Source organism: Bombus fervidus, chromosome 5 (genome assembly GCF_041682495.2).
Source record: "Bombus fervidus isolate BK054 chromosome 5, iyBomFerv1, whole genome shotgun sequence".
NCBI classification, from domain to species: domain Eukaryota; kingdom Metazoa; phylum Arthropoda; class Insecta; order Hymenoptera; family Apidae; genus Bombus; species Bombus fervidus.
This window is the reverse complement of record NC_091521.1, coordinates 1,393,012-2,546,444: the sequence shown is the minus strand read 5'-3', so window position 1 is coordinate 2,546,444 and position 1,153,433 is coordinate 1,393,012. Positions and strand designations below refer to the sequence as shown.

Below are 1,153,433 nucleotides of genomic sequence, written 5' to 3'. Positions count from 1 at the left end.
TACAGGGTTGGAATACCTTTGTACAGAGTTGGAATGCTTTCTACAGGGTTGGAATGCTTTCTACAGGGTTGGAATGCTTTCGACAGAGTTGGAATACCTTTGTACAGGGTTGGAACAGCTTTGTACATTATGGGAATACTTTCTACAGGGTTGGAATGCTTTCTAGAGGGTTGGAATGCTTTCTAGAGGGTTGGAATGCTTTCCAGAGGGTTGGAATGCTTTCTACAGGGTTGGAATGCTATCTACAGAGTTGGAATACCTTTGTACAGGGTTGGAACAGCTTTGTACAGGGTTGGAATACTTTCTACAGGGTTGGAATGCTTTCTAGAGGGTTGGAATGCTTTCGACAGGGTTGGAATGCCTTCGACAGAGTTGGACTACCTTTGTACAGAGTTGGAATGCTTTCTACAGGGTTGGAATGCTTTCGACAGAGTTGGAATACCTTTGTACAGGGTTGGATCAGCTTTGTACAGGGTGGGAATACTTTCTACAGGGTTGGAATGATTTCTAGAGGGTAGGAATGCTTTCCAGAGGGTTGGAATGCTTTCTACAGGGTTGGAATGCTTTCTACAGAGTTGGAATACCTTTGAACAGGGTTGGAACAGCTTTGTACAGGGTTGGAATACTTTCTACAGGGTTGGAATGCTTTCTAGAGGGTTGGAATGCTTTCGACAGGGTTGGAATGCCTTCGACAGAGTTGGAATACCTTTGTACAGAGTTGGAATGCTTTCTACAGGGTTGGAATACCTTTGTACAGAGTCAGAATGTTATGTACAGTGTTGGAATTCTTTCTACAGAGTTGGAATACCTTTGTACAGAGTTGGAATGCTTTCTACAGGGTTGGAATACCTTTGTACAGAGTTGGAAAGCTTTCTACAGGGTTGGAATGCTTTCTACACGGTTGGAATGCTTTCTACAGGGTTGGAATGCTTTCTACAGGGTTGGAATGCTTTCCACAGAGTTGGAATACCTTTGTACAGGGTTGGAACAGCTTTGTACAGGGTGGGAATACTTTCTACAGGGTTGGAATGCTTTATACAGAGTTGGAATACTTTTCTACAGAGTTGGAATGATTTCTACAGTGTTGGAATACCTTTGTACAGAGTTGGAATGCTTTCTAGAGGGTTGGAATGCTTTCGACAGGGTTGGAATGCTTTCGACAGTGTTGGAATACCTTTGTACAGAGTCAGAATGTTATGTACAGGGTTGGAATTCTTTCTACAGATTTGGTATACCTTTGTACAGAGTTGGAATGCTTTCTACAGGGTTGGAATACCTTTGTACAGAGTCAGAATGTTATGTACAGTGTTGGAATTCTTTCTACAGAGTTGGAATACCTTTGTACAGAGTTGGAATTCTTTCTACAGGGTTGGAATACCTTTGTACAGAGTTGGAATGCTTTCTACAGGGTTGGAATGCTTTCGACAGGGTTGGAATGCTTTCGACAGGGTTGGAATGCTTTCTACACGGTTGGAATGCTTTCTAGAGGGTTGGAATGCCTTCGACAGGGTTGGAATGCTTTCGACAGAGTTGGAATACCTTTGTACAGAGTTGGAATACCTTTGTACAGGGTTGGAACAGCTTTGTACATCGTTGGCATACTTTCCACAGGGTTCGATTGCTTTCTAGAGGGTTGGAATGCTTTCGACAGGGTTGGAATGCTTTCTACAGGGTTTTAATGCTTTCTACAGGGTTGGAATGCTTTCTACAGGGTTGGAATGCTTTCTACAGGGTTGGAATGCTTTCGACAGGGTTGGAATACCTTTGTACAGAGTTGGAATGCTTTCTACAGGGTTGGAATGCTTTCTACAGGGTTTTAATGCTTTCTACAGGGTTGGAATGCTTTCTACAGGGTTGGAATGCTTTCGACAGAGTTGGAACAGCTTTGTACAGGGTTGGAATACTTTCTACAGGGTTGGAATGCTTTCTAGAGGGTTGGAATGCTTTCGACAGGGTTGGAATGCCTTCGACAGGGTTGGAATACCTTTGTACAGAGTTGGAATACCTTTGTACAGGGTTGGAACAGCTTTGTACAGGGTTGGAACAGCTTTGTACAGGGTTGGAACAGCTTTGTACAGCGTTGGAATACTTTCTACAGGGTTGGAATGCTTTCTAGAGGGTTGGAATGCTTTCGACAGGGTTGGAATGCCTTCGACAGGGTTGGAATACCTTTGTACAGAGTTGGAATACCTTTGTACAGGGTTGGAACAGCTTTGTACAGGGTTGGAACAGCTTTGTACAGGGTTGGAATACTTTCTACAGGGTTGGAATGCTTTCTAGAGGGTTGGAATGCTTTCGACAGGGTTGGAATGCCATCGACAGAGTTGGAATACATTTGTACAGAGTTGGAATGCTTTCTACAGGGTTGGAATACCTTTGTTCAGAGTCAGAATGTTATGTACAGGGTTGGAATTCTTTCTACAGAGTTGGAATACTTTTCTACAGAGTTGGAATGCTTTCTACAGGGTTGGAATACCTTTGTACAGAGTCAGAATGTTATGTACAGTGTTGGAATTCTTTCTACAGAGTTGGAATACCTTTGTACAGAGTTGGAATGCTTTCTACAGGGTTGGAATACCTTTGTACAGAGTTGGAATGCTTTCTACAGGGTTGGAATGCTTTCGACAGGGTTGGAATGCTTTCGACAGGGTTGGAATGCTTTCTACACGGTTGGAATGCTTTCTAGAGGGTTGGAATGCTTTCGACAGGGTTGGAATGCTTTCGACAGAGTTGGAATACCTTTGTACAGAGTTGGAATACCTTTGTACAGGGTTGGAACACCTTTGTACATCGTTGGCATACTTTCCACAGGGTTCGATTGCTTTCTAGAGGGTTGGAATGCTTTCGACAGGGTTGGAATGCTTTCTACAGGGTTTTAATGCTTTCTACAGGGTTGGAATGCTTTCTACAGGGTTGGAATGCTTTCGACAGAGTTGGAACAGCTTTGTACAGGGTTGGAATACTTTCTACAGGGTTGGAATGCTTTCTAGAGGGTTGGAATGCTTTCGACAGGGTTGGAATGCCTTCGACAGGGTTGGAATACCTTTGTACAGAGTTGGAATACCTTTGTACAGGGTTGGAACAGCTTTGTACAGGGTTGGAACAGCTTTGTACAGGGTTGGAATACTTTCTACAGGGTTGGAATGCTTTCTAGAGGGTTGGAATGCTTTCGACAGGGTTGGAATGCCTTCGACAGAGTTGGAATACCTTTGTACAGAGTTGGAATGCTTTCTACAGGGTTGGAATACCTTTGTACAGAGTCAGAATGTTATGTACAGGGTTGGAATTCTTTCTACAGAGTTGGAATACTTTTCTACAGAGTTGGAATGCTTTCTACAGGGTTGGAATACCTTTCTACAGGGTTGGAATGCTTTCTACAGGGTTGGAATGCTTTCTACAGAGTTGGAATACTTTTGTACAGGGTTGGAACAGCTTTGTACAGGGTTGGAATACTTTCTACAGGGTTGGAATGCTTTCTAGAGGGTTGGAATGCTGTCGACAGGGTTGGAATGCCTTCGACAGAGTTGGAATACCTTTGTACAGAGTTGGAATACCTTTGTACAGGGTTGGAACAGCTTTGTACAGGGTTGGAACAGCTTTGTACAGGGTTGGAATACTTTCTACAGGGTTGGAATGCTTTCTAGAGGGTTGGAATGCTTTCGACAGGGTTGGAATGCCTTCGACAGAGTTGGAATACCTTCGTACATAGTTGGAATGCTTTCTACAGGGTTGGAATACCTTTGTACAGAGTCAGAATGTTATGTACAGTGTTGGAATTCTTTCTACAGATTTGGAATACCTTTGTAAAGAGTTGGAATGCTTTCTACAGTGTTGGAATACCTTTGTACAGAGTTGGAATGCTTTCTACAGGGTTGGAATGCTTTCGACAGGGTTGGAATGCTTTCTACAGGGTTGGAATGCTTTCGACAGAGTTGGAATACCTTTGTACAGGGTTGGAACAGCTTTGTACAGAGTCAGAATGTTATGTACAGTGTTGGAATTCTTTCTACAGAGTTGGAATACCTTTGTACAGAGTTGGAATGCTTTCTACAGGGTTGGAATACCTTTGTACAGAGTTGGAATGCTTTCTACAGGGTTGGAATGCTTTCTACACGGTTGGAATGCTTTCTACAGGGTTGGAATGCTTTCTACAGGGTTGGAATGCTTTCGACAGAGTTGGAATACCTTTGTACAGGGTTGGAACGGCTTTGTACAGGGTGGGAATACTTTCTACAGGGTTGCAATGCTTTATACAGAGTTGGAATACTTTTCTACAGAGTTGGAATGATTTCTACAGTGTTGGAATACCTTTGTACAGAGTTGAAATGCTTTCTAGAGGGTTGGAATGCATTCGACAGGGTTGGAATGCTTTCGACAGTGTTGGAATACCTTTGTACAGAGTCAGAATGTTATGTACAGGGTTGGAATTCTTTCTACAGAGTTGGAATACCTTTGTACAGAGTTGGAATACCTTTGTACAGGGTTGGAACAGCTTTGTACAGCGTTGGCATACTTTCTACAGGGTTGGAATGCTTTCTAGAGGGTTGGAATGCTTTCGACAGGGTTGGAATGCTTTCGACAGGGTGGGAATGCTTTCGACAGAGTTGGAATACCATTGTACTGAGTTGGAATGCTTTTTACAGGGTTGGAATACCTTTGTACAGAGTTGGAATGCTTTCTACAGGGTTGGAATGCTTTTCACAGAGCTGAAATGCTTTCTACAGTGTTGGAATGCTTTCTACAGTGTTGGAATGCTTTGGACAGAATTGGAATACCTTTGTACAGAGTTGGAATGCTTTCTACAGGGTTGGAATACCTTTGTACAGAGTCAGAATGTTATGTACAGTGTTGGAATTCTTTCTACAGAGTTGGAATACCTTTGTACAGAGTTGGAATGCTTTCTCACAGGTTTGGAATACATTTGTACAGAGTTGGAATGCTTTCTACAGGGTTGGTATGCTTTGGACAGAATTGGAATACCTTTGTACAGAGTTGGAATGCTTTCTACAGGGTTGGAATACCTTTGTACAGAGTCAGAATGTTATGTACAGTGTTGGAATTCTTTCTACAGAGTTGGAATACCTTTGTACAGAGTTGGAATGCTTTCTACAGGGTTGGAATACCTTTGTACAGAGTTGGAATGCTTTCTACAGGGTTGGAATGCTTTCTACACGGTTGGAATGCTTTCTACAGGGTTGGAATGCTTTCTACAGGGTTGGAATGCTTTCTACAGGGTTGGAATGCTTTCGACAGAGTTGGAATACCTTTGTACAGGGTTGGAGCAGCTTTGTACAGAGTCAGAATGTTATGTACAGTGTTGGAATTCTTTCTACAGAGTTGGAATACCTTTGTACAGAGTTGGAATGCTTTCTACAGGGTTGGAATACCTTTGTACAGAGTTGGAATACTTTCTACTGGGTTGGAATGCTTTCTAGAGGGTTGGAATGCTTTCGACAGGGTTGGAATGCCTTCGACAGAGTTGAATACCTTTGTACAGAGTTGGAATGCTTTCTACAGTGTTGGAATACCTTTGTACAGAGTCAGAATGTTATGTACAGGGTTGGAATTCTTTCTACAGAGTTGGAATACTTTTCTACAGAGTTGGAATGCTTTCTACAGGGTTGGAATACCTTTGTACAGAGTTGGAATGCTTTCTACAGGGTTGGAATGCTTTGGACAGAATTGGAATACCTTTGTACAGAGTTGGAATGCTTTCTACAGGGTTGGAATACCTTTGTACAGAGTCAGAATGTTATGTACAGTGTTGGAATTCTTTCTACAGAGTTGGAATACCTTTGTACAGAGTTGGAATGCTTTCTACAGGGTTGGAATACCTTTGTACAGAGTTGGAATGCTTTCTACAGGGTTGGAATGCTTTCTACACGGTTGGAATGCTTTCTACAGGGTTGGAATGCTTTCTACAGGGTTGGAATGCTTTCTACAGGGTTGGAATGCTTTCGACAGAGTTGGAATACCTTTGTACAGGGTTGGAACAGCTTTGTACAGAGTCAGAATGTTATGTACAGTGTTGGAATTCTTTCTACAGAGTTGGAATACCTTTGTACAGAGTTGGAATGCTTTCTACAGGGTTGGAATACCTTTGTACAGAGTTGGAATGCTTTCTACAGGGTTGGAATGCTTTCGACAGAGTTGGAATACCTTTGTACAGAGTCAGAATGTTATGTACAGGGTTGGAATTCTTTCTACAGATTTGGAATACCTTTGTACAGAGTTGGAATGCCTTCTACAGGGTTGGAATACCTTTGTACAGAGTTGGAATGCTTTCTACAGGGTTGGAATGCTTTCTACAGGGTTTTAATGCTTTCTACAGAGTTGGAATACCTTTGTACAGGGTTGGAACAGCTTTGTACAGGGTTGGAATACTTTCTACAGGGTTGGAATGCTCTCTAGAGGGTTGGAATGCTTTCGACAGGGTTGGAATGCCTTCGACAGAGTTGGAATACCTTTGTACAGAGTTGGAATGCTTTCTACAGGGTTGGAATAACTTTGTACAGAGTCAGAATGTTATGTACAGTGTTGGAATTCTTTCTACAGAGTTGGAATACCTTTGTACAGAGTTGGAATGCTTTCTACAGGGTTGGAATACCTTTGTACAGAGTTGGAATGCTTTCTACAGGGTTGGAATGCTTTCTACAGGGTTTTAATGCTTTCTACAGGGTTGGAATGCTTTCTACAGAGTTGGAATGCTTTTTACAGGGTTGGAATACCTTTGTACAGAGTCAGAATGTTATGTACAGGGTTGGAATTCTTTCTACAGAGTTGGAATACTTTTCTATAGAGTTGGAATGCTTTCTACAGGGTTGGAATACCTTTGTACAGAGTTGGAATGCTTTCTACAGGGTTGGAATGCATTCGACAGAGTTGGAATACCTTTGTACAGAGTCCGAATGTTATGTACAGGGTTGGAATGCTTTCGACAGGGTTGCAATGCTTTCGACAGAGTTGGAATACCTTTGTACAGAGTCAGAATGTTATGTACAGGGTTGGAATTCATTCTACAGATTTGGAATACCATTGTACAGAGTTGGAATGCTTTCTCACAGGTTTGGAATACATTTGTACAGAGTTGGAATGCTTGCTACAGGGTTGGAATGCTTTCTACAGGGCTGGAATGCTTTCGACAGAGTTGGAATACCTTTGTACAGGGTTGGAACAGCTTTGTACAGGGTGGGAATACTTTCTACAGGGTTGCAATGCTTTATACAGAGTTGGAATACTTTTCTACAGAGTTGGAATGATTTCTACAGTGTTGGAATACCTTTGTACAGAGTTGAAATGCTTTCTAGAGGGTTGGAATGCATTCGACAGGGTTGGAATGCTTTCGACAGTGTTGGAATACCTTTGTACAGAGTCAGAATGTTATGTACAGGGTTGGAATTCTTTCTACAGAGTTGGAATACCTTTGTACAGAGTTGGAATACCTTTGTACAGGGTTGGAACAGCTTTGTACAGCGTTGGCATACTTTCTACAGGGTTGGAATGCTTTCTAGAGGGTTGGAATGCTTTCGACAGGGTTGGAATGCTTTCGACAGGGTGGGAATGCTTTCGACAGAGTTGGAATACCATTGTACTGAGTTGGAATGCTTTTTACAGGGTTGGAATACCTTTGTACAGAGTTGGAATGCTTTCTACAGGGTTGGAATGCTTTCTACAGGGTTGGAAAGCTTTCTACAGGGTTGTAATGCTTTCGACAGAGTTGGAATACCTTTGTACAGAGTCAGAATGTTATGTACAGGGTTGGAATTCATTCTACAGATTTGGAATACCTTTGTACAGAGTTGGAATGCTTTCTCACAGGTTTGGAGTACATTTGTACAGAGATGGAATGCTTTCTACAGGGTTGGAATGCTTTCGACAGAGTTGGAATACCTTTGTACAGAGTCCGAATGCTTTCTACAGGGTTGGAATGCTTTGGACAGAATTGGAATACCTTTGTACAGAGTTGGAATGCTTTCTACAGGGTTGGAATACTTCCTACAGCGTTAGAATGCTTTCTACAGGGTTGGAATGCTTTTCACAGAGCTGAAATGCTTTCTACAGTGTTGGAATGCTTTCTACAGGGTTGGAATGCTTTGGACAGAATTGGAATACCTTTGTACAGAGTTGGAATGCTTTCTACAGGGTTGGAATACCTTTGTACAGAGTCAGAATGTTATGTACAGTGTTGGAATTCTTTCTACAGAGTTGGAATACCTTTGTACAGAGTTGGAATGCTTTCTCACAGGTTTGGAATACATTTGTACAGAGTTGGAATGCTTTCTACAGGGTTGGTATGCTTTGGACAGAATTGGAATACCTTTGTACAGAGTTGGAATGCTTTCTACAGGGTTGGAATACCTTTGTACAGAGTCAGAATGTTATGTACAGTGTTGGAATTCTTTCTACAGAGTTGGAATACCTTTGTACAGAGTTGGAATGCTTTCTACAGGGTTGGAATACCTTTGTACAGAGTTGGAATGCTTTCTACAGGGTTGGAATGCTTTCTACACGGTTGGAATGCTTTCTACAGGGTTGGAATGCTTTCTACAGGGTTGGAATGCTTTCTACAGGGTTGGAATGCTTTCGACAGAGTTGGAATACCTTTGTACAGGGTTGGAGCAGCTTTGTACAGAGTCAGAATGTTATGTACAGTGTTGGAATTCTTTCTACAGAGTTGGAATACCTTTGTACAGAGTTGGAATGCTTTCTACAGGGTTGGAATACCTTTGTACAGAGTTGGAATACTTTCTACTGGGTTGGAATGCTTTCTAGAGGGTTGGAATGCTTTCGACAGGGTTGGAATGCCTTCGACAGAGTTGAATACCTTTGTACAGAGTTGGAATGCTTTCTACAGTGTTGGAATACCTTTGTACAGAGTCAGAATGTTATGTACAGGGTTGGAATTCTTTCTACAGAGTTGGAATACTTTTCTACAGAGTTGGAATGCTTTCTACAGGGTTGGAATACCTTTGTACAGAGTTGGAATGCTTTCTACAGGGTTGGAATGCTTTGGACAGAATTGGAATACCTTTGTACAGAGTTGGAATGCTTTCTACAGGGTTGGAATACCTTTGTACAGAGTCAGAATGTTATGTACAGTGTTGGAATTCTTTCTACAGAGTTGGAATACCTTTGTACAGAGTTGGAATGCTTTCTACAGGGTTGGAATACCTTTGTACAGAGTTGGAATGCTTTCTACAGGGTTGGAATGCTTTCTACACGGTTGGAATGCTTTCTACAGGGTTGGAATGCTTTCTACAGGGTTGGAATGCTTTCTACAGGGTTGGAATGCTTTCGACAGAGTTGGAATACCTTTGTACAGGGTTGGAACAGCTTTGTACAGAGTCAGAATGTTATGTACAGTGTTGGAATTCTTTCTACAGAGTTGGAATACCTTTGTACAGAGTTGGAATGCTTTCTACAGGGTTGGAATACCTTTGTACAGAGTTGGAATGCTTTCTACAGGGTTGGAATGCTTTCGACAGAGTTGGAATACCTTTGTACAGAGTCAGAATGTTATGTACAGGGTTGGAATTCTTTCTACAGATTTGGAATACCTTTGTACAGAGTTGGAATGCCTTCTACAGGGTTGGAATACCTTTGTACAGAGTTGGAATGCTTTCTACAGGGTTGGAATGCTTTCTACAGGGTTTTAATGCTTTCTACAGAGTTGGAATACCTTTGTACAGGGTTGGAACAGCTTTGTACAGGGTTGGAATACTTTCTACAGGGTTGGAATGCTCTCTAGAGGGTTGGAATGCTTTCGACAGGGTTGGAATGCCTTCGACAGAGTTGGAATACCTTTGTACAGAGTTGGAATGCTTTCTACAGGGTTGGAATAACTTTGTACAGAGTCAGAATGTTATGTACAGTGTTGGAATTCTTTCTACAGAGTTGGAATACCTTTGTACAGAGTTGGAATGCTTTCTACAGGGTTGGAATACCTTTGTACAGAGTTGGAATGCTTTCTACAGGGTTGGAATGCTTTCTACAGGGTTTTAATGCTTTCTACAGGGTTGGAATGCTTTCTACAGAGTTGGAATGCTTTTTACAGGGTTGGAATACCTTTGTACAGAGTCAGAATGTTATGTACAGGGTTGGAATTCTTTCTACAGAGTTGGAATACTTTTCTATAGAGTTGGAATGCTTTCTACAGGGTTGGAATACCTTTGTACAGAGTTGGAATGCTTTCTACAGGGTTGGAATGCATTCGACAGAGTTGGAATACCTTTGTACAGAGTCCGAATGTTATGTACAGGGTTGGAATGCTTTCGACAGGGTTGCAATGCTTTCGACAGAGTTGGAATACCTTTGTACAGAGTCAGAATGTTATGTACAGGGTTGGAATTCATTCTACAGATTTGGAATACCATTGTACAGAGTTGGAATGCTTTCTCACAGGTTTGGAATACATTTGTACAGAGTTGGAATGCTTGCTACAGGGTTGGAATGCTTTCGACAGAGTTGGAATACCTTTGTACAGAGTTGGAATGCTTTCTACAGGGTTGGAATGCTTTCTACAGGGTTGGAATGCTTTCTACAGTGTTGGAATGCTTTCTACAGGGTTGGAATACCTTTGTACAGGGTTGGAATGCTTTCTAGAGGGTAGGAATGATTTCTACAGGGTTGGCATGCTTTCTACAGAGTTGGAATACCTTTGTACAGAGTCAGAATGTTATGTACACTGTTGGAATTCTTTCTACAGATTTGGAATACCTTTGTACAGAGTTGGAATGCTTTCTACAGGGTTGGAATACCTTTGTACAGAGTTGGAATGCTTTCTACAGGGTTGGAATGCTTTCTACAGGGTTTTAATGCTTTCTACAGAGTTGGAATACCTTTGTACAGGGTTGGAACAGCTTTGTACAGGGTTGGAATACTTTCTACAGGGTTGGAATGCTTTCTAAAGGGTTGGAATGCTTTCTACAGGGTTTTAATGCTTTCTACAGGGTTGGAATGCTTTCTACAGGGTTGGAATGCTTTCGACAGTGTTGGAATACCTTTGTACAGAGTCAGAATGTTATGTACAGGGTTGGAATTCTTTCTACAGAGTTGGAATACCTTTGTACAGAGTCGGAATACCTTTGTACAGGGTTGGAATGCTTTCTACAGGGTGGGAATAACTTTGTACAGAGTCAGAATGTTATGTACAGTGTTGGAATTCTTTCTACAGAGTTGGAATACCTTTGTACAGAGTTGGAATGCTTTCTACAGGGTTGGAATACCTTTGTACAGAGTTGGAATGCTTTCTAAAGGGTTGGAATGCTTTCTACAGGGTTTTAATGCTTTCTACAGGGTTGGAATGCTTTCTACAGGGTTGGAATGCTTTCGACAGTGTTGGAATACCTTTGTACAGAGTCAGAATGTTATGTACAGGGTTGGAATTCTTTCTACAGAGTTGGAATACCTTTGTACAGAGTCGGAATACCTTTGTACAGGGTTGGAGTGCTTTCTACAGGGTTGGAATAACTTTGTACAGAGTCAGAATGTTATGTACAGAGTTGGAATTCTTTCTACAGAGTTGGAATACCTTTGTACAGCGTTGGCATACTTTCTACAGGGTTCGAATGCTTTCTAGAGGGTTGGAATGCTTTCGACAGGGTTGGAATGCTTTCTACAGGGTTGGAATGCTTTCGACAGAGTTGGAATACCTTTGTACAGAGTCAGAATGTTATGTACAGGGTTGGAATTCTTTCTACAGATTTGGAATACCTTTGTACAGAGTTGGAATGCTTTCTACAGGGTTGGAATACCTTTGTACAGAGTTGGAATGCTTTCTACAGGGTTGGAATGCTTTCTACAGGGTTGGAATGCTTTCTACAGGGTTTTAATGCTTTCTACAGAGTTGGAATACCTTTGTACAGGGTTGGAACAGCTTTGTACAGGGTTGGAATACTTTCTACAGGGTTGGAATGCTCTCTAGAGGGTTGGAATGCTTTCGACAGGGTTGGCATGCCTTCGACAGAGTTGGAATACCTTTGTACAGAGTTGGAATGCTTTCTACAGGGTTGGAATAACTTTGTACAGAGTCAGAATGTTATGTACAGTGTTGGAATTCTTTCTACAGAGTTGGAATACCTTTGTACAGAGTTGGAATGCTTTCTACAGGGTTGGAATACCTTTGTACAGAGTTGGAATGCTTTCTACAGGGTTGGTATGCTTTCTACAGGGTTTTAATGCTTGCTACAGGGTTGGAATGCTTTCTACAGGGTTGGAATGCTTTCGACAGTGTTGGAATACCTTTGTACAGAGTCAGAATGTTATGTACAGAGTTGGAATTCTTTCTACAGAGTTGGAATACCTTTGTACAGAGTTGGAATACCTTTGTACAGAGTTGGAATACCTTTGTACAGGGTTGGAACAGCTTTTACGGCGTTGGAATACTTTCTACAGGGTTGGAATGCTTTCTAGAGGGTTGGAATGCTTTCGACAGGGTTGGAATGCTTTCGACAGGGTGGGAATGCTTTCGACAGAGTTGGAATACCTTTGTACAGGGTTGGAGCAGCTTTGTACAGGGTGGGAATACTTTCTACAGGGTTGGAATGCTTTCTAGAGGGTTGGAATGCTTTCTAGACGGTTGGAATGCTTTCTAGAATGTTGGAATGCTTTCGACAGGGTTGGAATGCTTTCGACAGGGTTGCAATACCTTTGTACAGAGTTGGAATGCTTTCTACAGGGTTGGAATGCTTTCTACAGGGTTTTAATGCTTTCGACAGGGTTGGAATGCTTTCGACAGGGTGGGAATGCTTTCGACAGAGTTGGAATACCTTTGTACAGGGTTGGAGCAGCTTTGTACAGGGTGGGAATACTTTCTACAGGGTTGGAATGCTTTCTAGAGGGTTCGAATGCTTTCTAGACGGTTGGAATGCTTTCTAGAGGGTTGGAATGCTTTCTACAGGGTTGGAATGCTTTCTACAGGGTTGGAACATCTGTGTACAGGGTAGGAATACTTTCTACAGGGTTGGAATGCTTTCTAGAGGGTTGGAATGCTTTCTAGAGGGTTGGAATGCTTTCTACAGGGTTGGAATGCTTTCTACAGAGTTGGAATACCTTTGTACAGGGTTGGAACAGCTTTGTACAGGGTTGGAATACTTTCTACAGGGTTGGAATGCTTTCTAGGGGGTTGGAATGCTTTCGACAGGGTTGGAATGCTTTCGACAGAGTTGGAATACCTTTGTACAGAGTTGGAATGCTTTCTACAGGGTTGGAATACCTTTGTACAGAGTCAGAATGTTATGTACAGTGTTGGAATTCTTTCTACAGAGTTGGAATACCTTTGTACATAGTTGGAATGCTTTCTACAGGGTTGGAATACCTTTGTACAGAGTTGGAATGCTTTCTACAGGGTTGGAATGCTTTCTACAGGGTTGGAATGCTTTCGACAGAGATGGAATACCTTTTTACAGAGTCAGAATGTTATGTACAGTGTTGGAATTCTTTCTACAGAGTTGGAATACCTTTGTACAGTGTTGGAACACCTTTGTACAGGGTTGGAACAGCTTTTACGGCGTTGGAATACTTTCTACAGGGTTGGAATGCTTTCTAGAGGGTTGGAATGCTTTCGACAGGGTTGGAATGCTTTCGACAGGGTGGGAATGCTTTCGACAGAGTTGGAATACCTTTGTACAGGGTTGGAGCAGCTTTGTACAGGGTGGGAATACTTTCTACAGGGTTGGAATGGTTTCTAGAGGGTTCGAATGCTTTCTAGACGGTTGGAATGCTTTCTAGAATGTTGGAATGCTTTCGACAGGGTTGGAATGCTTTCGACAGGGTTGCAATACCTTTGTACAGAGTTGGAATGCTTTCTACAGGGTTGGAATGCTTTCTACAGGGTTTTAATGCTTTCGACAGGGTTGGAATGCTTTCGACAGGGTGGGAATGCTTTCGACAGAGTTGGAATACCTTTGTACAGGGTTGGAGCAGCTTTGTACAGGGTGGGAATACTTTCTACAGGGTTGGAATGCTTTCTAGAGGGTTCGAATGCTTTCTAGACGGTTGGAATGCTTTCTAGAATGTTGGAATGCTTTCGACAGGGTTGGAATGCTTTCGACAGGGTTGCAATACCTTTGTACAGAGTTGGAATGCTTTCTACAGGGTTGGAATGCTTTCTACAGGGTTTTAATGCTTTCTACGGGGTTGGAATGCTTTCTACAGGTTTGGAATTCTTTCGACAGAGTTGGAATACCTTTGTACAGAGTCAGAATGTTATGTACAGGGTTGGAATTCTTTCTACAGAGTTGGAATACCTTTGTACAGAGTTGGAATACCGTTGCACAGGGTTGGAACAGCTTTGTACAGCGTTGGAATACTTTCTACAGATTTGGAATGCCTTCTAAAGGTTTCGAATGCTTTCGACAGGGTTGGAATGCTTTCGACAGAGTTGGAATACCTTTGTACACAGTCAGAATGTTATGTACAGGGTTGGAATTCATTCTACAGAGTTGGAATACCTTTGTACAGAGTTGGAATGCTTTCTACAGGTTTGGAATACATTTGTACAGAGTTGGAATGCTTTCTACAGGGTTGGAATGCTTTCGACAGTGTTGGAACACCTTTGTACAGAGTCAGAATGTTATGGACAGGGTTGGAATTCTTTCTACAGAGTTGGAATACCTTTGTACAGGGTTGGAATGCTTTCTACAGAGTTGGAATGCATTCTACAGTGTTGGAATGCTTTCTTCAGGGTTGGAATACCTTTGTACAGAGTCAGAATGTTATGTACCGGGTTGGAATTCACTCTACAGAGTTGGAATACCTTTGTACAGAGTTGGAATGCTATCTACAGGGTTGGAATACCTTTGTACATAGTTGGAATGCTTTCTACAGGGTAGGAATGCTTTCTACAGGGTTGGCATGCTTTCGACAGAGTTGGAATACCTTTGTACAGGGCTGCAACAGCTTTGTACAGGGTGGGAATACTCGCTACAGGGTTGGAATGCTTTCTACAGAGTTGGAATACCTTTGTACAGGGTTGGAACAGCTTTGTGCAGGGTTGGAATACTTTCTACACTGTTGGAATGCTTTCTAGAGGGTTGGAATGCTTTCGACAGGGTTGGAATGCTTTCGAGAGAGTTGGAATACCTTTGTACAGAGTTGGAATGCTTTCTACAGGGTTGGAATACCTTTGTACAGAGTCAGAATGTTATGTACAGTGTTGGAATTCTTTCTACAGTGTTGGAATACCTTTGTACATAGTTGGAATGCTTTCTACAGGGTTGGAATACCTTTGTACAGAGTTGGAATGCTTTCTACAGGGTTGGAATGCATTCTACAGGGTTTTAATGCTTTCTACAGGGTTGAAATGCTTTCTACAGGGTTGGAACATCTTTGTACAGGGTGGGAATACTTTCTACAGGGTTGGAATGCTTTCTAGGGGGTTGGAATGCTTTCTAGAGAGTTGGAATGCTTTCTACAGTGTTGGAATTCTTTCTACAGTGTTGGAATACCTTTGTACATAGTTGGAATGCTTTCTACAGGGTTGGAATACCTTTGTACAGAGTTGGAATGCTTTCTACAGGGTTGGAATGCTTTCTACAGTTTTGGAATGCTTTCTAAAGGTTTCGAATGCTTCCGACAGGGTTGGAATGCTTTCGACAGAGTTGGCATACCTTTGTACAGAGTCAGAATGTTATGTACAGGGTTGGAATTCATTCTACAGAGTTGGAATACCTTTGTACAGAGTTGGAATGCTTTCTACAGGTTTGGAATACATTTGTACAGAGTTGGAATGCTTTCTACAGGGTTGGAATGCTTTCGACAGAGTTGGAATACCTTTGTACAGAGTTGGAATGCTTTCTACTGGGTTGGAATACTTTCTACAGGGTTGGAATGCTTTCTACAGGGTTGGAATGCTTTCTACAGGGTTGGAATGCTTTCTACAGTGTTGGAATGCTTTCTACAGGGTTGGAATGCTTTCTACAGGGTTGGAATACCTTTGTACAGAGTTGGAATGCTTTCTACAGGGTTGGAATACCTTTGTACAGAGTTGGAATGCTTTCTACAGGGTTGGAATGCTTTCTACAGGGTTTTAATGCTTTCTACAGGGTTGGAATGCTTTCCACAGGGTTGGAATTCTTTCGACAGAGTTGGAATACCTTTGTACAGTGTCAGAATGTTATGTACAGGGTTGGAATTCTTTCTACAGAGTTGGAATACCTTTGTACAGAGTTGGAATACCTTTGTACAGGGTTGGAACAGCTTTGTACAGCGTTGGAATACTTTCTACAGTTTTGGAATGCTTTCTAAAGGTTTCGAATGCTTCCGACAGGGTTGGAATACTTCCTACAGCGTTAGAATGCTTTCTACAGTGTTGGAATACCTTTGTACAGAGTCAGAATGTTATGTACAGTGTTGGAATTCCTTCTACAGTGTTGGAATACCTTTGTACATAGTTGGAATGCTTTCTACAGGGTTGGAATACCTTTGTACAGAGTTGGAATGCTTTCTACAGGGTTGGAATGCTTTCTACAGTTTTGGAATGCTTTCTAAAGGTTTCGAATGCTTCCGACAGGGTTGGAATGCTTTCGACAGAGTTGGCATACCTTTGTACAGAGTCAGAATGTTATGTACAGGGTTGGAATTCATTCTACAGAGTTGGAATACCTTTGTACAGAGTTGGAATGCTTTCTACAGGGTTGGAATGCTTTCGACAGAGTTGGAATACCTTTGTACAGAGTTGGAATGCTTTCTACTGGGTTGGAATACCTTTGTACAGAGTTGGAATGCTTTCTACAGGGTTGGAATGCTTTCTACAGGGTTTTAATGCTTTCTACAGAGTTGGAATACCTTTGTACAGGGTTGGAACAGCTTTGTGCAGGGTTGGAATACTTTCTACACTGTTGCAATGCTTTCTAGAGTGTTGGAATGCTTTCGACAGGGCTGGAATGCCTTCGACAGAGTTGGAATAACTTTGTACAGAGTTGGAATGCTTTCTACAGGGTTGGAATACCTTTGTACAGAGTCAGAATGTTATGTACAGTGTTGGAATTCTTTCTACAGAGTTGGAATACCTTTGTACAGAGTTGTAATGCTTTCTACAGGGTTGGAATACCTTTGTACAGAGTTGGAATGCTTTCTACAGGGTTGGAATGCTTTCTACAGGGTTTTAATGCTTTCTACAGGGTTGGAATGCTTTCTACAGGGTTGGAATGCTTTCGACAGTGTTGGAATACCTTTGTACAGAGTCAGAATGTTATGTACAGTGTTGGAATTCTTTCTACAGTGTTGGAATACCTTTGTACATAGTTGGAATGCTTTCTACAGGGTTGGAATACCTTTGTACAGAGTTGGAATGCTTTCTACAGGGTTGGAATGCTTTCTACAGGGTTTTAATGCTTTCCACAGGGTTGGAATGCTTTCCACAGGGTTGGAATTCTTTCGACAGAGTTGGAATACCTTTGTACAGTGTCAGAATGTTATGTACAGGGTTGGAATTCTTTCTACAGTGTTGGAATAACTTTGTACAGAGTTGGAATGCTTTCTACAGGGTTGGAATACCTTTGTACAGAGTCAGAATGTTATGTACAGTGTTGGAATTCTTTCTACAGAGTTGGAATACCTTTGTACAGAGTTGTAATGCTTTCTACAGGGTTGGAATACCTTTGTACAGAGTTGGAATGCTTTCTACAGGGTTGGAATGCTTTCTACAGGGTTTTAATGCTTTCTACAGGGTTGGAATGCTTTCTACAGGGTTGGAATGCTTTCGACAGTGTTGGAATACCTTTGTACAGAGTCAGAATGTTATGTACAGTGTTGGAATTCTTTCTACAGTGTTGGAATACCTTTGTACATAGTTGGAATGCTTTCTACAGGGTTGGAATACCTTTGTACAGAGTTGGAATGCTTTCTACAGGGTTGGAATGCTTTCTACAGGGTTTTAATGCTTTCCACAGGGTTGGAATGCTTTCCACAGGGTTGGAATTCTTTCGACAGAGTTGGAATACCTTTGTACAGTGTCAGAATGTTATGTACAGGGTTGGAATTCTTTCTACAGAGTTGGAATACCTTTGTACAGATTTGGAATACCTTTGTACAGGGTTGGAACAGCTTTGTACAGCGTTGGAATACTTTCTACAGTTTTGGAATGCTTTCTAAAGGTTTCGAATGCTTCCGACAGGGTTGGAATACTTCCTACAGCGTTAGAATGCTTTCTACAGTGTTGGAATGCTTTTCACAGAGCTGAAATGCTTTCTACAGGGTTGGAATGCTTTCTACAGGGTTGGAATGCTTTCTACAGAGTTGGAATACCTTTGTACAGGGTTGGAACAGCTTTGTACAGGGTTGGAATACTTTCTACAGGGTTGGAATGCTTTCTAGAGGGTTGGAATGCTTTCGACAGGGTTGGAATGCCTTCGACAGAGTTGAATACCTTTGTACAGAGTTGGAATGCTTTCTACAGGGTTGGAATACCTTTGTACAGAGTCAGAATGTTATGTACAGGGTTGGAATTCTTTCTACAGAGTTGGAATACTTTTCTACAGAGTTGGAATGCTTTCTACAGGGCTGGAATACCTTTGTACAGAGTTGGAATGCTTTCTACAGGGTTGGAATGCCTTCGACAGAGTTGGAATACCTTTGTACAGAGTCAGAATGTTATGTACAGGGTTGGAATTCTTTCTACAGATTTGCAATACCTTTGTACAGAGTTGGAATGCTTTCTACAGGGTTGGAATACCTTTGTACAGAGTTGGAATGCTTTCTACAGGGTTGGAATGCTTTCTACAGGGTTTTAATGCTTTCTACAGAGTTGGAATACCTTTGTACAGGGTTGGAACAGCTTTGTACAGGGTTGGAATACTTTCTACAGGGTTGGAATGCTTTCTAGAGGGTTGGAATGCTTTCGACAGGGTTGGAATGCCTTCGACAGAGTTGGAATACCTTTGTACAGAGTTGGAATGCTTTCTACAGGGTTGGAATACCTTTGTACAGAGTCAGAATGTTATGTACAGTGTTGGAATTCTTTCTACAGAGTTGGAATACCTTTGTACAGAGTTGTAATGCTTTCTACAGGGTTGGAATACATTTGTACAGAGTTGGAATGCTTTCTACAGGGTTGGAATGCTTTCTACAGGGTTTTAATGCTTTCTACAGGGTTGGAATGCTTTCTACAGGGTTGGAATGCTTTCGACAGTGTTGGAATACCTTTGTACAGAGTCAGAATGTTATGTACAGGGTTGGAATTCTTTCTACAGAGTTGGAATACCTTTGTACAGAGTTGGAATGCTTTCTACAGGTTTGGAATACCTTTGTACAGAGTTGGAATGCTTTCTACAGGGTTGGAATGCATTCGACAGAGTTGGAATACCTTTGTACAGAGTCCGAATGTTATGTACAAGGTTGGAATTCTTTCTACAGAGTTGGAATACCTTTGTACAGAGTTGGAATGCTTTCTACAGGTTTGGAATACCTTTGTACAGAGTTGGAATGCTTTCTACAGGTTTGGAATACCTTTGTACAGAGTTGGAATGCTTTCTACAGGGTTGGAATGCATTCGACAGAGTTGGAATACCTTTGTACAGAGTCAGAATGTTATGTACAGGGTTGGAATTCTTTCTACAGATTTGGAATACCTTTGTACAGAGTTGGAATGCTTTCTACAGGTTTGGAATACCTTTGTACAGAGTTGGAATGCTTTCTACAGGGTTGGAATGCATTCGACAGAGTTGGAATACCTTTGTACAGAGTCCGAATGTTATGTACAAGGTTGGAATTCTTTCTACAGAGTTGGAATACCTTTGTACAGAGTTGGAATGCTTTCTACAGGGTTGGAATACCTTTGTACAGAGTCAGAATGTTATGTACAGGGTTGGAATTCTTTCTACAGAGTTGGAATACTTTTCTATAGAGTTGGAATGCTTTCTACAGGGTTGGAATACCTTTGTACAGAGTTGGAATGCTTTCTACAGGGTTGGAATGCTTTCGACAGAGTTGGAATACCTTTGTACAGAGTCAGAATGTTATGTACAGGGTTGGAATTCTTTCTACAGATTTGGAATACCTTTGTACAGAGTTGGAATGCTTTCTACAGGTTTGGAATACCTTTGTACAGAGTTGGAATGCTTTCTACAGGGTTGGAATGCATTCGACAGAGTTGGAATACCTTTGTACAGAGTCCGAATGTTATGTACAAGGTTGGAATTCTTTCTACAGAGTTGGAATACCTTTGTACAGAGTTGGAATGCTTTCTACAGGTTTGGAATACCTTTGTACAGAGTTGGAATGCTTTCTACAGGGTTGGAATGCATTCGACAGAGTTGGAATACCTTTGTACAGAGTTGGAATGCTTTCTACAGGGTTGGAATACCTTTGTACAGAGTCAGAATGTTATGTACAGTGTTGGAATTCTTTCTACAGAGTTGGAATACCTTTGTGCAGAGTTGTAATGCTTTCTACAGGGTTGGAATTCATTTGTACAGAGTTGGAATGCTTTCTACAGGGTTGGAATGCTTTCTACAGGTTTGGAATACCTTTGTACAGAGTTGGAATGCTTTCTACAGGGTTGGAATGCATTCGACAGAGTTGAAATACCTTTGTACAGAGTTGGAATGCTTTCTACAGGTTTGGAATACCTTTGTACAGAGTTGGAATGCTTTCTACAGGGTTGGAATGCATTCGACAGAGTTGGAATACCTTTGTACAGAGTTGGAATGCTTTCTACAGGGTTGGAATGCCTTCGACAGAGTTGGAATACCTTTGTACAGAGTCAGAATGTTATGTACAGGGTTGGAATTCTTTCTACAGATTTGGCATACCTTTGTACAGAGTTGGAATGCTTTCTACAGGGTTGGAATACCTTTGTACAGAGTTGGAATGCTTTCTACAGGGTTGGAATGCTTTCTACAGGGTTTTAATGCTTTCTACAGAGTTGGAATACCTTTGTACAGGGTTGGAACAGCTTTGTACAGGGTTGGAATACTTTCTACAGGGTTCGAATGCTTTCTAGGGGGTTGGAATGCTTTCGACAGGGTTGGAATGCCTTCGACAGAGTTGGAATACCTTTGTACAGATTTGGAATGCTTTCTACAGGGTTGGAATACCTTTGTACAGAGTCAGAATGTTATGTACAGTGTTGGAATTCTTTCTACAGAGTTGGAATACCTTTGTACAGAGTTGTAATGCTTTCTACAGGGTTGGAATACATTTGTACAGAGTTGGAATGCTTTCTACAGGGTTGGAATGCTTTCTACAGGGTTTTAATGCTTTCTACAGGGTTGGAATGCTTTCTACAGGGTTGGAATGCTTTCGACAGTGTTGGAATACCTTTGTACAGAGTCAGAATGTTATGTACAGGGTTGGAATTCTTTCTACAGAGTTGGAATACCTTTGTACAGAGTTAGAATGCTTTCTACAGGGTTGGAATGCTTTCTACAGGGTTCGAATGCTTTCTAGAGGGTTGGAATGCTTTCGACAGGGTTGGAATGCTTTCGACAGGGTGGGAATGCTTTCGACAGAATTGGAATACCATTGTACAGAGTTGGAATGCTTTTTACAGGGTTGGAATACCTTTGTACAGAGTCAGAATGTTATGTACAGGGTTGGAATTCTTTCTACAGAGTTGGAATACTTTTCTATGGAGTTGGAATGCTTTCCACAGGGTTGGAATACCTTTGTACAGAGTTGGAATGCTTTCTACAGGGTTGGAATGCTTTCGACAGAGTTGGAATACCTTTGTACAGAGTCAGAATGTTATGTACAGGGTTGGAATTCTTTCTACAGATTTGGAATACCTTTGTACAGAGTTGGAATGCTTTCTACAGGTTTGGAATACCTTTGTACAGAGTTGGAATGCTTTCTACAGGGTTGGAATGCATTCGACAGAGTTGGAATACCTTTGTACAGAGTCCGAATGTTATGTACAAGGTTGGAATTCTTTCTACAGAGTTGGAATACCTTTGTACAGAGTTGGAATGCTTTCTACAGGTTTGGAATACCTTTGTACAGAGTTGGAATGCTTTCTACAGGGTTGGAATGCATTCGACAGAGTTGGAATACCTTTGTACAGAGTCCGAATGTTATGTACAAGGTTGGAATTCTTTCTACAGAGTTGGAATACCTTTGTACAGAGTTGGAATGCTTTCTAGATGGTTGGAATGCTTTCGACAGTGTTGGAATACCTTTGTACAGGGTTGGAACAGCTTTGTACATTGTGGGAATACTTTCTACAGGGTTGGAAGGCTTTCTAGAGGGTTGGAATGCTTTCTAGAGGGTTGGAATGCTTTCTAGAGGGTTGGAATGCTTTCTACAGGGTTGGAATGCTTTCTACAGGGTTTTAATGCTTTCTACAGGGTTGGAATGCTTTCTACAGGGTTGGAATGCTTTCGACAGAGTTGGAATACCTTTGTAGAGAGTCAGAATGTTATATACAGGGTTGGAATTCTTTCTACAGAGTTGGAATACCTTTGTACAGAGTTGGAATACCTTTGTACAGGGTTGGAACAGCTTTGTACAGCGTTGGAATACTTTCTACAGGGTTGGAATGATTTCTAGAGGGTTGGAATGCTTTCCAGAGGGTTGGAATGCTTTCTACAGTGTTGGAATTCTTTCTACAGAGTTGGAATACCTTTGTACAGGGTTGGAACAGCTTTGTACAGGGTTGGAATACCTTTGTACAGAGTTGGAATGCTTTCTACAGGGTTGGAATGCTTTCTACACGGTTGGAATGCTTTCTACAGGGTTGGAATGCTTTCTACAGGGTTGGAATACCTTTGTACAGAGTTGGAATACCTTTGTACAGGGTTGAAACAGCTTTGTACAGCGTTGGAATACCTTCTACAGGGTTGGAATGATTTCTAGAGGGTTGGAATGCATTCCAGAGGGTTGGAATTCTTTCTACAGGGTTGGAACAGCTTTGTACAGCGTTGGAATACTTTCTACAGGGTTGGAATGATTTCTAGAGGGTTGGAATGCTTTCCAGAGGGTTGGAATTCTTTCTACAGAGTTGGAATACCTTTGTACAGAGTTGGGATGCTTTCTAGATGGTTGGAATGCTTTCGACAGAGTTGGAATACCTTTGTACAGGGTTGGAACAGCTTTGTACATTGTGGGAATACTTTCTACAGGGTTGGAAGGCTTTCTAGAGGGTTGGAATGCTTTCTAGAGGGTTGGAATGCTTTCTAGAGGGTTGGAATGCTTTCTACAGGGTTGGAATGCTTTCTACAGGGTTTTAATGCTTTCTACAGGGTTGGAATGCTTTCTACAGGGTTGGAATGCTTTCGACAGAGTTGGAATACCTTTGTAGAGAGTCAGAATGTTATATACAGGGTTGGAATTCTTTCTACAGAGTTGGAATACCTTTGTACAGAGTTGGAATACCTTTGTACAGGGTTGGAACAGCTTTGTACAGCGTTGGAATACTTTCTACAGGGTTGGAATGATTTCTAGAGGGATGGAATGCTTTCCAGAGGGTTGGAATGCTTTCTACAGGGTTGGAATGCTTTCTACAGAGTTGGAATACCTTTGTACAGGGTTGGAACAGCTTTGTACAGGGTTGGAATACTTTCTACAGGGTTGGAATGCTTTCTAGAGGGTCGGAATGCTTTCGACAGGGTTGGAATGCCCTCGACAGAGTTGGAATACCTTTGTACAGAGTTGGAATGCTTTCTACAGGGTTGGAATACCTTTGTACAGAGTCAGAATGTTATGTACAGTGTTGGAATTCTTTCTACAGAGTGGGAATACCTTTGTACATAGTTGGAATGCTTTCTACAGGGTTGGAATACCTTTGTACAGAGTTGGAATGCTTTCTACAGGGTTGGAATGCTTTCTACAGGGTTGGAATGCTTTCGACAGAGTTGGAATACCTTTGTACAGGGTTGGAACAGCTTTGTACAGGGTTGGAATACTTTCTACAGGGTTGGAATGCTTTCTACAGAGTTGGAATGCTTTCTACAGGGTTGGAATGCTTTCGACAGAGTTGGAATACCTTTGTACAGAGTCAGAATGTTATGTACAGTGTTGGAATTCTTTCTACAGAGTTGGAATACCTTTGTACAGAGTTGGAACACCTTTGTACAGGGTTGGAACAGCTTTTACAGCGTTGGAATACTTTCTACAGGGTTGGAATGCTTTCTAGAGTGTTGGAATGCTTTCGACAGGGTTGGAATGCTTTCGAAAGGGTGGGAATGCTTTCGACAGAGTTGGAATACCTTTGTACAGGGTTGGAGCAGCTTTGTACAGGGTGGGAATACTTTCTACAGGGTTGGAATGCTTTCTAGACGGTTGGAATACTTTCTAGAGTGTTGGAATGCTTTCGACAGGGTTGGAATGCTTTCGACAGGGTTGGAATACCTTTGGACAGAGTTGGAATGCTTTCTACAGGGTTGGAATGCTTTCTACAGGGTTTTAATGCTTTCTACAGGGTTGGAATGCTTTCTACAGGTTTGGAATTCTTTCGACAGAGTTGGAATACCTTTGTACAGAGTCAGAATGTTATGTACAGGGTTGGAATTCTTTCTACAGGGTTGGAATACCTTTGTACAGAGTTGGAATGCTTTCTACAGGGTTGGAATGCTTTCTACAGGGTTGGAATGCTTTCGACAGAGTTGGAATACCTTTGTACAGGGTTGGAACAGCTTTGTACAGCGTTGGAATACTTTCTACAGTTTTGGAATGCCTTCTAAAAGTTTCGAATGCTTTCGACAGGGTTGGAATGCTTTCGACAGGGTTGGAATGCTTTCGACAGGGTGGGAATGCTTTCGACAGAGTTGGAATACCTTTGTACAGGGTTGGAGCAGCTTTGTACAGGGTGGGAATACTTTCTACAGGGTTGGAATGCTTTCTAGAGGGTTCGAATGCTTTCTAGACGGTTGGAATGCTTTCTAGAATGTTGGAATGATTTCTACAGGGTTGGAATGCTTTCTACAGGGTTTTAATGCTTTCTACAGGGTTGGAATGCTTTCTACAGGTTTGGAATTCTTTCGACAGAGTTGGAATACCTTTGTACAGAGTCAGAATGTTATGTACAGGGTTGGAATTCTTTCTACAGAGTTGGAATACCTTTGTACAGAGTTGGAATACCGTTGCACAGGGTTGGAACAGCTTTGTACAGCGTTGGAATACTTTCTACAGGTTTGAAATGCCTTCTAAAGGTTTCGAATGCTTTCGACAGAGTTGGAATACCTTTGTACAGAGTCAGAATGTTATGTACAGGGTTGGAATTCATTCTACAGAGTTGGAATACCTTTGTACAGAGTTGGAATGCTTTCTACAGGTTTGGAATACATTTGTACAGAGTTGGAATGCTTTCTACAGGGTTGGAATGCTTTCGACACTGTTGGAATACCTTTGTACAGAGTCAGAATGTTATGTACAGGGTTGGAATTCTTTCTACAGAGTTGGAATACCTTTGTACAGAGTTGGAATGCTTTTTACAGGGTTGGAATACTTTCTACAGGGTTGGAATGCTTTCTACAGGGTTGGAATGCTTTCTACAGGGTTGGAATGCTTTCTACAGTGTTGGAATGCTTTCTACAGGGTTGGAATACCTTTGTACAGAGTCAGAATGTTATGTACCGGGTTGGAATTCATTCTACAGAGTTGGAATACCTTTGTACAGAGTTGGAATGCTATCTACAGGGTTGGAATAATTTGTACATAGTTGGAATGCTTTCTACAGGGTTGGAATGCTTTCTACAGGGTTGGCATGCTTTCGACAGAGTTGGAATACCTTTATACAGGGTTGGAACAGCTTTGTACAGGGTTGGAATACTTTCTACATGGTTGGAATGCTTTCTAGAGGGTTGGAATGCTTTCGACAGGGTTGGAATGCTTTCGAGAGAGTTGGAATACCTTTGTACAGAGTTGGAATGCTTTCTACAGGGTTGGAATACCTTTGTACAGAGTCAGAATGTTATGTACAGTGTTGGAATTCTTTCTACAGTGTTGGAATACCTTTGTACATAGTTGGAATGCTTTCTACAGGGTTGGAATACCTTTGTACAGAGTTGGAATGCTTTCTACAGGGTTGGAATGCTTTCTACAGGGTTTTAATGCTTTCTACAGGGTTGGATTGCTTTCTACAGGGTTGGAATTCTTTCGACAGAGTTGGAATACCTTTGTACAGTGTCAGAATGTTATGTACAGGGTTGGAATTCTTTCTACAGAGTTGGAAAACCTTTGTACAGAGTTGGAATACCTTTGTACAGAGTCAGAATGTTATGTACAGGGTTGGAATTCATTCTACAGAGTTGGAATACCTTTGTACAGAGTTGGAATGCTTTCTACAGGTTTGGAATACATTTGTACAGAGTTGGAATTCTTTCGATAGAGTTGGAATAACTTTGTACAGAGTTGGAATACCTTTGTACAGGATGGGAATACTTTCTACAGGGTTGGAATGCTTTCTAGAGGGTTGGAATGCTTTCTAGACGGTTGGAATGCTTTCGACAGGGTTGGAATGCTTTCGACAGGCTGGGAATGCTTTCGACAGAGTTGGAATACCTTTCTACAGAGTTGGAATGCTTTCTACAGGGTTGGAATGCTTTCGACAGGGTGGGAATGCTTTCGACAGAGTTGGAATACCTTTGTACAGGGTTGGAGCAGCTTTGTACAGGGTGGGAATACTTTCTACAGGGTTGGAATGCTTTCTAGAGGGTTGGAATGCTTTCTAGACGGTTGGAATGCTTTCTAGAGTGTTGGAATGCTTTCGACAGGGTTGGAATGCTTTCGACAGGGTTGGAATTCATTCTACAGAGTTGGAATACCTTTGTACAGAGTTGGAATGCTTTCTACAGGTTTGGAATACATTTGTACAGAGTTGGAATTCTTTCGATAGAGTTGGAATAACTTTGTACAGAGTTGGAATACCTTTGTACAGGGTGGGAATACTTTCTACAGGGTTGGAATGCTTTCTAGAGGGTTGGAATGCTTTCTAGACGGTTGGAATGCTTTCGACAGGGTTGGAATGCTTTCGACAGGGTGGGAATGCTTTCGACAGAGTTGGAATACCTTTCTACTGAGTTGGAATGCTTTCTACAGGGTTGGAATGCTTTCGACAGGGTGGGAATGCTTTCGACAGAGTTGGAATACCTTTGTACAGGGTTGGAGCAGCTTTGTACAGGGTGGGAATACTTTCTACAGGGTTGGAATGCTTTCTAGAGGGTTGGAATGCTTTCTAGACGGTTGGAATGCTTTCTAGAGTGTTGGAATGCTTTCGACAGGGTTGGAATGCTTTCGACAGGGTTGGAATACCTTTGTACAGAGTTGGAATGCTTTCTACAGGGTTGGAATGCTTTCTACAGGGTTTTAATGCTTTCTACAGGGTTGGAATGCTTTCTACAGGTTTGGAATTCTTTCGACAGAGTTGGAATACCTTTGTACAGAGTCAGAATGTTACGTACAGGGTTGGAATTCTTTCTACAGAGTTGGAATACCTTTGTACAGAGTTGGAATACCGTTGCACAGGGTTGGAACAGCTTTGTACAGCGTTGGAATACTTTCTACAATTTTGGAGTGCCTTCTAAAAGTTTCGAATGCTTTCGACAGGGTTGGAATGCTTTCGACAGAGTTGGAATACCTTTGTACAGAGTCAGAATGTTATGTACAGGGTTGGAATTCATTCTACAGTGTTGGAATACCTTTGTACAGAGTTGGAATGCTTTCTACAGGTTTGGAATACATTTGTACAGAGTTGGAATTCTTTCTACAAGGTTGGAATGCTTTCGACAGTGTTGGAATACCTTTGTACAGAGTCAGACTGTTATGTACAGGGTTGGAATTCTTTCTACAGAGTTGGAATACCTTTGTACAGAGTTGGAATGCTTTCTACAGGGTTGGAATACTTTCTACAGGGTTGGAATGCTTTCTACAGGGTTGGAATGCTTTCTACAGGGTTGGAATGCTTTCTACAGTGTTGGAATGCTTTCTACAGGGTTGGAATACCTTTGTACAGAGTCAGAATGTTATGTACAGGGTTGGAATTCATTCTACAGAGTTGGAATACCTTTGTACAGAGTTGGAATGCTATCTACAGGGTTGGAATACCTTTGTACATAGTTGGAATGCTTTCTACAGGGTTGGAGTGCTTTCTACAGGGTTGGCATGCTTTCGACAGAGTTGGAATACCTTTGTACAGAGTCAGAATGTTATGTACAGGGTTGGAATTCATTCCACAGAGTTGGAATACCTTTGTACAGAGTTGGAATGCTTTCTACAGGTTTGGAATACATTTGTACAGAGTTGGAATGCTTTCTACAGAGTTGGAATGCTTTCGACAGAGTTGGAATACCTTTGTACAGAGTTGGAATGCTTTCTACAGGGTTGGAATACTTTCTACAGCGTTGGAATGCTTTCTACAGGGTTGGAATGCTTTCTACAGTGTTGGAATGCTTTCTACAGGGTTGGAATGCTTTGTACAGAATTGGAATACCTTTGTACAGAGTTGGAATGCTTTCTACAGGGTTGGAATACCTTTGTACAGAGTTGGAATGCTTTCTACAGGGTTGGAATACCTTTGTACAGAGTTGGAATGCTTTCTACAGGGTTGGAATACCTTTGTACAGAGTTGGAATGCTTTCTACAGGGTTGGAATGCTTTCTACAGGGTTGGAAAGCTTTCTACAGGGTTGTAATGCTTTCGACAGAGTTGGAATACCTTTGTACAGAGTCAGAATGTTATGTACAGGGTTGGAATTCATTCTACAGATTTGGAATACCTTTGTACAGAGTTGGAATGCTTTCTCACAGGTTTGGAATACATTTGTACAGAGTTGGAAAGCTTTCTACAGGGTTGGAATGCTTTTCACAGAGCTGAAATGCTTTCTACAGGGTTGGAATGCTTTCTACAGGGTTGGAATGCTTTCTACAAGGTTGGAATGCTTTCTACAGGGTTGGTATGCTTTCTACGGGGTTGGAATACCTTTGTACAGTGTTGGAATGCTTTCTACAGTGTTGGAATTCTTTCGATAGAGTTGGAATACCTTTGTACAGAGCTGGAATACCTTTGTAGAGAGTTGGAATGCTTTCTACAGGGTTGGAATTTTTTCGGCAGGGTTGGAATTCTTTCGACAGAGTTGGAATACCTTTGTACAGGGTTGGAATGCTTTCTACAGGGTTGGAATGCTTTCTACAGGGTTGGTATGCTTTCTACGGGGTTGGAATACCTTTGTACAGTGTTGGAATACCTTTGTACAGGGTTGGAATGCTTTCTACAGAGCTGGAATGCTTTCTACAGGATTGGAATGCTTTCTACAGGGTTGGAATTTTTTCGGCAGTGTTGGAATACCTTTGTGCAGAGTTAGAATGTTATGTACATAGTTGGAGTGCTTCCTACAGGGTTGGAACGCTTCCTACAGGGTTAGAATGGTTTCGACAGATTTGGAATACCTTTGTACAGGGTTGGAATGCCTTCTACAGAGTTGGAATACCCTTGTACAGGGTTGGAATGCTTTCTACAGGGTTGGAACGCTTTCGACATGGTTGGAATGCTTTCGACAGAGTTGGAATGCTTTCGACAGGGTTGGAATGCTTTCGACAGAGTTGGAATACCTTTGTACAGAGTTGGAATAATTTTGTACAGGGTAGGAATACTTCCTACAGGGTTGGAATACTTTCTACAGGGTTGGAATGCTTTCTACAGGGTTGGAATGCTTTCGACAGGGTTGGAATGCTTTCTACAGGGTTGGAATGCTTTCTACAGGGTTGGAATGCTTTCAACAGGTTTGCAATGCTTTCTACAGGGTTGGAATGCTTTCTACAGGGTTGGAATGCTTTCTACAGGGTTAGAATGGTTTCGACACAGTTGGAATACCTTTGTACAGAGTTGGAATAACTTTGTACAGGGTTGGAATGCTTTCTACATGGTTGGAATGCTTTCGACAGAGATGGAATACCTTTGTTCAGAGTTGCAAAGCTTTCTACAGGGTTGGAATACTTTCTACAGGATTGGAATGTTTTGTACGGGGTTGGAATGCTTTCTATAGGGTGGGAATGCTTCCTAGAGGGTTGGAATTCTTTCGACAGAGTTGGAATACCTTTGTACAGAGTTGGAATGCTTTCTACAGTGTTGGAATTCTTTCGACAGAGTTGGAATACCTTTGTACAGAGTTGGAATGCTTTCTACAGTGTTGGAATTCTTTCGATAGAGTTGGAATAACTTTGTACAGAGTTGGAATACCTTTGTACAGAGTTGGAATGCTTTCTACAGAGTTGGAATGCTTTCTACAGGATTGGAATGCTTTCTGCAGGGTTGGAATGCTTATTACAGGGTTGGAACGCTTTCGACATAGCTGAAATGCTTTCGACAGATTTGGTATTCTTTCGACAGAGTTGGAATACCTTTGTACAGAGTTGGAATGCTTTCTACAGGGTTGGAATGCTTTCTACAGCGTTGGAATGCTTTCGACAGAGTTGGAATACCGTAATGCTACATAACGTTATACGTTATAACGTAATAGTATATAACGTTATACGATATAACGTAGTGCAACATAACGTTATACGTTATAACGTAATGCTCCATAACGTTACACGTTATAAGGTAATAGTATATAACGTTATACGATATAACGTAGTGCAACATAACGTTATACGTTATAACTTAGTGCTACATAACGTTATACGTTATAACGTAATAGTATACAACGTTATACGTTATAACGTAATGCTACATAACGTTATACGTTATAACGTAATAGTATATAACGATATACGATATAACGTAATGCTACATAACGTTATACGTTATAAGGTAATAGTATACAATGTTATATGTTATAGCATAATGCTACATAACGTTATACGTTATAACGTAATGCTACATAACGTTATACGTTATAAGGTAGTAGTATACAACGTTATACGTTATAACGTAATGCTACATAACGTTATACGTTATAAGGTACTAGTATACAACGTTATACGTCATAACGTCGTGCTACATAACGTTATACGTTATAACGTAATAGTATACAACGTTATACGTTATAACGTAATGCTACATAACGTTATACGTTATAACGTAATAGTATACAACGTTATACGTCATAACGTAATGCTACATAAAGTTATACGTTATAACGTAATAGTATATAACGTTATACGATATAACGTAGTGCAACATAACGTTATACGTTATAACGTAATGCTCCATAACGTTATACGTTATAAGGTAATAGTATACAATGTTATATGTTCTAGCATAATGCTACATAACGTTATACGTTATAACGTAATGCTACATAACGTTATACGTTATAAGGTAGTAGTATACCACGTTATACGTTATAACGTAATGCTACATAACGTTATACGTTATCAGGTACTAGTATACAACGTTATACGTTATAACGTCGTGCTACATAACGTTATACTTTATAACGCAATAGTATACAACGTTATACGTTATAACGTAATGCTACATAACGTTATACGTTATAACGTAATAGTATACAACGTTATACGTTATAACGTAATGCTACATAACGTTATACGTTATAACGTAATAGTATACAACGTTATACGTTATAACGTAATGCTACATAAAGTTATACGTTATAACGTAATAGTATATAACGTTATACGATATAACGTAGTGCAACATAACGTTATACGTTATAACGTAATGCTCCATAACGTTACACGTTATAAGGTAATAGTATATAACGTTATACGATATAACGTAGTGCAACATAACGTTATACGTTATAACTTAGTGCTACATAACGTTATACGTTATAACGTAATAGTATACAACGTTATACGTTATAACGTAATGCTACATAACGTTATACGTTATAACGTAATAGTATATAACGATATACGATATAACGTAATGCTACATAACGTTATACGTTATAAGGTAATAGTATACAATGTTATATGTTATAGCATAATGCTACATAACGTTATACGTTATAACGTAATGCTACATAACGTTATACGTTATAAGGTAGTAGTATACAACGTTATACGTTATAACGTAATGCTACATAACGTTATACGTTATAAGGTACTAGTATACAACGTTATACGTTATAACGTCGTGCTACATAACGTTATACGTTGTAACGTAATAGTATACAACGTTATACGTTATAACGTCGTGCTACATAACGTTATACGTTATAACGTAATAGTATACAACGTTATACGTTATAACGTAATGCTACATAACGTTATACGTTATAACGTAATAGTATACAACGTTATACGTTATAACGTAATGCTACATAACGTTATACGTTATAACGTAATAGTATACAACGTTATACGTTATAACGTAATGCTACATAAAGTTATACGTTATAACGTAATAGTATATAACGTTATACGATATAACGTAGTGCAACATAACGTTATACGTTATAACGTAATGCTCCATCACGTTATACGTTATAAGGTAATAGTATACAATGTTATATGTTATAGCATAATGCTACATAACGTTATACGTTATAACGTAATGCTACATAACGTTATACGTTATAAGGTAGTAGTATACAACGTTATACGTTATAACGTAATGCTACATAACGTTATACGTTATAAGGTACTAGTATACAACGTAATACGTTATATCGTCGTGCTACATAACGTTATACGTTATAACGTAATAGTATACAACGTTATACGTTATAACGTAATGCTACATAACGTTATACGTTATAACGTAATAGTATACAACGTTATACGTTATAACGTAATGCTACATAACGTTATACGTTATAACGTAATAGTATACAACGTTATACGTTATAACGTAATGCTACATAAAGTTATACGTTATAACGTAATAGTATATAACGTTATACGATATAACGTAGTGCAACATAACGTTATACGTTATAACGTAATGCTCCATAACGTTACACGTTATAAGGTAATAGTATATAACGTTATACGATATAACGTAGTGCAACATAACGTTATACGTTATAACTTAGTGCTACATAACGTTATACGTTATAACGTAATAGTATACAACGTTATACGTTATAACGTAACGCTACATAACGTTATACGTTATAACGTAATAGTATATAACGATATACGATATAACGTAGTGCAACATAACGTTATACGTTATAACGTAGTGCTACATAACGTTATACGTTATAAGGTAGTAGTATACAACGTTATACGTTATAACGTAATGCTACATAACGTTATACGTTATAAGGTACTAGTATACAACGTAATACGTTATAACGTCGTGCTACATAACGTTATGCGTTATAACGTAATAGTATACAACGTTATACGTTATAACGTAATGCTAAATAACGTTATACGTTATAACGTAATAGTATACAACGTTATACGTTATAACGTAATGCTACATAACGTTATACGTTATAACGTAATAGTATACAACGTTATACGTTATAACGTAATGCTACATAAAGTTATACGTTATAACGTAATAGTATATAACGTTATACGATATAACGTAGTGCAACATAACGTTATACGTTATAACGTAATGCTCCATAACGCTACACGTTATAAGGTAATAGTATATAACGTTATACGATATAACGTAGTGCAACATAACGTTTTACGTTATAACTTAGTGCTACATAACGTTATACGTTATAGCGTAATAGTATACAACGTTATACGTTATAACGTAATGCTACATAACGTTATACGTTATAACGTAATAGTATATAACGATATACGATATAACGTAGTGCAACATAACGTTATACGTTATAACGTAGTGCTACATAACGTTATACGTCATAACGTAATAGTATACAACGTTATACGTTATAACGTAATACTACATAACGATATACGTTATAAGGTAATAGTATATAACGTTATACGTTATAACGTAATGCTACATAACGTAATACGTTATAAGGTAACAGTATATAACGTTATACGATATAACGTAGTGCAACATAACGTTATACGTTATAACGTAGTGCTACATAACGTTATACGTTATAACGTAATAGTATACAACGTTATACGTTATAACGTAATGCTACATAACGTTATACGTTATAACGTAATGCTCCATAACGTTATACGTTATAACGTAATAGTATACGACGTTATATGTTATAGCGTAATGCTACATAACGTTATACGCTATAGCGTAATGCTACATAACGTTATACGTTATAAGGTAATAGTATATAACGGTATACGTTATAACGTAATGCTACATAACGTTATACGTTATAAGGTAATAGTATATAACGTTATACGTTATAACGTAGTGCTACGTAACGTTATACGTTATAACGTAATAGTATACAACGTTATACGTTATAACGTAATGCTACATAACGTTGTACGTTATAAGGTAATAGTATATAACGTATAACGTTAGAAGGTAACAATATATAACGAAATACGTTATAACGTAATGCTACATAACGTTATTCGTTATAAGGTAATAGTATATAGCGTATAACGTTATAAGGTAACAATATATAACGAAATACGTTATAACGTAATGCTACATAACGTTATACGTTATAAGGTAAGCGTATATAACGTTATACGTTATGGCGTAATGCTACATAACATTATACGTTATAAGGTAATAGTATATAACGTTACACGTTATAACGTGGTGCTATATAACGTTATACGTTATAACGTAATAGTATAAAACGTTATGCGTTATAACGTAATGCTACATAACGTCATACATTATAAGGTAATAGTATATAACGTATAACGTTATATGGTAACAATATATAACGATATACGTTATAACGTAATGCTACATAACGTTATACGTTAGAACGTAATGCTACATAACGTTATACGATATAAGGTAATAGTATATAACGATATACGTTATAACGTAGTGCTACATAACGTTATACGTTATAAGGTAAGAGTATATAACGTTATACGTTATTACGTAATGCTACATAACGTTGTACGTTATAAGGTAATAGTATATAACGATATACGTTATAACGTAGTGCTACATAACGTTATACGTTATAACGTAATAGTATAGAACGTTATACGTTATAACGTACTGCTACATAACGTTATACGTTATAAGGTAAGAGTATATAACGTTATACGTTATTGCGTAATGCTACATAACGTTGTACGTTATAAGGTAATAGTATATAACGATATACGTTATAACGTAGTGCTACATAACGTTATACGTTATAACGTAATAGTATACAACGTTATACGTTATAACGTAATGCTACATAACGTTATACGTTATAACGTAATAGTATACAACGTTATACGTTATAACGTAATGCTACATAACGTCATACGTTATAAGGTAATAGTATATAACGTATAACGTTATATGGTAACAATATATAACGATATACGTTATAACGTAATGCTACATAACGTTATACGTTAGAACGTAATGCTACATAACGTTATACGTTATAACGTAATGCTCCATAACGTTACACGTTATAAGGTAATAGTATATAACGTTATACGATATAACGTAGTGCAACATAACGTTATACGTTATAACTTAGTGCTACATAACGTTATACGTTATAAGGTAATAGTATATAACGTTATACGTTATAACGTAGTGCTACGTAACGTTATACGTTATAACGTAATAGTATACAACGTTATACGTTATAACGTAATGCTACATAACGTTGTACGTTATAAGGTAATAGTATATAACGTATAACGTTAGAAGGTAACAATATATAACGAAATACGTTATAACGTAATGCTACATAACGTTATACGTTATAAGGTAATAGTATATAGCGTATAACGTTATAAGGTAACAATATATAACGAAATACGTTATAACGTAATGCTACATAACGTTATACGTTATAAGGTAAGCGTATATAACGTTATACGTTATGGCGTAATGCTACATAACATTATACGTTATAAGGTAATAGTATATAACGTTACACGTTATAACGTGGTGCTATATAACGTTATACGTTATAACGTAATAGTATAAAACGTTATGCGTTATAACGTAATGCTACATAACGTCATACATTATAAGGTAATAGTATATAACGTATAACGTTATATGGTAACAATATATAACGATATACGTTATAACGTAATGCTACATAACGTTATACGTTAGAACGTAATGCTACATAACGTTATACGATATAAGGTAATAGTATATAACGATATACGTTATAACGTAGTGCTACATAACGTTATACGTTATAAGGTAAGAGTATATAACGTTATACGTTATTACGTAATGCTACATAACGTTGTACGTTATAAGGTAATAGTATATAACGATATACGTTATAACGTAGTGCTACATAACGTTATACGTTATAACGTAATAGTATAGAACGTTATACGTTATAACGTACTGCTACATAACGTTATACGTTATAAGGTAAGAGTATATAACGTTATACGTTATTGCGTAATGCTACATAACGTTGTACGTTATAAGGTAATAGTATATAACGATATACGTTATAACGTAGTGCTACATAACGTTATACGTTATAACGTAATAGTATACAACGTTATACGTTATAACGTAATGCTACATAACGTTATACGTTATAACGTAATAGTATACAACGTTATACGTTATAACGTAATGCTACATAACGTCATACGTTATAAGGTAATAGTATATAACGTATAACGTTATATGGTAACAATATATAACGATATACGTTATAACGTAATGCTACATAACGTTATACGTTAGAACGTAATGCTACATAACGTTATACGATATAAGGTAATAGTATATAACGATATACGTTATAACGTAGTGCTACATATCGTTATACGTTATAAGGTAAGAGTATATAACGTTATACGTTATTACGTGATACTACATAACGTTGTACGTTATAAGGTAATAGTATATAACGATATACGTTATAACGTAGTGCTACATAACGTTATACGTTATAAGGTAAGAGTATATAACGTTATACGTTATTACGTAATGCTACATAACGTTGTACGTTATAAGGTAATAGTATATAACGTTATACGTTATAACGTAGTGCTACATAACGTGTTACGTAATAACGTAATAGTATACAACGTTATACGTTATAGCATAATGCTACATAACGTTATACGTTATAACGTAATGCTATCTAACGTTATACGTTATAACGTAATAGTATACAACGTTATACGTTATAACGTAATACTACATAACGTTATACGTTATAACGTAATAGTATACAACGTTATACGTTATAGCATAATGCTACATAACGTTATACGTTATAACGTAATGCTATCTAACGTTATACGTTATAACGTAATAGTATAAACGTTATACGATATAACGTAGTGCTACATAACGTTATACGTTATAACGTAGTGCTACATAACGTTGTACGTTATAAGGTAATAGTATATAACGTTATACGTTATAACGTAGTGCTACATAACGTTATACGTTATAACGTAATAATATACAACGTCATACGTTATAACGTAATGCTACATAACGTTATACGTTATATCGTAATAGTATACAACGTTATACGTTATAACGTAATGCTACATTACGTTATACGTTATAAGGTAATAGTATACAACGTTATATGTTATAGCATAATGCTACATAACGTTATACGTTATAACGTAATGCTACATAACGTTATACGTTATAAGGTAGTAGTGTACAAGGTTATACGTTATAACGTAATGCTACATAACGTTATACGTTATAAGGTACTAGTATACAACGTTATACGTTATAACGTCTTGCTACATAACGTAATACGTTATAACGTAATAGTATACAACGTTATACGTTATAACGTAATGCTACATAACGTTATACGTTATAACGTAATAGTATACAACGTTATACGTTATAACGTAATGCTACATAACGTTATACGTTATAACGTAATAGTATATTACGTTATACGTTATAACGTAATGCTACATAACGTTATACGTTATAACGTAATGCTCCATAACGTTATACGTTATAACGTAATAGTATACGACGTTATATGTTATAGCGTAATGCTACATAACGTTATACGCTATAGCGTAATGCTACATAACGTTATACGTTATAAGGTAATAGTATATAACGGTATACGTTATAACGTAATGCTACATAACGTTATACGTTATAAGGTAATAGTATATAACGTTATACGTTATAACGTAGTGCTACGTAACGTTATACGTTATAACGTAATAGTATACAACGTTATACGTTATAACGTAATGCTACATAACGTTATACGTTATAAGGTAATAGTATATAACGTATAACGTTATAAGGTAACAATATATAACGAAATACGTTATAACGTAATGCTACATAACGTTATACGTTATAAGGTAATAGTATATAACGTATAACGTTATAAGGTAACAATATATAACGAAATACGTTATAACGTAATGCTACATAACGTTATACGTTATAAGGTAAGCGTATATAACGTTATACGTTATGGCGTAATGCTACATAACATTATACGTTATAAGGTAATAGTATATAACGTTACACGTTATAGCGTGGTGCTATATAACGTTATACGTTATAACGTAATAGTATAAAACGTTATGCGTTATAACGTAATGCTACATAACGTCATACATTATAAGGTAATAGTATATAACGTATAACGTTATATGGTAACAATATATAACGATATACGTTATAACGTAATGCTACATAACGTTATACGTTAGAACGTAATGCTACATAACGTTATACGATATAAGGTAATAGTATATAACGATATACGTTATAACGTAGTGCTACATAACGTTATACGTTATAAGGTAAGAGTATATAACGTTATACGTTATTACGTAATGCTACATAACGTTGTACGTTATAAGGTAATAGTATATAACGATATACGTTATAACGTAGTGCTACATAACGTTATACGTTATAACGTAATAGTATAGAACGTTATACGTTATAACGTAATGCTACATAACGTTATACGTTATAAGGTAAGAGTATATAACGTTATACGTTATTACGTAATGCTACATAACGTTGTACGTTATAAGGTAATAGTATATAACGATATACGTTATAACGTAGTGCTACATAACGTTATACGTTATAACGTAATAGTATACAACGTTATACGTTATAACGTAATGCTACCTAACGTTATACGTTATAACGTAATAGTATACAACGTTATACGTTATAACGTAATGCTACATAACGTAATACGTTATAAGGTAATAGTATATAACGTATAACGTTATATGGAAACAATATATAACGATATACGTTATAACGTAATGCTACATAACGTTATACGTTAGAACGTAATGCTACATAACGTTATACGATATAAGGTAATAGTATATAACGATATACGTTATAACGTAGTGCTACATATCGTTATACGTTATAAGGTAAGAGTATATAACGTTATAAGTTATTACGTGATGCTACATAACGTTGTACGTTATAAGGTAATAGTATATAACGATATACGTTATAACGTAGTGCTACATAACGTTATACGTTATAAGGTAAGAGTATATAACGTTATACGTTATTACGTAATGCTACATAACGTTGTACGTTATAAGGTAATAGTATATAACGTTATACGTTATAACGTAGTGCTACATAACGTGTTACGTAATAACGTAATAGTATACAACGTTATACGTTATAACGTAATGCTACATAACGTTATACGTTATAACGTAATGCTATCTAACGTTATACGTTATAACGTAATAGTATACAACGTTATACGTTATAACGTAATACTACATAACGTTATACGTTATAACGTAATAGTATACAACGTTATACGTTATAGCATGATGCTACATAACGTTATACGTTATAACGTAATGCTATCTAACGTTATACGTTATAACGTAATAGTATAAACGTTATACGATATAACGTAGTGCTACATAACGTTATACGTTATAACGTAGTGCTACATAACGTTGTACGTTATAACGTAATAGTATACAACGTCATACGTTATAACGTAATGCTACATAACGTTATACGTTATATCGTAATAGTATACAACGTTATACGTTATAACGTAAAGCTACATTACGTTATACGTTATAAGGTAATAGTATACAACGTTATATGTTATAGCATAATGCTACATAACGTTATACGTTATAACGTAATGCTACATAACGTTATACGTTATAAGGTAGTAGTATACAACGTTATACGTTATAACGTAATGCTACATAACGTTATACGTTATAAGGTACTAGTATACAACGTTATACGTTATAACGTCGTGCTACATAACGTTATACGTTATAACGTAATAGTATACAACGTTATACGTTATAACGTAATGCTACATAACGTTATACGTTATAACGTAATAGTATACAACGTTATACGTTATAACGTAATGCTACATAACGTTATACGTTATAACGTAATAGTATATTACGTTATACGTTATGACGTAATGCTACATAACGTTATACGTTATAACGTAATAGTATATAACGTTATACGATATAACGTAGTGCAACATAACGTTATACGTTATAACGTAATGCTCCATAACGTTATACGTTATAAGGTAATAGTATATAACGTTATACGATATAACGTAGTGCAACATAACGTTATACGTTATAACGTAGTGCTACATAACGTTATACGTTATAACGTAATAGTATACAACGTTATACGTTATAACGTAATGCTACATAACGTTATACGCTATAACGTAATAGTATATAACGATATACGATATAACGTCGTGCATCATAACGTTATACGTTATAACGTAGTGCTACATAACGTTATACGTCATTCCGTAATAGTATACAACGTTATACGTTATAACGTAATGCTACATAACGATATACGTTATAAGGTAATAGTATATAACGTTATACGTTATAACGTAATGCTACATAACGTAATACGTTATAAGGTAACAGTATATAACGTTATACGTTATAACGTAATGCTACATAACGTCATACATTATAAGGTAATAGTATACAACGTTATACGTTATTACGTAATGCTACATAACGTTGTACGTTATAAGGTAATAGTATATGACGATATACGTTATAACGTAGTGCTACATAACGTTATACGTTATAACGTAATAGTATACAACGTTATACGTTATTACGTAATGCTACATAACGTTGTACGTTATAAGGTAATAGTATATAACGATATACGTTATAACGTAGTGCTACATAACGTTATACGTTATAACGTAATAGTATACAACGTTATACGTTATAACGTAATGCTACCTAACGTTATACGTTATAACGTAATAGTATACAACGTTATACGTTATAACGTAATGCTACATAACGTCATACGTTATAAGGTAATAGTATATAACGTATAACGTTATATGGTAACAATATATAACGATATACGTTATAACGTAATGCTACATAACGTTATACGTTAGAACGTAATGCTACATAACGTTATACGATATAAGGTAATAGTATATAACGATATACGTTATAACGTAGTGCTACATATCGTTATACGTTATAAGGTAAGAGTATATAACGTTATACGTTATTACGTGATGCTACATAACGTTGTACGTTATAAGGTAATAGTATATAACGATATACGTTATAACGTAGTGCTACATAACGTTATACGTTATAAGGTAAGAGTATATAACGTTATACGTTATTACGTAATGCTACATAACGTTGTACGTTATAAGGTAATAGTATATAACGTTATACGTTATAACGTAGTGCTACATAACGTGTTACGTAATAACGCAATAGTATACAACGTTATACGTTATAACGTAATGCTACATAACGTTATACGTTATAACGTAATGCTATCTAACGTTATACGTTATAACGTAATAGTATACAACGTTATACGTTATAACGTAATACTACATAACGTTATACGTTATAACGTAATAGTATACAACGTTATACGTTATAGCATAATGCTACATAACGTTATACGTTATAACGTAATGCTATCTAACGTTATACGTTATAACGTAATAGTATAAACGTTATACGATATAACGTAGTGCTACATAACGTTATACGTTATAACGTAGTGCTACATAACGTTGTACGTTATAAGGTAATAGTATATAACGTTATACGTTATAACGTAGTGCTACATAACGTTATACGTTATAACGTAATAGTATACAACGTCATACGTTATAACGTAATGCTACATAACGTTATACGTTATATCGTAATAGTATACAACGTTATACGTTATAACGTAAAGCTACATTACGTTATACGTTATAAGGTAATAGTATACAACGTTATATGTTATAGCATAATGCTACATAACGTTATACGTTATAACGTAATGCTACATAACGTTATACGTTATAAGGTAGTAGTATACAACGTTATACGTTATAACGTAATGCTACATAACGTTATACGTTATAAGGTACTAGTATACAACGTTATATGTTATAACGTCGTGCTACATAACGTTATACGTTATAACGTAATAGTATACAACGTTATACGTTATAACGTAATGCTACATAACGTTATACGTTATAACGTAATAGTATACAACGTTATACGTTATAACGTAATGCTACATAACGTTATACGTTATAACGTAATAGTATATTACGTTATACGTTATGACGTAATGCTACATAACGTTATACGTTATAACGTAATAGTATATAACGTTATACGATATAACGTAGTGCAACATAACGTTATACGTTATAACGTAATGCTCCATAACGTTATACGTTATAAGGTAATAGTATATAACGTTATACGATATAACGTAGTGCAACATAACGTTATACGTTATAACGTAGTGCTACATAACGTTATACGTTATAACGTAATAGTATACAACGTTATACGTTATAACGTAATGCTACATAACGTTATACGCTATAACGTAATAGTATATAACGATATACGATATAACGTCGTGCATCATAACGTTATACGTTATAACGTAGTGCTACATAACGTTATACGTCATTCCGTAATAGTATACAACGTTATACGTTATAACGTAATGCTACATAACGATATACGTTATAAGGTAATAGTATATAACGTTATACGTTATAACGTAATGCTACATAACGTAATACGTTATAAGGTAACAGTATATAACGTTATACGTTATAACGTAATGCTACATAACGTCATACATTATAAGGTAATAGTATACAACGTTATACGTTATTACGTAATGCTACATAACGTTGTACGTTATAAGGTAATAGTATATAACGATATACGTTATAACGTAGTGCTACATAACGTTATACGTTATAAGGTAAGAGTATATAACGTTATACGTTATTACGTAATGCTACATAACGTTGTACGTTATAAGGTAATAGTATATAACGTTATACGTTATAACGTAGTGCTACATAACGTGTTACGTAATAACGTAATAGTATACAACGTTATACGTTATAACGTAATGCTACATAACGTTATACGTTATAACGTAATGCTATCTAACGTTATACGTTATAACGTAATAGTATACAACGTTATACGTTATAACGTAATACTACATAACGTTATACGTTATAACGTAATAGTATACAACGTTATACGTTATAGCATAATGCTACATAACGTTATACGTTATAACGTAATGCTATCTAACGTTATACGTTATAACGTAATAGTATAAACGTTATACGATATAACGTAGTGCTACATAACGTTATACGTTATAACGTAGTGCTACATAACGTTGTACGTTATAAGGTAATAGTATATAACGTTATACGTTATAACGTAGTGCTACATAACGTTATACGTTATAACGTAATAGTATACAACGTCATACGTTATAACGTAATGCTACATAACGTTATACGTTATATCGTAATAGTATACAACGTTATACGTTATAACGTAAAGCTACATTACGTTATACGTTATAAGGTAATAGTATACAACGTTATATGTTATAGCATAATGCTACATAACGTTATACGTTATAACGTAATGCTACATAACGTTATACGTTATAAGGTAGTAGTATACAACGTTATACGTTATAACGTAATGCTACATAACGTTATACGTTATAAGGTACTAGTATACAACGTTATACGTTATAACGTCGTGCTACATAACGTTATACGTTATAACGTAATAGTATACAACGTTATACGTTATAACGTAATGCTACATAACGTTATACGTTATAATGTAATAGTATACAACGTTATACGTTATAACGTAATGCTACATAACGTTATACGTTATAACGTAATAGTATATTACGTTATACGTTATGACGTAATGCTACATAACGTTATACGTTATAACGTAATAGTATATAACGTTATACGATATAACGTAGTGCAACATAACGTTATACGTTATAACGTAATGCTCCATAACGTTATACGTTATAAGGTAATAGTATATAACGTTATACGATATAACGTAGTGCAACATAACGTTATACGTTATAACGTAGTGCTACATAACGTTATACGTTATAACGTAATAGTATACAACGTTATACGTTATAACGTAATGCTACATAACGTTATACGCTATAACGTAATAGTATATAACGATATACGATATAACGTCGTGCATCATAACGTTATACGTTATAACGTAGTGCTACATAACGTTATACGTCATTCCGTAATAGTATACAACGTTATACGTTATAACGTAATGCTACATAACGATATACGTTATAAGGTAATAGTATATAACGTTATACGTTATAACGTAATGCTACATAACGTAATACGTTATAAGGTAACAGTATATAACGTTATACGTTATAACGTAATGCTACATAACGTCATACATTATAAGGTAATAGTATACAACGTTATACGTTATTACGTAATGCTACATAACGTTGTACGTTATAAGGTAATAGTATATAACGATATACGTTATAACGTAGTGCTACATAACGTTATACGTTATAACGTAATAGTATACAACGTTATACGTTATTACGTAATGCTACATAACGTTGTACGTTATAAGGTAATAGTATATAACGATATACGTTATAACGTAGTGCTACATAACGTTATACGTTATAACGTAATAGTATACAACGTTATACGTTATAACGTAATAGTATACAACGTTATGCGTTATAACGTAATGCTACCTAACGTTATACGTTATAACGTAATAGTATACAACGTTATACGTTATAACGTAATGCTACATAACGTCATACGTTATAAGGTAATAGTATATAACGTATAACGTTATATGGTAACAATATATAACGATATACGTTATAACGTAATGCTACATAACGTTATACGTTAGAACGTAATGCTACATAACGTTATACGATATAAGGTAATAGTATATAACGATATACGTTATAACGTAGTGCTACATATCGTTATACGTTATAAGGTAAGAGTATATAACGTTATACGTTATTACGTGATGCTACATAACGTTGTACGTTATAAGGTAATAGTATATAACGATATACGTTATAACGTAGTGCTACATAACGTTATACGTTATAACGTAATAGTATACAACGTTATACGTTATAACGTAATGCTACATAACGTCATACGTTATAAGGTAATAGTATATAACGTATAACGTTATATGGTAACAATATATAACGATATACGTTATAACGTAATGCTACATAACGTTATACGTTAGAACGTAATGCTACATAACGTTATACGATATAAGGTAATAGTATATAACGATATACGTTATAACGTAGTGCTACATATCGTTATACGTTATAAGGTAAGAGTATATAACGTTATACGTTATTACGTGATGCTACATAACGTTGTACGTTATAAGGTAATAGTATATAACGATATACGTTATAACGTAGTGCTACATAACGTTATACGTTATAAGGTAAGAGTATATAACGTTATACGTTATTACGAAATGCTACATAACGTTGTACGTTATAAGGTAATAGTATATAACGTTATACGTTATAACGTAGTGCTACATAACGTGTTACGTAATAACGTAATAGTATACAACGTTATACGTTATAACGTAATGCTACATAACGTTATACGTTATAACGTAATGCTATCTAACGTTATACGTTATAACGTAATAGTATACAACGTTATACGTTATAACGTAATACTACATAACGTTATACGTTATAACGTAATAGTATACAACGTTATACGTTATAGCATAATGCTACATAACGTTATACGTTATAACGTAATGCTATCTAACGTTATACGTTATAACGTAATAGTATAAACGTTATACGATATAACGTAGTGCTACATAACGTTATACGTTATAACGTAGTGCTACATAACGTTGTACGTTATAAGGTAATAGTATATAACGTTATACGTTATAACGTAGTGCTACATAACGTTATACGTTATAACGTAATAGTATACAACGTCATACGTTATAACGTAATGCTACATAACGTTATACGTTATATCGTAATAGTATACAACGTTATACGTTATAACGTAAAGCTACATTACGTTATACGTTATAAGGTAATAGTATACAACGTTATATGTTATAGCATAATGCTACATAACGTTATACGTTATAACGTAATGCTACATAACGTTATACGTTATAAGGTAGTAGTATACAACGTTATACGTTATAACGTAATGCTACATAACGTTATACGTTATAAGATACTAGTATACAACGTTATACGTTATAACGTCGTGCTACATAACGTTATACGTTATAACGTAATAGTATACAACGTTATACGTTATAACGTAATGCTACATAACGTTATACGTTATAACGTAATAGTATACAACGTTATACGTTATAACATAATGCTACATAACGTTATACGTTATAACGTAATAGTATATTACGTTATACGTTATGACGTAATGCTACATAACGTTATACGTTATAACGTAATAGTATATAACGTTATACGATATAACGTAGTGCAACATAACGTTATACGTTATAACGTAATGCTCCATAACGTTATACGTTATAAGGTAATAGTATATAACGTTATACGATATAACGTAGTGCAACATAACGTTATACGTTATAACGTAGTGCTACATAACGTTATACGTTATAACGTAATAGTATACAACGTTATACGTTATAACGTAATGCTACATAACGTTATACGCTATAACGTAATAGTATATAACGATATACGATATAACGTCGTGCATCATAACGTTATACGTTATAACGTAGTGCTACATAACGTTATACGTCATTCCGTAATAGTATACAACGTTATACGTTATAACGTAATGCTACATAACGATATACGTTATAAGGTAATAGTATATAACGTTATACGTTATAACGTAATGCTACATAACGTAATACGTTATAAGGTAACAGTATATAACGTTATACGTTATAACGTAATGCTACATAACGTCATACATTATAAGGTAATAGTATACAACTTTATACGTTATTACGTAATGCTACATAACGTTGTACGTTATAAGGTAATAGTATATAACGATATACGTTATAACGTAGTGCTACATAACGTTATACGTTATAACGTAATAGTATACAACGTTATACGTTATTACGTAATGCTACATAACGTTGTACGTTATAAGGTAATAGTATATAACGATATACGTTATAACGTAGTGCTACATAACGTTATACGTTATAACGTAATAGTATACAACGTTATACGTTATAACGTAATGCTACCTAACGTTATACGTTATAACGTAATAGTATACAACGTTATACGTTATAACGTAATGCTACATAACGTCATACGTTATAAGGTAATAGTATATAACGTATAACGTTATATGGTAACAATATATAACGATATACGTTATAACGTAATGCTACATAACGTTATACGTTAGAACGTAATGCTACATAACGTTATACGATATAAGGTAATAGTATATAACGATATACGTTATAACGTAGTGCTACATATCGTTATACGTTATAAGGTAAGAGTATATAACGTTATACGTTATTACGTGATGCTACATAACGTTGTACGTTATAAGGTAATAGTATATAACGATATACGTTATAACGTAGTGCTACATACCGTTATACGTTATAAGGTAAGAGTATATAACGTTATACGTTATTACGTAATGCTACATAACGTTGTACGTTATAAGGTAATAGTATATAACGTTATACGTTATAACGTAGTGCTACATAACGTGTTACGTAATAACGTAATAGTATACAACGTTATACGTTATAGCATAATGCTACATAACGTTATACGTTATAACGTAATGCTATCTAACGTTATACGTTATAACGTAATAGTATACAACGTTATACGTTATAACGTAATACTACATAACGTTATACGTTATAACGTAATAGTATACAACGTTATACGTTATAGCATAATGCTACATAACGTTATACGTTATAACGTAATGCTATCTAACGTTATACGTTATAACGTAATAGTATAAACGTTATACGATATAACGTAGTGCTACATAACGTTATACGTTATAACGTAGTGCTACATAACGTTGTACGTTATAAGGTAATAGTATATAACGTTATACGTTATAACGTAGTGCTACATAACGTTATACGTTATAACGTAATAGTATACAACGTCATACGTTATAACGTAATGCTACAAAACGTTATACGTTATATCGTAATAGTATACAACGTTATACGTTATAACGTAATGCTACATTACGTTATACGTTATAAGGTAATAGTATACAACGTTATATGTTATAGCATAATGCTACATAACGTTATACGTTATAACGTAATGCTACATAACGTTATACGTTATAAGGTAGTAGTATACAACGTTATACGTTATAACGTAATGCTACATAACGTTATACGTTATAAGGTACTAGTATACAACGTTATACGTTATAACGTCGTGCTACATAACGTTATACGATATAACGTAGTGCAACATAACGTTATACGTTATAACGTAGTGCTACATAACGTTATACGTTATAACGTAATAGTATACAACGTTATACGTTATAACGTAATGCTACATAACGTTATACGCTATAACGTAATAGTATATAACGATATACGATATAACGTCGTGCATCATAACGTTATACGTTATAACGTAGTGCTACATAACGTTATACGTCATTCCGTAATAGTATACAACGTTATACGTTATAACGTAATGCTACATAACGATATACGTTATAAGGTAATAGTATATAACGTTATACGTTATAACGTAATGCTACATAACGTAATACGTTATAAGGTAACAGTATATAACGTTATACGATATAACGTAGTGCAACATAACGTTATACGTTATAACGTAGTGCTACATAACGTTATACGTTGTAACGTAATAGTATACAACGTTATACGTTATAACGTAATGCTACATAACGTTATAAGTTATAACTTAATGCTCCATAACGTTATACGTTATAACGTAATAGTATACGACGTTATATGTTATAGCGTAATGCTACATAACGTTATACGTTATAACGTAGTGCTAGGGAACGTTATACGTTATAACGTAAGAGTATACAACGTTATACGTTATAACGTAATGCTACATAACGTTATACGTTATAAAGTAATGCTCCATAACGTTATACGTTATAACGTAATAGTATACGACGTTATATGTTATAGCGTAATGCTACATAATGTTATACGCTATAGCGTAATGCTACATAACGTTATACGTTATAAGGTAATAGTATATAACGGTATACGTTATAACGTAATGCTACATAACGTTATACGTTATAAGGTAATAGTATATAACGTTATACGTTATAACGTAGTGCTACGTAACGTTATACGTTATAACGTAATAGTATACAAAGTTATACGTTATAACGTAATGCTACATAACGTTATACGTTATAAGGTAATAGTATATAACGTATATCGTTATAAGGTAACAATATATAACGAAATGCGTTATAACGTAATGCTACATAACGTTATACGTTATAAGGTAATAGTATATAACGTATAACGTTATAAGGTAACAATATATAACGAAATATGTTATAACGTAATGCTACATAACGTTATACGTTATAAGGTAAGCGTATATAACGTTATACGTTATGGCGTAATGCTACATAACATTATACGTTATAAGGTAATAGTATATAACGTTACACGTTATAACGTGGTGCTATATAACGTTATACGTTATAACGTAATAGTATAAAACGTTATGCGTTATAACGTAATGCTGCATAACGTCATACATTATCAGGTAATAGTATACAACGTATAACGTTATATGGTAACAATATATAACGATATACGTTATAACGTAATGCAACATAACGTTATACGTTAGAACGTAATGCTACATAACGTTATACAATATAAGGTAATAGTATATAACGATATACGTTATAACGTAGTGCTACATAACGTTATACGTTATAAGGTAAGAGTATATAACGTTATACGTTATTACGTAATGCTACATAACGTTGTACGTTATAAGGTAATAGTATATAACGATATACGTTATAACGTAGTGCTACATAACGTTATACGTTATAAGGTAAGAGTATATAACGTTATACGTTATTACGTAATGCTGCATAACGTTGTACGTTATAAGGTAATAGTATATAACGTTATACGTTATAACGTAGTGCTACATAACGTTATACGATATAACGTAATAGTATAGAACGTTATACGTTATATCGTAATGCTACATAACGTTATACGTTATAACGTAATAGTATACAACGTTATACGTTATAACGTAATACTACATAACGTTATACGTTATAACGTAATAGTATACAACGTTATACGTTATAACGTAATGCTACATAACGTTATACGTTATAAGGTACTAGTATACAACGTTATACTTTATAACGTCGTGCTACATAACGTTATACGTTATAACGTAATAGTATACACCGTTATACGTTATAACGTAATGCTACATAACGTTATACGTTATAACGTAATAGTATACAACGTTATACGTTATAACGTAATGCTACATAACGATATACGTTATAAGGTAATAGTATATAACGTTATACGTTATAACGTAATGCTACATAACGTAATACGTTATAAGGTAACAGTATATAACGTTATACGATATAACGTAGTGCAACATAACGTTATACGTTATAACGTAATGCTCCATAACGTTATACGTTATAAGGTAATAGTATATAACGTTATACGTTATAACGTAGTGCTACATAACGTTATACGTTATAACGTAATAGTATAGAACGTTATACGTTATAACGTAATGCTACATAACGTTATACGTTATAACGTAATAGTATACAACGTTATACGTTATAACGTAATGCTACATAACGTTATACGTTATAATGTAATAGTATACAACGTTATACGTTATAACGTAATGCTACATAACGATATACGTTATAAGGTAACAGTACATAGCGTTATACGATATAACGTAGTGCTACATAACGTCATACGTTATAAGGTAATAGTATATAACGTATAACGTTATATGGTAACAATATATAACGATATACGTTATAACGTAATGCTACATAACGTTATACGTTAGAACGTAATGCTACATAACGTTATACGATATAAGGTAATAGTATATAACGATATACGTTATAACGTAGTGCTACATAACGTTATACGTTATAAGGTAGGAGTATATAACGTTATACGTTATTACGTGATGCTACATAACGTTGTACGTTATAAGGTAATAGTATATAACGATATACGTTATAACGTAGTGCTACATAACGTTGTACGTTATAAGGTAATAGTATATAACGTTGTACGTTATAAGGTAATAGTATATAACGTTATACGTTATCACGTAGTGCTACATAACGTTATACGGTATAACGTAATAGTATAGAACGTTATACGTTATAACGTAATGCTACATAACGTTATACGTTATAACGTAATAGTATACAACGTTATACGTTATAACGTAATACTACATAACGTTATACGTTATAACGTAATAGTATACAACGTTATACGTTATAACGTAATGCTACATAACGTTATACGTTATAAGGTACTAGTATACAACGTTATACTTTATAACGTCGTGCTACATAACGTTATACGTTATAACGTAATAGTATACAACGTTATACGTTATAACGTAATGCTACATAACGTTATACGTTATAACGTAATAGTATACAACGTTATACGTTATAACGTAATGCTACATAACGATATACGTTATAAGGTAATAGTATATAACGTTATACGTTATAACGTAATGCTACATAACGTAATACGTTATAAGGTAACAGTATATAACGTTATACGATATAACGTAGTGCAACATAACGTTATACGTTATAACGTAATGCTCCATAACGTTATACGTTATAAGGTAATAGTATATAACGTTATACGTCATAACGTAGTGCTACATAACATTATACGTTATAACGTAATAGTATAGAACGTTATACGTTATAACGTAATGCTACATAGCGTTATACGTTATAACGTAATAGTATACAACGTTATACGTTATAACGTAATGCTACATAACGTTATACGTTATAACGTAATAGTATACAACGTTATACGTTATAACGTAATGCTACATAACGATATACGTTATAAGGTAACAGTACATAGCGTTATACGATATAACGTAGTGCTACATAACGTCATACGTTATAAGGTAATAGTATATAACGTATAACGTTATATCGTAACAATATATAACGATATACGTTATAACGTAATGCTACATAACGTTGTACGTTAGAACGTAATGCTACATAACGTTATACGATATAAGGTAATAGTATATAACGATATACGTTATAACGTAGTGCTACATAACGTTATACGTTATAAGGTAAGAGTATATAACGTTATACGTCATTACGTGATGCTACATAACGTTGTACGTTATAATGTAATAGTATATAACGATATACGTTATAACGTAGTGCTACATAACGTTGTACGTTATAAGGTAATAGTATATAACGTTGTAAGTTATAAGGTAATAGTATATAACGTTATACGTTATAACGTAGTGCTACATAACGTTATACGTTATAACGTAATAGTATAGAACGTTATGCGTTATAACGTAAGGCTACATAACGTTATACGTTATAACGTAATAGTATACAACGTTATACGTTATAACGTAATGCTACATAACGTTATACGTTATAACGTCGTGCTACGTAACGTTATACGTTATAACGTAGTGCTACATAACGTTATACGTTATAACGTAATAGTATACAACGTCATACGTTATAACGTAATGCTACATAACGTTATACGTTATATCGTAATAGTATACAACGTTATACGTTATAACGTAATGCTACATTACGTTATACGTTATAAGGTAATAGTATACAACGTTATATGTTATAGCATAATGCTACATAACGTTATACGTAATAACGTAATGCTACATAACGTTATACGTTATAAGGTAGTAGTATACAACGTTATACGTTATAACGTAATGCTACATAACGTTATACGTTATAAGGTACTAGTATACAACGTTATACGTTATAACGTCGTGCTACATAACGTTATACGTTATAACGTAATAGTATACAACGTTATACGTTATAACGTAATGCTACATAACGTTATACGTTATAACGTAATAGTATACAGCGTTATACGTTATAACGTAATGCTACATAACGCTATACGTTATAACGTAATAGTATATTACGTTATACGTTATAACGTAATGCTACATAACGTTATACGTTATAACGTAATAGTATATAACGTTATACGATATAACGTAGTGCAACATAACGTTATACGTTATAACGTAATGCTCCATAACGTTATACGTTATAAGGTAATAGTATATAACGTTATACGATATAACGTAGTGCAACATAACGTTATACGTAATAACGTAGTGCTACATAACGTTATACGTTATAACGTAATAGTATACAACGTTATACGTTATAACGTAATGCTACATAACGTTATACGCTATAACGTAATAGTATATAACGATATCCGATATAACGTCGTGCAACATAACGTTATACGTTATAACGTAGTGCTACATAACGTTATACGTCATAACGTAATAGTATACAACGTTATACGTTATAACGTAATGCTACAGAACGATATACGTTATAAGGTAATAGTATATAACGTTATACGTTATAACGTAATGCTACATAACGTAATACGTTATAAGGTAACAGTATATAACGTTATACGATATAATGTAGTGCAACATAACGTTATACGTTATAACGTAGTGCTACATAACGTTATACGTTATAACGTAATAGTATACAACGTTATACGTTATAACGTAATGCTACATAACGTTATAAGTTATAACTCAATGCTCCATAACGTTATACGTTATAACGTAATAGTATACGACGTTATATGTTATAGCGTAATGCTACATAACGTTATACGTTATAACGTAATAGTATATAACGTTATACGATATAACGTAGTGCAACATAACGTTATACGTTATAACGTAATGCTCCATAACGTTATACGTTATAAGGTAATAGTATATAACGTTATACGATATAACGTAGTGCAACATAACGTTATACGTTATAACGTAGTGCTACATAACGTTATACGTCATAACGTAATAGTATACAACGTTATACGTTATAACGTAATGCTACAGAACGATATACGTTATAAGGTAATAGTATATAACGTTATACGTTATAACGTAATGCTACATAACGTAATACGTTATAAGGTAACAGTATATAACGTTATACGATATAACGTAGTGCAACATAACGTTATACGTTATAACGTAGTGCTACATAACGTTATACGTTATAACGTAATAGTATACAACGTTATACGTTATAACGTAATGCTACATAACGTTATAAGTTATAACTCAATGTTCCATAACGTTATACGTTATAACGTAATAGTATACGACGTTATATGTTATAGCGTAATGCTACATAACGTTATACGTTATAACGTAATAGTATATAACGTTATACGATATAACGTAGTGCAACATAACGTTATACGTTATAACGTAATGCTCCATAACGTTATACGTTATAAGGTAATAGTATATAACGTTATACGATATAACGTAGTGCAACATAACGTTATACGTAATAACGTAGTGCTACATAACGTTATACGTTATAACGTAATAGTATACAACGTTATACGTTATAACGTAATGCTACATAACGTTATACGCTATAACGTAATAGTATATAACGATATCCGATATAACGTCGTGCAACATAACGTTATACGTTATAACGTAGTGCTACATAACGTTATACGTCATAACGTAATAGTATACAACGTTATACGTTATAACGTAATGCTACAGAACGATATACGTTATAAGGTAATAGTATATAACGTTATACGTTATAACGTAATGCTACATAACGTAATACGTTATAAGGTAACAGTATATAACGTTATACGATATAACGTAGTGCAACATAACGTTATACGTTATAACGTAGTGCTACATAACGTTATACGTTATAACGTAATAGTATATAACGTTATACGATATAACGTAGTGCAAAATAACGTTATACGTTATAACGTAATGCTCCATAACGTTATACGTTATAAGGTAATAGTATATAACGTTATACGATATAACGTAGTGCAACATAACGTTATACGTTATAACGTAGTGCTACATAACGTTATACGTTATAACGTAATAGTATACAACGTTATACGTTATAACGTAATGCTACATAACGTTATACGTTATAACGTAATAGTATATAACGATATACGATATAACGTAGTGCAACATAACGTTATACGTTATAACGTAATGCTCCATATCGTTATACGTTATAAGGTAATAGTATATAACGTTATACGATATAACGTAGTGCAACATAACGTTATACGTTATAACGTAGTGCTACATAACGTTATACGTTATAACGTAATAGTATACAACGTTATACGTTATAACGTAATGCTACATAACGTTATACGTTATAACGTAATAGTATATAACGATATACGATATAACGTAGTGCAACATAACGTTATACGTTATAACGTAGTGCTACATAACGTTGTACGTCATAACGTAATAGTATACAACGTTATACGTTATAACGTAATGCTACATAACGATATACGTTATAAGGTAATAGTATACGACGTTATATGTTATAGCGTAATGCTACATAACGTTACGCGTTATAACGTAATAGTATATAACGTTATACGATATAACGTAGTGCAACATAACGTTTTACGTTATAACGTAGTGCTACATAACGTTATACGTTATAACGTAATAGTATACAACGTTATACGTTATAACGTAATGCTACATAACGTTATACGTTATAACGTAATGCTCCATAACGTTATACGTTATAACGTAATAGTATACGACGTTATATGTTATAGCGTAATGCTACATAACGTTATACGCTATAGCGTAATGCTACATAACGTTATACGTTATAAGGTAATAGTATATAACGGTATACGTTATAACGTAATGCTACATAACGTTATACGTTATAAGGTAATAGTATATAACGTTATACGTTATAACGTAGTGCTACGTAACGTTATACGTTATAACGTAATAGTATACAACGTTATACGTTATAACGTAATGCTACATAACGTTATACGTTATAAGGTAATAGTATATAACGTATAACGTTATAAGGTAACAATATATAACGAAATACGTTATAACGTAATGCTACATAACGTTATACGTTATAAGGTAAGCGTATATAACGTTATACGTTATGGCGTAATGCTACATAACATTATACGTTATAAGGTAATAGTATATAACGTTACACGTTATAACGTGGTGCTATATAACGTTATAAGTTATAACGTAATAGTATAAAACGTTATGCGTTATAACGTAATGCTACATAACGTCATACGATATAAGGTAATAGTATATAACGTATAACGTTATATGGTAACAATATATAACGATATACGTTATAACGTAATGCTACATAACGGTATACGTTAGAACGTAATGCTACATAACGTTATACGTTATAACGTAATGCTATCTAACGTTATACGTTATAACGTAATAGTATAAACGTTATACGATATAACGTAGTGCTACATAACGTTATACGTTATAACGTAGTGCTACATAACGTTATACGTTATAAGGTAATAGTATATAACGTTATACGTTATAACGTAGTGCTACATAACGTTATACGTTATAACGTAATAGTATACAACGTCATACGTTATAACGTAATGCTACATAACGTTATACGTTATATCGTAATAGTATACAACGTTATACGTTATAACGTAATGCTACATTACGTTATACGTTATAAGGTAGTAGTATACAACGTTATACGTTATAACGTAATGCTACATAACGTTATACGTTATAAGGTACTAGTATACAACGTTATACGTTATAACGTCGTGCTACATAACGCTATACGTTATAACGTAATAGTATACAACGTTATACGTTATAACGTAATGCTACATAACGTTATACGTTATAACGTAATAGTATACAACGTTATACGTTATAACGTAATGCTACATAACGTTGTACGTTATAACGTAATAGTATATTACGTTATACGTTATAACGTAATGCTACATAACGTTATACGTTATAACGTAATAGTATATAACGTTATACGATATAACGTAGTGCAACATAACGTTATACGTTATAACGTAATGCTCCATAACGTTAAACGTTATAAGGTAATAGTATATAACGTTATACGATATAACGTAGTGCAACATAACGTTATACGTTATAACGTAGTGCTACATAACGTTATACGTTATAACGTAATAGTATACAACGTTATACGTTATAACGTAATGCTACATAACGTTATACGCTATAACGTAATAGTATATAACGATATACGATATAACGTAGTGCAACATAACGTTATACGTTATAACGTAGTGCTACATAACGTTATACGTCATAACGTAATAGTAGACAACGTTATACGTTATAACGTAATGCTCCATAACGTTATACGTTATAAGGTAATAGTATATAACGTTATACGTTATAACGTAGTGCAACATAACGTTATACGTTATAACGTAGTGCTACATAACGTTATACGTTATAACGTAATAGTATACAACGTTATACGTTATAACGTAATGCTACATAACGTTATACGTTACAACGTAATAGTATATAACGATATACGATATAACGTAGTGCAACATAACGTTATACGTTATAACGTAGTGCTACATAACGTTGTACGTCATAACGTAATAGTATACAACGTTATACGTTATAACGTAGTGCTACGTAACGTTATACGTTACAACGTAATAGTATACAACGTTATACGTTATAACGTAATGCTACATAACGTTATACGTTATAAGGTAATAGTATATAACGTATAACGTTATAAGGTAACAATATATAACGAAATACGTTATAACGTAATGCTACATAACGTCATACGTTATAACGTAATAGTATAAAACGTTATACGTTATAACGTAATGCTACATAACGTCATACGTTATAAGGTAATAGTATATAACGTATAACGTTATATGGTAACAATATATAACGATATACGTTATAACGTAATGCTACATAACGTTATACGTTAGAACGTAATGCTACATAACGTTATACGATATAAGGTAATAGTATATAACGATATACGTTATAACGTAATGCTACATAACGTTATACGTTATAAGGTAAGAGTATATAACGTTATACGTTATTACGTAATGCTACATAACGTTGTACGTTATAAGGTAATAGTATATAACGTTATACGTTATAACGTAGTGCTACATAACGTTATACGTTATAACGTAATAGTATACAACGTTATACGTTATAACGTAATGCTACATAACGTTATACGTTATAACGTAATAGTATACAGCGTTATACGTTATAACGTAATGCTACATAACGTTATACGTTATAACGTAATAGTATACAACGTTATACGTTATAACGTAATGCTACATAACGTTATACGTTATAAGGTAATAGCATACCACGCTATACGTTATAACGTAATGCTACATAACGTTATACGTTATAAGGTACTAGTATACAACGTTATACGTTATAACGTAGTGCTACATAACGTTATACGATATAAGGTAATAGTATATAACGATATACGTTATAACGTAGTGCTACATAACGTTATACGTTATAAGGTAAGAGTATATAACGTTATACGTTATTACGTGATGCTACATAACGTTGTACGTTATAAGGTAATAGTATATAACGATATACGTTATAACGTAGTGCTACATAACGTTGTACGTTATAAGGTAATAGTATATAACGTTGTACGTTATAAGGTAATAGTATATAACGTTATACGTTATAACGTAGTGCTACATAACGTTATACGTTATAACGTAATAGTATAGAACGTTATGCGTTATAACGTAATGCTACATAACGTTATACGTTATAACGTAATAGTATACAACGTTATACGTTATAACGTAATGCTACATAACGTTATACGTTATAACGTCGTGCTACGTAACGTTATACGTTATAACGTAATAGTATACAACGTTATATGTTATAGCATAATGCTACATAACGTTATACGTTATAACGTAATGCTATCTATCGTTATACGTTATAACGTAATAGTATAAACGTTATACGATATAACGTAGTGCTACATAACGTTATACGTTATAACGTAGTGCTACATAACGTTGTACGTTATAAGGTAATAGTATATAACGTTATACGTTATAACGTAGTGCTACATAACGTTATACGTTATAACGTAATAGTATACAACGTCATACGTTATAACGTAATGCTACATAACGTTATACGTTATATCGTAATAGTATACAACGTTATACGTTATAACGTAATGCTACATTACGTTATACGTTATAAGGTAATAGTATACAACGCTATATGTTATAGCATAATGCTACATAACGTTATACGTTATAACGTAATGCTACATAACGTTATACGTTATATGGTAGTAGTATACAACGTTATACGTTATAACGTAATGCTACATAACGTTATACGTTATAAGGTACTAGTATACAACGTTATACGTTATAACGTCGTGCTACATAACGTTATACGTTATAACGTAATAGTATACAACGTTATACGTTATAACGTAGTGCTACATAACGTTATACGTTATAAGGTAAGAGTATATAACGTTATACGTTATTACGTGATGCTACATAACGTTGTACGTTATAAGGTAATAGTATATAACGATATACGTTATAACGTAGTGCTACATAACGTTGTACGTTATAAGGTAATAGTATATAACGTTGTACGTTATAAGGTAATAGTATATAACGTTATACGTTATAACGTAGTGCTACATAACGTTATACGTTATAACGTAATAGTATAGAACGTTATGCGTTATAACGTAATGCTACATAACGTTATACGTTATAACGTAATAGTATACAACGTTATACGTTATAACGTAATGCTACATAACGTTATACGTTATAACGTCGTGCTACGTAACGTTATACGTTATAACGTAATAGTATACAACGTTATATGTTATAGCATAATGCTACATAACGTTATACGTTATAACGTAATGCTATCTAACGTTATACGTTATAACGTAATAGTATAAACGTTATACGATATAACGTAGTGCTACATAACGTTATACGTTATAACGTAGTGCTACATAACGTTGTACGTTATAAGGTAATAGTATATAACGTTATACGTTATAACGTAGTGCTACATAACGTTATACGTTATAACGTAATAGTATACAACGTCATACGTTATAACGTAATGCTACATAACGTTATACGTTATAAGGTAGTAGTATACAACGTTATACGTTATAACGTAATGCTACATAACGTTATACGTTATAAGGTACTAGTATACAACGTTATACGTTATAACGTCGTGCTACATAACGTTATACGTTATAACGTAATAGTATACAACGTTATACGTTATAACGTAATGCTACATAACGTTATACGTTATAACGTAATAGTATACAGCGTTATACGTTATAACGTAATGCTACATAACGTTATACGTTATAACGTAATAGTATATTACGTTATACGTTATAACGTAATGCTACATAACGTTATACGTTATAACGTAATAGTATATAACGTTATACGATATAACGTAGTGCAACATAACGATATACGTTATAACGTAATGCTCCATAACGTTATACGTTATAAGGTAATAGTATATAACGTTATACGATATAACGTAGTGCAACATAACGTTATACGTAATAACGCAGTGCTACATAACGTTATACGTTATAACGTAATAGTATACAACGTTATACGTTATAACGTAATGCTACATAACGTTATACGCTATAACGTAATCGTATATAACGATATCCGATATAACGTCGTGCAACATAACGTTATACGTTATAACGTAGTGCTACATAACGTTATACGTCATAACGTAATAGTATACAACGTTATACGTTATAACGTAATGCTACAGAACGATATACGTTATAAGGTAATAGTATATAACGTTATACGTTATAACGTAATGCTACATAACGTAATACGTTATAAGGTAACAGTATATAACGTTATACGATATAACGTAGTGCAACATAACGTTATACGTTATAACGTAGTGCTACATAACGTTATACGTTATAACGTAATAGTATACAACGTTATACGTTATAACGTAATGCTACATAACGTTATAAGTTATAACTCAATGCTCCATAACGTTATACGTTATAACGTAATAGTATACGACGTTATATGTTATAGCGTAATGCTACATAACGTTATACGTTATAACGTAATAGTATATAACGTTATACGATATAACGTAGTGCAACATAACGTTATACGTTATAACGTAATGCTCCATAACGTTATACGTTATAAGGTAATAGTATATAACGTTATACGATATAACGTAGTGCAACATAACGTTATACGTTATAACGTAGTGCTACATAACGTTATACGTTATAACGTAATAGTATACAACGTTATACGTTATAACGTAATGCTACATAACGTTATACGTTATAACGTAATAGTATATAACGATATACGATATAACGTAGTGCAACATAACGTTATACGTTATAACGTAGTGCTACATAACGTTGTACGTCATAACGTAATAGTATACAACGTTATACGTTATAACGTAATGCTACATAACGATATACGTTATAAGGTAATAGTATACGACGTTATATGTTATAGCGTAATGCTACATAACGTTACGCGTTATAACGTAATAGTATATAACGTTATACGATATAACGTAGTGCAACATAACGTTATACGTTATAACGTAGTGCTACATAACGTTATACGTTATAACGTAATAGTATACAACGTTATACGTTATAACGTAATGCTACATAACGTTATAAGTTATAACTCAATGCTCCATAACGTTATACGTTATAACGTAATAGTATACGACGTTATATGTTATAGCGTAATGCTACATAACGTTATACGTTATAACGTAATAGTATATAACGTTATACGATATAACGTAGTGCAAAATAACGTTATACGTTATAACGTAATGCTCCATAACGTTATACGTTATAAGGTAATAGTATATAACGTTATACGATATAACGTAGTGCAACATAACGTTATACGTTATAACGTAGTGCTACATAACGTTATACGTTATAACGTAATAGTATACAACGTTATACGTTATAACGTAATGCTACATAACGTTATACGTTATAACGTAATAGTATATAACGATATACGATATAACGTAGTGCAACATAACGTTATACGTTATAACGTAATGCTCCATAACGTTATACGTTATAAGGTAATAGTATATAACGTTATACGATATAACGTAGTGCAACATAACGTTATACGTTATAACGTAGTGCTACATAACGTTATACGTTATAACGTAATAGTATACAACGTTATACGTTTTAACGTAATGCTACATAACGTTATACGTTATAACGTAATAGTATATAACGATATACGATATAACGTAGTGCAACATAACGTTATACGTTATAACGTAGTGCTACATAACGTTGTACGTCATAACGTAATAGTATACAACGTTATACGTTATAACGTAATGCTACATAACGATATACGTTATAAGGTAATAGTATACGACGTTATATGTTATAGCGTAATGCTACATAACGTTACGCGTTATAACGTAATAGTATATAACGTTATACGATATAACGTAGTGCAACATAACGTTTTACGTTATAACGTAGTGCTACATAACGTTATACGTTATAACGTAATAGTATACAACGTTATACGTTATAACGTAATGCTACATAACGTTATACGTTATAACGTAATGCTCCATAACGTTATACGTTATAACGTAATAGTATACGACGTTATATGTTATAGCGTAATGCTACATAACGTTATACGCTATAGCGTAATGCTACATAACGTTATACGTTATAAGGTAATAGTATATAACGGTATACGTTATAACGTAATGCTACATAACGTTATACGTTATAAGGTAATAGTATATAACGTTATACGTTATAACGTAGTGCTACGTAACGTTATACGTTATAACGTAATAGTATACAACGTTATACGTTATAACGTAATGCTACATAACGTTATACGTTATAAGGTAATAGTATATAACGTATAACGTTATAAGGTAACAATATATAACGAAATACGTTATAACGTAATGCTACATAACGTTATACGTTATAAGGTAAGCGTATATAACGTTATACGTTATGGCGTAATGCTACATAACATTATACGTTATAAGGTAATAGTATATAACGTTACACGTTATAACGTGGTGCTATATAACGTTATAAGTTATAACGTAATAGTATAAAACGTTATGCGTTATAACGTAATGCTACATAACGTCATACGATATAAGGTAATAGTATATAACGTATAACGTTATATGGTAACAATATATAACGATATACGTTATAACGTAATGCTACATAACGGTATACGTTAGAACGTAATGCTACATAACGTTATACGTTATAACGTAATGCTATCTAACGTTATACGTTATAACGTAATAGTATAAACGTTATACGATATAACGTAGTGCTACATAACGTTATACGTTATAACGTAGTGCTACATAACGTTATACGTTATAAGGTAATAGTATATAACGTTATACGTTATAACGTAGTGCTACATAACGTTATACGTTATAACGTAATAGTATACAACGTCATACGTTATAACGTAATGCTACATAACGTTATACGTTATATCGTAATAGTATACAACGTTATACGTTATAACGTAATGCTACATTACGTTATACGTTATAAGGTAGTAGTATACAACGTTATACGTTATAACGTAATGCTACATAACGTTATACGTTATAAGGTACTAGTATACAACGTTATACGTTATAACGTCGTGCTACATAACGTTATACGTTATAACGTAATAGTATACAACGTTATACGTTATAACGTAATGCTACATAACGTTATACGTTATAACGTAATAGTATACAACGTTATACGTTATAACGTAATGCTACATAACGTTGTACGTTATAACGTAATAGTATATTACGTTATACGTTATAACGTAATGCTACATAACGTTATACGTTATAACGTAATAGTATATAACGTTATACGATATAACGTAGTGCAACATAACGTTATACGTTATAACGTAATGCTCCATAACGTTAAACGTTATAAGGTAATAGTATATAACGTTATACGATATAACGTAGTGCAACATAACGTTATACGTTATAACGTAGTGCTACATAACGTTATACGTTATAACGTAATAGTATACAACGTTATACGTTATAACGTAATGCTACATAACGTTATACGCTATAACGTAATAGTATATAACGATATACGATATAACGTAGTGCAACATAACGTTATACGTTATAACGTAGTGCTACATAACGTTATACGTCATAACGTAATAGTAGACAACGTTATACGTTATAACGTAATGCTCCATAACGTTATACGTTATAAGGTAATAGTATATAACGTTATACGTTATAACGTAGTGCAACATAACGTTATACGTTATAACGTAGTGCTACATAACGTTATACGTTATAACGTAATAGTATACAACGTTATACGTTATAACGTAATGCTACATAACGTTATACGTTACAACGTAATAGTATATAACGATATACGATATAACGTAGTGCAACATAACGTTATACGTTATAACGTAGTGCTACATAACGTTGTACGTCATAACGTAATAGTATACAACGTTATACGTTATAACGTAGTGCTACGTAACGTTATACGTTACAACGTAATAGTATACAACGTTATACGTTATAACGTAATGCTACATAACGTTATACGTTATAAGGTAATAGTATATAACGTATAACGTTATAAGGTAACAATATATAACGAAATACGTTATAACGTAATGCTACATAACGTCATACGTTATAACGTAATAGTATAAAACGTTATACGTTATAACGTAATGCTACATAACGTCATACGTTATAAGGTAATAGTATATAACGTATAACGTTATATGGTAACAATATATAACGATATACGTTATAACGTAATGCTACATAACGTTATACGTTAGAACGTAATGCTACATAACGTTATACGATATAAGGTAATAGTATATAACGATATACGTTATAACGTAATGCTACATAACGTTATACGTTATAAGGTAAGAGTATATAACGTTATACGTTATTACGTAATGCTACATAACGTTGTACGTTATAAGGTAATAGTATATAACGTTATACGTTATAACGTAGTGCTACATAACGTTATACGTTATAACGTAATAGTATACAACGTTATACGTTATAACGTAATGCTACATAACGTTATACGTTATAACGTAATAGTATACAGCGTTATACGTTATAACGTAATGCTACATAACGTTATACGTTATAACGTAATAGTATACAACGTTATACGTTATAACGTAATGCTACATAACGTTATACGTTATAAGGTAATAGCATACCACGCTATACGTTATAACGTAATGCTACATAACGTTATACGTTATAAGGTACTAGTATACAACGTTATACGTTATAACGTAGTGCTACATAACGTTATACGATATAAGGTAATAGTATATAACGATATACGTTATAACGTAGTGCTACATAACGTTATACGTTATAAGGTAAGAGTATATAACGTTATACGTTATTACGTGATGCTACATAACGTTGTACGTTATAAGGTAATAGTATATAACGATATACGTTATAACGTAGTGCTACATAACGTTGTACGTTATAAGGTAATAGTATATAACGTTGTACGTTATAAGGTAATAGTATATAACGTTATACGTTATAACGTAGTGCTACATAACGTTATACGTTATAACGTAATAGTATAGAACGTTATGCGTTATAACGTAATGCTACATAACGTTATACGTTATAACGTAATAGTATACAACGTTATACGTTATAACGTAATGCTACATAACGTTATACGTTATAACGTCGTGCTACGTAACGTTATACGTTATAACGTAATAGTATACAACGTTATATGTTATAGCATAATGCTACATAACGTTATACGTTATAACGTAATGCTATCTAACGTTATACGTTATAACGTAATAGTATAAACGTTATACGATATAACGTAGTGCTACATAACGTTATACGTTATAACGTAGTGCTACATAACGTTGTACGTTATAAGGTAATAGTATATAACGTTATACGTTATAACGTAGTGCTACATAACGTTGTACGTTATAACGTAATAGTATACAACGTCATACGTTATAACGTAATGCTACATAACGTTATACGTTATATCGTAATAGTATACAACGTTATACGTTATAACGTAATGCTACATTACGTTATACGTTATAAGGTAATAGTATACAACGTTATATGTTATAGCATAATGCTACATAACGTTATACGTTATAACGTAATGCTACATAACGTTATACGTTATAAGGTAGTAGTATACAACGTTATACGTTATAACGTAATGCTACATAACGTTATACGTTATAAGGTACTAGTATACAACGTTATACGTTATAACGTCGTGCTACATAACGTTATACGTTATAACGTAATAGTATACAACGTTATACGTTATAACGTAATGCTACATAACGTTATACGTTATAACGTAATAGTATACAGCGTTATACGTTATAACGTAATGCTACATAACGTTATACGTTATAACGTAATAGTATATTACGTTATACGTTATAACGTAATGCTACATAACGTTATACGTTATAACGTAATAGTATATAACGTTATACGATATAACGTAGTGCAACATAACGTTATACGTTATAACGTAATGCTCCATAACGTTATACGTTATAAGGTAATAGTATATAACGTTATACGATATAACGTAGTGCAACATAACGTTATACGTAATAACGTAGTGCTACATAACGTTATACGTTATAACGTAATAGTATACAACGTTATACGTTATAACGTAATGCTACATAACGTTATACGCTATAACGTAATAGTATATAACGATATCCGATATAACGTCGTGCAACATAACGTTATACGTTATAACGTAGTGCTACATAACGTTATACGTCATAACGTAATAGTATACAACGTTATACGTTATAACGTAATGCTACAGAACGATATACGTTATAAGGTAATAGTATATAACGTTATACGTTATAACGTAATGCTACATAACGTAATACGTTATAAGGTAACAGTATATAACGTTATACGATATAACGTAGTGCAACATAACGTTATACGTTATAACGTAGTGCTACATAACGTTATACGTTATAACGTAATAGTATACAACGTTATACGTTATAACGTAATGCTACATAACGTTATAAGTTATAACTTAATGCTCCATAACGTTATACGTTATAACGTAATAGTATACGACGTTATATGTTATAGCGTAATGCTACATAACGTTATACGTTATAACGTAATAGTATATAACGTTATACGATATAACGTAGTGCAACATAACGTTATACGTTATAACGTAATGCTCCATAACGTTATACGTTATAAGGTAATAGTATATAACGTTATACGATATAACGTAGTGCAACATAACGTTATACGTTATAACGTAGTGCTACATAACGTTATACGTTATAACGTAATAGTATACAACGTTATACGTTATAACGTAATGCTACATAACGTTATACGTTATAACGTAATAGTATATAACGATATACGATATAACGTAGTGCAACATAACGTTATACGTTATAACGTAGTGCTACATAACGTTGTACGTCATAACGTAATAGTATACAACGTTATACGTTATAACGTAATGCTACATAACGATATACGTTATAAGGTAATAGTATACGACGTTATATGTTATAGCGTAATGCTACATAACGTTACGCGTTATAACGTAATAGTATATAACGTTATACGATATAACGTAGTGCAACATAACGTTTTACGTTATAACGTAGTGCTACATAACGTTATACGTTATAACGTAATAGTATACAACGTTATACGTTATAACGTAATGCTACATAACGTTATACGTTATAACGTAATGCTCCATAACGTTATACGTTATAACGTAATAGTATACGACGTTATATGTTATAGCGTAATGCTACATAACGTTATACGCTATAGCGTAATGCTACATAACGTTATACGTTATAAGGTAATAGTATATAACGGTATACGTTATAACGTAATCCTACATAACGTTATACGTTATAAGGTAATAGTATATAACGTTATACGTTATAACGTAGTGCTACGTAACGTTATACGTTATAACGTAATAGTATACAACGTTATACGTTATAACGTAATGCTACATAACGTTATACGTTATAAGGTAATAGTATATAACGTATAACGTTATAAGGTAACAATATATAACGAAATACGTTATAACGTAATGCTACATAACGTTATACGTTATAAGGTAAGCGTATATAACGTTATACGTTATGGCGTAATGCTACATAACATTATACGTTATAAGGTAATAGTATATAACGTTACACGTTATAACGTGGTGCTATATAACGTTATAAGTTATAACGTAATAGTATAAAACGTTATGCGTTATAACGTAATGCTACATAACGTCATACGTTATAAGGTAATAGTATATAACGTATAACGTTATATGGTAACAATATATAACGATATACGTTATAACGTAATGCTACATAACGGTATACGTTAGAACGTAATGCTACATAACGTTATACGTTATAACGTAATGCTATCTAACGTTATACGTTATAACGTAATAGTATAAACGTTATACGATATAACGTAGTGCTACATAACGTTATACGTTATAACGTAGTGCTACATAACGTTATACGTTATAAGGTAATAGTATATAACGTTATACGTTATAACGTAGTGCTACATAACGTTATACGTTATAACGTAATAGTATACAACGTCATACGTTATAACGTAATGCTACATAACGTTATACGTTATATCGTAATAGTATACAACGTTATACGTTATAACGTAATGCTACATTACGTTATACGTTATAAGGTAGTAGTATACAACGTTATACGTTATAACGTAATGCTACATAACGTTATACGTTATAAGGTACTAGTATACAACGTTATACGTTATAACGTCGTGCTACATAACGTTATACGTTATAACGTAATAGTATACAACGTTATACGTTATAACGTAATGCTACATAACGTTATACGTTATAACGTAATAGTATACAACGTTATTCGTTATAACGTAATGCTACATAACGTTATACGTTATAACGTAATAGTATATTACGTTATACGTTATAACGTAATGCTACATAACGTTATACGTTATAACGTAATAGTATATAACGTTATACGATATAACGTAGTGCAACATAACGTTATACGTTATAACGTAATGCTCCATAACGTTATACGTTATAAGGTAATAGTATATAACGTTATACGATATAACGTAGTGCAACATAACGTTATACGTTATAACGTAGTGCTACATAACGTTATACGTTATAACGTAATAGTATACAACGTTATACGTTATAACGTAATGCTACATAACGTTATACGCTATAACGTAATAGTATATAACGATATACGATATAACGTAGTGCAACATAACGTTATACGTTATAACGTAGTGCTACATAACGTTATACGTTATAAGGTAATAGTATATAACGTTATACGTTATAACGTAATGCTATATAACGTTATACGTTATAACGTAATAGTATACAACGTTATACGTTATAACGTAGTGCTACATAACGTTATACGTTATAACGTGGAGCTACATAACGTTATACGTTATAACGTCGTGCTACATAACGTTATACGTTATAAGGTAATAGTATACAACGTTATACGTTATAACGTAATGCTATCTAACGTTATACGTTATAACGTAATAGTATACAACGTTATACGTTATAACGTAATGCTACATATCGTTATACGTTATAACGTAATAGTATACAACGTTATACGTTATAACGTAATGCTACATAACGTTATACGTTATAACATAATAATATACAACGTTATACGTTATAACGTAATGCTACATAACATTATACGTTATAAGGTTATAGTATACAACGTTATATGTTATAGCATAATGCTACATAACGTTATACGTTATAACGTAATGCTACATAACGTTATACGTTATAAGGTAGTAGTATACAACGTTATACGTTATAACGTAATGCTACATAACGTTATACGTTATAACGTGCTAGTATACAACGTTATACGTTATAACGTCGTGTTACATGACGCTATACGTTATAACGTAATAGTATACAACGTTATACGTTATAACGTAATGCTACATAACGTCATACGTTATAAGGTAATAGTATATAACGTATAACGTTATATGGTAACAATATATAACGATATACGTTATAACGTAATGCTACATAACGTTATACGTTAGAACGTAATGCTACATAACGTTATACGTTATAAGGTAATAGTATATAACGATATACGTTATAACGTAATGCTACATAACGTTATACGTTATAAGGTAAGAGTATATAACGTTATACGTTATTACGTAATGCTACATAACGTTGTACGTTATAAGGTAATAGTATATAACGTTATACGTTATAACGTAGGGCTACATAACGTTATACGTTATAACGTAATAGTATACAACGTTATACGTTATAACGTAATGCTACATAACGTTATACGTTATAACGTAATAGTATACAGCGTTATACGTTATAACGTAATGCTACATAACGTTATACGTTATAACGTAATAGTATACAACGTTATACGTTATAACGTAATGCTACATAACGTTATACGTTATAAGGTAATAGCATACCACGCTATACGTTATAACGTAATGCTACATAACGTTATACGTTATAAGGTACTAGTATACAACGTTATACGTTATAACGTAGTGCTACATAACGCTATACGTCATAACGTAATAGTATACAACGTTATACGTTATAACGTAATGCTACATAACGATATACGTTATAAGGTAATAGTATATAACGTTATACGTTATAACGTAATGCTACATAACGTAATACGATATAAGGTAACAGTATATAACGTTATACGATATAACGTAGTGCAACATAACGTTATACGTTATAACGTAGTGCTACATAACGTTATACGTTATAACGTAATAGTATACAACGTTATACGTTATAACGTAATGCTACATAACGTTATACGTTATAACGTAATGCTCCATAACGTTATACGTTATAACGTAATAGTATACGACGTTATATGTTATAGCGTAATGCTACATAACGTTATACGCTATAGCGTAATGCTACATAACGTTATACGTTATAAGGTAATAGTATATAACGGTATACGTTATAACGTAATGCTACATAACGTTATACGTTATAAGGTAATAGTATATAACGTTATACGTTATAACGTAGTGCTACGTAACGTTATACGTTACAACGTAATAGTATACAACGTTATACGTTATAACGTAATGCTACATAACGTTATACGTTATAAGGTAATAGTATATAACGTATAACGTTATAAGGTAACAATATATAACGAAATACGTTATAACGTAATGCTACATAACGTTATACGTTATAAGGTAAGCGTATATAACGTTATACGTTATGGCGTAATGCTACATAACATTATACGTTATAAGGTAATAGTATATAACGTTATACTTTATAACGTAATGCTATATAACGTCATACGTTATAACGTAATAGTATAAAACGTTATACGTTATAACGTAATGCTACATAACGTTATACGTTATAAGGTAATAGTATACAACGTATTACGTTATAAGGTAACAATATATAAGGATATACGTTATAACGTGGTGCTACATAACGTTATACGTTATAACGTCGTGCTACATAACGTTCTACGTTATAACGTCATAGTATACAACGTTATACGTTATAACGTAATGCTACATACCGTTATACGTTATAACGTAATAGTATACAACGTTATACGTTATAACGTAATGCTATCTAACATTATACGTTATAACGTAATAGTATACAACGTTATACGTTATAACGTAATGCTACATATCGTTATACGTTATAACGTAATAGTATACAACGTTATACGTTATAACGTAATGCTACATAACGTTATACGTTATAACGTAATAGTATACAATGTTATACGTTATAACGTAATGCTACATAACATTATACGTTATAAGGTTATAGTATACAACGTTATATGTTATAGCATAATGCTACATTACGTTATACGTTATAACGTAATGCTACATAACGTTATACGTTATAAGGTAGTAGTATACAACGTTATACGTTATAACGTAATGCTACATAACGTTATACGTTATAAGGTAGTAGTATACAACGTTATACGTTATAACGTAATGCTACATAACGTTATACGTTATAAGGTACTAGTATACAACGTTATACGTTATAACGTCGTGCTACATAACGTTATACGTTATAACGTAATAGTATACAACGTTATACGTTATAACGTAATGCTACATAACGTTATACGCTATAACGTAATAGTATATAACGATATACGATATAACGTAGTGCAACATAACGTTATACGTTATAACGTAGTGCTACATAACGTTATACGTCATAACGTAATAGTAGACAACGTTATACGTTATAACGTAATGCTACATAACGTTATACGTTATAAGGTAATTGTATATAACGTATAACGTTATAAGGTAACAATATATAACGAAATACGTTATAACGTAATGCTACATAACGTCATACGTTATAACGTAATAGTATAAAACGTTATACGTTATAACGTAATGCTACATAACGTCATACGTTATAAGGTAATAGTATATAACGTATAACGTTATATGGTAACAATATATAACGATATACGTTATAACGTAATGCTACATAACGTTATACGTTAGAACGTAATGCTACATAACGTTATACGATATAAGGTAATAGTATATAACGATATACGTTATAACGTAATGCTACATAACGTTATACGTTATAAGGTAAGAGTATATAACGTTATACGTTATTACGTAATGCTACATAACGTTGTACGTTATAAGGTAATAGTACATAACGTTATACGTTATAACGTAGTGCTACATAACGTTATACGTTATAACGTAATAGTATACAACGTTATACGTTATAACGTAATGCTCCATAACGTTATACGTTATAAGGTAATAGTATATAACGTTATACGTTATAACGTAGTGCAACATAACGTTATACGTTATAACGTAATGCTACATAACGTTATACGTTATAAGGTAGTAGTATACAACGTTATACGTTATAACGTAATGCTACATAACGTTATACGTTATAACGTAATAGTATACAACGTTATACGTTATAACGTAATAGTATACAACGTTATACGTTATAACGTAATAGTATACAACGTTATACGTTATAACGTAATGCTACATAACGTTATACGTTATAAGGTAATAGTATATAACGTATAACGTTATAAGGTAACAATATATAACGTTATACGTTATAACGTAATGCTACATAACGTTGTACGTTATAAGGTAATAGTATATAACGTTATACGTTATAACGTAGTGCTACATAACGTTATACGTTATAACGTAATAGTATAGAACGTTATACGTTATAACGTAATGCTACATAACGTTATACGTTATAACGTAATAGTGTACAACGTTATACGTTATAACGTAATGCTACATAACGTTATACGTTATAACGTAATAGTATACAACGTTATACGTTATAACGTAATGCTACATAACGTTATACGTTATAACGTAATAGTATACAACGTTATACGTTATAACGTAATGCTACATAACATTATACGTTATAAGGTTATAGTATACAACGTTATATGTTATAGCATAATGCTACATAACGTTATACGTTATTACGTAATGCTACATAACGTTATACGTTATAAGGTAGTAGTATACAACGTTATACGTTATAGCGTAATGCTACATAACGTTATACGTTATAAGGTAATAGTATATAACGTTATACGTTATAACGTAATGCTACATAACGTAATACGTTATAAGGTAACAGTATACAACGTTATACGTTATAACCTAATGCTACATAACGTTATACGTTATAAGGTAATAGTATACAACGTATAACGTTATAAGGTAACAATATATAAGGATATACGTTATAACGTAATGCTACATAACGTTATACGTTATAACGTAATAGTATACAACGAAATACGTTATAACGTAATGCTACATAACGTTATAAGTTATAAGGTAATAGTATATAACGTTAAACGTTATAGCGTAATGCTACATAACGTTATACGTTATAAGGTAATTGTATATAACGTTATACGTTATAACGTAATGCTACATAACGTAATACGTTATAAGGTAACAGTACATAGCGTTATACGATATAACGTAGTGCTACATAACGTTATACATAATAACGTGGTGCTACATAACGTTATACGTTATAACGTCGTGCTACATAACGTTATACGTTATAACGTAATAGTATACAACGTTATACGTTATAACGTAATGCTACATAACGTTATACGTTATAAGGTAGTAGTATACAACGTTATACGTTATAACGTAATGCTACATAACGTTATACGTTATAACGTACTAGTATACAACGTTATACGTTATAACGTCGTGCTACATAACGTTATACGTTATAACGTAATAGTATACAACGTTATACGTTATAACGTAATGCTACATAACGTTATACGTTATAACGTAATAGTATACAACGTTATACGTTATAACGTAATGCTACATAACGTTATACGTTATAACGTCGTGCTACGTAACGTTATACGTTATAACGTCGTGCTACGTAACGTTATACGTTATAACGTAATTGTATAGAACGTTATACGTTATAACGTAATAGTATACAACGTTATACGTTATAACGTAATGCTACATAACGTTATACGTTATAACGTAATAGTATACAACGTTATACGTTATAACGTAATGCTATCTAACGTTATACGTTATAACGTAATGCTCCATAACGTTATACGTTATAACGTAATAGTATACGACGTTATATGTTATAGCGTAATGCTACATAACGTTATACGCTATAGCGTAATGCTACATAACGTTATACGTTATAACGTAATAGTATACAACGAAATACGTTATAACGTAATGCTACATAACGTTATACGTTATAAGGTAATAGTATATAACGTTATACGTTATAACGTAGTGCTACATAACGTTATACGTTATAACGTAATAGTATACAACGTTATACGTTATAACGTAATGCTACATAACGTTATGCGTTATAAGGTAATAGTATATAACGTATAACGTTATAAGGTAACAATATATAACGAAATACGTTATAACGTAATGCTACATAACGTTATACGTTATAAGGTAAGCGTATATAACGTTATACGTTATGGCGTAATGCTACATAACATTATACGTTATAAGGTAATAGTATATAACGTTACACGTTATAACGTAGTGCTACATAACGTTATACGTTATAACGTAATAGTATACAACGTTATACGTTATAACGTAATGCTACATAACGTTATACGTTATAACGTAATAGTATACAACGTTATACGTTATAACGTAATGCTACATAACGTTATACGCTATAGCGTAATGCTACATAACGTTATACGTTATAACGTAATAGTATACAACGAAATACGTTATAACGTAATGCTACATAACGTTATACGTTATAACGTAATAGTATATAACGTTATACGTTATAACGTAATTGTATAGAACGTTATACGTTATAACGTAATAGTATACAACGTTATACGTTATAACGTAATGCTACATAACGTTATACGTTATAACGTAATAGTATACAACGTTATACGTTATAACGTAATGCTATCTAACGTTATACGTTATAACGTAATGCTCCATAACGTTATACGTTATAACGTAATAGTATACGACGTTATATGTTATAGCGTAATGCTACATAACGTTATACGCTATAGCGTAATGCTACATAACGTTATACGTTATAACGTAATAGTATACAACGAAATACGTTATAACGTAATGCTACATAACGTTATACGTTATAACGTAATAGTATATAACGTTATACGATATAACGTAGTGCAACATAACGTTATACGTTATAACGTAATGCTCCATAACGTTATACGTTATAAGGTAATAGTATATAACGTTATACGATATAACGTAGTGCAACATAACGTTATACGTTATAACGTAGTGCTACATAACGTTATACGTTATAACGTAATAGTATACAACGTTATACGTTATAACGCAATGCTACATAACGTTATACGCTATAACGTAATAGTATATAACGATATACGATATAACGTAGTGCAACATAACGTTATACGTTATAACGTAGTGCTACATAACGTTATACGTCATAACGTAATAGTAGACAACGTTATACGTTATAACGTAATGCTACATAACGTTATACGTTATAAGGTAATTGTATATAACGTATAACGTTATAAGGTAACAATATATAACGAAATACGTTATAACGTAATGCTACATAACGTCATACGTTATAACGTAATAGTATAAAACGTTATACGTTATAACGTAATGCTACATAACGTCATACGTTATAAGGTAATAGTATATAACGTATAACGTTATATGGTAACAATATATAACGATATACGTTATAACGTAATGCTACATAACGTTATACGTTAGAACGTAATGCTACATAACGTTATACGATATAAGGTAATAGTATATAACGATATACGTTATAACGTAATGCTACATAACGTTATACGTTATAAGGTAAGAGTATATAACGTTATACGTTATTACGTAATGCTACATAACGTTGTACGTTATAAGGTAATAGTACATAACGTTATACGTTATAACGTAGTGCTACATAACGTTATACGTTATAACGTAATAGTATACAACGTTATACGTTATAACGTAATGCTCCATAACGTTATACGTTATAAGGTAATAGTATATAACGTTATACGTTATAACGTAGTGCAACATAACGTTATACGTTATAACGTAATGCTACATAACGTTATACGTTATAAGGTAGTAGTATACAACGTTATACGTTATAACGTAATGCTACATAACGTTATACGTTATAACGTAATAGTATACAACGTTATACGTTATAACGTAATAGTATACAACGTTATACGTTATAACGTAATAGTATACAACGTTATACGTTATAACGTAATGCTACATAACGTTATACGTTATAAGGTAATAGTATATAACGTATAACGTTATAAGGTAACAATATATAACGTTATACGTTATAACGTAATGCTACATAACGTTGTACGTTATAAGGTAATAGTATATAACGTTATACGTTATAACGTAGTGCTACATAACGTTATACGTTATAACGTAATAGTATAGAACGTTATACGTTATAACGTAATGCTACATAACGTTATACGTTATAACGTAATAGTGTACAACGTTATACGTTATAACGTAATGCTACATAACGTTATACGTTATAACGTAATAGTATACAACGTTATACGTTATAACGTAATGCTACATAACGTTATACGTTATAACGTAATAGTATACAACGTTATACGTTATAACGTAATGCTACATAACATTATACGTTATAAGGTTATAGTATACAACGTTATATGTTATAGCATAATGCTACATAACGTTATACGTTATTACGTAATGCTACATAACGTTATACGTTATAAGGTAGTAGTATACAACGTTATACGTTATAGCGTAATGCTACATAACGTTATACGTTATAAGGTAATAGTATATAACGTTATACGTTATAACGTAATGCTACATAACGTAATACGTTATAAGGTAACAGTATACAACGTTATACGTTATAACCTAATGCTACATAACGTTATACGTTATAAGGTAATAGTATACAACGTATAACGTTATAAGGTAACAATATATAAGGATATACGTTATAACGTAATGCTACATAACGTTATACGTTATAACGTAATAGTATACAACGAAATACGTTATAACGTAATGCTACATAACGTTATAAGTTATAAGGTAATAGTATATAACGTTAAACGTTATAGCGTAATGCTACATAACGTTATACGTTATAAGGTAATTGTATATAACGTTATACGTTATAACGTAATGCTACATAACGTAATACGTTATAAGGTAACAGTACATAGCGTTATACGATATAACGTAGTGCTACATAACGTTATACATAATAACGTGGTGCTACATAACGTTATACGTTATAACGTCGTGCTACATAACGTTATACGTTATAACGTAATAGTATACAACGTTATACGTTATAACGTAATGCTACATAACGTTATACGTTATAAGGTAGTAGTATACAACGTTATACGTTATAACGTAATGCTACATAACGTTATACGTTATAACGTACTAGTATACAACGTTATACGTTATAACGTCGTGCTACATAACGTTATACGTTATAACGTAATAGTATACAACGTTATACGTTATAACGTAATGCTACATAACGTTATACGTTATAACGTAATAGTATACAACGTTATACGTTATAACGTAATGCTACATAACGTTATACGTTATAACGTCGTGCTACGTAACGTTATACGTTATAACGTCGTGCTACGTAACGTTATACGTTATAACGTAATTGTATAGAACGTTATACGTTATAACGTAATAGTATACAACGTTATACGTTATAACGTAATGCTACATAACGTTATACGTTATAACGTAATAGTATACAACGTTATACGTTATAACGTAATGCTATCTAACGTTATACGTTATAACGTAATGCTCCATAACGTTATACGTTATAACGTAATAGTATACGACGTTATATGTTATAGCGTAATGCTACATAACGTTATACGCTATAGCGTAATGCTACATAACGTTATACGTTATAACGTAATAGTATACAACGAAATACGTTATAACGTAATGCTACATAACGTTATACGTTATAAGGTAATAGTATATAACGTTATACGTTATAACGTAGTGCTACATAACGTTATACGTTATAACGTAATAGTATACAACGTTATACGTTATAACGTAATGCTACATAACGTTATGCGTTATAAGGTAATAGTATATAACGTATAACGTTATAAGGTAACAATATATAACGAAATACGTTATAACGTAATGCTACATAACGTTATACGTTATAAGGTAAGCGTATATAACGTTATACGTTATGGCGTAATGCTACATAACATTATACGTTATAAGGTAATAGTATATAACGTTACACGTTATAACGTAGTGCTACATAACGTTATACGTTATAACGTAATAGTATACAACGTTATACGTTATAACGTAATGCTACATAACGTTATACGTTATAACGTAATAGTATACAACGTTATACGTTATAACGTAATGCTACATAACGTTATACGCTATAGCGTAATGCTACATAACGTTATACGTTATAACGTAATAGTATACAACGAAATACGTTATAACGTAATGCTACATAACGTTATACGTTATAACGTAATAGTATATAACGTTATACGTTATAACGTAATTGTATAGAACGTTATACGTTATAACGTAATAGTATACAACGTTATACGTTATAACGTAATGCTACATAACGTTATACGTTATAACGTAATAGTATACAACGTTATACGTTATAACGTAATGCTATCTAACGTTATACGTTATAACGTAATGCTCCATAACGTTATACGTTATAACGTAATAGTATACGACGTTATATGTTATAGCGTAATGCTACATAACGTTATACGCTATAGCGTAATGCTACATAACGTTATACGTTATAACGTAATAGTATACAACGAAATACGTTATAACGTAATGCTACATAACGTTATACGTTATAACGTAATAGTATATAACGTTATACGATATAACGTAGTGCAACATAACGTTATACGTTATAACGTAATGCTCCATAACGTTATACGTTATAAGGTAATAGTATATAACGTTATACGATATAACGTAGTGCAACATAACGTTATACGTTATAACGTAGTGCTACATAACGTTATACGTTATAACGTAATAGTATACAACGTTATACGTTATAACGCAATGCTACATAACGTTATACGCTATAACGTAATAGTATATAACGATATACGATATAACGTAGTGCAACATAACGTTATACGTTATAACGTAGTGCTACATAACGTTATACGTCATAACGTAATAGTAGACAACGTTATACGTTATAACGTAATGCTACATAACGTTATACGTTATAAGGTAATTGTATATAACGTATAACGTTATAAGGTAACAATATATAACGAAATACGTTATAACGTAATGCTACATAACGTCATACGTTATAACGTAATAGTATAAAACGTTATACGTTATAACGTAATGCTACATAACGTCATACGTTATAAGGTAATAGTATATAACGTATAACGTTATATGGTAACAATATATAACGATATACGTTATAACGTAATGCTACATAACGTTATACGTTAGAACGTAATGCTACATAACGTTATACGATATAAGGTAATAGTATATAACGATATACGTTATAACGTAATGCTACATAACGTTATACGTTATAAGGTAAGAGTATATAACGTTATACGTTATTACGTAATGCTACATAACGTTGTACGTTATAAGGTAATAGTACATAACGTTATACGTTATAACGTAGTGCTACATAACGTTATACGTTATAACGTAATAGTATACAACGTTATACGTTATAACGTAATGCTCCATAACGTTATACGTTATAAGGTAATAGTATATAACGTTATACGTTATAACGTAGTGCAACATAACGTTATACGTTATAACGTAATGCTACATAACGTTATACGTTATAAGGTAGTAGTATACAACGTTATACGTTATAACGTAATGCTACATAACGTTATACGTTATAACGTAATAGTATACAACGTTATACGTTATAACGTAATAGTATACAACGTTATACGTTATAACGTAATAGTATACAACGTTATACGTTATAACGTAATGCTACATAACGTTATACGTTATAAGGTAATAGTATATAACGTATAACGTTATAAGGTAACAATATATAACGTTATACGTTATAACGTAATGCTACATAACGTTGTACGTTATAAGGTAATAGTATATAACGTTATACGTTATAACGTAGTGCTACATAACGTTATACGTTATAACGTAATAGTATAGAACGTTATACGTTATAACGTAATGCTACATAACGTTATACGTTATAACGTAATAGTGTACAACGTTATACGTTATAACGTAATGCTACATAACGTTATACGTTATAACGTAATAGTATACAACGTTATACGTTATAACGTAATGCTACATAACGTTATACGTTATAACGTAATAGTATACAACGTTATACGTTATAACGTAATGCTACATAACATTATACGTTATAAGGTTATAGTATACAACGTTATATGTTATAGCATAATGCTACATAACGTTATACGTTATTACGTAATGCTACATAACGTTATACGTTATAAGGTAGTAGTATACAACGTTATACGTTATAGCGTAATGCTACATAACGTTATACGTTATAAGGTAATAGTATATAACGTTATACGTTATAACGTAATGCTACATAACGTAATACGTTATAAGGTAACAGTATACAACGTTATACGTTATAACCTAATGCTACATAACGTTATACGTTATAAGGTAATAGTATACAACGTATAACGTTATAAGGTAACAATATATAAGGATATACGTTATAACGTAATGCTACATAACGTTATACGTTATAACGTAATAGTATACAACGAAATACGTTATAACGTAATGCTACATAACGTTATAAGTTATAAGGTAATAGTATATAACGTTAAACGTTATAGCGTAATGCTACATAACGTTATACGTTATAAGGTAATTGTATATAACGTTATACGTTATAACGTAATGCTACATAACGTAATACGTTATAAGGTAACAGTACATAGCGTTATACGATATAACGTAGTGCTACATAACGTTATACATAATAACGTGGTGCTACATAACGTTATACGTTATAACGTCGTGCTACATAACGTTATACGTTATAACGTAATAGTATACAACGTTATACGTTATAACGTAATGCTACATAACGTTATACGTTATAACGTACTAGTATACAACGTTATACGTTATAACGTCGTGCTACATAACGTTATACGTTATAACGTAATAGTATACAACGTTATACGTTATAACGTAATGCTACATAACGTTATACGTTATAAGGTAGTAGTATACAACGTTATACGTTATAACGTAATGCTACATAACGTTATACGATATAAGGTAATAGTATATAACGATATACGTTATAACGTAATGCTACATAACGTTATACGTTATAAGGTAAGAGTATATAACGTTATACGTTATTACGTAATGCTACATAACGTTGTACGTTATAAGGTAATAGTACATAACGTTATACGTTATAACGTAGTGCTACATAACGTTATACGTTATAACGTAATAGTATACAACGTTATACGTTATAACGTAATGCTCCATAACGTTATACGTTATAAGGTAATAGTATATAACGTTATACGTTATAACGTAGTGCAACATAACGTTATACGTTATAACGTAATGCTACATAACGTTATACGTTATAAGGTAGTAGTATACAACGTTATACGTTATAACGTAATGCTACATAACGTTATACGTTATAACGTAATAGTATACAACGTTATACGTTATAACGTAATAGTATACAACGTTATACGTTATAACGTAATAGTATACAACGTTATACGTTATAACGTAATGCTACATAACGTTATACGTTATAAGGTAATAGTATATAACGTATAACGTTATAAGGTAACAATATATAACGTTATACGTTATAACGTAATGCTACATAACGTTGTACGTTATAAGGTAATAGTATATAACGTTATACGTTATAACGTAGTGCTACATAACGTTATACGTTATAACGTAATAGTATAGAACGTTATACGTTATAACGTAATGCTACATAACGTTATACGTTATAACGTAATAGTGTACAACGTTATACGTTATAACGTAATGCTACATAACGTTATACGTTATAACGTAATAGTATACAACGTTATACGTTATAACGTAATGCTACATAACGTTATACGTTATAACGTAATAGTATACAACGTTATACGTTATAACGTAATGCTACATAACATTATACGTTATAAGGTTATAGTATACAACGTTATATGTTATAGCATAATGCTACATAACGTTATACGTTATTACGTAATGCTACATAACGTTATACGTTATAAGGTAGTAGTATACAACGTTATACGTTATAGCGTAATGCTACATAACGTTATACGTTATAAGGTAATAGTATATAACGTTATACGTTATAACGTAATGCTACATAACGTAATACGTTATAAGGTAACAGTATACAACGTTATACGTTATAACCTAATGCTACATAACGTTATACGTTATAAGGTAATAGTATACAACGTATAACGTTATAAGGTAACAATATATAAGGATATACGTTATAACGTAATGCTACATAACGTTATACGTTATAACGTAATAGTATACAACGAAATACGTTATAACGTAATGCTACATAACGTTATAAGTTATAAGGTAATAGTATATAACGTTAAACGTTATAGCGTAATGCTACATAACGTTATACGTTATAAGGTAATTGTATATAACGTTATACGTTATAACGTAATGCTACATAACGTAATACGTTATAAGGTAACAGTACATAGCGTTATACGATATAACGTAGTGCTACATAACGTTATACATAATAACGTGGTGCTACATAACGTTATACGTTATAACGTCGTGCTACATAACGTTATACGTTATAACGTAATAGTATACAACGTTATACGTTATAACGTAATGCTACATAACGTTATACGTTATAAGGTAGTAGTATACAACGTTATACGTTATAACGTAATGCTACATAACGTTATACGTTATAACGTACTAGTATACAACGTTATACGTTATAACGTCGTGCTACATAACGTTATACGTTATAACGTAATAGTATACAACGTTATACGTTATAACGTAATGCTACATAACGTTATACGTTATAACGTAATAGTATACAACGTTATACGTTATAACGTAATGCTACATAACGTTATACGTTATAACGTCGTGCTACGTAACGTTATACGTTATAACGTCGTGCTACGTAACGTTATACGTTATAACGTAATTGTATAGAACGTTATACGTTATAACGTAATAGTATACAACGTTATACGTTATAACGTAATGCTACATAACGTTATACGTTATAACGTAATAGTATACAACGTTATACGTTATAACGTAATGCTATCTAACGTTATACGTTATAACGTAATGCTCCATAACGTTATACGTTATAACGTAATAGTATACGACGTTATATGTTATAGCGTAATGCTACATAACGTTATACGCTATAGCGTAATGCTACATAACGTTATACGTTATAACGTAATAGTATACAACGAAATACGTTATAACGTAATGCTACATAACGTTATACGTTATAAGGTAATAGTATATAACGTTATACGTTATAACGTAGTGCTACATAACGTTATACGTTATAACGTAATAGTATACAACGTTATACGTTATAACGTAATGCTACATAACGTTATGCGTTATAAGGTAATAGTATATAACGTATAACGTTATAAGGTAACAATATATAACGAAATACGTTATAACGTAATGCTACATAACGTTATACGTTATAAGGTAAGCGTATATAACGTTATACGTTATGGCGTAATGCTACATAACATTATACGTTATAAGGTAATAGTATATAACGTTACACGTTATAACGTAGTGCTACATAACGTTATACGTTATAACGTAATAGTATACAACGTTATACGTTATAACGTAATGCTACATAACGTTATACGTTATAACGTAATAGTATACAACGTTATACGTTATAACGTAATGCTACATAACGTTATACGCTATAGCGTAATGCTACATAACGTTATACGTTATAACGTAATAGTATACAACGAAATACGTTATAACGTAATGCTACATAACGTTATACGTTATAACGTAATAGTATATAACGTTATACGTTATAACGTAATTGTATAGAACGTTATACGTTATAACGTAATAGTATACAACGTTATACGTTATAACGTAATGCTACATAACGTTATACGTTATAACGTAATAGTATACAACGTTATACGTTATAACGTAATGCTATCTAACGTTATACGTTATAACGTAATGCTCCATAACGTTATACGTTATAACGTAATAGTATACGACGTTATATGTTATAGCGTAATGCTACATAACGTTATACGCTATAGCGTAATGCTACATAACGTTATACGTTATAACGTAATAGTATACAACGAAATACGTTATAACGTAATGCTACATAACGTTATACGTTATAACGTAATAGTATATAACGTTATACGATATAACGTAGTGCAACATAACGTTATACGTTATAACGTAATGCTCCATAACGTTATACGTTATAAGGTAATAGTATATAACGTTATACGATATAACGTAGTGCAACATAACGTTATACGTTATAACGTAGTGCTACATAACGTTATACGTTATAACGTAATAGTATACAACGTTATACGTTATAACGCAATGCTACATAACGTTATACGCTATAACGTAATAGTATATAACGATATACGATATAACGTAGTGCAACATAACGTTATACGTTATAACGTAGTGCTACATAACGTTATACGTCATAACGTAATAGTAGACAACGTTATACGTTATAACGTAATGCTACATAACGTTATACGTTATAAGGTAATTGTATATAACGTATAACGTTATAAGGTAACAATATATAACGAAATACGTTATAACGTAATGCTACATAACGTCATACGTTATAACGTAATAGTATAAAACGTTATACGTTATAACGTAATGCTACATAACGTCATACGTTATAAGGTAATAGTATATAACGTATAACGTTATATGGTAACAATATATAACGATATACGTTATAACGTAATGCTACATAACGTTATACGTTAGAACGTAATGCTACATAACGTTATACGATATAAGGTAATAGTATATAACGATATACGTTATAACGTAATGCTACATAACGTTATACGTTATAAGGTAAGAGTATATAACGTTATACGTTATTACGTAATGCTACATAACGTTGTACGTTATAAGGTAATAGTACATAACGTTATACGTTATAACGTAGTGCTACATAACGTTATACGTTATAACGTAATAGTATACAACGTTATACGTTATAACGTAATGCTCCATAACGTTATACGTTATAAGGTAATAGTATATAACGTTATACGTTATAACGTAGTGCAACATAACGTTATACGTTATAACGTAATGCTACATAACGTTATACGTTATAAGGTAGTAGTATACAACGTTATACGTTATAACGTAATGCTACATAACGTTATACGTTATAACGTAATAGTATACAACGTTATACGTTATAACGTAATAGTATACAACGTTATACGTTATAACGTAATAGTATACAACGTTATACGTTATAACGTAATGCTACATAACGTTATACGTTATAAGGTAATAGTATATAACGTATAACGTTATAAGGTAACAATATATAACGTTATACGTTATAACGTAATGCTACATAACGTTGTACGTTATAAGGTAATAGTATATAACGTTATACGTTATAACGTAGTGCTACATAACGTTATACGTTATAACGTAATAGTATAGAACGTTATACGTTATAACGTAATGCTACATAACGTTATACGTTATAACGTAATAGTGTACAACGTTATACGTTATAACGTAATGCTACATAACGTTATACGTTATAACGTAATAGTATACAACGTTATACGTTATAACGTAATGCTACATAACGTTATACGTTATAACGTAATAGTATACAACGTTATACGTTATAACGTAATGCTACATAACATTATACGTTATAAGGTTATAGTATACAACGTTATATGTTATAGCATAATGCTACATAACGTTATACGTTATTACGTAATGCTACATAACGTTATACGTTATAAGGTAGTAGTATACAACGTTATACGTTATAGCGTAATGCTACATAACGTTATACGTTATAAGGTAATAGTATATAACGTTATACGTTATAACGTAATGCTACATAACGTAATACGTTATAAGGTAACAGTATACAACGTTATACGTTATAACCTAATGCTACATAACGTTATACGTTATAAGGTAATAGTATACAACGTATAACGTTATAAGGTAACAATATATAAGGATATACGTTATAACGTAATGCTACATAACGTTATACGTTATAACGTAATAGTATACAACGAAATACGTTATAACGTAATGCTACATAACGTTATAAGTTATAAGGTAATAGTATATAACGTTAAACGTTATAGCGTAATGCTACATAACGTTATACGTTATAAGGTAATTGTATATAACGTTATACGTTATAACGTAATGCTACATAACGTAATACGTTATAAGGTAACAGTACATAGCGTTATACGATATAACGTAGTGCTACATAACGTTATACATAATAACGTGGTGCTACATAACGTTATACGTTATAACGTCGTGCTACATAACGTTATACGTTATAACGTAATAGTATACAACGTTATACGTTATAACGTAATGCTACATAACGTTATACGTTATAAGGTAGTAGTATACAACGTTATACGTTATAACGTAATGCTACATAACGTTATACGTTATAACGTACTAGTATACAACGTTATACGTTATAACGTCGTGCTACATAACGTTATACGTTATAACGTAATAGTATACAACGTTATACGTTATAACGTAATGCTACATAACGTTATACGTTATAACGTAATAGTATACAACGTTATACGTTATAACGTAATGCTACATAACGTTATACGTTATAACGTCGTGCTACGTAACGTTATACGTTATAACGTCGTGCTACGTAACGTTATACGTTATAACGTAATTGTATAGAACGTTATACGTTATAACGTAATAGTATACAACGTTATACGTTATAACGTAATGCTACATAACGTTATACGTTATAACGTAATAGTATACAACGTTATACGTTATAACGTAATGCTATCTAACGTTATACGTTATAACGTAATGCTCCATAACGTTATACGTTATAACGTAATAGTATACGACGTTATATGTTATAGCGTAATGCTACATAACGTTATACGCTATAGCGTAATGCTACATAACGTTATACGTTATAACGTAATAGTATACAACGAAATACGTTATAACGTAATGCTACATAACGTTATACGTTATAAGGTAATAGTATATAACGTTATACGTTATAACGTAGTGCTACATAACGTTATACGTTATAACGTAATAGTATACAACGTTATACGTTATAACGTAATGCTACATAACGTTATGCGTTATAAGGTAATAGTATATAACGTATAACGTTATAAGGTAACAATATATAACGAAATACGTTATAACGTAATGCTACATAACGTTATACGTTATAAGGTAAGCGTATATAACGTTATACGTTATGGCGTAATGCTACATAACATTATACGTTATAAGGTAATAGTATATAACGTTACACGTTATAACGTAGTGCTACATAACGTTATACGTTATAACGTAATAGTATACAGCGTTATACGTTATAACGTAATGCTACATAACGTTATACGTTATAACGTAATAGTATACAACGTTATACGTTATAACGTAATGCTACATAACGTTATACGTTATAACGTCGTGCTACGTAACGTTATACGTTATAACGTCGTGCTACGTAACGTTATACGTTATAACGTAATTGTATAGAACGTTATACGTTATAACGTAATAGTATACAACGTTATACGTTATAACGTAATGCTACATAACGTTATACGTTATAACGTAATAGTATACAACGTTATACGTTATAACGTAATGCTATCTAACGTTATACGTTATAACGTAATGCTCCATAACGTTATACGTTATAACGTAATAGTATACGACGTTATATGTTATAGCGTAATGCTACATAACGTTATACGCTATAGCGTAATGCTACATAACGTTATACGTTATAACGTAATAGTATACAACGAAATACGTTATAACGTAATGCTACATAACGTTATACGTTATAAGGTAATAGTATATAACGTTATACGTTATAACGTAGTGCTACATAACGTTATACGTTATAACGTAATAGTATACAACGTTATACGTTATAACGTAATGCTACATAACGTTATGCGTTATAAGGTAATAGTATATAACGTATAACGTTATAAGGTAACAATATATAACGAAATACGTTATAACGTAATGCTACATAACGTTATACGTTATAAGGTAAGCGTATATAACGTTATACGTTATGGCGTAATGCTACATAACATTATACGTTATAAGGTAATAGTATATAACGTTACACGTTATAACGTAGTGCTACATAACGTTATACGTTATAACGTAATAGTATAAAACGTTATACGTTATAACGTAATGCTACATAACGTCATACGTTATAAGGTAATAGTATATAACGTATAACGTTATATGGTAACAATATATAACGATATACGTTATAACGTAATGCTACATAACGTTATACGTTATAAGGTAACAGTATATAACGTTATACGTTAGAACGTAATGCTACATAACGTTATACGTTATAACGTAATAGTATACAACGTTATACGTTATAACGTAATGCTACATAACGTTATACGTTATAACGTAATAGTATACAACGTTATACGTTATAACGTAATGCTACATAACATTATACGTTATAAGGTTATAGTATACAACGTTATATGTTATAGCATAATGCTACATAACGTTATACGTTATTACGTAATGCTACATAACGTTATACGTTATAAGGTAGTAGTATACAACGTTATACGTTATAGCGTAATGCTACATAACGTTATACGTTATAAGGTAATAGTATATAACGTTATACGTTATAACGTAATGCTACATAACGTAATACGTTATAAGGTAACAGTATACAACGTTATACGTTATAACCTAATGTTACATAACGTTATACGTTATAAGGTAACAGTATACAACGTATAACGTTATAAGGTAACAATATATAAGGATATACGTTATAACGTAATGCTACATAACGTTATACGTTATAAGGTAACAGTATATAACGTTATACGTTAGAACGTAATGCTACATACCGTTATACGATATAAGGTAATAGTATATAACGTATAACGTTATATGGTAACAATATATAACGATATACGTTATAACGTAATGCTACATAACGTTATACGTTATAAGGTAACAGTATATAACGTTATACGTTAGAACGTAATGCTACATAACGTTATACGTTATAACGTAATAGTATACAAAGTTATACGTTATAACGTAATGCTACATAACGTTATACGTTATAACGTAATAGTATACAACGTTATACGTTATAACGTAATGCTACATAACATTATACGTTATATGGTTATAGTATACAACGTTATACGTTATAACGTAATAGTATACAACGTTATACGTTATAACGTAATGCTACATAACGTTATACGTTATAAGGTAATAGTATATAACGTATAACGTTATAAGGTAACAATATATAACGTTATACGTTATAACGTAATGCTACATAACGTTGTACGTTATAAGGTAATAGTATATAACGTTATACGTTATAACGTAGTGCTACATAACGTTATACGTTATAACGTAATAGTATAGAACGTTATACGTTATAACGTAATGCTACATAACGTTATACGTTATAACGTAATAGTGTACAACGTTATACGTTATAACGTAATGCTACATAACGTTATACGTTATAACGTAATTGTATACAACGTTATACGTTATAACGTAATGCTACATAACGTTATACGTTATAACGTAATAGTATACAACGTTATACGTTATAACGTAATGCTACATAACATTATACGTTATAAGGTTATAGTATACAACGTTATATGTTATAGCATAATGCTACATAACGTTATACGTTATTACGTAATGCTACATAACGTTATACGTTATAAGGTAGTAGTATACAACGTTATACGTTATAGCGTAATGCTACATAACGTTATACGTTATAAGGTAATAGTATATAACGTTATACGTTATAACGTAATGCTACATAACGTAATACGTTATAAGGTAACAGTATACAACGTTATACGTTATAACCTAATGCTACATAACGTTATACGTTATAAGGTAATAGTATACAACGTATAACGTTATAAGGTAACAATATATAAGGATATACGTTATAACGTAATGCTACATAACGTTATACGTTATAACGTAATAGTATACAACGAAATACGTTATAACGTAATGCTACATAACGTTATAAGTTATAAGGTAATAGTATATAACGTTAAACGTTATAGCGTAATGCTACATAACGTTATACGTTATAAGGTAATTGTATATAACGTTATACGTTATAACGTAATGCTACATAACGTAATACGTTATAAGGTAACAGTACATAGCGTTATACGATATAACGTAGTGCTACATAACGTTATACATAATAACGTGGTGCTACATAACGTTATACGTTATAACGTCGTGCTACATAACGTTATACGTTATAACGTAATAGTATACAACGTTATACGTTATAACGTAATGCTACATAACGTTATACGTTATAAGGTAGTAGTATACAACGTTATACGTTATAACGTAATGCTACATAACGTTATACGTTATAACGTACTAGTATACAACGTTATACGTTATAACGTCGTGCTACATAACGTTATACGTTATAACGTAATAGTATACAACGTTATACGTTATAACGTAATGCTACATAACGTTATACGTTATAACGTAATAGTATACAACGTTATACGTTATAACGTAATGCTACATAACGTTATACGTTATAACGTCGTGCTACGTAACGTTATACGTTATAACGTCGTGCTACGTAACGTTATACGTTATAACGTAATTGTATAGAACGTTATACGTTATAACGTAATAGTATACAACGTTATACGTTATAACGTAATGCTACATAACGTTATACGTTATAACGTAATAGTATACAACGTTATACGTTATAACGTAATGCTATCTAACGTTATACGTTATAACGTAATGCTCCATAACGTTATACGTTATAACGTAATAGTATACGACGTTATATGTTATAGCGTAATGCTACATAACGTTATACGCTATAGCGTAATGCTACATAACGTTATACGTTATAACGTAATAGTATACAACGAAATACGTTATAACGTAATGCTACATAACGTTATACGTTATAAGGTAATAGTATATAACGTTATACGTTATAACGTAGTGCTACATAACGTTATACGTTATAACGTAATAGTATACAACGTTATACGTTATAACGTAATGCTACATAACGTTATGCGTTATAAGGTAATAGTATATAACGTATAACGTTATAAGGTAACAATATATAACGAAATACGTTATAACGTAATGCTACATAACGTTATACGTTATAAGGTAAGCGTATATAACGTTATACGTTATGGCGTAATGCTACATAACATTATACGTTATAAGGTAATAGTATATAACGTTACACGTTATAACGTAGTGCTACATAACGTTATACGTTATAACGTAATAGTATAAAACGTTATACGTTATAACGTAATGCTACATAACGTCATACGTTATAAGGTAATAGTATATAACGTATAACGTTATATGGTAACAGTATATAACGATATACGTTATAACGTAATGCTACATAACGTTATACGTTATAAGGTAACAGTATATAACGTTATACGTTAGAACGTAATGCTACATAACGTTATACGTTATAACGTAATAGTATACAACGTTATACGTTATAACGTAATGCTACATAACGTTATACGTTATAACGTAATAGTATACAACGTTATACGTTATAACGTAATGCTACATAACATTATACGTTATAAGGTTATAGTATACAACGTTATATGTTATAGCATAATGCTACATAACGTTATACGTTATTACGTAATGCTACATAACGTTATACGTTATAAGGTAGTAGTATACAACGTTATACGTTATAGCGTAATGCTACATAACGTTATACGTTATAAGGTAATAGTATATAACGTTATACGTTATAACGTAATGCTACATAACGTAATACGTTATAAGGTAACAGTATACAACGTTATACGTTATAACCTAATGTTACATAACGTTATACGTTATAAGGTAACAGTATACAACGTATAACGTTATAAGGTAACAATATATAAGGATATACGTTATAACGTAATGCTACATAACGTTATACGTTATAAGGTAACAGTATATAACGTTATACGTTAGAACGTAATGCTACATACCGTTATACGATATAAGGTAATAGTATATAACGTATAACGTTATATGGTAACAATATATAACGATATACGTTATAACGTAATGCTACATAACGTTATACGTTATAAGGTAACAGTATATAACGTTATACGTTAGAACGTAATGCTACATAACGTTATACGTTATAACGTAATAGTATACAAAGTTATACGTTATAACGTAATGCTACATAACGTTATACGTTATAACGTAATAGTATACAACGTTATACGTTATAACGTAATGCTACATAACATTATACGTTATATGGTTATAGTATACAACGTTATATGTTATAGCATAATGCTACATAACGTTATACGTTATTACGTAATGCTACATAACGTTATACGTTATAAGGTAGTAGTATACAACGTTATACGTTATAGCGTAATGCTACATAACGTTATACGTTATAAGGTAATAGTATATAACGTTATACGTTATAACGTAATGCTACATAACGTAATACGTTATAAGGTAACAGTATACAACGTTATACGTTATAACCTAATGCTACATAACGTTATACGTTATAAGGTAATAGTATACAACGTATAACGTTATAAGGTAACAATATATAAGGATATACGTTATAACGTAATGCTACATAACGTTATACGTTATAACGTAATAGTATACAACGAAATACGTTATAACGTAATGCTACATAACGTTATAAGTTATAAGGTAATAGTATATAACGTTATACGTTATAGCGTAATGCTACATAACGTTATACGTTATAAGGTAATTGTATATAACGTTATACGTTATAACGTAATGCTACATAACGTAATACGTTATAAGGTAACAGTACATAGCGTTATACGATATAACGTAGTGCTACATAACGTTATACATAATAACGTGGTGCTACATAACGTTATACGTTATAACGTCGTGCTACATATCGTTATACGTTATAACGTAATAGTATACAACGTTATACGTTATAACGTAATGCTACATAACGTTATACGTTATAAGGTAGTAATATACAACGTTATACGTTATAACGTAATGCTACATAACGTTATACGTTATAACGTACTAGTATACAACGTTATACGTTATAACGTCGTGCTACATAACGTTATACGTTATAACGTAATTGTATACAACGTTATACGTTATAACGTAATGCTACATAACGTTATACGTTATAACGTAATAGTATACAACGTTATACGTTATAACGTAATGCTACATAACGTTATACGTTATAACGTCGTGCTACGTAACGTTATACGTTATAACGTCGTGCTACGTAACGTTATACGTTATAACGTAATTGTATAGAACGTTATACGTTATAACGTAATAGTATACAACGTTATACGTTATAACGTAATGCTACATAACGTTATACGTTATAACGTAATAGTATACAACGTTATACGTTATAACGTAACGCTATCTAACGTTATACGTTATAACGTAATGCTCCATAACGTTATACGTTATAACGTAATAGTATACGACGTTATATGTTATAGCGTAATGCTACATAACGTTCTACGCTATAGCGTAATGCTACATAACGTTATACGTTATAAGGTAATAGTATATAACGGTATACGTTATAACGTAATGCTGCATAACGTTATACGTTATAAGGTAATTGTATATAACGTTATACGTTATAACGTAGTGCTACATAACGTTATACGTTATAACGTAATAGTATACAACGTTATACGTTATAACGTAATGCTACATAACGTTATACGTTATAAGGTAATAGTATATAACGTATAACGTTATAAGGTAACAATATATAACGAAATACGTTATAACGTAATGCTACATAACGTTATACGTTATAAGGTAAGCGTATATAACGTTATACGTTATGGCGTAATGCTACATAACATTATACGTTATAAGGTAATAGTATATAACGTTACACGTTATAACGTAGTGCTACATAACGTTATACGTAATAACGTAATAGTATAAAACGTTATACGTTATAACGTAATGCTACATAACGTCATACGTTATAAGGTAATAGTATATAACGTATAACGTTATAGGGTAACAATATATAACGATATACGTTATAACGTAATGCTACATAACGTTATACGTTATAAGGTAACAGTATATAACGTTATACGTTAGAACGTAATGCTACATAACGTTATACGATATAAGGTAATCGTATATAACGATATACGTTATAACGTAGTGCTACATAACGTTATACGTTATAAGGTAAGAGTTAATAACGTTATACGTTATTACGTAATGCTACATAACGTTGTACGTTATAAGGTAATAGTATATAACGTTATACGTTATAAGGTAGTAGTATACAACGTTATACGTTATAACGTAATGCGACATAACGTTATACGTTATAACGTACTAGTATACAACGTTATACGTTATAACCTAATGCTATATAACGTTATACGTTATAAGGTAATAGTATACAACGTTTAACGCTATAAGGTAACAATATATAAGGATATACGTTATAACGTAATGCTACATAACGTGATACGTTATAAGGTAACAGTACATAGCGTTATACGATATAACGTAGTGCTACATAACGTTATACGTTATAACGTGGTGCTACATAACGTTATACGTTATAACGTCGTGCTACATAACGTTATACGTTATAACGTAATAGTATACAACGTTATACGTTATAACGTAATGCTACATAACGTTATACGTTATAACGTAATAGTATACAACGTTATACGTTATAACGTAATGCAATCTAACGTTATACGTTATAACGTAGTAGTATACATCGTTATACGTTATAACGTAATGCTACATATCGTTATACGTTATAACGTAATAGTATACAACGTTATACGTTATAACGTCGTGCTACATAACGTTATACGTTATAACGTAATAGTATACAACGTTATACGTTATAACGTAATGCTACATAACGTTATACGTTATAACGTAATAGTATACAACGTTATACGTTATAACGTAATGCTACATATCGTTATACGTTATAACGTAATAGTATACAACGTTATACGTTATAACGTAATGCTACATAACGTTATACGTTATAACGTAATAGTATACAACGTTATACGCTATAGCGTAATGCTACATAACGTTATACGTTATAAGGTAATAGTATATAACGGTATACGTTATAACGTAATGCTACTTAACGTTATACGTTATAAGGTAATAGTATATAACGTTATACGTTATAACGTAGTGCTACATAACGTTATACGTTATAACGTAATAGTATACAACGTTATACGTTATAACGTAATGCTACATAACGTTATACGTTATAAGGTAATAGTATATAACGTATAACGTTATAAGGTAACAATATATAACGATATACGTTATAACGTAATGCTACATAACGTTATACGTTATAAGGTAACAGTATATAACGTTATACGTTAGAACGTAATGCTACATAACGTTATACGATATAAGGTAATAGTATATAACGATATACGTTATAACGTAGTGCTACATAACGTTATACGTTATAAGGTAAGAGTTAATAACGTTATACGTTATTACGTAATGCTACATAACGTTGTACGTTATAAGGTAATAGTATATAACGTTATACGTTATGACGTCGTGCTACATAACGTTATACGTTATAACGTAATAGTATACAACGTTATACGTTATAACGTAATGCGACATAACGTTATACGTTATAACGTACTAGTATACAACGTTATACGCTATAACGTCGTGCTACATAACGTTATACGTTATAACGTAATAGTATACAACGTTATACGTTATAACGTAATGCTACATAACGTTATACGTTATAACGTAATAGTATACAACGTTATACGTTATAACGTAATGCTATCTAACGTTATACGTTATAACGTAGTAGTATACAACGTTATACGTTATAACGTAATGCTACATATCGTTATACGTTATAACGTAATAGTATACAACGTTATACGTTATAACGTAATGCTACATAACGTTATACGTTATAACGTAATAGTATACAACGTTATACGTTATAACGTAATGCTACATAACATTATACGTTATAAGGTTACAGTATACAACGTTATATGTTATAGCATAATGCTACATAACGATATACGTTATAACGTAATGCTACATAACGTTATACGTTATAAGGTAGTAGTATACAACGTTATACGTTATAACGTAATGCGACATAACGTTATACGTTATAACGTACTAGTATACAACGTTATACGTTATAACGTCGTGCTATATAACGTTATACGTTATAACGTAATAGTATACAACGTTATACGTTATAACGTAATGCTACATAACGTTGTACGTTATAACGTAATAGTATACAACGTTATACGTTATAACGTAATGCTACATATCGTTATACGTTATAACGTAATAGTATACAACGTTATACGTTATAACGTAATGCTACATAACGTTATACGTTATAACGTAATAGTATACAACGTTATACGTTATAACGTAATGCTACATATCGTTATACGTTATAACGCAATAGTATACAACGTTATACGTTATAACGTAATGCTACATAACGTTATACGTTATAACGTAATAGTATACAACGTTATACGTTATATCGTAATGCTACATATAGTTATACGTTATAACGTAATAGTATACAACGTTATACGTTATAACGTAATGCTTCATAACGTTATACGTTATAATGTAATAGTATACAACGTTATACGTTATAACGTAATGCTACATATAGTTATACGTTATAACGTAATAGCATACAACGTTATACGTTATAACGTAATGCTCCATAACGTTATACGTTATAACGTAATAGTATACGACGTTATATGTTATAGCGTAATGCTACATAACGTTATACGCTATAACGTAATAGTATACAACGTTATACGTTATAACGTAATGCTACATATAGTTATACGTTATAACGTAATAGTATACAACGTTATACGTTATAACGTAATGCTCCATAACATTATACGTTATAACGTAATAGTATACGACGTTATATGTTATAGCGTAATGCTACATAACGTTATACGCTATAGCGTAATGCTACATAACGTTATACGTTATAAGGTAATAGTATATAACGGTATACGTTATAACGTAATGCTACTTAACGTTATACGTTATAAGGTAATAGTATATAACGTTATACGTTATAACGTAGTGCTACATAACGTTATACGTTATAACGTAATAGTATACAACGTTATACGTTATAACGTAATGCTACATAACGTTATACGTTATAAGGTAATAGTATATAACGTATAACGTTATAAGGTAACAATATATAACGATATACGTTATAACGTAATGCTACATAACGTTATACGTTATAAGGTAACAGTATATAACGTTATACGTTAGAACGTAATGCTACATAACGTTATACGATATAAGGTAATAGTATATAACGATATACGTTATAACGTAATGCTACATAACGTTATACGTTATAACGTAATAGTATACAACGTTATACGTTATAACGTAATGCTCCATAACGTTATACGTTATAACGTAATAGTATACGACGTTATATGTTATAGCGTAATGCTACATAACGTTATACGCTATAACGTAATAGTATACAACGTTATACGTTATAACGTAATGCTACATATAGTTATACGTTATAACGTAATAGTATACAACGTTATACGTTATAACGTAATGCTACATAACGTTATACGTTATAACGTAATAGTATACAACGTTATACGTTATATCGTAATGCTACATATAGTTATACGTTATAACGTAATAGTATACAACGTTATACGTTATAACGTAGTGCTTCATAACGTTATACGTTATAATGTAATAGTATACAACGTTATACGTTATAACGTAATGCGACATATAGTTATACGTTATAACGTAATAGTATACAACGTTATACGTTATAACGTAATGCTCCATAACGTTATACGTTATAACGTAATAGTATACGACGTTATATGTTATAGCGTAATGCTACATAACGTTATACGCTATAACGTAATAGTATACAACGTTATACGTTATAACGTAATGCTACATATAGTTATACGTTATAACGTAATAGTATACAACGTTATACGTTATAACGTAATGCTCCATAACGTTATACGTTATAACGTAATAGTATACGACGTTATATGTTATAGCGTAATGCTACATAACGTTATACGCTATAGCGTAATGCTACATAACGTTATACGTTATAAGGTAATAGTATATAACGGTATACGTTATAACGTAATGCTACTTAACGTTATACGTTATAAGGTAATAGTATATAACGTTATACGTTATAACATAGTGCTACATAACGTTATACGTTATAACGTAATAGTATACAACGTTATACGTTATAACGTAATGCTACATAACGTTATACGTTATAAGGTAATAGTATATAACGTATAACGTTATAAGGTAACAATATATAACGATATACGTTATAACGTAATGCTACATAACGTTATACGTTATAAGGTAACAGTATATAACGTTATACGTTAGAACGTAATGCTACATAACGTTATACGATATAAGGTAATAGTATATAACGATATACGTTATAACGTAGTGCTACATAACGTTATACGTTATAAGGTAAGAGTTAATAACGTTATACGTTATTACGTAATGCTACATAACGTTGTACGTTATAAGGTAATAGTATATAACGTTATACGTTATAACGTAGTGCTACATAACGTTATACGTTATAACGTAATAGTATAGAACGTTATACGTTATAACGTAATGCTACATAACGTTATACGTTATAACGTAATAGTATACAACGTTATACGTTATAACGTAATACTACATAACGTTATACGTTATAACGTAATAGTATACAACGTTATACGTTATAACGTAATGCTATCTAACGTTATACGTTATAACGTAGTAGTATACAACGTTATACGTTATAACCTAATGCTACATAACGTTATACGTTATAAGGTAATAGTATACAACGTATAACGTTATAAGGTAACAATATATAAGGATATACGTTATAACGTAATGCTACATAACGTAATACGTTATAAGGTAACAGTACATAGCGTTATACGATATAACGTAGTGCTACATAACGTTATACGTCATAACGTGGTGCTACATAACGTTATACGTTATAACGTACTAGTATACAACGTTATACGTTATAACGTCGTGCTACATAACGTTATACGTTTTAACGTAATAGTATACAACGTTATACGTTATAACGTAATAGTATACAACGTTATACGTTATAACGTAATGCTACATAACGTTATACGTTATAACGTAATAGTATACAGCGTTATACGTTATAACGTAATGCTACATAACGTTATACGTTATAACGTAATAGTATACAACGTTATACGTTATAACGTAATGCTACATAACGTTATACGTTATAAGGTAATAGTATACCACGCTATACGTTATAACGTAATGCTACATAACGTTATACGTTATAAGGTACTAGTATACAACGTTATACGTTATAACGTAGTGCTACATAACGTTATACGTCATAACGTAATAGTATACAACGTTATACGTTATAACGTAATGCTACATAACGATATACGTTATAAGGTAATAGTATATAACGTTATACGTTATAACGTAATGCTACATAACGTAATACGTTATAAGGTAACAGTATATAACGTTATACGATATAACGTAGTGCAACATAACGTTATACGTTATAACGTAGTGCTACATAACGTTATACGTTATAACGTAATAGTATACACCGTTATACGTTATAACGTAATGCTACATAACGTTATACGTTATAACGTAATGCTCCATAACGTTATACGTTATAACGTAATAGTATACGACGTTATATGTTATAGCGTAATGCTACATAACGTTATACGCTATAGCGTAATGCTACATAACGTTATACGTTATAAGGTAATAGTATATAACGGTATACGTTATAACGTAATGCTACATAACGTTATACGTTATAAGGTAATAGTATATAACGTTATACGTTATAACGTAGTGCTACGTAACGTTATACGTTACAACGTAATAGTATACAACGTTATACGTTATAACGTAATGCTACATAACGTTATACGTTATAAGGTAATAGTATATAACGAATAACGTTATAAGGTAACAATATATAACGAAATACGTTATAACGTAATGCTACATAACGTTATACGTTATAACGTAATAGTATACAACGTTATACGTTATAACGTAATGCTACATATAGTTATACGTTATAACGTAATAGTATACAACGTTATACGTTATAACGTAATGCTTCATAACGTTATACGTTATAACGTAATAGTATACAACGTTATACGTTATAACGTAATGCTACATAACGTTATACGTTATAAGGTACTAGTATACAACGTTATACGTTATAACGTCGTGCTACATAACGTTATACGTTATAACGTAATAGTATACAACGTTATACGTTATAACGTAATGCTACATGACGTTATACGTTATAACGTAATAGTATACAACGTTATACGTTATAACGTAATGCTACATAACGTTATACGTTATAACGTAATAGTATACAACGTTATACGTTAAACGTAATGCTACATAACGTTATACGTTATAAGGTAATAGTATACAACGTTATATGTTATAGCATGATGCTACATAACGTTATACGTTATAACGTAATGCTACATAACGTTATACGTTATAAGGTAGTAGTATACAACGTTATACGTTATAACGTAATGCTACATAACGTTATACGTTATAAGGTACTAGTATACAACGTTATACGTTATAACGTCGTGCTACTTAACGTTATACGTTATAACGTAATAGTATACAACGTTATACGTTATAACGTAATGCTACATAACGTTATACGTTATAACGTAATGCTACATAACGTTATACGTTATAACGTAATAGTATACAACGTTATACGTTATAACGTAATGCTACATAACGTTATACGTTATAACGTAATAGTATACAACGTTATACGTTATAACGTAATGCTACATAACGTTATACGTTATAACGTAATAGTATATAACGTTATACGATATAACATAGTGCAACATAACGTTATACGTTATAACGTAATAGTATACAACGTTATACGTTATAACGTAATGCTACATAACGTTATACGTTATAACGTAATAGTATACAACGTTATACGTTATAACGTAATGCTACATAACGTTATACGTTATAACGTAATAGTATACAACGTTATACGTTAAACGTAATGCTACATAACGTTATACGTTATAAGGTAATAGTATACAACGTTATATGTTATAGCATGATGCTACATAACGTTATACGTTATAACGTAATGCTACATAACGTTATACGTTATAAGGTAGTAGTATACAACGTTATACGTTATAACGTAATGCTACATAACGTTATACGTTATAAGGTACTAGTATACAACGTTATACGTTATAACGTCGTGCTACATAACGTTATACGTTATAACGTAATAGTATACAACGTTATACGTTATAACGTAATGCTACATAACGTTATACGTTATAAGGTACTAGTATACAACGTTATACGTTATAACGTCGTGCTACATAACGTTATACGTTATAACGTAATAGTATACAACGTTATACGTTATAACGTAATGCTACATAACGTTATACGTTATAAGGTAGTAGTATACAACGTTATACGTTATAACGTAATGCTCCATAACGTTATACGTTATAAGGTAATAGTATATAACGTTATACGATATAACGTAGTGCAACATAACGTTATACGTTATAACGTGGTGCTACATAACGTTATACGTTATAACGTAATATTATATAACGTTATACGATATAACGTAGTGCAACATTACGTTATACGTTATAACGTAGTGCTACATAACGTTATACGTTATAACGTAATGCTCTATAACGTTATACGTTATAACGTAATTGTATACGACGTTATATGTTATAGCGTAGTGCTACATAACGTTATACGCTATAGCGTAATGCAACATAACGTTATACGTGATAACGTAATAGTATACGACGTTATATGTTATAGCGTAATGCTACATAACGTTATACGCTATAGCGTAATGCTACATAACGTTGTACGTTATAAGGTAATAGTATATAACGTTATACGTTATAACGTAGTGCTACATAACGTTATACGTTATAACGTAATAGTATAGAACGTTATACGTTATAACGTAATGCTACATAACGTTATACGTTATAACGTAATAGTATACAACGTTATACGTTATAACGTAATACTACATAACGTTATACGTTATAACGTAATAGTATACAACGTTATACGTTGTAACGTAATGCTACATAACGTTATACGTTATAACGTAATAGTATACAACGTTATACGTTATAACGTAATGCTACATATAGTTATACGTTATAACGTAATAGTATACAACGTTATACGTTATAACGTAATGCTTCATAACGTTATACGTTATAACGTAATAGTATACAACGTTATACGTTATAACGTAATGCTACATAACGTTATACGTTATAAGGTACTAGTATACAACGTTATACGTTATAACGTCGTGCTACATAACGTTATACGTTATAACGTAATAGTATACAACGTTATACGTTATAACGTAATGCTACATAACGTTATACGTTATAACGTAATAGTATACAACGTTATACGTTATAACGTAATGCTACATAACGTTATACGTTATAACGTAATAGTATACAACGTTATACGTTAAACGTAATGCTACATAACGTTATACGTTATAAGGTAATAGTATACAACGTTATATGTTATAGCATGATGCTACATAACGTTATACGTTATAACGTAATGCTACATAACGTTATACGTTATAAGGTAGTAGTATACAACGTTATACGTTATAACGTAATAGTATACAACGTTATACGTTATAACGTAATGCTACATAACGTTATACGTTATAAGGTAATAGTATACAACGTTATACGTTATAACGTAATGCTCCATAACGTTATACGTTATAAGGTAATAGTATATAACGTTATACGATATAACGTAGTGCAACATAACGTTATACGTTATAACGTGGTGCTACATAACGTTATACGTTATAACGTAATATTATATAACGTTATACGATATAACGTAGTGCAACATTACGTTATACGTTATAACGTAGTGCTACATAACGTTATACGTTATAACGTAATGCTCTATAACGTTATACGTTATAACGTAATTGTATACGACGTTATATGTTATAGCGTAATGCTACATAACGTTATACGCTATAGCGTAATGCAACATAACGTTATACGTGATAACGTAATAGTATACGACGTTATATGTTATAGCGTAATGCTACATAACGTTATACGCTATAGCGTAATGCTACATAACGTTGTACGTTATAAGGTAATAGTATATAACGTTATACGTTATAACGTAGTGCTACATAACGTTATACGTTATAACGTAATAGTATAGAACGTTATACGTTATAACGTAATGCTACATAACGTTATACGTTATAACGTAATAGTATACAACGTTATACGTTATAACGTAATACTACATAACGTTATACGTTATAACGTAATAGTATACAACGTTATACGTGGTAACGTAATGCTACATAACGTTATACGTTATAACGTAATAGTATACAACGTTATACGTTATAACGTAATGCTACATATAGTTATACGTTATAACGTAATAGTATACAACGTTATACGTTATAACGTAATGCTTCATAACGTTATACGTTATAACGTAATAGTATACAACGTTATACGTTATAACGTAATGCTACATAACGTTATACGTTATAAGGTACTAGTATACAACGTTATACGTTATAACGTCGTGCTACATAACGTTATACGTTATAACGTAATAGTATACAACGTTATACGTTATAACGTAATGCTACATAACGTTATACGTTATAACGTAATAGTATACAACGTTATACGTTATAACGTAATGCTACATAACGTTATACGTTATAACGTAATAGTATACAACGTTATACGTTAAACGTAATGCTACATAACGTTATACGTTATAAGGTAATAGTATACAACGTTATATGTTATAGCATGATGCTACATAACGTTATACGTTATAACGTAATGCTACATAACGTTATACGTTATAAGGTAGTAGTATACAACGTTATACGTTATAACGTAATGCTACATAACGTTATACGTTATAAGGTACTAGTATACAACGTTATACGTTATAACGTCGTGCTACATAAAGTTATACGTTATAACGTAATAGTATACAACGTTATACGTTATAACGTAATGCTACATAACGTTATACGTTATAACGTAATGCTACATAACGTTATACGTTATAACGTAATAGTATACAACGTTATACGTTATAACGTAATGCTACATAACGTTATACGTTATAACGTAATAGTATACAACGTTATACGTTATAACGTAATGCTACATAACGTTATACGTTATAACGTAATAGTATATAACGTTATACGATATAACGTAGTGCAACATAACGTTATACGTTATAACGTAATAGTATACAACGTAATACGTTATAACGTAATGCTACATAACGTTATACGTTATAACGTAATAGTATACAACGTTATACGTTATAACGTAATGCTACATAACGTTATACGTTATAACGTAATAGTATACAACGTTATACGTTAAACGTAATGCTACATAACGTTATACGTTATAAGGTAATAGTATACAACGTTATATGTTATAGCATGATGCTACATAACGTTATACGTTATGACGTAATGCTACATAACGTTATACGTTATAAGGTAGTAGTATACAACGTTATACGTTATAACGTAATGCTACATAACGTTATACGTTATAAGGTACTAGTATATAACGTTATACGTTATAACGTCGTGCTACATAACGTTATACGTTATAACGTAATAGTATACAACGTTATACGTTATAACGTAATGCTACATAACGTTATACGTTATAAGGTACTAGTATACAACGTTATACGTTATAACGTCGTGCTACATAACGTTATACGTTATAACGTAATAGTATACAACGTTATACGTTATAACGTAATGCTACATAACGTTATACGTTATAAGGTAGTAGTATACAACGTTATACGTTATAACGTAATGCTCCATAACGTTATACGTTATAAGGTAATAGTATATAACGTTATACGATATAACGTAGTGCAACATAACGTTATACGTTATAACGTGGTGCTACATAACGTTATACGTTATAACGTAATATTATATAACGTTATACGATATAACGTAGTGCAACATTACGTTATACGTTATAACGTAATGCTACATAACGTTATACGTTATAACATAATGCTCTATAACGTTATACGTTATAACGTAATTGTATACGACGTTATATGTTATAGCGTAATGCTACATAACGTTATACGCTATAGCGTAATGCAACATAACGTTATACGTGATAACGTAATAGTATACGACGTTATATGTTATAGCGTAATGCTACATAACGTTATACGCTATAGCGTAGTGCTACATAACGTTATACGTTATAACGTAATAGTATACAACGTTATACGTTATAACGTAATGCTACATGACGTTATACGTTATAACGTAATAGTATACAACGTTATACGTTATAACGTAATGCTACATAACGTTATACGTTATAACGTAATAGTATACAACGTTATACGTTAAACGTAATGCTACATAACGTTATACGTTATAACGTAATAGTATACAACGTTATACGTTATAACGTAATGCTACATAACGTTATACGTTATAACGTAATGCTACATAACGTTATACGTTATAACGTAATAGTATACAACGTTATACGTTATAACGTAATGCTACATAACGTTATACGTTATAACGTAATAGTATACAACGTTATACGTTATAACGTAATGCTACATAACGTTATACGTTATAACGTAATAGTATACAACGTAATACGTTATAACGTAATGCTACATAACGTTATACGTTATAACGTAATAGTATACAACGTTATACGTTATAACGTAATGCTACATAACGTTATACGTTATAACGTAATAGTATACAACGTTATACGTTAAACGTAATGCTACATAACGTTATACGTTATAAGGTAATAGTATACAACGTTATATGTTATAGCATGATGCTACATAACGTTATACGTTATGACGTAATGCTACATAACGTTATACGTTATAAGGTAGTAGTATACAACGTTATACGTTATAACGTAATGCTACATAACGTTATACGTTATAAGGTACTAGTATATAACGTTATACGTTATAACGTCGTGCTACATAACGTTATACGTTATAACGTAATAGTATACAACGTTATACGTTATAACGTAATGCTACATAACGTTATACGTTATAAGGTACTAGTATACAACGTTATACGTTATAACGTCGTGCTACATAACGTTATACGTTATAACGTAATAGTATACAACGTTATACGTTATAACGTAATGCTACATAACGTTATACGTTATAAGGTAGTAGTATACAACGTTATACGTTATAACGTAATGCTCCATAACGTTATACGTTATAAGGTAATAGTATATAACGTTATACGATATAACGTAGTGCAACATAACGTTATACGTTATAACGTGGTGCTACATAACGTTATACGTTATAACGTAATATTATATAACGTTATACGATATAACGTAGTGCAACATTACGTTATACGTTATAACGTAATGCTACATAACGTTATACGTTATAACATAATGCTCTATAACGTTATACGTTATAACGTAATTGTATACGACGTTATATGTTATAGCGTAATGCTACATAACGTTATACGCTATAGCGTAATGCAACATAACGTTATACGTGATAACGTAATAGTATACGACGTTATATGTTATAGCGTAGTGCTACATAACGTTATACGCTATAGCGTAATGCTACATAACGTTATACGTTATAACGTAATAGTATACAACGTTATACGTTATAACGTAGTGCTACATAACGTTATACGTTATAACGTAATAGTATAGAACGTTATACGTTATAACGTAATGCTACATAACGTTATACGTTATAACGTAATAGTATACAACGTTATACGTTATAACGTAATACTACATAACGTTATACGTTATAACGTAATAGTATACAACGTTATACGTTGTAACGTAATGCTACATAACGTTATACGTTATAACGTAATAGTATACAACGTTATACGTTATAACGTAATGCTACATATAGTTATACGTTATAACGTAATAGTATACAACGTTATACGTTATAACGTAATGCTTCATAACGTTATACGTTATAACGTAATAGTATACAACGTTATACGTTATAACGTAATGCTACATAACGTTATACGTTATAAGGTACTAGTATACAACGTTATACGTTATAACGTCGTGCTACATAACGTTATACGTTATAACGTAATAGTATACAACGTTATACGTTATAACGTAATGCTACATAACGTTATACGTTATAACGTAATAGTATACAACGTTATACGTTATAACGTAATGCTACATAACGTTATACGTTATAACGTAATAGTATACAACGTTATACGTTAAACGTAATGCTACATAACGTTATACGTTATAAGGTAATAGTATACAACGTTATATGTTATAGCATGATGCTACATAACGTTATACGTTATAACGTAATGCTACATAACGTTATACGTTATAAGGTAGTAGTATACAACGTTATACGTTATAACGTAATAGTATACAACGTTATACGTTATAACGTAATGCTACATAACGTTATACGTTATAAGGTAGTAGTATACAACGTTATACGTTATAACGTAATGCTCCATAACGTTATACGTTATAAGGTAATAGTATATAACGTTATACGATATAACGTAGTGCAACATAACGTTATACGTTATAACGTGGTGCTACATAACGTTATACGTTATAACGTAATATTATATAACGTTATACGATATAACGTAGTGCAACATTACGTTATACGTTATAACGTAGTGCTACATAACGTTATACGTTATAACGTAATGCTCTATAACGTTATACGTTATAACGTAATTGTATACGACGTTATATGTTATAGCGTAATGCTACATAACGTTATACGCTATAGCGTAATGCAACATAACGTTATACGTGATAACGTAATAGTATACGACGTTATATGTTATAGCGTAATGCTACATAACGTTATACGCTATAGCGTAATGCTACATAACGTTGTACGTTATAAGGTAATAGTATATAACGTTATACGTTATAACGTAGTGCTACATAACGTTATACGTTATAACGTAATAGTATAGAACGTTATACGTTATAACGTAATGCTACATAACGTTATACGTTATAACGTAATAGTATACAACGTTATACGTTATAACGTAATACTACATAACGTTATACGTTATAACGTAATAGTATACAACGTTATACGTTGTAACGTAATGCTACATAACGTTATACGTTATAACGTAACAGTATACAACGTTATACGTTATAACGTAATGCTACATATAGTTATACGTTATAACGTAATAGTATACAACGTTATACGTTATAACGTAATGCTTCATAACGTTATACGTTATAACGTAATAGTATACAACGTTATACGTTATAACGTAATGCTACATAACGTTATACGTTATAAGGTACTAGTATACAACGTTATACGTTATAACGTCGTGCTACATAACGTTATACGTTATAACGTAATAGTATACAACGTTATACGTTATAACGTAATGCTACATAACGTTATACGTTATAACGTAATAGTATACAACGTTATACGTTATAACGTAATGCTACATAACGTTATACGTTATAACGTAATAGTATACAACGTTATACGTTAAACGTAATGCTACATAACGTTATACGTTATAAGGTAATAGTATACAACGTTATATGTTATAGCATGATGCTACATAACGTTATACGTTATAACGTAATGCTACATAACGTTATACGTTATAAGGTAGTAGTATACAACGTTATACGTAATAACGTAATGCTACATAACGTTATACGTTATAAGGTACTAGTATACAACGTTATACGTTATAACGTCGTGCTACATAAAGTTATACGTTATAACGTAATAGTATACAACGTTATACGTTATAACGTAATGCTACATAACGTTATACGTTATAACGTAATGCTACATAACGTTATACGTTATAACGTAATAGTATACAACGTTATACGTTATAACGTAATGCTACATAACGTTATACGTTATAACGTAATAGTATACAACGTTATACGTTATAACGTAATGCTACATAACGTTATACGTTATAACGTAATAGTATATAACGTTATACGATATAACGTAGTGCAACATAACGTTATACGTTATAACGTAATAGTATACAACGTTATACGTTATAACGTAATGCTACATAACGTTATACGTTATAACGTAATAGTATACAACGTTATACGTTATAACGTAATGCTACATAACGTTATACGTTATAACGTAATAGTATACAACGTTATACGTTAAACGTAATGCTACATAACGTTATACGTTATAAGGTAATAGTATACAACGTTATATGTTATAGCATGATGCTACATAACGTTATACGTTATAACGTAATGCTACATAACGTTATACGTTATAAGGTAGTAGTATACAACGTTATACGTTATAACGTAATGCTACATAACGTTATACGTTATAAGGTACTAGTATATAACGTTATACGTTATAACGTCGTGCTACATAACGTTATACGTTATAACGTAATAGTATACAACGTTATACGTTATAACGTAATGCTACATAACGTTATACGTTATAAGGTACTAGTATACAACGTTATACGTTATAACGTCGTGCTACATAACGTTATACGTTATAACGTAATAGTATACAACGTTATACGTTATAACGTAATGCTACATAACGTTATACGTTATAAGGTAGTAGTATACAACGTTATACGTTATAACGTAATGCTCCATAACGTTATACGTTATAAGGTAATAGTATATAACGTTATACGATATAACGTAGTGCAACATAACGTTATACGTTATAACGTGGTGCTACATAACGTTATACGTTATAACGTAATATTATATAACGTTATACGATATAACGTAGTGCAACATTACGTTATACGTTATAACGTAATGCTACATAACGTTATACGTTATAACATAATGCTCTATAACGTTATACGTTATAACGTAATTGTATACGACGTTATATGTTATAGCGTAATGCTACATAACGTTATACGCTATAGCGTAATGCAACATAACGTTATACGTGATAACGTAATAGTATACGACGTTATATGTTATAGCGTAATGCTACATAACGTTATACGCTATAGCGTAATGCTACATAACGTTGTACGTTATAAGGTAATAGTATATAACGTTATACGTTATAACGTAGTGCTACATAACGTTATACGTTATAAGGTAATAGTATAGAACGTTATACGTTATAACGTAATGCTACATAACGTTATACGTTATAACGTAATAGTATACAACGTTATACGTTATAACGTAATACTACATAACGTTATACGTTATAACGTAATAGTATACAACGTTATACGTTATAACGTAATGCTACATAACGTTATACGTTATAAGGTAATAGTATACCACGTTATACGTTATAACGTAATGCTACATAACGTTATACGTTAAAAGGTACTAGTATACAACGTTATACGTTATAACCTAATGCTACATAACGTTATACGTTATAGGGTAATAGTATACAACGTATAACGTTATAAGGTAACAATATATAAGGATATACGTTATAACGTAATGCTACATAACGTTATACGTTATAACGTAATAGTATACAACGAAATACGTTATAACGTAATAGTATACAACGAAATACGTTATAACGTAATGCTACATAACGTTATACGTTATAAGGTAATAGTATATAACGTTATACGTTATAAGGTAATAGTATACAACGTTATACGTTAGAACGTAATTCTACATAACGTTATACGATATAAGGTAATAGTATATAACGATATACGTTATAACGTAGTGCTACATAACGTTATACGTTATAAGGTAAGAGTTAATAACGTTATACGTTATTACGTAATGCTACATAACGTTGTACGTTATAAGGTAATAGTATATAACGTTATACGTTATAACGTAGTGCTACATAACGTTATACGTTATAACGTAATAGTATAGAACGTTATACGTTATAACGTAATGCTACATAACGTTATACGTTATAACGTAATAGTATAGAACGTTATACGTTATAACGTAATACTACATAACGTTATACGTTATAACGTAATAGTATACAACGTTATACGTTATAACGTAATGCTACATAACGTTATACGTTATAAGGTAATAGTATACCACGTTATACGTTATAACGTAATGCTACATAACGTTATACGTTATAAGGTACTAGTATACAACGTTATACGTTATAACCTAATGCTACATAACGTTATACGTTATAAGGTAATAGTATACAACGTATAACGTTATAAGCTAACAATATATAAGGATATGCGTTATAACGTAATGCTACATAACGTAATACGTTATAAGGTAACAGTACATAGCGTTATACGATATAACGTAGTGCTACATAACGTTATACGTTATAACGTGGTGCTACATATCGTTATACGTTATAACGTAGTGCTACATAACGTTATACGTTATAAGGTAAGAGTATATAACGTTATACGTTATTACGTAATGCTACATAACGTTGTACGTTATAAGGTAATAGTATATAACGTTATACGTTATAACGTAATACTACATAACGTTATACGTTATAACGTAATAGTATACAACGAAATACGTTATAACGTAATGCTACATAACGTTATACGTTATAAGGTAATAGTATATAACGTTATACGTTATAGCGTAATGCTACATAACGTTATACGTTATAAGGTAAGAGTTAATAACGTTATACGTTAGTACGTAATGCTACATAACGTTGTACGTTATAAGGTAACAGTACATAGCGTTATACGATATAACGTAGTGCTACATAACGTTATACGTTATAACGTGGTGATACATAACGTTATACGTTATAACGTAGTGCTACATAACGTTATACGTTATAAGGTAATAGTATACAACGTTATACGTTATAACGTAATGCTACATAACGTTTTACGTTATAAGGTAATAGTATATAATAACGTTATACGTTATAACGTAGTGCTGCATAACGTAATACGTTATAAAGTAATAGTATACAACGTTATACGTTATAACGTAAGGCTACATAACGTTAAACGTTATAAGGTAATAGTATACAACGTTATACGTTATAACGTAATGCTACATAACGTTATACGTTATAAGGTAATAGTATATAACGTTATACGTTATAACGTAATGCTACATAACGTTATACGTTATAAGGTAATAGTATACAACGTTATACGTTATAACGTAATGCTACATAACGTTTTACGTTATAACGTAAGCGTATACAACGTTATACGTTATAACGTAGTGCTACATAACATTATACGTTATAACGTAATAGTATACAACGTTATACGTTATAACGTAAGGCTACATAACGTTATACGTTATAACGTAATAGTATACAACGTTATACGTTATAACGTAAGGCTACATAACGTTAAACGTTATAAGGTAATAGTATACAACGTTATACGCTATAACGTAATGCTACATAACGTTATACGTTATAAGGTAATAATATACAACGTTATACGTTATAAGGTAGTGCTGCATAACGTTATACGTTATAACGTAATAGTATACAACGTTATACGTTATAACGTAACGCTACATAACGTTATACGTTATAACGTAATGCTAGATAACGTTTTACGTTATAAGATAATAGTATATAACGTTATACGTTATAACGTAGTGCTGCATAACGTTATACGTTATAACGTAATAGTATACAACGTTATACGTTATAACGTAAGGCTACATAACGTTATACGTTATAAGGTAATAGTATACAACGTTATACGTTATAACGTAATGCTACATAACGTTATACGTTATAAGGTAATAGTATATAACGTTATACGTTATAACGTAATGCTACATAACGTTATACGTTATAAGGTAATAGTATACAACGTTATACGTTATAACGTAATGCTACATAACGTTTTACGTTATAACGTAAGCGTATACAACGTTATACGTTATAACGTAAGGCTACATAACATTATACGTTATAACGTAATAGTATACAACGTTATACGTTATAACGTAAGGCTACATAACGTTAAACGTTATAAGGTAATAGTATACAACGTTATACGCTATAACGTAATGCTACATAACGTTATACGTTATAAGGTAATAATACACAACGTTATACGTTATAACGTAGTGCTGCATAACGTTATACGTTATAACGTAGTGCTGCATAACGTTATACGTTATAACGTAATAGTATACAACGTTATACGTTATAACGTAACGCTACATAACGTTATACGTTATAACGTAATGCTAGATAACGTTTTACGTTATAAGATAATAGTATATAACGTTATACGTTATAACGTAGTGCTGCATAACGTTATACGTTATAACGTAGTGCTGCATAACGTTATACGTTATAACGTAATAGTATACAACGTTATACGTTATAACGTAACGCTACATAACGTTATACGTTATAACGTAATGCTAGATAACGTTTTACGTTATAAGATAATAGTATATAACGTTATACGTTATAACGTAGTGCTGCATAACGTTAAACGTTATAACGTAATAGTATACAACGTTATACGTTATAACGTAATGCTACATAACGTTATACGTTATAACGTAATGCTACATAACGTTTTACGTTATAAGGTAATAGTATACAACGTTATACGTTATAAGGTAATAGTATACAACGTTATACGTTCTAAGGTAATAGTATACAACGTTATACGTTATAACGTAATGCTACATAACGCTTTACGTTATAAGGTAATAGTATACATCGTTATACGTTATAACGTAACGCTACATAACGTTTTACGTTATAAGATAATAGTATATAACGTTATACGCTATAACGTAGTGCTGCATAACGTTATACGTTATAACGTAATAGTATACAACGTTATACGTTATAACGTACGGCTACATAACGTTATACGTTATAAGGTAATAGTATACAACGTTATACGTTATAAGGTAATAGTATACAACGTTATACGTTATAACGTAATGCTACATAACGTTTTACGTTATAAGGTAATAGTATATAACGTTATACGTTATAACGTAGTGCTGCATAACGTTTTACGTTGAAAGGCAATAGTATACAACGTTATACGTTATAAGGTAATAGTATACAACGTTATACGTTATTACGTAATGCTACATAACGTTGTACGTAATAATGTAATAGTATATAACGTTATACGTTATAACGTAGTGCTACATAACGTTATACGTTATAACGCAGTAGTATAGAACGTTATACGTTATAACGTAATGCTACATAACGTTATACGTTATAACGTAATAGTATACAACGTTATACGTTATAACGTAATGCTACATAACGTTATACGTTATAACGTAATAGTATACCACGTTATACGTTATAACGTAATGCTACATAACGTTATACGTTATAACGTCGTGCTACGTAACGTTATACGTTATAAGGTAATAGTATACAACGTATAACGTTATAAGGTAACAATATATAACGAAATACGTTATAACGTAATGCTACATAACGTTATACGTTATAAGGTAAGCGTATATAATGTTATACGTTATGGCGTAATGCTACATAACATTATACGTTATAAGGTAATAGTATATAACGTTACACGTTATAACGTAGTGCTACATAACGTTATACGTTATAACGTAATAGTATAAAACGTTATACGTTATAACGTAATGCTACATAACGTCATACGTTATAAGGTAATAGTATATAACGTATTACGTGATATGGTAACAATATATAACGATATACGTTCTAACGTAATGCTACATAACGTTATACGTTATAAGGTAACAGTATATAACGTTATACGTTAGAACGTAATGCTACATAACGTTATACGATTTAAGGTAATAGTATATAACGATATACGTTATAACGTAGTGCTACATAAAGTGATACGTTATAACGTAATAGTATAGAACGTTATACGTTATAACGTAATGCTACATAACGTTATACGTTATAACGTAATAGTATACAACGTTATACGTTATAACGTAGTGCTGCATAACGTTATACGCTATAACGTAATAGTATACAACGTTATACGTTATAACGTAATGCTACATAACGTTATACGTTCTAAGGTAATCGTATATAACGTTATACGTTATGACGTAGTGCTACATGACGTTGGACGTTATAAGGTAATAGTATACAACGTTATACGTTATAACGTAAGGCTACATAACGTTATACGTTATAACGTAATAGTATACAACGTTATACGTTATAACGTAAGGCTACATAACGTTAAACGTTATAAGGTAATAGTATACAACGTTATACGCTATAACGTAATGCTACATAACGTTATACGTTATAAGGTAATAATATACAACGTTATACGTTATAAGGTAGTGCTGCATAACGTTATACGTTATAACGTAATAGTATACAACGTTATACGTTATAACGTAACGCTACATAACGTTATACGTTATAACGTAATGCTAGATAACGTTTTACGTTATAAGATAATAGTATATAACGTTATACGTTATAACGTAGTGCTGCATAACGTTATACGTTATAACGTAATAGTATACAACGTTATACGTTATAACGTAAGGCTACATAACGTTATACGTTATAAGGTAATAGTATACAACGTTATACGTTATAACGTAATGCTACATAACGTTATACGTTATAAGGTAATAGTATATAACGTTATACGTTATAACGTAATGCTACATAACGTTATACGTTATAAGGTAATAGTATACAACGTTATACGTTATAACGTAATGCTACATAACGTTTTACGTTATAACGTAAGCGTATACAACGTTATACGTTATAACGTAAGGCTACATAACATTATACGTTATAACGTAATAGTATACAACGTTATACGTTATAACGTAAGGCTACATAACGTTAAACGTTATAAGGTAATAGTATACAACGTTATACGCTATAACGTAATGCTACATAACGTTATACGTTATAAGGTAATAATACACAACGTTATACATTATAACGTAGTGCTGCATAACGTTATACGTTATAACGTAGTGCTGCATAACGTTATACGTTATAACGTAATAGTATACAACGTTATACGTTATAACGTAACGCTACATAACGTTATACGTTATAACGTAATGCTAGATAACGTTTTACGTTATAAGATAATAGTATATAACGTTATACGTTATAACGTAGTGCTGCATAACGTTATACGTTATAACGTAATAGTATACAACGTTATACGTTATAACGTAATGCTACATAACGTTATACGTTATAACGTAATGCTACATAACGATTTACGTTATAAGGTAATAGTATACAACGTTATACGTTATAAGGTAATAGTATACAACGTTATACGTTCTAAGGTAATAGTATACAACGTTATACGTTATAACGTAATGCTACATAACGCTTTACGTTATAAGGTAATAGTATACATCGTTATACGTTATAACGTAACGCTACATAACGTTTTACGTTATAAGATAATAGCATATAACGTTATACGCTATAACGTAGTGCTGCATAACGTTATACGTTATAACGTAATAGTATACAACGTTATACGTTATAACGTACGGCTACATAACGTTATACGTTATAAGGTAATAGTATACAACGTTATACGTTCTAAGGTAATAGTATACAACGTTATACGTTATAACGTAATGCTACATAACGCTTTACGTTATAAGGTAATAGTATACATCGTTATACGTTATAACGTAACGCTACATAACGTTTTACGTTATAAGATAATAGTATATAACGTTATACGCTATAACGTAGTGCTGCATAACGTTATACGTTATAACGTAATAGTATACAACGTTATACGTTATAACGTACGGCTACATAACGTTATACGTTATAAGGTAATAGTATACAACGTTATACGTTATAAGGTAATAGTATACAACGTTATACGTTATAACGTAATGCTACATAACGTTTTACGTTATAAGGTAATAGTATATAACGTTATACGTTATAACGTAGTGCTGCATAACGTTTTACGTTGAAAGGCAATAGTATACAACGTTATACGTTATAAGGTAATAGTATACAACGTTATACGTTATTACGTAATGCTACATAACGTTGTACGTAATAATGTAATAGTATATAACGTTATACGTTATAACGTAGTGCTACATAACGTTATACGTTATAACGTAGTAGTATAGAACGTTATACGTTATAACGTAGTGCTACATAACGTTATACGTTATAACGTAATAGTATACAACGTTATACGTTATAACGTAATGCTACATAACGTTATACGTTATAACGTAATAGTATACAACGTTATACGTTATAACGTAATGCTACATAACGTTATACGTTATAACGTCGTGCTACGTAACGTTATACGTTATAAGGTAATAGTATACAACGTATAACGTTATAAGGTAACAATATATAACGAAATACGTTATAACGTAATGCTACATAACGTTATACGTTATAAGGTAAGCGTATATAATGTTATACGTTATGGCGTAATGCTACATAACATTATACGTTATAAGGTAATAGTATATAACGTTACACGTTATAACGTAGTGCTACATAACGTTATACGTTATAACGTAATAGTATAAAACGTTATACGTTATAACGTAATGCTACATAACGTCATACGTTATAAGGTAATAGTATATAACGTATTACGTGATATGGTAACAATATATAACGATATACGTTCTAACGTAATGCTACATAACGTTATACGTTATAAGGTAACAGTATATAACGTTATACGTTAGAACGTAATGCTACATAACGTTATACGATTTAAGGTAATAGTATATAACGATATACGTTATAACGTAGTGCTACATAAAGTGATACGTTATAACGTAATAGTATAGAACGTTATACGTTATAACGTAATGCTACATAACGTTATACGTTATAACGTAATAGTATACAACGTTATACGTTATAACGTAGTGCTGCATAACGTTATACGCTATAACGTAATAGTATACAACGTTATACGTTATAACGTAATGCTACATAACGTTATACGTTCTAAGGTAATCGTATATAACGTTATACGTTATGACGTAGTGCTACATAACGTTATACGTTATAACGTAATGCTACATAACGTTTTACGTTATAAGGTAATAGTATACAACGTTATACGTTATAAGGTAATAGTATACAACGTTATACGTTCTAAGGTAATAGTATACAACGTTATACGTTATAACGTAATGCTACATAACGCTTTACGTTATAAGGTAATAGTATACATCGTTATACGTTATAACGTAACGCTACATAACGTTTTACGTTATAAGATAATAGTATATAACGTTATACGCTATAACGTAGTGCTGCATAACGTTATACGTTATAACGTAATAGTATACAACGTTATACGTTATAACGTACGGCTACATAACGTTATACGTTATAAGGTAATAGTATACAACGTTATACGTTATAAGGTAATAGTATACAACGTTATACGTTATAACGTAATGCTACATAACGTTTTACGTTATAAGGTAATAGTATATAACGTTATACGTTATAACGTAGTGCTGCATAACGTTTTACGTTGAAAGGCAATAGTATACAACGTTATACGTTATAAGGTAATAGTATACAACGTTATACGTTATTACGTAATGCTACATAACGTTGTACGTAATAATGTAATAGTATATAACGTTATACGTTATAACGTAGTGCTACATAACGTTATACGTTATAACGTAGTAGTATAGAACGTTATACGTTATAACGTAATGCTACATAACGTTATACGTTATAACGTAATAGTATACAACGTTATACGTTATAACGTAATGCTACATAACGTTATACGTTATAACGTAATAGTATACAACGTTATACGTTATAACGTAATGCTACATAACGTTATACGTTATAACGTCGTGCTACGTAACGTTATACGTTATAAGGTAATAGTATACAACGTATAACGTTATAAGGTAACAATATATAACGAAATACGTTATAACGTAATGCTACATAACGTTATACGTTATAAGGTAAGCGTATATAATGTTATACGTTATGGCGTAATGCTACATAACATTATACGTTATAAGGTAATAGTATATAACGTTACACGTTATAACGTAGTGCTACATAACGTTATACGTTATAACGTAATAGTATAAAACGTTATACGTTATAACGTAATGCTACATAACGTCATACGTTATAAGGTAATAGTATATAACGTATTACGTGATATGGTAACAATATATAACGATATACGTTCTAACGTAATGCTACATAACGTTATACGTTATAAGGTAACAGTATATAACGTTATACGTTAGAACGTAATGCTACATAACGTTATACGATTTAAGGTAATAGTATATAACGATATACGTTATAACGTAGTGCTACATAAAGTGATACGTTATAACGTAATAGTATAGAACGTTATACGTTATAACGTAATGCTACATAACGTTATACGTTATAACGTAATAGTATACAACGTTATACGTTATAACGTAGTGCTGCATAACGTTATACGCTATAACGTAATAGTATACAACGTTATACGTTATAACGTAATGCTACATAACGTTATACGTTCTAAGGTAATCGTATATAACGTTATACGTTATGACGTAGTGCTACATAACGTTTGACGTTATAAGGTAATAGTATACAACGTTATACGTTATAACGTAATGCTACATAACGCTTTACGTTATAAGGTAATAGTATACATCGTTATACGTTATAACGTAACGCTACATAACGTTTTACGTTATAAGATAATAGTATATAACGTTATACGTTATAACGTAATGCTACATAACGCTTTACGTTATAAGGTAATAGTATACATCGTTATACGTTATAACGTAACGCTACATAACGTTTTACGTTATAAGATAATAGTATATAACGTTATACGCTATAACGTAGTGCTGCATAACGTTATACGTTATAACGTAATAGTATACAACGTTATACGTTATAACGTACGGCTACATAACGTTATACGTTATAAGGTAATAGTATACAACGTTATACGTTATAAGGTAATAGTATACAACGTTATACGTTATAACGTAATGCTACATAACGTTTTACGTTATAAGGTAATAGTATATAACGTTATACGTTATAACGTAGTGCTGCATAACGTTTTACGTTGAAAGGTAATAGTATACAACGTTATACGTTCTAAGGTAATAGTATACAACGTTATACGTTATAACGTAATGCTACATATCGTTTGACGTTATAAGGCAATAGTATATAACGTTATACGTTATAACGTAGTGCTGCATAACGTTTTACGTTATCAGGTAATAGTATATAACGTTATACGTTATAACGTAGTGCTGCATAACGTTATACGCTATAACGTAATAGTATACAACGTTATACGTTATAACGTAATGCTACATAACGTTATACGTTCTAAGGTAATCGTATATAACGTTATACGTTATGACGTAGTGCTACATAACGTTATACGTTATAACGTAATAGTATACAACGTTATACGTTATAACGTAAGGCTACATAACGTTAAACGTTATAAGGTAATAGTATACAACGTTATACGTTATAACGTAATGCTACATAACGTTGTACGTTATAAGGTAATAGTATATAACGTTATACGTTATAACGTAATGCTACATAACGATATACGTTATAAGGTAATAGTATACAACGTTATACGTTATAACGTAATGCTACATAACGTTTTACGTTATAACGTAAGCGTATACAACGTTATACGTTATAACGTAAGGCTACATAACATTATACGTTATAACGTAATAGTATACAACGTTATACGTTATAACGTAAGGCTACATAACGTTAAACGTTATAAGGTAATAGTATACAACGTCATACGCTATAACGTAATGCTACATAACGTTATACGTTATAAGGTAATAATACACAACGTTATACGTTATAACGTAGTGCTGCATAACGTTATACGTTATAACGTAGTGCTGCATAACGTTATACGTTATAACGTAGTGCTGCATAACGTTATACGTTATAACGTAATAGTATACAACGTTATACGTTATAACGTAACGCTACATAACGTTATACGTTATAACGTAATGCTAGATAACGTTTTACGTTATAAGATAATAGTATATAACGTTATACGTTATAACGTAGTGCTGCATAACGTTATACGTTATAACGTAATAGCATACAACGTTATACGTTATAACGTAATGCTACATAACGTTATACGTTATAACGTAATGCTACATAACGTTTTACGTTATAAGGTAATAGTATACAACGTTATACGTTATAAGGTAATAGTATACAACGTTATACGTTCTAAGGTAATAGTATACAACGTTATACGTTATAACGTAATGCTACATAACGTTTTACGTTATAAGGTAATAGTATAAAACGTTATTCGTTATAACGTAGTGCTGCATAACGTAATACGTTATAACGTAATGGTATACAACGTTATACGTTATAACGTAGTGCTGCATAACGTTATACGTTATAAGGTAATAGTATACAACGTTATACGTTATAACGTAATGCTACATAACGTTATACGTTATAACGTAATGCTAGATAACGTTTTACGTTATAAGATAATAGTATATAACGTTATACGTTATAACGTAGTGCTGCATAACGTTATACGTTATAACGTAATAGTATACAACGTTATACGTTATAACGTAATAGTATACAACGTTATACTTTATAACGTAATGCTACATAACGTTTTACGTTATAAGGTAATAGTATATAACGTTATACGTTATAACGTAGTGCTGCATAACGTAATACGTTATAAAGTAATAGTATACAACGTTATACGTTATAACGTAAGGCTACATAACGTTAAACGTTATAAGGTAATAGTATACAACGTTATACGTTATAACGTAATGCTACATAACGTTATACGTTATAAGGTAATAGTATATAACGTTATACGTTATAACGTAATGCTACATAACGTTATACGTTATAAGGTAATAGTATACAACGTTATACGTTATAACGTAATGCTACATAACGTTTTACGTTATAACGTAAGCGTATACAACGTTATACGTTATAACGTAGTGCTACATAACATTATACGTTATAACGTAATAGTATACAACGTTATACGTTATAACGTAAGGCTACATAACGTTATACGTTATAACGTAATAGTATACAACGTTATACGTTATAACGTAAGGCTACATAACGTTAAACGTTATAAGGTAATAGTATACAACGTTATACGCTATAACGTAATGCTACATAACGTTATACGTTATAAGGTAATAATATACAACGTTATACGTTATAAGGTAGTGCTGCATAACGTTATACGTTATAACGTAATAGTATACAACGTTATACGTTATAACGTAACGCTACATAACGTTATACGTTATAACGTAATGCTAGATAACGTTTTACGTTATAAGATAATAGTATATAACGTTATACGTTATAACGTAGTGCTGCATAACGTTATACGTTATAACGTAATAGTATACAACGTTATACGTTATAACGTAAGGCTACATAACGTTATACGTTATAAGGTAATAGTATACAACGTTATACGTTATAACGTAATGCTACATAACGTTATACGTTATAAGGTAATAGTATATAACTTTATACGTTATAACGTAATGCTACATAACGTTATACGTTATAAGGTAATAGTATACAACGTTATACGTTATAACGTAATGCTACATAACGTTTTACGTTATAACGTAAGCGTATACAACGTTATACGTTATAACGTAAGGCTACATAACATTATACGTTATAACGTAATAGTATACAACGTTATACGTTATAACGTAAGGCTACATAACGTTAAACGTTATAAGGTAATAGTATACAACGTTATACGCTATAACGTAATGCTACATAACGTTATACGTTATAAGGTAATAATACACAACGTTATACGTTATAACGTAGTGCTGCATAACGTTATACGTTATAACGTAGTGCTGCATAACGTTATACGTTATAACGTAATAGTATACAACGTTATACGTTATAACGTAACGCTACATAACGTTATACGTTATAACGTAATGCTAGATAACGTTTTACGTTATAAGATAATAGTATATAACGTTATACGTTATAACGTAGTGCTGCATAACGTTATACGTTATAACGTAATAGTATACAACGTTATACGTTATAACGTAATGCTACATAACGTTATACGTTATAACGTAATGCTACATAACGTTTTACGTTATAAGGTAATAGTATACAACGTTATACGTTATAAGGTAATAGTATACAACGTTATACGTTCTAAGGTAATAGTATACAACGTTATACGTTATAACGTAATGCTACATAACGCTTTACGTTATAAGGTAATAGTATACATCGTTATACGTTATAACGTAACGCTACATAACGTTTTACGTTATAAGATAATAGTATATAACGTTATACGCTATAACGTAGTGCTGCATAACGTTATACGTTATAACGTACGGCTACATAACGTTATACGTTATAAGGTAATAGTATACAACGTTATACGTTATAAGGTAATAGTATACAACGTTATACGTTATAACGTAATGCTACATAACGTTTTACGTTATAAGGTAATAGTATATAACGTTATACGTTATAACGTAGTGCTGCATAACGTTTTACGTTGAAAGGTAATAGTATACAACGTTATACGTTATAAGGTAATAGTATACAACGTTATACGTTATTACGTAATGCTACATATCGTTGTACGTAATAATGTAATAGTATATAACGTTATACGTTATAACGTAGTGCTACATAACGTTATACGTTATAACGTAGTAGTATAGAACGTTATACGTTATAACGTAATGCTACATAACGTTATACGTTATAACGTAATAGTATACAACGTTATACGTTATAACGTAATGCTACATAACGTTATACGTTATAACGTAATAGTATACAACGTTATACGTTATAACGTAATGCTACATAACGTTATACGTTATAACGTCGTGCTACGTAACGTTATACGTTATAAGGTAATAGTATATAACGTATAACGTTATAAGGTAACAATATATAACGAAATACGTTATAACGTAATGCTACATAACGTTATACGTTATAAGGTAAGCGTATATAATGTTATACGTTATGGCGTAATGCTACATAACATTATACGTTATAAGGTAATAGTATATAACGTTACACGTTATAACGTAGTGCTACATAACGTTATACGTTATAACGTAATAGTATAAAACGTTATACGTTATAACGTAATGCTACATAACGTCATACGTTATAAGGTAATAGTATATAACGTATTACGTGATATGGTAACAATATATAACGATATACGTTCTAACGTAATGCTACATAACGTTATACGTTATAAGGTAACAGTATATAACGTTATACGTTAGAACGTAATGCTACATAACGTTATACGATTTAAGGTAATAGTATATAACGATATACGTTATAACGTAGTGCTACATAAAGATATACGTTATAACGTAACAGTATAGAACGTTATACGTTATAACGTAATGCTACATAACGTTATACGTTATAACGTAATAGTATACAACGTTATACATTATAACGTAATGCTACATAACGTTATACGTTATAACGTAATAGTATACAACGTTATACGTTATAACGTAATGCTACATAACGTTATACGTTATAAGGTAATAGTATACCACGTTATACGTTATAACGTAATGCTACATAACGTTATACGTTATAAGGTACTAGTATACAACGATATACGTTATAACCTAATGCTACATAACGTTATACGTTATAAGGTAATAGTATACAACGTATAACGTTATAAGGTAACAATATATAAGGATATACGTTATAACGTAATGCTACATAACGTTATACGTTATAACGTAATAGTATACAACGAAATACGTTATAACGTAATAGTATACAACGAAATACGTTATAACGTAATGCTACATAACGTTATACGTTATAAGGTAACAGTATATAACGTTATACGTTATACCGTAATGCTACATAACGTTATACGTTATAAGGTAATATTATATAACGTTATACGTTATAACGTAATGCTACATAACGTTATACGTTATAACGTAATAGTATACAACGTTATACGTTATAACCTAATGCTACATAACGTTATACGTTATAAGGTAATAGTATACAACGTATAACGTTATAAGGTAACAATATATAGGGATATACGTTATAACGTAATGCTACATAACGTTATACGTTATAACGTAATAGTATACAACGAAATACGTTATAACGTAATAGTATACAACGAAATACGTTATAACGTAATGCTACATAACGTTATACGTTATAAGGTAATAGTATACAACGTATAACGTTATAAGGTAACAATATATAGGGATATACGTTATACCGTAATGCTACATAACGTTATACGTTATAACGTAATAGTATACAACGAAATACGTTATAACGTAATAGTATACAACGTTATACGTTATAACGTAAGGCTACATAACGTTATACGTTATAACGTAATAGTATACAACGTTATACGTTATAACCTAATGCTACATAACGTTATACGTTATAAGGTAATAGTATACAACGTATAACGTTATAAGGTAACAATATATAGGGATATACGTTATAACGTAATGCTACATAACGTTATACGTTATAACGTAATAGTATACAACGAAATACGTTATAACGTAATAGTATACAACGTTATACGTTATAACGTAAGGCTACATAACGTTATACGTTATAACGTAATAGTATACAACGTTATACGTTATAACGTAAGGCTACATAACGTTAAACGTTATAAGGTAATAGTATACAACGTTATACGCTATAACGTAATGCTACATAACGTTATACGTTATAAGGTAATAATATACAACGTTATACGTTATAAGGTAGTGCTGCATAACGTTATACGTTATAACGTAATAGTATACAACGTTATACGTTATAACGTAACGCTACATAACGTTATACGTTATAACGTAATGCTAGATAACGTTTTACGTTATAAGATAATAGTATATAACGTTATACGTTATAACGTAGTGCTGCATAACGTTATACGTTATAACGTAATAGTATACAACGTTATACGTTATAACGTAAGGCTACATAACGTTATACGTTATAAGGTAATAGTATACAACGTTATACGTTATAACGTAATGCTACATAACGTTATACGTTATAAGGTAATAGTATATAACGTTATACGTTATAACGTAATGCTACATAACGTTATACGTTATAAGGTAATAGTATACAACGTTATACGTTATAACGTAATGCTACATAACGTTTTACGTTATAACGTAAGCGTATACAACGTTATACGTTATAACGTAAGGCTACATAACATTATACGTTATAACGTAATAGTATACAACGTTATACGTTATAACGTAAGGCTACATAACGTTAAACGTTATAAGGTAATAGTATACAACGTTATACGCTATAACGTAATGCTACATAACGTTATACGTTATAAGGTAATAATACACAACGTTATACGTTATAACGTAGTGCTGCATAACGTTATACGTTATAACGTAGTGCTGCATAACGTTATACGTTACAACGTAATAGTATACAACGTTATACGTTATAACGTAACGCTACATAACGTTATACGTTATAACGTAATGCTAGGTAACGTTTTACGTTATAAGATAATAGTATATAACGTTATACGTTATAACGTAGTGCTGCATAACGTTATACGTTATAACGTAATAGTATACAACGTTATACGTTATAACGTAATGCTACATAACGTTATACGTTATAACGTAATGCTACATAACGTTTTACGTTATAAGGTAATAGTATACAACGTTATACGTTATAAGGTAATAGTATACAACGTTATACGTTCTAAGGTAATAGTATACAACGTTATACGTTATAACGTAATGCTACATAACGCTTTACGTTATAAGGTAATAGTATACATCGTTATACGTTATAACGTAACGCTACATAACGTTTTACGTTATAAGATAATAGTATATAACGTTATACGCTATAACGTAGTGCTGCATAACGTTATACGTTATAACGTAATAGTATACAACGTTATACGTTATAACGTACGGCTACATAACGTTATACGTTATAAGGTAATAGTATACTACGTTATACGTTATAAGGTAATAGTATACAACGTTATACGTTATAACGTAATGCTACATAACGTTTTACGTTATAAGGTAATAGTATATAACGTTATACGTTATAACGTAGTGCTGCATAATGTTTTACGTTGAAAGGTAATAGTATACAACGTTATACGTTATAAGGTAATAGTATACAACGTTATACGTTATTACGTAATGCTACATAACGTTGTACGTAATAATGTAATAGTATATAACGTTATACGTTATAACGTAGTGCTACATAACGTTATACGTTATAACGTAGTAGTATAGAACGTTATACGTTATAACGTAATGCTACATAACGTTATACGTTATAACGTAATAGTATACAACGTTATACGTTATAACGTAATGCTACATAACGTTATACGTTATAACGTAATAGTATACAACGTTATACGTTATAACGTAATGCTACATAACGTTATACGTTATAACGTCGTGCTACGTAACGTTATACGTTATAAGGTAATAGTATATAACGTATAACGTTATAAGGTAACAATATATAACGAAATACGTTATAACGTAATGCTACATAACGTTATACGTTATAAGGTAAGCGTATATAATGTTATACGTTATGGCGTAATGCTACATAACATTATACGTTATAAGGTAATAGTATATAACGTTACACGTTATAACGTAGTGCTACATAACGTTATACGTTATAACGTAATAGTATAAAACGTTATACGTTATAACGTAATGCTACATAACGTCATACGTTATAAGGTAATAGTATATAACGTATTACGTGATATGGTAACAATATATAACGATATACGTTCTAACGTAATGCTACATAACGTTATACGTTATAAGGTAACAGTATATAACGTTATACGTTAGAACGTAATGCTACATAACGTTATACGATTTAAGGTAATAGTATATAACGATATACGTTATAACGTAGAGCTACATAAAGTTATACGTTATAACGTAATAGTATAGAACGTTATACGTTATAACGTAATGCTACATAACGTTATACGTTATAACGTAATAGTATACAACGTTATACATTATAACGTAATGCTACATAACGTTATACGTTATAACGTAATAGTATACAACGTTATACGTTATAACGTAATGCTACATAACGTTATACGTTATAAGGTAATAGTATACCACGTTATACGTTATAACGTAATGCTACATAACGTTATACGTTATAAGGTAATAGTATACAACGTATAACGTTATAAGGTAACAATATATAGGGATATACGTTATAACGTAATGCTACATAACGTTATACGTTATAACGTAATAGTATACAACGAAATACGTTATAACGTAATAGTATACAACGAAATACGTTATAACGTAGTGCTACATAACGTTATACGTTATAAGGTACTAGTATACAACGTTATACGTTATAACCTAATGCTACATAACGTTATACGTTATAACGTAATAGTATACAACGAAATACGTTATAACGTAATAGTATACAACGAAATACGTTATAACGTAATGCTACATAACGTTATACGTTATAAGGTACTAGTATACAACGTTATACGTTATAACCTAATGCTACATAACGTTATACGTTATAATGTAATAGTATACAACGTATAACGTTATAAGGTAACAATATATAAGGATATACGTTATAACGTAATGCTACATAACGTTATACGTTATAACGTAATAGTATACAACGAAATACGTTATAACCTAATGCTACATAACGTTATACGTTATAAGGTAATAGTATACAACGTATAACGTTATAAGGTAACAATATATAGGGATATACGTTATAACGTAATGCTACATAACGTTATACGTTATAACGTAATAGTATACAACGAAATACGTTATAACGTAATAGTATACAACGAAATACGTTATAACGTAATGCTACATAACGTTATACGTTATAAGGTAATAGTATATAACGTTATACGTTATAGCGTAATGCTACATAACGTTATACGTTATAAGGTAATAGTATACCACGTTATACGTTATAACGTAATGCTACATAACGTTATACGATATAAGGTACTAGTATACAACGTTATACGTTATAACCTAATGCTACATAACGTTATACGTTATAAGGTAATAGTATACAACGTATAACGTTATAAGGTAACAATATATAAGGATATACGTTATAACGTAATGCTACATAACGTTATACGTTATAAGGTAACAGTATATAACGTTATACGTTAGAACGTAATGCTACATAACGTTATACGATATAAGGTAATAGTATATAACGATATACGTTATAACGTAGTGCTACATAACGTTATACGTTATAAGGTAAGAGTTAATAACGTTATACGTTATTACGTAATGCTACATAACGTTGTACGTTATAAGGTAATAGTATATAACGTTATACGTTATAACGTAGTGCTACATAACGTTATACGTTATAACGTAATAGTATAGAACGTTATACGTTATAACGTAATGCTACATAACGTTATACGTTATAACGTAATAGTATAGAACGTTATACGTTATAACGTAATACTACATAACGTTATACGTTATAACGTAATAGTATACAACGTTATACGTTATAACGTAATGCTACATAACGTTATACGTTATAAGGTAATAGTATACCACGTTATACGTTATAACGTAATGCTACATAACGTTATACGTTATAAGGTACTAGTATACAACGTTATACGTTATAACCTAATGCTACATAACGTTATACGTTATAAGGTAATAGTATACAACGTATAACGTTATAAGGTAACAATATATAAGGATATGCGTTATAACGTAATGCTACATAACGTAATACGTTATAAGGTAACAGTACATAGCGTTATACGATATAACGTAGTGCTACATAACGTTATACGTTATAACGTGGTGCTACATATCGTTATACGTTATAACGTCGTGCTACATAACGTTATACGTTATAACGTAATGCTACATAACGTTATACGTTATAACGTAATAGTATACAACGTTATACGTTATAACGTAATGCTATCTAACGTTATACGTTATAACGTAGTAGTATACAACGTTATACGTTATAACGTAATGCTACATATCGTTATACGTTATAACGTAATAGTATACAACGTTATACATTATAACGTAATAGTATAAAACGTTATACGTTATAACGTAATGCTTCATAACGTCATACGTTATAAGGTAATAGTATATAACGTATTACGTTATATGGTAACAATATATAACGATATACGTTCTAACGTAATGCTACATAACGTTATACGTTATAAGGTAACAGTATATAACGTTATACGTTAGAACGTAATAGTATACAACGTTATACGTTATAACGTAATGCTACATAACGTTATACGTTATAACGTCGTGCTACGTAACGTTATACGTTATAAGATAATAGTATATAACGTATAACGTTATAAGGTAACAATATATAACGAAATACGTTATAACGTAATGCTACATAACGTTATACGTTATAAGGTAAGCGTATATAACGTTATACGTTATGGCGTAATGCTACATAACATTATACGTTATAAGGTAATAGTATATAACGTTACACGTTATAACGTAGTGCTACATAACGTTATACGTTACAACGTAATAGTATAAAACGTTATACGCTATAACGTAATGCTACATAACGTCATACGTTATAAGGTAATAGTATATAACGTATTACGTTATATGGTAACAATATATAACGATATACGTTCTAACGTAATGCTACATAATGTTATACGTTATAAGGTAACAGTATATAACGTTATACGTTAGAACGTAATGCTACATAACGTTATACGATTTAAGGTAATAGTATATAACGATATACGTTATAACGTAGTGCTACATAACGTTATACGTTATAAGGTAAGAGTATATAACGTTATACGTTATTACGTAATGCTACATATCGTTGTACGTTATAAGGTAATAGTATATAACGTTATACGTTATAACGTAGTGCTATATAACGTTATACGTTATAACGTAATAGTATAGAACGTTATACGTTATAACGTAATGCTACATAACGTTATACGTTATAACGTAATAGTATACAACGTTATACATTATAACGTAATGCTACATAACGTTATACGTTATAACGTAATAGTATACAACGTTATACGTTATAACGTAATGCTACATAACGTTATACGATATAATGTAATAGTATACCACGTTATACGTTATAACGTAATGCTACATAACGTTATACGTTATAAGGTACTAGTATACAACGTTATACGTTATAACCTAATGCTACATAACGTTATACGTTATAAGGTAATATTATACAACGTATAACGTTATAAGGTAACAATATATAAGGATATACGTTATAACGTAATGCTACATAACGTTATACGTTATAACGTAATAGTATACAACGAAATACGTTATAACGTAATGCTACATAACGTTATACGTTATAAGGTAATAGTATATAACGTTATACGTTATTGCGTAATGCTACATAACGTTATACGTTATAAGGTAATAGTATACCACGTTATACGTTATAACGTAATGCTACATAACGTTATACGTTATAAGGTACTAGTATACAACGTTATACGTTATAACCTAATGCTACATAACGTTATACGTTATAAGGTAATAGTATACAACGTATAACGTTATAAGGTAACAATATATAAGGATATACGTTATAACGTAATGCTACATAACGTTATACGTTATAAGGTAACAGTATATAACGTTATACGTTAGAACGTAATGCTACATAACGTTATACGATATAAGGTAATAGTATATAACGATATACGTTATAACGTAGTGCTACATAACGTTATACGTTATAAGGTAAGAGTTAATAACGTTATACGTTATTACGTAATGCTACATAACGTTGTACGTTATAAGGTAATAGTATATAACGTTATACGTTATAACGTAGTGCTACATAACGTTATACGTTATAACGTAATAGTATAGAACGTTATACGTTATAACGTAATGCTACATAACGTTATACGTTATAACGTAATAGTATAGAACGTAATACGTTATAACGTAATACTACATAACGTTATACGTTATAACGTAATAGTATACAACGTTATACGTTATAACGTAATGCTACATAACGTTATACGTTATAAGGTAATAGTATACCACGTTATACGTTATAACGTAATGCTACATAACGTTATACGTTATAAGGTACTAGTATACAACGTTATACGTTATAACCTAATGCTACATAACGTTATACGTTATAAGGTGATAGTATACAACGTATAACGTTATAAGGTAACAATATATAAGGATATGCGTTATAACGTAATGCTACATAACGTAATACGTTATAAGGTAACAGTACATAGCGTTATACGATATAACGTAGTGCTACATAACGTTATACGTTATAACGTGGTGCTACATATCGTTATACGTTATAACGTCGTGCTACATAACGTTATACGTTATAACGTAATAGTATACAACGTTATACGTTATAACGTAATGCTACATAACGTTATACGTTATAACGTAATAGTATACAACGTTATACGTTATAACGTAATAGTATAAAACGTTATACGTTATAACGTAATGCTACATAACGTCATACGTTATAAGGTAATAGTATATAACGTATTACGTTATATGGTAACAATATATAACGATATACGTTCTAACGTAATGCTACATAACGTTATACGTTATAAGGTAACAGTATATAACGTTATACGTTAGAACGTAATAGTATACAACGTTATACGTTATAACGTAATGCTACATAACGTTATACGTTATAACGTCGTGCTACGTAACGTTATACGTTATAAGATAATAGTATATAACGTATAACGTTATAAGGTAACAATATATAACGAAATACGTTATAACGTAATGCTACATAACGTTATACGTTATAAGGTAAGCGTATATAACGTTATACGTTATGGCGTAATGCTACATAACATTATACGTTATAACGTAATAGTATAAAACGTTATACGGTATAACGTAATGCTACATAACGTCATACGTTATAAGGTAATAGTATATAACGTATTACGTTATATGGTAACAATATATAACGATATACGTTCTAACGTAATGCTACATAATGTTATACGTTATAAGGTAACAGTATATAACGTTATACGTTAGAACGTAATGCTACATAACGTTATACGATTTAAGGTAATAGTATATAACGATATACGTTATAACGTAGTGCTACAAAACGTTATACGTTATAAGGTAAGAGTATATAACGTTATACGTTATTACGTAATGCTACATATCGTTGTACGTTATAAGGTAATAGTATATAACGTTATACGTTATAACGAAGTGCTACATAACGTTATACGTTATAACGTAATAGTATAGAACGTTATACGTTATAACGTAATGCTACATAACGTTATACGTTATAACGTAATAGTATACAACGTTATACATTATAACGTAATGCTACATAACGTTATACGTTATAACGTAATAGTATACAACGTTATACGTTATAACGTAATGCTACATAACGTTATACGATATAAGGTAATAGTATACCACGTTATACGTTATAACGTAATGCTACATAACGTTATACGTTATAAGGTACTAGTATACAACGTTATACGTTATAACCTAATGCTACATAACGTTATACGTTATAAGGTAATATTATACAACGTATAACGTTATAAGGTAACAATATATAAGGATATACGTTATAACGTAATGCTACATATCGTTATACGTTATAACGTAATAGTATACAACGAAATACGTTATAACGTAATGCTACATAACGTTATACGTTATAAGGTACTAGTATACAACGTTATACGTTATAACCTAATGCTACATAACGTTATACGTTATAAGGTAATATTATACAACGTATAACGTTATAAGGTAACAATATATAAGGATATACGTTATAACGTAATGCTACATAACGTTATACGTTATAACGTAATAGTATACAACGAAATACGTTATAACGTAATGCTACATAACGTTATACGTTATAAGGTAATAGTATATAACGTTATACGTTATTGCGTAATGCTACATAACGTTATACGTTATAACGTAATAGTATACAACGAAATACGTTATAACGTAATGCTACATAACGTTATACGTTATAAGGTAATAGTATATAACGTTATACGTTATTGCGTAATGCTACATAACGTTATACGTTATAAGGTAATAGTATACCACGTTATACGTTATAACGTAATGCTACATAACGTTATACGTTATAAGGTACTACTATACAACGTTATACGTTATAACCTAATGCTACATAACGTTACACGTTATAAGGTAATAGTATACAACGTATAACGTTATAAGGTAACAATATATAAGGATATACGTTATAACGTAATGCTACATAACGTTATACGTTATAAGGTAACAGTATATAACGTTATACGTTAGAACGTAATGCTACATAACGTTATACGTTATAAGGTACTAGTATACAACGTTATACGTTATAACCTAATGCTACATAACGTTATACGTTATAAGGTAATAGTATACTACGTATAACGTTATAAGGTAACAATATATAAGGATATACGTTATAACGTAATGCTACATAACGTTATACGTTATAAGGTAACAGTATATAACGTTATACGTTAGAACGTAATGCTACATAACGTTATACGATATAAGGTAATAGTATATAACGATATACGTTATAACGTAGTGCTACATAACGTTATACGTTATAAGGTAAGAGTTAATAACGTTATACGTTCTAACGTAATGCTACATAATGTTATACGTTATAAGGTAACAGTATATAACGTTATACGTTAGAACGTAATGCTACATAACGTTATACGATTTAAGGTAATAGTATATAACGATATACGTTATAACGTAGTGCTACATAACGTTATACGTTATAAGGTAAGAGTATATAACGTTATACGTTATTACGTAATGCTACATATCGTTGTACGTTATAAGGTAATAGTATATAACGTTATACGTTATAACGTAGTGCTACATAACGTTATACGTTATAACGTAATAGTATAGAACGTTATACGTTATAACGTAATGCTACATAACGTTATACGTTATAACGTAATAGTATACAACGTTATACTTTATAACGTAATGCTACATAACGTTATACGTTATAACGTAATAGTATACAACGTTATACGTTATAACGTAATGCTACATAACGTTATACGATATAAGGTAATAGTATACCACGTTATACGTTATAACGTAATGCTACATAACGTTATACGTTATAAGGTACTAGTATACAACGTTATACGTTATAACCTAATGCTACATAACGTTATACGTTATAAGGTAATATTATACAACGTATAACGTTATAAGGTAACAATATATAAGGATATACGTTATAACGTAATGCTACATAACGTTATACGTTATAACGTAATAGTATACAACGAAATACGTTATAACGTAATGCTACATAACGTTATACGTTATAAGGTAATAGTATATAACGTTATACGTTATTGCGTAATGCTACATAACGTTATACGTTATAAGGTAATAGTATACCACGTTATACGTTATAACGTAATGCTACATAACGTTATACGTTATAAGGTACTAGTATACAACGTTATACGTTATAACCTAATGCTACATAACGTTATACGTTATAAGGTAATAGTATACAACGTATAACGTTATAAGGTAACAATATATAAGGATATACGTTATAACGTAATGCTACATAACGTTATACGTTATAAGGTAACAGTATATAACGTTATACGTTAGAACGTAATGCTACATAACGTTATACGATATAAGGTAATAGTATATAACGATATACGTTATAACGTAGTGCTACATAACGTTATACGTTATAAGGTAAGAGTTAATAACGTTATACGTTATTACGTAATGCTACATAACGTTGTACGTTATAAGGTAATAGTATATAACGTTATACGTTATAACGTAGTGCTACATAACGTTATACGTTATAACGTAATAGTATAGAACGTTATACGTTATAACGTAATGCTACATAACGTTATACGTTATAACGTAATAGTATAGAACGTTATACGTTATAACGTAATACTACATAACGTTATACGTTATAACGTAATAGTATACAACGTTATACGTTATAACGTAATGCTACATAACGTTATACGTTATAAGGTAATAGTATACCACGTTATACGTTATAACGTAATGCTACATAACGTTATACGTTATAAGGTACTAGTATACAACGTTATACGTTATAACCTAATGCTACATAACGTTATACGTTATAAGGTAATAGTATACAACGTATAACGTTATAAGGTAACAATATATAAGGATATGCGTTATAACGAAATGCTACATAACGTAATACGTTATAAGGTAACAGTACATAGCGTTATACGATATAACGTAGTGCTACATAACGTTATACGTTATAACGTGGTGCTACATATCGTTATACGTTATAACGTCGTGCTACATAACGTTATACGTTATAACGTAATAGTATACAACGTTATACGTTATAACGTAATGCTACATAACGTTATACCTTATAACGTAATAGTATACAACGTTATACGTTATAACGTAATGCTATCTAACGTTATACGTTATAACGTAGTAGTATACAACGTTATACGTTATAACGTAATGCTACATATCGTTATACGTTATAACGTAATAGTATACAACGTTATACGTTATAACGTAATGCTACATAACGTCATACGTTATAACGTAATAGTATACAACGTTATACGTTATAACGTAATGCTACATAACATTATACGTTATAAGGTTATAGTATACAACGTTATATGTTATAGCATAATGCTACATAACGATATACGTTATAACGTAATGCTGCATAACGTTATACGTTATAAGGTAGTAGTATACAACGTTATACGTTATAACGTAATGCGACATAGCGTTATACGTTATAACGTAATAGTATAGAACGTTATACGTTATAACGTAATGCTACATAACGTTATACGTTATAACGTAATAGTATACAACGTTATACATTATAACGTAATAGTATAAAACGTTATACGTTATAACGTAATGCTACATAACGTCATACGTTATAAGGTAATAGTATATAACGTATTACGTTATATGGTAACAATATATAACGATATACGTTCTAACGTAATGCTACATAACGTTATACGTTATAAGGTAACAGTATATAACGTTATACGTTAGAACGTAATAGTATACAACGTTATACGTTATAACGTAATGCTACATAACGTTATACGTTATAACGTCGTGCTACGTAACGTTATACGTTATAAGGTAATAGTATATAACGTATAACGTTATAAGGTAACAATATATAACGAAATACGTTATAACGTAATGCTACATAACGTTATACGTTATAAGGTAAGCGTATATAACGTTATACGTTATGGCGTAATGCTACATAACATTATACGTTATAAGGTAATAGTATACCACGTTATACGTTATAACGTAATGCTACATAACGTTATACGTTATAAGGTACTAGTATACAACGTTATACGTTATAACCTAATGCTACATAACGTTATACGTTATAAGGTAATATTATACAACGTATAACGTTATAAGGTAACAATATATAAGGATATACGTTATAACGTAATGCTACATAACGTTATACGTTATAAGGTAATAGTATACCACGTTATACGTTATAACGTAATGCTACATAACGTTATACGTTATAAGGTACTAGTATACAACGTTATACGTTATAACCTAATGCTACATAACGTTATACGTTATAAGGTAATATTATACAACGTATAACGTTATAAGGTAACAATATATAAGGATATACGTTATAACGTAATGCTACATAACGTTATACGTTATAACGTAATAGTATACAACGTTATACTTTATAACGTAATGCTACATAACGTTATACGTTATAACGTAATAGTATACAACGTTATACGTTATAACGTAATGCTACATAACGTTATACGATATAAGGTAATAGTATACCACGTTATACGTTATAACGTAATGCTACATAACGTTATACGTTATAAGGTACTAGTATACAACGTTATACGTTATAACCTAATGCTACATAACGTTATACGTTATAAGGTAATATTATACAACGTATAACGTTATAAGGTAACAATATATAAGGATATACGTTATAACGTAATGCTACATAACGTTATACGTTATAACGTAATAGTATACAACGAAATACGTTATAACGTAATGCTACATAACGTTATACGTTATAAGGTAATAGTATATAACGTTATACGTTATTGCGTAATGCTACATAACGTTATACGTTATAAGGTAATAGTATACCACGTTATACGTTATAACGTAATGCTACATAACGTTATACGTTATAAGGTACTAGTATACAACGTTATACGTTATAACCTAATGCTACATAACGTTATACGTTATAAGGTAATAGTATACAACGTATAACGTTATAAGGTAACAATATATAAGGATATACGTTATAACGTAATGCTACATAACGTTATACGTTATAAGGTAACAGTATATAACGTTATACGTTAGAACGTAATGCTACATAACGTTATACGATATAAGGTAATAGTATATAACGATATACGTTATAACGTAGTGCTACATAACGTTATACGTTATAAGGTAAGAGTTAATAACGTTATACGTTATTACGTAATGCTACATAACGTTGTACGTTATAAGGTAATAGTATATAACGTTATACGTTATAACGTAGTGCTACATAACGTTATACGTTATAACGTAATAGTATAGAACGTTATACGTTATAACGTAATGCTACATAACGTTATACGTTATAACGTAATAGTATAGAACGTTATACGTTATAACGTAATACTACATAACGTTATACGTTATAACGTAATAGTATACAACGTTATACGTTATAACGTAATGCTACATAACGTTATACGTTATAAGGTAATAGTATACCACGTTATACGTTATAACGTAATGCTACATAACGTTATACGTTATAAGGTACTAGTATACAACGTTATACGTTATAACCTAATGCTACATAACGTTATACGTTATAAGGTAATAGTATACAACGTATAACGTTATAAGGTAACAATATATAAGGATATGCGTTATAACGAAATGCTACATAACGTAATACGTTATAAGGTAACAGTACATAGCGTTATACGATATAACGTAGTGCTACATAACGTTATACGTTATAACGTGGTGCTACATATCGTTATACGTTATAACGTCGTGCTACATAACGTTATACGTTATAACGTAATAGTATACAACGTTATACGTTATAACGTAATGCTACATAACGTTATACCTTATAACGTAATAGTATACAACGTTATACGTTATAACGTAATGCTATCTAACGTTATACGTTATAACGTAGTAGTATACAACGTTATACGTTATAACGTAATGCTACATATCGTTATACGTTATAACGTAATAGTATACAACGTTATACGTTATAACGTAATGCTACATAACGTCATACGTTATAACGTAATAGTATACAACGTTATACGTTATAACGTAATGCTACATAACATTATACGTTATAAGGTTATAGTATACAACGTTATATGTTATAGCATAATGCTACATAACGATATACGTTATAACGTAATGCTGCATAACGTTATACGTTATAAGGTAGTAGTATACAACGTTATACGTTATAACGTAATGCGACATAGCGTTATACGTTATAACGTAATAGTATAGAACGTTATACGTTATAACATAATGCTACATAACGTTATACGTTATAACGTAATAGTATACAACGTTATACATTATAACGTAATAGTATAAAACGTTATACGTTATAACGTAATGCTACATAACGTCATACGTTATAAGGTAATAGTATATAACGTATTACGTTATATGGTAACAATATATAACGATATACGTTCTAACGTAATGCTACATAACGTTATACGTTATAAGGTAACAGTATATAACGTTATACGTTAGAACGTAATAGTATACAACGTTATACGTTATAACGTAATGCTACATAACGTTATACGTTATAACGTCGTGCTACGTAACGTTATACGTTATAAGGTAATAGTATATAACGTATAACGTTATAAGGTAACAATATATAACGAAATACGTTATAACGTAATGCTACATAACGTTATACGTTATAAGGTAAGCGTATATAACGTTATACGTTATGGCGTAATGCTACATAACATTATACGTTATAAGGTAATAGTATATAACGTTACACGTTATAACGTAGTGCTACATAACGTTATACGTTATAACGTAATAGTATAAAACGTTATACGTTATAACGTAATGCTACATGACGTCATACGTTATAAGGTAATAGTATATAACGTATTACGTGATATGGTAACAATATATAACGATATACGTTCTAGCGTAATGCTACATAACGTTATACGTTGTAAGGTAACAGTATATAACGTTATACGTTAGAACGTAATGCTACATAACGTTATACGATTTAAGGTAATAGTATATAACGATATACGTCATAACGTAGTGCTACATAACGTTATACGTTATAAGGTAAGAGTATATAACGTTATACGTTATAACGTAATGCTACATATCGTTATACGTTATAACGTAATAGTATACAACGTTATACGTTATAACGTAATGCTACATAACGTTATACGTTATAACGTAATAGTATACCACGTTATACGTTATAACGTAATGCTACATAACGTCATACGTTATAAGGTTATAGTATACAACGTTATACGTTATAACGTAATGCTATCTAACGTTATACGTTATAACGTAGTAGTATACAACGTTATACGTTATAACGTAATGCTGCATAACGTTATACGTTATAACGTAATAGTATACAACGTTATACGTTATAACCTAATGCTACATAACGTTATACGTTATAAGGTAATAGTATACAACGTATAACGTTATAAGGTAACAATATATAGGGATAGACGTTATAACGTAATGCTACATAACGTTATACGTTATAACGTAATAGTATACAACGAAATACGTTATAACGTAATAGTATACAACGAAATACGTTATAACGTAATGCTACATAACGTTATACGTTATAAGGTAATAGTATACAACGAAATACGTTATAACGTAATGCTACATAACGTTATACGTTATAAGGTAATAGTATACAACGTTATACGTTATAACGTAATGCTATCTAACGTTATACGTTATAACGTAGTAGTATACAACGTTATACGTTATAACGTAATGCTACATATCGTTATACGTTATAACGTAATAGTATACAACGTTATACGTTATAACGTAATGCTACATAACGTTATACGTTATAACGTAATGCTACATAACGTTATACGTTATAACGTAATAGTATACAACGTTATACATTATAACGTAATAGTATAAAACGTTATACGTTATAACGTAATCCTACATAACGTCATACGTTATAAGGTAATAGTATATAACGTATTACGTTATATGGTAACAATATATAACGATATACGTTCTAACGTAATGCTACATAACGTTATACGTTATAAGGTAACAGTATATAACGTTATACGTTAGAACGTAATAGTATACAACGTTATACGTTATAACGTAATGCTACATAACGTTATACGTTATAACGTCGTGCTACGTAACGTTATACGTTATAAGGTAATAGTATATAACGTATAACGTTATAAGGTAACAATATATAACGAAATACGTTATAACGTAATGCTACATAACGTTATACGTTATAAGGTAAGCGTATATAACGTTATACGTTATGGCGTAATGCTACATAACATTATACGTTATAAGGTAATAGTATATAACGTTACACGTTATAACGTAGTGCTACATAACGTTACACGTTATAACGTAATAGTATAAAACGTTATACGTTATAACGTAATGCTACATAACGTCATACGTTATAAGGTAATAGTATATAACGTATTACGTGATATGGTAACAATATATAACGATATACGTTCTAGCGTAATGCTACATAACGTTATACGTTATAAGGTAACAGTATATAACGTTATACGTTAGAACGTAATGCTACATAACGTTATACGATTTAAGGTAATAGTATATAACGATATACGTTATAACGTAGTGCTACATAACGTTATACGTTATAAGGTAAGAGTATATAACGTTATACGTTATTACGTAATGCTACATAACGTTGTACGTTATAAGGTAATAGTATATAACGTTATACGTTATAACGTAGTGCTACATAACGTTATACGTTATAACGTAATAGTATAGAACGTTATACGTTATAACGTAATGCTACATAACGTTATACGTTATAACGTAATAGTATACAACGTTATACATTATAACGTAATGCTACATAACGTTATACGTTATAACGTAATAGTATACAACGTTATACGTTATAACGTAATGCTACATAACGTTGTACGTTATAAGGTAATAGTATACCACGTTATACGTTATAACGTAATGCTACATAACGTTATACGTTATAAGGTACTAGTATACAACGTTATACGTTATAACCTAATGCTACATAACGTTATACGTTATAAGGTAATAGTATACAACGTATAACGTTATAAGGTAACAATATATAGGGATAAACGTTATAACGTAATGCTACATAACGTTATACGTTATAACGTAATAGTATACAACGAAATACGTTATAACGTAATAGTATACAACGAAATACGTTATAACGTAATGCTACATAACGTTATACGTTATAAGGTAATAGTATATAACGTTATACGTTATAGCGTAATGCTACATAACGTTATACGTTATAAGGTAATAGTATACCACGTTATACGTTATAACGTAATGCTACATAACGTTATACGTTATAAGGTACTAGTATACAACGTTATACGTTATAACCTAATGCTACATAACGTTATACGTTATAAGGTAATAGTATACAACGTATAACGTTATAAGGTAACAATATATAAGGATATACGTTATAACGTAATGCTACATAACGTTATACGTTATAAGGTAACAGTATATAACGTTATACGTTAGAACGTAATGCTACATAACGTTATACGATATAAGGTAATAGTATATAACGATATACGTTATAACGTAGTGCTACATAACGTTATACGTTATAAGGTAAGAGTTAATAACGTTATACGTTATTACGTAATGCTACATAACGTTGTACGTTATAAGGTAATAGTATATAACGTTATACGTTATAACGTAGTGCTACATAACGTTATACGTTATAACGTAATAGTATAGAACGTTATACGTTATAACGTAATGCTACATAACGTTATACGTTATAACGTAATAGTATACAACGTTATACGTTATAACGTAATACTACATAACGTTATACGTTATAACGTAATAGTATACAACGTTATACGTTATAACGTAATGTTACATAACGTTATACGTTATAAGGTAATAGTATACCACGTTATACGTTATAACGTAATGCTACATAACGTTATACGTTATAAGGTACTAGTATACAACGTTATACGTTATAACCTAATGCTACATAACGTTATACGTTATAAGGTAATAGTATACAACGTATAACGTTATAAGGTAACAATATATAAGGATATACGTTATAACGTAATGCTACATAACGTAATACGTTATAAGGTAACAGTACATAGCGTTATACGATATAACGTAGTGCTACATAACGTTATACGTTATAACGTGGTGCTACATAACGTTATACGTTATAACGTCGTGCTACATAACGTTATACGTTATAACGTAATAGTATACAACGTTATACGTTATAACGTAATGCTATCTAACGTTATACGATATAAGGTAATAGTATATAACGATATACGTTATAACGTAGTGCTACATAACGTTATACGTTATAAGGTAAGAGTTAATAACGTTATACGTTATTACGTAATGCTACATAACGTTGTACGTTATAAGGTAATAGTATATAACGTTATACGTTATAACGTAGTGCTACATAACGTTATACGTTATAACGTAATAGTATAGAACGTTATACGTTATAACGTAATGCTACATAACGTTATACGTTATAACGTAATAGTATACAACGTTATACGTTATAACGTAATACTACATAACGTTATACGTTATAACGTAATAGTATACAACGTTATACGTTATAACGTAATGCTACATAACGTTATACGTTATAAGGTAATAGTATACCACGTTATACGTTATAACGTAATGCTACATAACGTTATACGTTATAAGGTACTAGTATACAACGTTATACGTTATAACCTAATGCTACATAACGTTATACGTTATAAGGTAATAGTATACAACGTATAACGTTATAAGGTAACAATATATAGGGATAAACGTTATAACGTAATGCTACATAACGTTATACGTTATAACGTAATAGTATACAACGAAATACGTTATAACGTAATAGTATACAACGAAATACGTTATAACGTAATGCTACATAACGTTATACGTTATAAGGTAATAGTATATAACGTTATACGTTATAGCGTAATGCTACATAACGTTATACGTTATAAGGTAATAGTATACCACGTTATACGTTATAACGTAATGCTACATAACGTTATACGTTATAAGGTACTAGTATACAACGTTATACGTTATAACCTAATGCTACATAACGTTATACGTTATAAGGTAATAGTATACAACGTATAACGTTATAAGGTAACAATATATAAGGATATACGTTATAACGTAATGCTACATAACGTTATACGTTATAAGGTAACAGTATATAACGTTATACGTTAGAACGTAATGCTACATAACGTTATACGATATAAGGTAATAGTATATAACGATATACGTTATAACGTAGTGCTACATAACGTTATACGTTATAAGGTAAGAGTTAATAACGTTATACGTTATTACGTAATGCTACATAACGTTGTACGTTATAAGGTAATAGTATATAACGTTATACGTTATAACGTAGTGCTACATAACGTTATACGTTATAACGTAATAGTATAGAACGTTATACGTTATAACGTAATGCTACATAACGTTATACGTTATAACGTAATAGTATACAACGTTATACGTTATAACGTAATACTACATAACGTTATACGTTATAACGTAATAGTATACAACGTTATACGTTATAACGTAATGTTACATAACGTTATACGTTATAAGGTAATAGTATACCACGTTATACGTTATAACGTAATGCTACATAACGTTATACGTTATAAGGTACTAGTATACAACGTTATACGTTATAACCTAATGCTACATAACGTTATACGTTATAAGGTAATAGTATACAACGTATAACGTTATAAGGTAACAATATATAAGGATATACGTTATAACGTAATGCTACATAACGTAATACGTTATAAGGTAACAGTACATAGCGTTATACGATATAACGTAGTGCTACATAACGTTATACGTTATAACGTGGTGCTACATAACGTTATACGTTATAACGTCGTGCTACATAACGTTATACGTTATAACGTAATAGTATACAACGTTATACGTTATAACGTAATGCTATCTAACGTTATACGTTATAACGTAGTAGTATACAACGTTATACGTTATAACGTAATGCTACATATCGTTATACGTTATAACGTTATAGTATACAACGTTATACGTTATAACGTAATGCTACATAACGTTATACGTTATAACGTAATAGTATACAACGTTATACGTTATAACGTAATGCTACATAACATTATACGTTATAAGGTTATAGTATACAACGTTATATGTTATAGCATAATGCTACATAACGATATACGTTATAACGTAATGCTACATAACGTTATACGTTATAAGGTAGTAGTATACAACGTTATACGTTATAACGTAATGCTACATAACGTTATACGTTATAACGTAATAGTATACAACGTTATACGTTATAACGTAATGCTACATATCGTTATACGTTATAACGTAATACTATACAACGTTATACGTTATAACGTAATGCTACATAACGTTATACGTTATAACGTAATAGTATACAACGTTATACGTTATAACGTAATGCTACATATAGTTATACGTTATAACGTAATAGTATATAACGTTATACGTTATACCGTAATGCTTCATAACGTTATACGTTATAACGTAATAGTATACAACGTTATACGTTATAACGTAATGCTACATAACGTTATACGTTATAAGGTACTAGTATACAACGTTATACGTTATAACGTCGTGCTACATAACGTTATACGTTATAACGTAATAGTATACAACGTTATACGTTATAACGTAATGCTACATAACGTCATACGTTATAACGTAATAGTATACAACGTTATACGTTATAACGTAATGCTACATAACGTTATACGTTATAACGTAATAGTATACAACGTTATACGTTATAACGTAATGCTACATAACGTTATACGTTATAAGGTAATAGTATACAACGTTATATGTTATAGCATGATGCTACATAACGTTATACGTTATAACGTAATGCTACATAACGTTATACGTTATAAGGTATTAGTATACAACGTTATACGTTATAACGTAATGCTACATAACGTTATACGTTATAAGGTACTCTTATACAACGTTATACGTTATAACGTCGTGCTACATAACGTTATACGTTATAACGTAATAGTATACAACGTTATACGTTATAACGTAATGCTACATAACGTTATACGTTATAACGTAATAGTATACAACGTTATACGTTATAACGTAATGCTACATAACGTTATACGTTATAACGTAATAGTATACAACGATATACGTTATAACGTAATGCTACATAACGTTATACGTTATAAGGTAATAGTATATAACGTTATACGATATAACGTAGTGCAACATAACGTTATACGTTATAACGTAATGCTACATAACGTCATACGTTATAAGGTAATAGTATATAACGTATAACGTTATATGGTAACAATATATAACGATATACGTTATATCGTAATGCTACATAACGTTATACGTTATAAGGTAACAGTATATAACGTTATACGTTAGAACGTAATGCTACATAACGTTATACGATATAAGGTAATAGTATATAACGATATACGTTATAACGTAGTGCTACATAACGTTATACGATATAACGTAATAGTATAGAACGTTATACGTTATAACGTAATGCTACATAACGTTATACGTTATAACGTAATAGTATACAACGTTATACGTTATAACGTAATGCTACATAACGTTATACGTTATAACGTAATAGTATACAACGTTATACGTTATAACGTAATGCTACATAACGTTATACGTTATAAGGTAATAGTATACCACGTTATACGTTATAACGTAATGCTACATAACGTCATACGTTATAAGATAATAGTATATAACGTATTACGTTATATGGTAACAATATATAACGATATACGTTCTAACGTAATGCTACATAACGTTATACGTTATAAGGTAACAGTATATAACGTTATACGTTAGAACGTAATAGTATACAACGTTATACGTTATGACGTAATGCTACATAACGTTATACGTTATAACGTAATAGTATACAACGTTATACGTTATAACGTAATGCTACATAACGTTATACGTTATAACGTAATAGTATACAACGTTATACGTTATAACGTAATGCTACATAACGTTATACGTTATAAGGTAATAGTATACAACGTTATATGTTATAGCATGATGCTACATAACGTTATACGTTATAACGTAATGCTACATAACGTTATACGTTATAACGTAATAGTATACAACGTTATACGTTATAACGTAATGCTACATAACGTTATACGTTATAACGTAATAGTATACAACGATATACGTTATAACGTAATGCTACATAACGTTATACGTTATAACGTAATAGTATATAACGTTATACGATATAACGTAGTGCAACATAACGTTATACGTTATAACGTAATGCACCATAACGTTATACGTTATAAGGTAATAGTATATAACGTTATACGATATAACGTAGTGCAACATAACGTTATACGTTATAAGGTAACAGTATATAACGTTATACGTTAGAACGTAATGCTACATAACGTTATACGATATAAGGTAATAGTATATAACGATATACGTTATAACGTAGTGCTACATAACGTTATACGTTATAACGTAATAGTATAGAACGTTATACGTTATAACGTAATGCTACATAACGTTATACGTTATAACGTAATAGTATACAAAGTTATACGTTATAACGTAGTGCTACATAACGTTATACGTTATAACGTAATAGTATAGAACGTTATACGTTATAACGTAATGCTACATAACGTTATACGTTATAACGTAATAGTATACAAAGTTATACGTTATAACGTAGTGCTACATAACGTTATACGTTATAACGTAATAGTATAGAACGTTATACGTTATAACGTAATGCTACATAACGTTATACGTTATAACGTAATAGTATAGAACGTTATACGTTATAACGTAATGCTACATAACGTTATACGTTATAACGTAATGCTACATAACGTTATACGTTATAAGGTATTAGTATACAACGTTATACGTTATAACGTCGTGCTACGTAACGTTATACGTTATAAGGTAATAGTATATAACGTATAACGTTATAAGGTAACAATATATATCGAAATACGTTATAACGTAATGCTACATAACGTTATACGTTATAAGGTAAGCGTATATAACGTTATACGTTATGGCGTAATGCTACATAACATTATACGTTATAAGGTAATAGTATATAACGTTACACGTTATAACGTAGTGCTACATAACGTTATACGTTATAACGTAATAGTATAAAACGTTATACGTTATAACGTAATGCTACATAACGTCATACGTTATAAGGTAATAGTATATAACGTATTACGTGATATGGTAACAATATATAACGATATACGTTCTAGCGTAATGCTACATAACGTTATACGTTATAAGGTAACAGTATATAACGTTATACGTTAGAACGTAATGCTACATAACGTTATACGATTTAAGGTAATAGTATATAACGATATACGTTATAACGTAGTGCTACATAACGTTATACGTTATAAGGTAAGAGTATATAACGTTATACGTTATTACGTAATGCTACATAACGTTGTACGTTATAAGGTAATAGTATATAACGTTATACGTTATAACGTAGTGCTACATAACGTTATACGTTATAACGTAATAGTATAGAACGTTATACGTTATAACGTAATGCTACATAACGTTATACGTTATAACGTAATAGTATAGAACGTTATACGTTATAACGTAATGCTACATAACGTTATACGTTATAACGTAATAGTATACAAAGTTATACGTTATAACGTAATGCTACATAACGTTATACGTTATAACGTAATAGTATACAACGTTATACGTTATAACGTAATGCTACATAACGTTATACGTTATAAGGTAATAGTATACCACGTTATACGTTATAACGTAATGCTACATAACGTTATACGTTATAAGGTAATAGTATATAACGTTATACGTTATAGCGTAATGCTACATAACGTTATACGTTATAAGGTAATAGTATACCACGTTATACGTTATAACGTAATGCTACATAACGTTATACGTTATAAGGTACTAGCATACAACGTTATACGTTATAACCTAATGCTACAAAACGTTATACGTTATAAGGTAATAGTATACAACGTATAACGTTATAAGGTAACAATATATAAGGATATACGTTATAACGTAATGCTACATAACGTTATACGTTATAAGGTAACAGTATATAACGTTATACGTTAGAACGTAATGCTACATAACGTTATACGATATAAGGTAATAGTATATAACGATATACGTTATAACGTAGTGCTACATAACGTTATACGTTATAAGGTAAGAGTTAATAACGTTATACGTTATTACGTAATGCTACATAACGTTGTACGTTATAAGGTAATAGTATATAACGTTATACGTTATAACGTAGTGCTACATAACGTTATACGTTATAACGTAATAGTATACCACGTTATACGTTATAACGTAATGCTACATAACGTTATACGTTATAAGGTAATAGTATACAACGTTATACGTTATAACGTAATGCTATCTAACGTTATACGTTATAACGTAGTAGTATACAACGTTATACGTTATAACGTAATGCTACATAACGTTATACGTTATAACGTAATAGTATACAACGTTATACGTTATAACCTAATGCTACATAACGTTATACGTTATAAGGTAATAGTATACAACGTATAACGTTATAAGGTAACAATATATAGGGATAGACGTTATAACGTAATGCTACATAACGTTATACGTTATAACGTAATAGTATACAACGAAATACGTTATAACGTAATAGTATACAACGAAATACGTTATAACGTAATGCTACATAACGTTATACGTTATAAGGTAATAGTATACAACGTTATACGTTATAACGTAATGCTACATAACGTTATACGTTATAACGTAATAGTATACAACGTTATACGTTATAACGTAATGCTACATAACATTATACGTTATAAGGTTATAGTATACAACGTTATATGTTATAGCATAATGCTACATAACGATATACGTTATAACGTCGTGCTACGTAACGTTATACGTTATAAGGTAATAGTATATAACGTATAACGTTATAAGGTAACAATATATATCGAAATACGTTATAACGTAATGCTACATAACGTTATACGTTATAAGGTAAGCGTATATAACGTTATACGTTATGGCGTAATGCTACATAACATTATACGTTATAAGGTAATAGTATATAACGTTACACGTTATAACGTAGTGCTACATAACGTTATACGTTATAACGTAATAGTATAAAACGTTATACGTTATAACGTAATGCTACATAACGTCATACGTTATAAGGTAATAGTATATAACGTATTACGTGATATGGTAACAATATATAACGATATACGTTCTAGCGTAATGCTACATAACGTTATACGTTATAAGGTAACAGTATATAACGTTATACGTTAGAACGTAATGCTACATAACGTTATACGATTTAAGGTAATAGTATATAACGATATACGTTATAACGTAGTGCTACATAACGTTATACGTTATAAGGTAAGAGTATATAACGTTATACGTTATTACGTAATGCTACATAACGTTGTACGTTATAAGGTAATAGTATATAACGTTATACGTTATAACGTAGTGCTACATAACGTTATACGTTATAACGTAATAGTATAGAACGTTATACGTTATAACGTAATGCTACATAACGTTATACGTTATAACGTAATAGTATACAACGTTATACATTATAACGTAATGCTACATAACGTTATACGTTATAACGTAATAGTATACAACGTTATACGTTATAACGTAATGCTACATAACGTTATACGTTATAAGGTAATAGTATACCACGTTATACGTTATAACGTAATGCTACATAACGTTATACGTTATAAGGTACTAGTATACAACGTTATACGTTATAACCTAATGCTACATAACGTTATACGTTATAAGGTAATAGTATACAACGTATAACGTTATAAGGTAACAATATATAGGGATAAACGTTATAACGTAATGCTACATAACGTTATACGTTATAACGTAATAGTATACAACGAAATACGTTATAACGTAATAGTATACAACGAAATACGTTATAACGTAATGCTACATAACGTTATACGTTATAAGGTAATAGTATATAACGTTATACGTTATAGCGTAATGCTACATAACGTTATACGTTATAAGGTAATAGTATACCACGTTATACGTTATAACGTAATGCTACATAACGTTATACGTTATAAGGTAACAGTATATAACGTTATACGTTAGAACGTAATGCTACATAACGTTATACGATATAAGGTAATAGTATATAACGATATACGTTATAACGTAGTGCTACATAACGTTATACGTTATAAGGTAATAGTATATAACGTATTACGTTATATGGTAACAATATATAACGATATACGTTCTAACGTAATGCTACATAACGTTATACGTTATAAGGTAACAGTATATAACGTTATACGTTAGAACGTAATAGTATACAACGTTATACGTTATAACGTAATGCTACATAACGTTATACGTTATAACGTAATAGTATACAACGTTATACGTTATAACGTAATGCTACATAACGTTATACGTTATAACGTAATAGTATACAACGATATACGTTATAACGTAATGCTACATAACGTTATACGTTATAACGTAATAGTATATAACGTTATACGATATAACGTAGTGCAACATAACGTTATACGTTATAACGTAATGCTCCATAACGTTATACGTTATAAGGTAATAGTATATAACGTTATACGATATAACGTAGTGCAACATAACGTTATACGTTATAACGTAATGCTACATAACGTCATACGTTATAAGGTAATAGTATATAACGTATAACGTTATATGGTAACAATATATAACGATATACGTTATATCGTAATGCTACATAACGTTATACGTTATAAGGTAACAGTATATAACGTTATACGTTAGAACGTAATGCTACATAACGTTATACGATATAAGGTAATAGTATATAACGATATACGTTATAACGTAGTGCTACATAACGTTATACGATATAACGTAATAGTATAGAACGTTATACGTTATAACGTAATGCTACATAACGTTATACGTTATAACGTAATAGTATACAACGTTATACGTTATAACGTAATGCTACATAACGTTATACGTTATAACGTAATAGTATACAACGTTATACGTTATAACGTAATGCTACATAACGTTATACGTTATAAGGTAATAGTATACCACGTTATACGTTATAACGTAATGCTACATAACGTCATACGTTATAAGGTAATAGTATATAACGTATTACGTTATATGGTAACAATATATAACGATATACGTTCTAACGTAATGCTACATAACGTTATACGTTATAAGGTAACAGTATATAACGTTATACGTTAGAACGTAATAGTATACAACGTTATACGTTATAACGTAATGCTACATAACGTTATACGTTATAACGTAATAGTATACAACGTTATACGTTATAACGTAATGCTACATAACGTTATACGTTATAACGTAATAGTATACAACGTTATACGTTATAACGTAATGCTACATAACGTTATACGTTATAAGGTAATAGTATACAACGTTATATGTTATAGCATGATGCTACATATCGTTATACGTTATAACGTAATGCTACATAACGTTATACGTTATAAGGTATTAGTATACAACGTTATACGTTATAACGTAATGCTGCATAACGTTATACGTTATAAGGTACTAGTATGCAACGTTATACGTTATAACGTCGTGCTACATAACGTTATACGTTATAACGTAGTAGTATACAACGTTATACGTTATAACGTAATGCTACATAACGTTATACGTTATAACGTAATAGTATACAACGTTATACGTTATAACCTAATGCTACATAACGTTATACGTTATAAGGTAATAGTATACAACGTATAACGTTATAAGGTAACAATATATAGGGATAGACGTTATAACGTAATGCTACATAACGTTATACGTTATAACGTAATAGTATACAACGAAATACGTTATAACGTAATAGTATACAACGAAATACGTTATAACGTAATGCTACATAACGTTATACGTTATAAGGTAATAGTATACAACGTTATACGTTATAACGTAATGCTACATAACGTTATACGTTATAACGTAATAGTATACAACGTTATACGTTATAACGTAATGCTACATAACATTATACGTTATAAGGTTATAGTATACAACGTTATATGTTATAGCATAATGCTACATAACGATATACGTTATAACGTCGTGCTACGTAACGTTATACGTTATAAGGTAATAGTATATAACGTATAACGTTATAAGGTAACAATATATATCGAAATACGTTATAACGTAATGCTACATAACGTTATACGTTATAAGGTAAGCGTATATAACGTTATACGTTATGGCGTAATGCTACATAACATTATACGTTATAAGGTAATAGTATATAACGTTACACGTTATAACGTAGTGCTACATAACGTTATACGTTATAACGTAATAGTATAAAACGTTATACGTTATAACGTAATGCTACATAACGTCATACGTTATAAGGTAATAGTATATAACGTATTACGTGATATGGTAACAATATATAACGATATACGTTCTAGCGTAATGCTACATAACGTTATACGTTATAAGGTAACAGTATATAACGTTATACGTTAGAACGTAATGCTACATAACGTTATACGATTTAAGGTAATAGTATATAACGATATACGTTATAACGTAGTGCTACATAACGTTATACGTTATAAGGTAAGAGTATATAACGTTATACGTTATTACGTAATGCTACATAACGTTGTACGTTATAAGGTAATAGTATATAACGTTATACGTTATAACGTAGTGCTACATAACGTTATACGTTATAACGTAATAGTATAGAACGTTATACGTTATAACGTAATGCTACATAACGTTATACGTTATAACGTAATAGTATACAACGTTATACATTATAACGTAATGCTACATAACGTTATACGTTATAACGTAATAGTATACAACGTTATACGTTATAACGTAATGCTACATAACGTTATACGTTATAAGGTAATAGTATACCACGTTATACGTTATAACGTAATGCTACATAACGTTATACGTTATAAGGTACTAGTATACAACGTTATACGTTATAACCTAATGCTACATAACGTTATACGTTATAAGGTAATAGTATACAACGTATAACGTTATAAGGTAACAATATATAGGGATAAACGTTATAACGTAATGCTACATAACGTTATACGTTATAACGTAATAGTATACAACGAAATACGTTATAACGTAATAGTATACAACGAAATACGTTATAACGTAATGCTACATAACGTTATACGTTATAAGGTAATAGTATATAACGTTATACGTTATAGCGTAATGCTACATAACGTTATACGTTATAAGGTAATAGTATACCACGTTATACGTTATAACGTAATGCTACATAACGTTATACGTTATAAGGTAACAGTATATAACGTTATACGTTAGAACGTAATGCTACATAACGTTATACGATATAAGGTAATAGTATATAACGATATACGTTATAACGTAGTGCTACATAACGTTATACGTTATAAGGTAAGAGTTAATAACGTTATACGTTATTACGTAATGCTACATAACGTTGTACGTTATAAGGTAATAGTATATAACGTTATACGTTATAACGTAGTGCTACATAGCGTTATACGTTATAACGTAATAGTATAGAACGTTATACGTTATAACGTAATGCTACATAACGTTATACGTTATAACGTAATAGTATACAACGTTATACGTTATAACGTAATACTACATAACGTTATACGTTATAACGTAATAGTATACAACGTTATACGTTATAACGTAATGTTACATAACGTTATACGTTATAAGGTAATAGTATACCACGTTATACGTTATAACGTAATGCTACATAACGTTATACGTTATAAGGTACTAGTATACAACGTTATACGTTATAACCTAATGCTACATAACGTTATACGTTATAAGGTAATAGTATACAACGTATAACGTTATAAGGTAACAATATATAAGGATATACGTTATAACGTAATGCTACATAACGTAATACGTTATAAGGTAACAGTACATAGCGTTATACGATATAACGTAGTGCTACATAACGTTATACGTTATAACGTGGTGCTACATAACGTTATACGTTATAACGTCGTGCTACATAACGTTATACGTTATAACGTAATAGTATACAACGTTATACGTTATAACGTAATGCTATCTAACGTTATACGTTATAACGTAGTAGTATACAACGTTATACGTTATAACGTAATGCTACATATCGTTATACGTTATAACGTTATAGTATACAACGTTATACGTTATAACGTAATGCTACATAACGTTATACGTTATAACGTAATAGTATACAACGTTATACGTTATAACGTCGTGCTACATAACGTTATACGTTATAGCGTAATAGTATACAACGTTATACGTTATAACGTAATGCTACATAACGTCATACGTTATAACGTAATAGTATACAACGTTATACGTTATAACGTAATGCTACATAACGTTATACGTTATAACGTAATAGTATACAACGTTATACGTTATAACATAATGCTACATAACGTTATACGTTATAAGGTAATAGTATACAACGTTATATGTTATAGCATGATGCTACATAACGTTATACGTTATAAGGTACTCTTATACAACGTTATACGTTATAACGTCGTGCTACATAACGTTATACGTTATAACGTAATAGTATACAACGTTATACGTTATAACGTAATGCTACATAACGTTATACGTTATAACGTAATAGTATACAACGTTATACGTTATAACGTAATGCTACATAACGTTATACGTTATAACGTAATAGTATACAACGATATACGTTATAACGTAATGCTACATAACGTTATACGTTATAACGTAATAGTATATAACGTTATACGATATAACGTAGTGCAACATAACGTTATACGTTATAACGTAATGCTCCATAACGTTATACGTTATAAGGTAATAGTATATAACGTTATACGATATAACGTAGTGCAACATAACGTTATACGTTATAACGTAATGCTACATAACGTCATACGTTATAAGGTAATAGTATATAACGTATAACGTTATATGGTAACAATATATAACGATATACGTTATATCGTAATGCTACATAACGTTATACGTTATAAGGTAACAGTATATAACGTTATACGTTAGAACGTAATGCCACATAACGTTATACGATATAAGGTAATAGTATATAACGATATACGTTATAACGTAGTGCTACATAACGTTATACGATATAACGTAATAGTATAGAACGTTATACGTTATAACGTAATGCTACATAACGTTATACGTTATAACGTAATAGTATACAACGTTATACGTTATAACGTAATGCTACATAACGTTATACGTTATAACGTAATAGTATACAACGTTATACGTTATAACGTAATGCTACATAACGTTATACGTTATAAGGTAATAGTATACCACGTTATACGTTATAACGTAATGCTACATAACGTCATACGTTATAAGGTAATAGTATATAACGTATTACGTTATATGGTAACAATATATAACGATATACGTTCTAACGTAATGCTACATAACGTTATACGTTATAAGGTAACAGTATATAACGTTATACGTTAGAACGTAATAGTATACAACGTTATACGTTATAACGTAATGCTACATAACGTTATACGTTATAACGTAATAGTATACAACGTTATACGTTATAACGTAATGCTACATAACGTTATACGTTATAACGTAATAGTATACAACGATATACGTTATAACGTAATGCTACATAACGTTATACGTTATAACGTAATAGTATATAACGTTATACGATATAACGTAGTGCAACATAACGTTATACGTTATAACGTAATGCTCCATAACGTTATACGTTATAAGGTAATAGTATATAACGTTATACGATATAACGTAGTGCAACATAACGTTATACGTTATAACGTAATGCTACATAACGTCATACGTTATAAGGTAATAGTATATAACGTATAACGTTATATGGTAACAATATATAACGATATACGTTATATCGTAATGCTACATAACGTTATACGTTATAAGGTAACAGTATATAACGTTATACGTTAGAACGTAATGCTACATAACGTTATACGATATAAGGTAATAGTATATAACGATATACGTTATAACGTAGTGCTACATAACGTTATACGATATAACGTAATAGTATAGAACGTTATACGTTATAACGTAATGCTACATAACGTTATACGTTATAACGTAATAGTATACAACGTTATACGTTATAACGTAATGCTACATAACGTTATACGTTATAACGTAATAGTATACAACGTTATACGTTATAACGTAATGCTACATAACGTTATACGTTATAAGGTAATAGTATACCACGTTATACGTTATAACGTAATGCTACATAACGTCATACGTTATAAGGTAATAGTATATAACGTATTACGTTATATGGTAACAATATATAACGATATACGTTCTAACGTAATGCTACATAACGTTATACGTTATAAGGTAACAGTATATAACGTTATACGTTAGAACGTAATAGTATACAACGTTATACGTTATAACGTAATGCTACATAACGTTATACGTTATAACGTAATAGTATACAACGTTATACGTTATAACGTAATGCTACATAACGTTATACGTTATAACGTAATAGTATACAACGTTATACGTTATAACGTAATGCTACATAACGTTATACGTTATAAGGTAATAGTATACAACGTTATATGTTATAGCATGATGCTACATATCGTTATACGTTATAACGTAATGCTACATAACGTTATACGTTATAAGGTATTAGTATACAACGTTATACGTTATAACGTAATGCTGCATAACGTTATACGTTATAAGGTACTAGTATGCAACGTTATACGTTATAACGTCGTGCTACATAACGTTATACGTTATAACGTAATAGTATACAACGTTATACGTTATAACGTAATGCTACATAACGTTATACGTTATAACGTAATAGTATACAACGTTATACGTTATAACGTAATGCTACATAACGTTATACGTTATAAGGTAATAGTATACAACGTTATATGTTATAGCATGATGCTACATAACGTTATACGTTATAACGTAATGCTACATAACGTTATACGTTATAAGGAATTAGTATACAACGTTATACGTTATAACGTAATGCTACATAACGTTATACGTTATAAGGTACTCTTATACAACGTTATACGTTATAACGTCGTGCTACATAACGTTATACGTTATAACGTAATAGTATACAACGTTATACGTTATAACGTAATGCTACATAACGTTATACGTTATAACGTAATAGTATACAACGTTATACGTTATAACGTAATGCTACATAACGTTATACGTTATAACGTAATAGTATACAACGATATACGTTATAACGTAATGCTACATAACGTTATACGTTATAACGTAATAGTATATAACGTTATACGATATAACGTAGTGCAACATAACGTTATACGTTATAACGTAATGCTCCATAACGTTATACGTTATAAGGTAATAGTATATAACGTTATACGATATAACGTAGTGCAACATAACGTTATACGTTATAACGTAATGCTACATAACGTCATACGTTATAAGGTAATAGTATATAACGTATAACGTTATATGGTAACAATATATAACGATATACGTTATATCGTAATGCTACATAACGTTATACGTTATAAGGTAACAGTATATAACGTTATACGTTAGAACGTAATGCTACATAACGTTATACGATATAAGGTAATAGTATATAACGATATACGTTATAACGTAGTGCTACATAACGTTATACGATATAACGTAATAGTATAGAACGTTATACGTTATAACGTAATGCTACATAACGTTATACGTTATAACGTAATAGTATACAACGTTATACGTTATAACGTAATGCTACATAACGTTATACGTTATAACGTAATAGTATACAACGTTATACGTTATAACGTAATGCTACATAACGTTATACGTTATAAGGTAATAGTATACCACGTTATACGTTATAACGTAATGCTACATAACGTCATACGTTATAAGGTAATAGTATATAACGTATTACGTTATATGGTAACAATATATAACGATATACGTTCTAACGTAATGCTACATAACGTTATACGTTATAAGGTAACAGTATATAACGTTATACGTTAGAACGTAATAGTATACAACGTTATACGTTATAACGTAATGCTACATAACGTTATACGTTATAACGTAATAGTATACAACGTTATACGTTATAACGTAATGCTACATAACGTTATACGTTATAACGTAATAGTATACAACGATATACGTTATAACGTAATGCTACATAACGTTATACGTTATAACGTAATAGTATATAACGTTATACGATATAACGTAGTGCAACATAACGTTATACGTTATAACGTAATGCTCCATAACGTTATACGTTATAAGGTAATAGTATATAACGTTATACGATATAACGTAGTGCAACATAACGTTATACGTTATAACGTAATGCTACATAACGTCATACGTTATAAGGTAATAGTATATAACGTATAACGTTATATGGTAACAATATATAACGATATACGTTATATCGTAATGCTACATAACGTTATACGTTATAAGGTAACAGTATATAACGTTATACGTTAGAACGTAATGCTACATAACGTTATACGATATAAGGTAATAGTATATAACGATATACGTTATAACGTAGTGCTACATAACGTTATACGATATAACGTAATAGTATAGAACGTTATACGTTATAACGTAATGCTACATAACGTTATACGTTATAACGTAATAGTATACAACGTTATACGTTATAACGTAATGCTACATAACGTTATACGTTATAACGTAATAGTATACAACGTTATACGTTATAACGTAATGCTACATAACGTTATACGTTATAAGGTAATAGTATACCACGTTATACGTTATAACGTAATGCTACATAACGTCATACGTTATAAGGTAATAGTATATAACGTATTACGTTATATGGTAACAATATATAACGATATACGTTCTAACGTAATGCTACATAACGTTATACGTTATAAGGTAACAGTATATAACGTTATACGTTAGAACGTAATAGTATACAACGTTATACGTTATAACGTAATGCTACATAACGTTATACGTTATAACGTAATAGTATACAACGTTATACGTTATAACGTAATGCTACATAACGTTATACGTTATAACGTAATAGTATACAACGTTATACGTTATAACGTAATGCTACATAACGTTATACGTTATAAGGTAATAGTATACAACGTTATATGTTATAGCATGATGCTACATAACGTTATACGTTATAACGTAATGCTACATAACGTTATACGTTATAAGGTATTAGTATACAACGTTATACGTTATAACGTAATGCTGCATAACGTTATACGTTATAAGGTACTAATATGCAACGTTATACGTTATAACGTCGTGCTACATAACGTTATACGTTATAACGTAATAGTATACAACGTTATACGTTATAACGTAATGCTACATAACGTTATACGTTATAACGTAATAGTATACAACGTTATACGTTATAACGTAATGCTACATAACGTTATACGTTATAACGTAATAGTATACAACGATATACGTTATAACGTAATGCTACATAACGTTATACGTTATAACGTAATAGTATATAACGTTATACGATATAACGTAGTGCAACATAACGTTATACGTTATAACGTAATGCTCCATAACGTTATACGTTATAAGGTAATAGTATATAACGTTATACGATATAACGTAGTGCAACATAACGTTATACGTTATAAGGTAACAGTATATAACGTTATACGTTAGAACGTAATGCTACATAACGTTATACGATATAAGGTAATAGTATATAACGTTATACGTTATAACGTAATGCTACATAACGTTATACGTTATAAGGTAATAGTATACCACGTTATACGTTATAACGTAATGCTACATAACGTCATACGTTATAAGGTAATAGTATATAACGTATTACGTTATATGGTAACAATATATAACGATATACGTTCTAACGTAATGCTACATCACGTTATACGTTATAAGGTAACAGTATATAACGTTATACGTTACAACGTAATAGTATACAACGTTATACGTTATAACGTAATGCTACATAACGTTATACGTTATAACGTAATAGTATACAACGTTATACGTTATAACGTAATGCTACATAACGTTATACGTTATAACGTAATAGTATACAACGATATACGTTATAACGTAATGCTACATAACGTTATACGTTATAACGTAATAGTATATAACGTTATACGATATAACGTAGTGCAACATAACGTTATACGTTATAACGTAATGCTCCATAACGTTATACGTTATAAGGTAATAGTATATAACGTTATACGATATAACGTAGTGCAACATAACGTTATACGTTATAACGTAATGCTACATAACGTCATACGTTATAAGGTAATAGTATATAACGTATAACGTTATATGGTAACAATATATAACGATATACGTTATATCGTAATGCTACATAACGTTATACGTTATAAGGTAACAGTATATAACGTTATACGTTAGAGCGTAATGCTACATAACGTTATACGATATAAGGTAATAGTATATAACGATATACGTTATAACGTAGTGCTACATAACGTTATACGATATAACGTAATAGTATAGAACGTTATACGTTATAACGTAATGCTACATAACGTTATACGTTATAACGTAATAGTATACAACGTTATACGTTATAACGTAATGCTACATAACGCTATACGTTATAACGTAATAGTATACAACGTTATACGTTATCACGTAATGCTACATAACGTTATACGTTATAAGGTAATAGTATACCACGTTATACGTTATAACGTAATGCTACATAACGTCATACGTTATAAGGTAATAGTATATAACGTATTACGTTATATGGTAACAATATATAACGATATACGTTCTAACGTAATGCTACATAACGTTATACGTTATAAGGTAACAGTATATAACGTTATACGTTAGAACGTAATAGTATACAACGTTATACGTTATAACGTAATGCTACATAACGTTATACGTTATAACGTAATAGTATACAACGTTATACGTTATAACGTAATGCTACATAACGTTATACGTTATAACGTAATAGTATACAACGTTATACGTTATAACGTAATGCTACATAACGTTATACGTTATAAGGTAATAGTATACAACGTTATATGTTATAGCATGATGCTACATAACGTTATACGTTATAACGTAATGCTACATAACGTTATACGTTATAAGGTATTAGTATACAACGTTATACGTTATAACGTAATGCTGCATCACGTTATACGTTATAAGGTACTAGTATGCAACGTTATACGTTATAACGTCGTGCTACATAACGTTATACGTTATAACGTAATAGTATACAACGTTATACGTTATAACGTAATGCTACATAACGTTATACGTTATAACGTAATAGTATACAACGTTATACGTTATAACGTAATGCTACATAACGTTATACGTTATAACGTAATAGTATACAACGATATACGTTATAACGTAATGCTACATAACGTTATACGTTATAACGTAATAGTATATAACGTTATACGATATAACGTAGTGCAACATAACGTTATACGTTATAAGGTAACAGTATATAACGTTATACGTTAGAACGTAATGCTACATAACGTTATACGATATAAGGTAATAGTATATAACGATATACGTTATAACGTAGTGCTACATAACGTTATACGTTATAACGTAATAGTATAGAACGTTATACGTTATAACGTAATGCTACATAACGTTATACGTTATAACGTAATAGTATACAAAGTTATACGTTATAACGTAGTGCTACATAACGTTATACGTTATAACGTAATAGTATAGAACGTTATACGTTATAACGTAATGCTACAGAACGTTATACGTTATAACGTAATAGTATACAAAGTTATACGTTATAACGTAGTGCTACATAACGTTATACGTTATAACGTAATAGTATAGAACGTTATACGTTATAACGTAATGCTACATAACGTTATACGTTATAACGTAATAGTATACAAAGTTATACGTTATAACGTAATGCTACATAACGTTATACGTTATAACGTAATAGTATACAACGTTATACGTTATAACGTAATGCTACATAACGTTATACGTTATAAGGTACTCTTATACAACGTTATACGTTATAACGTCGTGCTACATAACGTTATACGTTATAACGTAATAGTATACAACGTTATACGTTATAACGTAATGCTACATAACGTTATACGTTATAACGTAATAGTATACAACGTTATACGTTATGACGTAATGCTACATAACGTTATACGTTATAACGTAATAGTATACAACGATATACGTTATAACGTAATGCTACATAACGTTATACGTTATAACGTAATAGTATATAACGTTATACGATATAACGTAGTGCAACATAACGTTATACGTTATAACGTAATGCTCCATAACGTTATACGTTATAAGGTAATAGTATATAACGTTATACGATATAACGTAGTGCAACATAACGTTATACGATATAACGTAATGCTACATAACGTCATACGTTATAAGGTAATAGTATATAACGTATAACGTTATATGGTAACAATATATAACGATATACGTTATATCGTAATGCTACATAACGTTATACGTTATAAGGTAACAGTATATAACGTTATACGTTAGAACGTAATGCTACATAACGTTATACGATATAAGGTAATAGTATATAACGATATACGTTATAAAGTAGTGCTACATAACGTTATACGATATAACGTAATAGTATAGAACGTTATACGTTATAACGTAATGCTACATAACGTTATACGTTATAACGTAATAGTATACAACGTTATACGTTATAACGTAATGCTACATAACGTTATACGTTATAACGTAATAGTATACAACGTTATACGTTATAACGTAATGCTACATAACGTTATACGTTATAAGGTAATAGTATACCACGTTATACGTTATAACGTAATGCTACATAACGTCATACGTTATAAGGTAATAGTATATAACGTATTACGTTATATGGTAACAATATATAACGATATACGTTCTAACGTAATGCTACATAACGTTATACGTTATAAGGTAACAGTATATAACGTTATACGTTAGAACGTAATAGTATACAACGTTATACGTTATAACGTAATGCTACATAACGTTATACGTTATAACGTAATAGTATACAACGTTATACGTTATAACGTAATGCTACATAACGTTATACGTTATAACGTAATAGTATACAACGATATACGTTATAACGTAATGCTACATAACGTTATACGTTATAACGTAATAGTATATAACGTTATACGATATAACGTAGTGCAACATAACGTTATACGTTATAACGTAATGCTCCATAACGTTATACGTTATAAGGTAATAGTATATAACGTTATACGATATAACGTAGTGCAACATAACGTTATACGTTATAACGTAATGCTACATAACGTCATACGTTATAAGGTAATAGTATATAACGTATAACGTTATTTGGTAACAATATATAACGATATACGTTATATCGTAATGCTACATAACGTTATACGTTATAAGGTAACAGTATATAACGTTATACGTTAGAACGTAATGCTACATAACGTTATACGATATAAGGTAATAGTATATAACGATATACGTTATAACGTAGTGCTACATAACGTTATACGATATAACGTAATAGTATAGAACGTTATACGTTATAACGTAATGCTACATAACGTTATACGTTATAACGTAATAGTATACAACGTTATACGTTATAACGTAATGCTACATAACGTTATACGTTATAACGTAATAGTATACAACGTTATACGTTATAACGTAATGCTACATAACGTTATACGTTATAAGGTAATAGTATACCACGTTATACGTTATAACGTAATGCTACATAACGTCATACGTTATAAGGTAATAGTATATAACGTATTACGTTATATGGTAACAATATATAACGATATACGTTCTAACGTAATGCTACATAACGTTATACGTTATAAGGTAACAGTATATAACGTTATACGTTAGAACGTAATAGTATACAACGTTATACGTTATAACGTAATGCTACATAACGTTATACGTTATAACGTAATAGTATACAACGTTATACGTTATAACGTAATGCTACATAACGTTATACGTTATAACGTAATAGTATACAACGTTATACGTTATAACGTAATGCTACATAACGTTATACGTTATAAGGTAATAGTATACAACGTTATATGTTATAGCATGATGCTACATAACGTTATACGTTATAACGTAATGCTACATAACGTTATACGTTATAAGGTATTAGTATACAACGTTATACGTTATAACGTAATGCTGCATAACGTTATACGTTATAAGGTACTAGTATGCAACGTTATACGTTATAACGTCGTTCTACATAACGTTATACGTTATAACGTAATAGTATACAACGTTATACGTTATAACGTAATGCTACATAACGTTATACGTTATAACGTAATAGTATACAACGTTATACGTTATAACGTAATGCTACATAACGTTATACGTTATAACGTAATAGTATACAACGATATACGTTATAACGTAATGCTACATAACGTTATACGTTATAACGTAATAGTATATAACGTTATACGATATAACGTAGTGCAACATAACGTTATACGTTATAACGTAATGCTCCATAACGTTATACGTTATAAGGTAATAGTATATAACGTTATACGATATAACGTAGTGCAACATAACGTTATACGTTATAAGGTAACAGTATATAACGTTATACGTTAGAACGTAATGCTACATAACGTTATACGATATAAGGTAATAGTATATAACGATATACGTTATAACGTAGTGCTACATAACGTTATACGTTATAACGTAATAGTATAGAACGTTATACGTTATAACGTAATGCTACATAACGTTATACGTTATAACGTAATAGTATACAAAGTTATACGTTATAACGTAGTGCTACATAACGTTATACGTTATAACGTAATAGTATAGAACGTTATACGTTATAACGTAATGCTACATAACGTTATACGTTATAACGTAATAGTATACAAAGTTATACGTTATAACGTAGTGCTACATAACGTTATACGTTATAACGTAATAGTATAGAACGTTATACGTTATAACGTAATGCTACATAACGTTATACGTTATAACGTAATAGTATACAAAGTTATACGTTATAACGTAATGCTACATAACGTTATACGTTATAACGTAATAGTATACAACGTTATACGTTATAACGTAATGCTACATAACGTTATACGTTATAAGGTAATAGTATACCACGTTATACGTTATAACGTAATGCTACATAACGTTATACGTTATAACGTAATAGTATACAACGTTATACGTTATAACGTAATGCTACATAACGTTATACGTTATAACGTAATAGTATACAACGTTATACGTTATAACGTAATGCTACATAACGTTATACGTTATAACGTAATAGTATACAACGAAATACGTTATAACGTAATGCTACATAACGTTATACGTTATAAGGTAATAGTATATAACGTTATACGTTATGGCGTAATGCTACATAACGTTATACGTTATAAGGTAATAGTATATAACGTTATACGTTATAACGTAATGCTACATAACGTAATACGTTATAAGGTAACAGTACATAGCGTTATACGATATAACGTAGTGCTACATAACGTTATACGTTATAACGTGGTGCTACATAACGTTATACGTTATAACGTCGTGCTACATTACGTTATACGTTATAACGTAATAGTATACAACGTTATACGTTATAACGTAATGCTACATAACGTTATACGTTATAACGTAATAGTATACAACGTTATATGTTATAGCATGATGCTACATAACGTTATACGTTATAACGTAATGCTACATAACGTTATACGTTATAAGGTATTAGTATACAACGTTATACGTTATAACGTAATGCTACATAACGTTATACGTTATAAGGTACTAGTATACAACGTTTTACGTTATAACGTCGTGCTACATAACGTTATACGTTATAACGTAATAGTATACAACGTTATACGTTATAACGTAATGCTACATAACGTTATACGTTATAACGTAATAGTATACAACGTTATACGTTATAACGTAATGCTACATAACGTTATACGTTATAACGTAATAGTATACAACGATATACGTTATAACGTAATGCTACATAACGTTATACGTTATAAAGTAATAGTATATAACGTTATACGATATAACGTAGTGCAACATAACGTTATACGTTATAACGTAATGCTCCATAACGTTATACGTTATAAGGTAATAGTATATAACGTTATACGATATAACGTAGTGCAACATAACGTTATACGTTATAAGGTAACAGTATATAACGTTATACGTTAGAACGTAATGCTACATAACGTTATACGATATAAGGTAATAGTATATAACGATATACGTTATAACGTAGTGCTACATAACGTTATACGTTATAAGGTAAGAGTTAATAACGTTATACGTTATTACGTAATGCTACATAACGTTGTACGTTATAAGGTAATAGTATATAACGTTATACGTTATAACGTAGTGCTACATAACGTTATACGTTATAACGTAATAGTATAGAACGTTATACGTTATAACGTAATGCTACATAACGTTATACGTTATAACGTAATAGTATACAACGTTATACGTTATAACGTAATACTACATAACGTTATACGTTATAACGTAATAGTATACAACGTTATACGTTATAACGTAATGCTACATAACGTTATACGTTATAAGGTAATAGTATACCACGTTATACGTTATAACCTAATGCTACATAACGTTATACGTTATAAGGTAATAGTATACAACGTATAACGTTATAAGGTAACAATATATAAGGATATACGTTATAACGTAATGCTACATAACGTAATACGTTATAAGGTAACAGTACATAGCGTTATACGATATAACGTAGTGCTACATAACGTTATACGTTATAACGTGGTGCTACATAACGTTATACGTTATAACGTCGTGCTACATAACGTTATACGTTATAACGTAATAGTATACAACGTTATACGTTATAACGTAATGCTATCTAACGTTATACGTTATAACGTAGTAGTATACAACGTTATACGTTATAACGTAATGCTACATATCGTTATACGTTATAACGTTATAGTATACAACGTTATACGTTATAACGTAATGCTACATAACGTTATACGTTATAACGTAATAGTATACAACGTTATACGTTATAACGTAATGCTACATAACATTATACGTTATAAGGTTATAGTATACAACGTTATATGTTATAGCATAATGCTACATAACGATATACGTTATAACGTAATGCTACATAACGTTATACGTTATAAGGTAGTAGTATACAACGTTATACGTTATAACGTAATGCTACATAACGTTATACGTTATAACGTAATAGTATACAACGTTATACGTTATAACGTAATGCTACATATCGTTATACGTTATAACGTAATAGTATACAACGTTATACGTTATAACGTAATGCTACATAACGTTATACGTTATAACGTAATAGTATACAACGTTATACGTTATAACGTAATGCTACATATAGTTATACGTTATAACGTAATAGTATATAACGTTATACGTTATACCGTAATGCTTCATAACGTTATACGTTATAACGTAATGCTACATAACGTTATACGTTATAAGGTACTAGTATACAACGTTATACGTTATAACGTCGTGCTACATAACGTTATACGTTATAACGTAATAGTATACAACGTTATACGTTATAACGTAATGCTACATAACGTCATACGTTATAACGTAATAGTATACAACGTTATACGTTATAACGTAATGCTACATAACGTTATACGTTATAACGTAATAGTATACAACGTTATACGTTATAACGTAATGCTACATAACGTTATACGTTATAAGGTAATAGTATACAACGTTATATGTTATAGCATGATGCTACATAACGTTATACGTTATAACGTAATGCTACATAACGTTATACGTTATAAGGTATTAGTATACAACGTTATACGTTATAACGTAATGCTACATAACGTTATACGTTATAAGGTACTCTTATACAACGTTATACGTTATAACGTCGTGCTACATAACGTTATACGTTATAACGTAATAGTATACAACGTTATACGTTATAACGTAATGCTACATAACGTTATACGTTATAACGTAATAGTATACAACGTTATACGTTATAACGTAATGCTACATAACGTTATACGTTATAACGTAATAGTATACAACGATATACGTTATAACGTAATGCTACATAACGTTATACGTTATAACGTAATAGTATATAACGTTATACGATATAACGTAGTGCAACATAACGTTATACGTTATAACGTAATGCTCCATAACGTTATACGTTATAAGGTAATAGTATATAACGTTATACGATATAACGTAGTGCAACATAACGTTATACGTTATAACGTAATGCTACATAACGTCATACGTTATAAGGTAATAGTGTATAACGTATAACGTTATATGGTAACAATATATAACGATATACGTTATATCGTAATGCTACATAACGTTATACGTTATAAGGTAACAGTATACAAAGTTATACGTTATAACGTAATGCTACATAACGTTATACGTTATAACGTAATAGTATACAACGTTATACGTTATAACGTAGTGCTACATAACGTTATACGATATAACGTAATAGTATAGAACGTTATACGTTATAACGTAATGCTACATAACGTTATACGTTATAACGTAATAGTATACAACGTTATACGTTATAACGTAATGCTACATAACGTTATACGTTATAACGTAATAGTATACAACGTTATACGTTATAACGTAATGCTACATAACGTTATACGTTATAAGGTAATAGTATACCACGTTATACGTTATAACGTAATGCTACATAACGTCATACGTTATAAGGTAATAGTATATAACGTATTACGTTATATGGTAACAATATATAACGATATACGTTCTAACGTAATGCTACATAACGTTATACGTTATAAGGTAACAGTATATAACGTTATACGTTAGAACGTAATAGTATACAACGTTATACGTTATAACGTAATGCTACATAACGTTATACGTTATAACGTAATAGTATACAACGTTATACGTTATAACGTAATGCTACATAACGTTATACGTTATAACGTAATAGTATACAACGTTATACGTTATAACGTAATGCTACATAACGTTATACGTTATAACGTAATAGTATACAACGTTATACGTTATAACGTAATGCTACATAACGTTATACGTTATAAGGTAATAGTATACAACGTTATATGTTATAGCATGATGCTACATAACGTTATACGTTATAACGTAATGCTACATAACGTTATACGTTATAAGGTATTAGTATACAACGTTATACGTTATAACGTAATGCTACATAACGTTATACGTTATAAGGTACTAGTATACAACGTTATACGTTATAACGTCGTGCTACATAACGTTATACGTTATAACGTAATAGTATACAACGTTATACGTTATAACGTAATGCTACATAACGTTATACGTTATAACGTAATAGTATACAACGTTATACGTTATAACGTAATGCTACATAACGTTATACGTTATAACGTAATAGTATACAACGATATACGTTATAACGTAATGCTACATAACGTTATACGTTATAACGTAATAGTATACAAAGTTATACGTTATAACGTAGTGCTACATAACGTTATACGTTATAACGTAATAGTATAGAACGTTATACGTTATAACGTAATGCTACATAACGTTATACGTTATAACGTAATAGTATACAAAGTTATACGTTATAACGTAGTGCTACATAACGTTATACGTTATAACGTAATAGTATAGAACGTTATACGTTATAACGTAATGCTACATAACGTTATACGTTATAACGTATTGCTACATAACGTTATACGTTATAACGTAATAGTATACAAAGTTATACGTTATAACGTAATGCTACATAACGTTATACGTTATAACGTAATAGTATACAACGTTATACGTTATAACGTAATGCTACATAACGTTATACGTTATAAGGTAATAGTATACCACGTTATACGTTATAACGTAATGCTACATAACGTTATACGTTATAACGTAATAGTATACAACGTTATACGTTATAACGTAATGCTACATAACGTTATACGTTATAACGTAATAGTATACAACGTTACACGTTATAACGTAATGCTACATAACGTTATACGTTATAACGTAATAGTATACAACGAAATACATTATAACGTAATGCTACATAACGTTATACGTTATAAGGTAATAGTATATAACGTTATACGTTATGGCGTAATGCTACATAACGTTATACGTTATAAGGTAATAGTATATAACGTTATACGTTATAACGTAATGCTACATAACGTAATACGTTATAAGGTAACAGTACATAGCGTTATACGATATAACGTAGTGCTACATAACGTTATACGTTATAACGTGGTGCTACATAACGTTATACGTTATAACGTCGTGCTACATTACGTTATACGTTATAACGTAATAGTATACAACGTTATACGTTATAACGTAATGCTACATAACGTTATACGTTATAACGTAATAGTATACAACGTTATATGTTATAGCATGATGCTACATAACGTTATACGTTATAACGTAATGCTACATAACGTTATACGTTATAAGGTATTAGTATACAACGTTATACGTTATAACGTAATGCTACATAACGTTATACGTTATAAGGTACTAGTATACAACGTTATACGTTATAACGTCGTATTACATAACGTTATACGTTATAACGTAATAGTATACAACGTTATACGTTATAACGTAATGCTACATAACGTTATACGTTATAACGTAATAGTATACAACGTTATACGTTATAACGTAATGCTACATAACGTTATACGTTATAACGTAATAGTATACAACGATATACGTTATAACGTAATGCTACATAACGTTATACGTTATAACGTAATAGTATATAACGTTATACGATATAACGTAGTGCAACATAACGTTATACGTTATAACGTAATGCTCCATAACGTTATACGTTATAAGGTAATAGTATATAACGTTATACGATATAACGTAGTGCAACATAACGTTATACGTTATAAGGTAACAGTATATAACGTTATACGTTAGAACGTAATGCTACATAACGTTATACGATATAAGGTAATAGTATATAACGATATACGTTATAACGTAGTGCTACATAACGTTATACGTTATAACGTAATAGTATAGAACGTTATACGTTATAACGTAATGCTACATAACGTTATACGTTATAACGTAATAGTATACAAAGTTATACGTTATAACGTAGTGCTACATAACGTTATACGTTATAACGTAATAGTATAGAACGTTATACGTTATAACGTAATGCTACATAACGTTATACGTTATAACGTAATAGTATACAAAGTTATACGTTATAACGTAATGCTACATAACGTTATACGTTATAAGGTAATAGTATATAACGTTATACGTTATGGCGTAATGCTACATAACGTTATACGTTATAAGGTAATAGTATATAACGTTATACGTTATAACGTAATGCTACATAACGTAATACGTTATAAGGTAACAGTACATAGCGTTATACGATATAACGTAGTGCTACATAACGTTATACGTTATAACGTGGTGCTACATAACGTTATACGTTATAACGTCGTGCTACATTACGTTATACGTTATAACGTAATAGTATACAACGTTATACGTTATAACGTAATGCTACATAACGTTATACGTTATAACGTAATAGTATACAACGTTATACGTTATAACGTAATGCTATCTAACGTTATACGTTATAACGTAATAGTATACAACGTTATACGTTATAACGTAATGCCACATATCGTTATACGTTATAACGTAATAGTATACAACGTTATACGTTATAACGTACTAGTATACAACGTTATACGTTATAACGTCGTGCTACATAACGTTATACGTTATAACGTAATAGTATACAACGGTATACGTTATAACGTAATGCTACATAACGTTATACGTTATAACGTAGTAGTATACAACGTTATACGTTATAACGTAATGCTACATATCGTTATACGTTAGAAGGTACTAGTATACAACGTTATACGTTATAACGTAATGCTACATAACGTTATACGTTATAACGCAATAGTATACATCGTTATACGTTATAACGTAATGCTACATAACGTTATACGTTAAAAGGTAATAGTATAAAACGTTATACGTTATAACGCAGTGCTACATAACGTTATACGTTATAACGTAATAGTATACAACGTTATACGTTATAACGTAATGCTATATATCGTTATACGTTATAAGGTAATAGTATATAACGTATAACGTTATAAGGTAACAATATATAACGAAATACGTCATAACGTAATGCTACATAACGTTATACGTTATAAGGTAACAGTACATAGCGTTATACGATATAACGTAGTGCTACATAACGTTATACGTTATAACGTGGTGCTACATAACGTTATACGTTATAACGTCGTGCTACATAACGTTATACGTTATAACATAATAGTATACAACGTTATACGTTATAACGTAATGCTATCTAACGTTATACGTTATAACGTAGTAGTATACAACGTTATACGTTATAACGTAGTAGTATACAACGTTATACGTTATAACGTAATGCTACATATCGTTATACGTTATAACGTAATAGTATACAACGTTATACGTTATAACGTAATGCTACATAACGTTATACGTTATAACGTAATAGTATACAACGTTATACGTTATAACGTAATGCTACATAACGTTATACGTTATAAGGTAATAGTATATAACGTTATACGTTATAACGTAATGCTACATAACGTTATACGTTATAAGGTAATAGTATATAACGTATAACGTTATAAGGTAACAATATATAACGCTATACGTTATAAGGTAATAGTATATAACGTTATTCGTTATAACGTAGTGCTACATAACGTTATACGTTATAACGTAGTGCCACATAACGTTATACGTTATAAGGCAATAGTATATAACGTTATACCTTATAACGTAATGCTACATAACGTTATACCTTATAAGGTAGTAGTATATAACTATATACGTTATAACGTAGTGCTACATAACGTTATACGTTATAACGTAGTGCGACATAACGTTATACGTTATAACGTAGTGCTACATAACGTTATACGTTGTAAGGTAATAGTATGTAACGTTATAGGTTATAACGTAATGCTACATAACGTTGTACGTTATAACGTAACAGTATACAATGTTACACGTTATAACGTAGTGCTGCACAACGTTATACGTTATAACGTAATGCTACATAACGTTATACGTTATAACGTAATAGTATACAACGTTATACGTTATAACGTAATGCTACATAACGTTATACGTTATAACGTAATAGTATACAACGTTATACGTTATAACGTAATGCTACATAACGTTATACGTTATAACGTAATAGTATACAACGTTATACGTTATAACGTAATGCTACATAACGTTATACGTTATAAGGTAATAGTATACAACGTTATATGTTATAGCATGATGCTACATAACGTTATACGTTATAACGTAATGCTACATAACGTTATACGTTATAAGGTATTAGTATACAACGTTATACGTTATAACGTAATGCTACATAACGTTATACGTTATAAGGTACTAGTATACAACGTTATACGTTATAACGTCGTGCTACATAACGTTATACGTTATAACGTAATAGTATACAACGTTATACGTTATAACGTAATGCTACATAACGTTATACGTTATAACGTAATAGTATACAACGTTATACGTTATAACGTAATGCTACATAACGTTATACGTTATAACGTAATAGTATACAACGATATACGTTATAACGTAATGCTACATAACGTTATACGTTATAACGTAATAGTATATAACGTTATACGATATAACGTAGTGCAACATAACGTTATACGTTATAACGTAATGCTCCATAACGTTATACGTTATAAGGTAATAGTATATAACGTTATACGATATAACGTAGTGCAACATAACGTTATACGTTATAAGGTAACAGTATATAACGTTATACGTTAGAACGTAATGCTACATAACGTTATACGATATAAGGTAATAGTATATAACGATATACGTTATAACGTAGTGCTACATAACGTTATACGTTATAACGTAATAGTATAGAACGTTATACGTTATAACGTAATGCTACATAACGTTATACGTTATAACGTAATAGTATACAAAGTTATACGTTATAACGTAGTGCTACATAACGTTATACGTTATAACGTAATAGTATAGAACGTTATACGTTATAACGTAATGCTACATAACGTTATACGTTATAACGTAATAGTATACAACGTTATACGTTATAACGTAATGCTACATAACGTTATACGTTATAACGTAATAGTATACAACGTTATACGTTATAACGTAATGCTACATAACGTTATACGTTATAAGGTAATAGTATACAACGTTATATGTTATAGCATGATGCTACATAACGTTATACGTTATAACGTAATGCTACATAACGTTATACGTTATAAGGTATTAGTATACAACGTTATACGTTATAACGTAATGCTACATAACGTTATACGTTATAAGGTACTAGTATACAACGTTATACGTTATAACGTAATGCTACATAACGTTATACGTTATAACGTGGTGCTACATAACGTTATACGTTATAACGTCGTGCTACATAACGTTATACGTTATAACGTAATAGTATACAACGTTATACGTTATAACGTAATGCTATCTAACGTTATACGTTATAACGTAGTAGTATACAACGTTATACGTTATAACGTAATGCTACATATCGTTATACGTTATAACGTAATAGTATACAACGTTATACGTTATAACGTAATGCTACATAACGTTATACGTTATAACGTAATAGTATACAACGTTATACGTTATAACGTAATGCTACATAACGTTATACGTTATAAGGTAATAGTATATAACGTTATACGTTATAACGTAATGCTACATAACGTTATACGTTATAAGGTAATAGTATATAACGTATAACGTTATAAGGTAACAATATATAACGATATACGTTATAACGTACTGCTACATAACGTTATACGTTAGAAGGTAATAGTATGTATCGTATAACGTTATAAGGTAACAATATATAACGATATACGTTATAACGTACTGCTACATAACGTTATACGTTAGAAGGTAGTAGTATATATCGTATAACGTTGTAAGGTAACGATATATAACGATATACGTTATAACGTACTGCTACATAACGTTATCCGTTATAAGGTAATAGTATATAACGTTATACGTTATAACGTAGTGCTACATAACGTTATACGTTATAACGTAGTGCTACATAACGTTATACGTTGTAAGGTAATAGTATATAACGTTATACGTTATAACGTATTGCTACATAACGTTATACGTTATAACGTAGTGCTACATAACGTTATACGTTATAACGTAGTGCTACATAACGTTATACGTTATAACGTAGTGCTACATCACGTTATACGTTGTAAGGTAATAGTATATAACTTTATACGTTATAACGTATTGCCACATAACGTTATACGTTATAACGTATTGCTAAATAACGTCATACGTTATAACGTAATAGTATATAACGTTATACGTTATAACGTAATGCTACATAACGTTATACGTTATAAGGTAATAGTATATAACGTTATTCGTTATAACGTAGTGCTACATAACGTTATACGTTATAACGTAGTGCCACATAACGTTATACGTTATAAGGCAATAGTATATAACGTTATACCTTATAACGTAATGCTACATAACGTTATACGTTATAAGGTAGTAGTATATAACTATATACGTTATAACGTAGTGCTACATAACGTTATACGTTATAACGTAGTGCGACATAACGTTATACGTTATAACGTAGTGCTACATAACGTTATACGTTGTAAGGTAATAGTATGTAACGTTATAGGTTATAACGTAATGCTACATAACGTTGTACGTTATAACGTAACAGTATACAATGTTACACGTTATAACGTAGTGCTGCACAACGTTATACGTTATAACGTAATGCTACATAACGTTATACGTTGTAAGGTAATAATATATAACGTTATAGGTTATAACGTAATACTACATAACGTTATACGTTATAACGTAATCGAATACAACGATATTCGTTATAACGTAATGCTACATAGCGATATACGTTATAAGGTAATAGTATATAACGTTATTCGTTATAACGTAGTGCTACATAACGTTATACGTTATAACGTAGTGTTACATAACGTTATACGTTATAACGTAGTGCTACATAACGTATAACGTTATAAGGTAACAATATATAACGATATACGTTATAACGTACTGCTACATAACGTTATACGTTAGAAGGTAATAATATATATCGTATAACGTTACAAGGTTACAATATATAACGATATACGTTATAACGTACTGCTACATGACGTTATCCGTTATAAGGTAATAGTATATAACGTTATACGTTATAACGTAATGCTACATAGCGATATACGTTATAAGGTAATAGTATATAACGTTATTCGTTATAACGTAGTGCTACATAACGTTATACGTTATAACGTAGTGCTACATAACGTTATACGTTGTATCGTAGTGCTACATAACGTTATACGTTGTAAGGTCATAGTATATAACGTTATACGTTATAACGTAATGCTACATAACGTTATACGTTATAACGTAGTGCTACATAACGTTATACGTTATAAGATAATAGCATATAACGTTATATGTTGTTACGTAGTGCTACATAACGTTGTACGTTATAACGTAACAGTATACAATGTTACACGTTATAACGTAGTGCTGCACAACGTTATACGTTATAACGTAATAGTATACAACGTCGTACGTTATAGCGTAGTGCTACATCACGTTATACGTTATAAGGTAATAGTATATAACGTTATACGATATAACGTAATGCGACATAACGTTATAGGTTATAAGGTATTAGTATATAACGTCATACGTTATAAGGTAATAGTATATAACGTTATACGTTATAACGTAGTGCTACATAACGTTATACGTTATACCGTAGTGCTACATAACGTTATACGTTGTAAGGTAATAGTATATAACGTTATACGTTATAACGTAGTGCTGCATAACGTTATACGTTATAACGTAATGCTACATAACGTAATACGTTATAAGGTAATGCTACATAACGTTATACGTTATAAGGTAATAGTATATAACGGTATACAATATAACGTAATGCGACATAACGTTATAGGTTATAAGGTAATAGTATATAATGTTATACGTTATAACGTATTGCTACATAACGTTATACGTTATAAGGTAATAGTATATAACGTTATACGCTATAACGAAATGCTACATAACATAATACGTTATAAGGTAATAGTATACAACGTTATACGCTATAACGTAATGCTACATAACGTTATACGTTATAAGGTAATAGTATATAACGTATAACGTTATAAGGTTACAATATATAGCGATATACGTTATAACGTAATGCTACATAACGTTATACGTTATAACGTAGTGCTACATAACGTTATACGTTATAAGGTAATACTATATAACGGTATACGGTATAACGTAATGCGATATAACGTTATACGTTATAAGGTAATAGTATATAACGTTATACGTTATAACGTAGTGCTACATAACGTTATACGTTATAACGTAATGGTATACATCGATATACGTTATAACGTAATGCTTCATAGCGTTATACGTTATAAGGTAATAGTATATAACGGTATACGTTATAAAGTAATGCTACATAACGTTGTACGTTGTAAGGTAATAATATATAACGTTATACGTTATAATGTAGTGCTACATAACGTTAAACGTTATAAGGTAATAGTATATAACGTTATACGTTATAACGTAGTGCTACATAACGTTATACGTTATAACGTAGTGCTACATAACGTTATACGTTATATGGTAATAGTATATAACGTTATACGTTATAACGTAGTGCTACATAACGTTATACGTTATAAGGTAATAGTATATAACGTTATACCTTATAACGTAATGCGACATAACGTTATAGGTTATAAGGTAATAGTATATAACGTTATACGTTATAACGTATTGCTACGTAACGTTATACGATATAAGGTAATAGTATATAACGTTATGCGTTATAACGTAATGCTACATAACGTTATACGTTATAAGGTAATAGTATATAACGTTATACGTTATAACGTATTGCTACATAATGTTATACGTTATAAGGTAATAGTATATAACGTTATAGGTTATAACGAAATGCTACATAACGTTATACGTTATGAGGTAATAGTATATAACGTTATACGTTATAACGTATTGCTACATAATGTTATACGTTATAAGGTAATAGTATATAACGTTATAGGTTATAACGAAATGCTACATAACGTAATACGTTATAAGGTAATAGTATACAACGTTATACGCTATAACGTAATACTACATAACGTTATACGGTGTAAGGTAATAGTATACATCATTATACGTTATAACGTATGCTACATAACGTTGTACGTTATAACGAAACACTATACAACGTTACACGTTGTAACGTAGTGCTGCACAACGTTATACGTTATAACGTAATAGTATACAACGTTATACGTTATAGCGTAGTGCTACATAACGTTATACGTTATAAGGTAATAGTATATAACGTTATACGATATAACGTAATGCGACATAACGTTATAGGTTATAAGGTAATAGTATATAACGTTATACGTTATAACGTATTGCTACATAACGTTATACGTTATAAGGTAATAATATATAACGTTATACGTTATAGCGTAATGCTACATAACGTTATACGTTATAAGGTAATAGTATATAACGTTATACGTTATAACGTAGTGCTACATAACGTTATACGTTATAACGTAATGGTATACATCGATATACGTTATAACGTAATGCTACATAGCGTTATACGTTATAAGGTAATAGTATATAACGGTATACGTTATAAAGTAATGCTACATAACGTTGTACGTTATAAGGTAACAGTATACAACGTTATACGTTATAACGTAATGCTACATAACGTTATATGTTATAAGGTAATAGTATATAACGTTATACGTTATAAGGTAATACTATATAACGTTATACGTTACATAGTAATATTATATAACGTTACCTTTATAACGTAATTCCATATAACGTTATACGTTATAAAGTAATTCCATATAGCGTTATGAGTAATAACGTATTAGTGTGTAACGTTATACGTTATAAGGAAATAGCATATAGCATTATACGTTATAACCTAATAGTATACAACGTTATATGGTATTACCTTAATACGTATAACGTTGTTTAGTATTATCTTATAACATATAACGTTATACACTATTACGTTATATCGTATAACGTTATATGGAATTACGTTATAACGTATAACGATATAGACTATTACGTTACAACGTATAACTTTATTTAATAATACCTTTTAACGTAAAACGTTATATGGTATTACGTTTTAACGTATAACGTTATATGGTATTACCTTAATACGTATATCGTTGTATAGTATTATCTTATAACATATAATGTTATACACTATTGCGTTATATCGTATAACGTTATATAGTGATAATGTATAACGTATAACGTCTTGTAGTATTGCTTTATAACGTATATCGTTATGTAGTATTACGTTATAACGTTTCTCGTTATGTAGTATTACGATATCGCGTATAACGTTATATAGTTTTACCGTATAACGTATAGCGTTATATAGTATTGCGTTTTAACGTATAACGATGTATGGTATTACGATATAATCTATCACGTTATTCAGAATTACGTTGTAAGGTATTACGTGATATAGTATTGCGGTATAACGTATCACGTTGTATAGTATTACGTTGTAACTTATTACGTTATATAGTATTACGTCGTAACGTTTTACGTTATACTGAATTATCGTATTTGTTATAACAATCTTTAGTTGTTCTATGTATTGCAAATCGATGTATTGCCCCGTGTGCTCCAACAACATCACTGTGATCGTTGTGTTGCGGGAACAATGAAACGCTAAGGGAAGGAAGGAGGATCTTCTGAACATGCAATATTCTATCCCGTAGCCAGACCTATCCACTTCACAGGATATTCTTGGACGTTTCTTTCCGGTGTGGAGCAATAATGGAAGAAGGGACTGTCGTTCAATGCCGATTTCAAGGAAGAGTGTCCAACGATATTATACCTGTACATTGATCACACTTAAAAGATAGAAGAACGAATCATTCCAGTATCTCATGTTTACTTATAATTAACTCAAATTTTGCTGGTAATTATGGAATAAATCAACTTTATATTTCTATTTAATATAAAATTAATTGAAATTAATTTAATATGAAAATTAATTGTGATGGTCTATCTTTCATAAATTGATACATTTTGTTGCTTTCTGTAAGGGGAATTTTGTTACACCGATACTCTAAAATATTTTTTAATTCATTTGTAAATTAGATTATACTAGTAGTTAAACTGTGTATGTTAGGACAACCTAAAAATTAAAAGAAATTTATGATACTCGTCAAATATTGTAATAATAATATTTCTTTGAAAAGTGTATACATAGCGGTGTATGGATACTTTGGATTTTATATCTGTGTATCTCCTCATCTTTCCACTTTCCACGAATACATAGAAGCTCGCAGTCTGCGAATAGTAAAATTAAATAAACATAATTTCAAATTATTTTATACAAGAATATATTTCGAATAGGAGAGAAATGTACTTGCCGAATAAATTATATCTTTTTCTCGACGAACATCGCAAAGATTTTACATTAATACCATTCGTAGTCTTTCCCTTTTATAATCAATAATTGTATAATGTATCTTAATAAACGATCTCTCGTTTGTTGCAGGTAATTTTAAATCTAATTGAACGATTTGTAATAATCAACATTTTGGAAATATTTAACATAATAAAGCATTTTGGAATAATGAATGAATATACTTACTTTTCTGTGAATTCTATACGAAAATTATTCTTACAATTAGTTTTACCGTTTCATAATTGATAGTGGTATAATACAAGGTATCTTAACGGATGAACTACAATTTGTCAGGGATGACTTTGTCCGAATCAAAAGACAGTTACAAACGAGGGTCATCTGTATAAGAATTACTTTCATCTTAAGATTACGTCAGAGCAAAGTACGTACATATCTTGACAGTCCAACATAGACTTCAGCCGGGAGATGATGGATTTTTAAGAGGAAATCCGAAAAATGATGATCGATCTCGCTAAATTAGAAGGGAATTACATTTTTCGTCCGAGTTTTTGACAAATAGCACGTGCAATATTTTTGGCCAGTTTCCGTTAAGCCAAGACCACAAGCTCGGTGTAACAAAGAAACCACGTAATATCGGCAATTGAATCATGGCTGGATAGAGTGGGGAGATTCGTAACGGGATTTTCGAGCGCCTGTCTCGCTCAATACGAATAAGCCACACGGACTTTTCAGCTTAGATGAAGTCAAGTGGTATCGAAAGATTTTAAAAGGTCGATCACCTCACAATATATAAAACACACGCAAAGACCTAATATTCTATTCATCAGACGTGTTTTTCCTGACGATACTTCGTTTTGATCTTATTACCATATTCAAAATTTTACATGCAAATCTTTCCTTTTTTTTTTTTTTAAAGATTAAAGTTGCGAGAGAAGTGAGAAATAATGCATGTTAACAACCGCCGTCTACAATTTTTTATAAATTTAAGTCTTTTTATTGATGAAAATATTCTTTAACAAGTAGTAACGATGAACAGGGAATTAAAATTTTATTAAAAAATGCTGCTTTAGTGTGAAATTGTGAAGAGCTATTAACTATAAATATCTAATTAATAAATAATACGAAAAATGTTGAAAAATTTAAGGAAATTCTTTAAAAATGATCTGGTAAAATAGATTTTATTTCAGTCACAGATAATATATTTATTTCTTTTTTCATATCCATAATAAATGAAGATTTTTAACGAGGATTGAATGAATGAAATATAATTCTCGCACATAGATCATATCAGTAAAACGTATTCTATATAACAGCGACAAATAACGAATCTATAAAGATGAGATTCATCTGTAATTATAATTGAAACGGAATTATTTCAGTCAAGAAGCGAAGTCAAAAAAAGGTAGTACAATGATATCTGAGAATCTTGGTAAAGTCAGAAAATAATAGTTGTTCATGATCGATAATTATAATGAGATTTTCGGTGATTCATTTTTAACGAGGCTCAACGTTTGAAGCCAATCACAGTGAAGTGTCTCGAAAAGGAAATTATGAAATAAATCCATAAGAACGGTGCTTGATCGAGGAGCAGAATCTGTTCAACGATTGTCGAAATCATTCATTTCATCGAAGACTTTACTTTAATTAAAACGCACCAACATTGATAACGAGCACCGAATATTGCTTGTATAATTTCCGATCGATATAAGAAGTTTTAGAAAATTTTAAGTTCAACAACCTCTGCACAATAAATCCCTAACATCGAGATTTAGATCCATTGTGTTGTTCGACCAACTGTTAGCTATTTAGATACATTCATTGTATGCATGTATACATTAGGATATGTTCTATATTTGAAAATTCTGACAAGTTTTATTTTATTTTATATTTTACATTAATTACAAAATAATATCAAGAACAATGCAAATTTTAATCTTGTTCATCGCTTAAACTTTTCCTATCAAAATTCGTAGAATTCATATAATTTTCACAATTCAGTAATCCAAGAAAGTTTGCCTCTTCTTATCTCGAAGAACTCTTTTAAAATTATTCATCCTTAAGTGTAAGCAATTTGCATATTTTGCATACATTTTATCTATGCAACACCACACTTACATAACCAAGACATTCTATAACTATACATTTACTTCAATAATCTAGTTTATTAAACCATAAAGAACTACCCTTTCTTGTAGTTGTACAAAGCCTCGGCTCTGAAATATAGTTTCATACTGATCATATGAAAGATACGGAAAACATAAACACAAAAGTACTGCTTCGTATCTTTTCTCATCTTTCGTATATTAAATTTTATAACTAAGGTTAAAATTAATATCGATTTAAAATTGAACTATTAATTTAAAGTTTAACTATTAAATTTGAAAATTACAGCCGAAGTTAACATATTTGAACACATTTATATTTATATTCGGTTTATTTCTAAAGCGATTTCGAAGAAAGACGAATTTTGTATAGAGACTAACAAGCACAAAAGGCAGAATGTGCACTATAGGATGACAAACTTGTATAAGAGCATATCATGAAAAGCTGGTATCGCAAAATACATACATAAGTAGAAGAAAGTTCTGTTAAAACACGTATAAACACAAGAGGGCGGATATCATCCGCAACTGTCTCCTTCGACTTCCTTTCGTTGTTCTCTTGTTTCCTAAAGTTTTCGTCGAGAGGAAGAACGCTTTTCATCGTAACCACGTTTTCAATATCCGAAAAAGTAGGAAGCACTGAGGAGCATAGAGAAGATTGAGAAAACGAGGCTGGAAGAATACGAAAAAACGAAGGAGGCGCTATTCAGACAGTTTCCAGGTAGCGGAACCCTTAGCAATTGCCTTTGATTCCTTTGGCTAATACGAAGAAACCGAATACTAGCCGGACCTTCGTTTCTATCTATGATCAAACAGAAAGAATGAAGAATCTTTCTTCGATACTCACTGATTTCTAGAAATATTCCTCCGTGATTTCTCAGCTACATCTACATGGTACCTGTATATTTGAATTTTTAATGGATTACCGATGAATAACTCACCTCGTTCAATTCATTGCAGATGAATAAATTATACGTATTCAAAAGTAAAGTAAGATCGTACAATACCGATCAAAGCGTTTTGCTTATTATGGCTTGAGTTACAGTTCTAATGGAATTTCAAAATATACTACCAATGAAATTATAAAATCTTTTATACACACATATGATACATATATGAAAATTTACTATAATAAGTATTCAAATTTCTGAGTCACTTCTTATCTTTGAATAAATTATATAAAATAATAATTTTCTACAAACACTATACAAATTTTGAATATTACCTTAATTACCTTAATTAAGTCGAATTAAATTGAAGGGGTGTGAAACGATCTTAATCGGAAAGATTTCTCGATGTAGCAAAAGAATCGTTCTAAGAATTCTGGACTGGTCTAATAAAGATATGATACATTTATGTATAATCCAAGGTATTATCAGTGTAAAGCGTCTTTGCAAATTTTCGTTGAAAGTATTTCTTCGTTTCAGCAAGCAATTTTTCGCCGTGTACACAAGCTCGTATCTACGTTCTCCCACTGTAATTCCAGAAAGTGGGCTGAGCTAAATGGATTGCGATGTCTTGCGGTCTTTTGCGCAGTTTAAAACGAATGAATGTGCCAGATGGATTTATGTGGAATTTTAAAAACTGCTCTTTTCAAAGACACTAAGTTTTGCAGCGGTAGCAACTGTTGAAGAAATAATCTTGTAAATAAAATGAAAGCGCCGCCGCCTGGTTTTATGAAACGATCGATATTTATTCAACTACGGTTAAACGTCTTGGGAAGATGTTAAATATTCAAGTGCTACAAACCAAAAGTTTAGATTGTTCGTCTTCGCTACTTAATATGACGTAATTTGTACACATGATAATTAATTTGAATTATCGAAACGGTAATTATTGTAGTGACGGCTACAAACAGATAAATAAAATAATTGATTATGGAAATTATTACATTGAAAATTCTTAGCGATACTTCTAATATTTGTTTGATATATTGTGTGCTCTAATTACATTTATGACAGCAGGCGTACTTGCAATTCTTATTGATTCAACGGATTCCATCTACGTTATGTTTGTTTCTCCATTATAACTGCATGATCTTGTTACAAATTCTTCCAACTATAACATAAAATATATTATAGAATATCAAAATATTGTCGAATAAAATATTGTTACGCACTTAATAAAATTCTTCCTTCCGTCTTTTTCCTTTTGCTATCGTAAATCAGTTAAAATATCGTTCGATAACAAACATTGTGAGAATTTCGCATACTATTTTCTAACAGTATTTCAAGAATTTCAAGCTTTTCTACTTCTTAATTAATTATCTATTCTACATTTTTCATCAAATTCACCGATTTCAAATGTCAAATTTCATCGATCAATGTTTGAAGGATTCCAAGTTTTTCTATTGTTTAATTATTATTTTAATATTATATAATAACTGGTATAAAAGAATTAATTATTATTTTAGGATAACACTAAGATTAATAACTTTAATAATTGTATGTATCCATAAATCACACAAACGAACATCCGTCTTTCTTTTTATTAAGAATTCCCTAAGCTAAAACATGCATTTACAAGGTATCGTCCCTGTAAATTATCCATTGAAATCCATTGGTCTCGATGTGGTCGTTACGAAGATTAATCATATCACGTGTGCTGAATATTACCTCATCTGTGAACAATATTCTTGCGGGAAATTCCTGTATACCATAATTTCTTGGGATGTGCATGTACAGAGATTGTATGCTCCTCAAAAATCCTTTACTCACAGTCCTGTTGGGAACCGCTGAAAATGATACAAGCATAAATTATCCTTACTAGTGACATTTTCTATTGCTACATGTTTCTTATGTATAACGAAGGCCGTACTTGTACTGCAATAAATGTACTGCAATATTCTCTTTTTAATTGTATGGTCTTGTTCGTTGATTGCATTCATTACTTTTAGTCGACTTATAGTTTGAACGGAACGGTTCTCTTTAGGTGAACAAGTTGCTCAAAACATATTTATTATTATATGTTCAACGTACCTATTTATGCTGTATGCTAATTTTCTACAAAATATATATAGTAAATATCTTGCAATCGCCACATAAATTATCATTTGATTAAAAATCTTATCAATAGTCGAATCTCATTATAATGTTAATAAAACATACATAACATGTTCATAAAGAGTTTCTACAATTTTTCATTGTTTCAATTTTTGTGTTCGGGAATTTTTGTGAGTGTATCTTACTTCAAACTGATAGTTTTACATAAATTCGTGAATTTCAAAGTTATTACATTAAAATTTCATTAAAATTCTGTACGGAAGAAGAATTTAAAATCCCGCTGAACGTTAAATACGACTCTTCTCCTCTCGTTTTAGTAAAATTGCAATGGCAATAGTTGCAATGGCATTCGTTCTGTGTTCGTATGCTCGGTAAATGAAAAATTACTAACGGCCTGTAGTACACAAAATTAGCGGAAACAGGATGAAACGAACGAATGTGATTAATGGCGGCGTAAATTAGGAAAAGCCAGCAGTCCGCTGTTTCTTTCGCCGAGTTGCTGCAACGACTCCCAAAAGCCCATGAGAAACGAAAGAACAACCGAAAGTGAACTCGAAAAACACGTATTTTCGTAAGAAAAATATTCGCTGCATGCTCGATAATCCTAGCTCGTCGGTTGCTTTCTCGGCAGATTAGAGGGTACCGTGATATACGCGTTCTGCAAGCCCAAAGGAAACACCTGCATTTTACATTCCGGTTATTCCTGAACAGATTGCAAAGAAAATCGTTTCTCACCTTTTTTACGATCCTACAACAAATCAACAAAAGGTGTTATCTTTTTTCATTATTAAAATAAAATCAGTATGCTTCACGAAATGATAATAAATTTTATTTTATTGTCCTTCTGATAGTAGAGTCATAATGGTATATTTTAAATGATAAAGTTTTAAATATCTGCATCGATTATCATTATTTACATAATGAACTTACTAATCTTTCTGAATTCAGAATAAACAATATTACAAAGATAGACCGTTAATTAAATTGCCAAATCATTTTCTGGCTCATGCAACGCAAAAAATGTCTAAATTCCTGCCTGCAACTACATGTAATAGCTGCTAATCGGAAATGAAAAGTGTGACATAGTAGACAATCGGATTACGAAAAAAGAAAAAAAGCTCCAATTTGAATTTCTTGTATTATTCTGCTCCCAACTCTCTTTTTTTTTCTTTGCTGTTCATGCTTCATGCCTCGAAACGTCAACGAGATCGAGCAGAAAGCAGAACGAGTGGAATGGGATCACCGTGTTCGACCGCAGCACTCGTAACTCTTGTTGAGATATAAAGTACGGAGCAAAAAAATTCATACTAATTAAGCCCCCCTACCAAAGGCAGTATCGTTAATTTTCGAGACGTTGTCCAAATCTCTTCTTCGAGCCATGAACCTGTTGCAATCGATCGATTCCTACTTCAACGCGCGATATTAGGATTTCGTTGTGATCGGAACTACAATACAAATCACGAGAAAGCTTCGTAAATTAAGCTTAGCATGAAACTTAATAATTTATAATATATGTTAGATACAAATATTATGCGTTCGTGATTATTAATACTTAAGTTTGATTTATGAAATGAACCTCTCAGAAACCAAACCGATCAATTCCACTTTTTATTCATTTCTGAATTTCATTACGTAAATATACGATTAATATTTAATTTACAAGAAACAAATGATTTGCTTCCGAACCAAAAATTATCTTTAAATCAAATGATTTTTTCAAACGTGTTATAAACTCGTAGTCGAATAATATTCGTAGCGATAATTTGAATATGAAACCGATATCCTTTCTCTTCTAATAAATCTAAAATATCAAATCAATCTAAATAGTGAAACTGCCTGCTTATTGCCGCACACCCTTAAAAATTTTGCAAAATACATGTGGTTTTACATTGTAATTAGTATAAAAGCTATTAACAATACCATTACGAACGATGTTGTTCAAAAAACATACACATTTATTCCAACAAACCTTAAATACACGAGTAACCTATTAAAACTACTAAAAGTTTAAATAATTACCATTGCAAACCTAATAAAAATCTTTAAATTGAGTTGCAGCTATCAAAGTAAGTAATCATTTCCCTGCAAAATGCTTTTCGTTTCATTTCGATCCGACTATTCGTTGCTGAGATATCATCGTTTGAAAAGAAACGAATTCTTCGATAATTTTCTATCGCTATCTCTCTCGTACTTTCAGGTTTCTCACTTGCATCGCGTCACTGACCAATCACAATCTGGCTAATATGATCAGTAACGGACAGTGTGTTCTTTTTTATTACTATTACTAGACACGTGCGTTTCCTGGAAAAAATGTAGGTCAGACCGCCGAAGGTTATAGACTTAGATATACGTCTATTATACAACTTTGCAGTACTATATCTGCAGAACCACTTGAGATATCGATTTAACGCAAAATACATTAACAAGGGTATGATTATCACTATCTTCCGAATAGATAACACTAAAAAATTTCGTGACTGTTTCATGTGCATCGTTAATAGAATATTAATGTGTTATTTAATGACACTTGTTAAGTTCACAATATTTTAAACAACAAATCGTCTGACCCCCCCCCCTTACACTATCTAAAAGGAACTATCGAAAGGATAAAGGATTACAGATTCAACTTACAATGAAACAGAGTCAACTAAGCAGCGGTCGTTACTCTCGACGAAAGGCGTAGCGCGTATTCTCCGCGGGAAAATATTCGTAAATCGGTTTCGACTGGCAAGCACAACAGTCCAATAAAGCTTCAACCCGAGACCGTAAGCTTGTAAGAAGAAGGCGTAGCTGGCGGGTGAACAAAGAATTCCCGAGGATACTCGAAATCACCGCGTTAATTCTAAGGTGTCTGAAAGTGGCTGAGCCAGACTTGCGGTACGCGTATTCTATACAGGTAACGATGTTTCTGTGTGTAGGTACGTGTAAAGATCGCGGAGAACGTTGATAGTCCGTTAGTGTTGGTTGGTTGACGCCGCTAAGCGTAAGAAGGATTGGAAATGGCGAGACGAAGAACCCTCCTCGTCTGAGTACTGTGGTACTTGTATCAGCGTTGCATCTCTCTACCACTGTTTCACACTTCGCAAATAACCACTGTCGATTCTTTGTTTAAGCCTTGGACAATAAAACGAACGTCACTGATTCAACATATTCAGATGTTTCTAATATTATTTGCATTTTCTTTTGTCACGGTCGCATTGTGTCTTAATTCCTCGTCATTGATGTTATATACAATGATGTGCCTTAATATCAAGCGGTAATTTGTAGCATAAAATGTAATCTAAATGATAGAAAAAATATCAAATAATGGAAAATCATATAGTGTAAGTCACAAAATTGATGATTTGAATTTATTTTATGAATTTCAATTCTTGCAAGTATTGTTATTCCCTATTATTATGATCTTATTCTCTGTCATAATACGTTTTTATAATTTGAAAAAATATAACGAAGCTCGAATAATAATAAGTGCAAAATATTATTTACTGAAGAATAACGGTCAACGGACTCTCACCTGTTTGCTATGATTCTCAACAAGGCAAATATTACTAAATTGTTCGATAAGTTCATAGCGAAATTCAAAAAAAATTTAACATTCTGTTAAATAATTTCGACAAAATTTTTATTCTTTTCAGCTTTTCAATTATAGATTTGTCAAAGTAGACCTTACTTGAATTCCTCCAAATCCACCAGTTTTAAAGCAGGAAAAACAAAGAAAACTAGAAATAATAATTACAGGTATTACACAAATAATAAAAAAAAGAAAACTTAATAAATATACCCTTTACATGCTTTGTCATTTACGCTTCATCATTACGAACAATAAGTTTCACGGCAAGCAAAAATTGACCGTCCGGTAATAATCAGTAATCAGTCGTCTTATCGAGGAACTTTTGCATGTCACTAAACCATTGAAAGAGATCACATCACACATTGCCAGACAAGTTAGTAGCGGCTGCTAAAAAAATGTGATATCGCGTGACAAGATCCGCTCATCTGTATCCGACTTAATACTTAACGCTCCAAGTGTGCCTCTCAAGCACCACCAATGTACGTCACTTTACTCCAAATATGTCTCTTAAGCACTGTTCAGATGATTCCAATATCCAATAACGTTTCAATCATCGAATATATCCTTGAAGAAGCAGACACATCAGGCTGATTTTAATAAGTAAAGCTCGAAGTATTATTATTTCGCCTCGATTCGAGACAAAAAATTAAAAAATAAAAGAAATTAAAAATAACACAAGAAAAACACGTAAAATATGCGATCCATTTCTTTTTTTAATCGATCGATCTTTCTAGAAATCGATTTTGTACTATTTTAAAACACAATATAATTGATTGATTTTGTATTAAATTAAATAACACAAATTTCGTTGCTATTATTAATCTAATTTTAAAACTTTAATTTAAAAAGTGACCCGATTCCTGTGACCTATTTAATACCTTAACAAAGATTCAACTTCAGAATTACAATGAATCGACAGAATCTCGGTATATTGTTATATTCTTCTTTCAAGATTGATCTACTTCGAAACAAACCGAACTCATTCTGTTTACAAGCATTGCCGAAGACCACGAAGTGGGATTTGTCAGCCGGCCAGCAACTTTTGTGAACCCAAGCAACTCTATTTCCACCGCGGCTAACTTTCCAATCACTGTTTACCCTGATAGGTGGTCTCTATGTTCCTCTTCTACTGAATTAACTTACCGCGTCAGCTAACTTCCAAAAATCATGAATGCAAAAAGTTTCTCTCAATTTTACAGTTGACGAGGGACAATCAGGAACAACTTCCAACTATGGTTGATCAAAAGGACGCAACGGACATTTGCATAAATAGATGAATTATGATAATGTTTTATCACGTAGGACCAAGCTAAAAACAAAAACAAACAAAACATACATACATATGACATTACATATATGATAGTTAAAATGTATAAAATCGATTCCATTCTATCCTACTAATGTATACTGCTCGAAATAATTAGAGAATCATTGCTATGATCGATTCTATTGCACTAACTAAGCGAACAGAACTGAAGAAATGCTATAAGCTACACTATGAAACTATAATGAAGATTAGCATTCAAAATCATTCAAATACTTTATACAATGAGCATTTCATTTTACTTATATAATTACTTAATTAGACTTATTTATGTTTAATTATATTTTATGTAATATTATTTTATTTCATAATAGTATGTGGCGGCACTCGACAGCAAATACCATCGGATGACAACAACTAGCGTCGGACGACGGCAGCACAGTGGTTAGCGCCTTAGGTTATGAACGTTTGGGACCCGGGTTTTCAAATCTCCGGCGACCGGAGGTCCGATTTTTCTTCCGCGGCATCTAAAATGAGAAGAAAAAGCAGCAGTACCCCAGCAGCCGACATCTATACACCCGCAGCAGAACCCTATCTCGGCCTCAACACTGCAGCATCAATACTATACACTCCAGCAACTACAACTATCACGACCTATCCACCTCAAGTATTTACTAATAATAATATTTTATCATTTTTAATTTTAATTATATTGCTTATTTATAATTACTTAATTATACTTAATTATATTAATATGATCGCTTATGTAATTTCTAATCTCTAAAATATTTTTTAATTTCTAATATTATGAAAAATATCATGAAGTTTTAGAAAATTTTAAGTTTACTGTGGCGACTCATGGCCGTAAAGAAAGGTCCAGGGTTTAAGCGCATGTGTTGGACATATGACCTGTGAAACGACGTCCGAGGCCAAGACGTCGTAAAAGAATAAACCCTGGGACTTACAAAAATGTGCAAGAGCCTTTGATAATAAAAAAAATCATTTCCCTATCCCGAAAGAAAATTTTCTCTTTCGGGGACAACCTATATAAAGGGAAACGAAGAAAAGCTCGAGACGGTTAGTCACAGGCAGTCAATCAAAATTACAATGTAGACGCAGTTACACCCGAAATCACATGTCGTAAGTGGTGAGTGAAGTCAAGCCGACGGCGATCGAACGAAGAACAGTACCAGTACGGCCCAAGTAACTAATAAGATTGTCAAGTCCATCTCATAATAGTAATAAACTCGTTGTTAAATCGAAAAAAAATATCTGTCGAGTTACATCCTAATATATTTACACTGTTAGTTATACGTATGTATTAGGACACCTATTAGTTACAATCCTAACAAATTTTACTTTATTTCCTATTTTGTGTTGTAACTAGTAAATAAAAACAGTGCAAAGCGTTCAATTTCTATTAAATATCCATTTGATTACACTATTTTTAAGCAGTGTAAAAGACTAAATTATGTGTATGTAAATATTTTCGTGTAATTTAAATATTTTAAACAATCGCAATAAATTTTTTTCAATTTCTTAGCAATTACACTTACACGTTACCAAATATAACATCGAACTATCGAAGAAAAGAATATTTCGTAGTAATGAGGCATATAATATTCATTTATCCCAGAAAGTGGAATAAATATGCATAACTGTACGAATTACGCACATGTCAGTTATCTTAACCATCTTCTGGTTAGGACACGTGGATATTCACGCGACAGACTTGTTCCCTCCTACTGGCAAAGCTTCACCGCACTTGAAAGTGCAATGAATAATAAGCGGACTAGCTACAAGCTGTCGAGAGATTTTATCGAGGCTAGTGTCAACATCCAACTAATATCGCGTACAACATGGCGGGGTAATTGAAACTGCCTCGAGGTCTAAGCAGTATTTTCAGAGGTTTAAATCACGTTCGCATGACACCAATGCAGGACCACGATGGTCCTTGACTGTGGATGAATTTCTCATATTTTCTAAAAAGGTAACGATTAACAATCCTAAACGTAACATAATATATAATTACGATACATGTATAAAACGTATGACATAGATAGTTTACAAAAATTGAATGACATTGAAAAAAGTATTCCCAATTGACAAAACACTGAGATTTCTGCAGTTTCTAATTGAGAGGTGAAAAACAGCGGATGCAGTGTGCAATGCAGTATAATATTTCGTATACCTATTTCTAGCGAAGTTTAGATTTATAATTTTTAAAGAACTGATCGAGATAACATTCTATTGAGGTATTTAATTGCTCTGACTCGATATACATTTGATGAATTACATTTGAATATCATACGTGCATATGTTTTGCTTTCTAGTACAGTTTTATGCAGGAGAAATTACAAAATATTGCTTATTAATTAATCGAATTGCTCATCCGACGAGTTTGACATGACGTAGCGTAATTGCAATCAACGGTTGTTCTATTCACACGTACTCACATGTCAGTCAGGCTTTCCGTGTGGGTGACAATGTAGCGAGCCGTGCTTTGGTCCAGTTTACGATGTTGAACGAGTTGAAGACTGTCTCTTGGGCTCTATTGCAGAATTGAATCAATATTATTAGAGATTTTGCAAATCATAACTTACAAATTGTTAGTATTAACAAATTCATTTGCATGTAATGAATAAAATGAATTTGCATGAAATGAATTTGTTTGAATAAAACACATGATACATTTAATATCAGTTATACTGGATCCTTGTCGATGATGTCTAGGTTTCTGCTTCAACTCATTTAACAGCAAGTCAAACAGATTTACATCTTGATGAGAAATCTGCTTATGCTTGATGCTATGATCTGAGTGAACGTGTTGTCTCAAAATGTCCTCTCATATCTAGATTTTTCACGAACCATGTTACCTGGTCTGTACTTAGACGATTCTTGAAACATCAATCGTATATTCATACATATTCAATACTGTTATCCTCTCTCATGGTCCTGCATTCATATGTTAAGTCCATATTTTTAACCGACTTCGGAAAGGAAGAAATTAACGATTCGGTGAGACCAGATTGTCAACATATCAAAATAGTCTGATTCTTGTAATTCAAGTTTTCATATATTTATATTTTTACAATCTCTTTTTTCCTCCTATATCTTAGGTCGGTTTTACATTTGACTAATATAATGGACAAATCACTCTGAATGGTTACAGGCGATGACTGCGGAAGATGTTAAGATTTATATTAAAATATTTATAGCTTCATATAAATTTATCTATAAGTCTACTTACTTCTCTTATACGATCAACTTCTATTAAAATTTTTCTTCAATCTTGCATTGAAAAATCCATGAAGCTGAACGTAACACCTATAATATGATATATGGTTGCATTTGATATGAAAACGGTGTATTATTCTGATACTTTAAAAAATTATAATTACATCTTTAACGGAAGTACGTACTTATTATTTGACTAAATCGTTCGAATAATGAAAATCACTAAAGTAGCAAGAAGCGTCCATTTCCCAGGCTTACGGTTACTTTTTATTTCCACGGATCGTCTATCTACTGGACGTATCCCATTGTTTCAATACGACGCTTTCGACAGAGTTATTTTTCACAAAGCTTGAAGCTTGCAAAAGTTTCATCATTCCTATTGGATAAATAAATTGTCTGCAGAAGTGCTTCAGACATCGACCAAATTTCTTCGTCCCTAATCCAGCTGTTTTTCGATCCAATAGTTTTTCTCACTTCCGTCGATAACAAATTAACACATACGTCGATCGTGGTCTATAAAACTAGTAATTAATCTCAAGAAACACATGTGAGAGTTTGTCATATTTATCAGATTGCACACTTAATTGTTTTCAAATTTTTACGTTTTGAAATATTATTTAGTAATTTATATATCAGTAATGGAATGCGTGATAATAATAGAATATGAATGATAATCGAAATTATAAAATAACTATTTTTTAAAGATTAAAATCATTTCAATTTGCCTACTAATTTCAGTTTGTTTTATAATAAAATTTGAAATCATTTACTTCAGCTTCTCGTATACTATATTGCCAAATATTTCAATAATTTTGTATCATATAAAAAAACTAAAGCGTAAAAAATAAATTATATTGTTTACACATACCTGTATATATTAACTTTCATCGTCTTTCAAGGTGGAAGCGTATTTCACACGTTTCACATCGTGAAAATCGATCAATCTGTCTCTTCTCGATGATGCATATTTATTTATTCAAATATCCAGTGTGAGGTTTATTTCGCCGTGGCCACGTTCAATTTTCATATTACGCGACTTCAATCATATGAACCGATTTTCAGCATTTCTATCATTGAATTTTTTTCTCGCCTCCTTGTTCTCACCAATTGGTTGAGGATTGATTTAACGAAGCAAGGGAATAAATTTGCATTATATCCGAAGACGATACAGAATTTTAAAATAAAATGTGTTAAATGACTGTTTGATTGCTTTTGTAATGTTCAAAATAATCGCGACATCTAATCACATTTTTGAGCAAATCCTGTACGCGTCCAAATATTCGAAAGTAGGTATAGGCCAGGGAGTTTATCATAATGTGAATTGTATTAGCTTTTGAATGCGTGGTTATTAAGGGATTGTCCCTTCTGGATATGATATAGAATATCGATTGTTATGTTGTATCCGCTGGTTAGACCACGACCTTTGATTTTCGTAAAGCGAAAAATAACTGTTTTTGACGACTGACCTTTAGTATTTGGTCGTAGACCGCGCAAAAAATCCCCAACAAGACCCGTAATCTCCCCTTGCCCCACTATTAATTACTCAAAGAGGGAGTGAAGGGTAACAATTTGCTTCTTTTGTCGAATGGTTCATAACGTTGTTAGCCTTTCAAGTTTTTTTGGCCTAGACCCCTCTTCGGGCCAAATCGGCAATGTCATAAACCCTTACTTATTTCATGTTCCTGAACAAACCCATCATAACATATAATTGTAGATAAAATTGCAGTTATTTCTACTTGAGGATTCTGAATGTAATCCATGTTTAATAGGATTATCATTATTCAGGAGGGTTAAGTGAAACTATCATATTGTGATAATTGATAATTCTATATTCTGATAATGTTCTGCAATTCTTTACGTAGGCAGCTAGATAATTAAAAATGGGGAGAAATATCTTTCAAATGTAATTTACTTTAATTGTCTTTTTACATTAATTGTCTTTGCATACTTAACCCTTTGTACACCAATCATATTTTGTTACTCTCTACTAGCAACTCCAAACAACGTGGGTCACTGAAATCCCGAACTCTGGAGGACATTATTACTAAAAGAACTCGAAACAGGAGAAAATTCCATGTTAAATGTCAAATCTGAAACAATATTAGACGAGGTTTGAGAAAGCATCTGAGTCCAAACAAGACAACATAGGACATGAAAAATCAGAACTCAAATCTACATCGCTAGGATTCTCCCCAGAAAATAATTTTTCTATTTTTCGAACAGGTGATTACATATCAAGAAGAAGTGAAGCTCTTCAACCTGCCATCCGACAAGCGATGAAGCAAACGATTTAAAGACATCAAGATTAATTAATGGATATAAAATGACAGATTGAGGAAAACATTTATTGCCCAACGCTAAAAGATACTCTCCAGAAATGTGAGAGTGCTAGTAACTTTCGATTTTGACCGCTAGGATTCTTTCCAAAAAAAAATATTTTTTCTATTTTCGAACAGATGGAACTTATGTAATCAAGAAGTGAATCTCTTCGATCTCCACTCTCCAGAAATGTGCTTCCGCCACTTAAAGTAACAAACCTGTGGAAACGTATAAATTCTACTTCCAAAGTTATATTTTCAACTGTAATAAAATTAATAAATGGATATTAAACGAACGACTGACGAAAACGCGTATCATCAATACCAAGAACACGGTCGCAAAAAAAAAGAAGGAAGCGATTTTACCTCGTAAACGAAACTATGAAGGGTTAGCTGCATTGATCACAGTAGAGCCAAGTTGATAAAGATATGGGAACGTATAATAGTTTGAACCAGTTGGAAGATTAACTAAGGGGCATTAAATGGACGATTGACGAAAATGATTATCGTCGAATAAAAAATAAATGGTCGCCAAAAAATGACGATTTTACCTCATAAATGAAACCATAGACGGTTTGCGGCAATGAGCAAAGTGTAGTCAGAAAGACATGTGGGACGTGTAGTTTGAATCAGCTGGAAGATTGAAAACAATTCATCGAAAACAAGATTAATTATGGGGTATTAAACGGTCGACACTTATCATTGAACATCAAGGACCAGGCTTTATAAATACGGATGCCCTTCTAACTCATAAACTAAGCTAGAGAAAGTTTGTTGCGACAATATTTGCGGAATAAAATTATTTCACTTGGATAATGTTTCCCATCTGTATAAACAAATAGCATCATAAAATGAATCTGTTTAACTTGCCTATGCATAAGCACTGAAACGGACAATGCAGTGACATGAAGACTAATTGTTGGGTATTAATGATTGAATGACAAAAAAATTTATCGTGTAACACCAACGAACAATCTCCAAAAATATGAGGGTGATTCTAATTCGTAAATTAGGTTACAGAAAGTGAAGATACAAGGTGACATGAAAAGAGCCTGAATGACATGAAATATGTAGATATGACATGTAGATATGAATCAACACTCCAGAGAAAATGCTCCACTTCAGTATCGAGGAGGTTATAACAGATAGATACACTCAAGAAGACATCTATACTGTTCTTGTTGGACGGCATGGACTGCAGTGTAGGGAAGAATACCTGAAAAGAAAAGTGCATAAGCTTTCAAAGACCTAGGCAAGACAATGCATCGAATACAGAACATACAACGATGCTTTATATATACATCTTCGGCGGATGAACATCTACACATGTGAGAGGATAACAATATGTATAATATGTAATTGTCATATTATACAAATATATTTGGGTTTGTCGTTAATATCATTAATAAATTAATGTTTAAATATTATCATGATGGATCGTATTAGACGCTCCGTTGCATACATGTGCCGGAGTTGCTGGAGTACCAGAATAGACAGTGGTAAATAAACACGCGGAGTACAAAGGGTTAAATTTCGTAGAGTTATTTGATTTTGTAAAATTGAGAAAAAAATCCAACTTCACTTTTCCCCATTTTTTAATATAAGATAAACTCAGCAAGGTTCTATGGCTGAATTGCTTGATACTAAAATTAAGAAAAAGAATCCAGCCTCACCTTTCCTCCCCATTTTTTAATATAAAATGAACTCAGGAAGGTTCTACTACGTACAAAGCAGACCTTAATTTTCAAAAGGAGCCTACTTTTCAAGAAGTTATAACTGCTCAAAAATCGGCAATATTTCCGTAAAAATTTAGCATTTCTTTAATTTTTCTACTTATATTGTATATAAGTAGCATATATACGATAAGAAATGCTAACTGGATTAATTATAATTATTTAGATAAGATTAATTAGATAAATAAGGGATTTAAATAGATCTGCTCCATTGGAAATTCGTGAAACGGTTGAAAACTTCCAGTATTTAATTAAAATTCCGCATGTCGATAAAAACCATCTTCTTGATGTTACTGTATTTTACATTAACGATATTTTACATTAACATCGTCGTAACAATATTAGATTTTGTTGACAATATTAGTTTTAAAAACAATGTTCGACGAGATTGACTTCCTTCTTAGTAACAGTCAATGTTAATCAAACATCGATTTGTTTACAGTTCACGTTTTCTAGTGATTATCGATGTTAGTCAGATGTCAGTTCGTCTGTACTAATTAGAAATTCGAAACTTCTTATTCGAAAACTTTGGCTATGCAGACGTTCATATCAGTCTTGATACGTAGCAACGCTAAAAATACAAAATTTATATTTGTTTTCAAATTTCATTTAAAAAGATTTACCAAATATTGAATATTAGATATTAAATTTGTATTAAAACCTTTCTAGAAAATTAATATTTTATGATTCGTACCTTTCATATCATATTTTTACATAAAAGAACTTGCTTGAATAAAGGATGCAGAATGTTGACCTCCTCAAAACTATACAACTTATGTAATAACTTTTCACACAATACACAATTTAAAACGTATAAGATGTTCACAAATAAATGATTCTCATAATTACATATGACTGTTTCATTTACAATGAGCATGTAAATTTAAATTACTCCAACTATTATTGAAAATAAAAAATTATGAGTATCAGGAGTATATATGATTGCAAAATTAATATTCATTTGCATATTAAAATTTATTTTTCATATATCAAACCGAGTTCAACGACCTATGCATTATGATCTAAAAGCGGTCTTAAATAGTAAAATATCAATGACTTTCCTATCTTTTACTAAAAGTAAAATTAATCATAATAATTAGTACCAATATTCGTTCCTCGTATAACAATCGTTTCAATTGCCAGTATACTTAAAAATTACGATCGATAGTTAGAACATCATACTTTATTGAAGTCTGTTGAATTAAAAGGCTTCTCATAAAAATGATAGAATTTTAGAAAATATCGTCATAAAATGAAGAAGTGGAATATGAACTGAAGAAAATTTATTCTTATTTCTACGTCACTAGACAACACTTTCGAATTTCAATCGAAACAATCATATAAATTTTCAACGCATTAAAGCGTTATATATGCAATGTAAGCAGGATCAAGAAATGACTCAACATTGATATCTTACTGCTTAAGATTACTTCAGGTCATACTATCATAGGTCATTAAACTCTCCTTGATGTCACATATAACATCGTATCGTAAAAAACGCACACTTATTATTTAAAAATTATTTTTCTCATGTAACATAAAGAATAAAAAAATAGAAATTTAAATACCAAATAAAGATAAAGAGAGAAAAAGTGGAAGGGATATTATTTCAAAATACATTATAATAAAGATTCAGGCATACCTGAATTAATATATCATAGAATTATTTGATATTTTATTGTAAACTATTATAAGTACACAACAATGCTTAAATGCAATTTTAAATATACTGCATATTAAGTATATTTTCATATACATTTCAGTATAGTTCATATGTGATATATATATACATACATACATAAATGCATACATATATATATATATATATTACACACCATGCAGTATGTATTTGAATAATAAGAGTATACATATAATATCTGATATCAACAAACGAATTTCCATTCTATAAATATGTTGCAATTCCATTAAAGCAAAGTAAATACGTTTTGAAGTACAAGAAATAAATTCACTTAATCTCCCAACAGTGTGATGAAGTTTGGCATCTTCACTGCATAACTTTTCTACAAAGGATGAACAATAATTTTTAATTACAGGATAATGTTAATAATGCTAATAATCTTACTAATACTACTATACTATATCATATATTTTATAATACTATGGTATATCATAAGTACTATTTTACCAGTTTCATTATTGTGAAAATCATCAGAAGGAATAGGTAAGTATTTATCCAATATTAATTCAACGAAATCAGTGGTACTGTCAACAGTTTTTAAAATACTAATTCCTGTTTCAGTTGACATAACTCTATCTGCCTGCTGCCAACTATACATTCTTAAATAATGAACTTTGTAATAAGTGTGTAACTTTATAACTTTAACTCTATGCTTGGTTCCCTTCTTTAAATCTGTGAATGTTTTAACAGCTGGTCTAAGACGTTCTGATACAAGAGACTTAGTCCGGTTTATTATCTAAAATAATTAATACAACATGAAAAAGTAGATTTTATGAAGAAAAGACTATAAATACAACTACATATTAAAATATGTATAACCTGCTTTGGTTCTTCTTTTATTATGGGTAATTTTACTTCTACATAATCAATTCCTTGACATAATGTCTTATCAAGTGTACAAATAGGCTTTTCTATTAATTTAGCAACTGGCAATGACTTTTCAACCATGGTATTAACTATGTTCTCCATAGTGTTAAATGCCCAATGTACAAATACATTTGTATCTTTAACACGACCATATACTGCTGTAGATTTATCCCATAAATAATTTACACTTGGTATTTTACGGGCGCGATTAACAGCTTGTATTTTACATATGTGTTTTGATGATTCAGCTTCCATATTAATAAACAATAATGGAATTTTTATCAATAAAGTAAATATCTTTTACAAAGTCAAAATCTATAACATAAGTTAGCACATAATTTTGTTAAAGGGAAACAAAACTTAGCATGGCATAGTTATTTGCTTAGTTTAGCATATCCATAATCTACAATTACATAGTTATCATATACAACATATACAAAGCAAACTGAAAGTTGGAATATTCCAAAGTCTTGAATATAAATTGATAAAATTCATATCAATTTAAGCTTTTATATTGCAGTGGTATTAATATTATTCCTCCAATTTTATACTGCTTATAAATATTATACTTTTATCAATAACAATAAGAGATATAGAATAATTTAAGTAAACAAGAACCATATTCACAGAAAAATACTTATTAAGCATTTTATGAAACATATGGCATAACATGAGGTCATTTATAGAAAAATCTGACATAACTGTAATATAAAAATTATTCCAATTATTCTAACTTTTCTTAACAAATTGCTTGTTTGACACTTACTCAATGTAATCAACTTCAATGAAACTTTGTTTACATTTATCACGTTTCTTTCAATAACTAAACATACACCTTGATCCAATCTATTTCACCGAGAAATTTATTTGTTCAATAATCGAGTACGACAGTTATAACTTCTCTTTCTCTTATGAAATATCATAACACTGTAGTGCTTTTTACCGTACGACGCTATTATTCGCTGCTAAATAATCGTATGAGGGCACCACTGTCTCATCTTCACAGTCATGCGTGGTACATTTTGTATTAACCGACTTTTGTACTGAAGAATTTTGATAACATTCAAATATTTTATAGTTCATATAAAGTTAAGAGAATGAAAAGGTAAGTCACTACTTTTCTAGTTTGAAATATAATTAATAATAAAATAAACGTTTGCTAATCAATTCTTATTTTCAAAAGTATGGTACATAATGCACCTTTAAATCATTAAATTAAAAAACAATTAGAAAAAAATTAGTTTCGTAATATAAAAATTAAACAAATAAAAGTTGTATAGTTTCAAAAAGTACATTATAAACGAATTAATTTCAAGAATTTCCTAACAACAGTGGTTGCAAATTATCGTAAACTATAATAATATTTATAAACGGAAATTAATCCTATGAATATTAAATGATACTATACAATATTATAAAATGTATTTTATATGATTTATTTTATAACACGAAAAATTTTTGCTAATATGTACAGAGAAATGCTTTCTTCAAAATGATTAGAAATTTGGAGGACATTTTTTTATATCTGTAGCACAATACGATATTGATACCGCGTAGCATTTGAGTCAAATAAGACGGTCGTTATAAGAAATGGTAAACATATAAAAACCATTTGACAAGGTAAGACAAAGATATTGCTGTTTCAAAGGAAGTATTTGTATCGACGAATATTGGTTATGCTATAAGAAAGCTATATAATTTAATTTATAATTTATAATTATATAGTTTTCTTTTTTTCATAACGATTTTGCAAAAAAGATATTCTCATATACTATCATATATGTATAACAATCTACAACCGCAATGTCGATTCGTTTCGATTAGTGTGAAATCGATACGAAACTCGATTCTAGAACAGTTTTGAAATCGATATAGGATCAAAGAATAACAATTTTAGATTTAGAATCATTATAAATATAATATACCTGGATAGAAATGATAGACTGCAGATATTTTTTATGCAAATTCATGTTTTTATAAATATAATTTAAAGACTGGAACGTGGGTAGAAAATTGTTTGGATATGAGAATAATTTTATCGACAAATAAAAACAAGGTGAAAGCAATTCCGAAATATGTACATAATTGGAAGAATATTTGTATTCAAACATTAGAAATTCATAATTTAATTAATTCACTTACTTCAAGTAGATTCGAACTCCGGATTCTTTACTTATACATGAAGCGAAATTGAACTTTTCTGCGCTGACTACTGCTAAATCTGAAAATGAGCTATCACCGAATCTGCAATGAACAGAAAATTACTGTAGAAAATATCATTAATGTAACGAAAGAAGACATTTAAGAAACAATTAGCAGATAAAATCGGTACATCGAATTGGTAAGTATTAAATATTAAATATTGAATATGCGGAAAATGTATATACCTTTAAGTCATTAAAATTACAATTAATTAATATTTGTGTATCTGTATATAACGTTATATAAAATAGATTGAAAATCATATATATATAAAATATACTATAAAATCATATAAATAATTACCTTTAAAGTGATTAGGGATAGAAGAAAATTACATAGAATATAATTAAATATAAATATCATTGATGTGCTTGCAAAATATAATACAACTACACTCTTTATACTTACAGTGGTGTGTAGAAGGTTCCACACAGATAGAAACAAAAGCGGTATTTTAAAGAATCTTAATTAATATTATATATTATTAATTATATGAATATAATAATACTATATAATTATTATCCAATATTAGTTAAATTCTTTTAGATATTGTTTATGAAATGTGTAGTAAAAAAATTGATCTGGCCTGAAATTTTTGCACACCACTGTATATTTATTAAAAAGATATATGTAGTATATTTCGTTAGTTATTCTGTGTATAAAGTTATACAGCTCAGAAAATGTTTAAACTATTTTAATAAAATATATCTTTAAGTATACTCTTATCAGTGATGTTTCAACGATCAGGGACGAGTCCTTGATATTCCTTTAACTCTATACCGTTACCGTGGTATTCAAAATAAAATTAGCTCTTTCAAAGCAATTGTAGCCTAGTATTCTACCAGATGTCCTAACATTGAAGATGTTAAAACAAATCATATTGTTAGGATGATTCATATTATATTTACTATTAAATTTGAAAATAAAATTGGAATTAAACAGTTAAACTATGAGAAACATCATATTTGCCACTGAATTGACAAATAAAATAAAAAAAAATAAGCGATTAAAATTTAACGCTTTGTATTTAAACTGTATAGAAAATTATGTACTAATAATTTTAATTTGTTTCTGTACTCGATAATATTTGTTAAACAAAATTTTATTAAAAATTATTTTTAGTACGAAACTAGTACATGAAATAAAATAGAGAAATTTATTCAAATAAAATATACCGTGTGATGAAATCTTAAACTAAAACAAAACCGATTTGGATTAAATATATTAAATAAAGTATATCAACGTTTTTTCAACTTTTTCATATTATATTTATACAGATATAAGATTATAAAATCTATGCATAAAAAATATATATGTTTCCTATTCAAGTAGTATCTTCATACATATAAATAGAGAGTATATTATGTATAACAACTCCATAAAAGTAACAGCAAATAAAGAATTCTATATTAAAATTATCGATTTATAGTTGTATAATTCGGGGCACAATTATATAATGAACTTAAATATCGCAATTTTTCAAATTTCTTGTTACAAAAATATAATAAATTTAAAGTGGCTTTCTTCCTATTTACATGTTTAGTTGTATACAAAATTGAACATGTATCTTAAAGTGCTAGAATTTTACATTAGAATTTCTTACATTAAATCTTCATAAAATCACATCGACAAATTCGAAAACTCCCCAATTGAAAATTTACTATTTTTTTTCTTACAACATCGATAAATTACATGTGCAGTTACTTTTGCAATTTAATATCATTACCGAATTAAATTAGATATACTTTCTTACGCATACAATTTTTTACGACATTCTTAGGGAATTTCAGTGATTCATCGAATTTACGGAACAGACAATATAAATTTACATTACATTTACATCGATGAATGAACTTATCACATACTTGAAACTGATGCTTTCATTTATTAGACATAACTTACATAAAGTTCACGGATTTATCCTTATTCTACATGATGAATAAGCATTCCGAGCAGGAACAATACAAAAATTTTACTAACAAATATGGGCCTGATGTGAATCTAATTATTTATCTAGCGATTACGTTATTGTACAATTGTTAGTAACAATCGTGCCTATTTCTTTTCCTTATTTTTTTCATTTGCTCTGTTACTTTCATCTTCTTTATCGGTTAAGCTTAAAAAATGCGTTAGATGAAGAATAGATATTACGCTCGACATATATGACGCTACATCTTCTTTCTTTACTGTTTTTAATTGTGCTACAATTGAATGATATACTCGATTGGCAGTTTTCGAGGATAATTGACCAATAGTTTGTACTGTATGCAGAACTTTGTTCTCATCAGCAGATATAGGAGCTATGAAATAAAAATTTAGTAATTTAGAGGTTTATCCAACATTTCAATGTATATATATAGAGAGATGATATTTTGTTAGATATTTATAAATAATACATACCAGGTGTGTCTTCTTCTCCTTCAACTGGAGGGAAATAACGATCTAATAATCTATTAATGAGAACGCTCGTATTATCAACACCTTGCACTGCCATAGTACCATATGAATTATTCAATAACTCATTAGCTTTGTTTATACTAATTTCTTTGAATGTATATGCGTGTTGCGCCGCCGACTCTTTTGCAGCGTGCAATTTGTCGATTGTTGGTTGCAAGGAACTACTCATTACAGCTTTGGCAGCATCGTAAATCTGTATAGAATAAATGAGATTCGTTAATCATATGAATATGTACATTTAGATACTGTAGCCTGTAACACAGATATTTTATTGTATAAACGAGAAATAATATATTTTTGTTGCCTTATAATCTATTAAATATGACTCTAATATCTCCTAATTATTTCTTTAATAAAAATCTAATCGATTTTTAATTAATATAGTATTAGTACATTGTTTAGCATTTTTTCACATTTTAAAACAAAACGCATTTGATAAAAGATTCTACTATACAAATTCCCATTATCTAAGATTAGGGTCCTATCTCTTTGTTGAACAAATTCAAAATGCACTTTATGTCGCTCGATCCATTGTACTTTCGTTTCTTACAATTTTGTCGCATGAAGTATCTTTTCTGTATATCTTTCTTATTTCATTTTCATTAGAAGAGATTTATAGTTTATTGTGACTTCTTATTACTCAATCTCTATCTCAATATATTTACTTGCTGAGGTGGTTGTTTCACGATCGGTACTTTCTGCTCGACCACGTTCAGACCTTCGCACAATTTTTGGTCAACAGCAGTAATGTGTCCTTCGAATTTTTTTGCCAAGGGTACAGTAAGAGGAGCAGCCGTTGCAGTTGCATAATTAAGTCCAGCTTCAGCTTGTGTCAGTGCCCAATTTATTAAATGATGCGAATCTTTCAAGTAAGAATATGTAGATCCAGTTTTCTCTATCGCCGAATGAACAACAGGAATGCTTTTTACGCGATTAATTACTTCCAGCTGAGGTGTACCATCAATTGCTTTATTGTCTGCCATTTTTTCTGAAACGTAGAACGAAGTATTGATGATTATTTAATAAATGATGTATTTATTATACAGATACAATAAGAAAAAATTATGCAAATACAACAACAAATGAACTAGACTAAATTCCTTAATGCTTTAGCCTGATGTAACTTGTTGTTCAATTTCAATGTTACAATCGTGTGGAAATTTTTAACAAATTTATAAGATATTATTATGACTTCAGCGGATTATATTTTTATTTCTACTGTTACTAATCGCATAACCATTCGAGTCAATAAAAATAATCTTAATCTTGCGATTAAGCTATAAATAACTATTCATATTTAAAATAACATCCAATCAGTAGTAAATAAAAAAGTAACATTTGCCTTAAAAGCAAGATGATCGAATACGTTTTTATTTTATAATTTTATTACGTGCTACTTTTTACATGCTTTTACGTATGTGTAACAAGAGAATAAATATTACCTCTGCTTTGCAAACAACGATAATAGTGAAACAATATGAAGATAAAAATTATTTAATGAAAGTTAAAGATAACATGTGAAATAAAAAAATTAACAGTGTTGTTTAATTTCAAATAAAAATTTGCATGTAATCGGTGAATTAAGCGGAAGATTAAAAATACATAAGTATATTATATAAAATATAGCTTTTTTACGATACCCAACTTTTCATAAGATTACGCGTATAATTCATGATTCTTTCGCTGTAAAATAAATGATACATTAAAATTGAGTACGCAGTTCAATGTCCATTATGTAGAAAGATAACAATGAATCATGACTTTTAATTTCAAACGTAAATAAATGCACAATATCATAGTACTTGTACTATATAATTTATCATTAGCAGTATTCAAATTCCAAGATTAAATAGTAATTTTATTATTAGGTGTACATATTGCAATACTTCTAGATTTTGTACAGTTTTCAATAATATGTGTCATCAAATCTTTTAATTATATTTTTCATGGTTTAAAAAGTGACAAATTTAATGTACATCTATTTCAAACCTATAAGAAAAAGAGAGGACGGAACAATTTATGAGATAGTACGTAACTCTAGAATTGAACAATTTATGAAATAGTACGTAACTCCAGAATAGAACAAACAATAATTATGAATGTAAGTACAGGAAGTACTTACGTAGTAGAGCCTTTTATAGCGTGTACGTTATCGATCTTTATTGTAAAATATTCAACCTTTTATGACTTTACGATAGGTTATGAAATTTCATTGGTCGATAACAATATGAAACGACAAAAATAGTATCAGTATTACAATATATACATAATAAGTAGCCAGCCAAATTAATTAAATGATGACAATAGAATATAAAAACGCGTTAAATAATATAGATTTAATAATAATGCTATTAAAATATTATCAAATTAACGAATATATGATATATCAAAAAAGATTACAAGTTTTTGTGGTATCTTCTTTAAGGCTTCAACTAAGAAATTAAATGTCAATTTATATTTATTAGTCATCACTGTAGTTATATTTTCAAAACTGACAAATATGTTTGATATGTATGCAACGAAATGAAGATTTTCATAACTGAAAAAATATATTTTTTGAAAAATATTAATTAAGGAAATAGAAAGAAAAGAGGAAGGAATAAAGTCTCTATATAAAACCCAAACAATTTACATAAAACAATCGCAATTGTATTGTAAGTATTAAAGTACATATACAGTTCCAATTCATTCTACTTAACTTTTCTTTAGATTGATATTTAATATAACCACAAATTATAATTACACAATATATATATATATATATATATATATATATATATCGTAAATATCTAATACGTAGATGCATCAAGTATTAAGGAATCAATCATTAAACATTATAAATAATATTACTTACTGATATTGCTGTGTAATACTTGATGCAACAGTTAGCAAAATGTTAGTAAGAGAAGCGGGACGCACTATAGTCAACGATACACACAACAGATCCAGCAATACTGGCGATAGGTAGGCAAAATCTTGTGGTAGAAAATGATCACACAAGTGGGGGTAGACATTCTTCAGGATCGTAGAAACTTGTATGTGCTTACTCTTCTTCTGTTCCCAATATTCTGGACAAATACTACGAAACATAAATTATTATAAGAGTTTACATTGATACTTTCTGCCCTTAATGATAAAACATTTATCTAACCAATATCACTAAATTTATTCTAATAATTATAATATGGAATGTTTGATACCTATTTCCTTACCATAATAAAATTATCCTTATTACACTATTATGTCGTATATCCAATCATTTAATGTACTTTATAATTTATAAAATTTTCAAGTTTAGATATTATAGTTGCTAAAAAAGTAAAATTTGGTAATTACATAATTACTATTTAATTATTATTAATTTACTATGAATTACAATTCACATACCACATTTCATTTTAAACAAAATTGCTGATTATAATATATAGATTATAAAATTTTTTACGTGTGTAATAATGATATAAAGGCACTACAGTAATTTCAGGTAATAAAAAATTATAGGAAAATTTGTTGGTTACTGAATATATTATTTAATCGTGTTAATACCCATCTGTATTCAAATGGAGTAGATAGAAGGGAACTTCGATGCGTGTCTACTGCCATGAACATTGTAGTGATTCTGCGCAGCTGTACTACGATGTGTAACATACATGAGTAAAGATAATACATATATACGAGACATCATCCATGACGTGGAGGTCACATCATAATTCTTTTATACCGTAGAATTGTAAAGAATACGTTGAATCCATTGATTCGTAATCATTTTGGCGAAATATGATTCGATCAATTTTTGATTCTAAGTAATTAAACGTATTGTTTTGTTTTCGAGATATCTGACACATTAACGAAATTTGGGGTTACTCAAATTTATTTTTAATTCATTCCGATTTTCGTTTTTATTTTGTAAAATTGTTATTGTTATAGCTGCTGAATACTTAGCACTAGCAGTTTTATAATAATTAATCTAAATTACTTAAGTATTCCAAATTATTTAATTATCTACGATTACTTTTTGATTAGAAGACGAAGATTACGATTACTTTTTGATTAGAAGACGAATATTAAGAGATCAGTTAAAACAAATATTATTATTACTGGAGAGGAAACTGAAGTAAAATAATACTACTGTTTAAGTACTTAAGTTACTGTACTTATGTTCAAGTTTAAAAATTTTCTAATAACGAAACCTTTTGTAAATACTAACAAATCTGTCTTTCTTTTAGAAAGTATAAATAAAAAAACAGTTTCAGAACAAGTAATTTTATACTTCCTTGTCAATATACAGCTTTTATAAAAGCAATTATTGAAAATTACTTCCAGGATGTTTTATTACATTTATTTAAAAAATCAATATAGTTCCTTTAGTATATATATAATATATATATAAAATACATATACTAAATATTTATTATACTATATTATTTATATTAAATATACTATTGTTTTCATCAGATATTAGTATATATGAAAAAATTTAATATTAGAGTAAAGTGCAAAACATATTTTTTGATTTTTAATTTACTCTGATAATATTTCTAGTAAATTTTATGTTCCGTATAATTTTATTATTTTAACAAATTTATTACATTAACAAATAGATTGTATCTATTTTCAAAAAGGCACTACAGCACTATCTTCTACAATAATACAAAAATAACAATATTTTGAATCATAATATCTTATATGATCGCGTAGAATTATATATTTATGAAGGTTCTAATAAGAAAACATTATTCTTGGAAAAGTTAGTCGTATATTTTTCATCACTGTCAATACAAATACATTTCAATCTCTTAAATGTAATATATAATACCTATATATTTAAAAAATAAAATTTAGGAAAAAAGTGATGTATTACAAAATGCACATTAGAAATAAATAGAAGGTTAATGGAATCGGTAGAAGTTTTTTTTCACAGTTATCACCAACGAAATATCAATCTTGTTTCTTTGTCTCTGCGTTCGATGTAGTTTTCGAATTAGTCTCATGGGTCTGTATTTTGCTGTTTATGGCATGGCGGTTCGTTAATAGCAGAAACTGAACCAAGGATTTGATATAAGCTTTTAAATTATCAGCGTTAATAGTGCCTAAGTGAAATATTATATTCGAATACATGCGACGAGCAGCTTTATTAGATAAATGCCCAACCGTTTGTAAGGTATGAAGAAGCTTATCTTCTTCGTTCGCGTTTATCTCTGAAATGAAAACAGAATTATGTTAACTGATATTACAATCAAAGTTATTCTAATATAGTCGACTACATAATTTATAATCAAATTGCGGATTTTTTATATTTATGACATTTATAACACATATTTAGTAGGTAGGTAAAACAATTTCCCACGTAGATTCCATATAAACATAAATTTACATAAATATTCGTAGTCTATTAATTTATTATTTAATTTATTATAGTCTACTATACTGTATGTAAATACATAATTAACTACTGTTGCATTGATTAAAGAAATATAAACGTAACCCCGATCTATGATTTATGATTAATCTGAAATGTTTAGATTCTCTTGTTTTTATTAATTTATATTGATACTGCATTATTACCATCTATAGGTTATCTATTATTGATATTATAAATTAAAAATTGTCTATTAAATAAAATATCTCACCTTTTAACTGCTCGTCCCCCGTTGCAGGAAAATATTTATCGATTAATTTATTAACAACGTCAGCTGTGCTGTCTAAACCTCGAACAGCTGCGCTACCATACTGCGTTTCTAAAATCTGATTCGCCTTACTCCAACTTATGTCTCTAAAACTCAAGGCTTGCGAGATTATTAATTCGTTGACAAGCGAAATGCTCATTACAGCTGGTTGAACAGTTTGTCGTGCTAACGTATAGGCATTTTCTAGAATCTAAAACACAAAAAATGTACATGGTTAAAAAATATAATATTTTTTAACACTAACAATAACTTTATATGTAACATTTTAATACGTCAATTTTTGTCATAGAATATTTATATCATTTTACAGAGAAAATTTGTTAATACAAATTATTACTGAATGATAAAATACAATAATCCATGATTAAATATAATTATATCTAGAATAGCAAGATTAAAAGAAAGATCGTAAGAATCGTGTTTGAAGATATGATAAAAATTTCTGATACATGTATTTAGGTTTAAAAATTCATGCAGTTATGACTTTTTAGATTTCGATGAAATTTTTATCTCGTTTGCCGGAAAAGGGGATAGATATCTGACCTGCTCAGGTTTCTCTTTAACCATCGGAACTTTTTCTTCGATTTTATCGAGACCACGACACAACGTGTGGTCAACAAAGTGTATAGGGTTCTCGAGTTTCTTGGCAATAGGAACAGCAATAGGTACCGCTTGCTTCGTTGCATTACTTAAAGAAGTTTCCGCAGTGGTTAGTGCCCAGTGCACTAGCTGATGACAATCTTTCACACGCAAATACGTCGCTGTTGATTTAGATATCGCACTTTCGACTACTGGAAGTTCCATTACTCGATGAAACACTTCGATGTGCGGTAGCTGCATGACTTCAGTAGCCATTCTTTCACTATTTTGAAAAATTTGAGACGATTTCAAACTCTGCAACAATTCAGATTTTTCGATTTTACGATTTTTCGTTTTTACAATTTTTCATTTTCGAAATTACATTTATAAAACGTTCCGTTTTGGTCCCTATTATATTATTTATTCTTTAATGTTAGAATCTAATATTAAATAAAATATTTCTTTTTCTATTTTACTTATTAATTGCCAATATTCTGATAACTGAATGATTCTATTTTTATTAGAAACAATTCTTTATAAAGACATTTGTATTATAGATATACTAATTTTATTGTATTACGTCTACGTTTTCATTCTCTGAAATAGTAGTTGTCAACTGTAACAATTTTAATTTTTGTGTTAAACTAAGCTTTAGAATAATATTGTGATAAGGACAGGAAATCCCTGTCTAATGATAAGGCAGGTTCAATGCACTAGTACATGTATATATATGTATTCGCTATATATAGCGCTAAATATAACACTTTCTCAACTTTCACTAGAATTCGCAATTACGTTTAGTAACAACTGAAGTTGAAAGTCAGTACGTAACACTTCAGAACAAGGCAACTTTCTTATTTATTTATTATACTACTGCTAACTACTGCTAATACTACAGCTGTAATTGAAGTACTATAATGTGTATCTATTTTCACATGTTAAATTATTAATTTCACCGGATTGTAGTAAATGATACTTGTAATTATATTAACTAAATTACAATTTTTTTCAAAACGTAATCATGTATGAACATACTCATAAATCATTAATAAAACATATATTCAACTCATTTAATTTAGTTTCTATTAGTATTTTCTATTTCACTAAAAATATTTGCTAATTTCAAATGTTTATAAAGTAATTAGCTTGTGCATGTAGTAGGTATCTAATATCTAAATATGAAATAAAAATCGAACATAAGAAATTTCTGAAACTACAAAATATTTTGAAAATTTCAAAAACTTAGAACTTTTCAAAATTTTCTAAAATGAAGTGTTGCTGATACTTACAGGCTTTTGTTGTTACTTCCTTGTTTCTATAAAAGACTTAGAGGGATTGGTCGCGAGTGCAACGTAAATAGAAATGTACTTGGTTGTACGCAGTCTTTACTCTTATAACTGGTTTACCGCCTGCGCGCTAAAGTTCGTTCATACGAGCCAATGAAAATCGACGAGAACATCTACAAGCGGTGATCAAACACATGCTACGAGGCTTCAAAGTCCGCTAAGACGACAATGCTTTCACGTTATCATTATTACTGGAACAGCCGCTTAAAAATGGATGAAAATTCGTGATTAGTCACGAACATTGCAGCAACTATTAAGGACTTTATACCGACTTCTTTCATAACAACGTTATGTGAAGATTTTCATGTTTCTAACGCGAACAATTTAGTTGAACGATGATTTAAAGACTACCGGTTACATACATTACATATATATAATATATTTCTAAATAAATAAATAAATATATATTTAGAAAAGAATCATAGATTATCAAGGATTATTCGTCATACCATGCCAGATATGTTGCTTAACTATGAGATAAACATTAGTCTTCTCTGAATGAAAATTGTGCTTCACTGAAACAATTTGAAAATCGTAATAGTTGCAACTTTCTAAGAATATAAGATTACAAATAATTTGTTAAAAAGGAATTAAATTTTAAGCTTTCACTTCTTGCACTGTGATTAAACAAAAGTTTATTCCATTCTATTTTAATTTTACAATTTTGAATAAAGTATACAGGAAACTGTATCTTCCCATTAAATTGTATCAAAAAATATTATTCACTGTTATAAAGTTTCTACGAGGTACAATTCATTACTAATCTAATTTTAAAATATAAAAAACTGAGAAAACATGGTATATGTATGTACATTAAAGACCAGCAATACTAATTGAATAATTTATTTTATAAATATAATTTTGTTCTTTATTATCATTATTTAAATATAATTTTATACATTTTTATGAATAACCCAAGAAATACAATATAAACACTTTTAATGAACTTTTAACGGGAACAATTTTATTTTAAGTTATTTGTGCATGAAATTTATGTTTTTATCTTTCGATAAAAAATAGCATAAGAAAATAAACAGAAGTCAATGTTTAAATAAATTAGTTATTGTTGAATTTCTTTCTTCGTTCATTATACGCCGCATATACATGTTTGTATGTTTGTATGTTACCGGCAATATAAATTACTGGCATTTCATATAATGCCTACAAAATCTATAGAGTGCGTGTCGTTTTTAGGCTGAGCATGAAATGTCTGTGTTATATTAATATATTTTATACTTTCCTTAGGCATTGATTGCCACTCTCCGTAAGGTGGCCGGGTAAAATACCATCTAACAGAAACCTACATTATCTTTTGTTCATAGTATATATAAATTTGGGTTAGATGCCAATTTTTATTCGGCCATTGTAAGGCGCATACGCAGCTACGGTCGCCCAGATAGACAATGTTGCTATAGTAGCACCGATAATATTTTGAGAATACCATCTATGACATTCTATAGATTTCTTAAGAATTATATAAAATGCCTGTATTTTACACATTGTCTATAAGTTATATAATATATACATATATAATGTTAATTTTTTTAACGAAATACTATTTTTTTGTAAAGCCCTATCATATTAAATAATTTTTATAAATTAATCTATAATTCAAATATAAATTTTTGAATTGTTATATAATTGTTTTTATCAAATTAACTTTACTTGAAAATTATTCCATAAAAAGTTAGCAAACTTTCAAAAGAATAAAATAAAATGAGTTGTAAGTAACAGCATTTATATCTAAAAAAAATAACAACAAATAGTAGCACATTATTTTGTTTTAAATAATGTTAAAATTTTTTGCAAAACCAATTCTTTATCAATAATATATGTAAATAAATATTTTACTATTAATAAATATTTACTATTTCTTTGAAATTTTATTTCTTTCCTTTTTAGACAAAATAATGTAACAACTAAAGTACCAGATTATCATTTTTTGGAAAAGATAATGATTTTATTAAAGTCTGATTGTAGGAGTTAGCTTTATAAAGTTTTTTGCTTACCAACTTATTGTTAGTAAAATCTTACTATAGCTATATCATATATTATTTTTGTTGAAAGTTTTATATTTTTTATAAACAAATTTATAAATTTATATATTATCTTATTGGCTATTGCCACAGAAGGTATAAAGATAAACTACAATCGGTATGAAACATACATATTTAGTTGCAAAAGAAAAATTCAATTGTTCATTTAAAAATTGTTGCATCCTGCACTATACCAATCATTTTTACATTATTTTTATGTACATATAAAACTCTTACATATAAACAAGAATATAGACTCTAGACATTTTTTGATACTTCTTATTTTATAAACGGAAAAGATATCTGTAATAATTTACTCTTCTTCGTAGTGAGATTAAATAAAGTCAATATTTTTTGAAATCATATTCATTTCAATTAAATTAAAAAGTCAAACAAAATTTTAAAAAGTCATATTGTCATGTGAATAGCTTCATTGGAATGATACGTAAATTATAGATTTAGTACCTAAACTTCATTAACATAATAATACTGATGCAAACAAACTTTACTTTTAGCTTCTGTATCATTTTACCAAGACAATGTAATAAATTATTCATGTTTGAGATATTTCATTCAATGCGAAATATATCAAACTTAATATTGCAGAAAGAAATATTGCAAATTTGTGCCTAAATGACGGAAACGGTCAATATAATAATTAAAACGAACTGAGCGCAATTCGATCTAATGGTAAATTATTCTCCATATGAAATACTTCGTGTCTAACTAAATTTTGTCATCAACTGCTACCTTTACTCCATGGTTGTTCTGAGGCAGATGCAAAAATTAAATAAAAACAATTGGTCACCATATTTATTCCTGCTGCTAACCAGAATACTGTATGCCAACGAGCCAGTGTTTCCTATAACATAAAATGTAAAAAAATTATAGAACCATTTTTATAGAACGAAGTTTATTATTGCTAATAACAATGTGTAGTTATACTGACGTGTCCTTGGACTATATTTCCAATAAAATATGGGGCTAAAAATCCGCAACCATTTGCTGCAGCATTTGTAAGTCCATAAAGAGTTCCCGCATATCGTGGTGCTAGAGCAATATGATTCATTTGATTCCCTGCATAAATTGCACCTTGTAGAGATCCTAATCCAGCGAGCATCATCATAACCATCATACGATCACATCCAGCCCAGATAGCGCCAATGAAACTGAGACTGGGTCCTAATGAAGCCACTGTATTCCATAACTTGAACGATGCTAAAGGAGATATAAGCTGACGGGCAAGGAGGGCGTCTGCGAAACTTGAAATACCGAGTCCGACTAACCAAGAACTTAAATAAGGCAGTGCTGAAAGGAATGCGTCCTGTTGTACATCAAAATGCAAAATTTTATCCATATACGTTGGTAATTCTGTTAAAAGCGTATAAAATGACCATGACTGTCCACACTGAGTGATAGCTATAGCCCACATGGGTAATGATGTAAATACTGATAACCAAGGAACTCCTGAATCATTATCCTGTTTTTAACACACATTAAGTTAAATTTTATTCAGTCCGTTAGGAATGTAAGCTTAATTTTAAAAAATTGAAAAGAACCTCATCCTTCTTTTCCACACTAGCTTCAATGTATGCTCTTTCAAGAGGATCAATCTTTTTATGTTGTGCAGGTGTATCAAATACAAAAATTGTCCAAAATGCATACCACACAATACCAAGCCCTCCAAACAAATAAAATGCAAGGGGCCATCCACCCCAAAGTTCTAATGAACAGAGCCACCCACTGACTGGTAATGATATTACAGTTCCAAAATTTGCACCTGTATAAGAATGAATATAACAAATCAAATTTATCACACATTGAAAAAAGGATAATTACCTGCATATACTATAGCAGCAAATTTGCTTCTTTCTAAAGGGGGTACCCAATGCGCTAACATGCTATGCATTGCAGGGAATGTAACACCCTATTTATAAAATAGACAGAAAATTCTTTAAATTTTAAATTAATGTTCTTTTAAAAATTAATTTATAGAAGCAAAACATACTTCTGTAAATCCTTCTGCTACTCGTACAGCTAAGAATGGTATCAATCCTATATATGCTGCAAAAGGAGTAATTACAGTCAGTACAGCAGTTAAAAATACTCCCAATCCATATATTAGCTTTCCACCAAATTTCTCTGCCATTCTTCCACCTGGGACATTTGTAGCAACATAACCGATGAAAAAAGCTCCCAATATAACACCTTGTGTCTTCTCATCCCAATCAAATTCTCCTGCACTCTTTGGAAATGTATATTACTTTTATTTTTATTGATAACAATTTAAAATCATGTATGTAAAGAAAAGCATAATTAATTGTTTTAATATTAATTAATTAAAAATAAATATTCTATTCAAAAATGCAGAAACATAATGTTAAAATGTTTTCATGAAACATTTAAAGATGATAGGTATATAATAAGATAAAGGAAAAAGATGTAGGCGTTAAAAACATATCAATGTGTTAAGTCATACTAAAAATGATAAGTTTCCATGACTAATGTGATAATGAAGTAAAAACAATGTTGACATTTGATCTGCATCAATATTACGCATGCAAAATATAATAGATCACAAACTTCAATTCTATAGTTCTTACAAAATATAAAATATATCCATATATATCATATGTAGAAATTCTAAAATTAATATGAATAACATTTACTAAATTATATAATAAATTATAAGCAACATTGAGTTAAACATTATAACACTATTAAATAACTTACTGGTATGAATGTTCCATTAATTGGTTTTTCCTTGGGACAAACATCTGTGGTATTATTATCATCATTATGTGGTACTGCTGTTTGATTAACCATTGAAACAATAGCCACAGATAAATTTACTCTCATGGCATACACTAGTGCAAATCCTAGAAATCCTAAAAAGCCTAATGTATGCCTTGCTTTTATGCATGATTTTGTATCAGGGGGTATATCTGGTACAGTAACTAAAAGTACAATTTTGTTATCAGGTTTATTTAGATAGAAACAATATAAAAAAATTTATTTAAAAACAATATAATGTTTATAAAATAAATTATTTTAATGATTTTTATAATTACTAATTAAACTTTTGATGTAAGATTTTCTATAACTGACAATTCATTATTTTATACAGTTATATATATTTCTTTTTTCAAAATAATAATTGGCATACGTTATTATATCAAGATATAGATATGTATTTGAAGTTCAGAATTAATCAGCTAACAAACTAATAACTGCATCAAGTTCTTTAAAACATCCATGATCTTTTCCTATCCTCATTGAAATATTAAAATTCAACTCAATTTCTAACAAAAATAAATAATATTTAATATCTTATTTTATGTTAACCTGATGTATCTTCTGACAACTTTTTATACAATTTCTGGTTCTTTCTTTTTCTTGACATCTGTTATTATTTACTTCCATTCAATATATTCATTTACTTCTTACTGCAAAATTTGCATTCATATAGAATAATTTATAAATAAATAAAAATCCGAGGAGCATAATTATAACGTGTTTTTAAAATAAAAAAGTAATTATTAAAAAAAGCTTCAAAATATAGTTTCGATCGATGCAGTTCACGTAAAATAATATATTCAGAAAACTTGACAGCTGACAATATTGTGGAGAGCTTATGTATCGTTCTGCCAATCCTTTGTTTCCAAACAATGCTTTTCCTTAACTTAGGAGGTTTTTGAAGGTTTTTAATGCTCCCAAGAAAAGGTTGCAAACAAAATCACGAAAAAAAATATTTGAGCAAATAGTTATTCGATTAATATGATAGGAAAATATTGAAAATAAACCTTTTTCCAAAAAATCATTGACGCACAAAGGCTGGTCGTCTCTTGAGACACTAGGATCCAATACTTCCATGTTGTATGATGTTTTCGCGAATACTCAACACTTTCACGAAGAATTCGTCGTTTCAAGCATCGAAAATATTTTTCAACTGTATATAATTACGATTGTTTCATTCGTCGTGTTAATGTGGTAACGAAATAATAATATGTAATTTAATAAAGAAATTTTGTAATGAGTCTTAGCAGCGATACGATGTGTGTTAAGTAATGGTAAACTGTCGTCTGCTGTCATCGTGGCTTATCGCTAGCACGAATTGCTGCGCGCTCACATATATATATATATATAATACATATGTACTGAAACTCGATTGTGTGTACAACGTAGAAAAGAACACTCGTGTAGCACGTTTTACTTCTTCAAAACTTTCTATAATTGAATATAATTGAAGGATAAATTGAAATTTGTTGAGATTATATTGTTCACTCTAGAACAACGATGATCGAATAATATTTGATCCATATATATTCTGTGAGTTTTGTTACATTTACGTCATGATTAATTTTATTTTCTGGCACAATTACACTGTTAAATAATAAGAATATGAGAATTTTTTTATAGTTATGTGAATCGTAAGACTATGAAGAAGTAATAAAAGCTGCACTGTTTTTGTAACAGAAACTATACGCATATATAAATTTTTGATAGAGCTTTTAAAGAATTATCAGCTTATATGATATTATTCACAGGAAAAGAAAAAATTACGAATTAAAATTTTTTGTGAATAAAAGGCTTTTATTTTTGGATATATTAATATAAGAAAGAATGTACACATGTACATTTGGATAATTTTATTTCTTAATAGATTTCACAGAATTTATTTGAATATGGAACATATTTTTTATTAATAAAATAAAGTTGCGTAATCATGAAATAATTGTTTATACATAATCCATCGAAATATAATTTTCAATATATCGCTCCAAATTTTTTTAGTAATTTTATAAGCTGAATAAAACTATTATTCTTAAAAGTAGCACTGGTTACAATGCAATATGTTTTTCTTATTAATTAGGCTCCTCTATTCTCTCAATTTAACACTTAGCAATTTTTGGTGTTTATTAAAATTTCTTAAACATTAAAAATGTATAAATATTACTAATTATGTGAGTGGTCAATACCCTGCAATAAAGACAGTATATACCATAATTTTTCTTACTGGAAACATTTTGTAATCTCTTTTTTAGATGTAAGTATATACTACATTCTTTATTGTTTCTAAATCCAAAATATTTCAAATAGTATTGACGAATATATTATTACTTTTCTTATAGAATTTATATGAGAAAATTATTACACAAGTTACAAAACTCCATTGTTTTTAATCATTATGAATATAATTATAATGAAAATTGCTTTTCATATGAAATTTATTTTCATGTCAAAATAATGCAAATTAAAGAAACTAAATAACATAATACACTGAATCATTTTATATCTTTTAAGTACTATTTTGTATTTTATACAAGATATCTAATATAACAAGTAACTATAAACAAAATATAATTTGTAAAATGATATTATTAGATAATTATTATTAGATGATGTAAAATGTAATATATAAGTACACAATATAATAATATAGAATCAAGGAGATATGATGCATAAAATGAAACTATAAACTTTTAATACCTAAAGCACAGCACTTGTAAATTTATAACATTTTTAAATATATAAGTAGTTAAAATAAAGCAAATATATTCAGTTAGTGGCTTGCCTAGTAATATTCTTACAAAAATGAGTAAATTTAGTTGGTAGTACTAAAAACAAGCTACTTAAAAGTTTTGCACTTATGAAATAATTTTTATATTTTATAATTGTTTCAATTCATAAATCAAAAATTACAGTCTGTCGTACAAAAGTATACTGGCGTTGGTATGTAATAAAGGAGAGATTGTGGTCTAAACATATACAATCCAATCAGATATGCCTTGGTTTATAATTTATAATATCTAAGTTTTGCTGCAAGAAAATAATCCGGAACATTAAAACTACGTCTGCACCGAATGGAAATCTGAAAACGGTATCATTGTATTGGACTGATTGTCTCAGTCATTCAATACAAATCGCATAAAAAATGTTTGGTCTATTATGAAGCACAAATTGAAAGGAAAATGTATTTTAAAGTTAAGAATTTTAATGAACTACATTAAAAAAATATGGAGATCGCTATCTGTATCGTATCCCGAAAAATTAGTAAAAAGTATATCGGTATGTTGTCAAGCCATAATCGATAATGAAGGAGATTAGATTTATTATTAAGCAAGAGCATACTAGTGCTTTAGATATATTTTCAATCAAAACAAATTAATTTTTGTTTTGTAGGACAGACTGTACTTTAATTAGTTAATACAATAAAATAAAGAATTTATAATTCAAATATGTAAAAGTGATGTATCATCACATACTGCTTTTTTATTGAGTTACATGGAAAGTAAATCAATTTAATTTATTTAATATATTTATAGTTAAACTATATATGTACATATATTAATATGAGAATAAATAAAATTGAAAAATACCAAAATTTCACAAAAAAAGACATACTTGAATATGTATACATACATAGGATACATATATACAATTTTTACATCACAATATAGAAGGAATAAAATTTTAGAAATTAAATAAAAACTTTCCATTTAACTCAATACAGAAACCAATTTTAATATTAAAAATTTCGCGTTTCTTCGTTATTAAGTTAATGCAATTCTAATTATTTAATATAATTGTATTGAAATCCTTATAAATTGCTTCTGAGCTATATGTATAACAATAACATCGATCAATAACAATTATTCTAACATCTAGTTCATGATCGATGTAATACTAATTCAGACATTTGTATGTAAATATATAGATACAGTTTAAAGCTTAAAGGAACGTCATACCACGGTAATGTACGTCAACACTTACTAAATAGTACTTTCTTTGGTAAGTAAAATAAATAATTCATTAAAGTGTTTAAAATAATAATTGGATACACAAAATAGTTAAAATTAATCGCTTTAGATTTGCATACGTTTTCTTAGAAACAGAACATTAATATCTAGTAAGAAGGGAATTATTATAACATTCCGAAAAAATCACAGGAGATATAGTAAATACAGTGCTTAATTATTTCATCTTAGTAAAGATGTATAACTATTCTTAATTAGATCAAAGCTGTCTACAAAAGATTAAACATTATAATCAAAGGAAATCTAATACAAACTAATAGATATAAGCACATAACTAATTAGCAAAATACTTTTAAAATCGTGAATGACAATGAAGTCTCAGATCTTGTACTAATATACAAGAATTTTTCTTGTGTAAAATTTGCTATGTAAAATTTAATCTTCGTATTTGATAGAGTGTATCAAGAAAAATATATATGCAGATGATTAAAAAACTTATTTCTGAAAATGCAATATAATTTAGTGTTTTTTAGAACTAAATTTTGTTTATAAAAACAAAACCCACTAAAAATGCTACCAGAACATTAAATGTGATATACTGTAATATACATATACACAACTACTCTTTCAATTGAAGGTTAATTGCTCAAATGTTTTTATTACCAGCCCATTGTAGAAGTAACGTGAGAACCAACTGTAAAATCTTTGTATTGAGAAAAAACACAGATCTGAAAAATGTTTCAAATAAAATAATGAACAATTTGAAATAGTTTTATTTTAACTAACCTTGTCTTTTAGTCGTTGGCAAAGCTGTAATGCAATAGTAAGTAGTACTAAAGCATCATTTAACCATGGAACACTACATTCTGCTTGTTGTGTTTCATACTTAACACTACCATGTGCATTTTCTAATTGGTATATTGCTAAAACTAGTTTATAACTTTGAATATAAAAACTAATTGCCAAATTTTCTGGAAGATTAGGATTTAATGACTTCTGCAATACAAAAGATTGATAGTTTAGATATGAAATATGATATCAAGCCTAACTGTGTAAAGGATTAATATAAATCAAATATTACTCCAAAATGTTTACTCACCATATTACGGCTTTTAATGAGATCATCAATAGTTTTTTTTCTAGGAACAATTAAACTTGTACGACTCCGTTGAAGACAACCAAGTATGTTTCCTAATACATGCATAACTTCATCGGATGTCTTAAATGGATAATGACGATCAACATTATCTATGTGAGCAATAGCTTGTTGTAAATGATTAGCAGCATCTTGTATTTGTTGTAACTTCCAAGGATGTTCAGTTTGTATACTTGTTCTCATATTAATATTTTGTTGACGCTGTACTTTAAAATTAACTTCCTACAAACATGTTTTTTTTAGATAATAATATAGCTGCAAATTAACAAAATAATTGACACTTACTGCATTTGTAATACTGTCACCAGTTAAAACAGCAACACATTTCACTTGGTCATGTGGTGCAGCAAATACAAACCTATCTGTTTTATTATGTTGATCGTTGCCAAATAATGCTAATGGAAATCTTTGTGCACATTCCTGCAATATAACATACATTAACACAACATGTATGCATATAATATAAATAATAATTTCTTTACTTTGTTTTATGATAAATTCCAGAAATATATAATACCATTAAAATATTCCTTAGCTGTGATAGAGAAGAATGTACTTCTTCATGAAGCACCCATTCAAACTCCATTTGCTGAAAAATGTTGTAATTAAATTCTAATTGCTTTGTATAACAATGTGGACAATGATTAAAACGTTAATAAGAATTAATAGTGCATCATTTTGCATTTAGAGTTCATACATATCCTTTGTTACACAAGTATTTACAAATAATCATTAAATATATGCTTGAGTAAATTAATATTTTGTTCTACAAGTTTTGATATCTTACAGCTATTATTTATTTAAATATATAACATACTATACTCATGTCCAAGTAACAAATTATTTTTGTATATCAATTTTAGTCCTATATTCAATAAATTGTAAAACTGTATTGAATGAATATTTCTATATGATTTAATCAATCATAGTTATTAGAAAATAAACACTGTCATAAATTTTTGAAACAGGGTTACTGAATTGTGTATTCCTATATGTAAATAAGAAATAAACGTAACATCACAAAATCATTCACTGTAGGGAACATAACCACAAAGAACTTGTTTCAGTAAAAACAGTAAGAGTAAATTGATTAGTTCGACGATAGATAAGGTACACTATCATCGCGAACCGCGAGACGGCGAGGTCGCCTAAGTGATTAGATAAACGGTAAGTAAAGGCAAATAGCTTACGAGATTGTGAGCCTCCTCCTTCTCGCAGTCAGCCATTTTCTCTACCGGGTGATGCCTACCACTTGTTTCCTAGTTACTTAAGATTCTATATTTGTCTAATCTGTAAGATTCTTTTGTAGAATTTCTACTTTCTTCTTGGAATATCTCATTTATTACTCAACCTACGACAGAATGTCGACGTTACATTAAATGCCAAAGATAAATCCCGTCATCTTCAATGTGAAATTTTGCAATCTTAAATAGATAAATCGTTATCATTATAAGATATTTTTATGTTCTAGGATTAGTATGAATTATTGTAGAAATTTACCTATCAGTAAATAGACTCAAACAGCAATAAAATAGTGACATTTACCCTATTTTCATATTATAAAAAAAAAGGTAATTACAAGTTTATCTTAATAACATACTAACATACATCTAAATAATATTTTGTCAAAATCAAGTATTTACAAAATCTAAATTCTATATTGCATGTTAAATTTGCTATTTCATGTAAAAAAACTTTATTATTAAAACGAATAACAAATTATAGATTTTATTTACCATTTATTAAAAAGAGAGAAAAAAAGAGAGGGAGATCTTGATTAGATAACATTATGTATAAATATACTTAGAATTTGTAGAATTATCTGAAAATCCACAAATGGAATTACAAATATATTAAATATATAAAGAAAATATATTAAGCAATATTTTTTATCATCTTATCAAATTATTCTTTATTTTCAGCAATTGGTTCTTCCATTTATGTTTATAATATTGGTGGTATATTTCTTATCCTTGTAAGCTTAATTTATTATTAAAAATATGAGTCTCAAATTGTATTATGATTTATTATCACAGCCAAGTAGAGCTCTCTATATATTTTTAAAAGTTTGCGATATACCATTTGAAGGAAAGTTTGTAAATTTAGCGAAAGGTGAACATCTTAATCCAGAGTATCAAAGGATTCATCCTTTTCAAAAAGTACCTGCTATTGAACACAATGGTTTTAACATGATGGAGAGGTATTATTGTTTTTTAGTATGATATATAATTTGTATTAACAAGAAGAAATGAGTTAAATATAAATTTTGATTTACAATTATATACAAATATAATGTCATGTTTCATTTTATATGTTTAATATTTCAAAACTAGTAACTTAAATCAAAGTTATAAATATCAACTTTTTATCTTTATTCTTTGAATGAAGATATAAAATGAAAATCATTACAGAAATAAGAAAATGTATAAATTATAACATATTTCTATATAAATAATTTTATAATTTAATTTGCAAAAAACTAAAGAACATTGAATGTTTTATAGTGTTGCAATTTTGAGATATCTCTGCAAAGAATTTAAGGTAGCTAATCATTGGTACCCTCAAGACTTAAAACTTCAACTTAAAGTTGATGAATATCTTGAATGGCAGCATCTTAATACAAGACTAAATTGTGCTTCATACTTTTTTATGAAGGTAAAGAAATTCCTTTATCTATAGAGAATGATATTGAGTCTATAGACAATGATAATGACAAGAGAATGATATTCTTCCTACTGATAAAAATCTTTATTTTAGTACATGAAACCATTATTAACTGGAAAATCAATGAAGCCAGAAAGTCTAATGCAATATGAAAAACGCATGATGCAAACACTTGATGATCTAGAAAATTTCTGGTTAAAAGACAAAAACTTTTTAACTGGTTCTGAAATCAGCATTGCTGATATTCTAGGATCATGTGAGATAGAACAAGTTCGTAAGTAATGATATATGCATTCACTGAAAATGAAATAAAAATAAATAAATAATATCAGGAAAGTCTTGGCAGATAATTTTTAATATTTTACTATTTGGTAGAAGATAAACCATTTTCATAGTTAATATACAACATAAAAAATAATAAAAAATAAAGATTGTATTATTATATTACTATAGAAACGCAATTTTCAATTGTAGGAATAGTTGGGTATGATCCAAAAGAGAATAGGCCTCATTTAACTGCATGGATGAAAAGAGTTGCAGATAAAACGAGTCCTTATTATCAGGAAGCTCATGTACTTTTAAATAAGCTCACAAGTAAGGTAGAACAAGAGGGATTAAAAAGCAAGTTTTAATAATCATGAATTTTGAATCTATACTCACTCATTTAAGAATTACATAAGAATTTTTTTATAATTTTCTTATATTTGTTACAAAATATTTTTATTCGTAACATTTTAAAAAATCTGATTTGAAAAATATATAATTTGTTTTTTAAATAATTGCAAGAAATGTGAGTAATTAAGCTAAATTTTTTTATTAAACACGTATCAGGTACATATGTGTGTGAATGTAGTAGTGCTTTACTATACTAGATGTGTATGATACGAAGTATACCAGTCTTATTGCACAACAAAGTTATATTATAAAATATTAAACATATATATTATTGTTATTGTTGTATTATTATATGATACTACATTTGAAAACTACGTTTACTTTTGTATGAAAAAGCTATAGAAAAATATCTTTTTTACTCCACATAAAATACGTTTTGTGCATCAAATCAATATTCCGAAATTTATATTTCTAACCTAATTAATTTTATGTGACTTTCTTTAATTTTGGCATTTTCTTTGGGCATCTTTGTACGTGGACATACCAATGTTTCTCTTGGCACCGTTCATCACAATAAAAGGCCATTTCACATCCTAAACATTTAAACTTCGGTCCGATAATACCACAATTTGAACATGTGAGATTATGTGAACTATTCGGACTACGATTCACTTTACCTAGATGCGGTGTCTCGCAATTCCTAGTTTCAGTTTCTAATACATTTTTCGATGATTGTGCATGTGAAGGAATTAGTGGCATTCGATATTGTGCTGTTGGAACAATAGACGTCATCGTCGACTGCGCATCATTATTAATAACTGAATTTGTTTGCGCAAAATTATCCGTAGTTTTCACAAATGTTAATCGGTCGAATACAAAATTTTGCATTTGTTGATACTTAGTGTTTTCATGACTTTCTTTGTTAAAATTACTATCTTGAGTTAGATTAGTTACGTCACGATTAATAATTGATCTAGTAGCGCCCGATACGTGAGGTGGTTCTCTGTCAATGACATTTGGAATACCAGTAGGCGATAATGCATCCGTCTCAGTTCTATTATAAGTCAACGTATCTCGTTGCCTATCAAAGGAAGCAGCAGCGACAACAGCAGCGGCTGCTGCTGCGGCAACAACATCCGGTATCATTCTGTTCCGAGAAAATTGATTGTTTGTCGAATAGCCAATTAAAGAATTTCGAGGCAGGGTCTGATGAGAAGTTGATAAGGACGGTGGTGATAGAAATAACGATGGTAAACAAGTTGTGGTACCAATGTTGTTAGTGGTAGAGTTTCCTCGAAGACGATCAAACTCCAAATTACCCGAATGCTGTAGAGTGTTTGTCGATGGTGAAGGATACCTTACAACTGGATCTTGTATTATGGGGAAACGTTTATCCATATGGTGCATTGATCGCAAGCTTTCTTGCACAGGGAAATGAAATGGTAAGGAACCCGAGTGTAATCGTGGGTGATATGGATAAGGACCGTAAGGACAAATTGGTGGATGATAATTTAAGGCAGCACTGTTGTAAGGATCGATCTGTAATGTAAAAAATTATACGTGATTGTACTTCATCAGTGCACAAATATCTATACATTATTAATATTGGTATACTGTGATTAATAAGATAATATAATATTTGTTAATATAATATAATATACAATATAATACAAAAAATATATTACATAAATATTCGAATTTATTCAATAAATTTTCTGTATCTTTTGTAATAAAATACGAATATTACATCAACTATATTACCTCAATATTTTCAATTTTGCCGAAATAAAAATATTAAAATAGACTTATTCTACTTACAGTGTAATTATTCGGGTAAAATTGAGTCATAGGAAGTGGTGGACAAGCTCCAGGTCGTAAAGGAGGAACTGTTGCAACAGGTTGCGAAAGAGTCACGGATGCCGCAACATGTTGTAGTTGCTGTTGCTGATGATATTGCCATTTCTCTGTACCACGTTGAGGCGTTGAATTTATTATGTGATTGTTGATATTAGGTTCTACCATCTTTGGTATTTCAGACCCAGAAATTTGCTACGATGTATTATAAAATTATTCAGAGTATACAGAGAAATTCCAAAAGGAAATTAAAAAATTCTACTAAATTGCTCTTACGCGTGTAGTGTTTTCTCCTGGTACAAATGGCACATTTTCTGTGGCTTGTAATTTGGGTTTGGTTATTGAAGCTTGCTTTTTCGACATTCGAGCGAACCAGTTACCAAGAGTAGGAAATTGTTCAGTTATAGAATGATTCCCACTACTCTTCTGTACAGAATCAGCCAGAAGTTCTTCTCCTTTACGGTTCTGTCGCAACCTATATACATAAAATGTAAGGTAGAAATATAGATAATAAAATATATTAATTTTTCATTTAACTTACGCGAGCTTTTCCTGATTCAACATCGTTTGTGAAGAATCAAATTGAGTTGGCTGACCCGAACTCGATGAAACCTGAAACGAATTCAGCACTATGTATAGTATAAAACAATATTACAAATAAAATTTTATTTGTCTGAAAATTATATTTTACGAACCTTTTGCGAATTTATACTGTCTTCATGATTTGTCGAAAATGGTGCTTCCTGTCGATTGGATTCATAAAAATTAGGTTGTACTGTATGATCCATTGACGAAGAGAACTGTTTGGCAGATATCACCTCAAACGATTTGTTTCCTTGAACAGTTGTTGGTATTTCCACGCAATTAGCTACAGAACTTATTATGGGTCCAACATCCGGAAATTCTAAACACTTGATTTTTTCTGGTTCTTGGATCACAAGACGACACTGAGAAAACCCTTTGGTCGATTTATTTCTTTCGTCTTTCTTTTCCCGAGCCGCATGGTTGTTCTCTGGTGATTGAGTAACCTTGTTCGAATGATTGAAAGCTCTCTTATTTACACTAGAATTAGAACTTTCTATATCGACATTGATATTATTTTTATGGACTACAGGCATAGTCTGCACGTGTTTCTCAACATCTGGAGGATCTTTGTCCACGGAATCAGTTAAATCCTCAGGAAGTGGATCTGTAGAAAACGTTGATTTCATCAATTCTTCGTTCACAGGCCAAACTTTCCTTTCAACGACTTGTAGCTCTTCTTCCACTGAGTCTTGACTCGACGAGGTAGTTAAACATATCTTTGGTAAAATTGGTGGACTATTTCGAACCTCTTCTGGTAGAATACTATGACAATCCAGAGATGATCGTGGTGACAATTTAGGTGGTTCAGGTGATGACACCGGAGAACTGTTATTCGCTGAAAAATCTGTGTTCCTCTCGTTTAAATTTATGCATGGACACTTGTTATCAGAAGAATTCATGTTATCATTATTCTCATTAATCACTTCCTTAGAGATCGAGAGGGCTGCAGACAGTCTGTTATGTAATTTTGATAGATTTTCTATTTGCTTGTCGTAACGATTCATCACTTGCCTTAGTCCGATATTTTCTTGAGAGTTCGAGTCACTCGCCATTTGTTTAGCTAATTCCAAAGCTTTACTTTGTAGTTCACACAGTTCCTGTTTTAGTCTATTTCTCCTGTACTTTAGTTTGTAGTTATCGGTATTTAAAGTGGTGAAATCTGTGTCTTTCTCGAAGAGTATATCGTTCCAGTTATTAGAATTTGGACTAGGTGGTGATTGGGACGCTGTGTCTGTGATGATTCTATAGTTTGATTCGTGTTCCGACCCCGTGTCGATTTGAGAATCGTTGTATCTCTCTGTTTCTGTTGCTAGAAATAATATTTAAATCAAATAAAAAGATTTTGAACACGTCCATCATGGAATTACTTCAAAAGATTTTCTATTTAATCGTATTATTTTAAATTAAAACAAACAATGATGTATAATTAATTTTGTATCGTTACGTTCTACAAAATATAATACATGTTCTAAGTTTGGAATCGTTTTACTTAAATAAATATTGTAACAAAGATTATACTTTGGATATTCTATATATTTTTACGTATTATGTATATTCTATGTAATTTTGCTGTTTTAAGTTTTCTATAAATGCATAAATATTCGCGTTTAACGTATTAAGTAATACAACTTTTTAATTATTTTTAATTATTTATTATTACCTGTATGCACGACTTTCTTCAGTCTCAACGGAGGAACCAATTTATTTCCATTTTTTTCGTCTCTTTTCGCCGTGGAGGCAGCTCTAACGCACTTGTCGGTACAAAGATTCTGTACGCCTTCAGTTGCATTCGAGCCACAGAAATTTGTTAGGAACTCTTTAATCGAACTTTCCATACGTTCCTCTTTATTTTGTCTAGAATTTGCTTCCTGCGATTTTTTTTTCTTCCTTCTTTCTTTAACATTAGTCTCGTGTTCCATGTCATTATCATTTCTTTTCTTTATCATACTCAGACTTTCCACGCTTGAAATTTGTGGAACAAAGTAAGCCATCGAGCTTACGGTATCTTTTGATGCTTTAGAAATAATATCTTTCTTATTCGACAATGTACTGTTTGATTTCATTAATTCTACTTCTTCTACGTCCACGATAGATTTTGGTAAGATGAGAGATGATGAATCTTTTCGAGTGAATCTCGTAGGTACGGATGGTGCCGGAAGAATAGGTAAAGAACGATTTGGTTGTACCGGTATGAAGCATGGCCCACGGTCTCGTAAAGCAGTTGCTAAACTGTTGTTTCCATTACAATTTAATTTGCTTGAACTATCTGCTATTATAATTCGAGGTTCTGGAATGCAATGGCAAATTGCGCAAAGAAAACGAAATATCGATTAATTATATTTGATGATCCAATTGCAAAAGAATTTGTAATACGTATACTCGTAATAAGTATATAAATTGAAATAAATTTTGAAAAAATTACATCAAACACGTCGTATGAAAATGAAAAAATAATAAGCAGTGATTTATTGATTTATAATAAATTATAAGTTAGTGTAGAATGATTGTGATTCATAATTAATAGATTGTAGTATTACGTGTCCTATATTCAGTACCGTCATAAGGAAAGACTTGTTTAACGATTTTATGGAGAAATGTACATTAAAATGTGAATTGAAACAATATATACATGTTTTATAAATAGAAATTGTATAGGACCAATAATATCATAAACAAATTAAAGACAACAATACAGCTGTACTTCGATTTGTTATATCATTGAATCAGAAAAATTTTTAAATATTTCGTTTAAAAACCGTTTAAAAATTGTTCATACTAATAAATATATTTCTCTCTTAACAAGTGCTTTCCTCTAAAAAAAAAAGGACTTAAATTTTATTTCATGTCTTATCAATGACAATTATAGTGCCACTAAAATTATCTTCACCTATTACAATGTTCTGTACCTAATGCGATGTTCGTAGTGCACTTCTCGTTCTCATCTTCCTTTTCATTCGTCATGTCTGCCTTTACATCACAGAATCGCTTCAAAATCGTTTGTTTCCACGTGCTTTTCTCATCAGCTGTTAAATCAACGAAAATAGGTGTCTGTTGTTCCTGTGTATCAGAAATTACACTTTCTTTCGACGCGCAATCAAAATCATTTTCTTCGACCGCCCCATCGGACATTTTCAAAGCCTTCTCGTTTCCTTTCGAAGTCTCGCTCATTTTAAGACTTCTTTGAATTTCGCTGGAGCTACTGATCAAACAAACATCCAATTCCTCCTTGAAATTCGTGACATTTTCATCACAATATAAATGTTCCACGTGACAGGCATCTTTTTCTTCCGTTCCTTGCAGCTCGCTCGAAGATTCTTCAAGAAACGACAAACTTGGAGATCCAGAGGAATCTTTGATCTTCTTGTTAATGATACTGTTGCGAGATATCATTACCTTCGGCCAGCTGTTCTTGGTGAATAGTTTAAACGTCGGTTTCTGCTTCTTCGATCTTCCTCTCTGTTTTTTCTGCGAATCATTCGATTTACAACTACCAAGTTCTTTCATTTTTTGCTTTCTCTTCCAGCGTAAATGGTGGAGGTAGTAATGGTTTGTCCAGAGACAGCGTGAGAAGAGGGATAGGTTCTTCGTATCGATTTAAGTCGATGCGAAGCAAATTGATGGTTGCTTTTCAAACGTATTTGAGTTTGGTTTTTGGACATGGATATTTTATGGATTAAGTGACATTTAATGTTCTTAATTGTTCTTAAATGTGACATTTAAAATTCTTAGAATTTGTTTTACGGTTTTGTGTGTGTGTTTATTATTCACTAAAGTTTTTATTGAACTTAGGCATAAGAAGCGCGATAGAAAGTGCAACAATGAAATAAAATAGTTAACAAAAATTCAGAATGAAATTTTTCTGAGTCTGAACTAAAATTAGTGTGCTATCTTTTATTTCATGTAAATTGCACACATATATTTTTTACATTTAATAAATAGTTTAGGATATCGTAAAAATTTGTCGAGACTTGAAATATGTTTGTAAAGGGACTATATTTGGAAAATCTAGAATATTTCAATTTCTTCTAAATTTCTCTAAATGTTATGAAGTAACATATATCATATATTTAATGTATAATACTATAAATACTTTAACAAATTTTGTGCGCCATCTTATGACAAATTGTTTTGGAAACTGCGGATTAATTATTTATCACATAAAAGGTATAGAAATTACATAACACGCGCTTTCTTCTTTTGATTTCTTCATACCTTTACTATACTATATAGAAGTCGATTATACAATATGATGCACAGACATAAAACTCTAGTTAGCTATTACTAAGTTTGTAAAACGTATACTTGCTGATTCGCAGAATTGATTTCGATTTCAGTACTATCCTAATAATACATCTGAAGTAGTTATTGTTTTAAAAATAGTTCATTTCGCGTCTAAAGCATTTATAAGTCTAATATTCCTTAAAAAAATATTTTTTATGCGGGAAAAATTGCTTTCTTTTGGCACAGATATATCGGAACAAAACTGCCTTAGTCGCATTAACATAAAAGTAAAAATATTATTGTTTTAGTGTAATACAATAGTATCTACATTCTAAATATAAAAATGTTGTATCCGATTACTTTTATTCAGCACATATTTAATTCTTTACTAAAATCGAACACGTGATTTATTTTACTCGGTCTTTTATTTTATCAAATCGATTATTCATACTTACGATTTTCACCAAATACGTGTTATACAGTTGTTAAATATTATGTTTCACCTCCATTGATATACCTATGAAGATATACAAATCTTTTATAGACACGCATACACAAATATTGTCACAATAAAAAGATAAAATTATTTGTGATTCACAAAACTCTATGATTCTGTTCCACTGTCCTTATTCGCATTTGAAAAAATTATTATTTAAAAAATATATGTGACAATTTATTATATTAAAAAAAATCAAAAAATTGAAGAATGAGGAAAGAACAGAAAATAAAATATCATTTAACAAAAATAGTTTCGTGTAATTTTATATCTCTAAAATCTCTCATAAATCATTATTTTGAGGAAAATGTAAGAGAGAAAATGAAACAATGACTGCAGTTCTTTAAAATTCAAGGTGGAAATTATATTAAAAGCTAAATAAGAAGGAGTGGCAACAATCTTGTGTGTGTTTTGGTGCACGTGTAATTATATTCTTCCGAATAAACTAAAAATCGAATGAACAGTTAATTAAAAATAAAGATAGCGTGCAATTGGAAATTTTAAAACAAAAACCGCCTTTTTTTTTAGTTGAATGATTTTGTCCAATTGTAGGTATAAAACGTTATAAAACTATCAAATTTAACTATTCCGACTGGCACATGTTGTAAAGTAGATCGAGACGGTGTCGCGCGAAAAGTGAAGCCAGACACCAAGGAATCTTACACGTACACTCGTATTCCCACTTCTAGAAAAGTTCTTATTAGGGAAACCGTTCGCAATTGGCTGACTAGAACGCAGTCGTTTGGCGCAGCTCAGAAATACAATGTTTAGTGGCAAGACATGTAAGAAAAAGGACAATACATTCTTCTTTGGCATTACTTTCAAAGGACTTTTTCCTGTATATGGTACATTATCTTTGTTCATCGCCGATTGGAAGGAAGGTTGAAACGTGGTGAATGTGGTAGTTACAAATTGTTTTTTTTCCTCTCTTTTTCCCTTTCTTTCATATAATAAGGGAGCGTACATACTACGGGGGAAGATTTGAAATGATGCGTGTTTTCATGGAAGGGAAAAGAATATTTTATAACAGAAATACATTTGCTAATGTATGAACACGTAGAGTATATATCATACTTTGAAACAATAAACCTCTTTTTTACAGTATTAGAATTTATGTAGAATTTTAATGCTAAAATTTGTTAAGAAGCCGGCTTTCGTTTCATTATCTTCTTCTATTATCGTTATAATTATGGTTAACAGTAATTAATCACTTAATTACTATCTAATTTTTTCACTCAAAATTATTTTACAAATTAAATTTGCTGCCTGTGACAAAATATATATTAGAATAGAATAAATAGAAAATGTATTTTTTGGAGCTTCTTATAAAATTACTGTTAGTATTGTGGTGACATATGAATCATAGGACGAGGCGAAGCAAGAGCGATTCATGTTGTTGTGCCTCGGATTACGGATACCGCCTCGACATACGAAATTAGCGCGAGATTATCTCCAGGCAAAAACAATGTCGCCGTTGAGGGCAATCGTCGTTGCAAGTCGAATAGTTGAATAGTTAGCGAGTTGAAGAGTTGAGTTGTTATCGATATTCGAGTTTCGAACGAGCGAGAATTATGATCGGCATATACTATTTCTGTACTTGTACTTGATTTCATTTTAATATACACTGACTATTACGATTTTATCACTCGTTTCTTTATAAAACAATCCAACACGTTTAATAACATTTACAAATATAACTTTAATAGTTACTTATACTTGTTATATATAATCTACCTATTATTATTGTTACTATATTTGTATTCTATTAATATAACTAATACGTGCAAGCCATGAGCCAGCTTGTGGAAGAAACAAAAATGTATCTTTACTGATTCTATTGTATGTTCATATAGTGAATAATAGTATCTCGATATGCAATCGAGTTAAATTTAACTACTGCGTGTAAAATGGTCATTGTGTGTGGATGATATCGATCGACTTTTTTATTCTTCAGACGCTGTTTAATGCTTAAATGCAAAAGTTCCCCTTGCAAAATCGATTCGCCAAATAATCGGTGCGTTGGATATTTCCCACGAGAGACTCATCGAAGGACAGTTATTACCGACTGTATAAAGCATGATAATGGTTTGCTTTTAAAATTTTTAGAAGCACTTTGAATAGCACAAAATGAAAATTTAACGCTATTTTTTAAAAATTCTAGTCACAACATGAAACATAAAAATCATATGTTTATCAGGATATGTTGCAAAACTTTTACTTGTGCAAAAATTTTCTTTTGTATTGCCAAATTTGCATTCAGTATTAAAACGATGAAATAATAAACCTTTAATAGTCTTTGTTATTACACTCTCTAACATTTGTAATAAACTTATTGTTAATTGCTATTATACGTGTCTCTTGATTATTATTAGATAAGACTGTTTTGAACTATAATAAAAAACATGAATGGTATTCTCTTCTCTATCACCGACCTTTTAAAAATACACAAGTTTCAAATGGAACTATTATTCGTAGGAGGATATTTTAAAACCGTTGCAGCCGTGTTTCAAAGTCAAGCGAATTATAAATATGCACACATTAAATTCATTTCAAATATTATGCAAGATTGTATATTTTGCCTGCAATATGAACATTTAACAGACAAACGACACGTAGTCACATGTGCATTTTCCCACCTGAGGAAAGTCGACGACGAATAGGGAAACTCAGCAACGAACGTTTACACGAACAAAAGGGGTGATTCACCCTACCACTTTGTTCTTGGGGATTCTACTCCCTCACTAAAAGTAATAAAATAAAATAAAATATTTCTAATAGTATATTTTAATAGAATGCATTTCAATGAAATCTAAAATATTGAAGAAATAGTAATTGATAAAAAAATATAATTATTTTAATGTACATATATACAAATTTACTTTAGTAATAAGTATTAAAATTTGTTCAACAAATGGCTATGCTGTAGATACTTTGATGTTGAAAATGAGTGTAAATAATATTGATAATATTATCAAAAATATTTCGGTAAACATTCTGTTACACAATTGAAATATGTTGTCGGTTTACTATTGACCAAACAAACGACGAAATCGCAGGTTACCGTTTGTAAACAATGAACAAAACTTATTTCTTATCAGTCCTCGATGTCAGTTTTTCCTGGCTAATCTATCCCCATTTTTGTTTTACCGATATTTGCGACAATAACAAAAATATTTTGAGTAACGTGCCATTAAAATAAATCACAGAAATGTTTCAGATTGATACCTTACTATAATAATTATTTGTTAAATAGCCTTCATGGATTGATAAGTTAAACAACGAATAGCGAAGATACTCGTTTCGGAAAAAATAAAATCTTGGAAAGTGTAAAATGGTAGTGCAAAGAATAAGAAATAATACATCAAAGTCAAACATAATTTGTGGACCACCGTCTTGTAGTGCAAAAGATAGAAAGGAAACGAAATTCAAAGATGTTTGCTCTAGTGGACCACAGAATACTTGTATTCGAACTGCGGAATGTAAATCTGGTCAACATCGTTATTCGTACAATGAAAAAGAGGTAATTTTATATTTTGTTTTAACATAGAAAATTTATATAATAATTGTTGTAAGATAATATTTGTATAGTTTAATAATAACGTCTATGAAAGAAATCTCGATATTGAAATACAACTACGTATCCCGTTATTTTAGCATGTTGTTAATTAATTAATAACATCATATCATTGATACATAAATATTTGTCGTGTCTGTAATAATCGTATTTTAAATTATTTAGTCAACCAAAAAAATAGGTAGAAGTAAACCAAGAATGCAACTGAGTGGACAGAAAATCATAAAAAAGAGACTACCTCCTCCAAAAATTTTAACGAAAGAAGAGTACGACGAATTTCAAAAATACAGTTCTATGACGAAGGAAGAGCGAGATGCGGCTCTTAAATCGGAGGAAGAAGAGAGGCAAAGACTTACGAAAGAGAGTATGGAGAGAAAAGAGGAATTTCGTAGAATAGATCAAGGAAGGCCTCGAGAAAAGTGCCCGCAATTGGCCGAAATAGAAGAGGAAGCTAGGAAAAGAGCGAAACATGTGCTTGAAAGAGCAGAGAAGATGAAGCTCGAACAGGAGGAAGAAATCCAAAAGTGCAATAGGATCATTTTAGAAACTAAATGTCGTGCTATTAGAGACGCTCAGGTAGATAATGTGAATTTACATATTAAATAATTAAATAAAATTCTGTTCTTATATATTATATTTAAAGCTTGTAATTTTTAACAGATAGCAGAAAAAAAACTAATGGAACTCGAGTTGGAGGAAGAAGAGAAACGTTTAAATGATATGATGGAAAATGAAAGAAGATGGGCGATTAAAGAAGAAATTAAAAAAGAGCAGGACGAAGCAGTAAAAAGACAAAAATTTGCTAATAGTCTAATCGATCAAATAAAAGAAAACGAGGAAAACAGGATATTAGAGTTTGAAAGGAAGCAAGAGGAAAGTCGATTAATTAATTTAAACAATATCAATTGGCAACAGGAAGAAATTACAAAATTACAAAACAAAGAATCCGAAAATGCATTAATTCGACAACAGCTCGCTGAAGGGAACGAGCAATTAAAACACTTTAAGGCCATGGAAAAACAGCAAAATAAAGTCATTGATCTTAGGTAATATTTATCAAATTATTAAATTATTGAAGTTTTGATCAATCATTAATAATAATATTTCATAGGATACAAGAGTACCAACGGTATAAGGAAGAAAGGGAAGCAAAGCTGGCGGAAGAAAGAAGATTGGAAAAATTAGAAAAAGAAAAAGCTAAAACAGCGGTTGCAATACAGACATTGCAAGCAAGGGGTCAACAAGTATTTAATTATTTAATTAATGGAATTATCCTTTTTTCCATTTATTTAAATTTTTTACCTCACGTTGCAATTATTAGTTCCTGGTTTAAATATCAAAGCCTTTGGATTCCTTTTTTATTTGTACCATTGTATTGTATATTATAAATTTTATTACAATATTTACAAATAAGAATAAATAGATAATTGTACATTTCGCACTTATATTTTAATAATTATTTTTCGCACCCCTTCTCTAGGAGCGGATCGATGAGTTGAATGCTGCACGAATTCAAGAAGAAGTAGAAAGACAATGGAGACAAAAAGAAAAGGAAGAAGCTCTTAAAAAAGCGCAAGCCCAAAAGTTACTTATAGAAGAAAGAGAAAAACAAATAAACAACAAACGAATAATGGAAGCAATTGAACTAGAACGAGAAAGACGTGAATTTGAAAAAATTGTACGTGTTCAGAAGGAAGCTTTCTGTCGAGAACAAAAAGAACTTGAAAAGAAACAGCGACAAGCATTAATTCATAGAAGCGAAATACTAAAACAGGTTTGTTTTCACGGCTGGATTATAGATTTTTTAATTTATTATCTTTCTTCTAATACTATGACTAAATTATTTTATATCTATCATCTTCATCAGGTAAATGAGAAAGAAAGAGAACGCATCGAAGCAAGGCAAAAGATGTTCGAGGAAGGTTTAGCAATACGTACAGAAGCCGCGATACGTAAGAAGAAGCTGCGTGATGCAATGGAAAGAAAATGTGAAGAAATGAGAAGAAACAGAGTGCCTGAAATATACATCAATGAAGTAAAACGAATGATCAGTAATATACAATAAATACAATAAATTTATAATTGTAATTTGTCTATTTATCATTCACAATATATCCTGCGTACTATATCTGCTTAAATGAACAACCTTTACGCTTATCAAAATCACAGAAAACAAAATTCATGACATAAATACTACTTCTAAATATTACTTCCATAACATAACAACATTCGGATCGCGTTCAACAATATCTTCGATTTGTGCAGCTGATTGACCTGTACTACAACAAATTTCATCAAGACTGTATGTTCCTGTAAAGTACTTATAAACTGGATTGTTTTTCGTCTCTTCATTAAAAGAAGATCCCGACAAATATATTGGATACTGCAAATTACGAAAGTTGATAAAAGATAAGACAAATGATTATTTAAATGAAATGGATCTTTCACAATAGATCTGATAACCTTATATACTCGACGAATAAGACCTTCAATAAGACCAAATTGCACCAGCCTCCTTTCATTGATTCTTAGATTCTGAGGATTGAGACGTTGACACAAATCTCTCATACTGCTGCCATGTGTCATACTTGCATACATTCGATATATATCTCTAAGATATGCAGGTTGTCTAGCTAAAAATAATCGTTTGTAGAATGTTTACCTATTCTGATAAGTTTTCACAATGAAGATGTATAACTTACGGAATTTTGAAGCATATGCTATGCATCGTTCTTGTAATTTTGTATTTTCTGCTAATTCTTTCAATTTGGAAGTTGCAGCATACACATTACTGTATTGAAATATTGGAATTAAAGTTACAACACCATAATAACTGGAAGTGAATAGAAACAATCAATACTGCAAAAATTATATGTTTTAAATGAAATTTTGTATTTATATACTTACATAAGATTCTGCACACAACTTTTAACTAGGTTATTTTCCACGTCTGCTTCAGCTGCTATTCGTGCAACGTGATTAAATCCATCTATGTATGGTAATACTTGCTGAGTGGTTAAATCCCACTGATCAGTTTGGAATGCTTCACGGCCCTCCAAGAATATTGGTACCTGATGATCAAGAACTGGTTTCGGCTCAGGTGCTAATTTTATGACTTTCAAATGGGACGTCATTGTCCCTTCTATTAAAATATTATATTTTACATCTTTAACATTTTTGTACAAAACTATTCTTTATAAAACGTGTTTACCTGTTAATGTACACATTTTGTGTAAATTCAAATCTTGCATTACATGTTTCAACATTTCTGCTAATCTTGTTTTATCCTCAGAGGAAGATAAAAAACAATTTTCTACCTCTAGAGCCATCTGAAAAATTAGACTAAGTTCAATAAAAAAATATTGGTAAAGCAATTATTTCCAATGTATAGCTTCTTACTAAAAAATCAGACATCTTTTTCACAACAGGTTCATAATGTACAGTACGAGCTTCTGCATCACATACAAAACATAAGTTGAAATAAAATGCATTTCTTGCATACTTCTTGTCATCAATCTTTACTGGAAATCCTAGGATTTTATAATCCTTCAATGTCCTATACAAAATAAACAATTTAATAAACTAGTTCAAAAGAAATTCTTAAATTTTCATATTTCTTTTTGCCTCTACTTACACTGTGATAGTACTACGCTGTAACTTTGCTTTTGGTATAATATAAACACTGACATTATCAAAAATATCCTTTGAAATAAAATTATCTGGAACCTAGTAAAAGGCATAATCATTATAAACTTTATAAGTTTTATAAGTTACATATAAAAATAATTAAAATAAAAAAATCAAAATAATATTTAATATACGTTGTGTATAACCTTTGCTAACCTGACAAGTAATCATTGGACCCACAATAGGATGAAATTCTGAAAAAAATATACATCTAATCGGATCTTCTTGTGTCTCATCCTTTATATTCTCTGTTACTGATGTCATTTTTGTCGATTTCAATAACCTATAATAATATATAAAGTATTATTAAAATATATTCACATGCATGTTAATAAAGAACCAAATCTATTACTTATTTCATAATTTTAAACAAATTACCAATCAATTTTCATATCAAAATAGTCAAAATCATAATACAATCAATACTTCTTCAAATTCAATTCTTATCTACATACATAGGAAAATTTTCATACATAATTACATACTTACTGTAATTTTATGAAATTAGGAAGGTTTTTATATTTGCTTGAATCTCTATTTACTTGTACAAAAATAAAAAATATCCCATTTTTTTAATTTATAAACAAATTTTTATTAATTAAATATGTATTAACTATAGTGAATATATCTTAAAATACATTTTATTTAGTACAATAAGAAGCATGAAAAATCCTTGAAAATTTGTAGACTGACATTTCTTACGAAATGCAATTTTTAAAAAACTACGTACTACATAGATATGTGTCACAACATATTTCTACTTATACGTATGGGTACTCAAGGGGAAAAATGTGTTTATAACATACCATAAAGGGAAATAGGAACATACATAAATGTAAGCAGAAGTATAAATAAATATTTTTTTAAACAGTCAAAAAGTGGGTTTAGATAATGAGGGTAATATAAATAGATGAACAAAAACACAAAAGATATAAAAAAATAAGAATAAGAAGAGCAATGATAAAAATATGTAATGCATATTAGTAAGGAAAGAAGATAGACAAGCATGAGAAAGAAACATGAGAAATAAAGAGAGAGGGAAAGAGTAAGCAATTCAATGAATAAGTAAGAACAAGTGCCTGTGTAACAAAGAGAGGAAGAATATTTAACCTTCTTTGTTATATTATTGGTGCGTAATTTTATTAACATTTTACTAAGGATTTATAAATTCTTTCATTATATTTTTGTCACAGTTATAGCTGTATCATATTGATGGCAGCTGTTTTTTAGTCATAGACATCTTGCAATCTGTAACCATATTTTATGTACATACATGTTTAAATTCTCTATCTGCAATAAGTTTAGTTCATATCCTTTTTATGCCTATTATATTTATCGTAATTTTATAAACATATATTAAAAAAGTAACCTTTTTCTAAATATGCTTTTAAGATTTTATTGGCACAATAAAATAAATTTTGTTTATCTTTTGAAAAATTAATGAAAAAATATTAATTGTTCTTTTATATTTTGGGATTATTAATGCTGTAGAATATATCTAAATGGTACTTGTCAAACTTTGGATCTTTTAGTACAATATGTTTCCAATATAAAATTTCACCTATTAAAACCATGAAAGCTAATAGATATCCAACTATAATTGCAATAAATGCACCTTGTAATTTATGAAGATCAACCAATGCTTTCTCTGACTCTGTTTCTTGTCTTATTTCCATAATTTTTGACCATTCCATGACATCACTCAACCATTTTTCAACTAATCCAATTTCTATTATACGCCTTATCTAAGAATATGCATTGTATAAGATAGATCATTGCTAAATACCTTTTCTCATAATAGTTTTATAATAATTTACAAAAAGAGATACATACTAAAGTGTCAACCCTTGGTTTCAATGGTGAATTTTTTTCTAAACCAAGGGCTATTGGCATATTTATAACACATTCTTCCATGATGTGTAAATTATGCTTTGATGATATATCCACTGTAGTTATATTTTCTTTTTGTTCTTTCTCTAATATCTGCCTCTTTACACGGACATGTCGAAGTAAATAAGAATTCTCATAGTAAGCAAAAGAACCATTTGCCACTTTCTCAATAGCTTTATCTTCTTCTTGAATTAACTTGAATTTGTTACCAATTTCTTGACTACTAAGATCTGATGACATTGAGAAAAAATTTTTATTTTCCTTATTCCATCCTCCAACTTCTATAGAACTTTTTGCCAACTGTCCTAATGTATCAATAGTAACTCTGCATACAAATTGCAATATAAATAAAGTACAATACATTGAAACATTTTATTAAAATAACTTTCACCTGGCAACAGGATTCGCTAAGGTTGCAGTCATGCTAGCTCGATAAGCAACTGCAACTAAAATGCTATAAATCCACCACCATCCAATTAATACCCGTACAGCCCAAGAGCTTGGCAAACTTGGCAAAGAAATTTGAAATAGCATGCCATAAGTATATAAAATACTATTTCCTATTTCAGTGAATAAGTATAACCCCTTTATTTCTTTCTTCATTGATGTATTTTGGAAATGCATTTGATTTTTATAAAAACTTATATGTTTCTTATACGATATTGATAAGAAATAAAATACAACCCCTCCTAAAATTAAAGTAAGGACAAGAGCAATCCAGGTATAAAATCTAAAAAGCAATATATATATATATATATATATATTTCTTATTTATTTACTAATTACATTTCTTTCATTTTATACTTACTTGAATGGAAGTATTAAAAGCTTCCATGAATTTTTAGTTAAAGATTCTGGTGTCAGAAAAGTAAGGCATTCAGTATTGTATGGGGTAGTAAGGTCAAAGTAATTCAAGTGGTACAATGTATAGTGTAAATCACCCAAATAAAATGCAGCCTTTCCTTGTATGGCTTCACCTACTAATCCAACATGAGTTTGATTATCTTCGTTGATGCCCCATTTCTCTAAAGTAATATTATCAGGCATATAATATTTTGGTTTAAAATTCATTGCTTTTGATATGATTTGCATTAACTGAAAAATATAAAAGAATAAAAATATAAAGCCATAAGTCTTGTATACATATAGTACATACTTCAAATTCTATTCCAAGACCTTCTGTGTTATTATTTGGTTGTTTGTTATAGTATGCTCTTGACTTTGTTGTCACTGCTGGAATATGCTCAAATACAGCAATTCTGAAATATGTATCAAATCTTTCTTACTATTTCTTAAAGTAATAGTTATAATTATAGCTGCATTATAATCTTTTATACAAACTGTAAATGTTTTTCTTGTAAGTTAGTGATCTTCTCTGTAAAATGATTGGTACCATAGAGCAATTTGCCTTTGTACCAAGTATCTATATATTTTGTCACAATAGATTTTCTTTTACGAAGGGGAAAATAGACCGTATCCAAATCAATTCTTTCTTTGGAAGTTTTCTCACCAGAACGATACTTGTATGCATTGTATTGGCGAATAAAAACTACATTAATTATCCTGTTCCAAAGATAATGCAAATGCGATCGGAATAAACGAGAATCATATAACAGTAAAAATAATCCACGGGTGTTAATAAGACGTTCTCTGAAAGTAGAAAGTGAAATTTAGTATTTGAAATACTAAATAATAATTATTAATAAATTTAGTATTTCAAATCTAATATTTGATTCTGAAACTGAAATAGAAGTTGATTCAATTTTTTTGTTCCTTGTCTCTGATAATATCTAATTAAATTCGTATTAATAGAAATAATTTTCTATTGAAAAAAATAATGATAATTAATATTATTATAAATGAGGATAAAAGTAAGGGAGACTATAACAGAAGAAAGAATGCTCTAATTAATTACTTCGTGAAATTAAAAATGCATATGTTTATACAAATGTATCATAAATAAAAGTACACAAACTATCCTAAACTATTGTGACTATTGTGTAAACTATTGTGTATACATGATACCATGTATCCTCGTATTTCTAAATTAAGTTAAAGGTTAGCTTGTTCCATAGTCAACTATTTCTTATCTGATATATTTGAATTATGATTCATAATAGCTTGGATTAAGTCACTTAATTAATTTGTATCTTGTACTTTACGCGATAAGAAGCATTAAATGTTAATAATGGTTCTTATCACGTAATTTTCTACAATTATTCAATCTAATACCAATCTAATCAGAATTGTTGAAATCATTTATGATCCCAGTGATATCAGTTAAAAGTTAAATTTAGTGGCAAGTACTCGCGATAAAATCGTATACCAATGTGCTTAACATGGAGCTTACAATCTTGCGATTCGATTCGATTCGTAACGGCCCATCGATCTGGTAGAGTTTCGAAATAAATGTAAAAAATGTAATATTCGTTTTGCGGGAAGTAAGAATTAATGTATTTTAAAATGTCTATAGAACTGCATTAGGAAGTGGTAACAAAATCCTGTAGTTTGAAAAATGATAGACCCTAAGCATCTTCTATTTGGAAGAAGTTACCAAAAATATTGCTAGCAAATGAACCTAATGAGTATATTTTTGTTTTAATTGATGATAGAGAAAAATTGATTTTCATCACTTTGGGTTCATAATAAAAATGATTCCTATCTATATTTTTGTCTTTCTTCAGGAAAACTAAAAAGCAATTTCTACGAATTTCTAATTATATAATTTCTGGCTATAAATATATCGTAGTAGAATTATATCCAATCAAATCGTGAAATTGTAGATCTTATAACAAAAATTTTTATAGAACTAGTTAATTTTCATTCGATAACATATCAAGATATAGGTCATTTTTTACAATATCCATTGTATTGTAAGTATAGCTTCTGACTACTAGAATGCATTATTATTTAAAAGATTGAAAAATTTCTTGAGGATTATTTTTTAATTGTTTGTAATATTCAATAGTAGAACTACTAAACTCTTCAAAATGGAAGGTTTCTTTAACACTATTCTGATTAATATTTATTTATATATTTACCTTTCTGTATATTGCAAAAATTCAGCTGCTAGAAATCCATTAGCAATTAATATAATATATGCACTGCAATTAACTGCTTTTCCGTCGATCAAAATTCTCTGAACTCGTCGTCTTGGTTGTAAAAATTGTTCATTATCACGCAGCGCAATCTGCAATGCATATTATAAATAATTATACACAAAAAGCTAAGAACAAATTAGAATATCTGATCTTACCTCATATTTCAATACATTTGAGGAACCTTTAATATTTTTAACATCTACGAGATTTCGATAAACAGAATCGCTAACAAAAACAATGCAATTCCTTTGGTCGATAATTTCTTCCACGATTTCTTCGACGACAGATTTCAAATTGTTTCCACTGTTCTCGCATTGATGCTCTTTATAAAATACACTATACAATTTTATAAATATTTGCTAAATGATTATTTCTTTTAATTAGAAACAAATAATAAATTAGGTTTCTCGTAAATTAACTCGTGGATTGTAGATATGAAATCTATATATATCTAATAAAAATTAATAAAATTATGCAACTAGTTATAAATGCAATACAATTGTTAATTTTCCATTTCAATTTATATTCATGGAAACTGATCGTTTTATTCCATTAATTGAATTTCGCTAAATTTTGTCTTTAATATATTAATAATAAACAAAAGGATGTAAAAAGTAAAAGTTTGAATAATAATTAAAATATCGCATACAGGAAATTAACTAATTAAAATAATGTTAATTTAAACTTCATTAATGTCGTTACCTTTTACCGGATACCAGTATGATTTGAAGAAACAACGTAACAAGTATCATTGCTTGGATTCTACTGCTAAAAATTGCGATACGATTTCTGATTGAAACGCTTTACATACACATGCATGCCATCGACTCATCAGATCCTTTTAATTTGTTCTTTCGATCGTACGAAGTAATCAAATATTCAGAAATCTCATTTGCGGGGGAATTAATTTACATAGGAAATGCAATCGATAATGTAAATATAACTTAGCAGTTTCGTTTACATCAACTTTGAATAAAAGGTCATGGTGAGTTCAATTTATTTTTATTCTTATAAATCGATTGCAAAGTGTGCTGAAATGTTGAATTAAAAATCAAACTTGAATCAGTATGAATGTCGCTTAACACGGAATTTATAGGAGACATAAAATACATACCGAAAACAGAGGAAAAGTTAAAGATGGGTGGTAATTTGATAATATTGGAATGAAAATATTATGAGAAAATTAAAATAAATATCTATATGTGATGTTACAATTTAATATTATGTGTTACTTTGCATAATCATTAATTATATAGGATATAACGAGTTCTATATATAAGTAATTACATCCCAATTAATGTGTATTATAAAACTTGTTATGATAGCGAAAATACATAGTAGACGAAGTGTAAATGCTATGCACTGCGGTATTAAAACATATTGCAGTTATCATTATCACATACAAGTTGCTATAATTACTTTTATACATAAAGTAGTCATTTTGTTTCTTTGTTAAAGTACGTCTACTTTTACGTTCGATTTACCAAAATAACCGCGAATTGAGATATAAATAATTTTTTTCTAAAAATAAGCGTTTTTTATTATACTTTGAATAACTTAATCTTATTGTTTCCAAACCAAACAATATATTAAATCACTTTTTATTATCAGTATATTATTCATACGCAAGTGAGCCTTCATTAACGGTCGAATGAGTTGCTGTATACAGTATATGTTGTACTTTCCAACGAGCGACTATTCAGTGAAATTTTTATTTTTCTTTTGTGAGTATCGATTATATTTTTATAGTCAAGAAAATAAAGTTCATTATTTGAACAATTTTATTAATTAAAAAAAAAGTAAAGTATATAAATAGTACTTATGTGAACAATCCATTACTGATATTTCAATTTCATATTGAGATCATGATAAAAGCATGAACACCTGCACTGCTAGCAAAAAACTGAATGGAAATTCATAAGTCCAAAATATACGAAATATCGTAAAATGTATTATACATAGTAGTAATACATACATGTGTATACCGTACGTATATTTTGTCAAAGTTCTTATCTAATCTAAATATCTTCTTTAACACCTACCTACTAGTACGCCTTCATTCATAAATGCAAAAGATCTTCCTAAATTAAAAATAAAATAGGATATTAAAATAAGAAAATCTTGATACAAGTAATAAAAAAAATAAATTTTTTGTAATTATTAAAATTGCCTATGATACTCATGGTCTTATGATTTAAAAAAATTAAAAGATTCGAATTAATACAATTAGACGACTGTACATTAATAAAAGTAGAAATATCAAGAATTTCAATCTGTTTTTATTGCTTTATTATTATCCTTTACTGATAGATATTTTATTTTCTCTGCATTGTCAAAAAATGAGAAAAATTTTAAAAAGCCTCATATCCTCTAAAACATCAAAATTGTGCTTAATTGTTTTAATGATTATCATATAAAATAAATGTAATATTTAAAATTGTGTAACTACTGTATTAATAATAGAGATGTACCATTATGTAAAATTATTCTTGATAAAAGTTAATAAAACAATTTATGAATTATATAGCGTTCTCGAGAATTTAAAAGTATTGTCGTATATTGTATCAAGCACAAATCTAAACATTATTGTACTGTATAGGTGTTTTAGCCGAAGAACTTAGTTAAGATGAAGGATACAATAGCTGACCTACCGAAAGGCCCTTTAGATCCTTATAGAAAATCTGCAACATTTGATTGGAAATTATTGAAACTTAATATAGAAGGAGAAGATTTTGTTGAATTTCAGGTATATAGAAAGAGATATTATTCTAATAATACATTTAAAAAATTTTAGTTTTATTTCTTAATTTGGAATTTTTGTATGTAAAGTATGAATATAAAAAGTTTCACATGTTCTTTTGTCATTTCAGAAAACATTGTGGGATTTTATGAAAAAGACATCAGTATTTCAAAGACATAGCTGTACTACATTAGATGAACAACGAAGGCTTTGTAATGCTCGTGTTCGAGCACTGAGGGATAATAATATTGCAGTATATATTATCAACAATAATAAGTAAAAGAAGAAACAACTTTTACTTATATAAGCCATTTATAATTCTTTTGCAGAGTCCACTAACTCATGCACATTGGTTTAATATAGTATTTCAATATGAAGCCTCTATACCAATAAAAATGGGTGTGATGGATGGTATGGTACCAAGTACAATTCTTGCATTGGGTAATGATGATCATTTTCAGACCGTAGCAAAAATTCAAGAGGGAGAAGTAAGCATTAGTTGAATGAAACATGTTTCAAATATTCCAATACTGAATTTTAATAGAATTTTAATAAAATCAACCAGTATTGATCAGTATTTGACAAAATTTTATTTCAATCTTTATTTGGACTTATGCTAAAAGATTATAATAGCATTTTCTATTTATATAATACTATTTCCTTTAGTATACTTGTTGTTTTGCACTGACTGAAATATCCCATGGAACAAATGCAAAAGGAATAAGAACTACAGCTACATATGATGCAAAATCAAAGGCTTTTATTTTAAATACTCCTGATTTCGAAGCTGCAAAATGTTGGATTGGCGGTTTAGGTGAATAAGTAGGAATATATATTTTATCAAATTCATAAATGAACAACAAATAAAAATTTGTGCATTTTTAGGAAAAACTGCAACACATGCTATTGTATTTGCACAATTAATAACGCCAGATCAACAAAATCATGGTCTTCATACTTTTATTGTACCCATCAGAGATCCAAATACTCATATACCTTACCCAAATATAGATGTTGGTGACATGGGTGAAAAAATTGGATTGAATGGAGTTGACAATGGATTCATAATGTTTAACAATTATTTTATTTCTCGAACATGTTTGTTAAATAAAACAGCAGATGTTACTGAAGATGGGAATTATACAGCATCTGTGAAAGATAAAAGCAAACGATTTGGTGAGAATATAAAGAAATTATGTTTTCTTTTTAACAGCAATTTTAATAATATTTATATATTTAAATTTGTACAGGTGCATCCTTAGGTGCATTATCTTCGGGGCGTATTACCATTACATCAATATGTGCAAACTTTGCATCTGTTGCAATAACCATTGCTGTGCGATATTGTACCGTAAGAAAACAATTCGGACCATCGGAATTAGAAGAATGGCCGGTTATAAAATATCAAGCGCAGGTATTTAAATGAGTCGAATGAAAATCTAAAAAAAAAAAATAAATTAAATGTATGATACAATTAAAATTTAACGTAAATATGTAGCAATGGCGATTGTTTCCTCACTTGGCAGCAACATATGCTCTAAAAATATTTTCTGCTGAATTTGTAAATCAAATGTGCGAATTTAATTTCAAACTTATAACTGCAAAAAATCAAGATAATATTGATAATGAAGGTATGGAAATACATGCATTATCTTCTGCAACAAAACCAGTATGTTCGTGGACTAGTCGAGATATTATACAGGATTGTAGAGAGTCTTGCGGAGGACACGGTTATCTTAAAAGTACGTCGATTGTAAACTAAATACGATAAAATAATTTATACTTTGCTTTCATTTTATTTAATTTTTATTTGTAATTATTAGTCTCACGTTTGGGCGACTTGAGAGCTGAAAATGATGTAACTTGTACATTTGAAGGCGAAAATAATGTATTAATTCAACAAGCCAGCAATTGGTTATTAAACCAATGGTCAAACGTACTCAATGGAAAACCAATAAATTCTCCTTTAAGAACAGCAGATTTCATGAAAGATGCCAACAATATTTTAATGCAAACTTTCCCTTATACAACAGTCGATGAAACATTGAAACCAGAAAGTATGAAAATCAATTTAAACACTATTCACAATTCACGATTTTATTTGATACTTCCTTTTTACAGATTTATTTTTATCCTTTACGTGGTTATTATGTTATTATTTAAAAAGAACATATGAACAAACACAAAATTTGAAACGCAAAGGTTGTGATGATTTTGAAATTAGGAACAATACTCAAGTATTCTTTGCACAAACATTATCTCTATTATATGGGCAGGTAATAACTCTCTTTTAATGTCATAACATAATTACTACCTTAACTTCATTAATATTTCTTTTTGTAGCATGTGATAATGAAGTACTTCATAGAATGTATTCAAAATCCTTCATGGAGATCAGAAGAACGCAATGTGCTAATAAAATTATGTTCGCTCTATGGAGCAGCTATTTTAGAAAAAAGATTAGGAGACTTTTATGCTGGTGGATATGCGTCACCCAAGAGTAATATGGATACATTATTACGAAAAGGGATTATAATTTTGTGTAAAGAATTAGTTCAAGAGGTGGTAGCATTAGTAGATGTGTTAGCACCACCAGATTTTGTATTAAATTCTCCATTAGGAATGTCTGATGGTCAAGTACGTCATTTTATTTATTTTCAAAATCTCACATTTATTAAATCCACAATTATTTAAATCTATTTTGCATATAGGTATATAAACATATCAAAGAAGAAATATTTAAAGTCAAAGAAAACTTTGAACGACCGTCATGGTGGAGAGAAATAGTACGATCAAAATTGTGATATGTACATAACATGTAATTTATATTTTTTGTTATTATATTTTTAATATTTTCTATTATACATATAAAAATTATACACTTGGATAATAAAAATTTATTATAAAATTTTGACTTTTATTATTGTATATTTTTATTATTAGTACTTACAGAATGAATAGTAAACCATAATAATATTATAATTCTGTGTGTTTTCTTACTGTGATTAAAGATTTGTCTGCTTCTGCAAACCATTCATCATAAACCGTTTGGGGTTCAATCATCCAAAATTTATGGAATGATATGGGTTCTTGTGAAGCAAGGTATGCAGTCGCATAATCTGAAGGACGTGCCTATAATAAATATATATTATTGTTTTGAGAGAAATTACATTTATCTTACATAAAGTAAATAATTTCGTATAACATACTTGATGAAACATTGATGAATGTACAGGTTGCACTCTGATTCGTGATAGACATATACCAAAAAGATACATATCATCTGGAGTAGTAGATGATGGACATTTACATTTACCTAGTTCTATGATTTCATGAACCAGAGATGCAGATAAAGCAACACCTGCTCCACCTGTTAAATATTCATACCCGTAATCACTATCCCAGAGTTGAAAACCATATCGTTCTCCAATAGCAACTGGTGTGTTTGAATTGTAACATGTCAATAAACGTAACACACGTGCCACGCTAATTTATGTAAATAATATTATATTAATATCTATTATTAAATTGTATATATTATACATATATTACAAACAAATACAATACAGATATACAAACAAATATACATACCTAAAAATTGTGTCATCATCACTGATTATTAACCAATTTAAATTTTTCTTTTTTAATATTTTATTTGCTTGTACTAAAATGCTGTATGTTTTTGCACAATGTCCTTGTGTTGTATTTGGGACAATGAAACTATCAGGCAGATGTTTATCTATACTAAAAAGAAACATCACTTTACTGCTAATTAACACACATAATCACTGTTAAATTATGTAATAAAAGTATTTATACCAGCAATATCACTAAAGTAACCAATATTTGTAGCATATTTTGCCCATGTTTTTTTAATCACAGGAATTCTCTCAATATGAAATTTCGAACAAGTTTTTACAGCAAAATAGATATTTTCAGTGGTCACAGATGAACCCTTCATTTAAAATAAATTAGAATATTATTTAGAATTATAACTTATAATTACATTAGTACTGACTTACACATGGATGAAAAAATCTTGGATATGTAGCACACTCAGAATTAGATATGATGCATATTTCAGATACATGTGTTAATCGTACTCCTTTACCAATTTTCAATACGAAAGATGCAAATTCATATGATGCATCAATTGAAAAATCATCTTTAGGTCTATCACCTTCATTAATTTTATGTACTAGGCTGATAAAACAGAAGTCATATCAAGCCTATGATTTAAATTTTAAATTCATTCTAAAATACATCTTGCATAACATACTTAGCTAACAAATTTGACGTTATTGCAAAACCTGAAGCAATATGTGGATACTTCAATTTTTTTTTATGTTCTGCAAAATGATGGATGATGGTTGGTTCTTGATCGTATAATGCATGACCAATCCATATATTCTAAAACAAATACTCCATGTTTAACTATTCTAAGAAAAATTAAATATTTTAATAATTAACATAATTTTAAAATAACGTACTTTATTTTCCCTATATTTGAGAAGAATACTTAATAATTTATTCAATCTAATTACAGTATTCTCCAGACAGAAGAAAAACCATTTTGAAGTGGAATATGTATCCAATAAATAGTTTAAAAGTGGTATTATTGTCCAAGATCCATTAATATTCAATTTGTGAGATAAGATAATTTTAGGAGGATCCTAATGAAAAAATTATAGATGTTTTGTGCAAAAGATTGTATTTTATATATAATATGTTTTAATATTATATGTATTAAATATGCTTTATTATACATACCTTATCAAGGGCTTCTGCTTGTTCAAGAATATTTTTCTTCAACATTTCAGCATGAGCCATATGATAACCTTCCTTTTGATCTAATATTACAATAACTATGTCACTGGGGTCTGCAAAAACAGTTAATTTACAATTTGCATTTAATGATAAAATTAAGAATAAGTATACTATGTATAACATAACTTACCTAAACCATGTACATTAATCTTATCCACGAATAATATAAGAAATACAAAGTACATAGAATATATGGAAAACATTGTTTTCGAAAATTCAACTTAATTAATACACCCTCCTGCAAGAAAAAAATTAAAAGACTTGAAATAGACAAAAACATTTCATACTAATTTAATAAAATAAGACTATATGAGTTGCAAGTTGTTTAAAATATTAAGTTTAATAATGAATAATTTTAATATTTGAACGATATTTGATTCTTTTTTTATTTTAACTGATTGATAATACACAGTTCTAGATAGTAATTATTTACAGTTTAAAAAACGTATATAATATATTTAAAATATAAAAAATCACAAATATTTCTACACATTATAACAGAAATATAATATTAACTAGATTAGGTATTAATAGGTAATACAATAACGTATTACCTTATACAAATTTACCATTAAATTCTTTGTCCAAATATCCACCATCATGAAACTTCTATCCACGTATGTATGTGTAGAACATGTATATATACGTATTGAGCACACATATTATGGTTAATTAGTGTTAATAAGTACTAGATTTTCTCTTCGGTACTCAGTACAGGACTAGCAGGTACTAATAGTATAGTAATATCAGAAAGAGAAATTAAAAAATGTTCTCTTTGATAATATATATATATATATATTAATAAAAATGTAATAAAAATTAAAATTTTAGAATTTATATGACTCAATACAACAGTTTCATTTTTGTAACTAATTAACTTTAAGTTAATTTATATAAAATTGATGTTTTAATATCTATGCGTGATATGTATATGTAAATAAAATATATTATGTATTGCTTATTACAGCATTTTATTAATCTAGATATTATAAGGATTATTTTCTATTGCTAATTCTGAATTATACAATTATACTCTTTAAATTATGTAACTGGTCTCTTAGTAAAGTAACTGTAAGAGTACATAACTTAAAAAAATGTCATTATTGTATATTCTGTATAGATACTGCATAAAATTTATTTACATTTTAAATATTTGTTTACAGAATCAAATTTTGCAATGATTACTTTCAGTATTAATTTTTAATTTATTCATGATATAACTTCAGTATGAAAAGATTTTAACCTTACAATTTTTCATTTTACTAATACAATATTGTTTATTACTAACGTTAGTTAACAGGAAGCAATTATTTAATCAATTTAGTTTTATTAAAATTAAAATCGATATATTTTTTGTACAATGATATACAATCAAATGTTTAAAAAATATAATTATTTCTCATTTGAATAGTTTAAAAATTATTCTAAAAATTATATATTATATATAAATATTTTATATACAAAATTTACATGGTTTTAAAGAAAATACTGTATGACATGTTTTTCTTTTTACATACAGCTCAAAATTCACATATTTGTATGACCACATTCATATAATATTCACATATTATGTATACATATTAATTAGGTAAAAGATAATTTATTCATAGCAGAAATTATTTCTATGATATTTTATTAAGTGTATCACTTCTTCCATTTTCTTTTCATGCAATGGATACATACAAGAAACAACTATGAAATAATGAACAATTTATGAAGATAAATATTTTCTACCATATAACTGCGCCTTTTTCTCAAAGCCAATGGATTTAATAGGCGTATTTAATTTATAGAATGGATTCATTGAGTACTAAGAAAGAGATTAAAAATCTTATTATTATATAATATGAATAAAATATCAAATACTATAATATATGGATTTTACCTTTATGTACATTTCATACATTTCATTGAAGAAATTTTTTATACCATCTTCATTTTTACTGTCATGTACCATGACAAATCGAATGTGAGTTGCAGTAACAAATGCACTTACAAACCATTGGTTAAATTTGTCTACAACTTTCAAATGCATATTTGTTGTTTTCCAAGTATGTTCATCTACAAGATCTAAGGCAGCATGTGCAATAAATTGGTTTAAATGAGTATAATCTTCTTTCTGTTAAAAATTCAATGATGTAAATATAATATTGTTTTTAAATTATAAGTATATTTTCATACTATTGTATACAATCAGCAAATAATTATATCATACTACTTAAATATAACCTATAAAAATGATGAACCTTTGCATCTTTCCCAGAGTTGTTGAATTCAATTTCAAATAGAGGATTGTCAGTATGCCCGACGATTGCGAAATAATAGTTAGCTGTCATCTTGTTAACTGACTTGGTGTATTTCAATTAAGATTTTATTTCCAAACATTGACACTTTTACACCAAGTGTCACATATATACGTAGGTATACATGTCATATATGATGTACTAGTGATTACATAGAAAAAACTTCCGATTTTAATAGTAAACTTGGAAATAGTATTATATATACATAAATTTCATTGCAGTACGAAAACTAAATTCGTATTTACCAATGATTATTTTTCAATAACAAATCTATTTGATGCAATATCTATAGCATATTATATTTTAATTATAAATTATATACTATACAACAATTGACTCAGGGGAAGTAAACACAACTGACCACATGATATATGTACTCTATCTATTGAGTTGTTGCTGCTATCAGCTGATACCAGAGAGGAGTTTTCTCTCTGCTAACTAATTTAATATACTAGATTATATAGTCTGTCTAATGAAACGAAACAGTGTCACATTTGAATTTCAGTAGTTGGCAACCATTATATGCAGCTGCAGCAATTAAATTTTGTTTATGTTTACTGTCTCGTCTCTTTGGATAGACTATACTAGAGAGGAAATTTCCTCTCGGACTATACGTACTAGTTAGAATTAGGCTGAATGCACACGAGCAACATGTTGCCGCACAATCCTGCTACGACCAGATGTCTTTCTTTGTTTTCCTATTGAGAACAATATTACAGTGAGATCATGCTTGCGTTTAGGCTTATGGTATTATAAAAATTAATATGTAAAAAACAGTATGTAACGTTATTAGAGAAAGTATGAATTCTAAATTAAGCAATCTGATTTGTCCAACAATTGAATTTATTATTATCAAATTTAATACGAAAAAATTAAATTTAAATTTAAATTTAAATTGTTATGGCTGATTAAAAACTAGATATGAATAAACAATTATCAGGAGATTATTCTATATGTGAAAATAAATAAAAAATGTAGAGTAAAATTTTTTCATAAGACGCTTTGTTATCGAGAAAAATAAATTTGAACATTTATTATGCACTTATATCAGGCCAATAATTAACTGTAAACACATTTAAATTTTCTTGAAAACAAGGCTTGAAACAGAAAAAATTTATTTTACATTATTGACTTCTTTTTGCATATAAAACGATCTCCTGCTTATTATTAACTTACATCTGGTCTGTAATTATTCAAGTTTAAGTATACTTAACAAATCTTTAAACTCAATTTTATCGGAAACGAAGTTTCATATGCAAAAACTTTATATTTTCAACTTATTTTTTCACGAGGAATCACTCCGTGTCCAATTGTATCGCTATTGTTGGAACAGCCTGTATTTATAGTGATTTTAGAGTATCAAAAATTAATAAATAGGATATAATATCAGGTAAACTAATATACAGTAATTTAATTAATTTATTTATAAAGTAATTTAAGAAACTGTAGTCTAATCGCAATAAACAAATTTATATTAAATAAGAATTAAGTTATAGAAATGTTTAAAAGCCCAAACTGTTAATTATTTTTCAATAATAATTTGCAAAATAATTTAAAGATTATGAACATTGTAACATTTTAGTAAAATTGCAAAATACTGTAGTCTAAAAATCCGTTTATACTAAACTTGTATTAAATTTAAGCAAAATAAATCATTATTAAGAAAACAATATGTTAATATTGCATTGATAGTTTTATATTTATTTTCCATATTATTTAAAAATAGTTCCATTATCTTTTAATTTAATCCTAGCCAACATTCAAATTTATCTTTATGATTGCATTGAGAGTGGCAGTGGAAGTAGTGGTAACCTCTCATTTAAGAGACTCCTTTGTACATACCCTAGTATGGGGAGTAGGGAGTATTAAATATAGTGTTTAAGAAAGATGAATAATTGATGTTAGATAATAACAATGCAATTATTGTAAACATTTACAAAAGTTCTCTAATAGTCGAATAAAATAAGATAAGATAAAGTCCTTTTTATATTTGCAACTTAATATATATAGAGAAAAAATATCATGTTGTAGATTCAGTATTTTGTCTAAATACTTTAATTGATCTCTTTGTTTATTTTATTTCTTTATTATTTATATTATTTATATATTATTTATTTATATATATTTATTTATTATTTTATTATTTTATTTGTCTTACTCTGAGGTTTTATATTAATCATGATTTTTATCATGTTAAGTAGCACTTATGAAACTATCTAAGTATTTTTTTTTTGTACTACTTAAAGTGTACAATTTTGAAGTTTAAATATACTGTGTATGTATAAATAAGATAAAATTTTATTTAAGTTACGAGATAAGATAAAATTAAACGACTTTTAATGAGATTTACATAATTAGTGAATTTATGATACTATTTATTGAAGCAGAAATTGTGTGCATTATGATACTGTCATTTTTGTTCTTCTGTATTTAATTTTATATATATATATATATATATAATAAAACTAATCAAAAGAAATTTTTGTATTAAGGTAATTTTTTATGTTAATTTAACAGATAATGTTAATTTATTCAAACATAACATATTTATTACTATGTGTTATTTTCAGAAACAATGTAGATTGATGCAATGATAAAGAATTTTATCTAAGGAATTAAAGATTGCGATATAACATTGTTATATAAGTAGGATATAACAAATGATAGTGATCTATTTAAAAGATAAAAAATCTTAAATATGGTCAGAGTAATTTTTTATTTTCACTCATATGTATAGAAATTCTCAGGTGTGTTGATTACTATAATATTTGTGTGATAATATTAAAATTCTTTACAGAAATTTACATTGTGTAATTTATTTTGTTTCATTTAATTAATTGATTTTAAACTGTTTCAATTATATAGGTAATTAATCTTTTAATAAATAAGAATTTGTTATAAGTTAGAAAAATGTATTTTATATTGCAGAAACATGACATAACTAAACATGTATAATGTGTGTTTGATGTGCTGACAAATAGAAATAAAATTATGTTGACTACAATACTTTAACTGAATGATAAAGTAGCTTAATTGTATTATACATGTATCATGGTTCGGCAAAGATTTCCGAATATTAATGGTAAACTGATATTAAAAATTTATGATATTAACTAATATTATTAATTTAGCTTTCATTATCCAATATCATATATGTAACAAAGTAACTCTCTCTGTAGCTCTTTTTATTGTTTAAATTTTATTTTATATGTAGGTGTTAGAAGTGGTAAGCATTTTGTATTAACTCTTGTTACGGGTATAATTTTTGGATTTATCTCAGCGTACCTTTTAATAACATCTACAAAAAATGTGCCATATATATTTAATTGGTTTTCTGGTGGTCTTATGCTTTCAAGAGATCCACATCATTATTCAGACTTGGAGTCAGAGGTAGTTGCTTTATATTTTGCTTCTTTTAATCTTTTCATATTTAATTTCTAATCTTATTAATAAATACTATAGATTGGGCCAGAGATAGAGGTAAAATTTCATGGTAAAGATGAAGATTTTCATAAAGATGAAGACAAAGTTGCGCAAGAACTTGCAAAGAAAGTACGTGTTCTTTGTTGGATCATGACTGGTCCAAAAAATCATCAAAGTAAAGCACAGCATGTGAAAGCAACATGGGGCAAACGTTGCAATGTTCTTTTGTTTATGAGCTCTGCTGAAGGTAAATTATACTTTTGTAATACAACAATAACAACAATTCAAAGAAAAGATTTTGAACATGATATTGTAATTTATTGTATATTATATTGTAATTTAATGTTTCCAGATGCAAATTTACCCACAATTGTTTTACCAGTAAAAGAGGGGAGAGATAACTTGTGGGCAAAAACCAAAGAAGCTTTCAAATATGCTTATGAAAAGTACAAAGATGAAGTTGATTGGTTTATGAAAGCTGATGATGATACGTACGTAGTTTATTGCAATTACAAATCTTAAATTAGACATTTAGTTCAAATTTTGAAATGATTTATATAAGATCTGGTTGAAATTATATTTAAAATCGCAAAAGATTTATAGTATGGATTTTTAAAGTAATGTTTTAAAGTTACACAATCGCATTTAGTTATGTATATTAATTTGTTGAATGAAAAATTAATTTAGACTAAAACCTTTTCAGATATGTGGTGGTTGAAAATTTACGATATATGTTGTCATCTTATGATCAAAATTCGCCATTATATTTTGGCTGTAGATTTAAACCGTTTGTGAAACAAGGATACATGAGTGGTGGTGCAGGATATGTACTTAGCAAGGAAGGTTTACGTAAGTTTGTAGAGGAGGCTTTGCCTGATCAAACAAAATGTCGATCAGATAATGGAGGTGCAGAAGATGTGGAAATGGGAAAGTGTTTAGAAAAAGTAAATGTCAAAGCAATGGACACTCGGGATCCACATGGTCGTGGAAGATTCTTCCCTTTTGTACCAGAGCATCATTTAATTCCTAACCATGTAGATAAGAATTTCTGGTACTGGAAGTATATTTATTATGATACCAAAGATGGCCTCAATTGTTGTTCTGATAGCGCAATTTCGTTTCACTATGTATCGCCCAATATGATGTATGTTCTCGAGTACTTAATTTACCACTTAAGACCGTATGGTATTACACACGGTATGGAAAAACTTACTACAGATCAATCAACCACCATATCGACTAAATACTAGTCTACATATTATTCTTAATTGAAATATGGAAAGAATAATTCTGTTCTTTATAAATTTCCAAATGAACATTATCAAACTAGAAAAAAGTATTTTGGATCTTAATAAATTAGTAAAAACTGAGATCTTGCAACATAAAAATTTTTTCCCACAAATTAATAGTTATGATAATTATTCAAGATACATTTTTGTTCAATTATTTTAAATTTTGGAAATTCTAGGTATGACGCATTTAAATTTGTCATTAATTCAATCAAGTGATAATATTTTTCTCTTATTTTGTATGAGTATAACTAGTCTATTCAGGTCAACGAAATAGATGTTAATATATTCATTGAAAGATAAAATTTGTGATATATATATAAAATGTTTCGTAATATATATAATGTTTATACATACCTATATGTAACGATGAGAAATTTATAATTTCATCGCAAGTGCAAGACAGGGTGTACTCTGTTCTACAAATAAATGTTACAAGCACATTAGAAATATTGTTAATTATTAACATTATCAATTATTGGTATTTTTTATTATTTAGTTTTGATAATATCACTGTACACATATGAATTTATACAAGAAAATCTAGTGTAATTTCAACCAAATATATAATTAGCTGATGAAATGAAACTTTATTCTTCTATTGTAATTAGTTATTTTTTGTGAGTAATGAATTTTATATTATTTCGAACTCTCCAATATTTTTCATAAGTATTTAAAAAAAAAAGGGAGAATTATTCTATAATGATTTAATGATTCGTCATCGATGTCATTAACTTACTGTAATTTATATGTACCTCTTTCTTGTACATATCGAAAATGTGACTACCAGAAAAATGATGCACAGTGAATTTTAAACTAGTGGTAAATTTTACAGAAATGAAAATGTTAGTCTGTTTCTACTATGCTTGCAACATCAAACTTTAAGACATACATACACTTCATGTGAAATAAGGTATATAATTATATATACACATAAAACTGTATTTCGTAATATTAATATAATAATGGTAATAATAATAATTAATAATTAATAATAATAATCCCAATAATGATGTTCTACCCAGATAATAAATACTATAGATACAGTGTGAGTGTGGTGTGTGAGTAAATTAACCAATTAACTTTATAGGGGGGAGAGGATTAGGGGTTGCTATGTACAAGTCATATTTGTACTATGCGACTGACGCAATTAGCCATCATCGGCTTTCATTCAGACGCGCCCTGTATTCTCTTCTCTTGTCTTTTTATTTTTCCTTATATATTTCCTATGAGCGCCCCGTGCGCTCATTTGTTTGTATGTGAAATCATTTGTTTTCTAAATTATAGAGAACAAACCTCTCTGTGCCCTTCTCTCATTCTCATTTACTCTCTCGCGCTCTTTTCGCTCATTCTCAATTATCTAATATCTCGGCGATGTCTCTCACTTCATAAATTATTTAAAAACAATATTTTACACTATTAATGTATGTATAATATATAGAGGTCACCTAATTTGAATAAAATTTGTCAAACAGCATCGAAAAATTGCGCTAATGGGTCCAGAAAACATGATAACAGTGACCCAGTGCCGCGCGAGCATAATATAATATAATATGCAATTATCTCACACCAGGGGCTTGTACGAGGCATTTTTACTTGTAAAAAAGAAGTATATCGCCTCTCTTTTCCGTTCTTCTTTTTTCATTTATATCATCTATATAAAATTAAAAAACAACGTAATATTATTTATATTACTTCGTCGTTATTAATAATAAAAGCTTTGTACAAAATTCAATTTACAATTAAAAACGTTTTGGTTATGTAATTTTCTAGAGATTCTGATTTGTAATTGAACTATCTACCGACAGAGAGGCAATTGTAAGTTAATTTCTTATAGCGCGTTTTCTTTTGTTTCTCCTTTTCTTTCCGTTTATACGCGCGCATTCGTTCTTTCTCTTTTTCCTCTCTCTCACATGCTCTCTTTTATTCACTTTCTTTCGTTCTCGCACATGTTCATTCGTTCTATCAATCTCTCGCACATACAATTTTACTTCCCATTCATCAGATTCCATTTGGTATGCGGCAATGTACGGTCATCAATAATAGTATCTCGTGTTATCTTATTTTTTGTTTTTTGGAAAACACAAAATACGATCTATTTACCTTTTTTTTGTCGCTTGACGAATTACACGAATAGAAAAACGTTAAAAAGAATTACTGTGCATCGATAATCATCAAGTTTACGCTACGATCGCGTATTATCGTATTAATTTAAAAAAGAATCGAGTAAAAAAAGTCAGTATTTCGCATTGGAGGTTTATCGATTAATATTTGAAGGATCGTTTTCTCCCAGTTATCCAGGAAATCTCAAAGTCTCTAACAAACAGTTGAAGACGGACGTAGGAAACCAGTTGCTCTCGTAAAGCCCCAAGTGGCGGTATGGTAAAGGAGTGCATGAAAGAGGTGCACATACTGCACTACGAAAGGAGAAGGTGTGGGTCAGACGAGAGCTGCCGCTGCATGGTAGAGTTGCATGAGCGCTTGTACGTGCACTGGTAAGCAGGATAAACGATCCTTCGTGTTCGCATCCACTGCGAGCCACGATAGTGCATTGTATCCCTCCAGCACATATCTGAAATATATTAATAATAATAATTAATAAAATGATAGATCTTAATATTTATAAATGAATTATATTGAATTATAATAATTAAATTAAAAATTAAAATATGCGGTCAATGAAAGCAACAATATAAACCTGAGCACATCGGTGGTATACTGTGAATCTAACGGATGAGCAGTGAGTGCACTTTGTTGTTGCAATAGGTCATCACTATTCTGCTGTATTGCTGGACTATGCAAATGTAAGGCATTTTTCAAGAACACCGGGCAAACACCCTCTAAATGGGGACAGGCTGACCAAAACCATGGTGGCATTCGTCCAGTTGGTGCAGTAGACACTAAGTAACCAAGAGCAAGTGGTTGCTGCAATAAAGTTCCAACTTCTTCTGCTTGTTCAGCAACTGCTACCTATCAATTATAAATTTTACAGTTAACTAACCATTTACAGACAGATAATATGTATAAACATTTAACTTACTCTTGGTGTGTTACTACATGGAAACGGACTACCAGGGCCATCATGATTGCCTAATCCTGAACCTCCACCATCCCCACCCAGTGGGGATCCTTCAGGACGATGTGGGCTACCACCAGGGCTTTGACCTCCACCAGCACCAGCCTCTGGCCATACATTGAAGATGTCATTAAAGTCTCCCATGCCTTCCATACCTTCTGGCATATCATCGTTTAGTGCAGAAAATAGCTCATCATCTCCTAATTCTGGTCCATTAATATGCTGCTCTTGAAATGCAGTCTGTGATGACTGTAGCAGAAAAACGATCATTTTTAGACATTCAGTAACATTTAGATTTTTTCTCTTAAAAACAAATTTGTACCTGTGTGGTAGCAGATGTAGGAAAAACGAGAATATGAGTGCACGTAACATCTTGTGGTGTAGATAATTGGCAGTTTACTGACGCCTGACTAAACCTTTCATCAGGTGTGAATTGATCAGCCATAAGCCTGAGAGTTGAATCTGGTTCAAGGGAGACTAGACAGGCGCTAAGCACACAAGGTGCTGCTGACGGATATAAAAGACTGCACTGGCCACATATTTCTTTAAGGTGTTTAGAGGCTTTGAGAAGCGCTTTTCTGGATAGTAACCAGCTCCAACCTTTCAGCTCACCATGTCCGATACGTCCTACACGACCTACTACTAACCTCCAAGGTTGTACCTAAGTATGGAAACATCCAATTTGATTATATATTTTTTAATTCAATTATATTTTCATTATTTCTAATTCTATGGTTCAATATTTTAAACATTTGTTATTTTATTGTGAGCTACTTACACCTTGAGACATTACACCAAGTATGAAATCCATCAATTTTTGTAATCCAATTCGTCTGGCTGAAGCGCGTTTTCTTCTTTTTCTATTTGGTATATCGATGTTGATAGTAGCTGTTTCAAATATTTCTCCTCTATCATCAGTTGCAACCGCAAGCAGCCATGATTGATCTTCGCTAAGACAATAGCTGAGATACAAAACTGCACACTCTTCTGGTCCAGCGATGCCGAAAGACTCTGGTGCTTCGCTTTTCGCCCGTAGTGGAGCCAAGACGTAGGCGGGTGAGTACAACCGGTACGAGGCTCTATTTCGTTCCTGATGTATAGTTGCAAGAGTATTACTATAAGACTAAAAATGATCGAGTCATGGCCTGTTTACTTTTACTACTTTCGTCGTCCTAAACGGCACATGGGCAACGCGATTGTTTATTTCAGGGGAACAGTTCTACACAAAATATAAAAATGCATCTTACATCTTTACTCTTAAGGAAAATGTCTGCTGCGGCAGCGGTACCAAAACCAGTAAGACTTTTTACTGTGGAGTTATGATTTAATAACCGGCGGCCCTGTAGAAACACGTTTAACGCTAAAGCTCTCATCTCGTCCTGTATTTTGCGCCTTTCCCTAGCTCGTCCTAACTCCATTATACTTTCCAAAGATATTATCTGAAGATGAAAACAAATAGAAAATAAATTAATAACTTGCTTAATTTGAAGTACAATGTACAAAACGTTGAATATTATTTCGCTTTAACGTGTATAATATAAATTATTATAATAATTAAAAAAATATAAATTATAACAAGAATGTTTTTATCATAATATAGAAAAGATACATGTAGTCGGCGCGAAGTACTTCTTCAGTTCTCCATTTTACCTTTGCTCGAGATTTTCTAACAAAACGTAAGAAAAATCACAATTCAATCTTACCTGAACATTGATATTGGATCTAAGATTTTCAGGCATGCTATTAACTGCTGTCGAATATGCACGTAACAAAGCTAAAATAGCAAGTCTTCGTCGGTCAGCATCTTCGGGACCTCCCAATGAGAAAGGTTCTACTAAGTAAACGACTATAGCTGGAGGCTCAATTTCCTCTTCATCTGGACCCGATGTTGTATTAGTGTGTATCGCGGCAGTTTGTGAAGTTGGTGTTGTGTTACCGGTATTAGAATTAGTATTTGCTGTTGTGTTCGACGATGGTGTTTCACTTCTAGGATTTTCTCCTTCTAAAAATGTGCAAATTTTATATGTAAATTTATCTCTAAACAAATGTAAGGATAACTTAACTTACAATGTAAAAAGGTAGTTGATATGAAAACGTACCAACTGATTCTGGTTTATTTGTCATTACATCAGGTGTGACTGGCATTGTATCAGTAACAGGAATAGTTGTTTGCGGCTGTTGTTGTTTGTTGGTCGGTTGCGGGTCTCCAGGATCTAACAAACTTCGATCTTGAATAACTTGTGTTAAATATGGAGCTAATCGATGATTACAGACTTGCGCATACAACCGCAATAGTTCTCCTAATTGATTCTCTCCTAAGAGTTTAAACCAATCGTCTATTGGTTGCTTGACTTGTTTCTGCATTGATGCTTTTCCAACGCGAAGAATACCATCGCGTAACGATTTTGAAATAGGTGTATGCCTTCCTAGCCGACAAATCTGAAATAAATCATAGCTTTATAATCAAAGATAAAAACATATAATATGTTATGCGAAATTTATTTTCTTACTTCATACGTAGTTGATAGTTCGCGGAAGAATGATTTTACTTTATTAATAACACAATCATTGTCTGGTGCTACCACTACATAGGCGACGTCTCTTGGTCCAGCATATGGCTCCAAGAGTAGTTTCTCCCAGTAACTTAAAGCATAAGGTGATAAAGACAACCAATCTCGGTCATATCCAACAACCAATGCAGGTATTGGTTGAGGTTCACAGCGATCATCGGTTCCGCGACCAGCTAAACGATGGAATTGTCTCCAAGTCAAGGGACCTGCAACGGTATATGGTGCTTCCCACATACGAGTTGTACATTTTTTCTGCACAGCATCTTGTAACAGTGGTTGTAGAGCTCTCATCATTCTCACGATATCACCACTGCACTGAGGTCCTTTTGCTCTAAGGAACACCCATCGATGCACTCCAATTACACGATTAGTTCTTTCATTGTGTGTACCATTAATTTTACCCTGATCGAGAGCTGCTAGCGACACTTCGTTACCATCATTGAATTCTAACATATTCACAGTAGGCGTAAGCATCGGGTAGCTCTTCATTGAGGAATAGATCCTGGATGCTCTGTAAAGACTGCTTGCGGAGCTCTGTATGATCAGGCACTGTTCTCTGAGCAATTCTAACACATTAGGTGGTATCACGTCTAAACCTTCCGACGGTTTGCCCCCTCCACAGGCTACAGCGATTAGAGACGCTTTTTTCTTCTCTGCTGGATCCTCTGCAATACCAGTAATTTCCATCTCATCTTCGTAGAACAAGCCAGCTTGATGAGCTAACCGTCGATTTACAACCGCACTAAAGCCACAACTGCACCTAATCTGATCATCATCTTGAAATAGCGCTCCGCCTGACCATGAGTGTGTAAGATACACACCAGCGTCTGCACCTTTAATATTACCAACAACTTTTGGACCTGCATTGCACACGCAGAGACTGCAACTGTCAAAATTGTGATCACGGAAGATATTAAGCACAGTGTCACCTAAGAGGATATTCACTATGAGAGAGTTCGATTCTGGCGCACGAGTAGGGCCTGGTGTGTCTGCTTCGATGCTATTCAGATTTTTGTTCAGATAAGAAGAAGTGGTAGATGTAGCTGGACTTGGTTGATCATATGGCGGCGGCGGTGGTCTTCCGGATATAGTTGCCGAGCGATATGGTGCTCCCAATGGTGCTGGACTCGGAGGGCATGGTTGTTGTTGTTGTTGTTGAACTGAACCAGGTCTAGTTGGTGGAAGTGGTTTATCTGAATTGTTGGAAGTAGAGTTGCACTGCCAAGAAGATCTATATACGCAGTGCGATGGCAGTGTAACAGGTGGTAGAGATTGACTGGGTAGATTTGTGAGTGGAGCATATTTGGAAGAACCAACCATCTTACAGATAGGTGTAGGTTTGAACACGTAGGACCAATCATCGATTGGCTCTTCTTGAGGAGATCCCATGTTCGGATAAATGTCGGGGACATGCCTAAGTGGTCGTTGAGGTACAGAAAGTTCCGTCTGGTCCATTAAAGGGTCATTTAACTGACAAGGCGAAGCAACGGGATTATGCTCTAAGGATGGTGGCGTCGGAAACATTTTGGAAAGTTCTTCTGGTCGTAACACGCCAACTCCCCGGTTATTATGTCTGTTATTGGCATCTACTCTGGTTTCTTCATGTAGTCCACCAGATCTATTCGACTCTGGGGGAGTTTGTACTTGAAGCTGATTTAAATTCTATAAAAAATATTGTATAATTTGTAACTTTAATCACAAACGCAATATTAAATAACAGAGAGAGAAAAGGAAAGGCAATGCGTACGGTTTCATCGCTAGAAGTGTCAGGATCGGAATTATCAAAGATTTGGTCTAAATCTTTATAGGATGCTTGAAGACCTTCACTAGTAAATAACGATCCTGGTTTAGTAGGATCATCTCTTGGCCGTCTAAGTCCATCAACGCTTGTACCATTTTCTTCACCTGTTGCATCAAACTCATATGGATCTGTTCTTCTTCCAATGCAATCTCCCTGCACGAATATTAATAAATACAATGTATATGAAGAATGTAAATAATATTTCAGACAAATGAAAGAGGTCACTTACAACATTGACATTTGGTTCTTGCTTAATCTCTAATTTGGGTGTTTGAGATTGAGGAACCTGAGAATTCATTGGTGGATATAATGTATTGCTCCTCACATTGACTGGACTGGTATTAGATTCCTTAAAACGCTTTACAGGATGATTGAGCCATGCTTCTTGCGTTGAATAATCATAGAGCCAAGGTAATGACTGTTCGTTTTCTAAATATATATCCTCACATTCTCTAGAGGCTAAGACTGGTCGTTTTAATGTTGGTCCAGGGGCTGGACTATGCACTTGATTATTGCATGCAGAGGAAATTGATTTTGGACCTTGAGAAGGGGTTAGTGGTGGGGCAGTGTTTGTATGACTGGGTGGTGGTTGAGGACTAAGAGTAGGCATTGTAGGCTCTGCTGGTGGAACTGATGCTGGCTCGGAATGTGGAGTTGGAAGAGGTGAAGGTGCAGGAGATCCTGGTGAGCCAACAGATGGAACTGGTAGACAATCTCCTCCTGTTGGTGGTCCCCTTGAATAGGAAGGAGGTCCGCCTGGTGGTGTACTCGGCGCTTCTGTTCTGTTCAATACAGACCTATTCCAATTAGAAAACATAATCATAAATTAAGCTTTTTTTAATAATCCGGGTATCTACAAATATTAATGATATATTTCATATTTTAAATTTGATGACTATAATTGACCCTGATAAGTTGATTCATGCTGAATAAAAAATGATACACATACAACTACCACCATGAACGTTTTTATGAAGAGAATTTTATGATACAACACACCTACAATTATTTTACTACTTAGGAAAATTGTTATGAAACGGTTTTTTAAATATATTTCTTTGTATGTTAGAAATTGTTAAAAATATAATTATATATCTAAAGATGATAACAGATTCAACTACAATATTGAAGCAAACAATGCACGAATAGGAAAATAACAATTACAAAAATCGTGCTTCCGTTATGAATAATATTATTATGCACATGCAAAGCATTCTTTAACTATTGAAAGAGCTAAATAGTTTAAAACTATTAAAAATTAGAAGTGGTAAAACTACAGAAAAGGAAGAAAAAAAAAAAAAAAAGAAATTTCAATAATATTGTATAGAAATGTGCTTTTTTATTCAATTATATACATGGTGTCTGGTAAGGTAAGAAGTAAATTTAGAAATTTAACAAATTTGTCCCAATAGAATGAAGTGTTATCATCTTGTTGTAACTACATTTTTCTTCTAATTTTTAACGTTATTCCCTCCAAGTAAGGAAGTAAATTAAATAAAATTTCAATGATAATTTACTACCAATAGCACCTTTATAATACGTGGTCCAACGAAGTCTCAGCTTACTACTTCACATCACACATTTACCGAAAATCAATACTTAAATCTAGCTAATAAAACATTTTTTGTTCTGGATGATTTGTTGAATATGTGAGTGAGTTTGTTAAACACTTTACTGGACACCTTGTATACTGCAATACGGTTTATTTAGTATATATAAAATGAAAACTAGAACTGCATAATAAAGCATGAAATAAAAAATAATGACTACTTAATTTTAATCAACTTTAATTTTTAAAGTTGAGATATATTTCTATGATTTCTTGATATTTGTAATACCTTAATTATGAATACCATGATGCTGTATATGTAACAATATATAATGGTTACCAGTTATGTATGAATATACTTACTATAGTTTGTATTAATAAGCACACAAATGTAATAGATCCCATTTAAAGTATATACGGAATATACATATTAGCTGCTTCTCTTCAATAATCAGAGTAATAAAATTTGTACTGTAAATTCACCTTACGTATTGTTATGTATTAAAATAAAATAATAATGAACACTTTTTCTCGTGTATGCTTTACCACAATTAATATTTATAATTTTTCCAAAAATGAGCCCCCCCCCCTCACAAAAAGAAGATAGAAAAATTGCACAATGACGTTTGATTAATGCGTTATTCGTGCAATTAGATTTAGTTACTCCTATGACTAAATAAATAGCAGAGCTTTCATAAGCGATGTGAATTAAAAGATGACGTTATGGTATTATAACGATCATACGATATTGGCATTATTGCGGTGATTAATTAAGGTATGGGAAAAATACAATGATTTTTTCATTGATATCGGGGCAGAAATTACCCACCTGGGGGCATTAGCAGGGACAGAGGGACAAGCATCCCACTGGGTGGTAGAGCGTCGATGAAACGGTACGACCCTCCGTCCACCTTTATCTACTCTCTCCCTCTGAACCTGAGAGGAGGCCAGGCTCTTCCAACCCCCGGGGGTGGCATACCTGCAACCGATGTATTTAATATCTCGTTTTTTCATATGTTTACTTATCTTAATTATTCTGATTTACTGAGCAGCAACGTGTGGAATAGAAATAGATAAGTAGCCTAATATCAACTTTTATTATCTTTACAATTTTATCAAACCTACATTGGTGTAATGATATAATGTTAAAATCTTTCTTCTCATAAAACATATAATATTTAATCTGAATAAAATTTTTAGTTATTATTTATTTAAAATTTAAAGAAAGTACATAAGCTTACCCATGATAACTATATCCTGAGATTTATGTTGAGATTTATTATGGTATGGACTTACCATGTATTGTTTAAAAGGAACATAAAGTTTATATTATTTTATATGAAAGTTTTCAATATAGAACAGTCCTGTTGTTATAAATAAGAGAACCAATTTCACGAAATAATTGCATACTAGCCATTCTCAAAAACTAAATTTACATGCACATATAGCAACAACCATTAAAAAAATTACTACTTGTACTGTAATATTTTAAACAATCTACATTTTATAAATTGTGCTATAACATGCAGACAGAATCAATAACAATTGCAGACTATGCTATTTTGAATATTATTACTATTTTGAATATTATCAGATAAACATAAAATACAGTGAAAAGAAGTATATATTTACTGCTACATATAATAAATGTGCAAAGAAAATAATAGTTAAAAATCTAACAGTAATCTTATTCTTTATATATACTTTCACTTTATACTACAAACTTTGGATAAAAGTGTTATTATTACTACTATCGTTATTACTGCATTGTTCTTTTTTCTTGTTTATATCATGAAGATATATATAAAAAATATGGAGCAAAAATATGAAATTGTTTTAACAAACAATTTCTCAAATTATATCAATGCAAAATTCCTGAAATTTCTGAACTTTATTATTAACCACTGCATGAAATAAAATATGAAATATATTACATACAATGCAGTAAAAGTTAGACTCACTAATAAAAGTTACAAGAAAGTATTACTTACTTTGAACAGGTACAGGAAGACTTTTGTGTTGGATCAATGAAGGTCCAGGTTCCAGGTTCTGTGGAAGATTCTGTCTTGGAAGCAGAAATTGGTGAACTCAAAGTACATTCTGCCCATACACGTTCTGGTAATTCGGTAGCCGCTCGTATATCCTGCTGACTCAAGAGAGGATGTTCGTAACTAGCAGGACTATTTGGTGGAGAAAGAGCAGTATCAGATGGAGTATCATCCATATCTGTGACCAGGACATAACATGAGGGATAACGCATGCGAACACCACCAACAAGCACTTCTACTAGAGATGGAAGTCCTGCTTCTACATTACTGCCATTAATTGGATAAAAGTGTTTCCATTCTTCAAGGAGTTGACTATCTGTACGCCCCACTGGGCCAGTTAATGTACCTGCTAGTCCATAAGGAGCTAGTATCACTGAAACAGAAGATACATTAAATAAGTACATATTTGCAGTAGCGGCATATACTATTGCGTTTTTGAATTATCTTGTAGAATCTAGCTTACCTTTGACACCAGACTGGGAAGTTTGGGTGCGTTGTAAGCAAGTTCTGGTAAGATGTCTCACAGCAGGATGCTGCCTGACATCCACACTTGCACATACAGTGCTTTCTCCATGCACAAAAAATGCAAAGGAGAATGATAGGTGGCTACTGTAAATGATACTAAAATTATTTTGCTGAATTAAGTTACAAGAAGATTGATTAATAGTTTGTCTCGTAACTATGGTTGAAAACTATTATTAACAAAAATAGAAGAACGTACCTACTGCAACGGTGTTTCTCGAATCCATCATAAGGTTGTACGAACCACTTTCCAAGGCGAACAAAATCACGAGATAGTAAGCACCGTTCGATTAAGTTATGCAGAGCCTTGAAAAGAAGTGACCGGCACTCATACGATAGTCCGCTTTCCCAAGAACCCTGTTCACTCTCTGTAATCAAAATATTTATATTAGAACATAATCTTATTTTATATATATATAATATCAGAATACAATAATTTTTTAGTATTAGATAATACATCAAAAATTTGTACAATATTTGATATAATATTTAGAAAACGTTTTACATTCACACTTTTTTTCTGTTTCGTGAACAGAAGGAACGAAATGAATTTTGTTTTAGAAGCACGTAGTTTTTGTTATTTTCCCGCGATCTACTTTCTTCATCAAATCGAGGCAATGCCTATTCTTATTGGTCGAAAGAAACGACCGATTCCATTGTGAAAGTAATGCAATTCGTGTATAAAATTACAGCCAGTCACGTCGACGCTAAGCAATCTGTAGAAGACAAAAGAAATGTTGATTGAGACAACTAAAAAATTTTAGAATTTTATACTTGTGATCTAAGATGAAATATACATTTTCTTATCTTATAATATAACGGTATTACGTTATATTTTCGTTCCTCAAAAAATAAATCTAATTTTGCATTTAGCAATGTAATTCTGCTTTACTCGTGAAATAGTAATGAACTTTACGCTTCATGAACATCAACTCTGTGAGTGTGTGGTATATATCAGTTTCACTTTCTAAAATAAATTAGTATTACAATAAAACAAATTATACCACTTTATGTAATATAATTTTTATAAATTTCAGTATATACATATCTATATTTTACATCTTTATTACATAATATTTATATAAAAATCAAATGGACTCAATTAAATTATTTCCTATAGATTCCTAGATTTCTATACGTGTATAGTATATTCATAAATATTACAGATCTCGATTTTACTAATATTAAAGATTTCATAGAATGTATATTTTGTTGAAAATATCCTATTGGTGACAAAACAATTGTAACTAACTTTTCTATATGAAATTCACACACACATGCGCACGCACCCATACAGAATTCTTCACTCCTAAATATGTGTATTCAAAAGAGTTATTTTCACTGTCATTTTCATTATCGCATAATTTGTGCTAAACAAATATTTCTCTAACTTCATAAAATTAGTTTTTCATCATATATTGATATGGAAAAAATTATATTTTTCTATGTCCATTTAATAGTTGATGGTTTATTAAAATTTTCGATAGAATATACGTATAGTTGCTTAAATTTCTTTTTAATCCATAGCATCCAAAAATCTGGTTTAACCAAGACTAACGGTTTACCAGTTGGTTCCGCAAATGGTGTATTCCTTGCGATGCACAATAATGGAACCTTGCGTCGCATCGCACCGAGTTGCAGACAAGTACATGGTTCAGCGACCCTGTGCAGAGAAACACGGTCTAGCTAACGTTACCGCTTCGTTCGCTTTGCACACCTTCTTTCTCCGAAACAAAAGCATACGGGATTTTCTACAACGACGTCCACAAGAATTCGCGGTATATCGCTTTTGGATTGATCCGATCGTTTAATCAATGAACTGTTATTCTTACGGCATCATTCAATCGTTATTTTATTGTGTATATATGACAAATTTTGGCTTTTGTAATTTTAATATTAATTTTAATTCTGTAAGAACTAGCAATGGTTCTTTGTTTCTCTCTCTAAGCTTCAAATATAATCTAAACTGTTTGGATCATCTATGATTCAACTATTGTAATCGAAGGTTTAAAGTTCATATTATTCTGATACAAGTAACAGATGTCACGGAAGTTGAAAGGAATTAAAAAGTAAACATTGTTAGTTTCCAAGATTTTGGTTCAGTTCTTAAGATGAATCATAAATATATAAATCAATCTTCACCAATAACAAACCCTAATAAATCAAATAGATTACGATCAGTTTCAACAGAGGAAAATATGTAGAAATATTTATAGTCCTCTCAGGAGTAAGTTCGATACGTAATGAAGAAATTCCAAGACTTGTTTGCTCATATCACTTGAATATTTAACATACAAGAACAATGTTACCCTATGTTGCAGTAACTCAAGAAAATACTCGGCGCGTTTCTCTATCGTTTATCAGAAAATCATGATTATATTGCTTCGATTCTAATGAGAAGTATTTCAAATATAATACGGATAGCTGATACCTCTTCAGGTTATGTACTTTACAACTCGTTACTGTTTTAGAAAATTCATTTCGTTCGTAATCGATCTATTCGCCTTAAGCTTTATAATTTATTTTACGCTTATTAAACTTAACTAGTTGCTTTTAACTGATAATGAAAATCAGTACGAGATACTGTATATTGTTTGTACTTCAATGATTTTCAATAGTTTGGATCCAGAAGAAAGATTGAAATTAAAGTAAAGACTACATTTGAGTATAATTATTGTTCGTAGTAGATCGACCATAGTTAATAGGGCAAGTGGTTAACATCTGTATATCTCTCAATTTAGACGCATAAATTTCACATCTTATAAACATACAAGCGTCTATGATTCTATTGTCTATTATAAAGTATGTCTATTAGAGAATTGGAGATGTCCGTGAGGATAGTAAGAGCTTCATTACTCACCACATGCGATGAGTTCCGGTGACACAAGACCGGAGAGATCAGGTTCCTCGCCATACCAGAAAATCCAGAGTTCCTTAGCGGCAGTAAGGGAAAGGGGTGGCGGTGCGGGCGAGGGTGCAATGCCTAGGTCGAAGATTCCAGCTCCAGTTGTCGAGGCGGTTGCTGGGCCGGAGGTAGCTGGTGTAGCGGCGACTCGTCGCCACACGCAGAGAATGTCACCCGCGAGGCACCGCGAGAAGCTCGATAACACCGGGTCCTCGAGGGGGGTGCCCCCGAAATCGCCGGCTACTTCGCCCCACACGAGTTTTTTCCATTTGATGCCGCAGAGATCCGTCTACAATAATAAAATTACTCGTTAGTCACATTTATTAAACTCTTATGAATCAATCTAAATATTAATAGTAGAGCTACCAGAATTGTTAAAACGACTAGCTCATAATTTTAAGATAGAAATACAGCGGTGCACTTGTAGCGTTTGAATATTTTCTAAGATGTATGGATAGAAGGTTGTTTTTCTTTTTAAAGATATAATATTTATAAAGATTAATATTTATGGGAAAAATGTATTTATGATGATGATTAAAAGTATATTGACAACGAGTTATTTCTGAAGAGTATTTCGGTATTGTATTAATCAATGCTGAAACAAAATGATGTTGAATGTAATATCAATTTATGTATATAACTGACTTTTAATAGTTGAAGAATTAAAATTCTTAATTTATTAAAAGGTAATCGATCTATTTACCGTTAGTAAGTCAAATAAATTCTAAATTCTATAAGATTGCCTTTAAAATGTATTGTGATTAAGATATTAAAATGTTCAGCTATGATAATTTAAAAAAGAGGAACTATTGCATGGTAGATCTAACTTCTAGCTGGACTTTTGAGAAGGAATTTAAATGGATGTATGAAAATAATCTACTCTGTTAATGTCATATATTTTATCTAATTAACTGAAAAATAAATCTGTTAAATTAATTAAATGAAGCTTTATATATCTTTAATAATATTTGATTATACATTTATTAATGTCAGCGGCTAAAAGCAATGATAAAATATATAATTTACACGTATAACATAACACTTGTACAAACTCTTCCAATTAGTGAAGATAGGTTAGGGACTGTAGGGAATGTATCGGATCATTCATTGACCATTGAGAAAGGTCGGTCCTTGAACTTTCGCCGCATTCTATTTCCATTTGTCACGCAACGTAACAAATCGTTGATTTAACCGTGAACAATAAGATTTTCCTTTAATATACAGATCAGTATTAGAACTTGAGATTATGTTGCAATTTTGTGTACTAAAAAGTAATTAATATCTTGTTAAAGAGTTATCGATATTGATAATACAGTTTTGACATCAACAATATAATTGTACTAATTGTAAAACCATAATGATTTAAAAAAAGATTATGTTTTTTTATAACTTTACTAATGAGAATTAAAGCAATAAAATAATTAATAATTTATAGTTTTAATACAAATTACTGCAAACTACAATTTTGCGTAGTCTAAATAATATGTTTCTATACAAACATCAAATAGATATTCAATGTAGGTTAGGGACATACATAAACTTTTTAATTGCAGTTTCACAAGAATTTTGTTTTGTTTTATTAACAGCATTTATAAAAAAATATAATGATAAATTACTAATATATGATAATTATGTATTTATTAGGAGGACTCTAAATAAAAAGTGAAAGCGATAAATAAATCGTAAATATTCATACAGATATTTGTAATGAAACCAAATGATCTCCCGTTGAACGCATCAGTCTGCACTGGACATTAAATTTTCCGTTACAATAGCTTGCAACTTTCTGAAAACGTCAATGAACTTGTGCTTGATAGGAAGGAAATAGGAAGATAAGTACTTTAGTTGAAATTGAGTTGTATACAAGGTATCCATGTTTAAGGAAAAATGTATCTTATCTTGGTTAGTCAAAGGCTATTCACCCTGGTTTGATATCTCTAACGTATCTGATTCATGCATTTTTTTCTGCCTTCTATACGAATAGTCGATGTTTTTTTCGTGAGTAATCGATATACAGTTTAAAGTCGATTCTGAACACTTGAAATGTGCAGTTGCTATTAGCGCATGCGTGAGAACGATATTTGCAATTTGAATGCACTCAACGTCAAACATAATCAATCGTTTTATGATAATTATATCTTCTCTATTAAAACAATTTACTGTAATTTATTATAAGTGGTTCAAAAGATTATCCAATACTTAATATTCATTTACAATTTAAACATAGTTTGCAAATAACATTTTGTTGTTACTGGCTGTAAGCTACGTACAAGATAAGAAAAAAGAATTGATGTAGAGAGACACAATTTTAATTATTGTTAAATACAAATTAATTGTTAATTATTCGACACATTTAAATAATCCAATGATTCATAAGTTTGTCGTAATAATTACAACGGTATTATTAACGACCTAGTTTAGACCTAATCGGATGTTATGTACTTTGCTAGTTTCATTTATCTCAAACGCTTTAGAAGGCATATCTTTTCGATATGCTTTTCAATATGTTATTTATTAGATGGTTATGCATAACATTTGCTACCTTCTGTTACTTAAAAATTATCATAATCACACTAAGACAGTAATAATAGCAGGGTGGAATAGAGAATTTCCACATATTTTTTCGTTTTTAGTACAATGTATATGAACCGCGGCGCCACCGTAAGCACGTCTGTCTATCGTATGGCGCCACGATGTGTCTGTCAGAGTAATAAAGACACGCGCAGTCGCGAGCAGGTCGCGCGCTTCTCAACCAATCAAACATGCGCCTTTTCTTACGTCACATTGCCAGCTGACATAACCGGAACAGATTCAAATAAGAGCGGAAACTTCCTATGATATTAAATAGGATAATATATAAATCTAATAACGTTTTTTATCATGTATCGTTAACGTTACTTTTGATTTATATTCAGTACTTATTTTTTCATGCGAATACTAGAAATTAAAAAATACAAAACATCAATTTTTTTCTATGGGTAGTACACATATATAATATTCAAAATGCAAAAAATTTATGTTTATGATTGCAAACAAGAAGGCAAGTATATTATTTATCATTACGAAGTATTATTATAGAGCTATTAAACCTGTTTAAGAAAGAAAAATTCTTTCCAAATTGTTTATATCTTATCATTAATGTCATTCAACAAATACTAATAACCTAAAATACCTGGAGGAAATTAGATAAAATATCCAAATAACCTATAAAATTACACATCCCTAAAATTTAATTCAAAATTTTTCGGAATACACCAATAACTATATCCTATCTATAATAATGAAAATATAACGAATAGAAGTGATATTTTCTTGATTCTATTATATTTTAGAGACAAAAGATGAAAAAAGAATCGATTGAGAAGGTAAGGGCGCGCAGTGGCGCCTATCGTGTCGACGAGACGAAATAATCGGTGAGCAAAGGCGCCCATCGCAACGCTACGGGGCTGTCAAGCTTGCTGATCAATACAAGCAAGGCGACGTGCAAGGCCGCCCGCGTGGATTCAACTCGCGGGTCTGCCACATTCCCTCGTTTCATCCTGTCGTGCGCGCCTGTATTCGTATCGGTTTTCTCCCACGGTATCGTTTCTTATAGATTCTTTCTCTCTCGTTTTGCATTACTTTATCTTGTCTTTGCCCTCTTTCCAAATTTTCTATTTTATCAGTGGTTACAATTTGTCTAAAATTTTAAGACGTGTAATTATCGAATAATTTAACAGTGTGTGTTGGAATTGTAAGATACCAAGATAATTTTTAGAGGAATTTTTTGGCCTCACATTACTTGAGCCATAAAATTTATTTTTATTTCAATAATGCCCCTATATTTCTGATGCAATGAAGAACAAATTTTAGTAATTGTTGTAGTCTTCTTGAACATGACTTCTTAGTATACAATAAAGTATTTCTAACAAGTTTATTTTACACGTTTAGTTCTAAATGTTTCTTCTTACTCTCTCCTTTCGAGTATGAAAGATTAATCAATGAATGAATCAAATAATACATTGTGTTAATAATACGTTGTGTATTTTCTTGAAATTAAAAAATATTACCAAAAAGACTCCGTAAAAAAACTCCGTAGCTTTAAAAATTTACTTTTCATATTATAAATTTGAGCTATAGACCATATAAAGATCTATCATAACAGTACGAAACTTTGATTTTAGATTCCAAATATATTTAAACATATCATCTGCTACTTTAAAGTCTTCAAATATTATCAATGTACAATACTTTGGTCTAAACATTTTACTAAATTGGTTAGAACGGTGAGAACAAAAACATATGGAACAACGAAATAACTACGGACAAAGTATTGACGCAGCCTTCAACCAATTATAATTCCAAATGCAACCGATCACAATCCTCATGGTTCGAGTCGAAAACATACACAATTGCACATTGAATTATTGATCGTGTCACCAGAAGGAAACAATGCTGAACGAACGTATCAATGAAGACAGAAGAAAACTGTACAATCTCATTTTTCTAGTAGCAGAGCGTGTTTCGGTGCGCGTAGAACGCAGCTACAGCTGTAAATTCCCATTTCTGTTACTGCCCTCCTTATACGCTTGCCGTTAAAGCAGCACGAACATTACATTCACGTGCGTAACGAAGCGGAATTCTTTTGCGTACAAGTTACTCGAAAGTGGATAGAGTACGCCTCTACGACGCCACCGACGCTCTTCTTTCTTTTTTTCCCTATGAAATCGCACTTGCTGTGTGGATTCTTCTAACTTTGTTCTTGTTATTGGTTATTTTGAGAGTCCCTTTTTTCTTATGTTTACTTACAGTAAAGTATTACGGCAGATATGATTGTTTCAATAATATCATAAACATACTCATGCTGATATTTAATAATTATAATAATTTTTGATTATTTATTTCCATTTATCTTTAATTTAGAAATTAATTATTAATATCTAAACGAGATTTCGAAGTAATGTCCAATTCGTGGTTAAAATTGCAGAGTTACCATAAAAAAAAAAAGAATTTACAAATTATACGAAAAAGGAAAAAATAAATTCTAGCCATGTAACAATACTTAACACGACACGACTTAAGCACAACAAAGTGAAAAATTATTCATTAAGTGAAAAAGTGTAAATATAAAATAAACGATATTTAACAGAACAATTAAATTATATACCCTTATCTTTGAAAGAATGACTTTTTTACGTAGAAAATTATATGTTCCTCTATTTAAACTTAAACAGTTCATCTCTATATTCAAATACAGCATTCTGCTTACTAATATATATTATTATCACTTTCCCTTATTCCTATTATCCTTATTATCCTTTCTCAGTTATTATTTCCACATGATTAATTACAATATATAAAAAAACTGCACGTAGATTATATTAAAATAAATTACAAGGTATGTTGTAATATGCAGCTTTGTCGAACTTGTAATTAAATTGTCTAATTGACAAGTTTACCAGAAAATTGTACACGAATCGCACAATCATCCTAGCCATCCAATCTCATCATCCTCTATTTTCCTATTTCCTATTTTCCTATACGTGCAAAGGAAATTGTAAATATTTAGCATGTTCTTACTATTGTTTCATATTTTTTCATTCGCTCCAAACGAAGTGAAGCATTAATTCTAATTTTGAATTTAATTTCATGAAATTATGAAAAGACTACTTAAATGTCATTTATCAGTCAGATAGTCATTGTCAGATAGTTCAAGCAAAATGAGTTCAACGTAAAAATGTCGAGAGAAGAATTCGATTCGAGAGACACTGGGTATTCTAAATTATATCAGAGTCCGGTCTGGTGATTTCTCGGGCGAGATACGCGAGGCACGCGGCTTCTTCGTCGACGAAGTCACTCGGCTAGATTATGCTGAAACTGGTGCTCCGTGGAGAGAAACAGGAGAAGCCGAAGGGGGCTTGACCAGCCTAGGTGAAAGCCTTGCACTGCGAGGACGTCACGTGTTAAGACTACAAGAGAGTTTACACATTGCTCGGTTTTGAGCTCGCCACTTTTGCTTCGAGCTGACCTCGGAATATCATTTTCTTTTTTTTTTATCCCACCACCAAACTTTTAGAAACCACTTTCGGATGAGTCTCAATTAAATTTGATCCAAGGAAAAGATCGAGAGTCTCAATTTCGAGCACACTTTGCTGCCCGCTCAAAGAACGACAATGGAACCTTACAAACTCTGCTACTTTTAACCTTTGAATTGTATCGCTATTGAATCATAGGTGATCCATAACAATTTGAATCAATTGTACAGACAGTTTCAACCTTAAATTGGGCAACACGTGTCCTTTAAGGTGAATCTGAATTCTCACATCGCTATCATGATCTGAAGAATTGAAGGGCTCAATAGAAAAAGAATACAAGTTAGATGTGCTTCAATTTTTGACATTTTATTTCTGTCATCTAGCATCCATTCTGCCAGTATGTTTATACGTTGAAAAAAATTAAGAAGCAAATTTTTGATTTTTAAATGAATTGTGGAGATCAACTCTCATTCACTCCTTGTTAATTTGACAAGTTGCGATAAACTTGATATATTATGTATACATTCGTGTTATTTGTAACGTACGTTTCATTACATTTATTCTCGTTATTTACACTTGAAAATATATCTCTAGATTTATATAGTGTTAGGAGAGATAAACTGAATTGAAGAAATAAGAGACGGATGAGGGTCGAACTAAATTGCAATTGAAAGCCGACAATTGATAAGTATTTATTAATATTCCTAATTAATTGTAGATCTTAGTTAACTGAGAAATTATTGGCCTGTTTTCCCGTCGTTCGATTTATAACGGTAAATCGAGAATTGTGACAGAATAAAATATGCTATAAAATAATTTGTTACAGTTGATATCAATAATTATTCACTTGATTAAAAATTTCCTTCACAAATCACAACAAAATATTTATTTCATCATAATTTGATCGGTACAATGTTCTTTTAAATAAATTGTTAAAAATTATTAAAGAATTATAATCCTATAAATAACTGTATGTTAAGATATAGAGGTTTTTTTGATAAAGTTAATATATGTGCTTATCTAATTAATTAGGTTAATTATACGATAGGTTTCTGAGATCTTTGATAATAGATGAACGTGTTTCTGTATATATACATATATACATGTATTTGTATTGAGAACCACTGTGACCGAGCATTGCTCCTACCAGGCCGTTGCAACTCGAATTTTACCGTGAATACAAAGTAACTATAAAGCTGTACACAAAAAGCCGCCAAGAAAGTTATTCTATTCAAAACACCTGAGGTTTTACCTGCTTATAAAATTGTATATGTCACTCTGTGGGTATCAAACGAAGTATCTATTTTTAATTTTTAATGAATTTTAAGGACACTAATCATTTCGATAATCTTTAAAGGATTCGATCCTTAATACACAGAAAAATTAATTAATAGAATAGAAATAATAAGAAGATTAACTATAGGAATAAATAAATAAATTGCTATTACTGTAAAATTTTTAAACTACGCTTTATAAAAAATATAAATAAAAGTTTAAAAAATGATTTCAGTAAGTTATTATTAAAATTCAAATAATTACGAAGACCCTCAAAATTAATAAAATAATACTCCAATAAAAGAATGGATTGCACAAAAATTCAGATGCTATCAGAATCACGATATTTCATAATATTGATAAAAATAATACAAGAATATACCGTACTTCAAGATCATATCATGTTACGTACTAGATATCCTTAGTAGATAATTTCGAAATAATTTCTTAAATCGAGTTCGTGCGGAATAGCGGAGGCCGACGAACTGTCGTCAGACGTAAACGAATTTCATCGGGGAAAGCTACGGGGGAAAGGGGGAGGGGGAGCCAAAACGAAAGCATAGTTTTCCCTGCAACCGACAAACCAGTACTGACGACATGACACGCAACTAAACTTTCCCGAATTTTAATTTAACACAATAAGGATGTAGAATAAAATAGAAAAATCCTAAGGAGAATAGTCGAAATAATAATAATAATAATAATAATAATAATAATAATAATAATAATAAACGATCGATAAATAAGCCCTGTTTAATTAATTTTAATTAATTAAATAAATTTTACTTAATTTTAATTAAATTAATTTAATTAATTAAAGTAAATAATTAATGTTTTATAAATCCCAATCATTCGAATAGCTCATTTTAACAACTTTTATCACGATGATGTCTGCTTTGGAAAATTTCCTAAAATCAATTTCCAAAAACTTCTTCATTTTGTTATTATCCAGACGAGCACTACTATAAAATTAAGTTAAAAAAAGGAGAGAAAGAAAAAATATAAAAAAGATACGAAACGAACAGTAGAAATTCATTCAGAGGTGGATGTTTTGATTGACTGTTCGTGGGAATGCGGTACACTGCGAGTGTAACAGAAAAATGTGTCTGTCTCGCCGTTATACCCGTGATAAGTATGTGTATACATGAGTCGCGCGCATTCTGCATGGTCAAAATGAATAGAGAAAGAGGGGAGAGACAGCCTAAAGGCCTTGCATACAGGCCGTTTCTAAAATAGATGACCAAGCTTTAAAAGCATACAGGGAGTCACAAATGTGTCAAATGTAAAAATTTATTTAGGCTATCACATTATGTATAAAATATTACTATTTTTTGTTATTAAAATTACAATCTTTTACTAAACATTATGCTCCTTTATTTTTTCACAAATTTACTAGAAAAAAGAAAAGATAGTAGAAATTAACAGCGTGGATACTGAATGCAGTTGGTCCCAAAAGTAAAAAAAATTCTTTAGCCATGGTTTCGAAGGCGTTTGATTTCACTAAATTATCAGTAATTCTTTCTTTTCAATATTTATTAAATCAATGTATTATCATTTATTTAATATTAACATATATTTTCAAGTTTCGTGAACACGAACGAAGATTAAAATTTTATTATGAAACGTCTAATTATTTCATTGACGCGTGTAAATATTATTCGTATTGAACTGACGCACATTTAAATATTTGTACACTCAGAATTTTTTTATCGTTAATGTTTATTACTCTGTATTTAAATACGAATTGCAGTAAATCTTTTAACTGTATATTCGAAAAATATCAATATTAACAATCAAAAAAGAGAAATTATTTCTTTAATGATGTGTAAGTAATCGCTTATCAGCGACTAACATCTCAATTAGTAACATATTTTAAAGAATTAAATTTTTGTTAAAAGTGTAATAAGAAGTTTAATGCAAAATATAACAAAACAGAAACATGTATGTAATTTACTTTGGGATTGATATTCATATTAAATTCATAGAGGCAGATAAAAAGTTATGAAGTTATAATGTTACAAAAGGTAAAATATAATTGTCACGTGTGAATTATGTTTAATCGTATATCTTCAGCAGAAACAACGTTTAATAACAACTTCACAGGTATGTCAGGTATTCTTAGAAAGTTCAGAGAAACTAATGAAGATAAGTCATAAATTTGACGAAAATCTATTCACAGAAATGGTTGCATAGACGAAACGGAAAAGATACATATCTGATGTTGGATACGCCTAGGATATTAATCTCTATTAATGACACCATTATTATACGTTTATCATTAAAGCATCAGTAAAAGAAAACTTGCAAAAATAAATAGATAACATGTCTTGTTTAGTAAAAATATTTAAATTACCAAAGCATATGATATACGGCAAGGTATTACATTTTCATTTATCAAAGTATTATATTCAAAGTAACTATATTCTTCAACATAACGATTTCTAGGGATTTTCACGAGTATAGTATCTCGAGACATCAACGAACACTTACTTAATAAAATTGAATATATTGATGAATAACATGCAATTTATATTATATAACATATAAATTTTATATTTTAAACATACGTGAATAAATTTTTAGAATGTTTTAATAGACAGAAAGACTAAAAAATTGATATCTATATTGAGCAGGCGAAACTATCTCAGAATTAACTTAGAATTTATTAAATACTCTATTAATGAATAAATTGGCCTAATGTCACGTTAATAAGAATCAATATCCTATTTTCAAAATATCACGCAAACAGGTGTATCACGAAAAATCAATATATTCTGATAGGTTGGTATGCTCGCACACATACACGTTCGAGATTCGTTGAGTTCAACGGAAAAGAAATTCCTAGACTTGTCGGACCAGAGCAGAGCAAAGACGAGGACTTTCAACCGGTGCAAACAATCGTCTGGCACAGATTTGTGGTTCCCTTGAAAGGCGAAAGGAATGTTATGAGAGACAATTTCGTTATCTTGTCATTGGGAGAAGATACGAAAACACGCCACGTTTTCAACAGTTTATCCAGAGATTAGTAGTAAAAACAACAATAACATAACATACTAGAAACAATCGAACAATATACACTACGGTAATCAAAGGATATCAGTGGTCAGCACTGTTGCAACCTCCTTAATTCTCTCACGAGTGGAAAACTCAGGGCCGACGTGAATCAGGCATGACATTGGGTCTTATAAACTTTAAATCCCAGTGACGCGCGTATACACGCTTATACAGGGTGTCCGGTTTTCTGTGCAATATTATCAGAGTAGTATAAAAATAAAACTAGAAAAATAAGGTTGTGTTAGATTGATGCATACAAAATGCTGTTTCTTCAAATGAAAGTTTAACTGTTAATCTAGACATAATTCGATGCACTTTCTCAACTAACAAGTTTCACTAATCTAGATTTATAAGAATTATTTAGTTTTCAAATGCAACATTTGTATTTCTAATAACTTTTATATCAGTTTTTCCAAATTTAGATCTATAGGAGGAAATTAATCTGTCAAATCCGGAATTCGTACAAATGACATTTCATATGCACCAATCTAATAAAAAAATAAATCCTCTATTAAAAAATTATAGAACAAATATAAAACGTGAAATAAACACTATGCGAAGCATCAATACAAGATGAAATTATCGATACACATCTGACATCGGATAATCGCAACGTCCAATCATTTATAAACTGAAATCGGTTTTGATCTTGATTCTTTTCTTCATGTGCGATATTAATTCCCATTATTTTTTCACAACTGAATAATTGTACTAAGAAGAATAAAGCAGTTATGAACTTTTTGTTATGTAACATTTTAGTCTCATTTTTATCTCTAGAACACTAATAAACTACATACGGTAAAACCTAGGACACCCTGTATAAGTACCTATATACAGTCAATTATACAAATCTACGCACACCCATTGAATTTTGTAAATATGGTTAATGGTTAAAAATTATATGTTTATATATCAACACAAATGAATTGTTTTTTAATTTTCTCAGTATGTTTTAAATTCAGAACGAAATTGCGTCGTTTCTAATTTTGCTACCAACAAAATTTTAGAACTTATATTGATCAAACATTTTTTATTCTCATCAGTAAATACTATTTATTCCCCTTTTCTTCGTAAATCTCTGTATTTATACGTACGTATATACAACGCGCTGCAAGAATTGTGGTACAAAATCGAGGTTAAGAAGATTCTATACATTCCACATAATACGAAAATTAAAAATAACAAAATTAAAAAAATTAAATTTGAAAAATTGTTAAATAAGTATACAAAACAAAGTATTGAATGATTTTGCCGACTGTGTACTCGTATAAGTTCGCAATTTGACAAGTTGTCAAACTCAATTTTTTCAGAAACGGAACCTTCAACGCAATTTTATCATTCTTGATTGTTATTCCATTTTGAATCACAGAATTTTTCTCATCTTGATTCATAGTTTTCGAGACATGCTATATATGTACATATTATACAGGGTGCTCCAATTGCTCGATCAAACTTTTTAGTGTGTTATGAACAAATAACGGAAAAATGTCGTATAAATGTAGGTTGTTTGAAACTAGATTAAAAGGTTCTAAGAAAAATACGAAATACAAAATGAATGGCAACAAGCTCTCAGTTACTATAATGCAAAACGAAAATAGGTTGACAACCTAACCCAAACTTCTAGCTATTAATACTCTGTTTCGAAATGTTTACCGTTTTTGACAATAGTCATAAGACATACCGGTAAAAGTTTGAATCCATTACTCTATGATTATTTTATTTCATTTTTTGTGTTAGTTGTTATTTGTTCGGAATTCTTAATATCGTTTTCCCCTTAGATCTCACTCTTAAAATTTTTTCACTGAATTAATCAAATCTTTCGTATTAGTTCATTACGTATTAGTTTTTGCTTGACATGCTTTTTCTTTCAAAAACTACTAGCATGAGACACACCTGGCGATCTAGCAGTTCGTAATATCGTTCCTTTCGCATCACGTATTTCTCTCATAACTTCTTAATGAAGCTTCGAACAAGCTATGTTTATATGACATATTTTCCTTATTTATATCCATAGAGCATAATGGAAAAGGTTTCAGCCGGAAAAAACTGGAACACCCTGTACACACAGCAATGGGTGAGAGGGAGGAGAGGGGAGTGCCGCGCGATACACAACACCGACGTCGACACGAACGATCGAGTACTGCCCACGGGAATTCTCCGATATATAGGTTAACCCGGGCGACTTCTGCTCGCGACATTACGCGGTACCGTTAAACATCCATTGGACAACTGGCATTTCCATCCTCTGAAGCCTCCATCTCCATTCTTCCATCTCGATTCTTCAAATTACACACATTGAAGCAGATATGCGCGACTATATGAGTCTTACGAGTGAAGAGAGTGGGCTCACTGATCACTCACCAGTGCGAAGAAATTCGTGTGGCAGTCCTCCAGGCTAGCGCCGTTCGTTTGATGCGACGGATGCGTCATGGCTTCTCCATCGTACGGCGTACACTCATTAGCAACACTTCTCGCGGCGGCGCGCCTCTCTCAGGCCCCGAAAAATCACACGGCGAGGCCGCTATTATTCGAGAACATTTAGGAGGGTTTTCACTTCTCAATGGCGACCGTAAAATGGCGGACGATGGGAAACAACAAGCGCAGCCGCCCGAGGCGCCTTCTACCGATCACTCGCGCAGTTTAATTCGACATAGAGGAAGAAGATGGCGGCGCTCATCAGGCATGGTTCACTCGTCAATCCTTTTAAGTGTTCACCCACTATCCTTGCCGTGAACACGGTCAGTGTAGAACACTTCTTTTCACGTACACTTTTTAATCACCATCATCATTACATGATACTCCCGATTAAGAGTAAAGAAATTCAACTTACGTAGTTCGCGCACTAACGAAAGTATCATCATTTTACAGACGAACCTACGATACGATATAACTCGTTTCAAGAGCAAGAAACGTCCTCAGATGCCGACTCGTACGATCAACGCTGATAACAGATCTCTCGCTTCCAGAGGGTGAGTAATTTGATTAGATTACAGACTCGTACGATCGAAATATTCGCGTTACGTCGCGCCGATGGCTAACTGGCAGAGGACACACCGTAGCCATATTGCCGTTTACCCCCTCTCTTTCAAGCACCGACCAATAAACTCTTGGATTTGACAGCTTCTCAGGGAAGACCAACGCGTTTATAGCACCCTAGTTTCTCTCTAGTTCTTGTGCAACTCTTTTTGTAGTAGACTCATGTGAGTAGGGATGAAATTAATTTAACTTTTTTTGATAATGCTTCTTCAAAATAATTTCATTGTCTTTTCGCGATTTAAATTTAGCATATTTATGACATTTTCTTTTGCTGCATTTGTGTGTTATTCCAACTATCCAAATAGAAGAGAAGTTTAAATCTGAACAATACTGCTGAAAATTAAAAAATAGTTGAAAAGATTATATCTTGCAATCATCCTTTTGTATAATAGTTACATATAAATTACCCTTGCTATACTTTTCGAATTTTTATGTCCCAATTTTAACAAACAAAACGATTTTGATCGTTTTAAGAAAGATTTTAGTATAAAATAAGTGATCACGCGTACGCGATTCTTTCATATTTCCCTTAAATTTAAAAAATCGTTCAATATACGATAGCAATATACGATTGAATTGAAAGTAATCCAAAGGATATAGCAGCGGGTTCATTAGCTTCTATGCAATTTTTTTTTAAATACATATGATGACAGATGAAATTAACCTGGTCTTGAAATTTTTATATTCTAGTTTAACTTTCATTTTAACGAATGGAAAAACGTTTTTATTACTGCTTGAAGTATTATATTTTATATTATGAATATTATAAATAAGAAATTAATATGTTGAAAACTTTTATAAATTTTGTCTTACAAATGTAACATTAAATTGTATGAAATGTAAAATTTGAAACATATAAAGTGTTAGATACGTATATTTATACGTATATTATATACGTCATCTCGTAGAGTCAACGCAAATTTAAAGAAACCTGCGTAATATTTTCACGGAAGTGAATTATTAAGTTTGAATTACTAAATTGTGGTGTTTCAAAATTTCAATACAAATTGTATTTTATTAAATATTATACTAAACAACACATCTATTTTTTTAGAATGTCACTAGATTGGAACTAAATGACATTTTGGCATTAAAGTAATTCAGATTTATAAGTACGTATCTATGTATATAAGCTGGATTTGTTTCCACTTTTACACGTGACGTAATAACTAATAGTATATATTTTTGTACGCCAAGTTTTCAGACAATTACGAGAATTCTAAACTTGTTGAAATAGTTTAAGACGCATCGCGTTTATAAAAGATATTTCGTTATTAAAAAATGCATCAATTCTATGAAATATATTCTCCACCAAAAAGTAATCTGTTTGTATCTTTATTTGCTGTAATTAGTCAAATAAAAAATTTTTTTAAGTCTATGGACCTTTCAAAAGGATAGCAAGGTATCTAATTTTATTTTACAATTTCTACAACGCATTCTTTTGAAAGGATGGTTAAGTCCTAGAAATCTATACTAAAAGTTACATGTTTAATTTAAAATCCGAATAGAGGAAAAATTACATGAGAAATATCTTAATTAAATATTCATTAAAAATAATAAATATATATTTAAATGTAGCAAGGGATAGAATATATGTGAAAAACGGTTTAGTTCCTGGATATTTTAGTTCTCCGGCTGTGCCAGTTTTTATTGAGAACACCTGTTTCGAAGACCAAGTTTCTCCGTCCTTGTAATTAACATTGACAAACTATCGCCCGTCTCTCGCTACATAGATCAGAATTAATGTGTAACAAAAGAAAAATGAAACTGTGCTCCAGTTTACGAGAATAATATTCCTCGAACTTTATTTTAATATCAATTAAAAACATGAAACATATGAAATACACGTTACTGGTTTGATGTGCACAAACCAATTTCAATCTGGCTATAAACTTGATGAATTCCTAAATACGATCCAGTAGTTATTAATCATATTATTTTGGTGAAGTGTACTTTTCACTAGAATATGAGAAAAATTTTCCCAGTCACGGGGTTTCCGTACGTTTCGTTTCGTTCCTGGCACATATTGGCCATAACTGTATCCTGAGAAAATACAACTGAGGGCACCACCGTACGGTAGTTGGACATCGATCTTGTCCCCTCCGCTCGAACGCTCCAATTGGCCACCTCTTCTAAGGGAAACCTCCCTTGCTGCGCTTCATCCGGTAACCAGAGTCTTTTACACGGTACGAAAAGTTTGGCGCGAGTCGTGTCGGGATACATAATCTAGAAGAGACGATATTGATTTTCAACGAGCAAAATCAATGGCTATCAATGGTAAAGATAGTTTTTGGAAAACCTGTGTGATACTCACGGGGGATGTATCCCTGATATGTTTAACTCTCGTACACTATTGAAATAATTTCTATATTAGAGCTGATCATGTCAAATGAACTTGTGACGGAGAATTATAATATTTAAATTGATTGATTACAATTCTGAAGCAAGTAATTATATATGACTAACATACTACCCTTATATAGAAAATAAATAATCTCTTTTTAATATATTCTCATTTGTTTTGTTTTTATGGCCTGAATCCTGAATTTTATTATTTAATACTTAATTCAAATGGTAATTCAGGAATCACGAACGAATGACTGACTACTTGGATATGGAATATCATTCGTGATTTTTCATAATATATGCATGGACGATAATAGAATTATAATATTAGTTTTAAAGCATAACCTTTCAATACATTTAAGTTTTTACCGTTATGTAAAAATCGTTTGAAGTTTCGTTTAATTATAATTGACGCGATTTGTAATCGATTCCAAAACAAATTTGCAATTTTACAACGATTATAGCGATATGGAGATAAGTTAAAATTTATTAAATCATTATTGTATTGAAATTATGATATTGAACACTTTACTGAAATATATCGTCTACGAAATAAGAAAGCTAGGTGTCATCCGGAAAATCGATATTTTCAACATTTGATAGGACGGAGAAGTTAAAAAATAAAGTAACTTTTGAGATAATCTTTCAATTTTAATGGATAAATTCAATATTTGTTTTTATTAAATATAATTTTACATTATTTTTGTTTATAATTTATATGTTAGTATCTGTATTAATTATCGATAAGTAGAGATAATGTAAACGAGAAAGATAATAAATATCATGTTAAATTTACTTTAAATGCAAGAATCATTCCAATTGTTTCAGATTTTTGAGATATCAAAAAGAATACAAACCATCGGATGATACATACGATAGGATAAATAAAATTTGCGAGGAACAGCAAATTTCCACAAAGTGTGCAACAAAACTCGAGGACCCAGTGCAACGTTTTAATCTTTTCTTAGCATGCGAGCAAGAATTTCAACATCCGATAATGAATTCCGTATTATATAGCATCAAAACAGTTAGTAAGTTCTGCAGAAAATTTCTAAGGTTACAATCTATTATATTATATATAATAAATTTGAATAATTCACACATTCGTTGTATTAATCAATGCTTCCCTTAGTTTTCGATAAAAGTAAGATTTAATGAAAAATTTTATTCATTTTTAAACGAGAAAATATTCTTGAGAAACTTTGGATTTTAAAGTATATGATATTTAAATTATTCGTATTATCGTTGATAATCTTAATAATAAATTATAAATTTCAATTAACAAATTAAATTAAAACAAATTAAATAAGATTATTAACAAATTACTTAAAACAATCTAATATATTTTTCTATGTCGTGTTTTATTTGTGAAATTATTTTTCGACTCTTACGAATATGAATTATCATGTTTTATATAATTATAGGATGTATTATATATTCTAGGTGATTTGAAAAAATACTACACAAAACATGTCAGTAATATAACTCCATTCGATGCTATACAATCTATGGAATTGCCAAAGAATTTGCATGTTAATTACGATTATGTTCGATTTCATCCTGGTAAGTGTCATATTAAAAGTTTTTTGATTAAGCTAACAGTGTCAGCTGGTAGACATATCGATAACAAGATACGTAAAAAGAATTTATGAAATAGTATTTGAAGATCTATCAACACAGAAATTGTTTTATCACATTTCCTAACATTTTATATGTCTACCTGAGAAATAACTGTAATTATTCAATGAATGAAGGGGTCACTATTTAATACCGTTTAAGTAGAGAAAATGACCTTGAATGACTGACCAATTTTCGAGGAATTGTAATAATACAGCCATTCTACGGGAAACATGCAGAACGTTGCCATAAGAAGCAATTATACTTTCTAATTTCCTAATAATTGCTTTTAAATTATACTATATATTGTAGGTATTGTTAAGACAGTGATACAATTAAAGAAAAGTACATTGTTTAGGAAAAACAACATTGTTTGAGGAGGAATTACCTCCTCAAAGACAAAATCATTCAACAGCTTGTCCAAGTTCTTAATTTAACTATGTACAGTACAGTTAGATGTCTTTTAAGATCGTGTGATTGGAAAATTGTGAATTCTGTGTCTTATATAACATTCCAAATTAAATAATAATATTTCAGATACGGATACGTTGTTCAATGGAAAAACAGCATTCCCGAAGAGCTCCACTTTGGTAACTGGATTAAAGTATAAGAAAAAATATCCAGGGCACCAACAAGATGATCCACATTTGGAGAAAATGCTTAAAATTTAAGAACATTAATTAGATTGTACAAAAGATAAATAAATGTAATACATTTATAAATATCCTGTGTAATTATTACTTTAAATATTTTTCAATTCGGTTTGTTCTTCTATCATTTGGCGAACTAACAATATCTTTATTTACAAAGTACATAATTATGTATTTACTTCTTTATTGTTATTCGAACTTTTAAATACTTCCTGTATTCGGTTCCTGGTTTAATCAATAAAAATCGTTCGATCATATCACAGACATGTTGAAAAAATATTTCTTATTGCATATCAACAGTATACCTTTTTTTTTAAAATGAGAGAATACAATTTATGACAATAAAATGTAAAATTTCGTCTATATGACTTTATTACATTTCATTTAATAATATGATTCCTTTCTTTCTTTGTAACAAAATTATTTTTTGTTGTACGACAATCGGCAAAGTAGTAAAGGCGAGGAAGTAGACTAGCATCTTCCATTCTTTGGCTGCATATAATCGAACCATCAAATTTTCGTTAGCAACGTGCCTCCAAGACAACGAGCGACTGATTTATTCACGCCTTAATGAGAATTCTTGTCTTACGTAGTACAATAACAATAATTTTATGCGGGATTATGTCAGGAATCGCAAGTGCAACTGGCCTCTTAGAAGCACGCATTCGACCAACCTATCGGCCTAAACCAAAGGTATTTATCAAAGGAAATCGGCAATAAAAGAATGAATTACGCGACGATACAGTCGGAAAGAAGAGTATCTATTTGTTATTTTACTTTGATTTCATTAAATATTTTATCCCTTAATAACATAAACTTATATTTTATATAATTATAATTATTATTATAATTGAATATATTTAGTATTTAATAATTATTTTATTTTTAATTCCAAAAAGATAATATAGTTATACTTTCATATATCAAAATTCTTAGAATAAAATACTAGAGAAAATATAAAATTATAGTTGGATTTATATTGATGACAAGAAATATCAATGTGATTATCTGATGATGAGATTAAGATACTACAATAGTATTTCAAGCGTGCGCCTAAACTAATAGTAAATCACGATTATGTTGGATTACCGTGAATGGATCGTAACTGTCGCAAGACCATAATATCACTTTGTTATGATTGCACTATAATTAGATAAATTTGTTATAATTAGATTGTAATCATATCTGAATAAAAAGTTGCAACGCTGATTATACGTAAGTAAATCGCAACTATTTCCATCACAACCGACTACAATAAAATGATTTATAATTGCCTTTTTGTGTTCATATGTACATTGTGTAATTAAATAAATACCAAGTAGTACTTTATGTATTCGTTCCTGGTTGATTAACAAAATATTTTCAGTTCAAACTTCTTCTGCATTATCTTTACCGCATTTAAGCGATGAATTTATCGCACTACGTTGGAATATTACGTTTTGTATAGAATGATGACTAGATAATATAAATATTTTATTTGTTATAGCATGTGGAATTGGCAGGTTTCACCAAACCAGCGCCTTTTATTCTTAGACCTTTCTCTGGCCTTTTTAATCCTTATCCTTATGGATGTTCTATATTGTGTAATCACCCAGCAGATTGTGAAGCAAAAGAAATTCTCAGACGTGCCAAAGATACATGGGTAAAATTTACATTTTTAACAAGCATTCATTAAGGAAGCTATGTATTAAATATTAAATTTGTAATATTTTAAACAAGATAGTGAAAATGCAATATAAGGTAATACAATTCTCCTTTCATATACTACAGGCAACGGAAGGGAAGGCTTTATTATTACCAGAAGAAATGGATATGATTAGAGCCAGTTTGGTAGCTACATGCAGTGCTACCGATGTAGGTGGGAATACCGGAACTGAAGTAACTAATGATGCTTCTACTGTCCCTGAGGAATTGTTTCGAAAATATACCGAGACTGACTCAAGACCTTTGACCCCCGCACCCACGCTCGCTAGCGGCCCTACTTTGACAAATCGACCGATTCAGGAAGAACATCCGGTGACCTGCGATCTACGTGAACGTATTACGTTAATTCTAGATCTTAGAACCAACTCACGAAAGCAAATGGTTCGTAATTTACCATACTTCTATTAAAGATAGATAGATAGAAAGAGAGAGAGTTACATTAAATATTTATAATTTATCGTACTTCTGAAGTTTATCAGAAAATTTAATAAAATAATATTACAGATCTTTCCTAATTATAATGAATAAAATTAATTTTATTTATAGGAAAATGAAACGTTCTCTTGGCACGCGTTGACTTTAGAACCACCGCCTACTTACCGGAAAAGTGAAATTTTTGTATCTAAACCCAGTTCAAGACGTACGATGCGTACACCGAATCCAAGGGATATTCCAGATATATTTACAAATATAGATGATGAATTGGTATTTACGATTAAATTACTTAGATATGAATTAAATTAATTCGACCATGACGTTGAAAAATATAACACTCTATTGTTAACGAAGAATTTATGGTAGAATTCCAATGGACGCATAGAAGAAGAAAAAGTTGAAAAGCCAACTAAAGAAGTTACAATAACTCGCAGAAGAGGAAGACGATTACGTAAAGGGAAATGCAGAAGAGGATCAGGTTATGGACAACAAACAGAAGTTCGCGATTTATTTGAACCAACTGATACTCAAATCTCGCATATAGGCGATGGATCTAGAAGAACGTCGTTAGTAATGATTCTTTATTATAATATTTTAATTCCTACTTTTTTTATTTACACATTTCATTTATATTTTTCTTTTCTGATAGGATTCATACAAACAACGGGGATGTAGAGAATTTGGCAACCACCCCTAAGAAGACCTCTGCAACGAATAATATGCCTTCTATGATATTTTCTAGTTTCATTGATCCAGATATATTAAAGCATTTGTGCAGAGAATTAGACAGTGACAAAGTGGAAGCAGAGTTTTCAGTTAGGGTAAGATTCGCACATTTTGTGAAAAATTATTTAGTAATTCAGATAAATTAAAAATTTGTAATTTTAGAAAAGATTTTGTGAAATTAATATTAATTTTAGAGAAAAATCGCATTCGAAGAAGCTCTGCGGGTAAAAGGTGAACATTATTCGCACTCTAGACGATCTCAAATATTTTCAAACCCTGCGCTAGTTGATACACCGCGCGTATTTTCCCGCCAAGCAGCTCGTTTTGAAATTCTCGGCAGTGAAAGTTTACACGGTAAACAATCATTGAATTTTTAACGAATTGGGCTAATCTTAACACTATAACGATTAATGACGCTACTGTGACGTCATGTGATTTTTAGTGATAATTCGCATTTTGTAAATTCTTAACAAAGTTTCCGGCCCTGGTGAAAGTTATTCCCGAAAGCAGTTATAGTGTTAATAAGCGCAAACAGATTTTTAACAAGTTGTTTTCATCACATTACCACACAAAGTTGAAAGATTCCCATAGTACATTGAAATTAGTATTTTTCGTGTATATTATTTTTTTATATAAATAAAAATATTGTTACGCTATACAGATATTTCAAACAATTGAATTTTTGTAATTTTGCAAATAATGTTATATAATTTGAACAAAATTTTTGTAAATCTTTATCAGGATTAACAATATTGGGATATCTAAATAAACACGTCTTTGTCACTTCGGGAAGAAAGTTGATTTTCGGAAGAGTTTTCAACAAATTCCAAGAAGATACGAAGGGAAATACTAAATGCATTTCACCAAGCATTGTTCTTGAAGCTCTTCAGGATATGATAGGAAAACCTATAACTCAAGAGCAAGAGGCATATTTAAATCTTACAATTGGCGAAATTAAGGAACCGTTAAATTTTAGAACTTGGTGCGGTTTGTGTGCTGCAGTCGAACGTTTACTCTGCCCATTTCCTTCAAAAGAAATTGATCCACCTACCTGGCTCGAAAGGGTGGATTTTGAAAACTTAGAACGAAGACTTAAATCCGCTAACGCGGATCACAAGCTGGCTCAGTTTTTAACAGAGATTTGTAAACGATAATTCGTGGAATTATTATAGAACATCTGTGAACAATTAATTTTTTTAAATGAAAAAATTTATAAATGTAAAAATATTAAATAGTAAATTTATAACAAAGTCTGTTTTATCAAATGACTCACGTTTCAGAACAACTTAATAAGTTTTCTAATTATATAAAAATATAATTGCGATTACAGACAACTAGCTTTTACCATTTGATATATAAGTCACAATTACATCACATAGTGATATAATTTATAATTTTGGTCTACTACATTATATGATATAATTATAGATTATACATATATCAAATAATAATTGCTTCATCACATGTATAAATTGCAATAATAATAATTGCCAATTAATCTCATCACGTGGAGATTGCTGCATATAGAGACCCTAAATACATCCTTCCTTCACGCAAAAAAATTTCAAGCACAAAATTCTCATAGTGATTTTAGGTAATGATTGAATAATAAATGAATTATTGTCATTCATCGTAAGACGCCGTCAGATATCGTATTAAGTTAATCGATAGTCATAATTAATTGTAAGTTATAAGAGTCGATACGCATGTAATTCCTATGTTCGCCCCTGTAGTTACGTTAGTCCATAACTTTACAAGGAGTTTTACCTTATGTCGATAAGAATGTAAACTATAAATAATATTGAAGCAAAATATATAAAATAAGATTTACATATTATACAATCGACTTTACATTGAATAATTACAGTTAGATATTTAAAAATAAGAACAATATTACAATAAAATACCTTAATATCTAAACAATCAATATTCATATTTATTAAATCAATATTGATGTTTACAAAATAATAAAAGAACTGACAAAAAATAAACAAATATGTAAACAAAATTACTGAGTAAGTATCATGAATAATTCATTTGCAGTAAGAATTTATTTCCATGTACACCTACATGCAATTTTTATATACTATATGGTAGTCAATCACAATATAAGATAGTACTCGATCGTAGACATTTTTACTCCTGTGAAATAGAATTCTTAAAAAACGTATCCATTGGTGCTAGTTGTCAAGCTTTCGTAAATATACTTTACGTACAGACGTTTCGATGACAATTGTTTGAAAAGACCAACAATAGTGAGTCAGTGTAAAATCCGATTAAATAAATATGAACGAGAAAAAGAACAAAGGTTCCCTATCACGTCACCGCCCGGTTAACAAGCCAATTAATGCCTGCTTCTCTTTCTCTTTTTTCCGTACTGTCTCTAAATTCCGTTGTTTCCATGAACTCTTCCGTAGCTTTATGGGACGTGAGCCTACGTATCGACCTGAAAGAAAACAATTTCATTGGATTGAAGTTATTCTTATAGGAGAAAGTGATCTCTTTCTTTTCTTTTTTCTTCCTTTCTATTTTTTTCTAGTTGAATGAATATGTCTAGACGCTTGCTATATCCTATCATATGATAATATTTAGTTAGTTGCTATTGTAAATTATTTTGTTTTGGTTATTAATGTTTCGCATATATTATCTTTAATTCTATTTATATTATCTTTATCTTTATTTATAATCCTGCCTTCGAACATTTATAGACTAGAGGTGTGTGAGAACCCGAAAATACTAAAACGATACGACGAGAATCTTTTAGGAGCCAGAACGGGTCCCGAAAATTTCGAGATTCTCGTGAATGTTCGTTCGGACTTCCCTAAAATTTCCGAGAAACTCGAACACTGTCGGAAAACCCGAACATTCTTGGGAAATCTGGAAATTCTCAGGAACGCGACCCGATCCGACTGTACCCGACCCGACCCGACCTGACCCGATGTCTTTCAAATTTCAAATACTCAAGTACTTAAAATATTTATATGAAATATTTGAAAACGTGATTCTAGCTTCTTCTAACGAACGTTTAGTAAGTCTTGTACTATTTTAAAATTACGGTTTGTTAGCCAACTGCAAAAGAAACCCGTATAAAAGGAAGTCAATATCTGAGATACGGATAAAGCACAAATAAACCGTAGGCTTAAGTGGTTTACACAAAAAACATGATACGACTGAATTAGAGACCCTCTACTATCTGTGAAAATCATGACAGAAGGTGGCGATATTGTCCACAGTATCAACGATATTCAAAGTAAATTCATTTAGAGTTCGCGTTTCATTGTTTTGTCAGCGAACCAAGCACGCCCACGAGTGTACGTCTTTTCGAATTTTTTTATTCGCAGCATCTCTTTATATCGAAGTATTTAATTCTTAGTCCCGATTTTTAGTGATCTAAACTTATACACATCCACCCTTGTTTTCTCAGAAACAAGATTTCAAGCGAAAAAATTTTATACTTTCTTTTCAATTTATTTTTGTATATAAAAGAAGCTCCTGATTGAGTGTACCAATTATATTTGTTGAAATGTCGAAAAAATTACTGGAAAGGTAAACGTGATTCCTTCAGTAGCATTTTGAAGAAAGTTTTCCAAATATCAAGAAAGTTAAACATTGGTTGGAAAAATTCAAAGTGTAACGATTTCTCAATAGGATATGAATCACGAGAAAGAGCGAGAAGTAACAACGTTTTAACAGATATTAATGGAAACAATCTAGGGCAGATAACAAGTAAATTACTTTCGCGTTATATGTAGGTATTACTTGAATTAAATAGAAAGATTTTCTTTCGAGAAAATTAACAAATGGATTTCACTCAAGTGAAGCGATATAATAGAAGTCCGCACTAAATAGGATATAGATTTAGATAGTATAAAATATGGATGGAATTACTTGGAATAAATAAGGAAAGGGAAGGAAACCGGAAACGGAAGTCAACTTTCAAAATAGCGGAAACAGGATGGCGGAAGATATCAATCGAATTTATCGAAAAATTATAATCGCCATCGAGACAGTGAAGTATTGATTATTTTATAATTAAATTACTTTACCATTACTTCCTGAAAAGTTGTAATAATCGAAATCAGTATTCTATAAGATGAAATTATTGTAATAAACAAATCATTCTAAACTTATATTCTAATATTAAACTATGATAACAGTGCATAAATTCTATGAAATCTTTTTATCAAATTCGTAGAATAGCATACGAATATAGTATGACATATTTCGAGGAATAAACTGGGAGCATAAATTCATTAATCTGAAATGGGAGTAATATATGGTATCTGGAAACAAACGTATGGAACAAAGTAAAAACGCATGTCAACACGTTTTTGAACATTTATTTAAAATAAGGAACATAGGAAAGAATGTTATATCTTGTATGTATAGTAGGTATGAAATATCTTACCTTCGTTCGATCAAGTGATACCAAATTTAAAATCAAAACGTGCAAAACGTGCCCTATTGTCGTTGGAAATATGATATTTATATTTTAAGGTTTCAGTTAACAATAACGGTTGAAAGAGTGTAAAGTAAATACAGAGTATTCTCTCACTAGTAACGTAATATCTAAATTGTATATAGTTTTCTGTAGAACTTCAAGTAGTGCATTTGAAAGGATGTTTTCGCGTTTGATTTGTAAAAGTAATATACATTTTCTATCGTTAGTCTGTATGTGCGAAGTAATAAAAAATCATTATGCAAAATTTTTTTTCAGTGAGTTTTACTACTATTATAATGTCATAATTTTATTTATAATTTCATAGTTGATTTAACCATTTTTGTATATTTATATCATGTTTAACTTTTCCAATCTAACATTTCCGATATAACATTTCTAAAAGTGTATTTTAACGCAAAATTTTGGATGCAAAAGTGGATTGACTCCTCCGGAGTTTCGTGCAATTTACTTTCGCAAAATATCTAATTTTGCTAAGTTAAAAATCAGTTTGTAAGCCTTTGTTTTTAATAAGTAATGAAATATAAAGCTCTAAATTCATTTTCCTAATAGAATTTTGTTAGTACGACAAAAGTGGAATTATCGAAGCAAAAACTTGTGGAATCTTTTTTAAAATTTCTATGGCTCATTTTCATTCATGAAAAGGGAAACTGATGATTGATGTTTCGTGGGTGTTATTACGAAATTTTGCTATGTATTGAACATTTTTCGTGGAGCGAGAGGTTACTAATATATAATATAAATTAATTAAAACCATCTTTTTTAATTGACGAAAATGTCATTTATAGATTAAAACTACGTTAAGATTCGCTTAAAAATAATGTACCCTTATTAACAGATACTGCTATTTTATCTTCAATTTAGATATAAAAATATAACCAGAAATATTTAGAAAACAATTTTTCTGAACTTCAAACTCCTATATAAACATAACAATGCGATTATTTTGGAAATAAAGCTTTACAGAAGATCCTATTTTACATTTTTATAAAATAGATAAAATATTTTATACTATATACAGATAACTTTAAAAACGAATAGAAAATAATAAAGGATCTTTAAACTACGAGCTAATTATATATCCATAATAAAATACAATAAAAACCAATTATATATCCCCTTGGGCTTTTCCAGCATATTTTCCTTCACGACTATTTCGAGTCTTACTTCTATTTCTGATCCTTAATTCTGCACCCAAATAACAGCAATTTTCGCTTTTCATGGAAATGAACGCTCTTTCTTAAGAAGCTAAAATTCCTTTAATTCTACATTTTTTTTATTCAAAAGAAAATATGTAACATACCATTTTTTCGAATGAAATATCTGAGGCTTGGAATGAAATGTTTAATGATCAAATAAAACTCTCCTTGTTACGAGGAAACAAAATGATATCGTAAAAGAGTAGCGGAATCCTATATTCCCAACGCCATATAATTATTAATTACAGAGAATAAACATTCAGTGTTGTTTACAATTTTACAATTCCACGAAAGTAATTTAAGAAATTAGCATAAGGAAATTAGTAAAATCGTATTACTGCTATAAACGAAGAGATTGTTAAAATATAAGGCAAGTTGTTTGCTTGATAAGGACAATATAATATATTGAAGCTTTTGACATTTATTCCTCGAAACAAAAGTACCATGGGTCTTTTCGCGACACATATTGAAATATGGTAGCACGATACTGAGTACGTAATTTATTGCAACCAAAACTCTTTGAAACGTAAATTCCATTGTAAGATGAATTTTCTAAACTCTTTCTGAAATTTCTTTTTAACCAGCCTGCACAACTCTTCCCGCTAACAGTCTGCAAATGTATTTAACTATGTTTTAATAATACACGCAAATTTTTTTTAAAAAGAAATAATGAAAATTTATTATGATGTTCCAAATTTTTAAAAACGTTTACTTAAAAATGGAAGCTATATTTTAAGAGCAAAGATTATAATTAAACATTCAGAAAAACGATGGTAATCAGGACAAAATCATTGATCAGCTGTTTAATCTTATTCAAAGTGATCGCAAGGTTACACCCAGGACAACGACAGAAATCGAGTCAAACCAGGTACCTCAAACATTCACTCATATATCCGTTCAAACAGTCATCATTTCTATGACTTAGCCTTTTATATTCAATAAAATATTGAAAAAGTTAATAATTCATAAAAGAACGATTATCAAAATCTTTCGTATAATGTTTAAAAAGGATAAATATTTTATTTCTTTTTATTTTCTAAGTTGAAAATTATTCAAATGTTGTTCATCATTTTATTAGTTTAGATTCTTTTTAACGGTTGTAGAAGGCTTCTTTAAAAGAAATTATATGAAAGATCCATCGCTTTTGTATCAGCTTAATATGCTAAACGTACCCATTCTTGCAGACAGTCTTTATCGTATTCATTGATTCGCTCGTACGTGTGTTTAAACTACTTGTTGCGTCTGATCAAATTCTGGACCTACCACTTATCGCTGCCGTTACATACGCGGTGTCTCATTTTAGTACGGAATAATGTGTTACGCCCGGTGACTCTCTACACAAACCAGACTCCATACCTCGAGCAAGATGACTGCCAAATATCTACATACCCTTATTGCGGGCCCTCAATAATCTCAAAGATCCACCATAAATTTTAGCATTTTCATAGTTAACACTTAGCCAACAGCTTGCGCCACTGCGAGCTATACGTTTCCACCGCGCTCGAATAAGCCAACCTATACACGCTATCCACCGCGCATTTTTCCAAGTATCGAGGACTAATAATCACTACTTAAAAAACAAAGAAGTCTAAAAATTATTTAAGTTGTCAATTATATTTTGCGGTAATGATTTTATTTTACAATTTCACATATTGTTTATACAAAACATCAAATTAAAAGTATATGTTGAAAGTATAAAAAATATAGGTAAAATTAAAAACATTAAAGATCACTAAGGATAAATAACACGACTTGAATGTGAAATTAAAAATTCATAATGCATTCTAATATCTCTTTACAGTATGGTATCGTTCGATTATATAATAACTTTATTTAGTCATAACTGATAGTGTAACTTTTGAATTAATTTTAACACCACTAAATTGGTGTATTTTATTATATACTGTACTTTATAAAAGCAAAAAAAGTGGCGCAATTAATTGGGAACAATTCCAGGTAGACAATAACTGATAATAACAAAAAAAAACTCGTTGAAGTCTAAAAGGGAGATTTCCCGTTCGGTCACGCAGCGATGTTTTTCACAGAGGGGAGATCTCCCTATTCGGTTGGCTAAGTGTTAAGGTCCTTCAGACCAAACAAGTATCTTTTTGGTCGAATTATTCTTTAGGTCTATTGTCCAAAACACGGGAAAGCGGTTTTCCTATGTACAATGCCACCCACGGCCGACCTCTGATTAGGGGCGACCAGTACCTATCCTTACCCACCAGCCTTTTTCTTATCCATTTAGGAACAATGACCGTTGCCCTCACTTTCCTAGCCAAAATTGTCATCAACGAATCCGATGACATACCCATCAATAACTTTCCTCTGCGACAGCATTGTCAGCGAACTTCACTGGTTTCATCCTTAGATCAGTCATCATCTCTTGACTGGTTTTCCATTCATTGATCAGTCATCAGTTTAACTTGTTACTTACACTTCGCTGAGAATACATCTACACGTACCACGCGTAATTACTTATATCTACAAAGTTGTTGGAATAAAGTGTATATTGTAACCTGTTAATTCAGTGTTATGATCAGTTCAACCACCTCTATTATCCTAACCGAAATAGGGGATCGATCGACTCGTGGCGTCGATTATCAAATCGGAATTTACGACTCTCGTTGACGCGCTCCTTCGCGATCACGTATCTCCGCGAAACGGCCGAACAAATGTCATCAGTAAATAAATCATTTTTATATATTTTATCTATAAAATTATTTTTTACATATTCGTATTATATTTATAAAAGAAATTTGCATTTTATACTCCAATGAACAATCATTCGAGAAATCATTCGGAATGTTATATAGATATACTATATATAACTTACAATGCACTTTTCCTGTACTCTATGTGTATTGTGTATAGATGGTGCTGAAAAACTTTTTACGCTAATTGCTCCGACCACAATGATCGATTTCTCGATCAACAAACGGGAATGCAAACAATTTCCAACTTATTATTCACCATGTTCGTACAAATATTACAGTTGTGCATCAAAATGTACACTGCTGAAAATAATTGCAGGGACATTCGATTACGCGAGAACAAAAATATTTGAAAAGTATTCGTATTTTCAGATTAAAATGTAAGAAATTATAGAAATTATAGAATATTTTCATAATTATTACTAATCGGAAATAGATTTCGATCGCCTATTGACAAGGAATGTTTCTATCAAAAAATCTTTCGTCGTTAATCTTAACGAAGGGATACATTTAACAATATAATTCATAAATTTAACATATTTCCGAATAATGAAACTATCTATAATTTCAAATAGTATATTTTTATCCCCTTCTTTAGACAGTTGTTAAACCTTCCGATTTCTATTGTCATGATACGCTTTAGAGAACCTGTCACGAAATATCTTTCCGCTTGGAAACATTTAAAGAACGCCTCGATTTTTGACAAAAAATATGTATTTATAGAAATCTCTTAGGGATTCGAAATAATGAAAGGAAAAGTTTTCATGATAAAGAACAAGATTTATAAAACGTGAGAGAATACATAAAAAATATAATGGTTCTGAATAAGTTCTTAAATGTGCACCTTGTAAATATCACTTGGTAAAGCAATTTTTCAAAAACGTGGTCATAATAGTACTTATAAGAAATTATGCTACCTATCTTAATAATAATTTTATGAATAGATAACACTTATTCTGGAAACTAGACTATTTATATTGTACTAAACTCTGGAAACGTTAACGTAAAAGTGATACGTATAAGGTTCAGTTACGGAGATCAAACAGACTTTGCATGTGGTATCACTCAGTTCTAATTTAAGTCTCAACCAGTCAAGTTCGTCTGGATATAAGTGAGCGTAATATTCGTATTTCGTCACTTAACGATATTTCATTCTCGCGAGTAGGAAGAACGAGGTGTGGACAACAAATGATATGTACTGTGGCAACGTGACTAAAAAATCCAGTGTACCAGAATGCTTTAAGGAATTTAGGAATGAATTTAGTGTAATGAACGGCCAGAGAAGATGTATCATAGCTTGTGGTAATAGTACGCTGGAAGAATTCAATAGAAAATTGAATGTTTCGTGGAAATAAATTTTCTTAAATATTCGGAAATTGATAAATAAAACAATTTGCGGAGAATAGAACATTTATTTGCGATGAAAGAGAGCAATAAAAATCCATTTATCTGAGCATAGGGGCAAAATAATTTGGACAACCATCAAGAAGAGTTTGCTAATTTCTCCCATCATGTATCTATAATCTTTGCTCGAATAACTCGTTCACGTCCGAGCAACTAAATTCGAATAATTAGTAATATTTCAAGAGATGCAAATTTTTCGCTAAATAAATCGTTCATTCGTTACAGTAATAATTGAGAGTTGTTCTGACAATAAAAAATCCGTAAGAAATCAGTAAATCAGTACATCAAGTAAAATTTCGTTCTAATTAACGGAAGGCCAAGTCCTACTGAATCCTAATGAATGAATCTTATATAATATATAACAATACTGTTTGTTCTTCTAAAAGCGTAAAACATCGCGCTATTAAATTTCGAATAAAGAAATTTTTATCTCTAGAACTGACGAACAGATTTATCTATTAATATTTCTATAAAGACCATAAAAGAAGATTTGTCTTTTTCAAGATATTCAACAATCACGCTTTGTGCATCTACCCTTCTGCATTATTCGCACAGGAATCCATTTCAATGGCGAAGAAAAAGAAAAGAGGAATGCAAAGGACACAAGATTACGCATATACGCTGATTCCTGGAAAGTTAATAACATCGGGTTCCGTCAAAAAAATCTCAAAGACCTCGTTATTCAGCCCAATAAAATAGTCTAGCCTGCTCAAGCTTTGGCCGCCTACTTCGACGAGCCACCCCGTCTAATATACGATCGCCTTCGCAGAGACAATATGTTTATTTTGTAATCGAGTCGTGTCCCTCGTCGTGAAATAAATATATCGACAGAAATATTCGTGCTATTTCTCACCCACTGTGTGGTGAACGGTGTCGAACACAGCAGCATGTGTAGGACTCTGATTCATCCCGCGAAACACAAGATGAGGAGGAAGAGGAATCTCGTCGATGGAATGCGACCACCGCCAAGACCGATCGTTCCCAAACCAGTGAGAAATGGAAATTTTGTGGGTAAAACGCGAAATTTAAACGAACGACAAGTTTCTGACCAAACGATTGGACGATATCTGTATCATATCGATATACTTTAGATTTTAGATACTGTTCAGATAAGACACGTTGTAACAGAGCAATAATGAGTAAAAGGCGTATCTGGATATAATAAAAATAAGTAGCTATAATAGTTCAATTAATCGTTAAATGGACTGTTGGGCCATCGTGGTTCTCATAGGTCCAATTATTGGAAGATTTCTGAGACGCTCTATTGGTCTCATTTATGTTCATAATGTCGCGAAACAAAGTTGCTTTTATTCATCCACTGATGTTGTAAAAATAAATATTAGATAGAACAATTGCGTTATTGTAGTCTCGAAGCCACCAAGCTACACATTTTTTGGTAATAATGATAATAATAAACAAATCCAACTCAATCGGAACTTGATATAAATTAGTAGAAGAAAGATGGGAATATGTAAATTAGTATAGCGATAGGGAAAGTCTTCGAACGTCAGACTATAAACTTTTGGAATATTTTTGAAATAGTTTTGAATTGATAAAACCATCTAAAATTCAAAGATTCGAGATTATGTAATAAAACAATGTACTACAATGATATGAATGGACAAAAGCGACAGTTGATCGTTGATCTTCATTGCGTATACCCTGAATGAGAAATAGGAGAAAGATCGGTCCTCTACTCAACTCATTTCTCTGCAAAATTTCTTCCATCTAAAACGAAGCAAGAGATACAGGTTGCCTAATTGGTTGACTTGCTTTATATAGAAATAAATATTATACAACATAACATGGTTAATACCATAACAAAAAAGATAAGTGTAATCGAAAACGAAGTAATAGAGCAAGGAAAGTCGAGCGAACGAGAAAGATAATGATTACGGCAACAGTTGAGAAAGACGTTAAGGAAGACGAAGAAGACGGGAGCAAGATACGAAGAAAACAGAAGAAAAGGTGAAGAAACTGCGGGGGAGTTACAGAGAAGCGATAGAAAATTCGAGAAAAGAAACAAGCATTCGTAAGAAAAAAAAAAAAAAAAAAAGAAAAGAAAGAAGAAACACGAAGAGGATTTGTTAAAGAGATGAGAAGGAGCGAAGAAACGAGAAGAACGAAATAAACGAGAGAGAAGGTGACGAAGAGAAAGAGAATGACGTACTAAGGAAAGATAAGAGGACGGTATAATTACGAAATGAATGAAACAAATGGTGAAAGGTTGGTAAAAAAAGATAAGGAAATATGATGAAAATGAGAATGAAAAGAAACTTATTAAACTCTTGTTAAATCTTAAAAACTCGTTAATACATTCTAGCACGTGGAACAATTCTTTACAACTTTACGCTTGCAATTTTATACTTTTTCAGCGGATCTTTCAATATTCTCTCCTTTTTTCGATATTGATCAAACAAATCTAAAAGTAAAAAGTACTGACTGACGCCATCGATACTGAAAAAGACGAACAGAGAAAGACTCGCTAAGAAACTAAACTCAGCTACCGAACTACCAAGAAAAGCGAATGACGAAAGAAGCGAAAAGGACTCGGTGAAAAGAGCAATGAAACGTAACGATGACGATGTCCACTAGGTAGATGTAACGAGTACGATGACGATTACGATGACGAGTAAGAAGTCACATCGCACACGATCGGTTGTTTGTCGAACAAAACGATTCCGATTGGCTGTTTTATGGTTAGGTGGAGGGGTTAAAGGGAAGAACGGTACTGGTAGGGGTTGTTGAATGAGTACCGGGACGAGCGAGGTCGCAACGCATTCCGTCGTAGTCACCCCGACGGGTAACGGATGTCCGAGTGGCTCCGTATTCGCGCGCTAAACTCACGAGGAACTCGGTGAGATTGATACGAAGAGGTAACAACGAATTTCCTCTAACGAGAAACCGAACGGACGACTGAACGAACAGACGGTCGAGCCCACGGTGAGTCTTTTAATTTTTCCTAATATTTTTCCATTTTCTTATTTGCTTTTTTAATTGAATACGATTTTAGAATCTTTCGTTGAATGTTTATACGAAGTTTAGCTGTGATATGAAATTAATGAAATTTCTTTTTTCTCTTTTTGTGTTTGGGACACAGTAATTGTACAGAATTCGAACATAAAATGGTATCTTTTTCTAAGTGCCATTGAATAGAATATGTAAAGAAAATACGAAATATTTCGTATTAACAACACTTAGAGCGAGTTATTAAAAAAAAGTTGCCAAAATATTAAGATAATATCGAAAAAAAGCTATTGAATTTAATCACGCATTTGATACTTCAAAGTGGTTGCCCATAAACACGCTGAAATTACTTAATTCAAAGACCTACGTAACTGTAATAATTCATTTCTCTTTATTAATGTGTAATAAATCTGCTATATTGTACGATTTCCTTATACAATAGTAACAACAATACCGTAGTAATACCATATTTATATTATATTATATTATAATATTTTATAAATATTAATCTCAGTAATAGAGTATTGCTTTAAATTTCAAACTAGATATAAAATTCCGCTCGTAGAGACTGAAAAGATGTCATTTTAATAAATCACCGGTAGATAGATACCTACGTATCTATCTCTACAGCCGACCTCATAGATATAGCTATTTTTTCAAGTAATTGCATGTGTTTTCAAGTAAATGCAAAGTATTAGAATCGACAATCTCTAATTTGCAAAAGAACTGCAATAAATATTTTTTAAGCTTCATCCCACAATTTCTTTCACATTGCTAAAAAATCATAAAATATTGAAAAACAATAATCGGTCGTTTTAAACAATTAATTTTTAAATACACATTTTTTATAATTCTTTCTTTCTAAATCTTTTAGTAATCTTTTTTCATTCATGATATAATTGTATGTTTTATTGAAATAGCTTATATGCAGGCTGAGTCGCGTAAAACATGCCCAGAACTATTTTTTTAAATTAAAAATATTGAGAAACGAGCTTTTTTCTAATAAGATGGAACATTATCATATCCTAATCATTATGAGTGGAACAAATTATAGGGGTCGGATGACTTCTAACGGAAGATCAAATGCCTTCTCATTCTTTTTTAAATAAGATGGCATATCAATTTTTTAGCTATCAGTCTCAGAATTCTGAAAAAAAAAAATTGCTTCTGAATCTTTCCTATATTAAGCCGAACAACGGGGGAGAAAATAATAAACGAAACTAGAAAATGTATAAACAATACTTAAACGAAATAAACGGAATTAGCAAGCTGATTAAAAATCCTTTGGTCCATCTGAAATCGCTCAAGCGTCGGTTTCATTGTCAACGAGCGACAATGCTATCTCTCCCTATCCCAGTCACTACAATCGGCAAGTTGGTGGTTATTCACCGCACTAAATTTAGCAGGAATGTTGTATAAATAGAACGTAACCATTGCAGAAATGTCTGGAAAACGTAAACAGCATACCTGACTGTCGTCAAATTCAAGGATTTGTGACCGGCCTAATAACGATCACGACCGATCGTCACGACGTTCGACCATGATGCGTTTCGTGATAGAGCATCGTCACTCATGTTTCTGTTAAATTTATACGCGATGCCTGCATACGTTTTCCATCAAAAATTTATCAAAGATTTATTTAGTTTTATAATACTTTTCAGAATTCGCCAGTGGGAGCACACCAGCTGTATCTATAATAACGAATCGTTTCACGGAAGTGAAAACGTTGAACGAACACGAGAAAGATAACGAACGAGAATATACTTGAAGGAATAAAGATAGAAAAATAATGTTTACGATTACAGTCTTTGTCTTCACATTGAACACACTATGGATGGTGTGTCAAGCAGTGCCACTGCTTGATATGAGGAACAGTTTCGAGCAAAATGTATTGGATGCTATGGTCTCCTCTGCATGCTCTTCAAATGGAGATTGTTGGAAATGGTTACCGATGCAAGAAGTTCAAAAAGATGTTCCTTTGACTCCAGAGGACCTCCCCATATCAAAGTAGATAATTTTTATGATCTTTAATTCCCATATTATTCTATATAATGATAGGAAATAATACTGTTATGGATTATAGAATGGATATTCGTCGAGAAACTTCAAGCTTAGATCCCAATACGATTATAGAAACATGGGGTGACAGTTCCCCACCACTGAACAGAAAAGTTCACCAATTGTCACTGGCTAACAAGCAAATCGGAAGTAGATTGTCGAAGAAAGATATGTCACGTAGTTGGGGTGCTGGCGGCATGCCCTTTTCTATTCTTTATATGAATCCATATAGTCCTCGTGGAAATTATGCCAGTAAGGAAATATTAAACAAGAAAGAAAACGATAATACATTATCGCATATAAGCACAGATACACATGGTACATGTTATGTTAAGGTACTTCGCAACAACAAGATCTGGGAAAAACTGAAAGTACAACGCCACCTATAATACATCCTAATACTCGCATTGCTGTGCGTAATGGAAGTTCTACGCAACCAAGAAGACAATACTCGATAATACCGCAGCTTTTTATATCATATGGCTGGGGTCCGTTTGGCAAATGAAACGAATCTCCTACTTAAGTGTGTAAATGGAATACTGATCTCATAATTTTGGTATACGAAATCAACTGTAAAGATATTTAGTTATATTTTATTTCAACTAAGCGTCATGTTTTAGATAAATTATAATCTAAATATCCCTTTTTTAAAAAACATCCGCAAATAACCATAACTCCAATTATTCATTAATTATTTGTACATACTTTTTAAATATTTATTCAAATGTTTTATTTTAATCTACCAAAAAATTTCTTAATTTTGTTAGTTGTGAATAATTATTATATGAGAAATCACGCGTTACTATTCCTTTAAATTTTCATTAAAATTTCACTAAATAATTCAGTAAAATATTAAAGATTCTACCTCATGTATAAAATTATCATTTATTCTTTTCTCTTATATGATTCAAAACCATAATAAAATGAATTTTTAGTTCCTAAGAAAATTAAAGCTTACTTCTTATGTATAGCTTTGGATATATTAAAATTAGTTATTTTTTTCATATTTGAGAATATAATTTATCTTAAATTATTATATAATAAGAGGTTATTTAACTCACCGTTCATTTCTTTCATTGCTTTGATGAAATCTTGTGGATCTTTGAAGGACACAAATCCAAATCCTTTTGTCTTATTTGTCCTTTTATCCCTGACTACCTTTGCTTTCTGAAAACTCGGATATTTGCCAAAGACTCTTACTAGCATTTCGTCTGTGACGTCGTTTCCTAAATCTCCACAAAATATTCTAAAATCATCTGCAATATAAAGAAAAATGTAAAATATATTTAAAACAAATTGAAGCTTATGAAGAATATAAATATGAATAAATAATTAACCTTCATCCCATTCTAGTAAGGAAGGATCTTCCCATGTTTGTCCACCAGCCATTCGTATTATTTTTTTATTTTTCTTCCCTTTACCCTTTGGATGAGTCTCTTCTGCGCTAGCATTAGCCATGATAGAACTTGCCTTCCCTTGGCTAATTGCTAATTCTGCTGCAGTACTTACACCTTTCACCTTGGGTTTCTTTTTGCTGTCATCTTCTGGGATCTTTGTATTGATAATCTGTTCAATAATTTCTGGATGAATCATTGGTGCTGATGTAGATTCGTAAGTTTTTGGAGTAGCACTTAAACACGGGTCCACCATATTTGGTAAATATGGATTACTTATCTGTGCAGGTGATGAATATGTTGTAATAGAAGGAACCGTACCTGTGTAAAACAATAGCTCATCAATAAACTACTTGCAATAAATGTAATCTTATGATATAAAAGACTTTATATTCATCTACCTTGTCTTGCTACTTGCTGTGGAATTAACATTGGCGGTGGTGGAGGAGGAGGTGGTGGTGGTGGCGGTGGTGGTGGAAATCCAATCATTGGAGGAAAAGCTAAACTAGCTGCAGCAGCAGCAACAACTGGTGTTGGAAGTTCATGTTGCTCCAATTGTCTAGCCACTTGATTATAAGTATTTGCACCAATTACAGGTCTAACCATTGGTGTAACTAACTGACCACCAATTTCAGCTTCAAATCTAAGAATTAGTTTTAATTTGTTAATACATAAAACCATTCATACTTCAAATACAAGTTTTCAATCATATCTATACAAAGATTTATAACAATTTATTTGTTTCGTAAGAAATCAGCCACTTGAAACTTAAAAACGTAAATTAAATAATTAGTTGCATAGTAAAAAGAAATGTATATATATAAATAACCAATAAAACGAATTATAACAAAGAGGTTAGGAACATTATGTATATTTACAACTATTTAATACCTATTCATCTCATCTTCCATTTGACGTAATTTGTCATCCATTTTGATGTTCTTACTGTTTTTTAATTTCTTCAATAACGTAAATATATGTGATCCTAGAATAACAAATTATTTATTACTGACCGCACAAGTCTAAAACGTTTTGCCTAGTTATGCTTTGAAGACTAAAGTATTATTCAGTACTACCAATACGCGTTATACAGGAACAATTCATATGTTATGTTTTATTTAAAATATTCTCTAATTCATTAAACTTAATATAATCTTTAAAAATATGTGATGTAATTTTGTACTTCAAAACTATCGGAGATAATATCTACAATAATATTTAAAAAATCTATAATTCAATAATAGTAATTTACATTTTACTGTAGTGGCAACAGTTGAACATCTGATACGAACTTCTATGTGTTGAGTGTGCATCCAATATAATTATGTATAAAAGAGCTATTTTTCTACTTTTTATTATTGTCAACACATCGAATAAGTATGTAATCGCCGAAAATGACGAGGATATATCAACAGATCTGTATGTTATCGAAGGAAAAGTATTTTCATGGGAAAATGGAGCTCCAAGTGGATGGCAATTAATGACTCATGTCATGGCTAATGGTGGAAAACATTATGGTTTCTTAAGGTAAATTTACGTTAGGTATTTTTGGCCGAAAATTAAAAATTTTTCAACTGTATATTTTTATCAAACAGAAAATATCTGAAGTAATGCTTATTTCAACTTTTACACTTCTAGGGAGGATGGAACGTTTATTATTTCAAATGTACCGTCAGGATCATATGTAATTGAAGTTGTAAATCCAAACTATGTTTATGAACCTGTTAGAGTAGAAATTAATTCAAAGGGAAAATTCAGAGCAAGGAAAGTTAATTTGATTCAGACGTCTCAAGTAATACAAGTTCCATATCCATTAAAAATGAAACCACTCAAACCAATCCGTTATTTCCAAGTTAGAGAACAGTGGAGAGCAACTGACTTTTTATTTAATCCCATGGTATGAATATTATACACATATAAATTTACATTCATATAAAAAAAATTCAATTTATTATTTTTTATATCATTATAGGTTTTAATGGTGATATTACCATTATTGCTAATTATGATTATACCAAAAATCATGAATGACCCTGAAACTAGGAAGGTTGGTGAATAACTTCAATAATATAATATTATAAGTTTTATTGTACAATGTTAAATTTACAATTTGTATATTACTTCTGTATTTTTCAGGAGATGGAGCAATTAAATAATTTCACCAATTATAATATGCCAGAAATGTCTGAAGTAATAACATCATTCTTATCTGGTGGGGAGAAACAAAAAGCAAAAGCAGTAAAAACTGCAAAGAAGAGACAATGATTAAAATGCTTATAGAATGTATGTTTGCACTTTTGCTCTAGTCTTTTGATTGTTAATCAGATTTTTAGAAAAAAAGTTACTCTTCTCACTTTTTTAATTTTCACGCAGCATTGTTACATTTGAAAACAGGTAACATAGAATTCTAAAATGTTATTTTCATGCAACAAATTAAATATATTGATATTATATTACATAACTTGGTACAAATTATAATTGGTAAGAATTGGTACGAATATTTTATAAATGGCTATTGAAAGTTTAAAAAAGGAAGGAAAAGGCTAAAGTACATTTTGGTGAATATTAATAAACTTTTATGTTTTTATAATAAATATTTATCTATAATTTTGCATATTATTCACCAGTTGTATTGAATGTATGTATTTGTAATTATTTTATTATCTTTCCTTTCGTGTATTATTATTTAAAAACATATAGAAGAAATAATTCAAATATTGTGTATTATGAATGTAAAGCAATTCTTAACAATATCAATCAATATATGACAAAATATATTTGTAGGTTAAAAATAAATATCCTGAAATTACATTTAAACTGATATATAAGAATATTCTACACCATTTTACAAATGTATTAAAAAATGTTTATTTTCAAATATTATGCATCACATCATCCTTTACCTACTACTTACAATATATCACAGATCACTTTTTTATAGCTTATTAATCATTTAAATTTACATAATTAAATGTTTAAATTTTTTATTTGTAACATACGTTCTCTGGCTGCTTTGAACTGTTCAAAAATATTGTCTATATTAGTCATAAGTTTATCTGTACTCAATCTCTGAAAATAATTTAAGTGGTCATCATGTTTAATTGAGCCATGAGTTTGATGGATGATATTCATATTTAACTTAATGTAACCACTTGGTGTAACATTTAAGTATGACTTATTTAACATTTTATCTTCATGTCCTTTTGGGATACTACAGTGAGTTATATCTTCCAATTCATAAGTACCACCTGTAAAAAATCTTCTAAGGGTGTTAATAATACTTCCTGTTGGTCGCCAAGTTGGGATATTGAATTTATATGAACCAGGTAATACAGGCAAAGGAACAACAGCATAACCTTCTGTACGATATCTGAAGTTTTTAATTGTTAAATTTAATTTTTTTATTATGCAAAGTATAAAAACTTTTATATTTAATTTACCTAAACCAGTTGTCAAGTGATGTAACTGATAGTAATAATCGAGGCCAAGATGGTAAAATACTGTTTGCATCAAGCATAGCTGCAGATTGAAAATCTAATGATATTTCAGAGGCATAACTAAAATATGCAGAGTTATTCTTTAAATTACATCTTTGAGTTCTTCCATACAATCTATCAACTTGACTTGTGCCCCAATGTTCTGGCAAATCAACATAGTAGGAAATGCAAAGTCCATTAAAAAAGAAATCATGAGCTGATAAAATGTCCAATTTTATAAAAAATGTATATACATTTGGTGATGCTAACTGAAAGCTGTGAAATATTTCTGCTTCTTTGTACATCAGATGTTCTTTAATTTCCTAAAATATAAAAATCAAAACGTTATCTTGTTACTTTGCATATATTATTAAAAAATTAATAAGTATGATATTTTGAAACATTTTTATAATGCCTTTAATTATTTCTCAAATAATTTTATCATCAAAAATACATGTTTTTTACATATAACAGGATGATATCTTAGATGATACACTACGATAATACATTATCGTGATAATCCGAAACTGTGTGAAAGTTGCTTTTCCGTTTAAATAACAATATATACTGCTCGACTGTGTACATATAAACATATAGATACATGCATGTATTCATATATGTATACGTAGGAGAATCGATAGTGTGAACGTATTCAAGGAGCCATTCACTGCCATAAGATTCAGTTGAGTTTGAGACTACGCCGGTGAATGTACTTCATCGTTCCCACGTATTTCATATATTCTAAGTAATTAATAGGTTTTGATTGTATTGTAGTAAAATGATCGAAAATACAGAATTAAATATGAAGATAATCACATTTCCCGAGTATGTTTTAACCAAATGTAAAATAAAACAACTAAAATTAGTTTAGTGTGTCATATGTTTAGTTATGAAAGATTATAACTGTTGTGTTAATGATTAATTTTCGCTGAATTCAAGAATTATGTTCTATCCTCAAAGAATGATGAGACAAATCTCTGAAATCTCCTATGTTGGGTATGTATATATTTTATAATATAATATCGTCATATAATTAAAATTAGAAAAATTACTAATAAAATTTTTAATTTGACTCGAAAACAATAGAAAATACAGTATGTAAATATGCAAACAGAATTAAATAGAAATATTTTAAAACGTTCAAACCAATTTACAATGAAAAAATTTGAATTAATGTAATCAAATCTTCAATTGATTTAGTCCTAAATATTCTACTTGTAATACTAGATTAAAACTGTAATAATAACTTTCACCTTCAACTGATTAAAGGTATACAAAAAACTAAAGGAGGCAGCATTTAAATATGCAAACATGTTTAAACCGGTTTACCATGGAAAAATCTGATCATGCATTTTATATACATATACATACTCACTTTTCGCGATTCATTTTGTTGTTGCTGTAATTCCAATGACGATTGTTTCTCGGAAACATGCTCGAGCCAATAATTAAATTGAATGCCGCTGGAATTCGTGATAGTGTAATAATGGTCGTCCGTGAAGTCGGGATTTACCGTCAGAATTTTATGCAATTCATTATACGTGATCGTGAACAGCACTATTTCCGTATTCTCGTCGGAGCGTGTTAAGATTTTATCTCGTTCAGATAAGTCAACCATGACATACATTGTAGAACGCTCCATGTAAAGATAATGATTCGTTCGAATCCTTGTTTCGTCAGGTGCATCATCAATAACCGCTTTATTGTACCTTTCAGGGAAAGGTTTACGATTTTGCAAGGCCGGCAATGCAGTTTGGTTTTTAATCGCCAATTTTGTCTTATAAGGTTTCGTTAACAAGTCGTCACCCAGATAATAAGAATCATTTTGTGTGTAGGTATAAAGATGAGAACCCTCGATATTCTTCTCTTTGATTTGTCTGTAATATACTTTCTGACATTCAGTCAGACAATTAGTTTCTTCACTGTAAAAACTTAGTTCGAACGGGCTAAATACTTTTTCCTGCCAGTTAAAAATACGATCCTCCTCTTCAAGAAAATTCGAGTCCCTGGTATCCCCTTCGTTTTCGAGTAGTTCTGCAAGCAAAGGCCTTTGCTGCACGATTTTGACTCTGAAACAATAAACATGCGGAAGATAAATACAATTTAGAAGGTAGAAACAATCTCTGCCAGATGGCCGGGATCTAATTCTATCGACATGTCTGGTACGAGTTTCGGTGGCAGAACAGTCGCGTTGTTTTCAATTTGGGCGATCAGAATTAATCTTGCAATAGCATGCCAGACTCTTTCACGGTCTTAGCAAAATTTTCTATGGAAATAGATAGTGATTTATTTTACATAGTCCTCCTCCTCTTCCTTTATAAAATAATCTTTTTACTGACATATAACATAGATGACACAATGTGAGCTGTATTTCATGCACAAGAGACCTCGTGTGCTATTTAATAGTCTAAGAAAAATAGCATGTATACTATTTCAGGGTTAATTATACATTTTAAATAATACACTGGAACTGTCAAAGAAAGAGATAATAATAGAAAGGAATAATAAATAGACAATAATAGTGAAAAATAATAATCTTACGAACGTTGACATTTGTAAAATTTTTGTATCATAACGAAAGATGAAGATTCAAAATGTTACCTTATTTTAAAGTTGCTTATAGGTTCTTTAACTTTGTAATTGACGGCAATTTTTTGCTTCCGTATCTTATATGCCATTTTTTGTTTTTACTCCCAAGTATATCGATCACTTGATAGGAAATCGATTTGAAATAAAAGAACATTTGGGTATAAGACAAAAAAGCTAACTGATGAGAACAAGGTACCGGCAATCGCATACGAAGTATTGTATATCGATTCCTCAGTTGCTTGGTAACGGGTCTGACAACACAAATATATACACACACGGTTGAGTACTTGTGTTTTATGTTGTCTGTACCCTCTTACATATGATTGTGGCGAATTTCTTTTGACATAGGAATAAAATGTAGTTGTAAAAACCTTACATCCTGTTGAGTCAGCTTTTTATAAGGCGGGACATGTAATAAACACGGCAATATTTCATACACATCTTTCGCGAGTGATTAAATATCAAGAAAGTTATCTGTATATACCTACATGTATATACATGTATAGAATATTCTTGTATCCATAGAATATTAATTTTCAATGGCATGTATTAAGATTTTGAATTGCAGATAATTTTTTGTAAAAAATGAAATAAAAGTGTATTTATATTATATTATTCTAATAATGTAATAATAAATAATTCTTTTTTAATGATATAGGTAATATTAATAACATATAATTATAATAATAATTTTAAGAGAGTAATACTGAACGGATAATCTAAAATTTTTTAGTATTCCATGAACATTTTGATCTATGTAATTCTATTTATATAAATCTCTCACAATTCTTTCATAAATACTCTGATGTTATAATCTATTTTAATCACTTGCTGGTAACAAAGTACCAAATGTTGCTCCAGACTTCATTAATTTTTTGATGAAAGGAAAGCTAAACAATATACGTACGTATGCGAGCTATCTAGTGCACTTACATACACACGAATTTTATGATTCACTAAGAAAATTGAATGAATCATCAATGAAGATATGTATTCTTGTTAGTATACCGGTGCACGTGAATTACAACTTTTTATAATTATATCTTACAATAATATTAGATTTTAATGACTATCTGCATTTTTAATCTTATCATCAATAAGGAATTTTTTCGTAATTTCAATCATCATTAACATTTATTTTAATCAATTATACAAAATTGCTATATTAGGAATTAGATTCTTAATTTTATTATTAAGAAGAATTTTATTTTATCTAACTATACAAACAGGTAGAATTGTTCTGTTATGTTAATAAAGAAATAATTAAAACATTCTGCCACACAGTACAACATCTTACGGTACTTTCTATTCGTGCGATGCTTGGGCCGCTTTAAGTTCACCTGTTGCGAGTTGCGACGCTGGCGACTTTCAGCCGTATAGTCTTTTCAAAACGTGTCCTGTTATACCTGATGAGATACGAGTCTTCGTACTGTGTACATATAATACTAACCGGTCATAGTAATGAGAAATTTGGTTCGAAGATAGACTAAGCTATCTGACTGACGAATAAAATTCTTGTTGACTGCAGAGGTATTAGGATTAATGGTATTTCTAAAAAAAAATCAAAGATGCTTGAATAAATCAATGTCTATGTACAATATACATCACGCGGATACATAGAATACATAGAATAGAACCGTACATGTATCTTATTCGTCTACTACACACTACATAAATCTTCTCTGTCTATATTCCGGATAATGCATCGATCTGATAAGATAAAATAATGTATCATTCGTATAAATAATGTGTAAAGTAAATTTCTCCGTAATAGCTAGAGAATGTAGTAGATTGTGTGCCGTAGAAGTAGACATAGCTTGTGTCATTCGTACGTTTGATATACAATTTAACAAGTGTACAAATTTGACAAATTAATCGGATACAGGTATGAAAAGAATTTAAATGTACATACATATTCTCTCCTTTATTAAGTATAAAATGTAAAGTATATTTTTTATAGTAATTTCAATAAATTATATTACTTCACCTTTTTGAAAGGATTAATTTGTTTTTTTAGGATAAGAATAATGAAATTAAGTCATATAACATTTATTGTATCATATATTTATTTATATTAGATTTTATTTTGTGTTGCAGAGGTTTCAAATTAATAAGAATGTCAAGTAATCAAGAAGGAGAGTCTGGTATAACAATACCACTGCAGTATAATAATTCTGTAAGAGTTTATCTTTTCTATGTATAATTTTTATTATAAGTGTCCCATAACCTGTATAAACATTATATATTATAAATTTGGTAAAAGGTATAGCTTTTCATATATTGCAATAATTTCAATGTTTTCAGCATTGGAAATCTATATTTGAAAAATATGATCTTGATGGGGATGGGAAAATCTCGTATCAAGAATTGCGAGCTATGATACGCAGGTCTAGTTACTCTAATGATATTCCAACCAGGGTTGTCCATATAATAATGCATAAAGCAGATCTAGATGATTCTGGATATCTAGATTATCCAGAATTTATAGCTATGGTATTTTTATCTCTATTACTATTACTTTTATTATAATTTTACTTTAGCTGCAATTGTGTTCTTACGATAGAATAATGCTTATTTATGTACTTTATTCTATATATTATTACTTTTATCATTATTGAAAAAAATAAAGATATTGATAAAAGACTATTTTTTAATAGATCAATAATCATCCGTTGATTACCAGGTCAATTGAATTTATACTATTATAGAATCTATTTTATCTTTCTTAGATTACTTCATAATAATAATTTTTATTATTCAATGTGAAACTAATAAACAAATTCTATATTCTTCTCTAGATTCACAGAAAAGATATGCAAGGTGTTTTTGGTCATCTTGTGCAACGATATGTACAATCTATGGTTCCACAAAGACCATCTCCTTTTGAAGGTCTAGCAAGGTCTAGTGACATACCTGATGGACAGTATGAAGAAGAATATAGTTGTAAACCTCCAGCACTAGCAATGATAATTATATCTATACTAGAAATTACTTTATTTTTATACGATGTGATTGTATATAAATCACCTTCAGTCGAAGGACCAGCAGCTACATTATTTATTTATAATCCACACAAAAGATACCAAGCATGGAGGTATTTAACATATATGTTTGTACATGTGGGGTATGTATTTTTCTTATTCTACAGATAACTATTTATATGATTAAATAATTAAAATATATGTACTTTTCTTTATACAGAGTATTTCATTTAGTAGTAAACCTACTTGTGCAAATAATGTTGGGTATTCCACTGGAGATGGTACACAAATGGTGGAGAGTATTAACTATATATATAGCAGGTGTCGTAGCAGGATCTCTTGGTACCTCTGTATCGGATCCTACAGTATATTTAGCAGGAGCATCAGGTGGTGTATATGCATTAATTACGGCTCATGTAGCAACTATATTAATGAACTGGTCGCAAATGGAATTTGCTGTTTTACAATTGTTAGTATTCCTTGTCGTAACAGTTGTTGACATTAGTCAAGCAATATATAACCGTTACGTGTTAGAAACCAATGATCAAGTTGGATATGTTGCTCACTTTGCTGGTGCCATTGCGGGTTTGCTCGTAGGTATAAATGTACTTCGTAATCTCGAAGTAAAAACTTGGGAAAAAGTTGTGTGGTGGGCCAGTATTATTACTTACACTGTACTTATGACAGCCGCCATTTTATGGAATATTTTATATACGTCTTATTATGATTAATAACTCTTAATGGCTTTTGAATATTTATTTTTTGCTGTTGAGTTTTCTAACGCAGTCGAAGTTTGTAATCTTGCCACTATGTAAGTAGAGACAAGTGAAACTTTTTCTACAATACCAGTTAGATAAATAAGGTGCAAATTTCAGTGCACTTGTATATATCTAAACTGAACATTAATATATTGTGTACTGTGATATAGAAGGTCTCTATATTTTGCACAGGAGAAATAGCTATTAAATATCGTAATGACAAATAATTTTATACTCAATAATATTCCGCGTTAATGGTAAAAAAATGTAATATAACTTTTTTGCTATTTCATTGCCTCTAAAAGTATAATAAAAGCAATTATTTTTATAATAATAAATTACGTACGTTAAATGATAATCGTTCAAAGATAAAATATTAAATGCTATAAAATATAATGATAAGATATAAATGTTATAAATGCTATGTTCTAAAGCAATAATTGCAATATGATAATTTTATAGTGCGTTGTTTTCAATATTTGAGTACATGTTAGAGTAATATTTGATTAGTATTTAATTTTGAAGAAATAAATTTTATTATAATATATGTAAAATATTAAAATATTACTAGTATATATATACTTTTATGTAATAAGTTTCTGTGCTTCACTATATCATGTATTTATAATTCACCATGTCATGTACCTGATTTGCAAACTACTAAACTAATGTTACAGAACAAATTTGTCCAAATATATCTGTAAGATGTATAAAGACCTTCATAAACTTGAAATTTTTATGTCAAAATCTATGTTTTGGCTGCTAAAATAGTAAAATTATTTGTTTCAATATAGATAAAAACTTGACAAAAATAGAACTACAATAGAAAATAAAAAATTACTAGTGCCTTGTAAGTATAAAATGAAATCTAAGTCTGAGGTGTATATAAAAAATAGCACTGTTTTAACATTGTCATTTATTTAAAAACGCACTATTTTAATTTTATCAGGAAAATAAACATATTGAGATTTAATTTTAACTACTCTGTTCATAATAAAATATTAGACACAACTTTTATAAAGTTACACTTAAAATATTACAAAATTTTTAATTCAATAGTAATTATCTTAAATTTTGGCAATATATCAAAATCATAAAAGTATATTTTAGAAGATACCCGTGAATCATGAGGTACAATCATTTGAAACAGTATATTTCAATCTAAAGTAATTTTAATAATTATTCGGGTTTGTCATGCACAAGTATATCTATTATATTCTGTTACTAATTAAGTTAATTATTAATATCAGTATATGCAAGGAAAATGCAAGTATATTAATTTTTTTATTCTCACCAAATAAAATCTTTATTTTTTTCATTCTTCTTTTATTTTTATCACATAAATACTAATCATATCTTTAAGATTCAAATATCTGAAATACGCACAAGAAGGGAACACAGCTTACAATCCAATGAAAGTCAAAGATAATATAAGTTCTTCGTTTTTGTACTTTCATATTAAGATAACCGATTTAAAATTAGACTGTTCTCGAGAGAAACGAAATACATATAATGAAAATCCAAAACATGAAACTAAACTATTAGTTTAAGAGCTTCATTGTAAAAGACGTAATTAATACGATAATTGAAGTGAAGTTGTTTTAAAAATGTATGTTACATGATAGTTGTAATGATCTTAATAGACAGGGTAATCCGACAGAAAATCGAGAGAAACTGAACAAAAATTATTTTAAAACGAACTTGAGCGAATAAAGAAAATTTTGATTGACTGAATAAAGAAAAATTTATCAAAGAACCTCAACTTTATTCGTTAATCGTATTTAGATGATTCTTCGCATGTAAGTGCTTCTTATGTATTATCTTGTGTATGTAAGTTTTATAATAAATATGAAATGTTAAATTAAAAAATGCGTGTTTGTGCTACTATATAAAATTAATAATTATTTGCGTATAGTATCGCTCATAATTAGTCAAATAATTTTAAAAATAAACAGAAATGGGAGGACTGTATTTTTTAATGGGAAATATATTTTTTTTTATTTTTAATTTTTAGCATTACAAAATGATATAGTAACTTAATGATAATGTCGATATTGTATGAACTGTAAATATCATATAGCAAAACAATTTATCTGGAGAAGGGAATCATTATTTAAAAAAAAGAATATCAACTAATTTTAACAATAATAATGAAATGGAACAGTAAAAAAGATTGTCAAGTAGAGTCTACTCTTAGTATTTATAAAAATTATATTAATGTTGCAATTTGATAAATATGTGTTGAATTGCTTTAATTAAATTTTTAATTAATTTATGTTTTATTACTTTGTCATTCGTTATCGTTAAATTAAAAAGTTAAAATTGTTAAATCGTCGAGTAATAGATTCATTATAAAATTAAAATATAAATTTCTTATTACAAAATTAATTATGAGCGACACTAAATATTTAACCTAAAATAATTAAACTCGATGCGACGGCAAAGAAACATTTTGTTCATATTATTTGCATATTTTGCACGCATTCTGTATAAAATAGAATAGAGTAAATTCTAAATCAACGATCGCTTTAGATACTATTTCGACATTAAAATACAGATAGTCGTTAAGTTTCCTCATTCGTTCGATAAACAGTTTCTATCTTAATAATAAGTACCATCATTTTGGACAGGTACGACCATTTCCTATATATGCATATATTTCTTCAGTCAAGTATTATGATATTTATCAATAAAAAAAAAGAACGACATATCGTTAGATTCTACTTATGTACATAAATGATTAAATGTATAATTAAATTATCATATATATTTTTATCTATTTCAAAAGAAAAATACTTATTAGATATCGAAATCAGTTTGAAGCTTCCTTTGAGATTTATTAATCGTTAACACGTTTCCTGTCACATGAGTCACCAATGACTGACCCACCAAAAATAAATATGTACCCTTTTTCATCCTCTTTACCTAATATGGAAATAAAACGAAGGAACAATGAATCGTAGGGTAAAAATAAATTTGTCATAACCCAGGCTATTCTTTCTAATTAAATATTTCGATATATGTAATTTGTGAATTTAATCCTTAAATTTCAGTTTTATATTAATCTATCAGGAACTTTAAATTTCATACGGCGCTGTACGCGTCTTAAAAAAAGAGACTCATGTACGCTCTGTATATCCATAATTGACCACGATAAAAACTATAATAAAGTGTTCACAGAGACAAGAGTCAAAAAGGGTGCTCGTTATTATAACGGAGGTGATTTTTATTTCAACAAAAATAACAATTTACATTGAACTGTCTTGATAATAATATTATCGTGTATGCTACACCTGTAGTTTACTGTAGGCGTGGTATGCTCTCGCTCGCTATTAATTGTAGTTAATTTATTTGAATTAATCGCATTAATAGCGGGTTCGTAGGTAATATCGCTTCTTAGCCTTTCTTCTTTTGTTTATTTTAATGTTATTATTTCACTTCTCCTTTCTCCTTTTTTTCTTCTTTTTTGCTTTTTCTTCCTCTTCCTTTTTGTTTAAATCTCGTTTCATTTACTCTTTTGTCTCCTTATTAGCTTTTCGCATTCCGCGCAACCGCATCATAAGCATTATCATCGTCATCATCATCATCATTATTATTATTATGGTACAATATTTTTTGTTTAGGATGGAGCTGAGTACCTCGGCGTGTTCTTTACTTCATTCCATCTACTTTCTCTCTTTTACCTATGTACAGATTTCCATATGTGAAAGGAATCATCAATCGATAGATGTCCCTTCAGGTTGCAAACGATTATAGGTACATACACACGATGTCTTATCGATATCTTACGTCGTTTCTAGTCTATAGAATAGTCTAGATGTGATTTACCTGCCATGTCAACGATAATATTAGTTTTCATCTTTTTTGTCCTCTTTTATCGTGTCTGTGTGTTTTCTCGTGTATGTATATTTATTTTCACTTGACTTTGCCTTACGATGTTGCGAAGTACCTAAAAAAGAGGATTGCCATTGTCGTACTCCACTTTCTAACTCCAACTCTAATATAGGACATTCGATTCCGCTATTAACATCCGAGAGTATCGCTCGAGAGTTCGATCTCAGCAAACGTTAATCTTGAAAATACTTTTACACGCAATTGCACGATGTCGAGTCGGGTTTGTACGTATGTACAAAGATCGACGCATAGATCAAAGAGAGTTCACAAAAATTTTTCCGGTACACATATATATTTGGCTCTCAGGAGCCAAATTGATCAACACCACTTTTCATCAAATTCTAGAATTGCATTCTCTGAGCACGTGATTAGCATCCAGTTTGTTTAAAAAAAAATGACTTACTTTCGTCAGTTTATTTTTTTATTCGTACACTGCAAGAATATAACATAAATAATCGTAAAATAAGCAAGGTATATACATTTTTCTATCACTTTTTTTTATCTTTTGATATATGAAGTTGACCAACGTAGTTTCTGAGAGACACGTATAATTTTGTGTGTATTAATTTGATAATTATACATACTCAATATGTATATTTCATAAGTTTCGTATTACGGCCGAAGACATGGAGCTATTGATGATGAAGTTCGATAAGGCGGCGAGCGAGAAAAGTAAAAGCGTTCGATCACCTACGACCTACGACAATCTACGTTAATGCAGCAGAAAGAAAGCAGAGAAACGCCAAGGGCACTCTTCGAAAAGTACAATCGGATCACGGTTTAGAAATTGCTGTCGTTCACACTAGGTATACTTTTCCGTTTATGTATTTGTTTCGTCCTAATATTCCATTCTCTATATGTTATCTTGTTTTTTATTTGTTTAATTTATTGGAAGCATTTAAACACGGTATTCTTCAGGACTCCGATTTTGTATAATCTAAAATTTACTCTTATCTTTTTGTTCTTTTCTGCTGTTTATTTCTTTGATGTTACGATGAATGTAAAGCTCCGTAATAATATGATTTATGTTGATTGTGAATCGCCTTACCATTGGCTAAAATAAATGCTCTGTATATCTTATGCGAAACTGCAGAATTTCCATGGTGTTTTTCTTCGCGTGAATTTATATAGTGTACACATGTTTATACAGGGTATTCTAATTTCTTCTGGTCATGCTTTGTTAGGTGTACATAAGAAAAGGATGTTACGTAGATATAGGTTGTTCGAAGCTTTATTGAAAAATGTCAAGAAACTGATTTGAATGTACTATGTTATAAGACAAGGATAAGTTCACAATCAATGTAATCATTAAGTGTTACTATCCCAATTTAAAATTATCTACGAAGTCCATCTCAATGAATTAATTAAATCTTTGTATTCGTTCACATATATTAATAATTGTTTAATATATGTATTTTCTTTTAAGGTTATTCACACATGAAAGTATCGAGGTGTGAAGTCAGCCGATACTGGTGATCTAACTTTTACGTTCTGTTTTTTTTATATTTTTCATTTTTATTACTACATTTTAATAAAGCTTCGAACGACCTATATTTGTATAACATTTTTTTCTTATTTATATCTATAGAACATTCTGATAAAATTTGGCTGGAAAAGACTCGGACACCCTGTATATTGTCATTTTAATTTTTCTCACGAATACCTTCTTGCGCCCAGGGCAGATTATCCAAATAATACTGAGAAGATGACCTCTGATTGACATCTTTTAACGTATTTCATTTTGAATATCGTTTTTACGTTATATGCGTTGAACAGAATAGTATTTTAAATTACTATCAGACGCTGAGAGAAATTTCTGATTTATATCCCGTTCTGTTTGACATTCAAGATTCTACGATCGAACAGAACAATACTAATCCTGCAATGGCACATCGTTAACAGTAAAAGATCCAAGTTAGTATAGGACATAAAAGATCCCAGTTTCTAAAATGAAAAGTCTATATGACATGACAAAAGTATAAGAAACAATTTCTACGAAAAAGATATACATTGGCTTTATGTATAATGATGTTACGTTTGGATTTGTAAAAAATAATCGAATATCTTACATGACTCTTTGAAAGTCAATGAAAGTCAATAACTTGAAAGTTAATTAAATTGGAAAAAAGGAAATGATGCGAGTTTTGTCCAAATAAAAAGGGTAAAAATCTGTTACACTGATTTATAGATCGCAGAATATCAATTTATGCAAATCATTGGAATTACATTCGCGAAGATTGCCGCTTTCGATAACCCCAAAAAACAAAATGCTATTGCAGAATTAATCAATATGATGGGATGTTATAATTGTAATTGTAATTGTAAAGATAAAGATAATAATGATGGCGACCATAATTTCATACTGTGTTACCAACTAAACGTAATATAATTCATTCGAATGACGCGATATTACTATAATCACAACAGCATGAGAAAGGACAGTGTGTCGGCATGGATGCATCGATGATCACGTGTTTCCTTAACATCCGAGATCTTTAAAGACTCCTTTTTACGTTGTTGTTTAAAAATATGTAAAAATCGCGGCATAGAACGCAGAAGTTCTCTTTTTTTCGAAGTCGCAAGTTGAAAAGACACTAAGAATCCTTAACATGAGACCACTGGCGAAGCGAAGGTTAATAGGTTTGTTTATTTACAGACACGGTTTTATCAAACGATCTTGTTTTGCATACACATACACATACACATAAACACACGCACGCATGCACATGCACACGCACGCACACACACACACACACACACACACACACACAATCTCTTTCTCTCTCTCTCTCTCTCTCGTTCTTTCACTCTTCCTCTTTTTTTTCTATAGACGAACGACGGTAACATGTAACTCGCGAGAGGTAAACGACGAATTCGCAATCCTGAAGTGTCCCGATACCACCGTTGCTGTTCGTTTATAAACTATGGAGTATTTCCGGTGCTAAAGTTTAATACGAATGCCTATAGGAAAAGCTAAACTTTTCCTTTCGTTCTTTTTTTCGTTTTCAAGAAAAGTAAAATCGCTAGAAAAAAAAATGTCGAAGAAAAGTCAACACACAGAAGTCTTTGAATTTCAAAATCATTATTTTATCAACTCGTGATCGTGTCAAGGAGGCTTTGTAAGATCTTTGTTTTTCGTTTATAACATCGGTCTCGAGACATCTGTTTCATTTTTTCCCCTTTTTCGACATTGTCCACTTCACTGAAACGATCGTGTGTCGCAGACATACATACATACTTACATACATACATACATGTATACATAAATACATACATACATATATATATATATAGATGCAAACGAACTCTATTTCACCGATGTATAGTTCGAACATTCTCTATCGAACAAATATTTCACGCGTGTGCAGTATATACATATAATATTGGATACTCCTCCGATATGATCTTCGCGGAAACGAAACGATGTAAACATATAAAGCGAAACGAAGATGATGTTACCGCGACCCACAACGTAGAGACAACGAAATCTATGTTTACATTTTGGTAAAAATAGTCCGCACAAATGTATAGAGGCACTCGCATTGTCCGACTGAATGCTTTTCTTTCTCGAGAGCTTTCATGAGCTTGATTATAAAAAAGTGTGCAAAGAAATAGAGTACCAAGAAATATACATATATATTGAATGTATGTATATAATAAGCATATACATACATACATACATACGTATGTGTGTTATGTATGTATGTATACATATATGTATATATAGTCGTTTGGTAGAAGTGATTTCCGGTGCAGCAAATATTTGCAATAAAAAGCAATATTTTTCTTATGACAAGGGGGCTAAGGTTCTCGTTTCGAGTGTCGCGTGACTAAATGAAGGAGCAGACCGCACGGTTCAACTTACGTTTGCATACAAATATAAAATTAGGCTATATAAAAATTCTTTATGTGTTACACGTGTCTTCACCGATGTATGTATGCATGTATATGTATTTATCTGAGTAAGTGAAAATGTAACTTGTGTTTTGCAACGTGTATAACTGCGTAATGTATTTTTCTTGTTTGTTTGATAGTCAGAGCGTACAGGTTCTATAATTTCAATCAAATAAAATAAAATTCACATCCATTCGCTTGCATGTGACGGATGATCATTCTTGCCATTGATCATTTATAATCGCCTGTATACGTTTTCTTTCTTTCTTCTTCTTCTTTTTATTATTAATAAGAGAAGTAGTTCGGGAAGTTCTTTCCCTAGTCAGTTCATGGCGTCTAATCTCTAAATGCTAGCTACATCACTTACGCTAAATCTAGATTCTTACAATATAGCATACGATTAAACTAGCCATCATATACCTACTTGTTCAACTTAGAAATTAATATTGTGTACTATGTACAACACTTAGAATTACACTTTTTTTTGTTGTTTTGTTTAAAACCCACTTCACCAAGGAGAGAACATTTAAATATGATCTCAATAAGACAGTACACCGTCAACCTGTGCGAGGATGCATTTTACATGTCCTTACACGTCCGCCATATTGACTTTTCGTCAACATTTGAGGCTACGATCTCTTCGCACTGGTATTAACAGATGAAGTTATTTTTTTATACTCCCAAACACATCACAGATTCATTCCAAATAAAAACACGTATGCCTTTCTAACGTTGTATCGTCGTTTAACGATTATATATCATTCATTATGTACAAAAAAGCGTCTCCATTGTGAACTTGGGCTAGCCTGGACGTTCTACAGGTCGATTCTATTCGCTTAATCTTTGTTGATAGTCTTGTTCTGGAAAGGATCGAATACTTGCGTACGATGCACACTTTCTTTCTATAATTAGACGCAAAATTACATGTAGTAAAACGACTGAACACTACTCAAGAGCTTTTATGAGCATTAAAAACAATTTTCGCTTTTAGCCAAAATTTCACTACACGCTGTTCTTATATTTTTTTCAAATTCAATAAAAAAATTAAATATCACGACGATATGTGAATTACAGAAGACTTAATAATTTTACATCTGTATAGATTCCTCTGCGCCGTTTTGAAATTAAAAAATCCTCGTTTTGTATAAGTAACTAGTATAAGTTAGAAGCGAATGATATCTTAAAAAAATCATAGCGTTTTTATAAAAAACAAAAAGAAGTGGCGGTGAAAACAGAAATAATTATATTTAATCTAGCTGATAATTATACACAACGTTTACGTACAGATTAGCGCGGAGAATAAGTAATGCGTAAAAAAATATCAATTATTAATTAAAATTACGCTGTTATCGTTTCTCGTGCGTTGGGACGAGTATTAAAAAAATAATAACGTTTCCGTAAAACAACCGCATTTACATGTACACAGAGAGTACGGAAACGATCCTCGACTAAAAGAATACACTGACGGAATATGAAATTTATAAAATAAACTCTATTCATACATATAAAAACATCGTACTATAATCTCTATTTGCGGAATATGATAGAGTTCATGATAAAAAAAAAGGAAAAGAAAAAAGAGAATGGAAATGAAAAAACGGAACGAAATAAGAGAAAAGGTCCTTTGACTTGTTTATCATTTGAGAACTATTGGACACGACCAGTTAGAACGCAGTGGCTAACGCCCGAGAAAAGATATTGGTAATTGTGAAATATTCAACATTCATTGTCGTAGTCTGAATATGACTTTCATCCAGGATAAACAAACCACATAAATACCCTAAGAACATTCTCAGAGCGTCGATCAGTACAGATTGCTGTACACGTTCCTAAATTATTAGACTATCAATCCTCGTCAGAAAGTGGTTCGTACTGCGCAGAAAGCAATGGTGCCGGCTCGGCTTGCATTTGCTCAGACTTTGTCACAGAGGCTGATCCGGAAGTCGGGGGTGGTGGCGCTGGCGGCGGGCCAGTGTGAACGCCTAAAGCGCTGAATGGATAAAAGGTGGTAGTAGGTGCCGGTGCTGGTGGTTGAGGAGTTTGATTCGGAGTCTCATCCACCATCATTTCTCCACTCGAGGGGCTTTCCACGTTCCCTCCGATTTTGTCGTCCTTTTCTCCGCTCGTTACGTTTCCTCCGTTTCTGTCAGCTACGCTACCTCCTTTGTCGTCCTCTGATGTACGCATCACTTCAACGATCTTGTTCTTAACGTAATCCAGAGGTGAAAGGTGCGGCTTATTGGAAGGAGTTCCGGAAGTTGATGTGGCAGTGGTTGTTTCATACAGGCGACGACCGTAATGATTGGTACCTGGTTCTGGTGGCGAAACAGGCTCGACCGAGTGGAATTGTTTTCCTACTGATGATGCTGGTTGCTGATGCTGGTGTTGGTGTTGGTGTTGATGTTGGTGCTGCTGCTGTTGCTGCTGCTGCTGTTGCTGCTGCTGTTGCGATTGTTGCTGCGTGACTCGAATTATCTGACGCTCGTCTCCGGCTTTAACGGAATCGGGTTCGCTAGTTTTTCGCCTCTTCCACTGATCTTCCGAGATTTGATACCTATTTGATCAGGAAACATTTTATTATAAGAATCTTCATAATAGTTTTTTTTTTATTTTTATTTATACAATTTTATTTACGTAAACGGTATATAATATTTATTTGAAGAAATTAGAGTAACGAGTTATGAAAAATATAGTAAACTACATTCAAAACTTACCCGCTGTACGATCTATATGAGGAATGTGGTGGACCATAATCTTTAGAAACAATATGGTCAACGTGTTCTCCAAGAGTGATCGGTTTATTTCCACTTCCGTTGCCACCTGCGCTCCCAGCTCCGCTGTTGCCACCATTCCCCTCGCCGGCAGGACTATGAGCCATCCCATTTGGTTCTACTGGGGCTTCGCGGTGAAATCCCTGAAAAGTTTTCTATTATATAAAACACATTTACCTACAGGAACACTTGATAAATGAAATTACATCACGCAAGAATTAACACAACAAATTTTAAGTTACCTGGAAAAGACGATCACCAGGTCGCTGCGGTTGAGAATTTCCACCAGTGTTCTCGACACTCTGATTAATTTGGTGTGTTATAATAGCATCTATCAGACTGGCAGCAGTTAACGTAGACGCTGACTCGTTTTGCTGCTGATTGGAGGACTGGTTTTGTCTAGAGGATGATTGTTGCTGTTGTTGTTGTTGTTGTTGTTGGGGTTGTTGTGGTTGCTGAAGTCTCGAGGATTGAGTAAACCCAGTACTTATTAGTCTGCTGTCCCTATCAAGCTGTTGCTGTTGTTGATCTCTGTACAGCTGAGCCATGTGTCTTCTTTCAGCTTCCATCCTCTGTTGTTGTTGAATATGCTGTTGTAGCTGTTGCTGTTGCTGTTGCTGCTGTAGATGTGCCAAATCTCTCTCCCTCTGCTGTTGCACAGCCAAACGATGCTCTTGATGTTCTTTCTCGCGTTGAGCAGCAGCTGCTGCCATTTGCTGATGAATCTCTTTCTCTCTCTGTTGATGGACGGTAAGACGGTGTTCAGTATGCTGCATATCTTTCTCTCGTTGCTGTATCGATAGCCTGTGTTCAGCATGTTGCACATCCTTCTCCCTCTGCTGAGCCAATCTGTGCTCCTGTTGAATTTCTTTCTCTCTTTGTAGTCTATATTCTTCCTTCTCGCGCAGGTGAACCAGATCTCGTTCTCTTTCTCTGTCACGCTGATGATGATGAGCTACAGTCATTCTATGATCTTGATGCATGGCTAGACGATGCTTATCCCCATAACGATCAGCCAACAATCTATCTGCCATGGTCTTACCAAGACCTTCGTGACTGCTGGTACCAGATGCAGGATGTCCATGAGGATGGGGAACCGGAAGACTTGGTTGTTGTACAGCGACATCCACCAAACTGGAGAATGCCTCCAGTCCCGGTGGCGGCGGAAAATGAATCTGTTTTTGTGGGTTATGCCTCTGTATCACACCCTGTCGAGGCTGCGTGTGGGTCTGTGGCGGAGGTGTGCTGGTATAGTACAACGTAGATGGTGCTTCGTTTTTACTACTACCTTCAGACGTACCAACGCTTCGACTACGCGCATGCATCTGTTGACTGGTTATGTAATCGTTCATGATTATCTGTCTCGAAGACAGCTGTTGTTCCATGGTATAACTAGGAGGTGGTCGTCCCGAATAAGAATTATACTGATTGCTATGAGTCACTACCACTGCTGCCGTTCCGGGTTGGGTCTGACCTTGGCCAGGAATATTACCGGTCGTTACAGGTGAGTGTCTAATGGTACGGTGATAATCGTACATTGGCGCGCGCTTATCCACCGCGAAAGGATGAACAGGTGTTCCTTGAGTTATGGATCCCGTTTCTTTAGGTCCTTGATTGCTGGGAGCGTTCACTGCACTGGCACCACTGGGCACACTAGGCGTTCCAGCGGCGTTACCAGGGTTTCCTGGAGGAGTCATCTGTCTAAGAAGACCCTCGTAACGTGCAGTGGACACTGGAGTACCATGTGTAATGGAACCGCTTTTGTGGCTCGTTGTCCCTATCGCGCCCAACTTGGGTGACAATTTAGGATGCGGCGGTGGGACCGAGACTTTATTCATCTTAGGTGTAAGAGGTGCTTGAGGTCGTGGCGACGATGCATACACCAGAGGACTTTTCGCGCCGCGTCCTTGTTCTGGGTGAGCGTGAGGATGATAGTAAGCTCCTGGTGGAGGTTCTGGCCGGTAGAGCGTAACGGTTGGTGGTTTGTGAAGCGTTTGCAGGGAATGATTGTATTCTTGTTGCTGCCTTGGTTTCTTGATACTCAGATCTAGGGTACCCTCGGTGCTTTCCCGTAGCGCCTGTTGTACTTGCATCACGACTAATCCTTCCTTTGGAAGTATATCCGATGTCGATGACTGACTGCTCGATGGCGCCGGTGGACAGGGAGTAATAGTTGCTTGCATCTGACCTAATAAAGGAATTTTCGTATAAGATTATTTTCTGTAGTAATGAAAATAATTATATAATTACAAAATTTAATAACTAAAGTTGTATAAATAAAAAAAATATAGGATAATAAGATTATAGATTACAAACGTAGATATAAGATTTCAACCCCTTCTTTTAGATAGTTTATAAAAATTTAATATAAAAATGTATACCGACTAGAAAATTCAAACGGCAGATAAGAAAATGAAGACAACTGGTAAAATACTCGTTCACAAGGAAAAAGAAAAAGAAGAATACGTACCAATTTGCTGAGGACTAGGAGCAGATCGGTGTCCATGGTGAGGACCAGATACCACCGACAAAGTAGCCAAATTCGAGTCCCTTGGCATACTAGTATTTGCCATAGTGACCGACGGTTTATATTCTCTTACAAAGGTGATATCGTTCCTATGATCCGTTTTTAATATACTCGATATCGTTGGTGTTCCAGAGTTGACTGGTATCGACGAACCACCGGTACCAGCTGGACTGTTAGGATTACGTTTCAGTTGCATCTCAATAACGCCAAGCATAAGATCCTTCACGGTGAGAGGATTGGAGTTGCTGGTAGTGGATGGTGGTGAATGTGAAGGTGGTGGCACCTGTTGATGCGACTGCTGGTGCTGTTGTTGCAGCGCCGTGGAATTATTGGCAGTTGTTAACGTAACGACTACGCTGTTATTTTCTAGATCGGTTCCTCCCTGACCTTCGTCCGCTGTCTCCTGAAACAATCAGCGAACCTCTATCAGACGGCCCTATCAAGTGACAAACTTCTTTCCATATTTAATTATGAAAATAAGGAAAACAGAACTAAAATAGCATTGAGATCATTTTAACCCATTTAATACTGTAGGATAATGCAATTTATTTTTCAGGTATATAGTTTGATGGTATAATTTTATTGAATTATGTAAGATTAATCGTTTTAGTAGTTCTATAAAACTATGAAATGTTCAATGTACAGAATAATACATTGAAAGAAAGTTATAATCTACTAGAAATAAATTATAAAAATTATTATTATACTAATTTTGATTAAAATAAGTCAATAAAAATACAAAAATCTTATAAAATATAAAGTAATACCTAAAAATATATGAGAAGAAAAATGAAAAGTAAATGTATTTAAGAGAAATAAGATAATAAAAAGAAAATTAATTAGTAAAACTTTTGCTCGCTGCGAATATCAATAATCAGCTTGATCTAAATATCAATCAGTTAAAATGTTCTCTCTCATAAATGTCACATAATGCATACAAACTACATAATTTACTCTAGTATTTCCTCTTTAACCATCAAGCGAATTAAAACTTGGTCTTACCGTGGCAGAACTATCATAATCTTCTCTAGTGCCAGCCGAAGCAGCGTTGCTACTTCCACTGGTGGAAGACTGTTGCGATGGGCCTATGCTCACCGGAGGTACCAATGATACCACAGCGATATCCGCTACTAACTTGTCACCAAGCTTCTGGTCTGTCGATCGCGAATAGGATATTGGCAGATTCGAGGATGCCGTGGCTCCCGGTGTACCTGGTGTTCCACTGGACAAATTGTTCGCTGGACTACCTGCACTGGCTGTATCGCTCGAATCATGAACCTAAATAAAAAGTAATGAGATTAAGAATGGATTATAAGAAAGAGTAATGATAATTATATGCGCGTATGCTTAAATCACAGTATGTATATGTAAAATGAAAATTTAAAAATAATGAATTTATTTCTTCTACAAAGATTCTATCTACAAAGATTTGTATTATAATAGAGATATAATTTTATATAATTTAATTTATGGAAACAGAAAATTGCACATTGTTTAATAAAATTACAAAATTTTTCTTTAACTTGTGCGATGCAACTTTAAAGTACAGTTTCATTTAATATTATTAAATATAGTTTATCTTCATTAAAACTTACTTTTCTGTATAAAATCGTTATAAATATTCTTTCAAGGAAACTAATTAACAGCTTACCGCCAATTCGTCACAGCTACTCGTACTGCTACCACTTTCTTCTTCGTCCGTTAAACAAGGTCTCCTTTCTTCGCCCAATGACTGATAATATTCTGCTACAACCTGATCTAAACTCAGCTTCTTTCGATAAGCAAAATAATAATTTTTGCATTGATGATTCGTCTTTCCAGATATTTGCTCGGCAACCTTCACCCAGTTGGTACCGTGCTCTCGAAGGGCTCTCCTTAGTTGTTCCAGTTCCTCATCCGTCCATTGTCGAGCAAGGGAATCGGCTGAGCCCTCGGGCACTTCAGTACCACCGGTTAGATGCGGTGCCAATCGACGAGATATTCGATTGAAACAAGCCGAGCAACATTTCGTCGCGCTACTTGGTATTTCTGGAAAATAAAATATCACAAAATAATAAATATCATTGATAAATATTTTTGAAATATACATCTATTCTACCCTTAATCTATAATATAAATATTTATTACTGTAAACTTTCAAATTTGAATTTCGATATCTATTTCGTAAAATAAACTTTCTCTATCGAATCATTTTTTTATCTAACTATTGAAAGGAAATATATATGATACTTACGAAACTCTTGAATAATTGGATCGCGAATTTCAGCAGGTAAATCGAGCCATTTGGCAGGTAAAGCTCGTAACCTCTTCACCCTCGTTTTCGAGCTAGCGTTGTTCAGATTTGGGCAACCGGGCAATGGGCACGCAGTGTACCGTCCTCTGACGGCCTTGCATCTACAGGTATTGCACACGCGTGCACCAGGTGCTACTTGATCTTCTCGTAGTCCATACTGTGACGCTTGACTTCGTGGCAATGCTCTGCTCTGCGTATTTCCTTCGACGATGTTTTGACAAACTGTGCAGGCGTGCGGACCGATCTGTCTGCTACCTTCTGAAACAAAGAAAAATATATGTATTTTTGTAATAATATGATCAAGATGATGTGAAAATTTTTAACAAAAACTGTAATATTGGTGTTAATTCTTACGTTAGGAAAGGGCAAGTTACATCAGACTTTTTTCAAAGCTACATTTGAAGATTAAACGAAGACTTTGAGGAAGATGAAATTAGAGTAACTTTTTCATGTTAATGCATTTATTAATATATTCTAGCTTTCCAGTATAATCCTTAAAACACATCTTTTTTCACACTATTTCAGTTAGTACCGTTGAACCATAAATAAGATATAAGTTTGGATTAAGTTACTACATGTTAGAGTATCGTGTATTTTATGTGATAGGCTATCAAAATATAGGATACAGATTAAAATTAAATACACTAAAACGTAGTGACTCAACAACAACAACAATGTTACATGTTTTAACAGCATCAAGAAATCTAATCCTAGATCTGAGGACCTAAATCCAAAAGCTAGATATCGATCTATCGTACTTCATCGTTACATTTATCAGATTATCAACAATAATAATGCTCTCGAGTGCAAAGATTAAAGATATGTTCTCCGATCTAGATTTAAAAACACAAAGCTCCAAGTTTATCCCCTTGTTTTACGCTTTAAGTTCAAATAGCGCGTACCATAAAGAACAACAAGGTCTGTCACACGTCGAGCCATTTCACGGTTTAGCTGAGCGTTCGAAGCTGTGCATATCGCATGTGTCTTTTTATATGTAAATGTATGTATAAGGTACAACTAATTTTATTTTACAAAATGTTTGAATAATTACTACCAATTGATCATCTTTGATAACCAGTCGCTTACAACGTTTTCATAAAGGAAGTAAAATATCGTTACTGTCACTATATTTAAAATATCTATCAGATCGCTTTTTCCGATGTTAATAGAACTTTCCTCGACAACGCTTAATATTCTTTCTGAAGACATTTTTAAGGGTAGCTTTTTAATATTTTTCAAGAAAATATATCTGCACGTTCGAATGCAGCCAAGAAAATTAGTAGGTGTTTGTAGCCTGAAGGATGTATCACGTCTCTCGTACGATGTTGTAAGTTAAGGGTATCCAAAAGTCAACTATCAATTTACCAATTTTCATCCCCTTATTCATCTAGTTTCCATACAAATGGATTAAAAGAAAAGAAAAAGAAAAAAAAGACGTTATATAAGCTAAACCTAAAAAGACTCGCAAGATCTAAACCTAAATGAAAGCTGCAAGCCTGTAGTCGAATCCGGAAATTTACTAACAATCTATTGGCCCTCTACTTCGATGATCCTTCAAACGAAAGCTTTTTATCATTTTCCTGACGCGACATTCTATATTTTGACATTCCGTTCGCGATGAAGTTGAGCAAATAGCAGCGGTACGATCGCTTGATACGGGATGGTGCTCAACTCTGTCGGACTGCAGAGCGTAGAAGCAAGAACTCGCAGCGAAAACACGAAGGGAGGAGGCTGCGAGTGTGTAGAGGGATGAGGAAAAAGCGATGAAGCAGCAGCAGGTCGGATGGGAGGAGGACGGGCAGTCGGGCCGCACGGAAACGGAGCGAGAAACAGAATAATTACCGAGACTTTGCTGGTTAACTAATTAAGGGTAGCCAATTAAAAAGTTCTCTCTCGCCCGCGGCCTCGCAAACATTGACGTAGAGGCGGGAGACATGGTAAAATCGCTTTGATGGTTTTATCCGGGAACGGGTTGGGTGCCAGGTGAAAAATTTAAGTTTATTCTTTCCACGGCTATTATTGTCGGGCTCATTTGCGTAAGTATAGTCGCTGAAAGAGATACAGCGGGCTTGTAAAATCGGTCAGCAGCTAAATTTGATACTTTTCAGCTTTCAATGGTTAACTCTCTGATTCCCATTGTCACTTACTTATGCCATCTTTTATTTATTCTATAACAAGTATAAATTGATAGTTTGGGAATTCTAGTGTACAATGGCTAATACAATATTTATATCAATATGTTAATTCAAAATTTTTGCAATAGAAAAAAAAAAGAAAAAAAGAGAGAGAAGAAATGTTTTATGTTATTTGATATAATATTTTGAGTTTACACCATTGTGTAAGGTTTATGATATTCGAATTTTTATATGTATTTGGAAAATCATTGACACTGATACGTGAATACTAATTCGAGATTACATATGGAATAGTATGTTCTTGTATGTTTCTATGTATATTTCTTCATTGAGAAATGTACCATGGGAGAAATTATTTGAACTCGAAAGAAACTCCTATTTCGTATAACGTTAAACATAAACAAAGCAAAAAGGTAATCAATATAATGGCCATTCGAAACGTTTGACGATCATCGTTTAAATTAATTTACGTTTACAAAGTACATAATGATTTGATAATGATCTGAAACATTTAACCTTGGTGTCATTTATTTGTTAAGTGGATATATTTTCACGTTGCGGACGTGATGTAATTAATCAATCTGTGAATGACACAAGCATTTGCGATAATTATTAATTTCTAGTATCGCGGTTGAGCGCGAGTTCCGTTAGTTTTGTGTTATGTACATCAATCAAATAAATTAACAGAGTTTGGTATGACAGACAATTAAAGCTACATTAATAAGCTAATTTACAACCCTCGATATTGTTTTACTTATATGTTTCCTCTTATTACTTGCAAATGTCACTTCATCTTAACGTATCGTGTAGATCTATTGTTTTCTTCCTATGTAACAAAAAATATATTTTCCCAGTTATATCTTTTTTCAATCTTCATGTAATTAATCGAATAATAAATATATCAGGTACGAATATATGAAAATATCTTAATTTCACTAAAACAGATACAATTTTGTAATTAGTAAACGATATCATCGTGCAAGGCAGATAAAAACTGAACGATTTAAACAAATTAATCAATTAAAACAAACTAATGGTTATATGAAATATATTCATCCATCAGAAAAATAATATTCAGTATATAGAGTATATACAGAATAAATAATAATTTACATTAAAAAAAAACCCATCATCGTTTCATTTAAATAACTGAGAATTTCTTACTATCGATTATTCAGAGAAGACAATTGCTGAGCCGTGTAAATACTCAAGAATTACTTCCTTCAAAAATTATTCGTAGAAAGGATTTCTACCTTAACAAACGTTAATTTCTAATCCACTTAACGAATAAATAAACAACAACAAAAATAACAATGATTTAATTCGGCGAATTTTTAACGACGTTCCGAAGCAATTATCCGATCAATTCTATCCGAGCTTCGTAAAATTAGCCATCGGATCGTATGCAATAGCTAAATTATGAGAAGCAATTTCTCTGGCACAGGGGAATAGCTGCCAATCAGTGTCGCGAATATTCTCGTATGGCGTTTATATGATTGCTCGGTAGACAATTCTTCCTCTCGCGCGTTGGCTACTGTGTCCCTTCCGCTTCTCTTCGCTATATCCGGTTTGATACAGTATACACCATCGGTAGTCCTGCGTCAACAGTAATTTTCTCCGTGTTTCGAAAGACACGAATATACCGTATGACAGGCCTCTAGAGATTAGTGCATGTATCATCGTAGTTTGATATAACGAAAGCTTGCAGATCACTTTGAACGATTGAAAAATCGTCGATAATTATAATGCGATGTCGATGGTGTATTACGTTGTACTTTTACATGATTTCAATTATCAGCCTTTTAACGAGAAGTAAATGATTGGATATATATATATATTAGATGAACGATTAGATTATTAATTACATCGATAAATCAAGTTATTCTAAATCAATCAATTTTCTTGTACACTTTTATCACGCATCAACGATTGACGAATAAATAATACGAGATCCGTTGTGAGTCTTCAAGGAGCTCGAATAGCAGCGTAAGCTTCTTTTCTATTAGATGCGTTTGTTCGCCCTTGCAACTTCGCTCTCTGTATGTTTCTTAATCTCATTGTCCACGTACGCAATTGACGTTGCTACACGAATATTTTTAACAAGAATTACTTTCATTTCACGGAAAAATAATACAAAAGATCGATGCACGAACGCGCTTTAATTTCAAATAGTTTTGCTTGAAACGATCGCGCAGTTCTAACAAGCATTCGTTCTCCCACGCACAGAATAAAATTATAATTCGACGTCGTGAAACTCTATTAAATCATACGATAAAATAATGCTTATAAAACAGACACAGAACACCTGGATACTTGACATTTTGCGCAAAGCTACATTTCTTCGCTGTGTCGTGGCATTCAAGGACGCGAAACAAAGGCTACAATCGGAAGAATGTCGTTGAGCTTATTCAAACGATAAATCGAAAGATAACAGAGAGAGAGAGAGAGAGAGAGAGAGAGAGAGAGAGAGAGAGAGAGAGAGAGAGAGAGAGAGGAGAAATGGGGGAAAAGCGAAGAACAGAAAAAGGAAAGAAAAAGATATCACTCGTAAGGGAGAGACATTAGCTACGTGCTAATTAAGCTGGCTTGAAAGAGAACGACGAGTATACCTTGAATATTTCAGAAAGGGTATCACGAGAGAATCCCATACACCTTTCCCCTTCCTGCAACCCTTCCTCTCCATTTCATTTATCCGCCTTTAGTTCTGGCCATGCGTGTAATTCTCGCTTCTCTTTATACCGATCAATGATTTTCGGTCGAAATTTATTATGCGTGGTTTTTCTCAGCCACGCTTATGGAAATAGATCACGTTGATAAGATAAATGCTAGATAATTTCTGTATACATTGTATCCGTGTAATTGCGTTGAGAAATTAAGTAGAATAGGACGATAGGACTTGAACAGGACTTGTGGCAATTCAAGTAGAATAGAAGGACGTCCAATGAGATGGAATTAATAATTTACAATTATCGTAAAGCAAGGGAGAGAATTGGTGTAGAAGATTACAGGAAATTGATACAAAGATAGTAGGGAAATCAAGGGACTTGAAAATTGGTAGAAAATTAATTGATGAAAACCGAAGAAACCTAAAAAAAAATGATAGCGTGTCCATCACCGAATGAAATGTTATAAAAATTTCCTACGATATGCGAAACGAAAGAAGGCGCTGACTTCTCGAAATAAATCGTAGGAAATATACGAAACAACGCGTTCAATCTTTTTCTGTTTTGTAACAGCGAAGCGGTATGTATCTGTGATTCAAATGTCCGTGAACAAGCATGTAAGGGTCAGATAATGTGTTAAACCAACAAATAAGTATTATTGCACGTGTCCCCAATGTGCATGTAGCAGCGACTATGTGTGTTAATAAAATATTCTCTTTGATTCCGACCGTGCACGCGTGCGTGTGTATTATGCGTATAGCAAACACGGAATATTACCCGTTTACTCATTGTGACTGGGAATTAAGCAGAGAAAGAAAGCACGATTAACCTGGCTTAAGCGAATGTCTTTAAGCGCGTATGAGCTAAATGGAACAAACAGGAGTTTATTACCCACAGAATTAATAATTGTCATGATTTTCAGGTAGTCGGATTATCGAAAGAATGGCGATGAAAAATATAAACGTAAGAATTGTAAACTTGCGTGTACTAATGTGTGTACTTAGTTATACTATATTTGAATCATACTGATTAAAGTGATACCCAACGAGAATAAAATAAACGTGTATGATTTCAATTCTAAAAGCTCCTACATGTTTTGAGGAATCGTAGAAAAAGAAAAGTGAAACTCATTACTTGGATAGATTAGCTAGTTCTAATGTGAAATGCTTAATTAACATTAATTAACAAACGACTGGTTTTACACAATTCCTACTTCGTGTTACATTTTTTCCACGATAATTGAAGGAATAATATATTAAATTTACGTTTTTTTTATATATTCAAAATCAAAATAATTTTGTATCATGGCTACTTATACCAATACCAGACAAAATAACTGCTACTTGTCAAAGTGTAAAAGACTTCTACAATCTATTTACCGAACCCGAATTAACCAGTTTCCTCGTTCCGTACAACTTCCCACGCGTTTTCAGAATTTCTATCGCGTATCATTCAATATAACTGTGTCGATTATGAAGAAAATTCCGGATCGATCACTAAGTCGCTAAATGCTAACACAAGAACTTCCACACTAATCAAAATGACTGATTCTGCAATTTTTTTTATAAATTTGCCAACACCAATTTAGAGATCATGGTCACAGATGGATTAATAATAGCAGAAATGTAATACAAATAAGTTTAATAGGAAGAGAAATGAAATACAAAAATATTCTATTATTACGTATTTTTTGAAGACCAGTCGTTTTGACTAGTTTTGATAGAAATAGCTTCATCTTAATTGTCGATCGTTCTAGAGTTAAATGGAACGCGTATCAAACACAACTTCTTGAAGACTATAAGATCCTCATAAAATATTTGGTACATATCTGAAAATCTATTACGTAAACATATTGTAACTTTTCCTTCGACGAGCATCTAGTTGAAAAATATTCTCTCCTAATAAAAAAAATTACTCCCTTCCTTGTTTTTTAATTCCAGATGTTGGACGAATAAATCCATATCGCGAAGAAGTATAGAAATTAAAACGAATAATCGAAAGGGGTTAACGGAGTAGATAGAGAGGGTTCTCTTCTCTTGTGTTTGCGCCCAACGTTTCGCTGGAGGCATCGAAACGACGCGTTTTTTTATTTACGTATTTATGAGATTACATAACGGTCCGGCCCGACAAAAATGATTAAAAGCAAATATGTGCGGTGGTTTTTCGTGATTCAACCAATACGAGGACCAAGGAATCGTCAAACACGTGATAATACAACCGTAACACAATCGAGTCAAATCAATCGTAATATGACGAGAAATAACGAGAATTCATTTTTCTATAATCCAATATGCCGGGACACCGGTTTTAACTGTATTTTTCGTTGAAACGGATACATCCGGTGAACGTATAAAGCGTAACGCGATAATGGAAATTACTACGTCGATTATTTTATTCCTGTTATGAAAGTCGATGAATTATAACGTGGGCAGGGTTTGGTAACGGAATAAAATCTTCGAATTGAAGAACTTTATGGGATGGGTTCCGTGAGTAAATACACGTATGTATATACGCGCGTACATCGAATGATTCGATTACCGTGTTTGGCCACGTGTGTTCGGTGCAGCACGTTTTAATGACGTACAAACGCTGTTCTTGCAGAATTTCTCGCAAACAAAAATTCGTTAGGATTGGTAAAGGGAGGAGCGTTACCTTTTTATTCGATTAATTCCTTTAATTCGTTAATTATACAATGAATTCAATGGCTTTTAATCAACTTTTAATATTTGCCAAATTGATCTGCGAGAAATATTCGCGAGAAATATGGAAATAATTTATGCAAGGCAATACACTACTTCGAACGAAATTATAAATCTATAGATAGAGAACTACAAGAAAGATAAATAAACTTAACAGACTTTCGAACCACGTTAAAATCCCTCGTTTTACAGTTATTTTATATCTGAGATTCGACTTTTCGTTTTCTAGGTAATCGTTATCAAAGAAAGTTATAAAATCGGAATTACTTTGATCGAATGTATGATATGAAAATAAAAAAGATAAGAACGATTGACAATTTCCTTTGTTATAAAAAATGAAATTCCCTCGGCGTAATATCTAAATCTAAAACGACGAGCTCCAATCTCTGATCTTTCTCAAGTTAGTATGAAAATATTGAAACGTGATTGATTAAAATTAATTCTTCTATAACTCGTGATCGACAACTACGTGTTACTTCGATCGAATTATTAGAGAAACTTATGAGATTTGGCTGTAAGCTTTTTCACAGAGAGCTGGCTACGCTCGATGATCACGATGACAAATGGAGAAACAGGTCGAATAAATACGGGGGAGATCGTCGCGACTACTTATTCTGGAAAACCGATTGATCCCGGTCCAAATAAGATCTAGTCGTGTAAATAATGTGTGTTAATCGAAGAACAGAAATAGAGAGGCACATGATATTATAGTATTGACGATGAAATGACCACTCGTAGCTGGAACAGTATTATCTTTGTGATCAACCATTTTCACCTATTACGGACGGAGAATGCATAAATTGAATAATTTTATAGGAATAATCCAGTAAGATAAAGATACATGTTGACCATTTTATTTCGTCCTTTTGTCTATACATCATGTACTATATACCACGACGTAGTTAGTTAAATTTGAACTACCAATCAAAAAAGTCGTACGACTATTACTTGTTTGTATTTTAATAATATTTCACCGGCATCGGAATCACAAATAAATTTGTTGCTTATGAGCCGCGAACGTTCTAAAGAAAAATAAACGAAGAATCCTGAAGATTCTAGTAGATATTTATTGTATTATCTTATTGAAATTTGCATTTAAAATTATCAAATGCTACGTCATTTATGGATAATATTAGTGAAGAAAATACAATATAATTAATTTTTAATAGAAACAAAACATAAATAATAGCCAAGCCTCGAATAAATAAATTACCATATACATCCAAGAAATATTACTAATCCAAGTAATGACTCTTCTCCGATTAACAGGTTAAATAACATTCCACACACAAAATCATACTCCTATACATATATATTTATGCGCTTACAGACAACTAGATCACACGCAGAAAGCTATATTAACAGTGCACGATGTGTATCCATCCATACGTAGATAATCCATTATTTGCACAACGAAAACGCGGCCATGGCTTTCGCGTTGAATTCAACCACACTCCTTGCTCTCTCTATCTCTCCCTCTCTTTCTCTTTCTCTCACTTTACCAACCGTCTAATGCACACAGGAACACGACAGCTGTGTGTTGCTCTGCAGCTAAAGGCATTAATTGGGATTAAGTAAATCAAGACGCTAATTAGCTCGCGCCAAGAGTGCGCGCACGCGCGCGTCATCGGCCTTTCGGCCCAACGACGAAGTTACCACCACCACGAGGTTCTCTCAAACCAAAATGTTACCACCCCTTGGCGTCAGCTCTAACCAGTGTAACTAGCTACACCGACGCGAGATCACCGTTTCCACGGTCATTTAATTTTCCTACCCATTTGCTGTGGCAACTGGCTGCTACGATTACAAATTTACCTGTGCAGACGATGGAACGCATTTATTCGAGGGTAGTCCGTTTATGCGACGTCACTAACAACACTTTTCCCTGTTCACTATGTACGACCAATGAATGTTCAAAAGGTAGATAGGCCTTTTGTTCATGGTAACAGATGATTATCTTTTATTGGGATGATGATGATGATTCGTTTGATTCGATCCTACCAGCTTTACAGTTGAGTATTAAACGAAAAGTCGGGAAAACGTTAAACGTTGTAGGCAAGCTTCGTTTGATTTATTTCAGCGTAGAATGATAATTTGCCGAATTAAAAGTATAATTAATTATAGCTGGAATTATTAAATTTATATTATCATGTTATTTCACAGTTAAATACGGTATCCAGGTCTTGTTATGGATCTTCGTTAAGAACAATCGAGTCGAGAAGCGGACGAATGTTTAATATTTCAATGGAAATAAAAGCTTTGGTATTGCTACGTGTTATACGTTTTCATCGTAGGACGCAAGAGGAAATCTAATAATTAGATCGGCAATCGTACTTGCAAAGATTTAATTACTCTCAGGTCCTCGATAGAAAGTCTTTTTCTACTCGATTTTATACTGTATGTTTAACGCGATGTATTCAATATATACCATCCAATTCTATTTAAAAATATCTATCGTTATATCCTTTCCATATCGACAACACCTCCCAAAACAACAGCTTGAAACAACAAAACCCTATAGAAAGAACCCCTACTCGAAGAACTCACTAAAAACTTCACAAATCCCATCGCGGAACCTTCAATTCGATTGCTTCGCCAATTACATACAACGCCATTAAAATTAAAGACAGAGGGCCAACTGAACCAAGAATCAACGCACCATACGGGTCGATGAAACGCAAAGGAAGAATAAGTGGATTTCTGAGCAGGTGAGTATTTATTTCATTACAAGCGAAATAGCCTATCTGCAAGGGACAGATAGTGAAAGAGAGAAATAGAGAGAAAATAAGTTCGAACGAACGTGTTCGGAATAGAGAAAGGGGATGGAGAGAGAGAGACAGAGATAGATAGATAGATAGATAGATAGAGAGAGAGAGAGAGAATGATGGCGAAAGCGGCGAAGAGAAGCTGCAGAAAGCCCGTACGGATCCTGGTAATATCGCGAAAAGTGTTTGCTCAGCTTGTCTCGACCGAGCTCGGAGCATTAAACCGCGAGAGCGTTCTTTCTCGTCTCCCTGGGATCCGGGGAGAGCGATACCGACCTCTCCAATGTGTACACTTCTGCTCCCGATTATACGTTGCGCGAGCCCGAACAGCTATTTCCTTCCTTTCCACCGCGGTGAATTTCGATTCTGCCAATTGAAGCGACGATCAGTTTCATGTACTTTGTCATGGAGTCCGGCGACAATTTAACTAACAGCTCGTGGGAAAGATGCAAAGAGTTTTTTAGGGAACGTGGAATACAATTGAAGTGATTGAGAAAATATCGAAAAAGACCATACGCATGTGAATGACGAGATGGTGAAATCGTTGAACTGATCTGACCAAAATTGCATAGAACGAATGACGCAAGATGGGCAGTTAAAATTTCCTGTTCGGTTGCGACCATACGAATCATACGATGGATAAGGGGAAAGATATTTAGCAGTGAAAAATAAATATTACTACGATATAGTGGTTTACCTTTGTCATAATCATGTTCTAGGACACGAGACGTGAATACTACTGCAAGATACCATTCAGATCAACGCACAAGGAAAAAGAAATTTTCCACGATTATGTAGCTGAATTTATAGGCACATACATATTTTTCTATTTAGATAGAATATATCACTGTATATATTACTGGAGCATCAAATCACCTACGACATCAACGATATCGGGCTGAATATTATCCCACTCGTCGAGCATAATCGTTCCACCAGAATGAATTCTTCTTACTTGGAAAATATTAAAGCATTTTTAAGAATTTACGTGTGTCTACAGCTTGGACAGTTTTTTTACTATAGCACTAATGTTTCAATTATTCCTGTAAGATGAACAATTTTACAAAGAGGAGACGATAAATTAGAGACGATATGGCGACAGAATCGATTCAGGTGATATCACGTTAATTGGTAGTATTATTATCAACGATGACGACAATGATACTAATAGCTATGTAAACGACGATTATGGTAGTAGTTGTTGCTTTCGATCGGGATACAACGGGATAAAGGGACGGCGTGGAGGAGGAAACGGAGAGACAGGGGGAACTTTGCGTCTGTTAACTTCAGTTTAAAGCTGCAGGTCTCCTGGGAAATGTGCGTAATCGCCATGTCCCATTCTGAATTGGTGGCGACGCATTCTTGCCTGGAACCGCGGCTGTTCCGCACCACCCTGTTACGATGACCCACGATTAACTTCAATGGCTCTGTATACCTCCCTTATTTTCCGTTATTTACGCCAACTCTTTGTATTTAGAATTCTGGTTTTGTTTTAATTTTGCTGAGTGACTGCATAGATAGGCTGGTATACGTGAAACATCGCTGGCCCAAATAAAGTTTCTAACATCAAAACATTACCTATTTAATCAAAGTAATCCTTGTATAATTCAACGTACCTTTCTAGTGACATTACTATGCTCCATTATTATGATTTCTCTTTTTTTTTCTTTTTTTTTTTCAAATAATTTTTACGTTCAAAAATTGTCTAGATAGAATAAAGTGAAATCAATGCGAAATACTAAATTTATATCTTCGTTCTTTTTTAACAAAGAATATCAAAATTTATTTGTATTCCATTTATTTGAATTGCGTGGACAACCTACATAGAAATAACACATTTTCTTTCATTTTTCATTTTTCTAGCCCTGTACAACGGAAATTTTGCTTACTCGTAAGAAAAAAATGTCGTTGATTATGGTTTCTCATTTTTGTTTGACCAATAATTGCAGTAAGCTCGATCAACGTTATCGATTCGATACCAAACCTAATTTTCCTCCAGAAGACGAGGGAAAATGCGAAATATCGGCATGGAAGAAAAAAACCACTCTTTCCACGATATGAAGATATATTCTTATGTGTGTCCGGAAGCACGTACACGTTTCCGTACACAGGCCGTTCTCCATTCGAACGGCGAAGGAACGCCAATTTTCCGGTTCGCGAAAATGCGATAGGGCGAAAGGAAAGGAAATACACATGGTGTCTCAAATAATTTACCACTAATTTTTGCCAATATATCCATTGACTCCTATTGGTAAAAATAAAAAAGATATAAAACTGAAAGAATTAAAAATAAAAAGGATCTAATAATATCTATAATAGAAGAAATTACATTTCACTCGCAGGTATTGCAGAGAATCATTCGAACTGCCAAAAGTGCAAATAAAAATTACGAATTGATCGTTCTAACCATCGCGATAGTTTCAGCGTCGATACATAAAATACCAAGCAAAATGTCTAAAATAGCGGGGATAAAAATAAAAATACGAACATCCGAGGCTAATGATTTAACGAAAAGTCTGTTAGAAAGTATTGCACGATTTCCGAACGAAGCAGCGCCATTCGTATATCATTCTTTGCGCCCAATTTTCAATCCTTAAATCAGAATGACGAGTGGTTTGTGCCAGAAAACCCTGGGACACCGTGTACAGAAAGAAAGAGTAAGATAGTTTGAACCGATATAGAGGGGTGGCCGAGGGTCGAAAAAGCGAAGAGAGCGAGCAAACGAGCGACCTGTACGTATACGGGCCACCAGGCGGAATAAAGTGAAATTTCAGCGCAACCTGAATTATAAACGATATTATGCAAACACTGCGGAGAAAGAGTACTCGTAGCCGCGAGTTAATTTGATGAAAAACATCAGAGAGCAGCCAGAATAGAGGAAACGAGATAGGGGTGAAACAGAGAAAGGAAGGAGTGAAGAAGGGTAAGGGAGAAAGGGGAGGACAGGCAAAAGACGCATCCCGGAAAGAACGTTCTTGAGGAGGAACACGCTCCTCTTCATCTACGCTTTCCGACTCTAAAGGCACTCTAATCACCGAACAACCATGCCAAACTGTGGTCATCAGAGTCTTTGTTTTGTCTTTTATCCCGTGTTCCCTTTCTTCCGTCTTTGCTTCTCTTGCGTTTTCTACTCTCGTTCTGAGCGACGAGTGTTACGCGTGCGATACGTTTCGGTAATTTTTTGGACAAAGAGAGGAATTCTTTCACGGGGCTTACGACAGGGCCGTTGTATCGAGTAGAATATTCAATATCAAAGAGAGAGCTTTCCTTGATTTATTTCTTCCATTTTTGCTCGACAGTCGATAGCTTGGCTGTTTTTTGATTCGTTGGTTTCTTTATTGCATTTAGTAACTGGTTTTATTTGTTTCTTTGAACGTTTCATAATTTGTGTAACTTCGTTATTTTCTTTCACATCTTCCTTTGGTTTCACATACTTTTTATAATTTAATTTGTTTGATTCCTTTCTTCCGTTTCAATCTCCTAATTGAAGTGCTTAATTCATGTTATTCGAAGGCGCGGACGCAAAGAACCTTACGTTCGGATATACGCGATGAATATGCAGAAAGAGAATTGCAACTTAGTTCAAAGTAATATTTCTGCGAGCTGGATGTTTCTATTCGAATCGTAACTTCAGTTAGTAATTTGATATATCTTTGATTCTACGTATGTCGCGAAAACGTATCAATCTTGTAAAAAGTGTCTAGCCCGAAACTAAACTAGTTATTTATGCTGGCGATTTTTAGCAGCATATAATTCAATTCAACGATTTAAAATGTTAAAAAAACATCGTTCACCGACCAGCTCTTCTAACTTGGAAAAATAGCCACACCGATGATTCGTAGGACTAATTGACTCAACAACCCAATCGGCTTTCTTTCATCCTTTTTGTCAGAATGCGATACACTATCAGAGAAACAGAGAGTAAGGGTACGTCGATCATATCCCACGAGTACGAGGATGGTAAGAATAAAAAAACAGAGCTTCCACAATCTCGCACCAGTCGAATCGCGGCCGCGATTGATTCTCTCTCTTTCTATTTTCTATTATTCTTCTTCCCATCGCCATTCCCTTCCGTTTCACTTCTTCCTTTCGGCAACAACAAACTAACGACGATATCGCGTAAAAATCTTTGACTGGATTCATCGAATGAAAATGTTTCGTCTTCGTGAATGGATATAAGAACGCGTAACATAACGAAACGCGCTTTGTTTTTGATTAATTGACGTCTTAATTGACGATTAGATTATTCGTGAGAAATTTAGGGGTCTACAGGGAACTTGGGTATCTGTTAAGAATTTAAACGTCAAGGGAATTCTGGTCGGTGGTAGTTTGCGAAATAACACACGTGGCCAAAACGCGTAATATTTTTAGATGCGTCCCAAATCCAAACATGTTCAAAGTCATTTCGTCGTTTCGACATATTTGCTCTGGAGCTAAAATGTTGCTCTATCCATAGGTATCGATAGCAAGATCTCGAAATACTACGCTTAACTCGCTATTAGAAACTCGATAACCAAAAGCAGGAAGAAACTGGAAGATAGAGGGAAAAGAAAGAAAAAACAAGAAGAGAAACTATAAAGAAAGACAGAGTACCAAAATACAAGTTTAAAACGGAAGAAGCACGAGGTAGCCGATAGGTAAAAGAGGAGGTAGAAGAAAGAGGAAGTGGAAGTGGAGGATATATGGTAGGGGAAGACGAAGAAAAATGCTTGGTACAATTTTCGACATGGTAAATACACTAGGCGCACGTGCAACCCTGCCAGTAATCGAGGCAGCGCCGCCAATCTCGACTCGTCGGGGGCGGTTCTCCGCTGGCTAGGGGATGGGGTGAGCTGCACAGGGACTGGCTGATACCAGCCGTCTGGAGGAGGAAACTCGAAGGGCGGTAGAACCTCGTCGAAAAACTAGCTGAATTTACGGACGTTTACGACGGTGGCGCAACGTCACGGAAACCTGGCGTTCAAATCACGGGCAATCGCGACGCACGCCGGTTATCTCTTCGACTTTGCGTTTATATCCGCTTCTCAATCGTCGATTATACTATTTATCGCTCATACTTTGTCGTCGTGAATCTTCGGGATCTTAGAAATATACGGTCGCTCGTAAGTCGAGAGCGAAAGGGTGTTTGATGACTCTGACAACTGGAAGATCGAGGAGAATTTGGGGATGAAAACGGATAGTGATAATCGGAGAAGTTGGCTTTTATAATTGATTCGAGTACGACCGGAGAACTCGTCGGAGAAATAAGGTTTTAAATAAGAGGACAGGAAGTTCGACGAGTGGAGGAAATGAGGCGGAATTGGGAACGAAGGAAGAACGTGATTGTTGGAGAAGTTTGAAAAATTGATTTTGCTCGAATTTGATTTGAGAATTAATGGAAGAATCTGTACAATATTTGAAGATATTTACGGTTCTAGCGAGTAACGCTAAAGGGGTGGAATCGGGAAATTGGAAAGAAACGTGTGTCATAGTTGGACAAGTTCGAACATTTGTTTCGATGGGATTCGCTTTGAAAATTCACCGCGCAATTGGAAGAACACGGTTTTAAATAATAATACTGCAGATTGAGAATGATTTTATTGGAAAATTAATCGAGGAACCGCAGGAATAAGATTTTAATTAATATTAGAAGGCTGCTTGACTTTGTCGAGCGAAGGAATCGGCAAATCGAAAAGAAACGTGATAATCTGAACAGTTTCAAAATTAATTCAATCGGAAGATATTGGTCATAGATCTTTAAAAAGATGTCGCTCAAATTAATTCGACTCCTTAAAATTACAAGTGAAAGTTACTTTTAACAAGTTAACGGAGTAAATAAATCTTCGTACCACCATCGATGTGAATTCATCCTAATTCCAGCAACTTTATTCAAACGAATTTGTCCAAAGTTTATCGTCAATCGATAATTCTGCACAATGTCTATATACGTCAATTAATAAATCAGTTAGTTGGTACATAGTTGAAATCGTACGATGTATAGTTTATATAGAGCTTGGTTCGGTGACAGCGTTACGCCAGACAATTATTCAAGACTTCAAGAAACTTTATCGCCACCTGACACAGTGGTCAGAGTGGGAAACGAAGGAGAGCATCAGTTCGTCGCTCACAAAGGTGTTCTGGCCGCTCATAGCGGATATCTAAAAGCTTTGCTAACTAGCGCACCAACGACACCTAATCAAGGTGTTAACACGAATATTACATCTTGTGCTAACTTGCCAACCACTGCAATCGCGGTAACTACTACCAATTTGTCGGGACCATCGCAACGACAGCCTGTCACGTCTGTCTCGGTTTCGTCCATTGGTAAATATCGTAATTTATTCGAGTCGGTGAGTTGAAGAATGACACGAATTCAATATGGTTTTATTTCGATTATTTAAAATTTGCTACAATGTTTTATCTATGTATTTAAACTGGAATGGGGCTGCAAGATCGATAGCTTTACTGATACGCCAAAGCTAATGTTAGTTGGTATATTTGAAAACATTTGTAATTTTGAATTTGTACCGTTCTCCAACTTGCCGATTTATTTGTAGGTTTGCCTAGAAGAAAGTTCTGATGGATTTTAATACATTTAAAATTGAAGAAAAGAACATCGCGCAAAGACACCTTTCCTTAAACTAAACATTAAAAATTTAAAGAATCTGAATATTCCTAAATAAGAATACCTTTGCATCTTCGTTAAACCTTCCAATGCTTACGAAAATAAGTGCAATAAAAAATTCCTCTTTCGGTATTTTTCTAGTTATTCCTTATTCGACTTTTATCAAACGTTTCTAACGTGTTTCTAACGTTTCCAAGCAGAAAACGCACGAATTAACATTAAATTTACGACAATAATACCTTGCCTCTGGCCTTTCCTTCTGTTTCCACCTACGGCTTTCGAACAACACGGTAATTTCTTTATAGATTTCTTTTTGTGTCAGCCAGTAGAAGAATTTCCATAAAATCCTTTGTACTCAGAAGTATAAAACATCTGTTTCAAACGGAACAATGCTCGTTTTTCTGAACTAGTACCCTCTCTGTATACCTATATATAATCAAAATCCAATGCTCTAATTTCCCTATAATGTCTATTGAAAAACTATACTGTGGCGTACATAGTTTCTTTAAAAAATTTTGAATCATCGACGCACAAGCTACGAGTTAAACGCAAGAAGAATCAACGAACTGTAAGAAACAAACAAGAAATTTCAACAACTACATATAGCAATAAATCAAAAAACGGCTATATATTTTTTTTCTTGCTTTAAATTCTAATTTGTAGGTGGAGAAGCATTCGCGCCATTATTGAACTACATGTATACGGGTAGGTTGGAGGTAACATTGGATAACGTGTACAGCGTGCTATTAGCCACGCATTTGCTGCACATGCCAGGGGCACTGGAGCAATGCAGGGCTGCTTTACTAAGGCTGAGGGCACCGCCGCCTTTGCCAACACCGATACCGGTACCAGCAGGCCCGACGTCGACGTTAACGTCGACTTCCATATCCACGTCGACGCCAGGTTCGGGAAATATACTCAGACCTATACCAAACAGGCTGATGATAGATCCAAGCATATGCTGGCCACCGACAGCGCCTCTTTATCCACCAACAGCACCTGTACCCTCGTCTATCGGTATTCCACATTTACCTCAACTACAACCGTCGGTGCTAATGCAATCGACCGTACCACTCGGCGTTTCTGTCGCCCCGACGTCCAGTGTCCAAGAAACGCACAGCTCGACGGCTTATAGGTTTGGATGTTGATTTTGTTGATTTTAACGTATATCGAGATAAAGAATATGTGAAGTGTTTCTAGGAAACTGTAGGAGAGTTTGCTTCTCCTTTTAGCATTTTAGGAGATTTGGAATCTTATGTCAAAGACAGATATACTACAAATGTTATTATGACATGATATTACAATCGCGTTTTAACAGAACTAATAGACTTTGGATTGTGCTAAAAGTGTGACAATGCTGAATATCTAATTTCATTTCAACTTCTTAGATTTACTAAACATGTAATTGTCCAGCTATTCCGAGCAATTGTAGTACCAACTTTCCAACTAAAATATTAACTTCCAATAAATAAGTAATAAGTAGATGATAAAAGAAGCAGTTTACTGTAAAATAATCATATTATAGTTCGGGTATGTTTCATTGCATGGTATCAAGAAACCTAACGTTTCGTAACATCTGCCAACAGAGAAGTTTTATCGCCAAAATCATCAGTCTTCAAAATTGAACGAAATCGGGGCCTACGAGTGGATTGTAGACCAAAATCACCAGAGAACGTGTCCTCCAATCCTCTGCCCTTTGTGGCAGCAGCAGCAGCTGCATTTACCACTTTCACCACCTCTAACGTTGCCACATCGACACGAACGTCGTCGCCTTGTCAATCGATTTCACCTACACCGTCCTCCGCTTCTCAATCCTCGGTACCACCGTGTCAAAACAAAAAGACAACGGAACAGCAGCGTCAATCCACAGAAGAACACCGTTACGAACATCCAAATTCGAGCAACAACGAACAACAACATCGATCTCCACCTCTGACACCTGTAGAAGACACGGCAATACCTCGAAACGGTGACAGGAACATCGAATCAACGTCGATCAGCGAGGACGATCGAGGAAGATCTAGACGAAGAGGACGCGGTTCCAATAGGGCAAACGATAATTCTACGGGTATTTTGTCAGTGGTTTACGATGTGGCTTGTTGCGATGGTCCAGTCAAGTTCCATCGAGTGTTGAATGAAAATTACTCGTCAACAGCCTCGTGTGGGTCGAGTTCTGTACTACAACCGCGTTTACAGAGGCCGTGTTTTGAACCAGAAAACGCCTCTGGCGAAAATGACGAAAACGGAGGACCAACGGCTGTTAGAACTCCTTGCGACCAAATCGAGTCTGCAATGGATACGGGTAACAGCAGCGGGAGCTACACTTGCCGATACTGTAGGCACACTTTCAAGTCGCAGTATTGTTACAGAAAACATACCAAGAGGCATTTGTTGCCGACAAGAGCAAACGATCCGACTGGAAATAGACAGAGGCAGGATACAGAGGCTCGAAATAGAAGAGAAGTTCGATTGTTGGATTTAAATGTTCAGTATTATCCGTGTAAGATCTGTGGATGCAAATTCCCGAGCTATTATTTTGTACATAAACACAGGAAATTGTGCCATGCGAATACGGAGGAGAGAACACAGTCCGACGAAGCTAATAGCACAGCTACCGAGGATCAAGAGTCGACTACTTCAACGACGAATAACGATAGACAATGAAATTGAACTGCTACTTATGGTTTGTTGAGGTGGATTGGACAAGATGTTAAATGAGTGAAAATCGAAGCGAAGATAATTTCAATAAATCCGTAGTTGATTAAAAACACTTACCTATTTCAATGAAAAACAGGATGTTGGTGTCTTGTAGAAGTAAATTGGATATAGCGGAAACGTTAAGTGAAAATAAATGAAGATAAATAATTTTAACATATCACAAATTGCTTAAGCGGACTGGTCAAACAACATAGAATAAATTACTTGCGTTTCATGGAAGTAACTTGAATTAAGTAAAGATCAAAGTGAAATAAGATGAATACAGTTAGACAATGTTAATATATTAGCAATTGACATTTCGTCAAATAGGAAACTAGATTCTTTCTGTTTTATGGTAGTAGATTGAAAATAATGTTAAACAAATGGAAATAAAGTAAATAAAGGAAAAACATAAAGATAGGTGATATTATTGATAGTCGACGTTCTATTAAATATTAAAATGTAAAAGTATACCAATTATAATGATAATAATAAAATATAATTGAACTAAATATCGATGATTACATATAAAATAAATTTTCTATCAATCGATATTCATGTGTCAAACTATCTAATTTGAAAATTATCTGTTGATGTGTTAAATTGTATTAACATATATTATAAGCACTAGTTACATTATAATGTACTACATGTATGTAATTATAATATGAAAAATAATAATATGTGAAAGAGAAGACAATTGACCAGCACTGAAATTTCAATAATTTTGATCCATGAATTACATTGAAATTATGATTAGAAAAACAACGACATACTATAAAATTTAAATAATGAAAGTATTACTAATTATTATACTAATATTGACACTAGATGACAGTATGGTTCAAATTTGTACAATCCAATAAAAACTTCCTACATTAATTAATTAATTACTTAATAGAAATGATCAAATATTAAAAAATTAAAATATTCTACTTGAGTTTATTGACAATTCTGTCTTTATCGTCATTACCTTCTTCAAATTTTTAATCGTTCCATTCGACAAAATTTCAAGCCTCTTATTGTGTCCGAGCTTATAAGATCCCACCGTGTTTTTAGATTAATACAATTTTCTCAATTTTAATTTTATTAGAATTAGAATATCCTAAATATTGAATTAATTCAATAAATTCGAAAATATAATAAAGGTACTATCAATTGATCTAAAACGAAGATACATTACAGCGCTACAGTTTATGTCCAGAATTTTTCAAAAAGATAAAAATTATATGTATTATCCAAGTTTTTATTACATTGTAGAAAATTAATTCGAAGTTTCTTTCATATCATCAACAGAGATATAATGTAAAACACTAATACCTATTCTAAAACTAGAAGATATTTCTTCAATTTAATTAACTTACACTACATAGACGCCTGTTATATAGTTTTCTCAATTGTGAAACGAGAATACATAAGTCTCTGAATTCTCATTGAAAAAAGGAATTGAAATTTCTTTTTATGCAAGAACTGTCATTTAGAAAATAAGAAATGAAGAAAAACGATATAAATGTTTATTAAACATAGACAAAAATCAAATCACACCGATTTAAACATTTAAATACGATAATAACATTTAAATGTTTGTGATAACGTTGCAGTGATGTACCATGAAAGATGGGCAAAGCAAACTGGTAAGATATATTTAACGAAACTTACCAATGGTGTCCATCGATTGGGCTTCCTCGTCGCTGGTTTCCATAGGGTTGGCATGATTATCTTTCTTCTTTTCTTTTATCCTGCTCGCGGTTACCACGCTTCCACCATCGCTGTTGTTTGCTTCCCTGCAACACAATTTCTGCTCATTAATATCTTTCAAATTTAACAATGTACTGTTCCTATCAATTTTATAACAATAAATCCAAGGATAAAAAACCTATTAGTTGTTATTTACTACTCATTTAATAAAACCTTTTTCAACAATTTTCTAAAACATTCCTATTAAAAATTTCAATATCCCTGCCTATAATTTATGTTAAATCTTATATTTTTTATTTATATTTGTTATGTTAAATTTTATGTGTACTCATTTCTATTGTAGGTATATTCGTCACATTAATCCAACGAAGGCTGAATCATTACTGTTATAAGCCTAGAATATTTTATTTTATAACGATAAACGAACAGTCAGTTAAAAAAGTCTTTTGTCCATTAACTAAATTTATTTAATAGGGAAAATAGTTCATGTAAATGTAATTTAAAGAGAAACCAACTTGAAATTGAATTAATTGAATTAACCCTTTGTCTGTGCAAGGATTTAGGAAGAAAACAAAGAAGATGGTATATAAAAAAATATTTTACGTATATGGCCCAATAAAATTCAAAAAGCCCAATACAATTAAAAAAAAATAGAGAGAATTATTCATCCATACAGTATGAATACAATTACTGCAAGGTTAATAAAACACTCTGTACATCATTTCTAAACGAACGAGGGAAGTAAACATTCTGGTCTTCACGCGGTTCGGAATCAGATTTTCAACGATCGACTCCATTTCGATGATGAATGCCTACGCAAACATAATCCACTAACCAGTAACCATTGATTAGCATTACAATCTGCTAATAACTACCCTACCTTCCCTCTCAAACCTCCATTTTACCACCACCTTCTATTTCCCCCTATCTATCCTCCATTCAACTCAAACCCTCTCTATTCCTCCTCCTATTCCGCTTCAGCGATTTATTTGTATTCTTTTTCGTTTCTTTCATTTTCCGAGAATTATAATTCCATTGATGGATACCATTAAATTAATTTTTATCGTCAGAAATTTTACTGTAAAACTTGATGAACGAAGAGTGGAAATTGCGATCTGAAAAACGATTTAAAAACGGATGAAGATTAAATTGCTTCTGCGTATGGACAATTTTAATATTCGTTGTGATTATTAAAAAATTATTTGTTCATTTTATTGAAATTATGAATAAATAGAATTGTTGTAGAAACAATTTTTTGATACTAGACAATTTTTAGTAAATCAATACCAGTATTTATTATATTTATATATAAAATATATAATTTTTTTTGCAGATCATAGATACATATAGAGTGAACAAACTAAAATTTTTTTTATTAAAAAAGTAAAAAGAGTGAAAGGCTTACTTATTTTCAACACAAATTTGGACGAATACCTCCTTCAATTATTTTTTAACATTTTAAAAATTGTAAGTAATGATTGGTTAGTAAAAACTGCGTGATTTTATATCAATTGCAATTTCTAAAGTGATTTTGTGCTAAAGTTGTGCTTCCAATTTATCAGCCTCGCAGAAAAATTAGAAATGTTTAATTCTAACAAATTCTTAAAAGTGTAACAAAAATTCAATTGTAAGAATCTTTATCTAAAAATTTTTTAATTGAAATTAATGTGAACTTGCAATGTATTTTCATTAAATTAAATAATTCATAATTATTAAATTTAAATATCCTAAATCCTAATACAAGTGTGTGCAAATATTCATACATTATTAAATATACATTACCAAAGGCAAAAATAGTAACTACAATCTGGTTGCAACAATTTTTAAAAAGAAAAACCATGAAAGTTAAGAATGAAATTTATGTGATATATACAGCTACATTTATGACTGCAAGAGAACTTCCTTTAGTATATTTTGATATTAACTTTAATATTAGCATCTTGGCACAAGTGATGCAATTTATCAAAACAGTATGCTGTTTTATAGGTAGAGGAATACATGTAATATATACATCTTGAAAACGACCTACATACATCACAGAAGTTCGAAACATAGACTAGACTAAAGATAGGTAAAGATATATAAAATAATCTATACAATACTACAAATCATTACTAATACTCTAAAAATCTAGGAGCTAGTACCAAGCTAGGATGCATAAGTTAGTTCAAAGATTAAATATATGAAATATTTTCTCATAAAGGAGAAATTTTTTCTCATATCCACGATAATACTTCTAAGATTAATACTTAAAGATTATAATGATAGATAATTAACATTATTTATATTACTAATAATCAATGTAAATTATAACAATCCATAAAGATACGTCCAACCAATTATTTAGCCAGCCAACCAAATATAAAAAGAAATGGTTATTAGTCCTGGTAAGCGATTTTGCGTATACATTTACAACTAAAATATCGATTATGTCAATATTCTAGTTACCAAACAGTAAATTAAATATGACCACTGTTTATCTCATTCCTTCTGTAGGTAAGACGAAAATCACAGTAACTATTATACTACAAAATGTATATGTGATCTCAAGTGTGTGTTAAACTTACGTAGTATTAATTTAAAAAATCTATGTTTGAAATACTTACAAATTCATTGAAGAATTAACAAAGCATGCTACTTCCATTTATACAACCCCACGATATGATATAGATATATATTTAATATTTTCTACAAGTTAAATTAGAAATATTTATAAGAAATGATATTACGTACATTATTTTGACGTCTTTTCCTGACACCATTTCAGAACTTAATTGAGGCTCCTCTTTCACTTCGACTTTAATAAGGTGCGACTCCTTCGATTCCATTTTACTTTCTTTGTTTTCTTTATTGATTTCCCTATTATCCTTCGCGCTTGTTGTCGTCGACGACGCCGCGACAGACGATGTCGTGGTGCTCAACACGGATGTCGTTGTAGCTGTCGTTGATGTTATTACAGAGTCCGTCGTTAAACATATACTCGACGTTGATGAATTTAAAGGAGTCGTCGAAGTGGTCGCTATTGTTGTTGCAACAGTAGTTGATACACTTGACGTAGTCGTAGTCGTCGTCGTCGTTGTACTTGATGTCCCTGCTGAACTATTTTGAGGATTCTCTTGTGTTTTTTGCTGTTGCTCACGTTGCAACCTTGTTGTCACACCTGTAGTTAAAATGTCTAGATTTCCAATACTTGAACTGCTATTATTTACCTGAAAAAGAAAACAATTATACGGTTAATAATTGTTATAGAATTAACATTATTGCGTATTAATTAATTAAATGTATTTATACAATTGTCAAAGAATATCTATGTAAAAATGCCTTTAAATTTAATTACAATTAAACTCACTTTATTATTAGGATTATTTCGAGAGCTACGTGTTCGTTGCCGCGACTTTCGCAAGAGCTGCTTATAATTTTCTGCTTTTTTAGTGAGGTAGTAATGATGCACGCAATCTGGAACGGACTTATGTTCTAAAGATTGAGCTATCGTCCCAAAGTTCTTAGGATGTTGTAGATATTTTTCTTTAAATAATTCGTGCTCCACAGAACTCCATACGTTGATTAACTTTCGTTCACTGTGAAGAGCCTCTAATTCTTCCGGCTGAAGAAGACCATTTCGATTTTGAAATGCGATTCGTCTCTGCTTTGTATCCAACAATAATGGAGGTATTACTGCGTACGAGCGCATCTTTTTATCTTCCATCTACAACCAGAACCAATTTTAGAAATTGTTATTATACATTGAATTTTTTAAACAATAAGTACATTACAAAAGTTCATATACCAAATGGATTATTGGCATTATGAATTTATCGATTGTTGGTGATAGTATAAAAAGACCATACAATTTTATAACTTTTAGATTATTTGTCATAATATTATTGAATTAAGATAGAAAATTTTCGAAGAGATTTGATTCGAAAAAGAATGTTATTTTTTAAATCTAAACCTTAATATTGCCAGGAATATAATCAGAATGTTAGTACATAAATCGCAAATCGGTAAATATGATCTACCCATTTGTGATGATGAAGTATTTTTGTAAACAATAATTTTGTAGATTTCTTTTTAACCTTGGTAACTTTTAACCTATGAACTTTGTTCCTTAATTTCCTTTTCCTAATTATGCAATAATATACCTCTTGTTCTTGAAGGCCGTCCATAATTTCCTCCAAATCAGCTTCACTCTTGATACGTGCACCGACTCTATTAAAACGCTCTTTGTCTTCCCTTTGTTTCCGCAATTCTGGGAACACTTTCTCGAAGAATTCGCGATTCTTCGCTTCTTTTGACTTCCTTTTCTGCGTTGCTTCCAATCGCTCTACTTTACGATGCCACTCTTGTACCAAAATAGCATACGTTTGTGACTGCTGTCGATGGAGAGATGCGCGTTCAGCGTGTTCTCGGCGAAGCCTCACTATAAGCCTTGCTCTCATACACGTTTGATGTTTTGTTCGATTTTCTTGATACACGCTTGTATCTGATGGCTGATTGTACAAAGGTAGTTCCACTTTTGGACCTAGCCTCTCTAAAAGTCTGTGAGCTTCTTCTGCCTTCCTCTGTAATTAACGTATGATTTCATTCAACCGATGAAAAACTAGATTATTTCTTATTTAAAAATATATTCTGTTTAATTCAGTTAACTCGTCTTGCCAATATTAAATGAAACATACTTTATTTCTTATACAAACATCAGTATAGCACAAGTACGGATTAAAACAGCTGTTTCATTGTTAAGAGTAAGAACCAAACGATATATTCATTCTTTCCTTAAATGTATAATTAGTACACATTTACGATGAATCATCTCGTTTTATTCAATGAGAAATCATTTTCAAATAACGAGTTAACTCATTTTTCTCACTTAATAGATTAATTTGGTAGAATGTAAAACCTACATTACACATGTTGAATTAAACAAAATTTGAATTAATATCTTACCCTATTCTCAGCATAAATTTTTTGTGCCAAAGACTGATGCTTTGGTTGCTGAGACTGTTCCTCAACCTGTCGTTTAAGTCCGCTAGCTTCTAGAGGTTTATTAGCTGTCTCTTCCAATTCCTTTAACTTTTTCCGAAGCTTATTTATCTGAGACTCCCTTTTTGCAATTTCTCTGTCAACCTTGGAGATTTGCTGTAGAAGATCATCCTTGGTGCTTCTGAACTGCGCATCTTCTTGCGTATTCGGTTCCGGAAGCGTAGGTGAAATCGCTTCAGTTTGAGGTGTATACGCTTCTGTTGCCGGCTGCTTCAAACAAAAATTATTCATATATTATAATATCCCATAAAATGAAAATTTAGGAATGGAAAAATTATTGATCCAGAGAAAATCGAAGGAGAAACAATTACTTGTAAAGGATATTTTCAAAAGAAATGTGAAAGACCTTGACATATTTTGTAGATCTTCTATATATATCTTTTTAATATAGAGACTTTTTAATAAATGTTTTGCATAAGTACTTTGAAAGATACACATACTTAATATTACCTATCTTTTTTGTTAATTCCTGAAACACTATATCATGTCAAGCTTATAATCCTATTGTAATAACAATGAAACAATAACCGAATTCATTAAATGTTGAGAGGTTTTTGTATAACTTTATCAAAGACAAATTCAATGTTTTTCGCATATAACTTTTATCATACAACTATATACTTAATCCTTATACTGTATATTCATTTTCAATTATAGAATCTATAGTGTTGTAACATCAAATACAAATAAGGAATTCTTTACAAAATATACAGACATCATTCAAATGTATATAACGCGACACTCAGCAGGTTAAATACTTGTACCTACATAAATATCGACAATAGAGTTCGCTCAGTAAGTTTCTCAAAGCTATCTCGAAAACAATCTGCTAAGTGTCAAGTTTTTTCACATTTATCCTGAATCATCCTGTGTATCTATGTACCTATGTACCCACCCTAGTGTCTATCCTAAGTGGTTGCTGCAACTGCACCACGTGTTCCTGCTTAACGCAGGGGTCAGCGGGTGACAAACTATGACAGCGAGATTGCGATTGGGACTGCAATTGAATCTGAGTCGGTTGGCTGAGGCGTATCTTCTTGAAGGGCGGCGCCTCTTGCAGATTGGCCATTTCAACGGCCGTACGGTTGCAATACTGATCCGGCTGGACGGGCATCAGGGCTATTCGTGAATTTCTTGCACTGGACACGTGCTGATAATCTGGTGCTGTTGGTGAAGGTGTTGGTGTCACCGAAGCAGGTGGTAAAAGAGATATCCTCGGTCTGTCCCCTCTTCCACCAGCCATACCACTACCTATACCGCTATTCACCGCATATTCGGCTGCAACTACTCCAACACCGACTCCTATTTGCGACAGGGGACTACTGCTCACGCTAATGGCAATCCTCTCGTTCACCTGAAAGATGTCATAATAAATATCTGTCCATTCTTTCGAATCTCATTTTATTTGTCCCCTATCTATTCTGCTCTATCTTTATCTTTATCTTCTTCTCATTTAAGATGTGTATGGTTCTGTTGCTTTTTTCATCGCGCGTTTTATTCAATTTATCTTGTCTAACCTTCTCGGCACGAACCTATTTCAAGAAAATCGATGACCCGGTTCAAGAGGGCAGACGGTAGACCATCGATATACCTACGACACCGCCATACGTTCCTTGCACTCGTATTATGACTAAACTCCACTTTTAGTCGATTCGTCTTTCTTTCTCACGCCTTCTACGTCTTGCTTATACCATGCCTTAGGATCATAATCTGCCACCCAAACAGATAACAGATATGACCTCTTACTAAGCTGTTTATCTGATTCTATCTATATATCGAGTATTGTTCATTTTAGAAAAGTTAATCAAGCATTAATGATTAAATATATGATTCAATTCGAAATCGATTCGAATAAGCAGCTATACTTTTAATAAACTAGGCTTGATTTTTGTACATTCTTTCTTTTCTTTTTTTAGATAACAGAAGTATAACATACAGGGGATATAATTATTCTCTTATACATGTTCATATACTCTGACTTATTCATAGTTCTTATATTCAATGTTACATAGTATACCTCTATTATTACTATATATTGTAATAGACATCCCAAAATAGAAAGTAAGATTTTTAAATCAAACTTAGGCTCATTTACAAATTTTAAACTAAGTTGACAATTTACCACGTAACAATTTGAAAATTGACACAATGTATGTCGAAATTTAAAATCGTTGAAATAAAATGAAACAACATTTACAACGAAGATATTGCTAAAATCATCAAACATAATCTCATCAGAATTCCGCAACTTTGATATCGTCGTAAAATTAATCCAAAACTGCACAACATCCGCGACAAAGAAGATTATATTGCTAGGCAGTGAAAAGAACAAGGGACGGTTAATAGTGGTTGAAAGTCAAGGGCACTGACAGATACAATACGCGTTTCGTGTAACGCGTTTAAAAGATTGGATTAGATGTAATAGATTATTATATATATACAATATATATACAATCAGTCAGCCACAAATAAATGTAATCAATTTCAAATATTCCAGCAAAGTGATTAGTTTGAGCAACTTCTGATTTCATTAATGAAGAAAGTCGAATACATACGTGTATGTAAACTTTTATGATGAACTGTACATGTTAGCCTCCTACATGACTTTCACCTACTAACACTTTTGTCGAAACAATTCAAATTTTTGTGGAAGAAGCAAATAAATCAATGCAAAGGATATTAAATGGGATATATACTTGTCTCAGTACAATCAATTTGTTTATGTATCACCCTTTACAAATAGGATACTCTGTCCTACAATTTCTATTTTATTATTAGGAATATCTTATTAAATTAACATTGATTAAAATTTAATCTTTCATTTCCTATGGTTCTACATATTTACACGCAAGCCTTTAATCGATGGAAAAAATATTTCCCACTGTCTATGAAAAAATGAAGATTTATAATCTGTTATCTAAAACCTGTTAGTGACTCTCTCTCTCTCTATCTCTCTCTCTCTCTCATGTGTAACGAAAGCAACAGAGCAAAAACAAATGAGGGCGCGACCGATTTATCGTGGGATAAATCGAAGAGAAAAATACCTACATTCGTGGTGGCGCCGCGATATCCACCATCTCTTGTGGCATACGTTCCCGAAAGCGATGGTGGTGGTGTTTGACTAACTGTAGGTGGATTGACAGGTGCAGCTGCGGGTGCTGGAACGGGTATTGGAGTCGGTGCCGACGAGGCCGATGTGACCATCGTCGCTACAGCCGGCACCGACGCCGACGTAGGCGTCGACGGGTACGGATGGATATACCGCAGGCTACCAGCCATGGGCACAGCAACGTAACCTCCTGGTGCACCACCCACTGTACCGCTGTTTCCACCACTATTGCTCCCCGCACCGGCGCTGTTATTGGTACCGTTGTTGTTACCATTTCCGGCTGGTGCTACGTTTCCAACGGAACCAGCACCAGCTCCAGCCCCGACGACTCCTGTACCGCTGTTCGCGCCACCGGCGTTGTTAACACCACCACCTCCTCCACCGCTACCGCCGCCACCGATTGAAGGACCTCCGCCACTTCCACTTCCGACTGTCCCCGCTGCTGCTGCTGAAGATGAAGCCGCACCGCCCTGCACATACGTCACTCCTGTTCCTATCGTTCTTGGAGATACAGGGCTGCTGCTCTTGATGTTGACATAACTCTGCGTCGGCCTGCAAACATTCAGAAACCTAAATTACGAGGTTAGACTGGGACAGTGGCATACAAATTAACAATTCATTTTGGAAGATTTATCAGTAGCGACAAAATCTTCGTAATTTTCATATTTTATGTTATATACATGCATATATATTCATATCATTCGAAATTTATTATAAAGGAGCAGAGAAATATATTAACAAATGTATTTGCACAGTGCTGCATTTATTTTGGTACTTATATAGTACAATTAATTAAATTTCCTATTCCACAAGATTGTACAAGATTTTGTATATGTATAAAAGTTCTGAAATTACAAAGATCATTTTTACGATATTTTATACTCAATGCGGTTATTTGCGATACATACACTTACATATATGCTTTGCATTTCTATTGAGAAAATCGTATTAGACACTTCATGTCCCTACAATGGTAACGGTTTCTTCAGATTGTATTTCTTGATATATTATGTACTACTGTAGTGTGCATTATAAGTCAGATATTCTTACGTATCATACAAAACTCGCTAAACAAGCAGCCATTTTAGTATCATAATGAAAATACTTAAAAACATACTTTTTTTTTAAATACTTGTCACTATGTTAATATAAAGAGAAACAACCCATGAAGTGCTTCCCGCTCATTGAAGGATATCTAAGATTTTACTCAATTTTTCTTTATGGGGAAGTAAGTCCTTTGTTTTTAATAAATTATACCAATGATATCAAATTACCTAGTAGACTTTTAAGCTAAATATACCTTTACATAAGAAGATCTCTTAACCAATATACACCAATAATTTTACCTATTATGTACGAACATAAATAAATCCTACTTATGGTCAAATGAACTATCTTTTACAAACAGGTTGTTATACATATACATGTTCTGTATACAATATGTGCATATGTACATACATATGTTGATTATTCAAACCGCAGTATTATATAGACATGTCAAAAAAAGAAGCGTGTTCCATATTTAAAAAAAAATAATATTGAAAAGTTACATACGTGTACAAAATTAGATTTATATGAAAAGATAAACTGTAAGAAATAAATGCATATAAAAATTGACGAATGACGATCAACTAACCAATCGCGTCACGCGGTAAAAATATGCTTCACGTGAAATCAACCATTGGCTATACATATGTATGGCAGAATAGTAGATACACGACCTTTCGACGCTAGTTTGTCACATGTGGCAAAATATACCGCGCATGCGCCATAGTGTATAACGATATGCGATGTCGCAGTATTCCACAGATCATGATTCCGCGTGCCGGTGCATCGGTACCTATTCTCTGTAGAATGACTGCGCATGCGTTGAACATCACAAAGGGTGAATGTGCCTGTCTGCTTTCGTAAGGCGACGTTGCCATATCGTTGAATACATTCGAGGCTTGCCAAGCGTTCTTAGCGTTATTCGTTGGTGGATAATGGTGAACGATCAACCGATGTAGTCTGATATAGCGTTTATAAAGATTTCTTTCCCGAAATTATCTAATATATTTCATACGTTATCAAATATATGATTTTCTTAAATCTTTTCCTGAGAACAGAAGATAAACTAATACATACTCAGAAAACGTAAAAGTAGTTGTTACACATAATCGTAATACGAAATAAAATTATGTGTAATACGCATGTATTCAATAATATATTTGAAAATTACTAAATTAAATTCTTCTATAAATTGATAATTTTATTATTTTATAAATTCTATTATTTGGCATTAACGTTTTGTATACTGTAAACAAAATTGATTATATTTTTTGAAAGAGCATAGTGTGTGCCACAGTAACTAAATGAATATTTCAAATCATTCGGAATTATAGTTTAGTCTTAGCTCACATCCAAGAAATATACATATATTTTCTGCTATTAACAACGATACCCTCTCTTAACTATTTCTATTTGAAAATTTTGTAAACACATATTAATGATATTAGATCTTTCAGGCAAATTACGAAACTATTCACAACATAATGATTCACAAAAAAAAGAACTATGTATTTTTGAATTATCATAAACAATAGCATATACAATAATGTCAAACATATAAATAATTTCAATAATTATTACCCAGTTAGTAGAAGGAAAATTAAACTGCAATGATTGTAAATTAAATTAATAAAAAGACAAAATATAATGTTAAGAAACAATTAATGCTATAAAAACGACTATTATACCACAATATTAGCCCACAGTTATGCACGATATATTTTTCATATTAATGAATCATTCGATCTTTCTTAATTGCTATTTTTTTCTTATATACGAATTTATAATCGTAAATGAATGACGACTTTATGGATTTTCCTAGACTATGAGTTCCCGATGATGTAACGGTCACTGACCCCCTCCTCCCACTTCTAAAATCTTCTCCCTCCCATGTATCACCTACTCTTTTTCCCTTTTATGAATGATGCGCGTGCGATAGAATGTTATGTACGTACATACATAGGTCACGGAGAGAACGATAACATGACATGCACACATAAGTTGTACATATGAACCTATACAGGTTCAATGATGATGAATTTAATACTTAGGTGAGAAATAAAATACCACCTTTGGGAACAAATAACACAGTAATAGATAAGATGTATAAAATTAACTGCTGTCTTCTGTGAATAATTTTCAAATCAATCGTATTTTTCAGGCAATTTCTTAAATTTGAAGGAGAATAACAAAATTAATCTAGCATTTGTATATGTTACAGTTGACTAGATGATAAAAATATATATTTTTCATGTCACTGTTTACATTAGATATAATAGGGATTTTAAAATAATTAAAGAGAAGAAAGACCATAACATGCAGATAAGAAAAGTAATATGATAGGTTAGGGTATAAAACATGGCGGGTACATCTAAAATATGAAAACAAGATAAAAAGCGTCTAAGTACGTATCATATAGCGCCACATACATCATGTCAAAACGAAGCAGAAATTATCACTACACCATTATCACTATTTATCAATAACACATATTCTATATTACATAAAGTTATATCATAAAATACCTATATAAATAAAAGAAATGCAAAGTTGCACCTGCGATAACAAATGTTTTCAATGTATATATATATCTTATGAATTTCATCGCATTTGTATTACCATCGCAAGTAATATACTCAAGACAACAACGATAGAACGATAAAAAGTTATGATTAATTAATTTTTCGACAAAGTGTAGAAATCTTCGAATTTTTAAATAAATCTTTATTTTTAAATATTATATCCATAATTTTCTACATAACCCAATTTTATTAAAGAATTAAGTGTTATATTAAGAAATGTATTCTATTTTTGTTTTCGTCTGAAAGAGAATTGCAGGAAATAGAAATCAACGTAGCCTTGAGCCCCTTCCTCCAATTCTACTTTTCGTTCACGCCTCCGTTAATGTCTCTGATTCTTTCCTCACTTATTTCCTCTCGAAAATATGTCTCTGGTATTTTAATGTAAATTTCTTAGTCAGCGAAATATTCATAAAGTTTGTACAAATATTTATAAGAATGCTATATAACCGCAATATTTTGTTGATAAAATTGATAATGTTTTAAGCTTTCACATTATGAATTTATATATACGTAATTAGATACAACACGTTAATTTTATTTTCCTTTGCTTTTTTTTACCTATTCACAGGTAAAAAAAAAAGTACATTTCCTCTATCACCGCCATCTTTTATTCCCCGTCATGCGACCTACTGTTAGCTTTCTCTTTCCCGTTGAACAAATTCCTACATCTATTACCATTTTCCACCAATTCAAATACAAATGAACAATAAATTATTAGAAAACAGATCGAAATTTTTAACTTGCCAATTTATTTAAGCTATCTATTTAATTAATAACCTCGTATTTTTTCAATGTTATTCATTATATGTAAAATAAAGATTCTAATCAAATATCAAAATCAAACATTGTTTCAAAAACAGATTGTAATAAAGTAAAATTTTTATTTTGTTGTATTTCTATTTCTTACACAAACTATAAGCGACCAGATTCGTAACTCGTAACATAACACATAGTATGTGTAAATGTGTAAATGTGTGTAACATATACATGTACTGCGTTCCTTCGTATTGTTTGGTTCATTTGCACAATCCTCACACCGTACCTAACCTAACTGATTTTCCCGCGTTTTCCATATTATTTATTTTATTCTTTATGTACGTTACTAACTATTCTATGTGAAATTTCTGATACGCGAATTATTGTTAATTAATTAAATTTTGTATGCTAATAGTAAAACTGTAATTACTATGCTAATAGTAAAAACTGTAATAGGATAACATTACAGGATTTGATATTTATGGCAGAGCAATATCACGAGTCACTTAATAAACAAAACAATTTACAATGATTTTCTATATAAAACTCATGATATAGACATTGAAATCACTTATATGTTTGTAACTGATGCCATTGCTAGAAACGTACTATACTAATACGAGAATGGACTATAATGTAATGATATTGTTCATGCGAGGAATAACGACCAGAAGCAACAGAAATAACTGCGTGGACTTACTTCATCATGCAAACGGACAATCTTGAGTTTCAAAGAAATCTTTCCTTCCCACGTACATTCTCCATTCACACATCTGGTACATCGCGTCCCCAAAAATTGCGGCTTTGTTTTGATAATTTCAGTAAAATACACTATACCATCGTCCATATATATATTTCAGTAAACTACAAATTGTAAATGTAAACCTTGCAAGGTTAAAAATCAACGTTGCACGTTGACGTTTGAGGTTAGAATCGACAGGTAGCAGTAGTGGTAAAATTGGGAGAACGCATGCGCAGTACACCGAATGTATGTATGTTACGTATCCAACTTCAATGGTCTATCTGCCGCGTATTTCAAGTTTCAATATTTGAATTTATACAATACAGAATCCATTGCAATATATATTAATAAATATAACTAAATTTTTAAACAATAATGGCAATATAATAGTAAAACATATAAAAATGAAATAAATTTGATAATAGTTACACTATATTATTTCCAAATTTCTTCTTATTAAAGTAAAATTAAAAAAGAAAAATCTTTTCTGATATTCTATTATTTAAATTTAATTATAAACAATTACTCAATAATTAGAATCCAACATTATAAGCTTATATCTTATATAAGGTGACATAAATAATAGAGAAAGCCATAGTAGCATATATTATTATCGTAATTAATATAAGCTGTATATGTAAATATGAACATTTACTTTAACATTAACGCCCACTCAATGTGCTATCTGTATTTAATACCTTTATCTCTATAAAATTTCAATAAATTACATATCATATGATATGATAATATATCAATGCATTTAGGTCCAATTTTGTCCGATCATTGTACCAATATATCATACTGTCATACTTAAGGCTAAATGATCAATGAAAATAACTGAAAGACAATAAAAACAATAATTATTCTTTCACGTAGTGTATTCCTTTACGACTGCATTATAGATACGTTTCACCAAACGATGAGTTAAGTCGTTTTTCGCGCGGAATTAAGCGCATGCGCGTAACTTTTAATTATATTGTACACACTACAACGTGAACAATATGGTGTGCAATGTGACTGCGATAGCAATACAACACAGGCAAGAAAATAACTTACCTATGCAGCTGTACCGGAGTAGATCTCGCGGGTAAATGCTGGTTATGCGAGACCGGTGGTTGTGTCTGACCCCTGCCAGGGGTCGACGTTACGCCGACCAGTGAGTGGCCATGGGGTCCGTGAGGATGACCGTGGGGGTGGGCATGTGGGTGTGGAGGATGAGAGTGGGGGTGAGGATGATGATGGTGATGCAAATCTGCCCCCACTGGACCCACCGGGCCCACCGGACCCCCCACCCCCAGTCCGCTCACTACTTGGACTTGCTTGCTCACTGTCTCCATCACCCCTAGCGCATTGTGTACTGGAAAAAATCCATAAAAATTAATTGGAAACATTGCCTTCGTGTTTTATCTTTTTTAAAATTCCTCTTTTTTATACTTATATATATAAATTAGTTATTTATTATTGTTCATATCGGTTGTTAAAGACTTATTAATAGTTTCATACTCGTGTTTGACTATTGATTACTTATTTATCTTATTAATAAATTTATCAATATATATTTTTAATATAATATAATATATATTATTATTATATATTATATTTCATTATATACTATATCACAGTTATCTTTATATGAAAGGATTCATAAATTGGAAGCAAACATAGATTACCTGACGTTAATATAAATTGTATAATTTATTACATTTATCTTTCTTTTCCTCCTTTTTACCCTTTCTTTCCTTCTTCTCCTTTCCTTTCATTCGTTTCCTAATATGTATATTTTAATTTTACCCGACAGTATCAATAATATCCCCTATTTTGTCAACTGCAATTAGATAACAACATTTCGATCAATAATTTTAGGAGTTCGTCGCAGACGCGCAATATCACTAAATGTTATCAGTCTCAAAACATCTGCGGAACCTCCTCTTTTCATCGTGCTCATAAAATGCTGACAAAAATACTTAAGATATGTGTGTTATTTATATTATACTTATTATAGAATTTAAGTTGTTAAATCTGAGCCATAAAACATTAATTTTATTTGAATGTAAAAGATTAATTATATATTCCATATTTTGCGACAAACTTTTGTGATATTATATTAACTATTATAATAATAAAAATTTTTCAATTTGGTAATAAGATTAATAATGTTGCTGTGATTTCCAAAAGATTAAATTTAGAATATGTCACGATACACTTTCTTTATTTTTTTATTGTGATGTACAGTTGGTAAAAGACGGAGATCAGACAAAAAGGAAGGTCATGAGAATGCTACACATTAGAAAGTATGACAGTGCACATCAAGCAAGACACAATGCCATTATCGGGTTTACGATGGGAGCGTACAACATTCAGCTCATCGATATTTTTCAGATTTTTACACCGGTGAGTTATATGCCCACTATATGTGTATGTTATATAGGTAGGTTGCTCTTTTAGAAATAAGTATTTTAATTTAATAACCTTTCTAAACAAACTACAAATATATTCCTGTGATTAACTTTTGTTTACGATGTTCAATATTCATTTTTATTTACGTTTGTTACAGACAGTTGCTATAAATTTTGCTATTCTTATCATATCTAGTATTTAAAGACAATACTAAGATATAATTATAATCACAACTAGAATACCCATACTCCATAGTAGATATAAGGAATTAGTCAGTTTTGTTCTCAGAAATATAATTTTTAATATAACATAATTGTTAACGCGATTGAGCAAAACTTTTACAATTCTTGCTTTCTGTATTCTTCTAATAAATACAAAAAATAATTTATTAATATATTGATAGCAATAAAAACAATACATGTACATAATCAATGTACGTGTGGAATAAATTAATTGAAATGATTAATTACGATTATTTCCGTACTAAGTATTGACTGTTAATATTTATTACGAAACAGTAAGCCTGATTATGTAATAGTACTTTCGTTCATTACTTTTTAGTTCAATAATTAATATTACCTTTCATCATTATTTGCTATCTGTACTCTTTAATTAATAACGTTTTCGTTAAATTCATACGTGAATTATAAATGATAAATTAACTGCATTGCACAATTTTTCCTTTCCAGAGTTATTACAAATTACTTTGAACTGTTTTCTTATTTTCCTTCTTCATTGCCTTTTCCTTCTATACTTTGAATACATTTTACAATATAATTCCACGAAACTCGTAAATGCGTATTGCATAAAATTGCATAATATTAATTATTGTAAAATACTATACTTTAACTACTTATACTTTAAAAATATGTAGTTTTTGCAAAAACTTGATTTTAAAGTAAATGAATGCAAAGTACAACATTACTGATCGACTAAGTATATATAAGTCACGTTAAAGATAGTTAACAAGTGATAAATAATTGATAGGTTGATACCGAATATCTCAGTCGAAATTCATACATTTGTACGTGAAATAAATGAAAATCGACATTAACGCGTGATCATGGTACGCTATGCTTAAAAAGAAGGAAAAAGTTCACAAGGACGTCAACGGCTAGCATCATCAAAGTAACGGTACTGTAATGACACTCAAAGAGAACCGAAAGCTGTATATAGAAACGGTTTGGAGGAGTATGTATAAGCCAAGTAATAATTGTAGAACTATATATCAATATTAGTAAGCAATAATTTTTCTTTTATTTTTCCAATGATAGTCTTTCGTTAAAAATATTATTAATAAAAATTATAACTGAAATTGTTAAAAAATGCAAGATCCAAAATTTGAAATTTATAAGAATTTTCAAAATTCCATGTCTCCGTCAATATTAATAATTAACAAAGAAATTTTTTATACTATTGAATAAAAGAATTAAAAACTTAATATACAGTATTCTGATTTTAAAGAATTTATTTTTCAAGCATGTATATTCTTTAAAAATATGTAATATATCATTTTATTTTACTCTAGATTCTAGGTGAATACATATATATATTTCTCAGTAGTGAAATTACCACAATGAGATTTCTAATTATACCTCACGAAAGATATCAGACAAGCAAGAATAGCAATGAAATAATTCGGAGAATTGCATACAGCTGTATTCCCACCAATTTACTATGTCAATTCTTGTAAATATAGTTTCCTACGAAAGCTACATCCTTGGTTCTGGATTTTTGCACAAACTCGTTAATTGACTAAAAAGTTTGCAATAATTAGTGATAGTGATCTTTAGTGTATTTTGTTTATTAAGCGTTACGATCACTAGTATCATATTGCAATGTTGTACGAATTTGTATCATAGCTATGTCGAAAGAAATAAATGACGAGAATCATCGTCATAAAATTGTTTGTAAAGATAATTGTAAATAAAAATAATCACGACATCCGCATGGCCACCCCAGGGAACATTGTAATCCTTAAAAAGGTGATTCTTGAACTATAAATTAAGAGTTAAAGATCTAGATTAGGTATTCTATAAAGATTGTATCAATCAGAGATAAGTTAGAAGCTACATCTACTCTCTTAAGCTACAGTTTTTTGGTTAACATAAAATCTGCAATATTATTTAACAAAAATAGAACTTTGGAAAAATCATAAATGTTTATGTTAGAGGAATATTGAATGTAAATATATTTTACGAAGTGTATTATTCGTGTTCTAGTGTTGAAAATCTTCTCTGAAAAACTTCTCGTCGATACTATAGATGAAATAACCTTTATATGAATATATAATTATAATAAAAAGATTCAAGATTGTCTTCGTGAATGAACGTGTTAAGTGACATTTTCTAATTTTTAAGTTACTACGACTTCTAATGGCCTAAAGAACCATTCAGTACATAAAGTCAAGATATACTTCACTTATATTTATTGATAAACTCAAAAACTTGTCAAAGTAACTAGCTTTTTCCTTCTTTTCCGACCTCCGCACATAGAACTATTATGATTTTACTTAGCCATTAATAGAAGTAACACACTTGATACATAGAAAAATATCATAACGTTATGCTTAATTTTTGCAAGCTAATCCATCGTTACGCAATAAAAAAGTATTTAAAATATACCACAAAATTATCAATACGAAATGGAACTATCTAAAAGAAAAAAAAAAAAAAAAAGGAAAAGACAAATGAGATGATACAACATGGTATTCGTGTAATTTTGAATAGAATACAAATATACGTTTCTAACTTACACCTAATAACTTTATCAAAATATTAATTGCTAGGAAAAATTTATTATCAGACTGCAAAGACTTTCTAATTATTTTGATCACACACACCTTTTTCTTTTTTAATTTTATGCATATTTTAAACGCTATTTTGTTAAGTCATATTCAATAATTTGTTGTCATCAGTTTCATAATCAATTAACCATTGTTATTAAAGTGTCGAGTGGAAATATAAAAGATGAATAGTTAATCTGAATAATCATTAGTCGAGTCAATGGATAGTCATTCTATTAGATATATAGTGAACCAGTATATCAAAGTACAAAGAAAATTTATTGTAGTTTTTTTATCTTCAATAAAACAATCTTAATAGCAACAAAAAATAAATTATAAAATCAAAATCAAAGGAGTTATTTGATTTGGGTATGACCGTGTATCATTCTTATTGCTTCTTCACGATAACTGTGTTCATAGTTCCATGAGCATTACGAAGTACGTGCTTCTAGCGTAAAATGCATGCTGCATAATAAGATCATCAACGTGGGTCATCAGTAATCTACGCAGCGTTAACGAGAAGACATAGAAAATCATCGCGACGTACAACGCGTTCGAATATACAAAATTAGAAAACCCTTTCGTGTACTTCTACCGTTGTCAATTTGTCGTTAATTGAAAATAGTTTTTCATGATATCATATAAAAGAAATATACCTTCATGTTTTCATTAAGAAAAAAATTAATTCTATTCTTAACTGCCAAAAAGCTGAAAGCGAAACTTTCATTTATTTTATTAGATTTCCAACAAAAAGTAAGAGTAATACATCTACATATTTAACCATCTTTTTAGTGTGATGCCCCCCCCCTCTTTAACTCATACATAAATATATGTTTACATAAATATAACTAATGCTTAAAAAACTTATTAAGAACCAATAAATTAATTTTCATTAGAAGATAAGTATCCTGCAAAGAGCCAAAGATATTTACCTTTCAAAACAAAAGTTAAATATTAAATATATGGGAAAAAGCAAACCATAAAAAAACAAAGCAGAATTTTTAACGTCGTAAAGGTATAAATCTACTGGTAACGGAAAAACAACTTACCGGTAATGACGTCAGCTGTGGAAGGTAAGCCGGATCTCAAATTTCCCCCACGAGTAGTCAATCCGTGCGAGAATAATTCACCGCTTCAGTCTCGAGTGCAAATCACGTACATGTGCGCGCGTAATCACGCACACATGCGTACGCGTGCACATATGTGAGTATACCAACCGATCTATTTATAAATTCTATATCGACTTTTTAAAAACTTTTGCGAAACACGCTACTCCACATTATACTGTACGTCGCGCGAACTTTTTGCTTCTCTTCTCACTAAGCTATTCCCTTCGTAAACTCTTTCTTTTTCTTTATCATTTCCCTCTTGCTTCCACTATTACTCACACTGTCTTCATTTCTTCGTTGTAACGTTGTTGTTTCTTTTTAATTCGCGCTACCTCTTCCTTCTTCTCTGTTGTTCGCTCGTTATTTCTCTCTCTTTCTCTTCCTGTGTTAGCTTACATACACTTTCATGCGTTCCACGCCACTCGGTTTCGTACACTCGTAACACAACTTAATCGACTTTTCAAATTTCTTTCTTGCGCTGTTGCTCCAGCGACGATTTCTGTAGATAACAGTTGGAGAAATATCAAATTAGTATCTGCTGTTTAAATCTTCCAGCCGAGCTGAACACACATAAAGGGACATGCGCGCGCATTAATACACGCGATTATGACTTTTGTACAGAATTTTTAGTTACGGTACTACGAAGGTAAAATAGAGAACTTCGATTGTCAGGATTATGAAAAATTGGAATTGAAATTGTTCAATTAAATTGTACATTTCTGCTACGGTTTTCAAATTTTTATCTTAAGAAAATTTTTGAAGTGGTTCTTCCATATTTTCTTTATACTTACTAACTTAAGAAATTTTCTAATCTAATTAGAGATTTTAATACATATTCTGTTGAAATATCTATAAAATGTATTTTCCATTTTTGTAAATATCTCGGAAATATCGAAATAACTCACAATCGCCGTTCACATGCTAAAACATGCTACAGATTTGGTTGCACAAATTTTTCCTATATTTCGTACATATATCGAAGGAACAGTGTGATTTAACACTCGCATGGCCATCGATAAGTCTTTTCAAGCCCAAGAACTAATTTTCTTTCATTTATCTTCTTTCTGAACTTTTTACGAAGTATGATAAGAAAATATTTTTTTTTTTTTTTATTTAGTAGATTATTTACAATCAATTCTCATACAGAATTTTAAGTAAATTATTTTGGCGTGGTACTATAACTTGGATTATAAAAGTTTATAGTATGTTTGATTCTAGTTGAGTATAATGCTTCAATCTAGGGCGTATTGCTTTTTTAGTCTGCGGATTTGATCCGTCGTGTCAAGTAATTGGGTAACTAATGGGTTTTGGTGGTTGTTAACTCTTATATTATATCTGTTTCGGAACTTGGATATTTTTTCTTTGTGAGTAGATAAGAAAATATGAGCTAGAGTTTGAATAGCGTGAAGTCTGTTGAACAAATCTGCGAAAGACTCAATATGATCAGTTTTTTAATGACAAGACTAAATAACAAAAGATGTGAGAAAACGATTTCCGCGATAAGAATATACATATATTGACTTTATCTTTAATGATATCATATTTAATCCAATAAACTAGATGAAAACTGAAAACATTTGGTAATCCAAAAAAACAATGTATTTTGTAGATGTAAAAATACTTAACTTTAACTCTCCTTTGACTATAGTCAATTTCTGGAAGTGTAGTCTATAGCCTATATGTAAAGCAAATATTCAAAACTACTATATAATATAAGCACAATTACATAAATAATAGTAGCATAAGATATAGATCTAAACAGATCCGGCGACGGCCATGCGAGTATCCAGCACCGATCGTCTCAATACATGTATGTATGTACTTAGGAAGGTATACCTTCATTATTGTGGGGGAACGCGACGCGGCTTCTATACGACGAATTTTCATTTGCATTATCCTTCCAACGTTTTAATTGCGTGTGTCACCATTATACGATATATACTTAACGAACGTTACTCGATCGAGAAATAAAAAGGTGAGAGTTTTCGATAATCAACAGAGAGTAGAACAGTATATATATATATAAAATAAATGAGTGATAGTCGAGTCAAAGAGTTTCGAGAAAAAGAGAGAGAGAGAAAGGAAACGAGGTGAAACGAAACGAAACAAGAAAAAGAGGGAAGGGATGAGAGAAAAAGGTAATCGTGAAAGATGCCGCGTTGCCGTCGCTGCGAATGCCAATTTTGTCTTCTTTTAACCGACTGACCCTATCACCGATTAGGCGGAGCGCGTTGCACTCCACTTGTTCTCACAACTTCCGGTTCAGCTGTTCGCACAAAGGTCCGCATATCTTTCAGTGCCCCGCTCTCCACGAGAGTCTTGGTGGCTTCTATCTCTCTGTCTCCCGCTTTCTCTTTCTCTACTAGTACTCACAAATCAGTGTGAGTACACCTCGCTGAAATACAACTGCTCGACAATCTCATCATCACTGTTGCCACGTGGCTCACACTTAACAACTTCCACACTATATTCCACTCGCGGTTCATCGTTGCCGCTAAAACCATTGTCATATCCGTTTTTCTTACTGCTAGTAGTGTCATCTGTATTTATTTCGGGGTTGTCGTTCCTACTGCTGCTACCGCTACTACTGCTGCTACACCACCCGTTATCACTCCCGCAATAAAACAAATTTATCGTCGAACTCGCTTTCATTATGCAGTTCTTCTATCGTGTGCTATTATCGTGTTGTTTTGTTGGTTTTACTTTCGACCCGATGTTCCTTCGTTTCATAGTAGCCTAGCACAGTGCGTGTACGATGCACGCACCGTGCACGCTTCCGGTACACGTGACCCAGCGCGCTACCAAGAGAAAGAAATTGGATGACTTTCAAGATGGCAGAACGAGAAACACATACGCGCACAGTTTCAGCGCATACAGCAACTGACGACGACTGGTTGCATGAAAGATATCCGAATCGATGTTGTTTTCTTCTTAAAGTTTATGCCATTCGATCCTTTCTTTCTACCACTAACGCTATTCTTCTTTTGTTTCTTCTATGTACTTCCTTCGTTTCGTTTCCATTCGTTTCTTAGTGCGTTTTTTTGTACTCTTGGAGTTAATAATTTTGTTCTCTTCCTCTTCTTAATGTTCAACCATAGCTTTTAATTTGGTGGATGAATTATTTAGCATATAGGGACATTTGATCTTTAGACATCATCTCGTTCTTGAATCTCTGTAGCGGTGATAATGGCAGCAGCGGCAATATCCCCGGCAGTGTTCCTGTAAATAAAACGTAAGTTATATTGATATTTTCCTTATTTGTCATAAAGAATACATTATTTTAAATCAATTTTATAATTCATAATTTTGTAACGATTATTAATTATTTGACTACGAATATCTACAATATCTTTAAAAGAGAGATATGATGCATATTTTACTATATGTACATTTATAACTTATATTAATAGAATGAAGGAGAATTTCTTAAGAATTCAAATAAATGAAGAACTACAGCTTAGATATGAAAATATGCTTCATCCTAACGAATTAGTAAACTTATTTGAGATTTTAAAAGTAAGAAAAATTCTCTTTGTGACCACATGTATAAATTACTATTGAATAAGAAGATAACAAAGATCTTGTAAGATAGTAAATACACTTTCGTACTAAAATGCGTTTTTCGTACATAATTGCACACACCACACTAATACGCCTTTGCGATTAATATTTGAACAGCTCCTTCCAGAAGATAGTTCTCCTATCTCTAAAATCACATTTCAAATAAAAAAAGGAGAAATTAAGGACTTTAAGCTATATCCCCAGGTATAACCTACGTGTAACGTAATGAATATTTTTTCGCTATGATCATGAAAGATCAGAAAGATATGTGAACCACTACTTAAATTTTAATAATTATACTTTATTATTAATACCATGTATGTACTTAAATATTAATTATCGTCTTTAAATAACAATTGATATTTAAGAATTCACATTTATGAATTTGATAAAAGTAAAATATTTATTATATATTTAAAATAAAATTAAACGCGTGCACAGTAAATTCCTTCGCCTGCATTGAAAAATACATCGCGTTTAAAATCAAAATATGTCATCTTGAATGCAATGGAAACGATCGATCTTCGTAGTATGTATATCACAGAATTATATATATATATTCCAGAAAAAATTATATCAAATATACATACAAAATATTTATGTTGGAAAAAATTAATAATAATTATTTCATTGAGTAATAACAAATAATAACTAAGCTTTATTTGCTATTATATATTAGATAGTATCGATATTTTGAATGTGTGTGTATTTAAGCTCTCTATAGATCTAATATAAGAATAGAGGTCTTTTACCTTGCAAGGTAAAGATATAGCTACGTTTCATGAAGTGTTAGTAGCGCACTTACAAGACTTGACTTATGAAAGATTGCGAAACAACAACGTTCAGCCAAAAAGATGGATGAACATAAACACGTTACATCAAAACGCTTTCGTAATAAGATATAACGATGAAAGTCTCATAGATAAACAAATCAAATAAAATAGTAACGGGAGAAAGAATCGAAAAAAGTAAGATCATAATTTATCGCACAGATGTATAACTTACTATATATAACTATATCTACATAGTAATGCATAACTATACAAGGATTTGCACCTTAATTAATTATATTGTCAAAGGCAATAAAACCTTTAAATTTAAGATTGTCAGTAAACTTATACAAATAATTGATTTCTATGTCTTCTTTAAATACATTCACATAATTGTTTCAGTTTAAACAATTCCAACTAACTATGTTACTCTATAATATATTTCACAAATATTTAATGTTTAATTTAATATGTGAAATAATTTTATATTTATATGTAAAACTGAGCTCAAACCCTGATTTGCATTTCTTTGAAAGTCTGCTATTACGTCTCAAAACTGGAAAAATTTACACATTAAATTCATGTCTATGTAGAGAAGAAGAAACACAATGCTCTTTGACTTTTTCCCGTGTAAAATCACGCATAATTTTATCCTAAGCAACATTGAACGCATTGCAGATGTGTCTGTGCCTTAAATATAAAATTAATTTCTACGTAACAAACACAACAAGAGAATCTAGTGCTATGTACTAAATCGATATTTTTTATTTATAAAATTCATTCACACACACATAAAACTTTTAACGATACAACTTCATAAAAAAAATTACATTTTAGTGATGCATATTTATAGATTTATTGTAACTATCGTCTAAATTTTTTGTAAATTTAGGATATCCCTTTGGGACGATATTATTCAGACTATGATAATTCTAAGAAAACTCTGGATGCTAATTTAAGTTCTCTTTAATACTTCCTAACAAAATGAATTAGTAGTTTCTGTGAAAAAATATTGTCAACGTAACTATTGAAATATATGTATCGTGAACGATACATAGATAAAGTATATAAGCATTATTCTGATTTAAAAAGTATTTTAATTTATGCTTTGTAAACGTACTTTTTAATCAATTGCATTGTAAAGACACAAATTAATGATGCAGCTTATAATGAAATTACACTCGAGTATACAATTAAGAGATTTCTAACCTCAATTTTTCAAACTATATAAAGTTTATGCAATCTTTAAAAAAAAGTATGATTATATTCTACCCTGAAAATGTGGTTCCAAAACCTGTTACATAACTTTAATCAGCCATTTGAACGCGTAATATACAGGTAAAAAGTTAAAACCAGTTTATACTTCCGAAAATAAATATTCTTCGCTAACATAAATATAAACATAAATCTTATATATGGCGTATTACACCGTTTTGCCATATTTTGCATAATTAAAAAAAGTTACATAGATATAGGAAGTTTGAAACATTATTAAAAAATTATAAAATATTCAGAAGACGATAACAATGCATTTATAATAACTGTATTATAAGATAAGAATAGATTTATCAATCTAATGATTAGGTTTTAATACCCCATTTTAAAATGCTCACTGTTTCTAATGGTCATTGATAGAATACTTGATTACAGTAAAAAAATTAAATTATTATCCTAAGAAGATCATTTTAAGTTTGCTTCATCTCAATGAAATAATCAACTCTTCCTCAACTCCTTAGTTCATCACGTGTGCTAATACATGTTTAAGATACCTCTTTTTCAAACCACTCACATGTAAAAGTCTAGTGGTGTAACATCAAGTTGTATAGATCTAAGTATTCTTTTATCCATATTTTCTATTTTTGTTAGAAATTTGTAATATAGCTTCAAATAACCTATGTTTAAGCAATAATTCTTTCTTATTTATATTCGTTGAAGATCCTAACCAATTTTCGTTAGAAAAAACTGGACCACTTTATGTTGATTATCTGGAGGAAATCTGGTAACAAATAAAAAGTTACTAAAAGCGACAATGAATATCCTAGAACATCACTCTTCTCGTTAGTATTAAAACTAATAATAACCAATACAGCGACGTATAAAGCGTACAAGAATTCATTCCATTCCCGCGCGCGCGCTGAATACATTCCATCCGAATTATTATTATCTTGCTAAACCTAGAACGGTCGATAGCTCCGCAGTCGTTGTGACTCAAAGTCGAGCCGAGTCGAACCGAGAAGAGTCGAATCAAACCGAACTGGACTGTACTTTTGTAGCGCGTCAACGCGTAAAAAGGGCGAGTGCGAAGTGATAGATCATATCAATAAAAGGACTGTATTTTGTTTCAAAACTCTTCTGCGCATCCCGATACGACTTCCTAATTATGTCACTGCCATATCGGAAGATATCTCGAATTATTTAAAAAGTATTTTGAATCATTATTTTCAGAAACAAGAAAGGCCAAAGTATAGATTAATTACTAATAAAATTACTGATTTTATTAGCCACGAGCTGGCTAATTATTACTATAATATGTAGATCGCATAATGCGTTCATCAAGAAATTGTATAATAAATCAAAGCATAGATTTGTACATTATTTGCATTCGAAATTAATAAAATTTATTAGACTTACTTTTAAGAATACTTAGATACCCTATTAGTAATATTTTGAATACGATTTTAATTATTAGAACTAGAACCTGCATATAGTTAGTATCGTTATCCATATTATTTTATTATTTTGCTTTTGCTTCTTAATAGCGACCTATAGATGACTTCATCACTTCTGAACCGCGTTTGCAACGAGAATATGGTTAAAGTATATTTGAAAATATGTCATCGTGTTTATTAATGCAATAAACATACAGCAATAAAGTGCATAGAACTTCCCCATATTCCATTTTTTATGTCTATGACTTCATACGCAATGCGCATATACGTAAGGAAAATAACCGCACATTAAAGGAGAAATACACACACACATACAATATATTTTGCATGTATACATAAATTTAGTTCAATGTTTTTGTTCATTTTTTTCAATTCTTTGTACTTCCTACATCAAATTTATGAATATTCAATGATATTTATGTAATATAGACAAAATTTTTCATCGTTAAAGAATCTGATTCCAAAAATTGCATAATCCAGAAACTATATGTATTCAGTTATAAGGCGGATTATATAAAATGGTGGCTACATGCGAAATTAAATATGTCCTACAAAATTTTGCGTATACAAGATGAGCCATGAAAATGGTACAGATATATTATATAAACACGAATATAAATAATTTGTCCCTTTTCTAATGTTATGGATAAAAAAATATTAAAAATAAAAATAAAAAGAAATAATTTTGCTTATCTATCATGACTCATTTAGTAATAACGAGTTATAGTACACTCTTCGCGCGGAAATGTACAAAAATGATTCATATTTCTAAACCGAATAGCAAACTAGTTTTTTAATTTCTCAGTAATCATCACATTTAGAAACAAATATAGTAGTAATATGAGTAACAATCAAAGAAATATGAAATAAGAAATGATATTAAAAATTCTAATTAATTAAAAAATTTTTCACGATTTTAGTTTTTGCATTAGGTTAAGATATAATTTACTGATAAAGTATAAATTTTTATTGTTATTTAAATATTGTAAAGCAGTAATTTTATATATATATTTAATATATTAAATATATATATAAAATTATATATATATTTAAAATATATATATTAAATTAAATAATATATTTAATATATACTTTTTTAAACATATATATATATATATATAAAATAGTTTTATATTGATTTCCTTAAATTTAGCATTATGCTTTTGTTATGTATAAATTTTGACAAATACTAAGCATTTATATTCTAGATTTTTGAATAAATTCAATGAAATATACCTAGAAAATACTATTAAATATACTTTATGGAACATAATTTCATATTGATTAAAAAACATGTAATTTACTAGGTATTTATAATATTTCATAGATACGATTATAGAATAATAATATGTTACAAAGTTTTTATGTAATGTTACACTACTTTTTCATAATATAAAAATTGTTCTATTTCATTAAGAATATTCTTTAAAAACTGAAATTAAGTATTTTTTTAAGATAATGCAAAACTTGTAAAACAAACGAATGACTCACAAATATTATCACAGACATAAAAAACACATGGAAGGCACTGAAAATTTCACAAAGATGTTTTAAAATCTGTTTAACATAAATGGAAGAGAAGTATTTCGATTTTTTGTAGTGCCTTAACCTGAATCCTTTTGATTTTAAAAATCAAAATATATATTTAAAAGAGATGTTTATAATAGATCTTTTATAATAAATATTGGAAGAACTATCCAGTACCGACAATTTATCAAGAAGAAGAAAACTAGATAAACTGCAATCACGAAAAAAATATTTTAGATAAAAATAAATAAAATTTTGAAGTACACGACATGACTAATTTTCTATGTTTGTACTGATAGTTCTACACATGATTATCAATACCGACGTAAAATTAATAACAATTCTAAAGTATTTCTTTTATCTGAATCAAACAAATAAGGAGAACTATCCATTAACAGCGAGACGCAAAGGGTAAGGATACAACGTGTGAATAATATTGTAAAATATACGAAATCAAAATTGGCAAAACGCATCTTCTGCGAACGCAGAAGTGCAAAAAATCCAAGTTAAAATCACGGACTCACACTTGATATGGGCAAAAAGTCGCAAATCGAAAACTAGTATATTGTGTCAGCAATAATGTGAGCTAAAGTGTGAACCAAAAGTCGTAAAAGATAAAAATAATAGAATTACATCCTGGACGAATGGAAAACTTAAAGAGCAAAATTAAAGTCACAATCTAAGAATTTCCTTTCATGTGCAAAAATCGCAGAATCCTCTTCAAAAAAAGCATAAAAATGAGAAAAAAAGTCAATTTCCAATCAATAAAAAAATTCAGAAAATTAAAATATCCAAAAATTAAAATTGCAATATAATCATCGCATTTTGTACAAGTTCGAAGGAATCTACCATTTCAGAATTAAAAATTTTCTTCTGTCATCTTGTTCATAACAATTAATTTTATCGCGATTTCATTTTTCACAAGGCATCGTATAATTTATATCAAGAATAAAAAATAACATAAACGAAATTCTATTATTCGTATTCTAAAATTTAAAAAGTCTGAGATTAAAAAGATTATATGAAAAAATTAAATGTAAAAAGAAGAAAATTTCAAAAACACAACGAATTAGAAAAAAACACAATAGATCTCGTTTACAAGTCGAAAACTCGAAGAAAATTCAAGGCGAGTATTTATTGATATATCAATACCGCAACATCGAACTGTTCTACCCGATCAAAGTACTTTGCAGATAACTGATAAGGTACTCGATTCTCGTATGGTTCACTTACATAACTGTAGGCGTGTACTCAAAATTAGATAGCCGACGTCCTCAGTCGCGATTTTTAGCTCACTTTTCGAATAAGCAATAAAATTTTGTAAAGCTCCATTCGTAGAGAATCGATTAAATTCAGTGGAATTACATGCATATGTGTAAGGTTAAGAGAAACCGTTGTACCACGAAGTGGAAAGTCTTCAACTTGAATCGATTTAAAAATAGAGTTAAACCTAAATGTCACTAACATTGAATAAAAGAAGTAACAGAAGTGTAGCAAAGCAAAGAATCGTTTAGAATCTCTTCTTCTCCAACACATATGCAGGAACGAGGAAAATCAAAGAAATTGGTCAGTGTTTAAATAAATGAAAACATTCCTTTAACCAAAGATTTTCGCAATTATCAGAAGAACTACCATTTTCTATCACTTAGCTAAAACATTATAAATTACAACGGCTAGTCTAATTAAAACATAATATGGTTGCTCACGAGAGAAGAAACGTTAAGGAAAACAAAGATTGATATAATGCAAACGAACGAGACACGTCATCATAGGTTCAACAGTTGCGATCATGAGTTCGCTTGTTCCCCAGGCGGTAAACGTTTCACGAAAGAAAGGGTGGATCGTGTTATAATTCATCCATTCACTATATCGATAATATTTCTTTTTACATTTTCATTTTTTGGACATATAACAATTATATAACATACGTACGATTTTGTTCGTTAATTAATCACACGCTGCACGTTGTTATCTCTTCAAGTTCACACGAAAAGTGGTCGGAATAAGATATCGCCTATTATTAGATTCGCTATTTCAGGATCTTGAATACTCTTCAGCACTCTCACCACTGCTCCGGGACATCATTATAAAATGCGATTCTTGTGTATCAAAGGAAAGAATTTTGCGAGGAACACTTGTGTTGCGATATATCACAAAAACACACAAAAGTTCGTTGAGACGACACTTTTTTAAAAATCGTCGCAGGCAAAAAGAAACACGAGTACACGAATCTAAATACGCAGGTAGCCAGAAAATAGCAGAAGTAATACACTCGGTCGGTAACTTCTAAACACCATGGAGCACCATTTAAACACGTTATTCTTGAAAATCTTAGAACACAGGTTAAAATATGCGTGAACGGCGACAAAACTTGTTTGGGAACTGCAAGAAGAAACATGAACGAGAGAACATGTATAATTGTGCCCGAAGGGCCGAAGAACAAGTGAAACAAATAAAACTACCACGGATAAAATGAATCGATGAGAACGACCAACGAATGAACGAACGACCGATTAGAACGCACTTCAAATGTTGCAGATGAACATTACGAGCGACGTACACGGACAGCACATATTACGGAATCGTTTCCAGCTACGATGCTATCAAAATGCATGGATTTCACTATTGTACACTTCGTAATACCACTATATAACTGTTTAGGCTTAGATACAGGTGCAGATGTATTCGTTCTCTCTCTTTTTCTATTATGTTTATCTTATACCAAGAATAAACAGAATAAATATAAAAAGGAAGAGGTGGTAGAAAAAGGTAGACAAGGGAGAGGAAGAAAGATAGAATGTGGTTTATAATATAAATGAACGCTATAAAATTAATAGTATATGTAAGAGACTAATTAAATGTATCATACAAAGGAGTATCACTTTAAAAGGATATTATTCAAATCAGATTAATTCTAAGGAAATTTTCACAAATAAATACTGAAGCATTTTTAAAGAAATCAAATCTAGCTTCCGAAGAAAAAATATTGCCAATACAAATGTTGAAACTTCACTAAAAATTACTCATATATACATATGAGTGTTCTCAATGCGCAGATAATTCATTTCGAATATTCCGGTACAAAATCAAAAATAGTATTCTATCCAAAAATGAGAAGAATAAATCTGAAGAAAAGAGTGGAAGAAAGGTGGAGGAGAAGAAAGGATAGAACGTACTATGCAATAAGAATTAACAGTATATGTACACAAATTCAAGCATAGCTATACAAGAGAATAAGGATAAATTACACACATTTACGTATACTGTTGAAAGAAAGGAAGATAAAAGAAAAGGATTGTGTTATGTGGTCGTGTACGAATATATGTACGTATACATGCGCACGCGCGCTCGTATATTTGTATGCGTGTATATGTAGATGTGCGCGTATGTGTATAAGAGAAAGAAAAAAAGGAAAAAGAACCTGAGAGACTACGTTTAGGCAATATTTTCTTCTACACCAACATTTCTTTTCGTCGATCACTAGTTGTTTAAGAGTTTCTTACACTCCATCGAGGAGCGTTCAACACGATCGGGGAATGTATCGGTTAGTTTCACCACACACATTTCTCTTCTCTTACCCGAAACTAGTCCGTGCGTATATTCCAGTTGCGGCAACCTATGGTGATTAAAAAAAGCACTCGCGTCTCACATTCGCGACCCCAACGATAAGGGTAAGTCGAAAATCGTACGGTCAGTCCAACGTTTTCAGGGCCGCCAGGTTAACGTCACGAAATCCACCGACACAACCATAGATCCCAAACGGTGGACGGACGGACGTAAGGACGGACGGCTGGCTGGCAGCAGGCAAGGCGGAATCACAGAGAGGTCCGGGGGGAGGGGCATTGAATGCGGCGGGGTGAGGGTAAAGTTTCTTGGCGAGGGGCAGGTGGGGTTATAAGGGGACGGGGACGTGCGAGACAAAGTGGGGGGAAAACGAACGAGAACGAGCGAGCAACCGAACCGACTGACGACGTAGCGTCGCGGGGGACGGAGGTCTACGTTAGCTCAGGACCGTTTCATTCTGGTCCCCTCAGTGCCACTACTTCTCGTCAAACACACATTTTTCCCTTTTTTTCTCATATTTTGGATGTATATTATTATATCGTTGGATCTTAGATCTGTAAGGTAATATAGACAGAATTTTAGATATAGTAAATTAATGAAAAATATGAAAGGTTTATTTTAGATAATAACGGCATGTTGGAAAGAGAGATACATGTATACAACCCTAAAGATCTCCGCGACTTAAAGGTGATAGTTTAGAAACGTATTAACTATAATATAAGATTTTACAATGTGTTGTATGAAATTGTTTGTTTGGTAAGTTCGTAGGATTCACAACACCAACTATAAAGTTTATGCTAGAGAAATTTAAGTTGAAGGTATATAAAAAAATATATAAATTTTGTTATCATACGAACTGGAATCCTCAATCATGCACATGCTTACATACATAATCTTATGATCATTCAAATTCCTAAAAATATATTGTCGATCTATGAAATTTCCATGAAAAATTATGAATTAGTTATTTTAATCACTAATAATTCTAGTGTTAACTTACATATGTATATATAACAAAACGCTGATCTATGCAAAACGCTGTTGTATGTATGTATGTATGTATGTATGGATAAAAACTGCTTTAATTGACAATTAAATGTAACCGAGAAGAAACACTGGAAAAAGTATCATTATTTAAAAAAAACATTTGATCTCATATCTTGATAAAAAAATTAAGAAATGTTAGATGTTAGATCGAATGTTCAACTTCATCTTTCTATCATGAATTTATTATTTCTGTCCGACTATCATTTATTATGATATTTATAAAATTTTTTCTTTTTATGGCAAGAAACTAAGTATTCCAGTAGCATATATACATTATATTTATTTCAAGTACAGCTATTTATATTCAAACCAAATTTTTGTTGTTCTTTAATCTAGACTTTCACTTGGAATTCGGAATTTTTATAAACTAAATAGATAATAATAATAATAATAGATACGTTAGTACCTATTTAATACGTTTAGTAAAAATGAAAAAGACAATGGGAAATATACTATGCCATACAAATACTTTAGACTTTTTATTGATATAAAATGATTCGATGTAATGTAGGATGAGAAGTAAAAGACGATTATTCGAATGCAGATGATTTTAATTCTAAATAAAAAGTAGCATTATAGCTATAATAGTAGTAACTTTTAATCTTTAACATACATATCAAATTTCTTTTCTTACATATTTTAATAAAATATATATTCAAGAATATCTACATTTTACAATGTAACATTGAACATTCGTCTTCGAAATTTTTCATTCTTTAAGAAAGATACACGTAGTCAGAATCTTCCCAATCATTTTACTAAAATCCTGAAATAGAAAATGACAAATCTCTGTAACTAAACCAATAACAAGAATATGAAGAGTTTGTTATCAAATATCATACCTTTCATCATTTATTATCATCAATTCAAATAAGTATAAGAAATTCTTTTTTTCTTAAAAATCATTGATAATTGTTCTTATCTAACTATACTTCAATCCTGAAAAAATAGTCATATTAGCGGCAGTTGGTGTGTTAATTTCTACTAATAATAAAATTCGACTTTCAAAAGCGTAGGTGCAAGTAAGTTAAGAGCGATGTATACGGCACTGTATCGGGCACAAGCAAACTCGCAGCCTTTGCGACCGGGTAGAAGGGAAGAGAAGGGTTGGGTAGAGGGAAGAGCAGAGAAATGAAGAGGAGGGGTCGGGAGGGGCTGTGAATAGTACGGGTAGGGATGTCGGCCGTTGTCGGAGGAGGGTATATGGTTGATCCTGGCCGCGCACATATGAAGGTACGAGAGAGACGGGTAGAGCGTGTGAACGAGCAAAAAGGAACGGAACAGTGCAAGAGCCCGGCAACGATGCATTACTGGCATACGCATGGCAACGTCGCAAAAGGCTTCATGGACGCCAAGCAATCCACCAACACACAAGTGTACGGAGAACGGCAGACCAGAGAAGGAAAGAATCCCGTTTTACTGAGTTGAAGGAGATAGAAAGAAGGGGGGGGGGGCAAATACACGAGAGAATGAGAGATCTACCGAGTCTTAAACAGGCTACGAAGTTTTCCACTGATCTCTTGAGATTTCAGAAAAACGTTTGACATATTCTAAATACATACATGTATTTGTATATGTACGCGTACGAAATAGTTTCGTTTCACTAACTTACTTCACGTATATAATATACGTTATATTGCATACTCGAATGTATTATTATCCATACATTATATCATTTCTCTTATGCCAATATCGTGAATGTACGATTCGATAGATTATAGAAGTTCGCGATTAAATATAAAATAGATGGAATGATGAATCAAGTAGAGTATAATCACTGTTGTTATACTACGTTTGTTGTGCCACGTCCATCACTTTATATAATTTATAGAGTCGAGATTTGAAGAAGACATTAAGTTCGCTTCATTACCGAAAAATAAAAAATTTGTACATTCATCATTTTGGCATAAGGGTTCCATCATTTATTATACATTTCCTATTACTGTGTTATATTTCGAACTTTACCATATTACAACATGGTAACATATAATAATTATGAGAATAGTTTATATATATAATAAATAAATTGCATGTGGTAAAACGAAATTATGTAATAAAATATATTAGTAATCTTATAGATTGCGGATGTTTGAGCTTTTATGGAAAATTTAAAGATGCAAAAATGTATGTACAGGATGCATATATAAATGTAAAAATAAATAAAATATTCGAAAAAGAAGTCGTTGTTATATTTAGTGAAAGGATCAAATCTTTGCTTAGATTTCGTATCATTGAATATGTTCATAAAAATATGAATTTACATAAACACCCATAATCTATTTATAACTTCAAAATCTTTGAATCTAAAAAATGAATTATTTATGTTGTAGCCCAAAATTTACAGTAATGCTTATACCACACAGTCTTATAATGCAACTTAATATTGATGAAAATATACTTTAAAGTACATAAACAAATCCAAAAACTTGCAAGTTTGGAAAACAAGAAAACGATGAACTATTTCATACTGCAAATTTAAAATTTGTTTCGAGATAAACGAAATATGTAATATGGTATATCTGTAAAATCAAGCCCAAACATCAAGAATCCAGGGGCGTAGACTACACAAATTGGTTTCTTTACATATTATTCCTTCATTATCGATATAGTCGATTTTAATGCTGAATCATCGTTTCTCCTTGTTTTATTTCGTTAAATACGAATACACTTTGTCGCGATGTATTTAAAATATTTCTCGAATCGATACATTACGCTCCTTATAACGAGAAATAATAACAGAAGTGGAACTGTAAAACAATAACACTGATTACTCGATGGCGAAAGGGTGTGGCAACGCCATTGAGTCGTTACACGCAGGAATAGAGCAAGTAGTGGGATAATACGTGCGATTGCGTATATTTGTGTGCGCGCACGCGTACATATATATATATGTATGTAAGTGAATAAGCGAGAAAGAAAGAAAGAAAGAACGATGCCGCGTGGAAAGGAGAAAGAAACTGACTGAAGTGCAAAAGAAATAGAGAGAATAAGAAGCGAGACGACCGTAAAAAAAGAGCAACAAAAATGAAGAGAGAAAGAGAAAGAGAGAGATGGTAGAAGTGGCGGAAACTCGGAGCGGTGGAGTGCGGATGGGGACAAGGATGAACCACCTTAAAGGGGATAGCATGAATCATAAGTAATCAATATTATACCTACGACCGATATAGAAAAATTTTGGGCGATATTTAACTCTTATACCACCTAAAAAAAATTTCTATTTTAAAATTTAATTTCATTTCTGAAATATTACTTGTGATTATAATAATTAAGTATCTTTGATTTGAAAAATATGTTCCGAAATAATATGGCCGTTTCCTTTACTGCCGTCTTCATATAGATACCGAGGATATGCATGCTGTTTGTATTAAATTTAAAATATTCTTTCGTTCGTAATTTCATATTCTTATATACATATTTTTAATCAATTGCAATATATATATAGTACATATGTAGTTATATTATTCCATGATTTGAATTGTTTTCTTTAAATAGAATTGAAATTCATATTTACGGAAAATGTAAAATATTTATCATAATTCTTAAATTATGATTTATGTATATAATATTGTCTTTAATAATAAGTTGCTTTATTTTGATGTAAAATAACAACCATGGTATAAATCGGTATGAAATAATATTATTAATAGAAACGTAGAATACATGACTAGAACGTGTAAAAATAATTCATATGTTAATCCTCATTTTTATAAAGAAATGAAAAATGTGAACTATTTTGTATATTCTTTTGTATTGTAATCAACTTTCTGGCTATAATAGTAGCTATGCGCTGAATTTATAAGAAGTTTGTAAAATAAAAATAATATTAAAACAAGAAAATATAAAATAATTTATTAATTTTTGATAATTTTATCGTTTACATGCTTATGTTAATTTTTTAATATTTTGATCATATGAGAAACTATATTATAAATTTTCGTAATATTATCAACTAGCGATTGATAAAAATTATACCATAAGCATGAGACGATTTCAGCTATTTCACTATAAGCAAAATTTTGTCATATAATACGGACGCTGCTAATACCGTTATGCAGTTTTTCCCCACATACATACGTAGTTTATTGCGTTCACAAAATATTCTTAAAAATAGAGTAATATAATATATAAGAATAGAAAAATTTGTTTTATATAATGATATTGATTTGTATATAATTGTCATGTTTGTTAACTTCTTTTCAAAACAATATATTTTTAATATTACTTTCATGAAATTTTTACTGCAAGCAATTTCAAATATTTCTGTATATTTTTATTTAATATGAAGTTATACTTTTTCTTTTATAAAATGGTAGTCGTGTTCAATACATATCAAATATGTTCAGTATTATATAAAAGGAAAATTGATTCCAAACATGTGTTTACTGATGCTTGATATAATTTCTTTAAGTCTTATATTAGTATTCTATCTACTTTTATTATCTATAATTTGTTGAAACTATATTTCTTGTTTAATATTTTCATTAACTTGCTTAAATAAATTATTCAATACATTTTATTTTTGCAGTAATAATATCTCAGTAGGACGACATTATTGTAAAACAAGGGTTAATTATATTTTGTATGTACATATATACATTTATAATTAATATTATTTAACGTTCTACAAATTTGGTATACAATTTTGGTAACTGTTTTCAAGCAGACATATTTATTTCTTCGTTAAATCGTAGCGGTTGATTTGTGTGGTATAATCCATACATCTGAGCTAATATGTTAATAGCAGCTATATCTCTTGCTTCTGAAATGGTTTGTCCAAAACCTACAAATTAATTAATTATTTGTTATAAGATACTTGTACCTTTCAAGTATTTAAAAATATTACCTGAACCTAAATATTCTTTGTTTGCATAAATTCCAACATGATAGGCAGCTAAAAGTGTATTTTTTCCAGCTTGTCCAATAAGTCTTGCTTCTATAGGTGTTTTCTTCTCTGTAGAAATTACATCATTTAACATTTCGAATGGTTTAGTTGGGCACCATATTTCAGTTAGATCTTTGCTTGCTAATCCTACTATTAAAAAATCTCGGACGAAAGCACTTGTGTGATCAATATCAACGCTTTCAGCAAGTGCTCCCACAAGTGCTGTAAACGTTTGTGCCAATGTTTCTTCGGACACAGGATGTTCCTAAATAATATATAATAAAGTTATTAGTTTATAACAGAACAATGAATTAGTAAAATAGTTAAGTTATATACAAACACTAGTTAAAATAATGTCTTTTGTTCCAATATGTAAAGCTGCAGTAGCTAACATCTCTTGAGACATAAGATAGTCATGAAGTGCCCTAAAACATAATTGAATATATCAGGAATTTAGAAATTCAAATCTGCAGTTTGTATAACATGAAAATTTTGTTTTTTGATTATAGCTGATACATTTTTTATAATACTTATGTGTATACACAAACACATATCATACAGTTTATACATACATAATACCAATTTCAGGAAGACGTGGTAAACTTTTATTTAAATACTTCTTTACAACTGCTGAAGTTATTTCTCTCCCTTTTTTAATATATTCTTCGTTATGTTGTACATCTAATTTAGGATCCTTTATTCCCATATTTTCCTGCTTTTTTAGTTCATCAAGGATATATGATTTATGTATAAATGCTTGATTCAATTTTTCAGTATCAAATTTTTCTGAAAGTCTTTGATTAAATGCATATATTTCTGCATTTCTATTCCACTCAATAAAATTACTACGTTTTGGTTCAGGTTGAGGTGGTAACCTTTTTTTTCTTCGGGTTATTTCAATTTGAGTTGGAGCAACCCATCGATGAATATATCTGCAAACTATATTTGCAATTAAGACATTATATACTCATTTTCTCATACATTAGAATTTTTATCCATATATTTACCTCCATAATTTACATACTTTATGTTCGTAAGACTTTGGAAACATAATTGTAACCTATTCATATTTTTATTTTGTAAGGAATATAATTGAGTTCTTATCAAAATATAAGTTTTCACTTTAAATGAGAATTGTTTCTATTAATACTATAAATGCAGATTAAAATATTAAAATTGTTCATTTATTTTAATATTGTTTACAATATACTACAATTACAACCATAAAAATATAAGAATAGAATACGTCAGTGCGTAAGAAAGAAAACGCTGCATAGAGGCCGTCCAACAACTCCTATTGAGGGGAATATCGCCATTTTGGTGTATTTTAATTCCCTTATTAACCGTATGGTTCTAGTACTACCATGAAACTGCCTTAACGTGAATGCGCATTTAGTGATCTACGCTGCTTTACAACGGGCGACAGAAACTGTCACTAGGCTACCATACATCAGAATAGAAAAGAGAGGCAGGTAGAAAGAAAACAGAAACGTCTATACGATCGTAATTGTGTTTGAGAGAAAAGTGTATATGATAAACACGTTTCGTGTATGTATTGTGCTAGAGTGCAGTAGTAAATATAGATACAACAAAAAATATTCGTTATTTAAAATCTCCAAAAATGTGTATGTTTATGTTATTATAGTAATAAGTACAAAATATTGAATGCATATATAAAAAATTTTTCATTTATTTTAAATACTAATTTTTTCATTGTTTAATTTAATTAAATTATCTTTTATTATATTAGTGGGTAAGAAATCTTTTTTTATGAACAATCTAACTCGAAGATGCAATCTGATATTGCCATTTTTATAAAACTAGCTTTATTTTGTTCTTTCTTGTAAACAAAATTCAGTTCTGTAGTGTATTTTTTACCTAATAACTGTTTCACATATTCTAAAATGTTTTCAATAAATAAATTTCCAACAAAATTTGTCTCCGATGATTAAATACCTCCTTTGGTTTTGAAATTTGAAAATGATTATTTTGCGCCAAATAACGCACTGGTCGCGATTATCCTATTATGCTTTTGGTTACGTCACTATTGTGACGCATGCGCACTGAAAAAATTGTATGATAGCGCCATGCAGCTTGTAAGGGAATATAACAAAATGATTCCCACCACTAAAAATTGGACGAGTTGCCAGACCTGTATATAAGTCCGTGATTTTTACACTGAGTCGTGTATCTATTAACTTGTTATTCTACAGTAATTTCAATTGATATCATAATACCTATAAATTGTGTCATTAATTGAAACGCATATTTTTATAAAATTTACGCGATTAAAATTGTATTAAATTTTGATAATTATATTTAATAATAATCGATTTCACATTATAACTAAATTAATAAAATTTTTTTTTTATGTGGAAAGGTCAATCAATGTATTTTTATATTAACCAATGTGTATAATAAAATATTGATTCTGTGTAATATAATTAAATAAATCGACAACAATTCTGCTTAAAAAATAAAATTTAATTCATGAACATTATCATAACTCCGCGAAACTGATTAATATTAAATAATGTTTAAATCAAATCAGGAACCAGACATACCTGCAGCACTAGGTCTGTTATCACATTTAACAAACGATGAACTGAAGGAATTATTAAATGATGATTCAAAATTTGAAGATATTGTAAAAGATGTAAAGCAGGTAATTAAATTGTTACTAGAGGTATTTTACATTTCCAATTTATAATTTTTCTATGTGTGGAATTTTATGTAATTCACATCTTTTCTTTCTATCAGTTTAAGAATTTAGAAACTGAAAAAGAATTATTAATGGCAAGTAACACATCTCTGGCAGAGTTTAATTTATCAAAACAACCAGAATTACAAGAGGGTAAACAAATATTAAAGGAACTTAGCGAAAAGGGAAGTAGATTATGCATGAGCGTAAAAGAAAAATTGGATGAGATAAGTATGTATTCTTTTTTTTTCCTGTATATTAGTAGTTACATATTCTATATAATATATACATAATAACCAATACTTATTATATTCTTTCCAATATTTATAGAAAATAAGTCTGGGGAAATGACTGCTGATACTGCATTAGATTTATTGCAAACAGCAGCAGCAGAAATTGAAGAAGAATCAGAAGTATGACTTAATACTATTATAATTATTAATACATTGCCATTTTCATATTTCATTTTGTTAATTTTTATTATATTTATATTTCTTTTTTTATCATTCTTTTCAGAAAGATTTATATGAAACTCATTTGTTTGGCAATGTGTTAAAATTCTTGAATATAATTTGTGATTTCTACAAAGTAATATTTGTATTTTTTAATATACAGACCATAGCTGAAAAATTTCTGGCTGGAGATATGGAAGTAGATGAATTTTTAGAACAATTTTTATCACGTCGAAAATTAATGCATCTACGTAAAGTTAAAGTAGATAAATTGAGAGAGTTAATAAGAAAATCACATACTGCTGTTGGTCCTGGATATCCAATAGCTAGTAATTTTAGAAGTCTAGCTCCTGCTATTCCTTATCCAGCTGGACCTGTTTCAATGCCAATGCCTGTACCATCTGGTTTTCCACATTTTAAACCATACTAAGTTACATTTATTACAATGCAGCATTGTATTCCAATCAGTTAAGTTTTTAAATATTGAATTTTCTTTAATGTATAAAAAACACGTAATCTTAGTTAACAATATTTTTAATTGATTAACGCATATGATACATCAAAATATTTGTAATATTTAATTAATAGATAATTAAGATAATTTACAACTAATGTATTAGATTTTGTAATGTTATTGTGATATATTAAAATAGATTCATTTTCTGAAATAAATATATTAAAATATATAATATAAACTGTACACGTTTTTGATATAGGGGTTAATGAAATAAACATGTAAATGTTATCATGTTCAACATAGACATATTTTTCATCATAATTTTCTTCTTATATTGTGTTCTTTATATAAATGATAATTTTATAAATGACTAAATTTAAAAATACAATTGTTACTTATTTCTACGCTTCTGTTCAGTTTTAAAATCCTCATATTTCATATCAGCTACGCGTTCACGAATTAATATTACTATCATCACCAATATGAATAGAATTAATGCAACAAGTAAATTTGGAACTTCGTATTTATTTTCTAGATCTTTCATATTTTGTCTTTCTTTTAATAATATATTCTTTTGAAATGCATCACTATAATGTTGCTGTACCCACTCATCAAAATTAAAAGTATTCGTAAATTGATTTCTATACAGTTGAATATCTTTTGTTTTAAACATCTCATATCTTTTATTGTTCAAATTCTGCAAATCCTGAGTAATCATTTGAGTTCTATCATATTTTTTGCGTGTTTCATATTTACTAAGTACATCATACGCATTTGAAATTTCGTTAAACATTTCTTTTGCAAATTCACTTTTATTCTTGTCAGGATGATATTTTAATGTCAATTTATAATATGCAGACTTTATTTCATTATAAGTTGCAGTTGGTTGCAATCCCAACGTCTCATAATGCGTTTTAGTCTTCGTAGCTAGATTTGCCATTGTAGGCAGTGATAATATAGATTGTTTTACACATTTAAACAGAACTCCTTTATTTACATCTATCAAAGAACAGTGAATAAGCATATTCTTAAACGTTTAGTCTTTATTACTATAAGTTTATTTTCATATATCGTGAAGAGTAAAGATTATTTTATAAATTTATGTACACTTTGTCATATTTTATAGCAAAATATTTCATGTTTTGTTAAAAGATTGATATAATCTATAACCTACAAAGGAAAAAAGAATAGTTAACTAAATGTTAAAGTATATTAGAAATTATGAGTAAAACATTATTATGTATTAATAATATTAAATTATCATATTAGCTAACCAACATAACCATTGCCTAAATATATAAATATATCTATATTCAATAGTATTTACTGTACACAAGAGTATATTATCATATTATCATATATTACAGTAATCGATATTAATTTGATTAGATCTCTTTAAATTTATGGCATATTATGTATAATTTATATAATATAATATAATTATGGCATTATGTATAATTTATTCGTAATGTTTTATTTTTAGACAATTTTTATGAAATATAATTTCTAACAGATTGATATTAAAAGACCTTCATGCATGGACTTACAAAACTAGACGGAGTATCGGTAGTTATCAGAAATGTTGTAATCTAGATAAATAGTCAGGTACAAATTGTTACATGGGTTTTTGGATAAAAAGATAAATTGTTGTTATCGGTAAAGTATGATATATGTCTTCAGTTTTAAATAAATAATCTCTTTGTTTTGTCACATGCATTTATTTAAATAATATTAATTAACTAATTTAATGAAATTTTATGGTGCATGAAATAATTTCCAAATTTATAATTAATTTTAAGATACATACATTTTAATCTTATCACTTTAAAAACTTAATAATAAACGAATAAAAGATTATTTGAATATTGTTTAGTAATTAAAATAAACAACACTTTTTTGCTAGAACTGAGCAGGTTACAAGTAAATATATATGTATATAATATATAATCTGTGTTATTAAATATAGATTATTGTGACGTAAATAGATCTAAATATAAAACAGAATATCAAAATTTTGTAACATTTAAATGTTGCGTCAAAAATAATAGAACAGATTCGCGATCATTTTCATGGTATTAAGGCAGATACACAATAGTTTTATCATTGAGATGTTAGCATAATGAATGTTTATTTATTCCATAATATCAAATATTTTTTATGGCATAAAAAATGTAAGTAATATATTATTCTCTTTCGTATAAAAAGAGACCATTGCATTTTATTTAGTTGTCACATACATGAACACTTCGTAAAAATAATTGATGGCAGATCTACGTGTAAATCTACATGTAAACTTTCCAAAAGAACTATTAAATTTATTTTGATTATCATACGATTGTATGGTTCAGGTTAACTGGTGATGATAAGTGTATTAAAAATTTAATCTATGTAAAATGTTTTGTATATGGCTAAATGTCAATGTAGTTATGTGTGTGTATTATGCTGCAATGGAACATATGATTTTTTATTGAGTTAAGGAAATATACATATTATTAAAAAACATTAATAATGCCAAACCGAACTGAAATTGGTAAATAAATTAATTTATATATATAAAAGGAAAAATATAAAAAAATAAACATATTTTATATAAATTTTATATTTAGGTGTTATTCCTGATAATTTAAGGCACGAGGAAACCATAGTTCAAATAGCAGAAGCTCTCGACAATCTAGATTCTGCTGTTAATTATATATTTGAATCTATTGATAAAAGGCTGCTTCAAAATGGTCAAAGGTACGTTTCTTCCACATTACTAAATATTTTAGGAATTACAATTTTTTTAATTTATACAAAAATTATAAATGTTAATACATTTTTTTGCAGATTGTCAAATGTTAAAAATAGGGCTACAAAACTTCAAGATCGATTAAAATATTTACAAACTAACTTAAATTTAAAAGCTGTAAAGATGTTTTCTGCTGCAAGGTATCCTGCTAGTCACACATACAAAGAATATGAATTGGCTATACCACCTCAGTGTGATGATATCAATAAGATACCAAAAGTTTACAAATGTTCTGTACCTATAAGAGATATTCCTGAAACATATCTATCTTCTAATTGTAAAACAGAAGATGGCCAATATGTATCAAATAATAATCTGCAAGAAAAGCTACAATTTTATCATGTTCGATCTAAATCTAATAAAGAACTTTATATAGATAATAATGAAGTGACATTCCCTTTTGAATTATCTTCGATCAATTCTTTATTGTTCAGTAGTAAGGACAATCCATATAAGATATCTACTAAACAGACTTCCCACAAATTAAATGACAAACAGCAAATAGAAGATGCACCAGATTCAATTATACAGCCATGGTTATCATCAGAAATGGATTTATCTAGTAGTTATCTATATACACCAACCTTAGGAGAGGTAAGATCTTTTATTAAAATTTAATGTTAATATTGTTTAATTACAATATATTACTTATAAAATATAAAGAAGGATACAGAACATATTGTCACATGAAATATTCTATCATGCAGGTGCCACAGATAAATGTGCCACTAACACTTCCGGACCTACCTGGAATTGTAGACGATGAAAAATTCGTTTTAGACTTTAATTCTCAAAGTCCCATTGCACCTTCCTCAGCAGTAACCACTCCTACCGTTCGACTTGATCTACCAACTCCAACATCAACAATAGACGAGAAGGATTCGAGTACAAAGCATGACCGAACTATTCCAAACTTACCTGGCTTTGCCGATACCGATTTCTCAAAAGATTCTACTGAGCCTGCTCCACCACCTCCTCCTCCGCCCTTGATCGCGTCAGACACATCGACTTCTGCTTCTTCGAACTCTAAGACTGATAGCCGTTCCTCATTAGTCTCATCGTCGTTAGATCCATCGATACCACCGCCACCGCCACCGCCACCGCCACTACCACCACCACCTCCTTCTCCTCCACCGCCTCCACCTGAATCCGAAACAACCATTTCTGAATCTCAAACTAAAGATTCGGATAAAAAGAAAATTGTCAAGGATCTAAATAAAGCGATCAAACCGGACGTCAGATCGAATTTAATGGAAGCTATTCGCAATGCTGGCGGTATAGGAAGGGCGAAACTGAGACATACTGTACCACCAGAGGAAAAAGAAGGAAATCGTTGGTCCTCTGCATCCGTTGGAGGAGATTTAATAGCTGATTTGCACGCAAAATTAGCACTCAGAAGAAAGGGAATCGCTGGGTCCGGAGGTAGTGCCCTCGAAAGAATGTCCAGCTTGATTCCTCCTCCTCCTAAACCAAGCGATGCAGTTGCGTCAGATAGAAATTCGGCCACCAGCGAGTACGATTCTCAACCAGATACCGATGATTGGGACGAGTAACGCTACTCGATATTGTTAATTATGTACAGTTTCTAATTCAAATTTCATTCACTTATCATATTTAATATTTCATGTATAGTTCCATTTATAAATTATTGAAAATTTACTTGGGAAATTTATAACAAAATAGAATTTATGTTATAAAATAATCTAATTTTGTAAAACATGTTAGTAATATTTGTTAATTGTGTATATACATATATTATGAAGAAAAGATCTAAAATTATACATAAAACCTTGAATTCACTATTTTTAACAATTATATCTTAAATTCATTTTTGTAATTTTTATCAACGATTTCATTAAATAATTTCAATTTTAAAAACTTGTACATTTATGTACATTAAAGTTTTTTGACAATTTTTCCCTCCATTGAACTTTGCTCTTGTTTTATCTTTTAATCTTCTTCACATAATCCTAAAAAAGAATACTTAATTACATGTGGTGAAAATAATGCCCAAATTTGCAATTAAAAGGGTTCCTGGGTGTCTTTAGTAATAGCAAAGACAATTAATTGAATTAAAAATAAATTCTAATAGAATTTTATCATTTTTCTAAAATGGAATCTTCGTTATTGTCATCAGCATTCGACAGTAACATAATAACAGCGTATTCTTATCGGTTTTGATTTAACACTTGACCCTAGATTACCGGACCAATCGTCTGTAGGTTTATAAATGTTAGTTGCACCATGGAATTTGCAGTTTTTGCTTGGATGTTTCTGTCTTTGATATTTGAGTTCATCATCATCTCTTTATTAAATTCATTTAAGCTTTAAATTCTTAGTTAAATTGTGATTTAACCTTACAAGTTAATTTTCGTCTTATTTTTGCCATTCTGTACAAATAGATGACTTTTATTTCATAAACATTGTTATAAACTATATAATATGAACTACGTATCAGTTTTCAGAGAAGTGTCACATTCTGTTTAAATTTTCTTATTCATACGTTGTTTAAGCATGTATTACTTTGATCCACGTGTGTTGAAAATTTAAGATAGTGAAACAGTTTAACCGAGAAAATGAGAATTATTTATAAAAGAAGATATAGAAAAAATTGTTGGAACAATGGATAAATTTTGAACGGTGTTTTATCAATAAAATCCTTCTAATTAACTAAAAACTAAATTTTATATTAAAGTGAATAATTAATTTAAAAGTCCACAATTAAAAAGATTTTAAAAATTTGAAATTTTGATAGAAAATGTTGGGACATTAAAACATACTTCATGGCATTATGTGCTTAAGGAGAAGAAGGCAACCATTTCTACATTCACTAAAATATCAGAGAGGAATTAATTTGGAAAGATCTGAAAAAATTAATCAAATTAATTGCAATTGAATTTGAACAAAAAATGGAGAGCGATTTTTGCTATAATCGCAGTCCAAAGTGTTGTACAAATGAATAATGAATTTATCGATATCGGTATCAAACGCTGTTGATATTTGAACAGAAAGGATTAAAGAGTAAAATGTATGGTGTTATGATAGAAGAGAACGAATGACATAATATGTATTTGTAATTCGTATTAATTGCTGCAAAAATTAATGGTGCACACATTTTACACATGACGAACGAAGTGTATGACGAAGATTAATCTTCATAATTCTTGATATTACAACGTATCTCCCGTTATTTGACTATTTCTTTTTTTATTAGTTTTGCACACTTCTACATCCGTATACTGATGATATAATTGTATGAGTTAAAAAATCATTAATTTGAGAAAACTTTGGATAAAACGATAACGCTAAAACTCTGGATGTTCAATGGTCATTCTTTATCTGTGCTTGCATTTTTCTTCTTCATCATCTTGGTACCATCTCATTTTTAAGTATTTGACTTGTTATATTTTTGTAGAAATTAGTTATGATAAAACTTTGTTTTAAGAGGTTCCGATCGTACATGAATTCTGATTTCAGGGAAATGTAGAAAATAAAAGAAGACATTTCATTTATTAAAATAATTTTTATTTTATGATTTATTATCAAGGTAAAGCTGTACTCTATTAAGATAAATTCTTTTTTTCATCATTTTTCATTATTTACAAGGTCATCATTTCTTTCTAATTTGGTATTAATTCGTTGTGTTTGTATAATAATTTTTAAATTAATCCAAATTTAATTATTAATTATTTATGAATTCACTTGATATCAGAATTTCTAAAAATATTGGGATACATTATGGAAAATGGAATAAAAATGATTAGTTCTACGGAACTGCCCAATTCGCGGACAAATATTTCGAATGAAGTGGAATTACCGATTGATATGCATTTCAACGAAGGCCACATTGTTAGTATTGTCTTTTACAGCGTGTTAATGATAATATCTGCAATCGGAAACACGACGGTGTTAGTATTAATTATGCGTCGCAAACGTGTATCCAAATCGAGGATACACACGATGTTAATGCATCTTGCGATCGCTGATCTACTTGTAAGTATAATTTAGTATATTTTTTTCTCTTTATCAATATTGCAATATTATAATAAAATTTAATACATTATAATTGCTATAGTTTTGATTTGTAATTTATAATTAAATTTTTCGAAGATCGATAACTTTTTGGACGAAGATCTAGTGATCCCTTCATTTTTCGTAATGTAGTAATAGATTATGGTAATTTTGGTCATTTTTCTTGAGGAAATTAATTAACGCGTTTGTAATTACAAGCTAATATCGTAACAATTATATCGTTAAAAAGTTCACTATCGACACATAGACTATAAAATAAAAGTAAGGTAAGATACTACGTACAATTTTCCTCTATGTATTAACAAACATTAATACCATGCAACAATGCTATGTAAATTAATGATCTGTGTACAGAGTATTTTCCATTCAAAATAATCGAACTAGTTTAATATGTTTTATAAATAAATAAAAGGAAAATACATACTACATAGAAATGAGTTTTATTAAATAAAATTATATTAACCTGAAACAATTTTCAGGTAACTTTTTTAATGATGCCACTCGAAATCGGTTGGGCGGTCACAGTCTCCTGGAAAGCAGGAGACGCGATGTGCCGAATAATGGCTTTTTTTAGGATGTTCGGTCTGTACTTATCATCTTTCATTCTGGTATGCATAAGTATGGACAGGTCAGTTTAATTTTTTAAAGCAATCTTATTTTTTCTATTTTTTCTTTCTTTTCTCACTCGATATAGTTAAAAAAATTGTACTGACCATTTTAGGATGCTTACGTCGCATTTCTTTTTTGTAGCTCTCAATTGTTGAATCAACTAATATTTAAATTTTCCTATACAAAAAATTGCAAATATAAAATACATTATATTTAAAAAAAATTTCCGAATTTGTTATAAATATAAAAAATAGAGTTATCAAAAAGAAATTCTCATATACTATTTATCTGCTTTTACATTTCATACATTCATGGATAAGGCAATGAAATAAAAAATAAAGTAATAATGAATTCTATTTTTAGTGGCATCATAGTTAAAGTTTTAATAATTTCTTACAAAATTGAAATAAAATATTACTGAAAAATATTAAATTTTCTAATTTCAGATATTATGCAATAATAAGACCATTGCAATTGTGGGATGTTAATAGAAGAGGAAAAATTATGTTATGCATCGCTTGGGTGGGATCTATCGTATGTTCAATGCCTCAGGTATGATAATTATACATAACTGATAAAAGTGGAGAATCTTACCTTTTCTAATTTAGTTCAATATACACATAATATATCTACTGTAATTTTTTTCTTTCTTAGATGCTAGTATTTCACCTGGAAACTCATCCGAATATCACATGGTATTCACAATGTGTCACGTTTAATGCATTTCCAACATATACTCACGAAATAACTTATTCTCTCTTTGGAATGATCATGATGTATTGGTTTCCCCTTGTCGTAATAATATATACCTACGCCAACATTTTACTGGAAATATGCAGAAGATCGAAAAAAAGCGAAGGTAATATATATAAATTTCAGTAAATTCTTATAAAATCAGAAAACAATTTACTTATTTTTTATGAAATAGTAAATGGTTAACGAATTTCAGATAAAATTCGTCGTTCTTCTATGGCTTTTCTTACACGAGCGAAGATACGAACTTTAAAGATGACGGTGATCATTGTTGCTGTATTCTTTATTTGCTGGACACCATATTACGTAATGAGTCTTTGGTAAGTGCTATTGTTCGTTAATAGGAAAATATATGTATTAGGACATTGAATCCTAAATTATCCTATATTATATATATAAGTATATCTGACATTGAAAAAATATATACCTAAATGTATAGGTATTGGATTGATCGAAATTCAGCATATAAAGTCGATCAACGAATCCAGAAAGGTCTCTTTCTATTCGCATGCACAAATTCCTGCATGAATCCTATTGTTTATGGTGCATTTAATATTAGAGATCGTAATAAGGTAAATATTTCTTCTTCCTCTACTCGATAACTATATAAATAGATATCTATATAATTTAATGTTATTTCAGACATCTGTAAGACCAACTACTATAGAAACTCGAGTCACTCCATTGTCACTGTCACTCAAGCTTCTTGATTAACGTTTACTTTTCTATAAGAGATATTAATTAGAATTGTAAGTTAAGTCTAGTCCTCAATATCAAATTTGACTGTGATTGACCATATACTTCAAAAAATGATATTTGCTATAATTAAGTACTAAATATTAATTAATAGCTTTTTTGGATGAAGACCAAATATGTTGTAAGTTATCCTTACAATAGGGTTGGATCCGAGTATCCGAGAGTACAGGTTCGGGATGAATCGGAAGAATTCGGGTGAGATCCTGCCCGAATCTTTCCAACCCGTCCCGAAGCTTGGATTTCCAAGTCCCTTACAACCTTAAGCACCTGTATATATTTAAAATAATAATTAAATTATTAAACTTCCCTAAAGTAACAATATTATTTATTCACTCATTTGTATGAAATTTAAATAAAGTTATTTTCTTACAATAAAAAATATTAATAAAATAGACAGTTCTTCATATAGTTGACATAGAGATTTAACAGTCACAGAAAAAACAGAGAATTATTACAAATTATATATTTACTTTACTTTATTAGTACATAACCTGTGATAAAACATTCCTTTTATTTCTTTACATTATGCTAAGTAACTTCTTGCCTGAAAGTGTGTTTTAAAAAATTAAAAACCATTACAAAACTACGTCAGTAACATGCTCTCTTAAGAAGAATCAGTCGAAAACGGAAGCACACATTCTCATATTATATCGATAATTTAAGCGAAATGCACTTTAAAATGATTGAAACATATACATTCCTTGCAACTGTTTAAGACGCGTGTCCACCAATCACACTAATAGTTCATAAACGTTTGCAAGCCTATTAACCAGTCAATGCACAGATGGAACACGCATGCACACAAATATTTACTAACATTTGTAAATTCTTTCCAATAATTTCGATAGAAGAAATATAATAAGATCCTAAACCAGCATTATCCACACGAATAGCATCTTATGTAGTTGTGGATTTCTTACAAATTACAACTATCAAACAAACAGAGACACGATGAAGAGACAAGAGTACTATCGTCTTCAAAAACTAGCTTTATCTATCCTTATTTATTAGTATTTGAGCGACGTTTAATAAGTATTTGCCACTAATATTTGCTAACATCTCTAAATGCTCACAAACATTTATAAGCATTTTGCACGATCGGTGGATACGCGAATGTGTGCAGCAATCTCTTTTTTATCTCGAGCAGATATAGGAAACCTTTGTTTAAAGAAAGTGATTCTATTAATCTTATTCTATTACTCAAAAAATAGATAAATTAGGAGCAAACTTAAACTTATCTCAGATAAGATAAGACAAACCATGACGTGTCAATATACTCGGTATTATAGGAAGTTATGTGAAAGAATCTCAAACATGGCTGCATTTTAATAAATTATGTTATTGCATTATATTAAAACAGTTTCATTGAAATTGTATCAAAATGAGCAGTTTCTTCGTTTCATTAAAGATCATGACCTATTTACGGTTTCAAATGACGATATAAATCTTATTTTAGCGCTGTTAAGATTTTGCAGCCTATTTTTTTATAAGTATTTTATAACTGTTATTTTAAAGTAAATTTTAAAGAAAAATTTACAATGTGATTTTTACGCATTTTTGATTTTGCACAAATATTCGAGTTATTTATAATAGGGAAATATAAAACACCATGTATCGTAAACGCAATTTGTTGTACAAAAGAATAGTCAATGCATAAATAGATTTTTGCCAAAAGTCTTTAATGAGTATAGTTTAATTCGGCATGAAACGTCTCATATGCAAACAGCACCAGTACTTACGTTTCTTCACCATTTTGGATGAATTTGATGGAAAGACCACTGTTGATACGTATTATTGATATCACATGGCATTAGTGATAACTGTTGAGTTTGAGGATGAAGTGCCATGCACTTCTTATGCACTCTGTGTAAAAGCGTCTTCGTTTTCTGCAAAAGTAATATATCATTTATAATAAAATAAAAAATTGGGCAATAAAATGGTAACATATTTATTGACATTTACCTCATCGTATTGCCATGGACCATCTACAGTCCCTAACCGGCAAAATACGAATTTCACTCCTTGACTATCAGCAGATATGCATCGTTCTCCGACACCTAATTGACCTTTTGCGTTTAATCTAATTAACTGAAAAATATAAACTATATAAAACTGAAACTATATAAATTATAATTCATAAATAAAGAATTTTGCTTAAAAAGAGATGTAAAAAATTAAAAATTACCTGATTATTACCAAATCCATGACAATCAGTAGTAGCCATTAAACTAGGAGGCGAATGACTCATTGTATCCAAACACATTCCTGTCGCTATGTTGCGTAACTAAGATTAAAAAAATAAAAATAAAAAAAAAAAAGAAGAAATTCAGTGACATGTAGAAACACACACGAACATAAAAAATTATAGGGGATAGTTATTGTTATTATTACCTCTCCCCAGTGAATATTAGGTGGTAATTCGGGAAATTTATCGAAAACATCATAAGCAACATTTTCCATATACCACTGAAAACTTTTACACCTTTTCCTTCTTTTAAATTCTAACTGCTCTGATATATCGCCATGATCAAGCAATTGCGCTAGTGGTTCCCTTGTATAAAAGAATTCTTTATGTTTATCATCAAACCAAGTTTCGACCACTCTTTTATAATTCTAGAAAGATTTAACGATTTTTATAAATTTATATTAAATCATATATTATTTTATATCCTTCAAATTAATTTATACCCATAAAAATGTTTTACTTACTATGGTTATCAGCGGTCCCTTTTTCTTTTGAGCCAATTTTCCAAATGTATAAGGCATAAACCCTCTATACACATGACCAACATGCGAACATGGTACCCAAAGAATACTTCCCCCACACTGCCATATTTTGAATGATAACTCAAAGTTTTCTCCACCCCACACAAGTAATCCGTCATCATATCCACCCAATGACAAAAAGTATTCACGATTTATCGCAAATAAACCACCGGCGTGAGTAGGAGACCTGAAATGAGTTATTCCTAATATATGAATGTAAAATAACTTCGTTCTACATGCCTAAGAATATTTTTTAAAATGTGAGTTACTTGTATGGCATGCTGTTATAAGGCCGAGATTTTTTCTCTCGTGCAGGTAGTTCATTTTCTTTATACAACATTCCCCATTCAAAAATACCTCTATATAAATGTCCTTCTTGATACACAGGTCGATACTCAAAGGTCTTATGATCAATACCATCAATAATGGGAACTGTCATCACAGTTCTAGAAATATTTAAAAGATTTTAATAAATTAACTTTCAGATGAATAGTAGAGAATTTATTTGATAAAAAGTTACCTATCAACAGCTATTGGGGCTAAGAGAGGTGGTAACCAGTTAACATTAACTTCACAATGTGCATCCAAAAACACTATAACTTCACCCTTAGCTTCACGTGCACCACGTGATCTTGTTCTTATTAAACCTTCTCTTTTATCATTCCTTATTAATTTTACTTTACCTTCCCACCGTTCTATATATGAATCTAAATCTCCTTTTAAATTATCTATAAAAATACATACTTGTTATTACTTTTATTTTGATAGTCTTACCATATTACTGCTATTCACCTTTATCAGAAAAGTCATCTACAAGTAAAATTTCTTCCAAAAATTGTGAGGGAGTACGATTTATCACACTGTGAACAGTTCTCAGTAATACAGACCAACCTTCATTATGAAATACTATAATTACACTAGTTCGGGGGAGTACTTCTGGATAATTCCAGTGTTTACATCTGTAAACAGAATAAGTGAAAATCTAGTTTAAATAGTACTGTTATAAAATTTTTAATTGTAGCAATATTGATTTACTCAGGCATTCTTGTATCAAGGATCGATCTATCTAATGAAATTTCATCCGAGCACACCATATTCATGCCATAATCTATTTCTGATTGTTGAACATCATTCTGTTGATCATCCCTAAGGATATAAGGTTTACCTCCTTCTCCAGGTCCACTTCTAATTGATACATGTTTGAGCTCAAAATTACCAAGCTCTTTTGATAGAACTGGTACCTATAGAATAGTAGTTTATATAAAATATATTTATATAAAAGTATAAAAAACATTTTATCTTTTACTTTAAAAGAATTTCTTGCTTTAGTTCCTTTTTTAAATGTAATTATTGTTTTGAATGTATCTTTATCATACTATGCCAAGTGCAATATACTATAGGTGACATACTTTTATTATTAGTCATTTAGAGAAAGCTTTAATGAATAAATTATTACAGTTCATTTTTGTAATTTAACTTAAGACAAGATTACTTTTAATAGGATGTTGATATTTTTATGTTTAAAAAATTATGTTTATATATTATAAGAATAATTTAACATTATATTTACCTGTTTAACCTTTAGACTATCTGACCAATATTCCTTTAAATTGTTAATAGGCTTGTCAGAAAAAAAGTTTATAGCAATATACAATGTGTAAAGCAAAAATATGCTACAGATAATAATACTGAAAAGACGATTTCGCCTGAGCTGTACAATTCTCATTTTGTTTAGGATAATGACACCTGAAATAAAAATTTGACAATAACATTTTTATAATTCATAACATTATAATCGGAGAATTTATCTCATTATATATTGAGAAATCTACATAAATATAAAATAAAAAATAATCTTTGGATACATGACAAAAATAACTGATAAAGAGGAGAAAACGAAGTATGCAACGTAAATAGCTGAAAATAATTAAAAAATTAAAATTTAAAATAGTGTTATTGCTTTAATACTCATTTAATCACTATACAATCAAAATATTTGTTGAAATATTGTAGTAAAGAGTTAAAAGGAAAATATTTTTAATTACCTCAATTAAAAATACATAAACATATGAAATAGAATATGTATATTTCAGTAAATTAATCTTTTGAATATATTACAATGATATTAAAAATTATATCATAATAAACCGAATCATTATTCAAAGAATCTGAAGCTACGTTGCTTCACACCACAGCCAACGTGTCTTTTGCACACACTTAAGTACCTACTTAAATACATATGTACGGGAAGAGTGTATATAAATACATATGTACTTACATGCTTCTATCTTCTACTTTCGCATAAACCAATATGCGTTCGACATTTCTAAATTTTAATCAGAAAATTGATTAAAACATCGCTATCTGGCGTTCGTTGGTATTGTACGAATTTGGCGGAAACATTGTACGCTATTCGAAAAAAAATTTATTCTCTGGAAACCACATACTATTTTTTCATTATACAAATTAATAAATTTATAAATATCATCTTGTTAATCAAAGAAATGCAAATCCTATAATATTTACATAGTTTATATTACATTACATTATTGAGAAATATATAGCATCTATTGAAGTTTTATTATATAAACATCGTAAAATTGCATACGATGAATGCTTGACACATTGTTATGATAATTTAAATAATATATGATACAGTTACTTATAAAATTTTATTACTAAAATAAGATTAAATGAATATAATCAATTCAGTAAGCGTTTAGAAAGAAGAAATATTTTTCATGCAATAATACTGCGTTAATTGTCTAAAATTTGGTTTTGTTATCTCTGTTAGTTCTTTCAACTTACATATGGAATGAAGTTATAGAAGTAAACAAAAATGTATTGGATATTTGTATCTCGGTAGCATTTTCAACCGGGAAGAAATAGTACCTACAATTATTTATTTAAGTAAGTATCTAGAATTTTTTAAACAAATATATAAATACCTCCCACTTAACTCAATAACTATACTTACTCGGATAAAATTTCTACTTTTTAGCAAATCATAAATAATTACTATATATCAATCTAAAATCTTTTGATATATGTACTTATAAATCATTGTAATATTTTACACTTTTTCATTATAACTATGATTTCAACTAAACTAGTATTAAATATTTTCATTCAATTGCATACTTCGTATCAAATGAATAGCGTCATGGAATTTTTATGAAACTAATACAACCATACGAGTCATACGACTGAATAGAGATTGTTAGGGAAAATAAAATACGCTTTCTTCTCAATATTTTCTTTCCTTTATCTCTAAAAATTTTATAAATATCATTAATATGTTATGAGGACCAATCAGAAGACTGAACAGCTTCGAACCGGTGAAGTATATCTGCATACATGCTTGTTAAGTGTCGGCTGATCTCCACAGATGCGGATTTTGTTTATTTTCAGAATCCGTGACTCTATCTTGGACTAAATGATGGCATCACTGTAATTTTAATTGTCGTCTGTAATTCGAATGGTCTTTATTAGAATTGTACATATAAGAATAAAATTGAAAGTGAAAAATGAAAAAAGTTGGGACAACTGTATTTTTACAATGAAGATATTTGATTCATATAAAATAAATCTGATTTGATTGACAAAAGTCTAAAGTTTCTCTTTTGAGCATGACTTGTTTGTAGAAATTATGTATTAAAGAGCTTCTTTACTGAAAATTTTGGAGTTACTTAAAAACACAAATGGTGAGAGTATAAATTTTCTTAATCATATACATTCGTTATCGTTGATTATTTGAATAAAACAAACATGATAGGATTCTGTGCGCGACAATACGCTCAAGTGGAAGGGGTAAACAAATAGCTATACAAGGATATGTCTCATATCGTCATCCATATATAAATTGACAACATTTAGTTTCTTCGTAATTTTTGTAATTTAGTAAATAAATATCCTTGCATTAGATTTTATCGCGTGTGTAATGTTTTTAATTATATTATTTCTCTTCGTATTTATCAGCGTTATTTATATTTGCGATAATAATTACAATTGAAATTCAGTCATTTTGAATTTTTTCAATAAATTACTTTATTTTTAAGTAACAATGTCATTGTGCAATTAAGGCTTCTTTTGACACAGAATTAAAGATTTATCCTATGTTTTATTCTACAATATACATTCTTCTAAAATTAACTTATTTTTTATCTATTCTCTTGTATTAAATGTATAAAATTGATCCTGACAGTCTGATTCTGTGATCTGCAAAAATTTATACTCTGCTGTTAAACAATTAGCAGACAGTGAAATCGAATTAATAAAAGCTATAGAAAATTCAGGAAAGATAAATAATAGAAATATTAAAAATACTATGTCTGTGACAGATAAAAAAAGTGCCAAAAAGTGTGCAAAAATGTTTAATGTAAGTATAAATTTATGAAAAAATAACAATTGTTACTAATTGTGTAATTTAATCAGGTTCGTCCATCTGCTGCTTTAATAGCAGCTAAACATGAAGCAACACAACGCGTATTACAAGGAAAGAAATCTAACAATGTTTTTGTACATGATATATATCAAAAAGCTATTGATGCATATAATATAAAAAGGAAGGAAACTGGCATTGTATTTGATCGTTCTATGGCAGAACATAAATGCCTTTGGGATCCAAGTTATCCAGAATGTCCTGCTAGATTGACAAGAGTTGTGCAGAGATGCGAGGAGTTAGGTTTAATAAATAGATGTAAATTGGTTACACCAAGACAAGCCTCAGAGGATGAAATACTAATGAAGCACAGCCAAGAACAGATAGATATTTTGAAGGCTACTAATGAATGTACAGATGTAGATAGTTTAGAATTATTATCATCAAAATATGATGCCATTTATATACATCCTGTATGTACTTATTTTAAATATAATATCAAAATTGTTAGATTTAAATATTGATTTATTTAAAATTGTTCTAGTCTACCTATCAATTGTCTTTGTTAGCTGTGGGTTCAACAATAAATTTAGTGGAAAGCATTTGCAAAGAAGAAATTCAGAATGGTATGGCCATTATAAGGTAATTTAGTAATGCTTAATTGATACATAAATGAATAAATAATAATAATATTATTGACAATTATATTTTTTCATTTCTTAAAATATTTCAGGCCACCAGGACATCATGCAATGAAATCAGAATATTGTGGATATTGTTTCTTTAATAATGTCGCAATTGCTGCTGAAAAAGTTTTAAGTAGCAATTTAGCTAGTAAAATTTTGATTGTTGATTGGGATATACACCATGGACAAGCTACTCAGCAAATGTTCTATAATGATCCACGGTATGTAAATACTTTCGAACTTTCTCTAAATGTTTTTGAATAATTTTTGTATTACTTGGAAATTCTGTACAGAGTAATTTATTTTTCAATTCACCGTTATGAAAATGGTGAATTTTGGCCAAATCTTAGAGAATCCAATTTCCATTTTGTTGGAGAAGGTTTAGGAGAAGGATATAATTTTAATGTGCCACTTAATAAAACTGGCATGACCAATGCTGATTATTTAGCCATATTTCAACAAGTTTTATTGCCAATGGCTTATGAGGTAGTATATTATTGCAATTTATAATAATTCAAATAATGTAATATTAATGCAAAATTATTGTATAAAATATCAATATAATTTTCAATGTGATTTATATAAATTAAGCCAATTTTAATTATTCTAGTTTCAACCTGATCTTATAATAGTATCAGCTGGATATGATGCAGCCTTGGGCTGTCCTGAGGTAAAATAATAAATATTACTTGTTAACTTTTTTTTGTCTTAGTTTAATCCAAATCTTGTGATTGTCTCAGCTGGATTTGATTCCGCGATTGGAGACGAAAAGGTTGATATATATAATAAATTTAATGTTGTTATATATATCAATAAACTATAGATAATAATTTCAACGTTTTCATTTTATGATCCAGGGTGAAATGTTGCTAACACCTGCATGTTATGCTCATTTACTATCATCATTATTGAGTTTAGCTTCTGGGAAAGTTGCTGTTATATTGGAGGTATAAAATATATTTTCATTTTGTTATTAAATTATTATTATATACTTATAGCTTTCAAATATGCTTTCATTATATTTCTCGTTACAGGGTGGTTATTGTTTAAAATCATTAGCAGAAAGTGCAGCATTAACACTACGTACTTTGTTAGGTGATCCATGCCCTATGTTAGAAACTCTCACATTACCTTCAGTAAGGTAAACCTGAGAATTCTTAGTATGACATATGTAATTCATTAATTATGTTTATATTTAACATGATTTTAGTGTACGTGATACCATTTTAAATACAATTTATGCACATAAACCATATTGGAAATGCTATCAATACCAAGATACATACAGTATTAATGGTACAACAAATAATAAAGAAGGAAGTACTAATCAATATTTACCTGCAGTTACATTTAAGTAAGAAATTAAATTAATTTTAACAAGAATTTTATTGTATTTAATTATTACATAAAAATACCATTTATATATTTATTTTAGAGGAACTGATATTAAGCCTGAAGTATACGAGACTCGAAATTGTTATCCAACTCAAAATAAAGAAGTTATCGAAATAATAGAAAAGCAGTTAAATACATTAATACAGTGTAAATATCAAGTTTGATAGTTAATAATAATTAATCCTATATATAACAACAAATATAAATTTAATTTTTTCTTTAGTTACTAACTTATCTAAAGCACCTAACAAAGTATGCATTGTTTATGATGATAGAATGTTAAAACATTGTGATATGTCTAATGATAATCATCCAGAAAAGCCACATCGTATTAATATTATTTATAAAAAATATCAAGAGTACAATTTACTTGATCGATGTTATGTGCAACAGGTATGTTCATGTATTCACTTTGCATTATTAAATCTCTTTTATTAACATCAAAATTTTTATTTGAAATATTACATTTTGTTCATTGATTATTTTAAAGGGACGAAGTGCAACAAGAGAAGAATTAATATTAGTTCATTCAAAAGAATATATAGATACAATAAAAGATACAGAAAGCTTAAAACCAAAAGAGCTAAAAAAGCAGGCAGAAACTTATAATTCGGTTTATTTGCATCCTGAAACCTGGACAAGTGCCTGTATATCAACTGGATCATTATTACAAGTAGTTGATAGCGTATTAAATGGAGAAAGTCAATCCGGTATTGCTATTGTTAGGCCTCCAGGGCATCATGCTGGAGAGAATACAGCATGTGGTTTTTGTATCTTTAACAATATTGCTATAGCAGCTAGATATGCGGTAGAATTTCATCATGTAAAAAGGTATTATAATCGATTTTCTTTTAACCGTTTGAGTCCCAGAGATCTTTGAAAAAACAGAGTCGAAAAATTCCGAAATTTGTCTTAATAGATTGCGAAGAGAAACAAGCGGTGCAATAGCGCTTGTCATATTTGTTATTTTATGAAATACATCTATATTATTATATATGCGTACTATTAGTTTATAAATACTTCAAATTTTGTTCAATAAAAATTATTGAGAAGATAACAATGAAATGCAAAATATCGTCAATCGTCCGTAGCGTTCAAATGTACTGGGACTTTTCGACACAAAATCTAAACAGCGTGATCATGCTACTTGGGACTCAAACGGTTAATGACGTACAATCTTAGTACAAGGAATAATATAATTTTCAGAGTATTGATAGTAGATTGGGATGTACATCATGGTAATGGAACTCAATCCATCTTTGAGGAAGACCCTAAAGTTTTGTATATGTCTGTCCATCGTTATGATAATGGCAATTTTTTTCCAAATTCTAAACGAGCAAATTACTCTTATGTCGGTTCTCTATCAGGAGAAGGTTTCACTGTTAACATTCCATGGAATAAGGTTAATTTTAAAAAATATACTATAGAATAAGTTACTTAATAAAGAAAATTTATCATCATATATTATTTATGTGTTATATAGAAAGGAATGGGTGATGCAGAATATATAGCAGCATTTCAACAGATAATAATGCCAATTGCTTATCAGTTTAATCCAGAATTAGTCTTAGTTTCTGCGGGTTTTGATGCATGTATTGGGGATCCTCTAGGAGGTATATATACAATTTTATGTCTTTTACAACTGAGAAAAATTTAGATATTTAAACATTATAATTAAAATAATAAATTTAGTTTAAATATTTTTCTTATTTTTAAGGTTGTTTCGTAACACCAGAAATGTATGGACACTTAACACACTGGCTATCTTCTTTAGCTAATGGTCGTATTATTCTTAGTCTTGAAGGAGGTTACAATATTAATTCAATCGCGCATGCAATGGCTATTTGTACAAAATCTTTGCTTGGTGATCCTTTACCGATATTAGAGAATGGCCAAACTCCATGTGCGAGCGCTATTCACACTATAAATAATGTTATAAAAACACAAAAACAATATTGGATGAATTTAGTATTTAATTTATCTTTACCGAAAGAGAGAGTACTTCCTAAGCCCAAAGTTCCACATATAAAGACAAATGAACGTGTTATAAACAGTGAAGAAATATTAAAGCATTCAGAATCTAAGATAGCATTGGAAGAAATAGAAACAGAAAAAATGCAAACTAGGCAGAAAAACCTTACAACTTGGAAGCTGATAAATAAAATGGCCTCACAAGAAGATTGTGAGAAATTACAAGAGTTTCTTAAATCTGTACATGAGCGACGTACACATACAACAATTAATACTTCTTATAATGACGAAGGTATGATAGGTTAAAAATATATATGTAGTCATGTTGTATAAGATTATTGTATAAGATTATTGTATAAGATTATTGTATAAGATTATTTTTATAGATTCCAAATATACCAAGAAATGCATGAATCAGGACGAAGAAGAAGGACATTCTGATGAAAATATTACCAATTTTGCTGCTGGAAGTAGTGGTGAACAAGGCGAAAGAGCAAGTGCGCAAATGACTGGAAGTAAAAGTTTACATGATTATTTGTTGGAAAATTCGCAAGTAATTAATATTTAAATTTTGACATTATAAATATTTATTTAAGACCAATTGTGATTTTTACAGTTGGAATTCATTGTCAATTTTACAGGCATTAGTGGATGGAGACATGTTTGCAGTGATACCTTTAAAAGAATGTCCACATTTGGATAGTGTCAAGGATGTACCAGTTTCTGGAATTGATATATATTCACCATGTATAGAATGTGAAAGCAATGTTGAAAACTGGATCTGTTTACAGTGTTATACGGTTCACTGTGCTCGTAATATTAATCAACATGGTTTAATACATGCTGAAGAAATGGAACATCCATTGGCCCTAAGTTTCAGTGATTTATCAGTTTGGTGTTACAAATGTGAGGCATACATAGATAATCCGGTAAGTTATAATAAATATTTTTGAAGATATTCATTTTACTATAATTTTGTCTGTACAATATGTTTGATAATGTTTATAGCGATTATTTGCCGCGCGCAATGCTGCACATCAAAGTAAATTTAATGAGGAATTACCATGGACATATGAAATATAAATGATAATTGAAATAAACATGTATTTAAGAAAAATTTATAATTAACATTGTGTATTTTATAATATTTGTAAATCTATAAAATACGCATTTTAATTTCCGTATCATATTTAAATAAATTGTTAATATAACTTGAAAATATTTTGTACTTTCTATCTACTTTATACTAGATTATATTCTATTTTTCTATGCAGGATAATAATCATTGAATAAGTAGTATATTCAAGATGGAACTAAATAATTTTATTGAAAGTGAAATTGTAGATTGTAATGTAACACATATTGATTTTAATATTATAACATTATTTAGTTTAAATAATTTTTGTACATATATTTAGACTTTTATTTTTAAAAATTTTAATAATGCATATTTTAAATATCTTATATAGATCCTAATTTAGGATAATCTTACAGGTTGTTTAATGTAAATTTTAAGTATAATTTCACTAATTAAGTAAAATTTAAGTATGTTTCACTGTTAAGAATTACAAATATGTTTTCATATTATATGAAATAACCATATATTTTTTGTTATTATAGTAACAAATGTAGTTATTATAGTGACTAAATGGTAAATAAATACGTATTACGTTAATTTAACGATTAAATTAAAATATTGTAATTATGAATTATAATAATTCCTTTCATGATATATGTATATTTTTATATTTATTATCTACTAAATTCTCATATTAATATACTCGTATTAATAACAATTGAAACTGTTGAAAAACCTCAAGTATGTTATCCATAATTTCAGTCAACCTATCCACTGAAAATGTGGTTAGATTTGTTAAACGCGTAATATTTTTAACAGCTTTTGAAAACGGTAATTTTTCAACTGTAACGTGCGGATAAAATTTATGTGCAATATGATAATTGAATAAATTTATACTATTTTGAATAAAAATAAACTCTTCCAAATCTGTGGCAGGAAGAGCATAATACAATCTATATGGTACCTTCTTGGTGACATACTTATATTCACATTCACGAAGTTTCGAAACAATAACATTACATACATCTCTTAAAGATTTTGATCCTTGTTCATAAAGATAAAAATCTTTTATCAATTTATATTTATGATTTGCACTACTTACATATGTCTTTTTGGTATTTCTTAAATGTAAAAGCGCTGTTGGTACAGAATAAGTGTGAGATGTAAATAAATGTATATGTGTAAGATCTGGTTTTGCTTTTAATTCAGTTGCTATATGAGATGATAAGGGTAGAACTCCACCTTGATGAGCAAATCCATAAAAGAACGTTAATACAATATTACATATAAACCAAAAAATCTGTAGTTTATTCAACTTATTTCTTGTTGTAAATGCATTTGAGGACTCATCATCTTCTGCAATACGTGCGATAGTGTCAACTCCTGATGTTTGACTTATATTTGGTGCATACAAAAAAGTTAAAGGTAATAATATTGGTATAATAAACCTAGGCTCTTGATGAGGAAATATTGATAATAATATGATGGGTGTAATAAAAGATGTTGTCATTAAACCAACAACACTTTGTATTCGTGGCAAATTTAACCATTGTGCTTTTAAACCACTGTAAACGACAATTATCCTTTATCAATTATTTCGCATTATTAACTTTTTGTGTAATATTGATTGTAGACAATACTATTGAAACATTTACCTGTATAATAGTTTTCCAAATGTACAAAGGCCAATAACTCCAAGAACATTATATAAAAGGGGTACATTTACTATCAAATGTAAATAACGAGGATGTAAGCCATGATCCTGTAGGTTTTTAGTATTTAAATTGTATCTGAGAAAATTCAGTGGTGTTACCACAAAGTTATTCATGCTAATGTCAAGATTACCTATCTCTGCCATTGTTAAATAACCAAAATAAAAGCTATCAACTAAAATAAAAAAAACAGTGGTAGGTATTCCACAGGCAATGAAGGTGAATATTCGAACATGAAAGTCTCCAAAACCTACAGTTTTTGAACCTAAACCTCTCTGTAGCCAAAAGAAGATAGGAGCAAAGGCAAATGCAATGAATGTTGGTCTATTGAATATACCAATCACAGTAACTGTTGCAATTTTTATACAATGATTTAAAGAATGTGGCGGTAATGTAGTTTTAAGTTTGTAGTATTTTACTCTTTCTACACCAGTTTTTGCTTCATTATATTTATCTGATAGATAATCACTTTGAACAACTACCTAAAATGATAAATATTACCACTTTATGAACCAATCTATAAATTCTTACTATAATAGTATATATGTTGGTACCTTTTCTGAATATGCCATAGAATATGATGTATAATATAATAATAAAGCTGTTAATACCAGTTCAATAGTATTTGATAATGTATGAGTGGCATAAACAAGCATAACATAAGAACTGGCATAAATGATCAGTCTTACTTTGTAATTTTGACCATATATGTAACAGATTTTATACAAACAATAATCTGATATAAAAGATAAGCCACACATTAACAAACGTGGAGATGATATAAGAAAATATGGCGATTTCAATGATATACCCAAATAGAAAACTGTATATTTTGAAAGTCTCTTCAAAATTGAATATGGCATACCAACTATGATTTGTGGTATTAAAACAGTTCTTACGGGAAACGTTGAATTAAATTCCCATGGTTTGTTGACGTCAATGTCAAAATAATCCCCTACAAAATGAAAATTCCCCCCATAATTTGTTTATATTATAAATTGACATATAAATAAACATATAAATTAATCATTTTATTCCTAGACAATAATATTATTGTACTTACCAGATATGACTTCGATAGATTGAAAATATTCGTCAGGATGAATATATCCTGTTTGAGGAATAAGAGTTAATATGATTCTTAAGATTACTAAGATCCAATAAAGGCTCATTTTTCTTTTTATCGGTACAGCAGGTTTGTATTCATCTATGGATCTACGATATTCATTTTTAAAATGCATTTTTGTTAGCAAACAGTCCCGGGCAACAATTTTTCACAGGATGTCAATTTATTAAGGTTAAAGAAATTAGTAAAACTCTTTGATTATCATTATTTTTTGATTATTAGAGGATATATAATATATGTTTCAGTCAAATAGTATTTTGTATTATTACATTATCTTTATTCAGTCAAATAATATTTAATTTGAACATATTTACAGCATGATATTCCCTCTTGTATCGTTGCATTATAGCACATGTAAAATATGATTATACCACAACACAGATTATAAGCGTTAGAAGAGACGACATAACTATAGTACAAATCTGTGTAGTATGTATTGCATTCTATCATACCAAAGAATAGAGTCTGACCATATTCATACTACATATCTATGTCACATCATATAATTTGTTCTTATTTACCTTTTCTCGAAACAAAACTGATATGAAAATTAAATTTTGTTTATGATTCATTGACGATGTAAAAAAAATTAACTTTATAAAATTGTATATTTATATTTTAGTTATATCTAATTTATTGTAATAATATCTTTTAAAAATATTATTTCATGTAAACATTGTAATTTTATGTATTCAATTAAATGAGAAATATTGTGTTTTAAGAAAGAACTCTTTGATTTCTTTCTTTTCGAATAGCAGAAACACGTTACAGTTTTTACATAATTAAATATATAAAACGCTAAATTATATATATTTGTAAATATAATATCAACATTTATTATGAAGTGGAAGTAAGAAATTTCTAACTGAGTTAGTTAATGTCTAACTAGTTATTTGCTAGTTGATAATAAATTGGATATTTCATGATTATTTATATTACTTGTAGTAAATGTCATGATAATGTAGATATTACATGTTATTATTAATTACCTATCTATAAAAGGATTAAGAAAGTTATTTCATGAAAGAGTAGCGCGTGGCAACTTTCTACGCATGCGCGACCACGTACCTACGATATACGGACAGCAACATAACTGCCAACTGCCAACAAACACTTCAGTACCTTTTAATAGCATTATTAGCTGACCATTTGTTTATTGCATTTATAGCATTATGTCGTCTGGTGGATGGGAAATAGTTGGAAGAAATAAGAAAGACAAAAACAATGGCAAGATCAATAAACTTACAAAAGTAGAAAAAAAGAAATTTATCGAAAATGTACCAAAAGTGGAAGATTTTCGTAAGTGTCTCTACTCAACTTTATATAAAATTGTTATCATTTTTATTTGCTACTAAATAAAAATTCTTAAAATTTATAAACACTTTTATTCAAATAAAATGTTACTGTAAAATTTGCTTTATATATACATTCAAAAATAAAGTTGCTAGATGAAAATATGTTTATTGCATTATACAGATGAAAGTATGTTAGTTCAGAACTTATCTTTTTTCAGTTCCCTTAAGTCAAGTAAAAACATTATATGATAATTTGGATAATAACAAGGAAAATAAAAAGCCATCAAAGGAGAAAGAAAATAAAATGAAAGAGAATGAAGAAAAAAAGAAACAGCAGAAACAGCAACAATCTGAGAAAAAGAAGCAAGAACCAAAGGAAAAACCCCCAAAGTCTATAAAAGATGCATTAAATGTGGTATATATATATATATATACTTTTAAAAAATGTTCTTTTTGTATAATTTACAGATAAGTTTATTGATATTGAAATATCATTTCCAACAGATTAATGCAGAAGAGCTTCGAAATGTTTTTACTAGTAGTCAAACTAAATTTCCTGAAGCTCCATTAATTTGGTTAAAAGATCTCGCTGCCTTTCTTAATATGAAAATACCTGTTGATAAAGAAGATGCAGTCTTTTCTGGAAAGCCTAAAGACTATCCTTTAAGTATAGTACCTAAAACAATTTCTTCCATATTAGAAAAAGCAATTGATATGGCAGGCAAACAAACAGCCCAACTTTTTTATGAAAATACTCTTACTACAATGGCTACTGATATGGTTAAGGGATCACCTGCTGTAGGTCACAAAATATTTTTACAACTTCTAGCACGTATTAATCCTGAAATGACAATTGTTAACATTTCTAAATTAATTCGTGTAAAAAATTCCTATCAAAATAGAAAAAATATTGGTCTTTCTTTATTGTGGGCAATCTCACAAGCTGGTAGAAAAAACTTAATTGTGGGTTTAAAAGTATGGCATGAAGTAATGTCTCCTATGTTAGAGACAAAAAGTTACTGTAGTTATGTAGCACAAATTTTGAATGATCTTGTATTTGGGCATGACATCTGTTATGATCTTAAACCAGAACTTTATCTTGACATTGTAGAAGATACATATTCTGGGAAATTTAATATTCCTGTTTCTGTAAACAGGGAGATCAATAACAGCATTGAAAAATTAAGAGTAGGTATTTAAGTGTTATATTAATACAAAACATCATGTTAGTATGAAATAGACATAATTTTTTTTATTCTTTTTAGTCAATATTGTTTAAAAATAAGAATATAAGTTATGTGAAGCTATTTGAATTGTTAATTACAAAAGTTACACAGAAGGTAGATACAAATTATAGAGATGAATTAATCAAAGTACTTGTGACTTGTTTGGCTACAGATCCATTTTGTTTCTTTGTGTGGAGGTCTGTTTATGCCAAAAATTTATATCAATCTCATTTGATTTTAATGCATATTGGTAAGAATAGTGATTTAACTTTATATATATATATGATGGATTTGTTAAATTTAATTTCATTTAATTTTTTTTAGATGCTAAATGGCATGATTTGCACATAACATTAGAAACAAAATGTTTAAAAGAAACATGTATAGAATTTCAGACAATTAATGAAAGGTGGAAAAAGGGCAAAGATGAAGGTCTTGCTAATAACTGTAGTAAGATATGCAAGGTAAATTTAAATATTTGTTTTTGTATTAAATATATATATTTAATATTTATATAAAAATAATACTTTTTGCCGAAATTAGAATGTTTTATACGCATTGTATGTGACAAATGTCTTGAAATACGGAAATAATCAACGTAACATTTGATTATTGTATTCTATGCCTTATACATACGTATACACACGTATATGCGCAAAGCATGAGTGTCAGCAGAATACTACGTAACGTATAAATCGCGTGTAGGCTAATTGCCTGTTTGCGAGCGAGGAAAGACGTTTAAATACCGGTATAATTTTCCAGCAATAACCTTCAAAATTTGCATTTGAGCTTGTTTTTATTTTGAAAAATCGTGAGTGTAATATTTGAATAATTTTGAGAAATCTGAATTTTAAATATAGTGTAGGTTAGGTCGTTTGTTTTTTCGGAAGGAGACTATCGATCGCATATTGTCCCTTCAGCATTGCTACTGACGACATTAACATCATTCATCGCGTCATTCCTTTTTTGTACAAAGATACATACTATAGACAATATTTTAGAATAAATAATTTAGAAAATATTTTCATTTCTTCATCAACTCTGTAAGTAAAAAGTACGTATTCAAAAATTAAATTCATTTACATATATACATTTGTAGTAAGGTTGCTCTTTTGATAATTGATATTGACCTTTAGACTCATGTTAAATGGTAAATAAGTTAACATGTAATACATTGTTTTATTACACTTTTATTACAGACTTTATTACTAAAAATGACAGCTTCTGCTAATAAGAAATATTCCTGGAAAAAGGGAATTATTTTGTTATTACTTCTTATTAGTGCCATCCTTACTTATGACATATACAAACATGATGATTTTAAAGGTAAATATATATATATATATATACACACACAAACAAAAGAAATATTCAGTCTGTTTGAAATATTATTTAAGTATATTAATTTTTATATTTATAATATAACTTTTTAGTAAATAAGTTTTTAAAAAGAACTGGATTAGTTGCCTATGGACAACAGTCATGGATTGTAGTGCAAGAATATTCCACTAGAGCACTTGAATTTATAGAAGCTACTTCACCAGAATATTATAAAACAACTGTTGAAACATGTAAACCTTATATTAAATTAGCAGGAGATGCTTATCTTTTAATGAAGCATCTTTCTCTTAAAGTTTATGGTAATATTGCAGAATATATTGGAAGAAATGGTCCACTGATTGTACAAACAGTAAGTCTTAATGATTTCAATATATAAGTTGTAGATACTGTAAGTAAATACTTTGTTTGCTTTATAGATAGAGTATTATGTCCCGGGAATGTTGGATGAAATTAAATTACGAAGTAATCAAGGTTTAGAATATGTAAAACTTTATTCAAATTTATGTGTAGAGAAGTTGAATGAACGCTCAACTGCAACACTTCAATGGCTAGAACATAATGTCTTTGTGTAAGTACATAAAAAGTTTTTGAAGTATGAAGAGTTATACTTTATAATATTATGTTTTTAGTGGAAAATTAAGTCCAGAAAATTTGCAAAATTATGCCTCAAAAGCTATTGACACCACACAGACCTTAGCGAGTCAAACTTATGATTGGGTGTATGAAAAGGTGCAAACACTTTCTAAAGTTCCATGAATGAAATTTATTAAAAGTTGCATACCGATTTTTTTCGGTGATCAAAAAAATCTCCTTTCATACCTCTGCATTTAGTTCTACAATTCCGAACTTGATATTATACATTTCCAAATATATTGTGACGGCCATTTTACCTGTGATATTTGAAAAATGTATCGTACGATTAAGTATGATATTAAGATCCATAAATCTAATGAAAATGTCAGTTTCTTTTTTAAGTTACTATTGTCAAAATAATTATTGAAGTAATATATAGACTACACTCTATGTATGTAGTACCAAACTTAAAACCTCTTATTTGTATATTCATTAATATATTTTCATTTAATGTTTCTAATATGGTGTTGAATAATAATATAATAACAAGTTGATTTATAAATCGGACAATGTATTAAATAAAATTACTTTTTGGTATTATCTTTTTTTACAAAAATAAAGCTGGATTATTATAGATTATTGTTGATTTTATAGTACATGTAAAATATTAACTTAATGTCATTGGATACAGCAATAATAATAATAATAATAATATTCATAGGACATATAGAATAATGTTGATAAATATATGTATAGTAATATAATTATTATTATAATTATATAATAGCGCTAATCATGCAACTCTAATGGTGATGATTATAGTGACAATGATAAATTTAACAAAAAAGGAGAAACAAATATTAAAGTTTTATATGGAAAGAGATCAGTGGAATGTGATACTCGTCACATCCATAGAACTATGCGTGTAAAAATGTATTTCATTTCCTTCTTTTTTAGAAATGAATTTAGTAGAAATTATGTTTATTTTTTTTTATATAATTTCACAGCATTTTTCCCTGATTATATGTATGAGCGTGCAATACTAAAACGCACACTGATTATGAAGTTAATGTTTCAATTTGAATTACTGTGTTAAAGTTCATGAGGAAAAAAGACTTTCATTGTATTTTTATATATTTGGTTGCATAAATATTCCTCTTCTTCGTCTCTAATTCGCGCAAGTACTTCCAAAATTTGGCTGTAAAGAGAAATCAAATAATAATATATATTTCATCCCATAATTAAAATCTTTTTGTTTTTTAACAAGTATGCAACGTAAATATAATTTAATCATAATTATATCATAATCATTGCAAATTTTAGTTTAAAAATTGATCAATATATTTACACTATGGTACATGGTTCGTTTCTTCCTTTGACCATTTTATCACATTGCCACTTTTCCTTTTTAATGGATGGAAAATGAGTAATAACATCTTTTGCAGAAGCATGTGTAGGCCTTATCTCACACCATGGACAATCAGTTTCTATCATCAATTTATCTGATGGTATAGTTGTAACAGCGAAAAGGTTTTCTTCTGTTTTTAGAGAACTATAAATAACATCATATGTGTTAATTATTTGATATAGAATAAATATGTTACTTATTTAACATACCATCCATTGATACCAATGTACAATCCCATTTGTAAAATGGAATTGGCTTCTTCTGGGTTACCATCAAAAGAGTGTACAACACCAGCTGTTAATGTATCTTTATGTTTTCTTAAAATTCTTACAAAATCTTCACTAGCATTACGGCAATGTAGAAACATTGGTAACTTTAAAGTGGAACATAAAGATAATTGCATTTCAAAATATTTCTTTTGAATATCTTTGGAGCAAAATTGCAGCCTATCATAGTCTAGTCCCATTTCACCAATAGCAACAACTTTATCTTTATTGTCTGTGGCTAGATCCGATAATGATTTGAGATATGCTTCTGGGTTGCCACTTTCTTCAAATTCATTACAACGTGTCGGATGACAACCAACTGTAGAAAATAGTCGCTCTGAAATATACGTAACAGTCAATATATGAATAAATTCAATAAAAGAGAAAAAATAATAATATAATATGTACCTAGGTATTTCCATTGACATGCATTTTGTTGTTGTAGTTAGAGAATAGAATCACAACACCATTGCATCTCTCTTTCACTGGTTTCTTCATATGCAATGATTGTATTTCAGTCTAACAATAAGAAATAAACAGTAGCTGTACATTATAACAATAAGTCTTTACCCTCACAGTTGAAAGCCTGTAAGGTGCATAAAATGTTAATTGTACCAAAATCATTGTACTTGTTTCTAAAACATTAATATCTCTACATAAAAAATAGAATTTGAAAATTATAAAATATAGCTGCCTGTGATAGAGAGACGCGACAGTACACCAAGTTATACTTAATTAATATTATGTTCTCATTATTTATACAAAAGTATCTCACCATCTGTTCGTGCTATTTCAAGAGCCTTTTTGCTTTCTTCTATATTACCGGCAGTGATTATAATTTTTGAAATATTATTATTCCAACTTCGTTCTAAAACTTTATCCAAATCTGGTAAATGTTTTTGTGATCCATGATAAATTCCTTGATACATAGGATCTGTCAAATTGGCCCCGATGTCTGCATTAAAATTAACAACGGTAGAATATATTATTTGTTAAAGTATAACCTTTTTATAAATATCTTAAAAAAAACACGAAGATACACTGTAGTTCATGCATAAACGTCGATTATTAAAATGTTAATACGATTACTGAATAAAGAATTTAATTACCTATAAATTTTCTTAAATTACTCATTCTACTACCGAGCATTCAACCTATCAGTGAAATGACAGTTTTCTCAAACACGATGCTGTCTGAAAGGTTAGCAGGTGTCTTATTTAACCGGCGTTGTATACATACTAACATATGAGTGGATATTTGACATGCCATGAAAATAGAAATTATATTTTTTTGTCATTTATTATATATGCAATGAATTTAACTACAATTATATTTTGTGAAAATCAATGTAATTTTCATTGGACATACTTTATATTATTTTCTATTCTCATTTGCTAGCATAGCAAGTATATGTATTTTGTACTTATGGTATACTACATACTTTCATATATTGTGTCTCTGTAATCCTTTATAAAGAATTACAGATATAAATCCTCTACTTCGAAGTAGCGACTTAAAATATGCGTCATTATTATATTATAACTAAATGGATAATAAAAATATAAAATGTATAATTTATAATATATATTTATTACAAATTACGTTTATTACAATTTTTTTATTACAAATTTTAATTCATTGTAAAGGAAACGTTGTTTCAACTTATTATTATAACCTATTATTTAAATTATTTTTATTGAGTCTCTTGTTCTCAAATATTTTTTAAACTGAAAGTATTCAGGAAAATGTTATTACTGTAGTGATTTTATGATAGAGTTTATTTTCTCAACACATTCTTCTTTTTTCTTTGTAATAGCTGCTTCTGCTTCTACAAATTGTTGACGTCCTATCTTGCCTGGTACTAATTTGTCTACATACAATGCTTGTTGTTGATTATAAAGTTCTTTTAAAGTTCTATCATATTTCTGTAATTCTTGAATACGATCATATACATCTCCTGATTCTCCTTTCAAGCGTTGTGCAATTTCAGTAATAGAACTGGTTGCACTCTTATATTCTTGATTAATACCTTTTATTACAGATAGAAATGCATTAGCGTCTTTGTTTGCTTTAAGATATGCTAACTGTTCATCTAGTTCATTGTAAGAAGTTACTCTACGATCTTGTGCAGCTAAGATCTTTTCACACTGCCCAGCAATTCTTAATTTACTTTCTGAAACTTCATCTTTGTCAATTGAAAAATCAAGTCTTACATAAGTAATTACTAATAAAAATAGTAAATACAAAGCTGCAGCTACAAGCAATGGTTCTTGTAACATCAATATACGTGGAAATGTATATTTTAGTTTAAAATTCTGAATATGATTCTCAACTAAATTCTTCTTAGTAACAGAAATTACTGGACGACCAGTAGTGTCTAAGTATGTGTAATGAAGAGAATCTGGTAAACGTGTTGCAGAATATGGAAGGCTTAATTCAATATTCTTGGAACCTTCTGGCAAGATAATCTTTACAATTAATTCATCTATAACCATATCATCAAAAACATGATCCAACAATCTCATTTCTAAAGTATATAGATCTCCAGAATGGAATAGATACTCATAGCTAGGTACATTATATCCAACTATATATTTAGTTTTCCAACCACCAAACAGTGGAAATCTTGGGCGGAGATTTAGTTCTACTGAATCTTTTTTAATACGAGTATGTGATGTTGAAATGTTACCAATTTCATCTCTATAATAAATATCAGAGGCAGCTGCAGGTAAAATGGTATCGAAACTTTGAATACTGGCTTCCCATGATTTTGGTTCTCTGGCAAATTCGTATCGTGAAAATGAGCCTTTTAGTAATGCTCCAGTATGTAATAAGTCAATATGTTCTTCTACTGCTATATTACCCCAGTGTGATATTTCAATATTCCTTTCAAGTCTGGTAACTGCGAGGAATTTATTATTATTTTCAAAGTGTATATTTAATTCTTCATAAGAAAATGGAGAAAGTTTCTCATATGGACCATATGTGATAAATGAATCACTCTGTGAAACAGGTTTAAATTTAGTGTAGCTCTCAATATTACGTGATGGTAAAGATACAGTGGTTGTTTGTTTCATTATGCTATATGGTGCATAAAGATAAATATTTCCTATATATTTTACTAATTGTTTTTCTTTTTGTGTGATCTCTTTAGGATGAGGTATGAGCTTATGAGCTAATATCCATTCAATTTCAACAGACATAGTTCTTCCAGGAGACAATGGGTCTTTTAATTCAATTTGATAGAAAGTTTCATCTGGATAAGCATTTACCTTCACTTTGGTTAGCTTTAATTCGACTCGTACAGGTTCTCTATAAGCTGCTATGTAACTAAGACTATTTTTTTGTTCAGGTTCCAGTGAAAAAAGGAAATTTCGTATGTGTCGATCTTTACTTCCATTTTCTAATATAAGTCTAGTAGTAATTTTTGTTAATTGAGATTGCAGATCAATATGTTTTTCCACGTTCTTAAAATTCAAGTCGGGATCAATGGTGCTGGCAATAGCGAAAGATTGGATATTTAATCCGAAAAGTAACACAATATTCCATAGCAATATAATTAAACTACGTTTAATCATATTTTTCACGTAAGAATTTCTTTCAGCTCACTATTAATTGTCGTTTAACACTCTTAACTAACCGGTAAATGAGTTACAATCGGTATCATCATAGACGTGGCGTTTATCTAAAACCACGTATTATGTAGACACGAAACTCATACGAATTATACGATATACTTGAAGTATATCTATAATACATACATATCTCATACAGTTTTCTGAATTTTTACAAGTATAATTCAAATATGTATATGAATTACAAAATTATGATTTTTTAAATATTTACATCAATCCTAAATACTTATTTAATAAAACAAAAAGTTAAAACTGAAATATAAGAAATATAAGAATATATACTTATAAGTATATTAGATGATGAATTTAACCTTTTAAATTTTGTTATATTAGGTTATATTGTATTACCACAAGACCAGCATTGTATAAAAATTGCTATTAAACTTAGGAAAATGATTTTATCTAAAATCATGTTTAATTCAAAAAAATCTTTATGTAGCCAGTAAGTAGTTCATAATATATGGCCTTAATCAAGCATATAAAAATAATGATCGAAAATATTTTTGTTGAACAGTTTAATATTTTATTGTACAAACAAAATGTGTAGATCACATTTAAAAAAGTTTTATAACTATCAAACATTTTATCGATATTATAAAGAGGAATCAAAAATTAATGTACAATCTGATACATTTTATAATGTAAGTAATTAATCAAATTTTGATTTTACGAGGAATGCAAATCAGTTAGATCTAATGTCATTTTATTATTTTCTCATTAAAGTTCAATATCGATAAAAATAATCTTAGAGAAGTAAATAACTCTACGTAAATATAACGTAATTATAATATAAAACATGTAATCATAATATGAAATAAAAATTGTATAATTAAGTATATAGCATACTATTTCTTCTATTAAAATGTAGTGTAGTATATAAACATATTAACAACAAAATTATCATAATAGGAACAGGAAGAACAAGATACAAATACATCAAATTTTAATGATTTTGCAACTAGGAAAACAAGTAAGTATGGTAAAATAATACCAATTTCCTCTAATTAATGAATAATATACAAATGTATATTGTACAGATATTATATAAAATTAAGTTTCACTAATATTTTCATTTCAAATTTCAGGGCTTGAACAAATTCATCCACATCCTAAACAAGATCTTGATTTAATCTATAGAACTGTATGCACTGAATTCAATAAGTTATGTATATCATTTACATATTCAGTAATACAAGGGAATATTAATAAAACGAAATGTACCATTGATGTCACATGGCCTTATGAAGCATCTTTTTGCAATATAGCATCAAACAAAAAGAAAGCTGCACATAATGCAGCATTAATGTGTTTAGATTGGCTATATATGAATGAAAAAGTTAAAAATTTGAAACCTATATTATATGATTATAAAAGTATAAACAGTTTTTCTAAATCTCAACAATCTGTTAATATTAATCTTCCACCAGAGTTCGCAAGTAAAATACAATCTTTGATTGATACTTTTAATAATGTAAGGTTTATAAGTAACAGAAATGTTTGTTTAATATTTACAAATATCTTAATCTATTTATTATGATTATTTGTAGGAAGTAAAATCTATAATAACAATACCATGTGCTACTGAACTTAATGAAGACAATTTGAAAAAAGAATTGGGAGATAATCTTCCATTAGATGATGATTTTGCTAAAATGCATACTAGTCATTCAGTAAGGAATGTAGAAATAAGAAGATATGAAGATATAGATTTGCCTATTATTAATTATAAGTATGTATTTATATATCTATATATAACATTTGTTATCAAGTTATTTATTGCTTAAAAACTTCTTTCAGGGAAAAAATACTTAATGCTTTAGAAAATAACCAGGTTTTGATAATTAAAGGAGACACTGGTTGTGGCAAAAGTACCCAAGTTCCACAGTTCATACTGGATGAATATATAAAACAAAATAAAACACATGAATGTAATATAGTTGTGTCAGAACCTCGTAGAATATCAACTGTTTCCTTGACTGAACGTGTTGCGTCTGAAAGGGGTGAAAAAATAGGCAATAGAATAGGTTATCATGTACGTTTTGATAATAAAATGCCAAGAACAAGTGGCTCAATTTTATATTGCACAACTGGCATACTCTTGCAAAAATTAAAACATAATCCTACATTAAAAGGAGTATCACACATAATTATAGATGAAGCTCATGAAAGAAGTCTACAAATAGATATGTTGCTAATGTTATTTAAAGATATGTTGGAACGCAATACACATGTAAAACTTATAGTTATGTCTGCATGTATAAACGCAGATATATTTCAACAATACTTTTCCGCCACAGTTATTGATATCCCTGGAAAATTACATCATGTAAAAATGCATTTCTTGGATGATATTGATTTCTTAAATAAGAACTCATTAGATCAGAATACTCCTATGAAAATACAAATTCCTTTTGATGACATAGTACATCTAATACAATGGATTATTAAAAATAAACCACCTGGAGCTATTTTATGTTTTCTCCCAGGTTGGCAAGAAATTAAGGACTTATATAACATGCTTCAATATAAAATTAATAATTTATTAATATTACCACTTCATTCTAAACTATCAAATGATGACCAGAAAAAGATTTTTAAAGAAGTTCCTGATAATATTACAAAGATTATTTTAGCTACAGATATAGCTGAAACTGGTATTACCATCCAAGATATGAGATATGTTATAGATACTGCTGTTAAGAGAGAAGTAAGATGGAATGAACAGAAGTTTTTATCCAGTTTAGGTTTTAGTCGAATATCACAAGCCAATATTTGTCAGAGGTAATTTTTATTTTATGCAACGTTGTGATTTTATTTTCAAAGAAAGAAAAGATTAAAATATATATTTATTAATATTTAGGAAAGGAAGAGCTGGACGTGTAAAATTTGGTGAAAGTTATCACTTAATTACTAAACAACAATTTAATGAATTAGATTTATATCCGAAACCGGAGATATTAAAAATTCCATTGGAAGAAGCAATTATTATTAGTAAAACATTATCTGATAAGAAAGCATTGGATTTCTTTAATAATATGATTGATCCACCTGATAATAATTCAATAATTTCTGCTGTAAATAATTTGGAAATTTCTGGCTTTCTCGATAAGGATGAAAATCTTACAAGTTTGGGCGAACGTGTTTCGCATATTTCGTTGCATCCGAAATTAAGTAAAGCAATAGTGCTTTCCTGTGTTTTGCAGTACGTAAAAATTTACATTGTTGCTAGAAGATATCCTTATTTTTCCATATATTTTATACTACATATTTATGTTTATATTTTTAAATAGTTCTTGTTATATATTTTAGTTTATTTTTTTAGATGTTTTAATCCTGTGTTATCATTATTCACTGCATTTTCTCTTTTTGGTGGACCTAATGTTTCGTTAGAGGAAAAATCAAGTTCCTGTAGAATTTTTAAAGAAAAAAAGTTGGAATTTCATGAAACAAGTGATCATATTGGTATGTTAGAATATTTTTATCATATGAAGCACAGTGATCAAATTGAGTTTAAAAAAATCTCTAAAGTGATGCAAAGTAAGTCTTATATATATATATATATATATGAGGAAAAATAATATTTAATATTAGGAATAACTATTGTTTATTCGTAGAGCTGTTTTTGACACATGTAAATGAACTTGTAAACAGTGCAATGGTTTCAGAGACATCTAATTTTGAATATTTGAATGCATATTCTGATAATAATGAATTGATTCGAGCAATCTTATTTGCTGCTACGAATCATTTGATAAAAAGAAATGCTTATGGATATAAAAACGGATGTTTCACAAACAGGGCAAACATATTAATGACTGAGTTAATATATTTTTTGAAAATACACATAATTATAATATACAAGAAAGAGCTAAAATTTATATAGTTTCCTGCTTTTTAGGGCTAACAAAGTCGTTAAAATTAAAAATGAGAGTGTAAATTACAATAGAAAAACATGGCCAAGTGAGCTTTTGATTTACATCAATAAGATGGAGTTTGTTGAAAGAAGTTCTTCTGTAGTTCTTGATACTAGTATGATATCACCATTATCGGTTCTATTATTCAGTGAAGCTGATGTTGAATGTGAAAAGGTATGTTTTTGAATATAACCGTTAATATATGTTTATACAATGCTAAATGCTATTTTTTTTACAGATACAAAACAATGCTTCCACCGAAGAAGAACAAATTTGTATTAGGATAAATAATATAAAAAATTTAAATTTGTTGTGTAAATCCGAGTTCGTATTTCTACCTATATTTTTTACATGACCAACTTGTCTTTTATTTTATACATTGTCTTTTTTCAGAATCGCGGACATGCTATTACAACTTCGAAGTATGTTGTGGGGTTTTGTGCACTTTATAATTAAATATGAAGGTAAAAACCAAGATAAGCTACAGTTAGTTCAACCATTTAGAGACAATTTAATGGTTTTAATTTCCAAACTGTTGACGGAATCGTCACGACATATTGATAATACATCAGATGCAAACAAAAATTAAAAAATAAAAAATTAGAAAAATTTAAAGAACGAACATTTTTGTGACACCGTATCACAGAATCTTTAATTCTATGTTAATATATAGAAATAAAAAAAACAAAACAATGGTTCATTTGTGAATTTGTATATATTATCTACTTATAAGTGAGTTATAAATAAATACATATAGTGATAATAATAATATGGTGATAATGTTGTTCATTTTCTACTTGACATTTTTGTACACGTATAAACATAAATTTCTGCATGTGTGTTCTGTAGATCACAGTATAATCTTCGTTTTACAATAATTAATCTATAGTTATGTAAAAATTCAATAGAATTTGTATTTTATAAAATTTCATATAAACATGTCGATATATTATTCTTTAGTAGCCTAATATTTAATACTTACAATACTTACATCCTGTTTCGCTAAAATCCTGAAACCCTGCCAACACCATGTTCCCCGAATTTATGGGAGAGAATATTAAGAATTAGATTCTCAATCCCAAAGTTATTCACGTTAGATTTTAATTACTAATCGCATATACAATATTTGTAACTTCGCCGTCAATACAGTACAAGATATTTGTGATTGTCAAAGCTACTTTCATTAACGTAGCATTAATTTTTAATGAATTATGCTTATACTGATTGTTAGTTTATCTACATATATTTTTTTGTGATATCAGTCAGAAAACTGATTACGATTTACGTTGAAAATTGCCTTTTACGTATGCAATTTAGTTTTATTGAGAACGCTTTAGCTTCGGCTTAGAAGTAGCCGTTGAAAACATTTGATGTAATCGATTAAGTCGCAAATCTATGTAAGTACGTTTATATGTTAAATAAAACATTCCATATATATGGATTATAATAGTTATATATATATATATATTATATATAAAAATATTTTATATATATATATATATATAACTATTAAAATAATATAATAATATAAAATATATTACATATAGCACTGCTATATTGTTACATTATAAACATTCAATATATTAAAATCTATTTTATATACATCTGGCAGGTACATTGAAGCGTGCGCTTCTGATATGAAAAAGATTACTCTATTACGAGAGGCGAGGCGCGACGATTCTTATTAATATTTTTAAACTCTAACATATAACAATCATTATTATTTGTTTTGTTTCTATTTGTTTAACAATTATTTTTTATCCTAGCGTATAAATATATAAAACTATAATAAATTAATAGAATAACGAAAGTACATATATATTAGGATGTAACATACTATAAATACAAAATACATAAATAGGAAATATGTAAAAATCTATTTCGATAATAACAAATACAGTTAACTTTATATTTCGTGATAAATGCCATTATTAAACAAAGCGTAATATTTTGTAACAATGAAGTCAACAATGAGCACCAAATTAAATAAAATAACCATTAATTAAATAAAATGTGAAACATCGGTAAGTAGTCGAGGTCTCCTTTGACGAATATATAAAATGCTGTTATAATCTCTTTTATTTCATGACTACCATGAAAGATAACAATAACAAGTGTATTAATAACATTGATAAAGTAATGTATTAAATTCAAGATTGAATAACTACATGGTGGTGTGAAAACAAAACAACTTTTACGTTGCTTATAGAATTTCCTACTTGTGCGTGTTGTGATCAATTCTTTATATGTCATTTGATATAAAAATTTGTTTTAGGAAATTACTATCACATCGACTAGCAATTATAAGTTGTAGTATTACAATATTCTAGTAAGAATATCAGTAATCTGTTTAATTATTTATCTATTATATCTTTACCACATAATATTGCACTTCCGGCCACTTCACTATCAAGTATAAAATACGATGGCAATTTCTACGTATCGTCGGCCACAATTCCTTTTTCCTTTTCTAAACTAATTATATATATAATTATATATATAAATATATTATTTATATATATATAAATATATTATTTACATATATATAAATATATTATATATATATTTATATAGATTTCCTTCTTGTTGGTAGAATATAAGGGATACGATTAAATAAATCTTCCCTTAAATTTAGTAACCCTTTTTATAACATATGATATAAGTATATCAAGAGTCGGTAAACTAGTAAATGCGAAGTAACTTACTTTCAGATTTACTCAGACTTAATATCAGTAATTAAACTGTACATTTACCCGTTCAGCGAACTTTCAAACGCGTCTGTCACGTTTTATCAATTAAGTAAAAAGGAATTTACGCATAGTTATCCTTATATTAAGAAAACCAGTTCATTAAACGAAAATAGTAAAAAATCGGTAAAAGATAATTCTATAAATTCAAGAAACTTCTGCTTATGTTTCTACTTAAAATCTAGGACTATCTGTAAAAGATACAATGTAATGTGCAAAAGTAATGAAAGTACTGGCCCTTAAACGCATTATTAAACAATACTAATTGTGTCTTTTGTGAGAAGGTTTGTGAATTGCCACTATTGTGAAAATATCTATCAACGTAGATAGATGGCAATTTAATTTTGATTTTTACTCATTCTGAACGTATTTAGTACTGTATTTCCAAGTCATTTCATTCATTTTACTATATAGTCTTTGAAAAAGAAGAAGAAAAAAAAACAATACGTAAAAGATTCTACAATTACCATCACAATCATCAATTGCAACCTCTAAACAGGTACAATAATTATACTACAATCTATGCTAATCAATTCTTTGCTATACGATATCGAAATAACAGAAAAACAATACAACTTTACTCATCAGACAGCTTTACGATTAAATTGGCTCTCTAGTTCCACACGGCGGAAGAACCGTGATGAAACTCTCAGTCTCGCTATCGCTGGTGCTAAAGTTTGCCCTCTCTAAAACACCGTTCTCGTTCCTGGTACAAAACGGTTGAAGGTACGTGTGCTTCGCTCCAATTTCCACGCCTGAGAGTCTGCGGAAATTTCCAAAGAAGACACTGTCCGTTCCAACGCTTTCGGCGCCGCTTTCGCTTGCACCATCACAGACAGATTCTGTCTCGTCGGTTTCCGAAACGCTGCTCACCTCGTGTTTCAGTAGCTGTTTGTGCGAGCCATTGCTGTCTGTGCTGCTTAAGTATCCGCTATCTTCTACTTTCATTCGTGGCTGCTGATAACCGGATAAATGACTCGTAGAATTGCTGGTCGATTCGCAGTTTCTGGAAGGTTTTGTCAGATGCTTTTTGTAAGTTTGAGGTTCGCTGTTTCTCCTCTGGTTATCCTGTTTATGATACTGATCAAACAACTTCTTTTTATCTTTATAACTACGAGGATTGCTCCATGACGCAGAAACATTGGACTTTGACTTGCCTCGCGTGCAATTGCTTCTGATTTGGTCTTCCAATTGGTGTCTGCATCTTGTCATCGATTCCTCGGGCGATTGAGACTTGCAGGAGTAAGAACAATCAGTGGTCCCTACGTGGGTGTGTTCAAGCAGGACAGGAGCACCGTTGCTGGTCGTAGGGTCACCCGCTTCGGCAGGACTCCTGTCCCAGCAGTTTTTTGACAGAGAATTTGATGGTAATTTCGCGTCCTTCACACGGCGCGGAGGTTTCGGATGCTGATAGATGTCCTCCATAGGTGGTAACGGTACCACGTCAGGTTGGTTGCTCGGTTGTCGTTGCCTCTTCAACTGTCTGGTCTCTGGCGTTAAATACTTACACTTCTTCCAGGACATAGAGTCATCCAAATGGCCATTTAGCGATTTGGTGCTGTTAGACAAGTCTCTGGGACACGACCTCAGTCTAGCTTCGTAGATTTCTCGAAGACTACCGTAGCCACGTTGCAAACATGAGCCATTTTTCGACGAGTCTTGATCGCGAAAACTGCCTTTGCTTTTGAGGAGGATTTGAGCAGGTCTTTCCAGAGAGTCCACATAGATCTCATCAGGAACGTCCTTTTCGTAGTTTACGTCGTCGTTGATCTTCAATTTCATCGGTTTCCTATCCAACGTGTCTGGCTCGTATTCAGATTCATCCTGCTTGACGTAGTTCTTCGGCGAATCTTGAACCTTGATAGTTAAATGACCTGGATTCTCGGGTTCGTATTGAATTTCTGGCCCAGAATCGTCGCTACAGGCTGGACTATCATAACCGTCGTTCACGTACACTTCGCTAACAAGCGAGTAACTTTCCGATTTTTGCGAAGAAATTAGCTCGGGTAGGCTATTGTAATAGCTTCTTTCGAGGATATCCTTGTTCAGTTTATTCGGTACCATCATTTCACCGGTCCTAGTGTTAATCACAGCGTTTTGCATCGTCAGTTCCTCGTCCATTGGTAGAGCGGTGGATAAAGCTGGACTCGATTGATCGGTCGATTCTGGTGAAGTAGACGACTTTCTGCTAGATTTCGACCGTTCTAAACTATCCACCTCATAATCCGTGATGTTGCCTGATCTCGAATGATGTTCTAGTACCTTTGCATCGACCATTTCGCGGATCACGGCATCCATTATACGTTTTGCCGTATTTTTAGCACCTGGAAGCTCATTGATCATATCCGGTAGCTCCTTTTTCGATCGCGTTGTATTTTCATTGAATTTATTCGCTTGTTTCCCAAGTGAATTCTCCTTGACAGTCATTCTCTCTTCCATTTTATTATCTTCGTCCTTAGAGACTACAACTCTCTCCTCTTCAGCTTCTGTTTTCTCCACCGTCTCTTCCTCCAACGTTGCGTTCTCTTCCATCTGTTTAATGAACGAATTTTCGATGGCATTCCTCACTCTGGCATTAATGACATCGTTGCCATTACTGGCCGAACAATCCTCGTTCCTCGACGAATAATAGTTCGATTCCTCGAACATCGACTTGGTCGAACGTTTTGAAACGCTATGCCGATCGCCTGTCTCCAGGATTTCGCTTCTTGCAACGTTTTGGAACGTTTTCAGCATCGGTGGATTATCCTTCCACGAAGAAAGGAGTTTTCCTGTTAAACCTTTCACGTCCGTGTCGAATTCTCGTTTAGCCAGCTCTTTTAAATACTCCAAGTTCTTGTTGAAGGTTTTAGTATTTTCCTGAAGCGCTTTCCGGGCTTCCTCCGCGTCTCGCCAACGTCGTTGAGGCGTTGATCTGACGTCCTCCAACCATGCGCGAACTTTACTCTCACCTGGATTCGTTTGATCAGATTCCGGAAGCGCGGGTGTGTCCCTGAACGAGTTTGTGCAACCTGGGCATCCGGTGCATCGTTGAGACTTCCGTGACTTCGTAATAGAACTCTGAGCCGAATTCGAAGCTGATTGTTGCTGATTTTTCGTGGTGTCGCAGTGCTCTGTGTTCATTTCTTCTTCCGGTATACCTGAATCGTGGATAGAAGAAATATTGAATATTTTGAATTAGTTGAGAATCGTTTTCTGTCACTTTCCTTGGTCGTTAAGTTAAAATAGAGAAAAAGAAACTGTCAACTAACCGACGAGAGTAGGAACGAATCTCTTTGCGGCCATTTTGTGCTTCGCGATAGAGATAACTTCCCGAATTTTGAGAAGGAATTCGATGGCTGCTGGAGGGGGCGCCTAGAAAGATGCCCGGCTGTCTTTAAATTATCTCGCAGTTATCAAAATATAGGAAATAGTTTTTCACCAGAGAATCTATTTCATCTCGTATCTACGGGAGTTATGGGAAAGCTTACAAGCAACAATTGTCTGTCGAAATAAGCGGGGTTGAAGTACAGTTTTCTTCTCTGAGCCCCGGGTAACACCGGCACATCCTGTTGATGCGGATTATCTGCAGTTTCCACGACTCGTACATCCTCTTCTGGCAGTCTTTCACCTAGAATCGATCCAGTTCCAAAGCAACCCTCAGATTGTTCCATGTAAATGCAGTGGGGATGAACAATAGCCGAAGTAATCTGTTTGTACATAGAAGATGATTTTCACGCTCCAAAACTTCTTTGAATTGATTTAAAATAAAAATTAAGACTGCAGGAGAAGAACACGTTAAGTCACATTTCCTATCTTTTTTCAGGGAAACAGTTATAAGATATTCGGTATATCAATTTTATGTTATCAAAATTGCCTTTTATGTGGGTTTGGAGATAAACACGTGTTTTTACCATTCTTTTTCAAAGTATTTTTTGTTTTCATAACCATATAACACATCGACGATTCACTAATTATTTGAAAGCTATTTGAAAGATCTCTGCGTTCAACAAGTTGTCGTTACTTTCAACTATGTCATTATTAAAAGCCTTTTGATTAATTAAGAAACGATATTGAAATTAGGAAATCAAGACATGTGTTTACGATGTTTTTTCTTGCGATTTTCAGATAGAATACTTTAAAGGTAGCTTCACCAACATTTTCAAATCCCTGTTCACCGTCGCTCGGTGGCAGATCATCGCCAAGATCGCTCTCCGTTAAGCCGCTGTTAGTATCGCTCTCGAAGTGTCTCGAAGCAGCGAGCAAAGGATTGTTCTTCACCAATCCACTAACTTCTCGGCCAGGAGTCAAGCTTATTTCCGGCTCCTCGATGATTTTCCTCCTAGTCTTTTTGCTATGAAGATACAAGGACACGCTCGCAACATAGATCAAGGCAAGGATCACGGACGAAAGACCGATGGCCGTGTATTCCGTGGCGGAAAGACCTTGTGAGAGTTGTGTCGTCGAAGAGAACATCACTTCTCGAACGTCTGCAGAGAGACAAAAAGAAAGGAGCACAGTTTTAGAATGTACCGTGATAAATTTTTTTTAACATTTACAATTATATTGCTGGTGAATCTCTTCAAATCCAATACATTGACGATATTCACTTCTAATCGAGTTATATATTATACGATATATATAATATATAATATAAAGACATAATATATAGGATGTTTCTTGTAGCCTCGCGTATGCACGTTGTGCACGGGACCTTTAATCTCGCCCGAGCTTCGTTTAAGACGCGTACGCCTCTACAAACGCACAACTATAACCAGAAATGCGCCACAGTGATATCGACAGATTTTTGCAAATATCTCGGAAACCAAGCGAAACCGAAGGTTATATGTATAGGAGAAAATTGTTCAAAATGTTGATTTTTATATAACATATTCAGAAATCATCGAAATCGTAGAGAGCGGTTCTACGAGTTCACTGCATTAATTGTTTGTAATCAAACGTTATAAATAATATTAAAACGATATTTATCGTAATATGTAATATAGAATAATATTATAAAATAATATCTAACATACGATTAAAATATTAATTATTAGGCTATTGGTGGTGGACGATAACTTAGGTAAAGAGAATAATTGCGTGCTATATCAAGGCAGAAATCATTACTTTCTCCGCATTTCTATGTTCCGCAACTGAAATTTCCATTTTTATGAAAGAATTTATTTTCATTCGATCACGGGATATGTTGAATACCGACTACTTTTAGACGGTGAACCAGCGACCCTGAAAGCCACGCACGGGGTGAAGACGCCGGGAAGCTTCGACTTCGGCGAGGCGTCTCTGCAGACGAGTTTGGCCGTCACTACTCGACCCTCAGCTGCCGCTCTTAGTCCCGTTTCACCTATCCACTGAAACAAAATCGTACGAATTAAATTATTCTGTTAAAAGCAGAGGAGTTCAATACCGAAGGAAATTCTTTTTTTTTTTAAGAAGAAGAAGCAACACGCAAAAGGGCAAGCAATAAATGAATAAGGAAATACATCGAAGCAAGTCTTTTTCTTTTTGTCCCGTTTATATTTTTATGGGGAAGAATCGAACGGAAAGTGCACGAATTTCACCTAACAGTACCGTATATATCGTTGTCCACGTCTTCGGTTCCTCCGGTGCATGAAATTTTAACGTCACGTTTACATTCCGCTGTGGAACGTTTCTGTGAGCGGCTGCCTTCCAGGTTCCTTATTAACCTTACATTAAAGGTTTTACAAGTTTCCAGAAGAAACACTGGACGCCTGTCCTTCGTTCATTTGACTCGGACAGACCGAGGGACGTTCATTTGCCGGTCGGTCGCGAAATTGCGGCACTTGGGTGTGCGCAGCTGTATTTTATTCAATCGCGAAAGCTTGATACTACTAAAAAGCTGCTGTATATAAAAATGCATTTTTTGCATCACAACGCGACAAAAAAGAACGTTGATCGTCGAGTATTTAAAACAAGACACTCTATTCTTTACGTTAAAAATTATTCTTCAGTCTTAAGGCTTTCGATATTATCAGTGTCGTAAAAGCTAATGTTTCGTTCGTCAGTGTAATTCTCTTAAAATTGTAAAATGCTTAGATGTTCTACGCATTGGAATTACCATCGTTGCAAATTTTTCTGCATTCGTGCGAGATTGAAAGCTACAAAAATATAAAGAACACGTATAACGTATAAAAATATATAAAATATCCAACATAGGCTACACGTTATAATTTTTAACAGCAAAGCAAAAGAATACTCTAACATTTTCAATTTTTGCTCGATATATTTCAATCATTTTCTTTCTTTAAGCCAAAATATTTATTGTATTACATAATTTCTACAAGTGGTGTAACTACATAGAGACTTGTTTCACTCGCTAATTATCATGATGAGCCGTGATATTTTACGTATTTCTGGCTATTATGCATATTCTGTATAATTTTGCACCTTTAAATTTCCTTCAAAAGCCGACGAATATCAGCCGACTGCTTATTATTATATCGCCAGCTGACACTGATCACTTATTTTATGTAACTAACCTGAAGGAACGTTCTTCCTTCGTCACGAAACAGCCTGAAGGGTGGCTCGGTGTCCGAAAGGTTTCTCAATTCTGACCATCCTGCGCGTCCTAATTGCTGAGCTCCGGTTATACCACACACTGGCGTGCTCACACCTTTGATCGTATAAAAAATTAGTGCTCTCAACGTCGGAGACATTGATCGACTGATAACAACAGAATTACAGAGAGTATGTGTAACGTTCGAGATGATTTTGAGAGTGTAAAATTTCACAATATCCTCCGATTGATTTAACTTACCTTCAAATCGAATTTCTGCATGGGGGTATATTATTTGGCCACGTTGAGGTAAAAACACGTACGGCACCCTTTCGATTTGGCCCGTGTTACTGACGAAACCAGCCACGTTACACTCTGCAAGCATTCAATTATTCAAATGAATTACTCGTCTTCTATATTTTGTCTACGATATAAAAATCATGGACAAGAAACAGAGGACGATAAGTACAGTTTTCTCGATTTTATGATTTTATTTTTACTTTGCGATTAAAGAGCAGCATTTTAATATACCATGATTCCGAACGAAGACAATTTCTCGTTGGTATCTCGTACCTCGTACCTGTAGATGAATTCACAATTTTACAGAATGGTTCTATAGCTATGAAGTATAGCGTATATTTCTTTTCAATCAGGATATCAATTACATCTTATGGCTCCGATCGATACTCCGATACGGACGAAAGAACGAATAGAATTATAAAACAGAATTAGGCAAATCGGAGAATAAGAATTTTACGACTTATTCCGAGGTATAATAGCAAAATATATTTATCGTTTGAAATTTGATGATATTCCGTTGACGGTTTTCTCTAATCCCAAGCGATCTCTCAGAGATATCACACCTATCGACATAGCACGAACGAAGGTGTTCTTGCCGCGCAAGTTAACGTTTTCTCGTGACTGGCAATTTCGTGCGTATGCACGAAAGCACGGTTTGCAGTTTTCAGTCACGTATCGGCCACGGTCATCTGAACGCGGTGCAATTATACAGTTCGCTCGAAAATTTGGCATGCTCCGCACGAAGGCGCAATGGACAGAGCGCTTCCTTTGATCGGGAAATGTACAAAGGACCACGTATGTTTGTATTCTGTCGAGAAGGTCGACACTCTTGCACTGAAGCTCGTGAGATGGTCGATCTTTTTGGAGAAAATTGGTCGGGCGCGGTTATGTTATTTCGTTGACGCGTTTATTTCCTGCAAAGTTAAGTTCTTAAAAAAGAAAAAAAAAATAAAAAAAGAATCTTCATCGAGGTAACAGTTAGAAGAAACCAGGTACAAGCAACGTAACGTATCCGTAAATATGTTAATTAACTACTGGTTGTCTCAAATTTTGATATATTCTCTTTGAAGGGCTATTTAATCGGTTGTAAAAAAGGTCTCCTCGTATCATGAAATCGTCGAGGAGCGAATTCCAAGACCGAAGATTCTTAACGTGGCATGATCCGTGTCGAATGTTACGATACCTTACAAAATACGTTGTTTAATTTGTAATTAACAGTTACGAGGTTTCTGTTGGAAAGAAGAAACCGCTCGTTAAAATGTTAATGATTCCGTCGATGGCGAGCGAATTGTCATCGCGAGTAATCTGGTACCTAATAAAACCGGTCTTAGAACGTTTCAGTTAATCCTTTTGCACAATAATGCAAATAAACGGCTATTATCAAATACATATCGTACATCGATATTGAACGGTTTTTACCTTTCAGTTCTTGTCTTCGAAGAAACCTTTAATACTAATATCGTTAATAGAGCGTTCTTTACGAGGATTATTTATCGATACGTTGTTCGTAGAAATAGAGTAAACGGAGAGGGAGAGAAGGAGCCGATAAACTCGTGCGAGCCGACACGGCTGCAAATTGCGGCGAAGACGGTACCGGTTCCTTAACGAGAGAATGTCATACGATAATATTTTGCCGTTTATCAAGATTTAAGTGTTTGACGTATCTACTGTGCGGTTCGCTGGTATTCCTGAAAATCAGTGGAACTAGTTATTCCGGAAAATGCCGTTTCTCGCGGAATTGTTTAAAGGGCGGTTATAAAAGAAGCACACGATATCAAAAATGTGTTACTTTCATGTACAGCTTTAGAATCCAGTGTGTCGTCAATCGATCTCACGTTACCAAAATTGTCCTTTTCTTTGGATTTGGAGTTAAACGCTTCTTCATACTCTTCGACATTTTTTAAAATATCTTATTTTTAAGTGTATCATATTTTAGAAGATATGAAATTAGCGCTTATCATAACACTTTGACTGCCATGCCGAAATCACATGTTTCGCTCAGGACGCCACGGGAGTATTTTTATTATTCAAAGCATATAATGGCAAAATAATAATAAATTGATGATGTAAGATCGTTTATCTTATTGGTCGTCACGGGTAACCACCGTGGCGCCTTGCTAACAGTTGATAACGACATATTATAACAAGGCTTCGTTTATTTCAACAAACCATTCGCATTCGTTATTTCGTCGTAAGCAAAACGTGCAGAATATATTGTTGAAACACTTAGAAGATATTAGTAAACAGTATTTGCTCATTCTATATATAATAGTAAGGTATATGCACACTTCTAACTTCAATTATATGATTATAACGCAGCATTTACGATTATTTTCTAAGGTGTGTTTATAGTAATATTCGTAGATTACCCCTCAAAGATATGGATGCAAACACAGTGCACCGTTAGATGCAAAGTTCGTTCTCATTTTTTTTTTATTGATGTTATAATGAAAATGTTTAATTGTTCAATGGGGCACTTTTTATTTCAAAGTATCCTCTATTTATCGCTTATATTTGCCCTAACTGTCAATTTTCATACAATTTTTACGATTGTAAGAAGTTCAAGCGCTCCGGTCATCAATGACCACCGTAGCATCACAGGAGAAACCGTGGCCGGTTATATATGACCAACGTGACAATTAAAGTGTTAACGAGCCAATGAACGTATCATTGGTCTGTACAAAAATAACGAACATATATTCCATTGGTTTTCGTAAAAGTAATTGCAAGAAGAACGATGCTTCTTTTGCCGCGTATTGAGCCGCGTTGACTACGTTTGAGTCGTGCCGCGAATCATGCACGACTACCTAATCTACCGATCTATACAATAGAGTGTTCTCGACGAGTCTAGATCTTCGGTAGGTTGTCGAATAGGCCTGGTCACGTTTAGTAGGGCATCATTGTTCTGTAAGGAGAAAGCCAAAGGGAGAGTCTCGTAGATCTTTCGGTGACTTTCCTGGTCGGATACGCAGATTCGTACAATGTGACACGTGTGCGCCAAAAGAGAAAATGCCATGTGCCTGGTGGCGCATATTCACCGATCCGAGGTCCCGACCCTGACCGCCTAGATTTATCTTAGCGTTCTACTAATTACTCGATCCGCCTTATGCTAGCTGCATCGTTCGTAGAAGTAGAACTCTCTTTCAATTTTTTAACGCTGGAAACCGTGTCCGCACAATTGGCATTTTATTTTCACTTCGCGCGTGTTTGCGTGTACCATTATCGAAGCTTTACCGTGAAATTTCTAGACGAGAAAAAAGATGGTCGTGGCGTTATTACCAGAGATACGCGTATCCTTTTGTACGTTTTTCTCATGGACATGCGAAGAAGAATTGCATTAAGGTTAATATTCGGACAGGTACAGGTACATTCCTAATGGTCGCGGAGAATTCGCACGAAAGTGCATATGGTTGGGAACAACGAGAAATTTGCGGTCGATTAGGGCTACCAACGAGAAGCTGTTTTTACTGACAGCGGCTAACACTCGGCTCCTAATACGGAATCACGATCGCTAGACGTAAATTGCGGTTGGTGTTCCTAATGGTTTCGCTCTCCGCGCGGTTCCAATGGAAATTTCAATGGAGACTTGGTAAGTCCATTTACCTAACGTAATCGTTGCCGACGAGTGCTCGAATAATTCTATTAGACGAAACCTTTTGGCTTCTCAAAGCTCTTGCACCTTATATTTATCTTACTTTCACTTTTTCACGACTAGTATCCTGACTGAGATAATTTTACTACGAAATACCTACGTAACTAATATCTAGTTTTTCGAAAACCAAACAATCATTATTAACGAAGTAATTTTTAATTCCTAGTATCCTGCCGAAGGGTTTCTCTTATCGTTAAGTTTTTCAATATAATATTAGGTTGTCGTATTAATAAATTTCGTTTAACCGTAGCATATCTTGAAGCGAACATTTCTAGTCAAAGTAAAAAACGTTTAGATCGGTACATCTTTTTGCGATTTTATCAGTTTCTTGTCGGATATATTGGTTCTGTATGGAATATAAAAACGTAGTATTTTTGCTGTTTTCCTCAATGGAGGTACTCTTATTATATCCATAAAGGAAAGTGGTTCGTAAATCATGTTTCAGCACGATGCACTTTGCAAGAAATAGAACGGGGATATTTTAAGAGCGAAGAGAATAATCAGACTGAAGCTTTGAAAAAATGGAACAATCAAATGAACAAAACGAGCTCGTTGGAAACTGACGTTTATTATGCAATAATCCATAGCTACACTAAATATTCTAGCTTACAAATGTAGAGAATAGTTGAGTATTTAAATACTCCAATGATCTTTGCGAAATGTATGGTTGCGATAAATATCGTGACTATTATATGCACTTAAAGTTTTGTTTCAAATTGTATCAATATAATAGCTGTGTCTCATTAAACAATGAAATTTCAAAACATTTTATATGATGCGCGTAATATAGTTGTAAAAAGTTCTCCTAAGTGTTTCGAACATTTTCGTGAGTCACTATACGTAATTGCCATAGCCATCTCTTCTAAACTCCCATAGCTACGTAGCTTTTATTAGTATCCCAAGATTATCTACTAGCTAATAAAAAAAATTCTGTCACGTTGATTTTCATTTACTATACGCATTTCGTAACTATGTAATTCGAAGCATTGGGTCGATTTTTTCGAATCGGTGCGCCGCCCCTCCATCGTTGAAAATCGTGAACTACGGAACCGTCTTCTCACTTTCATCAAGGGGCCTCGAGGAATGGATCTCTCATTCAGGTTTTCTCGGTCGACGCGATTCACCGGTGTGTATCTCGTTAAAAGTGGCCGTTCAACGACACGATTTACGATAATCGATGCCGGCGAGCAATTAACGCCGGCAGCTCTCTTCTTCGGTGTCCTCGTTTGCTCGTAGGAGGACGCTGGCCCGGCTACTTGTGCCTTCTACGATCGACCAGCGGATAAAGAGCCGTTGATTAACGATCAGCAAGCTCGACCCCGGGAAGTGAGCGAACGGGACGATACTCGCCGATGAACCTTGACCTTCGTCGAACCACGACCAATCCTCGAAATCGATCTTCCTGCTTTTTCACTCCGCGAACCACAGGCTCTGGTAGATAAAGTCACTTTGGAATTGGTATGGTGAAATTATGGCCACTCGGTTTCGATGAATACCAATACCAAAGCTGGTACAGCTTTGTGGTAAATTCCGTCGTTCGATTCTCCTTTGATGGTTTAACACGAAGAATGCCTGATATGAATGAACGTCTGCACGTGATTTATTAATGTTCACGGAGAGGGAAGGCGCTGCAAAGACGGTAGAAATAGAGAAACTCTGCATAAGCTCGTTTAAAAATGTAGGAATTAGTAAACAGCGAACAAATTACGATGAATTTACTTAACTTGACCGTGGCTCTTAGGTGACTTAGTATAAACGTGACTCGGACACTGAGTGTGTGTACAGATGAAATAATTATGGATAATCAGAATGGCTGAGGATTATAATTATCTACGATAACTATATACTGCCTATTAAGAGAAGATTTGCAGTCTGTGATTCTCTTTCTACTTTAAGAAGCGTTAAGGACTCGCGTATTGTTTGACTTCGATGGCAAAAATTATCCACCGTAACTGAAATAAATTAACACGACTGTTGCTGAGGAAAAAGTACTCTTTTCTTACAGTTTTCAAATCCCTAATTCGTAGGGTGAACAGAAATTCTTGCGAAGAAGAAACAATTCTTATTTTGAAATCTCTTGAACGATATAACGAAGGAGACTTTTGGCTTCCACCGACTATTGCCGACTTTACGCTATTATGATCGTGGTTTCGACTCGAAATCGTGTGTACATACTGGCATTTACCAGTCGCGGAGCCGTGAAGATGGTTTTATCGAGGTGGACAAGTCAAAGGAGGAAGAGATATTGTTCCTTGCGGTACTTTTGATCAACCTACGGTTGCACCGTGTGTTCTCTTGGCGTGTACACTTCGCCGTAACTATACAACCGCGAATCTGTTATTTATCGGTTGCATAGGACACACGAACGGTCTTGCAAAACGGCAAGAGACACGTTTGACACGACCGGTTGACCCTGACGACGCCGACATCGAACCATTGGCTTGTGCTCAGCTTTTTTAATTACCGGCTACCACGAGTTACGCGTCAGCCTCTGTTAAAAAACAGATACGTACCTATTACTACGTCCGTTTAAAACGTTTCTCGCGTACACTTTAAACCGCGATAGGTATACAGGCGCGTACGATATCTATCCATAAATTATGCCGACTATTATGAAGAAGAAATCGCAATTTTCTGTCAGATGCCTCAGTTAAACACACTGCTTGGGATTCTCTCGATGAATCACCGTTTCCTGCATATCTGAATTTTCTTCTTTAAATCGCGAAGCAGATCCGATGTTCAAAGATTCCAATCGAATCGTCGAAGCGGTATTTCGTTGACTAATGCGCGAGTGGATCTCGACGTGACAGATCGAGCGATGAGAAGCGGATTTCGCATGAAATTTGAAATATCTTCTGGCCTGGTGAAATATGTCTTCTGTTTTCGCAAAGCGGGTAAACCTGGCGCTGTTTCTTCGACGCCGCGGGAAATCGGCGAAAATTAATGACAAGAAAACTGTGAAATTCACGAGAACGATGTATCGCGACGATGACACGGCCCCAAGACGCAGAAACACTCGTCCATCCTGACGACATGATTAATTCCCCGACATGGTTCCTCCGGACAGTCCTCGAGGACACCTTAATGCGATAATCCGCGTACCGAGGTACTGTTAACACGGTTGGATACGTGTCGTATACTTCGACAAGCAAGTTCGTCAGGTTTTTAGACACGTGAAATCGACGAGGGATGCCATTCCGAGAGATGCCAACGTCGCGAGAATATAAGGTATTACTGCGTAGATTCGGCCAGTCAAGAGCTTCTGGATGTATCAATGTTCAAGCCTCGCAGCCAAGTGCGTCCTAACTAACACAATATGTTGAGGTTGACTGATAAAGGAACGAGTGGATGAATTTGTAATAGAAAACTATATTGAAATAAGTATATGTATAAGTGTATGCTGACCCAGATCCTCACTCTTACAGTGTTACAATACAATAGGAAGAAGAATATGATAGGGGGCACGTTCATATATTTATAACAAAGGACATTTCCAAAAGGTTAACCTTGGTGTGTAGCTCTAGCTGAAGGCTACAAGAAACAGCAATAGAAATAGCTCTTATGTTTCTAGACCTTGTAACCTAAAACAAAATTTATATTCAGGGACACAATAATGTGAACCTCTTCTTATTTTGAGTTTTTTCACTAAATTCTATTCTCTTCGTAACAGCGGTCTCCAGGTCACGAATATACAAAAGAGAAAGGTGTAGAGTTTTTCTTGAAGTAATTACTTCAACACGATATTTGCAAGAAGAATGCTTTTATGACATGACGTTTATGAAAGATGTGCTAAAATAAGAGCTTGCCAAAATATATATTTGTTAAACGTTTCCGTACGGAACAGGAGAGTTGATATGCTTTCGAGCGTCGACGAATTAGAGTTAAAGCATTGATGGAGATTGAGAATACAGCGAAGGAAAACAGTATTGGCGATACAGTGGAGAAAATATAAAAAGTTTTACGACGTTTTAATCGTGATTTAACAATCTAAAAGTTATCTAAAAAGTAGGCAATCTAAGTTTTAGTTCGACTAGATGATTCGAATAACGGATATCCGTGTAGAATGTGTGATTTTAATTCTTCACTAATTAACATCGTTTGCATATCGTTAGAATTCCATTTACAGACGAACATAGAAAAAATTTGCGATGATGGTTTATTTTATCGAGATTAGATTATTTTATCGTAATAGTAATCTCGCGACATCAATTTAGCATCGAAGACTATCCAGTTACAAGAAGCGATTACGTTCTGTGCTTGTTGTAATTGAAACGGGTTGTGCCAAAAAATAAAGCGAAAATTTTTATGACCGTCCACGTTATATCGTACCGCGATCTTCGACTTTGTTTCCTGCTTCATTTTAAGTAGTTTACGAGCGTAATAAACCTGTATCGAGTATAATTGGACGAGGAAGACGAAGACGATGGATAAATATCTATCTTCGTAAATGGGTTTCTTTATCCGAAGACAAACTATTTTACTGCAAATGAATATTACGAAACTTATCGATTCACCGTAGAGATTGCATTGGTCTTTTTGACTGAATATTAAATAATATGAAGATGAAAGTGCGATTAACAGTCCGTCGATGCATGAAATGATTAAGAAGTTAATAAACGCAATGCGTTCCAAGTGTTTATCATCGATCGAATATCGTAAGGAACATAGCTTGGTTAAGAATCCCTTACCAATTTTGTCGGGAAACTTGTTTCACGTGGTTGCCTCAACGCAGAACACGAGAAATGGACGAACGTGCGGAACAACGCGAGGAATGAAAATTATAGCCCAACCATCGGTGAGATAATTCCTTGGAGCTCTACACGTGTACAACTCATAAGATTATTGCAATTAATATTAAGATCGCATGAATAGCAAAGGAATACCAGTCGTTTTATGGTTTATTGGTCTTGGAGAGATTAAGGTCACGATTGTGACGCTAGAAACAATGGTACACTTACTCAACCAATTGAATTTGAATCCTCATTAAACGGCTAGATATATGTTAGCTTGGCCTCAAATAAAAACTAGCAGTTCGTTGCCTTCTATTGAAATTTGCGTCTAAGCTATAATTAATTCGTGCAAATGGTAATGGGATCGGAGAACTCTGTGCACAATAATGTTACTTCGTTTGTCATATGCGTCTACGAAGTAGCCTGATGGAAAATAAGTTGTGCATAATACGTGTGCACATGAAATATTAGGATCGCATGGTTACATTATTGCTGGTTTGGTAAGCTCGAGGGGTTCGGTCATAAGGTGAAACTTGCATGCGACCTTCTGTCGCGGTCTCGAGGTCATAAAGTAAACTACTCATTGTCCAGGATAACTATACTATTCGGAGTAATGAATTTCAAATTTGATAGCTTTCTTTACTTTTCGCGCGTGTAAAATATTGTGTGTAAAAAAAATTGGATCGATACCTAAACGACATCTGAGAATTTCTTTAATTCGTTTCGAATTCGTAACTATATAGATAGATAATATTTTGTAAATATATGGAGATTATGAAGATTAAGATTATAACAAGTATTTAAAAGATGTGACGCGTATTAGCTAAATGCACGGCAAGGAACAGTGACATCCGTGCAGACGGAAGGAAATTACAATGCTCAGGAACAGAATTATTTTGCTGCAACGTGCGTCGAATGTAAAGCGCGATACACAAAGAATACTGACACCTGAACAAAATTACTGTATATAATAACGTCTGTGTGCGTACACATGTACTGTTATAACGTGTATATACAAGATGTATGTCACACCTGCTTTTTGTGGTAATTTTATTAATCACGTTGAAAGGTATCAAATTTTCATTGCCATTCAAACACGAATGGTAACATGTCTTTTAAAATCTGAATAGAACTTGGAGATTCTAGGAATTAGCAGGTTATTCTCAAGCTTGATGACTTTATTACTTGTATTTTTTTCGTACCGTCCTTTGTCTTTCCACGTATTCTTTTTTTCCTTAAAATTCCTTTCATTCACGTCTTTGTGTTTCCCTTTTATTTCTGCCACAACTCCTCTCCTTATGAGGTCTTTTTTAGTTATTGTAACCTCTTGTTCTCGGTTTCTCAGATTTTCACTGCCAGATTTTTTTTCCTTCGTCCTTCGTACACGCGATGCGCGCTAATCATCGCGGATGCTGTATCATCTGAACTTTTTGATACGAAGCAGTGAACTTTAATGAGATACCGTGCAACGGGCACGGTCCTTACGTGGGTCGGCAATCGTGAAGGTATTCCATTACTATTCATAGCTTACGATCACTAGGCAAGATATTCGGCGACGAATCACGACTTCTCGACTAGCGAATACCTAGTTATCGGATTCATTCGTACTTTTATGCATGCAGTGCATGCCTATTTTAAATTCCTCCTTTTAATTAAGTATATCTTATAATAACCGAAGAATAAAATCATCGTCTAAACTTACTAGGTTTATACATTCGATGGAATGTTCCTTCTTTTTGCGTAAAAAAAGTAAATTACAAGTGTGTTGGATGTTTCTTTAAAAATGCATAAATTTTACGACCTTTTTAAACATGAAAAATAGTATCTTTAAAATTTGAATAGTTTAATATCGATAATTAGACCGCTGATGTTTATGTAAATTTACATGTTTACGAATACACCCAGTAAAACGAAATCTAAATAGAAATTCGTTTTATCGTTCAACTGTTATAATGTTTATTTTACTTTGGATATTCTATATATCTTTGTACATATTCTGTAAATGTTTGCTTATTTAAATTTCCCATAAACGCGTAAACATTGTTAGTGCATTTATATAATTAATGAGAGAATTTTTATGAAAAGTTTAACGATTAGTACAAGTTTTAGAAAAGTAGGTTTCGTAGGTAGCAATAATTTAGCCGATACCATCATACGAGTGAATAATGGCGCCGCAATTTTTCTCGCGCTTTCGTATCCTGTGCGCGCATCGAAGTCTCCGGTTGGCAGCGTTACAATGTAGCGATTTCGTACTGTCTTGTCGCGATTCTGGCGAGCCTAGAAAATCGAGATCGATGAGGACCGTTGCTATAGCTCTCTAAAGGTCGTAGAGATTTCATCGGATGATACACTGAATATATTACATCTCACTCTTTTTTTCTCTTTGCTTGAGATTAAAGAAATGTAAATCCTAGCGAGATTGCTGTGATCGAAAATTTAGTTTTATGTCACTGCTTTAAACAATTTTTTTTCTTTGAGCCTTTTAATTTTTCGACACGTAGAAACAGAAATTCTCCTCTGATTCATTTTAACGCTACAATATTTTCTTTTTTACCGTTACATCTTCATCGTGTCAATATTCACATTTGCTGACGTATATTGTAGTTATTCATAATCGTACATGCTTTTACATTTAAGTTGGTAGTCCGCATCTTTGTGGACAAGATTCGATAAAGATAATATTCAAGGTGACGTGTAACGAGGTTTTAAGTATAGTGCATTATACAGTTGCTGGGCGATCGAACACGTTGAAATCAGAAATACAAGGTGTGTGGTTAACCGCTATGAGAGCAAATTCCTCATTAATTTCCCTCTGAAACACGGGCCACACGTAAAACATTTTAAATTGCAAATTAACCCAATTAGTCAGGTCAACTACCCTTTGATTACATCGACGTAACTATACGTTTCACGGTGCCGCGTCATGCGGATCGAATATTCCAAGTACGATAACGAGATTATCTGTTAGTTTCGCCATTCCTCGTGCAGCAGCTTCAATTTTCATTCGCCCTTGAACAATCTGACTTTTTTTAAAAAGCAATCTCGTTTTCCTTGTTTCAGCAAACAACGTGTACCATTGAAATTGTAGCGTGTTGCACGCGTGCAGTTGTTTGCTGCAGCGGCGAAGTCATGCAGAAATACGTGGTCCGAGAACCATTTGCATGAACAGCTAGGGCAATCATTTCTGATGACACGGTTCAATTGAAAACGGTACGTGCATGCAACTGCTCGATCGCGGAACAGGAGAAGACACAGCTGAATAGAATTACGAAGAGGACAGGTACAAACAGGGAAACGAAACGCAGGAGTGTCTCGACGATGAAACAAATTATTACCAACAGATTGAATTATAAGACTTGTAACATTTCTCTAAGCGCGTTATATCTTCGTGGCGCAAATTTGAACTATACTTCTCCATCTATTTACATAATATCCTTTATAAAATATCTACCGTAAAAGTTGTAACTCGCAGGTTCTATGCATTCTATGTATGCAAATAGAGAATCCGGTTGCTCGCAGGTTCAAGGGTTAAGACAATGATACTTGAAATAGTATCGCGCGTCAGAGAAAAATCTTCCACTTCGGCTAAACCGCGTTTCAGCGCTTGTTTGTCCGGTGTAAGATCGTTAAACAGTCAGATAGACTGTTTGTTTTACGCGAATGGCAGGCATTTGCAATCGGTTACCAAAATGCAACTTGCTCGTATTTAATTATAATAAAAGGGATTATGCGTATTAAAAACCGAAATTCGAGAAGATACAACCAGAAATCGAGGTGAAATTCCGTTTGACAGTTATACATTTATGTTAATTTACATGTAGCGTGTTTCTGAAATCGTCGCCATTTGGAAACGGTACTTTCAGGATCGTTTTCTCGGCACTGCAAAGGAAGACGCGGCTTTGCGCCGTCTGGAAGGGATAAATATCGCAGGATTCGTCATCGATCGAGTACCAAAGGACCTTTGAAACGCGATTCGGCCGACCGCAGCAGAAATGGACCATCGCGAAACGTACACGTGTGTGGTACCGTTGGGTGCACTCGATTCTTACGGATAATCATACGGGCGGGAAATCGACAATGTTCTGACACGCATTATCGAAAGGATGCTGCACATTCAGTCGGATTATTTCCAGCCTGAAGGTTTCATATTGGACTCGACCGACTCGAATTGCGAGTAAAGCATCGACGTGTATACGGAGTTGATTGCGTTCATTAGAAAATAACCATACGGCACGAGGATTAAAGCGGCTTACCGTGAATATCATTCACGCAGATGTGAAGATCCTCCCGGAAGGTAGGGAGGCCGTGGTTGCACTGACAGGTGCAGGTGTTGTTGGGAGGAACGAGTCCTGCGGTCGAAGGACTACGTGTGTAAGGGCTGGCTGTTCCGCTGCTAAGCACCGTGCAAGCCTCCGTGCAGGAACCTGAACAATCGTGTTTGTAACTTTTAATTTTTAATCTGCGAGTAAATACTCGTTCCTTTTTTATATTACCATGTTTTGTGGTCTATAGTTACAAGAGAAAGAGTGAGAGAGAGAGAGAGAGAGAGAGAGAGAGAGAGAGAGAGAGAGAGAGAGAGAGATGTAAAAGAGGAAAATGTGCATAGCTCGTAACTAATTGAGTTTGCAATGTACTACAGTAAGATGCAACAAAGTTCCTATCGCAGATCACATTTTGTCACTTAGGTAATAACATAATATTCCTCTATTAAATGCGATAATCGTCTGGAGTTTGATTTTTTCAACTCGAGTATCTTTTAGTTAACAAATGCTTCGAAATCAACTTACGTAGACACGAAAGTTACGTGAGAAGGAATATAGGTTTAGGATGAACTGAGAATGTTGGGAATACATTATTAATCTTGAACGTACGGTATTGTGGAAAAATGTTAGATTATTTACATTATTGGCTTTAGCGTGGCATATAAATATACTTCTATCTCATCGTCCTCGAGATTTCGGTTCTTTCGGAGTGATCTTTCGGGAAAGCAGGAAGAACACCACGTAACTGTACTTTTACGCGCTATTACTTAAGTAGTAATGATCACAGATAAATTTCCACGGGGGAGAACTTCATCCGTGGTCGTACGGACGGAGCACGACATATAATCTGGCCAGCTGAAATACAGCTGTCAAATCGTTACATTGTAATTTCATGGCTAATCTGTTACGAGCTTTTTTCCCTAGTGCCCCTTGTGCTTCACGGTCCCGCGCGAAACGTGCACGTTCCTCTTTTCCGTTGTTTTTAATATCAAATCCCGTACGATTTCTCCAACCCTGCAAATCACGGTTACGCAATTTACGGTTTCGCTCTTCCGTGAACAAGTATCGTGGCTTTATTCGAAACGTCACCAAGCCCTCAACTTCCATTTCTGATTATTCGAGTCAAGAGGATAAGAATAAGAAAAAGCATTTGTAATTGTATTTAATGTTCGGCTTACCTTCCAACGTGAAAATGTCTCCATCGGAGTGCCTGATGACCGAAAGCTCTTGACAACGAACAATCTCGAGAACGTTCAAGCAGCCCGCGAGGACGAGGACTAGAAGAAGCATCTTCTCCTCTGCATTCTGAAACAAAGTGGAGCGAATTACTGTAACCTTTTTTCCAAGCTAAACGTCCATGAGGAAGAACGACGAAGGAACGTCTGTTGTTTGCCTTCGGTCAAGAATAAATCAACCAGTTTTTTCTTTCATTTTTCCTTCATTCTAAAACATTTTCGTGTTTCCATAGTTCCTTATTCTGTATTTCCATACCTGTATTTATGACTATTCAAAATGCATTCTACAAAGATAGATTTATCACGAGATAAATTTCGTTTACGTCTTTTATTTATCATCTTTTTGCTACTATGTTTTACTTGACCGAGACATTCAGTAGCATTTAAATACGAACTCTCGTGCGACTTTGATGTCTACGATGCTTTACAACCATATGCAAAATTATTGTCAGTATTATCACGTCTTTATCCTTAGGAAATCGAGGCAGACGATTGAAACACGAAGATGTGAGAAGGAATCACGAGTGAGGAAAATGAGAAATTGATTTTTCATCGTTGTTAGGAGAATCGTTCGGGGCCAAACTTCCGCTCGAGCATGGACTATGGCGGTTAGTAAAAAACGATGAGAGAGTTTTGGTGAACCTCTGATTGGAAGGTATTCCAGCCGCTTCTTTCGCGTTTCCCATCGTCTGAACTTATCTCACGCGTGCCATCGGCTCGATTGTGCATAACGTGGGCACACGTTGCGTTGATGTTGATGCGCTGCTCGCGACATGCATCGAACGTGTAATTTATGCCTGTTTCGTGCGCCCGTAGTTTACCGTAAACGCGCGTATGCCGGGATACGACTCCAGCTTGTAGGAAGATTTTTCTTTGGCATTTTTTTCCCAGCACGGAAGCAACATGCCTCGCTGGACAAGATGCTAAGAACGGTAATTTCGCGTTCGAGAAGTCTCGCCATACGAATACTATTATGTCAGAATGGAACAGCGATGCTTTCGTAATGAATCTGCAATGAAAGACACCGATGCGTCATCTGAATGTAAAAGTGGAAACGTTGGTGGGCAGGTTACTGGAAAGAGATAGAAGGAACGATTAAACGAGTATTTAACGAGTCTTCCGACTTAATTTTCTATATTTAGTACGAGTAACGTCATTGTGATTCTTTTGTGCTCCAACTTCCGTTTATATCGAGCCAAAAACGTCTTTGTACAATGTAGCGGATCTTAAATTTGTCACAGACGATCACGAGCGATATTTTGTCGCAACCAAACCGTCGACAGCGGATGATTTAAAGACGCGAGGAATATTCTGCTAAATCTCTTTATTGAGGAGATTTATGTGTAAATAGTGGTGGACGGTTGAGCGTGGTAAAAGTGACAAACCAATCAACGAACAGAGAAAAATCTCACGCAAGATATACGCAAACAACCTACGGTCGCTATAAAACTTTTAAGACTGATTAATTACCGCTATTAATTTTAGTCAACAGAGGCGGCCACGCGTTTATTTCAACCTTATAATTACTTTAATTTCACGGTTACGCCTTTGGAGTTGTATAACCCACGACAAATCCCTGAATTATCCTCTAATTAATTATCCGGTCCCGGTCAAAAGTGTGGAAGTTTGAAATTATTATTTAAGATTAGGTAGAAATTTTATCAACGTTTCATTAGGAACGCGTGCAAAATTTATCATACATCTTTAATAACAATCTTTCATCTAAGAAGGATTTTTAACGTTTTAACGTAAGATGGGAACGAGAAATCGTGTTTAATTTCAAACTCGAAATATTTTCTAACGTTAGAAAAGTACAATTGGATCAAGAACGTCCGAAACAATGCGATAGAGCAACCTTATATCTTTCGAATCATAATCGGAATTTCTATAAAAACATAGATTTTATTTCTACTCATGAATTCTCGTGTCATATCATTCTCGCAATTTAACACGGTTGGGAAAATTGTAGGGGAGTTAAACGGTATGATTACACGGTAAAGAAAGAAAGAAAAAAAAAAGAAAAAACAGATGTTTAATAGAATCCCAGATGGTCGATGAAGGCACGCGTTCGATCACATCCGGAAATATTAGCACATCCTTTAAAGTTTTCTTGCGTCTGCTAAAGTGCTTTTTTTCGGCCTGTTGATGTCTATCGCGATCACATCTAAATACTTTCCGGCGAGGCTTAGGATTACAGAGAACGAAGCTCGTCGGATATTCGACGTTAGTTTAGAGAAATGCGTATCTTGCTTCTTTCGATTAATTGCTCTCTCCCCTTTTAATTGCTTTTAGAATGAATAGCTTCTCTTGCGAAGTCCGTAGTACCGGTTATTCAGGCGTTCTTTTTAGTCCTTTTTCTTGTTCCACTCAAAATTTACGATGCGATATCTTCTTCTTTATGATTCTGTTGATTTCCCCGATAGCTGGCCCGTGCTCGTGCTCGGATTGACTAGCGAAGACTCCGGTTTGTCTTATTTGGATAGAGCGGAGAGAAAAACGACAGATTATGTCGTATTATAACACGCATATATGCATATGTATACGTAGCATGTATTTACAGAGACTTTTTTATGGAAGAATTATTTTTACTAAAATACACCGTAGTTTTATGTAAATTTATTAACGCATAAAGTAATAATAAAGTGAGATGATAATAAGGTAATAATTATTTTCTCTCTTGTTAATTCCAGCAATCATCCAAGATAGTGGACTTTGAAGTGTCAGTAAATGACGAGCGTTGGTGGTTGCTGAATGATTATTTGTTGATGTCTAGAGCTATTCCATTAAATCCTCATCGATAACGTTCATTATTCTGCTCTACTGTGTTACCCTGTGCAATGCTGTTACAAGTCCGAAGAACGTGTTATTTAAAAGTCTATTTCTCTATTCTATTAAGACTCTATACATAGACTTTGATTGGCTCTCGTATCGAAGCATGACTGGTGAAAATTACGAGGTTTATGACAGCGTATTTCCTATTGAGATACGGAAAAGGTGAAAATATGAAAGCCCCAACAATACACGCTGTCTAAATTCATCGAATCATTACTAATTCTCGTACAATCTGTCTGTTAGTACCCAGATGCTGGAAAAGTTAAAATATATCTTTCAAAAATAGTAATCGTCGCTGACAGTGCCAGAAACCTGGCTTAACGGCAAACTTTAACAGAATACATTAATTTTGCAGTGAAAATTGATAAATTCTTATTTTAATGAAAATATTTTGATATTTACGATTAGTATAAGATTAACTGTACGTATCTTACTATATAAGATTATTGCAATAAAAATGAAATTTTAACAAAGGGTCTTATTACAGGGTGGACGAGAATTTTCGTAAGCAATTATAACTTTTGCGATTTGGAAAGAAAGTATTATAAACTATAATATTTTGTGATAATAAACCGGTTTCGAATGGATTAAAAATATTACCGTGAAAGCTATATATTAACCCTTAGAAATCGAGTATCGACATCATGGTGATACGTTATGGCCTTAAAATTTTATCAAGCATCCGGGAAGGGAAGATATTTTCCCATCGTATATATATGTACACACAATGTTTTCGATTGGTCTCGGTTGAAAATATGAATTGCCAACGCGAGAGCCATTACAGTGAAATACGTTTCAGCTTAAACCCAGAGTTACGCAGATGGCCGGTGGGTCACAAGGTATTATTTTATGCACCAGGAAAATTTATAGCCGACAGATCGCATTTTACGTATCGAGAGGTAGTTAACGTAATATTTTTTATTGCCGACGGACGAATCTCAACTGACGCGTGTTAAACTTTCATCGCACGTGTTGAAAACCTATCTGCCAACTATGAAAAAAGAGAATATTGAATTAGCATAGCTCGATAAAAATGAAATTTATTGGATTTTAATCTGTCGTTTGACATGGATGGGTATCGCGTCTGAAATTCAATTAATTTTTTCGTATATGTTCGAGATCGAAAAAAAGATCGGTGTTTGCTTCATCAAGCACGATGTTTGATGAGATAATTAATCAGCTTAACGAGTTTCATCTTAGAACACAATCGCTCGTAATTTGTACGCTTCTGTTTGATCCGAATAATACGTTTTATCATCGAGCGTCGATCAAATAACGAGTTAGACTATTCGTCAAAAACGAAATGTGCGTTATTGCATTAGAAAAATAAAAATATAAATAAAGTTGTAAATTTCACAAACGGATAGAGTATGAAATAAAGGAAACGTTTCTGTCACAGAGCCAATATTATTTTCTCCAATGTTTGAATCTAAACCAAACTATGAAATTTTCACGTGTTCCATATTACACACAGCGATGAAGCGAATCATAGCCTGTGATATTTTATAACTAGCTGCGTAAAAGATGGATAACCCAAGAAGAGGTATTATTTGGAGTAATGTTTATTTAATGCAGCGGAGCACCGGTTATTCGTTAACCATTACTCGCGTAAAATGCAAATTTTCTTTTCGTATTGACATAGTTGGCAACGTCGGCCGGAGGGAAGTAAATTCGAGGGTGTTCGATTTAATGCCTATACAGTTAAACGCTTCGTATAATTAATTTCAACAGATAAGTAACGCTTCTCATGATTTTCAGCGAAACGAGCATTTTCATTTTTTTCCCTACGCGAGTCTTTTCAAGTGCCCGAGGCGCTCAAAGGATGTTCCTCGCGTGAATCCGAACGAATAATTCGAATCATACGAATCACTATCGAATTACATAAAAAACAAAGAAACCCACTTTCTTATCATTTCCAGGTTCTTATCGCTTAACGTGTTAGTTGGTATGAATGTGTCGCACGAAGAATGGTAATTTCATACGCGTTTCACCGAGTGTATTTGCACGCACTTAATCGTCAGTGGTCGAAACAAGAACGTCGTTGTCACGAATTGCCGGAACATTTACCACGCTGTTCTAATCCATCGAATTTGAATGGATACTTTAATATAGCTAGAGGAAAACTATCGCTTTTGTTTCATGAACTCTACGTGGTTGATTATTTGTTAAAATTAAATTACATTGTAATTTACGATTTCCACAATTCGAATGGAAGAACGATTACTCGTTTAAATCGTCGGCGAAGCGAAATTTGTCTAACGTGATTAATAAACTGTGGATATTTACAGGAAAGTGAGTGATATATTTATAGGAAATATAAACGTATAGAAATGTATAGAATGTACAGTGTGGGTAAAAAATATCCTTTTGATTGAAGGTAATTTAACTACGAATCAGAAATGAAAATTGTACATTGATCTAGATTCCAAGATCCGGATTCTTCGTGGATAAAAATTAGATTTGCATAAAAATACCGTAATCAAGTCGGTAAAAATTTCTTTAGCGTTCAAATTGTGCCGTGAAATTTCTGCTCTCGAAACGTCGATTCTTGGATCACCTCTAAAGAATTACCTCGGGAACATACATACATAAAATTATATTTACTTGTCTCTTCTTGGTAACCAGCTCACGAATTACGAACGTCCTGGTTTCTTCGCCACTAATAGCAGCCATTAATCACGTTCCCGGCAGTGTTTCACTTGTATCCGATTCACAGATATCGAAGAACTTGCGATACGTTACTGGCTCGTGTCACTGTTATGCAACAGAATTAATTCCTTCTGGAATCTTTTTATAAACGGTCGTGTCAGGCTTTTAATAGATTGTATTGCGTGAAATGTTTTTATACTTTCATGTTTATAAATATTTACAAAAAACGTTGAGAAACGCTGCTATACGATTTATATAGTTTAATAGAACAACGACACCCAAATATCTGTACTTGAGGAAGCGTAAACGTAAAATTGTATCGTATGGATCAGAATCACCTGAGTTTTCATTATGCGTGGCAATTCATTGTGGTATTATTTCTTTCAGCAAATCTGCAACCGTGATATTGGAGAAATTATCGGAAGATCGAATGATATCTTAAAGGGGAACCGCAATCGAGCTGTCCGTGTATATAAATGGTCAACAGTTCGAGTTAAGAATCGGAATGCGTGCAATTAGTCTGCATTTTCACGGACACGCGTCGCCCGATTGTAATCGACCACGTTCGCCGAGATGCGTGCAACATTTCCGCCTTATAACTTGGAATTATGCGAAATGGGTCGCGAATGAGCATGGATGAAGAGCAGATCGCAGTACAAGATCGTACGTGACCGATTACCCACTGCAATGTCGCGTTCTGTGTCAAGGTGCATGCCACGAGAGATTGCATCTTCCTCACGAATCGCCTGGCGATACGAAATTTATCTATCGTTTCGAATCTGTCAACTATCCGTTTCGAATCTGTCGAGTATTCGCTTCGCCTGTTCGCTCTGATCTCGATGATTTTTCTTCGAGTAAAGGAGAGATTTGACAAACGGAACTCTGATTCCTTAGACGTGACGTGTCAATTTCACGGGCCTCGAAGCTATAAGAGATCATTGACTTTCAACGTACAGAAAAGTTACGATGTGGATGTAAAATAGTAAAATTCAGATTGACTTTTCAAACGAAAGCTTCGTTCAAGTAACTTGAAAGCATATACCGATGTACTTGTTATTCGTTTGATTCAGAATATCCCTCCAAGTTTCGAGCAAAGTACAGATTCTTCCAGCTGTTTTTTCTTTTTAATGCAACAGTTTTGCCGCTCCACTTTCGCATTTTCAGTATTTTAGGTATCCATTATTTTCCACTAGAAAAGGCAACGGATCTAAAGTTAGTTAACTTGAATTTAAATCAATCGAAACGAAGTACTTTGAGGTATCTAAACGAAATTATAGAAATTGATACAAGTATCGGCGTACGCAGTGGTCAGAAATTTTGAAACGCAATTAGTCCGATTTCTGTGACAAATTTTTTAATACGGAGTCAATGTACTTTAGACAGTATATAGAAATCGTGAAATTTGTGTTTATTTATAAACGAAATCCCATTAGTTACAAGTCTATCTAAAAACAGAATACAGTAGGTGTAGAATCTTAAGAAGTCAATCGGTGTAGCTATTCGGCGATTTAATTTACTACCGCGCTGTATCTTAACCTGTAACTATATGTATTTCCATATTTCGTAGATTGGTATAGATTTTACAAATCTATATATAGCGCTTACGGCGAACAGGGAGTCGAAATAAATTTAACAACCAAAAATCCATTGACATACGTGTTACAATTTATGTCCGGTAAACGTGAAAAAAAGCAAATTAACCATTTAAGAGATCCTAAAATATGTTAAAAGAGATGTTGCCTAAAATATCAGTGTCCTTTCGTAACATTATATCGAATTTTTGTCATACGTGTAGTATCGTCCTCGCGTCGCCAGTGATTAAAAATCTCAACACCATTTGTACGTTGATCGATGTTGGAAAGAAACGTTCCGTGTACGTCTTACAGTTAAGAAAAAGAGAGAAATTAGAATTCCGCGCGTCACGCTTTTAAATAGTCGCTTTGATCGAGAAGAAATCATCGATCCAAGATTGTAGCTACGTGAAAAAAAGGCTACTACAGTGTGAATCGACACGTTCTGCATTTCTCGTTTAACATCTGTCTGATGAAGAAGACGTTATTAACAGAGGTTGGACGCGTAATCGATAACACGTCTCGTGCGAATGGAAAGAAGCTGGCGTCGATTAGCTTTTATTTACGTCGTTAACAACGAGAAATCAATTCTTGAATAATTTTATATGTTATTAAAAAAATTCGACGCATATGAAAGCAACGAGACGAAGAAAAATATCTCAACGATACATTTGTAAATTCAATTCTTTCTAAGCGAATTACATGTAATTTTAGATTTCATCGATCGTCTTAGCGAAAAGAATATCACACCTAACTTGATTACTTTCGAGCTACAATTTGTCATGTCGAAGAATATTATTCTTTTTATTAATCGCCAACAAGTACGTCGATACTTCCACACGCTGGAATTTTTTAATCAATTTGAAAAAGAATATCCGAGAACAATTATTTCCTTTCTTTATTTACTAAACAGTCTTGGCAAATTTTGATCATTAACCTTATCCTTTCATTTCGTTGGAAAGCAAACTAAAGTCTTTTGCGGAACCTAACTGAAATATACCTACTTGACATATTCTATTTTCTCCAGCACAAACAAAAACAAAAAAATCTTCGTTTTTTATTTTCTAGTCTTCCACTATGTTACTTTCTTCATCGTCCCTTCAATAAAATTATCCACAAAGTCGATTGTCAGTTCATTGAAGTACGATCGACAAACTTGATATAATTTAAAAAGGAATGAAATGTCTGGCGATAATTGCATACAGAGCAGCGAAGTGGCCTTCAAATGTACGTAAAGATGAATTCGATTAATTACTAAGAGAGCGGTGGGTTTGCCGATTGAGATAAAACACGTGCTTTGCCTGATAGGTAGGAAATTGAGAGAGCACCATAAGTGACATACATGTCATTTCTGGTTACGAGAATGAAGGAATAATCATCGGCCGGCTTATAATTAGCTCGTAACTCTGCATCTCTTGTTGTCGCTTCCATCTTTGCAAACGATCGCCGATGTGTTTCCTTCGATGTTATGGACGATCTTTCATTAAGTGGAAATTAAAGGATTCTTATTATGGAACTTAATTATGTCGCCGTTGCTCTCGCTATAATAATTCTCTGGGTATGGGTTTATTAACCGCGCCTAAAATGGTTGCGCATTGACGTTTTATATGAAATAAGACCTAAACAGTTAGATTTATTAGCTGTGAAAATGAATTACACCATCCTCTCGATGTAATTTTGTAAAATTTATAATCCGTCGGCGGTGGATGTTTATACGTTTCTGAGGAATTTCAAGATGCGGAAAGTGGAGAAACTGTTCGTATCAAATTCAACTTTAATTGAGTTAGTCTAGTAGAAAGTTTTTCAGTTGAGAAACTATAGACCTATGATAAATTAAAATACGGCTAGCGATTTATTTTTAATCGAATTGATCGAGCAGTTGAATTATTATGAAATTTGTATATATCTTGTAAATAAATAAATAACAAAGTTCTTTAAGAGCTATCGCTTAATCTAAACGTAACTAATATTTCGAAAACTAGAATTGCCGGTACTTGATGTAGATAAATGATAAAAGGATAAAATGTGTCTATTCTCTAATTAAATTTAGCAAATATATTACAAATGTTTCCTAGTATCGAAATATGATATATTATATGCGATACAATCTAGCTGTAAAGACGTCTTATCAGATCAATAAATCAGCCGTTGAGCGTTGAAAGATTACACTTACGATCAAGATTTCTTCTATGGATGTTTTCGAAATCATCTTTACTTTATCATTTTCTATTTCACATCGTTATCCGTTAGATACCTCTTTCAGATTTACAAATTTACAGTTGTAACTCAAGTTACCGGCGTTTATATTTATAAAAATTCTATGCGTATAGAACACGACTCATTTGTTTTTCTACGTGTATCGCCATTAGCGATATATCATTTTCAAATTATCGAAAATAAACTAACTTTGAATAAATTTCACAGTTTTAAAGATATAATAGAAGTGATGACGCTCGATGAATGGAATTATGTTTTTTAGGATTTTAATATTTCACAGATATCGATCTATTCGTACGATTAAGAGTTTCTAACTGTATTGTTGTTCGTTTAATTATGCCATTACTATAACTTCCTCGTTTTTCTTTTAGGCAAAATGTAATCGCTATTCTACAGAATGGAATTCCGCTAACTTGTTTAAGGTTTTTGTCGCCCCATTAATGCACCAACGTTTCGTTCAGGCAGCACGTATTGCAACATTATTAAAATACCGCTTCGCGGGAGTTTCTTAATCCTTGGACCGTTAGTTTTTGCAACGAGCATACTCTTCTGATTATTTTCCAACCATCATGTTCAATAATAATGTAAAATTACGCGGATCGTTTCATCCATGCTGGACCGGGTTATTTGCTTCGTTCGAACCACCGTTTTACGTAATTTTCCAATCTCAAAAAGGGCAACTTGCGTCGTCTTTACGTTCGCGAATGATTGACAATTTCACTGCGAAAGCGAATAGGTACGAGCGTATGTTTCTCAAAAATTAGACACGTCCAGGAAACGGTACATCAAATTTGTTTAGTTCGAGAAATTTTCTAGAATTCCTCAAGTTGCTTTTTATTTATATTTATAATTTATATTTATGCAAATAATTTATATTTATAATATTTATTTATGGTCTTCTGAAATTGACGATTTTGTTATTTTCACCACTTTTTCGTTCAACTCAATTTCCAGTAATCCAGAGTCGATAGCTTAAACTGTGATACTTTAAACAGTATACGTTATAATCATTGCTTCTTATAAATAGCGCATTTCAACAAGGTATTTTTGGTATTTTTAAGTATCATATACATGTCCTAATCGTGATTATAATTCCTTATAAATAATGTGGCAAGGTACGAGATTAAGAAATGTCAATATTTATAATTTCATTATTATGATAAACGGTGTTAATGTCAGCCAAGTATTTTGTCGCTTTATCTATATTTTAGAATTTACGATGGAATTAGGAATAGCTTATGGCTCGTGACTTACTCGTCGTCTAATGTTGAAATATTACTCTTTTTTGCTCTATTCTTCGCTTCTAGTTTACCAGACACTCCCAACTACGAGAATTTTTATCGATTTTATTAGTAGAAAGATATTTCAAAAATAACGGATTAGATGTTGGTTTGCTTTAGAAAGTAGAAGTGTCAGAAGAATTCGAAAGCCAAAGTTGCCAACAAATTTCGATTACAGGCATTGCGAGACATAAATTACCGATCAGAATTTTTGAATTACTGTAGTTTCATAGAACCGAAGAAATTAAAAAGAAAAAATTATCAATTTAAAATTCATTTATTTTCGAATATTTTGTAGACAAAAATCTATGAACTCTGAGAACTGACGAGTTGAACTATGAGAAACTAATTCCAAAGACTGATAATATGTCTTTGCTTTATTATTTTAATGGTAACTTCCACTATAACTTTATTAATTTTTGGAACTTTTTAATGCACATTTCGAGTCGACTATTGCACTATCGACCATACACTAATCGACTATTATTAAATTATAGTTTGACAATTATTTCCAATCTTTACTAAATTATTATTTGAAAATTATTTCTGCGATGAAACGCTAGTTGAGTTAAGATATAAAGATCCCAACATCCAATCAAGCTCTAGTCACCAGAGTATTACAAGTAGTGCAACTGTTCAAGGAACAGACGGTCAGGTTGTTGAAAGTAACCGTAATTGTATGCTTCAACATAAACCGTAATGATGTCGACGTGTTGCGACCGTATTCCGTGTAGCCGAACTTGAATTTAAGTGCGGCTGAGACACGTGTTCGGTCCGACACACGATGCAAGAAGAAGAATCTGATCTGAACGCGTTGAAGAGAAATGAACGGGTCTGACACGAGATGAGAATATTTACTACTATAGCAGGGTCGACATGTCGTTTGACTTTCCACGAATATGGCTAGTCCGTGTCGTTTGAAAGGATTTAGGGTGTTCTATTTTCTAGTGAACATTAATTGCACTCTGTCAGATCTGGTTTCTTCGTGTTAACGGGAATAGAGCGACTGCCAAGCTATTTACTTCACTCGACCCTCGGCTAGTTAACATTTGTTATGGTTTAGAGTCCCAACCGAAAACCAGCCGATACCTCGTCCAATTTCATCCTGTTCCAGACTGCTTTAAGAGAGAAAAAATTCGAGAAATTCATTTCGGCGAACATTGTACAACCGTACCTTATCTGGATTTACCGACAAAGAAACGCCTGAGGCAACTGCTCGCGTCTTTATTAACCGATAAATTTCGGTAATTACGAAAATCACCTGGAACATAATATTTATCGATCGTAGAGGAGGTTCGATCAGTGGTTGGAACTCAGAGGCAATGAACTTTGATGCAAAAAACGATGCGGACAGATGTGGATTCTGGTGGCGCCCTGTTTGAGCATAACTCAGGGGAAGGAAGCACCGTGTCCGCGGTTAACAGAACACGTTCTTAAAGTGTAGCTAACACTCTGTAGACAACTCGTAGAAGTAGTAGAAAATGTCTTAGGCATCGAAAGAGAAAACACTTCTCACGGAGAAACACGTGTTTGAAGACAAACACGGTTTATTGACGAAGCTGCGTCTCGTTTTCCGGAACTTCCGATTCTATCGGGCCGCAGCATCATAAAACACTGCCTTCTGCCTCCCTGTTCTAATATTTGCGAGCTCGAATGACCATCCCTTAATCCAACGCCGAAGCTGCTAGTTTGTACAAGTGAACAAACTGGTCAGGCTGTCATGGAGAAACTCCAGCGAATTCCATTTCGACCAGTGCATCGCGTCGAGTGAAAGTTAAGTATTTTTCTGCGAATAAGTGGATCTTCCTTGTCGAATTCACACGCAAGATTATTCTGTTCGATCACAGAATAGAAAGAATATTCTCGGACTTTACCTGTATCGCGAATTTAGGCCTATGACATTGAGAAAATTAAAATCAAGTTTCACGCTGTATCCCGTCCTTGCCGTTGACTATTTTAGATTTATTACTTGCTAGAGAAATTTTCCATAGATAATTCCATTTTGTATCTCACGCGACAAAATCCATTAATAATAACAACAATAACAGTTGTGATTATTTTATGATTACTCGTAACTATGAACCGTTTGTTGGAATGTCAGCAAACGACATATGGTCGACGGACGAATCGATTAATAATAATGAATCGGTGATTCAGACGCGCGATACGTGGGTGGTAGATGGAAAAACTACACTCCTTATGCGATAACGCGAACGTTATACAATTTTATTAATTACTCCTTCTACCACGTTTCGAGAACGAGTACTTGAACATTTACCAATGTTAATATCCTTAAGTTAATTTCATTAGTTGTCGTTACGATTCAAACGTTGAAATATTACTTTTCACAGTAGGGAATAATTTATACGATGATATAGCGGTAAATGAGCAACGGAACATCGATAAAATCGTAAGCGGCAATAAATAGAGGACCTTTGTCACGCAGTAGAGCGTGAATATATCATGCGGCTCGTATGGCGAACGTCCTCGTCCAATTCAACGACCTATGACAGATATTCGAGTCACAATCCGATCTTACAAGATCTATCAGTTTCCTCGATTCTTTGTCACGAATTCTCGTCTGATATCCAATAGGAATGTTTCTCTGTTTCTTCCATTTGGTTCTCTCTTCTGCGTATACAGAATTGCCCTTCTTAGTTAAAATATCCTATATTTTGCTAGATTGTAACCGTACAATATACTGACAAATCTTAGCTGTCAAATCCTCAACTCTGTATAATAACTCTAGACTGACTATTAAAGTTCGTGCAGCTTCTTCCGCCGTCTTTGTCTATCGTCGCTAATGCATCGTATCGTTCGATTCGCTTACGGAGATATCGCGGAGAAGAGAGCAATTCAGAGAATTTCCTTTTTTTTCTTCCCTGTTGAGTTGTCCACAGGCCAGGAACCTGGCTTCTACTGCTAATCCAATTCACGAACTCGCTCGACTCACCAGCTGAATTCCTACGTTTGATCGACGGCAAGATACCTCGGTGAAGAATCACCAGCATCCAACACCGACAAAACTCGAAGCTGTTTCTTCCCTCCTCCAGTCCTCATGATTTAATCATACCAACTTTGTGAGAAACTTTGCATTTTTTCCATCCATTCATTGAAAAAAGTTCACTGAAAAAATGTTTATCACATTTGGATTAATCCCTACGTCGGTTTGACAAATAATCGCGTAACCTGTATGTAATTATATATTTTTATATTAACTTAACTATTAAACTATATAATTGTAGCGGTTCATGAAAGTATTTGAACACTTACGATAGAAAACATTTATGCACATAACGTTGTACGTATTATATAAAAGATTTTGAAATTTGTTTATTACAAGTAAAGTCTCAAATACAACAAGAGGGAAGGTGTGCAAATGAATTTGACAAAGAGTAGAGTAGACAAAGTCATCCAGGCATAACGAATTATGTCTCCGGCGAAAAATTACTTTTCCTTGTATGCGCTCGAGACACTGAACGACGGACGATAAACGCTCGTCTTCGTTTGCTGTACGGCCAAGAATGCATTTAGCTTTTTTCTGACTTAAAGATCGTAATTGGTGCTCGGTAGTGACATGGTTGTCCTGTTTTTGACGCCAGTCGAAGAACACGAACCTGTGGCGCTGGCGAATTTACTGCGACATCGACGAGCATTTTATGACCACACGACCATGACAAATAAGACAGAAGTTTTCATGAGAAATTTAAGAACATAATAAGACTTTTCCATGTGACGGAATCAATTGGGTCCGAAATATCGACAATTTACTACGGTTTCGTGGTTTACACGATTGTAAATTATAAACTGCATGCTTCTTTTCAAGGAAGAGAGGTAACTCTCTCGTTTTAGTCGACTCAAACGAACTTATAAATCCTTTTTCCTTCCTTCGCTCTCTGTTAGTATCGTTATCGTCATTGTTATTTTCGTTACTTTTCAATTCAGTTTTGTTTTTTTATTTATTCCGCTCATAGTCAGTATAACGTAGGAATAGATGTAATTATTTGATATAATGTCGGAGGATATTAAAATACAATAAAATTCCTCTATCCCAATGAAACTATATTTTATATAAACATGTATATTAATATACGAAATATGAAATATAGTTTCAGAATTTTAATATCAATTTTATAATTATATAAAATAATTCATCTCTTAACGAGTAATATTTCCACAATTTTATATATTGTAATTACAAAATTATAATGTAATCTCATTATCTCATATTTTATGTTTCATATATATGAACATTCGTACAATTATATGAAATATAAAATATAATTTCAGTATAACAAAGAAATGTTATTATATATAATGTTCAGCAATCCGGTCGAAATATCTCCATTTATGGTCGCGTCTATCGCGATTTTAATTCATGAAAACTACCAGCAATGGTGACCGTACAGTATCTCGTCGAATAGCAACGCAGCGATCGTGATAGCGGCAAAGCGAGCGTATTCACGAATACGCTATAAACAACGTGAAAAGTGCAAGTTCGCGAGCATAGATCATATTAACGGCAGCTTACACTGGGATCACGTGCATTACGAGTTGTAACCGACCATCAATTCCGCCTCGGCTTGGTCCTAATGTTCATTTGTACAGGATATACCGCACGCTTGGTGATCCCACAAGGAATCTCGCGGTACCGCCTCAAAATGGGGATGGAAACCCGTGGAAACACCATTACTAACGTCGATGTTGCACGTTCGTGGAAGTTGTAAATAAAATCAAAGTCTGTAACTTGCCTCGATGCAATGAGATGCCATCGAGGTTTCACCTTTAATGGTAACTTGGTTCTGCCCCATGACGTTAGTTCCCATTATAAATGCAACTTTCCATTGGTATGCTGCTATTCTGATAAAAAAATTCTCGTAGAAACGGGAATTTCCTGGTTATCGATGACTCTATCCTTTTACAGGATATTATTTCAAATTCTATGCCTGCTTTATCGTTGTTTCTTTCCATTATCGGTCATTTTCTTTTTTTAACTTCGCTGCGATCTTGCGGTCGAATTTCTATACTTCGATCTTGCTCTGATTTTAGCAAACAAGATGTCTAACGTCTTAAGAAGATTTTTAACGTAAAATTGAACAATAGCTGTAGATTTATATTTATTAGTGTCGAATAAAAATTTGTCGACTTATTCATGCGTCGTGTATTATTTTTGTGTTCCATTTTAACTACGTTCTTATTGTTAGCTGTTTGTACGCGCGTCTATAGATGCATTTCCAGTTAACAAAAATGGGACAGGAAATAGCGGAACGACTAGAACACCAGGATATTCGTGTTAAAGACTGCCGAAGAAGCATTACGATAAGAAAACCTTTTAGAGGCTCGCGACGAATGAGGAATTGAGACCTACTTGTTCCGTCTAGTTGATTAAACGCTTCTGTCTAAAAACTTTGCCAGCTAGGTAGTAGTTGGACGCGTCAAATTGTTAGGCAACGTGTTAATGTACGCATATTCTGTGTATCATGAATAACGCCCACGTCGTGTGCCTAAATTTCTACAAGTCAACTTTAGACGTGTGCTCGCTCTTAAGTTTCTCAATCGATTGTCACTCTTCGCAATTAAACTCTTCGTCTGTCTTTAAAAATGTCTTCTTGTATAACTAAAAATTCACTGGTAGACTTGTCCATTAACCTACTACTATTCGTTACATCCTTCGATCAAAGTCTACTATCGAGCTAGATAAAAGACAAATTATCTCCTTCTACGTACGACAGATACGACCATTTTTTACTATTCTAATAAACTAATGTACCCGATCCAAGCATAAAGATTAAAGACAGATGGACTCATGGATGGACGAACGACGATTCTAGTGAAGAAGAAAAAAGGCTTTTAAGCAACGATACAACTTGATCGTACAAGTTCATTTCTTGTGAAATTTTAGTACATATACATGTATACAGATTTTTTTTACTACTTTACTACTTTACGTTCTTGTTATATCGCATATAACGCAAATAAAACGAGAGTTTTGAAATAACAATTGTCTACTTACATAATTCTCAAAATAACAAAAAATGATTGTTTTTCTCTAAACCCAAGGAGAGGTTAACAAGATACCAAGGAAGCAAGAGGTAGTTAAAAATTGATACTGCAAGCAAGAATGTACGTTGACTGTTCAATGCAGCGTAATTTAACGGAGAAATGTCGCGGGATTTTTCGTTGAAATTGTGAGCATTTTAAGAGGGTATACGTAATCAGCAGTAAAAGACCGGCGAAAAATGACCCCGATATCTGGCTGCGCATCGGGAATTTTAACGGATAAAGGCACTCTTCCAGTAAGCGATCCACGAAAACTGGACGACGAGCTTTTTATGCAAATCTCAGATAAACAGTCGACGCGGATGCATGGAACGCGCTCGCTGCCACCGGTTCATGGCAATAACGCAACCAGACGCGGGAGATCAGGAAGGCCTCGAACAACTGGCACCGTGTAATTACCAAGATAATCGTGGTTTCAGCGTGAAAATTATTGTACGCGATCGATAGCGCGATTCATCAGAACGATTCACCACTCCAAACGAATCACTTCGTAATTGCGTATTTTCTTTTCCTAAAGCATAATTGACGAAACACGTTTCCGATGTGCTACGAAACGTACATATTTTCGCAGGAATGCCAAGAGATAAAAACGTTGACAATAGAAAGTATCAATTTTTTATCGCAGGCCCTTCGACCAGCACCGAAGGAAGTTTCAACAAAAATGTACTTTTGTCGATGGTATCTTTAAGGTGTCTTTTACTAGCGCCAGCTTCGAATAAAGATTCCGCGATGTCACCTCTGGCGAGGATTTTGCTTCACGGAGAACTGTATAGAAGACGACGGAATTCTTGCTGGTAACCAGATCGCGGATCAATTTCATCGTCTCGTCTGCGTCGTAGATGGCCATCCTTGCGAGAATGATGAAACCTGCGATCGTAAATTATTAATTTTATTGGGAAATTTTCCTCATCGGCGCGGGCGGAGCACCGCGAATAACCGGTGCTAGAACGGATAATGATTTACGTTGACACGTTACAAAATTCGAATTTGCGAGTTGTCGTTGCGCGACTGACGTGGAAAACAAGAACGAGATGACGAGGGCGGCGAGAAGGTGTAATTATCGAGATTAAAGAAGTCGGAAACGAGCTCACGAGTCTTCATCAAGGCGAGGCGAAACGGGACGAACAAGCGAGCCAGGCGTAATTGCACCGCGAACGAGCAGATCGTGTGATTATCGGTTATTAATTTTAATCGAGTTTCTTTTGATATTCGAAGCCTCTGGCTACGCTTTGATCTCCGTTAATTCCTATATGGGAACTGGCACGAAGTGAATCTGAACCGTGTAATTAGGACGAGTCTGCAAGTAATTAAAGTAAATAGCGCAACAAATAACGGGCGGAAAAGTGATATGCATAATAAGTAAAACAGGAGAATCGTTGGATAACCAGTAGCTAAGATAAATAACCGTAATTGGGTTTTACGCAACGTTGCGTGTTCGCGAAATTTGTTTACCGTGAACGCTTCAGAAAATTGAAAATTAAAACGCGGTATGTAAATAGCGGAGTAAGAAGATATCCGATCCAATTGATTTTCTTCTTGCTTCGTCCTTCACGGTTTCTTTACGCACCTTCTTCGATACGTTTCGCGTGCTATGTGAATTCATTTTAAGAAAGTTTTAAAATCAAGTTTTAATCGTGAAAAATCTACTTAGACGAAAATTTCTACACATCGATAAACGATATTTCTTTAGGTAGATCTTTAATGGGTATCCATATAGTTCGACAGTGGATCGAGAGAAATGTTTTTTTGGAGTAGTAAAACGTTTATTTTTGCTAATTTATTAGTATGATTTGGCTCCTCTTGATATTTTCGAAATTAGATACATTTACAACCGAGAAATTTTAACGACGCTAATCTGAATGAACGACCGTTTGATCTTTCGATGGTATTAATGATCACAAAGAACAGCTATGCGTGTTTCTCAGTCGAGTCGACTCGTTGGAATTTATACGATGATCGTCACTCTGCTGTGAAATGGTGGTGATAAGAGTACTTTCGTCAAGAGTATCGGTTTTGCTTGGTTGCGATTTGGTTTTGAGGAAATCGGAGCCGTGTCGACATTATCGTGCGCCTTTCGATCCTACCAGCATCTTTTAGATTGTTGTTTTTAGCGGCTCCTTCTGCTCACGTATGCCATAAATGGACACGTTCCGAGAAAATTGAAATTCTCCTTGATGATCTATCGAATTCTCGATAAATCTTTCCATTAAGCGTAAAACATAGGCCTCGAACATTCAACACCATGTCGTTAATGCCAATTAAGAAACCAGCATTTGAGAACGTCAACAATGTACGAATATGTTGTGATGTGTTGTGATTATTTCCAATATTAGTCGTCCTTTACGAATTCAATCTACAACGTTCTAAAATATTTACATATCCGCTATTGTTCATAAAAAGTTAAGAAACCAGCATTTGAGAACATCAACAATGTACGAATATATTGTGATGTGTTGTGATTGTTTCCAATATTAGTCATGCCCTTTATGGATTCAAGCTACAACGTTCTAACATATTGATATGCACGCTAGTGGTCGCAAAAAGTTGGCCACTTATACCTTACAGCGTATGTATAAAATATACTTTTCTTTTTAATCTAATTCTATCTCATGGTGTTATCTCAAGCAACGATATGTATACTCAGTTAAAATTGATTATATTATACTACGATGTTCGAAACGGAACAGGTACTAGAATTACTAATAAACCGACCAGATGCTATCGATGGTAAATAATGGTCCACACACGCCTCATGCCACAAGCATGCAAATTACTGACATTCAAAAAGAATTACAAATTATGGCCATTCTTGGCTATTAACCTACACCTTTTTTCTTCTCGGTTAACGTCTACCCTCTGATTTGAATATCTTTTACGAAGATTTTGTGGTATCATCAGTATGCTAACGTATTACATATAACCCATGGTACTTACGTGGTTTACCACGGCTATTACTATTCGGCGGAGAAAGAGCGAGTGAACCCGGATCACGCGTCTCACGGTAGCATATTCGAGTGCATGGTTGCACTTAATGCAGACTAACCGCGACTTGCGTTACACGAGTACGTCGTTCGAGCATCATGGGATCTGTCGATGCGAGTACTACGGGTTACATTAGCGGTTTGAATGGTTCTACAGTATCGTGGGATTCCTATTCGGATAGATGAAATGAAATTTTCGTGTCAGATGGACGTTATGATAGCTTACATAAGCGATGCTTGACCAATTTCTATTCCACATGATTTTCTTCAACAATTACGGTAATCCGTATTGGTAGAATTTGATTCAGTTAGGAAGAGTCTACCTTAAGATGATTCAAAGAATGTTAACGTAGATGCGTTCCTCTTGAGGAAATTACGGGATATATTATATGACAACGCGTATGCGAATATGTTTCTTTGATGGAAACGAGATATGCCAATTGCGCGCTCTAAAAATACTTTGTGTGCGACGTGATACGATTTGATTGTTAAGATGAAAGCAGCGTCCATGGAATGACGCGAAGTCATTAACATTTGATCGACATATACGTATAAAAAAAGAGAAGAACATTTAAGGCATATATTAGTGGAAATCAAAAAAATTTTACGTGGGTCACCGTCATGTATCGTCTTGCGTGTAAAAAGTATCGAAATTACGTTCATTAATAGCGCATTAAACACGTTAAACCGGCGAATCTTTTAATTTCCATTAGCATTTTTTAATTCAAACAATACCATTCACAGCAGCTATAAATTTGAATTCCACCCACTGCAGCCAAGATGCCGGTGCTGATTCACACCCCGATAAATATTACAAACGCGCCTCCATAAGAGATTTATAATGGCTCGATGGCAACTTCCGCGAGCTCTTTGTCTCAACAGACCGCCCCTGTTACTTACCTTGGCAACGCCAGGCGTGCCTTCAGCCACTCGAACGCACCGAGCAAACAGCATCGTGGCGGCAAGCTATGCAGCCCCCAAGTGCACCTTATGGTCATCGATGGGAAAAAGCTGGGAGCTCGGATTTATCACCTTCGCTCGTTCCGCTCTCGCCTACGCTAGGTAAAGAGCCGCGTCCCGCTACCTTCTCCGTTTCCACTGCCTTTTGTACCGAGCTCGTACGATATTCTCACCACGGATCGTTCGATGAATCGTTTCGTTCTAACGTTTCGTACTTCTAACGCATGCCTGTTCTTGCAACGAATATATTTCGATGCTAACGCGTATTTGCGATTCGTAGTCGAGAATTGTCAATGACACGACAAGGACTGCGTCGATTCTGATTCGCGCAGATATTTCCAAATTCTTTCTATACGCTACATCGCTAATTTATCTTATTTTAACGCCACTTATATTATTAACTTTTGCTATGAAATTAAATCCATTTTCTTCGGCGACCATTGCATCCCGTTATCTTTTTTCTTTTTTTTTTTTACTACTCTACGACAGTGTAATTACAACAAATACGGCGCACAGGTAATTCGAGCAGGTAATTCATTGAAATCGGCGTTGGAAAGAAGCAGCGTATATTACGAAAGTAAATTACTTTCTTCCCCCTACAGAGTATCGCGTGTTAACTACATGACTGCTCTAAAGGATTTCCGATCCACGTGGTGTACCGTATTTAATTATATATCACGAGAATCACGAGATTGAACGTGTGTTTAATAAACTCGCCGCGATTATCGTCTACGTTTCTCATCGTCCTGTAGAGCGCATCCAAAGATTTTGCGGCTTCCATGGCACGAGAGGTTTAATTTTGAAACCTTAATTCATCTTTGATATATAAACCAGTTCTGATTTATAACTCGCATCCGTAACTGGCCCGATATTTCTGTATTCGCACGCGCTGTCTGATACATAAGTACAGTTTGCAGACAAATGATAATACGAGACAGAGTAAATTATCGTAAAGACTGGAAGTATGTTCCGTTAACTTACGCATATGCATTCGGGATGAAGTTATCAAGAATTAAATAACGGATGGAAAATACTTTCATTAATCCACTCGACTTCCTCGTTCGTCGATTTTCTATAGTAGCAGAAACGTGCAGGCTCGGTCATATAAAATTATTTTGTATTTGTTCGGTACGCGAATGATTTAAACGTCTTAGCGGATAATTCGCGTGGATTAGTCGCATTATCGGTATTTGCACTTTGGAATACGTAATTGCCGCGCTCATAAACTTCTCTGATTATCAGTGAATCGACCAGGCTACAACAGCACCGCGATAGAAAACCAGTTTCGCGGCTCGTTGGTGTGTTTTGCACAATTAAGCAACGATCTTTATGAAACGAAGCAATAACCGCGGCCGCAAGAAATTCTATTTCGTTTTGCCTAGCGTTCAAAGCCATTGATTCATTAGAAACAGCGTTCGATGCCTTTGTAATTTTCATCATACCGCTTAATTAAGATAAATTTCACGATTAATTTCGTTCGTTCGATACTTGACGGGGATAAGACTGTTTCATTTCCCTTCGATGTATCTTGGTGTCGTTTTCAATGTTGAAGCTCGTTTCGTAATTGATAATTATTACCACCCGCTCACTGCAAAGTAACGTCTGTCAGCGTGAAGATCCAGCCTTCCTCCTAAAAGAAAATAACGTCTAATTGCCTAAGCAAAGAAACTGCTGCGTTGAAATATCTGTCCGATCTGCTTTTATCAACCGGTTACGTTAGTTTTACGACAGTACAGATCTGGCCAGTCTCGTCCAGCTGCCGATTCGAACTAATTGAATATCACCTTAATTACCTTATCCTTTAACCTATAAAGGTTATTATTTATTAATAACATTTTGTTCGTTTTCATTATTTAAAACATAGAAGAAGAACACTTTATTACTCATGAATCATCTCGAGGAGGAGGGCCTCTTCCAGTTATTTTCTTTGCTGACAGTTGCGTTATATCGTCGCGTCAGCACCGTTTTATCCATTCCAGATCTAAGGATGGTCTATTTTCCGTTCGAGCAATCAGGAATCATCGGGATCGTCGTGCAACTATCGCTTGGAACATGCACACAGTCCTTGTCGTTCGGAAGATTAAATCTCGAAACGGCGACTCGTCGAGATACCGGAAAGTTGGTGCCGCGAGCAACTCCCTCCGTCGTGTTTTTTTTCCTGCCACTGAGGAATGCTCATCCTTGGAATTTTACTAGAATCGCGTGGACTTTATCGGAACATATGTCGCATAATTAACAAGCCTACATTTGGAAGCTGATTCAGCGTGAAATTCTGCACGAAACGACGCGACATTGAACGAACTCAACGAAAACGTTCAGAACTGTTTGGCTGGTGCGCGAAACGGTACTATCTCGGTGATATACAGTGACTCGCAAATAATCTGATGTTCGTGGAAAAGATTAATCGTTATAGCATTTGGCGACAAATCAATCGTGATTTGTTTATTTTACTTTGGTTCAAGTGATATCATTCGCAAATTGACCAAGCTATTGCGAAACGGAATAACTGAATAACGAAACGGAGGGCAGGAGAATTCTTTCCCCGAGAATTCTTGAAGATATTTTTCGAAGAAGTGGAAACTGGTATCTTTCTTAAAAGACTTCGCGAAACCCGTAAATTAAATTTCTCCAGTGTGATATCATTTCGAGAGGCAATTAAATAACCCTCAGTCGTTCAATCACGAGGAAGGTTTCACGCCTCTGTGTAACGGATGTCTTAGAAGATTGCCGACAATCTTCGACTATTCTTTATACACAGCAAAAACCAGTGATTCCACTCGATCTTCGTAACACGACTTGATTCAATTAAAGTAACTAAACGAGAGCGGACATGTCCCAAGCCGGTGACACTGGTTGCCTATTATTATTTCTCTCAATTACGCCACTTTCTTTGACCATAGAGTGTGGAAGAGCGAACGTTCCCTTAAATGGATTTCTAGGATCATTCGCGGCACGAATATAGCACGTGCTACGCTCATTTACTCTAACTGGCTCATTAACACTCTTCTACCTCGTAAAAGTTCTTTGGAAATCCCGATGAACGCATCGATAAAGCCTCTTCCGCGATATTAATAACAATATCTCTCTCAAGCTATACCGTGTATTAATTACAGGAATTAATTAAATCATGTCCCGAAGGTATCTGTTGGCTGGGTCACTAGATTTATTGGATACTTTCATCGAAAACCTTTGTCCTTTATTATTATTATTATTATTACTATTATTATTATTATTTATTTATTTATTTCGAGAACATCTTTGGCGATGTCTGTTTCTGTCGGGCAGAAATCAAGACATACAGTGGCTATAAAAAAGTATTTGCACACTTCCTTATCTTTCAATGGGGCGTTTTTTAATTAGGTTCTACGTTTTATTTTCGTAGTACCGAATTTTTGTAGTATTTTTGTATGGAGCTACTACAAAAAATACAAGAAAAGCAAGGATGTGCAAGTACTTTTGAATCGGAATTTCCTAGCTATATATTTTTAGTATTATTGTCTCTTGCATCGTGTGTTTTACCGCTTTTTGCTTGAAAATTTGTCGAATTGAAGAGGCGGTGTCATTTCGAAGAAGGATTTATCGTATTCGAAGTACGAAGAATAATCGAGCGACAGCAGCAGGCGAAATAAAGATCTTTGTTTTCTTGAAAGTGTCACGATAACCAGGGGAATAGCGTTCCATTGGTATTCGTCGACATTCTTTTCGAATGAAACCTTCCTGGAATTGTAACAAAAAGCGTTACACATTGGACAATTTTCGAAATTCTACGTTTCCCTTGACTACCGTTAGTTATATCTCTTCTCTGTTGATCAGGTAGAAGAATGTGAAAAGAACTAGGTGTACGTTTATTCTCGTACGACTTTGACATTACATTCTCGCCTTGTGTTGAGATTGTAAGCTTCGTTAAAAAAATTATCAATCTGATCAACTATCGTTACAGACTTGTGTCAGCTTCTGGACCTCGTTAGAATATTCTAAGCGATTGTTTAATTATAATACACGTACATACCAACCACATCCACGTTGTTTTATCTTACTTATTAAATTAGGTATGTTACGCGTGTTCCTCAACCATAAACACGTCTCCATACTTCTAAAATGTATGGTTATACTTTTCTGTTTCGTCATAATAACAGATCGTAGCCGCGTCGTGTATTATATCACCTAACTCCATCCCGTACATTTTATTTCTTTCGTTTAATTTCGAGCCGGGTCCAACGACGATCAACTAGTTGCCGTCAATTGAGACGTATCGCTGCAACATTTACGACTTTCTAGATTTATGGATTAATACTCGCGCCTTTTTTATGATTTTATTTAAACCAAGATAACAAAGACTAAGGATACAACAGCAGGCGACACATCTGACAAAGAAACCATTTCTAGATAAAAACGAAATAATACAATCAAGTTTGATTCGACGAACTTCGTTAATGACGATTTGTGGTAAAATTCTCTACGGATTTCCACTCGTAGCAACCTCCACGTGCTGAGATCTGTGTCTGCAAAATTGTCTAGACTCGAGAATGTTTATGGCAAATTTCTTTGTAATTCGCTTATAACATATTTATTCGTAATAAATATTTGTGTATTCTATTTATAACATGTAACACTTTTGTAGCGTACTTGCAATTGTTTAAGGAGCTTCGATTATATTATATTTCTTATCTCTTAACTTTTTCATTTTATGAGGCTGATACAGATACTTAGCACGAACTATGAAGCGATAACACGCTGTTCGTTATTCAAAGTGAGAACAAAGTAGAGAAAAAGTAAGAAGGAAAGAGACACATTGAGTTCAGTCATTTTAAATATCCAACTTAGAAGCAATTTAGAGGAACAAGGCATCAAGTAACATCAAAGGTGCCGCTCGGTGTGTCGTCTCTTGTTGCGTTCCTACTCTTCGACGATAGTGCGAAGCGCGAAAACCGAGCGAACGACCAACGATTCGCAGATCTTCTTGAGATTATGGTCGCTATTAAAGGGAATTTTAATGTCCATAACGAGAAACTATCCGCGTCGTTGTTTCCTTCTTACACACAGTATTTGTGCACTTTATCGAACGTACTTTTTCCTCCTCGTAAATTACCAGAAAACTTTTCTTCTGCCTGACAAGAATTGCCAAGCATTACGGACTCTTCTTCGAATCCGATAGAATCATTAATATGGCGCAGATGTTCTTTGAAAGAATCCGGTTCGTAAGATGTCAGAGAGTGGATAGATATTTCTGTAAAGTTTTTTACGAGCAACGTCAATTGATCCGAGGACTATCACATTAAAGTTCTTTGGTCAAAAACGTGTTCAAGGCTTTGGAGAGTGCCAGCCATATCGGTCGTTGCTTCCGGGACCAATCGCTGTGTATTCGGCACATGCGTTATCTCTGGATTTTCACTTAAGCGTATGGTTGCTGAAATATTCGCTGAGCTTACAAAGCGATTCGATATCTATCCACAGCCACGAAACTGTGTGAAATCGAATGTTTCCTCTTTATTAATACTTTTGCAGCCGATGCGATGGTTCTGTCACGAGAGCTTCGTGGATATGGAATGTTATTCTGACGTTAAATCAGTTACTCGCGAATTATATTCTCTGTGACGCGTCCTAAAGCAACGCCTTTTCATCTCTATGCAGGACTTACATTAAACGTGTCGATTAAATTTTTGTATTATTGTCCATTATTAATTTTTTTGTTCCAAAAGAATGGAAACCGCAATCTTTCAACGCTCGCTAATTGTAACCCGGAATCATAGTTGTTAAACCCTAACTTAAATAATTATAATAAAATAATAAAAATAATTATATCAAATAATTATAATATAGGATACGTTAGTTGAAATGACTTTGGTTAGAAATAAGCATCGGAAATGATTAAAATATCTTTAGATATCGGGAAATATATATTACCGATCATGAAAATTGTTTTTCAGCAAGTAACCATTATTATTTATGAGAAAGTATTATAGTGAAATAGATCAGATGAATTTGTTTAAAACGCGAATATCTTTTAAAAGTATGTTCGAGTATAAGACGACACTTGTGCTAGGATTTTTACCGGATGTATCAACATTCAAAGTTTTAAAACAAATAAAAACTTGATTGAAGTTTGCCCACACTTCCGTGTGAGAGTAATCGCGAGACAGCTTCAGTCTCGATCCTCGCTTTACCTCTGCACTTGACGAGACAGAAGAATCGGAGTGGTTTCGACCAGTAAAGACCGTACTTCTCAGTGTCTTGACAAGGTAACGTGAAAAAGAGAGAAAGATAGAAACATTCGTAGAGGAACTACTACCGAGCTTGTCTTGTACGATACTCGAATCGAGAAATATTTGCACGATTATTCATAGTTTGACGTTCAACCTCTTTGACATAGATTCGCGTGGGAATCGATATAGAAAGATGGCAATCGATAGAGTTCAATGGATAAACAAGTACCAGAAACAATAGACGATAGGAAAAATATGCATTACTATGCTATGCCATACTTCCTTCTATACTATATTTTCTATACTATACTATACTATACTATACTATACTATACTGTACTATACTAATTGTATTACGCGTATTCATTACTTTATTATGTACTAAATTCACTGTAAAGTAAACAGCGTAATAGGTAAAAATATATAAAGTAATGAAAAGCAATAAATAAATGTTCGGATGCAAATGTTGACACATTATCATCGCGTCTGATTGCACGGTTGCGGTCTACATAGCTGTAATTTCCTCCGTTGAATCCGCTTTCTGATTTTACTTTTAACAAATACGTAGTCCGAAACGATTTCAGTTTTGCCAAGGTTCTTAACGAGATTGTAATGTCCCTTTTCGCGAATCTCCAGGATTTCTCTGTCGTTAAAAATGCATCAACGAATCGTCACGATGAGCATGCACAGGGCGACGCCGCTGAACGCATTTTGACGCAGCTTGAATCGCTTTCTACCTTTAACCGGCTATTATCGAGTTATACCACTAACTGGAAACGATAACTCGCGAAAGTCATGGTCGAAGGTAAAATGATGAAAGTTGCGTCGTTCCAGCCTGACAAATATTCCGCATTTTCACCTATAAATTCCCGATGTTTCTCCTTGCAAGCAAACACCGTAAATCTCACCGTTTCGTTCGTTTAAATATTTATTTTATACTATAAATATTTATTATACATATACAATATTATATGAGTATATGATATATATATATATATATTCACTCCTGCTTAGAATGTTCACGACGAATATTTATATTTATACTATATATATATATATATATCCTTATTATTATTATATATATTATTATTATATATTATTATTATTATGTATATATATATCCTTTCTAATAAAGAGCAGATAAGTCATTTATTCGTATTATAAATTATAATAAACTACCTCCATGTACTATCTACGTATTATAAATTATCTCTGCTGCGATTTTCGAATTTTTTAATTTCAATTTTGTTCTAATTTCATGAGTAGCAACCAGCGAGGATTCATAAAGGTTTAGGAAGATACTTAACGGAAAATTCGAGCAAAAAGTCACGTAATTCCGAATTACAATCTTTTAATATTTCGTTCAAACTTCACATGTTTTTTAATGAATATTTAGAAAAATGCAATTAAACGGAAAATGAGCAGAAGAACGCAGTAGGGATAAATATCGAGTTGTTTGTGTACCAATATGTAACGTATCAGTCCCATTAATCTAACCATCTTGTCGTTATAACTGTGTTAAATCGTAATCTATCAGCATCAGCATCTAAAAATCTCAAAACTCGTTCGTGGTCGTGTCACGTACGAATATTTTTACCACGTTTGATAATTCCCAGTAAAGAAGAAGAAGACGAAGACGTTTGAACAATTAAGTTGTTTGGAGAAGAAGGGATCCAGTAGTTGACGGGTCAATTATCCCATGCTACGTAATCATACTTAATCGTTTAACATAACGGATTCGAGTCCAATGTGGGTAAATAAAAAGCTCGAGGGCTTTAACTCGCACAAGCGCCTGCCGAAAAACATCATCCTCATAGCGTTGCACATCTGTTCGTGTCGCATACCGACAGACGACCACATCGTATCGATTTGTACCATACACGCGGAATCATGGTTTTTCCTCGTACCACAGCTTATTTATTCTGACCGTTCAGTTACGTGTACCGTTCACGTAGCCTGGGTCCTTTTCGACCCTCGATTCAGGAGACGAAGAATTCTCTGATCGATCGGCAACGACCATCTCGAGGCCGGGGTTAACGCGTGTCCGTTGTTGCGCGATGTCGTTACGTAAGCTTCATGCACGATGCATCGACTGGATGCACCAGCATTCACCGTACGATGAATTTGCTATAATTGAACGCGGCTTCGTCCAACATATTATGGAGGACAAAAGACATCCAAGTCTTAGGAGTAAAGGAGAAATTTGAAACCGCGTTGGAGACAGAACATTCGATTATTCGAGGAGAATATTTCGTTGTGGTAAAGCACGGGCTCTGATGTTGGTCGTGTCGTCTATAGACTCGCCATCGTGAGCGTTCATTAATGCGTTGGAGAGGAGAATGAATACGAACAGGTGACAAGTGAAAAACTTGATAAGAATATGTTTTTTGTGGAGTGGAGTCAAGAGGTGGAGGTAAGCCGTGCATGTAAATTAGATTCGATGACTGGAATTTTTTTTAGGATGAGACCGATACTCGGTCGTGAGAAAGTAGCGCAAGGAAATCTTGAATCGCGTCTATAATTCTCCTCGTATTTTCATTCAGATTCCTCGATGTATCCAAACGCGGAGCGTTTCTCTCGCGCATGTCAAACCCAGCGTAAGTGTAACTTTCTCTGTGTGATTTATACACCAGATAGATACAGTTTGAATTTGAACGCGGACAGAAAGACCATCCGGCCTGTGTACGTAAGTCGTTAAAATCGATTTTCATTTCGTTCGATACGAGATCTCGGGATTTTTATCTTGCATCATTGAAACGTTTCAAGTGCACGATTAACAGAAAAATTAAATAGCGTCGCCCGTAATACAGAAAACTTCCAATTATCCGGTCCCGCTTTAACCAGTCACATTTTTATCGAAATAAAAGCAATTGGTCAGCATGGCGAGATGTGATCTTGTTTTAATAAACTTAAAACGTATGATACAGAACGTCGAGTGTTCTCATATAATGAGCGACCAAGTCGTACATTACACGTACATTATATGTACATTACACGTACATATATGGGTATGCGCATCTTTTTCATTAACAACAAATAAACGACGCTTGGTATACATACATTTCCGAATTAAACGATCATTCGTTTACGCGACCAGCGGTCCGGTTACATGGGGTCAGTTAAGCAGCAGTCTACTGTAAATACATTGTCCTTTGCTAAATGAAACGACAAACTGGCAGCGTTCGATGGGCAAAATCCTGCTAGGCATAACGGTATCAGCGTGTTTAACTAACCATCCCCAGATCGTTTCCGCGGGCCACTTGCGCCGATCGTTTCGTCGTATATCTTGCAGCTCGATATCGCGTAAATCTTCCCACGTGAACCAGCCAACGATATCACGGATACGTGGTAGTAGATGCGCTGCTTTGTTCGGAGACGACAGAAACAGGCGCCGGAACGCAAGAAGCATCGTAAAAAGACTGATCTTACGAATGACAGGGCTGAATTTTGGGTGGACATTAACGTCCCTTTGAATCGTCGCTATAAACGATTGGCCTCGAGCCACAAGATCGTGCCAGTGGAAAGTAAGTGGTTGGTTTTTTTTCTAAAAGGGAGAAAAAGAGGAAAACGATCGAATGGCCGATTACTCGCCGCTCGTCGCTCTCTTGTCCTTTTTCAGCTCGTGTCACCATATAATTTTGGGTTATGGTAACATTTCTCGAATGTAATATGGTCGTTTGTAATATGATCGTTATTAAACGCCATGGTCGTTATTTTGACGAAAATACGTCGGAAACTGGCGGATATGTAACACGCTCCTTATTAGCGTCCCATTAATTTAGATTTCATTCTAAACACTCAAATAAGTTAGTAAAGAGACAACTTTCAGACAGTCAGCCTTCCGCGTGTTTAGTCGGTCGTAGAATTTTCTTTTGAAAAATTGCTACACACTGACCAACTTGTTTCTAAATGCATCTCGACCGCTCTTCGTCAAACAAAGAAATAAATCATCATGAATGAAAAATAAATAAATCAAGTAATAGAATTTATTACGACTTTGATGTGGAAACTTTCGGCAGGATTACAGTAGATAGCGATGTCACTTTTTTTATCTGAGTGGATAGAATATATGGCGAGAAGAAGACAAACGGTCTTCCGATCTTTTTGTCGTTAATTAATGGGCCCAGAGACCGCCAGAAATCGTAAATTCGAGCCTTTAAAAACGGACGAAGCCATTAACAGCGCCTGGCTTAACTTTACTGCAAGCAATTCCGCGGAGCTAGTGTTAATGCATTCATTTTCAAGCAAAGACCGGATCACGTTATCGCGACAAAGACACACCCGCCATCATAGCAGTTTAACGAGTAAATTTCGACCTGGGCTCTTGTCTTTTTCTTTCTTCCTTGTTCGTTTATTTTCTCTTTCTTTACATCCCAATGACTGGCAACGTTTGTGGCGCATGGTTTCTATGGCATTTTTAATTGGCGAAGACGGCTTTTTAACGAGTTTCAGGCTTCTTGTATTCATGAGAGAACACACCGTAGGTATCGGTTATTTAAGACCCTAAGAAACGTCGCAACGTTCAAAACTTGTTACGACCGAATTCTTGTATAGCAGAAAAATAGCCGAAAACAGAGTGGACCGTTTCGATGAAAGCTATTAATTTTTTATCCTTCGCCTTGGACATCTCCATTGTCGATAATTGTTAGAAAGAAGCTTTTCTTTTGAATATTGTAATAAACGTTCCTGAATTTTAAATCCTGTTAATCGTATCAAATTGTTGATGTGAAATTCGAGTTGTCTTATCGATCTTCCATCTTTTAACTTAATCTGTGTATCTCGTTATAAACAAAAGTTTCACAATGCTGTTAGATGGAGTTTCACTCATCTTTTAGTCGATGTTCGACTAACCGAACTCCTGCCGATTGAATCCACTTGTCTGCATGCGAATTCCTATTACCTGAATGAGAAATCGTATGTAGCGTGGAGAATCGGTGAATGTCAGTTATAGGAACTGTTCAGATAAATGGACTTCTACTGTACTATGAATCATACTTGCAGGTTTCGTATTTCTAATTCTCGTATCGTAAGATTCTACATCGAAGCTCTCCACCAATATCAGTTTCATTAGATACGATTTTCACGTTATCTGCTTTATTCCTCGAACGCGGACAAATTTTTACTTATTTTATACAAGAAGAAGCTTTCATTACCATAACATGTTATCGTTTCAAGCGATGTCGAAAAATTATTACACGGAAGGAACGTAATTCCGGAAAATGATACGGTAATACATCATTCATCGTTAATACACGATTTTAATTTTCATATATAATTTTTCGTTTTGAAATTATACAGACGACTACAACAACGTTACTTGTGAAATGATCAAATATTAGGTTATCCGAAAAGTGTCTTTCTTTCGTAAACGTGTTTTTTACAGCAATGCACCTTCATATAAACGTGAAACCAAATCTGTGAAATGTCACGGTGTTTATCTCAACAGAACAAAATAGATCGTACATAATTCGACAAAATAACATAGAACAAAACATGTCGTGTGTCTATTATTTCCTCATAAAACGAAAGAAACTTTACGGAAAACCTAATATTATTTGTCGAGTTACGGTGTCGTTACCACCTAAGTTATCGTATACGCTTATTAATTCGAAAGAACACGTAGTTCCTACGAAAAATTTCTACATAAGTTACCATGTTTTTTTTCTAGCTCACATCTCACGATAATGTTATGACGTAATTTAACGCGTCTGTTATTAGACGCGTATACATTATTCAGGGGGCCAAGAAACTCGGCGGAAATACGAACGCTGAGGTTGAAACGCGCGAGGGAACCTGTTCCCCCAATCGCGATTAATTGGGCACGAGCGAGAACTCTGGTATTTGCGTCAGGCCCTTGTTAAAGCGATTTACGAAAACGCTCGGCCGCTATTTTTCTTACGCTGCACCGATCCGAGCTACTGTTCGATACATTAACGAAATTGAAGAGAAATTACCTGGTCGTATGATTATAATTTACGAAATAATCTTGTCCCTTCTACAAGCTTACACCGAGCACCCACAGTCTCATTTGACGATGTTTGATTAATAATTCAGCTTTTTTTTATTTTGCGAAACAATCTAATAGTTTGTTTCGTTAGACACGGTGAAACTTCATGATGTAACGAAAATTGTCAGCGAACGAGTGACACGATCTTGTTACTCCGTGACGTAATCGCTTGAAAATCGTTAATTCCAGTTCTAAATTATTTGAAACAACAAGGCTCGATACGTAAAACACTATCGAAAGTTCCAGTAAATTTGTAATCCTGAGTTTCGTTTAATCTTCAAAGTTTCTATAAAACGCCAGAGGCTCGAGATTTATCAGGATTGAAAATTGTTAAATATTTATTCAAATATTCAAAATTTTATATCGAAGAGTTTGAAATATTCGAATTTTCATGTCTCTAAGAAGCTAATTACATAGCTGGAAAGCAACATTGAAACGTCTATTGCTGCAGGTATAGTGGAACTATCTTCATACTGGGAAGAGATAGGCGATCGTGAAGATCATAAGATTCGACTGGCGAGCAGGAAAAAGGTTTCTGGTGAAAATTACCAGAGTAATAATGCTTTCTTAGATAATGGATGTTAACAGCAGCGTAAATCAGTCAATCGATTGAAAGGCACGAATAGATAGCACGAGCCCGAAGGAAGTTGAGTACCGTATTTCATGATAATTAGAGAATTCCCCAAAGACAACGCGTTTTCGAGGAGACGTGTATCGTAAAGCAGCGGTTTTTTCTTGGCGGACTTGCAATTCCCTATAGATAACTCCACTACAACGCCGTTGGCGCACATCGCATTCCGCAAAGTAAAAAACAGCCCTGTTCAATTTATGTGCAAGAACTAGCGTGTGCCTTCCGTTCAGCCTCTGCTTTTTCTCTTGTTTCTTCTTTCCTTTGATCCATCCAACTATTTGTATATTTGTTATCCAGCTATTTGTATAATCGAAGAAATAGATTCTTAATATAGAGGACGTGAAAGTAATGATAGTATTTACTTTTATATATATAATACAACACGCTTCCTGTAAAAGGTGTTTTTAATGTTTCGTGACTCCTCGTGATTACCTCTATTTCCTCTCTTTCGTTTTTTTTTTTCACGCTATTCAAAGAGTAACTGTTACCGAATATTAACTTATTTACATCCATAGTTTTTTAATAGTTAAGTGAGGATAATCATTCGATTAGTACATAACCGACTGTCAGACAGGTTACGATGTTTCTTCGTAATAGCCTACGTTTTGCGTCGAGAAATACTTATCTAGTAGATAATATCTACATTATTTGTAAATAACTGTTGTAACTTTAAATACGGAAAAAAGCAATTTCTTTTATCAACAAGTGGTAAACGATCTTTTTCCTACAATTCAAAAAATGTCTAATCTCGACATTTATGGGTGAAAGTTCATCTGAGCGTTGCTTTCGTATCAACCCAAATAGAAGAAAATTTATTTTGCTTCAGCTTATCCTTTGCATTAAATAATAGTTCTTGCGTATACGTATGTACACGATTAAGACGAAGGAGATTTATAAAAAATAAAACGATCCGTATAAATCATACAACGACTCGCGTGTGTTTGATAAAAAGGGTAGTCGTTTATTATCAATCATATTGCTGCATGTACGTGAGCTAGCATACGGATCGCGTGTGCATCGGCAGTTCTTCAAGCGTTTCGTTGAAAGGATGCATCGTTTCTTTTGTATTTCACGCCATTGACTTTCCGAGAAGCGAGTACGATCGTGGCTACACCTCGTTGTCATTTGACGTTTTTCTCTTCTTTTTCAATTAACTTCGGCCGCGCAGGCTGATTTATTTGTCGTTACGAATTGCAGACAACGTGGACGTCTGTGCCAGACTTGGCGGCTATCCAGGATCACCTCTTCCTATAAAAGTTATCCAATCGTGGTTAAATCCATCTAGACGTCGTAACAACGACCAATTAATTAACATTTATATTCTTCTCACGCGAACCATGACGTTTCCTTCATCGTCTTTCTTCCATTAAAACATAAATACGTATTTCCATTCTTATATTTGGTTGCTCTTATTAAAACGGCAATTAAGTTTCTGTTACATTCTAGATCAGAGGTTTCCGCATCATTTTATTTAACGAGTGTTCGCCACATTTTACTTTCCAACGATCGAGTTCTCTCCTCTTTCCCTTTCGCTTCTTCTCACTTTTGATATCGCAACGTAAACCACAGTAACTTCGCTCAATTAGTTCCAGTTCTATGGACATATCCTTTCCCTATTCATCGAAACGCGTACCAACGAATTAATAGCAACATCATAGAAAATGTCCGCATGTACGATTGCTTCGCCATATCGTGAATCATTAAATTGTTCTTTAACAAACAAAAGGAAGGAAATGAGACACCATATATTCTATCTGTGGCCTTAAACCATTAAAACGTATCTGTACAATGACTTACTAATTAATACACTTCGCTACGATAGTTGTTCGTTCATACCTCTCAAGTATACCAAGAAGATGGAAATTTGGAATATTCGTAATTTAATAACCAGCTATAATAACAGCACGTAGCAATTACGTAACCTTTTGGTATGCGTGAAACGCACGGAGGAAACCAGCCACATACAGAAACGTTCGTATTGATCATCGTGGCGTGACGTGAACGCCGATCTATCGCGCGATTCTCCATTCCACGCCCTCTTTCAGCCCTCTTCCATCGCCGTGCGAACGAAAAGAATGTTTTTACAAGGATATACATGGGGATCGGTTAACGGATGCCATGAAGGATATCACGCGAATCGATTCCAAGTGCGGTGGAATTTTGCTAGCATTCTGGAACGGCCGGCTACCGGCCAACGAGCTAACCAGACGAATATCGAGCAGATTTCTATAAAAATTATGCGAAATCCTAACCTTCTGAGAATGGTATCATCGGCTGAGAACTAAACCGTAGAAGCGATCGACAGCGAGATGCGAACACTTTTAACGTTAGAGCCCTCGGAGTTGCAACAGTTCGTTCTTGAAGGTTTGCATTTCTTGTAAAACGTACGAATAAGAACTTGTTTCTCGTTGGATTATATCTATACGAGTATTTATTCGTATACGCTGTTTGCATAAGCTACGTAGCGTATTTAAAAGCAAAGAAACAAAGTACCACGTAGCTTCGTTTGTTCTTTCTTTCGATAGCGGATTCTGTGCTAGTGAAAATGAAATTCATCCGAGCAAACACCATCTTTCTTAGCATGTGCCGCGTATTCAGACAACGTCTTTGCAAAAATTTACGATTAAGATCGTCGGAATGCTATAGAAATCTATCGCCGAGATTAAATGCTGGAAGGTGTAGGAGAAGCGCGGGGAACTTTCCGTTTCAGTCAAAGTTCTTTATGTAAATTTATGCATTATTATAGCCGGGATGCACGAACGTGTATTGTTAATTAGAAAACGAAAGGGTTTGCTGAGGGAACGGTAGAGGATCGGAAGGAGGATTCCATCTTGGCCAGAAGGAAACAATGTGAATCAGAAAAAGAAGCGTTGGTGAGCGTGTAATAAGAAAACAGCGGCAAAAGCGTATCGCGGTGATCATAACGCGGAAGAAGCTTGTTCGCGTGTACTTTGTGGAATATATTATGTTACCTTTCATGGAATAGGCCGTTGAAAACTGAAGAGATCTCAATTTTTCTTCGAGTAAACTGGACGTAGAGAATGACAGTCACGCTAACTTCATTGCAATTAAGCTATCTGTAGTATTTTATAAATCAATTTAAATTAAATTTTATAAATCACAAGTTACAAATTTTCCGTGCTAATAGACTCTTTTTCCTGCAACCAACAAGAAGTAAATTTCTATAAATGAATTTTATAAATTGCAGTACTATATAGTAGTATATTTACGAAAGGTTTACATTATCAAGAATTTTTTAAATATTCAAATATTTTCGCGAGCCGCTGGTCGTCAAGTAAATTTTCACACGCTGAAACACCAGTGAATTATCATATGAAATACTTTTCATTGTAGTTATATCAAGAATGATTTGAATAAGAACAGTTCGTGATTTGGTAAATGAAATAAGGGACGAGTTTGGAGAGCAGGTTTTTCGTTCATTAAAATGCCAAAAACAGTATTTTTTCTGACACGTCCGAAGAGATAACGGTATCAATTAAGATATCATATTAATATGCAGTAAGTGAATGAAGATTAAACAAACCGATAAGCGTGTACGTTGTGAGTTTGCAAGTCAAGTTTGCGTTACACTTGAATTCCTTATCCCGTATGGTGTCGTGGTTAAGGTTTACACCTGCAACCTGTTACTCCAGTTAAGGTAGTTCGAGAACACATTTTACACGTTGCACACTGTATGTACGAGAGACTGAAACGCGTTTAACTGATCACGGCGACAGATAGAACCTGTTCTTTGACACTAAAATCTCTTGATGCAAATTTAAATTTGTTAACTCTATACGATTGATAGTTTTAGATATTTTAGATGAAATGATATTTGAATAATAAATATAATAAAACTAAATATAAAAGAATTGGTAATTACAGTAATGACTATTATTTTTACTAAGTAGAAACTAACTGTATATGGTTGTGTGAGATAAGATCAGAAGCCGAAATTAAATTAGACTTTCGTTCAAAGTATATTTTACATATTCACAACGATTTGAAAATACCTAAACTTAGATTCAACAATCTTATTTCTCAATAATACGATACGATAAAAATCAGCTTGCGTAAAAAGGTGAGGTTTATAGCGACAGTACCGATCGTTACATCGTATTATTGCTTGATCAGCCTATTCGTGCGCGATTCAATTTCCTTTTCTTTCGAATAATTAATCAACGGGGACGTCAATCGATATTTTCTATTCAACGTATCATCGCTCATGTGCTGAAAAAATCCATCAATGAATTAATTCGTAAAAATGGATGTTCTTAACGATACAAGAACTTTTCCGCGATAAATTCGCATTTCTACTTGACGCATCTATCTACGATGAGTCATTTATTCGTAACAAAGTTCGTTCACGAGAAAACCTCAGCAACAAGATCGTGGTTTAATGAATACAGGGGAATCCTTAAATCACGCGATTATTTCGTTTGGTTGTGCACGAGTGTCAGCGAGTAATATATCGCAACCTATTACATTGTCGAGATCTATGATTCGAGGCACGCAAATGAACTCGTGGGCGGTAGAATCGCGTTTATTCTCGGAATCTCGACGTTTATTCATAAAGTAAATCCAGCAACTATTAAATTAATCAAAAATTTCATACGCATTATCCTTACTTACGTATATACGTTATCGATAATTTTTTACCAAATCACGCACATCTGTCTCTGAAAGTTCTATCAATTTATGACGTGTCATTTGCTGGATTGATTTATCATAGAAAGATCGACAAAATAAACGAATCATGGATTTTTCGAGTATTTTTGAGAAACAGAAATATGAGGAATACAAGGAAGAATCATTGCTTCGTGATGAATGTCTAACGATCGTGATATTAATGAAACGTCAAGGCTGCCAGCTGTAATCGGTCCACTGGCCTTTCCTATCAGAATTCTCTTTCTCATCGGAATTGATGACAGATTAGAGAAAATCGTGAGACACTTTATTGTATTCGTTGATAGCGGTACTCCTGGTTTCAGGTGAACGTCAGAAGGTAATTGAAAACCTTAATGAGACACGTGTTCTACGGGTGTTCATTATCGAGCAAATGAGAGTAATAATCGCGCAGCGATTGCAGATACGTAACGTGTAATCTCGTAACGAAAAAAGAACAGATTTACGCTTCAAATGATTTATGAGTGATACGAGTCACACAAAAGTCAAACCGATCAACTTCTTTCAGCGCTAGAGTTGCTTGTTTAGTTCCTAAAAAATGCAACATCAATCACATATACTGATACCAAAAAAATTTTCAGGGCATTAAGTTGATGAATTTGGCTTCTCAGTGATTGATATTCAAATTATTTCGTTGATCGTCTTTTAAAAGTAGAAAAAACCACTGACCTGGTCGAGTATGGGAAATAGGATGAGAAAAACAAGACGAATGCAACGAGACGTTCAGTATGCTTTTACTTTTGAAACACGTTTAAACAGTGACGAGTCTTTGTCGAACGTGTTATAATTAGAACACGCTTGTAATTATGCTATTCTCTTAACGAGGATATTATAACACTCTCTATTCGAGTGAAAGTGTTTTATATACTCGCTATCGTCGTCATCTTGTGTATCTTTCGGCGTAAGATAGAGCCGTTCGATTACTAAATTTCCTCCCGTTGTTCGCTTCCTCGTTCTTTGTACCGAACTTTTCACTTCGCCATGCAATTTCTGCAAGCTAGCGCTGCTCCGCGAATAATCTCTTAATAATCTTGCAGATAATCGGGTGAAAAGAAAAATTAACAGGAATGTTACGTAAACGGCCGTATGTAATTTACATAATCGTAAAGTTATGAACATCGATCCTTCCGCCATTAAAGATAATTGCAGCCATTCATCCGCGCTTCCTTTTTTCTCTTTTTTTACTGCAAATGTTTGGTTACGATATTTGGTTAATGGAGGAACAAGTACCGTTACGATTTTACGTAAGGATATGCAATTTGCCTATAAAAGATCTCTTTACTTTGCGTCTATATTTTTACGCGTTCCTTATAACTTTCTTGTTATCACAAAGTGCGGTATCGCCATAGATGGCTGTAATTAAGTGCGATATTATCGTGTTTCGCTTGCACGTAACAAGGTGTAACTAAACGAATTACAAGCGAGTGATCGAAGTGGGCGTGCACGAGGTGAAATGGACGAAAGCACAGTCGAAATTTAACGCACGAATGCCGGATTTTGCGCTCCCCACTGGTAAATCTTTCGTAGTCGAACGTACACCTGTGACTAATGGTATTCGAGAGACATAAAAAAACAGAAAGCTACTTCCGAAAGTGAATAAGAAATCAACCACTGAATAAAACGTACATATATTATTACTATCTTTTTTTTAACAGGAAACAGAATTAAGATACACACGTGCCAAAAAAGAGAACAAAAAGAAGCCGAAAAGAAATAAAAAAGAAGCGAACCGTTAAATATGATAAATCTTCTAACAGAGTCTGCTTAATAAATAGTTAATAAATTAGGAAACCTGAATTATTGGCCAAGTGGCCTATTTGTCTCTACTCTATACACGATCGTAAGTCATAAATCTGTGTATAAAATTTATCGAAAATTTTTTCCAAATAAAGGAAAAAAATTTTACAACGTCCAGTAATCCTATGCCTAACAAGAAATTCTAACACATATGGTATTAGATTGTACAGTTTTAGTAGTTATTGTATATTCGCTATTAATCCGGACAGTTTGATCGATCTATAAATCTAAACTATCTCTTCGCTATTTTACAAGTGAGAATAAAATAAGTAAAATATTACAAGTAGCTTCATACTCACTTAGAACGCTTGTAACACTCGCTTATATTTTCACTCGTTGGAAACTAAGATTGTTACACAGTACCGCAATAGTCGATTGTAAATCGAACGTCCACGATTCTTGCATCGCGTAAATTTCATCGAGACCTTGTACGAGGCCTGTATTGCGATTTCCAACGCGCTAGAAAGGTATTCGGCAACGTTACTACGTTACCTCACAATGGCACAACGATTTCTATTTGCCACAATCGGTTAGCGTGTTCGCGTTCGTGATTGTCCAGCAACATTTCCTGGTATTTAGCTTTTCAATCCGGTACATCACGTAGGAAATCAGTTTCGAATCTCAAATCTCGCTGAAGTCTCCCCTGTAATCGTTCATCGAACAGCTAAGACAACAACTTAACCGTGCACTTAACCGTGCGATTGAAACACACACACTGTCTAAATAACAAGAGACTTGCGCAGAAATTAACCATGCAATGAATAGAACTCGTAGAATAGCGGATCAGAAAAATTACCGATACACCGTCGAAATTCCATATCCCTTGTGCTGGCATTCGAATCACTTTCGACCTATTACGAGACCTTCGATCGCAGCGTAATCATCGTAATTGCAGCTCAATCGAAATCGACCACTACTTCGAATTGGTATCTTTTAGGATCGCGCTCCGGGCCCCTCTGATTGCACGTTTTCATCCGTAATAGATGACCAGTGCGCTAGGTGTCAGTTATATCATTTCAGAAACCAATTTCTTACATCGTGTAATACGCGAGATGATATAAAAGAGTGGTGGTTGATTGGTCTCTACGATGACGGCGTAAAGGGGAAGAAAATACGAAGACTAAAGAGCGAAGATAAGCTTCCATTAACTTTACATATAATATCGCACGCAGACGCTAGATAAATGTTACGAAATGTTCTTTCAGACCTTGAATAGATCATTAACACGAACATCGGGCAACGTTGAGGGATACTTGCTAAAATCACAAATTATAACTGTAGGTACAACAGTTCGATCGCTGCTGGTAGTCAGCTTTGACAGATGGAAAAGATGACGAGCGCGAAGATCGTAAAAATCAGGCATCCGTATCCCGCTAGGGTAGCAAATGGTCGAAGAATTCGCTTTGAACTTCCGCGTAATATGTTCGCAGTATGTTCGATTATTGTATAAACGTGGCCAAGACACAAGACAAGTCACTGGATGGTTTTCCCGATCATGAGCATTTACAAGCAAGCGAAATTACAAAGTTGTAAAAGCCGATAGTGTTCTATCGCGAACGTTAACGATATGCCGAAACGATTACTGTCGCGAAACGTTTTACTGCAAGGCCACCTGTTCACCGCTTGATAATTAAAATTATTCTCTGTGGCGCTGAAACGACGCAAACGATGTTTGATTGCAGCGTCTGGGTCGATTGATTAATCGCCATTGATCATCGATCGTCGTAGTTGACTCTCTTACGATCTGTGAAACCAGCCACCCGGAGAACACCAAAATTGCCAAGTATCGTCCATGATGGAAGGTATTGAAGCATTGTTAATTAATGGTTTAGCGATCTCGTAATCGACTTAATCCAATTTCTCGCCAAAGCAGAACGCTGCGAATCTGCTCGTTCTTGAAAACGTCGTTTTCTTTCCTCTCTACCTCTTTATCGTGCAAAGAGAAAATGAAACATAAAATGAAAAAGATATTTCATAAAAGCAGAAGTGTGCCAGCTTTGACTTGATCGTAAAATATAAAAATAAACCTCGAGTCTTGGCCAAAATCAATTCAATTAATATAATTATTGCGATACCTATTGCTCGTAATAGCTCCAAATAGTAACATTTTCATTTATCTGTTTAACATTGAATTTTATAATAGAACAGTCAATGATATTCGTTTCATTTGAATAATCTCTGAAATAAAAAGAACGTGCTGAAATGAAATTTCGCTTTATAATTAATACGATTTCCACGATGCTACATCGTATATTTTGTATAGAATTGTAATAAATTTTAATATTTATTTAAAAGATTTGAAGGAGCGCTTTGAATATTATCAACACCATAAACTCGACGTTTCTGAAACAATGATGGATCGTGAATCAATTATGCATAGTGATCGACCTGTTTTGATAATCGTTCGCGAGTAGAGGAAACGAAAGAAAACGGACGATCACGGAAACTGGAGCATCGAGGCGTGGCGAAGCTGAATGAACGTGGCAAAACCCGTCTAACAGATGAAGGGGAAGCTTGCTCCCTAGGTGAGACCTGCTGCCGGTTTCTAGCACGTTCACGAAGTCTCTTTGGTCTTATTTTACGAGTATAAAGCGGGTGTGTGTGTCGAGGCGGCTTCTATGTGGCCTTGCAAGGTCGTTTCTGTACGCCGTCAAGGAGGAGATTGTATCTTTGCTCCTTTCGATTCTCGAACGCGGTTTTCTTTCGATTCGTCCAGCAATTTTATGAGCTGTCTTGCTAATTAAGTGAAAATCAAACAATTTGATGGCCAACCTCGCAATCGTGATTACGATCGAAGAAGGAGAAATAACGGTGCTAATTCCCTCGAACTTTGAAACCTTTCGAACCTAACTTTCGAACCTTCGACACGATTCGGATCGTTAGAAGCATTAAAATAAATATGAAGCAAGAAATTGTAAAGTCAATTCGTTGACTTGGTACAAGGATAACGCATTAAAAGTCTGAGATTCCGGAATCGAAAATTGTTAAGTAATTCGTATATCTAGATAAAACCGAATGCTCCATTAACGAATGTAAATTATCAATTACGGACGTAGATATTCATCGAAGAAATTGCAAAATACGAGACGTTAAAAATTTTACTTTTCCTCTAATTGTACATATTTGTTATTCGTATATTACGTATGTTTATTTCCTCTGCGATAGTATTATAGCGACTATTTGTATTCATATGCAGATATATCACGTACCTCGCATAAATTTTATTCACAGTCGATGACCAAATTGTTCAGCTCTGTTTTCAGAAATTTTACGAATTCGCAAAGTAAGTGAAAACATCGTGAATTTTGTACTCAACTAAGAAAATGTTAGTAATTAATAAGTGGAAATATCTGGCAGCAGCTCGTCGAGACTGCTTCTATTACATTATTCCGTGTAAGTTGGTTAAACGATCGTCGTTGCTCTGACCAAAAAGACGTTCAACCGAATAAATTTTTAACAGGTGATTAATGAACGAGAGCTGATTAAAGAAGAATAATCGGTTGTATCACTTTTAGTAGCCTAGATGATGATAAATTTTAATCGATACAGATACTAGTGTGTTAAAAATAACGGTTTGGCAGATCTCCTTCGATTATTATCTTGGCAAATCAAATGTTACAACAGGTGTTTAATTTGGGCATATGGATATGATTGCAATTCATTCAGTTTCGTTAATACTTTGCTATGTGGCTCAATTTTGTGCTATCTTTTTCGACTACGATTACCTAACACGATCCCCTTCATTTTTTAGTTGTACGAAATACGATTTCAGATTATTCTAAACTGTAAAAGACACGATTAAAAAATAAACTCACCTGTTAAATATCAACTGGATTCGACGTGCCATGCGGTGAATCCCATCGGTCACAGTGTTCAACGAAGACTGATGATCGATGATCCTCGCAGCACGTGCACGAAGTTTTGCTAGCAGCCGAGGTGTACTTGTATCACGCCATCCACAGAATCTTCTTCATCTTGCGATCTTGCTGCTTCCTTCTGCACGGTTTTCCTACTGTTCTCTTCTTCCACAATATTCACCACAGTTTATCGCAATCGTCCATGTTACTTCTATGCGAAGAAAGGATTTTATCAAGCAGTCTCTAACAACTTCTAAACATCGCTGACTCTCCTCGAGGATCACTTTTCCCTTTCGACAGGGGAATCCTACGAAAGCTCGTCTCGCACAGATTAACCCCACATGTTCTAATCAGCACGAATCACTTGCTATTAGCAAGAATTCTGTTTAGAAGATCGTTACTCGAACAAACCTTTGATAAAGTCACAACGTACAAATAGCTTTTGCAAGCCGAAGTTTGCTCATTTATGTTCATTATCGTGCATAGGGCTACAAGAAGGAAGCCGTACAAACGTTAGAAACAACAATGATAAAAACAGGTGGCCTGTTCTCCAGAAACGGTCAAGCGCAGAGAGTCAATTTAATGTTTGTTCGAGCGTTTTTCAGAATCTGATGTCGCGTTGGATGTCTTTTTCTCTGGCGAGAAGAGACGCAGGCAAGGAATCGAAACGCGGTTCGGGGTTGCCGCGTCGTTCCTAGGGCGCAAGCTGAACGTATTCTACGAAGCGAGTAACCAAGAGACAACGCAAGATAGGGTTTCGGATCCGTGCTGGCTGGTGGTCGAGTAGTTTGTGCCTGAGAGCGCAAGCGGAGCTACGACGATCTTACTCCGTCTCCTTTCCACCGCCGCTGCTCTGTCTTTCCCTCGTGATCCCTCGTCCCTCTTTAGATCCTGCGTCGCGATCCCTCGGAGAATTTCTTTCTCTTTCGGTCGCTCGCCTTGCTAGATGGCGCCAACCAGTGATGGACTGGAATCACGGAAATTTCGAGTCTAGCGTTGCTTTTGCACCCTATTGTCTTTGATCCTGTTGCAACTCCTCGGGATCTGCAGCGAGTCGTTGATTCTGATGCGAGCACACTCCTTCCTTCTTCCTAGACTTTGTCGTTCAGTCATGAAAATCATTGAATACTCGTGAAACGTAGATTTGTTCACGATAGGATCGAGTTCCCATCGCTGCAACTAAAAATTCTTGCCTCGCTTCCTCCTTCGGCTATCTATTTATCGCGCCAGTAGCAAATACTCTTTCTTCCTCTCACTTTCTTCTCTCTTGCCAACCTATACTTTATTTTCCTTCGTTCATTTATCGTTTCCTGGTCTTCGTCGCCACTTTCTTCCCTTTCTATTCTTTGCTTCTTCTCTCGAAGCGGTTCACCCGTTTCGGTGACCATCGCAATATCGTCCTCGTTTCATTTTTATCGATTCTCTTTCACGAAGAAACTACGTGCGTTTACGATTCACCATTGATCTACGACTCGATGCCGATGTCGTCGTCTCCGACGGAGAAACACGACTGGCGGTCGTTCTTGCTTCGAAAGAGAGTTCTTGCATTAAGTCGCACGTGGCTACCGTCTCTCTACAATAGTTCATTCTGTATATGGCAAAGTAGACTATCCATTTTTACACGAATAGTAATGTGAAGTTAGCTCGCGATTCGCGTTCACAGATTACAGGCTATTTTAGTTAAACTTCGTTTTGCAGCGGTCGTGTCGTGTGGGTTAATGTTACTTCCTGGTAGTTTCGCTAATACGAAATTTCTATAATATTCTTATTTCATTGTTAATATACATCGACGTCTTGTGTTTTTTCAAGCGCTGCTGACGACAGACGTGCAACGCCGTCCTTTCGTTTTTTCGATAAAATGCACTGCTGCATTTCCCATTTACATATTCACCTTGCAAAATGGTGCAGCAGGTGAGACCACATGCGTGCGGCAACGCACCGACTTCAAAACTTTTTGTGTCAAATTGAAAGGAATGGAGAAACAAAATAAAAACTACGAAAGGAATGAAAAAGAGCAAAAATAAAAGTTAAGACGACGTGTGAAACTCAATAACGTTTTTGGTTTTCCACCAAAGAAAAAGACATACTTTTTGCTATTAAACGATTCCAAAATAATTTTTTCCTTCAAAACGTTTGGTGTTTTCACAGCATCGAATATCAGGTTTTAAAGCTGCTTGTACTTATCCACCATCGTATGACACTACCATCGTTCAAAACTTACATTTAACAGTTTCCGCGTTCATGCTGCCTCTGATAGATATAACCTAAGGCCCGAGAGAATATTTGTGAAAAATTATCTATTAAACGCTTGTCACAGGAGCAGTCAACACGCGATGTTGAACGTGTAGAATGATGTTCGTCGATCGGATAACTGTTACCAGATCTCCGGTAACTTTCCATCGTTAATAAATTTCAAGCGTACCAGGGCTATCAACCGCGACGTCTCTGTTCTCGTATTTTTACTTCCGTTTCTCTGGCACGCGTGTAACGGATGCGACTTGCGCTCGGTGTTGCAGTCGCAATTGTCGTTCCACTAAAGATACGAGACGGCCCTCTACCAGTTGACACTTGAACGCCTCGTCCATGAAAGTTTCTTTGCAAACTATGCGATTTTTTCCGAGTAATGTGAAATGCCGATCGCGAAAGGAACGCTAGCGAGATATTAAGCGTACTTCATCTAGAACATGACGTATCTCACTTAACACCGATTCGCGTAAGGAAAGTACGAGACATCCCGCAGATATATTATTATGCTCGTTTAAAACAAATTGTTCAGTCTCTACCAACGACAGAATTACTCTTAGAATACAACTGTTGTTTAATATTCTTGTAACGCAAATAGATGTTGGTAAAATTGACAAGTTCCGACAGATTTTTACTTTTACGATGCAATATTGCACGCCTTGTCGTTGATTAATGTACTATATACTTTATTATATGTATAAAATACATATAATACGTATAATAAATACACACACATATATATTAACATAGAACGTCGTTTAATATCTTTGGTTATAAATGTTGTCTGTTAGTCGAATTTATCTTGCTTCTGTTAATATCTCAGTTATTTTTGTCGATGCAAAGAACTGTGTCAGGCCAATGAACATTCGTGATATTTTTCTTCGTGCACGTTTTTTCGATCTCTAAATCTTTTTCAAAGCGAGACTGCATATTTTGTCACATATCGAACGTATTTCTTATTTTCTATGAAAAGTATGTATGTATATTAAAATATGAAAAATGACAAAACTTCTAGCGATAATTCGAACGAACTTCGGAATGATTATGAATCTAGAGGAAAAGAAGCAATTGGCTTCATTAGAGACTATTGGCTAGCGGCCAGAATCTTCCACAGAGAGACAGTTTGTTTAACGATGCGTATTAGAAAGAAGGCTGAAAACGGGGACGTTTGTCGTGTGATGGAGAACATTGCTCTGTGACGCTTTTCACGATCATTCGTGTCGTTTACGGACGAGCACGTGCCTACTCGAGCAGACAGCCAGTCCCTAGTTTCTAGTTTGCGGATTATTAAAGGCTATCATAATGCGAATCATAGCCATGGACAAACTATGCGAAACATCGTTTTACATTCAACTCGTTCGAGTTGCCGCTACAAAACGAATTCCGCAAAATCGTTGAAGATCGTAAGTGGGCTATATGGCGACGTGAAAATATCATTTTCGACGTCGACGAAATCATCGAATTGAAATGTTATTAGCATTTTATATTTCGATTTATACAGGAAATTAAAGAGAGTCTGATGTTGTAAACGGTGTAAACAGTATATTAAGAAGACTATTAATTATAATAAGGCAACCTAATTGATTAATTAAGAGAATACGACGTAGATATATCGAGGAGGATCGAGTAAATCAACAAATTAAATTCTCTTACCGCTGTGCTATTCGGTAGAATACTATTCCGGTCACCTAGAAGATAAAAAATAAAAAACAAAATAGAAGAAAAAAATGGGAGAGGACAAGACTGGCACGGGAGATAAGATAAAGGCAGCATATTAATTGATATTTTATGCGACGGTTTGGACGAAACATTTCAACAAGTAGCCATTCGTGCGATGACGAAGGCCGCATAAAAAGCTTGATGTGCGTGCGTAACTACTATAATTTCACCTGGCCCAGTGAAGAAGAGAACCCAATAAAGTATCGGCGATGATAAATTTTTAATAGCCGGTTACGTCGTCTTGGCCGGCCTTTGGCTGCCCGTCAGTTGAGAAACTTAGGCGATCAAAATTTACGTCTCTCGATGTTTCAACCAAGATTATTTACATCCTCGGAATAAGATAGAGTGCATTAAGCGTTACCCTGAATATCATTCTCAACAGTGTGAAGATCCAACCATAACTGCATAAATATGCTTTCACCATTTTCAATGATAAACGTTCGCAAGTGGAAAGGAGCTCTATCTTGGTAAAAATTTATCTTACTACACAACTTTGAGAAATCGTCGTCTTTCACTGAAACACAAATTAATTACCACCGACGCCTCAGTAATCCATACGAATGGAGTACACGGGATAATAATTATAATCGATTGATTGATTTATTTCAATTTAAACCAACACATACACACACACACACACACACACACACACACATATATTATGGATTAAGTGGAAGCATTTCGCTAGCGCCTCAGCTCTCCAATTTACATAAATTAATTCTAATAAATTTAATTAAATGGATAGCGTACTTACAGGTTCTAACGCAGTATCGTCCAAAGGTTTACGATCACTTTAAACAAAAAATCATGATCTGTAGTACAAATAAGAAAAAAGGTACATGTACTACGTTTCCGAAACGTATCTGCAAATCAATTTTCGAAACATGATGTTCTGCATCAGCAAAATTTTCCATATTTCATCGTAATGTGAGATACGGAAATTTAAGGGTCAGGGAGACACCATAGAGCTGTGATAGGTTGCTGTCAGAGATTACACCGCATTACAGAGCATCCGCCGCATAATCAAAGATGCCGTTTTTATTCGTTTAATCGGCTATGCAGATGCCAGTCCGCGAATATTGGCCTGACCACCCGAGAGCTAATTAAAGGGTAATCGTTGCCATTTTTTCTTCTGGTATGCCCTTCATCGAACACACTTGCGGTGTAACAGCGGTAATCGCGACCCTGCGGATCATGAAGCTTACACTCGAATATTCATTATGATTCGTCGAACAAGAACACGCGACCGGTCGATACATTGAGTATAACGCGCTTCTTGCAGCGCGTATCTTTGGAATTTTAATGAACACAAGATTTTCGATCAAATCTTCGCGACGAGCATGGTGCGACACTTCCGACTGATAATACGGAGGCCTATGGTGTTTGGCGAAGGCTCGATAAACTGTACCATATGACAGATTTCGGTTGCGTGATACCGGCAATAATCTCGTAAATTATTCGCGTAATCGACCGGATTTACAGTAAATAACGATCAGCTGGAGGTAAATCTCAAAATTTCGCTGTAGTAAACTGATGCAGTGTGCAACAATCTCTGGTTGTGTTTGAATAAATTAATTTATTCAGGGTTTTCCCACACTTTTACGTTCAAACTTCGCTTATGCGTACAGTTATTATGTGTGCTAAAGTATTCTACTTTCAGAAGAAAACGTCTAAAATATCGTACGTTCTTTTTCTTTTATTTTTTCCCTCTTTACTGTTAGTTGAATACAAAACGTTTTCATTTTGCCTTAGAATAACCTGAAACGATCAAGACGGTTTACGGTGCATGGTCAGTGAGCACGCTTCTTTCCGTGAATACGTGCGATATAATAATTTGTCAGTGCACAGGCTTCTTTATAAATAGACGGATGGTGTTCGCAATTTTCATCCCGCGCCACTTCCCAGCCGATCCTGATGCACTTTTTATTTTTAGTTTCATTCTCTAGTACCGTAGGAGGCCTATTCTAACCAATTTTTTCGTAATTTACCAAACGACCACACATCGTATAATCGATCGATCGATCGATGATTGATCGATGTCGTCACACTATCCACCCACCGTTTCTCTGGAACACCCACAGAGAATTTGTAGCTGATTAATTTTCTCGATTAAATTTCAAACATGAGACAGCGATCTGAGCCGATCCATTGCCCTAAAAATTCATCACATCGGTCCAATTAATCCTCGTTGCTTGCTTGTCCTCGTAGCCCATTAAATTTTTATCTTGTCATGAGAAATTGGATTGTTCCCTCTCCACTCACTTTGCCTATATGTCTGGCCGGCATAATCTGGCCATGTCATGAGAAATTTTTGCCTACATGAACGTTACTGTTGCTTTAACCGTTCCATATCTCTCACCATCAGACGCAATAATGTATATATAGCAGAGTGTCGTTCCTCTTACATGAAATAAAAAATAGGGCAACTGCGCCTAACGTCGCCTATCAAATTTCAAATCGTTCTCAGCTCTCACTCTCGGATAACTAGCACAATTTGACTATTTGATTAGAAAGTACACTCGTCATAGAAAATTTTGCCTAGATTTTAATTTCCTTTAATTTCTATTCGGAACTGAAAAAACGAAATATACGCAGAATTCGAGAAAGTGGTCTACCTAGATCTATACGTGGAGAACGTTTATAGCTTGAAGAGTACAGCAGTGAAAGGACCAGTTAATACAGACCAGTTTGATGTTTCAATCGTCGTAAAGTATCGTTTAGAACAGGGATCATTCCTCTGTAATTGGATACAAATTCTCACCAGCCGCTAATGCGTGCTTTACGTGGAGAATTCCATAAATTTGGCCAGGAGATAGACTTTGACAAACGAGGAATTTTTGCTGAAAACGCGCAAACAGGAATTTCGATAACGAATCGCTACTCCAGTTTCTGGAGACTCTCGGATTCCTGCAAGAGGAAGAGTAGAAGTTCGGTCAGGAAACGAAGGATGCGTTTAACCTACAGGTCAGGCGATGTGGCCAGAACGTTTTTTTCAGAGGATCAGGTGAAAGGACCCGGTGGTGTATGAAAATTTCAGCGATGAATTCATGCTCGTAGTGGAGCTAGTTGTGCGAAATAAGTCGGAGGAGATCGTTCCGTTGGGTTCACGCGCAGAAACCTTTATTTTTGACGCTGGTTGAAATCATCGAGTTTTGATTCGTCGTATCGTTACCACGAGTCGTCCCGATAAGCTGACGTTAGACCAGCATTTATTAGGTAACACGTTAAATCTTTTTATGCGCATTCCATACGACGTTTCCTTTTATCGTGAAATACGTACGGTTTCAGCGAGACATATCGAACGTGAAAAAAAAATAAGTATCTATAATAACCGGTATCAAGTACGATAAATTATAGAAAACATTATGTTTCCTTTCTAGATAATAATCAGAGATTTTCGTAGGAAAATTCAACTTTCCCGCCCAAGGAAAAATAATCGTTTCTATAAAATTTCAAATCCAAACAAAAAGTGATATTTATTACCTTAATTAATTTGTAATATAAATGCAAAAATGTAATAAAATGTTTTTACAAAATATCTGTCTTTTTTGAATGGTACAACGAGGAATATTTCTATTTTAAAAATTTATTACTTTCAACGGGTATTGATGTTTCATGTAATGTGAACACGTTAATATCGAAGATAAGATCAACGTTACAGACGAAAAATTTTCAATTGGTATTGAATAGGTGCGAAAGTTCTGTCTATTGATAGATAAATAGGTATAGAAACTGACAGAATTTTTCTATTCGTCTAACGTTCTCTGTTATTTTCGAGGAATTCATTGACATGGTTTTGGAAAGACGGTAAAACGGAAACAAGCGAAATATATAATGCAATAGAAGTGTACATGGTCATGAAAATGGCAAGAAACGTCGCGAACAACGTGAACGCGGATGATTAGTACGTTTCCTCCAGGAAAAGAAACAGGAACGCAAGAAATCGCGACGGCAACAAAGCGTAGTTCAAGGCTCTGGCGAAGAAACGCGCGATACCAACGGCAGAAATGGTACTTAAAGCAGGTCTACAGTTAGGTAACATGTGGTAAAGCGACCATCTGTCTAGGAAGCAAGTGCCAATGGAATGGCTGCCAGAACAACGACATCGTTTCTTCTTTTCCTTCTTAGGTGATGCTGCTACCTTGCAGCACACGACAAGGTAGCGCACAATTATGTTTGGCTGGTTCGAGTTTAGACGATTGTATACCTAATTATTTTTCGATTACTAGCGTCTGGTCGCGAAACTAGTTTGATTGGATGTTAATGTCGCTACTTTGGAATTGCTACTAAAAAGAAGAGGTTCAATTTGTTCTCTTTTGTGAACAAGAGGAGGATTATCTAAGAGCAGCTGTTACGAAATCTGGATACTATTGTTATAAAACCCAATGAATGGATGATACTTCTGTGCAGATGAATAGAGATTCTGCTGTCGTGAATTTACTATCTTTCGTCTAATACGATTTATTGCTTTTAACTCATTTTTAATTAAAAAGAACATGCAAATAGAACTCCTACCTTGGCAGGATGAATTTCTTATTAAAAAGTATTCCACTAGAATTAAAAGTCCAAGTGCAATCAATCTGTAATTGATCGTAGAGATTTTATAGACTCACAATGGTCTTTGAGGATCCGAATGATTTCTTCTAAAATATATATCTTTCATTTCGATTTCTTTGGTACGAGTTCTATATTCTAGTTGTTGGTAATTCTAATATTAAAAACGCTATTTCATTTCGTCGTTCGTATCCGTGAAAAGCAATTAGATAATAGCTAAGAGCATAAGTACACCGCGCTACACAGACTATCTCGTTTATAACAAGTACATCCGATACTTCAAAACGAACAACTGTTACCTATATATATTATAAAAAAATTGTCTTTCAAGAAACGAGATTCTTTCTTCCTTGAACTCATCTTTTCGTCAACGAGAACAACTGAAATATTTATACCGGTCTAGTTACATGGAACTCCCTGTACGAAGCAGGTAGAGCATTATAAATCAAGACAGATAGTCATCGGTCAGATGAGGAGCCAGAGATTGAGCGTAGAAACGCGCCGCGTACACCGTACGACACGAGCGTTCTCGTATTTCAAGGGATCCAGTCAGTTAACGACAGGCACAAGGCAATAAAAAGGGTTCGTTGTTTGATTAACGTCGAATTTCTACCGTCTTTAGGCCAAATAACAGCGTCAGACGTTAACGACCACACGTAAACGATTTGCACGGTACTTCATAGACGCATGGTAGCATCTATACTTAATCATAAATTAGTCGCGCGACGGTCGCTAGCCAATTTACACCAAGCAAACGTATTTTCGTTTGATTGGAGTCGACAGATGAGTAGGGTTCGATCGTACGTGACAATACTTGGAATTTCGACGCTTGTATTAGCCATTGATGATTGACAATGAATGTAATTATCGATAATTCGCGAGCACCTTCTAGGTGCACCTTTGAGTGGCGATTGAGCAACTAAGCATAGGTTCTCTGGAAGCTGTTAATCGCAGGATGCGTTGGCAGATAAATTGAATAACGGTATGAGGCAAGAAGGCTTTTTGATAGCGAGCTTGGTGAGATACGCTATACAGGCAGAAAAACTTAAGGAAATAATAATTAGATTGCGGATATTTATGTATCTGTGGCAACAGCGGACGTGCAAAAATATTTCCGACTAACAAAGTGAAAATTGCAGCTGTTCCCGATTATCACTGAACGCATATTACCGAGCACAAACAGAACGAATCGGTAAATTCGCGGTGTGCGAGAGGAGAGTTCCGTCGACCATAATTTGCAAGGTTGCTGGCCTGAAGCTACAGGGGATCGCCGTAAGCGTGACGAGAGAACAGGTTGCCGAGAACTTTAACGATTATGAAATTTCCAAAAATAGGATATCTATTCTTTCATTTTAGCCATAAAGGTACACCGACGTGTCAGGTGAGTCTCGTATATTGTTTTTATCCAAGCAAGATCGCGCAATATGATACATACCTCGTCCTTATATCTGTAACCTTATTGATTAAAAAACCGCCTTACAGATTGTGCAATGTGGTAAACATAGAATTACAGAGTTACTGATCCGTTGCTTGCATGTTGTTCAATAAAGTATAAACCGAATAAGATCTCCTTATGATCTGCAATTAGAATGCTGAAGAAAACACTGGTATGGTAATACAAAGGTGTATTATCGTAACTTTGTCTACGTACGGCAATAAAAGTTTCCAAAGACAACACGTAAAATACACTGGCTTTTAAAGTTATCGATCGTCTGGTGAACATCGTGGACAACGTGATCATCTTCACGATATTGGGTAAACGTTCGTTATGCCAGCCTGAGAGCCACTGGCTTCTGTCAAGCGTCCAGCTCTGAACGATAATTTATCATTTAAAGTTCGTTATTTTTAGAAAATTCCACTTAACAGGTATCGTGCCGTGATACTTTCAATTTCATTTCTTTCGTCTATATTCTTAAATTATTTGTTTATATTCACGAGTGTCGTCGAGTAAACAACAATTTCATATTGGTAAAAATATTTTAAATTACTGAAATTTACATTGTTCGAATTCTTATTTGTCAAATTTTTACAGTTGAAAGTTTAAGTAATTTGTTTATCTTTTATATGTTTACATGAAATTTTCTAAAAAAAAAGTCTTGCTTTCTAAGTAAGCGTTATGCACGATACGGGACGTGTTAATCGATGCATATAATTAACCCTTACCGCATAGTTCAACTCGTTTCCAATCCAACAGATGTACAAGAGCTGAGATATAGCTGCGCTCAGATAAATCCCGAACTTCATGACGTCTGAGCTTTGCCCTCCGACCTGTACGAACGATGCAAATCTATCACGATCTGATCAGTACATTCGACCATCATGTCTTACCACGACAGCCTGGAAACCACTCAGGCAAATAATCGAAGTACTCGAAAGCATCTGAATGAACATACTCAAGCTGAAAAGTTTGTTATAATCGTTGGTCATACACACTAATCGCTGATAAAATTGAAAGCACGTCTTGTACCGGTAGAGAAATCTATTGTTCAGTTTCTTTCTATTGAGACGAATATTCGCGTGAATGCGTTCGTCATAAACCTCAACCGTCTGTAAAGACAAGTTTACGATACAACGAAGATTTGACATGTTATAAATGAAAATTAACCCGCACTGTAAACGTGTTTATGGTACTCTTAAAGCGTAAATGTGGATCTTTCATATTCAATGGGTTTTTCAGTTAATAGTTCTTAAACAAATTTCAAACGAATCACATGACGACTTCGTATATTCTAAATTAAAATTATTATACAATTTTTGGCAAATAATCTGTTTAAATACGTTACACATATAGTGAATAGTACAAAGTAAAACTTCATGTTTTGTTCGTTATGTTATGTTCTAATTAGCCCGAATATAAAAGACACAGTAAGACGCGTATATATAGTAAGGATCAAATATCATTTTCTTACATGCTCCTTCGTTTCGATCCCACAATTTTCAAAATTTACATTCAACATATCGAATAATACAGTAAGCAAGGTGCAGATCATAACCACAAAACTGTCCATTCCAATTATTCCTAATAAACCGCCGAAAACAGCGCACGTTTCTATAACCAAACTTATCTCGTGCCAAGGTGATATCGTAGTATTGAAAGGATACTGTGCTCTGATCAACAAACCGTCTTCCATCGGTGAGAAAAATAACAGAGCAGTTCCTAATATAGATCCTAACGCGGTAAACCCATAGAATATCATTTTGCTTTGTACTTGATGCTTTTCGATAATTTCCTTGATATATTCGACTTCTATAAAGAATATCGTATAGTTAATTAACTAGAGAAGACCTGTAGATAACTCGGTGCTGATGTTTCATAGTTTTAGTTTGCTAGCATACGAAAGAGTGTCGCTATAGAAACAAGCGAACAAGTCTAGTTGAAATGTTGCATATTGCAAAAGGCAAGTGTGCAAGACACGACAACGTGAAATGTGCCGAGTAATTCTGAATAAGTCCCTGGTAGAGAATGCTTGACGGAAAAACGCCGTGAAAAAGATTGGCAGAATGGGCCGTGAAAAAGTGATCAAATAGACCTGAATTAATGATCTCAGCGGACGTCATTCGCTGCGTCACTTTAGTATCCAAGATACGTCTCTCCGTCTATGCTCTTGTTTTCACCTAACAAGAGGCATACCCTCTCCACAAGAGACAGTTCGTGTCGTCCACCGCGTCGATGGAGTGAAATGGTAAAGTATGAAGTGCATTGAGCTATGTCACAAAACATATCGATGTCACTTCATGAAATATTGCACGAATAATTGTTTAAAGCAAATGTTATCGATCATTTCATGTAGTAATGTTTATGGCAAATGTTAATTATTATGTATAAACATCCAATATTAGCTATAAAATCAGCCAAACAATTTTTTTGTTTAATCTGATCTCTAGCTCCAAATTTTATGTATAAAAACAAAACTTTACATTTTTCCCCAGTCATTTACATTTTTCACTGTCTTGTATGCAAATGAGATTGAGAGGTTTGCGTTGAATCCGAATAAAAACCCTTACAGTTAAGTCACAAGACAGCATAATTTATGACATATTATGTGATAATTAGATTGCGCGCTTTTCATCAAATGTGTCTGATTTTAAATTGTTTCTACTCACCGGAAAATTCGCAGAGATCGTCGGTACATTTTAACACTTCGTCCAATAGCCTGGTTATTCTTTTTTGACAAAATTGCAAATTCATCGCCTTATATATAACAACGAAAATTCCTGCAAAAATACAGCCATCGTCGGTGCAGATCGGTAAGTTGTCTCGGTTCACATAAATATCCAGGAACAGAGTGATTGCGAAGATGTACATAGCTATCAGCATCCATATTTTGTATACGAAGTAGGCACGGTTTAAAAACGCTGAACTCTTTGAATCAATTTCTCCGAGACCACTGTACCTATAAACAAAACGGGGCACTTGCTTCATTAAATATGTATATCATTTCATAAATATTCTTGATAACAATTAACAAATTTCCTATCAGTAATTCTACTATTATTCATAACAGTTATACCGGTCGAGAAACTGTATATATGAACGACAAATTTATTATCACGATTCTCACTTAATATAGCTAATCTCAAGATTTATTAATTTTCGAAAGGGTTTCATCCACTCGTGACCTGGCTCTTGAGCCATCTTAATGTAACTTGTTCTCCCACGACTCAAAGAATAAAAATGTTTTCTCATAGGTAAAGTCACCAAGTCATCCGTATCGTGTGAGTACATAGTATATACCTACATACTATGTATGTACTTTAACTCTGGCATGTATCATCGGTTATTTTCAATCAATCTGACACGATGCCTCTTAAGAAAATTGCGGCCGATTTTCGGAATTATAGACTCGATCGTGCTACACGTGTTGGGTCCCCAAGTCACTTCCGCGAATATCGATAGAAGTGGCAGTAATTGCATACCGATAGACGGGCAAAGACACGTTTTACTACAACTTAGCACGGAGAATAGTGACAGTCTAAAGCAAAGTGATACGGAGCAACAATTTTATTGTGTATTACATGTTGTACAGTAGCTAACACATGTCTGTTCCAGTAACTTCAAATAAAAGTGCTTTCTTGACTATTCTAGGTTCTCTTGAAGTAAAACAAACAGAATCGCATGAATAATATTTTAAGATTATCATATTTATTGCCATCTATTTTTAATCGATAGCTTTAAATACCTATGGAATGAAAATAATGATAAAAGTAACTTATTTATTTGGTTTAATGTATAAAGTTAAAAAAAAATATTTCCGGTACCGGGAATCGAACCCGAGCCTCCTGGGTGAGAGCCAGGTATCCTAGCCACTAGACCATACCGGATTTGATAATTTCGACTTATTTATTATTGAAATTATCCAGTAGCATATCAGATATAGTTTTTAATGTTTGTATAATATATTTTAGTAATATCTGTTTCTATTGTGCAAAAAAATTTATTGATATTGATAAGTTATTAACTTACGATTTGTAAAATTAATTTTATACATATTTGATGAAATCAACATACAGTTAATCTAATGAATCGAATCAGTAGAGGTAAACAAACACACATAGCGTGTTTGGTTGTTTTTTTCTGAACCTAATGTTTTAGATTTACACGAGGTGGGGGTTAGGAGAATGTTAATTCTGTAAAAACTTGTTTCCTTGGGACCTTTCTTACATAGGCATCAGAGAGATTAGAGAATGAATCAATATGTATACAGTCTGTTCGACCTTATTCTGTTTTAGCGTTCCAACTCGCTTCTTCGCATTTTTATGTTTTCTATTTATAACGTGTAGTACATGTATAAACTATATAATATTTACAATCTTTTAATTTCAATCATTCATATTTATGATTGGTTGCTTCCTTAGGTGACCCAATATCATGCACGCGTATATGTGATTAGGTTTCGCGATCTCAATTGAAGATCGTACATATCGCAAGTGTTTGTAACAGTGCCTATAGATTGAATATAGTTTTCGTTAAATTTGGATTAATGCTCTGTATGTGATCTGCTACTGGTAGGTGATTTTAGTTCAGTAATAAATTAGCTCCGTAATTGGAGTACATTTAAATGCGTTGATAGTGATACTGAGGCATTAGTTTTATGTGTCTTGAATTTTGATCCAGTGTGTATGTATTTACGTACTGTTGTGTGATATGCAAAACAAACAAGGTCAGACCTGGCAAACGTAATATTGATTTTGTAACTAAAAATGTAAAGAGTAACATAATTTACATAAATTTTATCTTTACGAATATCTTTCTTAGTGTTAGAAATTAATTGTACGTCATTCCATCGAATTTACAATCTAAAATATATTATCTGAGAAGATCACAATAATGATGCAACATGCACACACACGCGCGTTATTGCGAAATAAAATAATTATGAATTTAGAACAATTAATTATTTTGTTTTGTTGTAGCTTTCTACAATAATCTATGAACAATTAACACATTATTTTCTTACTTTTATAGGATAAAAAAAGTTAGCATTTTATATTGAGAATTGAACACGGGATTCTCGCGCTGCCTATAACTGGAGTGCTTCAAAAGTATTTTTATAAAATGTTAAGATAGCTAAATTATGTTTTTACCCTTAGAAATTTGTCAAAAACTGCAAAAAATATGTCAGGAGTGGGATTCGAACCCACGCCTCCAGATGGAGACCAGAAGGCACATTGGGATCAGATATTTGAAAACTGATAAGGTAATAACCTTGAGTCTGGCGCCTTAGACCGCTCGGCCATCCTGACACGTGATAGCGACATCTTATACAATATAAATATACATGTTTTTATATGATTACATTGATTTTATACTTTTTCCTCTAATCTAATATATATAAAAAAAAAGGTAATTCTATTATATACTAGTAAATTTGAATTTATAATGAAATATATTAATTATCTATATTGCCACTTTTATTTTTAATATTTTTTAATGTATATATGGAAAGTATTGATTTCTAAAATAAAAATCAAAATATTATAGAAAAATAAAAAAATAAATAAATATTTTATTATAATATAGTATTTTGTAAATGAAAGTATCAATAAAAAAATTAAAAATCTCATACAACATGTTTCCGCCCGGGATCGAACCGGGGACCTTGTGCGTGTGAAGCACACGTGATAACCACTACACTACGGAAACTACATTACGGAGCATTTTGTTAATAACTTATACAGTAATAGACTAGTTATTTGAAAACCAAATTTGCTAATGTAATTTTTGTCAAAATTGAATCTACTGATATCTTTTTCAATACTGATTCCTTTAATATAATTTTTTCCAATAAATGTATGGCATCTATTGCATAAAATAAAAAGATTAAGGTATTCACTTTAGTACGGTCTTCAAATAGAAAATGTAAAATAATGATGCTTTCGGCCTACTTTTATTGTTAGTTTGCTTGGTCGATTTTATATTATGTAACGGATAGTTGTTATTCCGACACGGTGTGAATTCAAAGATTCTTTCTCATGCTATAAAATTTATTCATTTTTTTTCTTCTGTTTATGCTTTAAAATGTTATGTCCTCTGAATTCACATGTGTAACTTAATCGTAAAATGAAGAACACATTTCGTTTTCAATAATCGATTATTTATTTACTGCGTTCATTTTGTGAAAGTGTAAGGGATATTAATCGTTTCGGTCCTTGTAATAACTTTCGCGTATTCATATGGAATTTTAGCGATTTTATGGTGAATTAGAAATAAGTTGTTCATTAATATTTTAGCGAGGGATCAGAGGGTTAAAGGTTAATGATGTATTTAACGTATTATTAATATATTTACAAAATTGCAATAAATAATATATCGGGTCAATGAGCATAAATCTTATACATAAATTATTCCATATCATATCTATTTTTACACTATTAACTGTGAAACACATTTACCGATATTATAATAAATTGAGTTACTAACAGTGTTACATACAATGATATACTATAGAATGTTTATACTATATTTAATACAGTGAGTATTGAAATGATTGTTAATAATTCGGACCTTATTTTCTTTAAACCATAAATATACCGTCGTATTTATCATATTTATATCTGATACCTATTTACTTATCATACGTATTTTCTTGAGATCTGGGAAACATGCAAATACTATTTTGATTGAGGTTCAATATTCTTAATTTAATGAATATACTATAACTTGAATTTATTTTACGAGTATATAATAAATATTAATTGATAATTGAACGAGAGGATTGAAAAATATACAATGAAACTATACACACTGACTGTCATATTTGGACTAAATTACTGATATTTTGCTTTCTGAAAATGATTATTTGTGATACAACACACAAATGCTTGAATATGTTCTCAAATAATAAAAAATGCATGTCTATAATGGATAAACGTTTGTATGTTCAATTAAGTTAATAACGTAATAGTTAAATACTGTACAAAAGATAAAAAAATATTGAGTAAATAATAAATGCTAACTGTGGAAAAACAGAGAAAGGACTATTTTTGTTAAAAAAACTTATTTCTTTCTTTTATCGCAGTCGGTGGTTTTTTGTATTATCAATTTATTTCGCTGCCTAGTTACTTTGGTTGTCGGCCGACTATTCGGTGCAATTTGTTTTAACCCTTGTTGCGAGATTTTCGCTGGACTAGCTGTACGTGGAGGCGTTGGACCTTTCAAAAGAGCTTCGACATCAGCTAGCCGTTTTCTCAAAGTTCTATTTTCACGTTTGTATTTCGCAAGTTCAGAATCTTTATCCAATCTTTCATGACCGGAACTGCTAGTTTCTTCCGCAAAGTGCCTAAACATGAGGTGTAATTTTTCTTCATGTTCTCTTTGCATCAAAACTATTCTTCTCTCTGCTTCTAATTTAGTCTGTTTTAGAGCATTTGTTAATGTCTGTATCTGCCATTCTTGGGACTCTATATGACCTTCTAATTCAGCTGTCTGAACTTCGAGATTTTTAGAACTTTCCTTTAAATCGATTACTTTCAGAAAATACTTATAGAATAAAGTTCTCATTTCACCATCTGAAAGTTTTGCCAACCTCTCCATTAGCATTCTTTCCCCTTTCTCACGTTGTGATTGATTTTCATCGAATCCTTTCCGTCCACAAATCATCTCATTTTTGTGTTCGATCATAGCATCGATCGCCTCAATGGTTTCTCCACATTCTAATAATTTTCGTTCTTCTACAGTGGATAACGTTTTCTCTTTTTGAAACTTTTCATCCAGATCGCATTTCTCATCTACTAAACAATCTCGAGTACGTCGAAGGTTTCGAATTTCATGACGTAGAGCTTCTTTTTCATCTATGTCTGCCGTTCTTTCCAAATCCATGGATTTTTCTTTTAAAACATGATCAAGATGTGATATTCTCGCACTTACGTCTAACAAATTTTTTTTCTTATCAGAGTAATCGGTTTTTGATTTACTGTTATTTTTTTCATCCTCACTTTCCGATTGCATCTCTTTTAATTTGGAAGCAGTTAAGTTATATTTTTCCTCGAGATCACGTATTTTTTTCTGATCCTCTGCTAATTCCTCTTCTAATTGTTTCTTACGTTCTTCTTCTTTTTTTAGTTGTTTCTTCAATTTCTCCATTTGCTTTTTAGATGTATTTAAAGAACTCTCAAGTTCTAGTACTTTTTTAGCAGAATCACCTGCAATTTGCTTTATCATTTCAATATCCATTAATCTTTTCTCATAATGGATGGCCATGTTTTTATATAATTCAATTTCCTTTTTATGAGCAGACTTTTCTTCTGAGTCTTTATAGATACAAGCATTTTCCGCTTGAGCCAGTTGGCTTCTTGTATTATAATATTCTTCTTCTAATTTACTCCATTTGCGCTGAAATTTTTGTTTAGCGCTAGCGCGTGCATCTGAATTTTTTATCATATCTGCAATGAATTTTTCTTTAATTTTAATAGTCGTTTGTAGCTCTTCTATACGTTTATGGGCTCCATCTAAATCTGATTGAATCTTTTTCACTTGAGTTTGTTTTGCCTCATTATTTAATGTCAAAGTTTTTAATTCTTTTATGGGTTCGGGCACTTCTGTTGTTTTCAAAGCATCAATTAATAAATCCGGTGAATTGTCATTATGAATTGCAATATTTTCATTGATAAATGATTCAGGTTCACGATTGTCTAAGATTCTTATACTAGCGAATGCTGATGTTTTATTATCTAATATTTGATTTTGGTTAGATTTAAGGCTATCGTTAAAGGCTAACACTTCATTACACATTTCAGAACCAGGAAGCATTGAATTCCTCCTGGAATTTGGATTTCTAAGCGGAACAGGTCTAGTTGCGGAGACATAATTATTATTAGTATTCATAGATCTTGTTATAGATGGAATGATTTCTATATTTGTTTCTCTGAACTCGTCTCTTTTGGAATCAACTATTTTATCCGTTTCTATTTTAAGTTTATTCATACATTCGTCCAATTTTTCTAAAAAATCTGGGTTCTCTGAACTAACATCACTGTGCTCTTCTTCTTCTTCCTCTTCTTCATCGTCATCATCATTAGTTTCAGATAGTTCACTCTCCGAACTGGATGAACAATTTAAGTCAAGTTTTCTTTCCATTTGATGTACGGATTCATCTGTCTTTTCATCTGTTTCAGTTACTTCTTCTATTCTTTCCAATGATCTTCTTGCATTTTCTGTATAGCCTTGCAAACTACCTGTATCATCACTAGCAATGCATTCTTCATACTCTTGTTTCATACATAGCCATTGTTCAATCTGATCTTGTTCTGTATGAGGTAAAATATTACTTGTCATGAGCTTAGTAAATAGGCCCTCTGCATTTGAAACTAGTTTAGACCATTGAGCTGCTGCAAATTCTAATCTAAATATGTCAGCACTAGAACTGCGTTCTCCTGATGTAGCAGAAGTAATTGTATCGTGCATTTCATCTCCTGTTTGTTCACTTTCTTCTTCTGTAATATGCTGTTGTTCATGATTATTGTGCGGATAGGATGGTACATTAGTCATATATGGTGCATAACACTGATGATTGTCCAACACCGCTTGGTGATGGATCCAAGGTGTATAATGCATCATTTTGGAAATCTTATATTATACAATTTAACATAATAAATACAGCTTTATTCTCTCACATGAATAAATGTTTTATAATTTGGTATTACCACCCCATTCTGATCTAAAATATTTTCACTCTTTTATCATTTGAAACATTCAAGTTTTAAATCTACTTCCATCGTTTCTAACCTATTTGAAACTTTTCATGTTTCAAAATTATGTTTAAGATTTTCACTATTACTGCTACATTTTTTTATATTCTAAGTAGTGTATAGAATTCGGTTGAATATATTCAAACACTCATAGAATATTTTACAAAGTCCTGTATTGAATAATTAACAGAAATGTCTAGCAGAAACTGGTGCCAACTTATAATTAATACACAAGGAAACATATTTGGGACATTATGTACATATACATATTATTATCATATTGGTTTTGAAGTCTGTTATATATATTGTATGGAATATGTATTGGAATATGTAAAGTGTAAATTATATAAAAATAATTACAATACGAAAAATAAATGAGATGTTATAAAAATTGCTTTATGAAATGGTTTGTAGAGTGAATCCTCAAAAGTTACTTTTACAACTATATAATAAATGTAAGAAAGCTTGTTATAAAGTTTTAAATTATAAATGTTTTATATAAATATTAGTGCCGTTAAACACGTAAAATTGATATAAATCTTTTTGAATCACTGTTAATTGGTAGCCCTGACACCAGAATTCAATTCATTTGACTTGAAATGCTTAAATATTACTATAATAATTAAATTTGTATTTTTACTTACAAAAATAATAATGTATACGTTGAGGCCTGACTTTTACTCCATGCACTACAGATCTTCGTACTTGTTCATGATCATATTGCACTTTAAAAATCATACCATATTCGTCCCACATCAAACGCGGTAAAAGTTCGCACTGCACTACGTATCAAGAAAAATCAAACGACTTTTTAATATTAAATATCCACTTGCCTAATATTTTTATGGTACATATATAAAAATCTTTTTGACTTATGAAATTAGCAAACACTTCATAAAAATAATGAAATTTTTGTAGAATAGTCATATTTTAGTAAAAGTTATTTATGCACAGAATTAATTTAAATGTCTCGCGCCATTTTCTTCGGCTTCGCTACTGGAATAATACGAGTACGTTGATTGGTCGCTGGGAAAAGTTGCGACACAGTCTTGTCAGTCGTATCAGTGTAGTATATATTGTGACAGTTTTCAGTAAATTCTGTGTGTTTCTCTACGCCTCTCCTTTAAATACGTGTAAAAGGAATTCGGTGTAATTTTCCAAGATAACTAAACATCAAATAGTATGATACATATGGTTCTTTCAGTGTGCAAGCAATTCATTAATACTTTGAACTGTTCAACTATAACCTCTCTCTAAGTGGAGACGTCTAAGCGACTCTGAAATCGTAAGATTTTAATTTCGGTAAGAATATTGTTTTACTATTGTTTATTTTCTCTGAAAATTATTTTTGTTGTAAGCATATTTCCATGCAACTGTAATTAGAATGTATTGTAACGTTGATTGCAGTAGCCTTGTCATAATTGTGAAAAGAGTACATCGATGCATCAAATTTTTACGTCATGTGTGTATTCAATATATTTAAACTGACAAAATTAATTTATTTATCGCTTAAGTTACTTTATATGTATAATGAGATGCTCAGATAACCAAGTCGCACGTGTTCTTACATAGTAAAAAATTAATTTTCTCAAACGTTATATATTTTTCCACATTCTGAAAAGTTGTTAACTAGCAACTTCGATGAATTTAGGATATATAACGAAAAATATATGAAATAAATAAATATTGTTATCATCACTGTTGAGTTTGTAATATATGTTACGTCTCTGTGCTTCCCCGAAAAGGATTACGTGTAACAACGGAAATTTATACTGAGTCATGTTTAAATCTTTTTATGATAATTATTATGCATTTAAATCTGTAAAAAATGTTCTAACTACATACCTAACTTTACGATAACTTATACTTCATAACAATTTTAATGTATGTAGTTGTTTGTGTGTATTGAGTTGATATTAAATGGAATCATTCGAGCTACAATCGAAAAGCAAGGCCACGTAATGTACATTTGGCGGAACAAAGAACATGAATACATACCGGGCCGTAAATTTCTTAGGTACGGCCCGATAAACGAGCGTACTTCGCACTGTCTCTATTACTTAACATCCGTCTAACTTTCTATTCGCACTTTCGCGAATAAATAACTACATTTCGCGCTCATTTGTTCACGTTCGTTTGTTTTCAAACGCAATTACACCCGCAGTCTTCGACTTTATTTAATTTGTATTGCAGATTGGAATTAGATTTATTTGGTTTACTATCGAATTATATATACATATCTAGTATAAGTCCTTTTCTTGTTTAAATATTCGATACTTATAGTATATTTAAATGTTGTTTTAGAAAAAATGGAAAAAAATATTGGGTTCGCCAGTGGAAGTACTCAACCCTCGACTGCTCCACCATCAGCACCCCCGTCTTATGAGGAAGCTGTTGAAAATGCAGCTCGTATACCTCTCCAACCAAACATTCCACCATATCCAGTAGGACCATCATCTATGCCAATTCCAACTCGTACGTGTCATTTTATTGCTTTTTAACGCGTTGACTACCAACGTTATATGTATGTTTACCAATGACCGGTGTTTATTTTCTCAGTGGAGACTTACACCGCTAACCGGTTGAGTTTACTGGAGATGTTTAGAATGTTACGATAAGATAAATATCATCTGTCTAAAAGGTTTCGAATAGCGTAAACGAACACATAAAATTGTTAAATAAAAAATCTTAAAGTAGCAATAAAGTAAAAGTATGCTATTCAATGATAATAATTTTTGTTACAAGATAATATTTTACAAAAGTAGTGTATTGAAACTTTGAAATATTTCAACCTATTAGGTTGTAACATATTTACATATGGTTGTAAATATATAAAAGTATGACAAATTTATGTTACGATTCAATATTGTGATTTCTAGGACATAACGTATAAACGTAATCACGTAATAATCAATATATCAGTAGTAATACATAGAAATGACACATTGAACGAATAAGAGTTGATTGAAATTTCAGATAATCCGCCACCGAATCAGACAACGATGCCATATCCACCGAATTATTCAGGATCCAGCGAACCTCCGCCGCAATCGCAGACACCGTATAATGCAAATCCGAATACAGTTCCTCCGCCAGAGTTCCGAGTTGTCTATCAGCCAGTGATTTTTTCCCTGACTCCAAACCCAACAAAAACGACTTGCCCAACGTGTCATGCCAGTATTAAGACCACTACGATATCGGATCATCAACCAAGCGCCCATCTCTGCTGTATCGTGCTTTGCTTACTTGGGTGAGTGTATACATCTACATTTATTTCTAATATTTGCTTCGTTGCTTACGCTATTGAAATTAATGCTTCCATTGCCTTACTTACTTTTAATTTATTTTTCAACTAACATTCTATTTGTGTTATGTCACGATAGTTTCTATGAAAATGCAATTTCTTTAAAAAATATGTCATATCACTAATACTTGCGATCACTTTCTAAATCTAAATGTCACCAAGAATATACTATATGTAAGAATATATTGCTGCTTTTTGTTCCGCGTTTGCTCAAGATTCACGGATATCGTTTTATGGGTATAGCATGCAGGTTTCTGATTGAATTCAGATTAAATTTTCAAGTGCAAGGAACTTTTGTCTATACATTGGCATGAAGGTTTTGCATCAGCTTTTAAGGATTAGTTTTTGTTCATTTATGGAATATGCTGGTTTCGTGTTGGTGTATGTGTTTGTCTGTTAGATCCTAGTAAATCAATTCTCACCGATGTCCTTTCAAATTTCAGATGTTGCCTTTGCTCGTGTCTGCCATACTGTATGAGTAGCTTCATGAGTATTCACCACTTTTGTCCGAAATGTAAAAATTATATTGGTACATGGAAGGGTTGAGCAGATCGCGATACACGTATACTTATATATCGTTACGCGGTCTTCTATGTAATCAGATACAGTGTAATATTATGAGGACTAGACGATATTCCCTGCTTGTCGCGTATTACGTTAAGTGAAAGAGCTATTCGACGGGATTGTCATAGATCATATTACAAGATAACTATATATGTGACGCTTATTCTTCATGAGATAAGATATGAATGCATTCTATTATGTGTGATAGACTCGAACAATTGTAGATTCCATGTTGATTTATATATGAGACGATGTGATCGAGCGTGTGCGTGTGGAATTTATAGATAGATAATGTGCGATAATATTATAAACATATTTTCGAGCGTTGAACCTGTGAGCAGTATTGTTCTCACTTGCATTTGTCATATTCCATATAGTCTTAGAGACTTTTCTAGAAATGTTGAATGAGAGAGAGGGAGAGAGAGATAGGAATAAAATAGATAGATAGAAAGAGAGAGAGAGAGAGAGAGAGAGAGAGAGAGAAATGCATCTGGAAAGCAGAAGAGGTAATGTCTCCCCTGTTTATGCTAAAGATCTTATTTCTTTCAATGTGTTTCGCTTTAGCGAATAAGAGAGAAGGGAACGATTAGTTGAGAATTGAGAATGAGTAAAGGCAGATCGTTCCACCTCCTGTATGCAACAAAGTTCGCGTATTTTTATTCTTGTATTTTATTGGTGCTTCCGGAACTTTAAGTGAAATGAATTCCTGAATATTATATAGATATATAAACTATCATATATATTTTTATGCAGATTGCAAAAGGATTTGCACAAAAAGTATCAGAATTACATTAGCGACGAGAATAATAACAAGAGAATTTTGGTTCGTCCGTTTCTGTTTTCGGTTTTGTTCTTTGTACAAATAATTTATATCGAATATTAGATAGTCACTTCCAGAAAAAAACTCTTGCGTAAAGGGAAATTCTAAATAAAATTGATGATTTCCTGAATATCTTCGAACATTCATTGATATTCCAGAGAGACAATACTGGATAAAATATTCCAAGTTATTGTGATTCACTTACTGTTTGATGTTCCACGTGTTTAAGATTATTACTCAAGCGTTTCTATAATTCTATTTATAAGCACTATTGTTTTGTTTTTTTTTTATATACCATATCTATGTCCTCTGACTTAACTATGACGATATTATATCGCAAATAACGTTAACGTTATTGATTTGGTTTTACGTGCGATTCACACGGCCAATTTTTTAACATTTTAATATATATATATATTAAATATGTATATATATATATATGTATACATATACATGTATTTTAATGTATGACATTTTTCTTGTACGTGTTTAACATAATAAATTATACTTTAGTTTTCAAGTGGTATATGTTATATAGGAAAGTGTAAATGTAACCAAATGTGACTGTAAGTATATAGAATATGACAGAGTACAGTCACGCAGTTATAAATAAATAATAAAATGCTTTATAATTGTTGTTTATTTAATTTTTATAGGCATACAAGATATCGAACGAGTTAGAATATATATTTCATTTTTAATGAAAAAAGTTGATTTATATTTTAGTAGTTGAAAAAATTTAAGTATACTACATAACAATTTTCTTCATTGCTCTTCGGGAAGATATCGATTCGAGCAGAAAATGTTTCTTCCTATACACAGATTTTGATGGACAATTAATATTCCGTTTTCACCGTTCTACGTAATCGACGTTACAAAATTCCTACAAATAATATTGCAATATCGTTTTAACGGTACGGTTAACACGTTTATTGTTATTCAAGAGCACTTATTCGTTATGTGCACGTATTATACTATCAAGTATAACTTAAACATACTTTTAGACATCTGCAATGCTATTGAAAATTTGTATATTTTATGATAAAAACGACGAGGAAGCTGAGGTTGTTGACTCGTTCGAATAAGAAAAATTCAGAAATAAAATGTTTGATTGGTGCGATATCGTACTACAACGAATTCCTATGAGAAATACGTGAAATCAACACCTTAGCTTCCTTAAGTGTCTGTCTATTTCTCCTAAAAGTTCTATACGAGAGTTTCTAACAAATCACCATGAGGAAGAAATTGTTGTTGAGCCACAGAAGAATACTCCATGTCGATTGGTTTGGTGTTGTCACGAAGTGCTGGGGCTTCGCAAAGAATGATGAACGTGCCAACGATCGAAGCTATTGTGAAGATCCACAGAAAAAGTCTATCAAGAACCATTGCTACGAAACCCCAGTCCTGATCTTCCTGTGGAACAAAAAGAAAAAAAAAAGATTGTGTATTTCAGAATCTTCTCTTTCTTCATCTAACATATACATACGTACCGCATTAAACTCGTCTTGCCGTTGTATGTGATGTTGGATGAACATCACATTGTGCAGAGCTTTCTCAAGTTCGAAAGGATACTTCTTCCTAGGAGTTACGTCGCTCAGAGATTCATCCAATCCGGACATCACCGTAGGAAGTCCATTATACCCACCGATACCACCAAGAAATCTGTTATGCGCAGACGTTGTATGCAGTCCATTACATCCTGAAAAAAATTATCCTTTTACACCTGCTCTTTTCGTTTCTTTTACTTGATTAAGGACCAAACAATAAAATAATGCCGAAAAGATACGTAAATGCAACGTTATTGAAAGATATAAATAAAGTGAAATACATTATAAATAAAATATTATTTTAGCAAATAATTGACAAATAATAAGTGACAAATAATTTAACCGAATAATAGACATACCATAAAAATTCATTGCACAAATCAAAAGTATGAAAAAAGGATATTCTTAATTTTGTTTTGGTAGTTTGCAAGCATTTATAGAGAGGTTGAGAATCTCCGCTATAGATACTTCAATTTCTTCAAATTTCGTAAAATGATAGGACCTAGATGAAGGAAGAAATGATAACGAAAAAATATAAACAAATTCTTGTGACTGTTGTTCATAAGCACAATATTAAAGAAACACAGTTAACGATATACAAAAACGATTAAACAAAAAAAGAATGGAAATGGAATGGCGAATTGATAAACGTTGGTCCTTAATGACTTAATAGAACAGAAAATTTACGGTATCTACCGCCGATCCGTTGGTGGCGTGCGGAATCCGGTGAAGAGACTATTGAAGAGGATTGCACGGCAGCCGCTACCGCAGCGTTGAATTTGCTTTTCTTACCGGATTTTCCTCTGCCGTGTATTTTATGCGCGGCAAGATCGTTGAGAAGATCATCGGGTACTCTCATTAAAAGGAGTTTCGGTAATCTTCTTATGAAAATCTTCCTCACCCACGGTGCCATTTTATGAGTGCTCGGTTTACGATAGTGAACGTTTAGTATAATAATCGTTATAACTACCGAAAGACCGACTAGAATCATCGTGAAAAGTAAGTATTTGCCTAATAACGGTAGTGCTAACGACGTGGATGGTATGATTTCTGATATCAAGAGGAAAAACATTGTCTGCGATAGGAGAATGTTAATGCAGAGGGCGATTTTCTCGCCAGAGTCGGCGGGTAGGTAAAATGCGAGCACCGATAAATAAGAGATGCTCACGCAGGGCACGATTAGATTCACCGTATAGAACAGCGTCTTTCGACGTAGAGTGATGTTAAAGAAAATGTCAGGATAGGGTTCGTCGCAGCAGGGATAATACTTCTTGTGTCGTTCCGCTGGAACTCCCAATATATCCCATTCGACGCTGGGGTAATACTCGCGAAGATCGATGCCAACTTCGACTTTGTCTCCCGTGTTTTGATTAATGTGTTTCAAGTCAATCTGAACGTGGTATCGAGAAATCAGAAAAATTATTTAGTTGCAACTATCAGCCTTTAGCGTAGAAATTTACCTGGATACCATCATAGGTCCATGAACCGAATTTCATGAAGCAAGTTTGCTGATCGAATGGAAAGTATCGGACGTCTATTTCGCAGGAGGATTTGAAAATTGCTGGAGGTGTCCAAAGGACTTTCCCAGTGTAATGAAGAATAGCTTTTGTCATTGTAGTTACGCCGTATTCTCCGTCCGCACTGAAAGCGATCATAATTTTAATTTTATGTCGGCGAGGCTCGGTAATACGAAAAGCTCGAGATAAGGTTGGTTCATCTTACGTACTTGTTGTAAAGTACAATGTCCGGAAGCCATATGTGTTCGCTAGGTACATAGAGTTCAGTGACACCTCCGTATTCTGCTGGATCCCACTGGAATTTGTGGTCTTGCCATTCCTGGGCAAAGTTCGTCTTTATTAAGCAACGTACATACTTGGCAAATAGTTGTTTAAACTATTCAAGACTTACGTGTTCGAGCCAAACGTTCGTCGTGAGAATTTGATCCTTCAAATTCTGTAAATTTGTAATGTTATTGCGTTACTTTAAAATTGTATTTGATAAATGTTCGTTGGTGTTCAAAAACCACGTTTCTTTTTTACATGAAATCGATTATATGAAAGAATCACGTACAAGATCTATGAGTTGGGACAGACGAAGTCCTAGTTTAACGACTACGGTGTCATTGTTATTAGAAACGGGGCGAATCAGTCGATTGTAATTCGACAGTAAATCGTCGTATAGTCTCTTTGCATCGGGATTGCTGTAACATATCCTTGCAGAGAGGATCAAGATGATTGCCTGCAGTATCATTTCGAGTGAATGTTTCTTGGCTAATTTCGGTACTCGAGTCCAATTGGCATCCTGTTTGTTGTATAAAAGTTACAAACAATTATAATCCTGGAATTAATCGTATAACAAATATTCGTCGCTGATTTAAACTCAATGATCTATCCGCAGATTATATACGTGTAGCTCGATTATATATGTAAAGTACATGTATATATGCATCGTTGCTTCGCGAAATTATAAACCTGTTGCGCTAATTGTTGTTTGTTTGTATTATTTTTTTATGAAAATTAGCTGCAGTTAATAAATTAGGTGTTTTAATATTTGATACGTTACTTCGGGTCAACGTTCTAATATACGGACAGTTGTTACACTTTGCAATATTTACAATCGCGTTGTCAGTGTAGGTCTCATTTTGAGATAATCACGCATTTCAGCCGCGTAAGTTCTTAATTGGCTATAAATTAACATCATAAATTTATTTCCAGTTTCTCACAATAATCGGACGTGAGAGAGGCTTAGGACAAAGTGTCTTTTGAAACTAATTTAAACCACAAAGAAACATAAATAGTTGCAGAAAGATACGTTAAATTTACAGCAAATAATTCACATTATCTTATCCGTTAATCGAGTATAAAAAATTAGAAACAAAGAAGCCTATAAAAGTGTATCTATCGATCTATAAAAATCGATGCTTCTTCATCTATCAATGTTTACGAGAAAGTTGAACGAAAAATTACGTACTTGCGATTGCCGTTTGTTTCAGCCTCCTCGAGCGCTCTTCTTAAAAGATTTCCTCTCGTGTTTCACGATTCTCATAATCTAGCGCGGTTTCTTCGAATTGTTGGGTGAGTGCGATGACCGGCAATCAGGAATGCGACGAGGAGCCGATCGGTTTCGCATTACTGACGCGTTCCGTTTCATTCGCGAAAAGTCGGACGAGCGCAGAACAGAAATGACATTCTGTACGGCCAATGGACCACTGGATGATGTTACGTGCATCTCAGATTTTCTGGGATCAATACACCATTGCGCATGCACCAGTGTGGCAAAAGGTGCTTGCGCGGTTTCACCGGCGCCTGACGCGCAAGTTCTGTTCGTTGCACTTGACAGTAGAAAAAGAGGCGCACGTCCGCCGGTTCTGCACGATCTCTCCGCCTCCTCGATGCTCTACGCCCTTTCGAATCGCTCCTTCTTCGTTCTCTGCTTCGAAATTTTTCTACCTTTTTTACGCCCGTTTCCACCTATCGCACGTTCACCGGGTCAATCGGTAAATAATCGCAGCGCGAAATCAATGTTATCAATCTTCGAAACGAATTCGATTTTTCGAACACGAGGAAAGCGGTTTGATCGCTGGAAATACGTAAATTGTTCCGACTATATTATCAAAGCGGTATTTTAGCCTCTGGAAGTCTGTTAGTGGATCGAACGACAGAATAGAATTGACCTGATATCCACCTCTTGTCAACGAGCCAAAGAAAAATTCTTTCCCGGTTCGCCAATTTACCTAATTTAGTTTACAAAGGTAGACGAACGATGGAAAAGAATTTGGGTCTAGGTTAAGATGATGCTTGAAAGGTTTTTCATTTTTATTCGTTGGTTTTTTTACAAAAAATGGATTTTATCGATATCTATCTAGTATAGCGACCGATTTATTAGATATTCTATTAGAGTTTTAATTTTTTTAATTTAGTTCTATGGAAATTTTTTTACCGCCGGCTCTTCTTTCAATGCTCGTGCATATAATGATAAATGAGATTATTATTCCGGGTTTCGTTGTTGCGAAGCACTAGCAAGCGTGCTAGGGGACCACTTTCGAGTGGCAGAGACGAGGTAACTGCCCTCGTCTCTTCGTACGGATGCACGCGTATGCTAATGCATTTTATAGAGTTCGTCCTTAAGTATTTTTTTAATATTGATAAGACAGCAAGATATCGGACGCTTCAAGATCAAATATTTACGTCGCTGTGCTGACGTAAAATTCGCGACTGTTACTTTTTAAACAGACCACGTTTAGCAGAAACTAGATGATAAAATTGTGCATGCTTTTAGGAATGATAATAAACATTCTGTTCGTAACGAGAATCAATTTTGCTCTGTGAGAGAGAGCAGGTATCCTGAATTGCAGCGTAAAACGCGTCAGCAGATACGAACGCTGGTGTTACATCGAAATCCTTTTATTTTTCAGTCGGCTGCGCGTTTACATTTCGTCGTGAGGCTCGCGCACGGCAAGTAGTGGAAATGCTCGTATGTTTACGAGAATTCGTTAGGGTAGGGGCCGCTTTCATCGACCGATACCATTTTTCTTGGTAGACAGAAATGAACCATTATACGTTCGTACATTAGAGCATCTTATCTTTACACGCGAGCCGTTTTCTTGCGCTTACTGCGCTTATATCTCCCGGTAGGTTCATCCCCGATGCGCTCGCACCAACTCGATGATAAACGTGACTGTTTTTCCGGGATCCTTCGTCATGAAGCACCGGCTGGAAGGCAGAACGAACGGTGCTACTTTTCAGCGTGAAAAGAGGATAGCTTCCTCGTAGAAGTTGTATGTAGACGCGTGTATGTGTGCGGCCACGTACAGTCGTGTAGTTGCACGATCGTATCATGTAAGCTCACAGAAACACGCGTGGCATGTTGCATGTGTATTGGAGGCAGGTTGTCTGGATGTGTTAAGGAATATGTTCCGTACCGAGGTGCATTGAAATGCGTTGCAGATCCCTTCGCATCTCTCTTTCTTGCTCTTTCTACTCGTTTTCCACCCTTACTTAGCTACTTGAAGTGTTAATGCCAAGATCCTGTAGCAGTAAACCAAGGGAAATTTATGACGTTATATTTTTGTTCGGCGATAGAACTCTGCGGCTAGAAGGTAAAAGAAAAGAAACGAGGACGATTTAAAAGCGCCGACCGTTCGAAATGTTCTGCGTACGTATTCGGACGTACGCCACCGAACGTACACCTGACCAGGCAGAATGCATTTCAGACTTTTTGGAGGCAAGTTATTTCGCGCGGTTTCGACGTCTGTGCACGATAGCCAATGATCCGGAATTTATTTTGGCTGGTTGTAAGAACCGAAGGGTAGCTCGCGTTAAAAGAAACTTGCCGAGATGGAAGCTCCTCAGCCCGGAATAGAGGACTAATAATTATTCGCCGGTGGGAAAAAAGTCTGCTCTCGCGCCATGACATGTTTCTCGTGAAACATGCATTTGGTTAAAAGCATCGGTATGGATGTGTACGTACACGCGCCCAAACACAGGATCTTATCCGAAGGCGTTGCGAAGTATTTTACGCTATATGCTTCGCGCTTTCTTACAACTGTTTTAGAGTGGAATAAGAATGTCTAAGAGATGTTGTTTCTTGAGTAAGATACAATCCCTTTTCTTCTTCTTTTTCTTCTTCTTCCTCTTTCTAAGAAATATCATGGAATAATGCTGTATATAATTCATACAATCTTCTTTTTCCGTAGTTTGCTTTTTATTATGTTTCTGCAAGTTCTCAGTTTTATTAATGAACCATTCCTGTGTTCATTTAATAATACGGTTCGGTTTATATTAATATTAATTACCCTTAATATGCAATGCATTTTTCTTACCTGCTATTCTTTTGTCGTCCTGCACTCTGGCTTTTACTGCTCGTATTCTTGCTACCTTTCGTTGATCACGTACGGGTACAGGTAGAAGTAACAATTCGTTGAGTTCCCTTTTTGTTCGTTATTCGTATCGAATGTTGTAAAATGTAAGAGGGTGTTTGAAATTTCTGCGAGTTACGCGAAGCAGATTATACCGGAGAAACGAAAGAGGATTAAAGAGACTTCCTCCTTATTCAAGAGGTTTAGAGAGAGGGAGGGAGAAAGACGAGAAGAAGCGCGAGAACAAGGATATCATAGCGATGAAGTAAAAGGGGATGCAATGCACACAATTTGAAGATAGTTCAGAGAGAAGGGATCGAAAGGCAGGTAGCTAGTGTATGGGCGAGACTCGAAATTGGTTGGTTCTTGGAACATACCAGTAATTAATGTGGTGTCACGCATCAAGCAACCTTCTATCCTTTACCCTGTTACATGTTCCCTCGCTTTCCTACTACGGGAAAATTCTCAGGGCCGCGAGATAAGCTGAAATCCCATTATAGTTCGTTGTTAGATTCTCCTGTCGCACTGTGAACAGTTGGTCGTCGCTTTCTCTCTCTCTCTTTTTCACTTCCTCTCTTGTTCCTTCTCTTTACCGCCACTTTCCTTCGCTTTCCTCCCTTTGCCACGTCCCTAAACCTAGGATAATGGTCAAGGCGTGTTGAAGTTTAAATGAGTGTTTGCGCGCGCTCTGTAAATTATGGTGACCCCTTTCGGAACACCCGGTATACATATAGCAACACCATTCAGAAGCTACACTCTCGTCGTTACGCCTCATGCTCGGCTGATCATTCTATATTCCCGTAGTCTGCGTTAGTGTTGTGATAACACTTTTAATTCTTAGCTGCCCCCGTGAACTTAGTTTGAACCAGTTATTCCTTTATCTCTCTCTCTCTCTTTCTCACACACACACACTCTCTATCTACGTGTATCTCTATCTCTTTCTGTAGAAATTGTTAGCCGCATTGCTCAAGAAACGACATTTGTTCTTGTAATTTGCCGGCTTGCGCCGAAGCCAGGGGTTTCTGGCATCGTTGCAATCCGCGTTGTTCGTTCACCGGCAGGAATTCTCTTCGGAATTCCTTTCAGAGATTGTTACGGACGAGTACGCGTATCGCTGTACACAGAACACGGATTTCAAAGGTTAATAACAGCCGCGTATTCGTTAAATATCAAAATACATATTATTTAGTCGTTTTAATTTACGTTATCCATAGAAGATTATCTACTTTAATTTCATCGGCGATTTTCAGGCCGCTCTACATAAGCCGGTCTCGTAGGATTCCCTCTCGATAATTAACGCTTGACCTGTTAGTACATAAATCGCGAAAGTATAACGAACGTGTATATCGTCGCGACCTCGTGCGCCGTCGTATCCGAGAATAAAGATTAAATGACTCAATGCGAAATTACTCATCTATCGCGCGACACGTATCTCGTTCTTCTTGTGATTTGCAGCAGATAAATATTGCCAGTGACCGAAGAATGATTCGCGGCCGGGGAGATAGAAACTGACATAAATTTCCATGAACCTTTAGCTTCGTATTATTCCCATCGCTGTACACGGTGCAGCTATGTCGCAGAACTTTCGAACCGTGTGTTTTTTCGAGTTTCGTATCTCGAGCGACCATCGGACGATCCGTACCGCTGTCAAAGCGAGTCGTTGTTGTTGCCACTTTCCAAGGTGTTCCTATATAACTTGCACTAGTCGGTACTTTATTGTACATAATACGTACTACGTCGGTTACAATTTCACAAGCACAGCTCGGCCCCCCTCGCCTTTTACCGCATTGTTTGGGACCGATGCGACACGATGCGTCTTCGCGTCACCGAATACGGTGCAATGTTGGAGCAATAGACAAGTAGCAGAGTAATGATATCATAATTGATCGAGAAGAGTTCTTCCTTCAAATTTCGAGGGTTTTTTGTTTCAAGCGCCGACTCGTCCGGAACAAGAAAAATGAATGTGCCAGGCGGGGAACCAATTCGGTTCACCTTCTGTCTTTTCTCTCTCACAGCCTACCTCCAGCCGGCAGTCGTCGACTTTTCTCCTTTTTGTCCATTCGAGTTCCCGCGAGAATATCTCGGTCCGTCTGTCACATCGTTCGCTGGAATTCTGATCTTCCAGTAACGTTGAAACAAGATGTTGAGTCTCACGAGGCCTGGCGGTCGGTAGAAGACAAAGCGAAGACTGGGAGTAGAGAAAAAAACTTGCAGCCCCAGGAAACATTATTATAGAGGGAGAAAAGGAGCAGGGGAGATTCGTAGCCGCGTTGGGAATAATGTGGTGCAACTACGTGGAATGAGGTAGTGGGGCGCACGACCAGCTGCTTTGTAAATCCGACTACTGCGTTGGAATGTATATCATGGAATAACAAATTTATTCTTTGCTTGGAATAATTCTTCCATGCCCATTTCTTTCGCGATATCTTCTTTCAACGTTATCGTATTGCGCGAGTAATTGTATACGTGGATAAAGCAGCCGAGAGATCGTTATTTACACGGTGCATCTAATTTGAGGGTTATCGATCGTCCTTTGCCGATATAGCTGAACCGAATAGCGAACGATCGTGGAACCATAAACCAGGACGAATTTACTTTACGAAAAAACTTACGGTCTAGCCACTTTACTCAAGTAAACGTTTATCCTCGGTTAATTTCCATTACTTTTTTCTCTCTTTAGGTTTCTTCGATATTTTCCTGGTTTTGTGAATTATTTCAACATTCGTTTCTTTTTTCTAACAAAATTCATTGGTTCGATTTCGATTTCGATTTGTAGCCATTTATGTTAGATTTTAATTTCTGCCTTCTACTTTCTTCGCTTCCAAACAATTATTCTGCATCATACATTATACATCTCACGTGACAGCGTAACGTTTTCATCGAGTAAGGTAATTAAATAACTTATAATTTGTAAAATTTAGTTGCGAAATTTTGTTCGTTTTATATAGCATCTGAAACATAAAATAGTCCCTTTCGACCAATTCATCGCCTTACAATTTTAATTGACAAAGTGGTCTCATGGTGTTATATCATTTCGGTAGTATTTGGATATTCGCGAAAACATTATATAATAACATATAAACTGAAATACGTGAGTTATGGAGTAATGCTGGGCGAACAATCAACGAATAGAAATTTCTGCTAAGCTGTTATTTTCCAATGACAGCGGCTACCTTTTAATTAATTCTAATAGGGATTATTCGTTATTGTGGTGGAATTAATGTACGAGCTCCGACCATACGTGATTGCTTGGCGTTTGGATTTGTTATAAACTTATATATTACAAATTAAACGGGGGAGTGTAGGGCGCATTCGTGTGCTCGTTAGTGGTTGCAAATACGTCTGCCTGATGCTGCCAGGCAAATTCGAAAACAGTCACGGTTCTATTATCTGGCAGTGGTGTACAAGAACCGCAACGACCGCAATGAGGAATCAATATTCAAAAGGAATTTATTTGTGTAAGTGGGCCACGACGGTATACGGCTTGCAATATTATACATTAGCGTCACATTGTGCCGTTCTTTAATCCACAAGTTTCGCCTAAATTTAGTAACATTGTTATCGTAACTTGCCATCGCGCCATTTCCAACTGTTTACGTTTGTTAATTATATCGCGTGCCGCTAATGAAATACGCAGTAATAAGTATCGTATCTAAGAAAAATTATTTAGAAAGTCAGTTTAACTTATGAATTACACCAGGTTGTGCATATATTATTATTATTATTATTATTATTATTATTATTATTATTATTATCATCATCATCATTATTATTGTAATATGACAGAACTAAATTATTTACTGTATTGTTACTAATCTATTCATATGTATTAGGTTGTCCGAAAAGCGTCTTTCTTTCGCAAACGTGTTTTTTACAACAGTGCATCTTCATATAAACGTGAAACCAAGTCTGAATTGTCGCGGGTTTATCTCAACATAACGAAATGGATCGTACGTAATTCGACAAAATAATATAAAACAAAAATCGTTGTGCGTCTATTATTTCCTCATAAAACGAAAGAAACTTTTCGGACAACCTAATATACGTATGTGCACTGAATCTCTTCAAGAGATAGTTTCTTGTAGTTTTATACAATTGTCCAGAGGTGGTTAAGCGACTATACTTTCAGATAAGGATATCGAATGCGTGAGCAAATCCTAGGATGTCGATATTCGAAGGCAGGTTATCTGTCTTTTGGATTGAGAACACCTTTGGGAAATACGTCCAGTAGCTGGCACGTGACGTGTAGTAGTGGGTTGTTTCAATTTTCGCAAGACATTAGGAGGTTACGGTGCACCTTAATGTTCTGTACTCTTTTAAAAACGCATCGGCATTAGTGGGATATACGGGCTTTCTCACAAGCGAAATTTCACAAGATACTCGTACCGGTGGAAAAGGAAAAAGGAGAAGGGAAATATGTATATTCGGTTCTCGGTTGCTGCAATTGAAATTGTGAAGTGGAATCGATCTATTCTAAAGAGACTCTTGAAGTCCGTAAATTCACGGCAGAACTAAAGAAGATCCGTAACCATCCAAAAAGAAAAAGAAGAAGAGAATCAAATGCATATTTTCTCTTCGTTGAAAGAAACAAAAACTCTCGTCTACGATTGTCTTTCTCCGGGAAATCAAAAGAATATTTTACGATTCTTATTCCTTTTTCCATTCGGAAAGTAATAAACGCGGCACTTACTTCCATTTTTATAATATCTATCGAAAACAATAATCGCGTATCCTGCCATGAAACCCTCAATTGGTGCTAATGGGATCATAAAGTGAAATTGTTCTGTTCTAGAGGGATTCCTAGGATGCGTAAATTGACGACATAACTAGAGGAGATCGTTTAGATTATCCTCTGACACCTTCAAATATAACGAATCAATTTATGGACCGTAGACGCACATACCAGTCGGTCACCGATCGGCTATCCGTCGCATGAATTATTGATATCGCCATGTGCATCGGTAATGCTCGTTTCGTAGAGCCTGTATGAGCGTTACGCTCGCGTGCACGTACTCGCGAATGCCTATTGGATACGCGAACAGTTTCGAATTCCGTCGAATTTTCGTTACTACAGCCTAGTCAGCCTCGAATAGGGCGTGTTCGCGTTGTCCAAAGGCAATGCAGAACGCGGCAACCCTCGAGGAATTCCGGCGTCTGCGCCCCGAAACAAGAACTTCACGCATACCCGTTTATTTTGGAGAATCCCTGTAGATCGGAGGTTCCCGGAAATACCTTACACATACCCCATCAGACCAGCGTACAACGGACTACCGCATATCTGAGGTTGTCTCGCGTACCTAGCTGCATTTACGTGTACGCGCTTGTCACATATTTTCCTCGATTTGACCCGTTTCGCTCCGATTAACGGTAGCCTCTGCGATCCACGATTACGCGAATATTTCGCTGGAAAATTTGAAACGTATCGAGAACCGATCGCCGCCTGCCTGCTCGCATTTATGCTTCCCTTATATCACGGCGAAACTCTCGTCAACTATTTCTCCACCCTCTCGCTATTTACTTTTAGCTATTGTATCCATCGTGCAACGCAATTACGGGATCGTTCAGTTTCGGTGGATTTGGTGTCGGACTTAAAAGACTCTTGCCCCTTCCGAAACTCAACGCTGTATATAATATACAATGTACATTATGACCACGAGGGATCGAACAGGTCAAGCAAAAGCAGTGGAAAGCCACCGCTTTATTCTCGGGGCGGGTGAAACGCGTGGAAGAGATCTCGAGTCCTCGCGTAAACAGATCTCAGTCAATATCCAGCCCCTTGACGCGTTCTCGTCGCTTGCTCAACAAGTTACAACGGTACATTTCGATTTGTATCGTTTCATTTAGGTCTTAGCTCACCACCGACGCGACATTAATGCACTTTCCTTTTGCGCTCTTAATAATTCAATAAAACGTTTCGTTTTCTCTCTTCTCGTTTCTTTTTCCTCTGTTGCACGGGACGAGATCTCGTGCTTCTGGCAGCGGTTAATCCGCGCAAATTGCCGCTGCGTATCGTTTCATTACTCTGCCTCGCGTGTACAACAAAGCCTCGTAGATTTCATATTATTCCAGGCCGTGATATCACGATGCAGTTTTCCCAGCTTTCGACAAAGGGGCTTAAAATCGAAAGAATTACACCCGAACGCGTTAAATCGTAACGTTATCCCTTAATTCGACGTTAACACGGTTATCGAAATCTGACAGTTTTCATCTACCGCGTCTACAGTGGATGCTTAGAAATTTTATTTATCAGCGTCGCCTTTCACGGACGATTACGCGTTCTGCTACGATCATCGATAACGATATCCATTCATACGGCTGACCCATTAACGTCTTTGCCCTTTAGCGGCGGAGATCTCGGAAAATCCTCTCACCGTTTCACGAAACGTAACAATTTGGAGCTCGTCAACGGCGAAGGACTCGAGGATGGAAGGGCGCAGAGACGCGAGAAACGGGCAAAAATACGGCGAAGAAAGGAAGACAGAGACTGCGGAGACTATGTCCGATATGTCCGCATCGGATAAGGCTTCGTTTCTATTGTACAATTTTAACAGGAATAAAGGAAGGGATAGCGCACGAGAGAGAAAAAGAGGAACAGAGAAACGAAGGGAAATAATGGGGAAAAGGAGGGAAAAGAGAACGACGAGAGTAACGTAAAGCATTCTCTCTTTTTTCCTAACTACCCCGAGCCCCTTTGCTGCTTCTGCACTCCGTTCAGCACCCTCTGACGAGTCGACCTCGCACCGCCAGTGTCAGTATCGACTGGGATACCTCGTGGAGAGAACAGCAACGAGGAAGGACAGAGGGTAGGCGAGATGCTGAACACATACAAGTGGAGCGAAAAGCACGGGGCAGATACGGAAGGGAGTGAGAGGGAGAAAGGGAGGGAGGGAGGGAGAGAGAGAGAGAGAGAGACAGGGCCGTTCGTCGATGCTCGGCAAGGGTCGTGCACAGTGCCGTGCATCGGACGTATCTATTTCGAGAAAATTCTCGGCAGAGATCCTTCTCTATCCGATCCTTCAGGATCCTAAAATTTATACAGTTTGAATAGGATACAATCGATGTTTATGGTGTTTGTATCTTCTTCTTTCACACCACTGGCTATTTATATAAGAATAACGATAACAATAACGTTTCTCATCGCTACGAGAGAGAGAAAGAAAGAGAGAGAGGGAGAGAAATAAAGCTTATGGGAAGCTATCTAGAATCGAGATTCCATTCTATCAAAAGTTTCGATTGGATAAGCTTTTGATTCGCTATGAATCTGGATAGCGAACAGGACGAAAGGACGGAAGAACGGAGTAGCTTACGAGTCTGTCCGCGCGTCACCGCCTCGAGGTTTCCACATGGTCTTGCGTTCTCTCGGGGTAGGCTCGTGGAAGCTCGGAATAGTTCGGAGCTTTTCGTAGCCGGTCCTGTCGGTGCTGCCACATGGCCGCGCGTCGTGTTTTGCGGGCTTCGCAAGCTTTCAGGGGCGGCACCTGGTTGGTGGGGGATCACGGTCGTTGTACACGATCGCGCGAGAGAGGACGAAAGCGAGCACGAGCGAGAGAGGATAGCAGCGAGCGGCGGTGGTTACGCGCAGGGGTGGCGGTGGCTCGGGTACGTTCGGTCGACTTCGCAAGTCATCGCCAGCGTCTCGCGTCGGGGCTTCCACATGGGTTGGTATTGGCTCCCGGGGCGCAGGGTGGCTTGTGCGGTGGGGCTCTAACCGGAGAGAGACTCTAAGCGTCGAGTATAGCGAGCGAGGCGGCGAACGAGCGAAAGAGAAGAAGCGGCGGGCACGGCAGGAGGGAGAAGAACGAGCGAAGAGGGTCGAATGCGCGAACCAGAGCAAGCAAGAGGCAGAGATACGGCTCGCCACAACACCCCTCCGTCCCACTTCTCCTCCTCCTCTTTCCACCCTCGAAACGGGCAGAGCGTCAGTGCTAAGGTGGGTTGCTCGGTCGGAACATTGCCAGAGAGAGAGAGACACGTCCTGGGAGTGCCTGCTGCACCGACACGACTCCCTGGTGCAGGACCCGCAGCGGTGCAAGGATCGAGAGAACGCGCGCATCGAGTGAGTGAGTGAAGTGACTGACTCTGCTGTGACTGATCGACACGCGCCTAACCACGTACACGCGCGTAAGCACGCACGCCAGTAAGATCTAAAGGGAAACAGAGCAACGGTCACATATACAGATATACGTGCGGTGACGGGAGCGAGAACGGGAACGGGAACGGGATCGGGAACAGGAACGGGAACACGGCGAGCCAGCTGCCAGCATTCGTGTTCGAGGAAACGGAAGGAACGGAGGCAGCGCAGCTTCGCGGTGAGGAGACGCTAGATTTCGGTGGCTAAGCTGCTACTGCTGCTGCTGATACTACTACTACTACTACTACTACTACTACTACTGCTGCTGCTGCTGCTGCTGCTGCTGTTGCTACTGTTGCTACTGTTGTTGCCGTTACTGTTGTTAGCAGTGTGTGGTGAGAGTACGGTGGCGTGGAACACGGTAGGATTCTTGACGAACAAGCAAAGTCGAAAGCACGACGAGAATAAGAATCATGAAAGAGTCGGAGCGGTATTGGAGGCTAGTCGAAACGATCGACACGGCTGAAATAGCAGCCTTCCTTTTGGTTGGCTAGACTCGGTGCACGTATGTACGTATATATCGCGGAAAAACGGACAGAAAAGGTGGAAGAGAGGGAGAGGAAGGAGGAAGAGAAAGGTGTGTCGAGGAGACGAAAGTCGGTAGGAGGTCAGCGTGGCTTCAGGGTGGCGGTGGCCGATAGTGATGGTAGTGGTGGTGGTAGTGGTGTAGTGGTGGGTGCTCCGAGCGGTGAATGATCGTCGTCAGCCTCGTGGAAGAGGCGGTCGCCGCTTATGCGGGCTGCCGCGCGTGCTGTATCATCGCCAGCGAATGATTCGAGTCCGCGGGCGGTAGAAAGTTGGTCGGATAGAAAGAAAAGAAAGAGGAAAAGGAGGAAGGAGCAGGGTGTCGTGGTTGCGGTGGTTCGCAGCGATCCGGTGGATCCTCGAATCGGGATTGTGGTTGTCGCATCGCATCGCAAGGTGCAAGTTCGTGTCGAAGGGATACGAGGAGAAGCAGGCAGAAGAGGAGGCGGAGAAGGCAGAAATCCGCAGTCGTGGAGCTGGCGGCTGGTAGGAGCCGTTAGATCCCGCCGGTTATGGCAAGTTGGATCGTACCGTCGGATTTCTGCCGTAGAACCATGACGAACACATCGTTCCAAAAAAGAACGAACAGGTTGCGAACGAACGGCTCGAGCGTGATCAGGACGACGGTCTCAACGACTCGCAGCACGCTGACGATTACGACGAGTACGGCCAAGACGACGAGGAAGAACGTGGCAGAAGTATCACAGAGGAAAACAACGCAGTCGATGAAAACAACGACGAGCCTGATGGGGAAGGGAAAGTTTATTATCGCTAGCGGCTTGCAGTCGATGTTGATGGTGATTCTAGCTCGTACGCTCATGCTGGCAGTAGTTGTAGTAGACGGCGGTGCCGTAGTAGCTGGCTCGTACGGTCTCGGGCCATCGAAGGCCTGGTAGCGCGTAGGTAACGCGTGTCGTACGGTGTCTCGTTACTCGTTAGTATCAGTGCTGTTGTTGTGCCGTCCGGATCTCTTCTTGGGGCTATTATCGTCTATCTTACCTATCGGTGGTGCTGCGTGGTCCTCTGGTGGGTGTTGGTGTGTTGGTGTGCCGTCTACCGATCCCTCGTGTGACGGGTTAGCAGGTCTGCTAGTGCCGGCCGGCCGGTTCCACGTTTCGATAGCCGCGTACCCGCAGTGCGGTCGACTCTCGGCTAGCTACGAGGGCTGGTATTCGCGCGCGTCTCGGTGACGGTCCCCCGGTGACTGGCCACGACCACGACCACGACGACAACCGCGGTTACGTCTTTGGCTTGACGCGCGACGCATTTACGACAACGAGTACCTACGACGCGACGACGGTCACGGCGGCGGCGGCGACGGCACCGGCGACAGCAGCCACTACGACCACGACGTCGAGTACGTGGGGGATATGTGCGGGTGCGCCACGGCCACGCGACGAGGACTGGGGACTGCTGCGGGTAAATCGGCACGGCGCACCAAGTCCTCGTGCTCCCTACACAGCAAGCCAGGGATACGGTAGCTCGTCCTTCACCGTTACTCCTCATCGACGCCCGCGGGCAATGTGCCCACCCGCCGGCAGAGCAACGTGAGTCTACTTTATTTTACTTTTCTCTCTTTAGACGTTCCACTTGCACCGTGTCACGTTGGACTCGTTAAACCTCGCGTGTTTAACCGACTCTACACGTCATCGGGCACCTTCTTCAGGCTCGTTTTTTTCGATCATTTCTACTCTCCTCTTAAACTCGGATTTTTAATCATCTTCCTAATAATGGTTTTGTTTAGTTCGTCGTGGAAATATTCAATCCAAGAGTACAGCCTTCCTCGCGAACGTTTTAAATTTACAATGTTTTTGTTCGCTGTTAGAATGACGCTGACTATGTATATTTACGTACGTGTTTACGTTCTTCGTACAACATATTTTCGTTATTGTTTATTACGACCAAACTTTCAGCTTTTGTTTTGTTTTCTTATTTTCATAGGTAGAAATATATGATCGTCCTCGCTGGAACGTGTCAATGAACCCCTTACAATGTCCAAAGCGAAGCAATTGCCCTTAATGTAACAATAGTAAAACGCCAGAAGCGTTCCATTTACACGAATAAATGAAAAAGTCGCGACGACGGAAATTTCGCAACAATTGTACGGTCGTGAGATGTTCAGAACGCATGTGTGAATTAATTTAATTAGTCGATGTGAATAATTAAGAGTGTTATTGTTGTCACGTGCTCGCCCTCGCGAGTAAACCAAAGCGTATAATTAAATTCTTCTCCCCCTAGACTTTGATAGGGTGGAACATTAAAACGTAACTTTTCTCGTTTGATAGACAAATAATCGCATTCTTCGGGACTCTCCCTTTTAGACCGTTCCCGCTACCGATTCGTCTGTGCAATCGCTTTTGTAACGCCAATTTTAAAATCTAAGAGAACTTTGTGCACGGATCAAGGTAACATTCCTTCTTGCCATTCCAAAGAAAAATCAAAATTAGCGTTTCGCGTGGGTACTTGTTATTCGCTAAGGAGCTTCCTACACTTATTCCTCTACCGTTCTTCTAATTAAAGATCGACGTATACGTTACGACTTGAAAGCGAAAGCGTAAAAATATCGTATCGCTGTAGGGAAAGAAAGAAATAAATTTTCTGTTTCGTTGGAAAGAAATTAATTCGGAAAATGAACAGACGATTGATCGACTCGAAATCCTAGTTAAATACAGAGTGGAAATATTTTTTCTTATTTGCAGCGCGTCTTTACCCAAGACGACGAATAAATTGCTTCCTCTCTCGAACTTTTACCAAGGAAAGCCATCCGAAAGCTCCTATGGAATCGCGCGAAAACGTCGGAGTGCTTTCAAGGGGTGCCGTGGTCCTGGGCGTAGTCCTCTAGTTTCTCTCTCCCTCTCTCTCTCTTCCTCTTTTTCTCCCACCATCCACCCCTTCTCTCTTACTGTCTTTCTCTCGTGTATCCTTTTCCCTCTGGGTATATCGTTTCTTTCGGATATTTTATTGATACTTTACGTTCTGTCAATTTCTAAATGAAAAGGATCCGAGCGAAATTTATTAAGCGAGAAACCATCGTTCCCACTGTTTCGTTGCGACTCCGTTCTCCTAGTTGCGACGTTGCGCGGTGAAAACGGCGCGACACGGTTGCACACAGCCGTCGAACAGATAGTTTTTGAACGTGCGAATCCGTCACGATTAAAATTTCCGTTTGCTTTGCTGACAATATTTGCGATGTATTCGTATGACGCGAATTGACACGCGATCTGCGGAACAGTATTTTTCATTGGTCCATTGACAGCACGTTCCTCTGCAATGTACACCGTGTTTTAACTTGGCGAATGGGATCGCGCGCGTGTCCCGTTGTAACTGCTAAATTAACCCGGCCATACTTCGGTGAGCGCGCTTTAATCCTCTCATTTGTTCGTGTTATCGTAAGATAACATTTTGAATCACGATCGTCGATAACGGTGTTTATTGCGACTGATTTACCGATCGTGCTACCAATCACCTGTCATTTTCCTAATAATCGATCTTTCCATGCGAATCATTAACTGCTACCGTAAACAAATTCCCTTTACCGTCGTGTGTTGTTTTCAAAAACAACACGCTGCTGCCATTGATAAATTCTATCGCCGTTTGTCTGCTCATCGAAATTTCTATGCCTTATCCGCGGAATGTCCATCAAATCTACCGTGCAAACGTTCCACCGAACATTTATGCGACCAATAAATACAAGCTGATGGCGCGCCCGAATGTTTCGTTCGGATGTCCATGAATCTCATTGCTCGTGAAACAAATCCATTCTCTTTTTCCATTTTATTCTACTGCTCTTTCTCCTTGATATAGTGGTTTTCGATACTACGCGTCAGAATTATGTATATACGAGCAAGATGCGTCGTATCCGGTTAGGAAACAACAATGACTCGAATTCTATGGTGATTTTGAAATTTTCGCGATAGCCCGAGTTAAAGGGATCGAAAGCGTTCGATCAGCGTTTTGGGGTGGAGGGGCGTTTCATCGTCACCGCGACGTTTCCGGATAAAGCCTGACACTTCCTGGCGTGTCAGGCGAACTCAGGTCTCTATAGATATGCAGGAATAGCGAATGGTCAAAACCTGCTGACGTGGTGGCACTTCCGCAGCGCCCCGATTCGATGTCATTTTATCGGCGAATCCTTGATTAAAGCACTCTATCCTAGCGCGTTACCATTCAATTTTCGATGAAACATCGGTTTTTCAGAAGCCGGTATTATCGTATATCCGCGACGAAAGATATTCGTTTATCGTTTTTTTCATTTTCTTTTTTTTCCAGTATATATCTTCAACCGTAGATTTTATTCGTTCAATACGTTACATTGCTTGGTCCGTTGTTTTCCTATTCTTCATGGCATATCTTACAAACGGAGAAGCGGTCAAAACGATTAATTCTACACAATTAAGTGCAACGTAGAGGATGTATTTGGAAGAAAATGATTAATGAATAGCATTCGTATCTCTATATATTGGAAAAATACAAGTGAAATTTGAATTTATTCAGTTATAAAATGATTAAGCGTTATAAAATGATTTCGTAAGAATGCAACTTTTTCAGAGGACGACGATAGGAATTATAAAACGTCGATACAAGAAACACCATTAAGGGCGAGAGGACTGTCATCGTCAGTCAATCGTCTCGCCTAGGCACGACGTGAACGTGATTTAGCGACCGGGATATATTGATATTATTCAAATTTATGATCTACCCATCATGGTTCCATGCAGGGACGAAATTTACATTCGAATTAACATCTGCCTGCACCTCTGCGGTGTTCAGATTTCTCGTTGGCTCGTCACGTTCGCCAAGGTTCTTTGCGTGACGTGAAACTTCCTTTCTTCTTTTGATCCGATGCCAGGTATTTCGCGGGGAAAACGCTGAACTATCCGGCTGCGCTTGGAATTAATTCTTCAAACTTTCCACTTTTTACCGCGCGAATATTAATTTCACCCTATATACCAGGTCGATGTACAAAAAGTCATCCATTCGTGTTTCCTCAACGTGGAATCGCGTTAGAGAGAAGGATCTTCCCTCGCGAATCACCGAAATACGCTGAAGCACGCGCTCCATTCAATTTCACAGCCTTTCGTAACGGGGTTACTTTCTTTCTCGATAACTCGACAATTTTTAGCCAACGTTAATTGGTATCGTAACGAATTTCTAGATGTCAACGCGTAGGACAAAACGCGCTAACAATAATTTTATCGTCGTATTAGTAGGAAGAAAAGCAGAAACGCAGAATTAAAAAGTCCTATCGGTTGACCAGGTTCCGTGAACGTGGAACGTGTCAACTTTCATTCGTACGTTTTAACATGAAATCGAAGATAGCAGAAATTCTGTAGGTTGGCAGCCACCGTTAAGTTATATGGAGCGTTTAATCAGGTTACCGGCTGGCAACCAGCGGATAAAAATCGAGGTAGTACGGGACGAGCAAGAAGAAAGGAAAAAAGAATCGATTCGCGACTCGTGGCCTACTCCGGCTAATCTACGTCGAATTTACGATGATTTTTTAATCGGCTTCGAATTTTCTACGATCATGCTGTTTGCTCATGCAGGCGACCAACCTGTAACGCCTACTTTTATCGCTTGCTCTCCGATTCGATTTTCTATTTCAGTAGATTAACACTGCCGTATTATCGTATAATCCGGAACGACTACGATTCTATCCTCTTTTCTCCTTTTTTCCCCTCGAGCATTCCCGGGTTGAAACCTTTCGAATTTCCGTTTCATCGTCCGTATAATTCGCGGTTCCACAAAGTTGACGTTGAACTTCTCATCCGGGTAGAATCACGAAATTAGTATTCTTAAGGATGAATTTCGTTTGTTTCTTTCACGTTCTTACTCATTAATATGGCGGGAAAGACAGGACTACTGTACAGGATTTATATAGTAAAAGACCTAACTAACGAGTTTCTATGTATTTCAATTCGATCGAGGAAGCAACATTATGCCGAATTACGCTCACTATCTTTATACATAGAACGAGCTCTAGAATTAGCGCACGGATCGGACAGAACAAAGGTGCGATTAAATCCGAATTTGACGCGATTGAAATTAATGGAGTTCAACTCAATCGTGAATCAATTTGCTCTTCCTCTCGGATCTTTTCGAAACGTATTCGCGACGTAATTCTGTTCCGCAAATCTTATCGGCACTTCGTCAATATTTTCCCTTGCGATAATATAACGAGATAATTCCTCATTATAATTGCAAGATCTTGTCGCAACTAATATCGCGAGACGTTCGTTAGACCTGAGTTGTGTATCGTGCCGTGCTTCTTTGAAACGAGGAAACGATCCTGCGTGATAATATGGGCGATTTAATGACGGGAAACGAGGCTGCCAATAATTAATAATCGAGGCGCATTTTTATCGGTTTTCTTTTTTTTTTTTTTAACTTGGAAGGTAGCGACTGGTGCAGCTAGGGATACAGGTTAAAGCGACCGAGTTGGTCGGTCACTGTGAAGTGGTGGTGTTACCACGTAACCAAGTGAACCGCACCCACCGCACTGCTCCATTTTCTTACTCGAACGTAATTGAGTGATAGAGTGCGATGCTGGAATACGCGGCGGCTCTAACTCAACTGAGATATTCCGATGGATTTTCGTCCTGCAGCAGAGAAACAGAATTTCGTTAATTTTTTCCATGCCCTGAAACGAAGCAAGCAGACCAACAGACTGATTCTTGTTACCTACAGTTCTTTTTTTTTTTTTTTTTTTTTTTATCACGTGGATCAGGTTTGTAACAGAGATCTCGGAGTTTTGCTTTCGAGAAAAGCTTGTGGAAAATTTGTCTGGCTCCCTACGATTTCGCTTATTTTCCGTTCAAAACGTTTGCTTCCTCGTGCAACTTGTTCGTTACCGCGTTGAATGTTCAGCCATAAACTAGTCGTACATGCTTTAAATTTGCAATCTCACGATTTGTTTTGAAGTGACGAGGTTTCAATAACGTAGAAATTTTCATCGCGGTAACGGAACATTTGATGTCGTTTGTGAATCGTATTGGCGTTTAGTTTAACGCAATCCGCGTCAAAATCACAGCCATTTGAAACTGGGCGTGGCTGTAGGTATCGATAAACTTTCGTTTTCGATCTCACCTGATTTCCGTTTCCCGAAAATTTTGTTATATGTACGTACTCTGTCCTCTCAGCCCATCGGGATGGAATGGACTTTAACGGCTGTGTAAGCGTACACCATTTTTCCACTCAATTATTTTAATAACAACATTTCCAGGTACCTTTCCAATGATTAAATTTCACCGCGTTCACATTCGTACGTATGTACGACTGTATGTGTCTATATAGTTTAACTTGTTGGCGTTATAATTAGCGAGATACACGATTAAGATTATTAAACGTCCGCGAAAATATTTAATTCTCCGTTTAAACGTGCACATGCCAAACGTAGTTATTTTTGGTATCGAGTGTTACGCACGCCGCATTTCACTCGTGTTGAACGATCGAAATGGCCGAAGGCAACCAAACGTTTCCGCCGGAAGTAACAGCGCAGGCCGGTCAAAGCGTTTCGCGCGTAACTACCAGCAGATTCCTCGAAATTCGTACGAACTCGCAACGTGGCTGGTAGGTGTATGTCGTGAATCGCGAACTTGGGACTCGTTCGTGAGATCACTGCACCGTCCAACAAAAAAGAAGTCGCGAAAACACGAGGGAAATGGCGAGCTCTTGGAACTCCGCCGCGAAATTATCAAATTGCTTGTTTAACGAGTCGAGTGTGTGTACATAGCGCTTCGTTTCCTTGCCTCCTTTTATCGATCGCTCTCGAGCGATGCACTCGAACCGGTATCTGAATGCGGGTATTCAAATTCGCGTTGCTCGCGCAAAACTCGCGATGCCACGGGATAAACTTTCGTATTATCCGTTACTTCCGCCTGTATCGTCGAAAATCATGGCAATATTTTCTATACGAATTGCCAGTGTACTTTTAATTATTTCGGCCTTCTGTTCCTTTTAAAAAAGATTGAGCTTGTTCGGTAGGGCTTACACGAATTTACGAGTTCGAATCCAATTTTCCATTGTCCCGAGGGTAAGAATAGCCGTGGCTACGTGCTATTCACGGGAACTTCTCGTTCGTTCGTCGAACGTGACACGAAGTGGTGGCAACTTTCAGACAACACACCGTTACATTCTTCGTTTTCTTTCTGTTGTGTAAATGCCGTCTCGAGACTCGCTTCGATAGAAGGTTTAAGGTTTCAAGATAGGTAACAGACACGGAATTATTCACCAGAGCGAAGATTAACTGTTTGCGAGTGCGCAATGTTTCTATTTTTCCTTTAAATTTACTTCTACTTTAGCAGAAGCATATGGATGTTTAATTCAGACGAAACAAGTGACGTATCGATATGTTAAAGTCTTTTTGGACATTTCTACGGACAATGACAATTTTCATATATGATTCTGTGACATTTTTAAGTACGTGTAGTTAACTTTCATTTCTATTTGTTGCAATGTACTGCTCATGGTAAATTCATAGTTTTCGTTTCAACTTCTACGTATTACATATTACTCTGTCCATGATATTATATAAGCGCGTTATAGAATTATGATAATTACGTCTCTAATGGCGTGTGTAGTAGTTTATTTTCAGATGTAAATCGTTAAAAAGTTCCCCATAACGAAATATGGCGAATTACATACAAACCGTTTAGTGAAACGTCCTACCGCGATCTACAGTTGCTAATCATTTTCTATTTTCTATTCTGATGAAAAAATATAGATTCATAAATATTGCATACTATCCTTCACATGCAAGTTTTAGTCGATTCGTACTAGCGACAAGGAATGTTAATAACGAACGAATGTCAATTTATATAATTTAATAAATACACGAATTAATAGCTAATTAAGAAGAAACACTTACTATTTCCTTAAGGAATCAACAGATGTAAATATCATGTGAAATTTAAATTGTTTATTTAAAATATTATTAAATGATATATTAAAGGTACAGCACAATTTTTTCTATTACTACTCAAATTAATCACGCATTTCAACAAACTTCACTCTAACGACCGTATGTTTGGTCATGTTACATTGTTCTGCTGTTGGTTGTTTTGGAGCTATAGCCAGATATTTGTCTTTGCGAATTGGTTAAAAGTGCGGCCCGAGAATTGGACTTGGAAGCTTGCGAAGAAAAGCGAAAACTCGCGATTGAAATTGTTGCAATCAGCAGGAAAGATCATGGTATCGCTTAAGCCGAGCAAACGATAACGTGCTCAGAGATCTGCGACATGTTTTAGCGTCTGATGCAGACGGTTAATCCCCGCGTAGGAAAACGGGAGTACGGAGCAGGCTGCATTTTTCATTTTGAGGTCAGTACCGATTTAGTGGTGACTGCAGGTTAAAGCTGCTTTCGAAGCTAGTATCGTTGCGATACATTGCGCTGTGAAATAGCGTGGTTTTCTCTGCCATTTAAATTCTACCGTGCGAAACGTTTGTTTTAAACGGTTGCATGCCATTTTTCGGCTGTCTCTGTGGTCTACTTTCTACTGAATTGTAATTTGTTTCATTTAGAGTGAATACAAATTAATTCTTCTATCGCCACGTGCTTAGCTTGCGATTGACATACGTTTAACAGTTTTTCTTTTTGCGTTTATCCTAGCATCTAAGAACGAGAGATCATCAGATACTTTGTCGTCTCTCAACCGATCGAAGGATCGACGCTTCACCAAATTTGGTAAAACTACTCCCATCATTTAAGAAATGTGACAAAAGAAATTGATTCTTTGGCATGTTGCAGTGTCTTTTCCCCTTTAATTGTACGCGACAAACGTGCAAAAATAAAGACGAACGACTCTTCGCAGGATTTTAAGAGAACATTCTTGAAACGTTTGTCTTGCAGGAAATGAAAAAAAGATAGTTTGATTTTTCCATCTCTCGTGGTATCTTCATTCCTAATACAATAGTTGCATACCTACAAGAATTCGATGTAAAACGCAGGATTTCGGCGGTAGACGAATGAACGACGATCAAAGAATCTATAAAGACGGGGTTGATCGCGGTTGTATCGAGGACGTTGATTTTCATCCGGTCGTGGAAAGTATGCACAGACTGCATTTTTCATTTCGAGGCTATTGCCGGCGCAGTCGCGAATGCAGGTTAAAGCGACCGAGTTGGCCCCTCGCTATGAAGTGGCAGTGTTGCACTCCGAGGCCAAGAGAACCCGTATCCACGGCACTGCTCCATTTTTCTCTCCTTTCGCCGGTTCTCTGCCACCGACCACCCGCGCACACCTATGGACATCACTTTGTAATGCAAATGTTTCGCAATAATAATTTCATCCATGCGTCCTCCGTAACATGGCCACTCCACGGCGAGTATTAAACGTCGTATGTGTTGTTAGCCAGCGGGCTAAAAAGAATGAGAAAGAAAATAAATGGACAGGGGGAGGGAGCACGTATCACTGCGGTGACCGAGTCCGGGGAAAGTAAGGAAATTAGAAAATAAGAATTTCAGAACAGCCTGTGGCGAGCCTCTCTCTCCTGCAAACCACTCGGTCACGCTACTGACTGGTGCATATTCGTGAATGATGCACGAGGGACGCGCTAAAAGTAAGATACACTCGTCCGGCGAAATTGTGCGATTGTTATTTTTTAATGAGCTTGTCCAGTGGTGACTTTAAACCGTGAACTACTTCTTCGTATGGTTACATGAAGCATTTAAATAGTTGTTAACAGAGAAGTTTCAGCTTGACGATCGTCCATGAGATTTCTCCTCCATTAGTCGACATTCTCTGATTTCCCCTGGATATTTTTTGTATCAACGAGAGATAGAAATTATGGAATTAAGTAAAGGTAGTTCGATTATGGACTTGTTGACAGGTGTTCGTTCGTAATTTGCGAAAGCTGTGCTTCGCCTTGGAGAATCTCTGGTGGAAATAACGTCACTGTACTCGCGTGGCTGATTTGTTATTTAAATAGAAGCTTCACCGTGATACTTTACACAGTTTTTACCGACCTGGATATCGCGTTATCTCTGACACCACTTTTTCTCAGAATCAACGCGGTCGAATTCGTACTTGCTATTCGGCGATTTTACAAAACGTTAGTAGTTCGAGCGAAGCCTTGGCGAAAATCAGCGAATTAAAATTGACGCTGCATTGTAGTAATTTAGCAGTATTTACCTCCCAAGCAAACTCACTTCGTAAATAATCGACTGTTTGCGCAAGTATGTTCGTCTTCAAAATTCATTCCTCTCGATTTCCAATTTCGCTAATTTCAACCGGTGGATATTTCGAAAATTGAGTTTCTCGAAAACAGAACCGCGCGTACACGGCAAAGGTTTTCACATGTTATTTTCAATTTATTTGCTGTTGCGGAAAGTCGTCGTTGTACCACCTGTTACAGGACACCCCCGTAGATCGATAGACAGGAAAAACGAGATATTCTCGATTATTGTTTATCATCGAGCGATCGCGCTTCAATAAAACGAGTCGACCGATATTATTGGGTGTTGCGCGTAGAAAGTTGTTGCTTTATTAAAATGGGCCGTCGCTGGTGCAACCGTCGGAGTATTAACGCGCAAATATTGACAACGCTATAAAAAGAACATGGAGTTCCATTTTTAATAATAAATGCTACCTTCGCTGCTAATTTCTCCGGGTTACGCGAATATCGTGCATTTACATTCGTCTAATCGAGAAGATTGAACGTGGCTGTACTTTCATTCAGAATTTAAAATCGTGTTATCGTTGCAACGTACGTGCATAGATCTCTGCTCGTCCGTCTTTCGCTTCTTGTTGATTTTACCCTCTGCTTTCCGTATTACTGATCCCGTGGTTAAACACTAAATCATGAGCGCGTGTTCAAACGCTTTAAAGGATCCTTTGCCTCCTGAAATTGTCTAGAATACGTTTCTGATTCCATTTCAACCCTTACTCTCTCCCTTTCGTTCTTCAATCGTTTACTCTGTTGCACGAACGAGGCTCTTTATCCTCGTCAATATGAAACGTTAAATATGATTCGTTATTGTTAATAGTGATTCGAACGTGATAATTTAGAATTTATAACGATAAGTGGATTTAACAGCATTGATTTGCGATTGAATTATATGTTATGCTCGAATTATGTTATGTTATTTCGTCGACTCGGGCTGATGAAACTCACTTTTCTCTAGCGGTGTTTCAATTTTCTGATAGATATAGATAAACGAAACACGGAGAATAATTAAAGAGAGATGCGAGGACGCGTCACGACCTCCTAATTGTTAGTACACCAAGGTCCGCGAGTATGAAAACTTTCGGTCGTTGAATTCAGTTGCCGCGTGGTTTTAATGGCGGGCCACAGTAGACGATAACCGCTTATGGTTTCGTCGTGACGGTGGCGTGGTCCGAATCGCTTAACGATTCGAAACTTTATACGCGTCTAGATTGTTATTCGACGCCCCGGAATCGACGGAGTTCATTGAACGCTCGAAGAAAGCTTTCCGGTTGAGCGATGACAGAGGGACGGAAAAAGGGGGCAGAAAAGAGGAGAAAACGAGCTGCAAAAAATTGTGCTCGTTAAGTACGACGACCTCCATTTGTCTCGCTATAAAGAGATTTTATGGCCATCGAGCGGGCTGTTTCAGGCCTTGAATTATTTTTAATAAACGATCAAAAATCGATGCCTGATCGATCTCCAATGAACCGTTTCTTTCTTCTGTACAGTGTGGGTCTACATTTGTGTTACAAGCGATAGCAGAGAAGATTAGATGGGCCAAAATAGAAGAATAAATTAATTGCGTTATAATGTAATTTGAAAAGTTGCCAAGTGTACGTGTATCATGCTGTTGAACTTGATTTTCTCATAGATGAAGTTTCCAATGCAATTACGTTATTCTTGATTTTCGTTTCATTGTGAACCGTAGTCCGTGCGATTTCATTAGTATCGCGAATTTAGTCCGACGCTGTGTATCAAATATTTTTCGGCGCAAGGTTCATCGCGTTTAATTCCGCGGTCTGGCCAGAATTTCATCGTATACGAACGAACAAACGCCTCGCGGAAGAACGTCGGTTTCAATTTCCCTTCTGTAATTGCAATTTATAACAAAACTCATGGGCTCGATCGCGAACAAAACGCGGATGATTGCACGGTTTTTCCATTGTCTAGCGGAGTAGCGGCCTGGAAGAGCGAGGGAATAGAAAACTTGAGGCGCGTAGCCAGATAAACGGACAGCGCCGAAAATAAAAGAAGGAAAAAAAGATTAGCTTTCTTCAGCGGTTGATACGGAGGGGAGGGGCAAGATTCGAAGGGTTGGAAATAGAAGGCGGTCGAAGGATACGGAAAAAGGGAATTAGTCAGCGCAGTGGCCCACAAATCCGGCGCTCAACGTCCGCGCCATAGGAAGAAAGTAAGTACTTTAAACGCGGCAAAGAGTAAACGCAGCCGTATAATAGCGCGAGCGAATAACCTCGAAAAACATAGGCTGACGTAGAATTCTTCGTAGAAACCGAAATGAAAGAATACGAACATTCAATGTTTAACTATTTATCTTACCATTCTTTTACGATTACACTCGTTAAATCTAACTATTTATATCACCGAATACTATGAAAATCATGCAAGACACTTACGCAGATATTGTTCTAATAAGAACGAAATGGAACGAGTCTCACGACTTTTCTTCTTTACTTGTTTCATTATAACTTTATTACTCTATTCGCGTCATTGTAATTTCATTCATTCGCTTTTATGGTGCGAAGTAAAATTTATTAGAATTTCCCAATAAATGTAACGGGTAGCTGTCCGAATACTTATAGCAACGTAGTTATGTAATTTTTCTTTATAGTAATTTAACCGTAATCGTATATTCGATCATCGCAAGACAGAGCGGTAATCCGAATAATCGCGATAGAATTTCGTCTAATAAAAAAACCTGTATCTTTTAGACGTTAAAAATCGTGTTCCTTCGAATGGCAGCGGATTGACATCGGGCGAAACAGGATAGTTTGATCGGTGTATCGTATTCTCGATTATCCGTATGTTTGCATAGAGGGTACAATAGCCCTCGAAGGTTGATCATCGGGCTTGAAACATTGAGGAAACTTTTCACAAGGACTTTTCCATGAGCCTGTTAAAGTTTCGAAAGTCCAGTGTGTAAGGAAACTCCATTTACCAACTGGATCTCGCTCCAAGTTACCATTCAAATAGTTTTTCTCTTGTTTCTTTAAGAGTTCCACGACTCCGGAGTCATCTTTCATCTCTCTCCACGGGATACGTCCCTCGTGCTCCGTCTTCTTGACAAAAATCTCCAGAGAATTTTTGCAACCGTGTATATCTTGGTAGTTAATTTGCATTAAAGAGAGCAACGCTTCCACCGTATGCAGCCTTTTTATTTACATTTCGCGGTATCGCGATCAAGTCTCAAGTTATTAGCGTTAACCATCGCTTCACGTACCAGTGTCTTCTTAAAGAAGAATATTTTTCTCTCTAAAATAAATTGGTACTGCGAGATGTCCAAATGCGGTTAAACCAGGATCAAATCTCAGCGTGCACCAGGCTTGAAAATCGATTGTGCAAAATCATTTCTCTGTAAAACTATTGATAACAACGGGCTTCGGTTCGTCGAACGATGAGAATTTTGCGATGTCGCGCGAGCCACGCCCGTCATTAACGTCGGAATTAGCGTCACATCCATGGCAAGCTTTCCAAATTTTGAATAACAATTTTCCAGTGAATCGTTCGTTGGCCGACCGCGTATTTGCTGCTCGTCACTCATCCCAAATACGATACCGGATCCTCGTGGATGTGTGATACGGATGAGCGTGGTCGAATTCGTTGTGAATGGGCAAAAACACTCTGCTAGATTAAAAAATATGGCACCGGTCCAATAAAAAGGCTACACTTTCGGCTTCTTTTCTTCCATTTGGCAGGTTCCAATGGTCGTAAAAATTCGTCAGGGTTGGTTGGAAGGGACGTCAGGACCCGAAAATTCCTGTCATTTTTCCGCCCAGTGAATTCGTTGTCACTCGGAAGCATTCTTTTCGATATCGACTCGGCAACCATGATATCTTCTCTCATAAATCGCCGTCGATCTTTAAACCCGTCATCTATTTTCGGAGCTCGTCGCGAAACTTCCCCGCGATGTCGCCGACACCACGCTTTTTCTTAGGAAATTACCTTTCCCTCCGATAAAAAGCGGATGCTCTGTTTGGATAAATTCCATGACGGATATCGACGGATATGTCAGCTTTGACAGAGACGCAGTTACTTTCTGATCGAGTTCTTTGGACTTTTTTCATCCATTTTAAGATCTATCTTTCTCTCTGTATCTCTTCTATAACAGAAGAAATTCACTCAGAGAGCATACATCTAGAGTAGTCTGAATTCGTGTAAAACAATTAGAAAAATCAGCGATCTCGAGGAAACTTGCAAAAGTTCATGTACTTTTGCTTTGTCCTTTCTTCTACTCTTGAATGTTCTTCCTTTTCACCTTCTTCCCACCCATTTTTTCATTCAGCTTCAATGGTTTGAATCTTTTTGCCAGTTAATCACCGCGGCACCGACTCTTGCGCGGGTTTCACGCGATGGAATGAACGGGAACCATTCGAGCGAATAAGAAAGTGGCAGACTTTCCTGATGAACTATAGAAATGTCGGCTGTCAGATGATTCTCTGCTGTTCATTTTATAAGAATCGCGATCCTCGTTCATCCCCTCTGATTTCTTCATGCACACGTACTCGCTTATTTTATAGTAAGACACAGCGTTGTACGAATTTCGTTACTCAGATTGTTCGGGCTATTTTCAAACAAAAGAGTAGCATTCTCTTCTCAATTCCGAACAAATCAGACAGACAGAATATTCTCGCGAAGCTTTCGTTTATCGTATCTAGTAACGTACTCGATCACTGCCCAACTAACGCGTTGAACTATTAATCAAAGATAAAATATACAATTACGTGACATAGAAATAAAATCCTGTAAGACGTCCACAATTTTACAACGTTTCTGTCCGAAGAATATTAAATAAATTATGTTTTGTCTTAGAAACGTGAACTTCCTGCATACGTGGTACTAATCCGATGTCTACGGGCTTCACATAATATCAGTCACTTGTTCTATTGCATTATGTTATACTAGATAATCATCACAATATTAGATGAAAGCCTTTTAATCAACGAGAAGAACCGCGTAGAATCTCCTCTCTCCGGTCAAATACGTTTGCTCGTTGCTGTATTCGTCGATCATATCGCGATGCTTCAGGCTTCGATTTTTCCTGCCTCCTTTCAAAACGCAACAAAACAAAAATGTAACCCAAAAGTCATACTCACTTCTCTATTCTCCGTGTAGTACGCACGTTTTAATGGTCTCTGCATTCATATTTATTTCCTCTTTCGCTTTGGATGTATCGCGTTACGGACCTGTCGAGCGTGACACGGTTCGGTTTTTCTTTTTGATAGCGCATACGCGTCACACCCTAGATTTTATTTTCGTCGTCACATGATTTTGTTCTTTCATCCTCGGGAATTTTGCATTACTTTTTGAAAAAATCGTTGTCCCCCATGGTTACCGAAATACATCTGCTTTGCATACCGCGAACGAATGCACTGAGGAAATAGCGCGCAACGATGAAATCGGATTCGCGCAATCAGCATATCACGTTGTGCTACGTGAAATAGGACGCACCATCTATTTTAGAAAATATCGCGGATAAATTATTTCCTTGCCTCCTCGCGAGTCGTGTTGACTACGGTGCAATGGTTCCATTTTCCGACGAGCTAATGTTCCGATCCGCAGAGTCAAATTTTTAATAATTGTTGATGTACAATTATTATGATATCGCAGATATGTCGTGAAAGTTGAAGTCATCGAGAAGGCACGGTTTGAAAGCGATAGTTCTTTTTTGTATTCGTTGTACCTTAGTCGGTGAAATTCTGTGCTTGCGGAAGGTAAAGGTAAAGAGAGCTACACGTTCCTGTACGCGTAGGGTCGATCAACTTCTCGTAAAATCGAATTTCACGATTAAGGACCGCTGGCCGTTTTCGATCACAATCGCGAGCCTGGTTGTCTCCGACTGTGCATTTTTCAGTGCACTTTAGCGGATGAAAGTCTGGGTCTTTGGAGGCAAGTGCAGCAAGGAAAAGTGGTTTTCCTTCGACTACTTTTGTTATGCTGTCGTACTCCAAGCATGGTTTCTTTGTTACGTGAAAGCTTCTGTAATCTAGTTAAATATTTCTTTTCAGCCATGGTACGGATTTGAATCGGTTCTACCATTTTCACGCTTGTCCACAACGACGGCGTTCGCTGGCGATTCATTTGTGTTTGAGAACTTTTCCCGGCGTTCCTTAAAGCAACCAAAACACTGAATTCGAAGTTGAAACTAGTAGCACTAGGCAGGATGTTCTAGTAATATTAGCATAGCCAGGAAGCAAGTGATTCTAATATGAGAAAAATTGAGACGAAGATATCGACTAAAACTTTTTCGTGCAAAGTTTTGTCTTCGAAATATTTTCCGGCATAAACATCGTAAAACAAGCAATGTAATTTTCAAGATCCACGTTAATAATGCGGAAATTATTCGAAACGTAGACCATGGTGCTGCGTATACAACTTCAATTATTAGATTGTCGTATAACTTCCGATCGTCAAAATATATACATCTACAAATTTGAATTACAACATCCTCTTAACCTAATCTTACGTCACGTCCCTCCTATAAAAATCTTCGTATATATCACAAAAGGGGATATTCGCGTCCCTCCTGCGGTTCTAACATGATCACCAGCACATTATGCATACACGATACAACTAAATTGGATGAACGAGGATGATTCATGCCCCAACTGGAGGGTTTCCGGGAAATCGTAGTTCGCTGGTCGAGAGTCTCGGCGTTTTCTTAGCGAATAACAGCCACTGGTGGACAAAAAGCGCCTAGCTTGGGAAATTTATCAATGGAAGTAAGCCGCGCCGCTGGGGCCTCGTAAATACTCTACCACTCGCGTCACTTGGCTGAAACTCCCTGTAGGTGTGTTACCCGCCGGGATCGTTCATAATTCACATCCGATTTGAACAAAGTTTTCGAACTAGCGCGATTTGCTTAATACACAGCTGTCCTCCTTTTCACTGTTTCTTCCTATCTGCTCTGCCACGTGTATTTTTTCCCTCTCTCGGTTCCTGTCCTTCCTTGTTCGCATACAAATACACGCATATCTCCGCGGTTAATTCAGTCCCCATTGGAAAACTTTTTAATTCCATCATCGGCTATTTCGCTGCTTTCTGCCACGTTGTCCACTCTCTCGCGCTTTTTCTACCGCAACTTGGCGTCGAACGGATCGATGCGCCAGGCGTGGTACACGAATAAAGGGTGCGTAACCTTTCGTATATTTTCGTGCAAATGGATTTCTCCATTTCGATGTGTCGATCGTTCGCTCGCAGATTGGTCGTAAACGTTGAATCGTGTTAGTATTAGATGATATAAGCGATGAAATTTGTATACCAAAGTGCGCCAGTAAAATCAGATTAAACGGCGTTTGTTGTTCGGCCGTTTGTAGATAGTCGACATAGTTGTTATTTATGATAAGAATGATAGATTACGGATTGTTGAAGGATTCCGCTGCCATCGGTGGTCTGCGGAGTGACTTGAAATTTCGAATTGATAGAGATGGAATGGTTCATTTCGACGACCCTTCTTGTCGGCTTCGTATTAAAGTCCTGGCCATGTATGCAGTCGTATAAATTTACTAGGCCAAGAAACTATCTTAGAGTCTTGAACGGACGCTGTTGAGAAAATTCGATACTTCGTTAACATCACGGAACGACCGGTTAATCGTTATCAATATTCGCACTAACGTACAATTAATAGAACCTTCCGGATTATGCGTTTGCCTGCTTCGACTAATCACGCCTCGCATTAAATCGAGTTTTACATAATCTGCTTAGCTCCTGCTACGTTTCTTGCAGCGCCGAACTTCCAATTACTTTTTTACGCGGAACGCGTTAAATGCCGCGCGAATCGATCGCGCCGAAGATTTCATCGCTCTACTCTTTTAACGAACATATTCCTCTCGCCTTTTAATTAAATTCCTCGAATCGGCGAGGCAAGTTTTCGCGTTCATAGCAGCTCGCACGTACTTCTCGCTCGCTTTTGCGCTACAAGTCTCATTTGCTCCTTGATCGCAATTTCGTGTGCAAATCTGGCGAATTATCGGGACAGCGAATCGAACCGAGCGCTGGTCTTGGAAATTTCCGTCCCTTGTAACGCAGCCGTGATAGGACGAGAACAATAGCTGTCCGCGGGATAATTAATTATCAAAATTGTGTATCCAGTGTATGAGTTGCCTCCTACCAACCACGCTGGCAGCTTACTTGCCGCAAACTTTTACTTACTTAAACCACCCCTTTGCAACACGCCCTTTCCACCGACTCTACCCATTGGTTGTTGGATGATTTTAATTCATGGCTGTACTTGTGCCATTCCTGTCCCACCCCCGCAAGGAATATTAACGGCTCGCTGACAAGGGGTAGAATATTTGTAAAACTATGCATAGCCCAGGGATACTTGATGGGGGCATGCCAGCGTGCGGGTGGAAATATGACGAGCTTCCAGGGAAAATACCCCAGGCTGCAGCAGCCGAGGTGAACTAAAAGCGCTTCAAACTGCATGCACACCTCTGTGCGCATATCCTGTATGTGCGCGCACACATGCACACGCGTCGTGTTCCGCGAAATACCAAAGACAAGAATTGCGAGACAGCGGTGTGTTTTTTTTCTTTTTTTCTTTTTAAAGGATTAAAGTACCTCAGCTAATTAATGTGGCCTCTTTCGTCGGCGGTTTAAAGTGGCGCAGGGGCAGACGAAATAGGAGATAAGCGATGTTGGAAGATTGATGGGATAAGATGCGGTAAACTGCACCCCTCGGTATGTAGAAGCTCGATGTCGGAGTTCTATCCTTCGTTATCCATCTTAGATCAAGTTTAGTGGAGGAGGTGTCTGACAAGTAAATGTTTAAACTTACATGACTCTTTGTCACTTTGTATTGTAGCAGCGACTCTGACAATAAACGTTACGAACGAGTTGCTAATAATATTTTGATGATTTCAGGGATTAAAATTACTCTTACTTTTTGCGTATGTATATATATATATGTATGCGTATACTTATAAATATCGAATTAGACATGTACCCCTGTAGATACCATTGTACCATGTAGATAAAATAATGTAAAGGGATACAGCGATCGCAGATATTCTTGCAGCTTTTGGAACTATTGGGTTGACGTCTAAGTCATTGCGGATTTTGTCATTAGGCGATAATGACGGTTGTTGCCAGCCCAATACGGTTGAATTAAACAGAAAGCAAATATCGATACGTGTCGAAAGATTAAGCTCTTGCGGATGTTTATTTTATAAAGGATTTAAGTATGTAAGAATCCTTCTAACATATTGCGCGAAAATATACAAAGTATCGAATTGTTAATAGTCGTTGTAACATTTAAATACTCGAATATTTAAAGAGTGAGATAAATCTTTTATTAAATTAGATAAATCTTCAATTTTCTGTCTCTTCAGTTTTCTTCGTAAAAATACGATTTTGCATAAACGTCCGCGATCTGTTTACGGCTCTTTCTCGTCCCGATAGATTGTTTTCACAATTCCATAGAATTGTTAATCCACAAAAGTTACACAGTTTTTAGTCGAAGAACTCCAGATAGGAGAAAATTGAATCGAAACGAAGTTCCATCGAGCAACAGTACGGTTTGAACACGCAAGATTGAAAAAAGTTTTTTGGGAAGAATTGCCATGGAGACCGGCGTCCATCGAGACCTTCTATAATTTAACAGCGATTTGAAGTTTGGTCGCAGGCTAGAATACTTGTTCGACGTAGCAGTGCTCCTCTTTAACCCCCTTGACACGTTTTCGCAGTCGATTCGAGGCAACGGCCACTCGCCGCACGTGGAAGCCGGCTTCCGAGCTTTTTACCCCGGGACAAATTCTGCGGTTTCCCCGGTAAGATTCTACCTACAAAAGCTACGCTCCTTTTGACAAACTTCCAATCCAATCGACAAACGAATCGATCGACCCGGTCGGTTCTTGGGGATATTCAATGGCCTGTCTCGATTCAGTCCTTTCGTCGTTTTCTTTCGTTTACCCAGCGCCGCGATTCAACCGTACAATACTTTAGCAGAATAAACTTCGTCGCTCCTATTACGTGAAATTTCCAATCTAATTGCACGTTATGTTTCTCCGTTCGAGTATAGCGATCGATATTCCTTCAATTTGGTCGTCGTATCCATTCGTAATGGATGGGAAATTTGTGTCTCGTGTTATGACTTTTCGTTTACGTCATCGTATAGTTTTCTAGGTTTATTTTTTATTAAAAATGAAAAAAAGAGGGAAGAGGAGAAAACGGGCACGAGGTAGTTCGCCCTCGTTGCAAAATCTGACCTGGTTGTTCATTTCGTCGGCGCGAAGCGCTCCTTGCAGATTTACTGCGCGAATCTCGCGGCCGCCGGAAGTGACGTTTGCACATGCACGCGCGATTTATTTTCCAACGAGAGAACGAGCCTCTCCGAACCCCTCGTCGCTCGCTGGCGTCCCGCCCTTCGTCACGCTGAATCGACCAGCCGCGCGCTTTGAACACCGCCCTCTCCACGGTTTCGTCTTGATTTCTTGCTTGAGGTAAGCCTTCGTCGTGAGTCATCCTGATCACGCGCTTTGATGCTGGTCACGCGGAAGTGCAAATCTTCCCGGAACTATTTTGCGGACGGGAAAACATCCAACCCAGATTTTGTTTGTCTTTACGATACGCCGCGCCATGTTTGAAGACGGTCGACGAAGAAGGTGATGTTGCGCTGTTCAGGTTCGTTAAACGGGCAAATAGAATACGCTTCCGGGGACCACTAAGAGAAAACGAGCGTTGAAATCATGCCAGAAGAGTAATTTTATCTCGTCTGGAATTGGAACGAGGCAAAAAAACGTACAAAGCGGTAGAACCGAAGGATTTGGCCACTTTTAACGGTGTAGTAAAGCAACGTAAAATTCGCAAAGAGTCAAGAGGAATTCACGATCGTTGAATCGTCGTGCTATGTCCACTTGGAAAGTTCTGTAATGTTATACATATTCCTGCTGCCCCTCTGTTGATCGATCAGTATCGGATAAAGTCGGGATTAATAAATGTACTTGCCAAAAGCAACAGAAAACAAAGTTACCATATCGGCAAACTAGCCGAAAAGTTCATTTCTGTTCGAAATTTTCCAACGCTCAGCGGAATAAACCGGAAATATTAGTTGTGAAAAATCCGGCTGGAATGTTAAATTTGTTTAGAACGATTGATCACGCGCCACCGCACACGCGCGCCTCTGTTTAATGCAATTTTGTGTCAGATCGTAGTGTCGGATTCTTCGATTTGTTTTCCCAACGAATCCACCGTGCTATCGTCTGCAACGCATATTTATTCGCTCAGAAACCAATGCATATTCATGTAGTAGATCGAAGGATTGTATTTCCGCGGCGATTTTCACAATTGTTCACTTTACTACGAATTACCACGAATTACCACGGTATCTCCTCTTATTGTTTGTCGGATCTCTGTTTACGATTCGCGAGATCGTAGACGTTTCCGAGTCATAGACGTACGTAGGTGCAGTCAGTGGCCAACACGACCCCATTCAAGCTCAATCGCCTCTCCCACCCGTCCATTTAGGTTAATCAAGGTCTCTCGGTTCGGCCACTTGGTAATTCGCTTAATTAGGCGGTGGCTACAGGTTAATGACGTGGGCGTCACCGTGGCGTCGGGATTTAGGGGAGAGGGTGAGGCGTGTGCAGGGAACAAAACAGAAAGAAAACTGTCGGCGGAGACGCGACCACGCGTCTAAAATCCTAGAAGCTTTGTGTCATGTTTACCCGACAGAAAGAAAAGAAGGATATAAAGAGAAAGGAAAAGATGGTGTAGGGGAGGATGAAGAGAAGCATATAAGCAGCGACGGAGGGAGGAAGCGCGCACGAAGAGGATAAAGAGGAACTACGACACGACGTGGACGCGCTAGACAAAGGAACGATGGAAAAGAAGAAGCAGAAACATCCAGCCTGTATTATTTTCCAGGATGATGAGGGCGGCTGCTAGCAACCGAGCTGGTTGCTTTTTAGGGGCTGCTGTAGGCTGCCTGAGACAGGATGAGAGGACGAGACGTACAATTAGTACCAGCTCCTCCCTTCCCTTTGCTCCTCCCCCGTTCCTCTGTCTGTCAACGATCGTCAACTAGCTGCTTTCGACGTGGCACTGAATCGACCTATCGACGGATCTTCCACCGGTCCATACAGTCGAAGGGTTAAGGACTCTGAATCACCAAGCCGATATCGCTTCCTGTAGGTTAACTGCTCTCTCGTCGTTAGGACGCAGGGGAATTAGTTCGACCCGAGCTCTCGGCTTTCGAGTTTCCGTGTGGCAATGGAAATGAAGGGACGGGATCGGGCATAGTGTTGTTCAGCGGTTGGCACTTGTGAAATGACTCGCGTGGAAGGCGGGTCATCGTCTTTGAGGATCGACCTATGATCTGCTATTGGTTCAAGTAAAACTAGCGGCGCACGATTTTCAAACGCAATTCCACTTTGTTCCATCTGTTGGAACGTATTCGTGACAAAGATTCGTCGGATTTTACTAGGATTCGGCACGGTCGAATTCACGAGCGAATCACAGAGCAAATATATGTGGGATAAAAGCAGCGAAATCGGACTCGGAAGAGCCAAGATGGATAATTCTTTCAACGTTTACTTCGCCATCGCGCCTTCCTCACGCTTGCTTGAATTTCTAAGTAAAGTCTGAGGGAAGAAGGAAGGAAGAACAGCTTTGTGGACCCTGTCTACCCTTATCGCGGATTCCAGGCCATTGTCCAGGTCTACCGTGCATATAACTTGCACCCCCTTTTTCGTTATGTTCCCTCTTTCTCTCTCGAACAAATAGCTAACGTCGGGGGATGCGTTTAAGCGGTTTAATGGTGGGGTCGAAATTACTACGACGAATAACTTCCAGTTAGCTCGTGAAATGTCCTATTCGGTACGTGTATCATCAGAGGCATTAGGTACCGCGTACATGAGCTGTAATTGAATCTTCCGCCCCATAATTGAACGATGGAACAAGAACGACTAATAACGAAGATTATCGTTCGGTGGCGCGTGTGGATTATTTTGTGGCTGTGAAAGCGATGGAAATTTGAAGCGGCCGCGAAAAGGAAGGCAGCAGGGTTTTTGCCGCTCCCGACAGCTGACCTAGTGACACGCATCAGATTCGTTTCGCTCTGCTTGAAAACTCGACACAAAAATGCACCCGAAGATGCCATTGACGCGTCGTGAAAGTTTTATCGATTATCGCGATTCCTCGTAGAAAAAAGCTCGTTTCTCTTTTGCCCGCGAATCTATCTCTCCTTTAACTTCCCACCTATCTTACTCTCTTGAGATACGACCAACGATTAAATCTTATCATTTGCCTCCACTTCTATAAACATCTATTCTACGCATACCAATGGAGCTTGTTCCATAGAAAGGGACGTGATTACACTCGAAACATTCGAGGGTGAAAGATTTGAGCCTTTGGTAGCTGGATATCGCGGAATTATCAAAATGAAAACTCACAGGTGTCGGCTGTGTCCATTTGGAAGATAAATTTCAACGTTTCGCCAGCGTTGCAGGTAGGTTCACGAAGGGTCGAACGACACATCGATATAACTCTATATGTGTATTCTGTGTTACTAATAATAACGAGTCAGTAAGCTAGCTACAACGTCGGCGGAACGTCGAAATTTATCTTTTAAAAGTACACGACCTATAGCCTGGCAATATCGAAAGGGAGTATGAAAAGTCGTAGCTTAAGTAGAAATATCGATTTCCAGAAAGCTTGATCGGCTCAATGAAATACCATTTTATTTTGGACAGTTCTGTCGATCGGACTGGAAACTAAAGATATATTCTTCAGTGGCGAACAGTTTCTAGCGGACTGCACGTTCTTCTGAATCGTTAAAATCGCAGAACGCGTCAAAATCTCGAGTAAATTCCTGGAAATCTCGAGCTAGAAGAATGTATTGTCTCTGATTACGGCCCTGATCAAACAGAGAAAGTTTCTCGTTATTCAGAAGTTCATTGGTTCTTCCTAATGAAACGTTTCTCTTTGTTTCGGTGTCAGGCTGAGTGCAGATTCTTCGGATACTCGATGTACCATTATAATTTCTACGCGTCGCAGTGGAAATCCGAGGGAGAAGCCAGGAGATGGGTTCGTGAAAACTCGAGCAACGTGACCCGATTCGCGAAGGCGCGTGAAAATCGTTCCCGTACGAATCACAGGGAGGCCAGGCTGCGACATTTCATCCGACGAGGACTTGACTTTTCGTCCTAATTTCGCATTAATCGATTTCCACTCGTGTACGTTCCATGCATGCGTTGATTGCAGTTAAAACGTGCACCCCGCAAGGCGTCAACGTCGTCTCGTCTGTTTCCACCTGTGTTCACCTGGCTTTCTATCTGCTCTTCTCTCTTGCCCCTCTCCTCCGGCTTTATTGTAGTCTTTTTTATCATCGCCGCCTTGTTCCTTCCTTTTCGAATCGTAGTAAATCGAAGTCGGTCACAGCTGCGGCCAACGGCCGAAGGTTTTATCTTCCTCGACTTCCTAATGAAACTCGATTCCACCGTAGCGCACAGCAGCTCCACTAAATAATACTTAGCGGCCGGGTTTTTCTTCCGGCCGGAATTGAAATCGAGGAAAACCGTAGAAATAGGTCGCGAGGAATTTCCACTTTAGCCGAGCCGACTGCGAGTTTCGTTCGCACCGCGATCGTTCTTTGTCCATTTCTAGGAATATTTAGCGGATACGTGACTGTTTGCGCCGAGCAGAGATATCGGTGAATTTCGTCGCGGTTCATTCATTCGTTTTAAGCAAGGTAATCGTTCACACTTATTTTCATATTGATTTCTCTGTATACGACCGGCCGTTTTCAAGCTTTTTATTTCAATTGCCCCCGGCTGATAGGATCCGTAGTGGCACTCTTCACGAATACAGAGATGGGCTGAATTTAAAAGCTCGAAATGACATGTTAAAACTCATTAGAGTTGTAACTTGAGGAATAGATAGTCAGATTTGTTTAAAATAATATTGTTGTTGATACGAGTTCGAGTCAATCGGTAACTGCTTTCCATGCAAGAAGCGAGTTTCAAACGTGATAATCGCAAATGTAAGCGTTTACGTGATATTACAACTATCAGTTTATAGGAGCGATCGAACTGGCCGCGTTAGGTTGCTTTCTCGGTCCACTAGGCAGGCAAGCGGTGTCGTTTGCAAAGTCCTTTCAAACTTAGTCTGCGATTCGTGTCTCGATTCACGCAGAAGTGGCTTGCTAGCCGTTCGTAATGGGCAAAGTTAATCTGGAATTGTCTCTTTTCTTGCTGTCTAGCTGAACGATGGAGAACGATGTAGGAAACGAGCGATCCGCGATTTAGATGAGCGGAAAAAGTTTAGCAAATGCAAAAAGTTCCTGGAAAATATGGCGTTGTTCGCGCATCACGTGCTCCACTTAAAACCAAATACTCGAACATAGCACGTAATTGTATTTAATTGTAGCGATGTATATACAAGTACACAGAGTACGTATAACAGAGTATTTCAAATTTGAAGAAGGTGCAGTACTGCTTATAGCAATCAATGCTGACAAACATAGCTCGAAATATCGTTACTTTCAAAGTTATTGAAGTTTTCATTAGCTTGCGTGCAACGTACGTATAAAAGCGAGTGAAGGAAAACTCTTCATGCGCGTGAAAGTTACAGCGATAAAGTGACCAAGTACATTCTTCTGTTACTATTACATAATGGTGTTATACTCGATAAGTTATACACTCGAGTAGCCATGCAACAAAGTCTTTTATGTTGTTACAGGCGTATAGTTGAAAACGTCTTGTAATTCGAAAACCAGCCAGACTTGAACCCATGTTTATATTAACACGTACATATTTTTCTTGTTTTGTGGATGCTGCTGCTTCTTTCGAATTTGGCTCAAGCTTCTCGAAACATCCTGCGTAGTTAAGCGAAAATATCGAGATGAATATCGAATCGGGGAGGGGGCGGGGGTTAGATCGACCCTAACTTCGATACGACAGGTAATAGAAATGGATGGTTCACTAAGATTTTCGGGTGTTCCCTTAATCTCGAACGTCAATATTAGCAGGAAGCTTTAGACATAGGGCTTGATTAGTCGGGTATTCCGCGTTTGCATCTTTCGGTTACAGTGGACTTCCCTATGGAGCATATCGTGGATATCGAGACGGTATTATCAGCTATGAATTGCACGGTAGTTTCCATGCCCATCTCGGACCTCTACCATTCGCACAATATCTCTGAATAATTTAACCGTTTATTTGTAACTGATAACGTCCATATTGGTGAAATATTTGTGTATCAACAACGGTAATCCATAAATAAATGAAATCGGTATTAATTAATACTAATAGCCTTGTAGTATCTAGCAAATGATAAAACACAATACTACTGTTTTCTATTCCTTTAAACATCTGCAAATTTGCGAACATATCGACTACGTGAACAAATGACCGCTATAGCAGTTACGGGTTAAATGTTGAAGCGACATCTTCGTGTAGCGTTTTCCATTTTCGTTACTCTCATTCTTCGCGCAGTTGTTGCAGCAGTTTCTGCACTGCAATCTTTGTCCATCACTTCGAAGTTCCTTAACAGTTTCGAATCGCTGAGGAAATGCGTCTTCGTACGACTTTAGTCAGTTTAGTTTTTAGGTCCCGCCCCCAGAAGATAACTTGAGTTGTTTCTTGTCGATCGACAAACATAATAGAGAGGTTAGGATCGTTTTGTGACATCGAAGGAAGCCATCAACGACTGCAGCTAGCGCCACTTATCGCGAAATAGGTTTTCGATCAGGTGAAATAGCTTGCTGATATTTCTTTGATGTTTTATCAGGGTTCTGAAGATTCCACACACATATTCATGGCTCGTAAACTTCACATCCGTTTCATCGAAGAAACGCAAAAATATCGAAGACACTCTGCTCGTACAACATGTTTGACAGGAAGTGGTTGAAACTAATCGACTGTTTCGGATATTTTCAAATACACGTTTTTAAAATAGGCGAATGATTACAGATCACAATATCTGCAACAGCGAGTACGTGTCAATTTTTATCCGCAACGAGTATACATTTTCCCATTCGTATTTCTCCATATAATCGAATAAATTGATAAAACTTTCGCATGACAAAATTCGCTCGTCAGTATCGGGCGTTAGTTTCAACAACTTCCTATGGAATATCCTGTACAAGCTCAACGAGCTTCGAAACATAGAGGAAACGCAGGTGCAACTGGTCGTTGGAATAAAACAACGAATCATCAATTTCCAAGTTTCTGCTTTCGAATTAACCGTTCAATAAAAATCTCGTTTAGCGCGAGGCAGCATTTTTTCCGTCATTCATCTTCGCCGCTTATTGTATTTCCGAGCCGGCAAGTCTGAAATGAAATTCTTGTCAGGAGGTTTCCTTCCGTGTTGCTTTCTCTACCGTCTAACTTCCACGAGTTCATGTCGCTAACAGCGAAACGATCCATCTCGCGAAATCATTTTCTGCGATACATTTGTCGAATACACGATACTCGATAGGAGTGTCCAAAGTGATTCGACGCGAATGTTGAAAATGTATCGTCGCACGAACCAGCCATTGTTTCGCGTTTCGACGAACACGCGATACTCACGCGTATTATACTGTGCTAGCGAAGGAAGATAAGAAAAGTGGAAGTCACAGCACACGGTGGAGAAACACGTTAAAAACATTCAGCACGACCGTGGAGGATCATTGGAATCGCAACTGCTTTCAGCCCGGCGACGATGAACGTTACGCGTCAATTGCTCGTTCCCGGCTTGCTAAACGTTCGTCTTGGCGCCTGTGTGAGAACGCACGAACGACGAAACGTTTCCCCGGTTTTCTATTCTTCCCTTAGGTATCGCGTTTTTCTTCTAACGTTTACATCGTGCCTTCTATCGAGCGAAGATTGTTGCCTTTACGAGCAACGTACTGAATATAAACTTAAGGACGCCACAGGTTCTTCCTTTGCGCGTGAAAACGTATTGCCTGTGAAGATGCAGGAGATGTAGTTTCCTTCTGAGTATCAATAAAATAAAATTCCCTTCGCGAGATGGTAAATATTATCATCGAGGTTGCCGAGGTTTCTTCGGTCTTTGACTATCGGCGACGATAAAAGCGTGTCGGCGCAGGCAAAAGGGCAATATCAACGACACGGTATCATTTCTGATGACATTTTTCTGCCAGAAATCACCGATAACCGCACCGATCCGGAATTGAAACACATGAACAAGTTAGGGCGCACTAAACTGATTCTGTAACGCAGCGCTGATAACGATACCGTTGTTCCGCATGCCCGTCCTGATATAGTGTGTCCGAGAAGCTTTGTGTAACGTGGTAACGGTTACGTTTGACGAGCAGTTGCAGAGAAGCGAAGAGAATACGCGACCACCTGCCTAAGTACAGTGGCTGTGTTTCTGTGTTGCCTTTAGGAAGGCGCAATTACGTTTTTAGAAAACTCGGCAACGATATCACTAACCGTTTGCTGAAATTCTTTCCGTGGAAATTAGCTTGGGCCTTGAGTATGTCGTGGTGAGAGTCGCAACGGTATCGGTTAATTGCATTGTCCCTTACCGCCAACGACGCAGCTGTAATTTCCTCCAAGTGTTTTCGTCCAAATGAAAGGATAGTTTAAGAAAGTATGCAGTACAACGTGGCCCGCGCCGTTTCCCTCTCTTACGTTAATCTGTGTTCCACGAAATTAGATATTTCAGCTATGCATCCCTTTTATGCATTCACGTTATTCCATTGTGATATTCCATGCGACTCGGTAACTTGCGTCGCGGTTTCTAAGTACGTTAACGTATCTCAATTATCTTGCATTGTATTTAGTGCAACTTAATGGCGTGCGTGGATTTTGTTGATTGAAATTGTAAGACGACGGGATCAGACAATTCGATATTAAATCTCGTGTCTAAGCAACCAAAATGTTTACGGTAATAGTAATCGGGTAGATAGTAATCGGGTACGTTCTGTTCTCCTTATTGTTCTACTTAGTATTTCGAAATGTCCGAGAAAAATGAAATTTCTTCTATCGCCTTTGTGCTTCGCTCAATTCAAATTTATTTTTACTAGTCGGTAAACGAACCTAATCTTCTCACGCAAATTTTTACGAACTTGCGTACGTAAATACACACGCCGAAACGCAAGCACGAATGTTTATTTTGTAGAAAATATTTAATATACTGCATAAGCATAGACAATACAAAATAGCACGTTATTTATTTTATTTGCGTCCAGAAGCTCTATCAAAATTCATTTCTCGTGTGATTTTTATCGTTTCGTAACATCGTTCAACGCAAGTCCCACTTTGTTCTCAGAATGTGTTACGTATACTCAGAAAGTTGTTACGTATTTTCATTTACGTTTATTTCTTGCAGATAGAGTTGCCGACAAGCGATTCCCACATTTCCAACTCGATTAGAATCTTAATATTGCTCGTTCACGATTACCCTGTTTCACGAAATTGCCATCTGTTGACGACTGCCATTGTTACGTCGGCCGACTCTCTACCTGGACCGGGCCTCACATCGCGGACGACATGGCAGCTAGATGTCCGCACAGTCTTATTGCGTACCCTTAAGACTTTCAAGAACCGACCATAAATCTCAGAAAATTCTAGCTAAAGTCTGTCAGATCGAACAAAGATCTTTTTACGAAAGCGTTTTCTAAGGTTTATGGTTTGTTTCTGGAAAACACGTGAAAGTTGGTTTTTCACACGTGCGATGCTTCCTGCTACCAACTTTCTATCGAGGGCGGCTAAGACCCCTCCTAGTTCACCAACAGTCTTAATAGCCAATAGAAACAATATCTATTACCCTCACTTTCCTGACCAAAAACTGTGATCAACAAATCCGATGGTCCCGTGCGCTAGATACACCCTTCTCTAGCTCTCCTCCGACACAGCATCGTCACTTTCGTGGTAGTCCATTTTCGTCGTTAGAACAGTCAACAAGTCTACCACGGTTCTACCCTTAAATCAATCCGTTTTGTAAAGTCTAATTAACTCATCGAGAGATATCGTCAAGTCGGGTCAAATTTCTGTAACGCATTAATTGTACTCATCGTCAAATACATTGTGACGCTCATAATATTGTGTAATCTATTATTGAATATATACGCCATATTAATCTGTTAACACAGTGTTAGATTCATTTAACCATCCCTGTTATCTTAATCGAAACAAGGGGAACGACTCTTTTGCGGCGTCGATTAGCCGAATCGTAGTGAGAATTTACGCCTCTCGCTGACGCGTTTTCCTCGCGACCGCGTCTCGCCGCGAACTGTCGCAACAGCCATATTCAAAGTGTTAAAATCATTCGCTGTAACAGTATAACCGAATATTCCTGTTGAAAGAAGTTTCGTGTCCACGCGTTATAGGAGAACGCGTCGCGAGATGTTTGCTGTGTTTGAAAGTAATTTTCGTGGTGGTCAGAGGGCGAATGGCATTACGAGCTAAGTATACTATCAAGAATTTTCTACTCGCCGGCAGTTATAACGTTGACGGTGTGGCTAGATAGGCGTTGTTGCATGTACTTTATAGCCGCGAGCGACAGATTTAGTTTGCGCAATAATGTTGCTTTTACGCGGTGTCACCGAGAAGCTCGCGGCACGAGGACGTATCCTAAATTTAATATAAACTCGCGCTATTGTTCGCCGCCAACTTTTATGCGTGACAATCGGCCCGACGATTTATTAAAGCAATGTTATGCGCCACTCTCGGCGGTCAACAAGGAGAAAAATTCGCGGATAATGCGGCCGGAATCGACGTTTCCGTTTGTTACCGAGTTGCCCGGTTTCACTCGCAGTAAAAAGCCGAACTGCTTTCTCGCGATTATCTCGTTCAGTCTTCGCGTGTTATTTACATTCTCGTCTGTTTCCTACGCTTTCAGCCTGTTTATTTACATTTTTATTCGTATTTATTATCATTTGTTCGGTCACATCTTTTGCTCGTTCATTTATTCACAGTTTTTGGTGATACGGTTATGCGATGCAACAACTGAAAATTGTAGATTATGAGTGAGAAACGGTGTACGATGCTGTGAAAAAGTGTCGGGTCATTTACCATAGTGATCTTGTATTTATATCTTTTAGTGTTGCGCAGATTTTCCACATATGCGGAACGATTTATAATAAATCATGACTAGGAAGAAAGTGAAAAAAGAACACTTTTTCGTACATTAAACAGTTTCAACGAATCGTTGGTCCTTGAAGATTGTACATGGTTGAGGAGATGTAACACTTGTATCGCGCTCGTCATTCAAGTGGCTTCAAAGTTCGAACAGTTTCCGTTAGTCGAAATAAACGTGCCACGGGTTGCGATCCGTGCGAATTTGTTGAATAATTGAAGCATCGGTGAAAGGAGGAAACAGCAAATGTGATCGTTAGCTTTGTTACAGTGGCGCAAGGCAAATTAATAAAGCGGCTACTTTAAACGATGACGCTTCGATATGCGATGAAAATAGAGCGCGACACCATCTCTGATCATTTTAATGAGCTGCCGGCGACGGGAACTGTCTAGACATCGTGACCAAAGATAGTAATGAAGCACCGCCTCTTTTGATCTGTCGATTCTGTCGAACGTAAAGTTTGCTCATTTAAAACGATTCGATACCAAACGGTATATAAAATTCACATGGATTGGGAAAAGCGGTGACAGATTTAGCATTGCGATTGGCATTTTCTCAAATTCATGAATCGATTTCTTATTAGTAGTACGTGAGGATTCTGGAAAATATTTAAAAAATCCGCTCGAAAATATCGTGGAAGATCAGCTTTGTACGGCAGATGATAAAAAATAAACTTCCACTAAGTTGAATTTTACACTATAGTTGAAGCAGTAATTTTTCTTCTTGATCTCCCGATTAGCTCGACGTAACGAGTAGTTGAGCGAAAAAAAAAAAAAAAAGACGAAGGAACTCTCCATTAATTTCACCATGAGTGATCCTTTTACATTCGCGCCTGTTTCATCACGAGATTACGCTGCGAGGATTAATTTCAATTTAAGACACTTTCGTCTCCGGTTCAGTTGTTCGCTCTTCACCATCGTTATCGCGCGTATTCACTCGTTAGGCGCGTCGACAGAATCACTAGCTGACCACGATGGCTGACTGAAACGCGAGAGTCGCTAATTCCCCGGTATTCGCAGCTTCTGTCGCCATGTAGTCTGTTTTATATAACGAATACCGTACAGCCTACGTTCAGAAAACTCGATTCTTTTAATCTAACGAATTCGTCGTACTCGTTTAACGGATGAGCCATAAATCCTTACTGATGGAATATTATTCTTTTTCCATTTGTATGGTTGATGCGGGAACTTCAATTTCACAATTCCGAACAGTAATTGTAAAACGGCCTGTTGTACAAATTTCTGTCAATCGAGCTCTTCGCGTTTCTCCATTTCTTGCAGGGTTTTCTTCTTTTTCATCCGTTCCCAAGGCAGCGCCATCGTCCGTTCTCCTGCTTCGCGCACCAGCTCCCGCTTTGCATAATTTCTATCGTTACAAGTGGAACACAGAGGAGCACGTATCTGTCACGCGTTGGCGCATTTTGCCCCAGCTACGTGTATATTGTACGCGCACCTTCGTTCTCCGGCGTTTTGTTGTGGCGGAGTAAATTGACACGAAGACGGAGAGAACGCGTTGGTACGCGATTCGCACGCGGCTGTCCTTCAACATTCGCATACTTATTAGCAAGCAAATACGAGTTAACGTGCCGACCGGTTTGCTTATTCGTTTCCACGACGTTTGACGTATGTTTGAGAAACATAACAAAGTTCGTGAGAAACGATACTATTTGATAACGTGGCATCCGTTCACGTTCTTCGTGAAATACGCTTGGAACGTAGGCGACGAAACTTTATTCGTAACGACGCCTGTTTCCTATATCTTAGCAGCATGAGAGATATTTTAACACCCAAGTCTTCTTTGGATTACTCAATTTAGGTGAAACGTACACGAAATTGTATATTCAACGCTCCGCGTATATACGTAATTTTTTAATTTATAAAACATAATGATATAGACAAACGAATTAAAAGTATCACGTATGCATGTGAAGTATAATTAAACACAAAGTGGTTTTACCGTGAAAACAACCAATTACATAATCCCTGTCTTTTTACTGAAATTTATATATTTAAATTTTAACCTGAGAACTGCTTAAACAACAGATATTCTAATTAGCTATATACATGCACGTTTCTTGCAATTATTATAATATAGACGTTAAGGAACACTTAGATTTTGAAAATTTATGGTCTGAAACGCGAAGGATGTACTCGGACTGATTGTAGGAGTTTAGAAGAGCGCAGATGTAGAGGAGATGGCAATTTGGTTTCCACTAAATTCCGGTTAACTACTAATAGGATTCGTCGTATAATTTATAATGAAATTTACGGGGATCCGAACAGTGCAAACATTGGATTCATTTTCTCTGGTTTAATCGATACAGCTGCTGTCCTAAAAAAGAATTTAGGTTGTCCGAAGGTATTGCGCGCGAAATTTGGTGGGGGCTCATCTATCATTTCCGTTTAGCGATTTGCGAAACTTCGGTTCATAGTGTAACACGCGAGACAGGATTTGTAGTTATTTAATTTATCGGAAATTAATTAGATTCGCCTAGCTTGCCCGACGTTGCCCCATATCTATCTCTGATCCTCGATTTAAACTGTATTTCAAGCGATTAAACTTGAATCCTCAGTCTAGCGTAAACGCTTGCACTTCGTAATTTATCATACCGATAGAATAGTTGCTTTCTAAAAAGCCCAGACCTATCGAGATTCTCGGAACATTGTCACAGTCGTACAATGTTTGTTTAATTAAATCGTTATTTTATTCATCCGAAATATCTTTGTTATTTCGAACAATGAGCAAAAATATATACAGAGTATACGTATGGTTACGAATTTTCCACAATTTAAGGGGCGATTCTTGACACCGAAATAAAACGAAATTCAAGAATAACATTTAATGTTCAATGTACAATTTCATTTGCAAAACGTTGCGCGGGATTGTTTATGTCTCCGAATATCGTGGACTTCTCTACGGCTAGTAGAAGGTAAGCTGCTGCCCATGTGTCGTTCGAATTGAGGATCACTGTGCGCCCCGCTGCTTACGCTGACCTCTTTTCGTTCGTGTAAGGAGGTTTGCTCGCGTGCAGGAATATTTTGGCCGATGTTTAATTGTCAATAACTAAAGAACCAGACCGAAAACGCAATTCCTTATTCTGGATTTTCGTCTTATTTCGGTGCCAAGAATCGCCCCTTAAATTTTTGAAAATCTGTAGCTGAGCATTCTGTATATAAGAGTTTTAGGGTTAAAAAGTGATACACGTTATTGTATGCAATGGTATTTTTACAGGTAGAGGTTTAAATATCATATAAGTTTCAACATGCAGCTCAGTGCTTTTATCACAATTCGCTATTTTCGTGCAGCGATGATTACAATTAAATAGCCCTTTCTTTTTGTATGCCTGATTTGCTCGTTTATCGAAGCATTTGCCGCACGATAGTTAGAATGCACCGTAATGGTGACTAGACCATCGTGAAATAAAGCAATAGAAACGAGGCGAGGTAGACCGATGCGACGCCACCACTAGCTGACCGCAGTAATTTAACAAACTGCAAGGAGAGAGCCAATGGTAACCTAGCGAGTGCAGTTTGTAATGGAAACCACTGGACAATGAGACATGTGGTCTGTTGGAAATTCAATATGTAATCATCGGAGCGAACCAAGAACACCGGTTTCCAATTGTTCCAAGTATTATTCGAGGTTTGCGCTCCATCGAGGAGAAATATCGAATGTATTTTTCTTATAACCTATTCGCGAAGACGTAAGAGTTGTTTCGCCCTATTCGTGGTTCAACGAACTACGGTTTAAACGCGAAACGAAATATTCCATAGATGGGAAATTCTGCTGGCTGTTATTTTCCGCGATACACTACAAAATACTCGTGCAAAGCATTTCCCTGGGAAGCCATTAATTTGCATCCTAATCGAGAAAATCATTACTTTCACCGGGGTATGTCCCATTTACAAAGTAAACAGATTAACCCTGCCATGAATATTTAGTTTTAATGTTAATCTTTAATTAATATTAATGTGCTGTGTTATCAAATATTAGGATTGCTCAAACTTTCAGATCAAATTACGCTAGTTATGCACGCACTATGTATCTAGTCCAGGAACGCTCGTGAATTTCTTTTCTCATTTCCTTTTAATTCCTTTTACCCTGCTTAAACCGCTTCAACTTTCTTCACGCTTTTCAAAGTATACTTTTTTCCTTCCAACATTATCATGTCGTAAATGTTCGTTATACTGATTATACGTTGATCTTGTTCGCTGCGCCAGGAAACGTTTAATAGTGGGAGTCGATGATTGTTCGTGAAAAACTTTCACCTGCCTGGTATGCGACAATCGACGTGTTAATTAAAATCCCCTTCTCTACTACTTTGTTACTTAGTCGATGGGTTCGCAGCTTTTTTTATCCAATTCGAACAATTCGCGATTACCCTATCTATATCTATCGCCTTTGTTTAATCTCGTCATCGATCGCACGATTCATTCACGATTGCATAAAGTCGACACTTTTCAAGAAGAATTACATATCTGATCAATAACGAAACAAACATCTTAACTGGTTCTGTAGGGTTCTCGAGTAACCCAGATATTACAAATATTGTCATAATTACGCTCTCAAGTGACTAAGACTCTTAATAATCACAGATTCGATCCAATTTTATAATTATAACTCATAATTATAAATTAGATTTCTATTTTTTTTTTAATTGGAATATCTCATAATCTCCATGAATGGTCAATGCGTTTTCATTTCACAGTAGCGATCAAGAGTTAATAATGGAGCTGATACGTTTCCTAGATCTGAAACTTCGCTTGCACGATCCGTAATTCACCTTATCTTCAAGTAACTTACACGGTTATACTGAAACATCGACGATATCGTTGAGTCGTGCTACTGGAGTTTCTGAGAAACGACGATTTATACCACTGTTCTAGCTGTTTTACTATGTTCATTCTTTTCGAAGTGATTTTATCGTAATTATTTAAGAGTTCACTACATATTCCTAGGGAATCTGGCTGACTGTAGGATCGCAACTCTCGTTATACGTTTCATCCATGTACGAACGTGGTCTGGATGCCTGAAATGAATCCGCTATCTCGTCGGCGGCTCGGCATACGTCTTCTTAAAGGCAAATTGCCCGGAGATCGCGTCACTGTACGGTGTTCCAGTTATAAATAACGTGGGTACGTGAGTAACCTGCCGAAAAAGGTAGTTTTGCGCGGGCAATCTCTACGTTTTTTTTCTTCCTTTTATCTCTTCGTATTATTATTATTCCTTTACAAGTCAGTGCTCGTTGCCTCGACTCTATTCACTCCTCATGCGAACTAGGCGAGTCCACAAATTGCCTGCAATCGCCACATCGCGAGTTTGTGCCACGATATCCAGCTTCAAACCGGAATGAACGAAACTTTTAGCCAGTAGCATATATTCGGTCATACAGCTAAATCGAACAACGCACGATCGTCAAACTATAAATCAGCCACAAACTCGAAGTTCTAAAAATTTTACAAACTAGCCATCCCAATGAAACTTCGTTTACACCAAAGTTTACTCTTCTTTCCTTGCTTCGAGCACGCTTGCAAGAATATGAGTTCTAATGGAAATGAGAAAGGACACAAATTATTAACATATATGTGTGTAACGTTTCGATTGTACGAAAAATGTGAAAAATATCGAAAGTTTTGAGCGATCTTAATTCGATGGCTAGCAACTGTACATCGGTCCAAACGGAAAATAGTAAATCATCCATCATCTCGTCATATTAATTGATAAAGCTAATAGCTTTCACGATATTGAGTTACCGTGAGCGGATTGAGCAATTCGTGAAATGTTAGCATACAAACCGCGACGCGAGTTACCGAATCATATGTGAACAGTGTACACATACGCGCCGGACAAACAGTATGCGCGCTAGTGAATTTGCTCGCGTGGCCAATCGAAGGCTGGCGGAGAAAATATTGTAATGGACGTGAACGGTGCCAATAAATCGGCTCGTGAATCGTCGACTAATGACGAGTTGGTTTCGTAATAGTACTACGATATTACACTGTCTCGTCGATAACGAGCAATATTTCAATGTATCGGCCGTTATTGCCACCTGAAGTGACGGCCGTGATTGTAAATCACTAAACGCGATTACGTGGCTCGTGCGATTCCTGCTGGTATGCCAGGTATCGTTAATAAAGATTCCTTCGAGCGATACAACGAACACGAAGCATCGTTTTCCCCTCGTAAAATTTGGTAAAGTCTTGTTAAGGTCCTCGAACTTTTATGTCCCAATCTCGCTCTCATTTCAATGGACAAGGAGATTCTTCGTGTCCTAACAAAATTACATTAACAATTCTACTGCCGAAACACAGTTAGAGGAACGTGTGTACTATATTTCCTACATTTTATATATTTCTGTGTGCTTAATTTTTTCATAAGTGCACAAATCTGATAGTTTATTAATCCTGAAATATTTATCGAGAAATTCAGAATTAGGAGAAAAATAATTCGAAAAGAATACAGCAGAGTTAAGGCTGCAATTATCCGAAGCTTCGTTGCAGTGTGCTAGAACTCGCCTTATTTTCTCTGGGTAATTGGCTGCGTATCGTCTGCAAATTGTTACAAAAGAGAGTTGATTCTCGACACATAAAAATGCAAGTGGCGAGGTAATTTAGCAGAAGCGAAACACGAGGCTGCGAAGCACGCGGATACCGTTCTCCATTGTCGAGTACTTTTCACGTATGTTTCATTTCGTCTCTGTGTATAACCAGATATTCGGATGAAACAGATTCGGAAATAGACAAAATTAACAAGATTGCCAGACGTGTACACGAGCGTTACGATACTAATTTTCTTGGAACTTTTTTCCACCCGGATGATCGTTAACGCGAACGTGCCAAGTTGGATGAACCGGATTAAATTGTTATCAAGGAATGTTGGAAAGTACATGGACAAACGAACGGTAGGTATATCGCGGAGGATCGAATCGGATTCGCTAGAAAAACTTTGGAAATGAACTCCACCAAGTGGGGATTTATCGTGACGGTCTGTTCTCGAAAATTACTAGGGCCGAACTGGTCGATGGGAAGAGAAACGAGCTAAGGGATTTTCCACGAGGGTCGGGCGGTAAGAGCGTTTTCTGGTGATTAGAGTTCGACCAACCGAAGCAACCGGCTCAACTCCAATAAAAAACAAGAAGAGTTTGGCTGAGCTGTTGGTTGGATACATGCGCATACGTACAGGGTGTCTTCGTTGATCGTACGCTAACTAAAATCTTCGATTCTTCGAATTAAACAAAATATTGAAAACGTCGATCATTACAGCCTGCGAGTAATAGTTGCTGCAAACAATTCTGAAAACAATGCGCCGTATTTTAAAGCTACAGAGAGACACGATTGTCACAGTAGCGTAGGCGGAAGCGTCTGGCCAAAGTCGGTCCGTTTCCACTTAAACTCTGCTTTTCGTTTCACAGATGCTTTACGTATATTCTTCCGTACTATTATATGTGAAACGTAGCGAGTTGAGTGTAAAGGATTAACGGACAGAGGATTTGTCTGGCATCGCTAAATACTGAAATAACGTTTCGCGGAATCAAGATCCGACGAGGATAAACGGCGACGTTTTCATCGATACTCGTAACGTTCGTTTCAATCGACGTCTTTCCGCCGTTGTGAAAAACTGCAGGAAATATTTCACGACCAGAGACACCCAGTAGATCCAAGTAACCGTGGTGGATTTATCGATAGGTTGAGCTCACATTAAGACTCGTTCGCCGGCATGGGAAAAAGAGTAAAATACGACAGCCGGCGTGTATCGATCGGCCGAGGAATCCAGCAGGCAATCAACCGTGTGCCGTAGAAACGGCACAGTTGTTAATTGTTGCTGCGGCCTGTCTGCGGAATGGGCATCGGCAACCGTTCTAAGATTTATTCTCGGTTCGGCCGCGTATCGGGCTCGTTTCGCGTAATCTTTTAATCCGTTTAAACCGTTCGAGACCAGTTCAACCCGTTTCGTCGGATACACCGCGATTTTCGTTCAAGATTCTCACGGGTTACGTACGAACGCAGTTTCAGTTTCAGTTTCAATCGAACGGTAAATTCAAGCTGAATCTCGTTTCGCCACCCAAGTTATATTTATAACTCACGCAGCGTTTGTCGGAAACGGAGTCGAAAGGAGTAGTTCGCCGCTAAATGCGCCTTTCAAAGTCTTCGACTTTCGTTCCCTTTTTGATTAAATTCGACAGAAATTACGTCAGCAAGCGTCGTATGAAAAGTAACCGCTGGTGAACGTGAATGCCGCGAAATAATTATTCACCGGCTGTCGTAAGACGTCGTATAGGAAAGAAATTCACAAACGAACATTCAGAGCTCGATGTTTCGCTAAACGTTTTCAACGCCTTACCTTGCGCGCGCTAACGTTTTACTTGGGCGAAACTCTTTCCTTCTCGTAGTCGTTAATTCTTCCTCGATACAGTTTCCGGTGCACGTTCATTCGGTCGTTGTACCTGTCTCGTTCTTGTCTTTCCGGTGTGGAAACTACGTGGACATACTGAAAATCTGCACAGCTCACGAGTTCTGCATCCACTATACAGAAGTTTTCCTTAATACGACTATTTTACGGACTAGTGCCTTTCAATTAAACGCAGTGGCCTGTCTCTGAATGTTTGCTCTTTTCACGCGGTCGAAAGACGCGCATCTCCTTGGGCGGACTTCTTTCATTCGTTGCCCCTGCGTCCTGTTCAAAAATACCGATGCCACCGAGTAGACAATTGAGTCTTGCGTGCCCGTGTCGTAAACCGGCCGCGATCCATTAACCACGCGGATCCTCTTCGCGGCGCGTGAAAGAAGACGAAGCTTAAGGAACAAGAAGCTTTTGAATCGAGCTCTTGTATGATCACAGTCGCTTGTTCAACGGACTCTTTCAGGCTCGCTCGCTAATTTGCCGTATTAAAAAAAAAAAAAAAAGAGAGGAAGGGGGAAAAGAACAGAGAGAAAAAGGTAGAGGGAGAAACGGTGGAAGAAAGAAAGCGAAGGAAAAGAAAGAGAAGGTAGAGAAGCCGTGTGTCATTAAGCTACGCTGCTTAATTGGGTTAATGAGGCGATGGACTCGCCGCACAAAATGATAGGCAGCCGTTATTCGAAAGACGCGCTGCTCCGGAAAATTCATTAGGTAAAGTCTCCGCCCACGAAGCTGTAAATGTGATGTGTTTCTCCCTGCTACGTTCTTTTCGCCCGAATTCCGTCAATTCGCGGGCTAAAGATCGTAATTGAGACCATCGGTCAACTTTTAGGCGAACGAGAGCAACGACAGGTATTCTCGACGTTTGTATACGATACTCGAATGAGTTTCACGGTGGCATAAAAATCTTCGGAAGAACGAGATAACGATAAGATGGAAAATAGAGTGTGGAAGTTGTCATGACGCAACGAATACGATTTTATCATATCAGGTTTCGAGCCTCGGTTTAAATAACGTACAGCATGGAAGCTTGTATTTTTGAATGAGAAGTGGCGCTTCTTCCGAATTTAATTCGAAGAATGAAATTTCACGTCGGAACGTTTGCTTTCGAGAGCGAGAAAGCATAGAAAAAATATGTTTGTAGAAAACAAAAGTTGAATATGATTTTCTCTTTCTCATAGAAGAAACTGTACTTGTGTCGGGAAAATACGCTTCTGGCGTACATTTGACAAGGCTGAAAATCCCCTGCTAGCGTATTCGAGCGCGTTCGACGATACAGCGCGCGTGTACGCGCGCAGACGTTGAGGGCCGTTGAAATATCTTTCGCCGGATATGCTGCGCGTCAGTTGCAAAGCCGATATTTCAGTGGTGCCGCATATAAACACGAGTAAAAGGACCATTTCACGCCCCCGCCCTCTCGGCTGCACCACGGATCCACCGAATTTTGATTCCTATCGCCTAAAGTCACTTGCAGCGGCCTTTAAATCTCGACGCTGCAGGATTTTTCACCGTTTCACCATGCGAATCGTTTGGAAATTCCTGCTTCTCTCCTGATACTCGTCCGTTCTTTTAAAACGACCGCATTTTCTCGGTGTCTAGATCTTTCCTAATTTCCTGGAATTTTAGATAACTCGAAAGAAATGAGCTGTGTTTAAAAAGACGACGCTCGACGAAAAGATATTCGGACGTTTGTCAGATATCGTGGCAACTGTTGACCAGTGCCGCTGCGTTTGACAGCAGACGGCCTGAACATTGAACGTTCTCGAGCTCGTTGTCAGGTTGTATTGCGTTTGATGTATGATTGAACAATTTGCACGGATAATCAAGATTCTTGTAACGTAGATCGATTTTCTTACAATTTCTTTGAAATTTTGATCACCTTATTATTTCCTGTATTATCTGTGTACGATTCAATCTTTAAAAAGCCATAACTTTATCGTAGTGGACGTCCAAGTTGAAAGTTTTAACGCATAATCCCTGTAGTAAGCCGCTGCAGGAATGACTGTTTGATTAATCGCGGAAAAAATATTCTTACGGAGTTGTTGAAAAATGAATACGTTGTGTAAAACGACTAGAAGAATCTTTCTTTTTTTTTTTTTTTTTCTTTAAAATTCAGCTTCAACCACACGGTTTTCGAGTAAAAGCTTTTATTTAGAAAATGTCAAATACATAACGTCGATAATTTCAGCGTTGAAAATGCCGTATATTATAACGTAAAGTTGCTGTTCTGTCCATTTCTGAATCGTTTGATAGTGTGCGCGCGTACAAAGTACAAACAGCCAAGAAATTTTTTTGTATGGAGAGAATGTGGGACATGCGTGAAAAATATGGTGCCGAGTCCCAGTGTGTTTTACTTTTGAGGGATATTTTCATGCTAGAAATGCCTTGAATGAGTGCATAGATATCTCTGTATAAACGTAATCTGCCCCAACATAAATTAAAAGGAAATTTGAAAAATATATTTATCTGGTTTATTTGACTTTTTCGGCTCTGCTAGGATGTACCATAGTGTCTCTCTTTTACAAACACATCTTTCTACAACCATGAAAGATAATCTGTCAAAGGTTGTGATCTTTATATTGATAGAACAAAATGGATCATACGTAATTCGATACAATAATATAAAATGAAAAATGTTGTGCATTCATTATTTCCTTATACAACGAAAGAAACTTTTCGGACGACCTAACATATTGACTCGGTGAATTTTTCTTCTTCGCATGCGTGTAACGTTTTCCGGTCCCATTGAGGAAATCTGCGAAGATTTACACGCGACAATTTTTGACATTCTACGCACATCCCTAGTTTAATGTTATCAATTTTTTTAAAACAGCAAAGGTAGAAAAATTTCAGGACGAAAAGGGAGGTAAAAATAATTCTGCAACTAGTTGAAACGTGAAGATTTAACACTCTGAAAACGTTGGACAAAGTCGAGCTCGTTTCAGAGTCTAGTACGTGCTCGAAAATGGCGGTCTCGGTTTCCGTGGTCACACGAAAGATATAGGGACGACGTCACAGGACGTTTTCCATTGAATCGACATCCCTCTGGAGAAGCCTTTCTCATTGTGATGCGGATGTACGTGTATAAAGCGACGTCTTGAATTAGTTTATCCATATGGATTGAGATCGTCGTTGGCGCGGGTCTCGTAGATCACTCGGATTGCTTTCCATTGTGCGTTCTTCGTTCGACCCACGGCCATTCTCTCCAGTTTGCATCTGAATGCCTCCGTTCTCTCTGCTTCTCGGCCATTCTGTCAGCCCTTCTCGTACGCCCGCTATTATTGAATTATCCTACACTTGACACGCGAATGCCGTTTTCAACGATTCACCTGCTTTTCACCCGTCCGCGCTTTCTCCCCCTTTGGAAGATTTTTAATACGAGAACCAGCCGGGCAAAATGGCAACCGTTAACCGCGTCGCTCCCATCACACGTCTACCAACGAACCAAATAACTTTTACGACGACGATTTTACGAATTCCTTGGAAACTGGTCGATCGCTGATCACGGACGGCGGCTATTTCAACTGGCCATTATATCGCGTCGTTTACAAACTCGAAACCGAAACAACCCACTAAACTTTTCAAATGGAAAATCTATCGGAACCGGGTAGACGGATCAAATTTCTGACCTGCGTTTGTTACGCTTTCGGTTAAGCTATAATCGATCGGGCTTCAACGTTATTGTAGTTCGCTTATGAACAACATGACATACTTAGTAAAGTATCATACGCGAGATTGACCGTTTATCGTTCATCGTCGTAACGCCAACAATTACACGGATAGTTAGTTTCTCGTTTGAACTAAATAGGGAAGCTCGTCAACCGTTGCTTCACCCGCAGCGCGAACGAAACGACGGAAAAATATTCGCGTTAGCAATTCCGCGTCATTTGAACAATCGTAAAATAGAGAATCGTGCGAACGTTTCGTAAGTGCGCTTTGCCAGCTTTTCGAACTAATTACACCGTTCTTCTTGAGTTTAGTATTTTTATCAAACGGCCGAGGAGGATTAAGCCGCGTTTGGCGAGCGTTCATTCGCGACAATTTATGCAAGAACTCGCGGTTGCCAGACTTTTTGCGAGTAATGTTCGCGTTTCGAGACGGTAAAAAGTGTCGGTCATTAGGAGCAGTGAAAATGCGAGCTAGTGGAAAACCGTGCCAGCTTTGCGTGTTCCTGTTGTTGTTTCCACGACTTCAGCTATCTGCGTCTCGACTGCGAAATTCGACTACGTTGATGATGACGAACTGCGAGATCATACGAAGTACTTTCCTGTTTTAACGTTCTCATTTTTATTAAAAAAGTACATATATATATGTGTACACGTATACTAAGAATACCTTGATTTAGTAAGAAACGCAATAATTGACCTAGATCGTTAGAAAAACAATTGGCTGATAAAAATTTTAGATCCTGTTGTATGGCGATCCTGAACATACAATACAAATCAGATGATACATTTTTTCGTTGAAATTTCGTTGCTCAAAATTTGAATCTGATTCGTTTAAACGATATATCGTAAATATTTATGAAAGCAAACAACAATAAATACCATAAATAAATTAATGGTTATCGCTTGGAAATGACCTGTAAACAAGTAAAAACATAATAATTATACACGTGATACACGATATACGCTAATGTACATAATAAAGAAGCTTTTGCAGTCTAAAATGAATATAAATTAAAGACTTAAATAATTTTCTAATAATTTACATATTCACATAACTATGTATCGCAAGCTTAAACGTGTCTCGTGTTTTCACAACTGTCGTTGACACACGGATATTGTAAAATAAAACGTTTCCCGAATAAAATCGTAATGCGAGTCGCGAGTTCTTGTCGGGTATCGTGTTCTGGTCGATGGGGCGCTCGATCACAAAACTGGAACACTTGGTCGATGTTTCTGTCGCGCACGGACGTTGCTCTTGGCTCGTCGATTAATTCGCGACGATGCACTGTCCAGACCGGTCATATTTTTCCGGCTGTAATTTCCAGCTGAATCTTCGCTACTTTCGTCGCTCCTATCGACGATACGGAACTATCATCGATCGTGAACTGGCTGAATCGGCGTGTTCCCTACTGTATCGGAAGCAGGGTGTATGTATGACTAGCCATGGTGATTCATCCATCCTCGATTTATGTGAAAAGCTTTGTTCCCGAAGATTTGCTACAGATAGATGTAGGAGAAAATTGATTTTCTTTTTTTCATTTAATCCCTTCCCTCGAACGTACGCGCGATCTCATTCGTCTGTCTAGTTATGTATATGTATATACGTGTATGTAGACACGCACACATCTAGACACGTACGAACAGAACAAATACACACGTGGTAGCACATCGTTTTGGTCCTTGCAATCTCCAATCCTCCTACGTTGTCACGCGTCAAGCGGTACACGATCCATAACCTGCAAAGCTCGAGGGAGAACCGCCCCCGTAAATCTGGTCGATGCTCTAAATTAAGCCGCGTCTCGTCAGCTAAAAAAGAGAGTACACTGACTGCCTTATAAAAACGTTGAAAAGCCTACGGCAGACGTTGATTTTATTGTCGTGTCGTTTACATCCCGCTTCCTTCACCCACACCCTATGTCTCAACCCCTGCGTTTTTGTGTTCGCCCGTGTCGTTTTAATTAGCCGACCCGGTATCCCTCGATGTCCTGTGGTCAGGGGGAAAGTTCGTTTGCCTTGGGGCGGCGCTCGTTGCCTTGCTTACCTCTTCACGCTCGCTCCTCGTTAATTGTTACAATCGATAGCTCATTGTAATTCCAGCGGAAACTTGGAAGCATACTTTACAGCCGCGTGTCTGTATCATTAATGTATTATTAGTTGAAAATCATTCTTCGTATAAACGAAGGAGATTCGCGGGAACAACGTTAGAAATTCAAAGGTCCGCTCTCTGATCGTTTGGAAAGAAAAAGGGCCACTCGTATTTCACGGTTCTCTTTCTACGCTCGTAAGACGTTTATTTTCTTTCCAGCTTCTCGCGCTTTTCTAACAGCCACACCGGCTGAAACGAAATACAGAGTCGGTCCAATTAATGCGCCAACCGAACGTGTATATAAAAGCTTAGTTAGCGACTGTACGTGGCGCGAGATTCGATTAGCCCAGTTGCAACGCTCGAGTTGCGTCGTCGGGACACTGAACGATGACGACGTGCATTCATACAGCTCCATTGCCACGTCTCCCTTCAATAAATGCGCGCAAAGTTTCCGTGAATGTAATAAACCGGACGATTACTTGTTGTTATCCGTTACTTGTCTTCGATCAGCGCTTAAACATTTATTTTTCATCGTTTTAGAAGATATTTCGTCTAGACATTCCTAATTCCATCCCTCTCTTTTTTTTACCTACCGTGTCATACGTGGTTTAAGCTCGAATCGAAATGCTCTATTGCCGATACTTCATCGAGCTGTAACATTTTTCACAGCTCTCGGCAGCACGGAATACTCACGTTATATTACACATTCCAGACTTCGCGTCTGGTGTCGTTCGGATCAAAAATATATCTGTCATATAATCGACGACACGATCCATCCATTCTGTACTCTTCGATCATCAAGGAAATGAACGTTCCTGAAAATATCGGAAACTGTACTGTAAACTGCATCGCGCGTTCCCTTACAAATTGCGGGCGAAATTAATCGGGTAACGATCAAGGCTTGCCAGTCATCTGCGGCGAAATCTTGCGCGACTGTAACTGTGACGAATTACCAATAAACCTGGGTTTCGTGTTTTTCTCTGATACATTTCATTCGTTCGACGAATAAACCGGTTGTCACATATTTTTCCATTCACCCTCTTGTTCACTACGATCGATACACAAACACATGGAAGCAAATCCTCGTAATTATTTCGTAGTCCCGACAAGATACAGGGGATAACGATGGCTGACTGATCCAGATTGATGAACGTGTCAACCAGGGCTCATTATTGATTCCATTATATCCGTTTCCTTATGTCGCAGACGGCCCGATAGCGCCAACCACTCGATCGACTACAACCTGGTATCGTTTACCCTGGTTGGTCATACAATGTACGAACGAGTATCGTCACAATAGTCGATTTTTCCTTCGCGTTTATACAACGGATTGCTTGTTAAACAACATATCTGCTAGGTCACTCTGTGCTCAAGCAAGGTATGAAGTTGTCTTTGGGCTTTGCTGCAGCTGGAGCAAGAGTTTACACAAAGTATTAGGTCGATAGCAGGCAGATTTCATTTTCCTTTCTGTAGCTGTTGCACGAAGAGCTCGTGCAACTCGTAGAAAACTCGGTAAAAAAATAATCAACTCTTTTAGCGTAAATAACACGAGTGATTAATTGGTTTGGGTTAACTTGTACGCGACACACATCTTAATCAACGAATCCTATAAATTACTTAAACGCAGGTACGTTTCGTATTTCTTCCACTTCGATAAGAACTGATCTGCTCCTACGAAGAATTAATCCCGCTTTCGATAGCAGAGAAAGAATGAAAATCGGCCTCTGCCTTCTAAATTATTCTTCGCGTGCGCATTTACCATTTGGACAGCTAAGCAGGCATAAATCACTCAAAGTGTGTCGCTAGAGAATCGTGGAATGACAACGATCCCCTACTAAATTCCCGTAAGTATATATCAAGTCGTGAACCCGATACCAGCCACCCTCGTCCTCCCAAGAGATTGACAGGGGACGATAAACTCGAAAACTACAATACGCTACGGGGTTCGTTACAAGAACCGGGCTAACGAAGGGATGGTCAGGGGCGAAGAAGGTGCAACGATAGGGAACGAAGGAAAAGCCAGGGATGTACGGAATTCCGCTGTAATTAACTCGGTGGCCAGAGGCTGGCTGGAAACGAATGGGATTGATAATGACCACAGGGTCGTCTTATCTGGCGACCCGACACAGCCCAGATAGGTAGAAAGGGTCCCGTGAGGTTTTTGACCAACTTGGGTCGTCTTGGCCCCGCGCCATTTTTCATTTTCTAATACGTGGAAATAGTTCATCAGTCGGTCGACCGATAAAAACCAGCAACCGTCGATAAAAGTTTTTCGGCCTGTGGCTCGCTATTGACCTTGCTGTTAGTTCATCCTAAAAATATCCGGACGATGGAATTATTATTATTCGTTTAATCTGTCCTGTGTCGTTCGAAGGTGTTAGAATTTCATTGGAAAGTTTTGCTCGTGTATTTGTAGATTTATTTTGAGATTTTTATAAATTGCAGATAGTTGATATTACGTGTGACTGTCTTTGTATATGTACACATTAACATTATTTATTTATGTTGAAGATTTGATCGATAAATTATTCTAATAAATTATTAACAAAGTGGCTGTTATCGGCTAATGCATCGAATGAAACGATTTTTCGTATATCTGGTTAGTTAAGCGATACCGATAACGATATCCTGACAATTTTATCGGTGTGCAATCGTGCGGTTTCGTTTCACTTTTCCATCAGGCGCCCACTCGCTACGTCTAATTACTGTCGCTTCGCGGACACGCAAAATGCAAATGACTGTGGGAAAATCAATGAATCGACGCATTTGGATGCATTAGTCAAACGTTGATACGTAATGTCAGCACGCGCGTTTCCTATGTTGCGTTAAAATAGAAGCCGATGATTAAACGCGATGCTCGGCTTTGTAAATTTTCGACAGAACGCGGAAATACGCACGATGATTTCGCGTGTCACAGCCGCTAGCCGAACGAACTTTTCCACGAATAAAACAGATTCTTTGACGCTGTATAAAAATCGACATCGAAGGAAAATAAAAAAAGAAAGAAAGGCAGTAGTTTTCCATTAATAACACGACGTACAAATATGTTGAGTGAGGAATATTTGTCAACGTTTACGGATCTTAAAGAAGTTATTTAACCAGTGTCTGGTTTGTGATGTACGCCGTGTCGACGAACGAAACATATCACAGATGCATAATTTCGCACGTTAAAGTTCTTCACCGATGCATTGAGCAAATTCTCAACGAGCCGATCGATACTACACCACTATAAAATCGTAAATACAAGGCTGATTCTTGCGGATGTGCAGTTTGAACGGGCACCGATTGTAATTTTATGGCAGACATCAATGAAACCGTTCGTATCCGGGGGATATTTATTCTCTGGATGGCACGCGGTGAAACGTATAAATTTCATTTACATAGCGATAGCGAGTATAGCTTTTTACGTAATTCATCGATTAACCTAATGGTGCAAAGGCAGCGACGGACGAAATCAAAATCATTTATCAATCTGTCACGAGGAAAGATAATGTCCATCGATATCACGAACTCTTGTTACTTTTTTTTTCACGTTGCGAAGATTTTGACTGGCACGACGATAACGTACCAACACTTTGGTAGCGATTGACAAAAATTGGAAGCCGATGCTCTCAACGTGCTCGCGTTAGGTTCGAGCTCATTTATATTCAGAATCAACGAAGGAACGTGGAGAAATGTAAATCGCCGGATAATGCGGGAAAGTAGCTTTCCCAGGCATATAGGTACGCTGATAATGGCCGCAGGTAGGTCAGCAACGAAGCGATAAAAGTTGCTCAAGAGGTTCCCTTCCCTTCCCCTTTCCTTTCAGCGACACAACAATGCCGTTGAAGCCCTCCTTTATGGCCGGTTACGCTCTTCTCCACGGCTAGTAAATGACTTCGTCTGGCAACCAACTTACGCCTTACTATGTACTATGATTCGCTTGAAAAGTTGACGTCAAAGCATTATGAGATGCCGACAAACACGTGTCTTCTGCGCATATACTTGGTGTCCCGTAAAGACCGTACACCCGCTCCACTATGTTTCAGGCTGTTGTCGCTAAAACTAATTGTTCATCAGGGAATCAGGAAATTTTCTTCTTTCGCGGTAACTTGTTTTCTATTTGTAAGACTTTCGAGAAGTCGAGCAGAAAGTGAAACATTTAACAATAGCTATTCGAGTCAAACGTGTATCTATCATACACTCGGTGGAAACGATATAGCGCGGTGTTAAATTAAAGGATTAACAGGAGATACCCATTGATGTAGCTGCACCCAGGACTGTACGTGTTTTGTAAAAGCAATTTGAACCTTGAACTGCAAAAGACATTTGCATATTGATATCCTGTTTACAATATTTCATTAAAAGGTATTAAGTTTCTGTCCTATACAATTTGAATTTCAGCAACCGAAACGTTTAAACTTTACCTCGCCGTTAATTTCACGATCGAACGACACTAATTCACCAAAGTATTACGTTGTCCGAAAAGTTTCTTTCGTTTTATAAGGAAATAAACGTTTTTTTTTATATTATTTTGTCGAATTACGTACGATCCATTTTGTTCTGTTGAGATAAACACCGTGACATTTTATAGACTTGGTTTCACGTTTGTATGAAGGTACATTGTTGTAAAAATCACGTTCGCGTGAAGAAAGACACTTTTCGGACAACCTAATATTTTAATATTTATGACAACAAATTTTGTCGAATATATTACGCGTATTACACGAAACTTTTAACGTTATAACGTTTTCACCTACGGTGCAACAAAAATATACGTCTGTATAATTGAAGAAGATGGATGAAATGAGTAACGTTTAATGTTGAAATACTATGATTTCAGGGGTGGACAAGGCGTACGATGCTTAGGGATGCTTGGTCGAACAACGGTGGGAAAGGCTGGTGGCGATGGTGGTCTAGGTTGGGCGGATTGCTGGCGATGGCGACGGCCATTTCCTGTCTTGTTGCTCCGTTTCCGGGTGCCTCGGCCAATCCGGAAGCGAAGCGTCTCTACGATGACCTGCTGTCGAACTACAACCGCCTCATCCGGCCTGTTGGCAACAACAGCGATCGCCTCACTGTCAAAATGGGACTACGCCTCTCCCAGCTCATCGACGTTGTGAGTAAACCCCACTTAACCCATTATCGTAGCGCATGAATAGCGTTAGAAACTATAGAATCGGTGTAGAACGCCGGTGAGATATGTGGAACAAGAGCGGTGGCTTCTGACATCGGGTTGTTCCCCCTCGCCAGGCCTCGATTTCACCCTGCGCGGGTAATTGCGCTTCTACCCTGTCTCGTCACGGTAATTTATTAAGTCCTGCAGTGGAACGTTATTTGTAACGGGAAATTTATTAGGCAAATACTGTACGCCCTATACATATTAGTGATAATGCATGGAGAGGATATAGCAAGAGCGGGGAAAACGATCGTGTGTGCCTGTGGGAACATCCGTAATTCGAAGCGCGAGTTTTCTAAGGAGGCAAACGGACGTTTTGCAATGAATTAGGAGGACGCGAGTTAACTTGTGTGTGGAGGACACAGATTATGGTTATTGATGGTTGAAATATTTTATTTGCAAGGCTGCTTCGCTATAATATTTGCTTTTTATTTAAAATTCTCCCCTTGAATACTGCATCGAAAAGCTAATGTCACTGAATCTGAATTTTTCGATATTTCAATTAGATGAAATTAAGCATTCGTTTTTATAATCTTTGCACATGGGCCTTGCAGTCTTGTTGTATTCGCCTACGCTGTAGTATCCTGCACACATTTCTACTACGTTATTTATCATTATTTATAATTTACAAGAGTAGTACGATGAATTTGACGCGAAGAAATAATTGTTCTCACAAGCAACTGGCGAACGTTGCATCGCTAAAATCCGCCATTTCCTTTCGCGATTCAGGCTCGTTTACATTGGATCGTGAGAACCACACCGAGCTGCAATACTTGGTCGAAATGCGCCGCATCCATACATAACCGGGTGCTCGGAATATTTGTTTCTGCATTCCCGTCGAACACGATCGTTCGGCAGGGAAGCGTTCGGCTAACTGGAAATTCGTTCGGAGCCAACACGCACCGAACTGGCATGGCGTATGGATTATGCAGCAGATACAGACACCGATACACCGCGCGTCCACGTACTTGCGGTGATAAGTTGAATTCCGGGAGTTTCTGCCCGGAACCGGAACTAATTTACAAGCGGTTCGATCCATAGCACTTGAGCCATTAATTGCCATAATCTGATCGCAAGCAATCAATCGTGTCTCGGCTCGAGGTTTGCCGGATCTCGAACGGCTACCTACACACTCGAGGTCATCTTCTCGACGGATCAATGTGCTACAATTACGCGATTGTCTATCCCTTCCTTCTTGTCATAGGTGACCATACCCTCCTCCCATTTCGCCTCCGCGGCCGCATTGTCTCCTTGGTTATTACATTCGTGTTACATGCTTATGTAGCTTGGTCCGAATTTCAGCTGTAATTACCTCGATCACGGATGTCTATAGACTAAATACGTGTTCACCTCCGTTCAAACTATAATTAATTTGTTATCGGTTGGCCAGCCGGTTTGGCTGACCGTCGCGTTGGCTGTTATCAATGGAATATCAACACTGTAATTTCACTGCGACCACTTTCCACTGCGGATTTGCTTGGTACGCGCTGGGACTCGGCAAATCTCGTTTTGTCGTGCGTGCTCGTGGCTCGTATGCCGTTTCTTTCCTCGGTATAATCTGTGAGGAGAACGCGGTTCAAAGGATCGTTTGATGACACAAATTTTGCGATGTTTCGATACGTACACTACTAGAAATATCTTTTGCATATTAACGAAACATCGTAGTTAGGACTTGTGTAATTTCGTTAACACGCTTCGATGTTTCTCGTCACATGCGTGAAAATCGTAAAAATGCAGATGTTTCTTAAGACGATCGTAATTTCGATTCAGACCGAATATAGTTCTTGGTCCTGGTGGTCCGATCGTATTATGATTCGTAAAGTGAGTGGTTCTGTGTTATAAGAAGGAAGGTTAAAAATGGAATGAACTGAATTTTAAACGCGTGGAAGTAGTTTTAACTGTAGAAAGAGAGGACTGATTTGGAAAAATAGAAAGACAAAGTCGGGATCATTCGATAGGGTGGAGCGTGGTTCGATTTGAACCACGAGGTCACGAGTTGGAATCCCCGAACAGCCGAGATTTCTTTCTTCTCCCGATTTTATGGCTGATATTGGGAGCAGAAAGCGAACGACATACACAAAACCCGTGAACGCTGGAAACTTGAAAGAAGCAAATGCACGAAGCAGGTAACGAGAAAGTTGAAAATATGCAATACAAAAGAAACATGCAAGAAAGACGCTTGGATACATCGTACACTGGTTGTGTATGCAATGGAAAAATTGTTTCGTGCGAAGGAAAATTCAGAAGAGGGCGTTGGAAAATATCCAATCGTCGAGAAGAGAAGCGGAAGAAAAATATTTTTAAAAAGGATTTCTAGCGACGAATTAGTTGCAGAAAATGTATTTTCAGTGCATCGTTCCTAGTTCGCGTGGAATGCATCACGTACGTACAATGTTTCTGGACGAAAATGCGCAGGAAGCGTTAATGGACACGCTAAACTGCATGCAAAGTAGCTCAGTCACGGAAAATAAATTCCCCGTCCTAAATAGAAGGAAGATGAAATCTAATTGTCGGCCGCGTGTTATTATAAACTCTAAAGCGACAAAGCTCAGCGATGTCCCTGTTATTCGATTAAATCTCTTTATCGTTGTTTGCGCGGCGCTTGCTGTTTCATGTGGCGTACCGGCCTATGCAATTGAATTAAAATCGATCGATGAGAATGGCGCGCGTTTCGTTCGACTGCGATCGCTGCAAAAAGTTTATCGATGCAACGATGAAGCAGAATAGGGAGCTTCCAACTACGTGTCTCGAAGTTAAAAGCAGAGCTAATTTATTTATGGATCTAAGTAATATCTCGAACCTATTCAAAGATCGTTTAAAACTGTATAACGGATAAACGTCAGTGGCATGTGAATGACGTTCGCGAGTTACGACTTGGCACGCGTCGAGTGCGGACTTTTCGCGAGCTTCTCACAGTAATTATCACGTGCAACTGTGTGCATTCGTCGACTCCTTGAACTTGCAACCACAGCGCGAACACAGGATTCCAATGACACTCGGCCGGTCCACGCTTTGTTGGCTGATTCTACTTAGAAGCCGTGAATCGATAACGATGCAGTGGCAACAAGCCTAAATTACCCGAGGTGGTCGGGAATGTTCGAGCACAAAATAAATTTCTAGACCACTGAACAGAGAAGGATTTATTCCGAGCGCGAACAACCACGGTACGCGCTGCTTTATACGAATTACCATATCCACGTATCGCGTAATAAATGGACAGAGAAAAATTGTATCAGAATTGAAAAAAAAAAAAAAAAGAAAAACAGGAATATTTTGTTGGTATGTGTCGAGGCAATTCGGGCAACATTTTATCGAGACGCGAATTTCAATATCTTTATGTAAAACGGCCGGAATACTCTGATGGAGTTTTCTTTAATGAAAGCCCGAGATCGTTTAAACGAGCGATAACGAATTAATCGCTTTCCAAGCGATAAATAGTTTGTCGGGAAATTTAATACTCTGAAATTATCGGGAATTTACTTTCTCTAGGCAAGCGAGCGTTTTTGTTGAAAAACGTCGAGCCGATTCCGTTTGATTTCCCCTCGGAGAACATAACTTCTGAGTATTTCCGAACAGTTTAATTAGTCCGACAAGAGCCGGAATTACGCGAGAGTGATGTAACGTCGGTTTAAACGATCGAAATTGCAGCGTGCAAGTCGACAAGAATTTTCTGCACGCGCGATATCTTTCCCGACGTCGCGAGCTTTATGCAAAATATTCAACGTCGTCGGGTACAAACGGCTCGTTAACCGCGTCTCTCATCCCCGAGAGGATGGTGAAACCCTGATGAAGGATAACGTGTCGGCTCGATTGCATATTTTAATAGCGATTGCGTCGTAAACCAAGGAAACCGAGGGGAGACCGGTGATAACCGTCACCATTTGTATTCTTCGCTACGAGCGAACGTAAAGAGGCCACGCGTGCGATGCAAAAAAAAAAAAAAAAAGAGGGAGGATTGCACTCGCGAGTTAACGACCGGTAAACTAGACGACATGCGAAACCCATTTGGTGGAGCGTCGCGAAACGATTAAAATAACAGAAACATCGATGCTCGATGGTCGTGGGACGCGCGTACTTCCGAGAATACGAGCGACTCTTCTCCTCTGAATCGGAATTCATAGTTCGCCATGCTTATTGAACGTAGCAGCATGAAACTTCCGAGTACAATCCTCTTGGATCAACGACGACGGCGAATCTCGTCGAATCGATTCTTAGCATCGATGTTCCCTTCTTTCAGCCGGCTAGTTTCTCGTGTCACGCAACAGCCAACGCCCACTTTTCACGGCCGACGAAAGCTTCGCAATCCGATCAATAATCACAGGCTAACCGGCCAATTGTTTGGCACGCGTAAGTGGATGCACGTTTAACGGCAATGGGAGAGAAGCGACAGCTTTCCTTTCGATGGCGCACACCTTGAAACAATGAAGGTGTCGACTGCTTGACTAGGCTGGCTTAGTACCCCCTTCGGTTAGGCAGACACTCGAGCGAAAGCTCTTTGATGAGAAGCTGATTTTCGAGTCGAGTGCGATTCCTCGAGTTCGCTTCGTGCACACGTGGCTTTTGTGCGGGAGGCTCGTTGTCGGATTTGCTGGATAAGGACACTTTCAAGTATACAGATACATCTTCCTGCAAACAGACTTGCTTGTATCTCATACGCTATCAAAAACTACTGTTCTTAGATTACATATCAAATAATTATAATACATAAAAGTACAAGCACAACGCAATGAAAGGCAACGAATAAAAAATTCACCGTTCAACTGTTGAAGTGGTCATCACTTCTAAGAAAACTCTACATCTGATCTTTAGTTTTCTCAAGCACTGAAGCCATCGACAGCGCATAGACAAAAGATTGCGTCGAAGGCAAACCATAAACAGTAGATAGGCGACGTTGGCTTCAGGGCTTTCAGTCATAGGGTAACATTGGATTCCGACTTGTATTTACACTTCAGTATTTTAAAATATATATTTTCTACCTCACAATTTGTTTACGCGTTCCTTTGTACTCACATACATCTAATAACCTCAAAATCAACAACAATTAATTCACAAATTTTAGGCAAATTAAGCGCGTTTATCTCAAACACTCGATTCTACTGCGGCCCTGTAAGCAAGAGAAGAAAGAGGAGAAGAAAGAAGAAAATAAAGGGACGAGTGTTTCATCTGAGACCGTCTAAAAGATTCAATGGTAAGGCAACTTAGAAGGTCTGTAGCTTAAACTGAGTCATAGGTATGTATATTGGATGGACGACTATGGTTATTTTAATATAAATGTCGAAGGATCACAGGAATCTTTAGAATCGTCCCTGGAGTATAACATAGAGGATCCTCGAGAAGAGTTTGCAAAATCTCTCGAAGGATGCCTTTGCCAAGACTCGGCAAAATAATGCGCATGGAAGTCTACCAGGGTGCATCGTAAAGGCGAAGAATTTAAAAACGTCAGGTGGAATGAATTGAAGAGGATCTCGTTGAAGGAACGATCGGAGGGGCGAAACGAGCGGCAACGGGTTAACGTATGTGGCAAGTGAGCGGACCTGGTCACAGAGGAATGATGTCCCAGAAGAGCCATAAGAGGAGTAGTGACTCTCACAACGTAGCAACGTCCAGCCATTATTTACACGGCCTCCTTTTCAAGGGAGCATCTTCTTGAACTCACGGTGGTTCGCCACGGGACAGCGGCCTTCGACTTTATAGAGATTTACGAGCCACGGCCTGGGTGAGATTGACTTTTAGCTAGACAAGTAGCCGCGCCTCGAAATCACGGACCTAGCTATTGTTTGTATTGCGAGAGGATTTGCGCAAAGAGCACATGGAACCCCGAGCGAAAGAAGAAGCTCCGTGTGATCGGGCAAATATTGTCGTTTCATATGGCTCTCGGAATTTAGAAGCTGGGGAAAAACGATAATTAAACGCTCGATCGTCCAGTGAAAAGCGAAAAATCCGTAGCTCGAGTATGGGTGCTATTTGTTCCACCGATGATCCTGCGGTGGAATTCTACCGATCAACCAATATTTGTAGAATCAGTGGACTCGAGCAAGTGAAATTGTGCAGTTTATACAATAATATATATATGAACCATTTAGAAATCAAACTGTTCAACTTTATTTTCTGAAAATTCTTTAATTGCAATTGTACTTTTTTAATTTAATACGCGTTATTAACTCCTAATTAATCTATCTCGATTGGATCAGTTTGGTTTCGGAAAAGCTTCCAACAAATCCAACAATCTTTAGTCCGTTATATCAAACGAAAGATCGCGATTCGATCGCAAAGTCGTAGCAGAGTAGGGTAGAGGTCCGTTGAGGAAGAAGCGACTAAGTCTGAAGCAATGGGCGTCGGTGATCGAAGTGGTCCAATTAAATCGAGCATTCCGAAACAGGTGTAATTGAAGAGCGCGTACGGTACGGGGTGCAAGGGAAAGGTTAAGTCTCGTCGAGTTTAAGCTGCACAGGGAAACGATTTGACGGTTCGAAGGGCACACGACCCTTCGCTGTTCTCTTCGTTTCTTCTAATTAAGCCGAAGCTCTGGCTATCTTGGGCTGGGAACCGAGGAACTGGGAATGAAGGACGAGAACTAGCTACGGCTCGATTCTTCTCGCGCCATTTTAGACACGAATTGCGCAGCTAACTAGTGATTATGACGGCCAGTTGGCTGGTCGAGAGCATTTTAATTAGATACCCAACGCTGTCGAGCTCGCCGCGTTTAATTGCACGACGTTCGACGTATTTTTGGACCGGAATTTACGACGATTCGTCGTTTCTAAGAAGCGAGCGAGCACCGTTGCTCGATGGATGGTAGTTTAATTAAATGTCGTATAATTGGCCGTATTCAGCGTTTGATTCTGCTTTCTCGGAATTTAGGGAAGAATTGCCAAGTTGATTTCAGCGATAATTACCAAGGCAGTCTTTCGTATTTAATATTCATACGATTTTCAATTGCTAGATAAAAAAATTCGCGGCTCGAAACTTTTTGGTCTTGTCGATTAGTCGGCACGATCTCGACGATTTTCTAAATTAATCTCTGCATTGATCGGATTACTTGAATAGAATCGGCATGCCTTCGGGTAAACAATTAAGCCGAACCTCTGTTGTCGATCGCGCAACGTTAACGATGCAGCTGCGGAACTTCGGTATTTCGTTTCGCTAAATCGAATGGGCAAATTACGCTTCTCGAAGGAGTTAAATTGAACGAGGTAAACGAAACGCGCCGTTTCCCATTACACGAACTCGTCGGGAGAGGGGCGGATTATACACGGCGGAACGATACAATGCAAATAAGCGAGATCGCGCTATTACATTTTGCTTCTTTTAGCGACAGTTACAGAATGGCCCACCACGACGCGACGACTGAAAAATACACACCGATGTACGCTGCCGTTTAAAAATATTGCGTATTCAGTTGTAAAAGGAATACGTACATAGCATTGGTAGTTTTTTAAATAAATAATTCAAATTTATAATGCGATAAGTTTGTGAGACGGCAGAATGTATCGCGTATAATTATTAATTTACCTGTAATTTGTGCGTTTTAATAAAATTCCTATATTGTTAGAACAAATCTATCTAAAGTGTCCAAATAATTTTGAGCGGTAGATTGTTTGCACGTGATATAATCAGATGTGCGATATGGTCTGCAAGAATCTTCGATTACTCATCAAAAGAGATTGTTTCGTTAATTTATCTAGAGATTTGTAATTGCTTCAGTAATTATCGGAGAAGTGTTGTTTAATTTAAAATAACCGATATTCCGCGTGACTAGTAGCTGTTGAACGGCTGCGAAAGGAATTCTCCGGAGGATGCTGTCGAGTAATTTTTTAACAAACTCATTTCGTATTTTTCGTTATTCTATTTTCAGCACTTCGAAAGGCTGATTTCCATTTTTCACCTTTCCTTTACTTCTACCTTGCTCTGAAATATTCTCTATGCGTTTTATGATACTCAGGCGAGATTCTCTCATTATTTCAGAATTTTTACAGTAACATTTAATTAATCCATCACGGACCAAATAAAACGAACTGTGCATCGTCGTCTTTTTTTCTTTTTCGATTTTCCAAGCGATAGAAGTTTGCTTGTAGTTTTTCACCAGGCATCGGCCCCTGTTTAATTTCTTCTTTTATCACTGTCAATTAGCTCGAGTTTCATCGTGTAATTAGACGACGCGAACAAGTTTCTCGCAATCCTTCTCAGTCCGAAAGCGAAATACATCATCGCGATCTAAAGAGACAGTCGCGGTGCTCGCTTCTTAAGATAGTATTACAGGGATCGCGTTACTCCGTCGTTATCAGTCGCTTCGCGATAACGAAGACTTGCTCATTAGGATCGGGTGGAGGAACTTCCTTCCTAACGATTCGAACCTTCTTACGATGTGGTTTCCTTGAACACGGTGTCGAATAATGGCGTAGTTTAAAAGTCCTTTCGAGAAAATGTATTTCTCAAATGTTATCCTAAGTTTATATTACTTACCGCTACCGGATTATATAAATGGTCTGAATTTTGTCGTCTGAGATGTTATAAGTTGGATTAACACTCATCCAGGCGACTTTAACACTAGAACTACCACACCAGTCAAATTGACTGCTTCTACAATTTTATTTTAAAATTTCTACTTCATGTTACATTTTTTCCCGCAATGATGTAATGACTTTTGCAACGATAACTAAATGAATAATATAATGAATTTTATTTTGTTTTTATGTATTCAAATTCAAAATAATTTTCAATCAAGGATACTTATGCTTGTCACAGTGTAAAAGGGTCTTGCAATCTGTTTATCGAACCCCAATTAACCAGTTTCATCGTTTTGTACAATTTCTCACACGTTTTTAAAATTTTTACTGCGTATCACTCAATACGATGATATCAGTTATCAGGAAAATCCCGGGTCGATCGCTAGATCGATAGATGCTAACACTAGAAATACCACACCAATCAAAATGACTGGTTCTACAATTTTATAAATGTGTCAACCCTCGTTTAGGGATTATGGTCCCAGATGGATTAATAATACCAAAAATGTACTACATAACATGGAATTCCTTTTGTAAAAAAATAATAATTCAATAAATATAAAAATATTCTATTATTACGTATTTTTTAAAGACCAATCATTTTGACTGGTTTTTGGTAAAAATGACCGCGTTAATTATCGGTAGTTCTAGTGTTAATCATCCAAGTATTACTAGTATTGTCGTTTGTCATATACATATCCTTTATCATCAATAGATTGTGGATATTTATACAAATTTATATTTTTATTTGCGTAACTAAAGCAATAGAAGCTTCCTACAGTTTTGATTCACATACGAGATATTCCGAAATATGATAACTTTATTTTTTGCATTTCCTGACGCTTCATGACCGAAAAAAATATTTTCCTTTATAGACGACGAGCTATTGATTTATCGATTTTTCTAGTTGTGACTTTCGTATATTCTTATATGCTAATATACATTAGATGTATTTGTACAGTTTTAAATTTCCCGATGAAGGCATAAAAATCAACTTTTTATATCGTCGTCATCATCAGTAATTTCAACGATCTCATAATTCATTCTCTTTTCTAATCATTAACCCTTTGCAATCCTATCGAGTGTGACTCGACATCAGTTTTTATCTCAGAAGCTCCTTTGTCGAGTCCCACTCGCCATTCTTTCATTTTTTTTTTTTTTTTTTTTTTTTTTGTGAAACGTGCGAAAGAAAAGCAAGACTGCATCCTGGAAATTGTTTCAAAATATATCATACACTTAAAAATTACAATATACAACAATAGTGTGAATAAAACTGATATTTAAGTGAATTTGTTTCTTCCTTTATTTATTTAAATTCTTATTTTTTTAATTAAAGTAAATTTCAAATAAAACATTTAAAAGCGTTGACAGCTGCTGCTAATGAAATTGAAATAAAATTCGGAGTGCAAAGGGTTAATTTTGCTTTATAGATCGAACGAAATAAGAGATACTTTTTAAGATACAGATTTTTATATAGTACGTGAAGTTCATCGACGATGTCAATAATCTCGATACCGTCATGCAAAATTTAATCCATGGTCTTTGAAAATTGTTTCGTCGAAGTTACGTGTATCCAATAAAACTTGAAAATCCTCTTACGTTAGTATCGCTTAAAACGAGCCAAGAACATTCGATCAAAGTTCATGAAAGTTTCCAAAATATTGTTCGGAACCTTGTCATTCCCCGGTCGTAGTTTCCAAGTCAATTTTAAGTTTCACGCGGTGACGGGGATAGTGTAAAATTTGCATAAAATAGCCAAGCAAAGGAACCGCTATCGAAGTACTTAGATTCATGTCTGCTAATGTCGTAGGAGTGATTGCCAATCATTCGACGTCGGTTAAAATCGCGTGAAACCGATTTCATAGCGAAGACATTCCGTATTTAATATTATCTCGAATCGATCACAGTTAAATCAATTTCAGTTAAAATAATTGCCATTTAAATATAAAATAATTTTCATTTTTTTGTATTAAGGGCCCACTTTCTTTACAGGTTTATAAAAATCAAAATTTTGTCACTGCTATCGCTTGCTCTCTGAATCCCGCAATTATATTTCTTCTGGTTTTCTCCTTATCGCTATACATGTTGCTTATTAAAAGATTATCAGAGGATACTCCCATAGAGCTTAATATTATCTGGACCGTATGCAGCCGAAAATTCACTAGTTTGGTGGTTACAAACGCTTTAAAATATTCAATGTATCGATAACGTTCGGCAACAGGAAATTCACGAATATGCTTCTAAATCACCCATAATTAACAGCCAGCATAGTCATTTCCTGCCTTATTACCGACCTGAATAATTCAATTTCCTTCAGTCTTCATAGGTGACTGATCTCGGATTAATTGCGATGATTAAACGCGCGATTCGCATAATTTCTGACACGGCATGCGCCGAGACGACCGTTGGACAAATTAGAGAACTCTTCAGCCTGGAATAAAGTTAACGCGTTCAAAACACTTTGCATAACTAACTACTATGTACCTGGTAGACCAGGATAGAAGTACTCGAACGACGAAATTGTTCCAAGGGAAGACAATCGACAATTTCGGTGAGTGTCTTCAGTTTTAGTGGAAAATCAATAGACCAGGAAATAATGTTCCTTCTTGCTACAGCCTTGCTTGAATAATTATATTTTCCTTTAGGTTTTCACGGCCGACTAACCTCTGAGTAATTATGATAGTTAAGCTGGCAATTCTGGCAATTTCTAGCAGAGAGGATATTACGTTGCAACCTGGTCGCGCAGTCAAGTGGTTTTCATACTTGAGTCAGGATTTTCTTCAAATAAGGAAACCAGGTGGTCGTTTCTCCAGTTTCAGAGATTCGTCATCGGGTTAATCATCTTCCTTTAATTTATTTACAGAAAGCTGGATAAAAGGCTATCGATTAAACGCCTCGAGACCGGACTGATCTGTTCTCGACTAATTAAGTTTCGTTCAGTTTTCACGAGAACGCGATGGCCGATAGGATCGAACCTCGGGGATTATGCTCTGCGTGTAATTAAGTTCCGCGTAGCTTTCGCCGAATTTTCGATAATAAAATCCCTAATACGATGATCGTATTAATAAGTTCACCATTTATCCTGGAAAATGTTCGCTTTTCTAGCTAGTGGCTCGGATGATTCATCGCGCATCCAAAATGTTACGAATTAACATTGTTCGCGATAATTATAACTGACGCAACTTTGCTGTTCAACCAATTAACGAATCCGTAATCGAGGTTCATCCATGGTTCAGCTACTTGCGAAGTTTGAGTAAAAAGTCCAGGATCAGCAGTAAGAAAGTTTGATAGCAACCATCGGTAGAATGGAAGGATGTAGGTCAAATGAATTGGTTAATGATTCTTCTGTCAGTTCCCACATCGATTTCTCGCGAGACGCCTTTAAAACCATCACCTGTTAATGATATTTCCACGACATCGAGGAACAGGCGATCGCCTGCTCCGATAATTTCTATCGAATCAGGTTACATCGGAATAGTGATCGATCGGTGGAAGTTTGGCCAGTTTCTTGGATAAACCGACTCTCCGTTTGAAGAGTCACTTGTCTCGCGATCTCTCGTTCGGAGGCTAGCTCGGACATCGTCGTGGAACTTGAGCGATTTCACTTCGAGTGTTCTCTATTCCCCTCGCTTCCTATCCTCTTGTGAACCGAGTTTATACAAATTTCCGTAGCTGGAGTTTTGCGAGTTTCTATAAACTTAACCCCTTAACTAGGGATGACGAGTTCATTTGTCATTGGAAAATGCATCTGCAAGACGAGTTAACTGGTTGCGCAACTTTGAAGACTGTGCTCACCAGATATGTACAGTGTGTGCTTTCGGCAAACGAACTGGTCGGTTGAAAGGGTAAAGATCTCGACGACTCGGTCCGTTGTGTAAAACAGAACGAAAATCGAGAATTCAAAGTGAACTTGATTTTTGCCTAATGTTATTCGGGAAAGTTGTCACGCCTCGTAATTAGCTCGAAGGATCTTCAGTTATTCAAAACGAGTCATAAACACCACGTAGTCGCAACCGCCAACGGAATTTAAATTTTTCCAAGGGACAATCTGAAGATTTTTTTGCGCGATCGGGTAGCAATGAGGCGGCAGGGCAGAGATTGGTGAAACCGCGTGTTTGATAGTTTAGAAGTTATCGGCGAACGTTCTCGGAGCATCAGTAATTTCCTGTTAGGCGAACCTCCGTTGAAACCAATCGTCGACAGCGAGACGCGCATCGCACCGGGTCGCATCGAGTCGAGGAAACAAAACGGTTGCTTGTGCTGGCTGCGGCAGCAACAATGCACGATCGATATCTGTTTTCGGCGCGACGCGGCTCAGCTTTCGCGCATAAGGTGCGCGAGTTTACATGCGGGCCCGTATACGCAAATTGATGACAGTACCGACAGATCGACGCGGATTTAACGCGACGAGTAATCGCTTTCTCCCTTGTTACCGGCCACTTCGGGTAATTAAGTTCCCTGTAGTTTTCACAGGCGAATAGCCATGGCCTGGTCGGGATCCAATTGCCGTAACTACCGGCCGCAACTCTTGTATCCACCCTTCGAGTATCCAGCGATTCCGGCCACGCGGAAATTAGCTGCGCGTTACGCGGAACCCTTCGCTCTTTTTCATTTTTCCCGTGCCACGGCAACCGAGTTTCGATTCCAACGCCACTGTGTAATTGTTTTAACAGTGGAACATAGACGTGCTATTATTTTTTGTGCAGAGATGATAAGGGTATCTAGAGATATCATGTAAATTTACCTCATTACATACATAGTGATGTTATGTAGTCGATTGCTGGCGGTTGAAATTCGTTCACGTTTATTTTTTTTTTTTTTTCCTCAAATGATAATATACGATAAGCCCATCTTTTCTCTGAAAATTATTAGATAGAGGCATGGAAATTTTCGTTACCGAACAGAAGTGTCATATCTAATAATTGGATATAGCGTGACGAAGGAAGCGTACGGAATATGTATATCGAAACCAAGTCCTCGAGACCAAATCCTTCCCATTTGCATACAAATTCTGATCGTACCGACTATACTAGCAGGAAGGTAAATTTGGTTATTCATTGTGTAATAAGTCAATCTTCTCTCATATAATCACGAAGACAAAATATATGAATTTTTGTTACTAGCCACAATTACGATTATATTTAAAAAATGTTTAAGTAATCTGGAAATGTTTGTAGAAGTTACAGTATATCTACTATCTATAAATATATATTTAGGAGAAAATTAGCATAGATATATCGTCGCTCTAGTTCTTAACTGTTCTATCTCCGCTGGTTCGTAAACTGAGAAAACCGAGTTTAAAGTTCATGAAGTTAAATATTATTGTGTGGGGTTGAGATTTGAAAGAACCGAATATTTATTGTTTCTGAACTAGATTTTTCATCATATTTTCATAAATTTGTATTCTTCATATCAATGAGATGTATATAGGTTGGTTAATTACATTTTCTTGAAAAATGGAATTAGAACAGTTAAGCACTAGGGCGACGATATAGTAAGTGTTAAAAATGGCCTCGCTAAATATCGAGGCTTATCCATATAATGGATAATCCACTGTGTAGTCTTTTGTGACCCCGTGAAATATACATTTGCACTAAATACTCTGTTGTACGCTTCTATGTACATTTTTTGATCCGTTTCAAATTTTATCAACACAACTATGACAATTGCACCTCATTACCGTGGCGATGAAATTTCAAATTGTTTCATGTAACACGCGTAATGTATTCATGATTGGTGTCTATAACTGTTCGAATACTTTCGTAAGCTAATGTAAATACTAAATAGAACGACGTAACTTATCTCACAATTAATCCAGTGGATGTCACCAAAAACTAAACGACAGAGACTCCAGAAGAGAAGTATGAAAGTTGCAGTCAGATACAATAAATTAGAAGAGAAATAGCTAGGGATACGACCTAACGTTGCAACCGTCAAGGCGAATGGTTCATTTCGTAAGTTAAGTTGTTGCCTCGTACAACCAAGTCAACTGGTGCGCAACAGAGCAACTAGAAACTTTGCCGGGTATGTTCGAAGCGTCTTGATCTCGTCCCTGGGAACACGACGAAGCAATAGAACGATCCAGGTATTACATGACCAACATCCGTACTGGTTGAGCTGCCTCTTCAATTCTACCGGCTTTGTCATCGAGCCTAACGGGAACGTTGCTTCTCTTTATAAGCGTCATTCGATCTAGCGTTGCCTTGTATCCCACTGCTACCGTTCCCTTTCATCCGACGTGCCGGTGACCCACAAGTCGGAGTTATTATCGGTGTCCAAAGGAATAGACAGAGAATGGAATTGTTTTCTGTGCCATTCGTTCGATGCTGCGTCTCGGAAACACTTGCATAGCTGCGTACGAGAATTCTCCACCAAGATCAGGTTATTCAACTCTAGTTAGTCGAGCATACACTGTGCATTTGAAAATCTTTCTTCGATTTATAGTTGCATTCTTGCAATCGGTTGTTGCTACAGGTTTAGTTTGCGAGTACTTGAGTAGGAAAGATCACGCACGTCGAGACACGCGTCTTATTTGACTTCTGACAATTTTAATAATTCGTCTAAATACCTTTCTTTTCGTATCGTATTCGAATTAAATGGAAAATATCACGCAAGTTAGATATACGTATTATGTCGATGATATAAAGCACGCAAATTACCTTGTTATGAAGCTATAGTCTGCGTACGATTGGTCTCTTTTAAATCGTGTAAGAATCAAGTGGGAAAATTCGCGTACACCAGACACGTTTTTTTATTATTTCGCACTTGTCTTTATAAAAATTTTCGCATTTAACATTGTCTGCGCTACGTTATATTCTCTCTTTCGACTAGATCAAACAGAAGAAGCTATAAAAGTCGGACGCACGTACCGAGTCACGCGTTATACGTCATTTTACGATTTCAGTCACACAATGCGCATGGATTTTTTTACTCAATATAGAGAAACCATGATCTGAATATGCTTTCTCTATTTAGAATCGCGTCCGACCGAAGTAGAACAAGTTGCGCGGGTCAGACATGCGTACAACGCCACGAATTGTACGCTGTCCTCCACTGCGCGTATACGTAAATCCTGCTGTTTAATCCTAAAAAAGAACAGAACTCTAAAGAGACTCTTTCGCTAACGCCAGAACATCGACGTGATCGAATCGCGGAATCTCGTTCGTTGCACGTTTCATCGATTATCCTCATTGCCGAGCTTTCATCGACTCGATTAATTACCGAAATGCGATCGCGTGGAAGACAAAAGAGGGCGGATATAGCGAGATTGCGGGCGTGTGTTAGTCACCAGAGGATTTTATTCGAGAATTGTTCTCACGAGCTTCAGAAGGAAAATGCTTCTTCGGCTGGAGACGCTTGCGGCTCGATACGACGTGGTTGGTTTAACCGACGCTCGGATTTTTCAGTGTTTGCGCAATCGTCGGCAATCCTGAGGGTCGCCTTCACCGGCCCGTAATAATCTCCGCGGATTTACGAGCGGCTCTATTCGAGAATCGCGTCGGTTTGGACGTGCCGCGCATTCCGCATGCCTGCCCGCGGGATTATGTTTCTGGATTCGCGGCCGGCATGATACGCGTGCAAATCCTTTACTTTTGTGTGCTCTTCGCTGTCTCCTGCTTTCTATTCCCCTGCCTTCCTCTCGGCCCAACAAAAAGTAAAATGGAATCGTAATTATCGATATAACCTTGGCTGCTCGTCGGCTCGTGTACACGCTGAATGAACCACGCCAGGCGAAATTAAGACTGTAAATAAAATCCTCCACGCGTCCACTCGTTTTCTTCCCTTGGCTTGTTGTGTTTGCGTGACTCCAAGCTCGCCCTGCTCTCTCTCTCTCTCTCTTTCTCTCTCTCTCTCTTCTCCCTCTCTCTCTCTCTCTATTCCTCTCTCTATTATGGACCCCTCGTTCGAGTGCAGAGAAAACAGCCACGTTTTCCAGCCACGTTGCGAAAAATTCTGTTAATTCCGTCGAGCGAACTTTCCTTCTCGGTTTGTTAATAAAATGCTTCTCTTAACCTGTAGCACGCTTCGTAAAGACGTTTATAGAGCAATAAGAATACACTGATTTGCAATCGCTATGTAACAATCGCTGTGTAGGAGGAAAAGACAGACGAATGGAAAGGAGAAAGCAAACTGAACGGTTAGTAATCGTAGGTAACAAGAAAAGTTAGAGGATATAGAGATGTATCCACAAAGATGACAATTGACTTCGTTTGTTCCGAGTTTAATCATCACCTGTATCAATTCTATATTTGTAGAGTTTTTTTGTCAAATATTATGGAAAATATAGAACACGTTAGAATAAATCGACAGTTAAAAATGCTAACTTACCGCAAATATAAACTTACAACTCTTAACCCGTCGACCGAGGTGAATGAATTAATAATTCATTTTTCAATTTCTATTTCTATTCTATCTTGAAATATGTCGCTTCGTCTTTGTTGCGAATAAATTATGTGGAATTTCATTTGCAAGACTAAAATCGACCAAACTGAAATCGCCAGATCCTTATTAATTATTCTTAATTCTAGGATCGTAAAAGTTTCTGTTGGCGGAATGTCCCGGTTAACAGGTTAACGACTTCTCTCAAATGCGACTTCCTCTCGCAACCTCGTCTCAGCTGCAGCACGTACACTTGGCAATCCTTTCTGCGAACATTTGCGTATCGTCCTTCCCCTCCTTGTATAATACTTATTTCTCAAACGAGATCATTACTTTGCCTTGGAAACGGAAAGAATATTAACCGCGGAAGGAAAGAATATCTGAAGCTTACAGAGAACAGAGTCAGATGCGCGGTAATCGTCTAGTTTAAAAAGCGAAGCTGACGTTCGTCGCAACCTTGTCTCGGATACGTTTTCGTAACCGGCGCTTCTTAACCCACGAGTGGTTTAAAACGGAACCTGTGCTAAATACACGGCGGTAAAATAAACGGTAGTTAGGCGCAGGAGAAGGATAGTCGCGTGAAAAATCGAGGAGGAAAAGTGCATTAAAGATAAGGCGCGTATCTCAGCAATGAGCGCGCATCACTTGTGCTGCTTTATCTGTATATCGGACTGGCGAAGGAAGAGGCAGGATATCGATTTTTGCATAAAACCTGCCACGGTATCTTGACGTTGACAGCCAAGAATACGAAGTTTCTTCGTGTGCAGCGCTGATCTACCGATTCGTTGGACACCCCGTTCGCCACGAAAACTCAACCAGGTTGATTTCTTTTCTTATCGCGGATAAGTATCCGAAGAAACGACGCGTATGGAGGCGTGAAACGACACCGGCCACCTGGATAGCGATCGCGTGACGGAAACGAGGGTGAAAACGCGCTCGTAGATCCCTGGATTTTATGGTGTACGTCTCTGATTATAGTTTTCTTATCGATGCACAGACGCCTGCTTGTTTTACGATCCTTTGCTAGCTTTCTGGTTTCTTTTATCGGCTTTATACGTGGATCGTATATGTGTCCCGCGTGTTATTGAAATAACGATCAGGTCAGTGCCACATCAATTATCATTGAAGATATGTTTCTACGTTGCGGAATAGAATGATCAATTTTTCGGGCAACTTGTGAAGTTACAGATGGCGAAAGATTATTCGATGAAGTATTAGGTTATCCGAAAAGTTTCTTTCGTTTTATGAGGAAATAATAGACGCACAAAGTTCTTTGTTTCATATTATTTTGTCGAATTACGTACGATCCATTTTGTTCTGTTGAGATAAACACTGCGACATTTCACAGACTTTGTTTCACGTTTCTATGAAGGTGTATTGTTGTAAAAAACACGTTTGCGAAAGAAAAGCACTTTCCGGACAACCTAGCACATTCTCTTTACGTATTTCTTAACTTTTCTTTTTCCACGAATTTAATTAGCAACGCGTATCGGTAAATGTAACTTGTCTGAATGATATAAAATATTATATAATTATAACGTTACAAAATATTCTTATCGATTTAATGTTAAAGGTGTGGATATTATGAGCTCACTTGCTACGTAAAATTCAATTTTATATGTCAAAAAGCATAAAGAAAAAAAAAGCGTTCGAAGTTTTAATTCCTAAAGAAGTTTCCTTTTCGGAGGAACATCGCACATGCACTGTAAGTTCGCCGGCTCTTAAGGTCGATGGAAAGGGGTTAACTGCCCCTTTGAGCAAATCGGTATACACTGGTGCACCGGTGAACTTCGCATTCTGGTCAGACTCGTGGGTTGCAACAGGGCTTGCTTATATTTGATAAGGAATCTCTTCGAATTGTATCGAGTTGGGCGTTGTTTGCGCTGGCGACTTCCGTTAAATTAGCTATACCTGATTTATATTCCGCGCTAGCTGCGCTGACAGTTTCCGCAAACTAAACTGATGGACGCGCAGCAATGGAATCTCATCTGGCGGATTTTTATTTTTCGAATAAATACATCGATGTTTACCTTTGCTCAAACAGGAATCACGTAATGTTTAAATATTAAAAAATTATCGGAGAGGAAGACAGAAGAAAAATCATAGAACGCGTAATATCAAAATTTAAGCAACGATATAAAATTTGCTTTCCACGTACGAAAGCTCCGCTGCTTCTTAAAGAATTGAATAATTCCTTGGTCCACGATTTACATGCAAACGATTCCAGTGAACGGAGTCGCTGTCGCCAGAATCTTCCAGAGTCGACGGAACGCGCAGACGAAAGACTTTCCGCTTGGCAGAGGCGCAGCCAAATCGAAGAAACTCGTATACGTAGATGCGACGATGCTGAATATGCACGTCGCGCGACATCGTTCAAATTGCTGCCGGCAGCAATAATTGGCCTTGCGCAGCCCGAAATCTTCTACGGATCGTAACTCTGAGCGTTACTACGAGTAATTGGTCAGCCTTAGCAACGGGAATCCTCTTCGAATACCGACGTTGACAACGTGGCAAGCTTCTCCTCGAGTTCGTCGTTCGCGCTGTTGCGAGATTCACCGGCATTGGTCGATCCGTAATAGTTGAAGCAAGTTGTACGCTAGCGTAACCGAATAAAGGGTTGTCTTCAAAGGGTGGCCGTGTCGTCCGAATGCACACGCTTGGTCGGTCAACGTTCATCTGGAGTTTCGGCTTTCAGCATGATTTCCGTGAAGCAGAGCGGGAGAAAGTTCTGCACGCTGCGTCCTGTTGGCGTAATCTAATTGTTGGATAGTAACTACTAATTTCAGCCTTTATTAACTGGCATGTTGTAAACTTTCAAGCAAGACGCGAATCGTGGTCGATGTTTCAGACACCGGAGATGCACGCGACGCAGGCAGAATATTTGGAAAAGTCGTTCCATAAGACGTGCACGTGGCTATAATGAAAAGGAGCAACTTCTTCCACTAAGATTCACAGGGATGTGTTGAGTATTGCACGAGGTCGCCGGCACGTACAGTATATTAAACGAGTCTGCTCCATCCTTCGAGCCATGGAACGTAATCTGCATATGTATTTCAAATTCTAAGCTGACGCGTCAAACAACAATCTGCATATGGATCGTGGCATTATTATGGATCTCGGGATCTGCAGCTTGTCGACCTGTTAAATAATTACGTGCATTGTTTCGAGAAACGTGCGAGTCCGGTGACGAGTCGAGTTACAATTACGCGTGTTATCGATCAACGGGGAACGGCTGTTCGATCGGGTAAACAAGACTCGAAGGAATTTGCCGGGGACCAGTGTCGGCAAACAAGAAAATAGAAGGGAAAGAACGGAGGACAAGATACATCGTCGATTCGGAACGACATCGCGACAGCGGCACGTTTCAGAGGAGTAACTTTCTCGGAAATTGCATTTCGAGTTTACAGTGTTTGCGCTGTTGCGATTCTTGACGAAACGTCACACGCTGCACGCGTTTCGTTGGAAAGAAATCCCTTTCCAAACATCTAATTTGAAACAGTTCACCCAGATATCTACGTCTTCGAAATTATGCAGGTACGCTAAAGTTCGATACAAGACGAGGTTTTCGAAGAAACTCCCTGAATCGGGCAATGTCGAGCGATTGTCTCGCTTCAGAAGAAAATTCAACCATTTTACGATCTTCGCAATGAAACGTAAAAACCCGCAAAATCTTTTGTTCTTCAACTCTTGTCATAACTCTTGTCATGGTCGTCGTTTGATTTAAACGGATATAAATTAATTTTATATAGTTTTGAATTATTTAATTTTCTGAACTGTCAAAATTCTTGTTTCATAAAAAATGTAATAATATAATATTGTTATTTAGAACAAGTAGCTTTTAACGGTGGACAATGATTTTCCCGGAAATATGTCGAGGGCGTGTGCAACGGCGTACTCCCATCAGTTTTCCCTCACTTGAGAAGGACGGCGGAGGGTTAATTTGTTAATGAATTTTAAAAAGTACCGAGCGCCCTGGGAGTGCTCGACTAGGTCTTTCATCATAATACTTTTATTCCATCGCATTACCCCATGCACCGATGGTTTTGTTTACTCTGGGATATTAACCAGGTCTGGATGAGGTCGAAAAAAAAAAAAAAAACAAACAGAAATAACGGGTTTACGAGGTCGGGGCATGGGTGTGTGTGCTGGAATCCCATTAGTCATTCGGATCGTGCAATCGACTGGAATCGTTAGTTCGTGTATCGGCCAGGTTTTTCAGTATCATCTTAGTTTCTTCCTGCTTTTTATATTTCGAAGAAAGGATTTCAGAGGAATGTTTGTTGCGACAGTATAAATGATGCGTCTAAAATGATAAAAATAAAACTGTGTTAGAGGAAAATATCGATTGGAGAGTTGTCTGAAGTTGTTTCAAGGGATTGATTTAATTTTACCGAGCGATTAACGATGTAACGATTGCGAAATACTGTCGTCGAAGTGACAGCAGGATGGCAAGTGTAAAGTGCTTTGTGTTAAAGTTAAACGCGACGATAAACCGTGTAGAGAATCGCGGGAGTGGAAATACTCTCGAAAATAACGCGGAACAGCGTTGGTGGTAACAAGATTTTTAACTGTCGCGGCTCTATGTTCGCTATTTTTACGCTCCATGAATTCCAGGAAAATGGAAAATGCAGCAGAGAAGAGAGGACGCGGAGAAACTTATCTTTAATGAAATTCAAAAACTTCGTTTTAGTCATCGCTGACAAAATGGATGGGGGATACGAACATTTTAAGGGCCGATAGGGAAGAAAATGCAGCGAGCATTTGAAACGTTCGTCGAAATTCTTTTTTCCCTTTCTGTACACATTGTTGGCAAGTGATGAAACAAGAGGATTCAGCCGACCCGTGTCGTCCCATTGTTAAGAATTTCGTTAGCGATTATTGCATATCGCGTGCTACGAAATCACATTTGCCGCGATATCTTTCCGCCGCTTTTACGAGCAATCGTTTTATAGCGTGACCTCGTAGTTCCCTGAAAATTGTTTTATAGTGCACGCGCCATGCGCCCTGTAAGAACACTAGCTCACAGTAAGCGTTTTATACATGCCGTTTCCTCGCACGACCAACTTTCATCGGATTCAGTTTTTCCCTCTCCGAACCATGCTTTTTCCCTTTGTGGAGCTGCCTCTAAACCACCCTAAAAATAAGCTGCGTATCCGAGTCCGTGAAACACTCTCAACTTGGCTGCCGCGAGATATCAAATGGCGGTAGTTAATTAAGAAAGGCGAAATTTATTTAAACTCGGATCGCCTTTTTTTTAAATGTAGTTTACATTTGCAAGAACCGTAACTTAATATGACCCAAATCGCAAAATTCCGCGAGTCTTGTCCAACATGAAAAGCGAAATTTCGGAACCAACGAGAGTCGCGAGCCAACAGTTTGTTTTCTTTATCGCGAATTCGCTGCGTGAGTTGTAGCCCGGTAATACTCGTACGTTAGCCTTTATTCGTTCTTGTTGGTAATGGTCCCTAACACGCTTCGAGCGTGCTGGAAAATTTGCTGGATAGAAATAAAAGAGTAAAGACAGAAAGAGAGGTAACCAGAAGAAGGGGCCACGAACGATAGAGACGCGGAGAGGCGAAGGAAGCTCGCGAAAGGAAAGAAAGAGAGAGACAGAGCAAGGCAGACGTTTCCACGTTACTTTTGTCGGGAGAATATGGAGGCGTATCGATGCGCGAGAGCGTCGCCGCTGCAATCCGACCGAGGGTCATCGAACCGTGGTTGCTGCTGCTGCTGCTGTTACTACTGCACTCCTAGCTGCAACGACTCCACGGACAGCCAAACGGCAGCAGCTATTGCAGCTGCACGTCGCTTTTACAACTGCGCCCCGCGGTGAAATAATAACGGGCGTGGCGACTAGGTGACGGCCGCGTTTCCATCCTCTGCGTTTACGTTGCTTACCCGTTTCACCCACCACCCTCTCGCGATCCAATCATCGAATAAATACTTCTGATTAGAGACGATAATGCCTGTTAACTACGATAATGACGCGACTCGCCGCCACCGACGTCGCCGCCGACGCGTTATTCCAAAGCGCGCACAACCCTTAAATCAGCGCGAACGGACACTGGCGGGGAGTGGCGCCACGACCGCGCCCCCTATTCGGACCCGGACGTTTCGCCAATTTATGGTAACGATCTCTCTCCATCTCTGTTCTTCCCTCTCTTCTCTCTATCGTTGATCTTGTTCCCAACAATATTTTCAATCCGTTGGCTCGATGCTGTCCTAATTAAATCGACGCAGAAAGTTTTGCGGACCGCGTGTTTGCACCGTGATCCTCGCAGTAGCTTTGATCGCGTTGATAGATGTGAGTGGAAAGGCACGGTCGTCACTGCCACGTGTGTGTTTCCAGTTTCACTCGAACGTATTTTGGGATTGTGTGGCCATGTTGGCGGGTAACGTGCGTAATTTACAGCGTTATCACCTTTTTTTTTTTTTTTTTTTTTTTTTTTTTATCGTGGGGAAATCCTCATGGACACTCGGCGCTGCGTAGCAACGACCGTGTAGTGTCGGACTCCTACCGACTAAAACCCCACGGTGGTCATCCCGACGTTCGGAGGTGCACCCGGGGTCTCTTGCGAATCACTACCGAGTGCAGCCTCGTCGTCTATCTCCCTGCCGTTGTAGTTGTCTAGGGAGGCATCCCGGTTTGAGTTGGGAAGCTAGGGGGAACCACTCCTCCTAGCGCCACGTCCCCTAATCTGTCGCACCCGGGGCAGCGACGGCGGCGCCGCGCCCCTGCGTCGTACGGAGCCCCTGCGACGTTGATGCGATGATCTACTGGGATCGGCTCTTCTCTTCCGGTCCCTCTCTGCCCGCTCCTTTCTCTGCATAACCTCCTCGCAGTAGGCGCGGACAGCGTTAAACTCCCGGGGCCCTCGGAGCATGGCCTCAACGACCGCTTCCGGAGCCAACCTCTCGCCGATGTCGAGCTGCAGGACGCGCCGCGGTTCCGCCCACGCTGGACAGAACTCCAGCGTGTGCTGTGCCGTGTCCTCCTCTTCCCCGCAGTGGTGACAGGTGGACGTCACCTCCCGCCCGATCTTCAGCAGGTACTCACCGAAGACCCCGTGTCCGGCGAGCATCTGTGTCGTCCTGAAGGTGAGCGGAACCCCGCCTTGATCTCTCCAAGCCTCCCAATTGGGAAGCACGGCGCGGACGGCTCGGTGTGGCCGCCTGGCGTCCTCCTCCATCAGCTGGGAGCGCCACCGCTCCCAGATCTCCAGCTTTGCCTCTTCCCGGACGTTCGAGGCCGAGAGGCCGCCCAGCGACAGCGCCACCGTCGAAGGCGGTGCCCTCAGGTGTTCATGCACCCGACAGAGCTCGAGGGCCCGCAGCTCGAACGGGGGGGACGCCGCCAGCACTGTCGCCGACTCGTAGGATATTGTTCGATATCCTCTGGCTATTCGGATAGCGATCGTCCTTTGCAGTCTCCTCACCAGGGTACGACTGCGACGGTTGGCCATCAGGTCTTGGGCCCACACCGGTGCCCCATAGAGGACCCGGGACCGGATCACTCCCTCGTAGAGTCGGCGGACTCCCGACCCTGCTCCGCCTATATTCGGAAGAAGGCCGCACAAGGCGTTGGCTGCAGCCGTCACCCTCGGGACCAGGAGCTCGAAATGTGGTCCGAACGTCCACCGGCTGTCGATGGTGAGGCCCAGGTACCTCATACGACACTTCACCGGCACCGCTTCGCCATTTATGGCCACGGACAAACCATCGGGAGGGGATCCCCTGCGGCGGCGGTCGAAGAACCATAGGGCCTCCGACTTGGCCGGCGACACGTTCAATCCCAGTCGCTGAATAGCGTGCACCGCGCATGCCACAGCGTCTTCCGCGAGAATCACGGTCTCACTCCACCACCGTCCCCCGGCTAGTACCAAGGTATCGTCGGCGTAACAGACCAAGCCCGTGCCCGGGGGCATCGGGCATCGAAGGACGGAGTCGTAGGCCGTGATCCACAAGATTGGTCCCAACACCGAACCCTGTGGGACGCCGCGCTCCACGCGCCTTCTCTCTTCCCCGTTCTTCCCAGTGAAGGTGATCCACCTATCGTTTAGGTAGGCTCCGATGACCTCAACCAGGTACGCCGGCACCTCGAAATGTCGCAGAGCCTCCATTATCCTCGCCCAGGGGATAGAGTTGAAGGCATTGCTGACGTCCAGGGAGACCGCTACCGCCGTTCCGTAGCGGGAAACCATGTCCTCCGCCATGCTCCTCACCCGCTTCACAGCATCCACCGTGGAGCGACCCCGGCGAAAGCCGTACTGACTGTCGTGCCATCCGGGAACCCGCCCCGAGATATGGGCCTCCAGACGGGCGGCGATCACCCTCTCGAGGAGCTTCCCGATCTCGTCCAGCAGGCATATCGGCCTGTACGCTGACGGCGACTCCGGCGGACGACCCTCCTTTCGCAGCAGGACCAATCTCGCCATCCGCCATATCCGCGGGTAGATGCCCTCCCTCAGGCATCGGGTAAACAGATGCCGCACGCGAGGGGCCACCACCTCCATCGTCTCCGCCCAGACTCGGCCCGGAACTCCGTCCGGACCCGGTGCCACATCCCGGGACGCCATCTTCTTAGTCGCCGCGAGAAGCTCCTCCTGAGTGACCTGCAGCTCCTCGCTCCGCTCCGTCGACGTCGTCGCCACCGCTGCTGTTGACGACGTCTCGCCCCCGCCGGAGGAGAGGGACGATCCCGACCGCCCCGCGTCGCTGTCCTGCCGCGGAAACAGCGTCCCGATGACCCTGGCCAGCAGTACCGGATCCATGTTGGCGGTCAGCGAGGGGGCCGCGGGTCGCAACTTCTTCGTTACCACCTTGTACGGCCGCCCCCACGGGTCTGACTCAACCGCCTCGATCAGCTCCTTCCAAGACCGAGCCTTCGCGATCTTGATCTCCCGCTGCAGAGTTCGTCTCGCCTCTCTGTAGACCCCGTAGCAGCGGGAGATCTCCTCCTCGTCGCGCGTCCTTCTACGGCGACGGGCCCTCAGGAATCTTCTGCGTGCCCGTACGCAGCTCGCCCGCAGTTCCGCTATCTCCGGCGTCCACCAGTGAACGCTGCGGTTGCGTCCACCGCCCGGGACGGAGCGCGGCATCGAGGCGTCGCACGCCGCGTTCATGTATTCTTGGAGGATCTCCGCCTCTTCGTCGACGCTTCCCAGACTGGTCGTCCCTTGGGCGTCCCAGCTCCACGCCGAGACGATGGCTGCCGCCCGCAACATCTCCCTGTCCCGCTCCTTCAGGCGCCATCTGGGTGGTTGCGGGCCGGAGCGGCTCGCACCACCTCGGGCGACTTGGTTGTTATTTTCGTCCACGTCCTCCGAGACCACCTCCATAAGTATGTAGAGGTGATCGGACAAGGTCTCGACTCCCTCGGCCACTCTCCAGTCACGGATCCTCGGGTACAGCTTCGAGGTGGCCCACGTGATGTCGACCACGGAGGACCCCCTCCACGCCACGCAGGTGCTCGCCGTACCCTTGTTTACCAGCAGGAGTCCGAGTCCCGCAGCCCAGTCTGTCAGCCATCTTCCTCTGGCGTTCGTCGCGGAGTTCCCACAGCGTTATCACCTGGGGAGTCTTACGATGGGTTGTGAGTCGATTGACTAACTCCGTTGTACATCGAGCCGCATTCTTGATTTTCCGACTCGTGGCGATTATTATACATTCACATGTATGGATAGGATGAGAAAAATAATTAACTGTACTCATGGTAAATTTTAATTGCCGCTACTACTACGATTGCAATTTCTGTTTAAAATCGAGAATTATTGCACGCAGTTCGGATACGTGCAACGCTCGAACGTGCTTCGTCCGACGCGTGGTATTACAGTTACGAATAGCTTACTCTAACGTGTGTAACTATCGAGATAGTAGTTTCAATCGAGTTCCACGAGTAATCTCGCGATAAATCCACAACGTCGAGCTGCGCTAGGTTGCATCTGCATAGAAAAAATGGGGAAAAATGCAGGCTGGAATTTCTTCCAAGATACAGTTTCGAGGATTCTGTAACTTTTTCTGTGATGGAAATGCTCGCGAAACTAACGGTGTCTACCGCGAAAGAGCGAGGCCGCGTTTCAACATTTCCTCCTTTAAGTTCTCTACCCCTCGACAATAGTCGAACGAACAGAGGAAACTTGGCTGGCGCCGAAACTTTTTTCATTTGCATATTCACGCGCTACGCTGTTGCTGTCAGCCGTGCAAATTGAGAGCAGGAATCGTGGCGATCGGTTATTGTTAACCTCGTTATCTGACGGTAATCCGTTCCAGGGATCAGCGATCGATACGCAACGTATTTTCCAGCGGCCGTCATGCTCGGTTATTGATACGACTCTCCCAGTTGCCTCTATCTGCTCCGCCAATGTCTCCGTCAGGGACTTTTCAAAATGACGGCTCGATCTCCCTGCTCCATCTTCCATCCCACAGGATTTATCCGCCATTTTGGTTACTAAGAGTTAATCCTGCCGTTTCTGCGCCGAAACCAATTTTCTACAATAAACACGCATTTCCAGCAAAGGATGAAAGATCATGAAACTTGTTTCCAATATTTCAGGAGAGAAAATTATTTGCAAAACTTGGAAAGTATCGTTTTTTCTATACATTACGTGCCAATATGTTCCTTGTTATTTCTTTTTCCGCCGAAATTCTACGTCTCGACGAAGCTTGGGTAAACAGAGATATTTATAGCAACGCGATAAACTATATATCGCATTAGATCATGGAAATTATTTCCTCTGTAACGAGCTTCTGTAAAGTATTTGGTATTTGCATCTTTACAGCCGCGTTTACCGATATTTTCCTCTCATCGTCTATCGACCACAGCCGTATTTAAGGATGTTTGTTCGTCGAATTGTTCGTCGAAGCGAGAAGTCAATGAAATCCTTATGCATCTTCCCTCCCTTTTCTTCGTCGACCATTTTACCATCCACAGCGTTCAAATGGTATGTTTCTATTTTACTTTCGCCTTGACGGAGCTGCGCGTTCTTTTGTATGTCGTGGCGATGCGGCAGAGGCTAATGCCGCGACCGGCATCATTCCAGCCGATTTCACGCGGCGAACATCCGCGGTCGAGATGCTAAGTGCCGGTAGTAATTAAAGACCGGGTTAATTAGTGGCTGCCGCGCTCGTTCGGGCGTATCACGGTCTATATAACGCGCGCACCCTCTCTGGCGCCATCAAACTTTACCGACACTTTATATTTTTGTATCTCGCTTACCCTCGGTCTTCTCTTCGCTTCGATTCTCTCGGTCAATGCGCCCGTATCGATGCGACGAAGATTCGCGAATCGTTACATGTATCTGAATGGCAATTTGCCGATGATGGATTATAGGCTCGTTGTTGGTGCATCGAACGTTCCACTGTTCTCTGTTCACAAGATTTAATTTATCAAGGAAATGCAACCCTGATTTTAAATTCGTGAACAGTATAATGGTTACCTTATCGCGTAGACTAAATCGTTTGGAAATTTACAAGAGGTCGTATCGTGGATTATATTAGGTTGGTACATATGAAATGTCGTTAATCACTCGTAGATTAATAGCGGTCTGTCTTTTATGGAAGTATATACTTACTCGTGTAGAATAATACGTAGAAGAAGAAGAAGAAGATCGATGACGAGGTGGCGCAGTGCGTAGCGGTGTCTGTTTAACGAGTCCAGGGACTAGGATCTAGAATCTCGACTAGATTCAGCAGAAAGAATATTTTTCCGATAGATTTTATTCAGTTCGTATTGTCAGTCGAACGAGTGAGTCGATCGTAGATGGAAAAAGCGCGCTTCCGAAAATATGAAAAATAATAAAATTACTTGGTTGAACAGTGACGTGAAAAAATGAAATAACAGAGAGGCGGAAACAAGTTTTCGTAAGCAGCAAAATCTAGTAAAAAGTAAAAAGACCAAAATATCGTGATAAGCGATATACATATTGCTCTTTTTTTTCATAGCAAGTTGCATTCGCGACTGAAGTTTGCTCTGCAACGTGTTAATAAATCAACCTATGCGAAGTCCACGAATTACGAAGCAGCGTGGTAGGGAGAAATTTATGAATAAATAGAATTTCTAATTGTGCAGGAAACTATACGACGATTTTCGGTAGCGTGCTGTGTGCCGTATTTTCGACCGCGAGACATACGTATAATAAGATTATCGTATGGTGTACATGTAGACAAAGGGGTAGAAGGGAGGAGAGAGGAAGAGAGAGTAGAAAGAGTCGACGTACGTTGAATGCACGCTAACATTCTCTCGTAAATGCGGATAATGTTTGTAGAAACGATCGTTTATCCGAATTAGGTTGCGGGTTTCATGCAGCGTTAATTGATAGCTAATTGGTGGACAATCGGTACCTTTAATTGTCAACAGTTTAGTTGTTTTTTTATTATTATTATTTAATTTGTACTTTATAATTTGTCCAGCTGAACATTTGGTAAATTTTTCTAACTTAATTGCTAAATAACACGTGGATGGCTACTCAGCGGGATACCATCTTCAAGTTTGACTATTTTATTTCTTTAGTGAGATCAGTGGGGTGTTTTCTTTTCAGCTTCTTTCTATGAGTTGTGCTCACTTCAGCAGCCAGCTGCTTTGGATGCCGTTCTTTCCTGGTATTTTTCTGTGTACCTGCCGATTTCTTCTTTGACCGTTGGTATTTTTAAGTCTTTGCGTATATCCTCGTTTCTGACATACCATGGGGCGTTCACTATTGTTCTCAGTATCTTCGATTGTAGCGATTCTAGTTTATTTATGCGGCTCATTGCTGCTGGCCCCCATAGCGGTATTCCGTACGTTCAGATTGGTTTTAATATCGTTTGCAGATTTTTAGTTTATTTTCTATGCTGAGTTTAGAGTTTCGACTAGTTAGCCTGTACATCTGTCTTCTTTTTATCTATAATTCATTTAGTATGTTGCTTCCATTAAGTTGTGCGTCCAAGTGAAGTCCTAAGTATTTAACTTGCCTTGTTTGTGTTATGCGCGTACCATTCAGTTGGATATTTGGTGATTTCCGTTTTCTTAGTGTAAATGTAATATGGTTGCATTTACTGGGGTTTGCTTTTATGTCTTTATATTGTAGCCATTTTTCTATTTTTGTGATGTAGTAATGTGACTGCTGTTTCTGGATTAGTATGTCTGATTAGTACAGCCGTGTGGTCCGCGAATGTCAGTATTTTGCTGTTGGTAGATGTTGGTATGTCGGTCGTGTATATTGTGTATAATATTGGGCTTAAGAGACAGTTTAGTGAGCAGGATTGCTTGTTTAATAAGAATCTTGGCAACCATTCAATCTCCGTTGCGAAATCGAGAAAGAATCCTCGGTCACGAAGCATTAATTCCAGTTTCGTAGAAAGAAAATGTGATTGTGGGAACAACGCCGGTGTTTTCGTTAACTTCTACGACAAACAGCGAGTAAACGCAAAAGCGAGTGGCAATAGAAACTGGCGTAACATTTAGGCGAAAGTTTTCATTGTTGAAATTAATTAAAAAACGACGCGGAATTGTAGCTTTCGATAAATTTCCAACGAGAGGGAAGAGGCACACGGGTATCGTAAGCTAGACAAAAAGCTGCGTTTCGCCTTTGAGCTGCGTTTACCAAATCGAATTCTAGCGAAACGCAACTGCAATCGATATTCACGATACGCGCGATCCAATTCCGCGTCGTACGTGCCTCCGAATAATTACAATCGAACCAGTGAGCCAAAGACACACAGTTTTAGAACGATTCCATCGATACGCGTCTACCTTTTCGACCAAACGTATTTCCATTCCCCTTTTTCTTCATCGGACAAAGATAAAAGCAGATAAAATTCGAATGCTTCGTTTGAAATTTGTTTCGACGCGAAAAACGACTAAGTAGAAAACGATGGATAGAAAAGGTTACGGACTGGTAAATCTTATTCGGTTAGAAATATTCCAAGATCCGTGACGTTTAGATGCTCGTCGAGGCGGAAATTTCAATTTCGCCCTGGAAAGCTGAACGAAAGCGAGAAGACGAAACGCGAGGACAGGGTGTGTCGCAGACAAAGAAATGCGACGCGGAAACGAATGGTTGCTTGTTAACGAACCAATAATCCGTTTTCGAATGGATCGACAAGATCGATCGGCTCATAGATCACTTTGTCGCCGACACGAAGTCGTTGTATTTGTTTCTCCGCTATCTTTTTTTTATTTTTTCTGCCGAATGGCCACGCGCCCGATTCCCCGAAGCAATTCGTCGATTTATTTGAAGTAGTTGCTGACAGATGCAAACGATATATCGGGAATTGAGAATAGAAGTAGGCTCTGATCGGACCGCTTCGATTGAATAGCGTTCACTGAACGGCAAGTGCTTTTCCGATATTTTAAATACGTCTGCATCCTGCAACATGGCGCAAACTTGCGATTGTTTCTCGCGCTCGTCCACCCAATTCCGCCCTCTTTAATCGCGCCAGATTTGTTACGTGACTGGACATAAGGCCGTTCCGTGTGTCGAACGACTCGGCTCGAGGCGAAGCCGATAAACAGCCACCGGGAAATCGAGTACGGATTATTGGATCTTCCCCTGTAGCTTCTCCGTGCTACATGTCTCGTAGCTGCTTGACTTTTATTACGCTCGTTCGGATGCTGTCTTGGTGCATTCACCCTCTTCTTTGCATTTTTTAGTACTGGTATTATTATTCTAATGAACTTATTACGCATTCGCACGATCATGCTATGTCGAAGATACGGGCAGTGGTGAAATCAAGAAATCACTGGTCGTTTCCACGCGTCGTTCGAATGACTTCGCGTAAGTTTAAACGTTTCACGAGTGTCACGTAGGAGACATAAGAAATCACGAAATTGACACATCACCGGTGATCTCACGTCGCAGTTCGAACGTTTCATAAATGAGGTAAAGAATTGAACTTTAGATATATTTAGTAGTAAAATTTATTGTACGAATCCAACAGAACGACGGTTCAGAGTGTTAGAACAGAGAATGTCGAGCACTAATTTTAGGAAGGTTTATATATTAGGTTGTCCGAAAAATTTCTTTCGTTTCATAAGAAGATAATAGATGAACAACAATTTCTGTTTTATATTATTTTATTGAATTAGGTACGATTCATTTCGTTATGTTTCTATTATTATATTCGTGCATAATTTAATAAACTAATATGAAACAAAAAATATTGTGCGTCTATTATTTCCTTATAAACCGAAAGAAACTTTTCGGACAACCTAATACTATCGGTTTGGCTCCTATGGAGGGGGTGTCTCCGGGGCCCAGGTCAGAGATGGCCATGTTGTTGCTGTTTTCTGACACTGGAACACTCTCTACGTTGTTGTTTCGATGGCTTGTGGGATGTTCGTTGGACCCCCTTGGTTTTTCTATCGCTATGAGATATGGTGGCAGAGATGAGATATTAGTTTATCATGTGTACCCAAGAGGGTGACGGTTAAGAATGTTAGAACAGAGTGTCGAGAGCTGATTTTGAGCTGATTTTATATACTATGGATTTGGCTCTTATGCAGGGGATGTCAGGGCCGAGGTCAAAGGTGACTATGCTGTTACTGTCTTCTGACCTTGGGTCGCTGTCTACGTTGTTTTTTTTTATTGCTAATTTATGGCTCTGTGACAATCACACAGTACGAATAACAGGAAGACAAACTTCGGCACACAATAAAGCGAATGCGACAAACAGAAATTCAATTAGAAGCTGTTGGATAGAATAGTAGATAAAATGGAGGAAACTGATCTCTGCAGATGTAGTATCACGCGATGGCGAATAATTTTCAGGTTAAAAGCCATTCGGATAAATATCGATCTCCGGTAAAGGTATACCACAAGAGATTTCACGAAACGGATTGCTCCTTCAGCGTGTTTATCGGCACAGGAAACACGAAACGCGCCACGGTAATTGGGATAATACGCAAACATCTACAGAGAGAAAGAGAGAGAGAGAGAGAGAGAGAGAGAGAGAGAGAGAGAGGGAGAGAGATAGAGAGGCAGAGCAAAGTAACAAGCGCGCCTCGAAGCGGCGCGCGGTCGGTAGACCTCGTTGCCGCTTAGGGGTTTGATAAAACAGATAACAAAGCACAGCCAGGTGTACGGTGGATACTCGACGGAACGGTGGATCGAACTGGGCCGCGTAAACGACGGACGAACTTGGCGATTCCGCGAGTTTCGAGGACGCTCGCGAAACTTCACCTTGCCCCTGCTAAATAGATCCTCTTTAGGAGAGGCGGATGAGAGGGCGCGAAGCAGACTCAGCCATGCCGAAGCGAACTAATATATCCTCTTAGGACTGGTGGTGTTCTCCGGACTAATTGGATTTGTGTCCGTTGCCATAAATTTTACGATAATCCTCCTTCTTACGTTCATGGAAATTGTGACTGGGATCGTGTTCCGGCCGGTAAAGCTCCATCGAATCTTCCATTTCGTAGTACAGATGCCGATGTCAAAGGCTCCATTAGCTGTTCATCGAAGCCACGTCTACCAGTTTTCAACGGAATTTCAGCCGAATTTCCTCATCAATGCGGATGCCTACATGGTAACAGGTCTCGTTCCATAGATAGTTTTATTAATCAAAACTGGACTTTCTTCTGTAAAGTATGTTGAAAAAATGGGTCTCGCTTCTAGGAAAACTACATCTTTTCTAGTGTTTAGTTTTTGGCACAACGATTCCTTTTACAGCGGCTTCTTTTATATTATAGTACCGACATACAGACAATGTCGACGATAAAAGCCAATGCGACGCAAATGCCGACAAGTCGAAAAAGTCGAAAATGTCGGAAAACTTCAATAGACCTAACGGCCATCAATATATTAGGTTGTTAGTTTCTTTCGTTTTATGAGGAAATAATAGACACACAACGTTTCTCGTTTTATATTATTTTGTCAAATTACGTACGATCCATTTCGTTCTGTTGAAATGAACACCATGACATTACACAGACTTGATTTCACGTTTGTATGAAGGCGCACTGTTGTAAAAAACACGTTTGCGAAAGAAAGATACTTCTCGGACAACCTAATATTTCGGTATCGCAGTCGTTGATTGTTCAGTTAGCCACCGAAGAGTGAAGAGTCGTTAATCGAGAGTTGTTAAATAATCATCGTTTTCTGTTTAATCCACTCTAACAAATCCATCTATCAATAAATTACTATATAGGATAGAAACTGTAGCGGTACATGCGTCAAAGGATGATTCGAAGATGCCTCATGTAGTTGTTTTGCTACAGAGGATTAACACTGTACGACGCACATAGTGTAATAAACAAACTCTGGACAAAGCAATTTCGCTGCTACGTGCAACCGACAACCGGCGACAAATTCAAACCTTCTAGTACCCCGCCGACTAGTATAAATAGACGACCATGTTCTCCAGACATCGTCAGTGGCGCAAATCAGTATCAGTATCGAGTCATCGAGATCATCAGTCGAGCGAATAAGTATAACGAATCAGTCTAACGAATCAGTCTAACGAATCAGCATAACAATTAGTATCGCAATATCGCACAATGTTATACCGAATAACATCGAGCGAGCAACGCTTACGAATAATTTTGTATTCTACATTTTAAAATATCTGTAAATATAGTTAAGGAAATCAACTCGTCTCGTTATTAATTTAACCAACAACACGTCTCACCGTCCATCACAAAACCATTGGAAATCCTAATTTCTAACATTTTTTTAATGAAGAAATTCTATAATACATTCATGCACGCGTTTGCTCTCTCTATTCTGAGATATAAAACGGTGACGAGGCGGAGTGATAGACAAGTAGTCGGCCTAGGGTTCGTATTTGCGTATGGGGAAACGCGTGTGCACGTCCGAGTCAGAGGAAGTTTCCAACTCCGCCTTAGTCGTAAATGGCTTACGAGAGTTAAGCGGAGCCAGCGGAAACAGAAGGGAAGATTAGCTGCAATTCTCTGTAACTGTCCGATTAATATTGTCGTTAGTCACTGAAAGATCATGTTACATAACGAAAGAATGCGAAGCACGAGAGCAATCTCAGATAGTTTCCGAAAAATGGTATCGTGTTTCTTACAATTGAATGTTACACCAGGTTCATAATATGGTTAGAAGAGTAAAAGTTGTATAGTTTCTCTGTTATCTGTCCACACACAGATGGGACACAATTATACAACTCAGAGAAATTTATTCGATACACGAGAACGATAGGCGAGCGTAGCGGTACTTAAAATGTATATTCGTTTCTCTTAATTCACACCGATTGGTGGTACTCGGTAACGTGGAACGAGATTGCAAAACTTCCGATAGACCAAACAAAAAGTAAAACGAAAGGGAAAAGTAGTTTCGATAGCGCGGAGCAGCGTTCGATCGTTCAGATCCGGTCTTGTAAATGAGAAATCGTATGTATTCCCTGTAACAACTGGCAAATTGCTTTTCTCTATGGCTCGCGCCCTTTCTCGTGGGCGACGCGGCGCTTTGACGCCGCTAAATTTTCAAATGCGACGCCGCGACGTCGTTTCAGCGGCTAATCGATTCGCTGGAATCGATTGGAAGTTCACCGGCGGTCGTTACCGCGCTATTCCGGGAATCGACTATGACGAGACATCTTCGTGGAATTTGCTGATCCACGAAACGGCCGTCGCAGAATTCAACGAAAAATCCAACGAGAAACTTTTGGCCAAATTTTCTTCTATCTTTGCTCCGCTCTCTTCTTTCGCTCTGTGTCTACGGACGACAGTATGTGGTATTTTTGATAAGTTGGCGATCATAACGTGGTTCGCGATACCAGTCTCCATCGCGGCATCCAGAAAGTAGTTAAAGTTCACTTGCTTTTCCTACGTTGGCTTCTTTGTTCCTTCTGCCGAGGTTTAATTGGATTTACCGTCTTCCAGGAGCGGGGCTCCTTTCGCTGCGGCGAATGAAATTTTACTTTCGCACAAAGAGCCTGCACTTTACGTCGATTGACTGATTCCATTGGTTCATTTTCTAGCGGAAAATTACCGATTTCTTTACCTCTGTATCCATCTCCCGAGTGACCGTTTTAACGATTCCTATACTCATTCTGAGAACCTTTTCCTTTAGCTCGACATTTTCTCAGAAGTAGAATGCTAAACTCTTTATTTTCTTAATATTAGATATATATCGCAAAAGTTTCACAACTCAGAACGTTACCTCGCCATTAATGTAACGTTAAATTTAGAGAAAGATGGTCTTGGTCGATAATAGCGAGTTTATTATTCCAGATTATCGATAAAAATCAATCCGAAATGGTGGAAATTTGCTTTTTTCTCCTAATTGATTATTTCTGGCGGCTGAAACGTGGATAGAGCCGTGAAAGCTACTCGAAGAGGTAGAAGAGTCGCGTCACCAAAACTAGCACGTTGCAGAGATCGAGAATCAGTATTTCTCAAAGTAAATCTATTTAACGAGTTCAGCCTTCTATTTAAAGAGTCATTACCATTTGTCGTTATCTTTTTGAACGTGTTCCATGGTCGACGAAGGCGAATGCTCGATCCTCGGTTTCCACTTAAAACTTCCGTCGCAGCTGGTCATCGTGAATTGATCCTTTCTCCCTCCGTCCTTTTATCTGCTCTTTTTCAAGCTGATCTTCCCACACCAACGAGGAAAGTGTCGCCTTCCATTGCGACTAAATCGGACTTGGTACGCGGGCACAGAAACACCCAGAGACAAAAAGGCGAGAGAGGAGAACGGCTTGGTCGCGGAGAATGAGAGATCGTCAAAGCATCGAGTTGATTCGGTGGCCGAATGCAATTAAAACTTTTCTACTAGCGCCAGTTAATTTGTCTTTGTTGGCCCGACCCGGCGGAAGCTCTGCCTTTTGTTACGAAACCCCGTTCGCACGCCATTCCGGCACAGCTTTGCTTCGCCGATGCCTTTTGCAACGTGCAAACAACGCCTTTTTCCTCGTGCTCTGGTAATTGTTGGCTTTTCGGTAGCAATCGATCGACCAAAGGAATGCGGGTCTCTTTGGTCGGTTGCTTATTTTTGTTTAACACCGAGAGTGCTTGAAAACGTTAGCCATTAGCTAGTTTTTACGTTAAACATTAGCTAGTTTATCGCTATTCGCTTTACGTAACAAAAGTAATCGTCATTATTAAAATTGTCGCGTATCTATGGAAATAAGAATGTGACGGAACATATATCTCCATTGAAGTTGACGTTTCGTCGATCTCGTAAAAAATATAACGACTGAGCCATATTTTTTGACTCGTCGACTGGAATATTATATGCATGATAGATAACGATTCGAAACACGTAATGAAGTTTCAGAAAAACGATTTGTCAGAGTTATGGAGAAATTATAGACGAGCAAATAAATGTTGCTTTGATTCTCTATCACAGAGAATGCGTTAAATATACCGGATTTTTATAATACAAGCTTTCGAGTAAAATAATAATCCTCGCAAGGCTACTTTAATTCCTCCTTCGTTAAATTAATCGTATATTTTAGAATCGTTTTAATACTCATAAACGGTGGTATATAATCAAATCGCGCGAGTTCAGTAGACTACTTCGTCGATGATCAGACACACGGACTCGCATGACGAGAGGTTCTCTTCGCTCCGATGAAACGTCGAAGAAACGACAAAAAAAGAGAAGGAAAAAGGAAAAGTGAAGGAATACAAAGCATGGCAAACAAACGAAAGGAGAAAAAAAGGCAAGAATCACCATCGAAATAGGTTAGGAGTAAACTGCGGCGAAATGAAAATTGGACAGAATACCTCTGAGCATTCGGATGCTGTGAATTTAGTAAAAAGCAGGAGGATAGGAAGGACACGATTGCGCGCTGAGTGGAGCCACGCGTTAGGGGGTTAATTGGGGGTGAGCAATTAAGTGTCACGAAGGCCGTTCTCGGATGACATATTTCCGCGATATTTACGCAGAGGAAATCTCCAGCACGCGGGCAGGCTGTTCAGTGTCACCGTGCGATTCACCAAGTGCAATAGAAGTTCCTTGACGCGAGATAAGTTGCCTGACACGTAATACTTTTTCCTGGGACGTTCGTCGAGTGGCAGTTCACGGGATCGGAAACGCCAAGAATTTCCGTTCTCCGCGATCTGAACTTGCATCGAATCACGCATACTTGCGTGTAAATCGTGATACAAGGATCAGTTGCGTCGCCGCAAAATTTCATTTGTAATTTCTGTGGACTATCAAAAATTCATATTATTGAATTCTATTGAATTTACATTACTACTGGTATGAAAAAGAATTTTAAGAACTCGCTCGATATTTGTTTCTTTACTATTTCTTTTTCGCTTAGAGTTTATACTTTTATGAAATTTAATAAAATCGAAGTATTTGATAAATATATATATCAATTATTTTGTTAATTTTACAAATGCTTTTTGTGGTCTTAATGTGGACGATAGGCTTCTGCAGTGTGTCACAAAACAAAATTCAACGATATTAATTGAAAAAATTGGTGATGTCTGTTGAGGTTATTAGATGTATGTGAATACAAAGGAACGCGTGGATAAATTGTAAGGTAGAAAATATATATTTTAAAATACTAAAGTGTAAATACAAGTGTAAATATAATATGAGCTGATCCAGATTCGCACGCTAGCAGAGTTACCCTATGACTAAAAACCCTGAAGCCAACGTTGCCTGTGTACAGTTTATAGTTTGCCTTTGACGCAGTCTTTTGTCTATGCGCTGTCGATGACTTCTGTGCTTGAGAAAACTAAAAGAAAAGATGTAGAGTTTTCTTAGAAGTGATGACCACTTCAACAATGTCTCAGCAGGAAAGAAGAAACATTCATATTTCTATGGAATTTCGAGATACGATTAAAAGCCATAACATGAAAAAAAGACCGTCGGATACAAAAACATTTCGATGTTTCTTCCAATAAACGGGATTTATCGATTATCAAGTCGATCTGAGCACAAAATTTTAAACAATTAACGTTCATCTTCTATATCCGTATTCTGCTGGTCAGTTTGTACTTTTTGCAATTAAATTGCTATCCACGGCGTTCGTGTGCTGTTCGTAAAGTTTACGGTGTTCCCGACGTAACGGTGTTTTATAGATTCTTCCGTAGTCGCGGGATCGTAAAAAGGCTTTGAAAAGTTGAAGAGTAGATTTCATGGAAAGCTTCGCTTCGGCGAAGTATTATCGATTATTTAAAAAAAATGTTGAACACAGCTTGCAGAAGCACATGGAGGAATAGTTTGAAAAACGCGTGCACCAGCAGCAAGACTTTTTTTCTTCAGCGAGCTAAATATCAAATATTCTTTATGAATTTTATTTTCTGGAAACCTATTGTAACGAATTATTGGATTGGCAACCAAGTGATTGCGGATTTTGTCATTAGGTGGTAATAACAATATCGGTAATCACTTGGTTGCCAACCCAATATATCGTTTCTTGTACGTTTGTCAAAGACGCGAAAGTTTTTCAGAAACACGAAATAAATTTTTTTCCACGAAAATAGAAGTACGTCGCTATCTCAATGATTTGAAACTCATTGCATTGGACATTGGAAATTAAAGTTATTCTTTAATAGCCGAGGAGAAGAGTCTAGAAGCAGGTACAATAGAGCGAGCTGGTTTCTTCAGTATACGCGAATTTTTCCACGAATGACGAATAGAGATTTTTTTCCTTCGGCCTGGAATAAATTCACGGCTCGGGGAACGAGTATGGAGACAGCCAGCGAGTCCTGAATATGCGAACGAGATGGCGGGCGTCGTGGCGTCGCCGTGGAAAAGGCTGAAAGGAGGGCCGAACAAAAAGCTCCTTCGCGCCAGCTGGCCAGCCTTTTTTATCAGCAGTCTGGGTGCCGTTCTTGCCGGCGAGATGTTCAAAAATCGCTTAGCCCTGGTAGATAGGCGGTCGATAAGGGAAACCACGGGCTGATTTACGATGGAACTTCCGTTCTGCCCTCTTGCTACCCAGATTTTCGTTCCTTTGTTGGTGTCATTTTAAGACACGTTTCTTACCTTCTGCTAAAAGCAGTGGGTTAATTCGAACTTTAGAGACATTCGCTTTTTCGGCAAGTGTTTCCTTAAGAAATAGAGTTATTCTCTTTGTAACCAGAGCGTATCTCTTCTCATTCTGCCTTAATAAAGATCGAGCAACGGTTTTATAGGCGTGGAGGGAATCCGTCTGACGTATGGCGCACTTTTTGCTCTTACTCATCTTCTCCTAATTTCCAGACAACAGCCAGGGAACGCCCTCCGCGGCCTTGTCCCTCGTGATAGCTTCTTTTTATCCTCCGTGTAATATCACAGGGGAACTCGTTTGTGTCTAACTAATAGAATTTTTCTCCACGGTCGTTCAGAAAATATTTGCCCCATTACGCAGATACTTTAGGCAGGCTGGTTCTGTTTTCCGTTTCCCCATTTCTTTTTTTTTTTTTGCCTGATTCTACCAGAAACTTCTCATTTTCCGCGTTTCTTATTTCGCCTATGAAACAACAGCTGAAGGACTGGTTAGGAAAGGGATAGAAAGGAAAGCGAAGACGAAAGGAGAATATTGAAAATCATAAAGTTTCTGGGTATTTCTTGTTTGCTTGTGAAAGAAATTTCAGTTTTCGCGTAGAAAAGAGCTCTCGGAACGATCTATTGGCCGTGTTTCGTGTGCCATTTTAAGCAGGAAAGTGGTGTCGATGAAATTCCTCGGGACAAATTGCCACAAGAGCTGGTAGGTTTCCACGTCGGCTGAACATCAAGGATGCCTCTGCTCTCTCCTCCTTTTATCTAGACGATGCGTTCCTCGTCCGCGATTCGTATCACGATTCCGTTTTCAAGACACAACGACGTGCCCTGGTGACGTTACAAGGAATTCTCATAGCGCTCTTCCGCTAGTGATCCTTGCGAAAGCGACGAACTTACGCTCGCTGTTCCAGGCGATAAGGCTCGATTTGTCAAAGGGACGAGATCCCCCTTCGAATGTAAATAAATCCATGTCCAATTTTGTGCTCACGCTTTCGTATCTCGTCGCTTCGAAGCCATTGTCGCCGTCGAATTGTCACGGGTCTCACTTTATTACACGGATCAAGATCACGAATCTTTGCAATAATATTCAAAATATAGTGAACCCCTGTACAACGTACGATATGTTCTACGTTATAGAAAACGATACTATACGAACATATGGGTTATATCAGATAAGTTTTTATATCTTCCTAACTGTTAGTTTTCTCATGCATACGTAAAAATCTGCGTAGGTTCCCTCGAACTTTGTAGAGTTGATTTATTTAGCTAATACCATACATCCGATTTGGTGACTAAATATTAGGTTGTCCGAAAAGTGTCCTTTCTTTTACAGACCCGTCTTTTACAACAACGCTTCTTTATACAAACATGAAACTTAATCTGTCGAACGTTGTAATCTTTATCTCGATAGAACAAAATGGATCATACGTAATTCGATAAAATAGTATAAAGCGGAAAATGTTGTGCATCCACCATTTCCTTATAAAACGAAAGAAGCTTGTCGGACGATCTAATATATTAGAATAAACAAGAATTGGGAGAGCGATAACTTATACGAGTAAGTAGTAAAGAATCGAACGAATCAAAGTATCGATAGTCAGTGAGAAACAATTGGGAGAGTGTTCGATTAAAATTCTGTTTCTATTTTATTAAAATCGTGCGATATTGAAGTTCTGTCGTTTCTTATTCAACAGTTATTTTAGCAAGTACCATATCAGCCACGACTCAGCCGTAATTGCTAAAATTAACACGTATACTTTTGAAAGACATAGAAGGACAGTTCCAAATTGACATCGTATGATCCTGGACCAGGATATAGTCCCTTCCATACATATATTCCATAAAACATGAGGAATAACTTCCATTTTAACCCTCGAAACATATGAACTTTAGCTTTTGTTCGATGCAAGGGTTCTTTTATATCTCCTGCGCAGAGTATAAAAACCAATCGTGTTTCACGATCGACATACGCTTTCATTCGCTAATAACGGCAGCAAAAAGCTAGCAGCCAGAAAAGGCACCACGCCCTTTTTGCATATTTCCTCCCGGTGACCAAGTCTGCCGGCATTACTTCGTACCGAGGAATGCATTATGCACATCCCGGTGCATAATTTCTGTACTCGGGCAAGAGGAAAGTCGAGCATCCGTCGCTTGAAAATTTTCCATGGCCTCTAGGGCTCGAACGCTTGCAGAGAAAGTAAGGACCCCGGCAAGATGATTCCGCCTGTTGTCGTTTTCCTCTTGCGTCTCTGCCTCCAAAATTTCTCCGAGGTGTCGTTAAACGGCTGGAATTGGCCACACGCGTGCTCCTGAAATCGACCCGAACGTACCGTGTAAACTGGCGAATAGATAGCTGCGATACGACATCGAAACGAGAGAAAGAGGGGTCGCGTGAGTGGGTGGGTCGAGTCGTGGAACGGTAGATAAGGGACTGAAAAGCGAGAAAACGCGGTTAAGAGAGGCTCGACGACGGCTGAGACGGGGAAAGTGAAACTTGAAATTACACGCGACAGAGGGAGGAAGAAGAAGGTGGGGGAAAAGAAGATAGGGTGTAACGGGCGGAAAATGGATCGCAACCGGGGGTGGTCCCGGGAAAACACAGTTTCCTCGTATTCTTCTATTCGTACGTCTCCGGAGTAAGCTCGATGCAGACCCCTCTGTTTTCTTTCGACATCCAATTTCCATAACATTAGACCGGCTACACGTAAACTGACGCGGCTGTTTTCTGCAGCGCTTCGTTTAGGATCGTCAGCCAATGAACGGGGCCAGGCAATGCGTTTACACGTCAGACCCTTTAGATAACCTGGGCGTATCGGGGCAACCTAGGCTCGACTCTTTACGCCGTCACGTATCGTTTCAGAAGTAGCGCGATTCTTTTAGAGGATAAGGGTGCGACAATAAAGAACGATCGCATTTTCCTTTTTTCCAGTCTTCCATTCGACATCCAGCGAAAACGTTTAAATTACTTGGAACACTACTTTTTAAGAAAGAAGGTACCTTCGAACGCTGTTTTACATTAATAGATCTTGTCCGAATATCAATGGATATTGGTTTGAGTTTGAGAAAAATAGCTTTCCAATTACCAGAATTGGTTGAGATATCGTGACTATATATTTCACTACATCATAAAGTATCTGTAGCATAATCTTATATATCCGAACAAGTTAGGGGACGAAAATTCGGATAGTCGAGAAATTCTGATGATAGAGGTCCATTAGTTACTCTCTCCAGCTCTTCTTCTTTTTATCTGATTCGGATAATAGGAGCTGATGTTTGGAAAACTGAAGCTGAACAGTTCAACTGTTCCTTTCTTATTGTTGAAGTAATTGCTTCAAGAAAAACTTTACACCTTTTCTTTTGTATATCCGTGACCTGGAGACCGCTGTTACAAAGACAATAGAATTTAATGAGAAAACTCAAAATAAGGAGAAGTTCATATTATTGTGCCCTTGAATATAAATTTTGTTTTAGGTTACAAGGTCTAGGAACAAAAGAACTATAAGTAGGTTTCTGTTGCTGTTTCTTGTACCCTTCAGCTAAAGCTACACACTAAGATTCACTTTTTGCTAGTGTCCTTTGCTATAAATATAGGAACGTGCTCCCTATCATGCTTCCTATTGTACTGTAACACCGTAAGAGTGAGGATCTGGATCTGCATACATTATACTTATACCTATACTTATTTCAATATATTTTTCTATTATAAATTTATCAACTTGTTCCTCTATCAGTCAACCTCAACACTTATCACGTGTAATTTACTCAAATTACAAACAAACGTTTGAACACATTCTCTATAAAAATACACGTTTACATATACTAAGAACGAATTATATATTCTAAGAACAAAGTTCTACTATAATTAATGCTCGACACGTAAGTTTTGTTTCATTCGAACACTCGCAAAGTAGTTGGAGATTATTACTTGACCTATCGTCTGTTCGCGCCGCAACAGTGTTTGGCAAGTGAAACGAACAGTAAAATAAGGTGATTCGTTGTCAGACGTACTTTACCTTGCAACGTACAAAGATCTGCGTGAATTTTATCTTATGCCTGCCTGTCTCTTGGTTTTTATGCTTCTCAGGTTTCTAAAAAACACTTATAGCGTCTTTAAACAAATTGTTATCCATATTTCACCGCATAACAAAAGCTGAGGCGGCAGCTAAGCAAACTAGCGCGTCCACGACACGTTGGAAATACTTAAGTCTCATATTTCTACGTTAATAACGCAAATTTTCTTAACGTTTTAAATAGCACGCGAGATAAACCGTGCCCGCGGCAACACGGCGAATTCATTTACGTTGCATAATTGCAGCACACAGACAGTGGCCGTATCTCGGCCCCGCTCGGAATAACAATTTCCGCTGTAATTTGAAGCAGGACGCTCGCGTATAAAAACGATTTATACGATCGCGATCGCATCTGACGGCTGTGTTCGAACCGGTTTTCCCATCGTGGAAATTCCAAATATTCCCTATATCCGGACCACCAATTCCAAAACGGAACGAAACGAGAAAGAGTTGACTTTTCATCAATTTGTTGGAGAATTTACATGGAAAAAATGTCGAATAATTGTTCACTGGACAAAATTTTTATACCTCACGATTGGTGTTGCGCACAAAAGTATCCGAATTACCGCGTGTAATTGCGCCAGGCGTCCGCAGCACCAATCTCTTCTAATCCACGTGACAGCGTCCCCATTGGAACCATAATTCTCGCCCCTTTGTGAAAACGGTCGTAGGTTTTGTTACGCGACGGCTTATCTTCGTTTCCTCTCTTATTTTTCTTCTTATACTGCACTTTTCCGGGAAAGCAGGGGTAGAGAGGAGGCAGAAGCGCGGCCGGATCACGCTGGCAAATCCTCGCTGGCGGTGTCTTCGCTAAAACCTTGCGCTCCGCTCGAAGGAAAACGGAACGTTTGTCGAAAACAGGAATCTAATTGCCGGATCAAGGGATTTGCTCGGCGCATTCTTAACGACGCCCGCCTTTCCAAGAGAGAAAGATCGAGCGTCGATCACCAAGGATCGTAGAGCCCTTTGATCCTGCTGTTCGACTGAAATTGCTTTCCTGCTACGTATTTTTGACATGAGATGAAGAATAAGTAATTGGCGATGGTACGTGTTCAGTGATCAATAAAAATAAATAAAATTGAAATAGTAGATGTAACGGTAGCGATGCAGGGTATTCTTTAACTCTGCTGTTCCAATGAAATTACCTTTTTACTACAAACTTTTGATATATTAGGTTGTCCGAAAAGTGTCTTTCTTTCAAAAACGTGTTTTTTACAACAGTGCAACTTCATACAAACGTGAAACCAAGTCTGTCATATGTCGCGGTGTCTATTTCAACAGAATAAAATGGATCGTACGTATTCGACAAAATAATATAAAACAAAAAACGTTGTGCGTCTATTATTTCCTCATAAAACGAAAGAAACTTTTCGGACAACCAATACAACCGGAAATAACTAGTTGGCAACACACATGTATCTAACGACGAATAGATAAAATAGAAACAATAAAAGTAATAGTGTTTAATATAATAAATACTATAGTCACAATATTTGATAATTTATCAGATATTGTGATAATTTAATAAACAGGTATTTAAACAAAATCCCCTAGTATTAACTAAAGCCATCTGGATTTTTGAAACCGTGTCATGTATTTTCCTCGTAATACTCCCAAACTACCTGAACATTATATTTTCGAAAAAAAGTACGATACTATTTAAAAAACACCTTTAATTAATTAATGAGTTCAAGATCAAATAGATCGATCTCAGAATAGCGTTAATCGACTCAGGAAACTTCTTTGCGAACGCTTTGGAAATTTCATTACGATGGGCCAGTATCTATTCCGCTTTGCAAGATAAATCAGCATCTAATTATTTTTGAGCTTATTCCAAACTGCAGTTGACGTTGTCGATCATAGTAAGAAAAATTCACGAAAGATTTCGAAGCTCTGAGCAGCGAGAAATTGAACCTGCGTATACACCGGAGGTAAGATGATTTGTTGGGTTGCTCGATGGCCAGGAGGCTCGTTTCTCCTCTCTTCGTTGCTCGCCTATCGTTCCAATATCTGCAAAACCCAATAAATCCGTCCTCCGGTAACTAGAAACTCTCAAGACCGTAGAACGCTTCTGGACATCCGATCCTCAAGTGTCTTCTTTCTGCTTTCTTTTTCAGAACCTGAAGAACCAGATCATGACGACGAACGTTTGGGTGGAACAAGTGAGTACCACTTTTTACCAATATACATCTAATTTTAATTTCGCAATTTTAAGTATCATTCTCGGATGATTCTCTTTTCATTCCCTCGAACATTATGTCCTGGTAATATACTGCTTACATGCTAATTAACCACGGTTCGCGCAGCCGTGTATTAATTGAAATTCGCCGAGTTAATATACGCTTTTAAAAAGCCGGCTCGTTAAATTAACCGCGCCGAGGGCGCGCAACAGTGGCCAAAAGAACAAACTATGGGAAGCAAAAAAGAAAAAAAAGAAAGAAAGAAAAGGAACTAAATTTTGTTTGACGGTTGAACGCGCAGGTTTCAGGAAACTCGTGGCTGGTTTCGTTCGCGCCGCTAGAATTAAATATATGGCCGCGTTTCCATTTCCGTGGCGTTGTCCCTGAGCGAAAACGCCGCGACTCAACTTAACGAACCGTACCGTTGCCGATTCGCGAAACGATTCCCAGGAGCTGGCGGAATAGGTCGTAGGACTTTATGCCAGCGAAATCCGTGCAAGTCGGTCGTTCACGATGGAAGACGATCGCTAGAAAGATGAGAACGAAACGTGATTTTCCTCTGCCGTTACTATAGCCGGACGAGAGAACGGGGAAACAGGGAGACATTTGGAATCGCTGCGAAAGAGGAGGACGCGCGTCACTTTGACCATCAGCTGCTATATCTCTCCTTTCTGCTAGGTTTGGAATTTCAAAGCAGACGAATTTCATTTCGTGCTTGTTGACTACATTCGAAATCGGAATCGCGAAACGGTAGTCGATCCTTATTGACATACCACTTCTTGCCAGTCTTCTCTCCCTCTTAGGCCTCTTCCCGTTCCATGCGATTCAATGTCTTCAGACACTTTTATCTATGCCATTTCTCCGCTTTCTTCTTCTGTTTTCACTTCGCGTTTCGTTTCACGAATTTCACGAAAAGCGACGATAACAGAGAGAATTCGCGTGTCTAGCGAATAGTACCATTATTCTATGCTGGTAGCAGTGTTACACTTCCATCGCCTTTATGCAATTTTTATTTCAATCTGAGATACGATGTTAAAAAATTTAATCGTGCGATTTGTGACACGGTTTCAACATGTGCTGTTTCCGGAGCTTGCTAACTATTACGATACTTGCTACAGTTTTTACATAATTAGTCGCTTCGAATTTCGTATTCGTACAAAACGATCATTCCAAGTATGCGGTAACAAACTGCGACGTTATTTGCAAAATCGATTAAAACGGTATATATAAACAAAGAAGATATTCGACTTGTCATATATGAGTGATGATATCGAACATACAAATTATCTACAGTCCAATGTTCTGGTTAAGGTCTGACGATTTGTCAAGTTTACTTGCTCTGCTTTTCTTTAAATATCAGAGTATCTATGAAAGCAGATGTACATTCGAATTTTTACATATCCGACTGACCCTTCAGAACCATCCACGAACACTGTCACATAAATCAAGAAGTCGACGTTGAAGTTGAATTGAGAATTGTAATTGGGATTCCTTTTTATTCTCAGACAACACAGCAGAGAGTTGAGCGACGAATCGCGACCCGTAGTATTTCGGGAGTGAAAGAAGGGTGCAAGAAATTAGGTGCAAGTCTGGAGGAATTTTTTTCAAAGTGCCTGCAGGAATCGGCAAGCAACTGGCTGGCAGCCTGTTGGTTTTTCTCCGGTATTCTTTCCTTTTGGCCCGGCCACTAGTCGTTTGTCCGCGTCAATAGATCTCGCGCCTCTTTTTCTTGTATCTGGCCGGTGGAAAGACAGGGCAGGGACACGTACATAACACACCGACAGGGAAAAGTGTGCCGTCGGCCAGGATCATCTGCCAAGCGAAGTGGCTGTTCTTTATCAGTCGCGAGAAATTGTTTGCCATTGTTGGAGATGGCAAGGCAAGTCGAACCTCCCCGTTGCTTATTTTGGAAGTTCACCGATGCCGGAGTAAACAATCGTGTGTACGCTACTGGGGTGGCGTGCTGCAACGTTTTAGTCCCCTCATTGTTGCCTCGATCGTTGATGATGGACAACTAAACCTCTGTTTCTTTGTCTAGACGAAATATCTTCTGCTATGAGTTTGTTCATTAATTCTGAATGTAAGTATTCAGCATCAGGATAATATATTAGCGTATAGTAAATAGTTCAATGATTCATTTAATTGGTTTTAAATAAAATATACACCAGAAACTAAACGAAGTGAGAAAACATTGACAGAGAAATGAAACTGGATGAAGGTAAATAGCAGCTTTAGAATATTAGAAACTGCTATTCTCGAAAGATTGTTGCGGATGAAGAAATGGACGAGTGTTTAATGACTGGATCGCGGTACAAAACACTGGGTTTCCATTATTCATCGTAAATCAGTAATTTTATTTATCGATAAAATATCTATGCTACGTTATACTTGATTTTCTGTTTTAATTTAATATACAATTGGAGAAATGGATAGATTACATGAAGTTTGTTAAACATGCTTGTGTTATATTTAGTTCACGAGTAATTGTTATTTATGTTATTGGGAGCAGAAGATGTGAAAATATTTGATAGTAAAGAAGTAGCGAGTTGACAGATTGAAATTTATTAATTAGCGTCTGCTGGTATTGTGAAGGTTTGCAGCACATCTGATTTTAATATGATTTTCTATCTATATGATATTCTATCTATACGCGCGACAGTACAGATTATTATCGTGCAAGTTGCAATTCATGCAATATGTAAATCATTGACGTAATACTATATGTTATTGTTAATTAAAATATGATGTCTAATTTCCTAAAGGGAACAGGTTACAGCATATAGGAAATTGTTAAACACATTTAATCGCGTTGTATTGATTTTCAAATAATTTTATCAATTATGTGTTCAAAACCAGAAAAGATTACAAGTTATGAGAATAAATTGAAATTCATTAAAAGGAAAATAGAATTCTTAAATAACTCTATCCAGTCTATATACAAGCGTAGAGATATCTTTGAAGTATCCTTCAATAGAAATAAATCGAATGTTATTAGCTATTGAAGTATACGTAAATGTTACATGTATACATATCGCGAAAGTTAAGTTCGTACCTGAGCTCAAGTAGCTATATTTCAACATTGAACTCATCAAAAGGAGTAAAGTAAAGAAAAGAACTAAACCATGCGACTTATCAATCATAGCACGTATGATTGAATGACGAGATCTCGTTGCCTTTGATTTGATTGCGTTTGCTTCCTCAAATCCACGAACATGGTTTGATCCCGTGATTCTGAACGAATGCGAAGAGTTAAATTCCATGCATAGTCACTTAATAGTTACACTTTACATTGGCAAGGATTTTATATGAAACAGTTAAACGAAAAAATAAGTATTGTATTTAAAATAAAAAAATAGAATTAAATAGAAATAAAGTATCATTTAAAAGATTTCAAAGATGTAGTTAATATTAGATAAAATAAAATAAATCATTAATTTAATTGTTACGAATTGATGTTTTTATTGTTTTAAATTAATAGTGGCATTGTTTCGAATCAGTGGTATTATTCTTTTAAATTAAGAGTATAATCGTTTTAAATTAATGGCTTGACCGTTAAAAAGTAATGGAATGTTAATGGTTTTAAATTAACAGTGTATTTTTATAAATTAATGAAACAACTGTTATATATTAATAGCACAATTGTTATAAATATAAATTAACAATGGAATTGTTTTAAATCAACAGTAGAATTATTTAAAATTAATGACATATTGTTTTAAATCAACAGTAGAATGTATTCAATTAGTGGTACACGTATTTTATATTAACGGTATATTTTTTCCAATCTGCACTTGAAATGGTTGATCGAGAGTTAACGACTTTTGCCGATATCATAAAAAATAATTTTTTTGTTATAACACAATCAAATTTATCAATTTTTTAATTTTTATTATAAATTGATGGCTGTTGTTTCATTTTTGCAATCCATCCTAATACTTTATAACGATCTATACATTTTCTTAACTTCATTCTTAGCATATACCATTCTTCAACAATTAATTATTAAATATATAAATCAAATATGTTTCCACGCGCGCGATCTATGTTTTACTTTCTAATATAAAATTACGTCGAAGTATTTCTACTTCAATTATTCGTTTAATTACCTACGTTATTCTACTTAATAATGTAATTTGAAAAAAAATTCTGTAATTTGTACTCAATGTACGACAGAATTCCGTTTATTTGAACGTGTCGTAAAAATACTTACGTTCTCATTACTTACAATTTTTAATTCGTATAATAGTAAATAGTTTACGTTCAGATAGGCGAATTCATTATCTAATTGCAATCATCGCGACGTTATAAATCGTAGAGAGCGCCGATTTTTTCCAAGACGGCATTTCACAATGTGAGATTCGAAGACACTTTTAACGAAGCGCCTATTCTTAGTCAGTGGGATATACATCTCGAACCTTATGCATTTCATTTGTCGACTGTTCGTTAGAACGTGCATTCATTGTAACCGTAATTTAAGATTGCTCATTAATTAAATTACGATCGTGGAGTATACAGTTTCCCAGCATAACGTGAACAGAATAGCTATAGCATCACAGCGTTAATCGGGCTAGTATCGATTTTTAATAACTTTCCTGAAGTGAATCACTTTTCCTGGCGGAGTTCAGACGAAACGCAGGCAAAGGCAATTCCAATGAAGTGCAAGAATTAATTGAAATTCGTTGGATGGTCAAAGGGAGGCTGAAACGAAAAGTGGAAAGTTTTGTTCCATTGAATACGCCTTTCTCCGCGAGCATATCGCGGTTCTTATGAAAATCGGCTTCCGATACACTTTGCCAGCCTCGTGCTCAATTTTATCAAGGCCGTTGCATCTCGATTCTCAGGCCCGTTTGTTCCGGCAACGTTTGGCGGTCAAAGGGGATGCTGCATCGTGAAAATTGCCCCGATGATATTTACATAGGGATACAATCTCGACAAGTTTTCCGTTTCTTGGCCCTTTGTGACTCTGTATTTGCAGTTCGTTTATGTTTTTACGATGGAAAACGCGGTTAGAAGATTCAGTTTCTGATTACTCGCGATACCTTGAAACGAACGATTCGAGAAAAAAACAGCAGAAAGAAGAATTTTTAATTCGACGGAAAACTTCCTCCACGTTCCTCTTTGTTCGTTTTATCGTTGCCCGTGGAACGACTGTGAATTTAATAATAGAATGGGTAGCTCGGCCAACTAAGTGTTCATGCTGCTTGTGTTGCTGACTCGCGTAGCGGTTATTTAATAATTGGAATACAGAAGAAACGGGACTTTGCTAAAATTACGTAGCGAGAATTCGTTTTCTTTCGCTTCTCCGTATCGGTGAAGGCTTTTGAAACGGGTACGCCAGAGTTCTGGTACTTATTTCTTGTTTGGTTAGCTCCTGAAATGATCGTTCAACGATAATGTAACATGAAAGAAAAATAACAAATTTACTGGAGATCGACAACGTATCGTATTCTGATATTGTTCAAATAATCATCGCGATGCTACGTCGTACGAAAGTGAAATATTAGAAAAGTATATAGAAAAACTGAAACTTAACTGTTGAGAATTGTGGGTCTTAGTCGCTGAAATAAAGGTATAGGAATACTCACATTACATGTAGAAATGATACTAAAATAGTTCCAGGTTTATTGAATATGTGATTTACAAGATATTCGTAGATACACATAGCACGTGTCTCAGTACTCTTTTCACCATCTTTTCATGCGTACTGAATAGTTGCATTCTTCTATTTTACGAGACGCTGCGCACGCACATACTCCCACACACTCATACTCATATATGTGTGTCACTACTATGCGACTAATCCAGTGTAACACACAAAATTACACATATCTCAATATTAACATTGGTTCAGAGTCAATTTTTCAAAGGAGGCAGCTGGATTACGTGTTATCATCGTTTCATCCAACAACTCTTATCTCTAATTCTCCTCAATTTCGTTTCTGTAATCCGAAAGGAACGCTTCGATACGACGTTTAACCCGGCGGTTGGTTAAACACGAATAACCATCGACTCTTGCAACTCCTGAAGAAGCAAACAGCCGAATATCTGTAAAATTGGCCGCATTTATTCTAGCATCTCGGCATTGTTGGTAGTAGCTGGTGTATCTAGCACTTGCAAGTGCTTTCACGACCGATTGTAGGGCTGAACACCAACAGTGAGACCACAGACAGTCTTGTTCCACTCGCTCGATTAAAATCCCACCCTTCTCTCTGTCTCCTCGAACCAGCGTGGTTTCTTATCGCGGAGAAAAGTTCCGCTGTTCATAATACATAGTATTTTCGTCTACGAAAACTTTCGAAGAATAACGAATGAGCGAAGAATCCGAATCGTTCGATGCTTAACACAGTAAGAATCGAACTTAATTGCAGATATCGTTACCGCATAAATTCCATTAATTTTCTATTCGCGTAATCGAGTCGCCGTTCGAACTAAAAACGCTGCAAGAACTGGAATCCAAGTCGCATAATTTCGACGGTGAAAGGATATTTAAAGGCAATTTCGAATAATCTCGTTTCGAGAGTATATTCCTTCATGAAAATTAATGTCACTTCTACTGGCAATCCTCCAGTTTCTTAACGAAAACAGTGCTGTAGATTTGCCCTGAGCTTAAGATCGCGTTAACTCGCCGTTCGCGCTATTATTTCGCATTCTTTTAGACAAATCGATCGAAACACGTCTGGTGTGAGGAAAATCTTGTTGCGTATAACCATGATAAAAGCCGATGGAACGTGTTGTGCCAACGTGAGTCAGTTTCTTCGTGCTGTTGGCATCGTCAGACGGCGGAATAAGCTGGCAATCTTCGTACATCGGCTGCTGCGGCTGTGAATTCCCTCTCTTTTCGCGAATCCATCGAAAATTCAGAAGACTAGGGGAACAGGCTCGTGACGTCGCCGCGGAAATACGAAAATTTCTAGATATCCATGAATTTAAAGGGTTACACGACAGCTCGACGGCCTTGTCGTTCTAAATCGAGCGCAATTTTGGAGAGCTACTAGCTTTCTCCTTCGAGGCCGATGACTTTCCGATATAATGCGACAGCATTTGCTGAAAACGATAAGGCCACCGCCAACCAAACAGTTTAACTTAGGTTCTGGTCCGTATCGAATCTCGTTTACGTTCGCAGTTGCTATTTTTAAACAGAGATATTGTGAACAGTAATTAACGCACCCCTTGCCATATCGATTTTTAGGATTCTTTGTTCAGGCTGGAAAGATACTCGATCATTTGTTTGTTCATATTGCCGCCCTTTGTTAAAACATTTCGATGCATCCGAGAAGGCTTAAGTTTTATTATTTTCTTTAAAATATCTACTCATTACGTATTTCATAATAGCCATGTATAATTATTATAGACAAGTATACTTGGTTGATAATGTATCATTAACGTAGAAATTAATGAGATGCATTATATATTTTAACATAAGAAAATACACGTATGAATAATCGTTACTTTCTTAATGTTCGATTTTGGGAAGAAGAATCGGTACCTTGGGTCTTGTTTTAATTTCAATCTAAGATCTACGAACTAGCAATCGCTATAAATAAACTAATTGCCACTTAGGGGTGTAACACGTTAGCAAAATACAATGTAACGGTAAATTGATAAAATAAAATTTAAAATACATAGACGCGTTATACTGTAGAAGATTAATAGCAAGGGACTTGTGTAACGTTCGAAATGCGTCGTAAAAGCATCATTATCTATATTCAATGATTGGTGGGTAATTTTATAAAATATTTCACGCTTAGTTTAGTAATAAAAGTAACCAACCGAACGGAAAGTTCGTAGGCGTATCTACACGCCCAACGTGGAACGTATTAAATCCACCCTTTGAGTAAGACGTCGAGCCATTACTTTCCGTCGAATATAACCGAGCACTGTTCCTCTATCTTTGCGTTACAAAGTTTATTATAGCAGATTCTGGACTCGTAAGAAATTCACCGGCGTTGAATCAACGCGTACAAAACATTCTGAAAACGGTCGACAGTCTCGATTTCACTGAACGAGGCTAAGGAGGAATAAAATACGACCCCGTGGTAGCCCGAAAGCGATATCCATTTCTAGCATGGAAGACTAACAAGCGGTATTTGTCAAGCAGTTTCAAAAGCGATATCCAAAGTAGTTTGCCTCGCGGCGACGGCGTCAAATTGGCATCGTTTTTTCCCAGTGTCGCCGCGACCGGTCACGATTTTACGAGCTCGTACGGCCCTCCTTGTATCGGCGTGCTTCTCCTCGCGTAATTTATCGCCGCGCCAAGGAGAAAAGGAAATTTTTATGGGCCAGCGAGTCGTACTTTTCAGACGAACGGTCTTACTGTCCAGATTTTTATTAATCTACTTTGCTTGTCTCAAAGAAACCGATTGGAATTTAAGAGCCGACAACTCAAAGGGACGATCTGAGCCAACGACTTTTACAATTGCGGTACGTTTACAGATTCGATAAAGTTTTAACAGCTGTCGTAAATAGTTCGTGCGCGTACTGGTCTTGGAAACAGTTTAGCAGCGATTAAACAGGATCTAAGTCGGACAATTGGCACATCAAGTTGGACATTTATGGGGAACATGCAAAAATACGCATAACGCACGTAAAAATACATAAACATACATGTAAAATGTATATAAAATACGAAAGGAGAATGCTTGTTTGTACAATCACAAACAAGACATTTCTCTGCTGGATATTTCCGGTACAGATACTAATTTGTTTAAAGCGTCGCGGTGCATCCGAAAGGTGGTTGTAATGTCTGATCTATCGCCACTTTGCGACGCAGCAGAAATTTCGACAGGAGGAAGAGCGACCGCTTCCGACGAGGCTAACAAACGGGCCTCGTGAAACAACGACGGGGCCGTAGCTTCCTGAGGAAATTTCGGTCGTTCAATTTAATGAGTACATCGCGTGGCAGCCGCGGTGGACAAAGTGTTAATTGCTTCAGCGCAATTGAATCGACTCCGCGCCGTGCACGCTGTAATCGAGCGAATATATTCCGCCAATGATGGCCCGCCGTTTGCCCGAGCAAAGGGTTTATTGGCCTGACAATCATTTTCAGGTTGCGTTATTTTTCAATCGCAGCGTGTCATCGCTACGTATTTCACTCGTTTCATTTCTTTTGTTCCCTTCTACGTGTAAAATATTGTCATAACCTGTATGGTTTTTAAAAACTAATATTCCAAAAAAAAAAAAAAAACAGAAAAATAAATAAATAAATGGCTAGAGGTTATTTGTGTCTTTTTAAAAGTCTTCGAAATGGTTCGCTGGCATTCACGCAACGGTAATTGATTTAAACGGAGCTAGGCGTATCGTGCGCGGAATTTTTGCCGAATAGGACGAAACTTGGCTAATTGCAGGCGGAATAATTCATGCCCGTGGGAATCGATACGTCTCCGGGATCGTTCCGCACATGTGTGTACCTTTACGAGCCTTCTAATTCCTTCTCGTGTATTTCAAGCGAGGACCAAGCCGATTTTATTGAATTCTCCAACTTGCTTGGAAAATTAGCCTAAGAAACATGGCAATCTACATACTAAGAATCTGTATAGTTTGCGATGAAACGTCTTGAATGTTCCGCTTCGTTAACAGAATATCAATGGAGGAGGTTTTGATGCGTTGAAATGTTATTAAAAATCAAGCGAATCGTCCGAAGTCATCGGAGAACGCATCGGCGGATTTTAATTCGTCGACCGTGCAGCTCGTTCGCGCAAATGCAATTATTTACAATCATCGAATTCATCGACCAACGGGATGGCAAACTGGACACCGACTCGCCGTACGTACCTCGTAACGATCGATATCGTTTCGGTGGAACGCGCGGATGGAAATCAACGATCGTTTGTTACGATTTCCGTCGGTCGTTGCGCGTGATGTTGATGGATTAGAATTACGCATGAAACGTACGTTATTGCTTTTTACTAATGTGGCAAATTATCGATTCTGTAATATTTCGTTGTCTATGTTTCGTTTGCGTTTGTCGATGGTACTTGAAGAAACGTGGAGAGAAATCACGGAAAGAACGGTCGCCTATCGTTGGTATTCGATTTCAAAGGTTCCTAGATACCCAGAAAACGACGAACTAGCGTCAGTATGCTGTCAACCATAACTCGAGATACCTCGAGGCAACTGCAATTCGCATGTTTCGAGATTTTTTGGAGGAAAATACAGGAAATATAAGACCTGTCGTCTCGAGCAGACCTCTTGCCAGAAAATTCCTTACAATCCAACAACTAAATCCGCAATTTCTTCGTTTCTGTCATACGAAGTATTCGCGAAGTTAATCAGAGAAGGAAATTGTTTCTTTATTCCACTCATAACTCGCTTCTTGGTCTTCGGATCGATGAAGAATCAACAGCGATCTGCTATCCATCGCACGTGTTCGCATAGTAATTCGCTACATTTATTTAATATTATAACATTTTTCACGTAAACGATATTTCGGTATTTTTGGTGTTAAGGTCGTACATTATTTTAGCGTATTGAGATGCCAATAGTTGTAGTGTATAAGCGTAGAAATGGAGTCAGCGATAAGGAAAACCCGATTTATTTCATTTATTGACACGCATAACCCGACAACGACATGAATATTGAACGTGGCGAAAACTCGATAGAAACGCGGAATGGACGAATGGAGGTCAGTTTCGTTTAATGTCACGTGAAACTGTGCGAAAGTTGTTACGAATGCGCTGGTTTATCGAAACGATTATTTTAAAGAGGGACAGCTGATGGAGAGCTCGCGAGAATTTCACACGTTTCATCTTGTCATGGCGTTTAATCGTTGAAAGTCTAATTGGAGACGTAAATTTTAAATGGGAATGACCCAGTATTTGTAAGGAGAGGTTTCTATCTGAAGGATTCTCAAGAAGATCAGATGGAGAGCTTATACAGAGTAATTATTTGAAGTACAGCGAACGATAATTCGATTCGAAGTGCAAGTATGGTCAATGGAGGCAAGTTTGGACGACGTGCGAAGCTGTATTGCTATTTTCCAGAGTAGCAAGTTTCTTGGCTTCAAACGGAATTATTAGTTCACCAAACGGCAGAGTCTAACGTAATCAGGATTTGTCCAAAGTTTCGTACAGCTTCTATTATATAGTTATTGACGTATTTCGACCTCATCTTCGAGATGAATTGAACACACAGACCTACCTACGCTTTACCTCAATTAAGATCCAAAATAGTTTAATTAATTTTCACATAATTTTGGTTTAACCTCCTGTTCAGGGTTCCAGTTACGTACATATCGTATGATCTGAACAATCACTATTTTTCACAGACAAACGTTTAACTTGTGAATTATAATCGGAATTAGTAGAAAGTAATTAAAAATGTCGAAGCATTGTTCGATTATCGAGATTGATCGCCTGTTTAAAATATGCTCGCTGTATTCATTTTCTCCACTCTGTATCCGTTACCATGGTAGAAGAACGAAAATAAACGAGACTTATTTTTGCGTTGTTTCTGCTTGCAGGAGTGGAACGATTACAAGCTGAAGTGGAACCCGGATGATTATGGCGGTGTCGACACCCTCCACGTGCCGTCGGAGCATATATGGTTGCCGGACATTGTTCTTTACAACAAGTAAGTCGATCTAATTACGTCTGGTCACGCGACTTTTTCACCGGATTAAATCCGATAGCGGTGAAATTGATACTCGTGCAAGAGATAGAATTTCGATATTGGTTTATTTCGAGATATAACAATGGAAAAATACTAGAGACATCTCGAGGGTTTTAACGGCTGGACGACAAAATTAAGCGCATTAAATGGCGCTGGCCGTTTCGACAAGACCGAGCGTCGCGTTCACTGATAAAAACCGATAAAATATACGACCGTGACCGGGCAGAGCAATTTGCCACAAGACGTCTTGCACGAAACCGGGTGCAAGCCAGACTGCGGATGCAATTTGTTCGTCCGAACGATTTTATTTTTATAACCGGAAAGGGCTAGCTTAAACAGCTGTTCGATACGTTCGATGTCGCGTACGATATTACACGTGCTCGATGTTCCGGCTTTAACCATCCTTTAATTTCCTTTCGCTGCAATTTATAAACGTGCTCGGAGCACGATAAAACACGATAAAGACGATACGTTCACGTTTAACGATATTCCAATTTTACCGGATACACAAATTAAAAAGTGGCGCGAGATAAGAATATAATATATTTATTTATTTACTTATTTATCTTAACGGATTAATCAACTTATTGCTAATGATGATCACAGGAGAAGTACATGACAGGTATATTTGATAAGAACTTATCGACCGACTGTATAATTTACAACAAATATATAACAATATGAAGGAGAAGCAATCGATTAAAAAACCATGAAAAATATTCGCTGAAATTATAACTAAGTTTCGGATACTTTGACCAGTTAATCATCCATAACACAAAAACTGAAATACGTAGGACATGTTTTTATGTGACGGTTTATTGCTTACTTTTTAGTATGTAGATTCACTCTCTGAAGTATAGACATGTATTTATGATTTATGCTTTATAATAGTCTAAGAAATACCGCACGAATCATCGTCTAGAAGGGGAGAGACAGTTATCCAAAAGGGCTGAGGATATTTCAGCCGGTTTTTCGCGTTAATCTGGCCCAAGTTGATCCTCTTTTGCCCATTCTTTTCGGACGTTGGTTCCAATGTATTGGGATACGGTCACGGTACGCTGCGGCGTCCTTCATCTTGGTCCAGTCATACTTCATAGGATTTTAGTGGAAAGTGCAGAGCACGGTATCTCGTAAACCGCGGTGGAATATTCCGCACCAGTACGTGACGTTTTCAGCCGAGAGCCCGCTAAGGCCATTTTGAAAATCCACGACCGAAACGGGACACACACGAGCTTCACGTATCCTGACCGAGGCGAGCTAACGCTGAGAAATAGGATGTACTTCGCCCCAAGGACGACACTTTTACGAGGAAGTAGGGTCGAGTCGTCATGACGCCATTCTTGTACCCTAAATGGCTCCCGGCCGACTTCGTGCTCGACTATCGTATACCGAATTCTTCCTTGTATCCGTAGGATAAGAAATCGAGTGCTCTTAAGCCAATTCGAGGAAAATTAAGATGGTCTCGATCGTTTCTATCGGTGTATTTATTGGTTATCTGTATCAACGTATCTGGATTATGGCGTATAGCGACGAGCGTGTAAGTAGGAAGATTCTTACTCGACGCACTAAAATTCTTATGAATTGCTTTAAATGGTGCGAATGATTTTGAAAAACCTAGCAATTGACGATAGGATAACATTTAATAAAACGTAATGTGTATTGCCTCGTCGAATTCGAGCTTTAGAGAAGCGACGTTTTATATGCATTAACTTAGCACGTTGCCATACCTAGAAAGGAAAATTTTTATTCAAATTGAAATCCCGCTCATGCTCATTTAACAAATGTAGTTGTATATTTTGCCTATGTAAGCAGATCACGCGGAATATCGTCTGAAAATCTTACGAAATGTTAGCGCGAGCGATGATACAAGTGATGGAATGGAAGCTAGTTTAGTTACAGCTAGTTGTTCCAAGTAGAAATTGAATTCCACTTCAACACAACGTTCTCAAACTTTGCTATACGTTCAAAGTAATTTGTACGAAGGAATCCACTTCTTTCGTACTTTTCCAAGAATTTAATTGCTTCTACGTTCCTAGTTACGGGATACTAGTGTCGTCGATGAAACTCGAGTTAACTTGGTTTGAACGAAGGTGGCATGGTGCTCGGCCACACATTCGAGACATTTTCTATTTATCGATGTCCGCGTGTCTCTCACGATTCAGTTGTCAAGCTCGAGTAAACCGTTTGGCTTTTCGAAATCGTTTCGTTACCGATGCTTCTCAGCTAAAGAAGGTTAACTCTTCTGAAGTTGAAAGCAAACTGCGTGAGCAGAAATTTTGCGCCTGTTTTCCAGCCCGAAGGCGCAACGTGCTTGACTCATGCTCGGTCGAAGAGCCCGATCGTTTCCTCTTTGCTGAAACGTACGATCAAACTTTTTCCCCCTGTTTGCGCCGACGAGTGCGCCTCTCATTATATCAGCCGCGCAGCGTTTCCTCCTACGCGAGGTCTCACGGCTGCTGGGAGACGCATCGGCGTTTCCACGAGTTTTATTTTCAATTACGCACTGGAGTGGCTTCGGCACAGCCACGCGTTCAATGTTAAGTCACAAAGAACGTTCTCGAAAGTCGAAACTCTCGACATACATTACGCTATTTCAATTACTCGAACAGCGGCAGAGAAGAATAGGGGTGGAGGGGACGAATCGATTGTCCCGACGGCGCAGCGCTTCGAAAGGCTCAAAAAGTATCGGGGCTTTGTGCAGCCCGACAGCATGCAAATGTATCCTACGATATGGACGAGTTTGTCGTCCGTCTCTTCGATCTTCTCTGCCACCAAGGTGGGAGTAATTTGTATGGAATATTCGAATCTTATTAATAATTCACCGTCGTCGTCGAAGATGGGGCTAGACGAAAGGGGAGAGGCTTGTTTGAAACGAATGTCAAAGAAAACGTGGTCGTGAAGAGTTGAAAGGGATTCCTCGGTGATCTCGTGATATCGAGATACGCCGCATAATGCGGATATTGTTACAAGATGAATTTTGATGGTGTTCGCTCCATTTGACGTTTCCGAGACCTGGTGACCGTGTTCCTTTCGCTCCCACCCCTCTCACCCCTCTTTGACCATTTTATCGAATTTTAACTTCAACCCCTCTGTCGAAGGCAATTCGCTGTTTAATAACTTGGTCACGGCTTTATTGTCTAGATGGAACAAGCGATGGAAGTTTGTTGATTGCTTTCAGCCGCTTTTAGAAGAGGGAACGGTGAAAAAGGATGAATTATCGAGCGTGAAGAATATAAGACACGAAAGTTTCAGCCTGAATTTGCGAGACACCGAGTCTCGAACAATCCACTCGTACTTGCAAGTTCTCGAATGGAAGTTCGAGGTCAACATCCATTGCCGACCAGCGTGAGAAGGCCTAGACGATGTATCAATTAAATCGGAGTCAAGTTGCTCCGGTAAATTTGACTGTGAATCGCGTGACGTTTCTCATTTCTCTAGTTTCCTCTGCGATACGTTTCACGGCGTGATCTTTGTATGGGCTTAATCGTGGATGAGGTTGCGCTTTCAAATTCTCATTGCTATACTATTTCTTATGATGTGCGCGTGCTTACGCTGTCCTTCGACTAAACACATTCTTATAAAACGACGAATAAAAACATTTTCATCTAAAGAGCCGCGCACTCGACGTGCATAGCACTCGTTCCCGTGTACCCAGACTCTTCAGACTCTACGAGAAGCTTGAAGATGCGCGATATCGGAACGGCTAATAATCTCGTTCAATTTCAAGGGTTAAATACCAAGAAACTTTTCAGGTACATTTACATAAATGCAGATCTCGATCATTATATTAGGACCAGGTGCAAAAATGTTATTATCTTAACTATGACTTTTTCAGGAAGCTTCCCAATTGTCTTTGATTCACCAAATTATCATTGAAAATCGTAGGCAATCATTTATACGTAGTAACGTATTTTATTACTAAATCGAGAGTTTACGAGCGGTTCTATAATTTTGAAAAACGGAACACGAGGTTTGTGTGAATTATGGGAACGGCGAAATGGTGGTAGGAACGGAGCACGTAGCGGCAAGTGCCGTTTTGACGAATAGTTTCGCGATGTTTAAAGAATTCTCAAACGGTGGCAGTGGGCGCAAATTATTCGCCAAGTTTCCTGCAAACTTTGAACGATTCTTAAATGGAACGACTAAAAAGTCGCTTGTAGGAAACGAGAAGAATAAATGTCTTCGTTAAATGGATGTTTAACGTGGGTTGTTAGCAGAGGAACAGTGCTTTTGGCCACGCGTGTGAACCGTAATCCTATATTAATGATGATAAGCTAGGTATTCGTCTGCTCGTGCAATGTCTTTTGGCTTTTAAAAAATCCCTCTTGATGTAACGAAAGCTTTCACGATCTCTAGTTTGCCATGCTTTCCTTTAAAATATACACACAATTTAAAGCGATGAACAGCGCAATAACGTAAGGGTCCGTATCGTTGGAGAACGTTGAAAATACAATTTAGAACTTATGAAAGCAATTTATATGCGCACATGTAAATTAGATACCATTGGATGGAGACATTTATTAGCGGCAGAGAGTTTTTCATGAAAAGAAAGTTTGGTGAAAAGTTCCGCCGAAAAAGGTTCTTTCAGGGGACTGAAAAAGTTGTGGAAGGGAGTGGGGTGGCGAAGTTTTGCCGCGGAAAATCGATAAGTCGCGACGAGGCTGAGGGTGTACGTTGGTGAGACCGAGGGGCCAGGACAGATCGTCGGATGAAATTTAATTAAGAAACGACCGATCTATAACGCGTTTCACTGCAGTCGACGTTGTCATAAATAAAACCGCAGGTCATTGTACGAGTTGCATTCAATATTAACACCTTGATAAATCTGAATTCGATATTCCGACTCGCTGTCGATGGGCGTACCGCGCGACTTCGCGGCTCCGTTTATAATTGAACTTATCGATTATGAGACATACCGTGTAATATACAGCACTGTGCTAAAAAGTCCTGCACCATCCGCACTATCTTATAACGATAGATAAAATACATAGTGTTTGACGATAGTATTTGTACACTTTTTCTAGATTGGAAAATCTGTTGTAAATACTGTAATAAATAAAATTCACAACGTTGAGAATAAAATGAAATGAAAAATACGAGTCGGTATTTTGAAAGGTTGCAAAGAGAATTGTTAAAAATACGAGATGTTTATTAAAACTATACGCAGTAGCGTCCCTTCCAAAGTATCGTTACTGTTGAGAGAGCGAAAGAATTCACGTGAGATATTAGTTATTTCAAATTAATCAAGAAATGTTTTAGGTAATTACTAACTCGAATAAAATATTTGTTGTAAGAACGACGCAGTGAAAGCGATACCACATGTCTTTATATTCATTCGTAAAGATACGTAACTTGATATAATATAATGCTACGTTTTTGTACGACGTTCCATAACGTGAGATTCATATATTATAGAAAAGGAATAAGTTGCAAGAATTTCGAGTCTCGGGGTATCAAATAGATATCCATAAATTTCATGAAATTATTGGTTTCTTCTCGTGGAACGTCTCCGAGGTACGGTTCCCTCATAAATATTCAGTTTCCATCGCTTTAATTGAAGTACATACGGCAAAGTTGCGGCGTTATATTAGAAGATTCGTGTTCCTGGAAGATACACGTGCCAGCGAACGTAATATCCGCGGTAACTAAGTGAAAGTCTGACCTGAGGTGTTGGAACAAGAAATCCGGTCTCGTTTATCAATCTTAATTTCTTCGCGCCGTTAAATACGATTTTCATTCGGGGCCAAGATAAACCCGATGAACAGAAGCATCCGCGATATCCGGCTTGTGTCCGTCGAAGCAGCACAATAACAGTAACAATATTCGTGGTTAATCGAGAACCAGCGGATTTAATCGAAAAACCTGGAAATACGCGACTGTATTGGATATGCCCCAGTAGCTGGAAAATGAAAATGAAACGAACATGACTAGGATGTCGATTGGTACGTAATAATTTATCCACCTGTTAGAAATAATTAATATTAAGTGGAGATCGCGATGTTCGCGTATGACTCTTTTCTTACTTTTCATTACTTTCTAGATTAAAATTCCAATTTAAGCTATTACATTAATTTTCATTAATTATAGGGAAAGATCCTAAGCCTGGCCGCTGGCAATTGCGATATTCATCCAGAAGTAACGATAGATGAAACAACTAACGATAGTTGTTAAATCGTTCGGAACTCGAGACGATTAACAATTCAACATCATGAAAATATCGACGTTGAATTGATAATGATGGTACAACGCCGCTGTCGTTTAATCGTGTCGAAGAAGATCGATGAATATTTATGGACCGAACTGATCCACGTGGTTAATTGCACATTAGAGAATCGAAAAGGTGGAGATCGGTGCCGAGGAGACGTGGAAAGGGATGGAAAGACAGACACAGTGGAACTAGTTTCACGGGGAAGGGGATCATGCACCGAGGGAAAAGTTGAAATTACATGGAAACTATTTCTCTGGCGGCTCCATCTCGGCCCTGTATCGAGGAAAAACGATTTTCGTTGAAAGTGATTCAATAGCGGGCGAAAAAGCGCAGACCCGCGGCTCTTGTATTGGCTCGAAACAGATAGGACAGGATCCAATAAACTCGGCGAAGCGTCGGGGCGCAATCAACGATGCAAATGCTCGGTCCGTATAAAGAAAGCCGCATAAAGGGAGGGCAAAGTGTTTTTTCGTATGCGGCCCTTTTTCACGTGCCGTATCACGCGCTCGTTCAATCGTCCTTCTCGTTCTCGTTCGTCGGGTTCCTCGCGAGTACGGAACTTTCGATCAGGCATCCCATATGGAAATGACACAGGCGTGAATGTAATCAGCGCTAGCTGCTAGATCTAGGTTGCAGTGGAATACGAGGGCTTCGTTTTGCATAGAATAAGCGCGCACGTGAAATCCTTCCGCCAGCGGTATAATTAATTGTCCGATAGTCTCTTGCTACAGAAGGATTTTGGCTAGAATGAAAATGGATGAAATATTCAAGGCGAATCGTCGTGAAGCTGGGAAAGGATTTAGCATCAAATGCGATTATGATTGATAAAAAGCAAAGAACAATAAATGGAACAAGTAAATATACTAACTGCACGGAATAGATACAAATGTCAAGTATATTATGTTACGTAGCAACGAAAAATATATTAAACTGATACGAAATTAGAACGAAAGATGTATGGAAAAATACATAATAGAAGAAAAGTGTAATAAGAAATTACGAAATATCCTTCTGTGAGAAATTACGAATTATTTTCACTACTTTCGTGCTTTTAGTATTAACACATAGCGTACGGCACTCTGCGCGCTCAACGCGCTCCCAGGGCCCGCACATTTTTGAATGCTCCAGAAGCATGCTTGGCAAGCAATAGGATGCGTATATGCAGATTTTTAATTTGCATTTGGTATTATATTTTTTATTCAGTCTTCTTCCATGTTTAATCGCATCACTTAATTCAAAAATGTTGCTGCTATCACTGAATTCATTTTCGTCACAAGTGTTGTTTGGTGCATCAGATAAATCATCAAACAACAATCCACTTTGACTTTCATTTTCTTTACATCTATGTGTCATCTTGCTACTTTTATAAAGTTAGGGCCTATTTCATAAAATAATTTTTGTTATAAATTATCAGTAACAGATTGAAAATGTAAATGATTTTTAAAAAGCTGTTTCCTTACAAATTAAAACGCGAACTTTGAAATAACAAAATGTACAACAATAAAACACTTTATAAGGTACGGTAGACGATCGGCACAGATCTACCGATGTACTGGCTATACTGACTGATTGTTTCTACATGCTTGGAATGTCAACATTCAGTTGTTTTGCTAATCAATTGTCACAAGAATGCGCAAGCCTCCATTACCCTGGTAACGTAACAAAAGCATTTGTCTCTGGTTGCTTAAGTCATCGATTCGGTCGAAAGACATGAAAACGAGATTTCTCGTGACCCGTACGCAATGCGTTAAATAATTCATATTCGTATTGATTGTTTAAAATTGCCAAACCATCGTTTTGGCTTGTAAACGCAGTAATCAGAAGGCGGTCGAGAAACGGACGAGTGTTGGTAGGACAAGAAAACGATACAAAGGCAACAGAGACCGATACCAGGTGTCGCGGTACACTCGGTGTAATCAACGGGAGTAAATAGGTGTCGGTCGTCAGAGGGAAGCGGGCAAAAGGGTTCGGTACAATGACCTGCCGGCGTACATGCGGGCGGACAGCGCGAAATGCAAAGTTAAAATATGCAGGGAACGTACGTGAGCTGGAATCTCGTTACTCCATTATCGCCGGATTACTGCGCCTGCAGCTCGTCCCAGACGCGGTAATCCGGTCGCAGCGCGCGCCACGAACGCGCGTTAACGAAGTAACACGGCCTCAAAGTAACCACGCCGGACCTACTCGCGAGATACAACTTTCCTCGCCTCACCCATATTCTGCCAATTCCCAGTTCCGCCAGTCACGCGTTTAACCTTTAAAACCTCATCCGTAGTTCCTACCACGAAGTCCGTAACAGACGGATTTTCAATTAACACTGAACGCATCCCCATGTGCCTCGAATAAGTTCGTAGCTTGATTACCGGTGTATCAATGATCCAAAGCGAAATCTAAAGTGATACAGTCGCAGTTTTCGAAGCTGTTGGAAACACCGAAAGGAATATTAATGGTGTTTGCAGCTACATGGCAAATAGATAGCACGAAGTTCGGATATGTATTGAGATGTGTATAGACTGTAGATTCAGTTGGGACTAGAATAAGTGGACAGGTAGTGAAAATCAATAGCAACGAAGTTTCGTTAAATGCTGCTTGCTTACACAAGAACATAAATATTAATTTCAATTATTTACCAAATTATCTATGTACTATAAGCATATATAAGAAACAATACTTTATTACATAACATTAGTATCTACTAGTTCGAGCATACTTCGTTCATATCTACTTCCACTATCTGTCCACTTATTTTTATGCCGGATTGTACGTTCAGTTATAGACAAATTTTTTGATTCTTGAAATAATAAGCAAGTCGACGAGTGCTGCGTTTAATCAAAATTATCCAGTTCTAATTTTCTGTTACTTTGCGCAAATCGCGTTTCATATACCGTGACCATATCCATGTAAAAAAAGGACAAAGAGAATGGGCTTGTCGCCATTCTGCAGAGTATTAGATTGTCCGAAAAGTGTCTTTCTTTCCGAAAAGTGTGTTTTCTACAACAGTGCACCTTCTTATAAACGTGAAACTAAGTCTGTGAAATGTCACGGTGTTTATCTCAACAGAACAAAATGGATCGTACGTAATTCGACAAAATAATATAAAACAAAAAATATTGTACGTTTATTATTTCCTGATAAAACGAAAGAAACTTTTCGGACAACCTAATACATTCTCAAGTCATCAGGCGCGTGACAAAGATATCAATAAACAGTGAAACAATATTGTCGCTTGTAATGTCGTATAATATGTTTTCAGAATTACACTGCCATTCCTTTCTTCTTGGAATTTACCACAGTGAAGTCGTTCTGTCCACGGGACGACACCGGAGCGTTAAGTTTATGATTCATAAGGTGCGCGATGACTCGAGGCACGCGACAGTCCCCTAAACACCGACGGCTTATCGTGCACAGTGATACATTTAACGTTTGAGACATAAGACAAGCGCGTAGTTGGAGCTGTGTTAAATTAGAAGGAAATTGAACTGTTCGCGAGACTATCAAATTTCTGACTTAATGCTCGTAAGTCACGCGTCAGCCCCGTTACGGACTTCCGCTTTCACTGTGTAAATTAACTAAACTTACGATTTCGTAGGATCGCGCCTGAGCCCGCGCATTCTCGTTGTTTCCTCTTCCCTCGTTCGAATTAATCGATCGACGCTTTATCATCTGTGATTTATCGCCTTTCTTCTGAATCTAACTGAAATTGAAATATTTTGAATGTCTTTGTTTCTCCCTGCGCTTATTTAATATAAATGTCGCAGCATTGTTAGGAAAATACAATTTTTAGGATATTTGAAACATCGGAAAAGGAGGAAAATTCAAAATTCAGTAATTTATATATTGTTTCTATGAGATACAAAAATTAGTTAAAATAGCAAATATTTTACAAAAGCCCACTGCAGAAATCAGAAATTCGGTATTTATAATGTTAGAAAATATAGTTTATCCTGCTAGAAGTATTTTAATTTTTTCGAACTTTATAAAATTAGGAAGAGGATAAACAATGATGAAAAAGATAGTAAACAAACTCTCTCAATTCTGTTCCATGAACATACTGTTAAAAAACAAAATTTACTAATCTGTAAAGAAACAAAGTTACAAATGAAATATTATTTAATCGTAATAGTTAGCTGGATTTTAATGGATTAATAAAATACACGAGAAATAAAATCTATATATAATATTTTAGATATTTCTAAATATTTCATGCTTTCTGTATACCCATGCACTTTGAAATATCCTATATCTAATACATAGACGCTCGCAAATAATAACTTTTTTCCTAAAAATTTTTATTTGAAACTTTCGATTTCGATTTCCCAATCGCGTCATTTTTCTAGCAAATCAACCACACTTATATAAATCCACCGAAAGATACACTACGTAATTACATCTTTATCTAAGAAAAAGCTGTGCCAGTGCACCTGATATTTCTCACGGTTTCACCTTCCATTTTCACGCCACTAACCCAACCAACTACCCAAAGACGATGTTCCCACTCGATCTTGCTCATAGTAGATAATCCCGAGAGGAGAAGAACAATCCCAAAACAAGTGCAACGTGCTCGTTGCTGTACAAAATGGAATTATCTTCGTCGTGGAGCGGGAAAACGCGCGCTTGTTCGACTATTGTCGTGGTTGTCGCTTATATCGCCGACCGCTCTCCTTCGTCGGTGCTTTCGTCAACCTCCCGACGGCGTGTTCCCGTCGTCGACGTCGACATCTTGTGCTCGCTCTGACATCCAGCCGCATTATAGCGGCCTAGCTGCTGGCTGACCTAAAATATGCCAAGTACACGTGGCCCTGTTAGGATTCCGAGCTTGCAGCCTGGCTGCCACCCTCTGCTGTTCCCCAGAAACCAGCCTCCGGTGCCAAGTAAACGCGTCGCTGCGTTATACATTTTCTCGCATAAACACGAGCGTCTCGTCGTCGTAAATTGGATGCCAGCTGATACACGTTGATTGCTAATTGGTGTGTTTCGGTTTCTAAGTACGAAACTCCGTTATCGAAGGCGGTTGAGAACTGCAAGGGGTTATTTCGCTGCTGGCTGAAGTTTCGCGTGGGGTGGAACACGATGCAGGTGTGGCAGAAATTACGGAAGGGCAAGGGAAACGAGTGCTTAGCCCGGCTCCCAGCGAACTCAGCTAATTCTCTTTGAGTAATTTCGGATAGAGGCGACGACTGCGTTGTTTGAACGTTGTTGTTGAGTTGCAGCTCGAGATAGAAACTTATTGTTGTGCCTTCTTCGAGTGATTATGTAATTAGGAAAGACTGTGTGAAACGCGAGATGAGATACACCACAGTGCGTAGATCGAAAGGCTTTTCCCAGGGGAGAAAGAATTCCGCAGGTCCCTCGTTGGTTTCTAAATTTCGCGAGAAATAGAATTTCTGTTGGCGAAGAAAGCGTTTCACGATGCAGAGAATTGCGTTTTCTGCGCGATGCAATTCTCGCCACTTGCCCCTAGATATTTCCTCGAGTCGGTGAACGAAAATAGAGTGGCAGCCGCGAGGAAACAAACCGCTATTGTCACAGATCGCTGACCATTCTCGCGAAATCCACGATAATCTTTTTTACTCGGCTCACCGGTGAACCAACTGCAGTCGAGGCCATCACGTACAACCGGCTCGTTTGTCTTCTTTCGACGAGCCACTCGTTTCTGTATTCTCAGTTTCAATTCGCTTTCAAACGTTCTGCGCTCCTTCACCCTATTTGCCTCGGCGCGCCGTAGTATCGGCGAAACACCGCCATTTCTAAAAAAAAAGGAAAAAGAAATAAAATTTTTCGCGATCGAAGATTTTGAAAATGGAACAACCAATACAATACGTCGCCTCTTTTTATACATTTCCGTCTTTTTCTTTTCCCTTTAAAACAACATAAAGCGAGTATACAAAATTATATAGGACTGTATTTTCCGTTTGTGATTTTGATGACCTATCTTTCGTTGGTTTGGATTTGGTTGAACGGTATTGAACATTTCGGCCGATGCGGTCTCGCGTTTTTCAATTTTGCACGCTACAGTCGGCCGAACGAAATTACGCGAGTCCACGTTATTTCCATAAAACGGTGGCGCGGGCAATAGAAATTTCTCGGGTTCCTACTGAATATTTAAAAATTGCCAACGACCACCCTTTCCACTGGTTACGACTGTTGCAGCGAACCGCATTGTGCCCCGAATTCAATAGTTTTATACGTATTACTATAGAAACTCAAATTATACCTACCTACAATCAGCGATTATTTCAATTAGCTTTCAAATAATAACCCATTCCGATATGAATAAGAAGGATATAATAACATAATAATAATAATAAATAATAAAAAAAAGAAATAACGCCTATTTCTATGTATTTTGCATTCGCGTAATTTTTAACAGAGAAATATCGCGCACTAAATTCTTGAACGCTAATATTCGCTTACTCTCAGGGATCACTGATCCAAGATTCGCTACTGAACGATTTATTTCCTTCAATAATTCTTGTTTCTACGTTAGAAGGGGGCTGCTACGTGCTTCCTGACATCGTTCATTGGGATTTATATCGACTCTGTTCTCGTGAAGATGTACGAAGCCGACCGGAAAGGTACGTGTTGCGATCGCCAGTCGTTGAACCCATCCGCAACCGAAGCAGCAGGAGAGAATTTTTACCTGACCCTATGCTTCGAAGCTGTCTTTAAACGTATTAAGGCAGATCTTTTGTATTCCATACTTCGTATTAACCTTTGCGATGATTTATATCGTTCCTCGGTTTTTTATATGCTTACAACGGCTAACCGTTGTTGGTCGTTCTTCGAGCAACGTATATGCTCCGTCGAAAATTCTTTCTATTAAATCGTAGCTTGTGTGTTTATGGGAAATGCACAGATGCACGTAGTATGTGAAAATGTACGTAATACTCGTTATAATACTTGGCAGACGAAATAAATCTTTATTTAATTCGTATTTTTCTATAAATATCTGCAGTCTAGTTATTTTGTAATCGCATAACGCACCTATAACAGAAGGAGGAAGAAACAAAATTTAATTGGCACTAGAGCTGCACATATACTGATAATCTGCTAAACATGAACTTATTACCACGTTAGGAGTCAAAATCAAAGATTGCGTCTGTGGGTGAAGAAAAGAGGATCTTCTGGAATTAAGGAACGATAATTTTGAATCGTATGAAGATCACTGTCGATAAAGATTTACCTATACTCTTCGTAAGTTTTTCGTATGGCTGCAGATGAACTTCAGAAACTCGCAAGAAAAAGCTGCTTTAATAGAACGTAAGTTTCATCGCAAAGAATCATCATCTCCTTCGGTCTCATTCCACGTATTTTACGTCGCTGCGAACATCGAATTTATCGACTTCGTTCGATTTTAATTGGCTAGAATCAGCCTGCTCAGCGAAGGGAGGACAAAAACGGGCTGCAGAATATCACGTTGTACTACTGAAACTTATATCGATCCGCCGACCGTGCCCATCTCTCGCGGCGCGTTCCAGTAGCGTACAAAGTCAGCGCGCACAACTCAGCTAGAAATTTCATCGATTTCGCGTATTCTTTCCATATCGATGTAAGGAAAATGAATAAAGGTACGAACAAGGTACTCGCGTGCATAAATTTTTGCCGCCATCTAAGAGACGCACAGCTTCTGCTGAACATAGAGAAAAAACAAGGTTGTTTGTTTTAAATTTGTAAACAACGGAAATGGGCTCTTAATTACTTTTGTTCTCCAGATAATGAGATTACACAAGCGTACCATAAGCGGGCAATGTAAAACGCTGAGATTTAATTTCCCGTTTATGAGGCTGCTCATTTTAAAAAGAAAGTTAAGATTTTATTTCGTTGATAAATTCCTACACGCAGGCGTTTCACATATACATTTAGATGCGCCTCGTAAACCATTAATTTTCATTCGAACATATACTGCTTAGAACTTTGATAAATTCACTTCGACGTTGAGGCACAAAGAGACGTCTAAGTAAGGAACAGTTTGCCACGTCACTGGGAACATTTCAGCCTGCGGCTCCAGCCCAAGAGTCACGCTCAATGGCAAACTGAATCTCAAGGTTTAAGGAAAGATGCACGAGGCTAACCCCCTGAAGCAACGAAATTCTCCAACTTCGTTCCTTTTTCCTGATTCCAACGAGAAACATCGATTCTGTGACAAATCATCTCTTCTTCTTTAATCGTAATGGAAAAAGATCATGATCTATAAAAGATAGGTACATTAGGATTACAGTAACATATTCCATCTGACCAAAATACTCAAAATTTAATAATTATTATAATATTAAATGGACGAAACAAATCTCTGCTCATTTAGATTGTGTTCATAAAAATATGAATTCAGTTGTTTCCTTCGACTCTTCGCTTAATCGCCATCAAACAAAATATTCGATGCTTGTGGTAACAGTTACACACCTTTCGCTGAGTGACTTCAGCAATAAGCAAAATTGAAGGTCCCGGCTATCTTCTCGTGAAACGAGTAATCGATTTCAGCGATACGATCGAAGCGCGAATGTACACTTTAAGCACACGAGGAAGGGAGCATAGACTTTCCAAGTTTTTCTAAGCAGGAAGGCTGTGTTTTGAAAGTTTACTCAGATATATCTACCTAATAGAAGGAAGAGATAGATCGAACTATCCGGTGGCGCAGACGCTGTTCCAGTAACAAATGGAATATGCCGAGGCAAGGGGTGGCGAAAAATTGAATGTCCTCGCGGGCGTCCACCAATGGGGAGGACAATGTAGTTTTTTCGATGGGTGTTCGATGTCGGTCGAGTAGACAACCACGCTTAAAAGGGACGTCTAGTTTGAAGATTTACGCGGCGTCTACTAGCAAGAACTGACACACGCTGTCCACGAAAAAAAGATATGATTAATCTGAAATCCCCAACTTCTTTGGCACGACTTCCACGGTTCAATGTCTTGTTCTTTCGCCGGGCCACGGGTTTATGTTTGACGTTCCTCAGATTAGTTACAATATCGTTCTATCTCTTAACCAGATTTTCCCCATGTAGAAGGTATAACGCCAGGTACGGCCAGTCGATAGCCACGTACAAGCAAACGTCGCAAACTTGGTTCCATGGGAAATTCCGTTAGGTGCAGATATCCGTGTTGAGAATTGTGGATCTTAATTGCCGAAATAAATGTATAGAAACACACAAATTACATGTAGAAATGATACTAACACTTTAACTGCCACGCCGAAATCACATGTTTTGCTCAGGACGCCATGGGAGTATTTTTATTATTCAAAGCATATAATGGCAAAATAATAGTAAATTGATGATGTAAGACAACATTCTTCCCCAATGGACCGTTTATCTTATTGGTGGTCACGGGTGACCACCGTGGCGCCTTGCTAACAGTTAATAGCGACATATTATAACAAGGCTTCGTCTATTTCAACAAACCATTTGCATTCGTTATTTCGTCGCAAGCAGAACATGCAGAATATATTGTTGAAACGTGTAGAAGATATTAGTAAACAGTATTTGCTCATTCTATATATAATAGTAAGGTATATGCACACTTCTAACTTCAATTATGTGATTATAATGCAGCATTTACGATTATTTTCTAAGATGTGTTTATAATAATATTCGTAGATTATCCCCCAAAGATATGCATGCAAACACAGTGCAAAGGATTTGTTCTCATTTTTTTTATTCGTGTTCTAATAAAAATGTTTAATTGTTCAATGGAGCACTTTTTATTTCAAAGTATCTTCTATTTATCGGTTATATTCCAAATGCCCTTACTGTCAATTTTCATACAATTTTTACAATTGTAAGAAGTTGAAGCGCTCTGGTCACCAATGACCAACGTGGCAGTCAAAGTGTTAAAATAGTTTCAAACTTATTTAATATGTGATTTACAAGATATTCGTCGATACATATTTGTACGCGTCTCAGCACTCTCTTTGTCTCGCCATCTTCTTTACCACACTACCAACGGAACAGTTGCATTCATCTGTTTTACGAAACACTGTGCACGCACATACTTCCGCACACTTATACTCATATGTGTGCGTCACTACTATGCAGCTAATCTAGTGTAGCACACAAAATTACACACATCTCAATAAGCCGTTTGCACAAACATTTGCGCAAACGCCTCGCCTTGTTTATCCATGAAAACGCAGCTGCGATCAAAAATACAGATATCCATCTCCACCACGTTTTAACCAAACAATTTTCAAGATAGAACATACTATCAATCGACGATCGGGTTCAAACAAGCTTCAACAGGCTTTAAACAAGATGCTGAAACACGTTTGCAGACTCACGGACAATTGATGTGAATTGTTATAGGAAGAAGAAAAGAACGCAAACAGAACTGGTTCATTTGATTCGACATTGTGTTCACTTCGCACCACCTTGAGATTTTTACAATCTACTTAACCAGTCTCCGCCAAGTGTCGGAAACATGTGGAATATCCGCGTCACGGTTCGAAATCACGAAATCTCCTCGCAAGCTGCAGCTTCGTAATTACCCAACATCCACTTAAGGCAACGAGTTCCTCTGGCAACGAATAGACCAACAAAGGTCTAGGCTGTGTAGATTCCAGACCGGAGACGCGGTGCGTTTAGAACGTCAGTTTCGTGCCCTCGCCATGGAATTATTGCCACGCGGACGTATTGTTCTCTTTGGGGGGCGCGTAGCGGCCGCTCGGGAGCATTGACTTCCGGTCGGACTGCAGGCAATTTTGCACGGATAAACCCCCGCCACGGTGACCTGTCCTCGCTAATTTTCGGTGTATCGAGCCGTGCTTAAGCGAATTAGAACGTCCCCATTCGCCATTCAGCCCTATAATCAACGATATAGTTGCGACGCAGCTTCGCTGGAGTTGCAACACCCGATCGAATCGTCGATACATTTACGAAGGGACGTTAGGTCGAGGATGCTTTGTGAATTCTGTGAGCCCGGCCAACTATTTATCGATGATGAGGTACAATGCGATATCGGATCACCCTGCGGCAAGAAATCATAGCCGTGCAGGTAATCGGGGACAGTGGTATCGAAATATCGCAGGTTCCTTTGTCAGATAATCCCTACAACTGTTCCGTCTTGATAGAGAGACCATGATTTCATAGATAGAAACGATCGAAATATTGACACTGTTTAAAGACGGGCAGAGTAAAGGTAGCATTGACGTGAAAGGTACGATTATTATCGAACGACAGAGCGCAAAAGATCTACACTAACGCAACCAGGTTCGCGTAACCTGATTACAGGGATGAAACGGGACAGAGGGAAGGAAACTTTATCCGATACTGAAGTTTCGTAGCAAACAAAGCCCGCGCAGCGATCAAGAGGTCCCGGTTTAATGCTAAACGTTGCAAATCCGCTTGCATGTGTCTTCAAAGCGGATTACAACCGGAATCGGCAGTGCGAAACTATTCTCTACGCTCGGCGCGATTTCGAATGCGTTCGCTGCTGGTAATCACTTGCAAGTAGAATGACGAAGTTACCACTGTGACTTTTATCCCTGTCACAATAGTCTGCTTTTCATTCGTTAGTCGTAGACAAGTATGTAATCCTAGCTGAATTTAACTCCATATTCGATGCACCGTGCACTCTCTGACCTCTTAAATGAAAACAACCCGTTACACCATATTTTTTGCTCGACGAATTTAATATTCATGCAACGTTTGTACATTTTGCGTTTCATTGTCAGTTTCTTCGTTTTGCATCTCCGTTCTATTTATGGTTTTACTTATTCTTTATTTATGTATATCATTGGAATAAACTGCAAAAATGTTTATCTATTTACAGTTACAAAACGAATTTACCACGATGAATAAAATACATGTCTGTCGCAAAAAACATAATTTAAAATCCTCTGTTTTACTTATTTTCAACCAAACCAATATTCCCTGCAACATTATACGATCTAAACACGATAATCACAGGGTTTCTTTCACTTGCAATTAACGATCTACAGAGAAATTAAAAGGTTGGCAAATTGACCAACGTCAGTCCCGGAGAAGACTGTAAGATCGCAAGCGTGTATCGAAACAATTCGTTTACACGCTTTCGTCGGCCATATATATTTTTCAGTTAGGATAAAAAGCCGAGCTCGCTACAACGAAGTTTTATTTCTCGTTGCACGTGTGCAACCCCAATTCCCAGTAGCGTTCATTCATCCTCAAAGCTATCTGCTTCGAGGCACGCGCACCTGCCACCGATCTACCGCGCTACCACCGCACCCATATTAAGATTCAAACGCGATTTTCTGACTTTCAATATTCTGCTCGCTACTGCTACGACCGCCCTTTTCTCGTTCGTGAATTTATTGAACTGTCTACTTTGTTACAACGTCGAGGGAATCGCATTCCATATTTCATCGCGATTTTTCATCATCGTATCTGTGTACTGTCTTCCTTGGTTGAAAAAAGCTTGGTTCATTTATCAAGGAAACTTTCAATAAAACATGGAATATTAGCACGCACGACTTCCACCGAGTGTCTCATCCAAAATCGATATGTGTCACCGATTGTTTGCATAATCAACGAACTAATAACATTTTCTTACCGTTCGCAAGCTTCTAAAATTTATCCTTATCGATATATCTAGTATATGATTTTTCGTTCTAATTTTGTGGCAGAGATTTTGTTGAAACATTAAAAATCTGTTCGTTAAATGAAAAAATGGAATATATTTCTTGAACACATTAATTGAATGAACTTATCAGCTGATCTAATTTAATAATTGCGAAGATTAATGTACGTGCAAGGTGTCGTGGCCAGTCAACGATTTGTTAAATGAGGCGCTTTAATAGTTTGGCAAAGTTCCCCGGCTACGTTTAACATCATTATTAAATATCATTATTACGAAGGAAGAATGAATAAAAATGACAAATGGAATACGCTACTTTGCGATCTAACTCGATATATAACTCGATTATAACCGAAGTTTGAATATCGAAATAGCGTGCCAAAATGTAAGAAATATTCGCGTTTGAGTTATTTTAGATTGGCCATAAAACGACAAACATCGACGTGATTTCTACGTGAAGTAATCGACAGAGCGGGTAATAATAAGGTTGAATGCCGGAGTGAAAATAGCGCAACAAGTGCAATTGCAGCAACGACAGCTGCAGCTACAACAGGCGCACGTATTATATTAGAAATCTGGTCGCATTATCTCGTCGAATTTATTCCTTCAGAGTTCTATTACATCGGTGTAGACCGTATACTCTACAACCTATGCCTCTTTACTTATTTTCTATTGTTTATCTCGAGGATTTTCCTATCTCTTGCCCCTGATACCGTTGAAATCTTTTTCTTTCGTTCTCTGCTTCCTCTATTCTTCGAATTAAAATTTATTCTTTATAAGAGAAAGAATAAAAAAAAAAAGAAATAAATAAAAAGGAATGAAAGAATAAAATTAGAATAGAATTTTATAGATTACTTCGGATAAGATCGCAAGTAGCTGTAGAATTGAGTGATTAATTAACGCGAGAATACGTGATATAGCGAATTCCATATTGAAACTGCCCCTAACGAAGCCGGTGAAAAACGGAACATAAATCAGGATGGACATTAATTTTGTTTTCAGCGCCGATGGCAACTACGAGGTGACCATTATGACCAAAGCAATTTTGCACCATACGGGGTTGGTCGTGTGGAAACCGCCAGCGATCTATAAATCATTTTGCGAGATCAACGTGGAGTACTTCCCCTTTGACGAGCAGACTTGCTTCATGAAGTTTGGTTCTTGGACTTACGACGGGTACACGGTGAGTAAGATTCAACCAACGATTCGCCCTCGTTTCACCCTCGATTAATCATCGTCCAAGTATTTAACCAAAAAACCAACCATAATATCATAATTCACAATATAAGCAGTTGTGGGAGAAAACAGTTTTTAATCAACCAGATTACTTTGTTAGGCCAACGTGAAACTCACCATGATTTTTGCTGCGCCTTATTTACTCTATTACGGTTATTCGGTATAAAATTGAAGCTATAAGATTGAAGTATCGATGACTGCAGCCTTTCACATATTCCTACATTTTCTCGTCATGCTCGTAAATGGCAATGGTTTTGTTGCGTAACGTTGTTTCGAATTTGTCTTCTTGTTCCTTTCTTCCACGAGTTTTTTATTCGCGTCGACTGCTAATGTTGCGATGTACTATATATGGTATCCTTTAAAAACCGATCGGTCCATCGAAATTCGCCACAACCATTTCCTATTGCATTAAACATTCCCCGTGCAAGTCGTTACGCATACTACTGCGTAGAAAATATTACCAGGGGTCCATGACTGGACGTAAAGCTTTATGCTAAATAGAACTGTCACCCTCCCCTTCGATACCCTCGAGTCAATGGAAACCTACTACGGTACTAATAGTGGCAAATTTCATAACGTCAAATTGGCTGCGGGTAATTTAACAGAACGTCGCGTGCTTCTATGGCGAGTATTTTTTAAATCAGTGAAAATTATTCACTTCGGTGAATTATTCACATGCTGTATCTAAATATGTTTCATAAATAAATGACGTTGCAATTAAGGATTGCGAAGGATTTGAAGACATAAAGAAGAAACGAAGATTAGGTTGTAGGAAATGATGAAAATTATGACCTTTTCCTAGTCAAACAATTGTTTCCAAATGCTATATGACGCGAGTGAAAAGTGCCGGTAAAACAAACAGAGAATGTGCAAGGTTTAAAAATAATTTGTCCAAATAACTCAAACATTCGCTGGATTCATACGTAAAGCAGTAGCATCGGAACGAAAGAAGCGTGGAAAAATTGTTAAGATGCTTCTACGATGAGAAGGTTGGATGGGAAATGGGGAAAAAGTAAAGAAATTTCTTTGCATCGGTGGACAGGTTGTATTGAAGCAGGAGCAGAGAACTGAAGAAGAGCGGGGGTAAAAGCAGGCTAGCTCGCTGAATCGCGTTACAATGCGACCAAGATATGCAAGAACGCATCAATGGAACGTCGACCGAGTTTTCCTTAGAACACGAGCTTCCCCACCGATGTTCAACGTGTACTTGCTTCCCTCTGTCGGATGAATTTATTACATTTATATTTCGATCTACTTCGTTTGCCTCTTCCTCCGTTGCTATTTCGCCAGCGTTTTCGACAACGTCGTTTTTATAGACCTCTTTACTAAATGGGCTCGTGATTTAATCAAATTGATCAATCTTCCAATAGCTAATCTCCCTTTGGTTTCGATTATAGCGAAAGAACGTTTTGTAATCTTCCAATAGGGTTCTGCAAGAGTTTCTCGACCGACAACGTCACAGATCCGATGATATTTTGATATTCCTCGGAGAATTTCACTGCATTAAGTGGCCGGTCATATTTCAATACAAGTCCACTTACGGTCCAAAAGAGAACGATCGAATTGTAAATCCGGTCACGTTCAACCTTTGCTGCGGTTTTGTTTCGATAAAAATTTCTTCTGTGAGTCACCGTACACCCAATCGTATTTATCATCCCCCAGGCTAGTGTCAATTATTCGAAAGACACATTCACGAGGGAAGTTCAATGTTTCAAAAGAATTCGTGACAGAGAATGTTTTTGAGCGTTGTAAACTCGAGATTAGCTGGCAGATTTTTCGTAACCTGACATTCTGTTGAGTACTGCGATTTACGAACAGTAGGCAATCACCAAAAGGAATATTAAGAATATTGGAGATTCCTAAAATTATACAATTTGTCAGTACTTGCGCGAGTAAATTAACGCGGTCATCGCTAATAAGGCGCTTAGTAAAGACATCATGTCGTACGTGTATAGGCTTAAATCGAACTAGACGTAACACTTTCAACTCAAAGTTCCGATCCTGGTCGTGATTATCGAGCACTTCTCTTCTTTTGAAAATTACTTTTTCAATCTGGTAAAATGTTGAAGTGGTCACCACTTCTAAGAAAACTCTACATCTAGTTTTTTAGTTTTCTCAAGCATTGAAGCCATTGACAGCCTATAGACAAAAGACTGGACCGAATGCAAACCATAAACAGTACACAGGCAACGTTGGCTTCAGGGTTTTTAGTCATAGGGTAACACTCCTAGCGTGCGGATCTGGATCAGCTCAATTATATTCCGATTTTTATTTACACGTCAGTATTTAAAATATACTTTCTACCTTACAATTTATCCACTCGTTCCTTTGTTCACATACGTCTAATAATCTCAACATAAAATATTCCCTGTAATATTAATTCTCCAACTGTTTTCCAGTACCTGCAAAACTGGCAAGTAAACCACGGTTCTTCATGTTTTCATTTCAGTTTCAAAAATCTGTATCTCTAATATCTACTGAATATTACTAGGTTGTCTGAAAAGTTTCTTTTGTTTTATGAGGAAATAATAGACGCTCAACGTTTTTTATTTTATATTATTTTGTCGAATTACGTACGATCCATTTTATTCTGTTGAGATAAACACCGCGACATTTCACAGACTCGGTTTCACGTTTGTATGAAGGTGCACTGTTTTAAAAGACACATTTGCGAAAGAAAGACACTTTTCGGACAACCTAATATATTACAAACATTACAACGTTATAAATACAACGAATACTGAACTTTGGGTATTATATATACTTTAGCATATTAGATGCATTTTGTACATTTTTTTTTAATTCCCATAAATGCGTAAACGCCGTAAAGTTAAAAATGTTAATGACGACAACATGACTTCCTTAAAATTGCCGCATATAGTCCGTCATTGCTTGGGTTAGATGCGATTTCGAGTTCGTCGATCCAACGTCACGGATCCGGAAGCCCCAATCTACCAAGCCTCTCCGCAGCGAGCCGATACACATTTATCGCGTAGAATATAGATGAACCGTAAGGCGCGAGGGTCACAGAATTCGGGCTGAACCTCGTTCGCATCGGGGTAAGAAAACGTTGTTCCGAACTTATCACGTCGCGTCTGAACTATTTATTATGTTAGAAGTTACGCTGACAGTTCTATTCCCCGGTGATTCTTCTTTCATTCCGTTCCGGTCCGCGTAAACCCGCTGCGAGTCTGCGGATTCTGAAGCGGTTCGAATGCTCTCTGTGTTTCGCTGCGTTCGAATAATTCATGCCGCTGCAGAGCTACCGCAAATCTTCGATGAATTACTTAACCGATGGTCGGCCGAGCCTTTCTTTCTCTCAACTGCACGTGGCAGGAATTGTTGGGCTGTTGGTGTTGGAATCGTAGCTAGTCCGGGTTGTAGCATTGAAACGATGGAAAATAAGCAAAAATTTGTAGGAGAAGAAGAAGTTAAATAGTTTCCAGCTATCTGCTGAGGTATTTTTAGTGTCAGAGGTGTGCAAATATTTGAAGGTCCACTTTATTTCCTCCAAGCGAGAGCACATGCGCTATCGTCCATATGTAATATTAGCGTTTCATTATAGCCGTGACAACCATACATATTCATTAAATGCTAATAAAAAGGATAATTAATTTTAACTGATATAAATAAAAGTGCAAATTGGTCCGGAGAAAATACTTGAGGTCAGTGACTCTCGGTGACCCCGGTCTGCATCTATTCGATGTTTTAAAAAGTTTCCAGAATTGTTGATACCAATATATACAAAAATAGCAATTCCAAATTTCCTCTTATTTCTCATTCTATACTTGTCTATATTAAAAATAACATGATTAATTCGAAAGACTAAATGGCTTTTGTAATTTCCACGCTTTTTCTGCGCGACAGATCTTTACTTGATGCTGAATGGAAGTCAGCTTTCCCTTGCTAGATATCTGGAAGTGGAAGTTTCCGGTATCTTTCCTCGTTGGATGGCGATCCTTACGCGATCTTCGATTCAAAGTTGTCCTCTTCTTTCGTTGCCTCTTCAAAGCAGCCGAGTACGAAGTTTGACTTGTTCTTTCGCGGTAGACGCAGACGGTTAGTTTCGAAGTCGCGACGTTAATTTTCAACCCCTCTCAACGGCTGTCGGACGTTAAAAGTACCAGCGACGTTCTGGATCCTGATAAGCCCGTGTGCAATAATGGAAACATATCTAAAGTCGAGAAGCAAGCACGGCATTTTGAAGGAATCTCGCAGACAAAGAGTTATCAAAGATTTCGCTGGAATGGAATTCGTACTCAGCTGTTTTCATCCGCCTTGACGGAAGCAAGTTCATGCAAGAGAAGAACACTTCTCGTCATCAGCGCTCTATGACTCGTGTTTATCTCTTCCGAGCGATCGACCATCTCTGACTAGTGAATGAACCGCGAGTACCAGCGAATTGATCGACTGTACTTATAGTCAGGATGTTCTCTCTTCTGGAAAAATCGATGAGGATCATCCGGATGATTAGAGTTCTCCAGTTCGAAATGACTGTTCGTATTTGGTTAAGGGAGAGGAAACGACGTGTGGTAACACGAGAAAAGAAAGAAAACGGTTTTCGATGAAACCTTCCGATCCATCGATTACCTTCGCCAGCTTTCTTCCTTCTGGCGGAGAAACCTTGTTCCATCGGAGAATATCGCTGCCTTTCTTTCCACTGTCTCTCGATACAGTTGGCACGTGCTAACAGACGTCAATAAAACGCTGCGATTCATCGATTCCATTTCGAGGAAACTGTTGGAAACCTTTTCTTCCTGTGCTTTCTTTGAAGCTTCGCTGGCAAAGTAGCGTACATAGAATAGATTCCAAGTATCCCATGATAATTCTCGCGATGTCTGAAATTCAAACATTTTTCTTTCATTATTAGATCGTGTTTCCCAAGTTACCCGTTTTTTCGTAATCCAGTTTTAATCAAATATCGTTTCTCTACTTATCAAATTGTTTCTTCCACTAGGATTACAGTAGACGTACATTTTAACGAATAGAGAATAAAATTTAGACGCAAGAATACGACGAAAATGTTATTTGCCGTTGCAGAAGGGGAGTTTTTATTATACAATTTTCATCAAATCATAAATGATAACTTTAAGTAATAATAATAGGAAACAACAAAGAGTACGTTGATTATTAAACTCACGATGCTTCTCTATATTCTTTTACCAAACTTTTGACAAAAATACGAAGAACCTGTGGAACGACCTAACGAATACACGAAATTTTCTTTAATCGAATGTTTTCTTCGATCGTACGGATGCATGGAATTTCCCATGGTCGTTGAAAATTTTAGCATTGGAAGGGAGAATCTGCCGACTGTGTGGCATAATTGATCGCCTACGCATAGCGGCCTTCAGCTTCGAAATATCCGTCCGTGTCTTAAACATCTCCGGCAGCCTAAAAGGGGTACGCTTCTACCGTGTGAAATATTTCACGCCCTTGCTCGCTCGTGTAGACGTATAATCTCTCAACACTGGGCTGCAGCGTGGAGCCAGGCATCGGGAAAACGTCATAATTCATCGGCCCTGCTTTTGACGAGTCTTCTCGCTTCGCCAGCGTTTCCCCCAGGACTCTGATAAAACTTTTTCTCAGCTGTTGACGGATGCGTGCCTTTTGAGCTATACTTTTCCCTTTTCCCCATCGATTTCCTTCGATATTCAAGCCTGAATCGATATAAACTTGCGTTTAAAGGACATTGAGACGCAAGAATCGTCGTTGATCTATTCGTATCACAGATCGATTGATGAAGAAAAACAATTGGCAGATTAAAGCGCTGGATATTCCATTAAAACTGACGAAAACTAAAATGATGATCCAGATTTCAAAACCTAAATAGATTCTGCTAGAAGTGTGCATTAACGCCAGCACCAAGATCTATCGCTGTCATTGCAGAAAGGTTTCCATTTGACCATCTCGTGGTTGAGGATTCCTCGTACCCAATGGATTTGCAAGTGATTCTCGATATTCTCAGACGCGTAGTCTTCGAGATTCTCCACGAGGGACACAAAAAGGTAAAGGAAAGGGAAGAATAATTTTGCGATAGTGGAAGATCACGAGGGCTTCAGCCAGATCGAAATCCTTTTCTCATCTTCCTGCGGACTCCCGTTGACCGAGGCACCTTCCTGTGGATGGACAGATTTATCCCATCCCAACAAATCCAGCTGTTCGTGGATTTCACCGCTGAACAACCATTGCGGAAATAAATCCCGCGTCTAGAACGATAAAATCGTTCTGTAGCGCCGGTGAACGTCCATTCTGGCGGCCTCGCCGTTCCAGCCGTCCGTGCCCCCTCGAGCGCGGCTTTCCGCTCCTCGCGTTTCGATTCCAGTTTCCTTGGTTTCGCGGTTGTATCCTACGGCTTCCACCGAGGTTCCTGGCCTCTCGCGTAATCTGCGTGCACGGCAAAGACATACGAAGATATATGTGGATTGTTCGTTTTACGTTTCACGAATAATATTAACTACGATGGCTCTGATAGTTGATTTAATAATAAATTTAATTTTTCAAATCAATTTTAACCAATCTCGAGTGTCGTGAATGAAATTCATGGCTTGGATAGGGAAAGATGAAAGCTATTCGAAAGGTATTTGAAATATTAGGTTGTCCGAAAGGTTTCATAATGTGATAATAGATAAACAACAATTTCTGTTTTATATTATTTTATTCAATTAGATATGATTCATTTCGTTCTATTTCAATTATTATGTTCGTGCGTAATTCAAGAAACTAATATAAAACAAAAAACATTGTGCGTGTATTATTTCCTTATAAAACGAAAGAAACTTTTCGAACGACCTAATATGTCAGATTGTTTCGCGAGAAAGAGGGTTCGTTAATTGAAGTTATGTTGGGGTTAGGTTAGGCAACTCGAAAAACATTTTATTTGGAGAAGTATCGTGACTCGTTTAGGGCTTGCAATTTGACGCCGATAAAGGCGTGGCAATATCGAGGCCGAAATTTTATCGAAAGCAAACGTGTCCGCTCATAAACGCTGTCGCTAAGTGCATTACGCGTCTACTCCTGCGACCAAATGGTGCAAATACTTGGCGTAGTCGGAGCTATCGATTCCTTCCATATTTATACGTCGGACGCGCAAACAGCATTTGACATTCGACGAAATACGAACGTTCACAAAGTACATTGCAGGTGAGCGACTTTTCGATAATACTGGAACGCAATTTTCCAAGGTAAAAATTCTACGTTGAACTTTGACTTAGTAACGACGGAATTATTAGATATCGTGAAAGGAATATTACTGGAAATGATAATAGCAGAATTCCTTTTGAATCTCCTCGCCTAGTGTCGCTATTTTTGTTCAAAATCTGATCCGTACAGAGCAAATCTATAACTCGTTACTCGCTTTCCACGATGATCTGTTCGACGAAAGGAAGTGTACAGGACATCGAGTAGAAGACTCGACCTACTTGGACATATAGATGGCATCGTTTTCCTCATTTCCTTCAAGACGGCCAATCGTGGCTCAACAAGTCCTCCAGAAGACCGAAGATAATCGTTAGGATGCTTCTTCGCATTTCCTTCCTGACGTCGATTCCCATTAGTGACGATTATCTGTCTGTAGATCGTAAATTAAGGAATCGAATCGAGAGATGTTTGCAGAACTCTCTGTAATCTGACAGCTAACTCTTCTAACGTAAATTCGTCTGGGATTTCGTATAGAGACACGTTAATAGCACAAGAGTGGATGATAATAAAAAGAAAAGTAGAAAAAGACAAGGAATAAGAATCTCAGCAAGTTTTTAAGAAGCACTACAAGGATATAGAAAAGGGATTTCCAGCACTAGAAGGAATTCCAGGGATTAAAAAATTCGTACTAGAAAATACCAAGAGGAAAGGAGGAATGTCAGCGCCGAAAATAACCGCAAGAATTCAACAACAAATAATTAGAAAACTTCAAGAGCGTAAAGGATACTTTCACGAAATGAATTTCAGTAGTAAAATATAACAGCGACAGTCTAAGTCACTGAACTAGACTCGTTTAGACCAGACAGTCCAAGGAAAGGACAAAATGTTAAAACAAAAAGTCATAAAGGAGTATCAAGAAAAAGCAGCATCGAAAGCAGTACTCGAGAAGGTTCTGCTTTCTTCCAGGAATTACACGACACAGTTCAGTGGCTAGGTTCCTGTTGTTCGATCAGTGGCGGGAAGATGATACGGCAGGAGGAAGAGGACGAAGGAAAGGAGTGTGGTTTAACGCGCGGAGATGTCCTCGCGAAGCTATCAGAAGATCTCAGAAGTGGTCTAGAGAGGATCAAGAAGCGTCTAGCTAGCGGCGGAAGTTCGATGGAAGAGAGATTTGGAGTTTATTCCTATTCTCAGATTCGACAACTCCGAGTGAAACCCACTGCCTATCCCGTCGACCCATTAGGGCTATCCAATTTCTTTCGTTCGCTAGCTCTGACTTTTCTTCCCGGCTGATCCTTGCTCCACCCTCGTCCACTTTCCTCGTCTCCGTCTTTAAACAATCGGATTCGCCACGGAAAGTAAAATCAAGAAGATACTCTGCATCTCGAGTCTTATAGAGTTTCGATGAGACATTTGTAAGGGCGAGAGAGGAAACAGACGTCGTCCTTCGGAGTCGTTTTATTTTTGGTTTAAGCATCCCTCGTTTCCCAGTTAGGCAACGTCTCACGAAATACCCTTATTATTCGTCAGTCCTTCTCTTCTCGCTCCCTGTTTCACTCTCAGGCACGTACACGCGCGAACCTATATACGTAACCCTCTGTCAAATGGCTGATTTCGCGTAACGCTCCTTATCTGAAGCCTCAATTAGACGGTACACTGCGCCATGATAATCTTTAAACGAACCAATTACCGTTCTCCGTACCTTGGATAATTTACTTGCACGTTCTGATGTTAGGATGCGATAGGAAGAATTAAGTAGACGATCTTCTAGCTGTTTCGACTATCTGCGACCAAAAGGAACAATCATAATAACATCAGTCTACCTAGTTTGATCCGATTGTCAAGGAGTTTGTATAGAAACGTAGTTGTTTAGAACGTAGTTGTTTGTGCCGGAAGATTTAACTTGCTCTACAAAAGGTCTTTTGGAAGTAAGCAACTCTTTTATATCGCTGTAGAAAACTACCGCAGATAAACTTGCCTGTATCATCCAACTACGTTCAACGACAAATAACATTAGCGACAACGTAGACTTTTCTCAGACTACAACGTTCTCCTCATCTTAACTGTTATATGCAACTGCACTCTCAACGATAACCATTGTAATCGCGTTAGTCGCTTAACCATACTAGCATAATCCAAAATCACTGGTTTTCCCCTCCTCTCCTTCCTTTCCCATTTTTCTATTTTCCTTTCTTTTCCTTTGGCTTCGCGTCATCTCGTCTCATCGTATCCAACGTAGACAAAGAAACTGATAGTCGAACGTATGTCCGCAGGTCGACTTACGACACCTGGCCCAGACCGAAGACTCGAACCAAATTGAGGTCGGGATCGACCTAACCGACTACTACATTTCCGTCGAGTGGGACATCATAAAAGTGCCTGCCGAGAGGAACGAGGCGTTCTACATATGCTGCGAGGAGCCCTACCCCGATATCGTGTTCAATATCACCCTACGCCGCAAGACCCTCTTCTACACCGTGAACCTAATCGTACCGTGCGTGGGCATATCTTTTCTTTCGCTGCTGGTGTTCTACCTGCCGAGCGACAGCGGCGAGAAAGTCTCGCTGTCGATCTCGATTCTGCTGTCGTTGACGGTGTTCTTCCTATTGTTGGCCGAGATCATACCGCCCACGTCGTTAACGGTACCGTTGCTCGGCAAGTACCTGTTGTTCACGATGGTACTGGTCACCCTATCCGTGGTGGTGACGATAGCCGTGTTGAACGTGAATTTTCGCTCGCCCGTCACTCATCGTATGGCGAAATGGGTGCGGGTGGTGTTCATACAAGTGTTGCCGCCGTTCCTTCTGATCAAGAGGCCGAAAAAGGACGACGACGACGACGACGACGACGACGAGGTGGTGGTGGGGAGAAACGGCGTCGGTGTCGCCGTGGTGAACGCCGACGGCGAGCCTGTCGACGACGATGACGACGACGACGATGTCGAAGCGACCAACGGGAAACCGCCCGAAGGCATGCTCACCGATGTGTTCCATGTACAAGAGACTGATAAGTACGATACGTACTACGGCAACAGGTTCAGCGGGGAGTACGAGATACCTGCACACGGATTGCCACCATCAGCGACTAGGTACGACCTCGGTGCCGTAGCCACCGTAGGCACCGTAGCGCCCTGCTTCGAGGAACCCTTACCCTCGCTGCCACTGCCGGGGGCTGACGACGATCTGTTCGGCCCGGCCAGCCCCGCATACGTTCACGAGGACATCAGCCCCACATTCGAGAAGCCGTTGGTACGCGAGATCGAGAAGACCGTCGACGATGCCAGGTTTATCGCTCAGCATGCCAAGAACAAGGACAAGTTTGAGAGCGTGAGTATATTTTATCGCCATCTTTTCTTACTTCAGGCTTCTTCCATATGATACTACAACCATTTGTCGACAACGTCGATGAATTACTATTACAAAGATATAATAATTTATTCTAACGCGCGCAGGTTAATTCGCAAATAAATATTAGAACAACTGCCGGTACCGAAACACAAGTTAAATTTTGATCCTTTCAACCGGGCCCCTTTAATCGAAAATATTTACAATTACGAAATTGAAAGAAAAACCGAAATTGAAAGGCTCGGTCCTGCCTCTCATTTGCGAGTTTCGTGTTCGATATCTATTTTACCGATTTCACGATGATTCTCGAGGTTGAGAAACTGTTCGACACGAATCGTGACTGCTGTGGGATCGATACTCCATTTTGGAGAGTGCGCGTGAAATAATACGAGCTCGTTCGTTCCCGTGAACCTACCGAAAGAATATCGAGTAGAAAGAGAAGCGTATTGATCTGGACGGCAGCCTGATCGGGCAACGCTCTTTAATCTTTACGAGTAATCCACGTGACGGGATCGGTAATGGGGCGTGCAAATCACCGCTCGCTCGGTGTGATCATGGGGCAGGCAACTAGGCAAGGGTCAGTGAAAGCGAATTATAACGAATCATTTACAAGAACCGTGGTTTGAAATCTGATAGGCCGACAGCAGTAGTATCAGATCGTATTAATCAGCAGGAAACACATCAGGATCCGATTGCTGTTAATAGCTTTAGTTCCGAATGCTTGGATTTATACGCTTTCTTGCGCCTCGCTGCGAATATCCTCACGTGGAAACTAACGATTCAAACATATCAAGATCGAATTCATTTCGCTTGGAAAATGTAGAATTTCTTCGCTTCCACGCGCTGATTAATGCACCAATGATCGAGATCTCATTCAGCGACTGATCCTAAATTAATTAATTCAATAATCACATCGTGGAATACATACTCTCGTTTTTATTTCACAAATACGCAGAATGTTAAAGAGAGAAGGATCTACGACTTCGTAAACATATAGCGCAATAATAAAACATAGTATTAGATTGTCTGGAAAGTGTCTTTCTTTCGCAAACGCGTTTTTTACAACAGTGCACCTTCATACAAACGTGAAACCAAGTTTATGAAATGTCGCAGTGTTTATCTCAACAGTACACAAAGGATCGTACATAATTTGACAAGTAATATAAAACAAAAAACGTTGTGCGTCTATTTTTTCCTCATAAAACGAAAGAAACTTTTCGGACAACCTAATATAATGGTGGAGTTGAAAGTCAGGTACAATTTACAACCTAAATCGTATAAACAGACATTTCACGTGTTACCTTATTAGGTAAAAGATGTAAAATATTTCGGTTAATTTACTCATTCAGTCGATCAAGCCCGTGAACTATAACACCAACTTAGACTTTACGACCTTGTTATGTTTCCGTCGTCGAGTATTGTTTCAACGATAGAATCCTGCTAACTATGTTTCTCGAGACGAACTAATAATTCGTCGATAGAACCCGAAAATGATGGGTACTTACAGTAACCGCAATGAAGATATACCAAACATGATCTCTCAGCGAAGAACTAACAGGTCGCCAACTTACAGTTGGCAATTAATGAATTTTAACACAGACATTTGTCCTAAGCGAGAGAAGAAGTACATCAAGTATCGCGTAACTACGCCACGAATTATGGTTGATGCGTCGCAAATCAATCGTGTTTCACTATGTGCAGTACTCTTATTCGACCATATAGCCGAACGTTATATCGAACGATCGAGTCCAACTCGGTTTCCGTCATCGATATTAATTCGCAAGTGTCAGATTCGAACAACCGTTTTCATAGAGGTAGCCATTGTCAGGCTTCATTGCCATTGTCGAAAAAAGTTCTCAGTTAGAATTTTCAACAAGCTCTATCGGTTTTTTTTTCCTGAAAAATATTGTACCACCTAAAATAATAATATCCCGAACAACGACAAATAGACTTTATCTCTTGCACTATGTTGCTATAGGGTGTATATGTATGTATGAATATTTATGTGTGATAGAGTAATCATATCGGAAAAGTTAATCAGAGTTTCGTAATGTATATTTCGAAATTCGTAAAATGAAAGTAGGAAATCACAAATAACGAGATCTTCGAAGAAAAACTTCAGCTCTGCTGGTTCACATTTTTCTATTAGCCGGCGAATCCTTTTACCATCAAAAGTAAATATCTTGCACTGCGTGTGCTGTCACGAGTGGATGAGTAAACCAGTTGCCTGTCCATTTTGACTTGGGCGCTAAGTCCTGACAGGCAACGCTGTCATCCGACCGAGTGGAAAGGAGAGGAGTCTCGATAAGCTGGTGGAAAGTCGGTCGCGATCGTTTCCCATCAATCTTCCTCCATACTATACACCCTTAGCAACCTGTTAAACTTCTCGACGTACGTAAGGCAGGAAGGAAAGCCTGTTAAAGGATGGTGAGAAACGCGTGACTCGCCAAGCAGCGAGCTCTACTACTGTGAAATTGAAAGAAGGGGAGCAGGATACATGGAAGCTTTGAAAAAATATATTTTCAGGTGTATTTTTTATGAAGTTTGAAAGAAACATTGTAGCGAAAAGCAGCAACTTATTCCAAGCGAAATCGTTGAATAAATCAGGAAAATTGGTCTACCATTCGCGGGTTAAAAGTTTCGCGCCTTATCTGACTTACGATGGGATATTCTACCGAAAGAAACGAGGGCAAAGTTCAGAGACGATTAAAAGACACTATCCTTTATATTTTTTCATTAACTCTTTTATACCGTTTGTACAGCTATTTTATGGAAGTTAGAAAGTTATCGAATACGAACGGCGTTCTTGCAGGAAATTTTCGAAAAATTACAAGCGGAGCGACGATAGGGCGCGTGTTAGCAGAAACTTTCGGCGAGTTGCTCGTGGCTCTGTAGTGTGGCAAAGTAGTTCCGTGGATGGAAAACTTCGAAAATTGGTTTTGACGTTGACGCGGTCTCAGCACGGGGAGAATGCGTCTCCAAGTTGAAACATTTGTCCGGGGGCCGGCCGTAAATTCGAACGAATTTATGCTTCCTATTTCGTATTTGCGCAGAACGAGCGGCATGGCACACTTTCCTGCATCCATCCTGTATCGAGTTTATTCTCGTTCCTGCGGGACTTCCCTTACCTAGCAAAATCTCCGCGTTTCTTTGGAAATTTCATCGTGGATCGCGGAACCTTTCGGTTTCTTCTTCTTTCCGTTAAAACATCGATGACAGAAAGTTGTCGTCCGTGACTGTTATTCCAAGGAAGAAGTTCGTCAGGAAACGAGCGGTTATCGGAAGTTGCAGCTTGGCTGTTTCGACAGGGCGAGGCTGGTGGACGACGGAGTTTTCAACTCTTGAGTAGTTTTTAGTACACTTTATAGTTACATGGTTGGCAAAGTTGGTCCAAAAGTTCAACAGACGAAAGTATGATAATTCACTGGCAAGAAAAATTGCTGTTTCTAGAAATTCTAATTCTACCGTAAATTGTAGCATAGACTTATTCTCTACTTTTCCGATAATACGAACGTATTCCACGAAACTCGAACGCGGTAAGCCTATCATCAATAACTATCGTAGATAGTCGTTCCTCCTCTCTTCTTCTTCCTCTTCTACTTTCTACCCCTTTTACTTTTTACAATTAAATGGAATTACATGATAAATTCAATTAACGAATATCACTCAAGGTTTAAGACTGAAATAATAAAATAAATAGTCTCAATGTCGTCGTTTAATTTAGCTATAAACGCCAGAGAGCTCACCACGACGACATGGACACATTCTGCGTTCGATTGAAAATCTCATTGATCATTTCTACAGTTGTCTTCAGTTTACACAAAGTACCCTGCGTAACACGATTTTTTAAATACACTGTAGAATTTTCGCTGTCCCGAAATTCGATATTCGAGCTTATCGTGGCGCGGTTTGCCGCATAGTTATCTCGAACGATCTAGTATCTTGAACAAGATACTCTACATCTGGACGGAGCCAAGGCGGGCCAGGCTGAAATTCAATCTATCGATTTCTCGAGTCACGATCCCGGAGATGCCTTGATTTCCGCGCGCTGGCCGCATCAACCCGGTGACTTCCGGTTGCTTCGGAGGAGCCAACCCCGTACAGGGGTTGCCCTGTTCAGGGACGCGGAAAGTAGCGCTGGCGTTCATAAATTATCGACGGGAACTGTCTGTCGCGCGAACGCACTGCGGCGAAGTTCCGCTCGCTGCCAAATGTGCGTTCGCATTCACGCCAATGCACGCGTGTTGCAGCGATTAAAATGCGGCCTGTGCGTGCGACTGTGATTTCCTGTGCGCATTGCAGAGAGGATTTTGCGTTTTTGTGTCCGCAGAGTTTGACTCTCCGCGTATTTGCTGAATTGACAGTATTTATAGTCTGACTAGAACCATAGTTTTCTACTTGACAATAGAACAACTCTTTTCTATTCCATTATCATTTTTATCTGCCTATTAGTTCAAATATGGAAGCCTTTATTACACTATTTACTTTATTGCACTTATTATACTTTATTACGTGTCTCATTTTTGCTGTATCACTTTTATTGCGACCATAGATATATCTTCTATGTATATGTATACTTAGTATATCTAAGTGGACATATTAAATGTCAGTAGTGCTACTGTTAGATAGCATCAAACGTAGTTTGAAATTCTTAATTGAAATTCGATCCTTTATCAGATGGCGAGGAAAAATTGGTAAGGAAAATGTTATATTCAGTGAAAACTGTCGAATAATTCTGGTATCACGCTATATCTCACGCGATGCCGATCTTCCGATCGTGTATTCGCTTTTTATTGGAATTTATGGGGAGCATCATCGATCGAATCGCTTTTCTTCAATTTCTTTATGGAACGGTTCTTTCTCCGTTATTCCCCTCTCCCACGTATTTTCTTTGTTCTGTTATTCACAGAAAAATCCTCGCAAGCTTCGATATTTCTCTCAGATACCATCAAACGTATCGAATGAAACATTGAAAATTCATTGCTGTCGTGCAACAATGATAAACGAAAAATGCATGAATGCCTGTAATCAATCGGCAGTCAAGTCGTAGAAGAATTCAATTTAAACGCCGTTGTTCAACGCGGTTTAATTACCAAATAAGCCTCTAAAACGGTCGAACCGAAATGTATTCCATATTTTCGTATGCACACGGAGGACGAACCGCAAACGGTCGAGGAATTAACTGTTCCTAATGCGGCGAGACAAGTGTTTTGAACGAATTTCATGGGTCGACAGTCAAACTCGTAACTTTCGAGAGAACAGGTGCATCGTTCGTTGCGTCCACGAATTTGTTAGGTCGGTATTTTCGTATGTTATTATCGTTGCTTATCAGTTGCGATATAATACAATGCAACGATATACAGATAATTTATTCCCGTATTATCACTGAATAATATTAACACTTTGACTGCCACGTTGGTCATATATGACCGGTCACGGTTTTTCCTGTGACGCCACGGTGGTCATTGGTGACCGGAGCGCTTGAACTTCTTACAATTGTAAAAATTGAATGAAAATTGACAGTTAGGGCATTTTGAATATAACCGATAAATAGAAGACACTTTGAAATAAAAAGTACCCCATTGAACAATTAAACATTTTTATTAGAACACCAATAAGAAAAAATGAGAACAAATCTTATATCTAACTGTGCAGTGTGTTAAAACACTATAAACATAAATGTGTTTTGTCGATACAATCTGGACAATAGGTACCTTTTTGGTCCGAATTTTAGCAATTATTGATCCTAACTGTTTAACATTTTTTTTTTTAGTACTCTCTGCAAAATTTTTGTGCCACGTACGCTTGCCCTTCTTTCTTTCGCATTTCGTGTCGCAATTTTTGTCGAATAAGTATATTTGACGGCTCTGGTGAATGGCACTGTGTAAGGTGCATTGCGAGTACCATTCAAAAATCTGATACCTTGATTTTTGTTTTTGTTGCTTGTTTATAGAGTATCATCGCGTTTGAAATTGATATATTTAACAATATCTCTAAAGATAATTTTATATACCACTTGAGGGTTCTTCTATGTGCTGTAGAATATGCTATCATTTGATCTGATAAATCTACAGCACAGTTTCCTCTGTTGTGATCTACCACTACCATTGGTTTATCACAAACATAATCTTTTTTGCAGACCTCTACCATTTCAGCCGAATGTTCCGTCGAAATCATAAAAATAATCATAATACTGTTTACTAATATCTTCTACACGTTTCAACAATATATTTTGGACGTTTTGCTTACGACGAAATAACGAATGCGAATGGTGTGTTGAAATAAACGAAGCCTTGTTATAATATGTCGCTATCAACTGTTAGCAAGGCGCCACGGTGGTCACCCTTCACCATCAATAAGATAAACGGTTCATTGGGGAAGAATGTTGTCTTACATCATCAATTTATTATTATTTTGCTATTATATGCTTTGAATAATAAAAATACTCCCGTGGTGTCCTGAGCGAAACATGTGATTTCAGCGTGGCAATCAAAGCGTTAAGATAAATGCTACTATGTAAAATGAGTTCAACGCTTCAATTAATTGCAGAAACATATCAATTTATTATATGCTTAAGGAGAAGAAACGATAGTAACTCTTAACTAACCTTGGAAGATAAAGAGGAAATGTCAATTTCTGTGACGACAGATCTTTATTAACCGTTTTGAGTCCCAAGCAGCGCGATCGCGCTGTTTAGATTTTGTGTCGAAAAGTCCCAGAACATTCGAACGCTACAGACGACTGACGGTATTTTGTGTTTCGTTGTTATCTTCTCAACAATTTTGATTGAACAAAACTTGAAATATTTATAAACTAATAAGTACGCATAATATAGATGTATTTCATAAAATAACAAATATGACGAGCGCTATTGCGCTGCTTGTTTTTCTTCGCAATCGATTAAGACAAGCGCTATCGCGCTGTTGGCAATTTTTCGAGCCTGTTTTTTCAAAGACCTCTGGGACTCAAACGATTAAGAGTGAAACGAAAGAACTTTAGCGGAAAAGGTTACATATTATTCACATAAAGCTTCTGACACATTTTTAAAATAAATGTTTTACCAGCACAGTATTGGGGTATGAAGAGTTAGGAACTCTTTGACTCGTAATCATCACCGAAAGTAAAAAGAAATAAAAAGGAAGGAAAGAAATAAAAACGCGTATTGAAAGAACACAGAAATAGCAGCGAAATTATATGTGTATAATAAATCTGATCTAAAGCTAATTATTCCTAACTCGTTGATAAAAAGAACTCCGTTTTGTAACAATAGAAATAATTCAAACACGAGGCGTCCATAGCAGAAATAATTGAACGATGAAACAATGATGCGCTCTCCGTCCAAATTGCCTCAGTTGAATATCGTAGCATTCCTTTGATGTGGTGGCAAAAAACTGACAAAAGATACTCGTGTTGCTTATCTTCGAATGGAAAACCCGTACAAAACCGGATATTCAAGGCTGTAGATTCGTAACTTTTCAATTTATAGAACAAACTGTATAATGAAAATTATATTTATCGCGCCTTTGTAATTTATTGTTATGCCTTTGTAATGAACAAAAGATAACAAAAACGACACTCAAAAGTTTAAGTACAGCGTGTCTTGCAACTACATGTCTACGTTTCAGGGCTGAATCTACATAGTAAAATGTTTAAAAAATTCAACCCTCTGCGACATGTAAAGAACCGTATTACGAATCGATCTGATCGATATATATTCGTATTCTGGATGAATTTAATTTGCGAATCGCCAGAGAAAATCATCGAGACTCGTGACGTGTTCTTTTCCATCGTTGTAAATTCGTCAAAACGGAATAACCGAAAGAGGAAACGTAACGTCTCGTGATCGACCGACCGGAAGGTCTCGGGACGAATGAAAAGGGCTTTGTGAGTTTGTATTCTCGGAGCTGCTGAACCCTCTGGCCGCATGACTCGTGTTAAACGTACTTAATTCGGTTAATATCCTGTCGCGAGAAAGCACGAGCGCTTCCCGAGAGAAAAAAAACCGCACCGCTGAATGCTTGCGTATTTGATTCGTCATCCATGCAAAACCTGACTATATTGGCGTAGAATTACGCGGCTGAAGTGTACTTCGTCATTTGTGATTTATCGCGCGTGTTTTGTGAGAAAGCATTGCAAGCACCTATGTATAGTTCTATACATGTACAGGATGTTCTGTGACTGATGGCGCAACCAGAGGTAAAGGCCGGGGGAAGGGATGAAAACACGAAATAGAAATTTGTCATACGTGGCGATTTTTCGAGAAAATTTAGAATTTGCTTGAAAAGTGTCGACGGTTCTTGCTATAGACGAATATCTTCGTGTCTAAGTAATGGAAAGAGGGTGCACAGCGAAACAGGACAATAAATTTTAGTAGTTTATGATAGAAGAAACTTGATACAAAGGGTATAAATGGGAAATAATTTCTAAGGGAATAAAATTGATTGTACATGAATATCCTATTCAACGTGTATTCTTCATTACAGAACACGATAAACACAAAGATAAGTGGAGATACCAGGCGCTTTATCAGACAAATATTTAAAGTGGGTTTTTTCCTAAACGAAACTTTGTACAAGAGAGTTTCATTCTACTTACTTTTTCGTACAAAAGCTTTTCTTTTCGCTTACGTCATCGTGTGAGAATATCCTCCACTTCGATTGTCACCGCCATAGCTTCGGTTTTGTTTCTTACATTAAACTTAACTGCGGGAAAATTTTAAGGCTACCTGGTCTATGAGCAGAGACAGCGAGATAGAACGTGATGACCGAATTCCATCGTTCGCATGCTATAACAGTTTCCCTCTATAGTCTCGGGAAAATGCGTTTGCAACGATCGGACGGTATCTGGCGATTCGGAAGCTGATTTTGGAATGTAGATGGCTGAGATCAACTGGAATAAACGAAGCTGGGAATAAAAGAAACCAACCAGAGATAGCGAGTAGATAGACGAAACCTCTTTCCTTATCTTTCATTTTTTTGTTTCTCCCCCGCTAGAAAGCTACTTGTTCTTTCGCATCTCGCGAATATCTCGCGAATCCTAAAGGAATCTTAAATTCCACCGCGTGGACACCAGGTACAGGAGCTTCATTTCGCTGATTTCCCTCAATAGAGGAGGAACAATCGACCGCAAATCATTTTTTGATCCGAAAGAAATAGAAAACTTTAGTCGACCTAACAAACCTTTTACAGTAACCTAAGGAAACAAACTACGTTCTGTGACTGGTCTACGATCCAGACGCGTTACGATATAACCAACGGCGAGCTTTCTTCGCCAGCAGCGGATTGGCCGCTTGCCAAAGGTAAATGTCATGAGGGTGCCAGCGAAAAGAACTTTACCCGCCTTGATCCTGGATTAAACAAACTTTCTAGATCACCGTAATTCCCTCCATCCACGTTTCTCTTCGTATATCTCATTTCTCCCCTTCGTATTCTCTTCTCCCCCCAGTTGATTTTCGTCCCTTGGTATCCGCGTGAGTCATTCGATCTTTGTCTCATCGCGAAGGTATCGTATCGGAATGATCGGATCGAGTTCGTTATTGGATCACTGTAGGCGGAGTAAGCTCGTTTATCGAGATAAAAGCGCACCGTGCGTGAACCGAGTCCGAAGAAAGCGACGTGGAACGACGCACGAAAAGGTTGTACGGAATTGAAAAGGGAACGATATACCGAGCGACGTTCCTGGGCAAGATATCATAAAAGTATCGGGTGTCTGTTTTATCGTCCACTTCCTCCCTTGTCACGGAGGGAATCGAAAGAAGTCGATACACCCATGGAATGAGAGATCAGTTGTCTGTGTTACCAGTTTCCAGGACGGACGAGACCGACTCTATTTCTCGTCCTCTGCTTCTCAACGTTTGCTACAAGTCGTAAGGGCACTCGATTGAAAGTTCGTCATCGAGCTCTCTATATCTAGCTAAAAGATGAGTTGTATTTTCGAAGAGCCACATGGATCCTTGCTACATAGAGTAGATAGTTGGACGTTCAACGGAGGAAGAAAACTTGGAAAGAATGTTTCTCATTCCCTGAACCGGCTTCGAAACGACGAAAGAATGTTGTGCTTGGCTGGATGGGAAGGATGATGATCGACTTGTCGAACGAGATATTTTATTTACGATAACGTTGGCAAGCTCGTACCGTTACGAAGTCTCACGGTATTCTCAACTATCTCTTCGAGTAGTTTCTTCCTCTCGTTAGCCTCGCCAAGCGCTGGTCGATGCACAAGTAACGTACGTCGTTTATCTCTAGGCGTGGGATTATGTCTTCGTTATGTAAGCGCAGGAAAGAGGAGACAGAAAGGGGCAGGGGGATAAAAGAGACTTGAAAATTGGAAATATCATAAGAGAAAATAGAATTGCTATTATACTAGGATAGAATTACTATACTATACTATACTTGTTCGGAAAGTTTCTTTCGTTTTATAAAGAAATAACACACGCTCAATGTTTTTTGTTTTATATTAATGTATTGAATTATGCACGAACATAATAATAGAAATAGAACAAAATGGATCATACCTAATTCAATAAAATTACTGTATTTCAAATTTCTGATTTTAGGTAGAGGAGGACTGGAAATACGTGGCGATGGTTCTCGACCGGATCTTTCTCTGGATATTCACGGCGGCCTGCGTGCTTGGCACGGTGTTGATTATCCTGCAGGCGCCGAGTCTCTACGATACCACGAAGCCGATCGACATCAAGTACAGCAAGATTGCGAAAAAGAAGATGATGCTGATGAACATGGGTCCCGAGGAGGACTAGTCGACGATTCCGCGCGGCTTCGTGCCGCGTTCACAGCGGCGGCTGCTTCACCGTCGTCGCCGTCGTCGCGGGCATCATCGTCGCTGTTGTTGCCACCGCGGTCGCCGGCGTCGTCGTTCCCGTTGCACGCGTTATCGTTCTCGTCGTCGTCGTCGTCGTCGCCGTCGTCGTCGTCGTCGCCGTCATTGTTATCGTCGTTGTCGTTGTCATTCAGCGGCCGCCGCCCATCATCGAAACTGCCGATTTTCGCGTCGACATGCAAGAGGACCCTCTCTCGATCGTTGCTGCCAGAGATGATGAGACCTCCTAAAGAACACGGCCAGAAAAAAGTAGGAGGCAACGAGTGGCAGAAACGAGGATTCAGGAAGATGGCGTGGATCTTTCCCTCTCCGAATTGTGGATAAATCTGATATTCAGACTTCGATACTAAAACTATTTGGAATGGGAGACGAGAGTGTGGCGCGGACTGGTTTAGAAGAGGGAAGGGGGAGGGAGAACGCGAACGAAATGGAGCGTACGAGTTTTGTCGAAAGAAAAATAGAGAAAATCCTGTGCATGGACGTGTGATCGGGAGCGTGTGAAAGGGAAACAAGAGGATGACGGAGCGAATGGGTGCGAAAGGGATGAACGAGATTGAACGAACGAGACTGAGGAAGAGAGAGAATTGGGGGCAAGAGAGGGGAGAAAAAGTGCCAAATACGCGAAACACACGCGCAACGTATTTTTGTAAATCTGGTTTCATACGTAAGGCTAGAGTCGTGCGGCGAGACGTCGAACTGCCCGAACTGCCGATTTTATATAAGAAGACGTTTAAAACAAATATGTACACATTATATACACGCACGCATCTACGTACACTAAGAGCAGCTACGAGGGGAAACGTATACATGTAATTCTTACATATACACGCGCACACACGAACGTACAGACAACATCTTCACGTGCATACACGTACACATACGGGTTCACACTTGCGCAGGATCCAGCGTGTTAACATTTATACGTAACGAGATGAGTTAAAACAAGGAAAAATAAGAGAGAAGAAGGAAAAGAAGAGGAAGAAAGAAAACGCATCGGGAGAAGAAAAGAAAAAAAAACACGAGGTAGACACACGCGCACGCGTGCGTATCCGTTCAAGGTGTGTGTACATAGGTATATAGAAAAAGAATTATACATCTATTACGTGCGTAGATATAACTCGACGATCTCACAGCGTATGAGCACGCAACGCGATATTCATCCGCATATATCTCTCGACACATCGTATAATCACGGGAGTGCGCCGCGCTCGCGCGGTCACGACACACGCCACACGCACAACCGAGCACACGAACCGAGCTGGGAACCATAGGGAACCTCGCGGGAGAAACGTACGACGAAGGTGAATTCTTCGGACTGGAGAATTGCTAGCGGTGATAAAGAACGAGACTCGTCGTCGTCGTCGTCGAGCCGGTGATTATCGTGCCAGGAAACGTGTGCTGCTCGCTCGAGCAACGGGGGACTCGGAGAAAGAAAAAACTGGAAATTTCCTCGTTCCTTCCACTCTTCTCTTTTCCTACATTTTTCCCCCTTTTTTACTTTCAACTCGATCGCCGAACCAAGTAACGCGGCGCATAATCTTTATCGAAATCTTTTTAAACTTGTTGAAAATTCTGGATCTTTGAAGCCGAAATAAGGTTATAGGAACACTAAATTTATATTGAGGATTAATATTAAAATAATAACATATTTATTTCATGGACGATTCCTCCTATATTCATCGATACACACTTGCACAAGTATCAGCACTTTCTTTCATACCCGACTGTTCCTCGACTGAACAGTTTACATTCCTTTGTTTTCGAGACGCTGCGCATGCACACATACTGATATTCACATACAAGTATCTCTATACGCATTTAACCTAGTCCAGCGCAGAAAATTATACATATCTCAACACACCTCCTTAATTTTTTATGCTGCATATTCATTTCCTTTTATAAGTCAATCAAACCATTCTTAAAAATAATCTAATTTCATCTCACCCTTCTTATTATCGTATTCAATGTTTATTCCTAAGTAAGTCTTTACTTCACCTAAGTCCTTCATCGCAAATTTGTTTGACAATTTGTTTTTAATTTCATCAATTTTTCTTTTGTTTTTTTCACATATTAATAAGTCGTCTACGAATAGAATTAAATATATAACATCATCGCTCTCATACTTCATATACAGACAATAATCACTCTTACTTCTTTGAAATCCTAATTTTGTCATATACTGCTTTTGATATCGCAATCGCTCCAGAATTATCTTCGTAAATTTTTATTAGTGCCTCGATCATTATTTTGAAGTCTTTCAACAATTTTCTTACAAATTTAATTTCGCTCACAGCTTCCGATAAAACTACATACTCGGTGGCTGTTGATGATTTTGTCACGCTACTTTGCTTTCTCGATTTCCAGTAAATTGCGTTTCCGAAAAATCTTATGATAAATCCCGTAGTGGATTTTCTATCTACTGTATCTCCAGTCTAATCAGCGTCAACAAAACAATCAATATCTTCAGCATTCAAATTTCTTTTATAAGTTAATTTTAATTTCCTAGTTAAATATAAGTATTTCAAAATTCTCAATGCATATTTATAGTGGGTCTCGTTATAATTGTTTTGAAATCGACTTAAATAGTTTACGCTATAGCTAACGTCTAATCTTGTTCCAGTACTAATACATAATAAATAATACTATATCTTATATCGTCTGAGGCTGATTGTACGGGTTCTGAACTTAAGTTTTGTCTTTTGGTTTCTCTACTAATTGCCAAATCTTATTTTTGATTAAACTATTCATTTCTCGATCCATTGCTTCTTTCCATGAAACGTTGTCATCTCCACTTAAAGCTTCTTCATAGGTTTGAGGACTGTCTGCGCTAACTACATTCACATAAATGAAATATGAGCTCGTTTGGCCATATCTTTGAGGTTTCTTTATTTCCTGTCCTGACCTTCTCAAATTATTTTCTGTGTCCTCAAGTTTTTTTCTGATTCGTTACTTAAATTTCTCTCCTCTTTTATTGCAACCTGCTCGACCTTTTCGTCATTTATTTCATTTTCATGAATTTCGTTTGAATCCTTTTCTGTTTCATCGTCTGGTCCATCTTCTCCTTGAAATCCTATTAAATTATCATCTTCACCTACAAATTCTACGTGTTTTGCTATTATAATTTTATTATTGACTAAGATCCTATATCCATTGTTTTCATAACCTACAAGTATTCCAGTGTCTGCTTTTTTATCCCATTCCGAATTTCTTTTAATTTCAGGTATTCTCACGAAAACTCTACTTCCGTACAATCTTAAATTATTTATATTCGGTTTCCTTTTAAAAAATATCTCAAATGGTGTTTTATTTTCGTATGTGTTCGTAATGGTTCTATTTTTTAAGTGCGCCGCGGCTCTAACTATTTCCGGCCAATATTTAATATGCAGCTTTGAATCATGTAATAAGCATCTAGCGGAATTCATGATTGTTCTATTGTAACGCTCAGCTGTTCCATTTAACTCGTGAACATAAGGTGGGCATGGTTCTACGACAATTCCCTTTTCCCTAGTTAGATTGTACATGTTTTTGTTCATACATTCTTTTCCATTATCGCATCTTAATCTCTTTATCTTCTTACCAGTAAGATTTTCAACTTTGTTTATATAATCAAGGAAACAATTGTAAACTTCATCTTTTGATTTCAAAGTATAAATCAATGCGCACTTACTGTAGTCTTCTATAAATGTTAAGAAATATTTGGATCCATCAAACCCGGTATTTTTATGAGGTCTATTTAAATCGGTATGTACTAATTCTAAAATCTCGCGTGCTCTACTACGGTTATTTTGGAAGGGTAAATTGTACATTTTATTTTGGATATACGTGCCACATTTTAATTGTACTTGCTCAAAATTTTCTGGCATTCCCTCAACTAATTTTTTCTTACACATTGTATCTAAATAATTAAAGTTTACATGCCCTAAGATCCTGTGAAATGTTTCCTTATTTGTCATTTTTCCTACATTTTTAGCGTGATATTCTTGCCTTTCAGTGTAACTACTTATTTTATATAAACCATGATCTTTGAATGCGATCCCTATCAACTTTCTGTATTTGTTATATATCTTTGAAGTATTTCCTACTGAGACTATCTTATTTTCATTCGTTACTCTCGCATAGCTAACCAAGTTATTATCCATTTCTTTCACATAAAATACATTAGACATTATGATTTTAATCCTCCTTTTGTTTACTTCAAAGTAAGATAAAATTTTTCCGACTTTTGTTCCTTTTAGAATTCTACCGTCTCCTAACTTTACATTTATCGGGCTTTTTAAATTTTCGTATTCAACAAAATAAGAGTCATTTACAATGTGATCTGAACATCCACTATCCAATATCCAATCCATTTTTCGCGTATCGCTAGTATATACCGTAATTTCATTTTTACCATTTTCTCGTTCTACTCTCGTTAGGAAAGATCCAATTTCTTGGTTGTCGTAGCCCTCGTTGTGTGAATAATTTGCGTCGTGTTGACTTGCCCCATTGTAGCGTTGTTGCCAGCCTCTGCTTTGTCCTCGTTGACCATATCCTCGTCCTCTTTGGCCAAAACCTCGTCCGCCGCAACCCCTATTCTGCTGTGGCTGATACGCACCTCCTTGCCATTGCGCTCCTCCGTTGTTTCCGCCTCCGCACGTGTTTGTACAATTTCTTACCACGTGGCCGTACTTTTCATAGCCATGGCACTTTATGTCTCTTTTTTCAGCTGTGAATACATTTGACCTTGTCCTATCACTTTCCTTCTTGTTACGCGTTTCCCACATTGTAATTTTATTTTTTAAAAATTCATATGTTCGATCACTTTCTTTCACTGAATCGATTAAGTCACCAATGTAGTTCAATGATTCTGGTAGTGTTTTCAGCATGTAGTCGAGTTTTTCACGTTCATTTACGTTTGCACCAGCACTATTTAATTCATTTATCGTTTTTTCAAATTCCGTGAAAAATGAATTTGATTCTTTAAAGTCTTTCAGCCTCATCATGTCTAGTCTACTTCTTATACAGATTTGCAATGCTGTTGATTCCTTCATATACATCTCATCAAATTTTTTCATTATTTTTAAAGCAGTGTCCTGATCACCAACAAATTCTAATTGCTTCTTTATACTACCATAGATGTAGTTCATCGCCCATTGATTCTTTTCATTTCAGTTATCTTGCGCATCCGTGTCCATTTTCTCTCGTGTAGCCGGTTCATAACATTTTTTACACTTTAAATACATTAATATTCTTTTCTTTCTGTAATCACGTCCATCGAATATTTGAACCTTAATTTCATCGTCCCTTGGCATCTTGATTCGTTTTTTTATTTTCACTCCCCCTTTTTCTTAATAAAATAGTTCTCTTTATTATCCAGATTCCTTTTATTTGTTCTGTCAATAGCCCTTCTATCTCTTAGAACTTATTTCCAATTTTTTATTTTTTCTAAATCCACTTTCATACATTCACTCCCGGTTACACGTGGTTCCTTAACCTTGAATCTCGGCAACCACACTCTGCTACCATGTTGAAAATTGTGGATCTTTGGAGCCGAAATAATGTTATAGGAACACTAAATTTATATTGAGGATTAATATTAAAATAATAATTTATTTATTTCATGGACGATTTCTCATATATTCATCGATACACACTTGCACGCGTCTCAGCACTTTCTTCTATCCCCGACTGTTAACCGACTGAACAGTTTACATTCCTTTGTTTTCGAGACGTTGCGCACACACACATACTGACACTCACATACAAGTATCCCTACTACGCATTTAACCCAATCCAGCACAGAAAATTATACATATTTCAACACTTTTTAAACTCTTTTAACTCATTCCTTGTAATCCTACTTTTAATCATCACCAAGTTCTTCATCAGTTACTAAAGCAAATGATTCGGTCGAACGCAGAATCCCGTGGTTCGGATGTTCAATCGCGACCCAACGCACGGCCTGGTACGTCGATCGAGCCAGAAATCAAACGGCCGTTCAAATAGTTCTCTCGACCAACGAATCGTTCATCCGACAAGCGATTCCTTCGTCGTACGTATTCTCGACAAATACACTGGAAAGAAAGAGGAGAGAATCGCGAGCAGAGAAGCTCGCAAACAACTGCCAACTTTAGGAGCAACGGACCCTGACCGATCTGATCGATTCTTAGAAGCGAGCAAGCGTTATCGATAGATTTAAAGGAGGAAAACAGAGCAAAGTATGTTCCTTAGGAAGACTCGCAGTACCAGAGTGTACCGGGTCTGATAAAATGAGAATTTAAGACGAGAATTATATCTCCGTTTCTTTGAGAACGACCGATTAAGATTCCAGCATCTCCGTGCTTCTTTTTATCGTGTGAGATAAACGAAGATCTCATGTGTGGTGCGGTGGAACGCATGGCTGAAAATCATTTCGAGATGATGGCGATAAAACTCGGCGAATTTTTAGCCGCTAATTGCCTTGCAGCATCGTTCGTCGATCTTGATACTACCCAAACGATGAACTCTCGAGATACCGTAGACAAGCTAATCGATTACCTCCATCCGTGATTCTATCGACTGTGTTCAAATCTCCGATGAACTTTGTCTATGCACTTTCGTTATCGAAAGATTTTTCCATCATCGAACCCACCGTTCGAGCTTCCTCGCTCATTCAACGATTTTGTTTTACACCCTAATTTCCATGGTCGATCGAGGAAACCTTGTGAAAGATCGGGGAAAAGAAAACGAAAGAAAGTTAGGTCAAAGACTAGGAAGCACCATCAACTGCCATTCTTCACCGTTACTGCCTGCATGAAGTCAGAGATTCGCGGAGCTTTCGCTACTTCCTCCATGGATTTTACAGTTGGTTCGTGCAAGCGAATCGATGCGAATAACACGGGGGGGGGGACGACCAACAGACGACAGATGAAGACAGTGCAGCAGATTCAACACGGGTGAACGCTGTGTTTTCAGCTCTGTGTTCCAACGAAAACACGATTGTCGGATGCTGTTCGGAAGCGGCAGAGCTGTTACGCTGGAATCTAGAAACGGAAACACGATTACTCCTCTTTGATAGACTCAAAGATACGGTTTGAGATCGCCTTTCGTGAAATTCCACATATGATAAGCCACTCGCTTCTGGGAATATGCGATAGGATACTCAGGTGGTCCAATGAATAAACAAATCCCAAACGTTTCGAGACGTTAGAATTACTCGATCCACCGGTCAACATTGTTTCTCTCGACCATAGAGAACCTCATTTCGATATACAACCTTGGTACATTGATATTTCTACGTTCACATGAGTCCTCCGTGTTATTCTCGAGCAACCGTTCTAACGTCTCGAAAGCTTCCAGCAGTCTTTCAATGTATCCAGAACTTCCGGATTAAAAAAAAGAACAAACTTCAAAGTTCTACGAACTCACGCTTAAGCCATTCAGTCTTTCAGAAGCATCGACCATTCTCCGGTTCGAACGCAACGCTCAAAGCGTGCTCGACTCGAACTTTATCGACTGACGGGATAATCCACCGTCGAACGCCCATCGTTTGACCACGTGCTCTATAAGGAACAAAAAAAAGATGAAGAAAAGCAGGAAAAAGAATAAAAAAACGAGACACACGAAGCTCGTGGGTGGGCGCGCGAGCGCGTCGAACGCGTACACTCGTGGATACATACACACACAGAGAGACATTGTTTGTATATTGACAATGAAGAAAAGAAGAGCGGGAGCAGCCCAGGGGGTGAAAAGAAAAAAGAAACGCTACCCAGGCACTCCCTCTCTCCGCGAACCGGTATAATAATCAATTTATTTGCTCACGTAAAAGTAACGGTATAATATATTTAATATGTGCATATTAGGTATAAACAGAAGATTAATCATACGAAAAACTAAACTAATAAATCGCATAACCGAGGACGATTCACTCGGGCAGCCTGTGGGGGCCGGTGGTGATGCTGGTGGTGGTGGTTGTTAATGGTGTGCAGTGAGGGACGTAATATTAACGCCAATTCATGGACACGGTGAACACGCGAGTGTGCTAATCAGGAGGCGCGATGATCCCGATTCACCGATCATCGAAGTGATACGTGTTCCGAGGATTCAAGGGGTGGAAGAGGAGAAACACGCGAGAGTACAGGTCCGTGCGATTTCGGTCGCCATTCCGCCATCGTTGCGGAGATTAACTTTCCTACGTGAGAACGAACGTTGTTCGTCGAGAGTTCGGTAAACTGCCATCAAGCGCAAACGTTTATGATTTACGACGTAATATAAACTACAACGATTTGATGTATGATTTTTTAGAGGTATGTTTTGGCGTTGCCGAAACAATCCAAATTGGTTTTTACCTGTTTTCAAAAGCTTTGACAGTTGTTCGCTTCTTGCAAGGAATCGATCGCGTTCCACGGACTTCGTTTCTTACTTCGACGCTTTCCTGGATATCGTGTTTGAGTATTTGCCTGTACTTGTTCGGAGAATTGCAGTTGCACGGTTCGTCTTTTATAATAAGTTTATTCGTGGAAAAGTAAGGTCGGGCGTGTCCTTGTCGCAGTGTTGCCAATGTAATTATATCCATTCGCGAGTTTTGTGTATTTAAGGAAATTGTCGTGTTGCAGTGTTTCGACAGTGTTTCGCCATTGTTCGCCATTGTTCGCCGGCCGCGTTTCTGACTTCCTGTTCCGGGTTATTAATTTACGACCCGGTTTAAATCAGACTTCAAACGTAGCCACGCAGCCAGCCTTGTGACGTTATTACGCGAACGTCACACGGCTACGTAATGTACGATGTGGTGCGACCTCGGGCTAATGAGTCACAGAATTACACGCGCGGCGACACAATCCTTTTTTTTTTGTTCCACCAACAAACGTCAAAATAGTAGAAACTGCGTTTGAAAAACCTCGTTCAATCCGATTGCCGTGCGATTGATTTTCACGAAATTTCACCTGACACTCGATTACATGGATTTACGGATTTACAGATTTCCTGGTTGATTACAAAGTAACGGTGTGTTGGTATTAAACAAGCAACGACGCATTTGGTGAGCGTTTTCATTTGAAAGAGCGACGCTGCGAGCGTTTGTCGTTACCGCGGCCGTTATATTAAATTTATTTTATGAATTTGCACCGCGCTCGTATTGAAATTTCACTGATATTGTTTTCTACCGAAATCCCGTAAACGCCTGGCTATTAAAGAATTACTTTACGTTAATCACTCTAAAGCAATTTTGTCCTCACGGGAGGGCAAAATTTGACCACGAAAATCTCGAGATTTTTTTTGTTCGCCGTTAATTTCGCTAACCGGCGTACCTTCATTCGAATGTTAGTTTTCCATTAAAAGTGTAAAAAGAGAAAGAAGTGGAAAAAAAGGGAGAAGGAGGGAAGGGTGGATAGCGTAACGCGTGGAAAAGTTAATCGACGCAGCGTGTACGGATCGCTGAAACGCGCGACCGAACGTAATTTCAACAATAACAAAACAATGGCGCAACGACAGCCATTGTTTCGCCGGGAACCGCTCTTCTCCCCCTGCCACACCATCGCTTCGTCGACAATTGCGACAACAATAATTGATACGATTAACGTTAAGAACAGCAGAAACGTGAAAATAAAAGCAGCAAAGAAGAGTTAAGTTTAAAAGAGAGAATGAAATTGTTGGACAGGGAAAGAGAGGACACGATTTAAACGAAGAGATTTAAAAGTTTTACGCTAATGATTAAACGATAGTTGTTGTCGTACGTTAAGTTGCTACTCGTTGATAATAAAACGTTTGATAATCGATCCATGACAATGAAACGTAACACTGGGGAAAAAGTAAAAAGACAAAAAAAAAAAAAAAAAAAAGAATAGAACGAACGATCAACGGAAAGTTCTCGTCTACAGTCGTCGTCGATTCGATCTATCCACGCCGGTTCCATTTTACGATCTCATCGATCGACGACGTAGGCTTGAAAAATTACTACGAGAGATTAGGTTAAACTGTGTACATTGTAATAACATTATAAACATAGACGTTATGTTTTAGCCACGTCGTAATCGCGTATCGTTACAATCCATTGATCGAGGGGTTGTTCGATCGTTTAGTGCGCGTGTGCGCCAACGAGAATCGAAGCCTCGTAACGTTGTCGTGCCTGTTCGTCCCTTGCGCAGCGAATTTTCACCCTAAAAATCGTCGAACGATTCCGATCACGCGTTTTTCTCGCGAACCAGCGGAAACGAACAGAATCAAATGATTTTTCGTACTTTATCATCCGACTCGACGGCGTTTCTAATTACGCTGCCGGTTTTTCTTCTCCGCGATTATACTTTTATCTTTCGTTCTCTATCCGACACGTTTTCTTGAAAAACCAGATAAATAAATAGAAGCCAGGGAAATGTAATTACTCCATTTGCGAGAATATTCGTCGGCCATTCGTTTAGCTTATCACGCAGTCGTTATTCAATGCTTTGAAACAGAATCATCCGACAGAATGGCAGAGACCAAGATCATTTCGTTTCTGGAATTTAGTCTCATTTGCATGCTACCATTGAATCAACCGAGTTTATTAACGTTTACCAGTGGATTAATTTAAACCCCAGGCTAGTGTCGTAAGAATCCGTTTGCACCGGTGGATCGCGGATTTTTCGCCGTATCACCGAGAAATCTCGCGTCTTTCCAACGTGCCCGTTGAATAGACCGGTCGAGGAGGACGTGAATAATCTCTTGAGGTGAATAGAAACGATCCGGGACGCAAAATAATTCTGTTTCAGCCGTACGGAGGTGTCCGTGTGGGAGATCCTGAAGCAGGTTATTCCGTCGGTCGTTTCAGCCTGTGAACGTTGAACAACCCTGGTTGGCCAGGGCTTGAAAAGGATGGTCGGCCAGGCTGAACCGGGCGTCGTAATTGAATTTTTCAGTCGCTTCGGGCCTTCGTAGACGCACGATTCATTAGCAGTGTAAACCCCGAGGCTAGAAATTAGGGCGGGCATGTAAGGTAAACGAGCGAACGAACGCCAGGCAAATGGATTAAAGCGAGCGAGTTGTGATTCGGTGAACGTGCGCCAGTTCTCACGGGACGAAGGAGACTCTCTCGATTATCACGGACGTGTCCACGTTTCCGTGGAACTAGCCAGTAGAGGTTTGATTAAAATTTGAGACTGCGTTTCAGCTCTGTCACCTTATTCTTCCATTCGTTCGTGTTTGTTCGCCGGTTCAATCGTAATTCTCCTTTCCAAATTCTCGTCATTCTCAATGGAAGAACGCGGAAGAGAAGAAAGAAATATGAAAACGCGTGGTCGGAAAACGTGCCTCCAACAGAAACGAAAAAACATATAATATAAAAAAGAAAAAAATGAAAAATCCGTCTTCCTGTCTTCGTGTTTTTCCAGTTTCTCGCTGTTCTCGCGTGTCCGTACTCGGATACATGGTTACACCGACTATACCGTTGGATCGGAGATTAATACATAACGTGTGACTGTGCGTAGATTAACAGAGTAAGTGTTTACAAACGTTTAAAACTCGCGCGCGATAGCCTGATAAGCAAACCCGACAATTTTGCGTAAGTGATAATCTCGTGTAAGCATGTTAATTAACTAATAGGTAGACCCTTCTGATTGTGACCCTCGTGCCAGGACTTGCGATCGAAGCGCGATACGGAATGAGATTTAATAATCGGCTGATCGAGAAATCGTTTTTCTTTTTATTCGCCACATCGACGCCGCGCTCTGATTATCTTTCTTACTCGTGTACGGTTTATCGTTCGATAGACGCACCTTCGTTCTACAAAGAACGATAGTAAACTCGATCGAATTCTCTTCGATTAATACGCTGTAGATAGTAGTTCGAAGATTTCAGTGTTGTCGGTGAGAATAATCTCGAAAGGCTTGGCAATGAATACTCGCTTGAAAATTAAATTGAATGCAAGTGGACACGCGTGACCGGTCGTTGAAATCACCGGGCGGCCGATCGCGCGGCTCAGCCGCCACACATTTCGTCGATCGTCCAGGCTTCTCCGTTTTTACGTCGGTCCGTTTTACGTCCGGATGCCCAATGGGTCGATTCCGAGTGCAGAACCGCATGTTCTGGGTCACAGTCGTGAAACGCTCAAATAAATCAAGTACTGTGTATCGTCAGAAGCTTAAAGTCTTCCATGGGGCATTCCTGACAAAGAAAGACGATTTTCTCGGGGTGATCCGCAAATGAAAGCCGATGAAAGGGAAATCGGGCGAACCAGCATTTATATATACATAGAATTTGCCGAATACGTCGTCCAGTGGACACACCGTCGATTTAACGTGGGAACGTGAAAGAAGAATGTTAAACCGTCCATAAAGGGAATTTACGTAACAAGTACGACGAACAACAGGGATTTTTCGTTTCCGTTTCGCGAACGGGAATTTTGTACTTCATCCAGTGCGCGGTTCACTGCGTCGTCCGATCGAATAATCCCATTGTCTCTACGTTTTTTCCTCAATCCCCGAAATTTCCCTTTTCATTCTTTATTGCTTTCAATTTCTGAACGTTTGACTGACATTATTTTATTCCTCCGCTCTCTTTTCTATCTTTTTTTTCTTTCTTTTTTTCTATCCCTTTGAATCCGACCAATTTATGTTTTCGCATCGTGAAAGTTTCATTCTCCATTTCGTTCATTTTTCATATCCGTTGAAAAAACGTTCTTAACGTCAGTTCGACAATCATAACCATCGAACGTTTCCATAGTCGTACGCGAACCCTCACCATTGAATCACCATTGAACAAGGCCGCATCTCTTTGCTACGGGACAATTTTTCACGTTTTCATCGAGACACCGTAATCCATGTCGTGAAATAAAATACTAAGGAAAAAAAAAAAGAAAAAATGGAAAAAACAGAAAAAAGCGAAGAAGAGAAAAGGAGAGCAGAAACGTAGATTATTAACGTAACGAACGATCGCGAAGAGATCGCGAAATGCCGTCGACAACAACCGGAGAACAGATGCGAACCACGTTTTACACAAAAATCGCGATACACGCGTTAAGGGCGCAACTAATTGGACGATCTGCCTTTATCATTCGAAAACGTTAGGAATTTCCGCCCTCGATGCGTTCTTCCATCTTTGTTGGCGCACACGTGCGGTTCCCTTCTCTTTGATAGATAGATATCATCGATCACACGAGAGTTTCAAAGATGAGACACACATCGTACTGCCTTTCCAAACGTATCGTTGGAATTCTTTTTCTTTATACAAAAATTCGGAAATAGCAGGTTTATAAAATTGCTTTTCGTCGTTTTTCGTCGACTGTTCTTTTATGCAAACTATTATTTGTTTTAACATTAGGGCTACCGAAATCGTCAAATTGTCAAGTTAATCAGATTTCGCGGTAATTTCGCGCACTCGCAACAATGCATTATTCACGATTTCAATGATTTTTCATCCAAGTATATGAATAAAGACCCATGTTTTCTCTACGTCACGTTATCCTTGGCACAAATTTGATATTTTAATCGTCGGTAGCTCCACTGTTAAAATGAAATAATTCTTTTGCAAAAAAAAAAAAAAAACGAATGGTTTGCGAATAACGTTCTGAAGTGCAACACGGAGTTCACAGTACTAGCGTGCAAACGATTACGCGAGAGGCAGGCGTTTCAAACAAGTGGCAAATTCGATTAGCCGCGCTCGTACGTACGTTCGAAGCGGATTCGGGCGATGAAAGGCACGGCACAGCGGAATGGCATCTATGTTTTGCCGCAACTCCCATGTTGTGCAAAGACGTCGGAAGACGGAATAGGGAAATAAACTGGCGAATAACCGGAACGAACGGTGGGCGCGGCTTCCAGATCACGTAATGAATTATCGTCTTTTGAAACAAAAGGGTTGGCGAACAAAGACCATTTCGGGCTCTTTTTCCGCGGTGGGCGCGTTGCGTTTTCGGTCCTCACGGATAAGCTTCGGCGCTGTAATTAATGTTCGCACGATCGTTGATCTTTATTCTATATTCTGTACTTTTTCTATTAGCCGCACAGACATAGCCGCGGAATAAAATAAAAAAGCAGATCAAAAGAAAGAAGTAGAAACACGCTACATATTATCGTGGAAAATTGGCGAGTATTTGCAAATTATTAGTATTTGCAAATAAGAATTACTGAATACTTCGAAATACGTACAATTATTAGAATTAGTGCTACCGTATGTAAGTTGTGTGATATGGTTTAAAATGAATCTTCCAAAGGAATTTCGCTTTACGTCTGAAAGTTTCGATTTTAATAATTGTATTACGCTTTATCTCTGAGAATATTCGATTCCGAGGAAGAGAGTTATAATCGAATACAATGTTTATATTTTAATTTCAAATCTAGAAACTAACAATTTCTATGAACAGACTGATTTACAGAAAAATGGTATACTAATAAGAAACACGTGTGAAGCGATGGTAAATCGAATGAAAAATATGAATACATATTTTACACAGAGTAATTAAAAGAAGAAACAACGTTCAGTAAGATAAGATTATCAATTTAATAACACGCGTTATACTTCAAAAGCAAAGATCGATATTCGTACGAGCTTCTTCCTAGTAGCAGTGGCCATCACGTTAAGACAGCGCCGGAGCTCTGCCGTGAAGATCGGAAACCCGTCGACGCTGATCGACCCCAGTTCCGTTCGACTCGTATCGATTTCATTGGATTCGAGGCACACAGTATTTTTCTACCGTGTAATTTCATACTTTTCCAATTGTCTTTGATCTCAACGACCGTATCGGCATCGTCTTGTTCCTCTACAACGCGGCGATTGAACGAAGCCACCGCGTCGATCTGTTTAGAACCGCGTTGACCGAAACGGGTTCGTTTGTCGAACACGTTCGCCGAAAGAATTCCACGACAGGAATTTACAACCATCACCAGGATGGACCGCGGGTACCACACTCACACAGACATCCAAACACATTTACATGCGCATATATACACGTAAGACAGCCACATTTGGAGCCACCAGGGAGGGGGAGGGGCGAATGTCTGTTTCGAAGACGCTTCACCCCCTGTGGGAGCTCGTCGGAATAATCATCGAAATCACACGACTTGGCCACGCGAGATCCAACGATCGTGCACAGCCCTCGAAAGCAGGTCGATCGAATTCGAGGAGTAAACTCGCGTACAGCGTCTCGCGATGGCTGAATCCGGCCAGGAAGTTTCTGGCCAGGAAGAGGGAGGGGATGAGATGGGTAACGGAGGGGTGGTAGTTAGGGATCTCTTCGTATGTTCGAACGGATTAAATCGAAATCTTTGCTCAACGTTGCATACGTGTTATATATAAAATAAAGTAAGATGATGTTATCGTCTAGTGTTGAAACATAGTGTTAACTGAAACGGACAGGGGTGGGTTGTTCGTGTTTTTTCCGGCCACGTCGTTGCCGTTGATGTTTCCCGTTGTGTTCACATGGTACGAAGAATATCGGGCGATTTCTTTTTTTTTCTTTCTTTTTTTTAAGGAACATGTTGTAGAAAAATTGCGAAGAAGGAAGAGGAACGCGACACCATCGATGCGCACGATGTAGGATGACGGTGAGTCGGAAGATGGCGGAAGTTCAAGGGTGGGAGTGTGTAGATTATTAATGATAATACAATAGTAATAATGATAACTAAATAACGATTTACTAATAACGACGCTAACGCTGTAAGGATAAATGAAGCATAGTAATAACGAGTAATGATAGCACGTAAAAAAACGCAGTAATAAACTACCATTTAACAATAAACGAGTTACGGTAACGTTAAACGTAAGAGTAAATAAACGAAAAAATAATAAACGCTAAATAACAAAATATCGAGTATTAATTAAAAAGTACCCTTAACAAGTATATCGAGCGCTAACTCTACTATCGACGATTACGAAACGTTATACGGTGTATTGTTATCGAATTCCAAAGATGAAAGAAAAAGAAAAAATACAAGAAAATAGTAAGAAGCAAGAAGGAGAAGAGAGGCGGAACGTGGGGGAAAATTAAAAGCGGACAAATATAAAGCGAACGACCGTTGTTTGACGAGAGGGAGGACCCAATGAAATTCGTGTAAAACTGATAGTATTGTTAAGACAATCAGACACTTATTGCTCCGGCCACCTTGAGGGCCATCCGTGAATATTTGTTGTCGAGGTTTGTTCCTCGGAAAATTTCGAAGGAGAATGACGAAGATGAAAGACAAGAGAAGCAAGAGGAAATAGGTGCGAGCAGAATCGTTGCGCGCCTCTTCTCAGCCGGACAAAGGACGAAGGAGTAGCACGGGCAGAATTTTCATTGTAGCAGAATGCGTAAGAGAAACAAAGGGGAAAAGAAAGAGAGAAAAAAGCCGAGAGGAAAAGAAACGTGTGACGAACGTTTCGAAAAAAATAGACGGAAACCTTCGGCTTTTACCCCTGAATTCGCCCATTCCACCCACCCTCGTCCAAGTAGAAACGAAATTGTCGGAGGGGGCTCGATCAGAAGGGAAACAGACAGGGAAGGAAGAGAAAACACGGCACGTGTTCGTCGAATGTGCCGCGGGACGTTTTTTTCTATGCCTCACATTTTCTACGGTTTCAAAAAAGAAAAAAGAAAAAAAATAGCATGCAAAGAAGCGATTATTAGAGATTGAAAAAGGATATTAGGGGTAGAGGGGAACGCAAAAGGCGGTCATCAAGTTTTTGCAGGAATCAATCGAGCCACGTTGTTGCGTAGGAACTGAAGAACGACAGAGAGGCACCCCGTTTCCCAGGGATGTGGTTAAAAGCAGCGACGTAAAATAACGAGATCGCACACGAAAAACACAAAATACGCGACACGCATCATTACATAAGCTCATAGAAACAATTATACAGATTGTACGCGTGCGTATGTTCGAGGAAAGCTTCGTTTCTGACTGACATCGCTTTCGTTCTCGATCGTCAACTGTAAATATAGGTTTTGTATAAAAACAGAAACGAAAGTGTAATCACGAATGGATTCAAACTATCCTCAAATGCCCGCAAAATCTCTCCAATACTTTCCTTAGATCGATTTCCTGATTAAAACACGAACTATGCACGCGTGCACAGTTATACACATACGCGCCGCGACCGAAAGGGGGAAAACAAGTTGCCCTCCCTCGTTGAACCTATTCTGTCTCCTTAGAAGCTAAGAAAACACGAAACAGAATGGTGGAAAAGGCATGGTTATAGCCGATCGATTTCAACGAGCGCACATCGAACTCGTTCGTTCAGTGACCACCCTCAAGCTTGTTCTTTCGTCGGGGGTGAAAAGATCATTCTCGGTTGAAAGCTTCGTCTCTCCTTCCTTCCGATTTCGTTCCCGTGGTCGCCTCCTGCTTTCTCTCCTTTCTTCTGTTTGCCGTGATTTCACGCGGAGGGAAAAGTCGCGAGCGTTCGTAAACGGGGAGAGGGTGGTCGCAAACACGCATACGTTACAGGTTCACTTACATACGCATACACACGTACACGAAGGCCATGTATGTTTAAAAAGCAGAGGAAAAAAGGAAAGGAAGAAAGGAGAAAGAGGAGATGTAGGAGAAACGAAGAAGATTACGACGATGTTGACGACGATGATCAACGATGACGATGAGTTGTGTTATCGGTGAGGGTGGAAACGAAGGAAATGAAATAAAAAAATAAAAAAAACCATACGAACATTTTGTTATATCCGTACGTAAGAACGTAGAACGACGAACGTGTGTTATTAAGGAAGTAAACGTATCGAATCTACAGTTAAATGTTTACGATAAAATTACGGGTAATTAAGAAGATTCTAGATTTTTTCTAACTAATCGATTCAACGGCTGATTCGAGCCGATTCTCTAGATTTACGACCTAAAACAAGATATACAAATGAGATGAAGCTGTTATCCTATATTAAGTCGGCTTGGAATAAATATTTGATTATACGTATTTAACGTGCGACTGGTCTGTATGCCTGACACACCGAGTGCCTGATAGCCGAATGAACGTAACCCGTTTGTCTGAAAGCGACTGCGAGTGAACGGAATTGTACGATGAAACCACACATAGCGATGAGATTACGCAAATAAAACAGAGAAAAGAAAAAAAGAAGAATTTGATAAGTAAGTGATTAACCTGGTGCGCGTGTGCATTGTGCGAGAGACAGAGGCGTGAACGAGCATCGTATCTTTGAATGAGAAACGAGGAGAAGAAAGAAGGAAGAACGAAAATGACGGCGGCAGGAAAGAATACAGAAGGCGAGTAAATTCTGTTACTCGATCGCGTCTTGGTTAATTTTCAAAAAGCATTCAGCGACTCTGGATCACGAGGATCGACCTTTTGGTGCTCTGTGGAACCGGAAGGCGACGCGTGGCTCACCGGAAGCTCGAGCCCCCGTAAAGCATCGCTGGTCGATTATTTTCGGCGAAATAGGTCGTTCCCTCGCGTTTTCAAGAGTCTCTGACCGCTTTCGTCCGTAATTACGTATATATATATATACATGTATGTACGTATGTATGTATATGTATATGTACGTATCGATTGATCGAGCAGATGCTTCAAGTCCGCCGTCGACAGAGTGCATGCGTCACGTTGGAACGAGATCTTATCGACGAATCGCCGATATCGTCCTAAGCGTGTGCATGAAGTTTGCTTTTTCTTACACAGGACAGACAGACGGAAAGGAAGGAGGGAAGGAAAAGGAAGAACGCGAGGGATTGACGCGATTTTAGCTCGATCAATTTGCTAATCACAGAACCATGCTTCGACGTGGAGTCAGGGGCGATAGATTTATTGCGGAATCATTTGAAATTCATAATAGTTGGATTTTTGAGCACGTCCGCGGGATTAATGGCTCGCGATTCGCCTCTCGAATTAGGGATTACGAATTCGCCAACGGGAAAAAAGAAACCTGGAAACACGTTGGTAGAACCATTTTTTTTTTTTTTTTTTTTGTACGTTGATCCTTCCGGTTGAAACGTTACGACATTTTAGCAACCTTATCGAGCACGCTACGGTCAAAGGAGTCGTCAAATTCGTTTGAAATCCGCAACTGATTATTTTGCACGAGCTACTGCTCCTGATGGAAAATTCGAAGCGTGGTTCGAACATTGAGAAGGTAGAAAACGTGGCGCAAATAGAAAAAAGGAATTTTAAAACTACCGGTGTTCGGTAGACTGCGAATGTTTTATATAATACAATTTTTAGTCGAAAATCGACGAGACATCGGCGAGATTCGTCGCTGCGAGCGGTGAAACTGGTGGCGGCTCGAATCAGCGCAAGGGAATCGAATCGCAATTTGTCACGATTGTTTGATCGGTTGTCGCTACGTAGCGACGCGTTTCGCAGATTTATAGCGTTACACGAAAGCGGCGGAACGATTAATAATATACATATGTACATACGAAGGGAGAAAATATTGGAAAAGTTGGCGGAGAAATAGTGAAGAGAATATCGAAGGAAACGTTTGTTGCCATTAAATATTGTACGTTCACGAGGATCCTTCGTCGCGATTGAATATTATCATTACTATTTTACTTATCATTATTGTTATCGCGACTGTTACGATTATTTATTATCGTTAGCAATTCGCTGACTATCGTTACGATCACCGTAGCGGTGAGTCGGCGAAGTGCGCCGTTAATCGACGCTTCGGACGAACGAAGGATAAAGAGAAGAATCAGGGTGAAGTGTCGAATGGATGGAAACTGATGCACGGAGAACGAATGAAAAATTTGTTTTAAATAAACAACAACGAATTACGGAGAATCTTCCGTTGTTAACAATGCCGATCTCTCTGTCTATCTGTTTGTCTATCTGTCTGCCTGTCTGTCTGTCTGTCTGTCTGTCTGTCTGTCTTGTCCGTCTGCCTGCTGTTCGTCTGCCTGTCTGTCTGTTGTCTGTTTCTCGTGCGTCTGTGTCTGTCATGTCTCCGAAACCTGCCCATCGTGTCCGTATTGTTGTGCCGTGCGTTTCTTTTTTTTTCTCTCTCTCTTTTCACTATTCGTTCCGCGATAGCCCCTGTTGGATGATTCCTTTGGCGATGAAACGATCGTAATCGACGACGATAAGAATGACGAAACACGCTGGAAGGAGGAACGAGAATACGATCTTTCAGCAGGGGCCGCCGATCGAGCAGCTTCTCCGTTAGTGAGCGCCCAAGGCAATCATTTACCACCTCGAAGCGATCGTCGCGAGCCCCCGGAGCCACCGACGCATACGATAGACTGTACAGTAACTTTTACGAATCCCTTTGTACATCACACTCAGCGACAGTAGTGCCTAGTGAACGGACTAGCCGAAGGGGATGCGATCGATGGCTGGACGATTTGTCTGCCGGCGAAATTTCAACCCCTCCAGAATTTGTCATTTATCTCTCGACTTTGGTCTTTCGAGTACGAGTTTCATTCATTTTCTTCTTTTCCTCTTTTCGTTACTTTATCAGCTGCAATGGTAGTCGGGAATCGGTCCAGCGACGAGTTGTGGATCCCCTCCGCGCATCCGGCGACGCAATCGAGGCTCGCGAGGATCAGCCATTTCTAGGTCTGTACATAAAAAAAAAAAAAAAAAATAAAAATACGAACACGTCATTTATCTCGGACTTCCTCCCGCGGACATCGCTCGATCCACGAACACGCTCGGCGTCGCAGCGCGCTCGATCTCGTTCCAGTCGCCTGTCAAGCAAGGGCAAATAGCACTTAAATCCGTCTTACAATTCCTCAATTGCGATTCCGCTGCTGACGTGGGAGGGAAATAGGGGAGTGAAGAACCGGGTGATGAACGGAAGGCCGAGGGTGAGGGAAGAGAGTCGATAGCGGGGATGAAAGATCGTTTCTGAGGAGGGATGAGGTTTGCAGAGGAGATAGAGAACGGAAGCAGAGACGCTATGTAATATATTAATTACCTAATTAATGGAGGAAGCCAGTACTCTGAGAGCAGAGAACACACGTGACGACTCATACACGCATACATGCATACATACGTACACACTGGCGTAAAGACACGCGTACACACGGTTACAGGAACATACACAGCGTACATACACACAAACACGTACACACGACATACACACGCGCGCACGCACATAGACACACACGTTATATATGGATAAGAAAAACTAAACTAACCTATTTGTAAGCTAAAGAAACGTCTACACTCTACACAACTATCCACGTATGTAAAACGATTGAAATAAACAAGCGGTTAAAATTATTGTTTAAAAAATAATAAACGTATTGAAAAAATTAGTGGCGTCGTAAATGTAACCTGTCACAGTTTCTCTCTATTGTTCGTTCTTTCGAATTTCGGTCTCTATTATTTCCAAATATCCTTTCCACGAGAACAACCGTAGAATAGCGAATGACAGAAAGTAGTGGAAAATTAGCATCGATTATCGTTAGTCGAATTGAAGAAATTAAAATCGCACCGACACAATCCTATCAGCTGTCCATTTTCCGAAATTTCGCATCCGCGCAAAAAGCACTTCCGCTTTTCGCCAGCGAAACCATCAAGAGGTATGACACGTTACTTTCCACCTAACTTTTTTTTTTCTTTTCTATTTAATAAGGATCCATTATCGACAGCTTTTACCACTAATACCAGCTGAAAAATGGACCAGACGAAAGCGGAAACATTCGACGCAACGCCAGTGTCTCTTGCCGCACAATTTCGCTCGTCCTCTCGGACAAACCCATCCTCTTCCTCTACCAACTCCCTCGCTTTCTACACGTTCTCCTGTTTTCCTGGATCCTGTTGTTGCCAGAGCAAACAATTGGAGCGGGGACATTGCCAGAAGAGGCGAGGGTGAGGGCGAGAAAGAAATTAGTCGACAGGAGAACATAGAAGATATGGACAGGGGTAGGTATGGTACAGTATCGAGAAGTTGAATGGATCGACAGAACGCTGCCGACTTTCATCCACTCCCCCGAACGATTTTTGTTTGTCTGACTTTCCGCAACTTGGTCTTTCTCGAAGAAGAATCAAGGGGGATGGAATCAATGAGAAGGAAACTCGTTTGCAAATATCTCGGCAGAAACGACGTTCCGTAGTCGACGATCAAATCAATTTTTCCCCTTTGCCACAGGATGTGGTAGATTCGCAGCAATAGGGTGAAGCATCGGTTCCGTACACAGTTGCGACAGAGGACGTTTCACGTGTGACGCGAGGCAACATCGAAGTTTCAAAGTCAAAAGTTTGCAGATGAGAGAACAAAGGGTAAAGTTGAAGCAAAAACTGCGTGTGCTGATCAAACGCGGGTTACAGAGAATAGTTCAATCTACGTATCTCAAAACTTGTTGGTTTTTTATGTCAAGTTTGTTCGAGACGCGTAAAAGTGGAAACAAAAACTTGTTGGTTTTTGTTTCCCGTATGCATTCAACGAGTGAAAAAGTTAGCAATAAGGTAAATTTCCAAGTGACACGAATTTTCTTTCAAGACGTTCGTCGTTATCAATCGCACTCTTCGCTGTTTCCATCGATATTGAACCGCGGCAAAGTCACATCCAGCTAATTGTTTCGCTTTCTGCCTGATGAAGGAACTTTAAATTGGATAAGTCGACCGACACATGCACCCTGTAGGAAAGATAATTGCGTTAGCTTAAACAACAGCCAATAAGGCCACCTATTATCCGTACAAACATTTTTCTCCGCTAACGATCAAACTTCAAGAAACCTGCCCCCATCCCTTGATGCAGACGTCTCTCGACGGCTATTCTACCGGAAGTCATCCAATAATGGCAGCTGCTCTTTGCACTTTCTTCGAAATCGTCCTTTAAAACGGCGAAATTAACTCATAATGTAATTTAACGTTGCATTAACGTTACGTTAATCACAATGTAATTTAACTGAACAACCGTCAACTCGGAAATTTATTCCATTTCCAATATTTTTCGATATTTGTTCGTCGTTCCTCGTTCAATTTAGAGCGCGATCGAGCTCCATTTTCACTTTCTGCGGAATAAGAACGGAAATTAAAAGGGATCCGGAGGAATGTGTCCCGAGGAAAGAATTAAGATGGAGTTTTCCAGGCAGCGGAAGACAGAAAGCTATGGGGGCACGAGTGTATAAAGAACAATTAAGGCGTCTTTTTTTTTCCAGCCTTTAAGTGAAACGCAAGTCCGTTTCTCCCTTCCTTCGCTACACGCCGTCGCCTATCGTTCCCTCTTTCTTCCACTCTCTCGTTGTTTTGCGCCTGGATAATAAATTTAAGTTAATTAAAGCCGATTGCTTGTGGAAGTTGCCTCATTACGTAGATGGAAGGTCTATGCGCCGAATGAAATCGCAACACAGAAACAATTTCGTTTTAATTAAATGCTCCTAGGCGGAAGAATGTATAGAACAAAGGTGGCTCTTTGAATAATACTTAGTCCGGCGCGTTTACGTGGAAATCGGCGCAGATTCTTTGTTTCATTGCGTTATGATTTCGTTCGATACTCCACGAGAACGTTACATTGCGAAAATGCAATATTCCTTCGCATTCATAATTACCTACCCTATATTACAAGCTTTTAAATGTCCGACGATCAAGGTTTGCGACGAAATCGATTTCAATTTCTATATTGCGTTTTACCTTCGACAAAAGCTTCGTGTTAAAATGGAGATGGAACAACCTCCCTATCCCCGAAACACCCCTGAACTGCGGTTACAAAGTAATCGTCCGAGGGTAAAACGAACTAGAAGCGGAGTATATCGCCGCGTTCAATCTTCGCTGTGGAAATCCTCGTCCCTCACAATCTATCCGTGGCAGGTAGAAAATTCACCGGAAAACATTTGTCCAGAGACTGGGATCGTTCTAAGTCCTAGTTTTCTACCGAGGAATTTCGTGACATCGGCATTAATATTCCCAGGATGGCGTTTTTCTACATCACGGAAACGCTTGATTTAAGCACATTTTTCTACAGCTGGAACATGCTACTCGAGTTCCTCCGGCTTTCCTTTCTCTCTCTCTCTCTCTCTCTCTCTCTCTCTCTCTCTCTCTCTCTCTCTGCAGACTCTGCCTCTAGATAACGTATTTAATAAATCAAATACGCCTTTCTTTTCCGGGTTTATAAGAGGTGTGAAAAAGCTAACGATATCATACACGTCGGATAACAAGTCCTCTCGGCGTCGAGATTAATACATCCCTTGCGTTTTCCTGTTCGAACGCCGACTTGGCATTCACGGGGTAATCCCCGTGCTTTTCCTCTCCACGAAAATCACTATACTCCCAGTTACTGATTTTTAAAACGAATCTTATTAAGACAGCGCCATATCTTTCGTCCCCATTTTTCTCGTATTTCTCATCCTCGTCTTTCGCACTTCGCCGTCTTCCCCGTTTCTTCTTTTTCCTTCTTTTCCCATTTTTATAGTTTCGCCTTTCTCTTTCGCGGAACTCGCAGGTTTCTCTTCAAAGCGTCGCGAACCTGGAATGAGGCGGAAAGGTAAGCGAGAAGAAGTTGTTGTAGGAAAGTCGAGGGAATTTTTCTTCCAAAGATCGACAACATTCGATTTAACATCGTACTCCTCGACACCGAGAAACGCTATAGAAACCTCTCGTAAAGTTAGTCAACAAAACGATACCACAACAGCGGCTAACCGGAAGAAATGACAGCCAGAGTTCTCGAGTTCATGAATCGGCTAATCGTTGGCAGAGAAAGAGGCAGGGTAAACCACGGAAAAGTTGCAGGGCTGTTTACGGCTGCCATTTACGGCAATTTCATCTGTAAATAATTTTTCCGGGTCGGTCGCTAGTTGGCCGAGAATGGCAAATACGTTGGTTGGCTCCAGTATCGGCGAAAGGAACGGCACGAATGGAAGTTTGCGGGTTAGGTTTATGACGATATTCATTTGGCGCGCAGTTACCAGCAACTTCCTGCAGTCGAAACGTTCGCAAACGATTTGTGTTGGTCAGATGGAACTTGGCAAGATCTTCTTTTACCTCGCGCCCTGAAGAATGTGTGTGTCTCGATATTTAAGTCGCAACCAGACCATCCCCAAGGGACCATTAAAATAACGAAATTTTCTACTCGTTCCGTGGTTCCTACACCCTCTATTTTTAACACTAATACACCTCGGAATGGTTCCATTAAAAATACCATTCCTGCTCGGGGTATTATTTCCTTCTGTAAGGGATACTTTATAAAAGTAGGATCTTATTCACGCGATATTCGATACCGTAGGAGAATACAAAAAAGGTACTTTTCCAGAATACAAGTTGGTACAGTCATATGCGCGTCTTGTATCTCGCGGATTACCATACAACATTTACGGTATTGCACACTGTTTCCTGAATTTAATGACCGAAAATGCTGCCGTTAAAAATATTGTTTCCGCCTATATGTATCTTCTGATATGGAATTTTCTGTATAATACGACGAGATATATAAGTATATTATAGGAATATCGGTATGGAAATATTATAACGCAGTTATTATGAGGATATTCTTAAATTGGAAGTATTTCGTCGTTCTAGAACAGTAATTTTCAAATGTACGGATCGATACAGTTACATATAATTTTTACGAGTCATTGATTTCCAACTAATTCCCATAGTATTCGACATACGCGCACATTTTTTCAAATTAATACATCGGAATGGTTTCATCGAATATAGTTTCTCTGCTGGAAATACGAAGACTTTTTTAAAAGCTAGTCTCCAAGAGTGTGCTTCTCGAATTAATGTCAGGTTCCTGGCCGTAATATTCGATGCATTTCCGATCTTTCTTAATCGAATGCATCGTAACTATTTCGCTTAAAATATTTTTGCGGTAAAAGTATCGTGCCGCTTGGAGAGGATCGCTCTCGCAAATATAAGTCGATGCAGTTGTATACGATTTTCGCATCTTATTAATATCAAGCAGTTGCTCGTAATATTTAATACACTTTCCACTCTCGCCTTTAGTAATTCGCAGCGATTATTATTCGTTCACAATTTGTAATCATTTTCATTAACAAGGATATCAAATGGTATTTCGAAAAACTAGCTTTCAAAAGAACAAGTTGCTACACTCTGTATGCACACCTAATTAGTTCAACCTCTGATTACTCACACGTAATTATGTAACACTATGTAAACGTGTTTTTGCTAATGAATAAATTTCGCCCAAAACGATCGGCGCCGTCCATATAAATATGCAAATAATTTCTATCTCGTCTACTCGGCCTGGAAATCCACATCCATCGGCCAGAGCCGATCAATTAATCAAACAACGTTCCGTTTATTAGTCGATTCCCATGCTAAATCGTGTTTTTCATCCGACGAGTGACTCGTCAACGCAGAAAAACTCGATGGCGAAAAAAATATCACGCTAATGATTTTATGCTAAACGAATAAGACTGCTCGTACTTTAACGAGCTCGATCAGTTTTGAGAAGAGACACACGATGAAAGGAGAAATCCGCAGTCAGAAATGACGATATACTCGACGAAGAAGGTCCCCAGCAAACTTCAACAGCGTTATCTCGCGAAGTTACGGTTGCCAGGTTGGCGTTCGCCACTTTTTATCGGCAGGAAGTCATCTAAACAGTTATCCCTCACACTTCTAGACGGATGAGTCGGAAGTTCGTAAAGTTTCATCGGAAATCGGTGGACGGGTCTGCTGAAAGCACAAACATAATTAAAAGTTGCGCGATAAACAAGTTAGTCGCGACTGTGTCGCTAACACTAGTTGAATCGTTAAATTTTTTCTTCGCGCCCTGGATGACACTCATTGAACATTGCAGTTTGAATTTTATCGCGATGCTTTTTAAAGTCGGTAAATTTATTATTATCCGCATTGCTGTTACTGTTGTTGCAACTGATATTAAAAATACACGAGTAACGTAGTGCCGTGTAATGTGTAAAATGAAGCAATAGTGAAAAATTTTAAACGAATTTATAGCACGTTTGAACGACTTGATTTTCATTCTGATGTTGTATTTGTCTTTGGCACTTCGCTTAAATTACCGAGAAGTCTCCTTTCTTATTGCCTCTAGTAGACTCTTCAATTAGTAAAATTCGATGAACAGAACTTTTAATATACATTAAAATGACAAAATTGAAAAACGGCCTAATAATAAAATAATCATACGAATCGAGGATTGAAAACCTAACCGATCGGTTAAAAAAATCATGGCAACCGAAGGAACCTTTCTCTACATTTCTCGATTCTACAAAGAAAGCAGCGCTAATTGCCCCAAAGTAACACGATACAGAGTAACCGATAGTCCATCCAACGACTAGCTCTCTTCCTAAACGATACACACTTTCTTCGATATATCGAGATACCTCTTCCAAGGTCTCTATTGGTCTCCACGCACATCCAGGCAAGAGTATCAAGCATAAAGAAGACCACTCGAGAACCGAGTCGCTGTAAAACTGTTTTGATGGACGCTTTCCCCCTCTTTTTCTTCGTTCTCGAGCGCTTTCCCAACATACTTCTCCGCTCGAGACCCTTTGTCGTTCTCTTAAAGGAGCCCGGTTATCTGGATTTCCAGACTTCTTCCATTTCTTGCTCGGCTTCCGCCGGCTTGCACCACGGCGCTCGTACAACACGCCGAATCGCCTCACTCCTCCTGCCCCCCTTTTCCACCACCGTTTTCCATCCTTCACACGAGGCAACAGCAACGCGCCGTAATATCGTTCCATGCGACATTCCTTGCGACTTTCCTGTAAGCTCCCGGAAATATTGGATTCCTACACGAATTTGAATCCTCCTCCCTCTTCGTTGCTAAATCGTCGCCGGATACTTCTGTCCCCCTGTTTTTTGTTCTCCATATCCCCTTCCGGCAAAGATAGTCGTGCCTTTTCCATCTCGAGGAACGTTTTATCGAGGACGTTCACGATACTCGTTTGCGGAATATTCTAACGGATGGACCATGTTTAAGGCTCGTACTGGGATGGTTTGGTTTTATGAGGGGATTGTTTCACGGGACACGGGAAAGGACGCTCGCTATAAAAACGGATCTTGTGGGTAATTTTTTTTCGAACTCGTTGCATATCATTTTTCGTAATTCCTCCCACTGGTAGCAAACGGCCGTTTTATTTCGTTCGAATCGATAGGCGACTTTTTTCTTCGATGGCTTATCAAAATTGCCGTGTGTCGCCGCTTCAGACTCACTAGCTGATCTCTGTTGAACGTCAAACGTGCCAGTTTTGGGCAATCGCGCAAAACGAACAGTTAAAGCTGTAAAATGTTTTCTTACCAGACGCCTCGGCTCGCTGTTAAAACGTCGAATTGGGGAAGTTATCCGATGAATTAAAACTTGCACGTTTCGAACTTCTTAAGGGACAATAGTACTTTGAAACACTATGGATATGGAAGGAGAAATTTTGATTGCGAATTATTTAATAATTACAAACCAGATTTGTTGAATTTGATACAACGACATACCCTTATTTTCATACTCTTCGCCATTATAATATATCTGCTCGAGAGAGGAGCTGCGTAGTGCACGAATTAGTTGGGAAAACCGAGTCAAACTGATCCGAGATACAAAGCAGGAAGAGAATAAAGAGTGACAGAACCGAAGGAAGAAAATTATTTCCAAATCAGGAATTATTTCCTTCAGCGATTACGAGATAATCATCGCCAAGTATTATCATGATAGCCGACAGTTTCCTTTAAAATCGGCTGCTCAGCGAGATACTCGAATATTCTACGTGATATCGAAGCAAGAATCGGCGGATGCGTTATTGCGTTTCACTGCTTAGTATTCCGCTACGAGAGAAGTTAAGATGCTCGGTGTCATTAAGCGATTCCCTTTTGTGTCGCTGTTCCACGATGGAGGGCCGCGCAGCCAAGAGCAACTAGTTACTCGATACACCCTTTCGTAGCAAATTCCATCTCTCTCTCTCTCTCTCTCTCTCTCTCTCTCTCTCCTCGCATAATAAACTGACGGCGTTTGTCTTTGAAACTTGCAGACTTTAGCACTCACGGCGACCTACGAAGCATCAAGACGAACAGCCATGATCGCGAGACGATTACTCGTAACCTTACCAGCATCGAGCGAATCTCGTTATGCTTAACCAAGGAATCGGTCCTTTGAGGACAATCGACTGATGCGCGGCTCGCGAGTAAGTAATTCCACCTAGCGTGTGCAACCTGGTGTAATAACGAAACACATTGTGAGAGCGATGGTGGTTCACGAGGTAATGCTAGTCTGAGGAGATTCTTAACGGTGGAAAAGATTTAGTGGAAACTTGTTCGAGTAGTTCTTTAAAGCTTTGCTCTTGTGGTTATTCGAATTCTCTTTTTAAATAATAGAAACGTTGCTTTCGAGACAAGTTGTTCTACACGTTTGCTTCTTTGCCCCCCAACTACCTATCGAGTCCTCTTCACAAGTTAAGCGTATTTCTTTGAAGAAGCTACTCTTTAAGAAAAGGTTAAGTTATTTTATGAATCCTTTTCTTCCGATTATTCGGCTATCTTATCGATTATTCGAAAAATTTTTCGGTTATGTTAAAGTTATAGGAAAATTGGAAAAATTTACTTGTCATGGCTATTATAGTCTGTCTGTAAGTACTCGAAATATTTACTTCGTGAATTTGCATTCATCGTACTCGAATTAAATACATAAAAGTAATAGCTACCACTATTCGTACAGCACTTAGAAACTGCGTGAACTTCGACTGTAACACGATAAAATTGTAACCTGTTCAACAAACGAGACAAAGTTTAGATTGCAACGATCCGGCTCATTGTCTCGCGACGGTAACAATAAGCGATAAGCCGGTGACTGTGCAATTGTCACAGGAAAATGCAAACAGATTTCGACCGAGGAAAGTCTCGTCTTCCTGTGATTTGTTCACGATGCTTCCAACTGTTCGTTCCACCGAAGGACGTATCGAAGACGCTAAAATATTCTTCTACTGTTAGTCTTTTAATATAAATCCTAACCAAGCTCCAGACATTTTCATTGACATTCGAATCGAGTAAATTACCGGGTCATGAAAATACAGGGAAATTCTTTGATATAACACAATAGTAAACTAAATAAATCAGCTAATAATTGTATGCACATGTGCGGCTGCTGGTAATCTTCTTAATTATCATTTATTTACGACAATCACAACTTATGGTACAATATACGGAAGAACGAGCTCCAGTTATTATGCGTTATTATGGTACGAAGTTCCGGAAATATTTCTCAGTCCTCCAATATTTAATCAATATCCCGGATATCGTTGAGAACCGAGCGCCTCGTTGATTTTCTGCCGCTGAGCGCGTAGGCTTTGACTGTCGCCATCAAACACACGCAACGATAATACCTGATCATCTACGTATTTGGTAGCAATTCGAGCGATCAAGAATAATTTCCATCGATCTGACATAATTGACAAACATAGTACACTAGACTAACGAAATTTCTGCACATTCCAATTTAATCGTCAGAGACAGCTAAAGAGGCTGAAGAAATCTAATAGTATCGCAAGAAGACACGCTACAATACCGGAAGTCTGCTTTAGTTCAGAATAAGGTTCCAGCATCACGTAGAACAGCTAACCAAGATAGTAACCGATGAAGGAGGGAAGTGGCAAATGTAGGATCTCCGGTGTTCGACTTTAGGTTGATAGCAAGGAGATATGGTCGAAGGCAATCGTCGAGTTGCTCGTAGAGGCGATACGCGTCTCACGAAACGAAGTTAATCGAAAAGAAGCAATTTGTCGGGAGAAGTACTGCGGCAACGGTGAGGCCTGAAAGAATCAATATCCCTGGTCGTCGCAATGAGCGTTTTCGTGGCTCGTTCCATAGCGAGTTAAAAGTGGATTCCAGCTTTGCCGTGGCTCGAAGCGTGAATGAATAATCAAACGTCACGGGGGAAAGAGGTGGCGGTATGGGGGTCGAGGGTGGAGGCCGGATAATAACGGGTAGGCCATGCCCTTTTGTCCCCGTCGAGACAGATTATTAAACCCTTAAACGGCTACGATAGATACGGGCCGTGTATTCGAGAACTGGGTTGTTTGCAGGAAACAACGAGAAACCGTCAGCATCAGAGTAAAATGTTTATTGCACGCTTTCTTTCTCTCCGGCTTGTGTTTGCCGGAGAATTTATTTCGTTGTGTGGTTTAACTCGTCGTTAGATTGAGATTCTTCAGGCAGTTTAATCCTGTCTGTAATATGGTGATTTTAATAATTTATGAGACTGGTTTGATGCGAACACTTCGCTTTGTCTGCATTCTTTTCTTATTAAGAATTCTCATTCGAGAAGTTTCTTCGTACTGTGTAATGAATATACGCAAGAGAATTAATAATAAAATACAGATTACATATAAATATCGGATAATGGTAATAATAGTAATTTTAATTTAGAGTATATTTAGGGATTTAATTTCATTAAACTTAAATTTCAAAAAAAGAAAAAAAAACTTCGGATTATAGAACAGTGACGGTAATTGATACTGTAAAGGTAAGTGATATTAAAAGATATATATTTAGCTCCAAATGTAGGTATAAAGATAATTTCGCTAACGTAGCATTGATCGACATGATACAGAATTTTAAAACTACATGTACTTCCTTGTAACGATTAAACGAGTGTCTTAATACTTTGACTGCCACACCGAAATCACATGTTTTGCTCAGGACGCCACGGGAGTATTTTTATTATTAAAAGAATATAATGGCAAAATAATAATAAATTGATGATGTAAGACAACATTCTTCCCCAATGGACCGTTTATCTTATTGATGGTCACGGTTGACCACCGTGGCGCCTTGCTAACGATTGATAGCGACATATTACAACAAGGCTTCGTTTATTTCAACAAACCACTTGCATTCGTTATTTCGTCGTAAGCAAAACGTGCAGAATATATTGTTTAAACGTGTAGAAAATATTAGTAAACAGTATTTGCTCCTTCTATATATAATAGTAAGGTATATGCACACTTCTAACTTCAATTATATGATTATAAAGCAGTATTTACGATTATTTTCTAAGATATGTTTATAATAATATTCGTAGATTACCCCTCAAAGATATACATGCAAACACAGTGCAAAAGATTTGTTCTCATTTTTTTTTATTGATGTTCTAATAAAAATGTTTAATTGTTCAATAGGGCACTTTTTATTTCAAAGGATCTTCTATTTATCGGTTATATTCAAAATGCCCTAACTGTCAATTTTAATACAATTCTTACAATTGTAAGAAGTTCAAGCGCTCCGGTCACTAATGACCACCGTGGCGTCACAGGAAAAACCGTGACCGGTCATATATGATCAACGTGGTAGTCAAAGTGTTAAACTGCACGAGTGTTATAATTTTATTAACATCTACAAAATCCAATATCTGTAACTTCTTCGATAATTTTCCCATTAACAAAACGGATATATTAGCAAAAGGGAATATTTAATTATCGTAATGATTATACTGTAGCAAGAATGAATTCACGCGATCGTCGTAGCCTCGTTTGCGCACTCGTTGCTTAATTATCACTTTTAATACGTGTAACGTCGCCTCGCGTTTCTTTCTAATTCTCGTCACGTCGACCGGCCAGCAATTCTTTCCCTTTCAATTTGGACCTTAAGCGGCGGGGAATAGTCAAGCATGGGCGCAGTACTTTAATCCTTTATGAAGCGGAAAGTGGCAAGAAACGAAGCTACGTGTTTCGTGTTTTAAAGCATAATTTAAAAAGTAACACGAACGCCTTTTTAGGAAGATCCATTTTCCATGCTGGTTAACAAACCACTGTCGGCTTGGGTTAGGTTTGCTTAATCCGCGAACGAATATATAACTTTGTTATTTCAAATATTTGAATATCAGCGGATCTCTAATTGAAAGAAAATTTAACTCGCTCGGTTTCAAATTGCGATAACGCAGGTCGCGGATATATACGGCTCCCACCCAAACGAAAATTATTATCCGCCCGAAATTCATACGCAGTAGCTACAAAGAATATTTGTACACCGTCATATTCATTATAGCGATTAATTATGTCCAAGTATTGATACTGATTTAAAATTGATTTTCTCCGCGAAATTTTTTATCGTGCGTTGAAAATAAAGAAAACTCTCACATGCTCCCACATACGTTCGAATCCTATCGAAATATCGATTCTGGTGACGGCACTTTGCGGAAACCAGCCAGAGAACCGATTGAACTTCCCATCTCGTCGCGTCATTGTTCAGCCAGCGAATAGATAATCAAACAGACGCTCGTTCCACTAATGTTAGCCCTGACTTTGATTCGCGACAGCCATTTGCTTGCCCCCGGTGAAATTAATTGGAATTTACTTATCGGAAAAACGAGGGCAGATTATAATCTTTCGATAAGTGACAAGATTCGTTTGATTCGGTTGCGGCATCTTTGCAAGCGGAAGTCGTATCGTACGGGGCCGTAACCGGCCTGTTTGCATTCTGCTTCGTCTGGCCCGATGTGATTTATAGCGTTATGCGCGTTTAAATGTTCGAACGATCATGCCGCCGCCGTGCATCGTCTGAGTATGATAGTCACGTCGTCCTTTGTTCGTAAAGAGGCTAATCGAATGTTAGCGAATACGATCCGTAGCGTACACATGCGTCCCATAACATATGGCATGTTCGCAGAAACATGGTGTAACTGTAAATTGGTATTGGTATTTGGATTATTCAATAGAAAGTTATCTGTTGGTATCCGAAGAGAGAATTTTGAAAAAGCAGCGAAAGACCTTTTCTAGAATAATTGGCATGTTCCTAGCAAAACCAGGCTTTGAAGTGTAATAAAATCGAAATGTAACGCGTAGATTTAGAAAATGCATTTGCTATTGTTTTTTTTTTTTTTTTTTTTTCTTTCTTTTTTCGTAGAATGTCTACTATTAATCTGGAAATAAAAGTTCAAAGATATACCGTCTCGCAAGCGATGAAAATGTTCCAGCGATAGGAAAGTTGATTTGAGAACGAATCTGCCAACGAGCGATTTCGCGAGCCTCTCATCGTGTGATCAGTCTCGATACAGTACACCACTTGTACGTGGTTGAACTTTTCATGCGGAACTTTCATCGGAAGAGCCAGTTACGTCGGTAACTTTTCCAACGGGTGCTCTTTCGAGCTAGCGTTCGATGTTCGAATCCACTGAAAACTTTCTCCATCGGTGACAACGAAAACGAACGAGAAAACTGTATTCTTTACAGTCAAAAAGCCAGGCAATCGAATCTCATAATTTCGCGACAAAAGAACAATTATTTGTTCGAACATAGTCCGCGAACTGACGGCGACTGCTGTCTCTACAGAGCTCGTCATTGGCAGCGATGATTCCTGCATCGATCAACCATTATCCACGGTCCCGGAGGTAATTTCCTAAATTAAATTCTACCCAATCCGTAATAGGGGCGATAATCGGTCATGATTTACTGCTAATAGAAATTAATCATTTCCAACAAACTCTCGCGGCGATTCTCCGCGAATGGTTTACCTGTCTGTTGTGGCAGGGGAGAAACGCGGACAACATTTTCCAAGCTTTTTAGCCACGATGAGAAAGAAACGGGTGAACAAAAGACGCGATGCTGAGGGCAGAATTTGTCAACAAGCAAATCAGACTTTGCGTGGTCAAAAGGCTGATTCCCTTAAATTATGGATCTATTGTGTTCGCCGCTTTTCTACAGCGAATGGCGATACCGGTAATTTCAAACATGTGCTTTGAAACGCGCCTTTTACATAAAAAACGACATCGCCGATATCGCTACGGCGGATGAAAAGCGTGGCGGCGAAAAAACTGACGGAGGCCGTGGAGACGGGAGGGAAGGACGAAGAGAAGTAGCTCTTGCTTCTTTCACCCGGGGGAATTGTGGTTAACCGTACGGAATCGGTAGTGTCGTGGAAAAGAGGGTTGTTATAAGCGGCCTTACACCACGCCCGGCTTGGCCCGCGAACTGGGGCGGTGTCACTGTCACGGAATCGATATCTGTTCGCTGCTACTGAATTTTATTCCGCGGATGAGACAAGAAAAGCGACTAGCTCTGCCCCTTCTTTACCGATCGTTTTGTTATCTCTTCTTTTCCCTTTGCTCTTCGTGCATGCACAGTCTGACTGGGAAATAGCGGAGTTCGTCGTTGCTTTAAGTAAGTTCTATAACGATCACAGGTCAATGACATTTTACGAATTATGTATAAGTAATATTTTCGCTTTTATTTACAAAAACGAAAAATTAATTCATTACATTTTTAATAACATTAAGTTGTTATCTCGTTGATACTATTTAACTTTTGGCTTAAAGAAGGAATGTTTCTTAAGAAATTATTTCACTTTTGAGTTAGGTATTTGAAATTGTCAACTTGGGAGATTCTTATATATATAGTTAACCACAAAAATTTGTGTAAAACGTATAAAAAGGCAATTTTTTAAATTGGAATAAAATGCTATAAAATTTGATTGCAAAACTGATGCGTTCTATATCAAAACAATTGAGAACTGTTTTATTATTGCTTTATGAAAATATATTAAGAAATCAATATGGTACTATACGTCTTTATATTTTTTATTTCAATAAAAATGGACTTTTCATAAGGTATCAAAAGCTTTCGTAACTGACTGTACATCACGTAAATCGTATTAATCGATGTGACAGTAATTTAATATGTCCAGCGTTTCGTATAATTCATGTACTCATCGTACCGCTGCTGCATGTGACTTTCTCGATTAAGAAATACGCACGTAGATGCCAGTGTGTGCTCGTCCATTCCTCCTATTTCGAAGATTCGAAATTCCGATAAAAAGTTCGCTAAAAACACCTTCCAAGTGTGTCAGTATCCAGAAGAATGCTAAAGGAAGATACTTAGAATAAAATGAAAGACTTTTACAAATACTGTCAATGTTTGAATTAAGACAGTAGCTTTTCAGGTTATATACTTTTCAGACAAGTTGCACAATACGAATGACGATGGACAAATATTCATTTTTCTATCGACTTGCACACAGTCGAGCTCGCAGAGCAAATTCGTTCCACTTATCGACTTAAGAACATTGTATGACGCGTCTGACTACATGGGTCGCGTTCTACTAGCTTCGGCTGAAAAATATGTGCCTTCTTTCACTTCGTTTCCCATCCATGGGTATCGGTCGCTTTACAAGGATCGAACGCCCGACCACGTACAGGGCCATTCTACTCACTCATCTACTTACTGCGCTATTCTACTTCAGCGACGTAGGGTCAACGTACAGGCTACGTACATTTCACGTCTGACTATGTGCCGACTCGTTCTACTCCATCCGTTCTACGCGGTCTGCTTGGAAATCAACGAACTGAGCTTATCTTCTGTTCGTGCCATTTCCTCGTCAAACAGTGCGACGATTCGAGTATACGTGGAACTGTGGTCGCGTAGAACAAAACATTGTCGAACGAATGGAGCATTGTGTAACGAACGTTGAGAGTATCGGTTGTTACGAGGACAAAATCTCAACAACTTTTCTGACGAGCGTAACAAGACGGATAGAAAGCCAAGACCCACGCATGTCCAACGATGCAAACGCGATCCGTTACGTATCAGAAGTATCGTGCGTCGTCGAGGGTGAGGCTGAGGCCAATGACGTCATCGAATAAATCCAAAATCAATTTCTCCGGGAACGAGTCCCGGGGATTTGGCTGTTGTTCATCACTGGAAACGGCGTCGCGTCGCTGGCCAGAAACATACAACAATTTTTCATCTCTTATCGTTACCGTGGACGCGCCGTCACCGCGTGGCAAAGCGGAAACCAGTGACAATCGATGCGTGCATGCAGAGTACCGAACCGAAAGGAATGAAAACGGCCAGAGAAGAAAGAAAGGAGAGGGAAGAGCAGACAGAAAGCCAGAAAGAGAAGGAAAAAACGAGAGGATGTTCGTGTAACGGATTCGACGAGGATTCAGGTTTGTTAAGTCCCTCGCTTCAAACTTTCGTATCAATATTTATCTCTAATTGCTTGGTTGGAACGAACTACGACGCATTCTACAGCGAGCTGTTAACAAATGTTTCCATCTGTTATCGTAGTTAAATCGAAGCCGCTGTGTACGCCACAACACCTAGCGATCACGCAAATCGGCAAATCCATGGCAAACCAGCTAAGCCGACTTATTCGCGCAATTATCTATTTGTAGTTGCCTGTGCGAAACAGTTTTCCCGATTTCGTGTAATATTCGGCTCGACGAAGTACGTAATCCTGTTATATCGAATATATTGACCTACGGTGTAACAATATTACAAAGAATCGTTATTATCGATTGGAACTGGTGAACTGAACACAACCGGATGCCATAGCAGGCCTTATCCACACTCGTTTATTTCATCCCTTGCTTCGATTCCATCTACCGCTCTTCCTCTGCCGATAGGTAAGCTCATCCAATTACCGAAAATGCAGCTGTGTACGCTACTACGTTCCGGATATTGCTATTTTTGAGACCGACTCGCGTTACTTACACGTCACGCGATACTATTCCCCTGCTGCTGCGCTTCCTTTCAACTTCTTTGCAGAACGTTCGAGGGAAATGGTACTCCTGGATATTATCATCGACGTTATTTACAGTGCCATTAAAGTTCAGCGATCACTGTAAGCTTTTGTATTCGATGCCATTAACACATTACGTTCCGCGCCAATTCCGTCTGCGCCGTTCAGATTCTCACATTTATTAAATAAATTGCGTTCCACAATGGTTAATGCCAAATTACTAATTATTTAATTTTGCGGTTTCTTACGCGAATAGACCAGTTGTGGGTCTCATGAGAAAACACACATTCATATCGAAAAGTCAAATACACATAATACGTAGCTTCCCTTCTTGCCATAGGCAAAATATCAAACTGCTTGAACGAAAAAGTCGCGCAGTACGGACCGTGCTAATATCGAGAGGGACGAGAAGATTTGCTTCGCAAATCGAACCGACTTCTCCTCCAGATATTCCGTGAAAACACCTCTTTGAAGTTCTAGCGGCATAAAGCCAGCGTGTTATTTCATGTTGTACTTGGCCCAATCTCCGAAAGATTCAGCCGTATCGGTATATCCTGGCGGAAGTTGAGATCGTCGCGTCGCTGACGTGTCGTATTTCCCGAGGGCCATGTCGATCAGGGAGAAACTGCATCCGGCGTACATGGAGGCGCAATCATGGCCCTCATGGCCTGCTTTGTGAGCTCTGCTATACGCATGATGCTCCTCCGGCTCATGAGCGAACAGCCGCTTCAAAGGGAAACTATAACAATCAGAAGCAAGGAAATGGAAGGTTGTCGCTTGTCTCTGCGACTTCGAGGAACTTGCCAACTGCGCGCGGCGGCGGATTACGAGTAATCGAAGCGGATCGATGGGATCTTACTACTATTTACATCGAACAATGTCAGGAATTTTCGAATGATCAATTTGGTAGAATGACAGCATTTTTTCACATATTCACTGCACTAAATCGCTGCAAAATTCTCACCACTCATTGTACTCTGTTTCTTGTGTACTTTTTTAACGGTGTATTTAACCTTTTGCGGATGTCGCTACAGTGGTGACGTTTGAAAGTTCTTCCCAAAGTCGGATGTTTTCACTGTAGCAGCGGTAAATATTTATTACTCTGATCAGTTGGTAGCGCTAGCAGAAAAAGACAAGCAGAGTTTGGCTAATCTATCAACTAGTTTGTTAGAGCTGATTAATTTATCATTATACAACGATTAGATGTTCGTTTCAATTATGACTTCCTTGATAGTTGCTCTAAAAACGAGAAAAGCACAAGAAACATCCAACGAAATGCGTGAAAGTGATCTTAGTATGTATAAAATTCGACGTGATTTTTTGCACGAGCAACGAGAGAATAGCGTGACTTAGGCTACGTAGGGGTTGAAATGCGTGAAATATCCACGAAGGGCAACCTTTTAACCTTATTTGCTTAATAAAATTCGTCTCCATTGCCTCGATCCGCCTCTTTCTCCGGCGAAACGAGATTATTCCGAAATCCCATCGATCCCCGACTAAAGCCCACTCCCTCGAATCCGAATGAAGAGGAAGAAAGGAATCGCGGATGGGAAGCAGGGAACCTTTCGAATCCGCGCGCTGCTGGAACTCCTTTTCTTTTTTACTCCTTTTCCCTTTGCCCTCTGTGAACCTTACGAGAATGATATCCTCATCATCTCTTCGATGAGAGTGTTTCCTTTGGGCATCAGCCGCTGAGAGGCTTCGCAGAGCGCTCGAAGCACGCACGTTCGCCCTTCGAAGTTCATCCTGAAAGAACCAGAATATTAGAATGGAGAAATAAATCGGGAAGAGAGAAGATATTCCGATCGTGATCCGAGTTACCGACTATTCTTATGTTATATCGACATAGATGTGGGAGGAAAATTAGAAACGATGAGTAAATTACGGATCTCTGTGCATTTGCGAGAAATTTAAAGATGCAGGAACCCGCAGAATGTATATATAAAATAAAAAATTTAGTATTCAAATAGATAAATAAATAAAATATTCAAAGAAGGAAGATAAAAGATATTTTATGTTAATCGATTTAGTCGCGTTATAATCTTCTGATGTGCGTAACTGCGATAGTTAAAAGCTGGAGTCGTAGCTGTTCGATTTATTCGTAGTTTTATAATTAAAATGTATTTTGTTAAAAATAAGAAAGTACCCGTATACTTTTGAACGATTGTGTACCTTAAAATAAATAATTATTTTCAACATGGCGAAAAATGTCCAGTAAAAAGTTTACTAATACTCGTATGAAAACACGTAGTAATTCGAATTTTCTGTTGTGCACCGTATGTGTAAAAGTAATATGTTTCTATATAAAATAATATAAAAATGGATTTTGTAGCAAAATTATTTGCTAATATATTCATAGCAATAAAAGAAATGTAAATTAGACCGACAATGAACCTTTTAATAGGATGGAGAATAGCAAAAAATGCAGACTGTGTTTATTTCATCCCCATTCAGCTATTGAAACGTGAAAGAAATGTGAGAATTAAGGGAGGCGATATCGAGGTAACGCATTTTAGGATTACTCGACACGAAAGAAAAGAAAGAGTGTGGAGGGTGGCAGAACGCGTATTAATGTATCCTTTTGGTGATGAACAAGCGTCTGGTTGCACGTAGGGACGGATAAAAGGGGCGGCACGATGTTTTCTCATCTAGCCGGCCCTTCTTCCAGAAAGATTAAAGTTTCCTTTGAAGTAACGTTTCAAAAATTCGTTGCGCGCTCCCCAATAATTTCACCCTTGATTTGAGTGGTCGCCAAGTTGCGATCGATCTTAGAAAGTTATTGTGCAGGGTAAAGTATGAAAGTTCCTGAGACCTATGATCCACGTCGGCATGTATCAAAAAATGACAAATTAAATTTTTAGAAATATAACGAAGGTGTTATTCGCTGCGATAGAAGAAGGCTATTGACAATTAGTCGTAATCTTTTTTTATAAATTCCCAATGACTTTTTAATTTCTTAACATTACGTATTAACGTATTTTTTTCAACAAGAAAAATAGATCTAAAACGATATCGAGCATGTTTGCACTTACTCGTAGAAATCTTATTTTAATACCAAGCATCTTTGTATTTGTTTGCATTCATTTGACAAGCTAAAACTTTTTCACGATATTGCAACAAGGGCTTGGACTTACCCTGTTTGCGAAATATTCTTTGACATTAGCCGGGACTTTTATTGAAATACGTAATATTTACTTGAGAGCGCGGAGGGTTGAAGAAGAGAATATCGTGAAGGAAACGTACTGCCGCATGAAATAAAGTCGTATCCTGTGATCACCAATTCGGATAAATGCTTGCCATTAATTCAGAAAGATTCCTTGTAAGGGAGAACAGAGCCTTGCAGGAGCGAATCGAAAGAAACTTGCTGAGATTACTACTAGGATGGTTGCTGAGTTCGCGCAGGCGATCTCCTTGCGTGTTACTTTTCTCTCCAAATTATTTCATCTGCTATATTATGGTTTTCCTTGACGAGGCTTGTCTACGTTCTATCACCCAGTTTATTGGAATTTTCTTGTAAATTGCCTTCTAAAACGCACGCCTATCCGATGCATACGTGAAACTGCGATTAACCCAATACTATACGATACATCTGCCCTTCAATTTGGTACGATTATCATCATAATACATCAAAGGTGATCCAGTGGGCCGTTCCAACAGACACTCCAAGTATCTGATTAACGCACAAACGCAGTCACACGCTAATTTCCATAATTCCTATTCGCCTATTACACACTCCTATTTCTGCGTAGAAATAACCAATTCATAACATTCCTGATTTCACCCTATAGTTACACGATGGATAGTAAAAGCTTTCTGACAATTTTCTCGCTGAAGATAAATGCACTACTACCAGGTGAAAGCACAGAATACGCGAACAAATAGGAAGCCATTTTCCTGCGCCCAAAATTGATTCTACACGCTGGATAGAGGTAGTTGGCGTAACATAACGCAACAGTGGTTTTCAAGGAGACGGTTCACAGTAGTGTTAAAGCTGGTTAAGGTTGGTATGAGACAGAAGACGGCGCATCGTTCAACGTAGAATCGCTGCTGGGATACTAGTTGGAGTTGTTTCTGAATTATCCTGCCGGATCATTTCTCTCTTTCAGGGACAACGACTACAGCAGAAGTAGGTTCCTTTTATTTTTCTTCTTTCTTCGTGTCCTCTTTTTTATAACCGGATACTTTATGTCCAACGAAGACGAGGGAGGCGGTTTGATTATTTTCCTTGCCTGAGCTAGAAACAAAATATCGTAGAACGTATTCGACGTAATATTATATAGAATTCTTTTCGAACACGATTCTCCGTTTCGTTTAGTTGCGATATCACAAAACAAGTCGGGCAAGAGCAATGGAACCGATATTTTTCTTCGTCTTACCGTCAATTTCGACGCGCTTAGACACTTTCATCCGCCGAATTCCCTTCTGTCCGTCAATACGTCGACGTTTTACACTAACGCGACCGAAATACATCATCGCAGATGACACGGAAAAAAACTGAGACGGCTCGACGGCTCTCCATAAAGGCGGACGACGATCGTTCGATCACGTCCAGACTCCTAAAGCCGCCGTTACATTTTATTATAGAGGCTGCCACTCAGCCCGGCGCGAAAATTTATTCGTCTCTACGATTTTCAAATGGGAGAAGATCGCCGCTTTTACGCCACCAAAATGGATACATCCTCTTGAGGATACTTTATAGGAGTCAGCAAAGGCTCTGTTTAATTTTTTATCCTGTATACTATCATCTTTCCACTCTTCTAGATAACTTATCAACGCGTCTTTTACTTCTGGCGACAGAAAACAATCGTAGTATAGCAAATCCGGCAAATATGGAAATTGTTACGGCGAATACGTATTACTAGCGCACGAAAATATCCGAGTATTTTCAATAATAAACTCCCTATTGCTTTGTCACGGAGCGTAGATTGGCTATTTGATAGCCAAAGTAGTATCCTATGTGTTTTTATGTCTCTTCGACCCCATTAGAGCACGCGAAAAAAACGTCATACAGCGCTTGTCCAACGATGTAGGAAAGCGTTTCACTCAGCAAAACAACGTGCTACTTCATTCTAGACGACGAATCACGCACTCTACTGTCTTTTTATACCATTAGACATCGCTCTAACTTAAGTCCATTCTGACCGTCTGACAAGCGACGGCCCTATTCTACTTCGTTGACTACGCGCCATCTCTCTTTTTATGCTGCCTGACTACGCGCAGGCCGCAGCTACTTTTCATCCACATTTTCACTCTTTTGCCTAGCTCAACGTCAAATATTTTCTCCGTTTTGTGGCTTATTAAACGAATTTACGACTACCGAGATTATTCGGTAGAATTTTTATGAATGACGAGCGGTTGCGAATCAAATATACACAAAAATATATAAAATATTCGAACTGTACAGTATCTGTTGTTATATCTAATAGGTGACACAGAGCTTTGCCTAGGTTTTTCTTGTTTAATTATTTTCTTAAAAATCGGAATTTCCATAAAAATCCGCGGTCTAAGTGTAAAATACGCTGATATTGTTTTCCGTAAAACAGGACATCGTGTATAGTTCCTATTATTTTATATTTAATGATTGCCTGCCTGTAATCTCAGTTACCTTTCTACAAAATTTCTGCTCAGCAACTTACGCGTTCATAATGGTCTCCAGTTTGTTGTAAAGTTGCCTGCGATGTCTACGTTGCAAGTAATAATAGTCTGACTTGTGGTACTTGCTTTTCCCTGGTTTCACATAATACTTATCGTTTCTGTTCCATCCGGAATATTTCACGATGTTCTTGTTGATCGCGTTCACCGTCGAATGATGACCATATTTTTTCAGAGGTTTAATCTCATCGTGTCTCAATTGCAAAAAAGGTTCTAGAGCCGGCTTACTTTCGTTTGGTAGGTCGTACGAGATACCCCAATTGACTCCCTCCGTGAAAATGTCATCGTCCGGTGTCAGAGTATGCACCGTAAGACATAGAGCGATCTGCAAATAACAGCAAAACCATCAATGTGAATATTCTATCGCTTCGTCGTATACGTCGTGATAATTCGGACGATGAATAGACCCACGTGACATTATTTACGAAGTGCATAACGATTGACGTTATTGCAAATTTTAACATACAATTGGTCACGATGATGTGGAAACCGCAACCATCGTCGCTGTGTTACTAGCAGACTAAGTTTGACGGGAACAAAGGATGAAGAATTTATTGAACTTACAGAGAAAGTCGAGCCTTCGGGGAAAACGACGTATCGTTTTTTCCTCGATAAACGAGCGTCCCGGTCCGAGTTCACTTGATAATCACTTAGCAAGACGCAGATTATTAAGAGAAGCAAACAACGTTCGTTTCGACTCATGTCTCGCGTGGTTCTGCAAAAGAAGAGGTGAAACGTTACTGCCTGGTCGTTGGGACATTTTAAAGATTCCTCGAAGCGACTGACCTACATCGCACGCGCCAACGCCCGTACACGTACTCATCGTCCCAGTGGAACTTTATTAACATTGAAAAGTGGGAGAAGGAAATAGCCCGAGCAAACGAACGGCGGTACCGAAACTATCAGCGTGAAATCAAGCAACCGAGACCCCATTTGCCTTTCTACAAATCCCGCCCTTCCAATAACACGTCCTACCTCGTTTATTGTTTTCCAGTAACTACATCGACCACACGGGAAACCCGCACAGCGAAAGAAGATTCAGCTCCATTTAGCCGTCTCATACTGCGTTCTAATTACAAGCAACGAACGAGACGAGTAATGGAACTGTAATAAAGCAACCTTCGTCCGTTTCCACATCAATCGTTTACGAAGAATGAAATAAACTGTCGGTGATTTAGCGAAACGAGATTCAAGTTGACGCGGAGTCAGGCCAAAGAGAAGTATAAACCCCTTCTCGTCGAAGGACATCTCATTAACCCGAGCTTCAAGTGGTGATACAAACGACGAACAAGCAATTTTCCTTCCTAGTCAACGGAACGTTTTCGAGTCACAGGGAAATTATTTTATTTGTTCCGCAGACTGGACCAACCTTCACGGGAACCTCCCCCGTGGCAAGTTGTAAAGGAATTAATTATTAACTTTCTACGAGAAAGTCAGTTATAATTTCGCTGGGAAATTGCTCAACGACATTGCCAGAAACGAAAGGGAGATACGAGGAACGTTGACAATGGTCTTGCAGCGTGACCACCGAAATCGTAAGTACTGTCCGCTCTAACAACAACGATGGCTGACAAAGAAGAGGGATCGTCGGTGAAAGATTGGTTTACGCTAACTTTCGAAACAATCTTGAACGATGAACGAGCTTAACCCCCCTGGATCGATCGCCAAATTGACTGCCGAAGCTCGAGACTCGATTAACTCTACCGTGGAAAACCCACGACTCGCGGATTTTTAACTTGACTGATCACTGGCTTGCTTTAACCTAAGACTGTTGATTCAGTCTGTGTCACTGCCGTTATCTGCTTTAGGCGACTCTTTCCTCCATATTTTCTTTTGAAAGTGGATTTCTACGACTTCATCTGCCTTATCTTCTTCACTATGTTTGTAGAAATTAGAAATGATCTCTAGACGAACTTTGGTTTAAGTCAATTAGTAGCTCCTATCTTCTATCGTTTTCGTATTATATTAATTAGATTCTTGTAATACGAATATCTCGCTACAACTTGTGACAGTCGAATTTCGATAACAGAGCCGTATCAGATTGTTTCAAGCGATTTCTGAATCATTGACGCGAAGATTAATTAAAATTCCTTATGAAAGGAATCATCGCAAGCATGAGCCTAGAACCTTTCCTACTATTTTTCCAACCTTCTCCCACGTGTTTATATTTCACGCGTCTCACGTCAAAGATTTTCCGTAGTACTCGTTGAATGTCTCAAGGGATCGGACAATTTAACAGCAGACGTTAGATAATTCACGTTTGACCCAGCAGTGGTTCAGATATGGGGACAGTCATCGTCGACCTAGTGGAAAAGATCGATAGTTAAGTCCGATACATGCTGAAAGCGGCGGTTCCATGACGATGATGGAAACCTCCCAGTGAGATTTCGCGTTTCCTCCTTCTCTACAGCTCGGTGCTGCTCTGTTCTCAGGCCAATAATTTGTCACACTTCAGCGGCACCGCTCGATAAGTGGACCCGTTAATATTGTAAAGAGCACGTTACAATAGCGGAAGATTGAAACGGAGGCCTGGAATTCAGTCCGAGGATATTTCGCCAGGGAATTCTCAAGCAGTCGGTCTGGCTGGTTGCATATTTCACGGGCGAACCGCGATTTCTCAGTTCGACGTCGATGAACTGGCGTGCGCGAGTTCGCGAGAAGTCGACGTTAATTCGCGAATCGACGTCTCCGGCGACAGGAAGACGAGAGGGCAGCGTATGTCTTCTGGATTGACGCGTTCTTGCGCGATTACACTTCGATCCATCCTCCTAATGGCTCGTACGATGCAACTGCAGCCTTTTACTTCGATCTGCTACTTCGTCTTCCTTACCCTCCTTCAGCCGTTTCTTCGCTGCCACTCATTCTTCTGAATGTTCGATCCTTCTTCCACCTCCATTCCGTATTCCTCCGCTCTTATCCGCCCTTTTTTAGTCCCCTAAGCGTGAATTTTCATGAGCAGCCGGTTTTTTCACGTGGCAGACAGGCCGGATTTCCCTTCCATTGTCCTAGTACGAGGAACAAGCGAAATCCCAGAAGATTTGCGTTCGAAAAGGACCACTGCATAACTTCCTGGACCTTGTGTTTTATCGTCCAACGTATCGAACTGGGTAAGACAGGAAGCTTTTTCGGAAATTTATACACTCGGTAATTTGTCATAATGGTGGAACAGTCGTTGGAAACGCGACGATACATAACATGCGGATGAGAATTCATGCAGATGACGTTCGTGATCGACTACTAAGCGGAAGACATTGGACGTTTAGTCCACAATGTAGAGTGTAGAATATCGATTGTGAAGAGCTGTTCCTAGAATGTATGCGAGGATCCTCGTACATGGAAGTATATTTCAAAATATACCACATGTAGTGCAAGCATACAAATTTTCTATGCTAAATATTCAAATACTTTCATCAGCCAACGTATACTTTTTGTAGAATCTGAATTAAATTCAGCAACGCATGCCCACTTTTGTAAATCTGTGTTGTTAATATAATTCGTTATATCGTGAACAAGATATATCATCGATATATCACTTTTTTAACCGGAGTTCAATAATATTTACATCTCTGTTGTGATTCGTCTTCTATCGTATTAGTTGCAACCGGTTAAGTCGACTCGAATTGCCATGGGCTCTTCCAATTTGATTTTTGTAAATAAAAAAAAAAATGTTGTAGATACCGGAAGTTAGTTTTCTATCGTTGTACAGGTGAAAATGGTTTACCAACCACAACGGAAACGTAGCCAGTATATAGCAAGGAGGAAATGTTGTATTTTCCATCGGTTTTTATATGCATTCCGTTCCAAATCGGTAACGTGAAAATTGTCGTCGCTTCTGACGCTCGAAAACTTTCGATTCTATCGCAGTTTATTTACCGAAAGCTATTGAAACGTCGGATAATATAACAAAATCGATCGACACTTTGTGAGGCACTGGTCTTGAAAACTCAGATAACAAATCCGTGTCGCGGATACTTGTTCCTTCGAGCTGGTCATTGTAAATAGAACGCGAAAAACGTAATTGCAACGTAATTGAGAATGCCTTTGCTTTTAAAAAGAAGGTTAAATAAGGAAAGATAAATAGAAGTAAGATTAAAATGGCGGTATCAATGGGAGGGCAAGTTCGATAACTTAAACAATGGAATCCAATCGCATGTGCTGCGATTTAAATTTGGACGAGCGCAGGGCGAACATCAAATCGAATGAAAGTCCCGTCTGATCGAATCAGAACAGCGCTCAGGTTTGCCCCTTCTTCGGAATCTATTAGACGAGTCAACACAAACGATTGAAATTTCTCAACCACTTTCCACCCTCGTTCGTTTCTACGTTCGTTCGTTCGTTCGTTCGTTCGTTCGTTCGTTCGTTCGTTCGCTCGATCGTTCGATCGTTCGATTTGCCATCCATGTAACTTCGCGTACCATCTGAATACTGCACACGCGATTTCATCGTATGTGGAAAAATGTTTCTGTCGATCGGTAAGGGCGTACAAATATTGACCATTTGGAATAGGCTGTAAATCCTGTACAGCTCGCTTCTAGATTGTCGCAGAATCGATTCTAAATTTAATTACGACGAGCGTAGATAAATGAACGGAAGAAAAAGAAAGCAGTTCCATCGGTAAGATCCGCTGGTTCACTTTAGCTAAATTCGGAACAGGTACTTAGATCCGAATCTCGCGAACTTCTGCTTTGATGCCGAGTTGTGGAAGACGTGATTGTGATATGTAGACACGCGCGGTCATATCGATCCTCGTTTCACAGGGACGCGACTATATTTCAAGGGGTGAAACAATTTCGTGAATCGTCACGGCGATCCGTCAAAAACGCGGGCGAAGAAAAATGAGCAACAGCGAAATGTCGCTAAGAGATGCAATAAACGAACCACGGCCCGCAAACCAGACGATTTTCGAGCGCGATGAGAGCTTTTATTGCATGAATTTCAAATATTCCACTGACCTTTCTCGGTTTATCCGTTGACCAATGAAATTTCGTACAAAATTTCCACGATTTCCTTTCATTTTCATTTCTTCTTTTTTCATTTTTTTTCTTATTTATTATCATTATTTATATTCTTTTTTTTTTTTTTTGAAGAATCGGACTAAACAGCAAACGTGAAACCGATAATCTGATGGACGAACACGCAATCGAGGAAATAATATCGATGATTGATCGTTCGCCATGCGTAGGACGCGACGCCTCTGTGAAAATGGAGCGGCAGGACTTTCGTTGCGGCTCGATGGCGGATCCGCCTTTAAGGTAGCAACGAGTAACTAACAAGTAAACTTCTAAATGAAATTCCAACGACGAGGTATCCCGCTATAAATCAATCCGTGAAGCGTAAGGGAAAACATCACCGTGTATTTCAAACGGTTTGAGCATTTGTCTCTGCGAATTTTCGTGACAAATTAGCAAAAATGGAAACCAACTTTCGAACGTAAAAAACCTTCTATCGTCCTCGGAAGGAAATAAATAAGAAGGAGAAGAAACAATTCGAACGTCTCTTATTTCTGATTCGTTGCAAACTGATAAAACCGAGAACTCGTGTTGCAACTCACTGAATCTGCTACTTTCCTTCGAAGAAAACGACGAAAAAGGAAGAGAGAAGCGTTCGTTTGAGCATCTCTCTCCTGAAATTCCTAACAAATTAACAAAAATGGGAATTCGTCTTAGAACTTGGAAAACTTTCTCTCTTCTTTGAAAAGAATAAAAGAAGGAAAGCAACGTTTAGCCATTCTCCTCCAATTCGAAAGAAATTTAGAAAACCTGTAGTTTATTCTAGAACCCGATGAAACTTCTAGTTTCTTCGGAAGAAAACGGTGGAAGACGAAGAAACGAAAGAAACGAAACATTTGATCGCGTATCTCTTCAAATTTATGGCAAATGAAAGTGGAAATTTACTTTAGAAGCAAAAGGAGCGTCTATCCTTTCGCAAGAGAGAAACGTAAAGAAATGAAGAAAGAAGCGTTTAAGTGTCTCATCGCTCAATTTTGAAATAAAAATATTTCAGCAACAATAAGAAAAAGCTGCTTCGTAAAGTCTTCTTTGCTTCTTTAAAATACATAAAAAAAAAAGAAATGAGGAGAGGAAAGAAAGGAAGAAAGAGAAGAAGGTCGCGAAATACAGAGAATAGACTCTCCCGCATAGAGGATAGGAAAGATCGATCCTCCCAGTGGAAGTATCTTGTAACTCAGTTCGGTAAACTCTTTAGGAAACAGGAAATTGTTAGTCCGGCGTGGAAGAGTGGGCGGAGGAAATGATCGATAGGTGACGGGGACCGATACTGGAAAACACGGGGGTAGCCTTTCGGCAAGAACGATGGCAACGACGACGTGATCTCGCTTATCGGGCAACCATATTACCGTGGCATCGGGACTCCCCAGCCTCTTTTTCTTTCTCCTTCGTTCTCCGCCACGACGGAGATGCTGGATCGTTAAGGACCGGCGAAGAAATATGATATTGCAACCATTTCACCGCTCATTCGTCGAATTCAATTTACGGGAGCCGGCCGTGAAACGACGAAATTGATAAAGATACTCGTCGCCGTTGATTACACGCCTCTCGGTATTTTCTTTTTTCCCTTTTTTCGTCGATCTTATCAACCCGTTCATTTTCGAAGGAGTAATTTTTCAATCGCTTATTAACGCCTAACATTTTATTCTCGGTGATATACGCTAGTGATTCATCAACAATTTCATTCAAATGCGCAGACAATGTAACATTCGTAGTCTAATGTTAAAGTTTCACTGAGAATAAACTTCGAGAGGCGGTGTATATATTTTTGACAATTGCAAAAACAACGAATCTGAAACTTGTTATTTTTACAGATTTGACGGTCGTAGTTTAGAAAATGGACTTCCTTTAATCTTTTCTTTCTATGTAATGCAACACTCTTCCAGCATCAACTGCGATATTCTGATAATTATTCAAATAACAAAGCATTTACATGTAAATTGTAATATGCCAGGAGACGCAAAAAATTGTCTACCGGAAGAAACCGTAGCAAAAAGTAAAATGTTTCCAAATTCTCGTGTATTCTCGCGTTTTAACGCTAGAACTACCACACCAGCCAAATTGACTGTTTTTACAATTTTATTTTAAAATTCCTACTTCGTGTTATATCTTTTTCCGCAATGATGCAATTACTTTCTCAACGATAACTTAAAGAATAATATAATGAATATTATTTTGTTTTTTTTGGATCAATAAATAATTTTGGATCAAGGCTACTTATACCAATACCAATCAAAATAACTGGTACTTGTCAAAGTGTAAAAGGGTCCTGCAATCTGTTTATCGAACCCCAATTAACCAGTTTCCTCGGTTTGTACAACTTCCCAAACGTTTTTAAAATTTTTATTGCGTATCATTCGATGTGATGATATCAGTTATCAGGAAAATTCCGGATCGATCGCTAGATCGCTAGATGCTGACACTAGAATACCACACCAGTTAAAGTGACTGGTTCTACAATTTTTATAAATGTGTCAACCCTCGTTTAGGGATCATGGTCCCAAATGGATTAATAATACCAAAAATGTACTACATAACATGGAATTCCTTCTGTGAGAAGGTAATAAATCAATAAATATAAAAATATTCTATTGTTACGTAGTTTTTAAAGACTAATCATTTTGATTGGTTTTGATAGAAATAACTTCGTCTTAACTATCGGTAGTTTTAGCGTTAAACAATCTGTCTTGAGGATTTACCAAGTACGCGTGATTTCATGGATCTTAGCGCGATCCTTGTTCCTCCGTCTCGTCTCAATGCCATTGAAAGTTGACCCAAACCAGTCTAAAAGAAACCCAACGATCTTCTCTCCTGTTTCAGCTACCTCACGAAACAGAGTTGAAACGTTGCGTTTCCTGCCTGTTAAGCAAATCCCAGGTAGTTCGAGTCACGGTGACCGCGGAGAGACGTCGAAAGCCACGAGCAATCGTAGAATCTCATTTCTCGTCCATTCACCGCGGTTAAACGCGTAAAAACGGAAGAAAGGCGGCCGTGATGATCCGCGACGCAATCTTATGGAAATTAGTTTACTCACCGGTACCCACTTGCTTCTCGGTGATGTCTTGCCGACGAATGACACTCAGTCTTGTGTCAAACGACCGTTATCATTGCATTTCAAGAGCAGAGCGGCCATTGTCAAGTTTATTAACAACGAACCGCGCGCCACGGCGCCTTGTTTGCTCAACAATTAACGAGTTCCGACGGTCGAACGACCGTAAGCAGACTAGGGTGCTAATTGCTGCCACCGCTATTGGTTTGCGGTTGACATTTTGCTCGTACGTTTTGCCTGGCTCGATCAGAGTTTTAAAATCTGCAAGCCACGCGAGATCAAGGGGAAGGTAACGTCACTTCAGGCTTCGCAATTTAATAGAAAATATTATATTGGAAAATTTGAATTTGGAAAGTCCAGGAATCATTCACTCTATGAAACTGTGTTCCTGCTAATATTTGACGCTGATATTAGATGCTGTAACAGAGATTGAAATAACGTTATGTTTGCAATTTGCGAAAAACTTGGACCTCTTGAGAGATAAATTTATCGGGGTGAAGGAAAATTGTTTTGAGAATTTAACTTCACTAAACCCTAAGAAAGATATACGTTTATATACGGAGACGAGTGTGTAAATAGAGAAATTATTACAAAACCAGTAACCAACACTGCTTCATGAGAATTATTTTTAAAAAATTTTAAAAATTATATATGTTATCCCGTGTGGAGGTTCACTGATAGAGGAACGAGTGGATGAATTTGTAATAGAAAAATATATTGAAATAAGTATAGGTATAAGTACAAGTACAAGTATACTGTATGCTGATCCAGATCCTCACTCTTATAGTGTTACAATATAATAGGAAGAGTATGATAAGAAGCAAGTTCCTATATTTATAACAAAGGATATTACCAAAAAGTTAACCTTGGTGTGTAGCTGTAGTTGAAGGCTACAAGAAACAGCAATAGAAATCTACTTATGGCTCTTTTGTTTCTAGAACTTGTAACCCAAAACAAAATTTATGTTCAAGAGCACAATAATATGGACCTCTTCTTATTTTCAATTTTTTCACTAAATTGCAAACGCAAAAATCATGAAAGAGAAAAGCTTGTAGAACGTAGCGTCGAAAATTTTATGAAATTCCAGGTTTGCGTTTCACGATACCTTGGTTGGCATTGGTTTCACTTGTCGATTACGTTCGACGTAAAGGATCGCGTACCACGTACTCCCAAACTTGGAGCTTTTTACGAAAGAAAAGATTGCGGATCGTATTAGGATTTCGACGTGCAGTTAGAGCGTAGCTGAACGAATATTTTGAAACGAATGTATTTAACAAACATCGAACGGTGCGATCGGGAAGGAGACCGTGGCAAAAATCCAGTACAGTGTTCCTCGTTAACGTGATAATTCGATCGAAACGATAATTTGCTCGACTTTGCACGCTAGTCCGAACGGCGACGTCAAACAGACCCAATTTGATTACCATGTGTAGGTTAATTTGACGGTGTATTCAGCGTTCTAATTTCTAGATTATCACCGTGAACTCTTGACTACTCGAATTTGACGATCCACGTGAAAGGAAGAATATACAGTGTCCCGTAATATATCGGACCTACTTTACGAATTAACTATACAGAGATTTATTAAGATTTAAAAACACGAAAGAGATTTATGTAAACATACAGGGAACGAAAATAAGTGGACAGGTAGTGGAAATAGGTATCAATTCAAAATTTCTTTAAAAATAGGCATATACAGTGTCGTCCAAGAATAAGTCGAAAATGTAGAATAAAATTTTGTATTCGACTCTTTGGAAGAATCGAATTTGAAAATTTATCGAATATATTTCAACTTATCTGTTATCCGAATCCTTTCGCAAAATAATTCAACAATTAATTATAATTTTAATTTTAATTAATCATAATTTTATGTCAAATAGAGCAATCAAATGACGTAATCGTTTAATTTGTAATTTTTAAAATTCGTTTGCAAAGTTACATTTGTTTCGTTACTAAACGCGTTAATATTCATAATTAATAACTTCGTAAACGTCATTTATAAAATTTCACTATTCGTATTAATTGTGTGGAAAAAAGCCCTGATTATCTTTACAGAAGATGTTCAAGATGACCACTTTGGATTTCAAGCATGGCCATGGACGTCTTGTTATTGTGTAACTATTCGCGGAAGGAAGATATGGTGGCGAACGGTTTCTTGGAACTGTCGATAGCGACGTCTGCAAGCTGGAAAATTAGGTCGCGTAGCGGTGGAAAGAAGCCCATCGGGACTCGTTTCGAAGTTTCACACGACGAGAAGACAGTGAAACACTTTAAGGAGGAACTTGAGAAAAATTAGCGCTCGCCAAGACAGGGAAAAATTAGTCAGTCCTTGTGCCATGAATTTCGAAGGGATCAACGTCCCTAGTTCGCCATTAGCGGCATATGATATAAAAGAGAATCGATGTACACACAGCGAACGTTAATATTGTCGACTGGAATAGGAGTATAAGACGAAATTATTGACGAGAATTTTAAAAGAGAACTTCGACGTCCTGAGAAACTTGTCCGCCGCGTCGTATAAAATGGAATTTGCTGTTTCTTCTTCTATCGCTTCTAAGCAAAAGGAAAGCGACATTATTTCTAAAGTCATCGCAAATGACATCAAAATGCGTTCGCGGTCATTTTTACATGTACGTCTTCCTAAATACCGATTCTTGTCAATTGTTTTCCAAAACGTATATAACGTCAGTTGTGTCTACTGAATCACAGAACACACGCGTAATATCGTCGAATGTATCGGCTAAATCACGTAGAACACACATGGTGTGTTGCCTTCAAGGACCACGTACATATTACGCGGTTGAGCGCGTTGAAATAATCGGAACAACCTGCAAGCTATTCAGCCCCAAAGCTCGAATAAAAATCTGTCCGCATAAATTCATATTTAACTATCCAAGATTACGATTTTTTCAATCGCAGTCTTCTTAGAAATATTCAAATGCGACTCCAACTTACAACCAGACACGAAAGACTTGAAAAAAGTGTAAGAAATGCAAATCGAAGCATAACAGCGAAACTGTGGCGTGAACGCGGTAATAATCGGCGTCGTTCGCGTTTCCAGCGTCGCAATGATTCTTGTCAGAAACAGCTGGAGCATGACACGTGCGTCGCGACGCGTTGTCGCGAGCGCTTAAAGGGGGCTCATACCACGAGAATCAGTCGAGTACAGACCGAATCCGTATTAATCAGTTCACCGGTCGAGCCGCCGCTGATTTACGCGACGTGTGTGCCTCAAGGGCTCGCAGCGTCTGCCCGACGGACCAAACCGAACTTCGTCGATGACAGCGTAGGGATTTAGGTGTATTCGGATAATTTGGTCTCCCGATCGGTTGTCTGAGCATATTGCAACCTTTCTACGTCCATCGGAAAGCGAACAAAGCGATTTTGCTTGCTACCAACTCGAAAATGCTGACTCTGACGCGATTTGCCTAGAACTCGTCCCTTCGATTTGATTTTGCTTTCCCCACGATTTCATGAGATATAGAATGGATTAAGTTATCGGGAACATACTATTTTAAGATAGAATTGATTTACGTCTAATTTTACTTTCGATTTTCCTGGCAACTTCCCGGAAAATAGGAAACATCGAGTTCCTTATAATTTAGCTAGATCTTTCTGCTTTCCTAACGATTCCGAGGAAAACGTTCCGAAAACTCCTTGTGGTAGATCTAAATCTAGTTTCTACTACTTTCACAAGGAACAGAATAAATCGTGCTTTTAATTATTGAATTGGATTCAATCTCTTTAATTTCTTGGTAATTTCGTAAAAGATAGAATGGCAGGTGCGCCTTGTAATTACATCAGATTTAATCGCTTTGTCATTTTCGATATTTCCAGGCGAAGAACAATAATTCGAACTTCTTGCGATCGAGTTAAATTTAATATATTCGTATTGAGACGCGAGCAAAATGGTATCGTGCGTTGGTTTTTAGCTGAAACTTGATGAATCGTTGGATTTTGAAGGTGTCCTTCATACAAAAAAATTTGTCGAGTAAAAAAGTTTATTATTAACCTAGATCGTCGGAGTACAAGTTAAAGAGTAACAGCTTCAAGAGAGAAAATGGACAAGGATAAATAACATCACATGGCAACTTTGTTCTGTAAGCAACGTCGTAGGAATCCACTTCCTTCACACGTTCAACGTTGCTGAAAAGAAAGAGGAACGTATATTCTGGTAAATTCTAACGAAGCTTATTTCGTACAACATTTTATCCAAACTGTACCTTAATATCAATCGAATAACGTCTTCCACAAATGACATTCCTCGTGGACTCAACAGCGTTTTTGCCTCGCAGATCGTCCTGAGAATGCACTGTTTTCCTGGTAGGTTCCGACTGAAACAAGTTGCTCTGGTACTTTAAAATGAAAACAAAAGGCGCGCCATCGAATGCGAATGTACGCAAAACACACCTGTTCAACGCGGTCTCAAAAGTGGCGTACAATTCGCGGCGATGACGTCGTTTCACCATCCACGGCCTCTTCTTGTGATATTTTTTCCGGAAATTCTCTTGCTGCGGTATCGGCCAAATTACATCGAACTCGAAATCGAGATTCCAGTTGCTGGGTAGTTTAATCTGAATCGGTTGCAATATGGACAGCGTCAGCTGAACGATAAGAAAATAAATACACTTAGTACAATATACTGAATACTTGGTATAGTTGAATGTTTGTTGTACAATATAATTGATGATCCTTTCTCCAGGATCGAATGATATTACGCTTTAAAATACAAAATCTAAATTACCAATTATTAGATAATACATCGACGTATAAATTGTACAAACGTACATTTTTATTCTCATACTTCTTACCAATACTTCCTAATCAAGCAAACGTAAATAAAGTCAATTTTCTCGTCATGAAATCGATATTTAAATACCGAGTTGTTGTAAGGAAATAATAAAATGCTTGCCAAGTTAAAAGAGTTAAAGTTAGTAAATGTGCAGTAATTTATAAACAGGGATTTATATCGTTTCTATGATATTCGTTTCAAGAATAAATCACGAACGATCTGTAAAAGTGACCACTTCACCATCCTTTCATACTCCGTCGAGAAACGATATATTTTCCACCAGAGGTCCATGTAGTCCGAGGGACTCATTTCGTATTCCGTAGCAAACGCGCTCCTTGACCAGCCCCGCAATGACCGAAACGAAATAGCCAATACTTACCACAAATGTGCTGCCCATTGGAAAAGTGAGTCGCCTTCGTCTGGACAGAATCTCCGGTGATCTTTGATCGGGGATGCTGATGTCGGTGTGATTACGGTGACACACGTGATCCCCGAGGACCAGCTCGAGGATCCTAGCGAGAATCAGCACCAGCCACGGGGCCCTCATTTCTTCGAATCACGGGCTGAAATCAGCGTTTCACGATGGTGGACGAGCTCTCAGACCTCTCCTGGGAGGAACAGGAGAAGCAAGTTTTTCAGAAAAGCCAGCAACATCCTTCACGGTTACGTCGACCTGCGTACGCGTTGCCTGACTATTACTTCGCCACGCTGCGAATACGCTTCGCGCTGACTACGTTTGTTTGAAGTTCCAGTTAGCAGATTTGGCTCGTAGTCTCCTGTTACGTGATTCCGGTTTGTCTTTGCCGTGGACCGTGAATTTTTTCCAGTTGCTCGATCGTCGTATACATCGGTTCGTTCCAATGTAGCGAATAACAAGATTTTGAAGTTGCGTAAAGATAATTTGTCGACTCCTTTTACTCCTTTCCTTTCGCTTCGGGATGAATATTGGCAAAATGTAAAATCAACATCAGCATCTTCGTATATATCGTAAAACTAATTATAATTATAACTATGTTAAAGTTGTAGATTCATAGATTTCAATCTTATTCTCATTTTAGCAAACAAAAGAAACTTCTTATATTTTAAGAAAATGTTTATAACATAAAATTGAAATGAGAGACTTTTTCATATTTCACTCAAACTTGAGATATTTTTCAGCGTTATGGAAATACAATTAGATGAAAAATTATTGAAAACGGGAGTTAAATGTAAAATATTACGGAGATTCGTATATTTCGTAGACGATAGATAAATTTTGTAATAATGAACTCTGTTATCTAAGACGTGTGCGATTAACGTAAAAACATCCGGGCAAGTCCTGTTCGTAGCCGCAAAACAGTCGATCTCCTCGGTCCACGATGCGACGCAGAGCCGAGGAGCACCTAATTCATGGCACCCTCAAGTATTTGTCGCTTTCTCTTCACACAACGTGTAAGAGGAAACGAACGACCCTTCGGAATACTTGAAAAGCTTCACACTTTCTTACAGTATCTTCCTTCTTCTTTGTTCCTATAATTTATAATAATAGAACGTATATAACATTACCGACTGTTATTAATATTAATTATTACTTATTCAAACACCGAGGAGGATGTACTGAATTGTATAACAACCGTGGTTACCATGTTATTGTTGTAATAACAAGATTATCCTGGCATAATCAACAATGGAAACAATATAGCTGGCTCATGCATCCAAAATAGTCAAGTAATTAACAGGAGCGGAACGTTCGTTCATAATTACAAACTCTAGCATAAAAGACGTTGGCTCGTTCAGGCATCGGCCTTTCATTTATTCTCGGAAATATTGGCTGGCTGTAATTTCGGAGATTCCCCTTGCTCGTTTAAAATGCAACGACTCGTCTAATTAGGGGTCATTGGGTAGACAGAAGGCGGGAAAATCAGATTGTCTCGGACGTCGGATAAATCACTCGTCGTGGAACTCTTCGGTGGGAGGAAAAAAGAAAAGAAAGAAAGGGGCGATAGAAACGAGAAGGCCCGAAAGTGAAATTACCTCATAAACGGAAACCATGGGAAGTGATCAGGATATCTTGGAGATTGGGTAACGCGGAAACGTCGTCGTTGAATATATTTTCAGAGATTTGCGAAATTCCGGAATAGCCTGATCTAGCACGACACGGGCTATGGGAGTGGAGATCCACCTACCCCTTGGGGAATTCTTCGCAACAGTCGAGAATGTCAATTTGAAATTCTTCCGCGGTGAACTGGAAAACGCGGCAGCTGGCTATGGATGGAAAACTGCCTTATGATACTGCAAACGTTTGATTCGTTTAAGCTATACATAAAGTATACTTTAGCTATTTCGGTGGACAAATTTCTACAGTAATAGAACGCAATTTAGGGAAAATACAGTAAGATCGATCGAGGATTCGATGGAAAAATGACATGAGGGAGATCGGCATAACAATCGAGTGGCTGGGTGAAACCGGATACTATTGTTTTTCTAAGATAAGAGCTATGGATACGCGTCCAATTTATGGCCACAGATTCTAGCTGATCCTTCGATCACACGAGAAGACCTGTGAACCGAAACACTCGCTAGTTTTTCTTCGACGGTAGTTTACAAATTTCCAATGAAAATGTTCCAGCATTGTCTTATACACCGTAGTCGTTTTTTACTGATTTAAGAGTTACATTCATGATCATTCTTAAATTTGTTCACTTCGAATATTAAATGACAAAGACTTAAAAATCTTTTGCCCCAATTGTGAACTATCTGAATTGAAATTTCAGTGGAACATACTATTCAAATATGTATACACAGAAGCATTTAATTTAATTTAATGTATTAGGTCGTCCAAAAAGTTTCTTTCGTTTTATAAGGAAATAATGGATGTACAACATTTTCCGTTTTATATTATTGTATCGAATTACGTATGATCCATTTTGTTCTATCAAACTAAAGATCACAACGTTCGACACATTAGGTTTCATGTTTGTATAAAGATGCGTTGTTGTAGAACACGTGTCTGTAAAAGAAAGACACTTTCCGGACAACCTAATTCAAAAATTAGTACGCTTTGTGTGTGATACACACATACGTACGTACAGTGAGTTAAACATATGTACATATTAAACAACTGGTTATTTAACGCCATTAAATCCTGTTGCTCGTTTTGCGAGATCGCTAAACAACGATGTACCGACGAGATTTATGAAAATCGGTTTCTTTTAATAAATCAAGTTTAAACTTTTGCATTTTGGCATTTTTCGCATGTATAATGTGTCATATTGTGAGCCGTGGCAGTAAAAGGGTTAATGATGCGTGATGGGAACGTAAGCCTCGGTTACCGTTCTCAAAGGATGAGAATTGCGTTACGGCGAATGTGTGCGCGTGCAAACACACAGCGCTTGAGGTCGAACGCGAGATACGAGTACATGTAAGCAAAATACCGAAACCATGCACCAGCCCTCAATCCCCGGAAGGATACGCGCTCGAGCACACGGCACGGTATTATTCCAGCTTACGCGCGGTGTTGTCGTAGGACTAATGAATCCACCGATAACCGTTTACTCGATGAATACCCACAACTCGTATCGTCTTCGGCGACTTACCGTATTAATTATCGGTGTTTTGTGGTTCGATGTTCGAAAAGAACTTGAGTAGCTTTGTTGTAGTTAGATGTAAGTATTTGTTTTCACCAAACGAAGACTACAGAGAAAGAAACATAAATTATAATTCCTATTTTTTTTTTTTTTTTATACAGCAATAGTTTTAAGATTCAGTACAGTCAATCGATGATAAACATGTAACCGAATTTATACTTTTATTTGGGTTTTGAAAATATTTGAAAATATTTTATATACATATATCCATATTTTTTTATTGACTTCAAAATTATAAAAATCGTAATGTTAATATATCGCATGTCCTAATAATCATGTGTTTAGCTTCTACGAAACTTTGTTATTTTAATTATATAATATAGTTAAATAATAAATACTATAATTAAATTATATAATAAATTATATAACATAATAAAGAGAACAAATTATCCTCTATTTCATCGTTTAAGTCTTAATACTAGAACTACCACGCCAGTCAAAATCACTGGACTGACAACTTTATTTTAAAATTTCTACTTCATGTTATATTTTTTCTCCGCAATGATGTAATGACTTTTTCAGGGATAGCTAAAGGAATGATATAATAAACTTCAATTTTGTTTTATTCATTTAGAATGAAAGTAATTTTGTATCGTGGTTACTTATACCAGTATCGGTCAAATTGACTGGCCATTCTGCAGAGCACAGTCGTTGGAATAAGACCTGATTTCTCGTTATATAAAGCAATATTTTACAAACCTTGAAAATGTAAACGATTGTAAACAAGAATATTATTTCAAAAAGGCTTGTGACACAAGAAAGGTGCAACGTATACCCCACATCTTCGTGATAGAATTTGTATTTGATCAACGACGTAAAGTTTCATTAGATTTCTAACAAACACTATTGTCGATGTATAATTTCCATATATTCGCATTACTTAGAAACAGATGAAAATATTACAATGACACTGTGATTAGTTTCACTTGGAAACTCTCGACGTTAATCAAGTAGCCAGTGCACAAGGTACGGCTATTGGGCGATGTACGTAATTAAATGTAACTCGAGTGTCTTCGAGCAACCTCTTTGGACACCATAGCCTCGGCATGGTTATTTGGTAAATTAAGAAGAAGGATTTCGTTCTCTCTTAGAACACATCCGGACATCTCCTCTGCGCTTCGTTGCAATTCTCTTTTAGGAAGTAAGCTCTCTCGTACTCGGTCATTGAATCAGTGTCGTCGTAGCTCGCTGGTAACCTGAAATGAGGAAACTTCGCTGAATTATCGGTACAGCGCGAGCGAGAGTAATTATTAAAGGGAGGAAAGAGTATATCTTGATGAGTAAATAATCTACGAAGTATTTTCGTAATCATCCGAAGGAGAAGTTACACGAGAACGAAAAGTCGAAAAAGACACCGGATCGTAAAAACCTAAAAGATTAGCCTTTTTATGGCTCGCCTTTTAGCTCCGTGAAATTCGAAACTAATCGAAACGACCCGGAAATATCTAGAAAAGTTCGAACATTTCGCACCACCTTGGTAATTATCAGAAGCAACACCACGAGCTAGCCTTTTTCCGGATAGAACAACAAGCTGGCCGGCCTCGGGGGCCGTGCAAGAGCTCTCGGATTTTTGCCGCGCCGGAAACTTCATAACGATTATTAAAACGGAACGACGGGAAAAGTTGTGAAAAGGAATTGCGCGAGCCTCGGCGGGCTTTCGAACTTTTCCTAGATGCAGCCGGTCCGATGACGACGTTAAACGTCACACCGGATGTCATGAATAAATTCAACGTGTTATCGAAAAAGTGTAACGCGACCGTCATGCTGCCAGCTTCGAGCTGCTTCTTCAGGATAACTTCACGAAAGACGTGAACACGATGACACTTTGATAGCGAATGCATCCGTCATCTCCTTTCCCTCGTATCTTCGTTAACTTCTTTCCATCTTTTATCACTTCGTGTACGTCCTCTTTTTCCTTTATATTCTTCAAGCCGAGTATGGTTAAGAAAAATTATATTCCGTTCAGTTTGTCCACTCGGTGTTTTCTTCATCCATCAATCCACGATTAATCAACGCATCTCATTTTCTTCGTCTTCCGCTATTTACCGGCTTCTCGATATTCCTCCTTAATCAATCTTTTTGCTAATCATCGTTTAACCATTCACCAGTGCTCACTCTGGTCATCACCTTCTCGACGTTTTCACTTTCCCTCGCGCCGATCAACGTTTGATTAATCAGCGTTTTCCATTTGGTCCGTCATCTCTTTGCCGTTCGATGTTATCTCGATCAATCTTCCTCCGTCGATCGCACTTCGCCTCGTGTGATCTTCCATTTTCGATCGACGGCTGACTGATCGATCCTTTCGGCGTTATAACAAATGTATTTAAGCGATCTACGTTTTATCTGCTTCATTAAGGAAACCCACAAAATCAAAATTATTTATTAGCTTAAACGTTAAAGATACTCACGAAAACACAGCGTGCATGATCTCTGCGAGGAAATGGCCTTTCCCGATCTCCCTCCGACTCCTTCTAGAGGCGTTGCAGATTGCCTTCAGGACGCAGGCCTTTCCATCTTTGCCTTGGCTTGCACGATAGAACAAGAGAGGGTGGTTAGAGGGCGGTTAAAGGGACACACGGATCGTTTATCATTATCAGGCTCGTTATCGTCGCTCGGCTGTCCGTGAGTCGGCGGTCTATTCATTAAGTTCGCAATAATACCATCGTGCCTTGATACTGGCCGAGCACGAAGTGGCTCGGTGTAAACCAGCGAACGTTTACAACCGCTCTCTCTCTCCGCCCTTTCCAGCTAACCTCGCCCTTGCCGCCGTTTTCCCCGCGAGTAAATACTGCCGATTATACATAAAGCACCACGACCTTCCTATTAAGATTCGGATAATCCGATGCTATACACTCGCCACGCTGTGCACTGCAACCTGCTGCGAATCTCGAGATAAAGTCGAGCTGTGTCAGGTGACTCAAATTTGAAGGATTTTGGAGGTAATTGTGGTATCAATCGATACAAGATATTTATTTTTTAATTGAGCATCTGTAAATGTTTCGTGATACAAGTGGAAATGTTTCCCGGAAACTGTCAAAAAATTATCGAATGAAACTTTCGGAGGATGCCATTTCTGGTCCCCATCGAGTATCGAAGTTCAGTGACCGTGTTAATTTTGTATCACCCTGTACCTCCGACCGTAAACGATGATCTTTGCCAGAGACATCGAGATCTCTTCTGTAATCGTCGCACCGTACATTCGAAACACCGAGGCTGCTATTAAAATTAATGCAGCCGATGTTGTCGTTCGCTCTCATTACCTTCGAGAGAAACTTGCTTGAAGCTACGTGTGCATCCGGTTAGAAGCAGCCAGCCTCGAGAACAATGGAACAGCGATCAAGTACAACTGAATATCTACGTTGTCCTTGCGATCAGAAAATTCGTTGCCACGTAACATCTTGCACGATCAAGGGTAGAATAAACGTGTCGGGAAAATAATTTTCAACGACGCTGGAACAGCATTTCCTGTGACAGTTTACCGATTCACCACGCGTATTTATTGTCTCTAGGGGCGAAACGTTGGGAGCCGGTAACGAGGCGAACGAACGAGAAATCGATTTGGAAACGCGGCAGGCAGTAAATGAAACGAGCATAAATATAAAAATTAATCTTGACTACCATTTGTCGGCGTCGCGCCGAACCCCGATACACCAACTTGACAAATGGTTACCAATATCGGGCAATCGAAGATATTTATGCAAGCAACACGCGATGCCCGAACGCGCAACGACTCGCCGTTGCGTCGAACGGCTGTTTTAATCGATCGATAACGCCTTCTTTCGAGTTATGCTTCCGCGTAATGCACCCCTTTCGCATATCCGGAGAAATCTCCGGTGTTTGCCAACACAGGAACGCTGTCGGATATATTTTCAGCGCTCGATTCGTTTACCGATACAAGTCGCTTCAAAATGATATTTATTTAAATTTTTGTACATCTGTTGAAATATCCGAAGTTCTAATGACTAAGCATTTTTTAATTTTAACTTTTAATTTATTTATTTTAGTTTGGATCAAACGAGAAATAATTAAGCATCGCGTAAAGAATATGATATGATACTTTAGTTTCCTTCGGTTTTGAAATGCCAGGTAATGGGTTTTAGAACCGAAGAAAACTGAAAAGCGTTTCAACTTTGGACGCAGACAGTATCAAGTCACGTAACGTTTGAATATCGACAGCCAGATGATTGAAAAACTAAATCTGTGCCTCGAAAATAGTCTCTTGCCATAAATCTAGCCTAACGTCGAACTCTAACAGGGATGAAAGGTTTAAGATACAAAAGCGATGCTCTTGGATAAATAACGGAATGGAATCGCGTGGCATTTATGACTCGAAGATTTTCACGCGGATTCTAAACATCGAAACAATTGGCGAGTAGATCAACGGTAGCTTGTGGTTCGGTCGATCGATCCTCGAGTTCCAGCTCAATCGACTTCTTAAGATTTCGTGCACAATCACACGTCTAAGGCAGCATTATTCGCGGGGAAACAAAGCGAGCCACGTTCTCTGATGCTTCGTTCGTTCGTTCGCCGGTCAAAATTCCAAGCTAAGGCTCGAACCACGAAGAAAGGAGCCGCTTTATCGTTAACGCGATTCAGAACCGCACAATCGCGGACCGTCCGCCAAAAACCTACGGCTCTTTCACCACCCTCGTTCTCTTTCTCTCTTTCCTTCGTTCCATCGACAGAGAAACGAACGACGAAAGCTCAGTTTGGCAGCGCCGTGCTTTGTTCCGTCCGTCAGCTTCTTCTGGACGCGTCCAAAGAGCTGAAACGGTGGTCGAGATGGAACAAGAGAAAGAGAAAGGGAGGCGTAAAAAGGGAAATAGAGAGCTTTGAGCCAGCTGAAAAGCAGAGAAGGTTGCATCGGTTGACGTTTCGCGATCGCCTTCCGCCATTTTCGTGGGTCAACGTTTGTTGACGACGAGGAGAGAGGAAAAAGAGCACCTGGCTCGAGAGCCGGCCACTTAACCCTCCCTCGCTTTTCGTTGTCGTTTTTCGCGATTATCCGGCGAGAATCGGACAAGTGGCTGTGGAGAAGGCCGACTCTATCGACAGTAAAAATTCGAGACCGCGGAATTGTTTTGCATCCAGAACGCCTCTTTAGCCAGAACCGACAACGAACAGGCCCTCTGGGGAAAGGAACAATGACGCGAACCCTTCGAACGCCGCTGCAAGAAAGACTTGCCTTTCGTAGGGGCGAGACAATGCCAAAGCAAGTAAAACCATGGGCAACTTACATGGAAATTACTTGCAGATTAATGGTATTGAATATTAACAGGATAATACGCGAATAGTGTAAATAAAAAATACCAGATCTTTCATGGGCTAAGTGATTAGAATTAAATAATTAATTTTTAAATATTTCATTTGAATAATGGTCAATTCTAATTTCTATTCGATAGAGCTCACATCTAGAAGTTTCAAATCGTAACAGACAGCGTAACCAAACGTTCTAATCCTTTTATGCGAAATTTTAATGAACAGGTAATATAATAATTATATTTTATATAAGCTTTGATGATACATTGCTTTTGTATCATTCTACGTATAAGTTGGCTGCATTAAAATTTCTTTTATAATATATAAAATATAATACGCTACGATAAATATCGTATCGTCAAATAAATTTATGTATCGCCGTGTTCGCTGATAAAATATAAAAGTGATTAGCATCGTTCTAGATGATCGGGTTAATTGTAAATGCATGGGGCCCTTTGCCAGTATCTCCTTTGAAGATCGCGACCGATTTAATCGCGTTTTCGATATCCTTCACAATCTCGTATAGCCGAGGATTTAATTTCGTAGGGCGGCACCAAGTTCTGGAAGAGCGCCACGATATCCAAATTGCTATCTAAGTGACCGCGGCGAGCGTAAAAGCGCATCGAATCTACATCGACCAACTTCGTTAAGAGCTTTCCTTGTCGCTCTGTTATCAGTGAAAAGAAGTTAAGGCTATTTCAGAACAGCGCGTTAACAATCGGTGATTTACATCGAAACAATCATCCCTCTTATAGGATTGTCGAATAGGATCTTGCGTATATATTCTTTGTTTAGCAGGAAGGCTAAAAATTTCCCAAATCTAAACCTTTCGATTGGGACACGTCATCAAGAACAAAATCTAAAAAAAGCTGTTGTCAAAGGATCGATTAAAGAAAAAAACTCGTGAGTGTTTCTCGAATGCGATCTTTCCGATTTGCAGGAATCTGTCAAAAGAGCTCTTAAAAAATTTTCATCAAATAATCGATTAAAAGAAACTCGCGGCTACATTCTCCATTAACCAGAGAACCCCGAAATTTTCAGATCGATATTTTCGAGTGGAAAAATTTCCGCGAGCAAACTCATTAAAAAATCGTAAAGGAAAAACACGTTTCCAGGAGCCAGCAAGAAAATTGGTAAACCGGCGCAGATGCACGTTGCAAAAGCCAGCAAAGGGTTTCGTAAATATAATACTCTTTGATCCCTTCGTGGGTTCAGGAATCGTTTGAGCGGACTGCACGAAACGACCGACAAACTTGTCTGGAATTCTTCATCGCACGAAAATCGGGCGGCGAAGCGTGCAAAGGGCTCGAGAAAGCCTCGTCAGGCTGGAAAGACAGACGGGTAGACAGAAAACGGAAGAAATTCTTTTTTCTTTCCTTCCTTCTCCTTTTCTCCCGCCACTTACCTTCCCAAAAGAAGCTCCATCTTACGGTACAGTTGCCTTCTGCTTCGACGATGGTAATCCCCGAACGTGTTCGACAGCGTGCTCTTCGAGGGCAGCTCCCATGCCTGGCCAGCCGTCAATCCGATGGCGAACATTCCCTCAGGCTTCGCGTAGGTAGTGATGGTCATGCAATACACCAGCTGCGCACGATCGAACGTTTGACATCGGCCTTGAATGATTTCTTTCGAGAGATACGTGCAAGTCTGGTTTGATGATTTCTTTGGGAATTTACGAAATGTCTCTACAGAGGTTGGTGTGAAATTAATGCAACATATTGTGTAGAACAGATGAAAAAGATTTATAGGAACCTGTATTTGAAAATGGCTTACTACGGAGTTACAAAGCTTGAAAGGAGCCGTAGCCATCGTGTACATTTTATAGAATGTGATTTCCGGTTTCATAACTTTAAACTTTTCTTGTTTTCTTTCCTATCGAAATTATTACTGTCTTAAGTGTCAGTTATTATTCACATGACTACGTGAAGTTTTAAATCGTAATAACTATACTTTAATTCTTTTACAGTGCGGAGAGACTCAGGTGTGCCATTAGATATATTTGATATATTATAAATTATACATTTTAAATGTCATCATACGTAACCCGATTATTGCTATTTATTTTCTATAAAGTGTTGAAGGTATGTGTTTTTCGAGTCTAATATCAAAAAAAGTAAGTAACCTTGATGACAAAGGAACAAAAATTTGAATTGGAAAAAAGATTCTTTTATCTTTTAAAAGATCTCTTTTATTCTGTAATATATCATGGATTCGTATAAACTTTTTCCATCTATTTGATTCAAAGTACGTATTAGCAATTTCGCTGACATATAAAGACACACTGCATGTCTAGATACGGATAAACATTGTGGGTAGAAACGGGCATTCTTGGGATGTTAGATGCAACACCCAGCACGAAATTTGCCAAGTTGTTTAAGATGAAAGACGCTTGTGGTCAAGTAGAGGATGAGACGTGGATGTAATTTCTGGAGTGAGAAGATACCGACAGCAATTGGTAAATGGAAAGAAGTGGTTCGTTCGTCGATAAAATGTAGTTCGAGTGTTCCGATGAATGGGTAGCAATGAAGTTTTATCGGCGAGGAAAGATGCACGCAATGAAACGGCGAAGTGTGGAGGAAGATGGTCCACCGTGTCAAAGTTCACCGTGTCACACCGACGCTTTATTGATTGTTAAACGTTAGCCCGCATTTGAATTTCCGCTCCTATCAACAATTCATCTCACCCAATTACCGACGCTCCAAGGAGAAGCTGCTTTCAGCTCCTTTTAGCGCTTGAATTTTCCATGGGAACGTTCCGAACACACGAAGCTAAAGGACTCACGGCCGAAACGCAGCCAGCTTCAGGCCAGGCCGCTTATTAGAAATTATCAGAGCATCGTTTACAGCGCAACTTCCGGCAACTTATCCAGTTAAGATGCGGCCAAGAACGGACGTGTATGCGTGATTCACAGGATGTAACGTTGTAACCGAGTTTTCCACGATGTTATTAAAGGGAAGTAACGATGTTCTAGGATAGTCGGGAAGTTTCATCAAGAAGTAGACTCACTTGAATGTTGCTGCCTTCTGGAAACACCAGGTACTCGCCCTCGAACTCTCTCTTCGACCTTCCAACGCTTTTATTCCTCATTTCCTCTCCCTTTGTCCACTCGCCAGAAACTAAGACGTTAGAATACAAAAGTTCGATGCAGAGTATAAAAAACAAGAGACACATAGTGTCTGGCGGTTCGTTAAACAGTGCGCAATTGCTTCGGTCAACGCAGGAGAAATCGGTGAACGTGTTCCTTGCTTCGAAGAAGACGTTAAGTGACTCGAAATGCCGGATGATATGACAGGTAATGGTGGTTAGACCGTTCCTCGGTCGTTTAGCGGGACAGTTTAAGGCGGCATCGTTAAATCGCCTTAAATTAGCCGTTAAAATGTAGCAGTACGATCGTGCTCGATTTTAACTAGCCCTGAATATACTTTTTACGGCGCAACATGGACTAGCGTATTTAAGGAACTGTGTTCCAACGATATTGTATCTCGGAGGGGACTATGAGACAACTAACCGTAAAAGAGATTCTGTCCCTAAACTACGTTTTTCAATCTCTCGCAGATAAATTACTCTGTTGGGATACGGTGGCTCTCTGGGAAGATCTACTTAACGGAAGATTAATCTCGAAAAAGTGTCAACTTGTTGAAAGTTCCACCGAATCTTCGTATCCGAAACTTCACTCGCAAGATTTACAGCGAACTTGCTCGAATGTTTCGAAAAGAACAGTACGATACGAAGTGTATTATTAACTTTTCCATGTGAATGATCGGAAGGTTCTCTTTCTTGTCGAAAGTATCGTCTTTAATCATTAGTTATTAATGAAAACAATAAACATTTGGTTCTCAAGATTTACGAATTTTCCAGCTTTTTACGCGCTTGTCAAAATCTACAATTTGTTGCAAAGGAATACACGTCGAAGGACATATTCTTAAAAATCGTATGTTACAATCTTCTACGGATACATCTTTCTAATATTCCCATAACGGAATGTGCATATTAAATATAAATAATAGTCGCTGTGAACACATTTTGCAAGAAAATGTTCGCTACTTGTGTCGCTAGTTATTACAGATAATTTGATTAATTATTGGATCGTACTCGCCGAAATAAATATGTAAAACACTTTCATTATGTATAGAGATATATTATAGAGATGATAATAAAATGGTTTTGTATTTATTTAAGATGTGATTTACAAGATATTTATGGATACCCATTATACGTGTTTCAGCGCTCTAGTCTCACTTTTACCATACGCACGGAACAGTGACATTCTTTTCTTCTACGAAACGCTGCGCACGCGCATACTCACATACATACTCACACACGTAGTCACGCACATATATGTGCAACACCACTACGCGGCTGATCCGCCGTAGCACACAAAATTACATATATTTCAATAAGATTCACTAGTAATTTATAAACATATGATACAAGTTATCGCCGATTATTTTCGATTACCTCGTACTTTCTCTATTCTGTTTCCTTTCAGCACGATAAATTTATGTTTAGAGAAAAACATTTAGATTGCTATTACGCATCATTACTAATCAGTTGATTAAGAAACCCTGAACGAACCACACCCTTTCTATCCATCCCTTCCATCGCTCTTACATCCGTTGTCTTTCTTGCTTTCCTTTAATTACGGCAGCAGACCATAGAACCCAAATAGGCAAGGAGGAGGATTCTCGCGCTGAAAAGACTCGCGTAATCCATATTTTCGACATAGATTATGAGAAGCGAAATATTAAAAAGCATGGCCGTTAAATATTAATCGACATTGGCGCACAAAAGCAGGCCGCGTTGAATGAATAACGTAAATGGATTTTCGCCGATATCGTCCGCATAAATAGCGGACCTAGTGCAACGAGCAAAGAGCTTGTCCGCTTTGCGTGGCGTGGCGTCGCGCGGCTACCGGCGGGCGAAAATGAATTACGCGATACGATCCACGGCCAGGAGGGATTAATAGAAATGAAGGAAAGATCACGTCGGATCATCGTTCCGCGAGCTCGCTAAGTAATTAGAACGATGGGCATTGGCGTTCCTCTTTTCGACCTAGGAAATTGTGAAATTTCACACTGGAACCGCTGGCCAAAAATATAATTGGAACCGGCCACCGTTCAAGCTGTACGGAATTGCGAATTTGTTCATGACCGCGATATAATTCTTCCTCTCGCTCCTTTCGACAGAGCATCAAGATTTGCCGTAGTACTACCGTGTCCTGAGCTGTCGCGAATTACTCGCACTTTGCCATTTTGATTAGCGTTTTTTTCATAATTGTAGTAATCTCCTTTTAACACCCTCGTAAAACCAATCTAAATTAAGTCGTTCTATAAGCGATGCGATTTCTTTTTGGATCGTGATTAAAAAATAATGGAACTTGTCACGATAGGAATTGTATAAAGAGGGAAAAATGATAAACCAGCGTAGAAAATGAAAGAAATTATTGACATTGTATAGATTATACTCACGCATAGATGTAGGTAATTGTTTTTATTTTTATCTAATATACAATACCGTTCATGACTATTGGCATACTTTTTTTTTTTTTTTTGTAGCAAGACATAATTAAATTTACATTTATTACCTTCCTATGAAGCCGGAAGACTATTTTAAATTGTCTATTAAAAGATGTTGAGAATACTTACATTTCACTTGTGTGCGATTGAGTACATTAGTAACACGCAATAGTGCTTATGCTTTTGTTCTCATTGTCAGTAACATTCCATGTGTAGCAAAAAAAACCTTATTCATTGTTCGAATAAAATCCACTCACGTCACACATGGCACCACATTGGGGCCTGATTTTTGCAAAAGATATAGCAACAGCATTGTGCGTTTTACTATTTAGTACACACCTCACTACGTACGTCCACTGTGCTATACTTTGCCAATTTAAATTTTAAGAATAACTTGAAAAATGATTTCTATTAACGAAGCGACGAATCTCATTTTCATTCCTTTGTTACAGATCATAAAGTTTAATTTCCTCGCGAACAATCTTTAATTTTTAAAAATGAGTTTCAACAACAGGTTCACAGAATGACGTTCTTGGTCCAATTTGCTTGAGAGGATTTTGTGAAAGAACATAGAGGATCCTCTGATAAAAAGCAAGGGCAGAATGTATATTATGGCTTCAAACTTTATTGACGGAGCATAATCATATTAGGCAGAGATGCATCTTTTACTTTTTAAAAGTGAATATAATTTTATCCGAACCTTCCTTTTTATTGAATTGAAATAGGAACGGCGAAAACAAGATTCCATTCGAATTCTATCTCGGTGGTTCCAACAAATGCATTGTACAACTGACTCAGCTGTACCTACATCGACCTAACGATACGAGAATCACGCTCTTTACGCGATATTACAACGTTTCAATTAATACTAAAAATAATTTGCTACATCAGATTCGCCATTAAAGCTCGTGTGGATTGCATAATTGGAAGGTTAATGCGTTTACAAATTGCTATGGATACGTTTAATTATCTCTCTCCATCTCTCTGTTATTGTCGAAACCTTATCCCCCTCCTTAGTCTTTAAAACAAAATCCATATGAAAGTCTACATAAATCGGATTAAAGTAACAGAGAAAAAGTGGACTACAGCAATAAAGTTATTTTACTCGAGAGAATCGAGTGGAAATTTTGATTTTTTCGTTGAAACTAGTGTTCTACACGCGATGTACTTGGGTTAACACCATAAAAAAAAAAAAGAAAAAACGTCACGAATGCGTTTAGTCGTTATATTTGCTGGTTAAATATTGGACATTTAAATAACGCAGGTTTCGTCTTTTTTTTCGTTCTGTTCCATTTTTCTTTTCCTTCCTTTTATTTTTCCGTCCGGCCCGTTTACAAAAGGGTTGAGAATGACGGGCTCCCAGCGGCACCACTCTACCAAAATGAACTATAAATCCGCGGTCACTCGGTTCACCATTTTGTTAATGCAAAACGAATTACGTGTCGTCGACAATGGTGACGTTCGCCGCGATATACAAATGAAATATACAGCCGACGAAAGATCGACCGTGAAATCTTTGAAATTTAGCCGCGAAATCATCGAATGAACCGCATAGAATATTGGGGAAAAGAAAAATGGACCGTTTGAAACATTTTAATTTGATTAAAAATAAGAGAAGCGATAGAATTATGGGTATAAACATACAGCTTTGTTCGTTAATTCCAAGCTCCTCTTTTTAAATACCGCGATTAGTAAAGCGCAGTCTTTGTTCCAAATACCACATTGAACTGAGCCTGTACCTTAGTTGTACTAGAATTACGTGTTACAAATTATTTCCGCAAAGCTTTAATAATCTTTCTCTCGCGTTAGAACAGAATATTTCTTTTCACTTTCTCTGAAATTAGCCGTTAATTATTGCAAGATAAAAGAAGATATAAACACAAGATACTATGATTTTACTTTAATACTTTCTCATAAAGAATAGAATAATGTACTGGTCGGTGTATTAAGAAATACCTACCCCATCTAAAAGATGTCAGTGATCTTCAAAACTCGAAGAAGCGACTTTAACAGAGGAAAATTCTAAATAACGATGTTCGTCATGTGAAAGTAAGTATGCCTCTCTTCAACTATCGAATCATTTATAACAAAGGGACAGCAACAACATTTAAATCGCATTTCTGAATGTGAAGATTTCATATTCAAAAGTGCAAAACTATTACCACAAATATTACTTGACTATGAATTTACAGGTTGTTTAAGAAGGTGCAGCTGCCTTTTTATTCATTTCTTCTATTAACAAATCTAGCTAAGAGGAATCTAAGTTAAATACAAGACACGTATATCAGTTTCTCGACGACATGACGCGTCTCGCAATCCTACGTTCTACATTCAAAAATTCACCCAAGCACCAATCATTTCCGAGAACATGCTGTTTGTCCGCGAAGACTGTCCTTCACACTGGGCACAAAATTGCAGGCAAGATACAAAGATCCACGCAAGTTGGTTGCACAATCATTCGGACTAAGTTGCGTCGAGAACGGAAGATTATGTGGTGGTGTGGTTCAGGTTGAAAAATCAGCGTGGAACGGGCGAGCAGCCAGGAAAAGTCCGCCCGTGAAACGCGGTCAACGTTTGCACACGCATACGAATGCGTTCAATTCCTGGTTACTTTGGCCTCAGAACTCGAGCTCGTAAATGGAGTGACGGCAAGTCGGATAAAGATGGCCGCAATCCTGTCCGCTCTGGTGCGCCTGCTCGTAAGCTTGATCTTCCGATCGTTCGAAACGCCCGCCGTCCCTAGGCAACCTGTAAGAAAGGAAAATAGGATTTTAAGGTAGCCGAATGGAACTGACGAGACGAGATTGCCTCGTCGAACGAACATCGGCTTCGATTTCAGATGTCCCCGATCTGCTTCTTCCGATGAAAGTTGCCTGAGACAGATAATTCTCTTATCTTGTAAATACTTTTAGGTGTTGGATTTTTGTCTTATCCGTGGAAAAGTGAAAATCTAGGTGTGTGAAGCTTTGAATAGGTGTCAGTAAGGTTTTTGTAAGAATTAAAAATATGTCGTGATTGTTGGCAAAATTATTATTCGTATTTGTCATATTAATATATGGCACAAAGTTGGTGGTACCTAAATCTAATAACACAAAAACCTGACAACTTATAGACCGCTCTAATATCTCATGAGCAATCGGTAATTTGAGTGAATGAAATTTAAGAGTAATATTTTCGGTTGATATTTTATAAGGAGACCAGTAGATAGTAACGATAGGAGATGATTTGGAAATGGAACACGGTGATGATGATGGTGATCTATTCGCAGTAGCTAAATCGGTTCGTCAAACGGTGGTTAACCGATTTCATGGATCCGGCATCATTCGTAACTCAATCGTTTCGCTTGATTAATCCCTTTAATTGATTATATGCCGACCAGCCAGACGTTTCAGTCTCATAGTCGCTACGATTTAGTAACTGTTCGAATTAGTCAGATCGATCTACCTTGTCATTAAATATACTCGTAGTTATTACGTGCAATAGGAGCACGTACACACAGGACATCCGCCTTTTTCGCGATTCAGTATTTCGCTTAATATTAACGTAAATACTTCAATGAATATTAACGATGTAATTACTATACGTTATCGTTGCTTCGTTTCACATTCATACGCTGCATTTCCTATTAATACAATTATGAATATGAACTGCAGTTTCGATAGCCATTATCAATTTACTTTTTATAGAAATGTCATACAAAGCATTTTTAAAGTGAAGATTTCAAGTACTTAATGAAACAACGTATATATATATATAGACATTATCCAGAACCATAAAATATCAAGTTGACAGAGATGAATTAAAGAAGATACTCACGTGAAGATGGCGTGCAATAGCTCTTGAACCAGACTCCCTTTCCCAAGATCCGAAGGGTTCCTCTGGGCGGCCTCGCACAGAGCTTTCAGCACGCAAGCTCTTCCATCCAAGCCAGTGCTGTGGATAAGCTTTTATTTAAAAACCTCACATTTTTACAAAGAACGCGTGAAATCAATATTTTCGGTAATGGAGCGATAAAACTGATACAAAGTTTTTGAAAAGCTACGACGAGGAATATCAATCAAGTTGTCTGTTCGCCCCAATGACGTTAATTAAATTTCTACACGAAGGATAACGTTTCCATGAAGAGATACTTTGTTCGGGAACTGCTCAACAGTATCTGTTCATAAAACGAAACTTTATTAAAAGAGAATATAAGAGCGCACGGAAACAGAAGAAACCGGAAAATTAAACGATTCTACGATATCATGATCCTTCTCCTGAAAACTCCACACTCACCGGAAGTTCTTACTCTTTCGTTGAAAAGTTATTATTCTTTTTTTTTTTTTTTTTTTTTGATAGCTCAGTCTATCATCAATGTCATTTATTTAATATTCGCGAGTCTATCGTGTTATCTATATCACATCGTAAATACGAATCACGAAAAAAAAGGGGAGGCGTTATACAATAACGAGGACGAAATCAAACCAAGCGTCCTTCTGTTTCGTTATTCTCGCACGTTCCGCATGATAATTCTTGCGCCTGCCACGCATTTGCATGTGGCGGCCGGCGAAAAAGGGTTCCATTTGCATGTTACGTCACGCTTCGGGGACGAATGAAAAGCGAGCTTTCGCCGAATAGAAACAAAAAGAGCAGAGGGAAGGGAAAGAAAAGTGGTAGTCCTTCAGAGTTTCTATACTCGCCGCTTTTCTCCTTTCACGATTTATATGATACCCTATTTCCTGGCTAATTCGAGAGAATTCCGCGATTACAAGTTGCACAAATCGATAATAATGGAAGCCAATGTAATAAACGAGAAAATCCCTGAATCTAATGACGAATTTTATGATATAAGATGGACGAAGAAGCGAGATCAACTCTACATTAAAACTTGCCCCAAACAAAACAAACGAGAGCGATGTTAGTTGAACCGAAAGAAAGGCCGAAAGTTGAAAACACTGACGGTAAATTGACTTACTTACGATTGCAGTAAAGCCTCTATCTTCGGGAACATGACGCTTCTGCTTTTTCGATGAAGCAACTGCGCAACCTTCTCGTCGACTTTGTCCGGCAACTCCCAGGCTAGAGCTGCAGTTAACCCCATCACAACATCGTTCTCTTTCGCGTATGTTCCTACTGTTAAGCAAAACACCAACTAAAGAACAGAAAAAAGAAGCCAAAAGTGAATCTGAAAATTTGTACTAATAATAAGTAGCACTTTTACAAAAATCAACGCTCGCCCTTGTTATTCGTGTCTAAAAACATGTATGAATGAAAAATATGTAAATGTTGAATTAATTACTTCTAGGAAAACTCTACATCTCTTTCTGTTGTATACCCGGGACCTGGACACCGCCGTTACGAGGAAAATAGAATTTAGTGAAGCAAAAAAATTAGAAAAAATGAGAGGTCCATATTATTGTGCCCTTGAATGTGAATGTTGTTTTGGGTTACAAAGTCTAGAAACAAAAAGGCTATAAGTAGAGTTTTATTGCTGTTTCTTGTAACTTTCAGCTAGAATTACACACCAAGGTTAATCTTTTGGTAATGTCCTTTGCTATAAATTCTCCCTATCACATTCTATTGTAATGTAACATTGCTAGAGTGAAGATCTGGATCAGCATACACTATACCTGTATTTATACTTATACTTACTTCAATATATATATTTCTATTAAAAATTCATCCATGCGTTCCTCTATCAGATAATCTCAACAGTAAATGTAGGCAAGTGTACACTACAATCGATAAGGCATTTTTTAAAATGAAATTTTTTAAATTAATATTATAATATAACTGGTATTATAAATAATAACCGGTGCAAAAATGCACAATTTCCTTTTCAGCGTTTTCCTTGGTTGTATAACAATCTATCTTCTTGTAGCTTTGATGTTGTATCTTAATCTTTTAAACGTTTACAAACGTAATTGTTTATTAATATAAAAAGTCATAAGCGTTAAGAGACTAAAAGATTGATGCATCTCGATAAATATGATAAATATGAGCCGTACGCTGCGCTATTACAATCCCGCTGAATCGTCTCATTTATATGACTAAAAATAATATATTATAATTCCAAGAATTCATTTTTTCTAATGATATTAGGTTATAATTAAATATTAGGTCGTCCGAAAAGTTTCTTTCGTTTTATTAGAAAATAATGGACGCATAACATTTTCCGTTTTATATTATTGTATCGAATTACGTATGATCCATTTTGTTCTATCAAAATGAGGATCACAACGTTCGACAGATTATATTTCATGTTTGTATAAAATGCATCGTTGTAAAAGAAGTGTCTGTAAAAGAAAGACACTTTCCGGACAACCTAACATATAAATCCTAGCGTACCTGCACGTTGCTGCCTTCCGGAAAAATCAAGTACCTTTTGCGCCTCGACAGAGTCCTCGGGGTGTGGGTCGTGTTGTCCGTGAAACAGATCGCGAGGATATCAAGGCACCAGAAGACGAACAAAAGACCTCGGATGCCTGGCATCCTTTCGATGCAACGCGACTTTCCACTCTCATGCGATCTTCTCTCGGACGCTTAGCACCGCGTCGAAAGGGAAAGTGTCGAGCGGAACTCAAACGCGAGTTTCCCCTCCGCGATGCACTTCACTGGACCAAATGAGAAATGCGAATCATCGAACGATTTGAACGCGGCTGCAATGTGTTCTGCACTGACCGATCGTCGTCGTTTCTCGAACAAACGTGGAATGCTTTTCAGCGCCGGTTAACGGGAACAACTGGTGTCTCCTGTGTCTATCCATGAGTCTAATGAACCGTCTGACGACCCGTCGACAATTCGTTCAGCAAACGAAATGCTTACACCACAGTTCGATCCACTCCATGGCTCGTTATCACGACCTCAATCGTGTTTCTACGGGATCACGGTCTTTAATGAACAGAAGATATACCGAGGATGATGGTTCGCTGAAGATGATGGATTCTGGGTGTATCAATGGCGATAATCACTCTGAGGAATTTCGGCTAACGCAAATTAGTTCAAAGTTTCGTCCAAACGATGAGTAGAGGATTTTAACTTTAACCGATTATAGATATCATTAGTTCTTTACAGAAGTTCGTAGATTTGGACCTGGTTATCCCCATTTCGACTATTCTATGTTAAAATACTACATTTCTTCTTATTACTTTATCTTAGCAACTTTTCAATATGTACCAAAGTCGTATTATTCTTCTTATTGCTATAGATAATCCAAGCAGAAGCCAAGCTCTCCGTATAGAGGCAGATTTCAGCTGAAATTGCGATAACAATCAAAACCACGTTCAGCCAAAACAGACGACGATAGCTTGAAATATAGGGCAGAAACAGAGTAAACGAAGCGCGGAGAGGCATGGGCCTCTGGCTCATTGTACTTTTAAATGCGCGCTTATATTAATTCATACTGTCTTCGCTGGGCAGAACGTTGCCCTTCTGAAAAAACTGGATAGCCAACGAGAGTGGCAGAAAGAGAGAAAGAGAGAGAGACGGGACAGAGCTCTTTTTCACCGGGGCGACACTTATTTCCTCATTTCGCGGGCCATAGCGGCGGAACGAGCGTCTGTTAATTGCATATGGGAGTTGCGCTCGCGAGCACAACACGCCTAAACCCCATCCCTCGCTGCTGCCTGGCAAGAAAACCGCGCGGCTTTCTAAATTAATGCTTTTCGTTAACGCGTGGTCGCCGGCCCCTGACATGGATGCAATTATAACCATTCTGTCGAGGAATGCGACCGTTCTTTCACCATCCTCGAGCTGGAAATCCGTCGAGAAATCGCACGCGAAGGGATGACACTCCTGACTTCCACTTAAGGGATAGGAAAATTACAAGGATCGGTGCGTGATACAACTTGTGACGAGAAAGAAAATTATTTTCTATTGACGCTTTTAAACTTAGTTGAAGTTAGGCAAATTAGGCGAATCAGCAGTAAGACGATAACGGTAAAGGAAATTAGCTAGTAATACCTAAAGTACAGAATGACAGGTCCAAAACAGGTGAGCGGAATAACTTGGTTGCTTTTAGAGATGGAAAAAGAGCATCAAATAACTACGAAATGAAAGAATGAAAAGCAACCGATTTATATTAGTATAGACATACTTATGTCTGATAGTATGTTTATGTATATATTCGAGTTCAACAGTGCAGATTTTAAAACGCGAGTTTCAAACGGAAGAATAAAAAATCTTGCAACAACTTTCCATCTTCTTCCAAATTCATCTATTTAAATTTGTTTGAACCGAAGTATCTTTATTGATAATAACGATGAATATGAAAGCTTGAGAGGATACGTCAAGTTAAGTGAATAACAGATTCTGGCAAGAATAAGGTTGTTTAAATCTGGATTATTTGATTGATCGAAACGGGACTTAAGGAGAGAGGGATTCGATTGAAGAAACGTCACTTTTAATGTCTTTCCTACAGTTTCATAAGTTCAGCTTTATCTACGATTTTCGAAAACAGGTAGATTTATTGCTCCATAAAACCGTCAATTCCGATCAACTCGAGGGGGCAACTTCTGACGTGGATGTCACAGTAAAGAGGCTCCATCGACGAGCTATTCGTCGTATATGATCTGAAATTGGTGACGATTAAGTGGCGTTTACGTACAACAATATTAATATCTGCTTACCCGATCAGCAATTTTAATATCTTTGCGATTACGCCATCCCTCTGGCTTACGTATTCCATCGCTTGACAGATATTCTTCAAGAGACACGATCTCCCATTAAATCCATGGCTGCAACGTTCGTGTGCATACGTTAGCATGAGTGGGACGATAGAATTGAGCGGTACACATCCGAGTGATTGAAAAATCGATCGAATAAAGTTCGATAGGTATTGTAAACTCTGGATCTCCATAGTCAAATAAATAGAAGCAAGAAGAACTACGATCCTTCTGATTAGTATTTCTATTTGTTCTATTTATTTGTTCGGGTTTATTTTATATTCGATCAGTAAAAATCTGTCCACAACGCAACATTGTTACAATATGTTCTTGTTTGTTCATCTTCTTGAATCCATCAATTCCACATTAGTGTTGCATACCTGACGATTTGGTATCTCGCATTTTGTCCAGAAGAATCCAGAAAACTTGGATATGAGGAGGATCGAGAGACTGAAACGAAGGATGAGAGTGGCCGAGAAACAAGAAGAAAGAAGAAAGAAGCAAAGAGAGAGTGGCTGCAGAAGCCGAGCGTGCTACGGAATCGGCCGATCCGTGAACTAGGCCAGAAATCGTCGACCGGATAGAAATCCATCCCTTTCGGCTAAACCTTCGCCGTTCCGGGTAGGTAGCGATGCACAGGTCAATTTGCTAGACTGTACGACTTGCACGGCAGCAGCCACGGATCGGTACCATCCTCTGCATTATTCAAGGTCTATTAAACTATTTATTACCTCTCGTAGACCAGCTCCGCGGCCTGGTGAACGTCGGAGATGGACCTGCCGATTCTGGTGTCGGCGTACTCGCTTGGAAGTTGCCATACTAGCTTAAAACCAGCCGCATGAGCGAATATGGTCGAGTAAGACAACGTCGTGATCTTGTAATTCACCCTGTACTGAAAGCAAAGACCGGTTAATAGTAGCTGCTATTCCCAGGAAGAAAGCTAATGGCTGGCAGACAAGAGCTGATGGAAACGGTCATGGTCACGAGAAACCTTCGCAACTTGATTGTTCGACCCTGATTGCGCTCCACGGTCGATGATACGTGATAGGAATCGAGCGACTTGGTGACCGATTCGAGGTTTTCCTTGTGGTTTAGATGCGAGAACGTGTGTTACTAGCGGCGCATGATCGAAAATCCCAGCCTTGGAATGGGTTAAAATTTCATATTGGAAAGAATAGGTGGTGGTAAAGGGGTGACTTCAAAAATAATCCAATATCATGGCGAAGAACCTACCCGTTTCCAATATCGAGTGGACAAAGTCAAAAAGAAAAAAGAAAAAAGAGAGGTATGGAAGGAAAAAAAGAGGATGTGTGTGTGCACGTATGGTCTGGCTGCAGCTTAAAATTTCAATTTCGAATGGACAATGGCATGTAGAGAGGGTAAACTCGATCGACGTCCGGCATTTTCAGCTTGCTGCGCCTCATCTGAAAGGCAAGGAACAAGCTGGGACAAAGTGACAAGGCAGGTGTTACTGGCTTCGATGTTTCCCGTTAAACTGTATATCGTGCAGATAGTGGTGTAAGCGTCACGCCAGAGTGTTGGCTGAATCTGGCAAGTCGTTTATCAGAGGAACACGACTCTCTGACTCTCTCTCTCTTTCTTAACCGTGCTATTAGAAACGAAGATAAGTTTTGTATTTCTTTCTTTCTCTTTCCCTTTTTCTTTCTCCCTTTCCTCTCTTCTTTTATTTTTCTTTTTTGAAAAAGATTAATGTCTTCGAGTTACACCAAGCTGAATCCTCGAATCCTTGATCCTTATTTCCAATTCATAAGCCAAGAAATAATAGAATATAACACACGCATTGCATCTCTTTGCGTTGCATAATCCCTCTGGCGAACGTATGAATGTATTCAGGACTGTCGAAAAAAGAAACGATGATAAATTGCGACTATGTATCCTATGACGTACGCTTCCGTTCAATTTTTACGGATACCCTTGAAGTCATCTCAAGACTCTTTCCTCTCTTTTTGCTTCTGTGTTCTGACGTGTCATAATCTCCTTGTCTTGCTACCACTTTCGAGAAAATGCGTTTCTCGAGGCATGAAATTCTCCTCGCTTAATCCGTTAACGTACAAGTTTTCCCTCCGTTTATTCTCGAAAATGATTAAATTCTTGTTATAATAATGATCAATGGCTAAAATGGATTAAAAACAATCTACGCTGGCGCTGAAGTAATGTTCTTACGTATTAGAAGTACTAAGTACGTGTTTAAGATTATTAACCAAACAATAATAAACTGTCGACTAATGATAAAGATGCTGTGTTAAATAAAAATAAAAATCTGGAGAAAATCGTAGATTTTATAAATGCGCGTGTTGAATAAATGTTGAATATCGAATAATTGTAGAAGGTAAAAAATTGCAAAAATTCCATTTAAAATACGTATGTGCGATAAGATTAAATGTCTAGGCTATCCAAACATCATACAAATCCCGTTTTCTCATCGATTATTCTTTCACACGTATCTGCGATAATTTTATTCAAAAATAATCAATCCCTCGATGAACCAGTGGCAACTTAGAACGTTTGAAAGAATCCAGGTTGCCCGTTATCGGATAAAGGACAACGTGATGCTGCACTTTTACACTTTATTATTGCGTTTTGAACGCTGCGCTTCGAGCAAGAGAGGAAAGGGACGGAAGAGCCGATGTATCGATTTATGGTCGGTGATCTGGAATTCAGCGGCTGTCTCGTACGTTGCCCAAGTGTATAGTGCACGTGCAGCGGCAGTATCGACGATACTACGCTTGCACTTGTTCGTAAGTGCACTGGATCATCGCCGGTTGCATAATTCTTCTAACGCGTGTACGCGGAATGGCTTGAAATGCAGCCTAATGGCTACTGCACCTGGTGCATTCCTCTGTATCCCGAAAATCGTAAACAATCACCGACAATCGACTTTGTACTGCTCACACACACATACGTCGTGGATATGCCCAATATCCTCCGCTCGTATATTTGTAGGTCTTAACGAACCGAAATTTATCAATATTTTTCATCTCTTTATTCTTTGAAAATCGTTTTTGTTATAACAGAACTGTTAATTGACATATTTTTTTATATATGCGCACTGTATTTACACGAATCAAAATTATATTCTGTGGAAATAGAAGAGAATCAAATATTACGTTGATTAAAAAACATTCCTTCATCGTATTTTATTGTACATCATTTAACAATGTTAATAAAATAGTCGAAATATATATCGTACCTGGCGAAATATAAGCTACAAAAAGATAATAACATATTGCTAGAAAAAAGTATTTCTTACCGAGCACTCGAAATTCATATTTTCGGGATAAAAAAAGGGACAAAAACAGAATTTTCCAATCAACCTAACGAAAACCCTTTTCTTCGCCTCTAAATAGAACAACCTCTATTTTTTTCAAATAAATTGCAACCATCAAATACGTAGACTCGAATCATAAAACAACTTGATTAATATCTTCACGTTTTTTACATGACGAAACAAGGCAGTGTGCTCGTTGAGGTAGGATTCAATGAACAAAGAAGAAAAATGCTTGAAAGAGCAGTTATTATTCATGGGAATGCAAAGATCAGGCTATTTATCGGACCACGTGAAAATTGCATCGGTAGAACAAATTTCTCGGGAATTTCTATCGTGGCGATCAAGACGATTCGTTCCGCGGTGGACCCGGTGTAAAGATCCAAGCGCCAGGACCTTGGCGAAGACGCGTCGCCCACTTACAACCAGTAAATTTTCCAGGAAGCAACCGTGACAAGGATAATGTATTCGACTGGCGGGTCTCGCGATACGTTTCAGCTTGATCCACGAATTACACCGGGAGTAACTTCATCGTGCATTAATGCGGTGCATTACAGAGTTGCTCGGGATGGGCTCGTCTCGGAGCGAGGAACGCCTTTTAAGGCGAAAATACGGCGCAACGATCGACTTACATTAGTCGTAGTTCCCTATCCCTGGAACATATGGCGCATAAATTTCTGCCACAGCCGCAAACTACGTGACGTGGCCTGTAAACACGGCTGACAGTGTAAAGAGTAACCTTCGACGAACAATTGACAGTCTAATTTCCATACGCGTATGGATCGAACGAGAATTTCCATCATTGAGAATCGTGGAAAACTTTGGAAAGAACTTGTTGAGAAATCGCGAGGGATCACTGGTACATCAATCATCGAGTAGAAGAATAATCGTCTAACCGCAATTTACAATCCAGATTCGAATTAGTACGATGTAACTTGGGTAGTTTGTTATATCAGGATGACCAGAGTTGGCATGTGAATTTATGTATGTCCAGAAAGTGTCTTTCTTTTACAGACGCGTCTTTTACAACAATGCATCTTTATACAAACATGAAATCTAATCTGTCAAACGTTGTGATTTTTATCTTGATAAAACAAAGTGGATCATACGTAATTCGATGAAATAATATAAAACGGAAAATGTTGTGCATCCATTATTTCCTTACAAAGCGAAAGGAACTTTTCGGACGACCTAATACTATTCCTTTACTTGGTATAATAAGTACATACGATATACCGTGGTTGTAAATTATACTCTATGAAAAGTTACCCATTTTGTAGAGCCAGCTTAAATCTTGAACTGCAAGAATTATTTGCAAATTAATACATTTCGCTTATGATCTTTTATTAAGCTTATATGGTATCGAGCCTTTGTCATTTCTTGCGTAATAACTGTAAGCAGTGAAAATTGGTTTACGTCCTTTTTCCGTATGAAAACCTTTTAATTTGCTAATAACTAAGTTTATTCGCACGATTACAGAGGTCTGCATATTCGTGGCAATTATCTCTACCATTTCTACAATATTGAAGATATTTAATCCACCGAAACCAAATCTTCATCACTGGACCGCGGATGTTTCTACAAATTCACGGCTCTATGAACACAACGAACGAAATGGAACTTTGTTCACCTACTAATTCTAGTTATCGTAGCGAGCATAATACTTTGGATATTATAGTATTAAATTCAATTATATTACATTAATATCAATTCTTTCCATTCCAACTATAATCGACGAAAAGATTCAAAAATCACAAAATTTGTATTCGCGACACGATAAAAAAATTAGGATACTTGGCAGACGCCGATACTCACGAAAAAGGAGCTACCTTTCCGAAATGACAGAGATCTGGTGGGTCTGGTCGCGACCACAAGCTCGCCCGCGGTAATGAGGGTGAAACAGAGAATGCAGAACAACAGTCGCATAATCAGTGGATGTCGGGCCCTGGGCCAAGATGTCCTCGCGTACTTCCCGTTGCAGTCTGCTTGGAATATTCCCGCCTGTCTAGGAATCTTCGTCTGATGGAATTGAGTCGCTTCGGTAGACACCGTTCCCCAGGGTTATTGATAACGGTGCTTTGGTCCCCACCAACCATCTTTCCCACTTTTTCGTTCTTTTCGCAGAGATATCTTGGCTCCACCTCTCTTGCCAGCGAATCTTATGAAGCTGTTCATTTCGGAGGCCATTGTTTCAGTAAAAGTATTCATGAATATTTAGTTAGTTTTGGGCAAAGAGTTAAGTTATTCATCTTGATATTGAAATGTAGCGCGACACAGATCGATCGTGTAGAACAAGTAAGACATTGAATTGCATAGTGTAACGTTCGGGACATGAATCATACTAGTGTCTCTCCGCTAAATTATTAGACAGCTCGCAACACTAATGTAACTTACATCCTCTTCGCTTTATACAAAACACTCTGCTTGAACGACGAGATAAATCGATATAGTTGGACAGTTTATGATTTTGTTATTGATCCTCGGAACCTCTTAGCTGCGGTTGAATTTTGTACTGGGCTGTTTCTCTGTACGGCAGAGTTTGACGCGAATTACGCGTAAACGACACAGCACTGCAATGTGTGACGGATAATGCTGTTCTTTACGCAAATACATTGGAACGAAGTTTTTGATAATTAAATTATAATTTTTCTTAAAGATATGACGCATATACTCTAACTTGAATAATTTACTTCAATAATTAATAATACAATTGAGCGTGATGTATTTTAAAGCTCAGTACGACACATAGAACCACACAATTTTCACACTCATAGCGCAATAGTGTTTTTCGAATTGCTCTTCGTTTTCTATTTTGTAGCGACATTTTGAGGTTGAAGATTCTAAAAAATTATAAGGATACGGATCGGCATATTAAAAAGAGTATCTAATAATGGTTTATTTATTTATTATAACGAAAAGCAACAATTGATATCTGATACTGGCGTATCAAAAACAAAGACTATATACTCTGTAAGTATATTGTTAACATTGTCATAAAACGTTGCGAGGACAAGAAAAGTGTGAACCAAGACAAATGAAATTTTACCGTTTAGTTCAAACGGTGAGCGAATGATTCAGCAGAATGAGCCACTATAGTGGCGCGTCGTACCTGAGAGGTTAAAGATTGAAGGGTCTGTAGAGTAATAGCTATGTATTCAAAATCAAATGGGAATGATCGTCGCAAACAGAAAAGTTTTGCTAAATCAAGATTTCGTTTTCACGAAGCTTCCGCGTATGTTAAACTTGCACGAAAAGAAAATTTTTATATACAATAATAAAGAAATCGATATTTTCTCGATACTAGACTTAAGTATTTAAAGAACGGTTCGTTAAGTTTGAATTTTTGCCAAATGATAATCTTTTATGTAAAATATTGAAAAATCAGTATTTTCGTTCTACCAGACATATACGATATATAAGGATTCGTTAAAACATATAAACGCAGCAAACTGTACATGATCCACAAAAGAAAAAAAGAAGAATAGTAAAAATATAATTAATTACAATATCAGAGACCAGGTAGTCTAACGAAACTATTAAATTAGCCATCGTAGATTAAAGTAACCGCCTTTGACTCCTAAAACAACTAACATTGAAATCGCGTTAATCTCTGCTCGACAGGACATCATTGTATATCCGAAACAACAGTAAAACTGGAGATTAATGATAAATTATTTTGCACCGTTGCGCGCTCGCCTACCTCGCTTGCTCGTCTTACAAATGTATTTATGAACCTAATCTTGCAGCTGTATAAAATACAGATTCGTGTTTCCCTCTGTTCCTTTTTCTCCATTTTTCCCTCGCTCGCACTGATTAATCTTTCCTTTAATACGAGGAAAATCCACGGAATGGAGAACACAGGAAAATGAAAGATTAAAAGGAGAACGGAATGGGAAAGTGTATATCGAGGGAGATCAAAGAGTGTCGTGTTTGATAAACGGGCCTCCGCTCCCAGTTGAAATTATTTTACACGCAGCGTCTTTTAATTAACAGGAAATTAGCGATAAAAGTTATACACATGACAACTCATTTATTTCGTCCGTAATGCGAACCACCACGACGATGTAACGTATTACGTGTATGTGTTCCACTGCAAATAAGAGACAAATGACGTAACGTGTGCACAATGGGTGTAATTGGACCCAGAAAAAAAGCGAAGGCAGTAAAATGTGTAACGAATGGCTACATCCAAAAATAAAACGCAATGTACCTTATTGATAAGTATGAAAATACCGATCTGATTGAATCTTTATCTTCTCTATTGTGTAGTTCGAATTGGCGGTAAATATCTTCTCGGTCTACGGACATGTTCTGCACTATCTATAACAGTTGGCAACGAATAGCTAAGAGATTGAAATGATCCCTTAAGTGTGACGTATAGCGATTGTGCAACTTTGAAATTTCTTTTTTAAATGCTGAGACAGAGACCGAAGGTAGATATCTTCAAATTTTGAATTATTTCGTCGATTATATACTACGAAGCATTAGAAATGACTTTTAATGATTTCGACAGAAATCGTTGTAGGATCTCGATATTAGAATTGCTGGCTATCCTTTGTGTTTTTATATGCATGTTTGAGTGTGAGTGTGTCCTAGTATATGCATTGTAACTTTATAGCAGGTTATTTCTCACGTTACTACGATATGCTAAGCAAAATTGTTTATAATTTTTCGTAAAAATTGACAGTAATTAATTCAGTAGATAAATAACAGATAATACAAATCTTATTGTTAGTTAATAAATCGAAGATATTCTATCTAGAATTCCTTGACCAGCAGGACACGTGGAATAAATCATCGAGCAATTCTCCTGTCTTCTTCCAGCCATCGCTGCTTCTAAATAGTCATCGTCCATCATCGAAGCTTCTCTCTGATCTGGTCTGAAACGAAATGTTTCTATTTAATACGTCAAATTTAAAAAATTCAGTTCGGCAGTTGCGTGTGTTTCAAAATTAGTAGAAAAATTACTAGACAATCTTACGTTAACAATAAATGCAATAATTCGCCAATCAAACCCTCGTCTTTCAACGACGTCGAAGCAGCTTCGCAAATATTCTTCTTTAAGCAAGCTTTCCCATCGATGTGTCGCCTGAAAATGATCGTCGATTATTAAGTGGAAGGAAGTATTAAACAGCAAACGTATCGCCAAACGTTTCTGTCATCAACATTTAACGCGATAGCGCACTTGTGCAAATAAATTTTCGCATTACACGTTAATAGAATACACACTGTCTAAATTGTTCGAGCGCCGGAATTGTTTATTTGTTAAATCTATTCCCGACAATAACATGCATTGCACATTCATGCGTTTCACCAAATATTTCCAATCAGAAGTGTTGCTGTTGAATTAACTATTAACTATTAGACATCAATTACTATACGATACAAAGGCGGTGAAATGATTTGTAAGCGTATCGATTCGTTAATTATTCACAACGCTGCATTTCAAATCCGATGAATTATTAACTATTTGTAATCAGAAAGTCGCGCCGCTGCGAATCATCGATTAATCAACTTATTAATTTCACTAAACATTACAAATTACTTATTTATCCGGCGTAATACTTGGGTAACTCGAAGATTCTACGTACATGATTTGATCATTGATCTACAGCAGCTAATAAAGTATTATTTCTAGAGTCAAATTTAATTGTTTACGAATTGAAAAATAAGAACCGAACTTTCTTGGCCATGAAATTTCTTCGTTCTCTAGAATTATTCTATACATGTACATGTCGTCCACATTTTTAAAACCCTATAACAACTTTGTGTCTTTTTTAGAACAGATGTTTGAGGGATCAGGTGGCTTACTTATTGATTGACGTAAATTACATACGTAAATTCACAGAAATACTCACATGTTTAATTCTTGTTGTAAAATGTCGTATACGAAAGCCCTTTCGTTCCAGCTTGCTGTTCGACGTCGTCTTTGTGACGAGGTCTGGAAGAAGTTAGTGAAGAAGGTAGCGTTGTCTGGTAACATATATTGGAACTGAAAGTTTTGGCCGTAAACCAAAATCTGGCCTGAGAGCTGCACCGGCACCGCCATGCCCACGACTAGCTTGACAGAAATGCGATAAATATAATACAAGTGTAGGCGTTGGATGCGCGACGAACTTACAGCAGCGACTTTATGATGAATATATTATAACGAAAGTATAATTTTTGAAGAGTAGGTGAGGCGGTCGTAAAACGTCAAGTGTCTATCTTATAGACAGGATCAAACTGGAAAAGTTTGCGAATACCGAAAGCGAAGAGATTACGACAAAGTCCGGCAAGTGAACTCACGGGGCTTTCGCCACGTGATACAACCGGAAGTTGGACAATGGATAACAATAATGCGGATGATTGATAGAATAAAAGACACACGCGTCGCACAGATCGGTGGAAGGAGAGCCAAGAGAACAGGAGAAGTTCTTTCGCAGTAGTGAAAGATCTTGGTTCGTAAATCGTGAGTAGAAACTTTTGCAAATGTAAAGTATTTACACTGTGCGATCGGAAGGAGAGGGAGGGAAAAGTCAGAGAGAAAGTAGATAAGGTTATTTTCCTTTTTCTTGTGTTTAAGAAAAAAAGTAGATCTAGCGACGCAATGAAATGAAAAAGGAAAATGGTCATTTTAACGTTCGCGACGAAAAGGAGATGTACTTGCGTCGGTGTATATGTGATTTTTACAAGCTTGCACTGGCACAGAAATAAAAACGAGAGGCTGATAGAAAATACAAACTGTGGGTATAAAATAAAGTCGAAGAAAAGGAAGGAGCGGGGACGGGGAAAAATTGCAGCATATTCGCGGTTTCTTTTTTCGTGGAAAATTTCGCTCACTCTAGCGAACCTAGCTGCTCGTATTTCAACTTTCGGAATACTGCTTAACCCTCATTCGTTTCCAAGAAAGATATTACGACGTTGGTGGACTTCCTTTCTCCTTTCTACATTCTTTTCTTTCCCTATTCCTCGTCTCGTTTCTCCATTCCTCATTTTCCATTTTCTCTTCTCCACCACCTTGTATATACGTTCATGTATTACCTCGTGCATATATTTCTCACTGGAATTTCAGTTCGCGTGGACGAACGGAATCGTTTGCTGGAGATCAGCTCGCGCACCTTGTTCATAAACATCGTGCCTTGCCAACGGCTCTCCCATTCAGTTCTATCGTGCCATTGAAACGTTGCGTGACACGATCTAAAGCTCGCGACTCATGGAAATGAATGTTAAATAAATTCAGCTGGGTTTTTCAAGCTTGCCCAACGGTCCGTGTACAAAAGCGACTCGACGCGTGCTGAAACTTCGTAATCGTCCTTCTGATAAGATAGCAGGGCTTCGGTCGTCCAAGGCTCGCCAGCCGGGCGAAGACATGCAAGTAATTCAACGTCGCCGCTCTTCTTTCCAGGTCTCTCCACTGTTTCCCTTTTTCTTTCTCATTTTGAAGCTGCGCTTTTGACGCAGTGCAGCTCCGCGTGTTTAGATACATACTGACCCAGAAACGGTGAATTTTATTTCACACCAGTTTTCCGCCTCCTCAAGGCGAATGTCCAAATATTTGCAATAGTCGTTTCTGTTGCTTGAAAAATCTGCTAATCAAACACTTTTGCCCGTGCAACGGTGACGTCTATCAGACGTCGTCGAATCGTCTCCCTTCGAAAAATTCTAACAAATCGGTGTGCAGTGACCTGGACCAGTCAAATATTCTGTTTCAATCTAAAATACATGTACATGCAAACTGCACACGGTAAGATTGAACTAAAACTGAAATCTAAAGGCACCAGAAAGATCTGTCCTGTATCGATTTTGTCAGAGCTCTGACTCGCCGTTCAACTTCCACTAAGTCTCGGTCCCATTGCCGGAAAGGGTGCGAGTAATCGAGGAAGCTAGGGCAAACAGTCCATCAGAACATTTGCTCGACCAAGAAGAAGTGAAAACTACAGAAAGAGCTTTCCGATTTAATTAGAAAATTTGAGAGGAGAGACGGTAGATAAGGCCGCAGTTAATTATCAGCGGAATTGAGAATGAGACAGGCAGAGACGTTTCTCTCGGTTTAAAGTTCTCCACCCTCCTCCGTTACTTCCCGCAGGACTAGCACGTCCATACTTAAGTCACGGAGCCTAAGACTCGCGTTAAACTTGGCCCGAAATTCGCTTTAGTTTGTATTCCGTTTCCACTGACGATTCCCATTCTATCCACGGGCAACCTCCTCAAGAAACCTATCTAACGACCGACCAATTAATTTGTACCTGGCGATCCGACAACCGCGATGTTAATCATGGTATGGAAAATAGCTATCGACCCAGCAAGCTCCAAGCGATCGTTTCTTTCTTCGCGGTGTTCTTTTTGCTACAGTCGCAGCATCTTTGCGGGGAGACTCCAAAAAATGACGAACTTGCCCCGTGATCTTGTTTACCTTTCACGATTTGTGAAATAGAGAGGACGGTTTATCGTAATATTTTACTATGTCGTGTCTTTTCGTTCCTTCGATCGAAGCTCGAACGTAAGATTGATTGCCATACTCTTAGTGGAGACCAGATCTTAAGAAAACCGCCAGAGTTACATTCAATTTTAATTGAAAAATACGTATCGTTACTGAAACTCACGTGCACAGTTTCGCATATCCTATATCCTAGATTTGTCTAAATTTAGGGAAAAAACACATGTGTACGCCTTCGATTAAAAGCATAATACGCAAGGAACATCGTTAAACTGGAGTGAAAAGTAGTTTTGAATGCGCAAGATATACGATCATCCGGCGATATATCTGCAAGCAGAAGGAAGGAAAGTAAAAAGGAACACGAGGCAGGATACGGCTGTCGTGCAACGCGTCGCGTTTATCATTCTCATCGCTTGTTAAATCTGTCTGTTTCTATTTTGCAAAGTTTCCAGATACGGCTGCAACGCATGAATTATTGCTCAACTATTATCATTACGCGAATCTTACTTGAAATTTAATTGTCAATATATCTCGATGAATTATTCTCGATAAGTGTGTTATGGTTTCGCGTGTAATTCGTTTCTCGTCGGACGACGTTGGACGCGATAGATTTTATTCAAATTAGCACGAGTTAAACCGTCGAACGAACAGCCGTGCTTTTACGGAGTAATCCCATCAGCCTCGAAGAAGACGAGATTATTAAGTTTTATCGCTGCCACGTCCAAGTATGGATAAATACCTTGAAAGTGCCACCAAAAGGATAAACAAGAGGCGGAGGATACAACGCTTGTCTCTTCTCTCGAGGCTGCTCGTCATCGCTGCACTGAATTTGCCCCACTGTCGCAAACAGCAACAAAGACAGCTTCCAGTCCACGTTCATCCAAATAAATATCATCGTTATTTCTTTCGCTTCTCGTCTAGAAGCTTTGACAAAGCAGAAAATTAGTTGCGGATTTGATCAATCTCGCGCATATTCCCATCCTTTCACATCGCGCTTACTTTTCATCACGTCGAATCCTTCGAAATATACATTTTACTCACCTGGAAAGATGAAAGAACCAGCTATTCGAATCTCGAAAGCAATTTCGTTGCTCCAGGCGAAACACAAAGCCATGCAACTAGTACGAAACTCACGGCCTCGAAGCTTCTCGAGTCGTCAGGTTGCTCCAAGTTCCAACTCCTCCACGAAATTAACGTGTCATCTGTCAACTCGGGGCATAGTTACGCTGGAAGGTTCCGCGGCCGACTGTAGTCAGTCGAAAGAGCTAATTTTCCATCCTCGATAGACGACCGTCTCAGCCCTTCCTTTGCTCTTCGTCTTCTTAACTTGTCCAGCTTCCCGTTTCGTTATTGGTCCTCGATTCGTTAACACGTTCAATGCGGTAGACGTAAACGTACGCGTCATCGGAATTTTCTATTTTCTTCGCGATGAGGCGAAAAATGTAGAAAAATCGACTGCTGCCATTAAGAACCCCGTTCGATTTTGTATGCCGCGTCGAATGTGTTAATGAAGAAGGGAAACAACACGATTTTTTCAGCAGTTCTCGGGTCGTTCAAGTTTCAACCGGTTCGATACGACAATCTTGAAATTACAGCTAAAGAAGAAGATGTAGACGGGTGAATGTCCTGGTTCAAACGAGTAGAATTGTAACTTGTAAATAAGTAAATGGCAGAAGAGAAGTTCGCGAGGCCGAAAGTTCCGCTTCCGGGATAACAAAGGAACTGAAATGTATAAACAAAAGGTACAGACGACGAGTATTTTCCAGACGGCAACATGCTGCCGGATATACTACTCGTGAACTGTAGAACTGTCGGGAAAGTTGCCACATCCAGGGCCACTATCGTTGAAATTTCTAGCTTCTCAAGATCTTAAGAAGTTTCGGAAGAAGGAGTATCTTTCAACGACGACGTGTTCCAACGGTGAACGGATTGTTGCAATAAAAAAAACACTTGTTTGCTGATCTTTATTAATATCGGCGATTGCTCAGAATCGCAGGGTAAAAAGTTGACACGTTAATCTTGGTTATCGAGGAATTTCCTGGTTCCAAAGTCGGCTAAAATATCCGTGGAACATTTCTCGAAAGGGCAGCATAAACTATCGGAGTTTCGAGAGCTTTAAAGATACACGATTTAACGAGACTCGAAGAAACATCGTGGAAACACAAACGTGGAACACAAGCAACGAATGGTTCGGTAAAGAGACGCTGGTAGCGTAATAAAATAGGACGCGACAGAAAATGGTGACAAACAGCCGCGCGAATAAGGAGAAATAGAGGTGGACAGAGAAATGGAGGTTCGCGTGGAAAGGAGAATCGTTTCGTCGGTCTTATATCTCGTTTCCGGTCATTTTACAGCGAGCCTCAACAGCGAAATTTACTTAGGACTTTGCCCATTTGTCGTTCTACGATATTTGCTGCGTTTCGGCTTTGATCGCCGACTGAAATATCGTAAAAGTCGACCAGCATTACCGATCACTCTAATTCGAAGCTCAAACAACGTCGTTCTAGTTTGCAAGACGAATCGATTCCATCGATCTTCATTACCATTTCCAATATCATACTATTTACGTTTTTGTTGTGTTTAATTATTACATTGTATCAGAAGAACGTTTCTATGCTGTCAATTATTTACTTCGTGCAATAACAAGATCAGATCTCCTACTAAATTTTAACTGAGACAGAAAATAATAGCCGCATCCCTCTAGTTCCAAGTTTATTTCTAATTAATAGCTGCCACTGCATAAGATTTACATAAACTTTTGAAATGTGCTTAAAGAACACTCGATCGCTCTAAAATCTCAAAAATAAACAGCCACGCTGGCTCATTTGACTCGGGTATCTCCAGACGATCAATTTTTTAAATATTAATATTAACCTTTTGCACTCGAGGACTTTTTCGATCGACCATAACAGCTACTCCGAATGATTTAGCGTATCAGTGACGCGTATCTTGCTATTAACGTAAAATGATTTTATATACAAAACCATTATATTCTGATAATTTATCTATATTTACATCTTCGAAAATATGATTTTGTAATATTAATTTCTATATTTTTTTATGATAATTTATAAAGCATTCAGCAAGATGCATTCTTGAATATAATTGATCTCATTTTTCAACAGTTCAAAATCGAGTTTATCTTCATTTGAGCTAATTTCACTTCCGAAAACCATTTTTTTTTTTTTTTTTTTTCTAAAGTATAATACTTTTGCCGTGATCGTCGAATCCGAACTAATGTTGGAGACGTTGTCAGAACCATAATTTCGCAGAAATATGGGTTTAGATATTTGATCTCCATTTTAAAGTCTAACACTTTACACTTGCTAACAAAGAACAAAAAGAGCTAAGGAACCAATTTACGAACCAATATTGCGCTCTCATCAATTGGAGATGTCGAAATCAGGCATAAACCGGGACTGTCGCCTCTCGCTCGCCACTGGAGTTGCAGTACGGAACGCCGTGGTAACTGAGAGTCGCCTTTCGAATGCAAAGGGTTAACCATTATTTTTATCAATATCTACTATTTGTACATGTATGGAAACAAGATCGGGTCAAAATTAGATTAAAGAGATCATTTTGACAAGTGTATTTTACACATCTATGATAGTTTAGAAGTGCCCAAGTAGCTTGTACGTAGACGGTGGGGTATAGCAGGTTGATCGATGCTGTGAAAAAAATCCTGGTAATTTCCGGAAATTACACGAAGCAACGGTGGGAAAGGCAGCAGAGATCTGGAACGCTACAATTATAAGAAGCGCCTTTATTATGAATTGTACGGCGGAAAGAGGATGGCGATGAAACATAAAGCTTTTTAGTGCAACGTTGCTGCTCCGACAACGAAATTTACTTAGCACTGTTTCTCCGTCGCCATCCTTCTCGCCGTCAAAACTTCACTATAATAAATTCTTTTACGACGAAGTCACTGCATCGTATACCTTCTCGAACGGCTAGAAAGATATAGAAAGAAAGATATAGAAATATTACTCTTCGAACGATTGATTTTCTCGCCACACAAAGACGTTTTTTCGCGTATAAAGAATTCAACAAATAGCCGGCAAACGTCGAAAACGTTCGTGACGATAAACGATACACGAGCAATCGAGATACGAAATCAACGCTGCTCGAGGTGTTGTCCAAAAAAGCTCACCCTAAGGAAATGCGATCTCCGTAAACGTTTCGAGAGGTGACTCGATGCAATTGGGATAGGCCAAGATGCAGTCGCCTCCGGATCTTCCTTGTCGTTCCGCTTCCCTGTACAATTGGTCGACGCTCTGGTGATTGGAATTAGCAGTCCCTGCCACGTCTTCGCTGGGCCTGATCCAGAAATTCTTTTTAACGCGTTTCTCACGAGGCACGCGTTAAGGTAGAACCAATCGCGGATCGATCTCTTTTTTAACCCCGAACACACATGTTGCGTAATATTCCCCTAACTCAAACGTTGGAAAACTTTTTATCGCGCTTCCCCGTGTTCTTCGATTGATCGAAGATATGATTTGCGACAAATGGAAGCCTCGTTAGTTGTAGAAATTATTAGATTGTCCGAAAAGTTTCGTTCGTTTCATAAGGTGATAATAGATGAACAACAATTTCTGTTTTATATTATTTTATTGAATTAGACATGATCCATTTCGTTCTACTTTTATTATTATATTCGTGCATAATTCAATAAACTAATATAAAACAAAAAACATCGTGCGTCTATTATTTCCTTATAAAACGAAAGAAACTTTTCGGACAACCTAATATTACAATCTCCTGTGTTTTAGGATTAAATGCCTATTTTTAACACGATGCAATGGACATCTTCCTAAACTGTCGATCAGACCTGTAGGTATATCTAAACAGGGTACTTGGAGTGTTTGAGTATTCCCAACTACCGTGAATACTTTGGTTGTCTAACGAGGATTAGAAAAAGCGACTTTCGTGAAAGAGAAAAGTAAAAGTGCGGAAGATCGATCGAAGGAAACTGCAACTATCTGAATGGTAAATAGCAGCAGCCGGTCGTATTATTGACATTCGACGCGCGTTACCCGGCGATTGTTCCACGGCTACAGGATTACGTCGGAAGGAATTTCCCAGTGACGTGTGTACACACTCGAGGCACCGCACAAAGGGAAAACCTACGCGAAACACCTTCCATTAGAAGCTTAATGCACGCGCCTAATTTCGACGCAATTAGAGCACCGCTCGCTGGTTCGGTTGCAATTTCCTTCGAGTACGCCTGGCCGCGTACGGAATGGCAAATTCCTGACCAGTCCTCCATCCGCCCAAACCGATCGCTCGACCAATGGTTCGACTCGCCCAACTCTATCTATCGTTAATTCGATCTCTCTTATGCTGCCTTTATGCGCACCGTTGAAGTTTTCAACTTGTCGATCGCGTTAAAAGTACTGTTACGATATTCTTCGATCTTTTTCCATGAAATTATCCTGTGGAATTAGCAAGTGACCCGTAGCTTTCGAACGAAGCGTCTAATCTACAGATTGGAAGAGTACAAATCTCTCGCCCGTGTATAATCCCGTATAAGCCACCTTCGCTTATTGTAAGTTTTTTTCGCACACTATCAAATTTTACTTAACACTTAGCCAACCGAATAGGGAGATCTCCCTCTTTGACTTTAGCAGCGCATTTTCTTCCCTTTTTTTTTTTTGCTGTTGTTATTATCAGTTATTGTTTACCTGGAATCGTCCCAAATAATTGCGCCACATTTTCTGCTTTTATAAAGTACAGTATATAATAAAATAAAAAAAATCAATTTAGTGGTGTTAAAATTAATTCAAAAGTTACACTATCAGTTATGACTAAATAAAGTTAGAATCAAACGATACCACACTGTAAAAAAATATTAAAATGCATTATGAATTTTTAACTTCACGTTCAAATCGTGTTATTTATCTTTAGTCATCTTTGATGTTTTCAATTTTACCTATATTTTTTTATACTTCTAATATATACTTTTAATTTGATGTTCTGTATAAACAATATGTGAAATCGTTAAATAAAGCCATTACCGCGAAACATAATTGACCACTTAAATAATTTGTAGACTTTATTTTTTAAGTAGTGAATAGTAGTCGTCGATATTTTGAAAAATGCGCGGTGGGCAGCGCACAGGTTGGCTCGTCCGAGGGCGGTTAAAAAATAACAAACTTTCGGTAATTTTAATTGTATGTCCAGAGACTATAAATCAGAAGTTACCCGAAAACGTTCGATTTTCTGTTAGCTTGTGAATAAAGGAGAATATAGCCGCGGTATTTAAATATGTCGACTCGAAAGAACGTACTGTAAAGTTATTAAACGATGCTCGTACCCGGTGCAACATGGATTTACTGCATTATCTCAGTCTATTCGTGCTTCGTTACGTGACACCCTTGTTCCCGTTTCGTGGAAAGCGGCCAGGACAGCCATTAGGGACTTCCAACGGAATTCATTAACCGGCAGCTCCTCAAGAAATGAATTTTGTTTCGAAAAGTAGCAGGAGCCGACGGTGTTCTCCCGTGCCACGAGTCAAAGCGCGATTCATCGCAACGAACTTACGTTAAAATTAAGTGGATCACCTCCTCGAGAACGTCTTGACGTGTCCTGCCAAATGGTGTCTCCGCGAGCTCGCAAATGGTCCTTAAAAGACACTCCCTACCGTCCTGCCAGCCGTGCCTTCAACATAGAATACATTCCATTTTAATTTCTACCCCTTTTTGGTGCGCTATGCTTCTGTCTCGTATTTATTTCCCCCTCTTCCACCATTTCTCGCGTATTCCCCTGCGTTTTTTTTTCTCTCTCTGTCGCTTCTTGCCTCTTTTCTTCCTTTTTTGTAATTTGACCGCCGCGTAGAAGTAATTTTATTAGGAAGTCGCACGGTGGCGAGCCCCTCGGCAAACCGTGCTGCCGCCAGATGATATTGGTTTTATAAAACGGTAAAAGGGAATTCTTAAACGTGTGCCGTACTTCTTCGCCCCGTTTCTAGCCGAGAAATTCATTATCCTGCTCCTTTTCCTAGCCGTCGTTCGACGGCTTGCTTCGAATGAAATTATGTTACCGTGCCGGAGAAGGATGTAAATTTCGGATTAGTTTAAGCGTTCGCCGCGCGTTACGCGTTAAACATTCATTCTCCCAGAGTTTCACGTTTGCGAATTTCACGATTTTCCAGAGGCTGTAAAAAGGGAAAGACAGGATGAAAATGGTAATTAATGGCGTTGTTTCTACCTCCAGTTTCCAAACAATCGACGATGAACTTTTTGGTCAGACTGACCAGAATGCTGGATGAATGTTCGCGAAAGAAGAACGACGAGCAATTCACTCTATTGAGCCAGCTAACGATCCATTTCACGCGGCATCGCGTCTCCTTGTCAGTTTCGACAAGTTTCGATCAGTCTCGACACTTTCTTAACTTTCACGCCGTCTTTCCAAAGCAAGATAGTTCGCTTGTTACCTGCGCTTCAGGTCTCTCTGCCAAGACAAAGTAATTGCCTTACGTCCCAATTAATTTATGTTCCAGTTCCCATCTTTACCTTACCCTCTCTTCGGTCTTTTGATCTTAGTTTCCTCATACTTGCTCACGCCCTTCGTGAAAATCTTCTTCATCTACCACAAGTAATCCTTATTACGTAGATTACTAATTTTTCATCAGCCATCGTTAATAACTTTCTCCCAAACTATCTCGTATGAATTTCACCTAAAAAACTGATCGATTTGTCGTGGAATAATTCGTGCGATTATTAACGTATACTTAAACAAACTGAAAGTAGGATACAGGTTCGTGTACCTGTAATTGTTTTTCGTCGCTATAAAGTAGCAACTGATCTTTATCGAATTGAAGAACGTATAACAAAATGATAACTGGCGTAATAAAACTGACTGGCGCGTATCAAGCACGTACGATGAAGCCTCGTTTCCCGTTTCTGTCGCATAATCACCTACCCATTGTACACGTTATCGGTGACAAACACGAATGTGGCGACGTCACGGTTCGATGATCGTCGACTAGAAAATGGAATTTCATTAATCGTCCACGGCAACTATCTGCACCAATTCCGGTGTTGAGTTAATTACAAATTTATTCGTTCGATTCTAGCGTGTTTACCGATTCATCGGGCAATTTTGAACGGTAATACGGCCCGCTTATTCTTCTTCCAATTCGTTGTTCGGGTTGGTCATTGTTCCATGACTCTAAACGACTCGAATCGGCTCGCGCTGAATTTCACCCCTTTCACGACCCCCCTTCGTGGCGGCTTCGATTTTCCCCCGCAGCGCAGAATATGGAAATCGCGGAATACTCACCGATTCAATAAATTTTCGATAGCCGCGTAAGTGTCCTGCAGATTCAGATCCCTCGACTGCCTGGCCGGTATTATTGTAGGCTCGAGTTCTGACAAGTTCGACGGAAGTTTATAATTGAATTGGAATGCGGACGAGAATACCACGCTGCCTCTCTTGTTCATGGAAACCGGAACCGAGACGCCGGTCGTGAACTGGAAAATAGAACGGAGAAAAAACGTTAGATGTAAAAGGTACGATCGGTTCTCGCGAGACTTAAGACAAAATATTTGTTTCATCCAGTCTGCAATATTTAAAAGATTCGTCATAAAAAGTTGAAGAAGAAAAGAAGAATAGATTCGTAACTGTTGAGGTTCAGGTTGACTGATTGAAGAACGATTGGATGAATTTGTAATAGAAAAGTATATTAAAATAATTAAAGGTATAAGTATAAGTTTATGCTGATTCAGATCCTTACTCTCTTAGTGTTACTAGACAATGGAATGATAAGGTACACGTTCAGATATTTATAGCAAAAGGACATTGCCAAAAAAGTTAACCTTATAGCTTTGGCTAGAAGCTACAGGGAACATAAATAGAAATCTGTTTCTTAGTTTCTTTGTTCCTAGACCTTGCAACCCAAAACATAATGTAAACTCAAGGATACAATAATATGCACCTTTCCCTATCGAGAAGAAATTTTGCTCGATTCTTCGTCAATTGGCCGATGCAACCGTCAAGTACACTCTCTATAAGAAGTGCGTTCTCTGAAAAGAAAGCATCCAGAAAGGTCACTTTCCTAAGAACGAGGAAATGTTTTATTCATTCCCTCGATTATAACGTTTTATATGCGTGCAGTAGATATATCAATACTTAGGAGCGAGACTGTATACCTACACTATTTTTTGTCAGAAAAATTAAAAGAAGAATTTCCTTTATTTGGACCAATAAATTCGTCCTCCGAAATATTTTCAAGAGACTAATCATCTGTCAAATAATCAATGAAATAATATATTATAATCAATCAATCGTAAACCTGTCAAGATGATCATCAAAGAGGGATACGAGCAAATAAAAATGGAATTATATAGATCTAGGAAACAATACTATGTTGAACAATTCACAATAGCGTTTTATCAAATACGAAATGGCTGTCTTATGCAATTAAAAAACGATTTTTGACTTCGAGACTTGTCTCGATGTCTTCCGATTGACTTTCAATTCGTTCGTTTTTAAAAGCAGCCCGGTACAGTTTTAGCTGTAAAACTACAAATACTCCTTTGGGTTATTTTTTCGAGGGATTGCTTGTTCAAGCTTCTCGTAAAAACCTCGTATTAAGGACGAGTCACCTTCCTTTCCACGTTAGTCCTCTAGTCGACAAGCGAAGAATCTATCTTACTCGGAAAACATTAAGATTTCAATGCAAACAAAGGAGTAATCTAATTAGAGGAAAACTCGCGAAAGAGTACTCATTATCCTGGGATTTAAGTAAATTATTCTGGGGTTTAATAAATTTCGCGGACTGTCTAAGTAGGATTGTCAAACAAAAGCAAATTGTCTACCCGGAGAAACGTACCGCTATAAAACCTCGTTCAGACTCGTCGAGTTACTGGAACCCAAGCAACTTAAACGTAAGTACGTGCCGTTTATTTAATCAACTTTTCTTTAGACTTTGTATTCAGTCATATTTTCTATGTATATGTAGAAATCTATTAGTAGTTTATCGAGTATATCAACGACAGATGACAGCAAGTACAACATAAGCAACTCCTGATCCATCGACATTCGCTCAGAACCTGTTACTTCACTTACATTGATATGTATATCCTTTCGAGTTTCTACACTTGTCTTCATTAGTCAAATCACTTGCAATTTGAAGGACTTTGCTAATGTAATTCTGTGATATCACTTCACTTGAACTATATCTCCAATTTTCAAGTGAAATTCATTTCAAGGAAATAACAGTTGCTAGGTAAGGCAATCTGTTATTTTCAGTTCAGTACTCGCTGATATCGCTGGTATCGGCTTTCTAAAGTTAGACGACTTTTACTGAGTTTTATATTCACTTATATATATGGAAAACTATTATAGATGATAGATAAATCATTTGTTGAAGATGCTAATCGTAAACGATGGGTAACTATAGAGTGATCGTGCAACTCAAACGATTTTCAATCACTCAGTGATTCACTGAGAAGTCTCTGGATTTTCAATTACACACGCAACACATATCCTTGCCACACACAGCCAAAAATACGTGGAGTTACCTGGAACAACGACCTCGCAGGAAAGAGAAGGATACTTTCGCTTCTCCAGATAAAGAAACATATTATCGCAGTTTGCAACAGAAATAAACGGAACATGTTAATTCGATAACACTTGCAGAAGCACTGAAATCAGTAGTTTTGAATCACTGGTGAACGAACTAACGGCGAATGGGACTACGCTCGGTCATGCGACGACGAGTTTATGGCAACGCGATAATGAACACTGGAATTTGCTATGGAGGACAGGTAGGCCACTGTTTGCGTTCGACGAACGTTCACGATGCGTGATTATGGCTCGGAAAAAAATTGCCTCGAATGCCGCCACGGGCGAATTATTGGTCAGTTTTTGGAAAATTGAACGACGTCGATGCTTGTTTCAAAAACACGAAATCACGCTTGCCGAAATTGGCGACCACTTCGATAAGGATTCACGACGAAATGAAAATTCGACTGGAATATCAGTCGCCAATAAAATCGCGTTTGAATATTTCGAAATTTTCTTTGCGTGAGAAAATTGTATTTTCGTTTAAACACGTCCCTTCGACTAACAACGTTCGTTCACCGATGCAACTAGCCGTGTGGGAGGAAACGAACAAAATTTCTCTGAATCGTTTCAAGCGTCGACGATCGCGTCGAATCGTAAAGGGCTAACCAACACAAACGCGTTTCATCAGAGTATTCAACCGGCTGCTTGGAAAACCGACGCGCGATTCATCGGCATATCAGCTTAACCCCTGCCAGCGATAGCGTTGTAAATCCAATAATTGCCCGGCCCTGGCCGTTAAGCAGCTTTAATTAATTCCGTTTCCAACGTGGCACGATTAACGACCAAAGTTGAATTAAAATCTCATCGCAGGATACGCGATCCGAACCTCTGCCACCACTTTGCCTCAAACCAGATTCTTTTCTGTCAAATTATGCATCCAATCTTTTTCATCGTTTGCTATTTCCACGCCTGTCCTAAAAATATAACATTTAAAAGACGTGAAATATCGTAAACCGAGGGAATATCGACAGGTTTTCGTAACACTTTGGCCGCATATCATATCAAATTAGAATATTTACATCTGTTTTTAATATTATAACGTTATAACTCTGGTTGTTCCTCTATGAGTATAAAAATGAATAAAATTGTTGCCGGTAGCTCAGCGTTTACCGTTATCTTTTCCCTTTCCACTTTTTTACTGCTTGTTTTCCAGTTGTACGGAAAAACGGGAAATACGAGGAGAAACGCAAGCTCCCGTTCCTTGGACATTCGCAGCCAGCCTTTTGCACAAAATGTATTTCGTGGAAGCAAGTCAAAAGTATAACATAACACACGTTCCCGGCGCAAGGGAAACGACAAGAGACCAATGTTCGTTCCTCAAGCTCGTTTTCTATTTTATTCTCGCTCCTTCGATTTCCTATTCGACTATTGCCGCGCGATGTTTGTTCATTTACCTTCTAAGCGAATTCCGTGTTAACAATTAAGGAATTCTTTTCTTTAGGAATCTACTTTAGTAGGGATATCCTTCTAAATGCAATTAAAAATTAAATAAATAAATAATGACTACATTCTGTCTTGTTATTTCTCTATCGTGACGTTTCTTAACAAGTGAACCAATCAAACAGCTTGCAAAACTTATTTGTCTCTTACCAAACTTGTTACTGTCACGCAATGATATTTACAGCTAGCAATTCGTAACCTGTAATTTTTAAAATCTGGCTAATTATACTAATAATAAGAAATATTTAAAAACTAATAATATCAGTTCCATTGTACAAGACGTTCCAGGTGTTTAGATACTTGTAGATAATGGCGCACTTTATTTACCACCTCTTTCTTCATTATTATCGCAGATAGAAAATTTCCTTGCAGGCAAAATAGCAAGAGGAAGTGCAAGGAACGCAATGTAACGTCGGAGAAAGGGTGAAACGAATCGCTTTCATCGTTCGTTTAACAGAGAATAACGATATTTCGATCAACTAGGAGCAGCCCCGATGAAATTAAACGCGGCAGGGTTGCTGGGCGAATTTCAATTTGCCTTTCGTATTTCCGTGGAATCGAGCGTGACCGTTTCAAACGACGCGTGCAATTGGTGTCAGGCCGCGAGTGGGAACAAAAATGAAGAGGGAAAAAAGAAAGGCACAGAGACGGAAATAAACAATGACGGGAGGCGCGACGAGAGACAGAGATAGAAAAGCAAAGGAAAAGAAAGAAAAGGACCAGAATTTTTTTAGGGAAGGTTCATTTCCAGCAAAATCGATAGCGTAAAACCTCTGGCAATCGTCGCGTTTTTTTGAAAAGCACGCATCTTGCGAGCCTCTTTTCTCAGCACTGCGAATTCGTTCTGGCTTCGACGCCTTATTTTACGGTCACGTGGCTCGTAAAGAACCGTAACGACCGGGGGCAATAAAAGCGATAGCTTATGACGGAAATAATACGTCGATGTCAGGGAGAATGGTAAAAACGACGGCATTTGTCTTCATTTCATGGTGGCGCGCTTGTTTGCTCGTCCCTTTCAATTACATCTGTTCCACGGGGATGCGAAAGAATTGCTGGTTTCCTAGCTATGTACTACACACCGCGATCGTTCTTTGTTAATTTTAATTTTGTGAAAGAAAATAAAGGACAAGATCTAGAAAAAGAGATAAGAGAAGAGACGTTCGTTCCGCGGTTCTCTCTGCTTGCAAAAAATGCAAATACCGGCATGGAAAACCGGAATTCTCCCAGGACGGTAATTTGAGGCAAGCGAGCAGACATTTTCGAAGGTTCTTGGATTCTAGAACGCATTGCGACATGATCCGATTATAGTGCGCTCTACGGACGAGATTCGTTCACGGCCCTGCAAATTACGATAGCTTGTTACCTGAAAGTCCATTTCGTTTGATCAAAAAATACCTATAGCGTGGTGTTTGTTAAATATTTTTTATCGCGAAGAAATAAGCATAGTCGAAAAGAAAGTGAGGATCTATAGCATATTCCCTTGATCCTAAATAACGATGTCTCGAGATAGTCTGAAAGTTCGCAAGATAAATTACTACGGCCCCAGACATAAAATTCAGCCTACGAAAGACAGGAATGAACGTCTGGCAAAACAGATTTCACCAGGACGAAAATTTATAATGGCTGGACCGATAAAATAGCGCGGGTTATCCAGGCAAAGGTGCCATCAACTACCGAGAAACACGTTCTTTCTCATTCCGCGTGATCTACGAATTAGATTTGACTGGAATAATAAAAGGAATCAAGAATAGAAGAAGGGGAGCGTATCTTTGCACGAAGCAGAGAGATATCTCGCTGCCTGACAGAGAATCGGAAACGTCCTCCGCGAAGGCTTAACCGTTTTTTCCTTCTTTGCCCTTTCGCTCTTCCGTCGTTACATTCCACCGTTGTACCGAAGAGCTGGAATGAAAATACTACAGAAGAAGCACGTTTCGCGGAATCGTTCGCACTATCGTGGCTTCGAACCAGATCGGAATAGTAATGGAGAAATTTCGCCTGTCGAAATTTCGACTGATTTTCAATTGTTTCTCGTCGTCTATCAATTCAACCACCTAACTTGTGGAAAGAATTGTAGGATCCATAACAAACACCAACCGTGTCCATATTTGTCGTTTTCCAGCCACGTGAAATACTAAGGAACAATATGGCATCTTTAATTTCTATTCGATGTATCTCGATCTTTTAAACAAAATATTTCTACAATTACACATTTATCGTAAGCTATAACTACATATATTGGGAGAGCTGGTAGAGGAACACTAGTTAATTAAATTATCAAGTTATGAAATCAGAATAAGGTTATGTTTCTAAACTGTTCGACGATAAATTAGAACATGGATGAATTTTCATAATACTAATTCCATCGTGTGTTCTAGATGTCCGTTCCGATTACTAAAATACGTTGTTGTCTAGAAATGAAACATTGACCAGAATTGTTCTTGTTATTAGCCCCTCGATTAATCATGCGCTGGATCCTTACAAACATGTGATAAAATGGCGCTGCAAACGATGAATAGGTGACTTCCTTTGAATAACAGGTTGCTCCACTGCAATTGGATTTATCTATTAACGAGAAAGCAAATTGATTGACTCGGTGTCGTGGGACCGTAACAAAGACGCAGGATCTGAACTTCACACCTACTGGAACTGAATAAATATTGGATGGTTCTTCTGTTGTTGTAACTTGGTATCGAGTGGGAACTTGTTCGTGCAAAGCAGGACAAAGATGGTGGTTTCAAGGACGATTCGAGCGCGAGCTAATCGAAAGTTTTCGAGTTTCGAACGAAGAAGCGCAAAAAATATCATGGAAAAAGCATTCTGTGCCTTTACAGGAAACGATATCAAGCGTTAGATTACAAGATAATCCTTGTTCTATTTTTCGCAATATATTTCATCGTCGACGTGGCCATCAGTTATCCAAGCGTTTGAACACGCGAATTCCAATGCAGAAACATTGCTTGGGATTCTACTAAAGTTACGTGTAAGTCTTAGAAGGCCTCTCGACCAATTTCTTTCTTCTTTCTCTGTGAAATCCTCAGGCACCCGAAATAAATATCAACGAATTAATACCGAAGCAACACCCATTCGACGAAAAGAGATCGATAAAATAAATCCACGGGAAAATGTTGAAGGCGTTAGACTCTACTATCTCGAGGGCAAACGCTCCTCTCTTCGAAGGATACAGTCTTCTTCCTGTTTTTATTTCCCCCCTGCCATATTATACATACATACATACATATATACTATGTAGACGACCAACTCTATTCAACTTACGCTCTTCGTCTCTCTCCGACACACTTTTCTTCCAGCTTTTAAGCGTTACGCGTACTTGGCTCGAACCTGCACGATAATGGACTATGCTTTTTAAAGTACTTTAACACCGTCTATTATCGTTTTGCAACCGGTTCACCGACGTCCACTGCCGACAGAATTCTTCTCTTCTTTCCATCGACTTTTCCATCCACCAACGAGTCGATAGGAGCCGATAAGGATCTCTTGAGGCGGAACATCACGCACGCCTAGATTGTCCATTTGCCCCTTAATTCACGGCCGTAAACGACCGCATAAATCGCTCGGAATTTTCAATTCCAACTCGGACACGACATATCCTTTCGAAAGCCGAAAGTAATCCAACTTTTTACATTACAAAGAGGTCTAATGGGATTGGCAAAAAAGTCGTCCGGGGAAATCCATTTTCAAAGCGTGAAATTTTAAGTACGAACTGTAGGAAGATGCAGACTCGTGGTGTTACGTAAATGACTAAGGAAACGCCTGGAGAAACACGCTTAATTTCGTTATACTTTTGCAAAATATCCTTTGAGTTTTAAGGGCATATTCATGTGGTGGAAATATCGAAACGAAGCAGTCCATCTTTAAATATTTCGGAGACAGCGCGCTCTTGCTACTTCGCTACGTTCCTTCTCCAACAGGGGTACATACGTTGAGAAAGATTTGAAAAATTACAAAAATAGCGGGAAAACACGTATTTAGCCTCAAAGACAAATAGAAACATCTTAGAACTGAGTTTTGTAAGATAAGAAAAATAGAAGATGCGACTTATCGTGTCTATTCTTCGTACATTTTTTATACTTTCTAATTAGTGGAATGAAAGATGTTCCCTTTTAGCTGTTTCCGAGTTAAAATTAACGCGGCATTTATAACGAGTCGATCCAACGCACACGTTGAAAGAGTATCGACAAAACGAGGTTCGTTTTTTATTTTTCCGGAGACGGGGATTCGAACTTTCGACGTTATCCAGGAATTCTAATCGGAAGTCAGAGGTGGCCGATTTATTTGAAGCGGAGCGCGATGCCGGGAACGACGAAGATTCTTTAATTTCGAATTCCGACCAACTGCCATGCCAAGGCGAAACTCGACGATTGCTGCGGGTACTTTTAGGGAAATGAAACTCGGGGGCGGCTGAGAAGCGGCCCGCGCGCTGGAATGCTCGCGGAACAGCCGACACACAGTTAAGAAATGCTTTCACGGTGGCCTCGACACCTTGAAAAACGGCGCTCGCCTCGAAGAGATGAGTTTTAGGCATCGTTTGGGGATAATCGAGCGTTGAACTGGCCCACGAGGCATCCAACTCGCCTCGATGAATTGCTTCTCTTCGATGTACTCGCTCCTCCTGAGTTGTCTAGAATACATTTTCTTGATAAATTACAAGCATCGGTGTACAGTTCCTTTTTCTCACACATTTAGAGCCACACAATCGCCGACTTATCCATTCTATGGCAGTTAGTTGTTTGGTTTCTGAAAAATTAATAGTAATCACGCGTATTCAGGATGCTCTTGCACAAGTGGATTAATATTATTTCTGTGAAATTTTACAAGTTACGTATATTTGAATTTGATTATATCATGTAGCTTAAAATTATAAAATCAACGTCTATAATTTACATCTTCTAATTTGTCGACTTACTTGACATTATTAGCTGGCACATTCTTGCGCAAAATAACTGAAAGTTTCATAAAATACAGCTGATTAATGCGGTTTCTGAGAGGGTAATTTGCAATACTCTGATAAAAACTATGTACAAGAGTAAATATTTTATTAGCCTCGTTTCGTGGTGAATTAACCCTTTCTGCCGAAAAGAAAATGCAACAGCTTAAATCGAGTTCACAATTCCAATTTACTATAATAAACAGCCATTAATTCCTTCCGCGAAGGGTTACAAATTTCCTCGAAACTGATCTCGAGAAAGGAAACAAAATCGTACGAACGAGGATTCATTGGAACTCGGTTAACGAGCGCAATTTCTATCGCATCCCTGTCCACGTGCGGCTTCTTCACAGGGATCCAGCGGTGTAGAGAGTTCACGTGATCACCGTGGAAAATACGTCGAGCACACTTCTGCGGCATTCGGGATAAAGGGCGTGGCAGTTTTCCGTCGACATCTGCTCGCCCAAACGTTCGGCCGCTCGGTACTCCCGATCCCCGTACTCGTCGTACCGCTCGTCGGTGCTCGAAGGCCTGGAATTCCAACGTGTTCGCGTTCGAGTTCCCCGTGAAAAATTACAATCGTCGCCGCGAGAGATCCAGGCCCGGGAGAAACGGCCTGGAAAAGAATTCGGGGGGCCAGAAAGAGAAGAAAAAAAAGGGAGAGAAAGAGGGAGGAAAGAGAAAGAGGGTGAGTAGCAGAGAGTGGTACCCGGGATCGATAACGCGACCGGATACGCAGGAGAAGCCCCGAAGTTATTTCGCAGCTTCCCTCGCGTTAATTGGCGCCACGTTATGCGGACCGACCGCTTAATCCCTCGCCACTCGCGCCACGCTACTGTGCTAATTCACCGGTTAACTACTACGTCATCGTAACTTCGATTTTAGTGCCACCGGGTCGGGGATTTTATCGCGTTGCCCCAACGTTTGTTGCTTTACGACGCGATCGAGACTTTTAGTCTGTCGTATTGTGTTCCGTTAAGAGACCAGGATTGGTCTCGTAAGCTTCGATGTGATTTAGGCAATTGGATTTTACCTGTGATCCTCTAGCTTATGATTCTCTTCGTTTAGTTGTGTTTCCAATATAATATTTAAGAAAGAACGATGGTATGTCACTGCATTCGAGTGGCTTAGAACGTGAGACACGTCGATTGAGTGAGGGTTTTATGTGTAATCTTCCGATAAAATATTCCTTTGATGGCTATCTGTATCGTTTTGTTGTTTAAATGTATCGTTTAAATGTGTTGGATTCGTAGACGCGGATGTGGGTTAAAAGAAGAGACGAAGAGTGCGAGTTCTTCGGATAGTAATATATCAAAGCTGAAGTCAGAATTGGACTCTGATTGTCGTATTTTGACACTTCGTCGTAACTCGATAGCATAAAATATAAGATTGAAAATTGCTCACTTGAAGAAAACATGCAACAGCTGTCCCAGTAAACCATGAGTCCCGTCGAAAGGAGCAGACGCAGCTTCACAAATGGCCTTCAATAGACACGCTTTGCCGCCAAATCCGTATAGATCAGCCACCTTTTCCAGCACCTTGTAAATGCTCCACCTGCTCTTCTGCGTTCGAGAGTAATAGACTCCTGGAATGGTGAAGTCTGACGCGTTGGAAGGCATCTCGTACACAATCTTCGAAAAGAGACCGACGATCACGCTCTCGCGGTCCAGTTGCAGGGGTGAGCCCAGACCAAAGATCAGCTATCGTCCGAGAATTTTAAAAGAGACTTTAAAATAAGTGGCGCAACATTTCTCGACGAGTTAAACGATCTAAACGAACGAAGAGTAAGAGTCTCTGACCGTATATTCGCGTCACGAGATGCGCGTTTCGTGAGATTCTCTGAAGCTTTTTTCGAGAACGTTCCCATGAAATCTATCGATACGAGGTGACCACGTAGATGCCGGCAATCTGATCAGAAAACCCGTTCTTATAGCGGTTATTCATGAGACAGGCAGCCTGAAGAGGAAATTGGATGAACTCAGACGAGATCGGGTTAAAACCCAACAGTGTCCGGCGCTAGAAACGGAACGTCCAACTGTTATTCCACGTATCTCTCGTCTGCTTCCGTAGAAATAGCTATAAACGTACCGTTCGCTAATAGCAATTCCGACTTCTCGAATTTAGCGACTCGCGCCTCTCGCATACACGCGTGTACCACAGTTTACAAACAACCATTTCTGTCAATTAGATGAGCGAAGCTTTGTATGTCCTGTGGATGTTACGAAACAACGAAGAGAATTTGATAATCTATATATATATATTACTTTGACAAATAACGTAAATGCCATATGATCTATTTGCGATATATCATCTGACTCTATCTGACGATGACGACTAGTGTTTCGCTGTTTATACTTCGCGTTGAGGAGGTACGGTTGTAGGTATGTTTAGTTTGCTTAGCATAATTGTGTATCTCTGGGAAAATAGGAAGCAGCGGTAAAAGTTCGCGATAGCGAATGATCTCTAGACTTGGTAGCTCCTAGAACTTCTAATTCGCTGACCATTAGACATTGACTAACTCTGCTACTGTGTACCTTTCTTTTTTACCGATCTGTCCTGTATTGCGAGCAGGTTTTCAGGACAGAAGAAGGAAGAAAAGACAATATCGTATAATAGCACTGCTTTTGAGCGGCTTAAATTCAATTATAAACTGTAATGTTAAAAATGTGTGCAGCTACGTCGTACCGTCGCATAACGGTACTTTTGTCAAAACCACTTTCCTATAGACATTCCTTGTTTATTGACAATATACATATGTAATATATATTTTCTTGGGCAATAAACGTTATATATATGTCGGAGGTAACGTTGTAAGTCGGGACGTGTAATGAATCTTTCTGCGAGTTGTCCATCGTTGTTGTATGCCACATGATATTTATTGAAGCGAATGCATTGCAAAGATTAACAAGTGATATCGGTGAGCGAATAATTGAGATGTCGGTGATAATGAGTTTAGGATTGCGGCTAGGAACTCGATATACATGTTCACTGGGCTAGTCAAACTTATTGGATTGAGAATCAGTCCAAGTGAAACTGCCCTTATATACTCCTCTCCGTATTTCTCCGAATCCCTCAGGTCAATCTCTGTTTTTAAGGAAAGTTATTTAATTACTTTATACCTCTGTTAGGTACACAACCCTCCCGTGACCGTGGCTACGTTCAGTGACCTTTATATCACTTCGAGCCCAAAGCCCATTGTCATAAATCTCGGACAATCATAATTGACTTAACTCATAAACAGCTATTTCTCAGTTTTATTGTTTAAATACGCCTATAACAAATAATCTGAACTAAAGTATTGGGGACCTTCCCAAACATTCCGAAAGAAAGGCTCCGGTGTCCTTTCATCTCCGACATATATATACAGTACACAGTAGCAGAGTATATATATATATACTTCATTGTGAAATTTTGACGGTTTGCGAAAGGGTAGCTGAGGGTGGAGTATAACAAAGAGTACTAAACTCTTGGATAAACGAAGCAACTCCGGTTTCTTCGCGGATGTAACGCAATTAATACGAGTAGCCAGAAGCAAAGCGGGGCGTATCGGTGGTCTTTGAAGTGTATCGATCTCGATTGGCAGCAGGCCGGCCGGTTCGATGCAAAAACGCCGCTAGCCCTTCCCCGCGCGAACCCCTGCGAATCTCGTTAAACTGTCTTCCCCAGACGCGCGGCCCGAAACGATTCTCCGTGGAAATTCGCGGTTTTATCGAAAATTCATACACCGGCCGCGGCCCATGATGCCGCCCTCCCTTTATCCGCCTCCGCATGAATATGTATGCACATGTACGAGATGGCTGTGCCACGCAACCATGATAGCAGACGTGTGTGCCCGATATGGGATAGAGGTATCCACCTGGCGCAGAAATTGGATGAGCCCTGAAAGGTCAGGTGGAATGTGTACCGTGATATCGGATGGGAAGATGAGAATCGAAATACGTTATACACTTTACCGGACGCTCTTCTGCAACCGATTATTACTTACCGACCACCCTAATAATTTGTTATTTTAATAGAGAGAATGGATTTTTGAATCTCGTTCGACCACTGTTTCAACGCCAACCCGTTTCGGGACCACTTCCACGATAAGACACGATAAGAATTATTTTCACATACAACAGGTGCTTGAAAATTCACGATCTTCTATTTATTCCTTTCAATTGTTTATTTTTTATTCGCTCTTCTTTTCCATTCCTTATTCCTCATTTTCCGACTCTTTCTAATTTCCTACATTATCCTGTTAACTGGGTCGTTGTTTCACCACAACTTTCCATAATTACGAAATTGAAAATTAATAGAAAAAGCAAATAAATTTCATTTAGTTCAGTTTTATTCCTTGTAAATATACGTGTTCCGTCAACTTACCCTGTTAACAGGTTAATAAGCGATATTCGGAAATAGACGGTTCCTTACTCCTTATCTCTCTCAATCTTCTATTCTCTGCCCCTTACCCTCGAGTTTCTCTTTTCTATTCCTTGCTATTCTCTATTCCCTGTTTTCTATTTTCTCTATACTTTATTCGCTACTCTTTTCGACTTTCTATTCCCTCTACCTAATAGGGTAGATGAATATATTCCACCCTCTATTTTCAAACGTTTTCTATCCTCTGCTTCCTATACCCAATTCCTCGCTGTTTCCTATTTCGCGTCTCCTATTCTTATCGATCGTATAACCCCTATGTTTCTGGATTCCCTACTTTTTCAGTATTCCCACGATTCCTTATAATTCTTCCCTAGACAAGCAAATTTCAGTTTGGAAAACTTTCGAGGAAACTCAGTTGAAGTTGGCTTAATTCGAAGCACCGCAGAAGTGACCAGATCCTGTTCGTTGGAAATCCAGCGGTCATAGCGTAGCAACTGTGGCCCCGTGCAATGCTCAGCCACGATCCTGTTCATCCTATCAAGCCACGCGGTTGTAATCCGAAGGACGACCGTTTCCAAACACGCTGGATGGAAAATTGGATGAGCCCTGGACATGTGGCGTGGCCCAGGAATTATTCAAGAAGCGGCGTAAACGGCGAGTGGTTTCACATGAGAGCCATGCCCGTTCTCGCGTTTCTCTTTTGGAATAATTGAGCGTACGGATGATAATCAAAGTGCATCCGCGGACAGTAGGTGTCGACAAAGCTTCTTCGTTCGTGTACCAAGCTTTTCAGCTGAACTCTATTAATGACTAGACGTTTTCATGCTTTCCACCTGCTGGAACCTTTGCCCGGTGCTCTATTGTGACAACTGGATCCCGTCTCCCATTTGATACGGGGCGAGTTATTTGCCTAATGCACGGCCTTGTGACAACATCTACCAAATTAATCTATATGGGAAGGAACATGTGGGAATAGAGACATTTCGCTGTTGGGTTGGACAGTAACGGGCACTGGTTTGGTCGGTTTAAAATGGACAACTCCGACCGTCCCGCGACCCTTTAAAGTCGTGTAACAAAGTAATTTGCCATTGAAGCGTATTAAAGTGAAAATCTAATTATAATGATTTCAAAAACTGAAATTTGAAATACCATTCTTTATTTTGTCTTCATGGAAATATGAATTTGAATAAATATCCGCGATCTACTCGTAAGCAAACTTCTATATGCGTTAACGTTCTTGTCCTAAAAAATGAATATTTTTATAAAACTCTGCTATCTCGAGGGAAATCCTTTCTAGTGAACTGTATGACGTGCACGGGAGGAAAATATATTAAATACATTTTTATTAATTTTTTTCATTTTAATGTCACCTTCTGATTAAACAATGGAACTAGAATACGTTACAATCGAAAATGAAACAATCTGCTAGGTGCAAAGATCTTTTAAAAATAATTGACGAGTCGGCAAAGGTAAAAACCAACGGTACAATTATCGAGAAAACCAAGAAATATTCCAATATCTTTGATATTTTCTCATAATATCGTGACGTGCAGTTTTTTTACAAATAAAATCGTACCGAGAAAATACATGTTCACTTGCAAAACCAACTAAGAATCAATTTTAGTAACATAGGATTATCACGTAGGTAAAAAATGGGAAACGTGATTTATCGTGTCCTTCGTCTGCAATCTCCATACTAATTTCTTGTATATTCGTACGTACTCCGAATCACAATGATATTTCGACCGCCATTCCTAACATAAATTCTATCTAACAGCCATCTCTAACAGATTCGATTTTATCAAATTTTAAACGTTAACCCTCGACAAGTGCAAGTCGCCCGCTCTTCCACATTATTACGATGTTCCTACGCGATTTTTCCCCGCGATTACACCCGATCGGAAGCGAAGCACGCGTATAACGAGGGAAACCAGAGGGTTCATTGGAATCGCTCGAATTCCCCCGGATCGCCGGAAGAAAAAACGGAAACCGATCGCGAACACTTGAGTGACGCGCGAGTGAATGCCCGATTGGCCGCGGAGACGGCTCATTAGCCTCTTCGTGCGGAATCTGCGGTATTCTCTACGTACCAGGAGCTGAGAGACACGAGGAAAAATAAGAGTCCTCGGTCGCCGCGAGCAACTTGCGAACAGCCTGGTCCCGTTCCTGCCCGTGAAATCGTCCTTGTCGTCGAGACTCTGCACCAGACACGGCGACAGGAAAGCGACAGCGAGCACCAGCAAGACAGCGCCAGTCATCGATGCGACTTTTCAGGCCTGAAGCGATCGTTCAGCGCCGACGAACAAAACGTAAAGAGGCGACATGCGATCGCTGTCCGTTGAAGAGCGCAAAACCGCTCAGAATGAGCGTTCGCCACGTGCTACCAACTCGACAAACCAAACGCCAGCCGTAGCGGCTGGTCCCGTTGTATCTCGGCGAATGGCAAGCGCAAATATTGATACGGTGGAGCTCTTGCCTTGCTCTGCCAGCTGGTTCGTTCGTTCACCCGATTTGCCGATTCGCACGTATCAGACGTTAATCCGACGAGAAAACTTTGGTAACGGGATGCTTCGTTAACAAGGTGTCGAGTAGTGCTCGTTGGTTTTCCGTAGATCCTTCCTTCGTTTTGCAACTTTATTCATCCGTAACTATGCTTCCGCAGATTTTTTCGATTTTACTGAAGACTCACCCTCTAGAAACGACGCGGTTGATGCGACAGATATGTGTATGTCTTTTTATAAACATTTTCGATAAGAATTGTTGAGGTTGAGGTTGACTGATTTCAGAACGATTGGATGAATTTGTAATAGAAAAGTATATTGAAATAATTAAAGGTATAAGTATAAGTATATGCTGATTCAGATCCTTACTCTCTTAGTGTTACTAGACAATGGAATGATAGGGTACACGTTCATATATTTATAACAAAATGACATTACCAAAAAAGTTAAGCTTATAGCTTTGGCTAGAGGTTACAGGGAACATAAATAGAAATCTGTTTCTTAGTTCCTTTGTTCCTAGACCTTGCAACCCAAAACATAATGTATACTCAAGAGGACAATAATATGCACCTTTCCTTATTTAGAATATTTCTGCGTAATAGCAGTCTCCTGGTCACGGATATACATAAATAAAGCTGTAGAATTTTTTCTTAAAGTAGTTACTTCAACAAGGGTAACTGTTACTAGAAGGCTGGTCCGAACCAGATAGGGAGTCAACGCAATTGCGTGGAAATATTTAGAAAAGTTTTAAGGAAATTGAATCTTTCGTATATTCGTATCGTTTGTATTGGAAAATTGACAGCAGATCTTCGATTTAATGCATCTCTCGGACACAGCACAAACTCGAACGCAATTTGTAAGATTGCGATCTCTGCAGGGTTAACGAAGGGTTCCACTTAATAGTTTCCGAGGAATCTTAGAAGATTTCACAGGTGAAACGCTAGTTCCCTTAAAATGGTTTCAACGAAGAAGAAACTCGGGCTACGCTGGAATCAGTGATCGCCGGATCGCTACTAAGCAATAAAATCCTTGCTAAAGTCCCATGCTAGTTAGGTTTTCTCGGTCGGTGGGAAGAGAAGGGGCGGAGAGGAAGAAAGGAACCTGGCTTTCGGAAAAGGGTCTCGCGATATCCGTGATTTGAAGACGCCCAGACGAAATCTCGGCGAGCCAAGGCCACCAGTCTCCGATCCCGGCATTAAATTGAATTACAACCCCTCCGGACTAGATCGTAAAACTCACCCTCGTTATGTACACGAATCTTTCGTTCGTGAAACGTAACTGCGAACGAACGCGGACACGCATACCCTGCCTTTTATCTATCTGGGTTAAACGATGTCCATTTGTCGTTCCTTATCCGACCGGCCGAGACGTCCGATCCGGAAATCGAAAGCTCGTGCTCGTGATTTCTCTCAAGGTAGAATCGATAGATCCAACCGACTCCTCACCGTTGCACAGTCTGCAAACGTTTCATGAACATTGAATATCATTGTTAGCGATGTTTTACGGATACTAAACACGTTCAATACACTACCGGAAATTTCGAATTTCACGTAATTTGATGGAATTCTGAGATCTCTTTATTTCTTAAATTAATAGCTGAACTGATGTGCCTTTCTATGATCTTATTAGATTAGGTCTAGATCATTAGGTTCTGTGATAAATTGATTGGTCTCTTGCTATTGCATTTTGAGGAATATTATAGAGATATTGCTAATATTAATTGTATACAAGTTATATGAATATTGTTTATAATTGTAAACATTTATTGGCACCAAAAAACGTCAAATGTATTTGGTAAAACAATGGTTCGTTAGTATACTGTTATACTGTTAGTTTTTAAACTACTTTCATAAAACGACACTTCTCTGGTGTCAGTTTGCCGGACCGAACTGTTCACAAAAAGTTGTAGCCTATTGCGATGCTAATTAATTTGCACTATCGACTTGTAAATGATGCAACTCGGCGAACTTTATCTTTCATACGCGAAGGAAACTTGTGAAAATGAGAAAACACGATGGCCAATTTCGTCTGGCCGGTTAATATATGGAAAAAAGGCTCGTCAACTTGGAATTTTGTTAGGGTTGATATATGGCCGGAGTTGCCGAAATTTTCCAGCCCTCCTCCTGTCAAATATACGAACTTTTTTTCGCTTCGAGCTCGGGCCGGTCAACTTTCTCCGTTGAATTTATTGTTTTGCAACGTTGCTTGCTTGATTGCTTGACACGGTTTATTGCGTTCCGCTGTAACCGTTCTAGCCAGCTTGTATTATCTTCGGCGTTTCCCTGCCGCTTGTATTCCAACCAGTTTCGAAAAGCGGGGAAATTAATTTCATTGGAAAGCCCAGAAACAATAAGCATCGGAACAAGACTCCTGATTAATCTTCCTAATTGTTGCCTTTGAGCGGGAACAAAACGCGGAATCGAATCTCTGAAGGTGCGCAAAGCACAATCAGACCAATGATCGGTAGGAAAATTCTCAACGAAATCCGAGGGACACGCGTCACGAGCAACAATGCGTTCGTTAATCTGTCCAATGCGTCGAACTGGTCGATTCCACGCATCGCGAATTATCGACAATTAACCGGCTAGTCTGTTAGGCGAATGGAACGAAACTGTCTGAAAAGAGGGAAACAAACAAATAAAAACACTAGGCAGAAAGAGAAAGAGAAAAGAGAGGAGGGAACATAGAGTGGCGCTGCAAAAGCTCAAAGGTTTCGGCCTCGGCGGCGTTGTAACGACGCGCAAGTAAAATCGTATATTATCGGGCCGTGTTAATTACCACGAATGGCTTTGCCCTGGAAAAAGCATCCTCTCCCTTTCCCACGCGCCTACCCTGTTCCTCTCTCCCCGTTTCTCTCGGTCACCGGCGTCACGGGCCATTTTTCCCCTGCTCTACTCGCTCTACACCCTCTATAAATTTCAGCCGGAGTATTTTCTCTTTACGTGTACCTGTTATTGAACGAGAGAACTGCCAATAACGTCGGATAACTGCGTCACGTTTCGCCGCGAACCCCCGTGCGCGCAACCCCTTTCGCGGGTTTCAGCCTCGCCACTTCTCCGTCCTCCTTTTCCCTGATCCTTTTTCCATCGCTATACAGCCCCGCCATTCGCGCGTCCTTTTCTTCCCTTGATATTTCTAATATCGCGCGACATCGGCCCACATAAATTATCGCCGCCTTTCGATATAGTGCTTCGTTTCAGCCGCAACCCTCCGCGCCACTTTCGTCCGATGCTTTTTCCAGCGCACTGTTTGCTTCTTCATTCAGATGCCTAGTTGTAGGTTGACCGAGTACAAGACGAGTCTCTGAACAATTTATAAGATATTTTCAACTTTGATGGGTCGATAGTAACGTGAGACCTGTACGTCATAGACAATTGCATCGATCAGGTGAAATATCAGAGACCGTCTTATCGTTAGATAAAAAGATGGAAAGGATCGACTAGGATCATAGTATAGCAGAGACTTTAACGTTGTCTAATTTCTTCAAATCCCTTCAGTCGAACTAACCTGATCTCGAGTAGATATTTGGTGGGAAACGAAGGGATTGGTAGAGGTGCCTTTTGTGCTTTTTGTTAAAATTATGACGTGGATTTTAATTATGAATCGTGATAAGAGTAATACATTTCGGAAACTAGAAATAAAGTTACATAACTCGGCAACTGTTGCAATCTTTTAAATTAAACGATAGTTAAAATCACCTCGACTTTGTCAGAAGCTTGAAGGTACAAATTCGGATTAAGTAAAATATATAATATGGATTAATAAATTGTTCCAAATTACGCAAAGTCAAGTAAAACTCAATTAACGAAGAAGAGACTAGAAATTTGGCAGAACATTTCAATAAATAAAGAGGTTTCAAGTCATTTGAAATAATCTGACGAGGTTTCGGGGACGTCTTTTTTGCTTAGCCAACGTATATTCTGCCTTTTATCGATGCTTAGTTCGCGTACTTTGTTGTGTGCAGAAAAAATTGCAGCACGAGACGCGATCTCGTTGATGATCAATCTTAGAGAATAAAGGCTAGGTGAAGCGGTGTCAAGTTTATTCTTCTATCAATTAAGTCAACATATTGCAGGCGATGTTAGGCAAACGATCATTCGTAAACCTCTGTAAAGTAATCCAGAGGGCTCTCCGTACATTCCGCGAATAAATTATCGCAAGGGCTGACTCCTTGTCGGCCCATAATTTCAGCAGCGTGATACACTCGATCAAAGTCAGTCCTGAAAGGCTCCGAGGTGGTCGACGGCCTGAAACGCGAACAAAATTAACCGATCGCCGTGAGGCATTTAAATTCAGGTTAATAATGGCCAAGTAATGGCAAGTTCGAGGAGCCCTAACGCACCCTTCGTGACGTTGCTCTCACAAACAGTGGAAGCAATTCATGGGCACGAGTTTCATCGAAAGCGAAGTTGGCCATTAGCCTTCGTCGTTTGATTTTAAAGTTATACCACTTTTAACTTTTACCAATAACGAATATTCCATTGCGTGATGATTATTAACGCGTGTTTTCCAAACTTGATTAAATGCTTTTCACAGAAATTTTGTTAGATCGTTCGCAACATTTCCATATGAAACTGTCACGTTTATTTTATACATTTATTTCATTTATACGTCTATATAAAAATAATATTCGTAAAAAGTTGGCGTAATGAAAACCGGACAAAATAAATAAACTTGAAGTAAATATATATTTAAGTACGATTATAAAAGGCAATATATCTTGTGAAAGTTTTAGCTATTTCCCTGGGGTCTCGATTATCAATTGGATCTCGATTTATCAAGGCTGTCTGGCTTCCAATTAAGCCGGTTAATCGACGACCTACCGTATTTCGTTTGATACAGAAGTAGCGATAAAAAGTGATGAAATGATCAATATCTTTGAACATGGATTGATAGTTAAGAATATGGAAAATTAAGTTTTGCGGTTTGCCAGACTTAATCAACTCACGTCTAGCCGACACGCTAACTTGATAATAAATTACAATCGTATCTTACACAAATAAGTTAGACCTCGATTTTCACATCGATCTACGTCTTAACACTATGCAAGTGGCACAACGTAGATCATTTCTGGTGTAAATTAATGTCCAACGAAATACAGGAGATATGAGATAATCCAAGAAGGCAGTTCCACTGCGAGAACACAATCAACCACGATACGTTCCCCGTTCCATCGTCCCTTCGGAATCGATACTCACGTGAGCAGAAGATGAACGAGCTGAGAGCTGAGACCGTGAACTCGATTGAAAGGCGCCGCTGAGGCCTCGCAGATCGCCCTTAAAAGGCAAGCCTTGCCCGATCGCGAATCGCCGAGAACCGATTCCAGGATTTCGTAAATTTCCCATCTGTTGATGACGCGTACCACTCCTATCGGCAGAAATTATTCATTGAACACGGGAACAACAGAAGAAATAATGGAGTATTAATGGAGTCGATGAGAAAGAGTATCGCATTGGAGTAAACGCACGAATCTAAAGCACCAAATCACCTTCTGATGAAAATGAGAGAAAAGCGTGTTGATCTTATCGTTGGCAGTGGTATTACTCTAAGGGTGAGTTTAATTATTAACATAAGCGTGGCTCTTTCGCATCGACTTTGACATTTCTTTAAGGCTATTTAGATAATTCTGATTGATTGTTATAAATATCGCCTTTATAAAAAGCGGCAATTTAACACTCGAAAGAGAGAAATCGAGATTGCAAAGAGGATTAGTCGATGAAAGAAGCTGGTGCTTGGCCGATGAAAAAATGCCGGAAGCGCATCGAAGCGGAAAGATGTGAGGTGCGTGTACCTTGGTGATCCGACGTTGGAGCGTCATTGCCGTCGACCTCGACACCGGGGCTGATCGATCTGTCATAGCGAACGTATGAATCCGTCAAGTAGGAGGCGTTATAGGGCAGCACGTAATTAAATTTCATCACATATCCGATAATCATGCTGACGTCGACTTCCATGGGTAAACCGAGGCCGAGGATTAACTGGAACGATTTTCAAATACACGAAGGTGTCATCGATCGTTTATAATAACCGCCGATCGAATCTGAATTGGCAGGCCCATTCTCGTTCTCCTAGTTAGCTAGCTCGTGACATTCCAGGCAACGAAATTAGATGGCAGAAATATTACACGAATTTCGAGCCCGCGCCAGTTTGTCGGAACAGTTGCGGTATTTTTGACGATGCGCTCGCCAAAATTACTCGCGCGCGATCGTTCTCTCTCGACGTTAATTTCTGCGAAATCCTGTCCATAGCTAGAACGTCGATGTTTTCTGCCATTTCTGAGGCCATGCGTTCCGCGTGTTCCAGCCATTGCGATTCCCATGCAGTTACGATCGTCGATCGAATATCCAATTCCGCGATTGAATCGCCACCGATCGTGACGTGCACCGTGCAATTACAGATAATTGTATCGCGATTGCCTGTATGATGCGTCTATCGAGCTGTCACAAGAGGGACACCGTTGTATCTTTAGAAACGTACGAGACTCTGTCTCCATATTCTCTCCCTCCACCAGCCACACTTTCACTGTTCCACGCGCCCTATGTGTATCGCTTAAACAATTATCAATCGATATCCAATTAGAATCGCGAGCGCAATTAAACGTATAGGTTTGACTGCAGAGACGATTCCAATATCGATACAACTATATATATAATGATATATTACCTGCACTTTGGTCGGCGCTACGTTGCCCGGCGGCGGGAACACCAAATATCTCTTGTCTCGTACGAAACTCGAACCAGAATGGTAACACGTAGACAGAAGCGAAATGAGCAAGAAACACCGCATGGTGACCGTTCGAGAAGATCGTAGTGAATGTCCGTGGAACTTTTGAGAGGTGTATAATCGAAGAGCCAGGTGGCGAGAGCTCGTTAATAGGTACAATTAGTTCGTTATCGCGAGTTAGGCAAATAATGAACCGGCCTCGATCGTGGTAAGCGACCGCAGTCGACTGAATGGACAGCTTGAAACTGAAACTGCGCCGGTTGCACATTGCTCCTAGTGAAATTAATGCGACCATCAATTTCCATCGATGGATTCACGACTCTCGTGTTCACTGGATTCCAAATCTTCGGAGCGTAACTGCGATTGACGCGGATGCAACGTCGTTAATGGACTGAAGAAGAATTACAGTGTGCGATAGCATTCGTTTTATCTATGCAGATCGGAAGTTTGGAAGGACCTGCACGTGTGTCTAATTATTTGCATCGAGAAGATGATTGAAAAAGGACTAATGGATCTACGGTAAATGTATTGGATCGGCAACTAAGTGATTGCAGATTATATCATTAGGTGGTAATGACAAAATCCGAAATCATTTAGTTGCCAACCCAATATGTGGCATATGTACAAAACGTTTCGAAATTTCATTAATATCGTAATGAAACACAAGCATCGTAAATATATCGTGATTGTATTGGTAAAATAAACTAATTTGAAAATACATATACATGTATAGAAGTTAGAAAATATTTATTGCGATTATACACTTGGAAGAGAATACCAAAGTTTTCGAAAGTCAATTCTTTATTATATTGACGTATTAAACAATAAAATAACGAAATAATGAGAGTTGTATAAATGGGATCATATTGGAAAACGTAATTTACATATTGCCTTATCAAGTTCAAAATATATTTGTAAATGTACTTCTTCGAAGTCTATTACGCAAATCAAAAACATAAAAGAATTTCATTTAGGATCTACAAAAGAATTCGTCATAATGCTATGGATACTTGGGTATATTTTTTCAAATTTCATAATACAGTATATCATGATATCGGCGTAAGAAGAAATGGCTGAAAAAGTATTAAACAAATCCTTGAAATTCCTTCTTATAGCCGTAATGTCAAAGAAATAAAAGTCATTTGTATAAATCGATCGAAAAAAAATTGCAAATAAAACATTAGGTTGACGCATTGTTGGACTTAGGTTAATATGTCACAATATTCGGAGAGATGATCCTTCCCACTAATTATATGTTTCAAATCACTGATCATGCTGTATACTAATTTCTTACTAAATACAAGTACAGCAAATTTTATTATTCTGTGTAAATTTCAAGTTCGAATTTTAAATTGTTAAACCCCGACTATTTCCATCAAACCGAATTAAATGATATATAACGCGTTAACGATGCAATCTACTGTTTCTTTTCCGTCTTCAAAAGTGGTTGTTCGAACGAAACGTTAATCAGCACGCACGTGCAAATCCTTCCAAACACGACAGATTAAATGATATTCATCGCGTAGCATAAGAAAACCGTACGAGCTACTGGTCGATCGGAAAACTGCAATGAAGCGTTATTAATGATCGAGCGAAACGAATTCAAACGTTATTTCTTGCCGAAGATCGTTAGGATAAGATACGAAAGCCTGGTTTAAGTGGATTTAAATGCGCGGAAATCCAGGGTTATCTTCGATTCGCATTAACCCGCGAATATCCCCTTTCGGCCATCTTGCCTCAATTGTATCGTCACGTTCACACGACATTTGCATTATTTTCGTATTATGGGCGGTCTTGCGCACGCCGGACTCTCCGGTGCGACGATAAATCTTCTTAACAACGGGCCGTAGAGACGCCAGCGAGAAGAATATATCCTCCTCGAAGCAAAGCACCCTGGGGATTGATTCGAACCAGCCGCCAAGAATTGCCGCGAATATAAACGGTGGCCTCGGTGCATGAAAACTAGCTGGCTAATGAGTGGAGGAAAACGCGGCTATGAAAAGTGATTATACAGAGAATAGAAGAAAAGAGATCGACTCCTCTTTCTCTTTTACAGACTCTCTCTCTCTCTCTCTCTCTCTCTCTCTTCGACGCTTATTTCTTCTTTGAATAGGAGGCCGCCTGATTCCGAGCGGCTTGCAAATATCGGCTGATAGCCGTGAGAGCTGCGAGGCCAAAGAGGAAATACGTGCTAGGAAGAAAGAATCGGATTTTGCGGATCAGATGGTCCGATGGCTCGTTCTACTTGTTACGAAGGCCGTCTGCGAATATCTGACAGCAATCATTTGCTATAAGAAAGATGAAAACTGCTTGTTTGGGAATCGGACCACGTTGCTGGATGGAATTATCGAATTTCGTTTCCATCGATGGATGAAAACATCGAGAAATCGTTTTCAAGGGGTTGAAGATATTTCGTCGACCGGTAACTGCGGTTCATTCGTCTTCCCACAGACCAATGAATGCTTTCACGTCTGCGAAGCTGGTTTATTTCGGCGACAATTTATTCGCATCTGGGTAGGAAGCCGGAAAAATAGCGACACACTTCATCCACTGATTCCTCGCTTCTTCTCTGTCTCAGGAAATAGTTATTCTCCGTTAAATTCGGTAACGATGTAGGTGCGAAATTCCTTGTTCCACCGATCCATGAACGAACTTAAGCTGCTAGAATTGAAACGATAAATTTGCGTAACTCGCTATTATGTCGAGATACCGTAATCGCTACTTGAAGACGCTCAAATAGTTATCGCGTGTTATATACTGACTTATCTCAATTATAACCCACGATTCTTCTCTTAAGTATATGTAACAGGTCTAAGTGCTCGATGTTAATCATCGTAGTTGTACGAGAGCAACTGTCTGTACAATGTTCCAAAGCTATCCGGTTATTTCTGTCCCTGTAATATTGGATTGACAACTAAGCGATTGCGGATTTTGTCATTAGATAGTATTGACAAAATCTGCAACCACTTAGTTGCCAACCCAATAGTTTGACGACTTTTAATATCATACAGAAGTTACATGTAGAAAAAATGCAAAACAGAGGCGACTTGTATTATAGAGACTTTAAAAAATATTATTTATTTCGAAATTGATAATATGATAATATTTCTTAGTAAATATCGAGCACTGCTTGTAGAATTGATGCTTGACATCGAGACGATGAAGAAAGTTTAGGTGCACACGTGACATATCGTGAAACATATCTTTCAAATTCCTATATTATAATTAAAAATTAATAGGAAATATGTTAATTAGACGATAGTACGTTCTTTCATTGACCTCTGTTACTCGTTCCATCGACCTATATTTTTAGAACATCCTTGAAATCTTCGATCAAACTGGATCATTGACTCCAAGCTCTCATACACCGAAATCCTTTTTCGAAATACGCATGTGCTAATGCGATTATCATGGCTTCCGTTATTTTCATTCGCCGAGAAAATGTAGCTTTAATAAGCACCAAACAGGGTAACGAATTCACTTGAGCGTTCGAATAACAACCACCAGAAGCGAAGTAGTTTTAATTCGACCATTCAGAATTTCGCGTATCGAAGCTGCTCAACAACGGCGAATTTCCAGCTATTCGTTTATTATCAGAGATGAGAAAAGATCGGTCAGGACAGGGCCGCGCAGTTGGTTTATCGTGAATCTCTGTTTAAAACGTGTGTGCGAATCGTAATTTCGACGCGCCTTTGAACAGATTTCCCGCGGTCTCTGAGAGCCGGCCGAGGGCACGTTACATCTCTATCATTAAAATTAGAATAGTCGACGCTCAGAGGAAATTACAGACCGTCGGAACTTCGTAGCGGGCGAATACCCGACGAAAATCTAACGACCTGCCCGGACGCGAAACACAGTCCAGTTGGATTGGCCGAAAATTTTTCTCAGTCACATTCGCTACTTTAAAGCGTTCCTTTTTCTTTATTTCTTTCTTCTTCCTTCATTTTCTCCGAATCGAACGAATAAAATGAAATTTTCACGGTGATTGTACGATTTGCGGCTATCTGTTCTCGTCTGGTAAAAATCTGGGAACCGATAGAAGAACAATCGATGGAGCAACGAAAGAAACGGATTGAAATTTTGTGAAATCATCCTTTGCGAACCCTTCCACAGAATATTTTATGAAACGGCTGCATTTTTCTGCGAAACGAAGCGCTTTCTATCGAAAATTCTTCGCGAATGATATATCATATATGCATATCCAAGACACATGACAAATAATATTAATACGTTCGAGGTGTAGAAATTTCTCCCGTTTAGTGTCCCGGCGATACGACAATCTAATAAATCGCCGTTGAAATTCATCGACACGCAAGAAGCATCGAATTCAATTATTCCCGGCAGAAGAAGAGAAAAAGAGGATATTAATTCATGGAAGCTTTTTACATGGATTATGTAAATCGAATTTTATCGCTCGTTTGGATATCTGGCGTCTTTAAAACTCGCTGAATGATGCGAGGCGCTCGACGAGCTGCCATGAAATTTATAAAATAGCTTCGATTATCGTGCATCGAATTAGCAAATAATAGCTTCGCACTCGTTTAGACGTTCGATATTTTCTATCGGAATTCAAACCTGAGTTTTCTCTCTAAACCAACGAAAGAGATGGTGAGAAAAATGTGAAAAGCGTAACGAATAATGCTTTACGGAATTCGATAAATATCGATAAAATAAAATCAAAAATGGCTAGGATAAAAACTGGGCGAGAAGAAGAACGCTGAAAAGAAGAGCGAACGATTTTGCCAGAGGAACCGATGCAAATTCTATTCGGAAATTACAACTTATAATTGTACTTACAGATCGGAAACCGATTATTTTTACTACTATAGCGATCCATTATTCATCTGTTCGCGATGCTAACAAAATGGTCTACGGAACGACGTGGGATTTAAAAAGTGAAGCGGTAAAAGCGGGATCTCCGAGCCTCGTGTTTCTACCGATTTCCAGGACATCGTTTCTCCACGATCCAATCTGAATTTCGTATTCCTGGAACTGCGTCTCAAGGCGCCAAGGAAATGGCAAATCTTTTCGGCAATCATGCCATTCATTTCAAGGACCATACTCGAAGGAATCCGACTTTAATCGTGGCCTATTACGAACAGGAAATCTCGTCGATTTGTCTCGGTAGTAAACTTATTATTAATTTCAAGAAACACGTGACAGGATCTATAAAGGGAAGTTTGCAGCAACGTTGGATGGCTACTACGGCTTATAGTAGATAGAACGGAAATGGTGAAACAGTTTACTGAACGATGGTAGTCGGTGGTGGAAAAAAGAAGAACATCGACACGGCGGCGCTCTGTTCCCGTAAAAAGGTAACAGACGCATCTGCAGTGAATAGGCACTTCGTCCTGAGGAGAAACAATCGTCTCTGACCTGTTTGTGAAAACGGAAAAGTGTCGCTATATGTCATGCACGAGCGGTCGATGCACGAGGAATAAACGTTTCTGGAGCAAAACAACGAGAAGGAGATACAAAAGGGTCGCAAGGTGGCAGGAGATATATTCAGGCGCCACCGTTTTTTCGTCGCTAACAATCGCGAGATATTCAAACTTGGAACCATGGCGGAGGATACTACGTACGACACTAAATTAATAATTACGAATTTTGTAGAATTTCTTCGAGTCTAACTTTCACAACCTTAGCGACTGCAAGTGCTTTCGGAATAAACGTACGGTACATTGTACAAAACGAGTAATTGTGTATATTGATGTGTTGCGTTGTTCCGTGCATTTTCAACGAAAATTCAGCCATATATTGGGTTGGCAATCACTTAGTTGCCAACCCAATATATTGGAAATACACAAATAATTCTACAGTTCTGTAATTTAACGTGATGTTGTAACTTGAAATAAAACATAACGTTCGACGCTTATAAACGCCAACTATTTTATTCCATATTAACTTGTGAAAGTACTTTTCATCGTATCTTAATATTCTACGACAGCCTCGATGAAGAGAAAAATCACCCTGCGCAATTTTCTCTTCGTAATTTCCTGATTAAATTATATTCTGCCGAATGTAAACAAGTGCCCGCGTTCTTTTGAGCGATGGTGTTATTATACTATAAGTTTTACTATTATATATAGTACTTGGCAATACACCGAGCATCGCTTTTGCGCCTACTTTCGTAAGTTTGCAAATATTCCAACTTCCTTCGTTCAAATCATCGTATGCATATCCCGCAATGAATAAAGGCGAAGTAAATAGATAAATAAACGAAGAAACTTGATTAACCCTATAGGTAATCAAGTCGAAAGTTATTTGACTTTTTTCATCGGTCACACACAAAGGCTGCGTTGAACGTATTTTTCACCCTCTTTCGTTCGACGTCCTCGTTTATAGTTAAACTCGCTAGAGCCTTTCCTTTGAGGCACACTCACATTTGCCGCCCTCTTAGACACACAACTTATATGGAAGCAACATACTAAATCAATTATAGACAAAATACGGATAAAAAGAAGACAGGTGTACTGGTTAACCAGTCGAAACTCTAAACTCGGCATAGAAAATAAACTAGAAATCTGCAAAACAATAATAAAACCAATCTGGACGGAATACCGCTATGGGGCCAGCAGCAATGAGCCGCATAAATAAACTAGAGTCGCTACAATCGAAGATACTCAGAACAATAATGAACCCCCCCTTGGTATGTCAGAAACGAGGATGTACGCAAAGATTTAAAAATACCAACGGTCAAAGAAGAAATCGGCAGATAGGCAGAAAAATACAAGAAAAGAACGGCAACGCATCCAAACCAGCTGGCTGCTGAAACGAGCAAAACTCTCACAGAAAGAAGACTAAAAAGAAAAACATCCCACTGAGCTCACTAAAGAAATAAAATAGTCAAACTCAAAGATGGTATCCCACTGGGGCTAGCCATCCACATATTATTTAGCAATGAAGTTAGAAAAATTTACCAAATGACCACCTGGACAAATTGTAAAGTACAAATTAAATTGTTGAGAATTGTGGATCTTAATCGCCGAAATAAAAATAAAGGAAGACTTAAAATAGTTTTAGATTTATTTAATAAACGATTTACAGGATCTTCATCCATATACATTTGCACGCGTCTCAACACTCTCTTTGTCTCACCATCTTCTATAGTACGTCGCCAACGGAACAGTTGCATTCATCTGTTTTTCGAGACGCTGTGCACACACATACTTCTATACACTCATATTCACATAAGTGTGTCAGTACCACGCGGCTAATCTAGTCTAGCACACAAAATTATACATATCTCAATATAAATAATAAGAAAGAAAACATTTGTCGCGTATTTATTATTGCATTCTTATGGTTAAACGGACATATACTCTTCGGTGGAGAACGGCTCGTGCGATGCGTGTGTATTGAAGTAAACGAGGAGAAGAATTAAAAACAGGAAATAGTCCCAGAAAAGTGGGCTCATTTACGTGTGCATGGTTAAAGCACAGCAGCATTTCTAGCCGGCGTAGCCTTCTCGTTTTCTTGTTTTTTTTCACCAGCCACGCCAACGCTAAAATCGGTGGTTTTTTAATCACCGCCACCCCAGGCCGCCACGATATCTGAGGTGCCGCGCGTGGAGAATTGTAATCGCATTTGAAAACCGTGCCACCGTCCGCCAACGTGACCGGCAACACGTAAAAACTTTTTGGCTGACTTTGGAAAGCTTGACACCGGAACAACAGTGGAAAATATCGCTGGCGATGAGTCGACAAGAACGAAATTCCATCGTGAAATTTAATGGAAACTGATGCTAATGAAGCTTCAACACAACGACGCTCTTGAGTTTATACTATTCAATGACAGTTTATTCGAAATATCGACTGTTACAGATCAAACTTCTGTTTCCCCTTCTACATTCGTCCAGCGTGTAGACATCTTCGTGAGTTTGCAAGTAATTATCGTTAATAATCGCTAATATCGTTAACGAAGGAACCGGTTTGCGCGGAGAAAATGAACCGAGAGGAAGTTGCAGAACGTCAGACTTGCGTCTTCTCTGCGAGCCTACGGTTAAGTGTCCTCGGAAATGTCGACCCATCGGCAAGAACTTCTGTACGTTCAATAATTAAACCGATTATCGTTCGTTAACGGATCCATCCAGGCGAGTTCGCGCATTAGAACTTCTTAAAGAGAATTAAACGATCTCCGCCGTCTTCCGACTTCACCCGTTGAATTTTCATCCGGCCGACGAAAGGAGCTTCAATTTCGCTCAGCGCCTGTTCATTTGTAATGTTAATCAAGTCTCGTCCGATTCGCGATAGTCGCGGTACAACGTAGGAACGTTAGAAATCAGTCGAGAAAGTTTCCCGTACTTCTTTCGATCTCTATCTGTCGTATCCCGCAGCCATTTTGATATATCGTGAAAATTGTTTTACGAGCAACGTGCACGGTTTACCAGTCTGAAGCAAAGTCTTCTTTTACAGCCTCTTGATGCTCAATCTGCTGGTGATATTCCATCCGACTGGCTCGAGACTCCTAAATTCGGAGTTGGCGGAGATACTTCATCGACCCATCCGGTCCCTCACGTTCCCGGAAGAAAGTACCGCAGGTGTGAGTGTCAGAGTAGCAGTGGACAATAAGAAATTATCGATTCGCGCGAAGGAAGAATCGAGTTGAAAGTGATAAACGTGTTCTTCTTGAAGCTGTTCGTCGCGCTGGCGATACCGCTGGAGGAGCCGTACAAATCGATTTCCATAGCCGATTTCTTCGAGGCGACTTACAGCCTGCCAACGAACGCCAGCGATGAGAAACTCTGGCTGTATACCGAGGAACGAAGAAGGAAGAGAAGCTTGGACAGAGCTACGCTTTATCAAGCTGTAGAGAATAAGTTCGTCAAGTGAGTTCGAAATTGATTACACCGAGAGGTTATTGTATTAGTCTACAGACTGTACTGTAGAGTATTTCGTAGTTCGGAAAGTGAAAGAAAAAATATAGAACAGAGTAGAGAAAAATATAGGTGCACGCGGATGCTGACCCAGAAGTTGTAGTAGGTCAGCCACGGACGGTCTTATTTTATTTTTCACTTTGCTTTGCTGACTTTCTGCACAGCTACGGATATCAGGGTCACGAATGCCTGCTGAGGGCCATTTGCGAAACTTCGGAGCACTACCTGAGACATAACGGACTCATTGGTGACATTCTGCACGTGATCTTCACGTAAGTTCCTCCGTTAGCTTTTACGTTACACGGCAGCCCTCGTCTCTCATAATCATCCCGTCGAATTGCTTCCATTCGTCCTTCCTAATCTGTCCTTCAACCTGCCTGTAGATTCCTTTAAGCTCGCCGTTAATTCGGTTAAGGTAATTTTCCTACTTGCAAATTTCATCTTCGTCGTCTCTTTCTAATTCCATTCTGCCTCGATGACAAAGTTTAACGCAGGCGAACAATTAACTTAATAAGTAGATAGACATTAGCAATTTTCACGACAGACAACCCCTTCAAAGTCGAAACGGAACGGAATTAGCAAGAGGACCTTGTGCCGCTTTGCAAAGTTCAATTAACCCGGCGTTCGAAATTACGGAAAATTCCTGCTCTCGAAAAACGGCGCGTAGATCATTTTCAAGCCGCGAATCCAACCGCCAGAGATCGAAAAGATCGCCATCCACGTTTCCAGAGAAAAGACGGAACTCGGTACTGGCAGGGGCCATTGTTCGCGCCGAGTATAATGCGCTAAAGGATCCAGCTGGAAATTTCGTCGGCGCGACCTCGTTTCGCGCTGCGAAAAAAAGAGCCAGGCCTTTTTTCGGCCGGTCCAAGGCGGCGCAAATTGGAGTAGATACACAAACCGTGTAGAAAAACAAATTTGGTTTAGCTTTCTCGCTTCTAGACGGCATGCCAGCTTCTTCTTCTGTGCGCGTGCACCTCGCACACGCTGACACATGTCGACTCGTGGGCGGATAAATTGTCGAGCCAGGGACGTATGAATAAAAAAGACGGCCCGCAGGCGGCCGTGACGCCGCATTGTCGTCGTCCTCGGCCGCCGACGATATCCTCGCCGTCGTGAAAATTCTACGCGGTTTACCTCTATCCACCGAGTCGAGAAAATGGACTGGCTCGGAACCAGGAAAACGCTCTACCAAATCTATGCTTCGTCCTCGTCGTTATTTCATCTCCAACGATTTTGCCTCGTTCAATTTTCAAGATTATAATCGATACGTGATTCGTTCTTCAAACAAAATCGAATCGCTATGCGGTTAGTTAAAAAAGAGAGAACAGCTGTTTCGGACAGATTTCGTGAAATCTGGGTCAATATCGACACGGGTATTGAAGCTTTCGAATTAGCTGCACCATATTCAACAAGCTTTTGAGTTTCTGTATGCTCGTCTTTCTTCCAGAAAAATGTCCCCGACATTGTCGACGATGTATTCCATTTTGCGCGTTTCTCGAGCTCTACGTGAGCAACTTGAGAAACTCGTCTGAAACGTAGAACATTTCTGAGTTTCCAATTCCACACTGACGTCTTTGGATTTTTCTTCAGCGAAAGGACACAGCGACGATTAATGCTACCACCAGAGGGATCAAAATGATGAATTTGTCATTTTTCGTGGTACGAAGATGTATTTTGGATAATTTCCCTTCAACTTTTGCTTCTTCCTTTGCGTTCTAATTTTTCATAACTTTCCTTTCTATTTCTTTGCTTCAATTTCTTCGATTTGCTCTTCGTTTGATTCGATCAATGTTTTTGTTTACTTAGGTCTGAGTCTAGTTTGACTTAGTAATTTTCTATTTGTTCTTTACGTCATGTTTACGTTATGTTTCTTCATAGACGTTTCCATTTTAATTTTTTTCGTTCGGTCGATTTCTTTTATATTTTAGTCGCCGGTAGTTTTAATGATAAACAAGGAATCGAAATACATATGGTGATAGTGTTTGCCAGGCAAAACGCAAACAGAGAATGGAAAAGTCCGCGAAAGATGTTCACAGGGGTGAATAAAAATTGCAAATGAACTACGTTTTTCCGTTGAAGTTGTTATCGCGTTAGTGGAAGCGTTGTCCTCCTTGAGAGTCCTTTCACACGGTCTCACGGGTAATTTGAGAAAATGGAACTGACTAAGGCGACATGAAAGAATCATAGGGACAGCTTGTTTGCCTTCGAGCTGCGAACGAGGTGTTATTAAACTCGCGCCGGTTCTCGTCAGTTTCAAATAAAAACACAACTGCGAGTATACAAATTGCTCCGATCAGTGATACTGATCGACGTTCGAAAAATAAGCAAAGGAAATTGCAAGAAATTGTATCGATTTCTTCCAGTTTCAAGATTCGTAGGATCAAGAACAGCAGTTACTTCAATTTTCTACATTCCTTTCTTTTCAAAAGAACAGACGATGCTCTCGAATTGCATGAAACGTTCAAACAGCGACTACAATCTATTGTCTTTACAAATCAAGGAAGAAAGAATTGCGCGTATTTTACAATAAATTCGAGAGAAGAAAAGAGTTCGCTTGGAAGGAACCACGAACGGGTCGTTTCGACTCTTCTCGCTCTGATAACGAAATTATATTGTTTTTCACCTCGTATCTCTGGCAGGACGGTAGCAATAAAACGGAAGAAGAGCGAGGCTAGCGAAACGCGTGCTTTCCCTCTTTCTCCAGTCATCCCGATTCGAAATAAGAGGGGACAGCAGCCGAAATAAAAGCGCAATGAAAGCGGCCCGACCGTTCCTGACTTTTTACGAGCATGCGAGATATGCACGACATATTGTCGTGTTCGTTTGCTCGGCTCGCGGAATCATCTCCTAGCTGGCACGAGGAAACGGTCAGGTAGTAAGAAAAAGGGAGGGACTCTAGGAAATTCCGTTTAGTCCTGTCCAATTTTTTCACCGTCTTGTCAGTCTTTTCATCCTCGTTTTAAGAGAAACTGTCGACTCTGAGAAGACTTGCAACTCATCGACTGACCCAGAAATTTGTAATTTCGATTTTCGAAAATCTCGGAAAATATTTTAAGATATTAGGTTATCCGAAAAGTGTCTTTCTTTTACAGACACGTCCTTTACAACGATACATCCTTATACAAACGTGAAATCTAATCTGTCGAACGTTGTGATTTTCAATTCGATAAAATAATATAAAACGAAAAATGTTGTTCCTTATAAAACGAAAAAAACTTTTCGAACGACCTAATATAAGAATAAATTTAAAGTATACAAAAGAATAAAAAAAAATAATTTGAAGGTACAAGATCGGAAGTAGATTCAGACACTTCTGGTCGACCTGGTTACCGAATTCAGTTTACAACGCGTCTATCATCTGTCCTAACAAAATCATAATATCCGAATCCTTTTCTTTTTCTTTATTCCGCAACCCTCGTTTCGAACGACCGAAAAAAGTTTCGCAAGATAACGCAGGTAACAGTCGTTGGCCGGCTCTTTAAATTGGCTCGTGCAAAGAATCGTATGATACCTGGACAATTTAATGGCCGTCTGTTAACGAGTCGACCAACAGTGCGCTAGACCTTGTTATCGCGCCGAGGTACCGCGGCATAGAGAAAAAAGGAAAAGCTCCTTATTATCGTGCAGATGTATGTACCAGTCGATGTTTTTTTCAGACCAACAAGCTCGCGACACGAGCCACTACCGCGGGATATTCTTCAAGCCGAAGTGGTTGGACGTAATGGAAGCTGCTCTAAGTACCGACCGCAATGCCCCGTGGGACTCTTCGACTTGATTGGAGTCCTCGCTTGAACTCTGAAAAACCACTGCGATGCAACGCCGCTTGCACTTCGATCGGATAAACAGTTCGATTTTATGCTCGTACTCGGTGCCGTTCCAGCGCTTCGATTACTACGAATATCATACAATTTAATGGATTGATCGTTTTACGTGCTACTTTCCTCCAACGAAGAATTTATTTTAAGATCGCGAGAACACTATAAGAATAAATATTCTTATAAATGTAATCCTATGCGCATATACTCCCGTTAATAAACATTACAGCCTCCGATGATTTAGCGTAAATCATGATGATCCTCGATACAACTAGTGTGGCTTGTGTTTTACGGGCTCATTCCTCAGCGTTGACTTTTCGCCATACTGAACCCGAGTCCCCTAGGACCATAGAGGTTGGGGTTACGCCCAACCAGCTACCTGTATTAGTTAGGCCTACGGGGGCTGTCACTCATCTCAGATCGAACGGGGCGTTTTCTAAGTCCTAGCGTCTCTTCAGGACGGTTCCGGAACAGTTGGTACGCTGCTCACCCGCCGACGAACCGTTCAGGAGTGGGGGGGGGCGGCACCCACACTCCTTAAACGGCCGTCTTGCCAGCATCTTGGAATCAACCACTGTCACCACAAGTCCAAACTCGAACTGGTCGAGCAGAAGTGTTGCTACTCCCTCCGGGCTCATACTCGACCCCCGTGGTGGTCTATCGTGTGGACCTGCTAGCTTTGCTCGGCAGATCTAGATGGGACTCACGTAAGCAGGGGCCTGAAAGTACTTTTGTACCCGGGACTTATCCCGACGGTCCCACCCTTGGCATCAGGATCGTGGGTGCGCTACTACCCAAGGCCACGTAGAGCGAGCATAACCGCGGTCAAGCGCATTACATTCCCGACGACCTTCCCTGCGATGTACATAGAGGACTCACGTAAGCGTGACGCTTGTCCCGACGGTCCTCCCTGGCTGTGGGAACATGGGTTTGCCAGCCCCCATAGACTCACACAAGTGAGCCCTCCCTGTGGAGGATACTCGATACAGTAGAACCGCATTTATCTGAACTTGGACAAATATAATAGTTTCTGTAATTGGTATTTAATTATTTTTCATTCGCGTCCAGATAGGCGAATTCAATCGGCGGAAGTTCGGTTAATCGAGCTCTGTCTACGATTTCGTTTCGACAAATGCAGTCCGAACAGACGAAATTATTAGCGAGGCGATCGATCCTAAACTTTTGAACATTTGCATTGAAGAAGTAAATCTCGGAAATCGTCTATGACTGTCAAACAGACTCTTAACGATTCGCAGCATTGCACATTTCTAAGATTTCGCCTGGAATTCGTCTGTCTGCGTGGAGGATCGTTTAATTACAGAACCGGAAACAGCGGGCGAAAGAAATGGCTATCGTAGGGACGCCGCTGTTATTGTCGTGACAACACGAAGGCTAAAAGTGTCTCGAGTAACACTATCACGGATATATGGCGACAATTTATCGTCTCCGATTAGGGTGCGAGAATGAAACAGACAGTACGCGGATGATATCGAATTATCTTCGGTGAAAAAGCTGCTTATACATCTGTGCGTAATTACCCAACGATCGTAAGCCTGAGGCGTGCTTGGAAACCGACCATTATTGTATCCATAAGGTGGTTGATAATTATTTGCTAAGGTTTTCCATCGAATTAAACCGCATTTGCAAGTTTTATACCGACGTAGAGGGCAAATCCTTATAGCTAATATCGAGCAAAGTTTATGAAGGAGCGTAGGAAAAAAAGTTGGAGTCCCAATACGTAGGCCAACAGGCTTTATGCCGGAAGTTGGTAAAACCAGCTGAATTTTATAGCTGCTATGGGTGTGAAGTCCGCGAGAATTTCGACACAGGCGGAAGTAAAGCCGGATATTTTACAACGGCAACTTCCACAGAACTTTCGCCAAGTTTCATTAGGAATTTAAGGTCTAGAGTGCTTAAGCATACATGCACACGAGTTCCAACGCTCGGCTTCGATCTTACCGCGCGCATACTAGTCGCTAATTTCCCTAATTTCTTATCGTCTGAACAATACTCGCGCGTTAATCACTGCAAATTCATTTCGAAACGGTAAAATTACGTCGATAGTAGATACGTTTAATCAGTGCACCATGGCGAATGATTTATTTGCTTCTGTTTATCGCGTATGGATTAGAACGACGTTCCAGAGCAGTTGAACTCACAGTCTATAGATGTAACTTCATCCGGCAAAATCAGGATCAGAGGTCTCGTAATCTGGCAAATCGGAATTTCCATTCGCCGAGAATTCCATGCTAGCCAACTGGGACATTGATCGCGTCAATGAGTTTCCCTCTCCGGGCTTATTGTTAGTTATTACGCTATCGAAGCTTCCACGCGTATTTGTAGCTCGATTAGAAACTTAACACCGATGGACTCGATCTCTGTCGCAAGATTTTGCCCATGAGCCATTCTTAGAACGCGTCGCGTTAAATACGCTGATGTCACAGAGCCATAAATTAGCGATAGAGAAACCAAGGGGGTCTAACGAACATCCCGCAGGTCATCGAAACAACAACGTAGAGAGTGTTCCAATGTCAGAAAACAGCAACAGCATGGCCATCTCTGACCTGGGCCCCGGCGACACCGCCTTCATAGGAGCCAAACCCATAGTATTAGGTTGTCCGGAAAGTTTCTTTCGTTTTATAAGGAAATAATAGACGCACAATGTTTTTTGTTTCATATTAGTTTATTGAATTATGCACGAATATAATAATAGAAATATAACGAAATGGATCGTACCTAATTCAATAAGATAATATAAAACAGAAATTGTTTTTCATCTATTGTCATCTTTTAAATCGAAAGAAACTTTTCGGACAACCTAATATAGGAACCTTCCTAAAATCAGCTCTCGACATTCCCTGTTCTAACACTCTGAAGCGTCACTCTGTTGGATTCGTACAATAAATTTTACTACTAAATATATCTAAAGTTCAACTCTTTACCTTATTTGTGAAACGTTCGAACTGCGACGCGAGGAGATCACCGGTGATCTGTGAATTTCGTGATTTCTTGTGTCTCCTACGTGACACTGACTTGGTCCAATCCATCCGTTTGGGCAATCGAAAAATTGATTAAAAAAATGACAGCAAGGGAGACAAAAGGATTGAAAGCTCGTTCAAGAACGAGGGAACAGCATTATGCCGCGCACGTTTTCAATAAAAATTTGGAATAATACCGTGTTCTTTAAGGGAGATTTATTACAGGTGTTGTCAACGCGACGCGTGCGAAGTACACGAGTTGGGTGCTGATTAATCAGCTCGTTTGGCATGCAGCAACTTCACAGCGGCTCAAGAGCTAGATGAGCTAATGAATTTCGAAATTGGTCTGTTAATCGATTGATTTCCTTTACACGCCGCTGTCCTATGGTGTACATTATACATAGCGATCAGACACTGAGCAAGATTCCATGACGTTGGTAGAATTTACGAGCCGGCAAAACTTTCACCTCGACCCCTGTTTCCTCGACGAGAACTGTCGCGAAATCGTTCCACAGTCTATCGAAGATCTTGAAACGGGTCTCGAAAGAGCCACACAGTTTCCGACTGGTCTTAGGAAATTCAAACGTTTACAACTAACTGCGGAAGAACTGTTAAGACTCCGGCTAACTTTCGAGCTTTTCGACCAGCGTCACACGTTTCCAACTTTCTTCCTTCGGCAACAACTCGATTAAAGCTTGCCAAACCGAATTTACACAGGGCTTTCGCGTTCCCTTCAAACATTAATGTATATATATATGTACTATAATATAAATAAAAATAATATAAATTAGGTCGTCCGAAAAGTTTCTTTCGTTTTATAAGGAAATAACGGATGCACAATATTTTTCGTTTTATTATTATGTATCTGTATCATTTTGTCGAATTACGTATGATCTATTTTGTTCTATCAAAATAAAGATTACAATATTCGACAAATTAGGTTTCATGTTTGTATAAAGATGCATCGTTGTAAAAGACGTGTCTATAAAAGAAACACACTTTTCGGACAACCTAATATATTTCACTTCGCGATGTGGTACGAGACAAATAGAATTGGGAGCTTTCTTAATCCACTCAAGACCAATTTCTAACTAAAAGACAACTCAAGAAGCGACAGTTTGAATTTTCGACGATTCCGATTATGAGCCACTTATTTTTCGCTTTATAATCTCACACAATGTTTTCCATGACAGTCCCACGCAATCTAATTTCTTAACTTTGCAACACTAATCGATGATTTCGAATATTTTCTATATAAACAAAAATAATGTTGTATGGAACTATTTGTCTTATTTGCGAAACCATTACGATAGTGATACCTCACATCTCACATTTAAAAATTCAAACAGAAGCAAAAATAAAAGTCTATCACGTCGAGACTTACGATCGATATAAATACCATTTGGAAAATTTTCAACCTTGTTGCCTTTCCTTTGTGCGTAAAATTTCTTCTAGTGTAGATTAAATTGTATGAACCCTGCATAACCCACGTGATCGCTAGTTTCAAACGAGTTGATCCAACATCCCCAAACTTTCGGCTATTTTAACGATCGAGAGTGTCCTCCACTTTGTTCCCTTATTTACCGAGACGAAAAATAAATAAAATTTGTTGGTCCAACCACCGCGATCAATCTAGACATATAGCACGGATGATCCATCATCGAATAACGTCCGAGATAAACGATAACGAGACAAATGGGCGGTCCACGAAACTACAGAGTTCTCCATTGTGTGTATGAGCACGGGTTTCTTGTTTGTCCGATGGATAGACACACGTTACACGCTTCCGTTGCTCGGCAGGCAAAGGGAAAAGGGCGAAGTGACGAACGACGAAGAAATTGGATCGTGTTGAGCGGGCGGGATGAGTCGGCGTTAGGTGTCGGCATCGATGAACTTGGTTAGGAAGCTTTAGGGCGACGCATACGTCTTCTCTTATGAAACAAAAGGATCAGAGACTAGCGCAGAGATCGAATTATCCCAGTTAGTAATCGGATTCCAGTAAATCGGCGATTATTCGAGGGCGGGAAATGATAATAAAAATAAAAGCCTTTTCTGCTTCGTTTGCGTCTTATCAAGTACGCTTGCACTGTTTAAAACATCGAAACAAGCCGTACAAATGATTCTGTCGATAATACGACATCTACGAAGACGCGTACACGTGTAGAGAACGATGCTGTTACGCTGGCTCTCTAATTAATCGCCTGAACTAAGGCTGTTCCCCTGGTACAATTCATCTTATCACAGACGCGAAGATTGATTAACGTTACACTTCTCGGTTTCATTCTATCGGATTCGGTCCCCGAACCTGCTTTCCTCAACAAGATCAACCGTTCGACTAGTTCTCACCAGTCTATATACGTAGTAACATCTAGGCTCGCAAAAAAGCTCACGGGGCCAAGTTGTTACCGGTAAGTTTTGTTAGGAAATGCTCGTCAAAGGAACGGCGGGCAAGTTGCAAATGAATTTTCAGTTAAATACTTGGCAAGTTTTTGCAGCAGAGTGTCGTTAGCAACGGGGACTCTTTGATGTATCCGTAAACCCGACCAAGGCAAAGGAAGAGATCGAGGAGTGTCTTGAGAACTTCTCTGGCAACCTTTTTATTTCGATCGACCTTTGACTCGCAAGCTTTTCTACTAACGCAACCAACATAGATTCTCTTTTGAAGGATCCATGTACGTTACTTTCTTATATCCCCGTGAATCCTATATAAATCCTGGCCCGTTATTGCGGAATATCTCGAGCACTTTACGCAATCCATTATGGTCTCTCGGTAACCATCTATTCGTTAAATATTCCTATTTTAATGCAAGAAGAACAAGGAAAAGGAAAACGACTAACTTAAACGCCAGGCAAGAATGCAGAAAGCATTCGAACACAAATTCTTGGCCTGCAACAACCACTTATTAGAAAAGGAATGTGCTTCTTCATTCACAGCTACGTTCTCTTCTAAAGAACTCCTTCACTCGTAGATTTTAATAAAAAGCCGAGGTAAAAGAGAGGGGGGTGAAAAAGGAAGAACAAGATAAGAAATCGCGTGGAACGATAAATCTGAAAGTTCGCCGGCCCGTTTCCCGCAGACTTCTTCGCGAGAGAAAGAAAACTCACCACCAACTCGCCAACTTTCCTCCACGGAACTTGCCGAACGAATTTCCGAAAAACAAATTTCACCTCTTGCTCAACCTATTAAAAATAGCTGTTAATGTCGAGGGAGCCGGCACGCCGCGGTTTACATACCGATTTTTACCTGATCGATCGCCAGAGGAAGTTCGTTAACCGACAATTACAATATTTATACGGGCGAATTGAATCCCCTCTCCTTCACCTAGCATTAATTACTTTCCGCGAATTTCCCTGAATAATCCCACCCAGTAATAGCTTGCATTGATCCTGACTCTCGACGATGCCAAATTGCGCTGAAATTTGCATATCGACTAGAGAAATTCGCATGCACGTCTTCGAGTCGACGACCTCGCCAGCTAAGACTTCTTCGCCAACTGATGGATTATCAAGAAATCTCGAATTTCCAAGATCACCTCGATCGACTAAGACCCTCGTCATCCACAGACGAACGACAATCGTTGTTGCGATTAGCGAAAAAATGTAAAAAGTACAACGACAAATGGAAACCGAGAACCATACATATACGTTTATTGTTAGATAGCCGTAAATAGATGTAATTACAAAGTTATCCATCGCGTGTATTACAACGAAAACTAAATTATATTACATTTCGAGTATGTGTCGTATCAAAACTTATGTTTCAAATTAAAAACGGAAGTAAATCTTCCATTTTGATTTCTTCGCTTGATTTCTTCAAGTTAATCGTTGCTGGTTTTAATGGCAATTCACGATCTTTCTACATTTTGGCCCATACTATACGATTTGCGTAGACTACAATCTGGTTAGATGCAAGTTAAAATATAAATTACATCAGAGTCAGAATCATCCTACGTAAAGTAGGAACGGGAAACAAACTAGCTCGCCATAAATCAAGGCCAAAGACCGATCTCCCGTTGGCAAACGTGGAGATCACAAAGGATTCGATGAAATCGTTGAACGAAAGGAGTTAGCGAAGTTCATTTCAAAATCTAATCAACGCGAAACCAAGAACAAGTGCAGATATCGAAAAGAGGGACGTTTCAACTTCAAAGAGTTACGCGACATCGGAGGGCAACCGCTAAGCTGGCGGCCATGTGTTCCGCAACGATGAAGTAATCTGATAGGATTCAAGTTTGCCCGGACTGAAAATAAAGCCGCCACAGCTACGATTAAACCCTCTTGGTACGTTGATTACCAAACCGGACAATTCCGGCAGGGCAGTGGTTTGCCCACGTTTCTACTCGGCGAGAAGGAAAAATCAATGCCAAATTCTGTCAGCCTTCCTTATTCTACTTCACCGACCGACCGATCGATTTTTCATTGTGAAATCCATCGTTTATTTAAAATTCTATATTTCGAGAATATATGTGTGTGAAAATCTGTGCGTACTAAAAACGTGCGCCGTGTATATTACGTCTTAAAGAGCGCGGTAGAATCGAGAAGCGAAAAAGACTGGGAAAAGCAACACGGTACTTCAGAATAAGAGTTTCTAGAATTATCGCTAGTATTGTTTTCTTTCTATTTTATTATTAAATCAACTTTATCTGTTTCTTTTTATATTTCATATATAGAAACCTGCCTGTGCGCACGCCATCCAACATTTCTACGCGTCTGTCCTGGAAAGACCAAAACTATTTACATTACGATATATTAGGTTGTCCAAAAAGTGTCTTTCTTTTACAGATCCGTCTTTGACAACGATGCATCTTTACACAAACATGAAACCTAATCTATCGAACGTTGTGATCTTTATTTTGATAGAACAAAATGATCATACGTAATTCGATAAAATAATATGAAGCGAAAAATGTTGTGCATCGATTATTTCCTTATACAACGAAAGAAACTTTTCGGACGACATAATAGTTGCACGAACCTGTTTTGAAATTGATGTTATGTTAACAGAGTTACATTGTTCAACCATGTTGAGAATTGTGGATCTTAATCGCCGAAATAAACGTATAGGAACACTTAGATTACACTTAGAATTGATATCAAAATAGTTGCAGGTTTATTTAATATGTGATTTACAAGATATCCGTGGATACACATTTGCGCGCGTCTCAGCATTCTCTTTGTCTCTTCTTTACCACACCACCAACGGAACAGTTGCATTCTTCTGTTTTACGAGACGCTGCGCACGCACATACTCCCACACACTCATACTCATATATGTGTATCACTACTACACGGCTAATCTAGCTTACAAAATTACACATATCTCAATAAACCATTTGAACGCTGTTTTCGTCTATTGTCACGCTTAGGATATAATAGCTTCCCGATACAGGTGTAACATTATTGAGTTAACAATGGCAGCTAATCGATCAGTCCGAGCTAAGATAAAACACGAGAAAGAAACAGGTCGAACAAGTCGGCTGTGACAGAGCGAAGGAAAAGAGTGCGGGAAAAAGAATAGACAGAGTGGGTGAGAAGCGGCAAGCGTACGATAATGGTGTGATCGAGGCCGGGTGAGCATAATCGAAGAAGAAAGAGGAGACAAAAAGGGATGGAAGGGAGACACAGACATCCGCGGAAACGATATTTCAATCTTCATCCCCGACAAGTTTTTTTTTCGCTGTTCAGGGGGCAATCCGCATATCGCGACGAACAGCAGATAGATTTCGTTTTAGGATAGACCGTCACACAGAATTGGTGCGACGATGGAAGAAGGAGAGAGAGAACAAAGACCTCGAGAGTGGTACGGGGTTGATTGTAGCCGGTCGACCAGACCAGAGACAAAATTGCATTTCCCACCACGTATATCTACGAGCCTCGCATCATTTCGTTTAAACAAACCGCGTCCATTCACCGCTGTCAACGACCATCTCTTCCATCTCGGTTTCGTCTTTTTGCCGGCCATCGACCATCGCTGTTCTAGAAAACCGCGAAACTTTCATTTGCCCAATCCGTGCATCCTGACACGGACACTTCGATTACGATTCCGCAAATAACTCTGTCCAACGAAAAATCGGCTACATGTTCCAGCCACTCCCCTAGGCTGCTCAGGGACCGTGATCGCGTCTATGGGTTCAACTTACTCGTTCAGCAAGTAAGGGATTCTGATTGACTTAGGATAGCTACATTTCAACCAGGGTAAAAGGAGATGGCATTCCAAAGCTTTATGGACGATTTAGATTAGACATTTAGAGAATGGTAATGGTACTTTGAAGGGCATTAGGGTATTCTAGCTTGTGGAAGAAAGGACGTAGAAACGTAGAATTGTAAGATTATGCATAAGTGCGCGTACGACCAGTAAGGGGAATAGTTGGTGGTCGATGCTCCGAGATAGTCGAGGGAAAGCACAGAGGTTAGAATTGTTCCCAGATGAGTCGACTACCCTCGAAGCCATTAAGTCGTGGTCATTGTCAACGTAGACTTGGTCCCAAATAATTGGCGCCTAACGACGTACCTCTTACTGACCTGCATGACGTCAGCGTACCTTTAGTGATGCTAAAAAAGGGAAGATATAAGAATTTAAAAGAATAAGCGATGAGCGTTTTGTGAAACCATCAGAGCGATAAAGAGCAATGATACTAAGATGATATTAAACGTGTTGTTTATTAAAGAGACGAGTGATAAAATTGTAATAGGCAGTGTATATTAAAATCACCATAAATACAAGTACACAGATAATATATGCCGGTCGTAATCGTCGCTCGCTCAGTGCTACTGTATGACTATACTGATTCCTAGCACGTTCGTCTATTTATATCGATCGGTAGACTTACGAAACGTTCAGATGTAATTCCGGTTGACGATTATAAATAACAGCGATAATGTTTTGTTCGGAGTTCGTTTACTTTTGAACCTAGCGAATCAAAACAATGTCGACACTCCAAGGCACAAGCATATGAGTCACTCCGATTTGAATCTTCCGTTGACTCATGTGCCGCTAATTGATACTTCGTCATCTTGTTAAATACACCTACGTCCTAGAAAATAAAAGCTGAGAGAGAAATGTCTGGCGTATCTGTTTCAACTCTTTAGAAAATATGAAAAGGGAAATATAAACGTCGATCGATTAATAATCGGGCGTATCGTGGTAAAAGCTTTCGATCGCACATAGTTCGTCGAAGTTGGAAGATTCGAAAACCAGCGTAGCCGCGTGTTGCCGCGTAGCTGGTTCCAAAAACTAATTGCATTCCGATGTAGCTGGTTTTCCAGCGGAGCTAACTAACGTGCCATCATCGAGGCTGGCGCAAAGCTTTTGTCATCCGGCAACTTTTCAGACCGTAATTTTGCCGTAGATTAACCTTCCCAGATCGCGATCCACTTCCTTTTTCCGGGAAACTTTTATCCCAATCATTGGCACGGAACTTGCTCGAAATGAGACGGACATTGCATTTTACTGAATACTTTCGCCCCTCTCATCTCCACTTCGAAATTAAAATTGCAATTATCCTACGTTATTCTTTCCTCTTTCTCTTACCATCCCCATTTTCTTACGTAATTTCCTATCTGCTCTCCTCAATATCTGAACGTTAACTAACGCGTACAGCGCTTTGCGTTATATAAAACGAGATGTTTCAAAGTTCGACCTCTTCGAAGGAAATTAATCGATTCGAAATGTTGCGATTATTAGATGTATGTGAATACAAAGGAACGCGTAGATAAATTGTAAGGTAGAAAATATATATTTTAAAATACTAAAGTGTGAATACAAATCGGAATATAATATGAGCTGATCCAGATCCGCACGCTAACAGTGTTACTCTATGACTGAAAACCCTGAAGCCAACGTTGCCTGTGTACAGTTTATGATATGCCTTCGACGCAGTCTTTTGTCTATACGCTATCGATGACTTCGGTGCTTGAGAAAACTAAAGACCAGATGTAGAGTTTTCTTAGAAGTGATGACCACTTCAACACGAAACACTCTACTAATATACTATCGATCAAACTTCAAAGACAGATTAACGTGAAAAATAAATTTGCATGCTAAATTACGCTAGTGAAGAAAAAGACGTGGAAAGCGTCTATGACAAAAGTAGCGCGTCGACCTTTAACTCGATAACCGGCGGTAACATCAATGGCAACGAGAATAATTCTCGCAAGCAATCGATCACCACGGGACGGCGTATCGGATTAAAGCGCTATTAACGGCTGCAACCAGTCGGACACGATCAGTTCGTTGGGTTTTCGAGCGACTCTTCTTCCGGGTCGTCGTACGCAGAGCACCGAATCGATTATTTCGAGGATCCACCCTTTCGCAGAACATCCTGCGGTTCGAGTAACGTCAGATTGAGAGCCATAGGAAGAAGGAATCAACGACTTTTCCAGCTTCCCGTTGACCGAGCAATATCATCCTGCCAACGATTGCATATTTCAATGTCTGCTTGCAATTTCCGGCTGCGCGACAGGTTACAAAAGTAATTTCTCGGCCTTGTGTCATGCCGCTAATCAGGCAGCTTTGAGGTCGCGCCGCTTCAATCAGAAACTGTGGCCATTTTTTTCTTCCCCCTTTGTTAAAATCCACCGTAATTATTGCTAAATTGAATGTCAACGTTAACAACGTTGTTTCCCGCGTTGTTCGTAGATTAATGCGCAGCTTGATCGTTACGGAACTCATTATAAAAATATTGCAACAATTCTTTCTAAAATAATCAGCCGAGAGAAATTCTTGAGTCGATGAAAAGCAACGGATTGAAGTTGTTTCGCGTTTGCGCCGATCCGCTGGCTGCTTTCATTACTTTTCTAAGATACATCAACATCGACTATTCCAAGCACGTAGCTAGCAGAATTAACCTCGTCGGTCCTTAATCCAGGATGTATCTCCACGGAGGAGGTTTCTCTCTTACAATTAGGCAGAGGAAATAGCCGCTAAATCCATCATCTTGAGATCGACAAATGTCATTAATTATCTAGAATCGCCTCGTTGTTCCAGCTCGCAGCGACGTTTATGTACTTTGCAAGATTCACCTCTGATATTCCTATTGCCCTGAATAGAGCCATGAAATTATGGCTCGTATACGGTCGAGAGATCTTCGATCGTAGCAAAACTTCCAATTCACAAAACAACCCTTCCACGGTGGAATCGCGTCAAGAACAATTTCTCAAACGTCTCGGACAAACAACCAGCGGATAGCGTATTTCAGGATTCACCCTCGATTTCCCACAACTGCTCCAATCTCATATTTTCCAGAATAATTTTCCCCACTCGACCTCTATAAGCTTTCTTATCGGCCCAGCCACCCCTTCTACGTTCGTAGCCCGTTTAACACGTCCAGTCCCAGACGCACACTTTACAAAATTAGCTTTGTCAGCCTTTAACCAGGTATGTACAACCGCGCTTGGGGTTCCAAATGCCGAAGATACAAGTGGAACCGTTTCAACCCCTTTCAACTGACCAACAGCAATTGGGATCGACGAGTTTTCACGTCGTCGGATCAGCAGCTCTTTTTTTCTCTTGATTTCTTAACCATCGTCGAACCACTTGGTTTCTTTCTCTTCTGACCGCTTCTTTTTCAAGGAAGACTCAGTCAAAGCGATATTTGTTTCGTGCAAAGAAAAGAGAAGACGCAAGCTTTTTGCTGGTATGTTGGCCAGAGGATAAACGCGTTTTAGACACCTCTTTATAAATCGTTAATTATCCAGAGCTCAAAATTGAATCGGTTTTAAACAATCATGTGTTTGTTGAAACTTAACAGCCCGCTGAATTAACAAACTACTTGTTGAGTGCAACACACCGGCACAGGCAAATTACCATAAACGATTACGCGCCTATTATTCACAAGTATGTAATTGAATTCGTAATTAAAGCGTTGACTGAATTATCGAACAAAACAACAAGAACGCCAGTGTCAGGTGTTTCGAATCGATGCCCGTTTATTATAAACTGAGCCCGGCTGAAACATCACGGACGATGATTCACCAAAAAGGAAAAATGTCATGAACACGATACGACAGAACGGTATCGAAAGCAATAATTCGACTTTGGAATATTATTTCGCAAGCTGTTAGAATTACGAAAAAAGCCATACTGTAACGTACCTAGTAATTTTAATAAAAAAATTGATTGAAATCGTCGAACCTCGAATTAGAGACCTCGAGCAATTGTTTCAACTGCAACCAGTCGATGGCATGTTCGTTAACGCTGAACAAACTCGTTTCGTGTTCATCCCGGGAACATTCTACGCCAAGCATTTTCGAATTGCGACGTTAAAAACATTAGTGGCAATTTTAAACGATTTCAACCGGTCAGTTCGAAGGGAGTGCCAATTGGGCTGTATACCGCGGCAATTTTTCCTATTTTTTTCGCACAAACAGCGCGCTGTGCGTCACGTAAAAATTACCATTATTTCACATGGACACGATTAATTCTCGTTTACGCGAATCCTGCGTTTCTCTAATCTACGTCCATGCCTTTCGACCATTTTAATTCCGATCTGTTTAAAAATTGACCGATCTCATTTGCCGGTAGACTTAGTCGCTCTTGAAACTCAATTTTCCGCGGGAAAGACCCTTCACACGGGTGACTTTTCAGCCGGTATCGAACAAAACGCGGTCGTTTAAATCACGAACGGTCCTTATTAAAAAAGACGACGCAAAAGAAGAAAAGGAAGCGAGCAACCGGTCGCATTCATGGGGACGTGCTGCATCTTGGCCGAGCTGGAAATTGCGCGGCTTATTATTTAAAAAACGGATACGAGCCAGCGAATGGGGAAGGGGAGGAAACAAAGGGACGAAGAAGAAAAAAGGGAGCGACGATATCGCATGAAGCGTTCCTTTTACGCGCGAGTCCGCTGAAAGCAGCGCGATACGATTTTCTGTCAGACGCAAAAACAGATAAACCGAAAAGAGAGCAGAACAAAGAACGTAAAGGAAAGAAGTAAAAAAGAAACGTGACTATAAGATAGTTTCTGTCCCCCTCTTTGTTACTTCCATTTGCTCGTTTCTCCGAAGGCTAATTTACATCAGGCATTAACTTACCGAAATGTGTACACGCACGTGGCGAGAACTATTGTACGTACGATTCATTCGGTTGAAAATAATTTCTCTTGATAACAAGCTCGCCAGACTGACGCTCGCTTATGAGAATTACAGCTGTACGAGCGGCTCAACCGGAATAAACGCTTACGGTACACTTTTGCTCGGTGATTCGAGGCGTTTGCGACACGATAAAAAGGGACCAGCTGACGCGCTCCAGCGGAATTCTTTCGCGCATTGCCGCCCCAGGCGGACGAACGTCGTGATATGGCTTCATCGTGCGAAATCGCGTTAACCCTCTTGATATTCCGCGTCCAATTATTATGACTCGTGCGCGTGTCATCGCGGGCTTCCGCTAGGCTGCCTCGTGTTTGCTTCAACGGAAGGAAGTTATTACCAGGACGATAAATTTTCGAGTCTCCGGGAAAAGATTTCACGAGCAATCTATATTGGAACGTGACGATGGTTACCCTTGCAGTACGATGGCGAGAAAAGGTCAGGTTCGAGTTTTACAAGCTGCAACGATTAAGCTTCCTCTTCGTTCGGGATCACTCAACGATCGAAAGAACTAGCAGCTTCTTTATCACGGAAAACGTATACGAGAGATCCAGAGGTTGTTAGGTTTCATGGCAGAGTTTCCGAAATGTCAAACGAAATTGAAGTTCCAAAGCATGTTTTACAGTCACGTCTTCAAGATATCTATGACGACTCGTCGCCTGGAAAAGCTGGGATCTAATTGTAATATGTCGTAGAATCATCATCACCGGCGACGTTGTACGATCCAATCATCGATAATATTTTCTCTTGCGATGCAATTGAACATCGATTTGATTGACAATTTTCTTTTAGGCAACAATAGCGTTCCAACAGTTTTTTAACCAATAAATGACAGTATTGAATTTTTCAAAATGAAATACGACGTATCCCACTGTGATTGAACGTTAGGTCGATGCGTTCAATTTCAAAATGAGTTCACTTGCGGAAGCACGCTTTTTTTAGGACATTCAAAGCTTAGAGTGTTTGCATGTCGCTTTCACCAATAATAACACGTATAATATCGCTTTGAAATAGCCTATATTTATCGAGGTTGAGCAGAGAGTTGCCGCGATATCGCCGATCGTCTGCGCGCTTGGTATTGAGCAAACTCATAATCGTTCCGACTCGCGGTCCTCAAAGCAACTCTCGAACCTCGATAGTAGAAGAGGAACTTGTTTGACGCAGCCTAAGGCAGTTGGAAGTCTCACGCCACGAATCCTAGCCAGTACTTAATGTTGTTCCATTTGCAACTGCAATAAGTCTTGGAGACACACTTGAAATCCATGCGACTTGTAATTAATCACGCTCTAAATCCTTCAGATATCAACCAATCTATTTTCTTCGACAGATATTTCATTATTTCTATCATTATATCACACTATATTATAGTTTCATATGCAATGTTGCACGATATTTATTAGTTAGATAAGGGAAAAAGCATTTCGTTGAGTCGTTGGCATTTTTTTTTTCAATTTCAATTTCCTTGTTTTTTATTTCATTAATAGCTGCAATATATATTCTGCCTTGTAACTTATAACTTCCTAACTTTTCAGGTCCCTGGTAACTGTGCTTTTATTTCATATATCGTTTATTTTTCCAAACATTACTCTTTCCGCGCATGTTTTTATGGTTATTGCATTTTTATTATCAGATTCTTTACACAGATGAATTTCGGAGTATTTTTACAATTTATAGCAATTGAAAAAAAAATCCAGGACACGGTTTGTTGGCTTTGAATCTCGAGTTTCTAGATAAAAATCGAAGACCCAACTCATTAACGATCTTTCGCTATCATTCAGCGTTATCGTTATTTTTACCGTAAAACAAAGTCCTGCTTCACGCGTGTTTTCGAGTTTAGAAAATTAAACATTCGATAAATATTCAGTAGTAGTTAATTTGGAAAATTTCCAACGCTTCTAATGCGAAAATTCTTCCAACTTCGTTTCAGATTAATGGTCGTGGCCGTGTCGTTATTAGGTTCCCGTAATTCACGCGAGATAATTTAGTTCTTAAGTTACATTAGCTGCGCCCGTTTTACATCTGTTCTCTGCTGCTTCTGTCTTCCGTTCGTGGAATCTCAACGGCAAACAAAAGGATCGTATCCATTTCCGCAGATCCTAACTCGTGACATACCCGAAGGGATATATTCTGTGTGCGCGCCGACACACCTTACAAGTACTATGTAATTCCGTTGTTTGCCAGTCAACCGAAACTCGTCGCTTTATTTAATTAGAAGCGGCAGAAACGCTTTTACCGTCCACGAAAATGATAAATTGCATTTATTATAGCGCTGACATCTCTTGTAATCATCATTATCTCGTATATTTTAAACCATTCCATAGCTTTTAATACTAAAACTACCACACGAGTCAAAATGACTGGTTCTACAATTTTATTTTAAAATTCCTACTTCGTGTTATATTTTTTTCCGCAATGACATAATGACTTTCTCAACGATAACTACAAGGATAATATAATGAATCTTATTTTGTTTTTTATGTATTCAAGCTCAAAATAATTTTCTATCAAGGCTACTTATACTTGTCAAAGTGTAAAAGGGTCCTGCAATCTGTTTATCGAACCCCAATTAACCAGTTTCCTCGTTTTGTACAACTTCCCACACGTTTTTAAAAATTGTTACTGCGTATCACTCAGTATGATGATATCAGTTATCAAGAAAATTCCGGATCGATCGCTAGATCGCTAGATGTTAACACTAGAATACCACACCAGTCGAAGGTGACTAGTTCTACAATTTTACAAATGTGTCAACCCTCGTTTAGGGATCATGGTCCCAGATGGATTAATAATACCAAAAATGTACTACATAACATGGAATTCCCTCTGTAAGAAAATAATAAATCAATAAATATAAAAGTATTCTATCGTTACATATTTTTTAAGGATCAGTCATTCTGACTAGTTTTGGTAGAAATAGCTTCGTGTTAACTATCGGTAGTTCTAGTGCTAATTCACTAAAAAGACACGCAAGAGAAAAATAAATCTACCCTTCTTCGCTTTCTCTTGTTTTTCTTTCACGATTTCTCCCTTTTTTATCACGCTTAAGATACTAAAAGTATCAACCGTTTGACCGTAATACGTTAACTTCATTCTGAAACAGTCGTCTCAGTGGAAAAAGAAATAAAAGATTCTTCTTCCTTTACAAAATACTTTGTATGTACTGCATACGTTCCCTATGTTGTACCATAGTTTGCTTCTGCTTCTTGTCCTCGCCCTTTCTTGTGCAAAAATGTCTTGAACCAACCAATCGATACCTCCAGCTTGCATTGTGCTTAGCATTATAAAAACAAGGTGCTTGAAAACTGGATGTTTTTTCTGAAATCCTATCCCTTTATATTCGGCTATGTCTGAATCCACGTTCCAGCCTCCGATCGACAAATCAATCTTCCTCCCTATTAACGTTCCATTGCTTTTAGTAATTCTGTATCTTTTTTTATCGTATTTTAGTATTTTGAATCGCTTGGCAAATTATTGTCTAATTATAGAGGATATGCAACGCAACGTATGTTCTAAGTCTCGGCTCAAGGGGTGGAATTCTTTTTGAAGATTTTAAACGAAATCCTTATCACGCTAGAAGTTAACGTACCCAATGGGGTGCTTAAGATTCGAAAATTTCCATCTTTCTACACGACAAAGCCGGCGAAAAAGTTCTTGTTCGAATTACATGGGCGGGGCTGAAGCTTCTGAATACCAACCATCGGCCGCCATCTGCGAACCGTTGGTCGAACAATCTTGGAAACTACAGCACAAACTGCAATCGTGCCGCGTTCCAACGCCAAAACAGGATTCTGTGGATTGTCTTTCTCCCTTTGGCATTCCACCGTGCACTCTTGATCGGTGGCTAAACCAAGAAATCAAGTATACATTCGTGAAATAGGGAAACATTTCTGAAAGTTTGACAAATATTTCATCGATCCGAGAAGGCTGAATTTTCCAACAACGATTTCGCTATGATTCTTAAGCACGAGTTGCTCAACAATTCCGGAACAATTTCATAAAATAACTCCCATTTTTTAACATATAAGCCTAGCAACCAACGATCTGATTATGTAAGGACAATTTAAATTCAAAGGATTTTTGTATAAAATCGATCATTTGCAACATGAAGAGGAAGATTTGGTGATCGTTGCGTATTGGCGTCGCGGTTTTTCACGGTTATTTGCGGCCACGTATACAGGAGACAGCCGTGAAAAATCACGACGCTCCAATGATACTACGCAACGATCACCTTTTCTGACATTCTAACGATTAACTTCGTCCCAGATATCCAAAGGCCCGCGGCATAGAGAGCAGGTTTCAGCGTGTTATTCGGCTGCGGGTGTTGACAGCGAGACGCCCCCAAAGTCGCGCAGAATAATTATTAATACAAGTCCTAAGTTGAATGTGGAATGCGCTAAACAACGCAGCAACACAATCGCATTACGATTTGATGATTTATTTAATGTCGGACTTATCTGGTCCGTGTCGCGTATTTGGAATGTTTTAAATGCCCTCTGTCGATGATAAACGCTCGCGCAATCCCCACTACGTGTTGCTGCCTGACCCGAGGAGATTTTGCAAATTTACGGAAATGGGCCGGAGATTCTGGGCGAACTGGCACTGTGTGGCTGCTCGGATAACTTGGCAAGATAGAGATTGAAATTTAACTTCCATGAAGATATAACGTTAAGATTGGATGGTTTAATCCTCTTTTTAGATTCAGTCTTTTACGTTTGCCTGCGGGGTGACTCGTGGCTCTTCCGCATAAAAATGTAGCGGGTTCGATGGTTTACGCGTTTGCACATACACGCGAAAAAATCTAGTTACGGCTCGTTAGCAGTATACAATTATTAGCCCGCTGTAAACTTCCACAGTATCCCTCGTTTAACGGGCGTTGGCAATGTGCAGCTTACAAGTCGTTAACTCGCGCCTCGTTTCAGATCTTACGATGTAGCCTTTCGTTTAAAAAATGAAGCAAACGATTCGGACAAACTTTGCTTGATTAACGCGATGCTGCGCGCTTGGTAAGATCTGACTTTCGAAAATCTCTTCTATCCTCGTCTCATGAAACATAGTTCGGGTTGGATAAACGATAATTTGTTCTTCCATGGGATTTCGAACATGACGGATCATATTCGTATTCCTTCCAGACGGTTAGTCACAATGTATATCCTCGTCGTGTGCTATCTCGCGTGGGTATCACAAGCTTCAGGGGTGAAAAACATCACACACGGAGTAACAAGACACCTTAGATCTATTGGGTTTCCTGAGGGCAGCGGCATGGGGGTAAAGTACAGAATAAAAGTCATTTTTCATCAACTAATACTACCATTTACCCGTTAATGCGATACTAACGTCGTAATTTGATCTGTCACCGCGGAAAAAAATGGCATATCGTGTACAGATCGTTTCGATCTGGTCTATATAAAAATAAATGGTTATCATATAAAAAAAACTCTTATGCGTGCAGATATTCTTCGCCCTCGGAGTACCCATTGATATTCCCGACAAATCGGTGCTATTTTCTCTATACTTCGAAGCGAATTATGCTCTGCCAGGGGAATGGAACTCTACTTACTATTCGGGTGAGCCGTATCTTAAGAAGCGAAGTCTGGATCGACGATTGGCGTACGAAATTCTTATGAACAAACTAGAAAGGTAAAGAAACTGGTTAAAAATGAAACGTAGTAAAATGAGTCCTGGATAGACTAAATTAAAAGTTACAATATCTTTATTTTTATAGCTTCGGTTATTCTGGTGAAAATTGTTTACTAAAAATGATCTGTGAAGTTACTAACTATCCTTTAACTAGTAATGGGGTGCTTGGCGAAGTGCTGCAAATTTTATTTACGTGAGTGCTAGACGTACTTTAATGTAAATACAGTTTCGACAATAACTTTGCAATAAATTAAACGAATTAAAAGTTTTAGAACACGTTTGTGAAAAATCAATAACTTGATGCAATTTTTGTCACAGGCCATCCTCTTCACAAAATGAAAATCTTCCGAGCGAGATCACCGAGGCCGAGCACGCGAAAGATTGCAATTACCGCTATAAAAAATGCCCTCAAAGTCCATTAACTTTGATAAGGCGCCATGATCTCGACGATAATAGTTAGAGAAGCCACGATATTAAACGCAATCTTCATAGTACACGGTATAGTTCACGGACTGCCGTCCGATAATGGAGTTTCTAAAAAACACATAAAGATTTTTATACTTCCATAAATAACATTTATCATTGTCGAGCGATAAACACATCTTTTTGTGTAATAGTATTGCAATATTTATTGAATCGAAAATACATATGTTCCTTCTCGTACTCCACGTTCGCATGATTTATTTTCGCTTCGAGGAATATTTCCAAGTTTTTTTTTTATAAATTAGCAGCTTTAAATCGAAAGTTTCGCATAGCATACTACTATTGCTGCGAGAATAGTATATGCACATAAAGCGATTTGTCTAAATTGACATCAAATATCAACAACAAGAAAATGAAATAAGACTACTTAGAGACTATGGGGAGAAAAATATCATGGAAACTAGTACATTCTGAATTATCGAAAAAGGACATTATACGCATTTCGAATGAAGTTCGAACTTCGAATGGGGAAAGTATCGTTAAGAATGTACAGGTCATGTGCGTTCGCAATTTGTTTAAAGTAATTTCATTATAGCGACGTACAAAGTTTCGTAAAATTAACAAAAGTCTTAATTAATAACGAGAAATCTTGTCGCTATATTCACAATTGTTTTTCACAGTAACAATGTATGGATAATGATGTTCAACGTCACAGATTCATGAACATAGAATAATGCACTGGAAAACGGAAATCTAGTCGTCGACGTCAGAATAAATTTCGAAACAAATGCATTTTTGCTTGCATATCGATTAAATGCATTCTATTATATGGCTATAATAATTTAGCTAAAATATTTCACCGACAGGTCGTGAACGTATTTGTGTTAGCTGGTTTGATCAAATAAAACCTTCGAGTTGATTTCTTAAAATGACAGTGGATCTTTTTACAATGTAATTCTTAAATTAGTTACTCTCTTCTACATTCTTGATCAAAATTGGCAATGTTCGGTCTTGATCCATTGTTTTTCTATGTTGCAGATAGTGAGACACATTTTCGTATACCAAGAATGTAATCACAGTCGCTGGAGTCACCCTGGTCAGGTTCGCGCTTAGACCCTTGTAAAAGCCTCGCCACCCCTCATACCTGCAATTAACCACCAGCAATACTCTTTTGTTATTTGCTTCTTCTGTTTTCTTCGTTTATTGCATAGAACTTTCTCAATAGGCTACAATGTACGTTTTCATTCCCATTACAGACCGGTGTACGATTCTTGTCGTGATTCATTAATCAAAGCACCTCTCTGTCCCACTCTTTTTCTTTATCTAAAAGGAAATAACCGTACGTCACGAGAATTATAAGCGATAATCATAGATTGATAACGATTATCGTAAACGTTTCACTTTTATTGTTCAACGTCGAAGATGAAAACATTATATAACTCCATTGTATATTTCAATTAATGTTCATCGATCATTAGAATTACTTTTCGATACTTTTGTAACTTAGTTTGATAAAGAATTGTATTCATTCATTGTATGTGTAAAATGAAAAAAGTGAGTAAAGGAGTTTCTCAAAATCTAGACAATTCCAATTCTATGTAGTTTATTTCTCATTTAGATGGTTTGACTTTGATAAGTTTAGAGACATACAACTTCATAAATCATACACAAACGTCCAAAAATCGTACCGCTGATGGTTTAACAAATGATCTGTCTAATTGTAATTACATCCTATGTCTCACGTACACACAACACTCACCTAAACATACACGTAAACACATTGCTCTCTTACATATTGTTCGCGCGTTCACTGTGGTCCTGCCACAGCAATTAATTCATTAGGAAATGTAGTCAAGGAGGAAAAAAATAAGATGATCGCCACAATCATCTAATTCGAAGGAAAATATTTGAACAGCCGATAGAAAGCCGGGATACATTCTCCAGATTCCCAATCGTTCGACAAATATCTTTTTTCTCCATTAAGCTCTACAAACATCATGCATAACCATTAAAAGCTTCGCGCTTGCTATTTTGAAAAGAAATAGTATCTAAATGATTCAACAGCTAGTTTATAATGAGAAACAATTAAATGTTGCTGCCTTTGTTTATTAGGTTATTCATAACTTTTAAATAATGAATCCCAGTCACAATTAGAAATACATATAAATAAATTGAACCTACTATTTTGAAAATTGAATTTTATTGCCATATCATCAGTTGCACTGAGTACCAGACTCTATAAACTTTGCAACATTCGTCTATTGATTTTTCGAAAAGAGGTACATATTCATTCCATACAGAAATATAACATAAATAATAATTAAACTGTAGATAATTATTACATTCCTATGTATGTTTTCATTTCATTTACTTTTAATCGAAATTTGCTATCAACATTATGACTTGCATTATAACGCGAGGATTTGTAATTGATCTATTTATTTTAACATATTCGCACTAAAAAATTGTTTACTGTAGTTTCAGGTGTACGCATGATTTGTTATTTATACGATCATGCGACTTTTGATATTTTCTATCCTTTGCTACATGTTGTACCTTTCGCCAGTTACATTTTTACAATAAAACGAGAAGGTACAAACTTTTTCTTTGAGTAAATCTTAATGCACTTACAAACAATATTAATTTATGGCAATAAAACTATTAAAATGTAATTTCATCTTAAAAAGAAGATATTGAGATACATGATATATATCATGAACTTGAGTGCCAGCCCATAGAAAAATTCCTAATAAGAAAAATAATTTAATCTTCCATAGGATTTATAAGCTTCGTTCCTCTTCTCTCGTGTTATAAGAGCAAATAAAATTATTCTATATGCAGGAAATATTGAATAAATAAAATATATGCTTGATCTGTATAAATTACTGTATGTTCAAAAAATAAAATTAACGACTGTTTTTGATGTCAAGAAATATCATTTGTTTGCTATGTTCTTAAAGTATTCAGTTATTATATGAAACAGTCATCTAATATATAACATGATCATAAAATAATGAACGTTAGAGACTGTTTTCAATTGCTCTAGTAACAAAAGAACTAGTGGATTGCTTATTCTTAAAAATAAGTTTAAATAAATTGAATATCTATCCTTATAATATAAAGGCATTTAGCATTTAAAGACTCCAATAAAATGCCATTATTAAGAACAATAAAACTATTCCCAATAATATTGTTTGCTACACAAGTTTCTTTTCGAAAAGGAATTCCCGAAAATATTGTCTAAATAATTCGAGCAGTTACATTTGTTACATATATAGAACTACCTTTTTGAGTTACACTACCGAAATATATGTTTTATTAAACAAAATATTAAACGTTAATGAATAACAACACTTTCTTTAATTCATTGATGCCAATTAAGATCATAAAATAGTTTGGAAAATGTTGGCAATTCTAGAATAAAACTAATGTACTGTTTTGCCATTTGTATAAAAATATATACGGGAAAAGAATCTTTTTTCTAATAATACTGTTCCAAATGTACCTCTAATGAAAAAAAAGGTAAAAGTTTTAAAATACAGCTAACACATTACCGTCTCAAATAATAATTACCTTCAGATTACCTTTGTTGATTTACAAATCATACTTAGGGCTGGGAAAATCCAATATCAAAGCATAATTCTACATTGGAAAATTATAAAATATTTAAATGAGATTAATATGTTCTTATTTTCTTCTACCTTTAATAATTTTAGATTACTGTAATCTAAGGAATCAATGAGAGTTTGCAGGCACATTAGAAAATGTTTCATAAATTACTATAATTAAACATATATTTGGTGTAACGTGTAAAAGGTAGGGAGTTAAGCCTTTATAAAAACCCTTTATTCCTTCTGACCTCCATATCGATTGAATGCAATGAACGCTGCCATTATAGTTGTGGTGATGATCTTGAAGTCGTGCTCTAACAACTTGATAAGGATAAGTCGAGGCGGCGGCAATTAATTTTGAAACCGCCGCGAAGTTGATATATTCCCATGTGCTCTGTAAATATAAAAATGAAGATAATATTTTTTCACGATTGTCTTTTAAATGTCAAATCAATTCAACATATATGTATAATTTCACGCTAGACTTACCAGTTTGCTGTCAATCGGTACATTCAAGTAATTATTGTACCAATTTTTCAGCTCTTCGTACACCATAAATTGGATAGCACCGTGCGAGACACCAAACATTCCAGGTACAAATCCCTGTAAACATGCGTTTTATAAAGTTTTATATTATATTTTACTATAGTTTAATGAATACATTTAAAAAGGAGAATCAAATTAAAATCTAATGTTCCCTCTTCGCTAAAAGGAAATTCATTTACCCGATACAAGCCTCTGAATCCTTCGGTTCTATATATCTTTTTAATTCCATCTACCATTCCATTGTATCTAAGTGTTTCTGGAAGATGTTTATCATCCATGTACTGCAAACACAAACGTGTTTTTACTACCCAAAGTGGATTTGTCATAACTAAAGTAAGAATTCCAGCGTCTGCTGCAGCAAACATGTGCAACGATGGTCCTAACGGCTTCCTACTATTTCCACCTTGGATCCATGTTTTAATGGTATTATAGCTAAACAAAAGCAAATTTCATGTATTATTAACAAGGATTACTAATAAAAGTATTTAAATAATTTAAAATTCTTACAAAAAGAAGTAGCAACCCCATGCACCGCCAGATCCTAGAACATTTGGTGTTACCCCTCTATAAAGACCCTTCACTCCCTCAGTCTTAACAATTTGCATCACTGCGCTTTTAAGGCTTTTGTATTGTGGGCCCACGCGTGAGTGACCATCGCTAACTGCAAAAAGAATAGAGTGATGAGTACATCTTGTTTCTGGAATTGAAGGTGCAACTAGACAGAGCATGGCAAACTGCTAATACGTAAAATTCTTTCAAATGATACCATTGTCCAGATAACGTTCGCTATTTCTTCTCGTTCAACACGTGACGATAACGTAAAGAGGAGTCAAATGATAAGCAAAATGTAATTATTTTTTCTCGCATCACGTGTCATAATTTATCTAACGAGCGTATTGCAACTTCAATCTCATGACATTTTGACATACAATAGAAATCGTATTTTACTCTTAATTGCATTGCACTAGATATTTCGACGAATTCCTTTCCAACAAATAATAATGTATATCGTGTTGGGTTTAATTCACTCGCCACAGGTACAAAAAGACGATTCTTCGTTATTCTTTGTGTTCAGGAATATGTTTGTTGCGGTAAATTATCGATGTGTCCACATATTTGTAAACGCATTACACATCCAACATTGCAACATTGCAAAATACTTTTAAACGGAATAATTAACAAGCCTTTCAACAACATTTACCATTATATTTTTTCGTGGGAATAAAATCGTCAACAGTTCCTGCAAAAATCCTACGCTTGTATGTACTACGCTAATTTTATTCCATACACATATGTATGAAGAGAAATGAAACTTATTCGGAATCACTAAGAAGATGACATTCTCTATTTGCGTCTCGACGTGAATTTCCATAATAATATTAGGTTAATAATTAAAATTAATAATGTTTCGATTAGATTATTAATATGTATAATTAATAATAGAATAATGCATTTTTTACGGTATGTGTACTGCTTATTATGAACTTAATTTTTCCTAATTTCAATTACCATCTTGCAGATAAACTTTCTATTCTACTTTATGAAGTTTCTGGTCTGACGAAATTCATCGTTCAATTTTCAAAAAAAGATAATTATTTATAGGACGATCAAATAGTAATGTTACTTTACACGATATCAGGAAACAGACAGAATTAAAATTAATCTCTCTTTGTCGCAATTTCACATTTTTAGTGTAGTTATTGTGAACCCGTCTGTCTCTTCAAACGATTAAATTATCTACTTAATTTCGCCACACGAGACGGAACTTTAATCATAAGAAAAACATTAAAATGTAATTGTTCGGGCTCACGTGCGTCTGACGCAATCTGTGGAATTTCTTGCAATTTGGTGTGTAGCCAACGGATTTTACGACGAAAATACGACAGAGAACTAGCCCCATGAGGACATCATCGGTCTTTCGATGATAGCGAGATAAAAAATTACGATGAAATAAGCTTCTGTTTAAGCACCTATCATTTTAACGCTTCATTGTACGTGAAAGTTTCGATTATGCTTAAATAAGTTGCTACTTTCGAATCAAATATGTTACGAAATCTTTTAAAATTCGTTTTATAACGTTAATTAACAGAAATTACGTAACTACGTTGAAATAAACTCTTTCTTTAAGTTCACATCATATCTTAATATTCTTTCATATAAAAACGTTTCAACTATTCCTAAAAAAGATCTTTGATTCTGATTCAAACGTATCTCGATGTAAACAAAACCGATGAACTAACAGAAATTACATTATTAAATCGAAATATATTTCTTAATGTACATGATGCAATAAATATTTGAATTACTTTGAGTTTGTCAGACTGAAGTTAAATACGTGGAAAAGTAGCAATACGAAACTATAACAGTTGCTCCTTGTATTGTATTGAATATCATTAGCGGTAAACTGGTCGATTCCGAGTATGTAATCTTTAAATAACTTGAGCATAACAGTATAATGTTAACCATAAATGTCAATACAAGGTAACAAAAAAATTTTTCGGAAAATTCGACTTCTCCTGGAAATTCTTACATTTGAGAAACAGTATAGTCGTAATGACCGAATAGAAATGTTAAGAAGGTACTAACAGTAAGATTCGCAACAACGTGAAACAAAGATATTCTTTAAAGTCAATTTAACTACAGGAATGTCTACTTTCCATTCCTAAATGTGGTTGAAAGTTAACCATAAGTTTCCATTTCATTTCGAGGTACTTCATTCATGTATTTTAAGATTATTATATAATCTAAATTTTATGTACTACTCTTGCAAATTTTATTATATTATTCACATGACAATTAGGCTACACAGGTTATCCACCTAACTCGAAACCCGCGCTCACGAGACATATAAGAATGGCAACAGTGTAACATGTACGTTTACTACTGCAATCAAATGTCGCTCGCCATCTATGAGCTGTTACTAGAAATATAATTAGGCGAGGACACAGAACGGTTTGTTAGTTGACGTCGAAGGACTTAAATTTTATGTCACTATAAGGAGAAGATGATCGCTGAGGAAGTTAGCTTCGTATTTTCGCTCAATGATTTCATGTCCTTGCATACTTGAAGCTTCGAAGCAAGCAAACGCACCTGATTTTGATATCTTAAATTATGTTTACCTGAAATGTAATTACAATTTAATTTTTTTTATCTAAAATTGCATTCAACTGTTTGAACGATCTAATCACAATGAAATTATCATTACTAACGAATTACAATGAAATTGTTCACTTTCTTATAAACATGGAGACCCTTTTTATATCTCGTTTGGTAATTTTCTTCTACTTCAAAATTGTTGTACTTCAAAATTTATGATCGCTATTACCTAATTTTGGCTCCTTCTGCTGTGGATATGTCGAATGTAAGAATAAGAAACAAGGAAAGCGATTGAGACATAGTAAGACATTTTACAAAATTCATATTTAGACAGTTTAATTCAGAACAATGCAAATAATTTTAACCCTCGTACTGCAGTACTTGGGTCCGTTCGAACTAATCGACAAACGACGGAAATCTATTTTTTTAAATTGATCTGCCTAAGTATGAATTCTATGAAGTATTTTATTGTATCTCAATTTCTTTTTTATTCTTACATCGGAGCAGCGAATTCAATCACAACAGAACGATCTAAAATCAAGTAAAGCGGCCAATTTGTGCAGAATGATTGTTAATAAATTTTTAAGTATGACGCAGAGAATGTTAAATATGTTAAAAATGAAAATTATCAAATGAGATATAAAAGGACTCTCCATGTTTATAAGAACGTGACAAATTTAATTGTAGTTCGTTAGTACCATAATCCAAGATATCAAAACCGGTTGCACTTACTTGCTTCGAAACTTCAGGAGCACGCAGGGATATGAAATCGTCGAGCGAAAATGCGAAGCTAATTTTCTCAGTGATAGTCCTCTCCTTATAATGACATCAAATTTAAAGTCCTTTGGCGACAATCAAACTTCTAATTTCTAATTATACTTCTAGTAACAGCTCGTAGATGACGATCGACATTTTATTGCAATAGTAAGCGTACATGTTACACTATTGCCATTCTCATATGTTCTCGCGAGCGCGGATTCTGAGTAAAGTGAATAACCATGTATGTGTACGTATATGTGGTATCGATCATTAGCTAATTTTTACCATAAATGTATCATGAAGATTCACACCAATTAACACAATCTCCAGTTCATTTAAATACGAAGTCAAAGCAAAATGGCAGAAGTACTTTAAGTTTTACCGGGAAGTAGAAGTAACGTAAATTGCAAAGTAAACAATGTACTGTAATTAAAAACATGTAATCACATAACAATACATAAATATATTCGATTATAATTCGATTTGTCAATACAGAGAATTTTATTTAAAGGAATTAAATAACAAAAATGTTGTTAAACGATGTTAATAAACGTCACTTCCCGTCGCGGGACATTCAGCATTTATAATGCAAGGTTAATGGGCATCATTTGTCTCTGTCTTTAAGCCGGTCAAAAATACTCTCTATTCTTCTCAATAACGCCACGTGCTTTTCTTGTTCGACCTTGTCGGCCAAACTGATGGGATCGTCGACCGTAGACATTACAGATTTTTATTATATTTTTTTGTATGTAATTATCGCTACTCAATGTGATAACGAATCTACACGTTATTTCGAACTACTTCTATATATGTGTATATATATGTATGTGTGTGTGTATATATATATATACACATGTTGTGTATACGAGATTAGACAGACTATCTACCAACAAAGAATGACTAATATCAGAATTAGTACCTTGCTTCCTGGTTTTCCTCATGACAAGTTTAAATATAGAATGTATTTGCACCAACTTTCCAAAAATTATTAGAGAAATTATTCAAGAAATTTTTATCAGAACATTTATTGTAGAAATGACTTATGCAACAATACTATTTTAGATTAACAATGTATCATCAATGAATTCATAACAGAGTTTATGTTAAATGGAATATGCGGTATTTTACAAGATATAAAGATAGAAACATAGGTATTTGTTCGAAAATTAAAATAAAATAAAATTGTCACGGCAAATAGTATCATTTGTTTCGAAAATGATTTCACTTATGAATATAATTATTACAATATTCTCTTCGATTCTCTGTAATTAAACAATTCAACTATCGAGATATTCATTTTATGCAACGATTATAACATAAGCTGCATAATGTCAGACTTGTGTAAGTCACAGAATAAAAGCAAAACGTACGGGAAAATTTTCTGTCTCTAGCGCGTATAAATATAGAATATAGCACGTTTACCACGTGCATATATCGAATAGATTGAATTCGTACCCGCCATTTGCATGCACAGTCGTTATTTCGTCAGCAAAGACACACTCGAATTCGCTTACCTGCAAATCTGGTCTTGATCAAGTCTAAAGGATGCAACATCAGCGTGGAAACCACGCCACCGGATACACCAGCAACGAGATGTTCGTACTGAAAGCGGCTCAACACGGGTAAAACACGAGCGGTCCCCGGTGAACCACTACTCGACTTTATTGTCGACATTTTACTCGTGTCAAACTGCTCGTCGTTCGTTATCGATCCGTCAGTGGAAAATCCAGTTTCATCCTTTACAACGCTAGCAATATTCGTCTCCACTCTGCGGCATATCTCTTGATCCGCGGCAGGCAGTGCCGTTGCGTTTGCGGTAACGCGAGACACAGCCGAAATCGCTTCTTCGGTTTGATACGTTCTTCCGTCTCGCTTTCTCCTTTTAACTGATTACGTAACGCAAAAGGACATAACACGCACCGAACACAGCACCGAACACAACTGATGCCTGACTCAGCGACTACTCGCGTTGAATGCTCTGCGCACCACCTCCCTCTACTCTCAACTACCTCTCCCCAGCATGTGCCATCTTTCTGACGAAGAGGAAACAGAAACTCCTGTCGCGGGAAATTCAATTCAAACTATAAACGCGCGCCGTTCTCTACCACCGCTTGGAAACGATCATCTTTAATTTTTTAAACATTACTTAATTACTTTGTACCAGAGGAATCTAAATTGAAACATTATAGCTTTCATCTTTACGTTTCATGAAAAATCATTCAAATCCTTAAAAATGTATGTATGTATATCTATCTACAAAATTTTTATGAAAAGTTATGAATTGGTCACTTTATTCATTGTAGTGATAATTCTAGTATTAATAATATAACTTATAGAACAGTGAAAATGATGAAACTGGAGTATCTGGAAAATATTTGAAAATATTTTTCATTGCATATTTTAGGAAATAAAACAATACTTTACTAAAATGTAAATATATACCTAATTAATGTAAATCTTCTTAAAGGTAATAAATTTTAAATTACTTTTATACTTTCAGGTAAATTTCTCAATAAATTAAATTTTAGATAAAATTACAAGTATTGATTAACGAATCTAGCAAAGAAGGTGAGCTAGATAACAGAACGTTCGTTCGATAAAGTTAAAAATTGCTTATCTTTGAATGTCTGATAGGATGAAACATATATTGGCGATTGGTGATGAACGGATAACGGTTTTTTTACCCACTGTCACGATATAATATCTCAGTTACTATTCTCTCTTATATTAGCAGTCAGTGTATTGAACAATTCAGTTTGCAGTGTATTTTGTTTAGTGAATCATTACAAAAAATCATTTGTATAAGTTCGTTTAATTTTTAATTAAACAAACACTGTACTTAGTATTATATTTGCTAGAATTTTTAAAAGTAATTATCCATGTCGTTGTTAAAATATTGTGTAAAGTATGTTATGAATTGTTAATATATTCTTTCTGTTAATTAAATAAATTTCAGTGCTCAGAATTGCAAACGTAAACAACACATGACTGAAAGTTTTTATATATTGTGAGATTTAAGTGACAGTCAGTGGATAATGTGATTAGAATTATATAAAAATTGTATAATTATATATTGATAGATAAGTAAATGAATAATTAATTAAATAAAATAATAAGGAAAACATTTCATTTAACTAGAAAAAGAAAATTTTCGCAACGGTGGATCATTGATGTCAATGCTTATATGCAGAATGGTAAGAATCTTGTACTTTACGTAATCATTTTATTAAACGAAATATATTTCTTGTGAATCGAAAGAAGCAAAATGCGAAGAAACGTTTGATAGATGTACGATTTGCTTGGAAATAAATTTTTATAAATTTTTTATCGGCATTTTACCAAATCTAATCATATACATACTTCCGTTCTAAATGGTAAAAGTAAGCTGGGATAAATTATCTACGATCAATTAATCGTATAATTATTTCACTATCGATATACATCCATATTTATATGTTATGAAAAATACTAAAATATTGACAATAAGAAGATATATAAAGTCGCTTACTACTGAACGTTCAGGGTCGCCCACATATAATTGCTTCTCGTTAAAAATCTATAAAATACGAGGTCACATTAATTGATTATACTTTTCAAGTTTTTTAATGTATTCAACGCGCTAAAAAAATCCATTCAGAATGCACTGATGTTTTCATTAATTATAATTTAACGCATATGCGATATACGTCATAAATAACGTAAACGACTATATCTATTTTACATATTTATTTGATATAAAATTTTAAAAAATAATGTACACAATATCGGTTCACAAATTACAACACACAATCAGATTTTCATCACTCAAAAAGCATTACAATGGATGTTTGATCCATAAATATAATCTCAGCATATATTTATATGTGTATGTGTGTAAGCTATTCTGACTATTAACACTATTCAGTTCTCAAGCTCAGTTGTACTTTACACGTCGCATAATCGTCCGCCTCGCTTGTAATATCACGGTAATTCTGAATCAAAATAAACACGCAGTGAAAGAAAAGTACAATGTGGAATCACCTTGGTAGATGGATTTGCACGTGTTACAAGAAGACTGGTTATAAGCACTTATGTTTTTTGGTGAGTGTGAAAGAGCATCTGATCGATAGGGACGACATTCAAACTGAGAAAACAAAAGTCAAGGAGAAATTCATTATACGGTTGAATATATATACATTCTTTCTGATTGTTTAATCATTCATTCGTACTTTGTGTTATCTAGCCATCTCGTACGTACTCTGCTTTATTTTTACACTTTGCGAACGACATATCTTTTATATAGCGTTCGATTAACTGCAGCTCAAAAAATATTCATAGCATCTGCCATCATATCATTATACTCTTTCGAGTAAATCAGTTTGCTACCAGTTGCTGGAGCAGCCGATGGTGGTCTACCACCATAGATTATTTCTTCCAACTTCTTCCCTAGAGCTAATGCTATCCTGTCCCTCACGTACATATACCCACCTTGATTTTTATGTTCTTCTTGGAACCACATTATCTAAATATACAAAACACGTGGCCAGATCCTTACAAAGGAGAATTAGATTGGTTTACCTTAGAATTCGGGTACTTTGCTACTTCTTCCGCGAGAAGATGATACGGGAATGGACAAAATTGTTCGAGACGAATGATAACTATTTTATCCTCCAATTGTTTCTCCTGGCGTTCCTTGACTAAATCGTAATACACTTTTCCACTACAAATCAACACCTTTTGTATGTTACCTGGTTTGACAAAAGGATCCGGAAGGATAGGTCTAAATGATGTGCCAGGTTCCATTTCGGAGAAAGACGATAGAGCCATTGGATGACGTAGCAAGGATTTAGGCGTCATAATACACTGCATGAACAGATAAATGGTTATGTCCAGTTTTATGTAAATAATAGAAATAATAGATGTAGTTAGAGTAAAATCTGCCTAACCAGTGGTTTTCTGAAAGGCATGTGAATCTGACGACGAAGAGCATGGAAAAGGTTTGCGGGTGTCGTTAAGTTGCAGATGATCCAATTTATTTCAAATAATTGCCGTGTCATAATTTGCTCCACGGTCTCTCCTTGGGGTGCTCCCGGTTCCGTACCAGGAAGATAAATATAATCGTCGTCGCAAAGCTCGAGATATCGCTCGATCCTCGCAGACGAATGTTCAGGTCCCTGACCTTCCATTCCGTGCGGCAAAAGTAAAACTAATCCTACTTGTCTACCCCATTTCGATTGGCCAGAGCATAAAAGAGTGTCTATAGTAACCTAAATATAATTAATTTTGCCTAATTTTAAATTTTGACTTTATAACAACAAAGATTGTATCAAATTAAAAAGCGATAATATATGATAGTGATAACGTTCTTTTCGAAAACATATATATTGGTCTTTCACAACGAAATCAAAGAGTATCTTTTGTATAAACGATGTATCATTACGATTACCTGACATGTATTTGCGAAATCACCAAACTGGCCTTCCCACATCGTCAAAGTGTTATGATTGTAAGCCGAGTAACCTAACTCGAATCCTATACTCATAATCATGCAATTCATCAGTTTCTTATCATAACTGCCTTTTTAAAAGATATTGCCTGTTTACAAGACTCACCGCAAACACCATATTCCGACAACGAAGAGTTAGAAACCGTGTATAATGCTTGTCCCGGAAACACATCGTGCAGAATATTTTTGAACGTTTTATCTTTGTTTTGATCGTGAAGAATGTGAATGCGGTGAGAAAAGGTGCCTCGCTCGACATCTTCGCCGGACAACCTCACGTGGTGACCTTCTTTCATCAGACTAAGAAACGCTAAGCATTCGCCCATCGCCCAATCTGCTTGCCGAGCTTCCATTAACTGCGCTCTTTTGTCCATTACCCTCAGCACCTGCGTTAAAACGTTAAATCGTTTCGACATAGCTGTCTCAGCCGAACGCTTTCGAAGAATACTCTGATAGGATATCAGTATGTTCGTAGTATCGAGGAAAACAACTGAAATGTCTAATATGTCGAAACACGGAAACATAACCAAAAAAAATAGACCATACCTTAATGTTTATTCAATTAATCACCGTATACCTGATTATGACAATCGATATCTTTGGGAGGAGTCGATATTGCTTTACAAATTGTCTTCATGGTTTCCATGTCGATGCCGGTCGTTGGTATCTTATTGTTAGGACTTTGATTAGCAAAGAAGTCAGACCATGGTATATCGTGCCAGTCGCTCAAGTGCAACGAATCTATCGTTTTCGCCTTTTCGAACTCCGTTTCGCAGTAGTCAAAATATTTTTCAGTTTCCTAAACAAATTGAAAAATAGTAAGAGATAGAACGGACGACTAAAAACTTATCAATATATGGAATAGTAATCAGATCTGTATGCACTTCTTTTGCAATCGCTTCGGTAATAACTCCTTCTCTGAGCAACTTTTCCGTATAAATGGTAAGTACATTCGGATGTGTCTTTATACGTTTATACATTAATGGTTGCGTAAGCATCGGCTCGTCCAATTCGTTGTGTCCAAATCTTCGGTATCCCACGATGTCCAAAACAACGTCGTTGTGGAACATTGTCCTGTATCATTAATTTCCAAGTGACAAAAAAATGATTCCTATACTCATATAAAAATAGGACATATAAGTACCTATACTCTGCAGCAACTTTGCTACAATAAGCTACTAAATCAGGATCGTCACCATGCATGTGAAATATAGGAGCATTTACAACACGTGCTACATCCGTGCAATGAACGCTGGACCGGGAATATCTTGGATCAGTGGTGAAACCGATCTAGATTTGATCGATATCGTTAAAACAATTGATCATTTATTAGGTTCGATTGTAGTAACAAATGGATATCGTTACCTGATTATTAATTACAAGATGAAGGACGCCACCAGTCGTGTAATTTGGCAAATTAGTTAAATGCATCGTTTCATAAACGATACCTTGCCCCGAAAAGGCGGCATCGCCATGAACCAAAATGGCCATAGACTTCTTACCGACTGGAATAAACAAACTTTTAATCATAAATTTCTTGATCAGTAGTCATCACAGATGTATACGTACATTTAGCATCGTCTTTTTCCACTTGTTCGGCTCGAACTCGACCAACCACGACAGGATCGATTGCTTCCAAATGAGACGGATTAGCCATCATAGAAATAAGAATCTTCTTCTTGGATCTGCAAATAATTTCAACTGAATTATTTATAGCTTCGTAAATTGCGTCACTTATATAATAACATGATTTTTTGCCTTTCTAAAATTCTTTCCGCGTGTGTTCCCAAGTGATACTTTACGTCACCAGAACCGAAACCTTCCAAAGGAATGGGATGAAACTGAGTAAGAAGTTGATGCAGTGGTTTGAAACAAACATTGATCAAGGTGTTCAACCGTCCTCGATGAGCCATTCCTATCACAGCGCTTTCTACTCCTGTAAGCATGTTACATATTTCGGCCGATGCAAATGAAAATAGCTTTTTCAATAATTCATTAATTTTATTACCATTTTCCGCTGATGTTTCTAAGCACTGTATCATCGATGGTATGAAAGCTTCGGAGCCCTCCAAACCGAATCTTTTTTCAGTGGGGAATTTTCGCGCCAAAAAGCCTTCGAACGATACTGCTCTCATAATGTTTATCCAAATGAATTTTCTATGATCAGCTGGTAATTCCCAAGCTCCAGGTACTTCAAACTTCTGTCTCAACCAATCTAACTGGAAAAGATTTGGTGAAGTAATTCTTCATATAATACTCGATGTAATTTCTAAGTTTCAAACACCTTACAACGATTATTCCTTGTTCTTCCTTATTCTCTTTAAAGGACAATACTTACTACAACAAGGTCGTGAATGTAGGTGTACTCGAGACCCAAATGACCACAGTAAACTTGGTTCAATCTCATTAGTATTTCGCGCAAAGGAAGATTTCGTTTAGGACCACCAATCACGGTGAATGGAGCAAGAGGAAATTCTCTGTCCATATCAGCCTCGGTCATTCCTTTCAAATGTTCTCGCACCACGACCGCGGGTGGTAAATTAGAAGTGCCTTGAAGCTTATGCGATTCTGGATTTTGTATGCCCAATGGATCGGTATCGGCTATTAAATGACCACGCGCCTTAAACCAATAAAGACGAACCTGACGATCTATTCGAGTGGATTTACTAAGGTGGATTTAACTTTAGGTCTCGATTGACGAGTAATACCTGATAAGCTCGAATCGTGGCATTAATATCAAGAGCTCCATTTATAAATTGTTCACCTTGCATATCACCGTTGGACTTGGATTCTCCACTCTTTTGAGAACTTGATGCTATTCGGTAACAAGATGACGATATATTTTGTTTTAAACATAGTACAGTGCAAAAGTCATCGGCCACCTACTAAATGGAAATATTTTGTACTTACGTACGTGTTTAATTCAAGAATGATTGGTAGTTCGCTAAAAGAATATTCAATGATTTGAAATAATTAACGTTTTATGTAATTCTGTTCTATCCTATCGCAGAAAAAATCTCTCGCAATTCTTGTCAAACAATGTTTGCATAAACTCGCATCCTACTATTTGCCATTACATATGTCTTTAATATCTCGAACAATTTATTTATATTCTTTGCCTTGCTCTTCTCTCCATATTGGCTCTAAATCATCTCATACGTGTTTTGTAACATTTAATTTACCGAAGTGTCTAGAAAAAATCGTGAAACAGCGGAAACGACAAACAAGTAGTATCGTTAAATGAAATATCTACAGATTTGTTTCTATGTAACTCCGTGTAGGAATATTTCCTGAAAGTATGCCGGATTACCATTGCTAAATCGTTATCGCAGGTGGCCCAAGACTTGTATACTGTACATGTATAGTTTTTTTTAAGAACTATATCGTAATATTACATACAATGAAACTTCGTTTGTATATAATCTTAATAGGGAATAAATAATTTATATAAACGGAATATTGCAATCTATCATAAACATACTATTAAACTCTAAAGAAAAGACCACCTGATAATGCAGAATTTGACGGTTTCGTATTAGAAGATAATTCAACTCGAGTGGACGCAGGTGTTGTCAAGTTAGAAGCTGATGAATACTCCGATGAGGTGGAGAGTTTCGGTGAGCTGGAAGCTATTGGCTCCGGTAGATTATCAGCATAAGTTAATCTAAAATAGGAATCCCACGAAGTGCTGACAGACTTCGCATCTTTCCTCCACAACTGGTACATGTGATCCAAGTACTGACTGTTATTCATGTTCAACACGTAGTCGTACCTATTGTTCTTACGACCGCCTTTCTGGTCATCATGATGGAAACGCACTTTGCACTGTTGCGGTTCGAACGGCACGAATAGGCAACGTTTGAATATCCGATGTTGGTCATTGCGGGACTTGAATAAGCGATTCACGCGCGAGACGAAAAGTCGAAGGCTATTATAAGATTGTGATTTCGTGTACATGTCCCCATTTGATGGTATTCGCGATCAAGATGCTGAAAATTTTCTACAAACACTTTTGAAATTTTAAATTTAATCCTCAAACGTACCGCATCGCATTTGAACCCGAGATCATCGTGATGACATCGTGACACCTGACTGTTTGGAAGGTTCCTCTGTCGACTAACTTCGGCTAATATTCTTTAAATTCTTCTACGAAATTGCTCACTTCTCAAAATTAAAATTTAGTACTTTGCCTTTTACAATAAATTAAAAGAGGATAATTTAAAAGAAAGAATCATTCGTGTTTGAATTTACAGAATATATATATACATATATGGCTGCATGTACATTCACATGTTCCTCAAAGAAAGACTTTAAATCATAATAAATAAATTTGTCTAAATTTTTCAAAAGTATCTATCTTCTTCAACGATTGCATGAAAAACAGTGAAACTAGATCGATTGATAAAGCTGCAACTTCTCTCGCCGTTCTCGCCATACGTTCTTGAAATGGCACCAAGCTTCTTATCGATACTTTCTCGCAGAAATGTTTGAGATAGAAATCAGTAATTCGGCATTACAGGATAAAGTGAGATGAAATGACGCAACATGTCACGCAACCCTTAGATGATTTAATTAACCTGCCCTATATAGATGTGCAATTTGACATAACATCTTTCGGTAAAAGAATATTGCACTTTATTCGCAGAAGATTGTTCAAGTCGAAGAAATTATTACGCGTGCCAGTTTTCCTAAGAACCCAATATTCCTCTTCCCTCGCGGTCCTTTTTGTGAAAGCAAGTGCACCAAATGCTTATTGACAATCTAAGTTATGAATCTATTACTTTCGGCTTTCTAATTAATTAAAATGCTTTTGTATACGTAGGGTAACGCGATATCGTTGTACGCAGATCATAGGGTTATAACTATTAGCCCGAGTAACGATCCAAAGGAAACAGTTTTTCCGAGTAATCACATAGTCTCTAAAAAGGTAGGTATTACAATTAGCAAACAAAAATATCGATCTAGTGCGTAATTCATTTTTCAATCACTTCATTTACAGTACACAATATGGAACTTTCTACCAAAGAATCTTTTTGAGCAGTTCAGACGGATTGCAAATTTTTATTTTCTCATGATGACAATAATATCTGTGATGATAATATCTCCGATTTCTCCGTTAACCAGCATTCTACCTCTGAGTTTCGTCGTATTTGTAACCGCGTGTAAGCAAGGCTACGAAGATTATAATCGTTACATGGCAGACAGACGAATAAACCGAACATTCATCACAGTGATCCGTAATAAATGTGTACAGGTGGGTACAATTTTATTGACATATCTGAAAAAATTGATTCGATATGGTGGCACGATAGAAAAGCGACGCGTATAAACAATTACTAATTTTTAGATATCTGCGGAAACAAATTATAAAAGTGTCCACTGTTAGGATAGGAACGTCATAATTATCCGATTTATATTATTTATATTATCTAACAGAACGTTTTATAGTTTGTATTAGAGATCAGAAGCAAAATTAAAGGAAAAATACGTTTGGCTTGATAAATAATTAATTAATAATATTTTATTTCAAATCGATTCCCTGAAAAATTTACTTTTCTTTCCGTAGAGAATTTACGTCACTCTTGTAACAAATTTCTTGTAAAGATCTCTTTATCTGTCACCTATCGAAAGTTAAACTTGAAAATACAGAAATTACACTTTGTACAACAAAGAGTGTTGTAACAATCACGACCGATAAGATATCACAAATACGATAATAATAGAAATTGAGAAGGGACGGATGTTAAGTATGTGTTTGTAAACATACCTTTTACGATAAACCAATATGATATAATAATTTACAACATGGAAAGTAAAGTAGTAATATAAAAATCAAGAGGAGAGGGAGATTTAAAAAGACTTTTCTTTATTTTACATTTCTAGAACATACCTTGTGAAGAAATAGTAGTTGGAGATTTAGTGAAAGTGTATCGCGAGCAAGATGTTCCTTGCGATCTTTTGCTTCTTTTTAGCACGGATAATACGGAACGCTGCTATATCACCACATCGAATCTCGATGGCGAAACCAATCTAAAAGCAAGTAATTCTTTCTTAATCGAATTAACACGTTGAGTGCCACGTCAGTTTTGCAAGGTTTGGCTGTGGCGCCACGATAAAGTTTTTATTATGCGATAATAATGTTGAAATATTACCTACAAGAGGTATCGTACGGTGAATAATCGTCATTAATGAATTTATCTCACTGAGGTCACCGGTGACCTCCATGGCGCTGTGGCAACACATGAGTTATAGGACGAGGGGAAGCGAGAGCGACTCATGTTGTTGTTGTGCCTTGGGACATTGACACCGCGTGGACGCATGAAATGTAAATAAACGATAAACAAACCCCGGGCAAAACAATGTCGCCGCTACGTGCAACCGTTGAACGGAAACGAATTTAAATCTTCCGACTTCCCCCCGACCAGTATAAATAAACGGACACGATCGCGAGCAAATTATTACCGAGTTATTTTCCGAGTTGTACGAATTATTATTAGCGAGCTATTATCGAGTCATATATTCTATCTGCGTGAATACGTTGTACGAACGTCTATCGACGGTATCGATTGTACTTATACTTGAATTATTTATTCTAAATAAACTTGACGGTTGCAACAGCAATCATTCTCGTATTAGAGATATCAATCCCTTCCTCATCCGCCACAGCGTTGTAGTGCAATTTCGCTCGATTCACTTATTTTTTGCGATTATCAATTATCTCATATTGTTTCTTCGCGTTAGATAAACGTATGAATAAACCATAATCCACAAACGGACCGTGACAAGATTTAGCATTTATTACGATATTGAGTAACGGTGCGCGACAATAGACTTCTAACGGTTTCTGTCCCGTAAGCTGCTACACAAACACTATCCTTTAGACAAGATAATTCCTAAATGTCGAAAGCTCTTTATGGCATACCTTTAATTAGCCTAAGTACTCGCTATAACTCTTAGGATTTCTCTACTTAAGGCCCTTCAAATCGAACAAATATATTTTAATCTTACCTTTCCTTAATTTACTACCTATTACGGAAAAATACGGGAAATTCGGTTTTTCTCGGATACGATGCTTACCGCTAGCAACTTTCTCTCGAGGACGGTTAGCATCGTTCCTTAATCATCAACTTAGTGGATTAAACAATTAACAGCAACGTCCATTTTCCTAACGAAACTTTGAGAATTGTTAATACTTGAAACGTATTGAAACGAGAATTGTTAACAAACATACTGTTTAAATATATCCGAGTGTTTCTTCAACACCTATCACGTCCTATACACCTCAACTGTTAAGTCCCTTAATTGCTGTTAGGGTTATTTGATGTATGTGGAATCAAAGAAACGCGTAGGTAAATTGTAAGGTATTGTAAGTATATATATATATATTGTGAATATTAAAGTACAAAGTGTGGAATACAATGTAAGCTGGTCCAGATCCGCACGCTAGCAATGTTATCCTGAGACTAAAAGAACCCTGAAGCCAACGTCGCACATGTACCGCTTATGGTCTGTCATCGACGTATTCTTTTGTCTATACGCTATCGATGACCTCAGCGCTTGAGAAAACCGAAGACCAGATGTAGAGTTTTCTTAGAAGTGGCGATCACTTCAACAATTGCCATCAAACATCTTTCAGATCGAAACGTCCCTTAAGGTTCACTCAGGTAAAAGCGAGATTTCCCATGTTCGACGGCCACTGGATAATAGATTTATATTTCATGTATAAATAAAACTTTTTTATTATATAAATAATATAATATAATAACTATAATAACTATAATAACTATTGACATTTATTCAAATTATGTACTTCTACTAATCTTGGTGCGCCGGTCACCGATGACCCCCACGGCATTCAACGTGTTAAGGAACCGATTTCATAATAAAAAACGTTGAAACAGCTGTGTCGATGATATTTATCGAGCTATTATTTGTTTAGGCTGTGATGATCCCAAAAATACTCACGAAAATGACCATGCCACAAATAGCATCTATGGAAGCTACTGTTACCTGCCAGCATCCTTCGTCCGATCTCTATGCTTTTCATGGCAAACTGGAAATAAATAACGGGAACAATGAAATAGCCAATGGACATCTAACGATTAATAATTTATTGCTTCGTGGGTCCAGATTAAAAGACACAGATTATATTATCGGTTGTGCGATTTATACAGGTCACGATACAAAACTGTCTCTCAATTCCAAGATAAGGAGCAACAAATTCTCTACGGCTGAAAAGTAAGCGCATTGAAAGATGCAAAATGCTCATAGAATGTGAAAACTGATATAGTTAAGTGAGATATAGAAAATAATAGAAAAGTATCTATAAGTAGTGGACGTTTCTTTATAGATCCATCAACAAACACATCACCTCGTTTATCGTCCTACTTCTGGTCGAGGTACTAGAATCTTGTGTAATGAAAGTTATAACAGAGGCGAATGCGAAATGGGAATCGTATCTTGGTACTATCCAGTCCATTACTTTCGGTTCATTGGCTACGGATTTTCTCAGCTTCACCATTCTATACAATTACATTGTGCCGATATCATTGTACGTTACTATAGGTAAAAACCATGTTTTTTTTTATCCTTTCTTCGTCCTAAAAATATTTTTGCCGCACGATAGCAAATTATCATCGTTCAGAATTGCAATTCTATCGATTAAATCTTACCACGATTAATCTCAATTTAATCGCGATGCAAATAGGAACATCTCTAACAAGTTCCAATCAATTGTTCTCGTTACAGAATTACAAAAATTCCTCGGTTCGTTTTTCTTCAGCTGGGATCTCGATATGTACGACGAAGTCACGAATCAACCGGCATTGGCCAACACGTCGGATCTAAACGAGGAGCTTGGACAAGTCGAATATTTGTTCGTGGACAAGACCGGTACACTCACGGAAAATCTGATGGTGTTCAGGCGAGCCTCGATCAATGGAAAAGTCTATATTGAAAAAGATTGCGATGGTAATTTATATCTACTACCTCCAAACGGGGACGAAAATCAAGCAACCCAATTAAAAACTTGGGAGGTAATATCGCATTTACAATGAGAGAAAGTCCTTTAAATCCTTTAAGTGTTTAATATAGTTTTCGATCAAATTCTAGCCAGATATTTGGCATTTTATGATAAGCCTCTCTCTGTGCCACTCGGTTCAAATTTCACCTCCGAGTCAGACGGCTGATGTTATCGCTAGACGCACGGAATATCGCGCCAGCTTTAAACAAAAGAAGATCCTGCAGGTGAACAGTTCCTTGCTGATGGATCCGAATTTACCGGAGTACCAGGTAAAAATATTTGTCTCGTAGGTGAACATAAATCACGCGTGTTAACATTGCCATATGTTTTTGTTTCTTTGCGAAATGTTGAAAAATCCTTTCGTTTCATATGACACGTCGACAAGTCGTGTTAACGTAATTCATAGCGAACGAAAGACAAAGCTGTACGAAAACATCGATATTTTATGCGAATTAATCGAAGCTAATTTTACCATCGGTCGAACATTTAAAAATATCTGATCACTATGCGGTAGGCAGCATCAGCAGACGAAAAAGCTTTGGTCGAGGCCAGTGCCAGATGCGGGGTGGTCTTCCAAAAATGCAACAACGACGTGATAGAGTTGAAAATTTATAAGAATATTTTGACCTACGAAAAGCTCGAAGTTTTAGAATTTACTTCCGGTTAGTATTCGAAGATCTATAGAATCGTGAATGGAATCGCAGATTTTTTAAATCGCTAATTCTTTGTCAATAGAACGCAAAAGGATGTCGGTTATAGTGAAAGACACTGCTGGAGATTTCTGGTTATATTGCAAAGGGGCCGACTCCGCTATGTTACCACTGATTGTCTCGGGGAAAATCAACGAAGCTATCACACACGTGGCCGATTTTTCAATGGTTAGTCGATTCTAAATTCGTACACTTTCATTACTGTGAATTCGATCGTTACTTCCTACATATGTATCGTTAACAAATTTTTTAGAGAGGTTTTCGAACCCTAGTTGTTGGCTATAAGAAAATGAGCCAGATCGAATACGATCGACTATTACAGAGAGTGGAACAAGCTAGACAAATAATTGGAATGGAACGAGCGGTATACATGCAGCAAGCTTATGATCAGATGGAAAGCGGGCTCACTCTGTTAGGTGTGACCGCTGTTGAGGATCGTCTTCAAGAAGGTGTGCCGGAAACATTGGAGTGCTTGCGAGTAGCCGGTATTAAGGTTCGTAGGATTAATACTAAGAACAAGAAGAAAACAAAAAGACAGACTCTGTCAAGTTCTCGTGATTTTATTTAGGTGTGGGTGTTGACTGGCGACAAAGCAGAAACTGCAGAAAATATAGCGTTTCTTTGTGGTCAATTCAAGAGTGGTACCGAAGTACTAAGAATGTTAGAAGTAACCATAGGGCAAACTTGTCTAGTTAAACTTACGAACTTTGAGTAGGTACAATTTAATTATTTTTCATACGATCATTCCAACTTTAATTCATACTATTATTCTATTTGGTTTCATACGATTCCAGACGAAGAATTATCCTCGAACCTTACAGACAGTACGGATTACTAGTCGATGGCTGCAGTATTGTAACTGCACTAAGGGACCATGCGGCACAATTCAGATCAGTTGCAATGGCTTGCGATGCGGTTGTTTGTTGCAGGCTAACGCCATTGCAGAAAAGCCAAGTAAGTTTATCGTAAGAAGAGAAAAATGCATTTTATATAATGTTTTTTGATTTTTAATGTTTATAAAGTTTTCTTAAATCTGTACAGATTGTAAGCCTGGTTAAAAAAGCAAAAAATAATCCGCACACCGCGGCCGTTGGCGACGGAGGCAACGATGTCTCGATGATACAAGAAGCTCATGTCGGAATCGGAATAATGGGCAAAGAAGGTCGGCAAGCGACCATGTGCTCCGATTTCGCGATAGCGAAATTTAAATTTTTAAAAAAGGTTCTACTGGTACACGGACATTGGTACTATGTAAGAGTCAGCACTTTGACGCAGTATTTTTTTTACAAGAATTTTATCTTCATTACGCCGCAAGTGTTGTACAACACATATTGCGGCTTTTCTGCACAGGTAAAACACTTTTGGAACAGATGTTCACTTACGATTATATGCAAATGATTTCATTTTACGATCTACGTATTTTCAGGCATTTTACGATGCATTGTTCTTAATGCTTTTCAATGTATTATTTACATCGTTGCCAATATTGGCGTACGGATTGTTCGAACAGAATTTCACTGCCGATAAACTGTTATGCAAACCATATTTGTACAAATTGCATCGGCACAATTATTTATTAAGTAAATGGCAATTTTTTGTATGGAGCGCTCTAGGTAAAATAGATAATTCATTAACAATGATCAAACTTCAGAAGATTTCACGATCTAAACCTAATATATTCTTCCAGCTTTGTGGCATACCCTTGCCATATATTATATGTCACATGTGTACATATCCATCAATCCTGTTATGCTGCATAATAATACATCAATAGATCAGTGGGCATTCAGTACATTTGTTTTTCATTTAGTTACATTAGTGGCCAATATGCAGGTATACCGAATATAATATTTTTATTTCATAGGAAAATACGTTACAGGAAGTTCTCTTTGATTTTCAATTTTTAGATACTATTGCGTAGTTGCTATTGGACGCTACCCCTCGTATTATCAGTAACATTATCAGAACTAACGTTCCTTGTATTTGCTATTCTTTATTCATTCGTGCACGTGTAAGTAACAATATTACAAACTTCGCAATTGTAAAACCTACAATTTTGTCCCATTTTTCTGAGATATCTTTTACATTTATTTCGCAGACGATATGACGGCGATATGCTGAAAGTTTTCCCGACGTTATTATCGTCCATAACATTCTGGTTCTTAACCATCATTATTGTTATGGTTTGTCTAATCCCCGACTGTTTAGTCATTATATACAACAACTATAGACCAGTTCGTATAATGAGAAGAAATGAAGAAACACGGCAGTATACTAACAGTAACAATACCAATGATAATACGGAAAACGTACTGTTACAAGCATATATATATATATATATATATATTTATAATATACATTCGAATAAGTCAATATTCCAAACTAACGATAATGAACCAACATAATATATTTTTAGAGGCAACGCTTTTTCAACACGACCCCATGGAAATTCAACTTTATATTGCGAAAAGCTAAATAAACTGGAACCAGATTGGAGCACTCCGATTTTAATCAAATTAATAAATTGTTTTTCGTATCATAAGGAACGTAAGTCATTCATTAATTTATTAATTTATCATTCTTTCATCGGATAGAATACATAAATATGTTTATCATTAAACTCCAAGGCCAGTTGTAACGTACTAGTAAAATTATGTTACGCGTTACTATAGTATTGCATTGTTTATCATTAAACTCCAAAGCCAGTTGTAACGTACTAGTAAAATTATGTTACGCGTACGTATCTATAATTGCTCGGTTGAAACAATGGAACATTGTTGGAACTCGGATAAAAGTAGTAACTAGTAAGATTCATTCATGACACGTGCATTTTTATATAAACATTGTATTCATATAAATATTATAATCGCAGTACAGTAACGATACAGTTACTAGTATAGATAAGTCTGCTAATAAATGTAAATCGTATTTTAACGAACGTATAGTATGATTTTATACGGTTTGGAGTGACTCAGGGATCGCGTTCTTAAACAATTTATAATTTACGTATTTATATACCGATTCCAAAGTAATTCTTTGATCACTTCGAACAATTTAATTTAGTGAATACAATGCACATGCTGTTGCAGAATTCACAGCGTACTATAAGGAAGATTATTTTATATAACGAGTCTCTGCAATTATCGATTGTAAATTAATATAGAATACAACTGTAGGATAAAAATACGTACTTTTGTACTTTATGACCGAAATACGAACGTTTTTATTTTTTAAGCGACCGAATTTTATAATAAAAATTTAATAAATATATATATATTTTTTTTCACTGATCCACAAACTATTTATTGCAAATAAATATAAAACTAATTTCGTATCGAAAAAAAAGAAGTTTAATTCATATCATAGACAAGTATACGGCATAAACCTCGCATCTTATGGGACTTTGTCCCCAATCTTTTGAAATACCGATCGTGTAAAAAATCAGAGTATTTCTTATGCCTTCTACGATTTACAGCCATGGATGCTGGAATTATATTCAACTCGGCAAATAAAATTGATAGAGTCAGTTGAAACATTGAAATGTTTCGATCATGAATATTTTAAACATAATTATTATTTACATGTATTATAAATAGTTTTGATAGTTACAAAATTTTTTAATAAGTTAAAGCTAAAAACAAATTTAATTTCCAATACACGCATCAGATATAAAAGTATTAAATATATGTGTACATATTTGATTTGGAAGTTCTAATATTGTTAAACTTTTTTATTGGGAACGATACATATTTGATAAAGATTCATAATTAATACTCATTTAGACAACATTTTTCCGTACCAAATGAAATATTGCGTATATACTTACTTTAGATAAATGATGACAAGTTATAAAAAGTACTTTTAGTCACTTAGTAAGTCGAAGTTTAGTTTATATTCTTTACCTTCAATACTTTCACCAAAGGATGGCGTTAAATACAAAATCCTAACTTCTCGATCGTAGCATTTTATGATAGCTAATTTGTAAAATACTATTCCCGACATTAAATAGTTTATTACCCCTTCCATTGAAGTTTCAGAGCTATGTATATGATCGTAGTTCAGACACTAAAAGTCTTGCCCCCACCACTATTATATGGAATCGATAATATAGCATGCGATGCGAAAATGGTATGAGGAGTCAGGTGACCCCCAAAACATGGGGCACAAAAAACACTGATTGTCACGTCTATTCTGTACTTCGTCAATGCTATATCTTTGGCAGTATTTCTACTTTTACTATATTTTTACTTCTGTTGACTTTACTAATTTTGGTAGTTGGACCCAAGATAATCCCTAAATTCACTACTCTAAATTGTAGAAGGTAAAGCAACCTTCTGATTCTTTTACACGATCGGTATTTCAGAACATACGACGAAAAGTTTCATAAGCTCATAGGTCTATTCTGTACCTCGTTGATGATGCAAAGTCTATTCTGTATCATAGAGAAAGATAAAGTACATGAGTCATATGTTACCGTGTAAATATTGGAATAGGAACGCTGCATAGAGTTCTCTTTCAATCCTTGCCAAATCAGGCATGTACACTGACGTGGTTCGTTGATATATTTATGATATATTTATTATACAAATATGTAATATGCGTGCGTTATTAGACAAAGACATAAGCAGCGTTCTCTTTCTATTCCTATGTCGCTTTTCCAGCTTACTTATACACTCTATCTTTATATCTCTATGATCCGACTTACTCGTCTGTGCTGTAAATTTCAAATATCATGTTGCGCTTTTTGTAGTTAATTACAAACATTACCGAGGGATGGAGGCACTGGTAGTAAGAACCCCGGACATTGGAGGGGGGAAAGAATGTTCATGCTTTTAATGCAATGTCGTGTTAGTGAGTGGTATTTCGCTTTCCTTGTTGTTTGGGATTTATATAGAAAGTGATTTACTTGACCTGTTGGATACATTTTAAAAGTTACAGAAATCATTGAAAATATCTTTATTAATTTTATTTTCGGATTCCTATATAAATTCTATACAGATGGTAATTGTTTTGTCTGTATGCATATTATAGTAGTGGATATATTTTAAAATTCCCTATGTTCACCTTACTATTATTATGTGTTCTATCATATTGTTGTTAATCAATATGCAATACAATAATATTATTGGAACAACATTTGTTATTCCTATTTATTTTGTATTAAACTAAAAGCTATAGGAATAAGTAGACAAAGAGATTTTATTGATAATCTATTAATTTAACATTTAAAAGATTATTAAAGTACTTTGATCGAACATAAAACAAGACATTGGTAAATATTTTTCATTAAGCTTATTTCACAAAGCTTATTTTTATGTTTGTCCCTTATTCTATTTCTTAAAGTTTCTTAAGAATTCTAACTTATCTACTGAATATATATATTTCTTGTATATTTCTTCAACATTACATATATTCTGTTAAATACTTACGATACATAAAATTATTTATAAATCCATTTCGAAGAAGGGGGAACTTTCCTTTTAAATATATAAATAATCTTTTATATCTAGAGAAGAACAATTATGTTGTTTTCAACATTGTGTTTAGGTAAACATATATTCAACTAAATGCATGCAATAAAATGACATCAAAATGACATCGGTAGAGGCGCAGAAAGATCTTACAGATTCCTCGTATCTACAAAATTCAATTACAAATGAATCACAAGAAGAAAATTCACAATCAACAAATGTCCAAAAAGAACATAATCTAATTGATAACATTAACAAGGAAACAAATAAAGTTGCCATTACGGATACAAAGGATGACATTAAAGATGCACAGGATATTACAAATTCTGATCAAAAGGAAAGTAAAAATGAGGAAGTGATCATTTTAGAAAACATTAAGAAAGAAGTGAAATGTAATATAAATAAAATAGAACGTAGGCAGAATACAGGGAAGTTGGATACAATTTCTTCTGTTTCTGACAATGACTCTAAGTCAAGTAAAAATGAAAATGTAAAAGAAACTGTGTTTAAAAGTGGAAATAATTTAAAAAGGACACGACGAAACGTTAAGTAAGCACGGACAATGTTTATTTTTACTGTTCAACATTTTTCATTTTATTTTATTTTACTCACAAATATGAGTCTGTGTAAGGACATAGTGCAAGGAATTAGGATTCCAAATATTTCGCTAAAATTAATAATATTTCACAAAATAAAATGAACTAAGAAACTAAATTTATTCTTTCAGTACACAAGAGACGGATGTTTCCTTAGACGAAAATAATTTGAGAAATAAGCGAAGAAAGAGAAATATAAATGATAAATTTTGTTGGCGATGTCACAAGGAATCTGTAGAAGCACATTGCAGTGCTTGCCCTAGATCATGGCATCGAAAATGTATAGGAATGCAACAGTCGATTATCCAAAATTGGATATGTGGGGAATGTGCAGCTATTTTACAGGCAGAAAATGCAGAAACACGTTCTACAGCTATGGCACAACTATCTGTTGACCAATTATGTTTATTACTGAAACATGTAGTCGACATAATGAGAGAATATCCTGGTGTATGCATTAATTTTCTATTTATGTTAAATTATTTTTGTATTATTCTAGTAAAATTGAATTCAAGTATTTTGGTCATAGTCAGAGCCATTTTGGAAACCAGTGGAACTTTCTGAGGCTCCAAATTATTTAGATTATGTGGTAAAGCCAATGGATCTGAGCCTTTTAGAATCGAATGTTCGGGCTAAATTATATGGTAGTACAGATGCATTCATGGCTGATGCCAAGTGGATACAACACAACTGTATTGTATTTAACACATGTATGTGTGTAAACATAAATTAATATTATATTGGAATTAAGTACATTAGAACAATAATACTGAAATGGGTTTTATTTTAATTAAATTATACAGGTGGTGGTGTATACACAGATACATCTAAATTAACGAATGCCGCGAAACAGATTATTAAATTGGCACGTCAGGAAGTATCAGAAATTGAAGCATGCCCTGACTGTTATGCTCATGGCAGAAACTTACCAAGACCACAACCAGCATGGTTTATTGAACCCTGTCGTCGTCCTCATCCACTTGTGTGGGCGAAGTTGAAAGGCTTCCCATTTTGGCCTGCTAAAGCTATGCCTCGAATCAATTCTCAAGGTTTTATTGATGTGCGATTTTTTGGGGAACACGATCGAGCATGGGTTCCTCCGCGAGATTTGTATCTATATTCCGAAAACCCACCTGCTCCATTACCGAGGAAGAGAAAATTAGATATGGTAGAGTGTGTTAAGGAAATTACTCGTCATTGTCGGAAGCTAGAACTTGTGTTTGGCCAATTTACATTTGCGCCTCCCAAAGTGCAATATAATCCGCATGATCCAATGCAAATAAAATTACTGTTACCAAATTATGATCCTCTTCATTCTAATAATTGTACATCACCGCAACTCTTGCTTCCCAAAAAGACGTCGCTTCTTAAAAAGCGGATTCATGTAAAAAATAATTTGCAAACAAACTCGGAAAAAGCAGACAATTCCGATACTGAAAATAAAATATCAAATGAATTTAACGTAACTAACAAAGGAAGCAAAATTGAAAATAAATCATTTAAAGCAGTACAAGAATCTGATAACTTTCACAAAACCGAAACGGTTACGATTACAAGCAATAATTTAAATGAACCAAGAGAAAGAAAAAGGAAAGTGAATGCGGAACCTGAGAAGAATATGTCAGCAAAGTTCGAGGTGGTTATGAAAGAAGATATAAATACGCCAAGTACAAGTAAAACTAATACAAATAATGTAAATAATGAGAAATGTGTCAGTAATCCAGTAAAATACGACGCGAAAACACCAAATTCTATAATGTTGAAACAAGATATTAATCCTGAAAATGCAACAAACAATAATGCAAAATCTTTGGAGAATTCATTACAACAAGAGACAAAATCCCTGAAAAAGCATATAGCAAAAGACATTCACATATCCAAAAAACGAATTCCCTTCAAAGTGAGCATTATTAAAAGAACTGCCGGTCAAAATGTAAATTTACAGAAGAATAATTTTAGAAACCATGAAAACACAGAAAAAGTTTACAAGCCAAAGACTAGAATAGTGGATAAAATGAACGCTGAGAAAGCTTTAAAATTTATTACAATGGAACAAAATCAGAATATGGTAGAATCGACAATTTTGATTAAACGCCAGAATGATTCAATGACATTGAAAGAGGACTCTAAAAGTGATAATAATAGTAATTTAACAGCATCGTCTATTTCAGTACAAACTAATAAAACATCACTTGATGTTGATATTAATGGCGATATTGACATTAATAGAAAAAATGCTACAGATCAACCTGTCGGGTTACTTTTCATAGTAAATGATGATAAATCTAATATCACGAAAAAGTGTACTGAGGAAACTATCGAGAATGAAAAAAAGAGTGATATTTCGGCTCATGTACAACAAATTTCCAGAGATTCGTTGAGAGTAAAAGAACAACAAGTAAAGGAAAATAAAGCTAGAAAATCATTTCCTAATAAACCTCGTAATTACCCGCAACATATTCCTCGTTCATCGACAAATACATTATCCAGTGAGATCGAATCTACTATTCATACGCCTACTCAGGCTGAAAATGAATATCAAATGTTGCCCCCAGAAGCAGGTCCTATTAGTGCTCGTTTATATCACGATGCTCAAGATTTAGCTACAAAAATGGCTAAATTAATGGAAGAGGCATATAAGGAAGCAGCGCATGAGAATCAAAATTGTGAAAATCGCAATATGTCCGAAAATCATCAAGCGTCAGTTCATTTTTTAAGATTACAGATAGAACGAATGAGGTGGCAACACCAACAACAATTAACAGAATTAAAACACAACACTGGTATGTCTTTGCAGGTCGCTTCGTGCGTCATTTTATTTTACATTTTATTATGTCTGTTTACAAAGGTTACATATACATTTCGTAAATATTTTGTTTATTACAGACAGAATATTAAGAGAAATGAAGGCAAGCTTAGAAGCTGAACGATTACGTGCTGTCGAGGAAACTCGTAGAGAAGCCGAAGAGGGGATGTTACGTTGTATTGAAGAAATCAAACGTAAACAATGGTGTGCAATGTGTGGCAGAGAAGCATTATTTTACTGCTGTTGGAATACTGCATACTGTGATTATCCTTGCCAACAATCACATTGGTCAGTGCATATGAGAACATGTGCTCAACAACCTTCGTTCACTACTATTATTACTAGTTCTACTGCAAATTCAAATCAGCAACAGGTGATGCCCAGACTTATAATAAATGCACAGCACATGGCATCAAACATGTGGAGGGCCTAGAGCATATTTTAGTGTAAGTCTCTGCAATTGAAGCCAGAAGTTTCGTAAATTATAAATACTTATTCTCTAAGCTTTAGCAATATCATTGTATTTTTTATTATGTAGCTCATCGTAACTTGTATTTATATGTAAGTGTCATTGTTGTAAAGTTAAAACAAATTAGTACTTTATATATAAACTTTTTGTAATGTAAAAATGCAAATAACTTAAAATAAAGAATATATATTTAAGGAGCGAGCCTGCTCCAATAATTAATCTATATAGGAATAACAATTTTGATTTTACATTTATGTTTTATATTTTAGTTAAAATAGAAATTAAAATTAAGATTAATATTTCAACTGAAGATACACTATTAATATTTCAACTTACACTGAATATGTCTTTCGACCCTTCATATTTTTGTTACCACTGTTTTTCTAGATTTTCTTGATAATTCAATTATTTGATAATTAGACAATTATATGACAATAAATTATATGATAATTTTGAATTACTTTATTGTAATGTTTCAACAAATTTATCCGTATTTTTCAGAATCATAATATCAAAATAAACCGACTTACTAATAAGACATACAAATTGCCTTATGACAAACAGAATGAGATATCATGATTTTTATCTTTATGTTGTTCTGAAACTGAAGGTAACGGAAATTCATCATAGCGTACGTATACTTTAATATAAACGGACACTTATATAATAAAGAAAGAAAATAAAGAAAAAAGTTGTTCAGTGCAATTATATTACAGCTTAAAAGGGGAAAATTTTTAAGTGACAAAAATATTGATGAAACAAAGTAAATAATATTTGTATTTCATTTTGCACAAACAATCTATACTTGTTTTGTATAAAAAATAGAAAAATAAATGAAAATGTTATGCATAGTATGATATAAATAGCTTTTGCCCACTACGTTTTTAAAAACAATGGAAGAGATGCCCGTCTACCTTTATAAAAAATACATATGTATGTGTAGCCAATTTACTTATGTATATAATACCAGGTAATAGTTATATATTTCACTCCAAAATTTTCAATAATTAAATATCGCGTTTTTCTGTACTTTTCTATTCTCTAAGTATTCTCGCAGTTCTTGTTTCGTAGTCAGATTCTCCAGGGAGAGCGTTTTTATGTTTCAGATAACGCAAAGTTGGAGTATTTGCCATATCTAAACTTTTCCTCGTATATTTTTTAAAATACTATAAATAAATAAGTATCTACAGATTTGTCAACTTCTAAGAAGTATCAATTATACCTATGAATTTTTGATAACCTCTCCAATACATATCAACATTAATGGTCCAAAAGTGTAATACATGAATTAAAAGAAATCATTAAAAGAGAAGAGATGCACAAATACGATGAAATGATGTTTAAATCTCTTCTATTGGTAATTAATTACATATCTCATAGGATCGTACTAAATTTTTTGTGGTTTGAGTTTGTTTCAGAATCCATTGTGAAATCGGCAGAAGACTCCTATTGGTTGTATTCCATATACATACAATGTAATGTCTTACGTCCTACATAGTCTCCCATCCCTTTTTAATAATATTTAGATTTTTATATACATAAGTAACTATATTCATATACATATATTCGTATTGCAATTGTATTCTTCATAATTTAAAAAAAAAATTGATTTTAATTGCAACAATAATTAATGTAGTAATTTTCTCCTATGAATTATTAAAAAGTTCATCAATTGCTTCCCCTTATAGCGCTTATGTTTAATAGTTTACACGTTTAACAGGTTTAACCTTTCGAGTTGAATATACATAATTCCTGTTTTCTCTGTAGCAAGTCGAAGAGGACATAAGAAACATTCCGATTTTTTATCAGGTCGATATTACAAAATGTGAGACACAAAGTTTCGTTTAGTGTTACGCCTATATTGTTTTTAGTCAATGGTAAGAGCTATGTCTAATGATCAGTGATTGTATCATAGATGTAGTATATATGTAATATGTACATATAAGAATATGAATAAAAACTAAAGATCAGACGAAACGTAATTTTTATATTCACAGAACTTGTATCTGAAGACAAGACTTTATAAAGTTTCGAAGTTATCAAAATCTGGAATGCTTATCTTTTTCCTTCTTTTCTGAGGAGTACCTATTCTGTCAGAAATTAATATTTTAATAAATTTTGTCTAGAAAGCTACATTATTTATTTGTAGAATTGTATCAATTAAGTTTCAGATCATAAAAATAGTATAAAGTTCCAGGTTTTAAAAGCTCGAAGTTTTGTGAGTTCTAGTGTCACAAGATCTCAACTCTAATAGTAAAATGTGTATCGTATTTAATTTGGTACTAGATGGTTGTTACGATTAATTCAAAACAAGTATTTGATATTTGATTTTGATTTTATAACTACAGTGGTGCTGAATTGATAAAAGATGTTCACGAGATTAAAGAGCATTATCACGCTTCGAAGAAATACTTTCAAATGCATAACTACGAAAGAATACAGTCAAAAGGTTAATTTTAATAATGTTAAAAATTGTGTTACACACACACGCACGCACACACACACACACACACACACACACACACAGATATATATCACATATATATCACAAAATTAATTATAGGTTTCCAAAAGTGACTATCCAAAGAGAATATTTTCGGCAATTCAACCAACTGGAAACTTGCATTTAGGAAATTATCTTGGAGCTATACAAAAGTGGGTACAGTTACAAGATAGCGGAGAAAATGTTATTTGGAGCATTGCAGATATGCACTCTATTACTTTACCACATGTAAAGATTTATTGAATTTATGTTCTGTATTTAATGGTAACATACTCAAAGAACCATATCTATTCTATTTATTAAATATATATTTGTTTATAAAAAACGAAGTTTTGGTTTCGTTAAAATGAAAAGGAAAGAAATATGAGTACAAGTCAATTAAGAATAAATATTATAGGATCCGAAAGAATTAAATGATAACATACTTAAAATGACGGCAATATTACTAGCATGCGGTATTGATCCAAATAAGAGCATATTATTTCAACAATCTACTGTGGATACACACGCACAACTGTCCTGGATTTTGGGGTGTCTAACAACTTTAGCAAGACTAGCTCGCTTACCTCAATTCAAAGAGAAAAGTCAGACATTAAAATATGTCCCACTAAGTTTATATATTTATCCTGTTCTACAAAGTGCTGATATATTGCTGTATAAGTAGGTATTTTATATGCAAAAATAATAAGATTGATACTTTATTTCATGTATCCTCAGGATACATTAATACATTGTATTAATTGAAACTATAATCTAGTAAGAAAAATAATGCATATTACAGAGCAACACATGTTCCAGTTGGACAAGATCAAGTTCAACACATTCAATTAGCACAAGAGTTAGCCATTAAATTCAATAAAAGATTTGGAAATACTTTTCCAGTGCCTCATTGTTTAGTTAATGGTAAAAATTTTATTTATTTAAAGATAAATAAACTATATATTTTATGATATATTTATTGCTAATAGAATGCATGTGTTGCAGAAAATGCAAGTCAACGTATAAAATCTCTTCGTGATCCTTCAAAGAAAATGTCAAAGTCTGACCAAGATCCAAAGGGCAGATTAGATATACTAGATAAGCCAGAAGTATTGGCAACAAAAATAAAGAAGGCAGTTACCGATTGTACATCGAAGGTAACTTATGAACCAGAAACACGGCCTGGTGTTGCAAATTTAGTTATTATCCACTCCATGCTTAGTGGAAAATCACCAAATCAAATATGTTCTGAAGTAGAAGAACTAGATACTGGAAAGTATGTACATTAAGATATTAAGTTTTTTATCTTTACTCGCTTTGTATTTAAATTATTTTCTTTTCATTTTTCTATTTATGTATTGCAGATATAAATTAGTGGTAGCGGATTTAGTTATAGAAAAATTGACTCCTATTCGTGAAAAATTTTCAAGATTAATTAAGGAACCAGATTATTTGCAAGAAATTTTGAGAAGCGGTACAGAAAGGGCAACAGATATAGCTAGTGATTGTTGGTGTGAAGTTCAAAATAAAATCGGCTTTAAAAATGACATTCTTCGTGAAAATAAATCAGTACAAAATATAATACACAATATATAATATAGACTGAATATTTATTTAAAAATAAGATGTATACTTATTTAATAAATATTGTATTGATGATACTATCTCATATCAATAACCAATTTACCTCGTAAATGACCTTGAGTTACTCTATCATAAGCTAATGGTAAATCTTGAAATTGGTAGACTTTCTTAACCACAGGAACCACCTGTGCAAAGTAAGAAGATATTGGTATGCTATATTATGATCATATATGTGTGTATGTGTGTGTATACAACCTTTCCACTTTCAACAAATTCTTTAAGTGTTTTAATTCCTGTTGCAGAAGGAATAAAAAATCCCCATTTCACTGTACTTTTATTTTCAATTGGAATATTATATTTTACCAGCTCTCCTATATTCTTTACTGTACCCACAATTAATCCATGTTGATCGGTATTTTTTAGTACCGGAGAATTCAAAGTTATATAAGTACTATGGGGGTAACCCCTTGATCGTATTAGATCTGCCCCTTGATTAGCGCAATCCAAAATTATATTATACCTGAATTGGAAATTAATAAAGTTTATATCAAAAATAGACATTCTTTAATGTAGGATAGATTAATGACTGAATTACATACGGTCCCTCTGCAATAATTCTCGAATCAGCATCGTCTAATTTATAATCAATTACAACATCAGGTCCAAGCTTTTGTACCATATTTACAGCATCACTACTGCATGTAGTAATGACCTGAATCATTTTTATATGTTTTATAATATATAAAAACATTAATTCTTACTTGTATCACAAATGACAATATCAATTTGTATTACATGCATGTTCCAAGCCTTTAAAAGTTGTACTGCTATAGTTCCTACTCCTCCTGAACCACCTAATACTAGGACTCTATTATTTCTTCTTATAGGCATTTTAGTTTTATAACACAACGCACCAGTAATCCACAATGCAGACCATGCTGTAAGGCCAGCATATAATATACTGGCTGCCTCGATGTATGATAAATTTCTAGGTCGTAGACTGACCTATGAATGAACATCACTATAGTTTATATATTTTGTATGTTATATTGCGATGTATTCATATATTTATTATTTATTTATCCAATTTTATTTACCGATGTATTATCAACAACTACATAACCAGCATGACAACCTTGTTGTTCCACAGGAACTACACCCCATACTTCATCACCTAACATTAATCTATCTCCAACACCATGTCCTTTTGACACTACTATGCCAGAAAAATCTCTACCTAAAGTTAATGGCAATTCTAATTCACCGTATTGTCCGCTGGTAAGATTTCTAGCTTTTCTCATTAAATTTAACATTACTGCGCCATATCCTTCTAACATAAAACATTCAGTTATGATGCTAGATGTTTATTGTTTAAGCTGTAAGAAACAAAAAAGAAACTGACAATTAGTATAAGTTAATTCATACTTGTCATAGCTATATCTATAGAGTTTACGCTAGAGGCTTCAACTTTGACAAGAACATCTGTTGGTTTAGCGATCACTGGAATCCTAATATTTGAAAGTTTTAATTCTTCCAAACCACCGTATGAGTGAATTTGCCAAGCTTGCATTTTGTCCTCAACATTTTCTTTATATTTGGCTAATACATTACTAAGAAAACGAGATTGTATGCTTCCAATATTTGATTTTAGATTTAGCGTTATTCTTTTTAACATTTTCCACATTGATTTCAGTTGGTCACTAAATAATGTAAGATTTAAAGATAGGTTACGTTCAAAAGATTCGCAGCAATATTAGAAATACTTTCTTTTGTAATTTAACAATGTAAATTCACATGATGACAAAACACATGATATTAGAAAAATGGATAATTTAGTGACTTTGATTGAAGTTCTTTTCCATGGTAAAATTGTCTAACATTAATTTGTCCTGTATTCTATACGTATCCAATAGCTGTATCCAATACGAATTATGAATTGAACGTTAATGTCGTGTGTCTTTTTTTATTTGTTCTTTTTTCTTTGATATGTACACTTTGATATATATATATATATGGATTTGAGTACATATATATGTATAAAATATATCATGTATATACATGTATATATATGTACGTGATTAAGTTTGTGTAACGTCTTATTTACGTATTTTTATCTTTGTTATCCATTAAATTGAAATGTACCATGATTAGAAATTCTATTCCTATTGACGAATTAAAAGCAATAAAATCAAATAAAATGTACATACAAATGTATATGTATAAACGAATATTTTTTTCATTTAGAATATTTACATCAATAGTCAAAATCATATATTTTCACAATTAATGTCATTATTACATTATATCTGTTATAATAAAAGATAAAGTTTATGAATTTAATGTTAAAAAAAGAAATTAACGAAAAATAATGATAAATATAATTGACCGCCATATAATGTCATTGATATTACTCTTCGTTTCATTCTTAAATATTAAATATAATAGACATATACAGAATACTTATGTATATATAATAAGCATTAGAAGAAATACATGCATTATTTGGTTGTTATATTGCTAAATATATTACAATATAATAATAATAATATATTATAATTATATTTGAAGCGTTCATATCAGTATTGTGCGTGAAATGAAAAACATTCATGATTTTGAAAATTCTGTATACATCATTGAATTATATACGCACGTTGACGCATTATGTACACGAGTAGGGATAAAATTTATTTATATAGATATGTATACCTTAATTACTGAACACGTTCAATCAATCAGAAAAAAAGAAAGGCTCGACGATACTCAAGTCCGTGTATGATAATAAATTATGCTACATGCGCATAGATGATCGAAGATGTGGTTTCGTTAATCTTTGGTGGTACTTTTAGCAGTGGATCATGTGGTACAAGAGAGTAAAACGAGGGTGGTTCTTTCGTTTTACGAGTAAATTTGACAATGCGCATGCCTGTTATCGATCGCTAATCACTATGGTTACGCCTCGGGATAGAGGTACGACAGCGACTACGACGGTGACGACGACGGCGACGACGGCGACGACGACGACGACGACGACGACGACGGTGACAGCGATCACCCTGCATTTGTTTCACGGTGAGTTTAGCGAAAGTTTAAATAATTGATTCGATATAATTGATCGAATGCAAAAGGGGATAAAAGTGATAAAAGTGAAGACTTTGAAGAGAAAAGTGCATAAGCTGATTGAGTGAAAAGAAATGAAATAAGGTGTAAATTTTAGAAATTTTAGTAAAAATAGTTTGATCTTTGTGTGACATCCCTGTTTAAGTACTTGCTGATAGGACTAAAGTGGGGAGACACGTAATCGACATACAGACCAAAGGAGAAATAATGAGAGAGAAGTAAACTGAGAGAGATAAAAAGAGAAAGAATAAGTGGGGATGAGGAAGAGGTGAGAAAGGAAAAAAATCGGGAGAATGAAGGAACAGGTGAGGGGTGGGCAGAGAAGTAGGAGTAGGAGTAAAACTCTGAGGAAGAAGAGGGGGAAAGGGCTGGTGTAGGGGTCGAAAGGAGGTGGACGAAGGGGAATGGGAAAACGCATACAGGGCTGTTCAGAGTAACATGGAGCGCATCGCGGGCGCAGCGAGAGAGGATATTGACATTTTCGGTCGAGGGGCGCGCATTCGTAGAAGAAGGGGTAGTGGGTAACGGGGCAGTCGCCTCTTTTACCCGATCCTGCAGTATCCATGACTACGCCGTCCGCGAGGATTTCGCGCGAAATACCGGAAATTTCGGACGCGTAATCTTTTATTTTAAATAGTCTGTCAGTGAATTGTCAGGTGTTTTAGATCCTGTTGAACGGCGTCAGTCGTTAGGTCAACTATCGCTTATTGTTTGACAGGTGATCGTTTGCGAATCATTTGCTTTCGAAAAGGGTGGATACCGTGATCTCACACCCCGCTACTACGATCGCGGTAGCCCATCCCTTCTTTGATTCCGTCTCTAACCCCTTCTCATCCGTTCGTTTATCTTTCTATCTCCTACTACAGCACATATCCTTTTCTCCCTTCCTTCTCTATTCGTTTCTCCCTTTTTTTCTTTCTCACTGTCATTTTACCTCCACCTTCTTCTACCGTCAAACATAGAACGTGTTCGACATCTTCCGCTGTGGCGAAGATACCGCCAATGCAATGGTGAGTTTTTTCTCGTGACTAAACCAAGTCGAAATACACGAACCTGTACAAATGAGTAGGCGACAAACGAGCGGACGCAAGAAGATATGTGTGTACTTATTTATCTGGGCAGAGTAAATGTGTGAGAAAAAGAGACTGAGGAGGGAGAGGGGGAGCGAGAGTGGGGCGGTGGAGGGCGGGGAAGGAGAATCGTAAAAGGAGAAAGAACGAAAAGCATACGATAAAGTGTATTCAGAGGGTGTTCAGAAAATGAGAAAGGCTAAAAAGGACCTTGAATAGAAGAGTCTCTTGTTGAAAGTTGGGAAACGAGGGGCGTTGATTGAACACCAAACAGCAAATGGGTATATCCTACCTGGTGCAATGTTTACTCGAATTCCACAGTGAAATATCTTCGATTAGGCGGTGTCGGTCTTCCTTTATTATTCGATAACATGATTAGTTACCAGTTACAGTGACATGTGCTATTCATCGTTAATTGCGTAATGTTTTTGTTAAATAAATTTTGGAAATGATATTTCGAGAAGCATTTTCGATGGTTAATCAAAATTTACTTCGAGCTGTAGTGTCCTTTTTATTCATATCGTTAATTGTCATTCTATTTTGTTCCAACACTTATTTACCGGATTAACTGACACTAAATATATTCATCTAAAGATACATTTGCCTAACTGCTTTTAATTGTTCGCTAGTAATTTCGCGATCTGTATTTTTATTCCTGTTTGCGAAATGATTGCGTCGTATTGTATCAATGCCCAAAAGCTTGTATGTATATCGATATTTCGTCGTTTTTGAAGCAAAAATGGCGGTACTTGTTATTACAAATAGGTAGGTATAACTTTAATAGCGAACAGTATTGAGGTAAACCAATATTTATACACACAGGAAATAACGAATATAAGTATAACAGAGTAATGCGTATTATGTAGGTGAAAAGTCGGTATCGGTTCAGTAACCCTCTCGACAACGCCACCCCTATTATTATCCGTAACACGTCCACGCAACACTTTGTTCCGCTTCATTCACCTCGCTAATGTCTGTGTCGTCGTATGACACTGTGTCATCGTAATTATTTTTTTAAGTATCGAAATAATTTGAGGCAGAGAATATATCATCTTTTGCATATAATTTTTAAAGTTATTTGACGAAATGCTTTCTTTTTATTAGTAATTATGTAACTGAATTGCAACATTACGCAATTTTACTATATTCTAATGTAAAGCTTGTTTCTCTGATATTGTCCAAAAGAACAATATCGGATTAAATAAACTTGAGGTTAAAGTTAAAGGTGACTTGTGAAGCTGATGATCGACACAGAATTATCTCCTTTTCTTTTCTTTTTTTGCCTGTTTCACTGACAATTTTTAAATTAATATGATACAATTATTATATTTCCAGCGATTATGTCAGGGGCAAGCTGATAAACTTTTGAACACCTGCAATGATGTGACAATAAAGGTATATTCTCCTACATCCTTTCTCATATCGCGGGGTATTGTCCCTGTTATACAGTGCTTCCCAGAATAGAACAAGAGAATGAAATAAAAATTATCATCAACTAAATCGATGATTAATGAAAACGGTGCCAAACGTCGATAGACAAGCCAATCAACGTGAATATACAGCATCTTGATATTCCGATAAACATCGATAATTAGGGAGCAAAAAAGGAACAACAAGAATAAGAAGAAACGAGGGGTTCACCACTGACTGCAAAACGCACACAACAGAACAGGTTGATTAAGATCAAATCTTAACGAAGGAAAACATAAACAGACAAGGAAAGCACAAAGAAGGGAGAAATAGTGGTAGTTGTTGAAAAAACAGTAAATTGATTATTCAAAGGTTGCGTGAAAGAAGGAAAGATTACAGGTGGTATAAGAGAATAACAAGAATAGAATGGGCAATAAGTTGTCTTGCAGTTGTGCTCCTCTTATCAGAAAGGCTTATCGTTACGAGGATTCACCATGGCAGGCTGGCGCGAGGGGCGGAATGGGCGGCAGCGGAGGTCGCAGGGGTGACACTGGCCACTTGCTCAGGTGCGGAAGCTTAAGAGAAAGGAAGAGGTGCGCATACCATACCATTCAACCATTCAACCACTCCATTCGACTCCATTATCAGTCTTTACTTTTTAGGAAGGCTACTTACTCATGAAAACACATTGCCCCTTCTCATTTAGCTCCCAACTCAATTGTCCACATGTCCCCATATAACACATACACACACATTTACATCGAATGCACTATTACTTGTTTTCTCCTCAGGTAGAATATATTTATTCGAACTGTTTGCTTTTACATTGTCCTTTTTAAGAGAACTAATCACTATCTTTATTTCCCTGCCGTATCTATGTAGCAGTAGCGTGTACCTCTAGTCCGTAATGCGCATACTGTTCCCTGAATTTGAATTTTAAATAAGAGCGCGCGATATTTCGTGCAACTGAAGATCTTCTCTTTTCTCCTTTTTGATACTTGAATACTTGAAATATCCTCGAAGACTATCATCTATTGTAATAATGTTGATTAAATACGCGTTTAATTAAATTGTTCTACCTGAGATTTTCCTCTTTCCTCCTTTTTTTTCGCTCTCTTCCATTCTTTCTTATTTCTTGTTTATTTGTCTTTTTGCTGTTTTCTCTCTGACACGCACATATGTACCCATATTTACAATCATCTATATACGTATTTCGCATCAAATCACTTTCTCTTCCTTTCTCTCTATTCTGACTTCATTTTTTGATACATATCCTATTTTATCTATCCCTGATCTTCTATCATTTAGTTGCCATATCGCCCATTGTCTTAGCTGAAATTCTACTTAATCATATTTCTATCTTTTCCAATATCGAAGACACAACATATGATTTTCTACTAAATTTAAAATTAATATCGTAACATAAATCCTTTAAAGGATTTTATAGCTATACATATAATAATTTTATAGCTACGTCAAATCTTGAAAATGTATAATTCGTTTTTGAACACTGTTTAATCATATGCTGTGATCATTTATACATTTCTGTAGTTTTATTATGCTTAAAATTATTATATACTTTCAAACTAACATAATTCTAGAATTATTAAAAAATTCTAACCATAAATGTTATTGATACTCTGTTAATATGAGCAACACGCTCACTTTAGGATATACACGCTCTTATATGAGTTAATCTTTTTTGCACTTTGTCCATTAAATTTCGTCGTGCTTATATGACTGTAACACATTATCTGTTAAATTTAGGACTGTATTGCATGCACATTGCAATTTATGCAATTATATTTGATACAGTTATTATTGCATTCTATTCCAAAAGAAAGAAATCGTGCATAATAACGCTGCACAAAAATGATGATAGTGGGATCGCGATACGTTGTAAGTTTAATTTATACAATGAAACATGCACATTAGCTGATATTTTAATTATTTACGTTATTGACATGCATGTCTCTTAAAAAATGAATTAAAAATACAAATATGCATCTTGTACTCTTTAATTTCAGAAGATAAGAAAAAGAAAAAAAAAGAAAATTAAAAGCAAAAGGGAAACGACAAAAAAGCAAACACGAAACAAAAGAATATAAATTTGTTTTTTCGTATTACACACTGTCTGGTGAGGTATCCAATAAATTTTATCCATGTATTTAAAAAATGATCGTGAGTTAAAAAAAGATCGTACAAGTTCAATATAGATCTATTTTGTTTCGTTATATATTTATATACGTATGTCCGTATGTGTATACTTACGCAAGTATCGATGTAACATCTTGTTTACGATGGCTCAAGAATAAATAAATGATTCTCAAGTTATAAAGACACAAATGGTTGCCCAGTTATAAAGTCAAAGCATGAAACCTAAATAGTATTCACGCTTGGTTTGGTTAGTGAGATTTGATAATATATTTGATAATTCACATTTTTCAAAATATTTTCAAAATATTCGTACGTATGCTAATCAGAAAGATATATGTACATAGCGCAATCCTAAATTAAAACTGTAAGAAGTAAGAAGAAACATTCATTGATATAGCCAACTCCAGAATACTATAGGGACGATTTAAATCTTGGATTGAGTTAATGTTATTTGGAAATAAATATTTTCCTTACAGTCTTTTATTTACGATATTAAGTTTCTGCTATTGCCTGCTCAATAATACAGTTGAAGCTCAACGACACGAAAACTTCTATAACACTACAATTTCGTTCTTTGCTTTTCGACCCGCTTTGGATATATAAACTTACTTTATCTCGAATTATTTGTCACGTGTTTAGGTGCGTTATTTTACCTGTATAGTTCAGATTTAAACAAAGCCAACCTCTGCAATTTGAAATTTATCTCTGTAAGTCTTAGATTCCTGCATCATGCGCGTATCCCTCGCACCCAAGTTATATATAATATAAAGTAAACTATCATTTATTTTCGTAAATAAAAAATTCACCTTCGAAAATTAATCTTTTTTTTCGAATTGTCACAATTTGAAAAATATTATTCCTTGCACGAAATTTCTTTAAGTTTGTTAAATTCCCGCTTGTTAAACTTTTCTTATTCGAAAAATTCGAAGATCCTGTTTCTTTCCTTGAGATTCAACTTACTGAGATTCAACCGTAATTGTATTAGTAAAAGTTAATTAATTAGTAGTTACCGAGGATTAGGACATATCCTTTTAAAAAAGGCAGAAAGAAAGAATTCGGAATGGACATCCATACATCATAAATCTTATATTATGTATTTTGACACTCGAAATGTATAAACTTTTTAGCTTCCTGTTAATTTTGCAATCGCGTTACATACATATATCTTGATATATATATCAAAAACGTCTTTCAAATATTTGAAGAAACAGAGTTTTCCTTACGATTAAATGCGAAGTGTAAATCTGTATTCTGTAATAATCAATTAACGAAACGAAACAGATGTATACTCTGTACGACTATTTTTATTCAAACCGATCTGTTGAAATTTGTCAACGACATTCACCTGACATAGTTTGATTTCTTCCTTGTAAATTATTCGCGTATTACCATGCGCTTATATGCGAACAAAGATATATAGAAGAAAAAGTAAAAGGTGGAGCAGAAGATAAAGAAAAATTAAAAAAGAAGAACAAGTAGAAGAAGAGGAAGACGGAGAATAGAGAACGTTATTTATAATAGTAGTCATACCGTGTGCTGAATACATATTTCTATGCTGACTGATATTCAAACATCTTGTTCGTTTGAATTGTTTTTGTTCGTTTCCTTTCAGTAGTAATCTGTTCGATATATGCAACAAATGTTTTTATTGTGACCAATTACAATTCAGCAATAAAAATTTTTAGACTGTGGGCCGAAGTGTTCCATGTAAGTGCCAGTGGAGCAGGGACTGTAAAGTGGCAGCAGGTCTCCGAGGATTTAGTTCCTGTAAATATCACATGCATTCAAGATTCGCCAGAATGTATTTTCCATATTACCGCATACAACAGTCAGGTGGACAAAATTTTGGATGTACGATTAGTTCAACCAGGTAAGATCATTACTTGATATCGTATGAAAAACGATAGACAGAAATGTAACTTATTAAAAGATAATTAATATTATTCTAGGTACACGTATCGGACAAGCATCAGAGTGTTTTGTTTACTGGAAAGATACAATGACCAACGATACGTGGGGATTGAATTTTACTTCTCCGATAGATGCTAAACAATTCAGAGAATGTTGCGTAAGTTTATAACGAATGTTCTTTTGTGCGGTACGCATGGAATCATTTTGGACATTTTACCGGTTTCATAAGAACAGGGATCGGCATTAATTTTCATGGTATTCGAGTCATTTACAGTCATTAGTTAATTTTTCGTACAGTCACCGTCGTTCAAGATTTCAAGGAAAGCGTCCTCTTCTTACTCGTTGAAGCTTGAGCCACCTAACAAACAAAAGATCAAAACCCGGAGAAAGCCCTTATCGACACCGGCATCACCGAGTAGATCCAGGGAACCTCAATGCACTTGTATGACCCCAGAACAACTTGCCAGGTTTCGAAGCCAAGAAGCTAGATATCGAGGCTTTTGTGGTACGATATATTTGTTAAGTTGTATATTAATATATACGTAAATTAATTTCAAGATTGCATAATAGACAAGTAATCTGCGGGTAATCTTGTGTTCATGTAGAGGCGCGCGTGTTTAACAGATTGTTAAGTTAATTATTTATATGCTGACACTGAGCTATCTACTTAAACGTCAATTTGCATTCCGATTTTTAACGTGATAGTACGAGGTTTGATATATTTCTATTTATTTTACTGTTATTCTGTTATACATAATGCAGGTACTTCTACGCTTCCGCGAACTATGGCACGATCCACGGAAGTTGAAATGACACCAGCTCGTGATAAAATAACTGCAGCAACATCCAGTGCATCCCTCTACGACAACGTTAACAATGCGAATGTAACGCCAGGAAAAACACCGAAAACAGGCGAATCAAAGCAAAAAGAGAAACAAAATGAAACCTGTCAAACTACACCAAAGACGGCAAACGTAGGAATCGAAACAGTCACCGTTGGATCACAGGTAAGTTGTACAATCATTATCTATGTGTATATTCTTCTACGTTTGTAGAATGTGTAACATCGTAACATACATGTACATTAAATTTAACATTCGATTCAACATCACTAACAAAATCAAATAACTACTTATAAGTAAGTAAATAAGTAAGTAAGTAATGTACGAGTAAGCACAAAATTAAGTGAAATATAAAAGAAAGTTAGAAGAATAAGTTGTCTCTGCTTGATCTGAATTACAGATCGATAGCCCGGAAGAAAAAGGCGCTGCAGTTTCTCCGAAGAAAGGTCAGAAGCAAAGTCAAGATTCGTCTACTCAACAAAATAGTACTGAAATGTTAAAATCAGAGGGTACACAAGCCGGTGGTACTTTACAAAATAAATCTTTACGAAAAGAACAATTACATCATACAAAGTCTGCTGATTATACAGACTTGGAAATGCAAAATGGCAATATCTTTAACATAGTGAACAATAATCACAGTGGAAAGAAATCAAAAAGCAAGAGTACGGATGATATGAGGATTGAAAATGCACAAAACGGTGGAATTAGTTTAGATTCGAATACCTTGAAAAGAATGCTGAAACCAATGTCGAGTATCGATAGTCCCGTTACATCCCCAGAGATGACCAGAAAGAGGCACAGCCATCATAATTATCATTACCACCCAAGCAATAACAATCAGAAATACGTTATGCAAGAGACTGAAAATGAAAATTGTGCGCATCTATATCGAGCACCATATAATAACAAGTTCCAGGCATCTAGAAGCGTGCATGACATGGGACGTCAGTACACTGGTACATACGATGACAATTTCATTTACAGTCCGATACATGCAGTTTTCTTTCACTTTTGTTCTCTCGGATCTTAGTTATATTTTTTTATTTAACTCGTTTCATTTACAATCTGGAACTTAGCGAGACACGAAATTCCTTTTTACACATATACATACAGTCATAAATACACGAGCGTATGCGTCTGTAGATACGTATATTCATATACGTATATGTATATATATGTATATATATATATATATATATATATGAAGCACATGCAATTGTTTATAATAATACCAAACTATCGGTGATCTTTCAATCTCTTATCTTATCTTTTTCTTTCCAAAAAATATTTTGTTACTTACTATTGCGAATATTTGAAACTTCTATTCTTTGAACTGTTTGCATGTTATTTATTTATATGAATATATATTAGAAAAGAAGAATCTCTATCGCGTATTAATTTAATAGCGTAATGTTTATTCCACACTCAAAATAACGATTTTATGTATAACTATATTTAAATATATTACTTATGTATATTTCATTTAATTGAAAAAATCCATATTTTTGTAAATGATTATTCATTAACAAGAGTATAGTGCCAAGTGCAATTGTTAAACATTATTGTATAATATATAGTATAAGACTATGTTTACAGTAGATGCGCGTTTTGATGAATCGTTATTTTGACGAATGAAACATCTGAAAACCGAAATGCATACACTCGTAAAAATCTACATATATATATATATATATAATTACTTATATACATACATGTATACTTATGAACATACATCCATACATGTTCGCTTGCTTTAACGTATCGAATCCGCCAGAACATGCATGCACTGTAATGATAGGCTTAAAACCGGTGCAGACGAGTGGTTTGTGGTAACGTTACCGCTGCGCCGCGACAATTTGCTGTCGCTTTCGTCCGTCGAATAATGTTATTCTATAACACAGCGGCAAATTACCACGGCGGTGACACTATCGCAAACCGTTCGCCTGCACCGGGGTCTTAAGGAGAGAAAACTGGCAAAAAAAATGTATTCGTACATAAGCATCCCTGTTTGAAAAGCAATATTGTGTTGGCAGAAATTACCTCTGTAAAAATTTTTGAACAAGTAAAAGTGACCAAACAATGGTTCTTTTTATTGATCGCGACACATACACACGTACACATTTACATACTGTGTTGTGTGTTGCGTGTTGTGCAAAAGAAAATTCATTAAATCTTAATAAACTAGTGGAATTAACTTGATTGATGTTGACATCGACCGATTCTATGAACTACATGTACTAGTCTTCAGCTAGTACCGTATTGTTCTAAGTGCTAAAAAAAAAAAAAAAAATTGCATTGCATATTCTATAAATAAATAAAGGGGTGCGTAGTTGATTAACAGGGATGCATGGCGCATGTCAACTTACACCATCGAATCAACGTGAACGCAAAAAAGTAACGATTCTTTACGTTCGACAGCTGAATACAAACATCACACCGTTTCCAATTCCTGCATGAAGCACCTGTTTGTCGTAGGCAGCAGAGCCAGGACCTATTTAGATTCGGAACGTAATCGATGCACAGGTGATATGTCGCCGCCATCGGATAATGTCATCTTCGATAATCAGTGTTACGCGACCACGCCAAGTTCGTCGAATGGAAACTCGGATATGGAACAACCGACTCACTGCAGTTCGCGTCGTTGCAATGGTGGTCAGGCGTATCAACAACAAAACATGCAATCTATATCAACACCTGGTAGTCCAACCAGTAGGCTACTTCTCGAATATGAGATGCATCTGAGGAATACTTTGGCCAAGGGTATGGATGCCGAAAGCTACAGTTTGCGTACTTTTGAGGCCTTGCTAACGCAAAGTATGGAAGATTTAGGTGAGTAGTAAACCTATTTCTTAAATTACCGACAAATTTCATCTGTATTATGTACACACATTCTTTCCTTCCTTTTCCACTTTTTATTTGTTCCCTCTCCTTTCCTTTCATTACCTTCACTTTGTATACCTTCTTTGTTTCCTCTATTCCTTTTTCTATACTAAATCGAGCGTCAATGTTGCAGAATTTGCGAAAAATATACCGTTGAACATTCAACGTACACCTCACGTTTCACGAAGACGTAAGTTTTATTAAGTATCTTGTTTATTCCTCTTAAAAGTCTTCGTACACATATACTCCAAACTCTACTACACATTACTCGACTTGTTGATTCTGTCGTATTACTTATCCGTATTTAATAATTAAAAGATAATAAATGAAAAGTTGAGGAAATCTTTCGGCAATCAATAAATTTCGTTCAGAGATGAAATTTATCGTTTCATTTTCAAGCAATGTATTTTCTCTATGTCCTTAACGTATTCTTCGGTATTTCCACAGGTCCCGGTTCCAATAAATCGTCAACGTTACCACTATCGTACCGTTATTGCAATGAAAGACAAAATAGTAAGGATAGGGACGGTTACTACAGCGACCGTAATGAAATGATTAGGGAGAAAAGAGACAGAGAAATTGACCGAGATCGTGGATATCTTAGTGATTATAATTCTAGGTAAATTGTTGCCTTTGTCTTCTAAATGATCAAACTAATAGGAAAGTAGAGAATCAGTAAAAAGTAAAAAATTTGGAAAAATTTCATCTTTTAAGAAAATAGAATTTTATTTCGTTACTTTAAATTTGCTTTTGTCAGTAAATAAATGTCATCTTATTAATTCTTTTCCGAAGAAAACATAAAAGACGATAATCGTTTATATTACGACGATAATCAATAATATTAATTTAAATGTATATTAAATATTAATATTATTTAATAGTATATTCTACATATATAATGTACATCTTCGCGTTAACTGCTTTTGATTATTTTCGAAATAATGAACAACGTAATCAAGATAGTATACTCGTAGATACATAAAAATGCTGAAATTTTAAGGTGTACCAGCTGCGTTGGAGAGTCTGCACGTGCACAATGGTTTCGCCACTCTGATGGATGGCAGTCTGGTAGTTCGACACTTGGCTCTGGTGCTTCTAGTTCTATGAATCCAAGTTACGTGGGACATAAACGAGATTCTCCGTGGGATTCCCTACCATCGCTAAGACACGAGGGCAGCCTTAACGATAGCGGATATAAATCAAATCGAACTGATTCTTTAGAACAAAGGTGAATAATTTGCAACAAAACATTTAACTAACCATATAATTGTAAAGCTATGTTTCTAATAATCAATAGATATACACGTGTATATGCATTCTAAGACGTTTATTCTATTCATTTTGACAATGCATACGTGCCTCTTTGCGCCAAATCGTTAAGATATAACACTTTGTGTGTGTGTTTGTTTTTTCGAATTTTGCAGAGGAACTTTTGATAGACAAGACAGCGTGAGATCGGATTATATGTCCGATCGGGATGGCAGATATGGAATTGTTCAACAAGCTTCACTGGAGAGCACAGACTCGAGAATTTGCTACTTGACGTCCTCAGAGGTGAGTCTCCTAAGTAGTTGTCGACCTTATCAACCTGTTATATCAATATCCCACTTCAATAGTTCACTATTGCTTCACTTAGCTGCACTTTGTAAGATAAAAATATAAACGCAGATATTTGATTAATAACAAATTCACAACAGACAAATAAAATACAATAATTATGTCGAGTTGAATTTTATGCAATCAAAAAGGATAATTCGTTTATCGAAAATTTTCGTTACACTGTGATAGAATAGATTGACATATAGTTGTTTACAAGCCTCTGTGTGTGTGTATGTGTGTATGTGTGTATGTGTGCGTGTGTGTGTATATTATAATTTCAAAAAGATAGATATATTTATTAAAAACTATAAATCGCATAATTGGAGTGAAGTAAAGAACAGTTCCCTGTCTCGAATCGGATAATACTCATTATCGATATTCTTTGAAAGTCATTCAATTTGCTCCTTCTTGTGTATTTCATTTATATAAATTTAACCTACGTGTAGATAATAAATGATCACATTTTCGTGATATTGTATCGGTTATTGTTCATAATCTGATCATAAAATAAATGTAATACGTGTGAATGAATGTATTTTTACAGTGACCAGTTAGAAAGGATGATACGTACTAAAAAAATACGTATCTATTCGTTAAACGTCGATAACCTACTGACCCTGCCTACACATGCTTTGCACGAGTCACCTTTCAGCCTATTTCTATGCATCGTACTTGAACATTGATGGTACACAATGTCGCTTCTTTCCCTTCTTTTATTACTTCGTACTACGATATAACACGATAGAACACAATATAATACGATACATCAGTTTTAGATGAATAGATAGATGAAAAGAAAGTAACAGATAGGGATTAATTTTGTATTTCTTTGTTATGAACATGTATTCGAGTTACATATAATTTGTTCCTTTCATTATATCATCATCCTAAATGGCATACTCATATAGAAAAACATTCATTTATATATGTAGATGATGTATATAACATAAATTGATGTTCAATGGGAAAATTTAAGAGAGAGAAGCGGAGGAAGTGGACTGATTATATATTTAAATAGTTCTTCGAACACCTTGGTAGATGCGAACAGTAATCAACTCAAATATACATTCAACGTTATTTTGCCTTCGTACTTATTACAACCGCCAAATTAAACGTTATTATCTCGAATTTTATTTCGGGCGTGTGTGTATGTAAAGTAAATATATATGTATTACCTACACGTAGAGATTAATAACGCGAGCATGTCAAAACAAGACCATAATTTTTTAATATCAATAATTATAGTTGATTATGTTGCATCGTATTTGATGCTTCTTCTTCGTAAAATGCGCAAAGGAGAGCACCGCTATTTTCGGAACGTATTCTTTACTCGACTAAAAGTTGTAAAAGTAGTGGCAGCAACGATAATGGCGGCAATAACAACGATATCAGAAACGGTAGCAACAGTAGCAACAGTAGCAACAACAGCAGCCAGTACCGATATCTACGACTCATTTTTCCCTACAGACTACTCCCCACTGCGCTTTCCCACCCGCTTTCTGTGCTGTCACCCATTTTCCCATTCCAAACCCCGACGGTTCCGGCCTCTTCGCATTCCCTCGCCAACTTTTCCTTCCCCTACTTCTACTGCTATCCCTACTACCCCGAGTAGCTTGACTACCCTGACTACCCCGACTACCCCGACTACCTTGACTACCCCGACTACCCCGCTTACCCCGGCCCCCATTTGGCCTCCACAGAACGAGCGAGCGAGCGAGGTATTGATTCCCCTCGCGGTAGCAGCTCCACTTCTCTGTTCTCCAGCGCCCCAGTCGGGAGCAACTCACGTTCGTGGCTGCGGCCCACTAATTCACTGCTCGTTCGCGTAAAGTCAAGAAGTGAGCTCGATCATTATCGAGCTCAGCGAATAAGCTCAGAGAAATCAGGATCGATTTCTCTGGTCACTAAAGTGGTCATTTCGTTTGCTCGCTAACAATTAGCGGTCGGTTCTCCAAGATTCGGAGGACCAATACCGTCTGGAGTCTATCCAGCGGAATATCACGCGCATTTCACAATGAATGGAGATACTAGTGACACTTCTGAAGATTGGCCGTACACGCAAAGTTCTGTTATCATACGTTGTTGAACAGGAAAACGTTTCGGTTACTCGCACAAGATTCAAATCGGTAGTGAACAAATAAGATTTTCTCAGAGAAATATCCGAACCCGCGGTTTGCTGTGTAGCACCTACACAACTACACAGCTACACACCGAACAACTCCACTAGAAGAACTGCGACGGACAAGAATATTTTCGTTGGTACCTCGTATAGAAATTTTCCTTCTGGAAGAATCACATTTAAAACAATCGTTCGACACGTGCGGGCTCACGTGCTGTTGACAAAGAACAACTACACATCAAGTTCTTCGACTAGTTTTAGTTATTCATGCATACATTGAATGATTAGATACCTGGTATATTTATTATTTTGATTTCCCTGCTCCGTTTCGCTTAGCAACGATTTTCCAAAATAGTTGATACATAGATTTATAAGTTAGAGAAATTAGAGAAATTAGAAAAGCAGGTAATGAGCTAACAAACAAACTCATTCTAACAAATGTTGTTCTGAAGTACAAAGAAAAAGAAGAGTTGAGCAGGAAAAGAGAAGAAGTGTAGAAGAGAAATATGGATATGTATAAAGAATACATAAAAAGGATAACGGAAAGGCAACAGATGTATGCGGATGAAAATAGAAAGGAAGAATAATTTCGAAAAGGAATAGAAATTTTTAAACTGAGATACGGTATTTGGTGTTCGAATAGAATATCTGTATGTATATATAAAACGCTAAAGAGAACGTGATATTGAGAAATGCAACATATTTTTATACAGAGAGTTCGTTTCTATGCGTATATTGCAAAAGTATTCTATATATTTACCTTTGAAACCTATCCACTTACCAAGAAAAAGGAACATTTTTAGAATAATCCTTTCGGTTTGTTAATCAACCCCGGGATTTGATTATCGCTTCTTAAAAAAGATCGATGAAAGTATTAAAAGAAAGAAAAGTCTTATTCAAGAGAGAAAGGAGCAGGGAGAGAGAAAGAGAGAGAGCGAACGTTTCCTTCTGCACGTACCTTGAAAAATAAAACCAAATGGAAGGATGAAATGGGCATCCCTGTTGAAACATATGCATATAAAAAAAAAAAGACACATAAAGTACAAGTTTACGGTATATCCGCGAAATTGTCGATTTTCTAAATCAGATTTGTTCTAGTTTTACGAAACAGAAAATCACGTAAAAAGGATCCTAGTAGTGATCTGTATAGTGCAAAAGCAGTTTGCCTTAAGTAGAGATTATAAATGTACAAATAATCGGAAGACTTTCATCTTACAACGGTGGTATTATAATATTTTCTCCTATGTAATGAAAACGTAGCGACAAGATTGCTTCTGTCCTTCGTGACAAATATCAAATATATTGTTATAAAGTGTAAAATATTGAAATCGATTAGGGGATTTGCTTCTTTTATTTTCGTCGTTTCTATTGTCTTTTCTCTACATGACTACGTGGCTCTTACAGGCTTTTGGACTAATGGTTAAAAAGCTCTTTCTGTCAGAGCGATAATCTAATGCTGGCAGAAAATGCACAATGCACGACGACTGTGCCTATTTTATTTCGTATGCACATTCGTAATTAACATTTTACATCTATTCAGGAAACTTTTGGAGCCATACGCTGTCGCTTTTACTAAAAAGATTGTCCAAATTTTCAACCGAAGGGAAGAATTTATGCCTTAAGCATCGAGTTTCAAGATAACAAGGTGATCAGTTCTTACAATGATTAACGCAACGTTTGTCAATCAAATAATATTCTTTCATGTTTAGAATCGTAAAAGAGAAACGCGATACGAAATGTTCTATAGAAGGATGCTTTTAGACATGTTCGAGCTTGAATCAAATTAACAAAGGAATCCAAATCGAACGGAATCTTCCAAATCTACGATTGAACGACACGTTGTCTATTCTTCCACCGTCCAAACGACAATAAAGGCATCGATGGGGAAAAAGAACGAACAGGTTGAGGTGAACACGATGGTTTTGACGAATTCGAATCAAGTTACTCTTGCTTACTAACTGTTTAGGAAAAGCTGGTTCGTTTTCTCTCGTTGATTCGTCCATCTAAAATCTTTTGATTTGGTTCAGCAAAAGCATCAACGTAACCAAGTATATACGATAATGGTAGAACCGAGATGGTCGATCAAGTGCATGAATAGTACCTTGAATCTGTTAAATCCGAGCAGCAGCTACACAGATTTGAAAACACTTCACAAAAAACATTGCAGAAAGTACTTTTGCCTTTGCAAAAGGCACATCATCAGCGTAATATGTATCAATGAAACGAGAAAATTGTATTGGTTTAATTACAAGAACGTTCGAGAAAAAGTCAACTTTGGTCTCGGTGACGGTTACTACTACAAGTTGCTTAGGATCATTAACGGTGCTTTGAACACTTGGGCTCAGCATTACATCCACGGTCTCAGCATTGCCCGCAAAGAGATCATGTTCAAGATAAACGGCACCGCCAAGAAAAATATGAAGCTCCTGAAGGAAGGTTGCTACTGTCATTACCATCCGCATATGACAGCGGATGCTTGCAACGCCGACTTTCTAAAAAAAGTCGTAAGTTTTTGGGCTGGTGAAGGCTTTTGGGGATTACGCGAAAAGCTTCGCGGTATGACAAATTATGCTAAAAAGGTAGAGACACCAGAGTTTCCGCGTTATTATTATAATCTTGTTTTCATTAGTTCCTATTATTGTTATCGTAGCTGTTACCGTTATCGTTGCTGTTATACCGTCGTTATTACCGTTACCATTATCGTTGCTGTTACCTTTACCGATATATCGTTACAAGAATCAATAACTATGTATACCGACGTTGATACACCGCAGTTACTGTATTTTTACCATATCTTTACTCATTTTTTCCACAATGTATCGTTATATACGATCATTTATTATATTTAAATAAACATGCTAATACGTAAAATGGTAGAACATATAAAGTAAGTATATAGCACAAGTATCAACATTTCTGATATGTTAATATTCGTAATTGGTGTATAATACCATTTTTATTCTTACATGAGAGGCATCAATTCTTATGCTCGTCACACGTTCTACACATCCTTTTGCTGTTTCTTCTTTTTCTTTTTCTCTTGCTCTTTTCATCGTCTTTTTTACACACATACACACACACATAGATCCTGATTATTCTGTTCCAGTTTGAGAAATTGTTTACGTTTGATTATACGCCAACCCTACTTGGATTGCACTTACGATCGTAATAAAAATTATGTTTATAAATATGTATAGTTCGCAAAATGTCCACTTGATATTGTACATTTGAGATTGAAAACAATGTATATACATACTTTCTTGTCATTCCTTTTCATTGAAGTGGAGAAAGTGGACAAATCGGATAGTAATATTGGTAAATGTTGTAGATGTCAGACGATGATAAAATGTCGCTAACTACTGCCGTTAGCGATGACGACGATGGTGAAAGTGTCATAAATTCTCCATATCGAGGAAAACAGACTGGTACCGCTGCAGCTTCGTTCAATTGCACGGGAGCAGTTCGAAAAGCTGGGTAAGCGGAAAGAAGAGCTTTGTAATAGAGAAATATACATCAAGTTTCTAACGTAAATTTAACACAAATATCAAATTGCAGATTTTTAAGCGTGAAAAAATGGTTGTTACGAAAGAAGCATCAAATCGAGCTGGCGAGGAAGAGGGGTTGGAAAGGTTATTGGGTTTGCTTAAAGGGAACTACCCTTCTCTTCTATCCTTGTGATTCGCAAGAAAGTAGAGCCATGGAGGCAGCACCAAAACACTTGATTATAGTCGATGGTGCAATAATGCAACCAATTCCGGAACATCCAAAACGGGATTACATATTTTGCTTGAGCACCGCATTCGGCGATGCTTATTTATTCCAGGTAAGCGCGTATTGCGAAACCATTACGAATTACCGTGTCATACGCTAGATAATACAGTTTCTATCGATATATATTGCTCGATTATCAACCGTAAGTCCTTTCTTACTTTTATATACTAGGCACCATGTCAAGTGGAACTCGAAAACTGGGTGAACAGCATACATTCAGCATGTGCCGCTGCGTTTGCACGTCATCGTGGTAAAACCGGAACCCTTCATTTATTGCAAGAAGAAATATTTCGCTTAGAGAAAGCGATAGAATCGGTAAGCGGACCGGATATAGCTATGTATTACTTTGCTTTAATTTATGCTCCTTCTGATTACCAAGCGGAAGAGTTCGGGAAAATCGTTAAAACGTCTCTATCGTCTTTTTCATAGGATCATAAACTAAAACACATGGCGGATCTTCAGCAATCTGTTGTATCCGATGTAGAAACAAAACAGCAGATTAATAATCAAATTGTTCAATGGGAAGAAAATTTGGAGCGACTTCATTGCGAGCAATTCCGACTAAGATGCTATATGGCGAGTTTACAGAGTGGCGAATTACCAAACCCAAAGGTTTATATACCTCACCTCTATCTGTATTTTGACTTAAGCGTAATACAGTTCTAATAAGTGTAATGACTAAATGAAATTTTCGACTATGGTACGCAAATAGTATGTAAAACGTCCTTGCGTGTTACGTTAACGTGCATAATTTATACTCATTATAGACCGTATAGAGAATCGGAAACTTGTATCGACCACCGTGAACCACAAATAGAATCTTGTAAAACTTCAACGAGCCAGTTTCCGCTAGATTAGTAGGGGTAGCCGATAATTCCGATACGAGAATCACCTCGATTCAAATCTTTTATTTTCTCCGCAGAGTTTATTGACGCACGTATCTCGTGCTACGAAGCAAACATTAAACAAATTAGGAGTCTTTACCGTATCGTCGTTTCATGCTTTTATATGCGCACGAAGTCCTTCGTTGCTGAATAATCTACTAGCAGGACGAGGAGCTACCAAGAGAAGACCACCGTTACTATCGAGATCCAATAGTGGATCGAGTAGGAGATCCCTTCAAATATCGTCTAGAGATGATGAGAAAACCGTGAAGGTGTATGTACCGGAAAATCAGGTAAGCGACCCTAATTGTTGTTTGTGATATTATATTTAAAAGTACAAGTATCTATGAATGTTCGCAATTGAAATAATTAGAAAGAATATAACATTGTAACGGTAACTTTGTACAATTGAAATTAAAATAATTAAAATTAAGATAATTTCTTTCACATTTATCTACGTTTCTATTTTCAGCTGGTATCCGTCTTTGTGCGTGACGCTATGACAGTAGAGGAATTCCTTGCGAGTGCTTGCAACAGAAAAAATCTTAATCCGATGGAACATTTCGTTCGTGTAAAGAAACGACGCGACATGGAAGATCATAATTATTTCGTACCACATAGAACGGACATGATAGAAACTTATGTAAGTATTAATGTCGTGTTATATGTTACGAATTAAATCGTTCACTTATTTGTCGATTTTTCTTTGGTCCAATTAAATTGACGTAATCATTTTCTAGTAATTTATTATACATATAGTATATATATTCTTATTGCAAAATTCTCTATCGAGAAGTTTGATTTCGAACATTTTTACTTATATGAAAAGCTATCCCTTTGTTTTATTGTTACTAGAAACAAAGTACTATCTGCTTTATAATAATGACTAATTATTAATTACTAATTTTGAGACTATTGTAAACGAAGAATAAATGAAATAATTACATATTTATAGCATATCTAAGTAAATATACATATATTTCAGTTGCACACTCATGAGATTGTTGAAGTTTGCGCGAAAATCCTATATCAAGTAGAGCTACAACGGAATACTCTTGAACAAATGTGGGGTTTTTCGGTTGAAGCAGAATTAATTGAGAATTCCGATCGGCAGGATGAATTGTGTTGTTATGTTAGCAGGGTTGAAGATAAGAGTGTCGCAATGCAAAATGGTAAGTAAAACGGTGCACGCATTTTTCAAACTGATTATCATTGTGAGTTATGTTATAACTGTTATAAATCAAGATTTCTGCTAGTATAAACACGATACAGAAATTAAATCAATCAACTATTTATTTTTATTCGTTTAGCATAATAAACACGTATACTCGTAAACTCGAACTTAATATATCATTCTTCAGAGGAAAATTCGATAAAATTGCACGTTCGCATCGTTTTCCATAAAACTGCTTGATGTAATATAAATAGGAGATCAGTCAGGCAAGCTCAAGATTCTCTTCCCATCCCTCTTTGATCTAATTTAAGAATGAAGGTGAGATACATGTGGAAACACAAAGTCGGGTGACCTTAATCAGATTTTTTTTTGTCTGCATCTACAGAATATCTTGTAGAGAATGACATTGAAAAACATTGATTTTTTGTATTGTACTCCCCATTAACTGAGCAAACGCAGATTTACATTCTTTAACGAAGCAATGCATGCATAATGTACATATGTATATGATATATAAATGATATAAAATAATATATAAATTATTAAATAATATATATTATAAATTATATATATAATATAAATAATATAAAATCATGTTTTAAACATTATAAATTATGCAGCGCATTTTAATTTTTGTGTATTTTTCAAAATTAACGATGATAATATGTATTCTTATCCTTTTTTAATCCATGCAAATAGTGAAGATAATTAAAAATGCACATGTTCCGTCGGACTTCAAATTAAAGCAATTTCTAACGTGATACTTTTTTATTTTGACATTTTTCAGGAATCATTAAAGGAGACGAGATCATGGTAATTAACGGTGCAATAGTAAGCGATTTAGACATGATGTACTTGGAAAGTGTGTTGCAAGAAGAAGTTGGTCTATGTATGATGATGAGATCTTCACGAACTGAACCACCAGACCTTACAGGCATAATGAGAGTCACCGATGACATAATCGAGAGTTTGGTTTGTCCGCCACCACCTTCTGATCCACCGGTTATAAGCGAAGAAATGATTTCCGGTTTAATCGTTCCAGCCCCCGGATGGAGTAAGGATTTTCGTCTACTTGAACAGTTTATTTTCCACTTTTCGTTCAATATTATTCCATATTTTCTTCAGTCCTTTTCTCCTATTACCCCTCTCTCTGCTTGTAATAATTTTTCTGAGAAAAGATATTTAGGATATACAACATTATTTTATTTTAATTTTTATTCTCACTGTATGCATTTTCGTACAATAACGGTAACGTAGCAATAGCAATAGCAGTAGCAGTAGAAGTAGCAGTAGCAGTAGAAGTAGCAGTAGAAGTTGCAGTAGAAGTTGCAGTAGAAGTTGCAGTAGAAGTAGCAGTAGAAGTTGCAGTAGAAGTAGCAGTAGAAGTAGCAGTAGTAGTAGCGGTGGTGGTAGCGGTGGCGGTAGCAATAGCGGTAGCAGCAGCAGTAACAGTACTAATAGTAGTAATAGTAATAGTAGTAGCAGTAGCAGTAGCAGTAGCATAATAGCGATTCTTTTGTTTCTTAATAAAGAGATTTTTAGTTAATTTTATCCATACTAGAAAGCGTCGAATTATTGTTACAAAATATACAATATTTATCTAATAATTTAATAAAATAAAATTAACAAATAAATTATTATTAAAAATATATAATGTGTGCATACTCATATGTATATGTCGGTGAATGTAGGCAAAGAAAGTATCGCGCAGGAGTGTACGTCAGCAGCTCACATGGAAAATGGCAAACAAACATCTCGCACAAATTCATTCGAAATAGAAAACTTATTGAAAACCGCCGAACAAGTAACTGGTATCTGTCGATCACCTGGTGAAACAAGAAAATCTAGTCCCACTGGAAGTGTTGTTAGTTCTCATTCTCAAGCTATGACGCCGAGTCGGCAATTAAGCGATGCTGAGAAATTGAAGAAAGTTATTCTAGAATTAATTGAAACTGAACGTACTTATGTGAAGGTGCGTTTGATCACAACTTATTGTGAAATTGTATTTATGTAACGCTTTACTTTACTGCCTTCTTCAAACTTTTATATTTCAATCTTGTTCCCACGTTGACAAACAGCAAGATCTATGAAAATGTTTCGCATAAAATTCAAGCATCCATGCCAATAAATATTTATTCATATTTTTCTAAACTTGAGGTATTTTGTAACATTAGAAAAATACAATCGGCTCAAAAATGATTAAAAGAATGCAGCACGGTTAATATCGAATCTCAATCTCAATCTTAGGAGTTTGCACTCTAAATTATGTAAACATATGGTACATACATATATATAACATGCATATATTGTCGCGTAAAATATCTATAACTAAAATAGGTATTATATTATATGAATAAATGAAATACTTTTTCAGAACTTAAATAATTTGCTGGAGAACTACTTAGAACCCCTTAAACGCGAAACATTCTTATCGAATGCAGAGATAAACGCATTGTTTGGGAACATACAAGAGATTGTTACATTTCAACGACAATTTCTACAAAATCTTGATCATGCGATCGAGATGGAAGCTGATTTCAATAATTTCGACCATCCTAGTCAATTTAAGGTATGCAATATTGATGATCTGCAATAAAAGGGTTACACCTTTGCTATCTATTGTATTTATTTTATCGAATATTTGTATGTATGGGCATATGTGTATTCCTCTTTACCATACATACGTACAAGTATACACATATACATACGTATGAACAATAACGTAAAAGAAGTACGAAGTAAAAGATTTATATGTATTTGTATTGTTCAATATGCGAATTATTTATATTTTTTCAAAGGGTGTCCTGTTTTCTATTGGAAGTGCCTTCTTATATTACGTAAATCATTTCAAGTTGTACAGTTCGTTTTGTGCTAGCCACTCAAAAGCACAAAAGGTTTTACATCCAAGTGAGTAAAATTCCGATTTTCTTGTTTATTAAGATCTATCTATACTCTATTAAGAAAATGAAAAAAATGCTTTAAACAAACTTTTCTTTATTTTCTTTTATTAGATGAAGGAAACCAAGCTTTACAAGAGTTCCTGCAAGCGCGCAATCCAAGGCAGCAACACTCGTCGACTTTAGAATCATACTTGATAAAACCTATTCAACGAATACTGAAATATCCGTTGTTGTTACAACAGCTTCGAAACCTAACTGACGAACGAAGTGAAGAGCACCAGCACTTGATTGGTAAACGAGAAAATTATTATATATGCTTGTCTCTATATAAATATATACATAAACTTGTTAAATTAATATTAATTGTTTATCACGAGTACAGAAGCCTTAAAAGGAATGGAGAAAGTAGCAGAACACATCAATGAAATGCAAAGGATTCACGAAGAATACGGAGCTATCTTTGATCACTTGTTCAGGCAACATCAAAAGTCTTGCAAACAGGTAAACAAAACGTAATAAACATTCAAAGGCATTCCACTTCCAGATTTTATATTCTATATTTTGCTTTTTATACGTATCTTGCAATGATGCTATCTCGCCAGCCGATCGACTTAAGTCCAGGAGATCTTTTATATTATGGAGGGGTCGAATGGCTCAATATTTCCGACTTTCTTGGTAAAATCAAGAAAGGGCTGGAACTGCACGCAATGTGTTTTGTGTTTAAGTCTGCTGTCGTATTCTTATGTAAAGAAAGATTGAGACAAAAGAAGAAGCTTATGGTAATTTTTTAATTTTCTTCTTTCATCTTAGAAATAACATAAAAATTTATTTATATGTATACTTATACACAATATATATATGTAATTATATATATATATCATAAATTTAATAATATTTTGATCAGGGGGTATCCACCAAAGCGAATTCCAGTGAGGTAGAAATAATTCGCTATCAAGTATTAATTCCTGTAACGGAAGTACAAGTTAGAGCTAGTTCCGCCAAAGATATGGAATCTCATTTCCTGTGGGAATTGATCCACTTAAGAAGTCAATTACAGAGAAGATCGGAGAAAGTATACGTGCTTTCTAACAGGTATCGTCTAACGGTATTTCTTCTTGAATTAAAAGTTTTAAAACATACACGCTTTGCCCTGAACCACCGCATCATCCGACGAATTTACCTGCATTAATTTGTCGCTACACATCATTGTCAGGTACATTTTATATATGTATGTATATATAAAAGTATGGTATATACTTTTTATTGTATATACGTGTGATGTATCATATGCTATACTACTTAACAAACATTTTCATATTACGTTACGGACGCAGTCCGCAGGGTGTGCGTAATCGCCCTTGCCCAAGGAATGTCAGCATTACACACTGCTGACTGGTAAAGTTTGAAGAAACAGTTGAATAGCGAACACGATCCAATATAATACGAGCAAAATTAACATTTTATTAATTGTGTTAATAAGATTAACACAAAAACAACTTAGCGCGACGCTACCCACATGGATTTGTTAATATCCACATATTTTATTTCAAACCTGACAAAGTTCGCAAAAAGATAATAATCCCATCAAACTGTCCATCAAATGATGGGCATTGTCAATTTTACTCGTATCATATTGGTCCATGTTCGGAATTCGAGTATTTTTTAGGCGACGGTATGTAATGCTGACATTGGTTGGGTAAAGCCGACTTTTGTATACCCTACCAGCTAACGATTTCTAGAGCGATTAGAATCGAAATTGTACGTAATATGTGTAACATTTATACATATATTACCTTTATGTATTTCCTTAGCACAACAGAATTCAGAAATGCGTTTTTGAGGACGATACGTCAAATTATTCGAGAATCGGTTCGAAATATGAGTATACCATCGACGAAACAGAACTTGAGCCAACCACCGATTACCATTTCACCACGAATGTCAACTGGACATGTTGAAAAGTTTGAGAAACAGTCGGCAAGCCAACAGGGACAAAATGGCAGTAACAGTAGCGCCGTAACTACCGGTACGCTATCGAAAAAAACGGTTAAACCGCAAATATTGCCAACTTCCCATAACGTAAAACGAAAATATAGCCAATCGAAGCAAACGGTAGAGCACGAAAGCTCCGAAGATAAAGATACCGAGGAGCCAGTAGGCGCAATCAATCAACAGCAAACAACATTTCGCTCCCGAAGCAAGACTATCAGCGATACATCCGGTGAGATTTGTTTCTTATGACGCGAATACAATTAATTTTCTCTTACGTGGAGGATTCTAAGGAACGTTATTTTTAACGCACAGGAGAAGTGAAAGTCGAGATGGATTCAGGAACAAAATCCGAAGGAGAAGAAGATTCGCAAGCTTTTTTAGGTGAGAAGAAGGCGAATTTGGGCCGCACACCGAATCATTTGACTTTGAGCACCACTTCAACAATTTCAGCAGGAAGTACGGGTAGTCAGGCGAGACTGATCCAATCTTCTCATCAACCGGAAAATTATCAGCCGATCGCAGTCAAGGAACTTGGTAAGAAGTTCATATTCATATGCAATCGAATAAGCATTCTTATCTTAAACGAGAGGTCTCTCACTACGTTATATGGTCTATTGTATTGTACTTGTATACATGTATGTGTACACTATTTTATGTATATATTATTATATATCTGTATTGAATATTACATGTTGAAGGTTCGCCGATTTGGAAACCACGGGAATTACCCTCGCTAGGGGAGTCTACGACGTTGCCACGTAAGGGTAAGTCGGCCAGCGAGTTTGGGGATATAAGCTCATCTCATAGCGCCTCCCGAAAGTCTCTGATAGAAATCAATAATTGTGCTCAACAATCTAACTGTAATAACCACGTTTAAATTAAATAGATGTTAACTGATTGACGAACCATCGAGTTAAGTTTAAAAACCGTGCAACAGAATAAACCAAATAACTACTCAATTACCGTGTAAACTGTAAAAACTAGCGCTCGCTTGCCGCCCACGCGGAATACTTAATTAAATTTTAACGCTACGCGTTTCCCTCCTTGTACATCTCCTTCTTCTCGTTTCGTCTTCCAAACGCGCTACGCGTTATAAAACGTCGTTGGTGCTACTCCTCTGTACAACGAACGATATTCAATTGTTTGACAGGAGAGAATCTTAAAGAAGGGAGAGAACTTTGCTTTTAATGGGAAACGGAGAACGTTTCGGTACGTGTCTTATGCGCAACTGGTAACAATTCCAGAGGAAATCGTACTCGGACTCTTTTCTCCGTTCTTTTGTCAGCTATCTTTCAATCTTTCACCTATTATTGAATAGAGACGCGATATTGCTATTCGCTGCTATCATCATATTGTAATCAAAATCAAACATTAATTGTATTAAAAAATACAGATATCACGCATACACTGACATGTACATACGTAAATAAGTAAGTACATACATACATACTTGGGCGCGAACACACGCATACACGCACGCACGCATATATGTAAACTGCATAGATATACGTTATTCAACCAACAATATTAACAGGCAGTAAACGATTTTAACGAATACCGCAAGACTCTCTCTCTCTCTCTTTATCTATTATTACTATTATTACTGCTACTGCTAGTATCATTGTTACTATTATTACAACTACTACCACTTGCTCTAACTACTACTGCTGCTACTGCTGCCGTTGCTACCACACTACTTCTGCAATTACTGTTGCTGCTGGCTCTTCTGTTGCTGTTGCTGTTGCTGGTGGTGTTGCTGGTGCTGCTACTACTACTGCATGCTCGTACTACTACTGCATCGTACAATGAAGTAATTCTTTTTTAAAATATTTGGGTGGAAATTTTTAATCAATTTTAGGTTAAATGTAACTATTTTAACCAATGTAAATGTAACTATTTTCATGTTTTTTTCTGCGTGGACGGCAATGCGATATAACGTAATAAACTCTGTATATAATGCAATATTGACGCGATCAATATTGTCATTCTTTCGTTATAGGGAATTTTATTTTTAATGTTACTTAAACTTTATTTTTAATGCTACTTAAACTAAATTAGGATATTCGACGCTAAAACTGTAAGGATGAATTTGTGAATTTGTTGATTTCTGGATTTGTAGGTTTGCAGGTTATTAGCTTAGTGAATGACAAAGAGCGTAACGATACGCGCAATGGTATCGGATTGATACCATTAAAGGAAATCATTACGGTAATATATGCGTTTAAACTTTAAATGTACCACTAATATAATACAGTTCGCAATCAGTGAAACAAGTGTCTGCGTGGAATACCGTCGAAACATCGATATATAAATATCACAAAAATTAACGATATTTGACGCGTAACGCCCTGTTATTGAATACTAATATAAGTTAACATGATATCGAGGGATAAATACTTGTAAATTAGAAAACAGAAAGTATATCTATATCTACATATATATATATATATATGTATGTGTGTGTATATATATATATATGCAGAGTAATTCTCTTGCTAGTTAACTCGAAAGAAACGTTGCTTCGCCGCAGTGATAACGCCGTGTCGGTATATGTGATCTGTCACATTCATTACTAAAAGTCAATATCGGCACTGTGTTAGTGCAGAGATGGCTATATGTTGTACATATGTAAAATGAAAATGAGAGTAATTGATCCATGGAGTGATTAGCGACGCTGCTTTTGAGTCGGCTAGCGAAAAAATCACCCTGTACATATACGCGTATGCAGTGGCGTGCAAAAATATTCGGTCATCATTTAGGACAAAATAACCTCTTTAAAATTAGTCCAAACGATTTGACTTTTCTCGAGAAGTTAGTAGAATTAGCTTATTACATGATGAGTAAAAAAGATTTTGAAAAACTTACAACGGAATCACGAAGAAAATAGTAAAGATCATTTTTTACAACTTTTTTATTTCACTAAGTAATGAAACTCTAAACAATATCTCTTATAAATTTATGTCACTTATGCTATATATGCTAAAAATTTCATGGAATTCAGTTGATGCAGAAACAAGCGACAGGCATCGAAAAACGTAAGAATCTTTAGATTCATTACGGTTATAGGCTGAAACTCGTGGAAAACTGCGATTTTCACCATTTTTAATCGTTCCTAGCTCATAGGAACGTTAACCAATTTCGATCAAACTTTTTATAACTGACATAAATGTGCAAAACATACTTTTCAAATTTCCATTACAGACTTAGATAAAGAAAAGGTTATAAGAAAACGATCTTTACTATTTTTTTCGCATTTCCGATCAATTGCAATTTCGTCAAAATCTTTTTTACACGACATTTAGTAAACTAAGCCTTCTAACTTTTCAAAAAGACATAAGTCGTTTGGTCCAATTAAAAAAATTTTTATTTTGTTTTACAGGGTGGCCGCACGCCATTTTTGCACGCCACTGTATATACATATATATACATATATATATACGTATGTGCGTGCGTGAACGTATGTGCGCTCGTGGGTGTGTGTATATAAATAAAATATATGTATACAGGATGGGAGTAAATGGTTGTTCATAAATCTAAGGATATCTATATCAAACGAAGCGAATCGTATATACATAAGTAAGAACTTACTTACGTCTATGCACTCACTGATACATCCTATACTTTTCTTCTATGTTTTTCTTTTTTATTTTGAAAAGAAAAAAGGAGTTGCCGTGAAATAGTATAAATCGATAACGATAGAGGTAAAGTAGTACATTGGGCGATTAAAATATATCCCTAAATTTTTGAACACTACTTGGAATCATCCTATATATACATGTACGTGTACACATATTATCTATATGAATGACACGCATATATGGATGCATAATCAAAATACTATATATTTTCTTTTAAATATTTCATAGGGATACCATCAATGGTATAAATCGTTTGTGTCGGACAAAGCAACTATTAGATTTATTACGCTAATTTCTTGTTGAAACAAATAATGAAACGAAAAATTTAACGTAAGGTTTATTTCATTTCATTTCATTTCACTTCGTTTCAATTCGTGTTTCGTTTCCACTTCATTTTGTTTTATTTCGCACTAATTTCATGAATAATAGTAAATAGTACGATGCGTTACGAAATGTGAATTTGAAGCACATATCAACCAACGACAGCCCATATGTCGAACAAATTATTCTTGTATTTCTTTTCTTCGTCAAAATGCCAGCATATTCGTTAGTCGTGTCTTCCAATTAATCTTTTTCATGTTCGACACTACCGATTTAAATATGAATCCCTTGTGTAAGAAATTTCAAATTTCCGGTCATCCAGTATACTTGATCTAATAAACTGGATATACTGAAGAAACGAAACAACAATGTAGCGAGATATACTTCGCGCGACATTCATTTAAAAAAGAATGAGAAAAGAGCACATAAGAAATTTAAATTCGATCAATCAATTGGTCGTTCTATTTGATCGGCAACTATTCCATCATTAGTTTCACTATCTTGTTGCATACACGGATATGTTTATCGTGCAGCAATTATGTACAATGAAAAAGCTTGGACTTTGTTTTAAATCCTTCTCGCACGCATTTGTATTAACAAATTTATTCGATAATTATCTTTACGAAAAGGAAAAATCACACAAGCTATTAATACATTTATCAGATTCTGTAATTTCGTAGAATTACATTACAAATGATAGGTCACCACGCTGTTGATCATGTTTACTAAAAAGTATGTCAGTGTGTGTGTGCGTGTGTCGGTAATGCATCCTGCTTGTTTTATCACGTTTCGTGAATATTTTTACAAAAGCAACCTGTATCAAAGAATTTGTTAAAGTCTAATTTATAAATTTATTTAAACATCTTTCTATAACAGCGGCTCGAAATTAAAATGCTAGTATTTAATTCAGTACACAGAGACATTAAAGTTCGACTATGAGTTTCAGTCAAAAAATATTTTGAGAGGTATTTCATGTTAGCTTTCACTCAATTTCGAGGGATATTACAGAGAAACGATTAAAATGTATAAAAGTTAATGGAAGGAATGTAATATTCTAGGAAGGGGGGGAGTTATGAATATATGAATACATCTGCATATTGCTACCGAAGCTTGGAAATCTATGTCAAGTATCTTTGAAGGATCATGGTTGAAAATCGTCTTTTACGCTCCACTTTCGCTTGAAGTTTGCGTATGTTCACTTGGAACATGTAGGAAAAATGACACACGCGGGTAATAAAAAAACGTATCGAATGAGCATTGTATACTATTGAATATTGTATATAACGAAAGAATAAACCGAATAAGACCAAATACGACAAATTATAGGAAACAAATAAAAAGGAGTAGAAGAAGAGTAGGAAGAAAGGAAAGAAAATGAAGAGAAAGAAAAAAAATGAGAAATAATTTGAAAAAATGAAAAATTGTCAACCAACCAAAAATAAAATAAGACTACAAATTGAAATCACAGAAAAGCGATAGATGTACATTTTACACCGATTTATAGAATTTGAAAGCTTCATCGTAGCTGTACGATAAAATTCTTTACACTTTCTATATTTATCATTATGCTATAAAACCACGTGCTCTTTTTTTTCTCATTCAACATCCATACATACGTGCACACTTTGCAACATATGCACACACTTACATAGTAATCGCATAATCGCACACGTGCGCATATACACACAATACGTACGTACGTAATAAGTTATTGATTAATATTTCACGATGGAGAAGAAATAACAAAATATCTACTTAATGATTATTATAGATATAATGCGTGCGGATTTAAGATCTACAGATTTTCCGTTGCTCGAGTTATTGCATTGTCTACTACTACTACTACTACTACTACTACTACTACCACTGTTACTACTACTATTATTCCTCCTCCCCCCTCCTCCTCCTTCTCCTACTATTATTACTACCATTACTTATACTACTACTACTACCACTACTACTACTGTTACACTATTACACTATCACACTGCTACACTACTACACTACTATTACTACTACTACTACTACTACCACTACTACTACTGCTGCTACTACTATTGCTACTCCCACTACTACTTCTTTTACTACTCCTACTTCTCCCCTTCCTCTTACTACTACTACTATTACTAATCCTATTACTACTACTACTATTACTACTACTGCTGCTTCTGCTATTACTACTGCTACTACTACTACCGCTACTACTGCAACTACTGCTACTACTGCTGCTACTGCTGCTACTACGACTACATACACAAAACATTAAAATATGTAACAACACACAAATTTTATTATATAAATTTTACCGAGATACGTCTCCGAACAAAAGTTGGTATTTCCTTTTTTCTCGATCTGCATAACATCCTGTTTATCCTACACAATGAGATTCCTTCTTTAAATTGTAATTCATTTGGAATTAATATCGATACAGAATGAGTTAGAATCGTGATAGGAGTAATTGGTCCAATAATAAATATTACTTTCTCGCAATTTTTCAGAGTATTAAATCGGTTTGTTATATATGAAATACTTTATCAATCAAACATAAAAACCTAGTGATAAGGTTTTTATTGTTTAATATTCCATTCAGTAGATCGTATTACGCCTACATACATACATTCATATTTATATGACAATCAATGGAAATCTTAGATTAATTATTTTTTCTGTTTCAAAAGAAGGAAAACTGGTACAACGAAAGATGAGAATTATAATTATTATAATCACGTTAACAGTATTAATAAAGAAAAGTATCGATAATATTGTTAATAATAAGAATGAGAAGAAATCGAAAATTTGAAGAGCGATAAAGCGAAAAAATAATTAAGATCAAAGTATTTTGTGTGTTTAGCTTGTGAGAAATTAGGCCGTTGGTGCGTGATAACGGATCCTAAAAATGTTAGGAGTATCGTAAAGTTCCTGAAGATTGAATAAACACGCAACGCAGACAATGAGAAAAATGGCAAATGGTCGCAACATTATAGCTCGGAGACGTATCTTGGTACATAGTTGGCCTAGTAACAAGTTTCATATTTTTCGCCCCAATCGAAGTGAATCGTCAAGTACTTATCATCTATTATACTATATTATTGACATTATCCAGAAATTTTATTGAAATAAACTTTATCGATACCGTTGAACATAATGTACTTAAATTGTGACGACGACAATTTCGATATTGTTACGGGCACCGAGTATACAGAGTGAAAGGAGAAAACAAAATATGAGGGAGAAGAGACAGGATGCGAGAAAAAGGGAAAAGTAAGTAAATGAGTGAGTGAATGAATAAAAGTGAAGACGGTAAACGTGGTTCCGTGATGTGTGTACGTTTGATTGTATGTATGTGTGTATGTATATGGAGGAATGAGAGAAGGAAGTTGGAAAAATGATAGAAGAAGGAAGTGGGAAGCAAAAAATAAACGGACATCACCCTTTGAATGGATGTGAACCCGAATATTTGAAATGAAAGAGATCGATAGAATTATTATTGTATAATTATATAAACGGAAATATAAGAGATACAAATATGAATAGGAATACGAATATAAATGTGAATATGAATATGAATATGAACATGAACATCAATATGAACATGAACATTAATATGAATATGGATATGAATATGAATATGAATATGAATATAAATATGAATATGAATATGAATATGAATATGAATATGAATATGAATACGAATACGAATACGAATACGAATATGAATATGAATATGAATATGAATATGAATATGAATATGAATATGAATATTAATATGAATACAAAACAAATTGGAACAGGGTGGGCCGGTCGTGTTAAAATAAAACAAGTATAGAATACAATGACGATATAACGAATCTTTCTACGTATATTATTTCCCTGTCATTGATACATATGCACACTTGTGTGATGAATCAGAAATTGAGAAACCTTGTACCTTACGTATAAATACGCTAAGGCAGTGCAAACATGTTGCTTATGTTTTGTGTAATTATACATTAGTAATGAACATTATATAATTATGATAATTCCTGTATTTATTGTTATTGTTCCTCGGTTACACGAAAATGTTCAAGAATGATCCATTTGTACAATCATTAAGTTATTAAAATATGATTATTCAGTATCAAAGATGCGTATCTTTTCTACTTCCTTTTCTACTCCATTCATCGTACTTACGTATTACTCTTTCTTTTATTACGATTTTATCTAATACTTTTATATATACATATATATAAGAGTAAAATTTAAAAATAATATTGTAGAATAAGAATGATTCGGTAACTGTGACAAAGCACATAACACAGGTGTATTATTATCTCTAATCAAAACTAGATAGAACGCAGGTGTGCACAACTTAACAATGAGGCCAGGTACGGATTAAGTGTCTTCACGAGGGCCCTGAAAATAATTATCTAAGTTGGAACAAAAATTTGAAAATGCTTTGAAAAACCGTTTTGTAACAGTAGTTTGTTTTATAAGTTTTACATTTTATTAATAAGCTACTTTATATAGTTTCTTCTTTCTTCTATCAAATATATATGCTTGATAAATTTTCAATTTTGATTTTCTCTGAAACAGAGCGTTATATGAAAATATTTTACTCTATAGTTTCTTCTTGTTTCTTCATAACGAATTATTCGGCCAAACGTTGTATATACACTATATTTATATTACTTATTCTTATAAAAACTTTTTTAAAAATGAAAAAATTACAGAAGAAGTTGGATTTTATAAAAATATTTCAATATGATTTATTGCAAAATAAGTCTTATTTTATATTTATGGAAATTCATTTCATTTCAACACACCTCTCCCTTTCTTAATTTTGTATGAAGAGGATCACTGTTAAGTCATTCTCCAGTCGTTCCAGGCCTACAAAACTTTAAACCGGTCCTGCACGAACCGATCATTATCAATGATTTATTGAATATATCTATATCAGTCTACAATGTACTTCGTTTCGATAAGCTTTTATATTTTCATTACTACTTACGAGAAGTTTAATTTCATTGTAAATGTTCATCTCTTTCTAACAGCTCCTTTATTAATGTATTCAATCACACGATAAGATGTTCGATAAATTCGATATAAAGACTAAAAGTCAGCATTAGTCTAAGGTATTCCAGGCTGAGTCTTCGATCGAGTAACAAAACAAACAATTCATAGGTGACATTAATGATAAAATAGTTATCAAATCATTTGTTAGTAGTGATTGTGAAGGAAGGAAGTTAAAAGGCATCGAAAAAGAAAAGAATCAAACTCTGTGAAGTTACCATAATCTACGAGTGAAATCCGAAATTCACGCATGAGTTTTGAATTATTCGCAATATGAGTCGAAACAGAATATTTGTTCTACTACTATTGTGTTATATGTTACAATTAACGCAATGCACAAATAAATACCACTGTGTATGGTACGGAAAATGTGGTACCCACAAAAATTTGCAGCTTCCGTGTGTAGCAAACCAGACTGCTAAACCAATCAACAACTCATTAGCCTCAAAACAACTTCGTGAAAAATGTCCACAATATTTCGAAAATATAGGTATTAGTTTCATTTTCATTTTCACTTTGAACATTACTTGTATCTTTACTCATTGCTTATTCGTTTCTCATGCATCAGATCTTATACATATATATATATTTAAATATGTAGTTACGTGTAAATGTTTTAGGTTCGAATGAACCAGAATTATGTTGCGACTCTGATAATATTCAAACGTTGGTTACACAGTTGTCCATGGCCGAAACCATCTTTGGCCGATGTCCAACTTGTATAAAAAACGTATATAAATTGCTATGCGATTTAAGTTGTAGTCCTGAACAAAGTAGATTTCTCAATGTCACAAAAACAAATAAAACTTCAGAAGGCAAAGTATACGTCGAAGAATTGGAAGTGAGTGAATCAGACGCGCTTTAATATCATTCTATGACATAATAAATTCGTTAAATGTAAAAAATTTAATGTCTCTCGAAAAATCTATTCTATTTATTCTTCAATCTTTCGCATGAATAAATAAATTATATCCATTTTCAATCGTTTTAGGTTTATATTAATGAAAAATACATGAACGATACCTATGATTCCTGTAAAAATGTCGTGTATCCAGCATCTGGAAATTTAGCTATGGATCTCGCTTGTGGGATTCACGATGCTAGTAAATGCAATGCAAAATTGTAAGCAATTATAAAATGTAAACCATCCTACCGTAACTTTATATGAAACAATAGATATTTACGTAAATTTACGTGAGTTATCTACTTACATACTTATACCAAAATTTCAATTAAGTATAATCGTAGATGGTACGAGTTTCAAGGTGATCCAGTTGCAAATGGTTTTATAGCCTTTCGAATGACTTTTGTCACGGATAAGCCATATTGGAACGAACCTACGAAGACATGTGACGAACAGTATGATGTGAGTCTAAAGACGAATACACATTGAAATGATTCATATTGTAATTGTCACATGTATCAAATGAAACACATTGAATACACATACAAAGAGTAGACCAATACATATATAATTAAACACATACATATGTCTATGTTTTAATGAGTAAACCATTACTATAACTATAAAAAATGACTTATATTTGCGTTCTTTTTTAACAGGGTTTATCAGCATGTAGTTGCGTTGATTGTCCAAGATCCTGTCCTCTCATCAAATTAATCAAAAGCGATGATCCCTTTACTCTTTTTGGAATGAACGCCTATGGTATCATAGTAGCAATTTTAGTCATTTTAAGCTCCTTATTTATCACAATTGTATATCAATTAATACAGAGAAGATTCCGTTCAGGTATTTGTAATATTTAATATAAGCGGCTTACATAAGTGCTTATACGTACTTGTATGCTATGTACATTGTAAATACATATTTACATAACGTTAGATCAAACGTGATGCACAATTTATTAGACATTTGGGGCCACATGAAAAGAACATGTTTTGAACCAAATTTATTAGTATCGAGCGTACAACAAATGATTATAATAAAAATGTTGAAAACATTCTTTTCATAAGTGTTTCTTTAAATAAGGGCTTTACGATATCTACTAATCGCCAACGATTAATATTGAAAAATCATTTTGCACATATCACGATAGGTATATGTAGTACTATGTAGTACAAATACATATATAGGCACTTATGTGCATTAGTGAATATCAGCGAATTTATATCTGTTCTATATCTGTTTGATATGTAAAGTAAGCGTATCAAATCATTGCAGGGAAAACACCCGACGATGAAGAGGAAGAAATGGAAGATGAATCCGAAAAAAAACGAATTGTTTGTAGAGGATATCATAAAATATTTCATGCGGTTTTCACTGCTTGGGGCAAAGGTACGTTTTTCTAATTACTTTATCTATTTATGTATGTACGCAAGTACAATACGTGTGTTCTATTAGATATTAATCAAAGTACTCTATTATTAATCATAGTACTGATATCACTATACGTTTATACATATATCTTTATATATTATATATATTCATATATCGTTAGTGATTATCCTGTTATCTTTACTGATGTAAATAATACGATTACACTAACTACACTTATGTTCGATAGCATTCGCCAAATATCCAGTCTTCACGTTAGTCATCCTTTCGTACGTAATATTGGGATTAAGTTACGGAATAACGTATCTTTCTGTAACAAGTAACCCGATAGAAATTTGGGCAGCACCTACTAGCAGAGCTAGACTTGAGAAAAGTTACTTCGATTCTCATTTTCAACCGTTTTACAGAACTGAGCAGATTTACATAAAATCCGTGGGCCTTGGTAAGGTAAAGTTGTTCAGTTATCTGAAATTTCAAACAGAAACGCAGTAGGCGAATATTAAGTATTCGAATACGTAAGCGTATGTTTCAAATTATATTTAGATAATCCACAACACAATAAATGGTGATCTTGAATTCGGTCCTGTGTTCAACAAGGAGTTTTTGCTCGCTGTATATGATCTCCAAAAACAGATATTGCAAGTAAGATAAGAGATAAAAAAGAATGTTAAATGGAAGGAAAAAATACATATAATATGAACGAGACCGCGTTGATATTGAAATTTTCAGCTTGGACAAGAGGACGGAGAAGGTTTGGAACATATCTGTTATGCTCCTGTTCAAAGCGAATTTTTTGGTCCCGTTACTTTAAATCTTTGTACAGTGCAAAGTGTATGGGGATATTTTCAAAATAATCTCACTTTGTTTCATAAGAACACTACATCGGATTCGTATGAAGTAAATTATTTGGATCAATTGTACAAGTGTGTTCAGTAAGTAAGGAATATTTATTGTACATTGCTATTGTTATTACCAATTTCTTTTATCATATCTCTTTTGAAGAAACGCATACAATCCTGATTGTCTGGCACCATACAAGGGGCCGGTTTTACCCGCGCTAGCCTTTGGAGGATTTCTTCGTGAGGACGAATTCAACTACGACGCGACAGATTACATTAAATCGACCGGATTGATTTTATCGTTTCTTGTAAAAAACTCACTAAACAAAACTGTACTTGATGCAACTCGCAAGTGGGAACAGCGGTAAAATTGATTCACAAAAACAGGATTGACACTTTTCCATCGAAATATTCAATCATTCGACTTGACCTTTTAGATTCCTTGACTTTATGAAAGAATGGGATGTCAAAGAGAGACCAGAATTTATGGATGTCGCCTATACTACGGAGAAATCAATTGAGGATGAATTAGAGCGATCGTCGAAAGCAGAAGCAGTAACAGTAATATTCAGTTACGTGTTGATGTTTCTTTACGTAGCTTTTGCCTTAAGCGAAATAAAATGTTCCGTTAAAAAGTATTTTGTAAGTTTTTCTCTTTGATATATATTTTATATTCGTTCTATATTATATATTCGTTCTCCTTGTTCATGTTTCTGTCGTTTTAGGCAAACAGTAAAATAATATTAAGTATCGGTGGCGTTATCACCGTAATAGCGTCAGTAGCTTCTTCCCTTGGTATATTTGGCTATATCGGAGTACCCACGACACTACTCACAATCGAGGTAAGTGAGTGGATATAAAAGAAATCGCAAATAACAGAATAACCGCTTTTTTCATCTGCAATACATAGACGTTTCCTGTACAATACATAAATATGTATTGTAATTATGTATTAGAAATATATATACATATATTATCTACATAAACAGGTAATTCCGTTTCTGGTACTAGCTGTGGGCGTAGATAATATTTTTATTTTGATTAATACGCATCAAAGAAATCCAAGACGTAACGGAGAATCGGTGTCTGATCATATCGGCAGAACCATGGCCGAAGTTGGACCATCAATGTTACTCACTAGTACGTCTGAATGCTTCTGCTTCCTGATCGGTTAGTATCGATATTTTCGACGTTTAACGTTTATTCTTTATCAAACATTTAACTATTATTCTTACATTGAACATTTTCATTTGCAGGGACATTATCGACAATGCCTGCGGTAAATACTTTTGCACTCTATGCATTTGTGTCTATCTTGATCAATTTTTTGCTGCAAATAACTGCGTTTGTTAGCCTTTTATCGTTGGACGAGCAACGATTCGAAGTAAGTGATATTATATCTACATACATACGTACATACATACATATATACTTATGATTGCTATAGTAGAAAACTAATTTTTTAACTCTTTGATACTCTAGAATAATTTTTTGGATGTATTCTGTTGCATAAAAACGAAAAAAACGAATTTTATAGTCGGGGAAAACTTCAGTTTCGTACATACGATCTTCAAACGTTTTTACACACCTTTTCTTATGAAAACACCGATCAGAATAATCGTATTAATCATATTCATCGCAGTACTAGTTACACACGTCATAGTATTGCCAGATATTAGTATCGGATTGGATCAAAAACTTTCGATGCCTGCAGATTCTTATGTTTTAAAATACTTTCAGGTAATGTCTTTATTGTATGGATTATATGTACCGTTATGCGATAATTTAATAATAATGATAACTGTGTTGAAAATGGTGGTGATGGTAATCTCGTATATCATAACGCAACTGAATATTCGGAATTTTTCAGTTTATGGAAGACCTTTTATCAATGGGTCCACCTGTTTATTTCGTGGTAACTCCTGGACTTAATTACAGTAGCAAAATGGTACAAAATATAATTTGTGGTGGTCAAGGATGTAATAGCGATTCTCTGTACACGCAAGTTTATTCGGCTGCTAAGCAACCTCAAACGTTTGTATAATGCAATTCCATTGCATTCGAATTGCTCTTAATGATATGCATTCTCCACTCGGAACCTTGCTAATAGCATTATTCGTTATTTAATCGTAGATCGTATATGTCAAAAGCAGCTTCATCTTGGATAGATGATTATATGGATTGGTTACAAATTCACGAATGCTGCAAATACTTTCACAATAATAAATCCTTTTGTCCACACACGGACTGTAATTATCACAAGATTTCATATTTTTACGAACCGGTTATTATTTTATTATAACCAACATTTCTATTATAGATTCGTGTCAGCAGTGCGATATTGATATCAACGCGGACAATCGACCAAATCCGAACAATTTCCGAAAATATATATCCTACTTTATACAAGATATTCCAGACTCAAGCTGCGCAAAATCTGGTCGTGCTGCATACTATGATGTAAGATTATTCCTATATCTTTCTTCCCTGTGCCTCCTGCTTCTTCTCCTCTTGCATCTACAATTACATCTGATTTCTTATGTTCTACTAACATTCTGGCATCATTATTTACATATTTGTAGGCAATAAATTATCATACAGACGAAAGCGGATTAACGGATGTTAAGGATAGTTATTTTATGGGATATCATACCCCGTTAAAAAAGTCATCTGATTGGTACGAAGCATTGCGATCTGCTAGAACTATCGCGGACAATATTACAACTATGGTAAATAGTAAAAATTTAACCAACGAGGAGATAACTATATTTCCATACAGGTTTGTCTCTTTCATTTTTATTTACTTTTATAGATTTTAAACTCAAATGCATCACTTTCTCAAAATCGAATTTTTATAAATTTCCCAGATTATATGCGTATATACATATGTATCTACACAAATATCATCATTATACCATTATATCATTGTTATCGTTACCGCTATTGTTAATGAAAAATTGTGCGTATGAAAAATTTGATAATTTATTTCTTACAGCATATTCTATGTGTATTACGAGCAGTATCTCACAATTTGGAAAGAAACGCTATCATCATTGGGTTTCTCTCTTTGTGTCATCTTTGTAGTGACTCTAATCCTAACAGAATTGTCGTTATTTTCGGCGATAATAGTAATACTGACAGTACTCATGATCATCGTAAATATAGGCGGACTTATGTATTGGTGGAATATTCAATTAAACGCAGTTTCTCTCGTCAATTTAGTAGTGGTATGGTAACAAAATGGCACACATATAATTGCATACTAACAACGAATTACACGAATATATACTATTTATGTATATGTACATATTTGAATAATGTATAACAGAGCGTTGAAATCCGTAAAGATCTTATGAAGATCAACTATGATCGCAGAGGACAAATACGTAAAAATAATTAAATATATATATACATAGATTCTGACAAGTACATACACATATTTGTATATTTCGTTCTTCACATGTTTTATTCGACAGAACACACATCCATTGTAACCAAAGCCTAAAGACACATAGCAGCAATGAAAACCTATATTCGATTAAATTTCAACTTCTTACAGGCCGCTGGTATATCCGTAGAATTTTGCAGTCATATCATACATTCGTATTTAAAATCTACAAAGAAAACAAAAGTTGATCGTGCGTCTGACGCACTTAATAACATGGGAAGCTCGGTATGTATAAATACTCTTTGTCTATTAATATCCTAATTAATATGTTTTCTTTCGTTTTGTTCCATTGCAGGTATTCTCGGGAATTACATTAACGAAAATCGTAGGTATCATTATACTGGCGTTTTCGAAAACTCAAATCTTCCAAATATTTTTCTTTCGAATGTATTTGAGTATAGTAGTTTTTGGTGCTGCGCACGGTCTAATATTTTTACCGGTGCTACTAAGTTTCATAGGTAGGAAAAATAAAGTTGCACATCGTACAACTTTTTTAAAACTATATCGTATAGATTTTGTATTATAAAACATATAATATAACAAGTATGAATCGATTTTAGGTCCATCAAGAACGTTAACAAAGGTAGCAGAGAATGGAAACAAAAATGGAAGATATATAACCAATATCGCATTCAACAAATACTAACAACGTGTAAAATGTACAAAGGGTTTTCGTCCATAAATTATTATTACATTGTAAGAGCGCGAAAACAAATTAATTTTCTACTTAGTTTTGAAACACATTAAAATCATATATATAATAAAATATATATTAAATTATTATTTCTAAAAATATATTTCTATCGAATAAATATAATTAATAATATCACATATCTGCCTAAATATTAGAGAAGCTGTACATATTATATCTCAACATCGAATCATTTTAATCTCCATGGAAGAAATGCCGGTCCTGCACTTCATATTATTGAATATCGGACAGAAGATTAAACAAAAAAAATAAAATAATTTTCATTCTTTGGCCATCGTTTCCCGATATCATTTTTTAAATTTCGATGTGTAATGTCACATTTTAAATATTCTTAGTTATATATAATGTTTGCATCTCATTATGTGTTTATATTTTATGTCATTATGAAATGGTGTCCTTTTTATAAATGTGAAACAATCAATAATTATAATGTATAAAAAATGAGATATCAAAAATTGTATTTAAAATTTTATAACAATTTCATATTAAATTTTATTTACTTCTCAAAATCAAGTGAGAAGTACAAGTTACGTTTCAAGATAGAGAAAGATGAAGAAAGTGATACTTTTCTTCCTTCGAGTCTGTTTCTCCTAACACCCTTCTCCATGCTTCATTGCCTAGAACTGCATACTTAGGTCAGACCACGTGGATCAGGCTCTGTCCAATCAAGTATTTTCCCGCCAGTTCCATTTGAATGGTTCGCGAATCATAGTGATGCTTTCATTCCGCCATTGTACCTGCAATGCACGTGGATTGTATGATATATATACAAAGTCCAAGTTAAGAAAATGATTGCCAAAGTACAATTTATAACTTTCTTTATAGTTAAAACATAAATTGAATAATTATAAGATTAAGTACATTTTTCAGAAAATAGAAACTATTAGTGTATAAATATTATCCTTTAATAACTAATTCAGAGTTTCTCGATAGGGTATTTGTGTTTTTCTCCTTGCCATCATCATATATAGATATATGTATAAATGTGTCTGACTATTCATGTAAATGATTTCGAATTTCATTCTTAATTTACACATTCATATCCATTTTGGAATTTTGTTTATTTGAATTTGGATTTAAATTTACCGCCATATCACTGGTATCGGCGTCATCACATCATAGACATCTACTGTCAAATAAAGACAGTTTCGGTAATAAAAGAAATCTAAGTACTCATACACCATTTTGTAGTATTCGGAATAAAGCTTTCGTTGCAATGTCGAAAGCAAAGGTATCTGCAGAATGGAAAAAGCGGGTAAAATCGGAATACATGCGTTTGAGACAAATGAAACGCTATAAACGAGCAGACGAGGTAAAAATTGCTTGGAATCAAAACCGTAAAATTATGTCCGGTTAGTATACTCTTTATTTCTCACTATCGTTAAAGCAACTCTTGTCTTGAATTTTTACTACTTCTTAGATCTTTTAATAGTTGAACAAAAACGATGGGCAGACGGAAAAGCAATGTGGCTAGCAATGCAAGATATACCACCACATGTATCCTGTATGAAAAAGGCAGAAGTAACCAGTTCTGACAATGACGTACAATCATGTCCTGTTAAGATCATTAATGCAGTCACTCCTATACCAACCATGTATACATGGGCTCCAATACAACAGAATTTTATGGTTGAAGATGAAACAGTGTTACATAACATACCTTATATGGGGGATGAAATTTTAGACCAAGATGGTACATTTATCGAAGAGTTAATAAAAAATTATGATGGGAAAGTATGTGCGATATAATGAGAATAAAAGCTATTTTTGTTAAAATGAAATAATGATTTATCATTATGGAAAGTAAGTTTAATCGATTGATTTTAGGTACATGGAGACAGAGAATCAGGCTTCATGGATGATTCAATTTTTGTGGATTTAGTGAATGCTTTAATACAGTATGAAAAAGAGGACAGGGATAGAGAACAAGTAAAGAGAGGAAAAGAAAAAGAAGATGATAAAGATAAAGATAAGAAGGATATTCTTATCAAAACAGAAATTAAAACAGAAAAATTATTAGAAGAAGTTAGAACTGATAAAAGTCCATTTCCATCTATGCATATATTTAATGTAAGTAGTATATATAGAAACTAATTTTACCTTATTATTTATAACATTTATAGTATCATTATATTAATTCTTTAGGCAATATCTAGTATGTTCCCTGATAAAGGTAGGCCAGAAGAATTGAAAGAAAAATATATAGAATTAACAGAGAGATCGGATCCCAATATCTTACCTCCAGAATGTACACCGAATATTGATGGAGTGAATGCAAAGAGTGTACCTAGAGAACAAACAATGCATTCCTTCCATACATTATTTTGTAGAAGATGCTTCAAATACGACTGTTTCCTCCATCGTGAGTATAAAAATAAGACATAAATGTTTCACTCTTCTTAAATTGGTTATATCATTTAATTATAAAGATCAGCATTGAGATACAACCTAATGGCTATACACCATGCTGTATCCCTGCCTTAAATTGATCATCTGTTAATTACAATCATTTATGATTCCTGATTTATTGTAGCAGCCAGGGGAGCGTCGCCGTCAGGTAAAGAACAACACTGCATACAAACGATCATATTTGAACAAACGCTTCTTTCTCGTTTTACTTTTATCTTCTCTTTCTTTCTCCCTTTTCTTTCTTCTTCGTTCTTTATTCGGTTTATTCTTTTCGTTTAGCATGGAGAAGCCATCAAGGAAACATCTGCAATCATATTTCGTTGGTCGTTCGACGCTGTGAACACATACTAAATTCTACATCGTCTGTGATACTTTCCTTTAGAAATAGCTTCACACTGAATTTATATTGTTGCTTGTAGGACTTCAAGTCTGTCATCCAGGACCAAATTTGCAAAAACGAAAGGGACCTGATTTGAAGCCTTTTTCTGAACCTTGTGGAACAGAATGTTACATGCATTTGGTAAAAACAAGAATGACAATAACAATAACAAGGAAAGCAGGCAACTAAAACGCGAATTTTGTTTCGTAGGAAGGCATGAAAGAAAAACTTGCTGCACAAGCGGCAGATATAAAAGACGAGGAAAGCGATGAGAAACGCGGTGGACCCAGAAAGGTACGGAAACAAGCAAGCGTAGATTCCGGAAACGAAGCGAGTAGTGAAGATAGCAATGATAGCAATAAGTATAGCCAGGCAGGTGGTTGTCAAGGTAATATACAGAATGACTGATTTTTTCTAAATAAGCTATGTAGTATCTACATTGATTCATATGTCGTTATCGTATCGTTGTTATAGATTTTAAACAAAACGTTAATAAAGAAACAAAATCCGAAGAATTAATGGAAGATCAAGCTCAACCGGAAAATCAAACTCCATTTACTCTTCTGGGTCTCGATAAAAGAATAAAGACAGAAAGCGAACCTTCGTGGACAGGTTCAGAGCAAAGTTTGTTTCGAGCTCTTCATAAAGCTTTCCCTGGTAATCCGTGCGCATTAGCACAAATAATGCTGACTAAAACATGTCAGGAAGTATATCAGTTCGCACAGAAAGAAGCGTCAGATATTCCAGCAGTTGAAAATTTGAAGGACTTTACGCCACCACGAAAGAAAAAAAAGAAACACCGTCTCTGGTCAATGCATTGTAGAAAAATACAGCTAAAAAAGGATTCTGGTGAATATTCTAAAATAAATAATATTACTTTCTATAAATTCATAATTTACGTTATATTCTTGCTTTCAAGGTGCCAATCATGTTCATAATTTTGCTCCATGTGATCACCCGGGAAGACAGTGCGATAACTCGTGTCCATGTATACAAGCTCAGAATTTCTGCGAGAAGTTTTGCCAATGCAGTAGCGAATGTCAGAATCGTTTCCCAGGATGTAGATGTAAAGCTCAATGTAATACAAAACAATGCCCCTGTTACCTAGCCGTTAGAGAATGTGACCCAGATCTATGCCAAACATGCGGTGCAGATCAGTTTCATATTACTAAAATATCATGTAAAAACGTTAGCGTTCAACGCGGTCTCCGTATGTATATACATATATATTCTTTATATTTTTGAAATCATAACATTAACTTTCACTTCATATAAAGCATAATGTAATTTGACAGACAAACATCTTTTAATGGCACCATCTGATGTGGCTGGCTGGGGAATATTTCTTAAGGAATCTGCGGCAAAGAACGAATTTATATCGGAATATTGTGGTGAAATTATAAGTCAAGATGAAGCTGACAGACGAGGCAAAGTGTATGATAAGTACATGTGTAGTTTCCTCTTTAACCTTAATAACGGTAAGAAAAATAGTAACATGTCCTATAGTTTCCTGCCAATGTTTGGAAAAGCAATCAAATTTCTATTAATTTTGCCGTTTTAACATTTAGACTTTGTCGTGGATGCCACTCGAAAGGGCAATAAAATAAGATTTGCGAATCATTCAATAAATCCTAATTGCTATGCAAAAGTAATGATGGTAAATGGCGACCATAGGATAGGTATTTTTGCAAAAAGAGCTATTCAGCCTGGCGAGGAATTATTTTTTGATTACAGGTAAAATTGCTAACGTTATTATGTATCACATTATTTTCGCATTATATTTATATATTTCTTCTTCTACAGATATGGACCAACAGAGCAATTAAAATTCGTGGGCATTGAACGCGAAATGGAATTTTTATAATGAAAAATAAAATTCATTAGACAGTAACATATTTGATAAAGATTGAAGAGAGATAAAGAAAAAGAAAGAAATAATAATACAGTTTTTATTACAAAACAAATGAAAGCAAAGAAGAGAGAAATATAATCAATAAATTTCCATTCCTAAAATTACGACATATGTTTATGTCTTTTTAATCAATAAATTATACATGTATTTTGGAAAATACCGATTTAATGTCTATAACATTGTTCATGGTCCTTTATCATCTAATTCAGTTTTATGTCTAAATCGAAGATGGTTAAATTAAATATTACTTTTTTGTTTCATAAAAAAAGATTAATAGTAATAAAGGAAGTTATAGTATGTACAAATACTTAATATAAATCTGACTAAATAGATGGTGTTAATTTAAAACAACATATAATGGAAAAGCTCTGTGATAAACTTGTTTGATAAACAATTGAGCTATTAATAGCGATCTTCGTATTTTCAAGATAGTAATCGCTATGAATAGTTTGTATACACATTTATCGGAATATCATTGTAATCATTAAATCTTGTACTTACAACAAAGTGTCGTTCCAGAGTGAATTATAATTGAATTTTATTAACATAATTAAACATGCTAATGTTAAATATGTTGCTTATATCGATCAGATAATCTGTTTATTACTTTTGTTTCTCTTTCTCTTTTTCCTTCTTCCGCTTGTTCTTCTTCTCCTTCTTCCTACTTCTCCTTCTCCCCACCATCGCGGTAAGGGATCCAAAAGTGCAAGAACTACGAATAGGTTGCAGTGTATAATAGTTATATTTTTTCCTTGAGATCCACTTACACTTTGACACTTTCTGATTGTACAATTATCGGAGCAACGCTCAAAAAACGTTTTGTGTGATTGATCGATTAAAACTTGAAAGAAGTGGGAAATATTGAATATTCAATGACTGAGAAAATTAAGCAGACGAAAGAATTAAAACACGAAACAGAAACGGAGTATTTTACCAGTGTTATGCCAGTAGAAGGTAATGATCTAAGCTTACATGATGTCATGTTCAATAGAGGCGAATACAAGTAGAAAACTAGATACATATACAAATAGTTCTTTACCGAGATAAAAATATGCATGTACTGACATTAATGATGTTCATCCTATCAATTTACATTCATATATTCATAAAGATAAAGTAAAATAAAAGAAACGGAGCCTGTTAATGCATCATAAAACAATAGAAGAAGATTTGTAATTTAAGATAAATATATATTTTACTCGAACTGTACGTAAACTATACTTTTACTAACATTTATTGTTGAGCTATTCGCGAACATGATTCTTTGCGGGGGTAACGTTACGCATGACTAACAATAAAGAAAAAAGCCAACTAAATTTCCGTTGAGTTACATAGATCGGAAATAGCTCGTACTGGCAATCAGCCAACTCTTAAAGCTAGAGGCATATTGAGAGAAAGAACCGTGAATTCGTTAGATGTTCTGTTTTTCTTTCTTGTTGAGTAATTTTTGTCGATTTGGTTTGTTTTAAATGGAACAGACAATTAAAAATTGTAAGATCGTAAAAAATGTAATGGGGAGGGGAATTAGATACCTTACACCTCTTACATCGTTTAACAGCGCGTACTTGCATACATACATACCATTTGCTTGCATTATGTATGTATTATACCTATGTATACATTATATATGTTCGTACGCGCATGCAATACTATATACACACATGCGATACTACTGCTCTCGATTCTCGGTGCTTATAGAGATGCTTTTAATGAGAGTTAGAGATTTTTCAATTGTCTAACTTCCTTGGATGTTACTATTTCTCAACCTTAGTAGTATAGTAGTTAATATATGCAATATATGGATATATTGTAGAAAAATCAGAGAAACATGTAGCAAAAGAAGCCGACATTGAGGATTTAAAACAACTGCGAAGCAAATACGAGGGGAAATTAACAGCCTCCCTCTATGCTGGCACTCTCTTCGTTGCTGTCATTGCCTTGATTCCCGCTCTGGGAATTCTCTGCATTCCTAACTATCAGGTAAATTTAATGCGTCCCTACGAAACATTAAAATAACGCTAAACCGTTTGTTTCGTAACTCAACTGAGTACTCTTTTTATCGCTCATAAACTATTTAGTGTAACAAAGGGAAATAAATATGTATACACGAGTACATATGTAAAATACATACTTATTGTATATTTAGTTTACAATACTTAGTTTCGTTACTATGTACCCACAAGTAATCGTGTGTGTACATATTATGTATCCAACGTCTAAAATAGAAAGAAAAAACTTAAAATTATTCTTAGCCTACTCCTTTCGTTTTGTTACAGGATTTAACTGAAGCGACTATCCCTATATCGACTTTGACGATATTATTATTCTCTTCATTAAGTTTATTACTAATAACGCAACTACCGTCCACGTTAGCATCCGCTAAAGCTAGACTTCTCATTGGTTTTATTGCGTCTGCTACTTTAGGTGTTGGAATTATAATCGTGCGTGCTTCGGTACCCTTGTTTATCGCAGTTCACGCAATGATCGCTGTACTACCGAGAGATAGTCGACAAACACCAACGATTCTTGCAATTACACTAATTGTTGTTCATTTAGGCATGCGATTCGTGTTTCTCGATCACTCGAGCTACTATCAAATAGTCAAGGTATGACGGTATGCCTGTTTATCTGTTTAAACTGGCATATCCTCTACTACTACTACTACTTTATTTTTTGTACCTTCATTTACTTTGTTTTCATATTTGGCTCTACTTATTTGATCGTTCTCCTTACCATTTAATTTAGACATGCAGCGAGATCGTCTTTCTGTTTGCTGCAGTTCTGTCGGGTTCGTATTATAGCATCCTAACTGCAAAAGCGCACAATAGAACGTTTTCTAGAACAAAAACAGTCATCGAATCCAGAATAAAGTTAGAATGTGAAAGAGAACAACAAGAACAGTTATTGTTGAGTGTTATTCCGGCTTATATTGCAGCTGAGGTAAGCTTTGCATTTCCCTCTGATAAAACATTACCATTGTTGATTACCCGTTCGAGTATATTGGACATTGTTAAATAAAATTGAGACAGGTGAAAAGAAGCATTATGTTGAAAATGGCGGATGCGTGTCAAGAGGCTCGTAAACATACGCAAACTAGATTCCATGAAATGTATGTGCAACGATATAACAATGTTAGGTAAGCTAAAGGATAGAACCAAATACTACTTCCATTAGTAGCAGTATTGGTGTTAGTCAAACGTAAAATAGGTAGAAAGAATAATGACATCTCTTTCAGTATTTTATATGCGGACATTGTTAATTTTACGCCGCTCTCGGAACAATTGTCAGCCTCGAATTTGGTAAAGATATTGAACGAACTATTCGGAAGATTCGATCAAATTGCTCAGGTAAAGTCGCAATCATTTTTTATTGGATTAGTAGAAGTATTATTCAGTATCGCACAAAATGAGTCTGCTGCCTTACTGAAATAACTTAAATTCGTAACCTGATAATGTTTGAATAAAAAAACACGAACTCCCATTTTTAGGAAAATCAATGCATGAGAATCAAAATCCTGGGTGACTGTTACTACTGCGTTTCAGGATTACCCATTTCTCGACCGAATCATGCGTACAATTGCGTGACTATGGGATTACAAATGATAGATGCTATCAGGTAGAAGAAGAAAGGATAAGCTGGTCTTTCTCCGTAATGCTAGAATGATAGAAACATAACCGATCGTTCCTCTTCTTAGATTCGTTCGCGAAGCAACGGGATTCAATGTGGATATGCGAATAGGAATACACACCGGAAACGTGCTATGCGGTGTACTTGGTTTACGAAAATGGCAATTTGACGTTTGGAGTGATGATGTTACACTGGCAAACCATATGGAGAGCGGTGGCTTACCGGGGTAATTTATCATAGTTATCATATACGTTTGTTGGAACGAGGGAAACTGCCTTTACTTTCGAATAGCTTTCCTTTTTTCAAGGAGAGTGCATATAACTAAAGCTACCCTGCTTCATCTTGGAAATCACTTCGAAGTGGAACCTGGCAATGGAGGGTCGCGAGAGAGCTATCTTGCCCAGCATAATGTTGAAACTTTTTTGATAGTGCCACCAAAGGTGAGATCAAATCCTCTTCTTCCATCGGTATCATTATCAATAAACATTTTAATCACAAATTAGAATTTTCCATTGATATTCATGATACAAAAATTAATGCTCTGTGCATAAGATTTAAATTAATTTTAATAAATTAAATTAAACTAAAAATTAAGGTAAAAGTGTCGTGTATGTATCAAAATCGGTAAAACAATCGAGTATTGAGAAAAAATAATTATTCAATTGGCATCGATTACTGCAGTAGAATATTCAATTACGATTGATTTTATTTTAATAATGATATTTCGAACATTGGTTCGAGTTATTGAATTTGTTAACCAAATCTGATGCATAATGATTTATTTTGTATTATGGTAGAAAGCCAACCAAGAAAATCACACGGATGATGAGCGCGAACGCAGTGCTATCTCCATACCGTCCAGGTGAACACGGCACATCGTTCAGTTTCGATATTTCGGTCTATTCACGTATGGAAACTGTGTCAATGCTGTAACAATGCCACCTTCCCGCGTTTAAATTTGGCTTTAAATGTAATTATAATTCTCTAACCCGAATGAAATTAGTGCACTGTCAACAGATAGCTAATATCGTAACAGAATCGTTCATTTTTAGCTTTTAAAATGATGATCACATTCTTCTTCTTCATATCTTCTGTATTAACCACTAATGAGTAATATTTAACTGAGTTCAAAAAGCTAAGAAAGTATCATTTGTTTACGTCTTCTTTTGATATTTCGATAATTGTCACTCAAAAAAAAAAAAAAAAAAAAAAGAAAAGAAAACAGAGAAAGGAAAACGGAAGAAAAGAAGAAAACAACCTATAAATACACATTTAAAATAATTCCCATCTCTATATTTGAGCAGATCAAGACCAAGCAGTAAAATGACAAAATATGTTGAAAGTTGGGGTGCTGATAAACCTTTCGCCAACATTGTAGAAGCTACGCTTGCCAAGAATATTGGCCTAACGGTAAGCAAAAAATTGATTGTCATTCAATTTATTGTTTTTAATTAATTAGTAATTAGTTAGTAATCTAAAGAAGGAAAATTAGTCCTTTCTTGTATTAATACAATGAGATATGATTAAATCAAGAATTTAAGCTATAGGAATTAACGCATTATGTGTCTCTTTGTCTCTTATAGAGCATCGCTATGATTGAATCGAATCTTTTCATAAATAGTAATTCTAATTGTTTTCTCGATATAAGGTGAGTTTATCTTTTTCTTTATTTTTCGTTTTTATAAATATCATGCATGATATTCGTACATACATACATATATAGCATAAATTAAGCGTCAATAAGTATATACATATCCAATATTCAATGTTCATATGCGTGTTCATCGCAATAGAAAATGGTGTCAGAGCAACGAAGGCATGTCATCCTTCACTTATCGATTTTATGATCAAAACCAAGAACTTCAATACCGCCAACAGATTGATGAACAATATCCGTGGTATCTCCTCGCTTCAACTATTATTTATGCTATGATCTTCGCCATTCAAATTATGTATTTACCGAGGTAAGCACCTACAAACCGACTAATTTATTATTCGATTTTCCTCGTATTGATAAAAGAATTTATATAATTAAAAAATTTCAAAAAACGCGTGACGTACTTGGAATGTCTGAGCTTGATTTAGGATGTATGTTGATTCATTGTTGTACAAAATGTTCACGGCAACCTTCCTATCTGACTTTAACACGTTTTATCCTAATAAAGGTGGGACGATACTAGAATTGATGTGAAGTGCTCATTGTTTCTAAATTATTCCTCGGAGTTTAAATACCGAGATAACAGTCTTCGGCTGTTAAACGTGAAAAAAAAAAATAAAAATTTTGTAAAAATTGATACTTGTTACTCCTAATATGCTTTAATACTGCATCCAGACTGACAGACAGTTCACGAGCAGCTGCATATTTTTCGCTGATAGTGTGGTCGCTCTAGCGAAAAACGAATCCTATTTGTTCAGAAGAGTACTCACTCGCATCAATGGCTTATAACTGCTCTTAAGCAGTCTAAATACAACATGAGATCTCTATTTAAAAGTAGTCTTCCTTTGTGATTGTATTACAAGCTTTATCAAGGAGGACTTGACACATTCTTTTGCTTGTTCCGTTCTGGAATGAAACAAATACATATATACAAATCGACAATAAGTATTATAAAGGATGATTCTCCCATTAGTTGGTTCAAGAGAAATGTCATCGATTATATACATACATCCTATATTGTAGCAATATCGCCGTAGTAATTTAGACGATCGGACATGGATATGTACGTGTCTACTCTATGTCATTGGCGGTTACCGTACCAAAAACGACCACGTGTGTATATACCTGTTAAAGGGAAATAAGAGTATACTTACTGTGTATCGGGAAAATTTTCAGTTACTTTTCTCAAAAAACAAATCCTTATACAGAAAGACTTTATTCTTCGTTTTCAATTTATTTTTTCGCTATGAGTTTCGGTAATTGTATCACGATTCCGGACACGCCCTATATAGATCGTTACACATAGAAATTTTTATTACAGGAGCATCACAGTTTACAGTTGTTTTCTACCCGTTTTATCATGTTTATCCATTTTTTCCATATTATGTTGGTCAAATGTTAAAATCAAAATCGATGGCAACAATATACGAAGTTGGTTATCTTTGAACAGGGAAGTCAGAATAACAGTATACTTAATTACGGTCATTTTAACAATCACGTCATGCGTTCTGACTATATTGTTGAACGATATCGAGCAGACAAACAAATACGATGTCATCGTACCAGTACGTATCAATATTTATACATACATATGTACATGAGAAAAGTTAACTTCATCTAACACTCTTTTTTACGATTAGACTAACTAGGTGTATTAACTTGCCATTGTTACAATTCTTGATTAAATAACATCAAAATTCGAGATTATGTAATACTAACTATGTATACAGATACAATACAAAAAAGCGTTATTTTATTCACGAGGGGTATTTTCTTCTTCCTTTTTCAGTTATACACATATACTGCGGTGATGTCCTTAATCGTAGGTTGGACACATTTACGTGTTGATTTTTTGCTAAAATTCTGCACAATGTTTCTCTCTCTAACAACAATCGTATTTGTGTTTTCGCAAGCACCAATCGCACGATTGTATAATGCGATCGAGGCCGTCGAGTAGGTAGAAATAATTATACTATTCAAAAAATTATATAAAAAATATTGAAATTTCAATGTCGGTGTTTATTTATCTATGTGTATACATATGTGTATGTATACAACAAATTGTAATGTTTATACCTATATACCTGACTTATTTCGCAGACATTATCGCATTCATTATTTATTCACAATTTGTTATTTACTTGCACTTGTATGCCTCGTGCTGCATATTTTGGATAGACAAATTGAATATACTTCGAGAACTGATTTTCTATGGCAAAGTAAACTGAAAATAGAACAAGATGAGGTAGAAACTATGAGAGGTATTAACAAGATTCTCCTCGAAAACATATTGCCTGCTCATGTAGCAGAGCATTTTTTAACGAATGTCAGAGCAACTCAGGTGAACGTTTAACACCTCGCTACTTAAACAGTAACAACAGTAAACGAGTAAAAATGTTTCTCACGCTTAGAAATTCTCCCATAGGATCTTTATCATGAAAGATACAGCAGTATTGCCGTAATGTTTGCATCCATTCCAAATTATAAGGAATTCTATGATGAAACCGACATAAATAAACAAGGATTGGAATGTCTGAGGCTTCTAAATGAAATTATATGTGATTTTGACAAATTGTTGCTTAAACCAAAATTTTCTGGAATCGAAAAAATTAAAACTATCGGTAGCACTTATATGTTGGCTTCTGGTCTTAGTCCAGGGAAAGAAGATATTGATGAAAAGGTAAAAATGCACATCGATCATATATGTTACAGATATACATATTGTTCAACCGTTTCGCGGGGAGACGCGTTCGTGGTGTAACGTGCCAACGAGAATCGTAAATTATCGTTACGATACGATAATCGACGCCACGAATCAACTGAAACGGTATTTCAGTTAAGATAATAGGGGCGGTTAAAATGATTATAACACTGAGCTAACGAGTTCAATATACACTTTTATTTCTAACAACTTCTTAGAATGCGATTGATGAATAGAAAAGTACTTTTATTAACCAACTCGCAATAACTAACTGTTAATCACTTTTCTCCCTCAAACATCCGTTTGTCATCTTTGCCTTCTTCCGAGTAACTAGGAGGCATTTTTATGGATCTATTGAATTATCCCGAACCTTTCGGCCTGTCGACACTTACGCTTTATCGCAACAATGTAAAGATTTCGTCGGGTCTTTCTTAAACAATCTTTCCGCAATACTACAATAAGGAGCTAAGAAGCCGCTGAAAAGAGAATCGTTGTGCCAGGTTCGGCGTTAGTGTTAGTTTTGGCAAGATAACGGTTCCTTAGGATTATTGCGGGTCTTGGGCCTGGTGTGTCGCCTCAGCGGTTCCCGGGCAACTCTCGATCGCAAGAGGGACGGTCATCGTGGAAGGTTTGGTCGGTTGGAGTCCGACATCACCACGCCGCTCTTCCTCCTAGAAGCGACGAGTGTCCGTGCGGATTTTCCTCACGGAAAAAAAAAGGATTATTGCGGGTCCGAATAAGTATGGTGGCTATCTCGATCGAGGAATGAATTATGGTTTATAGTAGGTCCCGCGACGTAAAACATATACTTGGGTACCTGTGTATATCCTGTCGATACATTATAAGTGTACTTACACTATGAATGTACATTTACTTTTCATTCTGACCTTATAATAGTACAATATGAACGATATTTTTTTTAATTGCAATTAAACAATTACACGAAATTAGACATTTTCTACTTTCAGGAACTTTCAAAACAAGATCATAATATAATCATTCTCGTTGAATTTGCTCTTGCTTTGATGACAATCCTCGATCAAATCAACAAGGAATCTTTTCAAAGATTTAAATTAAGAATGGGTAAGTTTCTCTCAAAAATAGAAATACGAACCTACATTGTGTGTATGTAACGTTAATCCGGCAGAAATATACAAAAAAATAGATTTAATAAATAATTTATTGTGAAATAAACAAGAAAATATTGTAGATGTCACTGATTACTGATCTTCATGCATTTATTTATTATGGTTTAAACAGAAACGATGGTTATTTAACGTGAACTTATTGCAGTAATGTGATATAACTAAGACAACTAAATTGATAATTTGCAACTCAACTCACAACTTGCTTTATATACCAGAGTTTTGATATTCTTAGTACGTACTTGTGTTCCCCAGACGTGGATGACCCATGGTCAAGTACTCCTTTTAATTACCCAATGTCATAAAGGAGCACAGGTATATGGCATCGTTCCGGGCACGTCAGCACTTTTATTATTTTCTACCTGTAGTTCATCGGAATTTTCCCCAGTTTTTCTCCGGTACTACAATATAATAGAGGGGGAGGATGACATTTAATAAATACAAAAATATAGTACATTTTTCAAAAAGTTTACCTCAAGAAAGAGAAGGAAAAAATTTGTTATTAAGGAAGAAAAAACTATTAGTATACATGTATAATGTAGTTGGTTTTATAACAAAATTTCTTTCGTTACAGGTTTAAATCATGGACCTGTGATAGCAGGGGTGATCGGAGCACAAAAACCTCAATACGATATTTGGGGAAATACCGTAAACGTAGCATCAAGAATGGATAGTTGCGGAGAAATGGGAAAACTTCAAGTTACTGAAGATACAGCCAAGATTCTAATCGCTGCTGGTTATGAATTGACGTGTCGAGGCCCTACTTATGTCAAAGGAAAAGGAACTTTAATAACATATTTCGTAAAAACACCATTCGACGACAAAGAAGAAACTTAATTTAGGAATGTTTGACTTAGGCCAGACAAAATCTAAAGATACAAATGAAACGGAAAATGCAATGAAATAAAAGAGATAGAGCAACAGTCACTTTGTTCATTCTAAAAGCCAAACCAAAAAAAGTAAGAGTATAACCTAAGTTTATACTTGTTACTTAGTAATGTCATTAGTGAATAAATTATGAATACGCATGATAAAATGATGAATTATTTAATGTCATATTGTTATATAAACAAACAATTACGATAAAGAATAATCTATAAATCATAATGTTTATATATATTCAGACATAAGCAAATACATATTATGTATATATAATTGAAGTGTTAATCAAAATCGATAGGATCGGGAAAAAAGGAAAAAAGAAAGGAAGGAAAGAAGTAAACGATTTTGTTCATTAATTTTTTAAGGATAGATTATGCGTAACAGTGTCCTTGATTTCGCAAACACCATTCAGGTTGTAAGGTCTCAGCAGAGATTCCTCTTTTTACGAATCGTTCTCGATGTCTCAGCATTCTATATTCAGCATGAATCCAAGTTGAATTGGGCTCTGCCCACAATCTCTCAGCAAATGCTGCGGATCTAGGCCAAATTTTCGTATCAGTTGACGCGCTATCGGCTTGTTCCGTCCAAAGAGCTGTTTCACCTCCTGTTACAACACGAAAATATGCCTATACTATATATGTATATATTTGTTGTGTGACATCACTATGGCTAAGTTTTTCTCTTTAATAAGCCGCTTACTTCTTAAATGTACAAAAGAAGCCCAATCGGACATTGTAGGTATAACGATATAATCTTTGCATTTCAAAGTAAAAAGAAATATTTACCTAATATAAGATGTTTTTTATTCTCGAGATGTTGCAATTTGATCATTTTCAGAGGAGAGTTGTCGTAAACGATCTGCCATCCTTTGTAAGGAGAACACCAATTATTACCCTCGCCTACCCAAGCTGAGAAACTAAAAGAAAAAACATAAGTAAAATAGAAAGTGGAGGATGCCAAAATCTAATATTAAATTGTTAATTACGAGTATATTAATAATCTATAATACTACTAATAATATAATAACTTGAAAATATTTATTTACCTATCCACTTATTTTACCTACCCACAATCTAGATAGAGAGCGTCATAATTAGAAATAATTAATTTAAAATTATTTCGTAACAATCTACCAATACTAAGATCATCTTTGGTTGTCCATACTTGAATGATATAGTTCTTAGGATCCAAATATTTAATATTTTGTTCGTTGGTTAAGCCACTAGTCCACAAAATGATAGGTATCTCCTTTCCATCGTTAGCGATTTTCAGCTTGTCCATTGCCTTTTTTTGAAAATAATCCCAAAGCATGTAAAAACTTGATTCTGATAGATCCCAATTTTGTACAGTTTGCATCCAATTTTTAATAACGGCCGAAGAATTCCAACAGTTTATATTCACTTCATCTCCACCCATATGAAACAGGTCTGGTTGAAAATCCCGTATCATGTCTTTATATATTCCTTCTAGAATTTCGTATACTTTCTCATTAGTCGGATTCAATTGACCGCAAGGTGGCTCAACACAGTAATTTCTCCAGGGTTCTGCTTTGAAACAAACAACTGTATCATTTCCAATCTGAAAGCGATAGAATCATCAAAATTTCATTTGCTTTTCATTCTTCATCTGCTTCTTGTTCTTTTATTTTAACTCCTGTTTTTAATTCCTTTTTTTTTCGTTAAAGCGCATAAATTAAAAGAGAGTAAAGAAATTCAATTACCCATTGCCAGCCTTCTCCCACGTGGGCGGGGGCATCAAATTCCGGTAGTACTCTAACACCGCGAATAAGGCCGTATTCAACAATTTCCTTCACATCTTCTTGATTATAAATCTTGTCAGCTGCATAAGAACCAAATTTTGAAAATTCCGGCCATGTTTTGCTAACATAGGGAAAACTTTGAGAGTCGATAATGTGCCAATGCAACGTATTTAATTTGGACATGCCCATGCCGTCGATCGTTCGCAATATCGTTGCCTTGTCAATGAAATTTCGACTAGTATCCAATAACACGCCACGGTAAGGATACACAGGGCCATCAACAATCACCATTTCATTCGGAATTTGAATCTGATTCCGTAAATCGTCGAAAACGATCAATTGACTCAATGTTTCCAAAGCATGTCGTACACCGAAATATGATTTCGCTATAATCGTTACTTCCAATAGCTATATATTGTAAAATAAGAAAAAGAAAATAACAAGAGTAATTATATATTTTATATTACATATATATTTGAGTATTTATTTAGGAGGATATATAAATTATTTTGTTAAGTATAAATTTATGTTAATAATTCAAGTTCGTCGACAAATAAAATCTAAAACCTGTTCCAAAGTATCGAACTATCTTCACGTATAAAACCATAAATATGTATTAGTAATATGTTATGGAAATAACGTTCTCGATACGATCTTTCCTTCTCTGATTGTCTCACCTCATCCCCCTCCTACTATACTACAGTTAATTTTTAGTGTTTTTTAAATTCCTCTTTCTCTTTCTGTTATTAATTGCAAACGTATGAAATATATATAAATTATACTGAACGATAAACAAAGCTTTCTGTGAAAGGATTACCACGCGCTCACCGTTTTATCCGTTTGTGTTACAGTTAAATTATAGCTTTCGTCCGTGTGCAAGGTCAATTTAATGTTGTTATCTTCGAGATAACCCTTGCATTGAATAAGCATGCCCACCCCACCACCATTTGCTAATTTTCCGCCAATGTTCTTTACGGTATTTCTTAATAAATGTATATTCCTTTCAAGAAGATATTCAATTTGTGTCCCAGTTTGTACATCGCCTAATAAAATCTTATCTGGATTAAGCTGAACCATATTCTTGCTCAAAGACAGGTGACCAGTTGGTTTTGGCCACAGAGAACTGGATGCATCACAAAACAGTTCGCATACTTCCAACGAAATGGGTTCAGTTACATCCTTTGTGATTAACTCCTTCTTACAGAGACCACCCTCGCACTTATAATGCCATAGTGAACTGTGATCAAAATTAATAGATTTCTTCTTTTCTCCTTCTTCATAGATATATAACTTTAACATTTTTCTTTTCAGAAAAAATGATCAAAATACTATTTCTGCCATTAACTGATAAACCAAATAGATAAAATAAAACATTTTTCTTTTCAGAAAAAAATCAGAACACTGTTTCTACCATTAACTGATAAACCAAATAAATAAAATAAAAATGAAGATATGTATTATATATCTATTCATGTGTAAATATATACATGTATAACAAAGATTAATAATTGTTATAAGGTGAATTTATTAATAACTTTTAAACTATAATATTTAGAAAATTTACGATTTACGATTCGAGGTAATAGCACATGTTTTTCGTGTTCAATTTCATTTAATTTTCTGTTTAATATCACCTATGATGTAGATGAATAAGGTGCCACGTACGCGTAAATATCTACCTGCTGCTTTCACTATACAAGTTAAAATGGAACAAATCTCTCTTTCTCTTACCGTCTGTCTGTCAATTTTCAAGGAAAAATGTTTGCATTGAATTATAATCGTTCAACTTTTATATGTTGATTCTACACGTGTCCTTACTTTATTTTTTTATAAATTTTTTAAAAATTATTTATAAATTTTATCTAAAAAATAGAAAGGATTACTTACCTATATTCTCCAATATTATCACTCGTGTTAACTCCAATAATAAATACGATAAGTAACAAAGTGAGGATATTAATACTTCGCATGTTTCATCCGTGCATAGATACGGTCTTTCGAATCTTTCGATACTGAATACTGCGGATATCTCTTCATTCGAATGATTTTATTCGCTTAGCGACATGGATCAAATCCATTTTGATTGGATAAAGAATCACGAAGTGGGGTAACGACATTACTGTTTAATAAATTTGGATTTTAACGAATTCGATAAAAAAAGAGTTTCGTTTTTATACTATTCAAGTTAATTACTGATAATAAACTATTACTTTAAAATTATTGCTTTAGCGTACATAATTTAAATGCCATAATTATATCGCAGTAATATATGTTCATGGGACGTGTTTCATAAAAATAAAATCTACTACAACATACGTATTTTTTTTTAATAAATATTTATTATATTAGAATACGATAAAAAAATTAACAAAAAAGCATTGTGTTGTTTGGTTTACTTTATGTTCATTCATCACCACGTATAGCTCTATATTTAGCCAACTCATGTGGGAAAACTCTAGTTAGCTCTACAAGCATGTTTGCTTTAAATTTCCTATAAGCATCGATTTTTCCTTTCACTTGTTCATTTTTAGTTAATGCCTTTTCTATACAATCCTTAGTATATAATTGTGGATTTCTGCCTTGGTCAATGTAACTAAAACCATGTAAATACGATAAATTGTAGACATGAATTCTTTGTTATAAGAATCAATAGCATAGCCGACTGATTTTGACATACTTACTCGAAAACCTCCAAAGGTACATGAACATCTTGAACTTGAGACTTAAGTTTGTCTATTTCTTGTAACCCGTTTACTAAACCTTGACTAAAACATAAAAATATGAACATAGAACTTCATACATTATAACATATATAAAAACAATAGCCAATAATATTAAATCTTTAAACATTCTTAACCATACTTCATGACATCTAAATTTCTCCTAGGTTATTAATCATTGTTAATCTCAATGGAATATCCTGTTACAAGTAATAATAATTCTAAATCACGGTTATAATTTATCTTCTTCCCAATCACATGGATAAAAATTTTATGAAATGTTTATTTGGTTGATTCAATAATAATATTAAATATGTACATAATGAAATGTATCATATATACACAACTCACATTTTTTGATTCAGTACATTTTGTCCTTGCGGTTGGAAATCACTCACTATGATACGAATTTGCCTAACATTTTCAATAAAAAGCTCCAACTGTGTTTCCAAATTTTCTAACGTAGACGCCATGTTTCGTATTTGGCAGTACGTATACAACTAATACCCAGCTCCTATTCCACGTAGTGGGGATAAGCTTCTTGACATCGGGAGATATGTTTTCGGCCACTAACCATAGGGGTAGGATTAATTTGTTAAACTTCAGCATTTAACGCCATCTTCGCCATCCTTACCACTGAAGGTAAAGAGTATAAACTAAACTACTTTTTATCATTTCTTTTAACTTATTTAGAGTAACCGTACGGTATTTTATGTAGTATAAAAGAATGTTTTTTAAATAAATATAGATTCACAATAGAGTATAGTTCAGTTGCAGACACGGTCCTGTTTCAGATTGCAGACAAAAGGCGCGCTGTACAACAAAGACCATCAAATCGATTGGCGCAGTTTACTTCAGAAACATTTTCTGACCGCTAAGAGCCTTCCCCCTTCTATTACAATTTTCAGATCTGTGTACGCAATCATATATATACATACATATATAAAAAATATACAGCTACCGGCCACAAGCTCACATAGTCATGTTTTATATATCTGATACTACCAGACTTCGGGGCTACATAATTGAATTCCAAGTTGTATAAGAGAAATAAGCTTTGTAGTTTTCTAATAACATTTTTAAAAAATAAATAATTCATCAAAAATATAAAATATAAATAAGTATAAACAATAAAATATCTAAAATATCGTATTGTGCCTGTGCGTTTATATATGTGTATATAGATATGAAAAAGATATTTTAAATTTACCTTGTAATCGATTATAATTTAATAAAGCTAGTATATTGTATTAATTAAATATATTAAAACTTACGCTTATACAATCCATAACATATTCATATCAAACATCTAAATACTATAATACATTTCCATTTTTACAATAACTTTTATGATGATGCTAAAACACATAGTCATAGGCAAGTTTATTCTTTTCATTCAGCAAACTTAAGATAAATTTTCCGAAATAACATCAATTAATAGGTTACGTTACGGATGAGGTTATGTAATTCTCCCAGGTGGTGGTACAGGTTTTATTGGAACACAGATAATAAGTTCATTATCTCGTAAAGGAGTTCCTTATACATGTATTTCTCGCATGCCTGGACCAAATCGAATTTCATGGGTAAGACGAACTAAATAATATAAGCATATAATAATAATAAATATAATAAAATTTATAGCATGATTTGGAATGTTATGGTTTACCTGAAAATACAACTGCTGTAATCAACGTTGCTGGTCAGAATATACTTGATCCAAAACAGCGATGGTCAGAAGGATTTAAACAAAATGTTATAAATAGTCGAGTAGAGACAACAAAATCTTTAGCTAAAGCTATAATACATACTAAAGCTAATGCTTTTGTAACAATTTCTGGAGTTTCTTGCTATAAACCAAATGATACAGAATACACTGAAGAAAGCAAATGTGAAAAATATGACTTCTTATCAGGTAAATCATCATTTTAATGTTAATACAGTACAAATAATATAATCATATCATTTCAAACCTGTACCAGAACTCTGTCATGAATGGGAAGAAGCTGCACAACTTCCGAAAGATAGCAATATCAGACAGGTCATAATTAGGTCAGGAGTTGTATTAGGAAAAAATGGCGGTATGATTAAAGAAATATATTTACCATTTTTTTTTGGTTTGGGTGGCCCTATTAGTAGTGGAAATCAATATATGCCATGGATACACATAAAAGATTTAGCAAATTTATTTTTGTTTTCAATTGAGAATGAGAATGTGTATGGTATACTAAATGGTGTTGCCCCCCAGGTAATTAACTGAAATTCAAGTTAATTTCAATAATAATAAATAAGCATAATTAACAGAATTATTATTTACAGATTGTAACAAATAAGGAATTTACTAAAGCATTTGCATCTGTAATGCAAAGACCTGCATTTATTCCTGTACCACGCATTGTTTTGAATAGCTTGTTCAATAAAGAACGGGCAAAAGTGAGTATAAATCATATGTTGTGTTATGTTTTGTTGTAGTTAATAATTATATCAATCCTTTTTCAGATTATGTTAGAGGGACAAAAAGTTATTCCCAAACGTGTCAAAGAATTAGGATTTCAATACCAATATCCTGATATTAATTGTGCTTGCGCTGAAGTACTTGGCAAAAGTAAATAATCATAAATCGAGATTAAAGAGTTAATTGAAGTAATATGTAAATATCAATATTTTAAAATTAATACTGATTTTTGATTGTGTTAACTTGTACAAAACAATATTAATTTATATATTTACATTCATATATTACTATGTATATATATAGAAGTAAGAAATAATTAATTTATTTTCTAATATTTTGCAATTCTTTCTTTGCAAAACTTCCTATGTACACATTGGTTAATTTATTTGTCTCTTTTATTAAAAAGAAAATAAAAATTCCAATGTATTTAATGACATAAACTTTCAAAATAATATGTGACTCTATATCAATGTGCACTGCATTTTTCCAACTGCGTTTCTTATTAACCCTTTCGTTGCAAACAGCGCTTATAGACGGTCAGTCAAGGTAGCTCTTCTCTCAGAGCGCCGTGCCATCCGCACAACCGATCTGTCACTGTCACGCCGGCTACTCAGAGAACAATTAGATTAATATAATTTTATTTTTGTTCTTGTCTACATATTAAAAAGCGTCTTCTGAATACATTCAAGTTAAATATGTTCTTACATGAAAGTAAATATAATTAAATTTTAATTTAAAATTTTAAGAAACTTTCTCATAATAAATATGCATATTTATGTCGATAAATAGCCTCTACTTTCTGAATTATTATAGCAATTCTTTCATAAATTAATTGCGTTTTTCTGTAATTTATTGTTGCATTAAAAATTAAGTACTATATACGGGTGTTACATATATACGTACATGTGTGTAAGTAAGTACGTATGTATGCATATTGCAGAGTCAAATAGGATTAAAGAAAGTAGAAAATGGCGTGATACCGCGAGGACAGCTGTTATTTATCGGAGAAAGAAAACAGAAGTAATTTGGTTTAATTCAAGTGATTTTGTGAAATTTTACATATATACGAATTTCTTCATAAAGAGATTTGAAAGCGAATAATATTTAGTGAAGCATAAAAGTTGAAAATATAGTAATCACTTAAATTAAATGATAAAAATGTATAGAATGATGGCAGTGATAATGTTGGTGGAAGTGATTGTGTGAACATTGAAGGAGACTAGTTATAGGAATTTATATATATTAGGAATATTGGTTTGATTCGTTTTATTATGTGTAATTGACGATCATTAATAATAATGACCTGCAATTAAATTTTCCTAAGAGAATTCCTCCATAGAGAAGAAAATTTAGAGAAAAGAAATAAAGCGAAAAATACGAAGAAAGAAATAAGTTAAAGTTGTGGTCAAAAGTTCATGTAATTCTTATTTCTCGAATGTCTAAAAATAAGAATAAAATATTTAAAGAAGCAAGACAATTCCATAAACTGTAATTTTACTTCGATGTATCTACATATATGTTGGATATTTCGTATATAAAGTTTTTAACGACTCGGAGGACTTACTTCCATGCATTTTCTCAACGATTATTTAATTACATTTTCGAAGTATTGGATATTTCTCTACAATTAAAAGATGACCAAATATCATCCAATATCACAAGTCTCCAGTGATAATCATCGTTTTTACCACTGTTCTTACGAGGTTAGGATTAATCGACACAATCATATTTGCTTTATTTTTATCCATATTTTTTTTACGCTAGATATTCAGATACGTATATGTGTAATTTAATTTCACATTGATCTAAGCAGAATTCAATCTAATTCACATATTTCATACGATTTTATCTTTGTTGATTTAAAGCAATTCGAAAAAATATTATGTTGTTTTAACTTTGCTTAATTTACTGTAATTTTTGAAAATTTTTATACATTTGTACTGACATTTTGTTGAATAGGAATCACCATGAATGCCAGAACTCAGTTATTTGAATTAAGTATGGAGGGCAGACAAGTGGATGAAGCGGTAGCAAGTATATTTCATAGTGTTCTTTTTCATCGAAGTCTTGGTAAATTTAAGTATAAGCAAGAAGGTAGTTACTCAGTGGGTACTGTTGGATATCAGGACGTTGATTGCGACTTCATTGATTTTACTTACGTCTGTTGTTCGTCAGTACACTTGGATCAAACTTTGAAACGTGAAATATCAGGTTTTTCTGAAGCTTTGCGTTCTACTGATAGCCCAGGTTCTGGCCAAATATCCCTGGAATTCTTTCAGAAGAAGAAAAATCGCTGGCCTTTTCAACCAGAATGTATACCATGGGAAGTATGGACAGTACGCTTAGAGCTTATCAAATTAGCAACAGAACACGAACGACAGATATGTAGAGAAAAAGTCGGAGATTTATTAACAGATAAGATTCTTTACATAACAGAAGTAATGAATCGACATGACTATTTACCTAAAATGCCAAATCAAGCTGAACTGGATTTGATCTTTGACACATCGTACCCTGATATACAACCTTATCTGTTTAAATTATCATTTACCACTTCTGGCCCATCGAGTACAACAATGGGTAATACAATGAAAAAATTGATCAAAGAGACATTATCCATTTAGTTGTTTATTAGTTTTCATAAGAATATTTTTAGTGTAATGTATATATAATCCAAATTCATTCTTGGATAAATTAACATTATGAACTTTCCTTCATTAACAAAGGAATTCTGTTTATCATATGAGATCATTTGTATTCAAATTTACTCAAATCGTACCTTACTCATACTCTTTTAGTTTCTTTTACTTGTAGTTTATAAACATTTGCCACATTACATGTTTTTATATGTATTGACTTGCGTAGAGGATTGAAACCTAGAAGGATAAATAGAGTTAATTGTATGCAATATTTGAAATAAAGTGGGATAAAGAGATCAATCCCATACATCAAAATGCCATTTCTGACCGATGTCTACGCAAATTCTGTGCCGACAATATTTGTCAGAAAGAAAACGAAAAAAAAAATATATATATATATATATATTACAATTGTATAAACTTAAAATATTTGTAAAATTTCTATAGTACAAAGGAACCAATTGTGTATAGCAGTTACTTTTTTGCGTATACATATATTATTCCATGAATATCGTCCATTGCATAAGTCTTCTAGGTAATCAGTTATAGATTAAATATGAAATATTTACTTTTCATTATTTTAAATTTGAATTTATCGAGATGTGGATATTGTTAATAGGCGAATAATGACATCTTATTAATAAAGAAAACATTTTTTGTTTTATTTTTCTCTGAAAATACATGACGATTGTAAGGAAATAGAACAGTGTATGTGTTTATTTAAAATTTAAAGGTAATAAATTTGTTCTAATATATAAAGCTGTTATTTCTCTCTCTCTCTCTCTCTCTCTCTCTCTCTCTCGCTCTCTTTCTCTCTCACTCTTTTTTTCTATGTCTGAAAAATCTCGTGCACATATTTAATGTTTAATATATGACTGAAACCTAGACTTACTATTGTGAATAAACATATAGTACAAGTGCTTGTCTCTACATTTGTTATTCACATATTAATGTAAATGTGAAAATATGTAGTATGTATATGTGATTGAAAAATAGACTTTAAGTAAATTTTTATAGTTTGCTCTTGTTAAAACATCCTTGTTAACAGAACAAAAGATATAAACAGCGAAATAGTAGTAATAATATAATTCGTTGTATATATTACAGATAAGTCGAAAGATTCTAAAAAGTTTTAGTAAATATACTTACTTGAATGTTAATGAATCTTTTGTCCTAAAATTAATATTGTTGTTCGAGTGGAAAATTATTTGTGAAATAAAAAACGTATCAAGCTTGCATAGATCACTCCTATAAGTAAAAGCTATGTAATGGTCTTGATTAAATTTTTTAAAGTTCATTCTTTCGTATGAATCTTTTATATAAAAGAACAAGAGGTGAAAAGCTTTAACGTGTGTAATTGCAACGTGAAATAATTTAAAATATGAAATACTTTCGTCAAATATTAGATTTATCGTAAATACACCTACATTTTTCGATAATGTATAATAGTAACATGGTACTACTTTCGCTATATTAAATTAAGCTTCTGCAAGAATGTGCAAGTATTTAAGGAAGAGTATTAAAGAGGAAAGGAATAGGAGAGTAAAGAATATCTAGGCCTAGAAGGAATATATTGAATTTATTATAGCAGCAAAGTTCCGAATAAAGTGATTCTTTGATACTTTTTAATATTACTAATTTTGTATATGTTAGAAAATGTTCGAAAATCATGATACAAGTACTGATTTTCAAATTACATTTTGGCTATAGTACTCTCAGCTATTACTGAACTGAAAGCCGACACGTTGTTACAGATACCAGATACGAATATTGCAAGTTATAGGTAGAAAGACGGTAGGAAGAGAATACAGATGGTAACGCGGACGCCTGCGCGAGAAAACGGCGGCTTGTCTAGTTAGGTTTTGCCAACAATTTTCCATTTTCAGTTATCGGTGGAAAAGGCTAGCCGTCACTTCGAAAGCGTTTCATCGTTGAAAATTATAACACGTTGTTAAATGTTGTGGTGTTCGCTTTATATTATCTAGAAACAAACCGTAATATAAGAAATACTGAAACGTCTTTCATCTTTATAATAAAAAGAGAAGAAAAAAGCAAAATTATAAGTACTTGTCAAAGAAAGGTATGAAAGAAAGGAAATAATCGACATTCATAACAATTGTGTGTAAAGTGACTTCGAAAGATTACTATCTACATGCTTTTTATTTGACTTTTTATTCGGTGACGGTGAATACCTACCATTTCCAACGTAAAATATTTTTAATTTATATATTTTGATTACTTTATGTAATAAGTACGTGGTACTGTTGTAAATGTGAAGCATCAATTACGATTGATTTTCTAAATAATTTTCCACGATCGGCCTGAAAAATTAATTTTTAATTTAATTTCAATTACTTTATAATTAATCTTTTGTTCCCTCGTGTCTAACTGTTCGCTTTGTTTCCATTTTATATACGTATTTTTTTGCGTAATAACGAAAAAGACATGTACGTATACATAAAGATTAACGGTTGAAATTATCAACAGGTGGTTGGAGAAAGTAATAAATTTTGACTTTGATTTCAACCAATATACATTTCTTAATAGCAAAGTATTCTTTAAACAATTCTTCCGATACTGCTTCTAATTAAAATACTTTGAACAGATTGCGACAATTAAGAGCAGGTGATTTAACACGTATAACACGAAGTATTACTCAAAGTTTGACTCATTGTCAGAGGAAGATTGTGTACGTGATAGCAAACAAAATGTATTTATGTATATGTAAATAAGTAACTATGTCAACAATAAGAATGGCAATGAGTTGAAAAACTTTTCAATTCTTTCTTTTCTAATCGAATAATTAGAACATATTTTTTATTTCGACTGAACGTTTTGAGTGTAAAAAATTTTATATAACTGGCATCGGTCGAAGGACGATTCGTGATCACGCAATATCGTTCTATTTTTGGGGAATGTTTTAAACTCGGTAACCTCGAGAAACACCAGATTTTATCACCTTTGAGATCGGTTATACGATTTGACTAAAGTGAATGGAATAAAGCGAAGAACTTTTTCAAATGAAGAACAATCCAGATGTATCAACATTATATATATATTAGTTTCAGTAATATGTGTTATTGTGTCGACGATATTTTCATTCGGTCAGTAACGCATATGAATATCTACGAGCAATCAAAGTAAAACAAATTCGATCATCTTTGAGAAATCGATTAATTATTTCTCATTGGCTGTTAATAATTGGCTTAGTTCATAATTATTCAAATATAATTATTTAATTATAATCAAGGCGATATTACTGTAAATTCTAAACGATGGAATAGTCGGCATATGTTTTCAGTTGCGGCTCCATCTTATTCTGTCTTATTCTAATCGTACTGAAAAAGCTCTCAAGGAAAAAGATTCGAAACGAAGAGAAACAGAAGAAGAAGAAGAAAAGAAGAAGATTTTGGAAAAAAAGAAGACAGAAATCAGGTTGGAATAAAAAAAAAGACAAAGAACAAGATAGGGAAAGTGGAACAATAACTGCTCGGTCCCCGGAGACAAATCGATTAAGAAATGAATGATTCGCCGATTTTATCAAACGGGACCGCCGTAGAAGGATGGTCGACTACTAACCGTCCGACTATAGAGAACGATGTAACCTCGAATAGTTTAGTGCAATTAATCTTTTACATATTTTATGCAAATATTTTTGCGTTTGGTGTGTTTGGTAATGTGCTCGTATGTTTCGTCGTGGCACGAAATCGACAAATGCAGACAGTTACGAATCTGTTCATCACGAATCTAGCATTGAGCGATGTACTACTTTGTGCTCTGGCGGTTCCGTTTACTCCTTTATATACATTTCTCGGGGGATGGATATTTGGCAGAACCCTGTGCCACTTGGTACCGTACGCTCAAGGTGTCAGCGTATACATCAGCACATTCACTTTGACGAGTATCGCGATCGATAGATTCATGGTGATCATATATCCTTTCCATCCTCGTATGAAGATCGAAGTTTGTTTAGCCGTGATAGTCGGTATTTGGATAATCGCATTGCTGTTCACTCTACCTTACGGGCTTTACATGCATCTCGAAGAGCCGTACACTTATTGCGAGGAACACTGGCCGAACGAACGATTTCGAAAAATCTTTAGTTCCATTACTTCGATACTACAATTTGTCTTACCCTTCTTCATCATCGCTTTTTGTTATATTTGCGTTTCGATCAAGTTGAACGATCGAGCTAGAACGAAACCTGGTACAAAGACTAGTCAAAGAGAAGAGGTTGACAGAGAGAGAAAGAAACGGACGAATCGGATGTTGATCGCTATGGTCGCCGTATTCGGCATATCTTGGCTGCCGCTCAATATCATCAACGTTATCGACGATTTTTATTCACCTGCTAATGATTGGACTTATTACAGAATCTGCTTTTTCATGACGCATTGCCTCGCTATGAGTAGCACCTGCTACAATCCTTTCCTTTACGCTTGGCTCAACGATAACTTTCGCAAAGAATTTAAGCAAGTACGAACTTACTTTTTATACTTTTATTTCTTGTTATATGTGTGTCTACTTACTCGTAGAAAGTTTCCTTCGTTTCTCAATTTTCTTGCTCTCGGTTCTTACCATGTTTTCTCCTCTTCCAATTCTTGTTTTTTAATCAACTCAATACATAGTTGATTGCAATTATGTAGGTACTTGTAAGTAGGTAATTGTAATGTACGGATCTCGTATCGTATTTCATCTCTTCGAGTAAAATCTCTTTTCGTTTTGCTTATACGTGTTCTGTGTCGTGCGTATATCCACACTACCCACCTGTAAATGGACTCGTATAAACGACACTAAATTATTCGTTGAAAGATCTCCTTCCTCCTCAAATTCCACTTGCCGTGGTTATAAGAGAAAAACTTTTAAAGAAAAGTTCTCTCATTTACATTGCAATGCGATTTATAACTTTGATCGAACGAACGTTCCTTACTTTCTAACATAAGCCGATAACGTTCTCTCCAGCCCATCATCGTGCTAAACCATTCCAAGTTGTTGTTAAATATGTTCCATTATTAAACACAAATGAAAGATACACGAACGCAAGCTGCAAATTCATACGTACATTATCAAAATTCGATGAACAAGTAAAGAAATAAACGCACACGCTGTGTCTAATATAATTAACGTTGTAGGTTCTTATTGATTTCAAACTAAATGTAGAATAGAAGAACCTATAATAAAATAATTATGTACGAAGCAGCCGTGTGTTCCTTATCTTAGCCTATGGCTTCAAACTTTCAATTCTATTATACTACCGATATATTTTTAATACCGTCAAAATGTCACGATAAACCCCATCTGAATTCTTTTGAAGGTGCTTCCATGTTTTCCGAAAGCAATCAACGGTTACACTCCAAGAACCACCGAAGAATTTCAAAATCATAAAGAATGTAGCGGAAATAACACTATCCAGGAATCTTTATTACTGAATGAAACACATATAAGAACTTCAAATCCCGAAGCTCGCGAACTGATCGTTCACGAAACAACCACCAACAATATGTCGAGAGACTTGGAAGAAACGGAAACTTTTTGATTCCAATTTGACAACCATCGTAAGTAAGTATGCATTCACATCGTTTCTCTGTGAGAAAGAGAATAATATAACATTTACTGTATTTATCGTATAGATGTCTTTCTTCACTAAAAACAAATATTTATAAATTGATCACGTTATCCATTAATTGCATTAGACCTCTATCTCTATGTATACATATGTACAGGCAGATAGGCAGAGGGAAACCGAGATCCGGTATAATTCAACGTACTATTCATCTAATTCGTACGTCTAATTTATTTAAGAGGTAAATGGACACGTGCAATAAAGTCGGAAACAAACATTGATCTTCGTTTATCGTCTTCATTTATAGTTAACAAGATCGTTGAAATCCTTGCTGTTTTCTCGAGATCTACATAGGTAGAAGTTAAATCGTCACATAAACGATTGGCTAATGACGTAGTCGCTCTGAACATGTATATTTATTGCTTTTCCATCGTCTTCGGTCTCTCCTTTCTGTGATAAATTGACCGTGCTTAGGATAAATTGATCGAAATGAAGAAAAATTATTGCTATCGAGCAATCGTTGAATAATGTGGAAAGGTCTAAAGCAGAAGTTGAGCATCTTTTACATTCTGCTAACGCATGATTGAAAATGAGAGAAACGAGAGAGAATCGACTTTTAAGCAGGCACGTTTCCTCGTTTCAGTTTTTCGCACCGATTTCTATACATTTCTTTACTGTTTTACGTATCCGATAAATATATTTATCTTGAGACCTACCTTAAGAACATACTTACCTACTGTTCTAATTCTATTTATTTCAAGATCGAATTAAAGGACACTTTCTCTAATAAAAGCTATTTTTCTTCTCTAACAGCTTCAGCTACACTTACAAAATTGACTTTACTGAATGATAGTTCATATTTTTATTCTTTTCATATGCTCTTTAGCATTTTCTTTTTTCAAAATTGTAAAAAAGATTATAAAACGTTATTACAAGCAATTTATTGGACTATAAACGAATAGAAGTAGAAATAGAAGCAAAAATAACGGTAGAAATTCTACGAATACGAAATGCTGTACGAATACTAACATAATTGATCGTGATATTATGGGAGAAACAAATCGAAGATACTGTTATAGTTAAAACATATACGCTTGTCCATTGGATTCATATACACCGTGGTACATAAGTACATACGTTTTCAATAGACTGCCGTGTTATTTCCTGCCGTATTGGTTCGGGATACAGGACAGAGGACAGCCATTCTTCTATCGTTATCGTGCACCTTTCTACTAGCGCTCCAATGTTTCCGTGTCATATCCTATCCTGAAATTTATACATGTATATATTTTTTTTCATCAATAACAATTTTTTCCTCAACTTTTCTCTTTTGCATTGTTATAACTATATACAGTCGCCGTATTCTTCTTCTCTTCTCTTGACGTTTTTCCTCTTTTTTATTACTATTTCATTATTTATAGACATATTTGGTGTATCCTTCTATGATGTTTACTGTCAGTAATGTAAAGAGAAAAAACAATATAAAGTATCAACGTTGCAATAACACAAGGAGAAAGGAAGCAGGAGAAAGGAATAAAGATTGTTCTCTTATATGTATATATGAAATGTTTCTCTATTTCACAGACATCTCTGTGTTACAGAAACAGCTGCATTTTCTCTGGAGGCTGAAATCTACTTGTATTATTCTTCAATCAAGTACTACGTTTCGCATTACTTGTATAATTGAAACAAGCAACAATGGTGGCGGTATATTTACAGAAAAAAGAGACGCGATTCTGCACAATCATATTACGATAGAATTAAGAATTGATTCGTCAATCTAAGTTTGTTATAAACAACGGTGCGTCAAGTACAAAGAAAATTACGAAGGGAAAAATAAAAAAAGGAACTTGCTCAACTTCATTGTCAGTTTCTTTATTATGTTTATCCAAACTATTTTTCTGTATCTTAACACTTTGCGATCGGTTTATCTTTCTCTTGGCACTATTAACTAGTCGATACTCAAGAAAATTTGAAGTAATAAATATTTAACATGCCATTCGACTTTAAAAACAAATTTTAAATACCGCTATCCGATTGCAAAGGGTTCAATGTTAATTTCTCAATATTTCTGTACAAACCAATACGCATTTTATGAAAAAATTCATCGTTAAACATCACATCGATCGTTAACAAACCATGATTACGAATGAGACACAAATGCGTAATTAAGTAATAAGTAGTCATAGTATAATACTATGTCATTGTAGTACGTATAGTACATGTGTACGTATATTATTACATCTATTTGATTCAGATTAAGTATCCTTGGACTCTTGTCATTAAACGTGGTTTGAAATTTTATTCGAAAACTTGCTCGATCGAATATCCTAGAGATAAGAGAGTACGTTGCAGGGGTATGTTTACTGATAAAAGCTGATAACGACATCGTTTCGATCGACTATTCTCGAGAACGTGTTCTCCCCTTTCGTCCATCTCCGATTTCAATTCCGCAATAACACCTCATTATCCTACACAATGATTGCGGTAATCCGAGCACGCCTTGTGAAAAACGATGCTTGTCAAGATACATCGCGTATATCTACACTTGTATATCTTTATCCACCTACATGTATATGCGAGTAATTTTCAATTGTATTGTCATATGAATATGTTAAAAATTCTACTCTTATTTCCCACAAATTATCGTTCACTTTACATTCTCAGGTCTTTAATAAAAAGGAAATGATTTATTCATGGATAAAAATGTTCATCGTAATTATAAAGACGTAGATTGTGGCTTTTTATGCACTTATAGGAAACTTGAAATTGCGAATTGTGTTCCTATAATACTTTATCCAAATTCTACTTTTCTAATTATATGCTTAAAAATATGAATTTTCATCAAAATCCACAGTCTAATCGTAATTATTTATTATATTTTTATTATTATCGTAATTATTTATTTATTATATATATTTTAATGAAATTTATATCGTAATATATCAAAGAAAAAAAATCACATTACGAAATAAATTATACAATAATTGTGTATAGAATATCTTGCAGTTATAGTAGAATGTGCCAGCTTCAAAATGATCATCTTTTTCTAATAGCTATAAAAATACTTTTACAGAAATGCTTTTGTAATATTGTATTTTCCTGCTAATATACTATACATATAAGTAAGATTTGTAACCAGGTTCGCCAGATTATATCTATTAGAATTCATGTAATATCTTTAAGAAATGAGTCAGATAAAGACAATGTCAATCTACTTCATCAATACCATATTCCTTCAAATGTTTAATCTCATTAGTATTGATAATATCCTTTATAAAAAAGCATAAAAATTGCTTAAAAATTTAATTATGTATTAGAAATAAATTGCATTTTTTGTATTGTTTACAGAAAAGTCACATTAGGATCAAAAACAACACTCAAGATATCATAAGCAGCCAACAGTAACCAGCAACAACGATCTTTTTACAAATGTTTATATAATACAATAAAAAATGAGATTATTTATTGTAAAATAATTATACAGAATGTATTTAGGAACAGTTTCAATAAATCAGAATAGTTTAATGACATTTTATAATTTTATAAAATATTGGAGAAAATCTCGAAAATCTCGGTTCCAAACAATTCCTGAAATATGATGTCAAGTTCTAAAAATTATCGAAATTGTGACAGTACACTATCATGTTCCCCTGATACAAAATCGCAAAATCGGCCGAAAATTTTTTTAAGAAGCCGAAAATTTCGGTTTCGAGAACTTCTTGGAATGTGACGTCATATTCTAAGAATCGCCGAAATTATTAATCGACGACAATTTTTTGCTCTCAGAAAGAATTTGGGAATTCACTGAATTGTGGATATTGGAAGAATTTTTAATGGTCAAACGTTTTATTCATTTGTAAAATAAGCTGATTTTATTCAATTTAATTTGCAAGTTTACAATGATTGTACAATTTTACAATTTCATAATTTTCTGTATAATTTGTGTAATTGCGTAACTGTACAATAATTTAATCTCATTGTTCGACCGATGGAACTAAAACAACTCTTCTTATGCGAAAATGATGACGAAAAACTTAAGTCGTGGTACGGCACGGCGTTTTGTCGCTTATTTTCGAATCGTTACTGAGCGCGCTTGCTTTCGGTTAATTCCGTACGGTGTCGCCAATATTCGGCAGCAAATGATTCTGATTGGTTAGGCTGTCTGCCCATGTCTCATTATAAAGAATTTGAAAAGATTCATTCAAACGATTCCTTTTTCTACATATATTAACTTTAATTAAAATGTATTGTTACAGATAGCTTTTAAGTACTCGTTACTCCATGACAGACTGTTAGTGTGACTAGGGCTAGTAGGCATAGTTAACATTTATATGTGGTTAAAAGTAAAAACAATATGGTGTGGTCATCAATGAAGAAGAGAATAGGCATAACATGAAATACTTTTTCGTGTCCAACAATTTAGGCATTATATAACCATGAATTTGTAAATTATTATTTTAATGCAAATAAAGAATTCTAAGCATCTATTGCATTTATACAGATTGAATTAATGGTCGATCAAAACAGTAATTTTGAACAGTAATTTAACTTCCTACATAAACATTCTGACATAAATAGAAGACCACTACGTGTTAAAATTATGTATTATATGGCAAATAATATAAGGTAATTGGCTGCAACTGCGATTATATTTTTATATAATTAGAAAACTTATTAAGCTGTTAATAAAAATATGATTGATTCCTAAATTCTGGATTGGCTTTTTTTTGATAATGTGTAATGAAGTATCGCGCAAATATTCATATACTTCGTTTGTGATTATAGAACATCTCGTTTTATACTTTATTTGTAATTTTGTAGAAGACTTTAATCTTAATTCAAACCACTCTTGTACTGAATTGGTAATGTCGCATGTGACACAAAAATGGTAAGGGAGTCCCAAAACGTAGGATACGAAAATCAAAGAAAAAATTTCCTCTCTGAACATATCATGATGTCACTCTATTCTGTGCATAAAACGCTTAATGAAGGACACCACAGCAACAAGAAAATAATCTTACGGACCAATTCATGAATAGCTCTTATTGTTAATAATAAATTATTTTCTTTCATGCATATGCACGTTAAAATATATGTATAAAATGTTTTTTATAGGAAATGATAATAGTTGACTGTAAAAACATTTAGATATTTTTATTAACATTTTTACATTCTTTTTAATAGTTATATTATGATCTGTGCCTCGCATTTATTTTGTACAAAGCTGTAACATGTAGGGGAGACAGTAATAAATCTTATTACACGTTAATCGCATCAAACGTCCTTAGTTCTTTCGGAATATTTTCATTTGGCAAATTGTAATTTTTCCCTTCATTCTTTGCATTCATGTTTACATATATTATGTATGTCGTGTGCATGCATAATATATACTGTATGTATATACATATACACATTCATGTTATTATATTTATTATACGCAGAAATATTTAGTTGCAAATATTTTGATGGTGTCAATCGAAATCAATGCATTTTATCATTGCATTTTTCATTGCATTTTATCATAGAAAGATATAATATCCCATACAATAAAAAGAAATGCGGGAATATTCGGAAATAATATCCATTGTATCGTTCGGTTCACACTTGAGCCGTTCACTCATAAGAGATAACAAATTTCTGCCAATTTTCCACAATTTACATTAAATTCATTCATTGATGTATCAACTTCCAAAAATTCTCATCATTTTATTATATCTTTTCAATTCACTTTGTTACCACGTGGTATTAGATTTCTCGTAAGTGATACAAAAAAAAGCATATTGTTTGTTTTCAGACATCATTTCACATTTTTCATCCTTTCACCTTCATTATCTTTTCTCACTGTAAAATTTTTAAGCTGTAATTGCATGCTACTTCAATGAACGTTAATGCCAAAGAGAATAATAAATCTCGATAATCAACGATCAACTACACAATTAAAATCACTAATGACCAATGACATATGAATTGATTTGTTATACTGTATCTTCCATATTACGTGGTATGTTATTTACTCGTACATAAATGATGTAACGTGATAATGTTATAAACATACTGTAATAAGAAAATTGATAATTGAACATAACATTAAATTATATGCGCTATGCATACTTATCTCTCCAGATACATATGTTATGGTTTTGTTTATACGTTTTCAGATACAGTCCCCTTGGCATTAATGTCCTATATTCCTGAACTTTACTGAACTTTGACGTCATATCTCTTCAATGTGTTAGAGTTATATAGGTCTTTATTAAAATGTCAAGATATAGATGAATTTCATCTAAGCCATAGCTTCAATCGAAGAGCATCTACGCCGTTTAAATAATACCGAAATAATCGCTTATCACGCACAAAACCAAGATTCTCGTATAAACGTAGTGCTGGACGATTAGTAATTTCTGTTTCTAAAACTACTTCGCCAGCATTATCTTCCACCATAGCTTGAATCGCTCTTCTTACTAGGTTTGAACCAATCTTTTGCTTTCGATATTTCACATCAACAGCTAACATTGCAATGTACCCACGTTTTATTACTTTTCTGTGGATGTCCAGCTTGCAGACAATGGCACCAACACATTCCTCACCATGTATTGCCTTGACGAACAAAAAGCAAGAATTTTTTGTAAATTCTACATACCTGCAAGACAAAGAAATTCGACCAAAGCTGGCTAACAGCTCTTTCTATTTGTCGATACTTTTTAATACCATGTTGACAACTTCTTAGATAGAATTATACAAAGATACACAATATTATGAAATGTATGTTCCTATCAGTAATGTTTCAATACATTCGATTATTTCATAAATATACATACCAAGAAACATAATTTTGGCCAGTTATAAATGAAATATCTGTATGTATAAATAGAATATGGTTCGCTCAAGTCTTTTTGTATTAATTTCATAATATCAGGCATTTGGAGTTCACTTGTATAACTAACATATTGAATGTTATTATCCCTACTTTCCAATGACAATGTTTCTGCTAATGTACCTGAACATGCATAATTAGTAATCAATATAGAGGAATTCATAAAGGACAATTGATTGTTAAAAATTGAATGTTAATTTCTTTTACCGTGTTGGTTTAAATGACTAGTTTCCATAGATTCAGATTGTGGAAGATTAACTATGCCGGTAATTCTTTCAGAAGAATTACAAGTACCATTAACTAGAGGTATTCCATTTCTTTGTGATTCTTCATATATTTCAGTTGTTTTCAGACTAAGTCGAGATGTAATGTCCAAAGTAGCAATATCTGTTAAAGAATTTTCATTCTTTTCTTCAATGCTACTTTGTTCACCCTCTGATTCATTTCCATCCACTACACTCTTCGTTTTAAGCTTTTCCATCTTTAATTTTTTGTTAATATTTTTATTTTCTATATATCTGAATTTCTTTTCTCAAAGTATACAATTTCAGTACAGGGTTTTAAAGATGACAATTTCTACTTTTTTATACAATATATCCCTATGACATCAGTATTTCCAAATGACACACTAACTTTTCAAACGAATTTTCATAATTACGCCGAGTTAAACGATTTCTTTATTTTTAATGTTATTTCCATATACAGAACGCCAATTTAGCTCTTCAATCGACGGACACCATATTGAATTTTCTGCGATGACCACTAACGACACAAACATAAACAATGCGCGAATAGCAACCATATCATATGTACTATTGTGCCATCATTTTCATTACCTTTCATTATAAATAAAACATATAATTAATACTATTTAAATATTAAATTCTGCACAATTCCATTTTCACTTATGAAATATTCATAGCAATAATTTTTACGAAGTTCATTTTAATATAAATAAAATCTTATTGATTCTACATAAGTACGGAATAGATGACAAAAATAATGTCATTTAAAAATTAAAAATACAATGGTGAAATTAATATCGATATATTTTTTTTCCTGTTATTTATTTATTATTTATATTATCTATTTCAAACATATTCCGTTTCGATGTTGCAAGAGGGCGCCCATGTTCTTGAACAACGCCGGAAGTGGATAAAAGTCTACTACCATCTACTAACATCAGGAACGTTTGAGGTTCTTTTTCATATACCACGATGGGTAAGTTGTTCGGCTTGATATGGATTTTGTTTTTATCGCTTTGAATCAGTATCTTTAACATTAAAATTATTATTGAATAACCATTAATCGATTATAGAAACATCAATTTCTTTTATTCGGATGCATATTACTTTCATAAATATAACTTAAATGGTTAAAAATGTTTAATATATCGCCAGCTTTAACAATTTCATTATTTTAATCAACTTTTCTTGTAATCTATTTTATTTTTGCTTAATTATATATTTATCATAGTTTTCATTTATTGATTTTAAGTTTATTATGTTTTCAAACATGCAATACAAAATATATGTACATATATATGTCTTTAACGTTTTTCATTCTTGTGTTGTTTATTAAGTTGGAATTGCATTATGTTATGTTATCAGTAGTATCTCTACATATATAAAATGTTCCTTATGTATTTTACTATATATACAAATATTTATTTGATATTGCAGGTATCTCCCGTGATCATTGGCATAAGAGACGAGCAACTGGTGGTAAAAGAAAACCACTCCGCAAGAAGAGGAAATTTGAATTAGGACGACCAGCTGCAAACACAAAACTTGGAACTCAACGTATTCATACGGTATTATTAATCAAACCTTTATCATGAAATTCTATATTTTACTTATCATTGTCACAAGCAAAAGGTGTTTTATGAATTTCATAATTATCAGAAACAAAGCATAATAAATATACTGATATATATATTATCTATTATGCAATATATTCACTTTTAAAAAGTATAAAGGTGTTTCTCTATAAAGATATATGATTTCCTTTTCTTATGACAATTAGCGTAGCAATATAGAAACATAAAGTGATGACTATCTTTACCTACTCTGAATATTATGCTGACATATATCCCACAGCGTACTGAATGAAATAATGTATTATATATTATTTATTTATTACTAAACAATCATAACCATCTATATTCATATGTAAATTAGGTACGTACAAGAGGTGGTAACAAGAAATATAGAGCTCTTCGTTTAGATACAGGAAATTTTTCATGGGGTTCTGAATGTACTACAAGAAAAACACGTATTATTGATGTAGTTTATAACGCATCAAACAATGAATTGGTGAGAACTAAAACTCTTGTAAAGAATGCAATTGTTACCATTGATGCAACACCTTTCAGACAATGGTATGAAGCTCATTACGTTTTACCATTGGGTCGTAAACGAGGCGCTAAATTGGTAAGTGAATAGACTTTTTTTATTTATGTCATTAACAATTAAATAATCTAATAAATTAATAAATGTTCAAAATAGACTGAAGCTGAAGAAGAAGTTTTAAATAAAAAACGCTCAAAAAAAGCAGAATCTAAGTATAAAGCGAGACAGCGATTCGCCAAAGTCGAGCCTGCTTTAGAAGAACAGTTTGCTACAGGACGCGTCCTTGGTAAGCAAAATATTTTAACAAGCAAATTATTCCGTACAATATATTGTATAAATTAATTTTTCAGCGTGCATGTGCAAATATTGCAAATGTAGGTTGAACTTCGTTTCGAGACACAAAAATAGTTCATGTTATGAAATACTTTTTATAATATACAAAAAAAATGACAAATTCGTTGTGTCCCAAAACTAAATTTAACTCAATTTTATTATCTCTAATGTTGCTAGTTTAAATTTGCTTACATTATTGCATCGTGATGTAATTATTAAGACTTACTCTCTATTTATATCCATACAAAATGTTTCACACAATTCTATGGCTATAGTTATATGGTTCAAGCATTTCAAAGGCATTTTTATTTTTTTAAATTAATTCATACTTTACTTTGCATCTCAATTGACATGTTTTGTTATTTTCTATAGAAAAATGTTGAATTGTGTATAAAATTAGTTCAATAGATATTTTATCTTTAGTTATGTAGAACTTTGAAAGATGAAGAAAAATAAGAAAAGACATAATGCAATACTCTTGTGCTTATTTTTCTTATCTTTCGTATGATAAGTCCCTATCTTTTGAATAATTTTGAACAATTTTTAACATTTTCATCCGTATAAATTTATTAATATCTTTAAGTAATAACTGTTGATTTTTGTTAACAAATTTCAAGTTCGTAAACTTTACGTAAAGGTTTACCTTATGTTGGATATCAACGTTGTATCACTGGACACTAACATTTAGCCTGCACAACACGTTGGTGTCACCGGATGTAAAAGTGTTAATACTTTTTGTAGAAAGTAATAAAACGTGCATCAATTAGTTGATTCAATTGATTTGATAGATACAATTTAGAAGTAGTGATGACTTTAAAATCTCCAAAACGTCTAGATTTTCGGAATGAAAATACATACCTCATGCATTGTGTATAAAACCACTTAATTTTGCTTTATGAAAAACGTTTCTACCATTGTAGACTCATATAAGTCGGCCTGATTGCATGAAACATCACAAATAACTTTGTATCACGAATTGTTATATTCTTTGCGTTTAGTAACACGCACATCATATGTTACTTATTACTATTCACTTTCTTATGAATTTTTAGTCATCAAATTTAAATTTTGATTTCAGCTTGTATAGCAAGTAGACCTGGACAATGCGGTCGAGCGGATGGCTATATGCTTGAAGGAAAAGAACTTGAATTTTATATGAGAAAAATTAAAAGCAAGAAAGCTAAATAAAATGTGTAACTACAAGAAGAAAATAAAATAATCTTTACGTAAAAAATAATACAAGTAATAGTAAATAACCAGTATATATTCCTCATACATATTTAAATTTTTATCAAACAATTTAATTATAATATTGTACCGACTATGGTATTTAATATATTATATATGGTTTGCAAATGTAGTACATATGCTAAACACCGAGCTAGAAAAAACTGTTAATCGATTGTAGTTAATAGAATAATTATACATTACTTTTAAAGATTGAAGTACTCGGAATAAAACTTTCCGCAAGCTATTAACTGTACGAAAATTAAAAATATCTTTCTACACCACTTTAAAATTGACGCTGTACATGTCAAATGATAATTGAGTTCCTTACATGTACCTCCATGCACAAGATCGCTATTTCTTATATATATACTTTGTGTCTCGATTAACCTCTCGAATACGATGTGCTCACGGTATATACAGATTTGGAAACTCCCGTGGTAGGGGTAAGGATCTCAGTAATTGGACAATGTTGGTCAATTTATCTGCAATAAGGCGCTTCAATCGACAAGTTAGGATTCGTCATGTAACGCCATCGTATAGAAATAACTCGGACCTGGTTGTCTTTGCCTCTCTCTTTCTCCTTTATGTGGTTGCATATTCGATTCACGGCGAACCAAGTAGCAAAGGATATAAAAGAAAAAAGCGGCAGCATAATAATAATAATAGCAGAGAAGGAATTTTCTCACTGATAATACAAATCAATTTTTGTCTTATATGTATGATTATTATGATTGTATTATTATTATTTTATATGTACTGTATTTAATAAATATTATATAATATAAATATTCTTTTCATTATTAACAACCTGTATAAACCCTAAAATTGTACCATAATTTTATTTTTTCAGTACAAAATTTAACAACAATATAATATTTGAAACGTTTCAATCATGAATAATATTTTGTGCATGATGGTATTTACATATGTATTTTACAGATAGTGTTAATAGTTACAATTTTTTATTGAATTAGAAAAACTAAAAACAAATTTATTTTCTGATTATATATGTCATATACGCCATATAATGTACATCAAGTATAAAAGTGTTAAATATATATGTGTAGATATTTGATTTGAAAGTTGTAACTTTATTACACTTTTTTGTTGCAAATAATAATATGTACATATTTAATAAAGGTTCACAATTAATATTAATTTTTAATTAATTGTTGTACATTAATAATCAACAATATTTTTCCGTACCAAATGAAATATTGTCTATGTATTTACTTTAAATAAATGGTGAAAAATTATGAAAAGTAGTTTAGTCTAGTCATTGAGTAAACTCAGTGGTTTAGTTCATATTCTTTATCTTCAATGTTTTCATCAAGAGTAACTTCTCGATCGCAACGTTCGATTTGTAAAGGACAACTCCTGACATTAAAAGCCCCCCTCTTCCAGTGCAGATTCAGACCTGTGTGTAAAACCGTGATTGCGCTAGACAGAGCGCTGCAAACTTTGCTTTTACAACATAGAAATACATACATATACATCTGTGCTTACAAATGAAGTGAGGTTGCATCATGACCGATCTGAAGTGAACTCTTTCTAATATTTATACCTGTTTAACTCTTTCTCCGCTAGATGGAGCATTTTTCCTAGAACTTTCCTAATTTCCACATGCCCTTCGGCAAAGGAATTTGCATCTTCAATCCTAGTCATTGCACAGCTGATCTTGTAGTGTCGTTTACAGTTTACAGCAATATTTTTTTTGTGTTTATATTATTACTCATGAAAAATTGATTGTAACAGAACATTACGGGTATTTAAAAGTTTATTTTATAATTGTTGATAATAATGTTTTACCGTTCTTTCAACATGGTGACGCATTCAAGAAAAATGTATTGAGAGCAAGTTAGTCAGTAATATTGAATGGGTGGGAAACATATCGACAAAGTACACAGAAATAAAGATCGTGTAAATAATTTGTTTTGGTATTGAGTTTCATCTCTTGAATTATAGTTAGCGGGTATGGTATATTTGTCGGATACCTGGGTTATGGGAGAAACAAAATCGCAGTGCCACAATACAAATAGTAGTTCCTCCTTTCTGCAGGAGAATGATGAAGTTGCGTTACTACCGCTTAAGAATCAGGTAAGATGATAATTTATCTCATTGGTGTGTACTATCTTCTTTGAATAAAATAACGTCTGAAATATTCTTTTTGTCATTTGTTTTTTATTGTTTCACTTTTCAGTCACACTATACGTAGTGTTGATTCTTGGTGAATAATTTTTGTTTTTGCTTGATTTTATTGTAAATCACATCAAACTGTTCAGTTGGTGTGTGCATATATATATATATATATATATATATATATATATATATATATATATATATATATCTGTGTAAATGTAATTTGTAATGAAACATCACATTGTTTTTGTTTTCATTTCATTTCATTTGCAGGAAGAACAGTAATAATATTAAAAGAATGAAAGTAAATTAACAGCTCTATTATTTGTAGTGATTTACTTATAAAATTTTATTACATGTTTTTCAAATTACATATAATCTTACAAGTTACACGAATATTTAATCAATGTATATGGTATTTTACTAGTTTTGTTGCATACATTTAGAAACTAATTATATATTGTGGACAACATTTAATTCCATAATAAAGCAATAATTTTTTTTATAGGTTGGTGGACATACCAGATTGCTATTACTCAATCAGAATACTATTTGTAAACCATTAAACTGCAGAGAACTTGACTTTTATCAAAACATTCCACAAGACATTCAAATTTTTGTTCCAAAATTCAAAGGTAAAATGGCTTTATTGTTTCCTATCTTTATAATTCTATATTATATTTAATTAAGATATTAAATTTTTTGCATTATATAAATTTATGTTTAGAGATAAAAAATATGTTTGTCTAAAGCAAATGAATTGTACAATTAAATCTTTATGATGAAAGTTTAAAATTGAAACAATTTAAAATAAATTAAGATAGTTCTGTAGACATATATTGTTGCTTAACATATTGTGGTAATCAGTAGTGGAAAGTAGGAGTTTTAATAATTTAATGTTATTTTTTCAATGTTTCAGGTGTTTTACAAGCTTCTAACAGCAGTGAGGTTACATTAGACAAACGTTATAGTCCAAGCTTTAGAGAACAAGATAATAATAGACAGGGACACAATTCAAGTAAAAGAAAGAGAGAAGATGTATTAAGGTTTGTGTTTGAATGATTTTTAATAAATTGTATCAAAGTTACATGATATAAATGAATGCATAGAATACTTTTAGGTTGTTGAGGCAACAAAAAAAATGAAAGTAAATTTTATGTATCATAATCTTTTTGTTGTAGAATGAAAATTCATCGTGACAACACATTAGGAGGGATATTAAAACCAGAAATGCATTTGGAAAATGCATCAAACAGACAGTGTATGTACAATATGCAATTTGTCAAATTTCAGAGAAAAGAATGATAAGAATGATGCAGTGTAAAAGATATGCCCTTTGTAAATTACTTTTATTCTTATTTTTCTATACAAAAGCAGATTTTCTTTTACTGGAAAATATAACATCACAATACATTCATCCATGTATATTGGATTTGAAAATGGGGACCAGGCAACATGGTGATGATGCATCTGCTGAAAAACGCAGTAAACAAATTGCAAAGTGTGCTGCTAGTACATCAGCCTCGTTAGGTGTTAGACTATGTGGAATGCAGGTTTGTTATAGTATTTACCTTAAAATCTGTACAGTATCAAATATTAATATAAATAATGTATGTTACAGGTTTATCAAGCTGATACCAATCATTATGTAAAAAGAGATAAATACTGGGGCAGAGAGTTAAATGAAGAAGGTTTTAAAGCAGCGTTGTATAGATTCTTTCATAATGGCTTTTATTTACGAACGTTAGTCATCGAAAAAGTGGTATCACGATTAGAACAATTACGACGTGCGATTGAAAGGCAAAGCAGCTACCGATTTTATTCGTGGTAAGTTTTCTCAAATATACTATTCGAATATTTTCAAGAACTTTATTTTACATACAAATATATATGAATTTAGTCACACAAATCATTCGAATGTTTGAAATTTTATAATTTAAAAATCAATTGAAGATGTGATATTTTAATATATGATATTTAATATATTAGAAATGTTCTCTTTTAAATTTGTTTCAGTTCATTGTTAGTCGTTTATGAAGGTTATCAAAAGGATTTTTCGGGATTCGGCCATTCATCGTCTGCATTACAGATGAATGAAGAATCAATCAGTTCTACCTTCGTTAACGATGGTCCTCATACGTCTGATGGTTGTTACGACGGTGATATAAATAACAGTTCCTCAGATAGTAATGTTACTATGGAAAAGGAAATCAGCCAAACGAGTACTTTGCGCAGGGGATTTGCTGAAGCGACAGTTAAAGAGACCAAACGTATCGCCAGTTTTTACCCTACAAGGTTTGTGATCGACTCTTTTTTGCTCATTAGCGTGTATACATTGTCATTGATATTTATGAATAAAAAATTATTGGTCGTTCCGTCTTGATTTGCTATAAATATTAATATTCGCATATTATTATTTCTTAATGCGCACAATAAAACTTTTTCAGACAATACATAGACTTGAAATTAACGTGAGTGTACTTCGATACGTATGACACACGATTTGATTTACGACTTTCTTGAAATCTACTTGCAATAAAAGGCGATTCAATATGGAACGAACTAAATTAAATTCCTAACGTTGTGATGCTGTTAAGATTTGATGGCAGAGTAATTTTCAGGTGCAATATTTCTTTATACGCTTTTATTTATTTATTTATTGAGTAATTTATTCATTCATTTATTGATTTATTAGCATATTTACTGTTTTTATGTATTGTTTTGGCGTATTACAACACTAGGAATATAATAGATACTTTCTTTCTTTTTTTGTTTCGAATATTATAATCAGACAATAATTGAACATAGAAACATAAACATTCTGATTTAAAACGTTTAACCCTCCGATATATGTATGTATTAAGTAGAAGTCGAAACATGCGCGTTATCTGGTGAAGTATGTAATTATAAGATATCGGATTACGCGCGTATTTCATTCGATACATCTTTTGATATTTCGTGTGAATCACGTCATATTTGTTTATTACTTTCCTTTTCTTCTTCTTTTTTCTTTCCTTTTCTTCTTTTTTCTTCTTTCCTTTCCTCCTCTCTTTCCCTTTTTTGCGCTGCTTTTCCTCCTTTAAATAAATAATTCATTAAAACTTGTACCATTCTCGAAGTAATCAAAGGAGGTCAATTATATTTCATTAAATTTAAAGTAACCTGCATATAACAGGATGTTAGCAATTCTGTAAATATATTCTAAAATTGAAGGTATAACATACTCCATCAGAAAATTGGAGGGTTAGTTATTTCGACGATTCTAATGTATTCGAATTGTTTATTTCAATTACATGTTGTTAAAAATCGGTTTAGAGAGAATATCGCACGTTCAGCGCCTTAGTGTATTAATATTTGATGTTTTCAACGATTAAGACTATCGTATGTAGTGTAACGTTAAAAGTAGTTTCTGTGTGAACAATTAGATCATTACCTATATATACGTAGAAGTATCTATAAAATATCTTAATAATATAAAAGAGACTTTTTGGGGAATGCTCATTCATTTCTTACTAGTACTAGTATGTATTTATATACGACTGATTAATGATCTGTTTTTTAATGAATTTCTATTAATCATTGAAGCTGGCGTAAAATCAATTTGTATTCGAGTTGCTGAGATTAAAAAATTGAATGCTTAGATACCTCAGAATTGATGCAAACTCTATGTATCTTGGAAAAATTGGAGAAATTTATCAGTGAAGAGTAGAAATCATAAGCTACCTTCTATGGTATTGTTACACTAACAAACTGACAGTGTGATATTTTCGTTATTTAAGCATGTATATTTCTGTGTACCATCACTTTTTAGAAAACTGCTCTTTATTACGGCCGAACTATAATAAAGCGCGGCAATACCAGTTCCTAATCGAGCCCGATCAGTTTCTTACTAGGGGAGGATCAGAGCTGAAAATGGTGGATTTCAAAATCCTTTCGTAGGTATATTGTTGCTCAAGAGTAGAGTAAAGCTCTACAAAAGTTATTAGGAGCAAATATTTAAACATTAAAATCAAAGGAGTTAAAGGGATATTTACATTGTATTGCATATATATATGTATGTGTATACGTATACGTATATGTATACAAAGGATGTTTCATAAGATGTGTAGTGTATTAACGAAATAATAGACGTCTTAACCTCAACCGAATCATTTTCTGTGTTTTAAATCTAATTCACATTTAAACAAACTCTCAAATGCATTTTAGGATTAATTATGATGCATCGCGTTTTGGTATCTTTAATAACTTGCATCTACAATGTACATGTTCACTTGTCTTCTGTATTTTATATGTTACATTTTTCATATAATTATCGAGGAATATGATAAAGTGTCGTAAAAAAACTGTGTGTGTTATTTTCAGACACATTAGATGGGTAGACATAGCCGAGAATAGTTTAAATACATATTATCGTAGTCAATTTCGTTGATCGATGAACCGATGATACGATTAGTCGTTGTTCAGAATTAAAAATATCAAGAATCTTCTTGTTTAGTTTTATTTGATCGATCTTTTATTTTTATTTTTCAGTAGTGTTGTAACTTATTTTAACGTTACATTCTCAGCCCGCATATATGTATACGTAGCACATATACGTGCGTGTGTGTTCAATTTTCAACAGTTCATGAGTATATTTCCATAATTTAAGTTGATTTAGCTTCACATTTTGTAGTAAACGAAATCAAATATACAAGACGTTCAGTAAGTGGTGAATTTTGTTACATGAAAAATAAATTTATACAAATTGCTCGTTTAATTTATCTTTTCAAGTTTAAAATATGTATGTATATGTCTAAAAAAGAGCTACTATATATATATCGTGTGCTTTTGCGCACGTGCACACGTACATTGTCCCTTTTATTTTATGGTATAAACTGAAGAAGACGAATTGCCAGTTGTAGATACGTATTATAGAAATGTTAAATAATGAAATTTCCAAAATTATATTATCATTATTTTCTTACGAAATTAACTTTATAACGCGAACAAATTGTAAAAATAATATACTTGGATGCTTTTGTAAAAAATGCAAATTAAATGATATAAAATTATGGTATTAGATTTGGAAATCGTAAATTCTCTTATAAGATATAGTAGCATCCCAAGGTATTCACAAGCACATTGAACGCACAGTAAAATAAATGAAAAATTTTTGATTTTACCATAAAATAAAAAAGAAATTTCCTGAAAGGTATTACCATTTACTTTGCATCCTGTATATTAAGATATAAACATTCTCTTTTACTCGACAATATATGACCCACAGGGCCTGCATGCCCGCTACGGTTGGGGCAGTAAAAGGGTTATTAATAGATGGTAAGAGGTCATATACATTGTACCATGTGAGATCTAATGATGGGGCTGTGTCAAAACTTCGTTGTATTTCCTCGATAAATAGAATTGAATATACGAATTGTCTAATCATTAAGTAAAGTTCCTAAAACTGAATGAAACTTTAGATTATTCATATAATTAAGATTTCTTTTATTTCTATTATTATTATTATTATTCAAAATATTTCCAAAGTCAATGTGAAGAACAAGATCTCGTGCCATTCTGTTTAGTTAACTTGTGTTTTAATTACTTTTATTTTCTTTCGACATGATTAAATAGCCGATGTATTTTACGCATTTATTACGTATATTTTTATGATTTTACTTGATGAAAATTGAGTAATAATTATACAAAAAATGGAAAAAATAATAGGACATGATATGCGACGTTTGTTGTATTAATTCCATTGATTAAGGAAGGTTAACCGATCATTCGGTTTTATTGCACTTACTATAAACTTAATAATAATTGTAGGGCAAAAATTTCGATGAAAAATATTACGTGTATAGTGTATTTACATACATGAAGATCGCGTGTTCATTATTGAGAAATTGCGAATTTTTTGCGCGGCCCATATTATATATTTTACTAATTTCAATATTAGACAATATTTGAAGAGAGGCAAATGAATCAAGCAATAATTAAATTAATACGTTCTATGCGATGATCCACTGACAATCCCAGCAGCGAGGAGACAGTTTTCGTCGAATCTGCGGGCAGCTTGATCGACAGGGTGCTTCATTCTCCGAGATACGAACAGTGGATGCTTTACGGCACTACAAACGATGAATTTTATTTTGGACAAAGCTCGGACAATGAGACGCAAGATACTAGTTCCGATACAGAAATTACGTCGGATTCTGGATCACAGTGGCAAAGACGCGGACATCGGTTATTTCACATTTACAAAAGGGACGAGAGAATAGAAGGGGAACTTGAACGTGCCAATATGTCAAACAGGTATTAAGAATGATTAAATATTCGATATGTATGAATTTATCAAGCTGCCAAATTAACAGTGTTAATTTATATTAATAACAGTGTTATTAAACGGAAACAAATGATATTTAAATTTACTTCATAGATATACCTCGTATCCTTATCGGTCGAAGAAGATGAAACAGAAACCTCAGGAAGCACGGGTCGATGTAAGAATGATTGACTTTGCACACACGACTTTTGTTCATGGTTCTACCGTGGCTTGTAACTCATCTCCTACTCCTATGGTGTACCAAGGCCCGGACTGTGGTTTTCTAACTGGTCTCGACAGTTTAAAACGACTTCTCCTTGAAATTTTGACCGAAGATTAATTCATAAACACTCGACCAATATCTATTCCGTCTTTATGTGTAAAGAGTTGAGAGAAATGTGTTGAAAACAACTAAAAGATTGGTGACGAAACTTTGATTATTAAACCTGATTGATTTCTATGAGATCGATCTGTACATATGTATTTCCAACGTATGTAATTTTAAGTAACAAAGTTCCACTCTAAGTATACGAGCGAAGTCAGCGCGTGGAGCTAACGAGTGTATGATAGCAGTAAGATATGCGACAACGAACTGAAATCACAGAGTATTATTTAATTCACATGAAGAAATATATTCATGTGTGTATATATACATATGTGTATGTGCGTGCGTGTATGTGTACATAGCTCGTATATTTTGCGTGAGAGTTATACGGTTACAGCATATGTACATATAATTCTTAATACACAAAATTTAAAAAGAGCTACTTTTAATAAATCGTATACTTGTATTTTTGTTTCTTTTCAATTTAGTAAGATTGCACCGTTTGTAGATTGTTAAGTGATTGTATTGGACGGGAATTCTATCGACATTTTCTATCGATATTTGTACAAATTATGTGACAAAAAATAAATCATTTAAATGATTTGATGTCGCAGCCTGTCACGCAGTCTATAATTTTTATAAGCTAAATAATGGCTCATTCCCGATACAGTCTTCGATCTATTGCTAAATCATTTTCATATTAAAATTGATGATAATTCGCTGCGCGATGATTGCGAGATCTTTTACTTTCTCGACATTTTTGTAACCGATCGATCATGGCAGATTCAAATGGTCTTTCTTCTACTTTTCCCCACCTCCTGCGCGTATCGATCTTCTTGAAGGTAACGGAGTTGTGTTACTCCTAGGAAACCATTGCCTGGTACTAAATCCTATCCAGTTATCGATGAAACGCGAAAGCAAAACGGTAACACGCGAAACGCTTTTCGTTTACGATTGTAAAATAGAGGTTTCACAGTGTGTTCCTTTGTTAATATATATATTGTGAAATCTTATTGTCGGGCAGTTTTCATTCGTTTCAACAAAGATTCAAGATTATTTCGTGAACCTTGATTATCGTGGTTTATAAAACAATTTTTTGAATTATACTAAAAACAAAGCTGTCGAGGATCTATTCGATGAAAACATAGCTTTGAAAATCCTTCCGATCCTTTCTTTTCTTTCTTCCTTCCTTGAAATCATAACAGAGTAAATAAGTAACTAACACAGTAACTAAATAACGATAACTAAACGATATATTTGTAACATATATCGTTGGTTGGTGCATAATGTTCACAAAATTACAAACACTAACTATATTCAAGTAACCAAGAATTATCATATAAGAAAGGACTTTTACTCGATTATAACGCGCGTGGCACACTCTGCGATATGCAGTATACAGCTTTTAGTATATATATGCATATACGTTTCTTATGTACGAGTAGCGCGACTTTCGTATTACTGATTGCATTTTTGTTCGCGTTTAGACTTTATTACAAATGAACTGCAAAGAAATTCTACGTTATAAAAAGTTTGGATCGAAAAGTGTGAATGCTGAAAGAAAGGGATGAAAGAAATGGAAGCGATGGAGGCGTTAATCTAACGCGATAATTTGGACACATTACGTTTAAAAGGCTCGATCGGAAAATGGTCTTCGATTCGGTATCTGAAGAACAGAGAAAACAATTTTTTAGAGAGAGTTATGCCGCTCACTTGCCTGGGTAAGATCCGACGGGTCATATGCATACCTGTGAGAATAATACCGATGTTATATCCGATGACGTATCGCGTAATTTAAGAATCATCTTTTTCTCTTTGGTCCCCCGTTTCAAGATGGTATCGAATTTCCACCTGCGGCAAACACCTGCATCACCATCGAACAGTATTAATTGAATTTGCAACGTTTACCATTTACGCTAAATATTTCCTGGTAGCACCGTTTATTTTTGGTTGCGCAACACGCACGTTACAGCACGGCTTTTCAAGATACATACAAACAAACGCGCTGTTAAGCTTGAACCCGGTTGGAATGGTTTTACAAAGGGGGAACTTTAACGTTGTGCTTCGGAATAAAAGAACTATTTATATCGCTGCTTCGATGTATTAGATAAAAGGAAGAACAAGCTTCGGGAAAGAAATTGAACGTAACTTTGGTTTTCCAGGATAATCGAACGTGTGCCGTGCACGGTAGGTAATTAAACCACAACGTGCATATCACCTCATCCCTTTCTCGCGAAATATCTCTACTCGTCTATCATTCTATTGACAATTGTAACCAAAATATGATACACGATAACAAGAACGACGTCTCAAAATTGTCTATTGTGAAAAATGATTCGATATTAGTGCCATGCTTCGATCGTTGCATACCAATTATAATAGTAAATTAGAATATCAATGACAGGTACTTTACTATAGGAAATACTATTACAGAAACAATCAAGTATCCAATAAGTGGACTTGTATACGATAAGCAATTACCGATCTTAATGCGCATGTATCAAATAAAACACTTTGCTTAAGCACTGCTTATCCTACTACCAAATAATTTATTTACTTTTACGCGGATCGATCCATCGATCAACCTATTCGAGCCGATTTACATCACATACTTGCATTTATACATATAGAATTTTTACGTGAAACGATAAACAATCAACTTATCGATGAGGAAAAGATAGCTCGTCTGATCGATGATTTGAAATGTAACGTTCAAAGAAGAGAAATACAACAATTGTAACTAAGTATATGTGACATACGTGTATTGTATATACAATGTTTCTGATACGATTGTTGTCACGTTTCGCCGATCATCGCGAGGACAAGTTACGGATAGGCTTGGCTCGGGTCAACTTAAATTTAATGATTTCGATGGCACATATGCGCATTGCGTGCCTAATGATCAACCGCAACAAGTTGAACGATGCGTTTAATCGCGTCGACTTTATAACTTGTTCGTTGTTACGTGGAATAAAATTTCTATATATTCATTTATTTATATATACCTTTTGCGCCTGCTAATTTTATTATGAATACATTATACTTTGTTCAATCATACTTTCAGCTATACCGGGCACTGTCCCACCCTTAAATTTCGAGTTGGAAAACGATTCGGTGCGTGCACTCAAGAAATTATGAAGGTAAGAGCATGCAAGTAATACATAAGCATTTGATTCTGCGTTGAGGAAAAAAGAGAAAAGCAACAAAACAAAATCTTTATAAAGTTAATTAAAGTTTCCACGAGCGTATTGCATCATGCAGGAATTACTTCAAAAGAAAATCCTCAAGACAGGACCTTACAGACCCATCTCCGAGAAGGACACAAATGAAAACACGACGATTATTTACGAGAAAGATACCAATACAGATTGGAAAAGAGAAACGCATTTCTTCAAAGCACCACCGTACATTTTGGGATATACTGGTAAGTATATTATAGACCGGTAATTGTATTATAGATTGAGATATTATTTTATCATATTATATCGTTTTATAAAAGTAAATTAATATACTAAATCGTTTGCTTGTAGGATACATTCCTGGGTTTAATAGTTGCTATGGTTTATCGTTTATGAGAGCCGTAGAAGAAGGTGCCAAAGAATGGCGCGAAAATCAAATTAAATTAAAAACTCATAGAGATCTTATGCAACCTAAGGTCGAAAAAACTATCTCTAGACACTTTTTATTTCGACCGCGAGCTGATAATATAGATATACCAGTCGATCATGATCACGATTTTAATCACGATAGAAATCGACTAACCACGTTTCGTACGTAACATGTACTTCCATATGAACTTCATTGTAAATTTTCTTTTCAACTTCATTGTAAACCTCCGATAAAGGATTTCATAAAGTATGAGATCAATCGTAAATATTAGATGAAACATTTTAATCATCTTGAAATGAAAGATAAGAATGTTATTCTTACAGATTATGAAGTTTCTCCTGAAAGACCACCGATTGTGGGCTATACTGGTCATATTCCAGGCTTTAAAGGAGAAGTTGCACTTTCGAAAAGATATGCACAAGCTGCGAAAAAGGGATTGGAATTAGTTCGAAAAGAACGCGAACAAAGACTCGGTAAATTAAGAGACACTAATACGGTACAGAAAGCTTTAAATGTGGCCCGTTTCAATGAAATTGATCTCGCCCGTGCCTGATTTTTGGAATTCATCAAATTTTTAACAACACAACATTTAATATACATATAAATTAACAATTTTCTTTAACTTAACTATATAACTTCCATCTGATTGGAACTATTTCATGAAATATAATTTACCTTTTTAATCTATTTTCATTTTTAAGACGCAGGTAACGGACGAAAATCTAAATAAAATTATTAATTAATAATTTTTATCTCGACTTTCGTTTCTTTCTTGCATTTTTTCTTTTCTTTATTATAAGAAGAAGGAAACATAAGTGCATCTATAATCTTTTTTAGTTCTAATTTCCTTAATATTTCGATCAAAAGCAGATCAAGATATTTTACTTGTATTTTTTAAATATAAATTAATCAACATTTGAATCAGGGAATTCTTGAAAATATTTTTTAACTAGAAATATTTTTTAAGAATAAGCTATGGAGAAAGTAAAAAATAATGCTATTTCCATTTACAAAGCATAAAGAAGCATTATCTCACATTTGAAATGGAATTTAGCAAACATGTAAATTATTATGTACAGTAGATGTTCGAATGTTATTTGTAGGACACACATAGGTGTACGCGCAATGCAAATCTTTCAATCTATTACATGTGTGCCATACATTGATAAATTATTAGGTTCGAGTATTAAAAAATTTTATATTGAAAAAATTATTTATTAAGATGTACGAAAGAACAATAAATTTCCGTATGTAAAAATATAATAAACGAATACATTTACCTTTATTTTTAATTAATAGTTAAGTTTCTTTTTTCCCTGGTAATCTATTTAATCTTTCTATTTCCATTTGGAATGCCTTTTTCCAATATTCTATAGTTAAAGTATTCGATCCATATGATAAAGATAACAATCTAGCCAACACCATTAATAAGTGTAAATGATCAGCATTTTTGTTTTTCTGCTTCCATTGTATGAAATCGTTCTGAATTTCCTAGAAGAAAAAATAATCATATATGTTATATTATCATATATGTTTATTGTACACATGTATATATATGAAATATATTATAAAACAAAATATGAATAATTGATGGAATAAATTATATGATTTGAAATAATATCAAATACCTTTATAACATCTTCATCGTTAAATTCAAATTTCGTATCTCGAATTGTTTCTAAATACTGTCGAATATTTATCAATCTATTTTCATCTTTCAAATACTGTTCAGCGATTTTTATTATTTGAGGATAAACGCTTTCTGATTCTGAATCTACTTTTAGTAGAACTTGGGTTTGACACTAGAATGAACGTATATTACTTATTGTTCGTAAAAATATGAATGAATATGAGATGCTTTTAGTAAAAATTCTTTCATACAGGGATAAAAGATTTAGCTTCTGATAAAATTAAGACTGGAATATCCGTTTCGTATTCTATTTTATAAAATTCAAAATCATATGTAACTTTTTGAAAGTTAATCAAGTCGCAAATCGCATTGTAATTTTCTCGTCCAGCTTGTGTAATTTGACCAGTAGTTAGTCCTGTTTCGTCTATTACGAGATGTGTATTGTCGCTAAGTTGGAGTATTCCGCTGGTTAGCCTATTACACTCGTAATCTTTCCTGATAGCAATGCAAGTATCTTAAATTATATAGTGTAAAATTCTGTTAGAAAAAGGGTTTACATTTGATAAAGTATTTACTTACTTTGGCAACAATGCCAAATTGTTTAAATTTTCTAATGTGATTTCCAATAAGTAACTTTTCTTGATGAATAGAGTTAAAAATTTATATAAATACTTTGGAAATTCCTTGCATTTAGTCACAGAAAAGTGTGTTATATTTAGTGGATAAGTACCAAGACAGAAGTAATCCCTCTTCATGTAGCTAAAATGAAATAATGCTTTAGAAAATGAGTTATGAGTAATTCTTTCCTTCATAAAGAAAAAAAAAACATTAAGTAAGTTTACACTGATGAAAGTAAATGACAGATTAAGTAATCTGCAGCCAGATGATCCCCAAATAAAAGTTGACTTAGTATTAAGTGAAGATCGCTTCTTATTAATTCTGCATTAGATATCACTTGAGGAGCAATCGTCATATCTTGTTTAGTTGAATGGATTATTTTTATAGCATGCAATCGTGGAACAAGAGATACTGGTGGATGGTGTACAGTTATCTCAGCTTCTGTCATAGTTTCATCTGAATCGTGAGCAATATTTAGAAAAGGATCCAGAGATATAAAACCTATTATTTCAATAACTTGATTCAGTTTTAAAGACATATCTTCGTATATCTGTAATTTATATATTAAAAGATATGTTAAACAATTTTAAACATCTATATACTATTTAAAAATCATTAATATTATATAAAAAAATAAATGTTAAAAATTCATTAATAACCTTTACAATACAAGCTTTACCATCATCCATAGGAAATGGAAAATTTAATATATATTCCTTTGAAAATGCACTTTGTTGCCTTGAATTACATTTCATTGTTTCCATTTTTTCATTATTATCGATTGGTGACATTCTTCCTTTTTTTTGTATTAATTCCAAATAGTTTGTAGTCTCACTATTATCCTTGTCTAAACTTCTTTTATGATTATTAGTGGATCTTATACTTGAATAATGTGACTGTTCATATGTTTCCTTAGCCCAATCATTTAAACCAGGAGTTGATATCACAATACATGTATGTCTTTCTGAATTTTGATTCTTTTCCGATTCCAACAAAATCATTTCGTGTGGCTAAGAAACATAAACAATTCATAATGTTTTAAGTAAACAAAATGTTAAATACCTACTCATTTTGAAATATTCATGTTAAAAATAAAATGATGTAGGCAGTTTTATACATGAGATAAGCTGTTCTTTTCACATCCCACACCTGAAACTGCCATATTTACTATCGGCCCCATATTAATCTTAAATACACATATAATTTGAATATGGACAAAATAAAATGTGTGGAAAGGCCTTATGAAATGAAACTTTAATCAAATAATCACCAAACATTTTGCAGAATCTGTATACATCCCACATTTTAGCTGGTATGTTTCAGTTTGAGTATTTTTGACTTCATACACTCGTAAGTAATACTCAGGATTGTGCATATCTTGAATCATTCCTTTAAATCTGACCAACTGACCATCCCTGAATGTATGAACAGGGGCATTATTTAGTAAGGGAATTTCTTTTAAAGCATCTAGATTTTCCAAGATCTCATCACAATTCGATTTATTTGCGATAAAATACTCTGGTGTCCAATCCGTTATTTTAGCCAAAGCTAAAAGACGAAGTAAATGCTATTATGTTCTGTATTCTTCAAATAACTTCATTCGAGACTAATTTAGTATACTAGTACATATATAACAAATATTTCTTAATACAAATAAAGAAACATTTACTCACAAATCATTATGAGGCTGTGCAAGCACTAGCGTAGTATCAAAGTTTTATTGCAATGTATCACAAACCAGTCTCGAATAATCTTCGAAAACAACAAAATATACATAAGTAAATAAAAATAAACTTGCGCAAAAATATAGTGTGCTGACAAATATTCAAAATCAAACTCTATTGAAAATAGGTCGATAAACGAAATATGTAAATACATATAATGTAAGTAAATACAAATTTAACAATAGCACTTGCGTCTTTTTACACTGCAGAGTTCCATTTCTCACCGGTACGCAATAGTACGGTATGATTCAGACGAGTGCTAGATATGTCTATATGTCACACGAGGCAATGTCGCACGATCGCACAATTCCCCCCTCGCCGTATAACGGCGCGTTTTTCCCGCCAAGAGCACTGAAGACGATGCGTGCTGATAGTGTAGCCATTGGCCACAAGAGCCCTTTACTCTTAGTGTCCATTTTTTAGTAAAATTTCGCCCATATAAGCATTGACGATCTCCTTACCCATTTTTAATAATAGTACTGATAATAGATTATTATCAACTCACCGAAACGATAGTTTGATATACAAATCAACAAGTTACGATAGAAATTATAAATATTAAAATTACATACAACAAAAAACTGTATAGAGTTCAATATTTATAATATTTCTGGCAATGGAAGTAATTAATGTTAATATAAGTGGAAAATATCACGTGATTCAATGTAAAAATATATTTATAATTTCAATTATTCACTGATTACATAGGAGAATAATGATATGTACAATAATATGCAATGTGGCTATATAATATAAATAACATTTAGCAATATTGAAATTATCCGTTTCATCTGTTTTGAATATGTACTTTATGAATAGAACAAAATGGAACAATAACAAAGTAAGATTGTACTAACTGCTAATTAGTATTTAAAAAATTAAATTCTGCTGCATACTTTATATCATACGAATTATATCTAATCAGGTCTCCAAAAATTTAGATATTATAATCTTCACCGATATTCACGAATTTTAAATCCCTCTGTTTCAATTTAACATATTCTCCTCTTATAGGAATGTTCGAATCGATTGAAACTGCGTTTCCGAATCCTTGTTCTGACAAATATATATTAGTTTTAATCAATGATGTTTCAGCTATATCATTTTCGGAAGAGTTCTGGTTTGTTTTGTTCTTTAATTTATTTATTAAATTTCCCTCAACTTTTTCATTTCCTTTAAAACATTCTTCGCGATTATCCTTAGTGGTGAAATTTTTTATTAGATATTCAGATTTATTTAAGGTATCACTTGTGACTTTGGTATTAGTTTCTTCTATTTTTATATTAATTTCTCGCTTTTCACGTTCATGATTCTCTAAAATATCTCTACGAATTAGTTGAACGGTCCCCTCGGACTTATGTTCTTCTAACGAATTCTCTACATTTGTTTGATTTCGCATTTTTAATGCGATTGGTAAGGAATATTGATGCTGTAATTTTTCTAACTTTGAATTTAACTTTCCTTGTAAATTAGAAATTATATTGCTAAAATTATTTTTATTATAGTCAGTTTCACTATTGTTTAGTCTTAAGTCATCAGTGGAAATAGATCTTTGTAATACTCGTTTCGTCAAAGCATTCAAGATAGGTCCTTTAAGTAATTTTTTTGAATTATTAGGACTCACTCCCACTTCCTTAAGCTTTTTATTATTTAACTTGTTGTCAAATAGCATTTGGTATGTATCCAATTGAATATTTTGCCTTTTATTCATGTTTTCATTATTAGAAAGAGCTGACTTAAAAGTTTTGTCATTGATATTTTCCCTTTGGTTTTTGGAGGATTCATTTTCGTTACTATTACTTATGATTGTAGAATTCATTTTTGCTTGTATGACAGATTTTCCACTAAGAATCTTTAAATCATCTTTGCCTTTTTTATGTTCCTCTGTATCTTTTGGCCTCTGCCTCTCAATTTCTTGTTTTTGTTCTTTAAGATCTTTTAATATTTCTTTCTGTTCTTCCATCATTTGCAGTTGTTCTTGTTTGTGTTTTTCTAAAGTTTTTCTAAGTTTTTCATGTCTTTCTGCAACTAACATATTGGCAGCCTCTGCATAAGCAGCTAGTTCTGAATCTTCTTTTTTAATTGCATCAGAATTTATAAGATTATACTGTTTTGTTTTATCTATAAAACTTTCTTTCTTCTTCATGAGATTAATTTCTTCCTCATCTTGAGTGTCAACTTCTGTTGTTATTATAATATCATTTTTTACTAAATTGTTTGATTCTTTATGAAAATCTGTATCTACCGTTTTTATTTGATCAACTATTTTTTTAATAACTGGAGCAAAAGTAACTAATATATTGTCAATAGACTTTTGTGTTTCTACTATTGACTTTTCTGTAATAACAATACGTTCAACTGGTATTGGCGGTTCTTGTCGCATATCATTTACTTGCAGATTTAAAGAATTCTCAGGAACATTTAAGCCTGATAACTGACTCATTTCCTCTGAAAATTATTAATGTAATTATTATTACAATATTATTGCTACTACTACCATCACTGCCATTACTATTGTTACTGATATTACTATATATTTCAATTTTAAACTAATAATAACTATATAGTACCCTTAATATTTGGAAGAATTTCAGGATTATTAGGAACATTTGCTATTGCATTAATATTATCTTTATTTAAGTTTAATGGTATACTATTTATTTGATTAGCAGGATTGTTTGTTGGTGTTAATATCTTTATATTAGTAGATTCTTCTAATGCATACAAATTTGCATATGTGCTCAGAATCATAATACAGATACCAACAAACATGATTACCTAGAAATATATTGACAAGGAAATATTAAAGAGAAATAATTAGAAAATAATATAATTTTTGTATTTGCTTAATCATCTCACTTGAGCTAATAATCTCTCATTAGTATGTTTGCTACTAATAGATATGAAGAATATTGCTGGAAATATCAAGCAAATCATTACACCAATGGTAGATCCTACTAAACCAAGAACAAATTCAATATTTGGTATTAGAATGCCAGTTATTAGAGAAACAGCTACAATTATGATAGTAAGACATCTAAATCTTGTTTCTGGTAAATAATTTATAGAAGGTTCATGAGCATATACCTGTAAGAAGTTATATATGAAACATTTAAATTTATTACCTCATTATTATAATATGCTGCTATAATTAATACAAACCCTGCGAAATAAGAGAGAGTTTAGACTTGCACGGCATGGAAATATGACTAGAGGAAAACTAAATGCAATTGAAAAGACAAATCCCATTTTAATCATTTCAGATGACAAACTGGGTTCAAAGCTCATTAATATATTGCCTGTAAATTTAATAGTGGATAAGTAAGATATATGAGGGAAGGATATTTAATTTAAAACAACAAGTACCTGTAAATGGCTGTGTGCAAAATGCAATATAACCAAAGAATCCAACACAAAGATATACAATAGTACATATATTTAATGCACCTCGTACAACTTCATTCATTTTCTCTAAAGATACATTTGGTATAGTTTCATAGATTTCAAATAGTTGGGTTTGACAAAATAAAGCCATAGAAAAGATAGGTATGCATTGAAGTATACCAGATGGTCTCCAATAATATACATGTTCATACCAATCTCCAGCAAAAATATGCTGCATAGATTCTGTTATTATCTATGAAAAAGATAAAAAATGTAATAAATTAACACTGAATTGTTTTTATAACAAATAATGTCAATTGCAAATTATTCACCTTTAATACAAGACAAAGATAAAAGATAATGGTAGCAGTACAAAGAGTAGACAAACTGTCAATATTCCTAAGCAATCCCAAGGGTAAAACTATGAAAATGCTTGTTGTTATAAGTAAACTGGTCCTAATATCCTCTGGTTTCTTATCTATCACTTTTCTCACAATTTGTGGTCCTAAATCACCCATAATAACAAAGAAAGCAATACATGTTCCCACAAGAAAACCAATGATAAATAATTCCACTAAAAATTTGCCCATATGACCAAACGCATGGAAAGCCAAAAGTTCAAAATTTCGTCTTCTAGACATCACAGCTGATTTAATAAGAAAATGACAAGCAAGTCTAGACAAAGTACTACTCAATATCAAGACTACAATAGCTAAAACAATACCGCATTGCTTGAAACAAAATGGCATTGCAAGAACGCTTACTCCAATGATGCTGTTTGCAAGAGTCATAACATGTGGCATTTGAGAAATCATTTTGGTGGTTTTTATATTTTTTTTAGTAAACCTACACAATTTCTATATCCTTAGTCAGAATCTATGTTTTCTCTAGCACTAAACTTTTCTTTTTCAAATCAATATTTTCAGCAAATAGAAATGTTATAATATTTAATGGATATTCAAAGACTCTATAATGCGTATAAATAATAATTATTCACGTATTCTTTTTAAATGCTTTTAAAATATAAAATACCCTGATTATGAGGTTAGATTTATCATTCCGTTAACTAGCAATATATAACCAACAGTATCACATGTAAAACAAATAATGTAATTTATCATGTTGGACGTATCAAAATCGTGATACAAAGGTCACGCTTTTGATAAAACACAATTTTTTATAGTGACAGTTAGAAAATACCACCGAGCGTTCTGTTGACCACTCAAAACTACCACCATTTTGACTCGACAAGTTCTATTAAGTATACTCTATTAATCTGTGTCTATCATACGGAAAAGTAATTTCAGCAATACGCACAATAGATTTCTTTATTTTTTATTATAAATATTTAAAAACATTTGTTATTCATATTCTGATATAGTATATAGCATGTAACTTTATACATATATACTTAATTATACTTGATCTATCTTAATTAATCGACTTAGATGTACGCAATTATATCGGATTTATCTTTGTGTTGTAAATAATTAATTACAGTAAAGGTATGTGTTTAATTACAATAAAAGTATGCGTTTAATTACAACTAGATAAATCGACTTATTTCTTTTTCAATCATTTATCTGACATCATGCAACTAGTCGAATCTAATCCATCTTTGCAAGAATTTTCGAGTCGTAAAGAAGTTCACTTCATGTATACAAAATTAATGCATTTATACTCTCGTGCAAATGTGAAATTAACATGGTTGAAAGGTAATAATTTTAATATTTACGTTAATACGACGCTTCTCTTCTTTTTCTATCTTTTTCCTTTGAACGAGAGTGCTTTTGTAGCCTCGACATATAGACAGAAGTCGACTTAGTCACAAATGTTTAATTTTTAGTATTATCTCTTCTTAATTTAAGATTCTACAATTCTGCTGGAATTCAGTACATTTATTGACTGTTCTATTCTTTTCATACTTTCTTTTTCGCTGACTTTAATTTTTCACATATAAAATAAAATATTTTACATATCAAAAGGAATATCATTATGTCATTATTATATGTATAGTATTGCATGTAGGACATTGTTTAAATCGGATTTGTATGTACAAGAGAGAATAGGAAGTAAAAAATTTGTTAGTCCATAATACTAGCCCGTTGTACACAATCTCATTCCCTTTCAATTGTAAAAATCACACATTAAATTATTTAATGATAATCATGCTGTGAGCAATGGATAAGAAGACAAAGAAACGTATTCATCCAAAACATATTATGGTGATTTTTTATACTTTTAAACTTTCGATTTATCGAAATGTGTCAATTACAAAAATTAGATATCTTGATAAGCTGCCTATATCTTCTGATCTTAGTGAAAATTTCAACTTTTATAAAAAATTTAATTTTCTTTGTACATTTAAGATATCCATTTGTCTTATTTGACTAGTTACATGTATTGATTCTAACAATAAGTGAACATGAAGGCTTTAATCAGATCATAAGATTGACCGACTACTCAAGATATCGTTCATCGCACGATTTAAAAAATATTTCCAGGAGTGATTGTTTAATGGCTTATAACTTTGAGAATTTCGGCTAATGTTTATAAATTTAATGAGATAACAACTGAAATTACTGAGCGTCTATCATGTCAATTGTATGCTCGTAGATGTATATAAGTGATAATAATGTCTCTTGCCTCGAATTTAATAAAGATACATGTATGTGTGTATATATGTGTGTGTATACATATATGTATATGTATGTATGTATGTATATACATATATGTATATGTATGTATGTATGTATGTATGTATATACATATATGTATATATACATATATGTATATGTACACATATAGGTTATATGTATGTATATATATGTATGTATATCTATATATATCCTATTGAAGTATTTATATGGTTTTGAATCAAACAATAAAGGAAATCATTGTTTACAATGGTATGTCCAGTTCGAGGCAACAGGCATCTATTATGCACTACATATTTGTTCACTTAATTTATCTATACTGATTTATGGTTAATTTAAATAAGAACTTTTTTTCAATTTCTTTTCAGAAACAAATACCATTTATCAGGGATTCGATCCACCATCTTTCTTCGTTTCCTCATTTGTAATATTCGTTTTTTCATCTTTTTCGTTTTCTATAAAATATTTTTTTTATTATGAAAAAAGTAAAAACAAAAGTACATTAAAAATATACAAAGATATTAAAATTACATACCTTTTGGTTCCGATTTTATGTCTTCTTCTTTTTTTATATCACTTTCTATACCTTCTTGTCCTTTTTCTAGACGTGGTCGTTTTCTGGAACCCTATTAAATAAAAAGAATTATGACTTAAATACAAAAATATTTAACACAAATGAAACATTACACCTGAGGGGTGAAATGAAAATGTGAAATAATAAAATATTTATATTTATGAATAATAATGGATGTTACCTTAAATGACCTATTATCTCTTCGTCCCCCTTCACCTTCATCCTCACTGTCGCTATATTCATTTTCGTGTTGTATTCTTTTATCTAAATCTCGTTGTGGTAATCTTTCATCTGGATTAACCTTTTCCTCAGCCTCTGAATCTTCAATAACTGCACCATCTTCTGGAATTGGTTGAACCTGCACACCTGGGGCATGCGGCAACATTCTTAAATTTTCAAATAGTCTGGTTCTGTAAAAAATATAGAATATGTGGAATTAACTACAATAAAAAAAGGAAAAGAAGTGGTTAATTATTATCCTTGAGATAAAACATACTTAATTTTCTCAAGATATTCAGGAGTATTTTGATTTGCCATGTTTGAAGGACTAATGTGCAGCTTAAAATCAGGACCAAAATATTCAAAATAATCATTATAGGGTAACTCATTTGCAATTTCAGAACCAAGAGCAACTGAAGTTTCGTATGTCCAGCATCTAGATACATTCCTGATTGTATATCCACCACCACCAACCATTAAAAAGGGTAGATTATATTTTTTTACAAATTCAACACACTTCCCATGACCCCTCACTGTTAAATTGAAACAGCCTAACCGATCTCCTACAAATAACATATATCAATTTAATTCTTATTTTATTTCCTTCATTTGATTTTACTAAATGATATTTATGTATACCAGTTAATGAATCAGCACCACATTGTAGGACCACAGCAGAAGGCTGGAAAGTTTCCATCACTTTGGAAATAATAGGTACAAATATTGACTCATAGCTTTCATCATCCATGCCGTCTCTTAGTGGTATATTGACTGCATAATACTTTCCCTGTGAAAACAAGGTTTCAAGTTAATATAAAATTTAAAAATAGAAACATACTAAACCTATACTGTTAACAAAGTTTTTACCTTTCCAGCACCAATATCACGTAGGTCACCTGTACCCGGAAAATATTCACCGTATTTATGAAAAGAGACAGTCATAACTCTATCAGTGGTATAAAAAGCTTCTTCTACACCATCTCCATGATGAACATCAATATCAATATATAATACTCTTTGATGATATTTGAGCAATTCCAATATTCCTAATACAATGTCATTTACATAGCAAAATCCAGATGCTTCACTTTTTTTGGCATGATGCAAACCACCACCCCAATTTATGCAAATTTCTGAGGCCTGTTTGTTAAGTTTCACAGCAGCAGCTACAGAACCTCCAGCTGATAATTGACAAAATTCATATAAACCGTCAAAGACAGGGCAATCTTCTCCTACATTAACTAAAGAAAAAAGGAAATATTAAATATAATCACAATTATCAAACATAATTCATATATTCATTGAACGTATAAATATTAGATCTATAATCTTACATCGTTGCATTTGTTTGTTATATTCTGACATATTATCAGGTCTTATGGATCTCAAAAACCTAATATAGTCATCGCTATGGAATTTTGTCATTTCATCTGCTGTAGCTTTATGTGGACGCTAAACGAGAGAAGGAGAATAAAATTAGAGAAATAGAAAAGAAATGGTAAAGAAAAATTTTTATAAATTAGTAAATATATAAATACTAAAAATTATAAACAAAAGAATATCATTCAAAGAATAATTCTTACATATATTTCCATCTTCCTATAAAGACCATAATTCAAAAGTAAATTATGTGTCATCCTTATACGATGTGGCTTCATAGGATGTCCTTGTCCATAATAATAATTTCCAATATCACCTAAAATATAATTTACTTCTTTATTTATTTCATTGTTTGATATAAGTTTCAGGAAAAGAATTATGTTAAATATTTACAACAATTTTATTAACTTAAGATAATTTTGATTTTACATGTGCATACATATATATAGTTTGCTCTGGTACAGGCAACCGAGGTACGCTTGAGAATCTTTCGCGTAATTTTCACGGAGAAGGTATTACCGTTTACCTACTCGACTCAAACTGTATTATCTTCTTCAAATTTAGTAAAAGTATTAAGCAGGTCTATAATTTTATACGACTGCAAAAGTGTTAATATTTTTTCGAAATATTCTTAAATTATAACCTTCAATTAATCTGTTTCTTTGGAAAATTAGCATTCTCACGTAAAAAATATTAACAATAATATGTGGAATAAATATAGAGGATATAACCAATATATAGATATAAAAGATAATTATGACATTAATAATATTTATAATTCCTATCCTCTTATATTAGCTATATATTATTAAAATTTAATGACTGTTATTGAATTGAAACGTTAATATTAGAAAATAATTAAAAAATAATTTAAAAAGAGAAAAAGAAAAATATATATATATAATATAACATGAAAGTATATTATCAAATGATAATTGAATGATTGTACGGATCGTGAAAAGCGGACGCTCTTTCTTGGTTGGAGTAAGGTAACATGGAGTGATAGCCATGAATCTTTCGCCTTAACGCGTCTGAAACCGTGCAAGCAATCGTAGGAAAGATAACAAAAAGCGAACATTGTATAAGAAATACGTTTTCTTAATGATTAAATAAATATGTTAAAATGAAAAGCGTATTAGAAAAAGTAAGTAAATGTGAAATAAATGCATGATAGACGATACATGCGTGGATAGCACAAACACATTTTGACAATCTCTCTATGCATGTACGATATTTTCGCGGGATACTAAGTATATCAAAATTTTTTAATTTTTTTACTCACTATCATAGTAGTAGCAAACACGCTTCTTGCTATGTGGTAACGTCGTCATCTTGACCAATTTTTTCTCCTTAATTGTAAAATACTTGATATGAATTAAACGTAAAGCGCGGAGCGTCGCGATACCCACAGACAGGACACAGCGTCACTAAACCTCTGAACTACGCGTGCGCAATATTCCGTAGTTAGCTTTTAAATTTGTTGTATAGGTGGCGTTTTCATAAAAAAATGAATTTAACCATAAAACGAATGAAGTTGAGAATAGATACATTGTTGTTTAAATTATTCTAGAATTATCAAAACTCAGTTCACTAAATGACTAAGTTCATATACTTACACTTCTACCAATATAGCAAAAATGAAAAATCGCCACTGCGTATATACGCATATGTAAATAAGATTCATATGTTTGTCTATATGTAATTATAACATGTGTAAACTTAAGTGTCGTATATTGAAATGCTAGTAATTATATGTATAACTTTAGGACTTTTTTATTTTATTTTAGGAAAAAGGAGCAGCATCACGAAGTAGATTATAATTACTTTTCTTACAATTTACTTATATAATTAATAAAATAAATTTAAGAAGAAATGAAATATCAAATTTTTTATCTATATTTATAATTAAATATATTATATATATATATATATACGCGACATGAACGTACATATATATGTACATTCGTATATAAACAAATTTAACACATATATATACAGAAATAAATTTTTTATTTTGGAGCATCTGGCACAACATTGCTTTACATCCTTTACGTAAAAAAAATGTTGTGTCGGTATAAAAAAAATTACAGAAATCGATAAAGAAAATTTTAAAAGTTCTAACAACAATTTGCTAAAATATTGGATTGATAAGCACAGCTTTCATGCTGTATTTTTAGTATTCTTACTTGTCAAAGAATGTATACATATTTTACGATACAACTACCTCGGGAAGATATACATACATACATTGATTGATTGCAATGCAATTGTATTAAGTAAAGAGAAGTAACATATCAAAAAAGAAATTAATTGTGTATATAGTACTTAAGGGAACTGTACCAAGAAATGCATTGATATGGATAAATGCAGCAGTATTGATTTTGGCAGTATAGATTTCAGCATTCCAAATGAATCGCTTAATCAATTTTAATATCTATATAGTCGTGAAACGCATAAACATTCGGCAATATTACAGTTAAATGAACATGTGTATAATAAATGCATACTAATTGTAACTAATGGAAATATTTGTATTCGTTACAACGAGCATATAGACCTCTTCTCCTTTCTTCAAGAGGGAAAAAAGTATCAATTCAAGATAATTTTACAACGTATCTCTATTATTATATTTCATTTTAATAATAAAACCTATTATATTAAAGCAACCCATATAAAAGAAAAGTTCGCAGAAAGTAACAAATGTAAAGATTAACATTTTCCACTGAGAGTTAGCGTCAAGGGACGACATTATGTATAAAATAATTTCATATTTCTTTATTCTACGATGGTTATGACGATTGTGATGACGATGATGCTGATATACAAAAGAAAAAAAGCTATATAAAATATGTAAGTGTACAAAATAGACGCAAAATTGGTAATAAGTAATATTACAAAAGTAATTAAAAAATAAATATTGATTTAAATGGATGAGAGAAATATCGATAAAACTATCGTGAACTGTAACGTATTTAACTTCGTTGCAATAAACAATATCGTTCCAAAATAAATTCCTCACATACATATATCATAAATACGTTCTCAATAAGTAACGTTTGAATAAGTATGTAGTACCATCGCTGATGATTATGTGTTTTCCACAGAAATTTTGCAATAAGATCAATATTCGTTACACTTAATCAATGTAATTTATGTAAAAATGCTTCGATGGATAACATAAAATATTCATTGATTCAAAATAAAGTTGACACAAAATTTTTATTTTGCTTCAACTTTTCTTTCAAAGTCGAATGAAAAAGTTTTTTCCATTTTGAGAAGGGTAGTGAGTGTCATATTGTTGTACGATTACAAGTAGATAAAGAACGAACACACACAGCTAATTCTACGATTCACGATACACACGAATTTGTGCCATGTTATTACACTTCGTTCATTTTGTTTGGCGTCGGAAAAATTGAAAAGCATATGATAACATTCATTGGGTAACGATATGAGATATCAAAGAGAGAACGAGATGGTCACGATATTTTCTCTTTCTTCTTATTATTATTACTATTGTTATTATGTCGATGTCTTCGAAAGAACTGATCGGAGTAAGTCGGAGCCATCGAGATTGAAAGGAGTCGAAAATTTAGGGGTTGGTGATCGGGGGATTTAAGCAACGCATTTCCGAACGCATTCATCGGGGACAAGACAAGGCGAAAACAAGAAAACGAAGGGCATCGAAGGTTGTTACGCAATGCGCGTATACCTTTCTGATCGTTTATTCCTTTGCCAAAGAAGGCTAGAAAAATAGATGCGTAGATCCCTTGTTTCCTCTTCTCTATCTGCCTTTTTGTTTCATAGGGAAAAGAATTTGAGAAAGGTCTGCGGAGGAATCGGAACATGAAGAGATGCTCGATCGACATCCGCTAGTTTCTCCTGAAAGGCTGGATCCTGATCGGCGATACAGGGATGTCCGAGCGACCGCCAAAACAGGCAGCGGCAATTACGGCACAACTGTATTATCTCTGCATATTCTTCTCGCAGACCAAACGACCTATAAGTCACATAATAAGTCCATTGATTTTGCGAACAACAAGACATAGGAGGTAATGGATTAAGCATAAAAATACCAAATGAATATTCGTATTATTTAAGAAATGTAATAATATCTATATGTACGATGTACCTTCGTGCGATAGTAAAAATAGTCTTCCAGTCTTTTCCAGGATTATGTTGTCTAGTGGAGGCTATTTGTTGAGGCGTGAAGTGATACTGGGCAAGCTCCCGCCAGATTCTCTGTTCCTGTGCTAGAACAGCTAGATGTTCGCAAGCCTCCGAGGACGCTTCAATGTCTCGTGGATCACTGAGTCGAAGGAGAACCTCCCGGCGGCATTCCGCTGGCAAATCCGACCATTGCGGCTGCTGTTCCTCGTCCGGCTAAAAAACACCAATAATGATCAAACGAACGTTTCGTCTCTCTTTGCCCTAGTTACGCTTTTCTACCTGAGTTATAGTGATGGACGAAGCAATTTGCAATATTCTTTCTAGAGCGGCTTTGTGTTTCTCCCATAAAACTACAGAACCCAAAGGTCTACCGCCCCAACAACAACCCGCGCTGAAAGCCCGAACTCTTTCGATCAACCGACGAAGTTTTCCGGTTTGTTGCTGCGATAATGATACTGCCGGACATATCGTAAGAACAGAGGTATAAGAGAGTTGATGTGATCGCGATCAATTTAGTAGCTTAAATCTTTACCTTCCAATGCGACTTCTTCCAACATATTGAAGAGAACTCGTTGAGCGCATCCACTAAGACCGCCCATCCTGTGACTGACCAGAAGATCCAAAAGTTGCACGATGTAATTAAAACGTCGGCAATCGTGCACCGCTGATAAGAAGTCCAAGCTTTTCAGCGCATCGCTTAAACCGTTGAAACCAGCGATCTACGAATTTAAATAGAACGCACAGTTGCGATCGTTTCTTTTTCCTTCGTTTAATCTTATTTAAATGTGCGCGTACCCTAGCCCATGCTCGCGATTCAACCCTAACAATATACCGTTTGGAATCGAATGGAAGAAGAGTACAATCGTTCTTCTTTTACTTTTCCGTTCTTTTCGTTTCGTTGCTACCTTTATCCTTTTATTTTTTTTTTTTTTTCTTTCATTTCATATCTCTTCTCTCTTATTCTTTTTCTCTTCTTCTTTCTTTTTCTTCTTCTCTTCCTCTCTCTCTCTTTTTTTCCTTTCCTTCCTTTTCCTCTTTTCCTTCGATTCTTTCTTTCTTAACCTTAACGACCAAATCCCATTTCTCTCCTCTTTCACGAGGCTAAGGTTAAATATAAGCATGGATGGAACAAGTCACTCACCTCACGAGTGCATTTCAGCGTGATGCGGCAATGCGGCTGGACGGCGTTTTCTAAAATTACGTGAAAAAGAAGAATTAACCGAAGAAAAATTCAAAGGACGATTATATACTTTGCCTTCCAACTGACAATCGAGTAACGTTTTACTTTCAGCCGTTTTTGATAGCGCATGAAACACGCTAAAAAAGGGAATATGTAGATATCGAAAAGTTACGAATCGATAGTTTCGATAGCTTTTACAAATATTCCGCTCACCTTTCTTTTTATCCTTCTCCTTTTTGTCGAGCACATCCTTATCGCCGCTGCGAAAAAGACGAATCATTAATATAATTCTGCTCCTTACACTAAAATTACTCGACAATTTGTAAACGCGATTCTCGCGAATTCAATATATGTATATTGAGTATGTATACTTATGTATTCATGTCACGTAAGCACAAACGCATAACAAGTTTGTAACGATCTGTCGTTTTACAGATGAGAAAGATACGTGTTAAAATACCGTTTATCATTTAAATATCTTTTAAATTTGTTCAATACTAGCCACTGAAAAAGAAAAAAAAGAAAATGCAAAATTAACGGATACACTTATCAGACTTCTGTCTCTCTTCTGAAAAAATGCGACTTTCTTCGTTCAAAATCTATTTCATTAATTTCTTTCTCGTGTTTTTTTCTATTTGGTTGATTTTTCAAATCAAAACGTAACGTGCGTTTTCAAACGTTATGATATACAAATTATCTATACATAATGATCATCACAAAATGAAAATCGGTAAAAACGATTTATATTCTTCCTAGGGCAAACAACTTTTTACCCAAACTATCGTCTGATGCGAAAGATGCTATTGGAACTCGAGCTTCTTTTAATGATTTGTAATATAAATACATAGGTTCTTATCTTGAAACAAGCGAGGCGGGTGAAATGATCCAGTTGTCGATTCGCAACGATACATGATCATCGAGGGAGACCTTGCAGTAATGTGCTTACGCGTCGCGGGGAGAGAAACCCCGCGCCAATAATCCGTAACATTATATAACTGTTGGTAATGCTCCATTCGCGCGTGAAACGAATCGCGTAGTAACTAAGTATTACGCCTGTATACAATAAGTATTACTTGTGCTGTTGCTTGTTGCACATTGCACATTGTACAAGAATATTTAAAGTTTCGAATCTCACCATTCTGTCTAGACACATACTCAGGTACATTTATGCGTTCGCGATCTTTACGTAGCTGTTCCAATGCTTTCTAAAAATCCACGCCTTAATACATGGCCCATTATCGTATAAACGAACTGTTATGCTTCACTAGGTATATGCTAATGAAAAATACACGAAACTATGGAAAATCGAAGATAAAATAATTTACATCGTGCTATTTATTAATACGAGCTGTTTGTTAAAAAGTATTGCACTGTCGCGAATTGAATGTATCAGAACAGCATAGTGATGAAAAAGATTTACAGAATTGATACAGATCGTATTAGCTAGGTTATAACCTACTTCAAACACATGCATGAACGACAGCACGATTTTCTTTCTGCTATTTCGAGAATTTTCTTATCCAAGGATAAGATAACTACTTAAATAATGTTTCAACGTTCGACAAATTTCGTAAAGCAAATAATAGTTTTTCTGCTATGCTTTACACTGGACTGCATAAAACTTTATCAAGGCAACGTATTTGATAACAAACATGTTTCGTGGCAGAAAACCAAGATTTTATACGAAAAAGGAATCATTTTCTATTTTTGTGAAGCGCGCGAAAGCGTGACTATGCACGATGCAGCTTTCTCTCTCTCTTTCTCTCTTTTTGTTGTACGCTTCGCCATAAGCTTTCACGGTCTCACGACACCAGTGCTTAGTTCCAGTATGAACGCGAGAACGCGTCCAAATCCAGACTCATCGTATCGTACGAAGTATATACGTACATACGGCAAGCAAAGAGAGAAGACGTTCAGAGTGTGCACTATGCACAACGGTTAGGCACACACACGTACACACGCACGCGCATTTCTGCGTATGCAATATAATGAATAAGGAATAAGGAATACATATTATTAAGTAGAAAATTCAATCCTTTATCGTTGTAAAAAATGAATAAGACATAATAAAAAGATACGCTCGAAATTATATATATATATTGTAAAGTATTTGTTTCGTTTTCTTATGCAAAGAAAATCGTGCTGTTTTAGAATGAATCAAGAATGTATGAAGAACAACATGGATAGGTTATTTTTGGGCTTGTGTTTATACCGATATAAAATGAATAAGACAAGATAGAAACTTCTCTAACAAGTCAAGGAAGGGTACTTATGAAACATTGAATTAATGGAAATCGCGATAAAAATGTAATACGCAGATGATCGAAAACGATATGTATTAAACAGGAATCATTCGTATCATAAAATAATGTTTAAAAGTTAAGAATTGTAACTCCATAACTAAAAAAGCGCGTGCGATAATTAGTATTCAGTATAATATGTAGGCATTTCTTAAAAAATGGAAAAATTCTATTTTCATGTGGTATCTCTTTCTGTTATTTATTAATTCCATTCACATTAACTTGATTTTGGTGGCTATTTAGCGATAGACTCACAACTACTAGTGTATGTCAAGTTTTCAAGAGTAAACAAACTGAGAACTGTCATTCGATCGATGTAACAGCTGTGAGACAGATGGAAGATTCGGATAGAAACGATTGGTTGTGTTTCTTCGGTATTATTTGCAAAGAAAGAATACATTCTCAGCGAGAATGAAAAAAAAAACAAAAGGGAAAGGATAAAAATCAGTGATGGCAGTACTCACCGAAGTAAAAGAGAAAGTGTTTTATTATTAGCGCATTCGAGGATTTTCTTCTTTTCCCAACCTTCGACAGTTTTTACCCATTCTTCGCCAGGACTACGCCAATCCTTCGATATGAATGGCATCGTTCGCAAGATATATAATTGAACGAGATGCTTGTTCTGCTTACGTGTGCAAACCACGAGCGATCCTTCGACTAACGATCAAATATATTAAGGAACGCACCTCACTGGACCACGGACGCTCAATGTTTGCTCACAAGACAGTTCGGTCTGCTCGGTTTACTTCGCGGCTGCGATCGACCGCGCATGGCTTTGTTTTACTGACGTCACTTTGGTATCAGCTGTGCAACTGACATGACAAACCAGTGCACTCTGAACAACTCTGAACCATACGTTCGGCCATTTTAAAATGTATATGTTACGCATGCGCAATTTTGTCTTGAAGAAGCTTGACATTCACACGTTATTCATTTCGATTTATTTTCTTTCTCTCGGTTACTTTTATTAGTTACAAGGAATATATCGATTGTTATATTTTGTTAGCTATCTGCAAAGGTGAAATTTTACAAACATGTGTCATAACCAATATGTTTTTATTATATAAAGAAAATACATATATATATATATACAACTGTATTTGAGTCATTTTTATACTATTTTCGTGTCCTTTACTAGCTCGTCTATTTTAGAAATAATATTTACAGGTACAGATTCTTCTTTCCCTTCCTCTTCTTTTTCTCCTTCTTCCTTTTCTCCTTCTTCTTTTTCTTCTTCTTCCTCTTCCGTTTCCGAATCGGTTGGTGGAAAATCTGATACAACTATTGAATAAACACAAATTATAAATACACATTAATAAGAAGTGATAGATTAATAATCAAAAAGATTACAAGAATTACCATGTCTATTTAACCTTTCTTCCCTTGCATCTGTGAGAAATTTTTTTTGGACAGCAATAATTTCTTCTGAATTTGTACAAAGCGAATATTTCTTTAATAATTCACCATTCAATTGTAAAAACGAGTGGCCCCAGGAGAATTTTCCAAGATAAAAGTTTGCTTCTTCGGGAAAACCTGTTATAATCAAAGTAGCAGCTATAGCTTCTACACAACTTAATTGACATGATCTGCCATAATTTATCGGATTCGCAGCAACTAGAAATGGTAAAAGACGAGGATTGGGAGTTCTCATTCTACTAAATGGAGTATCTTCCAAACGTGCCCAACTGCAGTCGACGACCGCACAACCATAATTTTGTATGATATCGCGATCTGTGGGACTCACACACTACAACATGATATTCCAATTTCGAGTATTAGAAATCAATTTATCCTCTATATTGCAACAAAGATATTTTCTATACCTTTTCACCAATTGGAGTAACAACTAATCCTGGGAATCGAGCTCCTAACCTTAATATTTTTACTAAGCCATGTCTAACCAATTTTTTACCGGAACACTTTTTAGGGTCGCAGTGTTCGAGATCCCACATAGCGACGGGAAAAGGAATGGACCATTCTTCTTCTTCTTTTTCTAAAAATTAAAACAGTCGAGTCTATTTCGGAGTTTCTTATGAATCTGTATATAACCAAACTACTTTATTCTAACCTGATACTTCATCTTCCTTATCCGACTTATCCCTTTCTTGACGATATTTTTCTTCTTTCCCAACCACATGTCGCGGTCGTCTTGTTAGTATTCGTTTTCTATTTTTCTTTCCATGAGGTGACATTTACAAAACTTCAAAATATTTCCTAGTACAATGAATTGTGTAAATATATGTACACGCACGTTAAACTGATCTCCCTAATTCAAAGGTTACTGGTTATTTTGTCATTGTCACCCAATGCGTACATCTATAAGAAGCTATATATACACATATGTACATATACATATGTATGAGAATATATGTGCACATGCGCGCAAACTAATTTGTTTTTATTCCAATAAATATTATACCATTTGAAAGTACTTGCTATAACATAATAATTTACTCAATACTGGCTGTTTTACTTAACGTATATACATTTCTTTTATAACATCGCTTACTTCATGTACCAATCTGTTTATACGCAGTGTTGCGATCGAATATTAATATACATAGTATTTATGACTATAAATGTCTAATTAAATTTATATATAATATAATTGTTATTTAATAAAAGCATAACAGCTAGATATATGACAATTACTTATATTTACTTACTTAAATGTTAAAATTTGTAAAAGTACCACTGCATTTGACGGCCCTGAAACCCTGTTAGAGTGGTTAACAAGTGGCTGTTCTATTCTCAATCGCTCCGCGGGACACAAATCATTCAATGAATAGAGATTCTTCAAACATGTGTTTAAATACGATTTGATTAGAACAGAAATGTCTTCTTTATTCTTGTATTTCTCTTAAATTAAAGGTAGGTGTTGGTTTGTAATATTCTACACCCATAGCCTTTATAGTTTATCAATACGCATTATTAAAATTATTATTTCGCAATCATATACATATAAAAATAATGACTAGTTAATGCGTATCTGTGCAATTGGATATTTTCACTTTTTATTTAATATTAATTCTATTTATATACTGTTTACGCCGCTTAAAGGATATGGATCCAGGTACATATTGTCGAGGAAAATAAATCGTTTGTTATTTTATAACATTTTCGTGTGCATATCAGCTGCATCTAAATATTTAAATTATCATTAACTATTAAAATTATCGTTTAAATCCTTTTAAAGAAATTGTTTTTAATATTTATTGTGCAACATATGGATGTTATTGAATTTTACACATATACAACAAACTTCTTGCATTTTACGGTAGCTAATATTAATTCATTTTACAGTTAATTCTATCATAAGTAAATTTATTTTAAATTTTATATTATGTCCATCAGTGAATTTCTAATACTTTTATAATTTTATTATGTATCTATATTTTATAAGAAAACACAAGGAAAGAAACAATTGTAAAGGTAACGGATTGGTTACGTGGAATTTGGGAGATGAGACGTCAAACTGGGCCTGTTCAGCAATGGATAGATTCAATACCATCACCTATAAAGTCTAATTTTTCAATGAAAAATGATAACCAAGGAGAATCAAGCAGTAAGAAACCTAATATTTCATTGGCACTAACAGAGCCTAAGGACATTCCATATTCTATGAGAACAAAACAATTAACTATGACAGTATCTGCGCCTATTAATGTTCCTAATACAACATCAAATAATACAACAGGATTACCTAGGTATAATAAAAGGCATAATACAAGAAATGTATAATAAATTCAAAAACATTATACTTACAATTATATTTACTTCACACAGCTCATTGCCTCATAAATTGGTTCGGGATCCAAGTCTACAATCTGATAGCAGTCACTGTAGTAGTGTAGAAAGCTTGCTAGAGCTAAGAAAAGCAGATCCAGAAGCAATTTTGCTAGGCCTTGGATTTGGTGGTTGCTCGAGCAGTCCACAAGAGAATGGTTCCTTTTCTCGTATACCAAAAAGATTTCTTCAACCATCGAAATTAAAAGGCATAGCTATTAATGATTTTATGAAGCAGCAACAGGAAACTAGTGAATCCTTTGATTCTGTATCTCTCGGATATAGAGGTTTGACAGGTGAGCTACTTATCAAAAACTGACACTTAAGAGAAACACATAATGGAATTAAGAGAAGAATAAATAGTAATTCAAAAGTTGTTGCACCTTAATGTGGGACAGTTCAAATAAGTTTTATAGTTAAATTATTAATTATGTTAAAAATAAATTTGTGTTACACAAATAGTAATGTTATAGGAAGTGATGACACATTATCTGTGTCTAGACTTCATCCACATCGCAGACATTCTGGACCAATTAATTTTGTAAGTCTTGTGGCAGTTAGATTTTTTCTCAAATTTTCTTGATTCTTAAACAACTTAAAAGAATTATTTTTCAGTACAAGCAAAATATTTGTCTTGATGTGCTTTAAACTATTTATGTTTATGGGTTTGTTTCAAGTATGTTTGTTTTTATCATAGATAACAAGGAAACAGAATTTGCATGAAATAGTTATATTACCATTGTGAAAATATCTAATGCCTGAAATAAGTATGTAATTGTTTTGTATCATAGATGTGGTGTGATTATAATCATTTATTTAGATTGCAGGACATTTCTTAAATATGACAAATTAATCATCAAATATTTAGACTAGTAGTATGTTTAATAAAAAAAAATAAAGTTGCATAGTTTTTATAATTTGCGTATTGTGTTGTATTTTCATAAATTATCATTGCTTCTTGTTTACAGCTACTTTTAGTATTGTACTATATTTATTTATTGTTAATGTATAATGATATTTAATTACTAAGGGATGTGAAATCATTATTCTTCTTATGTGATAGGCTCACCGTATGTAGCGCCATCAGAAATTGTGCAAAAGATTATGCAGCGTTTACGAGAGCATGAGAGTCATGAACACGATCCATATGCAGTGTATAATTCGTATGAACAATACAGTCCACTACATTGTGGTGGTACACTTTCTGTGTTGTCTCCTGATAGCAGACAATTTTTGGAACGACCACGTTCAAAAAGTCCCGACATGCGTAATAAACGTATGATTATTGGTAAGAATTGTATTTTATATACGGTTTTTATTTGTAGTATTGAACATTGAACATTTTCAGGACAAAAGTCATTTGCATTTGGTCATGATGGTGATCTAATTGAAATTGATCCTACTAACGAAAAAAAGTCGTTCGAAAGTATTCCAAGCAATGATTCTAACGCCGTAGAAAATTCAGGAGTATCTAATGATTTAGTTGATAATAATAATGAAGTATTTGAGCAAACACCTATCCAGAAAAAAATATTACCAAAACGATTATTTTTTAACGATAGTACGGAACGTAACGATACCGATGTTTCTTTATCAGTAAAAGTTTTTGAAGAAAGCGAAGACCAGCAAAATGAAAATTTGAATAAAAATACTAACTATAAAGATGATATGTTTCCAAACACAGTTTCAGAAAATGTGTCTGATATTCGAAGAGCCAGTGATGGATTTTATGATATGAAAGACGGAAAGATATCAATGGTAAATAAACGAAGACACAGCGATGGCTTTGTGCAAACTACTGAGCATGTTGACGACACTGTACTTGCTCGAAGGAGAAAAACTTTGAAGCGACAATCTAGAATAAGCGATACAGATGCGGTAAACTATTGCAATATAAATTTCAGCAAGTCTGATACGGCGCAATGCATGGGGATGAAATGTAACACGAATAAAAATTTAAATGAAGTTTGTAACCAAGAAAGCGTTTCCACGAAATTTCCAAGATTAAAAAATGAAACTAAAAATTATAACGTAAATGAATGTGCAGAAAAATTACTTGAAGGAATGTATAAATCAGCAGAAGATAGTTTAAGTAAAAATAAACAGGGAAATAAAAATGAATGCTATGTTGAGGAAACCAAGCTTGTAGAACAAGTGTGTATAGATAAAGGCGAAAAAACAACCTGTTGCTGTCATTCTGGTACTAAAAAATATTGGAAGAAAATGGAGAAAATTATTCAAGAAAATAAAAATTTGGAAACTATGGTGACAAAGAGCAGGAGAGAAATGGCAGAAATTCGAGAAATGTTAAATAATGTGTTATCTGTACGATTAGAACCTGGTTTTTGACCTAATTTATGGGTTTATGAAAACATGTTTTCATATTCATTACGATGTTAGGATATCTAAAACTTTTGAAGCAATTTCAATTGTATATTTTCAAAAATATTTCGCTCATCACTTAAAGTGATTCATGAACTTATTTCAGGTGACAAATATTATAATAGATATCAATGCAGCAAGAATGCATTTTTGCTTATAGCAATTATATTTTATTCTGTTTTTAGTTTCAAATAAAGATGTAAATATTGTTATATAATTTAAAACTTTTATTACTTAGTAAATATGGATGAAATATCAATATTCATTATCTTATATATTTACAAATAACATATTGGTTCCATTACTATGAAATAGTTTTAATGTTTCGTTATGTTTGAAAATTATTGCTATTTTGTTATTATTTTTGTTATTATATTTAAATCATATTACAATTTTGCTTGATGCCGAGAGTTTAATTGTAATTTTATATTGATATATAAATCGTTTCTTTTTATCCTTGTTCAACCATACATAATGTACATGTATACATTCAAGTATGATTGAAATGATTTCTATGACATTTAAATCTTAATTAAATTTTAAAATTGTGCCAATTAAACACTACATATTCTTTAGTGAAAAAAAATTGAAATTCTAATCTCATATACTTTCGCAATAATAACGTGCTCCGAATATATTACCAAAAAAGGAAAATAATGATGATGATATCAGTAATAGTAGCAGCCATAATAGTAATGGTAATTGCAATAATAATAGCAACAATAACAAGAATAAAAACTCAAATTCAAAGCTTTTTGATAAACATATGCCACACACACAGACATATTTTTTCAAAGATATAAATTAGTTTCAAAATAATTTACAACTTATCACACAAGTTAGTACTATATCAGCGAATGTTTGGGAAAAAGAAAATTAAAAAAGAAGATAATTTCACTTTGCTTGAAGAACTTACAATCTTATGCTCTTAATTGAATATTCGAATTTTCGTCTAATCAAGAATACATATATGTATAGACAAAAGAAATAAACTTCTTCTTGAAATCTTTTTATAATAGAAAAAGTTATCGTGTATAATTATTTTTATAGAGTTATAATTTTATAAGTTCGTTAATTGTTTTTAATGCTCAAGTATTATATTATATACTTTTGTTATTGTAAGTTGCTCGTAATATGAACTAAACATAGTTTTATTGGGGCTCTTTGCTAACATTAACTACATTTCAACACATAGCCTTTGTAATTAAGTTAGACATAATTACAAAAATTATATTTACGTATTATTAATCAAAATATTTAAAGTACAAATTAAAATGGAAGTTACAACAGGACTTATTTATATACGTGTGTATATATAAATATAATATATATACACACATTTTTTCTTTATCTAATGTATCATTTAATGGTTTAAAATTTATTAAACTCATAATGGAAATTGTATTCCTTATTATGTGCCTACATTCCAATAAATTTAATGTATACAAATTATATAAACAGGGTAGGAGCTTTGTAGAAAATATGAAATGTACAAATAATATAGGAATATTGAATAAATATTTGACACGATTAATTTTTACTCTCTCTCTCTCGCGCTCTCTCTCTCTTTTTTCTTTCTTTTATATACGTAAAACATAATTTTTATCCATAAAGCTAGATCGAACATGACATACCACTGAACATGATTGATGACAGTACATATAATTAATTTCTTATTCACACTGTTGCCACTAACAGAAGTCCATCATACATATTATTTATAGCCATGAAATTTTCGAGGTGTAATTCAAGATAATTAAAAGTATATATAATGATTTTCCAATATGAATTTATACGGCAATAGGAACGTAAGACCACAACGGTAACTGACACTGATTTATTTTCTATATCTAAAGTTTTTTATTTCAACGACTAAACATAACACGAAATCTAGTTACTGAAGGTGTTCTTATAACTGGGACATTGAATTATTTAAAGTGCAACAGAGGATCGAATAAATTTTGCAATTAAAACTACGCCGAAATTTGTATATCAAGATTATCACCAATATTGTAAGCGATACAATAATATTTTGAAAGTAACATGCAGTCTAAACAAGAAATTTTAGACTTACGTCGAATTTATAAAACACGAAATATGAGTGGATATCATATTTTTTACGGAAACAAATAATGTTTGAAATTGTTTGATAGCTATTATCAATTGAAACATACACAAACAGCTCATAAAATTGTCAATTATATGTAAAGCTACCCTTAGTAAAGAACTGAGATCCATGGTCCACTCAATCTTATTTTTAAACACGAATCTGCTAGGATATCATTTTGTAAACTGCATCCACGTATTTACGTAATATGTCTGTAATGTTGATGTGTACCTGTGATTGTAAATGTATTCTTCCTTAGCATACCTTAAAATGTATATAAACAAATATGATCAAACATGATCTATATTTAGTCTTCTTTTTCTTCTCTGAAAAAATAAGAAATAAAAGATCAGTTATTGTTGTGCATTATTCTATAATTATAACAAAATAATAGTATAAAAATACAAAAGAAAGTAGAAGAAAACTACATACTTTACAACTTCTTGTTGATGCTGATCAAGGTGAAGTTCAACAATGGTTTCTGTTCTACTTTGCACTTTGAAAGTTACTTGGGCTGCTAAGTATTTATCTTTGTTATTTACTGACCATCCAGAATACTATAAAATACATATAATACTTATTAGACACAAAGGAAACAGATGTGGTGCTTATTTCATATTGGAATTAATAATTATGTTAATAATCTACCGTCGATGTGCTTTTATATAACGTTTTCCCATCTTCTTTGAATGGTAGAAACTTTTGAAGTAATGCCTTCCCATCTATCCTCCACAATGTTGGATCCGTATTTCCACCAATATCAGCTTTTGCCACAACGAATGCACCAGACTAGGATAACCAATACAAACAACATTGTATTCTCATTATGCAAGTAGACAAATGTTTAGAATTTTATAAACTAGATAACTAACGGTAAAATCTTTTGGTGTTTCTCCCGATGATTCATTGAAGCTATTATCATCGGAGTCTTCTTCATCTTCGTCTTCTTTTTCATCTTCTTCTTTCTTAGACCGCCTTTTTCTTTTAGGTTTCTTTCCTGTATCTGAATCAGATTCGTCATCCTCTTCATCATCATCTTCCTCATCCTCTTCTTCTTCTTCATCTTCTTCTTCTTCTGAGTGTTGCCGTTTTTTAGCAGCTTCCCTTTGTGGCCTCTTTTTAGCACCACTCTAAATATTAAAATTAGTATTACTATTTATATTGCTATTATTATTAATATTATTAATTAGTATTGCTATTTATATCATTTTATTAAATGTTTATGTAAGTTAATTAAATTGAGACATACGATAACGAAATAAAGTATCTTTTGTACATTAAATGTTTAATTTTTATTGTTATTTGAAATAATCTTTCTCATGATAATATAAATATACAAACAATTATATAATGATATATAACAAAAATGAATAACAATTATTCCATTATAAGAGAGAAAGTGATTAAATAATGAAAGGCGTAGATAGTAGAGTTGCATTGTTTTGAAAAATGTATATAGCGCCCGGCGCCACCGACCGGCCGGCGATGATAACTCGCCAACTGTAAAAGCATTTCCAAGAATAACTGATCTTCTAAGCATATAATGAAAAGTAGGGTTTAATTATAAGTTTCTCGCTGATAATAAATATTAAGAATCATTTCACAATAAAATGTACTTTATGCGAAACATTTCATTAGCAGTAATAGATTTGGTAAAGTACGGTATATTGTGTAGCGTGTTTGACACAGCAACGACACATCACTACTATATATATATATACATAACTAAATCGACTTGTGTTTTCTCGTTATCTACTCAGAAGAATTGATTGATTAAAAATGATCATTTTTTCTGACAATAACGGAAGGTATTAAATTAGGAGTAAGGCGCAAGCATTAGAAATAATAAGTTGAATGTTATATCTAGAAACATTTGCATTTCTTGATCTTACTTGGATGAAAAATATAATGTATTAAAGTAAGAACAACTAGCCGACTGACAGAAGTTTATTTACGAAGAACTAAGCACAAATAAACGTTTTAACACATGAAGAAATAGGCAGAAAGCATAAGAGAAAAGTGAGAAAGTAGGGTTAGTTAAAAAACAGTTACAAATTTGATTGCGATAACAGCAAAGAAGAAAGTATTAGTAGCGTGGGCTTACTTCAGCTCCGGCTTCAGGAGTCCACTCTTCTTCAGAAGCTCCTTCTACTTCTTCCGGATCATCTGCGGAATATTCATCCTCGTCTGATACGTCCTTCGTTTTCTTCATGTTGCTTTTTCGCGAAATGTTTGCAAATTTTCCCAATGGGGCTCACCGAACAAGAGAAAAACTTCACGAGACCACGTACAAGATAGACCAGAGCACGATCACGATTTGTCGCAAACAATATGGCGGTATATAGCGGTCGGAACTGACATTTACGCATATCCTCCTGCGCAGCCTGGAAGCGACGCGTGCTTTGTAATTTCCTGCGCGTCCATAGAACCGCGAGACACGGAATTTTTTAGGTAACCATTTTAATCATTTACACAATTTTTCAATTATACTTGCAGATTGCAGTAATACAAAGTAAAAAGTGGCATTGTGGAAAAGAAGTAAAAGATAAGAGAAAATAAGTGAGAGAAAGGATGACAAAAAACAGAAGAAACGAATACATACGATTCACAATGATTTAAAAGTATGTCTAATCACGTAAATAGTTAATTTAGTTGTAATATAATTAAGCAGTTGTGTAGCTGTTTTTAATACCGATTATTTTTTAATAGAATGTATTGTGTGAATTCGTCTAAATTCAAAATGCTTTTCGAGTCGGATCGATATGAGAGTTGGCGCATGCGTTAATATTTTAGAGCATAGGACGCTCCCTTTGATATTTACGGAGGGAAGAAGTCAATGTACAGAGGGAACAAGCGATCGTGGGAAGAAAATAAAGATGTTTGAGCTGTATGGTATGAATAAAGATGGTATGGTTTATCGGTCACCACCACCGAGAAGAAAAGAAGTTGATATATTAGAGGTAATTAGATAAAATAGTCCAATTCTAATTTGCTTAGTTATTTGTTAAGCGTTATTATATTCATTAGTGATGGTTTTTCAGTCGATATATTTAAGACTGCTAACTTGTATAGGATAATGTGTATGTCTTTTCATCAAATATATAGGTTGGGTCGTTGACCGAATTTTATTGACACAATGGTGAACTACTTCGAACGGTGACTAGTTTGATTGTTCGTTTTTGATAAGTAAAGTGATATTTGCTTGCAACTTACTTTGCAGACTTGCTTGCAATTATCGTCTCCCGAGTTAATGAGAAAACTGCCAAACGGTGATGCGGTACACCATACAAAGGATTCAGTTGTTTCCACCTCATTCGATAAGAATAAAGATCTACCAAGGGAAAACAGTAAGTTTGGACGACAAATTTTTGTATATCGTTAATCGTAGGAATAGAGGCGAGGATTTTACGGATGGAATGAAGTGGTTTAGAAAACAGTCGGGACAGATTATGTCTGTTGTGGTGATAGCTAGTTGACCACTTCAGTTTCTTTTGTAATTTCGCACGTCAGTGAGTTTATTTAATGCTGCGTAACCATGTAACTTCTCTAGCGATGAAACAATGGTAGGGCAGAATCGTAAAAGTGGTTAATTTTTGCTTGAATTTCATAGAGATCGGAATTCGATACGGTTTTCATTCTTTCCACGTATTGGCGATGTTATCGCGATGATAAAATCGCGTTGTCCGAAACGCGTTAATAAGAATTATCTATTGATTCATCACTGTGGTCGGCAAGTAGGAAGAAAGATAATTGCGCAATAGAAAGTTATTTCGTTTTTATTTATATTTCGTCCGCATTCGTCCAGAATGAAATAATGACATAACCGAAAGATGTGTGCATGGTATGATACACAGGACGGAACGTGTTAAGGAAATGGATAGTGATGATTGGTTTCTTTTTCCTTGGATGTGCTTTGGTCGCAGGCGTTGGATTACCTTTAGCTTTGGAACTACGAAGCTCGCATTTATTGGAAGCTAGACTTCAAGTTGTAAGACGAATGCTCTCCGAAGTACCTTTGATCGATGGGTAAGAAAGTGTCTCGTAAAAAAGCTTTTGATCCAAGCAGTATAAGAGTTTGTGAATTCAAGCTATCGTTATTTCTGATTTCAGGCACAATGATTTCGCATGGAATCTCCGAAAACATCGGGGAAACACAAAGTTGAAAGACTTTCCTTTCGATGAGAACTTGTCGCGAAACATAAGTTGGGGCTCTCAGTGGCAAACCGATTTGGTGCGGTTACGGCAAGGTATCGTGGGCGGGCAATTCTGGTCCGTTTATGTTCCGTGCGAAGCACAATTTCTTGACGCGGTGCAACTCACCCTGGAACAGATAGACGTAGTACGTAGACTAACTTCGAGGTATCCAAAGAAAATAAGAATGGTAACGAGTAGCAAAGAGCTTGAAAAAGCGCACAAGGATGACGTGATTGGGAGTTTGGTAGGAATCGAAGGTGGCCATAGCATTGGGACATCCATGGCTGTGCTAAGAAGTTTTCATCAACTGGGAGCTCGCTACATGACCCTGACACATAAATGCAATACTCCATGGTAAGTTTACATTTCTCATTCCCGCGTTCTACATCAAGTCGGCATCTCTATTTTGATATACGAATAATACAAATAGGATAAGAGAAGTATCAATCGTATCAATCAATGTGTGCCGGTGTTCGTATACATAAGCAGATGATGATAAGCCAATTTTAATTGTTCGCAGGGCTGATTCGTGTTCGGTAGAAGATTCAAATTCGGATGCGCGATTGGATTTTCACAGCAATGGATTATCGGTATTCGGCAGAGCGGTAGTAAAAGAATTGAATCGATTAGGAATGCTTGTAGATTTGTCTCATGTTTCGGTAAGGACCATGAGACACGCACTGGCGATGAGTAAAGCACCAGTGATATTTTCTCATAGCGCGGCCAGAGCTCTCTGTAATTCGTCCAGCAACGTTCCGGACGACATACTCCGTAATTTGGTGAGAAAAGAACGTCGAACAAAACAGTTTTTCCACTGGAGCCTTAATTTCTATTTTACATTCTCTCTCATACTTATCTTACTTGTCATACTTATCTTATATTATTCGTGTGTGTATATGTACAATTCATGATTATTCCTTGTCTTATTTTCCATCAATAGCATTAACTGTTTGCGTTAATCGATGACTCGTACACGTACGTGAAAAGAAAAACAAGAATGTTAGCGTTATCGTGTTTTTTCTCTTATTTCAGTCGGTAAATGGAGGTCTGGTTATGGTAAGCTTTGACAGCGCGCATTTGAGCTGCGGCGATAAAGCTTCTATGTATGACGTGATAGGTACGCCTGCATCGAATTCTATTTGAGAAATGTTAAAAAATGTTACTTGTCTTTACAGCTCACATCAATCATATCAGACGAATAGCTGGCGTTAACCACGTGGGTCTTGGAGCCGGTTACGATGGTATATCGAAGTGAGTACAAACGATCAGCAGCTTATTTTAAAATAAAATGTCGATAAATAAGCTTTTATATATCTTTAGTCCGCCGATTGAACTGCCAGACGTTTCTGGTTATCCTTTGCTACTGGCTGAATTGACCAGAGATAGAAGATGGTCAGCTTTGGACATCAAGAAATTGGTGGGCGGAAATTTACTAAGAGTGTTGAAAGAAGTGGAAAATCATGCGACAATCATGTCTCATCAATCTCCAGCGGAAGAATTGATTCCTCAGGAATTGATAGAGGATACTGCCTACTGTAGATATCAGGACGCCTAGAAACGATTCGATATACAACGTTCCTATGGCATCGGTAATCGTTTATCTTCGATTCTTCAGAACGTCGAACCGTGTGCTCCTTATCATTTCCTCTCTTTGTACCTGGATTACTCCGTTTTACATTTTTTAATAAAGTAGCCACGGATCGTACGAATCTTCGTTTCCTCTCTATTCCTTTTCGTTAATTAGCCTACTATCTTAACATAATATCATATATACAGTATAGCTATAACTCGTGATATTACCGTGTTAGAACGAATATATTTTACTACAGTGAAGAAGTAGCGGCTGGCCCGTTTAAACACAGTGCAATGAATAGAAAATAAATTATAATTAATTGTGATCGTTTCGTAATAGACTCGGCCGCTTGTGATAAACGTTGCGACAAAACGTGTGTAGAATCAACGGTTGTTCCCGCATGTATATAAGTATACATATTTTTCGTACGAATAGCGTCGAGATTTACTCGACGTAATATGATAATTACATCGCACAATTACAAAGTTCGCAATTGAGTTGTAGCGATAGGCGCGACACTTCGATAGATCTTTCGTCCACTCGACGTGGTTATAATTAATCAGTCTTTCTGCGAATTTAACATGCCATGTAGCCGTCGGCATACATTAAAGCGGTGTGTTATTTACTTTTAAGATTGAAAGTAAGAATTGTTTCCTTCGAACGTAGGAGAAGAAGATAGAGAAGAGGGGAAAGTGGAAAACAACTAACAATGATTGATTACACGTGACGTGTTTGTCGGGTAAATCGAAAAGATCGAGATAAATCGTAATTGGATCGAAACCTTGTTGTGAACGAGGGGAGAGAGAGAGAGAGAGAGAGAGAGAGAAAACAACCAAATGAAGAGAAAGCGAGAATGAAGAAGATAGTAGCAAAAGAGACGAAAAATGACAAGGTGGTAACACGATTGATAGAAACAAAGTATTTGTGCTGTAGTTTTACAACGGATATCAATTACTAACTATCGATCGCAGATTATCAACTACCAACTGTCGACTATTAACAGCAAGCGAGTTTTCTTGGTTTTTCAAAACACTCGAGGTCATATACAAGCGCGAAATCAATACGTTGTTACGCATTGATCCCACAACTACAGAAATGTACGCGTTCACGTAATACTCTAGCTGCTAGAGTTCAGCAGAATCAAGTTTAGTATTTGTATTAAAAAGTCAGGAAAAATGATTTTTGCACGCAAATGACACTGAGTCAAAATAATTTATAAGTAAAATATGTTTCAAGAGATAGTTAAGGAAAAACACGAGTCACTGCAACTCTCAACTCTCGTACAAAGCACAATGTTGCATGAATACACGAATATATCGTAGCAGAAATTATACATTTCACGCAGAGTTTTTGAAATCGGTCTCTTGTTGATTTTTTGATGCACTGTGGATAGCACTGTGGATTTTTTGATAGCCCACTGTGAATCACAGTGTGGTGCGGTATGTTATTGTGAATCGAAGAAAGTTTGCGTTCGAATGATTCAGTGGAAAAAATCCATTCCTAGACAACATGGTTTCGTCGCGCCGAAGTGGTAGGGGAGTCGAAGAGTATACTCGCTGGTTCGTACGCCGAAAGCTCAGTTTAGTTTAATAGCGGTTTCGAGTCGCATTCTTTTCCGAGCTTCGAATTTTGGAATGTTCGAATATTGAATAAAATTCGCAATCATCGAAGCGTCAAAACCGGGATCGAAACGCAATCAAACGTAAAAAAAGGAAAGAAGAACGAGGACCAATGACTGTTGGGCGAATTTTTGAATTGACTGAATTTCATATACCATAGGAAATTGGTTTATTGTGTATGCGTTTCTTTAGTCACTTGCTCTCCGACCGTCTTTACTATTTCTATTTTCTCCTTCGATTTCAATCTCGTGTGATCGTTTATGAATTAACGAAGATATGAGATAACGAAGATAATAACGAAGATAGATAGAAAACGGGAAAAGAAACAAAACAAAATCGAGGTAAGTCTTTTGCGATCGTATGCTGTTTTAGAAGCACATTGAGTACATAGTTTAATCGACGAACACAAGTTCGAAGAAACGATCATGCCGCGGTATGACACAAGAAATAGCCTTTACAATGAACTCGAGGACATAGATCATGAATATGATTGTGATCGTAAAATATTTTTTTTTTCTTTTTGTAAACACCTATTCGGTCATTTCTCCTTTCTTTACTACGACTTACGCACTCAATTTCAATTTTCAAGTTCGATGAACTGTGTATATTACGGATGAAACCGAAGGTTTCCGTAAAAATAGCCACGGCTTATTTCTAATCAGGGAGAGCAATATATACACTTGTCATATTGCGAAACGCGCATAAATTTCTTCCCATTCGTCCTTTTCTCTATTTCCATTTTTTTCTACGACTTTCAACACGATCACCACTTTTTCACAAATGAAAGTTTGAGTCCAAGTACATGTTTGGTGTGTAATATTTCCAGACAAACGACAAAACGTGGAAAAATGTATCGGATACGATTATATCGTGATGCACGATCAATCTCAATAACCCCGGATGGGTACCCGTAACACTGTATAATATATACATATATATATATGATACATTTATCATCAGATGATCCTGTTATTCGATCGTTCTTCGTTTCAGATAAATCCGATCGGCAAAGGAAGAAATAGAGGGGCGAACAATGAAATACAAGGTAAGGCAACAAATTTCAACAAACTTGAGATTCTTTATCATTAGCATCATAGCAGTTTCGTCCTCTCGTGTTATTGAGAAATTTGAGATGAAACATCAGTGTATCTTCCAGCATTTATATATTATTATATATGTATTTATTATACATTATAATTCCAAGCGACATCATGGTTTGTCTTCGACTGAGTAGCCGAATATTGAAAAACCGGAAAAACATGTTATCGCGATGCATGCTTTTTCCTTAATTACGTCGTTAGTTGCATACATAAGTCGATAAGCGAATAAGGAAGACTAATTAGAGACTTAATCGAGGCAAGCGTCGCGATGCGTCGATCTATTTAGAAGAAAATATCACGATACGGCGATTATGTTCGCATCGTTACTCGACACTCGTATCGTCTCTTCTAAGTAGCTCAAAAGCGAAAAAATCCTTGGATCAACGCAAGAATGAGAAATCAAACGTGAAATTTGAATAAGCGCGCAAGGTCCCTTTGCAAGATTAAAGTTGCGATCGAATTTTCATCTACGTAATTGTACATCCAAGCGATTAGATTTTCTCTAGAAGGTCATAGTTGCATTAAACCAACTACTTTGCATGTGTTTCTGCTATCTTGTAGTGTACATCTAGACATTCGTTCTATCTCTGGTACACATTAGTCAACTGAGAATACAACTATTTGTTTGCTGTTTAATTATTTACTACTGCTGTTTAATTAGTTTCTTTAACATCGTACGCTTGTATGTACATCTTTCTGATCAATTAGTAATTTTTCAAACATTGATAGGGTTTCAACTGAATTCAATTTATTAACTTCTTCTTCGCAATCGCATTATCTGTTTGTTTCATACCAATCTGATTACACGTGGTAATACTATTCTTTCTTTTCAATCTCTTCTTTCATAGCTTTCGTTTTCCAAATAGAGCATTCAATTTGACAATCGTCGTTTTCGACAATTCAGTTGCGTGCAACGAATCGGAACACAAGAAGAGAGAGAGCATGCCTCTACAGCGGCTTAGATTTGTTCTTGCAGTACGTGATACAGCCGATCGGATTAGACGGATTGCGCGACCTGTTCAAGTTTATTTACGCTGCCGACGCATCGTCGACGAAAACCAATTAAAATTCATTCACTGCGTCGATTGGATTTCGCAAGAATAGAATAAACAGCTGATTAACTTTTAAACATTAAAAAGGTATCGGCAACGATACCATCTACGCGTAACTGTTCCGTGTCCTTAACCACTCTACGAATGGAAGAAGAACTATCGTTGTCGGATCTCTGTCACGAATCTAGAATAAAAACGGCAAAAATAATGTCAAAGTAATTTCAGTGATTCTGGAGCGAGGTAAAAGAGCATCGATCCTCGCCACTATTATTATTTTCGTTTTTATAGGTAAACGATCCGGACGCAAACGACGAAAGGAATGGCGCGATTGAGATGAAACAAGAATCGATATTCTCGTGGTAATTAGCAAATTACGATTAACTACGAAAGATTAAACTTGAAATCTTAAGATACACGTTTTTTATTTCGATCGAATTAGAAAATACGTTTATTCGATATTTCGATGAAATCAAGAATGTGGGATCACACGTTGACGTTTTACTTAATTTTCATTCGAACAGGCAATATGGGCCGAGGAACGAAAAGGAACTGGACAAAAATAGATGGAAATTGATCATAATCGTTGGTACATTAGTGGTAATCGCGATTGCGTTGCTACTAACGCTGGCCTTGCAGACGGTTATTTTCCGCAAGCAAGTCTACGATGAGATGTGCCAGAGCGATGAATGCGTGAGGACAGGTACCATAAAATCAAGGTTTCCTCTATTCCTTTTCTATACTTTTTCCTACTCCCACCCGAGTTAGCCTCGCGATGTAATCGAAACACAGAAATATCACATTTCAATTTCAATTATCCTTATATAAGAAAAATAACAATTTATGCTTGCGTCGATCCTACTTTATTCACATTGACGCGAAACAAAAGTTGTTGGACGTTCCAGCCGCCAGGATAATAGAGGCGATGAACAGATCTGTAGATCCTTGTCGAGATTTCTACAAATTCGCCTGCGGCGGTTGGATTTCAAAGAATCCTATACCGCAGAGTCAAACATCCTGGGATCAATTGAGTCTTCTTAAGGAACAATTGCTGAAAGATCTAAGGATATTGCTCGAAGAATCGGACGATGGAAACGATTTGAGATCGATCAAGCTCGCTAGAACTCTGTACAGGACTTGTATGAATTTAAGTAAGAATAACCGATTTATCCTAATTCGAAATAACTAACTGAAGAAACATCGATAAACGTAAAACGAGAGAACGCACGGAACTCGAATTGTCAGACAAACGTAAAATAATACGAATTATCGTCGTTTTAGCGAGCATCGAAGCTTTGGGGTTGAAACCCGTTTATGAAACGTTCAACAAGCTCGGATTACCAAAAGATCCACCTTTACAAAACGAAACTTTACCTTTTGATCTTCCCGGTATTGTCGGCAGGATACAGAGAGTTTTAGGTTTGAATATATTTCTAAATTTTTATATTAGCGAGGATATACGAGACACGACGAAAAATATGATGACGGTAAGTGTCGCAGGTAGAGCAATTCGTTTGATTAAATTCTACAACCATAAAACGATTTCAATTTCGGCTTCGTCAACTAATTCGGACAGTTTTAGATAGAACAAACGTCACCAGGATTTAGCGATCGTTACTTGCTCGATTCTTCACGATTTCAATCGGAATTAATGGAATATAAGAAGTATATAGAAAGCATGATCGAACTGGCTGGCGCAGGGAATAGAAGCACCGAATTTGCCAACGAAATCTTAAACTTTAGCACGAATATCGCGCGCGTTAGTATTCATCGAAGCTTATTGCATTATTAAAATTATATTCTATCGAGCGCACATATTCCAAGCGAGTAAATCCACCAATTATTTTACATTTGTTCAGATCATGGCGACTCCAGAACAAAGACGAGACGTAAATCATCTTATTTACAATGTAACTATCAATGAATTTCAACGGATGACAGATTTGCACGTACAACAGGTGATTGAATTGAAGCTGGAAAAGCTTATGAACGATATTAAAGAGAAAGAGAGAGAGAGAAAGAGAGAGACTTTTAATCAACCCGTTTCAGTGGAACTGGACCAGATATTTGGAAGCGGTGTTCGACGATACAAACGTGACAATAAATACTGAATCGGAGCGTGTGATCGTAATGGATCTAGAGTATTTACAGGAACTACCTAAACTGTTAGCAACTACTCCATTCGCCACGATAGGTAAGTATATACATATATATTCTACATACATACATATATCAACCATTTTACTGCGAAACTTTACACGTCGCCACTTATAATTTGGATCGTATCAAGCGTTATCGATAATCAACTGTTGAAATGTTCTAGAGCGATTCGTATGGTGGAACGTCTATTCGGCGATTGCTCCATTAACGTCACAGCGATTTCGTGATCTTGGTTTCAAATTCTCGCAGAAAGTTTTCGGTTTAAAAGAAAAGACACCGAGATGGAAAATTTGTGCAGGAAATGTAAACGTAAATTTTGGTATGGCTCTTAGTTATATTTACGCACGAAAACACTTTGATGATAATGCTCGACAAAAGGTTCGTACGATATGATTTTCTTTTGTTTATCGATCGCTATATGTACAATTATGACAAGTATGTAGAGAGAAACGAAGAAAAGATAGACGGTTTTCAGGCTCTAGAAATGTTGCTCGACATTAAGGCAGCGTTTGAACAAATGGTTGCCGAACTAGATTGGATGGATGCTGAGACAAGAGCTCAGGCTCATAGAAAACTGCGCGCGATAAGACCGTTCGTAGGGATTCCAGACTGGATTACTAATTCAACAAAATTGGATAAATTTTACGAAGGGGTGAGGTATCTTAGCTTGTATCTCGGTCAGTGGGAAATTTGGAAATCCAAGATGAAATTTTGTTGCAGAAAAATGTTGTGCCTGGGCGATTGTTCGATACATTTTTGATGCTAACTGACGCAACAGTCAAGAAAAGTTTAAATAGTTTGCGTGAGAAACCGGACAAAAATCGATGGATATCGACTGGAACAACGGTAAATGCGTTTTATAGCGCGATATTAAACTCAGTCAGTAAGTATTGTAATATTATATGGATATTATATTTTATAAATATTATTTTATCATTTCGTGTTCCTGTTGCGATCTAATGCCTCACTTTTCTCACACGTAGCATTTCCAGCTGGTATTTTGCATCCTCCGTTTTACGGGAATGGTTTACAGTACGTATAGATCATTGGTAATCAACGAATAAATTAAACAAATTGAGAATACGAAATTGAAATACCAAACATATTCCGCAGGTCTATCAATTACGGTGCCATGGGAGCAATCATGGGTCATGAACTAACTCATGGATTCGATGATCTAGGTAGTATATCAATGTCAATGTACTGTATTAATATGTATCGTAATAAATTACAGAAAATTAAGTAAACTTCGTATAGATCAAATACAATTTCTACGAGTCGATCTGTTTATATTCAAGGTCGTAGATATGACGAAAACGGGAATCTTCAGCAGTGGTGGAGCAACGAGACGTTACAAAGTTACCACGAGAAAGTTGAGTGTATAATCAAACAGTACGGTAACTACCATCTGCCAGAGCTAGGCGATAATAATAATTTCACGGTGAGTATTAACCTTCCTTCCGTCCTTTTAACCCTAATGCAAATTAAGCCAAGGTGAAGATTGCTTGTGTAAGTCTTTGATCTGTAATTCAACAAAGCGTACGATACTCTGTCTAGGTAAATGGCGTGAATACACAGGGAGAGAACATAGCTGATAACGGTGGTATACGAGAGGCCTACAAAGCGTATCAACGATTTCGAATAAGAAATACTAATCGATTAGCTCTACCCGGCCTCGCTAATTATAGCCAAGAACAATTATTTTTTATAGGTTTCGCACAAGTAAGTAGTCGCCATTGATAAGAAACAATACAACTTTTATTAAAAAATCGTGATAGTTCCTAAACCAAAGATATCGTTGAACGTGTAAAATAAATGAATTCATGAGAAACATGTACATATTTACAATATATGTATACGCTGCCGATATGAATATGTACACTTTTATACATTTTCGCAGGTCTGGTGCGGTAGTTATACGAATGGAGCGCTAAAATCTAAATTGATACAAGGAGTTCATGCACCAAATCATTTCAGAGTCATCGGAACTTTATCGAATAACGCGGATTTTGCGAAAGCATGGAATTGTCCGGTTGAAAGTCCTATGAATCCGTCTCGCAAATGTATTCTTTGGTAATTATTTGTAATTACACAGCACGCACGTATCCGAACATTACCGAACATACAAGATTATGTTATTTTTTAAAAAGAACATTGTATAATATTCATAGCAAAAATTACATAAACAGGAAATCGTGTACTTGAACTTATTCCCAAGAAAGAAAAATTGACAAACGACAATGTCAAAACAAAATATCAGTGAAATGAACTCAGAAACATTATATTCGAATTTCGTGTATAACGTCCATAAAAGTGGATGTTGTTCTCTAATACAAAATATCGTATATATTTAACTTAACACTAAACCTACCACTGCTGGTCAAATTAACCGTTTTCAAACTTCTACACAAATTTAAGCATATTTAAACGTTATCATATCGCTTCATAATTTCTGACTTTTCATAAACACTTTGACCAGACACGGTAGGAATAGGTATACACGAAATGTCCGTAGGTTTAGTGTTAAACACTAATTCTAATCCAGCATTGCAAGAGATAAACAGGTAATTCTAACATCGCAATTAACTTTTTGCAACATATCCAATCTACGTCTGCGATACCTCCATAGTTTAATTTCGCCATTACTCGAAGCTGTAACTAACAAATTATCTTTAAAAGCCATACATTTCACTCGTTTATCATGTGCAACTATTTCTACAGTTTCCACAGATGTCTCAAGATTATAAAACTTGATTCGACCATTTTCCAAACCAGCGGCAATTAAATCATCGTTCAAAAATTCTACGCAAATAATTTTTGAGTCGAATTTTATTTCATTATCGATCCCCGCTGATTTTACGGAATATACGTCTATTCTCTGATTTACAGCTAGTAAATACTTTTCGCCGTTAGGACTCCATTTAAGAACGTTTACATTTCTAGCATCTGATCTCAATCTTGGGACTAGATTTGTGGCATATGCTTGTCTTCCTTTAACTAGATTCCAAGTTCGCAGAATTCCATCTGCCCCGGTAGACAGTGCTATTTTTCCTGTTGGGTGAATAGCCAAAGTATTAACAGCTGAACCCTTGTGCGAATTTTGCCAATGTTTTTCTGTTAGCCAATTTCCACATCGAATTGCAGCTATAGTTCCGTCGTTACTGCACGAAAACAGATGAGATGCATCAGGGGTAAACACAATGCAATTGACGGTATCTGCATAAACATATAAAAATATATAAAACATATTGAAATAGATGATTTCATCCCTGATTTTAACATGTCGTGCGAATAACGATCATATATAATCACACCTACCATTATGGTGCATTAATCTACCAAATTCTACTCTGCTATGTAAATCGTATAAATAAACAGAATCATCAGCTCCACCAGATGCTAAAATATTTTTGTTACTCGCAACGCTACGTATGCTACTGACATGGCTATGTGTTGCGAAACTTTTTACCATATTGTATACCTGAAAGTTCATCAAATTTATCAGTAAAATATGAAATTATATGCAACTGAAGTAAGTTCCATGCGCCGAACATAACCTAAAATATAACAACGGAAAGGCACTTGATTACTTACGTTACCATTATTGCTTATTTTGTAACCGAGTAAATACTGTTCGTATGTCCCTACGATTATTTCGAATAGATCCGGCATGTTGGAATTCAAACAAAATAATACGTATAAACTGGACTACTTTATTCGTCGAATCGAATTAATTGGAATGTATGTAAATATGTACATTCGCAAACTGGTTTGATAGGTACATACATACATACATAATTAACGTTTGTTACAATTTCTGTTGCTGATGATAACAAAATTGTAATTGTAATTGCACTTGTAGGTAATAAGAAAGAGAAAATGAGAGTGCTCACACTATGAACTGGTTGTTCCCGGATTAGTATTGCACCATGCTTTTAAATGCTGAAGATAGCACGCGCTAGCATATACAAGATCCTATAAAATTACAGGTTTTATGAACTGGTGTAGGCCTGTGGCTCCCTCCAGCGTGAATATCTTGTATGATAAAAAGGTAAACTCTAGCGCGGCGAATTTAAGTGTAGAGCAGTGTAGACGAGGCAACGAATACGTTAAGCGCCAAGCCTGTTTTGCCTTCCTTTTTATTTAACGCGCGATGTCCGATTTCATCAATATGCTGGCTGCCGGAGATCTGTATAAGGTTGCGATAAGACAATAGAGAGACAGATGTTTTCAATCGTTTATGTCCATCTGAAGTTATGTGTATCGATGAATCTTTGATACCATTTCGTGATCACATGATATTTAGGCAATATTTAAAACAAAGGTGCAACAAATATGGTATTAAATTAATTAATTAATTAATTAGTTAAGTCGTGCTGTGGATCTGGTATGTTTTTCGTATATATCAGGGAAACGGTTAGAAAAAGAAAATAGGACTAATGTTGTGATGTCTTTTTGTAGAGATATATTCAATAAGGAACACAAAAAGAGACACACGTTGTGTTGGGTTCCGGATGGTGGAAATTAAACACGCGTTGAAAAGTTAAAGGTTTTATTCATAACGAGTAACTGCACAATAGTACCGACTGCAGAATATTTATTTTAACATTATATATATTATATATTATATTGTAACATTCTGTAATACCTGCAAAAAACAATCATTTTTCTGTACATCGTGTTTTGATAATATTCATAATTTCAAAATTTCTTATTTGTACTTACACTTCTTTGTTTCTTTTGTACATATCAAATTTATCAGAGATTATGTTTACGTCATACATATGATAAAAGAGATGTAATATCTAACGGAATCCATGTTGTCCTACTGATATTCAGGGAAACGTTGCATGAAACTATTTCATTAGAAACACCGCGGTAACCCATTGTTAAAAAAAATTGAAAATTCAGAAGATCTTCACATAAGCGATGGAGATTCTGATAACAGAAGTGGAAGTGAAAGATGTAAGGTTCCCAACATCTTTATTAGCTGATGGAAGTGATGCTATGGTACGTACGTAATGCTTTAATCTTCCTTTAGATGCGATGTTGCGCGTATCTCGCATTTCATGCTAAAATTTAAGTTTATAAGCCGTGGTTGTAATATAATATTCAATTACAGCACACTGATCCCGATTATTCTTGCGCGTACGTTACGATCAAGACTAACAAAGGAATCGAAGGATATGGATTAACATTTACTTTGGGTAGAGGCACAGAAATTGGTATAGATATTTATTTATCTTCTAAAACGACTAATTATTGTTTATGGGATAAGATGATATTATCAAACTTTTCTTTGAAATGTTCATAGTCGTACAAGCTTGCAAATCAATGTCGTATTTAGTGAAAGGACAAAATGTCAATGAAATTTTTACACACTTTGGATTTTTTTGGAGGAAACTAACGAGTGAATCGCAATTAAGATGGGTAACTTATTACAAATACGTGATCACATAAGAGAATTACTATTACATGTGAGAAATATAGAAGCACGCTAGGAAATTCAATGTGTTTAATATAAATGTATGAAATGTAATAGATAGGACCAGAAAAAGGCGTTATTCACCTCGCTACGGCTGCTATAATAAATGCATTGTGGGATCTGTGGGCTAGAATAGAAAATAAACCTGTTTGGAAATTACTTACGGATTTATCCCCTGAACAATTAGTCTCTACGATTGATTTCAGATACATGTAAGTTGCATACATGTGCATTTTACGAAATGAGAACAGCTTTAAAACGAAGAAATCGTTATATTGTTATATAAAATTGAAACGAATTTTTATGATATTCTCTTCCATAGTACCGATGTTATTACGAAAGAAGAAGCCGTGAAATTACTGAAAGAGAATCAAAAAGGAAAAGAAGAACGCGAAGAAATGCTACGAAAAAATGGATACCCGGCGTACACAACGCAAGTGGGATGGCTTGGATATAACGATGCTAAAGTTAAAGAGCTTTGTAATAAATTTTTAGCTCTTGGCTTTACATCTTTCAAGGTAAAAGTTGGTCAAAATGTAACAGACGACATAAGAAGATGCCGATTGGTACGCGACGCGATAGGACACGAAAATAAATTGATGCTAGATGCTAATCAAATATGGGATATCAACGAGTCGATCGAGTGGATGAAACAATTGGTAAAATTCAAACCAATTTGGATCGAAGAACCAACGTCTCCTGATGATATATTAGGACATGCGAAAATCGCAAACGAATTAAGACCGTATGGCATCGGTGTCGCGACCGGTGAAATGTGCGCTAATCGCGTGATGTTTAAGCAATTATTACAAGCGAGAGCAATCGATTATTGTCAAATTGATTCGGCTAGAATAGGAGGAATCAATGAAATATTAGCTGTTTATTTGATGGCAAAAAAAATGGGTGGTAGGTTGCATAAATAATAACTATTTTCTGAAGGTACTAGGTTGACAATTTTATAATAATTATTATTATATTAGTTCCAGTGTGTCCACATGCTGGAGGCGTAGGTTTATGCGAAATGGTTCAACATCTCCAGATGTGGGATTTTATATGTTTGAGTGCATCTACCGAAAACCGTGTGATAGAATATGTCGATCAACAGCACGAGCACTTTGAACATCCTGTATGTGTTCAAAACGCTTCTTATATGCCACCCATGAGTCCAGGCTATTCAACCAAACTTAACGAAGAATCTATTAAGAACTATTCATATCCGAATGGGGAAAAATGGAAGGACATGTACGAACAGGGGCTTTTCTACAAATCATTTAACTAGAATAAATACAAAAACTTATGTCAACTTAAATGTGTATAGTAAGCTATATTTTAATATAAATAAATTGAAATGGGCATCAGCACTTTAAATACTTAATAAAATAAACTGATATATTATTATCATTATCAAAAATCCACACCTTAAACCCACTTAAATTTTCTTTACTTATTTTTCCTTACATTTAACAACAATGGAAATAATTTACATACATAAACCATGTTTACATTGTACATTTACAATGTACAACACATAAGGTAATTTCTGTAGTGAATTTAGTTGTTAGAATGTTATAATCATATAAAGCTCCAAAAAAAGATATCACAGTTATTGATCTTGCCTTTAAGCTTATTTTAGCTTGATGTACTAGGATTATTTTTGTCTTTAAGGCAAGACTTCACATATTCCGTCTATAAAACATAATAACAATTACTTTTAAATCAGCTAGAACCAACGAGATATATAAAATGAAATTTCAGAACATGTATTATACGTACGCTTACAAACCAATACGAGTTGGGTTTGAACATAAATCTTTTAAGTAAACCTATATTGCATATAGGGGAAATAACGTGTAAATGCAAATGATGTATTGTATTAAATGGTGGCCAATGAAAACCAGTACGTGTAACTGCAAGGTCCAAACCTTGTTTTTCTGCTATTATATCCACTGTAGAAAGGATTCTGTCATCTAAAAATTGTCATTGTACAAGCAATTCTAATATGCAAAACTTAAATTTAACATTTAACACAAGTATTTCTATTTGGTCAGACTTACAAAGTGAAGCATCTTCTGGTTGAAGTTCTTTTGCATTGCGTATATGTTTATTTGGCAGTATTAAATAATGATGGGTCGAAGCTGGATTAATATCTTTAATACACGTCACATAATCATCCTAAAATAATATTTAACGTTCCAAATTTAATAACTATAAGATAATGTAAAAATATTTTTTCTAAATGTAGACGTTATTATATATCAGGAATAAAATTGTATATACTCACTTGCACGTTTACTTATGCTACGTTATATTATGTTAAACAAAGGTTAACTTTTTCATACCTCGTATATCTTCTCGCTTGGTGTTCTGTTATTTATGATATCGCAAAAGATACAATTATTTACATGAGTTTCCATGTCGACAAAGATATAATCACGTTAAGTAGTTTCCCCAGTAAAGAATTGTTTCCTAGGCAAATTAAAAGAAGTTGATATTACTTGACTACTTGATGTATGTGCTTATACATAACATATGTATAGGATGACTCTCTCACTATATACGTGTAAAGTAAACTCATAGACAGTGTCGCCATGTTGGTCACATCTACTCATTCTTGTTTTCATATTACATATAACATACACACAACACACATTTCTGTCTCAACTCTGTAATAGAAAAAATAGGAATTTCCGATGACAGAACATAAGTAAAGACTTGGTGTTATCGATAATTGTTTGGCTTCGACGTAACTAACGGGAGTATCATCCCGTACTTATTTACATAGATATGTATGTTGTGTTCCGAGGTCTCGTATGCTGCTAGAAACATAAATAGAAATAGATATAGCATATCAGTACATCTTTTAAGTTCTGTCGTATTTAAATATATTTTAAAAGCTTTTATATTTTAAATATATCATGTTAATGAATTAAAGGATTATGAATAAACCTCCCAAATTAGAAAAAAAAATAGAAAATAATATGTATTATACATTGCTAACGAACATTGTTATTGTTTATATGCCAAGCAAAATATGAAATAAATATATAGATAATTGAGATTTCAAACTATTATTATTGATAATATTTATCGATAATTGAATCACATTATTGATCGGTGATGATTAAAATAAAAGAGCAATATAATGGGCATTAAATACAACATTTATTTTGTCGCATTACTTTTTAATTTAAAATATATAAACTGTACATATATATATATTTATTTATTTATTTATATTTATAAGTAGTATATGTTTTCATATAATAGTCGTGAGCATGAGTAATGGATGTAATATATTCTTTGCATGTGGCAGTTTATTCGAACGTAAAAAGTATCTTTGTTCTCAGAAATCGATCTGCTGAAATTTCCACGCAATTTTTCCTTCAGTCCTGTTGATTCCATATCTTTGAAAGAATGTTGAAAATATTTTTACTTCCTCCTGATGTAAATAGAGTTGTATACGTAGAGTTGAAATTTGAAACTTTGCAATGTAAATATAAATGCGACGAAAACTGTTAGAAACACGTATACAATATTTCATCGTCTCAGCGAACAAATTGTTGGTGAGACGTAAGAAAATAATTGAATCTTAGAACGATTTGAAATGCAACGATGCACCTGTTTGTATTTTACTTTGAATCTATTTTAGTTTTTCAACAAAATCTTTTTATTACTTTCATATATAGTGTTTGATCGCGTGGTAAGTAGCGAATAATTTTGTAAAAAGTTTATTTAATAAAGTTATAAAAATAATGTAGCCGACCAATAAAGAAAAGAAAATGAAGATCGAGCTGACAGAGAATTTTTCATCAAAATTGCTAACATAAACGACATTAGTTCTTAGAATGTTTTATATCTTCTCTTGAATGTCTTCTATTGGCCCATCGCATCGGCAACTTACACACTACGGTAGGTTCATCGGTATTATCCCGACTGTACAGCACTTTTTCTTTTTTATAAATAATTCTTATAAATTATAATTAATCTACGTTTCCGATTCGACATAACAGTCATACAATATACATAATATTTGCTTACGACAATCCATCTGTAATACTGCAAACCCTTCACGGCCATTCCCTCGAGAGAGATGATCATGTTTCGTATCTACTAGTTTAGTCACATTTCGGCCCTTCGGTTGTCATCGTACTGTTTCGCGATGTCACAAGTCTCTGCTTCCGGCATTAAATTGTCAAGAAGAATTCGTTCGCCAATCGTTCTCGAACAATAAAACGCGTTTTTGGTCGGTGACTCTTGTTATCGTTTGTCGTTTGCTCTCGTTCAAAGAACGATACGTCGAGTATAAATTGCAAAATCGCAGCAAGAAATTGAAAAATTTGAAATAAACCGAAACGAATCTAATAAAGAGGCAAGTTTCAGCTGCCTTGGTACGGCATTTGATCGGGTACAGCGGACGAATGATTTTGACTCGGGCTTTGATGAAAGTGAGGACTGCTACCGTCTTGCGATATTTCACCCACCGCTGGTTCTTCGTATTTTCCTCTTTTGAAGCGACCGTATAAGGAAGAGTAGGGCAGGTTGTAGTGAATAGCCGCTTGGTTGATGCTCATATGGCCTAACCTGAAAAATGGTGAATAAATGGAAGAAACCACTGAATTTCTCGTGCGTCTTTTACGAAACCACCGATCTTATAGATGATACATGCTTAGAGAAGTGGCGGTCACAGGTTGTTGCCTCACGGTAAAATAGAAAAAGAGAAAAAGGAAAAGTAGCAGAATGAAACGTGTCGTTTGAAAGAATAATATGTATTATAAGAAGGACGATATGAAGAAACGGTAATTTACCTGACAGCTTCGAGAGCTTCGGTCATAGCATCCTCGCTCCACGGTGTAGGATTACTCCTACTAAGTTCAATGCCTTCTCTTTTGCATCGACCATATAATGTCCCCGTCGGTATACCGAATTCCGTGGAAGCTCTCTGTACCGACGTTTGACCAGAACGTATCGCCTCGAGAGCGCGATCCAGATCGGCGGGCGACCAGGTTGTGGGACTTGCGTTGAATGGCGCAGCCAGTCTGATACCTTCTCTTCTCGCAATTTTGTACAAGGTACTCGACGGTATACCAAACGCCTTTGAAGCTTTGTTCGCCGATATCGTTCCGGTCCGTAACGCTTCTAGCGCGCTGTTTAAACTCTCGTCACTCCACGACTTTGTAGGTCCGTCTTTTTTTGGAGTGTCGATGCCCAGTCGATGTGCTCTTTGCCATAAAGTCGTCGAGGGTATACCGAACGTTGCTAAAACGATCGCGACACCACTGGATTAAATAAGAGAACGCTGAGAAAGCTTGTTAACGGACTAACCGTAGGCTCGCGTGTACTAGCCGAGCGAAAAAAAGTGGTGCGTGCTTTTGAATTACCGGAGGCTTTCGTAAGGCTCATATCGTGATTTCGTAAGGCTTCCAAAGCGGCATCCATATCCTCTTGCGTCCACGATTTCGAACCATGATGATGAGAACTGGATTGTCCGGGGTGACCCCTTGAGTTATTTTCACCGGAATCTGAGTGAACCGAACTTCCAGAAGGCATTAATCCAAGCAACTCCGGTGTGATCATCATCATGTTGTCGCTATCGGCCGCGTTCTTTGAACTGACGCTCGCTCGATCCGACATGTGGCTATCGATATCGATCGTGTCCGACGAATCCATCGTGTGCAATGTTTCAAACTTGATTTTTACACTGTCACAATTTTGGATCTCTGCGAACAGATGCAAAAAACAATATAGTTTCAATAAATGCCTCCTTCGGTTGGAAGAGTCTGTGTAACATCGAGCCGCACTAACGAATCGCTGTGTTTCTTCTTATTTCGTTTACCCGGATTCTATGATCTAGACCGTAGACGATATCGGTATCGTCGACGTCGCGCATCGCAACTTCGTGCCGGAGAAAGGAGCGCGCCACCGAAAGCAAAGTTGAACGCATGGACTAAACGAGGTAGCGTGGGCTGTTACGAACCGAGCAACGTAAATCTAATCGCAACTAGTTAAGCTCGATTAGACCGATTATTTTAATTCCCTCCCTGTCTAATAACCAACTACGGTTTTATTTCCCCCTCCCCCCCCCCCCCATACACGATTCACGCCGAGTTCGACATAGTGAAAAAAACGATACAACATCGATACACGGACAATCATGGGATACTGATAGAGCAACCGTGAATGTCGATATAAATATTTATAGCAACCGCACCTGTGGAATGATGATCCGGGTCCCTTAAATGTGTAATCGTAGTACCGACCAATGTGGCACTTGGTGGTGTAGGTTGAGTTTCTGGAGGTAGGTCAACCTCTCCGGGATCCGGATGATGACCGTAATGACCGAGGCCTGTATGACAAAACATGTCACCTTTTTTATTTCAAGTGAAAACGGTCTGCCCAGTGCGTTGCCGTAAATCTGTAAGTCGCCCCACACCTAAAATCCGCCACGAATATTTCGCTATTCTTTCGTATAATTTAGTTGCAAATTAACAAAGAAAGAGAAAGAAAAAAGAGCTTAACACAATCTATAGTAATAAGTACATACATATGTACTATACTGTTGACACAGATGTGTGGTAAACGATGTTACGTTTTTACGTGGAAGCAAAAGGATCCAGGTGTGGGGCCCGTATCTCATTATCGATTACTTACCGTTGTTATTGTTGTTGCTCGTATTGTTACCGTTGCCGTTGCTGCTAGCGTTGTTATTATTGTTGTTGTTGTTGTTGTTATTGTTATTATTGGTGGTGCCAGTAGTGGTACTATTGTTACTGCTACGTTGGCAAGTTTCCAAGACTACTGCTCCCGTGGTTGCCTCCGTGCACTCCTCATCTTCGGGTTGCCAGTCTATGTGATTCTGCGAAATATCCGGTACGAATTTAGCGACGACCGTGACGAGATCGCTTCGTCGCTTTCAAGACGGCTGTCGCGTTCTTACGTTCTTTGGTTTTTCCAAAGCTTCGCGCGTTCATCGACATCGCCGCTTACCTCTTTGTTCTCCCAATCGTAGTTTTCGTTCGATTCCTCTTCTTTGTATCGATCGTAATGCCTCGAATCCGTAGCGCGAGGTTCGAACGTGGTTCTGGGTCTCTTATACCTTGGATGATGTCTCTTCAACTTGGTGAAATTTATTCTAGGAGTACCGGGTTCTCTTGGCGGCGAACTCAGACTTACCGATGGTGGCCCGTCTCTGCTTTCAGGTACCTCGCACAGTCCTTTGATCTTTAGCTGATCGGCTGTTTTTAACAGTGACTGTAACATAGATAGCATACGATTGTAAACAGGTTTATTCGACCTCCATATACTCGATTTGTCTTTGAAATCGCAGATTCGTTTTTATAACATCGCCGAGGAAGCAACTAAATATTCGCTTAGACCGATGATTATAGATAAAATTTTGAACGATGAAATCGGCGCGATCAATTTCAAAAAAGTTTCGGCTGTGTTTTGCTTGCACGACGAATGCAGCAAACGTAGGGAGATTCGTCGATTAAATCGGGAATGAAGCAAAAAGTAGCCGATCTAGATGAATCGTACTTCAAAAAAGAATGAAGAAAGAAGAAAAAGAAGAGCACAAGAACGAAAGAAAAAGAAAAAAAGAAAAAACAGACTGGCTAGACTGGGTTCGCATATTCTGAGTAAAAGCTCGTCATCCTTACGGCTCGTTTCAGTGGGTACGGTTTCATCTTGCGATTGCCGCTTGCGGTGGCTCGGTCTAAAATCAGTATTCGCGATCCAGTTTCGGCGTACGACGACGATTCACCGGCACGGTGCGTCGACCCGTATCGAGCAGCGCGACGGGCTCCTCGCAAGAACGACATTCACCTCACCGGTCTCTTTAACCTTGAACCGCTAGTAAGGGAACTAGGCAACTAAACGAGGAAGAAAGGAGAGGCGCAGAATAAACGGGAAAAAGAAAGTGAAGGAAAAGAGGAGACAGAGAGAAAACCTAAATAGACGAAAGGGGGTAAAAGAGAGGAATGAACGTTAAGAAGTATGGAAGAGTAAAGGGAATAATAATTTGTAAGTTAAGTATACTCGTATTTCTAAGATTCAGCATTCGTCCAGGTGGCAATGACAATGAATTTAAATTGCAAGCAACGAACAATAGAAACTATATATATAATGCAACATCGACATGGATAGACGAATATAAAATAGGAAAAGAAAGTCAATGAAAAAAAGATTCCTTACAGGAAATAGGAAGTACGAAAGAAAAGGAACGAAGAACGAGCGGGCCAACGAACGAACGAGACCGAGGTTCGCGTTGAAGTTGAGGTTTTCTCTTCTTTAATCAAGGCAGGGGTGGTGCGATTAGGCGGGGTCGGCAAAGAGACAAGCAGCATGAGAGCGCGGCTATGGTAGCGGCGGCGGCGATGGCAACGCGGCGGTGGCGGCGATGGTGGTGGCGGCGATGGTGGTGGTGGTGATGGTGGTGGTGGTGGCGGCGGCGGTAACGACGCGACTAGGAGGGGGTGAGAAAGCAGAGGAAGAGTTAGACGATGGAAACGGTGGTTCAGGTGGGGGTTTAGGCAGACTGTGTCGGGGGTGTTGGCGGCGGCTGGAAACGTGGAGCGTGGGTGGAAAACTGGGTGGCGCTAGGTAGGACTACGTTTGCCAGTGTCAGGAAGAGAAGGAGAGTAGTGTAACGAGAAAGCGAGAGGTACAAAAGTGGAGAGGACGCGGAGGAGGAGATGGGAAAGGAAAGAGAAGGGGGGAGGGAGTGAACCAGCGATTGAGTGAGCGACGGAGAGAAAGAGGGGGACAGAGGCAAAAACGCCCGCAGGAAGAATGGGGAGGCCTCCGACGCGGCTGTCGCGGCCCCAGGGCCGTATCGACCACCCCAAACTCTGATCCTCTTCTCAACATTCGCGACGGCATGGGCACCGATATGACTTCCAGCCGTTTCCACCTATACATGCATATATCTTGAGGATCGTTCTGTAGGTCTTGATCTCTTTCTTCTTTCATCGTTATCATCATTATCATCATCATCGTCGCCGTCGTCGTCATCATCATCACCATCATCACCATCATCATCATCGTCGTCGTCATCATTCTTTCACACTTTATCCCATTCGCTAAATGCAAAGAAAGCTTCAGAAAGCAAGGATATGTATAATCCGGTTGAAATATTCACGAATGTTCTCAGGCTTGACGAGATATGAGAATTCATGCTATCGATTGAAAGGTAATCGAACTTTTACGTCGGATGCAAGTACGGCGATTACCGACACTAGCATCATCTTGACATGAAAATGCAACTTGCACTCGCACCGATTGTGACAGGACAGTTTTAGAAGCGGTCTCTGCAAACGATCTTTCGATGCTACAGTCGCTTTCCCGTAACTCGACGATTTAAAATTGGCGATGTCAAAGTTGTAAAGCGATAGCCTATGTAAGTACAAAGATTCGGTTATTGTATTGCAAGCGAACGCAAAAGATGCATTTGTTCGCAGTTTAATTAAACGAATAAAGAAGGAAAGAAACGTTTAAAAAGGTGCGATGCTTTAACAAACGATAAAAGCAACGGCTATGACGACGACGACGATGACGACGACGACGACGACGACGACGACGACGACGACGACGACGATGACGACGACGAGAGCGAGGATGAGGGCGAGGGCGAGAGTGAGGGTGAAGGTGAGGTTGAGGATGAGGGTGAGGGCGAGGGTGAGGGTGAGGGTGAGGGTGAGGATAAGGGTGAGGGTGAGGGTGAGGGTGAGGGTGAGGGTGAGGACGAGGACGAGGGCGACGGCGACGGCGACGGCAATTTGGAGAACCACGAACGCTGGGCGATGGGTAGAGTTGTACGTGTGCTGGTGTAGGGGTTAGGGAGAGTGGGTGGGTAGTTGGTTGGTTCGGCGGTGGATGCATAGGGGTGGTGCCATCGGTTCGGAGGCAAGAGGGAAAGGCACCGGCAGAATCCAACCTCACCAATCAATACTTAGGGTTCAAGGGCATCGCCCGACCAATTATCCCAGACTAATTGACACGAGACAAGGAAAAAAGGATTCCTCCTATACTACCTTCGTTTCGTGATTTTCGCGATCGACAACGATGACAAGATTTTCCAGGATCGTTCCAAGAACGGCGCGCCACCGAAGCCGGTAATCAGCGAGTAAGACGCTGCGAGAAACGTATTTCCTTCCGATAGAATCAAACCGAACAAACGTTCGATTCGTTCATGCCTTGGAGAAATCTTTCAGAAAATAGGCTTAAAAGAATTTGTTTTTCAATCCGATAGACGAGAGCGTGTATGTATCTTTTAAATGCAAATTAGTAAAGTGGAATCAAGCTAAAGTGGATAAAAGGTGGGAGAGATAAGGAAGCGTTGGCGAAAGATTCTTACACGGAGATGGAAGGATGTGGATTCGTGTTCTTTCGTGAAAAGAAATAAGGGGGCGACAAGAGAAGTTCAACAGGTGTAAATCCGCAAAATGATCGACCGTGGAAACGTTTCACGAGAATAGGAAGGACGCGAAGGGGTGGCTGGGGGCTTGGTTCGTAAGAGACGGCGGAAGGTACGCGTTACACAACCATGCTGGTACGAAGAGACTTCCCGGTTGGAGAAGAAGAGCAGAAAAACTGAGAGAGAGGGAAAATAACATGAAAGAGAGAAACGAGAGAAGATAAGCAAAGAGGAGAACGTACGGGGGAATCCCCGAAGATAGTCCTAGGGTCGTCTCCGCTATTACGAATACGGCGTCATAACGGAATTGATAATGTAACGGGCGTCACGAGCATAACCTTCCTCTCTTCTTCTCCACGCTACATAACCTCCTTTCTGAATGGGAGTGTGACTCTCGCCACCACGTGCTTTTCGAACAAGTAGCGACAACAAGTAGATGCCGGATCGTGGAATTCTTATTATTTTTAACACAAAACTCAAAATTTACATCTTAACGTATGTCTTCGCACGCGACATTCTATGTTATTTTTTCCCCTTCGCAATAATTTCATCCTTCGTCTTCCGCTTTTGCGACATCATATTTTTTACATTATGCCGCGAAAGTTATTCGAAAAATCATCGTTTACGCGTCGATTTGCGTTCGAGAATTTGGCTAGCAATTAACAAAAGCGTGCGTTAGTTTACGATTATTTAAATGGTAAAGATTTAAGCGAGTAAGATAAGGCTCTCGTCGAATGTTTACAAATGTGAAGCGGAGAAGCCTGGTAATGCGAATGGTGTAATTTCGTACACATTTCACAGGATTCTTACGTTATGTGCACGTTGCATGTATGCATAGATGCATGCAAACATGTAAACGCATTAACTCGATCATTATTATACTGTACAATTATTTATCATTCGCAGAAAATCAATAGGTTTACTCATCCAGAACCGAACGAGTTAATTTTATAACTCACAAATTACATAGGTATTATATCTTTGACGGAAAAAAGACGGAACCCGATGCACTTGACACGAATTCATTGATTCAAGCACTTCAACATTTCACTATTCGAAACTCGTAGACTTTCTATGAACGTACCTTAATTTAGCAAAATTATCCGAACAAGCGATGCCGTTTGATTAAATCATCGAGGGTGACGATTACGCGCGACATGTTGTTTCCACTGCACACACGACACTTCACTCGTTTGATCGATGCTGCGTGCATCGTAATTCATATATTTATTCCAAAGTAAATTATCCAAATGTCGCACATTTGGTAAACACTTTGCGCCGAGTCGTTGCATCTTTGCTTCATTCAGAAAAACAGACAAACACCAATAGATAATCACGACGTTTCTTCGTATTGGTAAATTATCACGTTATAATTTATCATGGTATAGATTTAGTTAATAATTTGCAGATTCGTTATGCTTCATACGCACTGTTATGTATACTAAAATATTTCGAACCACGATAGTTCACGTGCACGATACGGTCGTCCAAGATTCGGCGGGTAATAGTAGGTGTCGTGTATCCATATAAAACTTTCGCCTCCTTTTCTCTTTCCTCTGCTCTCTCTTTCTTCCTTTGTTCCCCTCACCATCCGCCTCTGTCACTTTCTTTGTGTGTTGCGAAAACTTTATCGCAGCAATACCCATTCTATGGCAAGTAGCAATAACGCGACGCGTCTGCCAAGACATTCTCCTATCCTGATGCAAAGGAACTTGTATCGTTTATCACTTACCTGACTGCGATATTCCGTAGACGAACGATCCCTCGTTGAAAATGTAAAGATGTACACAGAAGGAGGACGGTAAAGACAAAACAGGATGAAATGGAAATCGAAGCGAGGAAAGAGAGAAAAACGGGAAAAATTGGACGAATGGATGGAGAATGAACGATGGAATGAGTAACTATGACAGGGAAGAAAGAAGAGAAAGAAAGAAAAGAAGAAACAAAGCGAAAGATAAATAGAGAAAGAACGGAAAGAATAAAGAACGGAAGAAGGAGAGGAGGAAGAGAAAGTGGACGATAAGCTAGAGAATGAGGAACAGGTAGTGAAGGAAGAAGAGAAGGAGAAAGAGATAGAAGAGAAAGACGAAGGAAGCGGAAAAGAAAAAGATACAGGAGAAAGGGTAATAGGATGAGGAGATGAAAGAGAAGGAAGAAGAAGAGGTGGAGGAGGAAGAGGCGGAGAAGGTGAAGAATGAGAAGAAGAAAAAGGGGAAAAATAAAAAGGAAAGGAAGAGGAGGAGGAGTTGCAGAAGGAGGAGGGGGAGGAGGAGGAGCAGGGGGAGGAGGAGGAAGAAGAAGAAGAAGAAAAAGCGGCGCAGAAGTCACGACGAGAAAACGAGGTGATATCAGCGTTAGTAGAGTCGACGTCGTGAAAAAGCCAGACGAAACCGTGTACGAGGAGGTTACGACCACGTAGAACGAGAGGATAATTCCTGGCAGGGCCCGATCTCCTACGCGGCGAAGCCCAACGAAAGTGAAATGGCATTCGGCGCTCCGTGCTGAGGGCGCACGGCATTCGGAGGAGCGAGGAGATGAAGAGGACGCGGCGAAGAGCGGGAGGAGGCAGAGGCAGTGGCAGAGGCAGCGGCAACGGCAGCAGCAGAGCCAGAGCCAGAACCGAGGAGGAAGAGGAGGAGAAGGAGGAGGAAGAGGTGGCGGCGGTGGTGGTGGCGGCGGCGGCGGTGGCGGCGGAGGACGCCGCGAAATTCGCCGACGCGACGAACAAGGATGGATTCAGGCCGCGCTCGAGCGCGTACAACGAGGAACAGACTTGTGGGGGATGCGTGCTCGGCAGTGGACAGAGAGCGATTGAGCATACGCGTGGAGCGAGCGAGCGAGCCAGCGCACCTGACCAGTCCCCGAGAGAGCGGGGAAAGGGGTTGAAAACCGGCGGGTGGCAGGCTCGTTGGAGGAAAGCGGCGAACGGTGAGGGGAGCGGGCCGACACAAGTCCGTTCGGTGGAAGGGTGATAGAGAGCATCGAGTACGAGAGGTGGGAACGGGGATCGGCGGAGAGGCAAGTCTGCGGTGTTTGAGAGAAGCGCGCGCTCGCCTCTGACGGTTAAGCGACGAACATCGACGAGCAGTTCCCGTGGGAGCGAGTAAGACTTTCTCCGACCGAACAAAAACAGAAATACAGTCTGTGCCCGAATGAACGAGACGGAATATAGAAGACGAAGAGCTGAAACGCGTTTGGCCACGGCAGAACGGAGACGGATGCAAGGTTCGCGAGAGAATAAAAAAGGATGGAATCGTGGCTCTGCCATCGGTACGACAAAGCTAGCGTTATATACTCGCGTGAACACGCTGGTCGTGACTATATGTACATATATGCGTGCATACATGACATAGACAAAGAGAGGGAGAGGGGGAGGGGACGAACGCTGCAGTGATGTATACCTAAAGTTAGGATCCTGTTTTCCATGCGTTATAATTGAACTACGAACGAATTTATATTTTTAATCGGCTTTGAGATGCAAATAAGAAAATACGATAGTGTTAAGTAGTATACATTATGATAGACTTTTGCGTATACGAAAGAAGGAAAAAGAAACTTTCGCGTCGAGAAAGAAGATTTGTAGTTTGTTTTTGCTTAAGTTTATATATATGTGTATATTTGTGTTTTCAAGAAAACTACAAGTTTATTAATTGGATGGCATGTTGAAGATGCGAAGAAACACTCGACGAAGATCGAATTGTCTTCACTTTCGATGAAATTCATTAAATAGGCCCAACGTGAAATAGCGAGGGTCCTTCGAGGCCGGCCCTGTATCGAGCAGACTCGACTTTATTCCATTCGATTCGACGTAACTCGATTCACGATCGAGACGATGAGTTGCATGGTCGAGGAAAGAGAGCTTGATTTCGGGAGAGCGAACAGCGTAGGAAAGGACAGAAGGACCGAAACAAAGAAAGATAGAAAGGAAGAAAGAGGACACGAGACATGAATTGCAGTGCTTGCGCGGACAAAGGGAATCTGCGGCGGCTCCAGGCGCGTCCCTACGCACACGCGTGTTACTGTACACTGTACACGCATGCATGAATAACGTCCAAGTATGCGCACGCATGCACGCCACTGTAGAAAACCGCGTGTCTAAAGTCGACGCGACGGAAGAAGCGCGAATTCTCTTGTTTCTCCCCGTTCGACATTGCCGCTTGCCCTTCTACCCCTTCGCAGCATCTTCTTCTCCGTCACTCTTCTCTGCGTTTCTCTTCTTGCACTCCTTCTCATTTCTTCTCCTCTCTTCGCTTTTCTTCTAGTTTGCATCTATTAAGAGGAATAAAGAAAGCACGATCACGAACCCTGTGGTGCGAATCACGCGTACGTTGCTTACTTTGGTGCGTTGTCTTGCACCCTTCCGATCCCTTTTCCCGCTCCCGAACAGAAAAAGATTATTAGTTGTAATTACCAATAATTTCGACTATGCGCATAGGCTTACCGAAAACGCGACGACAGAGAGTTAGGTAAGTCTAGTAGCAATCGAGACGCATATCACGCATAGATGTTCAAAATGTCCGTCACGATGCTGTTTTCAATGCTTTCGTTCAATAATCGCATTCTACGCTAGTAGTGCCGAAATAATGCGATCGTTCTTTTTACGATCTGTTCCGGATCTCGGTACCCGTTAAACAATGAAAGTCGTCTATTCGATCTCCGATCAAAACGTATATAGTCAAATTGTCTTCAAACCCAATATTAACAATTTCTTGTTGCATCGATCTAGCATAACAGCAATTATTTATTGCTAAGAATTGCAAACTTTCAAAAGCTTAATCCGGTACCGTAGCAACTTAAATTTAAGTCGCGTCAAGTTCAAGGCAACGGCAGGAACAATATCAATATAATTCTCCGACATGCCTCTTCCGTTTTTGATCTCGTTACGGAACCTGTAGGTACGGAGATCCTCGACAACTAGTCGAAAACGAGGTCAGTAGAGAATACTAGCCTTGTGCCTGCGATACTCGCCCCCTAAATATATGTAAGTAGTACGTGTGCGTTATCCATCTCGCTTTTCTACCGATCCTTTCTAATTCGATTCTGTCGTTAATTACATTCGAAAATGGAGAATCAGCGACGATAATTCAAACTTGCTCGTTCATCGATACAAAACCCAAACCAATTGGCGATCTAATGCGTGTTGGTAAGTACACGCGTACGTATATATAAGGTGAAAAGTAATTTTATGCAGATCTGTGAAAAAGATCTGACGTAAAATTGATCTTGTCGTTTGAATTCGAGGTTACATGTTTGTTTCGTGGTATCGTATTCTACTTATGATAAGAATCAACAGTCTCGTAGAAACCATGGGTTCCTTCCCATAGTAATACATAAGGTGGTCGAAAGACCATGCTCGATACTTCTGACCATCCGTTCATGTAATAATATCCATCTTGGATCAGTGGTTAGAATTATAATTTATCCGATCGTGAATTTTCCTTCGGTTATAATATTTTCCACAAATATTCTCCCCGCAGTGAGGTTAGAATCTAGTATAATTTTTATATCTGAGAAAACAATACTAACACGGTGGTGTCGGATTTTGGAGGCGAGAAATTTTAGCAAATAAAAGATAACAATAACGATAAAAGTATATCGAACAACGAAAAAGCAATGAAAGGCCAACACGAAACTCTCTAATACACATGTAGCAAGAACAACAAATAATCAGGTATCAGGAAAAGGAGGTTAAGAGTAACACGGACACGACGGAGACACTAGTGAAAATACAGTAGATAGACTCATGCAAGATATTTTCGCTACCGAACAGTGCATAGGATACGAATTGTGCCACCACGGAGATTTAAAACGATGAAAAGCACGAAGAACAGCAAACTACTTCCCCTAGTAATTGGGAATCGTTGTATTTTTTCAGTCTTCTTGTAAAAGGTGGAAAGTTGCTTACTTCGTGACAAGAGTCGATGCGATACGTGACCTTTTTTCCGACAATTTAAATTTGGCTTGTCGAAGCACGGCGTGCCAGTTCGATTTAAACGTTTAGCCAACTATCTTGATCGTACATTACGAACAAATACAAAGAGACTTGATAATAATAGCCGAAGGGGAGGCTCTCGGAACTGATTGTATCATTGACGAGTATCGGTACTATTAGCAAATTAATAATCGGTATCGGCAAATAACATTCTTAAATTTATCGAACGATGATTCAATTTTAACGCAAGTCTGAAATTACGAATAAAATATAAGATTAAAGTACGGTGAACGGGGGACGCGCTATTTCTGAGATTATGATAACATTACAGCTATTTATAACGGATCTTAATAGGAATAAAGAATGGGAAACGATAAAACATGAATCGGGAAATAGGAAACGAGAAACGGGAAATGCAGAAAGAATACATGATAAACGAACGACCGATGGAGAGGTCTGTAGTTAACGCGTGCAGAAAGATGCAATCGCGCCATTTGAAAAATGCAGAAAATCTACACTATCGACAACAGGTTTGCAGATGACTGCAGCAAAAACGAGAGGAGGAAACGAATCCTGATCGGTAAGTTAGGAATCCGTATCGCGAAACTATTCAAAGTTGGTGTCGATGGCAATGGGTTAACTTCCGACGGATGTGTAGAGTCGATGCTTGGCGCGTGGCTCAACTGTCGCCGTCGTCGATAAAAAGGTCTGTAAAGGTCGTGCTCGTATACCAGAGATACGAAACAATGTAGGGGGAAAGAGAAAGTTTCTCGAACGTCTCGTCGTTTATAGACGTCTTGACGTCGAGTCAAGAGGTCTAAACAATGCGACGTTAGAAGGGCTTATGACACGGTTGCACGGTATGGCGCGGTTATTCGCGCGACGCAAAGTATAGTCAACGTTTGTTCGTGCCGCTAAATCTCTGTTTTCCCGATTTTTATTCGACCCTTTACAAAGTGCGTATACGCGATCGAAACTGCGAAGTCGGAATTGCCTTTGTTCGTCTAACGTCGTTTCGCGCACTGTTGCGTGATCGCAACGCCATTGTTTTAACGGATAAAATGAGAAAAAAGATGGAGACACACAAAACAGAAGAAAGAAAAATAGAACGGTAAAACATATCCAGCGTTAAGATACATAGTTGATCAGAGTATAACAAAATACAGTGGTTCTTACCTGAAGTTCTGCTTGCGAAACGTCGATCTCTCCTCTATAGACGAATTCTATGATGAACTTGAGATCATTGAAGCACACATCTTGGGGCATAATGATTGTCGGATGTTTGCAGGGATTTGAAAGTAGAAGCTTTTGAAAGTAGGAACTGCACGCCGATAGTACCACCTGCGCAAACAGAAGGAGTTGTATCGAACGATCAATAAGGTAGGTAGAGGAAAATCGGTGCATCGACCTGGAGCCATGGTGAAATGAAACGACACGACGTGACGCGACGAGTGGCCCGCAACGTTGTGCGCTATAGGTATGTATATCGATTACAATCGAGCGAGGATTGGCGAGGAAGAATCGGTAGGAGGATTATCGATCATACGAATCTAATTTGGATTAGATCGACTGTCGGTCGCGATTCGCTTACCTTGTGTGCCTTTAAAGAAGCTTCGTTGCATGCTAAGGTAACATCGACGAAAGCTTCCGTCTGAAGGAGTTGGTGGAAAACGGACGTCATGTTCGACTGATAGTTATTCCAGCGCAGGCAGTAGTGCTGCCCGGCCATGCCGCCGCTGCAACAAAAACAGTAAAGGAACGATCACTTGTTGGTTTTTGATCGTGAACCAATTGTTTCATCGATATATCGTAAGTCGCAAGCGATGGGTCGAGCTGTTGCATATGTCGTAACGATGCTCTTCTTCCTTCCTTCAAATCGATCCGTAAAAGGGGACAGTACCTGTAGTGCACGCCCCAATAACGATCCGTCTCCATGAAATATTCGTTCTCCTTTCCGGCACAGTATCGGCGGCGCGGAGATCGTTCGGTCGAGATCGTATTTGCGGTGGCTGAGAAAATAAAGAGATAGCGAGAAACCGGTAGAGAAGAGAATAAGAAAGATAGATAGAGATCGGTAAGAGGATCGAAGAGTGTAACGAATCGAGCGCGAGTGGCCGAAGGGAACGGAGGCGGATGAGTCAAGGAAAATAAAGACCGATCGGAAAGAGAAGAAGCCAACTGTTGGTAGCGGCAGCGGACAGTGCACAACCAGTTGTCGCTGTTTTCGCGGTGCAACGATATGGAGAATCACTTTCGCGGTTTGACCAACGACGACAACGTGAACAACGGAAACGATGATCTAGAATGGAGAATCGAGGCCCGCGTGTAGAGGATCGAGGATCGAGAATGAAGCATCGACGAACAACGAGCGACGAACGGCGTACGACGAACGATGAACGACGAACGACACGAAGCTTCGTCGCGATAACGTCAGCAACGTTCGCTCGTTTGACGGAAAGAAGGAAGAAACGAAAGAACGGTAAGACGGAGAAAAAAGCCGGTAATACACGGTGAAGATATACGTGGAGAAAATAAACGATACGTATCGGTGCGAATACGCGACACTGTAAAAGTTACGAAGAAGGCCGGGCGTTGGTCTGTCTTGTAACATTCACCTGTTCCGTGGACCGTGCTTTATCTGTCTCTATCTATGTGACTCTTTATACGGACCATTCCGCGTTATCTATCCGTAGGAATACGGACTTTTATCAGTTGCTTAGACGTGCGCCGATAACGCGAGAACTTTAAGCTTTCCACTCATTTCGCGCCTCCTTTCATTCCCCCCTGATTCTTCCTTCACCGATTTCTCTTTGCGCGTTGATATGGCATAGAAACCACGCCGCTCGTCTCAGTTCAACACGACTCATTTCATTCGCGATAACAGTAACTCGGATTGCGTTTTCGGCTCTTTCGCAAATACAATTCATTCATATCGATTAAAATTAAGCGTTTACCAAAACGATGTAGCTATATCGTTAGCGGATATTCCATTCTACGATCCAGAGCCTCAAACTCTTTTCACGGATGTCGTAGATAGATGTCGTTGACAAATAAACGTAGCTAGCGTACTTACTGATCGGTTTTTTTCTCCGCTCGCTGGTCGTTAACAGCGTTCTCTGCGCGTGCTTATATTCTTGCTTCCGCGTTTCCCAACGAGTTAAGCGCCAACTCGTCCGTACATGATGATACGATAGCCAATCGCGTCGCGAATAGGCGTAACGATATCTAAAAATTCGGTTAACCGGTATGCGTAACTTTCGAAAATGAGTCGATAATCAGCGATAACGGACAAACACTAGTCGTAATCGGCAATCGATCGTTTCCTTTGACCACGAATCATGGTAAACATTCGCGCGATCGACATTTATTCTCAAACGTACTATAAAATCATCGTTTTCTCGTAATCCCATGATCCGATAAACTATTCGAGAAGCGTGATATAATGAAGAGGGAGAAGGGAATAAGAAAGGAAGGAAGGATGGGAGGGAGGGAGGAGGATAGAAGAAGAGAAGAAAAGAAGGAAGGAAAGAAGAAAGGAAGGAAGAAAGAAGGGACGGAAGGAGGAGAGAAGGAAGACGATCAAAGTGGCGGAGCGAATGAAGAGAAAACCGGATGTAATGCGAGTCGAAGAAACGGAGTGAGACCGCGCGCTCGCACAGTCTCGTTCGGAAAGCGTGCTGTGCCGTGCTATGCTGTATCGTCGATATGTCTGAACGCTTGCCGATGGTTTGGAAAATAAAGGATGGATCGAAAATAGAGTGGGGAAGAGATCGAAATCGATCGCAACCGTTCGCGGCTGATCGAATCGATCAATACGCTTTCTCGCCGGTCGATCTTTCGTGCATACTTTCATCGACGATGCTTCGCTTGCGCACCTTCTCGCTATCGCCATATCGACCGTATGTAATTACATTTTCATTCAGTTGAACGTTATTTTATTACTGCGTGATATAATTTTTGTTGTTGCTGTTAAATGGTGAGTTATCGGATGGCGATTCGCGGCGTTCGTAGCCAGGCTGAATGCGAAATGGAAAATTGTAAGAAAAGAGTAGTTACTCGGCCGTTTCGCGTAAACGTTGACCGTGAAAGAAGCAACGAGGGTAAAGAGAAGCTAAACTACTCGAGCGGGACACGGTAAACGAGAGCGCGCGCGTCACTCGCGAGAAGGTGTAGCAAAGGTACGGTGATGGAAAGAAGATAAGCACAGAGCTAGACAGAACACAACAGCGTTCACTTACACGATCGACGTATTTGCGGCACCAGTAGTGGTCACAGTAACGAAACCAGTAACGAAACCAGTAACAAAACCAGTAACGAAACTAGCAACAACACCGATCAACAAAAACAGCTACAACGCCAGCTACGTTCTTATATTGGGTGTCGCAGATGGAGACACGCACGCGAACAGAAATACACAGAGAGCGGGCGATCGAATCTCGCTTAGCGATTATTAAAATTGGCGATAAATATATCGTATCGGTGAACGTTCATCCCTCGTGTGTTCGCGCTTTCTTTCGCGGTCTCGAAGAAGGACACTGCGTTGGTCTCTCCCTTTCAGAGAATCCTCCCTTCCATCTTCCCTTCCACGATTCATCTCAATTTTTCTTCGAGCTTTTTGTGTCCAATTTCACCTCGCCTCCCTCGGATCCCATCCTCTTTCTTTTTCCCCGTCTGTCTCTCTGCCATTCGTGGAGTAGACGAGCGCCTGCTCCCCTCTTCTTCTACCCTCGTATCGTTCTCGTTCCATCTCCTTCTTTTCTTTTCTCTGGCCCTCCTCGTCCCTCGGTCGTTTCGTCGTTCCTTTCTCGACCCTCCTCGTCTCTCGTTCCCTCTTTCACCGCGCGTTGGCTCCATTTACTCGTTCCCTCGTTCCCTCCCCACGAGGCGAAGACGCTATTTTCTCGTGGCCCCTTTTCTTCCACGGTCTCCGCCACCCTTCTCTCTTTTTCTCCTCTCCTCTCCTCTCCTCTCCTATCCTCTCTGCACAACTCTCCTATCCTATCCTCTCTTCCGCTCTCTCTCTCTCCACCGCTCGGGCACTCCGTTTTCTCGGTTCGCTCGATGGCAAGCTTCTACCCTCTCTCTTTCTCCTCTCTTCCTCTCCTTATACTACACGCGGCGTTTCCTTTTCCTCCTGGTCGGTGCGCGTTTTACGTTTTTCCAACGTTATCGACGTTCTTCCTCGGCTCTTCTCGGACTTTTTCCTTTCGTCGTACCATCGTACCCATCGTACCGTCCGCGTCTGTACCGTCGTACCGTCATTCTCGAGACGACCAACCAGCTCTTTCTCCGGGAAAACGTAAGCGGAAACGGCTTCTCCCCTCCTGCCTAGTCTTCCAGTCAGAACCGCGTTTCTAGGGGGAACACTCTGAAATCTTCCAGAACAGTTTCCTTCGCTTCTCGCTTCCATATTCTCGTCTTTCTTTCTCCGGTAGAAAAGCAGCGGCCGATAAAACGCGTCACTAATAAAATTTTCATCGCCACCGGCGAATTCTCCGCACTACCATCCTTTCTTTTTCTTTCCACCCCACCTGCCTTTTCCCTAAGCATATCGTCATTTCTAACATTTTACACGTTACCGCCATTCGTTACCGATGTCCGAACGTCTCGCCTACCGTTTTCGGATTTCCAATCTTCCTTCGCGTTACACCATGACCCTGTTATACCTTGAGAAACACGACACACGTCTTGCTATTATTTCCAACTTTGACAGTTTTGTACCTTCATTAGGAACGCTTTAACGTTCTTTCAGTTTCAAGCTGATCCTATGGGTACTCGTTTGGGACGAGATTTCACAGGTATGTTAAGGCCGTTTTTCGACTGAATACGGTGTTCGAGAATAGGAAAATAGTATTTATCCTTATCGATAATGAGAAATCGAACGAGAGCGAGTCGAGTTAGACAAATGTTAGAGTCTGGTTTTGATGAGTAGGAAAGCACGCAGGAGAAGAAAAACAACGCGTTTTCACATTCGTTCCTCTCGTATCTATGTAAGCGCCAATTTTTCTTTTCCAAGATTCCACTAACACCCTAGAGATTTCTATATTTTCCTTATAACGACGTCGATTTATCGTCAAATTATCGAATTATCGTAATATTTACAATCGATGTATCTTGCAGACAGAAAACCTAGCTTTTCCATCGATTCGTTGATCGCTGGACATGGACGAACGTATTATAAAATGCCGAGTTTCGCTAGTATCGCGTGGATATTGGCATCGTTCTCTCACCAACTGTTGTGCGAATAGAACGAACGAAAGCAAGAAGAGGTAAATAGAGAATCAATGTACGAATGAAGTAAATAACGAGCAGTGGTCAACGAGTCGAAGCAGTCCTAATTTCCGTCCTGTCTGTACCGTAAGGCATAACAGTACCGCATTCCAAATGCCCTTCGTTTCTTCGTTTCTCTCCGTTCACCTTTCCGAGAGAACCGGGCTCTCTCGGCCTCTCACCTGTTCCCCTTCGCCCTACCACTTGAAAGAGCAGTCGTATATATAGTGCTGGCTACGTTGTCTCCGTTCTTCCTACCGCTTTTACATCCCCGCCATTACCCTCCGATGCCGTTTTCGAAGAAAAGGTAAAGAGAGAGGAGGAAGAACGAGCTGCGGAGACATGGAGGGAGTAGAGAGACCCGGAAACGCCAATTTCACTGGAACCGAATGAGAGCGGAAGAATTGACACGTGGAGATGCGCAAGAAAAGAGAAAAGAAAAATGCCCTGTATGCACGAGCTGCTTTTCATCGTCCTTTAACGTTTCTAATCTGCGTGAAAAAATATCTGTTCGACGAAAGCTGATTCTACCAAAGGAAATTTGTACATTAGACGAATCGTGCATCTCTTCTAATCTTCAAGTTTTTCCTTGGAAACTGTTTTTCGATCGACGCTTTGCGCGTTTTTACATATCGCTTCATGTACATCTTCTCTTTCCATTTTCCTCTCACAGAACAAGGATGAACGAGGGTTAGAAACCACCCCCGGGATCCACGTGATCAGGGTTGCGTCCCTTCGAAGGGTGCAACGTAAGAGGGTGACGTGGACTTGTCCAAGGTCGCACGTGGCTTGCCCAGAGGGATCTCTTCTTCCTTACAACGAGGGTGCACAATTTTTTTTCTTGTTCGTTCGATTCTTCCACCGTCGAACAACCATTCGCGTCACGAGTGAAAAACGTTCTTCCTTCGTTGCGATATTTTCCGTCCTTTGATACATCGATGCCGTTTCCATTTCAAAATTTCCGATTTGCATTTCCAACGTGCCTACTATTTTAACCTGAATGTTGTTTGTCTGTCTCGCGATAATTATCAATAGATACTGGTTAGCCGACGAAGGAACCTGGTGAAGTTTCGAGGAAAGAGAAAGGAGTAACGAGGATGCGCAGGAGTAGTCGGCCGAACGGAAGCAACGAAGAAGAAGGGAGTTGGAGAAAGGGTGAAGAGAGGGTGGTGAACAGCGGATAAGAGAGTCTCTTTGTGTGCTCGTGTACAGCGGAGGGATGAAAGCGGAGGATGAAAAAGCCGGGGGACAGATGGCCCTTTCAGACAATGAGAAACTCCGGAGATAAGGGGAACGCGAGCGAGAATCTAAGGGGAGATAGAGAATGAGGAAGAGCAGCAGGGAAAAGGTTTGCAAGAGAAAGAAAGAGAAGAGGCAAAACTGCTTTTTTGAGACAGCAATAGAGAGAGGGACATAATGAACGATGAGGCAGGAGAGCGCGAGGACAGGAGAGCGAAAAAAGAATAAGGGAAAGAAGAGGAAAAGAGAAAGGAAGGCTGAAGGAGTAAGAGAAAGGATAGCATACAATTGACAATGAGTCAGACGCGGAATCGGCTGTACGAACGATCGTTTAAACGCGATTAATGATCGAGCGATACGATATTTTTCGTATACTGCACATGTATACTGCACGTTTAAACTGTTTTCCAGTGAAACAGGAAGTTTATGACGTGACTCTGCATTTAGGACGCAGACAAATATAGATAGGGATGATTTGAAATTTCTGCTTTTATATCTGTTTTCTAATCCAAAAGCTTTAAAGTTACATCGATACGCGAATAATAATAATGATAATAATTATTTTCATTCACGTATAGATATCAACCCTTTGCATTCTTTCATTCGTTTAAATAACAGTTATTATTGTGACGTTAGCAATGAAGCTGTTTAAAAAACATTTAACGCTTGCGTACTCTTGTAAAAGTTTAATCGGTCTGTATAGACTTTTATGTAAATAACTCATGAGCAAAAACGCGAAATAATCGATAAATACAGTTCTCTTTCTCCCTCTCGCTTTTTCTTTTTCTACCATCTTAATTTTAAAGGAACAGGATATATATACGTATGTACGTAAGGGCAACAGAATGATGAACGAAGGATATAGGATAGAGGGAGAAAAGCAAGAGGGTTGCCAGTGGAGAAGATCAGTTTTGAGGAGTAGGATAAGAGGCAACGAAAGAGGAGACAACGGCAGCGCTAGCGCGCCATGACGGTGGTAGTGGCAGTAACGGTGACTGTGGCAGTAGCGACAACAATAACAACAACAACGACGACGACGACGACGACGGTATCGACGACGACAACGACGCAACGACAACGACAACGACGACGACGACGACGACGAACGAGCAAGACTGTAGAGAAGGAAAAAGAGGTAAAGTGGAGGTGGAAGTGGAGGTAGAGCTGGAAGTGGTGGCGACGAAGAAGGTTATCGAGGAAGGGGAATACGGTAAGGCGGCGGAGAGGAAAAGGAAAAGATGGGTAGAGGCAGATCGAAACGTAGGAAAGAAAGAAAAGAGAGGTTAGGGTGGTAGACAGGATGCTTTGTGAGAAGCCAGAGGGTGAAGAGAGAAACTGGACAAAGCCGAGCGAAGCAAGAGAAATTTCTTGTCTTGTCATCTCCTTCTACCTTCGTTCGTCTCTATTCCATCTTCTCGCACTCGTCTCTTTCTCGATGCGACAAAGGTGCTTGCCACGGATCAAAAAGAGAAGGAATGCAAAACGGAGGAGAAAGACAAACACGAGAAAGATGAAGAAGGAGAAGAAGGAGAAGAAGGAGGAAGAGAAGGAGAAGAAGGAGGAAGAGAAGGAGAAGCAAGAGGAAGAGGAGAAGGAGAAGCAAGAGGAAGAGGAGAAGGAGAAGCAGAACGGAAAACAAAAGTAGCCATCGAAAGGAAAGAATGGCCAAGTTGTTGGTTGTTTCGCGTGAATTTGGCTATATGCAGGTATCGTAGGAGATAAAGGAACCGAAGAGGAGTAAAGCAGCGGCACGAAAGGAAAAGAGAGACGGAAGGAAAAAGAGAGGAAAAAGGGGAGAGAGCTCTTCGAGAGAACGGCGAGCCCAAAACGAGGACAAAGAGAAAATGACAAAGGCGAGAGGGGCGTTCGATTCGATTGGAAAGGCAGGCAGAGGGGCCTCTTTCCTTTTACCAGCGTTTTCTCCGTATTATGCTCCGTACTTTCCGTTGTTCCTATGCGCGCGCGTACAGCGGTGCACACAAACGCGTACGAATACGAGTATATCCTTGTCTTTACGTACATATACACGTATATACAGTATACTCTATCCGGAGGAACATACATTCACCTGAGTTCTCTTTTTTTCCTGTTTCTTTGCGTCCATCACCTTTCATTATTTCTGTCTCTATCTTTTATATCAACATATTACATCTATCTCTATGCCTGTGTTCTTAACACTTGTACAGAATTTTTTCCGTTCGTCTCTCTGCTTCCTCTCTCTCTCTCTCTTTTACTATCTCAATTATTATACGAGATTTCACGTTATGTGGCTCTATGCTTTTGCGGTGAGAGGGCAGCTTTATACTTTATACGTGGGTGAACGGGAAAATGTCTTTTGAAACCTTTCTAGGTCGCTCTCGATCGCCCCACTGTCAGTCATATACACGCGATTCCGCTTGGGGCTCTTGAGAAAATAGTTGATCTCATCGTAGTTTTCTTTTAGAGATAGTACGACTTGAAATTATAACTCTTGTACTTCCCTTTCCTCTTAGTCTTTAGCCCTTTATTGAGAAACCTTATTGTCGTTGCAAGTATACACCGCATATTAAAAAACTAAATGACTCTTCGTGCGTATTTACTGTTTGTTAAACATAAGCTTAAATTTTATAAGTTTATAAATACACTTACTAACATTATCCCTTATAGTTATAGTCGCGTACGGCGTCTGAAACTCGAGTCTTGGATCGTTATAAGAAAAAAAATGGAAAAAGGAGGGGGGGAAGAGAGAGAGAGAGAGGGAGATTAGCAGGAGGATGGGAGAGATTGAAAGGCGACGAGAAGAAGAAATAGATGAGAAGAGAAGAGAAAATATACGCGGTTCTCCCGGTAGATACGAACGCGGCAAGGCCGAGAGAAGGAACAGTAAAATTGTGGAGAATGTGTACGCGCCATCAGGGTGGCCTAGATTCAGTCAAGACCTGCTTTCTAGGCAGCATTTCTCTTTATCATCGGTACCGCTGGTACAATGTATGGGTAAACCGTTGCTTACCGCACGATCACGGAGAAAATCTCAGATGCATACAGTGCACCTTACTAATGATTATACATACTTATTAACGATTCTTCCAATTGTTTTATCAATGATTTATTAAATAATTTCTGCTCGTATAAGTGCGTAAAATTACGTTTCCTTTCACCCCGTACCTTTATCGTAGCCTATTTTGATCTACTGGAAACAGTCAACGAAAAACGTATCGTTGCTATAGAATACAATTATCATAGAAATGTGACCATCGTTTCAAGCTCACAGTGCAGTATATTATGAATAATAAATACTGCTGTATATTCTTTATTCAAGAGTATACTATTATAGAAAATATACGCCTAATATTTTCTGTAAGTGAAAAATAAAATTAATGAGAGATGAAAAATGAAACAGGAACAGGGGAAATAGAGAAAGAAAGTTCGTGCGAAAGATTTGCGAAAAGTAATTATTGGTGCACGATTTACGTTTTACGAGTAATTTTGCACCAAGACACGATACTCGTTGTGTTTTCCTTCGTATATGGCTACAGAGTACGCGCAAACATTAAATAAGTGTTTCCTGCGCATACGTAATCGTTGATTATTGGACAGTTATCGTGCACGTGACCTACCGTAATCGGCGACAGCGATTCGAACGTGCACGCGGCAACTGTTCCAAATCCTCATGGAGAGAAGACACGAGGCGCGCGTGGAGAGACGTGTAATTCGTCTTTCCGAATGCGACAGGTCGTTAAACGTCGTGGATCATTGCCACGCACACCTATACGAGTACGCACACCGAATTGACCAGCTGTTCGGGGCTATAGATGAAGCGGACGAAAGTCAAAACAATACACGCGAGTCAAAAGTCAAAACAATATCCGTAAACGCGATGTAAAATGTCGCTTGTGGAAGATCGACAGAAATTTCACACCCAATTCTCTATACAGCTATCGTTTACGGATTCTTATTCGCAGAGCCAATATATCTTTCAATACATTTCAGCATGTATACACGCGATATGTCGGAATAACAAGTAGCGACATGAAACTAGTAGAATTTTAATGCTATATTTATGCGTTTGTTCTCGAACAAAAGGAATAATTAAGATGCGATCGTGAGATGTAATGAATAAGAGTGAATAGGCTAAAAAAGGTCGTAGTATAGAAATTTATAATTGCTCTTACCTTACCATGACCTGGCCCGCGAATAATATCACCACTGGAACTAAAGTTTGGCTGATGTTTGGCAACTCCGTGCCAAGGTTCGCAGAAGACACTCACTTTTGCTATAGTTATGACACTTGGTATAGAGAACTCCGCGCAGAAAGATGTCTTACGAAGAATTTTCAGAAAACGCGTGTTCACGCGATGACACACGGACTATTGTCAGTCGTCGCGTAAAGCACGTACTGCGCTGACGACTGCCAGTTGTCACTCTCCGTTTGCCCGTGAAAACGTCGCGACACGAAGTGGCGTAGCGAATCACGGAGAAAGATGGAAAAAGAGAAAGACATAAATGCACACTAGGGGGCACCGTGATGGCGGCGGACGACCCGTGTTCCGTTGCGGACGGTGGCGCAAAGCGATTAAGCGATTTTGTTGTGGACCCCGATTCTTCCCTTCGTCGGCTCACTCTTCCCGGCTTTCCACTTCTCCCGCGTCGCCTTTCGCCTCTCCCGCCGGCTGCGCTACGCCGCCGTAAACGCGCCCCTGAACGGAAATCTGCCTTTCTCCCCACTACCTTCACGCAAACCCCTTCCACCACCACGAATTGCTATAATGTTCAACCGGCAAAAATCAGGATTGTATCAACTTTCTTCTTTACAACTTGTCAATTTCTTTATCATAACCCCAATCATTATTTTTTGAAAATCGTTTATCTGATAGAAAATTATGAACATTGCGTCAAATGCCAACGCGTATCGTATATTGTACCGTTGAAAACGGTTGTTACTACAGGACTTCGCTGTTCCTATACGTTTATATATCATATGTATGGAAAATTTTGACATAGAGCATATATTTACAAATTTATTCTTCTATAAAAAAAAAATTAACAATTATTTGATCGATGAGCTTTTTCGCTTATATTTAACAATCTTCTTTCGTACGAAAGTGATCACTAGGTTCTAAGAGTCTTTCGACGGTCCTGTGTTAACCGGCCGTTCTCTTTACCCCACTATTCGTAGCTTGATGCGCACAACACTGAGTTGAATTCTCTGCGCCGCGTCTCCCCATAAGAAGCACACTGTTTCCGAGCATCCCGGCTGTCCCCTCGCAGAGCGGGTCGATCGTTACGCGTAGAAGTACGGCCATTGTGTAAAAAGAAGCCACGGCGCTCGGATAGTGTACGCTGAGGACAAGACGTGTAGTTTTTTTCCAAGTTTTCCTCTTGTGATATTTAGATTGTGCCAATATAGGTGAGTAATTTGTATACATATTCGTTGATTTATGTTTCAATTGTATATTCAATTTCGGGCAAGTTTTTCGTCCTAAAAAATGGATAAAAAATCAGGTCGCGCTGGTAAACCGATGGGCAGTACTTAAGTATCTTCGTCATACATGCGTGATCTTGGAAGAGTGTGTGTGGTGTTTGGAATATCATGATGGGAATATTTCGTTCGCGATTTAGATGAACTATCTACTAATTCGAATGCAATCGCTATCATTTTTCATGTATTTTTGTACGCTTTTCGCCATTTTGCCTCGGTCAAGTGTATAAAGTCGGCCATTACGTTACGCGTGCTAGGTTGTGGTCCAGGGCCGGATGACGTATATACAAAATACTTTATGATTTTTATCATTGATTCATGAATTTTAATTACGCATCATTCCTATCGTTCTAATGATGAATAAGTCATTGTACTTAAATATATTAAGCAAATTTTCTAATCCAAACATCTCGTTCGCATCTCGTTTTCTATCGATCAGTCATTCGCAACTGACATATATTTCTTTCTTGCTGCTTTATATCAAATGATACAAATACATAATGTCATACATAAATTATGCACTGCGAATTTAAACAATGTGTGTGATTTCCGTGATGTTTGTTTTAATATAAAACAATTTTGTTGTATTATTGTGTCAAACATTTTTCCATTGACTTTTCAAATAAAAAGGAACACATCTGTCAGAACAGAATTGTAATCTGTGATATTTTTTCCTGGTAGCTTGAATATTATGTCAAACGTCTGATGCTTGTGTAAACTATTAAGTGAAAATAAAAAAAGTAAGTATTTTGTCGGTTAGCGTCCTCTGGCTGTGGTTTCCAATCACGGCAAAGATCGTGATAGGTTGTAAGAGTAGAGCGCATGCTCGTTAGTTTCGTTCGCGTTTTTTCTTCTCTTGTTCCCTCTTCCGGAGAAGCCTGCGCTCTCTGACGGCCGGCATAGAGGCAACCAAGTAGGCAGTCGGCTACGCCATTGTTGTAAAGGGCAGCGCTTGAGGCGCACGCCGAGTTCGGACGCTTACGCAGTTTATTTTCACTTATCACCCATCCCGTTGCTGTGATATTAGATTGTTTTATATTCCATATTAGGTGAGTGTTATAACAAGTAGTCAAATATTTATTTTCGATTTCGGTGAAAATCTTTAGAGAATTTCGGAAAATCTTCTTGTGGGGTGACATGGCGCGGGCGGATCCTCTCCGTACTTTTAAGAAAACATCGTTTTTGCTTAGTTACCGGTCAAAACAAATTTCCCAGTGGAGCAAGTGTTTGCGATTTTGATGTTTTCGTCCAGACGATGCTTTAACGGGAAATTCGAATAGCGGAGATCGATCTGAAATCTTGTTTCTTCTTGTGAACTTTTCCTCTATCGCCATTTTGTCCGGGCGCGACCTCGCGAGCGGCCATATTGGAAACCACATTTCCTCTCCTCTCCTCTTCTAGTTTCTGGTGGCGGTATGAGGAAAGTGTATGGTTCATTTTCGCCGGTTGGTTGTCGATTCGCGATTGAAAAATTATCTGTCGCCAATTTGTTTTTGTTTCGCACATGTTGCTCGGCGTCATCTGACGTAACATTCAATACGAGATAACAATATAAATAGATTACGCAATCGGACGTAAGCCGTGGTGAATGCACTTCCCTTTATTTTATATTAATCTTTTACGCGCAAGTATCTGTATACTTATGTTATGCATTATGTTATCCCCTCCATTGAGGGACTTACGCGTTGCGCATGTGAAGAGAGTAATCGATTTTCCATTTTATTGCGCGTTAGTGATGTAAACCCTCGGTGATGTATATAAACTGTGTTACCCTTTTTACATGAGAGATAAACTTTATCGTTGGTTCTTCAGTGGTCCTATCAAACTTTGTGTGCTTTACTGTTCCAAGTGATGTTTATATATTTATATGGTATGCAATTTTGATACGCTGTCGCATGACGAATAAAGATAGAAAAATTACAAACCAGCGCCGCTCGCAAAATATTTTGATACCAATACTAGGGCATTTATGTATTGGGGATAATACAGCATTTTTTATTTTCCAAGTTTTATTCTAACAGTATCTTCTGATATACAGTTCATTATGTTGATTATCATATCATCAGTTATTTTCATTACAACTGGCTTAATGTGGAGTTTTTTCGAAATTTGATATTATCGTTAGGGTACTGAATATCCAGCAGACGTCCCTGAATTCCAGGGGCCTCGAACTAGTGCGCAAGTTAAATGCGCAGGTCGGGCGCAGCTGCGCATGCGTAGTGCTTGCGCGTCCTTCTGCATCATCCCCACCAAATCGTCCATTACCGTTATGAGAACACGCACAAAGGAAAAGACCAGAAGACCAATTCGACCGACGCGCTTGCACCGTACGGCCATTTTGGAAGCTTTGCTGCTTCCTCGCGGAGCTTTTATCGTGGTTACACATATCAATCGGAGTAATAGATATCATTGGTCTTGCCTTTTATTTCCAAATCATCGGCCTCGATGTTCGTGTTAATTCAACACAACGTAATTAGATAGCATTAAGCACGGTCGATCATCTTGAACGATAAACGGATTTATTTGGTTCATCATTATCCCGAATATTTCCTTCCTTGTTCAGTAACGAGGGAACGAAACCAGAAAGAATGGAAGACGACCAGCAGTTCTGCCTTAGATGGAATAATCATCAGAGTACATTGATCCAGAACTTCGACACGCTTCTCGAAAGCGGGACGCTTGTCGACTGCACATTGGCAGCAGAGGGGAAATACCTGAAAGCCCATAAGGTAGTTCTGTCTGCGTGCAGTCCTTATTTTGAGGTGAGTGAATCTTGCGAATATTTTACTTTCAATATCGTTTTTATCTCATTATTATTGCCATCAGCGATTAATTTTATTATTATTATTTAAATTATTATTATTATTATTATTGTTTCTATTTTGTCAATTACATTGTATTACATCCAAACTTGTACTTGGTTAATAGGCTTGGTTGAATTGAAATTTAAAATTGTTTCATGGTCTTGAATTTTTTCCTGTTAAGAGATTGAACAGCTTATGTATTGATTCTCATATACGAAGTATAACTGTTATTTAGTTTGCTGATAAATAGAAAAGAAATTCAGATATAGAGTACCAAAGATATTGGTTATTTAAAAGTTAGGCTTTTTTGGTATTGATGTATCGTTTTCATTTATTTATCGTACTTCGATTGTAAGAAATTTTGGAATTCAAGCTAAAAGGGGGGAACCTCAAATTGAAACAAGATGGCTGCTCTTGTTGAATGTGGCCTGGGCAGAAGCCAGAGAGGCAGGGAGACTGAAAGCCCAAACCCCCTCCTGGTTCCTCCTGGTAATCAATACAGAGAAAGCAAGATGGCTGATTTCCAGGGCACTTGCCCTGGGATTTTACCCTGATGTGGGAGGAGGGGTGTATAAAGGAGCAATACATCTTTGAATTAGGAAATTGAATTCTATTATTTAGTATTATTTGACTTTTTCTACATTAATTTCGACTGTTAATTTGCTAATGTGACATCTACTTGTTTATTATTATTATTATCTATTAATATTTAAGTCTAAAGTATTTGATAAAATTTGTGCAATTCGGAGGTTTAATGGAAATATTTCCATTATAGGGGCTCCTCAGTGAACATTATGACAAGCATCCTGTCTTTATACTCAAAGATGTTAAGTTTAAAGAATTAAAAGCAATGATGGACTATATGTACAGGGGAGAAGTAAATATCTCCCAAGACCAATTGGCAGCACTCCTTAAAGCTGCTGAGTCTTTGCAAATTAAAGGTCTATCGGAAAGTAAAACAAGTGGTAGCAGTAAGACGGATTCTAGGCAACAAAAGGTCGTTCCGCAAACATCACAGCCCGACATTCCAATTTCGTCTTCCGGTCTTACGATAGAAAAGAACAAAGTTCCTAGGCAGGGTGTGTCGCAAGGTCCCCTGGGGGATTTACCTGAAGACTCTGCCAGTCCTCAAATACCGAAGGGTTTGTCCTCTAGGTAAGAACGTTGGGATTTTTCATTCGTCATTCGTTGGGAATATAAAATTATTATTCTCGTTAATTTTACAGGGAAGGTTCCCAAAGTCCCACATCAAGAAAAAGAAAAAGATTTAGACGAAAAAGTATAGGTGATGATAATTCAGTTGAAAATCACGAAGCTTCGAATTCAAGTGACATGCCTCAACAAATGAGTGTCCCTGCGCTTGGAATTGCACCCGTAGCAGATGAAAAATCACATGCAGATCCCACAGATTCCATTGGCAGGTCAGCCTTAATGACGCAGCTGACGAAACCTGCCGATGAAATGTTACAGGTAAGCCTCATGAAATTCGACGTTGAATTTTTACCATATGTGATCGTATATTAATTGTTCACCAACGTCTAATAGAAGCTGTTGTCTACTGATACTGTTTCTTTCGCGCGTTGGTAGAGCAAATGATATCGTACTTAATCCTACTATTTGATGTCATATCTACTTGATCTTATAGAGTGGAAACGGTGCGATACATGATTGTAATAATTCACATAATGTTTTATATATTTTGACAACATTTAAATAGATAAATGATACAAAGAGAAATGCTGTTTTTTTATAAAAGGATTTTTTCCCTCAGTTGCCGCTAGAAAAACCCGAACCAAGTGATAATCTCATTGAACCAAAGTCTGAATATCTCGAAGATCCAGAAGAAAGCGTCGAAGATCTGACGCTGGATGACGACATGAATGATTTGAACGAGATGGAACAAGATAACAATAGGGCTGGCCCATCCCACGACCCCTCCCAGCATCCTGGTAAGTTGAACAATCGTATTATTTTTATATTTTATTTATTCTTCTTTCGTTATAACGTAGTAGCGAAATACAGGGTATTTTGACGAATTTACGCGATATGTGAGTCGATTTCAAATTTTGTGCGCATACGTTTCGAATTCTCGTTTGTTGTCCAGATATATACTTACATAATTTCACGCACGGCGAGTTCCCCATACGAAATTAAGCGAGAAATGATACCATGTTGTGCAGACGTTATGCATGTATGTAGTTCAGCAGCAAAACTTCGATTCAAAGAAACTTTGAATCGAAGCATAGCTGCTCTCTCCATCTGAGTGAAATAAGCTTGATAAAAGGATAGGATTTATATATACATACATATATATGTAAACGTATCACGCTAACATAGGTTTATGAATTTAAAATGTAAAATTAAATTAGAGGAAGGGACTCGTTCATTAATGACTTGAAGTTCAGTTATGCGAACGTTTCGTGTTTTTTGTTTGTTAAATGTTAAACGGGTCGTGTAATGATCGGCCGACACTAGTTTGGGTTTCCTCGTTGCAGGTGGGGGGGCGGGAGCGCGGTCTCGGTCGAGAGGGAATTTGATGGGTGGTGATGGCGGTGCCCTCTGGGCGTCTCATTTCCTCGAATGTAAAAAAGGGCCGAATATGAGGCGGCTGCGCACAGATGTTGACGTAGGCGCGTTGCTTAAATCGCTGGAAAAAAAACAGGGCAGAAAGTATAGTATAGACTCGGTTAAAATGTCCCTGGATGCGATATTACAGCAGGGAGTTAGCACCACTCAGGCATCAGAGATGTACGGCATTAATCGTTCAACCCTGCAATTCTATTTGAAAAAGTTGAACGTCGTCAGGAGGAGATGGAGACAACAACCTAGTAACCTGATCCAGCCTAGACAGCCTTAGTGTGGTGTATGCTTTTACGTGTGTAGTTTATATAATGTCCGATAGTATCGAGATTTGTCAGTGAATAATAATATGCCATTGATCAACAGTGAACCGTTCGATTCTATTCTGCTCTGTTTTCTTGTATTTTCATTTCCGCGTTTCATTATAAATATATATATTTATTTTAGATTTTATATATACACACATACACACACATTATATTAAAAATTGGATAAGTGCCCGAAACGAACTACAACGTAAGTGCTCGCTAGTCATCCCCACCATTCGGGGGAGGGTTCCCTTCGATATACTGCGAAGCTCGATAGTGGAGTGGCGTAACCTCTGAATCGACTTTAAATATCAATGAGACAATTACCAATTCAATGATAACACATTTTTACTTTTTTTTCAATTAAACTTCTATTCTGATCATTTTGATTAGCACGTTGACGCCATCGCCGATATTCATGGTTTTCTCTGTGAGGTGGCGCCCGAATGCACGGTTTGCTTCGTGGGGCGGCGCAGGGTCACATTAGACTGTTCGACACGACCACAATTTTTCAACTTTGATCTCAATTTATAGCAAAATTACAAAAGCTATACGATTCCTGTTGGGTTCAATGAATTCCGTGGATTTCAACTAATACATTGATATACAATAGTTTGCCAATAACAATTTGCATGTATCTATAAATGTTCAGTAAAGCTGACGGGACCAGCTTTTGCTCTAATTTTGTACTCCTTTCAATTTTTCTCAAAAAGTAGAGGTCTGACGCGAATTCTGACCATCGCACCCAATTCTGTGAACATTTTTCTGTAAGAAACGTTCATAGCGCGAATCAAAAAATTTTTCAATTCCGCACAGGAAAAATAGTCGAATGACGAAAATAGTGTTAGGTTACGTTAAAATTTTAAAATGGACTGACAAAAGGCCAGTATGTATGCTAGCTACTTCCAAAAATCACAGGTGTGTTATTATAAAAATAGTAAATTAACCCCTTAACCTACGATTTACGTTGGAGAATTTTGGGCCGAAAACGTAAACAAGCTCGCGCAGCCTTCGAGCCATTCGCACGACTTGTGTAGTACGATGATCGGGCCAATCGTAAATATATTACGGGCGATATCGATATTGGTCTTTTTAATTCATGCATTTTATGCAACAAAATAAATAACGGGAAGAAACAATGTTACGTTGACTATAGGATCAACATAGCCGAATCATTATTGGAGAATATGCCAAAACTGAATTATAGAGAACGAGGACAATTACTTTCTATTATCTATTATCTAGATATGCCAGAGAGACTGCACGCGAAACATTGGGCTCATTTTCCAAAACACATTGACCCAACAGCATTAAAAATAGGGACCGTCAAAATCTTGTAGAGTTTGGCAAAAAAATAAAAAACGTAGAGAAACAACGTGGCAGTGTAAGAAGTGCAAAATTCCCTTACATCTACCAGAATGTTTCGAATTGTATCACACCATTGCAGATTATTAATTTTGTATTACTGATTTTTGTATAAATAAACATTTTGCAGTACTTGCATCTACCACAATTATTGCATCAAGTTGTAATTACTTATCAAATATTGCACAAATATTTATAACTTTAGGAGGGCGCCGCCGCTAATATTTATATTTGGCCCGATCATCGTACTACGGGATATGCCTGTAATATTTACGTTTGGCCCGATCATCTACTACGGGCTATGCCCGTAGTTGTAGGTTAAGGGGTTAAAGCCAGACATTTTTTTATAATGATGCTAAAAAGGGGGTTGATCTATCAGATGTCATCCTATTATAGTTATTTGCGTAGAACCGTAAAATAGTATAAAAAAATTGTAATAGAATTAATATGCGGGACTTGCCTCGTAAATGCGTGGTGTGTACATAGGAAATGGGGTACTAAAAGTATTAAAATCTTAAAATTTCGCGAAGAAATTATTGATCACCTTTTAGGTACAGTGAATCCCTACAGAGAAGAAATGCCAAGTGAAAATGAAGTACTGTCCAAAAAACATTCACATTTTCTGCAGTCGTACCAAGGGCCCGCGAGCAAAACGAGACGGCGGTGTAAACAATGTTATAAACGCATTTCTAAAATAAAAGGTAGAGAGTATGCCGCGAAAAAAGCCAAAAAAGTAACAACATATTGTGATCTTTGTAAGGGCCAGCCGGCACTCTGTCTAACATGTTTTAAAAAATTGCATGAAAAAAGGAAATAATTATGTTAAGTTTATAATATTGAATTGTTATGTTTTTATTATTATATGTCTGCTTATAATGTTGAGATAAAATAATATAAATCTATTTTGTACTATCCGTCTTGTGAAATACATGTGTGACCCATTGGCGATGCACGTCCCGCTCCACGGGACAGACGTGTGACCCGCCGATGGTGCTCGCCGGCGTCGACGTGTTAAAATACGGTCAAATACGGTATACATTAATTTACATTTACTTATTTAATATATTTGTTATTCTTTTAATCAGGGGAACTTTAGAACTACATTGGTGAAAGTTTCACTGAACAAAATTGAAAAATGAAATTCAATCGTTGCATTAGCATTGTCTCATCGATGTCTTCATTCGCATTGTTCTTTTCTTCATTTGGCAAAATCTTGAATCGTATCTATCATTCTGATTAATAACTTGACTGAATTCAGATTTTTGGGCACTTATTCAATTTTTACGGTATATCTTTCCTTTTTCAATAAAGACTGTTCATTTTTATTTTACTACACCGCCATAAGTAATTTTTTATTTTCTTATTTTTTTCGTTGATGGTACTTATGCGTGTTTTCTTGCAATTAATTAATTTTTTTGAATTGTCAGAGAGAGCAAGAGAGAGACAGACAGAATTATTGTTAGAAAACGTCCTTACACATATCGCAGGTTTTTTCAAAGTAACACAAATGTACGTGATGTTTCATGTCGCGCGAGCAAAAATGTTTAATTTTTTTAAATTGTTGTCTCTTTTTTTATTTGATCAATTTTGTGAAGTACTTACGTAAGAAAATATGGGCTATAAATTTGATTTATTTGACTCTAGATTTTCGATTACTGCCTTCTTACAAATATCGTCATGTACTGAAAGAATCACATGCTTAGTTCTTTCATTATTGTTGTATATTATGCATATTAGAATGACATATGTATGCACGTTTAGACGTAATTCCTTTTCTTTATCGGTACATTTAAACAATTTTCAAAAGCTGAGCTTCGTTGTGAGGACATCAAGGGTACCGATAATATCTAAGCAGTATATTGAAATCTCGTTAATTGTTCATTGCATTTTGTAGTCGTGTCATCTTTGTTATAGAGTAGTCATTACAATTTATATTAATCACCATTACTGTGAAAACTGAAGTACGATAAGGAGTGTACAAAATGCCAGACTGTGAAATAGCTTGAAAACGATCAGTATTACTTTGTCCTAAGTGTTATCGTAGTCGTTTAATTATGGAAGAAGTATTTGAGATATATCAAGAATTCATCGTACATTCTCATATGTATGTATGTATGTATGCACGTGTGTGTGCGTGCGTGCGTGCGTGCGTGCGTGCATGCGCACAACGACCGTAATGAGCTTAATACGTTGGTCGTCCAGTGTAATTTGGCTAAGTTTCCCGCGGGGCCCAAATTCGACCGTCAGTATGCAGAACTTAAACACAGCGATAAGCGGGAATTCACTGCTTTATCGCCTTCGATCCATTGTAAAGAAAAAGTTTAGTTCCGAAATGGAGAAAGCGATAAGCTTTCCAGTTAGAGTATTCAGAGGGATCTCATGGCAGATATCTCAGATTTTTCATTTAGTCGAGAAGTATACTTCTTGCGAGACGCACATCAGTGACATTTTCATCCTCAAAATGTTCAGTAGACGGCGTGAAAATATATTTGAAAGCGAGGAGAATAGTATACAATAATGAAAAAACTGGTATCGACAAAAGTGACCTGATGGTCTTAAATGCCACTACGATACGGAAAAGCATCGAGTGGTATCGGAAATTAGCACTAAATTTACTCTTAGGAACAACTATAGTAAATGCTCATATTGTGTACCAAACAGCCACAAACAAAAAAATACAGATAAGAAAATGTCGGGAAATTCTCGTTTCCGAATGGTCCGATGTGTCCTCAGAAAATACTGTGCCCGACAACCATCGGAAGAAAACGAGGAAGGTGTTCCACCATTTGGAGATTCGTAAGAATCAGCAGGGCAAGCCTATAAGAAGGATGTGCGCCCTATGTTACGAGAAGAAGAGGCAAACTGTCGGACGCCAAGAAGCGAGAAAAAACGTAAAAAAAACTACAACATATTGTTCGAAGTGTTCAAAATCACCCCAAATGTGTTTGGAATGTTTTAACGAATATCATGCGACATAGCATAATATAATATTTTATCCAGAATATAAATTAATGAAGAATATGGTATATAATGTGTTTTTAATATTTTTTATGTTGTATATCCTATATATAATATCCTATATTTAATTAACCTGAACAAGAAGAGCGTCCCCCATATTTGGATAATGGGCCCTTACGGAAACATCCGTCACCCAGATATGGGTGAGGTGGCGACCAACGTGTTAATAAAAATGTAAAATGTTACTTGCGGAACTTCATTCTCGCAACAATAGAGGGACACTGGGATGTTAGGGGTTTGTTGTGCTACTTCACACTATATGTGACACTGCCGAGTGTACTTATTCTATAAGAGGATATGTATGAGATTTCTGATATCACCGATACCCTGTATTTCACTACTTCGGATAATTCCAGAAGTATTTTCAATGTTCTTGTTTGAATATGAGAAGAAGCTAAGAATAATAAAGTTATCCTTTGTTCCTAGTATTTTGTTGATTTTTTGATGTGATAACGCACAATCCATAGCGATTATATAGTTATTCTTTTTTTCTCCGTACTTAATTTCATCTTTTGTTTCATATATAGAAAGTATTTGGTGTGTACTATTGACATCAGAAGAAAAAGATTTTATGAGTACGGTTGTTTTGTTTCGTTAGCAGGTATAGGTGCGTGGCATGTTACCGGTGACCGAAGTAACGCGGGAGGAGTTGTGGGCTCGGTGGCAGGAGCTCCCGGAACGACAGATGAAGTCTTTCTAGCAGCTCAGGAGGCCGCGCAGGCCCATCGCGACTCTCAAGGTAGGCTCACCCATATCATTTTTTTTAGATCCTGCTCGCTGTAACAATAGGCACTCGCGTTTGACGCAACTTTCTCTTAGTTACGTGTTGATATTTATGTAAAACTAAAAGCTTTGATTCTGTCAAATATAATCGAGATCATGTAGGAACAAATGAGTAAATGGATATTTTGTTAATGTATTTACGATTTATTTATTTGTAATTTGCTTGTACAGTTTCGTTCATTATTGGATAAGTCATGAATCAAGAATGGTTTTGTATAAAAACATATTTTGAATTTGGATAGATTTTTCTATAGAATAAACAAAAATGATGCGAGTTATGTTAGGCGTTCAATTGCAACAAGTGCCTATTGCGCAGGTATGACAGGACTTACATTTTTTTTCACTGTCGAATAACGTGGTTCAACCTAGCAGCCGGGGTCCGTTCAAGAGTAGCACGGTCTCTGAAAGAGCTTTTTCATTTCCTATACAGGGCATGTAGCTCCTTGTTAATTTCAAAGTTCCTTGTATCTTTTTCAACCTTTTTTATTTTTATCGCGATACCACGTTACGAGGTTAACATAGGATTCGCCACCATCGTTTTACTTCTATTCCATCTTCTGTCGTTTTTCGAACTATCTTATGGTTTTTGGTCGGTGGTGCAAGATATACTGGCACACATTCATGTTTATAACAGTTTCCGTTACATCTTTTCCCTGTTCCTCTCATTTTATTCTGCGGCTAGTCTTTATCGTTGGCCTCGCAACGCGATATTGCACGACCTCTCTCTCCTCTGCGAGGAAAACTTGGAACGTACGGAGGAACTCTCCTCCGCGACCACCGACCAACGGAAATACGAAACTCCTCGCTTCTTTCATACCGCGTGCGTAACGAGCAAGTAGTTGCTATGTATATACATACAGGTATGTATGTATATATACCCTCTCTAGTATAATCGGTACTGTGCCTTACTTTCTCGTTAGTAAATTATCGTGGTTACGTATATTTTATACGAGAAAATAATACTATTAAAGGAATAGGTTAGGAGAATGGTACGTGTGTGCGCGTGTATGTGTGTGTGTGCGCGCGCGCGCGCGTATGTGAGATAACAATAGGTAAAAGATCCGTGTAATAAAGGTGTTTGCGTGCCCTAGTTCAGAAAGTAATAAAAGCGATATTTATATTCTGAAGTTAGGTGTGTTCTCCTTTTTAAGCATCTATCTATTGAAAATCGTATAGAATTACGCATAATAACGATGTATGTGATTACCCGTGAGTTACGCGCGGAATTTGATGCGGATAGGCAGTCTCTCCAAAGTATCTCTCCAAAGTCTTAAATTTGGTGTACCTTTTCGTACCGGTTAAGTATGAGAATATAAATGTATCCTTTGCACTTTGCATAGAAGTATTATTTCTACATTTGATCGTATTTATTTTAAGATGGGCATTATATAACTATGTGGTCTTAACGATTTCATTGTTCGATTAGATCAGCTCTTTTCATATCGTTGCATCTTTGGTTCAGACACACGTGAATATTTGTATAACGCAATCAAGTTAGACGTCAACCAACCTTCCATATTAGGTACTAAGAAACGTGTACTAAGAAACGTCTTCAAAAAAATTCGAAGTTCAGGGACCAAGAGATTTCATCAGAGATCATGCAGATCCATAAAATATGCGAGAAACGCAAGAGTACATGTTAGAAGTAATGAGTACTATACGCTTTGCCCAATCGAGCGTTCTAAATGCTATTATACGAAGGAACAATACTTATTTCTATCTATTTTTTATTTAAAGCTCTATTGTTAAAATTCGTAACTTGTGGATGGTGTTCTAGGATCAAAAATTGACTTGTAATTTCATTCCGTTGAAATGAAGTGCGTATAGTATGACAATTCTTTTATATCTTAGTTGATGTAAGATGATAAAATTATAAATTTTCAGCGCAATAACTAAAATTTTTGTAGCTAATCAAATTGTTTAATTAAAGAAGAATTTATTATATCGCGACAATTCATCTTAAAACATTAGGGCGATAACGATGCTGGAACTTCAAAGCATTAGCTTGATTTTAATCATTATTACGTATAACATAAAGATTTTTTTCTCTTCTACAATATATTCAGAAAAATTATGTTCCATATATATAGGTAACTTGGCGAGGTTCTAGTAAAGATCAGTTTAAACGCAATCTCGTATAAATTGCTTATAATTAATATCCTAAGTGAAAGGATTAATTTGAATTTCATATTGTTATAACGTAGGGCATTTTTAGTACTCCACTTATTCGCGAACGCGTATCGTATGTGCAGTTTCATATATTCGTCATAATGGTTGGAATTACATATTACTCTGATAAATACGAACCTTTCACGACTGTCCAAGCTTGCGTTGCGGTCAGAGTACACGTGAGAGCTTGTGGAGTAGGCCTTTGATACAGCGAGTGGAAAAGGTACTCTTACATTTCTTATGAACGACGCCCAATATGTATATATGTGTATTTGGTGCACTTTTTTTTGTTTTAAAAATTAATACATAATAAGATACGTCAAAAGTGTACACCATATTTTCGTGAATAGAATTTGAGTATCATATATAAATTATTGAACAAGGCTTAGGATAAATGTACGTATTTTTCGAAAATATCAATTGCAAGTTAGTATTGTTTCTGTATAATATACGGCATAACATTGTAATAATAGAACAGGCAATAGAACTGATTCTTAGAATGCTCGAAGTAGGTTAGGTCGATTGTTTGCGCGGTATAACGTTTATTATCGGAAGTTGCCGCAGCTTCGTGGAAGTAAAATATGTACTCACTTCAGATGATAGGTTACTTTGGAGTTCAATAAATTTACAGGAGTATATAGTCGTGATGTTAAGAATTTATACAATTAGTAATTAACGACGTAATTGAACGATTTGTCGATGTTACTCGAGAATTATCCAATCGAAATGTATTTAATCGCGATTTATTAAAAGATTTAGATTTATTAGAAGCTATACGAATTGCAAACATGTGACGATAACTTCTATTGTTTGAGATCGACAAAGCACAGCTCGTTAGATAATTTTCGAATATGTATATGGGAGTAGGGAAGAGAAAGGGACAGGAGGTAAAAAAGGAGAGTAGAAAAAGAGGGAAAGGAAAAGAAAAAGATATACGTGCAGCTGTTATTTCCTCCGGCTGATGCATCTGCTGTAGTAAGTATGCAGCTGCTGGTGGCAGATGCAGCGCAAAGCTGCTTCGTGTATACGCAATGGGCGCATAGTATGATGACATTGAGAAATGAGAAAATTAAACTGGCAGACCCTTCGGTGCGAAAACTTCTTTCGCCATTCCTTGTTCAACAAATTCTCCGGGATACGAACCGTAGTTTCAGTATGAAAGAAACCTTTTTAGAACAGAATGAAACGAAAAAGGAGAGATATTTTTGGAGAGATCATTGAGGATTTCGATTAGCGGTAACAAATTTCGATATACGTAGCAGAAAAAGAGTAGAAAGGGCAATATTTTTCACGCGAATACGGTAAGGATTTCCGCTTGCCGCTTTTTTCTTTTTTTTTTATTATCGTCGAAGGAGGCGTTAGGTGAGAAACGTAAATGGTCGCCTGGAAAGGTGATCCTACGCGGGAAGCAAGGTAACTTCGGAGAGAGAGGAGCGGCCTCTCTGTCAATGCTAGTTCTTGATTTCGAAAAAACTTGGTATTCGTTTTCTATTAGCTTGAAATCAATCGTTCTTATGAAATGGCAGGATTGTTTGTCAAATGGAATACGACCCCGCACATTTTTTATATGTTCTCACATACGGAAAGTCAATTCGTGAAAAAAGATTTGAGAAGTACTCGCATTGATGGGGAAGGTCGTTGGTTTTGTCGTCAGAGACTTGTTACCTTGAATCGATTGTTCGCGTCGAATCATATTAAAATTTTGAAGGAGCTTTTAGTTGAATATGTTTCACATTTTCTACCGTGTTTTAACACGTTCCGTGACTGACTCATGCTGTTTACGATTTCTGTTTGCGCCGTTCAATATTTCCCTTATCTGGAAAAGTACAAATAATATCGTACAAGAGATTTTAACGAAATATTAGTTAACACAATAGCTGTTGCCTTAAAGGTTGCCGGTGACTTATAAGATTTATCATATTTAACATATTCTTGAAACAACACTGGTCATACAGGAATAGACATTTCTTGCAGTTATAAGATATAAAAAGTCATATAGTAAGGTCAGAAATAAATTGAAGTGAAAGGTAGGAAGTACTTAAAGTAAGACGACCTCGTTTTTTTAGAAGATTATCACAAAAATATGAAGACTTTCAGTGGTCAGAATGTGTATAAAATTCTTCTAGTTCTCTTTAATAATATTCTCTTTTTCTTTCAAATATTCTCTTCACAAACCTTCTACCTATTTTTTAAAATAAAATTATTATTTCCTTTTAAAGATCTTATTTTGTACATGAGGAATCTACTATTATCAACACATTTTAACACTAGTTTAGCACAATATATATTTATAGGGATATATATTTATAGGGAAGAACAAGGATAAAAACTAAGAATAGGTATGAGTGAAGAATGAGTAAGTGAGTGAGTGGATAATAGGGATAATGATGTTGGTGGATGGAAGTTTCTTAGGAGCAGATGCAAACGGCGCAAACAGATATGTTATGTTATTCAGAATAATTATATATATAGATGTAAATTCCGCATAGCATGGAACGTGTTTTTTGCATCCGATATTGCGTTCGATTCTATCCTAACCAAATAGCACGCCATTATATTTAATTTGACCTAGATGGTCGGTTCAACCATCTGTCGCAACATGTACCTTTGTGTACTTGGACTCCCGGTATTTCTGGGGAAAGACGAAACGAGCTATCACACAGTTTAATCGTTTCAAGCTGCTATCTTGGCTCAATGATATTCCATTCTTCACGTTAACGCGTGCGTAGGTAAAGCGAAAAGTAGAGCCGGCGTTGCGCCACGTTATTTGCAGTGCGTAGAATATCTTTTCTGTAAATGTTGTGGAAACAAATATATATATATTTCGGTAGAGGGGGTAAAGGTAAACACGCAATGTTGACTGGCCAAATGACATTAGCATCGTTTCTATTTTGCTTTATTTTGGTAATACAGAATGTAAACGTACGAAAAGTATGGAGGCTTTTTTCGGACGGGAGATATTGTGTGTTTACCTCTGCTGTCGAAACCGAAATCAAACCCTCGTATCCTAAAGGAAAAGAAAATACCCATTTGTAGTTGTTTACGTGTTTTTTTTGTTGGCCGTAAGATAAAAAAAAGTCCACGGAGATATGTGGTAGTATAATGTGTAAGGAAAAACAATCGGACGAAAGAAGGGATTGATGCGTATTCGTGTATCCACCGCGTGTAATAACGATGCACACGAGATGAAGTCAAATTGGCTGCGTTTCTCTCGTGTACATGTCTTCATTGCGACGTAAAGCCAATCGTTGTGCGCGTGTGCATTAAAATTTCTTTAATTTCGCGGTTAACCGGATACGCCGAGAGAAACGAGTACGTAATTAGCAGTATCGAAGTATCTCAACATTATTTTTCTTTTTTTTTCACTTGTATGAACGGAACGACCCGATATGTGCATCTCATTCATTTTTTACTATCATTGTTGTTGTTTTTTTTTGTCGCGTTGTTATACATACAGTTGCTTCTACATCGTATTTTTAACGGCACAATGAGCGCACCGGTTGGCAGTGCGTCGTCGATTGGCGGACGTGTTCTCCGGTTGCACGATCCTCGCATTGGAAGCGCACGGCGTATGTTTGAAAGGTTATCGAATATAAAGTTACTCGTTCTCGTGACGAAGATGAACGTCTCGTGAATACGGCGATGGGATATGTTTTTCCTTCTATTGGAACACGATATACGTGTGTTCCTTCCGCATATTCAAATCTGTAGGTCAGTGTAACATCAACGATCTAAAAATCAAAACAAAAAAAGCACGTGTTCTTTTGGTAGCCGTGGCACGCGTGATACGCGCTGCGCACGTATTCGCATAAAAGCATGTGATACACATGCAGCGTTGAAGTCACGTGTCGTGTGAACGCGCGTTTCACGCGTGTCCAATCTTTTCCACGCGTATCGATAGTGTGTGCGTATTTGTATGTGTCTGCTGTATGCATTTGTATGCTGCGTGCGTATACATGTGTATATGTATATGTATACACGTAGCGTACATAAAACATGCATGCATACACAGGTATACGTACAATACATATAATACGATGTGTGACTCAACGTACTTTTTCTTTATCCATCCGTGTATGCGTACACTCGATAGTTCTCAATCCATTGCGTTGTGCCATTTTTTGCGTAATTCGTCTTGCATGCTACGCTTCCTTCGGTAGTGTAATTACGACTCTTTAACTTTACGGAGGTGAGCGAGCGCGATGCGTACTCGTTGCGTGAAAAATCTTGTGATTTGCCTGCAGATCAACGTATTTTTCTCGTGGGTAGTTATGTATATATACACACACGTATAAACGGTGGTGGTGCTCATTTTGCGAACGTATGTCTTCCTTTCTTGCATTTCCACGATAATATGCGAGGTATACTATAGTACGAGGCGTACGCGCTTGCACACGTTCCATTACATTTTGATTTTTTTTTAAAACTAACCCATGTGTACATAACTTGCTTCTTTGTTCGTAACGCATATAAACATCAAGTATTTAATTAACCTGATTTAAAATGCATATTTTACATGTGCGCATGTATGTTGTGTATGTACATGATACGAACGTATATCGTGTATTTACTTGCGTGCGTTATATGTATATGCAGATGTGAGTTTATATATACATATAAATACGTAGCAGGTACATGCGCGTATACGTCTGTATGTACATGCATACGTACATTCGCACATACCTACATGTATACGTAACATTTAAACATACATCTATTACACAATGTTTTCCACTCGATATATGTACTATTATCATATATCTATACTGCGTATGGGAACATTTATTTGTATACAATTGTTAATACTTTTTATGATGTTATATTTTATGGCATTCGAATTTCGTTGTACTATGCCATGTGATTTTACGATGTACGTTATTGCTATCGTTTTACCTTCCAAGTGTTTAGGCCATTTTGCGAAGAGAATAAATAAATTAAAAGGAAGACCGAAGCAGCGAGATACGAGAAGTTTTTTTGGTCACGATCGAGCGATTTCTCGATCGAGGCGGTAAACGCTCGTTTAAATTCTGATAGTGCTAATGCTACGAAAGAAGAGGAAAGAAAAACCCAATGTACTCTTCTTGTGCATTGGTCGGCTTCGTGAAAAGTGTTTTCGTTTGGCCTTTTGCTACGAAAATGCTTCGGTTCTTAAAATTTCGACAAAATTGACGGTATTGCTTCATTGCATTTTATAATGAGCAATACTTCGCGGAAACACGCGTAAAAAACGAATTTAGTGTATGGTAAAATTTGGCTCGTAACAAGTCGGATTTATTTTCCCGATTTGTGCGTTGACCATTACCGCCATGCCGTGTGTTGTGTTTCCACAAACGAATCTAACGAAGATGAATAAAGAAACACCAGAGGAAAATATTGTATAGGTCGAACAGGTAATGTGATGGTAAAGGTATTAATGTCTAGTCATATGATAGCACGATAATATAAACGAGGTAATATTTCATTGATATTAATACGTATATTTATATGCCATGTGACAATTACTGTTTCTGTATTTATATCTTCGTGCATACCGCTCATACATTTCAATTGTTTATGATATAAAATTTCTACATACGTATAATTTTTATACGTAACAAGGTTTTCATTTTGTTGTTGCTCGATTCAATTTAATTTCTGGTAAGAAGCCTATATCTTCAGTACCATCGTGAGTTGGTATATTCGTTGTACTATATCGTAATGATGCAAGATAAAAATTTACGTTTCTGATGTGATATACACATAGTTACCGCATTTTGTAGCGATGTGTTCGTTATTTTATGATATTTCCTTTGATATGGGTATCCTTATTTGATATATGCAAAAGATACCCGCAGTTCAATTTTTCACATAGTTATTTTATTGTCTCTGATATATGGAATAACTGTATCTGTCTTAATGAATTACTTTAATCATTCTTTTTAATTATTCCTACACATGTGATCAGAAATTTGTAAAAAATCATTTTTCTGACTCTTTTTATTTATTCAGCTGTGATATGTGTTGGTGTTGTGTTCATGTTTTTCGACTCAAGAAGAGGAGGTGGTCAAGGACTAGTTTTATGAAAGATTTATTTGATGTAAGAAGACGAAAAAACGTTTTGCTGTTTGCATTCATTTTCCGAAAATTTTCCATTTGAGATTTTTTGGAAATAGAAACAGCTAAGTAAGTGGAATTAATTTTACTTGCGAAATTCGATATTATAAAAGTTTTGGGTTTAGAAGTAATTTCTCCTTTTTAATTAACCGTGTTGCAATGTCAGTTGCGCGGTGTTAATTCTGCTGTGCACTGTTTTAAAAAGCAGTCACAGTTTCGTGATCATTGAAAGATATCGAATTTGATATCTTTCTCGGTGAGAGAGAAGCGAACGAGACAAACGTGTTATTGAGTTTTCCAGTGTTCACGATAAAGCATATCGGGTGTTGAAATCACCGGAAAGATTTCTCAACTTCTTCGTGGGAAAATTGCTATGTACATTAACAAAAAGGTGGTATGATAATTTTAATAATGTTTCCCTTTCCTCATTAAATTAAGTCTAACTGCAGTTAGATTCATATTTGTTATTTCATACTGTATATTTATACATCGTGTTTCTTCCTTTCCTTACATATGGCTATATTTTTGCAATCAAGCTTTTATGTGATTCTTTTATTGCTCACATTATGTAAATGTCTTGTTCTTAGCATTTTAGGTTATTTGATTATGTTCATTATTGTTCATGATATGACGATTTTATACGCATTATTTTCGTTCAGAACACCAATGATCGTTGGCTTTATATATCTCTTCTACTGTTTATGTATTCTCGATTGATGGCGATTTCTATTTATTCTAATTCGTATTCATTACCATCGAGTTTAAGGTATTGAATATTTATAAGTACATTAATGTTGCTTTTTCAACTCTGAATAATTTGAAGCGTTGACGCAACGTATGTACCTTTTATAATGTGTGTGCGTAACTCGATCGATGCTTATCACTACAATAATTTTCTGTAGTGATTTCATTCCCGTGATCTTGTTGTACTTCGACGGTACAAACGCACCACAGCCTTGCTCCTATTCTTTATGATGCAAATTTTCAGATTTTTGTTTGTCTACTTGGTAATGTGGTATTCGAAGACGAAGTAAGAATTTGTAACAAGCACATGACGGATTTGGAGCTGTGGAAAATTCGTGTTGTATGAAGACAAGTGCGAGAGAAGAAATTAAGATGTGCAGTGTGCGGTAAACGCGCGTGTGACGTGTTCAGAAGCAATCGATGAAAGTTCACACAGGTTAAGTATTTAATCTTGCGTGTTGTATCGTCACGCTAGATGTCTTACGTTTCAGTATGCTTTAATATAGTAGTACTTTTCGTAAAAATGATTGCTTGATTTTTTATTACTTGAATTGTTAATTTCTGATCCGTTGTAAACAAGTGTAGTCAAACAATCATTTTTATTGTAGTACGATATATATATATATATACTTGCGATTATTATAATACTTGGTCACGTTATAAATTGTATTATCTTTCTTTGCAATTAATTATTCCGAGGATTACAACCAATATTTACGTCTTCGCTGGAAAAATTACATCTCGTTATCTCTTTAGTCCAGATAAAATTAGGATATAGTAGGCTTTTAATTTGTCTTCTTTTATTTGCCATATCGTAATCGATTCTTCATTCTTTCATGTATTGGTATGTTGCTTGCGATACATATGTAAGTGTGACGAATACTGTCTTTTCCTCGATACAAGAATAATATTGGTAAAGCTAAAGCGATAAGAAAAGGTGTTGGGGCAATACAAGTCTTTTCTCGTGGTCGCATTCGTATTCGCTTGTGCTGCAAGATGTTGTCGTTTTTGCTCGTTCGATTTTGTGTGTGGTTGGAGTTATGGATGTGTCGTTTTGTGTGTTTGAGAAAACGTAAGAAAATTTAATAGGTATCGAAGCATTTAATCGGACTGAATAAACACTGAGATAAGTGCGTAGAGAAATTTAAAAGGAAAATTACAAGATGAATGTGCGTTCAATCTTTACCTTTCGTACTCTAAGGCGCCAGATTACGAAAGGCTGATCGATTGTGCTTTCATCCATCGTGATTGTTTTCTTTGATATAAAAAGTTGCACATTAATTCAACGTATTCAGCGACACAGTTATGAACGAATTATTTATCGACTCTCGATCGATTTTGGTAACCAGCTGTGTGGCTATGTTAAAGAGCATGTTTTGTGCGGTAATGTACGTTATCTGTCAAGTATAATCGTGAAATACGTAGGGATTTCCAACAAATTTAACGGAAAATAATGATTTACTAAAAATTTTCTATTTGATGGATACTTGATGGAGACATTGTTGTTCAATTTGATTCGAATTTCTCGTTGCGGGTACCGCAGAGATATTGTTGTCATTTTGAACGTTAAATGTTAACAAGTATCTATCCGAAAAATTGCAAGTCAAAAAACAATATTCTATTTAAGATTTATCCGGAAATTTATTGGTCACGTACTACGTAAGCATTTGCGATTAAGGATTGAATACATTATTCGCACTGGTAAAAAAGGAAGGGAAAGAGGGAGAGAGTGGGAGACATGTTTGTTATAAATTATCATTAATGGTGTAAGATTTGCTAGAATGTTGCAAGTATTATAAAAGTTCTATTGGATGATTAGTAGCAGGATAGTAAATTGTGTTTGCTGTTTTGCGTTCGTCTTTGATAAGACGACCTAATTTTTTTAGTCTAATTTTGGAGTTAATCGTTTTTGTTCGTGATAGATTAATTATTGAAGGAGCGAGCGTTTCTTGATACGTCGGAATCGCATTTTAGAGTAGACAGTAATAGACTGCACGGAACGAAATGCGAGAAGCCGAGACGAAGCAGGGAAACGTCAATGTGTATCATGTACATATTGTACAATCATTGTTCCTCTGATAATGTTTGCTGCGCAGTGATTATTATTGGAGTAGCAATGTATTGTAGAATGAAATGTTGTAGAACGTGTCGTTTCATCGTTATGGACCTAGGACTTACGTATACAAGATGACATAGCTAAATGGGATCATCTAAATACCTGTTCATTATACGAAAAAACTTGAGAATAAAATTACATTGTTTCAAGGCACACGTGCAACAGTGGGAAGAACTTTTTTTAAAGTTCATCTTTTTGTCTTTAGAAGATATCAAGGTCGTTGGCATGTTCTTAAATAATACTTTTTTAATCTATCAATTGACGCGGTTTTTTTATTTCATATACAAAAGTACTAAAGTATTTATTTACGCGAGAAAATGCATCATCTATAAGATATTTTCATTTTAATTTCATCAAATTTAGTGTACGAAAGACAAGGAAAACAAACACGAGTATCAACATTACGTTTTTTTCTCTTGTTTTTTGTATGCACAATTTTACAAAATTAAGGATTAAATATCTCTTAAATTATGCATTTTCAGGTATAGTACTTTTGTACAGGAAATACAAAACGCATCAGTTAATGGATAAAAGTACAGGATTTCATTGAAAAATGTACCAATGACCTTGAATCTCCGCAAGTAAAGAAAGAAACGAACTTGAGAAAAAAATTTATTCCAGCGTTACATTTTACTCTTTGAAATAGTGCAACTTTATCTTGAGAATATTTTCATACAATAAATAAGGCAGGTGATCTTTAGCTGAACCATTCTGTATGTGTTTTGACGGGACAGGAACATCCAGACAAATGAGAGAGATATACGTATGTCGGTATAGAGAGATGACTAGTAGAATGGTACGAGTGTTGGCGTGATTGTGGTAAGGACCACGGTGTTTCAGAGTCGATTCTTGGGTATTGTTGCTTGCGATGTGGTCGACGTTACGCCGTCCGTTACTCTTTGGTCAGGCACCGGAAATATGAGTGTGGAGTAGAGAAGCAGTTTGCCTGCAGAACTTGCTGTCGTCGTTTCACTCGGCTGGACTCCATGCGGGTACATCAGAAGCGGACTGGTCATCATATGGTACCTTACTGCAGAAGAAAGTTTCCCATCTCGAATCAACAGTTCTCCGTTGTAATTTTCCGGGACTCTCAAGGAGAGACTAAGTGAAGGAGAATTGCTCCACAATACATTCCCTTCTCTTGTTTCTTACTTATCTCGTGATGCACGTTTTATCAGAAACCAGAGAAATCAACTATGTTGCGATGCCGAATATGGTTTACGTTGCTCGTTCTCTCAATCACACGGATCCGCTATTGTTTTATAGATGATTATTTCATTCAATTCGAATACGTATACGTTATTGTTATATTTGTCGTAAATATAAATACGTCTATTTCCTTAGAAATAAACTTAATCGACGTGTTTGTTTTCGAGTTTTTTGCACTTTCGATATCGTGAAAGGTTATTTTGTATTTATTTGAACCTTTTTGTTATTTTTTTTTCTTTGTAATATTTGTCGAGTTGATCACGTCGGTCAAGTTGGATAAAGTTCAAGCCATTTTGGCTCGTGACACGTTAAACGATGATTTGTAAGTCTCGATAACGTTACTTGAAAGAGAGCAAGTAGGTCGTAGATAATAGGATGATGGCTATAAAGCAGTGATTTAAACTTTAATTGCGGGATCAAATGTAATTTTATCTGATATTCCTAACCAATTAGAAATCATAAGACTAATTTTCTTTGTTACATTTGTGTATAAGGAAAAGGAGAACGATTCTAACGACTGTTATTGTAAATGAGACTAAAATTAAAAATTGGCAGCGCGTGTACGATTTTCTTTTGGAAAGTAAATCGTGATTCTTGTTCCGCGAGCAATCGACGCAATAATTGTTAAGTAATTCTGTACGAAAGTAATTGCAGTAAGATATTGTACCAATTAATGTGTTCCGACAACACGTTTATCTGGTAGAATGAACTGTGTACTCGTTTGACAGTTCATAAATGTATAAAGTACATTTAAATTTCAATGTTAGTGTTTGCTACTATAAATCAATATATTGATCGCGTGAAAAACGGAACTATATTGACGAGTACCGTACCAGCAGGCAGGGAATGTCTCGTTAAAATGGTTTTGAATAACGCATATCCGCGACGAGAACTTTTAATCGAAATGCGTCTACGATATAAATTACATATATTGAAATACGAATATCCTAATGGATTCGTTCAATACTGTCGAGCTTTTCGAACTAACATTTAACGAAGAGGTGGTCGATTCGATTTTTCAAATTCTGTTTATTCACACGTGTGTTCATAAGTGGTCAGAATATACAGCGTTTAGGAGGAATATTCTGCACAGTTTGCATTCTTCGATTGCACGTATTGCAGCTGTGTCATCCAGTGAAGTGGAGTATAAGAAGATATGCAATAAATTATTTGTCATAAAGAATAATTGTTTTTCATCGCTTCTTTTCATTATCCTTCTCCTATCCTCTACTCTCTTTTTAACTTTAAAGTTATTTTACACTTTAAGCGTGATATTAAAAAGAGTTTCTAATCGGAAAACGTAGTTAAATTATTTTTCTTTGAAACTCGCGGGCCATTTTGTAAATATATTATTATTTAACGATAATTTCGTTCAAAATTTTACGTAATGTTTTTCCATGTTTCTCTTTCTAATACATCACTCGTAACATTATTCAAAGTTTTCGTAAAGAAAGAAGTATGGAATGTCTTCGTTTATCATTTCGCGTATATGTACAATTAAATTTTATTCAATAGCGTTACAAGTTTTTTTTTCAAATGTAATACACGAACGAGTTCAAACAAAATCTATCAGGGTTGCATCATGCAGTATATGATCACGAGATGTAACCAATCGATTTCTTCTGCAAGAGAGCTATCTTGGATGATTTATTGCTACGGTATTATATTCAAAGGTTGCCACGTAAGTTGTAACGTATCGATGCAGACACTGGACTACGTCGTCGCATAGTTTTCGCAACTGAAAAAAGAAGAGAAGGAAGGAGGAAGGATAAAATAGGAAATGAAGCTCTTCTACTATTCAAATGGAGTTGCAGATATCTACAAAATTCTGTATTGTACAACGAAATTTGCGAACTGTTATTTTTCGTCGTTAAGGTTGTACCAGGTGGGTTTCTTTCTGTCAATGTTCGCAACAACGGTCTTCTTCATTTGAATCTATGACTTAGATTTGAAAGCCGATGTTTCATTTCCTTCATTTTCTACTTCATTAGTCTTGAAGTAATGATTAACTACGCGTGTGTGTGCGTGTGTGTATACGTATGTATGTATATGTATGTACGTATGTATGGATGTGTATGTATGTACAGCTTAAATGCCAAAAAGAAAACTATCCACCAGTTCATAGGAGTTTCTACAGTGAGTTACCTGAGAATAGTTTTAAAGTAATTTGCACAGTGGTAGGAATAACAACAACACGGTCTTTTTCATCAATATATTAGAAAATATTAAACTATATAATAGTCGTTCCAATGACTTAACTAACGAAAGAAATTTAAATTACTTAAGAGATTGTTACATTTATCGAAACGAATCGATTATTCTTTTGTATATTAACTGTTACAGAAATGTGTGTTGCTCGCACAAGTGTGTAATAAAAAATATGTTTTATAAAAGATCGATGTTACGCTTAATTGATAGAATTATTGAAGGAAACGTGTGTTCATTTACGATGATATATGACAATGTATACTGCATGCTGATTCATGGTCTGCCGCGAATTTGAGCTTCATAATCATTATTGTGATGCGGAATAATACATCAATCGAATTGAGAAAAAGAAACGATCTGGCGAAATGCAATTACGATAGATTGTTTTAGGTCTAGGCATATACGTGTGTTGTTATGGGCATACGTTGGGTGAAACTATACAAGGAGGCATTTTTTACGTTGGGTTTAATTAATGAAGTATTACGGTTGTAAAAATGGAAACACTAATAAATGCGATTCATTTTGGAGCAGCATGTAAATAACAACGGCTCAAAGTAAAGAAGACTGCATATAAACACCAATTAAGCGCTTTGCGAGACCGTGGTTGCCTTTTTTTTTGTTTTTGCTTGATCTTGGTACTTATCCAAATTTCTGAAGCAAAATTCCAGCGAAGTTCTAATACCATGTTATCTAACTTTACATTGTGCGTCGTTATTCTCCAAACAAATGTTCATTAATGTTTTGTTTCTCTTGGATTTGTTTCTTTTCGTTTATTGGTTACAATTATGAACCGATGCGGTAAATGTAGCTACTGCGTTGAGATACGGTTACTATATTTCGCCAGTTGCGAATGATTACAACCTCGGTATTTTACCATCATACTTTGAGTATCGCGTCACGTTACAGCGTAGTGATTCAACGTGCGATCAAAGTGGTAAGAAAGATTTTTGTAATAGAGCGCGCAGTCTTCTTTTTAGAGCGAGCTTCTTAAACCTTGGTCGTATATCGTCCACATGCTTAGCTCGAGCTTTCATTTTCCCATTGTTCGTTGTCGAGAGACGAAACCCGCTTCGAAATAGCCATTGTCGTTCACTTTTTTTGCACTACCATGCAGAGGGAAATCGGGAGAAACAAGATGAATGATTGAAGAGGGAAGAAGGGTGAAAGTCCGAGAGAGCGAGAAGACGCGCGAGAGAGAGGGAGAGAGAGAGAGAGAGAGCGCGAGAGAGGAAGGAAGGGAGTGCAAAACGAGGTGTAATTCGTCAGGGATGAACGTGAATTTCGACTCTCCCGTTAAAGATAGAGGAGGATAACCCATATGTAAAAAGCCTCCGTGTATGCTTACAGCAAGCCCTATGATGGAGGGTGTCTTTGCCAGCGAGCTGAGATTTCGGTGTGTCATGTGTGGACGTGAATATAGGTCACGATCCTCTCTGACGCGACACTCCAGGTACGAGTGCGGAAGACTCGGATCCAGGTATACTTTCACGTGCACTCTCTGCGGAAAATACTTCTGTCGACCGGATCACCTGAAGCAGCACATCCTCAATATTCATGGTGGATCGGTCACTAAGTAGCTTCCACTTCTCACCGACAATCTTACTTCAAAGATGCTCGATCACACGGATTTACGCATCTATCGTAGTTCCAGTTATTCGTCTTTCATCGTTTTCTTCGAGCAATCGATTCTCCGTATGTCGGTGTTTTTCTTCTTTTTTTTTTTTTTTTTAATTCGTTTTTTACGATACGAATTCACGTTGCTAGGCCACGTAAATATGTATTAAAGTTGGCGAACGGCGTCTACGTTATTCTTACTCTTTTTTCTTAATAGTTTTAGCTCCTGCTTTTCCATGTTTTCCTCTGTTTTCAATCTATAGATTATTTGCTCTTAGTTCTTTGATTTAAAGCATAATGTATCAATTATCGTACATTTTCTTCTTGTTATAATTATTTTGGAAATATCCTATTGTCCAAAGGCGAACCAAAGGTAACTTTTGTGATAAAGTTTAAATCGTATGTACAAAAATGTCAATTGTTAATAGCGAGAAGAGTTTTTACTAGTTTCGAGTGTATAATATTTATTGACGACAAAATTTCTCGTTGACCGATTAACGCAAGGAGATTGCTACTCGTGTAATGTTATTAATACGCGAGATTAAATAAAATAACTGGTAATTATACTGTAATTAAGTATACATAAATATCAAATTATTCGGATTCTAGGTCACGTCACCTTCTAATGTGCACCTATCGAAATAAATTCGGAATCGTTTGATTTCACTCAAAAAGTAAATTGGAGATGCACCTAGTGCGTCTTAATTGTGTTGCTAGTTGCTATTTCTGTTAATCTTAGTTAAGAACGTATAAGCTGGTGTACTTAGGTCAAAGTGAATTTCATTCGAGAGAAATTTATGAAATTAACACATTCGCATCATTTCATTTGCTGTCGAATGGGATGCAGGTACTGGCAAAAAACTCGTAGAATTCTACAAAATTAAATTATGTCCAGAAGATGCTATAAATTTTTCGTCAATGGATGCTTTCCAAAAAAAAAAAAAAAAAAAAAAAAAATTGTAAGCAAAGTCGTAAATTATTTCACAGTGACCAAGCGTATATTGAAATTTTAAACCCTCGTTCGACTGATACAGGAACATTTCGACTCATCGGTTATCGTCGCCCTATTTTAACGTTATTAATAAACGGAAAACATCGAAGTGACATCGAACAATCAAACGATACGTTGTTTTCCCTCAACCACATAGCCAGAATTATCTGCTGCCTGCAATTACATTATGAAGCAAAGCCCAACGGAAGCTATAACACAATGTACTTTTCCTAAAAGAACTTGTAAACATATTAAATATACATATAGTTTTTTTTTTTATAATTCATCGAATTTTTGTCATGACACTTCTGGGGAGAATTTGAAGTGTTAATAAACAAGTTTTATAACTCACACATGCGTCATTCGGGTGCTAGTAAGAGAACCTAATTCAAATATGAGGTATCCGGTGCGAATGTGTTAACGAAGTATCATTATTTAAGTTGTACAAATTGATAAATTTATATAGCATGGGTGCGCGCATGTTATAAACTGCCAAATATTTTTGATTACAAATAATGCCAAATAAATAATTTTCCTACCTTTTATTTGTTATTTTTTTTCTTTTTTTTTTTTTAAATATTTATCAGAATAATACACGTGTAAGTTACAAGTGCATGCAAGTGTGTACGTACGTAACCCACTTAAGTGGACGTTTCATATTTGTTGAATAATATCAGATCAAACGTATATCCAGTAGTTCAAGAAGAAGTTATTAATTGCTGGCAATTTTACCGAACGTACTTCATACGGTATTGAATACATCTTGTGTGCACTTTTACTCTTGGATGTGACATACATATACATATAAGAATGTGGTACACGAACAATTCGACTAGAAAAAGCAATCTCTTTTAGTGAGGTTAGTACAAAACCTATTCAATTGATCGAAGATATACATATTTATGAAATGTTATATTTTCACTACTGGCATGATGCACATCAGAAAGATATTTTTCATCGTGTACAAAGATTGTTTGAATAATATGTAATTTTATTAGATACATATATATATATAATATATATATATATATTAATGAAATATATAATTTTGAACATGGATTTATACAACGAGAGAATGAACAATATATTGTTATCGTTATTATTATTGTCAGCGTTATCATTACCATTAATGTTATCGTTATCGTTACCGTTATCGTCGTCATCGATGTCGCTGTCGTTGAGCATTAAATATAAATATATATATTATTGCTCTGCGAATTTTACAAATTGTTATGAAATTTAAATAAAAAGAAATTTCTGACAAGAAAGTTTCCTTTGGATCTATAACCTGTACATTTATTATATGTAACAAATATATATATATATAATACTACGTAATATGTATATGAAATAAAAGAGAATAAAACGGAAGGGAAAGCGAGATATTTTCACATAAATAATAGGATGAATTTAATTCTGCAAGTATGAAAATTGTTTAAACTTCGTATAACGTTCATAGGCTTACCAGTCGTCGCTGTTTCCGCCTACTGCTGCGCTTAATTTCACCTGGATTTTAATTATCATCGAACTCTCGAGCAAGAAATACTCATCTACGAAAGAATATTTGGAGGGTTGGCTTTGCGAGCGCAATATTCTATTCCACAAGGACACTGATATTAAAATCAACTGTGGTCGTGATACAAATTGATCATGATCTTTAGAGAGCACAATTTCACTGTCCATATTGAGGCTTCGGGAAGAGACGTCTATCCACATAATATTGAAACAAAATGAAATCTAAGGCTATGCAAAGACAATGCGAGGCTGACCTGCGAGATGTATACCGTTATAGCTGCTTTGTTCCCAAGCTTACGCGAGGGTGAGGCTGCCTCGTTCCCAAAATTACCGTAGGGTGAGGCTGCCTCGGAATGAGCCATCGATTTTCGATTTCTTGGCGAGATAAAAGATGTCTGGCAACCCCTCATTTGCTTCGCCTGGACACGTTTTGAATGACTTTCTTGAATGATTTATTTCGAGAAGGTAACTGCGACTCACCCTGCCCCGCGCATTTTGTGTAACGGCGGGGAGTAACTTGAGCGAAGCAGCTATTGGATGAAGCAGTTTCATGGATCTGCCTCACACTGTCTGTATATAGTTTTAGGCATAAAGACGAGGATTTACGTATTCTTAATCAATTGTCAATCAAAATCAAATGCTAAATATTAGATCTGTTTGTAGATTATTTCATGGCTCTTCACCGGTTTTCATAAATTCTTATCAATATCGTTATATAATTTGTCAGATCTTTTGCAACATATTTAGACTTTCTGCTGGTATATATCATCCATTTTACAATTAACGCGTGTATACAGGGATTATAAGGTCGTATTTATTTCGAGACATTCCACGTATGACAAAGTCACACGATCAAGTTTTTCAAAAGGATTTATCGTAACGTATAGAGAATTTCTATGTTTGTGATCCCACGTGAATATTAAAATGGATACCTATATTTCTGGCAACCAATCAGTTTCATTCTCTTTATGTGATACTTTCTCCTCTTTGACGTAGTTGCTGCTACAGCTGTAATTTTAAGCTATAGGGGTTATCTACAATTATTCGTTTTATACGTGTTCTTCTCAAATTCAACGTAACGAAGACTTTTTAGAAAGGACTTTATGCAACATTGTTTTATGTTAGATAGCAAGCTGTGACGGTGATTGCGATCTATTATTTTCAAAACGATTATTTTTGAAGCAGAAATTGTCACGGCGACCCCAAGGGTCGACCCGCTCACAATCAGTCAGAATATCGGATTATACTTTCGACCCAGCGATACTGATCATAGACACCGCTATGATCGATTGCTGTAGAATAAAGGCGTGGAGAGAGGGAATTTCCCTACGTGTTAGCCAGCTCGTCACTCGATTGAAGCCGGCAAGCGAGCAACGCACTTCTCTATTAGTACGACCACGTACAACACGCACTTGATACCGAGATTTTGAATAGCTTCCTTTGTTCGTCATCTTGGTTCGTTCGATACATCCGTAGCTTCCACAATATTATACATTATCCGTTTGAGTCCTAAGCAGCGCGATTGCACTGTTTAGAGTTTGTGTCGGAAAATCGTATTCGTCAGTACGTTTGAACGCTACGGATAATTGACGATATTTTGTATTTCATTGTTATCTTCTCAATAATTTGTATTGAACAAAACGTGAAATATTTATAAACTAATAGTACGCATATATAATAATATAGATGTATTTCATAAAAATAACAAATATGATAAGCGCTATCGCACTGTTCACGATTTTTCAACCCTGTTTTTTCAAAGATCCCTGGGACTCAAACGGTTATATTTTTATGTTTATATTTTCCGGTTAAGTGTGCGTTTTAAAGTGATCAGTGAACACGACGAAAATCATTATTACAGCATCGGAATTACTTGTTTGAAACGAGTTTTCTTTACCGAGGGTTTCTCTTGTGTCTTTGAGCAGCGCTCGAAGAGAACTCGTGGGAGAATTTTGAGTTTTAACGAAGAGTAAAAAAAAGAAGAATACTTTATCTTTGATGACAAAGGGTCATTTTTCATATTTCTCGCATCCTTCTTTTCACTTTGCGCTTAACTACAACTTTATATGTAGTGCGATATTCGTTGGATTATCCTTTCGGTAACGCGGTGGAATTACCCAGGACCTTTAAAAGTCGACTAAAAATCTTCTTTGACGTTCAATCCTTGTTACAAATTGGAAAAATAGTTTCTGCTCGTGTCGTTTTAGTCGACCATCTTCTTCTCGATGACATTATTGTTCTTATGCTTTACCGGACATTTGCTCGAGTATCATAAGACATATCGTTATTTATTATTTTACCTACTAACTATCTAGAGGTCGATTATTTGTCAAGTATATAGCGTCCACTTGTCGTTAATCCCTCGTCCTTCGAAATTCTCTCGTCGGTTATTTGACTAGTATGTACTATTATGAACGTTGACAGCAGGTTTCTTTTTGCTTTCAACTGCTTCCATACACAATGTTTACCTCATTGTTCGAAACAGTGGTTAAAGGTGATCTATCCGGTTACTCTCTATCGTAATAATAGTAGAAATTTGGAATAATCCAAAGATTTCTAGACAGAATTTTAGCAAGAGAAAAAAAGACGGCACAAGAATACGAGAAATGAAGTTGCAACGAAAGAAAGGAACGCGAACGGAACATTTTTAGAATAGAAAGCTGAGAAATGAGAGATCTAGGAGAGGAAGGATTCTAATAACGAAAGCGAACAAATCATAAAGATCTGTGGCGAGTAGAGACGTCCGTGGCTTCCAGAAATGTCTTCCAAGGAGGCGGATATATCTGCACACGCGGATTCCACGCGCTTTTATTCGAAACAAGGAATGATTCCACCGCAGCCAAAGACAAAGCCACGTGTACTTCTACCGACACCGTAAATATTAGGTGATTCCATAAGTTCGTTCCGCTCTTACCGTGATATTTAGAGAAAAATTTGTCGTAATCATACTCTAGTTCTATAATTTCTTCCCACGTAGTTGGCAAAGTCATTTTCAAAGTTATTTTCACCACGTATCTTTGCAATGATGCCAGGCTGTATGTGGCAGGGAACGTGGAAAAAATGACGAGAATAATTTGGTTGGGAAACTTTACCACACTCTTCGCATTCTCCGGATATTCACCCCTCAAATTAGCGCTTATTTCGTTCGTTACAACATATCTTGGCTTGTAAAAGATTTGACAATACTGACGTAAAAAATTACCTCGAAAAAATATTTTAGCGAGAAGCTACAAAAGTTTTACGGTAACGGTGTAATAATGTGTTTAGCAAAAAGGTGGAAAGAAGTTACTTTATAGAAGATATTTTCACAGTATATTTACAGATATGTTTCAAATTTTCTTCTAAATACCATAATAAAAAGACAGAACGAATTTATGGGATGATCACACCCTCAAATCAGAACAAAGTTCGAACGATAGACAGTCTTCATCGTTCGTTCCGCTATTCGCAAACAAGATAGCTGTGACTACCGTAGCTTTTAAGTGTCATAGTTATAGTACTTAGATTAAGTTTTATTCAAATCTTACCAAGAGTCGCGTTTCTTTACTTTTACGTAATACACCCATCTAGGAGCATCTTAAACCTTTTGCGATTAAAAATTAGCAACGATATAACACATGTCGTGTTTTTCTATTGTTTTTTTTTTTTTATTCTATTTCCTATGCGTGCCTGATTCAGGAAGAATCGATGATTTTCCCTATTTGTATTTGTTAAGAATTTTATCAAATATTTGCTTGTACATGTAAACAAATAAAACAGTATTGGATGCGTCTTCTCTAATTCTTATCCTTGTTTAACAAGTTTCACAGATCTTTATCCTCTTAACATACATGGACACGAATACACGCACACTTTACTCTATCTTTCCTTCCCATCTTTCGCTACTATATTCTTTTTGATTCTTGAATGTATACAAAAAAAAAAAAAAAAAAAAAAAAAGAAAAAAAAAGAAAAAGAAAAAGAAAATTGACAAATAAAAAGAATAAAAAAAGTAGCGGGTCGTTCCGGGAGGTTTTTGTACTATCGATCGTTCATTACAGCGACGGGTGATGTTTCGGGCGGGAAATTTGTTCGTTCGTAAAAAATCCTTTATTGGAGAGTTGTTCTTTATTAGCGTTGACGGTTCTAATTAAGAACGGTACGCATTCGCTAGGAATTTCTGCAGTTTGAACTGCAGTTAATGAGAAAATACAACTGATTGGTTATTAATAATGTTGCAGAGCTTTTCGCGGACTCGATATGTGGAGACGACTCGAAAAGAAAATACAATTGCAAATACTGTGGCAAGGGTTTCACTTTTTCCGGTCATTTGAGGAGTCATCAGAAGAGTTTCTGCTATTGGAATCCTAGATCAACGTGTCATCAGTTGCAAAAGAGCCGGCCATTTTCCTGCGGCCAATGCGGTGCCTGTTACGCGAAACAATCTCATCTGATTTTCCACGTTAGGCACGACTGTGGTAGAACGCAGAAATGTCCCGTCTGCGGAAAAACCTTTCTTCATAGTAGCAGCTTGCGAAAACATCGTCAACGGCCTCCTTGCAATTTCCAAACCCGTTAATCGGCGTACGTAAAGCAAACATCGCCATCGCAGAAAAATTACTATTATATTGTATACTGTCTAGAAGCTGTTTGCTCGTATTCTTTCTTTGCGTACAGTGTAAACCATGCGAAATGTCGCGAACCTGTTCGTCTATAAATATTCGTTAAAAAGGGAAATACTATAAGAAAAAAGGAGACGAATCTGTATTAATCCATTAACATGACTCGTCTACATCTTCGTTACTTCGTTTCTTTTATTTGGATTATCTCTGCTCTGTCATAAGTTCGCCGCGCGTCAGCTGATCCGCTGCTCGATATTTCAGGTCTGTTCGTGTCGGAGTGCTTGGACAACGAGTTTCTACTATTCATCGAATCTCATCACCCCTGCTCCGAGCATTGGAATTCTCTAGAAAGAATCGGTATACTCTACGAAGAAACGAAAGAAAAGAGGAAAAGATCGGAAGATTTCCGAAAATATTCACACGCGACTCGAAGGTCGTTTTTCTAGGTGTTCGAGTTTACTTCATGTTAATAAAGGGAAGTCGATAGAAAATATAAAAGCGATCGTAACTTTCACTTTAGAAACTTTCGCTAATTTTTGGAAATTGTATTATGCGAATAAAAAGAGAAACTTGGGTGATCGGTGGGACAGCGAACAGTCTGGCCAGTTTACTTCTTTCTCGTTTCTTTTCCCTTCCTGTTTTCTTTGTTTTCATTTACTTAACAACGTACACGACTACAATGGGTCTTTTCGTTTCAGTTGTCTTTTAGTTAACCTTTTAGTTATCCTTTAGTTACCCCTTTAATTATCCTTTTGTTACCATTTAGTTACCTCGTTGTTTGATTTTCGTAGAAGCTTTAGTCGTTTTCAGGATCTAACGGGACAGAGATACTTATTTGATCGATTGTGTTACAGGAAGTGTCAAGAAGCGAACAATTACCAGCAGTTTAACACGCCGGAAGGAGCAGCAAGCCAGTGGAATCATCGAGAAGTCTGAACGTAACGATAGTTGGGGCTCAGAGGACGACCTTATGCAAATAAATCTGAATGAATGGGGCGATAATGGCGATAGTAGTACTAGCAACGGACGCGAAAGAAATGACGGTAACGATGGAAATGAAAATAATAGTAAAAGGAATGAAACAGCCCCGTATAATAAGGAAAACAACAGGAATCGTAATGATGAAAACTGTGAAGGAGATTCTGGTTCGAGTGGTTCGATTACTGATTTAAGTACTAATGAAAGATGGATGCAACCTTTAAATCAATTATCGTCGATACCGATAAATTGCAGGTATTGCGAAAAGACATTTATTCGCCCAGCAAACTTGGCAAGACACGAGAAAAATAATTGTCTTAAAAATAAGATTGCCAAGTGTCACACAGAAAGAAACGCGAATCCATTTGTCTGTATGGAATGTGGTGCTCGTTTTAAACACAAAAAAGCTTTGAATTACCATGTACGTCACATGTGCCAGAGAAGTGTCAAGTGTAATATTTGTCATAAAAACTTGATAGGTACGGTTGTGTCGGCAAGGCACTTAAGAATGTGTGCACAGAAACACGCGAAAAAAATTGAATGTGTCAACGATAATGAAGATCAAGAGGATTTGTTAAATTCTGATAGTTTCGTAATTAGTGAAATTTCTGATAACGATTAATTTATTCTTTAGTATATACTTGTTTTATTTCCTTACACTTACTTATTTACCTCTTGTTTATACAAAAGTGTCATGTAGTATATTTTATTTATATGACCGAACATTTCGAGAACAATAAAGCAATCGTTAAAAGTGCTGGATATCAAATCGTTACTGAAACATTATATTACACGACCTGTCTTTTTACAATATTATTACAATATAAAACTCTTATTTATTTTTCTATTATTGTTGTTATTATTATTACTATTACTACTACTTTTACTACAATTATTAATGTTATTGTTATTATTATTTTATTATAAAATATTGAAGATTATTCCACGTTTATATTAAATGAGGTATAACAGTTGTATCGAATGTTCTTCTTCTTCTTATTATTATTATTACTTTATAACAACATATATTTCTTATCTTTACGCAAATTTGAATATTGCGTGAATAAAATATTTACGTTTGTGTCTTGTCTTAATCTCTTGATCTATCGTCGTGTTTTATTATAATGTCGTTATTTATTAATTATCAATGTGATTGACCGCTTTTGTTCGGTAACATGTTTTGTTCGGTTTTGTTACGACTTGTCTCTTTGTATCGACATCCATTAAGACACTGGAAGAAATTTTGCAGCGTCAGATTTGCAATATCACGCGAATGAATATGTTAAAATGAATTGACGTTCGTGGAACGAGTGATGTGGAATTTGTGCGTGTGCGCGTGATTCTGTGTAAATTGATTTTAATAAATAAATCAAGTAACCGAACTCCCGTGATCCATCGTCGTAGAACAGCCCTCGTAACTTTAATGCGAAAGAACAGCTAGTCTAATAGAATACATATGCTTGATTTCTAGTTCTCGCCTTTCTTTCCATCTTCCTTTCCTATATATATTTCCTTCTGTTTCACCGTAACTGTTTACCGTTAACGATACATATACGATACGAGGAGGAAAATAAAGTACAAATTGCTCAGAATGTGTACAAAATTGATTGGTTCGATTAGAAAGGAAGTAGTTTGAAGGCGCACGCGTGCGCTTAGATGCTCAGAGCATGGATGAAAATGTGTTTCTCTGCGATGTCGTCAGTTCGTTGGTTCCGTTTTCTTTCTATTAACTTGCAACAAAAATTCGATTCTTTTTCTAGATCCGATGTACGGCCAGTTACACTCGTCGTTTATCCGGGCTGAAATGATAGCAAGGGGATCGATGCGGACCGAAGGTTATCAGCCAAGAAGAAATTTTGCCAACGATCCGAAGGATGAGTCGTTTCTCTACATGGAAAGTGGCTGTCGTCAAGAGCTTGTATCTTCGGTTTCCAGGACACACTGGCCTGACAGTGTCTCCGTTCAAAGTTCCTTACCAAGGAAAAAGTTTTATTGTCCACGATGTAACAGTGGCTACACTAGACTTTCGGACATGAAAACACACTGTCACTTCCAATGTGGTAAGGAGCCGCGATATCAGTGTCCATATTGCACGAAGAAGGCGAAATTCTCTTCGAATATGTATGTTCATGTGCGACGAATGCATAAGGACGAAAAGCTACAAATTATCGACTTGTATAAGCAATTGTCGAGAGTCCGTTATTAACAACCGAATCGGGACGATTATAACTCAAGTAAAAAGAACGAAAACAAGAGGCGCAGAAGAAAATTAAAAGAATAAGGAGTCGAAGCAAGGATACTACTAAACAGTTGATACATATCTCTGCAATTTATTTAGAAATGTTACTCTATCTCTACTCTAGTTACAGTTATTCCAAGTATTATTAATGCATTTTCCTCCGAACGCATAATTTTCTTCGAACGATAAGGGCGAGAATAAAGCTAACGCGATCATTTTTTCGTAGAAACTATTGGTTAAGATTAGAACGACGACGACGCCGCCGCCGCCGCCGCTGCCGAGGCCGAAAATGGCATTCATATTTTGATCTTTCATTGAAAATCCCTGACGTGTTGTTAACGCAGAATGCTTTTCAATGATTTTCACTATTGTTCAAAGACGGATCGTTGTTGTCGATTCATCTTGTTTAATGTTTGTTACCGACCTACTCTGAATAAAGTACCTTTTCAAAATAACTGTCGCATACCAACGAGTCTCATGTTATTTACGTTTTGTGGGATTTTTATTTGTTCGTTATTTTTCGTTAGCATGATTGTCGTTAAGAAATAGCAATATCTTCGATTCTTTCTCCGCCGTTTGCGAAAACTCGAACGCGATACGCGCGGCGACGTATCGTTACTCGTCGCAATCCTCATTTTTCGTTTATAAGAAAATATAAGGTACGCGCTTTCTTCCTCCAATTATCGAAAGTTTCGGCCCTCTAATTTTTAAACAGCAAAAACGCTTTTCGTGCTTTATCCATTGCCACATTGTACTGATACCGATCACTGAATTTTTCCAGGTTTCAGACAATTTGCCGCGTCAAGAATGTTATTGAGCGCAGGACAGCGCGGCAGACTTTACAGGAGTTTCGTACCGAACAGTAACCAGAGGTACCCTTGCGGCAATTGCACGAGCGTTTTCGGCCAGAAACGAAGTCTCCTTACACACTTGAGATACGAGTGCGGCCAACCACCGCGCTTCAAATGTCCGTACTGTGATTTGATCTCGAAGAAGACATCCAACGTACAGAAGCATATACGACGGAAGCACGAGGGCAACGCGGTCTATGTTCAGGATATTTATCGACTACCAAACCTGGCCGTTTGAGCGATTATCCAGCGATATAGTCTCTTTTTTTTTTTTAACCAGCTTCGTTCGTACTCTTCTCAGCTATATCTTTCATTTCACGATCTTCTCCTCTGGTTACACTGCGATAGAACAATGTTACTTATGTGCTGCAAGCTTTCGGTAAAAGTGACAACATCGAGATTTTTCTACCGATCCACCAATGGCCAAAACTTACAAAGAATTCTTCATCCTTTCGTGGATATATGGATCATAATGATGCAACGTAAGATATACGTTAAACCGAATACTTTTTATACAATATTACTTCTAATATTCTTCAGATTTCGTCCCTATTTCTTTTTACCTTTCTTCCTTTATCTCTCTTCCTTCCTCGTTCTCGTTTTTTTTTATTCTCGTTCTTCCTTCTAGACATAATAACTATAACAGTGAGAGCGCGGTGGGAAGAGAGAGAGAGGGTGGGAGAGACGATGTAGTCGCGGGGGAAATGCAAGTTTAATTAGTTTTGCGAACAACGCAACAATTTAACATTTTCGTTCGCCATGCGTGTGTCGTACTCGACATCTACGTCGAGCGTTGAGAATGTATCGTCTACCACAGCGATTTTCAACTAGTTTGCTGCGAGTATTTTTAAAACCTTCAATGCTCGACTACTTTTTTTTTTCTTTATTATTCATTCAGGGCTACTGACCTCTTATCCCTTAGATCGTCAAACGAAGATATTACAACAGCCGAAAGAACAATAACCGCCCGATGCGAATTCCCTGTCTTGAACCACATCTATCACGTTCTTCGACACGTCGCAGAATTTTAGCAATTGCTTTACGTGTGACGTGAGATGAAAAAGGTTGAAAATCGCTGGTCTACCGTGATCCACGTGCACGTTTCACCAATAAAGAAATTATTTGAACATTGAAAAATGTCACTTCTGTCGCCTGCTCGTAACTTGATATTAACCTGAAACGACGATCACTTTAGGCATAATGTTAATCTTAAACGAGAGACGTTTATTTGGCATAACGAGCATTTGTTACCAGCTACCAAGCTACCAAGGTATGGAAGCGAAAAGGTCAGGTTGCAAAATTGTACGGGTAACTTTCTCAGATGCAAAGGGTGTGGAATTGATTATGTTTCGTGTATATGGTCGTTAAGATTCTATGAATAACCTGCCATGTACAGTCATCGATCATAATCACGATCTCGATCACGTATAGAAACTTGTGAACACATACGGTGGAAGTATTATGACCAATCGATGTCGGCGTGCATCGATTTGGAAGCTCGTTCGAAGAACCTGACTCTACGTTATTTCCTTGTTTAATGTTTCGTTTCGCTAATCCGACGTTTCTACACAAATCCACGGTACATTCGTTCGTGAATCGTTCAAGGTACATCAACCTACTTCTTTGCAATTTGTTTCTTCTGTTCGCAGACGAGTCGCTTACTCTTGAAGCTCTAGTGGATGAACGAGATGCTTCCACGTCCTTCGCTGTGCAACACGTTCGCAACGTGAAGTTTCCCTGTCCAAATTGCACAAGCGTTTTCAACCGGAAGAACAACTTGCAGAAGCATCTCAAGTACGAGTGTGGTCAGCTGCCGAGGTTCAAATGTCCTCATTGCGAATATCGTTCGAAGAAAACGTCCAACGTCCGCGCGCACATCCGGTCCATTCATTATGGTTCTATAATTTACGTGATCGATCTTAAATCGAGCTGTGAGTAGTTGTTTGAAGGTTGTACTTGCAAGCTCGAATTTGAAATATCGATACTCGTTAAGAGACAACAAGAGATCCGAGGAAATTAGAAAATAAGGATGAGAAGGGGACTGGGGGAGAGTTAGAATACAAAATTTTTTACGTTTAAGTTTAATTTTTATAAATTTTTGTATATTGTTGCAATAAAGTTGTCATTTACCTAAACATAACGCACGCGCGTAAAGAGAGAAGCTCGGAAACGATCGAGTAACATCGTTCAATTTCTTTTTATCGTACGATGCTTGTTGGTGTTTTATTTTCAATCTATCATTTCCTTGGTATCCTATCCATCGATATGAAATCAGGCGTCCATAAATGGAACGTGTTCGTTGCTCTAGAGCGGACTCTGACGAGTTCCAAACATTTTCTTGCAGATCTGGAACATCTGGGTGGCTTCAAGATACCGTGCAACGTGATGTCAAGACCAGCGGAATTTCAGGACCGCAACCAAGACCGATTTCCTTGTCCAAAGTGTACGAGCACTTTCAACCGGAAGAACAATTTATATTCACACTTAAAGTTCGAGTGTGGCCAATTACCAAGATTCGGTTGTCCGTATTGCGATTACGCGTCAAAGAAATCTTCTAATATACGCGCGCATGTACGTCGAAAGCATCACGGATACAAAGTGAACGTTATCAATGTGTCGCGTAACGCGACCTGTGGCACTGCAACGGAAGATGAAAACTCTGAAAAAATCGAGCAAACCATTTAACAAACGCGTTTTGAATTTGACTATTGCAAAACGTGTCATCTCTCATCACGTTATTCTGCTACCGTAATAGTCGAACCCGTCTTATAAATCGTTGTACATATGCGTAGAAGTAAACATTAAGAACATTAAAAGTAAACGTTAACTGTTCATTTGTATAGCATTTTGACGTATCTACTATGTACCAACAACTTACCGCCCTTCTTCTTCTATACACCACTTTCGAATAGCGCTGTTTCTGGGTTAATGAAGTAATTTCATTGTGTAAACAATAAAATACCAAGCTGTTATGTAATTATGATCATATAGGAGCGGTCTTTTTATTATTTCATCCTTTTCTTCATGGAAGATGTTGCGTCGCGGAAATCGAACATCTCGCATCCTAGCGTGTCATTGACACCCTGGAGATCGACGACCGAAGAAGGTTTGACATCAGCTCCGATTCTTATTTTCCTCTAGTTCCTCTTTGTGTACGCAGAGTTCCTGATAGTATGAACCACTCTGACACGGGTGTCGCGTTCTTGTTTCTGTTCCAGGTATAAATTACTGTGTGTTCACCGACGCGGCAGTGCACTCGCAAAACCTTCTTCTTCAACGATCAACCCACGGCTTCTCGAGGAACGCTACGATCGTTTCGCCTTCCGATTCCTCGAGAATGATTGCACGGAAGTTCCCTTGTGGCAATTGCACCAGCGTCTTCAGTAGAAAAGGCGGGCTGACCTATCATCAAAAATTCGAGTGTGGTCAGAAGCCACGATTCAACTGTCCGTATTGCAACTATTGCGCCAGACACATCTCGAATGCTCGACGACACGTTCGCAAATGTCACCCAGGAAGAGAAGTGTACACCGTAGATCTTTGCCAGTTGCAACAACACGTTGCTTGAGATTACGCTCGCCTAAGATTCGAAAATTCGTGCACGGACGGATACGGAGAAAGGAAGAAGGAACTCGGCAAGAAGCCGGGGATCGTAAAATCTGAATCGACTAAACGCGATGAACGCGACGAACGAATACATTCTCAAGTGAAATTTTTTTTATTGTTTTCTAACATCCTCGTTTTGGATATTGTCGTCGTCATCGTTGTCATCGTCGTCATCGCCATCGTCGTCTCGTAGAACGGTACTGATCGATGCTCCTGTAAAAGAAAAGTATTCAAATCGTACGTCATAAATAAACTAGTATCGAATCGATTCGTTTCAACAGGTATTGCGCCAGACTGTTCGAATTAATACTGAAAACGATTATGTTATTCACGATGGTTCCGAAAAAATTTTATTTACTTCTGACAAGGGGAAGAAAGAAAAGACGTGGGAACGCGTAAAAATGTCGCATCTACGCGAGTACGATTGGGACAGTCTTTTCCTATTTTAATGTCGCACTTGCTACGTTAGACTTGCGACGTTTCAGAATTGATCGCGATTTTCTTTCCTTTTTTTTTTTTTCTAGGAGTTCCAAGCATCTGGTCGCGCGTTACGCTTTGTCAGCAGAAGCTACCTTCTGAGAAGAAGAATCTTGACAAACAGATGATTGGAGCCAGATACGTACACGTACGCGAGAGTAGCCAGTATCGAATGAGAAATTTCGTCTTCGGCGAAATATGAAAATTTAAATAGCCTTGCATCTTTTGTGGGTCTCGACAAATATTCGACCAAGAAGCGTACAGTATCGACCGAATTCGTAAATGGAACGTTTAATTTATCGTGATACGGTTTAGAGGAACAGAAAGTGCCACGTATGTTCGACACATCGTATTTGCAACATATTTGCAAACACCAAGCAAGTTTTTCATAAATATATGAAATGATATCTTATTTGTTAGTTACGTTTATTGGCAAAGGAATATTTATATATCCCATATATTTGTAACCACATACATATATATTTGTGGTAATATATATATATCTCCAATTCCCATCTTTTCCTTTTGTGATTATCAAATGTACCTCGTTGATGACTGGTTTGACGACAAACAAAACTTTCCCCGAGGTATGTCCCTGCAAGCGAACTTGAAATTACTTATTGAACCGTATTAAAAAACCGACGGTTGACCAGACAAACGCAATATTTGACGAGATTCTTGTGTTGTTTTTGTTTCAGAGTATTTCCAATCGGCAGATTTTGAGTATGTTTTGGCTGACCGGAGAAGACGTCGACCTTACCAGAGGACCAGAATTTCGGTAAACCGATATGTGGAGAAGCAAAAGTATCCTTGTCCGACTTGCCCAAGTGTCTTCAGTCATAAGAACAATCTCTACTATCATTCCAAATTCGAGTGCGGCCAGTTACCGCGATTTAATTGTCCTTATTGTGTATATAGGACGAAACACGTGTCTAATGTGCGTGCTCACGTGCGTAGAAAGCATCCTGGTCATAACGTGTACGCTATCGACGTCTGTAAAATTTTGGGAGCATAAATATACTATGCGGCACCAGTTTCAACATGCTTGCCTGTGTTCTGAATGAATGCAGTTGTAATCATTATGACGTCCCAGACGACGATAACGATGATACTGACGAGAATGACACCTTTTCAATAACTGTTGGCAATGGATGTTTAGAAAACTCGTAGAATTCCTTAACGTGTTCTCAGACGCATCTTATTATTATCGTTATCTGATATAATACATTACTTGTTCTTGCATCATACTACGACATGTACGAAACAGGTCGAATTATTTTGCGAACATTCGCAGATTAAATGTCGTTAAAATTCGTTTTTTATACTCATAGTCAAGAATAATATTATCTTGATTAAAGTATACGCCACTGTTATTTTTTTTAATCCTAATTCGTAACGAACGTAGTGTATTATATTTGTATGTACTTATATTTATAAAAGTATTTTTAAATGTATAATGTACTTCCAAATGAAACATGTACTACCAATGGAGTTATGAAGGATTTCATAAAGATCAGTTTTTAATTCTGTCGTCTTTAATATAGATTACGTTTGTTCCTCACAATTTTGTTTCTTTTCCTTTGCCCGGAGCATTAACAGTCGTGTTCTGTTGTCCCTTTCTTCTTTCCCCTACTCATATTATTGTTTTATTTACTTCAGCTTGTGCCGTCATATCGAAAGGATGGACAATTTTGGATCTGGAGACGGTAGCGAAACGAAGTAAAGTCGTCTCGTCGATCCATGGATCTAAACTTGTGCGCAAAATGTTACTTCAACACGTACGAAATGCTCTGCGACGAATGCGAAAGATAATAGTACGAAGCAGAAAATCGCAACCACTCGACTCATTTATACGTTGCATTCTTTTTCCAAATTTCCAACAAATTGCGTTCATTTAGTTGTTATATATTGTGATCTGTAGTAGTGCTTCGGTGAAACAAGTATGTTCGTGAAACGGAAGCGATTCTCCTAGCGGCAAGCGTCGCGAGCGGCTTAGTTGTTAGATGTTTGGAATTGAAAAACGTTGAGCGTTTACGAGAATTAACCGTAAGAACGTCTGCATTTTCCAGAAGAGGTACCAAGTCCGATCGAGAATTACGGGTGGAATCGAGCGGTGGCAAATTGTAAGGCGACTACTCATCCTCGGGCTCGACACAAAGTGCTGCACATTTGCCCAAAATGTGGCAGGCCTTTCAACTGGCGATACAATCTGCAGCACCATTTGAAGTACGCGTGTGGACAATTACCGCGATTCAACTGTCCATATTGTGCTTACAGGACTAAACACACATCGAACGTTAGAGCCCATGTGCGTAGAAAGCATCCGGATAAAGAAGTGTACGTTGTCGATCTAATGAGCGCGCAACATTAAACCGTGACTAGAGCGCAGCGTATATTCTCGCGAAGCTGCGAATCGATAGCCGGACGAATTTACAATAAAACAGCTGTCAGCCGAACACTCGCCCTTTGAAAAGTCCTTGTGTGCATGCTCCCTCGCCTGTCTATCGTATATTATGATTAAACGCAATTGATGTGTATGTACATCGAAATTTATTGTTAGAGAAACGCTGATCGAACCCGTCATTTTATACGAAAAGTGACTCGATACGACGAATATCGTTCCTGCTAATGTTTCATGTAGTTACGTGAACGTGATGTTATAAACCGAGAATGAAAGAACGATATTTATGCTTTTTTCAGAGGCAAACTACTTAGTACCGCATCAGAGGCAGAAGAACGTTTGTTGGTCGTACTTGCCGACCAGAGGAGGCACGTTTTCGCGAACGAACGACCAGTACAGGCAAAAGTTTCCTTGCGGAAATTGTCACAGCGTATTCAGCAGAAAGAGCAATCTTCAACATCATATGAAGTTCGATTGCGGACAATTGCCGCGTTTTAATTGTCCTTATTGTGTGTATAGATCGAAGCATCCTTCGAATGTGCGAGCCCACGTGCGCAGAATACACCCTGGCGACGAAATTTACGCTGTAGATACAAGAAAAACTGGTTAACTTCTATGATCTTCGTAGCGCATACCCGTTCTCTTATTTTTAGGGATAAATATATTTATCTATCTCCATCTTTCGCCTCTTAGCGATGCGAATTCTTTAGTTTCAAAGGAATTACTCTTATGCGAATCAATTTGCCATTAATTCACGTTTGACAAACATTTGCGAACTAAGTTTTTACCATTTATAATGCTTCTTCCACTGTATTTTTGTGCTTGAGAAGAGCTAATATTTGCTGAGACCCCTTCTCTCTCTCTCTCTCTTTCTCTCTCTCTCTATCTCTATCTCTCTGTCTCTCCCTCTCTTTCTTTCTCTCTTTCTCTCTCCTGTCACTTGTTTCACTATGTTACGATTTAATTTGTCTTTTGTATATAATGTTATTTTTTTTTTTAAGTAGTCAACTGTTCACAGCAATATTATTAATGTTAAGGAATTGCGAAGCGAAAAGAATACATAGGTTGCGTCGATTGGAAAGTATGAAATTTTTTCTCGTTTAAGATGGAGACGAAAAGTGGACATAGTCGAAAGTCATTTGGTTGACCTTTTCTGTTCACAGGTGTTCAATGTCCGGTATCGAATTGTACGTGTTACCGTGATGGGCCTCGTTGCATCTACGATCACTATCGAAACGAACGAAGCGAAAATTATCCTTGCCACAAGTGCGGTAACGTTTTCACGCGAAAAAATAACTTGTATAATCACCTAAAGTTTCAGTGCGGCCAGTTGCCGAGATTCAATTGCCCTTATTGTCCGTATCGTACGAGGCATTCTTCGAATGTCAGGTCTCACATACGTAGAATGCATCCTGATCAGGTGGTGTACGTTCTGGATATTCGCGGTGATCAATAGAATAACGAAGCTAGTAACAACTGAATTTTCGAACGATCAACGAGACGATGCTTGACAAGATGTCATCAGATTGTCTCCGATAATCCAATCGAATTCTTTCGACTCTTATTGTCAGTTTCTCCTTCGTTTTCTTTTCTTTCTGTTTCTCTTCCCTGCGAAAACGGAAGAGACGCAGTCCCGTACAAAATAAATCGACTGCGTTGAGATTGCCCGTTGCGCAATGTGACATAAACTTTTGTATTTTTCGATAGCATTTAAAATAGCGCAAGTTGATCCATTATGCGATCAAGCGACAGCCAATTTTACTGTATCGTACGACAAAAAGAACATTTGTTTTGGATGGTACATCGCGTGTGGCAGCTTCTACCGGTTTGTAAGTTCGTTACACCAGATCTATCGTCATTTTCATCGTCTTCACGGATGATATATATGTTACTTACGATCTCTGTACTAGTCAATGATCGTCGATCGTCTAATGTTTGCAAATTTTCTGATTTTATCGTTCGGTTTTCGCGAAGAAATGGATTCTGTCGATACGCACTCGTAGATCGTTTCTACGAACGAAACGCACGTATAAACTCGCAATCAGCCAGACCCGTTTCGTTCCAGATACTACGGGCCCGTTCAGCGTGTTCGGGATCAACGTTGGTATCGAAGACGACCAAGGCCAAAGTATCGGCAAACTCTGGTCCCGATCGTCGAACCAAACCGATTTAGACAATAACTTTAAGACGAAGAGGTTCCCCTGTCCGAACTGTACCTGTGCCTACAGCCAGAAATACTCGTTGAATCGGCACCTGACCTACGAGTGTGGCCAAGAACCCCGATTTAAATGTCCCCACTGCGAATATCGATGCAAGAAATCGGCCAACATTTATGAGCACGTGAGAAGAAGACACAAAAACTGTCAGGTATACGCGATCGACGTTCTAAAGATCGCTCGTAAGGAGGAGACTTAACCATTCGTTCCTCGTACATTCAACAATGCTTCACCGAAGTAGCAGCTGCCATTTTCTACTTTGCGCCTTATGCGTTCCACTCAACTAGGGGAATTTTTAAATTCCCTTTTTATAACGCCACTCTTTTTTTTTTATCATTTACGAATTATACCAGTAACTATAAATAAAGATATACGTTGATCGAAAAACGGTTGGTCGTTTGTCGTTTATTTCATCTCCTATCCTTTCCACGCGATATCGAGACGCAACGTGACTCTTTTCTCTTCCTCTTTGCTCTACTCTGCTTCGCTTTGCTCTACTCTGCTTCTCTCTGCCCTTTTCGCTTTACGCTCATTGTCAGTTCTGCCCTGCCCTCTCCTGCCCTTTTCTCTTCTCTGCGGTCTTCGCGTTCTTTATATCCTTCATGGTTGTTATCCACGTTAGAGCGAGTTAACGAAACACGCTTTACAAACGATAGCTGTTTACGTTCAGTGGTGAATCTTCTTTTCCAGGCGTCGTCTCGCGTTTGGTTTGCGCAACTTGGAGACAGCGCAAATCGACCGCCCAACGACTCTCCGCTGCTAATAAAAGGTTCCTCTGCTCTAACGCTTGCGGCAGTTCTTTCACTCACCGCGGCTCCCTAACCAGACATCTGCGTTACGAGTGCCGACAAAATCCACGTTTCAAATGTCCGTCTTGCGACTTTCGTTCTAGACGGACGTCGGACGTCTATAGGCACGTACGTAGAAGACACGAAGGTAGCGCCGTACGTTGCATCGACATCGGTAGAAACTAACATTGCGCAAGATGCAAATAATTGTTTTCTTGTACTCGAAGAGTAAAAATGTCTCATGATAAAAGCTTGTTCATTTATCATTGTCGCGTTATACTCTCGACTTGGGAGGCGTGCGAGTTGCGATGCGGCGAGTCGCCTCATTTTTACAGCGTCGAACGAGAAACAGGGTGTTGTAAACTTGTGGTGTATTCGATAGGAATCGAGGCTCGTCATCGTGTTCGTTGAAACGTCGTCAACCGTTCGGAGCATACCGATCGGACGCGTTCGTGCGCAGGTACAAAAGAATCGAATAGAAGGGAAAGAGGCTATCTTCCACTAAGAGGACTAAGAGTGTCTCAGCGGGTATAACGTTTGGAATTTCGTCCTACAATGTACGCGAATAGAGTAAAGGTGGAACGACGCGTGCGAAATTCACGCGACTCGTTTTCGCGCGTTGTTCTTCGCGCCTCGTAAAGAAGAAGGAGCGCGCGAGGATCGTCGAATACGCACCGTGGACGTTGATCGACCGGACGTTTCGATCCAACTTAAACGAGTAAACACGCAGCTCCTTCACGTCGCTTCTCGGACTTTTACCGATCCGGATAATTGACCGCGAGTATTTTGTTCTGCTTTCAGATTCTCGATATCACGCGAACGCTTGCTACAAGAAGCGACGAGTACGGTTCAACGACGCGACTTACAAGCAATATCCTTGCCCTAATTGTCCGAGCGTTTTCGTTTGGAAATGCACGCTGAAGAGGCATTTGCGTAACGAGTGTGGACAAGAACCGCGCTTCAAGTGTCCCTATTGCGTGTACCGTGGTAAATGGAAGGCCAACATATGCAGGCACATCAAGAGAGTTCACAAGGATTGCAGCATCTACGTTCTCAGCGCCTAGAATTTTTTTATTCCATCGATTCTTTGCGATTCTATCGGACGAACCGTGTTTTGTCATCTCGCATTAATTCTTCTTAATAAACTGAGTATAAGACGAACCGAAAAGTTGCGTTCTTTCTGCGCATACTCCAAGTATCGAAACGATACTGACGATGAGTCGAGGTAGCGAACGAGCCAACAACCGATTTATCGCAATGAGAAAATTTCGTCTGTTCGTTTGTTTCAGATTCCGAGCAAAATTGGTGGCCGTACAGGGAAGTTGGTAGATCAACGAAATGCAGATCGAAGAAACTGCGCAACGCGATTTACATTTGTCCAAGTCCTAATTGCGCCAAATCGTTTAATTGGAAGGGAAACTTGAACAGACATCTGAGATACGAGTGCGGCGTGCAGCCACGATTCAAGTGTCCGTATTGCGAGTATCGTTGCAAAGTTAAAGGAGACGTGAGCAAGCACATACCAAGAAGACATCACGGTTTGGTCGTCTACGTCGTCGATTTGTTCACCGCCTCGTCTTCTAACTAGTCGACCTCCACGCAAATCCGAAACCTGTATTTTCATTCGAATAAAGTATAATTCGCCTTTTCCAAGTTGCGTGCTAGTTTTTACGACTAAAACGCGTTACGTAAATCGCACGATTCCATCGCGAGTATACGTTACTTTCCTATCGCTGTTTCCTCGCTGTCTCTCCCTTCTTTCATTGCAGGTAATAGCAGGTAATTATAGGCGTACACAACGATTGTGCACATGCTTCTTTTCGCTCTTTGACGGACGATGAAATACGATCGCGATCTGATGGTATCGGATCGGATTTATAGGGCCACGTTTCCTTCATTTTTCTCACACGTTTATTACACATACTCGATGCCATCTTCCAAGAAGCGTTTGATCGCGGACGATTCGTTCTTTTTCAGGGTACAATGGATCTACGTCATTGAGGGGTCATCAACGCACGAATTGCCTCGTGAAAGCTAACAAGTACGCCTGCCCGAATCCCAACTGTCGAAGCGTATTCGCTTGGAAGAGAAACTTGACCAGCCATTTGCGTTATCAATGCGGCCGACAACCGAGATTCAAGTGTCCTTATTGCGACTACGTGTGCAAAGTTAAGGCTGATATACGCAAGCACATCAGGATCAAACACAAGAACCATGACGTTTATGTGATCGATATTTGTCAAGCGTGGGAAATTGTTAGATGAATTGTTCTGCGACGAGCAGCGAACGTCAACGAGAGAAGCTAGGACCAAGCTTGAGATTCGATGAGAAAAGAATGCGCGGCCGTGTTGTCAAACGATCCGGTCCGATACCTTTTGTCGACTCGCGATTGTGACGAAACATCGTAAAATCATCCATAATGAGAATCGAGGTTCGCTCCTTGCCGACGCTTTGCATGCAATCGTGGCCTTTTCCCCTTGTTGCTTCAGGGTTTCGGCATTTATATCGGCTACACGCAGACACTAACAACGAATCATAGTTTTTCACACGGTTCGAAATCATGTCCTTCCATGTTTATTTCTCGTTTTCCACCTGTTGTCGTCGAACCTTCCACTATCGCGATACTTTCGGAACGCAACGGAGCCGACGAGTTTGGGTTCAAACTGCAATTAAATTGTCCGTTTGAGATTGTTTGTCATAAAGTTAACATATTTTGATAACTATGCGACTGAACGTTTTATTTCACTATCGTCTGTGTCTTAAGGGTATTTTCGCTCAGGTGCCTAGTACACAGTTTTCTCGAAAACCACAACCAACTACAGATGGGCACAGGTCGAAGTTACGTTCAATAAAGTAAATCAAAATTCAAATTATTCGCGAGTCTTTATTTCAAGCAAAGCTCACCGTTCATTCCTTTATTCGAGCCAGCAAGGCTCAAAACAAACTCAGATCGCCAATTCGCGAGATCGTGTAAAACACGTCCTTTCCTTCTTTTTCTTTCGTCTCTTCTTTTTTTTTCTTTGTCTTCCTCTCCTTCTTCTTTCTTCCATCGTCTCTCACTTTTCAGGACATTTACATTCGTTCTTCTTATTTTTCGATTCCTTTTCTTTCTCTATTATTGTGCTGGCATGCATCTTTATGCATTGTGTACGCTATTTATACTCTGATGGGAATTAGTCTTGCGTATACGCAATAAATAAATGGAATTAAATTAACGTGAAATTGTCCTCCTTCTAGGTATCCATGCCCATGTCGTCGTTCAGACGAGAATGAAAAGGTCGGATTCGTTCACCAAGACAAAGAGGTTTCCATGTCCAAATTGCACGAGTGCCTTCACGCAGAAACCGAGTCTGACCAGACATTTGCGTTACGAATGTAGACAAGAGCCAAGATTTCAGTGTCCCTACTGTCAACAGAGAAGTAAAAAGACGTCAGATATATACACGCACATCAGAAGAAAACACGTGAATTTGGAAGTTTTCGTCATCGATCTTCACGAATTGATGGCGCGCAACTCATACAACTCGTACAAAATGAGTCGGCTATGAAGCAAATTGTAACAGCTGCATCGTTGGTTGCTTCGTTTCGCCAACATTTTTTCAAGACCGAGTTTTCCATTCTTTGATTTCTCTCGAATTATCTTCTTCTAACTTAAATACTATACAGACTGATATACGTGTGAGCGAGCATGCGCTTGCCTCTGTGCATGCATAAGTACGTAATTATGAACATAATGGGAATGAGATTATCTTTGAAAATATCAAGCAGAAATTGATTTTAATAAAATTTTATTCGTTTCGACCGTATCGCATATATATATATAACCATTTATTTGAACCACGCGTTCCGACCCTTTGTCAGCGTCGTTTCGTGTTTCTACGATGCAAAGCGATTCGTTTCGAGTCACTTTGCCCAGCGATACAGCCAACGGAAATCGCAACGCGCGGTTAAAATCGTTCGCTGATATTTCTATAGCGCGTGATTCGAACGTTTCCAGTATTCGATCGGTTATCGATCTTTCGGTACGTCGGCGTCGTTGTTTTCGTCGTTATTTTCGTCGTTGTCGACTTTCTCCTCCTCCATCTGCCGTAGTTGTTGCATACGCGAATTCTGTCGTCGACGATCTATGCGACTCGAACTAGCTCGTAGACTGTGCGCGAGTATTTTGCTGCGTTTTTTGTTTCAGTTAGTCGTGGTTTCGGCATCTGGCGGAACAAGTCGAAGAAATTCTGCTGTCCTAACTGTCCAAGCGGATTCACTAGGGAAACGAACCTCCGAAGACACGTGCGATACGGATGTGGCCAAGGACCGAGGTTCAAGTGTCCCTACTGTGAGATGCGTTCGAAAGAGATCTCGAATGTGTATAGACACATTAGGACCAAGCATCGAGGAATGTGCGTCTTTCTCATCGACATCGCTACCAATAGACAGTTTTACGCACGAAAAAATTAATCGATATGGAAATGTTCTGCACGCAAACGAACTGCCATCGAACGTACGCGATACAGAAAAGGAGACGCATTTTGCAAATCGTGCGATAAATAACGTTATTTCGAGCAACCCGATCGCAAAAAGAATTCGTCATCTCGTTTAGCGAGCCCGTCCATGCGCTTTCTCGAAATTCCCACCAATTTTCGTGGAATATTGGAAACGAAGAATCTGTAAGCTCAAGTAGTATGTATACAATAAACGTTCATCCGTTAGAGAAATCGGAAGAGTTTTTCGACTTTCTAAAATTCCAATTGTGCCAACAGAAACAAAAAAGACACTGCTGTGGGTTTTCTGTCAATTATTTTTTTTCTGTCTATTTTCTCCTCCTTTTCGTCCTCCGCCACCTTCTCCTCCTCCGTCTCTTCTCTTCTCGTTGTCTCTCTGTCTTTTCCTCGTTCCTCTTTATGTCCTTCACAATCGACGACAATGTTACGGCAACAAAAAGAGACGCGTTACATCAGAATCCACTCTGCTTGTGATTTCAGGTGCGATGTATTTACCGGAACCATCGGTCTTCCCGTATCACGTGGATCACTGTCCGCAGTTGGAACCGCAACAACAGCGTTGTCGTCCGCTGGGAAAGAAGCACGGAAGCAATGATAGCAATAGGTTAGTCTGATTGGTTGTTTCGTCGCGATCTCTCGTACATTTGCCGCGTTTCGATGACGTTTGCCGGTATTCGCGATAATTCGCGATTTTTCTGTAACGTTACGATGATGCATCAGGTATAATTGTCCAAAGTGCGAGAGGACTTACCGGCACTTGCATCACATGTTGCGCCACTATAAGTTCGAGTGTGGCAGCCCACCGAGGTTTCAGTGTCCCTATTGCGAAATGAGGAGCAAACAGTCCAACAACGTTTACAAACACATACGCCTGAAGCATCCAGGATTGAAGCTCGAAGTAGTTGTACTTCAATATGATCAGCAATGAACTTTTTTTCTTACTCTTCCTTTAACTAAGATAATTTGCTAACAATAAAGAGTTTGATTGTGATAAAGAAATAAGTAGTGTTTTGCGTAAACCAATCATTATCCTTCGATTCCCACGTGAAAAATATATGTCATGCAGCGTGGACGAGGTGTAACGATTAAACACGCGTTCAGTTACTTTATTTACGCTTTATAGGTTGGAAATCGGCGAAATCGGTTAAGCACGTGGAAGAAAACGGCAAGGACAGTGTTGGCGGCTGTCGAATCATCGACCGCGTGTTTTGCCAACTCTTCGATGAATTCTGTTCTCGTACATACAGCTTGAAGATGCCTGCAATCGCTTTATTTGTTGTGTGTCTATAACTCGACGAGATAGTTGAACGTTATCGTGAGGCGCGCGTGTATGTGTGTGAGCCTGCAAGCACAATTTCCGAGTTTTCCCCACATAGAAACCATTCAGTTTCATTCATCTTTACCTGTAAATCTTCTTGTTCACCGACGATCCTTCGCACACGCGTTTCTTCCATAGCGGCTCGATCATGTCCGATCGAACGACTACCATCGCGCGAAACGATTCGCGAGTTTTCACGAGAAATCGGACGCACGATTCATACATCATTCGTCCGCGGATAAAAAGCGTGGAAAAGAAAAGCAAGCCTTGTTCGAATCGACGAGGAGCGTCTCGAGCGAGATTTTCACAAATCACAACTAACCGATCTATTCCGTTTTTGTTTTCAGCACTCCTACAAATGTTGCCGCTACCTTGGATCGAGGACAAGTACCCGGAACGAAGCTCGAGAAAAAGTAAAACCCGATTCCCTTGTCCACGTTGTCGAAAGAGTTACACGACCAAGAGCGCGGTGACGGCCCACTTCAAGTACGATTGCGGCAAACCGCCGCGCTTCGAGTGTCCTTATTGTGGCAAGTTGAGCAAGAAAAAGTTCAACATCCAGGATCACATACGGCACAAGCACCCATCTAAGCCGGTCATCTGTAACACGTTGTTTTAGGACCATTCTTCTACCGACGCGATGTATGACGCGTGTCGATGTGTTGGCCGCCGTTTCTCGAAACGATATCGATACGAACGTCGTTGATCAACGTTACCTCTGTGCGTTACTTCTTCGTAAACGAAACGGTTTGCCTTCGAATCGTCCGAATGGAATCGAAAAAAATCGCAACTTTCAAATCGCCAAATCGACCAGGATCGGTTCGCGACGTCGAAACGACGCGTAGTGATCTGGTTTCGTTCGTGGAATCGTTGATCGATAAAACCGTCAAATAGAGGAGCCCGTTAATCGAAAGACATCTGAAAGCTTGGAAAAATAAAGAAACTTTTATGGGAAAAGTGAGAATAAACGTGTTCGGTTCTATATTCTGTATTCAGTTTGAAAGAGCGACATCGGCTTTGATATTGTTCGTATTGGTCGATGTGTACTCTACTCCTATATGCTATATCCTACTTTGCATGATCCCCTGTGTTTCCCTCTCGTTTGCGTGCCAAATTGTAAGGCGATGTTGGAGAAAGCTGTTCGCGGGAATTAGGGCTAGCTTACGAACTTGACCGTGATACGATGTTTTGTAGGTGACCGACTCGACGATCTCCTCCGTGTCGCGCATTCGAGGAAGTACGCGAGGAAACGGGACAAGCTGTACAACGCGTTCACCGGGAAATTTCACTGTCCCAACTGTAACAACGGCTATGGCAGGCGAGACACTATGTTGGGTCACTTTAGATACGAGTGTGGCAAGGCGCCGAGGTATAAGTGTCCTTACTGCACCATGTGCAGCAAGAAGACATCCAACGTTTATCAACATATCAGGTGTATGCATCCCGAAGAACCTGTCACCCTCGTTAAACTCTATTGAATCGTTGTTCGCGGCTTACCAAGCCAACCAACGTTGGATACAGCAAAAAGTATCCAAGCGTTAAAACCTCCTCTTCCTCTATATTTCTTTCGAACACGTGCAATCAAATGCACGATCCAGATCGTGTTGTTCGAGCACGCGTCGTAGACGGCCAATATTTTCCAATTGTCGTTCGAACGAATAAAATTGCTGAAGAAGAACAAACTCGTTTCTCCTACTTTGATCTCGTACAATGTTTCCTCTTGAATTTTTAGCAACGACGATGCAACAACAACAACAACAACAACAACAACAACAACGTCTAACTTTTCGTTTCGTCTCGTCTCCTTTGGTTTTCTTTGCTATCGCCGGTTACTCCACGTTCCACGAACGTTCGTTCGATTAACGAGCCTTTCGGTTTGTTTCGTTTCAGATATCGCGGAATGGCGACCGAACGAGAGGTTCGTTCGTCAGGTTTGCGACAACGGACTCGATCACGAGAAATTCTTATCACGGAAAACGGAGCGAACGCTGATTTATCGACGCGCGAGAAGAATTCATCGTGTCGGCTTCGAGACTATGGCGAACCGCCTGCATCGAATGGTTTCCAAAAAATCAACGACGCTGTGCCAGGGATCGCTCCAAATTTCGTTTCAACGGAAGCAAACCTTGATTTTAAACAGTTCTTTTTCATTTGGATGCCCTCGTCGATTATTGGATGGGTGCCATGTCTCGCGCGAGTGGCAAACGCTCGAACATATTCTCACTCCGATCGCACGAAGAAGATTCCAATCGGAACTCACGACTACTAGCGTATGGCGAGCACCAAAGCTTCAAACGACGGACTCTATGTATTCCTGTCAATAAATGAAAACACGTAGGACACAACAAACACACAACCAAGCTTGTCTCTCCTTTGGAAAAAATACGTGTGCGAGAACGTACGCAACGTATCATCCTTCCGATCCCTTTAAAGATCGCGAGACGAACGACGGCTCGTCCTGAAATTGAATTTTCGCTGGCTCGCAGTTATATTTAATTTTCGTCACCCGTTCCCAATTGGTCGAACGAGTCAGAGGAGATACGACTTGCTGCTTTCACTTCTCTCTAACGGTCCATTCTCGTCTCTTTTTCTGCTTACAGACTTCAGGCCAATTGTCTTGGGAAAGTTCCACGGTGTCGTTCGAAATTCTCGGCACATGCTGAGGCTACAGACGTCCCTTAACCGGCGCGGCTTTCCATGTCCAAGATGCGCCCGTACATTTCACACTTCCGGCGGTATGAGTCGTCACTACAGACTCGAATGCGTCGATCTGCCGCGTTTCAAGTGCCCGCACTGCGATATGCGCAGCAAGTATACTCAGGCTGTGTATAGGCACATTAGGGCCAAACATCACAACATGGAGCTAAGATTCGTCAAGCTTTACTGAATCCTCGTGTGGCGACGCTGCGAACTATTGCTTCGATTTCCAATCGTCGATTCAACCTAATCACCTCCTATTTATACCGAATATATCGATTGCCGCAAACCGACCGTATACCATGTCCATTTCGTGTTGCACACGCGTGCGCGCTTTTCCGCTTACGGCGGCGGAACACAGTTCGAGCAGGCTGCAACGCGCGCATAATTCGATCGACCGAACTGGCCGAGTTGTTCGACAAGAAGAGACGGAAGAAGAAGCATGGAAGCGATCGGAGCGAGAGATGAGAAACGAAACGTAGGAACCTGTTCGAATTTAATGAGTTCCGAACGACGTAGAATGTATGTACCGAGGTTTATTGAAATTCCGATCGAACAGAGATAATAAACCGCCGACGCGGTGAATAAAAACCAACGATGTATGCTTGCGAATTGCGAACAGAATTATATTGTTATTAATATTATTACGGTTATTACTATTGTTATCATCATCATCATCGTCGTCGTCGTATTCATCGTCGTCATCATCGTTGCTATTATAACAGCAAGATTTTGATATCGGTACCAAACCGTGGCAATGTACCGTCGTTGTATTGTCCGACTAGATCTTGTATTGTACATTTGCGTGGCTGCGCTTTGACGTAAAGCCTGTCTTTTGATAGTCTTTGTACAATTGCCCATAGTTTATTCTCGAGGAGCCTAGGAACATTTTTACTTACCAAAGGACTCGCACGAATAAGTTACAGTAGGAATTGTGAATAATTGCAGTGAGGAAAATTAGACGAAAAAAAAGAAGAAGAGAAGAGATAAGAAAAGAAAGGGAAATGTCGCAAAGACAACTGTCGTTTTTTTTTCTATGTTTTACGTATGTCTTTCTTTTTTTTTTTGCATCTCTGTTTTCGCCCGTTTTCAATATTTTCTAAGCTCTTGTTCCGATTCCATCTTCACAGTTTTCATTCTCCTTCCCTACGTAGTAGCACGGGCACTCACGAACAAGTACAGTCAAATTGGAAATTTTGCCACTTGCTACATCTTGCAAGCTCGACCGAGTCACCGGCTTGCGATTTTCTACGCTTGTGCTTTATTCGTTCGATTTTAACCGTGTACACACGGCTGGGTAGATCACGATACAGTCGATTTTCTGTTGTTAATAATCGAGTGATATTGAATTTCTTGGTGTTGAAATAAAAGAAATGGCGCGCGAGCAAGGGTTGAGGGAGAGAGCGAGGGAGAGAGAGAGAGAGAGGGGGAGAAAAAGGAGGGGAGAAATTTTGATATCCTTCGAATCGTTGATCGCGTGGCGAAATATTTGAATGTTGATATGAAATCCGTGCTTGCAGGTAGACAGCCGGCAAATCATCACGGTTGGTTCCACTGCCCTCGTTGCACACACAGTTTCCTGTCGAAAGACTGTATGATGCGTCACTACCGGTCCCATTGCAACCTCCACGAGACTCGTTTTCGGTGTACATACTGTGATTACGGGTCAAAGTATAGCTCGAACGTCTACAAACACGTACGAAGGGTCCACAAACAGTTGCCTTTGTTTAAGCCACATCGGCTGCTTTTGCGTTGACCAACGAAGAGCAGATGTTGTTGTTTTCGAAGGACAACGATGATAAAAAGGGAAGAGGAAACGCGGAGACATCAACGCTCCAACGACAACGACTTTGCGCTGCGTCGTTTCAACGAGGAGATACGGACGCGCGGCTCAGCACGTCCGTGCGTTGTTTTCAACGACTTGTGCTACGTCTTTTCACCAAAGATTGCTATTCTTCTCTGTCACCATAAGATTTGTAATCGATCAACTTTTTCCTTTCTTTAACCACCATCCGCCAATAAAATTCGTTTATTTCGTTCGATCACCGGAAGCGTGTTAATTATTTGACAGAATTTAACGATTGCGTCTACGTAGAAACACGCGTTCATCCGACAACGAAGAGACCTTTGAAAACGGTTGAAAGTGTCTCGCTGTCGCAGTTTGAGATCGAAATCGTATTCTCTGAAATTCGTCGCACGAACCGTAGACAAGCATACTGACTCGGCCTGTGATTTGCTTGTCTTTTGCAGGGTACGTTGAGGAGTCGCGGCCAGGGCAAACCGATCAAGTTCAGAGATACTTTTGCCCGAGATGCTGCAGTTCGTTCAGTAAGAAGGCGAACATGCTGACACATTTTAGATACGAATGCGGCAAGGAACCACGCTTTCAGTGTCCGTACTGTGGCAAAAAGGACAGAAAATCTTCGAATACCTACAGGCATATCAGGACGTATCACAAGGGTAGTAGAATTCAAGCGTACAAGCTCTACTGAATCGTTGTATCGATCCTTGGAAGAAAGCAGGATGGAAAGAAGGAAGGAAGGAAGGAAGGAAGGACAGAAAAGAAAGGACAAAAGCATGGAAGAAACGAAACCAACGTGTGCGTTCTTTCGTAGGCGTGTGATTCGAGATGAATTAGAATCGAGCGAAAAGCGCGAGCAGTTGTGTGTACAAGATTACGAAAATAGATGTGTTCCTTGTCCCGTGAGAATCACTGTTCTCGTTCTATCCTGTCTTTCAGCTATCTCATTTTACTCGATGCTACTCGTTTCAGCGACTGCTCGACATTTAACGACAGGATTAGATATTGGTTCGCGTATTGCAGCATTCTTAGGGGTTTGTTTCTCTCGACCTACTAAGCGTATCGGTTAATTCGTTTCTCTGTTGTATTTATTTCCTTGTTCCTTTCCGTTCGGTACCGACACCGGTTTCGCTGCTTGCTAACCGTTGGCTCTGTTTTCTTGTTCGTAGGACGGCCCCTACCACCTTACGATAACACCGCCGTTCTGGATAATTTGAGAGCGGACATGGAGTACAGGGGGAGACGAGCTGCCATCAAGCACGAAGACGGTGTATTCTGGGACTCTGGCAAAATGTCCTATCATTGTCCTATATGTAACGCAGGTTACACTTATAAGAAAACATTGAAGACGCACATGAAATACGACTGCGGAAAAGAACCGAGATTCAAGTGTCCTTATTGTAACAAGAGGGACAAGTGTTCGTCGAATATTTACAAACACATCAGAATGCGACACGACGGAATGCCTGTGATCGTTCATCGAAATTAAAAACGATCGTTCCTCCTTCATCGAATTTACGTTCGAGTTTACCTCGGTCTCGCGATTTCCATTTAATCCGCAAATTAAATTCGCGGTTGCCTTAGCTCGACTACGGCGCTGATTCCCGGTCGTAATATAGCGATCTGTTTCGATCCAATCGGTGACAGTTGGACACGCCAAGTTTGTCGATCCATCGATCTATCCCGCGTTTGAAAACACAACAATAATGGCGTAACGTTCGACGCGATTCACATCGAAGCGAATAACAAAGTTTCCCTCGTGTCGCGTATAACTCTCCGCAGTTTCGGAGAATAGATTACTGGCAACGGGTGTACGCGTATTCCGGTGTTTTCGTAGGTGGCAAGTTTCTATGATAGAAGAAGATGAAAAGGACGGAAGGAAGAGGGAGAGGGGACAGAGAAGAGAAAGAAGAAAGTGGAGTACAGGAAGGAGAGAAAGCAAGCGAAGCGGAAAATAAGAAAAAAGAAAGAAAAGAACAAAGATAGTAGAGACTTAGGATTATCGAGATCGATTAAAATTGCAAGTATCGAGATGGACGAGATCGAGTGATTGCTCGAATTAGATACGCGCGATAGAATGATACACGATGTATCGTTTACCTCAATAAAATCGTCATATCTTTAACCCGTGGTATATGATATATACATTTGCGAGTATAATGTTAATTTCAATCATTCCAGACAGTCGTTGGTGTACCGATCGCTGTCCCTCTTCCCTTTTTACAGATTCAAGTACATACAGAACACACATACACACACATAAACAGCAGACGCGTGTTTGAACGCGTGATAAAGTTGGAGGAGGTTCGCAACGCGATGGGTGTAAACCGTTGGTAAATCGAGGACGCGTGTTAAACGACGTCGAGACGACGGAACGCCGAGAGAGGAGAGCAGTTTCGTTACAGCGCAGCGGCTCGACTTTTTCTTTCTTGTCCGTGTTACTTTGTTACGTTTATTCTAATCGCGATAGCGATTAGATACGCTATTGTCGATAGCCACGTTAGATCTGTTCGCAGGGCCTATTCGAGACGATATTGCATATAGTTTCGGCAAACGGTAGCGAATGACATGACGCAGGACTAATTGTCCTGATTCTTTTCAGATGTACGGATATTGCAGTGGCCAAACGCGAGGACGCAGGCCGCGGTCTCCAGTTACATCTGTTCAAAGTGCAACGCAGGATTCCGAAGGATGTGGGACCTGATTAGACACAAGTGTGGCCAGATTCCTAGATACGCGTGTCCTTATTGCCATAAGAAGGACAATTCATCCTCGAACGTTTACAGGCACATCAGACGATGGCATCCTAAATTGCCAGTCGGTGTGAATAAAATGTTTTGAATGGTGTGAAATACTGCCGGTGAAGTATCATAGTTTAGAATCATTGGAATAGCAGATCAAATCGACACGAATCCAAATCCACTGCCAGATTTCTTTTCTCTCCAATACGCGTATTTTATTCGAAATAGCGATACTATGCGCCTTCGAGTTACACGGATGACGATAGCAAGGCTCCATGCGCGTATTCGAAGAAAAATGATTTTCGTCGATCTGATATTTCGTGTGCCTGTGTGCGCGTGTACGTGTGCGTGTGCGTGTGTGCGTGCGCGTATTCGCGTATTCGCGTATTTGCGGTACGTGCGAGCGTCTACGTGCGTTGTGCTTATGCGGATGTGCATACGCGTGCATGTGCACTTGCGCGAGAAAGGAACTCGACGAAACTGTCGTTGGTCTACGTTCGAATCACGAAACGATCGGTCCCTATGATCAGGATCCATAATCAGAATCTGCGAGCATTATAATGTTTCCTTGGTGTCCTACTTTCATTTACGCGTAACTATGTAACGCTTTGTAGATATGTATCTATCTACGCTTCCATGAAATGAATTTGAATTGCTGATTTTCTTAACGCGTACACGTCTACGTGGACGTGCACGTGTACGTATTTCGGCATAGAAATCGTGGATCTCCGTGCGCGCGGATGCGTTATAGCTCGAACTTGGCTATATATCGTATTTGTGTTTTAATTTTCAGAGTGGAACGACACGTCGTCCCGTTCGAAGACGAACGCGACAAAGTGTTCGCAGTGCGGCAAGATGTTTCCCAAGCAAAGGGACTTGGTCTTCCACTTGAAGCACGCGTGCGATCAGAAACGCAAGATTCGTAGCGTGAAAAGCGTCGCAGCTTTTCTCTATGGCACCAATTTGGACTGCAATCAATGTGGCAAGACGTTTAAAAGGCGGAAAGATCTGAATTACCACGTTCGTCATTTGTGCGGTATTCGAGGGATACAGTGTCCTTATTGCAACAAGTGTTACACGTATACATCTAACGTCAAATATCACATAAGTCGTTACCACGAAGGAAAGGAAGTTTATTACAATAAACTGTTTTGAGCGATTGATTGCCGCGAATATCAGTTGCCACGGTACATCGATTTCAAATCGGTATTTCCAAAATCGTACTTAATCCGCGCGATACCTCACTTCGCACTATCGTATAGTTCGTCTCGTCTCGTCTCGTCCCTTCCCGTCTCGTCCCGTCACGTCTCGTCACGTCTCGCCGCGTCGCGTCGCGTCGCGTCGTGGCGATGCCGTTTCTGAACGCCTTTCAGAAAGAAATACTTTATCCCTTTGCCCGAATAGGACATGGCATACAATTGGAGCCGTCATCCTCCTCTCTCTAGTCGTTCGAGCATTCGTTTCAAAGCTGAATGACATCGTCGGTGATAATTGTAAAGGATCTCGTAACCATCATGTATAAACGTGTTTGAAACGATTAAAAGCTCGATGAATTTTCAGTTTCCATTGTTTTTCTCTTCTCCTACGTTTCCACCGTGCTACGCGTAATCGGTTATCTCGTAAGTTGCCCTTACCTTCGTCTCCTTTTCGTTCATTTTTTTTTTATTCGTAACAGTTACTTAGTATCCTCTGGAACCAAATTTCCACAAATTACCTTCTCATCGTTGCAAACTCTCTCTCTCTCTCCTCTCTTTTCCCTTTTCTTTCTCTCTCTCTCTCTCTCTCTCTCTCTCCCTCGTTCTCCCTTTTCGTTCTCTGTCTCGCGCGCGCATTTCTCCAGGAACGTTGCCCATTGCACGGTATAAAGCTCATGGCTCCGTGGCTTTGACGCGGATTAACCATCGTGTATCTTGGTGTTTCCAGGTGACTATCAAAGGGAGCAGTTTTTCAAATGGAACAGCATGGACTTTGTTAACTATTCGTCGGAGGTGAAAAGCTTCTTGGATAGGTATAAATATCATCCGAACGAGCGTAAAAGATTCGAATGTCTCAACTGTGGATGTCGTTTCACCCAGAAGACCACCATAACCAGACACCTGCGGTACTTTTGTGGCCAAGGACATCGCTATCAGTGTCCTTATTGTGAAATGAAAGCCTCGTGTTCGTCCAACATTTATAGACACGTCAGATCGAGACACGTCGGATACAAAGCTCATGCCATCAAACTCTTTTCTTCGATGAATCCTCGTAGAAACATGTAAAGCCGATATTTCTCATGTTGGATAAGGAACGAAGAGCATTCCAAAAAGTGATTGGAAACGAACGTTTCAAGGTAGATACGATAGACAATACTAAGACGAGACGAAATTTAACTCAATTAAAATAGAGGCACAAACAGAAACGAATCGAGGCTATATTAGTGACGTAAGACCGTGTAAAATTTTTCATATGTTCTCCAATGTAAAAAATATATATATATATATGTATGTCTTTCTGCCTCAGTCTCTGGTCGCATTGCTCCTTCGGTACATCGTCCCATATTAGCCAGCTTTGCTTGATCGACGTTTCAACGAGGATTTTCCCCTATTTTTCTTTTTTTCTTTTTTTCGAATCTCGACCAAGAAGATCCTCGTTGAACGTCCCCTCTTGCCGATCCAGACGTAAAAATGGATTCTCCTTCGAGCCTTGATTTTCTTTTACTTTCTCTATGTCACGACGACACGGAACGATGCACTCGCACATGCTCCTGGACCGGAAAGTGCTTCGAAAACGGCTCGTACATCGTGCTGTTTCCTGCTAACACGTTTCTTCGATATTTCAGGTGTTTGGCAGCATATTCGACCACGTCCGAGGAGGCGGCCGAAAGTGTACTCCGTGCACAAGAATCACTATTGTCCACGTTGCAATCGTGGTTTCACCCTAAAGAAAAACATGTCGCGGCATCTGCGTCACGAGTGTGGTATGGCGCCGAAATATCAGTGTCCCTACTGCGACAAGCTTTCCAAGTTTACCCAGAACATTTACGCCCACATCAGGAAGTATCACCCTGACCAAGCGCTGTGCTTTAAACGGCTCTACTGAACTCACGATTGAGAGATTTCTTCTAATACGCGACTCCACCCCACCGATGTGTCACACCAAGTGAAATAAAGTTGTCAAGCTTAGTCTCTCGAGTCTTTTTATTTATATTCGAGAGTGTTAGACACAGCGAAGGGAGGAAAAGTGAAAAGGGAGAAATGAAATGCGCTTATGCGCCTGGCTAATCGTGTTGCTAAATTTGATTTCAGGTGTATCGCCGATCACAGATGGAACGAGATCCTTTGTCGTCGAATCGTTTGCTTCTGGCGACGTCGAACGGTCATCCCGCAACGGTGGCAAACTTCGAGCAAGCCCTTTTTCCACGCTGAATCGTTCGTCGTCGTTTCTTTCTAGCGAGAAAGACCTTTTCATCCAAACACCTTGCTTCTTTTTTTATGCATTTGTCAAGGAGAATAAAGCGGAAAGCAACACTTCCGACCGTTTTTCCTATTTATCTTCTTCCAAAGAGCGGCAGACTCGCGAAAGTGTGCGCGATATACGTTCAACTCGCCTGTAACGCACGGTTAATACGTTCCGTGTTGTATCAAAATCGTGTTACAGGAGAGTTGTCGCAATTTTTGCACCGTGTTATATACTATACTTTCTAGATCGATCCGCAACGGTTGCTTTTAAACGCCTAAGTTTTGCGTCTATTTTCTTATCGCAGATTAGAGTTGCCGCGATCGACATTTTTCGATAAACGGCCAACTCTTTGTCGCAGCATGAGAGTAAAGCGGGGGGTGGGGTGGGGTGGGAGGGGAGAAAATACTGCTGTTATATGTGTCGTCGAGCTAACGTTTGCCTGTTAATATCACTTACCGAGAAAACTACCGTGTAATTTCCAGTGATGTTCAACCTGTCGACATTGCCTTACGTGACCGTTCTGGCTCCGGATCGGAGACGAAGATGCTACAACACCGGTATGCTTCCAGCAGTGGACACCACATCCCGAGGTAACTTTGACTGTCCCAAGTGTCAGAAGACCTACAAATGGTATCGAGGACTTCACAGACATTTGAAATACGAATGTGGTAAGGCGCCGCGCTTCCAATGTCCGCATTGCATGTACACTGGCAAACACAGGTCGCACGTGTACTCGCATATTAAGAGCAATCACAGCGACCGGCCGATTTACGCTCTGGATACTCAGCAGGGCTGAAAGCCGTCCGATATTTGCTCGCGACAATTCTCCTGATTATCCAAATGGGAAGGGCATCTCCTTCCTACGCTTTAGTAAACGAACATTGCCGATACGCTTCGAATCGTAGCGATACGCGACGGATGCGAATATAGCGAAGAATGCGTAACATCGATTCCGTAGCTGGAACCGATTTTCTCCATCATATTCTGTACATTTCTACTCGTAGTCACTCTGTATAGAAAATAAAGGATTCCTTAGCGATAGCAACGGCTCGCTTTATCCACCTTCGATCGTCACGTTCTTGCGTTTCTGTATTCTACATCTCACTCGTTGATCGCACGACCACCATGTACGACGACGAAGAAGCGTAAAGGAAAGTGAAGTGAAGAGCGACATCTGCTGCTGCGGTCCACTCTTTCGTTTCCTTTCGTATTAGTGTTAAAGTAAATGAACTTTTCATGTTTTCCGTTTCGCTCGACGTACGAACGTTCGAACCGTCGCAGAGTTAATTTCTCATCGTTTCGCCCTTACGAAGCTGAGCCCACCGTCAGCGGTATATTGAGTGTTGAACGTTATCGTTCGTCGATCTTTCGCAACTAACCGTTGGAAAATTTGTCCTCTTTTGCAGATTCCGGTAGATGTACTTGGAACATGAGACCTCGGACTTCTACTCAGCTCTACGAACGAAATCGACATCAGTGCCCGAATTGTTCTCGTACCTACAAACATCGAACTCACATGATGCGACATTATAAGTACGAATGCGGGGCATCTCGGAGATTTGAGTGTCCTTACTGCAAGAATCAGTTTCGTCAACGTACCAACGTGTGGTCGCATATACGCAAACATCATCCGAAATACAAACTTTATTGTATCGATATCGCCACAAATGCAAAACTCTACTATCCGGAGCCTCGAACTGATTAGCTCGCAGATCCTTCTTTCGTCGTTCCAACCAATCGTTCGATCGATCTCTCTCTCTCGTTTTCTTTAGCTTTCGATGTTATCTTGTCTCGTGTCGTCTTATCTCGCCTCGACACGTCTCGTTTCGTCTCGTCTTATCTCGTTTCATCTCATATCATCTAGTCTCATTTCTACTCATCCAATCCTATCCGTTTCCCCTTCATTTCTGATCATCCGTTTTCCAATGTCTAGGTGCATGCGTGAACGTTAACTTGGTGTATTTTATCGATATCGATATCGATGGTTCCTTCTCGCACCTGTGTGTGCCCGATGGTAAGAATTTTCACATTCTACTTTTGAGAGTTGCAATAAGCGTTAAAACAGTTTTAACGGGAATAAATAATTGATGCCAATTTTGAACTTTGCTATTTTTCTATCGACTGCCATCGACTATGATGTATTGTTTATACCGTTCCATAGTCGTATGTAAGCGTGTTAAGTTTCGTTGTCGGAAACTTGATTCGACTAGAAAACGTCGACAAGCAGCGGCCGACTGGACGGAGCGGAATGAAACACAGGTTTGTGGAAAATGGTAGTAGAGTTTACGAGGATTGCGCTAGAAAGAAAAAGAAAGAAGAAAAGCCTAGAGAAGATTAGATTCGGCAGTCGAATTGCACGAGATGTGCAATTCGAAACGAAGAACGCGGACTTTTTACTTGGGATTTTTTTCTACGCTGTTCCTATACAAAAAAAAAAAAAGTACGTTCAGGTAACGAATCGAAATAATGGTTCACCGATAATAACATTCTTTTTGTTTGCGTGTTTGTTTCAGAAAGAGGAAAAGGGAGCACGGAAATCGAGCGGTTCCACGGTCGTTCTGGCAGAGAATTTACGATCATCAGACGAGACGGAATGTACGAGTGTCCCAGTTGTCGCAATCTCTACAAATGGAAGAAATCGATGCTGTCGCACTTGCGGAACCAGTGCAGACAGCCTCCGCGCTTCGAATGTCCTCACTGCTCCATGAAAAACTACCAAAAGTCTCACATGATCCGTCACTTACGCGTACATCATCCTCAACTCGCGCAAACGTTCTGGGACCGAAAGTTCAATGCTTTCTTTCGTTTTTAACTTTAATATTTCCACTTCAATTGTCGTTCTTTCGATTGTTGCTCGCAATAAAGCATCGTGGTGAATCGAAGGAAGAAAAAAAAAAAAAAAAAGAGTGAAGAAAGAAGAAAAGAAAAACAATATTTATTCCTCCCCTTGTACACGAGATCCATTGGTTCGATCGCCGTGCATCATGGCGCCTGACAAACACCTATCGAGCTCGAATATTTCAATCGTCTCCTCGATATTCTTCAACTAACGAGCGATCTTTCTATGGCTGGTTGTAAAGTGTGGATGCTTGGTGAAAAGATGGTTCCACGGGATCCATGTACTGGCACCGACCACGTGCACGCGAGTAGTCTCATTTGTTGTTGTATCGCGCCTATCGAACGTGTATATGTCCGAACCTATCGAGAAAAGCGTATCTGTAAATTGTTACTTTGAATTGCGAGCACGCTTGGCTAGGCGTTTCGAAGAGAGAATCGAGAAGAAGTGCGCGTGTTGAAACGTAGGTTCCGTGGAATGCGTACCTTTCCCAATTGCGTGGCTGCTCGATGGCTGCTCGTTCCGAACAGAGTTCCGACGCAGCTCTGTGCTCGCAATGACAAAGTGATCGAATTGCTGCTGGAGAAGAGGGTATATTAATTCTCGCAGCGAACACGGAGCTACCCGGAGCTAAATAGTATAAGGGTTGGTAGGGAGTTTGCCGTCGAGCGGAGCCCTTGAAGAGCGACGCATTCGAACGGAACGTCCGTTCGACGGGGTGGCCAAACTCCGTAAGCTGTACAGCCTCTTCTGTACAGCGGTCGAGAGTATGCTGTTCAGTATTTATGTCTCCGTGTTTCAGGATCCCCCCATATTCTACCGCCTGCGCTCGGAGAAAACCTAGACTTGAAGAGCCGATTGGAAACTGTCGGGAAACGTTGTTTGGAATCGAGCAAAAGCGCGAAACGGAGGAGCGCAAAGATAAACGTTTCCGACAAGACGAAGCCGTTTCAGTGTCAAAAGTGCGGTCGCGGTTTCACCTTGAAGAGAAACAAAGATCGACACGTGAATTACGAGTGCGGCCACGAACCAAGATTTCAGTGTCCGTACTGTGGTCTTCGCAGTAAGCAAACATCGCCGGTCTACGCCCACATCAGAAAAAAGCATCCGGAAGAGGAAGTGTTTATCTTCGACATGAAGCTTTGAACTCGACGTTGAAGATTCGACGAAACGACTACTACCGACGATCCATCCATTTTGCGCCCGATCTCGTTCGATGTAATCGACACGTGTAGTCTTTTCACTTTATACTCGCTTTCTATGGAAACGTATTTCCTTACCGCACGCGTTCATCTCGAAGGTATTCGCGGAGCAAAAATATTTCTCAAGTTATTATCGACACGAAATATCGATTTGCAATATAGTCTTCGAACGACACTTGCGTGTAAATATTTCGGTTAAAATGCATGCAGATTTGCACACAAATGACAGATACGCACGAACGATCCTTTGTAGTTTAATACTTCTTTTTATGGTATATGCAAATTTATACGACAACGTACACGCCGAATATCCTTACGATTATCAAACGGCAACCCGCTAGCTGCATTCGTTCGCGCACGACTGGCTAACCGAGCCATCAGGGACGTGGCCATCGGCCGAAGATGGAATGGTACACAACGATTTCTATTCGATAGATTTAATTACCGTTAACCTAGCCTAAGATGCATTTTTCCCTAGTACGTATTAAATTAAACAATTGAAAATAATTAGAAATAATGTTCGTTAAAATCGTGTGATTTCGATTCGTCTGCTTTGATATTAACAAAGAAAGACAAAGAAAAAGAAAGAAAGAAAAGACTGAAAGAAGGAAAGAAAGGGGTGAAAGATAGAGAGAGAGAGAGTGAGAGGGGGGCGGGGGTCTGGAAAATGCTCGAGACTGGCTCGACGTTTTCATCTAGAAGATCATCCGCAACTTTTTAAGGTATCCTTCTTTTATTTTTCCATTTCCAATGCTCAACGTCGTCGATACGAAGCATGTCGCAATTTAAATCAAAGCCAAGCGAACCAAACCGATCCGATCCAACCACCCCCGGACCGATTTAGTTCGACCCAATCCAATACGATCGCTACGTCTCTAAAGGAGAGTACGGCTCTAACCGACGGCGATCGATTCTCGGATCCAGCGATCCCGCTGTCTTCCCAAATCGTTCGTCCGATATTTCGCTGATTCCACTAACCAGCCAATCTTGAAGTTTCAGGTTTCTATGCCGCGGTCCCACAGTTGGATTTAAACTTCGTTTTACAATCTTGCAAAGCATTTGAGAACGAGGAAAGCAACAGGGAGATTGGTCAGACTGATTCCTGTGGTGCGACTGCGCCGAGATCATTGCCGAATTACTATTCTCAAGGGAGGGAGAAGAACACGTACGCAAAGGGGTCGCTGGCGGACTGCTTCACAAAGCCATTCGGCTGCCCCAAGTGCGGAAGATCCTTCACCATCAAAGGCAACATGACCAGGCATCTTAAGTTCGAGTGTGGCCAACCGCCGAGATTCCAGTGTCCTTACTGCGAATTCCGTAGCAAACAAACGTCCAACGTGATGTCTCACATTAGAACCAGGCACGTAGGTCAGCCAGTTTACGTGGTGCACCTGGAGAAGTGAAGGATCAGCTGTGAGAAGGATCGTCCGAGGCTGTCGAAAAGACACGAATCGGGAGATTTAGTACGTGTTCCTGTTGCTCGTTCGTTAACGAACGATGTCATATAAAGTGAAGGCCGAGAGAAGGCGACGCGAGGTGCGAGTGTTCGATCCTAAGATAATCGACCGCTTTTCGCGTAATAGTTTCCTGTGTTTACGGCAGATTCGATCTCCGTCCCTTTCGAGATGTTTCTGTCGTCGGCGGACTGTCTCGAAAGCTTGCTGTTCGCATCGGAAACGTAGAAGGTAGTTCCGTGCGAACGCCGCCTTTTGCGATTGTCGCCTCCTATATTAGAGAAATAACATACACGCATTTGCGTATACGTTACATGCATGTAATACATGTAATATACGCATATATACCTACACACACGTTGACACACAGCCACATTCATTGATATACATCACGTGTATATGAATATAATACGATACATATATTTTCCGTTGTTATCAAATTTTTAAATGTTTTATAAAATTAGGGAACGATCGTTTACGAGATTTAGTCGTGAAACGAAACGATGCTCAAACGAATCTCGAATTTTGGGATACCGAACGCGACCGTCGGTTAATTTGTCGCACGTTGAAATTGCTCGTGTTTTCTACGAATGGTTCACGTCGTTGACGACGTGATCGTTAGCCGGTAACCGGTTTGCCCGAGAAGTCGTGACGTAAAGATGTTTCAAGTACAATTGCATTTAAAGTTCCACGATGCGCACGAGCTGTCGTACGAAAAGTTCTTCGATTTCTAGACGTCCTACTAGATAAAATTGTATGTTTTCTATGGAAGAAAGATTGAAAAAGAGAGTGTGTGTGTGTGAGAGAGAGAGAGGGGGAGAGAGCGAGAGAGAGAGAGAGAGAGAGAGAGAGAGAGAGAGAGAGAGCGAATGAGAAAGTGTGCGTGTGCGCGAGAAGAAAGGAGGAATGAGTCGATGGAAAAGATAGTAAGAATAACGATAATAACGACATTCTTAACGTTCATAGCAGAAAAAGAAATGGACTTTAACGTAACAGTTTCATCCGTCGGTGAAATCGAGCCAACTATAAGGTCAAGAAATGACGAGGAAAAGCGAAAAAGAAAAGCAAAGAAATTGGAGCAAGAGAAAACTCGCGTTCGTCAAATAATATTTAAAAGTTGTTTCGGCTAATTATGCGTCCGGCGTATCGTTGGATGGTCGAAGGGTGAAAAGGGGAGGAACAGAGAAAAGCGTACCTTGCTTTCGATTTGCCGGTACGCTTTCCGCTTTAAGACTGAATGGTACAGGGTGAAGCGGTCGGGGCAAACGTTGTGTTCTTTCACTTTTTGTTTCTCGTTTATCGAATCGAATGAGAATCACGACGAAAGATAATGCCGAGCCTTCAAGCTTTTGGAATCGATGCGCGGAGACAGCAGGAGAGCAGTATAAATACTGACGAACGTTTGGTGCAACCACGTGCTTACGGCGGAAGCGTCGCCGTTCGCACCGCAACCGAAATCTTTTCTTTGATTCTTGTTTTCTTCTACTTACACCTAGACGTTAGTGGCCGACTGTTTTTGTTGCTGTGATATAATTAACGACGTTGTAGCGTTAAGTGCGTTTATTAATAACTGTACACGCCCGATCAGAGCCGGGCTAGACGCGTTTTTCCATTCATCGTACGAACAAATTGTCCTTTCCCCGTTTGATCGGTCTCGTACGACCGATCGTTTCCTTCGGGACTTAACTACGAATAAATGTTCGCGAATTGCATTCGATGTCTAAACAATTACTATTCCCCATTTTCCACGATGTTTTGTGATCATATATCGTCGTCACTGTGGAATTGTAAGATACGAATAATAAATCGATGTTCAAACACTCTAGCGATTCTATCTGCGCTCGATTACCGAGCGTACACTGTGTGATATAATTCTTTGACCGTTTACCACCCGTCTTTGTTTGTCTCTTTCTTTTTTCATCTTTCGGTCTCTCTTTTTTCTTTACTTTTTCTTTACTTTTTCTTTACTTTTTCTTTACTGTTTTTCTTTTTTTTTTTATGTTTGTCTTTCCTTCTCGTTTCTATCTCGCGTCGCTTTGCTAGATCAGGAGAATCCTTTGGTTCGGTGCTACGTATTTTGCTTTTTTTTCACGCGATACATATATACTAACGAACTCATCGTAGGTCATGGATGCGTCTGTGCATATTCCAGACGAGCTCCGAAAACGTCGTCGATCGTGTTCCCTTGTTCGACCGACAGATCGATTCCTTCGATCGACGAACGTAAGGAGAAGAACGCGAATTGGCGCGCGAGTTGTATTATAATCGCATGCCCAAACACTTTGAACGGACGTTCACCGTACTTTGTTTCTTCTTTGCAGATCTGAGCGTGTTGGACTCGCTGATGAGCATGGTAAAGCCGGGCAACAACGTGGGCAAAGATCGCTTGCTCTATTACTGTCCCAAGTGTCTGCACAGCTTCACGTTGAAAAGTAACCGTAATCGGCATTACAAATACGAGTGCGGACACGAACCCAGATTCAAGTGTCCTTACTGCAAACTGAGGAGCAAACAAACGTCACAGATCTACAGTCACATCCGCAAGAAACATCCGGAGGAAAGGGTTTGCGTGATCGATCTTAAATTTTAATCGTCATGAGATATATTGTATTCATAAGTAAAATAATAAACATTTTATTCAATTATAACTTTCCTCCCACGTCCTTCCACACGATCCTTATCGTACATTTCTCTTGGAGAGAGAAAACAGAACATTTACGAGAATGGCGAATATTTAAATGCGAGCGGTGTGGTTCCCGAAGGAGTGCACGGGTAGAGGATTATGAGTTTCCGGTTCTCTTCTAATTCTCGCATCGTGATCGGTAGTCGCGATGATCGTTACGGTCGTCGTGGGCGTCGCATAATCGATTCTCGTATAATTCTAATCGTTGCGCTTTTTTGCTTTCAGTGGATCGTTCGTTTCGACTATTGTACGGAAATTACGGAGCCGGTTCGTATGAGGAAGCGAGCAAGTTCCACGCGTCCGACGATGTCTACGGATCTCTTCGACGCAGAGGCAGCAAGAAAAAGAACTACGTGTGCCCAAAGTGCGGGAATGGTTACACCGTGGTGAAAAGTCTGAATCGTCACCTTCGTTACGAGTGCGGCGTCGCGCCCAGATTCAAATGTCCGTACTGCGGTACTCGCAGCAAGCAAAGGGCACACGTGAACGAGCACATACGTAGAAAACACTCGGGTCAACGGATCTACATTATCGATTCGCCTTGATGACCAGCTCTTCGTAACAGCTGTTCCCCGTCCAGTCCATCATCGTCATCGACGTTCCTCCGTTTCTCGTTCTCCCGAATGTCCACGTTTTCTTTTCGCATTCTAACCGACGACCAACGTCTTGTAACGAAGGTATAGCGTCGTCGTTGTCGCCTCGTCGTCACGATCTGCGTCATCGTTATATATATACACACGCACGCACACATATAACATCGAAGGACGGGAATACGGGCCGTCGCAACGTGGTGTGTGTGCGGTTTTTCACGAATGTACATGTGAAATGCGAATAAAGCATTGTTACGGTGCTACTGGACTCAAACGAGTACCACCTGTTGGCGATCGTTCGCGAGAGAGTTTTTCCTTTCGCTTGGACGCGCGACGACCAACGTTTCGCTTCCTGTTTGCCGTCGAAATCGAATTCACTAAAACGACGCAGCAGCCACTTGCGGTCGCTTTGGCCGTTCTTTCAACTTTGTTCCGCTTCGTCGGTTAACGAGTTAATCGACGGTTAATCGACGGTTATTCTCGTCCCTGGGCCGAGAAGCTCCGAACACGGAAGCTCTGCCTTTGCGTGTTTGCTCGCTCAAAGACACTGATAAAAGGTCAGCTTGCGGTCTTCTCGGGGACAAGGTGGCGGGAAAAATAACTCGCGGTAACCCGATCCTCTTCGTAACGATAACCGCTTCCATCATTTTTGTTTTCTTCGTGTATCTGACCGGTCATGCGAACACGTCCCGAGACTGCGACTAATTGCGTTTCCTTTTTACTTTTCTTTTTTTAGACATCAAGAGGATCAAGATAGAAACCGATCTGGAGAATCTTTGCTCGGTGGTGATGGAAGAAGCGAAGGATTTCGATTACGAGGAAGAGAAGCCGCTCGGCTCGAGGAGGCGTAGGGCCACCGCTATTCGAGACATTGAGAGGCACACGTGCTCTAGATGCTCCAAGAGCTACATACACGCATGGCATTTAAAAAGGCACACCAAGTTCGAGTGCGGACAAGAGCCGAGAGTTCAGTGCCCTTACTGTGCAGCGCGAATGAAACAACGCGGTCACGTTTATAGACACATTCGTCAGTGTCATCGTGGTCAAAACGTATACGTGATCGATCTGAATTGAGATCGAACTCTACTCCGATCAATCCGATTTGCCAATCACCGGCAACAAGTTCCTTTTTCCGCGACTTTTGTACTCGTACTACTCGCCGAGTGAACGACGAGAAACAAACGAGACGACGAAACGATCGTCGAATATCGTTCCTCCCCTAACGCCAGTTCTTTCTGCCTTTTAGTCGCCAGCAGAAGAGAAATCGGTTCGAGTTTCGCGCGTAACCTTTCTATAAGATTTCACGCGACAAATGCAATTGTTTGCTTCTGCAGAGGCCGTGCTCGCTCAACAAGCACGCGTCTAACTGAAGTTGCGTAGCGAATGTTTAGAGCGTGTTTGAAAAGTAAGAGAAAGTGGACGGAGAGAGAATAGCGTGACAACGACGAGAAAGGAAACACCTGGACCGTCGTCGATCAGTTTTCTAGCGAACGTGTTCTCTGTTGTCCTTTCGTTTCTGTCCACCCTCGACTACCGACTATCGACTAACCTTATTGTATCGTAAGAGCATAGAATCGAGGAAAAGTATTAGAAACAATAAATCACACAGTACAATGTTTAAAGTTATTGCGTAAATAACGTACGATTATAACAGACAAACATTTTAATTAACTCTTTCGCGTTCCCGCTACTTCGATTTCCCTCTAAATCGCCTTGATAGTAAAGACGATAATCGTTGGACGATCGATCGTAGGTCGTTGACGAGACGATCGAAAGATACGAAAGAAGGAAAAAGAAAAACGGAAGGAAATTTCTAATTGGCACACGTTCGATTTCAGGTTCGCGTCGAAGCGCGTTGTTTAACTTTGGGAAGGACGTGACGTGTCGACGCGGAAGGACCCACGCCGGACCGATGGAAAATCTCTACTCGAGAGTAAACGATAGTTCGTCATCGTTCCGGAGCTCGAATTTCTGTCCAAAGTGTACCGTAAAGTTCGATCGTTTGACCGATCTTCGTACGCATATGATACGAGTATGTGGAATCGAGCCGAAGAAGATTTGCCCCTATTGCGATACCGTGGGCGATACCATCGACCAGATCCACCGGCACATCGAACATCGTCATCCGAGGCTCCGCCATGCGGTGCTCGAAGTGTATAACACGAGCTGAAATTGAATAGCCATTTTTCCTTTTCAAACTCCTACCGGCAATATTTTCGTACTTTTGTCTGTGTACTTGTCGATAGATAAAGGTCCCTTTCGTTGCTAGTTAATAAAACGGAAAATAAAGAACAACGAAGACGTATTTCTCGTTGAATCTTTAAACGTTTTGACTCGATGTAGCTTTGATGTTGATTGAAAACTATTGTGCCGTAATTAAACGAAACGCAATTAAACGAAATGTTCTTGATCGTAGTTGGATTTCTTATCTGACAAAGTATTTCCCAATACGAAGTGTCGCTCGTTTATGCTCGTCAACTAACGCCCCCCGTTTTCTTCTTCCTGTGACTTGCAGACATACCGATCCCGTGCATGACTATGCCGAAGAACTTTCAAAGGAATTGCAACTACCCGATGATGCCTCTGATCAAGGACCTGGCGACCCTTTGGATGGCGAAGCGGGTCGAGTTTCCGTATCGGTGCGAGACGTGCGGCAAAGGGTATCAGCATCGCGCCACACTGGTCAGACACACCAGACACGAGTGCGGCAAGGAGCCGCAATTCAAATGTCCCTATTGCGCCCACAGAACCAAACAGCGTGGCAATCTCTATCAACATATTCGAACCAATCATCCTGGCAAGAACGTGTTTTCGAGTAGCATCTAGGAGGCTTTCCTCTCTCCCTCCTTCCTCCATCATTTTCTTGCATCCTCGTTTCTCGTTTCGTAAGCCTCGTACGCTTCGTGCGCGTTTATATTTTCTCGTACGTTACCATTCCGTTCGGTGAACGCCAATGCATATAGATAAAGAATGACGAGATCGCCTGTTCTCGCATAGAGTCGCGTGAATCGAATCATGTAACGCGATAGAATAGAGAGCAGCTAGAGAGATGTTTCACACTGCGGAACCTTCGTTTGCAGATAGAATTACTCCGCTGCTATCAAGTGAAAATGAGATTTTACCCATCCTACGTACCATATTGTACGCCTAAGTGTCGTGATCCTGTATAAAGTCATGTGCCAAACGAATATAACGAAGAATAAAAAGCGACGTTTGTAAAATATTTGAACACGTTCTGTTCATGAACAGCGATTTATCGCCACTGTCTTCTTCAGTTTATTATTATTATCATCGACGTACGAAAATACGCGGCCAGACGAGAATTCTTTCTAATAATAAAATACACCCGTTCTTTTTCCAGAGCTGTCCTGGTCCGGATACCGTTACCAAAGCAGAACTGTCGGCCATCACAAGCTGGTGCTATCCTCGAATAACCCGAGCTTGAAGCTACCTCGGAAATCGAGCAGCTGCCTGGACAAGAAGCCCGGTTGTTTCAGATGCCCAAACTGCAACAAAGGTTATCGCTGGCTGAGAAACATGAAGAATCACTTGAGAATCGAGTGTGGCAAAGATCCAAAGGAATGTTGCCCGTATTGTCCGCACAGGACCAAGTATAAGAGCAGCTTACAAAAGCACATACTTCGAATACACTTTGGATAACGAGCCACGTTCCACGTTCTTACACCTCGTTAGTTGCATCCTCTCGTTGAACGATGAAATCACCGATTCGCCAACCACGATCGTCGTATTTATTCGCAATCGCTCGAACTTGGAACCCGGCGAATTTCCATTTACCTGGACAAAAAAAAAAAAAAAAAAACAAATCTGCTGTATGAACAATAAATTGTTGGCAGATGGAGAAAGCGTTACGTTCGTTTCACGTGTATTCGATTCCAGTGTCGACGTTGATGAAACCGGGTGTGACGCGACGTAGTATCGTATCGCGTGGTGCTTTTGCAACGTGGATTTTCTACGTTGAAAAAGCTAGATTAGCGGACATCGAGGAAGAGGAGAAGAATCGAAAGTCGGTTGCGAACGGTCATTGGAAAGCCTACGCCTTTGCCAATGCGCTGACTAAGATTTTTGTTTCAGGTAACACGATGCATACGTGCGAGTGGTGCGGTCGACCATTCTCTTGGCCCTCCAGTTTGAGACTGCATCAAAGAATGGCTTGCGGGAAACCACCAAACTTCTGCTGCACTATCTGCGATTATAAGTCCAACTTTAAGGGAAATTTGAAGAGGCATTTGCTTTGTAAACATCGGATACACATGCATTAGCGAATGGATTACTGTGCAACCGATCTGCTGGCCGATAATAAAGTGTACTTTTACTCCATGCGAGAACCTAACCCTTGACGCTAATATTCTCTCGACCGTTTTGCAAATATTTTCAGGCAATGGCAGCCGAACGAAACGATCCGGGGCACGAAAATAGAACGTAAGTATATGCGCGTGCACGAGTACGAAAGTACAGGTGTGTTAGCATCGTCGTTTTTTAGCTGCTCGAAACCGGAAACATGCCCTTTTCGAGGAAATCCCGAAGCGACTATTCGTCCCGATCGCCGTCGAATAGAATCAGCTTCGCAGGTTTCTGCTCGAAGAGCGCGTACGATTATCGGCGACTAGACGGGACTGTCGTCGCATTCCGTTGTGTTCTATTAACCTGGCAAGGCATGCGCTTCGATGTCTAGAAGCTAGCCACTGCGATCCCCGATCTTTTCTTTCTTTTTCTTTCTTCTGGAACCTGACCTCCTAAATAATCCTTTTCGATTTGCGCCACGTCGCATCGCATCGCATCGTATCGCATCGCGTCACGCCGTTCGCTCGTCGTTCTTTAATAACCGAGATTTCTTTCCAGATGCTCCTTTATTCCCGATCGTGAGGCCGCGGCTGCACGTTTGTCCGCGTTGCGGACAAATGTACTCCTGGGCGTCGAATCTACGGAAACATCTGAAGATGGGCTGCGGAATGGTTACGTTTGAGACTCACTTCTCCTGCCAGTATTGCCCTTACAGATCGAGGATCGAGGCCTCGTTTCTCAAGCACCTGCTCTCGGTGCACAACATCAAGTAGACAGCTGTTTCGCTGAACGTCATTTATCGTCTACGACTCTTTTCGTTCAGCGATATTTGTACGAAGCCAAAGTCTTTGGATTTTGCGATGGAACTCGTTTTCCACGCGGCAAACCATGCTGTTCGGAACAATGTTTCTTTCATACGGTTTCATTGGTGTTTGTAAATCCGTCACTACGCATACGTATTGGTTTGTCCTTGTCGAGTCGATATTTCAACACTTGAACGTTTGAACAACAATTTTCCTTTAACTCGTTGCATAACGTACGCATTGTGGATCGGCCGAATTTTATGCGAAGCCAAAACATCTTCGAAATATTATTATTGTCATCGACGATCAAATATTTGTAATCGTTAGAGAGTGTTGAAAGTTAGTGTCGTGTGTCGATTTGCGAAAAAGGATTATCCGTATATTATCGGTATGCAGTAGCGCGACTCACGAAATAACCGTAGCCGCTCTTTGATAAATCCAATCTAGTCTACAGGCTGTTTTTTTTTTCTTTTTTTCTTTTTCTTCCACTTCGTCGTTTCTTTCGTTTCCTATTTTTCTCTCTCTCTCTCTCTCTCTCTCTATTTTTTTTCCACCTTCGTCGGTCGAATCTAGCGACATAGATTCGTCGGATCGTGCAATCTACAACTTTTCGTACGTATTGTCACGATTTTTACCATATCGAGAAGAGTAACGATAGCGCAGTAAATTCTAGCAACCGATTTCCTACCTATTTGATATCGAAGCGATCGTAGTATGGACAAGCATGCATTCGCAGCCGTCTTTTCCTATAAAAACCGTTCGAGACTTTGCGAGTATCGCGTTTCAAGTGGTAGAATTGTAATTACGACGTTGTACGCTCAATTTCCTCTCTCTGTGGCGTGTCTCGAACAAGAATTCACGGCTGCAACGACACGATGTTTGAACGTCGCGTTTCCTTGTTCGAACGAATATGCTTCTACATCTCGAGAAATTAAGTTTGACGCGTGTCGTACGAGAAACGCGCGGACGCGTTCAACAAATTCATCGCCTACGTAACATTTGCTCTGGAAGAGGGATGAAAGACGAAGCACAGTACGATAATTTCTTTCTCTTTCTTATCCGTTTTTATTGAAATCCGAGTATTAAAGAGAGACAAAAGAGGGGGGAAGGTGAAGAACAAGAAGAAGAAAGAAGAAGAAGAAGAAGAAGGAGGTGGAGGAGGAGGAGGATCAGAAGGAGAAGCAGGAGGAAACCGTTCGCTCTCGTGTGTGACAAGCTACGATCGATCGAGATCGTATCGACGTAACGGATTCAATTCCATATAAGTATTCACGCTAATCAAGTAGTGAACGTCAGTCACCTTTCATCTCATTCTTTGTGTAATCGTATGAACGCGGAAGATGAATCGTACTTGTTATCGATAGTTTAGAAGGAATAATGTACGCGAATCGTTCGTTTACGATGCATGAACATCTAGCCTATCTTATCCATTCGATTCGATAGATCCGTAAATCTATTAGATCGAGCAAGAATGCTGCGCAGTGATGGTTAAGTGTTCCTGTGTAACGATGTCCGGCAGTCGATTGCTTTTTAAATAAATACCTGTGTACAGATCCAACCATCTAAAAAAATTCTTCGAAGATTCGTCCCGTTTCGTTATCTCTTTCACTTCTTATTTTTCTTTTCTTCTTTTCTTTTCTTTTCGTTTTAACGACGATTCAACTTTGACGATCGTTGCGAAATGCTGGTGCCGCAATCCGACCGAAATTAACCGACGTCGATGATTTGCTCGTAGTCGATCAACGCTGGACAAACGATCGTAGAATTCTTGTTTGCTTTTTACCGAGTAACCAGTTTCTAACGATGTTTACAAGTCCTTAAGGGGTGAACGTTGACCGGTCGTTGAAGTAGACTCGTTTGTAACGAAAGTGGAAACGCAAATACCAACGGAAATTTTTGTAATACGATTGTTCATATAATATGCTTCTTTGATATATCCCTGTGTAGATTCTCATGTTGCGGAACGTACGGTTTCGCGTATAAACGCAGTCCTATGTAAACGCGCGTGATATTTTGTTTCAGATTCCGTGGCCACTTTCAAGATCAGAGAAGGAATCGGCGAACGCATGGAGTTACTCGATGTGACCGACGTTTACGTCGCAACCGCACGGATTAATCTTGAAAGCGAGAGTGTCAAGGGTTATACGGACGATTGCGTTATAACGGAAGAAACTTGCGAAGACGAAGACGACGATGAGATGGAAAGCATGGAATACACGACAGGGAGTTTGAAAGAAGATAGGCAAGAGTATAAATACTCTTGCTTCAAATGCTTGAAAAGCTACAAGAGGAAGGGTCATTTGGTGGAACATCAAAAAATATTTTGCGGCAAGGACAAACAACAGTGTTGTCCATATTGCAGTTTTCGTACATACAAGAAATCTAATTTGAAAAAGCACGTCAGTCGTATGCATTGCAACGACACCGACACAATCGTCTGAGTCGATCGTTTGAACGAAACACCGTCGGAAATCGAACGGAACGGAACGAAATTTTGCACGACGATTATGTTTTAGTTCTTCGATATCGATGTTAAATAGACGACAAGCGAAGGAATTGAGGAGCAGATCTGCAAACTGACCGACACAAAACGCTTTGTGTGTAAGCTTTTGTCATATTGTGATTTGTAAATGTGGTACTTGAACAGTAGAGGGAAAGAAAAGGAAAAGGAAGAGAGAAAATAAAGTTGATTCCGCTTGATATATTTATCCAATGTTCCCAGAGGAATTGTAATGTTAACCCCCTCATGTTTTTCATATTTATCGCTTGGTCCCCTTATCCATTGACCGTGACTGTTTTCCCATTGAACAAACGATTATTCGGCTACTCTTAGATTTTCGTTAGACGATCGTCGACGGTGCAAAGGCGGTAGAACCTGTCAGTGTCGAACGCTGTCAATGACAAATTGAATATTGTGTTTCAGGTGAACTGGTCCTTTGGGAGGAGTATCAGGTATTCGAGCCTACTACGGTAACCGATGCGAGCGAGTTACGATCGGAAAGGTGCTCTTACGAGGCTAATTATTTCGGGTCCGATCGCAAGCCTACCCGAATATGCAGGAACAAAAGCACGGATCCCCTCGGAGGCAGATACAAGTGCTCGAAATGTTCTAAATCGTATCGTTGGAAGCATCATTTGGTGGAACACGTAAAGGCGTCCTGCGGCCAAAAAAAGGCCGAGTGTTGTCCTTACTGTAGTTACAGAAGCAATCGAAAATGGAATCTCAAGTCTCACATGAAGAGAATACACGCGGATATATAGATCTTCGATTCGTTCGCGTGGTTCGTGGCTGTTTCACCATCTTTTCCTGTATACAATAAAATTAAGCTTATGGACGTTTTTTTTTGTATCGGACCGTCTTGAAATCGCAATTTCCAACGTTTGTTCTCATCCTTGTCGCCATAACAAGCATCTTCGACAAATCGGAAATTTGCAAAAGGTACGTTACAGTCGATCGCGTTTTCCGGTATTGCGTTTTCCACGCGTCTTTCGATCGCTGCCATCGGTACGTTTATCACCGTTTTTCCTTCCTGCGTCTTCTCTTCTCCGATCCCATCGCCAGACGCACGCGCATTCCGCTTCAATGGGAATCGAACGGCACGAGGACAAGCCAGATATTTCTCCTTAATCACGGTGGAACGCGCTTTTGCGTTTCTGTTACAACTGCGATTAATTCGTGTTACAGGACGAGGCTATTACAATGACAGCGGGACAAGATCTTTCGGAGGAAGATACACGAAATACAAGTACGAACTCGAACGAATCAGATCAGCTGTAGAAGCAGTGGCCAGTGGGTTGTCTTTCAGGAAGGCAGCTAACATGTACTGCATATCCAAGTCTGTTCTTCATCGTTACAGTAAATTGGGAATTCCAGTTTTAATGCAGAAATACACGCGAAACGATTCGAAATTCTGGAATTACCATACGCCTTGCAGCGACCAAGTTTTTCACGACTCGTTCTCTCATTGATTTCCTATATATACATACATACATATATATATATATATATATATATAAATTTATTTATTTGTACAAAAATAATAATAACAATGACAACACAACACTAATATAACAGATACAATGAAAAATATGTCTAATAGCAATTAGTAAAGTAATAAAGTATGACTGATTTATCATGTATCGATCATGTACTTGTAATTGATCTGCGTTGTAACTGTGGTAACTGAAAATTAAGCGTTTGGGTAAAATCCGATCGGTTTACGAAGGAATCGAGTTGTGGAACGCCAGAAGAAGAGAAACAGGAGAGAAAAAAAGAGTTGGACCCAGTTACCATAGAAGTAACGTGATCGTATTGTTTCTTTTTAGGAAACGACTTGACAAAAAAGACTGCATGAGACCCTGCCTCATAGTTACTCGCGGTACTTTAACCCGTCGTGCCTCTGCCAACGAATTCTCGAAAACCAGTGTATAGTTTTTCGAGCAAAACGATCAAAGAGGCACGTGGCTCAAAATAGTCGTAGCTATTTTGCGCTACGTATTTTCCCGGATGAATTCTCGAACAACGATCGAAACCGTTCGAACGAAATCGCTCGCTCGCGAAATCTATGGATACGAGCTTCGCTACTTGCAACGAAGCTCGGCTACGACACGAATGGCACGGCTGCCGTATGAATATCGCGAAAGTGCCATCCTCACGAACGAATTCCTCGGTATTTTCGTCGACCGTTTCTAATATCCGTCTCTTCTGTCTTTCGAATTTTTCAGAGTCGCGTTCCGTGGGCTACCTGAACTGCCAGAAAGTCACCTATCCGTGCAAGAACTGTGGCAAGGTATACAATTACTACTCCAGCCTGGCGAGGCATTTGAAGCACGAATGTGGCGTGGAACCCAAGTTCCACTGTCCCCTCTGTCCTTACAGAACGAAGCACAAGTCCAGCCTGAACACCCACTTGAACGGCAGGCATATGAAACTGTTGAGCGAATTCTACGCGATGCCGAATGGGAATAAGCTGTCATCCTCCATGGACGCTGGAAACTAATCTACTTCGTCAACGACTATTTTGCTTTCTACTCGAAACACGTCGATCCACATCTCTTCAAGACTACATCGATGACGATTAATCTCTTTTCGGTCTGCGTGATAGACCCCTTTCCCCTCAAAACTCGTGTCTTTTAATTTCACTGGTGAAGTGCAGTGATTAGACAGAGAACGAGTTTTGCGTTAATTACCGGGCGATGTGTAACGAGGATCGAAAAACCTTGCGCGACCTTAAACGCGATTAGCGGCGAAACTTTTTTACTTTTCATAGTAGCTCTATCTTCGCGAAATTTCGTACCGTGTAACGGTATGCGCACTGTTACGTATTTACAGTGTGTCGCTATTCCTAAGAATTTGTTCGTCGAGCGATTATGAGAAGGAAAAAAAGACGGCCGATCGAGTAGATCTCGTGCTCTTTGTGCGATCATTTCTACGATGTACAGACGAATTCGTGCATCGGTGTAACGCGACGGAAGACGCAATTTGGTAAAATGTACGTGTACCTTTGAAACGCTATGGTTTATTCACAACTCGCGTTTGTGGATTTTGTGCAAACCGTGAAGAAAGTTGACCGAGACGTTGATCGCCACGCGCAATGTAAAAATCTATATCGGTTTCTAAACGAAATTAGAGAAGGATCAAGTAGGTTAACGGGCGGTAGTAAATTTCCTGTTGAGAAACGAACGATCGCTTACGTTCAATTCACTTACGCTTACTATACATATACGCGATCGACAATAAACGAAGGAAATAAAGAAAATTCCACCGTTGTTATAGCTATGTACATTGCGTTCACGTTCTTTGAAAGTTCATCAACCCAATTAGACTGGAAGTAGATATCGATTGTACCACTTACGCGCTCTACGTGCATACATAAGTATTTCTTACCAATAAAAGAGAAAACTTTGAAATTCGGGTATTTCTTCGAAATTTCTTATTTTTCACCAAAGTCGATGTTCATTAAAACAGGATGTTCCGTTCTTCGGTAAGGTGACGACGTTTCGTTCTTCCCGTTCTCATCGATCGACATACTCTCGAGTCTGAATCGAAGGCATCTTTCCATTGAAATTTCCATCGAATTAACGGAATCGAAATCGAATCGTACGAAATTCCGGCACGAGCTAACTCGGCTTAACAGATACCAAGTTTCTCTTGGCGAATCTTTGAATTCGTTTCCCTTCTGCCCTATCTTTTCTTCCTTTTTACCTTTGCCAAACTTCTCAGCTCTTTTTTCCCCCTTCTCTCTTCCTCTTTCGCCTCGTATCTCGGTTACCCAATGCACGCACGATCCTCCTTTAATCTGACGATCGACGATTCCAGAGTGCAGTTTCGACCGTGCGAGAGGTTTCGTGTCGCGGAAAGGCGAGCGAAACGAAAAACGACGGCGAATCGGACGAGAAACCGTCAGGTTTAAAGACCCTCGAGACGTCGCTTCATGACCGAGCGTGGAAACCTGTGAAAATCAGAAGATACAAATGCCTATACCGACAACGTCGCAGCAAGTATAGGAGCAGTATATCGAAGCATGTGATGCGTATTCGTCCGAGTCTCCTCTACTCGCGATCGAACGATGCGATGGTCGCGTTAGAAAAGACCTAGAAAAGTGTAACCCATACAAATACAAATATCAAGTTTACCTACAAATATCGGCTCCGACAATAGCGATCGTTGTATCATTCACCGTCACGGTCGTAGGTGAAATGTAATTTGAATTTTTTCGAAAATATACTTCGCCTGACATACTTAACCTGATGGCTATTCGCAGTTGTTATGGATCGATTCGGGGATGCATCGTCGCAACGTTGCTCGATGCTCGCCGCTCGACACTCGAAAAATTGACTGAGACTGTCGACGTGGCAGCACGTTCTCGTCCTTTTCTTTTTCTTTTTCTTCCTTTCTTTTATTTATTTATTTATTTATTTATTTTTTTTTTTTGTCATCACTACGACCATTCGTCCAATCGTGTTCGATAGCATCTGCATGTAACGAAAACGTATCCCGTTTTGTCTTACATTTCGGACAAATTACAACGTTTAATTCTTTTCCTTAGCCCCTAGTCTCCTTTTCGTTTTGCTCGTAAGTACGGCTAGTGCGTACGCTTAGAGACATATGTTACGTACGTACGTCATACTGACGTTGATCGATGAAAGGACGTTCGTTCCCTTCACGCAAATAATCCGTTCAACGACGATCGAAGGAACGACGGTCGCGATCTGTAACTTGAAATTTTAACAGAATGATTTCTTCCTGGTTGCAGATTATGCGAAAATGAGGTTCTACGTGAGTCGATTGCCCAAGGATCGAAGGAGGTCGCGCGGACAAGGGCGATTCGCCTGCGACAATTGCGATCGCCGTTATCACCAAATGAAGAACCTGCGAAGACATGTGATAAACGAATGCGGTAAACAACCAATGCATCAATGCACCTTCTGTCCCTATCGAGCTACCTACAGGTCGTATCTACAGGTGCACATGATGAAGCACGCCAGGTCTGGATTTACGCCGCGAACAGCGAATATCAGGCAGCAGAGAAATCCCTGAACAACAACTAGCAGCGATCTCGCGATTACCCGTCGATCGATCAAACGTACGAATGGAACATCGTGTAAACAGCGCTGGATGTGATAATTTCGTTAGAAATGAAAAAGCTGTCGTATCTGTTCTTTCTTATATACACGCAGACACACAGGACAAGCAGTTACGCACGCACACAAATACAAACATATATGTGTATAATACATTCGATAATGTTCGAAAGCGATTGGTCCGTTCTCGATTAGTATGCTTCTCGATGTTGAGCATGAATTAATAAAACGAGGTGGAAAGAGGAAAGAATAAATAAACGGAGAACGAGGAACAAGTGACGAGGATACGAATTTTCACGTTACCGAACGTTGCAAGGTTTTCCGTTTAGTTGGACCAGCTTTGCATGACTTTGGTCGTCAACCGTCGAGAAAAAAAGTGGCACGAATCAAATAAAATACTGTCACGTTCTATACCAAAACGATTGTTGTCTGTGTTTGGTGCGTTAATCATCCCCTCCGAGAGACGTTATCTCCTATTCATGTTCCCTGTTTTCTTGTTTGTCGGATCGTTCGAACAACAAGTCGTTTCGATTATCCGACGACTTAAGTTGGCCAACTGTTTCGCTCGGGAACCACCGATTTCGACTAATCGATGAAATTTCGTGTCTGTTTCAGTGGAGTCCCAGTATCCTGCGATTTCCGTATTCAAGCATACCTGCGTCACCTGCGGCAAAACGTACAAGCATAAGCATCATCTGAAGAGGCATCACGACTTCGAATGCGGCATCGATCCAAAGTTCAAATGCGCTTTCTGCCCGCATAGAACGCGATACAAGGATAGCCTGATGAAGCACATACTGGCCAGACATCAGCATTTTCTCGACCAGAATCCTCGCTATAGACTGCAACAAGTGGACGCCCTTGCCGAAGCCGAGGGTAACGTGCACATTCAGGGAACCATGTTCGCTTCCTATCACGAATTTCCACAAAATTTATAAGATCGTTTTGTAGCGCGCGGCTAAATTTTCTTTCGCGTTCGACCGTATTTTAAATTCGTATGAAATTTTTCGTTTATTTACATCATTGTAGACACTCCATTGCACGACATCCTGTAAATAAAGATCCTCTGTATTTTACATTAGCAGAAGTTTCTTTTGAACGGAGCGACATATACTGCGACATATACTACGAAATTGTATTTGCCGATATGAGTTCTCAAATCTCGTTAACGATAAAACGTGTGCGGATCAACGATCGCACGCCGTTCTCCGCTTATGCGTATCGACGAAAATGCTAAAAGTCTTTTATTTCGTTTGTTCGTTTCCAGACACACAGAAATACAGCTCCTCCAATTGGACGGTACTGGCGTTGCCGAAATTGACACCGGTTAATACAGCCCTGTACACCAGGCACCTGCGGTCCATGACATTTAAGAGCGATCAAGACAAGATGCGCCGGTATGGCTCAAGGAAATACCTGTGCACCGATTGCAATCGAAAGTTTTCGTTGATGGCGTCGTTGAAACGTCACAGAACCTTTGAATGTAACAAACGAACGACAATGGGCGAAAAGAACGTTAGGGAGAGATTGAACGAACAGGAGAGAAGAAGGAAGAAAAAGCATACTTGCCCCAATTGCAATCGTAGCTACAAGTTGTTCACTTCGCTTTGGAGACATCAAAACTACGAGTGCGGTGTCGAACCTAAGTTTACTTGTCCCATTTGCAAGAATAGATTTTCTCAAAAGGCCAACCTCGAACGACACGTTAGAACAAAGCATTGAACGTCGTCGTCGAAACTCCTTTTCTTTTTTTTCGTCGATAGATGAATGCTCGTACCAAAAACTGTAATTCTCAAATAGGTGACCAGCTATCAAAGAAATATAGCGAGAAGCGTATCGCGAATATCGCGAACGCTTCGTATCCATCAGCTTTCTTATTTAGCATTAACATTATAAATTCAAATTCGCGGTATGAAAAACGTAGCATTTGCGATTAAATTCCGCGAGTTCACTTGCGCCATTGAATCGCCTGTTTTCCGATTAGAATGTGTATAGATTAAATGTACTAGAAGTATAACACGATCCTCTCACAAGAACCGATTCGCTGTTGATTAAACCCGTAGCTTCGTTAGAAGGTATGCAACGCGTCCAAAGATGAAGTGTAATTATACGAATGGAATAAACGTGTATGATTTCTGAGTCGATACGATCCTCTACATTCAACGGAAACCAGTTTCTTTTTATTAATGTTTATCGAATTGCTGCTGTCCAATCGACCTTTCTCGATCGGTGTACACTGATTTTTCCTTACGATAATACAAAGTCTTTCTTCGAAGGGAGTTTCTAAATGTGACAGTGAAATCATTCTTCTGTTTTCGTGTCCAATTCACGTAAATCGTGTACTCCACTAAATATCGATTATTTCTCTCTAATAGGATCTCCCGTTTATTTCTAGGATTCAGACGGAGACTCGTGTTCCAGAGTAACGTCACACATACTGGAACCGTAAACGCGGCAGAGGCGCCTGTCAACTGTCCACGATGCGGAAGAACGTATAAGATGAAGAGAAATCTAACCACACACATGAAATTCGAATGCGGCGGACAGAGAAACTTCACGTGTCACGTTTGTCCGGCGAGGTACACGCAGAATATCGGGCTGCGTCGACACCTTTTGCAAAGACACAACATCTATCTTCCGCCAAAGTTTTCCGTTCCTAAACGAATATTTGCTCAGTGATAGAAATGGAATCGAATGAAACGGACGCATCCTGCGAATAGGCGCGAATCGATGTCGAATAGTTTATAACTAACGCTATTCTTTGCACCAACAACGTCTATCTTTCGTTTCCAGAGGTTTCTACGAATATCCGCGTAGGAAGGGAGGGGGGTATATATATACAAAATTATAAAGATAAGACGAGGTAAATAACCAAAGACAGATATAATGTAAGTTCCTTATTATACGAACGATATTAAAATAAAAGTTGTGTACGAGACAGCTTGATTTTCTTTAATCGTCCAAGTAAGATAGCCGTTTCTGGTGAAATCAGCGACCGAGAGACAGCAGACTGCTAGCTACTTTGTAGAGAGAGATAGAGAGAGAGAGCGAGCACCTTACGTTGACTGCTTTTTTAAAGTTCAAGGACTTCGAAAGCATCCCGAAAGATCCTACTTGATGCTTTCTTTTCATTATTTTACAGAGACGCAAATCACCGCTTGGGGATCCAGAAACGGATGCTTGAGGAACGTGGAAGCGTTCACCTGTCACCAATGCGGCAGGTCGTATCAAATGAGGCACAATATGATGAAACATTTGAGATTCGAATGCGGTGGGCAGAAGCATTTTGCCTGTAACCTATGCCCGGCGAGATACACGCAGAACGGAAAGCTAAGACAACATATGCTAAACGCGCACAACATCTTTGTTCCGCCGCGAAGACGTGGATGAGATCCGCGTATGGTTAAACGCCGTATATTTCTCAACGTCTTCGTTCGTTACCGTTACTTTCATCAGTAAGATAACTTTTTGTTACAAGTAACGCGATTCTTGTCAAGAATCTTCGTTCGTGTAACGTTTGTCTGATTTGACGGCAAAAGAAGAACAATAAATCGGTTAGACGCAAGCGAACGTTCGCGAGAATCTTCGTCTTTATCTACCATTGCTTCCCACGCTTCGTGCACATTCGTCAACAGTATCACTCGTTTAGGTGATTCGGCAACCACAGTCACGCCGCATCCTTTCGTTCGGGTTCGAACCAAAATTTGTTCGCGCGATCGAATTCATCGGACTTTGTGGGCCATATAATAAAGTTCGAGCGTTTTTATAAAATTTCGAACGTTTTCTTTTTTTCAGGTCTCCGCAATTAGGTCATTGTCACTGATACTTCATCGATTGGAAGATATTGCTTGCTGATCATCAATGAAGAATGCAGACCTTCGTTTCACTTCCGGAAGAAGAACTACTTTCAAGCTGCACAAATAAAACAGACGATAAACACGATCCACGAAGATTCAGTCGAAGACGCGTTTCGCGCTCTCCTAACGTTTTCAGTGGCTCTCTCCATGTAGAATTAAATAAACGATTATCCACCAGTCGTGTTCGTTTGGTCGTTGATTCATTTGACACGCAGCAAAAGTGAAAAATGTAATCGTAACTATTCGTTTGAACTTAAACGCACGCGCGTCCCAATTAAAAAACCGTTTTACAATAACTGTTTCCCGGTTTCTGTGTAGTTCACATTTCACGGACACAACGCGCCAACGAAAATTAATGCCAGTTTCACGATACAGATTTCTCTTGGTCTTCGAAGAACTGATGCAAACGATCGAATCGCGGTCGGGAAACTTTTTCCTCCCTCTTTCTCTCCGTTTGTCTATCTTTTGACAGAGACTGGCAATTAATTTGGACGTTTCGTTGTAGTAATCGACGAACAAATGCTCCGCTTCTATCGATGGCTGGGAATTCACTCAAAGACAGAACACTCGTGACACATTTACTGGTCGATTAGAAACTTCCATCCATGTCAGAAAATCGATAGTTTCTCGATATACCAATTGTCCGGCTGCTCGCCTGTTCGATGAAACTTTCTGACAGTAGTATTTTTCTTTGCATTTGACAGATTTCGTGAGGTCTCCGTTCATCTGTCAGCAATGCGGTCGAGCATACACGATGCTGTGCAACTTGAGGAGGCACATGAAATGGGAATGCGGAGGAAAACGGAAGTTTACCTGTTACTACTGCAGCTACAGTTTCACTCAGAAGACGAGCCTGCAACGACACGTGGTCGCGATTCATAAGATGAACGCTGCCAAGGAGGCGAAACCTAAAAGTTACATTATTCACACCCTCAAACAGAGCACGTCGAAATTCAATCGCTAAATTGTACTTGCACGCTACCATACAGTTCACTTTCAATGTCGCAAACCGCTAAGTATTTGCGACGCAACAATCTGTACATGCTATAATACTAAAGATTCATTGTTTTCTGTTGTAGAGCAGCTACAACGTCCGATTCTAGTTTTAAATGGCAGTCAATCTTACAATTTACGAGAGTGCCGTTCAGATCACTTAGAAAATTCTCATCTCTTCCTTTCCATAGCAACAATCCCGCGTATCTACAAGATCCACCTCCATTCGAATCTTTCGGAACGTAGGTTGCTCCTTGTGTTTGCCTTTGTCCACGTTCCAACTCAATTCGTCAGTTTCCTTCCATATACTTTTGCCATAACTGCTAGAATTTTTTCGTGGCAGCGGCATCAACGAGCAGGAAGTAAGAAAAATTGTCCTTGGGAGGATCGATGGATCGATGAATCGATTCTCCCAAGTCAGCAATGAAACTCTGGTCCCCATTGGTGCTACGTTGATTGTTCCGATATTTCTGTTTCGCGATTAACACAACTTTACTCTTTATGTTCCTCTGGGTCTTGCGAAGCTAGCCCATCCGTTGATTGTTCGCGTTCAAGCATTCGGTTTCAGTCAATCGGACAGAGGGAGAGAGAGAGAGAAAGAGAGAGTAAGAGAGTGAGCCTCACCAAAGAAACCGTATTCACGTCAAGAAGATCGCATTAACGTGAATCTGACTCAACGATCGAAGATGGGCTCAAAGACCGACCCGGTGACGTTGCATCATCGAAGAGACAACCATGACAAGTGATCACCAAACTGCATCCTCGAATTCGAAGATATTGCGCTAAGGATTATCGAAATACGCATAAATGCCTGCAAATTGCACCGTGTTTGATGGTTCGAGTCTCTTAACAGATTTTGGCTGAACGCATTTAACGTAGTCGGTGTTGATTGTTTTTAATGGTATATTATCAAAGCCCGTTTTAACTTGTCTCCTAGAACGTCGATAATAGTTTGATGTGACATCAAGTGTCTAACAGAGATAATAAATATAATAATACAATTTTCCGACAATTTTCAAGCATTTTCCATAACGATCGCTCGTCTCCCATTCGAAGATTGGACGTGTAAACCACACGTACACGCACACGATAATTTAAAAAGAAAAGTTACCGTTTGTAAATTTAGCGTTCGCCTTCTAAGTTTGTAGAATACCCTCGAGTTTATATTCTCCGACAATTTGTTTTCTTTATGTAACACGGAAGAAATTGAAATCGATCACAATATGTTCTTGCTCGTCCTAATCGATGCC

General features: G+C 35.6%; 87 protein-coding genes, 6 long non-coding RNA genes and 3 other non-coding genes across 225 annotated transcripts; 42 read left to right on the top strand and 54 right to left on the bottom strand.

The window, feature by feature from the left end:
* Positions 1 to 198,491: 198,491 nt before the first annotated feature.
* Positions 198,492 to 207,281, bottom strand: LOC139987580 (uncharacterized). Its single transcript, XR_011799879.1, has 4 exons — positions 207,225 to 207,281; positions 199,334 to 200,147; positions 198,630 to 198,978; positions 198,492 to 198,555 (listed from the first exon to the last, which is right to left on the bottom strand). It is a non-coding gene; the product is annotated as an uncharacterized lncRNA (long non-coding RNA).
* Positions 204,175 to 205,991, bottom strand: Lsd-2 (Lipid storage droplet-2). The gene is made up of 4 exons (XM_072003981.1): positions 205,849 to 205,991; positions 205,035 to 205,397; positions 204,663 to 204,951; positions 204,175 to 204,537 (listed from the first exon to the last, which is right to left on the bottom strand). The coding sequence occupies exons 2-4, from the start codon at positions 205,335 to 205,337 to the stop codon at positions 204,344 to 204,346; spliced, it is 786 nt and encodes a 261-aa protein (XP_071860082.1). The 5' UTR covers positions 205,338 to 205,397; positions 205,849 to 205,991; the 3' UTR covers positions 204,175 to 204,343.
* A 15-nt stretch (positions 207,282 to 207,296) lies between the features above and the next one.
* LOC139987572 (cilia- and flagella-associated protein 45) lies at positions 207,297 to 243,400 on the top strand. 3 transcript variants are annotated; one of them, XM_072003969.1, is made up of 7 exons: positions 207,297 to 207,423; positions 240,992 to 241,258; positions 241,478 to 241,888; positions 241,973 to 242,358; positions 242,424 to 242,556; positions 242,793 to 243,086; positions 243,180 to 243,400. In XM_072003969.1, the coding sequence occupies exons 2-7, from the start codon at positions 241,070 to 241,072 to the stop codon at positions 243,375 to 243,377; spliced, it is 1,611 nt and encodes a 536-aa protein (XP_071860070.1). In that variant the 5' UTR covers positions 207,297 to 207,423; positions 240,992 to 241,069; the 3' UTR covers positions 243,378 to 243,400. The 3 variants fall into 3 exon arrangements, with proteins under 3 accessions (XP_071860070.1, XP_071860069.1, XP_071860071.1); XM_072003968.1 differs by having other exon boundaries at positions 242,793 to 243,400; XM_072003970.1 differs by lacking the exon at positions 207,297 to 207,423 and having other exon boundaries at positions 241,126 to 241,258; positions 241,494 to 241,888; positions 242,793 to 243,400.
* LOC139987069 (lipid storage droplets surface-binding protein 2-like) lies at positions 208,687 to 212,846 on the bottom strand. Of its 2 annotated transcripts, XM_072002910.1 has the most exons (5): positions 212,596 to 212,846; positions 211,387 to 211,424; positions 210,407 to 210,729; positions 209,685 to 209,934; positions 208,687 to 209,584 (listed from the first exon to the last, which is right to left on the bottom strand). In XM_072002910.1, exons 1-5 carry the CDS (start codon positions 212,829 to 212,831, stop codon positions 209,340 to 209,342), a joined length of 1,092 nt encoding a protein of 363 aa, XP_071859011.1. In that variant the 5' UTR covers positions 212,832 to 212,846; the 3' UTR covers positions 208,687 to 209,339. The 2 variants fall into 2 exon arrangements, with proteins under 2 accessions (XP_071859011.1, XP_071859013.1); XM_072002912.1 differs by lacking the exon at positions 211,387 to 211,424 and having other exon boundaries at positions 212,596 to 212,750.
* Positions 214,475 to 217,652, bottom strand: LOC139987706 (lipid storage droplets surface-binding protein 2-like). Its single transcript, XM_072004268.1, has 4 exons — positions 217,297 to 217,652; positions 215,972 to 216,322; positions 215,372 to 215,618; positions 214,475 to 214,939 (listed from the first exon to the last, which is right to left on the bottom strand). Exons 2-4 carry the CDS (start codon positions 216,281 to 216,283, stop codon positions 214,680 to 214,682), a joined length of 819 nt encoding a protein of 272 aa, XP_071860369.1. The 5' UTR covers positions 216,284 to 216,322; positions 217,297 to 217,652; the 3' UTR covers positions 214,475 to 214,679.
* Positions 218,181 to 223,495, bottom strand: Mfs10 (major facilitator superfamily transporter 10). Its single transcript, XM_072004267.1, has 7 exons — positions 223,193 to 223,495; positions 222,123 to 222,346; positions 221,398 to 221,634; positions 221,229 to 221,316; positions 220,949 to 221,169; positions 220,339 to 220,869; positions 218,181 to 220,251 (listed from the first exon to the last, which is right to left on the bottom strand). The coding sequence occupies exons 1-7, from the start codon at positions 223,260 to 223,262 to the stop codon at positions 220,129 to 220,131; spliced, it is 1,494 nt and encodes a 497-aa protein (XP_071860368.1). The 5' UTR covers positions 223,263 to 223,495; the 3' UTR covers positions 218,181 to 220,128.
* On the bottom strand, positions 224,289 to 228,634 carry Rogdi (rogdi atypical leucine zipper). Of its 4 annotated transcripts, XM_072004270.1 has the most exons (7): positions 228,494 to 228,634; positions 227,821 to 227,892; positions 227,589 to 227,723; positions 227,247 to 227,525; positions 226,934 to 227,143; positions 226,811 to 226,875; positions 224,289 to 225,261 (listed from the first exon to the last, which is right to left on the bottom strand). In XM_072004270.1, coding segments are annotated over exons 1-7 (798 nt in total). In that variant the 5' UTR covers positions 228,530 to 228,634; the 3' UTR covers positions 224,289 to 225,260. The 4 variants fall into 4 exon arrangements, with proteins under 4 accessions (XP_071860371.1, XP_071860370.1, XP_071860373.1 ...); XM_072004269.1 differs by having other exon boundaries at positions 224,289 to 226,875; XM_072004272.1 differs by lacking the exon at positions 228,494 to 228,634 and adding an exon at positions 228,251 to 228,370 and having other exon boundaries at positions 224,289 to 226,875.
* Positions 228,336 to 230,748, top strand: LOC139987709 (glutathione S-transferase theta-1). The gene is made up of 6 exons (XM_072004273.1): positions 228,336 to 228,470; positions 228,775 to 228,874; positions 229,226 to 229,503; positions 229,808 to 229,958; positions 230,061 to 230,241; positions 230,442 to 230,748. Exons 3-6 carry the CDS (start codon positions 229,304 to 229,306, stop codon positions 230,597 to 230,599), a joined length of 690 nt encoding a protein of 229 aa, XP_071860374.1. The 5' UTR covers positions 228,336 to 228,470; positions 228,775 to 228,874; positions 229,226 to 229,303; the 3' UTR covers positions 230,600 to 230,748.
* Positions 230,759 to 236,682, bottom strand: LOC139987710 (uncharacterized). The gene is given in 6 exon segments (XM_072004274.1): positions 230,759 to 232,121; positions 232,401 to 232,631; positions 232,713 to 233,048; positions 233,132 to 234,324; positions 234,682 to 235,308; positions 235,928 to 236,682. Coding segments are annotated over 6 exon segments (4,038 nt in total). The 5' UTR covers positions 236,526 to 236,682; the 3' UTR covers positions 230,759 to 231,068.
* Positions 243,388 to 245,868, bottom strand: Nprl2 (Nitrogen permease regulator-like 2). Of its 4 annotated transcripts, none has more exons than XM_072003975.1 (9): positions 245,730 to 245,868; positions 245,156 to 245,282; positions 244,947 to 245,038; positions 244,712 to 244,868; positions 244,524 to 244,641; positions 244,220 to 244,454; positions 244,015 to 244,145; positions 243,776 to 243,945; positions 243,388 to 243,695 (listed from the first exon to the last, which is right to left on the bottom strand). In XM_072003975.1, exons 2-9 carry the CDS (start codon positions 245,261 to 245,263, stop codon positions 243,519 to 243,521), a joined length of 1,188 nt encoding a protein of 395 aa, XP_071860076.1. In that variant the 5' UTR covers positions 245,264 to 245,282; positions 245,730 to 245,868; the 3' UTR covers positions 243,388 to 243,518. The 4 variants fall into 4 exon arrangements, with proteins under 4 accessions (XP_071860076.1, XP_071860075.1, XP_071860078.1 ...); XM_072003974.1 differs by lacking the exon at positions 245,730 to 245,868 and adding an exon at positions 245,455 to 245,489; XM_072003977.1 differs by lacking the exon at positions 245,730 to 245,868 and adding an exon at positions 245,455 to 245,489 and having other exon boundaries at positions 244,015 to 244,103.
* A 6-nt stretch (positions 245,869 to 245,874) lies between these two features.
* Ir68a (Ionotropic receptor 68a) lies at positions 245,875 to 251,261 on the bottom strand. 2 transcript variants are annotated; one of them, XM_072003963.1, is made up of 9 exons: positions 250,693 to 251,261; positions 250,146 to 250,326; positions 249,931 to 250,079; positions 248,231 to 248,539; positions 248,046 to 248,148; positions 247,698 to 247,984; positions 247,281 to 247,619; positions 246,833 to 247,214; positions 245,875 to 246,744 (listed from the first exon to the last, which is right to left on the bottom strand). In XM_072003963.1, the coding sequence occupies exons 1-9, from the start codon at positions 250,740 to 250,742 to the stop codon at positions 246,463 to 246,465; spliced, it is 2,082 nt and encodes a 693-aa protein (XP_071860064.1). In that variant the 5' UTR covers positions 250,743 to 251,261; the 3' UTR covers positions 245,875 to 246,462. The 2 variants fall into 2 exon arrangements, with proteins under 2 accessions (XP_071860064.1, XP_071860066.1); XM_072003965.1 differs by lacking the exon at positions 248,231 to 248,539.
* A 1,328-nt stretch (positions 251,262 to 252,589) lies between these two features.
* Positions 252,590 to 258,317, bottom strand: LOC139987573 (beta-1,3-glucosyltransferase). 2 transcript variants are annotated; one of them, XM_072003971.1, is made up of 10 exons: positions 258,111 to 258,317; positions 257,688 to 257,793; positions 257,501 to 257,610; positions 257,221 to 257,403; positions 257,010 to 257,140; positions 256,753 to 256,933; positions 256,550 to 256,685; positions 256,322 to 256,469; positions 255,940 to 256,216; positions 252,590 to 255,862 (listed from the first exon to the last, which is right to left on the bottom strand). In XM_072003971.1, the coding sequence occupies exons 2-10, from the start codon at positions 257,758 to 257,760 to the stop codon at positions 255,707 to 255,709; spliced, it is 1,395 nt and encodes a 464-aa protein (XP_071860072.1). In that variant the 5' UTR covers positions 257,761 to 257,793; positions 258,111 to 258,317; the 3' UTR covers positions 252,590 to 255,706. The 2 variants fall into 2 exon arrangements, with proteins under 2 accessions (XP_071860072.1, XP_071860073.1); XM_072003972.1 differs by having other exon boundaries at positions 257,688 to 257,795; positions 258,127 to 258,195.
* On the top strand, positions 252,606 to 256,201 carry LOC139987571 (peroxisomal acyl-coenzyme A oxidase 3). Of its 2 annotated transcripts, XM_072003967.1 has the most exons (12): positions 252,606 to 252,736; positions 252,861 to 252,983; positions 253,060 to 253,218; positions 253,397 to 253,544; positions 253,616 to 253,906; positions 253,981 to 254,144; positions 254,229 to 254,472; positions 254,554 to 254,787; positions 254,852 to 255,006; positions 255,074 to 255,367; positions 255,442 to 255,548; positions 255,742 to 256,201. In XM_072003967.1, the coding sequence occupies exons 1-11, from the start codon at positions 252,617 to 252,619 to the stop codon at positions 255,532 to 255,534; spliced, it is 2,025 nt and encodes a 674-aa protein (XP_071860068.1). In that variant the 5' UTR covers positions 252,606 to 252,616; the 3' UTR covers positions 255,535 to 255,548; positions 255,742 to 256,201. The 2 variants fall into 2 exon arrangements, with proteins under 2 accessions (XP_071860068.1, XP_071860067.1); XM_072003966.1 differs by lacking the exon at positions 255,742 to 256,201 and having other exon boundaries at positions 255,442 to 255,638.
* An 856-nt stretch (positions 258,318 to 259,173) lies between the features above and the next one.
* On the bottom strand, positions 259,174 to 260,499 carry Trs20 (trafficking protein particle complex subunit 2). The gene is made up of 3 exons (XM_072003983.1): positions 259,804 to 260,499; positions 259,443 to 259,676; positions 259,174 to 259,367 (listed from the first exon to the last, which is right to left on the bottom strand). The coding sequence occupies exons 1-3, from the start codon at positions 259,891 to 259,893 to the stop codon at positions 259,269 to 259,271; spliced, it is 423 nt and encodes a 140-aa protein (XP_071860084.1). The 5' UTR covers positions 259,894 to 260,499; the 3' UTR covers positions 259,174 to 259,268.
* Positions 260,500 to 261,051: 552 nt separating this feature from the next.
* On the top strand, positions 261,052 to 265,574 carry C1galta (Glycoprotein-N-acetylgalactosamine 3-beta-galactosyltransferase 1). Of its 2 annotated transcripts, XM_072003978.1 has the most exons (7): positions 261,052 to 261,250; positions 262,431 to 262,607; positions 262,789 to 262,942; positions 263,075 to 263,250; positions 263,323 to 263,530; positions 263,636 to 263,774; positions 263,987 to 265,574. In XM_072003978.1, exons 3-7 carry the CDS (start codon positions 262,912 to 262,914, stop codon positions 264,531 to 264,533), a joined length of 1,101 nt encoding a protein of 366 aa, XP_071860079.1. In that variant the 5' UTR covers positions 261,052 to 261,250; positions 262,431 to 262,607; positions 262,789 to 262,911; the 3' UTR covers positions 264,534 to 265,574. The 2 variants fall into 2 exon arrangements, with proteins under 2 accessions (XP_071860079.1, XP_071860081.1); XM_072003980.1 differs by lacking the exon at positions 262,431 to 262,607.
* Positions 265,575 to 265,805: 231 nt separating this feature from the next.
* Positions 265,806 to 291,889, bottom strand: Skd (mediator complex subunit skuld). 6 transcript variants are annotated; one of them, XM_072003957.1, is made up of 17 exons: positions 291,748 to 291,889; positions 278,999 to 279,332; positions 276,338 to 276,506; positions 276,080 to 276,237; positions 275,560 to 275,989; positions 274,398 to 274,547; positions 272,249 to 272,816; positions 271,966 to 272,172; positions 270,159 to 271,880; positions 269,748 to 270,087; positions 269,352 to 269,650; positions 268,896 to 269,087; positions 268,427 to 268,771; positions 267,971 to 268,309; positions 267,613 to 267,897; positions 267,271 to 267,542; positions 265,806 to 267,144 (listed from the first exon to the last, which is right to left on the bottom strand). In XM_072003957.1, exons 1-17 carry the CDS (start codon positions 291,814 to 291,816, stop codon positions 267,012 to 267,014), a joined length of 6,012 nt encoding a protein of 2,003 aa, XP_071860058.1. In that variant the 5' UTR covers positions 291,817 to 291,889; the 3' UTR covers positions 265,806 to 267,011. The 6 variants fall into 6 exon arrangements, with proteins under 6 accessions (XP_071860058.1, XP_071860060.1, XP_071860059.1 ...); XM_072003959.1 differs by having other exon boundaries at positions 268,427 to 268,738; XM_072003958.1 differs by having other exon boundaries at positions 276,080 to 276,225.
* A 106-nt stretch (positions 291,890 to 291,995) lies between these two features.
* Positions 291,996 to 297,107, top strand: Mrpl50 (mitochondrial ribosomal protein L50). The gene is made up of 5 exons (XM_072003982.1): positions 291,996 to 292,124; positions 292,255 to 292,355; positions 295,597 to 295,799; positions 296,212 to 296,331; positions 296,923 to 297,107. Exons 1-5 carry the CDS (start codon positions 292,050 to 292,052, stop codon positions 297,054 to 297,056), a joined length of 633 nt encoding a protein of 210 aa, XP_071860083.1. The 5' UTR covers positions 291,996 to 292,049; the 3' UTR covers positions 297,057 to 297,107.
* A 549-nt stretch (positions 297,108 to 297,656) lies between these two features.
* On the top strand, positions 297,657 to 301,169 carry LOC139987489 (uncharacterized). Of its 2 annotated transcripts, none has more exons than XM_072003803.1 (8): positions 297,657 to 297,728; positions 298,522 to 298,677; positions 298,806 to 299,120; positions 299,286 to 299,444; positions 299,541 to 299,740; positions 299,824 to 299,995; positions 300,095 to 300,254; positions 300,642 to 301,169. In XM_072003803.1, exons 1-8 carry the CDS (start codon positions 297,657 to 297,659, stop codon positions 301,052 to 301,054), a joined length of 1,647 nt encoding a protein of 548 aa, XP_071859904.1. In that variant the 3' UTR covers positions 301,055 to 301,169. The 2 variants fall into 2 exon arrangements, with proteins under 2 accessions (XP_071859904.1, XP_071859903.1); XM_072003802.1 differs by lacking the exon at positions 297,657 to 297,728 and adding an exon at positions 298,072 to 298,250 and having other exon boundaries at positions 300,642 to 301,166.
* A 647-nt stretch (positions 301,170 to 301,816) lies between these two features.
* Positions 301,817 to 317,151, bottom strand: LOC139987492 (uncharacterized). The gene is made up of 5 exons (XM_072003807.1): positions 316,987 to 317,151; positions 316,497 to 316,738; positions 316,039 to 316,416; positions 315,763 to 315,957; positions 301,817 to 302,346 (listed from the first exon to the last, which is right to left on the bottom strand). Exons 1-5 carry the CDS (start codon positions 317,025 to 317,027, stop codon positions 302,222 to 302,224), a joined length of 981 nt encoding a protein of 326 aa, XP_071859908.1. The 5' UTR covers positions 317,028 to 317,151; the 3' UTR covers positions 301,817 to 302,221.
* LOC139987494 (uncharacterized) lies at positions 312,457 to 315,303 on the top strand. Its single transcript, XM_072003810.1, has 4 exons — positions 312,457 to 312,619; positions 314,305 to 314,650; positions 314,727 to 314,953; positions 315,037 to 315,303. The coding sequence occupies exons 2-4, from the start codon at positions 314,433 to 314,435 to the stop codon at positions 315,204 to 315,206; spliced, it is 615 nt and encodes a 204-aa protein (XP_071859911.1). The 5' UTR covers positions 312,457 to 312,619; positions 314,305 to 314,432; the 3' UTR covers positions 315,207 to 315,303.
* Positions 317,152 to 317,351: 200 nt separating the features above from the next.
* Emc7 (ER membrane protein complex subunit 7) lies at positions 317,352 to 318,574 on the top strand. Its single transcript, XM_072003808.1, has 4 exons — positions 317,352 to 317,622; positions 317,734 to 317,992; positions 318,068 to 318,142; positions 318,232 to 318,574. The coding sequence occupies exons 1-4, from the start codon at positions 317,420 to 317,422 to the stop codon at positions 318,358 to 318,360; spliced, it is 666 nt and encodes a 221-aa protein (XP_071859909.1). The 5' UTR covers positions 317,352 to 317,419; the 3' UTR covers positions 318,361 to 318,574.
* A 364-nt stretch (positions 318,575 to 318,938) lies between these two features.
* On the bottom strand, positions 318,939 to 322,601 carry Mks1 (Meckel syndrome, type 1). Its single transcript, XM_072003801.1, has 4 exons — positions 322,173 to 322,601; positions 320,947 to 321,640; positions 319,536 to 319,894; positions 318,939 to 319,465 (listed from the first exon to the last, which is right to left on the bottom strand). The coding sequence occupies exons 1-4, from the start codon at positions 322,247 to 322,249 to the stop codon at positions 319,063 to 319,065; spliced, it is 1,533 nt and encodes a 510-aa protein (XP_071859902.1). The 5' UTR covers positions 322,250 to 322,601; the 3' UTR covers positions 318,939 to 319,062.
* On the top strand, positions 319,895 to 327,768 carry Rho-4 (rhomboid-4). Of its 3 annotated transcripts, none has more exons than XM_072003804.1 (5): positions 319,895 to 320,567; positions 324,258 to 324,336; positions 324,465 to 324,653; positions 324,959 to 325,284; positions 325,362 to 327,768. In XM_072003804.1, exons 1-5 carry the CDS (start codon positions 320,515 to 320,517, stop codon positions 325,870 to 325,872), a joined length of 1,158 nt encoding a protein of 385 aa, XP_071859905.1. In that variant the 5' UTR covers positions 319,895 to 320,514; the 3' UTR covers positions 325,873 to 327,768. The 3 variants fall into 3 exon arrangements, with proteins under 3 accessions (XP_071859905.1, XP_071859907.1, XP_071859906.1); XM_072003806.1 differs by lacking the exon at positions 319,895 to 320,567 and adding an exon at positions 323,392 to 323,690; XM_072003805.1 differs by lacking the exon at positions 319,895 to 320,567 and adding an exon at positions 323,716 to 324,045.
* Positions 327,769 to 334,907: 7,139 nt separating this feature from the next.
* Positions 334,908 to 394,449, bottom strand: Smr (nuclear receptor corepressor smrter). Of its 15 annotated transcripts, none has more exons than XM_072003782.1 (18): positions 394,212 to 394,449; positions 383,943 to 385,325; positions 382,047 to 382,605; positions 376,872 to 377,172; positions 370,628 to 371,240; positions 368,475 to 368,933; positions 367,484 to 367,789; positions 366,682 to 367,101; positions 365,889 to 366,245; positions 365,273 to 365,748; positions 362,501 to 362,625; positions 341,219 to 341,536; positions 340,637 to 341,013; positions 339,988 to 340,263; positions 338,929 to 339,388; positions 336,701 to 338,646; positions 336,402 to 336,613; positions 334,908 to 336,241 (listed from the first exon to the last, which is right to left on the bottom strand). In XM_072003782.1, exons 4-18 carry the CDS (start codon positions 377,150 to 377,152, stop codon positions 335,533 to 335,535), a joined length of 7,335 nt encoding a protein of 2,444 aa, XP_071859883.1. In that variant the 5' UTR covers positions 377,153 to 377,172; positions 382,047 to 382,605; positions 383,943 to 385,325; positions 394,212 to 394,449; the 3' UTR covers positions 334,908 to 335,532. The 15 variants fall into 15 exon arrangements, with proteins under 15 accessions (XP_071859883.1, XP_071859894.1, XP_071859895.1 ...); XM_072003793.1 differs by having other exon boundaries at positions 338,929 to 339,385; XM_072003794.1 differs by having other exon boundaries at positions 341,219 to 341,533.
* LOC139987487 (uncharacterized) lies at positions 349,196 to 361,453 on the top strand. Of its 2 annotated transcripts, none has more exons than XM_072003800.1 (3): positions 349,196 to 349,431; positions 358,808 to 359,279; positions 359,731 to 361,452. In XM_072003800.1, exons 2-3 carry the CDS (start codon positions 358,840 to 358,842, stop codon positions 360,806 to 360,808), a joined length of 1,518 nt encoding a protein of 505 aa, XP_071859901.1. In that variant the 5' UTR covers positions 349,196 to 349,431; positions 358,808 to 358,839; the 3' UTR covers positions 360,809 to 361,452. The 2 variants fall into 2 exon arrangements, with proteins under 2 accessions (XP_071859901.1, XP_071859900.1); XM_072003799.1 differs by lacking the exon at positions 349,196 to 349,431 and adding an exon at positions 356,983 to 357,843 and having other exon boundaries at positions 359,731 to 361,453.
* On the top strand, positions 391,892 to 393,317 carry LOC139987495 (uncharacterized). The gene is made up of 2 exons (XR_011799866.1): positions 391,892 to 392,199; positions 392,672 to 393,317. It is a non-coding gene; the product is annotated as an uncharacterized lncRNA (long non-coding RNA).
* A 5,353-nt stretch (positions 394,450 to 399,802) lies between the features above and the next one.
* Positions 399,803 to 401,479, bottom strand: Mrpl44 (mitochondrial ribosomal protein L44). The gene is made up of 5 exons (XM_072003185.1): positions 401,134 to 401,479; positions 400,699 to 401,065; positions 400,467 to 400,551; positions 400,088 to 400,391; positions 399,803 to 400,024 (listed from the first exon to the last, which is right to left on the bottom strand). The coding sequence occupies exons 1-5, from the start codon at positions 401,192 to 401,194 to the stop codon at positions 399,900 to 399,902; spliced, it is 942 nt and encodes a 313-aa protein (XP_071859286.1). The 5' UTR covers positions 401,195 to 401,479; the 3' UTR covers positions 399,803 to 399,899.
* Positions 401,480 to 402,330: 851 nt separating this feature from the next.
* On the top strand, positions 402,331 to 404,036 carry Vps37b (vacuolar protein sorting 37B). The gene is made up of 4 exons (XM_072004100.1): positions 402,331 to 402,791; positions 402,887 to 403,058; positions 403,158 to 403,240; positions 403,443 to 404,036. The coding sequence occupies exons 1-4, from the start codon at positions 402,660 to 402,662 to the stop codon at positions 403,707 to 403,709; spliced, it is 654 nt and encodes a 217-aa protein (XP_071860201.1). The 5' UTR covers positions 402,331 to 402,659; the 3' UTR covers positions 403,710 to 404,036.
* LOC139987633 (uncharacterized) lies at positions 403,472 to 405,671 on the bottom strand. 4 transcript variants are annotated; one of them, XM_072004101.1, is made up of 2 exons: positions 405,544 to 405,671; positions 403,472 to 404,906 (listed from the first exon to the last, which is right to left on the bottom strand). In XM_072004101.1, exon 2 carries the CDS (start codon positions 404,758 to 404,760, stop codon positions 404,128 to 404,130), a length of 633 nt encoding a protein of 210 aa, XP_071860202.1. In that variant the 5' UTR covers positions 404,761 to 404,906; positions 405,544 to 405,671; the 3' UTR covers positions 403,472 to 404,127. The 4 variants fall into 4 exon arrangements, with proteins under 4 accessions (XP_071860202.1, XP_071860203.1, XP_071860204.1 ...); XM_072004102.1 differs by lacking the exon at positions 405,544 to 405,671 and adding an exon at positions 405,284 to 405,386; XM_072004103.1 differs by lacking the exon at positions 405,544 to 405,671 and adding an exon at positions 405,266 to 405,289.
* A 241-nt stretch (positions 405,672 to 405,912) lies between these two features.
* LOC139987630 (WASH complex subunit 1) lies at positions 405,913 to 408,312 on the top strand. The gene is made up of 4 exons (XM_072004096.1): positions 405,913 to 406,266; positions 406,343 to 406,472; positions 406,563 to 407,118; positions 407,232 to 408,312. The coding sequence occupies exons 1-4, from the start codon at positions 406,245 to 406,247 to the stop codon at positions 408,075 to 408,077; spliced, it is 1,554 nt and encodes a 517-aa protein (XP_071860197.1). The 5' UTR covers positions 405,913 to 406,244; the 3' UTR covers positions 408,078 to 408,312.
* Positions 408,313 to 408,757: 445 nt separating this feature from the next.
* Positions 408,758 to 412,641, top strand: Akhr (Adipokinetic hormone receptor). Of its 2 annotated transcripts, none has more exons than XM_072004099.1 (9): positions 408,758 to 409,660; positions 410,002 to 410,071; positions 410,237 to 410,517; positions 411,036 to 411,184; positions 411,612 to 411,717; positions 411,820 to 412,024; positions 412,115 to 412,238; positions 412,358 to 412,490; positions 412,561 to 412,641. In XM_072004099.1, exons 2-9 carry the CDS (start codon positions 410,056 to 410,058, stop codon positions 412,630 to 412,632), a joined length of 1,086 nt encoding a protein of 361 aa, XP_071860200.1. In that variant the 5' UTR covers positions 408,758 to 409,660; positions 410,002 to 410,055; the 3' UTR covers positions 412,633 to 412,641. The 2 variants fall into 2 exon arrangements, with proteins under 2 accessions (XP_071860200.1, XP_071860199.1); XM_072004098.1 differs by having other exon boundaries at positions 408,758 to 409,895.
* Positions 412,642 to 414,332: 1,691 nt separating this feature from the next.
* On the bottom strand, positions 414,333 to 417,894 carry Pgant7 (N-acetylgalactosaminyltransferase 7). 2 transcript variants are annotated; one of them, XM_072004095.1, is made up of 11 exons: positions 417,719 to 417,894; positions 417,011 to 417,186; positions 416,476 to 416,681; positions 416,233 to 416,399; positions 415,961 to 416,168; positions 415,710 to 415,886; positions 415,384 to 415,627; positions 415,066 to 415,287; positions 414,860 to 414,958; positions 414,637 to 414,762; positions 414,333 to 414,560 (listed from the first exon to the last, which is right to left on the bottom strand). In XM_072004095.1, the coding sequence occupies exons 2-11, from the start codon at positions 417,164 to 417,166 to the stop codon at positions 414,420 to 414,422; spliced, it is 1,746 nt and encodes a 581-aa protein (XP_071860196.1). In that variant the 5' UTR covers positions 417,167 to 417,186; positions 417,719 to 417,894; the 3' UTR covers positions 414,333 to 414,419. The 2 variants fall into 2 exon arrangements, with proteins under 2 accessions (XP_071860196.1, XP_071860195.1); XM_072004094.1 differs by lacking the exon at positions 417,719 to 417,894 and adding an exon at positions 417,486 to 417,663.
* Positions 417,895 to 418,803: 909 nt separating this feature from the next.
* On the top strand, positions 418,804 to 425,092 carry Hdac6 (histone deacetylase 6). Its single transcript, XM_072004091.1, has 19 exons — positions 418,804 to 419,144; positions 419,645 to 419,818; positions 419,875 to 420,294; positions 420,366 to 420,463; positions 420,555 to 420,728; positions 420,801 to 420,993; positions 421,118 to 421,177; positions 421,365 to 421,454; positions 421,542 to 421,648; positions 421,718 to 421,861; positions 421,943 to 422,049; positions 422,126 to 422,295; positions 422,393 to 422,733; positions 423,109 to 423,304; positions 423,386 to 423,515; positions 423,620 to 424,165; positions 424,260 to 424,426; positions 424,515 to 424,802; positions 424,882 to 425,092. Exons 1-19 carry the CDS (start codon positions 419,142 to 419,144, stop codon positions 424,954 to 424,956), a joined length of 3,483 nt encoding a protein of 1,160 aa, XP_071860192.1. The 5' UTR covers positions 418,804 to 419,141; the 3' UTR covers positions 424,957 to 425,092.
* An 82-nt stretch (positions 425,093 to 425,174) lies between these two features.
* On the bottom strand, positions 425,175 to 428,179 carry Pig-z (phosphatidylinositol glycan anchor biosynthesis class Z). Of its 2 annotated transcripts, none has more exons than XM_072004092.1 (4): positions 427,727 to 428,179; positions 427,218 to 427,618; positions 426,607 to 427,145; positions 425,175 to 426,516 (listed from the first exon to the last, which is right to left on the bottom strand). In XM_072004092.1, exons 1-4 carry the CDS (start codon positions 427,902 to 427,904, stop codon positions 425,646 to 425,648), a joined length of 1,989 nt encoding a protein of 662 aa, XP_071860193.1. In that variant the 5' UTR covers positions 427,905 to 428,179; the 3' UTR covers positions 425,175 to 425,645. The 2 variants fall into 2 exon arrangements, with proteins under 2 accessions (XP_071860193.1, XP_071860194.1); XM_072004093.1 differs by having other exon boundaries at positions 427,563 to 427,618.
* A 682-nt stretch (positions 428,180 to 428,861) lies between these two features.
* On the top strand, positions 428,862 to 432,858 carry Tmem214 (Transmembrane protein 214). The gene is made up of 9 exons (XM_072004159.1): positions 428,862 to 429,088; positions 429,303 to 429,499; positions 429,589 to 430,272; positions 430,350 to 430,560; positions 430,635 to 430,774; positions 431,510 to 431,636; positions 431,744 to 432,000; positions 432,068 to 432,219; positions 432,281 to 432,858. Exons 1-9 carry the CDS (start codon positions 428,962 to 428,964, stop codon positions 432,405 to 432,407), a joined length of 2,022 nt encoding a protein of 673 aa, XP_071860260.1. The 5' UTR covers positions 428,862 to 428,961; the 3' UTR covers positions 432,408 to 432,858.
* LOC139987665 (deoxyribonuclease TATDN1) lies at positions 432,453 to 435,269 on the bottom strand. Its single transcript, XM_072004162.1, has 5 exons — positions 435,008 to 435,269; positions 434,674 to 434,853; positions 433,842 to 434,235; positions 433,573 to 433,776; positions 432,453 to 433,422 (listed from the first exon to the last, which is right to left on the bottom strand). Exons 1-5 carry the CDS (start codon positions 435,045 to 435,047, stop codon positions 433,317 to 433,319), a joined length of 924 nt encoding a protein of 307 aa, XP_071860263.1. The 5' UTR covers positions 435,048 to 435,269; the 3' UTR covers positions 432,453 to 433,316.
* Positions 435,270 to 435,467: 198 nt separating this feature from the next.
* LOC139987663 (dolichyl-diphosphooligosaccharide--protein glycosyltransferase subunit 1) lies at positions 435,468 to 437,602 on the bottom strand. Its single transcript, XM_072004160.1, has one exon. It carries the CDS (start codon positions 437,474 to 437,476, stop codon positions 435,650 to 435,652), a length of 1,827 nt encoding a protein of 608 aa, XP_071860261.1. The 5' UTR covers positions 437,477 to 437,602; the 3' UTR covers positions 435,468 to 435,649.
* An 877-nt stretch (positions 437,603 to 438,479) lies between these two features.
* Positions 438,480 to 442,062, top strand: LOC139987374 (ATP-dependent RNA helicase DHX30). The gene is made up of 10 exons (XM_072003549.1): positions 438,480 to 438,507; positions 438,619 to 439,004; positions 439,081 to 439,262; positions 439,331 to 440,314; positions 440,394 to 440,735; positions 440,856 to 441,070; positions 441,148 to 441,352; positions 441,432 to 441,621; positions 441,686 to 441,771; positions 441,841 to 442,062. The coding sequence occupies exons 1-10, from the start codon at positions 438,480 to 438,482 to the stop codon at positions 442,034 to 442,036; spliced, it is 2,814 nt and encodes a 937-aa protein (XP_071859650.1). The 3' UTR covers positions 442,037 to 442,062.
* A 2,082-nt stretch (positions 442,063 to 444,144) lies between these two features.
* Positions 444,145 to 511,576, bottom strand: LOC139987661 (uncharacterized). 2 transcript variants are annotated; one of them, XM_072004157.1, is made up of 10 exons: positions 508,577 to 511,576; positions 464,831 to 464,957; positions 463,644 to 463,814; positions 450,970 to 451,083; positions 450,692 to 450,825; positions 449,392 to 449,542; positions 448,332 to 448,663; positions 447,665 to 447,883; positions 447,446 to 447,548; positions 444,145 to 447,334 (listed from the first exon to the last, which is right to left on the bottom strand). In XM_072004157.1, exons 2-10 carry the CDS (start codon positions 464,940 to 464,942, stop codon positions 444,795 to 444,797), a joined length of 3,876 nt encoding a protein of 1,291 aa, XP_071860258.1. In that variant the 5' UTR covers positions 464,943 to 464,957; positions 508,577 to 511,576; the 3' UTR covers positions 444,145 to 444,794. The 2 variants fall into 2 exon arrangements, with proteins under 2 accessions (XP_071860258.1, XP_071860259.1); XM_072004158.1 differs by lacking the exons at positions 450,692 to 450,825; positions 450,970 to 451,083; positions 463,644 to 463,814; positions 464,831 to 464,957; positions 508,577 to 511,576 and having other exon boundaries at positions 449,388 to 449,468.
* A 6,467-nt stretch (positions 511,577 to 518,043) lies between these two features.
* LOC139987664 (odorant receptor 10-like) lies at positions 518,044 to 521,594 on the bottom strand. The gene is made up of 6 exons (XM_072004161.1): positions 521,240 to 521,594; positions 520,045 to 520,382; positions 519,464 to 519,682; positions 519,299 to 519,403; positions 518,787 to 518,945; positions 518,044 to 518,713 (listed from the first exon to the last, which is right to left on the bottom strand). Exons 1-6 carry the CDS (start codon positions 521,556 to 521,558, stop codon positions 518,651 to 518,653), a joined length of 1,203 nt encoding a protein of 400 aa, XP_071860262.1. The 5' UTR covers positions 521,559 to 521,594; the 3' UTR covers positions 518,044 to 518,650.
* Positions 521,595 to 522,385: 791 nt separating this feature from the next.
* Positions 522,386 to 522,457, bottom strand: Trnae-cuc (transfer RNA glutamic acid (anticodon CUC)). The gene has a single exon. It is a non-coding gene; the product is annotated as a tRNA-Glu (tRNA).
* A 363-nt stretch (positions 522,458 to 522,820) lies between these two features.
* On the top strand, positions 522,821 to 523,931 carry LOC139987068 (uncharacterized). The gene is made up of 2 exons (XR_011799784.1): positions 522,821 to 523,141; positions 523,602 to 523,931. It is a non-coding gene; the product is annotated as an uncharacterized lncRNA (long non-coding RNA).
* Trnal-caa (transfer RNA leucine (anticodon CAA)) lies at positions 523,753 to 523,879 on the bottom strand. Its single transcript has 2 exons — positions 523,842 to 523,879; positions 523,753 to 523,787 (listed from the first exon to the last, which is right to left on the bottom strand). It is a non-coding gene; the product is annotated as a tRNA-Leu (tRNA).
* A 275-nt stretch (positions 523,932 to 524,206) lies between the features above and the next one.
* Trnav-cac (transfer RNA valine (anticodon CAC)) lies at positions 524,207 to 524,279 on the bottom strand. The gene has a single exon. It is a non-coding gene; the product is annotated as a tRNA-Val (tRNA).
* Positions 524,280 to 524,708: 429 nt separating this feature from the next.
* Positions 524,709 to 528,551, bottom strand: Cos (kinesin-like protein costa). The gene has a single exon (XM_072002909.1). The coding sequence runs from the start codon at positions 528,189 to 528,191 to the stop codon at positions 525,633 to 525,635; it is 2,559 nt and encodes an 852-aa protein (XP_071859010.1). The 5' UTR covers positions 528,192 to 528,551; the 3' UTR covers positions 524,709 to 525,632.
* A 796-nt stretch (positions 528,552 to 529,347) lies between these two features.
* LOC139987746 (uncharacterized) lies at positions 529,348 to 533,642 on the top strand. The gene is made up of 4 exons (XM_072004352.1): positions 529,348 to 529,624; positions 530,627 to 530,797; positions 531,299 to 531,572; positions 532,070 to 533,642. Exons 2-4 carry the CDS (start codon positions 530,632 to 530,634, stop codon positions 532,170 to 532,172), a joined length of 543 nt encoding a protein of 180 aa, XP_071860453.1. The 5' UTR covers positions 529,348 to 529,624; positions 530,627 to 530,631; the 3' UTR covers positions 532,173 to 533,642.
* Positions 533,643 to 533,720: 78 nt separating this feature from the next.
* Nachralpha2 (nicotinic acetylcholine receptor alpha2) lies at positions 533,721 to 538,301 on the bottom strand. 2 transcript variants are annotated; one of them, XM_072004350.1, is made up of 8 exons: positions 537,528 to 538,301; positions 536,628 to 536,858; positions 536,466 to 536,510; positions 536,284 to 536,393; positions 536,018 to 536,198; positions 535,245 to 535,947; positions 534,501 to 534,709; positions 533,721 to 534,423 (listed from the first exon to the last, which is right to left on the bottom strand). In XM_072004350.1, exons 2-8 carry the CDS (start codon positions 536,805 to 536,807, stop codon positions 534,217 to 534,219), a joined length of 1,635 nt encoding a protein of 544 aa, XP_071860451.1. In that variant the 5' UTR covers positions 536,808 to 536,858; positions 537,528 to 538,301; the 3' UTR covers positions 533,721 to 534,216. The 2 variants fall into 2 exon arrangements, with proteins under 2 accessions (XP_071860451.1, XP_071860452.1); XM_072004351.1 differs by having other exon boundaries at positions 535,254 to 535,947; positions 537,528 to 538,300.
* Positions 538,302 to 547,959: 9,658 nt separating this feature from the next.
* Positions 547,960 to 702,203, top strand: Nachralpha1 (nicotinic acetylcholine receptor alpha1). The gene is made up of 7 exons (XM_072004349.1): positions 547,960 to 550,617; positions 600,230 to 600,505; positions 646,528 to 646,572; positions 658,049 to 658,158; positions 677,951 to 678,131; positions 687,598 to 688,654; positions 699,228 to 702,203. Exons 2-7 carry the CDS (start codon positions 600,248 to 600,250, stop codon positions 699,425 to 699,427), a joined length of 1,851 nt encoding a protein of 616 aa, XP_071860450.1. The 5' UTR covers positions 547,960 to 550,617; positions 600,230 to 600,247; the 3' UTR covers positions 699,428 to 702,203.
* A 31,803-nt stretch (positions 702,204 to 734,006) lies between these two features.
* LOC139987309 (uncharacterized) lies at positions 734,007 to 750,506 on the bottom strand. Its single transcript, XM_072003411.1, has 5 exons — positions 750,421 to 750,506; positions 742,945 to 743,095; positions 742,365 to 742,705; positions 738,364 to 738,474; positions 734,007 to 737,467 (listed from the first exon to the last, which is right to left on the bottom strand). Exons 2-5 carry the CDS (start codon positions 743,080 to 743,082, stop codon positions 737,227 to 737,229), a joined length of 831 nt encoding a protein of 276 aa, XP_071859512.1. The 5' UTR covers positions 743,083 to 743,095; positions 750,421 to 750,506; the 3' UTR covers positions 734,007 to 737,226.
* A 3,921-nt stretch (positions 750,507 to 754,427) lies between these two features.
* LOC139987535 (uncharacterized) lies at positions 754,428 to 755,983 on the bottom strand. Its single transcript, XM_072003889.1, has 4 exons — positions 755,607 to 755,983; positions 754,846 to 755,039; positions 754,659 to 754,769; positions 754,428 to 754,581 (listed from the first exon to the last, which is right to left on the bottom strand). Exons 1-4 carry the CDS (start codon positions 755,772 to 755,774, stop codon positions 754,443 to 754,445), a joined length of 612 nt encoding a protein of 203 aa, XP_071859990.1. The 5' UTR covers positions 755,775 to 755,983; the 3' UTR covers positions 754,428 to 754,442.
* A 3,420-nt stretch (positions 755,984 to 759,403) lies between these two features.
* LOC139987303 (uncharacterized) lies at positions 759,404 to 767,387 on the bottom strand. Its single transcript, XM_072003408.1, has 4 exons — positions 767,119 to 767,387; positions 765,518 to 765,696; positions 761,262 to 761,378; positions 759,404 to 760,049 (listed from the first exon to the last, which is right to left on the bottom strand). The coding sequence occupies exons 1-4, from the start codon at positions 767,281 to 767,283 to the stop codon at positions 759,941 to 759,943; spliced, it is 570 nt and encodes a 189-aa protein (XP_071859509.1). The 5' UTR covers positions 767,284 to 767,387; the 3' UTR covers positions 759,404 to 759,940.
* Positions 767,388 to 770,548: 3,161 nt separating this feature from the next.
* On the bottom strand, positions 770,549 to 776,470 carry LOC139987483 (uncharacterized). The gene is made up of 4 exons (XM_072003781.1): positions 775,956 to 776,470; positions 774,587 to 774,759; positions 773,445 to 773,561; positions 770,549 to 772,376 (listed from the first exon to the last, which is right to left on the bottom strand). The coding sequence occupies exons 1-4, from the start codon at positions 776,097 to 776,099 to the stop codon at positions 772,247 to 772,249; spliced, it is 564 nt and encodes a 187-aa protein (XP_071859882.1). The 5' UTR covers positions 776,100 to 776,470; the 3' UTR covers positions 770,549 to 772,246.
* Positions 776,471 to 777,492: 1,022 nt separating this feature from the next.
* LOC139987344 (uncharacterized) lies at positions 777,493 to 783,580 on the bottom strand. Its single transcript, XM_072003491.1, has 4 exons — positions 783,372 to 783,580; positions 779,002 to 779,162; positions 778,235 to 778,342; positions 777,493 to 778,177 (listed from the first exon to the last, which is right to left on the bottom strand). Exons 1-4 carry the CDS (start codon positions 783,480 to 783,482, stop codon positions 778,072 to 778,074), a joined length of 486 nt encoding a protein of 161 aa, XP_071859592.1. The 5' UTR covers positions 783,483 to 783,580; the 3' UTR covers positions 777,493 to 778,071.
* A 1,382-nt stretch (positions 783,581 to 784,962) lies between these two features.
* LOC139987230 (uncharacterized) lies at positions 784,963 to 792,874 on the bottom strand. The gene is made up of 5 exons (XM_072003240.1): positions 791,017 to 792,874; positions 790,715 to 790,899; positions 787,415 to 787,617; positions 786,538 to 786,645; positions 784,963 to 786,436 (listed from the first exon to the last, which is right to left on the bottom strand). Exons 1-5 carry the CDS (start codon positions 791,087 to 791,089, stop codon positions 786,292 to 786,294), a joined length of 714 nt encoding a protein of 237 aa, XP_071859341.1. The 5' UTR covers positions 791,090 to 792,874; the 3' UTR covers positions 784,963 to 786,291.
* An 83-nt stretch (positions 792,875 to 792,957) lies between these two features.
* On the bottom strand, positions 792,958 to 800,696 carry LOC139987457 (uncharacterized). The gene is made up of 5 exons (XM_072003731.1): positions 800,499 to 800,696; positions 798,256 to 798,446; positions 796,516 to 796,632; positions 794,126 to 794,292; positions 792,958 to 793,717 (listed from the first exon to the last, which is right to left on the bottom strand). Exons 1-4 carry the CDS (start codon positions 800,592 to 800,594, stop codon positions 794,127 to 794,129), a joined length of 570 nt encoding a protein of 189 aa, XP_071859832.1. The 5' UTR covers positions 800,595 to 800,696; the 3' UTR covers positions 792,958 to 793,717; position 794,126.
* A 5,158-nt stretch (positions 800,697 to 805,854) lies between these two features.
* On the bottom strand, positions 805,855 to 813,716 carry LOC139987327 (uncharacterized). The gene is made up of 3 exons (XM_072003451.1): positions 813,382 to 813,716; positions 808,334 to 808,629; positions 805,855 to 807,460 (listed from the first exon to the last, which is right to left on the bottom strand). Exons 1-3 carry the CDS (start codon positions 813,547 to 813,549, stop codon positions 807,304 to 807,306), a joined length of 621 nt encoding a protein of 206 aa, XP_071859552.1. The 5' UTR covers positions 813,550 to 813,716; the 3' UTR covers positions 805,855 to 807,303.
* A 3,696-nt stretch (positions 813,717 to 817,412) lies between these two features.
* On the bottom strand, positions 817,413 to 820,761 carry LOC139987342 (uncharacterized). The gene is made up of 4 exons (XM_072003489.1): positions 820,456 to 820,761; positions 819,584 to 819,770; positions 818,991 to 819,159; positions 817,413 to 818,039 (listed from the first exon to the last, which is right to left on the bottom strand). Exons 1-4 carry the CDS (start codon positions 820,576 to 820,578, stop codon positions 817,886 to 817,888), a joined length of 633 nt encoding a protein of 210 aa, XP_071859590.1. The 5' UTR covers positions 820,579 to 820,761; the 3' UTR covers positions 817,413 to 817,885.
* Positions 820,762 to 828,484: 7,723 nt separating this feature from the next.
* Positions 828,485 to 833,465, top strand: LOC139987524 (uncharacterized). The gene is made up of 5 exons (XM_072003867.1): positions 828,485 to 828,558; positions 828,930 to 829,056; positions 829,149 to 829,342; positions 829,555 to 829,662; positions 833,050 to 833,465. Exons 1-5 carry the CDS (start codon positions 828,533 to 828,535, stop codon positions 833,183 to 833,185), a joined length of 591 nt encoding a protein of 196 aa, XP_071859968.1. The 5' UTR covers positions 828,485 to 828,532; the 3' UTR covers positions 833,186 to 833,465.
* Positions 833,466 to 847,574: 14,109 nt separating this feature from the next.
* LOC139987827 (uncharacterized) lies at positions 847,575 to 853,459 on the top strand. Of its 2 annotated transcripts, XM_072004543.1 has the most exons (5): positions 847,575 to 847,709; positions 852,401 to 852,536; positions 852,721 to 852,908; positions 852,994 to 853,101; positions 853,227 to 853,459. In XM_072004543.1, the coding sequence occupies exons 2-5, from the start codon at positions 852,414 to 852,416 to the stop codon at positions 853,366 to 853,368; spliced, it is 561 nt and encodes a 186-aa protein (XP_071860644.1). In that variant the 5' UTR covers positions 847,575 to 847,709; positions 852,401 to 852,413; the 3' UTR covers positions 853,369 to 853,459. The 2 variants fall into 2 exon arrangements, with proteins under 2 accessions (XP_071860644.1, XP_071860643.1); XM_072004542.1 differs by lacking the exon at positions 847,575 to 847,709 and having other exon boundaries at positions 852,217 to 852,536.
* A 52-nt stretch (positions 853,460 to 853,511) lies between these two features.
* On the bottom strand, positions 853,512 to 863,287 carry LOC139987825 (solute carrier family 25 member 32). Its single transcript, XM_072004541.1, has 6 exons — positions 862,858 to 863,287; positions 857,996 to 858,149; positions 857,668 to 857,920; positions 857,432 to 857,545; positions 857,191 to 857,336; positions 853,512 to 854,475 (listed from the first exon to the last, which is right to left on the bottom strand). Exons 1-6 carry the CDS (start codon positions 863,015 to 863,017, stop codon positions 854,295 to 854,297), a joined length of 1,008 nt encoding a protein of 335 aa, XP_071860642.1. The 5' UTR covers positions 863,018 to 863,287; the 3' UTR covers positions 853,512 to 854,294.
* Positions 863,288 to 864,089: 802 nt separating this feature from the next.
* Positions 864,090 to 879,831, top strand: LOC139987595 (phospholipid-transporting ATPase IF). 2 transcript variants are annotated; one of them, XM_072004028.1, is made up of 19 exons: positions 864,090 to 864,537; positions 871,648 to 871,752; positions 871,825 to 872,079; positions 872,709 to 872,861; positions 874,765 to 875,063; positions 875,176 to 875,390; positions 875,574 to 875,860; positions 875,937 to 876,116; positions 876,362 to 876,509; positions 876,583 to 876,725; positions 876,811 to 877,050; positions 877,126 to 877,268; positions 877,352 to 877,511; positions 877,599 to 877,907; positions 877,984 to 878,170; positions 878,245 to 878,390; positions 878,465 to 878,568; positions 878,656 to 878,866; positions 878,974 to 879,831. In XM_072004028.1, exons 1-19 carry the CDS (start codon positions 864,514 to 864,516, stop codon positions 879,034 to 879,036), a joined length of 3,372 nt encoding a protein of 1,123 aa, XP_071860129.1. In that variant the 5' UTR covers positions 864,090 to 864,513; the 3' UTR covers positions 879,037 to 879,831. The 2 variants fall into 2 exon arrangements, with proteins under 2 accessions (XP_071860129.1, XP_071860128.1); XM_072004027.1 differs by lacking the exon at positions 864,090 to 864,537 and adding an exon at positions 865,259 to 865,423.
* On the bottom strand, positions 865,418 to 870,885 carry LOC139987599 (2-oxoglutarate dehydrogenase, mitochondrial). The gene is made up of 15 exons (XM_072004039.1): positions 870,332 to 870,885; positions 869,534 to 869,640; positions 869,164 to 869,445; positions 868,834 to 869,044; positions 868,584 to 868,761; positions 868,395 to 868,510; positions 868,191 to 868,330; positions 867,970 to 868,115; positions 867,710 to 867,899; positions 867,403 to 867,624; positions 866,935 to 867,211; positions 866,769 to 866,854; positions 866,269 to 866,589; positions 865,901 to 866,185; positions 865,418 to 865,844 (listed from the first exon to the last, which is right to left on the bottom strand). The coding sequence occupies exons 1-15, from the start codon at positions 870,780 to 870,782 to the stop codon at positions 865,644 to 865,646; spliced, it is 3,213 nt and encodes a 1,070-aa protein (XP_071860140.1). The 5' UTR covers positions 870,783 to 870,885; the 3' UTR covers positions 865,418 to 865,643.
* On the bottom strand, positions 872,725 to 881,253 carry LOC139987600 (uncharacterized). Its single transcript, XR_011799893.1, has 3 exons — positions 881,032 to 881,253; positions 874,791 to 874,878; positions 872,725 to 872,855 (listed from the first exon to the last, which is right to left on the bottom strand). It is a non-coding gene; the product is annotated as an uncharacterized lncRNA (long non-coding RNA).
* Positions 881,254 to 881,404: 151 nt separating this feature from the next.
* On the top strand, positions 881,405 to 888,280 carry Zmynd8 (Zinc finger MYND-type containing 8). 6 transcript variants are annotated; one of them, XR_011799892.1, is made up of 10 exons: positions 881,405 to 881,558; positions 882,105 to 882,577; positions 882,756 to 883,074; positions 883,154 to 883,334; positions 883,428 to 885,407; positions 885,511 to 885,803; positions 886,401 to 886,530; positions 886,616 to 886,662; positions 887,318 to 887,776; positions 888,065 to 888,280. XR_011799892.1 is itself a non-coding variant. In XM_072004029.1 (7 exons), exons 2-7 carry the CDS (start codon positions 882,150 to 882,152, stop codon positions 886,476 to 886,478), a joined length of 3,279 nt encoding a protein of 1,092 aa, XP_071860130.1. In that variant the 5' UTR covers positions 881,405 to 881,558; positions 882,105 to 882,149; the 3' UTR covers positions 886,479 to 886,579. The 6 variants fall into 6 exon arrangements, 3 of the variants coding, with proteins under 3 accessions (XP_071860130.1, XP_071860132.1, XP_071860131.1); XR_011799890.1 differs by having other exon boundaries at positions 887,006 to 887,776; XR_011799891.1 differs by lacking the exon at positions 886,616 to 886,662 and having other exon boundaries at positions 887,006 to 887,776.
* Trprs-m (Tryptophanyl-tRNA synthetase, mitochondrial) lies at positions 888,203 to 890,041 on the top strand. The gene is made up of 6 exons (XM_072004038.1): positions 888,203 to 888,348; positions 888,463 to 888,630; positions 888,800 to 889,062; positions 889,184 to 889,305; positions 889,387 to 889,657; positions 889,746 to 890,041. Exons 1-6 carry the CDS (start codon positions 888,268 to 888,270, stop codon positions 889,975 to 889,977), a joined length of 1,137 nt encoding a protein of 378 aa, XP_071860139.1. The 5' UTR covers positions 888,203 to 888,267; the 3' UTR covers positions 889,978 to 890,041.
* LOC139987597 (NAD(P)H oxidoreductase RTN4IP1, mitochondrial) lies at positions 889,975 to 892,799 on the bottom strand. 5 transcript variants are annotated; one of them, XM_072004035.1, is made up of 6 exons: positions 892,672 to 892,799; positions 891,063 to 891,341; positions 890,761 to 890,970; positions 890,565 to 890,677; positions 890,221 to 890,485; positions 889,975 to 890,150 (listed from the first exon to the last, which is right to left on the bottom strand). In XM_072004035.1, exons 2-6 carry the CDS (start codon positions 891,300 to 891,302, stop codon positions 890,043 to 890,045), a joined length of 936 nt encoding a protein of 311 aa, XP_071860136.1. In that variant the 5' UTR covers positions 891,303 to 891,341; positions 892,672 to 892,799; the 3' UTR covers positions 889,975 to 890,042. The 5 variants fall into 5 exon arrangements, with proteins under 5 accessions (XP_071860136.1, XP_071860135.1, XP_071860137.1 ...); XM_072004034.1 differs by lacking the exon at positions 892,672 to 892,799 and adding an exon at positions 891,391 to 891,929 and having other exon boundaries at positions 891,063 to 891,292; XM_072004036.1 differs by lacking the exon at positions 892,672 to 892,799 and adding an exon at positions 891,368 to 891,927 and having other exon boundaries at positions 891,063 to 891,295.
* Positions 892,800 to 892,925: 126 nt separating this feature from the next.
* On the top strand, positions 892,926 to 925,154 carry Sif (guanine nucleotide exchange factor still life). Of its 10 annotated transcripts, none has more exons than XM_072004022.1 (31): positions 892,926 to 893,034; positions 895,488 to 896,155; positions 899,405 to 899,589; positions 899,669 to 899,787; positions 899,928 to 900,135; positions 900,393 to 900,637; positions 900,873 to 901,431; positions 902,951 to 903,304; positions 903,489 to 903,545; positions 903,803 to 903,974; positions 904,356 to 904,583; positions 904,780 to 904,909; positions 910,402 to 910,547; positions 910,629 to 910,896; positions 911,016 to 911,159; positions 911,274 to 911,456; positions 911,767 to 912,021; positions 912,201 to 912,371; positions 912,714 to 912,900; positions 913,690 to 913,956; positions 914,594 to 914,874; positions 915,277 to 915,471; positions 915,701 to 915,809; positions 915,914 to 916,093; positions 916,185 to 916,303; positions 916,405 to 916,581; positions 916,707 to 916,894; positions 917,614 to 918,023; positions 918,107 to 918,175; positions 918,248 to 918,328; positions 918,493 to 925,154. In XM_072004022.1, exons 2-31 carry the CDS (start codon positions 895,989 to 895,991, stop codon positions 918,669 to 918,671), a joined length of 6,033 nt encoding a protein of 2,010 aa, XP_071860123.1. In that variant the 5' UTR covers positions 892,926 to 893,034; positions 895,488 to 895,988; the 3' UTR covers positions 918,672 to 925,154. The 10 variants fall into 10 exon arrangements, with proteins under 10 accessions (XP_071860123.1, XP_071860122.1, XP_071860119.1 ...); XM_072004021.1 differs by having other exon boundaries at positions 918,245 to 918,328; XM_072004018.1 differs by having other exon boundaries at positions 895,488 to 896,128; positions 918,107 to 918,328.
* Positions 925,155 to 926,772: 1,618 nt separating this feature from the next.
* LOC139987758 (NPC intracellular cholesterol transporter 1 homolog 1b) lies at positions 926,773 to 934,606 on the top strand. Of its 2 annotated transcripts, XM_072004375.1 has the most exons (23): positions 926,791 to 927,292; positions 927,423 to 927,643; positions 927,794 to 927,924; positions 928,051 to 928,168; positions 928,366 to 928,552; positions 928,985 to 929,098; positions 929,328 to 929,545; positions 929,642 to 929,740; positions 929,828 to 930,030; positions 930,101 to 930,301; positions 930,375 to 930,579; positions 930,663 to 930,779; positions 930,927 to 931,107; positions 931,194 to 931,321; positions 931,420 to 931,677; positions 931,808 to 931,971; positions 932,071 to 932,186; positions 932,258 to 932,397; positions 932,520 to 932,716; positions 932,933 to 933,164; positions 933,497 to 933,610; positions 933,681 to 933,843; positions 933,946 to 934,606. In XM_072004375.1, exons 1-23 carry the CDS (start codon positions 927,076 to 927,078, stop codon positions 934,029 to 934,031), a joined length of 3,810 nt encoding a protein of 1,269 aa, XP_071860476.1. In that variant the 5' UTR covers positions 926,791 to 927,075; the 3' UTR covers positions 934,032 to 934,606. The 2 variants fall into 2 exon arrangements, 1 of the variants encoding a protein (XP_071860476.1); XR_011799925.1 differs by lacking the exons at positions 932,933 to 933,164; positions 933,946 to 934,606 and having other exon boundaries at positions 926,773 to 927,292; positions 933,681 to 933,822.
* Positions 934,607 to 935,310: 704 nt separating this feature from the next.
* On the bottom strand, positions 935,311 to 939,429 carry LOC139987762 (uncharacterized). The gene is made up of 2 exons (XR_011799926.1): positions 939,299 to 939,429; positions 935,311 to 936,810 (listed from the first exon to the last, which is right to left on the bottom strand). It is a non-coding gene; the product is annotated as an uncharacterized lncRNA (long non-coding RNA).
* On the top strand, positions 935,314 to 939,392 carry E(z) (histone-lysine N-methyltransferase E(z)). Of its 3 annotated transcripts, none has more exons than XM_072004378.1 (12): positions 935,314 to 935,449; positions 935,530 to 935,831; positions 935,925 to 936,167; positions 936,243 to 936,459; positions 936,631 to 936,654; positions 936,926 to 937,026; positions 937,096 to 937,273; positions 937,360 to 937,734; positions 937,805 to 938,095; positions 938,181 to 938,363; positions 938,454 to 938,619; positions 938,689 to 939,392. In XM_072004378.1, exons 1-12 carry the CDS (start codon positions 935,314 to 935,316, stop codon positions 938,747 to 938,749), a joined length of 2,277 nt encoding a protein of 758 aa, XP_071860479.1. In that variant the 3' UTR covers positions 938,750 to 939,392. The 3 variants fall into 3 exon arrangements, with proteins under 3 accessions (XP_071860479.1, XP_071860478.1, XP_071860480.1); XM_072004377.1 differs by having other exon boundaries at positions 935,518 to 935,831; XM_072004379.1 differs by lacking the exon at positions 936,631 to 936,654 and having other exon boundaries at positions 935,518 to 935,831.
* A 184-nt stretch (positions 939,430 to 939,613) lies between the features above and the next one.
* On the top strand, positions 939,614 to 948,963 carry Adcy2 (adenylate cyclase type 2 Ac76E). The gene is made up of 19 exons (XM_072004376.1): positions 939,614 to 939,751; positions 940,611 to 940,777; positions 941,074 to 941,403; positions 941,543 to 941,737; positions 941,827 to 941,933; positions 942,033 to 942,144; positions 942,285 to 942,412; positions 942,492 to 942,650; positions 942,732 to 942,864; positions 943,222 to 943,286; positions 943,729 to 943,834; positions 944,008 to 944,072; positions 944,218 to 944,388; positions 945,403 to 945,646; positions 945,871 to 946,034; positions 946,182 to 946,422; positions 946,507 to 946,761; positions 947,751 to 947,865; positions 948,502 to 948,963. Exons 1-19 carry the CDS (start codon positions 939,670 to 939,672, stop codon positions 948,762 to 948,764), a joined length of 3,102 nt encoding a protein of 1,033 aa, XP_071860477.1. The 5' UTR covers positions 939,614 to 939,669; the 3' UTR covers positions 948,765 to 948,963.
* On the bottom strand, positions 948,959 to 952,623 carry Hexo1 (beta-hexosaminidase 1). The gene is made up of 6 exons (XM_072004381.1): positions 952,456 to 952,623; positions 951,397 to 951,805; positions 950,530 to 950,976; positions 949,876 to 950,387; positions 949,595 to 949,725; positions 948,959 to 949,413 (listed from the first exon to the last, which is right to left on the bottom strand). Exons 1-6 carry the CDS (start codon positions 952,536 to 952,538, stop codon positions 949,181 to 949,183), a joined length of 1,815 nt encoding a protein of 604 aa, XP_071860482.1. The 5' UTR covers positions 952,539 to 952,623; the 3' UTR covers positions 948,959 to 949,180.
* Positions 952,624 to 952,894: 271 nt separating this feature from the next.
* On the bottom strand, positions 952,895 to 954,145 carry Med10 (mediator complex subunit 10). Its single transcript, XM_072003696.1, has 3 exons — positions 953,640 to 954,145; positions 953,250 to 953,333; positions 952,895 to 953,161 (listed from the first exon to the last, which is right to left on the bottom strand). The coding sequence occupies exons 1-3, from the start codon at positions 953,759 to 953,761 to the stop codon at positions 952,972 to 952,974; spliced, it is 396 nt and encodes a 131-aa protein (XP_071859797.1). The 5' UTR covers positions 953,762 to 954,145; the 3' UTR covers positions 952,895 to 952,971.
* A 67-nt stretch (positions 954,146 to 954,212) lies between these two features.
* Positions 954,213 to 956,074, top strand: LOC139987435 (epimerase family protein SDR39U1). Of its 3 annotated transcripts, none has more exons than XM_072003692.1 (6): positions 954,213 to 954,347; positions 954,730 to 954,871; positions 954,930 to 955,200; positions 955,268 to 955,533; positions 955,605 to 955,718; positions 955,785 to 956,074. In XM_072003692.1, exons 2-6 carry the CDS (start codon positions 954,845 to 954,847, stop codon positions 955,896 to 955,898), a joined length of 792 nt encoding a protein of 263 aa, XP_071859793.1. In that variant the 5' UTR covers positions 954,213 to 954,347; positions 954,730 to 954,844; the 3' UTR covers positions 955,899 to 956,074. The 3 variants fall into 3 exon arrangements, with proteins under 3 accessions (XP_071859793.1, XP_071859792.1, XP_071859791.1); XM_072003691.1 differs by having other exon boundaries at positions 954,248 to 954,448; XM_072003690.1 differs by having other exon boundaries at positions 954,248 to 954,871.
* A 543-nt stretch (positions 956,075 to 956,617) lies between these two features.
* Positions 956,618 to 959,393, top strand: Atg101 (autophagy-related protein 101). Of its 2 annotated transcripts, none has more exons than XM_072003695.1 (2): positions 956,618 to 956,760; positions 957,700 to 959,393. In XM_072003695.1, the coding sequence occupies exon 2, from the start codon at positions 957,708 to 957,710 to the stop codon at positions 958,362 to 958,364; it is 657 nt and encodes a 218-aa protein (XP_071859796.1). In that variant the 5' UTR covers positions 956,618 to 956,760; positions 957,700 to 957,707; the 3' UTR covers positions 958,365 to 959,393. The 2 variants fall into 2 exon arrangements, with proteins under 2 accessions (XP_071859796.1, XP_071859794.1); XM_072003693.1 differs by having other exon boundaries at positions 956,622 to 957,443.
* A 73-nt stretch (positions 959,394 to 959,466) lies between these two features.
* Positions 959,467 to 963,915, top strand: LOC139987434 (prolactin-releasing peptide receptor). Its single transcript, XM_072003689.1, has 3 exons — positions 959,467 to 960,585; positions 961,664 to 962,855; positions 963,694 to 963,915. Exons 2-3 carry the CDS (start codon positions 961,899 to 961,901, stop codon positions 963,913 to 963,915), a joined length of 1,179 nt encoding a protein of 392 aa, XP_071859790.1. The 5' UTR covers positions 959,467 to 960,585; positions 961,664 to 961,898.
* A 29-nt stretch (positions 963,916 to 963,944) lies between these two features.
* Positions 963,945 to 965,800, top strand: LOC139987433 (uncharacterized). The gene is made up of 2 exons (XR_011799855.1): positions 963,945 to 964,183; positions 964,250 to 965,800. It is a non-coding gene; the product is annotated as an uncharacterized lncRNA (long non-coding RNA).
* Positions 965,801 to 969,084: 3,284 nt separating this feature from the next.
* LOC139987420 (N-alpha-acetyltransferase 30) lies at positions 969,085 to 971,594 on the bottom strand. Its single transcript, XM_072003674.1, has 3 exons — positions 971,027 to 971,594; positions 970,764 to 970,942; positions 969,085 to 970,542 (listed from the first exon to the last, which is right to left on the bottom strand). Exons 1-3 carry the CDS (start codon positions 971,298 to 971,300, stop codon positions 970,225 to 970,227), a joined length of 771 nt encoding a protein of 256 aa, XP_071859775.1. The 5' UTR covers positions 971,301 to 971,594; the 3' UTR covers positions 969,085 to 970,224.
* Positions 971,595 to 971,917: 323 nt separating this feature from the next.
* Rps8 (ribosomal protein S8) lies at positions 971,918 to 974,745 on the top strand. The gene is made up of 5 exons (XM_072003677.1): positions 971,918 to 972,040; positions 972,502 to 972,632; positions 973,000 to 973,251; positions 973,327 to 973,456; positions 974,582 to 974,745. Exons 1-5 carry the CDS (start codon positions 972,037 to 972,039, stop codon positions 974,689 to 974,691), a joined length of 627 nt encoding a protein of 208 aa, XP_071859778.1. The 5' UTR covers positions 971,918 to 972,036; the 3' UTR covers positions 974,692 to 974,745.
* A 1,622-nt stretch (positions 974,746 to 976,367) lies between these two features.
* On the top strand, positions 976,368 to 988,402 carry Ip6k (Inositol hexakisphosphate kinase). Of its 6 annotated transcripts, none has more exons than XM_072003631.1 (11): positions 976,368 to 976,830; positions 977,381 to 977,507; positions 977,792 to 977,918; positions 978,054 to 978,133; positions 978,247 to 978,425; positions 978,494 to 978,699; positions 978,889 to 979,167; positions 986,566 to 986,641; positions 986,763 to 986,925; positions 987,032 to 987,271; positions 987,434 to 988,402. In XM_072003631.1, exons 1-11 carry the CDS (start codon positions 976,708 to 976,710, stop codon positions 987,661 to 987,663), a joined length of 1,830 nt encoding a protein of 609 aa, XP_071859732.1. In that variant the 5' UTR covers positions 976,368 to 976,707; the 3' UTR covers positions 987,664 to 988,402. The 6 variants fall into 6 exon arrangements, with proteins under 6 accessions (XP_071859732.1, XP_071859730.1, XP_071859731.1 ...); XM_072003629.1 differs by having other exon boundaries at positions 986,736 to 986,925; XM_072003630.1 differs by having other exon boundaries at positions 976,369 to 976,830; positions 978,250 to 978,425; positions 986,736 to 986,925.
* Positions 979,502 to 991,612, bottom strand: LOC139987408 (mini-chromosome maintenance complex-binding protein). Of its 11 annotated transcripts, none has more exons than XR_011799841.1 (12): positions 991,032 to 991,612; positions 990,629 to 990,906; positions 990,018 to 990,368; positions 989,583 to 989,908; positions 989,320 to 989,499; positions 988,992 to 989,235; positions 988,739 to 988,912; positions 988,391 to 988,601; positions 986,043 to 987,532; positions 985,250 to 985,365; positions 983,297 to 985,167; positions 980,133 to 982,982 (listed from the first exon to the last, which is right to left on the bottom strand). XR_011799841.1 is itself a non-coding variant. In XM_072003645.1 (9 exons), exons 1-8 carry the CDS (start codon positions 991,036 to 991,038, stop codon positions 988,410 to 988,412), a joined length of 1,752 nt encoding a protein of 583 aa, XP_071859746.1. In that variant the 5' UTR covers positions 991,039 to 991,612; the 3' UTR covers positions 979,502 to 979,949; positions 988,391 to 988,409. The 11 variants fall into 11 exon arrangements, 1 of the variants encoding a protein (XP_071859746.1); XR_011799850.1 differs by having other exon boundaries at positions 986,043 to 988,601; positions 991,032 to 991,110; positions 991,307 to 991,612; XR_011799848.1 differs by having other exon boundaries at positions 983,297 to 983,492; positions 986,043 to 988,601.
* Positions 991,613 to 991,741: 129 nt separating this feature from the next.
* LOC139987395 (uncharacterized) lies at positions 991,742 to 995,728 on the bottom strand. 5 transcript variants are annotated; one of them, XM_072003587.1, is made up of 7 exons: positions 995,667 to 995,728; positions 994,799 to 994,971; positions 994,449 to 994,719; positions 994,245 to 994,381; positions 993,942 to 994,169; positions 993,653 to 993,860; positions 991,742 to 993,530 (listed from the first exon to the last, which is right to left on the bottom strand). In XM_072003587.1, exons 3-7 carry the CDS (start codon positions 994,702 to 994,704, stop codon positions 992,020 to 992,022), a joined length of 2,340 nt encoding a protein of 779 aa, XP_071859688.1. In that variant the 5' UTR covers positions 994,705 to 994,719; positions 994,799 to 994,971; positions 995,667 to 995,728; the 3' UTR covers positions 991,742 to 992,019. The 5 variants fall into 5 exon arrangements, with proteins under 5 accessions (XP_071859688.1, XP_071859685.1, XP_071859686.1 ...); XM_072003584.1 differs by having other exon boundaries at positions 995,231 to 995,723; XM_072003585.1 differs by having other exon boundaries at positions 995,499 to 995,723.
* Positions 995,729 to 997,373: 1,645 nt separating this feature from the next.
* Positions 997,374 to 1,000,739, bottom strand: Hdac1 (histone deacetylase 1). The gene is made up of 9 exons (XM_072003187.1): positions 1,000,579 to 1,000,739; positions 999,500 to 999,612; positions 999,251 to 999,368; positions 998,784 to 999,157; positions 998,556 to 998,703; positions 998,194 to 998,479; positions 997,879 to 998,107; positions 997,659 to 997,749; positions 997,374 to 997,578 (listed from the first exon to the last, which is right to left on the bottom strand). Exons 1-9 carry the CDS (start codon positions 1,000,625 to 1,000,627, stop codon positions 997,508 to 997,510), a joined length of 1,479 nt encoding a protein of 492 aa, XP_071859288.1. The 5' UTR covers positions 1,000,628 to 1,000,739; the 3' UTR covers positions 997,374 to 997,507.
* A 1,067-nt stretch (positions 1,000,740 to 1,001,806) lies between these two features.
* Positions 1,001,807 to 1,007,880, bottom strand: LOC139987415 (F-box only protein 32). Its single transcript, XM_072003663.1, has 7 exons — positions 1,007,411 to 1,007,880; positions 1,004,860 to 1,004,906; positions 1,004,608 to 1,004,657; positions 1,003,999 to 1,004,185; positions 1,003,746 to 1,003,921; positions 1,003,429 to 1,003,679; positions 1,001,807 to 1,003,296 (listed from the first exon to the last, which is right to left on the bottom strand). The coding sequence occupies exons 1-7, from the start codon at positions 1,007,530 to 1,007,532 to the stop codon at positions 1,003,098 to 1,003,100; spliced, it is 1,032 nt and encodes a 343-aa protein (XP_071859764.1). The 5' UTR covers positions 1,007,533 to 1,007,880; the 3' UTR covers positions 1,001,807 to 1,003,097.
* A 103-nt stretch (positions 1,007,881 to 1,007,983) lies between these two features.
* On the bottom strand, positions 1,007,984 to 1,009,711 carry LOC139987419 (18S rRNA aminocarboxypropyltransferase). Of its 3 annotated transcripts, none has more exons than XM_072003673.1 (5): positions 1,009,613 to 1,009,711; positions 1,009,015 to 1,009,160; positions 1,008,770 to 1,008,939; positions 1,008,306 to 1,008,693; positions 1,007,984 to 1,008,227 (listed from the first exon to the last, which is right to left on the bottom strand). In XM_072003673.1, exons 2-5 carry the CDS (start codon positions 1,009,136 to 1,009,138, stop codon positions 1,008,058 to 1,008,060), a joined length of 852 nt encoding a protein of 283 aa, XP_071859774.1. In that variant the 5' UTR covers positions 1,009,139 to 1,009,160; positions 1,009,613 to 1,009,711; the 3' UTR covers positions 1,007,984 to 1,008,057. The 3 variants fall into 3 exon arrangements, with proteins under 3 accessions (XP_071859774.1, XP_071859773.1, XP_071859772.1); XM_072003672.1 differs by having other exon boundaries at positions 1,009,015 to 1,009,262; positions 1,009,613 to 1,009,627; XM_072003671.1 differs by lacking the exon at positions 1,009,613 to 1,009,711 and having other exon boundaries at positions 1,009,015 to 1,009,380.
* Olf186-m (Ki-ras-induced actin-interacting protein-IP3R-interacting domain olf186-M) lies at positions 1,009,675 to 1,014,648 on the top strand. Its single transcript, XM_072003643.1, has 5 exons — positions 1,009,675 to 1,009,817; positions 1,010,350 to 1,010,653; positions 1,010,733 to 1,011,028; positions 1,011,796 to 1,012,020; positions 1,012,081 to 1,014,648. Exons 2-5 carry the CDS (start codon positions 1,010,409 to 1,010,411, stop codon positions 1,013,079 to 1,013,081), a joined length of 1,767 nt encoding a protein of 588 aa, XP_071859744.1. The 5' UTR covers positions 1,009,675 to 1,009,817; positions 1,010,350 to 1,010,408; the 3' UTR covers positions 1,013,082 to 1,014,648.
* A 601-nt stretch (positions 1,014,649 to 1,015,249) lies between these two features.
* On the bottom strand, positions 1,015,250 to 1,047,114 carry LOC139987421 (uncharacterized). The gene is made up of 6 exons (XM_072003676.1): positions 1,047,103 to 1,047,114; positions 1,017,326 to 1,017,509; positions 1,016,094 to 1,016,351; positions 1,015,870 to 1,016,010; positions 1,015,654 to 1,015,778; positions 1,015,250 to 1,015,547 (listed from the first exon to the last, which is right to left on the bottom strand). Exons 2-6 carry the CDS (start codon positions 1,017,431 to 1,017,433, stop codon positions 1,015,529 to 1,015,531), a joined length of 651 nt encoding a protein of 216 aa, XP_071859777.1. The 5' UTR covers positions 1,017,434 to 1,017,509; positions 1,047,103 to 1,047,114; the 3' UTR covers positions 1,015,250 to 1,015,528.
* LOC139987409 (dipeptidase 1) lies at positions 1,016,945 to 1,021,120 on the top strand. Of its 4 annotated transcripts, none has more exons than XM_072003647.1 (10): positions 1,016,945 to 1,017,253; positions 1,017,718 to 1,017,842; positions 1,017,974 to 1,018,181; positions 1,018,442 to 1,018,568; positions 1,019,076 to 1,019,247; positions 1,019,332 to 1,019,769; positions 1,019,936 to 1,020,194; positions 1,020,448 to 1,020,532; positions 1,020,591 to 1,020,666; positions 1,020,736 to 1,021,120. In XM_072003647.1, exons 3-10 carry the CDS (start codon positions 1,017,984 to 1,017,986, stop codon positions 1,020,968 to 1,020,970), a joined length of 1,590 nt encoding a protein of 529 aa, XP_071859748.1. In that variant the 5' UTR covers positions 1,016,945 to 1,017,253; positions 1,017,718 to 1,017,842; positions 1,017,974 to 1,017,983; the 3' UTR covers positions 1,020,971 to 1,021,120. The 4 variants fall into 4 exon arrangements, with proteins under 4 accessions (XP_071859748.1, XP_071859749.1, XP_071859747.1 ...); XM_072003648.1 differs by lacking the exon at positions 1,016,945 to 1,017,253 and adding an exon at positions 1,017,509 to 1,017,625; XM_072003646.1 differs by lacking the exon at positions 1,016,945 to 1,017,253 and having other exon boundaries at positions 1,017,509 to 1,017,842.
* LOC139987398 (endothelin-converting enzyme 1) lies at positions 1,022,477 to 1,029,109 on the top strand. 3 transcript variants are annotated; one of them, XM_072003597.1, is made up of 18 exons: positions 1,022,477 to 1,022,948; positions 1,023,434 to 1,023,525; positions 1,023,601 to 1,023,652; positions 1,025,048 to 1,025,118; positions 1,025,281 to 1,025,459; positions 1,025,662 to 1,025,907; positions 1,026,038 to 1,026,243; positions 1,026,339 to 1,026,515; positions 1,026,616 to 1,026,714; positions 1,026,806 to 1,026,950; positions 1,027,080 to 1,027,294; positions 1,027,392 to 1,027,568; positions 1,027,637 to 1,027,799; positions 1,027,900 to 1,027,948; positions 1,028,030 to 1,028,097; positions 1,028,215 to 1,028,357; positions 1,028,474 to 1,028,638; positions 1,028,817 to 1,029,109. In XM_072003597.1, the coding sequence occupies exons 3-18, from the start codon at positions 1,023,641 to 1,023,643 to the stop codon at positions 1,028,991 to 1,028,993; spliced, it is 2,292 nt and encodes a 763-aa protein (XP_071859698.1). In that variant the 5' UTR covers positions 1,022,477 to 1,022,948; positions 1,023,434 to 1,023,525; positions 1,023,601 to 1,023,640; the 3' UTR covers positions 1,028,994 to 1,029,109. The 3 variants fall into 3 exon arrangements, with proteins under 3 accessions (XP_071859698.1, XP_071859697.1, XP_071859700.1); XM_072003596.1 differs by lacking the exon at positions 1,023,434 to 1,023,525; XM_072003599.1 differs by lacking the exons at positions 1,023,434 to 1,023,525; positions 1,026,339 to 1,026,515.
* On the bottom strand, positions 1,028,653 to 1,031,095 carry LOC139987416 (p21-activated protein kinase-interacting protein 1-like). Of its 4 annotated transcripts, none has more exons than XM_072003664.1 (4): positions 1,030,707 to 1,031,095; positions 1,030,511 to 1,030,624; positions 1,030,235 to 1,030,397; positions 1,028,653 to 1,030,132 (listed from the first exon to the last, which is right to left on the bottom strand). In XM_072003664.1, the coding sequence occupies exons 1-4, from the start codon at positions 1,030,710 to 1,030,712 to the stop codon at positions 1,029,453 to 1,029,455; spliced, it is 963 nt and encodes a 320-aa protein (XP_071859765.1). In that variant the 5' UTR covers positions 1,030,713 to 1,031,095; the 3' UTR covers positions 1,028,653 to 1,029,452. The 4 variants fall into 4 exon arrangements, with proteins under 4 accessions (XP_071859765.1, XP_071859768.1, XP_071859766.1 ...); XM_072003667.1 differs by having other exon boundaries at positions 1,030,511 to 1,030,627; positions 1,030,707 to 1,031,094; XM_072003665.1 differs by having other exon boundaries at positions 1,030,511 to 1,030,627; positions 1,030,711 to 1,031,094.
* LOC139987412 (mitochondrial enolase superfamily member 1) lies at positions 1,031,699 to 1,033,799 on the top strand. Its single transcript, XM_072003656.1, has 6 exons — positions 1,031,699 to 1,031,926; positions 1,032,039 to 1,032,141; positions 1,032,231 to 1,032,346; positions 1,032,459 to 1,032,613; positions 1,032,724 to 1,033,307; positions 1,033,382 to 1,033,799. Exons 1-6 carry the CDS (start codon positions 1,031,846 to 1,031,848, stop codon positions 1,033,678 to 1,033,680), a joined length of 1,338 nt encoding a protein of 445 aa, XP_071859757.1. The 5' UTR covers positions 1,031,699 to 1,031,845; the 3' UTR covers positions 1,033,681 to 1,033,799.
* On the bottom strand, positions 1,033,821 to 1,035,000 carry LOC139987425 (adenosine 5'-monophosphoramidase HINT3). Its single transcript, XM_072003685.1, has 4 exons — positions 1,034,741 to 1,035,000; positions 1,034,456 to 1,034,573; positions 1,034,175 to 1,034,368; positions 1,033,821 to 1,034,087 (listed from the first exon to the last, which is right to left on the bottom strand). The coding sequence occupies exons 1-4, from the start codon at positions 1,034,813 to 1,034,815 to the stop codon at positions 1,034,031 to 1,034,033; spliced, it is 444 nt and encodes a 147-aa protein (XP_071859786.1). The 5' UTR covers positions 1,034,816 to 1,035,000; the 3' UTR covers positions 1,033,821 to 1,034,030.
* On the bottom strand, positions 1,035,610 to 1,060,932 carry Psq (pipsqueak). Of its 8 annotated transcripts, XM_072003577.1 has the most exons (10): positions 1,051,818 to 1,052,189; positions 1,050,645 to 1,050,753; positions 1,050,336 to 1,050,480; positions 1,049,921 to 1,050,085; positions 1,039,386 to 1,039,649; positions 1,039,050 to 1,039,254; positions 1,038,610 to 1,038,765; positions 1,037,780 to 1,038,118; positions 1,037,207 to 1,037,657; positions 1,035,610 to 1,036,982 (listed from the first exon to the last, which is right to left on the bottom strand). In XM_072003577.1, the coding sequence occupies exons 2-10, from the start codon at positions 1,050,677 to 1,050,679 to the stop codon at positions 1,036,778 to 1,036,780; spliced, it is 1,965 nt and encodes a 654-aa protein (XP_071859678.1). In that variant the 5' UTR covers positions 1,050,680 to 1,050,753; positions 1,051,818 to 1,052,189; the 3' UTR covers positions 1,035,610 to 1,036,777. The 8 variants fall into 8 exon arrangements, with proteins under 8 accessions (XP_071859678.1, XP_071859681.1, XP_071859680.1 ...); XM_072003580.1 differs by lacking the exons at positions 1,050,645 to 1,050,753; positions 1,051,818 to 1,052,189 and adding an exon at positions 1,060,410 to 1,060,932; XM_072003579.1 differs by lacking the exons at positions 1,050,645 to 1,050,753; positions 1,051,818 to 1,052,189 and adding an exon at positions 1,060,405 to 1,060,931.
* On the top strand, positions 1,056,438 to 1,059,490 carry LOC139987355 (uncharacterized). Its single transcript, XM_072003516.1, is given in 5 exon segments — positions 1,056,438 to 1,056,518; positions 1,057,368 to 1,057,386; positions 1,057,389 to 1,057,489; positions 1,058,904 to 1,058,948; positions 1,058,950 to 1,059,490. Coding segments are annotated over 5 exon segments (642 nt in total). The 3' UTR covers positions 1,059,346 to 1,059,490.
* Positions 1,060,933 to 1,061,477: 545 nt separating the features above from the next.
* On the top strand, positions 1,061,478 to 1,150,719 carry LOC139987399 (uncharacterized). 24 transcript variants are annotated; one of them, XM_072003602.1, is made up of 9 exons: positions 1,061,478 to 1,061,639; positions 1,064,275 to 1,064,473; positions 1,065,291 to 1,065,670; positions 1,065,742 to 1,065,985; positions 1,066,287 to 1,066,464; positions 1,072,385 to 1,072,525; positions 1,147,006 to 1,147,149; positions 1,147,949 to 1,148,209; positions 1,148,601 to 1,149,496. In XM_072003602.1, the coding sequence occupies exons 2-9, from the start codon at positions 1,064,300 to 1,064,302 to the stop codon at positions 1,149,053 to 1,149,055; spliced, it is 1,977 nt and encodes a 658-aa protein (XP_071859703.1). In that variant the 5' UTR covers positions 1,061,478 to 1,061,639; positions 1,064,275 to 1,064,299; the 3' UTR covers positions 1,149,056 to 1,149,496. The 24 variants fall into 24 exon arrangements, with proteins under 24 accessions (XP_071859703.1, XP_071859702.1, XP_071859701.1 ...); XM_072003601.1 differs by lacking the exon at positions 1,061,478 to 1,061,639 and adding an exon at positions 1,062,600 to 1,062,760; XM_072003600.1 differs by lacking the exon at positions 1,061,478 to 1,061,639 and having other exon boundaries at positions 1,072,388 to 1,072,525.
* On the top strand, positions 1,104,179 to 1,106,043 carry LOC141445767 (zinc finger X-chromosomal protein-like). The gene is made up of 2 exons (XM_074111731.1): positions 1,104,179 to 1,104,567; positions 1,104,679 to 1,106,043. The coding sequence occupies exons 1-2, from the start codon at positions 1,104,519 to 1,104,521 to the stop codon at positions 1,104,993 to 1,104,995; spliced, it is 366 nt and encodes a 121-aa protein (XP_073967832.1). The 5' UTR covers positions 1,104,179 to 1,104,518; the 3' UTR covers positions 1,104,996 to 1,106,043.
* Positions 1,150,720 to 1,153,433: the final 2,714 nt, after the last annotated feature.

What these genes read in the sequence shown, in the direction of transcription:
- Lsd-2 (XM_072003981.1), bottom strand. Translation starts at nt 205,337, where the DNA reads ATGGAAGCTGAATCATCAAAACACATATGTAAAATACAAGCTGTTAAT. An exon ending in TAAAAGAAGAACCAAAGCAG is followed by an intron (nt 204,952 to 205,034) that starts GTTATACATATT and finishes TAATTATTTTAG; the next exon opens with ATAATAAACCGGACTAAGTC. An exon ending in TTTTCACAATAATGAAACTG is followed by an intron (nt 204,538 to 204,662) that starts GTAAAATAGTAC and finishes CATCCTTTGTAG; the next exon opens with AAAAGTTATGCAGTGAAGAT.
- LOC139987069 (XM_072002910.1), bottom strand. Translation starts at nt 212,831, where the DNA reads ATGTTTCGTAGTATTTGTCCAGAATATTGGGAACAGAAGAAGAGTAAG. An exon ending in TGAAACAACCACCTCAGCAA is followed by an intron (nt 209,935 to 210,406) that starts GTAAATATATTG and finishes TATTCTATACAG; the next exon opens with ATTTACGATGCTGCCAAAGC. An exon ending in AGGAGAAGAAGACACACCTG is followed by an intron (nt 209,585 to 209,684) that starts GTATGTATTATT and finishes TTTATTTCATAG; the next exon opens with CTCCTATATCTGCTGATGAG.
- LOC139987706 (XM_072004268.1), bottom strand. Translation starts at nt 216,283, where the DNA reads ATGGCTACTGAAGTCATGCAGCTACCGCACATCGAAGTGTTTCATCGA. An exon ending in TTAAAGAGAAACCTGAGCAG is followed by an intron (nt 215,619 to 215,971) that starts GTCAGATATCTA and finishes TTTGTGTTTTAG; the next exon opens with ATTCTAGAAAATGCCTATAC. An exon ending in GGGGGACGAGCAGTTAAAAG is followed by an intron (nt 214,940 to 215,371) that starts GTGAGATATTTT and finishes TTTTCATTTCAG; the next exon opens with AGATAAACGCGAACGAAGAA.
- Mfs10 (XM_072004267.1), bottom strand. Translation starts at nt 223,262, where the DNA reads ATGGAAGTATTGGATCCTAGTGTCTCAAGAGACGACCAGCCTTTGTGC. An exon ending in TTAATGGAACATTCATACCA is followed by an intron (nt 221,635 to 222,122) that starts GTAAGTTATTTA and finishes ACATTTCCAAAG; the next exon opens with AGTGCAGGAGAATTTGATTG. An exon ending in GAAATATAGTCCAAGGACAC is followed by an intron (nt 220,252 to 220,338) that starts GTCAGTATAACT and finishes TTTATGTTATAG; the next exon opens with GAAACACTGGCTCGTTGGCA.
- Rogdi (XM_072004269.1), bottom strand. Translation starts at nt 228,529, where the DNA reads ATGGCTGACTGCGAGAAGGAGGAGGCTCACAATCTC. An exon ending in AGCTAAGGAATATTTTAATG is followed by an intron (nt 227,724 to 227,820) that starts GTATTATATATT and finishes GTTATATTGCAG; the next exon opens with GAATGTGCACAAAGATTTCC. An exon ending in GTGACAGTATTACAAATGCA is followed by an intron (nt 227,526 to 227,588) that starts GTAAGTGTCAAT and finishes ACATGTTTGTAG; the next exon opens with GAAGTTAATTTTAAAGTACA.
- LOC139987709 (XM_072004273.1), top strand. Translation starts at nt 229,304, where the DNA reads ATGAGTCTCAAATTGTATTATGATTTATTATCACAGCCAAGTAGAGCT. An exon ending in GGTTTTAACATGATGGAGAG is followed by an intron (nt 229,504 to 229,807) that starts GTATTATTGTTT and finishes AATGTTTTATAG; the next exon opens with TGTTGCAATTTTGAGATATC. An exon ending in ATGTGAGATAGAACAAGTTC is followed by an intron (nt 230,242 to 230,441) that starts GTAAGTAATGAT and finishes TTTCAATTGTAG; the next exon opens with GAATAGTTGGGTATGATCCA.
- LOC139987572 (XM_072003968.1), top strand. Translation starts at nt 241,070, where the DNA reads ATGGTAGTGCAAAGAATAAGAAATAATACATCAAAGTCAAACATAATT. An exon ending in ATTCGTACAATGAAAAAGAG is followed by an intron (nt 241,259 to 241,477) that starts GTAATTTTATAT and finishes TAAATTATTTAG; the next exon opens with TCAACCAAAAAAATAGGTAG. An exon ending in GTGCTATTAGAGACGCTCAG is followed by an intron (nt 241,889 to 241,972) that starts GTAGATAATGTG and finishes AATTTTTAACAG; the next exon opens with ATAGCAGAAAAAAAACTAAT.
- Nprl2 (XM_072003974.1), bottom strand. Translation starts at nt 245,474, where the DNA reads ATGTATGAAAATTTTCCTAT. An exon ending in AAAAGATGTCTGATTTTTTA is followed by an intron (nt 244,642 to 244,711) that starts GTAAGAAGCTAT and finishes CTAATTTTTCAG; the next exon opens with ATGGCTCTAGAGGTAGAAAA. An exon ending in TTATTCGTCGAGTATATAAG is followed by an intron (nt 243,696 to 243,775) that starts GTTATCAGATCT and finishes CGTAATTTGCAG; the next exon opens with TATCCAATATATTTGTCGGG.
- Ir68a (XM_072003963.1), bottom strand. Translation starts at nt 250,742, where the DNA reads ATGATACTTGTTACGTTGTTTCTTCAAATCATACTGGTATCCGGTAAA. An exon ending in GTCTTGGAATAGAATTTGAA is followed by an intron (nt 247,985 to 248,045) that starts GTATGTACTATA and finishes TATATTTTTCAG; the next exon opens with TTAATGCAAATCATATCAAA. An exon ending in AACCAAGGGTTGACACTTTA is followed by an intron (nt 246,745 to 246,832) that starts GTATGTATCTCT and finishes GCATATTCTTAG; the next exon opens with ATAAGGCGTATAATAGAAAT.
- LOC139987571 (XM_072003967.1), top strand. Translation starts at nt 252,617, where the DNA reads ATGAAGGATACAATAGCTGACCTACCGAAAGGCCCTTTAGATCCTTAT. An exon ending in TGAGGGATAATAATATTGCA is followed by an intron (nt 252,984 to 253,059) that starts GTATATATTATC and finishes ATTCTTTTGCAG; the next exon opens with AGTCCACTAACTCATGCACA. An exon ending in TGAAACATTGAAACCAGAAA is followed by an intron (nt 254,788 to 254,851) that starts GTATGAAAATCA and finishes TCCTTTTTACAG; the next exon opens with ATTTATTTTTATCCTTTACG.
- LOC139987573 (XM_072003971.1), bottom strand. Translation starts at nt 257,760, where the DNA reads ATGTTTTCCATATATTCTATGTACTTTGTATTTCTTATATTATTCGTG. An exon ending in AAGCAGAAGCCCTTGATAAG is followed by an intron (nt 257,404 to 257,500) that starts GTATGTATAATA and finishes TTTTTTCATTAG; the next exon opens with GATCCTCCTAAAATTATCTT. An exon ending in CAAGATTTTTTCATCCATGT is followed by an intron (nt 256,686 to 256,752) that starts GTAAGTCAGTAC and finishes TTTTAAATGAAG; the next exon opens with GGTTCATCTGTGACCACTGA.
- Trs20 (XM_072003983.1), bottom strand. Translation starts at nt 259,893, where the DNA reads ATGACAGCTAACTATTATTTCGCAATCGTCGGGCATACTGACAATCCT. An exon ending in ACTCTGGGAAAGATGCAAAG is followed by an intron (nt 259,677 to 259,803) that starts GTTCATCATTTT and finishes AATTTTTAACAG; the next exon opens with AAAGAAGATTATACTCATTT. An exon ending in TGTATGAAATGTACATAAAG is followed by an intron (nt 259,368 to 259,442) that starts GTAAAATCCATA and finishes TCTCTTTCTTAG; the next exon opens with TACTCAATGAATCCATTCTA.
- C1galta (XM_072003980.1), top strand. Translation starts at nt 262,912, where the DNA reads ATGGTTCGGCAAAGATTTCCGAATATTAATG. An exon ending in AAGATTTCCGAATATTAATG is followed by an intron (nt 262,943 to 263,074) that starts GTAAACTGATAT and finishes TTTTATATGTAG; the next exon opens with GTGTTAGAAGTGGTAAGCAT. An exon ending in GTTTATGAGCTCTGCTGAAG is followed by an intron (nt 263,531 to 263,635) that starts GTAAATTATACT and finishes TAATGTTTCCAG; the next exon opens with ATGCAAATTTACCCACAATT.
- Skd (XM_072003957.1), bottom strand. Translation starts at nt 291,816, where the DNA reads ATGACGCATCCGTCGCATCAAACGAACGGCGCTAGCCTGGAGGACTGC. An exon ending in CATGTAGTAACACACCAAGA is followed by an intron (nt 267,543 to 267,612) that starts GTAAGTTAAATG and finishes TATAATTGATAG; the next exon opens with GTAGCAGTTGCTGAACAAGC. An exon ending in TATACCACCGATGTGCTCAG is followed by an intron (nt 267,145 to 267,270) that starts GTTTATATTGTT and finishes AATATATTTCAG; the next exon opens with ATATGTGCTGGAGGGATACA.
- Mrpl50 (XM_072003982.1), top strand. Translation starts at nt 292,050, where the DNA reads ATGGCGGCGCTCATCAGGCATGGTTCACTCGTCAATCCTTTTAAGTGT. An exon ending in CTATCCTTGCCGTGAACACG is followed by an intron (nt 292,125 to 292,254) that starts GTCAGTGTAGAA and finishes ATCATTTTACAG; the next exon opens with ACGAACCTACGATACGATAT. An exon ending in AGATCTCTCGCTTCCAGAGG is followed by an intron (nt 292,356 to 295,596) that starts GTGAGTAATTTG and finishes CAATTGTTTCAG; the next exon opens with ATTTTTGAGATATCAAAAAG.
- LOC139987489 (XM_072003803.1), top strand. Translation starts at nt 297,657, where the DNA reads ATGTCAGGAATCGCAAGTGCAACTGGCCTCTTAGAAGCACGCATTCGA. An exon ending in CCAACTCACGAAAGCAAATG is followed by an intron (nt 299,121 to 299,285) that starts GTTCGTAATTTA and finishes TTTTATTTATAG; the next exon opens with GAAAATGAAACGTTCTCTTG. An exon ending in CAAATATAGATGATGAATTG is followed by an intron (nt 299,445 to 299,540) that starts GTATTTACGATT and finishes AATTTATGGTAG; the next exon opens with AATTCCAATGGACGCATAGA.
- LOC139987494 (XM_072003810.1), top strand. Translation starts at nt 314,433, where the DNA reads ATGTTTACGATTACAGTCTTTGTCTTCACATTGAACACACTATGGATG. An exon ending in GAGGACCTCCCCATATCAAA is followed by an intron (nt 314,651 to 314,726) that starts GTAGATAATTTT and finishes TATGGATTATAG; the next exon opens with AATGGATATTCGTCGAGAAA. An exon ending in TCCTCGTGGAAATTATGCCA is followed by an intron (nt 314,954 to 315,036) that starts GTAAGGAAATAT and finishes TGTTATGTTAAG; the next exon opens with GTACTTCGCAACAACAAGAT.
- LOC139987492 (XM_072003807.1), bottom strand. Translation starts at nt 317,027, where the DNA reads ATGGATGACAAATTACGTCAAATGGAAGATGAGATGAATAG. An exon ending in CTTACTAGAATGGGATGAAG is followed by an intron (nt 315,958 to 316,038) that starts GTTAATTATTTA and finishes TTTATATTGCAG; the next exon opens with ATGATTTTAGAATATTTTGT. An exon ending in AGCAATGAAAGAAATGAACG is followed by an intron (nt 302,347 to 315,762) that starts GTGAGTTAAATA and finishes GTTTTCTTTCAG; the next exon opens with GTCGATACGTAGGCTCACGT.
- Emc7 (XM_072003808.1), top strand. Translation starts at nt 317,420, where the DNA reads ATGTATAAAAGAGCTATTTTTCTACTTTTTATTATTGTCAACACATCG. An exon ending in AAACATTATGGTTTCTTAAG is followed by an intron (nt 317,623 to 317,733) that starts GTAAATTTACGT and finishes TTACACTTCTAG; the next exon opens with GGAGGATGGAACGTTTATTA. An exon ending in ACTTTTTATTTAATCCCATG is followed by an intron (nt 317,993 to 318,067) that starts GTATGAATATTA and finishes ATATCATTATAG; the next exon opens with GTTTTAATGGTGATATTACC.
- Rho-4 (XM_072003804.1), top strand. Translation starts at nt 320,515, where the DNA reads ATGTTCTATCCTCAAAGAATGATGAGACAAATCTCTGAAATCTCCTAT. An exon ending in CACTGCAGTATAATAATTCT is followed by an intron (nt 324,337 to 324,464) that starts GTAAGAGTTTAT and finishes CAATGTTTTCAG; the next exon opens with CATTGGAAATCTATATTTGA. An exon ending in ATCCAGAATTTATAGCTATG is followed by an intron (nt 324,654 to 324,958) that starts GTATTTTTATCT and finishes ATTCTTCTCTAG; the next exon opens with ATTCACAGAAAAGATATGCA.
- Mks1 (XM_072003801.1), bottom strand. Translation starts at nt 322,249, where the DNA reads ATGGCATATAAGATACGGAAGCAAAAAATTGCCGTCAATTACAAAGTT. An exon ending in AACAAAATGAATCGCGAAAA is followed by an intron (nt 319,895 to 320,946) that starts GTGAGTATGTAT and finishes TTTATATTTTAG; the next exon opens with GAAATTAAAGAACATCTGAT. An exon ending in TCACTTGACAACTGGTTTAG is followed by an intron (nt 319,466 to 319,535) that starts GTAAATTAAATA and finishes TAAAAACTTCAG; the next exon opens with ATATCGTACAGAAGGTTATG.
- LOC139987487 (XM_072003799.1), top strand. Translation starts at nt 357,513, where the DNA reads ATGTATAGTTTATATAGAGCTTGGTTCGGTGACAGCGTTACGCCAGAC. An exon ending in TGTCTCGGTTTCGTCCATTG is followed by an intron (nt 357,844 to 358,807) that starts GTAAATATCGTA and finishes TCTAATTTGTAG; the next exon opens with GTGGAGAAGCATTCGCGCCA. An exon ending in CACAGCTCGACGGCTTATAG is followed by an intron (nt 359,280 to 359,730) that starts GTTTGGATGTTG and finishes ATCTGCCAACAG; the next exon opens with AGAAGTTTTATCGCCAAAAT.
- Smr (XM_072003782.1), bottom strand. Translation starts at nt 377,152, where the DNA reads ATGGAGACAGTGAGCAAGCAAGTCCAAGTAGTGAGCGGACTGGGGGTG. An exon ending in GAAATAATCCTAATAATAAA is followed by an intron (nt 365,749 to 365,888) that starts GTGAGTTTAATT and finishes TTTCTTTTTCAG; the next exon opens with GTAAATAATAGCAGTTCAAG. An exon ending in CCAATCGATGGACACCATTG is followed by an intron (nt 341,537 to 362,500) that starts GTAAGTTTCGTT and finishes TCTTTGTTTCAG; the next exon opens with AAGGTAGCAGACAGATCGGT.
- Mrpl44 (XM_072003185.1), bottom strand. Translation starts at nt 401,194, where the DNA reads ATGAATAGGTTACAATTATGTTTCCAAAGTCTTACGAACATAAAGTAT. An exon ending in AAGACATTATTTTAACTAGT is followed by an intron (nt 400,392 to 400,466) that starts GTTTGTATATAA and finishes TATATTATTTAG; the next exon opens with GAACATCCTGTGTCCGAAGA. An exon ending in CAAAGAATATTTAGGTTCAG is followed by an intron (nt 400,025 to 400,087) that starts GTAATATTTTTA and finishes ATTAATTTGTAG; the next exon opens with GTTTTGGACAAACCATTTCA.
- Vps37b (XM_072004100.1), top strand. Translation starts at nt 402,660, where the DNA reads ATGTTTAAATCAAATCAGGAACCAGACATACCTGCAGCACTAGGTCTG. An exon ending in AGAAAAATTGGATGAGATAA is followed by an intron (nt 403,059 to 403,157) that starts GTATGTATTCTT and finishes CAATATTTATAG; the next exon opens with AAAATAAGTCTGGGGAAATG. An exon ending in AAATTGAAGAAGAATCAGAA is followed by an intron (nt 403,241 to 403,442) that starts GTATGACTTAAT and finishes TTTAATATACAG; the next exon opens with ACCATAGCTGAAAAATTTCT.
- LOC139987633 (XM_072004101.1), bottom strand. Translation starts at nt 404,760, where the DNA reads ATGCTTATTCACTGTTCTTTGATAGATGTAAATAAAGGAGTTCTGTTT.
- LOC139987630 (XM_072004096.1), top strand. Translation starts at nt 406,245, where the DNA reads ATGCCAAACCGAACTGAAATTG. An exon ending in GCCAAACCGAACTGAAATTG is followed by an intron (nt 406,267 to 406,342) that starts GTAAATAAATTA and finishes TTTTATATTTAG; the next exon opens with GTGTTATTCCTGATAATTTA. An exon ending in CTGCTTCAAAATGGTCAAAG is followed by an intron (nt 406,473 to 406,562) that starts GTACGTTTCTTC and finishes ATTTTTTTGCAG; the next exon opens with ATTGTCAAATGTTAAAAATA.
- Akhr (XM_072004099.1), top strand. An exon ending in TTGCGATCGCTGATCTACTT is followed by an intron (nt 410,518 to 411,035) that starts GTAAGTATAATT and finishes AACAATTTTCAG; the next exon opens with GTAACTTTTTTAATGATGCC. An exon ending in TATTACGTAATGAGTCTTTG is followed by an intron (nt 412,239 to 412,357) that starts GTAAGTGCTATT and finishes CTAAATGTATAG; the next exon opens with GTATTGGATTGATCGAAATT.
- Pgant7 (XM_072004095.1), bottom strand. Translation starts at nt 417,166, where the DNA reads ATGAGAATTGTACAGCTCAGGCGAAATCGTCTTTTCAGTATTATTATC. An exon ending in CTAATATTCACTGGGGAGAG is followed by an intron (nt 414,959 to 415,065) that starts GTAATAATAACA and finishes TTTTAATCTTAG; the next exon opens with TTACGCAACATAGCGACAGG. An exon ending in ATGGATTTGGTAATAATCAG is followed by an intron (nt 414,763 to 414,859) that starts GTAATTTTTAAT and finishes TATATTTTTCAG; the next exon opens with TTAATTAGATTAAACGCAAA.
- Hdac6 (XM_072004091.1), top strand. An exon ending in AGTGTGCAAAAATGTTTAAT is followed by an intron (nt 419,819 to 419,874) that starts GTAAGTATAAAT and finishes TAATTTAATCAG; the next exon opens with GTTCGTCCATCTGCTGCTTT. An exon ending in AATGGTATGGCCATTATAAG is followed by an intron (nt 420,464 to 420,554) that starts GTAATTTAGTAA and finishes AAAATATTTCAG; the next exon opens with GCCACCAGGACATCATGCAA.
- Pig-z (XM_072004092.1), bottom strand. Translation starts at nt 427,904, where the DNA reads ATGCATTTTAAAAATGAATATCGTAGATCCATAGATGAATACAAACCT. An exon ending in CTATGGCATATTCAGAAAAG is followed by an intron (nt 427,146 to 427,217) that starts GTACCAACATAT and finishes TTATCATTTTAG; the next exon opens with GTAGTTGTTCAAAGTGATTA. An exon ending in TTTGGAAAACTATTATACAG is followed by an intron (nt 426,517 to 426,606) that starts GTAAATGTTTCA and finishes TGTCGTTTACAG; the next exon opens with TGGTTTAAAAGCACAATGGT.
- Tmem214 (XM_072004159.1), top strand. Translation starts at nt 428,962, where the DNA reads ATGTCGTCTGGTGGATGGGAAATAGTTGGAAGAAATAAGAAAGACAAA. An exon ending in ACTGTAGTAAGATATGCAAG is followed by an intron (nt 430,775 to 431,509) that starts GTAAATTTAAAT and finishes CTTTTATTACAG; the next exon opens with ACTTTATTACTAAAAATGAC. An exon ending in CAAACATGATGATTTTAAAG is followed by an intron (nt 431,637 to 431,743) that starts GTAAATATATAT and finishes ATAACTTTTTAG; the next exon opens with TAAATAAGTTTTTAAAAAGA.
- LOC139987665 (XM_072004162.1), bottom strand. Translation starts at nt 435,047, where the DNA reads ATGCTCGGTAGTAGAATGAGTAATTTAAGAAAATTTATAG. An exon ending in TAATTTAAGAAAATTTATAG is followed by an intron (nt 434,854 to 435,007) that starts GTAATTAAATTC and finishes ATTTTAATGCAG; the next exon opens with ACATCGGGGCCAATTTGACA. An exon ending in AACGAACCATGTACCATAGT is followed by an intron (nt 433,423 to 433,572) that starts GTAAATATATTG and finishes TTCTCTTTACAG; the next exon opens with CCAAATTTTGGAAGTACTTG.
- LOC139987663 (XM_072004160.1), bottom strand. Translation starts at nt 437,476, where the DNA reads ATGATTAAACGTAGTTTAATTATATTGCTATGGAATATTGTGTTACTT.
- LOC139987374 (XM_072003549.1), top strand. Translation starts at nt 438,480, where the DNA reads ATGATTTTGCAACTAGGAAAACAAGTAA. An exon ending in CAAGCCAATATTTGTCAGAG is followed by an intron (nt 440,315 to 440,393) that starts GTAATTTTTATT and finishes ATTAATATTTAG; the next exon opens with GAAAGGAAGAGCTGGACGTG. An exon ending in GTGCTTTCCTGTGTTTTGCA is followed by an intron (nt 440,736 to 440,855) that starts GTACGTAAAAAT and finishes TTATTTTTTTAG; the next exon opens with ATGTTTTAATCCTGTGTTAT.
- LOC139987661 (XM_072004157.1), bottom strand. Translation starts at nt 464,942, where the DNA reads ATGCTTCTTCTAGTCCTCGTCCTCGCGGGCTGCTTGAACGTTCTCGAG. An exon ending in CTGCGTGAATGATATTCACG is followed by an intron (nt 451,084 to 463,643) that starts GTAAGCCGCTTT and finishes GAATGCTTGCAG; the next exon opens with AGTGTAACGTGGCTGGTTTC. An exon ending in TCGACAGACAATTGTTGCTT is followed by an intron (nt 447,549 to 447,664) that starts GTAAGCTTTCCC and finishes GCATCTTTCTAG; the next exon opens with GCGCCCCCTCCAGCAGCCAT.
- LOC139987664 (XM_072004161.1), bottom strand. Translation starts at nt 521,558, where the DNA reads ATGAAGCAAGTGCCCCGTTTTGTTTATAGGTACAGTGGTCTCGGAGAA. An exon ending in GAAACGAGTTGAACTATGCG is followed by an intron (nt 518,946 to 519,298) that starts GTAAGGGTTAAT and finishes ATTATCGTTCAG; the next exon opens with AGCTGGACGCTTGACAGAAG. An exon ending in CTTTGGAAACTTTTATTGCC is followed by an intron (nt 518,714 to 518,786) that starts GTACGTAGACAA and finishes TTCTAATTGCAG; the next exon opens with ATCATAAGGAGATCTTATTC.
- Cos (XM_072002909.1), bottom strand. Translation starts at nt 528,191, where the DNA reads ATGATGCATTATACACCTTGGATCCATCACCAAGCGGTGTTGGACAAT.
- LOC139987746 (XM_072004352.1), top strand. Translation starts at nt 530,632, where the DNA reads ATGGAAAAAAATATTGGGTTCGCCAGTGGAAGTACTCAACCCTCGACT. An exon ending in ATCTATGCCAATTCCAACTC is followed by an intron (nt 530,798 to 531,298) that starts GTACGTGTCATT and finishes TTGAAATTTCAG; the next exon opens with ATAATCCGCCACCGAATCAG. An exon ending in ATCGTGCTTTGCTTACTTGG is followed by an intron (nt 531,573 to 532,069) that starts GTGAGTGTATAC and finishes TTCAAATTTCAG; the next exon opens with ATGTTGCCTTTGCTCGTGTC.
- Nachralpha2 (XM_072004350.1), bottom strand. Translation starts at nt 536,807, where the DNA reads ATGATACTGCAGGCAATCATCTTGATCCTCTCTGCAAGGATATGTTAC. An exon ending in CGAACGTTTGGCTCGAACAC is followed by an intron (nt 536,394 to 536,465) that starts GTAAGTCTTGAA and finishes AACTTTGCCCAG; the next exon opens with GAATGGCAAGACCACAAATT. An exon ending in GGCAAGACGAGTTTAATGCG is followed by an intron (nt 534,424 to 534,500) that starts GTACGTATGTAT and finishes TTTGTTCCACAG; the next exon opens with GAAGATCAGGACTGGGGTTT.
- Nachralpha1 (XM_072004349.1), top strand. Translation starts at nt 600,248, where the DNA reads ATGCTTAGGGATGCTTGGTCGAACAACGGTGGGAAAGGCTGGTGGCGA. An exon ending in TCTCCCAGCTCATCGACGTT is followed by an intron (nt 600,506 to 646,527) that starts GTGAGTAAACCC and finishes TTTCTTTTTCAG; the next exon opens with AACCTGAAGAACCAGATCAT. An exon ending in GGACAAGTTTGAGAGCGTGA is followed by an intron (nt 688,655 to 699,227) that starts GTATATTTTATC and finishes GATTTTAGGTAG; the next exon opens with AGGAGGACTGGAAATACGTG.
- LOC139987309 (XM_072003411.1), bottom strand. Translation starts at nt 743,082, where the DNA reads ATGAGTCGAAACGAACGTTGTTTGCTTCTCTTAATAATCTGCGTCTTG. An exon ending in CCGAAGGCTCGACTTTCTCT is followed by an intron (nt 742,706 to 742,944) that starts GTAAGTTCAATA and finishes TGTTATTTGCAG; the next exon opens with ATCGCTCTATGTCTTACGGT. An exon ending in CTGGAGACCATTATGAACGC is followed by an intron (nt 738,475 to 742,364) that starts GTAAGTTGCTGA and finishes TGGTTCTTTCAG; the next exon opens with GATGAACTTCGAAGGGCGAA.
- LOC139987535 (XM_072003889.1), bottom strand. Translation starts at nt 755,774, where the DNA reads ATGAGGGCCCCGTGGCTGGTGCTGATTCTCGCTAGGATCCTCGAGCTG. An exon ending in CAATGGGCAGCACATTTGTG is followed by an intron (nt 755,040 to 755,606) that starts GTAAGTATTGGC and finishes CTTATCGTTCAG; the next exon opens with CTGACGCTGTCCATATTGCA. An exon ending in GTTATTCGATTGATATTAAG is followed by an intron (nt 754,582 to 754,658) that starts GTACAGTTTGGA and finishes CTTTCTTTTCAG; the next exon opens with CAACGTTGAACGTGTGAAGG.
- LOC139987303 (XM_072003408.1), bottom strand. Translation starts at nt 767,283, where the DNA reads ATGTGTCTCTTGTTTTTTATACTCTGCATCGAACTTTTGTATTCTAAC. An exon ending in CAGAAGGCAGCAACATTCAA is followed by an intron (nt 765,697 to 767,118) that starts GTGAGTCTACTT and finishes GATCGTGCGCAG; the next exon opens with CTGGTGTATTGCATGACCAT. An exon ending in ATCATGCACGCTGTGTTTTC is followed by an intron (nt 760,050 to 761,261) that starts GTGAGTATCTTT and finishes TCCTCATTTCAG; the next exon opens with GTTACCAGCGAGCTACGACG.
- LOC139987483 (XM_072003781.1), bottom strand. Translation starts at nt 776,099, where the DNA reads ATGCCAGGCATCCGAGGTCTTTTGTTCGTCTTCTGGTGCCTTGATATC. An exon ending in CGGAAGGCAGCAACGTGCAG is followed by an intron (nt 774,760 to 775,955) that starts GTACGCTAGGAT and finishes TCTGTTCTTTAG; the next exon opens with TTGGTGTTTTGCTTAACAGT. An exon ending in ATAGAGGCTTTACTGCAATC is followed by an intron (nt 773,562 to 774,586) that starts GTAAGTAAGTCA and finishes GCTTATCCACAG; the next exon opens with CACTGGCTTGGATGGAAGAG.
- LOC139987344 (XM_072003491.1), bottom strand. Translation starts at nt 783,482, where the DNA reads ATGCGACTGTTGTTCTGCATTCTCTGTTTCACCCTCATTACCGCGGGC. An exon ending in GCGGAGCTGGTCTACGAGAG is followed by an intron (nt 778,343 to 779,001) that starts GTAATAAATAGT and finishes CGAACGTTGCAG; the next exon opens with CCATGGATTTAATGGGAGAT. An exon ending in ATATTAAAATTGCTGATCGG is followed by an intron (nt 778,178 to 778,234) that starts GTAAGCAGATAT and finishes CACCAATTTCAG; the next exon opens with ATCATATACGACGAATAGCT.
- LOC139987230 (XM_072003240.1), bottom strand. Translation starts at nt 791,089, where the DNA reads ATGGCTTTGTGTTTCGCCTGGAGCAACGAAATTGCTTTCGAGATTCGA. An exon ending in TGGTTCTTTCATCTTTCCAG is followed by an intron (nt 790,900 to 791,016) that starts GTGAGTAAAATG and finishes GCTTTGTCAAAG; the next exon opens with CTTCTAGACGAGAAGCGAAA. An exon ending in TTATTGCATTTATTGTTAAC is followed by an intron (nt 786,437 to 786,537) that starts GTAAGATTGTCT and finishes ATTTCGTTTCAG; the next exon opens with ACCAGATCAGAGAGAAGCTT.
- LOC139987457 (XM_072003731.1), bottom strand. Translation starts at nt 800,594, where the DNA reads ATGTTCCGTTTATTTCTGTTGCAAACTGCGATAATATGTTTCTTTATC. An exon ending in CTGCGAGGTCGTTGTTCCAG is followed by an intron (nt 798,447 to 800,498) that starts GTAACTCCACGT and finishes TCTATTTTCCAG; the next exon opens with TTCACGACCGGCGTCTCGGT. An exon ending in GTGATCCACTTAATTTTAAC is followed by an intron (nt 794,293 to 796,515) that starts GTAAGTTCGTTG and finishes TTTCTGGATCAG; the next exon opens with GCCCAGCGAAGACGTGGCAG.
- LOC139987327 (XM_072003451.1), bottom strand. Translation starts at nt 813,549, where the DNA reads ATGACTGGCGCTGTCTTGCTGGTGCTCGCTGTCGCTTTCCTGTCGCCG. An exon ending in CTCGTGTCTCTCAGCTCCTG is followed by an intron (nt 808,630 to 813,381) that starts GTACGTAGAGAA and finishes CTCGGACGATAG; the next exon opens with CTGATCTTTGGTCTGGGCTC. An exon ending in CTGTTGCATGTTTTCTTCAA is followed by an intron (nt 807,461 to 808,333) that starts GTGAGCAATTTT and finishes TTGGAATTCCAG; the next exon opens with GCCTTCGAGCACCGACGAGC.
- LOC139987342 (XM_072003489.1), bottom strand. Translation starts at nt 820,578, where the DNA reads ATGCGGTGTTTCTTGCTCATTTCGCTTCTGTCTACGTGTTACCATTCT. An exon ending in TCCAACGTCGGATCACCAAG is followed by an intron (nt 819,160 to 819,583) that starts GTACACGCACCT and finishes TTCTGCCGATAG; the next exon opens with GAGTGGTACGCGTCATCAAC. An exon ending in CTCGTTCATCTTCTGCTCAC is followed by an intron (nt 818,040 to 818,990) that starts GTGAGTATCGAT and finishes TTCGCGTTTCAG; the next exon opens with GCCGTCGACCACCTCGGAGC.
- LOC139987524 (XM_072003867.1), top strand. Translation starts at nt 828,533, where the DNA reads ATGTCGACCCATCGGCAAGAACTTCT. An exon ending in ACCCATCGGCAAGAACTTCT is followed by an intron (nt 828,559 to 828,929) that starts GTACGTTCAATA and finishes CTTCTTTTACAG; the next exon opens with CCTCTTGATGCTCAATCTGC. An exon ending in CGGAAGAAAGTACCGCAGGT is followed by an intron (nt 829,057 to 829,148) that starts GTGAGTGTCAGA and finishes TTCTTCTTGAAG; the next exon opens with CTGTTCGTCGCGCTGGCGAT.
- LOC139987827 (XM_072004542.1), top strand. Translation starts at nt 852,315, where the DNA reads ATGAAACATAGTTCGGGTTGGATAAACGATAATTTGTTCTTCCATGGG. An exon ending in CTGAGGGCAGCGGCATGGGG is followed by an intron (nt 852,537 to 852,720) that starts GTAAAGTACAGA and finishes TTATGCGTGCAG; the next exon opens with ATATTCTTCGCCCTCGGAGT. An exon ending in CTTATGAACAAACTAGAAAG is followed by an intron (nt 852,909 to 852,993) that starts GTAAAGAAACTG and finishes TTATTTTTATAG; the next exon opens with CTTCGGTTATTCTGGTGAAA.
- LOC139987825 (XM_072004541.1), bottom strand. Translation starts at nt 863,017, where the DNA reads ATGTCGACAATAAAGTCGAGTAGTGGTTCACCGGGGACCGCTCGTGTT. An exon ending in GATTCAGAGGCTTGTATCGG is followed by an intron (nt 857,546 to 857,667) that starts GTAAATGAATTT and finishes GCATGTTTACAG; the next exon opens with GGATTTGTACCTGGAATGTT. An exon ending in TGCATTCAATCGATATGGAG is followed by an intron (nt 854,476 to 857,190) that starts GTCAGAAGGAAT and finishes GGTTAATTGCAG; the next exon opens with GTATGAGGGGTGGCGAGGCT.
- LOC139987595 (XM_072004027.1), top strand. Translation starts at nt 865,352, where the DNA reads ATGTGGAATCACCTTGGTAGATGGATTTGCACGTGTTACAAGAAGACT. An exon ending in AGTTTTAGAATTTACTTCCG is followed by an intron (nt 876,510 to 876,582) that starts GTTAGTATTCGA and finishes CTTTGTCAATAG; the next exon opens with AACGCAAAAGGATGTCGGTT. An exon ending in CCAATGATAATACGGAAAAC is followed by an intron (nt 878,867 to 878,973) that starts GTACTGTTACAA and finishes ATATATTTTTAG; the next exon opens with AGGCAACGCTTTTTCAACAC.
- LOC139987599 (XM_072004039.1), bottom strand. Translation starts at nt 870,782, where the DNA reads ATGTACACGAAATCACAATCTTATAATAGCCTTCGACTTTTCGTCTCG. An exon ending in ATCTTGTAATTAATAATCAG is followed by an intron (nt 868,116 to 868,190) that starts GTAACGATATCC and finishes GATCAAATCTAG; the next exon opens with ATCGGTTTCACCACTGATCC. An exon ending in ATATCGATTGTCATAATCAG is followed by an intron (nt 867,212 to 867,402) that starts GTATACGGTGAT and finishes GTTTTAACGCAG; the next exon opens with GTGCTGAGGGTAATGGACAA.
- Zmynd8 (XM_072004029.1), top strand. Translation starts at nt 882,150, where the DNA reads ATGACATCGGTAGAGGCGCAGAAAGATCTTACAGATTCCTCGTATCTA. An exon ending in TAATGAGAGAATATCCTGGT is followed by an intron (nt 883,075 to 883,153) that starts GTATGCATTAAT and finishes TTTTGGTCATAG; the next exon opens with TCAGAGCCATTTTGGAAACC. An exon ending in CAAATTCAAATCAGCAACAG is followed by an intron (nt 885,804 to 886,400) that starts GTGATGCCCAGA and finishes CGTATTTTTCAG; the next exon opens with AATCATAATATCAAAATAAA.
- Trprs-m (XM_072004038.1), top strand. Translation starts at nt 888,268, where the DNA reads ATGTTCACGAGATTAAAGAGCATTATCACGCTTCGAAGAAATACTTTC. An exon ending in GCCTCATTGTTTAGTTAATG is followed by an intron (nt 889,306 to 889,386) that starts GTAAAAATTTTA and finishes CATGTGTTGCAG; the next exon opens with AAAATGCAAGTCAACGTATA. An exon ending in GAAGAACTAGATACTGGAAA is followed by an intron (nt 889,658 to 889,745) that starts GTATGTACATTA and finishes TATGTATTGCAG; the next exon opens with ATATAAATTAGTGGTAGCGG.
- LOC139987597 (XM_072004032.1), bottom strand. Translation starts at nt 891,649, where the DNA reads ATGTGGAAAATGTTAAAAAGAATAACGCTAAATCTAAAATCAAATATT. An exon ending in TAAAGGCTTGGAACATGCAT is followed by an intron (nt 890,678 to 890,760) that starts GTAATACAAATT and finishes AAAATGATTCAG; the next exon opens with GTCATTACTACATGCAGTAG. An exon ending in AATTTGTTGAAAGTGGAAAG is followed by an intron (nt 890,151 to 890,220) that starts GTTGTATACACA and finishes TACTTTGCACAG; the next exon opens with GTGGTTCCTGTGGTTAAGAA.
- Sif (XM_072004016.1), top strand. Translation starts at nt 895,989, where the DNA reads ATGGGCAATAAGTTGTCTTGCAGTTGTGCTCCTCTTATCAGAAAGGCT. An exon ending in AACAATTCAGAGAATGTTGC is followed by an intron (nt 899,788 to 899,927) that starts GTAAGTTTATAA and finishes TTTTTCGTACAG; the next exon opens with TCACCGTCGTTCAAGATTTC. An exon ending in GACAAAAGAAGAAGCTTATG is followed by an intron (nt 916,582 to 916,706) that starts GTAATTTTTTAA and finishes TATTTTGATCAG; the next exon opens with GGGGTATCCACCAAAGCGAA.
- LOC139987758 (XM_072004375.1), top strand. Translation starts at nt 927,076, where the DNA reads ATGAGTCGAAACAGAATATTTGTTCTACTACTATTGTGTTATATGTTA. An exon ending in AGTAAATGCAATGCAAAATT is followed by an intron (nt 927,925 to 928,050) that starts GTAAGCAATTAT and finishes GTATAATCGTAG; the next exon opens with ATGGTACGAGTTTCAAGGTG. An exon ending in ATAACTATATTTCCATACAG is followed by an intron (nt 932,717 to 932,932) that starts GTTTGTCTCTTT and finishes TATTTCTTACAG; the next exon opens with CATATTCTATGTGTATTACG.
- Adcy2 (XM_072004376.1), top strand. Translation starts at nt 939,670, where the DNA reads ATGACTGAGAAAATTAAGCAGACGAAAGAATTAAAACACGAAACAGAA. An exon ending in CGGCTTATATTGCAGCTGAG is followed by an intron (nt 941,738 to 941,826) that starts GTAAGCTTTGCA and finishes AAATTGAGACAG; the next exon opens with GTGAAAAGAAGCATTATGTT. An exon ending in CAAATGATAGATGCTATCAG is followed by an intron (nt 942,413 to 942,491) that starts GTAGAAGAAGAA and finishes TCCTCTTCTTAG; the next exon opens with ATTCGTTCGCGAAGCAACGG.
- Hexo1 (XM_072004381.1), bottom strand. Translation starts at nt 952,538, where the DNA reads ATGCGAAGTATTAATATCCTCACTTTGTTACTTATCGTATTTATTATT. An exon ending in GATAATATTGGAGAATATAG is followed by an intron (nt 951,806 to 952,455) that starts GTAAGTAATCCT and finishes TTTTGATCACAG; the next exon opens with TTCACTATGGCATTATAAGT. An exon ending in GCTCTCTATCTAGATTGTGG is followed by an intron (nt 949,726 to 949,875) that starts GTAGGTAAAATA and finishes TTTTTCTTTTAG; the next exon opens with TTTCTCAGCTTGGGTAGGCG.
- Med10 (XM_072003696.1), bottom strand. Translation starts at nt 953,761, where the DNA reads ATGGCGTCTACGTTAGAAAATTTGGAAACACAGTTGGAGCTTTTTATT. An exon ending in AATGTACTGAATCAAAAAAT is followed by an intron (nt 953,334 to 953,639) that starts GTGAGTTGTGTA and finishes TTTATGTTTTAG; the next exon opens with TCAAGGTTTAGTAAACGGGT. An exon ending in GTACCTTTGGAGGTTTTCGA is followed by an intron (nt 953,162 to 953,249) that starts GTAAGTATGTCA and finishes ACATGGTTTTAG; the next exon opens with TTACATTGACCAAGGCAGAA.
- LOC139987435 (XM_072003692.1), top strand. Translation starts at nt 954,845, where the DNA reads ATGCCTGGACCAAATCGAATTTCATGG. An exon ending in GACCAAATCGAATTTCATGG is followed by an intron (nt 954,872 to 954,929) that starts GTAAGACGAACT and finishes TAAAATTTATAG; the next exon opens with CATGATTTGGAATGTTATGG. An exon ending in TCAATAAAGAACGGGCAAAA is followed by an intron (nt 955,719 to 955,784) that starts GTGAGTATAAAT and finishes ATCCTTTTTCAG; the next exon opens with ATTATGTTAGAGGGACAAAA.
- Atg101 (XM_072003695.1), top strand. Translation starts at nt 957,708, where the DNA reads ATGAATGCCAGAACTCAGTTATTTGAATTAAGTATGGAGGGCAGACAA.
- LOC139987434 (XM_072003689.1), top strand. Translation starts at nt 961,899, where the DNA reads ATGAATGATTCGCCGATTTTATCAAACGGGACCGCCGTAGAAGGATGG. An exon ending in TTCGCAAAGAATTTAAGCAA is followed by an intron (nt 962,856 to 963,693) that starts GTACGAACTTAC and finishes ATTCTTTTGAAG; the next exon opens with GTGCTTCCATGTTTTCCGAA.
- LOC139987420 (XM_072003674.1), bottom strand. Translation starts at nt 971,300, where the DNA reads ATGGAAAAGCTTAAAACGAAGAGTGTAGTGGATGGAAATGAATCAGAG. An exon ending in TAGTCATTTAAACCAACACG is followed by an intron (nt 970,943 to 971,026) that starts GTAAAAGAAATT and finishes ATGCATGTTCAG; the next exon opens with GTACATTAGCAGAAACATTG. An exon ending in GGCCAAAATTATGTTTCTTG is followed by an intron (nt 970,543 to 970,763) that starts GTATGTATATTT and finishes TTGTTCGTCAAG; the next exon opens with GCAATACATGGTGAGGAATG.
- Rps8 (XM_072003677.1), top strand. An exon ending in GTAAACGAGGCGCTAAATTG is followed by an intron (nt 973,252 to 973,326) that starts GTAAGTGAATAG and finishes TGTTCAAAATAG; the next exon opens with ACTGAAGCTGAAGAAGAAGT. An exon ending in TGCTACAGGACGCGTCCTTG is followed by an intron (nt 973,457 to 974,581) that starts GTAAGCAAAATA and finishes TTTTGATTTCAG; the next exon opens with CTTGTATAGCAAGTAGACCT.
- Ip6k (XM_072003629.1), top strand. Translation starts at nt 976,708, where the DNA reads ATGGTATATTTGTCGGATACCTGGGTTATGGGAGAAACAAAATCGCAG. An exon ending in AAATGCATCAAACAGACAGT is followed by an intron (nt 978,134 to 978,246) that starts GTATGTACAATA and finishes TCTATACAAAAG; the next exon opens with CAGATTTTCTTTTACTGGAA. An exon ending in TTAGACTATGTGGAATGCAG is followed by an intron (nt 978,426 to 978,493) that starts GTTTGTTATAGT and finishes TGTATGTTACAG; the next exon opens with GTTTATCAAGCTGATACCAA.
- LOC139987408 (XM_072003645.1), bottom strand. An exon ending in CAGATTCTGCAAAATGTTTG is followed by an intron (nt 990,369 to 990,628) that starts GTGATTATTTGA and finishes TATGTTTCTTAG; the next exon opens with CCACACGAAATGATTTTGTT. An exon ending in TGTCATTTACTTTCATCAGT is followed by an intron (nt 989,500 to 989,582) that starts GTAAACTTACTT and finishes ATTTCATTTTAG; the next exon opens with CTACATGAAGAGGGATTACT.
- LOC139987395 (XM_072003583.1), bottom strand. Translation starts at nt 995,281, where the DNA reads ATGATTTCTCAAATGCCACATGTTATGACTCTTGCAAACAGCATCATT. An exon ending in ATCTTTGTCTTGTATTAAAG is followed by an intron (nt 994,720 to 994,798) that starts GTGAATAATTTG and finishes TCTTTTTCATAG; the next exon opens with ATAATAACAGAATCTATGCA. An exon ending in ATGAGAGATTATTAGCTCAA is followed by an intron (nt 993,861 to 993,941) that starts GTGAGATGATTA and finishes ATATATTTCTAG; the next exon opens with GTAATCATGTTTGTTGGTAT.
- Hdac1 (XM_072003187.1), bottom strand. Translation starts at nt 1,000,627, where the DNA reads ATGACGACGTTACCACATAGCAAGAAGCGTGTTTGCTACTACTATGAT. An exon ending in TGTTTGCTACTACTATGATA is followed by an intron (nt 999,613 to 1,000,578) that starts GTGAGTAAAAAA and finishes ATTATATTTTAG; the next exon opens with GTGATATTGGAAATTATTAT. An exon ending in TGGTGCTGATTCATTAACTG is followed by an intron (nt 998,480 to 998,555) that starts GTATACATAAAT and finishes TGTTATTTGTAG; the next exon opens with GAGATCGGTTAGGCTGTTTC.
- LOC139987415 (XM_072003663.1), bottom strand. Translation starts at nt 1,007,532, where the DNA reads ATGCCATTCATATCGAAGGATTGGCGTAGTCCTGGCGAAGAATGGGTA. An exon ending in GGAGAAGGATAAAAAGAAAG is followed by an intron (nt 1,004,658 to 1,004,859) that starts GTGAGCGGAATA and finishes ACGTAATTTTAG; the next exon opens with AAAACGCCGTCCAGCCGCAT. An exon ending in ATTTTTACTATCGCACGAAG is followed by an intron (nt 1,003,297 to 1,003,428) that starts GTACATCGTACA and finishes TGTGACTTATAG; the next exon opens with GTCGTTTGGTCTGCGAGAAG.
- LOC139987419 (XM_072003673.1), bottom strand. Translation starts at nt 1,009,138, where the DNA reads ATGTCACCTCATGGAAAGAAAAATAGAAAACGAATACTAACAAGACGA. An exon ending in TTACTCCAATTGGTGAAAAG is followed by an intron (nt 1,008,694 to 1,008,769) that starts GTATAGAAAATA and finishes ATCATGTTGTAG; the next exon opens with TGTGTGAGTCCCACAGATCG. An exon ending in AGAAAGGTTAAATAGACATG is followed by an intron (nt 1,008,228 to 1,008,305) that starts GTAATTCTTGTA and finishes TTTATTCAATAG; the next exon opens with TTGTATCAGATTTTCCACCA.
- Olf186-m (XM_072003643.1), top strand. Translation starts at nt 1,010,409, where the DNA reads ATGAGACGTCAAACTGGGCCTGTTCAGCAATGGATAGATTCAATACCA. An exon ending in AATACAACAGGATTACCTAG is followed by an intron (nt 1,010,654 to 1,010,732) that starts GTATAATAAAAG and finishes TACTTCACACAG; the next exon opens with CTCATTGCCTCATAAATTGG. An exon ending in TAATAAACGTATGATTATTG is followed by an intron (nt 1,012,021 to 1,012,080) that starts GTAAGAATTGTA and finishes GAACATTTTCAG; the next exon opens with GACAAAAGTCATTTGCATTT.
- LOC139987421 (XM_072003676.1), bottom strand. Translation starts at nt 1,017,433, where the DNA reads ATGAAGAAAACGAAGGACGTATCAGACGAGGATGAATATTCCGCAGAT. An exon ending in CTCCTGAAGCCGGAGCTGAA is followed by an intron (nt 1,016,352 to 1,017,325) that starts GTAAGCCCACGC and finishes TTTAATATTTAG; the next exon opens with AGTGGTGCTAAAAAGAGGCC. An exon ending in TATATAAAAGCACATCGACG is followed by an intron (nt 1,015,779 to 1,015,869) that starts GTAGATTATTAA and finishes TGTATTTTATAG; the next exon opens with TATTCTGGATGGTCAGTAAA.
- LOC139987409 (XM_072003647.1), top strand. Translation starts at nt 1,017,984, where the DNA reads ATGAGAGTTGGCGCATGCGTTAATATTTTAGAGCATAGGACGCTCCCT. An exon ending in AAGAAGTTGATATATTAGAG is followed by an intron (nt 1,018,182 to 1,018,441) that starts GTAATTAGATAA and finishes CTTACTTTGCAG; the next exon opens with ACTTGCTTGCAATTATCGTC. An exon ending in AGATCTACCAAGGGAAAACA is followed by an intron (nt 1,018,569 to 1,019,075) that starts GTAAGTTTGGAC and finishes TATGATACACAG; the next exon opens with GACGGAACGTGTTAAGGAAA.
- LOC139987398 (XM_072003596.1), top strand. An exon ending in TACTCCATTCGCCACGATAG is followed by an intron (nt 1,026,951 to 1,027,079) that starts GTAAGTATATAC and finishes GAAATGTTCTAG; the next exon opens with AGCGATTCGTATGGTGGAAC. An exon ending in TTTTACGGGAATGGTTTACA is followed by an intron (nt 1,027,949 to 1,028,029) that starts GTACGTATAGAT and finishes CATATTCCGCAG; the next exon opens with GTCTATCAATTACGGTGCCA.
- LOC139987416 (XM_072003664.1), bottom strand. An exon ending in AAATAAGCAATAATGGTAAC is followed by an intron (nt 1,030,398 to 1,030,510) that starts GTAAGTAATCAA and finishes ATGAACTTTCAG; the next exon opens with GTATACAATATGGTAAAAAG. An exon ending in TAGATTAATGCACCATAATG is followed by an intron (nt 1,030,133 to 1,030,234) that starts GTAGGTGTGATT and finishes ATGTTTATGCAG; the next exon opens with ATACCGTCAATTGCATTGTG.
- LOC139987412 (XM_072003656.1), top strand. Translation starts at nt 1,031,846, where the DNA reads ATGGAGATTCTGATAACAGAAGTGGAAGTGAAAGATGTAAGGTTCCCA. An exon ending in GTGAATCGCAATTAAGATGG is followed by an intron (nt 1,032,347 to 1,032,458) that starts GTAACTTATTAC and finishes GAAATGTAATAG; the next exon opens with ATAGGACCAGAAAAAGGCGT. An exon ending in GATGGCAAAAAAAATGGGTG is followed by an intron (nt 1,033,308 to 1,033,381) that starts GTAGGTTGCATA and finishes TTATTATATTAG; the next exon opens with TTCCAGTGTGTCCACATGCT.
- LOC139987425 (XM_072003685.1), bottom strand. Translation starts at nt 1,034,815, where the DNA reads ATGGAAACTCATGTAAATAATTGTATCTTTTGCGATATCATAAATAAC. An exon ending in CAAGCGAGAAGATATACGAG is followed by an intron (nt 1,034,574 to 1,034,740) that starts GTATGAAAAAGT and finishes ATATTATTTTAG; the next exon opens with GATGATTATGTGACGTGTAT. An exon ending in ACCAGAAGATGCTTCACTTT is followed by an intron (nt 1,034,369 to 1,034,455) that starts GTAAGTCTGACC and finishes GACAATTTTTAG; the next exon opens with ATGACAGAATCCTTTCTACA.
- Psq (XM_072003574.1), bottom strand. Translation starts at nt 1,046,158, where the DNA reads ATGTATGCACGCATATATGTACATATAGTCACGACCAGCGTGTTCACG. An exon ending in ACGATTGGGAGAACAAAGAG is followed by an intron (nt 1,039,255 to 1,039,385) that starts GTAAGCGGCGAT and finishes GATATTTCGCAG; the next exon opens with AATCACATAGACTGGCAACC. An exon ending in GAAGCTCTCGAAGCTGTCAG is followed by an intron (nt 1,036,983 to 1,037,206) that starts GTAAATTACCGT and finishes ACCATTTTTCAG; the next exon opens with GTTAGGCCATATGAGCATCA.
- LOC139987399 (XM_072003602.1), top strand. Translation starts at nt 1,064,300, where the DNA reads ATGGAAGACGACCAGCAGTTCTGCCTTAGATGGAATAATCATCAGAGT. An exon ending in CGTGCAGTCCTTATTTTGAG is followed by an intron (nt 1,064,474 to 1,065,290) that starts GTGAGTGAATCT and finishes TTTCCATTATAG; the next exon opens with GGGCTCCTCAGTGAACATTA. An exon ending in CGACCCCTCCCAGCATCCTG is followed by an intron (nt 1,066,465 to 1,072,384) that starts GTAAGTTGAACA and finishes TTGTTTCGTTAG; the next exon opens with CAGGTATAGGTGCGTGGCAT.
- LOC141445767 (XM_074111731.1), top strand. Translation starts at nt 1,104,519, where the DNA reads ATGTACCTCGTTGATGACTGGTTTGACGACAAACAAAACTTTCCCCGA. An exon ending in CAAACAAAACTTTCCCCGAG is followed by an intron (nt 1,104,568 to 1,104,678) that starts GTATGTCCCTGC and finishes TTTTTGTTTCAG; the next exon opens with AGTATTTCCAATCGGCAGAT.